Source organism: Rana temporaria, chromosome 1 (assembly GCF_905171775.1).
Source record: "Rana temporaria chromosome 1, aRanTem1.1, whole genome shotgun sequence".
Classification (NCBI taxonomy): domain Eukaryota; kingdom Metazoa; phylum Chordata; class Amphibia; order Anura; family Ranidae; genus Rana; species Rana temporaria.
In genome coordinates this window covers 395,455,983-396,588,482 of record NC_053489.1, presented here as the reverse complement: position 1 = coordinate 396,588,482, position 1,132,500 = coordinate 395,455,983, and the positions used below count along the sequence as shown (strand labels likewise).

The following is a 1,132,500-nucleotide window of genomic DNA, read 5'->3' as shown; positions in this document are numbered from 1 at the left end:
TGCGGCCCCCCCTCTCTCCTGAACCGCACCAGGCCACATGCCCTCAACATGGGGAGGATGTCCCCATGTTGATGGGGACAAGGGTCTCATCCCCACAACCCTTGCCCGGTGGTTGTGGGGGTCTGCGGGCGGGAGGTTTATCAGAATCTGGAAGACCCCTTTAACAAAGGGGACCCCCAGATCCTGACCCCCCCCCCTGTGTGAAATGGTAATGGGGTACACTGTACCTCTACCATTTCACGAAGGAAGTAAAAAGTATTGTAAAAAAAACACACTGACACAAAAGAATAAAGTCCTTTTATTAAAAAAAAAAAAAAAAAAACTCCAGCGCTGAAAAATCCACTCGTTCCCGGCTTCCTGCGTTGTCCTGATCCAGCGACGGGTGCGGGTGATCTCCCGCGATGAGAAGATCCAGCGTCGGGTGATCTCCGCTCCGGCGATGAGAAGATCCATCCATTCGGCGCAGCAGCATCCCGGACCTCCTCTCACTGCTGGGCACAGCCCAGCGAATGAGCGGCTGAAGCTGTGACATTTCTTGTGACGGGTGGCTCTGCCTCCTCTATATGTGACCCCGCCCCCTCTGACGTACCTCTGCTACGTCACTGGGTAAGCCCGAGAAGAGGAAAGGTCTTTCCTCTTCTTGGTCTTCCCCAGTGACGTAGCAGAGGGTACGTCAGAGGGGGCGGGGTCACGTGACGGGTGGCTCTGCCTCCTCTATATAAGAAATGTCACAGCTTCAGCCGCTCATTCGCTGGGCTGTGCCCAGCGGTGAGAGGAGGTCCGGGATGCTGCTGCGCCGAATGGATGGATCTTCTCATCGCCGGAGCGGAGATCACCCGACGCTGGATCTTCTCATCGCGGGAGATCACCCGCACCCGTCGCTGGATCAGGACAACGCAGGAAGCCGGGAACGAGTGGATTTTTCAGCGCTGGAGTTTGGTTTTTTTTTTTAATAAAGGACTTTATTCTTTTGTGTCAGTGTGTTTTTTTTACAATACTTTTTACTTCCTTCGTGAAATGGTAGAGGTACAGTGTACCCCATTACCATTTCACACAGGGGGGGGGGGGTCAGGATCTGGGGGTCCCCTTTGTTAAAGGGGTCTTCCAGATTCTGATAAACCTCCCGCCCGCAGACCCCCACAACCACCGGGCAAGGGTTGTGGGGATGAGACCCTTGTCCCCATCAACATGGGGACATCCTCCCCATGTTGAGGGCATGTGGCCTGGTGCGGTTCAGGAGAGAGGGGGGGCCGCACTCTGTCCCCCCCTCTTTTCTGCGGCCGGCCAGGTCAACGTGCTCGGATAATGGGTCTGGGTATGGATATTTAGGGGGAACCGCACGTCACTTTTGTTTTAAATTGACGGCGGGGTTCCCCTGAATATCCATACCAGACCTGAAGGGTCTGGTTATGGATATTTACCGGGAACCGCACGTCATTTTTGTTTTAAATTGACTGCGGGGTTCCCCTGAATATCCATACGACTTCTGGAGCTGGACTTCAAGAAAGGGTGAAATGGTTTTTATTAACGGACGTTAGAAAGGAATGATATAACGGATGTATACGGATAAACATTATCCGTTTTCAATAAAGGAAGAATGGTAAAATATGTATCCGTATGTATCCGTATGTATCCGTTATTAAATCCGTTAATAAACGTCCGTTAATAGGTGTAATACGGATATTATAAAACGGACATACAATCCATAGTGTGAAAGAAGCCTAAATCTCTGTAATATATCAAATCTAAATCTGCATGGTCAGTGTTCACAGGGAGGGGTGCTCGCAGGGCTGGAAGAGTTGTAGGAAGTTCCGGCATTCCTGTAAACCAGCTTGGAGCGCACATGTGGGCTTAGGGTGGAAGTGTTCGCTTTGGGGCAGACCGCCTATACATCTCCTCCAGCCCCGTGGGCACCGCAAGCGGCTGTGGTTTTTCCATAAAACTCCACATACTATGATGTACTGTGTCAAAGGCACAAAGGGGGTGGGGTCATTGGGCCATGGGGGAGGGGTCTGAATATAATTTTTTTTGGATGCTGGGTCTGACCTAGAAAAATCTGTCACTTTAAAAATATTAACTTTGCCTACCTTTTTTAAAAGTTGGCTTCAGTGAGAAACTCTGCATTCGTTTTTCCAGCTCAGTGGTCACTTGACTCCTGGCTGAGGTCGGAGGGAGAGCTTGGCTCCTTCTGCTCTAACCCTGGATCGAAGTAGCAGAGCAGCCGGGAGTCACGTGACGGGCCTGAAGATACTTTGCAAAAAGGTATTTAGAAGCTTTTTTTCCAATAAGCAATGACGCAGTGCAGGATAGAAGCTTAAAAGAGAAGTGTTGGCAGAAAATCATAATGTAGGGTTACACGGGACGTTTTTACAACCACTCCTGAACGATTTAAATTGACAAGCAGTAACCCACGTGTTATTTCATTTTTGGGCATTTAAAAACCTCTATAAACTAAACGCGGGTAGCGCGTTTTTAGCAGCATTTGGCGTCTGAAACGTCGGAAACTTCAGCGTCTGAACTAATTACAGATAACGAACCTGTGTATATGTACACGCAAGATAACGTTGAATGAGTTCAGAGGCAGTTGGACACTTTTTTCAACTGCCCCTGAACGCCTCTGAGCCGATTTTAAAGTAAAGCCTATTTTTTATTTTTTTCCCCCTACAAAAAAACCCAGCAAGAGAAAGGCAAAATGAGCTAGTATGCATAGCATACGACTTTCCTGAGATCGAGGCCCCCAAAGTGCTTCTCGTTTCCCTCCTCCGTCGCCGCCATGTCCCCTCCGCGCTTTTTTAGGGTATCGCCGTTCCGGCGCTGTGATTGGCTAGAGCGGCGATGACTTCACTCCTGCGCATTCGAAAGAACCTGCGCATGTGTGTGGGACCGGCATAATCCCAATCATAATGCCAGGACTCTCAGTGCGCCTGCCCGTAGACATCGGTGCAGTGTTTTCTGCAAATATCTCCTTAACTGTGTAGGTTAATGGAACACTAAAGGCAGATTTTCTTTTTTTTAAATAACACATGTTATACTTGCCTCCACTGTGCAGCTCGTTTTGCACAGAGTGTCCCCGAATCCGGTCTTCTGGGGTCCCTCGGCGGCTGTCTCTGCTCCTCCTCGCTAAAGCTTTCCACCTTCTTGCGAAAGCGGGGTCGCATGGTGGAAAGCTTTTGCGAGCGCGCTCCCATGATACAGCGGCGGTATCACTCGGCCCCGCCCCCCCCCCCGGTGCGCCAATCCGCTGTGATTGACAGCAGCGCCAGCCAATGGCTGCGCTGCTATCAATCCGTCCAGCCTAGCCAATCAACAGCCAGGCTGGGAACCGAAGAGGATCACGTGGACGCGCGCGGGACTTTCGAGGGGTCAGGTAAGTAAAACGGGGGTTCGGGGGGGGGGGGTGCTACTGTCAAATGTTGTTTCACCTTAATGCATAGGATGGTGAAAAAACATTTACCTTTACAACCCCTTTAAGGAGATATTTCTTGCACCTACAGGTAAGCCTTAATCTAGGCTTACCTGTAGGTGCAAGTTGTCAGAGTGGGTTTACAACCACTTTAATGTACACAGGACATTTTACAACTGCCCCTGAATGATTTAACTTGACAGATGGTAAACGACGTTTACAAATATAATGTATAATACTGGGGTATTAAAACTTTTGCTCAGGGTCATTTGGGTAGTTTCTGTTTACCATTTTTAAAATCATAATAATGTCAAACATAGTTGATCATAAGTGTCTTCAACCAAACACTAACCATGAGTGAAAGAAAAGTTTTTATGTTCTCATTCATATTCTCTGAAAAATGGCCAAGAAATCATAAATTCTGCTAGGGTATGTAAACTTATGAGCACAAATATATAATTATAATATAATAGATTTTTTTTTTTTTAAATGTATCTCCATTAAAAATGCCTGTAAACTAAACGCGAGTTACCGCGTTTACAAGCTGTTACAGGCATTTTCAAATGCTCTGATCATCCATCCTAAACGCATTTATTTTTATTTTTTTGCTTTCCAAAAAATGCTTCTAAACTTAACTGCCTAGAAACTACTATAAATTACCCTGTGTACATGGACTGATAAGATAACCTAGAGAAGAGTTCAGGGACAGCTGAAAAAAAAATGCCCAACTGCTCCTAAACATCGGTTTACCAGCAGCAAAGTACATATAGACTTAAAGTATTTTTTCACACTTTACCTAGGTGCAAGGTTTATAAACGTTGTCAAAAATAATGAAGAGCTGTGTCCTTCAATAAATGTAGGAGAAAACAACTGGATTTTTTTGTTACTCCTCATAATATCCTTTTCCTCTGAGTTCATTGAAGGGCACAGCACCCACCTCCTCTGTTATGTTCCTTTTTGTATTGCTTTAGGACTAACTGAGCTGCCTGTTGCAGATGGGGGGCTTTGACTTCCCATAGGTGGTGCTTTGTTCAGCCTAGTGTCCTACTTCCTAAGGCGGCGCTATAACTCTACCGTTTAAGAATAATGAAAAGCTGTGTTTTTCAATGAACTTGTGGAAAACTATTTTATGTTGAGTGACAATCAGAGAAATGATTGTTGGTTGTCTGAATTTTTTCTGTAATTGGTGGCATACAGTATTTATGGTGGAGGCTTTTTTTTTTTTTTCATAATGTCTTTATTGCCAAGATCACTTTAGTATATATTTGGATAATACTTTAGCCATGGATTCCCTGAGATTTTGAATAGCTGTTTATTTTTCTTTGGATTACTGTTTGCTGACTGGACTATAATTGTTGTTGCAATATCAAATCATTTTAATTGTTACTTTTAATAGAATGTTTGTTTTTCGTTTTTTTTTTTTAAACTGTTACATGTGCGTGTCTAGAACACCATTGCAAGTAATTTATATGAAGCACCGGCTTTAGATTTGACTTAATGAAATTATTCCTACAGGTAACGGTGCCCTGAGAAAGAAAGTTCTGATCAAGGGTCAGGGAGCAGAGAGCAGACCGAATAAAGGGCAAGATGTCACAGTGAAGCTGAAGACTAGTCTGGAGAATGGCAGCGTTGCTGAAGAACATGTCAACCTCATGTTTACTTTGGGAGATGGTGATGTCATGCAGGTGAGCCTGTAGATCATTTTGGGATGTAAGTGTGGGAACGTATTTTTGGGTAAAACGCTAATGAGGAATTGTCAGCTAATGCTATTTCCTACGTTGTTGGAGAATAAAGGAGGTGTGTAGGGTACATAGAAAATAAACGCACATACTTGCCTCTCTACTGCAGCATCGGTTTCCTTCTTCCCAAAGGAATTAGCCCCAGAATAAGAGGCCTTTTCACGGCTTCCAAAACGAGGTTAGTTTTAAACCAACAGGCAAAGAAGTGGTCTATTAACAAAGACAAGCAAAAAGGGGGGACTCTTTTATTTATTTTTTTGCTCCTTTAGCCCCTTCCAAGAATCCCCAGTAAAGCCAGAATAGGGGCAGGGGAAAGGTTGTCCCATTTCTTCAAAGAATGGGCAGAGATTTCCAGCAATGCCTTTATTCTTCAAAGTTTTTCTTTTCTTTTTTTTTTTTTTTTTTTTTTTACCCATCTGCCGAGAGACGGCAAGCCATGATGAATCTAATTTCTGTGTGGGAAACATAGGGAATATGGGAAGTCAAAGCCCCCATCTGCAACAGGCAGCTCAGCGAGTTAACTTCTCCTTTTCCGGAGATTCAAAAATTCTGTGGATTTTATTCCCACGTCTTTCTGGTCAAGAAAGCTTCCGGCCGCTTTCGTATGGTCATCATTTTAAGTGTCCTGAACAAATTGATGGTCTACAGACGTCAATGGAAAATATTTATTCTATAAGAAATCTGTTGTTGCCAGGGGTCTTCATGACAACCCTGGATCTCCAGGACGCTCATCTTCATGTATCTGCCAGAGTCACCGAAAGTTCCTTAGATCTGCGATTCTCATGGAGAACAGGCTGAGTCATTGGCAGTTCAATGCCCTTCCTTTTGGTCTTTCGGCAGCACCCAGATTTTTTACAAAAATCATGGCCGAAGTCGTGGCCCTTTTCCGGATACAGAGTGTATCGATCATCCCATATCTAGATGATTTTTTGATCTTTGCTCCAGTGATCAAATTTAAGTGCTCCTACCTTTCTGATCTATATGCTTGTACCTGGTCAGAAAGTGTTGAAAACAGAACCATCCAGACAGCATTTTCAGAATCAGGTCATGAATGACTGTTACCATATTTCACTCAGAACCAGTTTCTCTCCAAAATGTATAGTCAGTAGGGCTGTCCTGATACCACTTTTTGAGACCGAGTACAAGTACCGATACTTTTTTTTTTTCAAGTACTCGCCGATACCGAATACCGATCCCTTTTTTTTTTTTTTTTTTTTTTTTTTTTTTTGTCATGTGACTTTTTTTTTTTTAAAGGGGGGCGGGGGTAGTGGATTGTGTGTGTGTGTGTGTGTGTGTGTGTGTGTGTTTTTTTTATTTTATTTATTTTTTTGATTATTTACATTTTATTTTTTCAATTATTTATTACAATGTTTGTTCATTTTTTTTTTTAAATCGGCCCTGTTGGGGGGGCTTTGGTGAGATATCACTGGTCTTAACAGACCTCTGACATCTCCCCTTTAAGACAGAAAGGGACTAGGGACACAGATTCCCCAGTCCCTTTCCATTTATAAACTGAAGCATCGTAAACACAGGTTATGATGCTCAGTAATGTGAATGGACAGAGTCATTGATCACTGACTGTCCTTTTGGAAAAGGTAGGAGCCAGGTTTAGCGGCATGGAGGGGGACAAGACGGCATATGGATGGGGGGGGGAACAAGACGGCAGATGGGGGGGGGGGAACAAGACGGCATATGGGGGGGGGGGGACAAGACGGTATATGGGGGGGGGGGGGACAAGACGGCATATGGGGGGGAACAAGACGGCATATGGGGGGGGGGGGAACAAGACGGTATATGGGGGGGGGGGAACAAGACGGTATATGGGGGGGGGGTATCGGTATCGGGACATCCTTTTTCAATATTTACAAAAGCATTGAAGTTTGTTTAACATATAACTTTTATCAAGTGAGATGGGAAGGGGGTCTTGGACCGCTGCAGGAAGGCCACAGCTTCCAAGCACAGAGCAAGTTTTCTTACAGGCAGGAGACATGATGTTTTTATGCTGGCTATGGCTGCTTTTAGGTGCCTTTCACGTGGTTCCATTCTGTCTCAGTGGGGCTCCATAGACTAATCCCTGCCAAATCGTGTCAGACAATGTGACCTCTGTAATGGGATGGAGGAAAACCAGACCCGTATAATCCCTATGCGTTGCCAATTGTAAACGGATGGGTATTCCTTTCTGCAAATATTACAAGATAATCGCAAGATAAAAAATGGATTTGAATCGTCCAACATTGCAGTTCATGTTTGATCAATCTAATCACAGGTCAAAAACAGACTGCCATTCTTGTATGAAATGTAAAGGCTCAAGGTTTTTTACCTTCATGAATCCTACACCAATACTTGCGCCCCGGGCTCTGTCTCCTAATTGGCTGAGAAAGCAGTGGGAGCCATTGGCACCTGCTACTGTCAATCACAACCAGTGAGCCAATGAGTAGAGTACAGGGTAGGGCTGTGCCACGCTCTGTGTCTGAACAGGTCACATTAAGGCCGGGTTCACACCTATGCGAATTGGTTGCGACTTAAACTGCATCCAAATTCGCATAACATTATAAAATACATCGTTTTCAATGAGGCTGGTTCACATATGTGCAATGCATTCGCACTGCGTATTGCCGAAAAAAGTGTGCATTTTCTAGGCATTGCAGTGCGGCTCGGGTGCGAATTCAGGCCCATTATCTTCTATGGGCACGCATCTGATTCGCAGATGTGTTCATTTCTCTTCAGGATTTCTCTCATTCACCTCAATACACTCCCCCCCCCAGCCCCCCCCCCCCCCCCAGAGATGAGAGCTTAAATTCGCACCACACAAGTGTGAATCCAGCCTAAAGGTGGGAAAAGTTGTGAAATTGTATTTCTTTGTCCATTTATTTTTTTTACATAGCAGAAACTTGACATTTTAAACGGGGGTGTAGACTTTTTTTTTTATATATCAACTGTATATTATAGACTGTGTCTCTAATATAAATTTTGTGTTTATATATTGTGTTATATATATATATATATATATATATATATATATATATATATATATATATATATATATATATATATATATATGTATATGTGTGTATATATATTAGTGCTGTCAGTTAAACGCGCTATTAACGGCGTTAACACAAACCCATTTTAACGCCGTCAATTTTTTTTATCGCGCGATTAAGGAGGTTCACCATTTAAAACATTTTTTTTTTGTCAGCACGTACCTCTTAACCCTTTCACGCCGACGGGACGCATATATGCGTTCGGGGGTTATACCGGGATGATGCATGCAGCCGCAGGCATCATCCTGGTACCGTTGTTTAGAGCGGGCGATCGGCTATCCAAACATAACAACCGATGCGGCTAAAAGCCGCTCGGTTGTTATGCCGGAGGAGCGGGAGGGGACATCCCCCCTCCCGCCGCCTTTCGCCGCTCTGACTGGGCCTCCCGTCCCACCAGGAGACCCGATCCTCCATCCGCCGCGTTCTGTGTTCAGGCGGAGACTGACACTAAGCCGTAAACGGCTTTGATTCAGTCTCCGCATTGAAACCACGGAAGCGGCGTCATGACGTCACTTCCGGGTTTCTCGGCTGCCAATGGCGCCGGATTTTAAAAAGTACACAGTATTCAGAATCGCAGTTTTCGGCGATCTGAATACTTTGAAGTGCAAAGGAGGGCTCGGAGGTCTTTTAGACCCCGATCCCTCCATAAAGAGTACCTGTCGCCACCTATTGCTGTCACAAGGGATGTTTACATTCCTTGTGACAGCAATAAAAGTAATCAAAATGTAAAAAAAAAAAAAAACACAATTTATATATATAATCTTTTATTAATGCATTGGGTAAGGTTGGAATGTGACTAACAGGTTGCAGAGCTGTCTACAAGGGGCTGATCACAGTGCTGAGGGGACCCTGTTGGAGTGAGAAACAAGTATTTGCATCTTGCTCATGCACTCCTAGACATAATGAGCATTTAGCAGGATTTTTATTTTTAAACTTTTAAATTCTTGAAAACTTTAGGGCCAGGTCACACCAGACGCAGTTCCGTGCACTTTTTTTCTGCACAAAATGCATGCACAGTGTTTTCCATGTATTCCAATGGCTCTAGTTCACACCATGCAGTCAGTTTCTGCGCCGGAAACTGACTGCATGGTGTGAACTAGAGCCATTGGAATACATGGAAAAATCTGTGCAAGCATTTTTCGTGCAGAAAAAATGCACAAGAAACTTGTACGGAACTGCATCTGGTGTGAACTGGCCCTTAAATCATAAACAGCATGCTAATAGACTATTCCTTACAACAGGTTTTTTTTGCTTATTTATAGAGATATGCAGTGTAATGTGTTAGGCAAATAAACATGCTGACCATTTTTCTAACATTATTTTTTTTTTTCCAGGCTTGTTTCTGATCTTATTGCCCACCACTTTAATAATAATTAATAAAAAAAAAGCCCATGCATTTGTCTAATATTTTTTTTATTTTTTAGTGCATGGATCTGTGTGTGCAGCTCATGGAGCTTGGAGAGACTGCGTTAATTGAGGCACATGCTAAGTATTGCTATGGAAAGCAAGGAAGGTAAGTTTCCCATTAGCCCTTACACTTTTATACATTTCCTACTTGTGCCTTTACGGGCCGCTCACACAAACATTGATTAGCTAGTTATTTATTCACTTTGTGTGGAAAATGGCATTATTGGATAAATGGTTATTGCTTAAGAATTGTAGTGGACATATAAACACGCAAGGCGCTGGCTGACTATATTCATAAATGTCACAAAATTCCATGAGTCCCAAAAACCTTCTAAGATATGTGTCCTTATACTTTTATTTTACCACTTTTATTAGAGGAAGTGACAGAATAGCCATGCAGCAAATATAAGCTGGAAAATAATCTATTTTCCTGATCATACAGGACAGAGGCTTCTTTAAATCCCTACGTCTTGGTTATATACAGCTACCTTCAGGTCATAAGACACTTTTTTTAGGGGGGGAGGAAACAAAGTCCTGTTCCTTTTAAAGCATTTTATACAGCACGGTGCTTGTGCTGTGTGATTTAGCCCCCTGTAACAACCAAAATACCTGGCTGATCCTGCCAGTTTCTGTCCTCCCCTTTGTAAACTGACTACGGCGTATGTTGGCTGCTGAGCCCTGACACCATGGTTAGTTTACGTGCAATCGTCAGCCGCTGCTCTCCTGACGTCCTATGTGTTTGTGTCCTCCTCCCTGCCTGCCTGCCCATGTGTCAGTGCCAGCCACTTAAGTTCCTGCTGCTCTCATAACTTTTTGAAATGCATATAATCCTGCTGGTTCCTTAATGTCAGGTGCTCCTTTCTGTGTTTGAATTAAAAAATAATGCCTCATTTACTGTATTTCAGAGTGGCCCCCTATGGCTACGGTCACGTGACAGGCCGGTGCACTCTCTTCTTCTCCTTGGGTTCCGGCTGACGGGGAGGGAATCTTGGCCCTGCCTGCTGCATCTGTCAGCCGGGCGGGGAGGAGACATGACCGGTGACGTGATCGTGGCTGAACCGCTGTGAAATCGGGTAAATGAGGCATTTTATTTTTTTTTATTTTTGAAGCAGCAGGATTATGTACATTTTGTAGGGGTGGGTTAACAAACCTTTTTAAGTGACTAACCTCTTCTCTCCACAAATAAAATTCTACCTTCTTTTATGCACATTGTTTTCCTCACTGGATTTTTTTTTTTCCCAAGAAAAAAAAAATCATCATTCAGTTGCACCATAACCACTGCAGCTTTTTATGTAGAGCCTAGTGGGACCACACCTTGACCCTGCCTGGTAAAAGATGCAGGGCCAGCACGCTTTGCAGTGGATCATGCTGTGGGCGATTCCCATGGCACACAGTGCAGAGTATAAAGTTAGCCGAAAGGTGCTTGACAGGTCCAGAGGTAAAGTGTGCCTAGTGCAGTGCCCAGTCTCTAATTATCCCATGGAGGGCAAAGCCAGGTTGGGTACAAGTCTACCTTTTTTTTTTTTTCTCTCCCTCTACTGATGTGAGTAAACCTTCACAATGGGGGGTCATTTAATCTTTTTTTGGGTTTGAAATGACTGTTCATCTTTCAGTTGGCACAATCAGAAAGAAATTTTCTGTCACATGGTCTTATGGAGTTCATGGGCAGAATTTTTTGCCATTCTGAGGCTTAAGATCACAACCTGCCCCTCCTATACCCATCTCCTCTGGAATTTATTATTGACTTGTCCCTGAGTCAGACATGTTACCAGAGGAGGGAGGCATCAGTGAGGAGAACTCCTCACTGACAGATGTTTACTTTTTTTTTTTATTTATTTTTTAAAAATAAGGATTGCTTTAATAAAAGAATAGATGTGTTTAGGATGAAATGCTGCTGCAAGAATGTGTGTTTCCAAAGCTCAAGGAGACTATTGCAGTACTAACTAAAGCTGTACACTTTAGCATCGGAGCAACCAAAGTCTGCCACCCCAAGGCTTCTAGTACAGGGTTTCTAAAGTTACCTACACCATCTAAGACATTTTTCGGTTCATGTGCTGGTTTAGCCTATCCTATAAAGACTGGCCTCACCAGGAGAAGATTTTTTATTTTCCCCCAAAACGTCTCACCTAACAATATGCCTATGATGACAAATTTTCTTAGGAATGGGCTAATCATGTAGTAGATCCGGGCATTTTTCTTACATTATTAGGATAAGAAGGATAATGGCCCCGTGGAGAATTATCCTAGGTTTAAAGAGACGGTAGATGAAAGTGGCCTTTTTTACCACCTGGTCCCAGAATATTTCAGATGTCAGGGTTAAGTGTTTTCAAAAGCCACAAATTGGGATTTGTGTGTGTGTGTGTTTTTATCAGTACACAAACCTTACGTTTTGTACCAAAAATAAATTTCAAATACAAGTAATGAAGTATGCATCGACATACAACACAGAAGTATAAAGCAAAATGGGGACATTGAGCGTCACATAGAAAACACTGCTATACTATATAACATGGCAGGAGATCATGAACAAAAAAGACAAGTCTGAGTACACAGCCAAACGGCTCAGCTGAGAGGTAAATATATACCAGTACATGAGAAAATTTATCCGAACCAACCTAGTTGTATTGTGGCATATGTGTTCACTAACAAGGGACTAGCGACCCAGACAATAGGTTTGCCGCCCAAAAGGCAGAGATAATGGTAGCAAGGTTATCGCTATGAGATACAAGTCTGCGAAGATTGCAGCCATCTGTCTCATAGTTTATTATATTTACTCTGACATCACCTATTTGTATAAATAACCTTTTTGTACGATAAAGTAATGTTTATCTCGTTAATCCAAAATCCAAAAAATTGCTGTGGCCTGTATCCATACACGTTTCACCAGTTTCCTGGCAATTAATATGGTTTCATGCACACAATTAGTATGTGTATCCATATCTGAGTCTGGAAAAAATCCCAATAGACATTGACTCACCGGTGACAATGGATCTAGGCAATCTGGTCACGAAGGAATCATACTTTATAAAGTTAGGCCCAAAACCAAAGCAACTCAAACATTGCCATAGATATTCAACTGAGTCAAAAGCCTTGGCTTCATCAATAGTAACTACCACTCTGGAGCCAATTTGATTGTGAGAGGCCTGAAGATTCATAAATAAACATATTGAGCCCAGGTTCACACTGGGTACGATTTTGAGATTTGATTTCACATGTCAAATCGCATCTCAAATCGGCGGCATTTGCCGACAATTGTCGGCAATGGCACTGTCCTAATTGGTGCGACGCCGCATCTGCGGCGCTGCACCGAATTCAAAAAGTAGTTCCTGTACTACTTTTTGCGATTTCGGGCCGCGATTTACATTGAACCCTGCACAGATGTCTCTTAAATCGCGGCCGAAATCGCGGCAAAATCGCAGCCGCGAAATCGCGGTAAAAACGCGATTTTGAATTCGCAGCAGTGTGAACCTAGCCTAAAGGCTATATTCTTGGCTTGCATGAAAACCGTCTGATCCGGATAGTTAAGAGATAGGATAACCTTATTAAAATACAAGCCAAAATTTAAGCTCTCAGGTTGAATATCTGTTTCTTGTATTAAAGGGTCACTAAAGGAAACACATTTTTTAGCTGAAATGACGGTTTACAGGGTATAGAGACATAATAGTTAACTGATTCCCTTTAAAAATGATTAAAAATAGATAAAAAACAATCGTGTAATGTACCTACAGTTTAGTTTAGTTTTTGCTGTTGTTTCCTGGTTCTCTGATGTACAGAGACAGAGCCAATAGAGGGCAGTGATGCTTTGTAAAACGAAACTGGATTGGTGCTGACACACAGTAATCGCACCTCCTTGATTAGTCACCACAGTGAGAAATCTCCCAGTACTGTGGTGATCAGGAAACAGACAACCAGGAAGTGTCCAGAACAGAGAGGAATTACAGCAACATCAAAGCAAAAACGAACAATGAGGACATGAAACCAGGACTGCAGTAAGGTAAAGGAAGCTATTTGGCTAAAAAAAAAAATTCCTTTTAGTGACCCTTTAAGGAAATTGGCCTATATGACACTGGTCCTTTCCAGGCTTGAGTATTAGTACTTTGAGTGCTTAATGCATAGAATCAGGGAGTGTATTGGCATCAAACGCTGCTTGATATAGGGTTAACTGTTTAGGTACCAAGGCATCAGAAAATGTATAAAACTCAATAGGTAGACCATCTGAGCCCGGAGCTTTCCCTGTGGCAAAGTGTGCCATTGCAGATAGAACATCATCTGCCGTAATAGGAGCCTCCATGATTCTGTTTCCTTAAGGGAAGGTAAGAGGTATACATAAAGTCACATAAAGTTTGTGGTGGATAGTCAACTCCTAGATGTATAGACTTCCTAATAAAAAGTTGCAAACTCCTACAGCTACGGTTTTTATAGCTGCTGAATTAAAATTTTCATAAAAACTGGAGGTCCTCTAAGTTGTTACAGGTTCAAGCTTCCTCTGATGCCAATTTTGGGCTGTCAAAGACTTATTGACCTATTTCTGATATGGGTCTGTTGGCGGTTTTGCTGTATTACTCCCCCAAGTCAAACCGCTTCTGGACATTCCAGTTATTATGATTTAAAGAAGCCCATGTTTTGCACTGTTGGATCAGGAAAATAAGATTTTTGACTTGCCAGTAAACTGTTTCCTAGAACACAGTACAGGACACAGAAAGCTGCCCTCTGTCCTTATGATCTCCCTATTGCCTGCTACAAATTCGAGGCTAGCCGACGTGGGAGAGGTTATATAGGGGATTGTCCCTGCAGCTTTTCCTTCCTGTAAATGCATATAACCCAGTCATAATGATTTAAAGAAACTCTTCTCTTCTGTCTCGTACTCTGGGGAAACAAAATTTAAAGCATCAGCATGCTAAGCAGCTAGTGCATGCAAAAGTGATCACCGGTGGCAATCCTTTTTTTTTTTTTTTGTTTTTTTTTTTTTGTTTTTTTCCATGTCCGGTTTTGGAAGCTTTGGCATATGTTAGTAAATATCATATTTTTCTTAGTGTATCCAGGTGACTTGTACCTTGTCCTTTTAAAATAAAAAATAAAAAAATTGGATGGCCTTAATTTGGTGGTAAACAATGGCTATCTCAGGATTTTTTTTCCTTTTTTCTAAAGGAATCCTGTCACAAAATGCTAAAAAAAAATATTAAAAAAAATTAACTGTTTAATTCTTGCCATTACCAGAACCAAAGAACGTTTGTACCCGTAGTGGGGCCTAGAAAAAGTAGTGCATATTTCTTTATCGTTACATCACGGGACACAGAGCGGCATTCATTACTATATGGGTTATATGGAGTACCTTCAGGTGATGGACACTGGCAATCTCAAACAGGAAATGCCCCTCCCTATATAACCCCCTCCCATAGGAGGAGTACCTCAGTTTTTACGCCAGTGTCTTAGGTGTTGGTCATGTTTTAGCTTGCCTCCGCATCCTTGGGATTAGGTGAGCTAACCGGTTCTGTCCAAAGGCCTCAGTGCTAAAGTGGTCAGTAACCGGACCCCAAACCCTTGGGGTATAGCCCATAATGCTTTTCTTTTTAGAGAGCTGGACCCTGGGCCCAGAACTTAGAAACCTTTGGGGGCCTAATGTTTCTGTTGCCAGAGTGCTATATGGGCCCAGGACAGTGGATCCTTCATAGGAACCCAGGGCCTGAAGGTCTAGACAGCCCCACGGAGATGGGGGAAGATTGGGCCTCTTGCTTGGCAAAGTCCTGCGGCATGGAGCAGGTAAGTGAGGGGAAAACTTGCGGAACTTGGTTCTTAGCAGGTTTTTTCTGGGGGGTCACAGGGGACATGCCTAAAGTTATGCGCTGCATCTGGCAAACTAGTCACATATCTTAACGATAGGATGGCTCTATGTGTATTATTCCCCATAAGAAGTGACCTCCCTGGTAGTGTTGGAAAAGCATTGAGTGGAGCCTGTGTGTATTGTGTGTGTGTGTGTGTGTTCAGAGAGCTGTGCTTACCTGCAAGCCTCCAGGCGATGCTGCATCGGTCTTCCTCCTCAGAGCCTGAGGAGGAAGACCAGAGCGGCAGCACGGGGCGCCGAGGACACACAGTGGCCAGAAAAGATATTACAGTCTTCAGAAGACTGTTTTCAAGCCTAGAAATAGGCTGTTCTTTTCCATCTCAATAGTTTTTTCTTGGCAATACTACTAAGGGGGACAGAATGCTTTTTCTTTCTTGGATTTGAAAAAAAAAAAAAAAAAGAAAAAAATTAAAAATCCATCAAGGGGAGAGGAGGCATTTTTTATCCCCCAAACAGGTGTTTGGGCAATTAACTATTTATAGTTCCAAATACCGATAAGTTAGCAGGCGTACCTCGGTATTGTACCATGGCATCCGGGTCAGAGGGTACAAGAGGTGGGGATTCCCCCAGAGAGTCTGAGGTCTCGGACAAGGTTATGCCGCTGCTTTCCCCAAAGGGAGCCTTGGGGCCATCGGGATCTGGGGCTGGAGCTGGCGCGGGTCAGTCCAACCCTAAGATGGTCACGGACGAGGTATTACTCACCTCTTTAAAAGAGATGGAGAAAAGAATGGCAAAAATGATAGCCACAGCTATGCGGGGCAGTAAACGGATTAGATCTCCGTCGCCCGAGCGTGGACCCTCAGAAGAGGAGGTCCTTTCCTCAGGGGAATTGGACGACCTCTTGGACAAGGACCAAGTAGGTTCGGGGATCGAGGACCCGGATACAGAGGAGTCTGGAGCAGTCTCCCAAGGGGAGAGCTGGTGGATTCAAGCCTTAACGGACTTGGTCCATAGTGCATTCAACTTGCCAGTACCAGATCTCCAAGTATCGACGGTTTCAGCTTTGGGCTCACTAAGGGCGCCTCAAAGCAATGCAGTGTTTCCGATCCATCCTCTGCTAGAGGAAGTTTTGTTCCAAGATTGGAGCAAGCCAGATAAGATCTTTTTACCACCTAAAAGATTCTCTGCCCTATATCCTATGGAAGATAAATTTTCCAAGAGATGGGCTACTCCTGCGGTGGACGCAGCCATCTCATGTGTTAACAAATCGTTAACATGCCCTGTAGAAAACATACAGGTGTTCAAGGATCCGGTTGATAAACGCTTGGAAGCACTACTTAAGAACTCCTTCACTACTGCAGGGGCAGTAGTGCAGCCAGCTGTGGCTGCGATTGGGGTTGCTCAAGCATTATCGGATCAAACTAAGCAGATGCTTAAACTTATTCCTGCCCAGCAGGCAGAAGAGTTTTCGGATGTCCCTAGGGCCATATGCTTTACGGTAGACGCAATTAAGGATTCTCACGTTTATCGTTTATCGTTATCCCTTATCCATATGAGAAGACTCTTATGGTTAAAGAGCTGGGAGGCCGAGCCCCCATGCAAGAAGCTCCTGGTAGGGTTCCCCTTCCATGGAGGACGACTCTTCGGAGAAGACCTGGATAAATACATTCAGACCATTTCAAACGGCAAAAGCACTCTTTTGCCAACTAAAAGGAAGTTTCAGGGGCCTGCGTTTAAACGACAGTACTCCCCTGGGCAGGGGCCCTCTAATGCCAAACAGTATCGACGGCCTCCTGCGAAAGCAAACTTCAGCTTCAACAGCAAATCGCAGGGACAGGCTGCTAGAGGCAGAAAGCAGTGGTTTCGCAAACCAGCAAAACCAGCCCCCAAGCCGACCTTATGAAGGGGCGCCCCCACCCACGAAGGTGGGGGGAAGGCTGCGTCTCTTTTCAGAGGTTTGGGAAGCCAGCATTCCCGACAAGTGGGTACGGTCTTCCGTGGCCACGGGCTACAAATTAGATTTCCTAAGGTTTCCTCCTCCTCATTTCCAGGAGTCGAGGATTCCAAACGATCCGGAGAAGGGAGCCGCATTAATGTCGGCATTAAATCATCTACTCTCCCAGGAAGTAATAGTAGAGGTACCAGTCCTGGAACAGGGGCTGGGTTTCTACTCCAACCTATTCATCATCCCAAAGTCCAATGGAGATGTCAGGCCAATTTTGGACCTAAAGATGGTAAATGCATATCTAAAGATCCGCTCATTTCGGATGGAATCCGTGCGGTCAGCAGCTGCCACACTCCAAAAGGACGACTTCATGGCGTCCATAGACATAAAGGACGCCTACCTTCATGTTCCAATTTATCAGCCACATCAAAGATATCTACGCTTTATGGTGGCTTCGCGTCATTTCCAATTCGTGGTGCTTCCCTTCGGGTTGGCTACGGCCCCCCGGGTGTTCACGAAGGTCCTAGCTCCAATCCTAGCCAAACTAAGGATCCAAGGGGTCACGATCCTAGCATACCTGGACGACCTCCTAGTCATAGATCACTCGTCTCCCGGCTTGGAGCGAGCAGTGGCCCTCACGGTCCAATACCTCGAGAGGTTCGGCTGGATCCTAAATCGAGAAAAGTCAGCATTCCAGCCCACAAGACAGTTGGAATATCTCGGCATGAGGTTAGACACAGAACAGCAAAGAGTGTTTCTACCTCTGATGAAGGTCAAAGCCATCAAGGAATTAATCCTACGGGTTCTAAGCAAGAAAGAACCGACTATTCGCCTATGTATGAGGTTACTAGGCAAGATGGTGGCCACATTCGAGGCGGTACCGTACGCCCAGAGCCACACTCGCATCCTGCAGGCAGCCATCCTGTCGGCATGGAGCAGAAGGCCACAGGCCTTGGATATCCCGTTGCCGCTCTCATCAAGAGTCCGACAAAGTCTGTGTTGGTGGTTAGACCCTCAGAATCTACTGAAGGGGAAATCTTTCAGCCCAGTGGCCTGGAAGATAGTGACCACAGACGCCAGCCTGACGGGCTGGGGAGCAATTTTGGATGGTTGCACTCGCCAAGGTACTTGGGCAAAGCCAGAGAGGCAGTTGCCCATCAACATCTTGGAGCTCAGAGCTGTTCGACTAGCCCTCAGGGCTTGGACGTCAAAATTGCAGGGGTTCCCGGTGAGAATTCAATCAGACAATGCCACGGCCGTGGCATACATAAATCACCAAGGGGGAACCAGGAGTCAAGCCGCTCAGAGAGAGGTGAGCTTGATTCTCCTATGGGCAGAGGCTCATGTGCCCTGCATATCGGCAATATTTATTCCAGGAGTGGACAACTTTCAGGCGGACTTCTTAAGCCGCCAGACTCTGTTACCGGGGGAATGGTCTCTGCATCCACAAATCTTTCAAGCACTCTGCCAAAGATGGGGAGTGCCGGACGTGGATGTCATGGCATCGAGACTCAACAAGAAGCTAGACAGGTTCATATCCCGCTCAAGGGATCCGATGGCCTGCGCAACCGATGCTCTGGTTTGCCCTTGGCATCAGTTCAAGCTTCTTTATGCTTTTTCCCCTGCTCCAGTTACTACCCCGCCTGCTGCGCAGGATCAGGGTGGAGCACATAACAGTCATCCTGGTAGCTCCAGCATGGCCCAGAAGGGCATGGTACTCACTCATCCTAAAGATGGTAGTGGGAGACCCTTGGACTCTTCCTCTACGGCCAGACCTGCTATCACAAGGTCCGATCCTCCACCCTGCCTTACGGCATCTAAATTTGACGGCCTGGAAGCTGAATCCCTGATTCTCAGGGGTAAAGGTCTGTCTCAGAAAGTAATCTCTACCCTAATCAGAGCCAGGAAACCGGTCTCTAGGGTGATTTATTACAGGGTCTGGAAGGCCTATGTAGGCTGGTGTGAGTCCAAGCTATGGCTTTCTCGCAAGTTTACCATCGATAGAGTTTTAAGTTTTCTCCAGCTAGGAGTGGATAAAGGATTGGCATTAAGCACAATCAAAGGGCAGATTTCAGCTCCGTCAGTGTGGTTTCAGCGGCCGCTGGCCACCCACTCGCTGGTTAAGACCTTCCTTCAAGGGGTCTTACGTATTAAACCTCCAGTTAAATCCCCGCTTTGTCCGTGGGATTTAAATCTTGTTCTGTCAAGTTTACAGAAACAACCTTTCGAGCCGTTGGCTGAAATTCCTTTGGTTTTACTGACAAGGAAGTTAGTATTTTTGGTCGCCATAGTTTCCGCAAGAAGAGTATCGGAACTGGCGGCCTTATCCTGTAAGGAACCATATCTTATTTTTCATAAGGACAAGGTCGTTCTCCGCCCTCATCCTTCCTTCCTACCGAAGGTTATATCCAGTTTTCATCTAAACCAGGATTTGGTATTACCATCCTTCTTTCCTAAACCTACTTCCAAAAAGGAAGGGTTGCTGCATACCTTGGATATTGTCAGGGCCATGAAGGCCTATCTTAAAGCTACAGAGAAGATCCGGAAAACAGATGTGTTGTTCATTTTACCGGATGGGCCCAAGAAGGGGCAGGCAGCTGCAAAGTCCACCATCTCAAGGTGGATTAAGCAGTTAATCACTCAGGCCTACGGCTTGAAAGGGTTGCCTCCTCCCTTATCATTAAAGGCTCATTCTACTAGGGCCATGGGCGCCTCCTGGGCAGCACACACCAGATCTCTATGGCTCAAGTTTGCAAGGCGGCAACCTGGTCTTCTGTCCACACGTTTACAAAGTTCTACCAGTTGGACGTAAGAAGGAATACTGATACAGCCTTTGGGCAGGCAGTGCTGCAGGCTGCAGTTTGAGACCCTCGGATTCCGGGGGCTCCCCTTTTTTGAGTTAAATTTAAAATTTAAGATTATTTTTCTCAACTAAGTTGGATTTATTATGATTTGAGTATATCTCTAAATTAAATCCTTTTGTCTTGGAGATGTTCTCCCTCCCCTCATTGTAAGCATTGCTTTGGGACATCCCATATAGTAATGAATGCCGCTCTGTGTCCCGTGATGTAACGATAAAGAAAAAGAGATTTTTAATACAGCTTACCTGTAAAATCTTTTTCTTGGAGTACATCACGGGACACAGAGCTCCCACCCCTCTTTTGGGGACCATTTTGGGAGGCATACTGCTTGCTACAAAACTGAGGTACTCCTCCTATGGGAGGGGGTTATATAGGGAGGGGCATTTCCTGTTTGAGATTGCCAGTGTCCATCACCTGAAGGTACTCCATATAACCCATATAGTAATGAATGCCGCTCTGTGTCCCGTGATGTACTCCAAGAAAAAGATTTTACAGGTAAGCTGTATTAAAAATCTCTTTTTTTCCTACCTCGAATACTCAATCTAACTGATATTCAGTTGTTTGTTTTTTTAATCTTGCCTATAATACACTAACCTTGACCTTTGACCCTTACTCTAACATTGACTTGGGCCAAACCCAGATCAAGCTATTTGAGCTTTTTTTTTTTTCATACTTTTCTTTGCATCTTTTTTTGTATTTACTGGACTGTCTAGTAACTGATCACTGTGATAGCCAATCGGAGACTATCACAGGGATTAAGTGATTGCGAACTGAACCTCCTGGTTCCCGATCATTCGTATCAGGGCTCGATCTCTGTGCTGGGAGCATGCTGTGCAGCTTGCTCTTAGTACAAACGCAGAGGTGCATGTAGACAGCCCCACTTCCGTTAGCTCACATTTATGTGTATGCTTGATGGGAAGTGGTTAAAGCATCTTTGAAACATGTATCTGAAATATTGGGTTGTTAATGGAACTCTGTTATGAGGAATTAAAGGAGTCTGCCATTACGATTACTTTCTGATGCTTTTCCTAATCTCAGATCTAGAACAAATTTAAAGCCGATGTTCCGACACTTTTCTGGCACTCCTTTTTAGCATGCGCGGTTTAGGACTGTAACAGAAACATACTGAAGTCAGCCAGCCAGGCATGTAGCATTTTTTTTTTTTAAATCAAGAAAAAGGTTTATTGAAGCAAAAATAGTCAAACCATACTTTAGGATACATGCAAAAATAGTATAAGTACAATCAGGAGAATTAAGAGCCATTTTAAGAAAAAATGCTTAGTGTTATATATTGATGATTGACAGAGCCATATCAAACATGGGAGGAACGTACACCCCCATGGTTACATCCAGGATGAGCCGAAGTCTATCACAGCTATAGATATAATATTGTCAACTTTACATACAATCCGGCTATCCAGGAATAACCTAGGCTCTTCTCATATTAACTTTGCAACCTGCATAACAATAGCACATGATAGTACACTTTTATTTGCAACTGGCATATAAACACATGAACCACATCCTGTATTAGTCCCTACCACACCTCGTCCAGGCATGTAGCATTTTTAATGGATGCCCCAATGCATGTCTTTTCTGTAATAAAAAGCCTGCCTGTTAACAATTTTTTTAACATATTTTTTGCTCGCATGTTCTCTTTTTAATAAGCGTAAAGCTTGCCATACACTGTTTGATTTTTAATTGTTCCTTTAAAAATCTTTTGGTGAAGCATTTGATGAGCCCATCGTTTCGGGGTTCACCTTTTTCAATCCTTTTCAATAGTATACAAATACAATACAAAATATTTCTCCAATTACCACATTAACAATTTTAGTTTTGATTGTTCAGGTAAGAAACCACAAATGTTTTCCATCCTGAGCCTTTGAATTTTCTTGCTACATATCGTTACAAATAAATGTTGATTTGTTCCTATTAACCATTAGAAACTCAAACGTTTATTCTTTTGCTCCTAAGAATTGCTGTAGCATTATGTAAAGAGACCGCACAGCAGCATTTCAGGCAGACTTTTTTATTATAATCCTTTGCTAAGGTAGGATTCACTATTCAGTCATCTATATCGCATTTGTTTGAGCTATGTAAAAAGACATTTACTAGACAGCCCAAACCAATATACCAAATATTAATATGCAATATCTTATATTTACATTAAGCTGAAAAAATCATTTGAATTTTACTTTTCGATATACACCTACCGGCCATAACAATATGACCAATGACAGGTAAAGTGAATAACACTGATTATCTTGTTACAATGGCATCTGGAAATGGGTGGTAGGATATATTGGGCAGCAAGAGAACATGTCCTTGAAGTTGATGTGTTTTGAAAGCAGAAATAGGCGAGCAATAAGGGTTCGAGTGACTTTGACCACAGAAAAATTGTAATGGTTAGTCAACTGGGTCAGAGCAACTGTAAAACTACAGCTCTTGTGGGATGTTCTTGGACTCCTTCAGTGGTCAGCACCTTCAAAAAGTGATCCATGGAAAATCAGTGAACTGGGGACGGGATAATGGGCGGACAAGGCTCGTGGATGCACATGGGAAATGAAGGCTGGCCAATGTACTCTGATCTAATAGAAGAGCTACTGTAGCTCAGGCTGCTGAAAAAGGTAATGCTGGTTCCCATAGAAAGGTGTCAGAACACACAGTGCATCGTAGCTTGTGTATGGGGCTGCGTAGCCACAGACTAGTTAAGGGTACCCATGCTGGCGCCTACATGAGCACCAGAACTAGACCATGGAGCAAGGTGGCTTGGTCTGATGAATCACTGCCTTTTACATTATGTGGATGACAGAGTGCCTGTGCATCGCTTACCGGGGAAAGGATGCACTATATGGGAAGAAGACAAGCTGACTGAGGCTTAAAGGATCTCCTACTGAAGGCTTGGTGCCAGATATCGCAGCATACCTTCAGAGGTCTAGTAGAGTCCATGTCTCGCAGCATCAGTGCTGTTTTGTTGGCAGAATGGATGACCTACTCCATTTTAGGTGGGTGGTCATAATGTTATAGCTAATCAGTGTATATTTTTATACATCTGCTTCACGGAATCTTCAGTCCTAATTACTAGCTGTGGATGCTATCCAGGGTTGTTAAAAGCAGTGTATACAAGGAAGAAAACACCTGCTATATCAGTTTTGGGCTTAAAACTCATTGGTTTTATGTTAAAAAATGGCCTTTAAAATAAAACAAATATTATTTTAAACTGCAAATGGGAACTTGGCTGATAAGGAATTTAGTACCTGTAATAAAATATTTTTTATATATGCCGCCAGTAAGAATTATTTTATGTTCATTAACATTCACTGGGAAAATAAAGGTGATCGCCACGTTTTAATGAACCCAAGCTGGCCTAAATGAACTATTTACTGCACTAACAGGTGTGTCTGCTGGGTGTGTTGTATTGGGTGCATGTAGCCTCAACTACGTGCAGTATAGAGCGCTGTGTTCTGGCAGTGAAATGGTGACTTGCCGTCTCACTCCCGAAACAAATCAGTGTCAGGCTGAGCGCCACTCTGTCATTTACAGGAAGTCTTGTATGTATTCTATGATTGAATACGTCATCCGCATCCTACCGCCGGAACGCAGAGCTGAATACTGTATGTGGTTGAGGTCACATGGCATACCCAGAAAGTGCATCGGTTAGTGCCCGTAAATAGAAAATGTAATTAAAATAGAAAACCTTTTATAAAGGGACATTAAACATGAATATCATCTTTAAATAAGGGATTGTAAAGCTATGAGAAGCTATACTTTTCTTTGCCATGGCCTTGGTCTTTCCCATTACATTAAACCAAGCTCATGAAACTCTTCAGCACTGCATTTAATGAATGCTACTTTTACTGTATGCATAATCATTATTCCATTTGAATTCTGTTCAAGGAATCCCAATATTCCACCCAATGCCGGTCTTGTTCTTGAGGTATCCCTTCTTGAAGTGAAAGATGGGCCAGACCTTGAACTTCTTACTGGACAACAGAAGCTGGATTTGGCCAACAAGAAGCGGGAACGTGGAAACTTCTACTATCAGCAAGCAGATTTTGTATTTGCAATAAATTCCTATGACCTAGCCCTGAAGATCGTAAATTCCAGCTCTAAAGGTGTGTATGGGTGAATTTCATGTAACTGCTTGCTCATACCAGTTAAGTGTCCTTTAGGTTTACCGTTCATTATCCACTTGACCTCCAGGCAGATTCTGATATTTCTGACATGCATGTAAAAAGACTTTGGAGAATTAAAGGGTGGGTTTTGCATTTGTTACACAATTTTCGCACATCAGTTTATTAAACACAAATTTGCAGGGGGGAAAAACCTTTAATGAATGTAGGTGAGCACAAACGCAATATACAACCAAATTTTTGGGGTAAAATATAAAGGAACATGTTACGCTGAGTAATACCAAATATGTTGTGCTTAAAATTCCACGCACCCGTGGAATAGCAACATACTACAGTACGTTAATTCATAGGTGACACTTTCCAGTTTATTTATTTTTTAACAGGTTACCAGTTTAGCGTTGCACTGGTCTGGTGCTAGAATTGCTTTAACTCTGACACTCACGGTTATACATCACATGTGGTGCAATCAGCGCTTACATATGTGTGTGGGACCACCATGCTCATTCACATTTATGCATGAACACGGGTGGAAGGGGGCACTTTAACAAAACCATTTTTTTTTTTTTTTTTTTTTTTTTTTTTTTTTTTTTACATTAAACAATGATCCCAGGGTAACCACCTCAATATGAATGTGTGTATATAATATATAGTGTATGATGTTACAGTTGGGCTCATAAGTTTACATACCCTGGCAGAATTTATGATTTCTTGGCCATTTTTCAGAGAAAATTAATGATAAAACAAAATAATTTTATTTCACTCATGGTTAGTGTTTGGCTGAAGCCATTTATTATCAATTGTGTAAACTCTTTTTAAATCATAATGACAAACTACCCAAATGACCCTAATCAAAAGTTTACATACCCTACTGATTTTGGTCGCATAACATGCACACAAGTTGACACAAAGGAGTTTGAATGGCTATTAAAGGTACCCACCCTCACCTGTGATCTGCTTGCTTGTAATTAGTGTTTGTGTGTTTGTGTGTGTGTGTGTGTGTGTATGTGTATATGTATATGTATATGTGTGTATATATAATAAAAGGTCAATGAGTTTATGGACTCCTGACAGACCCTTGCATCTTTCATCCAGTGCTGCAATTGCATTTTTGGATTCTGAGTGGGGAAAGCAAAATAATTGTCAAATGATCTGCAGGATAAGTTAGTTCAGCTGTAAAAACCGGAAACGGATATAAAAAGATATCCAAGGAATTAAGCATGCCAATCGGCAGTGTTCAAACTCTAATCAAGAAGTGTAAAATGAGGGGTTCTGTTGAAACCAAACCATGGTCAGATAGACCAACTAAAATTTCACCCACAACTGCCAGGAAAATTGTTAGGGATGCAAAGAAAAACCCACAAATAACTTTGAAATGTTAGTGGGTGAACAGGTGAAATACAGGACTCTCTGAAAACATGTGGTGTGGCTGTTTCAAGATGGACAATAAGGAGGCACTTGAAGAAAGATGGGCTGAATGGTCGAGTCGCCAGAAAAAAGCCATTACTACGCAAATGCCACAAAGTATCCGATTACAATACACCAAACGGTACAGACGTGCCTGAAACCACCTGGCACAAAGTCATTTGGCGTGATGAGACCAAAATGTAGCTTTTTGGCCACAACAATAAATGCTACATTTGGACCGGAATCAACACGGCTTATGATGAAAGGTACACCATTCCTACTGTGATACACTGAGGTGGATCGCTGATGTTTTGGGGATGTGTGAGCTACAAAGGCACAGGAAATTTTGTTCAAAATTGATGGCAAGATGAATGCAGTATGTTATCAAAAATTATTGGAGGAACATTTGCATTCATCAGCCAGGAAGCTGCGCATTGGACATACTTTGACATTCCAACATGACAATGATCGAAAACACAAGGCCAAGGCGACCTGTCTTTGGCTACAGCAGAATAAAGTGAAGGTTCTTGAGTGGCCATCTCTGTCTCTGGAACTCAATATAATTGAGCCACTCTGGGGAGATCTCAAATGTGCAGTAATGCAAGACAACCCAAGAATTTACAGGAGCTGGAGGCCTTTTGCCAAGAGGAATGGGCAGCTTTACCATCTGAGAAGATAAAGGGCCTCATCCACAAATACTACAAAAGACTTCAAGCTGTCATTGATGTTAAAGGGGGGCAATACACGGTATTAAGATCTGGGGTGTGTAAACTTTTGATCAGGGTCTTTTTTTTGTAGTTTCTGTTCTGTTTACGAATTAAAAAGCGTAAACATAGTTGATTTGATAATAAATGGCTTCAGCCAAACACATTTATTTATTTATTTATTTATATATATATATATATGTGTGTGTGTGTGTGTGTGTGTGTGTGTGTGTGTGTGTGTGTATGTGTGTTAAAACCTTGGTCTGCGAGTGTTTCACAAGAGCTTTTTTTTTTTTTTTTATATTAAATTTTGAATTGAGTAGCTTGGGACCCGACTTGTGAGGCTCCAAGTAGCTTGACATGTGAAATCCCATTTTGGTCAATGAGAGCTGTCCTTGCACTACTGATGGTATGTGAAAAAAAAATGCTTATACTCAAAGCAGCTCAATAAAAATGTGCACAAAAAATCACAAGCTTATTCAAGCTGAAATACAAGCTCAAATGACTGTAAAAGCAGTGTGTGTGTGTGTGTGTTTGTTTTTTTTTTTTTTTTTTAGGGGCAGTGTGCATGAGTTGTAAGTCGGATCCTCCTCTCCCATGCATTCCCTGATTATGGACTATAGACTGAAGGGCTTGTGCATAAATGGTTGTGGAACGAATCATCTCAGTTTCCATTATTTCTTATGGGGAAATTCACTTTGATGTACGAGTGCTTTGGATTACAAGCACGTTTCTGGAACTAATTATGCTCGCAATCCAAAGTTTTACTTTATCTGTATATTTATACACGTACGGCGGTATCTGTATATTTATACACGTATGACAGTATCAAGATGGTTAGACAGTAGGGGCAAGGAATGGAAAATTCTTCTTGCAGTAATTTTAGTGCGTCTGAATTCTGACCTCACATGGTGGTATGTGGGAGATAGAAATAAGTGTGTGTGTGTGTGTGTATATATTATAAAATGTATTCACAAATCATTTTTTTATGCTATGTAAAATTATAAGGTGAAAAAATACTCTCCATTTACCATACATTTGGGAATGTGGAAGGGCTTTCAGCAAAGTAGGGGGGGGGGGGGTGGTGTGTGTGTGTGTGTGTGTGTGTGTGTGTGTGTGTGTGTGTTTTTTGCCATCTGTGTCCCATTGCAAATATTTCCCTTCACTTCCTGTTCCATAGCCAAACTGGAAGTAAGAGGAAATCTCTACAAATTAAAGCATTACTAAACCCAGGACCCTGCATTCCCTAAATCTGGTCTCCTACGGTAGACAGAACATGGAGATGCAATCATTTTTGGTAAATATGAACTACTAAATACCTTTTCTCAAAAGCAGTATATAGCACTCGTTAGAATTCAATCAATTCCTGATAAAAGCTTGTAGGAGTTGGGATAGCTCAGTGCAGTATGATATCAGGATCCAGGATCCCTGACCCTCTGTCTGGACAATACTGATTGGCCCTGTGCTGATCACATGCATCCTGCCCAAAGGAAAAAAAATAGCAATTTACACCGAACTGAGCATGTGCAGCCTGACTCCAGTAACTCTGTCTTATCCGGGCCTGTTCTAGAGTCAGTGGAAGAAGGGGATGATCTGTGCATACAACAGCAAACAGCCTTTTTACACAATGCAGAGGATTGAGCCCTTAGGTTCCACAGTGAGTATAACGAGCATGCTTTACTGCATATACAGATTTTACTGTTTTGAGTTTAGTAACACTTTAAAGGAATTCCTTGGGAAACTCCCAGGTCACCACAACTAGTGTCTCCATTGGAAGATTTCCCCTCTATTACTTTTTTGGGGATAACCCAATATTTGGGGATTTTCTTTTGCTTTCACTTTCAATGATCATGTAAACGGGACAAATTGAGAGGGTGAATCTCCTTAACGGGGCACAGACGGCAATTAAAACTGACAGGGATGCTAATCCATGTTGTTGGGCAGCTTTTTCCAGCATTTTTTCAGTGGAGACCAAGTTCCCTGAAACTGTAGCTACCTCCAAACCAGCCCCCCCAACCAGGGAGACTAGCATCCGTGGTTACCATCTTTCATATCACAAGAAGAAAGATTTCTCCTTCTCCAGATACAGAACAATCCGCTACCAATTCAAACTTTGCAATAGAGGGCCTTCCGTCAATCCCATTCTTGGACTTTCATGTTCCAGACAGAGAATGTTTCTCGTGAGATTTATCAAAGGATACCCTTTTGCCTGAATATTGCTTTAAATCTGGAACCGACTGTTCCCTGAGCAAAGATCATTGAGGTATTCTGAGATTGACACCCCCTACATCCTCCAAGTTCAGCATCAGGCTTGGTGCCTTGTGAAACCTCTGGGGGGGCTGTAGCCAGCCAGAAGGGCAGTGTCGCGAAATGGAAATGGCAACTTTCTACTGCAAATCGCAGAAACCTTAGATTAGCATGGAAAAACTGGCACATGAAGATATGCGTAATTGATGACTATGGACACCCAAAATCTACCTCTTGCAGAGAGGCCATCACTGATCAGACTGATTCCATCTGAAACAGAAGGACGGTTAAAAAAAAAAAAAAAAAATCGAATCCCTTGACATCTAAGATGGATTTCACGTCCCCATTTGGTTTTGGGGTCGCTACCGGTTGAGTGCTTACAATAAAAAACCCATAACTTCTCAAAGAGCAAATGCAAGGCAAAAGGCTGAGAACTCGGTCCCAAAGAGGCGTACTTGCTGATACTAAAGCTTTGTTTGTTCTTTTTTTTTTTTTTTTAAGGTTTATTTGAATTTTTTTTTATAAAAATCATCCCTCCATTGTGCAGCTCGTTTTTGCACAGAGTGGCTCTGAACATCCTCTTCTGGGGTCCCTTGGTGGTTCCTCCCTGCCTGCAAATGTATGACTGGGCCCCCCCCCCGACTCCCGTGTCATTGGGTTTGATTGACACAGTGGGAGCCAGTGGCTGCGCTGCTATGAGTCTCTTCAATCAAAGCCAGGACTCCATGGAGAGAAGGAGGGCGCGTTCTCGCCGAGGAGATGAAGGGGCTCAGGTAAGTAAAATTGGGGGGCCGGTGACTGCCAGGTGTTTTTTTACCTTAATGCACAGGATGCATTAAGGTGAAAAAACACAAGCCTTTACAACCCCTTTAACATACCAGATTTCTGTCGGAGTCAACCTAAAGGCTGAACAAACTACCTCAGACTGTCCTAACATCCTCTGGCTAGAGATGCTCGTATTGGGGAGAGCTTCCTGTTTGATTGGCCAGTGTCATTCACCTATAGGGGGCGCATAACCCACATAGGTAGGAGTGTAACCTGCTCTGTGTACACTTCAAGAAATGTATTTTACAGGTAAGTATTTCGAAAAAAATCGATTTTTTTCACCAAAAACTTTGCACAGAGCAAGCAAAATTAAAAGGTGTATCTAAAGCCTGGTACACACTACTAGGGTGTTTTTTTTTTTTTTTTTTTCGTCCAACCCAGTAGAGCTGAATGGAAAAAACTGATGTTGGTACAGCGACTGCCCCCCTGCTAGAACTTTCCGGCCAGCATGATCAGCCATTGCCTGAGAGCGCTAATTGGGAGCCCAGCGGCCAACCTTTTTTGGCCATGCCCATTCTGTTGGACTGGCTGCAGTACATATGGGTCCAAATGTTGGCTCTTGTGTACTAGGCTTTAATCGTACATCGTAGAGCACGTGCTGAATATTCGTAAACCTAGGATATAAGCTGATACCCTCAGGTAATGAGACACTGGCAAAGCTGTGCTGGACACACCCCTGATAGTACCTCTATAACCTTGCCCCACGCTGTGAGACCTTAGTTTTTTTTCATGGTGTCCTTGGGTGAAGGACCTCCTCTTATGGAGAAATCATTCTGCGCTTAACTATTTTTTTTACTTCTGATTGTTCAGTCAGCTCTTTAACTACAAGAAGAGGTTTAGTTCATTAAAGGAAGCATACCAGATCATTTCATTGACAAATTCACTGTCCAGTGTTCTGTTTTACATCCCAGGAGTGGAGAACTGGAAAGGGGATTACCTCCGCTGCCTGGATCATTAGAAATAGGGATGCGCTGAACAAACACAGCCCCCCCCCCCCGTTCGGTACGCACCAGATCCTTTGAACGGACCGAACGTTCGCGCAAACATTTAGAACCCCATTGACTTCTATTGGACTCGAACGTTCGAATTTTAAAGTGCTCATTTTAAAGCCTAGTATGCAAGTTATTGTCGTAAAACGGGTTTGAGAACCCGGGTCTTGCCCCAGGGAACATGTATCAATGGAAAAAAAACGTTTTAAAAACGGTAGTTTCTTCTGGATTTTAATGATGCTTAAAGTGAAAAAAAAAAAAATGAAAAATTCCTTTAAATATCATACCTGCTGGGTGTCTATATGCCTGTGAAGTTGCACATGTTTAGAACTGTCCCTGCACAAAATGAGATTACTATAAGAAAAAAGTAATTTAAAACTGCTTGCGGCTTTAATGTAATGTCTGGTCCCTGCAATATGGATGAAAATCATTGAGAAAAATAGCATGGGTTTCCCCCAACTCCCCCCAGGTCATTACAAGCCCCTTTGGCCCTATATACTTTGAACAGCAGTATATAGGCGGTACAAACAAGACAGGGACTGTAGGTTTGTTGTTGAGTAGAATCTGTAATTGTGAACTGGTACTTTTTTGTGTAGCTCCAGCCATAAAATCTATTTTTAAGCTTTTCTAAAAACATAGAGAAGGGTTATCACCCCTTTAACATTTTGTGTGGCTGGCTGTGTGCATCTGTTCAGAAGATTGCAATTCACTTTCTGTCCCAATGAAAAATGATTTATTTGAAAATTTGGGTTTTTTAGTGAAACAAGGATTGGTGAAAAAGCATCAGTGGACAGGAGACACCTCTTATAGAAGAGAATTTCCCTTCCTAGGGGTAGATTTCCTCTCGCTTCCTGTTGTCTCCTTCCGTTTGCAAGTAAGAGTCGTTTGTAAGTTGGATGTTTGAAAGTAGGGGCCTGCCGTATATACTCTGCATAAATTTGGGCCCTAGATGTTGGTGTTGCCACAACACTGTAAGCCCTCAGTTAGTCTTGGTGGGTGCTGGAACCCCTTGCTGTGTGAACTATTATATCAAGAACTCTAATTACATGCCATTGTTGAACAGTGGTAGAAAAATTGGGCCTTTGGTGCTGGTGCCACAACACTGTGAGTCCTCAGTTACTCTTGGGCGCAGGAATGGGCCCTGCTGTGAAATATTAGATCAAGAATTGTAATTGCATACCCCCGTTGAACAGGGGCAGAAAAATTGGGCCTTTGTTGGTGGTGCTGGTGCCACAACACTGCAACCCCTCACAGATACTCTAGTTGGAGCGCAGGAATGAGCCCGCTGCAAAGTATTGCATCAAAAATTGCAATTACACACCCCTGTTAAACAGGGGCAGAAAAATTGGGCCTTAGCCACTGGTGGCGGTGTCAGAACCAAAAATGTTGTTACAAGCTATCAGCATGATCATTGAGGAGGAAAAGGATAATCTCAGCATCAGCATAGGCAGTCTTGAAGGGATCTGACATTTCAAAAAAAAATATTCAGTTACATCGGCATCAGCTACTGGTGGTGATCCAAGCCTGATTCATTTTTATGAAGGTCAGTCGATCGACCGAGTCGGTGGAGAGGCGCACCATGTGATCGGTTACAAAGCCTCCAGCAGCACTGAATGTGCGTTCTGAAAGAACGCTGGATGCAGGACAAGCCAGTAGCTCAATTGCGTACTGTGCAAGCTCTGGCCAGTGATCCATCCTCCAGACCCAGTAAGCCAGAGGATTTTCGGTGGGAAAGGTGTTCAAGTCTGATCTTGCCCCTAGGTATTCCCGCACCATGTAAAACAGACGCTGGCGATGGTTGCTGGAACCGGTCAGACAGCCACCTTCTCCACCGCTTCCTTCTGTGACTGACCAAAGCCTCAGCAACACGTTGTCCAGGACCAGGATTTTGTAACCTCCCAGTATCTGGGAATGCGTTGCACAGACCTTTCTGCAAGGCCTCCCGAAGATGTTTCATCTTCTGCTCCCTCTGTGCCGGCAAGATATGGTCTGCAACCTTACTCTTGTAACGTGGATCAAGGAGGGTTGCCAGCCAGTAATGATCCCTCTCCTTGATGGCACGAATACGAGGATCCTTCTGCAGGCTTTGCAGGATCAGGGAGGCCATACAACGTAGGTTTGCTGAGGCATTCGGTGCGGAGTCCTCTGGGTCACTGAGGACGACATGATCCGCAGCCACCTCGTCCCAGCCACGTACAAGTCCATGGGTTCCTTGGGACTATAATTGATCCCTTGAAGACTGCTGCTGAGTGCTAGGCTCCACCTCCATGCTGACACAATCCTCCTCGTCCTCGTCCTTGTCCTCTGTGATAGGCTGGCCAGCAGGAACACTGTCTGGATAAAGGGGGCCTTGAGAGGTAAGGAAGTCCTCCTCTTCCTCCCTCTGTTCTGCCTCAAGGGCCCTGTCCATTATTCCACGCAGCGTGTGCTCCAACATGTGAATAAGAGGGACAGTCTCACTGATGCATGACCTGTCACTGCTCACCATCCTCGTGGCCTCCTCAAATGGTGACAGGACAGTGCATGCATCCCTGACCATGGCCCACTGGTGTGGGGGAAAAAAAATCAAGCTTCCCTGTCCTGCTGCCATATTGGCACAGATACTCATTGATGGCCCTCTGCTGCATGTGCAGCCGCTGCAGCATGGCCGACGTAGAGTTCCACCTGGTGGGCATGTCACAGATTAGGCGGTTCTTGGACAGGTTGTATTCTTTTGGAGGTCTGCCAGCCGAGCACTGCCATTATATGACCGTCGGAAATGCACACACTTTCCTGGCCTGCTTCAGGACATCCTATAAGCCTGGGTACCTGCCCAAGAACCGCTGCACCACCAAGTTAAGCACATGAGCAAAACGGGGCACATGGGTCAGTTATCCCTGTCGCAGGGCGGAGAGGAGGTTGGTGCCATTGTCGCAAACCACCATTCCTGGCTTAAGCTGGCGTGGCATCAACCACCTCTGAGCCTGCCCCTGCAGAGCTGACAGAACCTCTGGCCCAGTGTGGCTCCTGTCCCCCAAGCACACCAGCTCGAGCACCGCATGGCATCTCTTTGCCTGCGTACCTGCGTAGCCCCTTGAACGCCTACGGAGCACCGCTGGTTCCGAGCACACATCGTCACAGGAAGAGGCCACAGAGGAAGATGCGGAGGGGGTGGAGGAGAGAGGTGTGTCACAACCAGTAGTAGCATTTTGGAGGCGTGATGGCGGAACAACCTCCAACACTACTTTACCTTGTCTTGCGTCCTTCCCAGCTGCCAGCAGAGTCACCCAATGCGCCGTGAAAGATAGGTAACGTCCCTGTCCATGCCTGCTGGACCATGAGTCAGCGGTAATATGCACCTTACCACTGACCTCCCTGTCCAGCGAGGCATGGACATTGCCTTCCACATGGCGATAGAGAGCCGGAATCGCCTTCCGTGAGAAAAAGTGGCGTTTGGGAACTTGCCACTGAGGTACCGCACATTCCACAAACTCACGGAAGGGGGCAGAATCTACCAACTGAAAAGGCAGCAGTTGAAGTGCTAGCAATTTAGCTAAGCTAGCATTCAACCGCTGGGCATATGGATGGCTGAGAGAGAACTTCTTTTGGCGATGCAGCAGCTGGGGCAGGGAAATTTGCCTGGTATAATCTGCCATTGGTGTACCGATAGTCGATTGCCCGCTTGTACTTGGCTGTGACACACCTAATTCTACACCTTCAGTCCTATGAGTGCAGGCTTCAGAGAGGACTGAGGGTATAGTGGGGTTGGAGATCCCAGCTGATGAGGAGCAAGGGGAGGTCTGCTTTGTTCTTTGGTGTGGGTCTTTGAGGTATGCTTGCCAACAAACTGCATGGCAGGTCGACATATGTCTGGTACAAATAGCAGCGGTGCGATCTGATGCACTCGTCTCAAAGGCCCACACCAAAGAACTTTTGGAATAATGCTAAAAGACTGCAGCGCCCTGCACATGCGTAGCTCTGCGTTGTGATGCAGTCGGTGTGCTGCCCTTAAGCTGGCCCCTGGAAGGCATCCTGCCTTGTTGATGTGCCTCCTCCTCCTCCTCCTCCTCCTCCTCCTCCTCCTCCTCCCCCTTCTTCTTCTTCCTCCTCCTCCCCCTTCCTCCTCCTCCCCCTTCCTCCCCCTTCTTCCTCCTCCTTCTCTGTATAAAATCTGACAGTATGCTGCAGCTGGGGGAACATGACTGCCAGATTGCTGTCCTTGGGCACTCCCTCTCTCTGGGCTCACTGCCTTCCTCTAGCTGTGTTCCATCATCGGGGCCTTCAAAATGCTGCATATCCTCATGCAGCATGTACTCAACTGTGGTCAAACTGTACTGGGGACTCCTCAGGAGAACATGGTGGGGCTAGGGAAGGAGTGACTGATGCCATTGAGCAGAGGGAGGGAGGGAGGAGGCCAGGAGCAGAGGGAGGAGGCCACCACATAGCTTTAGGTGCACACTGCAGAGGACACGGGCAGTACAGCAGTGAGAATACTGCAGCTAGCACAATCGCCTGCCAGTAAATTAGGAAGAGCGGATCTAGCTAAACTATACAGTGTATAAATATATATAAAACACCTGGGATGCATATATATCCTCTACACACTTCAACTGACTAGCCTGCCCTCTCTCTCTCTCTCTCTCTCTCTCTCTCTCTCTCACACTCACACTCACACTCACACTCTCTCACACACACACACACACGGCCAACCTGCAGGCTCCCTTTTATAGTGTGGGGAGAATATGCAGTTCAGTTTTGGGCACCAGTTCTCAAAAAGGATATAGGAGAACTGGAGAAAGTGCAGAGAAGAGCAACCAAACTGATAAGAGGCATGGAGGAGCTCAGCTATGAGGAAAGATTAGAAGAACTAAATCTATTCACTCTTGAGAAGAGGAGAATTAGGGGGGATATGATCAACATGTACAAATATATAAGAGGTCCATACAGTGAACTTGGTGTTGAGTTATTCACTTTACGGTCATCACTGAGGACAAGGGGGCACTCTTTACGTCTAGAGGAAAAGAGATTTCACCTCCAAATACGGAAAGGTTTTTTCACAGTAAGAGCTGTGAAAATGTGGAACAGACTCCCTCCAGAGGTGGTTCTGGCCAGATCAGTAGATTGCTTTAAGAAAGGTCTGGATTCTTTCCTAAATGTACAGAATATAACTGAGTACTAAGATTTGTAGGTAAAGTTGATCCAGGGTAAATCCGATTGCCTCTCGGGGGATCAGGAAGGAATTTTTTCCCCTGCTGTAGCAAATTGGATCATGCTCCGCTGGGGTTTTTTGCCTTCCTCTGGATCAACTGTGGGTATGAAGTTGGGTGTATAGGATTTTACTGTGTTTTTTTATTTTGTTTTTTGTGGTTGAACTGGATGGACTTGTGTCTTTTTTCAACCTGACTAACTATGTAACTATGTAACTATGTAAACCCCCTGAGCCATAATTGGCCAAAGCCACCCTGGCTTTGGCCAATTATGACTCTCCGTTTTTTGAAAGCTGTGATTGGCCAAGCATGCGGGTCATAGTGCATGCTTGGCCAATCATCAGCCAGCAATGCACTGTGATGCCGCAGTAAATTATGGGCCGTGACACGCCACTCATTTTGGCGCAAACGGCCTGTAACGTTCGTATTTCGACGAACGGTCGAACATACGATATTCGACTGTAACTCTAATGAAGCTTATCCCTAATTAGGAATAGGCTCTTCAATCTGACATGCCAAATACAGGGGATTCTTTATGTCGACATCCTAGCCTCCAGATTCAACAACAAACTACTTCTGTTGCCAGAATTAGGGATCCTCTAGCCTCTGATGCTTTTAAAAAATCTCTTGGTCTCAGTTCAGGCTAACAGACACCAGATTCTGCCTCCTTTGGCCAAGAAAATGGAGCAAGAGGAGAACTAATTACACCAAACTGACCCAGAGGAACGTGGTACTCAGACTTTGATCAGACAACCTCTGACTTCTTCCCAACAGGCCAGATCTGCCATCTCAAGGCTCTCTATTCAATACTGCTTCTCAGACTCTGGCTTTAACTGCGTGGCTGTTGAGACCCAGGTCCTGGGGAAAGTTGGGTTTCTTAGTCTGTGATTCTGTGCTAAATGCAGAACAGGAAAACTTATTGTGCTTGGAAATCTTTTCCAGCGATTGCTCCTGTGTCTCACATTCTGGCCTTTTTTACAAACCCTTTCTCGACCAAAACGTGGCCTTAAACAATCTCAAAGGACACATTTTGGCCTTATCCATTATTTTTCAAAGGCCTCCGTTTTGTGCGCTCCTTGTTATTAAGCCCCTTTTATGCACACTCTGCTACCTTGGAATCTCAACTTGGTTCTCTTTGCTCTGCAAAAACTACTTTTTTGAACCTTACAGGGATATACCCCTAGAAGATCACTCCTTCAAATTAGCATTTTTGGTCGCAATCGCCTCTATGGGCCTTTTTCTGTAGGGAAGCATTCCTTAAATTTTACGACGACAAGGTTGCCTTACACTCAAGGTCATCCTTTCCCTTAAAGCAGTGGTTCTCAACTCCTGTCCTCAGGACCCACTAACAGGCCAGGTGCAAAATAATTGAAATGCATCACAGGTGATATAATTTGCTGCTCAGTGATTGCAGTATTCTAGGCTTCATCTCCTCGAGGTAATACTTAAAATCTGGCCTGTTGGTGGGTCCTGAGGACAGGAGTTGAGAACCTGTAACAACTCTGGTGAACAGAGTGAAGCACAACTGTGTTTAGCAAGGATTTCAATGCACTTTATGTGAGAACTTGTATTGGACCCCAGGCGTCGCTCCACACAAACATGAGTTTGGGGGTCCTCTACATCATCTCTCTCACATAAAGAAAGGCGTTGAGCTACTTAGGTTGGAAGCATTACAAAATGCGACCAGAGCTTGGCGTTTAAAATTATAGCATACTCTTAAAGATTCCAATCTACCTCCTATATGCAAGTGATTATCAGTACGCAACCCCAGGCGTCGCTCCAGCCAAACAGGAGTTTGGGGTTCTCTACATCATATCACTTTAACATATAGTAATGCATTAGGCCACTAAGGGAATTGGTATGAAAATACCATCAACCCTTAGCATAGAAAAGTTAGAGCGAACATGTTCAGCAAGTTAGGGCAAGGCCAATTGGCAAATGACACTTATGTCATGCACGTAGTAAATAGGAGTTGTAAAGACAACTAATGGTTGCATATGAGGCAAATATAGCTCAGGTAATTTGAGAGTAGATGTCCCTTTTAAGATATTCCTTAGCAAACAGTCATAGGCACAACAGTCTATCCCAAGTAGTATGTTAATAGCCACAAGCCATAACAGCAATTGTTTTAGGTTGAAAGTATGCAGCAGATCTTTCTATAGAACTACAAGTAACACAATTGCTACTTATCCGTTTGCAGGGCTTGAGTGTAGTGACAAGGGATTCCGTAGTGTAGGGTGTCGGCAAGGAAGGTCTTGAAGGTTGTCCCCAGCAATGGCAAAGTGAAGTAGCCAAGGTAACAGCAGAAATGCTGGTATTGCAGCTTGGTGAAGTTTTTCAGCATGGGGAGCGATGGCACCATTGATTGTAGCGTGGCCAAGCTACGGCTGACAATAATAGAACAAGGCCTGTATGGACTCTGAATGCCTTTTATAGTGAGCTAACAGGTGCAGTGCATAAGCACTGATATGAGGCAAGGCAGCGGTGATGTGCGGCACACTTCCGCTCTCCAGGCTGGAACGCACATGGCGCCGAGCGATGACGTCATCGCGCGGGCATCATACGCGTTCCTGCGTGGAACGCATTACGGCGCCGAGGGGCCTGTTACAGAACCACTGTTCTAAAGGGTAGCTTCAATATTCCACCACATTTAGAGCATTGTCCTACCATCTTTATGCCCTGCAAATAAGCATCCAATGGAAGTCTCTATACCTTACCTGGGAAGTAGTTGGAGCCTTTCGAATATATGCTCCAGCAAGAGCTGACGGATTACCTGTCTGTCCTGTCCTCAGGACCTTGCAAGGGGCATCCTGCTTCAAAATTGATTATTGCATCATGGTTAAGGAATCTTATCGCAAGCGTTTACATTCTCAAAGAAAAATCTTCTCCTGCACTTTTAGGCAACCATTCCACTGGATGAGTGGGAGTTTCCTTGGCATTTTGGCACCAGACCTCTATAGCCCAGCTGTGTAAGGCCATCACCTGTCTTCTGCTCATTTTTCAAAGTTGTACCATGTGAACAGCCAATCCTGTGGATGCAACTTTTGGCTGCAAAGATCTCAGGGGCACTCCTGAAGTGGGTATTCTCTTATTGTTTGGGCCTGTTGGCAGAGTTAGGTTTGCTTAATTGTTGCCCACCCTTCTTATTCATTGGGGATGCCCCATATTGTATGAATATTCAAACGATGTCCTTTGGTTAAAATAACAGGAATTTTGATTTGCTGGTAAAATCTTTACCTTGGAGTATAGTAGAATACGCAGGCCACCCTCCCTTCTATTCATTGGTTTACTGTGCATTGCTTACTACAAAACGGTGGGGTAGGGTTATAGGGGATGTGCCCAGAGTTCTTGTCCTCTAAAGCTTTGCCAGGGTCCAGTAACGTGAAGGTATATGTGTATTCTGCCCTGTGCTGTACGTTAAGATATTGAATTTACAGGCAAGCCAAAATTCCTCTATGCATATACTTAAACTTTATAGGGAAGATGTTTCTTATACTTACAATTTTCTCTAATGTGAACATGTTATTTATATCCCTGTTGTGGTGGCTCCTCTAGGCATTGCCACTTTAAGTCTGTTGGTTAACATACTGTAGCTTTATGTTCTCAGAACACACTTTCTGTAGTTTAATTGCCATGTTTTCAGCCAAATGTTATATTTGATCACATCATGAACCATTTTATACAAATGAAATTTGCTACAATTCCTTAATCATATCTGACAATTTCCTCTTTCTGATTACTAGTTGACTTTACACCAGAAGAAGAAGCTGAATTACTAGATGTCAAGATGAAGTGTCTGAACAACCTGGCTGCTTCCCAGCTTAAACTTGATCACTTTGAGGCTGCATTAAAGTCTTGTAATATGGTCTTGGAGCAACAACCTGAAAATATCAAGGCTTTGTTTAGAAAGGGAAAGGTAACAAAAGTGTGATTAATCTGCAACTGTCTGCATTAGTCTATAACTTGTTTTGGTTAGACAGTGCCTAATTTCTAATGTATTCATGTAAGGCTTTTAGTTAACATATTAGAATGCAGATTGTTTGCGTCTGGATCCATGCATCAGACCCACAGGGACATGTACTCGGGAATGCGCATTGAGGCTCATGCAGGTCCAGGCAGCCAGCCACCCATCACTAATTCCATCAGGCTGTCTGAACGCCCCTGCATTGAACAACTGTACATCCTGGACGCCTGAATACAGCCATTTGCAGAGGCATATGGATCGTGACACCCATGTGAATAAGGCCTAAAAGGAGGTCTTGGGCTAAATGTTCCCTAAACACCTCAACAGCCCCTATTGAAACCTGATGAAGCTATATAACCATGGTGTAATACTTCACTGAAGTCATAATTATGTTTTTAATATGCCCATGACTGGTTTGGTTCTCTTCCCAAGTACTAAACATGCATAGTTAAAATACGCAGTTAACTCCTGCAGTTTAGTTGCTATGAATACTGCATGATGTGATTCTTCTGGCTCATTAGGTAGCAGTACAAAACTGATTGGTTTGCCAGAATATAGAAATATGTAATACAGCATCATTGTTCAGAGCACAAAAGCACTGTCTCTACCCGAGTTGGATCCCAAAATGCCTGCTCTGGAAAAAGTAGACAGAGGGTAATGAAGAGGAAACATGAGAGGAGTTGAAGATAACTCACCGCCAGCCTCCTATACATATCAATCACGTAAAATGCTTCCTAATGTTAATATGCTCTCTTCTGCTGTGCGCAAAAGCCTCTACATTGTTTCACTTTATTCTCCTCCTGTCTCATACTCTTTAGCATAATTTAAGAGTCCTGCTAAATCTAAAAAGACATTCCCCATTCTTGGCGAAATAAAATGGTCAATCTTTGGGTCAATCCAGAAAAGATTTCTTAACATCTGAGAATCACTGGCCAACTCTCAAGTAGAAAAATAAGTGGTCAGTTTCAGTAATAAACCCTGCCATCTCAATTGTAAACAAACATCTTGCTGTACAGGGTTTGCAAAAACTATATACGTGTGTTTGAGTGCTGTTGGTGTATCTAGAATGGACACTATGAGAAGACCCATTTGGTTTCTCGCATTTGCAGAGCGTTGGCAAAAAAAACAGACAAACCCAAGACACAATGTCCCGTATAGATCTGTTGGTGGTACTGAGGGGATCATCATAAATCCCTTTTAAGTGGCTACAAGAAACATCCTTACTCCTGCTGACACTAAAAACTGTTTTCCTCGTGGTTATCACTACAGTACGTAGGATAGGGGAAATCCAAGCTCTGTCTGTCAGACGTTACAAAAAATTCACGATGATCTGGGATTTACACCAAATGTGACGTCGTCTTTTCATAAATCCTAGGATATAACACTACCTGCATTTTGTAATTCACCAACAGCAAATGGCAGGAACTAAGCCTTCTAGATGTTAAAAGATGTCTCCTTCAGTATCTGGAAGTCCCCAATGAGTTCAGAGCATCAGACGCTTTATATGTCCTGTACGCTTGCAAACAGGTAAACAATCGTCAAAGAAAATGCTAGCCAGTTGGATCAAGGCAGCTATACTGAAATGCTATGGAGATAACATCGCCAAAAGATCTAAGGGCTCGTGGGCAGAGAAGGCGGGAGCCACTCCAGAGCAAATTTTGCAGGGCAGCAACATGGTCAAAATTCTTGACCTTTGTTCAGCATTACAGGCTGTATCTGATATACAACCAGGACCAGGCTTATGGTAAGAAAGTCCTCCAGTTGTACCACCCTAGTCTGGTGAGTACTTATCCTCTCAAGGGCTGACCTGAGACGACTGGGGGAAAAGCAGAGTTAGTTCTTACCGATAACTGTTTCTAGTAGTCCTCCAGGGCAACACGATCCCACCTTAATGTCATCCAAGAGAGCCTTCGGTTCTCTTGGATGATTGACCAGGGACCCAAGGTACCACCTTTTTAAAGAAATGACTGACAATGTGTTTATTGTGTGTGAGGAGGTGCTCCATGTCTTAAGGGCTGCCCTGGAAGACTACTGGAAACAGTTACCGGTAAGAACTAACTGCTTTGTTGTCCTTAATATGACATTTTGCGTTTTGGTTCAGTTAAATATAGTAGAACAAAGGTTAAACCTGGGTGGCTGAACCAAAATGTAAAATGTCATATTAAGAACAAAAAAAGTACTTTTAAAAAGTACAAATCGGAGGGGTTATTTTCTGCATTCCAACACTAGAAGGAATGCAATAAGAAGTGTAAGAATACAATCAGGGTGGCTAAAAAAAAGACAGATCCATACTGGAAGAGAGTATTAAAAAATCCCAAGATTTTTTTAAAATATATTTACAGTAAAAAAGGCGAGGTCGGATCGGAACTCGTAGGCCCCCATAAAGGACAAGGAAGGGAAGTTGGTTACAGATGACAAGGAGAAGGCAGCTGTACTAAATGGTTTCTTCTCCTCAGCCTTCACACAGGAAAAGGAAACTTTTATTTTTTTTTAAGTTGTTTTTATTAAGGTATTTCTCATATTCCAAAAGAAAAACAGAACAAACAAGATACATACATACATACATACATACATACATACATACATACATACATACATACATACATACATACCTCAAGCGCGTACAGTACATACACCAAGACATCAGATACAATATACTACTGCAACGTGTATACATTGACAGAAGATGAGTTGGGGTGAGGGTGCATCAGATCTCCTTTCAGTTACATCCTCAGAGTGCTCATAAGGCATCTCAACAGAAACCGCTCACAGGGACTAACTCACAGATAAGTGACTCCAAGCATACATTTTCAGCCAGCAGTCTCACTCTGCCAGCCAAGCACGCCAAACCTTGTCGTACTTCAGCGGACAGCCACGATTGGTATACGTGTCTCTGTACAGGGGAAGGCTGGTGTTTACCAGGCGCCTCCACTGCACCAGAGAGGGAGGTGTGGGTTTCTTCCAATGCATGGCAATATTTTTGCGTGCGTAAAAAAGCAACAGGCTAACCAGAGTGCATTTTGTGGAGGTCGGGACAATGTTCTCAACTATTCCCAAGAGACACACCTCCATCACCATTGGCAGCTGGGTCACTGCAACCTTATTGATCATGTCCAGCACCATCTCCCAGTACTGTTGCACCTCAGGGCACCGCCAGAAGATGTGGGAGAAGTCGCCAGGGGAGGCGCCACACCTCCAGCATTCCGGGGAATGTGTCCCGGGTTCATCTTAGGAAGCCTGTGCGGGGTTAAGTATGCTCTATGAACTATCTTATATTGCACCAACCTGTCTCGAATAGAGACAAGTGAGCGAAAAGGGAGATCCCAGACCTCATCCCAGTCGTCCATGTCTAATGTGGGGATATCACTCTGCCATCTGGACCGCAGCCCATCCAGAGGAGGGAGAGACACAAAGATCCAGTACGAGTACAGATGAGAGGTGGGTTTTACGTCAGTTAAACTTAAGTGTTCTCTCCAACTCTGGGCCACGATGCAGAACGACAGTGGAAACTGAGCCGTGAAAGCATGCGACAGTTGGTGATATATAAGATAATTCTGGGGTAAGTTAAACATGGAAGAGCGGTTAGAAAAGGGTATTAATGCGTTCTGTGAAACAATGTGTGAGACAAGTTTAATGCCATACTTCGGCCAAGCAAGGGGGTCTAAAAGCTTATAGAAGTTGGATAGGCTAGGGTTAATCCAGATTGGGGCATTCGGGGAAATTTCGGTGGGTTTGCACTTTTCAATAGCAAGACCAGTTCGCCACGCCCGCAGGGTGGTACGCATGGAGGGGGTCAAAGGGTACGGAGCACGGGGGGCCCCCGGTAAAGCAGGAGCTGGAGGGCCTCCAGCGAGCCAACCACCAAAGCCTCCAACACAGTGGGAGCGTTCGTTCCGGCCGCAGCCACCAGGCCGCAGTCACCAACTGCGTGGCTAGGTAGTATTTATAGCAATTCGGAAATGACATGCCGCCCTGCGTCTGCGGCTCATCAGTGTTGTTAGCCGGTACCTGGGCGGGGAGGGGCCCCAAATGAAAGGAGAAAATTTTGGTTCAGCTTTCGAAAAAAGGACTTGGGCACCCACTGCGGGGAATGGCGGAAAAGTTAAATAAGCTTAGGAACAATCTTCATCTTGATAAGATTCACCCTTCCCCAAACAGAGAGAGGGAGATTACTCCATGACTTAAGCCTGGATTGGGCCTCCAGCAACAGCACCGGGGACAAATTTAGCGAAATGTAGTCAGCAGCCGAGGCAGAGATATGCACTCCCAAATATTTAAGTGTTGACCCAGCTCAAGGGACTATCAGGCGGGGAGATTGACCAGGCGGCCAGGTCCATCGGGAAAAAGTAGGGACTTGGACCAATTCACCTTTAGTCCAGTGACCGAGGCAAACGTGTCCAGGACAGTCAGTGCACCCCGCAGCGAGGAACCCGCGTTGTTAAAGAAGAGTAGCATGTCATCCGCATACAGGGCCACCCTCTCCTCTAGCAGACCCACCCGAAGACCCTTGATATGTGGTGAGGTGCGAAGGGCCTCTGCCACCAGTTCAATGGCAAGGGCAAACGGGGCCGGAGAAAGAGGGCAACCCTGTCGAGTTCCCCTGAAAAGATTGAAGGGGACGGACAGTCCACCACCCAGGCGTATCGAGGAAGTGGGGGGCCCTGTATATCACCTGGAGCCATTTAATAAAAAGTAGAGGGAAACCCATCCTGCGCAAAGTTTCCCACAGGAAGGGCCACTCCACTGTGTCAAAGGCCTTTTCAACGTCTAATGAGGCCACTGCCCGCGTTCCCACGTTAATGTGTCGAGTATGGATGTTGGTGAAAAGTCTCCCGAGGTTGACATCCGTAGACCTCCGGGGCATGAAACCCGTCTGGTCCGGATCTATCACTAAGGGCAGCATGGGGTATAACCGAAGGGCGAGAAGTTTAGTCTGTATTAAGAAGTGCTATGGGTCGGTATGAAGCGAGGAAAAGGAAACTTTACAAGAGGACCTGAATACATTTAATGGAGTGAGCTACTAGATGGCAAATTAAGTTTAACATTGTTAAATGTAAGGTAATGCACTTGGGGGGGGGGGGTAAATAAACGCATGTTACTCATTAGGGGCAGAACCCCTAGGGGATTCCAGGATGGAGAGTGGAGAGGGATCTAGGGATCACGGTAGAGGACAGACTAAGCAATCTCCTGCATTGTCAAGATGCAGCTACCAAAGCCAGCAGAATATTAGCATGCATATGGGGACTGGAGGACCTCAATTATGAGGAACGACTACAAGCGCTAAATGTATTCTCACAGGAAAATGCACGCTTGAGAGGACATATGATGGCCGTATACAAATATCTCAACTATGATCCAAGCCCAAGTATGACAATTTTCAGTCTCAGGGAGTGTAAGAGGACACAGGGCCACACAATGAAACTGGAAGAAAAGTGGTTTAACCTTTTAAGCTGTGTAGGGGATTTTTCACTGTCGGGGCGGTAAGGATGTGAAATTCTTCCACAATCGATGGTGTTGGCAGGAAGTATGGATGGTTTTAAGACTCTTGGACATGCATCTTTGGCGAAAACAATATACAGGGATATGGGAAATTTATTTTACATGCACACGTTGAACTGGATGGCCTATTGTCTTTATTCAACCTTACCAACTGTGCACAAAGTGCAGCGTGCTTTGCCCATGCGCAGTAGGGAATTGGTTGTCAAGCCGCAAGGCTTCACTGCCGGTTTCCCTCATTCAAGATGGTGGTGGCAGCATACAAGAGCCGGTGAGACGGTGCTGGATTGGTGGACAGGTACGTATCCAAATATTGAAAGTCAGCAGCTACAAAGTGGTTAAGGTATGACCTCACTCCTAAGATTGGTGGGGACATCTGTTTGTTTGCCTTTCCCTGGGTCGCAGACATCCCAGACCTGTGGGATAGATGGTTTCAAAGGAGGTACAAATTAGAGTCCCAAACTCTACACCCTCATAGCTTTCTTCACTCAAAGCAGCCAAAAGGACAGTTAGATTTGCTGAATTCCCTAAGCCAGGGCTCAAAGTCCTGAGCTAGTAGCCAGGCCTTAAGAGTTGCTTGCCATCAGTTGCCCACCCCTACCCTGCCCCGCCACTAATTCTGTCCCTTAACATGCCCTTGTCAATTATCTCATGAAATTACACTGATGTTTTATGCAGAATTAAGTTACAAAATGTAAATAACTTCTTTAACAATATTAACAAAGAATATCAGTGGCCATGGGTGCCGCCTCATCAGTGCCCATAAGTGCAGCATATCATTGGCGCCTCATCAGTGCAGCCTCATCAGCACCCTTTAGACAATAAATGAACTCGGCGCTCGTTTGGGGAGAGACCCTGGAGGTGTACACAGATCACATAAATGTGATTTTAAAAAGTCTCTCAATAAGGAGGAACAAAGTCCATAGCAACAGTCTCTAAGATGAAAAGGGAGAGGAGTCTATGTACCAGTACTAAGGGCAGCCAGTGTAGAGAGCTTGAAGCAGTCTCTGCAATGCAACAAAGGCAGTTTATTTTCCTTCATTAGCACCCATCGGTGCAACCTCATCAGCGTCCGCCTCATTAGTGGCCAAAAGTGCAGCAGGGATCGCAGAAAGGAATCGTGAGTATTGCTGGTCAGATCACACAGAGTGGGCTTCCCCCACTGTAACGTATCTTGGAGATGAAACAACGTCCGCTGTCAAACGAAGTCCTCTTGGACCGCCATTGGACCAGTGTGAGGTCTATCATAGGAGCTGTTCCAGGAGGCAGGGCTTTGTTTGACAGCAGCCGGCATTTCATATCCAAGCTGTGCAACAGTGGGAGATTCCAGCTCTATGTGATCCGGCTGACTCTCCTGACAGTTTCCTGGCTGATCACTTGTGACATAAGTGGTGCAGCCTTTTCTACAGGGCATCAGAGTGGCCCAGGGGTCAGGGAGGCAATTGCCCCCGGGCCACCCTTAAAGGACACACCACTTATGCCAGAAGTGATCAGCCAGGAAACTGTCAGCCCAGTCTGCTCCACACTCACCCTCAGCTAATTTCCTTTTCTTTTTTTTTTATTCTTTATTTTTTTTTTTTTATTCTTTATTTTTATTTTAAGTAAGAAAGAAAAAAACAAAAGCAAAACAGACAGCTTATATGGATCTTATAATTTCCACTCACAAAATGTGAGCAGGCGAGTGGAAATTTTGAGGGCTGCCCTAAACAATCTTTTATCAGGGTGTGGTCATTCCCCTACTGCTGGAGGACAGATTCAAATGATTATTTTCAAACTTTTCACAGTACCAAATCTCAACTGGGGCAGTCATCTTATCCTGGACCTGAAATTTATAACAAAAACCTTCAAGTTCCAAAGTTTTATATGAAACCCTCAAGGTGAGTTATTACCTTTCTTCAATTCTTTCACAGTTCAAGGAACGTGGTCATCCAAGCGAGCCAAGCTCCCTATCAACATGTTGGGGCTCAGAGCAATAAAAATGGTTTTGCACCACTAGATCCTCTTTCAGAGATAGAATGTCAGGTTGCAATTGGACAACGCCATGGCTGTGGCCTACATCAATTACAGTGGGGGTTTGTACTAGGAGTCTTGCTGCCTTGAGGGAAACATCTCATGGATGTAAAAACAATGTCCAGCAATCTCTGCTGTTTATATCCTGGGTGCAGACAATTGGAAGGCAGATTGCGACCTAGACCTATGGGAATAGGCCCTTCACCCTGACATCTTTAATTCAGTATGTCAGAGATTGAACTCCGGACATGGACACCTTGGTCTTCAGGTTCAGCAACAAGTTCGCTCTGTTTATGACCAGGACTAAGGATCCTCTAGCTTGGCATTGAATGCTCTGATGAGTCGCTGGACTCGGGGTAATGTATGCATTTCCTCCAGTTCAAAGTCTGCATGGACCACTATGCAAGAAGGCGCAAGAGAAGAAACAGTGCTTTTCATTGCACCAAACTGGGCCAGAAGAACCAGGTAAACGGACATACTGCGACTTCTAGGAGATTACCCCTGGCTGCTTCCCCCTGGCTGTTTTCTATGGCATCAGACCTGCTCTCTCAAGGCCCCCTGTTCCATCCTTCACAGTCACTGGCTTTAACAACTTAAATATTGAACCCCAGGTCTTTAATTACAGAGTTCTTGGAGTCAGGACCTGGATCTGAGCCCACAATCTCTATGTCCAATAGTTGCTCTTCTTGCTGAGCCGCCTGAGATGCTGGGCAGCTCAGTCTGTTACTTTGGACTTTTTGCCTTGTCTTTTGTTTCTTTGAACACTTTGATACTCTGATGAGCTTCTTAATTTAAGTCGTGTCTCTGCACTTCCTGCTTTTATTATGCTCTCTCCAGCCAATTCCATGTTCATTTGTGTACCTACAGCTGTCCTTTCCACCCCCACTCATTAGCAGCTTTTACATAGTTTCTTGACTACGCTTGATCCCAACCTGCAAACACTTGTTACTGACCTTTGGCTTATTTACTGACTATGCTTCTGCTTGATCCCTGCCTGCTATATCTGCTACTAGACCCTGATGGGGGTGATCCTGAGGACTGTGATCTGGTACTTGCGCACAGCAAAACCCATCTCCACCATTGGGTGCTCTGGAGAATACCAGTTAGTGCTTAGACCCTGCACATCAGGTAAGCATGTGTCATTTGCCAGGGTGACTTGCCGCTTTTACTTCTGCCGATTGGTGGAAGCCTCACTACTGCGATCGCTACTGATCTCTGAGCCTGAACGCTTACCCTGTGACATCCACATTGCAAGAAAAGCCACGTCCAGAAAGATTGTTTCCTACCTGGAAATCCTTCTTTGCCTAGTGTGAACACACACTTCAATCTCTGCCTGGTGTGGGACATTGACAATTCAATTCTGGCGTCCTTTCATTATCCCTTTTTGAATTTGACCAGTACTTGGCTTTAAGTACTCTTAAGGGACCGGTTTCCGCCATGTCCACACCGTGCTTCTTTAAAACCTCAGTTGCTTCTCTCTGCCTTGCAGAAAAAATTTCTGAACCCATCAGGGTGTAATCTCTTCGAAGGATCTCTCCTGTAACATGGCCTTCTTAGTGGTTATGTCTGTCATACATTACGGAGTTAGCAGCCCTTTCTTGTAAGAGACCATTCCTCATTCTTCACAAGGAAAAAGGTGTCTTGAGCCCAAGACTTTTCTTTTCTTCCTAAGGTGGTGTCAGTCTTCAACCTCACTGAAGACCTAGTCGGTCCTACCTTTTTGCCCTGCTGCAAGGCACCCAAAGGAGATTGCGCTTTGCTGTCTGGATATGGTCACAGTCATCAGTCTACCATAGAGCTACAGCTGCTATCAGGTAGATGGACTGCATATTTGTCCTATTTTTTGTATCCTCAGGTGGCACAATTCTGTTGCCCATCTTCTTATTCATTGCTTGAGGATGTCACGCCCGGGTACCCGGAAGTAAACAAAGCCGCAATAGCGGCTGTGGCCATGAGATCAGTGAATATTGTTTTTCACGATCTCATGCTTGTAAGCCTGGAGGAGAGATGTGGGGTCCTATTGACCCCACATCTCTCCATAAAGAGGACCTGTCACAATGATTCCTATTACAAGGGATGTTTAAATTCCTTGTAATAGGAATAAAAGTGATCCAAAAAAAAAATGTAAAAATGAAGTAAAATAAAATTCCCCCCAATTTTTTTTTTTTAAAACACCACTGTCCCCAGTAGCTCGCGCTCAGAAGCGAACACGCATGCAAGTCCCACCCACATATGTAAACGCTGTTCAAACCCCACATGTGAGGTATTGCCGCGTGTGTTAGAGCGTGTGCAACTATTCTAGCACTAGACCTCCTCTGTAACTCGTAGTAATCTGTAAAAAAAATTAAAGCGTTGCCTATGGAGATTTTTAAGTACCGAAGTTTGGCGCCGTTCCATGAGTGTGCGCAATTTTTAAGTGCGACATGTTTGGGTATCTTTTTACTCGACGTAACATCTTTCACATTATACAAAAAAATTGGGCTAACTTTACTGTGGTTTTTTTTTGCTTTTTTAATTAATTTTTCCCCAAAAAAGGCATTTGAAAAATTATTGCGCAAATACCGTGCGAGGGGAAAAAAAGTTGCAATGACCGCCATTTTATTCCCGAGGGTGTCTGCTAAAAATATAATGTTTGGGGGTTCTGATTAATTTTCTAGCTAAGAAATTGTGATTTTTACATGGAGAAGTGCCAAAATAGGCCCGGTGGACAAGTGGTTAAAAACCAAATTGCATGTACGGTAACTGCAATCCTACTTTTAATAGTTTCCTGTATAGACATTTTCTTTAATGCATGTGGACCTTACCAGTTTGTAGGTTCTCAATCTCCTTGGGAACGATCCTTTCTTTAGTGCTCGCTTTGTGGTGCTTCGTTAAATAAGTTCCTACACATTTGTAGGTCAGTGGACTGTCATGTACATGAATAACCTGGATTGCTGTCTGGAACATCACCAATTTGTAGTGCCGATTTGCAAAAAATTCAATAAACCACTTTATACCTCCAAAATGGTTCTCATGTGCAAGATGTCTCAAAGTGAAGTGTCTGATCTAAAGTTTGTAGGTCTGCAGATAAAACAAATTGAGATTCTGCAGTGGTGTAAATGGACCTTTTTTTCCTTTTTAAACAGACTTTTTTTTTTCATTTTGTGGAGCCGTACGTTTAATCTACCACCAGATGTCTCTCTAGTACAGTACTTATATATTTAGGATTTGTCGATCTTGAGATGTTTCTACAAACTGTCTCACACTGTATTATAGATTGTAAGCTCTAACGAGCAGGGCCCTCTGATTCCTTCTGTACAAGCAAGGCAGACCGCTGTTCTGCCAAAGAGGAAAATGGAGATCTTGTGTTTTTGATTGCCCCTGATGTTAACCCCTTCCATGCCAGTGTCATTTGTACAGTGACAGTGCATTTTTTTTAGTACTGATCCCTGTATTGGTGTCACTGGTCCCCAAAAAGTGTCACTTTGTGTCAGATTTGTCTGTGGCAATGTTGCAGTTTCACTAAAAATCACGTCCATTTTTAATTTTTTTCCACAATGGAGCTTTCTTTTGGTGGGATTTGATCACCTCCTGCGGTTTTTAATTTTTGTGCTATAAACAGAAGAGCGACAGTTTTGAAAAAAAAAACTCTTACTTTTTACAGATAGGTAGAGACCAAATCCGAGCTCCTTGTAGTAAGGCTGCACATGTGTCTAAGGGCTAGCACTGGAAAAATATGCCCTTGCGTTTTATGGAACCTGTTTTAGGTGACTAGAATTTTTGGCAATTTTTTTGTGTGATTAATCTCACTCTTTGCTAATATTCTACTACAGGCACTGTATTTGTATATTTTTTTATTTTTTTTCAGATCATGACTGCAGAATGGGACTGATGAGCATTTTTTTTTTATGGTGAATATGGTAAGGTATTTACATCTGATTGACTATCAATTTTCTTGTTTCTCTGCAGGTATTGGCCCAGCAAGGAGAGTATAGTGACGCTATAGCCATCTTAAGGAAAGCACTGAAACTGGAACCTACAAACAAGGTGTAAATCTTTTGAAGTATTCCTTTTTTGTTATGTTACTGTGTCTATCATGAAAAATTTCCAAAATAGTGATGAGAACAAGACAAACCCAACAATGTATATTAAACTTTTTAAATAAACCCAGGTATGGAAAAAACTGTTCTTTGCAATCATATTAAAATAACTTTAATAATTGCAAAGCATATATTGAATAAAAGCTTATCATATGAACTATTTATTGAACACTCTATTTGTTCTTGGGAGGGGTAATATACTGAATATGAATCAATTGTATAGTTTAAGACCCTCACATATATGTAAATATTGTACCATCAACTCTAGCAACAACAAAAAAGACTATCTTACTTTAGACTGTCCATGCTACAGCCATAATTTAAAAATAGTGTTGGCCAGCAATAAAAAAAATACCATATTTCACTAATAAGACTTTAAAGTGGATGTAAACTCACAAATACACTGTGAAGTGAACAGCCTCAGATGAAACAAATCTCCCTACATAAGTTTTACATGTATATCTGCTGTCTTCAGCTTGCTATATTCTTTAGAAGGTGCATGTTGTGTTGGAGATATATTTTTATTTTTTATTCCCTGTTCAGTACTGGGTGTGGATTCTTGGCATATATTGACAACTGATTGGAGGAAAGGCACCCCCCACCCCCACTCCGGGTAGGAAGAGAAAGTAAGCAATGTGAAGAGCTGTGCTGTGATTAGACCAGCTCTCTGCTAATCTATTTATAGCACCCACCCGACACAAATTTCATGCTGGTTTTATCTTGGTTGTCTGAGAATTTGTCAAAAGTTATGCTGATGACAGAAGAACTGAGCAGCAGAAAGACATGGGACTCAAGGCTTTGGCGAGAGAAAACACTACAGATATATGTGCTTAGGTCATATTTCATGAATCTGGTTTACATCCACTTTACCCTAATTATATAGCTAATTATTTCAGTTAAATTTGCTGAGCACTGCCATTACTAGTAAAACATAAATAAAAATATCATAAATTCCATAAATCCCCTATTTTGTAGGCACTATAACTTTTGCGCAAACCAATATACGCTTATTGCGATTTATTTTATTCATTTTTTTTTTTACCAAAAATATGTAGAAGAATACATATTGGCCTAAACTGAGGAAGAGATGTTTTTTATTTTTTGGGGGGGATATTTATTATAGCAAAAGAAAAACTACAGATGTGATCAAATGCTAGCAAAAGAAAGCTCTATTTGTGGGGGTAAGGACATTTTGTGTGGGTACAACATTGCACCGCCGCGCAATTGCTGGTTAAAGCGATGAGCATGCCGTATCGCATAAAATGGCCTGGTCATTGGCCACTTAAGGACCGCCTCCTGCACATTTACTTCGGCAGAATGGCACGGCTGGGCACATGCATGTATAGGTACGTCCTGTGCTAGTACCCAGCCGTGGGTCGCGGGCGCGTGCCCCAACCCGGTCAGAAGCTGTGGGACCCGTGGACTTGATTGCCGCTGGAGTCCCGCGATCGGTTCCCGGAGCTGAAGAACAGGGAGAGCTGCGTTTTTCACTGTGGCGACGTCATCGATCGTGTGATCCCTTTTTATAGGGATACACAATCGATGACGTCACACCCTACAGCCACACCCCCCTACAGTTGTAAACACACATGAGGTCACACATAACCCCATCAGCGCCCCCTTGTGGCTATCTCTCAAACTGCAATTGTCATTTTCACAGTAAACAATGCATTTTTTGCTGTGAAAATGGTCCCAAAAATGTGTCAAAATTGTCCGAAGTGTCTGCCATAATGTCGCAGTCAAGAAAAAAATCGCTGATCGCCGCCATTAGTAGTAAAAAAAAAAAATGCAATAAAACTATCCCCTATTTTGTAAACGCTATACATTTTGCGCAAACCAACCGATAAACGATTATTTTTTTTATTTATTTTTACCAAAAATAGGTAGAAAAATAGGTAGAATACGTATCGGCCTAAACTGAGGAAAACGTTTTTTTATACATTTTTGGGGGATATTTATTATAGCAAAAAAAAAATTGAATTTTTTTCAAAATTGCCGCTCTATTTTTGTTTATAGCGCAAAAAATAAAAACTGCAGAGGTGATCATACCACCAAAAGAATACTCTATTTGTGGGGAAAAAAAGGACGCCAATTTTGTTTGGGAGCCACGTCGCACGACCGCGCAATTGTCTGTTAAAGCGACGCAGTGCCGAATCGCAAAACTTGGCTGGGTCCTTTAGCTGCCTAAAAGTCCGGGTCTTAAGTGGTTAAGGGGGTTAATCCTTCCAGTCCTTAAGTGATTAAGAGAAGATCTAATGTTCAAATATGTTTAAGGTATATATTCAATAACGAACGTATTTACTACATAAGAGTTTTTTTAATAGAATGCATTGCTTATGTAATTATTAATTAATTTATGCTTTTATATTTGCTGCCAGCTGTGATTAGCTAGAGGATCCAAAACATTCCTTTGCAGCCATGGCAACACTGGAAGATGTTTTGTACAATCTTTGTGTACAAGGTCTGTACACTAAGTACAAAACACTTTCAACTGTTGCATTACCTCCATATGGTACTTGCTCACTACTATTTTAGCAATGTTTCTCTCCCTATATTATGTGAACTGATCATGCAAACTTTCCAACTTGGCAATACCACTTAAAGTACAAATAAAGGCTCCTGTATGACTGTGTAAATAAACATTTACCCTATCCAGGTAAACAAAAAAATAAAAACTTCCTTTACCTTGCCTGACTGAGACATAATTCTCCAATTGTGTCTCAAATGTCCCCTCCCAGACACTGCAGCTCCCAGTGGGAGGGTTTCAGCAACAGAGGGCAGTGATGTCACTCTAGGACAGGGGTGGGCAATTATTTTTTCGAGGGGGCCACATGAGAAACTAAAAATATTTTGGAGGGCCGGGCCAAAAGGCTAAACTCAATACTGCATAAAATCAATTGTATTTCTTTATAAAAAGCAGTAAATATCATTGTTGGACAACTGGTACGAGTACTTGTTATAGACATGGCACAGGAGGGGGACAGAGGCTGGGGACATGGCACAGGAGGGGGACAGAGGCTGGGGACATGGCACAGGAGGGGGACAGAGGCTGGGGACATGACACAGGAGGGGGACAGAGGCTGGGGACATGGCACAGGAGGGTGCCAGAGGCTGGGGACATGGCACAGGAGGGGGACAGAGGCTGGGGACATGGCACAGGAGGGGGACAGAGGCTGGGGACATGACACAGGAGGGGGACAGAGGCTGGGGACATGACACAGGAGGGGGACAGAGGCTGGGGACATGGCACAGGAGGGGGACAGAGGCTGGGGACAGGCAGCCACTGTTTAATCAATAACAATTGATTAAACAGTGGCTGCATGTGATGGCACAGTGGCTGCGTGTGATGGGCACAGTGGCAACAATTGATGGCACAGTGACTGCGTGTGTTGGCACAGTGACTGCGTGTGTTGGCACAGTGGCTGCGTTTGATGGGCACAGTGGCTGCGTTTGATGGGCACAGTGGCTGCATTTGATGGGCACAGTGGCTGGGTGTGATTGGCACAGTGGCTGCGTGTGATGGGCACATTGGCGACAATTTATGGTGGCACAGACTCATGGGCGTCCGCTGAAACTTTTTCAGGGGGGGGGCGCTTCAGCAGCGGCGATACACAGTCGCATTTTACCCTTTCATCGACTGCTAGCGGGGGTTAAAAGCTACCCCCCCACGTTAAAATTTAAAAACACCCCACTGTGCCCCCTGCATCATATCTTTGTCCTACTGTGTACCCCCTCTCCACAACTGCACCTCTGGACCCCTTTACATTACACAGCATCCTGCATCACTGGACCTATTTCTATTATTACATAGTTATACAAAATTAAATAGTTCAACTCACCATAATGCAGAAACAGTTGGAGACCCGAGTGTGTCACTTGCCACCATCGCCTGCCACGCGTTGCGGATTGTCACTTGCCACGTCGCCTGCCACATGCTTATCACTTGCCACGTTGCCTGTCACATGTTGTGGATTGTCACTTGCCACGTTGCCTGCTGTCACATGTTGTGGATTGTCACTTGCCACGTCGCCTGTCACATGTTGTGGATTGTCACTTGCCACGTTGCCTGCTGTCACATGTTGTGGATTGTCACTTGCCACGTCGCCTGTCACATGTTGTGGATTGTCACTTGCCACGTTGCCTGCTGTCACATGTTGTGGATTTTCACTTGCCACGTTGCCTGCTGTCACATGTTGTGGATTGTCACCTGCCACGTCGCCTGTCACATGTTGTGGATTGTCACTTGCCACGTCGCCTGCTGTCACATGTTGTGGATTGTCACCTGCCACGTCGCCTGTCACATGTTGTGGATTGTCACTTGCCACGTTGCCTGCTGTCACATGTTGTGGATTGTCACCTGCCACGTCGCCTGTCACATGTTGTGGATTGTCACTTGCCACGTTGCCGCCTGTCACATGTTGTGGATTGTCACTTGCCACGTTGCCTGCTGTCACATGTTGTGGATTGTCACTTGCCACAGCGCCTGTCGCACATTGTGGAATGTCACTCGCCACATCGCCTGTCACATGTTTATCACTTGCCACGTTGCCTGTCACATGTTGTGGATTGTCACTTGCCACATCGCCTGTCACATGTTTATTACTTGCCACAATGCCTGTCACATGTTGTGGAATGTCACTCGCCACATCGCCTGTCACATGTTTATCACTTGCCACGTTGCCTGTCACATGTTGTGGATTGTCACTTGCCACATCGCCTGTCACACATTGCGGATTGTCACTTGCCACGTCGCCTGTCACATGTTGTGGATTGTCACTTGCCACGTTGCCTGTCACACATTGTGGATTGTCACTTGCCACGTTGCCTGTCACACATTGTGGATTGTCACATCGCCTGTCACATGTTGCGGTCCGGACTGTCACTTGCCTGCTCCAATTGTCCCTTGCTGTGTCCCAGAGTCAGGACCAGGGTTGTCAGCAATGTCAGGCAGCAGAGAAATTATTTAAACTCTCTAAATTCCCGCGGTGCCTACACAGAGAGGAAGGGGGCTGCTGGGCGGGCAGTGAGAGATGATGTAATCTCTCTGCTCCCTCCCGCTTAACAGCTCGCTGATTGGCCAGCACTCGCTCAGGCATAGACACTCACCAAGCCAATCCGCCCAGCCCACAAGTTCTATCACCTGACACCCGTCAGCGGAGCTGCCCGCACTTTTAGCTGTCACTCGCCCGCACACTATGTCACTCGCTCCCTCACCAGCCCACCCAGCTGCCCATGGCCTGGCCTGCTAGCTCTCACCCATCCACGGCACTCACCGGCCATCCGCTGTTAGATTTCAGGGGGTGCCGTCCCGCTGACAGGGAGGGGGGGGGGCGATCGGGGGAGATATACAGTGCAGACACCTCACGGCTCTCCTCTCACTGTCACAGCGCCACGGCTCTATTTACCAGAGAACTCTGCAGCGGCGCTGTGACAGGGAGAGGAGAGCCGTGAGCTGTCTGCACTGTAATTCTCCCCCGATCGCCCCCGTCTGTCAGTGGAGCTAGCTCTAATTTCATTCGCTGTGATGCCGCCTTGTTTCCTGCCGAGAATCATGACATTGGCACTGGTTTCTAGGGGGGGGGCGAGAGCCCTCCCTTGCCCTGTAGACACTCCCCCTTGGACGGATCTGTCCAATCGCGAGCAAGGGGGAGTGTCTATGCGACTCCCCCTTGCTCGCGATTGGACAGATCCGTCCAAGGGGGAGTGTCTATGCGCGGCGGGGAAAACAGCTGTTCAAACGAACGCTGTCTATAATGTTCCCCGCCGCGGTGATTAACGTGGCGGCGGCGATTTCGGCGGCGGCGGGGTGGCCGGATTAAAAGGTCCGCCGGGCCGTAGTTTGCCCAGGTCTGCTCTAGGAAATAGGCAGGGCATGGAATGGCCAAATTCTGCTCAGCAAAACTACAGGCTTGTGAATCAGCAGTTACAGTACTGATAGCCATGCCCCTTGCAATTTTTTTTACCTGAGTGTTGTGTAAGCAGCCACAGCCTACATGAGTGGCAACTCTGAATTTAGATGCATTGCAGCATTGTTTCCACACCATCACAGGAAATTGCATTAGGTGAACCTCATTGGCGGATTTATCAAATATTTAAGAGATTTGGAAAAGGAGTAAGAAGCGGTGGGCAAATGCACGTAAAATTAGGTGCTGCAGCCAGGGCCGCTGATAGAAATCATGGGGCCCCGTACAGCCTACCTGACGGGGCCCCCTTCAGCTCCACCCCTGGTCCCGCCTTTAGCGCCACCCCTGGCCCCGCCTTAAAACTGTCTCTGCAGCACGTTGCGGGATTGGCGGCATTGGTAGGCACCTGGAGCAGAGAACCGGGTGGGGGGGTTGCCGTCTGAAATTGAAATTGAGAAGCGGGAGGGGGGGCTGCCGCGAATTGAGAAGCGGAGGGGGGCCCTTTACTAATTAATAAAAATGAAAAAATAAAAATAAAAAAATAAATAAATAAACATTTATAAAAAAAAGGGGGGGGTTGTCATTCAGGGCCCTGGGGACCTCTGGGCCCTTTAATTAAAAAAAAAACAAAACATTTAAAAAAAAAAAAAAAGGGGGGTTTGCCACATGGAGACCTCATGAGCCCTTTATTTTATATATATATATATATATATATATATATATATATATATATATATATATATAATGTATTTATTTTTTTATAAAAAAAAGGGGTGTTTTCATCCCGGGCCCTGGGGATCTCCAGGCCCCTGGGGACCCCCGTACCCCTAAGAAAAAAAAATTGTCCCTTTAATAAAAAATATATATATTAGAAAAAATATATTTTTTTTTATAAAAAATAAATTAAAAAAAGGGGGGTTGCCATCCGGGGCCCTGGGGACCCCCAGACCTCTTTAAAAAAAAAAAAAATGGCCCTTTAATAAAAAAATTTAATAAAAATATATTAAAAAAAATATATATTTTTTTATAAAAAAAAAAAAAAGGGGGAGTTGTCATCTGGGACCCTGTGGGCCTCCGGGGCCCCTGGGGACCTCCGGACCCCTAAAAAAAAAAAAAAAATTTTTTTTTTTTTTAAAGGGGGTTGCCATCCGGGGCCCCCTACAACAGGGCCAGTTGTACTGGCTTATCAGCGGCCCTGGCTGCAGCATATGTTTTTTCTTTTAAAAGTGCGACTGTAGTTCTACGTTAATTCAGTTTGAGGAAGTTGGTGAAATTGCCTGTCTTGGTATCCTCAAAGCTAGAAGCAGGTAAAATTCTGCAGTAAAAGTTCCTTAAAATTCTTGTAATGTCCAATTTGACATGGACAGCATTGTTTTCCCCTTCTCAGCTGAATTAAGAAGTTAAGGCTGATGTGTGTTTTTTTTTTTTTTTAGACAATCCATGCTGAGCTCTCCAAGCTTGTCAAGAAGCATGCTGACCAGAAGAATGTAGAAACTGCCATGTACAAGAAGATGCTGGGAAATGTAGCTAGCACCACCAAGTCATCCTCCAAGACTTCTTGGGTAATTAGCTTCACTACGGTCTTCAGATTTGTAATATTACTACTTGTGTACAGTGGATATAAAAAGTCTACACACCACTGTTAAAATGTCAGGTTTCTGTAATGTAAAAAAATGAGACAGATAAATAATTTCAGAACTTTTCCCACCTTTCAATTGTTGCCTATTGGTGGCCATCAGGTTTTTTTTTTTTTTTTAGTTTCGCAAAAAATAAAAACCCCAGTGGTGATAAAATACCACTAAAGAAAGCTCTATTTGTGGGAAGAAAATGATAAAAATGTAGTTTGGGTACAGTGTTGCATGAAACTACTTTTGTTGAAGCACCTTTTGATTTTATTACAGCACTCAGTCTTTTTGGGTATGAGTCTATCAGCATGGCACATCTTGACATGGCAATATTTGCCCACTCTTCTTTGCAAAAACACTCCAAATATGTCAGATTGCGAGGACATCTCCTGTGCACAGCCATCTTCAGATCACCCCACAGATTTTCAATCAGATTCAGGTCTGGGCTCTGGTTGGGCCATTCCAAAACGTTAATCTTCTAGTGAAGTCTTTCCTTGATTTGTATGTATGCTTTGGGTCGTTGTCGTGCTAAGTCCCTCTTCATGTTCAGCTTTTTAGCAGAAGCCTGAAGGTTTTGTGCCAATATTGATTGGTATTTGGAACTGTTCATAATGCCCTCTACCTTCGCTTGAGTTGTGTTTTTGCATGGATGTTTTTCTTTGTAAAAAAAAAAAAAAAAAAAAAAAAAGCTTCCATTTTGACACTTTACCCAATAGCCCAGACATATGAAGAATACGGGAGATTGTTGTCACATGTACCACACAGCCAGTACTTGCCGGATATTACTGCCGCTCCTTTTAATGTTGCTGTAGGCCTCTTGGCAGCCTCCCTGGCCAGTTTTTATATACTGTAAATCATATGTATGCTTTTTCTTTGAAAAACGGTTTGTATTGGCTGGCTTCTTTTTAATGTCTTGTATGGCATGATCTTTGAGGGAATTACGTACAGTGTGTATAGAAAAGAATCACCCCCCCATTAAAATCACAAGTTGATGCTTTGCAGCCCGAAATGAAGACCGTTTTTGTTTTATCTAGCTGTATTTATATTTAGAAATTATAACATCCAAGTGAAAGATATAACATCAAGATGTCAATTTTTTTTTAAGGGCAGAATCACAGGTGGAAAAAATTGCCAACTTCAATCAGGTGTAAGCTAATCACCACCTCAATGGCACACAAAGCCATTTAACTTTCAGCGGTTATCAGATTTTTAGCAGTCGTTTTTGATTATCCAAGTATGAGAAGCGCTTTCCTGGACCATTTTCAGTCTCTGGTAGTGCAGCTGAAGCAAACGGTAAACTACGGGTGGCAAGGGACTGTTTAAAAGAGCTCTGAAATAAAGTTGTAGACGGGCACAAGTCAAGAGATGGATACAAAAAAAATTCAAAGACTTTATCAATGCCTCGAAGCACAGTGAAATCTATTATGAAGTAATGAAAAGTATTTGGTACAATACACTCCCCCTTGATCAGGACGTTGTTTCAAACTGGATGAAAAAGCCAGGAGGAAACTGGTTAGAGAGGCTACTATGAGAGGCCTACAGCAACCCTGAAGCAGTTGCAGGAATTTGACAGAGTGATCACTGTACGCATATGACAACAATATGAGAAAGTCTTCACAAATGTGACTTGTATGGGAGGGTTGCAAGAAAAAAAGCCACTCCTCAGGAAAGGCAACATGCAGTCAGAACTGAGCTTTGCCAAAATGCACCTTGAAGATTCTAAAGGCCGCGTGGAATAAGGTGTTATGGTCAGATGAGACAAAATTTGGCCTCAACAAGAAAGATATGTTTGGTGGAAATCCAATATAGCTCACCATCCAAATAACACCATTCCTACAGTAAAGTATGGAAGTGGCAATATTCAGTTATGGTGGGATGTTTCTCTGCAGAAGGGACTGGAGCAGATGTCGGGATAGAAGGAAAAATGGATGGGGCAAAATTCTGTCAAATTCTTGAGGAAAATCTGCTTCTCTCTGCCAGAAGGTCGTCCGTAGGAAGGTGGTTTACCTTCCAACACAACAACGACTCAAAGCACACAGCAAAAATTATCACAGTGGTTGAAGGAGAAAAATGTGAATGTCCTTGCATGGCCTAGTAAGAGCCCAGAATTAAACTTCATTGAAAAATCTGTGGAATGACTTAAGGGCTGCAGTCCACAAACTCATCACATTTAAAGAGTTTGTAAAGGTTAAATGTTTCCCTAAATAGCTTCCTTTACCTTAGTGCAGTCCTCCTTCACTTACCTCATCCTTCCATTTTGCTTTTAAATGTCCTTATTTCTTCTGAGAATCCTCACTTCCTGTTCTTCTGTCTAACTCCACACAGTAATGCAAGGCTTTCTCCCTGGTGTGGAGGGTCATGCTCGTCCCCTCCCTTGAGGGGGGAGGGGGCAAGCAGGAGAGTCAGGACGCCCACTAAAACACAGCTTTTTTATCTGCAACGTAGAGAGCATCCTGACTCTCCTGCTCGCCCCCTCAAGGGAGGGGGTGAGCACGACACTCCACACCAGGGAGAAAGCCTTGCATTACTGTGTGGAGTTACAGACAGAAGAACAGGAAGTGAGAATTTCTCAGAAGAAATAAAGACATTTAAAAGCAAAATGGAAGGATGAGGTAAGTGAAGGACGACTGCACTAAGGTAAAGGAAGCTTTTTAGGGAAAAATAAAATTGAACCTTTACAACCCCTTTTAACTGAACTTGAGCAGTTCTGCAATGAAGAGTGGGCAAATATTAAGTCTAGATGTGCAAAAGTTAGAGATGTATCCCAACAGATGAAAGACGAGGGGGTGGTCCTTTTTCCAACTCAGTGATTTCAGTGTTTTTTTTATGACATGTTGGTGTTATATCTTTTTCATTTGGATGTTATAAGTTGCACTGAGTAAATACAGCTGGATAAAACCTAAACTGTCCGTTTTTCCTTTCAGGCTGCAAAGCAACAAAATGTGATCATTTTAACCACTTCTCGACCTCCGCATGTAAATGTACGTCCACAATATGGCACGTACAGGCACATGGGCGTCATTGTACGTCCTTGCCTATTAGCGGGTGGGGGGTCCGATCGGGACCCCCCCGCTACATGCGGAGGTCGGGTCCGCTCGGGGAGCGATCCGGGACCACGGCACAGCTATTTGTTTATAGCCGCTCCGTCGCGATCGCTTCCCGGAGCTGAAGAACGGGGAGAGCCGTATGTAAACACGGCTTCCCCGTGCTTCACTATGGCGGGGCATCGATCGTGTCATCCCCTTTATAGGGGAGACACAATCGATGACGTCATTCCTACAGCCACACCCCCCTACACTAGTAAACACACACTAGGTGCACCCTAACTCCTACAGCGCCACCTGTGGTTAACTCCCAAACTGCAACTGTCATTTTCACAATAAAGAATGCAATTTAAATGCATTTTTTGCTGTGAAAATGACAATGGTCCCAAAAATGTGTCAAAATTGTCCGAAGTGTCCGCCATAATGTCGCAGTCACGAAAAAAATTGCTGATCGCCGCCATTAGTAGTAAAAAAAAAAAAAATTAATAAAAATGCAATAAAACTATCCCCTATTTTGTAAACGCTATAAATTTTGCGCAAACCAATCGATAAACGCTTATTGCGATTTTTTTTTTACTAAAAATAGGTAGAAGAATACGTATCGGCCTAAACTGAGGAAAAACAATGTTTTTATATGTTTTTGGGGGATATTTATTATAACAAAAAGTAAAAAATATTGCATTTTTTTCAAAATTGTCGCTCTATTTTTGTTTATAGCGCAAAAACTAAAAACCGCAGATGTGATCAAATACCACCAAAAGAAAGCTCTATTTGTGGGGAAAAAGGACGCCAATTTTGTTTGGGAGCCACGTCGCACGACCGCGCAATTGTCTGTTAAAGCGACGCAGTCCCGAACTGTAAAAACACCTTGGGTCTTTAGGCTGCATATTGGTCCGGGGCTTAAGTGGTTAAAGGCGTGATTTGTTTCTATGTGTACATAAGTGTTAATATTATGTTTGACTGGTTAACCACTTAAGGACCGCCTAACGCCAATATACGTTGGCAGAAGGGCACAGGCACATACAGGTATGTCGCCTTAAGAGCCCAGCCGTGGGTCGCGCGCGCCAGCGACCCGGTCCGAAGCTCCGTGACCACGCCTGCAGAACCGATCGCCGCCGGTGTCCCGCGATCGTGTCACAGGAGCTGAACGAGGAGAGGTGAGAGTAAACGCACCTTCCCCGTTCTGAGTGGCAGTGTTACTGATCGTCTGTTCCCTGATATAGGGAACGACGATCAGTGACGTCACACCTACAGCCACGCCCCCCTACAGTAAGAATCGCTCCCTTAGGGCACACTTAACCCCTTAGTGTCCCCTAGTGGTTAACCCCTTCACTGCCATTGTCATTGTCACAGTAATCGGTGCATTTTTATAGCACTTTTCGCTGTGAAAATGACAATGGTCTCAAAAAGGTGTCAAAAATGTCTGTGTCCTCTATGTCAGTCATGAAAAAAAAAACACTGATCGCTGCCATTACTAGTGTCAAAAACATGTAGAAGAATACATATCGGCCTAAACTGAGGGGAAAAAAAAAATGTTTAATATTTTTTTCTTTGGGGATATTTATTATAGCTTTTTGTTTATAGCGCAAAAAATAAAAACCGCAGGGGTGATCAAATACCATCTAAAGAAAGCTCTATTTGTGGGGGGAAAAAAGGTTGCCAATTTTGTTTGGGAGCCACATCGCACGACCGCGCAATTGTCGGTTAAAGCGACGCAGTGCCGAATTGCAAAAACTGGCCAGGTCCTTTACCTGCATAATGGTCCGGGTCTTAAGTGGTTAATGTTGTTTGGTGACACACAGGCTGCCAACTAGCCAGCATTTTTGTTGTAGACAGACAAGGGATGAGTCCTTCATATGACACATTTATACATGTTTGTAAATTTCAGCTTGCAAACAGGCGAACAATGGATAAAAGGGTGACCGCATAATAAGGAATCTGGTAGCTCCATCTTCTGGCTGGAAAGAGCACTACAGAATCCCATTTAAAAAAAATTCTTACCGTACTTAAAAAAAATTAAATATATAAAATGTCCATGATAAAAATAGAAAAATAAATTATGCACAGATCCACTGTTCATACTCTTGGCCTCCTAATGATGAAAGTAACAATAAACCTTAATGTTTGAATCCAGTTTGCAACTTAGGCATGTGCTAGTAAAACTGTATGTCTTTGGGAACTGCTCAGTTTTTGCAGGTGAATGGTTTTGTTTATGAGAAATTGGACCTTCATTCGGTGGTACATCTTAAATGATAGCTTATGATTTTTTGTATTGTGAAAGGAAACCTGGCCCAAAATAGTAACAATTTATAATTTTTTTAATCTTTAGTTGCATATTTCTTTCCATTGCCATGACCAAACAAAATCTCCTGTAGTTTAGGGCCATACTGCATTATTTGTTTGTACCTATAGTAGGGCCCAGAAACAATGGTGCGTATTTTGTTTTGAAACGAACATGGCGCTGACATTTATTATAAAACCTTTATCTTAATTGTACGGGACACAGGATTCTTATTCAGAACATGGGTTAAATGCAGGCTACCTTCAGGTAACTGTAAACTGGATTTTTTTATTTTTTCTAGGACTGCCTCTGGTGCAAACGTGTATCACCTGCCTACTCTGTGAAACTCCCAGGTTTATCTTTGACCTGTTCTCTGGAGAAGTATTTTTCTTCTTAACCACTTCCCGACCGCCGCATGTAGATATACGTCGGCAGAATGGCACGGACAGGCACATCAACGTACCTGTACATGCCTGCCTAGACGTGGGTCGGGGGTCTGATCGGGACCCCCCGCGCTACATGCGGCGGTCGGATCCCCTCGGGGAGCGATCCGGGACGACGGTGCGGCTATTCGTTTATAGCCGCTCCGTCGCGATCGCTCCCCGGATCTGAAGAACGGGGAGAGCCGTATGTAAACACAGCTTCCCCCTGCTTCACTGTGGCGGCGCATCGATCGTGTCATCCCCTTTATAGGGGAGACACAATCGATGACGTCAGTCCTACAGCCACACCCCCTACTGTTGTAAACACACACTAGGTGAAGCCTAACACGTTCAGCGCCCCCCTGTGGTTGACTCACAAACTGCAACTGTCATTTTCACAATAAAGAATGCAATTTAAATGCATTTTTTGCTGTGAAAATTACAGTGGTCCCAAAAATGTGTCAAAATTGTCAAGTGTCCGCCATAATGTCGCAGTCACGAAAAAAATCGCTGATCGCCGCCATTAGTAGTAAAAAAAAAAATAATTTATAAAAATGCAATAAAACTATCCCCTATTTTGTACACGCTATAAATTTTGCGCAAACCAATCGATAAACGCTTATTGCGATTTTTTTTTTTTTTTTTTTTTTACCAAAAATAGGTAGACGTATCGGCCTAAACTGAGGAAACAAATATTTTTTAGATATGTTTTTGGGGGATATTTATTATGCAAAAAGTAAAAAATATTGAATTTTTTTCAAAATTGTCGCTCTATTTTTGTTTATAGCGCAAAAAATAAAAACCGCAGAGGTGATCAAATACCACCAAAAGAAAGCTCTATTTGTGGGGAAAAAAGGACGCCAATTTTGTTAGGGAGCCACGTCGCACGACCGCGCAATTGTCTGTTAAAACGACGCAGTCCGAACTGTAAAAACACCTTGGGTCTTTAAGCAGCATATGGTCCGGTCCTTAAGTGGTTAAACCAATACATTTGTTTTTTTCTTCTGATGCTTCGATCAAGTTATGAATGGTTATTTTCTAGCCGTTTCTGGATTGGTAACCCTCTGTGTTTACCTTGGGGATGGTAAATAAGCCATCTGCTTGTGCCCATTTTCCTCAGCCGACACCCGGCTGTAGAGTGATGAGGTGTTCCTCAAACTCCCCTCCACTGAACAAAGTCGGCAGTGACAATGATTTCAGTTAGAGGTCGACCAATATGGGTTTTTCTATGGCCGATATTTTGGGCCGATTTTTATTTAATTCCCCCCCCCCCCCCCCCATTTTGTAAAATGTAACAGTTTTGTTAAATAATAAAGAAGGGATACAGAAAATTGCTTAAATTAACCATTTATTAAACAGAAGTACACAACACGCTTTCAGTCAGGCACATGAATGTAATTTAGATAAGCAACTTTGTATCTTAAAAATACACAAAAACAGCTGAGGTAATCAAAACTTTTGAATTAAATCAACAGCAATAGATAATGGCTATTAACCACTAGCAGGTGAAATTTCTGCTTCCGGCACTGCGTCGCTTTAACTGACAATTGCGCGGTCGTGCGACGTGACTCCCAAACAAAATTGGCGTCTTTTTTTCCCACAAATAGAGCTTTCTTTTGGTGGTATTTGATCACCTTTTTTTTTTTTTTTTTTTTTTTTGCGCTATAAACAAAAAGCGACAATTTTGAAAAAAAAAAAAAATGTTTTACTTGTTGCTATAATAGCCCGACTTTAAAAAAAAAAAATTTCTCAGTCTAGGCCAGACCTGGGCAAACTACGGCCCGCGGGCCGTATACGGCCCGGCGGACCTTTTAATCCGGCCCCCCCGCCGCCGCCGAAATCGCCGCCGCCACGTTAATCACCGCGGCGGGGAACATTATAGACAGCGTTCGTTTGAACAGCTGTTTTCCCCGCCGCGCATAGACACTCCCCCTTGGACGGATCTGTCCAATCGCGAGCAAGGGGGAGTCGCATAGACACTCCCCCTTGCTCGCGATTGGACAGATCCGTCCAAGGGGGAGTGTCTACAGGGCAAGGGAGGGCTCTCGCCCCCCCCCTAGAAACCAGTGCCAATGTCATGATTCTCGGCAGGAAACAAGGCGGCATCACAGCGAATGAAATTAGAGCTAGCTCCACTGACAGACGGGGGCGATCGGGGGAGAATTACAGTGCAGACAGCTCACGGCTCTCCTCTCCCTGTCACAGCGCCGCTGCAGAGTTCTCTGGTAAATAGAGCCGTGGCGCTGTGACAGTGAGAGGAGAGCCGTGAGGTGTCTGCACTGTATATCTCCCCCGATCGCCCCCCCCCTCCCTGTCAGCGGGACGGCACCCCCTGAAATCTAACAGCGGATGGCCGGTGAGTGCCGTGGATGGGTGAGAGCTAGCAGGCCAGGCCGTGGGCAGCTGGGTGGGCTGGTGAGGGAGCGAGTGACATAGTGTGCGGGCGAGTGACAGCTAAAAGTGCGGGCGGCTCCGCTGACGGGTGTCAGGTGATAGAACTTGTGGGCTGGGCGGATTGGCTTGGTGAGTGTCTATGCCTGAGCGAGTGCTGGCCAATCAGCGAGCTGTTAAGCGGGAGGGAGCAGAGAGATTACATCATCTCTCACTGCCCGCCCAGCAGCCCCCTTCCTCTCTGTGTAGGCACCGCGGGAATTTAGAGAGTTTAAATAATTTCTCTGCTGCCTGACATTGCTGACAACCCTGGTCCTGACTCTGGGACACAGCAAGGGACAATTGGAGCAGGCAAGTGACAGTCCGGACCGCAACATGTGACAGGCGATGTGACAATCCACAATGTGTGACAGGCAACGTGGCAAGTGACAATCCACAATGTGTGACAGGCAACGTGGCAAGTGACAATCCACAACATGTGACAGGCGACGTGGCAAGTGACAATCCGCAACGTGGCAAGTGATAAACATGTGACAGGCGATGTGGCAAGTGACAATCCACAACATGTGACAGGCAACGTGGCAAGTGATAAACATGTGACAGGCGATGTGGCAAGTGACAATCCACAACATGTGACAGGCATTGTGGCAAGTGATAAACATGTGACAGGCGATGTGGCAAGTGACAATCCACAACATGTGACAGGCAACGTGGCAAGTGATAAACATGTGACAGGCGATGTGGCGAGTGACATTCCACAATGTGCGACAGGCGCTGTGGCAAGTGACAATCCACAACATGTGACAGCAGGCAACGTGGCAAGTGACAATCCACAACATGTGACAGCAGGCAACGTGGCAAGTGACAATCCACAACATGTGACAGGCGACGTGGCAGGTGACAATCCACAACATGTGACAGCAGGCAACGTGGCAAGTGACAATCCACAACATGTGACAGGCGACGTGGCAGGTGACAATCCACAACATGTGACAGCAGGCAACGTGGCAAGTGACAATCCACAACATGTGACAGGCGACGTGGCAGGTGACAATCCACAACATGTGACAGCAGGCAACGTGGCAAGTGAAAATCCACAACATGTGACAGCAGGCAACGTGGCAAGTGACAATCCACAACATGTGACAGGCGACGTGGCAAGTGACAATCCACAACATGTGACAGCAGGCAACGTGGCAAGTGACAATCCACAACATGTGACAGGCGACGTGGCAAGTGACAATCCACAACATGTGACAGCAGGCAACGTGGCAAGTGACAATCCACAACATGTGACAGGCAACGTGGCAAGTGATAAGCATGTGTCAGGCGACGTGGCAAGTGACAATCCGCAACGCGTGGCAGGCGATGGTGGCAAGTGACACACTCGGGTCTCCAACTGTTTCTGCATTATGGTGAGTTGAACCATTTAATTTTGTATAACTATGTAATAATAGAAATAGGTCCAGTGATGCAGGATGCTGTGTAATGTAAAGGGGTCCAGAGGTGCAGTTGTGGAGAGGGGGTACACAGTAGGACAAAGAGATATTGAAAGATGCAGGGGGCACAGTGGGGTGTTTTTAAATTTTAACGTGGGGGGGTAGCTTTTAACCCCCGCTAGCAGTCAATGAAAGGGTAAAATGCGACTGTGTATCGCCGCTGCTGAAGCGCCCCCCCCCCTGAAAAAGTTTCAGCGGACGCCCATGAGTCTGTGCCACCATAAATTGTCGCCACTGTGCCCATCACACGCAGCCACTGTGCCAATCACACCCAGCCACTGTGCCCATCAAACGCGGCCACTGTGCCCATCAAACGCAGCCACTGTGCCAACACACGCAGTCACTGTGCCATCAATTGTTGCCACTGTGCCCATCACACGCAGCCACTGTGCCATCACATGCAGCCACTGTTTAATCAATTGTTATTGATTAAACAGTGGCTGCCTGTCCCCAGCCTTTGTCCCCCTCACCCCTCCTGTGCCATGTCCCCAGCCTCTGTCCCCCTCCTGTGTCATGTCCCCAGCCTCTGTCCCCCTCCTGTGTCATGTCCCCAGCCTCTGTCCCCCTCCTGTGCCATGTCCCCAGCCTCTGTCCCCCTCCTGTGCCATGTCCCCAGCCTCTGTCCCCCTCCTGTGCCATGTCCCCAGCCTCTGTCCCCCTCCTGTGCCATGTCCCCAGCCTCTGTCCCCCTCCTGTGCCATGTCCCCAGCCTCTGTCCCCCTCCTGTGCCATGTCCCCAGCCTCTGTCCCCCTCCTGTGCCATGTCTATAACAAGTACTCGTACCAGTTGTCCAACAATGATATTTACTGCTTTTTATAAAGAAATACAATTGATTTTATGCAGTATTGAGTTTAGCCTTTTGGCCCGGCCCTCCAAAATATTTTTAGTTTCTCATGTGGCCCCCTCGAAAAAATAATTGCCCACCCCTGGTCTAGGCCGATACGTATTCTACATATTTTTGGTAAAAAAACAAAAAAAAAATCGCAATAAGCGACTGGTTTGCGCAAAAGTTATAGCGCCTACAAAATAGGGGACAGAATTATTTTGTATTTTATTTTTTACTAGTAATGGCGGCGATCTGCGATTTTTATTGAGACTGCGACATTATGGCAGACACATCGGACACTTTTTTTGACACATTTTTGGGACCATTCACATTTATACTGCGATCAGTGCTATAAATATACACTAATTAGTGTATAAATGTGACTGGCATTGAAGGGGTTAACACTAGGGGGTGAGGGAGGGGTTAAATGTGTCCCCTTTATAGTGTTACTAACTGTGGGGGAAGGGGACTGACTGGGGGAGGTGGCCGATCTGTGTCCCTATGTACAAGGGACACAGATCGGTCTCCTCTCTCCCTGACAGGACGTGGATCTGTGTTTACACACACAGATCCACGTCCTTGTCTCTGTAACTGCCGATCCCGGGCGCCTGGCGGACATCGCGGCCGCCAGGCACGCGCATCGGCATCTCTGTGATGAGGCGGGCACGCGCGCCCCCCAGTGGCCAGGAAGAGTGGAGGCCGTAATAAGACGGTGTTTTAGAGATTTAGAGCCACCCTGCGGCCGTACAAAGTCGTACAGCCGTTGGGAAGTGGTTAATGAGGCAAGTTTGTAAACAATACAAAAGTTCACATTTTTCTCCAGTGAGCCTGCTCCTCTTCTTATAGATCATCCCAATCTCCCTGAACACTCTTTTACTGGGAACAGAAGAGGCAGGTGGACAGAGAAATTTTCTTGCCAGTGGTGCAAGGTGGCACAGGCAGGATGCATTCTGTTTCCACCATTCTAGTGGCAGACCAGTCTGTCGGTCTATCAGTGGCTCTCGGAGGTACTTCTCCAACTGCTCGGAAATTAAGTGCTCGTCACTCTTCAGCAGGAGTTCCATGAGCCCCCAAAATGTTTTCGTACATTTTCTCCAGAAGACCAGAGGGACTGGGTTCCTCCTTCTCCTCTTCTACCCTTGTCCTGGTCCGTTCATCTCCACTGCTTGGACACAATGGCGTACTCTTCTCGCAGCCAAGTTTTTGCTTTGCTCACTGTGTCCCCTGCAAATACATGGCTCTTGTACCGAGGATCAAGCAGTGTTGCCAGCATCAAACATTTGGTATCCTCTATCTTTGAAAATTGTCTCTCCAAGCTTTGCCACATGGTTTCCCTAAGTGTTTCTATCCCCCTTGTGGTGTGACCCTCTGCCTGAAGCACCATCTTCAGCACAGCTATGCATGGGATAATGCAGGAGATGGGAGGCCTCTGCCTTGCTGATATCCAAAGTCGCTTCCTCAATAGGGCCCAGTGTATCTATCACATTTTGAGATGATATCCCATTGTTCTGCTGGAGGTGTGGTAAACTTGCCATGTTCTGCTACATATAAATTCAGGGCATGCTTCTGCTCCAGCATCCTCTGCAACATATGTAATGTGGAGTTCCAGCGGGTGGGAACATCCTGAATGATGCTGTGCTGGGGGAGGCCAAGATCTTTTTGGATTGCTCCAAGATGCTGCTTTGCAAGCAGAGTGGCTAAAGTGTGTAGCATAAGTTTTTAATTTGGCAATGATATCACCCACTACTCGCTGACTGCTGATGCCCTCTTTCACCACAAGCTGTAATGTGTGTGTGCACTGCAGCTTAAAGCGGGGGTTCACCCTTAGAGGGCACTTTCTCCCCTTAGATTCCTGCTCGTTTTCTCTAGGGGAATCGGCTATTTGTTTTAAAATATGTGCAGTACTTACCCGTTTACGAGATGCATCCTCTCCGTCGCTTCTGGGTATGGGCTTCGGGAATGGGCGTTCCTTCTTGATTGACAGTCTTCCGAGAGGCTTCCGACGGTCGCATCCATCGCGTCACGATTTTCCGAAAGAAGCCGAACGTCGGTGCGCAGGCGCAGTATAGAGCCGCACCGACGTTCGGCTTCTTTCGGCTACGAGTGACGCGATGGATGCGACCGTCGGAAGCCTCTCGGAAGCCTGTCAATCAAGAAGGAACGCCCGCTCCCCAAGACCCATACCCGGAAGCGACGGAAGAAGATGCAGCTCGAAAACGGGTAAGTACTGCTCATATTTTAATACAAATAGCCGATTCACCTAGAACGAACGAGCAGGAATCTAGGGGAAGAAAAAAAAAATGTATTAAATGGGTGAACTCCCGCTTTAAGTTTGGTATATTTGCCAGTCTGAGGCCTTTAATCATGTTGGCACCACTGTCTCGCAGCACAAGCACCACTCTCTTGGTTGATGTCCCAATCATTGAGCATGCTAAGAAACATCTTCCTGATATAGTCCCCAGTATGGGAGCCAGACATGGCCTTGACATTTAGAATTACTTTCCTTTCCCAGTTACGGTCTATAAAATGACATGATGGCTCATAAGCTATTCTGTTTCTCCAGACCAACAGTCTGTTGTGAAGGACAAATAGGGGCCAGCATTCTCTGTTGCAATTAGTGTCTTAATTCGCTGTGTAACCTTTTTTTACACACTGTCCAGCATGTCTGTGCGGTAGTTTTTTTCACTTTTGATTGAATATCTTGGTTATATTGTTGCCAGCAAGCGTTGGAAGCCAATATCTGCAACAACTGCAAAGGGCTGGTTGTCTGTGGCAATCATTTCTGTGATTAGGGTATCAATTTTCTTGGACCGGGGATCAGTATTTTGCCATTTTCTTTTAGCATCAAACAACTGTACTACAGTGGGCTGAAAGTTGGATGAAGAAGCAGCTGCATCTTCTTTCTCCCTCTGTGCATCTTTATAAGGTTGGAGGTGGTGGACTTTCAGATGATTCCTGATATTTGTGGTATTTTTAGCCTTCGCTTTTTCTGCTCCCATGCTCTGCAATTTCTGGCAGATATTGCACTTGGCCTTCCCTGATGTTGGCTCACTGAAATACTGCCATACTGGGTTTGATTTCTTTTCAGCCATCAGACTGTAATTTTTAAGATAATTATTCCTTTTAAAGGAGGGGCGGCTGGTGCTTAATTTTTTGGGGGGTGCAAACTGAAAAGAAAAACCCCACCAAACGCAGCCACTGACTGTGCCCCATCAATTGCCACCAGTGTGCATTCCCCGCCCGGCACTTGCCTTGTCTCGGTGGGGCAGCGGGTCACGGCGGCAGTGTCCTCCACAATGTCTTCTCCCGTCCTCTGTATAGGCGTCCAATCACAGCGCCTGTCGTTTCAGCCAATCAGGTGACGGGTAACAGACCTGAGCACCTGATTGGCTGAGAGGCAGTTTAGTGTTAGGAAAGCAATTCATTTGCTTTTTTAACACAACTCTGAGTGAACAGCGAGTGCCCAGCTTGGGGCACGCTGTTCACCTTTTTGGATGCCTATTAGAGCCTATGGCTCTAATCGGGTGCTTCCAAAAAATACCACGCCGCTATAATTCAGGTGCCTAGCCGCCTGACAAGGGGCCGGTAGTGGCAACCATAGATTCATGCATTGCATGAGAAGTGACGAGAGATGGCGGCGCTCGTGTGCCCCATATGGATGCAGCGCCACTGGGGTACAAAGAGGTGGCTGTGGAGGAGGGGGGTACAGAGAGGTGGCTGTGGAGCCACCTCTCTGTACCCCCTGCTCCACAGCCACCTCTGTACCCCCCCTCTTCCACAACCACATCTCTGTATCGGGTGGGGATGCATTGTGGAGAAGGATGGATGGTGCACTGCTGGGTGTGGGTGGGGATGCGTTGTGAAAAGGGATGGATGGTGCTGCGTTGTGGAGGGGGATGTGTGGTTCTAGGCGTGGGTGGCACTGCGTTGTAAAGAGGGATGGGTGGTGCTGCGTTGTGGTAACGAAGATAATTGATTTGCAGTGCAAAAAAAAAAGTGCAATATATTTGTGTGCACTAAAATACACTTTGTTAGATTTTTTTTTTTTTTTTTTTTTCCTGAAAATATGCATTTGATAAACAGTTGTACACATGTTGTATGAGGCTGCTGTGTTAATATCGCCTGGCGACTCCAAAGCTATCTCAGGGTGCCACACCCCTCTAATCCATTTCACCCTCCCTCAAGCCTAATTGTAGAGGTCGCCTACCTCCTATAATTTAAAGTGGTTGTAAAGGATTTCGTTTTTTTTTTTTTTTTTTTTTAAACACAACTAACATGTTACCTTACCTGCTCAGTGTAATGGTTTTGCACAGAGCAGCCCTGATCCCCCTCTTCTTGGGTCTCGTGCTCCTTTCCTGTGCTCTGTGTCCATTGACACACCTAGCAGGGCTCGACCCTCATCCCCCGCTCTCTCCTTACTGGCTCAGTGGCTGTTATTGACAGCAGCAGGAGCCAGTGGTTCTACCTGCTGTTTCTAAACCTATAAGGAGACAGAGACCCGGGAGAGCCACCACTCCAAATGCACAGCGCTGGATCAAAATGGGGCTCGGGTAGTATAAGGGGGGGTCTGGAGGGGGCTTCATACAAAAGGTGTTTTAGCTTAATGCATAGAATGCATTAAGGTTAAAAAAATTAACTTTGAGGTTTTAGAACCACTTTAACCTTGTGGGAGGTCGAAACACATTAGAGGAGCATGGCATGGGAGGAGACAAGCTGAAGCCAGTTTCCTTAAAAGTTTACCTGGCTGATGGTGTCCGTTTTTTTTATCTGTTGGATAGCTCCTCTTAAGGACCTTCTCACGGGGAGAAATGACAGCTCTTGGGCACAAGGGAGTTGGGACAAAAGAACTGAATAACATGCATTTTGCATATGGCCTACAGGAAGCTAGAAATGCTGTTTAGGGGGATAGCTGTTTCCTTGTCCAAAAGTAATGTCTTATGACACTGGTCCCCTCTTCTGACTCCTAACGCCCTCGCTGGCATGCACCATGCCACCTGTCTGACAAAAGCAGATTTCTCTGCCACTTTGAATTTTTGGGAAAACTTTTGACACTTGGGACCTTCAATTTCTAGAAGCCAGAAACTCTACATGTCATCAGTTTACCCTAACTGTTCAAGAATCAGAGGTAGAACCTCCTTTACTTGAGGATATTATGGAGGAATGTAACGAGGACCCTGATTTTGTAGTGGAGCCAGCAGAGGATTATTCACAACAGTGCTCATCAGTGCCACATTAGTGCCATCAGTGAAACTGGGAACTGATGAGGGTGCACTGATGGGAACTGATGAGGGTGCGGTGATGAGCCACTGATGAGCACTTACTTATGGGAACTCTAGTGGCACTGATGAGGGCTGTAGTGGTACTGATGGCACTAATGTGGGGTGTTTGCTTTCCAAAATGGGGTCACTTTGTGGGGGTTTCCATTGTCCTGGTGCTCCAGGGCCTTCAAAAGTGTAATAGGTGGTTGAGAGATTAGATGTGTAATTTATGCTCCTAGAACGCCTGAAGTTGCTACTTCAATGTTGGGCCTCTGTATGTGGCCATGCTGTGTAAGTCTCACACATGTGGTATCCCCATACTCAGGAGGAGGAGCAGAATATATATATAGTTTGGGGTGTTTGGGGTGTCATTTGTGGAATGTGCATGCCACGTGAGAGAAATAACCTGTTATAATGACAATTTGGTGTGAAAAAAAAAAATCTTAATTTTGCAAAGAATTGTGGGGAAAAAATTACAACTTCAAAAAAATGAACTATGCCTCTTACTAACTACCTTGGAATGTCTACTTTCCAAAAAGGGGTAATTTGGGAGGTATTTGGCTTGTTAGGGTCTCAAGAAATGAGATAGACCGTCAGCACATCAGGTGTGATCAAATTTATACTTTTTCAGTGATTGGCACCATAGCTTGTAGACCCTATAACTTTCACCCAGACTAAATAATAATCACTAATTTGGGTTATTTTTACCAAAGATGTGTAGCAGTATATATTTTTGCCCAAATTTATGAAGAAAACTTATTTTTTTTACAAAATGTTCTGTCTTTTTTTCATTTATAGCATAATAAACCAGAGGTGATCAAATACCACCAAAAGAAAGCTCTGTTTGTGGGGAAAAAATTACGAAAATTTCATATGGGTACAGTGTTGCATGACTGAGTAATTGTCATTCAAAATGTGAGTGCACTGAAAGCTGAAAATTGGTCTGGTTAGGAAGGGGGTTTAAGTGCCCAGTGGTAAAGTGGTCAAAGCTGTCTTTGTGGGATTAGTAACCTGACTCAATCAACCACCCCTCAACATGGGCCCTTTGTTTGGGGGGGGGGGGGTTCCAAGTAAACCTAGTGACAGGATGGAGTTTGTTATATATGGTATATGCTATTGAGATCAGAAATCTGATCCACAAATATTACCTACTCTTAACAATTGCCTTGTTAAGGTGTGTGCATGCATGGTCTGAGTGTGATGCAACTGCTCTTAAACAGACACTGTTTATTTTTAACATGATCTTGGTGTTGGTGGTGGGTACTTGGTCTTGGCCCCTTTGTTGTATTGACATATTTTTCTAATAAAATGTATCCCTTATTAAGCAGCATGGTCTGCCTGTGTCTCTTCATAGTGGGAAGTGTACCAATTAGAGCAGTGGTTCTCAACCTGTCTAGTGCCGTGACCCCTTGATAAAATTTCCCAAGTTGTGGGGACCCCTAACAGTAAAATTATCTTCTTATTGTGGGTTGTTGGCACCCAAGTTAATACAAGCAATTTGAGCCCCTAACCCACAGATATTTAGTGCTCACTGAGTCCCTTCCACTTCGCACAATATTAAAACCCCTTATAGTGCATTTTAGGATGTACCACTCTCTCTTTGTTCTCCTTTCTTTCCCTTTTATCTCTCTCTCCTAATTTCTTGTTTGTTATCCCCATCCCTCTCTAGACATCTTTCTTGTTCTTTCTCTTATTCTTTCTCTCCCTTTTTCTTTGTTCCTCCCCCTCTTTTCCTCTCCCTTCCATGTATTCTCTATTTTTATTCCTTTTACTCCCTGGTGGGGGAGTATGGGATTAGTGGCAGTGCTGGCGGGGAGTTGGGATCAGTGGCAGTGCTGGTGGGGAGTTGGGATCAGCCAACTTAGGTGCTCTTGATCAAGGTCACCTGCTTATATGAGAACTGTAGTGGGGACTTTTAAAGGCCACTCTAATCACAGGTAGTGTTACTCACTGTGTCTGACTTTGTGATTTCTCGTAGCAGTGACACCTATGCTAAAATCAGCAGATGGGGTCTCCTCCAGCCCCTCCCACTTCACATTTCACAACTAAATGGGCGGCTGTGAAGATGCTTAGTGGGTGGCCGCAGGCTTTGGTGACCCCTGGAAAATCCTCATTGGACCCCCAAGTTGAGAACCACTGAATTTACTGAAACTTTTTTTTTTTTTTTGCACAGGGACAAAGTAGTCTTAAGACCTAATACTTAATTTTTTCCTAAGGTGGTATCTCCTTTCCACCTCAATATGGAGCAGTACGCAGTGAGGGAAACATGCGTTTTGCGTGTGTTTTCCGCACTGCGTTTAGAATACATTTGGTGTGTTATCTGCTTTGAGTGTCAATATATTCTCCCAACACCATCAAAAACACAGATGTCAAATGCAGTTAAATGTGGCATGTAAGGGGGCGAGGAGTGGTTTAAGCGAAAGTTCCACTTTTGGGTGGAACTCCGCTTTAAACAGCCCAATATTGGCTATAGAATTCACTCACTGCTTTTCTGTCATTCCCAAGGAAGGCAAACCTAATGGTGAACTCTGAGAGACTAGTTCTTCATAAAGTCTGCCTGCCTTGATTGACAGAAAAGCAGTGGGTATATTCCAAAGCCATTAGCTGTATGTTCAATGGCTATGTAATCCACCCACTTCTGTCTGCTGTCAATCGCAAGGAAGCCCATACAGTTTATGTGGTGCCCAGGAAGAATGCCCACTTCTTTGATGCCACATATAAATTATTTGTTATGCAGTTGTAAAGGGCTTAAAGCCATCCTCTTATGCTAATGAGAATCAAGCTATACTTGTATACTAAAAATATCATAAAACATCAGCAGTTTTAATGCTCTCAACCTTGAATTTGTGTCCCTAAGGTATATTTTACAATCTCAAAATATTTTATTTTCCTACAAAATTTGACAAGTCTTTTCACTTGTTACCATGAAAATGTGGTAATTGAAATTAGTCAGTTTGAGAAGAAAAATATGTTATGGATATAAACACAAATGGGGGGGGGGGGGGAAGCATATTAAGTTTAGAAACTGACGTTTCGATCATTGACTTTCAACTTTCAAGTTGTGCCCCATTTCAATAGTCTGAGTCCCAAACTTGTCACTTTTTTTTATTTTTTTTTATTTTTTTATTATTGCTTTTAATTTGATGGTGGTCATCAGAATTCTATCATGTAACTTTGTGTCAAGCTTCAGCTTATAAACAGGGTTTGAATTTCTAGCTGATAAACAGCATATGTGCTAAATGTATTTTGATACATACCCAGTATACCCAAGTGCCTCAACAGTATCTTCATGCTCTGCATTGTTTTACGTTCTGAGTACACCTTTAGCTTCCATAGTCCATTCTAGCATTGAAGCGCTTGCAAGGAAAATTGGTGACATGCACCAAGCAGGGATAATAGTTATCAGCAGTTCTGGTTGTTACTGTGGTAAAGTGGCAAAAATCTTTCTCCATTGGTACTGGCTGGGTGTGAGTAGTTCTCAAATCAAGTGCTACAAAATGTTATATCAGAAAATAAGGGGTAGAATGATACATATATGGTATTTGTATAAGCAATGTTACTGGAGGCCACATTCCAATCTCGACCCATGAGCTCAAAACATCATGCCACTAGATCGATGAGTACCATTTTATTTTTATTTACCATACATTTCGCTTGTAGATGGGTATTGTGCTTAATAATTTTTCCTGTTTTCTGGTGAAAGATTAAAATCTTTCAGCCTTTTCATGTTTTTGTCATCGGTTTTCTTGTTCAGATTGTCTCATTTTCTGTTCCAGTTACATTTCTCACAGGGACAGAAAGGGAGATGAATTTAAAATGTATTCTCAACTGAGTAGTAAGTGATGGGAAATTCCCAAATAGGGGACCTGTGTTCCAGTGACGGCAGTCAAATTGGGTTTCCCTCAGTTTGTGGAGATTTTTTGTCACTTGTTAAGTCCCTGGGACAAGAAAAAACTGACTGTAATGTTGTTAAAAAATAAATGGTGGAAGCCGTTTTATAAAGGGGATGTTGAAGGAATGCAGTCATAAGCTCCAGATATAACCTGTACAATTAACATTCTTCTGTTTTTTTTTTCCCACACAGTCTATCTCTTGGAAGTGGCTTTTTGGGGCAACAGCCATAGCAATAGGGGGTGTAGCCCTTTCAGTTGTGATAGCGGCCCGCAATTAAGTAACCATAATGTGCTCATGAGGATGGAAGCCATTTTGTGAGAGAAGATCTAAAGGCATCAACAAGTCTCACTCTACCCAGAAATTTCTTTCCAAGGTGCAGTGTACAATCTGAAATATATTGTATGTAATATTCATATATATATATTTTCTTAACAAATGGATACACATTTTCTCTTCAATTACTGTGAAAAGGAGTACTCTTTTATGGAGTAGGATAGAAGCGATAAGATTGCACGCAAAATTGGCTGCTGTTTAAACTTTTATTATGGATTCTGTTATGTGCACTGTAGTACTAAACTGGACAGAGACTATCTTCAGACAGGTATCCGAACCTTAAATTGTATTTATATTAACCTCATGTCCTTTCAAATGCATTTTCCAAAAATGTTTTCAAGTATGTCTGCAGCTAAACACTGCTTAGACCATTGTTCTCCTATTATCTACAGTGTTCGGCAAGCATTGTTAATGAGCTATTTTTTGTCATACATCACTTCTAAATGACCTGCAGCTTATAAGTTTAACCGGTTGACTTGTTTGACTACATTATGGAACATTAAACAAATGTGGGCATTTTTTGTTAACTGATTTCAATACTTGCTAATCCTGTAAACCAGAAGTTTGTTCAAGTTTGGGTAAATGTTAACTGGTTAGTAGGAAGTACAGCACAAGTTAAATAAATATGGGAGTCCGGTTTTGAGGATGTTCAGGTTTCCTGAGTAATGTGTTCTGCATGAACTGTAGATTAATGTCTGAGCATGTCAGTTTTTTATGTGAAGAACCTTTTCCTCCATGTAATGTACTTATTACATTGGAAGCTTTGCAACATGAGGACCAGAAGCACATTTAGTGGACCACAGAGGCTACCTACATTCTTCCTCCAATTTATGAAATGATCTCTTTTAGAATGAATCTCAACCGTTTTTGTTTATATATGCTACAGTGGGGACCATCCATAAACTCTGGCAGTCTCTTCAGGATCACCATTGTACTCTTCTTCGCTAATTGGTGAAAATGATTTTCAGTTTGTGTCCATTTTAAAATGTGATGCTATTTCTACTACATTTAATTCTCGGGCAGATATAGATGCATTGCCATGTGTGAGGCAATTCGGAAAAAAAATATTGTTTCTATTCGTTAGGCTTTTCAGGCTAAAGCCATTTATGTTAAATCAAGGACCTTGTACCAGAAGATGCCTGTTATATTATATTATATTATAAAAATTAGTAGAGGTATTTAACTAGAGATCATCTTGTATTTGGATCATTATTGTCAATATGTTGGGATTTTGCTGCCCCATACTGTGCAATGACGCAGCATTCAAAGTAGCAAGGTTGTGTAGCAGATATCAAAAAATGTGAAATAAATGAGTAGAAGAGCAACTAGGAAAAAGGCAATGCTTTGTCATGCATGGAGTGTTGGCCAGGTTTTGATGAAAAGCACTTCCACCTATGTTCCAACAACATGGTCTGTTTAAGAGCACTTAGTCACTGGAGCTGGTGATTATTGGTACATGCACTAATGACTCTTTTTAGAGCTTTTAAAGCATATGTCGATCTAAAGAAAATATATTGTTTTAATTTTACTGGTGAATAAAGATGATTACATTGTTTACTCATTTTTATTTTTTGTCTTGCCTTTACTTGTTGTGTAGAAATATCTTAATGGACAGCTGAAGATTCTTCTGATCTACACATCACACACCTGTTTTTATTATACACAGTGCTTGGTAAAGTGTAATTTTGTTTTTCAGGCTATATACAATGACAGCTTTGTGGACCTGTCATGTTTTCTAAAGTGTTGATACTAATGAGAAAGTTTAACGCTAGATTGTACTGCCTGCAAGCTTCTGACTTCACATAAATTCCTGCTTGAGCCCAAACATTTAAGATTAAATTTTATGTCCAACCAACTATTTTTTATCAGTTATACAACATACAATGCATTAACCTTAATGCTTAATCCTTTGGTCTCTGTGACTTTACTCTTAGCTGGTTCTCTACCTACTTATCCAACCGCACCTTCAGCGTTACTTACAACTCTACTTCCTCCTCTCCTCTACCATTCTCTGTTGGGGTCCCCCAAGGTTCTGTTCTTGGACCCCTCCTATTTTCAATCTACACCTCCTCCCTGGGTCAGCTGATAGCCTCCCACGGCTTCCAATACCACCTCTACGCTGATGACACTCAAATCTATTTCTCTGCCCCTCAACTCACTCCTTCATTTTCCTCACGTATCACTAATTTACTATCAGATATATCACTTTGGATGTCACGTCACTTCCTCAAACTCAACCTATCCAAAACCGAACTTATCATTTTTCCTCCCCCACGTGCCTCTTCCCCCTGATCTTTCTGTCAAAATTGATGGCACAACTATCAGCCCATCCCCACATGTCAAGGTCCTAGGAGTAGTCCTGGACTCTGAACTGTCCTTTAAGCCCCATGTTCAATCACTGTCCAAATCTTGCCGCCTCAACCTCCGCAACATCTCCAAAATACGCCCCTTTCTAACCAATGACGCCACAAAGCTCTTAATTCACTCCCTGGTCATCTCTCGCCTTGATTACTGCAATTCCCTTCTCATTGGCTTACCGCTGCATACTCTAACCCCCCTTCAATCCATCATGAATGCTGTGGCCAGACTTATCCACCTTACCAACCACTCTGTCTCTGCTACTCCTCTCTGTCAATCCCTCCACTGGCTTCCGCTCACCCAACGAATTAAATTCAAAATACTAACTACGACCTACAAAGCCATCCACAATTCTGCCCCCTGCTACATCACTGACCTAGTCTCCAAGTACCAACCTAATCGCTCTCTTCGTTCTTCTCAAGACCTCCTGCTCTCTAGCTCTCTCATCACCTCCTCCCATGCTCGTCTACAGGACTTTTCCAGAGCCTCTCCAAGCCTATGGAACTCCTTACCCAAAACTATCCGTCTATCTCCTTCTCTTTTAGCTTTTCGAGGATCCCTGAAAACCCTCCTCTTCAGAGAAGCCTATCCTACCCACATCTAACAACTGTATTTTAACTCTGCCCACCTGATCACCCCCCCACATCTACTACCCTCTGTTCCACTTCACCCTCCCTTCTAGATTGTAAGCTCCAACGAGCAGGGCCCTCTGATCATTCCTGTATTAAATTGTATTGTAACTATGTCTTCCCTGATGTTGTAAAGTGCTGCGTAAACTGTTGGCGCTATATAAATCCTGTATAATAATTAACAACACATTACATATCAAGGCGGCGCTACCTAAAAACATATAGTGTTTATTTATTAGAAAAAAAATGTATATATATCTGAAAGTGAAGGTCATTAGCAGGTAAGAAACAGTAGAGACAAGAGTCCGTGTTCAAAAAAAAAAAAGCAAAAGAGATCTCAACGGCTTGAAATGCTCATCCTCTTCCACCAGAATTCAGGGTCTAAATACACCCCTGTTGTAATTGCTCTTACCAAAAGGTACTGTTTAACCTCTTGACCACCGCCCCATGTCCAAAAGACGTCCTGTTTTTAAAGATGGATATCTCCCGCCGTTCTCCCGTGCCCTCCGCCTCTTACCGGAGCCGTCGGTAGCGGCGATCGGGTCCGTTCGGCAAGTGACTGGGGTTGCGAGTGAAGGAAAAATTTCCTTCACCCGTCCCCATAGCTCTGCTGGGCGGAAGTGACGTCAAAACGTCAGTCCCGCCCAGCGTCTTAAAGCAACATTTTTTTGTCATTTGAAAAAAATCGGTTTCATTTTTTTTTTTCTTTTTTTGCATTTAAGTCTAAATATGAGATCTGAGGTCTTTTTGATCCCAGATCTTATATTTAAGAGGACCTGTCATGCTTTTTTCTATTACAAGGGATGTTTACATTCCTTGTAATAGGAATAAAAGTGATTTTTTTTTTATTTCAGTGTAAAAAATTAACTAAATAAAAATAAATAAGAAAACAAAAAAATTTTTTTTAAAGCGCCCCGTCCCGACGAGCTCGCGCACAGAAGCGAACGCATACGCGAGTAGCGCCCACATATGAAAACTGTGTTCAAACCACACAAGTGAGGTATCGCCGCGATCGTTAGAGCGAGAGCAATAATTCTAGCCCTAGACCTCCTCTGTAACTCAAAAAATGCAACCTGTAGAATTTTTAAACGTAAAAGTTTGACGTCATGCCATGAGCGGGCGCAATTTTTAAGCGTGACATGTTGGTTATCATTTTACTCGGCGTAACATTATCTTGCACAATTTGTAAAAAAATTGGGCCACATTTATTGTTGTCTTATTTTTTTTTTATTAAAAAAAGTGATTTTTTTTTTTCAAAAAAAGTGCGCTTGTAAGACGGCTGCGCAAATACGGTGTGACAAAGTATTGCAATGACTGCCATTTTATTCTCTAGGGTGTTAGAAAAAAAATATATAATGTTTGGGGGTTTTAAGTAATTTTCTAGCAAATGTTTTAGTCTCATAAACACCGAATCTGAAAAACAAGCCCGGTGGGAAAGAGGATATACAGCGTTGAATGACCTCAAAAATGCCTCTCCACTTCTCCAGATTCAAAAGGGTACATAAACGCATCCAGCGACTGGTGCTCAAATATAGAGGTAAAAAAAGCCACAATAGTGTGATACCGTATAAACGTTTTATTTAAAACCTCTCCCCTTTAAAATTGCACTTACAATATATAAAATATTCAAAGGCAATACATCACATGTTGGTGCAGCGGGAGCATATCGGGGCGATGTTTCCACACCTCCGTAGTCCAGCCAAACCACCAAACAAACACACTTCCGTGTATCGCGATTTGCGTAATGACGTTACCTAAAAGCTACTACAACAAACCCAGACGTGTTTCGTCGGTCATCGACATCTGTGGGCGTGGTTTAGCAGCGTTCACTGTCCTATTTATGTGGGGCTTTACGCATAGCCAATCAACTAAGGGAGAGGTGGACATCGGCCCTGATATCTCCTATTGACTCATATATATGGCTAAACAGTTCTACCTTTACATACCCCATATTGGAGCAACTTAGAACTGCAGTCGGCACATTCTCATAATGTTAACTCGGCAAAATCTAAGCTCATAACTTTTTATCTAATTTGCATATTATGCATAAATGACTGAATGGGATATCAAATATTAACGAAATACCAACAACCAGAGATTATATGATAATCAATAATGAGTGGATAATAAAAATAAAGTAATAAAATGATGTAAAATACAGACTAATTAAAATAAAGTGAGATTAACACCATAGCTTATGCATCTCCCTCTTACCATACCATGTGCGTCTCTTAACAATTTAACATAGCAACCAATTTCATTATATTGTAGCAGCAAATATTAAGTTTTTAGTGATCTTAGTAATTTTTAGTAATCACTTATAAAACAGTTCACGTCTAATATGACGTTCATAGCCCTGGGCACTAATGTATCCATGTGAAATATCCAGCGTGTCTCTCGCTTGGATAATTCACGCACCAGATTTGAACCTCTCCAGTTGGGAAGTATACAGTCAACTCCCCAAAATTTTAAACAGGAGGGGTCCTGATTATGAAATTTCTTAAAGTGCAAGGACACATTGTGGTATCTAAAACCGATTTCTATATTATGTATGTGTTCAGCAATCCTAATTTTTTTAACTTTCTTTTAGTACGGCCCCCATACATAAGATTACAAGGACACTGTAACACATATACCACATGAGTGGAATTACATGTGATAAACTCAGAGATGGTACAAGGGTTATTATTGCCTGGGGATATGAATTCTGTTAACCCCTTAACAAGAGCTGCACTTTCTACATGAGTAAAAACCCTTCAATTGCCGACACATACGCCTTCGCTCAGGAGGATCCAATACCTTCTGTACCACTTTATCTCCGAAATTGGGCGCTTTCCGATAATTAATTGTCGACATTTCCACCATTTATCTATGTAAAACTTTATCTAAACACAATACGTGCCAATGCTTTTTAAAGATTTTTTTCAATATCCTTATTGCATATGAAAATTGGATATAAAATCCCATTCCTGTCTAGGGTTAGTAGGGCGTCTTCTATCTGCCAGACACATATCCCTTGGGGTGTCAACCAATTCACTTATAATCAGATCTAAATCTGGTTCTTTATAACCTTTCTGCATGAATCTCTCTTTAATTATTCTCGAATGTGTAATAAAATCATCATTGGTTGTGCAGTTCCGCTTTACTCTCATCAACTGGCCTTTAGGAATATTCTTAAGCCAATTGTGATGGTAACCACTGATAAGAGGTAAGTAACTGTTTCTGTCAGTAGGTTTAAAATAAATCGTAGTTACCAATGACATCCCCTGTAATATTACGTCTACATCTAGGAAGTGAATATGTTCACTACTGAACTCATATTCAAATTTGATGTTGTTCTTATTATCATTTAACTCCTTCAAGAATTCATGTAATAACTCATCTCCTTCCCAAATAAAAAACAGGTCATCTATAAATCTCCTATAAAACAGGAGACCATCCTTCTTATTAGCAAAAACTGGTTTATCCTCCCATTCCCCCATGAACAGATTGGCAATACTTGGCGCCCATCGCCACTCTTTTCTTTTGGGAGAAGAACTCATTATACCAAAAGTAGTTATGGGACAGGCAAAAATCCAGAGTCTGGCCCAAAAATACTTTCTGTTCATGGGGGATATCGTCACGCTGGCTCAATGCCCAATTCAGGGCAAGCAGAGCGTCGTCATGTTGTATAACAGTGTACAATGATGACACATCTGCTGTCACCAAATATACACTGTTCTTTCCAGTCAAATTAATCTCACTAATAAGTTGCAAAAAACTTTTAGTGTCTTAAGTAGGCTCTAGTATTTAATACACTAGCTTGAAGAAATGTATCCTAATTTTGGCCCAATCTGGCTGTAACTGAGCCTATACTGTTGACAATGGGACGAGCAGGAGGTTTTGCTGAATATTTTTGCACCTTTAGGGAGTGTATATATAGTAGGAACTCTACAAAAACTTGGTGAAGTACTTATGTTCTTTTTTTTATTTAAAACGTTCTTATCTCTACCCATATCAACCAATTTCTGTAAATCGGAGTGGTATGCATTAGTAGGATTAGTTTTTAGCTTAACATAAGTGGTCTCATCAGACAGCATATTGGACAGTTGGGTGTCATAATACAGCTTGTCCATTATGACCACCCCTCCACCCTTATCGGCTGGCCGTATAACTATTTTTCCTGTCCTGTAGTGATTCAATGCCATCCTGGATATGTGAAGGATTAATGTTCTTTTTCACAACCACTTTATTCAAATCTTTTAAGACTAGATTTTTAATTACTTCCACATGATTATTAGCGGAAATTGAACAGCGATCTGTTTTTGAGCGAGCTATCCACACCTACAATATTGGTCTTGGCTGTATTACTACTACCAGGTCCATTATTCAGAAAATACTTAATATTCAATTTCCGAATATATTTGTGGATATCTATATCTATATATATATATATATATTGAATTTATTGAGAGATTTCTTAGGGGCACACTTAAGGCCCAGATTAAAAATATTTAGTTCTTTATGTGTTGCACAGAGCTAAGGTTATAAATGCCAGTTATTCCATTATTTTTTTTAAAATGCAAACTGCAGAGGACACGGGCAGTACACACTACGTAGCTTTAGGTGCAATCTGCAGAAGACGCAGGCAGTACACACTAAGTAGCTTTAGGTGCAATCTGCAGAGGACCCAGGCAGTATACACTACGTAGCTTTAGGTGCAATCTGCAGAGGACACGGGCAGTACACACTACGTAGCTTTAGGTGCACACTGCAGAGGACACAGGCAGTACACACTACGTAGCTTTAGGTGCAAACTGTAGAGGACACGGGCAGTACACACCACGTAGCTTTAGGTGCACACTGCAGAGGACACAGGCAGTACACACTACGTAGCTTTAGGTGCAATCTGCAGAGGACACGAGCAGTACACACCAAGTAGCTTTTAGGTGTAAACTGCAGAGGACAAAGGCAGTACACACATCACGCAGCTTTAGGTACACACGACAGAGGACACAGGCAGTACACACTACGTAGCTTTAGGTGCAAACTGCAGAGGACATGGGCAGTACACACCACGTAGCTTTAGGTGCGGAAGCCCTGGACTGGTGTCAGCTTTAGGTGTCAGAACGCAGAAGCCCTGGACAAAATCAGAATATAAAGGTATGTACGGAGAAAAAAAAAAATGACCTGCCGACAGTAAATGTCCTTAGTATGCTGGCTCTAATGTTAAAAATTAGTTTTTAGGGTGAACCCCCGCTTTAATGGTGAAGTGTACGCGGTATTAAGAGGTAGTCAAGAAATGAATTGTGTAATTTAAGTCCCTAGAATGCCTGATGGTGCTTCCTGTATGTGGCCAGGCTGTGTAAAAGTCTCACATGTGGTATCGCCATACTCAGCCTGAGTAGTAGAATGTATTTTAGGGTGTATTTTGTGGGGAAAAATTGCAACTTCAAAAATCTCACCATGCCTCACACTAAATACATTGGAATTAGAGGGCCCTGCTCGCTAGAGCTTACAATTTAGGAGGGAGGGTCAATTGATACAAAAGATAATAGCTGTGGGGGATGAGCTGATGGAGAAAGGAAAACAGTGTATTAGTTAGAAGTAGCATAAGCTTCTTTAACCCCTTCCTTACCGGGCCATTATAAAATGACGGCGACAGGAACTCTCCCTCCAGGCGGACGGCATATGACATCCTTTCTTCCTGGCAATCTAGGCAATTTTTTTTTTACCAAAAATATGTAGAAGAATACACATCGGTCTAAACTGAGGAAAACATTTATTTTATTTTTTTCAATTGTGATATTTATTAAATCAAAAAAAAAAGTTAAAAATATTGTGTTATTTTAAAAACTGTCGCGCTTCTTTTGTTTATAGTGCAAAAAATAAAAAAAACAGAGATGATCAAATACCACCAAACGAAAGCTCTATTTGTGGGGGGGGGGGGGAAACAAAGATTTCATTGGAAAATTGGACTGGGCAGGAAGGGGGAGAAATTGTCCTGTATAGAAGGAACCGAAATTAAGAAAAATACCTTTTGTTTTACAAAGTTTTAAGTCTTTTTTCATTTATAGAACAAAAAATAAAAAACCCAGTGGTGATTAACCACTTCAGCCCCGGAAGGATTTGCTCCCTTAATGACCAGGCCATTTTTTTGCGATGCGGCACTGCGTCGCTTTAACTGACAATTGCACGGTCGTGCAACGTTGTACTCAAACAAAATTGACGTCCTTTTTTCCTCACAAATAGAGCTTTCTTTTGGTGATATTTGATCACCTCTGTGTTTTTTCTTTTTTGAGCTATAAACAAAAAAAGAAAGATAATTTTCATAAAAAAGCAACATTTTTTTCATCTTTGCTATAATAAATATCCAACAAAAAAATATAAAAAAACAAATTTCTTCCTCAGTTTAGACCAATATGTATTCTTCTACATTTTGGTAAAAAGAAAATCGCAATAAGCGTATATATGTTTTCGCAAAAGTTATAGCGTCTACAAAATGGGGGGGTATATTCATGTCATTTTTATTATTATTCTTTTTACTAGTAATGCCGGTGATCTCTGATTTTTAGCAGGACTGCGACTTTGCGGCAGGCAGATCATTGACCATTGACATTTATGCAGCGATCAGAGCTAAAAATAGCCACCGAATTTTAAAAGCTAACATGCAAGTTATTGTCCTAAAAAGGGTTTGGGGACCCGGGTCCTGCCCCAGGGGACATGATGTATCAATGTAAAAAAAAACAGTGATTTTAATGATGCTTAAAGTGAAAAAATAAAATTAAATATTCCTTTAAATATCATACCTGGGGGGGTGTCTATAGTATGCCTGTAAAGTGGCGCGTGTTTCCGTGTTTAGAACAGTCCCTGCACAAAATTACATTTCTAAAGGAATAAAAGTCATTTAAAACTGCTTGCGGCTTTAATGTAATGTTGGGTCCTGGCATTATAGATGGGTACCCTTCCTCCCCCCAGCCCATTACGTATGGATATTAAAGGGAATCCCGCACCCAAATTAAAAAAAAAGAAAAGGCCCCCATATACTCTTAACAGCAGTATACAGGCGGTCCCAAGAAAGACAGGGACTGTAGGTTTGTTCTTAAGTTGAATCTGTTTGTAATTTGGAACAGGTACATTTTGTAAGTGTAGCTCCAGCCAAAAAAATCTATTTTTAAGCTTTTTGGATATCCTAGGGAAGGGTTATCATCACCCCTGTAACATTTGTTTTGCTGTCTGTGTTCAGAAGATTTCACCTCACTTTCTGGCCCAATGACAATTGGATTATTAGGGAAACAAGGATTGGTGATAAAGCATCAGTGGAGACACCTTTTCCCCATATTAACTTTTTTTTTAATTCAAACAAAACTTTATTGAAAACTCAGCAATAGAGAAACAGCACAGACATCCATATCAAGACATAATATAAAGAGAACCTCCACCGAGATTTCAGTGTGCAGATAATGAAACACACCACACCCTGTGCAGTCAAACTGCTTACCAGAAGGACATCATTATAGGCATGTAGATTTAAATAACGCAGGGATCAATGGCAGTCGCAGCTCCACTGGGAAAGTTAATTATCCACAAACCACACCAAGGGTAAGGAAATATCCAAAACGTTGCTAGGGAAAAGGCATCTGGGAGGTGACTTCGTATAAGGGGTTTATCTCCTGCAGCTATTTAAAAACCAGTCAGTTCCCAGTTGGACCCTAACCAAGTGTTGGAGTTGAAAATAAAATTGCATGGAGGCGGGGAGTGAAAATTATATCTGAAGGGCATGAAAGGAGCGTAGCCTGCCATTCCTAAATATTTGATTCATATGAGTAATTCATAATGTTTCCATTTTGCTCCATATTGTAATTTCTCCACGTACCACCTGTTCCCCCCAAATGGGGCTAAACCTGGTGTATCCCTCGATGTCTTGAACTGCCCTAACCTTGTTCCACACTTTCTGCAGCAAATTATATGTGGGGTAAGTCTTATTAGATTTGGCAAACTGTAAAGCCTCCAGGCCCTCAGCAATCTATCCCCCAGTAGTAATCTGCAGAAGCTGCGCAGTGGAGTCCACCAAGTTCAATACAGGGTCTGTATCTGAGCCTATAACTCTTGTTATGTGTTGTAATTGCGGGGCCAGATAGTAAAGCCATGGGTTTGGAAGAGCCAATCCACCTGCCTCTTTGGGATGCTGCAACTGTTTCAGTTTCACCCTGGCTGTAGAGTTGTGCCAAATGAGAGACCGGAAGAGCGAGTTAATAATGCAAAACTGCTTCAATGGAACAACCATCGGAGAGTTGGGGAGAATGTAGAGGATCTGTGGCATCAAGATCATTTTGATCAAGTTTATCCTGCCTACTGGGGAAATTTTCAATCTGGACCACACCTTGACCCGGTCCCGACACCTGTTCAGCAACGGGGACAGGTTCAAGGTTAGATATTCCAGGGGATGTAGCGTAACCTGCACCCCTAAATATCTAAACTCAGAGGATATAGGAATGTCCATTAGGAAACCTGCAAGTTGGTCTGGTGTCTTATCCAACAGCATTAGAGATGACTTGGTCCAGTTGATCACTAGGCCAGAATAGTGGCCAAACCTCCGGATGACCCCCATGGCTTCTCTCAAGGAAGATGATGAGTCTTCCAGCAAGAGCATGGTGTCATCTGCGTACAACATCAGCTTTTCGTGCAATTCACCATACCTAAACCCCTGAATACCTGAGTTAGAGTGGATACAGGCCACTAAAGGCTCAATAGCTAGAGCAAAGAAACGTGGGGATAAAGGGCATCCCTGTCGCGTGCCATGAAATAGGCTAAAGTACGGAGATACTCTTCCTGACTCTCTGATTGCAGCCTTTTGGGAACTATACAGTAACTGAACCCAAGCAATATATTCCTCTGCTATACCAAATTTGTGGAGGATGGCACATAGATCAGAACCACTCTATGCTATCAAGTGATAGCAATGCACTATCCCCCATGTTATCTGACCTGGACTGCATATTGAGGATTAACCTGCGTAGAATTATGGCAGTAGATTTCTGAGGCATAAAACCTGCCTGGTCAGAATGTATGATAGTGGATATTACTTTGTTCAATCTGATGGCCAGCACCTTTGCAAGTATTTTCACATCTGTTTGGAGAAGTGATATTGGCCTGTAGGAACCTGGATCTAAGGGATCCTTCCCGGGTTTTAGGAGCAAGACAATAAAAGCTCTAGTCATAGAGGTCGGGAGGCACATATTTGCTTTTGCTTTGTTAACCACCTCTAGCAGTAGAGTCTCGTCATATTGCTTATACACCTCAGCATGTATACCATCCCCCCCGGTGCTTTGGAGTTGGGAAACATCCTGGTCGCCACCTGAAGCTCCTCCAATGTCAGAGGGGCATCCAATTGTTGTCTTGCATTATCCGACAAAGTCGGCAGTTCCACTTCCCCCCAGATACTGAGTCCTCTGTGTAAGTTTGACGGGTTTGATATAGATCAGAGTAAAAGGACACAAGCACTGACTTAATCCCATCAGGCAAATTTGTTGTCCTTCCGGAGGCAGTCCGCAGAGCACCGATGGATATGACTGCTGTGAGTGTGCTATTTTAGCCAAAAGGCGACCAGTATGCTCCCCCTCCTCGTAGAATGCTAGTTTGCTAAAAAATCGGTCCGGTTCCGCGGTAGCAGAACTGAGACGACAGAGAGCATCCTGAGCTGACAACCATGCCTCCCTACGGTTCTCCATGGGATCAGAGATAAACTCTGCCTCCAAGTCGAGGACTAAACGTTCCACCCTCTCCCTAGGTGCATGCGATGGCCTCTTGAACACACTAATCTCTCTAATAAACACTCCTCTGAGAAAGGCCTTAAAGGTTTCCCACACCACTCCCGTCTCCGGATGTCCCACATGATCCTGCCAGAAATCTACAATCTTCTTCCCTATCTGAGCTTGGGCTGGTATAAGATTAAGACAAATAGCATTCAGTTTCCATGGGGCGATAGACAGTGTCGAAGGGGGGCACACCTCCAGACCAAGAACCAGTGGAGAGTGATCTGAAATCCCCCTGAGTGTATACTTAATCTCTGACACTGATCGGACAGAATTGTCCGAACAGAGGCACAGATCAATGCGGGATAAAGATAAGTGGGTCTTAGAAAAGCATGAGAATTGTCTTTCCCCAGGGTGTTTACTCCTCCATTGATCATACCAGCCTACTTCATCGACCATTTTTTTCAAGGCTGTATGTCTCACTCCTCTCCCCTGCACCGCCGGAAGGTGTTTGTCTAGCAAGGGGTCTAGGTGTCAGAGCCTGTACTCACCGAGACCGAGATGCTGAGGGCGGCTCACCTTTGCGACCCTGTGCAGACCACTCCCTGGAGTTGGGACAGAGGAGGGACGGCACAAGGAGGCACCGGTGCCGGGAGCTGGCAGGCAGACTTGGTGCAGCCGACAGAAGCAGGGCAGGTGCAGAAGACTGGAGACAAGCGTTGGTCAGGCAGGAACTGGTAGGTAAGTCTGGTAGGGTCCACAGGAGATGAAGGCAAATCCTAGTCACAGGCCGAGGGTCAAGGGCAGGAGAGTTCAGAGGGAGTCCATGAGAGCAAGCCAAGGTCAAGGGGCAGGAGACAACAGCAATCCAGGTAACATTAGCCAAAGGGTCAGAGGTTCCAGGTGAGAGGAGAGTCGTCAGGAATTCCGGGTCAAAACAGGCAGGTACGGCAACAGGTAAACACATAGGAGCTGAAGACAAACCAGCAACCTGTTCAGGGAAGGCTGCTGGTTTAAATAGGAGTGTCCGGCCTCTGATTGGCCCCAGGGTTGCCGCATACCTGCACGTGCGCGCTTCCACGCACAAGGCGCGCTGCCGTACCGCGCATGCGCGGGAGCTCAATGGAGCCCTGACAGTGCCCCCTCCCAAGGGGCGGACTCCGGACGCCCAAACTGTCCATCACCTCAGGGTGCTCCGCATGAAAGGCCCGAATCAGACGAGGGGCATGGAGATTTCGGGAAGGCTCCCAGGAGTTGTCTTCAGGGGGATACCCCTTCCATTTGATGAGGTATTGTAATTGTCTTCCTCTCTTCCTACAATTCAAGATGGCCTCCACCTCAAATTCCTTTTCCCCCTCAATCTCCACTGGTGGTGGCGGCAGTTCTTCTCTACCGTTGAAGGGGTCAGACACAACGGGCTTAAGCAGGGAGGCGTGAAACACAGGGTGGATCTTGTAGGACCTGGGTAAAGCCAACTCAAAAGCTACTGGGTGAAGAAGCGACTTCGGTCCCTGTCTCTGGGAAAGAATAGCGCCTGTAGCATATTCCGAGGCGTCCACTTCTAGAACAAAAGGTAACGTAGAATCCGGATGACAAAGTACAGGTGCCGAGGTAAAGGCCGCTTTGAGTTTGATAAAGGCCTCCTGAGCCTCTTGTGGCCACTGGAAGCGGTGCCCCTGGCGGGTCAACTTGGTGATGGGAGAAACAATTGATGAAAAACCGATGATGAATCGTCTATAAAAATTGGCGAAGCCAATGAAGCGCTGAACGCCCTTCTTGTCTGTTGGAGGTGCCCACTCCTGGATAGCACTGATTTTCTGGGGATCCATGGCTACCCCATTCACAGAAATGATGAATCCTAAAAATTGCACTGATGTCTTTTCGAACTCGCATTTTTCTGATTTGAGAAAAAGCCGGTGTTGTCTCAAGATGGTGAGAACCTGCCTGACATGTTGCCGATGTAATTCTTTTGTGGCTGAAAAGATGAGAATATCGTCCAAGTAGACTACGAGGAAGTCATCTAAAAATTGTCGAAAAATGTCATTGACTAGATGCTGGAAAGTGGCGGGCGCATTACAAAGCCCAAAGGGCATGACCAGATACTCGAAGTGCCCGAATCTGGACCTGAACGCAGTCTTCCACTCATCTCCTGCCCTTATTCGGACCAAATTGTAGGCGCCCCGGCGGTCCAATTTAGAAAAAACCTGAGCTGATCGGAACCTTTGAAAGAGCTCGGGGATTAGAGGCAGCGGGTACCGATTCTTGATGGTAATTTTGTTTAACTCCCTATAATCAATGCAGGGTCTAAGCGATCCATCTTTTTTCTCGACAAAGAAGATCCCCGCCCCCGCTGGCGAGGAGGAGGGACGGATGAACTTCTTACTTAAATTTTCTTCAATATAGGCCTTGAGAGTCTTCAACTCAGTCTCTGACAAGGGGAATATGCGCCCAAAGGGAATTTCAGATCCGGGCAAGAGGTCAATGGGGCAGTCATATGACCGATGTGGTGGGAGACAATCGGCTTGTTTTTTGTCAAAGACATCCTTGAAGTCTAGGTAGGCTGGAGGAACATGCTGTAGGTCTTCAGGTGGAGTAGCTAACGTGGAGCAGGAGACTGGAACGGGTGCGAGACAGTGCTGGGAACAGTAGGTGGAAGGGAAGCTGACTTCTTTCTTGAGCCAATCAATGCAGGGCAGATGAACTTGTAGCCAAGGGAGACCCAGAATGATAGGGAACATGGGGGACGGGATCAAGTCCAAACAGAGGAACTCCCGGTGCCCAGAATCTGAGATGGCACAAAGAGGAAGGGTTTCCTGGGTAATCAATCCGGAACGGGGAAGAGAGCCGTCAGCCAGATGAACTTGCAGCTGAAAATCCTTGGTACGGCAGGGGATACGCAGCTTTTGGGCCAAGGATGAGTCTAAGAAGCAGCTGCAGGCCCCGGAATCAATTATCGCCGGCAGACGTGTTGCCCCTTCCGGGAGCTGTAGGGAAAGAAAGAGGATAACATAAGTCTGAGGCAAACTGGTAACAGGGAAATTGATAGCAGATGGAGGTTTCGACTTACAAGGCCTTACTGGGCAAGTGCGCAAAAAGTGTCCGGCGGCTCCGCAGTACAGACAGAGGTTAGATTGACGCCTCCCGAGTCTCTCTTCTGGAGTCAGAGGGGCCCGTACTATACCAAGCTGCATCGGCTCTGGGTCGGGTAATGAGGTGTTTGGTGGAGCTGGGTGAGGCGGAGGTACTGGAGCATATCTTGGTGGAACCCAGTTAGGCCGGTTGGACTGGAACCTCTCCGAACGACGTTCTCCAAGGCGCCTATCCAGCTGAGTGGCGGTTTGGATTAAATCCTCCAGAGAGGCAGGGGGTGCCGACCTTGCAAGCTCATCCTTTAGGTTCTCAGAGAGGCCCTGGCGGTATTGGTACCTGAGGGCCAGCTCATTCCAGCCTGTGTCAGCAGACCACTTTCTAAATTCGGCGGTGTAGTCTTCCACCGGCCGTCTCCCTTGATTTAAGCTGTGCAGAGTACCCTCCGCTGTGGCTGCACGTAGAGGATCGTCGTATAGTTTCCCCATGTGGGTGAAGAAGGTGTCCATAGAGTCAAGTATTGGACTGCGTTGTTCCATTAAGGAGTGTGCCCATGCTTGAGGCTCCTCAGAAAGGAGAGAGATTACGAATCCAACCTTAACAGCTTCGGTCGCAAAAGTTCTAGGTTGCAAGGCCAGGTAAAGGGAACAGGCATTCTTGAAAGCCCGGTATTTCCGGCGGTCGCCTGAGAATCGCTCGGGCATGGAGACCCGGGGTTCGGGATTACTCCCCATCATGGCAGGGCTTGCAGGAGCTTGGGCAGCAGAAGGTCCGGGTGAAGAGGTTAGGGCTGCAGCGGATGGACCTGGGGAACCGGCCAGTTGTTGGAGGCGGCCATCAATCTGGATGTAGCCTTCCTGAAGCTTCTGGACTGCCTCTGTTAAGGCGGAGACCTGTTGGCACAGCGTCTCAAAGGGTGAGCGCGCCCTGTTGGTCTCAGACATCTGGCTGGTTTGTACTGTCAGAGCCTGTACTCACCGAGACCGAGATGCTGAGGGCGGCTCACCTTTGCGACCCTGTGCAGACCACTCCCTGGAGTTGGGACAGAGGAGGGACGGCACAAGGAGGCACCGGTGCCGGGAGCTGGCAGGCAGACTTGGTGCAGCCGACAAGCAGGGCAGGTGCAGAAGACTGGAGACAAGCGTTGGTCAGGCAGGAACTGGTAGGTAAGTCTGGTAGGGTCCACAGGAGATAAAGGCAAATCCGAGTCACAGGCCGAGGGTCAAGGGCAGGAGAGTTCAGAGGGAGTCCATGAGAGCAAGCCAAGGTCAAGGGGCAGGAGACAACAGCAATCCAGGTAACATTAGCCAAAGGGTCAGAGGTTCCAGGTGAGAGGAGAGTCGTCAGGAATTCCGGGTCAAAACAGGCAGGTACGGCAACAGGTAAACACATAGGAGCTGAAGACAAACCAGCAACCTGTTCAGGGAAGGCTGCTGGTTTAAATAGGAGTGTCCGGCCTCTGATTGGCCCCAGGGTTGCCGCATACCTGCACGTGCGCGCTTCCACGCACACGGCGCGCTGCCGTACCGCGCATGCGCGGGAGCTCAATGGAGCCCTGACACTAGGTAACAATTGAAATCACCAAGGATATACATCGGCACATCCGGGTGACCCAGCTGGTACTCAAGTACCACCTTTAACACCTGATGGTTATATGGAGGTGGAATATACACAAATGTACACACTCAAAGGAAAATAAACGGCAGTATAAAATTACATATCTCCCTTCCCCATCCACCCGACAGTCAAGTTCCTGGTAGTCAAGTGACCCATGTATCAAAACACTCACCCCCCGTCAAAATGAGGCGCGAGTGGAGTGATAAATCTTACCCACCCACCGGTAGCGAAGGCAAGACAGGGAATCAGACGTGAGGTGCGTCTCCTGCAAAGCACATATACCAGGTAGATATTTGCGCAAAGAAGCAGATACCATGGCTGGCTTGAGGGGGTCACCCAGCCCCCTAACGTTCCAGGACACCACAGGTATTGTAGTCATCACCCCCCATAGAAAACATTGGTCGTATTGGTTGGATTCATACAATGCCCCCTAATTTCTGCAATCTGGTGAGTACAACACCATAAGGGGAACACGACAGAGTGTATGTGGCAGTACCTGAGGGGATTAAGGGGGTCAATTTATAGAAGTAATGGGGAGTGGGGGGCTGGGAGGGGGTTTTGCACTCAAATTAATGAGAGGAATAGGTCAAGAGTGGAACACTGAGAGAGTTGGTGTGATTGGCGATGGGAGAGAGGAGTGTGGGGAGGGGAGGGGGTGAATGTAAGTATGGTAGTAGAGGAACCGGTCACAAAACTAGCCCCTAGGGGATACCTAGGAAGGTGTAGGAAGGGGATGGGGGGAGGGGATCCACTCCAGGGTGATATTTCAGGGGAAAGAAAAAGGATTAAACACAGGGAGGGTAAGTGACATATATACACAACAAGCACAAATCATGGTAAAAAATAGGAAAACACAGAAAATATATCACAAAGGAATAAGCAATATGTCACAGAATGTAAAGGACAAAAAGGATAAAACACATGTATTATATGCTCACTAAATTGAAATTAGGTAATAGCCGTGCCTTTATATAAAAAAAAAAGAGAATAAGGAGGTACGAGGCTACTAGGTGGGGTGAATTGGGAATTGGTTATGAATTTTTTTCCTTTATCTTCTTTTTTTGCTGTAGTTTTTTGTGCCCTCTCCTTCTTGGGAGGTATGGGATTGTATATGAACTCTTAATTATAGAATGTATAAACGTAGGACTTAATGCAGGATAGAATATTAAAAATAGGATCTTGGAAAGTTCGAGGGATGGGTACTCCAGCTAAAAGAGCAGTAGTATATGATATATTAGATGCGCATAAAGTTGGATTAATCTGCTTACAGGAGACCCACTATACAAATGATATTAGAAAACAGATTCAGTATAGGAAATATCAATATCATTCTGTCACACAGGTGGAGTTCCTTTGGGGTCACGCACCTTAAACACGTCTTTCGGGGGGGGGGGCCTTGCTCCCTTTCAGTGAGTTAAGATCCAGATTTAGGCTGCCGCACACTATGCAGTTCTACTACCTACAGCTGCAGCACGCAGTGAGGGCTCAGGGGGCAGCTGTGGAGTGGGCCCAATCCCCCACGCCTATCTTCCGTACATTGTGTTCTGCACAGGACACCAAGGGTATGATCTCACAATGTTACAACATGCTCCTGTTATAATTTTTGGAAGGGCATCCCATGAGGGTAGCAGAGCAGTGGGAGGCAGATGTGGGACCCATTGAGGGTGAGCTGTGGGAGGAGGCGCTACAGGCCGTGAATACCTGCTCGCTAAATGTGTCACAGAGGGTCTCCCAACTTTACATATTGCTAAGGGTGCACTTCACCCCGGTTAGACTTTTCAGAATGGGCCGGGCTGCCGACCCGTTGTGCGGGCACTGCAGGGCGGCCCAGGGAGATCTGATTCACCTACTCTGGCATTGCCCCAAATTGCATAGATACTGGACGGAGGTCCTGGCTATGCTGAATTCAGTGTTCCGGACCAACGTTCCACAGGACCCACTTTGTTGCCTGTTGGGTGTTTTGGAGGGGGCGATAGTGGAGGAGGCGACCAGAGTGGCATTCGCCAGGGCGCTGTTCCAGGCGAGAAAGCTCATCCTCATACACTGGAAATCGAGGGAACCCCCTTCGACCAAGACCTGGGTACAACACGTGGGTAGAACGCTAATAATGGAAAAGTACATATACCAACACAGAGGGAACGCTAGGAAATTTCTTAAACTGTGGGATCCATGGCTCGCGACACCTGGACTGAGTCCCCTGGAGCTGGTACAGGCAAGGCTACTTGGAGGGATGTAGGGGCAGAGGTTAACTGACAGGGTCTCCTTCCTGGTCATTTGATCGGCTATGTGGAGGGTGGAGGGGTGGAAGGGCGGGCGGGGAAGGGAGTTCTATAAACTGTGTCAAGCTGGTCAAGATGGTATTTTGAATATGAAAAATGATTTTGTCTAGTACTTTTGTTGTTTGACCTGCAATTTCGCTGTCGTGACTGTTGGAATATAATGTGTACGATGTCATTCTTTCATTGTGTGTATGTTCTGTGAGCAATAAAAACCTTTTTGATTAAAAAAAAAATACCATTCTGTCCATACATCTTATTCAAGGGGGGGTGACGATCCTAGTAAAAAGGGGAGTGGTGTTTACTTGCAAGCGGGCCAGTATTGATGAAGAGGGGCGCTATGTTTTCCTCCACTGTGTAATAGAGAACAGGGAATATATTCTTGCCAATATATATATCCCTCCACCATTTAAACTTGAGGTTATGTATAAGTTAATGGATTGTATGCTGGATAGACCCGTGATTCCTGTCATAGCAATGGGGGATTTTAACGAGGTAGTAAACAAGAAAATGGACAGGTTCCCAAGGGTAAATGTACAGAATACCTCAGAGAGCCGGCTGTATCAGTTTTTACAAGAGGCTGGTTTGGTTGATGTATGGAGGATGAGAAATCCAGAAGTGGCGCAGTTTTCCTGTTGCTCTAGTACCTATTCCACACTGTCCAGGATAGACTTAGTCCTGGGCAATGCGAAAGCTGCTCAAATAATAGGGGAAATAGCATACCAGCCTCGAGGGGTATCAGACCACTCCTTGGTGAAAATGACGGAAAACCTGGAGGGGAATAGGTCTGCCATGGTATGGAAAATAAATCCTCTGTGGTTTGAATTAATGGGGGATCCGGAGGAGACAATGGTAAAAATGAAAGAGTTTATAGAGTTTAACGAGGGAACTGCAACGAGGGGGGTGATGTGGGACACCCTGAAAGCATTCCTTAGAGGTCTATGTATCCAACAAGTGGCACACGTAAAAAAGGTTTCAAAAGAATGGGAAAATAGGATTAGAAAGGAATTAGAGAACACAGAAAAGGAATATATTGAAAATCCAACAGAGGAGAGGCAAAGAATATGGCTGGATAAGCAACAGGAATATAAAATAGAATTGCTGAGAAAATCAGAAAATAAGAGAATGTTTCAAAAACAAGCGGCATATGGGGAGGGGAGGGGGGTAGGAAGAATGCTGGCCCATTTAGTAAGAACAAATTCTACACCAAAAGAAGTAATGGAGATATATCTACAAATGTGTCAGAGATCACAGAGACATTTAGAGAATATTATGATAAACTATATAGGTCCCAAAGAACAGCGGGTGGAGTGGAATTGGAACACTTCTTCAGGAACCTAGAATTACCAACTCTCACGGGAATAGAGAAAGAGCAAATGGAGGCCCCGATAACTCTAGAAGAGGCTCAGCTAGCAGTTAGAGATGGCTAGTCAGAAATCCCCGGGCCCGGATGGGCTTCTGGCAGAGACCTATAAGTACTACGGGAAAGTGCTGCTCCCAGAACTTATAAAAGTACTTAATGAGGCCATGGTAGAGGGGAAGCTGCCCATTTCAATGACGGAGGCCATGATAATAGTACTCCACAAGGAGGGAAAGAATCCATTGGAAACCACATCGTATAGGCCTATTTCTCTTCTATGTGCAGATGCTAAAATCCTGGCTAAAATAATGGCTAGCAGGTTAAATAAAATAATTACAAGACTCATACACCAGGATCAAACAGGATTTATTCCGGCCAGATCAACAAGTATGAATATTAGGAGGGTATTCCTTAACCTGCAAATACCCACAGAGAACAGTGGCAACAGGGCAGTAATGTCCTTGGATGTGGTTAAAGCCTTCGATAGTTTGGAATGGGGTTACATATGGCATGTACTGGAAACATTCGTGTTCGGCCCTACATTTATTAGATGGATTAAAATATTGTATAACGGCCCCAGTGCAAAAATTAGAGTTAACAACGAATATTCAGCAAGGGTAAAGAGGGAGAGGGGCACGAGGCAGGGGTGTCCTTTGTCCCCCCTGCTCTTTGCCCTGGCAATAGAACCGTTAGCCACTGCTATAAGAAGGGACAGGATAATGAAGGGATTCGTGAGACCGACCGAGGAGGAGAGAATTGCTCTGTACGCGGACAATGTGCTCCTCTTCCTTGGTGACACGGGTCACTCCATTAGGCAGGCAATGAGTATTTTTGGTGAATTCGGTAGCATATCCGGGCTGGTAATAAACTGGGAGAAATCGGCTTTAATGCCGGTAGACCCAATGAGGAACCAGATCCTGGCTGAGATTCCACAGCTGGAGACAGTGGGGAAAATGAAGTATCTTGGAATAGTCATTGCACAGGATCTTAACAAATACATAGAGAATAATTTGGCTCCACTGTTGCTTAAATTTAAAAACAAAATTGGTATCTGGCGGCACCGACCATTGTCGGTTGCAGGGAGGTGTAACCTGATTAAAATTATGTGGATGCCTCAATTATTATATGTATTACACAACGCGCCAATATGGATACACAAAAAATGGTTTAGGAATATAGATACCCTGTTTAGAGATTTAATTTGGAAAGGAGGTCAAGCTAGAATAGGGCTGTAGACCCTGCAACTACCAGTGAGGGAGGGGGGAATGGGCGTACCACACCCACGCTGTTATTTTTTGGCAGCACAGTTGCAGCATCTCGGAGTAAAAATAGATCCAGAAGGAGATATAAACGGAAGTTTAATGATTCAAGGGGCCCCCCATAAAACAATTATAGAGGTGCTGGAGGCTAATTCATTTATTAATTTAACCCCTACGGTTAAGATGGCAATTAAAGTATGGAAAGCCGTAATGGCAGCTGGAGGACAGGTGGGAGTGACAGAGAATGCACCACTGTGGAACAACAGGAACCTCCGGGAATTGGAGACAGTGGGGGAAATTAAAGAATGGGCAGTAAAGGGGATAGGTATACTGGCTCAGCTATATGAGGGAAGTACTTTAAAAACTTTTGCTACATTAACCACTTAAGCCCCGGACCATTTTGCAGCTAAATGCCCAGGCCAGGTTTTGCGATTCGGCACTGCATCGCTTTAACAGACAATTGCACGGTCGTGCGACGTGGCTCCCAAACAAAATTGGCGTCCTTTTTTCCCCACAAATAGAGCTTTCTTTTGGTGGTATTTGATCACCTCTGCGGTTTTTATTTTTTGCGCTATAAACAAAAATAGAGCGACAATTTTTGAAAAAAAATGCAATATTTTTTACTTTTTGCTATAATAAATATCCCGCAAAAACATATAAAAAAAAATGTTTCCTCAGTTTAGGCCGATTCGTATTCTTCTACCTATTTTTGGTAAAAAAATCGCAATAAGCGTTTATCGATTGGTTTGCGCAAAATTTATAGTTTACAAAATAGGGGATAGTTTTATTGCATTTTTATTAATTTTTTTTTTTTTTACTACTATTGGCGGCGATCAGCGATTTTTTTCGTGACTGCGACATTATGGCGGACACTTCGGACAATTTTGACACATTTTTGGGACCATTGTCATTTTCACAGCAAAAAATGCATTTAAATTGCATTGTTTATTGTGAAAATGACAGTTGCAGTTTGGGAGTTAACCACAGGGGGCGCTGTAGGAGTTAGGGTTTACCTAGTGTGTGTTTACAACTGTAGGGGGGTGTGGCTGTAGGACTGACGTCATCGATCGAGTCTCCCTTATAAAAAGGATCACTCAATCGATACGCCGCCACAGTGAAGCACGGGGAAGCCGTGTTTACATACGGCTCTCCCCGTTCTTCAGCTCCGGGGAGCGATCGCGGCGGAGCGGCTATAAACGAATAGCCGCGCCGTCGTCCCGGATCGCTCCCCGAGGGAATCCACCCGCCGCACGCATTGGAGGGGTTCCCGATCGGACCCCCCACCCGCTAGAAGGCAAGGACGTGTATATATACGCCCATCTGCCTGTCCGTGCCATTTTGCGGACGTAAATAGTCGTGCGGCGGGCGTTAAGGGGTTAAGAAAGGAATACGATATCCCTAATTACACGTTCTACAGGTATCTCCAAATTAGACACGCGTAAAATGCACAGTTCGACAGAGCGGGTCCAAATTGGATCAGGAATCAAGTCTCTCAAAAACTAGGTGAGGGGATAGAAAATAAAGGGTTTATCTCTGAAATCTGCCCATATATATGTGAGGGGAATATTGAGGGGCCAGAGCAGCTTAAATGTAGAAAGAAATGGGAGGAAGAACTTGGAACCATAACGGGAGACCAGTGGAGGAAGGTGTTGGAGAGAGGGCATATGGCCACAGTTTCGCCCGCTCAGAAGATATCATTTTTAAAGATGATACACAGGACATACTATACCCCAAAAATACTATTTGGATTCAGTTGGAGAGCAGATGCGGGATGCCCCAGATGTCAGGATATGGGGGATTTAATACATATGTTGTGGAGATGCCCAAAACTATTCAGGTATTGGCTAGGGATCATCAATATTATTAACAGGACATATCCAAGATGGACCCTAGAGCGTGTATATTGGGAATATGGGAGGAAAGAGGTGGGATGGTGAGCACTATAACAGCAGTGTTAAGGTGCCTCTTTCAGGCAAGAAAACTAATCGCTCAAAGATGGCAAGCAGTAAACCCCCCAACAACAAGTGGATGGACTAATGTAGTGACAGCAACAGTATGGCAAGAGAAAGCAGTTTATGTTAAGAGAAGAAATATCAAGGAATTTGATCAAATCTGGAAACCGTGGCTGCATAGAATAGGATACCCTGTGTAAAATTATGTTTATTAAACTGGAGAATAAGGATGGGAGAAGGGTGGAGGGTGGTAGGATAAATAAATCAATGGGGAAATACATAAGGTTATGATAAGCGGGGAATGAGATTTTTTTTGTAAAAGGAACATTATGAATGTAACCTGTTTTTATACATGATGAAAAAACGTAATAAAGAGAATTAAATAAAAAAAATGTGGTGTGCGACAACGGTGCCAATCTGCTGAGCACTCTGAAACAGGGCAAAATTACACACGTGCCATGCATGGCACACGTCCTGAACTTGGTCGTGCAGCTATTCTTTGCCAAATACCCTGGGGTCCAGGACATCTTGCGGCAGGCCAGGAAAATCTCGGCCCATTTCAGAAGATCTTACACGGCCATGGCTCGCCTTGCTGACATTCAGCGGCAACACAAACTGCCGCCAGACGTCTTATTTGTGACAGCCCGACGCGATGGAACTCAACCTTGTATATGCTTGATAGGCTGCTCCAGCGGAAACGTGCCGTTAACGACTACCTGTATGAACTCTGCGGCAAGACAGGCTCTGGGGAGCGTGTTTTTTTTCACCGCGCCAGTGGCTGCTCATGCGCGACTCATGCAGACTTCTGTGGCCATTTGATGAGATCACCAAACTGGTCAGTCGCAGCCAGGGCGCCATCAGTGACATACGCCTTACGCCTTCTTTCTGGAGCGTGCATTGCGTTGTGTCATTGATCAAGTCATCGAGGAGCAGGAAGATGAGGAAGTCGCAATGCTGGATGAATTTCCAGGGGGGGCTACTCCACCTGAGACAAGTCAACAACGGGAGTCTGAAGAGTAGTCAGAGGAGGATGGTGCCGGGGCGGAGGAGGAGGCACAAGAAGAGCATGCTTTAAACCTTTCTGGGATCCCTGGTGTTGTCCGTGGATGGGGGAAGGAGAACGAGGACGACATCCTGGATGATGAGCAGGAGCCAGGCCAATACTGCGCTTCCAGTTTAGTGCAAATGGGGGCCTTCATGCTCTAGTGTTTTAAGAGGGACCCCCGTATAAAAAGCATAAAGGGCAAGGACCAATACTGGGTGGCAACGTACTTAGACCCCCGGTACAAACAAAACATAGCGGAAATGTTACCACCATCACAGAGGGCTATCAGAATGCAGCACTTCCAGGCCTTGCTTCGAGAAATGCTGCATTCTGCTTTTGCGTGCGCTGGCAGAGGAATTTCCACTCACAGAGAAACAGTTTTGGATACCAATCCAACAGCGCCTGCAAGAAAAGGGCGGTTTGAAGATGTGTTGGTCACTAATCATATGAGATCATTCTTTTAGCTGACCCATCGACAGCTGTCCTCCGGATACAGCATCAGGGAACGCCTAGACCGACAGGTGTCCAACTACATCAGGTTAACGGCCGATGTGGACGCACTGAGAAGTGATGAACCCCTGGACTACTGGGTGGGCAGGCTTGACCTTTGGCCAGAGCTTGCACAATTTGCAATGGAACTGTTGGCTTGCCCCTTGTCCAGTGTCCTGTCCGAAAGGACGTTCAGCGTAGCAGGGGGGTCATGACCGATAAGTGCACTCGCCTAGCTCACAACAGTGTTGACTACCTCACATTTATAAAAATGAATGAGGCATGGATCTCGGAGGAAGTCAACACATGTGACCAGTAGACCATGTTTGATTCAAATTCTGGTGAACGCCTGTGGGCTAATTTTTGGGGCCTGAACTGGCCGGCACTTACTTCTGTATCCGGTGAATGCCTATTGTACCACCATCCACAGAATACAAAGTTGTTTGCTGTCAGGTTAACGCTTGTGGCCGCGGGCTAATTTTTGGGGCCTGTAATGGCCAACACTTACTTCTGTATCCGGTGAATGCCTATTGTACCACCAGCCACAGAATACAAAGTTGTTTGCTGTCCGGTGAATGCCTGTGGCCGTGGGCTAATTTTTGGGGCATGTAATCGGCGGCCCTTCCTTTGTATCTGGTAAATGCCTATTGTAACACCAGCCAGGGAATACAAAGTTGTTTTCTGTCAGGTGAACGCCTGTGGCCGTGGGCTAATTTTTGGGGCCTGTAATGGGCGACACTTATCTCTGTATCCGGTGAATGCCTAATGTACCACCAGCCACAGAATACAAAGTTGTTTGCTGTCAGGTGAACGCCTGTGGGCTAATTTTTGGGGCATGTAATGGGCGGCACTTCTGTATCCAGTGAATGTATTCTCTGGCTGGTGGTACAATAGGCATTCACTGGATACAGAAGTGCCGCCCATTACATGCCCCAAAAATTAGCCCACAGGCGTTCACCTGACAGCAAACAACTTTGTATTCTGTGGCTGGTGGTACAATAGGCATTCACCGGATACAGAAGTAAGTGCCGCCCATTACATGCCCCAAAAATTAGCCCACAGTTACAGGCGTTCACCTGACAGCAAACAACTTTGTATTCTCTGGCTGGTGGTACAATAGGCAAAGTTGTTTGCTGTCAGGTGAACGCCTGTAACTGTGGGCTAATTTTTGGGGCATGTAATGGGCGGCACTTACTTCTGTATCCGGTGAATGCCTATTGTACCACCAGCCACGGAATACAAAGTTGTTTGCTGTCAGGTGATTGCCTGTGGGCTAATTTTTGGGGCCTGTAATTGCCGACACTTACTTCTGTATCTGGTGAATAGCTTAATGTACCTCCAGCCACAGAATACAAAGTTGTTTGCTGTCAGGTGAACGCCTGTCGGCTAATTTTTGGGGCCTGTAATGGCCGGCACTTACTTATGTATCCGATTTTTCACGTAATACTTCTGGTAGGTCAGTGTCCATGTTGTGGGACTATTTGTGCACAGCTAGTAAGTATTTTGTGGCTGCAAATAGGTTTTTAATGTTCGCCTGCCATTAAAGTCGATGGGGCACACCGCGAACTTGCGGTTCGCGGACATTTGCGAAAGTTTGCCGTTAGCGTTCGCGAACCGTCCCGTCAGATGTTCGTCCATCACTAGCGATCACCAGTGTGTCAGCCAGCTTTTGAGCGTATTACCTCATGTCCTTGGGGGGGTCCCCGCCAGTGTGTTTAGTGGTTTTGAGGAGTTTACTCACGGATCCCTTAGGAGTCTCTGTGCCACGTGGTTCACGCTGCTGAAGGCTCGCGGCGGCGCCATTTTGGATCTCCGGACACTGCATGTCATCTTTTCCCTTTCTCCGGGTAACCGTCGATCTTATCATACCAGGGGGAGCAGTGAAGTCCTGAGAAGTTCCAATGGTGCCTAGCAGCCGTGTACCAGTGATACAGAGCCGGGAACAGGGTAAAGTTCAGGGTAACTTGCGGGAGCTCTGTGAGATGCAGCCGCTCACATGCCGATCCTGGCCATGTCCCCCCCATATTAACTCTTACAGGAGAGAATTTCCCTTCCCTGGGGAAGATTTCTTCTCACTTCCTGTTGTCTTCCTCTCTTTGTAAGTAGAATTTATTTGTAAGTTGGATGTTTGAAAGTAGGGGACCGCCTGTATATATATACTATACGGTCTGCCCTATATACTCTGCAGAAAATTGGACCTTAGGTCCAGAACACTGTAAGCCCTCACAGTTACTTTTGGTGGGCGCTGGAACAGGCCCTGCTTTAAACTATTATATCAAGAATTGTAATTACATGCCCCTGTTGAACAGTGGCAGAAAAATTGGGCCTTTGGTGGTGGTGGTGGTGCTGGTGCTGGTGCCACAACACTGTAAGTCCTCACAGTTACTCTTGGTGGGCGCTGAAATGGGCCCTGCTGTGAAATATTGTATCAAGAATTGTAATTGCATGCCCCTGTTGAACAGGGGCAAAAAAATTGGGCCTTTGGTGGTGGTGGTGCCACAACACTGTAAGCCCTCACAGTTACTCTTGGTGGGCGCTGGAACGGGCCCTGCTGTGAAATATTGTATCAAGAATTGTAGTTACATGCCCCTGTTGAACAGGGGCAGAAAAATTGGGCCTTTGGTGGTGGTGCCACAACACTGTAAGCCCTCATAGTTACTGTCAGGTCACCTGTGGCCAGGTGACAAATGCACCCAGATGGAGACAGGGGTGCACCGCAAGGTAGTGAACCCAAACAGGAGTAGTCAGAGACGAGCCAAAATCGGTACACAGAAAGGTAAACGTAGCACACGGCAGACAGGAACACAAGCTAGCAAACAAAGTTGAACAGCAAAGCAGACCTGCAGTGCAACAGTTAATATAGACTTCCTGGGATGGCACCGGAGCCAGGTCCCAGGACATACACACTACTCCAACTACCAAAAAAGCTCAATTGAAGGTTATTCCCACTGACTGGTAACTAATATATTACCAGTCTTCTGCACTGGCCTCCCTACCAGGCCATTATTGTGAGCACTTCCTATCTTACAGGACGTCTATGTCCTGGGACCCATTATTACCCCTCTAACCTTTAAAGGCCCTATTGGGCACACAGGTCTGTTCTATTAGACCTGGTCATAATTCTTATGCACCTATCATTCAACTGGGACCCGCTCTCTGGGAACAAGAGACCTTGTGCCTCTAGACCGTCTCCTGACGAAGCGAAAGCGAAACTAGTCGAGACTCGAGACTTATGGTCTCATGATTTCAATTGCTTCACCGATACTTACCCCGTCTGCTAAATGGGGATTGCACAACCGGTGACCTGATTGTGGTCAAGTTTGTATTTTTTGTAATGTCTGTATATTTTATGTAATTTTATGCTTGTCTTGAATGTTTATTTGTTAATAAATACTTTCATAAACATGAACTATCCAGGTTTCTAAACCTAATTATTAAGTACCGGTATAGTCCTCCCCGCCCACATTGCTTCTTTGGAGTCTCGGGGTTTGTTGGGGAATCCTTGAGACCCCTCCATTTCTCTATTGAACTAGGACGATGGTACACCCTCTATCTATACTAATTATTGAAACAATAAAAAGGTTTTGATCATTTCCTGGGATGGCCTCGGGTGGAGCCATACAGGGAGGAGATGATAAAAGGCAGCCAGAAAGAGAGTCAGGCCTCTAATGGAGGAGAAGGTAAGCTGCCAGACATTATTGAATTTCCATGACAGTACCCTCCCTCTTACGAGGCCTCCCCTTTCCCCACCTGGGCCCGGGTTTAGAGGGAAACTTCAGATGAAACTTCTTCAACAGCAGTGGCGGCTGGTGCTCCAAATTTTTTTTTGGGGGGGGGGGGGGGGCAAACGAAAAAAAAAAACATTTGAAGCCTCACTGTGCCCATCAAATGCAGCCACTGTGCCCATCAAATGCAGCCACTGTGCCCATCAATTGTCACCACTGTGCCATGCCAAACGCAGCCACTGTGCCATGCCATCAAACGCAGCCACTGTGCCATCAATTGTCACCACTGTGCCATGCCAAACGCAGCCACTGTGCCATGCCATCAAACGCAGCCACTGTGCCATCAATTGTCACCACTGTGCCATGCCATCAAACGCAGTCACTGTGCCATGCCATCAAACGCAGCCACTGTGCCATCAATTGTCACCACTGTGCCATGCCATCAAACGCAGCCACTGTGCCATCAATTGTCACCACTGTGCCATGCCATCAAACGCAGTCACTGTGCCATGCCATCAAATGCAGCCACTGTGCCATCAATTGTCACCACTGTGCCATGCCATCAAACGCAGTCATTGTGCCATGCCATCAAACACAGCCACTGTGCCATCAATTGTCACCACTGTTCCATGCCATCAAATGCAGTCACTGTGCCATGCCATCTAACACAGCCACTCGTTCAGACCGACGGGGATGGTTCTTCCCGCTAATTCGTCTTTCACTCGGTCAGAGAGGCCATGCAAAAAGGTAGCGACCAGGGCCTCATTGTTCCAGCTCAATTCAGCTGAGAGGATACAGAACTGGAGAGCATAGTGTCCCGCTGAACGGGATTCTTGGCGGAGACGTAAAAGAGCACTAGCCGCTGAAGAAACACGAGCCTTCTCCTCGAAGATGTTACGAAAGAGCTTCAAGAAATCGGACAGGCTGGAAACTACCGGATCATTCTTCTCCCACAGGGGAGCAGCCCAGGCTAGAGCTTCACTGGAAAGGAGGGAAATAATATAGGCTACCTTTGCCCGATCAGACCGGAAGTTTTGAGGCTGAAGCTCAAAATGGATGGTGCATTGGCTAAGAACCCCCCTGCAGGCCTTGGAGTCTCCAGAAAAACGGATTGGAGGTGGTAGTTTCAGCAAATGTGACTCTGCGACTGGTGCGACAGGTGCAGCCACTGGTTGTGCTTGGGGTTGCGGATTTGGGGTTCCCAACGAGGTCTGAAGCTGTTCAAAGCGGGAAGCCAGATCCTGTAGGAATCGCATCACCTGAGTCTGATTAACTTCTTGAGTCTGCGAACTATGCCCTGCAATGGATCGTCTGCTGTCAGGTCACCTGTGGCCAGGTGACAAATGCACCCCGATGGAGACAGGGATGCAGTAAGATCTAGCTGCACACTGTGCACAGGATTCAGTACTGAATATACTGCAGCTAACTGAATCAACTGCCTACCTGTAGTATATTAAGAAGAGAAAAGGAACGGTCTGCAGTGAGATCTAGCTGCACACTGTGCACAGGATACAGTACAGAATATACTGCTGTTAACAGAAAGAAAGAAAGAAAGAAAGAAAGAAAGAAAGAAAGAAAGAAAGAAAGAAAGAAAGAAAGAAAGAAAGAAAGAAAGATAGATAGATAGATAGATAGGTGAAGAGAGAGAGAAGGGAAAGAAGGGCACCCCTACATCAGTGTACAATGTACTCACTTGGAGGCAGGAGGGATTGGATGGATGGATCAGACAGACTCTATCTTTCTTTTCTGTTTGCTGGACTTTAGTTTGCTAGACTTTTAGTTTAGTTTGGGGCAGACTCAGGAAGAGAGGACGGAGGAGTTAGGGTTGCCACCTGTCCAGGATTCACCAGGACAGTTCGGGTTTGGAATCATGTGTCCGGGTTTCAGACTGTCTGAGACCCGGACATATTATGTAGTCTGGACTATGGCTTCCCAACATGGTTACTGGCTGTAGTTGTCTAAGCTGAGAGTGCCTGTTACACTCTTTCACACTACCCAAAGCCAACACTAACAAACCCACCCCCCAAACACACAGAGGAGAGAGGGCTCGATCTGCACTTCTTCCCCCCACCCCTCTTTATCTGCCTACACTCCAATCCCCAGAAATTTAAAGTCTAGCAGTCTCAGATACATCTGGATGGGAGGTGCTGACTGCCAAGGGATGAGTCTCCTCCCTTCTCTCTCCTGCCTCTGAGTGGGTACACTAAGGTAAATCAGGGTTCTCAGAGCACCCCTTACATCAGAGTTCCCCTTTACACCAGAGGCCACAGTGTTCCCCCTTACATCAGAATCTTCTCCGTACATCAGAGTTCTTAGTGTTCCCCATTAGATCAGTGTTCCCAGAGCATCCCTTATGTTAGAGTCCCCAGAGTTCTCCCTTACATCAGAGTCTGCAGAGTCCTCCCTTACAGTGAAAGGGAACTCTGTGGACTCTGATGTAAAAGGGGACTCTTGTTATCAACTTCATTTGATTAGAAATGTTATTTAATAGCAAAATATATGTATAGTTTATGCTATAAAAAAAAAAAATTGTTGTGTGCCGCTAAAGTGTTCGGGTTTAACCTGAAGAAAAGGTGGCAACCCTAGGAGGAGTAGAAGCAGCTCCTCTCCTCTTATTGGCTGTGCGGGCAGCAGGGGGAGGGAGGAAGTGTCAGAGCTGGCTGTGATACGCCCAGCTCTTCCTTCTCTATCTGGACAGAGCTCTCAGCGAGCTCCGATCCCCCTGCTTGCTGCGGATAGTACCGTATGTCACGTTCGCGGCCGGTTTTCTCTCTGTCACTGGGCGCTGCGCTGGTGGCTGGGATGTCTGCTACTAGAAGAGGCGACTCTGTTAAAAGGTAAACTAGGCGACAGCGAGGCCTCTCTTATCGCGGGGCCTAAGGCGATCGCCTAATTTGCCTAATTAGAGAGCCGCCTCTCCAAAGCATGTGGGTCATAGTGCATGCTTGGCCAATCATCAGCCAGCGATGACGCAGTGCATTATGGGCTGTGACGAAACGCTCGAATTTGGTGCGACGGCCTATAATGTTCGAAATTCAGCAAACGTGCCAACAGCCGATGTTTGCTTCAAACTCATGTTCGACTCAAACTCAAAGCTCATCCCTACTACTGATGACAGAGGAACGTAAACTTACCACAGTGTCTGGTATCAGGAGCCATCAAACACTGTGGTCGGTTTACAGAGGGGTGGGGAGAAACTGGCAGGGTCAGGCAGGTTTTTTAGGGAGCCAAATGACACAGGACAAGCACTGTGTCATATAACATGATTTAAAGGAGAAGAGTCCATTTTTTAGAGGGGGGGGGGGGGGGGGTTAAAAAACGCTTTCAATTCATATAACAGTTTACTTTCTCAAAAAAAATGCATTTATGACATAATGTAGCACGTGTAAACAAACCCTAAAGTTGCCAAATATGACATAATGTAGCACGTGTAAACAAACCCTAAAGTTGCTATACCCCTGGAAGTGCACAAATAGGTGAAGTTGGAGGCCTTCTGGCAGCATAGTTGGTGCACACCCTGTGTACATTAGGCCTCCGTTTGCTGGGAGTTGTTTAGCACACAAGGCTGCACTTCTCATCTGCCTGGAGACAGGCCTTCTTCACTGCCCCCCTGCAATCACATCCCCAGCCAGGAAGTAGTTAAACAAAGCGGCGTGATGTTTCCCTGCGCACATTCCTGACACTACGAGCCAGCTGATCTCTCATCTGTCAGGCTTCACATGTTTTTATTTGCATAGCCCGCCCCCTTCATCGACGCGAACGTCTACGAGAAAGCCACTCCTCCCAACTCCGTTTCCACCAATGATGCTCGAAGTTCACGGAAAGGGCGGAACTAGCATATCAGTCGCCCGCCAATCATTTCTATAACGGGAGCTCCTCCAGACTGCAATAAACGGAACTGGAAGGCCACGCCCTCTTCCGCTCACTGACGCCAATCAGCGTTAGGCAGGCCTGTAACGTCCGAAGAGCGTGATCATTGGTCACCTAAGGTAAAGGACATTTGCTGCAGCCAATTGGAAGGGCTGCTTAAAAAATGTAATGAAGTAGGCGGGGCGCGTCGGGTGAGCAGCGGTGGTGGTAGGAATGGTGTTGTTAAGATGGCGGCGCTGAAGGAGGAGCGGAGTTACGGGCTGTCTTGTGGAAGGGTCGGAGGGAGGGTTTCTGTCTTCCACGTCAAGCTCACCGACAGCGCCCTACGGGCATTTGAGAGCTACCAGAACTGCCAGGTACATGGGGCAAGGAGCAGGAGTCGGATGACCTCTTCCTCTGGGGGGCTCGGCTTGTGTGTGTGTAATGTGGGGCTGGGGGATGGGGTCCTAGTCCCTATTGGGGGCTCTTCTCCTAATTGTCTGAGCCTCCTTATAAGGCTGTGTGCCAATGCTCACTAGACATTGACATGGCCTGGCTGCCACCACCACCAAAGTGCCTCCAACTTCCAACTCATCCCCAGCTTCCTGTGCTGCCAGACACAATCCTATTCAGCCAAGGGCTATGGAAAGTGGTGTATGTGCCCATAATACTGTATGGAGTGACCAGGCCGCCTTCTTTTCTTATGGAAATCCTTTGTACTACAGACCTGGTTATGTTGCATACACTTTTGGTTGGTGAAACTAGGTGGTTGAGTCAGTTTTACCGCCACCCTTAAAGTAGAAGTATGGCCAAAGCTGCTTTTGGCTTTATATCTCCTGTAGGTCACGGTAGTGCACTTCTTTCTCTCCTCCTTTGACCTGTTTTTCAGCCGAGAGAGCGCCGAAGTTAGCTGACATCACTCAGCAAGTCCAGGCGTGGAAAGATTCCGACTTTAAAGTGGTTGTATACCCAATTTTTATCTACAGGTAAGCCTATAATAAGGTTTAGGAGATATTCACCTTGCATGCTGAAGTCAGCGGCAAATACGCCTTAAAGGACCAGCGAATACTACCGCACCTTGCCAGAAAGACTCCCATGCATGCGTGGGAGTGACATCATCGTGGCTATGGCCACTCGCAGCGAACCCAGAAGACACGCAAAGGGGAAAAATGTCGACACCCTCGGCAGTGACGGGGTTTCAATACCTTGATCAAAGGCATTTCATAATGAGCTAGTATGCGGTGCATACAAGCTCGTTATGCCTTTTGCCTTAAAGGTTTTTTTTTTTCCTATGCAGGTATACAACCGCTTTAAAAGAGAAGTATGGGAATTTGTTTTCATTTTGGATTAATACTTACCTGGGTGGATGCAGCATCGGCCCTTTGCCAGCTCTAAGTCTGAGAACTGAGCGATCAAACACTGCCAATTGCTCAGTTCTCAGAGATTCCTAAGCATAGACTTGGTGACTGTCAGTAATTGCTGTCTGCTTTGCCCCTCCACAACTCACTGAAGCTCTAGAGGGCTCTCAGCAGCTTGCTGATCCCGGTGCCGGTCCAGGCAGATCCCGACCATATGGTTGCATTCTTTCCTGAGCCTGAAGCGGTTCTGTGACTTCACCCTACAGCGGGCTTTAGCCTGCTGTCTGCTGAAAACATGTCACAAGAGTGCAAAATAAATTGCACTCCTGTAATCCACAGGGGAAGTACAGCCAAACAAGCTTTGTCTGTACTCCTCCTTTTTAATGTCTGGATCCACCCAGGTGCCTGACTGCCAGCTGGCGCAGCCTGTCAGCGTGCCGCTGAGAGCCTGAGCCAGCCACCCCCCCTTTACAGCCTGTCACTCCGATGAGTGCTGAAGAAGCAGAGCCCAGAGCGGTAACTCATAGTTGCCACTGTTCTCAGAGTGGACCCAAGAACTGAGCGATCAGCCATCTTTGTTCACTAATTTCTCAGTGTAGAGGCAGCATGGAGATCGATGTTGCTTTCACCTAGGTGAGTATAAATATTTATTTTCTTAAGTTCCTGTAATTTAAAGTGGAAAAAAGGCATTGTACAACAGACTGTGAGCAGGCAGGCTATTAACCCAGAAGAGACATGCTGTGTCTCTTCTGCAATAAAATACACCTTCATACCCGCTCGCAGTTGTCTGTGGAATGTAAACGGAGCTGCACATGATCGGCTTACATCACCGGCATGATCCCTGTGTGCTCGGATGATTGCATCCCTTGCAGGCCAGTGGAGATGTCCAAAAAGATGGGGAAAAGATGGCGGAGAGGGATGAGGTAAGTATACTGACTTTATTCCTCTTTAAAGAGGAAGTAAACACTGATGGCTTTTACTTTTCTCTTTGTTCCCTTCAAAGGTAAAGCATAATGGGCTATTATGCATAGCAGCCCATTGTGTCACTCACCTGAAACCAAAGCCTGCGATGTTCCCGCTGGCTGGAAGCGTCCATCTTCAGCACTCTTCCTTCCCGGGCTGCGGACTCCGGCTCAGTGACTGGCTGGAGTCACGTGACGTCACTCCCTCGCATGATCCCCATCTTAAAACGGTGCAGTGTGCCCTTTCTAAAGTGTGCATGCGCCAAAGAAATTATTGTACAGGGAATTGTAAATATCTCCTAAACCGTGGAGGTTTGGGAGATATTTCCAGAACCTACAGTTTTTTCCTTTTTTTTTATGGACTATACTTTTTTTGTAGGTCACAAGCGTATACTTGTGCTTTCCTGTGACCCAGAATCAACTGAAGCCCACTGTCAGCTGATGTCACAGGGCTGCTCCAGGCTCTGGGAGGATCCCAACCATGTTGTCGGGATCCATCCAGCTGTGTGATTGACAGTTGGCTCCTACTCTTGGCACACTGCTGAGAGCTGAAACCAGCTGCGCCTGGTGCTCCAGTGAGCTCTGGAGGAACAGAGACAGGTGACTGACAGTCATTGCTCTCTGCAGACCAAGAATTGAGCAATCTGTTCTTGAGCTTGGAGCCAGCAGAGGACAGCTTTCTGCATTGAAGTGAGTTTTTTTTTCTTTACCCCCCAATCCTCACCTTTAATCTGCAAAAGTAGCTGTATGGGATTGTTCACATGCGGCAATGCTTTGTGGATGGCGCAAACATTATATCCACTATTGGGGGTAGTACCGCCACTTAATCCAACACGTTCAATTAATAGGGCTGAGCCGCAACCATGTGTAATGTACGCAGGACTTTACAGGTTTAAAACGGGTGGTATAGAGGCAACGTATCCCCTCCTTACTGCCTGTCAAATGCCTCTGAAAAGTGTAAACTTGGCCTTAATTAGTTAACTTTAAATTTTAGTGTATGTCTTCATCTTTGTTGCTGTTACTAAAATTTGTAAATAAGTGTCCCCCCCCAGCAAATTGCTGTTAAATTTAATAAAGCTAAATTATCCAAGTGGCACCCCTCGGTCCTCAAGTACTCCCAACAGGTCATGTTTTTTGGATTTCCTTCACTTTACACAGCTGGTTTAAATCCATGTCATTGACTTGGTATTTAAAGGGGTTGTAAAGATAGATATATATATATATATAATATAATTTTTTTTTTAAAATAAATTGTATGTAATAAACCTATTATACACACCTGCTCTGTGCACATAGCAACCCTGATCCTCTTCTGGGGTGCCTTGCCGGTGCTCCGGGCCCCCCCACAGAAAGCAGTTTTCCATGTGGGCACCCATGCTGGCTCGTTCCTGGGTCCCACTGATGCATACATTACCACAGACAGAGGGACTCATCCCTGTACTCTGCTCCTATGTCACTGGATTTGATTGGCAGGAGCCAATGGCTCCTAATGCTTTCCATCCGTCCAATGAACTGAGGAACATCAGCGTGAGCCTCTGGGCTTGTGCACATTGCTGGATCGGATGGAATCTGGTAAGAAAAAGGGGGGCAGGCAGCTACAGCAAAGAAGGCTTTTCACATTAATGCATTAAGGTGAAAATCCTTTGACTTTATTAACCGCGGGCTTAAAGTGATTATTAAGTGGCAACCTCCGCCTGGATTCCAACCAGGCCATGCCCCTAAGGAAAATTCCTAAAACATGGTCTTTTGGGGGTTCTTGAGGAATAAGGTTGGAAACGCTGCCTTAAATCCATGTGTCTTAAAGCACAAGGATCCTCGTCTACTTGTTAAAGAGGAGTGAGAGGGTCTTTTATTTTTCATCCTTGCTTTCCAGCTTCTCTTCGGTTTTTGTGGGCGTTGGGTTTTGCTCAGTTGTCACTGTCCCTTGCTTAGTGAGCATGCCTGGGAGAGTGGGTATGTGGGCTAGATGGCTCTTGCCTGTTTCCCCTATTCCACCTTTTGTCTTCCTGTCTTTTTACTGGTTGCTAGAATGCAACCTCTTCCCATTAGGCCTAATAATAATAAAAAAGTCTCCCTCTCTCCCATCATCTAGGGTTCTGGCAGTGCAGCATTTTTACTTGCTAGGATGCTGGCGGCAGCCAGACAATGACACTATGCTGGCCCAGCTGCCAGTGACACTACAGGCCCAATAGTATACATAACAAACCTTGTTGTGTTGCTAACTAATGCGTGAAAAAACTGTATAATGAACAAAATATATTATAAAAAATTAGTGCAGAATCTTCATTTTAAAGTGGTTGTAAACCTCAGTCATTGAATCTGAGCAAAGCACATATATCTGTAGTGTTTACGTATCTCTCTCCAAAGCTCTAAGTGTCGTTTCTCTCTGGTACTTTGTTCCTTTGTTATCAGCATGAGTCACTTCTGAGTGTTTTCCCCCTGTCGCCTCTCACACACTGCAGTCTCGCCACCCCCTCCTCTGTGCTGCTGACAGATGACAACAGATTGTAAAACTTTTCTGCCCTTTTGAAAAGGTGTAGAGGGGAAGAATGTAGGAGGATTTGTATCATCTGAGTCTATTCACTTCACTGGGTATATGTAATGGTTTACAACCACTGTAAGTGTTCAGACAAAAGTCACAATGATGGTCTGTATTTGCCCATGGATTACTTTTGAAACGCACCAGTGCTACCACCAACACGTAGATTGCCTGCTCACCCCAAGTCATGGACCTATACATAACATGCTCCTTCTTAGTAATTGATGTCTCGGTGCACCCCAATGCCTCGTTGCTGGTCCCTTTAAAAGAATGACGCCAATGCCACCAGACTGGGTATTATAAAATAATGAAATTGGATTTATCCTGGCCTTGCCCCCATCTTTTGCATTGAGGAGCATGATGTCACAGTCTGCTCTCTTAATTCCTGAGGAAATTTCCAGCAGTCCAAACCTTACAAGTAAACAGTCTATCGCAAGAGTGTATTTTCACAAGATTTTGACTGCTCTGTATTTCCAAGGACTCTAGCCAGGAGTAGGACATCTTTCTTGTCTAGGTGACGCACGTAAAACAAGGGGGTTATGCAAGTATAAACTTGTTTTACACCTGCTAATAGTAGGTGATTTGTGATGGGTAGGGGCTCAACAGTGTAAGCTGACTTTGCATTTTACTGCAAGATTTCCTTTCAAGAATGATCTCTGTAGTTGGCTACCAGTTGCCAGAGTCCTTCATATTTGCTGCTGTGCTGCAGAGTTTCTGACTACTTACTGTGCATATTGGTTGTCTGGATATCGTCAGTTTCACTGAAGTTATAAGCCTGTAAGTGTACAGCAAGAAAAGTCGGAACTCCTGATCTTCACATCTTCTGGGTCAGTGGCACTTGTACAGACTGTGCAAGTGCCACTGTGATTCAGTAGTTGGAAAAGCTATCAGATATATTGATCCTTGTTAGTTGATAGTGTGTATGGCAAGCTGCCTATTAGTTTACCTCATAAACTCCAGCTGAGTTTGAGGTAAAGTCCAGAATGTTGAAGTGTAAACTGTGATGCATGGTGCATCTTCTAATGTTTGTTTTGGATGCCAGTTAGCAAACTACTTGAAGAGCCAAAAACTCTTTCGGCCCTACGTCTCCTGTGTCACTGGAGTGCACTTTGTTCTGCTTTTCTGTGACCCAGATTCACCTGACAGCAGGCTAATGTCTGTTTGTCGGCTGATGTTACTCAGCCAGTCCTGACTGTGGAGGGATCCCGCTTTGTCAGTACCCCCCCCCCCCCCCAAATGTCTGAGTGGCAGCTGGCTGAGCCTCTCACTGAGAACCTGACCCAGCCGCTCCTGCCCCCTCCACAGCCTGGCCTCCAGTGGGGGCTGGAGGTATGGATCAGACTGACAGTCACCATTCTCTGCTCACTAAAGTCTTGAGATCAGTGGTCTTTGATCACTCAGTGTAGAGGTGTCAGGGGACAGATGCAGCTTCGGGTCGACTATGTGTTATGAAATCACATGCCTGCAAAAAAAAAAGGTCAGCCGCCCACAAATACTGCAGCTGCTGACTTTTAAAATAAGGACACTTGCCTGTCCAGAGAGCCCGTAATGTCCTCTCCCAAAGCCAACCCGTCTCTCGGCTTTGGGTGGAGGCGCCGGCATCTTAAGTAATGGAATTGGGACGTGAAGCCTTGTGGCTTCACAGCCTGTTTCTGGAGGTGGGACCGGTTATGGCGTAGATTAGATGGGTATCTTTTTCCCCATGAAAGGTGCCAAATGTGACACTGGGGGGGTGTGAGATCAGCGGAAGTTAAATTTCTGGGTTCCATTTTCGTTCATGCCATATATGCATTAAACCACCCAGATTTATCTTGCAGAGACATGAGTTCACATCAGTTTTTATGTGCATTTCAGGGACTTTTTATGACATCAGGCGTGTTTTTTTTTTTTTTTTTATGCACAGACCTGACCTTACATCCTGTGTCGTAAATCTGTCATCTGTGCCCACCATTCTGTCATCATCAAGGCCCCCGTCATTCTGTCGGCCTCATCTGAGCTGGAATTCTGTTCCCTACCATCAGTGTCCCCCCCCCCCCCCCCCCCAATATTGCCTTATCTGTGCCGCCATTCTGTCCTCTGCCATCAGTGGTAGCATTATCTGAGCTGGGATCCGATGTGAGGGAATGTAGGTGGGCCATATAAACAAAAGGGTACTTCTCTGCTTTTCCCTCCCACTTCCTGTCACGTGGGGTCATGCAAAGTGAGGCTGTTGGTTTTGTCTGTTCCAGTGCGGAACTGTGAAGAAAAATGTATTGCTGCGTATTCCTGCACCGCTCCGCACAAGATATCACGCATGCGTTTTGGTGTAAACAAGACACATAGGGGTTGATTTGCTAATTGCAAATTCTCTGTGCAGTCACTGGAGATCTGAAGGGAAGATCTGAAATGAGGAGAAGCTCTGCTGATTTATATCTAATCATGTACAAGCTGTTTACATTTACATATCTATCTATATAATCTGACAAAAAATGCTATAAAAAATGCATTGTTTACTGTGAAAATGACAATTGCAGTTTGGGAGTTAACCACTAGGGGTTGTGTGACTGTAGGGGGCGGGACTGGATGTGTCACGTCATTGATCGTGTTTCCCTATATTAGGGAACACACGATCAATGAAGCTGCCACTGTGAAGAACTGGGAAGCTGTGTTTTACACACTGCTCTCCCCGTTCTTCAGCCCTGGGGACCGATCGCGGGACTCCGGTGGCGAACAGGTCCGGCGGTCACGGAGCTTCGGACCCACGGCTGGGCACTTAAAGAGGACATGCAGGTACGTGCTTGTGCCCAGCCGTGCCATTCTGCCGACGTATATCTGCAGGAGGCGGTCCTTAAGTGGTTAAACATCACCTGGTGAAGATTTCTGGAATTTTTGTTTGTCACTTTTTCGGAATTTGTTTCACAAATTTTGTACTTTATTTATCACATATATATTTATATTTTACATTTATTTTTGCGCTGCACTATTTTCTTCTATATTTAGGCCTATAATGTATTCTTCATATTTTTGGTAAAAAAAAAACGCAATAAGCGTATATCGATTGGTTTGTGCATGTTCCTCTGTACAGTTTTTTCAGACAGAAAGCTGGAGCACATTGATCAGCACACTTCATAGCTCATTGAACTACAAATCTGTGTGCTGTGATGGGACTTGTAGTTTATTTGCAGATTTCTGTGAATGTCGGAGCCTTGCACAGCTGCAGCCATTTTAAATGTGATATTGGCTGCATCGGACAGGAAGCCTTGCCTGCTGTCAGGGGAGGCTCAGGAGGTGAGGAGGTTGCTGGAACATGTTACAACCTAAATACAGGTGTAACCCGTTTCAAATGCAAACTTTTATACCACATTCACAGTTCTGACTTGTCACAAGTTTTTGGACATCAGAGTTGCATGACAAGTCGTAGCACATCATTTCCGGTAATGACCATTCATATATGTGCAACTTAAAGTTGCACCAACTTGGGGACGTGGCCTGGCGAGCAATGGTGTAGGACGCCTGAAGTGTGAACTCTGCTTGCCCCATACTCTTGTCCAAGTCAACCTGCCTCAATACGGCTTGTTTTTTGCCATCCTCTACACTTGGGGACCCATCTTGCTTCCTTCCCGGTCCCCAGAGCCTCCCAGCTTGTTAACGCCGCCATCGCCTTCTCTGTCCTGCAGCTATCTCGGGACAGACTGTGGCTTCGGCCTAGTTTCTGGAGCGACGGCCATCTTCCCTCACTCAGCGACGGCCCCAGCAGGTTTTCCTGGCATCCCTGAGCCCAGTCCCCTCTGGATACCGCCTGTAGGTACAACCGCAGAGCCTCCTTATCCTGCAGCTGCTCTCAGAACAGTCCGTGGCTCTGGCCCAGCTCCTGGAGCAGCGACAATCTTGCTCCACCTGGTGACAGGCCCAGCGAGTTCTCCCGGCCTCCCTGACTGCCCTGAGCCCAGTCTTGGTACAGCCTCCGGATTGCCTGCAGTCACTGCGGCGGTGCCTCCTCACCCTGCAGCTGGCATATAGAGGATCCAGCCTAGTAAGCAGCAGCCATCTTGGTACACCCGAGGATCCTCCTGACCACCCCTGGAACATGTCTCCGTCAAAAAAGGCTTCCGAGGCCGCCGACAAGCTAGCCAAGTGCCCCGGCAGTTACAACAGATTAGCGCGAAACAGGACGACATGGAAAACCGCCTCCGGAAATGTAATTTCCGCTTTATGGCCCTTCCTGAGACTGCCAAGGACTGACCCGGCGAGCTTCCTTGAAAATCTCCTGACATCCACCTTTTGGCAGAGATGCATTCTCTGTAATGTTCGCAGTGGAGAGAGCCTATCTAATCCCTGCTCACTAGGGGTGCAACGGATCGTCACCGATCCGTGATCCGAACGGGCCACCCCGTTCGGATCGGCACACCCTGCGATCCGCGGAGCGCTCCGGAGCCTAGGCCTAGGAAAGTCCCCGGCTTCGGCCTAGCTCCGGAGCGATCTTGCTCCACCCAGTCTGCTTGCCAGAGCCCAGCGTGACACGCCTCCCCGGGGAGGCGTGTCACGCTGTGCACTGGGCTCTGGCAAGCCGACATGGAGAGGGAATATTAGCAGAGAAGCACTAGTGTGAGAGGGGGGGGGGGGGGAAAGAGCACATTTCAGGGGTGGATTAAAGAGGAAGCAGGTGAGGCTGTTTGGGACTTGTTAAAAGTACAATCTTGATGTTTTTACAGATATATATATATATATATATATATATATATATATATATATATATATATATATATATATATATATATATATATATATATTATATATAGCTGTAAAAACATCAAGATTGTACTTTTAACAAGTCCCAAACAGCCTCGCCTGCTTCCTCTTTAATCCACCCCTGAAGTGTGTGTGTGTGTGTGTGTGTGTGTGTGTGTGTGTGTGTGTGTGTGTGTGTGTGTGTGTGTGTGTGTGTAATATATATATATATATATATATATATATATATATATATATATATATATATATATATATATATATATATATATATATATTTATTTTTTGCGCTGATCCGTGACTCCTGATCCGAGGATCGATCCGATCCGTGAGTTTTTTGATCCGTTGCACCCCTACTGCTCACCCTTCTCCCCCAAGGAGCTCCACCACGCACCCCAATAGAGAAATTTCTCAACTTCAAGGACTGCGACAAGATCCTCCACCTGACCAGAGAGAAGGCAAATATCCCCCACACATGTGGCCGTCTTCCCGGACTTATCCAATGAGGTGCAGCGTTCCAGGATGTTAAGCGGCGCCTCCGTGTTCTACACCTAAACTACACTATGCTGTACCCTGCAAAGCTTTGCGTGGAATGCGATGGCCAAACCCACTTGGATTGACCAGAGGGAACGACGAGACTAAGCATTCCACGCTGCCTTCAAGCACTTTTCTTTTCTCTCCCCTGCTCCCCCCAGTACCCGCAATGCTGCGCGACTCCATACTGATGTTTTATCCCTCCAGTGGGTACATTGCTTGTGTGTGCCCTCTGCCGGGGCGGGGCGAAGACCTGGAAATCCTTTTCTGTGCACCACTGGACCTCACCGCATGCCTGCCACCTCCTGGGCAACCTCACTGGCTCACGATCCCCCGTTCTCCCCGGGTGATCATGAGCTTGTAGAGCACAGTATATCGAACTTTGCTGAGACTTCCTGCATCACTTTATCTACCACCCTGATGGCAGGCGGGGCTCCCCCTGCACAGTTGTGATGGTGCTGCACATTTGTGGCTCCTACACTCCATGCACTTCTCAGAAGAAGTTGCCCCCCTAGGATCTCTATGGTGTTTTTTTTTTGTTTTTTTTTTACCCCCAGTTTGAATGTTCATTCTTACCCCCTTTTTTTTTTTTCACGGGTATCTATGCTTCTTTGAACTTAAGTCCCTTGCCTCCAATGGGTTTTTCACGTTTGATGTCCCCTGTTGATACCTGATTCTGGGATGCTATGTCCATGACGAGTTGGGGTGGCACTGGACTGGGAGGGAAGGGAAATTGTGTGTGTTTTTCTTTTGGGGTTTTTTTTTCCACTAGGTTTACATGATGCATGCACTTTTATTTATGCTAAAAGTGCATGCATGACGAGGGAGGACGTAATGCGGAGGACGTGACGTGAGTGAGGTGGGAGGTGCCGGACGGCTCCATGGCGGCAGGAGATACACGCCGCTCCAAGTCTCCGTCAGCACCGCTCGTGGCCCCGCAGTCTACAGCGTGAGAGGCCGGGACCTGCGAGGAGCGAGCGGGTGCCCCATCCCTGCCCGAGCGCAGACATACTCAGGGGATCTTTACCTGAGAGGCGCCGGTGAACGGGCTCCAGCTGGACACGCTGCGCCGGAGGACTGAAGCCACCGTATGCTTAGCACTGGGGGTCAGCAGCCTGAGAGGAAATATGCAGTGCTGGGTCTGCAGAAGCTCATCAGAGAGACGCCACCGGGCAGCGTCCCAGGAGGAAAACCAAAGGGACTGGTGAGGCGCTCCGTAGAGCCGAGTCTGAGCGGGTCCCCCCCCCCCCGTGATCCCCCCCCTCCCGTTTTGCTATGACACTGCTCTTATGAAGTTCTGATATCTTTACACAATAAGGCACTCTTCTGTGTAAAGATGGTAAAGAACTATCTTTTTTACTGGCTATGAAGTCTCTGTTTGCGGCATATGAAGGGAATATGAATATAAAACGTTATTGAAAACATATCTTAATTCATAATTCGCACCGGGACAAGGTGAAGTTATTGAAGGAAAATTTGAGGGGAATGATAGCCGGTTTATTTGAGCCCCCCACCTGTTGAAATATCTCTACACTGCTTGATTAGCCTGGGATTTATCTATGAATTTGGCTCCTGTTGTTGCTGCCTTTACTGCCATTATTGCCTCTACTGAACTGCTCTGTCCGGCCCCGGCTGGTTTGTGGTGTTAATGAAGCGGTCAAAAATATATTAATTTATCAGGACTGTCATCGGTACAAAACGCATATGTGAATGCGTGAAGCTGGTAAAATCCCAGTTTTGATGATTGAGGAATAGGGGAAAGATCACTTAGACCCTTCCTGACATAAAGTGTTTACCTTGTTCGCTGGAACAATTAGGACGTTTTGGGCTGATGAAACACAAGAGATAATTCAGCAAAAATACTGAAAGTTCTCACCTTATAAGAAGGAAAGCTGGTAGCCCAAGTAACTCTGCTTACAGCAGCAAACGTCTTCTCTTGTGTCGATCAGCCCCTTACCTCTTTTCTTTAGTTCGGGGCTCGCGTCTGCCCGTGGCCCTCTCTTTAATAAAATATTCTTTCAGGGCATAAGAAGTAGTTAAGGGAGGATAGAAGTATCCATCGGTGAAGAAAAATTTGGAACCGATAAGGGCGCTAATTACATAAAAACAAAATAAAAAAAAAAAAAAAAAAAACATTTTCAAACTGGGGAAGAGAATTCGACCCCTCAATAAAATGAATAGATCAACGAGGGGTGGCACTACAAAACCAACTAAGAATAATTCGGGGAACAGCTCCATACAGCAATACATGACGCAGGAAGGGAGCCTTAAAAGCCCAGGACTCGTAAAAAAAACTGACAAGAAGAAAACTGAAAAAAAAAAAGGGGTAGGAACAGGCAGTGAGGAGAGCTCTAGAGGTGAAACGACATTAGAAGGTGAGCAAGAGCAAGAGCAAAATAATGCAGAGGAATTAACCCAAGATACACAGCCCCCCACAAAGGCAGAGATGAACGCAATGCTGTTGAGGATGGAAAATGTCATGGAAAATATCATAAGGACAGAAATTAACAAGGTAAGAATAGACCTTGGAGGGCTTCGTGAAAGAGTGGAAGAGACGGAAAAGAGAATAGAGGAGCAGGATCAGGAAATAAACTCCCTGAAAAAGCAAGTAAAGGCTCTGACTGAAAATCAGAGATTGGCGGCATATAGGATTGAGGACCAGGAGAATCGCAATAGGCGACAGAACCTTAGAATCAGAGGGTTGACAGAACAAAAGGATGAAGACCTTAGAAGCATCATGAACACAATTTTTAACCCTCTGCTAGAGAGATCGGTAGAATCTAAGCCCCTTAAGATTGAGAGAGTGCACCGAGTGGGGAACCCCCAACAGATGGAAAGATACGGCCCAAGGGATGTGGTCGTGAGGTTCAGGAATTACATCGATAAAGCAGAAATATGGAGCAGGCTTAGGGGAAAACCCCCCCTGAGATTTAGAGACACTGACTTACAAATATTTTCCGATCTGGCAAAAGAAACACTGGCAAGGAGGAGATGCTTGAAACCCCTCTTGGAGCTGATGCGGCCACAAAATATTAAGTACCAATGGGGATTCCCGGCGTGCCTCATAGGTATAAAGGGGGGCAAAACAGCACGACTTAGGTACCCGGAGGAACTGAACGTATTCTGCCTTAAAATGGAATTAACAATTCCTGAACTCCCTGATTGGGTGGAATAGATGGGCTCTACTAGCATGGAACTTTGAGAGGCGGGACGGTGAGGGGGGGGAGGGGGTGGGGAGGGAGTGGGGAGCCAAGGGAGAGCCCCGAACACCACCACGAAAGAGGAGCCAAGGATGAAGGCGAGGAGTCTTCTACCAGCGGCTCCCAGGCCAAGAGTGGGCCAGGGAGGGGGAGGGAGGGAGGGGGGGTTGGGGAGGGGGGGAAGGGGGGGAGGGAAATGGGAGGTGGGGGAAGGGGGGGTAACGGGAGGGGGACCATCTGCACGACTCCACAGGAATTCTTCCCAAACGCAAAAAAAAAAAAAAAAAAAAAAAAAAAAAAGAGAGATAAATGGCAGATATTAAGTTCTTATCATATAATGTAAAAGGATTAAACTCCCATATTAAGAGATATAAAATTCTTGCCGAACTTACGCAGTATAAAGTAGACATAGTCTACCTACAAGAGACCCATATTACCTTAGAGTCTAATATCAAGCTATATTCATCTGATTATCCCGTCTGGTATTATGGAGACACAGTCTCATCGAGATCTCGGGGGGTCGCCATAGGATTTGCAAGAGGAGTTAGATACACAGTGGTGGACAGATTGAACGATCCGGAAGGGAGGTTCTTGTTCTTGAAAATAAAACTAGGAGAGGAGGACTACACTCTGGCAAATGTATACGCACCCAATGTGAACTCGGCTAAATATATTAGTAAAATACTCAGAAAATTAAAAGATTTTGAAAAGGGACATGTGGTGTTAATGGGGGACTTTAACTTTTGCATGTGCCCGAGCCTCGACAGTACGTCCCATGCTCAGGGGAATAACGGTGAGCACCTTAAGCTACTGAAAAAACAAATGATACAAAACCAAATGGTGGATGTCTGGCGAATCCTCAACCCCAAGACAAGAGACTATACGTTTTTTTCCCCTGTGCATGGGACGTACTCGAGGATCGACTACATCCTCGTAGATCATAGACTTTTGGAGAGGGTGGTCGAAGCAAGTTGTGAGATCATAACGCTATCAGACCACGCCCCTATAACCATGAAAATAAGTACATCCATACAAAAATGCATACCTCCTGAATGGAGATTGGATGAAGGTCTGTTGAGGGACGAGGATGTGGTCGAGAGAGTACAGAAAGAACTGGAATGGTATTTCCAGGAGAATGACAAGGAGGGAATCACAGGAGCAACCCTGTGGGACGCCCATAAAGCGTATATAAGAGGGATTTTTATTGCTGAGGGGGCAAAGAAAAATAAAACAAGAATGAGTAAACTAAAAACATTAAAAGAGGAGATATATAGGCTGGAACAGGAACATAAATTACAGGGCCATAAGAGGGAAACACTCCGTAAGTTAACTATAACAAGGGATGAATACAAAGCCCTTGCCGGGCAAGAAACCAAGAATTTCATAGACAGGGTAGAGAGAGAAAGATACGTCTGGGGAAATAAACCTAGTAAAAATTTGGCCAGAATGGTAAGAAAAAAGAAAACCAGGAATTTTATCGAAAAAATTAGGAATGGGAATGGGGACTTAGTGTATGCGACAAACAAAATAGCAGAATCCTTTAGAAGCTATTATGAAAAACTATACGACGTCCAACAGAAGATCAGGGACCCAGCCGAAAAAAAGGATAAGATCAGGGAAGTATTACAGCAAACCAATCTACCGAAGATAGAAGAGCATGAGATAGAAAGAATGGAGGAAAGTATAACCGAGCAGGAAATAAGGGAGGTCTTAAGGAATGCTCCCAATGGGAAAAGTCCTGGACCAGACGGCTTCACGTCTGCCTACATACAAAGGTTTAGTACCATCTTAGTCCCTAGACTATGTCAATATTTCAATGGGTTGGGGCTAGACTATGAGATGAGTAGAGAGGCATTAACAGCTACGATCACTGTCATTAAAAAAGAGGGAAAGGACAATACGAATTGTTCAGGGTTCCGACCTATTTCACTCCTGAATGCAGATACCAAACTGTATGCAAAAATTCTGGCCGAACGAATGAAGGGGGTAATGACAGCCATTGTCCACCCGGACCAGGTTGGTTTCATACCTGGTAGGGAGGGAAAGGACAATGGAGTTAGGGCACTTCTTCTCATGGAGCAGATCAAAGAAAGAGGGACCCCCGGTCTACTCCTGTCAGTAGACGCCGAGAAAGCGTTTGACAGGGTAGACTGGGGGTTCATGATACAAACACTAGAATTTATAGGAATAGGCCCAAGGATGATCAAATGGATCAAAACGCTCTATTTCCACCCATGTGCTAGGATCAAGATCAACGGATCTTTATCCGCACCCTTTGAGATGCGAAATGGAACCAGACAGGGCTGTCCCCTGTCCCCCCTTCTTTTTGTCTTATCATTGGAGCCTCTGCTTGCAATGGTTCGACAAAATCCAGAAATATATGGAATAGAAGTTGGAGAAGATGAGCACAAATTATCCGCCTTCGCAGACGATATTCTATTCTATATAAGTAGCCCAAGAGTCACCCTCCCGAAGTTAATAGCTACCTTAAAACAATATGGTGAGGTATCAAACTTCAAAATGAATACAGAAAAGACGGAGATCCTGAATATTAACATTCTTAAAGAAGAAGAACAATATCTGCGGAAGAAATATAATTTCAAATGGCAAAAAGAAATAAAATACCTGGGAATAAAACTGGCAAATACCATCAAGAAAATATATAGAATAAATTTTATCCCCCTACTCAACGAAATAAAAAGTGAAATTAAAAACATATATAATAGACCAATTTCGTGGTTCGGGAGGATAAATGTGGTAAAAATGGTTCTCATCCCAAAAATTCTATACAAGTTTCAAATGGTCCCAATTTACCTACCACCGTCATTCATCAAAATAATTAACTCCCTCATAATGAACTATATTTGGAATAATAAAAAACACAGGGTGTCTGCTCAAACCCTAAAACGGGCCAAGAAAAAGGGAGGATTAGCTGTACCCGACATCAGATTGTATTATAACGCTTCGGTTCTCTCACGGGTTATAGAATGGGCTAAAGAGTCCCAGGACAAAAGATGGATAAACATTGAATGCACATTAGCGAGGGCACAGTTAGGGAGATTAATTTGGAATCCACCACAATATAGATCTTTACACACTTCAACACACACAATTACACATAATGCATGGAGGATCTGGGATAGACTTCACAAACAATTAAAAACAGAATTCAATTCACCCTTTATAGATTTAAAAGAAAACGAATATTTCACCCCAGGGACAAAAGAAGTAGGGGGAAATTGGATCACAAATAGAACACAGCTAAAAGATATAACACTAGATGGTAAAATTAGGACACTTCACGATATTAAATATAGGATTGGAATTAGGGCGCTCGACGAGTGGAGATATTTGCAGTTAGTGTCATTCGTCAAACGCCTATCACACCCTTTGAGGTCACAGGAGGAGTACACTATATTGGAACAATTGTGTAGCATCGAAAGCTCAAAAGGAAATATATCTAAAATCTATAATTACTTGCAGAAAACGGAAGAGTTGGACACGCTAAAATACATCCAAAATTGGGAAACAGACTTAGGGGTCCCAAGGGGGAAAACGACCATAGGAAGAATCTTGAATATGACTCACACCTCGGCAGTAGATGTAAGAACTGCCGAGATGAACTTCAAATGTTTGACGAGGTGGTACGCTACCCCAGATAAAATGGCCAAATTCAGAGGGGGTGAGTCAGAGAAATGCTGGAGAGGCTGTGAGTTAAGAGGAACGATGGCACACCTTTGGTGGGACTGCCTGAAAATTAAAGCCTATTGGAAAAAAATCTTGGCCCTGATAAAGGTAATAACAAAAAAAGAAGTGGAAGATAACCCATGGGTAGTTCTTTTTCATGGAGGGGAGGTTCCAGAGAAGGAGTATAAGGGTTCCCTGACCCCTCATTTGTTGAACGCAGCGAAAAGATTGATCCCCCTTAAATGGAGAGACGCGAAAAGCCCGCAAATGTGGGAGTGGATCGACTCCGTAGAGGACACCTATAGGAGAGAGAAATTAAAATACGGAAGTTTTAAACACGAGGTAGAGGAAAAGGACATATGGGTTCCCTGGTTGGAATTTAAAAAGACCTGGAGGTTCGCAGAAAACCTGAGAGAGGAATAGGAACACATTGTCAATTGATGGGAATGAATTCTTATAGGGGAGTCGTGGGATGGTCAAGGGTGGGGTGTGGGAAGGGCGGGAGGGTAGGAGGGGGGAATTAGTCGGGGAGGGGGGAGAAGGGGTGCTGGGTATCTCTTTGTCACGCGGATAAAACCTGTTAAAATTCCGTACTTAATACAAAAGAGAGTCTCCCAAACGGAGAAAAAATAAATAAATAAATAAATAAATATAAATAAATAAACAAATATATAATAAAAATAATAACAAGTATAAAAACTTGTATAAGAAATACACCACAAATGATGCTAAACCAGATGTAGAGACGGAATTATGAATAAAATCATGAGCAAGTCTCTCGCTGCGGTGAAGTCTGAAGTGGCAAAAAAAAAAAAAAAAAAAAAAAAAAAAAAAAAAAAAATATAAAAAAAAAAAAAAAAAAAAAAGTGCATGCATGACAATAATATCCTCGATGTTGGTTGCCATTATGTTTATGCCATCTGATGTCTGTCATCTCTGCTGGTCCTCGTCCAGTTGCGGTCTATCATATACGCCCTATACCCGCCATGAGTTCCCTGAAGTTTCTCACATGGAATGTTGGAGGCTTGCGCAATAACGTCAAACGCACAGCTGTCCTGACATTTCTCAAGTCTTAGCGTGCTGACATCATCACACTAGTCGCGACCAATGTTGCGGGCCACTTACACTCCTCTCTCAAAAAGCCTTAGATATAGGGTGGGCCTATCACGCCACACGCACCTCATATTCCAGAGGTTTCGGTCCTTGTTGCTAAATGGGTGCCATTTAATCTAGTGCTGCTCCAGACAGACCAGCAGGGCAGATATGCGTTTATGCTCATCACTATTAACGGATCCCCTATCCTGCTACTAGCTTGCTATGTCTCCCCCCCCCCCCCCCCCCCATACAACTCGGTTGTAGTTAAGGAGGGCCTTGCCTTTATGACTCAATATCCCTCTGTACCGGCTGTGTGGATGGGGGACTTTAACATGACCCTCATCCCTGCTCTGGACCGAATAGGCACACTGGACCCACCGGCCCGTACCAGACTACACCGCATACTGACCGGCTTCACCCTTGTTGACACCTGGCGCCACAACCTGCACACTCAAGACTTCTTGTGCTTTTCAGCCAGTCACAACACAATGTCACTAATGGATTTTATAATTTCATAGTCCCTGACACCTAAACTGGGAGATGTGGGTTTTGCTCTGAGAGTACTCTCGGATCACGCCTCCTACTGGATCACGATCCAGCTCCTGAAGGCCTCCCTCTTGGCGGCTAAACCCATTTTGGCTGACTGCTTTGCAGGACCAAGATGACATCCCTGCGGAATTGCAATACTATTTTGCAGCCATACAACATGGTGTGATGGATGTTTAAGCTTCATGCCCGTTCCCTGCTTTCCACGCGTATCAATAGACAGACCCCTTTCACACTGTGGCGGTATAGCGCCGCTAAAAATAGCGGCGCTATACCGTCGGATTTGCTGTGGGATTCGGCCTCTAGCGGTGCGGTATTAACCCCCGCTAGCGGCCGATAAAGGGTTAATACCACTCGCAATGCGCCTCTGCAATTTTCCCATTGTTTTAAATGGGAAGGAGAGGTATACACACCGCTCCTCTCACCGCTCCAAAGATGCTGCTGGCAGGAGATTTTTTTTTCTCTCCCGCCAGCGCATCGCCTCAGTGTGAAAGCCCTCGGGCTTTCACATTGAGTATGCAGTGCAGGAGTTTTTCAGGCGGTATAGTAGCGCTATTTTTAGCGCTGTACCGCCTGAAAAACTCCTCAGTGTGAAAGGGGTCTAAATTATCGAAACTCATTGTCCAGCAGGCTACTGACCACCTACAGGTGCTGGAGGAGGTGTTCCGTCGGGACCCCTCGCTCGGCACTGCTATCAATCTTAGAATTTAGACGTGACAGGTCTCCCAATTGCATATTGAGAAAGCTAAGCGTCTTTTTCTGTAGGCAAATAGGGGTTCCGAGTATGGGGAATGATCAGGCAAATTGTGTATCTCGCCCATCTAGATTTGCGTCCCCTGGTGGTGGTGTCGTCCGAATGGAGATCGCGATTAATCGTGCAGCTCTACCATCTACTCTGAAACTCTAACCCCTAAACTCTATGACCTGTACAAATCCATATTTGACTCAGGAATTCTACCCATATCCATGAGAGAGGCCCAAATTGTGGTAATGCCAAATACCTGGAATCGTATACACCTTCCTTGCTACAGGTGGACATCAAAATACTAGCTAAGATCCTAGCCTCCCGCCTTAACCAGATCATTCTGTCACTGATCCACCCTGACCAGACAGGCCTCATGCCAGGGAAGAACACTGCCATGAATATTTTCTGCCTATTCATGAACATTCAGGGGTCCCATGATGAAATCGGCTCAAAGTTCATGGTGGCTCTGGATGCTGCCAAGACCTTCGATTCCGTGGAGTGGAACTTCCTGTGGGAGTGCCTCTTGGGATTTGGCCCCAACTTTATTCGCTGGGTTCAGCTCCTATATCAGTCCCGAAAGGCAAAGGTGTTTGTGAGCGGTTGACTTTCCCAGCAATTACCACTAGAGAGGGGGACCCGATAAGGCTGCCCCCTTTCCCCCCTGCTGTATACCTTGGCTGTGGAGACGTTGGCCATCGTGATTCGAGCAGACACTTGTATATCTTGTATCCGAGGCCTTAAGATGGGGGACCTGGAAGAAAAGATTGGGATGTATGCCGATGACGCGCTTATGGGCTGCCACTCGGGTCTGAGTATTAATTGGTCTAAATCGCAGATCCTTCCAATTGACCACCCCCCCCCCCCCTTTGGCTCTCCCAAGTGTCTCCTTGATCAAGTACCTTGGTGTGAAAGTCACCAGATCCCTTACAGACTACACACTATTGAACCCCTATATACCATGACCAAGACACAGACTTGGGCCAGACTACCCCTGGGTGTTATGGGACGTATCAGTCAAAATGATACTCCTCCCAAAGATGCTCTACTTGGTGTGGCATGCCCCCCTGTATATACCACAAAAAAAAATCAAAATTGAATCCATTCGTAATTTATTTATATGGGGTCACAACAGATAATTTATCTTAGAGAATTCTGAAGAACCCAGTGGCATTGGGAGGAGCCGCTCTCCCAGATTTTCAGGACTATTACCTTGCCTCCCAACTGTCCCATGTCTATCATTTTGACAAAGACCCCACAGGTCCACTCCCACACACGCCTCTGGTTCAACAGGCTTACCTGAATTAATGATCATACCAGACCCTGCAGTGTGGCTACGCCATGGGATCTTGTACATACACCAGATCATGACTGTCACGATTCCGCCTGCAGCGACTAGCTAACCGCGACGTGCGTTCCGTGACTGGGGTATATGAGGAACTAAGGGGGAATTTCTACTGAGCATGTAAGACTGGCGGTGCTACTGTCACAGCCCGCACTGCCTTTGGCCACCACTAGAGGGAGACGCAACTCCAATTCAGCTAGCTGACCACACACAGGCAGATACAAATCTTACATGCAATCTGGTGCACTCTAAGGGTTGGGGTGCAGTCTACCAATTACTACACACTTCTAGGATTCCTCCAGCTATCCTGCAAGCTTGAACCCTGGTGTTATTCACTCTTCCCACTGTCCCCACACACCAGACACACAATAAACTATGGCCTGCCACCACCCAACAGTTTGTCCGCAGAGCGACCACGCACACAGATCTCCGCCTGGCAGATCTGTTGGCTTACAATCTGTATGCAATCTGCCAACACACAGGGCATTCGCATACCGATTGGTACGCAACATTGACTGAGCACTTGGGCACTAAAATACAACAAACTACAGAGATACTAGTCCTAGCTTGGTACACAGAAGTCACTTATTCATTTTTATCATTTTAATATCCTGAAAGTGAGCAGCGCATATAAAGAAAAAGGAGTTACCAAAAAAGATACAAAAAATAGAGACACACAATTGGCAATTTGCTATGAAAATAAAAAGGGATAAAAACAGAAATTAACTTTACCGAAGTCTATCCTTTTGTAGAAGCATACTGGAACATGTGGCACTCCCTAGTTTGGAACTGGCTTCATGGAAGAACAATGTCCATATCTCAGGCTACTCCATTTATTGAAATATGGATGTGGGCTAGGCTTTAGCCCTTGGCCAATCAACCCTGGAGGGTGTTCCTGCCTCAGCCCACAAGATTTGTGTTCTGATATTACCAGAGTCGAATTGGCCCAAAATAGCGCTGATTGCTGGGTCATGGATAGGATTCCCGATACCAGTGTATTAGTCCGATCGCAATACTACCAATCACTGCTTGCTTGCTGCAGTCAGGAGCCATATAACGGTTTTGTGTATTTTTCTAGGATTCTACACACGCTACAAATACAGATTGGCATGTACGTGTAGCCCAACATGTGTACGATCAAAAGGAATTATTTTTATCTCGCTGCCGCTAATATTTTGGCTTTTATGAGACATAAAATAGGTTCCTCAGATCTGATGATATAAATCAAAGTTTGCAGACCGGGCCTTGTGAATGCCCCCTGTGGGTCCTGGTAGCCACTCTGGCTAGGATTCCCTTTGAAGGTTTCAGTAAGGTGGCAATCTGTTTACTCATATGGGAACTTTTATTGGCATCTAGGTGTCAACTCTGGCCTAAAAAACGGTCCTGTCCTTTTTCAAAGGCTAATGAAAGAACATATGTGCATTACTGGTTGCATACTATATTTTTGATAACCCAGAATTAAACTACATCTACAATTACACTACTTCTACAGATCGCGTCACATCTCGTTGAGGCAAAACACTACGGTTACATTTATGTCACAATGACTTAAAACATTCCAAACACTAAAGGACGAATTTTCCTAACCCAATTGCCTTCTCTTTACAACTCCGTCACGCTATACAAACCCAGTTTACTGACTCCAACCCATCCCTGACAGTTCCTCTATAGTAGTCACAGGCACTGAACCACCCAAACTAATCTCCACCCTATACTCTGCCATCCATCTCCCTAGCACCACGGCCTTGGCCTATGCAGCCAAGACTAGATGGGAGGTGGACGTTGGCCTGATTGGGATGACATTTTGGGGGACGTGAAAAGTTCCCCCCAAACTGTCAGACTGCCTCCCGCAGTTGTGTATATATAGGACGAATCTGACCCCCCCAGAGGGTAGCGTGTTTCAAACCCATGTATAATCCAGGGTGCTGCCTATGCGATCATGCTCCTTCTACCATCTCATATGGTCCTGCCCAACCATCCAAGCATACTGGATGCAGGTGATGCGCTTTTTGCATGATCAGATGGGCTCTCCTGCGACTCTAGACCCAAAGATGTTCCTGCTCGGTCTGCTGCTGGAATTAGATGCTGACAGACCCCTGTGTACCTTTTTACATGAGATTTTATTCTTGGTGAGAAAAATGGTGGCCCGTAACTGGATGCAGGCCCTGCCCCCTACAATCCAGTGCTGGGGGGAAAAAGATTAACGATACTCTTCCATGTAAGAAACCGAACTATGTACATAGAGGGTGTCCAAGTATGAGAAGGTCTGGAGCAGATGGCTGACGGATGGTGAAACATGTACTTGACATGTTCATCCCTCATCTCCCACCCCCCTCCCCCTTTTCTTCTTCTTTCTTATGTGTCGGCTCAACTTCTGTTGGGAATTTAGCTTTTGTCACACGGGTACTTCAATGTGTTTATGTATGTACTACTATTTTGGCTTCTAGATGGCTTCTATCGATTTATGTACCATGCATATACTTTTCAATAAAGTTGTCTTTTCAATAAAAAATAAAAGTTGCATCGACTTCAAAGTAGTTCATGCACTACTTTGGCCTGGCTTTCATTCAACTTGAGGGTCATAGACTTCAATGTTGCCCTCAAAATTTGCATGAAAGTCATACCTGAATGTTTGTTTTACATGCAACAGTGGGTCTGAATTTGCAAAGGGGCAGCAAGTCACATCCAAGTTGCACCCATTCAAAGATGCACTCCAGGGTAGCATGACTTTGAAATCGTACAATTGTGAATGGAGCCCTAGTCCTTAGGTTGTACACAATACAACTTTTACCCACCACTAAGTTGTGTTTGACGTTTAAATAATTGGTGATCTGACAAGTGGGGTCCTTTGTATATACTGATGGATGCAAGTCCACTTGACCAAAAACTTATTACATTGGTAAGTGGTGTTATATCCATTTGAAAGCCTTAAGAGTGTTTTCAACAGCAAATGGACACGCTGTTGAAGATTAAGAGCCGGTTCACACTGGGGCGACTTGGGATCCGACTTGAAGTCGCCTCAAGTCGTCCTAAGTCGCGCTGTCGAGAAAAACAATGCAAGTGAATGGGAGCGGTGTTAATACACACGACTCGAGTCGCTCTGACTTCAAAAGAAGTTCCTGTACTACTTCAATCTGACTTGTAGGCGATTTGTACCCATTGATTTCAATGGAAGTCGCCTCCAAGTCTGATCCAAGTCTGATCACTGTCTTAACTGAAGCGACTTTCCAGGAAGATAACATACATTTCTCAGGCAAACCTCTCCCTCCCCCTCCCTCCCCTAGAGCTGATTGTTGTTTGGCCACTGGAAAGTCTCCTGTCCTGGAGACGACTTCAAGTCGTGTTGTAAATCGCCCCAGATCGCCCTGTGGTTCATGCACAAGTCGTGTCGGAGTAGCCTCTGAAAGTCGAGCTGGAAGTCGTGTCGCCCTAGTGTGAACCGACTCTTAGGGGTTAGCTGTTTTGGTTATGTTATTAAACTAGTATCTACCTGAAGATCATTTTCAGGGTTGTGGAAATAAAAAAACAAAACTTGTCCAGGGGACTAAATCGAGGTCCCAATCTTGTCCCTCCATGACATTCTACTTGTCCTGGGTGTTCAGCAGAAGCACATTGAGCGTAAATGAGGTACCAGCACAGATAAGAGGAGGATATAAAAAAAAAAAAAAAATTCTTCAGGTTACCCTTGCACACAGAAGCACTTGGGTGCTCAGTACAAGCTCATGCTGAGCAGACAAATCAAGCTCTGGTGTCCGCTTGAGCTCTTGAGGCTTTCGCACCTTTTATGACGAGGCCATTTTTTTTGCTGTTTGGCACTGCACTACTTTAAGCCTAGGTTCACACTAGAGGTCGGTAGGGTAGGGGGCGCTACGTGCAAATATTAAATAAGTTATACCCTAATAACAAATTAATATAAATATAAAAATACAAAAAAGTCCATGCGTAATAAAGTGCAAATAAGTCCCAGGATATTGCATTAAATAAATTCCAAATAAAAACACTGAATATGTGCAATGAACGTTGCTTGATGTGAGGAAAATCTGTGCTTGTGAAAAAACTTCACCATATAGTAAACATTGCACCCGACGTGATCAGATATAAGATGGCTCCTTACCAGCTCGAGTTGACTCTTTAATTAAAAAGAAGTCAAATGCGCTTGTGTAGGAAAACTCTATCCAATAAGCCAGGGTTCCAGTTTTGCAGTCAAATTTGGAGGTATATAAACCGGAATGAGACCATAATAGTGTGATACCATTTATTATAAAACTTTAAAAACATAAAAAGCTAGCCAAATGGCTCTTTACTACATCCGGTGCCTCGATCCCGGCACTGAGGCTGTTAGCGTGGGTGAGTAAAGGGAGAGGGTCCTCGTTGAGATGTGCTGCAGCGAAGTAGCGTGCGTGTCACCGCCGACAACCGGCAGACCCGGAAGTTACGTTGCTGAACGTGAATGGTATACGCCTCGACGTACGTTTCGTTTGGATTACGTCATCAGGAAGCGTCCTGATGACGTAATCTAAACGAAATGTACGTCGAGGCGTATACCATTCACGTACAGCAACGTAACTTCCGGGTTTGCTGGTTGTCGGCGGTGACACGGCATCATATATCAGCCATCGGCCGCCCCGATTTCTAAATATCGGCATCGGCCAGGGAAAAACCCATATCGGTCGACCTCTGTGGGTGTCAATACAATGTTAATGATGCCCCCAGGTGGCAGTGCGGACTGTGGATTCGGACAGGAATCGGATCTCATGGGTGAGAACACCCATATGTTCCAATTCCAGTGCGGTAAAAAAAGTCCCTGCACCTCCCCAATCCAATGCGAGTTCAGCCATACAACTGATGATTCACACCCGCTCTGCGGTGCCGATTATATGCAATGTCTGACATCGCTGAAGTGTGAATCTAAACTAACTTTTTTTTTTTGTGGTCATTCAACACTGTACCTACAATAAATTTGATTTTTTTTTTTTTTTTTACCTTTTGCTATAGAACATGTCTAACAAAATATGAAAACAAATTTCACACTTCATACATTTAGGCCAAAATGCATTCTGATACATGTCTTTAGTGAAAAAATAAAATCCTAATAAGCTCAGGTTAGTTTCCATTTAACCACTTAAGGACCGGACCAATATGCTGCTAAAAGACCCAAGGTGTTTTTACAATTTGGCACTGCGCTGCTTTAACTGGTAATTGCGCGGTCATGCAATGTTGTAACGAAACTTGTCTCCTTTTCTTCCCACAAATATAGCTTTCTTTTAATGGTATTTGATTGCCTCTGCGATTTTTATTTTTATTTTTTGCGATTATAAACGGAAAAAGACCGTAAATTTTGAAAAAAATTAATGATTTTTCTTATAACAAAAAGTAAAAAATATCGAATAAACTAAATTTTAGTCAAACATTTAGACCAAAATGTATTCAGCCACATGTCTTTAGTAAAAAAAAATCGCAAAGACCCCATTTTGAAAAGTAGACACCCCAAGGAAACTGCTGAGAGGCATGTTGAGTCCATTGAATATTTTTTTTTTTTTTTTGTTTTTCCCAAGTGATTGAATGACAAAAAAAAAATTACAAAAAGTTGTCACTAAATGATATATTGCTCACACATGCCATGGTTATATGTGGAATTGCACCCCAAAATACATTCTGCTTCTTCTGAGTACGGGGATACCACATGTTTGGGACTTTTTGGGAGCCTAGCCACGTACGGGACCCCGAAAACCAAGCACCGCCTTCAGCATTTCTAAGGGCGCAAATTTTTGATTTCACTCCTCACTACCTATCAGTTTTGAAGGCCATAAAATGCCAAGATGGCACACAACCCCCCCCAAATGACCCCATTTGGAAAGAAGACACCCCAAGCTATTTGCTGAGAGGCATGTTGAGTCCATGGAATATTAAATTTTTTTGCCCCAAGTGATTGAATAATGACCAAAAAAAATTGACAAAACGTTGTCACTAAATGATATATTTCTCACACATGCCATGGTTATATGTGGAATTACACCCCAAAATACATTCTGCTGCTTCTCCTGAGTACGGGGATACCACATGTGTGGGACTTTTTGGGAGCTTAGCCGCGTACGGGACCCCAAAAACCAATCACCACCTTCAAGATTTCTAAGGACATAAATTTTTGATTTCACTCACACAAATCTTGAAGGCGGTGATTGGTTTTTGGGGTCCCGTACACGGCTAGGCTCCCAAAAAGTCCCACACATGTGGTATCTCCCCGTACTCGGGAGAAGCAGCAGAATGTATTTTGGGGTGCAATTCCACATATAACCATGGCATGTGTGAGAAATATATCATTTAGTGACAACGTTTTTGTAATTTTTTATTTTATTTTTTTGGTCATTATTCAATCACTTGGGGCAAAAAAAATTAAATATTCCATGGACTCAACATGCCTCTCAGCAAATAGCTTGGGGTGTCTTCTTTCCAAAATGGCACACAACCCCCCCAAATGACCCCATCTTGGCATTTTATGGCCTTCAAAACTATGATTGGTAGTGAGGAGTGAAATCAAAAATTTATGCCCTTAGAAATCTTGAATTCTTGAACCTCAAAAAATAACTAGCTACACTAAGGCCCCGTACACACGAGGAGACATGTCCGATGAAAACGGTCCGCAGACCGTTTTCATCGGACATGTCTCCTGGGAGCTTTTGGTCTGATGTGTGTACAATCCCAGCGGACAGAGAACGCGAGACGGAGAAGACACCGACGTTCTCAAACACGGAAGTGCAATGCTTTCACGCATGCGTCAAATCAATTTGACACATGCGCGGGATTTCGGGACGCTGGTTACACATCATAACCAGCGGACATGTCCGATTAGGTGTACTAACCATCGACATGTCCGACGGACATGTTTGCAGTAGACAAGTTTCTTGGCTTGCTAAGAAACTTTTGTCTGCTGGAAACCTGTCCGCTAGGCCGTACACACGGTCGGTCATGTCCGGAAACTTTCTAACGCTAAACTTTTCTAACGCTATAAAAACATGGCGGCGAACCTCAAACTAGCTACCTAGTGGCACGAGCGACACTAATACAGCGATCAGAAAAACGATCGCTTAGTGACGCTGGCAAAAGGGGGGTGAAAGGGTTAACTAGGGGGTGATCAAGGGGTTAAAACCTTTATTTGGGGGGGGGATAGGGGGCTACCCTAGACCTAACACTAACTGCCTGTCACACTGACACTAAATGCAGTGATCAGTAAATAAATGATCACTGCTATTTAGTGACAGGGGAGCTGGGGGGGGGATTTGTGTGCCTATGTGTACAGGTGTCAGTGTAGTGCTTGTGTACTCACTGTTGTGATGTCTCCTCTCCTCCGCCGAAAATACCGGCGGGAGGAGCCGTGACATCACTTCCTCCTCTGCCTGTGTTTACAGTGCAGCCAGAGGAGGGTGGAAGGAGGACGCGCATTGGCTGAGAGCGATCCACCGCCCCCTCATCCCGGATCGCTCCCAGAGCCACGGGGACCGTACAGGTACGCCAATGTGCCTGTATGTGCCATTCTGCCGACGTATATGTACATGCGGCGGTCCGGAAGTGGTTAAAGTGTCTACAAATCTATGGCAGAGACATGCAATTAGTGGACCGCTAGCTGTTGCAAAACTACAAGTCCCATCATTCCTTTGCCTTTGGATGTCATGCTTGTGGCTGTCAAAGTCCTGCTATGCCTCATGGGAATTGTAGTTCTGCAACAGCTGGAGTTCTGCTAATTGCATAACCCTGATCTAATAGAGACGCAGCCAAGAGGCTCATGGTAACTGGAGGAGCTGCAGAGAGCCACAGCTCAGATGGGAGAAACTGTCCACAGGACAACTTAGTTGTGCACTCCACAAATCTGGCCTTTATAGAAGAGTGGCAAGAAGAAAGCCATTGTTGAAAGAAAGCCATAAGAAGTCCTGTTTGCAAGAAGCTCTGCGGGGAACACAGTAAAACATGTGGAAGAAGGTGCTCTGGTCAGATGAGACCAAAATTTTACATTTTGGTCTAAAAGCAAAATGTTATGTGTGGCTGAAAACTAACACTGCACATCACCCTGAACACACCATCCCCACCATGAAGCATGGTGGTGGCAGCATCATGTTGTGGGCATGCTTTTCTTGAGCAGGGACAGGGAAGCTGGTCAAAGTTGATGGGAAGAAGGATGGAGCCAAATACAGGACAATCTTAGAAGAAAGCCTGTTAGAGTCTGCAAAAGACTTGAAACTGGGGTGGAGGTTCAGCTTCCATCAGGACAACGACCCTAAACCTACAACCAGAGCTACAATGCAATGGTTTAGATCAAAGTATTTTCATGTGTTAGAATAGTCCAGACCTAAATCCAAAGAGAACCCGTGGCTATACTTGAAAACTTGCTGTTCAGACACATCCAATTTAACAGAGCTTGAGCTGTTTTGCAAAGAAGAATGGGCAAAAATGTCAGTCTAGTAGAGATGCACGATTCTGGCTATTTTTTTTTGCTTAGAATAAAGATCACGATTCTTGCGGTGTAACATCTTCTTCTTATTTCACATTGTACAAAACAAAATTGGGCTAACTTTGTGTGTTTTTTTTATTTTTTTTAAGTTTTATATAAAAAAAAAAAAAAAAAAAAAATGCGTTTGAAAAACCGCTGCGCAAATACGGTGTGACATAAAATATTGCATGCAACAACCACCATTTTATTCTCTAGGGTCTCTGCTAAAAAGATATCATGGTTTGGGTGTTCCAAGTAATTTTCTAGCTGAAAATGTTTTTTTTACTTGTAAGCAACGAATGTCGGAAAAGGTTTGGTCTTTAACCACTTAAGACCCGGACCAAAATGCAGGTAAAGGACCAGGCCCCTTTTTGCGATTCGTCGCTTTAACTGACAATTGCGCGGTTGTGCGACGTGGCTCCCAAACAAAATTGGCGTCCTTTTTTTTTTTCCCCCACAAATAGCTTTCTTTTGGTGGTATTTGATCACCTCTGCGGTTTTTATTTTTTGCGCTATAAACAAAAATATATATTTTATTTTTTTCAAAATTATCGCTTTTTTTTTTTTTTTTTTTTTTTTTTTTTTTTTTTACTTTTTGCTATAATAAATATCCCCCAAAAATATATAAAAAACATTTTTTTCCCTCGGTTTAGGCAGATATGTATTCTACCTATTTTTGGTAAAAAAAATCGCAATAAGTGATTATCGATTGGTTTGCGCAAAATTTATAGCGTTTACAAAATAGGGTATAGTTTTATCGCCTTTTTTTTTTTTTTTTTTTTTTTTTTTTTTTTTTAGTGGCTGCGACATTATGGCAGACACATCGGACAATTTTTACACATTTTTGGGACCATTGTCACAGCAAAAAATTCTATAAAAATGCATTGTTTACTGTGAAAATTACAACTGCAGTTTGGAAATTAACCACTAGGGATGCGGAAGGGATGGAGTGTGACCTAATATGTGTTTCTAACTGTAGGGGGGTGGGGCTGGACATGTGACGTCATTGATCGCCTTTCCCTATATCAGGGAACAGACGATCAATGACAGCGCCACAGTGAAGCTGTGTTTACACACAGCTCTCCCCGTTCTTCAGCTCCGGGGACCGGTGGCGATCGGGGTAACGGAGCTTCGGACCGGGTCGCGGGCGCTTGCCCGCGACCCACAGCTGGGCACTTAGAGAGGACATAAATGTATGTGCTTGTGCCCAGCCGTGCCATTCTGCCGACGTATATGTGCAGGAGGCGGTCCTTGAGTGGTTACCGTATTTATCGGGGTATTGCGCGCTCCGGCGTATAGCGCGCACCCCTAAAGTGGACCCGCATTCCTGTGGAAAAGATTTTTGTACTTAGTTTTGGTGTCTTGCGCGGCGTCCATCGGCGGCCTCGTCGGGTGCGGCGTCCTCCCCGCTTTTCCGCGCCGAGTTTTAATACTGCGCCGGCATATACCGAGCGCAGTACACTCGTGTATAGTCGGGCAGGCTTGGCTCCTCTTGCACTCACGTCCTGTACGTCCAGGACATGAGCGCAAGAGGAGCGGAGCCTGCCCGACTATACACGAGTGTACTGCGCTCGGTATATGCCGGCGCAGTATTCAAACTCGGCGTATATCGCGCACCCACGATTTTGCCCTGATTTTCAGGGCAAAAAAGTGTGCAGTATATGCCGATTAAAGGGGTGGTTCACCCTAAAAACTACTTTTTCTTATTCCACTGCCCCCCCACATTCCATCACGATTAAGGCTCTTATAATTTTTTTCATGCTGTACATACCTTAGTACAGCATATTCACCTGTGCATCCGGGTTGCGAGTCCCGCGGGAGTGGGCGTTCCTCACATGCTGGTGATTGACGTTTTGCCCAAAAACAAGCTCCCCCCCCCCCCCGTCGCGTAAGCCGCGTCACGGTTGGCGAAAGGAGCCGAACGGCGAGTCGGCACTATACTGCGCATCGCCGTTCGGCTCCTTTCGCCAATCGTGAAATGGTTCAACTTCCTTCATCTACACACCGGAGTTCTTTCCTTTAATAAAAGATTGAAAAGATACTTTTGTTTCACGTGTTGTATTAAAACTTGTCAGGCTGCCTGGATTTTTCTTCCAGCTGTGAGAACTCTGCGCATGTTAGAGATGGTGACGTGTTGTTTTGAAGGTCTGGAAGTGAAAAAGATTGCGATTTTGATTCTTCACGTTTTAATCGTGCAGCTCTGTCGATGTGCAAAGCTGATAGACGTCACAAAAAGACTTGCAGCTGTAATGGCAGCGAAAGGTGGTTTTACAACGTACAGGCGTTCTCCTAGTTACAAACGGAAGGAGACAACAGGAAGTGAGAGGAAATCTACTACTAGGAAGGGAAATTCACTCCTGTAAGCTATTATGGGGGAAAAAGGTACCTCCACTGATGCTTTATCACCAATCCTTGTTTCCACAACAACCCAACATATAAAAAATGTCAATTGGGACCAAGTGAGATGAAATCTTCTGAACAGGGGCATAGACAGCAAAACAAACATTACAGGGGTGTTCACCCTTCCTTATGTCATACAATAAAAGCTTAATTTTTTTTTTAGCTGGAGCTGCACTAAAAAAAATTACCTGGTCTGACGTGCCGATTCAACTAGAGAACAAACCTACAGACCCTATCTTGTTTGTAACCCGGGGGCCCACCTGTATTGACCCAGGAGGCTGAATACAAATTCACGCCACACTTTTCACATACATTTATTTGTAAAACATTTTGAAAACCATTTATTGCTGTAATAGAGTTGAACAAGCCCCCTTTTTGATATCTTTGGGCACTGACCAGTACTCTTTATGGAGACATCAGGGGTCTATGTGTCCCCCCCCCCCCCCCCCCCGCCCTTTAACCACTTGCCGACCACCCGCCGCAGATGTACTGCGGCAAGGTGGCTTGGCTGTGCAAATCGCCATGCCGGTACAGCAAATTGTGCACTAGCTTTCCTGAGCGGCGTGCGCACTCCGATTTGGCCGCCCGCAAGCGCACCGCCCCAGTGCGAAAGCACTTAAGCAGCATAGGAGACACTTTCAGGCACTTTACAGGTGTTGGCACTAGGAATAAAACGCCTGAAAACTGCCTCAGTGTAAAAAGGGTTTTGGGCGTAAAATGTTTTTAATTTTTCCAAGCAAACCTCGCAGCAGAGGCCTACCCACTTGTTTTCCAGACATAAAAACAGAACTGTTCAAATGCACTACGGGTTCAACAATTGCATAATCTTACCTTGTTATATAGCTGCACAATTAATCGTCAAGAATCGTTATCGCGATCTTTTTCCTGTTGCAATTCTTGACACAGGGTTTTCCCGATCTTCGACATGAAAATAATTTTCTCTTTGCACTTTGGTATGCAAAGAATTTCCTGTCTGCTCTCAGCCAAAAGTCAGTCTGTGCAATCTGCCAAGTCTGGGCAGCCTGCCAAGTTTTAAAAACATTCTTCATCAGTGGAAAGTTAAGTCTAAACATTTTATCACATCAAAGGAATAAACTTCTGTATGTAAATTAGGAAACGTTTAACCACTTAAACACCAAACCTTTTTCTGACATTTCTTTTCAAGTTAAAATCATTTTTTTTTTTTTTTGCTAGAAAATTACTTAGAACCCCCAAACATTATATATTTTTTTTAGTAGAGACCCTAGAGAATAAAATGGCGGTTGTTGCAATATTTTATGTTGCACTGTATTTGCGCAGCAGTCTTTTTAAATGCCATTTTTTTGGGAAAAAATTACTTTAATGAATTTAAAAAAAAACTAGCCAGTAAAGTTAGCCCATTTTTTTTTGGTATAAATGTAAAGGATTTTACGCCGTGAGAATTAGGGTTGTCCCGATACCGATACTAGTATCGGTATCGGGACTGATTCCGAGTTTTTTCGGCGGTACTCAGACGCCGATACCCTGCCCCGATACACAAATAGAATACTTAACCCCCCCGCCGCCGCCGTCGTCGCCGTCAACGCCGACCGGAGCCGCAAACCACCGCCGCGATCCGCCGCCGTTACGCCGCATCCCCGCTACCGCCGACTGTGTAATACGGGCGGGAACATTACAGCTTTGAATAGCTGTAATGATTGGCGCCGCGCATAGACACTCCCCCTTGCTCGGGTGAACTGTCCAATCCCGAGCGAGGGGGAGTGTCTATACACGCAGCGCGGCTCCAATCATTAAAGCTATTCAAAGCTGTAATGTTCCTGGTCGTAGTACTGTACACAGTCAGCGGTAGCAGGTAAGCGGGCCATGGCTGCATATGGGGGGGAGACACAAGGCTGGATGGGGGGGAGACACATGGGGGGGAGACAGATGGCTGGATGGGGGGGAGACAGGTGGCTGGATGGGGGGGAGACAGGTGGCTGGATGGGGGGGAGACAGGTGGCTGGATGGGGGGCAGACAGGTGGCTGGATGGGGGGGAGACAGGTGGCTGGATGGGGGGGAGACAGATGGCTGGATGGGGGGGAGACAGATGGCTGGATGGGGGGGAGACAGATGGCTGGATGGGGGGGAGACAGATGGCTGGATGGGGGGGAGACAGATGGCTGGATGGGGGGGAGACAGATGGCTGGATGGGGGGGAGACAGATGGCTGGATGGGGGGGGGACAGATGGCTGGATGGGGGGGAGACAGATGGCTGGATGGGGGGGAGACAGATGGCTGGATGGGGGGGAGACACATGGCTGGATGGGGGGGAGACACATGGCTGGATGGGGGGAGACACATGGCTGGGGGGAGACACATGGCTGAATGGGGGGGAGACAGATGGCTGGATGGGGGGGGAGACAGATGGCTGGATGGGGGGGGAGACAGATGGCTGGATGGGGGGTAGACAGATGGCTGGATGGGGGTAGACAGATGGCTGGATGGGGGGGTAGACAGATGGCTGGATATGGGGGGGTAGACAGATGGCTGGATATGGGGGGGGACATGGCTGGATATGGGGGGGACATGGCTGCATCTGTGGGGGGACATGGCTGCATTTGTGGGGAGACATGGCTGCATTTGGGGACACATTAAAAAAAAGTATCGGTATTCGGTATCGGCGACTACTTGAAAAAAAGTATCGGTACTTGTACTCAGTCCTAAAAAAGTGGTATCGGGACAACCCTAGTGAGAATCATGATCTTCATTCTAAGCAAAAAAATCGTGATTCTCATTTTGGCCAGAATCGTGCAGCTCTACCTTGTTATATAATATAAAACAACATATCTCTAGTCTTTGAACTTTTATAAAATGTATCTTTTTGGCCTAAAAGCAAAATGCTATGTATGGCGGAAAACTAACACTGCACATCACCCTGAACGCACTACCCTTACCGTGAAACGTGGTGGCGGCGGCATTATGTTTTATAGGGATGCTTTTCTTTAGCAGGGAAGCTGGTCAGAGTTGATGGGAAGATGAATTGAGGCAAATACAGGGCAATCTTGGAAGAAAAACTTATACCGTATACACACGATCGTTTTTCTGTTGGAAAAAGGCAGATGTGAGCTTTTGGACTGGAATTCTGACTGTGTGTATGCGCCATCTGACTTTTTCTGTCAAAATTTCTGCCAGCGAAAGTTTGAGAGCAGGTTCTCTATTTTCCAGACGGAAAAAAATCCTTGCAGAAAAACCGTTTGTATGGAACTCCGACGTGCAAAAAAAACGCATGCTCAATCAATTAGAGCCGAACTGCCTATTGAACTTCATTTGATCTCAGATCATTGTACGTCACCCCGTTCTTGACGGGCGGAATATGGTGTGACCGTGTGTATGCAAGACAAGCTTAAGTGGAATTCCATCGGAAAAACCAATCGTGTGTACGTGGCATAAGAGTGTGCAAAAGACTTGAGATTGGGCGGAGGTTCACCTTCTAGCAGGACAACGACCCTAAACATACAGCCAGAGCTACAATGGAATGGTTCATGGATCTCCAAACTATGGCCCTCCCGCTTTTGTCGAACTACACGGCCCATGAGGCATTGTAAAACTCTGACATTCACAGACATGGCTAGGCGTCATGCGAATTTTAGTTCCTAAACAACTGGAGGGCCATAGTTTGGAGACCCCTGGACTTTAGATCAAAGCATAATTATGTGTTTAGCCCATTAAAAGTCCAGAACTAAATCCAATTGAGAATCTGTGGCAAGACTTTAATATTGCTGTTCAGACACTCCCCATCCGGTCTGACGGAGCTTGAGCCACTTTTCAAAGAAGAATGGGCAAAAGTCTTTTAGATGTGCAAAGCTGGTAGAGACATCCCCCCCCAAAAAGACTTGCAGCTGTAATTGCAGTAAAAGGCGGTTCTACAAAGTATTGCCTCGTACACGCGATCAGACTTCCATCTGACTTTTCCGTGGCTTTTTGTCCAAAGGGGCATTGGCCGTGAACTTGGTATGCATACACATGGCAGAACATTTTCAGCCAACATCCACCAAACCACGTGGTTTTTCAGCTCTTTATCGCCACCCTTTGGGCAACTTCTGCTATTGTTGGCTGATGGTTGGCATTGGTTCGAAGCATGCGTATTTGTACTTTGGATTTTAGTCCAATGGATTTTTGTACACACGATCGGATGATCCGACGGAGCAAACGGAAATTTTGAGAGCATGCACAGCCAACATTTGCTGTTGGAAATTCCGACAACAATTGTCCAATGGAGCATACAGACGGACGGATTGTCCGATTTTTAAAACGCGTCCATCTGACCATTTGTCGGAAAATCCGAACTTTTTGGGGTGTGTATGGGCCTTTAGGGGTTTATTTACTAAAGGCAAATCTGCTTTGCACTACAAGTGCACTTGGAAGTGTAGTCATTTTTGCTTGCACCTGATTGGATCATAAAATCGGCAGAGCTTCCCCTGATTTCAGACCTACAGCGACTGCACTCCCAAGTGCACTTGTAGTGCAAAGTGGATTTGCCTTTAGTAAATCAAACCCATAGTTTGCTGGTAAGGTGTGTTGGGGTGCCCTCAAGAACAAATTGTACTCTAATGCACCAACAAAAGATTTTTGTGCATTCCAGCAGCGCAGCGGTGTAAATCCAGCCTTTATTACAATACAACTCCTGTGTTATGGGCTTGTTTTTGTAATTACATTTGGCCAACTGAAAAATTCACATTAATAGAAGTATAAGGACCATTGCTGCAACAAAAAAAAAATCTCCTAATCTGACATAGTCCAGTCCATGAAACCTTAAAGCTACCATATTCACTGCAGTTCTGAACTAGCATAGCTACACGCAGATACTGAACTAGCACATATGACACACTTATCCAGTTTCTGTCACTGAACGATACATGGAATAATCAAACACTTTCAAAAATAAAACTAGCCTCAACATTACATCATGTCTTTCAAGAAAACCAACACTTGATAGTTTTCATTGGTCTACCAGTGCTATCCAGCTAAAATTGCTGCTGTGCTAAAGTTATATAGTTCACTCAATTTACACTAATCTGAGCCCTGTGTAATATCAGATGGAACAAAAACATGTATCAAGTTTGTAGAAGGGTGCTTCCTGGAGTTTGTGCTGTGTAACTTCCTTGTTGCTTCCTGCATCATCAAACTTCCAAGGCAAGTTCATTGTGTGGCTGAGAGTTTATATTACTCCTTTTTATTTTTTATTTTATGTGACAAGCAGTGTAACCAGGTTGTTAACCACGGGGATTGCAGTACAGCAATGTGTGGATAGAGGCATTATGGTCATATACCCCTTTATGCTAATTTAGGGTACTTTAAAAAAAAATAAAAAATCTGATAAAATCTGAATAAAAGTATGGGGCCTGCCATTGGCAACTTATTTTTGCAGAGGCATGCTTGGGACTTATTTATAAAGTGCTAAATGTGACGTACATGCACACATTCACTGTATCAAGCACACAATTTTATTTATACCCAGATGAGTTCAGAAACGGCATTAGTTTATCAATTTTTGTAAAAAATAAATATATCAAGCCTTAAAGGTGATTTAAAATATGTATCTATATAAAATATATATAGATATATAAAGCTTTCTTTTGATGGTATTTGATCACCTCTGCGATTTTGTATATTTTGCGCTATAAACAAAGAGCGACAATTTTGAATAAAACAATATATATTTTGTACTTTTTGCTATAAATTTTTTTTTTTTCTCCTCTCCCTCTTGTGACTGCGACATTATGGCGAACACATCAGACTTTTTTTTTTTTTTACACTATGTTGGGACCATTCACAATTATACAGTGATCAGTGCTATACAAATGTACAGATTACTGTATAAATGTCACTGGCAGAGAAGGGGTTAACTACTAGGGGTTAAGTGTGTTCTAGGGGGTTTGTTTGCTGTGACACTTCACTGATCGCTGCTTCCAATGAGAGCAAGCAGACGATCAGTGACATGTCACCAGGAAGAACAGGGAGATGCCTTGTTTACAAAGACATCCCCCCCCCCCGTTCTGTTCCGTGACCCAAGCGCGGGACACCGGCGGACATAGAGTCCGCGGGCATGGTCACGGTGGCCACCCGCTAGGGGGCAGGTTTAAGTGAGGCAGTCGGCAAGCGGTTAAACAACTTCCAATGTACATACATTGTCAGATCATAGTTATCGTTGCACCAGCAAAATTTCTAGGCATATTACTTAAGGTCACAGTTCTTCAAATTATATTCATTTAGTGCATTCGATACTGAGTAATGCAAGCATTGCAGAATCACTCTGTGTAGTGCATTGCAGTCTAGACATTACCAACTCCAGGTGTATCCAGCCATAGTGACCAAATTCTTTAAAACTTACCCGGGCTCCCCCTATGTTGATAAATCTATCGTTCCATACCAGGAGTATTCCCCATGTGCATTATCCACAAGGCGACTGAGTTTTCTAGCCTGAAATGGCGCCTGAGAGAATGCAATCCTGACCATCTCCTCGGTGATCACCTCTTCCAAAACTCCCAGTATAAAGCAAATTGGGTCTAAAGGCACATCAGTTTGAAACACCCGATTGAGCATTCCAAGTACCCCATTCCAGTAGCGATCGAGCTTTGGGCATTGCCAGAGATGGACAAGGTCCCCAGTGTGCTGCCTGCACCTACCACACAAGTCTGCCATTCTGCCCATTTTATTAAGCTTTTTCGGGGTGTAATGTACAATATATAATTGTGATACTTTTTGTGCAAAATTTAAAGAGCATCCTCCCAATAATCTCCGTGTGTGGCCCCAGGTCCCTTTCCCATATGGACACTGCCTTAATGGGGTGTGCCTGTAAGTGTTGCGTTGGTAACATTTTATGGCATTGTGATATCCCTTTAGTTTCAGTGCTAGACTGTAATGCGTGAAAAATAGGCATAGAAGACAGAACCCAGTCACCTGAATCCCCCTGCGCGCCCAGGGCATGCCTGAGCTGAAGATGGGAGTAAAACATAGTGTGGGGTAATTTTAAATCGGTTTTGTAGTTCGGGGAATGACATCTGCTTGCCATTGCAAAATATATGGGACAGAAGAGTCACACCAAAGGTAGCTTAGCCAGTTCTACATAGGAGAGGTTTCCCCCAAATCGGACTGTATTCAGAAATATATATAACTCCCAGGGGAGGCAACTGATTATTTATTTCAGATCTGTGCAATAAGCCAGTGTGAAACTTTGCTTCCATGTAGCAGCTTCCTCTTTTAAAGTGTAATTTTAAAGTCTCTTGTTTTTTGGATTAAAAAAAATAAATACAAATAAAATAACAAACATGTTCTACTTGCCTGCTCTGTGAAATGGTTTTGCACAGTCCAGATCCTCCTCTTCTCTGCTCCCTCTTCGGTGCTCCTGGCCCCTCCCTCCTGTTGTGTGCCCCCATAGCAAACGGCTTGCTATGGGGGCAGCCAACTGCAGTTCCCTGTGTCCATCTAGAGATGGAGCCGCAGTTCAGCCCTGCCCCCTCTCCCTCCTGATTGGCTAACTGACTTTGGCAGCAGTGGGAGCCAATGGCGCTACTGCTGTATTTCAGCCAATTGGAAGGGAGCGTCCTGGATGGCCAAGGCACTCGTGCACATCGCTGGATAGAGAGGGAGCTCAGGTAGGTAATAGGGCAGCTGCTACACACACGTTTTTATTTTTTATATTGCACAGAATGCATTAAGATAAAAAAACTGGTGCCTTTACAACCACTTTAAAGACGAGTCACTGCTGCTTAATCTATGTTTTAGGGTATCCGCCCCATTCTGAAGTTTTCAGCTGGCAGCCTTTAATAGGTGGACCAGCTGGTCCCTCCCACTCTCTGCACCGGCTGTTAACAGCACAGTGATGTCGCAGATATTTTTAACTGGGCTTGCAAACACATTTAGACCAAACATTGGGTTTATATCCGTTTGTGGCTATTGTGAAAAAGATTAAAGCTGAATTAACCACTTAACCCCCAGACCATATTGCTGGTCAAAAACCAGAGCACTTTTTGCGATTCGTCACTGCGTCGCTTTAACTGACAATTGCGTGGTCGTGCGACGTGACTCCCAAACAAAATTGGCGTCCTTTTTTTCCCCACAAATAGAGCTTTGGTGGTATTTGATCACCCCTCCGGTTTTTAGTTTTTGTGCTATAAACAAAAATAGAGCGACAATTTTGAAAAAAATTTATATTTTTATTTTTGCTATAATAAATCTCCCCCAAAAATATATAAAAAAAACATTTATTTTTTTCCCTCAGTTTAGGCCGATACGTATTCTTCTACATATTTTTCGTAAAAAAAAAAATCGCAATAAACGTTTGGTTTGCGCAAAAGTTATAGCGTTTACAAAATAGGGGGTAGTTTTATGGCATTTTTATTAATCTCTTTTTTAAATTTTATTTTTTTATTTTTTTTGGTACTGCGACATTATGGCAGACACTTTTGACACATTTTTTGGACCATTGGCATTTTTATAGCGCTCAGTGCTATAAAAATGCATTATACAAAAAAGTGTAGCGCTAAATACATGTGCGTTTGGAATGCTGGATGCAAACCCAATAAAGGGTACCAAAGGTACTAATAGATTATAAATTCGTGAGTCCACAAACGAAATAAGAAAAAGTTTGTAGGTGAGGTTTCATATGCAATAGTCAAAACACTCCCAACACTTAGTGAAACAATCTGCAGTGAAGTGACTTGTCTTCATAGGCATGGAGTGACAATCAAAAGTGTATCCACCACCGAAAGTAATTGGAGGCTTACCGGATTCAGTGGACCCAAAATAGGCTTATACCTAATGGGTCATAAAGGCTTATAATTGATGGTATCCCACTTCTGGAGGTGTCCTAGATGGCAGGCAGGAGGGAGAGGTTCGATGCAATTCAGTAAACTTACCAGGAAGAGGATAATCCCAATAACAGCCTTAGATGTTTAATAATTTGGACCCACGTAAGTGGTTCAAAATCGCAGCTCATAGAGAAGGAATGTAAGAGAAAGCAAAGATGCACATAGTGTGATTCTGTATGTAAAAGTTTACTTAACAGTAAAGACAAAGGTTACACTCACATTTCAGCAATAAAATCAGGCATAAAATCTGTCGGCAGTAGGGTCAGCGGGTTTCCGACACGTTTCGATCTAATAGATCATCATCTGGGGTGCTGGATTACTATAAAAATTTCACTGGCAGGGAAGGGGTTAAGTATGTTCCTAGGTGTGTTCTAACTGTAGGGGGGGTGGCCTCACTAGGGGAAATGACTGATCGCTGTTCATACATTGTATGAACAGACGGTCAGGCATTTCTCACCTGACAGGACCGGGAGCTGTGTGTTTACACGCACAGCTGTGTGTTTACACGCACAGCTCCCGGTCCTCGCTCTGTAACGAGCGATCACGCCCGCCGGGGCACGCAAATCGGGGAAGAGCAGGGGCGCACGCGTCCCTAGTGGCCGCTTAAAAAGCCGACGTTATAGTACGGGCTCTCGCGCAGGGGAGCCGACCTGCCGCCGTAGAACTGCGGCGGCTGGTCGGCAAGTAGTTGAATACATTTTTTTTTTTCTGACTTGTTCTTTGTAAAGTACGTTGCCTCATGATTAGCCTAGGTCTGGGTTACTGGTCTGTAAGGTAAAAATTCCAGTTCCATTCAAGCTGGAGAGTACAGCCATCACTGTACTTCAAGTGTTGCTGGGTGTAAAAAAAAAAGCTCTGTTCCAGTCGCTGACAGTTCCTAAATAACAAAGGGGTGGGGTCACCCAGCGATGTCACTGCCAGTTGCATGCTGGGCCGCTCGCTCATCCTAAGGCTCTGGTATGAATTGGGGGGGGGGGGGGTGACACACGACATGTCTCTCCCTCCTTAGGAATCACAGCACCTACAAGTCGAGTATCAGGTCTGTGGCATCTTTTGTGAGTACAGATCACTGTAAGGTGGGGACCCCACCCTGGAGCTGTACAAAAGGGTTGTCAAGTTAAGCAGAGGACCTCAAGCATTTGTCAGAGGAGGAATAGCACTCCTCACCCTCTTGCATGCCACATTTGGCATGTCATTTTTTGGAGGGGGGGGGGGGCAGGTATCTAGTTTTGGCAGGTAACCAGTTCCCACTCCCTGCTCTCGCCGCCTAGACGGCGACTCCTCTCCCCCTCCCTCTGCAATCTTCTGGGACACTCCACCGGTACCAGAAGATTGCCTAGCCACTAAGAGCGCAGCGTGACTCACGCAGTGCGCACCCGGCTGTGAAACTGAATACAGGACTCGGGAGCGCACCTGCAAGGTAACTCCCTTGGGAGAATGCTTCTCCTAAGGGGTTATCTGATGCAGGGAGGAGCCGACGGGGGACCCCAGAAAATGCTGTTCGGGGCCATGCAGTGCAAAACTAACTGCACAGTGGAGGTAAGTATGACCTGTTTGTTTAAAAAAAAAAAAAATAATCAAACCTTTACAACCACTTTAAGTCAGCAGCTACACTTTTTATAGCTGCTGACTTTTAATAAACTTGCACATGAGTGGAACTCTGCTTTTTCTTTAAACATGGGAAACGTAATGGTACATTCATTGTCTGTCTGCTCCATCATCCATTGCAAACACATTACCTTTCTACAAACATGCAGACTAAACACTGCTGTTACTCGGCTACTGGCATTTTGGCAAAAAGTCAAATTTTCATCTATACTCGCCCAAGTATCATAACTTTAGATACAAATGATTGGTAGGAGAAGAATTTTTTTTTTGTCTGACCAGTTTGTCATGATGAGTAAGCCTGTGCAAACCTTGTTCCTGCAAATTTTGCATTTTCTCTTCATAAATGTTCTAATTATGTAAAGGTGAATGGGTACGAGTATTGGACAGCTAGTTTCCAAGCATGCTGTAAATGTAATCCTTATTTGTGTATATATTCAAGTTTCACAAAGCATCAGCATGAGAAAGGGAAAATACAAATGCTGTAGCTGCTGGTTTTTAATAAAGAGACCCTTACTAGCCCAGGGATCCAGCAGTGTCTTCACCCGGGCCCGTTCTTTGCTAGTTTTCAGTTCCCATCTTGTCATGCTGATGCTTTGGGTTTTAATGCTTTGAGAATCTTTAACATGGAGCTGGTACCTGTTAGAAATACAAATAAATACACAGAAGAGGGGAGGAAGTGCGTGAGTGGAACTTCACATTTTAGGTCAAGTCCTGCTTTAAACTTTGAAATGAGAAATCAGCAGTGGCGGCTCTTGTATATTTCTTGTGGCAGTCACTTTTAAGGCCTCATGCTCATGAACTTTTTTCCCAGCTTAAAAACACCTCTCCATGTTATTCTATGGCCTCATGCCCACACAGGTGTTAAGGAGCTGTAAGTGGCATAGGCATTTTTAAGCTCCAAAAAAAAAAACTCCAGGGGCTTCAGCGCTAGAGCTGTAAAAATGCCAGGCATCGGGAAAATGTGTTAAACACGGTTTAACGCTGTATGCTGAGTGTTAAGCCTCATCAGATGAAAATCAATGATTCCCTATGGGAGCCCATTGATTTGAATAGAAGTCAAGTCAGGATGATCCGACCTGCAGTGCGACTTGTGTGAGGATCTTAAGTATACGTTGCACCCCTACCCATTCATTAAAAACAAATTCAAAAATAAACCCAGTACACAGGTTTTTAAAGTTTTTAAAGTATTTTGTCAAAGGGGTTCGATTTCCCTTCTAAATGTTTCTTTTGGCTGAATTTCTCACTTCCTGTTCCTCATCAGTAAGCTGTTCTGGCTGACTAACCCCCAGCCAGAACAGTTCGGATGATAGGCCGCTTACTGAGGAGAAACAGGAAGTGAGCAATTCAGACTAGGGGGGGGGGGGGGGGACATTTAGAAGGGAAATCAAAGAAAAAGGTAAGTGAACCAATCATGCACTAGCTTAAAGGAACCTATTTAGAAAATAAAAAACAAACCTTTACAACCTTTAAGGCTGATCCGGCGTCTCTTTTGATTTCTTCTCCCTCCGCCGGGTCTTCTCCCTATGTTCTCCCGATGTTGACTCAAGGCGATCTCCCGGTGTAATGCTGGGTATGCCGTGTGGCATGACTTATATTGGCATGGGGCAGGGCCACCTGCTGACATTCAGGGGCTCTGCCCCTTTTGTGACTGCCCCATCATGTCCCGGGCGGTGATGTCACAAGGGGGCAGGGTTTCCGGATGACATCAGCAGGTTGTCCAGCCCCATGCCAATATAAGTCATGGCACACGGACCCAGCATTACCCCGGGAGATTGTGTTGAGTCAATATCAGAAGAACAAAGGGAGAAGACTTGGCAAAAGAGCGAGAAGACATCCCCCGGAGAGGGGAGAAGCAACCAGAAGAGACGCTGGAGCTGACTTAATAAAATACTTTTAAAAACCTGTGTACTGTGTTTATTTTTTACACTTTTTTTCGGGTGTAGGGGTACAATGTATCTGGTGGACCCCTTGTTAAACAGGCTTTCAGATTCCAATAAGCCCCTGCCGGCAGACCCCAAAAACCAACAGCCAGGGTTGTCGGGGAAGAGGCCCCAAAGCACCCACCCCCATGTTGAGGGCATTTTGCTTGGTATGGTCCAGGAGGGATGGGCGGGGTTTGGGGTACTCGATTGTTAATCATCATGATCAGACTTCTATTCAAATCAATGGGCTCCCATAGGGAACCATTGATTCTGAATAGAGGCAGAGAAGCGCTGCTAAAAGCTAGCGTGGCCAAACGCGCATTGACACCAGCTTGTTTTTTATAAGCCTGTGGGCTTGGGGCCTAAGATTTGGATGTGTGGCAGACGCCAATGAATACAATTTATTTACATAATGGTGCTGCACATATGATTAAAGTTCCAGTAGTAAATTATTGAACACTCATTTGCAGTTTTATAAATATTCTTCAACAGGGTTATGTTGTGATGTGCTGCAACGCATGTGCGCCAGGATAGCTTTGCCTTGGTGCATTGGGGTGCCATTGAAAATGACTGGCAATGTGCAGTCCAGGCTTTTCTTCTTTTTTTTTTCACCCCTTAGTCAATCAGTGATCTGGGACATACCTATAGATGACCTATTAAATGTGCATGTTTGTTCCAGGTCAGTGGCTCACCAAGTAGTACAGAAAGACAACAGGTGACATTCCTGAAACATGATCCCATGTTTTTCAGGAAAGTTTAGTTGTGGCCTCTGGTACTGGCATATAAATTCTGTAAATATCATTTCTACAATCCAAGTCACCTACGAGATGAACATTCGAGCGAGGTTGAATAAGATTCTCTGCTGCAAATCTGGGTCATTGGACTTTTTTTTTTTTTTCTAAATTTAAAGTAGAACTGTGAGTGCATATGGAGATGTGCTAATGTGTTGCCATATGGTAATATAAACATTTGCGTTCTACAGAAAATGTGTAACTGTCACAAGAACAAATACAATATGTATGTAGATACAGCAGGCTGTCATTCTTGGCTTGATTGGCCTATTTTTGCCTTGAAGACGAAACTGGAAGTTAAAGCGGTTGTAAACCACTGCACTTTTTTTTTTGCCTTGCCTGCAAGGAAAAGGCATAATGTGCTAGTATGCATCTCAATACTAACAACTTCAAAACTAAGCCTTCCAGCAATGCAATGTCACCGCTGGAGACGGCGTCCATCTATACCCGGTTTTCCTTCCGAGTTTGCGGCTCCAGCTCTGTGACTGGCCAGAGCCGTGATTACGTCACTTCTGTGCGTGCGCTCGGGAGCCTCCGGTCACAGCACACTGCTCTTAAGAGGGCTGCCAATTCAGAGTGCATGCGCTGGTGAAGTAACTGGCTGCTAGGACAGTAAATCTCTCCTAAACGGTGCATGTTTAGGAGATAAATACACTACCTATAGGTGTACCTATATGTAAAACTTTAAATAGGGAAGAAATATCCTCAAAGTGAGTGAAAATCCCCCTTTCTAGACCGTTGTCAATATAACCGCTATCCCCATTGTATCTTTGTTCTGGTGACTACAATGATTTGTGGCATTGGTTATTGGGACAGTTAGAAAGGGTAAACCTATCCAAAAAGATAGCCGCCACCCTAACGTATAACTAGCCTTTGCAGACGGGAGCACATGGAAGGGGTTGTGAAGGTTTGTTTTTTATTTTCTAAATGGGTTACTTTAAGCTAGTGCATTGTTGGTTCACTTACCTTTTCCTTCCATTTGCCTTCTAAATGTTTTTTTTTTCTTTGTCTGAATTTCTCGCTTCCTGTTCCTCCTCAGTAAGCTGTTCTAAATGACTTTTTTCACCGCTCGGATGATGGTGGAAAGCTTACTGAGGAGGAACAGGAAGTGAGAAATTCAAACAAAGAAAAAATACATTTATCAGGGAAATCAAAGGAAAAGGTAAGTGAACCAACAATGCACTAGCTTAAAGGAACCAATTTAGAAAATAAAAGACGAACCTTTACAACCCCTTTAAAAACAAAGTGTTTAGTCAGACACGTTTGCAAATATGTGTAAGCTGCAGTGGCCACATTAAGGTAAGCCAGTGTACTGCAGTTCTAAAGCCCCATACACACTATCGGTTTTCCTGCAGGTTTTTCTCTTCAGGTTTACCAAAACCATGTAGTGCAAGGGCCTGCCTGATTGCATACGAACTGAAACTCTTAAAGGGTCACTAAAGGAAAAATTTGTTTTTGCTGAAATGACTGTTTACAGGGTATAGAGACATAAAAGTTAACCGATTCCTTTTAAAAATGATTACAAATAGATAAAAATCAATCATATAATGTGCCTGCAGTTTCACTTTTAAACTGGTTTCATGTTCCTGTGAGCTAGAGAGACACACAAAACAAAAACACCCAGGGCAGTGTTTTGTTTTTAAAATTAATCTTATTGGTTCTGTTAAGTTTTAGACACAGTAATGACAGCTTAGACCATCGTGAAAAGCTCCCAGTATGATGGTTATAAGGAGAGGCAACCAGGAAGTGTGGAGATCACAGCAGTTTTACAGCAACATCAAAGCAAAAACAAACAATGAGGGCATGAAACCAGTACTGCAGTAAGGTAAAGGAAGCTATTTAGCTAAAAAATGTTTTTCCTTTAGTGATCCTTTAAGGTTTGACCTCATATTAGATGGTTTTGGTAAACCTGAAGAGAAAAACCTGCAGGAAAACGGATAGTGTGTATGGGGCTTCACTGTTTGATTCTCCCAAAATGGAGCACATGGTAAGGTTACATATATAGTTCAACCATAAAAATAAAAAATATCCTACAATCCTATACCCACAGTTGATCCAGAGGAAGGCCAAAAACGCCAGCAAAGCATGATCCAATTTGCTACAGCAGGGGAAAAAAGTCCTTCCTGATCCCCCATGAGGAAATCGGATTGGATCAACTTATAAATGTTAGTACCCAATTATATTATGTACATTTAGGAAAGTATCCAGGCCTTTCTTAAAGCAATCTACTGAGCTTGCCAGAACCACCTCTGGAGGTAGTCTATTCCACATTTTCACAGCTCTTAATGTGCATTTAGAGGTGAAATCTCTTTTCTTCTAGGCGTAAAGAGTGCTCTCTTGTCTGTGTTGACCGTAAAGTGAATAACTTGGCACCAATTTCACTGTATGGACCCCTTTATATATTTGTACATGTTGATCATATCCACCCTTAATCTCCACTTCTCAAGAGAGAATACATTCAGTTCCTCTTAATCTTTCCTCATAGCTGAGCTCCTACATGCCTCTTATCAGTTTGGTTGCCCTTCTCTGCACTTTCTCCAGTTACCTGATATCCTTTTTGTGAACTGGTGCCCAAAACTGAACTGCATATTCCAGATGAGGTCTTGCTAATGATGTGTGCAGGGGCATAATGATATCTCTCTGGAGTCCATACCTCTCAATACAAAGGATTTTGGTTGCTTTGGAAACCACAGCTTGGCATTGCATGCTATTATTGAGCTTATCTACCAAGGCATTCCTGCAGGGTGCTGTACAGGTCCAAGGGAGTGGACCCTAAAACATGAAGAGGGTACCCAGTCCTTGAAGGTCCTCAAGTGACAGGAATCCACCGTGAAGGGTGAAGATTGGGCTCTTGGTTTCTAAGCAGCCCTGCGCCTGGACGGGTAAGTGGAACCCTTAATAATAAAAATAATAATATGTGGGGTGTCCCTGTGATTGTAACAATCAGTCAAGCTAGCTAAAGGCTGGACACCTGTGTGCGGTGACCATACGGGCAAGTTTTGGGCTAGCTGTGGGTGTTTGCAAAGTGGTACTTTTTTTTTTTTTTTTTTTCTTGTGTTTGGCTGTTTTTACCTGTATGATGGTGCATGACGGTGCGCCATTTCGCCTTGGTTCTCCATGGCGCATGTGCGTTCACAAGAGTGCCCCCGTGCTCAGCGGTTTGGCAGACACGGCGCACATTCCTTTGCAAAAGCGATGCTGGGCTCAGCAGTTTGTTTGACGGTCATAGCGCATGTGCATTTGCAAAAAAACAAACGCCGCTGGACTTGGCAGTTTGGCACCATGGCGCATGCGGCTTCGCTGCACAGGTGCAGTAACCTTTATCTGGGCACAAGGTTTGCGTCGTACGCAAATACAGCCACGCCCGTTTGCCGGGACCGCGTGCGTATGCGCACATCCAGCTTATTTAAACTGTATGCCAAACATGCAGTGCTTCCAGAAGGCTAGCTGTGGGACACAGAGCAGGCACTTGCAGCGGTTCATTTCTCCTTAGCCAGGTCACGTGAGCCACCAAGTGTTGCTTGGCAGACTAAAGGTGCTTAGCAGGATTGTTGCATATGGGCTTGGTGAGCCCTTTTAAGGGGGTCTCCCTTCTGAGGTGTTTTAATACTACACCAAAGTCCCCCCCCTTTTTTTGTGGCTAGTAAACGTATTAAAAAAGAGTGGGACTAACCCCACATGGAAGGGCACACCTATGTCGGTAGTACCTGATGAACCTAGTCTTATCCCTAGTGTTGTATCCCCTGAAAGACCAGAGGCTTCCGGGCAATCTGAGCCGCTGCGCCTATCTGGTATGGTGCCTACAGTCAACGCTGCTGCTTCACTCTTTATCACCAAGGATGAACTATCCTCAGCCCTAGCTGGGTTGGAGCACAACCTAGTTTTTGGACAGGAATGGGGAAGAGCTTAAAGCTTGGAATTCAGTGGAGTGCCCGACAGATGAGTCTGGTTCCGCGCAATCTGGACAAGAAGATATCCAGTTGATGTCTGCCTCTCAGTCGCAGAGGCTTTTGATCTTGACTCTGACCGAAATGGTTAGTTCTGCCTTTAACCACTTAAGACCCGGACCATTACGCAGGTAAAGGACCTGGCCAGTTTTTGCGATTCGGCACTGCGTCGCTTTAACTGACAATTGCGTGGTCGTGCGATGTGGCTCCCAAACAAAATTGGCGTCCCCAAAAAAAAAATAGAGCTTTTTTTTGGTGGTATTTGATCACCTCTGCATTTATTTATTTTTTTCGCTATAAACAAAGTGACAATTTTGAAGAAAAAAATATTTTTTACTTTTTGCTATAATAAATATCCCCAAAAAAGATATAAAAATTATTTTTTTCTCAGTTTAGGCCGATACGTATTCTTGTAAAAAAAAATCGCTATAAGCCTTTAATATTTGGTTTGCAGAAAATTTATAGCGTTTACAAAATAGGGCATAGTTTTATGGCATTTTTATTTTAACTACTAATGGCGGCGATCAGCATTTTTTTTTTTTGGTAACTGCGGCATTATGGCTGACACATCGGACAATTTTGATAAATTTTTGGGACCATTGTCATTTTCACAGCAAAAATTGCTATAAAAATGCATTGTTTACTGTGAAAATTGCAGTTTAGGAGTTAACCACTAGGGGGCGCTGTAAGGTTTAAGTGTGACCTCATATGTGTTTCTAACTGTAGGGGGGCGGGGCTGGACGTGTGACATCACTGATCGCCTTTCCCTATAACAGGGAACAGACGATCAGTGACATTGCCACTGTGAAGAACGGGGAAGGTGTGTTTACACACACCTCTCCCCGTTCTTCAGCTCCTGTGACCGATTGCGGGAAACCGGCGGCGATCAGGTCCTGCGGAGCTTCGGACCTGCGACCCACGGCTGGGCACTTAAAGGGGACGTACAGGTAGTTGCCTGTGCCATTCTGCCGACGTAAATGTGCAGGAGGCGGTCCTTAAGTGGTTAAGTGGCCTCTTGCAGAGGTGACTGAGCCCCCCCTGGTCCTCTTTGGGATCCCTGAGGCCTCTTTAGAAACTGGTGGTCGGAAGATCAGAACCTGCAAAAGAGAAAATCCTTTCTCCCCGTAACTTGGAAACTACTGACTACCAATGCCAGTCTCTCAGGCTGGGGAGCGACCCTAGACAGAGCAGATCCTGCCCATCAACGTCCTGGCATTACGGGCACTATGTCTGGCCCTACAGTCCTTGACTGTCCTATCAGAGTTCAGTCTGACAATGCCACTGCAGTAGCATACTGAGGTTCCAGTCATTCTGGTGGCACCAGCCTGGCCCAGAAATCCCTGGTTCCCGGAGATTGTGAGACAATAGATGGGCAATGGACGCTTCCACGTCTCCCCGATCTACTGTCTCAAGTATTCCATCCCAATTTACAGTCTCTAAATTTGTAGGCATGGCTATTAAAGCCAGCGTGCTGAAGGACTGTGGCATCTCGGGACCAGTAGTGTCTACCCTAGTGAATGCTAGAAAAGCTGTCACTAGGAAGATTTATCATAAGGTCTGGAAGACGTGTGAAGCCAGAATGTGGACTTCTGTCACATTCCCAGAACACAATAGCTCGGTGGGGCTTGGCCCCGCCTCCACTCTCACCATGGCTGTGATTGACAGCAATAGGAGCCAGTGAGGAGCGAGAGAATGGGGAGATCAGCTGCTCTTGTGCATATCATGTATAGAATGTATGACGGTAAAAAGCCATTAGAATAATTTTTTAATCGTACAGGGCACAGGCTTGGTATTCATAGACCCGGGTTAGGGGCTTGTACCATCACTGGCAAAGTTACCCCACACTGTTGGGATGGCCTGTAATATTGTTTTGGGTAATGGGTCCTGAAAAACTCTCGCCTTCATTTACTGCAATGCGTATAGTCAGCAGCAGGTTGCTGTACTGGTCCAGGGCTCTGGTTAATCTCTGTGGAACCCAGACCCTGAATGGAGGATAAAGGGGGTGGTCACTATATAGCGTCCAGTGTCGTTGACCAATAAGACAGGGGTTGTCCTCTATTAATGACTGTTACTGTAAGAACTGGGCTATGTTTGGAATGTATTCACTTTTACAGTGTAAGCTATGCAATTTGGTTCTAAAAAAACTATTGAATATCAAGAATAACAATTCAATATCGCACCACTGGTCTTGCACCACTGGTCACACACTTTGACGCTTCTGTCTACAGTCCTCCTGTCCTTTTTTTCCCTCAAGGATTTTGTTACAGGATGGTTTACACCAGGGTTACTGCATGCTAATTCTGAACATGCTTACCATATTTCGCACCCTACTCGGTAGGTACTCCTGAGTAATAACTCACCTGTAGTTGTGGCAAAAAACAGGCGGAAGGGAGCCTCAGCAAAACTGCAGGTGAACATTTGCGCTACAAAAGGTCCAAGCAATATTCAACCTCTAGTGACATTACTCTCCTTCCCTCAGAGCATGAAGTAGTCTTAATACTGGTATCTGAATCCAATTCTAGTTCTATTTCAGGCATGCAACAAGAGGAAAAGCAAGATTCCTCAGACAACCAACAGCTTTAATGCAGTCATTGCTGTCCAGGGCTACGAAACGCCATGCCCCATTTTCCAGCTCCTGTCTCTACCCCAGTCTTATTCCAAAATGCTTGCCTTAGCTGAGGCAGACACAAAGGGGTCTGAGGAGGATAAAGGTAGAGGAGGCTGCAGAAGAATTTTATCCATGCTTCCACGCCAGAAGCAGGACCCCCCCGCCCATCTTGGGACCAATCATTACCCCTAGCACCAAAGTCAAAAGCCTCGGAGTCACTTTGACTCCGACATGACAATGGATGCACAAATCGGGTCAGTAGTCAGTGGATCTCGCCATCTTCTGCGGCTACTATGGAGACTCGTCCCCTTCATCCCAAAAGAAGAAACCGCAGTAGTGGTGGGAACAATAATCAACTCCAGGCTGGACTATGCAAACTCCCTTTACCTGGGACTCCCAAAATACCAGATTGCACGTCTACAAGTCATCCAGAATACAGCGGCACGGCTGGTAACAGGGAAAAAACTCTGGGAATCAATTACTCCCTCCCTGAGGTCCCTCCACTGGCTGGCCATAAAGGACCCGATCACATTTAAGGCCCTCTGCTTGACGCACAAATGTATACAAGGAATCGCCCCCCAATATTTATGTGAGAAAATAAAAAACCACAACCCCAATTGCATTCTTCGATCAACTAACCAAAATCTACTACACTTCCCCAAGGCCCGCTACAAGACCAAAGGAGAACGGAGATTTGCAGTCCAAGGACCTTGACTATGGAACGCATTACCAACTAATATCCGAACAGAAGTGGATCACCAGGCCTTAAGGAAAAAAATCAAGACCCACCTATTCTGAAAGCGAAATAGAAGGAAATGGATACCAAGCGCCTTGAGGTGATTGTTCGCATTTGTAGTGCTATACAAGTTATTCACTCACTTCACATGGCATGCTTGCTAATATGGATAAGCTCATTACTGAAGTGTGCAGAAGCATTCCTTCTTTCGACCTGTCCTTGCTCATATCCATTCAGTCAGGGAATTCCCTAACTTGGTTAGTCTCCAAACCAACCTTAATAGGGTAGTTTTTCTTTCCCCATCACTGGAAATTAACAGATTCCAATCTCAAAGGCTAGACAAATGTTCCAGTCTCTCACGGTTCAGGGAATATGGTAGACGGTGGAAGCCAACAAACATCGACATCCAGGATTATTTCTTCCACAATTTTATTTTACCAAGATTTATTGTACCTGGAAATCCCTTTTAAGCCTGGTGTGAACATAGGCAGTTTATCGCCTTAAGTAACCCACCGGAGTGATGTAGAGACTTGTATATCCTTTATTATAAACCATTTTTTTGACATGTAAAGTCTAGTGTTCATATGAACAAAATCTTGCAGCGAAAGGTCTCGGCAGATAAAGCTTCCTGTAAAAGAAGCCTCACGCATGTGCCCTTTTAAAGGAGGATGTTTCTTTGATGCACTTGACAACTTCATAAAGATGTCACAAGAGGAATGGTCCCCCGGAACACTCTACCCAGGCTTCAACTTCTAAGACCAGATTTTGCTCTTCCTTTTGGCGCAAGACCCAAAACAAAATCTAACAAGTCTACCCCAAAGCCCTCTTCCCAATGAGAGAGTATCCTCACTTCTAAGACCAGAGAGACATCTGTTTGCTTTCTCTGGTTTTCAATGTATACAAAATAGCCTAAAGTTCTACACCCTCACCGTTCTCTCAATCCAGCCAAAATCTGTACACTCACGTTTTGCAGAATCCAGGTCCTTCACTCACTCCTGTCACATTTCCTGGATATCCAAACCAGCCAAGTCTGACAATGAAAACTCTGCCACTTTTGCGAGTATAGGAGGGGGTGTCTTTTTTTTTTTTTTTTTTTTTTTTAAACTACCTGAACTCAGGGAATTTTGAATTTTTGAGATATGGTACTCAGGTTAGGCCAACTCAGGAATATGCCCAATTTTAGATCTGAAGGTTCTCTGCACCATTTTACAAGTCCAGAAGTTTCCAATGGAACCCGGTCTGTTATTGTGAAGGAATGCGAGAGAATTTTTAACCTAAATGCGTATTAAGGATGTGCATTTGCATATTCCTATAATCCCACATTTTATTTTAATTTTTTTCCCCTGCATCAGCTGTTCTTAGTTTGCAGTAGGTAAACAGCACTTCGTTTTGTCAATGACCCCCACAGTCTTCCCCAGGGTTCGTGCCCCCCAATCTTTGTGCTGCTGCACTCTCTTGAAGGAGCACTCTACCCAAGACCTGGTAGTTAATGTGTGGCTGATGATGGAGGCCCTTCAGAGCTTTGGATCAGAATGGTTCCCATTGGTCAGTGCCTGCATATGAACACTCTGAGCTGTCCCACTTGACTAACAAGCAATAACAAGCATTCAATAGGGATGGAATATTTGTTATATACTACTTTTGCTACCCAGAGCTTTTTCCCATTACATTGACATGCTTAACTACTGTCCATAATTGTGAAGCTGCAGCGCACCTACCACAGGCTCTAGCACTTCACTACCGTCATCCTTCCCTGGAATCTACACCCTGCAAAGCTGTGATCCCACCTCACCCTCTCTGGGTTTTGCTATGGTGCACTTTGTCAGCTATAAGAGGACTTGCTGCGACCTGCAGTTTCACCTAATCCTCCCTGGGATCTTATGTGCTGCATCCGCCAAGCCAGACGTGGACTTGTGTGACCTTTAGTCCCACCTCAGCCCAGAGATGCACCCAGATTCAACTTTACTTCTTTCCATGTGAGTGGATATTTTTAAAATAAATTGTTTGATATATACTCGGAGGTGTCCCTTTCCGTGTGTTTGTTTGTGTGTTTTTTTTTTTTTTTTTTGTGTCTGTACCCCAACTCGTATATGTAGTTGGGTTCCAGGATCTAAACGGCCACGAAAACAAGCTGCAGGGTAATTGGGAGCATGTTTCGCTATCCTAACAAAATAAATACCGAGAGAGCACCCTATAATTTGTTTCCACAGCCACAACATTGGAGGAAACAGATTTGGTAGCTAACCATCAACTGGACCATTTAGTATCATTGAATGAGCGGTCTAGATCTTGTTCCCATTTAGAAACCTAGGGAGAGGGGCTAGTATCAAAACTAGCTAGTATTTGTTTAATAAAATGGTGTATATTTCAACCATGATTTTTGCTTGGAGTTTCCCCTTGCATGTGGGCCATGCATTACATCGGTGGTGAAGGGTGGGGGTGCATCGTTTTTACCTCGCAAAGTTTTTGTCATTTTAGTCGGACCTCAAGAAAATACCCTCTGCGACATATTTCCTTAAATTATGTTTTGGTCATATGCTTGATTCAAGGGAATGTAAGTTAAGGAATGTAACAGTAACTTCTCTGAACACATCTGTGTATATGACTAATGGAATTTGCCAGGAATTGTGAATCATTGTATTGAAATGAAAAACCTTCCGTCGTGCTTTCTAAATGTAAATACTGTGGAGTTTTGCAATGGCTAGAGTTACGGTATATGCAGGGAATATTGAAATGCATTTCAATATACTTAAAGAATTTTCAATATACACATCTGAAAAGTTAGCCTGTTTTAAGTTTTTAGGTTAGGGAAATCTTTTCATGCTAAAATCTTTTCCTTTTGTTGAAGTGCCCAGCAAAGCCCCCCTTTTTTTTTTTTTTTTTTTTTTTTGAACATCTGTGTTTTTGTGTTATAGCACCTTTGGCTGAATTTATGTGTTTTTGCCCAATCCGCTCAGTTCGTTTCCTAACCTATTTCCTCAAGTAAAGCAGGGGCTTTTCCCTTTTTGAGCTTTTTCTAGACCTTTTAGAGCCGGTTCACACTGGGGCGATCCGACTTCCAGCACGACTTCCAGAGGCGATTCCAACACGACTTGAATGTGAACCACAGGGCGATCTGGGGAGATTTACAACACGACTTGAAGTCGTCTCCAGGACAGGAGACATTCCAGTGGCCAATAAAACAACAATCAGCTCTGGGAGAGGGAGGGGGAGGAAGGGGTTTGCCTGAGAAATGTATGTTATCTTCCTAGAAAGTAGCTTCAGATAAGACAGTGATCCGACTTCTGAGGCGACTTCCATTGAAATCAATGGGTACAAATCGCCTACAAGTCGGATTGAAGTAGTACAGGAACCTTTTCTGAAGTCGGATCGCCTTGAGTAGTGTGTATTAACACCGCTCCCATTCACTTCCATTGTCTTTCTCTACAGCGCGACTTGGGACGACTTGAGGCGACATGAAGTCGGATGGCAAGTCGCCCCAGTGTGAACCGGCTCTTAGTCAACTGCTGAATGTGTAATTGCCTCGGTAGCTACTTGAAGTCTCCCTTGCTTAACTATCAAGCTCATGCAGATCCCTGCTTGTATGTGAGTTTGGCATGGCAACCCTATGTGGTATCCTAAGGTAGCTCTTGGGGAGATGAGTGATGGCTTGACATGATTTCAGTCCCTGAGTAGCCAGAGCTTTAGCTGCCCTATGGTATGTCTGAATCAACCGCGGAGGGGGGCTGGTCGTTCCACTGTTGTAGCGCTCGTGGGGTTTAATGTATGCAAAGCTGTGTACTGCCTGGGGGGCACGGTCTTTTCCCACTCCTCTGGTGATATGCAGTCTTCCCCTTAACTTTTGAAGACCCCCTAGGCCAGTGATGGAAAACCTTGGCACCCCAGAGGTTTTGGAACTACATTCCCCATGATGCTCATGCACTCTGCAGCGTAGTTGAACATCATGGAAAATGTAGTTCCAAAACATCTGGGGTGCCAAGATTCCTCGCTGCCCTAGACCATCAGTTCTTAATGAACTTTAAAGTGAAATTTGTTTCTGTAGTGCACCAACCTGTGTCCAGGGGGAATTTAATGCAATCGACTCAAATGCTATACTTTCCAGTCCTCCCAAGAAAGCCATTATAAACTTTCTGCTCTAAAGGGTTTGCTTGTTTGGTGCAACACTGGACAACATATTGCACTTCATAGGAGATAACCTCTCCTTTCTGCTTCAGCATAAAAAGTAAGGTACCCTACTGCAAATAGGGCCATTCTTTTGCTTACTTTTAAATGGCTTTTTTTTTAACCCCAGGATGCCTTGGGCTAAAGCTTGAACCACTTTAGCCCCAGAAGGATTTACCCCTTTAATGACCAGGCCATTTGTTTGTGATATGGCACTGCATCGCTTTAACTGACCATTGCTTTGTCCTAAAATAAAACTAACTAATAACCAATAGAGCTTTCTTTTGGTGGTATTTGATCATCTGGCAATTTTGGAAAAAATAACATTTCTGCTACAATACATATCCAAAATTTTTTTTATATAAAAAAAGTATTCATCAGTTTAGGCCAATATGTATTCTGCTACATATTTTTAGAAAAAAATCTCTTAGCGTATTTTGATTGGTTTGCGCAAAAGCCTACAAAATAAGGGAAAGATTTTGTTTTTACTAGTTATGGCGGAGATCAGTGATTTTGTGCGACTGAGACATTGCGGTTGACAAATCTGACCCTAAGTGACACCAATACAGTGATCGGTGCTAGAAAAATGCACTGTTCGCTGTATAAATTTCTGGCAGGGAAGGGGTTAACACTAGGGGGCGATCAAAGGATTAAGTGTTTTGCACGTCTCTTGGAGAGGAGCCTATGGGAAATGCCACCCCTAGACGAAAGCATTTAAATCTTGAAGTGCAGAAGAGAGCCCACTGCAAGGGTAGATTTACATTTTTTATTTTCTTCATTCCTGGGCTTCAGTTTTTAAGTGTGAACTACAGTGCTAACTTTGTAAGACAATAAATATGCACATGAAGTGGCTTGCAATTATCCAACGTGCCAACATGTTAATATTTCATCCAAGAAAAGGATAATGCACAGATGAGAGCTTTTCGTCGGGAATCCCGACCGTGTTTATGCTCCATCTGACTTTTTCCCACAGAAAAACTGCAGCAAAAAAAGGAAAAATCCTAGCGGAAAAAAACGTTTGTCTGTATGCAATTCCGATGGAAGAAAAAACATGCATGCTCGGAAACATTAAACTTATTTTTCTCACCTAGTCATAGTGTGGTACATCACCGCGTTCTTAACACTTGAAAGAACTTGTGTGACCGTGTTTATGCAAGGCAGGCTTGAGAGGAATTCCGTCGGGGAAAACTTTTTTTTCTTTCAACTGGAAAACCGCTCGTGTGTATGGGGCATTAATGATTAGTGTTCGGTAAATATTGTATATTATAGTTGTCTGTATTGCCCCTAACATGTTCATCAAACATACTGCACTGTACTACAGGACAATTCCATGTTGATCGTTTCACTCGGACATGTATGTTTGTTTTTATTTCCATGGTAGCTGATTCCAGAGTGAAGAAACAATGGGTATTTCTGCATTGCAGCCACATAGGAGCGTGTTGTTAATCATACAAATTGTATCAATGTGAATCAGTGCAGTAATTTTTTTTTTTTTTTTTTTCAACCAGCCTAACTGTGGAACTATGAATGATTCATGCCTGTTCCCAATCAATCCTCCTGACTTTAACTGTTAAAGTAAATAGAGTAAATATGGCTTATTTTAGGTAGTTAACTAAGAGTCCATTACTTCCCTTTATTTCCAATTACACCACTATTGTCATATTTAATAAAATGTCATGATTAATGGTCCCTGATGCAGCCAGGTTTTAAATTAAACATAAAAATTGTGTTTTATACACAGTGCCCCCCAGCTACTAGTATGGCTGGCTTGCTTAGATCGTTTTTATTGATCAGACCCCTTTTTTATTTTAGTAAAGTTTTAGTGTTTATTTTATTTTTTTGTTTTTCTCGGAACTGTTTTTAATCTTCAACAAGAGAGCAGAATGTTCAAATGTGAAACTTTTTTCTCTAATGTATTTTTTTTCTGTTTTTTGTAGGACTCCATAAGCGTAAAGCCAGCTATTCGATTTGAAGGCAGCCAAGGGGTAGGTTAAGTTTGAATGAATAACTTATTTAATTGAACTGAGGTTCCATTCATGATTGTTGTGGTATGATTTTGTGTTTCAAGGCATACAATCCCTGACTTTCTGGCACCTTTGAATCTGCATGTTCTGTGCACAGGCATCAATGCAAGTGAATAGGCTCAGATCCATCGGCTTTTACCTGAGCATGGCCATGTGCAGCTTTACAGCTTTGTCCTTGGCACACAGAAGCTGCTAAGCATTAGAGCTGCATAATTAATCGTTAAAAAATTGTGATCTTGATTCAACCCCCCTGACATCTCCAATGCAGAGTTTCCCGATCTTTCATATAATGGAGAGACTTTATCTGCTCACTCCAGGCAGTCTGCCAAGTTCTTAACAGTAAACATTGTAACTATGCTTCCTCCTTAGATCAAAGGGATAAACTCTGTGTGTGAAGAAAAAAAATCAATCTGCCAAGTTTGTAACAACATGAAACATTGTAACTATCTTTCTTCTTCAAGCAAACTTCTGTGTGTAAATGCAGGAAGTTTAACCAATTAAAGTCCAAATCTTTTTCTGACACTTGTTTCTTAAGTTAAAATCAATTATTTTCTTTATCGTACATCACGGGACACAGTGTAGTAATTACTAAGTGGGTTATATTCCACCTTCAGGTGCTGGACACTGGTGTAATCAATTAGACAGGAATCTTTCTCCCTATATAACCCCTCCCATACTGGGAGCACCTCAGTTTTTTTTTTCACCGGTGTCTAAGGTGTTGGTCACAGTGAAGATGTGCTCTGAGGAACTCCACTGGAGGGATCCTTGCTGGATTTAAATAGCCTCCATAAAGACCAGATCCATCCAAAGTGCCTTGGGCCAAAGTGGATGGTACCTGGGGCCTCGTATCCGAAGCACAAGGTTTTTGCCTGTAATGCCTCTCTTCGGAGGGCTGGATCCTGGGTTCCAGTACTTTGGTTATAACCACATACCAAAGATTTTCTGGCAGGATGCAGTACAGGTCCAGGGGAGTGGAAACCCTGTGTAGGATCCCAGTCCCTGAAGGTCTGTTGACTTAACCCACTGTGATGGGTGAAGATTGGGTCTGTCTGTGCTCAGCAATATCCTGTGGCGGGGATAAGGTAAGTGAAGACAATTATAGGTAAATACCTTAAGGATTGTCTTCCCTGAGTAGCTGCATGTCTTATCTGTTTTCTGCCACTAGAGGCAGTAAAGAGACATGCATACACAGAAATAGGCGCTCAACCCCAAATATTAATAGTGCAAACACAAAGGGTGCAAAAATAAATGGTACACCATAAATGAAATCCATGTATACCCTGTGCCAATAGAAAAAAAAAATACTAAAAATTGTATGTGAACCCAGTCAGTGATGAGGGTTGGCAATGGATAATGGGGAACGATGAAAGTTCCAAGGATCAATATGAACTGAAAAATCCTGACAGCCAGGCGCTTTCAAAAACAGGAGTTCATAAGTTGCTGCAAAATTCAAACCGACATCCTGAAGCCATTTGAATCTTAAATCCAATCTAAGTAATAAAAATACTGACTCTTATTGACTTGTTGGACCCCGGTATTAAGGAGGTCAGAAGAGCATGTGCATCAGCCTGCCGGCCCCGGTGTTGAATCACTTATCCTGGGGAGGGGTGCTTCTATCTTGGAAGTAGAAGGAAGAGACTTCAGCTGTCTTTCCTGGCCGTATAGCACAAAGGGCGGTAGTCAGTCTCAGCTTGAAAGATGTGGAACACTGATTTCTGGATGCATAGACTCATTCGGAAAGGAAGGAAAAGAAAGATCCTCATAGTGTAGTAAATCCAAAGAATTTATTTAAAAATTTCTTAAACAGCAGGTATCATCCAAATAAAAGTCCACTTAAAAAAAATCACAGCAAAACACTTTACTCAAAAATTATATCAGAGTAAAGGGAGGAACAAAAAAACACAGCACAAAAAAATGGATAATAAAATCAAACAGCCATGGATTGAACCAGTAGGGCTGGAGCATATGAGTATGAGGTGGAGCCATTCCTACGCCATCATACTCATATTCTCCAGCCCTACTGGTTCAATCCATGGCTGTTTGATTTTATTATCCATTTTTTTTGTGTTGTGTTTTTTGTTCCTCCCTTTACTCTGAGATATAATTTTTGAGTGAAGTGTTTTGCTGTGATTTTTTTTATGTGGACTTTTATTTGGATGATACCTGCTGTTTTTTAAGAAATTTTTAAATAAATTCTTTGGATTTACTACACTGAGGATCTTTTTTTCCTTCCTTTCCGAATGAGTCTATGCATCCAGAAATCAGTGTTCCACATCTTTCAAGTTGAGACTGACTATACCGCCCTTTGTGCTATACGGCCAGGAAAGACAGCTGAAGTCTTTCTATTACTTCCAAGATAGAAGCACCCCTCCCCAGGATAAGTGATTCAACACCGGGGCCGGCAGGCTGATGCACATGCTCTTCTGACCTTCTTAATACCGGGGTCCAACAAGTCGATAAAAGTCAGCATTTTTATTACTTCACTTCCTCCGCTTCAGGCTCTGCCACAGTTGTGTGGGGGGAGTCCCTTGTAGTCCGGGTCCAAGGCGCTCCTTGGGGATCTCTCTCTCCCCCCGCCTCCACCATTTCCCTATGCGCGCGCTTTTGTAGGTGGGGGAATGATGTGGTTGCCGCTGGCGCGCGTGCTCGCCGGCTCATGGCGCAGGGTGGGCCCTTCAAAAAAGCCCAGACGTCGGAGCTCTGTAAAGCCAGAGGCACACAGCAGCTTGGGGCATGTAAGCACTTTGTGTGTGTGTTTGGATACAGACTAACCTAAGATGCCTACTCTGCATCTAGCTGTGCAGATTAGCAGGCATTATTTTTTTGCTAGACCAAGTTCAGCTGTTGATGCACCTGTGTTAAGTTCCTCTGCTTTTAGCTCAGGACTTTGTCTCCCTGTAGAAAATGTTCAGGGGCAGGAATCTAAAAGGGCACCAGGGTATCGCCACTTGAATCTGGTGGCCCTTATCATGCCTGCATGATACCATACTCCCCTGTAGGGACTTGAGGCCGCCCACAGGTTGAGCCATCGGCCCTGTCAGGCATTGCAGCCACTATGCATATGTCTGTTTTGGAAGTTTTTTTTTTGCATTGCATTTGTTGGTCTATAAGAGGTTAACTGCTATATTCACAGCATCCTCACAAGAAGCAGAAACCGGGATGTGCCCCTTTCCCTGCTCTAAATCCTCAAACAAAAGGATTAAAAGACCTGAGGATTAAAGTTCACCGTCAGAGGACAGGGAACAGGTGCAGTCTAACAAGGCAGAGGTATCAGAAGCCTTACAAGTTCTGGAGTTGCAGCTGCAGTCTTTTTCAGAGATTCTTATTGCATATAACCTACCCTCAGCCTAGACGGCCAAAGCCTCTGTCTCCTCCTTGGGGGTTTAAAAAAAAAAAAAAAAATTTCCTATAGGTTGCTAGAAAAACCTCCACAGGGTCCTCATCCTGGTGCTGGCTTCAGGCTAGCCAAACGCACAACTGTGGGATGCACAGTTGCTGGTGCACATTGCTAGCGCACAACAGCTATATCGCATGATTGTGGAAACGCACGTCTGCAGAGGATAACTTCCTCTTTACCAGTCCACATGTTTGCATAAAATACATGAGTTTGGAATGTTCAAAATGCATGTGGGGTAAAAACAAGTAATAGAACATGTTTATTTTTAATTGCATAAAGATACATGTAGGGCTGCAACGAACAATTATTTTCATAATCGAATAGTTGGCCGTTTTTTTATTGTTTCGATTAATCGGATAGTAGCCTTAAAAAAAAAAAAAAATCGCATTTTTTTATGTTTTTGGGCTAATTTGTTTGGGCAGATTACAAAACACAAATCTGCCACAAAAACACATTGCATGCTTTTCTGCAGCTTCTTCATTGAAGTATATTGAACCAAAAAAATAAAATAGCACCGTTTTGCGTTAAGTCCTTGCCCTTTCCAAATACGCAGCAGCTGAAAAAAAATCATGGATATGAATGTGTCCCATAGGAAAACATGTAAATGAACTGTAGTGTGTTTCTGCAAAAATCACCAACAAAATAGGTGTGAACCCAGGCCTGAGATGATTAGTAACATAATGGGGTTAAAAAAAAACAAAAGTATGTACAAAAAGAGCAAATCGCTACTGTAAGGGGTTCATTTTTTTTACTGTGGGACAGTGAAAGTAATATTTACAGTAGCGATGTTTGCTTTTTTGTACTATAAAGGGCTAATTTTTTTTTTAACCCCATTATGTTACTGGCCAATCGATTTCTGAAAATCGTAATCGATTATTTTCATAATCGATTAGTTTCGGCCCTAGATAAATTTTTCTGTTTGTATGGGTTTACATGTTTTTTACATAGTCACATGAGAATGCTTGGTCACATTCAAGTGCTTAAGTCGCACGGAGAGGCTTATTTGCACAGAAATGCCTAAAATCGCATAAAAAAAGCTTGATTGCATAAAGATGCCGGATCACACAAGTCCTTGATTACCCAAGGATACTTGGTCACACAGAGAGGCTTGTTTTCACAGAAATGCCTAAAGTCGCATAAAAATGCTTGATTGCATAAAGATGCAATCAAGGTTGCATAAAGATTCTTTCGTTTGGTAAGAAACTTGGAATGTTTGGGACACAGCCCAAAAGAGTTTTTTTGCCTCAGACAAAATCAGCGCTATAAGAAAGCTGGTCTATGTGTTCAAGGCAAGAACAGTTCCTTACATTCGCCTTTTGCTTAAGTTGCTAGGGAAGATGGTGGCTTCATTCAAAGTGGTTCCCTATGCTCAGTTTCATTCAAGGCTGATATAATCATTATTCTGTCGGCCAGGGATACGCTGGAGTTGGTGGTTCTTAACCAAAAGATTGGCAGAAAGGAAGATCCTTCATGCCCATTACCTGGGAGGTGGCGGCTACAAAGGCCGGCCTCTAGGGATGGAGGTAAGGCCTGGAAGAGACAACTGCCCAGGGGAAGTGGTCAAGCTCCAAGTGAGCCTTATCCATCAGCATTCTAGAGCTACGGATAGAGCATCTGGCTTATGGGCCTGGACGTTTAGGTTGCAGAATTGTTCTGTCAGAGTACAATCCGACAGTGCAACATCAGTGATTTACTTTGTTTACCAAGAGGCACTAGAAGTCACACAGCACAAGGGAAGTAGGCCATGTTCTGGCTTGGGCAGAGGAGCTTGTGCCTTGCCTATTGACAATCTTAATTTTATGGAATGCAGAATTGGCGGGCGATTCTCTGGAGCCGTCAACAATTGTTCCCGGGAGAATGACCTCTACACCCCAATTTTTTTTTTTCTGACCAAAGGGTACCCTGTACATAAAATTTGACGTCCAGGTTCAACAAGAAGTTGGGACAGCTGTGTGTCAAGGACAAAGGATCCACTCGCATGCGGGACAGATGCGTTGGTGACCCTGTGGGACCAGTTGTCACTGGTTTATGCTTTCTCTCTCCCAGTGCCGTGGCTTCTTTGCAACATCAGAGGTCTGGAACTCCTGGGTTAGGATCCCAGCCCCGAAGCCGTCCTAATTGCTCCAGCATTACCCAGACGACCTTACTGTGCAGGAATCGTAAGGGTGGTTGGTAGAGGACCCAGGGTCCCTTACATCTTGTCCAGGCCTACTTCGCAAGGAGGTATTCCATCCCGTCTTGCAAACATGGGAATTGATGGTCTGGCTGTTATAGCCCGCATTCTTGAGGATCGGGGCTTTCAGAATCGGCAGCAAATTACCTTGATTCGTACAGGAGAGCTGGCCTCCAGGACCTTGTATCATAGGATCTGGAAGGCCCATGTTCCCGGTGTGAAACCAAGAGGTGGCATCCTTGGAAGTATGTCATAGGTAAAATTCTTGCCTTCCTACATTAGGAAAGGAGGGGGAGCTAGCCTTTAGTTCCATCAAGGTTACAATATCGGCCTTGTCAGTATTTTCAAAGGTCGCTTGCTTCGCACTCTTTGATCCGGGCCCTTATACAAAGGGTAATGCGTATAAGTCCACCATCCTTGTGCTCAGGGGATTGAGTCTAGTTTTGTCGGCTTACAAGGTCAGCACCTTGGGCCGATGCACCATATTTCCCTTCATCCTTCTAACAAGGGAATTGGTGTTCTTGGTTGCGGTAGCCTCCGCAAGAGTTTCAGTATTGGCAACTTTCTTTGTATAGAGCCATAATTAAGGATAGGGTGATGTTAAATCCTCACCCAGCCTTATTTCCTAGAAGGATCTAGCACCTTTTTCTGCGAAAGGAAAAGTTATTGCTTTTCTCTCAATATAGATGAGAGCAGTTAAAGATCTATCTGAAGGTTTCAAATATAGGAAACTGACATTTTTGTTGTGCTGCCAGAAGACCCTAGAAATGGGCAGGCAGTGTTCAGATCCGCTATTAAAATGGTTACACTCTCTCGTTAGTGTGAGAAAAGTCAAGGCCTATCTGAAGCGGCTGCTTGGATACGGAAAACTGATGTTGCGCTACCAGGAGGCCCCAGGAAAGGGCAGGCAGCGTCTAAATCGACTGTTTTTTTAATGTTGATTCATCAGGTTATTATTCAGGCTTGTGGCTTTAAAGAGAAGGTTTCCCCCTGTTTTAGCGTGCACCCTACCTGGATAGTAAGCGCTTCATGTGCGGTGCATTGCCAAGCCATTATAAAAGATTTGCAAGGCCGTACCTTGGTCGTCGGTGCTTGCATTCACCTGATAGAAATAAGTGAAGGTAAGATGGCAAGAGGATGCCGCTTTTTGGCGCAGTATGCTGCAGGCAGCAGTTTAGGTCCTCAAACGTCTGATGGTGGTCTGCGTTTTGTGTCTCCCTCACCTCAGTAGGCATTGCTTTGGGACATCCCACTTAGTAATTAATAGACTGTCCCGTGATGTACGATAAAGAAAATAGGATTTTTATAACCGCTTAACTGTAAAAATCCTTTTCTTGGAGTACATCACGGGACACAGAGCTCATGCCCCTCTTGTTTGGGGATATTGGGACACTTATTGCTTTGCTACAAAAACTGAGGTGCTCCCAGTATGGGAGGGGTTATATAGGGAGGAAACTTCCTGTCTGATTACACCAGTGTCCAGCACCTGGAGGTGGAATATAACATACTTGGTAATTACTAGTCTGTGTCCTGTGATGTACTCCCAAGAAAAGGATTTTACAGGTAAGCGGTTATAAAAATCCTATTTCTCTTATCGTCCATGGACGGACACAGCTCCTTAAGTCTTGACAAGTGGGTTATGTTTCCTGTTTACAGGAGAGGACTAGGCAGAAACATGTTAAATGGTTAACCACTTGCTTACTGGGCACATATACCCCCCTCCTGCCCAGGTGAAATTTCAGCTTTCGGCACTGCGTCGATTTAACTAACAATTGCACGGTCGTGCGACGTGGCTCCCAAACAAAATTGACCTTTTTTACCCACAAGTAGAGCTTTCTTTTGGTGGTATTTGATCGCCTGTGCGGTTTTTATTTTTTGCGCTATAAACAAAAAAGTGCGACAATTTTGAAAAAAATACACTATTTTTTACTTGTTGCTATAATAAATATCCCAATTTAAAAAAAAAAAAAAATTTTTTCTCAGTTTAGGCCGATACGTATTCTTCTACATATTTTTGGTAAAACAAAAAAAAAAATCGCAATAAGCGACTGGTTTGCGCAAAAGTTATAGCGCCTACAAAATAGGGGACAGAATTATTATTATTATTATTATTATTATTATTATATATTTTTTTTTTTTTTTAACTAGAAATGGCGGTGATCTGCGATTTTTATTGGGACTGCGACGTTATGGCGGACACATCGGACACTTTTGACAAATTTTGGGCGCCATTCACATTTATACTGCGATCAGTGCTATAAATATGCACTAATTACAGTATAAATGTGACTGGCATTGAAGGGGTTAACACTAGGGGGTGAGGAAGGGGTTAAATATTCCCTGCATTGTGTTCTAACTGTAGGTGGAGGGTGGGTGACTGGGGGGGGGGGGTGACCGATCTATGTCCCTATGTACAAGGGACACAGATCGGTCTCCTCTCCAGAGACCGGACGCTGTCTCTGTGTAAAACAGCAATAAGAGATGATTTTACATATGAGATCATCTCTCATTGGCCACACAGATCGCATCGCAAACGGCCACTCTGATTGGCCGTTCGCAGCGATCTGTAATTGGCTGTGTCCAAGGGACACAGCCAACACAGAGAGTTTTCCCTTTGCGCGCTCTGGAGCGCGCAAAGGGGCGGACGTCAATTGACGTCTAGTTGGATTTTCAGGTCCGCGCTGTAGCCGTCATTCGGCTATAGCGCGGGTCTGGAGTGGTTAAATACATGTTACATTAACAGAGTTGAACAGCCCCGCCCAGGGGGCGGTCCCTCCAGACATAAGCCTCCTCACTGCAGCATGCAGCCTCAGTTTCGTTCTGCCTAGCAAAGGAGGTATGGCTCCCTTTGGGCCCAGCGCTCTGAGGAGAAATTATTTTTTTGAAGAATCTTCTTTCAACTGTCGGCTGAGTGACAGGCTGGATATTATAGATCCTTGTAGTCTACTCAGTCCGACCAGCAAGCGTGGACACACCTATGCAAAGAGGCTTGGTCTGCCACGCCATACCTCATGACTCCTGAGGTGGCCGTGAGCTTTGCTCCGAGATCCACATATGACTGGGCTGTGATGTTGCCTCACTCACAGTGGATCGGGCCGACAGCTACCTCCATTGCGGTTGTAGGTCTGTCAGGAATGCGTCAGCGAGTCCTCGCTCAGGCGGCTAAGTACAGTCCCTTCCGCTTTGGTGGGTTGGTACGGCTGGGCATTCCTGGGGTTCGGGGGTGCTCTTCTCCTCCCTTCCCTGCTCCTTTCCCTTGCTGCATTGCTAAGGCACGCTGTTCCGGGGGGGGGGGGCTTTCCTGAGAGGGCTGTGTTATCTGGCACTTTTTGTTTGATACTGGGTTTTTCCTGTGGGGGTTTTCACTGTAAAAGCCCTAGGAGGCTTTCCCTGTTTAAAATGCAGCGTTTTGCCGTAGTTTGGCCGACACTGGCGACATTTTTTGGGAGGTTTTCAGTTACATTGAAAACTCCCATTGATGGCCATTTTGTCGTAGCCGCGCCATGTGCAGCAGGCGGCCATCTTTGTGCAGTGCTGACCCCTAGTGCTGTATCTACGGCGCACACAGGTCCCTGCAGACACCGCAGTTCCTTCATGGTTTCTTTCCTCTCCACACGCTGTGTGCAGAGAGCGGTCGGCAGCGCTGGGCAGTCTCCTCCTGAGGTGAGTCCCCTGGCTATGAGAGTAACAGACTTATATTGGTATAAGTTTTAAATACCCCGGGTCAGCGCAGCAAGTGGGTAAGATGCCCTGTATAGGGCCCTGGGAGCGTCAGTTTTTATGTAAAGACAGGTCCATTACATACACACTATGTAAATGTCTTTTTATATTTGGCGTCAGTATCTGGTCCTTCCCCAACATGCTCAGCAGCAGGTGTTAGCACCTGGGATCTCCACAGAGACTTGTTTGTTAGCCCTGGACCCTTTTGTGCCAGGCTGGGGCCGGAATGCGGACGGGCGGGGGGTTAAGCGTGCCCCCTCCCTCCGTTATCCCCTGGGAAATGCTCCGTATAATTGTGTATATAAGAGGCGATTCAGTTCGCATGTGCCGCGCTATATAAGTTTTTCATTCATTCATATATGACCAGATGCGTTTTTTTTTTTTTTTTTTTTTTTTTCTATGGTCTATATGACACTTTTTTTGTGTGTCACCTTTAAAGTCCCACCCTCAGGGGGGTACTTTTTGTTTTTTTTCTGCTATGGAGCCACGGACCAGGTGCCTGGGTCAGTGCAGGATAAGGCATTTATGGGTGCGCTTCTCTCTGCTGTAAGGGACTCTCTTAAGATGTATAGTGCAGATGTGTTTCCGCCGAGGGCTCGGTCTTTTTTGGATCACACTAATCAGACCGCTCTGTGTAGGTTCTCTCCTTCTGTGCCCTTCTTTGATAATTTCTAAGATGCGGAATGAGAAAAGCCGCTGAGGTAGTCCCTCACCGCCTGGCGGTTCAGTGCCCTTTTGAGGAGAGCCCTTTCAGGGGATCCTCCGGGTGTCATGTATAGCCGACTACTCTCCCTATTACGGGAGTCCACCGCTTGTATGGATCTGGCTGTTAGAAGATCCGAAGTACTGGCCCTTGCCATGTTTTCCATGCTGGGGTCCGTCTTGCGGCCTATTGTGGCTACTACTCTGGGGTCTCAGTCGCTTTCTGAGTGAGCATTTTGCACCAGACAGTGGAGCAGCACCCTCTCTACCAAAGATATTAGGTTAGCGGACCTGTTGGTCCAGGGCCTCATATAGGTCTGTGATGCTTCTTTGAATGCTGCGCCCTTGTTATCCAGGGCTTCTGTTTCAGAGATGGTACGTGGTGGTGTAGTGGTTAATTCCATTACTTGTCAGCAAGAGTCATTGGTCCAAATTCCGGACACTGACACCAATCTAGCTGAAGCTTACATTGTCGCTCTCTGTGTCTGCGTAGGTTTCCTCCGGTTTCCTCCCACCCTCCAAAGACATGTGTGCATACACTTCCATAATATACATACACTTCCATAATGTACATACACACTTTGTGTATGTATTATTACGGGGGCCGACAAGGGCTCAGCTGGGGGACTAATTTGTCCCTGGGTGCGTAAACGCCGGCACCCAAATCCCGCCTATGCAGGTCGTCTTCCCTCCCTGCTTTAGGTGGGGGGGCGGCTTACAGGTTCACAATTCAGTGAATCTCTCTGCTCTCTGACTGGTGGGTCTGCGAGGTGGTCTTTTCAGAGTCCTAGATAGGGTTTACGCCTATCCACAGAACAGAGTTCTTTTCTCGTTTATTCCTCGCCCGACTTGTCGGTTTGCCTGAGCAGTGTGGGACTTGCAAGTCCCGCAGGGACGCATACATGCATGTCCTGTTTTGCATATGTCACAGAATTTTCTGTGCTCCGTGATGGGGGAGGGCTTCTGTCAGTCTGTGGCCCTCCCTTTTGATCTGGCGTCGGCACTGAGGGTTTTCACCTAGGAGCTCGCAATTATCCTAACTTTGTTGGGACCGTGAGGTTTTGCCTTGTGGGCTTCTTGAACGACCTTCTTCTGAGCTTCTGTCTCAGACCTAGTGGATGTGTTTCTAGCCATTCAGACCCTCCGAAGTTTTGGGTGGGTGCTAAACATTTGGAGCTGGTCCTGTTTCCGACTCAAAGGGAGCGAGGGTCCTACTACCCCTGGAGAAATTGCAGACTCTTCAGTCTACAGTGAAGGGTATTGGCATCACGCTATCTGTCTTCTTTCCGGGTACATTCTGGTCCAGGGCCTGTGGGTAGCCTCCTTCGAGGCGGTACTGTATGCCCGGTTCCACAATTGGGCTTTCCACGGGGAAATACTGTCCAGGTGGTAAGAAATTTCTTGTCTCTGTAATCGCCAGATTCAGGTGCGCCACCTAGTCTGAGTCTTCTGAGTTGGTGACGGAGATCCCTGGCTCTTCGGCCCGGGAAGTTTCTTCCTTCCAGTGGTCGGTGTTTACGACGGACGCAGGCCTCACGAGTTGTGGGGACCCCTGGGGGGGGGGGGTCCAGTCGGCCCAGAGTCGCTGGACTTGCATGGACCTACGGCCACAACTCCCTGAATGTGCCCGCTCTCTTCTGATCTCGGTAGCTACCCAGGGTCGGGCCTGGCTAGTACCTAGGTGGGAGGCCGCCTGGGTGCTGTGGACCCTGTCTACCGTTCATTGTCCCACTATTTGGGTGATCAGGCTTTGATACTATTCGTGTTCGAGGAGGTTGCAAGGTTCTAGCCGACAACGCCACGACTGTGGCTTCTGTCTACCATGGGTATGCCAGCAGGCGGACTACTGGAGTCATTGGATGCTGGACCAGTGTGACTGTTTTTCTGTGCCTGGGGGTGTTTCGGCTCCCTTGCAGGAAGTGAGTCTCACAGGGCAGGCGAGATTATAGCTCAGCGGTAGACTGCCTGCCCTGCATGCAGTTGCCTCTGGGTTCAAGCCCAGGAAGATCTGTGTCGTTGCGTGGCCATGGCTCGCCTTGGTTTTTTCCACTCGACAACCGCAAGGGTGTCAAAGTTAGTGACCAGGTCTAATGCTCTGTTACTGACGCGCAAGTGACCCTGTGGGGGTCTGTATCGGCGGCCTTATACCGTTCCTCCATTTGTGTTGCTTCCTCGGCTGCTCCATAGTGGAGGCTGAGGGGATCCCGATGTTCCTAATCACTCCAGATTGACATTGGCGTCCTTGGTACGCCGATTTCGGGCGCCTCATAGCGGAGGTACCCTGGCCGTCGCCAGGGCGAGAGGTCCTTCTGTCTCAAGGTCCCATACTTCCTTCTGTTGTACAGTCACTGACTTGCTCAACATGGCTATCGGTAGCCAGACTTTAAGAGACCGGGGTCTGTCTCTGTCATCTCAACCATGCTGAGGGCACGGTAGTCTTCTTCCAGGAGAATCTACAGTCACACCTGGCAGGCCTACATCTCTTGGTGCGAAGAGATGAAGTGACGTCCACAGACGTATTCAATGGCCAGGGTCCTGGTGTGTGTGTGTGTGTGTGTGTGTGTGTGTGTGTGTGTGTGTGTGTGTGTGTGTGTGTTTTTTTTGTTTTGTTTTTTTTGTTTTTTGTTTTTGTTTTGTTTTGTTTTGTTTTTTGTTTTTTTTTTTTTTTTTTTTTTTTTTTTTTGTTTTTTTTTTTCAGCTTGGAGTGGGTCTCAAATTACTTTTAAGCACCGTTTGGGGGCAGAGTTCAGCCTTGGCTGTGTTCTTTCAGTGGCCCTTTGGGGCTCGTTCCCTGGTAGGGTACCTCTTTGCGCAGGGGGTTTGTCATATTCTTTCACCTCTTGGCCCATCTCTTCCCCAATACGTTTTGACTCTGGTGCTCTCGGTTCCTCAGGAGCCTTCCTTTTGGAAACATCTGAGAGATTTTCTTTTAAAACTATCTCAGAAGGTGGCCCTTTTCTTCCGTTAGAGGGGTCTCTGAGCTGGCGGGCTTGTCTTGCAAGCCGCCATGCTTGATCCTCCATAAGGCGCGACCTTCCCTTCTTCTGAAGGTGGTCTCGGACTTTCGCCTGAATAGGGGCATTGTTTCGTCCATCCTTTTTGCCCTCGGCCAGCGCATCTTACGGAGGTTGCCTTTCATACTTCAGGAGTGGTACGCGCTTTGCGGGTGTACCTACCTGCTACGGCTCGGTTTTGGAGATCTGACCCTCTTTTGTGTCGGTGTCTGGTCCACAAAGGGCCTGGCGGTCTCGTCGACCTCCCCGTCAGTCCTATGCTCTTAGGGGACGGGCCCCCCTTTTCCGGTCGCGGCACTTTTCGACCAGGGCACCTGGTGCTTCCTGGGTTTTTCCGACTTCATACGTCGGTGTCACAGGTGTGCAGGGCGGCGACTTGGTCGTCCGTTCACGTTTTTTTGTTTTTCAAAATTTCCTGGTTGCTGTGAGTGCATCTTCTGATGCTTCTTTCGCCCACTAGCGTTTGCAGGCGGCCGTTTGAAGTTGCACCTCCTCCGTTTGAGGAGCTCTGCTTGTTTTGGGGTGAAGTTAAAATTGGTTTTACTGATATATTTCCCACCCCTCGTTTTGACACTGCTTGGGGACGTCCCACTTGTCATGACATAAGGAGCTGTGTCCGTCCATGGACGATAAGAGAAAATAGGAATTTTTTTGTACTCACCGTAAAATCCTTTTCTCTGACGTCCATGGACGGACACAGCTCCCACCCCTCCTTTTTAGGTTTTGTACTGCTTGTTACGAACTGAGGCTGCATGCTGCAGTGAGGAGGGTTATGTCTGGGCGGGGCTGTTCAACTCTGTTAATGTAACATGTATTTAACCATTTAACATGTTTCTGCCTAGTCCTCTCCTGTAAACAGGGAACATAACCCACTTGTCAAGACTTAAGGAGCTGTGTCCGTCCATGGACGTCAGAGAAAAGGATTTTACGGTGAGTACAAAAAATCCTATTTTTTTTTTTTTTTTGCTAGAAAGACCCTAGGAAATGAAATGGCAATTGCAACAATATTTTATGTCACACTGTCTTTGCCCAGCGGTCCTTCAAATGCAATTTTTGGGGAAAAAAATACACTTCAATGAATAAAAAAACAAAACAAAAAAACAGTAAAACTAGCCCAATTTTTTTGTTTTAATGTGAAAGATGATGTTGCGCTGCGAGAATCGTGATCTATCTTCTAAGCAAAAAAATTGTGATTCTCAGAATCGTGCAGCTCTACTAAGCATCCATGTGCATGAGGCTTTAGTTATGCAGATTAACATACACTAGAACACCTATATCAAAGACGAGGCCCACAGGCCAAATCCGGCTCGCTTGGCTTTATCACGTGATTCTTGCACTTGGTTTTTCAGCCAGAACTCCATTCCTTCACCTTTTGGATCTCACTCTCTGCTCCCGCTCCCCTCTGTCACTTGTAAACACAGAAGCTTAATTTGTTTACAAGAGACAGCTATGCTCTGTGGCTCCCAGATGTAACCGATCCCTGCATGTACTCATGGTGGGGCATGGCAGAGACAGATCTTTGGAGAAAGAACTATCTCCTTGCGAGGCAGAGCTGCCTACACAGGAAGGTACTAGAGACGGGCCAAATGTAGAAATGCTATGAAACTTTGGGGTTGCATACTGTGTATAAAGCACCCCTAAATCCTGCATTCTTTACGTAACACACCCCTGCACTCTGTGCGTAGGGCACCCCTGAAACATTTAACGGCATATACTGCCGATGCGGCCTGTGATGAGATGGAGTTTGACATCCCTGCACTAGAAGATGCTTTGACCATTAAATAGCAGGTGTAAATAAAATATTTAGTTATTCAATCAGAGCTGTACAGAATATTCATTAAATGTGCTGAAGAATATATTTAATGAAAACCATGATGATAAACATTGCATATATTATGTTTGCGATTTAGCTATCAAATAGAAACTGAAAGCTTTTAAATAAATGTGAATTGAATGATGAAGGGTAGCACACAGTGACATTAGTAAGATTAGTAGCGCATGATGGCACATGAAAGAATGGGGGGGGAAAAAGGTACATATGGCTAGTGATAGATATTTATAGATTACAGAAGCGTGTGTGCATATTTAATATGTGATTTTTAAAAATGAAATGTGTGTTGTTTTTTTTTTTTTTTTTTTTACCTGGCCATTATATCAATATGTGCTGGTGAATGTTTCCTCAGTCTAGTGTTGTCTTTAGTTCAATGTTGTGGTGTTTTTGTTGACCTTCTCCCCCCCCCCCCGCCTTTTTTTTTTCACCTTATCACAGCATATAACAATTCCTCGGCCTGAGTGTCCAACAGAAGTGCGGACTTTCACGTTCTATCTGTCAAATGTAGGCAGGGATAGCCCTCAGGGGAGCTTTGACTGCATTCAGCAATACACTCAAAGGTGAGCTATAGCCAATCTACATTGACTTTTTTTTTTTTTTTTTTTTTTCGAAATGTTGATGTGCATATTGTGATTTTCGTAAACCTTGGGTGTCTGCACATACATGCCAATCTTTAATTGTCCAGTACAATAAAATTTGATCTACAAAAGCCAACCTTTTATTCTTTAAACGCTGGCACACCCCTCATGTCTAGTTAGACAGACAGGTTAGTACTAGAGTTAGAAACCCCTTAAGCTAGCCATAGAGGATTCATTTTTCTTCAGCCATTGGGCTAAACAAAAAAAACTGGTTCCCCCGTCTGCACAAATGAGGTGGATGGAGGAATTTTGTCTCATTTGAGTTCAGAGTAACCACTCATCCTACCTCCTATGCTTTTTGTCTGAGGGGCAAGGAGGGGTGATCTAGGGGAGGTCTGCTGTGGTATTTTTTGTTTTAGTCATTTGGCCCATCCAAAAGCTGAACTAGAAATGTCATTCAGCGCTTGTAATATTTAAGGCGGTAGTAAACCGCCAGAAAAATTAAATGCAATGGGCCCCCCCCTGAAGTTTTAAGGCATAATGTCATAATGCACTGCATACTAGCATATTGAGACAGACTTGCCTGTACACAGAGCCCTCCAGCGAAGCGCAGTCACAGCTCCCCGACACTGCCATCTTCACCCGGTCTTCCTTCCGGGTTTGTGGGCTCCAGCTGTATGAGTGGTCGGAGCCGAGATGTCACTCCAATGCATGTGCGCAAGTCCTCAGCTCATGCACAGAGCTACAAAACTACAAATCCCATCATGCCTCTGCCTCCGGGTGTCATGCTTGTGGCTGTCCAAGAGTATTGCTATGCCTCATGGGACTTGTAGTTCTGGAACAGCTGGAGGTCCGCTAATTGCATATGCCTGTCCTAAACCGTACAAGTTTCGCCGATATTTACTGTACCAACAGATAAGCCTTATTATAGGTCCAAAAGTGGAGTTTACCTCCACTTTTACTGACGGGCTCCTGGGCTAAACTTCTAAGCAAAGGCTGCATAGAGAAATGTGCATGTAATGCATGCTTATTAACAAACTGCGGGAGTCCAAATTCTGATTATACTAGTTATGCCCTCCAGGCTAATATGTTTGCCTTCTCTGTTTTTGGTGTCAACCTTCAGCCTTTACAAGCACTTGAAAGCTGCTATTGACCTTCATGCATTCTATGCATAAAGGGAAAAAAAAACTGTGTGCCAGTCCCACTAATACTTACATGTGCCCTATCTTGATCCAGCGATGTGCATGAGAGCCTTGGCTGTCCCGGGACTCTCTTTCCATTAGCTGAGACAGAGCAGGAGCCAATGAGACAGCCAGTGAGAGAGTGGGGGGGGGGGGGGGGGGCAAACCAAATCTGTGTCTTTTAGACTTGAAGAGCAGGGCTCAGAAACGGGCACACACCCCAGTGCCCCATAGCAAGCAGCTTGCTAGTGGGGGCACTGGTGAAGAGGGAGGAGCCAGGGGCACTGACAGGGGACCCAAGAAGATGATCAGTGCTGCTCTGTGCAAAACCACAGAGCAGGTGCAGTAGGGAAAATTATTTGACCCCCCCCCCCCCCTTCCTGCAGATTTTGTAAGTTTGTCCACTTGCAAATAAATGAAGGGTCTAATTTTTTTTTTTTTCATCAGTGTTTTTTAAATGATCGAGACGACATGACGAACACATGATACAAATATTATAAATTGAGTTGCAGTTCAGTGAATAATCGCTCCAACAGTTGTCTCCTTCTCACTAAGCCTCTTTGCTGATGGCCTTTAATGAGGATAAGCTCAGGCATGTTCGCAAGCGCACGCGCCCCTATTGGCTGATTCGCCAGATGACGTAATATTACTTGATCTCGCACAGCCGAGCCGACCTGGGAGAGTCTAGTCTTTATCACATAAAGCGCAGGTATGCAAAGGTTTGAGAAACCTGATGCAGAAGCTTAATAGAAGGATCAAGCTGCCATTGTCTGGTTAACTATTTTTAATTTCCACTGGGAAGATATGTGTTTTGTATAAGGCTGGCTTCACACTGAAGCGTTAGCCGCGGTGACTGTATAGCCGCGCTATTTGTAGCGCGGCTATACCATCGTTTTTACCGTGATATTCGGCCGCTAGCGGTGAGGTTTTAACCCCCGCTAGCGGCCGAAAAAGGGTTAATACCGCCCGCGTTGCGGCGGTATTACCGCGCTATTACAGCGGTATTACCGCGCTTTCCCATTGATTTCAATGGGAAGGCGCGGTATAGGAGCGGTGAACACACCGCTCCTATACCGCGGTAAAGAAGCGGCTAGCAGGACTTTTGGAGCGTTCCTGCTAGCGCGCCGCTTCAGTGTAAAAGCCTTCGGGCTTTCACATTGAAGAGTACAGGGCATGATTTTTCATGCGGTATAGCAGCACTATTTTTAGCGCTGTACCGCATGAAAAACGTCCCAATGTGAAAGGGGCCTTAGATAATTCATCTTCACTTTGTATTGGAAGTTACTCAGGTGTATTATGCTCATATAAATAGCCTAGAGAATGTACATCTTTTTATATTGCAATACATGTGGGTGGCCATATTTTGATCTTGATGAAAACGGCTATACTGTATAAGCATTGGAGCCGGTGTACTGTATAAACCAATGGAGAATCAAGCTCATAACCTGGAAACCTGGCTGGTAATGGGTTAAGGGAATCCCTGTGCTGGGAGCAAACCGTGGCTGACCTTATGCAAAGCTTAAACGGAGCTCCACCCTGTAGTGGAACTTCCGCTCATCGGAACCCTCCCCTCCCTCGGGTGTCACATTTGACACCTTTCAGGGGGGAGGGGGGTGCAGATACCTGTATTTGCACCTACTTCCTGGAGACCACTCTGCAGGGACCTGCAGGTAGTGTGTCACTCCCGACCCATTCCCCCCCCCCCCCCTGTTGTGTTCTGGGAAACAAGGCTCCCAAAACGCAGCGGGGACCAGTGAGCGCAGCGCGACTCGCGCATTCGCCGTAGGGAACCGGGCAGTTAAGCCGCAATGCTTCACTTCCTGGTTCCCTCACCGAGGATGTCTGTGGGGGCAGCAGAGTGATAAGCAATTGCTCGTCTTCTGCTGCCGACTTCGCTGGACTCCAGGACAGGTAAGTGTCCTAATATTAAAAGTCAGCAGCTGCAGTATTTGAAGCTGCTGGCTTTTAATATTTGTTTTTTTTACGACAGAGCTCCGCTTTAAGTGAGCTGAGGTATCAAGTGGATAGATAAAAGTAGCAGAGTTGGGAAATGTAGTCACTCCATTTAGAGTCTGTGTAAACACTAGATGTGTATAAGAATTCATATCCAGCTCACCAGACCCGCTCCTTGTTCTTCTATTGCCGGTCCACGGACACTTCCTATTTCCTCTACATGTGTACATTCTGCTTCTCCCGAACACCTTCACTTACTCACCTGATGCTGCCCAGTTTCAAAAAGACTGCAGTTTGTTTCTATCATCCAGAGGCAGGAGACGTGGTAACAGCTGATCCTCGAAGGCTGGCCACACCCCCTTCCCTTATTTCTGCCCAATCTCTGCCTTTCTCCTCACAAAAGGCTCTGTTACATAGCAGTGAGTGTCCAATAGTTAAGCTGCCCCAGAGATCGTGGAGGGAGGGATCTGGGCTGTGCCCACATGGATGTTTTTTATACAGGCAACGATCCTACCCGGCCAAGCAGCCGAATTCAGAGGGGGACACACGGTGGTGCAATGGATATTCTGGGCATTTTCACTCTTGTGAGCGGTACTGGCTGGATCTACATCTTCTCGATTCTCTCTACACAGTAGGGAAGGGACTGGAGGCGGAGCCGAGCGAGTCTGAGTCCAATGTCAGAACAGCAGAAGTCGGCAGACTCGGAAAAGTCTGCGGCGGACCGCTCGGCTCAGACACCCACTTGTCTTTAACAGCCAATAATTGATCTGTCGTCCCCCCCAAATGCACCTTGTCCCCATGTTGATGGGGACAAGGGCCTCTTCCCCACAACCCTGGCATGGGGGGTTCCGGGATCTGGCCCTCCAGATTACGGCCTCCAGTTTTTGACAATTACTTTATTACAAAAATTAAAAACCATGTCCACCATTATAGATCCTGCATCAATTGCGATGCCTGCCGTTGTGACCCGAAAAAAAAGGTCTGTTCCAATCGCTGGCTCCTGCTGTCTTTCAGCTCCACCATCTGGCAGTTCCTAAATAACTAAGGGACGGGGTCACACAGCGATGTCACTGCCAGTTGCATGCTGGGCCGGCCGCTGATCCTAAGGGCTCTTTCACACTGGTGCGTGTTTGCCGCGTATTCGCGGTTAAAATAGCGCTATTAAAACGCTCCCCATGCCCCTCTCCATTGAAATTAATTAAAAACGCTTAAAAAAGAAAGAAAAATTGCGCCAACCAATATTAAATTAATATAGACAGTGAAGTCCTTTGTGCCTTCTAACAGTGAGGCACAAAAAGAGTGTGCACTAAAAAAGTGCATAAATAATAAACAAATGGTGAACAAAGAGTCCAATAATAAAGTCCATAAACTGAATTCCGATCCAAACAGCACCCAGTGTGAAGATGAAACAGTTGTGACCCGCCACCGTATGGACTGAGGCTTACCACAAAGTAATTTGATAACAGCGTTAATCAAATCATTGCAGGATATTTCCAGAACATCGGATAATGGCTAAACATACGCCGGGTCACGCTCCCTTTAAGAAATCCACGATGGGGTGCAGCAGCATACAATAGCGAATAGCGTCCTCACACCATGTCACAGCCCAGTCAGTGTCAGCATAAAAGGAAGGAGACCGCACATAGGGTAGTATGCACTTAACAGGTTTTAATTAAAAGAAGATTAAAACTACTTACAAACAGATGTAAATAGACAGCGAATAAACAATTGCCGGCCGGCATCTAACAGGAGCCCTTCCTGTACGCGGTGACGTCACTGCACTCCGTCCCACCGCGTACAGGAAGGGCTCCTGTTAGATGCCGGCCGGCAATTGTTTATTCGCTGTCTATTTACATCTGTTTGTAAGTAGTTTTAATCTTCTTTTAATTAAAACCTGTTAAGTGCATACTACCCTATGTGCGGTCTCCTTCCTTTTATGCTGACACTGACTGGGCTGTGACATGGTGTGAGGACGCTATTCGCTATTGTATGCTGCTGCACCCCATCGTGGATTTCTTAAAGGGAGCGTGACCCGGCGTATGTTTAGCCATTATCCGATGTTCTGGAAATATCCTGCAATGATTTGATTAACGCTGTTATCAAATTACTTTGTGGTAAGCCTCAGTCCATACGGTGGCGGGTCACAACTGTTTCATCTTCACACTGGGTGCTGTTTGGATCGGAATTCAGTTTATGGACTTTATTATTGGACTCTTTGTTCACCATTTGTTTATTATTTATGCACTTTTTTAGTGCACACTCTTTTTGTGCCTCACTGTTAGAAGGCACAAAGGACTTCACTGTCTATATTAATTTAATATTGGTTGGCGCAATTTTTCTTTCTTTTTTATTTGTTTTGTGTTAGTTCACGCTATTGCAGCCTCCTCATTAATTCACTTAATTTACAACTGATTAGCGCAATTTTCCTTTTTCTGATCGAATTAAAAACGCTGTAAAATCGATGTGTTTTGCCACGATTTTAACGCTCCGTTTTTACCGCGTTTTTTAATTCATTTCAATGGAGGGGGCATGGGGGGCGTTTTATGAGCGTTTTAATAGCGCTATTTTTACCGCAAAACGCACCAGTGTGAAAGGGTCCTAAGGGTCTGGTATGAAGGGAGGGTGTGTGTGTGTGTGTGTGTGTGTGTGTGTGTGTTTTTTTTTTTTCCCCTCCTCCCCAATTATTGTTCAATACTGATGTCTGGGCAATTCAGATGCGTTCCCATAGAAGGTAATGAGCATGGAATTCACATTTGCACCACAGGAATCTTTAAATTTGCTGTGAATTTGCACTGCCGCTGCATCGCAGATATGTGAACTGGCTCCATAGAAAGCAGGTTGTGAACAGAGCACACACACCCCAGCTGAAACGGATTCATCAATTGGACTCAAAGCACATTTGGTGTGTGCGTTTTTAATCTTTGCAAATCCACAATTAAAGTGCAGTACCAGAGTGAGAATTTTAGTTGTGTGTGTGTGGTTTTTTTTAGACAAGAAATAAAAATATAGTGAAGGTTTAATGGGAAAAAGGTTTGCATGTATAAAGATGCCCAAGAAAATAATAATTTTGTTTATTGGACCGAATATTTTGAGTGTGTTTAATTATGCATTTGGTTTTATTAAAATAGTTCAAGTTATGTTATTAGTGATGGCAAACGGATAATTTTCTTTAGGCTTTTTAACAGTTCTGTAAAACAATATAAATTTGTAAAGTGTAGTACCCATAGGAGCCAGTAGATTGCATGCTGTACTTGTCTGACTTCAGCACAGTGAGGCATTCATCGAATACATGTTATAGAATCAATCTTGGGTAAAGTGGTCAAAAAATTAGCCAAAATTATTTGTATTGTCAGGAAATGCAGTATCTTTTACATATTGAATGTAAATATCTTTCCTCTTTTATCTACTTTAGTAATGGAAATGTCACCCTTGACTGTTTGGGCTACATCCAGGATAAAATCACTGTATGTGCCACAGATGACTCCTATCAGAAGGCGCGGCAAAGCATGGCACAGGCTGAAGAGGAGAACAAGAGCAGAGGTGCCATTGTAATCAAAATGGGTAGCAGATATGGAGGCAAGTATTTTAGGATTTCCATGTTTGAACTCTCATGTAGACAGTTTGTTATTGGTGGATTTTGTAATCTGGAGCACTTAATAATTTGTTACCATGATCATCTCAACTAAATGGTTTGCATTTCCCCTGGTGCCAGGGTTCTGCATGTAGTGAGCCAGGTGAAAAAATTACTGGGAGGGGCTGGGCATGACTCGGCTGTGTTAATTTTATGTTGGGACCAGTGACAATACATGGAATGATCCTGCAAGATTCTTAGGAATCCATTTGAAGAACTAGACTATTGAAGTGAGGGACCTCCAAGGTTCTATTCTTTGGAATATTGGTTGTGCAACAAAGGGGTAGGGGGAGTGAGTGATTGGGGAGAGTGAGTCACTGAGTGTAAGAGAACTTTGTTGGTTGGGCATGTGGTGGTGCTGAGGCATAATGGATGGAGCTGCATATGGGTGTGCACACTGCAAGTGTTATAGAGGAGCTAAAACCCTGATGGGTTTTACTTTTTTGTTCCCTGCAAAGTAAAAGCATAATGGCTAGTATGCATCGCATACTAGCCTATTATGTGGCATTTACCTGCAAACGAAGCACACCATGTCCCTGCTGGAGGCCGCATCCATCTTCGCCCCTTTTCCTTCTGGGGCCGCGAACTCAGCTCTGTGACTGGCCGGAGTCGCGTGACTTCACTTGCGCGGGAGCCGCCAGTGATGGCCCTCGCTAGTGAAAGAATGGCACAGAGACATTTCTTCACAACACATGCGCAGATGACCTCATTGGTGCAGTACAGAGTAAATATCTCCTAAACGCGCACGTTTAGGAGATGTTTACTGTACCTATAGGTAAGCCTTATTATAGAAATGGAGGTTTACAACAATGGAGGTAGTTAAAAAGGACTGCAAGGGAACGGACAGTGATGAGTGATTTTAACTATCCTGAAATTGGAGTAATGACACTACTGGAATAGCAATATAGTGGAAACTTGTCAATCCATTAACAATTTTTTTTGGTGCAGTTTTTAGAAGCGTCAATTAGAAATAATGCTCTGCTGGACCTGTTGATCTCAAACAATGCAGAGCTTATTACCAATGTTCTTCTAAAAGAACAACTTTGGTGGTAGGAATTCTACTCCAATACTCAATCAGCGCAATCCCCAAAAAATCTTTATGTGCAAAACGTATATAAAACTATAACAAATAACCCAGTCGCTGCTAGCACTCAACAAGCATGTTAACTCCACGTGTAACAATATAAATAAAAAAACAGTGCTGTGTTACTAGTGAATATCTAAATCATTCTAATAGTGATAATCATAGAAAAAAAGGGTGTAATTGTATATAGTGACTGACTTTCTCGTGATACAGTGATCATAAATGGTCTATAAAAAAAGTCAATATCAAGAAAAAAAAGCCAAACCTTAAAACGTGGTGTTCCACCATGATGTGCCCAAAAACATCAGTACATATGAAAGTGCTCGCCTCCACCAGTGTACTGTGGCCGCTCGGCTCATTTTTTGATTTGTTTTTACCTGTGGGTCAAAAATAGCAGGTCCCCACTGAGGATGATCAGATGATCTATCTGACGTAGGGGTCTACTGAAGAAGTCACGCCTGTTGACGCAATGCGTATAGGGGCGGAGCCTTCTCTGCAGATGTCATCTCATGGCCATCTCGCTGTTCGTAGGAATTATCCAATGTTTGCATAGCCCGAACTGCTCAAGTGCTATGCTTTGAGAGAGATCTGAGGGCTGACAGGGAGGAGTGAGACACAAAGGAGCAGTATACCATCGGCACTCTAGATAGATCCTCTGATTATCCCCGGTGTGGACCTGCTATTTTTGATCCGCTGGTAAAACAAGGGTCAAAACATTAGGTGAAGGCGAGCACTTGCATATGTACTGATGTTTTTGGGCACATCGTGGTGGCACATCTTGATATTTGGGACAATTTAACTTTTTTTTTTTACTCATCCCTGTATGATGAGAAATATCAGTCACTATATACAATTGTACCCCTTTTTTTTTCTGTTATGGGGAGGATTAAAATCAGCCCTTGTCAACCTTTTCAACACAGAGGAACCCTTGAAACAATTTTCCGGTTTCAGGGAATCCCTGCTAAAAATTACTATATCTGCAACTCATGGTCAGAGGGAAGAATGCTCCTAGCACCAGTGGTCATTGGGAAGAAGTACCCCCTTACAGATGGCTAAAATGTTCAATGATGTGAGTGGGAACTTGAACAGAAATTGCTCAAACATGTAGCAACCTCTAGAGCAGGGATTCTCAAACTACGGCCCTCCAGCTGTTGTAGAACTACACATCCCATGAGGCATTGTAACACACTGACATTCACAGACATGACTAGACATGATGGGAATTGTAGTTCCTGAACAACTGGAGGGCCATAGTTTGAAGATCCATGCTCTAGAGCAGTGGTTCTCAACCTGGGGGTCGGGACCCCCTTGGGGGTCAAATGAGGATTTGCCAGGGGTCCCCAAAACCTGGGCTGTTCCTGAAGCCTGCGGTAAAGAATGTGAAGTGGGAGGGGCTGGAGGAGACCCTATCTGCTGATTTCAGCATAGGTGTCACTGCTACGAGAAACCACAAAGTCGGAGATACAGTGAGTAACACTCCCTGTGATTAGAGTTGCCTTTAAAAGTCCCCACTACAGTTCTCAGATCAGCAGATGATCTTGATCAAGAGCACCTAAGTTGGCTGATCCCAACTCCTCATCAGCACTGCCACTGATCCCAACTCCCTGCCAGCACTGCCACTGATCCCAACTCCCCGCCAGCACTGCCACTGATCCCAACTCCCCGCCAGCACTGCCACTGATCCCAACTCCCCGCCAGGGAGTAAGGCCCCTTTCACATTGAGGAGTTTTTCAGGCGGTAAAGCGCTAAAAATAGCGCTGCTATCCGGCCTGAAAAACTCCTGCCCAGCTACCTCAATGTGAAAGCCGAAGGGCTTTCACACTGAGGCGATGCGCTGGCGGGAGACAAAAAAATCTCCTGTCAGCAGCATCTTTGGAGCGGTGAGAGGAGTGGCATGTATACCGCTCCTTCACCGCTCCTTCCCATTGAAAACAATGGGAACCGCGGCAATACCGCCCGCAATGCGCCTCTATATAGGCGCATTGCGGGCGGTATTAACCCTTTATCGGCCGCTAGCGGGGGTTAATACCGCACCGCTAGCGGCTGATTTCCACGGCAATCCCGGCGGTATAGCGCCGCTATTTTTAGCGGCGTTATACCGCCACCGCAGCTCCCGCCCCAGTCTGAAAGGGGCCTTAGAGAAGGAATAAAAATAGAGAATACATGGAAGGGAGAGGACAAGAGGGGGAGGAAGAAAAAGGAGAGAAAGAATAAGAGAAAGAACAAGAAAGACGTCTAGAGAGGGATGGGGATAACAAACAAGAAATTAAGAGAGAGATAAAAGGGAAATGAAGGAGAACAAAGAGAAAGGGTGGTACATCCTAAAATGTACTATAAGGGGTTTTAATATTCTACGAGTGGAAGGGACTCGGGGAGAGCTAAATGTCCGTGGGTTAGGGGCGCAAATTACTTGTCTTACCTTGGGTGCCAACAACCCACGATAGGAAAATAATATTACCGTTACGGGTCCCCACAACTTGGGAAATTTTATCAAGGGGTCACGGCACTAGACAGGTTGAGAACCACTGCTCTAGAGGAACCCTGATTTAGATATTCGCTAGTAGCGCAGCACTGGTTTTAGATTTTATATAATTTTTGTGGCAGTGACCATGATAATGTAAAACATTTATTTTAAGCTGTAAACCAGCACATACTAGAATGATAGTCACGCCAGTCAGACAGAAATGGAAATGTTTCAGATCACACTGCAAAACACATTCATGTGGGCAATAAGTTTAAGGTGCTAAAAGTAAACAAATTGTGGCCTAAAATGTTCAGCTTTACTAATATTTTATTTATTTTATTTACTTCCCAATTTTTTATTCAACCTTATTGTCTTCAAATGCTTATTCAGAAGCCATACATCCAGATTGGTGCAACCTTAGGCTACACCCGGACCCCACATGATCACACTGTGGAACCCAGTCCCTTCCCCTCCTTCGGGGGTGGGTCTACTGTGATGGGTGGAGCTTGGACTTTAAAGTCCTTCCCAGGAGCTCCTAGCCCCTCTAAACACAGAGCACCATCACGCTCTACCCAAGCTTCAATTTCAAAATCCAAGTTCAGCCCCTTTAGCACAAGACTTGGCCAACAAGGGCCACCATGCACTTCAAAGTCCTCTCTACAATGAAGAGGCATTCTCATGCCTAAGAATGAGGAGGCATATGTTAGTTTTAAATGTATAAAAATCACCGCGCTAGGTGATGACAAATTAACCTGAAAAAACGTAGAAGTCCTTTACAGTCCCTACATGTTCAGTGATCATAGGTGCTCGTTCTCAAAATAAACAATCGGTGCTCCAAAGACTTGTGCTCAGACCAGGTGCCCCACGTGGATGTGCACTCACCCTTGGGTGTTCAACTATCTCTATTATGGTCGCTTAGGCAGGTGGAGAGACCCCTGGATAAACCATTTGCTGGCAGCTCATGCACTGGATAAGTCCTTTACATGGATAGATGGAAATGACATCTGGCGGATGTATGTTGTGGAGGCTTGATCGTGTCATCGCGACACACGTCAGCCAAAAACGCATGCCAGGTTATTAGGCACCATTACATGCCAGTGTAATTCCTACTTGTTTTTTAACCAATAAATTGTAAACGGTTTTACGCAATGAGGTTTTCTTTGTAATCTCTATCTTTCCAATAAAGTGTTTGTAAAGGTTTATTTTTTATAAATAACACGCGTCATACTTGCCTCCACTGTGCAGTTCATTTTGCACAAAGTGGCCTCAATCCTCCTGTTCTGGGGTCCCTGTGTGGTTGTCTCGGCTCCTCCCCCGCAATAGCTAAACCCCTCTGGGAAGCTCTCTTCCGTAGGGGTTAGCTTGCAGGCGTGCGCTCCCTGTCACATTCTGTGTGACAGGGAGTGCACATAACTGCGCGCTGGGTCGTCCACGACATGCCCGTCGCTCTACGGGTGGCCGGTGAGCTATATGCTCCAGGGCTTGCATCGGACCGGTCTACAGGACCGAGTAGCAGTAGCCTGGCCGACAGCCACCTCCGTTACCATGCAGTAGATGTGCTTCGATCAACTGCCGACTGGGTGACAGGCTGGATCCTTGTATTCTTCCCAGTTTCTGCCATCGATCGTGTGCCGACCATAGCTGCGCGCTGGGTCGTCCACGACATGCCCGTCGCTCTACGGGTGGCTGGTGAGCTTTACGCTCCAGGGCTTGCATCGGACTGGTCTACAGGACCGAGTCGCAGTAGCCTGGCCGACAGCCACCTTCGTTACCATGTGGTAGATGTGCTATCCAGGATGCTTCCAGCATAAACCCACAGGAAGGGTAAGTAGCTACTACCTTGCTTTAGCAAGAAGACAGAGCTGGGCATCCTTGGAGAGGTGAGTAAAGGGCCTTATCCCCCTCCCCCCCTCTTCCTCCTTAGGCTCTCTGAGCTAGCTGCTGGGCAGGGGTTCCTCTGGGGAGCTTCACTTGGGGAACCATAAGTCACAAAATCAGTGTATAAAGCTGCATAAGAGATTCTGTTTACCTGTGTGTCCTGCTCCATGCTGTCGGCGGCCATGTTTGGTGTATCCATGCTGTATTTCTTTACTTGCACAATGTATAAAGCCGCATAAGAGATTCTGCTTTCCTGTGTGTCTTGCTCCATGCTGTCGACGCTCAGGTTGGTGTCCATGCTGTATTTCTTTTCTCACTGGCGGCCATCTTCTTGTAGCCGCATTTTTCTGGCGATTTCTGCTGAGGTGTACTGACTGCTGCACCGTGGTTTTCTGCCCTGTTGGCATCTAGTGTCAGATCAGTGGCCATTGTACCATGGATCAGACCATTTTAAAAACGGCAGATGAACAGATACACGCTGCGACTGAGCAGTCTGAAATACTGACAAAAATCGCAGCCCCACAAACAGCCTTCAATCCCAGCTTTGGAGAGCACAGATCGACAGACATACTCTGCAGGCGGCAACTAAACCATCTATTACAGTTCCTGGGTGGTAAGTGCTCTGGGGGGGAACCCCTCGTCTCTGCTGCAGAGACGAGGGGTGGGTTACTTGTTTGGCAGTCCCTGTGTCAGTCGTGTGGACAGCATGGCGTCAGAAGCAGATGCTTTTTCCCCACGAGACACCGGAGCTGGCAGCTGATGCCACTATTCCTCTGCTGGCCAGAGCTTCAGGTCAGGCGGTGGCGTTACGCCGGCTACTTTGGTTAAGATTTGGTCCACCAACCAATCTTTCATGAAAGCCCTAATGGACTTGCCCTATAAGGGCGACAGACTTTTGGAACTCCCCTGGATGACATAATTAAAGATGCTACAGGAGGTAGAGCACACTGCTCCCACAGTCCAAAGAGGAGAAGGAACCACGCCGTAGGCAAGGGCCCTTTCTTTACCGCACACAAGCAGTTTTTTTCGTCCGCCCAGTACGGCGGGTAAAAGACCACAGGCCGATAAAGCGTCTGCTCAGGGACTGAAACGTCCCTGGTTTTGCTAACTCAACAAACCTGCAGACAAAGCTACGTCCGCATGAAGGTTTGCCCCCACCCATCTCTCAGGTGGGGTGGCGTCTTCGCAAATTTGCGACCCGGTGGACATCCTAGGTCCCCGACCGGTGGGTTTGCAAAGTAGTGTCTTCAGGGTACAAGATAGAACTTCTATCTTGCCCACCAAACAGATTTTTTTCCCTCCAACCGCCAGCTACAACCGACTCGTCGGGAAGCCCTATTTGGGGCAGTTAAAGACCTGCTGAAACACGGGGTGGTTATTCCTGTCCCAGTACAGGATCAGTTTCAGGGGTTTTACTTTAATTGCTTCACGAAGGTACAAGATTCCGGATGGAATTGGTTCGCTCTGTCGTCGCTGCCCTCCAGCCGGGGGGACTTTCCGGCATCCTTGGACATCAGGGATGCCTATTTACATGTCTCCATTTGCACAAAGCAGCAGAGACTTCAGTCTGCGGTGCGGTAGTTGACATCCCAGAAGGGTCGTCGCTCCGCTTTTGCATGCGAGTCCCGGGCCTCATGGTGGCCTCCTTCGAGGCGGTACCATAGGCGCAATCTCACACGTGAGTGCTGCAGAAGGAAATTATGTCCAGATGGGACAAACGCCCAGCATCCCTGGATTTATCTAATCAGGGTGAGCCACTTGGTCAGGGCCTCCCTTGTTGGTGGCTGACCTCACCAGCACTTCTGTCTGGGAAGTCATTCCTTCCTTTCACTGGATAGTCATCACGACGGATGCCAGCCTTACCGGTGGGGGAGTCTGGGGGGTTCAGTCGACCCAGGGTCGCTGGTCTCCAGAGGATTCCCATTTGCCGATCAATGTCCTGGAACTTCAGGCGATCAGACTGTGCCTCTCCACATGGTCTCAAAGGCTACGAGGGCGTCCAGTCAGGATCCAGTTGGACAACGCCACAGCGGTGGCATATGTCAACCATCAAGGAGGAACAAGAAGCTTGGCTGCAGCGTCAGAAGCCGCTCACATCCCAAGGTGGGCAGAAAGGAGCATACCGGCACTGTCGGCCATATACATTCCGGGTGTGGAAAACTGTCAGGCGGACTATTCACGCCAGACATTGGACCAAGGAGAATGGTCTCTGCACCCGGAGGTGTTTCAGATCCTTTGCCAAAGATGGGGCACTCCAGATGTAGATCTTCTGGCGTCTTGACTCAATCAAAAGGTTTTGAGGTTTGTGACCAGGTCAAGAGACCCATGGGCGGACGCGACAGATGCGTTAGTGGCGCTGTGGAGTCAGTACTGGCTAATCTACGCTTTCCCTCCTCTAAAGCTTCTGCCTCTTCTGCTTCGCAGAGTGGAGGCAGAGGGGATCCCGATGATCCGAATTGCTCCGGATTGGCCTCGGCGTCCTTGGTACGCCGATCTAGTGCGGCTAGTAGCAGACGTCCCTTGGCGTCTACCGCTGAGAGAGGACCTGCTGTCACAAGGTCCCATACTGCATCCTGCTTTACAGTCACTGGCTTAATGGCATGGCTATTGAAAGCCAGGTACTAAGACAGGGGCCTGTCGGATTCTGTGATTCCTACCATGAGGAAGGCTAGGAAGTTCTCTAGGAGGATTTATTATCGCACTTGGAGAGCTTACTTTGCCCTTTGCGAGGAAATTAAGTGGAATCCTCGGACTTGTGTAGTGTCCAGAGTCCTGCTGTTCTTACAGCGCAGGGTGGACCAAAAAGCTTGCTTAATCACGATTAAGGGGCAGATATCTGCCCTGGCTGTTTTCTTTCAGCAACCCCTGGCGACTCTCGTGAGAATATTTGTACAGGGGGTTCGGTAGGTGGCCCCTCCGGTCCGTCCTCCACTACCTCCGTGGGGATTTGAATAGCAGACGCACCTTGGCGTCTACCGCTACGTGCTGCTTGCTACAAACTGAACTGCTTGGTGGAGACTGAGAGGATATAGTCAGTGGGACTGCACCCTGGGCAGGGCGGTTCTTCTTTTGAAATTAACACTTTCTGCTTAGTCAGTCCTAGAGATGGGCTATCCCACTATGTCAAGATTAAGGCCATCCATGAACTGAGATTTTACGATGAGCATAAAATCCAATTTTTTTCACCTTAATGCATAAGATGCATTAGGGTGAAAAAAAAAAAAACCTTTATAACCCCATTAATAGCAATCTCTGCAATTGCTGCTGTGGACTCAATTGCCAATATGGGGCACGAAGTGGGTGAGGGTATCCAGAATTTCTAGTGTTAACAAGTTGTCACACTCATTTAGCACCTGATCGATTTTATATACATGTACAAGCTATTTGGATTTGAGCACAAGCAGAGATTTTTTCTCAGAAAATAGGTGCAGGAACTCAACCACGACCTCGTTCAGATTTCACAAACAGTAGAAGGGTCTTAAAGGGGTATTAAATACCAGGATTGCATTACATACAGAGTGTAGAGTTCAGGGGGTTACACACAGAGTGCAGAGCTGTCACTTGTAAACACAGAAACCAGACTTCTGTGTTTACAAGTGATTGTGGTGAGCAGGCACCAAAGGGTCTGAGCCAGAGGTGGTGGAACTCGGTTCCACCAAGTTCCCCTTGGAAAAAAAGCCCTGAGCACAAGTATTTCTTGTTCTTGTCTGGTCTCTTGGCACAGTTCAGTTTGCCTAGTTGTTTTTTAACTTGCCTGTAAATTCCATATATTGTATAGAAATAAAGAAAAAACTGCGCTAGTTCAAAAAAAACGTGCCAAGCTGCTACATACAAACAAACAAACAAACAAACAAAGCCAGCAAAATAGTAAACAAAAAATGTAGCGCTAACAAACTCAAAAATATATGGTACCAAGTGAGGTAACAACCTTCATAATATCAGTACATATATATGGACTACTGACACTGAAAAAAATAACTCAAACCGTGCTCAATATAAAAGGAAAATAGTTTCTATTTTGAAGATGGGTAAACGTCAATTAAGTGATTGGTGCAAAGAAACAGGTGAGCTGCTATCCAAAGATTGAGATGCAACAGGTATACAAGTTGTCTGTAGAACTCTATGAAGATCACAATCACATCAAGGTATGGAGTGGATATAAACCCGCTTACCAGATGAGTTGGACTCTAATACTGTACAGCAAAGAGTCTGCCAGGCATTGTGGTCTTTGAAAACCGGGACCACTTAAACCGGAATAGGACCATAAGTGGAACTGGAACTCCAATGGAATGGACATTAGGAACCAGCTGTGCTTGAATGGTGTATTGCGTCAATACCATAAACTCTGAATACAATCCTTGGACCATCAGTCAGGAGGTGTAGGCAGAAGACGTAGCTAAAGCTCCAAAGAAGTCATGGGGTGGATGATATAAAATGGAAAAAGGAACTCCAATAGTGCAGGTCAATTAAAACCAAGTAGGTTTATTTGTAAAAGTCATAAACAAAAATATGACATAGATAAAAGTGATCACGTACAAAAATAGCAATGTGGGGTGCTCAGTAGCAATACCCGACGCGTTTCGGCTGAATAAGTCTTCAACAGGGGCATTGAAGGCTTATTCAGCCGAAACGCGTCGGGTATTGCTACTGAGCACCCCACATTGCTATTTTTGTACGTGATCACTTTTATCTGTCATATTTTTGTTTATGACTTTTACAAATAAACCTACTTGGTTTAAATTGACCTTCACTATTGGAGTTCCTTTTTCCATTTTATATCATCCACCCCATGGCTTCTTTGGAGCTTTAGCTACGTCTTCTGCCTACACCTCCTTACTGATGGTCCAAGGATTGTATTCAGAGTTTATGGTATTGACGCAATACACCATTCAAGCACAGCTGGTTCCTGTTGTCCATTCCATTGGAGTTCCAGTTGCACTTATGGTCCTATTCCGGTTTCAGTGGTCCCGGTTTCCAAAGACCACAATGCCTGGCTGACTCTTTGCTGTACAGTATTAGAGTCCAACTCATCTGGTAAGCGTGTTTTATATCCACTCCATACCTTGATGTGATTGTGATCTTCCTAGAGTTCTACAGACAACTTGTATACCTGTTGCATCTCAATCTTTGGATAGCAGCTCACCTGTTTCTTTGCACCAATCACTTAATTGATGTTTACCCATCTTCAAAATGGAGACTATTTTCCTTTTATATTGAGCACTGTTTGAGTTACTTTTTTCAGTGTCAGTAGTCCATATATATGTACTGATATTATGAAGGTTGTTACCTCACTTGGTACCATATATTTTTGAGTTTGTTAGCGCTACATTTTTTGTTTATTAATATCTTGTATAGTACAGGACACAAACCACCCTTGTTTCTAATCTTGTGTTACTCTGTATTGCTAGCACTCGCAGAGTGGACTGGGATTATATGGAGGCACCCAGGGGGTGTGTCCTTCAAAGATTTGCCTTTTAATCACCTGAAGGTACCAGCCTAAAAGACAGGGTTTATGAATATCAAGACTGTGTCCTGTACTGTACTCCAGCATATAGAATTTTCATATGAAATTTTTTTTATTTGAAGTTCATTTCAGGTTTTTGTAAAGGGTCTTATGGAAAAACGATAAAACTCCTATAATATGTTTAGGTGACAAGTGCATTTCTATTGGTGGTTCTACTAATCCTATTTTGTTAGGGGTAGAATGCATATCGAATATATACATACCAACTTTTTACTTTTCTTCCAGCAGTCAAAAAGGTCCAAGTCCGGAAACCTGCTCCAGGAATCCCTGAAGCTGTTCCATTAAGGAAGCGACCGACACCAGTAAATATAGCAAATACGATAAAAAAAAACGCCACCACCCACTCCATCACCGTTTCTCAACGACCTTTCAAAGACAGGGTGATACATTTACTAGCCCTTAAACCATACAAGAAGCCTGAGCTTATTCTGCGACTACAGAAAGATGGGCTTTCATTACAAGACAAAGACTGTCTAGATGGCCTCCTGCAACAGGTAAATAGTATGTTTAGCCATACATTATCTATAAATAAGAAATATGTTTGCATATTGTATACATGCCATTTCTGAAGGGTCATAACATTAGATTTGTATTCCGTATTTTTTTTTCATTCTTGGTGTCATTTAACCCAAATTAAAAACGAACAATAAATTATGTATTGCATTCTGTCACTATAGAATTACCGTATTTATCGGTGTATAACACGCACCCTAACTTAAAGAGGGAATTTTCAGGAAAAAACTTTCCACAACCCCCTGCGTATTACACGCAGGCACAGTTAACTCTCTATTTTCAGGGTAAAAAAGTGAGTGTTATACGCAGGGCTGTGGAGTCGGAGTCGGGGGAAATTTTGGGTACCTGGAGTCGGCAAACAATGCACCGACTCCTACTAAATTTAGATTGGAATTAAAAAAAAAAAAAAAAGCAAGTTTAAATGTCCCAATTCACAAAAAGTTATAATTAATGACTTCTCTACTGTAAGAATAAAGACCAATGCATGCAGTGCCTCACGTAACCGCAAAACGAACACGTTAAGTGACCGTGAAGTAGCATGCTTTTCTTGTGCTTCACTATATGGCACGCAACGCACAATTAGGAGCTGCAATACTTATACTTTCCATAGTGTTGTGTTCTGCTTTTACAGGGAACGCAGCGTCCATGTGTAACCTAGCCTCTCACTGATAAGGGATTAAATAAATATGTTTTTTGCAGGACTAGAGAGTGAGACACTTGTATAAGTGAAGGGAATGGAGGGCCAATAGTTCAAGACTGAAGCTGTAAACCATTGGAAAAACTGCTGTCATTTAGCTAAGGCTATAAAAACTTGTAAACTCCGATTGTTAGCTTAAACTTTAAACATGACTATGGGATTCTCCTAGGAAAATCATGTTTTAGAATAAATGCCCCTTCCTGGATCCTCCCACTGCCCTATCTTCAGCAGCAGATAAGCACACAAAGGAGAAAGCAGCAGCCCAACTACCTCTCTAAGATTATTTTCAGCCCTAAAAATAATAAAGTCTGACTTAAGAGCCTCTATGAAAGAGGATCTGGCAGAGGCAATTCTCTTCCTTAGAACTCTACATTGAATTGATTTGCATTTGCTAAGCCTATAACTACATTTCAAGATTAATATAAACCATTTCTAGGTTTTACAGATTTTGTTTTTGGTTCATTATAGATAAGCTTTGTTTTTGTTCTAAAACAACCAAATAATGTGGTTTGTATTTTTAAACTGGTAAAGATCCTGTTCCTGATGTTTATGCCTGCTGCTACTATCCAGCCACTTGATTGATTACATTTTTTTTTTATAAAACTTTGTTTTCATTGTCTTTGTCTTTTGCTTAAACTATGCAATACAGTAGACTGTTGGCTTCCCAGCCAGTAGTCCTGTGGTAGGTTGCGTTTCTTTCCCTCAAGGAATGTATAAAATACATTCGCATATTAATACAGAGGAGTCGGAAGTACATAAAACTGAGGAGTCGGAACATTTATCTACCGACTCCACATCCCTGGTTATACGCCAATAAATAGTCAATTTCTGTATTCTGCAAAAAAAGAATGGTCGATCCTGCTATCGCATCTGAGCAGCCCATGTGACTATAGAGCAGGGGTAGGCAACCTTTTGAGCACGGTGTGCTGAATTTTTTTTTTCAAAGAAATTGAGCGTGCTAATTTCATAAAAAAAAAAAGTTTACTTCACACTTGAAAGGGATTTTTTATAAAGGTTTTTCTGTAAACTACTTGAGTAATAGTAACTAATTAACATCCTGGACTCTCATGCCTTGGGTCAGCTTCAATTCCTGTACCTCCAGTCCTCAGATCAACCCCAATTCTTGCTTGCACCTTCACACCTCAGATCACTGTACCACACTGCTCATCTGTCCCACCACTGTAACCCCCCTTTCTCATTTGTCCCACCACTGTAACCCCCTGCAGACTTTCAGCTTTAATTTGAGGGTATTTACATCCAAATCAGGTGAACCGTGTAGGAATTGCAACAGTTTGTATATGTGCCTCCCACTTTTTAAGCGACCAAAAGTAATGGGACAGATTAACAATCATAAATCATGAACACAGACTGTGTCAGCCCTGAACAGGGCTCATCGCTACAGTACTGAATCCGGCCGTGCTGGCCACCCGAGTGAATGTATTGTAACACACTGACAGACTGCAGACATGAATGATCATGGCAGTGACACTCTTACGATCCCGGGGGGGGGGGGTCAAACGCCCCCTTTTGCCCTATAGAGCGGACGCCCATGCTGATATGCACTGGGTGATGTGTTGGGAACAAAATGTTGCCACATTGTTTGTTTGGAAATGAAAATGATCAACCTGCAGAGGGCTGAATTCAAAGATATCCCGAAAATCAAAGTGAAAAAAATCATGTAACAGGCTAGTCCATTTTGCTGAATTTTTGTTGCAGCCACTCAAAATGGTCCTCCCACATGCTTGTCTGACAATGTCAGGGCATGCTCTTAATGAGATGAAGGATCGTGTCCTGGGGTAATTCCTCACAGATCTGGACCAGGGCATCACTGAGCTCCTCAACAGACTGAGGTGCAACCTGGCGGTGTCGGATAGACCAACACATAATGTCCCAAAGGTGTTTTACTTAATTTAGGTTAGGTATCAATTCCTTCATCCTCCAGGAACTGGCTGCCTACTCTCACCACATGAGGCTGGGCATTGTCGTGCACCAGGAGGAACCAAGGACCCACTGCACCAGCATATGGTCAGACAATGGGTCCAAGGATTTCATCCCGATACCTAATGGCAGTCAGGCTGCCGTTGTCTAGTCTGTAGAGGTTTCGGTGTCCCTCCATGGATATGCCTCCCTAGACCATCACTGACCCACCACCCAACGGTTCGCGCTGAATGTTACAGGCAGCATAAAGTTCTCTGCAGCTTCTCAAGACCATGTGCTCAGGGTTGAACCTGCTCTCATCTGTAAAAAACACAGGGCGCCAGTGGCTGACCTGTTCTGGTATTTAATGGCAAATGGATCGAGCTCCACAGCGCCGGGCAGTGGGCACAGGGCATAGTGGAAAGCGGGCCCTCAGGCCACCCTCAAAGTCTGTTTGTGATTGTTCAGACATTCACACCAGTGCTCTGCTGGAGGTAATTTTGTAGGGCTCTGGCACTGCTAAACCTGTTCCTCCTTTCACAAAGAAGCAGATACCGGTCCCTCTGATGGGTTAAGGACCTTCTACAGCCCTGCCCAGCTCTCCTAGAGTAACTGCCTGTCTCCTGGAATCTCCTCCATGCTCTTGAGAGACGCACCAAACCTGACAATGGCACATATTGATGTGCCATCCTGGAGGAGTTGGACTACCTGTTCAGGGTTCAGGTATCACCTCATGCTACCAGAAGTGACACTGACCCTAGCCAAATGCAAAACTAGTGAAAACAGTCAGAAAAGATGAGTAGGGAAAACAAATTTAAGTCTCCTCCACCTGTAAAACCATTTGTCTCATTGTTGTGCACCTGTTAATTACATTGACACCAAAGCAGCTGAAATGAATTAACCAACCCTCTCTGCTACTTAACTGACTGGATCAATATCCCAGGAGTTTAATTGACTTAATGCTGTACTCTGACTAAGCCTCTGTTCACATTGGAGCGATTTGACATGCCAAATCGCAGCCTATTGCCGGCAACGACACTGTCCCAATCGGTGCAATGCTGACTATGCAGCGCGGCACTGATTTCCAAAAGTAGTTCCTGCACTACTTTTGGTGACGATTTCAATAGACATCGGTGCATGAACTCGCACAGATGTCTCAAATCTCCCCTGAATTCATATTGTGTGAGTTCAGCTGAACTCGCATCATTTCAAAACCTGTGTTCAGTGTGAACAAGGGCTAAAAAGTGTTCCTTTGGAGAAATGTATTTCATTTGTGTGTTTAGCTTTAAAGTGAAATTTTACTTAGGTACATATATCTGTAGTATTTGCTTATCTCTCCAAAGCACTAAGTCCAGTGTCTTTCTGCTGTTTAGTCAGAAGTTATGCTAATAAAAGGAACAAGTTCTCAGACGGGAAATAAAAGCAGCCGAGAATGTGTGTCATGGGAGGTTGGTATAAAGTAGCAGACAGCGTGTCTTGGCACAGCTCTGAAATGAGGAAGTGAAAATTCTAACCCGATCTAAGAATTCTAAAGAGTATAGAAAGGGAAAGACAGCAGATATGCATTTAAAACGTATGTAGGGAGATTTGTTTCGCCTCTGTGTATCATCTGAGGTTGTTCACTTCACTGGGTATATGTGAGGGTTTACATCCACTTTAAGCAACTCAAAATATGCTTTTACTCTGTCTTGGACTCCTCCTTTATAGCATTGGCTAGATTGACTGCAAAATTTACATATGCTTTTCTTTTTAAATTTCAGGTGGCAAATATAAGCGCCAAAGACTGCACTTGCACATTAAAAGACTCTATTTACAAAGAGGTGCAGAAAGACTGGCCTGGTTATTCGGAAGGTGACCAACAGCTACTAAAACTAATACTTGTCCGGTATGTTCTCAGTTTGATTCTTTCATTATTTGAATTTCTGCAGTTACAAATGCAAGCTGTTTTTTTTCCCTGTAAGTTCAAAATTTTTCCTTTTCTTTGCAATTGTTACCTAAATCAGGTTTTCATTAGCAAGACCAAGTTTAACACGCACTGCTGCCAGGATTCTTTTGCATGGTCTACTGGTCAATTTATTGGTTTTAATTTTGCACTAGCCTCTTGTTTTCTTCCTAGGCTTATGAAACCTTATTCCATTCATTTAAAAACCAGGTCTTCCTGCGAGTAAAAACCGTGATCTGAACCCTGCACAGTGAGAAGACTAAAAGGAGTGTCGTAGTGCACAGAGTACTACTATAACTAAGCATAGGGACTACCACAATTGGGTGTGTAGACCATGTCTCTAAAGAAATAAAGGGACACTGGTGATACACCACTGATACAGCTACCAAATAACCACAAAGGGAGTGATCATCCGTGTAATCACTGCTGGATCCAATGATCCACCACAGTGTTATAGCTAGAGTTATCGCTCATTAGTTGCACCTAACTTTTGTAATTTTGGCTAGCGAAGGGGAGAATTATAACCCTTCTAAGAGTTACTTTTTCCATCTTTGTCCCATTCGGGAGATTTACCGTTATCCTGTCCCATAGCCAAAACGGTAAGGGAGAGGAAGTCTTGCAAATTAGGGCAATCTCTTGGGGTCCTCGGGTCACCAAAACTAGTATCCTCATTGGAATGTTTCCCTGCTCTTACTTTTCTGGGAACAGCCCAAAATCTGGGATTTTCTTTTAATTTTCACTTTCAATGATAATGGTAAACGCGACAAATGGAAAGGGTAAATCTCTGTAATAGGGACACGAACAAGCAAAACAATCTGAGGTTTTCAAATTCCTCTCCTCTTTTTCCAAAACAAAACAGAATTTTTTTTTTTTGCCTTTAGTTATACATTACCTGGTGAAGCAGCCAGGAAGTCGGTTTTTATTTACAGAACAAACTATCCTGCAAACGTAGTAGAGGGTTGAATCAAACCATTTAACACTGACCAGAGTGCTGAATGATCAGCTTTTATTTATAGAAAACTTTTATCCCAAAAGGAACAAAACGGTTTAATGTTATCTGCTAAAAAAAAAAAAAAAAAACTAGTTTGGCTTCAATATGTTTGTGTATTTAAATTTGCTAGTACATCTAACACTCCAGACTGACAATGTCAATGTCCAAAGTTGTTTTTCCTTCATCCAGGGTGGGGACACCCTAATGCAGGATGTGTTACTGGCCAGATCACCATGTGAAAACGGAGGGAGGGAAAGACCTAATATAAAACCAATACAGCCACCATATCTAATGATTGGAAAGCTGCAATATATTAAATTTTTTGGGGTTTTCTGCCTAACTGAGAAAAACAAAAACTTTGAGCCTGGGTTCACACCAATGCGATGCGGGAACCAGTGCGATTACAGCGCTGGTTACCGCATTGCTGCTCTCCTGCAGGCAGTTCCCACTGCCTTGTGCTTGGGTGAACTCGCATTTTGCACAGAGATCGCATGTGATCGGCACCTGCAGTGGGGGTCCGAATCACATGCGATCTCTTAGATCGCAACAGTGTGAACCCAGGCTAAATGGAATATGGTGCTGTATATTTTCCTACTTTCTTTTACAGTCCAGGTTAAAAAAAAAATGCACAGCTGTTGATTGATTTGACTTTAAATGGGTTATAAAGCAGATACTCCATTGTACTGCAGTCCTAAGTGGTTCCAGAGCTGCTTTTTATAGTAATCATGCTGGAGGCTGTGTAGAGAGGGTAAAGTTTGTCCCATAATGCAAACCAACCTTAAGTATAGTGTAAAACGGAACCTTTCTACTGTGCTTTTGGGATGCTTTGCAAGTGAGATGGAATAATTATCATTCCTGGGCAGCTACATACAAATTTTATTTTTAATAAATATGCGATCTATTAAAGCTCAACTTCAGCCAAAATGTTTTTTTATTTTTTTATAGCTGTCTGTGTCTTTAAAGTTGTTGTAAACCCTCACATATACTCAGTGAATTGACTGGCCTCAGGTGATACTAGAGATTAAACACAACCTCCTCCTACATAGGTTTTACTTTCTTTCTTTTTTTTTCTGCAGTCTTCTCTTTACACCCCTTCAAATGTGCAGAATTGTGATACAATCCTTCTGCTTCTTTCAGTATCACAGAGGGGCAGAGAGCAACAGTTGGTGTGTGAGAACCGATTTGAGGAAAGGGACACACCCTGTGTGTGAAGGAGGAACGAAGGAAGGATACAGAACTGTGTCCCGAATAGACAAGCTGCCCACTTGCAAAGAAATAAAGGGTTTATAATTTTGATACATAGGTTCATTTGAAATGATATAGACAGAATATCAACCAAAAATCCAGAAAAAACACAATACAAATATTATAAATTTGAGTTGCAGTTCAGTGAGTAAAATGAGTATTTGCTCTCCAAGCAAAATAGGGAAGACGATTCTTGTAGTTGGTTCCCAGGTTTTGCACACATCTCAGGAGGGATTTTGGTCCACTCTTTACATATCTTTAAATCCTTAAGATTTCTAGGCTGTCGCTTGGCAACTCAGTTTCTGCTCCCTCTATAAATTTTCTATAGGATTAAGGTCTGGAGACTGACTAGGCCACTCCATGACCTTCATGTGCTGCTTCTTCTTGAGCAACTCCTTTGTTGCCTTGGTGGTATGTTTTGGGTCATTGTAGTGCTGGAAGACCCATTGACGACATATCATCTTTGTTCTGGACAAGGAAAGAAGGTTCTCATCAAAGATTTTACAATACATGGGCCCCATCTATTGGCCCTCTGTGCTTGACTAGTGTTCTTGGAGTCATAGACAGCATTTTTCTTCAAATCTGGCGAGTCTATTCATACCAAAGAGCTTAATTTTGGTTTCATCTGACTACAGCCCTTTCTCCCAATTCATCTCTGAATCATTTAGGGTGTTCATTGGCAAACTTCAGATGGACCTGTACATGTGCCTTCTTGAGGAGTGGGACCTTTTGGGCAGTGCAAGATTTCAATCCATGGCTACGTTGTTACCTATGGTCTGTTTGGTGACACAGGTCCTTAGTGCTTTGAGATCATTTACAAGCTCCTCCCCTGTAGTTCTGGTATGATTCCCCACTTCTCATCAACCTTACCCCATGACACCAAATCTTGCATGGAGCTCCAGACCAATGGCGATTGGTTATTATTCCATTTGCGAATAATCTCTCCAACAGTTGTTGTCTCCTTCCCACCAAGCTTCTTGCTGATGGTCTTGAAGGCCATTCCAGCCTTGTGCAGATCTACAATCTTGTCCCCGACATCTTTGACAGCTATTTGATCTTGCCCATGATGGTGAGTTTTAAATGGAAGAAAGATTCTGTGTGTTTTATACATACGAGTTATCGTTGGGAGCACCTTAAATTGACAGGACTAATCTGTGTACCACATGAGCACATACAATAGCCAGTCTGTCAGAGCCAGAATTATTGTGTGTTTGTAGGAGATCAAATACTTTTTTTACTCACTGAACTACATCTCGGGTAAAACATTTGTATCATGATATTCTGCTTCTATCATTTAAAATACGCCTATGATAAAAATTATAGACCCTTAATTTCTTTGTAAGTGGGCAAACATACAAAATCTGCAGGGGTTCAAATAATTTCCTCACTGTATACATGCTTTGCTCAGTATTCACAGCTGAGGTTTTCAACCATTTTAATGTGTATTACAGCTTACTGGTCCTTGGATATGTGGTGGCTGCATACGTTTTCCTTTTCATAATTAATTTCCATTTTATTTTAACATGATGATCCTGCCAATAACTGTCCTGGAGGGACAACCGTATAGAGCAGCTATGTCACCCTGGGTCAGGGAGAATGTTAAGAATACAGAACCGCTGTTTTGTAGTCCTCAGAAATAGTTCATATTGCTAACTGATAACTTCCTGTACTCTCTGCCACTCAACTGTTATCCGCTCACAAGATTTCTGACTGGATCAACAGATTTATTTATTTTTATTCTACTTGTTGAACAGATTTAATAAGCTTTCAATTGTAAATTTAATAGACCAAAAGGGAACAGGTAATAGTTTTGTAGTATTCACTAATGGAGCGGTTTCCCCTCATAGGGGAAAAAAACAACGGATGGCAGTTCTTATCTATCCCAAACTCCTAGTGTGTGTGATTTTAGTTTTGTTTTTGTTTTTCTTTTAAGCGATTCCTTACTAGGGAGATTTGCCCTCTCCTCCATCACTAGGGCAGGAAATTAGGGTAAAGACATAATCTGTGTCAGCCTTTAATTACTGACGTTTTATAAAAAAAATGTATTCCATCCTCCCTGCTGAGCCTTTGTGTTTTGGCAGCGGGGAGAGTTCCCTGATTTCAGAATACACTGATCAGCTCTGCCAGGTATCCAACCAGCCTGTTGGAAAATCCAAAAGGCTGGTTGGACAGAAGTCTATTTGTAGGTTGAATTCAGGCAAACCAGCCTGCCCATACATAGTTTGAAATTCGGTCAGTCCCTGCTTAATTTTTTTTTAAAGTCAAAGTAATAGTATTTTTTTTTTAAACATTTGAAATGGAGAGGTATAAAGATTTAGATTTAAAGGATACACCTCGTACACTCTGGATACTTAAAAACCGTGCACCTATCCTGCTGATCTACTTGCCTTAATGCATGCAAGATTGTGAAGGAGCCCTAAAATAATTCTGTTTTTAAAATTAGCTTATAGTTTACGGTTATAAATGATGGTGTTTGGCACCCTCAGGCTCTGGAAATCTAAATCTTTGCAGCTTTCTGACTGTGCTACAAAACATATATATTTTTTTTTTTTTTTTTTTTTTAGGAAGGTAAGCCAGCCACAAAATCCATGTGGACAGACAAAGAATGCACCTCTGAGCCCTCCCAAAGACAATGTGAATTCCACTTCCCCATTACCCCAGGTATGTTATAAATTTCACATCACTAGTCTGCGATAGCATATACCTTAATGCAAGCGATTTGACAGCATCCAGACCTTTGCAGGACAATGGAAAAGGTTACCTCTGGCAAACCTGATTTAATTACCATAACATTTCTGGGGAGAACATTGTAGTCTGAGCTACTTTGGGTATGTGTACACAGAACTGTGCATAAAGCTGTTTTCCATTAAATACAAAGTGTGTAAGGCAGATCTAATGCAGAAAGTATCTTTATGCCAAATATGTGCAGTCACTTGTTAAGTGAAACTGAAGGCTTTTTTTTTCTGGTGGGAGCATTTGCTACAGTGTTCAAATGACAAGTTTATAAGGGGGATAGTCATGGTACAAACCAATGCATGTTGGTACTCGGTACCCCATTCCGCTGGATATAGACATATGGTCCCAACTCAAAACAATTATAAAAATGGGTAAATCTTTAGTGAAAACCTTTTTGAAAGGAAAAGTTCACCTTTTTTAGAAGATGTAACATGTTCCAGTTACTGCAAAAATCCATAAGCCCCTCGTTCACACCAGTGCAATAGTTTAAAATCGCATGACAAGATGCTGCCTATTTGTGCATATGGAACCATTCAAATCGGTGCGACTTCAGCTTGCACTGATTTGAAAGGTTCCTGCACCATTTTTGGCAATTTCATGTGCGACATGGATAGACATCTGTGCATGAAGTTGCGCAGATAGCAAGCCACACATGAAATCACACTGGTGACTCTGAAATCGTGCTGCAGTAGCACAATTTCAAAGCTGCATTCAGTAATCAAAAATAAAGTCTAGTAAAATTTTTTCATTCACAAAGTCCAATGACCAAACACTCTGCAAGATTGAAAAAAGGAAGCTAAAGCTTGTGCAGCAAAATTATCTTCAGTACAACACCACTGTGCACCAACCATCAAATCAATACACCATAAGTGCTAACCAGATGGCTGGACCTCAAAAGCTCAGAGGTCTAACAGTGCTTAAAGGGGAGTTCCACCCACAATTTCACTTTTTAAATATAAATACCCCTGTAATACACAAGCTTAATGTAGTCTAGTAAATTTAGTCTGTAAACTAAGGTCCGTTTTGTTAGGTTGTTAGAGCATTTAGTTAGTTTATAATCTAGAAATAGACCGTGGCCATCTTAAGTGTGGGCATCATGAAGCCAGACTGTATGACTTCCTGGATTTCAGCCTTGCAGATCTCGCACAAGCGATGCAATAGGTTTCCATAGCAACGGGAGTGTCAGAGGAAGTTGCCGCCCCTTCTCTATGCAAATAGGCTATTTGCAAGGACTACTGGGATACATGATGCCTATCCCAGAAACCCTTGCGAATAGCCTTGTGACTTAATAGCCTAGGCTAATAAGGAGGAGGAAGTAATGAAGGACTACAAAATAAAGGTATTTACAAGCAACAAAATAAATAAAAATTGTCCATTCTGAACACTATGAGATTAGGGCATGCAGCACAGACAAACATAAAAAAAATGGGTGGAACTCCACTTTAAGAGAAATCGCATACCCGAATGAATGGTAGATGCTCACAGATCAGCCCTTGCTCAACGTATTCGGCTCCAAATGGACGAGGAAGATGTTACTGGCCAGATCACCAGATGAAAACCAGGGGGGAAAAAAACGAATGCAACCACTAAAGCTAATGATTGGTAAGCTGCAATATAATACATTTTTGGTTAATTCTGCTTTAAGCTGATTGGCTTTTATTTCTGATCTCTATCCTTAAAGCGTTTTTGAGCTCTTGTACTATTGTGTGTTCTCTTCCTTTCAAAGGATACACCAGTAAGGAGTGAAGACTACTTTCCATTGTGTTTTTTGTTCTCTTTTATATAGAGGAATAAAAAAAAAAGTACAAACTGATCTTAAATATCCATGTACATAATCTTAAAACAAATCTGCTTTTTGAAAAGAATAAAGTAACCTGGGTTACGTTCCATCGGGCACAAACATGCTTTTGAACGTTGTTCTGCATTCCATGAAGAAATTGAGTGGGGCTTGTATGTAATGTAAAGGATATTTATCACTCGTCACTAAAATAGAATGGAATGCATTTTAACTACATCTGCTGTGTGCGAGACTGAAAGAGCACATGTTGAGAGCAACCAATGATATTTTCTGAATTAAATGTTCAAGTGCAAGCCAGAGAATGAACATCCTTTAGGGACACCCTAAAATGCATTTACATTCAAGATGGTGTTGCTATAAGACCAAACAAACAGTACAAAACAGCACACACATGCAAGAATGACATTTATCCTGCAAGGCCATTTAAAAATACCTGAACATATTTTCATAGTTTTTTCCTTGGCAGACAGCACCCCTATTCTGGGGGAGAGGTCTTGCATGGTTGGTAAATAGACGGTGCACCGTCCTTGCCCCTCTCCTCCCCTGGGCCACTGGAGTGATATGTAGGTACCTCATGCCTTCCCTATACTCCCCTGGGGGTGAGAGTGTCTGTGTCCTCCATCAGGTGGGGACTAGTGTTTCCCTGGAGGCTCAGGGCAGCCTGCTGTGGTGTCCTCAGGCAGCTTCCAGCCTCAGTCCCTAAGCCTGCAGGGGAACCGTGTTTAAGTCGTCGTGTTGACTTCCTTATTCCCCGTCACTGCACCGCCTTTAGTCCCTTTACTTTCTTTCCTTTCGACTGAGCGCTTCTTCTCATCTGTTTACTGGGCGGTGCAGGATCTGCTTCTTTGGGACCTGATGGGCCAGTTCTGGACCCAGGGAGGTTCATGGCTGCTTTTCTGTCCTGTTTACTGTTCAGAGGAAGTTGGGCGTTCTCCCAATGTGGGACCTCGGACCCTGTATTGCTTTGTGTGCATGCAGCAGTTTGACTCCATCCGTGTGGTGGCCTCTTTTTTTTTTTTTTTTTTTTCCTCTTGGCGATTTCCTGGCCCCTACAGTGTTCATGAACACGTACTTACACATTCCCGTTTGTGCCAGGAACCAGCGCTTCCTACGTTCTTGTGGTCGGTGCCCCGCATTATCAATTGGTGCCGTTTTGTTCTTGCCTTTGCTCCTCGGGTGTGTACACAGGTGGCTCTCACTCTAGCACTATGTGGATATCCACCTGTGAGCATAGTCTCTCTCTGTGCTGAGGGACAACATTGTGATCTTTATGCTCACCCTGTAGAAGTTCTCTGATCCCAACCAGGCATCTGGAATATCTAGGATCGATTCTCACAAGCTTCGGAATTTCCAGACATTTTTGGCATGGTTGCTCCTGTTCGGCAGGTGGTCTTTTTATGATTTTTTGCATGTAGGCTCTGGCCCTCATAGTGCCTATTTGTGATGTGGTCCCATATGCACTGTTCAGACAGGGGTCCTGCAGTAGGAATTCTTCAAGTGGGACAAATTTCCTGTTTCCTTGGACTACCAGAGCTACGTGAGATCTTTTTGGTCTGGGCCTTCCTTTCCTTGTGGCTTTGGTCTACAACTCTCTTGGGGTTAAGAAGTATTCTTTCTCTCTCCATTGGATGGTGACTATGATGGACAGATGTCCTGTCTGGCTGGGGGTTCTGGATCAGAGTTCTGTCCAGGCCGGTAAGCTGCCTGTGGAGTCTCGGATACCTACAGTGCTCGGCATAAATCAGTACACCCAAACAGATTTGTCAGAAAACCTTTCCTTTCAGAATCAACATTTTCTATGGGATACTATACTACAAAATACTCCCACAAATACTGGCCATTGATTGCAACCAAGATTTCTCCCAGGGGTTACTTCTGGGTATCGTGGCTCCGGTGCTGTGATTCACTGGAGCCACGATGATGACACAGACAGAGGCATCTGCAAATATGTGCCATTGCTTCAGTTTGCCCCAGTGCGCATGTGCCGATGACAAAATGCAGGTTCAAGGGATCCGGGTCTTTCTGGTTGCTCCAGAAGAGCCTCCTCGACCATGGGAAGCCGACATGGTGTGGCTGGTCACGGACATTCCCTGGCGGCTGTTTCTACAGGACAATTTGCTGTCTCTAGAACCAGTCTATCACCCTGTCTGTCACTGGCTTGTCGGAATTATAACCAAGGTTGGGGGTTTTCAGGCTCTGTGATTCCAATCATGTTAAATCTGCTTATTTCCACTCCTTGAAAGATCTCCCATCGTACTTGAAAGGCTTACATTTTGTAGTGTGAGACTAGGAATTTGCGCCTGCGTTCCTCTTTAGTATCTCAAATTGGCTCTCTCAAGCAGGACAAGGATCAGCAATTGGCCTTAAGTACCATTTTAAGGGCCGGGTCTCGACCTTTGCGATTTCCTTTCATCGACTTTTGACCGTGCATTTCTTGCTTTGTACCTTCCGAGGTTTGGTGTGTAGGCCCCCCCCCCCCCCCTCTGCAATCTCCATTGCCACTGTGGGACCTGAAACTGGTTCTTTCGGTTCTTCAGACGCCTCACTTTGGGAATCTGCAGGGGGGTTACCGGATTTGCTCTTTTTGGCATTCCTCTTTTTGGCTGTGGCTCTTCTGCGTGCCTCCTGGATGTTTTTTGGCAGCCTTGTCCTGTATATAATTTTTATTGGGTTTGCGCTTTCAAGTGGTTGTCCATCCAGATACCTCCTTTCTTCTGAACGTGGTGTTTGACTTCACCTGTGTCCTTCCCTTATTCTGCGTTGTTTATATCCTAAGGAGGTTGCGCTTCACTCCATGGCTGTGGTTCATATATACCTTTCTGACACACACACACACACACACCGATCATCTGTGTTTGTGACTTTTTATCACATTAAAAGTGCCTACCTTATCAGTTGCCAAGATACCTTTTAGACCAGGAGTCGCCCAAAACTCCAAGAATTTTTTATGTGATTAAAAAGTCACAAACACAGATGGATCATCGGTGTCAACAGCAGTCAAGTTGCATTGTGTGTGTGTGTGTGTGTGTGTGTATCTTTGTGAAGGAGGTAGAGTCTGATAGCTCAGGTAACTGGCAACCATCTTGTATTTAATGAGACAGTCATGATATTGTTACACTGCACACGTTCCAATAGTAGCTTTGTACATAAATCTAATATCTGACTTAAATGGCTTTTGTTTGAGCCCATTCGCACTATGCTGTATCCTCATGGATAAACGTAGGTAACTGCAATGACAGAATTTTTTTTTTTGTGTCCAGTGTACACCAGAGCAGTGTGTTTCTCTGTTCCAGAGCTATGCAATTTGCTTGCATAAAATCGCAGCTGTCTGGATAGCCCAACCATGCTGCTGTACAGTGACATGACTGAAGTTTAAGGAAAAGAAGAGCCCTGTGATGCAATAAAATGTGCATCAAAAAATGTGCATCAAAACTGCAGTCCAAACAACTGCTGCTTGCACACTAAACCGCTGCAGTGTGAGTAGGCCATTATCGATCGCATAATATTGAGGACAAGTGAAGGAACTTCATGTCACACATGCATAGTTGTGTATTGACCTCTTGCAAATGTGGGGAAATTTTGCTCTTGCAAGTGAGGATAAATGTGCTCAGACAGAACAAATGTACAGTTGTGCGCATAAGTTTACATACCCTGGCAGAATTTGATTTCTTGGCCATTTTTCTGAGAATATGAATGAAAACTTAAACAAACTTTATTCACTCATGGTTGGTGTTTGGCTGAAGCCATTTATTATCAATCAACTGTTTTTACTATTTTTAAATCGTGACAGCAGAAACTACCCAAGTGACCCTGATCAAAAGTTTACATACCCTGGTGATTTTGGCCTGATAATATGCACGCAAGTTGACACAAAGGGGTTTGAATGGTATTAAAGGTAACCATCCCCACCTGTAATCTGTCTGCTTGTAATTAGTGTGTGTGTGTGTGTGTGTGTGAGTGAGAGGTCAATGAGTTTCTGGACTCCTGACAGACCCTTGCATCTTTCATCCAGTGCTGCACTGACGTTTCTAGATTCTGAGTCATGGGGAATGCAAAAGAATTGTCAAAGGATCTGGTAGTTTAACTGTATAAAACAGAAAAGGGATATAAACCTATCTAAGGAATTGCGCATGGCAATCAGCCGTGTTCAGTCTCTAATCAAGACGTGGAAAATTAGGGGTTCTGTTGAAACCAAACCACAGTCAGGTAGACCAATTAAAATTTCACCCACAACTGCCAGGAAAATTGTTCGAGATGCAAAGAAAAACCCACAAATAACATGTGGTGTGGCTGTTTCAAGAGGCACTTGAAGAAAGATTGGCTGCATGGTCGGGTCGCCAGAAGAAAGCCATTACTACGCAAATGCCACAAAGTATCCCACTTACAATACGTCACACGGCACAAAGACAAGCCTCAAACCTTCTGGCACAAAGTCATTTGGAGTGATGAGACTAAAAATTAAGCTTTTTGGTCGCAACCATGTATGCTACATTTGGAGAGGAACAACCAGGCCTATGATGAAAGGTACACCATTCCTACTGTGAAACAGAGGTGGATCGCTGATGTTTTGGGGATGTGTGAGCTACAAAAGCACAGGAAATTTTGTCAAATTGATGTCAAGATGAATGCAGTATTTTATCAGCCAGAAAGCTGCGCATGGTACATACTTGGACATTCCAACATGACAATTATCCAAAACACAAGGCCAAGTCTTTCTGTCTCTATCATTGGCTACAGCAGAATAAAATGAGGGTTCTGGAGTGGCCATCTTGGTCTCCTGACCTCTATCATTGAGCCACTCTGGGGAGATCTCAAATGTGCAGTTCATGCAAGACAGCCCAAGAATTTACAGGAACTGAAGGCTTTTTGCCAAGAGGAATGAGCAGCTTTACCCACTAAGAAAATAAAGAGCCTCATCCACAAATACCACAAGACTTTAAGCTGTCATTAATGTGGGGGAAATGCACAGTATTAAAAACTGGGGTATGTAAACTTTTTTGACCAGGGTCATTTGGGTTGTTGCCATTGTGATTTAAGTGGTAAACACAGTTGACAGTTTTTGTGATATCGTTCATATTCTCTGAAAAATGGCAAAAAAATAATACGTTCTGCCAACTTATGAGCACAACTGTATACAGTATTTGAAAATTGTGTAAACCATTATGAATTTCATTCCCAGTGACATTGATCACCCTGGCAAACATACAGTGAGCCACTCTGGGGGGGGGGGGGGGTAGACAGATAAATAACTGGACAAGTGTTGTCCCTTTCACAAACCTGCTAACTTAAAAAAAAAAAAAAAAAAGTTGTAGCTTTTGATACTTTAAAGTGACCCTGTCAGCACTTCTATGCAATAACACACCTTCTGAAAGGGCCAATATACCTACCTTTTCCATGGACTGTGGCTTAGGTGCTGCTGTGTTGGCATTCCATACACACAGAAGGAATACTTGCAGTGGCCAGGGAGCAATGAAACAGCAATTTTTTCAACACTTTATTTATTTTCTGCAGATAGTTATCATAGAGGCACATAAACGGTTGCAACTTGTGCATAGAGTAGTGCAGATTTAAGAGCATCACAACAGAGTTATACGTTATCCTGAGAGCAATATATACCCGAATCCTGTCATTGCATAATAAACAGTAGAAGTATCCAACTGTTACCATCGCACTCATACTGACCTCGCACGCATTCACCCAAGCATTCTCGCCCTGAATCTGGTGCTCTCGGTACTTCCAAAACCCCAGTTCGAAAACATTAGGGAGATCCCCCTATTGTCACTCTCTCAGAAAGTAGCCTTTCTGGTGGCTATTACATCTGCCAGGAGGGTTTATGAGTTGGCGGCCTCCTCTTGCAAGTCCCCCTACCTGATCCTCCACAAGGATAAGGCGGTGCTACGCCCGCAGCCTTAGTTTCTTCCTAAGGTTGTTTCGCCTTTCATATAAATGTGCTTCCATCCTTTGTGTCTTCGGCCGTCGCAATACGAAAGCTGTTTCTGTGCATTCCTTGGACGTGGTCCGGGCTCTGCAGGTGTATCTGTCAGCTACGGCTCAGTTTCGGAGGTCGGGTTCACTGTTTGTGTCGGTAACTGGTCCAAAGGGCCTGGCGGTCTCATCGGCCACCATTTCTCGGTGGATTAGACAGATTGTGATCCAGGCTTATGCCTTAAAGGGGCGGGCGCCTCCCTTTTCTTTAACGGCACATTTGACCAGGGCAATTGGTGCCTCCTGGGCTTTCCAACCTCAAGCATCCGTTTCTCAGGTGTGTAAGGCAGCGACCTGGTCGTCCGTTCACACTTACAAAGTTGATGTGGGTGCATTTGTGTATGCTTCCTTCGGCCGCAAGGTTTTGGAGGCTGCGGTTTAAGGTTGCAACTCCTCCGTTGAGGAGCTCTGGTTGTTTGGGTGGAGTTTTTTTTTTTGCTTGTTCCCACCCCTTGTTTTTTTGACAATGCTTGGGGACGTCCCTAAGGTCAAGATTTAAAGTGCTGTGTCCGTCAATGAACGAAAGAAAAAATAGAATTTTTTTACTCAACGTAAAATCCCTTTCTCTGAAGTTCATTGACGGACACAGCACCCACCCCTCCTCCTTTTCTGTTTGTACTGCTTTTTAACGAGCTGAGCTACTTGATACAGTGTGAGGGGTCATAGCCAGTAGGACCGCCCCATGGGCAGCACTGTGCAGTTTTGCTGTTTTTACATGTTCTGCCTAGTCCTCTCCTGAAGGTGGCGATATAACCCTAAGGTCAAGATTTAAAGTGCTGTGTCAGAGTAAAGGATTTACGGTGAATACAAAAATCCTATTTCTCCTGATGATAGCAGCATTACCACATATGTGTGTTTTGTACCGGTTGTAGAGCTCAAACAATTGTGCTTTTCTTTATCTTAAAACATACTGATGCTTAAAAATACCATCTAAAATATTCTGATCTTGTACAGTGACTGATCACTATGATCGCTAATTGTAGGTTATCGCAGCAATAAGTTGGCCAGTAACTCACAATTGTTAAAGTCCCGGGGTTCTCGGGGAGAGCCTGGTCTCTGCTGGGAGCACGCTGTGCAGCACTCTCCCACACAAACGCAGGTATGCATATATGCAGCCCCACGGATAAATACCCACTTCTGTGGGGCCACATACCGTATGTGTACAGTCGGCAGGAAGGGACTAAATTAAGACTTGTGCTGAAAGTAGAGATGGATTATACAAGCCTATGCTTGGCTGTGACATTTGAAGTGGGTAAGCTTAAAGTATTTATAAAGTGGTATGAAATATGTAGTGTTACTTTATGCAGTACCAGCTTAAAAATAATTACAGGATATGAATCATCTTTAGATTACAGGTCAAAGATTACTTGATTTCCACTATGAATCGGCTTCCGGTAAAAGTAGGCTAACATTCTTTTTAAGATTAAGCACTTGCAAAACAATGTTTGCCGTGTCTGGTTGTAGTATACGAAAACAATTTAGAAATGGTATAATCAGTTCTTTGTCAGTGGTGGCTTTCTATAGGCGGAACGGTCTCTGGTTTGCAAAGCAAGAATATAAACTTCAGTACTGAACTGATTCTGCATTGGTAAAGCTGTCTTGTATAAATTGTTTTAGCAGCACATGTGGCCTTCCTGGGATAGTATCATGTTTACTAATGAAATACATTTGGACAATCTAGCTCTCCAGTGTGTAGGATATATGATGAAAACAGAATAGATGATGTCTGCTCGTGTAGCCTTATTCATAATCGTAGCCATACATACAGCCAGCCGTGTCTACTGTGGATTTAATGTATAGGAAATGAAATGAGTGAGACACTTAATTTTACACACTGGTCTTACTAGGCCACATGGTCACTCTTCTCATCCCTGCAGCATGGTATAGGTTGAAGGTAGAGCTAAAACACAGTAAATCGCATATAATGTAATATCCCCTTTAGCAGTTAAATCTACTTCCCTTCCTGCCCATTCAGAGCAAAGTGTGGTGTTGGATGCTCCGCCCCCAGGCAGATCAGACTTAAATGACAGCACCCACCGTTCTGAACAGTATGGATGGAAGGGGGTGTGATAGCTAAAGCCATGTGACAGGACATGCGACGCGCTGTTGCTTGGCCCACTCCCTGGATGTGCTGCGGCATCTCTAGGAAATGTAATCATGTGACCAAAGTGGAAAACTGGGGGAGGGGAGGTAATGGCAACTGAATTTTTAAATTGTAATGTAATCACATTAGTGGCCGTTGGTATGCTCTAACTATATATAGGGGTAGAAGGCACCAAATAAAATTGCAAAACCTAATTTTATGATGTATGTGTGTATAGCAAATCTGCGGCCTAGCAAGAGTGTATTTGTTTATATTGAAGACAAAAAAGCACATGTATTCTACAAAAGTTAAATGTATAGTTTGAACTCAAATCACACTTTATTTTTTTGGACCCTGCAGTTTTATGAAGAACCCTTTTTAATATTTTGCTTTTATTATTATAATAATATAATAGTGTAAAAGCAGCCCTGCATGTGTAGTTTGGAAACTAAATGTACATTATCTTTTCAGTTATTTTTCTTCATCTTCACAGAAACGACCCTCTCAAAACCCAGAACCTATTGACCCCTCAATTCCCAAGAAAGTCCGTATATCGCACTTTACACACCGTTCACAGCCTACTTTCAATGGAAAGTTAAATTCCTCCAATGGAAGGGATTCACCAGCTCCTCCTACGCAGCCTCCCATATTGGAGTCTGTGATCTCCAGTTCTCAGATACAACAGTCCCATGACCCTCTTTTAGACTCCAACACTGACACACAACAAAAAGACTGTGAAAGCCTAGAAGCCTCTGAGAGGCTTGGTCATGCACCACAGACGGACTCTTCTCCTGTGGCCAAACAAAACTGTAATCCCACACATGGAAAGCCTAAAAAGAAGTCCAAAAAGCACAAAGAACGAGTCAGAACCAAGGAAAAGAACCCAGAAGGAAAAAAAAAATGTACCTCTGGGAAAATCAGTGGCACTCTTCAGGATGTCCTGGGTAAGTACTGCTATCTATATTGGATATTGGTTGGTTTAAAAAATATATAAAATTGCTCTGGGATTATGTTTTTCATTAGAACATGTTAAAAGCAAATCTTGCTAACCTCATATCCCTGTGAACACCTGATAGGGATAACATCTGGAATCCAAAAAATGAATGCAGGGGATTCTGTGTTTGCAGCTTAAGTTTTAACAAGTCTCTCTTCTTCAAGCAGTATATTTAGGGCACTTTTACACTGGGGGGTCGCATTAGTGGTAAAGTGCTGCTAGTTTTAGTGGCGCTTTACCGTAATGTTTTGCTAGTGGCTGAAGAAAGGGTTAAAACCACCAAGTTGCCCATGCTTTCCAATAGGCAAGGGCTGTTTAGGAGAGCTGTATACAGCGCTCCCAAAGATGATGCGTGTAGGACTTTTTGTAAGGTCCCGCAAGCGCACTGCCCCAGTGAAAGCATTATACGATCCCAGAAAGTTGCCTTCCCTGTGTGCACGGTCTTTGCACCCTAAGAAGGCTATTCTGGCTGCTAAGATAATGAGATCAGGTTTGTGGTGTGTCTTGGTGCTGCTTCAGTGGATTGTCACACCCTGGCAAGCCCTTCTGTGTTTTTTTTTTTTTAAAGATTAGTCCGTGACCTTTTGAACATGTGTGGTACACCGATCCTTCTTGCCTGCATTCCCTGAAACCATTCAGAGAAGCACCCAAGACCTAGGAAGCTATTCACGTGGGGTACCATGTACCACCTTAAAAGGACTGTGATTTGCTTCAGTATATGGCTTGGTATTGTTAAGGACCAATTTTACATTCGCTAGGTTTCTTGCCCATATCTCGCTCCCATCTAACCATTTATGGTAAATTTATCGGATTTCAAATTGAGCAAAGCATATATTGCGGAGATGTGACTAGTTATCCTGTCAGTATTCTTACAAAGATACTCAATTGCCTTTGTAGTGGTCAAATCCGAATGATGAGCTTTTAAGAAAAGTGTTTTGGGTGTAGCAATCGGTTTTCAAAGTGGGTTGTTTTTTTTTTTTTTTTGTTTTTTTTAAGCATGCTTTCTCTCGATAAGATACCCTGATGGTTTAAAAAATCAGCTATATGCAAAGGGCCTTTTGTTTGTCTACCAAGTAAAAGGGATGAGTTAGGACCCAGGGTGAAAGCTGGATTGGAGAGGATGTGGGCTAATGGACTGTGGGAGGATTTCAATTTATGGGCTGTGCTCAGATGGTCCCACAGGTTCAATGTGAACAACATAAATTGGCATAAGGTTATGGGCTAGTTGGGGGGTAAAAAGACCACTCTATTTTGTTGAACCACGTTTTGCTCTAATTACAGCCTTTAGTCTGTTGGGCTATGTCTCTACTAACTTTGCACATCTAGACTTCGCAATATTTGCCCACTCTCTTCTTTGCAGAACTGCTCAAGTTCAGTTAAATTTGATGGTGACTTTTTTGTGCACTGCAGTCTTCAAGTCCTTCCACAGATTTTTCAATGGGCTTTAAAGCGGATGTCCCCTGAAATGTTGTTTTTAAACGCCAGCAGCTACAAATACTGCAGCTGCTCACTGGGGGGTATTTGCACTTTTTTGTCTTTTTAATATTTAAAGCGATTCTGTTACTTTAGGAACATAAAATATGACTATGGACAATTTGACTTGGCATAAAATTATCACAACTAGCATATTAAAAATATAGTGTAGCCAAGCAATTATCGCAAACAGAATTTACTTTTTTATAATATTTATTTGTAACAAAGGGAGCAACAATCTCCCGAACTGCTTATTAGTTTTTTAGGAGGGGGGGGGGTGATACTTTTTTATTTTTTTTGTTCTCTCACATGTTGGTGTTCTCTTTCACTTGGATGTTTCTAAGTTGCACTGGGTAAATACAGCTGGATAAAACCGTGTCTGTCTTTCATTCTGCAAAGCAGCAACATGTGATTATTTTCTATACCCACTGTATAATGAGGTTTGAAATTGGGGCATTGTGTGTGTGTGTGTGTGTGTGTGTGTGTGTGTGTGTGCGTGCGCGCGCGCCTAAATAAGGAAGGGCTTCTGACTGCCATTTTTAAAGTGAAAATTGCTCTTCAAGTTTTGGAGAGCTTGCATATCAAGTAATGTATTTGAGACTTGAGATTTAGCTTGGTTAACTTTAAGTCAGAGTTGACCAAGAATTGTTGTACAACTTTTAGCAAATTGGGTGTATGCTCTCCTCCCTAATGTAATACCCTTAATACCCAAGTTTTCTCAACTTTTATTGCCAATGGTTCCTATGCAAAGATAAATATAAATGGAGACAATGGGCATCCTTTACATCCGCAGAGGTTCTTGTGATTTGTAGTCCTTAATTGACAGATGCTATAGGTTCTGTATATAGAATCCAGAAAATGGATATACATTTGGGCCCAATTCCCAACCCTAATTTTTGCAGAGTATAAAACGCTCCCAAGAAGAAGAATCCAAAGCTTTTTGGAGATCTAAAAAAGAAGCCATACCATTCCTCTTTCCTCCTTCATTCCAGTTATCATGAATAGCTGATATACAGGCAGTCCCTGGGTTACAAACAGTGTGGGGTCTGTAGGGTTAACACCCCTGTAACATTTTGTTTTGCTGTCTGTGCCCCTTTTTAGAAGAATTTGTCTAATTTTCTGTCCCTATGACAGTTGGATTTTAACCACTTAAAGACCTTGGGTGTTTTTCAGATTTGGTGTTTGCAAGACTAAAACAGTTTTTTCTGCTAGAAAATTACTTAAAACCCCCAAACATTATATATATTTTTTTTCTAACACCCTAGAGAATAAAATGGCGGTCATCGCAATACTTTTTGTCACACCGTATTTGCGCAGCGGTCTTACAAGCGCACTTTTTTTGGAAAAAATTCACTTTTTTTAATTAAAAAATAAGACAACAATAAATTTGGCCCAATTTTTTTATATATTGTGAAAGATAATGTTACGCCGAGTAAAATGATACCCACCATGTCACGCTTTAAAATTGCGCCCGCTCGTGGCATGGCGTCAAACTTTTACCCTTAATCTCGATAGGCGACGTTTAAAAAATTCTATAGGTTGCATTTTTTGAGCTACAGAGTAGCTCTAGGGCTATAATTATTGCTCTCGCTCTAACGATCGTGGAGATACCTCACTTGTGTGATTTGAACACCGTTTTCATATGCGGGCGCTACTCGCGTATGCGTTCGCTTCTGCGCGCGAGCTCGTCGGGACGGGGCGCTTTAAAAAATTTTTTTTTTTGGTTTTCTTATTTATTTTTATTGATTTTATTATTTTTTACACTGAAATAAAAAAATAAAAAAAATGATCACTTTTATTTCTATTACAAGGAATGTAAACATCCCTTGTAATAGAAAAAAGCATGACCGGTCCTCTTAAATATGAGATCTGGGGTCAAAAATACCTCAGATCTCATATTTAGACTTAAATGCAAGAAAAAAAAAAGGAAAATTTGTCATTTAAAAAAATGACAACAAAAAAATTGTCTCTTAAGAGGCTGGGCGGGACTGACGTTTTGACGTCACTTCCGCCCAGCAGAGCTATGAGGACGGGTGGGGGCCATCTTGCCCTCACTCAAGTCCTCGCTCTCCAGGCGGCAGCATCCGATCTCCTCCGCCGCTACCGACGGCTACGGTAAGCGGCGGAGGGCGCGGAAAAGCGGCGGGAGGGGGGGCCCTCTCCCGCCACCGATAACGGCGATCTCGCGGCGAATCCGCCGCGGAGACCGCCGTTATCGTTTACACGGCTGCCCACAGAAAATATGGATACCTCAGTTGTGGCAGCGGCTGCTGCAGTTACTGAGATATCCATATTTAAAAAGAGGACGTACATTTACAATACGCGGGTCTTTAAGTGGTTAAAGGTTTGGTTGTTGTAGAAACAAGGATTGATGATACAGCTTCAGTGGAGACACTTTTTTGTTTCCATGATAACTCTTACAGAAGTAAATTTCCCTTCCTAGGGGGAGATTTCCTCTCCCTTCCTGTTGTCTCCCTCCATTTTGTAAGTCGGGTGTTTGTAACCCGGGACCGCCTGTAATATCAATCACCCTTTTTGTCTGATGCTTAGCCTGTTTAAAGGGGACAAATGTAATTAGCCAGGAAAGAGTTTATCCTCATGGCTAATATTTTGTAATTATTTTTAATTCATCAAGCAGATGGAGTAGTAATTACTGCAATCTCAAGTTTTGGGGTAACCTATATGCAGGTTACATTCTCATAAGGGGGTAGATATCTAATGGCACTGAATAAACTGCACAGGTAAGGGGGCACACATTCTACATATTTCTTTTATAGCATTGGCCCAAAAACTCTTCTGGACCTGGTGCTTTTTACAGAATAAATTGGTTAGTAGCTAACTCTACTTCCCCCTCTGAGAATTATAAGTTACCAGTTATCCCTCTTAAAGAGAATGTAAACTCCAATAAAAACAAAAAAAACCTGTAAGACAAAGGCATAATGAGCTGCTTACCATACTGAGCTACTCGCCAAAAAAGCCCCCCATCAGCGCCTGCACACCGCTAAGATAAACAAAATACAAAAAATGTAGCGCTAAGAAATAAATGAATAAGACACTAATTGTCTATATCAAACACCAATATATCAGTGTGAACAAATATAAGTCCATATGTTACTCATAAACCAAATAGATGAATAACTGGTAGATGATGATACGAAGACACTGATTGTCTATGTCTAATAACAATTAGACTGTGTACGAGGGTATAAGTCCATATGGATGAACGTAAACTGGATAGATGAAAAAGCCAATTCCAACTACGATGATCAGAAACCCACGGTGATTCTTAATGAACTAAAAATGTAGTGATAACACCCACCACCAGAAGGGGATGCTTACCAGATGTGGTGAACCCAAGTGAGCGTATGCTCAAAGGGTCAACAAGGCTGTAAAAATGTAGATGAGAAGATGTACCGGCAAACACCAAAATATGCGATCAACAGGAAACAATGAAGTCTTCACTTGATAACAGATGGAGGAGGCATCATCAGCTGGGAGATGACTCATGGGAAATGGACAACACGCCCAGGGTACATGGAGGAAAATAAAAGGCACATAGTGTAATTCCGTACAAACGGGAAAAGTTTAATACCGGTTAAAAACACTTACAGTTGGTAGATTAAAAAAGGACATCAATGTTGAAATGTGCATGGCAGCAGTAGAGTCCGACGCGTTTCGCAACAACTTGCAAGTTGTGTGCCTTTTATTTTCCTCCATGTACCCTGGGCGTGTTGTCCATTTCCCATGAGTCATCTCCCAGCTGATGATGCCTCCTCCATCTGTTATCAAGTGAAGACTTCATTGTTTCCTGTTGATCGCATATTTTGGTGTTTGCCGGTACATCTTCTCATCTACATTTTTACAGCCTTGTTGACCCTTTGAGCATACGCTCACTTGGGTTCACCACATCTGGTAAGCCTCCCCTTCTGGTGGTGGGTGTTATCACTACATTTTTAGTTCATTAAGAATCACCGTGGGTTTCTGATCATCGTAGTTGGAATTGGCTTTTTCATCTATCCAGTTTACGTTCATCCATATGGACTTATACCCTCGTACACAGTCTAATTGTTATTAGACATAGACAATCAGTGTCTTCGTATCATCATCTACTAGTTGTTCATCTATTTGGTTTATGAGTAACATATGGACTTCTATTTGTTCACACTGATATATTGGTGTTTGATATAGACAATTAGTGTCTTCTTATTCATTTATTTCTTAGCGCTACATTTTTTGTATTTTGTTTTTCTTGCTTTCCTTCACCGGATTGTATGTAGCTGCTTGTCGCCACGATAGCGCAGATTTATTTTTGTTTTCTTGCACACCGCTAAAATGGCTGACATCTTCCCGGGTTTGCAGGCTCCAGCGCTGTGCGTGTCCAGAGCCGCGATGATGTCACTACCGCGCATCCGTCGCCGGTCACGGCACAGGGCTTTGAAGAAACTGCATGGGCGGCCATTCCTTCGGAGTGCATGTGCCGATGATGGCGGCGTATAAAGTAAGTATCTCCTAAACGGTGTGCGTTTAGGAGACATTTGCAGTACCTATAGGTAAGCCTATATTAATGCTTACCTATAGGTACAAACAAACCAGGGAAGTTTGTTCTTTTTTTTCTTTTTTTTTTTTAATATGGGGGAGAAAGGTTACAAAAAAAGTTGTCCAGTCTCTAGAGTGGTTCTGGGCAAGTGTAAAGTTTAGGCTAAAAATGTAAGAATTCACATGAGATTAGTTGAGTGTTTTGTACGAGTCTGTACGTAATCTTAATTTGGGCAGGGCTAAGACATAGGATTTGTCTGACAATTTATTTTTTTCGCCAAGATAGAGCTCAGCTTGTCTTCTAGTATCTAAAATTGCATTTTGCCCATCCAAGAATCCAATCTGCCTTGGTAGTGAGACATACGTTTTTAGGGTCATGCATGCTGCTTCTATCTGTGTTCTCAAGTCTTTACAGGGTTCTCTTTCATAACCTACAGTATTGACTTCTGACCACAAGTGACGAGATTAGCTACACCGCGAACAGCAGTTGGATAAAATATTGATTTCAATGACTGTGGTTTACTATAACCATATAAAGTGAGGTAGTTCTGCTTAAGATTTCTCGATTTTGCTTTGGAAGGTAGTAGTTGTATGTTTAGGAATAGACTTGATTACCTTTTTGACAATGAAAGGTATAAAATTGGTATTGTGTCAATTCATTCTGTTTCAACTTTTTACAGCAGTTTATCTTGAGTGAACCATTTATGACCCCCTCTAAACCTAAAAAGCACAGGTGTATGCAGCTCTGCATGCTCAATAAACATGTGTTTTCAGTCTCATGGTAAAAAAAAATTGTGTAAATAAATTTCCCTTTTTACTTCTGGCTTCTGTCAAGGCACTGGTACTTGATCCAGGGAATATCCAATTGCCTCCTAAAGGATCCAGTAGGATTTTTACCCCACCACTGAAGTAAATGAGATTTTTATTTCCCCTGGTCCTCTTGTCCAGCTTTCGGATTGTGTATATGGAGGTTTTCTATTAACTTTTACCTTCTTTCTTCTTTTTTTTTTTTTTTTTTTTTTTTTAACCTAGCTATGTTAACATGCCAGATTACCACTTCAATACAGGGCTTTCATACCCACCTCCATACCGGGCCTATTCTGGCACTTCTCTCCTACATGTACAAATCATCATTCTTTTGCTAGAAAATTACTCGGAACCCCCAAACTTTGTTTTTTTAGCAGACCCACTAGCGAATAAAATGGCGGTCATTGCAACTTTTTATCTTGCACGGTATTTGCGCAATCATTTTTCAAACGCCTTTTTTTTTGGAAAAAAAAATGGGTTCATGAATTAAAAAATAAGAAAACGGTAAAGTTGGCACAATTTTTTTGTAAAATATGAAAGATGTTACGCCGAGTAAATAGATACCCAACATGTCATGCTTTAAAATTGCGCACACTCATGGAATGACGCCAAACTTTGTTACTTAAAAAATCTCCATAGGCGACGCTTTGAAACATTTTACAGGTAACCAGTTTAGAGTTACAGAGGAGGTCTAGTACTAGAATTGATGCTAACGCATGCGGCGATACCTCACATGTGTGGTTTACATACGTGGGCGGGACTTGCGTGTGCGTTCGCTTCTGAGCGCGAGCTACCGGGGACAGGGGCGTTTTATTTTTTTTTATTTTACTTAGTTATTTACACTATATATATATATATATATATATATATATATATATATATATATATATATATATATATATATATATATATATTTATATATTAAAATTTGTTTTGTTTTTTGATCGCTTTTTATGTAAACATCCCTTGTAATAGGAATAGTGTGCGACAGGTCCTCTTTAAGGAGAGATGCAGGGTCAATAAGACCCCACATGTCTCCTCCAGGATTGAAAGCATAAGATCGTGAAAAAAATTTCACAGATCTAATGCTTACTAGTCGCAATTGCGGCTTTGTTTACTTGCGGGTACCCGGGCGTGACGTCATCACATCGTGCCCGGGCCTCCGACGGTCATAGAGATGACTGGTGACCATCTGGTCACCAGTCATCTCTATGCTTCCTGTCCGACACAGGGCGATCCTTTCTCCGGGCCCCCGATGGCACAGGGGAGCCCGAAGAAGCACCGGATGGCGGCGGGATGTTCTTATGGTGCGCAGGATCGCCGCCGGAACACAATATCTGATGCCTCTAGCTGCAGGCATCATTCAGATATCACCGCACAAAGTCCAGGACGTCATATGACGTCCACCCAGGATAGGAGATCCCCTTTGTGGACGTCATATGACGGTGTGCGGTATTGAAGTGGTTAAGCACAATTGTGTTTTGTGAAGTTTATGGTTCGGCTTTTATAAAATATTTATTTTTCTAGATTTAAATGGAGCTTGCAGTAATTCCAGTAATCCAACATCAACCTCAGAGCTGCCAGATTACACCTTGTAAGTATTTGAACTCCTATTTTGTGCTTGAAGTATTGTTTTTAGATGTATTGCTAGACTATTTAATTTCTTGTAATATCTTAGGAAATATACAGCAATCTCATCTCAGGAGCAGCGTCAGACTTACAAAACTGACTTCAACGAAGAATACAATGAATACAGAGATTTACATGCAAGGATAGAGAGGATAACGAGCAAATTTACACAACTGGATGGTCAGCTGAAACAGCTATGCTCTAGTTCAGAGGAATATAAGGTATAAAGCGCAGACATCACCATTACATTGCTTCTTCTAACTGAACTTTCCAGCGGGCTTGCAACGCCAGAATTAATGGTAGCTGTTTTTTTTTTTTGCATCCATTTAAAGACATAGGAAGTCGTATTTAACCTTTGGGTTATACTTCTACCGACCAGGGGAATAGACTGTGGCAAACAAACTGTTGGCCAGCCCTGGATAACCTCTTCTATTACCAGCATGGCTCCATTTTTATTTTTTTTCCTGGCGTCATACTAGTCCTTTTTTCTTAAGCTTTTCTCTGTTGAAAAATACATAATTTTTTGCGAACCCCTTTTTTCCTTTTCTATTTTATTTTCTTTCTCTTAGTTACGGTTTTTCTGTTGCTGCTGAAGCTTTCTCTTTGATTGCAGCTGTCTGGGTCAGTCCAATTTTGTACCATGTCTGGACCCTGCTGGACCTGACATTGCAGGGATAGCCTTGAAATTACTTTTTGGCATTGGGCTCTAAATGGCAGCCTTTGTGCTAGTAAAAGTTAGCTGTGGAGTGCTTTCCAGGCCAAGTGACCGATCACTTTAGAGCAGGGTTTCCCAACCAGGGTTCCTTGAGCAATTGGCAATTTCTGCGCCTCAGATCATTTCCCACTGCCAGCATTGATGATTTTAGCCATTTCTAAGCAGGTCATTCTTTCCAATGAGTTGTAGATATAGTAATTTTTAGCAGGGGATCTCGGAGACCAGAAAGTTGTGTCAATGGCTCCTCTGTGTTGAAAAGGTTGAGAGGGTGCTTTACATATGTAGCGAGTTGGTCAGTTCAGCCAAGCACTGGTAGTGACTTAATGGGCTTAGGGTGCTGGACCCCTTTATTTCCCATTTCTGCTGTGTTTTTTATTTATTTTTCTTTGCCACTATGGTGGTCCAACTTATCTGTGTTTTGTGATCATGATCGTTGTCTTATTTTGCTACAAAATTCAGGCATCCTGGTAGTAGGAGGAGATAACCTGGGGGTTGGCTTAGTTTGTTTGTGTGCCAGTGTTCAGTCCTCCCAGTTGGTGATGGTATAACCTGATCAGAGACTTCCTGTGTCCCTCAAATTCCATGAAAAGTGTTTTACTGGAAGTAGAAATTCCTATATTGAGAACTGTATAGGTTTAATACATAATATGTGGTATATAATTTTCCTATTAATGGACAACGCATTTCATGTATTGCATGCATATGATGTCAAAATAGAATATTTTTTGCCGTAGTGGTCCTAGGACAACTGTGGCAAGCCACTATGACTAGTAGACGTATATTCCGTGACAGAAAGAAAATGCCCCTTAAGCCCCAAAGCTATGTATATCACAGAGCAAAGCCTGCATTGCATCTCAAAAGGAATTTAATAGCCAGTGGCCAAATTTTTTTCTGTATTACATAAATGATAACACATGTAGGCTTGAGTCTCTGCCTTTGAGCCACAGCCCACAAGAGCAGTGATAAAATGGTAAGTTATTTCTATTGGGCTGGCCATACTAATGTCCTTGGAAAGACCAAGTGCCTTTACTGTGGTTGATTTACGAGGGGGTCAACCCTGAACACTGCTTCAGCTCAGTAAAAATATTTATTAGTTTTAGTAAAGTAATCCCATAATGTATCACACAATGTGTAGTACATTTTCAAACGTATCAAAACTAGTTAGTCTTTACGTGGGAAACTGTTAAAGCTTTTTTTTATTGTATAATCCCTTAAAGTTATTGTAAAGCTTCGATTTTTATTTTTATATTAACAAACATGTCATACTTGCCTCCACTGTGCAGTTTGTTTTGCACAGTGTGGCCCCGATCCTTGACTTCTGGGGTCCTTCTGTGGCTCATCCCCCGCATCGTATAACCCCCTAGGAGAAGCGCTCCCCAGGGGGGTTACCTTGCTGGCACGCTCCCGAGTTCAGCATTTGTGTCCATAGACGCTGAATGCCGGACTCGGCCCCGCGTCATTGAATTTGATTGACAGCAGCGGGAGCCAATGGCTGCGCTGCTATCAATCCAATCAAGAGCCGAGGACCCTGGGCAGAAGGAGCGCACGTCTCCGCCGTGGTAAATTCCAGGGCTCAGGTAAGTAAAACAGGGGGGCTGGGGTGCCAGGTGTTTTTTCCCCCTAATGCATAGGATGCATTAAGGTGAAAAAACACAAGGGTTTACAACCCCTTTAATAAACCTAAAGTAAATGCAGGGCTGGTAATGCATAGTTTTTGTGTTTTTCTCCTTATGTTTATTTTGGGTTTGGATATGCTTATAGAGCACACATACACAAAATAAAAGCTAAGTCAGCTTAATCTGTAGGTTTTTATTCACTGTCCGAGCATGTTTCTAAATTGTAAATCTTGAGGATTAGTGTGCCAACTACTTTTTGATTTAAAAGTTGTATAGCCTGAGTGGAATGTAACACGGGTTGTTAATTGATTAGAACTATTTTATCATTCTGCCTTATGAGGCAGAGCTGGCCATAGTGGTTGATTAGCTTAAAGCCCACATCCAGGTTTTCTTTAATTTTTTAGTAAATAAGCTGGCTCATATAAATTAAATAAATTACCAAGTTATTCAGCAGCTGCGAGCGCTTTATTATACTGTAGTAGCACCAGCAATGTACATTATACAGCGCTGCATTTTGCAACAGTACAAGTGACTTCCCATCTACTGCCAGAACAAGATCAAGTTAAGCTGAGTGCTTGTCAGCCATTCAGAGGAAACCTTTGTACTTTTATCAATGATTACAAGACTTACTCTGTTTGGCCAGGGTGGAAAGGCAAGAAGATGTCCCATTCTCCACCTTGGCCAATCGGAGGAAGCCTTGCATTCGTTGATAAAAATACAAGGCTTCCTCTGGCTGAGAAGTACTTAGCCTAACTTGATTTTATAGTTGTGGCAGAGTGTAAGTCACATGTAATGTTGTGGAACAGGGGTCTCCAAACCCTAACCTGCCGGCCACATACAACCCGCTTGTGTGTTTTGTCTGGCCCGCAGCTCACCCAGACTCTGCCAACATAGCATTGCCGATCTGCTGCCTTTTAAAAGCTGCTGCTGTACAGGGGGCAGCTCTGATGGGACACACTGATGCTGGGGGGACGGCTCTGATGGGGGCCACTGATGCTGGGGGCTGGCTCTGATGGGGGACACAATGTGCAAGGAGGCTCTGATGGGGGACACAGATGTGCAAAAATGATTCATGTAAAATATATATTCATTTATTAATATGTTATTCATTCATTTATACATAACTGATTGTTTTCAGCCCCGAATACTTGTAAAATCTACAATGTGGCCCTTGTGTTGAAAAGCTTGGAGACCCTGCTGTGGAATCAAGTTCTGCATACTGTAGGTTGCTGAAGCTACTACAATATGATTCAGCATTCACAGCCATCAAATTACTTACTAATGGAAATAGTTTGCTTTAGCCAGCTTGGCCCTAGCAGTTTAACTTTAATTTATGGTAAGCAACAGTGCAGCGCTATAAGAATCTCACATTAGTGCTAAATACAAATAAAAATGTACATAATACAAATAAGAAAATGGAAATATGTGAAACCAGAAGTGCAAAAATATTAAGCAAAACAGTCCCAATGAAGAACAAGGTCGGTGAAGCATGTGACCAGAGGAGAGCAGATGGTAAATCCCAACGGCCTCTAAGCTTCACAACAATAGGACCGCATACCACCAGTGTGTCTAAAAGGTGGGGGCTTACCGAAAACAAATGACCCCCAATAAAGAGTGGTCAAAAAGTGCTTAGTTTGTACTCCTTGGAGGCCTCTAAAGCACGTTGCCAAAATTGCTATATTCCCACGATCACTACGCAACCGAGCTCAATAAGAAATGATACTTGGCTGTTTTGTGTTTTGGAACTACATTTCTCATGAGACATTGCATGGCTGGCAGTTACAATTGCTCTGAGGCATGATGGGACTTGTAGTTCTGCAGCAGCTGAGGGTCTCAGGTTGCCTACCCTGCTCCATAGTGTAAACCAGTAGAGTATATGCCATTTAATGGAGAAAATGCACCTACAATAGATGGATGGTGTTGGTGTGTATGTACAGGTGAAACTCCAATTTTTCGAGTATCGTGCAAAAGTTAATTTATTTCACTAATGCAATTTAAAAGGTGCAACTAATATATGAGAGAGACTCATTACATGCAAAGCAAGACCGTTTAACCTGTGATTTGTCATAATTGTGATGATTATGGCTTACAGCTCATGAAGCCCCCAAATCCACAATCTCAGAAAATTGGAATATTACATGCAATCAATAAAATAAGGATTGTACATGGAACAATATCGGACCTCCTGAAAAGTAGAAGCATGCATATGTACTCAGTACTTGGCTTGGGCCCCTTTTTCAGCAATTACTCTCTCAATGCGGCGTGGCATGGAAACCATCAGCCTGTGGCACTGCTGAGGTGTCATGGAAGACCAGGATGCTTCAATAGCGGGCTTCAGCTTTTCTGCATTGTTCGGTCTCATGTCTCTCCTCTTTCTCTTGGCAACGCCCCATAGATTCTCTATGGGGCTCAGGTCAGGTGAGTTTGCTGGCCAATCAAGCACAGTAATCCCACGGTCATAGAACCAGGTTTTGGTGTATTTAGCAGTGTGGGCAGGTGCCAAGTCCTGCTGGAAAATGAAGTCGGCATCCCCATAGAGCTCGTCTGCGGAAGGAAGCATGAAGTGCTCCAAAATCTCCTGGTAGACAGCTGCGTTGACCCCGGCAGATGACTTGGCTCCCCAAATCAACACAGACTGTGGAAACTTCATACTGGACTTCAAGCATCTTGCAGTGTGTGCCTCTCCATTCTTCCTACATACTCTGGTTTCCAAATGAGATACAAAATTTGCTCTCATCAGAAAAGATGACTTTGGACCAGTGAGCAACAGACCAGGTCTGTTTTTCTGCACAACTGTCAGGTCAGCAGTCTTTCCCATGATCGTGATTCATACTGAACCAGACTGTGACACTCGAACGGCTCAGGAACCCTTTGGAGGTGTTATGGCTTAATTGGCTGATTAGTGTGGGACACTTTGAGCCTAGAATATTGCACCTTTTCACAATATTCTAATTTTCTGAGAATGTGGATTTGGGGTTTTCATGAGCTGTAAGCCATAATCATCACAATTATGACAAACCACGGCTTGAACCAACTTGCTTTGTATGTAATGAGTCTATCTCATATATTAGGTTCACCTTTTAAATTGCATTCGTGAAATAAATGAACTTTTGCATGATATTCAAATTTTTCAAGGTGTGTGTGTGTGTGTGTGTGTGTGTGTATGTGTGTGTATATATATATATATATATATATATATATATATATATATATATATATATATATATATATATATATATATATATATATATATATAATGTGATTGTTTTAGTGCTGCACCTAGCGTGGTTTCTCTTAAATACAGCCAGCCTGTACCCCGATGGGTGTCACCCGGGGCAGAATGCCCGATCCCCGCCCCCCCTGGTAAATAAAAAATAAATAAAAATATCGGGGTATAACGCATAGGCAGAGTTTACCCTCTTTTCCGGGGGGAAAAAGTGCATGTTATATGCCGATAAATATGGCAAATGGAATCCTGGGCTTCGGCTTTAAGATTACATGTAACGGCTTATAAACTTTGGTGTCACTATAGGTGAACTTTACAATTTGATGTATTGATTAAAGATCGCTTCCCAAATTGACACAAGGTAACTGTTATTCCAGCACTGCTTTTTGTCAATTTATAGCATGATATACAGTGGTGGCCTAGAAATTGATTTAAGTGTATGCTGATGGTGAATAAACAGTGCTGTATAATTAGAGGTCAGGACACTCTATCTGCATCATCTCCTTCTTGTGTGTGTTTTTAAATGTTTGGTATAGTAACATGAATCTTTTTCTGTTTTCATTTTAGACTATCCATGATCAAATCTTACAAGAGTATCGTAAAATTAAAAAAGTAAGTAATCTGAACTAAAGTCATTGACGTGATATCTGGGCTAACTGATGCATCATGCAATTTGCAAAGCAGAATTGAAGTGCTGGTGACATTGAAGCATTTACATTTCTTCCTTTTGGTGAAAGTTATGTGTAAAAGGTCTACTATAAGACATGGCGGTTAAATGAAAATATGATTTTTTTTTTTTTTTTTTTTGGCACTATCTGATTCTCCAACACTTCTATATATCCAGCAGGGTGGAATGTAGCAGTACATTAACAAATGTTCTGTAGCCTTAAATGAAACTGTAGACCTAAATTAACTTCAGTTTCTTTAAGACCTGGAAGCATACAGTCCACAGAAGTACAGAGTGTGGCTTGCATAAGTCCATGGATGTTCTGCATTCCTTTTTTGGTTCAAGATGTTTGTTTACATCGAAAGGTCTATACGTTTTTAAAATTTCCACTTTTATCATTTGGAAAATTTGTGTTTTGGTAATGCAAGTCGATGGGGAAAAGAAACATTGAAAATATTTCCTGTAAAAGTTGACCTGTGAGAGAGGTAGGATAGGGTCAGTGACTTCTAATTAATTTTGACCACCTTTTTTTTTTCTCCCCTACAGTCAAATCCGAATTACAGTGAAGAGAAGAACCGCTGTGAATATCTCCACAATAAACTGGCTCACATAAAAAAAATGATTGCACAGTATGACCAACAGGTTCTGTCCTGGCATTAGTGCCCATGTTCGGGTAGCAGTATCGTTGCTCCTATACATAAAGCTGTGTTCTTGGCCCCTTACTTTTTTCGCTGTGCAAGGTTTTTTTTTTTTTTGTTTTGTTCTGCAGTTCCGCTTGCTATCAGTGGAAGAGAAACAACTTGCTAAACAAATGGCATACCTTGTGAAATGATCTGGTTCTCAATAAACCAAGTAGTGGAAGCTGCACTTGGTTTAAGCTCACTACCTGCAAAATCGGTTACATTTTTTTTCCCTTTTTTCAATTTTTTTTTTTTTTTTGTCTCCGTTTTAATATTGGATGGACAAGTATAATCAAAACGATGCCAAAATGGGGTTATGTATTTTTTTTTCTTTTCTTTTATCATTACTGGAATCCAATAATAAAACGAACAATGCAGCCAAATATTTTCAGAATCTTGTGGTTTAGAGTTTGGGACAGGAAGTCACAGAGGGCTTGTTCAAAAAAAAAATGCACACCTTAATGTGTGCTGCATTAATTTGTATTGGGATGTGTTTTATACCTGTTGCATTTTTCAATTGACTCCATTTGAATTGAATGGCTAAATGATGGTGTGAACAAGCTTTGAGTATTGTGAAAGGAATTCTAGAACCATAGTTTGGAACAGTGTTAAGCTGAGCGTCATTGGAAATCACAAAAAAAAACGCTTCAGGCCTGAAAGTTTGGAAAAACCGAAACAGACAATTGTACTTCAAGAATCATGTCACCTACAAAGTCTTCTACACAAGTGCTTTGTTATGGAATTTTTTCATAATTGAGCCCTCTCAATGCCTGGCCGCTTATATTTTGAGCTGTTGACGTTCACTGTTAACCCAAAGTGTTATTAGTGTGTAAGGCGATTGAAATAAAGTAAAACCATACCTAATTTTACAGCGCCAGTGTGGAGATTCAGTTTTGTGAAGTTTTGTATATGCTGCATGTTGTCTCTCTAGCTGGAAGTTTTCCAAGATGAAGACTAGCAGATTGCCTAGAGTATATACAACTTACAGTGAACTTCATGGAACTGGATCTTTATTTTGTAATGATAAAGTACATTTCTTTTCGATTCATTAAGGGACACAGGATTTAGTTATTTTTAGGCGGGTTATACTGCTGACCACAGGAGGAATAGGACACTGACAAACCATTGGCCAGCAAGGTGTAACCCCTTGCACTCCCAGCATGCTTGGTTTTTTGCTTGTGTCCTAGGGAATAAATGGCGCTTTATTTTATTTATTTTTTGCTATTTTCTTTTGGAGATTTTTTTTTATTCTTCATTGAAGACTTAATTTACATGCTTCTGAGTGGGACTCTTTATGCAGCTATCTAGATTAATTGATTTACTCAATAGGTTTGGTGGTGTTACCCAGACCCCTTTTAATGTGCCTTTTTTGGGCTTTCCAGGTCTAGAGCCTTGGAGTAGTGTCGGATATGATTCAGTCTTTGAAGATTTCTAATGAGTACACACCATGTGGGCTGAGAATTGGGAGCTACTATGTTAGAACAATTAAGCATCAGTATTTTTCTTCTTTTTTTTTCATCCGTTTCCATGGAAAGGATTAACATGCTAGGGAGTTAAAGAAGAATGCAGCTCTCTGTTAAAAAAAAAAAAGAAAATAATGCAAGACATGGTATATTTTTACATAGTTACAGTGGTCCAACTTGCACCAATGTAAAAAAACATATATTTAAATATCTATCCTACCTGGCCGATGCCCTGGATGCCACCTGAAGTAGACCTGGCTACTTCAGTGATCTCGACTTGCTTCTGGATCTCGTGCTGCATGGCGAGTTTTATTCATTGTGAACACCAGAGGTCAGCAGCTTAACATTCGGTGTCATTCAGAGAATGCTTCCGATTAGGGATGAGCCGAACACCCCCCTATTCGGTTCGCACCAGAACCTGCGAACACACCAAACGTTCGTGTGAAATTTAGAACCCTGTTAAAGTCTATGGGACTCGAACGTTTGAAATCTAAAGTGCTCATTTTAAAGGCTAATATGCAAGTTATTGTCCTAAAAAGTGTTTGGGGACCTGGATCCTGCCCCAGGGGACAAAAAAAAAGTTTGAAAAACTGCATTTTTTTCGGGAGCAGTTAATTTAATAATGCTTAAGGTGAAACAATAAAAGTGAAATATTCCTTTAAATTTCGTACCTAGGGGGGTGTAAAGTATGCATGTGAAATAGCACATGTTTCCCGTACTTAGAACTGTGTCTGCACAAAGTGTAATTTCTGAAAGAAAGTCATTTAAAACTGAATCGCGGCTATAATAAATTGTCGGCTCCCGGCAATTCAGAGAATTCATTCATAAAAAAAAAAGCGTGAGGTCCCCCCAAACTCAATTACCAGGCCTTTCAGGTCTGGTATGGATATTAAGGGGAACCCCGCAATCAATTAAAAAAGACGGACTCCCCCCCCCCCCCCCCCCCAAATATCCACACCAGACCCCTTACCTGAGCACGTAACCTGGCCGGCCGCAGAAAAGAGGGGGGGACAGAGCGCCCCCCCTCCTGAACCATACCAGGCCACATGCCCTCAACATGGGGAGGATAGGGACAAGAGCATCATCCCCACAACCCTTGCCCGGTGGTTGTGGGGGCTTATCAGAATCTGGAAGACCCCTTTAACAAAGGGGACCCCCAGATCCTTGCTTCCCCCCCTATGTGAATTGGTAATGGGGTACATTGTAAAAAAAAACACACACACACACCGTGGAAAAAAGTCCTTTATTAAAAAAATAAAATAAAAAAAATCCAGCCGTGGTAATCCACTCTCGGTCCCGGCTCCCCGCTCCAACGTTGTCGGTATCCAGCGACGGGTGATCTCCTCTCCGGTCCAGCCATGAGAAGATCGTCCGGGATCCAGAGCGCAGCATCGCCGGCCGCCTGTCTCCACCGGAGACAGCCCGGCGAATGACGCTGCTGGAGCTAGTGACATTTCTTATATAGGTGAGGCAGGCCACCCTTTACGTGACCCCGCCCCCTCTGACGCAAGGGGGAGGCCTGGGCTTCCCCAGTGACATAGCAGAGGGGGACAGGGTCACGTGACGGGGGGCCCCGCCTCACCTATATAAGAAAGGTCAGTAGCTCCAGCAGCGTCATTCGCCGGGCTGCGCTCTGGATCCCGGACGATCTTCTCATCACTGGACCGGAGAGGAGATCACCCGTCATTGGATACTGACAACGTTGGAGCAGGGACAGAGTGGATTACCACCGCTGGATTTTTTTTTTTTTTTTTTTTTTTTTATATAAAGGACATTTTTTCACGGTCTGTGTGTGTGTTTGTTATTTTTACAACTATTTACACTTCCTTCGTGAAATGGTAGGGGTACAATGTACCCCATTCACATGGGGGGGGGGCAGGATCTGGGGGTCCCTTTTGTTAAATGGGTCTTCCAGATTCTGATAAGCCCCCCGCCCACAACCACCGGGCAAGGGTTGTGAGGATGAGGCCCTTGTCCCCATCAACATGGGCACATCCTCCCCATGTTGAGGGCATGTGGCCTGGTACGGTTCAGGAGGGGAGGGGGCGGCTCTCTGGTCCCCCCTCTTTTCTGCGGCCGGCCAGGTTACGTGCTCGGATAAGGGGTGTCTGGTGTGGATTTTTGGGGGAACTCCCCGCCATTTATTTTTTAAATTGACAGCGGGGTTCCCCTTAAAATCCACACCAGACCTGAAGAGCCTGGTAATTGAATTGAAATGACTTTTTTTTCCCCTTCATAAATGACACTTTGTGCAGAGACAGTTCTACCTACGGGAAATATGCGTTATTTCACATGCTTACTTTACACCCCCCCAGGTATGAAATTTAAAAAAATATTTCACTTTTGTTGTTTCACTTTAAGCATTATTAAATTCACTGCTCCCGAAAAAACGTCTGTTTAAAAAAAAAAATTTGTATTGATACATGACCCCTGGGGCAGAACCCAGGTCCCCAAACACCTTTTAGGACAATAACTTGCATATTAGCCTTTAAAATGAGCACTTTCGATTTCTCCCATAGACTTTAACAGGGTGTTCCGCGGCTTTTCCAATTTGCCGCGAACACCCCAAATTGTTCGTTGTTCGCCAAACAGGCAATGTTCGAGTCGAACATGAGTTTGACTCGAACTCGAAGCTCATCCCCACTTCTGAGTGAATGCAAAGTGTTCTGTGATTGAACGAGGCGGAGAGTGTGATGTCACCGTTCCTTTTGTGCCAATTCAGAAAATGTAAAGCATTCCTGTGTTCACAGTACATCTGACTGGCTGCTCCGCACAGGACCCAGAAGCAAGTGGTCGTCTTCAGCTATTTCCATTTTCCAGTGGCATTGGCCAGGTATGGTACATACAAATTTACCTTGGTCTAATCTGGACCTATGTAATTATGTACCTGAAATTCATCTTTAAGTGCTGCTTCAACCTGCCTGTTTGTCTGCACCTGCTGATCTTCTGAGCCATTAAGTTTTTACAATCAGCAGAGAGACTTCAAGATTTTATGTCAACCTTTTCTGGGTGGTGCCAGGAGCTCAGGCGGGGGGACCCTAGAAGAGGAAAATCAGGGCTGCTCTGTGTAAAACCATTGCACAGCGCAGGTACGTATAACATGTTTAAAAAAAGTTTACAATCTCTTTTAACACTGCTTTGCATGAGGATTGTCCAAATACTGACAAAATTCTTAAGTCTTCAAAACTCTTTGCGGCGTTGTATTCTATGGAAAAGGAAATTATGAAAAAATGGTCCGTCTTAATCAAACACTGAAGGGGGCTGGCTTGGTATTTGCAGATTCTGGGTTATAGAATCGTGCCTCCTAGATTATTGGACACTGGCAAAGCTGTTGAGAACATGCCCCCAGAGCATCACACTATAACCGTACCCCAGAGTGATCCCTCTTAGTCTACAGTATAACTAAACCTTTTTTCTTTTAGTTTTGGAAATGGATTAGAACACCAGGTTTTTATTGATACTTCTGCCCGCATTAGGGAGATTGACCCCAATGGGTACACAACATGGGTCGGTGGGTGGTCTCTGCCCCCACCCCAAAGCACCCTTTCCCATGTTAATAGGGATGAATAGTTATTGTTATGGTCAATATTGAACCCCATACCACAATCCTCCCTTCCCAAAATGATTTGGACCAGTGCACAAAGCAAGGTCCATATGGACATGGATAAGCGAGTTTCGGGAAGAGGAACTTGACTGCACAGAGTCTTGACCTAAACCCGATAGAACACCTTTGGGATGAGTTGGAACAGCGACTGCATGCCAGGCCTTCTCGGCCAACATCAGTGTCTGACCTCACAAGAGCTCATCTGGAAGAATGGTCAAACATTCCCATAGGCACACACCTAAATCTTGTGGACAGCCTTCCCACAACAGTGGGTCAACTCAATATTGAAGACTGGGGTGGCAATTAAAGTTCATGAGTGTGTAAAGGCAGGCGTGCCAATACTTTTGGTAAAAGTATGTGTGTAATAAAAATAAATATTTATACATCTATAGATATATAATATCCACAACATACAGGAATATTGATATAAACACACACAGGTTGGACTTGTGTCTTTTTTCAACCTTACCGACTATGATATATATAATCTGTTTAACTCACTTGTCCTGATATATAAGAAGAAAGTCCTCTTTCGCTAATCGCTCCAGTTTTTCCACCTCTGAACTGGAGAATCTGGGACAGAGATATTTCAGAGTAACGGGCAGTGAGATCTTCAGATATCGCTTTCATAAACTTTGACAGAACATTTGTGTGATGAGGAGCAAAGAACATGTTTTCTGCTCTTCATCTTAGCCACATAAACTGTGCAGATGAGCGATCACAGCTTTTATCTCTTCCATAAATGGACACCAAAATTGAATAAGCTAGGGCTGATATTTAATGCCAATTTAACTTTTTGATCCACATGTACAAAATTTTGTCAGAACATCTTTTTTCCACTTGAGAAACATTGCTCGGCTGCGTCCTATGTTATCATACACTGTAGCTCAAAAGCTGATCCATACATTTGTGTGCTCCGGACTCGACTACTGTAATGCTCTACTCGCTGGTGTACCTAAAACCACTATTAATCGACTACAAAATTCTGAAGCCAGGATCCCAACAAGATCTGGTACAAGTGATAATTTTACCCTGTTCCTGGAGACCTTGCACTGGCTACCACCTTCAAGTTTTGCTCAGACCTTAAGATCCTCTTGCTCATCTTATAAGGCTCTTCATGGCTTGGCACCCATTATCTCTCTGAACTTTTATCAACTTACTCCCCACTCATAACCTCTGCTCCTCAAATTCTCACCTACACTCAATGGGAGGCACAGTCTTCTTCTGTTATGCTCCAGAGAATAATATTCTTTAAACTCATTAAAATTAAATATTTAGGCAAGCTTTCACATCATTTTTATTTATTTTTTTACTTTGTTATCCTGTGTATTTCTTGTGTGTGTTTTTTTTTTTTCTTGTAAAGCACTTTGAGGACCTGCCTTTTTAAAGGTGCTATATAAAATAGTTTAAATAATAAAATGGTTTATTATCTCTTGTCCCAGGAAGAAGTTTCAGTACTGCTAGAGGACGGATTTGAAAGATTCTAATCAAAATTTGCCATTGAATCTGCAAGGTTAGCAATTGCCTTTTCTGAGGCAAGGGAAATACTTGGCGCTGGTAGACATCCAAACATGCCTTCCTCCCATTCAGAAAATTCTATGCCTTTTAGTAGCACACAATCACTTCCAGTTTGTCACATGGCCATTTGACATTATCCTTCATTGCAGAAACGACCCTTTGAACCCAATTGGAAATCCCACGGGATGATCTTTCCTCTAAGTAGTCTTCTTGGCAGCTCTTGCTCCTCCAGGCATGCCTCAGTCTCTGCAATGCTCTTTCATAGAGAACCTTTCCTCCTAAAAGAGGTGGTCTTGCACCACAGACTGTCGAAGCTTCCTACCCTCAGGACCTCGTTGGAGACATCCTGCCTATATATTCCCCTTGGCTAGAGGGACATGTTGACTGCTATTATGAGCACACTCTGAACGAAACTCTTCCTCCATGCGTACGTGCTCACTCTACTGAATCAATGGATGTTTTCTTGGGCAATTGGGCATTATGCCTTTGTTGCCTAATGTTGCAAGTCCACCACCTGGTCTACTGCTGCTACCAGGCAACCCTCTGTGGATGTGGCTCGTAGCCACAAGGTTCTTTCAGCGGCACAAGTTGGGTTCTATTTTCCTTTTGTTGCCCATCCTCCCTCCTGATTGCTTGGGGATGTCCTGGTCTATGAATACCAAGCCTGCGTCCTGTACTGTATTATTAAAATAAGTGCAGTTTTAACTTTTGCTGTAAATTCCAGATCTTGGAGTAGAGTTCAGGACACAGGCCGCTCTTCCTTCTGTTCCTTGGTTATTCTGCTACAAAACTGAGGACTAATTGCGTGGAATAGGGTTCTAGGGGAGAGGTGCCTTGGAGTTGTCTTCAAATGCCAGTTTTCAATCCCTAAATGCACAAGCCTATACCCCATGGTCTACGAATACCAAGCTTTTATCCTGAACCGTACTCCAAGATATAGAATTTACAGGCAAGTCAAAATTCCTTTTTCTGTTAGTGGATCCTGACACAGTTCTTAACCAGCATCTCACTGTTCTGTTTAAGAGGTTTCTACTTTTAGGGATTTTATTTGACAGACACCTATTAAACCTTACTAAAGGCATCCTTTGCTCTTGCCGGTCCTGCCTTACAACTGTCCATTTTTCAGGCTTTAGTGGACTGGACAAATTAATAGAGAGTATGTTCTGCCTTTTGAGGGCCCTGTTCTTCTTTAACAATTTTTCAGCTTGTGCTTTTGGCACTGCTATTTTGTATTAATGCCCTGGAGAATGCAGTTTGCCAGGTTGCTAGGATGACGCTGCTCTCTGTGCACATTTGCAGAATATTGCAGTGTAAGGATTGGTCTACTGAGCTTGCTTTTATACATGCCTTTCAATGGTGAATTCCTTAGGCCCCCTTCCACATGGGGATGGATCCGTTGCAGCGGTCCGCCAGCTCACCGGGAGATCTATCCGTTGATCTCCGCTGAGCCGGCGGATGACAGGTCCCTCTCTGCTCACTGAGCGGGGAGGGGCTTGTTGAGTGCTGCTGCTTTTTTATGGAGAGATCAGACGAAAATGGCCAACATGTCTGTTTTCATCAGATCTCATCCGATCCACCAGGACGGATGGCGACATATCGCCATACGTCTGATTTTTAGCAGATCGGATGTCAGCGGACATGGTCACCGCTGACATCCGACGCTTCATAAAAGTTCAAAGTCTGTCACAGTCCAAAAACCAAACCCTTAACCGATATCTGCATGTCTCCAAACTTTCACATGGAGTCTGCTGGATCTGGCATAGCTTCTCTCAGATCTGTGGAATTTCTGCCATCAGTGGACATCCAAGATTCCTATTTTCACATTTCCATCTGTCCCATACACCAATGCTTTCTACATTTTGCTGTGCTAGACCAACACATTGACTCTGCTTCTGACCCTATTAAGATCTCAAGGCATCCATGTCACAAGATACCCAGTTGACCATCTACTAAAATACTCTTGAGCCACGGTCTTGTCTTACAATGCTCAAAAGAAGATTCATCTCCTTCAAACTTTCAGATCAACTTCAAAAAGTCTGCTCTCATGTCTTCCCATCACCTAGAGCAGTGGTCGTCAACCCTGTCTTCAGGGCCTGCTAACCGGCCAGGTTTTATGTATTTCCTTGGTAAAATGCAGACTAGAATACTGCTATCACGGAGATGCGAATGATATCGCCTGTGATGTATTTCAGTTATCTTGCAAACCTGGCCTGTTAGTGGGCCCTGAGGACTACTGTCCTAGAGTACCTGGGACTGATTCTAGACACAGCGGATTTTCCTTCACAAGGAACAAATTGCTTCTCTGAGGTCCAACTGTAAGACTCAGATTAAACGGGCATCTCTCAACTCCTTTGGAGCTCAACGTTCTCAACATGTGGGAAAGAGGTCCCTTCTCTGGATTGCCCACAACATCTCTCCAGCTAGGAAAAAAAAATTCCCTGGCATTGTGGATTACCAACTTGGTCCTAGATTTCAGGAAATGGTGTCTCCCCTCCCTGAAAGGTAGTGTGAAGAAGGCTTGTCAGGCTGGGGTGGGATCTACGATTTCTTAACAAATCCATGGTACCTGGTCCCCACAACAGTTGACACTACGCATCAAAATCTGAGAACCATAAGACTGACCTCTCAGCTGGGCAATGCCACAGCTGTGGCCTATGTAAAATACTGAGAAGGAACCAGTGAGGCAATCCATTCCTATACTCGGCCATCTCTCAGAAGTGGGGAACACCAGATGTGGGCATCATGGCCTCCAGATTTACCAAGAAATTTAATACATTTGTGACCAGATCCAAGGATCTTTGGGGTGGCTGCCCTGGTGATTCTTTGGACCCTGTGAAGTCTGGTGTATGCATTCCCAGTGAAGCTTCCCCCACAACTGCTCTGCACGATGAAAGGGAAACTGATTATTTTTTATTTTGTGGGCCGAGCAGAACTTGGTACATGAACATACTCTGACTCCTGAGCCTTCACATTCTCCAAACAGGCCAGATCTCCTGTCATAAGGCTCTCTATTCCACCCTGTGATTCAGTCAGTGGACTTTTTTTGGTTAGTTGAACCCAAGTCCTAAAAGATGGGGGCATTATGGATTTTGTCATTACCGTGTTTCCCCGAAAATAAGTCCGGGTCTTATTTATTTTGGCAACAAAAACACACTAGGACTTATTTTCAGGGGCTTATTTATTGACAGTATGTACAATGATTTTAACGTGGTTGTCACTCTTAAAAAAATAAAAAATAAATCCTGTTTCTTTAAAGCGTGATAGATGGTGCAGTGCTTGTGCTGTGTCATTTATCCATCTCCTGTTTCTCCTGTCTTTTCCCCCTCTCACTGTCAGGTCAAGAGTCAGTATTTTGACATAAAAAAAAATCTTAAAATCCTTGTAGAATCATGTAATCCGTTTTGTAGGAATTGTGACAGTATGGGGGAGCACCGTGTCTTCCTTTGTAATTGTTTTATGGGAAATACCTTTTTGTTACAGCTCCCCTGGGCATCACATGATCTGCCCGAGCTCTTCTTCGCTCCTGAGATCCCCACTGACGTCAGCCCGCTTTGTGCACTGAAGAGGCATGGGCCACAGACATCAGCCAGGAGGAGAGAAGACCACCTGCGAGTCTGTAAATAAAGTATTTTGCATGGTGCAGTTACAAATTGAGACACACTCACCTTATAGTGCCCTACAAGATGATTACCTTTTTTTTTTTTTTAACAAACTTTACTAGGGCTTGTTTTTGGGATGGGGCTTATATATTGCAGCCCTCCCCAAAAATCATGCTAGGTCATAGATCTTATTTTCCTGGAAGCACACAGTACCACTTTGTTTAAAAGATAGTTTCGCCTTTAAAAAAACATTTTCCTAAAGTTGAACTTAAGTGAGAAAATCTACTACTTAAGAGCTACCTTTTACACTTGGAAGTCCTATTTTGGCTGTAACAAAAGCAGGCACCTCAGCACTAGAATGTTCTGTACCTCACATACTGACCTTCCTCCAGTCTGGTCTCTAGACCAGATTGGAGGTACTCTAAAGGGACAGGTTTCTGCCCTGTCTATTCTGTTCCAAAGACAATATTTTTGTGTATTGTGACAGTATGGCTGTGTATTATTAAGTGCAGTGACCACTGATTGCATAGGAAAACAATGCCCTTTAGGAGGTGGGTGGGAGTGATCTTCTGTAAGGGTAAGGCATCTGAGGGGTGTGTGCCAATCCAGTCAGCCTGTGAATTCCTTCCTGTCTGAGCGATATTTTTGCTTGTAGCTCTAAAAGCTCAACAAGCCAAATCCCATTAATTTCAATGGGCCCTGTTCACATCTAAGTGTTCTGTCATCTAAAGCAAAATGCCTAAAGCTCAAAAAAATAAATGAGCTATTTTTTTTAGCAATTACAATAATTTTTGGCCCTAAAGACTTGAATATAAATACCTGACTTGAGCGTTTTATGCTCAAATCGCAGCTCTCCATCCCTAATTTCTCCTCCCCCTAGTGCTTTCTAGTTGGCTAAACAAGAATGCCTGAAGCTGTAAAACACTGTAATGTGCTTCCAAAACGCTTATAAGCTTGCAAAATGGCAATAAATCGATATACTCAGGTGTAAATGGAGCGTTAACAGTTTTTATGTCCATGAAGTTATGGAGATGTGTGTTTTTTATTTATTTATAAACAAGGACTGACGCTGAGGTAAGGGCTGTGTAGGATAAATGAAAAGCATTTTATTTTTTGGCAAACGTGGTATAATGGTACATAGGGGAGCTGAAAGTTTTGAGTTTTGTACTTACCTGGGAAACCTTTTTTTGTACCACGCCTTTGCTTTGTGATCTACTCCTAATAATGCTTTTCTACAGAACTGAAGCATGCTGTGAGGGATTATACAGTACCTAGCTGTCCAGCCACGTTTTTGTTTTCCAGTATCCAATTCTTCATGTGTGCGGTAGTGTAACAGTTGTTTTAAAATTACAAACCTGTGTCCCTTTATTAAACTACAGGAAGCAGGTTTTATGGCAAGTACAATAATCCTGCATTTTTATTTACATTTTTTTTTCCTGCTAAATGAAATTTTCGGTTCACATTGTACATTGGTTGTGTGCCTATATGTTCAAATTGTAGCCTCTGGAAAATGTGCACTGCTTCTAGACAATTATGCTTGGCCATATCCTGTTGACTTTTTAAGCAGAGGAATAAAACTGCAGTGAATATCGGATACGTAATTTTAAAACTGGAATAACGGCGCAATTAGCGACTGGGCAGCAGTATTACAGCGCTTAGCCTTAGACGTGCTCAAGCAGTCCATGCATTTATTTATTTTTAATACATGGCTATGATCAATTATACAAGTTCAGTACATGGTCTCCTATATTTTTTATTTTATTTTTGCACAGTAATATAGTACAAACAGTGTAATGTCTTTTTCTTATATTGATGCCAAGCCAGTGTTTGAAGACCAGAATATTGATGTGCTGAGTTCTCACACCGAATGCTTTTTAACCCCAGGATATGCCCATCATATGTAAAATTATACATTTTTCCTGTGTGTGTGTGTGTGTGTGTGTGTTGCTTTCACTCGGGCATGAAAGAAAACTATCTTCCTAAACAATGCATAGTCTTTTTTTTTTTTTTATATAAATGGTGATTGACTTTTTCCCATTCTTTCTCATTCATTGGGGAGAGACACAGTGATTCTTTGATTGTTGGGTTATACTGCTATCTATGGGAACAATGGACATTGGCAACAAAAATAAAAGCTGCTAGATAACCCCACCTTCATGCTTCAGTGTTTTGTTAGGGTCTTCAGGAGAGTAAGCATGTTTTTATTTTTTATTTATTTTTTCTGCTGTTTTTGTTTTGTATAGAAGATGTTTCTGCTATCAACAGCAGCTAGTAGATTCATGCTGGATATAATCCTGGAAATTTCTCCAGTCAGCCAGATAATTTAGATTCTGGTAGATTCTCCAATCAGTAAACCATCTCAAGCTTTCCCAGTTTTATACAAGTCCTCTTTCTGCAACAGTCCTAATTTTTTTTTTTTTTTTTTATTTCACCAGTTATCTATAGCAATTCAGGACAGGTATGGAAGCCCTGGACCGCTCTTTAGTTAGCCAAGCAGTGTAGGTTCCCATTGTACCGTGTTCCCGTTCGCACAGGAATCCACTATTAATGTCAGACAGTATGTCTAGTGATTCTCTATGGATTTATTGCTCCAGAGCTGAGGTAGTTTTCACCTGACTCCATCTTTGGAGACATCTTTTGTGGGTGGGTGTAACAAGCTAAAGCTGTGTTGGGGAACCTTCCCTTTGTCTCTGAAACCGTCATTGGCAGGGCACTGTGTGCAAATTAATTTTTTTATTTTTTGTATTTTGTGAACTAGTAATGTACTAACTTTCTAGAAACCTGTGACCTTTGTAATTCTCATTAATATCACTTTTGTTTCTGGTTCTTCCAGTTACAAAGGGAATTGCGATGATTTATTCTCCTGGCTCCATCTCCCTTGCGTTTAGTGAGACAATTCTTATTCAGAAATGAGCGAGTGTATTTTTATATACAGTGGCTGGGCGTTGGTGACATGCTTTCACTAGGGGCCTGCATGCTGAAGCATGTTCACTCACTGTCTTCCCACCTTCCTTTTTAAAGATTTTTAGGTAGATTCAGTAACAGTTAGGCCGGCTTATCAGTAGATAAGCCGGCCTAACTCAGAATCTACGCCGACCTATGTTTAAGCGTATGCTCAAACAGAGATACGCTTAAACATATCTAAGATAGGACGGCTTGCGCCGTCCTATCTTAGGTTGCAATATTTTGGATGGCCGCTAGGTGGCGCTTCCATTGCGGCTGGCGTAGAATATGTAAATGAGTTTATACGCCGATTCACGAACGTATGCCCGGCCGCCACAGTTGATTTACGCCGTTTCCGTAAGGCATTAGCAGGCCTAAATTTATTCCTACAAAAATGGGTGTCATCCCACAGAGAAACCAAGAGGTGGTATCCCATGGGGCAACAGAGAGGCTACTAAGGCAATGATGGACAATGTTATGGGTAAAAAAGTTTAATTAAATATTAGAGTATACAAAATATATAAATATAATTAAGCTGAGATATCAAAAAACATCAGAACCAACCGAGCTGAGAAGCTCTATTTACGAACCTACAGACAAGAGCCGGCCAGTGCTGCACCAATGAACGGAGTTCATCCAGGTGCAACAAAGAAACCACATATAAACACTAACAATGGACAAACATGAAAGACAACAATTATGGCGATCTGGACGCCAAATGGATCACTTCTGCTGAAGATTCTGGCCACAATGGACCATTATGTTACTGAAAATATTTGGATCTATGGAATGTACAGCAGAAGTGGCCCTGCAGGGGAATACTAAATGAACCAGGATAGTGCTGCACAGTACAATGAAAGTGCTTGCAAGTGAAAATAATGAAAATGCATTAAGTCCTGTCATGCAGGAAGAGACCAAAAAATAGGCAGTGGATCCACTGTGATGACCGTTCTAAATCAATTTTGTCAACCTGGAAGGGAAAAAGGAACAAATGCAATTCCTATGATGTTTCCTGTAGTTCCAAACGAAAAAAAAGGGGAAAAGAAGGGAGGAGCTAATATGAATGCAACAGATATCGTTCATGTAGTAGCCTGCTTGATAACAGTAAAGATGGTTTTTCAAGAAAAAACAAGGCCAATGTAGTCCCCCGATTTCCTGGTAAGAATACACAATAGGAGAAATGGAACGATCTTACCCGTCACTGAATTAGTGGATTCGGGAAACGGCAGTGTTGGTGTGTTCTCCCGCCGTCTGCATGGCAGATCTGCTGCTGACAGCGTCTGTACGCCTTCAGATGCGACTGTGTAGGCAGCGTGTGCGGGAGAAAAAGCAGCCGTGTATTCAATCTTATCTTCCACTTACATTCTTCTCCTTGAAATGCCAGGTCCTGATTGTTGGAGGGGGGTTTGGATGCCTTGCTTGTAAGCAAATGGATGTTGCAGTTGAAAATAGTAGCCTTTCGCTACAGTTCGCTCACTGTGCCTTCTTGTATTTTAAAGTTCAGAAAACTTTTAAGTTCCCGCTGCGGTGAGGGCGTTGTTTGGGTGGCGTCCGGCGCCCAGTGACGTCAACGCGTTTCGCAACGTGAGTGCGTAGCTTCGTCTGGACAGAGAGAGAGAGGCGTGCACCGCTCCTTTATGTGCTATCGGCGCACGTCTGTCTCCAATCAGTGATGAGAGAGAAAAACAAATCGGAGTATTTGAAAATCGGCTCTTAGTGTTTAACATGTGTTACTTGGCCCGATTTCTTAACACTACAAACCACCGCACACAACACAACAGACAGGCATGTATCTAAGCTGTAACATAATGGACAACACTGGAAAAATTCCCAAAATTGTGTGGTGATGCGTAGCTACATACGCCCAATTAGGTGGAATAACAATGTTAACGTATGGCCGCCGTTCCGCCGCGAGATTCAAATTTTTTGCGTAAGTCGTCCGCGAATCGGGATTTATGTCGTTTACGTCCACGTCTAAATCAATAGGCCCGTGCGGCGTATGTAGCCGCAATGCACACTGCATGCGCAGTTTAAAAAAAACGTAAAAAACGTGAGGTCAAGCCTCATTACCATCAAACACGCCCCCCTCCAACACATTTGAATTCGGCGCCTTTAGGCCCGCCCGCTTTAGGCTACACCGCCGTAGATTAGCAGGCAAGTATATTGAGAATCATTACTAGCCTAGCTAATTTACGGCGGCGTAGCCTAAACACGCTAAGCTACGCCCCCGTAACTTTTCTCCTCTCTACCTGAATCTACCTATGAGACTTTATTCAATGCCAGCAAACCTGCTTCTACCTTGCAAGATACCCCATAATTTATGGGTTGCATCCATTCCTATTAATCCTCTTGTGGAAATGCTGCTCTGAATAGCCATCTGTTGCTGCCAACTGTTTTGTAGCTATGTAACACCCTTTTTTTTGTTTTTAATACACCTATAGTGATCCCTCCTGTCGCCACACAGTTATTTTGCAACTTCTGTGTGGTTTCTTGTGTGCAGTTGCATACAATCTGGCTGGAGCCCCTGGTATAGTTCATCTTGCATTTGGTACTATAAAACATCTGGACAGTTGGATTAGTTTGGGTCTTGACCTTTTACCTTGTTTTGACTTTCCATTTTGGCTGCTGTGTAAAGTAGGATCCTTAAAGCGGGGGTTCACCCAAAAAAATTTTTTCTAACATTACATTGAGCTGAGTTGTGATGACATTATGCTGACCTTTTTAATTTTATTGCCGTACATACCGTTTTATCTATATTTTCACTGCAGCTTCCGGGTATGTAATCTGCGGGACTGGGCGTTCCTATTCACATGCTAATTGATTGACATGCTTCCGACCGGAGCATACAACATGTCACGAGACGCCCAGTCCCGCAGATTACATACCCGGAAGCCGCAGTGAAAATATAGATAAAACGGTATGTACGGCAATAAGATTAAAAAGGTCAGCATAATGTCATTATCACAACTCGGCTCAATGTAATGTTAGAATTTTTTTTTTGGGTGAACACCCGCTTTAAGGTCTGGTTCAGGTACCTGCTGGAAACAATTTTTAATCTATGGGACAGTATCTTGCCTAAACCTCCCCCCCCCCCCCCCCCCAACCTCATCTTCCTGTTAATCTAACAGACACACTGGATTCCTCTAGTTTTAGGTCAAAATCCCTTAGCAGGTCTGTTTTTGATGTGAAGTTTGTCTTTTTGAAGGAAGAATTATTTGAAATCGTTTTCGGTCTGTGGCTTGTCACCCAGAATTTTCTAGTTCTGGCGGTCAGATTTACCCTTCAAATTACTGATATTCATGGCTCCTGCTTTAGTAGACCTTGTTGAACTATGGAATACATGTTGCCCTCCCAACTGTTAAACATTCTTTTTATTTCTCCACTTCTTTGAGATCCTCCAATTAAATTTACCATTTCGCCTGCGATGACTGCAAGTCCTCAGATGTGCATTCCTCTGCATACACTTTCCTGAGTGAAGGGACGCTTGTATAAATTGCATCCAAGTGCAGTTGGTGACATCTCAGGGCTACAAACTGCCATTTTACTCCCTGTCCCTACTCGTTTCTCACATCAGACTGTCCTGCATTACCCCAAAGTGGCAAATCTGCATCAAGTCCTCTTGGGCCTTCTGGATCAAGGTGTGGTTATCCCAGTTCTTGTGGTGAAACAATTTCAGTTTTTTTTTCCTCCCAACGTGTTTACTGTTCCTATACACAACAGCACTCAATATTGGATCTCAAGTTCTTGATTTATTTGAATTCAGAAATTCTGCATGGAATTCATATCTGTTATTGCGTTCCTCAAGGATATACTTTAACTTCTGTGGCCTACATGTACTACAGTAGTTCAGAGTTTTTATCATTTCACCATAACTATCATAAAATGAAAGACAGTTGTAGCTCCCTCACATTAAAAATAAATCCCACACCTAACACTTAAATGAAAACTATGCACATACCACAATAAATGCATAACTCCAATCAGACTATTCACAAACACCTTGAGCAGTGTATGACTGGAGAAACTAAAATCGATAAAAAGCATTCGGATATAACTATTCATATTTTTCCAAATGAGGCAACACATAATGCAAAGCCAATACAATGGCATACTTGCATGTTTTCATCTTTCCAACATACCTGTTTCCCACATTTTGCCGTTTGGCCCCTGCTAGTACTATACTGGGTTTGTGGCCCTAAATTATGGCCTCTCGTCTGCACCTCCCGGTGTTCACCAAACTGTTAGCTCTACTATTGGGCCCCTTGCACGCGGATGACTGTTCTGCCGCAGTTAAAAGCATGTTTTGTTTTGAAATTCAGAGAATCCTGGCACAGCGTTCACTTGCAGTTGTACATTGCTATTAGCTGTGTTTACGTGCGGCTGCATTTAGCCGCGTTGGAACATTCTTGCCATTTCTGTTCCACTGCTTTCTGTGTTTCTTTCCTTGTTGCCGCTGCTATCTGCAGGTGACATAGTACACTGCAGATAGCTGCATTAAATTGTTCCTGGACACAGTCAAATTTTTTTTTTCTATCCGCACCAAACTCCATATGATGAAACCGTTGCTAAACGCTGTGTGTGAATGTAGACATAGGAAAGCATTGTCTGAGTTTAGCTGCAGTAGATAACTTGATCCATCCGCAGCTAAAAGCCAAATTCTATCCGCCAGTGTGAAAGGGGCCTTAATCTTGCCGTGCATATGTTATTTCTAATCTGGGATACTAAAGACAAGCTCACTTTGAGGGTGTCATCAACACTGGCTTCTGTTGGACAATGTGGCTTTCACTGTTGCAGTGGTTCGGATGGATTTGGAATGTTTAGAAATTGGAAAGGACTCATTGTTTGGACTATCAGTATAAGTCACCCCAGAGAGTTTCTTCCATGGGACTGCTAAGTGGGTATACCTAGCTTTTAGGTCTTTTTTTTTTTTTTTTTTTTTTTTTTTACTTTTATGTAATACAATTTGTTACACAGCTACATAAGATTTTTCTTTTATTGTTTGTTTTCTTTTTTTTTTTTTATAAATATAAATTTCCATTGAAGCTCTATGCAAGTAGAGTTTTACAAAAATTTTAATTCTTCGAGATGAGTGTCTAAACTGGCAGCCCTAAGCTGCAAGGAATCCTTTCTGGTTTTACACAGGGACCAGTTGGTGTGTGAGGCCCAGGACTTCTTGTCTATGGCAGTTTTATGTCTGTCATTTTTACCAGGATGTTGTTTTTTTTTTTTTTTTTTTTCCCCTCCTAAAAGGGAATTGTCCCTCAGTTGTCTGGATGTGGTTCAGGCTGCACAAGTCTGACACTGGTTCTTCAGAAAGGTTGGTTCCTTTTGTGTTCTTGATTGCCTTTGTTACTATTTTGCTTACCCCTATGTTGGACTACTTTTTAGATGTCCCAACAAACTTAAGAATTCTAGGAAATTTTGTACTTGCTGTAAGATCTGTTTAACCACTTCCCGACCGCCGCATGTACATATACGTCGGCAGAATGGCACGTACAGGCACATTGGTGTACCTGTACGTCCCTGCCTTTTCCGATCGGGACCTCCCCCCGCGACATGCGGCGGTCGGGTTCCCGCGGGGAGCGATACGGGACGACGGCGCGGCTATTCGTTTATAGCCGCTCCGTCGCGATCGCTCCCCGGAGCTGAAGAACGGGGAGAGCCGTGTGTAAACACGGCTTCCCCGTGCTTCACTGTGGCGGCGCATCGATCGAGTGATCCCTTTTATTAGGGAGACTCGATCGATGATGTCAGTCCTACAGCCACACCCCCCTACAGTTGTAAACACACACTAGGTGAACCCTAAATCTTACAGCGCCCCCTGTGTTTAACTCCCAAACTGCAACTGTAATTTTCACAATAAACAATGCAATTTAAATGCATTTTTTGCTGTGAAAATGACAATGGTCCCAAAAATGTGTCAAAATTGTCCGAAGTGTCCGCCATAATGTCGCAGTCACGAAAAAAATCGCTGATCGCCGTCATTAGTAGTAAAAAAAATAAAAATGCAATAAAACTATCCCCTATTTTGTAAACGCTATAAATTTTGTGCAAACCAACTGATAAACGATTATTGTGATTTTTTTTTTTTTTTTTTTTTTTTACCAAAAATAGGTAGAAGGATATGTATCGGCCTAAACTGAGAATTTTTTTTTTTATATATGTTTTTGGGGGATATTTATTATAGCAAAAAAAATATAGCATTTTTTTCAAAATTGTCGCTCTATTTTTGTTTATAGCGCAAAAACTAAAAACCGCAGAGGTGATCAAATACCACCAAAAGAAAGCTCTATTTGTGGGGGAAAAAAGGACGCCAATTTTGTTTGGGAGCCACGTCGCACGACCACGCAATTGTCTGTTAAAGCGATGCAGTCCCGAACTGTAAAAACACCTTGGGTCTTTAGGCAGCATATTGGTCTGGTCCTTAAGTGGTTAAGGGAGACAGGTTTTTTCCCTCTTTTTTTTTTTTTTTTTTTTTTTTATTTATTTTTTGCACTTGGTATAACTATGCTTCAAAACTGAGACATGATGGTTGTAAGTGGGTTTATTCTGTACTGGCCAACAGGTTTTTTGTTGCTAGTGCCCATTTCTCCTGTGGGTGCTGGTTTAATCGGACAGTCTGTGAATTTCTGTCCCCTTTAATGGACTCAAAGAAAGGTATGTTAGATGTACGAAAATCTTTTTCTAATGACTATTTTATGATGTTAAGCTGGGGGCAGGCATTTGTTTAATTTATGTAGACTCTGCCTCCTGCATTACATTTATACTTGGTGATTATGCTTAGGCAGTCCTTACAATGCAAGTCTAAGCTGGCTGATTAAGTGAACTGTGCACTTTCTTGGGTTAAATTGCCAGTTTTGTCAGGCTTTGGGATGGTAAATGGAATAAGTTTTAAGTCTCTTCTAAGATCATTCCGAATATATTGACATGCATTTGACCTGCTTCAAGCCCTGCCACACCAATGATTGTGTATTTAACCTAAATACAAAATTGCCTTATTTTTAATCATGCACTTTTGCAAAGTAAATGACCTCTGTTCCTGCCCGTCCGCACAGGGGTCCAATGCATTGCCATGGGTAAACGGTACTCATTGCAGCCTCCAGTAGTCATGCAGAGTGTGGCTTAACCAAAGGAATACGTAGAAAATGTAGCAGGGACACTTGTAGGAAAGTCTGTGAGCTGCCAGGCATAGCCCACAGTGAAATTTGCTGGTTTCGAGAGGTATTTGTCCAGGGGAAAAATAAATTTGCAACGGGGGGATGATTGGGGTGTTGTTATAGTGGTTGAAAGGTACAATTGTACTTTTTACATCGTTAAAAAAAAAAACACACAGAAGGGCCAAGCTTACAAAAAAATCATAACAAACTGCTTCAATGGAAACACTGCAATACCTCAAAGTTAGTGTTCACTAAAAATAACTTTTTTATGCACTTTTTTTTTTTTAAGCTAGAATATGAACATTTGCATTGTATTTCTACACCTGTTTATACGGATTTTGCTAATATAAACAATTTATACAATACATGTGCTAAATTGCTACTTCTCATAGTATGTCAATTTTAAAATAAATTAAATATCTTACATTGTTGAATAGAGTCCCAATACAGATGTGGACAAATTTGTTGGTATTCTTAAAGCTCATTGAAACAATACTCAATTCCTCCTGAAAAGCGATGCGATGAATCTAAAGCTCTATATATATATATATATATATATATATATATATATATATATATATATATATATATATATATATATATATATATATATATATATATATATATATATATATAGTAACTGTTTGCCTTTGGTAATTCTATCAATGCATTTTCTTTCTAATACAAAGCTGCTTTTAAATTGCTTGGCCAGATTTGTTGGTATCCGTAGAAAAATGTATAAATTGGATCATAGTGATCTTCGAAACTGTTCTGTAATCGTATTTGAAATGTCTTATTCTATTTAAAGTTAAAAAAAGATTCTGCTGTTTGTACCACATTGACTATGGACCAGCTAAGACAAAGAGTTGTCTGAGGCATTTTGAGAACAAAAATAGACCAGTATTTGAGGTGAAGGCTATAAGACCATATCCATGCAGCCTGATTTTCCTATGACTACAGTTGCAAACATTAAAGATTAGGGCCCATGGGAGTGTAGCCAACTGCCTTGGATGTGAATGCAGGAGGAAAACTGACCCCAGATTAAAGAGAAGGACGGTGTGAATAGTAGACACATATTGAAGAAAAACATCTAAAGAGATACAAGGTAAACTCCAAGGGTCAAGGTGCATTAGCATCTTAATCATACTATCTGCTAATTTTTGAGTGACAGTGGTCTCAAAGGTTCAGGAGGACTGCAGTTAGTGTAAACATGCTAGACTGGATTTGACTAAAATGCACATTGACAAGCCACAGGGCGTGCAATTGCCAGAAGGTTTGCTGTTTCCCCCAGCTCAGTCTCCAGTGCATGGAGGAAATTCCAGAAAACAGGAAGTTACTCCAGGCCGTAGAATGTCCATCAGCAGGCCAGTACCTGCTTGTTTGTGCAAGGAGGAACAGGATGAGCACTGCCAGAGCCCTACAAAATGACCCCCAGCAGGCCACTGATTTGAATGTCTCTGACCAAACAATCATAAACGGACTTCATGAGGGTGGTCTGAGGGCCCGACGTCCTCTAGTGGGCCCGGCACTGTGGAGCTCAACTGGCATTTTCCCTTCAACACCAGAATTGGCAGGTCCGCCACTGGCACCCTGTGCTTTTTACAGATGAGAGCAGGTTCACCCTGAGCTCATGTGACAAATGTGAAAGGATCTGGAGAAGCCATGGAGAACATTAAGCTGCCTGTTAAATCGTTAAGCATGACCAGTTTTGTGGGTTAGTGATGGTCTGGGGAGGCTTATCCATGGAGGGATGCACAGACCTCTACAGGCCAGACCGGGCTTTTTTTTAAGCTTCAGGAGTGCCTTGGCAAAATGGCTGAAAACATGCCCAAAAATTGTATGCAAGCTTGTGGGTGGATGAAGCCTGCCATTTAGTTATACAAAGCCACAGATCTTCACCATTACCACCTTCTAGCTGACAACATCCTAATGACCAGTGACATTAGTTAATAAGGAGGATGTCAGTCACCTGCATTGCATCCTTGTTTGACCCTCCTTTTCCTCTCTATCAGCTTTGGGGTCACATTAGCTAAGTTAGCCAAGTGATGGAGAAAAGCTGAGCGAGAACAGAAACCTTGGAATACTAGTCAGTCTGTTTAAAAGTGTATTTGCTTTCTAAGAATAATGTTGAGTGTCCTGTGTGTGTGAATTTTGCTGCATTTAGAATAGTTTTTACATTTTAGAATGGGGTGCCCCTCAAGACTGTCCATTATTGTAAAGTGTTTCCTGACTGAAAAAGGTTGAGAAACACTGGGTTAGATAATGGCACCCTGACTGTCATTTAGATATCGGGGTGGAACCCATTGTCGGACCCTACACTGGTGCACAACAATGCCCGGCCTTGTGTGGCAAGAGTATGCAGCCAGTTCCTGGAGGATAAAGTAATTGATATCATTGAATGGCCCCCATGCTCACGTGACCTAAATCCAATAGAACACCTCTGGGACATTGTTTCGGTCCATCCAACGCTGCCAGGTTGCACCTCAGTCTGTTCAGGAGCTCTGTGATGCCCTGGTCAAAATCTAGGAGGAAACACCCTAGGACACCATTCGTCGCATTAGGAGCATGCCACGACATGGTCAGTGATGCATACAAGCACGTGGTTGCCATACAAACTGCTGAGTACCATTTTGAGTTGCTGCAATGAAATTTCAGCATAATGAACTAGCGTGCTGCATCATTTTTTCACTTTGATTTTCGGGTTGTCTTTTGAATTCAGCCCTCTGTAGGTTGATGATTTTCATTTATATTAAATGATGTGGCATCCTTTCGTTCCTAACACATTACCCAGTCAATGTCAGTATAAATGTCCAGCATGATATTTTTCCCCATTTGAGATCTGCTGTGTTTTCAAAGTGTTCCTTTAATATTTTTGAGTGTATATATACTGTGTGCACAGTTATTAAGCATATTGGGTGATGTTTTTGTGTAATGAGGGAGGGTGTGGCTTAAGGAGATAAACACCCTATATCAATGTGTGCATAATTAGACCGCTTCTTTTACTCAGGCAAAAAATGTAAGTGACTATGAAAAGTCAAAAATGTTAAAGTCTTTCAGAGGGATTCAGCAGTTTTGAAACTGCTATAAGATATTGGGGAATAATCACAGAACCATCAAACATTTTATTGCCATTGGTCAAAAAGGTTGCAAGATGTAAATTAACTGCCAAAGATTTGAGAAGAATCAAACTTGAAGCTACCAGGAGCCCATTATCCTCCAGTGCCATTATATTCCAAAACTGCAACCTTACCCTGAGTGCCCAGAAGTGTAAGGTGTTCAGTGCTCAGAGACATGGCCAAGGTAAGGGAGGCTGAAACCCGACCACCACTGAACAAGACAAGTTAAAACTAGACTGATGAGTGACTTTTGATAGACAAGATGGATGAGCCTGTGGCTGGATCAGTAACTAGCACAGAGCCCCACTTCGACTCAGACACCAGCAAGGTGGAGATGGGGTACTGGTATCGGCTGCTATTAAATATGAGCTAGCATAACCTTTTTTGGGTTGAAGATGGACTCAAAATACACTCCAAAACCTACTGCCAGTTTGTGGGCCCTTCTTAAACTGGAGTTTTACAGTGAAGGAAAAACGATACATCTTTCTGGACAGTGTCTGGGAGACTGTAGTTGCTGCACCAAAAGTTGATTGGCTACAAATCAAGAAAATGACAGACTCCTTGAATGGGAGGCTTATGACTGTTGAGAAAAGGGTGACTGACCCAATAATTGTGCACACATATCTATTCTCCTAAAAGCCAAAACCTCACTTTTTTTAACCACGTCCCTCCGAGCCTCCGTCATGACGTCTTTTGCTTCCTGAGCCGCTAGGGGGGCGTGTGCGCCCCCACGGCGTCACTTGGGAGCTGATGCCCGGTGGCCGCAATGTCCGCCAGGCACCCGCAATTGCCTGTCACACACAGATCCCCATCCTGTCAGGTGAAAGGAGACTGATCTGTGTGTTCCCAGTACAGAGGAACACTGATCAGTCTCCTCCCTTTGGGAGTCCCCGCTCCCTACAGTTAGAATCACTCCATAGGATACACATTTAACCCCTTGATAGCCCCCCCCTAGTATTTGTAGGCACTAACTTTTGTGCAAACCAATCAATATACGTTTATTGTTTTTTTTTTTTTTTTTTACCAAATATATGTAGAAGAATACATATCGGCCTAAACTGAGGGGAAAAAAAAATGTCCAACTTTTTGGGGGATATTTATTATAGCTAAACGTAAAAAATATATATATAAAATTGACGCTCCATTTTTGTTTATAGCATCAAAAATATAAACTGCAGAGGTGATCAAATGCCCCCCCCCCCCCCATTGCTGACTACAGCCTGAAAAGTATGTACTGAAATTGGCTGACTTTCGGTACATACCACTGACTGTTCAACAGAAGCTGATCTAATGGACTTGTTTTCTGATGGTCCCCCCTGTCAGAATACATTCGAAAAGTAGGCTTCATGCACCGACGGCGATGAGTGGGGGTGAATTTGTAATTTTTTGTTTTTTTTCTGAATTTTTTTTTTTCTAAATGTTGTCCCCCCCCCCCACTGGCATCCCCTTCAGTGTCACTCCCTAGCGGCCCCTCCATGCAGCTCTGCATGCTGACATTCTCGGCGGCTGCTGCCCGGGAAATAAGGAGTACAGTGTGTCAGCGTGGGGAGCGGTGGGGGGGTTAGTAAACATGTTTACCAGCCCCTTTCCTTTGCTAGCTGAACATGGTGAGCATTCGGTACCGATCGCTCATATGTTCAGCTGCCACACTGGCATAGTAAACAATGTCTACTTTGCCACCATTTATGAATCAATGAGAGCTGCTAGTCGGGCTTCCATCCATTAATAAATATTTCATCTGAGCCTGCAGAGAACGGGACTGAACTCTTCAGTCCCTTTCTCTGTCTAAAAAATAGACAGAGGTTTGTTGAGACCTCTGACGTCTCTCCAAAGACCCCCATCATAAATAGAAAAAAATCCTAGCAAGAGCAAGCCCCCTTTCACACAGGCATCGCCTGTATACACCGATCCCAAACTGCCCCAAAGATGCTGCTTGCAGGACTTTTTTCCCCATCCAGCACTCGGGCTGTCACACTGGGTTGGCACGAGAGGCGGTTTTCAGGTGCTTTGCATGTGCTATTTTTAGCGCTAAACCGCCTGAAAACTGCCTCAGTGTGAAAGTAGCCTTATGCAATCACATTATTTTAGTTTTGCATTTTTACCCCACCCCCCCAGTTTTTCAATTGAGTTCTACAGTGTATAGGTCACATTAAAGGTTATTTCTCTGTCTCATTTAGTTACATCACAGAAACCTGACATTTTAACAGGGGTGTGTAGACTTTGTATATTTTATATACAGTGAATATAAAAATTTTTTGGAGGGAAGCTTCAGAATGGCAAAGGTGTTTTTATTACAAATTATGTGAGCAGACTGCAGTTCCTCTTTAAGTCAAAAGGTACATTTTTCAGGGTTCTGTTTGGACCGGAGCTTAAAAGATTTCCCTATCTTATAGGGAGCACCTAAAAATGTAAATTGTGCCCAATTTAAGATGGCAAAACTGATAAAAATAGCAAGCTTGTAAATAAAAACCCTGCAAACATGACAAAAAACAGTTCACCTTAATACTTTTAACCCTTTTACTGCCACAGCTGTAAGTTATACATTAACCACTTACGGACTAGAAGATTTTCCCCCTTATGTCAGGCCATTTTAATGCAATACGGTGCTTTAACTGAAAATTGCGCGCTCGTGCGATGCTGTACCCATACACAATTGACATCCTTTTTTTTTTCTCCCACAAATAGAGCTTTCTTTTGGTGGCGTTTGATCACCTCTGCAGTTTTAATTTTTTGACAGATGGTGATAAAATGTCCAGAAAAGACACGGGCAGTGTTTGCTAGTGTTGATTGAGAAGTGTGCACCTTTCACCAGAATACTCACAACCATGCGTCACACACTCCTCAGGAGGTCGGACTCTGCAGAAATAAAAATGACACCTTCCAACAATCTACATTGGACCAGCTTTGATGTAGATTGTTGGAAGGTGTCTTTTTTTTTTTTTTTTTTATATATTTTTTTTTTTTTACGATTCGAGGCTTGCAATAAAGGGTAACATTGAACTGTACTATGTGGAGTTCTTCTTCTAATGACTGAATACTTCTGGAGATTGTATGCTGCAGCTCTGATCCAGCCCATAATGTGGATGGCAGCCGTTTTAAAGTGATTTGAGGCTTGAAAACTACTTATTTCTGGTGAGTTTGACCCCCTGAGGGGAGTGTGATACACGGTTGTGAGGATTCTAGTGAAAGGTGCACACTTTTCAATCAACACTAGCCTGTGTCTTTTCTGCACTTTTTATAACCATCTGTCATTCCAATGCGTGTGCTTTTTTTCTCATATGAAATTTAACATGAAAGCCAGTCATTTTGTGCAGTTTAATTGGAGTGTGCAAAATCTGCGCCATCATTTTCTAATTCTACAGGTCCTCTGCTTTCAGAAAATTACGGGACTTTTGACTTGAGATATAGATATTATCTTTATTTTTTTATATATATATATATATATATATATATATATATATATATATATTCATTCTATAAGTTCATTAACCACTTACAGCCCAGAAGATTTTTTCCACACAAATAGAGCTTTCTTTTGGTGGTATTTGATCACCTCTGCGGCTTTTATTTTTTGCACTATAAACAAAAAAAGCGCAACAATTTCGAAAAAAATATAATATTTACTTTTTGCTATATTATCCCCCCAAAATGTTTTAAAAAATAATTTCTTCATCAGTTTAGGCTGATTATATATTCTTCTACATATTTTTTGTCAAAAAATCGCAATAAGCGTATATTGATGGGTTTTCGCAAAAGTTATAGCGTCTACAAACAGATTTTTTTTTATACTAATAATGGCGGTGATCTGCGATTTTTAGCGGTATTGCGGCGGACAGACTGGAAGCTTGACACATTTTTGGGAACATTGAGTTTTATAAAGCGATCAGAGCTATAAAAATGCACTGATTACTGTGTAAATGTCACTGATAGGGAAGGGGTTAACAATCAAGGGGCTAAATGAGTTCCATAGTTAGTGTTTTTATCTATATGGGGATAGGACTGACTGGGCTAAGGGGGACATATCGTTCTTCCTATTTACTAGGAATAAACGATATGTCTCCTCTCCCCTGACAGAACGGGGATTTGTGTGTTTACACACACGTTTCCCCATTCTAGCTCTCATTCACGCGATCGCGCCTGCTGTCCACACCCATCGGGTCACCTTCTGTGCCTCCGGCAGCTCTTAAAGTGGAAGCTGTACCCGTACGGCGATTCACGGTAACGCGCCTCTTTGCCGACAGGTCGGCATTTAGTTAACCACTTCAGTACTAGGTGCTTTCACCCCTTCCTGCCCAGGACAATTTTCACTTTGAATGACAATTGCGTGGTCATGCAACACTGTGCCCAAACACATTTTACAATTTTCTTTCCACAAATCAAGCTTTCTTTCGGTGGTAGTTCATCGCTTCTGTAGTTTTTTATTTTTTGCTAAACAAACTAAAAATACCAACATTTTGGGGAGAAAAATGTTTTCATTCGTTTCTGGCAAAATTTGTTTTCTCCTTCACTGACTGGCACTGATATGCAGCACTGATGGGCACCGATAGTTGGCACTGATATGTAGAATTGATGGGCATATGTAGCACTGATAGGAGGCACTGATGAGGTACTGACAGGTGTTACTGCTGGGTACTGTGGTGGGACTTTATTGATGGGGCATTACTGGCATCTGATTGGCACATATGGGGGCTGTGGTGATCAATATGCTAATTATTAGCACAGACACCCTCCCCCCGACAGGGAGAGCCACCGATCGGCTCTTGGCCAGTACGAACCTGCTGGATGTCATGAAGCCCAGTCAGGATAAAGTAACCACCGCCCAGTCGTCAATCTGCTATAGGCTGGGCAGGGAGTGGTTAAATTTTTTTTTTTTTTTTTTTTTTTTTTAAGAATCATACCAAGGTATTGGTCCTCCGGCACCTTGAACACTGAGAACCGAACGATCGTAAACCGCCGATCGCTCGATTCTCACAGCTCCTTGAGGAAAGAGCTTCTGAGAGGCCGAGCCGGGTGTGGATCCAGGCATGTGGGTGGATCCTGACTCAATTGTCGCAATCTTGCCTAAGCCTGGACAGGCTCTGTGATGTCAGCCAACAGCGGCCTTTCAGTCTACTGAAAACTGGTCACATGAGTGCAGAACGAACTGCACTCCCGTGATCCACAGGAGAAGTACAACCAAACAAGCTTTGGCTGTACTTCTCAGAAGTCAGAAGGAATTATGAGATATTATTATGAGATATGTGGGCTATACTGTCACCTACAGAAAATTCAGACACTTGCAACAGAAAAACAGAGCGAGTATAACCCCCATCACTGTCATTCCTCAGTTTCATGAAAAAGAAGTAGATAGTGACCATAAGACAAAGGGATGGAATGTGTTCCTGAAAGTGGTTGTAAATCCTTGCATAAACCCAGTGAAGTGACTGGCCTTAGGTGATACACAGTTGAAACAAATCCTCCTACATTAGTTGTACCTGTTTATCTGATCTTCTATTCTCTACATCCATTCAAAGTGCAGAATCTAGAAAGCTTGTATGAGGGTTGAAAACAATGGGGACAGAGATCTGAAATTACTTTTGCAGGGATGCGACGGCTGATTTGGAACACACCAACATCACCACACAGCACAAAGGGACAGAGTTGAGAATGTCAATCAGCTGGAGCTCCCCACCCTTGTTGCCTTTTTTTCCTCTTGGTATCAGGAAAACTTGTCAGATGTTATTCATGCTGATCGCAGAGGAACTGGGCAGGAGACAGAAATTACATTTGGTGCTCTTGAGTGCACACGATAGTCGTATGATTTGTTCATATTTCATGTCTGAGGTTTAAAATCACTTTTTTTTTTAATAACTCAACGAAAAGGATATGGTAAGTGAAAAAAAAATAAAAAAACGTGCTTTCTTAATCGTTCTTAAAGGACACTGGTTTAGAAGAAATTCTGATATGTATGGAACATCCAAAAGCTTTCCAAATGAGTGGTGGGCAACACAGCAAACAAACCGTTAACAAACCTACAACGGCAAAACTGGGGGCAACTTGTATCTTCGAAGAGCTGCCTGAAAGACCTTACATTCAAAGCTGGCATTGGCAGAGGCCTGAATATCCCCCCAGTAAAACTGAGAACATGCAGTATTGGTAAAAAAAAACAGGTAGTCGTTCTGAGAGAAAGATGGCTGATACTGAAAACCCCAAGAAGCTATTTCTGATCTAGTGGAGTGTGCCTTGACAGAGAATGGTGGAACCTTGTTCTTGTACCTCTAGGCTTAAATGATAAGCTGCCTAAGCCACCTAGAAATAGTGGAATGAGAGACAGTCCCTTTACAGGGAACCTAATGCCCCGTACACATGATCGGTTTTTCCGTTGGAAAAAGTCCGATGAGAGCTTATGGTCGGGAATCCCGACCGTGTGTATGCTCCATCAGACTTTTTCCAATGGAAAAAGTTAGAGAGCAGGTTCTCCCCCCCCTGACCCCCCCCCCCCCGTCAGGAAAAAAATCAGATCGGAATTTCCTATCGTCTGTACAAATTCCGATACTCGGAAACAATTCGACGCATGCCCAGAAGCTTAGAAATTAATTTTCTCGGCTCGTTGTAGTCTTTTACGTCACCGTGTTCTTGGCAGTCAGTTCACCGAACTTTTGTGTGACCATGTGTAAAAGGCAGGCTTGAGCGGAATGCCGTCAGAAAAACATCCAACTTTTTTCCAATGGGAATTCTGCTTGTGTGTACAGGGCATTAGGAATGACAAAAACCGTTGCTCTGAAAGAAGCTGTAGCTGTGATATAAAATTGCTCATACCACACTTAAACAATGGAAGAAAATCTCCTTGGGATGAGCTGGAGCAGAACAATGCGATGGAAGTACAATGTCATGGTTAAGGAGAAAGGGGGCCTTGGGCCTCAAGACAACCTTGTCTCTGTTTAACACAAGAAAAGGTTCTTTGCAAGACAAGGTCACTAACTCAAACTCCCATCTCCAAGATGAAGGTAATGAAGAAGGCTACCTTGTGATTGAGAGTAGACGACAAAAACAGATCACTGGTTCAAAGGAAGAGTTTCTATTGGCTCAACGTTTTTTGTGGCGACTGCCACTCTTCAGGAGCTGGTATGAAATAGGCGTCTAAAAATTTGAAACAACATCATTTTGTAGAAAAATAAATTGGTAGGTCTTTCTGAAAGGAAAGGATGGGGAAATGTCCCAGAATTACTTAGAGATGCCAATGGAACTGGGCACAGTTGTGAAGGGCTGGAACCGACCAGAGAGCATTTCAGCCCCGGGAGCTGAGGTGGACTAACCCCCGAAGTATTGATGGAATTCCAGTGTGAGACTGTAGTCCCCAAGGACGGTGCTCTATGGGTATATAAATAAGTATAATCCACATAATTGTAGCATCTATAAAAAAAAAAGTATGTAGTGAATTGTAAAATATGACGGTGAAAATATGGACAATAAAAAGGAATAGACTAGTGCAAGACTGACCTTAAAGGAACACTAAAGGTTCGTTTTTTATTAGATCAATTGATTGCTGTAAGCTAGAGCATTTAAATATCACTTACCTCGTTTTTCCTTTTGACCTCCAAAATACAGTAATCCAGGTTTGAAAATGCCATTTCCTGTCTCTCCTCTTCTTGCTTTCCACCAGCATCTGAGCCGTTTTGCATGGTGGAAAGCAGAATGTGCTCACCCCCTCCATTTGACTACAGCCCTGCGTGAAGATGCTCTCTTATCCCTCACAGGCATGGAGGCTAAGCCTAATGGGAAATGTAGTTCCCATTAGGCCGTGATGTAGCAAGAATGAATGCGCACCGCAAACCAGAAAGTCAGTGAGAATAAAGATTCAACGGATAAAACGGTTCGATTTCAACAGGTATCAAACTAGTTATAATGCAAAACATTACTTTTTACTTTATCAGCTACTGTCAGACTTTAATTTAAGAGGAAAATATTTTTGTCTTTACAACCCCTTTAATTGGGAAGAGACACAAAGGTGTGAAGTGGGTGCAGAGTATTTTGGGTAGCAAGTTATGGCAAAAAATGGTAAGTAGTAAATGGGGGTAGCAATTTCCCCCAATTCTGAAAGATACCAAAGCCAAAAGGGAAATGTGGACCTATTGTGATGAGGTTAAAATATGAGGAAATGGGAAGCGTGTGGGCGGGGTCTAGCTGCACGGACATGCCGAGCTAGAGCTCCGCTCTGTGAGGGGAATTTACCGCGGATATTAATAAATAACCGGAGCCGCAAAAGAACAGGACAGAGAGGACACCACCCCGGGAGGTGAGGGGAACATTTTAATACCAAAATGGTGTTGGGGGGGGTGCAAGAAATAAGACAAAAACGAGCCCCAACAGCGCTGCCCAGCACACAAAGGGCTCAGCTAAAAAAACACCAAACACCTCAGCCACCTCAGAAGTCCGCACCGCAGGGAAAGGCAAAAGAATTACAACAAAGCTAATGAAGCCAGCCATCTTCCTGAGTCCTTTAAGCTCAGATAGTGAACATGAGGAGCTTTCTGACACCTCACAGGCTGCTGCATCAAGCACAGCTGTCCCCTCAGAACTTATACAGCAATTTGAGAGGATGCTGAAGAAAGCATTAAAGCGCACCTCAGATCAAATTACCTCAAGCCTCACTAAAGAAATAAGGGACCTGGGTAGTCGCACTGAGACCTTGGAGACTAAGATGGAAGAATTAGAAATTTATACACAGGACTACCAATCTGAACTAGAAACACTCAAAGAGGAGAACATGGCACTTCAAACCAAATTAGAAGATTTTGAAAACCGCGCCAGGAGGTCAAACTTAAGGTTTAGGGGCATCCCTGAGACAGTCCTTGATCTTCCAGGTACTATATTAGCTATATGCCAGGAATTGATACCGGGAATGACAGTAGAGAGACTGGAATTTGACAGGGCACTAGCCCCAAGGAAAGCGGAGGGACCTCCCAGGGACATCATCGTAAAATTCCACTATTATAGGACAAAAGAACAGGTCCTTGAAGCAGCCAGGGAAAAGAACAGTCTAACCTTCCAGGGGCACAACTACCAGTTATTCGCTGACATTTCTCAGCTGACAATCACCAAAAGGCGTGCAATGAAGCCCCTCTTGATGGAACTTCAACAACACCAAATCAAATATCAATGGGGATTTCCATTTTCCCTACGGTTCACTTATCAGGGTTCTAAAATAGTATGCAGATCACCTGATCAGTTGCACCAAGCCTTAATGGATCTAAAGCTTATTAACCGAACCACTGCCAATAACTCCTCACGCAGAAGATCAGCATCGGCATCTTCCCACAATGAATCCACCCAACCTGAGAAAAGCAACGGATTACAGCATGCCAATAAACGGGGCAGGTTTGTGCCCCAACCTCATGACCAAGAGGACACCATGGACTGACCACCTACTAGAAGAACTTCCAAATTCACTTCTGGCCCTACCTACAATGGAGTCCCATAGGAAGAGATAAACAGTTTGATTGGACTAAGAGTCTGGCGATTTTTGATTGTGGATTCTTATTTTTTTTTTTTCCTCTCCTTCTTAAACCCTTTTTTTTTTTTTTTTTTTTTTTTTATTGGTCTCTCTCCCTCCCCCCCCCCTCCTTGCCTTCGGGCGGGGGGAGGGGGGGAGCCAATGCCGACCTTTTGTTCATTAAGATCTTCCTAATCCATGATAATCATATCAATCTGTTTCTCCCCCTATACCAGTGATGGCAAACCTTGGCACCCCAGATGTTTTGGAACTACATTTCCCATGATGCTCATGTACTCTGCAGTGTAGTGTAGCATCATGGGAAATGTAGTTCAAAAACATCTGGAGTGTCGAGGTTCGCCAACACTGCCCTATACTCTCTTAGCACACACTACATCCAATTTCTTCATATCATTCATCCTTAACACCTATATTCTCACTGTCACACCCCACCACTTCTTCGATCCTTTACTCAATAAATGCCTAGAACTTTAGTATGCTCCTACATGCAAAACCAACACCACTTCTCGCTATACTGTATATTTACTCGGACTGATCTAAGATAAGCACCCTCCTTTTATTTCCTACCTCAGGATGGCTGGAATCAACCTAGAACTGGGTATTGGGCACTATTCAACACTTTGTTACAACTAGCACAACCATACCCCCACCCAGCTTATAGATTCTAGTAGCATAAAATCAGTACTCCAGCGAACCCGATACCAGCAATCCCAGAGGAATAATCCCCCAACACCCCAACATAATTTCATATCCTAACGTACCACCACCGTCAGAATGATATAGAATCTATCTTTGTGCAGCAATCTAGTTAAGAGCTTTACTGCAAAATCCCCCCCCCCTTGCTTGTATAAAATAATACAGGACATGTGGATTACCCTGTTCGAAATTCGTTTATAAATTAAACAAAGTACATAACACCTCACACAGGGTTTCACTGATTACTTAAAAAGCGGTCCCCCACCGCACGGAAACAACATGCGCCCCACCATGATCGCCTTGGGTCACCGCAGTATTAAGCGGGGAATCGACGAGATCCCCTTTCCCCTTGGCTGGAAAGGTTTTTCCCAGCCACGGGTAAACGTATTGTACTTCATTTGTGTACTGTTGATTGTTCAACTACTAATTTGTTTTGTGTTTTTCCCCCTCTCCAAGGTTGATTACTCCGGACTCCCCCTTCCGTTCCCCAAGTCTGCAGGGAATGGGCTGGCCAACTGCCACACGAATCATCATGGTAAGACGGGCAGAGAGGTAAAGCTACCATGGCACCATTGAATTTATTGTCTCTAAATGTGCAGGGCCTAAATGTACCACAGAAACGTACCAAAGCTTTTAGAACTTTCCAAGCCAAAAGGGCCCACATTGTTTGCCTACAGGAAACCCACTTCACCACTAACTCAACACCTAAATTTTTCAACCTCTCATATCCACAAGTCTATACAGCATCCGCCTCGGTCAAAAAAAGAGGAACCCTAATCGCATTCCATCGCACCACACCCTTTACACTAAAATCTCAAATCAAAGACCCGGAAGGTAGATACCTTATTAACAGGCCAAATAATGGATTCTGAAATCACTGTAGTATCATATTATGCCCCTAACCTCAATCCAATACCCTTTTTATCACATCTCTTCCAAATAATTAATTTGCACAAAACAGGAACCCTCTTCGTCTGCGGAGACTCCAACCAAGTCCTTCTCCCGTTCCTAGATAAAACCCCCTACACCCCACCTACGCATCAAGCCAAATGGACTCTCCCCAATCTACTATCCAAACACAATCTAGTAGATACATGGAGAGAAGCCAACCCCACGAAGCAAAATTATACATATTTTTCTAACCCACACCAATCATTCAGTCTAATAGATCATATTTTTGTAACAATCGGTATGGCTCCGGAAATATTACATTCAAACATTATACCCATCCCATGGTCAGATCACAACGCTGTATATACCACAATAGCTTCTGTCATTCCGAAAAGCCATGACCCCACCTGGTACCTCCCTGAGATTTTGCTCAAACACCCGAACCACTGCCAGAGCATTGAGCAGGCTCTAAAAGAATACATAGACCACAACGCTAGTCCTGAAATATCCGCACTCACCTTATGGGAAGCACATAAGCCAGTTCTCAGAGGAACATTTCAGCGGCAACTGGGAATTCTTAAAAGGGAACGGGTTCAAATAGCGAAGAAACTAGAAACAGAATATAACATGGCTTTCCTGGCCCTACAAGACAACCAAAATCCTAGAAATAAAATTTGCCTTGAAAAAGCACGCCTGGAATATGATTTGTTTTTAACTGATTCAGCAAATAGAACACCTAACAGAACTAGACACAAATTTTATAAACACGCGAACAAACCGGGGGCATATCTAGCCAGAGCGCTAAATTCGCTTAACAAGACTTTTAAGCCTATAAAACTAAAAATAGCTAACAATGTAGTTTCTAGCAATCCAATCAAAATAGTCCAAAAATTTAGCTCGCACCTAAAAACACTTTACGCGGAATCTAACGCATTCAAAGAGACGGAAGCAGATTCCTTCTTCTCAGAAATTAATCTCCCACAATTAAGCCAAACACAAAAAATACAATTAGAAGAGCCAATCACGCAAGAAGATGTAACTATTGCCATTCAGGATCTCAAAATAAACAAGAGGCCAGGACCTGACGGGTTCTCAGCACAATACTTCAAAAGTTTTAGTGAAATACTCTCTCCTAGACTGGCAGAAGCCTTCAATGACTTATTAAACCAAAAATCTTTCAGACCAGAATCATTATTAGCGACGATATGTATGATTCCCAAGCCGCATTCAGACGACACACACTGCACCAATTATCGTCCCATTTCCATGCTAAACACGGACATAAAATTGTTAGGTATAATTTTAGCCACCCGCCTCAACAAATTCATTGGCAACTTGATCCATCGAGATCAAGTAGGATTCATGCCCTCCAGACAAGCAGGTGATAATGTACGTAGGGCGTGCCTACTAGCACACATAGCGAAAAAAAAGGGCATCCCGGCGTGTTTCCTTTCTCTGGACATCAAACAAGCCTTTGACTCCATCTCCTGGTCGTATTTAAGTTATACTCTTCAGAAATGGGGCTTTGGCCTGAACTTTATTAAATGGATTATGGAACTCTACAATAGACATGTGCACAGAATTTTTTTTCGTTTTTTTTTTTGTTCTGTTTCGTATCGTTCCGTAGGTTCGTTCCCATTCGTTTTTCGTAAGACGCCCGTTTTCCTGTTCGTTCCCGTTCGTTTTTCGTACAACGCGATTTTTTCGTATTCCGATCGTTTCGTATTTTGATTACCGTTTTATTTTCGTACATGCGGGATGGTTCGTTATTCTGTTTAATTCATGTTCGTTACTTGTTAGACAATAATTTTCGTGAATTTTCATCATTTTGTACTTTCGTAAATATATCGCGGGATTCGCGGCACTTTCAACACGCGGCTCATCCATATTAACTATTGTTAAGCCCCATACACTTGGTCAGACTTTTTTAACAACAAACATAAAAACGATAGTTTTACCGAACGTTCGTTCGTTTTTAAACTCCATCAGAAAACCATTTTTGGGTTCCAGGTTCAAAAGTCTGGCCAACTGATCTCTCCCTTCAGACGAAAATCCACAGAAAAGTTTATTTGGCTTTACTGTACTACTGTACTCAGCACAAAAGAGAAGCTGCTTCACTAACTAACTACACTCACTGCCCATTCAAAAAAACGAAAATTACATCTTATAACAAAATATTTGCATTCTGTATTTTGAAACCAAATTACGAACAGAAAGAAGGAATTCAGAATACAGAATACAAATCTTTTGTTATAAGATGTCATATGAACATACAAACAGAAAAAGGATTCAAACAAAATACAGAATGAAAATCTTTTGTTAGATGTCATATGAACATACGACTGAAAATCAAAATACGAACAGAACAAAGATTCAAACAAAATAAAGAATGCAAGTCTTTTGTTATAGATGTCATATTCGTTCTTTTGCCGTTTTCGTTTTGTCGTATTTTCGTCGGATCGTTCGATCGTATTTGCGGTTGTTAGTTATGCGACTCATTCGTAATCCCGTCGTTTTCGTATTTTGGTGCTTAAATTTTTTCGTATGTACACATTATTCTGCGGGTACGAAAATGAACATTTTCGTACGAAAATAACATTCGTACGAACGGGAATGCACATATCTACTCTACAATAAACCTAAGGCTTATGTTAAATACGCAGGTTATAGGTCGGACACCTTTGATGTCAGGAGAGGGACACGACAGGGATGTCTGTTATCTCCATTACTATTCGCCCTACTCATAGAACCGCTTGCCCAAAAAATTAGATCAGATCCCACTATTTTAGGCATTGAAATAGGTGGCTTTAAGCATAAATTTTGTTTATTTGCGGATGACGTCCTTTTATTTCTTTCTTCCCCACAAGTAACAGGCCCAAATCTCATCCCATTACTCAATAGATTTGCGACGTTTTCAGGTCTAGTTATAAATCCCAAAAAATGCTCAGCGTTAAATGTATCCCTCTCAAAAATAGAACTCAATGCGGCGAAAATAGGCCTTCCTTTCGAATGGACTGATAAAAGCATCCCATACCTAGGAACCCATCTAACCGCTGACACTTCTTACCTATTCTCGCACAACTACCCTCCTCTCCTTAAACACATAACAAATTTATTAAACTCCTGGTCTCAGCTCCCGCTGTCATGGCTGGGAAGAATCAATGCAGTCAAAATGACGATTCTCCCAAAATTGTTATATCTTTTCAGAGTGCTCCCTGTCCCACTGCCGGCATACTTTTTGAGAATAGCACAGAAAAGAATGGCGACCTTTATCTGGGGCTCCTCCAAGCCTAGAATAAAAGCGCAAATACTGCACCTCCCCAAAACACACAGAGGATTAGGGTACCCGAACTTGGTGAACTACTACAGAGCAGCACAAATATCAACCCTTGCCAAATACCATGCAAAAAAGGAAGCACCCCTCTGGGTAGCGATAGAGGCGGCTGAATGTGACCCCGTCCCACCAGCTAACTTACTATGGATCTCCCCCAAGTCACGCAGAAACATTTGCAACCCCATTATCAAACACTCGCTGTCATTGTGGGACAAATTCAAAACTAAATACCTATTACAGTCCCCCCTTAATCCATTGCTCTAATTTTACAAAAATCCTGCATTCTACCCAGCTTGGATCTTCCCTAACACATTCAAGGAATGGGTGAAAAGAGATTGTATATATGTTTATAAATTCCTAGGCCCATCAGGCATCATGCCCTTCCCAACATTGTGAAAAAAATATGGTATCCCCCAATCAGAACTGTTTAGATACCTCCAAATAAAAAATGTTGTAGAGTCACTCATGATCCCTGTGACACCGAAAAACCTGATGTCCCCATTTGAAAGAGTTTGCAAGGAAAATCCACACGCAAGAGGTACAATATCGACCCTATATCTCCAGGCAACGACTCAAACTAGTATGGCAAAACTCCCATATGTACAGAAATGGGAAGATGACCTAAATCTTGTACTCAATACCTCTGACTGGAACCAGATATGGCAAAACACTAAATCTGCCTCCTCCAACATATTGGCATTGGAAACGAATTATAAGGTGTTAACCAGATGGTACCTGGTGCCTGATAGAATAGCCAAATATGTACCAAGTTACTCTGGACAATGCTTTAGGGGTTGTACAAACGCTGGTACATATTTTCATACATGGTGGACGTGTCCTAAAGCACAGAAGTTCTGGAAAAAGATTTTCCAGATGGCAAATATCCTGACCAAATTGAAAATTCCTCCAGACCCTAAATTAGCCCTTTTGAATTTAAAGCCCAGTAACTTATTACGCGCACAATTTAAACTACTAACACAACTCTTTACTGCGGCCAAGCAGACCATTGCTAAAGCCTGGAAAACCCCAAATCTTTCAGTGACGGAAACAAAAAATAGAATGAATACTGCGATGTCACATGCCAAAATGGAGGCATTGGACACGGACACGATCGCCAGGTTTGAAAATATATGGTACCCGTGGACGCAATACACAGCACCAGGAAACTTTAACGAAGGAGTAATGATGCCATGGTAGCTTGCTCAATAAACACATTTGTTATATAAGATATATTGACAACAGAGCCAAGCCCATCCCTGCAGACCCTATTATTTTATCCCCTTTTTCCCTTCCCCCGGTTAGTTATTGTATGTGACTATATCCTCTTATTTTTTACAATCGGCGCAGAGATGGTAGCGTACTTTTGTAACTTATAATTAATATGTTTAAGGTTGTGTTAAACAGAAACTTGTAGCCTTTAATGTACGGCTAATCTGGAAACAAGGCAATTTGGACAGACTGTATGCATTCCACATCTAAATACTCAAGCTTCTCCAGTTGCCGCCAGAAGTATTTGGTTATACTCTTCTTTGTTTTATTTTGCATTTAATTCTAAAGATGATATAATTTGTTGAGAATATGGAATGCCAACCTTTTGTTCACTATACCAAAAGTTTGCTACATGTACAATGTAACTTTACAATCACCAAATAAAGATAATTTTGACAAGGAAAATATGAGGAAATGAGAAAGGGAAGGGGGTATGGGTGGCCCAATTACAGTACCTAGAATGAGATGTAAACAATTATGTGGATTATACTTATTTGTAGTCAGCGTCTTCCCTCGTAATATGAGATAACCCTAATGACCAAGACCTGCGGTGTGCCTTGGCCTAGCTGGTCGGTACGCCTAAAAGAGGGCATACCCTTAGATAAGAGAATGATAATGACTGATGTCTGAAATGAAATGAAAATATGAAATGAAAAAGGGGGACGGGAGGGTGGGCACCAGAAGCCAAGCCGACGAGGGACCTGCAGGAGGAGGAGAGATTTATACCTCCCAGACTCCTCCTACAAATCCAGGCTAGCCTGCGGCCAGCCTTCTGACTTGTAGTCAGCATCTTCCCTCGTAATATGAGATAACCCTAATGACCAAGACCTGCGGTGTGCCTTGGCCTAGCTGGTCGGTACGCCTAAAAGAGGGCAAAAAGACACAAATGTAGGTAAGTAAATGAACTTTATTGAATGGATACCACTTAATGTAACAATGAGACAAACGCCCTGCTAACCTTCGTACAGGGTTCAGGAATGTATCTACTGTAGCAGGAGGACCTCCAGCGCCCCATGTGCTTAATGATATAAGACGGGACCCCCTGCTTGGAGGCTGCGGATGCTGCCCCAATCCTAAATGAATGTCCAGAAAAGCGCTTTGGATCTAACCCTAACTTGGCGAGTAAAATCCTAATATGCGAAATGAATTGTTTTGAAGTGATTGGACGTGTAAAAAAGGGGAGCAGCGGGCTGCTTAAAGGAGCGCCTACAAACAAATTGCAAAGGGAGTCGAGCACTTCCACCGGGCACCATGTGCTATTGGTTCGGTAGTACTTGATGACAAACCCCTGCCCCGTTTGCCTATTCTTATTGTTGGGAAGTTGTAATTCAAAATGTTCAGGAAATCTGGTGAGACTCTCTCTGAGCAGAACAGGCGCCTGACCACTGGCCTGGGATACTTCTCCGGGGCGGGGAAACCCGAAGAAGCTAAGATAGATAGCTGCTTTGAGAACCAAGCTAGGACCTGCGCCAAAAGGGGAAAGAGACAGTATGTCTGACATGTCACGGAAAATCTGACCCGTAATCGGTTGCTGAGACCCCCCCTGGGACCTCTGGATCCCCCTCAGCATGGCTTTCAGCGGGTGAGCAGCAAAAATAGATGGACTGTCAGGAGAATGCAGGGACCTAAAATGCTGAATGCCACAAAAGACATAATGTAACTAATGTCCCTGGGGCAACTACAAGGATATGACGCCATGAACTTAAGAAACGTCTTCCAGCCCGTAGAATACGCTTTCATGGTATTCCTGGACAAGGACCTGTTGGCCAGCTCAATAGCCTGCGTCCAGAAAGCATTCAATCCATGACCAGCAGCGAGTAAGGGGGAACTGGCTGCCCCGTCCGTTCTGCCACCGGATGCTGCAAGAAAAATTGAGGCATGTTTAGCCGGGATAAGGCATCAGCTGAACCGTTGAGCTCCCCACTAATAAACTCCCCATGAAAATGAAATTTGTACGTCAGGCCCAGCCACGTCAATCTATGCATGAACGACATGATCAGCAGAGACCCTGACCTTCCCTTATTGACAATATTAGCTGTAGCCAAATTGTCAGTAATGAAAATGACAGTGTTGCCTGACCACCCCGAACCCCAAGTGACTGCCGCTGCCAGAATCGGATAGATCTCGAACAAGGCAGACGTTGGAGAGAACTTCGGCTGGCCAACCACTCCTGACCACAAATGGCCCCAAAACCGACTGACGCGGCGGCGTCTGAGAGCACTCTGGGCGAACAATCAGATGGCTGCGGAATGAACATTGAGATGCCATTCCAGTCGCTCAGAAACAGATCCCACATGATGAGATCAGCTTGGGCATCAGCTAGAAGCCTAACAGCTGAGTCGGGATCCTAATATTGCGGGAAAAGGGCCAGCAACCTGGACACAAAAGCCCTACCCTGAGGAATGATCCTCATGGCATGGTTCAGCATCCCTAGTAGCGACTGCAGCTCTTTTTTTGAACAGACAGGGGATCGGACAAACATCCGAACTGTCTGGCATATCCTATCCAGCTTCTCCAGGGGTAGACTAGCCACCATAAGATGGGAATCAAGCGTGATTCCCAAAAAAGTGATGACTTTAGTCGGCCCTTCCACCTTATGGGCGGCTAAGGGGACATTCAACTCTGAAAAAAGTTCAGACAGCACCTGCAGATCCCTGGGCGGGACCTCAGGGCATTCCAATAGTAAGAAATCGTCCAGATAATGAATTACCTTCTGACACCCTCTGCAATTACCCAAGATCCAGTGAAGAGCCTGGGCAAAGATATCAAACAGGTAAGGACTGCTCTTTGACCCAAAAGTTAACCTGGTGGAAAAATAGTATTGACCGCGCCATTTGATGCCGTGCCATTGCCAGAGAGCAGGACGGATCGGAAGCAGCTTGAACGCATCCGTGATGTCAGCTTTGGACAGCCAAGTGCCCCGGCCTAACTGAATAATCTGCTGGATTGCCAAATCTACCGAAGAGTACTTCAGGGAAAACTCCTCAGAGGGTATGAGAGCATTGAGGCTAGGGATATGTGAAGAATGAGGCGCGGACAAATCATAAATTAAACGATATTTATTAGAAAATTTACCACAGACTACCCCAATGGGGCTGACCCTCCACATACAGAATGGTGATGCAGAAAAGGCCCAATTAGGAACCCCTTGGTCACTTCGGTCTGCAACAATTCGTCCACAATCGCAGGGTGACTCTCTGCTGACCTCAAATTCTTACATTCGAAAGTCTCGGTGGGAAGAGCTATGAGGCCAGTGTGAAAACCTACAGAAAACCCGTCAAGCAGAAACTGCCTGACCGCTGGGGATGGGTGATTCTTCAGATACTCCCCCAACAAGGAAAAATTTACTTGGCATAGTCACGATGCATTGAGCGGCTTGCCCAGACAAGCGGTTTTAGGATGGGCTCTAAAGCAATTGGCACATTGATTGTAATTGCAACTTGTGTAGTTGTAATTGTTGCATAATTGCGCTTTACCAAGATACCGGACAGGCCTGCCCAATTTCTCTACCTGACCTGTACTACCAGGAAAACCACCGGCTGCCTGCTTGGAGGTTCCCATATGACTAGCAGGTTCAGGATTTGGACACCAAGCTGTGGTATGCGAAGATGGCTGGCAGCTGGCACATACGGGCGATTTTTGGTTGGCAAAATGCCTGCAAAAGAGTTCCATGTCAATGTTGGCCCAACATATGACAGCCTGGAACTGGGCCCAAGTAGCTGCCACTTTAGCAGAGAAGGAACGATGATAATCGTAAAAAGTAAAACCCCCATACTTGTGTGCCAAATCCACCACTTTGTGTAGGTGTAGGTCAAACTCCTCCCTCCTACCCGGGCTGACTGAGCAGACAATGTCTCTAAAGATGCCGAAAGCCAAGATGAACTCCGGCACACTGAGCTTGCGATTAAGCCTGGGATCCTTGGTTTTGAGCACCACCGACACTTCCCCACAAGCAAACGATTTGTTCTCGGTGACATCCTGGGTAGCTATTAGTAGGGAGGCCAAATTTACATCCTTCCCTTCCAAAATATCTTTCTTGATATTCGCCGGGATGAAATGGGCCGGGGACACAGAAGGTAACGCTGCCAAAGGCGATGGTGCCGCGGAAGGCAACAATGAGACATTACCTGGCGGAGCAGGGGTTGGTGGAGCAAGCGCTGGCGGAACAGGAGCTGGCGGAGCAGGGGCTGGTACTACAGCACCAACTGCGCGAGCTTCCATCACCTCCATCCTGCCCTGTAACTGCACCATGGATGTGGAAAGTGTATTCAACACTGCATTTATCTGGATTAAAGAGTTATGTACAGAAGCGTGTTCTGCGCTGGTGGATGGCAGGGACGTAGACGGAAACAATAACCTGAACAGCTCCGCTTTCCTAGCCGAAGCTGAGAAGGAAATGCCCTTGCGCCGAAGCTCCGCCACAAGCCTCGGGATAGTCCAACTCCTTAATGATGGTGTGCTGCCATGCTCCGACCCCCTACGAGAGGTAGGTGGGATGAAAGAAAACTTGTCGCTCTCAAACGTGAGACATGGCGATATCTATGGGAATAGAAAAAGATACTGACAATAAAAACACGCAACCGTACCCCCCAGCAGACCCCTACGTGCCAAAGTACAAACGTGTGTGATAGACCAAATAGCGCATGCACTGAGTTTAGTGACCAATGTGCCTTAATGTAAGAAATGACTGAGCCCGAGAAACCTGTCACGCCAAGACAGGCAATTAAAAACGAACACTCAGGGCTACACTACCCACAGACCGTGGTGGGTAGGTGTGTAAGAACTGAATGATCGTGCAGTATGACGTATGATGTACAGGCGAGAAGATTGTGGTCTACCAATCACTTAACAAACGCAAACCTCAGCCTGTACGGGTCTGAAGACGTGACAGACCCTGTAATGTACTAAACCAAGCACCCGTGGAAGGGAAAAAACGGCACACATACGAACCTTGCTGAATAGCGCTTACAGCTGAAATCCACCTGAAACATCACAAGTACATGCAGTGAAGCAACTGTACAACGATCGTGAACAGAAATGAAATGTGGGTGGAACTGACACCCCGAACAGAAACTGCGACCATGAGAGCCCGTAACACCCGCAGCCGTTGGTGAGAAATGACATATAACAATAAAAAAGGCCATGAGACATATAAAGGCAGATGGACAGAAACGACATACCTGACTGATCGTAAGCCAGACTTATGACAGATGACCGTGACTGACAGCCATGCGAGCGCATGACCGCTTGCCCTGTCAAAGCCTGACCGACAAAACGCATGACAGATTTCCATGACTGATCCCATGAAAAAGCCATGACAAATTGCATGCCAAACCAAAAATGACCGGCTCTCATGCCAACGCATGAAGCCAAGACAATTGCCCGTTGGACTACCATGACAGCTTGCGTGACAGCCTACTAGATAGTGAAAACCGCATGACGGATTGACAGTGACAAATCGCCTGACGGATCTATCATGACAAAACGCCTGACGGTTTAAACAAACGCATGACCGACCTACCATAATGAACGTATGACAGACTTACAATGACAAAATGAGTGACAGACTTACAATGACAAAATGAGTGACAGACTTACAATGACAAAACCGCAAGACAGACTTACACAGATAAAAACGCATGACAGGCTGACACGACATTGCATGACAGGCTGAAAACGAGAAATCGCATTGTAGGCTGAAACGATAATTGCATGACAGACTGCCAAAGATAAATTGCCTGACGGTTCTATGGAAAACCGCATGCTGGATAATCGAAGATAATCGTATGACAGATTGAACCGACAATTACATGACAGATTACAATGACAGACTGCATGACGGATTACAGTGGCAAACGCATGACGGATCTACCCATGATACATCGCATGCTGGATCTACCAATGACAAATCGCATGACAGATTTACAAAGGCAAACGCATAACGGCTGTTACCAATGACAAATCGCATGACAAATTGAAATGACAACTAGCATGACAGATTACAAATGCAAAACGCATGACGGATTACGCTGGTAAAACGCATGACAGATTACAATGGTAATATACACATCCATGGGTATCCTGGAGAATGCTGTTGACACACAAAGGCTGTTCTCCCCAGAATACCCTTCACCTGAAATGCTTCCAGTACAAGAATCTGATATGTGCACATGCAACTTGCTGCCTAGCCCATACTTTATCCATTGAAACACAGGCTGGTACTTTAATCTGACAGGATCTTATTTAAATGTATATGACACTGCAGACTGGGGGGGGGGGGGGAGTACCGCTCCTGATCTATGCGAGCCCCCCCCCGCATACCTATCATCCTGCCACACTCCCCCCCCCCCCCCCCCTTTCCCCCGGCCATGAATGGCGATCCTGCTGACGTCCCCGGCCATGAATGGCGACTCATGCTAACCTCCCCTGGCCTAGTGCTGGCGGTGCCAAGTGAAGCCCCCCCCCACCGCACGGGGCCCACGAGGGCTGCCATGACGCCCGAACGCGCGCCGCCGTACGATACCTGGAGCCTGCGAGACGCTGCTGCTGCTGCACAATTCTTTCTGTTTGAAAATGAAACGCCGGCCGGAAATGACGTCGGGGGCGCACCGGAAGATCACCAGAAGCCAAGCCGACGAGGGACCTGCAGGAGGAGGAGAGATTTATACCTCCCAGACTCCTACAAATCCAGGCTAGCCTGCGGCCAGCCTTCTCACTTGTATACCCATAGAGGCCCGTCCTTGCGCACTACAGTATCCCACTGGAATTGCATCAATACTTCGGGGTTAGTCAACCTTAGCTCCTGGGGCTGAAATTCTATCTGGTCGGTTCCAGCTCTTCATGGCTGTACCCAGTTTAATTGGCGTCTCTGTAAGTAATTCTGGGACATTGTCCTTTCCCCCCCTCCTTCTTTTCAGAAAGACTTACCAGTTTATTTTTCTACAAATTAATTATGTTTCAAATTTATAGATACCCATTTCATACCTGCTCCTAAATAGTGGCAGGTGCCACGAAACACGTTGAGTCAATAGATGCCCTGTGTATATATTCTATACTATTATCAATTACCTTATATACCAATCGGATTGCACCAACTAACTAGGGATACAGCTATTTACTTTGGAGATACGCTTTTATGAATTTGGTCCTTTATAATGTATAGTATGAATTTGTTGTTTTATATTCCAATAAATTACTGGCTGCCAATTGTTACACATTGCATTGTAATGCGCACAGCTTCATTATATTAGGCTATGAGCATATTTCATTTTAAACGTGCCATCTCCTTGGATGCATGCCTCATATAAAGTCCACCCTTCTCTTCTTTGTCAAAGTATTGGGGATGGAGGCGTTTGGCTGTTTATGCCTTGCGCTCTCATATAAAGTCCCAACCTTTGTTTTTAATTAATTTATTCAAAGGAAGGGTTGTGAAGAGAGCCAGGTTGAGATCCTATGTAGTCATAAGTGGGTGTACATGTAAAACTATGTGAGCAACACCCTGTATAAAAAAGCTTTCACCAAGGAATGGAAGGAAAGCAGTCTTTGTAAAAGAATCCCCAGTGCCAAGATCTGAACTTTGGTCTGGTTCAACATTGGTCTTGAATCCTATCAGATTGCAGAAAGGTCAGAACGCATCCCACAGAGTACTTCGTGGGATGGAAATTCCATGCCTTACACCATGTGATGTATGCTTTGAAAATGCAGTGATGAACCTTGCAAGAGCAATAAGCAGATAGGCCTCTTTCTCCTGACCTGGCCCCCAACAATCATGCTATTAAAGCAACTGTAAAGTAGGCTGGTAGACTAGCCCTCGGGACAAATTATCTTGGAAAGCTCAGTGGGTTTCTGCCAGGAATCTGATTAAGTCAGAGTACCCTATGGGCCAGGGAGCATTCTGGCGATACGAATTTCACCAATCGCAATTCTGCAAAGCAGGGGAGGAAGGAACTTCACTGGAGAAGCATGGATGTGGGTGAACTGATCCCACATAGTCCCCAGAACATTCAGAATATCAGAGAACCCAGGCCAAAAATTGGTTGATGTATTTTAATCCTATAGGTGGAATGCACACATGTGTAAATATGGTATGTTAGTAAAACCAATGTGTTTGCAATTTCTTGATGGGGCAAAGTATAAAATTAAGCAATTTTATTGCTCAACAAAGAGTAATATACACGCTATGTTGTCCCTGTAACAATATCTATGTGGGGGAAAAAAAGACCAGAATAGTCGAGCACATTCCGAGTATAAAGAGCAAGAATGATGAGCATCCTCTGGCAGTGCCCTTTGCCCAGTTCCATCAGGGTGACCCCAAAGGTCTAATGGTGAAAGGTATTTATGTACTTAATCTACCAGTGAGAAGGGGTGATTTTGACACCATTCTTCAGAAGGAGACCATGAGGATATATAATTTGGGATTTTTTAGTTCCACCAGGTTTGAACAATAAATGTAACTTATAGCCCTTTTTGGAGGCATACTTTCTATATATTTTTCCTCCCTTTTTTTGATTTTCTTTTTTTTCAGTCTTTATTTTTCTATGTTAAGCCATTAAATACCTCTATAATCCCCTTAGCGGTTCTTCTTTCCATTTATGGCTGTAAGCTTAGTAGGTTTCCCAAAGGATTGCGACAAATGTGTACTCGTGGTATTTTTAGCAGTTATACCAGCATTCCAGCCTTGATTGGGACCTATTCCCCTGCCTTGCACCAAGAGGCCAATTGATCAGTTAAAAGCTTTAACATGCACCTCATTTACACAAGCATTTGCCCTTGTCTTACCATAATGAAGACATTACCAGTGATGGACTGAAATACTACTACTGCACATTCACTAATCAGCTGCAAATACAGATTTTTTAGACCACATTGTCTTTTTTAATAGCAGTTGGTGAAAGTTAATTCACTGGTGTTTTTGTATAGTGCAAATTTTTTCTACAATGAAGCAATTTTTTTTTAAATAACGGTAGTGTTCCACTTATGTAACTTGCTTGGAAGGTTCTTTTTTTTTACTCCTTTTTCATCAGTTTGCTCTTGAACCTGGAAGCCAGGTGGTCTTTGTCTTGAAATACCTCTGTGTGAAGAAACTATTATTTTGTTGCCTGCTAAGGGATTTCACCTGGCAATTTTCCATGTCTGGAACGTGCATAGCAAACATGTTTGGAACTTGAAGTTTAAACCCAAGCCTGAATCTGGTTGGCTTCTTTTTAAAGTCCAAAACTACGGGTTCCTCTGTGGTTGATTGTACAGTGCTTTGAAAAAAGTATTCATACCCCTTTGAAATTTTTCACATTTTGTCACGTTACAACCAAAAACGTAAATGTATTTTATTGGGATTTTATGTATTAGACCAACAAATGTCACACAATTGTGAAGCGGAAGGAAAATGGTTTTCAATTTTTTGTATAAATATCTGAAAAGTATGTTGTCTATTTGTAGTCAACCGCCCTGTGTCAATACTTTGTAGAACCACCCTTCACTGCAACTACAACTGGAAGTCTTTTTGGGTATGCTTTGCACATTTAAAGTGAAATATTTGCCCATTCTTCTTTGCAAAATAGCTTAAGCTCTGTCAGATTGGATGGGAGAGCACCTGTGAACAGCAATTTTGAAGTCTTGCCACAAATTCTTATATTGTTTTAGGTCTGGACTTTTGACTAGGCCATTCTAACGCATGAATATGCTTTGATTTAAACCATTACTTTTGTAGCTCTGGCTGTATGTTTAGGGTGGTTGTCCTGCTGGAAGGTGGCCCAGTCAAGTCTTTTACAGACTCCAATAGGTTTTCTTCCAAGATTGCCCTGTATTTGACTTCATCCATCTTCCCATTAACTCTGACCAGCATCCCTGTCCCTGCTGAAAAAAAGCATGCCCACAGCATGATGCTGCCACCACCACGTTTCATGTTTAGGGTGATGTGCAGTGTTAGTTTTCCGCCACACTTAGCGTTTTGCTTCTAGGCCAAGTTCAATTTTGGTCTCATCTGACCAGAGCACCTTCTGCCACACATTTGCTGTGTTCCCCACATGGCTTCTCGTAAACGGGAATTTTTATGGCTTTCTTTCAACAATGGCTTTCTTCTTGCCACTCTTCCATAAAGGCCAGATTTGTGGAGTGCACAACTAATACTTGTCCTGTGTACAGATTCTCCCACCTGAGCTGTGGATCTCTGCAGCTCCTCCTGAGTTACCATGGTCCTCCTGGCAGCTTCTCTGATTAATGCTCGCTCTCTCTGCCTGGCCTGTTGACTTAGGTGGACGGCCATGTCTTGGTAGGTTTGCAGTTGTGCCATACTTTTTTTCAGTTTTTGGATGATGACTACATGAAATGGTCGAAGCTTGGGATTTTTTTTTTTATAACCTAACCCTGCTTTAAACTTCTCCATAACTTTATTCCTGACCTGTCTGGTGTGTCTGCTGGCCTGCATGATGCTGTTTGTTCACTAAGGTCCTCTAGCGAACCTCTGAGGGCTTTACAGAACAGCTGTATTTATACTGAGATTAGATTACACACAGGTTGACTCTGCTAATTAGATGACTTCTGAAGGTAATTAGTTCCACTAGATTTTAGTTAGGGGTACCAGAGTAAAGGGGGCTGAATACAGATGCAAGCCACACTTTTAAGATATTTATTTATAAAAAAAATTGAGAACTATTTATCATTTTCCTTTCACGTCACAATTATATGCCACTTTGTTGGTCTAATTACATACAATCCCAATAAGACATTTACATTTTTAGTTGTAACATGACAAAATAGGGAAAATTTCAAGGATTATGAATACTTTTTCAAGGCACTCTATATGTACCACTGCTGTAGTATTATCCAACTCGATCTGGGTCAGAGGACATTGCAGTCGAGAGTTTATGGGATAACAATCGCTCTGAGTTCCAGTATGTTGCTGGGAAATTTTGCTTCCTCAGGCAGCCAAATCCCCTGAACTGATGAGGTGCCCAAGATGCCTCTCCAGCCTGTCAGGCTAGCAACTGTTGTATAAATCAGGGGTCCTCAAACTATGCCCCGAAGGCTGGATACGGCCAACCTAGGCAATTTACCCAGCCCAAAGGGGGTGTGTCCGAATGAGCCATGGCAGATGCTTTGAAAAGGAACATTCTGACTTCATCCTGCACCATTTATGCCTCTGATTGCCCAGTGAGCCTCCCTCCTTGCTCAGCCTGCCTTCCTTCAGCCCCTCCTTTGAACCCAGTCACTATTTCCCCTCTACAGTCCGCTCATCTGCAGTGTTAATCCAGCCACATACTCGCGGCACACTTGGATATCTCAGCCATTGCCTGGGCTGCATCCATCCCCCAGGTCACACTTGCCATCTTGGCTCCACTGCTGCATTGCTGTGCACTGGTGAGGCTGCGCTGATGGACACTGATCAGGCTGCATTGATGGGCACTCTGTCTCTATGGGCAAGCAAAGTTAATGGTTGCACGCAATACCTAAGATGATCAAACACAGCCATTCACATCCAATGGCCATATATTGCCTCTCCACCAACAGGCACCGTGTTGTAAATCCACTGAAGTGGGACTCTGTCATGAAAATTGTGGTGTATTGTGTTAATTTCATTAGAGCTCATGCACTAAACCAGACAGTTTCAGGAATTTGTCTGAACTAAATGTTGCCTATGAAGATATTCTGTACCACAGTCGTGGGAGAGTTTTGAAATGTTTATAAAACTTCCACAGATTTCTGCTTTCAAAAAAGACGTACCAGAGCTCAAAGCTGCAGAATGAAGATGGTACCTTGCCTTTCTGAAAGATGTAACAGAGCTACCCATCCGTTTCAATGTGCAACTTCAAGGAAAGGGGAAGCTCAATTGTGATATGCAATCACATGTGCAAGCCGTTGAAGTAAAATTACACCCCCCTAATTAAACAAATGAAGGAGAAAAACTTCTGCCGTCTCCCCACAACTCAAAACCTGTTGGCGGAGAAACCAGCCGTTGCATTACCAAACGTTGCAAAAGGAGTTTCAATTTAGATTTCAAGAGCGTCATTTCCATGAACAGGACATGCAGCTTTTCCAAAACCAATTTTCTGTTGACATTGAAATTGTTGATCCAATTTATCAAATGGAACTGGACTAACTACATAATTGTGACTCTGAAATACACATGTCAAGCAACCTTACTTCTTTCTATGCATTTTCCCCTCTGGGACATTTTGTTTAATCTCAGGAACCATGCACTCAAAATGTCAACTATCTTTGGCAGCACCTATGTCTGTGAACAGACTTTTTCCCCGAATGAAACATTTGAAATCTCCAACCAGATCCAGACTAACTGATGCACACTTGCATCACTTGTTACGACTAAGTGACAAATATGGAACCGGACATTAACCATCTTATTAGCCAAAAACAGGCCCATACTTCCCATTGAAATACTATTAAGTTTGTTGATTTAAAGTTCTTCAATTAAACTTTTAATTGTATTTTTTTTGCACTGCAATTAGGAAAAGCGCAGTGTGCATAGGAATTTGTACATACATATATATTGTAGTGGTGGGACCCTGTGCGACCTTAAAGATTGCTGGTTTACTCCATATTTTGGAGAGAAAGACGCACTGATTGCACAGCTGTGTGGCTATTTAGTTCTGACCTGACTATGGCTCAAGGCCCCACCAACCAGACAGGAAGTCTGTACTGGGAGTCAGGTGGACTCCCATCCCTCTCAGAGGAGTCAGAGGCTGCAAGTGTGCAGCCAGAGTATGCAGGTCTGCAGGAGGCAGATGTCATTGGTGATTGAGCAGCAAGGTGCTGATCAGGAGAAGGCTAGGTGTGAGCTTAACTCTAGAAAACTCTGTTCTGAGGAGCAGACTTAAGGCCTAGGCTAAAGGCCTGAAGCAGCCGTATGGCAAGAATGAAAGCCAGGAGGCTAAAGTGTTGAGTATGCAAGATATAGTAATGGTGGAACCCCCCTGTGAGGGCTACTGATGTATTTGTGAACTTTTTGTGCTTTTAAATAAAAGTGGGCTACCAGGTACTCAGTTCTGGACTGGCATACTCACTAAAAACACACCTACCACTGGAGTCTGATCACCCCAATCTTAAATAAATATATATATATATATATATATATATATATTTTTTTTTACATATAGTCTGCCCCCTCCCTCCCAACAGTCAGTGGAGTAGTCAACTGGCCCCCTGATTTTCCCCAAATCCAGTGCTGGATTTATGAGCCTTCAGGCCATAGAGAACTTGATATTGAATTGGCCAGAGAGTGTGCTTTCTTGTTCTCGGTAGTCACAATGTTGCAATGGTCTGGAGTGGAATTGGGTAAAGGGAATTGCATCAAAGAAGGCCACCATCAAGTCCAGAATTCTCTTGCAAAAGCAGAGTTGGACATCCTCACTGCAAAGTTTGCACATTAGTCAGGATTTTGTCTTTTGGGACAAAACTTTGACAGAGCAGTATCCAGAAGAAGACACAAACTCCAAGCAATGGGTCGGTTTCAGAGCTGACTTCTAGAGGTTCAGGATCCAACTGAACTTCGGGAGAGTTTGCACAATTTGTTGGATATTGAATGATCAGGCACATGTTGACTGTTCCCACAGTAGGTTGTCATCCAGGTATTTCATTATGGGGATGTTCTGTGAGCATAGCAAGGCTAGCACAAACGTGAGTACACCCCTAAGTGAAAATGTCAAAATTGGGCCCAATTAGCCATTTTCCCTCCCCGGTATCATGTGACTCGTTAGTGTCTCAGGTGCATTAAATTTGGTGTCATCTCTCTCATACTGGTCACTGGAAGTTGAACATGGCACCTCATGGCAAAGAACTCTCTAAGGATCTGAAAAAAATGGTTGCTCTACATAGATGACCTAGGCTATATGAAGATTGCCAAGACCCTGAAACTGAGCTGCAGCACGGTGGCCAAGACCGTACAGTGGTTTAACAGGACAGGTTTCACTCAAAACAGGCCTTGATATGGTCGAACAAAAGTTCCAGAGGCTGTCTTTGGGAAATTGATGTATGAGTGCCAGCATTGCTGCAGAGGTTGAAGCGGTGATGGGGTCTGCTCCATAAGTTACACACTGCATCAAATTGGTCTTCATGGCTGTCGTCCCAGAAGAAGGCCTCTTCTAAAGATAATGCACAAGAAAGCCCACAAACAGTTTGCTGAAGACAAGCAGACTAAGGACATGGATTACTAGAACCATGTCCTGTGGTCTGATGAGACCAAGATAAACGTATTTGGTTCAGATGGTGTAAAGTGTGTGTGTGGCGGCAACCAGGTGAGGAGTACAAAGACAAAGTGACTTCCTTGATGAATTTATCAAGGGATTCCCCAAATAGGCGTTTACCATCAAAAAGCATGCATATAGCCACCTTTTTCAATCAGGTGAAGCAGACCATAACCTTTTAACTACAAATTCCTGCGCATACACTGAGTATCAGTGTCATCAAAAACAGGATCATGTTCTTTGTCTTTTTAAACAGAAAAAACCTAACCTAAATGGGTGTAAGAAAATTGCAGCGCTAATTAATATAATAATAAAGAACATATAAACTCAATAACACCACGTGACAAGTGATATAAAGTCCATAAAAAACGTATGAACCAATTCAATGAGAAAATTCCTTATTCTGTGGACCTTTTTTACCTCACCACCGTGCTGTGATAACTCCCCTCTGAAAAACGCACTCACCAGACGGATTTGCCTTTCACTCTCGTGTTAGGCTAAATCACTTATGTATGATCCCACAAATGGATAAACGAATCTCAGCTGGACCACCGTGATAATCCCTCAATGTACATAAAAACAAAAGAAGTGCTCCAATAGTGTAAAATTGTACCACCAGTTTAATTCAAAATCACAGCAACACTTCATTCATTAAACTCGCATGTAAAAAAATTAAGTCGGCTTCAAACAAATCACAGCAAACATCAGTGTTTAGTAGGCTCTGCAGTGCTAGGCGGTCACGGCGGACCTGAGGTGTGTGCTCAGTTGGTATAGGCTCACCACACCCCCAGATTCCCGTCTCCCAGTAGCGGCAAGTTGTCTAAACAGCAGCAGCATCTCTAGTCAGTGAAGCTAGTAAAACTGTAGCCACGTTCCCGACATGTTTTGCAGTAAATGCTTATTAACTACTTGCCGACCGCCCACCGCCGTTATACGTCATCACTTTAGAGATGAATATCTCGGTAACGGTAGCAGCTGCTGCCACAATCGAGATATTCATCTCTTCTGTGGGCGGCCGTGTTAACGATAATGGCGGTCTCCGCGGCGAATCCGCCGCGAGATCGCCGTTATCGGTGGCGGGAGAGGGGCCCCCCCCCTCCCGCCGCTGTTCCGCGCCCTCCGCCGCTTACCGGAGCCGTCGGTAGCGGCGGAGGAGATCGCGACCATCCGGCAGCTGAGCGGGGACGAGACTGAAGGAAAAATCTCCTTCGCCCGTCCCCATAGCTCCGCTGGGCGGAAGTGACGTCAAAACGTCAGTCCCGCCCAGCGTCTTAAAGAAACATTTTTTTTTTTTGTCATTTGAAAAAATGACATTTCCAAATGTATTTATTTTTTTTGCATTTAAGCCTAAATATGAGATCTGAGGTCTTTTTGACCCCAGATCCCATATTTAAGAGGACCTGTCATGCTTTTTTCTATTACAAGGGATGTTTACATTCCTTGTAATAGGAATAAAAGTGATAATTTTTTTTTTTTTTTTTCAGTGTTAAAAATTGTAAAATAAATAAAAATAAATGCGAAAAGCAAAAAAAAAATTTTTTAAAGCGCCCCGTCCCGACGAGCTCGCGCGTAGAAGCGAACGTATACGCGAGTAGCGCCGACATATGAAAACGGTATTGAAACCACACAAGTGAGGTATCGCCACGATCGTTAGAGCGAGAGCATTAATTTTAGCCCTAGGCCTACTCTGTAACTCAAAAAATGCAACCTGTAGAATTTTTTAAACGTCGCCTATCAAGATTTTTAAGGGTAAAAGTTTGACGCCATGCCACGAGCGGGCGAAATTTTTAAGCGTGACATGTTGGGTATCATTTTACTCGGCGTAACATTATCTTTCACAATATATAAAAAAATTGGGCCAAATTTATTGTTGTCTTATTTTTTCATTTAAAAAAGTGAATTTTTTCCAAAAAAAGTGCGCTTGTAAGACCGCTGCGCAAATACGGTGTGACAAAAAGTATTGCAATGACTTCCATTTTATTCTCTAGGGTGTTAGAAAAAAAATATATAATGTTTGGGGGTTTTAAGTAATTTTCTAGCAAAAAAAAATGGTTTTGTCTCGTAAACACCGACTCTGAAAAACAGGCCCGGGGCTAAAGTGGTTAATGGGATTGGCTATTGAGCTCCCACCCACTTTATTTATAGATTCCCACTGCCTAACACGTAATTGGTCATCCCGCGCATGGGCGAACTTCGTGTCCCCATGATCGCAAAGCACAACAACCTGCAGACCTTAGGAGAGGAAAGCTGCTTGAAGTGCACACATCGGCCTTACATCTATCAAGGTGCCAACTTAATCTGCATATAAATAACATGGCAAAAGCAGTGGGTAACTAAAATTGATCAATTAAAATTATTTTGAGCGAGAACCCTAAATTAAAATATTACTAGTTACAGACGGCATGATTCCTATTAATCCCAAAAATATATGGTCACTAAATTGAGCACATATAAACAATACTAAAATAAGCAAGCATTATATAAAGGCATGTTATCCAATACCAGGAGTAAAATTAGAATAAACAAATGAGACCATAGCACACCACCATTATCCTCTGACTCAGGCTGTCACAATCCAAGGGGTGATGCGATCTATGATCAGTGCACTAATATAAACCAATTGTTAAATACAATGATTTGTATAAAACTAAGAAAAAATGAGTGAAAACAATGAAGTTAAATTGACTCTCAATAAGTGCCAGTGTGCATCATAAAATGCCGATCAAATTACACTGATTACGCACTCCTAATAATCTTTTTGCTCCTATATATAATAACCCACAAGGGCACCACATGAGATAAACATGGGAGGAGTTACAGGTGTCAAACTCCTTGATGTCAAATGATTCCCCATCCCTGTTGCAGACTAGTTTTGCCCCTATTGCTAGTTTTAACTGTTCTACTGTTTATAGATATCCTCTGTCTTTGTACTGACAATGTAAATTGGATATAAATCCCATTTAATGTTGATTATTAGGGCCCTGGACTTCAGATTTCTTCTTAAGGCATAATTCTCTTGGGATTTCTGCTTCCTCCTGAATATTATTCAGAGATTCCTCAGTGTACCCCTTCTGCACAAATGTGTCCCTTAGCAGCTCTGCTTGTTGATCATCCCAAATTTTAGTGCAGTTTCTTCGGACTCGTAACATCTGTCCCCTTGGTATATTTTTAATCCAAGATGGGTGATGGCCACTTCTGATAGACAAGTAGCTATTTCGGTCCGACGGTTTGAAATACACTTTGGTGGTCAACCTATTCATCTCTTTTTCTATCGTCACATCCAGGAAATTGATGGTATTGTCACTAATTGGATAATCAAATTTGATGTTGTTATTCTGATTTAAGTCACTAAGAAAACCCTTGGCAGATTCTAGTGTGCCCTCCCAAATGAACAGGAGGTCATCTATGAATCTTCGATAGAATTTTAACTGCGGGCATTGTTTACTAAAAACAAACCTGTCTTCTCGTTCTGCCATGAACAGGTTGGCTCGGCTGGGAGCATATTATGCTCCCATAGCCACCCCAACCTGTTGAGAGAAGAATTGTCCATTCCACCAGAAATAATTATGTGACATGCAATATTCTAACGCATGTCCCAAAAATCTTTTTTGTGCATGTGGAATGTCATCTCTCCTAAAAGTGCCCAGTTAAGTGCTAAAGCTGCATCTTCATGCTGGATAATCGTGTACAGTGAGCTCACATCAGCTGTGATGAGCTGTCTCATTGGTAGTATTTAAATCGATCTCTTCCAGCATCAGTAATCTGATGTATCTTTCAAATATGCTTTGGTCTCCTTCACACTGGGCTGTAGGCATTTGTCCAGGTATTCATCCAATCTTGCTGTAACTGAACCTATGCCATTGACAATAGGGCACCCAGGGGGGGGGGTTGAGAGTTCTTTTGTACTTTTTAGTAGAGTGTATATAATGGGTATTCTACTAGCAGTAGGAACCAGGTAACCTTTTTCCTTCGCATTAAGGGCTCTGATTTGATAGCCCCACTCTATAAGAAGTTCCAGCTGGGATCTATAAGAATCCGTAGGATCTGACTCCAGCTTCTTATACGTGACCTGATCTGATGGCTCATTTAATTGGTGTACATAAAAAGATTTATCAAGCACCACTACCTCCCCCCCTTTATCTGCTGGGCGTACAATGATATTTTTTTTATTTTCAAGCGATCTAATCCCTTCCTTGATGTATTCAGGGTTAGGTCTTTTCTTTAAGGTCAAATCTTCGATATCTTTCAATACTAAATTCTTGAAAACCTCTATGAAGTGATTGCTAGGATTCTGTGGGTTAAAAGTGGACTTATTCTTTAATCCACTATCAATCATCTCCGTATTGTAAGTTTTTTTTAGAAAATTATTCACCTGGCTGACTCAGAAAATATTTTTTCGTGTTCAACGTTCTAAAGAACTTGTGTGTCCATATATACTTCAAATTTATTTAGGGCTTGAGTGAGTGCGTTTTTCAGAGGGGAGTTATCACAGCACAGTAGTGAGGTGGAAGGTTCACAGAATAAGGAATTTTCTCACCTAATTTGTTCATCAATTTTTTATGGTCTTTATATCACTTGTCACGTGGTGTTATTTAGTTTATATGTTATTGTTTATTATATTAATTAGTGCTGCAATTTTCTTGCACCTATTTAGGTTAAGTTTGTTTCTGTTTTAAATATTCACTAAGCAGCAGCTGTAGTTTAGTTCCCATTTTTTCATTAGCGCAGTGGTGATAAAGGTTACCCAGGGCATTTGTATCCTATATCAATCATATATTCTTTATTTGTCTTGCCTGGCTAGCAATAGTCTGAAAAACAGACATGACAGCAATAGCTGGCTTCTGGGCTCGACCTGCAAGGGCACAGGCATCCTTTTAAGAGGGCTTCAAAATGCCTATTAACATAATCAATTAAAGATCTAACATCCTCAGTAGAACCTGTAGGTGTTTACTGAGGACTGAAAAAACCCCCCTTCTCTTAGGATATGTTACAGCAAAAGGATTAGGAGTGACTATTGTTTGATTATGCCAATTCTCATGTAGTGGACATTCAATTTTTGAGTGGATGGGAAAATTGCTCTGAGACAAGGGAAACAACTATCACCCTGAGTAATGTTCTGAGTTTCGTATTCACCATCAGAACAAGTCATTTGGCCCTTTTTCCCCAGCACCCTTGCTCCTGTAATCTGCCATTGCTAAAGTGAAGGGATCCCTGTTGGATTACGCACAGAATAGGATGCAGAGGTAAGTGAATTTTTCTTGCGTGTCTAGAATGCAGAAGCAGCGATAAGCCAGCACTGACTGTGTTTTTGTGGTTTTGTCAGTAACGGAAGGCAGCAAGAAAATACTGATTTAGCAGCAGAATTGCATCCACCTAGAGGCATATCACGACCTCATCATGCACTGAATTAATAGTTAAGAAGAAAGTTTGAGAGTTACAACAGTGAATAACACAACAAGGTGAGTAACACATAGAAAATAGCTCTTGATTTCTCTGTTTGGACCACAGCCCTGGATATGTATTTAAACTACACACAGTGCACTTCATGCCAAGTTGGGTGCCTAATGTAGGATCCAGCATCTGAACCAAAAATTACAGGCCAGCCCCACAGAGGGTTACTGATCTAGAAACTGCTAGATGGCTCAAGACAAAAATAAATCTTAATAGAAGTTGCAGAAGAATAAAAGTAATTGTAAAAAAGAAAATAAATATTTATTATACATCATGGGACACAGAGCTATCCTATTCCTTACTCGTAGGGTTTAAAAATAGGGGGTTATTCGCCATCTACAGGTGATTGGACACTGGCAAAAAACAGACCTGGCGTTCTCCCATATATATATATATATATATATATATATATATATATATATATATATATATATAACAAACTCCTCCTATACATGAAGTCCGGTTCCTAGGGTAGTGATCCCTTGTAGAAGGTCAACTCTGGCTTCCCAGGACGTGGAGTCTAAGCCCCAGCCTGTTTCTTCACCAGGACCCCTGATTGTGGGGATGGACTAGCAGCAGACTGGAACCAGGTCGTGGCCCCCAGGTACACTCAACTGAAGATGCAGAGTCCACTCGCATGTGCAGAGTACAGACAGCAGGAGACAAGAGGATTCAGGAAAAAAGCCAACGTCAGGGCATGCTGCAGGCAAACACCGGTAAACAAAGCCAGGGTCGTTACACGGGATATAAGACATGGAATACAAGTAATGTGTGATAGCAGGAGTCAGGAGAATCTAGAAAATTGCTCAGGCAATGCAAGGTGCACTGAACATGTCATATATATGTGTGTGTGTGTATATATATATATATATATATATATATATATATGTATATGTGTGTGTGTATGTATGTATGTGTATATATATATATATATATATATATATATATATATATATATATATATATATATATATATATATATATATATATATATATATATATATATATATATATATATATATATATATAATGACGAGGAGCAGACCAGGAAGTAATAGCAGGGAAATGGATATAAATACATTGTAGAGCAGTCGACCCCATAGGTTAACACAGAAGACAGCAGAACCACAGGTCCAGCAGAACCACTGTAGCAAGGAGGTAAGAATTCCACATGCAGGAAACTGCAGGCTAAGCCACAACACGAAGAAGTTGCCAGTGTCTGAAGATGTTGGTCACTGCACAAGAAATACCACTGCACACGAAATACCAGATGCTCAGATGGTTCCAGTTGGGATCAAGAGATTGCTGTTATCCAGATCGGTTCCTATAGCTAGTATGCTTAGATGGATGCTGCCCAGACTCCACTACGATGGAAGAGGCCTGGACGTGGGGACTGCCTTTGGTGTGATCGCTTGGGTCTGGACCCTGCGTATACCAAACTCTATGCAGTAATACCTGACCAAGGTGTTTCCAGTAGGATGCTGTACAGGTCCAGAGCAGTGGACCCCAGAAAGGGAAAGTCTTTAAATACATTGCTCTCCATCATAAGTGGAGTTTGGATCTTATTCTTTCCAAGACAGATCCTGCGGCGAGATTGTTAGTCTTTGTAGTCGTTTTGTTTCCTTGCTGCCTTTTTATTTACATATAAGTGCCTCTTCCCTAGTTATGCTGCTGCTGATTATGTAGAGTAAAGCTCCCCCAATCTGCTGTTATTTTTTTGGGGATGAAACGGTTGTCCGGCCTTAAAGGTATTCTTTTCAGTTTTCCTGCTTCATACTCCTTCATAAGATGGCACGGCTGATGTTATTGGATAAAATGTTCAGCTTGGCATGCACGTGTGAATGTTGTTCAGGCAGCAGATATCCAGCATGGAAAAGGCCATCCTGCTTGGCACAACAGCTACAGTTGGAAAACTTTTGGCCACTGAGCGCTGTGTGAAGGCGCAAAGCAGGCTTGAAGCATGATGGGGGGGTAACATAAGTACCCTCATTAGGGGAAGGGCACTGTCAGAAAATCTTTTTAAAGGGTAACCAGTATGCTTGTTCCGTTTGGGCATCTCCTCCAGGGGGCTGCCTTTTGGCTACAGTAGAAAACAAGGTTAGAGGTTTCTAAACTAGGGTCTTCTAGGTTCAGAGCATTTTTGAGGCCAAGGACCTTTGCTGAACTCAGTGTTAGAGTTGGTCCGGTTTAAAATTTCCACTTCCTGGGTCTGATTCATTCCTAGGTTCTTGGCCCTGGGCAGAGATCCCAGTGTGTTTTGCCTCATTTTGGAGGAGTGAGTTTGTGAAATGGGCTCACTATAACAAGGTGCCCCTCTAAAAGTGTCACTCTTCTGTATCCTATGGAGGAAAGGTTTGTTAAGAAATGGAGTACACAATCAATGCAGCCGTTTCTTATCTTAACAAAAATTTGACATGTTCTGTGGCTGACAATTTTCATTTTTAATGATGCAGCAGTCAATGTTGCTGAGGGCTTATTTCTGTTTGGTTGGGGCTGCCATGCAGTAGCAGTTAAGATTTTAAGGGCCACGTAAAGTGTCTAACTACCTGGATTCTGCAGAGTTCCAAAAGTTTCCCCCTCAGCATTTTATGCTTTTAAATGTTCTATGAATACAGAGGAACGGTGTACCTATTTCAGGCTCTTGATCATCTGCCTTCACAGGGAGTAATCATACCAGTTCCAGACTAGGAAAAAAAAATCTTGATTTTACATGAATTTATTTATGGTTCCAAAGTCAAACTGAGGCTTTGGACAATTTTGGACCTGAAGAGTCAACAAATTTCTTGAGCGGATTTCCCGACATCAGTAGACATAAAAGGATATTTACTTACTTGTCCCAATTTTGATTTGCAATAGAAAAACAACATTTTTAATTTATGGTGCTGCCTTTTAGTCTGTACATGGTGAGTTGGTGTTTTGCTTGCGTCTATCTAGCAAGGTTACTTTGTTTTGTGATCTCCAGTGACGAGGACTCTATTGGTAGTTATTGGAGAATCAAGCCAAAGCATCTTTTTCCTTCAATGGCTGGTTACAGATGAGTGTTTTTGGTGTTAAAGCATGATAGGTCCTGCTAGCTTATGCTTGAAATCCACTTTTATCTGTCAGCCTGTTTACCATAGTTACCAAACAGAAAAAATACCTGTTTACTGTAGCTGTAGAGACAATGGACTGCTGAAACTGTCAATAGTTCCCATTGTTTAGGACAAACTATGTATTAATTAGCAAAACATTAGTTTGAGAAACTCAAACAAAACCTGATTCAGAAAAATGTATTTAATATAAAAAAAATGTATATAATATATGATTTCATTTAAAGTGGTTGTAAACTCTCCAAACCAACTTTTACCTACAGGTAAGCCTAGATTAAGGCTAACCTGTAGGTGTTTGCAATATGTCCTAAACCTACACGGTATAGGAGATATTTGCCAACAAGAATGCACCGATGTCTACGGCGCATGCGCGCCATAGACAACGGTGCAGGCGCACTGAGCATGCCGGATTTCTGAATGGGGATCATGCCTGTCCCCGCGCACATGCGTGGGAGTGACGTCATCGCCGCCCTGGTCAGTCACAGCGCCGATACCCAGAAGGCACTTGAAGGAGAGATGGCGGAGGGGAAACGAGGAGCTTCGATCTCGGGTAAGTCATTCATAATGATATGCATACTAGCTAATTATGCCTTTCTCTTGCAGGTTTTTTTTTTAAATCTGGTTTACTTCAATAACGCAACACATTCTGCCCTTGATTCTCTGAAATCTCTTCATTACTAACAACTCGTTCTACACATTAATTTTCCTTGAATACAATACCTCCCATACTTCTGTCACTGAGGTGTTTTAGTCTTTGGATAAAAGTTCATTAGAAAGTCCATTCTAAAGTTCTTTAGAAACAAGTCCAGGCTTGTAATACATCAAAGGCCTTGCTCTCACCATACAATCACTTTCTAGAATTAAAACACCAGGATTGGATGGATTCCCTATCGAGTGGTATATGCAATTCATACCTCACCTACTTGGGGTATATAACTTTGCTATGAAAACAGGACAATTGCCGCCCTCTATGTCAGAGGCACTGATTGTCCTCATTTCCAAACCTCATAGGGATCACCTACTCTGTGAATCGTACAGATCGATCTCGCTCATTAATTTGGATTTCAAGATTCTGGCCACAGTGCTCGCCCGGTGACTGAACACAGTCATTACTACTGTTATTGGTGCGGACCAGACTGGGGTTCATACCTGGGCGATCGACCTCCATCATCAATTTGCGTAAACTTTTTACTAATATGCAAGCCACTCATGATATGGGCACTCGGGCCGTTTTGGCTTTTAGATGCACATAAGGTATTCGACTCGGTCGAATGGCCATACGTACTAGAAGTTTTGGCCAAGTTTGGCTACACCTTTATCAGATGGGTGCAACTGCTTTATCTGAAGCCCACCGCTAGATTGAGAGTGAACGCATCCGTGTCTGATCCCTTTCTGATAGAGAGGCATCAGGCAGGGATTACCCCTGTCGCCGCTGCTGTTTGCGTTGACGATAGAACCTTTGGTGCTGATGAGATCCAGTGAGGAGGTGGTGGGACTGACGATTGGAGGTCTGGAGGAGAAGGTGTCTCTACGCTGATGACATGTTAATATACTTGTCGGATCCCAATCGTCTCTCCCAGCCCTGCTGGAGATTATTCTGAGGTCTGGTCACTTTTCTGGGTTCCAGGTTAACTGGGACAAGTCTCTTATTCGATAGACCAGGCAACAAAGATAGTGCCATCTACCTCTTGCCCACTGCAAGTGGTCAGCTCCTTCCGATATTTGGGAGTTATGATACAGCATCCGCTCCCCTTCTTTATCAAATTTAACCTGGACCTACATATTGGAAGAATGAGGACATAGTTACTTAGTCAGGTTGAAAAAAGATACAAGTCCATCCAGTTCAATCATAAAATAATTAATTAGGGTTGGGGAAATTAAAGCTTAATTCCTCGATTTAATCTTTAATTTTTTTTGATCGATCAAAATTCTTGACATCACTGGACAGCCTGGACAGTGAGACTTACCCTGCTGGATGCAAGCAAATTGCACCTATTGGATTGAGGTACCTCTGCATCTGTGGAGCAGGAGGATGCATCAGGGGAAGGGGGCAAAAATAACCATTTGTTTTCCTGTTCTAAGCAGTTTTGTGCAGACAATTCTTTGTGTATCGGCAACATCTGTTCCGTGTGAAAGACTGTTCAGTTCTTCAGGGTATATTGTCAATAAAATGCGATCTTGTCTGCTTCCAGAAAATATAAACACTCTGGTATGTCTGCGTGACTGGCTAAAGTGATGCCTACTCACCTACTATAAAGTGACTGACAGTCAATATACTAAATACGTTTTATAATTAAAGTTAAACTAACTTTCTACCTTTTTCTTAAAATTTAATAAGAAAAAATTACTTACGTCAGTTCTACAATTTGTATTTAAAACGTATTTGTGTGAACTGTGAAGTTAAGTCATGGATTGTGGAAACTAACTAGTGTCGGGTGATTGTATATATAGTGTATACCACATTTACCACTGACTAATGTAGAGTTGCAATGCAAGGAGATCAGTTAAAAGTAGTTGGATCTGTATGTGCATTATAATTGAAATTAGTCGATTAATTGATTAAAAAAAAAAAACGATTAATCAAACATTTTAATCAGTAACAGCCCTAAAATTAATATCATACAATTCCATATACCCAATTCTATACCCACAGTTGATCCAGAGGAAGGCGAAAAACCCCAGCAGAGCATGATCCAATTTGCTACAGCAGGGGAAAAAGTTCCTTCCTGATCCCCCCCCGAGAGGCAATCGGATATTCCCCGGATCAACTTTACCTATAAATGTCAGTACCCAGTTATATTATGTACATTTAGAAAAGTAGCCAGGCCTTTCTTAAAGCAATCTTCTGAGGTAGCCATAACCACCTCTGCAGGGAGTCTATTCCACATTTTCATAGCTCTTACTGTGAAGAAACCTTTCCGTATTTGGAGGTGAAATTTTGCCCCCTTGTCCTTTTGTGTTGACCGTAAAGTGAATAACACCAGTTCCTCTAACCTTTCCTCATAGCTGAGATCCTCCCATGTCTCATCAGTTTGGTTGCCCTTCTCTGCACTTTCTCCAGTTCCCCAATATCCTTTTTGAAAACTGGGGCCCAAAACTGAACTGCATATTCCAGATGAGATCATACTAATGATTTGTACAGGGGCAAAATTCTCTCTCTCTCTTTCTCTCTCTCTTTCTCTCTCTCTCTCTTTTTCTCTCTCTCTCTCTCTCGTCCATACCTCTCAATACAAGAAAGACTTTGCTAGTTTTGGAAACTGCAGTTTAGCATTGCATGCCATTTTTGAGCCTATGATCTACTAAAACCCCCAGCTGTACTCCCCCTAATATGTATGATGCATGCATATTCTTGGTCCCCAAGTGCATAACTTTACCTTTGTCTGCCACATAGTCGCCCAATAGACAGAGCATTGAGGTCGGCTTGTAAATTGGAGACATCCTGTAAGGACGTTATTCCACTGCATATCTTGGTGTCCTCTGCAAAAACAGACATGTTACTTTTGATCCCAGACCCAATATAATTTATAAAGATATTAAAAAGTAAGGGTCCTAACACTGAACCTTGGGGTACACCACTGATAACCTTAGACCATTCAGAGTAAGAATCATTAACCACTACTCTCTGAATTCTGTCTTTTAGCCAGTTTTCTATCCATTTACAAACTGATATTTCCAATCCTGTAGACTTTACCTTACAGTTTCGCACACACGGCTAATGTGCATCGAATGCTTTTGCAAAATCCAAGTATACCACATCCATCGCTACCCCTCTGTCCAAGGTTTTACTTACCTCTTCATAAAAAGGGTTTGTCTGAAAACTTCTGTCTTTCATGAATCCATGCTGTCTGTTGCTTAAAATATTTTTTTCCAGCAAGAACTCATCTATGTGGTCTTTTTTATTAATCTCTCCGGTATCTTCCCAACTATAGACGTTAAATTAACAGGTCTATAGTTACTTGGTAAAGACTTGGTTCCCTTTTTAAATATAGGCACCACATTGGCCCTGCACCAATCCAGTGGTACTATTCCTGTCATTAAACAGTCCCTAAAAATTAGATACAATGGCTTTGAAATTACAGAGCTCAATTCTTTTAGGATCCGTGGGTGTATGCCATCTGGTCCAGGTGCTTTATCCACCTTTATTCTGTCTAAATATTTCTGGACCATATCACTTGTGAGCCATTGTGGATCATTTGGGGCTGTGTCACTACCACCCCCATTTTGGACATGAGCTCCCCCGTGCTCTTTGTATACACAAAAGGGCTAAAGAAAGTATTTAGCCTTCTCTTTTGTCCCCCGTCACCCACTCCTAGATTGTTTTGTAAAGGGCCTACATGCTCAGACTTGACATTTTTACTATTAATATATTTGAAGAATTTTTTGGTGTTTGTCCTATCTTTTGCAATCTGTCGTATGTTTTTAGTTTTTGCATCCTTGATTTCCTTTTTACGTATCCTGTTATATTCTTTGTAACATTTAAATGACACTAGTGTACCTTTATTTTTATATTTTTTAAAAGCTCTTTTCTTATAGTTTATAGCTTTATATTTTTGGCCGTGAGCCATATAGGTTTTATTTTTAGCCTTTTAAACCTCTTGCCCATGGTAATATACTTTGCAGTGAGTTCACAAACAGTATTTTTGAAGAATTCCCATTTCTGCTCTGTGCCCATTGATGCCAATATTCTCTTCCAGTCTAAGTCCTGGAGAGTAGCCCTCATCTTTGGAAAATTTGCTCTCTTGAAATTAAGTGTTTTTTTATCTTTCCCATATGTGATTTTTGCTTACAGCCAACATCAAATGAAATCATGTTATGGTCACTGCTACCCAGGTGTTCCTTTATCTGAACATTGGTAATACGCTCTGCATGGTTTGAGATTACCAGGTCCAACAGAGCATCATTCCTAGTTGGGGCCTCAATAAACGGGACCATAAAATTGTCCAGTAAAAGGTTTATACATTTTTGCCCTTTAACTGTTCCATCAATCCACATTTAAAATAGTGGACTACCCTCCCGCTGACCTTGCTAGGTAGGATAAACATTTTTAAAATGATCTTACCAGATTTTTGTATATCCTAGGTAATTCACCAGTATATGTCACGAAAGTCATATTTAAGGAAATGGATTCAATCCTTGCCTCTTTTCTCTGGAGGGGGGGCAGTTAGGATTGCCAAAAATACCCTACAATTGCTGGTATTGGAGGGTGGGCTGGCCTTGCCCTGCCGTCAAGCTTATTGTACTGCCTTACAGTTTTATCCTGAAAGGAGTTGTAAAGAAAAATGTTTTTTCACCTTAATGCAATCTATTCCTTACCAGTTCGTGGGTCTTTTGTGGTTGGGAAGTAGCGCTCAAACTCTTTTAAAAGCAAAGACAGGTGATCGTGCACCAACTGGCAGAATGAATGTTCAAGCTCAGTCTCGCCTAAAATCCCCGCTAATGTCTGAAACATGTCCAAAATGCCTCTGTTCATGCGCCGTCCCCACAACTCCAGTTTGGCTTTAAATGCAGCTATTTTGTCTGACAACTTGAAAACCGTTGTCATTTTTCCCTGAAGGCCCAGATTGAGTTCATTGAGCAGGCTGAATATGTCACACAGGTAAGCCAATTTTGCAACCCATACCTTGTCACTGAAATGTGCTGCCAGCGGTTCTTTTCTGAGAGAAATCTTTGCAATGGCTCTCATAATTCAAATACTCTGGTTAGCGATTTTCCTCTGGATAACCATCTTATTTCTGTGTATAAGAGAAGGCATCTGTACTCTGCGTCCATCTCCTCACAAAGCTGCTCAAACAGGCGCGAGTCAAGTGCGTGTGCTTTGATGTGGTTAATAACTTTAACGACATCCATCAATACGCTGTTAAAATTACGGTGACATTTTTCGGCTTGCCAGCATTTCCCTGTGAATGAGACAATGTGTAGATTCACTCTCAGGTGCAACCTCCTTAATCCGAGCAGTTAAACCAGACAGTCGTCCGGTCATGGCAGTAGCTCCGTCTGTGCATATGCTGACACAAAAGGACCATTTCAGTTTTCCTGATATATAACCATCCAGTGACTTGAACAGTTCTGCTCCTGTGGTGTTGGTTGGCAAAGATAAACATAAACAAGTAGTAGTGCCTTGTTGTCGATATCTGTAGATTCGTCAACCTGGAGTGCATACCACGGTGATGTATTAATCCTCTCCAACAATTGTGCCTCAATGTCTTTGGCTATTTCCTCAATGCGCCTAGTCACAGTGCTAGCTGACAAAGGCACATGTGCTACCTTTTCCACAGCAGCCTCTCCTAGAAGTTCACGGCAAATGTCTTTAGTGGAGGGCAAGATCAATTCTTCACCGATAGCAAATGGCTTTTTAGCCTTAGCAATGAGATTAGCCTCCAAATATGATGCTCTGTGCATTCTCCTTTATTGATGTGGTGGCCCTCATAAATGCCTTATGTGCTTTGTGCTCCCGTTTTTTCTTTCAAAATACTCCAGGGGCTTGTCTTTTATGCCAGGGTGCTTGGCGGTCAAGTGCCAAAGCAGTTTTGAAGGTTTCATTGCCTCATTAGAGAGCTTCTCGCCGCAAACTATGCAAAGCGGTTTTGGTACGTGGGAATCACCTGTCCCGATAAATCCATATTTCAAATAGGACTCATGGTATTGTCTGTTAAAAGTTTCCTGTTTCTTTGATGTTGAAGGCTCTTCTTCTGTCTGTTCACTGGGCCTTTTTTTCTTCCCAAGGAAACGTTCTAATGATGTCTGTTTCATACTCATTTTTACTAATTTGTGGGTTAAAGCAGACACAATAACATGTCAGTACACACATGAGTACCGGTGAACAGATAGAGTGATACCTTCTCTTTCTCTTCACTCCACTGCTGCTTGCAGCCGCTCAGCTCCAGACGTCACCTAAATCCGAATGTTTTTTTCAAAAACTATCAGCGCAAAAATGTGATCAGTGTTATAAATATATGACCAGTGTATCAAAAAAACATATAAATATTAATACAAAGTGAAAAAATCAGATAAAGTGCACAAATCCGGCAGCATACACTTAACTGTGCTTACACCTCACAATCGGAAACAATAAAAACATAAAATAGTGTTGCGCCAGATAAAATAACTGTGAAATATATATAAATCACAAAAGATGACTGTGCCCCCTTTCAATACAGAGATCATCGTGCCCCTTTCAATACAGAGATGCCAGCGTTCCCCCTTTCAATACAGAGATGCCAGCGTGGACTCTAGAGACACCTTTAAAGTAACTCCTTACTTCATGTGGGCATTACATTTTGTGGACTCCCCCCACACACTCACCCACAAAATGGCTGCATCCCACTTCTTCAGCTGTTGGCTTCAATCACTGTGATTCCCTTCACCACTGTCACCCACTTCCTCTGTGCACTTACCTCACGGCAGCTTCTCTTCAGTCCCCGCGTCTCCGACCTCGAGTCCTCAGTCCTCCCGCGGCGCCTCCTCCTCGGCCAATGGCGTGGGGTTTGCCTTTCGGCCAATCGGGAAGCGCGAGGACCCACAGTGAATTTTTTTAAAGTTCCTTGAGCGGCGGCCCGGTACCGTTTGATCCACGGACCAGTACCGGTCCACGACCCGGGGGTTGGGGAACACTGGTCTATGCTACTGCGCATGAGTCAAATTGTTATCGAGCATGCATGCTTTATTTTCCCTTCAGGTAAGCATACAGACGACGGTTTTCTCGGAAAGAAACTCTGCCAGGAATCCCGATGGGAAATGGCAGGTTCTCTGTTTTTTTTTCCGGCAGCTTTCCTGTTGGGAAAACTGCTAGGGAGCATACACTCGACTGGAATTCCCAGCCAAAAGCTCTCCTGGCAGTTTCCCTGCCGGGGAAAACGGTCGTGTGTACGAGGCTTAAATGTTTCCACCTCTTGAGCATTTCTGCATTAGAAATCCCATCTTTAGGTACTCCTGCCTTTAATAGGTCCACCCACATCCTAGAGATAACTAGCCTGGTTTTCTCTTCACCTTCTGTCTTCTCTCCCACATTCCCTTCTCTGTAAAAGTTGTTTTCTGCTTGTATTCTTCCTGTCGGGCCTTGATCTTATCTACTGCCCTGACGGGTTTTGTTTTAGTCTCCTCTAGCTCCCCCAACTGGCTTAAAAGTGTAGTGGCTTCATGAATCTTGCTGTTTAATCCCAGGCCTCCCAGAAAGGACAATAAAGGAGCCCTGAGATTAAATGGGACAGACTTCATCAGCTTAGAGTGCAGAGCAGTCTTAAAGGGTTCCATATCTAGACCCATCCATTTTGGAAGCATTTTCAATCCGGGTTATACAACCCATCTCCGGGGGTAGGTATTTTCCAGGTCAGTAGGACTAGCGTATACTTGGACTATCCCATCTCTCACGAGGTCTAACAGTGAAGAATTCACATGAAGCTCTTGGGCTTTTCGAATTGCCTGACGCAAGTGTGGATCATGGGTTAACACTCCCATAGCCACTGCTACCTCTTCATCCCACAAGCGTAGGAGCCAACTCAATAGGGGCTCCCCAGACATTTGTATTGTTTTGCCAGCTCATGGCGTTCAGTTTGTGTAAACTCCTGTACTTCTTCAAATTCAACATCTCTGGTGTTGCGATAATGCACCTCCCCATCTGCCATATCCTCTCTATCATGTTGTGGCCCTTCCTTTTCCTTAAGTCATTACATGATTTGGTCATGAGGGCTGCACACGCTCTTGCAAATCATCAGCCTGACTAGCGATTGTAGCAACCGCCAGCTAGTCTTTTAATACCTTAACTTCTTCCTCTGCCTTCTATGTGTTTTAGTATAAATAGCATGAAGGAAGTACCAACTCACTGTAAACATTGTCCTCTTCTATTTTTTACTTTAAAACCCCTTAAGGCTAAAATCTAGAGACTTAATCACCCAAAGTCAGCTTTAAGGGAGAAGCATACTTTACAAATTCTTTAGCAAGGGGCTCCCACTCATGGTCTCTGGCCCAGATAGGTATGCTGAACCCTCTTCAGCCTTGCTTTTCCTAAACCGCTTACGCAGCATTTTTATCTAGCACAAGCTACCCAACAAACCACAGAAAAAAACAGGTCTGCTTCAGTAGAAATATAGCACAATATATATTGTGGCACAAGCCCCCAAATTGTCTTGCTTGTATCTATGTAGTAAGGTAACTTTGTTCGTGATCTCCAGTGACCACAAGGACTTAGTTGGTAGTTATTGGAGAATCAGGCAAAAGCATCTTTTTCCTTTAATGGCTGGTTACTGATGAGTCTTTTGGTGTTAAAGCATGATAAGTCCTGCTAGCTTATGCCTGGAACCCTCTTTTATGTGTCAGGCTGTTCACCATAGTTGCCAAACAGAAAACATGCCTGTGTACTGTAGCTGTAGAGACAATGGACTGCTGAAACTGTCAACAGTTCCCATTGTTTAGGACAGCCTATGTATTCATTACCAAAACATTAGTTTGAGAAAAAACAAACTCGAACAAAACCTGATTCCTATTTCTGTGAAAACTGTTATATACATTTTATATATTCAATTATTTTTCTCTATCTATCAAACGCTACACAGTTGATTACAAATCTCTTCGCCCTAATTTTGGGCCTTTTGATGGTTCAAGGGGTGCCCATTTTGGGATACCTGGATAATTTGTTGCTCAGAAAATCTATCCCTTCATTGAGGGCAGCATGATATATGTCCCTTGTTTTCACCTGCAGAGGTTTGGTTTGTTCCATAAAGCAAAGTTTCGGCTAAAATATGACTTTTAAGATAAAAAAAATACCCCTAGAATACTCATGCCTCGTGCAATGTAACAAAGGTGTGCTGTAAACTATGCCCAGTTTTCTATTTGTGCAGCATAATTTTCTTACTTTGTGAAGTTCCTGCAAAGCGCGGCCATCTCTAGTGTGGGGATATGAAGCTACAGTGTCGTCCTTCCCTGATTCCATACATGCTAGCTACCCAGCATGCACCTGCCGATCTCGCGCATGTGCAGTGCAATCTTGGTCAGCTTTCCATGCCAAGTTGACTAAGATTTTCCATAGATGCCAATGTTAAATATTACGGGATCAGTGCCATGCCAAGCTGACCAAGATCTCCCAGGAGCCAATGCAAAACCAGAAATGTCCACGGCTGCTAAAAGAGGAAATTAAATTGGATATAGGGTGAACAGAAAAAAAAAAAAAAATTGCCATCTCATTTTAAGCATGCACATTAGTGCTGCATGGTAAGGAGTGAAAAATGTGGACGTAACTCTGCTTTAAGTAAGCCTGACTGCATCACAGACAAACGACACAGAGCTCTGTACAGAGGGAGCCATCTGAAAAGCAGAGATGAGAAACCAAGATCATTCATAAAAAGCAGCACACTTTACACACATTAAACCCCTTGATTGCCCTAGATGTTATCCCCTTGCCAGCCAGTGTTAGTAGAGTGACCGTGTATAGTAGTTACATAGTAGGTGAAGTTGAAAAAAGACACAAGTTCAACCTATGTGTGTAATTTATATGTCAGTAATACATTGTATATCCCTGTATGTTGTGGTCGTTCAGGTGCTTATCTAATGTTTTTTTTAAACTACCGATGCTTCCCGCTGATACCACCGCCTGTGGAAGGGAATTCCACATCCTTGCTGCTCTTACAGTAAAGAATCCTCGTAGTTTAAGGTTAAACCTCTTCTTCAAATTTTGTGTGGCCATGTTTCTTGTTAAACTCCCTTCCGCAAAAAAGTTTTATACCCATTGTGGGGTCACCCCGTTTGTAAATTGAAATCATATCCCCTCTCGGAGAATAAGTTCAGTGCTCGTAACCTTTCTTTATGACTAATATCCTCTAGACCAGAGGTCTCAAACTGGTGGCCCTCCAGCTGTTGCAAAACTACAATTCCCATGAGGCACTGCAAGGCTGACGGTTACAAGTATGACTCCCATAGGCAGAGGCATGATGGGACTTGTAGTTCCGCAACAGCTGGAGGGCCGCCAGTTTGAGACCCCTGCTCTAGACCATTTTATTAGCTTTGTTGCCCTTCTTTGTTCTTGCTCCATTTCCAGTACATCTTTCCTGAGGACTGGTACCCAGAACTGTACAGCATACTCTAGGTGCATGTGACAGTGTATATATAATATATTCAAACCATGAGATTTAAATTCAAATCATATATAAACAGCGCTAATGTGTGTGTGACCCACACAAGTGAAAAATAGGTTTAGATAAATAAATAAATAGAACGGTTGAAAGAACCCATGGGTAAATAAAGTGTTCAAAACAAAAACAGTTCAAGTGTTGAAAAAAGCGAGGAAATTTTTTTTTTTTCTCTTTCTCAAATCTGAAATCTTCAAAGAAATCTTCCACCACACCCGATGTGCAAAGTGAATCCTCCACCAATTAAATCTGCCACTCACCAGAACGAGTTGCCTGACACTCTCGTGTTTTGGCACAAAAGCATGTAAACGTTTTTCAAACCATTAAGTAGAATTTCAAATCCAACAATGTGATAGATGAGATCCTCATAAATAATGAAAAAAGGATATGATAGTGTGATAACGTAAAGAAAGGTTAAATAACACACCACATAAAATCTGCAAAAGTTACACTCACAAAAGTAACTGAAATCAAGCTCGTGAATCAAAGCAAAGCAGAACTTCTTCAATATTCATATGGCTGATGAACTACGGTCACAGCGGACCTATGTAAACAACCGGATGTTTCTCGCCACTCCATCTGCACTGTGCTTGTAACCCACGTTGGTACAAAACTCTCGACCGCTGGTCACTAGCGTTGTCTAACATGCGGAGGCCTCTCACGTTAGTTCAAGTGATCAAAAGTCCAAACCGTAGCCACGCCTCATATACTCTAGGTGCAGCCGACCAGAGTCTTGTAGAGCAGAACTATTGTTTTATCTCTGGAGTTGATCCCCTTTTTAATGCATGCCAATATTCTGTTTGCTTTGTTAGCAGGAGCTTGGCATTGCATGCCATTGCTGAGCCTATCATCTACTAGGACCCCTAGGTTTTTCCATCCTAGACTCCCCCAGTGTATAAATCATATTTTTGTCACCAACATACATTATTTTACATTTTTCTACATTAAACCTCATTTGCCATGTAGTTGCCCACCCCATTAATTCAGATCTTTTTGCAAGGTTTCCACATCCTGCGGAGAAGTTATTGACCTGTTTGGCTTAGTATCGTCCGCAAATACAGAGATTGAATGGTTTACCCCATCCTCCTGGTCATTTATGAACAAACTAAATAGGATTGGTCCCAGCACAGAACCCTCTGAACTCGCCCTTGTAGCCAGTTTTCAATCCGTGTACTCACCCTATGGTCCATGCCAACAGGCTTTATTTTGTACAGTAAACGTTTACGGGGAACTGTGTCAAATGCTTTTGCAAAATCCAGATACACCTCGTCTATGGGCCTTCTTTTATCTAAATGGCAACTCGCCTCCTCATAGAAGGTTAATAGATTGGTTTGGCAAGAACGATTCTTTTGTTAATCCATGCTGATTGCTACTAACGATACCTTTCTCATTACTAAAATCATGTATATAGTCCCTTATCCCCTCCAATAGCTTGCATACTATTGATGTTAAGCTCACTGATCTGTAATTCCCAGGGGTGTATTTTAGGCCCTTTTTAAATATTGGTGCTTCATTGGCTTTTTTCCAATCAGTTGGTACCATTCCAGGCAGTAGACTTTCAGTAACAATTAGGAACGATTGGCAATTACTTGACTGAGTTCCCCAAGTACCCTCGGATGCAAGCCATCTGATCCCTGTGATTTATTAATGTTAAGTTTCCCAAGTGTAATTTTAATTCTGTCCTCTGTTAACCACAGAAATGCTTCCTGTGATGTGTCATGAGGCTAAACACTGCAGTTTTGGTTACTGAAGCCCCCTAATTCCCTCGTGAAGACTGCGGAGAAGAATAAATTCAATATCTACGCCATCTCCCCATCCTTTATAACCAGGTGAACTTCCTCATTCTTTATGGGACCAATATGGTCTGTCCTCCCTTTTTTACTGTTTACATACTTAAAGAATTTCTTGGGATTTTTGTTTGCTTTCCTCCGCAATGTGTCTTTCATGTTCTTTCTTAGCCGCCCTAATTGCACCCTTACATTTCTTGGTGCATTCCTTCTAAAGTCTGAATGCTGATGATGATCCCTCAGCCTTGTATTTTTTGAAGGCCTTCTCCCTTGCTTTTATATGCATTTTTGCATTGGAGTTAAGCCATCCAGGACTTTTGTTTGCTCTTTTAAAATGTATTACCTAATGGGATGCATTGGATAAACCCTTATTTAATATGCTCCTAAAGCACACCCATCTCTCCTTCGTGTTCTTAGTTACTAAGATGTTATCCCAGTTTATGCCTTCTAACAAGGTTCGTCGTTTAGGGAAGTTGGCTCTTTTGAAATTCAGTTTCTTTGTATTCCCCCTGTGTTTCCTATTTGTGTGATGTGTACTGAAGCCAATTGACCTGTGATCGCTGCTTCCTAAATTGCCCCATATTTCCACATCTGTGATGAGGTCTGTGTTGGTAATCGGTAGATCCAGTAACGCTTTATTTCTAGTTGGTGCGTCTACCATCTGAACCATGAAATTGTCCTGAAAGACATTTTTACAGTAGTAATACTGATCGCTGTATTTTCATTAGTGCCAGTCAGTTCCCCCAGCATCCCTTTTGGGTTCCGCACTGTCATTCCCCACCTGTTGTGGCGAGAAATCTGCTATTGGAGCTTGTTTCAGTGGAAGGCAGGGTAGATGTAGAGTCTAAAAGAATAATATAAGTAATGAATAAAAAATAAATATTTTAAAGCCCCCTTTTTCAACACCCTCAAGTACACACGCATATTTACATGAACTTTGTTTGGTGTTCCTGTGTACAAAAATGATCATTGTGCCGCATGTTGGATATCTCCTCACATAATTTATTTATACTTTAAGCTGCAGACCTGTGAAGGCTTTTAAAGGGTCACCTTTAGACAATTTTATGGAACTGGAGTTTGTCACCGTTTCATGGGTTTTGTATTGTGTTTGTGCACAAAAATTTACTTTTAGTGTATTCTTTTTATTTATTTGGGTCTAATAAACATGTAGGCTAATGTCATGTGACCTAAATACTGTATTTATCGGCATAAAACACGCACAGGCGTATAACACGCACCTTCATTTTAAGAGGGAAGTTTCCGGGGAATTTTTTTTTTTTTTTTTTAAATAAAGAACTTTGAAGCAAAATAAGGCTCAGTGCCCATCAATGCAGCCTGATCAATGCCCATCTGCAGCCTCACCATTGCCATGAATGCAGCCTGATCAATGCCCATCTCAGGAAGGGGGGCGGGGTGAGCGCTGTCAGATTACATACAGCGAGAATCTCCTGTTTACTCAGTGTCCTCTTTAATACAAAGTCCCACCTCCTGGACCGGCTTCTATGATAGACAGAACACTGGTCCAATGCCGGCCCAGGAGACGGGACTTCCTATTACAGAGGCCTCTGAGTAAACAGGAGATTCTCACTGTATGTAATCTGACGGCGCTCGGCCCGCCCCATTCTCTCTGAGGCATCTCAGTATTGACATATAACACGCACACACTATTTGCAACCGATTTGCAGGGTGAAAAAGTGAGTGTTATACGCCAATAAATACAGTAAATCATTTGAAACTAGCACCAAAGACTCTGCACACTAAAGTATTTTTTATATTCTGAGCAAACAGAAAACACACTTTAAAATAAGCCCTCAGTAATTTCTGTAGCTATAGGGATTATGGAGAAATTAACCTTCAGATTTCATAACAGAATAACTGAAAAATTCATATGACAAGCTTTCTGCCGATTTTCTGATCATTGGTGCAGTGCTTTCGACAGCTGATTTTTGCTTTTTCGTCAGACAAAAGCTGGATGAGCAGACTATAATTTTTTTGGCGGATGTGAACTTAACTTCCAATTTTCGTTTCATTAGTACAGTTTTCGTAAGAGCAAGACTACACATACTCAAACTAAAGAATACATACAAAACTATTCAACACATTACGTCACTTCTGACGTTGTATTCGGTCGTACGAAAATTGTAATATTGTGAGTAACCTCTTCACTTTTGACATTAGACTAGCATGCCACAAAAAAATGGACGTTCGGTCGTCTAAAAATCTAAGCGTGTGTACGAGGCTTTAGTCAGGGTTTCTCAACCAGGCTTCTGTGAGAAGTCCCAGGAGTTTCTGCCACTGAAAGCTGTTGCAGTGGTTTTATATGCTTTCATTGGTGGCTTTAGTGTTTCCCTTGTGTTTTTTACATAGGACCTCATGGTTGATTGATTTCAGCCCATTGGTGCTTTTTGAGTTTCGACTCCTGATGTGCCTACACTGAGCAGCGCTAGATCAGAAGAGCCATTTTTACTGATCTACCATTGTGGGACAAAAGGACAGTCTAGTAGCCAAGTACCATTACACCAGTGTATCCCTGTAAAGGCATTTTTGATTACCTTGTATGGCTTGGTGCATCTGTTTCTTATTCAGTGTTTAGCCAATCCGCTAATTACCTGCTAGCGTTTAATTTCACCTGTCTCCGTTGCCCTGGGGGTAATCTGCTTGCCTTAATGTATAGTTTACACATTTCAAACGTGTGTATGGTGGGACGTTCAAGTGCCCAAAGATCTGGGTGTGCGCATGGAACAGTTTGTCTACCAGTACAACGAGGCAGGGCAGTGTGTGTTTACTAATGCATGTGCTTGTCTGGCATTGGCTTTTTGCATCCAGTGGCCTATTTGAAGTGGAACCTCATGCACAAGGATAAGTTCCACTTTTCCATCTCTCCCATAATTACAATGTGGTAATGGGGGGGGGGGGGAGCAAGAACCTGATTTTGACAGGTACCTCCTCCCACATCCAGTTCGACCCCCTCCTCCTTCCTCCCACAGTCTCTGGGGACACCTCAAAAGTCTCGGTAGAGTGCGGGACCATTCACAAGGTGCATCGCAGGTCACACAAGGAGTCGGACGGCTGCCCACAGTTATGATGCCAGCACCTGGACCAGAAGATTGGCAAAGTGCTGGGTCGGGTGAGGAGAACGCTGAATCTTGGGACAGTTAAGTATGGGGTTTATTTACTAAAGACAAATATACTGTGCATGTAAAAGTGCAGTTGCCTAAAACTGAGTTGGTAAGGGAAGCCCTCTCATTAGCTTGACCTCTACCAGGCACATGGCAGTGTACTTAACAAACCATAAACTAATGCAAGCAAATTGCCCCCAAGGCAAATGAGATGAAGTTTAGAAGACAACAATTACTGTACATAACCGATTGACTAAAAACTGAATGAGAAACACAGATTTTTTTCAATGTAAATGTTGGCATGAAATGCCAATGCAAAGCATCAAACAACACTAAGAGGTTAGGAAAAGGCTGTTCAAAGCTGAAACTGACTAAAAATCCATCTTTAGAGTCTATTTTAATGACCTTTTACTTTACAGCACAAGCAGTTTTTAAAGGTCAGGGGTAGCTTGTTCACTAGAACTTTGAAAAGCATTGGTGGAAAGTTCTGGTGCTCCGTGCTAAAGTAGGTCAAGCTATTTTGTCTCCATGTATACACCTTTTCAGTGAATAACTGATGCAGTCCAAGCCATCTGCAGCTCCTCTTACCCAATCAGTAGGGATCTTACTATTTGACCCCCCCCCCCCCCCACACCACCACCTAGATCAGGCATATGCAATTAGCGGACCTCCAGCTGTTGCAAAACTACAAGTCCCATCATGCCTCTGCCTCTGGGTGTCATGCTTGTGGCTGTCAGTCTTGCTATGCCTCATGGGATTTGTAGTTCTGCAACAGCTGGAGGTCCGCTAATTGCATATCCCTGACCTAGATAATACAATAGAATCTAGCTGAAGCAGCCACTTGCAATGTTAGAGGGACATAGGGCTAAAAAGCAAAACTGAAAAAACACTCAATGTCTTGCAGATGCAGTCTGATGCTCTCACAAAACTACTCACACTTAGTAGGCTCTGCATTATATTTCTGGAAGCTGTTTTTATTCTTTTATTTATTTGTATTTTTTATATAGTAAAAGTTATGCTGGACTATACAGTGGGTAACAGGCTGTGCAGAGTGTAAAAATGCAGCAAGTGTCTATATATTGCCTGAACCTTCAATAGTTGGAGTGTTTTACTGACAGTTTACAGAAGGTGCCTACAAAGGTCCAGATTCAGGACAATTCCGGCACAGCAAGCAATAAGTAAATAAAACAGACATCAAGGAAAAAATACTTTACAAGCACAGGTTATAAAAGTCAACTTTTTTTTTCCAGAAAAACATATCACATGGAGAATATATGGAAGGGTGTCATTATTCAATGGAAACTGCAGTACTGGATTTTCTCCATGAGGAGGTGTCTGTGCACTGTTTTTATTTGTTTACCTGATTGCTTGTCTCCAAATGCCTAGTTAGTCTTAGTGAGCTACCAGCGAGTCTTAGATTTGTAGGCTTCAAATACAAATTTTGCAAGTACAATTTTCTGTAACTTCTATTCCTCCTAATGGGAAGTTTTTTTGTCACTTGAGCATATATAGTAATATACATATCTTCCATAGATGCTTTTACAATGTGAGAAGAGATATGTCTATCCTGGTTAAATATGGAGCCTGTAAAGATAAAAGTTGTAATCAGGAAAGATTTAATATAAATTCTAATTTACAAAAAGCACCCTGGCAACTCTGACCGTTTATTATGAATACAAAAATCCTTAACTACTTCAAAACCGCACACCGTCATGACGTCCAAAAAGGGGATCTCTTATCCCGGGTGGACGTCGTATGACGTCCTGTACTTTGTGCGGTGATATCTGAATGATGCCTGCACCTAGAGGCATTATATAGATGTCGTTTTGTTCCGGCGGCAATCCTGCGCACCATAAGAATGATCATAGCAGCGGTTCCGCTGCTTGATTGTTCTTATAGGCGGCGGGAGGGGACATTCTCCCGCCGCCATCCGGTGCTTCTCTATGACCGTCTGAGGCCCGGGCACGATGTGATGATGTCACGCCCGGGTACCCATAAGTAAACAAACCGCAATTGCGGCTAGTAAGAATGAGATCTGTGAATTTTTTTTCACAATCTCATTCTTTCCAGCCTGGAGGAGAGATGTGGGGTCTTATTGACCCCGCATCTCTCTTTAAAGAGGACCTGTCGCACACTATTTCTATTACAAGGGAGGTTTACATTCCTTGTAATATGAATAAAAGCGATCAAAATTATATATATTTTTTTAAAAGTGTAAAAAATAAATAAGTAAAAAAAAAAAAAATAATAATAAAAAAACGCCCCTGTCCCCGGTAGCTCGCGCCCAGAAGCGAACGCACACGTAAGTCCCGCCCATGTATGTAAACATTGTTCAAACCACACATGAGGTGTTGCCAAATGCATTGGAGTGTGTGCAACAATTCGAGCAATAGACCTCCTCTGTAACTCAACTGGTAACCTGTAAAAATTTTAAAGCGTCGCCTATGGAGATTTTTAAGTAACGAAGTTTGGCGCCAATCCATGAGTGTGCACAATTTTAAAGCATGACATGTTGGGTATCTATTTACTCGGCGTTACATCATCTTTCATATTTTACAAAACAATTAAGCTAACTTTACTGTTTTTTTGTTATTCTTTAATTCATGAAACCATTTTATTTACAAAAAAAAGGCGTTTGAAAAATGATTGCGCAAATACCGTGCAAGATAAAAAGTTGCAATGACCGCCATTTTATTCCCTAGGGTGTCTGCTAAAAAATATATATAATGTTTCAGGGTTCTGAGTAATTTTCTAGCAAAAGAATGATGATTTGTACATGTAGGAGAGAATTGCCAGAATAGGCCCGGTATGGAGGTGGGTATTAAAGCCCTGTATTGAAGTGATTAAAGTGGAACTTTACACATCTCCATTCCAGCGCTGCAGTGTCAAAGAGCTCCTGCATCAGGTGCTTACATCTTTAGCTGGTCCTTTTTCTGGGTTCTGATCTTCATCCATTTGATTGCCCAGGTTGAGATGTCATTCCTGCGAATGCACGGGAGTTAATTTATCTTGGCAGAGGAAGAAATTGTGTGCGGAGTGTGCAGTGTGATCAGGCAGGTAAGAAATGTTGTTGCCAAAGGGAGAGAATGTTTCTTCAGCATTAAAAAAATCAGCTTGTTCGTAAACAGTTCCACTTTAAAGCTGTGCTTCAGATATACTGTAATTGGTCACAAAGGCAGCTCTGTAATCATAACATCTAATGTATCAAATGTGCGAAAAAGTGTACTGGGGGCGCTATGGAGTAATATTTAATTACACAACTTATCCTATAATATGCAACAACAAGTAAATTAATAAAAATGTGTCCTGTTGTACGTGATAAATCAATAGTAAATAATAAAGTCCCATTGGTGCAAACAAAGATACAACATCAATGCTCGAATATCCTCTAGATATATTTCTTGTTGTAATACAAAAAAACGTCTCCGGTCGTGCAAACTTAATTGATCTTCCACCACCTGGATAATTGGTACGACACCCAATGTGCACAAGTAGTAAATTGTGCTTACCAGACCTGGTTGACCTCTTTAATGAAAAAGACGGTCAGATGCGCTTGAGCAGGATAATGCCTGCAGACATATAAATTGACTGGAGCATGTACGATACCTCACCCTCGGAATGTTGAGATTTTAGAACATGGAATACAAACAGAGAGCTTCCATAGTGCAACGCTATTTTATTAAAATGGAATAAAAACACCAGCCAATTGGCTACTCACATAAAAAGTGCCCTTCTCCCGACACTGGGGCTGCAAGCTTTGATAAAAAAACACTGGCTCTCCCACCTCCGTGGCGGCGTGCTTTCCACCAGCTGCTGACACTATCCAGACGATCGGGAAGTGACGTAGGACATAGTACACGTGACCAGGTTCCGCCGCCGACGTATGTTTCGTATAGTTACGTTTTTAAGGGGCTTGATATGTATAAATAAATAAAAAACTTTAGTCATGACTAGCGATAGACTAGTCAAATATTATAAAATCTGGACAGCATGGTTTACCTTCATATACTCTGATGCATACAAAACTTTGTTGGGCACTTAAACAAAACCAGTATTTTCTCATCCGATTGTAGAGTTAATCTTTTTAACCACTTCCCGACGGCCGTACGACTTTGTACGGCCGCAGGGTGGCTCTACTTCTCTGGGAGGCCGTGTTTTTACGGCCGCCCCTTTTCGCGTTCCCCGCGCGCGCTCCCGAGCGCGCAGCGGGGAACTGCTGTGCTGGCCGTGTCCCTTGAACACAGCCAGTCACAGATCGCCGTGAACGGCCAATCGGAGCGGCCGTTTCCTAGGCGATCTGTGCGGCCAATGAGAGACGATCTCATATGTTTACATATGAGATCATCTCTCATTCCCGGCTCTCGCAGACAGCGGTGCTGTCAGGGGAGAGAGGAGATGGATCTGTGTCTCTTGTACATAGAGACACAGATCGGTCACCCCCCCCCCAGTCACCCCCCTTCCCCCACAGTTAGAACACACCCAGGATACACATTTAACCCCTTCCTCACCCCCTAGTGTTAACCCCTTCCCTGCCAGTCACATTTATACAGTAATTAGTGCATATTTATAGCACTGATTGCAGTATAAATGTGAATGGCGCCAAAAATGTGTCAAAAGTGTCCGATGTGTCCGCCATAACGTCGCAGTCCCAATAAAAATCGCAGATCGCCGCCATTTCTAGTAAAAAAAAAAATTTATACAGTAATTAGTGCATATTTATAGCACTGATTGCAGTATAAATGTGAATGGCGCCAAAAATGTGTCAAAAGTGTCCGATGTGTCCGCCATAACGTTGCAGTCCCAATAAAAATCGCAGATCGCCGCCATTTCTAGTAAAAAAAAAAAAATAATAATAATAATTCTGTCCCTTATTTTGTAGGCGCTATAACTTTTGCGCAAACCAGTCGCTTATTGCGATTTTTTTTTTTTTTTTTACTAAAAATATGTAGAATACGTATCTGCCTAGACTGAGGATAAAAAAAAAATGTAAAAAAAAAAAATTGAGCTATTTATTATAGCAACAAGTAAAAATATTTTTTTTTTTTTCAAAATTGTCGCTCTATTTTTGTTTATAGCGCAAAAAATAAAAACCGCAGAGGTGATCAAATACCACCAAAAGAAAGCTCTATTTGTGGGGAAAAAAGGACGTTAATTTTGTTTGGAAGCCACATCGCACGACCGCGCAATTGTCAGTTAAAGCGACGCAGTGCCGAATCGCAAAAAGTCCTCTGGTCAGGAAGGGGTTTAAGTGCCCAGTAAGGAAGTGGTTAACCAATAATTTTTCCTTTCTGTAGTCTTATTGAATTTTAATGTAAACATTTTGGCTGACCCAATTCATGACCACTTCTAAGGTTTGAATTGTACCACCCCTCCTATTATATGCTTTTTCTCTTTTTATTCTTTTTGTTTCGTTTTTTTCAATATGATCTTTTTTGCGTTCATTATCGTAGACGTAATTACGTATGAATAACCATAGTGTTACATTGTATATTCTAATAATAGAAACATTTCCTATTGCAACTTAATTTTGTACACATGATTTAAATTTATTATAATGTCTACAGTACAAAAGTGAGATTAAAATTTTCGTGCATTGTCTTTTTTTCATTGCATTATCCTACTGATATAAATCCTACTTTAAAGTGATTGATTTTTGTGTTGCTTGTTAAATTCTATTGCTATGACTCTCAGCTTACAAAGATCTCTATTCCTACCTTTTCATTATAATTTCAATGTGAATTCTAGATGTAAAAATGTTACTCTTTTTTGTATTATTATTTTGTGATGTTCAATAAAAATGTTATTGTTAAAAAAAATAAACGTAATGGCAACTGTGTAAGTATGTGAATTTTAACCTGGTATTAGAATGCTGATAGGAAGGACGAGACATGGTGTTGCTTCTCCTTTTTGCTGTCCAGTCACAGGCTAGGGCAGGTCCAGGCCAAGCCGTGCCCATAGGAAGAGTGACCTGACTGATGCTGACCATAAGACTGAGGACGTCCAGTGGCAGAAAAGGAAACTGCAGTGGAAATCTCTGCTTTGAAGGTGGATTTTGCAGCAAAAACTGGTTTTGCAATTTTATCTTTTAATAGCTATTCATTTTTTGTTCTTTTTGACTACGTTAATCTTTAGAAAACAGTGGGTGGGACTATCTATTTTAATGAGACCTGTCCTGCAAATGCAAAGTGCCTGGCTGCTTCTGGCTTCCATACTTCCACACTAACCATGAACAAATATGAAACAAGTCGGCTTATGATCTGCCTCCTTTTTCCGGGTTGGAGACGGCAGTTGATTTGGAATGACAGACATGTGGGAAATATGTCATAGGAGAATCAAGGTAGGTACCACTGCTGGAATCTTCAGAAAATTCTAGTTGCCTCTTAGAGGGTCTAAAGCATGGGTCTTCAAACTACGGCCCTCCAGTTGTTCAGGAACTACAATTCCCATCATGCCTAGTCATGTCTGTGAATGTCAGTGTGTTACAATGCCTCATGGGATGTGTAGTTCCGCAACAGCTGGAGGGCCGTAGTTTGAGGATCCCTGGTCTAAAGTCTTGGACACTGACATCTTGCCCTGGCCACCATTATATTTGCCTTACCTGCAATTCTCAGAGCTACTTGCATCTCTTTTATGGAAATGTCGTTACTAAGAAGTCTAAAGCCTTGTACACACTACTATTTTATTTTTTTATTCAACCCAAAAAAACGAACTGCTCAGAGTCGCTGTACTAACAATTTGATGTTGGTATGTCAATCTCCCTTGCTGTGCTATTTTGTTCTGAGAGGGGGACAGGGGAATCCCCCCCCCCAGAACACTCACTTCAGCGCTCTCAGCCATTGGCCAGATTCTGTTGGACCGGCTGTCATATACATGGGCTGAAAGTCGCCTAACATTTGGCCTGTGTGTACTAAGCTTTATTTTTAACCTACGTTTGGTTTGGTTTGTGTGACGTTAAATTGTGCTTTGCCCATGCAAGATAAAGCAACAAGTTTACTTGACTGCTGCTGTCCATATTCCACAGCTACATATACTTTCTTTCACTCTTTTTAACCCACTGGAGGAGCAAAGAGAAAAGGTGTGCAAGCTTCTGGGGGGGGGGGGGAGACTACTTAAAGGTATACAGTAAAAAAAGTACAAAGAATACAAACATGAGTATGTGTCGTGTGTCTTATATGCACAACTAGTTAAAAAAAAAAAAAAAAAAGAAAGCTGCATGCAGTTTGGAAAAAAAAATGGTTCTAAATACTATATATGCGTGATTCACCAGTGGTATTTTCTGTGCATCTGGCTATAGGGGCATAAATTAATGACTTGGATGGTTCCACCCACTGTCCTAAAATGAGGAATAATTATTTTATGTTCTCCCCTTAGTTCACACCTAGTACCCCTGCCAGAAAAATCCACTGGCTTCAATTTGGCAAAGGTTATCTAAAAGGTTTTTGTGTGCAAGTATTAAGCCATACTTGGCAACAGATTGCAAACATCCATGTCATTGCACTTGCACCAGTTGTGGTATAATTTCCTTTTGCGATCAATCCCTCCTACAAGCAAGAGACAAGTTTTTTGAGCAATACTAGAAAGTAGTTGAAGAATCTAATATAGGATTGAAATAAACAAAATGTATTTGTTTAACGATTGGGGAGTGTCAACAATGCTATTTACAATGTGGATTCTGGTTTTAACGTAGTATAATTCTGCAGTAAGGGGGTTTAGGGTGCATTTTATATCGGTATTGTGCAAGGTTGGAGGAAGTTTATGAATCGAGCTTCAATCTTGTAGAAAATCTGTCATATAATATTTCACAGATGCCATTTTACACTGACTTGCTTTCGAGTAGAATTGATAACTTTAGGAATAAATTGCTAAATGACATTTTAACAGTAATGCACAAGTGTAACTGATCAACTACTCATAATCTTTAGTGATGATGCATCCCTAATCCAGGATGTGCAGTGTGAGATTTAATACGTAATCTTGCTAATCTCTCTAAATTTACATGGAATGAGTGTCACCAATGCATTACAAAGAATTTACCATCATGTCAGGAAAAAAAACAATGTCATGGTCTTAAATAATATAAAATTACAATTAAATAACGTTCTTGATGTGTTTGCATAGCAAAGCAGTTTGATGTTTTCTTATTCACATTCTGTCATAACGGAACAAAGTTTGTTAAGTTAGAAGTGTTGCCTTTAGTTTCAATACGACTTATGATGGGCTCATTGGACAATATTACATCAACTAGGTATTTAGACCTGGATGATGGAAGAGAGGGCTTTAGCCTTTAGGTTGTGTCTGTTTACAGCAGGTAAAAAAAGCATTGCATAGGTCACCTTTTTCTATGTAAATGTGTTTTCTAAGAGCCGGTTCACACAGGGGCGACTTGGGATCCGACTTGAAGTCGCGCTATTGAGAAAAGCAATGGAAGTGAATGGAGCTGTCTTAATGTACACTACTGAAGTCGCTCCGACTTCAGAAAAGGTTCCTGTACTACTTCAATCTGACTTCTAGGCGACTTGTATCCATTGATTTCAATGGAAGTCTCCTCCAAAGTCGGATCGTGTCTTAGCTGAAGCAACAATACAGGAAGAGAAAATTGTTTTCTCAGGCAAACACCTCCCTCCCACAGAGCTGATTGGCAACCGGAAAGCCTCCTGTCCTGGAGGCAACTCGCGATGTGGTGCGCGCTCAGGTCATCTCGCAAAGTCGCGGCCAGAGTCGCGCCGCTCCTGTGTGAACCGGCTTTCAAGGTGCTATTGACATGAAATTTTCACCACCTGTTGGTAACAACCCATGTGATCATACAAAAAGAAACCAAAACAAATAAGTAATAAATTGGAACGACGGAGGGAAAAAGTATTGAACACGCCAACTGAAATGTATTTAATACTTTGTAAAAAATCCTTTGTTGGTAATGACAGCTTCAAGATGCCTTCTGTATGGAGAAACTAGTCGCATGCATTGCTCAGGTGTGATTTTTGGCCCATTCTTCCACGCAGTTTTCAAACCTTGAAGGTTCCGTGGGCCTCTTCTATCAACTTTGATTTTTAGTTCTTCTCATAGGTTTTCTATTGGATTCAAGTCAGGTGATTGGCTGGGCCATTCTAGCAGCTTTATTTTATTTCTTTGAAACCGATTGAGCGTTTCCTTGGCTTTGAGTTTGTGATTATTATTTTGCTGAAGAGTTCATCCTTGTTTCATCTTCATCATCCTGGTAGATGGCAGCAGTTTTTACAAGAATGACTTGGTAAATGTTTCCATTTATCCTTCCTTCACTGTTGGTATGCTTCCTGTGATGGTGTGCTGCACTGCTCCCAAATTCGGAGCAGCTTTGCCAATCTCATGTAGGTTGTGTCTGCTTGCACTACAGTGGGATAAAACAGGATACAAGCCTGTAGCACCTGACCGCACCTAATCTTGTCCACTGCATTCTGGATTGACAGTACTGCTTCTGTTGCTGAACCCCCCCCCCCCCTCTGTAGTGTCAAGGGGGTTGGACATGAGTATTAAACTCAAAAGAAAACATTTATTATAATGCAGCTTACCATTTCTTCACTGTGATTGCTGCTGGAAGTCTGTTGTTTTTTAACAGAACAATGTGACAGAGTGCTAAGACAAACCATTTACACTCACAGGGGTGCTTTTCAATGATCAGCTTTTATTTATTCATGTAAAACTTATCCCAAAAGAAAAAACTAATGCTGTAACTGCAGTGTGAGCTAGAGTTTGGTTTCAATTTGTGTGTGTGTGTGTAAATCTGTTAGTATATCTAACACTCCTCACCCCCAGACTTGCAATGTGCTCCTTTATCCAGAGTGGGTTCACACTAATACAGGAGGTGTTTTACTGGCCAAATCGCCAGGGGAAAAGGCTTAGGAAAAAATAAACATTATGCAGCTACCACATCTAATGTCTGCAAAGCTGTAATATATACAATTTTTCATTTCTTTTTTTGGGGTGGAGGGGGTTAATAAGACTTGATGGATTGGGCTCCGTGTGAGAGAATGTATTAAGGAGGGCTTGGGGAGAACTGAACAGAGAGAGCTTGCATTAAGGTACAAAACGTTAGCCTCTACAACCACTTTAAAATCCAATAAAATCAAATTTTGTCAGAAATTTAGGCCAGAATGTATTCTGCTACATGTCTTTGGTAAAAAAAAAAAACCCCTGATAAATGTATGATAATAGGATTGTGTGAAACAATTTAGGATAGGGGGATCGGGTAACAAACCCGGGGACTTTAAACGGTGTCAATTAAAGAATATATCAGAGAATAACGATGTAGATAAAAATATGATTTATTCGATGATACAAAATTTTACAGAATTAAGACATGACATTGTTGATCCTTGTGATCATGTGGCGGCTCGAATGAACCAAGCAACGCCCAGACCTGTTACAGATTGCTCGACATGTTTCGCTACAAGCTTCATCAGGAGCATATATACAGGGAAGGCTACAAGGAATAAGCAGAGAACAACATCATCAATGTTTGTATGGATGATTGGCATGTACTAGCAAACAGTACGCAAATTTAAACAATAAATAATCATTAGCAATAGAAAAGGAACAAAATTGAATAAATGATGTCAAGTATTCATGAATATTACAAAGATCACAGAAACCATAATAAAACAGGGTGATCATGAGCAGACTTACCACGCAGAGATCAAAGATCATCAAAGGTCATGTGATGAAAACTAAGCATAAACAGCCATAGTTTAAAAACCAAAATTAAACCTGTAGGTACAGAGCCCCACTGGAACCATTCCATACACACGCCGTCACAGAAATGCTGCAGTATAAAAGAGAGGGAATAGATGAAATTAAATGTATATAGGGTAAATTGTATAAATCCCTAAAATTCCAGACAAATACATGCCTGCACAGATTAAATAAAAATCTATGCAAAGAAAAACTAAACTTGCCAGATGTGGCAAGAGGTAGAAAGAAAAAATATCCTAAAAAATATATATATATATATACCTAATGGGGTTGGTAGGGTCCAGTGAATAAAGCTGGCATCAGCGTATAGATAGATCCAGCACCTGAATGGTTAAGCAACCATTGCTCAAAGGGTGGGACAAAATCCCCAATGTTGAAGACTGGTGAAAAACAAAAAGTTTTTTTTAATATAGATATAATAATAGGTAATGTGATATTAAATTGAAATGAAAAGGAACAGCTGAAAAAATTATTAATAGTTGGTGTGGTGAACAGTTCAAGATAGTAGCACACCACTTACCTCTTCACTGCTGACAGGTTATCTAAAGAGCACGGATAGATCTAAAGACCAAGCAGTCTAGTGACCCTGACAAGGTCACTAGACTGCTTGGTCTTTAGATCTATCCGTGCTCTTTAGATAACCTGTCAGCAGTGAAGAGGTAAGTGGTGTGCTACTATCTTGAACTGTTCACCACACCAACTATTAATAATTTTTTCAGCTGTTCCTTTTCATTTCAATTTAATATCACATTACCTATTATTATATCTATATTAAAAAAAACTTTTTGTTTTTCACCAGTCTTCAACATTGGGGATTTTGTCCCACCCTTTGAGCAATGGTTGCTTAACCATTCAGGTGCTGGATCTATCTATACGCTGATGCCAGCTTTATTCACTGGACCCTACCAACCCCATTAGGTATATATATATATATATTTTTTAGGATATTTTTTCTTTCTACCTCTTGCCACATCTGGCAAGTTTAGTTTTTCTTTGCATAGATTTTTATTTAATCTGTGCAGGCATGTATTTGTCTGGAATTTTAGGGATTTATACAATTTACCCTATATACATTTAATTTCATCTATTCCCTCTCTTTTATACTGCAGCATTTCTGTGACGGCGTGTGTATGGAATGGTTCCAGTGGGGCTCTGTACCTACAGGTTTAATTTTGGTTTTTAAACTATGGCTGTTTATGCTTAGTTTTCATCACATGACCTTTGATGATCTTTGATCTCTGCGTGGTAAGTCTGCTCATGATCACCCTGTTTTATTATGGTTTCTGTGATCTTTGTAATATTCATGAATACTTGACATCATTTATTCAATTTTGTTCCTTTTCTATTGCTAATGATTATTTATTGTTTAAATTTGCGTACTGTTTGCTAGTGCATGCCAATCATCCATACAAACATTGATGATGTTGTTCTCTGCTTATTCCTTGTAGCCTTCCCTGTATATATGCTCCTGATGAAGCTTGTAGCGAAACATGTCGAGCAATCTGTAACAGGTCTGGGCGTTGCTTGGTTCATTCGAGCCGCCACATGATCACAAGGATCAACAATGTCATGTCTTAATTCTGTAAAATTTTGTATCATCGAATAAATCATATTTTTATCTACATCGTTATTCTCTGATATATTCTTTAATTGACACCGTTTAAAGTCCCCGGGTTTGTTACCCGATCCCCCTATCCTAAATTGTTTCATTTTCTATGGGATGTGGTGTCTTCTGATTTGTTTCCCTATGCCTCATTTATTCAAAGGATTGTGTGAAAGTTATAGTGTCTACAAGCTAGGCTACGTATCATTGAAAGGCCGTCAGTACATAAAGACTGATCAGTTATCTAATTTCTTGAGGCTCTAAAATGTCAAGACAGTACAAATACCCCACAAATTACCTCTTTTTGTGAAGATGAAAGCCCAAGGTATTTAGTAAGAGGCATAGTGAGTTTTTTTTTTAAGTTACAATTTTTTTGCCCACATTAGTTTGGGAAAAAAAAAAAAAAAATTCCACAAAATTGTCATAGTAACAAGTTATTTCTCACATATAGCATAAACTTGCAATTACACCCAAAAATATATGCTGTGCTACTCCTGAGTATGGCGATACCACGTGTGTGATGCTTTTCCACAGCCCTGCCACATCCAGAGGCCCAACATGCAGGGAGCACCATGAGGTGTTCTAGGAGCATAAATTACCCATTTTCCTGAGTACCTATCGCATTTTTTGAAGGCCTTGGAACACCAGGACAAAAACGCCCCAAAAATTACCCATTTTAGAAAGACTACACCCCAATGTATATTCTACGAGGCATAATGAGTCTTTTAAACATGTAATTTTTTTCCAAAATTTTTGGGAAAATGTGGAAAGAAAATTAAAATTGTAGAAGATATTTCTAACACATAACATGTACATGTGCTGCTCCTCCTGAGTATGACGATACCACATGTGTGAGACTTTTACACAGCCTGGCCATATACAGAGGCCCAACATCCAAATAGTACCGTCAGGTGTTCTAAAGGATAAACTACACATTTCATTTCCTGAGTACCTATTGCATTTTTAAGGGGACTGGAGCACCAAGACAATGGAATTAGATGTGCGCGGATTATCACGGACAGATGTTCAGTGGGACAGATGTGTGCCAGATGTTCAGTGGGACAGATGTGTGCCAGATGTTCAGTGGGACAGATGTTTTTCACTGTTTGGGACACTAGCTGGGTGATCAGTGTGTAAAAAGCTGTAAAAACAGCAACTCGTACACACTGATCCCCAGCTTGCAGCACAGATCTGCTCTCCTTGTCACATTTTTTTTCTTGTTTATTTTACTTTATTTTTTTAAATTTCGACACAAAAAAATAAAGTTTGGGTCACTTTTATTCCTCGTACAAGGAATGTAGACATTCCTTGTTATAGAAAAAAGCAAGGCAGGTCCTCTTAAATATGAGATCTGGGGTCAAAAAGATCTCATATTTACACTAAAATGCAATAAAAAAAATGGCCCTTTAAGAGCAGTGGGCGAAAGTGACGTTTTGACGTCGCTTCTGCCCTGCAGTGGTATGGAAACGGTTGGGGGCCATCTACCCCACCCTTGTCTTTAGGCCACTGATGGAAGAGGATCCCATGGCCTCCGCCGACGGCTCCGGTAAGCAGCCGGATGGGGGCCCCTTTCCCGCCAACGATAAAAGTGATCTTGGAGCGTATCTGCTGCAGAGACTACTTTTATCTGAAATAAGACCGCCCGCTCTTAAAGAGGGTCCCAGCTTTATGGTAGCTAGCTGCTACCATAACAGCGGTATTCCTCTTCAAAGTAGCGATGTATAACGACGGCGGGCAGTCTGTAAGTAGTTAATGTGGGTGTCGCATCAGAAATGTTTTCTTCAGATTTTTTTTTTCTTGGGACTTTATATTCATTTATTCACCTTTTTACTGACTTTTTTTTGTTTGTTTTTATGTGTTTTGATTTACATGTTCACCATTTGCCACTGTATGGTTAGCGACACACTTTGTCATTTTCATGTTGTTTGCTTAGTATTGAGGTTGTAGTGCTGGGCTGCTATTTATTGTTATACAAATTATTCCAAGCACAGATAACCTTCCATTTATAATATTGTAGCTCGCTATCTGGTTCCACACATAGGTGTGCGCAGTCTATTGTATTAGGGTGTGCACCCCAAAGCTCAAACACGCATGAAAGCCACCTGCTGCCACATGGAGGAGGCTCTGATGGTGGGATACAGTTGATTGGATGCATATTATGCTACACTCTAAATACAAGTGTAGTGTGTTCCTATGGTTGAACCTAGCCTTTAATATAATGGGGGCATTTACACTGGCACCCCAAACCACCCACCTGGTGCCACTCCTGGATAACGTTAATGTACATGAGGTGATTAGGGTGTGCCCAGGCACACCCAGCACACCCTGTGCGCACACCTATGGTTCCACACAGCGAATAATCTACACTTTGCGCTGTACACAGGCGACTTTGGCTGTCGCCACTCCCAAACTCAGCAATCCGGATTCCGCTCAGGGTTGCCAACATGCAGCAGTGATGGTGCACACTGGACAGTGATGTGCACGCTCCAGTCTTCTTCACAGAAATAAAGGAATCTGTGTCTTGTGAGAAAATGCAGCTCTTTCCCCTCCTCCTGTCAATCTCTCTCTCTCTCTGGGAAATGCAGTTCATAAAGCTCAATAACAGTAGAGCAGGGGTGTCAAACTCAATTTCATTGTGGGCTGCATCAGCATTATGATTGCCCTCAACAGGGCCGGTTGTATCTGTAAGATTTGATGTCCAGTGCATCCCCTCCCCTTACATTAGATGTTGAGCCACCCCACCATCAGAAGTTGAGTCCCCCACTCTCCCGTACATCACAGTGCACCCCCCCATTCCTTATGCTGCTGCTGGGAAGACACTGGATGCATTGCTTTTAAGCAGAAAGTAAGGGTCTGGAGGAGGACCAGAGGAGGGCTATAGCTCTCTGGCAGCTGCAGGAGAGGTGCGAGGGCCACATGGAATGGCCTGGAGGGCCGAATTCGGCCCACGGGCCTTGTGTTTGACACCTGTGCAGTAGAGTCTCTCTCCTCCTGGACTACAATTCCAGTGCAGTGCTACCTGACTCAACAACTCCCTCCACTTTAAGGATTAGTCAAACACCACTTGCGAACAGACAAAAAATAAATTCGAACATGCAAACACCGTTAAAGTCTATGGGACTACACTATAAAAAAAGTCAGAGAGAATATCAGTTCTCCGGCTGTGAAACTGTATTTTTCTAATTGTAAAAACGTAATAAACTAGTAACAATGGAAAGAAATGTTGGGGAGGTTAGAGATAGTGTTTCATCCTTCTACAGTTATGGATGGTTTGTTGGGGTGGGATGAGGTTATACTTATTTTGTATACATAAAGAAACTGGGAGAAGGCTAAAATATCGGGGATGGGGGAGCAAAGAGCATCACTAAGAGGTCAAAAGATGACCATTCAATAATGCACTAAATAGGAGACTGTTGGGTATTGGATGAATCTTCATGTCTTTCATTCTATTGCAGCCAATTGGGGGGGGGGCATGAATTTTCTCACTAAAAGGGAGGGAATACAGGCTGAATTGAGGAGACGTTTTAGGATTCATATCCAAAAAATTTTGATGGGGATAGTGTTAAAAGTGGGTAAAAGAAAGAATGATGTGTCTACGGGGATAGTATATATAAGATCAGCTGAGCGGCTTTTCCATGGCCCGCTCCGAGCACTGCAGGTGGAGGGGGGCCAAGATGCCCCGCTCACAGCCAGTAGAAGAGAATGGAAGAGCAACCAAAGATCAGCTGAGCGGTGCTTCCATGGCCTTCTCCAAGCACTGCAGAGGGAGGGGGCCAAGATCAGCTGAGCCTAACTTCCATGGCCCGCTCTGAGCACTGCAGATGGACAGGAGAAGAGAAGGAAAGAGCAGGTGGCCGGCTGACATCGCGGCCACGATAGATATATATATATATATATATATATATATATATATATATATATATATATATATATATATATATATATATATATATATATATATATATATATATATATATATATATATATATATATATATACACATACACATACACATACACATACACATACACACACACACACATATATATATATATATATATATATATATATATATATATATATATATATATATATATATATATACACATACATGTGTGTGAGGGGGCTGACACACACACATAGAGAGATAGATATATATATATATCTATATCTATCACAGGTTTATAATTCTTGAATGATCAATAACGCTTAAAATTGTTTTGGCACCATCATCATCCCTTTATATGCAAAATTAATAAGAGTCCTAATAAGGATAGTAATGAGACTATGTGGATGCTAATGATATATCAAAGTACAAGTATTCTATAAAAATATATTTACTTATACGTACAAAAAACTCATAAGAAATTACAAAAGGTACACAAACGCATAGAAATATACGTGATTGATATTCTCCATATCAATGTTCAGCATTTAGCGTTCTACATGTTTTGCCAAACGGCTTCATCAGGAACAGACGTGAACATTGGTTTCTATAATATAAATATAAACAAAGATTGCATTATTGCACATACACATATATCACCTGAATACTTAATCAGAATAAACAAAGAAAAACAAAGAGAAAAGGAGTAATTTCCAATTGATGAAGAATGAAGCGATACCTGAGATAATGGGGGAGACTGTTAGATCAGTTTCTCTGAGATAACATGTAGTTGACTCAGAGTTTGGTTAGGGGGGGGGGGGGGCGCTAGACAGCTGTCCAACTATGATAATCCACAGGTGTAGTTATAAAGATTCAGTAAATGCAGTCAAGAGATTTTTCTGAGTCTGAGACACATGGAGTGGAGGCAGATTCTGTCAGGTGCATGAAATTCAGCATTTTCAGAATATTGTCCCTATGTTCCTGTGTCAAAGTGAAGCCTACTTGAAATGAGTGATTATATTCGGTATATGAAGGAGGAAATCGGTTGGCCATAATTCTTGTTAACAATTTGAGATCCATATTCAAGAGGGATATGATAACTACAGCACAGGGTCAGGTTTTTACAGTGATGTGGACTTGTAGGGAATCTTGGGAAATGCGTCCCTGCTGTCAAAGTATTATAGGCTGCTAAGAAGTAGCACAAAGCCATCAGAGCTAGGAGAATTTCTTGTATTGGTGGACTTGATTGCTTCTGTTAATGCTTACATTAAAATTGGGTCTTCTAATATCTCAGTGATGTGAGAATTTAATGTCCTCCAGCATGTGTTAATAGGTGTGTTCAGAATTGTTTGTGTGTTATCAGCTTAAAGCAGTGTTTCGCCCAACAAAAATAATTAAAAGCCAGTAGCTACAAATACAGTACTGCAGCTGCTGGTTTTTAAAAATGACACTTACCTGTCCTGGAGTCCCTTGATGTCAGCACAGCAGCTGTTTGGTGCTGCCGCTGCCATTGCGAGTAAGCAGTGTAGCCTTTTGGCTTCACAGCGGGAACCCTACTGCATATGCGCGAGGCCCCTCTCCTCTCTCCTATTGGCCCGGTGGCCAGGGGAGGAGGGAGTCCCGCGGTGATGTCACGGCCGTGGCCCAGACTCCCAGAAGTAGAAAAGGATACCTGTCAAAGATAGGTATCCTGTGCCCCTCCCCCCTGAAAGGTGCCAATTGTGGCACCAGAGGGGGGGGGGGGTCAAATGAGCAGAAGTTCCACTTTAGGGTGGAACTCCCCTTTAAGCACACCAAGTTTGTCTATTGCAGTGATGGCGAACGCGTGGCACGCGTGCCGCTCCCGGCACGGCAAGCTGTTTTGGTGGGCACGCGGTGACAATGCAGAAATGTCAAAGAAAAAAAAATTAAATCGTCAACCGCAACTAGAAACTACATTTCCCACACTACCCTGTGCTAGCGGTGACGTGTCCGAGTGGGCATAACTTAGAATGAGCGCCCGGAGGTCACGTGTTAGCTTGCTACCCAATGAAAGCTCTCAGATCATCCACTGCCTGACGTGCTGCTGGGCGTGACTGGGAGCATGAGGAGAAGACGCACGGCGGGAAAGAGCTGCAAGACTCGTGAAGCCATCTTCTTCATTGCGCAGTTTGATTCAGCTGCAGACAAAGGTAAGAATACTTATTACTATTTAGACATGGGATACCTGGGTCGTTTTATGACGTCTATTATGGGTTGCCCTGCTAACATCACCCAATCTAAAATGTAAAATTTTGCTGAACAATTACTTTAGCTAATCTCGCTGGTGGGTGTTCTGACAGTTGCTGACTGACTTGGGAAACTTTGTTCTGCAAACATATTACCCCCCTCATTGCTGTTATTGGGTCTAGTTGTCCTTTGCAAACATATTACCCCCCTCATTGCAAATGACACCTATGCCCAATAACAGCAATGAGGGAGGTAATATGTTTGCAAATGACACCTAGGCCCAAAAACAGCAATGAGGGAGGTAATATGTTTGCTGTTATTGGGCATAGGTGTCATTTGCAAACATATTACCTCCCTCATTGCTGTTATTGGGCATAGGTGTCATTTGCAATGAGGGGGGTAATATGTTTGCAAATGACACCCAGGCCCAATAACAGCAATGAGGGGGGTAATATGTTTGCAAAGGACACCTAGGCCCAATAAAAGCAATGAGGGGGGTAATATGTTTGCAAATGACACCCAGGCCCAATAACAGCAATGAGGGGGGTAATATGTTTGCAAAGGACACCTAGGCCCAATAAAAGCAATGAGGGGGGTAATATGTTTGCAAATGACACCCAGGCCCAATAACAGCAATGAGGGGGGTAATATGTTTGCAAAGGACACCTAGGCCCAATAAAAGCAATGAGGGGGGTAATATGTTTGCAAATGACACCCAGGCCCAATAACAGCAATGAGGGGGGTAATATGTTTGCTGTTATTGGGCCTAGGTGTCATTTGCAAACATATTACCCCCCTCATTGCTGTTATTGGGTCTAGGTGTCCTTTGCAAACATATTACCCCCCTCATTGCAAATGAGGGGGGTAATATGTTTGCAAATGACACCTAGGCCCAATAACAGCAATGAGGGGGGTAATATGTTTGCAAATGACACCTAGGCCCAAAAACAGCAATGAGGGAGGTAATATGTTTGCTGTTATTGGGCATAGGTGTCATTTGCAAACATATAACCCCCATCATTGCTGTTATTGGGCCTGTGTCCTGGCCTATGGACAACAATGACACACTTTTTTTTTTTTCATTTTAGCCCTTTGGATTCTTCTTTGCAATTCTTGTAGAATCTACAGCAGCTTCCAGACCCAGCAGAGCGGTGTCAGCAGCGGCACAGCGCGACTTCTTGTTTCACAGGACATTGGACGATTTGCGCTTATATCTGTCTACATTAAAAAAAGTAAGTTGCTAAGGGTCACATCTGGCCCCCGGGCTACGGTAGTTTCCTGTGTCCCTATGGACAACAATGAAAACATATTTTTTTTTTCATTACAGCCCTCTCTCCGGGATTCTACTTTGCAAATCTTGTAGAATGTACAGCAGCTTTCAGACCCAGCAGAGCGGTGTCAGCAGCGGCACAGCACGCCTTGTTGTTTCACAGGACATTGGACGATTTGAGCTTATATCTGTCTACATTACAGAAACGTAAGTTGCTAAGGGTCACATCTGGCCCCCGGGCTATGGTAGTTTCCTGTGTCCCTATGGACAACAATGAAAACATATTTTTTTTTTCATTACAGCCCTCTCTTTGGGATTCTTCTTTGCAATTCAGAATCTACAGCAGCTTCCAGACCCAGCATAGCGGTGTCAGCAGCGGCACAGCGCGACTTCTTGTTTCACAGGATATTGGACGATGTATATCTGTCTACAAAACCGTGAGTTGTTCTACCTTTTTTGTGAAATGTTGCAATAATATTTTTGGTATAGGTAGGTAGGGATAGATTTGTATTGGGTGCTTCATCCATCCTTATTTTATACATTTTGTGTTTTTTGTAGACATGAACAACCAAAAATGAGTACATCAAAAAAAGCAAAATTAAAAACAGATAGTGGAAGATCATTCCAAGAGACCTGGACACAGTCATTTGGAGTGATTGAACGCAATGGGAAAGCGTTATGTGTTCTGTGTAGTGAAAGTGTGGTATCTCGCACATCTAGTGTCAAACGTCATTTTGATACCAACCACAAAAGTGTTGCCGAACTTGGTGTAGCTGAAAGAAAAGAGTTTCTTGATGGGAAATTGAAGAGATATCACTGCCAGTATCGTAGTTTTTGCAACTATCTTTCTAAAACAAATTATCTGGCAAATGCCAGCTTTGAAATTTCACTGTGCATAGCAAAACATGGAAAGCCCCTCTCTGATGGCGATTTTATCAAAACGGCCATGTTGGCTGTGAGTAATTCCCTTTTTCATGAATTTCCAAACAAGGACAAAATTAAGCAACGAATCTCTGAAATGCCACTTAGCAGAAATACTGTTAAAGATAGAGTCCTGCGTATGGCAAGTGATGTTAGTCAGCAGCTCACCACTGACTTACAAAAGGCAGCCTGTTACTCCATGTGCTTGGATGAAAGCACAGACATAAATAATCATGCAAGGCTAGCAGTAATTTTGCGTTATGCTGTTGGTGACACCATGAGAGAGGAGCTCATGAAACTGTTGTCTTTGCCTGGAAGAACACAAGGGATAGATATCTACAATGCTGTGATGGAGGCTTTTGTCTCACAAGACATAAGGCCAGAAAAAGTGGTTTCAGTTACTAGTGACGGGGCACCTTCCATGGTGGGGGTAACATCTGGTTTCATACAGTTTTTTGTCAAAGAAGCAAAGCACCCAGTCATTCAATTTCATTGTATTATACATCAAGAAGCTCTTTGTGCCAAGGAAAGCAGCAAAATATTAGACGATATCCTCAAGGATGTCACAAAAATGGTGAATTACATCATGGCTCGTGCTCTTAATTTTCGACAGTTTCAAGCACTTCTTGATGAGGTACAGGCACAGTATAATACTTTACTTATGTACAATAATGTACGATGGCTAAGCAGAGGACGGGTCTTGGAGAGATTTGTAGCCTGTTTGGATGAAATTAGGCTGTTTATGAATGACAAGGGGCAGGAATATCCACAGCTCACTGATATGACCTGGCTCACCAATCTCATGTTTTTTACTGATTTTACAATACACTTTAATGTCCTGAACAAAAAACTGCAAGGTTTAGGGAAAACAGCAGAAAGAATGTTTTGTGATATCAGAACATTTGAGAGAAAACTGCAGGTTTTTGAAAGAGACCTTGAAAGTGGGCAGCTGAAATATTTTCCCAATCTAAAAATGCATTTGGAAAATTCTACAACATTTACAGACAATCCAAACCATCATGAAATCTACAAAGAATTTTCTAGCATTATAGCAGTTGCAAAGGAGAATTTTGGCAACAGATTTGTACAGTTCCGTAAGATGGAAACAACCCTGAGTTTTCTTACTTCTCCAGATAAAGCCAAATTTGAAGAACTTGATCTTTCCTGCTTACACTGGTTAGATTTAGAAAATTTGGAAATGGAGCTACTGGAATTTCAAGAAAGCTCTATCTGGAAAAATAAATTCTCTGACCTGCGTGCCACTCTTGAAAAGATGGAGTGTGAAGGGATGACCAAAGACAGCACAGTTGCTAGTTCAGAAAATGAAATACTTAAAGTGTGGAATTCTCTGCCAAATAATTTTAAGGCAATGAAAACACTTGGGATTGCTTTCCTTACTTTGTTTGGGTCATCCTATGCTTGTGAGCAGCTGTTTTCAGCATTGAATTATATCAAATGTGATGCCAGAAATAGACTAACAGATGATTTGAGTGCTGTATGTGTTGCTCTCAAACTAACGGAGTATGAGCCAAGGTTTGACAAGTTATCAGCATGCATACAACAGCAAAAATCACATTAATTGTGCAAAAGCATCCCAAATCTTTATCAACGCCCAGCCAAGGCATCTTTAAAAATGCCCAGCAATGGCATCTTTAATAATGCCCAGGCAAGGCATCTTTACCAATGCCCAGCCAAGGCATCTTTAAAAATGCCCAGCCAAGGTATCTTTAAAAATGCCCAGCAATGGCATCTTTACCAATGCCCAGCCAAGGCATCTTTACCAATGCCCAGCCAAGGCATCTTTACCAATGCCCAGCCAAGGCATCTTTACCAATGCCCAGCCAAGGCATCTTTAAAAATGCCCAGCAATGGCATCTTTAATAATGCCCAGGCAAGGCATCTTTACCAATGCCCAGCCAAGGCATCTTTAAAAATGCCCAGCCAAGGTATCTTTAAAAATGCCCACTGCTCTGCTGGGTCTGGAAGCTGCTGTAGATTCTAATCTACAAGAATTGCAAAGAAGAATCCAAAGGGCTAAAATGAAAAAAACAAAAATGTGTCATTGCATCTTTACCAATGCCCAGCCAAGGCATCTTTACCAATGCCCAGCCAAGGCATCTTTAAAAATGCCCAGCAATGGCATCTTTAATAATGCCCAGGCAAGGCATCTTTACCAATGCCCAGCCAAGGCATCTTTAAAAATGCCCAGCAATGGCATCTTTAATAATGCCCAGGCAAGGCATCTTTACCAATGCCCAGCCAAGGCATCTTTAAAAATGCCCAGCCAAGGTATCTTTAAAAATGCCCAGCAATGGCATCTTTACCAATGCCCAGCCAAGGCATCTTTACCAATGCCCAGCCAAGGCATCTTTACCAATGCCCAGCCAAGGCATCTTTAAAAATGCCCAGCAATGGCATCTTTAATAATGCCCAGGCAAGGCATCTTTACCAATGCCCAGCCAAGGCATCTTTAAAAATGCCCAGCCAAGGTATCTTTAAAAATGCCCAGCAATGGCATCTTTACCAATGCCCAGCCAAGGCATCTTTACCAATGCCCAGCCAAGGCATCTTTAAAAATGCCCAGCAATGGCATCTTTAATAATGCCCAGGCAAGGCATCTTTACCAATGCCCAGCCAAGGCATCTTTAAAAATGCCCAGCCAAGGTATCTTTAAAAATGCCCAGCAATGGCATCTTTACCAATGCCCAGCCAAGGCATCTTTACCAATGCCCAGCCAAGGCATCTTTACCAATGCCCAGTCAAGGCATCTTTAAAAATGCCCAGCAATGGCATCTTTAATAATGCCCAGGCAAGGCATCTTTACCAATGCCCAGCCAAGGCATCTTTAAAAATGCCCAGCCAAGGTATCTTTAAAAATGCCCAGCCAAGGCATCTTTACCAATGCCCAGCCAAGGCATCTTTACCAATGCCCAGCCAAGGCATCTTTACCAATGCCCAGCCAAGGCATCTTTAAAAATGCCCAGCAATGGCATCTTTAATAATGCCCAGCCAAGGCATCTTTACCAATGCCCAGCCAAGGCATCTTTAAAAATGCCCAGCCAAGGTATCTTTAAAAATGCCCAGCAATGGCATCTTTACCAATGCCCAGCCAAGGCATCTTTACCAATGCCCAGCCAAGGCATCTTTACCAATGCCCAGCCAAGGCATCTTTAAAAATGCCCAGCAATGGCATCTTTAATAATGCCCAGGCAAGGCATCTTTACCAATGCCCAGCCAAGGCATCTTTAAAAATGCCCAGCCAAGGTATCTTTAAAAATGCCCACTGCTCTGCTGGGTCTGGAAGCTGCTGTAGATTCTAATCTACAAGAATTGCAAAGAAGAATCCAAAGGGCTAAAATGAAAAAAACAAAAATGTGTCATTGCATCTTTACCAATGCCCAGCCAAGGCATCTTTACCAATGCCCAGACAAGGCATCTTTACCAATGCCCAGCCAAGGCATCTTTAAAAATGCCCAGCAATGGCATCTTTAATAATGCCCAGGCAAGGCATCTTTACCAATGCCCAGCCAAGGCATCTTTAAAAATGCCCAGCAATGGCATCTTTAATAATGCCCAGGCAAGGCATCTTTACCAATGCCCAGCCAAGGCATCTTTAAAAATGCCCAGCAATGGCATCTTTAATAATGCCCAGGCAAGGCATCTTTACCAATGCCCAGCCAAGGCATCTTTAAAAATGCCCAGCAATGGCATCTTTAATAATGCCCAGGCAAGGCATCTTTACCAATGCCCAGCCAAGGCATCTTTAAAAATGCCCAGCAATGGCATCTTTAATAATGCCCAGGCAAGGCATCTTTACCAATGCCCAGCCAAGGCATCTTTAAAAATGCCCAGCAATGGCATCTTTAATAATGCCCAGGCAAGGCATCTTTACCAATGCCCAGGCAAGGCATCTTTACCAATGCCCAGCCAAGGCATCTTTAAAAATGCCCAGCAATGGCATCTTTAATAATGCCCAGGCAAGGCATCTTTACCAATGCCCAGCCAAGGCATCTTTAAAAATGCCCAGCAATGGCATCTTTAATAATGCCCAGGCAAGGCATCTTTACCAATGCCCAGCCAAGGCATCTTTAAAAATGCCCAGCAATGGCATCTTTAATAATGCCCAGGCAAGGCATCTTTACCAATGCCCAGCCAAGGCATCTTTAAAAATGCCCAGTCATGGCATCTTTAATAATGCCCAGCCATGGCATCTTTACCAATGCCCAGCTAAGGCATCTTTACCAATGCCCAGCCAAGGCATCTTTAATAATGCCCAGCAATAGATCATTAGACTCATCCTCTGCTTATGTTCAATAATGTCTTTTAGCTATGCAAAGTATACTGTGCCTGTACCCATCACAGCATTGTAGATCTCTATCCCTTGTGTAAGCAAATGCATCTTTACCAATGCCCAGCCAAGGCATCTAATGCCCAGCCAAGGCATCTTTACCAATCTTTACCAATGCCCAGACAAGGCATCTTTAAAAATGCCCAGCAATGGCATCTTTAAAGATGCCTTACCAAGGCATCTTTAATAATGCCCAGCAAAGCCATCTTTGGAAATGCCCAGCAAAGCCATCTTTGGAAATGCCCAGCAAAGCCATCTTTGGAAATGCCCAGCAAAGCCATCTTTGGAAATGCCCAGCAAAGCCATCTTTGGAAATGCCCAGCAAAGCCATCTTTGGAAATGCCCAGCAAAGCCATCTTTGGAAATGCCCAGCAAAGCCATCTTTGGAAATGCCCAGCAAAGTCATCTTTGGAAATGCCCAGCAAAGTCATCTTTGAAAATGGCCAGCAAAGTCATCTTTGAAAATGCCCAGCAAAGCCATCTTTGGAAATGCCCAGCAAAGCCATCTTTGAAAATGCCTAGCAAAGGCATCCTTACCAGCGATCAGCAAAGGCATCTTTACCAGCGATCTGCAAATGTATCCTTATCCAAAAATACATGCACAAGTACAGTTGTTGAGAATCTTTTTCAATAAAAAAAAAATGTTTAATAGAAAGCTCTGTTATTGTGTTTTTCTTTTAAAACAAAAGCTGTTAATTAGTTTGGACAAGTGTACGAGTTGATTTTTCTAAACGAAAACCTTGGTATTCATGTTTAATTGCAGTGTTGGCACTTCAAAAAAAAATTAGGTTTTGTGTTGCAGTTTGGGCACTCGGGCTCAAAAAGGTTCGCCATCACTGGTCTATTGTGACTTACATGAGGATCAGATCACATTTTATGACTAATTACTGCAGAAAATCTGTTAATTTCAAGGGGTTCACATACTTTTCCTGGCCACTGTATTGGCTATACTTAAATGGCTATTGTTTTTAGTAGGTATATGATAGGCCCTTGATAGGTTAATATTTTAGTGGATTAAGTGGTTATCCATTTACTGGTTATTTAAGTAAACATTTGAAACTGATGTAACTAATATTCCTAAAAAGCAAGCCTAGACCCGTGTAAATACAATATCTAAATGAATGCAAAGAATTCTCCTTAGCAAATATGTGTATATAAATGTTCAGAGCTTAACAGACTGTAGTCATGGATAAGGAATTAGAGAGATATATGGGATACTATGTCTGCTTCCTCTGTTCTGCAACCAGTGCTTTGTCCTATTAATACAAAGCAGAGGATGCTTGGCAGGCTACGGTGCTGGAAATTTCCACTGTTACCAGTCCTGGAAATTTCCACCAGCATCTTCCATCCAGCTTCTCATTAGTAATTCTGACAGCTTCCATAACAACAGTATCACAGCTGTTTAGAATCTAACTCGATCCTCCCTGAGAGATAGAAATGGTACTTTTAAATCTAAATGCATTCATTTGTTAAGCATCATGCTGGAGTCTAAAGACAAGATTATCTCCTTTCTTACATTTCTCTTTGTAGGCAACATAAACGTTACTCCTATAAATAGGCATGGATTACTAACCTGTTAAACAAACATTTATTTTTATTTTTATGCAATTGTTCGAAATACATAAAAGATGCATTAAAATATTATTGTATTATGCAGAAAGCTCTAAGGAATTAAAACGTTATGCCTTGGGGAATAACATAATCAACTAGATCTTTCATAGCAGGGAGAGTTTTCTGGGAGCTAAAGATAGTGCCCCACCGTGTCACCCTGAAGGGTGTTTTTTTTTCTTAAAGGACAGTGTCATTTGTGGCACAGCTTTTTGCATATACTGTATCTATATAGATGATTAGGTGATGGTATAAAGTGTTTGTGCTTGATTGACGTCTCTTGAAAATTGCTGTTCACAGACACTCTTCATTCAATGACAGAGCTTGGGCTATTTTGCAAAGAAGAATGGGCAAAAATGTCACTCTAGATGGGCAAAGCTGGTAGAGACATACCTAAAAAGACTTGCTGTTGTAATTGCAGCAAAAGAAGGCTCTACAAGTATTGACTCGGGGGCTGAATACAAATGCACGCCACACTTTTCACATATTTATTTGTAAAAAAAAAATTGAAAACCGTTTATCATTTTCTATCCACTTCACAATTATGTGCCACTTTGTGTTGGTCTATCACATAAAATCCCAATAAAGTACATTTACGGTTTTGGTTGTAACATGACAAAATGTGGAAAATGTCAAGGGGTATGAATACTTTTTCAATGCACTGTAGTAACAAAAGGGCTGAAAGCGCTTAAGGTCATAAGAACAATAATGACCATATATGACAAAATAGCAACTGGAAACAAATCTAACAGTACAATGCTGTCTTTGTTGTAGTATCAGTTAAAGTAGAACAATGAGAAAGCGGGGATCAAAGCCAACCACTACTATTATGTGTACATATGAACAATCATATAGTTGAAAACTAGTGACGAAGAGTTAGTCATTAATATGTGGTATATATACTAAACATAGGGAGAAACCCCTAACGACGGGTTTTGGAAAAGTTGTAGTTTAAGAAAGGAATGGTAGAGAGTCAGCAGGGGGAATAAAGAATTGGGGTAAGAGAAAGGAGGAGGTTCGGCACTTAAAGCCCAGCCACAAGCAAAATCAGTGCCGACACAGCAATGTGCGTCAAGGCTCAAGAAAGGAGAAGTCGAAATCAGATGGTAAGAAATGGTCTACCCAGGGCTGCCAGACTTTACAATGTTTAGGGATTGTATCTAAGATAGTGGCTTAATTTTACTGTGAATCATGAATGAATGAATGAAGAACTTGTATATCGCTACAAATGCGAACTGAATCGCCTCAAGGCGCTTGGTATCCATTTCCTTCTAATTTGGCCTTCAGAATAGGTGGGTTTTAAGTTTTTTCCTGAAGGCCTGGTGATTCATTTTCGTTTCGATATTGGTTGGTAATGCGTTCCACAGTCGAGGTCCTTGGACTGCAAAACTTTGTTCTCCTTTTGTCTTGTAGCGGGCCTTGGGAATGTGAAGTAGATTTTGGTTAGTTGATCTTAGAACGCGATTGGGGTTGTGGTATTTTATTTTCTCACACAAATATTGGGGAGCGATTCCTTGTACACATTTTTGCGTAAGGCAGAGGGCCTTAAATGTGATCCGGTCCTTCACAGGCAGCCAGTGAAGGGACCTGAGGGAAGGATAGATTGATTTCCAGGTTTTTTTTTTTCCTGTTACAAGTCGTGCCGCCGTATTCTGGACGAATTGTAGACGGGCAATCTGGTATTTTGGGAGACCAAGGTAAAGGGCATTTGTATATTCGAGCCTGGAGTTGATTATTGTTCCCACCACTACTGCTGTGTCTTCTTTTGGGATGAAGGGAACGAGTCTACATAGCAGGCGCAGCAGATGGTGAGATCCGCTTACTACTGAACCTATTTGTGCATCCATTGTCATGTCGGAGTCAAAGGTGACTCCTAGGCTTTTGACTTTAGTGCTAGGGGTAATGGTTTGTCCCGGGAATGGGCGGGGGGGTCCATGTCATCGTAGCTAGTCTCTTTCGGTTTCCGTGGAGCAGAAGAAGTTCTGTTTTTGATCCATTAAGTTTAAGGTAACTCTCCGTCATCCAGTTCTCTATCAAAGTGAGGCATTTTTCTAGCCCGAGAGAGTGATCCTTTTTGCTGCTGATACGAAAATAAAGTTGGGTGTCGTCGGCGTAGGAATGGTATAATAACTCCTGGTTACTGATAATTTTGAGGAGCGGGTGGAGATAAATAATGAATAGTACGGGCAACAAGGGTGACCCTTGGGGGAATCTGCATGACACAGTTTGTTGTTCTGAAGTGAAAGGACCTAGTTTCACTGTCTGGGATCAATTTTCCAGGAAGGAGGAGAACCAGGGAAGATCCGAATCTGTAACTCTAGCTACTTCTGCTAGGCAAGTCAGCAACATTTTGTGGTCTACTGTATCGGAGGCAGCACTCAGGTCCAGCAGTATCAGAAGACATGATTCTCCTTCGTCTGCTGCTTCGAAAGCATTATCCCAAATCTTGAGAAGTGCTGTTTCCGTCCCGTGACTAGGACGGAAACCAGATTGTAGTGGGTCCAGTAGTTTGTGGGTGTCTAAATGGAGTTGTAGCTGTTGCACTACTGCTTTCTCCATTACCTTGAAGAAGACGTTTAGGCCTGTTTTTGGTCTCAAGGGTACACAGAGTCAAGGGCTTCCAAGCCCTCACTATAGTCTATGGGCCAGATTCAGAAAGGAGATACGACGGTATATCTCCGGATACGGAGTGTGCGGCGTCGTATCTATGCGACTGATTCATAGAATCAGTTACGCATAGATTTCCCTAAGATCCGACCGGCGTAAGTGTCTTACACCGTCGTATCTTAGGCTGCATATTTACGCTGGCCGCTAGGTGGCGCTTCCGTATAGTTACACAATGAATATGCTAATTGGGTAGATACGCCGATTCAGAAACGTCCGTCCGGCTCATTTTTTTACGTTAGGCTTTTTCCGGCGTAAAGTTACCCCTGCTATATGAGGCGTAGCCAATGTTAAGTATGGATGTCGTTCCCGCGTCGAGTTTTGAACATTTTACGTTGTTTGCGTAAGTCGTTCGCGAATAGGGCTGTACGTAAATTACGTTCACGTCTAAAGCAATGACGATTTGCAGCGATTATTTTTCGAGCATGCGCACCGGGATTTTTTCACGAACGGCGCATGCACCGTTCGGAAAATACGCCACATGCGCGGGGTCACCATTCATTTAAAAAAAAAAACACGCCCACATCATCCCCATTTGAATTAGGCGGGCTTACGCCGGACAACATACGTTACGCCGTAACTAAGTGCGCAAGTTCTTTCTGAATACGGAACTTGCACCATAATTTACATCGGCGTAACGTATCGGAGATACGTTACGCCCCACCTAAAGATGCTCGAAAGTATCTGAATCCGGCCCTATAAGCGTAGAGACATCAGTTTCTGTAGTAAGTTTGCTTGAGCTCTAGTAAGATCAAGTGTATAGTGGTTTAGTTGGGTAATTCTGGGACAATTTCCAGGTTTTGGCGTAGTAGAGACAATGGTAGAAAAAATATTGCGCTCATTCAGTGGGTATCAAGCAAGCAACTATAAGTGTTATACTACACAAAAAACATAAGGAAATAGAAAAAGCTGCGCTGGTAATATTAAATGTATATAGAAGTGGACACATAAATAAAAAAACTTCTAATCTGACACTCTCAATATATGAACAGAGAGTGATTATGCCGACCATATATAAATGTGTGTAGTTAACCAATATCAAATAGATTCATTTAAAGTCCAAATATAGAAAATGTAATTAGTGAATGGATTCACATAAAGTCCAAAAAAGTGTTCGAACTTCAGTCTCCAAGTGAAAAGCAATCCACAGCATCCAGAAACGTGAGGATAGAAAAGCACCTCCACCTCCACCTTAATAACACACTGCCTCTTACCAGCTAAAAACGATCACTTATTACAGGAGATCACAATCGCATATAGGCTGGTTAGCTTCCACATGAGTCTCCACCAGGAACAGAATCAGTGTATTGTAGCCTCATTCAATGCATTTTGCCAGATGCGCCATATAAAGAAAAAGAGCTCGCATTGTGTAAAATCCAAGGTACATTTATTTAAAAACGAAAAATGCGCACTTACAATTTAATCCAGTGCTGTATGCATAAAATTATCGAGCTGGCCGCCTCCTCGATCTGCCTGCCCGTGTCTTCCGGGTTCAGCTAATGACACGGTGACGTCAGAACGTTGCTTGCCCAATGTTTCGTCTCAAAGGTGGATGTGTCCCTGGTGTGGAGTGTCGTGCTCGCCCCTCCCTTGGACTACAGTTAGAATCACTCCCTAGGACACACTTAACCCCTTTCTCGCCCCCTAGTGGTGGTTAACCCCTTCACTGTCAGTTTCATTTACACAGTAATCGGTGCATTTTTATAGCACTGATATACTGCCATAATGTCGGAGTCATGATAAAAAATCGCTGATTGCCGCCATTACTAGTAAAAAAGAATGATTACTAAAAATGCCATAAAACTATCCCCTATTTTGTAGACGCTATAACTTTTGCGCAAAACCAATCAATTACCAAAAATATGTAGAAGAATGCGTATTGGCCTAAACTGAGGGAAAAAAATTATATATTTTTTGGGGATATTTATTATAGCAAAAGGTACAAAATATTACTTTTTTTTTTCAAAATTTTCGCTCTATTTTTGTTTATAGCAAAAAAAACGCAGAGGTGATCAAATACCACCAAAAGAAAGCTCTATTTGTGGGAAAAAAAGGACTTCAATTTTGTTTTGGAGCCACGTTGCACGACCGCTCAATTGTCAGTTAAAGAGACGCAGTGCCGAATCGCAAAAGTGCTCTGGTCATTTGGCAGCCTAATTCTCCGGGGCTATAGTGTTTAAGAGACACCTAACTTCTGGGCTGAGCAACTTAGTTACATAAAGGTCTGTCCAAGACTGAGATCTTGACAATGGCTGGCCCACATTTTACACCATTGGTTCCTGCTATATGTAAATCTTACTTGACTTGCAACTCTTGAAACAAAGCTGTGGTGATGCGAATGGGCGTTTTTTTGGCCCCTCTTATTACACAGCACGTGTTTGAGAAGAGGCAGAGAACAGCAACAAGCCAGCGATGATGTGCTCGTCTTCAAAACAAAATGTTTTGTTTGAAAAAAAAAATTATTTATACAACAAGGGAACGGGTCCACATGGAGCCCCACCACAACACAGTCAGTAACAAAGATACATATACAGGTAAGGACAGTGCATAGTACAAATGAGTCTATTAATCTTGAGGCAATACCGCCGCGAGGAGCACTCCCCCACGGGCCTGCGCACTCACCGGCCTGCGAGCAAGGCCCACCCACAGCAGGGCCAAGCCATACCAGTCAAAAACATCATCTTAGCATATGCCCACTGCAGAGCCCCTTTTCCGCCAGTCATCCCCTACACACCATCCAGGCTGCGGCCCCATGGGACCCACCCCCTTCTTTTCTAAGTAGCATAAGAGAGTAAAGAGAGAAAAAGAAAGGAGTGAAGATTGAAATGGGGGCCAAGCCGCGAGCGATACAGCGAATATAGTCCAGAGGGGCAGAGGAGAACGATATTGAATGGGATAGGAGGAGAGGAGGGGGGTAGTCAACAGAAAGGAAAAAAAGGGGGGGTTCACGAACATGGATCACCACATCCAGGGGTTTTCACCACACTTAAAGATTCGTCCAACACTCCAACGGTTTAATCTGAGGTGTTTCCACCCCGCAGGGTTTGACACTCCTCTGAATATATAAATATATTCCAGGATCGCTAGGTTGTAGTAAACAACTCTTGCCTATTCTAGCTCGTAAGGATAAGGTCTTCCATTTTTTTAATTTCATCCACCTTTCGCAGCCACATGGCTATGGTCGGTGGATCCGGTGATTTCCAGCGAAGGGGGATACATGCTTTTGCTGCGTCTAGCAGGTGGCGAACCACTGATTTCTTGTACACACGCACAGGAATGTCATGCGCATGCAGAAGAAAATGTGCAGGATTGTCTAGCACAGCGCGGTCCGTAAATTTCTGTATTATCTGCCCGACTTCCGACCAGTACTGTTGAATGCGGGGGCAGGACCAATAGATATGGAGCGACGTGCCCCTTTCCGTCTGGCACCGCCAACACCGGTCTGAGGTTGTTGGAAAGAGCTTCCCAAGGACAGCTGGGGTCCTGTACCACCCCGTGAGGATCTTGTAGTTGGTCTCCTGTATCCTTGTGCATATAGATGACTTATGCGTGAACCTGATTATGTTCTGTGCCTTTGTGGCAGAAAATGTGCAGTTCAAATCCTGCTCCCATCGTACAAGGCTTGGGATCTGAAATCTCTCACCCGGCGTGGATAGTGGTCCATGCGTAAGAGATATAGCGTGCGGTAACATGCCCGTATCAAAAGCACAGCTCCTCCAGAGGTGTGAGGGTTTGGTTTGCAGCAGTGGGGGGCGTCATGGTTTCAAGGAAATGGCATAACTGCCCAGCCCTCAGGAAGTCCAGGCGGTACTCGCCGCCTGGATCCATCAGCTCCGCCAAAGTCTTTCATCGCCCTGCGCCGCTAAAGTGGGAGGCCTGGTACAGGCCTGAGTCATCCAGTTCGCAGAGTTTTTTTGTCGTAAACCCCCGGCTCGAATTGTGGGTTACCCAACACCGGGCGTAGCGGTGAGCTGTGTGAGCATAGATTCGCCTGCGTCAGCAGACGTGCACATACCTTAATGGTATTCCCTATTAGCGGATGTCTCTTGACCTCCTGTGTCATGGCTGTATGACACCAAGGTGCTCGCCGCAATGGGATGTCGCTCTGCGCTTGTTCTATTTGCGTCCAAAGTTTAGTCCCCATGGCGGCACCAGTCCACCAGTTTGCTCAAGTGTGTCGCATGGTAATAAGCCCGTACGTCAGGTAAAGTGCAATGCCCCCATACTGTTTAGGTAGTGAAAGTATTATTTTACGTATCCTGGGGTGTTTCCCCGCCCAAAGAAAGGTCTTAAACATGGAGTAAATTTGTCTAAAATAGCTTGTTGGAATATGTATTGGAAGTGCTTGTAAAAGGTACAAGAACTTGGGCAGGATCGTCTTTTTGATAATACTACAACGGTAAAACCACGAGTGGAGGCCGCAGGTCCACTGGGTCAGCAAATTCTGGACTGATTTAAGCAAGGGAGAAAAGCTGCTTCTAAGAGTTTGGGAAAATTTCAGGGTTATACTCGTGCCTAGGTATGACAGGGCTGTTGCAGTCCACTTCAGATGGAACCCAGCTTGCAACTGGGAGAGACGCTGCGGTGCCAGGCCCAATCCCATTGCCACCGACTTACTAAAATAAATTTTTAAATTGGACAGTTCCCCATATCTCTTGAATTCCCCCATTAAAGTGGAGAGGGATGTCTCGGGCTGTGTTAGTGAAAACATAACGCGGAGACTTTATGCTGTGTCCCCTTGAACTCTATTCCCGTAATGGCCGGATTCAGTCGCACATGGCTCAGAAAAGGTTCTAGGGTCAGGGTGAAAAGCAGGGGCGACAAAGGGCAGCCCTGTCTAGTCCCATTGACAATCGTCAGCGAGTCTGACAATACTCCATTCGCCCTGACCCTAGCCGTCAGGCTTGAATACACCACTGAGATCCAATGCATCATCTTCTCGCCTAGGCCCACATGCCTCAAGGTAGAGAACATGAACCGCCAGCTCACCCGGTCAAGCGCCTTTTCGGCGTCTGTACTAATGAAGACGCATGGCATATTAGCAGTGTTGGCGATATGCAGCAAGTTAAGGACTTTGGTCGTGTTGTCCCTGGCCTCCCTCGTCGGCACAAACCCAACCTGGTCTAAATGTATAAGGTCAGGGAGGTATCGTTTCATACAGGAAAATCCAGGAGCGCCACAGCGCGGCAGCCGCCATGCAGCATCAGCCGCCGCCGTCCGTAACTGCCTCAAGGGCGAAAATTTAAGAATATCAGGGGGCCACTGCGGTGTAGGGATCAACAGGTTAACCAAGGGGGGAGCATCTGGCCTATGGCCTACTCACGGGGACCCTCTCCGGACGGCGCCCTGGGTCTTCTCCTGCCACGCTGCTGCCGAGGTTGTGCCGGTACACGGTACGTGGAGGGGACCGATCTGCCCGTCATCTGCGGAAGTATCTGCAGCCAATTGGGGACCAATATCTGCTCTGCCTCAAAGAATAGGAACAATGCTGGGAGGTCCGCTCGTGACTGCAGGGTGAAGGCTCTTCCGTCGCGCCGGGACGTCACCGACAGTGGGTAGCCCCAACGGTAGGTAAATCCTTTCTGTCTCGCCAGGTCCAGCACAGGTCTCAGTAATCCTCTTCGCCTTAGTGTCGCCCCAGATAGGTCAGGCAGAATTTTAATCCGCGCGTCTCCCAAATGCACTTCTCCCTGCTCCCACGCTCTGCGGAGTATGTTGTCTTTCTGCGAATAGCGCAGGAGTCTGCAGACCACGTCTCGAGGCCTTTCAGGATCCGCCGACCGGGGGTCCAATGTCCTATGCGCCCTGTCCACTTCCACCTCCCCCGCCGGCTCCTCCAGCACTGCGTGGAACAGATCCTGAATTGTCTGCCCCAGGGTCTCCATTTCCACAGATTCCGGGATGCCCCAGATTATTGCGGTGGCTCCGGTCCTCAACCTCTTCTAGGTGTAGCTGCAGGGCCAGAGCAGTATCCCGGTGATGGTCCCGTGCTCTCTCCAGCTCTCTGACTTGCAGCTCCAGGACAGCAAAGGAGGTCTCACCCGAGGTCACCCTGTCAGACAGGGTGGATACGTCGGCTTTCACCTCCTGAAAGTCCCTCATGTGTGTCTCTTCTAGGCGGAGGATCAATGCCTCAATGTCGGGAGGGCCTGAAGCAGCGCCCGAATGTCTGCGTCCACCAGGCCCCCCTCGGGATGATGTTCGGCAGCCGCCATACCTGCTGGTGGGTGTCCGGTGTAATCCATTAAGTCTGTCGGGGCAATCGGGGAGGTCGGGACGTTTTCCCAGTCACCGCAGCCCTGGTTCTCCTCAGGGTCTCCACGTGGGGAGCCTCGTGGCGCCGCAACTCTAGCGCCGGGGGAAGACTGCTGTGCTTGTTGAAAGTAACGGTAGATGTCCCCGTTTGCGGTGCTGGAGCGGGTTACCCGGGTTCCTGCTCTTTTTCTCCTCTTCTTGGTTGATTGCATGCCGTATAATATTCAGCTATAGCCGGCTAGGAAGGATCGGGCCCGGGAGCTCAAAAAAAACAAAGCTATACTCCTCCATGTCCAGGCCACGCCCCCGTTGTAACAGGATGACCCGTGACCCCAGAGACTTTGTGAGGATGGGGGATACTCCTGTGCCAGCGGCCCTAAGAACTCTTGGGTCTAAGTTCACCCTGTGCCCCTTTTGGGCATAGGGTGGCTAATAATAATTCATGTATTACATGAGATGGGACATTAATAATAAATCATGTTTGCAGGATGTCTTGAGATATCACAAGTTGTTGGCTATTCAATGTGGTGACTCATTCTATGATTAGCCCTGACTAGTGACATGCTAATTGAGTCAGGGCCTGGAAGACATTTCATTGTCCTTGTGTAAAGGTGTTAATCCAGGTCTGCTCCCAGACCTCTAATTATGTATGCTAAATACTGTTTATGTGTGGAATGTACTTGGAGACAGAACGTCTGCCTAGGGAACTCAGTGTGTGATGGTGTTTTGTTTGTTATGCTGTTAATGAAGGAATGTGCAGTGATGAGATGATGATAATTATAGGCCGGCGCCGACACGTCTAGAATGTTTAGTAATTAGCCTTAGTGTGTGATTAGGGGGGGTGGAGATCTCATTGTCCCTTTGAATACTGTCACATGGTTGTACTGTATATAAGACTGAGAAGAAACCATTAAAATTGTCATTACATTTGGAACAAGTACAGAGCTGTGTCTCGTCTTGATTCTGGGAAAATGGGATGCCTGCTGATTTGTCTGTGTGTCAGATGAGCTGTCGTGGATGGGATGGAAGGTCGTAAAAGGCGGTGACCGTTACACCCGTCTTTAAATTTTTAACAAGGGGAGTCGTTTTAAATGAAAACAAATTATATCATAGTGATCAGCAAGGTAAGGGGGAATGTGTTTTTTTTTTATATATATTTCAATGTTTTTATTGAAGTTTTGTAAGTATAAAGGTACAAAAAATTGTATCTTTTATAGTTCATATTTAAATTATCAAAGAACAATTGAGTAGTAATAGGATTAATGTTAAAGTGAGGGAAAAAATAAACAAATGAATAAACACAATAAAAGGTGGGGAGGGGGTGTACTCCAATCTAGAAGAAGAGCTTCTGGAACGAAATTAAAAAATATCAATTTGGTGTCAGATATTTAATCCAAGGTTCCCAGACTGCGTTAAACCAATCAATTTTATCATCTTTGAGAGCTGACAAACGTTCATTAACCATTATCCAAGATAGTTTGGTCTTCAATAGGTAAAATGGAATAATAGGGGATTTCCAGGATTTAGCTATAGTGATTCTAGCAGCAATGAATATAAATGTAATAAATATCTTCACTGGTTTAGGCTGGGTTCACACTACTACACTACTTTCATCCTGCTTTACTCTGTGTTAAATGTTTCCGTATGAGAGCGTCTTGTAGCGTCCTACACAAGTCGGTCCGACTTTGAAAATGCTCCCTGTACTACTTTTGGTCCTACATTGATCCTACTTCAGGCCCATTGAATATCATTGAAGTCGGACCAAAGTAGTATCCTGTTCATGAAAGTAGGATGGATGTAGGACCAATGTAGGATAAATGTAGGACCAATGTAGCAGAGCAAAGTAGGATGAAAGTAGTGTAGTAGTGTGAACCCAGCCTGAGGCGTGTCTTTTACTTGGCGACCTAAGAGTGCATCTATTGGCGATTTGACGAGATTCACTGAGGTTAGAGAATATATAAAATTATAGGTTCGTATCCAGAACTTCCTCACTTTCTTGCAAGTCCACCAAATATGGTACATTGTTCCATCTGTATCACATCCCCTAAAGCATTTAGGGGATGCATTTTGAACAAATTAAGCTACACGTGTCGGGACCAAGTACCACCTTAATGGAACTTTATAATTTGCTTCTATCAAGGATGTGTTTATAATTGATTTTGAAGCATTTCAAGCTAATTTATTCCATTCTTTAATTTCCATTGAAGTACCTATATCTCATTCCCATTTATGCATATATAACAGTTTGCAGGAGTTACAGGATAGGACAGGAATGGGCAAACTACGGGCTGTATATGGCCCGGCGGACCTTTTAATCCGGCCCGCGGAGCGCTAGCTAATTTATTCATTTATTCACCTCACATTCTAGAGGACGCAGCGTAATCTCGCGATGGCCGGCTAGATGACGTCAACTGCCTTTCCGCGCGCCTGCTAGTGAGGAGCGATCCATGCCGCGCCCGGCAGTCATTTTGTAATGCAGCTAGAAGAGAAGAAAGCGCTAGCCAACATAACAAGCAGCCCTGGGGGATCCTGGCAGTTGTAGTCTCGCCCACTACAAGAAATCACCGTGAGGCACCCCCCACCACCACTCTCCCAAAATGGGTAGGGCAAAGAAAAGAAACGTGGACAGTGAATGCAGAGTGTTTAATAAGGAATGGATAGCAAAATATTTTTTTACGGAAGTCCGATCAATGGTTGTATGTCTCATATGCCAGGAAACTGTTGCGGTTTTCAAAGAATATAATATCAGCCGTCATTTTGCCATGAAGCATGCCAACTATGCTAGCAAGCAGTCGCCCCAAGAACGGGGGTCTACAGCTCGGAGGTTGATGGCTTAATTACAGGCTCAGCAAAATGTATTTCACAAACTGCGATTCAAGAGTCAAGTATCAAAGCAAGTTTTATGCTCTCATTCAAATTAGCAAAAGCTAGTAAACCCCTCTCTGAAGGAGAGTTTTTGAAAGAATGCATGATAGAGACCACTTTTGTGTCCAGAGAGGTCTTTTGTGTCCAGAGAGCAAAGACAAGTTTGAAAAACTCAGTTTATCACGCAGGACAATAACTCCTCATGTGGAACTGATTGATGAAGACATAACAAACATGTTTAATAATATTGCAGAGTCCTTTAAATTATATTCGCTAGCACTGGACGAAAGCACAGACATAAAAAACACAGCTCAGCTCTTAATTTTTATCCGAGGGATTAGCGACAGTTTTGAAATCACAGAGGAGTTTTTGGCCATGGAGCCACTTAAAGGGGGAAAAAAAAAAGGGGAGAAGATTTGTATGACCGGGTGTCTGCTGTCATCGAGAGTATGAAGCTACCTTGGAGTAAACTTGCTAATGACACTACGGATGGATCTCCAAATTTAACTGGAAAAAATGTGGGATTGCTGAAAAGAATTCAGGATAAAGTGAAAGAGGAAAACCCTGAGCAAGAAGTTATTTTTCTCCACTGCATCATACACCAAGAATCTTTGTGTAAATCTGTATTACAGCTTAGTCATGTTGTGAATCCAGTTATAAAGCTTGTTAACTGCATACGAGCAAAGGGACTTCAGCACCGTCAGTTCATTGCATTTCTGGAGGAAACCGACGCAGACCACCAAGACTTGCTTTACCACTCTCGTGTCCGCTGGTTGAGTTTGGCCAAAGTGTTTAAACGAGTGTGGGATTTTAAACAAGCGATTGATACATTTTTGGTGTTAACGGGGAAGTCTCATGATTTTCCAGAGCTGAGCGACAAGAATTGGTTGTGTGACTTTGCGTTTGCTGTTGAAATTTTTTTCTCCCATGAATGAGCTTAACGTCAAGCTACAGGGAAAAGACCTGTATGTGCACGACATGTATAGTAATGTAAATGCCTTCAAAGCCAATTTGACTTTTTTTTTCTAGGCAAATTTCAAAGAAAAACTTATCTCATTTTCCCACACTAGCCACATAGGAAAAGGCCATCCAAAATGTGAATAAATATAGCAAATCACTGAATGACCTGCATGAAGAATTCTGCCGTTTGGTTTTCAGATTTTGAAAAAATTGAAAAGTCATTTATAGAAATGTGGTTTGACCATTACATCTCTCGGTAGGCCATCAAATCTAGGAGCTGTTAAGGCTCAGTGTACTCTGTCCAATTCCAAATGATGGGGGGAAATATCCGGTATTAATAGCGTCAGTAAGGCATGTATGGATTCTTCCAGATTTAATACTGATTCTGAGAGGCCTCTCACGCGGAAATTTTATCTTCTAGACCTATTTTCCAGGTCTTCTATTTTAGCGTTTGCTTGTTCGAGTCGGTCCTGTAGGGACAAAATCATTTTTGAATTTTGGTTAACTCTCCTCACTGTACCGTCCATTTTTTTTAAACAGATTACACTTCATCTTAAGCATTATATGTACAGTTGCACTCATAACTTTACATACCCTGGCAGAATTTATGATTTCTTGGCCATTTCTCAGATAATATGAATGGTAACACAAAAACATTTTTCACACATTAACCATGTGTTTGGCTGAAGCCATTTATTATCAATCAACTGTGTTACTCTTTAAATCATAATCACAACAGAAACTACCCAAATGACCCTGATCAAAAGTTTACATACCCTGGTGATTTTGGCCTGTAATATGTACACGAGTTGACAGAAAGGGGTTTGAATGGCTATTAAAGGTAACCATCCTTACCTGTGATCTGTTTACTTGTAATTAGTGTGTGTGTGTGTGTATAAAAGGTCAATGAGTTTCTGGACTCCTGACAGACCCTTGCATCTTTCATCCAGTGCTGCACTGACGTTTCTGGATTCTGAGTCATGGGCAAAGCAAAAGAATTGTCAAAGGATCTGTGGGAAAAGGTAGTTGAATTGTATAAAACAGGAAAGGGATATACAAAGATATCCAAGGAATTGAGAATGCAAATCAGCAATGTTCAAACTTGAATCAAGAAGTGGAAAATGAGGGGCTCTGTTGAAACCAAACCACGGTCAGGTAGACCAACTAAGAATTCAGCCACAACTGCCAGGAAAATTGTTCGGGATGCAAAGAAAAACCCACAAATTTCAAGATGCACAATAAGGAGGCACTTGAAGAAAGATGGGCTGCATGGTCAAGGCGCCATAAGAAAACCACTACTACGCAAATGCCACAAAGTACCACTTACAATATGCCAAACAGCACAAAGACAAACCTCAAACCTTCTGGCAAAGTCATTTGGAGTGATGAGACCAAAATTGAGCTTTTTGGCCACAACCATAAACACTACATTTGGAGAGGAGTCAACAAGGCCTATGATGAAAGTGTAACGGTCAGGGGTTAACACCATTTACGATATTCCATTCCACCAACCCAAGACAGCTTATCCGACACTCCGACAATCCAGCAGACAGGACCCATTCCATTCCTCAGAATAACGAGGCACACAGCTATGTTTCTGGTTCCAAAACGAATGAATATTTTAATGGTAACTTAGCTTTCTTATATACAGTTACAAAGCATGCTGCAGTAAGAAAAGGGACAATAACACACTCAACCCCCAACATCACACAATGGGTGCTTCAATACACATTCCGTTAGACAATGACATTCAGATGAGCTAATTACTAATCATTACCCAGACGTTCTGGCTCTGCGACAAGTTATCCTCACCTGTTACACAAAACATATTCCTTTACTAAACATAATTGACATGCTAATCCACTACACCTGAAAGGTCAGACTTCCTAGCACCGAATCCGAGTTAATTACTATAGCTGACATGGACTTTTGGAGTGTGTTAACTCACAACACATATTAGCATCAATAGAACTTTCACACAATACAGGGCTAGTTAGCATAGCACAATGAAATATCTTAGGAGCCAGACTCAATTAACACCTCAACAGTCTATGTGTCCCCACAGGAATGAGTCACTCTGCTATTGGCCTGTTGTGGACAGAATTAACCACCTGTAATATTTCAAGATCTCCTGCAATACATGAATTATCATTAATGTCCCATCTCATGTAATCCGAGATATCAGTTCTCAGTCATCCTATGCCACCAAGAGTCATTAGTGAAGCTGGCACAGGAGTACCCTGCATCCTTCAAAAGTCTCTGGGTATCACGGGCCATTCCGTTACAGAAAGGTACACCATTCCTACTGTGAAACTTGGAGGTGGATCGCTGAGGTTTTGAGAGATGTGTGATTTACAAAGGCACAGGAAATTCGGTCAAATTGATGGCAAAATGAATGCAGTATGTTATCAAAAAATACTGGAGGAACATTTGCATTCATCAGCCAGAAAGCTGCGCATGGGACATACTTGGACATTCCAACATGACAATGATCCAAAACACAAGGCCAAGTCAACCTGTTATTGGCTACAGCAGAATAAAGTAAACGTTCTGGAGTGGCCACCTCAGCCTCCTAACCTCAATATTATTGAGCCACTCTGGGGAAATCTCAAATACGGATTTAATGCAAGACAGGAACTGGAGGCTGTTTGCCAAGAGGAATGGGCAGCTTTACCATCTGAGAAGATAAAGAGCCTCAAACACAAATACCACAAAATACTTCAAGCTGTCAATGATGTTAAAGGGTGCAATACACGATATTAAGAACTGGGGTATGTAAACTTTTGATCAGGGTCATTTGAGTAGTTTCTGTTGTCATTTTGATTTAAAAAGAGTAAACATAGTTGATTGATAATAAATGGCTGTAGCCAAACACTAACCATAAGTGTAAGAAAAGTTTTTGTGTTATCATTCACATTCTCTGAAAATGGCTAAGAAATCATAAATTCCGCCTGGGTATGTTAACCTATGAGCACAACTGTAAATCTACACCATTTACAGGTGAAACTCGAAACATTTGAATATTGTGCAAAAGTTAATTTATTTCACTAATGCAACTTAAAAGGTGAAACTAATATATGAGATAGACTCATTACATGCAAAGCAAGATAGTTCAAGCCGTGATTTGTCATATCAGACCTCTGAAAAGTATGCATATGTAATCAGAACTTGGTTTGGACCCCTTTTGCAGCAAATACTGCCTCAATGCGGCGTGGCATGGAAGCTATCAGCCTGTGGCAATGCTGAGGTGTTATGGAAGACCAGGATGCTTCAATAGCAGCCTTCAGCTCTTCTGCATTGTTCGGTCTCATGTCTCTCATCTTTCTCTTGGCAATGCCCCATAGATTCTCTATGGGGTTCAGGTCAGACGAGTTTGCTGGCCAATCAAGCACAGTAATCCCACGGTCATTGAACCAGGTATTGGTGCTTTTGGCAGTGTGGGCTGGTGCAAAGTCCTACTGAAAAATGAAGTCAGCATCCCCATAGAGCTTGTCTGCGGAAGGAAGCATGAAGTGCTCCAAAATCTCCTGGTAGATGGCTGCGTTGACCCCGGACTTAATGAAGCACAGTAGACCAATGCCTCTCCATTCTTCCTCCATACTCTGGGTCCTTGGTTTCCAAATGAGATGTAAACTTTGCTCTCAACAGAAGAGGATTTTAGACCACTGAGCAACAGACCAGGTATGTTTTTCTTCAGCCCAGGTAAGACGCTTCTGACGTTGTTTGTTGTTGAGGAGTGGCTTGACAAGAGAAATACGACATTTAAAGCCCATGTCCAGGATCTGTCTGTGTGTGGTGGCTCTTGATGCCAGCCTCAGTCCACTTCTTGTGAAAGTCCCCAACACTTTTGCATTGCCGTTTCCTGACCATCCTTTTCAGGCTGTGGTCTTTCCTGCTGCTTGTACCCCTTTTTCTTCCACACTTTTCCCTTCCACCTAACTTTCTATTAATGTGCTTTGATACAGCACTTTGGGAACATCCAACTTCTTTTGCAATTACCTTTTGAGGCTTTCCCTCCTTATGGAGGGTGTCAATGATGGTTTTCTGTACAACTGTCAGGTCAGCAGTCTTTCCCATGATTGTGATTCGTACTGAACCAGACTGAGAGACCATTTAAAGCCTCGGAACCCTTTGAAGGTGTTATGGCTTAATTAGCTGATTAGAGTGGGACACTTTGAGCCTAGAATATTGCACCTTTTTACAATATTCAAATTTTTCTAAAATTGTGGATTTGGGGTTTTCATGAGCTGTAAGCCATAATCATCAAAATTTTGATAAATCACGGCTTGAACTATATTCCTTTGCATGTAATGATTCTATCTCATATATTAGTTTCACCTTTTAAGTTGCTTTAGTGAAATAAATTAATTTTGCACGATACTCGACTTTTTGGAGTTTCACCTGTTTAGACAATAAGGCCTGGATTCAGAAAGGACATACGACGACGTATCTCCAGATACGCCCTCGTATGTCCGAATGAGCGCCATCAAATCTATGCAACTGATTATTAGAATCAGTTGCGCTTGAATTTGGCCAAGATACGACTGGCGTAAGTCTCCTACGCTGGCCGCTAGGGGCGCTTCCATATATTTCCTTGTTGAATATGCAAATGAGGTAGATACGCCGATTCAGAAACGTACTTGCGCCCGTCGGATTTAGCTACGCCGTTTACGTAAGGCGTCGGTCTGGCGTAACTTTACCCCTCATAAAGCAGGGGTAAGTCATGTTAAGGTATGGACGTCGGAAACGTCGGAACAGCGATGATTTTACATTGTTTGCGCAAGTCGTACATGAATGGGGATGGGCGTAGGTTACGTTCACGTCGACTAAGCATTGAGCCAGCGTAACTTAGGGAGAAAATTTGACGTGATACTGAGCATGCGCGCGCATGCGCCGTTGGTTAGGCGCGTCATTTACCTGGGGTCACGATTCATTTCCATACAACACGCCCCCTACCAGCCTACTTTGAATTACGCGGGCTTACACCGGCCCATTTACGCTACGCCGCCGTAACTTAGGGCACAAGTTCTTTGTGAATACAGTACTCGCCTCTCTAAGTTACGGCGGCGTAGCGTATATGAGATGCGCTACGCCCACCTAAACTTAAGCCATTCTTTCTGAATCTGGCCCTAAGTGTATTATTAAGGGCCAGTGGCTATATGGATCAATCAGTATCTACATGTTTGGTGTGAAACAATTTCAACCTTGCTTTTAACTAATGCAAGGTAAAGATAAACACTAGGTACCGTATTTATCGGGGTATAGCGCGCTCCCGCGTATAGCGCGCACCCCTAATGTTGCCCCGAATTCCTGTGGAAAAAAGTTTTTTTGTACTTACAGTTTTGGTGTCTTGCGCGGCGTCCATGTCGGGTCCGGCGTCCGTCTGCGGCCTCGGGTGTCCTCTTCGTCGGGTCCGGCGTCATTCTGCGGTGTCCTCCCCGCTCGTTTCCCGCGCCGAGTTTGAATACTGCGCCGACATATACAGAGCGCAGTACACTCGTATCGTCGGGCAGGCTCGGCAACTCTCGCGCTGACGTCCTGTACGTCCAGGACGTCAGCACGAGAGGACCCGAGACTGCCCGACAATAGACGAGTGTACTGCGCTCGGTATATATGTCGGCGCAGTATTCAAACTCGGCGCGGGTATCGGCGTATACGGCGCACCCACGATTTTTATTTTCAGGGCAAAAAAGTGCGCGGTATACGCCGATAAATACGGTACATGGTGCAGAATTAGAACAATTGGAAGTTTAATATCCAGCCCTTTAAGGTGTTGAGCAGGTGCAATGCATTTTGTGAATATTTAGACAATGGTTCTAGGGAGGGAGATAAAATATATTTTAGACTGTGAGGACTGCTAGGGTAAGGAAATAATTTGTTATACAAAGGATATATTGTGAGATAGCTGTAAAGCCGTAAAACCAACACATTGCAGTTTTTTTTTTTAATACTGCTGATGTTTACAGGAGATATGTTACCCAGAGTTCTCCCATGCCATGTCATGACAGGTTAGTAAAAATAACCTACTGGCCTACTCCAAGTATGGCCCCTTCAGCAGCACATTCTGGAACCAAAGAACTTAATAACAAAGGACATGTTAATGGTAAAATATGTACAATATCTTCATCATGGACTTGAAGCACATACCAGTAAGTCTGGGTTCCAAATCTCCCTACAGGCCATAAATATACTTCAGCATTGGTCACATTTCCTTCCCATAGTCCAGCAAGCAGAAAGGTGACGCTGGAGCCCTGGTTTGTGAAGCAGCCAGCCAATGCCTCTGCATTACAGGCCCCAAAAATTAACCCACAGCCATTCACCTGACATGCTTTTTATCTACAGTCACATTTTAAAGATCACGTGGATGACTTTTTTATGGACTTTGCTATTAGCGCTGCACTATCTTTTGTACATTCACCTGACAGGAAACAACTTTGTATTCTGTGGCTGGAGGTACATTAGGCATTCACATGATAAATAAGTGCAGGCCCCAAAAATTAGGCATTCAACAGGCATAAAAGGCCTTTTATGCTGCTGTATTTACCTAAGACGGGACCATGAGTTGTTATGGGTGGTGGTGGATATTTGTGGCCTGTCATGAGGAATTTGAATGAAAACATGGTCTACTGGTCACATGTGTTGAATTCCTCCGAGATCCATGCCTCATTCATTTTTGGAAATGTGAGGTAGTCAACACTGTCGTGAGCTAGGCGAATGCGCTTATTGGTCACGACCCCCCCTGCTGCGCTGAACGTCCTTTCGGACAGGACACTGGACGAGGGGCAAGCCAACAGTTCCATTGCAAATTGTGCAAGCTCTGGCCAGAGGTCAAGCCTGCCCACCCAGTAGTCCAGGGGTTCATCACTTCTCAGTGCGTCCACATCAGCCGTTAACCCGATGTAGTCGGACACCTGTCGGTCTAGGCATTCCCTGATGCTGGATCCGGAGGACAGCTGTCGATGGGTTGGCTGAAAGAATGATCTCATATCATTCGTGACCAACACATCTTCAAACCGCCCTCTTCTTGCAGGCGCTGTTGGATTGGTACCCGCAACTGTTTCTCTGTGAGTGGAAATTCCTCTGCCAGCGCACGCAAAAGCAGAATGCAGCATTTCTCGAAGCAAGGCCTGGAAGTGCTGCATTCTGATAGCTCTCTGTGATGGTGGTAACATTTCCGCCATGTTTTGTTTGTACCTAGGGTCTAAGTATGTTGCCACCCAGTACTGGTCCTTGCCCTTTATTCTTTTTATACGGGGGTCCCTCTTAAAAAACTGGAGCATGAAGGCCCCCATTTGCACTAAACTGGAAGTGGTGTAGTGGCCTGGCTCCTGCTCATCATCCAGGATAATGTTGTCCTCGTTCTCCTCCCCCCCATCCACGGACAACACCAGGGATCCCAGAAAGGTTTAAAGCATGCTCTTCTTGCTCCTCCTCATCTGCCCCGGCACCATCCTCCTCTGACTACTCTTCAGACTCCCGTTGTTGACTTGTCTCAGGTGGAGTAGCCCCCACTGGGAATTCATCCAGCATTGCGACTTCCTCATCTTCCTGCTCCTCGACGGCTTGATCAATGACACAACGCAATGCACGCTCCAGAAAGAAGGCGTAAGGTACGATGTCACTGATGGCGCCCTGGCTGCGACTGACCAGTTTGGTGATCTCATCAAATGGCCACAGAAGTCTGCATGAGTCGCTCATGAGCAGCCACTGGCACAGTGAAAAAAAAACAAGCTCCCCAGAACCTGTCCTGCCGCAGAGGTAGTCGTTTACTGCAGGGGTCGACAAAATCCGGGCGCCAGGTAGCAATTGCGACAATAAATTGTGCCAAGGTGCCCGCGGCCTCAATTGTCGGCCGCCGCGGGCCCGCCGTGATCGCGAGGCGGGGGAGGTGGAGGCACACAGAGGCACAGGATCCTGTGTCTCCGTGCGCCCCCACCGGGCGGTAATTGAGGCCGCGGCTTTGCGAAGTCCCAAGCTCTTCCTTCTGTGAGCTGGCGCCATCTGACGGTGGCTGTTGGCATTACAAGTTAAACAGCTGTTCTAATGTGTAAATCTTTCACTATTTTCACTGCCATCTCCTACCCTCTAATTAGAACCCCCAAACATTATATATATTTTTTATTCTAACACCCTAGAGAATAAAATGGCGATCGTTGCAATACATTCTGTCAAGCCGTATTTGCGCAGCGATCTTACAAACACACTTTTTTGGGGGAAAAAATACACTTTTTTTAATAAAAAAATAAGACAACAGTAAAGTTATCCCAATTTTTTTTATTATGTGAAAGATAATGTTACGCCGAGTAAATTGATACCCAACATGTCACGCTTCAAAATTGCGTCCGCTCATGGAATGCTGACAAACTTTTACCCTTTAAAATCTCCATAGGCAACGTTTAAAAAAATCTACAGGTTTTATGTTTTGAGTTACAGAGGAGTTCTGGAGCTAGAATTATTGCTCTCGCTCTAACGATCACGGCGATACCTCACGTGTAGTTTAAATACCGTTTACATATGCGTGCGCTACTCACGTATGTGTTCTCTTCTGCGCGCGAGCTCGTCGGGACGAGGCGTGTTTTCTGGCTCCTAACTTTTTTAGCTGGCTCCTAGATTCCAAGAAAATTTGTCAAACCCTGGTTTACTGCGCCTTTCTGCTGGAGCAGCCTATCAAGCATATACAAGTTTGAGTTCCATTATGTCTGGGTAGTCACAAATAAGACGTCTGACGGGCAGGTTGTGTCGCCGCTGAATGTCAGCAAGGCGAGCCATGGCCGTGTTAGATCTTCTGAAATGGCCCGAGATTTTCCTGGCCTGCCGCAAGACGTCCTGGACCCCAGGGTATTTGGCAACGAATCGCTGCACAACCAAGTTTAAGACGTGTGTCATGTATGGCACGTGTGTAATTTTGCCCTGTTTCAGCACGCTCAGCAGATTGGCACTGTTGTCGCACACCACTTTACCAACTGTCAAATTGAGCGGTGTTAGCCACTGATCTGCCTGTGAACGCAAAGCTGAAAGGAGTGCAGGACCAGTATGGCTCTTGTCTTCCAGGTACAACAGACGCAGCACAGCATGGCAACGTCTCACCTGGCATGTCGAATAGGTTCTGGGGATCTTGGGCGGTGCAGCGGAAGAGACGGTAGCATCAGAAAAGGAGGAGTCAGCCGAGGAGGAGAGGGAGGATATAGTAGAAGGAGGAGGAGGAGAAGAAGAGGCAGGCCTGCATGCAATCCATGGGGGTAAAACCAAATCTACACGGGTGCCACGGGTTACATGCTTGACGGCCGTCAGAAGGTTCACCCAGTGGGCAGTAAAAGTTTTATATACCTTCCCTGCCTGTGTTTGCTAGACCACGTGTCTGTGGTCAGATGTATCTTGACACGACACTGTGTGCCAGAGATACATTCACTTGCCGCTGAACATGGCCATATAGCTCTGGGATGCCCTTCTGTGAGAAATATTTCCTTCCTGGGACCTTCCATTGTGGTGTTCCAGTGGCCACAAATTTTCGAAAGGCCTCCGAGTCCACCAGTTTATATGGCAGTAGTTGGCGGGCTATCAGTTCCAACAAGCCAGTGGTCAACCGTTGGGCAAGAGAGTTATCCGGTGTCATCGTTTTTTTACGATCGAACATTTGGGCCACGGAAGCCTGCCCTTTTGCAGAAAAACGTGAGGACGGCATGATGGAAGGTGGAGTGGATGACAATTGTGAGTATAGAGAAGGAGAAGAGGCTGGATGGTGAGAGCCTGGAGTGTGGCTTTATGGGTTCTGATGGTGTTGCTCCCTGCCTGGGCTCTGTAATGGGAGGCCAGGTGCCTTCTTAAGGCGGTCGTCCCTAGGTGAGTGTTGGGCTTACCGCGAGTTATGCAAAGGCTGCAGATGGCAACACTATTGTCAGAAGCGGACACGTTAAAAAAAGCCCACACTGCGGAGCCGTGGGTCAGCGTCCTGGGAGCGCCAGATGTGACCGTACATAGTTGATGGCTCGCTCCTGATACATTAGCAGTCTGGTTTGTCCCTCCTGTGCAATGTAAGTTCGGCCTGCTTCTCCTCCCTATCTGCTGGTCCATCTCTCCCTCTGAACACCCCTCTTCCTCTCTTGTGGGCACCCACGTGATGTCTGTAGACACGTCATCATCGACGTCACCTTGCCCACCACTAACATTAGAGATCTCTGAGTAGGCAGCAACAGTGGGGACCAACCTCCTTGGGCTGATCTGGGTACTGTCGTCAGACTGCTGAGTTGCAGCTGTTGCTACCTCCTCTTCCTGATCCAATGGCAAGAATGGCTGCGCATCGGAAAAGTCTTCTGATGGATCGGAAAATAATTCCTGTGACTCAAGCGGAGGGTATATGGTGTTGGTGGTGAGCCACTAAACCAAGTCTGGTGTGTCCTTTGAAGTAATCGAATGCACCTTGTGCCACTTCCCACTTCGGCTCCGGCCTGGTGCTCCTGCCCTACCCCTACAGAATGGCCTGCCTCTTCCTCTGCCTGTCATTTTTTAAATGACCCTGTGACAAAAGTCTCTAGAGAAGCGCAGTATATGTGGAAGAAGGTATATAACACCCCGCTTCAATCTGTCATTTTGGGGGGCCACTGGTTTATCGAACCAGTTATAAAACTTTTTTTTCAGTAACTTTTGTCTCTGTGTGTAGCTGAGGTAAAGCAGCGAAAGAGGCAAAAATTCTGCAGTACCCAAATACACATGAAAAGTATATTTTTATATAACCCCCCACTTCAATCTGTCATTTTGGGAGGCCACTGTTTTATCGCACCAGTTATAAAACTTTTTCTTCAGTAAATTTGAGTGCATTTTCTCATATCTCTACCCGTTTGAGGTATCCTCACAGTGTCACGCTATATGCATTGCATATATCTTCTCTTTTCCATGACACACATTGGCCGCTGAAAGCTGTCTTAGGAGTCAGGAGGAAGTGTTCACCAGCCTATTCATCCAGCTGCGATCAGTATCTCTGTTAGCTGTTTGGACAAACAGCCGTGAGGTGAGCTGCTAGCACACTCAGAGGTGTCATCACTGAAGATTTCATTTTTGCACGTTGCATCTTGGGTGGAGGTGTTTCATCTAGACAATGTTCCGTGAAGGAATTACTGGATTTCTAGATCTGACCTTTATTTATGGACAGGACTTTATCACATGTGTGATTTTTGACAGTTTTGCACTTTTTTCCACTTATTTTATACTCGTTTCGGTGTTTGTATATGTTTGTATATGTAGTAGCAATTTTACTATGTATTTTCACTGTTAAACCTTTACAGGATTATAGTTGTTTGTTCACTTTCATCTTATTGTTCATTTTAGTATCATCAGATACCCTTTTTCTTTCACTATTTAGTTCACCCACAATCTCTTTACTTCCCATTCCCTTTCACTTCCCCTTCCCATTCCCTCCCCCACAGCGCAGCTACCATACTTTACATTATTATCACTTTTTCTGTTAGGATCAGATCCACAGGTGCTGCTGCAGTTCTCTCCCCCCAGTCCATCAGACAGCGCCGGAGTTCTCTATTTTTATATTATTCAATTGTTTGTGGCCAGGTCAAGAGACCCATGGGCAGATAAGACAGATGCATTTGTGGCACTGTGGAGTCAGTACCAGCTAACCTATGCCTTCCCTCCTCTAAAGCTCCTTCCTCATCGGCTTTGCAGAGTGGAGACAGAGGGGATTCCAATGATCCTAATTGCTCTGGATTGGCCTCAGCGTCCTTGGTATGCCGACCTAGTGCGTCTAGTAGCAGACGTCCCCTGGCGTCTACTGCTAGGAAAAGACCTGCTGTCTCAAGGTCCCATACGCCATCCTGTTTTACAGTCGCTGGCTTTAATGGCAGGGCTATTGAGATCCAGGTGCTAAGAGACCGGGGCCTGTCAGACTCGGTGATCTCTACCATGAGGAGTCCTCGGAAATCGTCCTCCAGGAAGATATACCATCGCACTTGGAAGACCTACATATCCATTTGTGAGGAAATAAGGTGACATCCGCGTGCTTATTTGGTTCCCAAAGTCCTGCTGTTCTTACAGCTTGGGGCGGACCAAAAATTTGCTTTAAGTACAATTAGGGGGCAGATATCTGCCCTGGCTGTCTTTTTTTTCAGCAACCCCTGGCGGCTCTCTCTAGTGAGAACGTTTGTACAGGGGGTTCGGCATGCGGCCCCTTCAGTCCGTCCACCACTACCTCTGTGGGGATTTGAATAGCAGACGTCCCTTGGTGTGTACCGCTACAAGAGTACCTGATGTCACAAGGTCCCATAGGTCATCCTGCTTTACAGTCAATGGCTTTAACGGAATCGCCTCTAGGTGCCTCAGAAACCACTGTTTGAGAACATTTAAGGAAGTTCTTTTTTTGACACTTTCTCAGAAAGTGGTCCTTTTGGTGGATGTTAAGACGGGTTCTGAGCTGGCAGCCTTTTCATGAAAGGCTCCCTATCTGATATTCCACAAGGATAAGGTGGTGCTGCGGCCACAGCCTTCTTTTCTTCCTAAGGTCATTACGATCTCAAGGAAGACATTGTACTGTCATCCTTGTGTCCTCATCCGTCGAATCCAAAGGAGACGATGTAGCATTCCTTGGACGTTGTCCGAGAGTATACTTGTCTGTTACTGCTCCGTTCTGGAGTTCAGACTCACTGTTTGTCTCGGTGGCTGGTCCCAAGAAGAGCCCAGCGGTCTCATCGGGCCACCATTTTGAGGTGGATCCGACAGAGCGTGATCAGGCTTACACCATAAAGGGTCGGGCGCCTCCATGTCGTGATGCATTCGACCAGGGCAATTGGTGCCTCTTGGGCTTTCTGACATTAAGCGTCTGTTTCTCAGGTGTGTAAGGCGGCGACCTGGTCGCTCGGTCACACTTTCACTAAACTTTACAAGTTGATGAGAGTGGATCTTCAGATGCTTCTTCGGCCGCAAAGTTTTGCAGGCGGCTGTTTAGAGTTACAACTCCTCGGTTGAGGAGCTTTGTTTTGTTTTGGGGTGAAGTTCAATTTTATGCTGTTCCCACCCCTCGTTTTGACACTGCTTTGGGACGTTCCACTTTGTCAAGATTAAGGCTGTGTCCGTCTATGAACGAAAGAGAAAATAGGATTTTATACTCACCGTAAAATCTTTTTCTCTAAGTTCATGGACAGACACAGCACCCACCCCTCCTTTTTAAGTTTGTACTGCTTTTGACGAACTGAGCTGCTTAGTGCAGGCTGAGGGGATATAGCCAGTAGGACCGCCCTTGGGCGGGGCTGTTCAGCTCTGAAGTTGTAAACACTTTCTGCATGGTCACTCCTAAAGGAAGGCTAATACCCACTTTGTCAAGATTAAGGCTGTGTCCATCCATGAACTCGGAGAAAAATATTTTATGGTGAGTATAAAATCCTATTTTTGTACAGTAAATTTTAATGGGGAACTGTGTCAAATGCTTTTGCAAAATCCAGATACACCATGTCTACAGGCCTTTCTTTATCTAGATGGCAACTCACCTCATCATAGAAGGTTAATAGATTGGTTTGGCAAGAACGATTCTTCATGAATCCATGCTGAGTACTGCTACTGATACCGTTCTCATTACTAAAATCTTTTATATAGTCCCTTATCATCCCCTCCAAGAGCTTGCAATACTATTGGTGTTTGGCTAACTGGTCTGTAATTTCCAGGGATGTATTTTGGGCCCTTTTTAAATATTGGTGCTACATTGGCTTTTCTCCAATCAGCTGGTACCATTCCAGTCGGTAGACTGTCAGTAAAAATTAGGAAGAATGGTCTGGCAATTACTTGACTGAGTTCCCTAAGTAACGTCGCAAGCCATCTGGTCCCGGTGATTTATTAATGTTAAGTTTCCCAAGTCTAATTTTAATTCTGTCATCTGTTAACCATGGAGGTGCTTCCTCTTATGTGTCAAGAGGTCATTCTTTATGGGGCCAATATAGTCTGTACTCTCTTTTTATACTGTTTACATGCTTAAAGAATTTCTTGGGATTTTTGTTTGCTCTCCTCGGCTATGGGTTTTTTGTGTTCTATCTTAGCCACCCTAATTGCACCCTTACATTTCTTGTTGCATTCTTTATAAAGTCTGAATGCTGAAGATGATCCCTCAACCTTGCATTTTTTTGAAGGCCTTCTCTTTTGCTTTTATATGCATTTTTACATTGGAGTTAAGCCATCCAGGACTTTTGTTCGCTCTTTTAAATTTATTACACAATGGGATGCATTGGCTAATGCCCTTATTTAAAAATGCTCCCTAAAGCAAACCCATCCCTCCTCCGTGTTCTTTGTTCTTAAGATTTATCCCAATTTATGCTTTCTAGCAAGGTTCATAGTTTAGGGAAGTTGGCTCTTTTGAAATTCAGTGTCTTTGTATTCCCCTTGCCCCATATTTCCACATCCTTGATCAGGTCTGTATTGTTGGTAATGAATAGATCCAGTTACACTTTATTTCTAGTTGTGGCATTTCCAACTGACCCATGAAATTGTCCTGCAAGACATTAGGAACTGGCGAGCATTAGACAATGCGTGGGTCCCTTCGCCCAGTCTATGTCTGGATAATTAAAATCCCCCATTAAGATAACACTTCCCATCCTTGTTGCTAATCCAAATTGTGATAGAAGATCCGTCTCCCCCTCCTTCCTCAGGTTAGGGGGCCTATAGCATACTCCCAGAATTATTTTCCCCTTAGCTTCATCCCTTTCGAGCTCTACACATAAGGATTCCACCTCCTCTCTAGCTCCCTTAGTGATGTCATCTCTCACATTCACATTATTCTTGATATATAGGCATACCCCTGCCCCTTTTTTACCCTCTCTATCCCTGCGATAAGGGGTATACTCTTGAATGGTTGCCAGACAATCATGAGAGCTGTTGAACCAGGTCTCTGAAATTCCCACAAACCAGGACTCTAAAATTCCTAGTGACATCACCGCCTGGGGAATGATGGGGCTGTGACGTCATATGGGGGCCTGGCCTCCATTTGGCATCACCGAATGGCCCCGTCCCATGTCTTTTATTAGTCAAAGCACACGACGGACCTGGCATTACGCCGGGAGAGCGTGTTGAGGCAACATCAGAAGAAGAACCAAGGGAGAAGACAGCACAGAGAGGAGACCCAGCAGAGGCAGAAGACAGTGGACAGAGGGAGAAGAACCGGAGAGGGCTAGAAGACATTAGCAGAGAAGAACCGGCAGAGGCAGAAGACATCAACAACTAGATTTTAGTTAGAGGTATCAGAGTAAAGGGAGCTGAAAAACAAATGCACGCCACACTTTTCAGATATTTATCTGTAAAAAGAAAAACTATTTATCACTTTCCTTCCACTTCACAATTAAGTGCCACTTTGTGTTGGTCTATCACATAAAATCCCAATAAAATACATTTACTTTTTTGGTTGTAACATGAAAAAATTTGGAAAATTTCAAGGGGTATAAATACTTTTTCAAGACAATGTATGTGGTTTAGACAGCAAAGTTCCAAAAACTTTTTTTTTTCCCCGATTGGGAACCATAAAGAAAAAGATGCATGGAGTAGTCATCCCAGACATGTTATTGAGGGTATCCCGCTTGGACAGTACTATAGAATTCGTAGGAACTGTACAGAACCTGCCACTTTTGAACGAGAAGCACAATACTACAATACTTATGCCAAAGGTTCTTAAATAGGGGCTATAGACAAAAATGTGTTAAACGTGCATACAAAAGTGCAAAGGATAGTCCACTCAATCTTCTCTTGTTTCAGGGGGAGAAAAGTGTGCCCCCCAAATAGGACCAGATAGATTACAAAATTCAATGCTCCAGCTCAACAAGTTTGAAGAATCCTTTACAAGCATTGGCACTGAAGTAAATTGTACAATAAATACAAATTTCGAAGGTGGTTATGGATTCCCTCTATTTATTGCATATATGTATTAATTTGTCTATACCTATAATTAGCTAGTCTATTAAGACTCTAATGCCGCGTACACACGGGCAAACATGTACGATGAAACCGGTCCGCCGGACCGTTTTCACCGTACATCTCTGCCCGGGGATTTCTGTACGATAGCTGTACTAACCATCGTACAGAAATCCACGCGTAAACAATACGTGGGGCGTGTCCGCGCCGTCGCCGCAACGATGACGCGGCGACGTGGGCGGGCCTGCCAGTTAAATGCTTCCACGCATGCGTCAAAGTCATTCGACGCATGCGAGGGATGGCGGGCGCTCAGACATGTACGGTAGGTCTGTACAGACGACTGAACATGTCCGAGCGGGCAGGATTCCAGCGGACTGTTTTAAAACAAGTCCAGAAATATTTGCCCGCTGGGAAAAGGCCCGGCGGGCAAATGTTTGCTGGAATCCTGCACGCTCGGGCCTACACACGACCGAACATGTCTGCTGAAACTGGTCCGCGGACCAGTTTCAGCAGACATGTTCGGTCGTCTGTACGGCCCATTATAAGCACAATGATATAAGGTTAGCTATGAAAATAAACATACTGCTTAGTAAAACAAAACTTATTTATTTTCCAAGAAAATAGGGAATATGCTAGCATGGAAATACTATAGAGACAGATAGGTAGATTCAGTAAGAGTTAGGCTGACTTATCTCCAGATACGCGGCGTAAGTGTAAATATGCGCCGGCGCGCTTTTGTTCCGTAGCCACAGAACAAGATACGCCTGAAAATAGGCTTTCTCCGACCAACGCAGCTTTTCTAAGCCGGCCTAACTTGGGCGCATATTTAGGCGCGACACTCTCTTCCGCTTGCTTTGATTTCCTATTTAAATATGCAAATTACGGAGATACGGCGATTCGCGAAACAAAGTGCGCCGGACATAGGCTAAGCCCGGTGCGCGCGAGTGTTACGTCAGGCCTAAAGTTATTCCACCAAAAAGGTGGAATAACTTTGCACCAGACGGACACAGGTCAGCTGGAGAGCAGCTACAGCAGCAGCGTTACGGACGAGCTGAGCAAGCAGAGCAACCACACTTGCAGGACAACACATCTGTGTGCCAACATGCCAGGGGCAGGCGTGGTCCTAGCACTACTAATGGGTCCACGGACTCGTAGGAGGGCACGGGAGAGGATCTACCGAACGCGCATGAACGTCTTTGCCATGGGGGAATCAGAGGTGTATCGCATCTACAGATTCAACACTGATGCCATCCAGGATTTAGCCACAATCCTGCATGATGACATCACCAGCAACACACATCGTGCACATGCAGTGCAGCCACTGGTCAAGGTACTGGCAACACTGCATTTCCTTGCCAGTGGATCTTTTCAGCGCACAAGTGGAGCTGTGGCTGGGATGTCACAAACCACCATGAGCAGATGTGTGCACCATGTTGTCCCCGCAATCCTCAGATGCATGTCCCACCACTTCATCAGACCCACCCAGCAGCATCTGCAGCAGAAGGCAATGGAGGATTTCTATAGAATTGACAGATTCCCACGCACTGAAATGTGATAACTTTCCAAAAATATAATAAATAAGTCCCAATAAAGTGAATCATACACAAATATAGTATGTGCACAAAAAGCCGTGCTAAATATATAAATTATGTAAAAAAAAATATATATAAAAATATAGAAAATGGATTAAAGTGCTTCAATAAAAATTACTTCAAAAGTGCACAGTGCTCCAAAAAACAAAGTCCAATAATAAAAAAGTGCTTGATTGAATATTCCCCCAAGGTGCAAATAGGCTTGAAGAAACGATGCTGCATTCACCGCACGATCACTCAGTGTAGTTGTGCAGACAGAGCTCCAAAGAAAGTAATCCTAGCCTCTCACCTTAAACAAGGCTTAGATAAGCCTGTAATGATACCAAAACCCAGCAGATTCCACTGCAGATCTGTAACTCCAAGTCAGCTCTGTTGTTCCACACGTTAGGCTGCAAGTCTCCCAGATTCTGACCAGATCAAGGTAGAATCCCCATAGTGTAGTAGATCAACACAATTTAATAGTAAAAAATATAGCACTTACATTTAAAATCACTTCAAACAGCATGCGAGTAGGAAAGGCAATACAAGCACAGATCAAAGATGTCTCCGCTCTCGGCCGCGAGCGGAGATGACGTCACCGACGGATCTCCTCCTTCTTGACGCGTTGCGTGGCTGATTCGACGCCACTTAGTCATAGGATCTTGTCCGGTGCTTGTTTTTTTTTTGTTTTTTTTATGTTTATTTATACTTGGCAAGAAACTGGTCCACATGAACCATAACATGAACATTACAGTGATTGCACCTTCAAGAAAATTAATACATAGGAGGACAACATGTCGGGGACGTTATCTGTCACCAAAAAAGGAGTAGGCATACCAGGGTGAATCCCTTCAACGCCTCATCTCCTCGTCCTCAGTAACACGACCCTCGTACAACTGTTGTCGAGAGTCCAGAGCTGATGAGGAGCAATATGTCAATAAGGAACAGTGGGCACAGTTCCTCCCGTTTTCCGTTTTCTAAGTGCCAGTTAGTAGAGAGAGAAGAATAAAGTAGAGTGTAGGTGCCGCATAGAGAGCGGCTAGAGGAGGGCAGGAAAGAGTTGTGTAGCAGAGAAGTGGTGAAAGAGGGGGGGTAGGGGGGGAGAGTCACGCGTATGGAATTCACGAGCCCGGGCAGAAACCGGGCTTTGGTGGTCCACTCCAGGAGGTCTTTCTGGTAGTCTGTCTCTCGACTCCAGCGGTGACAGTTTCCGGCCACCACCGTCTAGGGGTTATCTCTGAGGGCCTGGCCCTCCGCCGAGTACTTAAAAAAGTTCCATAACTTCCACGTCTGAGAGTACAGTTCGGTCCTGTCTTGTTTTGTCAGAATCAGGTCTTCCATTGTGTTAATGTCGTCCACCTTCTGTAGCCACATGGCTACCGTCGGTGGGTTTGGGGACCGCCAGCAGAGCGGTATTCATGCCTTTGCTGCGTCTAGAAGGTGGCGAACAACCGATTTCTTGTATATTCGCGCTGGGGTGTCGTTTGCGTGTAGGAGAAAATATGCTGGGTTATTCAGGACTGTACGATCCGAGAACATTTGCGTTATGCGCCTGATTTCCCCCCAGTATGTCTGTAGGCGTGGGCACGACCAGAATATATGGAGCAGGGTGCCCCTGTCTGCCTGACACCAACAGAGGTCCGACAGCGACGGGAATAGTCGGTGTAGTAGGTCCGGGGTCCTGTACCATCTCGTCAGTAACTTAAAGTTAGTCTCCTGTATTTTTGCACAGATCGACGACCTGTGTGTGAATCGGAGTATGTGTCGTGTCTGAGCGGGCGTGAAATGACATTCCAGATCCCTTTCCCATTTACCTAGGCTCGGAATCTGGTAGTCTTCCAGCGGTGTGATCAAAATTGTGTGCATCATCGACAGGGCATGTGGCAACGGCTCCGACTCCATACACACCTCCTCCAGAGACGTAAGGGTACGTCCGGCTCCAGAGGGCGGTGCAAGTGTTCGCAAGAAATGGCTCAGCTGACTGGTTCTCAGAAAATCTAGCCCATACTGGCCCGACAGGTCCATCAGCTCGTCCGCCGTTCTCCACCGACCAGCGTCGCCAAAATGTGAAGCCTGGAACAGACCCGAGTCCCGTAGTGCACAGAATTTGGCATCTGTAAGGCCCGGTGTAAAAGACGGGTTGCCCATAATCGGGCGCAAGGGAGAGGCAGTTGACGACAGGCGAAACCGCGAAAGCTGCCTTTTGCAGACCGAAATGGTGTTACTAATCAGGGAGTGATTATTCACATCTTTTGGTCTCATGGTTTGGCACCAAGGGGCGGTCCGCAACAGTACGTCGCATTGCGCCTGCTTCATTTGTGGCCACAGCTTAGTCTGTCCATGGCGGCACCAGTCCACCAATCGATTCAGCTGCGCCGCATAGTAGTACATCCTCACATTGGGTGCCGCAAGGCCTCCGCAGTTTTTAGGCAAGGAGAGTATCGATCTACTGAGTCAAGGGTGTTTGCCCGCCCACAGGAATGTCCCGAACATAGATTGGACTCGCCCGAAATAAACAGCCGGGATACGTATGGGGAGGGTCTGTAGAAGGTATGTGAATTTGGGTAACACGATCATCTTAAGGATACTGCATCTCCCGAACTACGAGTGCAGACCCGTGGTCCACTGATCCAGCAGTTTCTGAACCGTTTGAAGCAATGGAGGGAAGTTGAGCTTGAAGACATCAGAAATTTTTGGCGGTATACGGGTCCCGAGATACGTCAGGGCTGTACTCGTCCACTTCAGATAAAAATTTTGTTTAAGGGCCTGCAATCGTGTCTGGGGGACCCCCACTCCCATCGCTTCGGATTTGGTCATATTAATTTTCAGGTTAGAGATCTCACCGTATGAGTCAAATTCCCTCATAAGATTCGGCAATGAGGTCGATGGGTTTGTCAGGGTGAACATCATGTCGTCCGCGTAGGCCGAGACTTTGTGTTGACAGTTACCTATAGTCACCCCCGTGATGTCGGGATTCAGTCTGACATGTCGCAGGAAAGGCTCAAGAGTCAAGGCGAAGAGCAAGGGCGACAGCGGGCATCCCTGCCTGGTCCCGTTGGAGATCGGGAATGGGGCCGACGTCGTACCATTCGCCCTCACCCTGGCCGACGGGCCCGTGTAAGCTGCCGTTATCCAGCCCATCATCTGCCGTCCAAGTCCTATGTGTCTGAGAGTTTCAAACATAAATCGCCAGTCCACTCGGTCGAACGCCTTCTTGGCGTCCGTCCCGACAAAGACTGCGGGCGTCTTGGTAGCGCTGGTGACATGTAGGAGATTCAGGACTCTGGTCGTGTTATCTCTAGCCTCCCTGGTCGGCACGAAGCCCACCTGGTCAGGGTGTATCAGGTCCGGGAGGTGTCTTTGGATTCGCGTGGCAATAATTTTGGTGAAAAGCTTAATATCTGAATTTAGTAGCGATATGGGGCGGTAGCTACCGCATTGACCCGGGTCCTTCCCCTCTTTGTGTATCACTGCTATCTGAGCCTGTAAGGTGGAGGAGTAAAAATTCCCTCCTGTGCCTAGAGTATTAAACAGGTGTAACAGTCGGTCTCCCAAAGATGGGAATAGGGTCCTGTAATAAGGGGTAGTGAGACCGTCCGGGCCCGGGGCCTTACCAGGTTTGGTGGATTTCAGGACTGCCTGGAGTTCTATCATAGTGATTGGTTCGTCTAGCAACTCCACCACCTCAGGTTTAAGCGTCGGCATCTGGGAGTCGGAAATGTAGGTCGAGGATCGATCTATGGCCAGGGTTGGGGGGGTGGGAGGGAGATTATACAAGTCCTGGTAGAAGTCTTTAAATTCGTTGGAGATTTGTTGAGGGACGGATACTTTACCTCCTACTCGTGTGGTAATGTGCGGGATGTACGACGCAGATTTCTGTGAGTGTAGCGATCGGGCTAGCATCTTCCCGCACTTGTTGCCCGACTCATAGACTGTTCACCTACAGATTTGCATCGCCGCCTTGGCCTTGTGTCGCAATAGGTCTGTAATTTGCCTGCGGGTGGTATTCAGATCGGAGGTTATCTGCGCTGTTTGAGTCTGTTTGTGCTGGGCCTCAAGGGACTGCAGCTTCAGAAGCAGCGAGTTAAGCTGCTCAGTCCTCTGCTTTTTCAGCCGCAAACCGTGCTTAATAAGGATTCCCCTTACTACTGCCTTGTGGGCTTCCCATACCACCCCTGGATCACTGTCCGCGGTGGAGTTTGTGTTAAAGTAGTGTCCCAGCTCTCTCACTACCTCTGTTATAGTGTCCTTGTCCTGCAGCAGGCCCTCGTTAAGTCTCCACGGTTGTCTCCGGTCAGTCAGGGCGTCTGTCAGGCCATAGATTAACAGTATCGGTGCGTGGTCTGACCATGTAACCGAGCCGATCGAGGTTTTTTTTAACCGCCGCCAGATGTCGATGAGGGATCAAGAACAGGTCTATCCTTGAATAGGATTGATGGGGTGTCGAGAAGGTGTAATCCTTCTCGCCCGGGTGTAGTAGTCGCCAAGCATCTACCAGTTGGTGAGTGTGGAGCGTCGCGTGTACTCGTTTACGAAGGTCTGCCGAGATGGTGGATCGTCCAGTGGAGGTGTCCTCCAGGGGGATCAGGGGGATATTAAAATCTCCCCCAACTACCAGTTGGCCTTCCATGAAGCGCGTCAGTTGGGCCAGCTGTCTCGTGAGAAATCTGTCTTGTCGGTCGTTAGGGGCATAGAGATTCGCAATGGTCACTTGTGTCTGTCCTATGTGGCCCTTCAGAAACAGTGAGCGGCCCTCCGGGTCCGTTCTCACCCCACCAAGGACCCACGGGACCCTGGCCGAGATGAGGACGGACACCCCCCTAGACTTTGCCTCCCTGTATTGAGAGTGGTAGACTGTAGGATAGAACCTTTTCCTTAGTACGGGAAGGTTGTTGTCCCTAAAATGCGTCTCCTGGAGTAGGACCACGTCCGCCCTCATCCGGCGCATGTCATGAAGGAGCATTCTCCTTTTTTCTGGGATATTCAATCCCTTGGCATTCAGTGACACCACTGTTAGCGTATCCATACTTGCGACTCGGGGTATGGGAGGTCAGGGGAGGGGGGGGGGGTAGGGGTGAGGTTAGGGGTTTTACAGGTATGATAAGTCGGAAGGTAAAGAGAGTAGGCAGAAAAGGATCTGCAGTAAAAAGACAGTTTAGGATAGGCGTTTAAATTAGGAGGCCAGCACCAGGGTGTGCGGCAAGGATAAGAAGATCTAAATGAGCTCAAACGGCTATAGCACTCGCCAGTCTCAGACTGGGATTCGAGTGTAGGCCTAAGTGGGTAGGTGGATAGACAGGCCCAGCAAGGCGAGCTCCCGGACCCTATCCCCCCGGCCAGCTACAATGATGGTAACAATGCAAGGCAATACAATCTATTCAACATGTCATTCAGTAAGTACATTACAAGAAGGACCTAGCTAGGCATAACAACATTTAACCTGGAACTACATTAACATGAGAGTAAGCGGGAAACAGTAACACTATCCCCCAATAACTGGAGGAAACAGCCCCCACACATAACTAGGTTAACGTCCAGGACAGCAGCAATCATGGGCCAGTCCAGCAACCCATCCCCCCCTAGTATTGTGCTATGCACATTGGATCCCCCCCTCTGATGGAACCCAACATTTAATGGCCAAATAATCCACCAATTGCATTAACTCCAGGCCCCCATGTCCCATTGTTTTCCCCCGGGATGTTATCGACCGGGTTATTTGGACACAGTCGAAATCCTCCGACATCAGGGGTCCGCTGGTAACTCAGGTGACGACTTAGGGTTCCGGAGGTCTCCAAAGCAGTGTGGGGTGTTCGGCATCGGCAGGCCTCCTTGCCTATGGTACAGTGTCATGCACCGCCGGTTGGTTAGGGACAGTTTAGGTAACCATCCCCCTCCCCCCACCCCCAGCGGGGGGCCCCACAGAACATCACCTTATCGCAGCAGGGTGTCTACTCCAACGTGGCCAGGCGGCGATCGGGGTACTGGGCTATATCAGGCCCTCTGAGGGTACCTTCCAGGGCGCCAAGCGGGAAGTAGTGCCTTAACGGCGTCACCGCTCCCCATACTGACGGGTAACGTCTCCATGCCCTAGGCTGAAGGCTCCGCGTTGCTGAGAGGGGTAGAACAGAGCTGCCAGGTCAAATTGCCATCCCCCTCCTCCCACCCCCGGGGATGAATAGTTGGTACCAGGCCCTAATAGGGATGAGGCCCTGCCCATGGGAACTACACTGCCCCTACCCCTAGTGCGCGTGGTGTACTCGTGGGGGGGAGAGCTCACCAGGGTCATAAGTGGGTCTCCCGGTCTTAATGTGAGGAATCATCTCAGAAATATGGGACAGGGCTGCGTGGCAGGTCATAAAGTCAGGGGGGGTAGAACAGAGGACGGGTAGTGGACTGCGGCCCAAGGCCTACTCACTGTTCAGTCGTGCTGTCCTCCTCCTAAAGGGGCTCTCTGTCTCCCCCTTCCCTGTCGTTGCTGGCGCGGTGGATATGGGGCTCCAGCGTTAGAGGGGCCCGATCTCCCGACCGGTCGAGGCAGGATCTGAAGCCAGTCCGGCACTGGTATCTGGTCCGTCTCCAGGAATTGGAAGAGGCCGGGGAGGTCCGCCGGTGTCTGCAGGGTGTAGGCCCGGCTTTCCTTGCGGAAGGTAGCTGACAGAGGGTATCCCCATCTGTACGTGTAGCCATGCTCCTTAGCTAGTTCTAGTACGGGCTTCAGCATCGCTCTGCGGCGCAGCGTCGCCCTAGATAGGTCAGGCAGTATTTTGACCTGGGCTCCCTCCACTTCAATTGCACCGTGTTCCCAGGCCATGCGGAGGATACGTTCCTTCTGTGCGTACCGCAGCAGTCTGCATACCACATCGCGGGGTCTGTCTTGGTCCGGGTTTCTAGGGCCTAAGGCCCTGTGGGCGCGGTCCACCTCTACCTCCTCCGCCGGCTCCCCCAAGATCTCCCGAAACAGGCCCTGCAACTTCCCGTCCAGGGCCTCCGCTCCCACCGTCTCCGGCACGCCGCGGATCCGCAAGTTATTGCGGCGACTCCTGTCCTCCACATCCTCCAGGTGGAGCTGCAGGGCGATCGCCGTGTCCCGGTGCTGGTCCCTCGCCCGTTCTAGGCCCGAGACCCTCCGCTCCAGCTCCGCTAGCGATGTCTCGCCAGATGACACTGTCGGTGAGAGTGGACACCTCCGCGCGGACCTCTTGGAAGTCACGTCGGTGCGTCTCCTCCAGCCGCAGTATGAGGGCCTCTATGTCCGATCGCGTGGGTAGGGCCTGCAGGAGGGCGCGGATGTCCTGTTCTGCCGTCGGACCACCCATGTATGGAAGTGGAGGAGGATAGCCACAGTGGGAAGGAGAGGAACATGTATGGGTGTGGAGGAGGATGGCTACAGTGGGAAGGAGAGGAACATGTATGGAAGTGGAGGAGGATAGCCACAGTGGGAAGGAGAGGAACATGTATGGGTGTGGAGGAGGATGGCCACAGTGGGAAGGAGAGGAACATGTATGGAAGTGGAGGAGAATGGCCACAGTGGGAAGGAGAGGAACATGTATGGAAGTGGAGGAGAATGGCCACAGTGGGAAGTTGTAACAGCACTGGTGAACGGAGTGAACCACAACTGCGGTTAGCAAAGATTTCAATGCGCTTCCTTATGTGACAACTCAGTATTGGGCCCCAGGTGTCACTCCTCACAACAGGAGTTTGGAGGATCTATACATCATCTCTCTGTCACATAAAGAAAGGCGTTGAGCTACTAAAGATGGAGGCATTACAACATGCGACCAGAGCTTAGCGTTTAAAAATATAGTTCAAGGTCAATATTCCAATACACCTCTGTAACGGCTACCCAAGTTGTGTGAGGGTCTCAGCCGTTGGAGACGTCCTTTTCCCTGGCAAGCTGCGATATGCAGGTACCGCCGGTATATCCCATCGAACGCCCTTCCAAGAAACGAGACGGACTACGTTTGCAGAGTCAAGCAGGACTGACTTTTAATGCCACATTTTTCTTCCTTATATCTGGTTACAAACTGTACAGAAACAAATGACACCCCCCCCCCACCCAGGGGGCCTTCAATACACACACTTTGAAAGAATGACCTTCCCTTGAGCCAATCAGCCGCTAGCCGTTTCGGCTCCTCAACTTAGCTTGATCAGACAATAGAATTCAATTAACCTTTAAAACAATTATCACTCACACATAATCCCCATCAGCATACACCTCACAGGGGGCTGTTACCTCCACAAAAGAGTTCATTAGCTATGCGAAGGGAACATTAGCATTCAGCAGTGAAAGAGACTTGTCCAATTAACCCTTTGAGCTCAGAATACAATGTGGTACATCCAATTGTGACAAGCCATGCAGTTCCTTGTAGTCCTTCCTGCATGAAGATTATCGATGTCCCGGCAGCATGCATATGTCCGTTACAACCTCTATATGTAAGTGATTTTCAGTAAAGGACCCCAGGCGTCACTCCTCATGAACAGGAGTTTGGGGGTTCTCTACATCATATCACTTTGAGCATGTAGGGATGTATTTGGCCACTAAGGGAGATGCTATGAAATAGCATCAACCCCTAGCATAGAAAAGTTAGAGCGAACATGTTCAAACAATTAGGACAAGGCACGAGTTATCGTAACAAGTAGAAGTTGTGTATGAGAGCAATATAGCTAAGGTAATTGTAGTTACATGCATGAGGTAAATATTGCAGACGTAATAGTAGTTGCATGAAGCTCAGGTAGTTATAGTTGCATATATGAGATAAATATTGCTCTAGTAATTTGAGGGTAGCTGACCCTTTGAGGTACTCCTCAGCAAACAGTCCTTAGCACAGCAGTATCTCCCAAATAGTATGTTGATATCCACACGGCACATTTAATAACACAATTATATTAGATGGAAAACTAGCAGTAGATCTTCTTATAGGACTACAAGTGATACAATGGCTACTTATCCGTTTGTAGGCTTCTATGCAGGATATAGAGTATCCATGGTGTAAGGTGTTCAGCAAAGGCCTCAAGGTTGTCCCCAGCAATGCTCTGTCATAGTAGGTGCCTTAGCACCAAAGTAGTAGTTGTTTCCTGGAGCGGTGTTGCAGTATAGGAAGAAAAGGCAGCGGTATGTTTAGCGTGGCCGAGCTACGGCTGACAATAATAGAACAGGGATTTAGTGTAAGGTCAATGCCTTTATAGGCATGTAACCAGCTGTAGTGCATTGCACTGAATTTTGAAAGAAGACGCCGTTCGCTGCGGCGCACTTCCGCGTTCCACAGTGGAACGCACAGGGTGCTGCGCGTCGCCGTAATGCGTTCCAGTGCGGAACGCATTACAAGGAAGTAACAGCTGCTCAGAGCCCCTGTTACATAAGTAAAGAAACATGTACGGATGTTGAGAAGGATGGCCACAGTTGGAAGGAGAGGAACATGTATGGGTGTGGAGGAGGATGGCCACAGTGGAGAGGAGAGTAACATGTGTGGAAGTGAAGGAGGGTGGCCCCCGGTGGGGAGGAGAGGAACATGTATGGAAGTGAAGGAGGATGGCCACAGTCGGGAGGAGAGGAACATGCATGGAAGCGGAGGAGGATGGCCATGGTCGGGAGGAAAGGAACGTGTATTGAAGCAGAGGGGGATGGCCACGGTCGGGAGGAGAGGAACATGTATTGAAGCAGAGGGGGATGGCCACGGTCGGGAGGAGAGGAACATTTATGGAAGCGGAGGAGGATGGCCACAGTGGGGAGTAAAGTAACATGCGTGGAAGCGGAGGAGGATGGCCACAATGGGGAGGAGAGGAACGTGTATGGAAGTGGAGGAGGATGGCCACAGTGGGAAAGAGAGGAACATGTATGGAAGTGGAGGAGGATGGCCACAGTGGGAAAGAGAGGAACAAGTATGGAAGTGGAGGAGGATGTGAAAATAGAAAATAGAGGGCGCTACGCCCATACAAATATTTGTATAGTGCCGTGAACCAATCCAATAGGATTGGCAATTAATTAACAATCCCTGGTAAATAATTCAATAAAAAATAAATAATAAAATAGAGTCCCATATATTGCAGACAGCGCTGCACATTCAGAAACAAACAGCGTGAAAGTTCCAATGTGATCAATGTGAATATATAAATCCCAAAAAATAGGGGAAATTATTGCAGTCCACTATGTTCGTTGTGATTTTCTTTAAAAGGAGAGAAAGTGCCACCACCGCTCTATATAACTTCAATTCCACCCAAGGTGCTTGATATTAAATTGCTCTTACCAGAGCTAGTTGACCAGTTTAATGAAAAAGTGGTCAAACTAGCTTTTGCAGGATTGTGCCTGCGCACATAGGGATATGGACAACCAATAGACAGATCCAGGAGCTCCACATGGGATACGTTATGCAAGAGAAGAAAGCCAGGAAAGCCAATAGCGTAATAACGTTTATTAAAAGTATTAAAAAACACATAAAAACAGCCAAATGGCCTCTTACTTCCAAGGGTGCCCACCCGGCACTGAGGCTGCGGACTTGTCACCGCCAATCTGCGGTTTCAATTGTGGGATTCGGAAAGGGGGAGGAAGCCGCCGCTGTCTCACCGCCAATGGATCCTTACCGACACTCCACAGCGCAGGGGGGACGTCACGTGACCAGGTCTGCCTCCGACGTACGTTTCGTTATCCTAACGTCATCAGGGGGGCGTACCTGGTCACTAAAGCATCATGGTATATGTAGTCTAATGCGAGCCGGTCATTGGTCGAAAACAAATTCAATTTTAAATTCAGCCTCGGTGCCACGATCGCATTCACAGGTATACAGTACACATATAGACAGGTTCTACGTTTGGGATTCTATAAATGAAGGTATATTTTACGTATAAGCTTATAAAAAGAACTCCTGTAGCCCCGCAATTTGAACCCAAAAAACAGCACGGAAAGAGCAAGGTTTTAACTGAACCGCTCCTCTCGCATCCCTCTGGACGTGCACAGTCATTGGTATATTTTAGATGGAATAAAATATCTCTCAATAGATTAATCAAAAAATTTGAATATATCATAGCCTAAGTAAGGCAAGAGATAATATATAAGTTCTACTCGACCATAGATATGGACATTAACAACAAGAAAAATCAGTACACGAAAATATAGAAAAAAGGGAAGACCCAAGCAAAGAGACTTCCCTTGACTCCCTCTGGGAGTACATCTTATATCCAGCATCCCACTATAAATCCAGATTTAACCATAAAAATAAAAATAAAAATAATTCCAAACTGGGAAATGTGATATAAAATGATCACATATTCTTGATAAATATGTGAATATATAAAAATGTGTATAAAAAATGAAAAAATATCAAAAATTAGGAAACATTTAATTTAAACATTGTAAAAATATATATTGGATATAAAGTGATAAAACAGAGAATTTGGTTCTAAAAAATTCTCGGAGTACACTTGACAAGAAAATATAGGGTTAGTCATCAGTCAAAAAACAGTTGAGATCAAGTTCAACGTTTAATCCTGATGGTTGCATGGTACGTAGTTTGTGTACCCATTTCATTTCGTTTTGAGAAACACTCCTCAGCATGTGTGTGCCTCGCCAATTTCTATCAATTTTGTCTATACCATAAAAGGTGCAGAGACTAGGATTACTAGCATGATGGCTGGCGAAATGTTTAGACACACTGTGGTTAGGAAAACTGTTTTTAATATTCTTTAGATGTTCATTAATACGGATCTTTAATTGGCGTGTAGTTCTTTCCACGTACTGCAAATTGCATGGGCATTCGATCACGTATGTGACGTGATCAGATCCACATGTGATCAGGGGTTTGATTTTAAACGATTCCCCCGTCACATTCGATCTGAACTCCGTTTTTTTCTTTTTATCACCAGGATTGCGTGTAGTTCTGCAGGCCTTGCATCTTGTGCAGTGATGGAAACCCGATCCATCCAAGAAAGTGACCAACTTCCTTGGTGGATCGGGAACATTGGGAGCAATTTTGTTCCTCAGGCCTGGAGCCCTTTTGTAAATGAATTTTGGCACTTTTGGGATGGATGTGATGAGATCTCTATCCTTTCTCAAAATGTGCCAATGACGTTTGAAAACTGATTCAACTTGGCGATATTGCCTATGAAACCCAGAAATGAAAGGTACTTCGTTTTTATACTCTTTCTTTGGTTTAGGAACCAGCAGTGATTGTCTGTCCAGAACTGCCACTTGGTCATATGCTTGTTTTAATGTTGCTTCAGAGTACCCTTTCTCTAAAAATCTAGTGGTTAGAAGCTTGGCCTGTGTCTCAAAATCTTCTTCAATGTCACAGTTTCGTTTTAGCCTCATAAATTGTCCTTTAGGGACTGCCCCTATCCAAGATGGATGGTGGCAACTGTGGGTGGGTACAAACCCATTCCTATCTGTAGGCTTGAAATAAGTAAGCGTTATAAATTTGAAGCCATTCTTTTTAATAGTGAGATCCAAATAATTTACAGAGGACATACTGGTTTCAGCTACAAACGTGAGGCCATACTTGTTTTGGTTCATTTGTGTTATAAAGATCTTTAAATCTTCTTCAGGGCCCTCCCAAAAGAGGACAATGTCATCGATATATCGCTTATAGAATTTCAATGACTTAGGTCGATTTGCAAAAATTGTTTCGTGTTCCCACTTATTTAAAACAACATTCGCGACGCTAGGTGCATAGCGTGCACCCATGGCTACACCACCAACCTGATTATAAAACTGATTATTTGCCCAAAAATAATTATATTTCATCGCTAATTCAAGTCCTCTTATTAAATAATTGGTTTGTACCTTTTTTAGCTTAGAAAACTTGTTTAGAGCCCATCGAAGAGCAACCAAAGCATCAGTATGTCTAATATTAGTGTAGAGTGATTCGATATCCACCGTTACCATAATCGTATGCTCGGTTGCTGGTAAGGTTTGAAGTACCAATATCAAATCTCTACTATCTTTTAAGTATGATGGACTCTGTGACACCAGTGGCTTGAAGAAACCATCGAGGTACTCTCCTAGCCGAGAGAACAGGGAACCTATCCCGCTGATTATAGGTCTACCAGGGGGATTCACCTTATTCTTATGGATCTTAGGTAGGGTGTATAGGACTGGAATCCTAGGCGCATGCAAAACAATATAATCAGCTTCTTTTGGGTTTAGGATACCTCTTTCGAGTCCCTCATTAACCCAAACAATCAGCAAATTGCTGAGCCTAAATGTGGGATCGCACCCAAGAAGCTGATAAGTTTTACTATCATCTAATTGATTTTGCATTTCTTGATAATAATATTCTTTTTTGAGAATCACAAGGCCACCGCCCTTATCGGCCGGTCTAACCACGATATTTTTATTACTTTCTATTGTTTTTATGGCTTCTCTGAAGTGTTTTGAGGAGTTAGAAGGCACAACTTTTAGATCACGTATATCGTCTTGGACTAAAGTCCGAAAGACTTCGATATAGTGATTTGAACCTCGATGCGGATTAAAGACAGACTGATTCCTCAGACTGCTATGGATACATTTTTCTGGGCTTTTAGGTCTAGATTCCTGGAGATTATTTGCAAAGTGTTTTTTAATATTAAGTTTCCTAATGTGTTTCTCTATATCGATATAGACTTCAAATTTGTCGATATCTTTATTTGGTGCAAACTTCAATCCCTGTTGGAGAACTTCCAATTCTGAGTTGGAAAATTCTACTTCTGCCAAATTAAAAATCCCCTCACTCATTCTAGCCTTTTTCTTTTTCTCTCTCCCTCTTCCTCGTCGTCCTCTCTTTCTGAATATTCTTTTTGGGGAAGGGGGGATCTGGGGGGGATACGATACGTATCCTTCCACCCCCTCCCATCCCCCCCCCCCCTGGTGCTGATTATAATAGGGTGCAGGTCGACCTCGAAAATTACCCCTATGACCCCCCCGAGGAGGTCTGGGTGGATACTGCGGACGATACGATTCATAGTAATAATGATCCGGACCCCTGTCGTCTAGGGGGCCGAATCTATTATAAGTATCTATTGGCTGAGGATAAGGATGACCATAGGCATTAGAAGGAGGATAAGTAGAGGGTTTGTAATAAGGGGTCGATGGTTTGGAATTATTTTTGATAGCTGATTTTTTTGGGGTACTGGATATTTGTACTTTTTTTTTTTCTGCATTTTTAATAGGCTGGGAGGGAAGTTCTCCATCTAGACTGATCTCGTGAGAGTCACTTACTCTGAGAGTGTCTTGCCACTTATAGACCTTGTTCTCTTCAAAATCTTTTACATCCCTCTGGTATTTCTTTAGTTTTTTAGTTTTAATTTCACTGTCATATTTAGATAAGTGTACTTGTAGAAGTTTTGATTTTTCCAAATATTCACTATTGGCAACAAATGGCTCCATTTTTTTCTTAAGGTCTGCGATTTTGGAATCCAGAAGTACGTTTTTAGCGTTACATCTCCGGACCATAAGCTGCATGAGCTTCTGTTCGCAGGCATTAAAAAATTGGTACCATTCTTCTAGTGATTGTAAGCTGTCATTCCCATCATTGGGACCGACATCCCATCTAAGGCGCCTGGGGGTGAGATTTTTGCTTATGTATAATTCAAAAGAAGCAATGTCCCACCAAACTCTGATCTGTTTCTCCATGTCAAATTGTAACTCTTTAAAACCCTTTTCTAGATCAATATTGGGACTTGGGGTTTCTTGAAAAATGTCTTCTAAATTAATATGGCGTTCTCTCATAAAATTGAAAACATCCATGGCTGCGTGAAGATAGGGTACAAAAATTTAGAAATTTGAAACCTAGCAATGTGTAAAGTGAAAAATTCCGCGCCTAAATAATAAATTAATAAACAATATAAGCTGCTCCTCACAAACAATGAAAATTGTACATATGTGAAAATAGAAAATAGAGGGCGCTACGCCCATACAAATATTTGTATAGTGCCGTGAACCAATCCAATAGGATTGGCAATTAATTAACAATCCCTGGTAAATAATTCAATAAAAAATAAAAAATAAATAATAAAATAGAGTCCCATATATTGCAGACAGCGCTGCACATTCAGAAACAAACAGCGTGAAAGTTCCAATGTGATCAATGTGAATATATAAATCCCAAAAAATAGGGGAAATTATTGCAGTCCACTATGTTCGTTGTGATTTTCTTTAAAAGGAGAGAAAGTGCCACCACCGCTCTATATAACTTCAATTCCACCCAAGGTGCTTGATATTAAATTGCTCTTACCAGAGCTAGTTGACCAGTTTAATGAAAAAGTGGTCAAACTAGCTTTTGCAGGATTGTGCCTGCGCACATAGGGATATGGACAACCAATAGACAGATCCAGGAGCTCCACATGGGATACGTTATGCAAGAGAAGAAAGCCAGGAAAGCCAATAGCGTAATAACGTTTATTAAAAGTATTAAAAAACACATAAAAACAGCCAAATGGCCTCTTACTTCCAAGGGTGCCCACCCGGCACTGAGGCTGCGGACTTGTCACCGCCAATCTGCGGTTTCAATTGTGGGATTCGGAAAGGGGGAGGAAGCCGCCGCTGTCTCACCGCCAATGGATCCTTACCGACACTCCACAGCGCAGGGGGGACGTCACGTGACCAGGTCTGCCTCCGACGTACGTTTCGTTATCCTAACGTCATCAGGGGGGCGTACCTGGTCACTAAAGCATCATGGTATATGTAGTCTAATGCGAGCCGGTCATTGGTCGAAAACAAATTCAATTTTAAATTCAGCCTCGGTGCCGCGATCGCATTCACAGGTATACAGTACACATATAGACAGGTTCTACATTTGGGATTCTATAAATGAAGGTATATTTTACGTATAAGCTTATAAAAAGAACTCCTGTAGCCCCGCAATTTGAACCCAAAAAACAGCACGGAAAGAGCAAGGTTTTAACTGAACCGCTCCTCTCGCATCCCTCCGGACGTGCACAGTCATTGGAATATTTCAGATGGAATAAAATATCTCTCAATAGATTAATCAAAAAATTTGAATATATCATAGCCTAAGTAAGGCAAGAGATAATATATAAGTTCTACTCGACCATAGATATGGACATTAACAACAAGAAAAATAAGTACACGAAAATATAGAAAAAAGGGAAGACCCAAGCAAAGAGACTTCCCTTGACTCCCTCTGGGAGTACATCTTATATCCAGCATCCCACTATAAATCCAGATTTAACCATAAAAATAAAAATAATTCCAAACTGGGAAATGTGATATAAAATGATCACATATTCTTGATAAATATGTGAATATATAAAAATGTGTATAAAAAATGAAAAAATATCAAAAATTAGGAAACATTTAATTTAAACATTGTAAAAATATATATTGGATATAAAGTGATAAAACAGAGAATTTGGTTCTAAAAAATTCTCGGAGTACACTTGACAAGAAAATATAGGGTTAGTCATCAGTCAAAAAACAGTTGAGATCAAGTTCAACGTTTAATCCTGATGGTTGCATGGTACGTAGTTTGTGTACCCATTTCATTTCGTTTTGAGAAACACTCCTCAGCATGTGTGTGCCTCGCCAATTTCTATCAATTTTGTCTATACCATAAAAGGTGCAGAGACTAGGATTACTAGCATGATGGCTGGCGAAATGTTTAGACACACTGTGGTTAGGAAAACTGTTTTTAATATTCTTTAGATGTTCATTAATACGGATCTTTAATTGGCGTGTAGTTCTTCCCACGTACTGCAAATTGCATGGGCATTCGATCACGTATGTGACGTGATCAGATCCACATGTGATCAGGGGTTTGATTTTAAACGATTCCCCCGTCACATTCGATCTGAACTCCGTTTTTTTCTTTTTATCACTTTTAATAAACGTTATTACGCTATTGGCTTTCCTGGCTTTCTTCTCTTGCATAACGTATCCCATGTGGAGCTCCTGGATCTGTCTATTGGTTGTCCATATCCCTATGTGCGCAGGCACAATCCTGCAAAAGCTAGTTTGACCACTTTTTCATTAAACTGGTCAACTAGCTCTGGTAAGAGCAATTTAATATCAAGCACCTTGGGTGGAATTGAAGTTATATAGAGCGGTGGTGGCACTTTCTCTCCTTTTAAAGAAAATCACAACGAACATAGTGGACTGCAATAATTTCCCCTATTTTTTGGGATTTATATATTCACATTGATCACATTGGAACTTTCACGCTGTTTGTTTCTGAATGTGCAGCGCTGTCTGCAATATATGGGACTCTATTTTATTATTTATTTTTTATTTTTTATTGAATTATTTACCAGGGATTGTTAATTAATTGCCAATCCTATTGGATTGGTTCACGGCACTATACAAATATTTGTATGGGCGTAGCGCCCTCTATTTTCTATTTTCACATATGTACAATTTTCATTGTTTGTGAGGAGCAGCTTATATTGTTTATTAATTTATTATTTAGGCGCGGAATTTTTCACTTTACACATTGCTAGGTTTCAAATTTCTAAATTTTTGTACCCTATCTTCACGCAGCCATGGATGTTTTCAATTTTATGAGAGAACGCCATATTAATTTAGAAGAAATTTTTCAAGAAACCCCAAGTCCCAATATTGATCTAGAAAAGGGTTTTAAAGAGTTACAATTTGACATGGAGAAACAGATCAGAGTTTGGTGGGACATTGCTTCTTTTGAATTATACATAAGCAAAAATCTCACCCCCAGGCGCCTTAGATGGGATGTCGGTCCCAATGATGGGAATGACAGCTTACAATCACTAGAAGAATGGTACCAATTTTTTAATGCCTGCGAACAGAAGCTCATGCAGCTTATGGTCCGGAGACGTAAAGCTAAAAACGTACTTCTGGATTCCAAAATCGCAGACCTTAAGAAAAAAATGGAGCCATTTGTTGCCAATAGTGAATATTTGGAAAAATCAAAACTTCTACAAGTACACTTATCTAAATATGACAGTGAAATTAAAACTAAAAAACTAAAGAAATACCAGAGGGATGTAAAAGATTTTGAAGAGAACAAGGTCTATAAGTGGCAAGACACTCTCAGAGTAAGTGACTCTCACGAGATCAGTCTAGATGGAGAACTTCCCTCCCAGCCTATTAAAAATGCAGAAAAGAAAAAAGTACAAATATCCAGTACCCCAAAAAAATCAGCTATCAAAAATAATTCCAAACCATCGACCCCTTATTACAAACTCTCTACTTATCCTCCTTCTAATGCCTATGGTCATCCTTATCCTCAGCCAATAGATACTTATAATAGATTCGGCCCCCTAGACGACAGGGGTCCGGATCATTATTACTATGAATCGTATCGTCCGCAGTATCCACCCAGACCTCCTCGGGGGGGGTCATAGGGGTAATTTTCGAGGTCGACCTGCACCCTATTATAATCAGCACCAGGGGGGGGGGGATGGGAGGGGGTGGAAGGATACGTATCGTATCCCCCCCAGATCCCCCCTTCCCCAAAAAGAATATTCAGAAAGAGAGGACGACGAGGAAGAGGGAGAGAGAAAAAGAAAAAGGCTAGAATGAGTGAGGGGATTTTTAATTTGGCAGAAGTAGAATTTTCCAACTCAGAATTGGAAGTTCTCCAACAGGGATTGAAGTTTGCACCAAATAAAGATATCGACAAATTTGAAGTCTATATCGATATAGAGAAACACATTAGGAAACTTAATATTAAAAAACACTTTGCAAATAATCTCCAGGAATCTAGACCTAAAAGCCCAGAAAAATTTATCCATAGCAGTCTGAGGAATCAGTCTGTCTTTAATCCGCATCGAGGTTCAAATCACTATATCGAAGTCTTTCGGACTTTAGTCCAAGACGATATACGTGATCTAAAAGTTGTGCCTTCTAACTCCTCAAAACACTTCAGAGAAGCCATAAAAACAATAGAAAGTAATAAAAATATCGTGGTTAGACCGGCCGATAAGGGCGGTGGCCTTGTGATTCTCAAAAAAGAATATTATTATCAAGAAATGCAAAATCAATTAGATGATAGTAAAACTTATCAGCTTCTTGGGTGCGATCCCACATTTAGGCTCAGCAATTTGCTGATTGTTTGGGTTAATGAGGGACTCGAAAGAGGTATCCTAAACCCAAAAGAAGCTGATTATATTGTTTTGCATGCGCCTAGGATTCCAGTCCTATACACCCTACCTAAGATCCATAAGAATAAGGTGAATCCCCCTGGTAGACCTATAATCAGCGGGATAGGTTCCCTGTTCTCTCGGCTAGGAGAGTACCTCGATGGTTTCTTCAAGCCACTGGTGTCACAGAGTCCATCATACTTAAAAGATAGTAGAGATTTGATATTGGTACTTCAAACCTTACCAGCAACCGAGCATACGATTATGGTAACGGTGGATATCGAATCACTCTACACTAATATTAGACATACTGATGCTTTGGTTGCTCTTCGATGGGCTCTAAACAAGTTTTCTAAGCTAAAAAAGGTACAAACCAATTATTTAATAAGAGGACTTGAATTAGCGATGAAAAATAATTATTTTTGGGCAAATAATCAGTTTTATAATCAGGTTGGTGGTGTAGCCATGGGTGCACGCTATGCACCTAGCGTCGCGAATGTTGTTTTAAATAAGTGGGAACACGAAACAATTTTTGCAAATCGACCTAAGTCATTGAAATTCTATAAGCGATATATCGATGACATTGTCCTCTTTTGGGAGGGCCCTGAAGAAGATTTAAAGATCTTTATAACACAAATGAACCAAAACAAGTATGGCCTCACGTTTGTAGCTGAAACCAGTATGTCCTCTGTAAATTATTTGGATCTCACTATTAAAAAGAATGGCTTCAAATTTATAACGCTTACTTATTTCAAGCCTACAGATAGGAATGGGTTTGTACCCACCCACAGTTGCCACCATCCATCTTGGATAGGGGCAGTCCCTAAAGGACAATTTATGAGGCTAAAACGAAACTGTGACATTGAAGAAGATTTTGAGACACAGGCCAAGCTTCTAACCACTAGATTTTTAGAGAAAGGGTACTCTGAAGCAACATTAAAACAAGCATATGACCAAGTGGCAGTTCTGGACAGACAATCACTGCTGGTTCCTAAACCAAAGAAAGAGTATAAAAACGAAGTACCTTTCATTTCTGGGTTTCATAGGCAATATCGCCAAGTTGAATCAGTTTTCAAACGTCATTGGCACATTTTGAGAAAGGATAGAGATCTCATCACATCCATCCCAAAAGTGCCAAAATTCATTTACAAAAGGGCTCCAGGCCTGAGGAACAAAATTGCTCCCAATGTTCCCGATCCACCAAGGAAGTTGGTCACTTTCTTGGATGGATCGGGTTTCCATCACTGCACAAGATGCAAGGCCTGCAGAACTACACGCAATCCTGGTGATAAAAAGAAAAAAACGGAGTTCAGATCGAATGTGACGGGGGAATCGTTTAAAATCAAACCCCTGATCACATGTGGATCTGATCACGTCACATACGTGATCGAATGCCCATGCAATTTGCAGTACGTGGGAAGAACTACACGCCAATTAAAGATCCGTATTAATGAACATCTAAAGAATATTAAAAACAGTTTTCCTAACCACAGTGTGTCTAAACATTTCGCCAGCCATCATGCTAGTAATCCTAGTCTCTGCACCTTTTATGGTATAGACAAAATTGATAGAAATTGGCGAGGCACACACATGCTGAGGAGTGTTTCTCAAAACGAAATGAAATGGGTACACAAACTACGTACCATGCAACCATCAGGATTAAACGTTGAACTTGATCTCAACTGTTTTTTGACTGATGACTAACCCTATATTTTCTTGTCAAGTGTACTCCGAGAATTTTTTAGAACCAAATTCTCTGTTTTATCACTTTATATCCAATATATATTTTTACAATGTTTAAATTAAATGTTTCCTAATTTTTGATATTTTTTCATTTTTTATACACATTTTTATATATTCACATATTTATCAAGAATATGTGATCATTTTATATCACATTTCCCAGTTTGGAATTATTTTTATTTTTATGGTTAAATCTGGATTTATAGTGGGATGCTGGATATAAGATGTACTCCCAGAGGGAGTCAAGGGAAGTCTCTTTGCTTGGGTCTTCCCTTTTTTCTATATTTTCGTGTACTGATTTTTCTTGTTGTTAATGTCCATATCTATGGTCGAGTAGAACTTATATATTATCTCTTGCCTTACTTAGGCTATGATATATTCAAATTTTTTGATTAATCTATTGAGAGATATTTTATTCCATCTGAAATATTCCAATGACTGTGCACGTCCGGAGGGATGCGAGAGGAGCGGTTCAGTTAAAACCTTGCTCTTTCCGTGCTGTTTTTTGGGTTCAAATTGCGGGGCTACAGGAGTTCTTTTTATAAGCTTATACGTAAAATATACCTTCATTTATAGAATCCCAAATGTAGAACCTGTCTATATGTGTACTGTATACCTGTGAATGCGATCGCGGCACCGAGGCTGAATTTAAAATTGAATTTGTTTTCGACCAATGACCGGCTCGCATTAGACTACATATACCATGATGCTTTAGTGACCAGGTACGCCCCCCTGATGACGTTAGGATAACGAAACGTACGTCGGAGGCAGACCTGGTCACGTGACGTCCCCCCTGCGCTGTGGAGTGTCGGTAAGGATCCATTGGCGGTGAGACAGCGGCGGCTTCCTCCCCCTTTCCGAATCCCACAATTGAAACCGCAGATTGGCGGTGACAAGTCCGCAGCCTCAGTGCCGGGTGGGCACCCTTGGAAGTAAGAGGCCATTTGGCTGTTTTTATGTGTTTTTTAATACTTTTAATAAACGTTATTACGCTATTGGCTTTCCTGGCTTTCTTCTCTTGCATAACGTATCCCATGTGGAGCTCCTGGATCTGTCTATTGGTTGTCCATATCCCTATGTGCGCAGGCACAATCCTGCAAAAGCTAGTTTGACCACTTTTTCATTAAACTGGTCAACTAGCTCTGGTAAGAGCAATTTAATATCAAGCACCTTGGGTGGAATTGAAGTTATATAGAGCGGTGGTGGCACTTTCTCTCCTTTTAAAGAAAATCACAACGAACATAGTGAACTGCAATAATTTCCCCTATTTTTTGGGATTTATATATTCACATTGATCACATTGGAACTTTCACGCTGTTTGTTTCTGAATGTGCAGCGCTGTCTGCAATATATGGGACTCTATTTTATTATTTATTTTTTATTTTTTATTGAATTATTTACCAGGGATTGTTAATTAATTGCCAATCCTATTGGATTGGTTCACGGCACTATACAAATATTTGTATGGGCGTAGCGCCCTCTATTTTCTATTTTCACATATGTACAATTTTCATTGTTTGTGAGGAGCAGCTTATATTGTTTATTAATTTATTATTTAGGCGCGGAATTTTTCACTTTACACAAGTGGAGGAGGATGGCCACAGTGGGAAAGAGAGGAACATGTATGGAAGTGGAGGAGGATGGCCACAGTGGGAAAGAGAGGAACATGTATGGAAGTGGAGGAGGATGGCCACAGTGGGAAAGAGAGGAACAAGTATGGAAGTGGAGGAGGATGGCCACAGTGGGAAAGAGAGGAACATGTATGGAAGTGGAGGAGGATGGCCACAGTGGGAAAGAGAGGAACATGTATGGAAGTGGAGGAGGATGGCCACAGTGGGAAAGAGAGGAACAAGTATGGAAGTGGAGGATGGCCACAGTGGGAAAGAGAGGAACATGTATGGAAGTGGAGGAGGATGGCCACAGTGGAAAAGAGAGGAACAAGTATGGAAGTGGAGGAGGATGGCCACAGTGGGAAAGAGAGGAACATGTATGGAAGTGGAGGAGGATGGCCACAGTGGGAAAGAGAGGAACATGTATGGAAGTGGAGGAGGATGGCCACAATGGGAAAGAGAGGAACAAGTATGGAAGTGGAGGATGGCCACAGTGGGAAAGAGAGGAACAAGTATGAAAGTGGAGGAGGATGGCCACAGTGGGAAAGAGAGGAACATGTATGGAAGTGGAGGAGGATGGCCACAGTGGGAAAGAGAGGAACAAGTATGGAAGTGGAGGAGAATGGCACAGTGGGAAAGAGAGGAACAAGTATGGAAGTGGAGGAGGATGGCCACAGTGGGAAAGAGAGGAACATGTATGGAAGTGGAGGAGGATGGCCACAGTGGGAAAGAGAGGAACAAGTATGGAAGTGGAGGAGGATGGCCACAGTGGGAAAGAGAGGAACATGTATGGAAGTGGAGAAGGATGGCCCCAGTGGGAAAGAGAGGAACAAGTATGAAAGTGGAGGAGGATGGCCACAGTGGGAAAGAGAGGAACATGTATGGAACTGGAGGAGGATGGACACAGTGGGAAAGAGAGGAACATGTATGGAAGTGGAGGAGGATGGCCACAGTGGGAAAGAGAGGAACAAGTATGGAAGTGGAGGAGGATGGCCACAGTGGGAAAGAGAGGAACATGTATGGAAGTGGAGGAGGATGGCCACAGTGGGAAAGAGAGGAACAAGTATGGAAGTGGAGGAGGATGGCCACAGTGGGAAAGAGAGGAACATGTATGGAAGTGGAGAAGGATGGCCCCAGTGGGAAAGAGAGGAACAAGTATGAAAGTGGAGGAGGATGGCCACAGTGGGAAAGAGAGGAACATGTATGGAACTGGAGGAGGATGGACACAGTGGGAAAGAGAGGAACATGTATGGAAGTGGAGGAGAATGGCACAGTGGGAAAGAGAGGAACAAGTATGGAAGTGGAGATCAGGGGCGGACTGACAACTCATGGGGCCCCCGGGCAATAGGAGATTATGGGGCCCCTGGGCAGCAGATTATGGGGCCACACAGTATACACAGACACACAATATACATACACACACACACTGAATAGGTACTGGAGAGGCAGAGCAGCTATAATTTTAGGATTTAAAAAGAAAAAAAAAACACAGATTTTTACTGTCTATGGTTTTACCAAGGCTGTCAACCCTAATGGGGCCCTCTAGTGTCATGGGGCACCCGGGCAGTGCCCGAATGGTCAGTCCGCCACTGGTGGAGATGTACTTTATAATACCACTGAGCGAAAGACAGCAGACATGGACAGGCGTCAGAATGCTTATGGTGGTGTCCATAAAACTGGTTATACAAGTACAACCAATGAGACATTACATGACTGCAGGGTACAGGACAAGGTCCACAGAGGGCTATGTAACACTTTAACAACAAACAGCACGTGCCCCCCATGAAGCTGTTATGTAGGCTCCTGTGAGGAGTTGAGTGAGTCTGTCAGGAAGTACCTTTGGCCCACTTCTATTCCGTAGACATCATCAGACGACACGTTTGCCTGTCAGCGGAGTGCACGTGTACTTCCCGCCCATCTCGCGGCTTTGTATTACAGAGGGCGTGTAAGGGGCGTGGTCAGACAGTGGAGAGATGTATTGGGCGGGGAATAGGAAGCCGATATGAAGCTGTAAAGCCGGAGATCGCATTACCACACAAGATCAGGCTGTACCGGCATCTTCCTGTACGGACATTTCCTGTAAGGACGGGTGAGTGAGGAAGGGCTCTGTGTACAGGGAATGTATAGCAGCTGGCTGCCTTCTCATTGTAGAAGTGTATAGAGAAATGTATTCTTCTGGCTGTGGGGTGCTCCGTCATTCTCTCTCAGTATGACGTAAGAGCGGGCGTAGGAAGAGGACCTTGTAGAAGCAGAGTGCAGTCCATGCTACTTTATTAATAGTTCTATTCTGAGGACAAGCTGTCAGGGGTTCCCATATCAGGACTATCAATGAATGAGCACATAGGGACGCTTTGGTGTGTTCTGGTCACTGACCATTGATTTCTATGTGATGTAACAGAGTCCTCCCCCCTAGGATTGGCCACCTCCCTTCTGTCAATATGGATCTCTGTGTACTCCCATACATATGTCAGCAGGTATCTACTATGGACAAGCTTTATTGTTCTGCCTTGATCGCAAGTGGATTTTGGAGTATAGTCGGAGGATACAATCCTAAATTATTGACTGCATCAATTTCCACCATCCGATCTTATCATTTGCTGCCGATTAATGCAAATCAATCAATGATTTTCCGTCCTGGACAATCCACTCGGATCCGACTGAAATCAAGTCTCCAGCAATCACAGGGATAGTTACGACTGTTTTTGTTTTGAGCTGTACATCAATCAGATAAGCATGTATGGCCACCATGATCATTTACTGGAGCAATTTGTCATGCGATTTCACATGTCAAATCGCATGCCAAATCGAAAGCAATTGGCAGCAATGGCAAAATCCGAATCGGCTGCGGGAGCCGCACCGATTCCCAAAAGTAGTTTCTGTACTACTTTTGGTGACTTTGGGGTGCGATTTCAATATACATCTGTGCAGAAGCCTTCACAGATGTCTCTGAAATCGCCCTCCGAAGTCGAGACTGACATGCGGGAATGAAATCATGCGAGTCCAGCTAAACTGTACACAGTTAGGCCTCTTTCACACCAGTGGACCGATCAGTTCCATCTGGACCTGATCGGACCAACCATTGCTCTCTATGAAGCGGCGGATGTCAGCAGACATCCGCTGGCATCTGGTCTACTAAAAACAGACAGGCACTGCCCTGTCATCCGCCTTCTCATCAGTAATCAGTGGAGAGATCCGTTGCTGAGCAGGTGGATTCTGCTTCGTCTGAAAGGGGCCTTGGGCTACTTTCATACTGCTCGGTTGCAAAAATGTGGTAAAAACACATATACCTGTATATGTTTTTGCAGTTTTCGGTGCCCGGTTCACACTGGGGCGACTCGTCAGACGACGCAGCCGCCTGACAAGTCGCGTCCCATTCTAGTGAATAGAACCGTTCTAATAGGAGCGATGCAAGTCGCTCCGACTTAGAAAACTGTTCTTGTACTACTTGGGGGGCGACTCGGGGCGACCTGCATTGACTTCTATACAGAAATCATTTTGCAAGTCGCCTTAGATGTCGTATTCATGTCGCCTGGCCGAGTCGCCCCCGAAGTCGTGCCGCCCCTGTGTGAACCGGCTCTAATTGCGGGTGTGTTTCTGATGTGTTTTTGCATCAAAACATGTTATACTTACCTCCCCTGTGCAGTTAGTTTTGCACAGAGTGGCCCCAATCGTCCTCTTCTGGGGTCCCATGGCGGTTCTCTCGGGGCTCCTCCCCGCAAGAGCTAACCCCCTCTGGGAAGCTCTCTCCCGAGGGGGTTAGCTTTCAGGCGTGCTCCCATGCCATACAATCGGCGTCCATAGCCGCTGATTGTATGACTTGGCCTTGCCCGCCCTCCGGCGGCCGCATCATTGGATTTGATTGACAGCAGCGAGAGCCAATGGCTGCGCTGCTATCAATCTATCCAATGAAGAGCTGATCAGGCATGGGGAGAAAGACGCAGGATCGCGCCCTTGGAGATTTGGGGCTCAGGTAAGTAAAACAGGGGGCTCGGGGGGGGAGCTCGTTGACTGCAAGGTGTTTTTTCACCCTAATGCAAGGTGAAAAAATACAAAGGTTTACAACCCCTTTAATGCATTCTTGAGTTTATAAGCAGCCTCCCCAGTACCCACTCATTACTTATCTGAGCCCAGTCTCTCTCCACCGATGTCCACGAGTGTCTCCTCCTGATTGGCTGAGAGACAGCAATGGCACCATTCGCTCCCGCAGCTGTCCATCTACGTCAGTTAGCCAATCAGGAGAGAGGGGGTAGGGCCGGGTCGGGGCTCAGTGTCTGAATGGACACAGGGAGCTGTGACTCGGCTCGGGTGCCCCCATAGCAAGATGCTTGCTGTGGGGGCACTCAATAGGAGAGAGGGGCCAGGAGCAGCGAAGAGGGACTCAAGAAGAGGAGGATCCAGGCTGCTCTGTGCAAAACTAACTGCACAGAAGAGGTAAGTATGACATGTTTGTTATTAAAAAAATGACGAATTAAGTCCTTTCAATAAAGATAAAGAAAAAGTCACTGGCCTAGATTCAGGTAGCAATTACGCCTGCGTATCCATAGATACGCAGCATAATTGCTAAGTATCGCCTGCGTATCGACTTTCTGTATTCAGAAAGCTCGATACGCCGACTGCAGCCTAAGATATGACTGGCATAAGGCTCTTATGCCGTCGTATCGTAGGCTGCATTCTTACGCTGGCCGCTAGGTGGCGTTCCCGTAGTGGTCAGCGTAGAGTATGCAAATTGCATACTCATGCCGATTCACAACCGTACGCGCGCCCGGCGTTCGCATTTTACGTCGTTTGCGTTCGTCGGTTTCTGCGTAAGGCTGCTCATGCTATTAGCAGGAGCAGCCAATGCTAAATATACCCGTCGTTCCCGCGTCGCGAATTTTGAAAATTACGTCGTTTGCGTAAGTGAATCGTGAATGGCACTGGACGCCATTTACGTTCACGTTGAAGCAAATGACGTCCTTGCGACGTCATTTACCGCAATGCACGTCTGGAAAGTTTTCCGACGGAGCATGCGCACTACGTTCGGCGCGGGAACGCGCCTAATTTAAATGATCCACGCCCCCTACGGGATCATTTAAATTACGCGCGCTTACGCCGGCCAGTTTTACGGAGCGCACACGCAAATTACGGAGCTACTGCTTCGTGAATGAAGCGTAGCGCAAGTAATTTACAGAGGCGTAGCGTTAAAACGTTAGTGTTAAAAGTGCGCAGCCCTACCTGAATCTACCCCACTATGTCTAATTTATGGCTTTTTCTTTAACCCAGGGGCTTTCAAACTATGGCCTGTAGGCCACATTCTGCCTGCTACAAGGTTTTTTCCTGGCTTTCAGCTAGGGTTCGTTGTGGATCCAGTGCAGTGATTGAGGATTCAGGTCAGCAGAGACTGCCTATGGTGTTTCTCCTGCCAGCATCCTAGCGACCAATGACTCGCTTGCCCCAGTTTTCACAGGACAGAACTTTCATTGTCCAAAACTTGTTCCACCTCCTAGCTGCTAAAGCCATGCTGTAAACCTTACAGTGATATGGCGGACTCTGACGGAGACACTAATGTGGGGGGCTCTAATGGGAATTCTGATGTAAGAGCAACTCTTATTAGGACCCTGATGCATGTGGAACTCTGATCGAGACCCAAATGTAATGCCCTGTACACTTGATCGGAATTCCGATGGGATAAAATCCGATGGAATTTTCCGTCGGAATTCCGTTCAAGCTGTCTTGCATACACACCGTCAGACCAAACGACCGTCTAAAACACGGTGACGTAAAAGACTACGACAAGCTGAGAAAAATTAAGTTCAATGCTTCCGAGCATGCGTCGACTTGATTCTGAGCATGCGTAGTTTTTTCTCCGTCGAAGTTCCACACAGTTTATTCTAAACTCCAACGAATAAAGTCAGATGGGGCCCACACACGGTCGGAATATCCGATGAAAAAAGTCCGTCTGACTTTTTTCATTGAAAATTCTGATCATGTGTACAAGGCATTAGGGGAACTCTGATGGGGACCGTGATGTATCGGAGACTCTGAAGGGGACCCTGATCAGCTGAAATCCACTGGGGTGGAAAGTGGGTGGTCCTGTCAGCCCAACATCCTTTAACTGAAAAATTAAAGGAGCAAGGTGGAAAATTGTCCACTGAACAGTGGCTGCTCAGTGCTTAAATTCTATTTGCTTTGGTTTCTTACATAGTTAGTCTGGTTGAAAAAGACACAAGGTCAACCTATAAGTTGAACATTGTCAGAGATTTTGCAGTATACACTCTCCATGCATCCTAAAGCCTAGAACACAGGCCGAATGTCGGCCCTTTTCTTTTGCACTATGTTGCCCGATATTCGCCCGTATGTATGGCCCTTTAGGCTGCAGAAACTTTTAGGAACTTGGAACAGTCAGGCCCCGTACACACGACCAAACATGTATGCTGAAACTGGTCCGCGGGCCAGTTTCAGCATACATGTTCGGTCGTGTGTGGGCGCGAGCGGGCCGAATTCCAGCAAACATTTGCCCGCCGGGCCTTTTCCCAGCAGACAAATATTCCTGGACGTGTTTTAAAACCGTCCGCTGGAATCCTGCCCGCTCGGACATGTACGGTCGTCAGTACAGACCTACCGTACATGTCCAGGCGCCCGCCGTCCCTCGCATGCGTCGAATTACTTCGACGTATGCGTGGAAGCCTTTAAATGGCAGGCCCGCCCACGTCTCCGCGTCATAGTCGCGGCGACGACGCGGACACGCCCTGCGTATTGTTTACGCGCGGACTTCTGTACGATGGTGTGTACAACCATCGTACAGAAGCCCTCTGGCAGACATGTACGGTGAAAACGGTCCGACGGACCGCTTTCACCGTACATGTTTGTTCGTGTGTACCCGGCCTAATAAGTGGATTATTACTTGTTGCTTTGATTGCAGTGTTTTTTTAAATGTGATTTACTTTTCAAACTTTTTTTTTTTTTTAATAGTTTAATCATGGCTGAGAAATTTAAGGTTGAGAGTCCCAATGTACGCTATTTAAAGGATGTTATAGAAGCCGATTACAACTACAGCACTACCCAAGTGTATGAAGAAAATGGGGTTACCAAGGTAATGTAATGCAAAAGCAATTTTTTTATTGTTTTATTTTGTTATATTACACCAAATAATATACTTTATTTTCACATTCATCTTGTGGTGTGACTTTTTGAAAAACGCTTATCCAACGATTTAATGTTTCGATAAGGTCACAGAACTTTAAATATAGCCCCGACTGTAAATGATAAATTTGTAAGCTTTGGTACCCATTTAGGGAAACCATTTGCTGATAAGTCCTGCCGTCTATTCCTTGCACTAGGTAACTTATTTAGACCGAATGTGTAGGGTATTCGCCATTGCAGAGTGTTTACACTGTGCGTGTGTGTGCACCAATCACAGTGGGATGACATGTAGTGATCTATTTGGGTTTCCTAAAGAATCTCCCTTCAGGGTGGATTGTTTATGCAGTGGTTGTTCAGGCTGTTGATTTGCCAGGTTAGAAGTATGATGCCGCGTACACACCATCACTTTATGTGATGAAAAAAAACGACACTTTCTGTGAAGTAAAAAATGACGTTTTTGAAACTTCAATTTTCAAAGACGAAGTTGCCTACACACCATCGTTTTCTCACAATGATCTTGCAAAGTGAGGTTACGTTCCACCACGTTTTACCATTGAAGCTTGCTTCATAAGTAGCTTCTGGGCATGCGTGGATGAAAAAACGTCTTAGAAAACGACGTTTTTTGCTACACACGGTCAATTTCTGTGAAGTAAAAAGTGCACTTTTGAAAAACGACACATAAAATTGAAGCATGCTTCAATTTTTTTTGGTCGTTTTTTACAAGACATAAAACGACGTTTTCCCCCACACACAGTCAATTAAAGTGACGTTTTTAAAAACGTAATTTTTTTTCATCACATAAAGTGATGGTGTGTACGCGGCATGAGAGTTGCAGGGGTATGCTAGTAAGGTAGTGGCATTGGCCTTGGGTAGGAATAACAGTGTGTAGCAGGGAGACAGAGGTATCCGTCACACCCAAAAGTGTTAAATTCTGAAGATTCTACGTGCACCTTTTTTTTCTCCTTTTTAGCTTTCTAGTTTTAGTGTTTTGGTGACAAAAAAAAAGGCCTGCTGAAACAGTCGACTTTTAGTATGTGTACACCCAGTAGAGTTGGGCGAACGGTTCGAGCCGAGCACAAGTTCGGCGAACACCCGAATTTGCTGGGCACTCAGTGGGACGGTTGCCCGCTGAGCGCCACATAATGCATTGTGCGCTGCATAATGCATTCTAAGCTCTGATTGGGCAAAAGCTTTGCAGGCCTTCACAACTGATGAGTTATCAGCTGTCAACAGGCTTCCCCACATACCACTGCTTTGGGCCTGGTATGGATTTTAAGGGGAAGCCCCCCATCAAGATTTAAAAACAAAAAAATGCAGTGGGGTCCCCCAAAATCTATACCAGACCCTTGTCTAAGCATGCAGCCTGGCAGGCTAGAAAGGGGGAGGGGGGACGAGTGAGCTCTGCCCCCCCCTACAACAAAGTACCTTGTCCCCATGTTGTGGTGGTGGGGGTCTGCAAGTCTACCCCTATCCATTCACCAAAATAAAAAAAATAAAAAACACAGACACAATTTTTGACAATTCCTATATTAAAAATAAAAACAAAATATCCCCGACATAGATCCATTGTCAATCACGACGCCCGTGCCACTGCCGCACCTGAAATAAGGAGACAAAAAAGCTCCACCTACGACAAAGGCTGACCACCAACTGCAGGCTCCGCAGTTTGACAGTTCTTATATAGGTGGGCAGGGCCACCTAGCAACGTCACTTGGTGGCACCACCCGCTTTTGACACCAGGAGCCACCAGGTGGCCCCGCCCCTTACCTATATAAGAACTGTTAAACAGCAGAGCCTGCAGTCGGCAGTTTAGCCTTCATTGCAGATGGAGCTTTTTTTTTAAAACTCCTAAACTGCTAAACTCCTAAACTATATGACGGCATGTGGCCTGGTATACTTTAGGAGAAGTAGCTCGCCCCTCCCCTTTCGTGGCCTGCCAGCCTGCATGCTCAAATAGGCCTGGTATAGATTTGGGGGGGGGAGACACCCACGCTTTTTCTTTTTTTTTTTATTCTATTGCCAGCAATATTATTATATTGCTGGAAATTTAAATGTCATTTTTTTTTTGCTGCAGCAGGTTCTATACATGGTACAGATGCGCCACTTTACAGGCAGACTAATGTTTTATTTTTTTACTTAAAGCATTGTTAAAATTACTGCTCCTGTAAAAACAATCTTTTTATTTTTTTGGCATTGAAACATGTCCCCCAGGGCAGTACTTGGGCCATACCCGGGCCCCCATATCCTTTTTATGGCCAATAACTTGTATGTAAGCCTTCAAAATGGGCACTTTTAATTTTTCAAGTTTAGGACCCATAGACTTTAATAGGGTTCGGAGTTTGGGTCTGAACTTTTGCGAGGTTTGAGAGTTCTGGCGCAAACCGGGGTGGAAGGGGGTGTTCAACCCAACTCTAATACCCAGCTTTATTCATAGAAAACAAATCTGTGTATAGGTTGGCAGTTGTATAAAGCTTATTTCTCAAATCGCATTTTAGGACAGCCTTGGAGAGAGCGTAGTTCCACCCATTTACCAGGAAACACATGTAGCTTTATAAACCCTCCTCTTCCACCATGGCCTCAGTTATCATGTTGCCTCCGACTTGCTGGAAAATAAAGCACAGAAAACCACCAACAGCCATAACAGATACTTAAAACACTTCTAAGACAACAGGTAGGGTAGTAACGACTGTCCTGAAAGGCTCTTAGAAATACCATCACCGGTAAGTCTATGTTTTTTCTCAAATCGCCTTTCAGGACAGCTTCGGAGAGGATAACTGAGAAACTTACCCTAGGGTAGGACCACTGCCTGCAGCACCTTTCTGCCGAAGGGTTGATCTGCGGAGGAAAGCAGGTCCAACCTATAAAAACCTATAGTGCCAGAGGAATGTAGAGAAGTTGGACTAGGTAGCAGCAGCCTTCCATATTTCTTCAGGAGTGGAACAGGTCCTTTCATCCCAGGAAACTGCCGTTGAATTTGTAGAGTAAGCAGTGATACCTGAAGGAGGTACTTCTCCCTTAGCTTTGTAGGATTCTATGATTGCCTATTTAAGCCACCTACCTTAAAGTGGAAGTTCACCCTAAATTTTTTTTTCTAAAAATACCTTGAGCCGACCGGTTAGACTGCGGGGAGACTGGTGTTTTTTTTTTTCGTACATACCGTGTTAGCGGTGTTTCATCCCTCGGCTTCCGGGTACAATTCTAGCGGGGCTGGGCGTTCCTAGTTAAATAACGTTCCTCCGACCGGCGCATATTGCGCGTCACGACTTTCCGAAAGAAGCCGAACGTCATTGCGCAGGCGCCATATAGAGTAGGCTCTATACGCCGCCTGCGCAGCGACGTTCGGCTTCTTTCGGAAAGTCGTGACGCGCAGTATGCGCCGGTCGGAGGAACGTCAATCAACTAGGAACGCCCAGCCCCGCTAGAATCGTACCCGGAAGCCGAGGGATGAAACACCGCTAACACGGTATGTATGAAAAAAAAAAAAAAACTCAGCCTTCCCACAGTCTAACTGGTCGGCTCAAGGTAATTTTTGAATTTTTTTTTAGGGTGAACTTCTGCTTTAAGTTCTCTTGTAAGATTTTTCTCCCTTTCTGAAGTCAGAGAAAATTATGAAGAGAGCGTTTGATTTCCTAAATGTTTTGGTGACTGTTAGGTAATGTAGCAAGCATCTCCTCATATCCAAAGTATGAAAAGCTTCCTTCCTGGATTGGCTGGAGCCGAGAAGAATTATTCGATCTGAAAAAAACGTCAAGGAGGGTTCCGTGACCGCCAAGTCCTGAAGCTCACTGATCTTTCTGGCTGACGTAATGGGCACAATTTTTTTTTTTAAGAACTAAGAGCTAGATTCAGCATTGCTTTACGTCGGCGTATCTATAGATACGCCGCGTAAGTATAAAGATGCGCCTTCGTATCCATGCGTGCCATTCTGGGAGCTAGATACGCCTGAATTACAGCTTCCTTCGACCGTCGTAAGTGTTGGTACGCCGTCGTATCTAGGGTGCATATTTACGCTGGTCGCTAGGGGCGCTTCCTTAGATTTACACGTAGAATATGTAAACGACCTAGATATGCCGATTCACGAATGTACTTGCGCCCGCTACGCCGTTTATGTAAGGCTTACGTCCGGCGTAACGTTACCCCTGCTATATGAGGCGCAGCCAATGTTAAGGTATGGACGTCGGAACAGCCGTCAAATTTTACGTCGTTTACGTAAGTGGTACGTGAATGGGGCTGTGCGTAGGTTACGTTCACGCCGAAAGCATTGAGCCGACGTATCTTAGGGAGTATATGCGACGTGACTCTGAGCATGCGCGCGCATGCGCCGTTCGTTTGTGAAAACATTTACATGGGGTCACGGCTAATTTGTATACAACACGCACACTACCATCCACATTTAAATTAGGCGGGCTTACGCCTGCCTATTTACATTACGCCGGCGCAACGTACGGCGCCAGATCTTGCAGAATACCGTTCTAGGCTCCCTGATTTACGCCGGCGTAGCGCATATGAGATGCGCTACACCGGCCAAAAGGTACGCCGCTGTACCTGAACTACCTCTAAATCTTTTAGGGATGCTTCCTGCAAGGGTTCAAAAGGAGCCTCCATGAGACCTTGCAATACAATGGATAGATCCCAAACTGGAAAAAACTTTAAGGGCTACCGGCCTATTCTGTGCAAGAGCCCTAATTCTAAAAAATTTACAATTCTTTGGATAGAGTCTTTAAAAAAAAAAAAAACAGAAAGAGCCACCTTGGTTTTTAGTGGCTGCCAACCCCTTCCCCATTCCACCATGGAGAAATTCTAGGACTGAAACTATACTTTTGACTTGGAAGCTTTTAGAAGAGCACCAGGAGTTAAACTTTTTCCATACTTTTAAGTAAATAGCCTGTGTCACTTTTTTCCTACTGGAGAGCAGGGTATTAACAAGCTTCTTTGACAGACCCTTGGCTCCTAGATCTTCTTCAGAAACCAGGCTGTCAGTTGTAGCCCATCTGCTTCTGGATGGTTCAGGGTGCCCAGGCAGGGTCCCCAGGCATCCAGCTCCCTCTTCCTCCTGGGGGCTCCATGGCACCGGAAGGAAGTTCACCTCTATCCCCTCCCTGCAATCTTCTAGGACACATCGCAGGTCCCAGAAGATTGCCCGGCCATTCGCAGTGTGGCTCGCACATGCGCAATACGTACCCAGCTGTGTAGCCACAGCCGGGCGCCCACAGTTACAATGCCGGTGCCGCAGAGAGGGAGAGGAGCGGGGCTTCATTCTCCCCGCATCGCTGGACCGTGGGAACAGGTGAGTGTCCGATTATCAAAAGTCAGCAGCTACACTTTTTGTAGCTGCTAACTTTTAAATAGGTGGAACTCTGCTTTTTTGTGATCATGTATGATGAGAAATGGATACTAATAATAGATGAGAAGATTTTTTTGATTTAGGAGTATGTTTCAATGCTTGGGGCTTTCTATGAGATTGGTTTTTAATGTGTGTAATTGATTATGTAAATGTTTAAAAAAAAAAAAAAAGTTTGTATAACCAAGTAAGTAACACCACTATTTCCATAGTGCAATAAACATAACATCAAAAAATACATGAACAATCCAGTGAGTTCTACCACCACTACTGACATAGATCAAATATCACTCTCACCACCACCACATACAACCTCTTACCAATTTAGTAGACCCCACGTTACAGTTCTAAAATGGTGTGTTTGAATCAGGGATCATTCTCCCACGGATCAGAGACTGTCAGAGAGGATCGCAGCAGCAGAATACTCCAAAAGGCATTTGAGAACCACAGGACACATCAGTAGGGATTCACTACCAGCACTCCACCTCCATCATGCATGTGATTTCATGAAATAAATAAACAGGCATCCCATGTATTGTGTCTCTAATCACATATAGATATAAAGCAATTGCATGTAATAAAACCAGCACTGCTGCCACCTCCCCTGGGCGTGATAGCTACAACACATGCTTCACCCTGATGTGTTTCCTCCAAAAGGACATCTTCAAGGGGCTGGCTGGATGTGCTGATTCTTCCCTTCTATACAACATAAGCCTGTAAGTGTCGCCTCTCAAATCGCATCACCCATTAATGCCTAAATGCATAAAATGTATTCAAACTCATTAAAAACACAATTGCATTAAAAACTTAAAATAAATGCTTTGCTGGGGTTTTTTGCCTTCCTCTGGATCAACTGTGGGTGAAGGATTGTGAATATGAGATTGTATGTATGTATTTTTTTTTTTTTCTGGTTGAACTATTTCATAATAAAATAAAAGAAAAATGTATCTATAGTAAGTAAATGCAGAGTAGATAACACAAACTCCATCTAGTGGTCAGATTTCATAATAATTTCTTAATTTATATGAAGTCTGCACCCTTTGCCAAAAAAATAAAATTAAACAAATCTTAATTAAAATCAACCCAAAAAATATTAACAAAACTGTTTAAATCCCATTTAAGCCATAAGGGACATTCATTTTTGTTAAATTGCTTCCTCTCCAGTGCAGTGCATATTTATCAATCCCCAACATTTTCAAATGGAGGGATCTTTTTTTTTCATGATTTATAACTTGGTAATCTAATGTTTATAACTTAATGTTTATAGCTTAATGTTTAGAGTCTGATTGAAACTGAATGCAGCCATCACATCTAAGAATTGGCAAAGTAATACATGTTTTCTTTTGAGTTTAATACTGGTTTAACATGCATTATAGCTAAAGTTCTGCTCCCTGATGTTAGCTACACAATGTAAGGGCCATTTCACACAGGAACGCCATGTTTCTGTGCCTTCCAGTTTTGCAGCCCATTTGTTTTTTCAGAACACACTGCACCATGCGATTTGGTGCCCACAGAAATCGCTGCTTGTGAGATGTGTTTGTGGTGCCATTAACAAATTAATTTGTACTTGCAAGGGCAGCATGTTCCCCTGCGATGTGGGAAACGGTCACAGAACAAGCCTTTGTGAACTCTGTTTTGGTGTGAACCAATCAGAAGAGAGAGAGATTGGGGGGGGGGGGGGGGGGTTGTGCACTAAAATCTGTTGCAGCTGCACATACGGTAATATCCAATGCGCTTCTAACTTTCTAACTTCAGCTTGTTCAATTAGGCTTTGACAATAAAACCTAGAAGGTGATTGGTTACTATGCAGAGCTGCACCAGTTTCAGTAATTCTCCCCCATTGTGCAGACTAGTGAGGAATAGAAGGGGTCTGTCATCTTTCATCTGCTACCGATATGTCTAAGATCAGGAACAAACAAAACTCATGTTTTTACCCAACATTTTTTTTTCTACAGGTTAAACCATGTTCCACCAAGTTTACTTTCAGGACTGAAAAGAAGGTACCAAAACTAGGAGTAATGCTGGTTGGCTGGGGTGGAAATAATGGAACAACCGTTACAGCAGCAGTGTTGGCCAATCAAATGGGTCTTTCATGGATGACCAAATCGGGAAAGAAGGTAAATAATGTTAGCCATACAACCAATAAATATTGTTAACCATATTTTGTCTTTATTTTAAGTAGAGTCTCACTTAATGATTGTGTAACTTACCTTTGTAATGTGACATTGTTTCAGATCTTCAGCATATCAGGTAGTTTAACTTTCCAGCATCTATGAAAAACTGAAATGTTAGTTTTGATAAATTTTTAGTAGATTTTAAAGTAACATGCGTAGCTCTGCTCTACTACTCCATGCTGGCCTTCTAAGAGTGGTAAATGAGCACGGAGGGCACACTACAGTGCTGTATCCTTTCCCTATAAGCAGGCACTGCCGTTGCCACATACAGGGTGCCTGGACTTATGAAAATAACAACCTCCAGAGAGTCACTCTAACCATCAGGAGGGCTTCTGGCAGCAAAGTATGCACTGATAGTATATCTCCTGCACATGTTGCCTTAATATTTCTTACAGTCTGCTTGTAAAAAAAGGTTCACTGGGAAGTTGTCTTGGGGTGCACATGGGCCCTTTTAGACCTGTGCAGTGTGGAACCCACTTAATGCGTGGCAATGCTCATTACATGCACTGTGGTGGCATTCATTTTGAATGGCACCCCAGCATTTTATGGCAATGCACATGTGTTGCAATGCACCGCAACACATCATAGTGCCATGTGGTGCATTGTTTTATACATTTTGTGTTATTTCCAATTCTGGACATTTTGGTGCTTTGGCAGCCTATTTATTTTAATTGATGTTGTAACGTTAATGCACCACAAGAATGTAAATGGGTCATTATTCTTTAAACTATAAACTGGCCAAACCTGCACATGTTGAAACTTCTAAACCGGGTGGATTTGATTTAAATCAAGTCTATTTAAATCATGATTTAAATAACCAGTAAAAAGGCTTGATTTAAATCAACTTAATTTAAATCATAATATTTAAAGAGCAACCGTCATCTCTGTCCTCCAGCCGCTCCTCATCTGACCCGCTGTTGACTCACCGACAGTCCCATTCACTTTAATGGGACGACTGGTGATGCGGCAGTGACACAACAAGGTGAGGGATGTTGCAGCAGCAGGTGAGTGGATACCCGCTTACAGGCGCTGCCATAATGGATCTGAAATGACAGGTGCTCTTTAAATGTAAGGACTCATTCTTGATGACTAGGATTCTTACATAAGCCCATTTGTGACAGGTTGACTTTGTTGTGTAATCTAGGGCTAACCATGGCTGTCCTTTCTGACCTCCTTTACATTTTACTCCTGATAAGTTTTAGCAGAGAGATAAGATTATATTGGTTTACACAGGGTTATTGAGTGCGTAGCAGTCTAATAAACCTTCTTGTAGATAATGTAAACTTATTTTATTGTTCCAGGTTGCAAACTATTATGGGTCCTTGTTTCAGTCATCAACCGTTTGTCTGGGCCGTGGACCTGATGGCGAAATCTTTATACCTTTTCGTGATCTCCTTCCCATGGTCCATCCTAATGATATTGTCTTTGATGGTGAGCTTTAATTATGAATGCATGTGTGGTTAAAGTGAAAATAAGAAGTAGCAAAACACATTATTAACTAATGGCTACTGTGAGTTGCGACTTCACATTTACTGTAAGCAGATAACACCATACCCTATTTCTTATTCTCCTCTGCTGGCCTGCAGGGCTGACTAAAACCTTGTTTTAAATATTGAAAGTCTTAAAATAGATATATATATATCTCTATAATATATATATATATATATATATATATTTTTTTTTTTTTACACCAGCTTGTCATAAAAGAAAACCCAAGTCAAGTCCTGGAATGCTACATTTTGGGGGGGACAAGGTGTATGTCACAGGCTTTTACCACCACCAGATATGTTTGGAGTTTAACCACTAATGCCGTGACCCATGGCTGGGCACTTAAAGAGGACGTACAGGTACGTGCTTGTGCCCAGCCGTGCCATTCTGCTGACGTATATCTGCAGGAGTGGTCCTTAAGTGGTTAATGACCAGGCCATTTTTTTGCTGCGTCGCTTTAACTGACAACTGCGCGGTCGTGCAACGCTCTACCCAAACAAAATTGACGTCCTTTTTTTCCCACAAATAGAGCTTTCTTTTGGTCGTATTCGATCACCTCTGCAGTTTTTATTTTTTGCGCTATAAACAAAAAAACAATATCTTTTGCTATAATAAATATCCCCAAAATGTTTTTAAACAAATTTCTTTCTCAGTTTAGGCCAGTATATATTCGACATATTTTTGGTAAAAAAATATGCAATATGCGTATATTAAAATCAATGGGACACCGCAGCTATACCGCCGGCAAAGCGCCTCAGCAGAGGCACTTTGCGGTGGTTTTTAACCCTTTCTCGGCCTCTAGCGGGTGTAAAAGCACCGCGCTAGCGGCCGAATAGCGATGTGAAATTGGCTTGAAAGCGGCGCTAAAAATAGCAGCGCTTTACCACCGTCCCCGTCCCAGTGTGAAAGGGGCCTTACTGATGAGTTAATTATTACAGAGCTACATTAATCTGTGCCTTTTTATCAATGTGATGCTTTGTAAGGCTTTGCTTCCTTCTGATTATCCTATCTCACGCAATGTGTTTGACATGACAGACTGACAGTGTGCAATTAAAAACACATGCAGTTAGCCATAGGCTCTGTATGTGTGTGTGTTTTTTTTTTTTTTGCATTAAAATGTTCTGCTAGGCACTATTTTGCATCGAAAATTGGAAAAACTTTTTTGAACTTAAATAAACTGAGTTTATTGCACAAATCAATAGTTTTCCTCCTCGTTTCATCGCTCAGTCATGATGATGATGATCCAGCAGTGGGTGCAAACACATACACAGCAGAACTTCCACTGACTAATGATCCTAAGACAGGAAGCGCAGAAAAAGCAAAGCAGAGTCTTTGGTTATGAAAATCCTTCCAACTATAAAAACTAAAGCTTAATTTTCAATACATTTTGTTTTAACATCTCTACCATTAGACTATTCAAAATATGAATACATTAAAACCTTGGTTTGAGAGTAACTTGGTTTGAGAGCGTTTTGCAAGACAAGCTAATTTTTTTTTTAATACATTTTGACTTCATATCGAAGTAGTGTCATGTCACAACTGAGTATAAAGTGGAAGCCTCCACAAGGGGATTAGAAGCAAAATCCAGTAGGAGCTACAGAGTATAAAAGAGAAGAGAGGCGCCTCTAAGTGTAGCAATATGGTTACATTTAATGAAGGTACAACATTTACCAACATATTGCTACACTTATGCCGCGTACACACGATCATTTTTTGGGTTGTAAAAAACAAAGTTTTAAAAAAATTTAATTTAAAACGATCGTGTGTGGGCTTTAGAGCATTTTTCGGGTTCTGAAAAACGACAAAAAAAAAATTCGAACATGCTCTATTTTTTCACAACGTTTTAAACAATGCCGTTTTTCGAATTGTAAAAAATGATCGTGTGTGGGCTTTAATGACGTTAAAAAAACGTGCATGCTCAGAAGCAATTTATGAGACGGGAGCACTCGTTCTGGTAAAACTACCGTTCGTAATGGAGTAAGCACATTCATCATGCTGTAACAGACAGAAAAGCGCGAATCGTCTTTTACTAACACAAAATCAGCTAAAGCAGCCCAAAGAGTGGCGCCATCCGAATGGAACTTCCCCTTTTTAGTGCCGTCGTACGTGTTGTACGTCACCGCTCTTTGCAAGAGCATTTTTTTTTCACTATCGTGTGTAGGCAATGTCGTTTTAATGATGTCGTTGAAAAAAACTTTGTTTTATCTAGAGGCTGAAAAACTTTGTTTTTTACAACCCGAAAAATGACCGTTTGTACGCGGCATTAGAGGCACCTCTCTTCTCTTTTATACTCTGTAGCTCCTGATGTATTTTGCTTCTGATCCCCTTGTGGAGGCTTCCATTTGTGGATGGACATTTTATGGTTGCACAACCTATCACATTGCTATAATCTTTTTATATGCACTATAAACTGAAGGACCTATGAATAAATGGTTGTGGAAAGAATCATTTGAGTTTCCATTATTTCTTATGGGAAAATTCGCTTTGATATACAAATGCCTTGGATTACAAGCATGCTTCTGGAATGAATTATTCTTGCAATCCAAGGTTTTACTGTATACCTCAGAGGTCTTTATTAGTTGACAAAGCATATGATGTAGGGGTGAGAGGTGTGCCTTGGTCCATAGAACTTTGATCATTTTTGAACATGATTTCTTTAGTATGTATGGCAAAGCAGCAGACCAACTTACCGGTTGTCCACCTTAGCTTGCACATGCCTTCTCTTTACTTCACCACTGCTCCATTCAGCCACTGGAAACTTAGAGAAACACTAGGTACTTTGGCTAATGGGACAATACACCTGGCTCCACTTTTTCTTCTATGTGACCTTACTGGTCATTAGATGGTTGCTTAGGCACTCGGCACTGTCACAGAGTTGTGTGTAAGTGTGGTAAGTTGTACCTTAGATCTTACAAAGGAGACATCTCCTTATTCCTCAATTGCACACAGTGGTTCCTCTTTTCGTTCCTAAAGGCCAAATGTAGATTGAACTGGGAAAGGAGGTAGTAAAGCGAACCTGTTGCTGAATGTGCAAAGCAACAGGTTTACTTCATAAGAATCCATTCCAAACATACTGTGAAATTCTGTAATTTTTTGCCTTGATAGTAAACCCAGTGCTGAAGGTGTTGTCCAGATAATGTGTGATAGCAGATGCTACAAAGTGCTGGTATCTCAAGTCCCCCTGTGCGCAATTACAGGAGTCTTAAGTCTTGGAGTATGTAGTATGCATATTATCATTCTAGCTATAAAGCATATCTAAATCCCAGAACAGCATTGTAGTATATTGCAGCTTATCAGCCTCAGATGTAATGTCTCCTTATGCTTTTATCTGGCCATTTCCCTTATTTTCACCTCACACTAGTACCATACTCTGTGGTAGGGTGACACTGTTCCCTTCCTATCTGTGGAGGAGCAGAGTTGTCCTTCCCAGGACAGGTCTACAGAACACCCCCCTTTTCTCCATAACATTGGGAGAGAGGTGTTCTGTAGTCCAGAGAGAACTGAAAAATGCTAACAGCCAACAGAGGCAAAGAACACAACGTTTTCAGCTCACCAAATTTTTGGCAGGTTTAACAAGTATTTGTTTGCAGTGCACTTATCATGCTCATCGTCATATTTAACAGGAGTTTCAAATAAGAGAAGTTAAAGGGGTTGTAAAGGTACAATTTTTTTTCCCTAAATAGTTCCCTTTACCTTAGTGCAGTCGTCCTTCACTTACCTCATCTTTCGATTTTGCTTTTAAATGTCCTTATTTCTTCTGAGAAATCCTCACTTCCTGTTCTTCTGTCTGTAACTCCACACAGTAATGCAAGGCTTTCTCCCTGGTGTGGAGTGTCGTGCTCGCCCCCTTCCTTGGACTACAGGAGAGTCAGGATGCCCACTAACACACAGCTCATTTCTCTATCTGCAATGTAGAGAGCATCCTGACTCTCCTGTAGTCCAAGGGAGGGGGCGAGCACGACACTCCACACCAGGGAGAAAGCCTTGCATTACTGTGTGGAGTTACAGACAGAAGAACAGGAAATGAGGATTTCTCAGAAGAAATAAGGACATTTAAAAGCAAAATTGAAGGATGAGGTAAGTGCTGCACTAAGGTAAAGGAAGCTATTTAGGGGGAAAAAATTGGACCTTTATAACCCCTTTAATTGTTTGGTTTACACGATTCTGTGTGTGTATGTAGGATATAGATCTCTCTCCTATCTATTCTAAATACTTTTTTGTTTTTCTCTGTTCTCAGCTACATAATTATAAGTTGGCGTAGCATATTCTTTAAAGCGGTAGTTCACCCTCCTTCACGTCATTAGACCATTACATTCGGCATCGTAGCGCGAGCTACGGTATGCCGGTCTTAAATTTTTAAACCCCGTACTCACTGTGCTATAGATGATTGAAGAATCCGACTCCCGCGGGGAATGGGCGTGCCTATGGAGAGGGAGGATGATTGACGGCCGGCTCTGGCACGTCACGCTCCCCGAAGACAGCCGGAGTAGGTCTCGGCTATTCACGGCGCCTGCGCACAGGCTATGCGCAGGCGCCGTGAATAGCCAAGCCTATTTCGGCTATTTCCGGAGAAGCGTGACGTGCCAGGGCCGGCCGTCAATCACCTTCTCTCACCATAGGAACGCCCATTCCCCGGATTCTTCAATCATCGATAGCACAGTGAGTACGGGGTTTAAAAATTTAAGACCGGCATACCGTAGCTCGCGCTACGATGCCGAATGTAATGGTCTAATAAAAAAAAACATTTTTTTTTTTTTTTTAACAGGGTGAACCCCCGCTTTAAGTCAGAACTCTACCCCTACCACACTTCATTCAGCACCTCGTTGATTTATATGTGGGATGCAAATAATGACTTGGAGGGTCGTACTGTGATTTTGAGTTGAGTAAAATTAATGTAATTTTTCTTAGGTTGGGACATATCATCGCTGAATCTGGCTGATGCCATGAAGCGAGCAGAAGTTCTAGATTGGCAGCTGCAAGAGCAACTTAGGCCCTTCATGGAAAAGTTTAAGCCCAGGCCTTCAATCTACATACCCGAATTCATTGCAGCCAATCAAGAGGACAGGGCTGACCATATACTCCATGGCACTAAAGCAGAACAGGTAGTTCATGCACACATGATCCTTGTACTAAGGAAAACGTGATCCTATAACTTGCTGTGTATGTAAAACTTTGAATCTTCCTCTGTTTAATGCCTCTTGTACACGATATACCTGTTTTCTATTTTTTCTCATGTTTTTTTTGTATGTTTTTGCACGTATTTATGCACATTTTGGCACATATGCGTTTACACATATGTTCGAAAACTTGTTCTCACATTCTTCTGCACAATAAGTTAGAAACTATATGTAGAAACCACCCACACTCTTCAGAAGGTCCAGAAGCCTACCATTATTTTGCAGAAAAACTCATTCACCTTCCCCATCTGATGCACAGGGTTACATATCCAAAAAACTCATGCAGCAAAAAGGATAACCTTGAGTAAGGTCGGTGTTGGTCATTTACAGTTAGAAGTGAAGCCATCCCCTATTCATATATGTGGCTTTATAAAAGGGTAAGGCTTTGTTCACCGAAACCTTCCAGGACTCTACAGATGGAGGAGTATAACTCTTCCAGGACAGGACTATGCGTTTCCTAGCATGAAAGAATAATAAAGTGAGTAAGGTTTGTATAGCTGTTGTAAGGGCCAACTCCTCCACCAACCCAAGCATGCAATGTCTTATAGAGGGACTTAAAAATAGTAGTCACCGCCTGTATACACATTAGAATATCCTTCCAATATTTCTGTATACTAGGGCAATCCCAGAAGATATGCATAAAGTCTGCTCCCCCTTGCAGAACAACGCCAGCAAGAACAGGTGACTGAGCCAAAAATTCTAGCTATCTTTGTCTGAGTCATATACTGTATATACGGAAATTTGTAGTGAATCAGTGGGTCATGGTCTGGAATTAGTCTGGTAAAGGGTGCAACCTACATATCTTTCCAATCTTCTGTGTCTAAATCAGGGACTGCCGACAGCCCGACACCCACTTAGACCTAAACACACTCATTAGCCGATCAGTCTCAGGGAAAAGGAACTTATAAATGGTAGATAGAGGCTTTTGAAGATCATCCTCTCAACATGGATTCTAGGACAGACACAGAGAATGCTATAACATGTTTAAATTTCATTTGATACACATTTCTTAATTGTATATACCCAAAGAAATGTGTATTTGGTAACTGATATAAAGACTTCAGTGTGTCAAAAGATTTTAGCTGCCCATCCGTGGTGACTTTACCAATCTTCCTAACCCCAAATTTTGCCCAGATTACTGGATCTTCAAAAGCAAAAAAAATAGGCAGAATAGGATTTCTTCACAAAAGAGCATGTGGTGATAGTGGGAAGGGACCCCCAAATTCCTCACCATGAGCGTACTGACCTCATAGAAGTGGTTAAGACATAGGGCGACCTGGACCCTCTAAATACCAAATGGGCCAAAGCTTCATAGGAACCCACTAGCGCCGCCTCAAGGGGAACCGCAGTGTCATCATATGGACCAGTAAGCCACCTATTTATCATCACCAACTGTCCTGCCAGGAAGTATTTGTAAAAATTTGGCAGCCAGGCCCCCTTCTTTCCAAAGTTGTTGTAACACCACAAGTTTGAGTCTAGCCACCACACCGTGCCATATAAATTCTGATACTAAACCATGTATTGATTTAAAGATAGCTTTATGAATCCATACACGTGAATTTCACAATGTGTACAGCAATAATGGTAAAAGCTTCATTTTTAGTAGGTTCACCCTTTCTATTAACGAGAGAGGGAGATTTTTTTGCTTAAAAATGTATATAATGGGTGTTACATTCAACCCGATAAAGTCTGCGATTTGTTATAGTAATCCCCAAATATTTAACCTAATACACCCTCTGTAGAGGTGTGGAAACAATTGCTGAGTGACAGATAGAGGTCGACCGATATATCGGCCGGCCGATATATCGGGCCGATATTCAGTCATTTTGGAGAAATCGGCATCGGCCGATTATTATCCAAATGTGGCCGATATTTAGCAGATCTGCATCAGCAGTGTGTGTGCAGTGCCGTGTGTGTGAAACACTAAGGAGATAGAGAATGGAGCTGTCGGACTGATGTCGGGGTGGGCGGGACTCGGCTGTCCAACACCAGCCAATGGGATGAGATCATTGGCTGGATAGCTGCCCACCCTGGGTCCCGCCCACCTCCAACATCACGATGAATCTGAGCTCCTCTGTCTCTCTGCTCTCACAGTTTCACAGCACATAATGTAGCTGATAATGTGTGAAACTCTCTCCATACAGTTTCACATGGTGCTGCAGAGAGAGAGGAGCTCGGATTCATCGTGATGTTGAAGGTGGGCGGGACAGCTATCCAGACAATGATCTCATCCCATTGGCTGTTGGACAGCTGAGTCCCGCCCAACCCGGGCCCACCTTCAACATCACAATGAATCTGAGCTCCTCTCTCTGCAGCACCATGTGAAACTGTATAGAGAGAGTTTCACACATTATCAGCTACATTATGTGCTGTGAAACCTGCCAGTGCCATCTGCTAATGCCAACCAGCCAGTGCCACCTGCCAATGCCATGCCAACTAGTGCCACCTGCCAATGCCAACTAGTGCCATCTGTTAATGCCATCCAGTGCCACCTGCCAATGCCATCCAGTGCCACCTGTCAATGTCATCCAGTGCCACCTGCCAGTGGCAACGCCATCCAGTGCCACCTGCCAATACCATCCAGTGCCACCTGCCAGTGCCATCCAGTGCCACCTGGCAGTGCCAATGCCATCCAGTGCCACCTGCCAATGCTATCCAGTGACAACTAGTGCCATCTGCCAGTGCCAACTAGTGCCATCCAGTGCCACCTGCCAGTGCCAACTAGTGCCACCTGCCAAGGCCATCCAGTGCCACCTGCCAGTGCTAACTATTGCCATCCAGTGCCACCTGCCAATTAGTGCCACCTGCCAGTGCCAACTGCCAGTGCTAACTATTGCCAATTAGTGCCACCTGCCAGTACCAACCAGTTTCACCTGCCAATGCCATCCAGTGCCACGTGCCAATTAGTGCCACCTGCCAGTGCCAATTAGTGCCACCTGCCAGTGCCAATTAGTGCCACCTGCCAGTGTCACCTTAGTGCCACCTGCCAACCAGTGCCAACTGCCAGTGCCATTCAGTGCCACCTGCCAGTGCCACCTGCCAATCAGTGTCATCTGCTATTGCCAATTGGTTCCATCCAGTGCAACCTGCCAGTGCCAATTAGCGCCACCTGCCAAAAAATAAAAATCGGCCTAAAATATCGGCCGCAAAAATCGGCATCATATATCGGCCATCGGCCGCCCCAAATTCTAAATATCGGTATCGGCCAGAGAAAAACCCATATCGGTCGACCTCTAGTGACAGACATCTTTACCCAGAGGAAGAATTGTTGATTTGTGCCAATTGACACGCAGCCCAGAAAAGGTGGCAATGGGATCCATAATGGACAAGGCTTGAGGCAGAGACATGACAGGGTCATATAAAAATAATACCATATCATCTGCGTATATAGTCGTCTTTTCTACTAAGTTGCCCACTTTTATACCCTTTACTAAGGAGGCGGCACATAAGGCTACAGCAGTCGGCTCCATCATAAAGGCAAATAGCCCAGGTGATAATGGGCAGCCCTGCCTAGTCCCACGGCCAACAGGGAAGGACTCTGATAACCTACTGTTTTAATTTAATGGAGGCCGTCAAATGATCGTACAATAACATGACACATTGCAAAAATACCTCACCAAAACCCATGTATTTTAACCACTAGGGGTCCGCGCTATAGACGAATGAAAGCCACAGCGCAGACCCTAAATTGCCGGGAGGACATCAATAGACGTTCTTCCCTTCGCACGCTCCTCGCGCACCCCTGCAGGGTGTGCGCTGTGATCACAGTCACTGAGACCTGGATGATCACAGTCCCGGCCCCTTACCACGTGATCAGCTGTCAGCCAATGACAGCTGATCACGTGATGTAAACAAAGCTCGATCACCGGCTTAGGTGCAAGGGACATCGGTCCCGAAGAGAAAGGAGGCACATCTGCCTCATGTGTGCCAATCTAAACCCCCTGCCAGTGTCCACAGTGCCCACAAATGCCACCTATCAATGCCCACGAGTGTCACCTATCAATGCCCACAAGTGCCACCTATCAATGCCCACCACCATTGGTGCCAATCAGTGCCACCTATCAGTGCCCATCACTGCCACCCATCAGTGCTCATCACTGACAGCTATCAGTGCCACCTATCAATGCCACTTCTCAGTGCCCACCAGTGCCACTTCTCAGTGCTGCCTATTAGTGCCCACCAGTGTTGCCTTATCAGTGCAGCCCATCGGTGCCTATCAGTGCAGCCCATCAGTGCAGCCTCATCAGCGTATATCAATGAAGGAGGAAAATTGCCTGTTTGCAAAATTTTACAATAAAATATAAAAAAATATATATATTTAAATTTTTCTTTAACAAAAATTAAAAACCGCAGAGGTGATCAAATACCACCAAAAGAAAGCTCTATTTGTGGGAAAAAATTATAAAAATGTAATTTGGGTACAGTGTTGTATGACCGCACAATTGTCATTCAAAGTGCATCAGCGCTGAAAGCTGAAAATTGGTCTGGGCAGGAGGGCAGTTTAAGTGCCCAGTAAGCAAGTGGTTAAAGCTGCTTGCATATACTGACAATCAACTGAATCAAACGCTCTTTCCAGATCTAGGAAAAATGGCACTCGATCATCTGGTGCCCTCCTGGACGTAATTCAACATGAGTAAATACTCTTCGAAGGTTAACATCAGTGGCCCTTTGAGGCATGAAACCAGTTTGATCAGGGGAGACTAAATAGTGGAGTACTTTAGTAAATCTGAAGGCTAACATTTTAGTAAGAATTTTTTAAGTCCATATTCTATAAAGCAATGGGTCTATATGAAGCACAGAGTAGAGGACCCTTGTCTGGTTTAGCCAGCAGCACTACTTTAGCTTCATACAAGGATGGGGAAAAGGAACCTGTACTGAGACATTCATTCTATAAATTAAGCAAATGTGGCAAGAGTTTCTCTGCATAATACTGATACCACTCCACATGGAGCAGGTCTGGGCCAGGGAACTTGCCATTCGGCAAGGAGCCAATAGAAAGGGAAACCTCCTCCCCAGTGAATGGTGCATCTAATAATAACCTAGCCTCCTCAGGCAAGGTGTGCAGATTCAGCCCCCCCCCCCAAAAAAAAACAATCAATGCATTATCATATGGCGGTATGGGTGAGTAAAGTGATCTATAGAAATAAGCAAATGTCTGAAGTACTTCCTCTCCCGAGGAGAGGAGACCCATCCACTCCCTGTACACAGGGCACCACAGTTGGCATGTAGGTGTCAGCAGTAAGCATACCAAGCAATTTGCCATTTTTATCGCCAGCATCAAATAGGTTTACAGCCTGTTTACGAGCTGTACATTGGGTTTGGTTACAATAATGGAGATATAAATCCCGTCTTGCCTGTTTAAGTGACTGCAATGTTTTAGGGGTAGGAGCAGCTGCATGTTTCGCGGCACAGGCAATCTCCACATCCTGCAGCCTGTGAGTGTCACTATTGTGAGACATTCTGGCCGCCTTGAATGAGTTCCACACCATCTGGGGGGTTGAGAGTCAACACTTGCCGGCCAGAAGGTGGCAAATTGCGCCGTTACCACTTGTTCCACGGTGGGCTTCACCACCCAGCCAAGTTGCAAGCTCCAAGAACGTGCGCCCCCCCCAGTGGAATGCAGGTTCAAGGTAACCTGTAAAGGAGTGTGGTCTAAAATACCCCCAGCTAGATATGTGGCTTCAGATATCGAAGGCAGAAGGTCTGAGTTGGCAAATACCATATCTAGTATAGAAGAGATATGAAATACATGTGACAAATAAGAATATTGCCTTATACCCGGATGTTTCCACTGCCATAATTCACTAAGCCCAGCTGTCTCTGCCCAGACTGCAAGATTGGGATGTTGTACCCTGGAAGGGTTGGGCGTATCTAGCGAATAGTCCAGTAAAATTTCCCATAATAAGAGTTTTTAGAGGCAAAAGGGAAGTAAGCCTGTCATTTATGGAGTAGAGCATTGAGGCCTGAAAGTGAGGTGGTACATACACATTAATTAATGCCAATTTAAAGGAGGCTGTTTCTAGAACCACCGTGACATATCATCCAGCAGGATCAGAGAATACTTGGCAAACAATACAATGCAGACTTTTATGCAAGAGAATAGAGACCCCCCCCCCTAGCATAGGTGGAATGGAAGGTACGTTGAACCCAATTTCGTAGTAGACATAAAATTCTGTTACCTATAAGGTGGGTCTCCTGCAACAATACCAGGTGTGGGTTATGAGTTTTTATATACTGTATTGCAAAACAGTAGATCTTTTAAACTTTAATTTTAAACCCCTAACATTCCAGAAGATAATACATATGTTATTTACCATTTTCTAATACAGAGGTAATTCAGAGTGTAAAGGCAGTGAGGTACAGCAAGAGTCTTGTGTCCCAGTAGAAGCAGCACAGGCAAGGAATCGTGGACTTGAGCCCCACCAAGAGGCCTAGGAAAAAATTGCACTTAAAACAAAGAATAAAACATTTTTAGTAACATTCCCCTGAAGAAAAAACATCCCTGCTTCCTGACCAGAACAGTCCATAACCAGTTAACAGTATCAGTGAAGCTTTATTTCCCCAAACTGTGAAAAACTCTAAGCACTGCTCAAAAACTGGGTACGTGGCAACCAACCAGGGAAAGTTCAGCGGGATGAAAGCTCACCAAATCCAAGTAGACTGCTTTGGCATATGGTTCCTAAGATCCCAGCATGCCCAGAATCAAGGAATGGACTCCAATCCATGGCCACTACAGGCGTTTTAAAATATTGAGTGGACCCATTATGGACTTTCACCTTGCTGTGATAACATACTATATTGAAGGCCCTTTTCCCAAAGCTTCTTTCGCACCTCCACAAAGGATCTCCTGCATTTCTGTAACTCCGGTGACAAATTTGGGAAGAAGTGCAGAGCTGAGCTGTCGTAGCATATGGTTTGCTGCTTCCGCGCCTCAGACAAGATGAGATCCCTGTCTCCAAAGTTGAAATGACCAAGAAAAGCGTGAGAAGTGGCGCCAGGAATTCTACCACCAGTAGGAACCCTATGTGCCCTTTCCACTTGGTAGGCAGGTGAAACCCTCTGCAGGCTCAGCGCTTGCTTGAAAAAGGATTCCGAAAATGTGGCAGGATTATCCCCCGCCACTCCTGGCAGCCCCACTACCTGCACATTATTGCTGCGCAGTCTATTCTCTGCATCATCAGACCGCGCCATCCGGAGATTCACTTGATGCTGCAAGTCTGTAAGGGATCTATAATGGGTTGAGGTGGTGTCCACATCAGTTATGTGGTCCCAGCACTGCCCAGGGGACCATTGATCTTATGCAGGTCCTGCCTCATGAAACTGCATTCCAGGGTCCTCTGAAACAGCTGCAGGAGGAGATGAACCCGAGTTGTCTCCAGGCTTTGTTGCCATGATCTGCCCAGTCCACTCCACTCCAGGTGACTGGCGGGAGCTCCGATGCCTGCCGGACTTCCTCCCTCGCATAGGCAATACAGGGGGGAGATGAGAGGTTTCTGCCTCTGTGAGACATGTTTTCCTGGCTTCACATCCTAGCCACGCCCCTATTCCCATGATTTAACTTGTTTTCCCCCACCTGTTTTTTGTATTGCGATGATTTGGCCTTGAAAAGCAACTTTAAACTACCTACTGGTTTAAAGTAGAGAAAACAAACCGGAGCCTATGTAGAGTCAAATATAACCTGCTTACATGTCCAAAACTCCAGGGGGGTATGGAACTACCCGATTTTATAAACGTTTTGTTACAAAGCTGTCATGATTAAACAGGACTTTGCCCCAGTTGATCTGGGCGCACTTCTCTGGGGTTATAATGGTGATTTGTTCCTCTTAACCTCTTCCTCACCGCTGACACTCACTGCTCTTAGGCTATTGTATAATAGAGGACTATGTTCGGTCTTATCCTTAGATCCCTCCCCTTTTGACTCCTTTATTCAACAACCCCCCAGGGTATAGGAGTCCCTACATTGGGATCATTCATATGCTCTGAGTGGCCTCATGCACACTTGTTTGTTCGACCTCAAGTGGGAACTTCAGTTGTCCCTGTGGGTACGCTTACTACCCTTCATCTATCTTCATTCACAAAACATCTGCTCCTTTCTCCGCAAATACACCGCCCTTACACTGAAATTGAAAGACCTGTGTTCCCTCCAGGATACGTCTAGACATCTACTTTCATCCCTATACTGTTTAATTCAAGCCCTTACACATGATGACCTACCACCCTACACCAGAATGTGGTCTGCAGATCTAGGAAAGGAATTCTCGAGGGAGTGGCAGACCTCATTTATTTTACTCACAAATTTACCATCTCCTGCTACTCACAAGAAAATAACTATAAGATCCTATCACGGTAGTACAAGGACCCTTCAGCGTTACACAGAATTCTCCAGTCTACACCTGCCTCATGCTGGCTCTGTGGCACAGCTCCTCTGGATGCAGGTATTTCAAGTATATAATGCTATGTATCATGAATCTCTGACACAAACTTTGGCGTTTGCCCTCCTCTCTATGCTTCCCAGATCTATTGCATCACAGAAAAGGTGCCTTCTATGTTTCTTCCTATCCACAGCGTGGCAGCTCATTCCTTTATATTGGAAGACTGCCTTTATACCACCTCTGTCACAGTGGGTTTCTACTGTGAATGACATTATGATAATGGAGAAGATGCTGGCATTCGATAATGGCACCTTCGATAAATATAAGGTATTGTGGTTTGTTTGACTCCACTTCTCCCCCTCTGATACACTCGCAACTATGCTCTCAGCTCCAACAGGGCCATCCTCAGGGCACCTAGCAATAGTATTCTTCTGTTTTTCTTATTGTCTTTTTACTCTAATGATTTCCCAGCAGATTTCTCATCTCCAACTCCCCCTTGTCCCTTTTTATTCTTCTTATTTCTCTCCCTATCATATGAACAACAGAACTAAGTCTCCTTGTTATATTGTTTTATAATGACTCTTACCAATGGACCTTTATGTTTATATGGTATTGTTTACTGAAACAAGTCTAGCTGTGGGCGATAGCCATTGAGCAGGACTCGCTACTTCACTTAACTATTTGATGTCATTCTTCTATATTTTTAATGTTGTTCCTAATAAAAATATTTTCAACCATAAAAGTAGAGAAACCATCTAAAAATGTATATAGAATTAGCTTTATTGCACGATGAGAAAATAGATGAATGTAAAAAATGAAGGTTGGACCAAAACCATGCCATTTCATTAGTTGCCTTTCTGTGCCCAGTGATCTGCTTGTACAGCATAAGAAGTGATATATATATATATATATATATATATATATATATATATATATATATATATATTTATTTATTTTGTTTGCCTCCTTTTATGTAGGTTCAGAAAATTCGTGAGGATATTCAAGATTTTAAAAGAATAAGCGGAGTAGACAAGGTTATTGTACTATGGACTGCAAACACTGAACGCTTCTGTGATGTGATCCCAGGGATTAACGACACTGCTGATCATTTATTACAAGCTATTGAGGTATGTGCAGCTATATGGGCCTAGCCTTAAAATTTCTACTTCACCAAAAGGTGTCTGCACTTCGGTACTGTTTAGGTCAGGCCAAGATAGGATTCACCTTAACATGTTGCTTTTTGAGTCATGTGTAGCCTTTTGTGCTATCTGTATTTACATTTAGGCCTCCTTTACATGGGCTTTAGGTAATTAAAACAATGGTAGATTACACATGCCTGTTGGTGTCACTTTCCTTTGCATCAAAAATTTAACCACTTCATCTCTCACACCTGTTCACCTCGTATGGACCAGAGCAATTTTTAAATTTCTGATATGGACCTGTTTATTCAGCGATAACTTTGTCAATATTTAAGAGATCAATCATAATGGGCCAGATTCACATAGATCCGCGTAACCTATGTGATTTAAGATCCGCCACCGGATCTTAGGCATATCTATGCGTAACTGATTCTATGAATCAGGCGCATAGATACGACCGATGCAACTCTGAGATACGACGGTGTATCAGGAGATACACCGTCGTATCTCTATGTGAATCTGGCCCAATACATTCATTGTTCTTGCAGCATGAAATTTGGTCTTGTGCCAATAATTTTTTTCGTAATACTTAGACTTTAAAGCGTAACTAAATTAAACAAAACGTGCTTTTTCTTTTTTTTTAGCAATGTTAGTTTAAAAATAAATTGTGTTACCGCATATAAAAAGTGTATGTATCTATTCCTTAATTTTTTTTCTGTTCAAAATTACACTAAAATTATGATTCTAGTTCTAAACATTCCAAAGATCTTTACAAATGAAGTAAACTGAGTTTTTTTTTCAATTTTGCACTTTTTTCTTTTCAATGTGATGCATGTAAATATATGTTAAAGATGTCATATCGGATAAGGAGTTATTAGGGCTGATTAGAGTAAACTAATGCCGCGTACAGACGGTCGTTTTTTGTGATGAAAAAACGTCATTTAAAATGACAGTGTGTGGGGAAAACGTTGTTTTATGTCTTCTGAAAAACGTAAAAAAAAAAAATTAGAGCATGCTTCAATTTTTTATGTCGTTTTTCAAAACGCCGTTTTTTGTGTCATAAAAAATCACTGTGTGTAGCTTAAACAACGTTTAAAACGACGTTTTTAAACCTGCGCATGCTCAGAAGCAAGTTATGAAGCGAGCTTCAATGGAAAAGAGTGCTGAACTTAACCGCGCTTTGCTAGAGCATTTTGAAAAAACGATGGTGTGTAGGCAACGTCGTTTTTTAAAATGAAGTTTCAAAAACGTCTTTTTTTTAATCCCAAAAATTAACATTTTATTTCATCACAAAAAGGCTCCAAGCGCACTGGGCTTTAAAAAAGTCTGTTCTCTTGGCAGTAAAAAAAACGCTTATGTAGAGCATTTTTTTGTACAAAGTTTTTAGAGGAGTTTTAATCATTTTTTTTGCCTGTAAGCTCCAATCAGAAACGCGGATCAGAAGTTTTTTTTTTCCTGCCTCTAAACTCTGAGCTTAAAATATGCCAGTAATCTTCCTAATGTGCATGGACACATAGGATAACAGCTTCCACAGGCAGAACACAAAACTCCGGCAGAAACAACGTTATTTAAGCCAGTGTGCATGGAACCTGATGCCGCGTACACACGACCATTTTTCATGACGTGAAAAATTTAATTTTTTTTTAAATGTCATTAAAAACCATTGTGTGTAGGCTCCAGAGCATTTTTCTTGACGTGAAAAATGGGCATTAAAAATTTAGAACATGCTCTAAATTTTTGCGTAATTTTTCATGTTATCGTTTTTCACGTCGTGAAAAATGATCGTGTGTAGGCTTTATTGATGGGGAAAAAAACACGCATGCTCAGAAGCAAGGTATGAGACGGAAGCACTCATTCTGGTGAAACTAGCGTTTGTAATGGAGATGGCACATTCGTCACGCTGTAACAGACTGAAAAGTACGAAGACTGACAAAGCGCGAATCGTCTCTCACCAAACTTTTCCTAACACGAAATCAGCAAAAGCAGCCCAAAAGGTGGCGCCATCTGAATGGAACTTCCCCTTTATAGTGCCGTTGTACGTCACCGCGCTTTGCTCCAGCATTTTTTTTTTATGATCGTGTGTATGCGAGGCAGGCTTGACAAGAATCACGTCGAGAAAAACTTTGTTTTTTCTAGGACATGAAAAACGGTCGTGTGCAGTAGGGTAATAAGGGTTTAAACAGAGAAACATTTAATATTTTTTTTTTTTACTTGTCAAGTTGCTTTAACTAACTTTGATTGCAGATCGAATTTCATTCCTGTAATCTGTAGATAAATGAACATAAAGATACAAAATAAAACCATGTTTTTGTATTTTTCTGTATTCACGGTTTCAATTGCCGGGACCTTCTCTGTACTCGGCAATGCAGCTTTGATTAATCAGAGCTGAATTGCCTTGTACTGGGACGGGGAGGGAGGGGGTTTTGGGAGAAGGACTGGATGTTCTACACAGGCCCTGTGTACTATGATGACTTTTTTGGGGTGTGTGTGTAGAACGCCCAAAGTCTGCAGCTGGTTAAAGCGGATTCCATGTTTCAAGTCACTTTAAATAGTTAGTTTGTTTGGACCAAGCTGGTCCAAACAAACTATTTGCTCTACTAAATGCTGCAGTGCTTCTAACTACTGTATGTACTGCATGTACAGTGAGGGGGGGTGGGGGGATATTTGATCCCCTGCTGATTTTGTACATTTGCCCACAGAAAAAGAAATGATCAGACTATAATTTTAATGGTAGGTTTATTTTAACAGTGTGAGACAGAATAACAACAACAACAAAAAAAAAAAGATAAACGTATTACAAAAAAGTTATACATTGATTTGCATTATAATGAGTGAAATAAGTATTTGACACCTTTGCAAAACATGACTTAGTACTTGGTGGCAAAACCCTTGTTGGCAATCACAGAGGTCAGAAGTTTTTCTGTTATTCTGTCCCAGACTGTTAAAATAAACCTATCATCAAAATTATAGACTGATCATTTCTTTGTCAGTGGACAAACGTACAAAATCAGCAAGGGGGTCAAATACTTTTTTCTTACTGTAGCTTCAGCTATATACAGTAGACAGTGCTGGATCTCTGCTGTGAGAGACTTTTCGGTCTCTGAGAGCACAACATCAGCCCGCCCCTCCCACTCAGCCAATCAAAAGAAGCTTTGATTAATTTACAGAATACAAAACTGCTTTTGAATGGATAAGCACCACTCAGCCAGACTGTTTTGTTCTGGGTGTGAGACGGCAATTCTGTCTCACTACAGGAACCCAACACTGTGTACTGTATGTAGCTGCAGTTACATGCAGTAAATACAGTGCTCCGAGACACTGCAGCACTTAGTAAAGCAAATAGTTTGTTTGGACCAGCTTGGCCCAAACAAACAATTTAAAGTGGCATAAAACATGGACATCAGCTTTAAGGGCATGTCTCATTCACTAGGGTTTGTCACAACCTGCTGCCTACATTAAATTTAGTTTGCAGTGCTTCAAAAACACACATGCTGAATGCGTAAAAAGCACAGGTTGTGTTTTTGATGCGCTTAACCACTTAAAGCGGTAGTTCACCCTCAGTGTCAACATTGTACCATAAAATCAGGCATTGTAGCGCGAGCTACAGTATGCCTGTCTCAAATTTTTTATCCCCGTACTCACAGTGTACTGGTACATTATAGATTCCGACTCCCGCGGGGAATGGGCGTGCCTATGGAGAGGGAGGATGATTGACGGCCGGCTCTGGCACGTCACGCTCCTCGAAGACAGCCGGAGTAGGTCTCGGCTCTTCACGGCGCCTGCGCACAGGCTATGCGCAGGCGCCGTGAAGAGCCAAGCCTATTTCGGCTATTTCCGGAGAAGCGTGACGCGCCAGAGCCGGCCGTCAATCACCTTCCGTCTGGATTGGAACGCCCATTCCCCGTGGGCAGTCGGAATCGTCTATGTACGATTACACAGTGAGTACGGGGATAAAAAATTCGAGACAGGCATACTGTAGCTCGCGCTACAATGCCTGATTTTATGCTAGAAGAAAAAACATTTTTTTTTCTTGTTTATAGGGTGAACCCCCGCTTTAAGGACCACCTCCTGCACATATACATCGGCAGAATGGCACGGCTGGGCACAAGCACGTACCTGTACGTCCTCTTTAAGTGCCCAGCCGTGGGTCGCGGGCGTGCGCCCGCGACCCGGTCCGAAGCTCCGTGACCGCCACCGCGGTACCCGCGGACCTGACCGCCGCCGGAGTCCAGCGATCGGTCCCCGGAGCTGAAGGAATGGAAAGAGCTGTGTGTAAACACAACTTCCCCGTTCTTCACAGTGGCAGCTTCATTGATCGTGTGTTCCCTAATATAGGGAAACACGATCAATGACGTCACATGTCCAGCCCTGCCCCCCTACAGTTAGAAAGACATATGAGGTCACACATAACCCCTACAGTCCCCCTAGTGGTTAATTTCCAAACTGCAATTGTCATTTTCACAGTAAACAATGCATTTGTGGTCCCAAAAATTTGTCAAAATTGTCCGATGTGTCCGCCATAATTTTGCAGTCACAAAAAAAATCACTGATCGCCGCCATTAGTAGTAAAAAAATTTTTTTTTTATAAAAATGCAATAAAACTATCTCCTATTTTGTAAACGCTATAAATTTTGCGCAAACCAATCGATAAACGCTTATTGCGTTTTTTTTTTTAACCAAAAATAGGTAGAAGAATACGTATCGGCCTAAACTGAGAAAATTTTTTTTTTTTTATATATCTTTTTTGGGGGATATTTATTACAGCAAAAAGTAAAAAATATTGAATTTTTTCAAAATTGTCGCTCTATTTTTGTTTATAGCACAACAAATAAAACCCACAGAGGTGATTAAATACCACCAAAAGAAAGCTCTATTTGTGAGAAGAAAAAGGACGCCAATTTTGTTTGGGAGCCACGTTGCGCGACCGCGCAATTGTCAGTTAAAGCGACGCAGTGCCGAATCGCAAAAACTGGCCAGGTCCTTTACCTGCATAAAGGTCCGGGTCTTAAGTGGTTAACATGCATTTTACACTCCCATATGTGTTAAGGAAAAATGAAAAAAAAAAACTAGAGGTGGTATTTGGGCAGTACTTATTAACATGACGTTATGCATGTGAAACATGTCTAGGACCCAGGGGAACGCTGTAGTTAACCAATGTTTGCCTCATCTCTATACCCATACCAATATGAAGGGATATAAATCTGACCACAAACAGATGTTTGTTCTTAAATCTCTCAGACAAGCTCATCTTTGAAGGTGCACATCATTAAATTCTGACTTTTTTAAACTACACGGTCAAAAGGAAGAAAGCTGTGCAGCAGACAATTGATGCATAATGGGAAAAGTGTAATCAAAGCTGCAGACTACTGGCTTATGGTAGATGTATGCACTGTTACCATAGCAATGCTTTACCTTTGAATACTTTTCAGATGCACATTTTTGTTTTCTAGGTATTCCAATATCAGTCTTTTGGCTCCTAAAAATCAGATATCATGTATCATACTGGAAGATTTCTTTGATATGCCCCAAAAAGTAACAAAACAGACTATGTTTACTGTCCTCAATTTGAGTGAAAAAAATACTTTTTAAGTCTGTCACGAGCTAAACTTTTTTTGTAATTTTTTTTTTTTTTTTTGGTATATTGCCTGCAGAACATGTCATAAATGCCCTCTTCCTCTTTTGTGTTCAATTATTTGTTAAAAATTACTCAATTTCCACCTCCAAGTTCTCCCAAGCATAACATTTGAAAGGGGGAGTAGGTAGATGATGCAAAGTGGAGGTGGAGTAAAGATAGACCAGGAACCTTATCAGCCTCCAGTGCAGTGTGCCTGTTTGTTTGCTTGGTGTGGACATATGACCGGTTCAAGCCTAGGTAAATAGGTTGTTGTAGACTTTGACACTCAACATTTTTTCACAGCAGATATAATTGACAAGAGAACAAGATATCTGAATGCACAGTATTTTCTATCCTACATAAATCTATAAACTTAAACAATGGCATATCCTCCATGTCAGCAGGGCACGCGGTGGCTTGCTATGGCACTCAGAAGGTGTGGAGGGAGGGAGCCTGGAGCGCAGGCGGTAAATTGGGGCTACCTTGTGCAAAACCAGTGCTCAACAAACCCCCAGGTGCCAGGTTGCCATGACCTCAAGTTTCGTCCTGGCACCTGTGCTGCCGCCCGACTTCTCCCCACACCCCGCACGCCTTCCCCCGCTATGTTTTCCAGTCTCCGGTTACCCATGGGTAAACCAATTTACATATGGGAATGGGAGAGGGACCTGCAGCATATAATTATGGAGACTCAGCTGAGTCATCTCTATCATCTCACTCACAAGAGCTCAGTGGATACCAAGATGCAAGAAAATAGCTTTAAGCTGCTGACCCACTGGTACAGGGTTCCAACGACTCTAGCTAGAATATATCCGATGGCTTCTGCTGCCTGTTGGAGGGGCTGTGGACTTCGAGGCACTTTCCTACATATCGGGTGGGAGTGCCCGAGGCTTCGGCCCTTTCGTGACAGGATATCAGGGCCCAGATAAAAATTATTTTAGATGTGGATTTACAGGATTCCCCTTTTAGAGTTCTTGCTGCACGTGCCATCCACCCCTCTCAGCCTTTATCGTAAATCGGTTCTTCCACATCTCCTAAATTCTGCTTGGCGTCTAATTCCCATACACTGGAAGTAGGCCCATGTTCCGGGGCGATCCGACTGGATACGCTTGCTCAATTCTATTATGGCAGCGGAAGAGTGGATGGCAAAGTGCAGGGACAGGTATGATACATTTTATGCTATTTGTGCCACCTAGATACATTATGCGTCTAGCATGACGCAGACGGCGTCCAATGTTACCCCTGGGCATACTGATTAGAGGTGGATGGTACATAAGTCCCCAGAGAGGGAGACCTGCATGCTACTGATCCCTAGGCCCTTTATTAAGGTCACAAATCTACACTCACTACTGTTGTGCTGCTTGATAGTCATGTTTATTGTTTTTAGGTATGCCTGTCTACCCCACTTTTATTTCCCCACTGTTTCACTTTGGGTTATAATAGGTACAACGCTCGTGATGTTGTGGGTGTGAGAATGCAACTCTGTTTTGTTAGGGCGGTTAAAACACACACAAGCCCCTCTACTGTGGGGGTATAATTTGATGAGGTCATATGAAGCTAGATACCGGTATTAAAAATTCCTTTTTTTTTTGTAACCCTATGCATCTCTTTGTTTCCCTCGGTGCCCCCTGGGCACCTATTGCCTTTGTCTTGTTTTTTTATATATAAATATATATATATATATATATATATATATATATATATATATATGTGTTTGTTACTTTGCAAATTTAAAAATAAAGATTATACAAAAAACAACAAGAGCAGAAGATTTAATAGATGAAAAAAATGACTGAAGTTCCGCTTTAACCCCTTCCCGACCAGTTGCCGCAGTTGTACTTTACTGCGGTAGGTTGGCTTCCCTGGGCGAACCAACGTAACTGAATGTCGATTCGCCTTTTACCACTAGGGGGCACGCACCGCCGGAGCCGATGCAAGTGCCCGGCGGGCGCGATGACCACCGGGCACCCACGATAGCTTGTGACAGTGCGAGAACCAGGATCTGTGTGTGTAAACACATAGATCCAGGTTCTATCAGGGCGGAGGAGAGAGATCGTGTGTTCATACTACGTATGAATAAAGGAAGTAACTAAGGGCTAGTTTATGGACTTTTTAGGCACATTTTGGTTGGTCAGAATATATTCACACAAGGAGAGATTATCTCTAAAAAGTTATTGGTTTATTTAGATATAAAATAGCATAGTATATATAGAGCAGGGAGAAATTTATTGCCGTTTCCAGCAAAAAACTATCTGAGGCCAACTATGCAAGCCTATCCATAAATGTTGACAGGAATCATACAAATGGTAACAATGTGTCCACAATAAAGTTAAACATTTCAAAAAAGAAAAAAAATAGGGTATATAAACATAATTAGTGATCCTGTCAGGTTATGGAAATGCAGGCAAAAGTATGTCTGCAATGGTGTGGCTTGCTGCGTTGATAGACTCGACCGGTTTCGCGCTTTTGCAGCGCTTCCTCATGGAGTCGGCAGTGTGGTTTGGAAGATAGTATTTGTTAGAATAGGAATTAATCCATGAACGATACGTATTGAGCATAAGAATTTCTTTAGCAATAATAGAGGAGGACAGATAAACTGTGTCCGGGCTGCTGGACGTATTGTAAAGGGTATAGAAACGACCCAAAGTAAAATATAATAATCTTTAATGAAGGAGGACAAAGCCTGAGGAAAGACAAGAAAGGATAGGGTGAACAGTTCCCTCTGTCAATCCTCAATAAGTGCTAACTTCCTGGTAGCAGAAGTAGACAGGCAGGCCTGGACGCCGGCTGAAAGCCAAGTGTTTAAGGCAGAAATGAGCCTGGTTATAGTGGTGCAGCGGCGACCTCCTCCACAAGTCTCCCGAGAGACTGCAGCTACGTATGAACACTGATCTCTCTCCCCTCCTAGTCAGTCCCACAATTCCTACAATTAGAACACACCTAGGGAGCACAGTTAACCGCTTGGTCGCCCCTAGTGTTAACCCCTTCCCTGCCAGTGACATTTATACAGTAAGCAGTGCATATTTATAGCACTGTTCGCTGTATAATTGTCTCTGGTCCCAAAAATGTGTCAAAAGTGTCCGATCTGTCCTCCGCAATATCGCAGTCCCGATAAAAATCGTTGATCACGCCATTACTAGTAAACAATAATAATAATAAAAATGCCATAAATCGATCCCCTAGTTTGTAGACGCTATAACTTTTGCGCAAACCAATCAATATACGTTTATAGCGATTTTTTTTACCAAAAATATGTAGAAGAATACATATTGGCCTAAACTGACGAAATAAATAGTAAAAAAATAAAAAAAAATTGGGATATTTATTATAGCAAACAGTAAAAGATATAAGCTCTATTTGTGGGGGAAAAAAGACATACATTTTGTTTGGGTACAGCGTCACGCGACCGCGCAATTGTCAGTTAAAGCGTCGCAGTGCTGTATCGCAAAAAATGGACTGGTCATTGAGAATCCAAATCTTCCGGGGCTGAAGTGGTTAAACTATTAACCCCTTTGGGTTGCTACAAGTGGTATACAACATTTGCCTAGTATAGACTGGTTGTGTAATATTCAAAGCTAAAAAGCAGTTTGTCATCTGTATTAGGTAACACACATCCTGAGTTTTCAGACTAGATATGTGAGTGATGTAAAAAGGAACATATATGAGCAGTTTCGCCCATCCCACTCTCCTTTGTGGTTTTCAGTCGCTGGGTTGGCTCACAGAGATGGCACCATACAGTCACTTATCTGTTTGTTCTTTCTCTTACAGTGATTAGGCTTTATCAGCCGTCTATCACAGGACTCTGAACTTCTCAGTTCACCAACACATCATTTTTAGCTTCATTACACAAGGATAATGAGTTAAAGTGGTTGTAAACACTTTACAACCACTTTATGCTACAGGTAAGGCTTACCTGTAGCTACCCAGGATATCTCCTAAACCTGAACTGTTTAGGAGATATCCCCTGCATGTGCCGATATCATTGGCCCATGCGCACTAGAGCAAACTGAAGCAATGGCACGTATGTTCAGTTACCGGCGGCTCCCGCGCGCATGTGCGGGATTGATGTCATTGCGGCTCCGGCCAATCACAGCGCCAGAGCTGCAATACCTGGAAGTAACCCCCGGGAGAGATGTCGCCGGCCGGAGGGGGTTTATGAGGACCGCTGCGTGGGCTTTCATGTGAGGTAAGTAATTCATAATGAGCTAGTATGCTATGCCTCGCAGGTTTTTTTTTGTTTAATAGGGTTTACAACCACTTTAAAGATGGCAGGGAATTTAAATAATAAAACGGAAAAGTATGATCTGCTGACATGTTCTATTTATACATAATAAAAGTTTAAGCAGGTATGAAAAAATGCTCTAAATTTAAGAATGCCTTTAGACGTAGAAGTGTTTAATATATTTTTATCAACAAACTGGAAAGTATATTAACAGAAGAGAAATCCAAATGCAATCAGTATTTGGTGTGACCACCCTTTGCTTTCAAAACGGCTTCAATTATTCTAGGTACACTTTCACATAGTTTGTTGAAGAAACTCGACAGGTAGGCTGTTCCAAACATCTTGGAGAACTAACCACAGATCTTCTGTGAATGTAGGCTGCCCCAAATCCTTGTGTTTTTTCATGAAATCCCAGACATACTTGAAGTTGGGATCAGGGCTCTGTGGGGGCCAAACTATCACTTTCTGGACTCCTTGCTCTTCTTTACACCAAAGATAGTTCTTAATGACATTGGCTCTGTGTTTGGGGTTATTGTCCTGCTCCAGAATTTTTTTTGGGCCAATTACATACCTCCCTGATGGTATGGCATGATGGATAAGTATCTGCCTGTATTTCACAGCATTGAGGACACCATTGATCCTGACCAAATCTCCAACTCCATTTGCAAAAAGGCAGCTACTTGCAAGCAACCTCCACCATGCTTCACCGTTGCCTGTAGACACTCATTGTACCACTCTCCAGCTCTTTAGGGGAAAAAACTGCCTACAACTAAATATTTGACATTTTGATTAATCAGTCTAGAGCACCTGCTGCAATTTTTCTGCACCCCACTTCCTTTGTTTTTGTGCATAGTTGAGTTGCTTAGCCTTGTTTCCATGTCGGAGATATGGCCTTTTGGCCATGATTCTTCCATGTAGACCACTTCTAGCCAGACTACTCTGGACAGTAAATGGGTGTACCTGGGTCCTACTGGTTTCTGCCAGTTCTGTGCTGATGGCACTGCTGTAATCTTCCCATGTCAAAGGGAAGTAAGCAGTGTGCTTTTCATCTGCTGCATTAAAGGGGTTGTAAAGGTTCGTTTTTTTATTTTCTAAATAGGTTACTTTAAGCTAAGTGCATTGTTGGTTCACTTACCTTTTCCTTTGATTTCTTTTCTAAATGTTTTTATTCTTATTTTTTTTGTCTGAATTTCTCACTTCCTGTTCCTCCTCAGTAAGCTGTTCAGTAAGCTGTTCTGGCTGACTAACCACCGCTCGGATGATGGTGGCAAGTTTACTGAGGAGAAACAGGAAGTGAGAAATTCAGACAAAGAAAATAAAAACATTTAGAAGGGAAATGGAAGGAAAAGGTAAGTGAACCAACAATGCACTAGCTTAAAGGAACCTATTTAGAAAATAAAAAACGAACCTTTACAACCCCTTTAACTTTCCTTGGCCGACTGCTGCATCTATGGTTGCCCTCAATGTTGCCCATTACCTTGTGCTTCAAAAGAGCTTGAACCGCACATCTAGAAACCCCAGTCTGTTTTGAAATCTTTGTCTGGGAAAGACCTTTCTGATGCACTATAACTGCCTTGTGTTGCTTGTTGCTGTGCTCTGTTTTGCCATGGTGTATGACCTGTGACCTGAAACGGTCTTCCACAACCTCACCTTAGTAGTAGAGTTGGCTGTTCCTCACTCAGTTTTAAGTCTCCTACACAGCTGGTTTTAACCCTTTTCGGCCACTAGCGGGGGTTAAAAGCGCCCCGCTAGCGGCTGAAAAGCGCAGCAAAAACGTCAGTAAAGCGCCACTAAAAATATTGGCGTTTTGCCGCTGACATCCGGGGGCTTTCAGTGTGAAAGCACTCTAATAGTTTTACATAATGCAGCAACATTCATACACGTAGGACACCCAACATTGGTGGGGATTTATTCTTCCATAGCAAATATACCTTTGCACACTGGTACGGCCTAGTATTGCAATGTTTATGCTCTCCCTCAGTTTCTCTTCCTCACTCAGCTAACATGACACCAATGCTGACAGGAAGGGGCAGGGGGGTGGGGAAGGAACAAGGATACTCTGCAGGCGCTAGACTTCATCCTTTTCAACCGATGACATCATTGGTTGTTAGGATGCCAGTGGCTGGAAGGTTGTAATGGTGCACCATGAAAACCTGTGTCTTTGTGTAACTAAAAGTCAGGCAGATCAACCCACTGGCTTGTAAGCAATTTTGGAGTCATTTTTAGACTTTACCACATCACCCCTGAAGAAACCTGAAGGCACCCCTGGGTGCCTGGACACCCTGGTTTGAAAAAGGCTGTGCTAGATTTCCAAAGACCGGGAGGCTTTTCTATAGGACCTGGAGGCTATCTGACAAGCAGAATGGGTATCTTTGCCACATGAGGAAATAAAGGGCCTCATTTCACAAGACTTCAAGCCTTCATTGATGTTAAAGGGGCAATATGATATTATGAGCTAAGGATATACAAATGAACTAATATGACCATTTTTCTATTTTCATTTATTTCTATGGTTTGTTTAAGGCTAGGTTCACATCACGATTTTTACATCCGATAATCGGACCGTTAAATCGGATGGAATCGTATATGACAAAATCGTCATATAGTCAGTCATCCGATTACATACGATTTAGATTGACCACAATATAAAAAAAATCGGACACGATTTTAATACGAAAATCGGACACGATTTTAATACGATTTCAAATCAGGACCAAAAATCGTGGTCAAACACGATTTTTGATGCGATTTTAAATCATATCAAAATGGATGCGGATCAAATCGGATGCACTTGGGGACCTACATTAATGAATGGAAGTGAATGGATACATTTTGCCATACAGATTTGTACGATTTCAAACCTAAAATCGTGAGAACAAGTAGGATGATAAAATCGTGGTGTGAATGCACCCTAATTTGAATCATATTAAAAATAAAAAATGTGTATGGATTGATTAGGTTTTCTTAAATGTTCTGCATCTTACAAATTCTGCCAGCAGTATGCAAATTTATAAGCACAACTGTATATTTATGTGCATGTGTACAACCGTGGCCAAAAGTGACACAAATATAAATGTTCACAAAGTCTGCTGTTTCAGTGTTTTTAGATCTTTTTGCCAGATGTTACTATGGCATACTGAAGTATAACTACAAACATTTCATAAGTGTCAAAGGCTTATATTGACAATTGCAATAAGTTATTGCAACGAGTCAATATTTGCAGTGTTGACCCTTCTTTTTTAAGACCTCTGCAATTCGACCAGTCATGCTGTCAATCAACTTCTGGGCCACATTCTGACTGATGGCAGCAATATCTTGCATAATCAATGTTTGGAGTTTGTCAGAATATGTGGGGTTTGTGTTTTTTTTTCACTGGCCTCTTGAGGATTGACTACAAGTTCTCAATGGGATTAGGGTCTGGGGAGTTTCCTGACCATGGACCCAAAATTTTGAGGTTTGGTTTCCCAAGCCAATCACTTTTGCTTTATGGCAAGGTGCTCCATCATGCTGGAAAAGGCATGGGTCCTCACCAAACTGTTGTTGGATGGTTGGGATAAGTTGCTCTCGGAGGATGTTTTTGTACCGTTCTTAGGCAAAATTGTGAGTGAGCCCACTTCCTTGGCTGAGAAGCAACCCCACACATTAATTAGTCTCGGGTTGCTTTACTGTCAGCATGACACAGGACTGATGGTAGTGCTCACCTTTTCTTCTCCGGGCACAATTTTTTTCTGGATGCCCCAAACCATCGGAAAAGGTATTCATCAGAGAAAATAACTTTACCTCAGTCCTCAGCAGTCCAATCCCTGTACCTTTTGCAGATGATCAGTCTGTCCCTGATGTTTTTCTTGGAGAGAAGTGGCTTCTTTGCTGCCCTTCTTGACAACAGGAAATCCTCCAAAAGTCTTCTCCTCACTGTGCATGCAGATGCGCTCACACCTGCCTTCGGCCATTCCTGAGCAAGCTCTGCACTGGTGATGCCCCGATTCCACAGCTGAATCAACTGTAGGAGATGGTCCTGGCGCTTGACTTCCTGGGGCGCACTGAAGCCGTCTTTGCAAATGCAGTGGAAATGTTTTTTATGGGATTAAGTTCATTTTCATGGCAAAGAGGGACTTTGCTATTCATCTGATCACTCTTCATAACATTCTGGAGTATATACATATACATATTTATATGTACATGGAGTGCTATCATAAAAACTGAGGCAGCAGAGTTTGTAAAAAATAAATATTTGTGTCAATCCAAAAACTTTAGGGCACGCCTGTACATAATTGTGTATATTAATTTATTTTGTTTTTCCACGATTATGTGTAAAGATATTTTTTTTTATTTTTTTTGTGCATTTATCTACCCAGATGGGCCTTGAAGTGTCTCCATCCACAATGTTTGCAGTGGCCAGCATCCTGGAGGGCTGTGCTTACATCAATGGGTCCCCCCAGAATACCTTTGTTCCTGGAGCTATAGAGCTGGCAACAAGACATTCTGTGTTCATTGGCGGGGATGATTTTAAATCTGGACAGACCAAGATTAAGTCAGTTTTAGTGGATTTTCTAGTCGGTGCTGGCTTAAAGGTACCCCCTGAATTACCATTTTTTTTATCTTTCTATTGACTTGTTCTGTGTAGATGTAATAATTCAGGACTTTTTGTTCATTTGATCATTTGCATGAATTATGTTTATAAAACATTTTTATAAAAGCGAAATATAAAAATGCGTTTCACACTTTTAAAATATGTATATATGTAATTGGGTTATATGTAAAATAGTTGCCAAAATAATGCTTATTAAGATATAACCATTGTTTCTCAGTAATTGAATTTCCCCTTTTCATTCATTTTTTCCCAGACTGTTTCTATAGTGAGCTATAATCACCTAGGTAATAATGATGGGAAGAACCTCTCTGCTCCTCAGCAATTTCGCTCCAAGGAGATTTCCAAGAGCAATGTGGTGGATGACATGGTTCAGTCTAACCCTATTCTTTATGGGCCGAATGAGAAACCTGACCACTGTGTGAGTATAGTTGTAGACCTAATGGGAGTCTATTTCATAATCTTGAAATCGTATTTAAGCAGACCATACACAGTCCCAGATAGATTGCAGGACAAAGATAAGCTGATAGTAATAAAAATGACCAGGGAAGCTTTTATAGCCAATAAATGGTTGTGCTCCCGCACTAATGTTATTTTAAATATGGTAGTTGGCTGCCTTTTATAAATGTCCTTCTCTGCATACTTGTTCTGTCTTAGTGACTTATGATGCAAGAGGATCAGCAGGTCAGTAAAGCAACATCAGTAATTGCTGACTCTGTTTCTTAAAGTAGAGGTTTACTTTAAGGTCCGGTTCACACCACAAAAATGCACTGCGTTTCCGGATGCATTGCAGGTGCTTTTTTCCTTTTTTTTTTTTTCACCGTATTGGGGTCCGGTGCATTTTTGATGCGTTCCAGTGCATTCTGATGTTTTTTCGATGCAGTTTACAGCGTTTCAGTACAGGGAAAATGCTGCATGTTCTACTTTTTTTGCTGGAATTGACCGCACTGGTGTGAACTATGCCATTAGAAGCCATATAACCTTCTTTCCATGTGTTTTTAATGCAGAAAAAAATGCACTGGACTGCATGTGGTGTGAACTGGCCCTTAAAGTTTATAATTGATACATTTTATAATAAGTCTGCATGCACATGTTTTACACTCCCCTTTCTAAACAGGACAGTTTGCCAAGTCATATAAGGTTTGAGTTTTGCTCAAACAACTCCATGCTGCTTATAAAATCATCCCTCCAGTCAGATAACACTAAATATCTTGGAAAACCTTGTTGAGGCTTCTTCTGCTTACATTTTGCAGTATGTTCCTTTCTTGTAAATTGAGGGACACAGGAATTCAGAGACTGATGGGTTATAAGGACTTGGACACTGACAAACAACAATATTGTGGGCAGGTATAACCTCCTCATATAGCATTTTTGTGCCAATGTCCTGGGAGGATGGACACCTTTTTTTCTCTCTGGAAAATAACTTTTTGCATCTTTTTTTTTTTTGTCAAGATTCCTCTACAAGCTGCTGGATCAGGCATTTATATGTAGCTAATCCAGATCAATGTTTCTCTAGCAATTGCTTTGAAGGCTGTACCCAAACCTCGCTGAACTTGACAAATGCTGGGCTAGTCTGGAATTTGAGCTGCAGCTCTTCATTGTGATACTTTCAAGCCCTGAGTGTACTGTTAGACACTAAATGCTTTTTGGATTTAGAGCTGTGGCACAAACTAAAGTTTGCGAGTAGGCCGTGTAGGCTGAGCATCGGGAGCTACCTATGGCTCTGTTGTCCTCGGTACCTGCCTCCGCAGCCCAGAAAATCGGAGAAGTAGAGATCTGCCATCTATTTACCTGTATGAGTCTCTGGTCAGTGAATATGAGAAGGATATTTCGGCTTCTTTCACCCTTCTTCTAAAAATTATAAAAAGGCACCTTCAAAATGTTTAGTAATGGCAATCTACAAACTTGCTGGCTGTATTTATTTTTTTCCAATCAACTGTACAGCGCTTAAAACTAAACACACTAAAGTGTCTATACCACGAATATTACTTCATATGTGAAACCAATACTAATCATGCCGTGCATAAACACTTACATTTTGTAAAGCAATAAAAAAATGAATTCGTATGAAATATGATACTAATACTCCCCTCCTGCAAGAATATTGTCACCTGGATCAGTGTGACCACTACAGCTAAAGTAGGGTCAAAAACAGCTTTCCAGCCTTACCATGGACTATAACAAGAAAACCCCTCTCCACTTCTTGATCCCAGGTAGCCAGTGATGACCAATGATAAATAGTAGAGTAAGGAAACTGATAGTGCTTATATTGTTTAAAAAGCATTTATTTGCATAAAAAGCAATGACAAGGTAATCGCATGTTTCTGGTAGTACAAGCGTACCAGTCTGTAAACAGCAAAGATAAAATCTGTGTTTGAGAATCACCTCTCCAATTCACATAAGCCTCATCTAATGCCAGCTTAGTGTGTAAGGTCCTTCAGGCGACTTTTAGCTGTAGGCAGTCCTCAGTTCTATTATTTTCTTGCGGGCATGTTGATGTTTTGTTGCTGTCCCCCTGCTCAACTGGACTGGGTTTGCATGTCCTAATGGTCTCTTAAATCATGTGTTACATAGTGACATAGTCTGCTTGAAAAAAGTCCACCCATTTCAACCAATAGAAAGATTTTTTTTTATATACAATTCTATACCCACAATCGATCCAGAGGAAGGCAAAAAAACAAAGCATAATCCAATTTGCTCCAGCAGGGGAAAAAAATCTTCCTGATCCCCCCAAGAGGCATTCGGATATTCCCTGGATCAACTGTGTCTCAATAAACTTCAAGAAATGGATTTTGTGGATTTTTATTGTAACTACATTATTAATTTGTGCCATAACTATTTGTACGTTTTCAGGTGGTTATTAAATATGTCCCATATGTGGGAGACAGCAAGAGAGCGATGGACGAATACTCATCAGAAATAATGATGGGGGGAACCAACACCATTGTTATCCACAATACTTGTGAGGTAAGGCTGCAGGCATGTCATTGTGTTTTATTTGATTTGCTTCATGATGAAAACACCTGAAAAGAAAAGGGCATTCACATTTATGTTTCTTTAATGGGAGCTGTTTTACTTGCAAAGGGATTCTGGCCTAGTCTAGGTTTTGCGCAGTGTGTGTATATATATATATATATATATATATATATATATATATATATATATATATATATATATATGGTGTTAGCTAAATCATAAGCCATTATTGTCTTTATCAGAGGAACATGTCAAGGTCTGAAAAAAATGTATGCTATTTCATATAGGTAGATATCAATTTAAAAAGATGTCATTGATAAAAGTTTCTCCATCCCTATCCTTAGTCCTTCTCACCGAGTTTTGACAAGGGTGAAAATAATTTAGCAAAGTGGATATATTGCATAAGTGTGTTTTTTTTTTTTTTTTTTCCAGAACTCCAGTGAGCAATGCACTGCTAAGCCCATCCTCAATACACATTAGGTCACTGTTAGCCAATTTAAATTGTTTCATACTTAAAATACATATTTTAGTGGCTGTAAAGTTGCAAACATGCAAATGCTTCAATCCTCTTCTCTGGTATTTGTAGCTGGGCAGTAAGCAGCTGTAAAAATGGGAGAGAACACTGCGCTAAACAAAAAATGTGCAAATGCTGCCAGTACCAAAAAAATGTAGATACAATTTCAAAGGATATGTTAAAAGATGAGGTACGGCGCAAAAACAATTGCGTGAAGGTTTGGTAATGATACCAAAAATACAAAACTATTGAGTATATTGAAAAAAATAAAAACAGATTTGAAAAACCACAAACTAGGCGTGATTAAAACAAATAATAAATGGTTAATAATGACAAAATATGTGACTGACACTCAGTGAAAAATCCAGAGAATGTGACATGAGCTCAAAAAAAAAAATTGAAAAAGTCCATGAAACAATCCCATGTGAAGTAAGAATAAGAAATTAATCCAGATTCTTCTTATATTAGGTGATGAAATAGCAGGAGTTAAACCTTCTTCCACCAAATAAACACCAAAGTGAGAGAGATGTAGTCTCCTTACCAGAAACTAAGACCACAAACTGGCGGTCAGACCAAGCATGGGGTTAGTTTAAAGTCTCCCAATATGACTATATGGCTGGAGCTGGTTCAATCAGGCACTGGTGAAGATCTCAGATAAAGAACAAAAGAAAAACCATAGTGTAGACCAGTGTTTTTCAACTCCAGTCCTCAAGGCGCACCAACAGGTCATGTTTTCAGGCTTGCCATTATTTTGTACAGGTGATTTGATCAGTTTCACTGCCTTAGTAATCACCACAGCCGTTTAATCTAAAGGAAATCCTGAAAACATGACCTGTTGGTGCGCCTTGAGGACTGGAGTTGAGAAACACTGGTGTAGACTGCAACAGCGGTTTAATAAGAATAATGGTAATGCACTTACAGAGAAGTTGTGGTAATATACGCCCGATCAGTGTATAACACATGCGGTGTGCACAGCGGGTCTCGGTGTCCCCTCTTGTTCCTTCTCCTGTGAGCAGCTGTGCTTGGCTTTTTTTGGTCATCAAAACTGGCACTTGCCATGGGACCACAAGTTGCTGCTAGAATAGAGTTTTTAGTCATAATTGGTGGTTGTTACTGGGCAGGGTCAAAAAAACATCACTCTAGTAACCGCTGCTAGCAGTCATTGTATAGTCATATGCCCCGTACACACGATCACTTTTTGTGATAAAAAAAATGACATTTTTAAAAACGTCATTTAAAATGATCGTGTGTGGGCTTCACATCGTTTTTTGTCTTCTGAAAAACTACCAAAACAATTCGAACATGCTTCAATTTTTTGTCATTTTTTAAAATGTAATTTTTTGTGTCGTAAAAAAAATGATCGTGTGTGGGCAAAAACGACGTTTTAAACCCGCACATGCCCAGAAGCAAGTAATGAGACGGGAGGTAAAACTACCATTCATAATGGAGTAAGCACATTCATCACGCTGTAACAGACAAAAAAACACAATTCATCTTTTACTAACAAGTAACCAGCTAAAAGCAGCCTCAAGGTGAATAGAACTTCCCCTTTAGAGTGCCGTCGCTTTGTTCATCATTTTTCAAAAACGATGGTGTGTGGGCAACATAATTTTTTATGATGAAGTTGGAAAATTTTAGTTTTTTTTTCATGATGAAAAATGACATTTTTTTTCCAAGACAAAAAGTGATCGTGTGTACGGGGCATCAGATTTGCCTCTGTATTGCCATGTTTCCCCTGACAATATGTAACTGTGTAATGCTAGCTGTTGTGCTTGAATTTATATGACAAGCATAACTATTGAAAAGATTTTTTCATAGGTTAAATATATATTCCCCTGCCCCCCCAGTTTTTAATTTGTTTTTTTTAGCACAGTAGATTTCCATGTCAAACATACAGTGGGGATGGGGGAAGGCTATCATTTAATAGTCAATATGTTAAAGTACATTGAAACAAAAACAAGAATGTTGCTGAACTTTGTGAAATATTGACAGAATATACTTCTTTAAGTTGAGCAAGGATCAGTTCATCCAGCTACTATAGCATAGTAAGATAACTTAAAGTGGGAGTAAACTCCTGTGCATAATTTGTACCTATAGCTAAGCCTATAACGAGGCTTACCTATAGATAGTGTAAATATCTCCTAGACTTGCATTGTTTAGGAGATTTACTGTACATGCAGCTGGTTACATCACTGGCGCGTGTGCTCTGAAGAAACGGCCACCTGGCCTGTTCCTTCAGTGTCCTGTCTTGTAAAAAGCAGCTCCCGTGGGAGTGACGTCTTTGCAGCTTCGGTTACTCACACAGACGGAGTCCACAAACCTGGAAGGAAGACCGGGTGAAGATGGAAGCCTTGTCAGGGGTGATAGCTCGCCACTAGAAGGCTTCGTTCTAAGGTAAGTTTCACATAATGTGCTAGTATGCAATGCATACTAGCACTTAATGGCTTTACCTTGCAGGTTCCACCACAGCCGTTTAATCTAAAGGAAATCCTGAAAACATGACCTGTTGGTGCGCCTTGAGGACTGGAGTTGAGAAACACTGGTGTAGACTGCAACAGCGGTTTAATAAGAATAATGGTAATGCACTTACAGAGAAGTTGTGGTAATATACGCCCGATTCTTAACCACTTCAGCCCCGGATGACGGGGCCACTTTTTGCGATTCGGCACTGCGTCGCTTTAACTGACAATTGCGCGGTCCTGCGACGTGGTTCCCAAACAAAATTGGCCTTCTTTTTTTTCCCCACAAATAGAGCTGTATTTTGGTGGTATTTGATCACCTCTGCGGTTTAATTTTTTGTTTACACACACAGCTCCTGGTTCTCTCTCTGTAACGAGCGATCGCAGGTGCCCGGCGGTGATCGCGACCAGGGGCAAGCGGGGGGGCGTGCGCCCCTATTGGCTGCATAGCGAGATGACTTATTGACGTATAGCTACGTGATCTCGCGCAGCAGAGCCGAACTGCCGCCGTATAACGTTATACGGCGGCTGGTCGTCAAGTAGTTTAAAGGATTTGACAGCAACCATGTTAAACGGGATATAATAAAAAGAAAGTAGCTCCACATAGCATAATACAGTGACAGCTCATGGAAGTAATTTGTTGTACAATAATACTCACAAAACAAAAGGATAAACCTTGTTTTGCAACCAGAAGCGGCCAAAGCGCAGAGTGACTTAAGATCACAAGCTACATTCAGCGCGTTTCATCAGAATTACGTTATTGCGCAAATCCCTGCTAAATAGTTTGATGGCTGTATTACTATACATTATCATTATGATAAACAGTAATGCTGTGGTATGTTGCTGATTAGATTTCAAATGTTTTGTGCTTCTTAATGAAATATTTTTTCTTTCTCAGGACTCTCTGCTTGCTAGTCCACTTATCCTAGATTTGGTGATGCTCACTGAGCTCTGTCAGAGAATAACTTTCTGCACTGAGCAAGACCAAGACTTCCAGACGTTCCACAGTGTCCTGTCAATTCTCAGCTACCTCTGTAAAGCTCCACTTGTGCCACAGGGAACACCAGTAGTAAATGCCCTCTTCAGGCAGAGAAACTGCATTGAGAACATTCTCAGGTAACAAGATGGGTGTGAATTGTCTTTTTTTTTTTTTTGCTTTTTTTTTAATCCAGTACCTTTTTTTTATTGTTTTCCATCCGTGTACATGACAGGAAATATAAATTCGTATTTTACACACAGTGCATTTTATGTGCATACAAAAAAAATCTATAACAAACACTAAAAATCTCCATCCATCCCAACCCTCCCTTCCCTCCCCCTCCCTATCTTACCCTTAAAGTGCATACACGTTTTAAATCATGCTCTTGTCCTTAAATTAAATAGTACTTTACTAGTCTATACTTAGAGTGAGCGGCCTATTTTCACTAACCAGTGCTCCCATATTACATTAAATTTTTTAAGGTTGCCACGTCTAATCCATGTTCCCCTCTCTTTCCCTATTGTGCTGTTCATTACATTGAGCCATTCTGCTACTGTAGGTGGATTTTGTGCTTGCCATTTTAGTGCTATTAGTTTCCTCGCCTGGAACAGACTTCTTATGGCTGCTACTAATACATCCCTCTGCCCCATTCTCTCCTCAATGCATCCTAATAGGCAAACCCTGGCTTCAAGTTCCAGAGTAATTCCAAAAGTTGCATTTATAATGTCCAGAATCTTAACCCAATATCTATGCAATTTTGGGCATTTCCACATCATGTGGATAAGGTCCCCTGTGTTTTGACATCTGGGACATTTATCATCTGGCTTCCATCCGAATCGAAATAGTTTCTTGGGAGTATAATAAACCCTGTGGAGAAGGAATAGATGGGAGACCCGTTGTGACGGGGCTAGTGAAACCACTGTCCCCAATTCCAGTATCCTGTCCCATTGGTCATTCGTTATTGGGCCAATATCCTCCTCCCACCTCTGTTTGTTCCTGCAGAGCCTCTCATTTCCTACCAACTGATCCCTGATTCGTTCGTACAGATCTGAGATAAGACCTTTCAAGACCCCTGTCTTGATTAGTCTTTGAAAATGCGTTAGCTTTTGCCATCTTACCGGCTGTAACTTGAATTGGGCTTGTAGTGCATGTCTAACCTGCAAATAGGTAAAGAACATGGAATTTGGAATACCATATTCCCTACTTAGCTCTGAGAAGGGTTTTAATGTGCAACCTGTGTATAATTGTGCCACTCTGGTTATCCCACGTTTATCCCATTCTTTTAGTTTCCCCATGGCCAAAATGTCTTTTAAATTCTTATTTTCCCATAATGGAGAGTATTCTGTTAATCCTTGATAGCCCAGAGCTACTTTTCCTGCTTGCCACACTCTTACCATCATTTTTACTGTTGGGCTTTTTACCAAGAACGAGTTGGCCTCTAAGGCCTCTATTACAGAACTATGTGGGGACCCCCTTAGCATCATTTTCCCGCTTGCATTTCCTCCCCCCTCTGTACCACAGCCCCCCAGGTGCTGCAGCTGTGCCGCCAAGAAGTAACTGTGGGGGTGCGGAACCGCCAGCCCTCCCCTATTTGTTGGTAGTTGCAGCGTTCGGAGACTGATCCTTGCTTTTCCCTTTTTCCAAATTAAAGTCCTAAAGAGGGTCTCTATCTTCTTAAACCATTGATTGTCAATCCATACTGGGGAGTTGTGAAGTATATACAGCAACTGTGGCAACCAGATCATTTTAATGAGATTGCTACGGCCAGCAACCGACAATGGCAAATGTCCCCATATTTCCGCTTTGCGTTTAAATTTAACCAAAAGTGGTACTAGATTGTTATTTATAAATTGTTCTGGGTTACGTGTTACCACAATTCCCAAGTACTCCATCTTCTCCCCGATTTTTAATTGAGGGATTCCTATCCCATCAATGTTGCTTACCAGGTCCACAGGTAAGAGTGTTGATTTTTCCCAATTTATTACCAGGCCCGAGAATCGTCCGAACGCTTCTACTGTTTGAACTGCAGTTTTGAGGGAGGTTGTAGAGTTGCCCAAGAAAAGGAGGATATCGTCCGCATAAAGCGCGACTTTCTCCTCCTCTGCTCCTCTCTGGAACCCCTGTATTTCCTGCCTAGCTCTAATTGTAGTCGCCAAGGGCTCAATTGCCAGGGCGAAAAGGAGGGGGGACAGTGGACATCCCTGTCTCGTTCCCCTTTCCAATTCAAACGACTGTGAAACTTCATTGTTTATTTTTATTTTGGCCCTTGGGGAATTATACAATAGCTTTATCCATTTAATAAAAGATGGGCCAAACCCAAACTTCTCCAGAGCGTACCAGAGATAGTCCCACTCCAGACTATCAAAGGCCTTAGTGGCGTCCAATGCTAAGATACATCTATCTCCCGTGTTCTCTGCCGGGGTCTGTAGGTTTAAATACAGCCTTCTTATATTTATGCTCGTGGACCGATTTGGAATAAATCCAGATTGATCTGGGTGTATTAATTTCTGAATATATTTATTTATTCTCGTTGCCAATACCTTGGCTAAGATTTTTACATCTGAGCAAAGCAAAGATATCGGTCTATAAGATGATGTGTCAAGTTGATCCTTCCCTTCCTTTTGGAGTACTATAATAATTGCTTCTAGCATTGAGGGAGGTAACCTACCTCCTTCTATCGCCCAGTTTAATGTTTTTAGTAGTTCCGGGAGCAGCACCTCGCCATATTGCTTATAGATCTCCGCTGGCAGGCCATCTGGCCCTGGGGACTTTTGATTGGAAAGTGCTTTAACTGCTTGCTGTAGTTCCACTAATGTAATTGGAGATTCCATAGCATTCCTGTCCTCCTCTGATAGAACTGGGATTCCTATTTCTCTAAAGAATTCTTCCGTTTGTACTTTGACTTCCCCCTTTTTTGATCTATATAGATCTTTATAATATACTGCAAATGTGTCCACTATTTCAGATGTTACGGATGATATCCCACCTCCTACCGTCCTAACTGCAGGAACATTAGAGGGCGCCATATTCGTTTTCGCTAGAAGGGCCAAAGTATGACCCACACTTTCCCCCTCCGAAAAAGCACTCTGCTCCTGGAATAGGCGCTTATTTTCAACTTTCTTGTTAATCACCAACTTATATTCTTGTTGCTTCTCCAACCATAGCCGTTGTTTAGTCGGCGTTGGATTTTCCACATATTGCTTTTCTGCCTCTAGAACCTCTCCCCTGATTTTCTCCTCCCATTCCCTAGAGTTCCTCTTGATCTTAGCTACCTGCTGGATCAATATACCCCTAAGGTACGCCTTTAGGGCATCCCACACCACTCCCTCTGGTGCCGTCCCTGTGTTGAAATCCAGAAATTCCCTTAGTTTGATACTAATTTCTTCTGGCTTCCCTATCACTTCTAGCTAGAAGGGACTAATTTTCCAATTGCTTGGAGGACATTTTTTCCCTGTACTCAGTGATAGCACCAGGGGGGAGTGATCAGATACCCCTCTTGGATAATAGGATATTTTACTAACTGCTTGTAAACTTGCACAGTTCCCCAGGGCCATATCTATTCTTGAAAGTGTAGAGTATGTGCTTGAAAAACAGGAATACTGCCGCAGGTCTGGATATTTCACCCTCCAAATGTCCCACCACCCAACCTCTTCCAAAAATTGACTTAGTTGCCCTTCTCCTGGCCCTGGGCTCCGAGTCCCCGGTGGGAACCTATCCATCGTTCTATTTAGTACGTTGTTTAAATCTCCAACCACTAATATAGGAATATTTATCTTATTTACCACAAATTCTGTTAACTTATATAAAACCTCCATCTTGAAAGGGGGAGGTATATAGATATTGGCCAAAACATAAGGTGCATTCTCTATCAAACAGTGCAGAAAGACATAGCGGCCTAGTTCATCTATTCTTGACTCTATACATGTAAATGGTACGCCTGTTTTTACCATTGTGCTCACTCCTCTAGAATAAGAGGAGTGAACAGAATGGTACTGGCTTTGATATTTTTTTTTATTAACCAATTTTACCTTTGTTTCTTTAGTCAAATGGGTCTCTTGAATGCATATCACCTCCACCCCATACCCCTCCAAGGTGGTAAAAATTGCGGCTTTTTTGAATTGTCTAGTAGATCTGCATCAGCTGTGAAATAATTAGAATTCATGGAACATATTTTCAGTTTTCATTTTCTATGGTTTTAGAACAAGTGATAATTAGAGCTAGGTAAACCCCCTTTCTATTAGACTTTATCAGACTTATTTGTTTAATGTGTATTTTAAATAGCTTGTACTAATGCACGTGTTATGTATTTTGCAGGGCTTGCTTGGGTCTGTATCCACAAAATCATATGATGCTGGAGCACAAGATGCAGCGAAGTTTTGTGAGTCTCAAAAGACCAAGCAAAGTTTTGAACCCTTGTCCAATTTCCAATAAGAAGGGAACGGTCCAGGTCAAAGGCTTTCATCAAGACATTACTAATGGGCACTGTAATGGACTGAAACAAACTGTCACCAGCAGTGACACTGAGATAGAAAATTAATAGGTGGTCCTCAACTATAACTTATGCATTTTTTTTAAATAAAGTCAACCTAGAAGTTTGAAGTTCACACTACAACTCTTGCACTGATATACTGTATATTACTTGACCCAATTATTTGAGTGTTATGTAGGTTCATTAACCTAGAACTGTAGTTCTTTTACTGCTGCCTTGTTATACATTTGTTGTAGTTTGAAGTTATTAAATAGAACTTCGGGTGACTTGATCCCTGCTAACTGTTCTTATAGAATTCCCCCTTGCAAAATACATTACATTACTTGAAGGTTAGTTTTCATGTTTAACCATGTGTCCAAATAACTTCATAGAATGCTGTTTTTGAATAAGGGCTATAACCAGTAAAATCCAGCCAGCAGCTGTGTCTTTTGGAAAAGCTGTGAACTTTGTGTAGAAATAAGTACATAATGTATGTACTGGAATATTTGTGTGTGTGTGTGTCTCCTACTACTGCCAGCTCGCATACACTAGGGCTGCATATTTATAATACCCCCCCACTCACATAAACTGAGGGCTGCATATTACCAATATTCCCCTCCTAATCTTCATATAAATGGAGTTACTAAAATAGCTCAGTTCTTACATGGTTATGTCTCTGAAAGCAACATGATGGCAAGGGCACAGTAAGCGCTGTTATAAACCATCACTAGTTTCTCTTCTGATCTGTTCTTGTAACCAGTTAGATATTTGAAGGATTACCATGTTCCTCCTGTACCTTTTTCTAAACCCAATTGTGCTCTCATGATTTGTGCTGTGGAGATCTTTTGTTCTCTGTTCACAACTTTCACACTGAGGTGTATTTCAGGCGTATTAGCGCTAAAAATAGCGCATAAATAACGCCTGATATACTCCTGCCCCACATTCTCAATATGAAAGCCCCAGGGCTTTCACACTGAGGCGATGCGCTGACGGGAGAAAAAAAAATCTCCTGCAAGCAGCATCTTTGGAGCGGTGAGAGGAAACAATGGGACACCGCGGTAATACCGCCGGCAATCCGCCTCTGCAGAGGCGCATTGCCGGCGGTATTAACCCCTTTCGGCCGCTATTGGGGGTTAATACCGCACCGCTAGTGGCCGAATACCACAGCAATTCCGACGGTATATCGCCGCTAAAAATAGCGGCGCTATACCGCCACCGCACATACTGTCCCAGTGTGAAAGGGGCCTTAGGGATTGACTTACATGGTGGTATGATAGGTAAATGTCTTACATAAAACCGTTTGGTTTGTCTTCAAACTAGATGCAGATTTTTTTATGAATTGGTTGATGCTTTGTGTCAGTACATTTGCAAAACTGTCTTCCTTTTCTCCATTGAAACTAAGATGTTAGCAATCGTGGTCCTGCACAGTGGAAAAATAAAAAACAATTCTTTGGGAGTGATTTTTTTATTTTATTTTATGGTTGGCAGTACTTATTATCATTGCTACATTTAGCTGTGTATGGTAATCCAAACATGCTTCCCTACATAGCACTTATTGTTATTTTTCAAAGGAATCATTTCAATTATAAAAGATGCCTCAGTATGCATATATCTGTCCTGGTTTTCTCCAATTGCTGATACTCCAATTCTTCTGCCCACTAGGGATTTCCTATATAACTTTTCCAGTGCTCCGGTGGAAATGAGGGTAGGGTACCTTTTTAGACCCTCTAATCATTCATGCTGTAAAATTTTGCCATGCCCATAACATGCAAAGATATAGAAAATTTACCATATCCCCGTATATTGTTTTCACTATGATGCACATCCAAATAAAAACTATCCATACTTCCTGCCGACACCACCGATTTGTGGAAGAGAGTTGCATGTCCTTACCACCCTGACAGTGAAAAACCCCTTACACAGCCTAAAGTTAAACAGCTTCTCTTCCAGTCTCATTGGGTGGCCCCGTGTCCTCTTACACTCCCTGGGACTGAAAAGTTTCATACTTGCGCTGAGATCACAGTTGAGATATTTGTATATTACTATCATATCTCCACTTAAGCGTCTCTTCTCCAGTGAGAATGAATTAAGTGCTTGTAGTCGTTTCTCATAATTGAGGTCCTCCATATCAATTTAGTTTCCCTTCTCTGAACTCGCTCCAGCACCTCCTTTCTGAGGATTGGTTACCAGAACTGGATGGAATACTCCAGACCAGCATTTTATAAAGTGGCAGGATTATAGTTTTATCCCTGGAGTAAATTCCCTTTTTAATGCATGCAATATTCTGCCAGCTTTAGTAGCATGACACTGCATGCTATTGCTCAGTCTGCCATCTACTAGGATGCCTAGATCCTTTTCCATCCTGGAATCCCCTAGAGGTTCTCCCAATAACTTGTAACTTGTGTTTATATTTTTACCCCCAAGTGCATTACCTTACATTTACCAATGTTAAACTTAATTTACCATCTAGTAGCCCACTCCATTAATTAATTAATTCAGGTCCTCTTGTAAAGTTTCTATATCCTTCTGGGATGTTATTGCCCTGCAAATTTTTTGTGTCGTCAGCAAACACTGAGATTGAGCTATCTATCCCATCCTCTATATCATTTATGCTGATTACTGCTAATTCTACTGTTTTCATCAACAAATTCTTGGATATGGTTCCTTCTCAAATAGTTTACAGTGGGGATCGAAAGTTTGGACACCCCAGGTAAAAATTTGTATTAATGTGCATAACGAAGCCAAGGAAAGATGGAAAGATCTCCAAAAGGCATCAAATTGCAGATTAGACATTCTTATAATATGTCAAAAAAAGTTAGATTTTATTTCCATCATTTACACTTTCAAAATTACAGAAAAGAAAAAAAGTTTGGGCACCCTGCAGAATTTATAGCATGCACTGCCCCCTTTGCAAAGCTGAGACCTGCCAGTGTCATGGATTGTTCTCAATCATCGTCTGGGAAGACCAGGTGATGTCAATCTCAACGGTTTTAAATGCCCAGACTCATCTGACCTTGCCCCAACAATCGGCACCATGGGTTCTTCTAAGCAGTTGTCTAGAAAACTGAAAATAGTTGATGCTCACAAAGCTGGAGAAGGCTATAAGAAGATAGCAAAGCATTTTCAGATGTCAATATCCTCTGTTCGGAATGTAATTAAGAAATGGCAGTCATCAGGAACAGTGGTAGTTAAAGCAAGATCTGTGAAGAGCAAGAAAAATATCAGACAGAACAGCTCGCAGGATTGTGAGAAAAGCAATTCAAAACCCACGTTTGACTGCACGATCCCTCCAGAAAGATCTGGCAGACACTGGAGTTGTGGTACCTTATTCCACTATAAAGAGATACTTGTACAAATATGGTCTTCATGGAAGAGTCATCAGAAGAAAACCTCTTCTACGTCCTCACCACAAAAATCAGCGTTTGAACTTTGCAAATGAACATATAGACAAGCCTGATGCATTTTAGAAACAAGTTCTGTGGACCGATGAGGTTAAAATAGAACTTTTGGGCTGGAATGAGCAAAGGTACGTTTGGAGAAGAAAGGGCACAGAATTTAATGAAAAGAACCTTTGTCCAACTGTTAAGCATGGGGGTGGATCAATCATGCTTTGGGGTTGTATTGCAGCCAGTGGCACAGGGAACATTTCACGAGTAGAAGGAAAAATGGATTCAATAAAATTTCAGCAAATTTTGGATGGTAACTTGATACCATCTGTGAAAAAGCTGAAGTTAAAGAGAGGATGGCTTCTACAAATGGATAATGATCCTAAACACAACTCAAAATCCACAGGGGGATTACATCAAGAGGTGTAAACTGAAGGTTTTGCCATGGCCTTCACAATCTCCTGACCTTAACATAATTGAAAATCTATGGATAGACCTTAAAAGAGCAGTGCGTGACAGACAGCCCAGAAATCTCAAAGAACTGGAAGACTTTTGTAAGGAAGAATGGGCAAAGATACCTCAAACAAGAATTGAAAGACTCTTGGCTGGCTACAAAACGCGTTTACAAGCTGTGATACTTGCCAAAGGGGGCAGTACAAGATATTAACTCTGCAGGGTGCCCAAACTTTTGCAGACGCCATTTTTTTGTTTTCTGTCATTTTGAAAGTGTAAATGATGGAAATAAAATCTTTTTTGACATATTATAAGAATGTCTAATCTGTAATTTGATGCCTTTTGGAGATTTTTCCATCTTTCCTTGGCTTCGTTATGCACATTAATACACATTTTTACCTGGGGTGCCCAAACTTTCGATCCCCACTGTACATACTACCGATGTTAGACTGACAGGCTTATAGTTTACAGGAATATATATCTGCTCCTATAAAAAACAGAAATGCGCTTCTGCCTCCGCTTACACCCTGCATGTTATGTAACAAACCCTGAAGAAGTCATGTGTCCATGACAGCTGACCAAATTTGGACAGAAATGTCATTGCCATCATAGCCCCTTTACCACATGGTTGGGTTTCCCGGCCATGTAAGCAGTGTGCCAAAAACAGTGGCAGTTGCTAGGGTCACAGGTGGTTCCTAGGAAGCATTACTCTTGGCACATTGAACTTTTTTTTTTGCCACTTTTAGTAACAGGCCTACTATTTTGAGCATCGTTTTATAAGTATCTGTGGAACTTTGTTAGCTCAAATCTTTCTGTGCAGACTTTTTTGTTGCTAGAAACTTGACTACCCTGACTTTAAGACTCACCAACGGCCTTTCTCCTGTTCAGTACTTTTATTGGCCTATGAGGCATTTTCATTGGCCAAGGGAATGGAAGATAGTGGGGCTAATACTTGGGGTCAGGAGACTTATAGTCCCTTGAAACAAAGTGGAGTAAGCTACAGAGAGGCACACACAAGATAATCAGGCTAAGAGTAATAGCTCTCACCTTATAATCAGTGGTGTATTTAGGTTTTGTGCTGCCCTAGGGCTGACTTCTTCCTGTCAAAGCCACACCCCTTCATGTTTTTTTTTTCAAAATTTTTATTCAAAGTTTTTCAATTTTACAACACTTCAAACATACAACAAACTTAACATTAATATATCAAAATGTATAATTATACATGCCTTTACATACAATCCCCAAAAATATATATAAAAAAGAAAATACTTACAGACTAACATATTAAAGCATAATAATAAAAAAAAAGGAAAAAGAAAGAAAAGGGAAAACCCCCTCTCTCGCCTCCTCTCACCCTAAAGACCTCCCTCCCTCACTCCTCTGAACTTTCATCTCCCATCCTATATTTTAACCCCCTTCATTCTATACATCATTCTATATTATTCTATCTGGAGTCAAAGTAAATACAGCCAATTCTGGGGTTATAAACCACGGGCCCCACAGCTTAATTGATATATCCGGTGTACCCCTATTATAATAGGCCTGTCGTTCCATTAATATTGTCTCATTTATTTGGAAACGCCACTCCTCGAATATTGGTACACTGGGGGACATCCATTTTCTAGCTATTAGCTTACAGGCTATGAATTGCAATCTACCGATTGCGGTTATAACTTCCATTGAATATAGCCCTTCTTTCAGATACCCTAGTTAACAGGTTTTCGGATCTAATTCTATCTGAGTATTATAAGCCCCATTAATTGTGGACAGCACCTCTCACCAATATCTACTCAGTTTGGGGCATTTCCACAGCATATGGATCAAGTTTGCCTGAGATTGCCCACACCGAGGACACTGACATTTCCCTCCGTCTCCACTTATGTAGTTTTACCGGTGCCCTATATGTTCTATATATGATAAACAATTGTGATAGGCATTGTGTAGATGATAGCGATACCAACGGGGAACTCTACAATACAGTTATAATACAATACAATACAAGAGTATTAAGAGGGCCCTGCTCAGAAGAGCTTACAATCTAATAGGGTGGGGCAGGTGGTACAAAAGGTTGTAACTGTGGGGAATGAGCTGATGGAAGTGGTAAAAGATTAGTTGGAGACGTGATAGGCTTCCCTGAAGAGATGAGTTTTCAGGGATCGCCTAAAGGTTGCAAGAGTAGGGGATAGCCAGACAGGTTGAGGTAGCGAGTTCCAGAGAATGGGAGAGGCTCCGGAGAAATCCTGGAGACGAGCATGGGAGAAGGAGACGAGAGAGCTTGACAGTAGGAGGTTTTAAGAAGAGCGGAGAGGACGGGTTGGGATATGTTTGGAGACAAGATTGGTGATGTAGCTCAGGGCAGAGTTGTGGATGGCTTTGTAAGTTGTGGTTAGTATTTTGAATTTAATTTTCTGGGTGATCGGGAGCCAGTGTAGGGTTTGGAGGAGAGGATTGGCAGACACTGAGCGGTTGGTAAGGTGGATAAGTATGGCAGCAGCATTCATGATAGACTGAAGAGGGGATAGCCTATGGAGAGGCAGGCCCATGAGAAGGGAGTTGCAATAGTCAAGGCGAGAGATAACAAGGAAGTGAATGAGGAGCTTGGTGGTTTCAATTGTTTAAAAGGGTCAAATTTTAGAGATGTTACGGAGGTGAATTCTACAAACTTTTGACAACGATTGGACTTGAGGCTGAAATGACAATTCAGAGTCGAGGATTACACCTAGTACCCTGGCGTGAGGGGAGGGACTGATGGTTGCATTGTTGATTTTGATGGAAAAGTCATGGAGGGGGGCACGGACAGGGGGGAATATTAGTAACTCAGTTTTAGAAAGATTTAGTTTAAGGTATATTAGTGGCTTAATGTCTAAAAATTTTACTGAATTGCGGTCCCCAGACTTCGGCTAGTCTTCTTCTTGGTTTACTATGGGATCTTCTCATCTGGTAAAAATACAGTTTTACCAGGCAATTATCTTGAACCACAGGGCATACTCTCAACTGCTGCCTAAATGTTCAATAAAGAAGTCTAGAAAAGGTGGTTATCCAAGGATTCAAACACACAACCTTTTGCTTGTGACAATACCAGCATACGCTCAATGCCACGGCCTTAGACAGTAGATGAGCTTCTTGTGACCAAACTAGACTAGTCTCTAACTACAAAAATATCTTTGCATCTGGTAAAACTCTCATTTGAAAAGTAATTTCCCTTGAACCATAGGACATCATCTTAACCAATGTCATTATCTTTAAGATCTTTCACTACACATGATCTCCATCTCTACTCTATCAACAGTCTGCGACACTGACATGGTTTACTAAGGGATTTTCTCAACTGGTAAAAATGTCGTTTTAACAGTTCATTCTCTTGAACCATAGGGCACAGTCTTAACTGCTGCCTAAAACTTCAATAAAACAATCCTGGTTATCTGAGTATTCAAACTCACAACCCTTTGCGTGTTATGATACCAGCATACGCTCAATGCCACAGCCCCAAACAGCAGGTGAGTGTTTTGTGACCAAACTTGACTAGTCTTTCAAATAACCTACTAAAGATATTTGTATCTGGTAAAATGCTAATTGTAAGGGTCAATTCCCTCAGGCCTTGTACATATGGGCAAGAATCTCGTCAGGAAAAAAACATTGTTTTTCCAGACGAGTTTCTTGGCAAGAATCTCTTGCCACCCAAGTGTACACACAGACTTTTCAAAAGAAGCACAGTTCTTTTGAAAGGCAAGAACGTGGTGACGTCATCGCCTACGATGAGCATGCGCTCGTCACATTCGATGCTGTCGCCGCCATCTTGCTTCGCCCTACCTATGCCATGGAAGCTACTGTGCATGCGTCAAAGTCATTTCGAGCATGTGCGGGTTTCCATGGCAACAGGTAAGTATTCACACTCTCGGGTTTCTCATCGGGAAACAGGCCGACAAGAATCCCAACGAGTAAATAGAGACCAGGATCTCTATTTTTCTCATCGAGATTCTGGCCAGATTTCCTGACAAGACACCTGAAAGACTCGTACACAAGCTCGGTTTACTCGGCAAGAAAGCTCTGCCATCAGTTTTCTTGCTGGTTCTTGCCGAGTAAACCGAACGTGTGTACGAGGCTTCAGACCATAAGACATTGTCCAAAAAGATGTCATTATATTCAAGACCTTTCACTCATTTTCAAACTCACAACCCCCTTGTGCATAATAACACCAGGATATGCTCAATTGCCTCAGATGGTAAGTCTGCTCGCTGTGACCAAACTAGACTGGTCACTTACTTAACTTACTAAAAGATCTTTGCATCTGGTAAAATTCTCCTTTCCAAAATCAATTACCTTGAACATCATCTCAACTGATGCCATTATCTTCAAGATAGTTACTACACATGATCTCCATCTCTACTCCATCAACAGTCTCTGACACTGACCTGGCTAGAGACAAGAGAAATATGTGACTGCCACAGCTTTTAGAGTTAAAAAGATACAATGGGTGAAATAACGACTGGAACAACATAAATATTGTTAGAATGTATTGAAGTCAAACAGAGTCTAACCTAACCAATTTTTTTATTTAGAAGCCGATTGGTGTCTACTAAAATTTTCGCTTTTTGCCATGTTCATGAGTTGGGACTGAACTGACCAATGCGGCCCAACACACGTGGTGTAAACGACTCCTCTATGTGCTTTTTTTCTATTTTGTGTATTCGATCATTGTTTTTGCAACAATCCTTTACAGTTATTTTTAGTTTTTTTGTTGTTTCTTTTCCCATTTATCTAAATACATGTAGCCAAAAATGGCAAAATGTTACTGACATTTGCAGAAATTTTTACTAAAACCTCCAATTTAAATGTTTGGTTGTTTAAACTCACACTACCTCAGTCTTACTCTGCAGCATATTAAATACATCAACTAAGGCCATCTACCACAGACAAGGAAGCAAGCCAAAGGAGCAAAATTCAACCACTTGAACCGCTTCCAGACTGCCCATCGTACATATACTGCAGCTGGGGGGAAAATAACGGGAGCCAATCAGCTAGGGTTGCCACATCATCCCTTTAATCCAGGACACATTCATTTCTGTGGCTGATTAAGGTGGTAATTAAACTCATTTGGTGCCTTATCTGTATTAAATCAGCCTCAGAACCTGTGTATTTTATATGTGTCCTGGATTAAAGGGATGATGTGGCAACCCTACAATCATCGGGTCCGCGACCCGCCGATTGTTCTGTGGATAGTCGGATCAGCGGTGTGCCTATGTAAACAAGGCAAACTGCTGATCTGTGGGGAATATGAGAGTTCTTCATGTTTCACCCAAGTCTGTCCATCCCCCACACAGTTAGAAAGCACCTCCCAGGCACTCACTTAACCCCTTGATTGTCCCTGGTGTTAACCCCTTCCCTGCCAGTGTCGTTTATACAGTGATCAGTGCATTTTTTTAGCACTGCTGACAGTATTGGTGTCACTGGTCCCCAAAAAGTATCACTTAGTGTCCAATTTTTCCGCCGCAATGTCGCAGTCCTGCTAAAAATCGCTGATTAGTAACAATAAAAAAAGTCCCTACATCTATCCCATAGTTTTTGGATGTTATAACTTTTGCGCAAATTCTGTGCTGCAGAATACATATTGGCCTAAATTGATGAAGAAATTTGATTTAGTATTTTTTTTTTATTGGGAATGTTTTATAGCAGAAAATAAAAAATATTGTTTTTTATTCAAAATTGTCAGCATTTTTTTGTTTATAGTGCAAAAAAACAAAAACACAGTGGATCAAATACCACCAAAAGAAAGCTCTAGTTGTGTGAAAAAAAGGACATCAATTTTATTTGGGTACAGCGTCGCACGACCACGCAATTGTGAGTTAAAGCAACACAGTGCCGTATCATAAAAAAAGGTCTGTTTAGGAAGTGGGTAAAACCTTCTGGAGCTGAAGTGGTTAAAGCATATACAGTTGCAATAAAAAGTATATGAACCCTTTTGGAATGATATGGATTTCTGCACAAATTGGTCATAAAATGTGATCTGATCTTCATCTAAGTCACAACAATAGACAATCACAGTCTGCTTAAACTAATAACACACAAATAATTATATGTTACCATGTTTTTATTGAACACACCATGTAAACATTCACAGTGCAGGTGGAAAAGGTATGTGAATCCCTAGACTAATGACATTTCCACGAGTTAATTGGAGTGGGGTGTCAGCCAACTGGAGTCCAATCAATGAGATGAGATTGGAGGTGTTGGTTACAGCTGTCCTGCCCTATAATGCTTTTCACAATAAGCATTGCCTGATGTGAATGATGCCTCGCACAAAGGAGCTCTCAGAAGACCTACGATTAAGAATGGTTGACTTGGATAAAGCTGGCAAGGGTTATAAAAAGTATCTCCAAAAGCCTTGCTGTTCATCAGTCCACGGTAAGACAAATTGTCTATAAATGGAGAAAGTTCAGCACTGCTGCTACTCTCCCTAGGAGTGGCCGTCCTGTAAAGATGACTGCAAGAGCACAGCGCAGACTGTTCAATGAGGTGAAGAAGAATCCTAGAGTGTCAGCTAAAGACTTACAAAAGTCTCTGGCATATGCTAACATACCTGTTAGCGAATCTACGATATGTAAAACACTAAACAAGAATGGATTTCATGGGAGGATACCACAGAGGAAGCCACTGCTTTCCAAAAAAAACATTACTGCACATTTGCACAAGAGCACCTGGATGTTCCACAGCAGTACTGGCAAAATATTCTGTGGACAGATGAAACCAAAGTTCAGTTGTTTGGAAGAGCACAGCACACCAACATCAAAACTTCATCCCAACTGTGAATAATGGTGGTGGGGCATCATGGTTTGGGGCTGCTTTGCTGCGTCAGGGCCTGGACAGATTGCTATCATCGAAGGAAAAATTAATTCCCAAGTTTATCAAGACATTTTGCAGGAGAACTTAAGGCCATCTGTCCACCAGCTGAACTTCAACAAAAGATGGGTGTTGCAACAGGACAATGACCAAAAGCATAGAAGTAAATCAACAACAGAATGGCTTAAACAGAAGAAAATACGCCTTCTAGAGTGGCCCAGTCAGAATCCTGACCTCAGCCCGATTGAGATGCTGTGGCATGACCTCAAGAAAGCGATTCACACCAGACATCCCGAAAATATTGCTGAACTGAAACAGTTCTGTAAAGAGGAATGGTCAAGAATTACTCCTGACCGTTGTGCACGTCTGAACTGCAACTACAGGAAACGTTTGGTTGAAGTTATTGCTGCCAAAGGAGGTTCAACCAGTTATTAAATCCAAGGCTTCACATACTTTTTCCACCTGCACTGTGAATGTTTACATGGAGTGTTCAATAAATTCTTTGTGTGTTATTAGTTTAAGCAGACTGTGATTGTCTATTGTTGTGACTTAGATGAAGATCAGATCACATTTTATGACCAATTTGTGCAGAAATCCATATCATTCCAAAAGGGTTCACATACTTTTTATTGCAACTGTATGAAGCTTAATATATTGAAGCTTACTATATGTAGATGTGGTGTCTGCATTAGTTTTCTTTTCCTAATGTTTTTTCCCTTTTATTTTTACCTGGTGATCCTGTCCTTAAAAGAGAAGTTCAGGATTAAAAAAAAAAAAAACATTTATACTCACCTAGGTGGATGCAGCAGCGATCCGATGCTGTATTTGTCCCGTCTTCATGGAGAACTGAGCAATCAGACACCACCGATTGCTCAGTTCTTGGTCTTTGCTGAGTAGAGTGTCGTTCACTGACAGTTGTTCTCTGCTCATTGGAGCGCCAGGCTGTACAGGGTGTAGGAACGGCTGGCTTAGGCTGTCAGCGGCTTGCTGAGAGGCTGGAGCTAGCTGCCTGTCCAGGCATCTGGGTGAATCCCGACATTAGAGTCAGGATCCCTCCAGAGTCTAGACCAGCAGAGTGATGGCAGCTGACAGTGGGATTTAGCCCACTGTTGACTAAATACGAGTCACAGGAGTGCAGAACAAATTCTTCTGCACTCCTGTGACCCACAGGAGAAGTAGAACCAAAAGAGCTTTGGCCATACTTCTCCTTTAGCACACTTCATGTTCTAGGGCAGTGGTCTCCAAACTGTGGCCTGGAGGCCAGATGCAGCTCTTTGCTTGATTTTATACAGCCCTTGGGGCACTATTACATCCTCTGATACCAACAATTCCCCCACCACTGACACCAATAAAGGGGGCACAATTTCTTCAAATGACACCAAAATGTGGCATAATTCCTTCCAATGACACCAACAATGAGGCCCAATGACATCAATGATGAGGCACAATACCTCCCATTTACACCAACAATGGGGTGCAATTACTTTCAGTGAAACAAACAATGTGGGATTATTTTTCCCATGGGTGTTGGGACGTTTTCTACTCCCACTGGCCACAGTCCGGCCCCGATAAAGTCTGGAGGACAGTAAACTGGCCTTTTTTTTAGACAGTTTGGAGACCCCTGCTATATAATCTAGTCAGCTACTGTATAAACATTAACACCTACCTCTTATAAAGATTACCAGTAGCTGATATCTATGGTAAGTCACTATAATATAATATATATCAACTGCTCTGCCATCGGCAAATAAATAAATAATAAATAATATTATTGCTAGCTCGAAAGCCCTTAGGGTTTCTACTATATACAGTATATATATTCGATTTAGGTCAGCTAAAGACCATCTCAGTCTACCTTGCATCTATACCTTCTCTACTACAAACAACAAAGAAAGGTTCTACTACCCCAAATTAATGTAACGCCTCCTGAGCTGTTGGGTGCAGGATGTGCAGTTGCTCAGCTGCCAAAGTGATGAATGGATAAAGGTCAATTTGCAACTCCATACATGTTTTGCCCGATTTTAATACCTACTACCTAACAGCCCAACTCTTCTATCGTTATCACTTCGACAAATCATATTTAACATGATTCCAAATCCTGGTTTGCAAACAGCCCACTAATCCCGGTTTTATGCCCTTACAGTCTATTATGTGCGGTTTGGGTATGCTTTAGGGCAGAATAAGTTTGCTATACCACCACCAATGCATCTGGGCATTGTCTTCTGCCAAGTTGAACACCCCTACACTTCACTCTCAAACCCCTCTTTTTGTACATTAGCTGTCTACCAGAACTTCTCTCCATGCCAAATCCAATTATAGGCCTCTTTTAGATGTTATCTCCTAGGGTCTTGGATCGTTTAGCACAGCGGTATATCCTACATGGAGCTTACCCGACCCATGTTCATCTAGATACTGCCCCACTCGTAGTCCACTATGCCCACTCTGTTCTAACACATTAGGCACCTTTTACAATTTACTACTTGGTTTGAGAGAGTTTTGGTTTGCGAGCAACTTTTTTTTATTTTATTCTGACTCGGTTTGCGAGTGTTGACTTAGAAGACGAGCAGAATTCAAGCTAAAAAGGCCTGTAGTACCTCATTTGGCCTGAGGTACGGGGCGCAGGACCCTAGCAGAGCCAAAAATAGGCCTGCAGTACCTCATTTGGCCTGAGGTATTAGGCGCAAGAGCCGAACATTGGCCTGCAGTACCTCATTTGGCCTGAGGCACGGGGGCGCAGTAGACGAGCCAAAGTGTCCTTGGGTCTTTTTGGCCGTTTCATCGCTCTCTGGCGCCCCCATACTTCTGGCCGCATTCAGTATTGCATCCCATTGAAGTCAATGCGGAACAACTTTTTTTTTTTCTATTGACTTCAATGGGAAAATTTGCTTTGATATGGGGGTACTTTGGATTACGAGCATGGTCCTGGAATGGATTATGCTCGTAATCCGAGGTTCAACTGTATATGCAACTTTTTTCAATAAAGACCTTATTTTCATTATTATCATGGTAAAGAAAATGGGCCAAAGCTATTAGGGTATATTGGTCACCAAAAATGTTTAGGTAGATCGTACATGTCAAAGTAACATCCACATGAATGGCAGGACCAAGGTTCTCAAGCAGAACATTGTCTAAAGCACCACCCTACTTGCCTTCTTTCCACACTGCATCCATTTTTTCCACATGGAAGCGACACCCGGCCATCCTCATGATGTAAAAAAAAAAAAAACATGAAAACCAGGCCACCTTCTTCCATTGCTCTGTTGTCCATTTCTAATATTCATGTGCTCATTGTAGGCTCTTATGACTGTTTACACGGTTCAGCACAGTGGGATTGTCAAGTGTCAAGGGCAGCCAGAGCTCTCCAGAAGGACCCTTGCAGCTACACCCCCACTCCAGGAGCTGGTGGGAGTAAAGGACAGCATATTCCTGCTGAGCTATGGCCCATTAGTTTCCCAGTGGTTGAGAGCTACTGCTGCAATAGAAAATAGCAGATATACTGTTTTTCATGTAACAGTGGTGGGACCATGTTCAGTCCTTGGCTGATATTTGTAATCCTGAAAGAATCCAGATTTTGCCCCCTAAAATACGACCTCCAAACCATGGGCCAGATTCACAGTGAGAGTACGCCGGCGTATCTACTGATACGCCGGCGTACTTTCAAATTTGCCGCGTCGTATCTTTATTTTGAATTCTCAAACAAAGATACAACGGCATTTGGCTAAGATCCGACAAGCGTACGGCTTCGTACGCCTTCGGATCTTAGGATGCAATACTTTGGCGCCCGCTGGGTGGAGTTTGCGTAGTTTTCCGCGTCGGGTACGCTAATTAGCTGTTTACGGCAATCCACGAAGGTATGCGCGGTCGTCGCATTCTCTTACGTCGTCGCTAGTCGGCTTTTCCCGTCGTAAAGTTGCGAGTGCTATTTCAATGGCTTATATTTATTTATACTAGCCACGTTAAAGTATGGCCGTCATTCCCGCGTCGAATTTGAATTTTTTTTTTGCGTAAGTGGTCCGGGAATAGGAAAGGACGTAACGCACGTCGCCGTTCAAAAAATTACGTCGGAGCGACGTCATTTCGCGCAAAGCGCGGCGTGAAATTTTACAACGGAGCATGCACAGTACGTTTGGCCCCATTTGAATTAGGCGGGCTTGCGTCGGACGGCTTTACGCTACGCTGTCGCAAGTTTACAGGCATGTGCTTTGTGAATCAAGCACTTGCGCTGAAAACTTGCGGCAGTGTAACGTAAATGGGATACGTTACGCCGTCGGATTTGTACATGAATCTGGCCCTATGTGTCTTACATTCTATTTGACTTTTTTTCTATGTCTGTTGTATTGGTTTCAGTGAACATGGATATACTGAGCGTATTCATTAGAAAATCAAAAAGTGAAAAGGTAGCTTAAAGTGTGTGTACTTTAACCTACTGGGTACAGACAATTTGGGTTCATGTAATGCATAATTCTCAGTAGACTCATGATGCAGCTAATATTTTCAGGTGTATCCTCCTAATCTCACACCCGCCTGGACCATTTTTTATCAGAGTTATGCTTTAAAATAAAAACCAATTAAATAAATGTCCCTGCATAATAGAAGAGTCCAAGCAAATGTATGAAAAAAATCAAATTACATTTATTGAAGCAGTTTTTTTTTTTGTTTTAATAAGCAACTTTTGCTCTAAAGAATTTTTTACAATATAAAGAACATACAAATGACATTAATATATATATATATATATATATATATATATATATATATATATATATATATACATATTTCCTACACAGAACAACTAAAATCTAGGACTGAATTCTAACCCTACAAGCATAATACAAAGCAGGCTCTGTAAGAGAATGCTTTATATTGCAAATACTGTCATATCATATAAAGAACAAATAGCAGTACATTTTTACTTTTTTGTCTTTTAAATCCTGTCCTAATGTTACAGTATTTTACATCACACTAGAATTACGCAGACATTGCAGGAGAAAAAATAAAAATAAAAGTATAAAAAATTAATAATAGGAAGGATGTGGGTTTGTTATTAGCATGATCCTGTACAAAGTTGCTTTGGGATACAATAGAAAAAAAATAATCAAATAAAACAACAAAACAAGCACAAACATCTTTTGCAATGAGGTCCTTTATGTGTAGAAAAAAAGGAAAAAATCCTTTGTAAGACAGTTAAATGTGTCCCTGTTTGTGATCCCGTACAACATCCCATGTCCTTGCAGGCTCTGAAGGATGAGAATATATATATATATATATATATATATATATATATATATATATATATATATATATATATATATATTATATATATACTGTATACATATACACACACATGTTCCTTCATCAGCTTGTAGGTGTCCGTGGTTTCAGCCTTAAAAGAGTTAACATGCCCAGTTTAAACATTTCACAGTGGTATTGTAGAAATAAAACATTGTAGACTTGTGATAACCTTAAAATAAAAAGACAATAGGCTTCAGCTCTGTTTTAGGGGTTTATTCTCCTGCTTAAAATAGAAATTGAACTATTCTTTTAAAGCACTACTTCTGCCCTTGCTGGAGAATGTACCTACTGTACCGCCATGACATAGACAGCTGTGGGACAGTAACCAATAATTATTGATATTGCCACTAGCTGTCTGACCAAACAAACAGTTGCAACCTCCAGTGAGTGGAGGGAAGAATGGGAGGGCAGCTGTACTGCTATGGCTATTGTTACCTCCCCTCCTTGTGCATGGATAAAAATCTGTAATTGATGGAAAAGCCTGAAAGTGTAATGTAAAAGTTATAAAAAATACTAACTGGAGTAACTGCTATGCTAGTTTGGCATATTTTTCATGGTGCTGCATGTAACAACTATTACACCTCTAGAATCACAGCAGATCTCAGGACTGTACCATGGTCTGTATGCTTTAGTGTTTTGTTTCATCCAGATCTCTTTAACATTTTTAGTATTTTTCTAAGAACGCCTGATAATTGGCATAATGTTTAGCTTGTTCAGTAAAAAGATCCCAGCATCAAGGTAATGTAGTATTTTAGAAACAGTACAATACGTATAAAAACAATTTCTGCGCTATTTGTCTTGTGTGCACTTAACTTCGTTCTGCAAGAATGAAGGTAAAATGTTATTAGGCTATTTCTTATTGAAGTCAAATGTTAGTTCTGGAAAATACTGCATTATGACCATTACATAGAGCTGACATAAAATATTTCCTATGATCATCAGCTCCATTTATTGGTCATAATGCAGTACTTTCCTCATTCACTCCATTCTGTATGAACAAAAACATTTAACCTGCAGAGAATATAGAATAATAACATTAATTTTTGCCCCCATTCACAAAGAACAAGTATACATGAAGTTTGACAAGTCACAAAGTTCTGTGAATTCTTTTTATAAATACACCACTTAGGCCGCGTACACGCGGTCGGTCCATCCGATGAGAGCGGCTCTCATCGGTTAACTGATAAAGCTGACTGATGGTCTGATGTGCCTACACACCATAGGTTAAATAACCGATCGGGTTAGAACGCGATGACGTAAAACACAACGACATGCTGAAAAAAACGAAGTCCAATGCTTCCAAGCATGCATCGACTTGATTCTAAGCATGCGCAGGTTTTTAACCAATGCTTTTGCATACTAACCGTAGGTTTTGACCTATCGGTTAGGCGTCCATCGGTTCAATTTTAGAGCAAGTTCTTCATTTTTTGACCGAAGCATAACTGTCCGATGGGGCCCACACACGATTGGTTAGGTCCGATGAAAAGGTCCTTCAGTCCGTTTTCATCGATTTTGACCGACCGTGTGTATGCGGCCTTAGGGTTTAATTCACAAAAATGTGTTGTTTTTGTTGATGTGTGTTGTTTATCATAAAAAATGTTTTTGAGTTTAATTTACTATGCCAGGTTTTTGATTTTTGCAGTATTTTGTATGTAATGTCAATTCACAAAAATTAATAAAATACTGCGAATGCTAGCTGGCGATAATTATGAGGTATTTATCGTCTAGAGTAGTAAATGGAGCTATTTTTGTTGGAGATAAAATATTAATCCATGAAAAGAGAATATGAGTAATATAAGATTGCAGTGGTTAAATAACTATTTGAAGGCAAACAAATAATTGCACACCTATGCAGTATTCTGGTAAGTGAACTGAGCAATTTGATGACAAAATTATTGTTCGTTTAATTGATGAACACCATTTAATATAACTCATTAGATTCTGTGAATCAACCCTGAAAGTGTCATGAGAAAAGTTTGGGAGCCTCCATTGCTGACCTCTCCTTTGAGAATTTTAGCTTCCTGTGTGTCAGGCCTCGTACACACGACCGAGTTTCTCGGCAAAAACCAGCAAGAAACTTGCTGGGAGATATTTTTTTGCCGAGGAAACCGGTCGTGTGTACATTTTCGTCGAGGAAACTGTCGAGAAACTCGACGAGCCAAAAAGAGAGCAAGTTCTCTATTTCCTCGACGGGAATGGAGAAACTTGCCTTGTCGAGTTCCTCGACAGCCTAACAAGGAACTCGACGAGGAAAACGATGTGTTTCGCCCGTCGAGTTCCTCGGTCGTGTGTACGAGGCTTCACGCTTGTGTGATAGCTTCAGTGCTGTCTGAGGCTTTGACTTAGACATGTTTAGAGATAAGTATGCTTGTTTCGGGTCCGTGACTCAAAAGTTCTATAGTAAGACATGGCCAGACAACTTGCATTTTCCAAAGAATGCCAGCAACTGCAGCTCACATACATTTCTAATGACAAAGTATGTATTATAACATGCTGAAGCCTTTAAAACCTGTATAATTGCTGCAAGAGCAATATCAGATTGTGGAATTTGTATTTAAGAAGTAAGCCAGTAGTGTTAAAGGGGTTGTAAAGGTTTGTTTTTTTATTTTCTAAATAGGTTGCTTTAAGCTAGTGCATTGTTCACTTACCTTTTCCTTCCATTTCCCTTCTAAATGTTTTTTTTCTTTGTCTGAATTTCTCACTTCCTGTTTCTCCTCAGTAAGCTTGCCCTCATCATCCGAGCTGTTCTGACTGGGGGTTAGTCAGCCAGAACAGCTTACTGAGGAGAAACAGGAAGTGAGACATTCAGAAAAAGGAAAAAAAAACATTTAGGAGAGAAATTGAAGGAAAAAGGTAAGTGAACCAACAATGCAGTAGCTTAAAGCAACCTATTTAGAAAATACAAAATGAACCTTTACAACCCCTTTAAGTAGTAGGAGTTGGTTGGCCTGTCTTAAAGGGCATTTTTATACATTTCATGACCACATATAAACAGAATATTATAAACACACCGGTGGCCTCTGTCTTTGCGTGTCTCTCTCACTGATGATTTGTCGAACGTGAAAGATTCAATCTACTGCAGAGCTCAAATCCTAAATTAGGACAGACTGTAAAAGATGCCTGTACCTAGAGTAATTACCATTAGAATATGGGTCTCTAAACTATGGCCTGAAGGACACATCCAGCCAACTTTAAGATCTTATCTGGCTTTCGGTTGCTGTCCAATGACTGAGGGTTTAGGACAGCAAAGACTGCCTATGGTCTTTGCTTCTCCCATCAACATTCTAGCTACTAATGATATGCTTGCCCCAGCAAGGGGGACTCTGATGTAAGAGGACCTCTGCTAGGAACCTTGATATAAGGGGGAATGTGATGGGGACCCCAATGTAAGGGTAGAATCTGATGGGGACTCTGATATAAGAGAGGACCCTGATGAAAGAGGGACTCTGGTGGGGGTGGACTCAGCCATTTATAAAACTTTTTTTGGCCCATGAATATTTGTAAAATATAAGATGTGGTCCTTATAAGGAAACGTTTGTAGATGGCTGTACTAGAACCCTGGAAATAAGTGGAAGCTCCATCTATATCCTATGTAATTAGAAAAATATCTTTCATTTATAAAATTGAGAAATGTGTTCAGAGTTTCCCAATAATCCTGCTCAATTTAAATACATGTGCAGACAAATCTATGTTATTTTCTCTGTGGTTAATTACATACCTAAGTTCTATGGTTCATCATCATTATCTAGATTATTAGTTAGACTATTCTAATTTTTGGGTTTATGTTAAAAAGCTGCGACTTGGGGAAGAGGGCAGGTTCAATCAAATTGATTAGATTTATTTGCTAATCTTTGTCCTATTTTATTTGTCTAGAGGTGGTTCTTAGTACTAACACACATTAGGAACCACTTGATTCCACCAAGTCACAACACAAGTAGATGTGACTGCCTGGAAGACACAAGCATGGGTATTACAGAGACAGGAACATTTTTCAACATCAGTACTTAAGTGTGATAAAAATAAATGTGAAAAAAAAGTAATACTATATATTTACAGTGTTACCACAAAATCCTCTGTATTTTATTATTTTGACTTCCTAGAAGAAAAATGTTCCTGAAGGAGACATGGAGACTTCTTTTGAAAATGCTAGTTGGGTGGCTGCCATTGTGACTCTTTTGGTCGAAAATGTAAACACTGATCTAGAACAAGTGTGCAGTCAAAGACTTCTCCCTATACTCTGATTTTCTTCATTTGCTTACATGTTTCAGGACACTGACTCGGAAACTGATCAATAGCAGACCCATATTTCTCTAAGGAAAGATTTATTTTAGCAGCAGATGCCAGATTATTATTATTATAAAAGCCACATTACACTTTATGTCAATAAAGTACCTGTCTATCTAGCTCAGGCTTTTTCAACTTTTCCAACACAGAGGAACCTAAGAAATAACTTTCTGGTCCCAGTGGAACCCCTGCTAAAAATTGCTCAAGCTACAACTCATAATGCATTTGTGTGATGGTCAGTGGGAAGAATACCCCTAACAATTATGGTTATTGGGAAGAATTACACCCTTATGCCCTGTACACACGATCGGAATTTCCGTCGGGATAAACTCAGATGGATTTTTCTGACGGAATTCCGTTCAAGCTGTCTTGCATACACACTGTCACACCAAATTCCGACCGTCCAAAACGCGGTGATGTACAAAACTACGACAAGCCGAGAAAAATGTAGTTCAATGCTTCTGAGCATGTGTCAACTTTATTCTGAGCATGCATGTTTTTTTCTCTGTCGGAGTTCCATACAGACGAATGGAATTTCCAATAGAGGTTTTTTTCATTGAAAAAAAAAGAGAACATGTTCTCTTTCTAAGTCCGTCAGAATTTCCGATGGAAAAACTCAAATGGGGCACACACACAGTCAGAATATCTGATGAAAAAATTCCATCTGGCCTTTTCCATCGGAAATTCCGATCGTGTGTACAAGGCATTACAATTAGCAAAAAAGATCAATGTTGCCAGTGGAATCTTTTCCGAGAGGCAGAAATTGCTCAGAGGAACCCTGGTTGAGTAACCTTGATCTGGCTACAAATTCAATGCAAGTATCTTCAACTACACCAGATAGCATTGCAGAAACCACCCGATACATATAATCACATTTTGGCTGGACGCAGGTAATTTGATTCACTAACTACCTTCTTATAGCAGACATTTATTATAGTTGTAATTCTTCCCCCTGTGGGTATTGTGTCTTTGTCCCTCCAAACAAGGCTAAAAGAAGGTACTACTTTCTCATAGCAGATCCCTACTTATTCTGTGTTCTAATTATGGTAAATTTACCGGACAATGTGTCACCATTTTTTAGCTTTGTAAAGTCCATCTCACTGGACAAAAGATATGATGTAATCCATACTGTATTTCAAATAGATCGTTTTGAGTGGAGCTGACCTTTAATTCCTTTTCGGTATTTTGTAGAGAACCAGAAATATCATCAGATATGAGTCACCAGTGAAAGACTGACAATTTAGCAGAGCTATGATCCAAGCGGTCACTGCCACAAAACTGCTCCTATGACATGGCTCTTTCTATTTCTTTTAAATCTTTACCAATTAAAATCCAATGTCCCCTTTCACACGGCAGCCCCCCATCTTTAACTTTTAGGCTGATCTGAACAGAGGCTCAATGTTAGTCTATGGGCAGACAGATTTAATTGTGTGCACATCCATTTGGATTTGATTACCTCTGAATCCATCTGGATCCAAAAAAGGTCTTTTTCTATTTTTTTTTCTTTTTGAACCTAAATGTGAGGTAAAAGGATAAAAATGGATTTAGATGGAAGAAAAAACTGAATGGACAAAAGTGACGCCCATTCTGTTGTGCTCCATGGGGATCTGTGAAAAGATTGGAATGGACCTGGTCCATGTGAAAGGAGCCTAAAAAAAAAAATTAATCAACTCCATGCTCCATTCCCAATATGGATAGGGGACCCTGTAAAGTAAATTTACAAAATGCCAAAAACTGCATTTTTACAATTTTGCTTTTACTATTGCATACTGGCTTAAACTATTGCTTTAGATTTGCAAAATTAATACTTGGACATCTCTCTTTTTCTCTGATATGTATCCTCTGCAAACCTATCAACATTATTATTATTAGTTTTTTTTATATCTAGAAGCTCTACTACTGTAAAGAGAGATTAAGTTTCTTCATTTTGTTTGATGAGGTCTGCATTCCAAAACTGTTGTCCCATTGAAACATATACAGTATGTACATTGTAACAACTCCTGATACTTTGAAACTGTGAATGGTCCAAAAAGACACAAAGTGTAATTTGTGAAATCTGATGCTTATGGAAAAAATAGATTCCTTTTGTTTCCTTTTACACTGTACGGTAAAAAAGACATAAACTGACAAAAATCCCCCTGGTAAATGCATTACACAAGATCTTATTCTGTACACAGCAATTTACAACTATTTTTAAAATCTTAATTTTTTTTTTCCTTTTATATAGAAATGTCTATTTATCTTGTTCGCAGAATATACTGGCCAAGTGAAAGAGGTGGCATAAAATACAGAGTTCCATTTTGTTCTAGGGGTTTCACATGGCTGGTTTTTGGGGCCTGCAGGGACGTCACAGGGCAATCGTGTACAAAGGTTTTCTTCTTATGGACACTTTAACGCTTTAAAGTACTTTTCACACTAAAATGGAGGTAAGACAATAAGAGTTTGAGTATCCTTACGATCCAGTATTTATTCTTAATAAATAAAATTCAAAACTTGCATGTTTTGTGGCTTTAACCTCTTCAATGTTAGAAGGACATATCTCTTACGATGCAAAAGAATTTCCCACTATAATGTTGAAATCCTCCAAATGCTCCTTCTTGGAAGCAAAGCTGTCTTTCTTGGTCAATTTGGATGTGCAGCTAAATGGTCATTTGAAAAGTAGGCTTCACACATTGTGTTAGTAAAGGCCCTCTTGTCACTGCAGTCTGGGATTTGGCAGAAAAGTAACAAAGAATATCACAGAAGTGTGGATGAAATGTCCTCTGTGCACACTGCTGTTCAACAGGTAAAGTCACTGTAGAAGTCCAGTCCAGCCATTTGCTCTGTACAGTATGCAGAGGAGCCTCTGAGTAAGTACTTTCCTGCTTTTAAATATACAACTAATTTGTAATCCTTACTGCTTGGACAGTGATAGTCCTGCGCTGGAGAGGCTTAATCCATTGGTGTTTATCACACGCTCATTGTCATGCTGGGTGAGTACTGTGGAAAGAGAAAAATAAGTCAAATACAAAATTTGCATCTGGAAATGGCAAATACGGAGAAAAACACTCTTGTTGGCTGAGCACAAATTCATTTCATTGTTTCACAGGGTGATATTGAGGAATTCTAATCAAAAGGAGAGGAGAATTTATCAACATCAATTAAACAGATTCATTAATCAAAATAATTTACTTTTTAAAATACATTTTTGTTCTAAATTAATAAAGTGAACTGCACATTTTGATGTGTTAGGCTGGTTTTAAAGTGATAGGGGTAGATTCAGATAGGTTAGCGGATCTTTAGATCTGCGTAACCTATCTGATTTACGTTACGCCACCGCAAGTTTTTGAGGCAAGTGCTTTATTCAGAAAGCACTTGCCTGTAAATTTGCGGCGGCGTAGCGTAAATCCCCCGTCCGAATTCAAATTTGGCGGGTAGGGGGCGTGTAATATTTAAATCAGGTGCGTCCCTGCGCCGAACGAAATGCGCATGCGCAGTCCGCAAAACTTCCCAGCGTGCATTGCTCCAAATGACATCGCAAGGACGTCATTGGTTTCGACGTTAACGTAAATTACGTCCGGCCGTAATCGCGAACGACTTACGCAAACAACGTAAAAATTTCAAAACTCGGCACGGGAACGACGGCCATACTTAACATAGGATACGCTGCACATACCCCTCATATAGCAGGGGTAACTTTCCGCCGGAAAAAGCCGAACGCAAACGACGTAAAAAAAATGCGCCGGCCGGTCGTTTGTTTCTGAATCGGCGTAACTCTTCATTTGCATATTCGACGCGTAAAAGATACAGAAGCGCCACCTAGCGGCCGGCCTGGAATTGCAGCCTAAGATCCGACGGTGTAACACAGTTACACCTGTCGGATCTTAGGGATATCTATGCGTAACTGATTCTCTGAATCAGTCGCATAGATACGACCGGCCGGCCTTAGAGATACGACGGCGTATCAGGAGATACGCCGTCGTATCTCCTATCTGAATCTGGCCCATTGTAAACGATCACCTTATAAAACAACCCATTCAGTTTAAAATAGAAAAACATTTAGATATAAAAAAAAGATTATAAATACTTTTTATATCCCTTTTTTTATTAGTGATCACATTCCCTCTGTTCTCAGCTGCAGCTGGGGGGTGGAGAAGCAACAGCACACTGAGCTTGAATGGCTGTGCAGCAGGGGGAGTGTCAGGACAAGTCTTATCACTGGAGGAGAGCACACTAAGTTCCCAGCAGGGGTGGATCCAGGGGGGGTAACGTGGCAATTGTTCCTTGAGAAATTTGCTACGGGTCAGAGAGTGGGCGGCTCTGCATGGCAGCTCTGTGGCGGGCGGCTCTGCATGGCAGCTCCGTGGCGGGCTGTTGAGAGAGCGGGCATGCCGGCAGCTGAGTGGGTGCGTGAGCACTGAGCACGCAGGCGGCTCGGCAGGTGGATGAGAGAAGGGGAGGAGCAGCTGTGTGGCTCGGTAGGTGAGCGGGTGGCTATCCAATCAGGCGAAGGAGCAGAGAGATGACATCATCTCTCACCGCCCGACACCCGCCCTGCATCCCTACAGTTTCACCCTCACAGACAGCAGCAGGCTCATCTCTCTGCTGCCTGACTCTGGGACACAGGATCACAATCCCCACCTTAGCAGGCAAGTGACAATGCAACGTGTGGCAGGTGACAATGCAACGTGTGGCAGGTGACAATGCAATGCGTGGCAAGTGACAATGCAACGTGTGGCAAGGGACAATGCAACGTGTGCCAGGTGACGTGGCAAGTGACAATACAACGTGTGGCAGGTGACAATACAACGTGTGGCAAGTGTCAATATAACGTGTGGCAGGTGACGTGGCAAGTGACAATGCAACGTGTGGCAAGTGAATATTTGCAACGTGTGGCAAGTGACAATGCAACGTGTGGCAGGTTAGCGTGGCAAGTGACAATGCAACGTGTGGCAAGTGACAATGCAACGTGTGGCAAGTGACAATGCAACATGGGGCAGGTGATGTGGCAAGTGACAATGCAACGCATGGCAAGTGACAATCCGCAACATGTGACAATGCAATGTGTGCCAGGTGCCATGGCAAGTGACAATGCAACGTGTGGCAAGAGAATATCCGCAACGCGTGGCAAGTGACAATGCAATGTGTGGCAAGTGACAATGCAACGTGTGGCAAGTGACGGGGCAAGTGACAATACGCAACGTGTAGCAAGTGACAATCTGCAACGTGTGGCAGGTGACATGGCAAGTAACAATCTGCAACGTGTGGCAAGTGACAATGCAATGTGTGGCAAGTGACAATGCAACGTGTGGCAAGTGACAATCCGCAACGTGTGGCAGGTGATGTGGCAAGTAACAATCCGCAACTTTTGGCAGGTGACGTGGCAAGTAACAATCCGCAATGTGTGGCAGGTGACATGGCAAGTGACAATGCAATGCGTGGCAGGTGAAGTTGCAAGTGACAATCCGCAACGTGTGGCAGGTGACGTGGCAAGTGAGAATGCAATGCGTGGCAGGTGAAGTTTCAAGTGACAATCCGCAACGTGTGGCAGGTGACGTGACAAGTGACACGCTCAGGGCTCTCACTGATTCGGCATTATTTAATTTTATATTACAATGTAATAATAGAAATAATACGCTTCAATCATCCTGACACCATAACAACCTTGGTGCCGGGATGATTGAAGCGCCAACACCAGCCATTTCACCAATAAATTGCCCGCAAAAAAACATATTTTCTGGCAGTGCCCCTCTCGAGACTAGACTCTGGATCCGCCCCTGGTTCCCAGCATAGCTAGAGAGCTGACCACAGTGTGCTCTCCTGCTTAATCTGGTCAGTTTTAATAGGAAAGCAGGGGGACTGGCAGGAACACCCGGGATTTCACATAAAGGAAGCAATACAAAGATAACAGGATACTTTCTCATACAAGTACATAGTACAGCAGGCATATATCAGGAATATTAGGTGTTGGGGTAACAAATGCTTTACGTTTTTATATCTGTAAAATAGTGTACCTATTTAGAACACTGTGGCCCAGTGACTTCGCACATCATCAATGAGGTATATAAAAGTGGCTCTGCAATGTAAGGTACTGTCTATTATTGCTTGTCTGCCATTTCTATACATCTTTCTAGATCAGGATTACTATATAGTAACTGGGAGGTTTCTACAGAAATATTAACAAAATTAAATTGAGTTGCTGGAATTTGCAAAGGGCTAAGGGACATTTGGGTATGCTACAAAAAAAAAGAAAAGCAAAAAACTAACAAAACAAAACAAAAAAAACACTTGTTTGTAATAAAGTCAACGCTATGCTACATAGTTACATGGAAATCAAATTACATTTGTACTTGTGCCTTGCATTATTTTTTTTAAGGTTAAATAAAAAAACATAGATAAAAATAAGTATTATATATACAGTATCATCTTGATAGCGTTAACATTTTATTGGAAATACAATGCATCATACACTTAATGGTGATATTGAGTTATCTACTTTCCTATGATCAGTCTTTTTGCTCCGACCAATCAGAATTATTTTGATTAAATCTATCTTTTTCACTTTAAATCAATCAATGACACTGTTTGTGTTCAGTGGTCATCAACCCTGTCCTCAGGGCCCACTAACAGGCCAGGTTTTATGTATTACCTTGGGGAGAGATGCAGACTAGAATACTGCAATCACTGAGCAGCAAATGATATCACCTGTGATGTATTTCAGTTATCTTGCAAACCTGGCCTGTTAGTGGGCCCTGAGGACAGGGTTGATGACCACTATGTTAGATAATTCTTATGCCCTGTACACACGATCGGATATCTGATGGAATCTAATCCGATGGATTTTTTCGTCGGATATCCGATGAAGCTGACTTTCATCATTCATCAGTCAAAAACCCGGACTGTGTCAAAACACGGCGACGTGCTGAGAAAAATGAAGTTCAATGCTTCCGAGCATGCGTCGACTTGATTCTGAGCATGCATGGATTTTTGACCGATGGACTTCCCCACAGACGATCGTTTTTTTCTATCGGTTTTTTATCCATAGGAAAATTTTAAAACATGTTCTATTTTTTTTCACCAATGGGAAAAAAAACCTATGGGGCCCACACACGATCGGTTTGTCCGATGAAAACGGTCCATCGGTCCGTTTTCATCAGACAAACCGATCGTGTGTACAGGGCGCTAGATTCAATCATATTATCTGATTCAAGAAAAAAGTTATTGCAATTGTTATCCTACATGAGAACACAACTACTGATCCATGGCCACATACCCATGTAGTCCTTCTACCTTTAATAGCCTCTTACTGTGAACTAGCTTATTAATTCTCAGATTTATTTATGGAAAATATTCAAAGTCACCCATTTCTACCTCGTTGATGACTAGAAATATGTAATCCTTACGCTTTCGCTTTGGAAGGGGTTTAAGAAGTTCCCGGCCATCTCTCCATCATCACGAGGCGTTCCCGGAGGGTTGTTCATCCCTGCCATGTTATTTGGAGAGTTCTACAAGTGATGCAGAATGTGAATTAGGAATGATATAGGAATAAAAACATCTGGGCACACTTGAATAAATGCTGTTTCTATATTATCGGCTGCACAACAAATAAAAACCAACAAGTTGAAGCAGACAATATACACTCACCAGCCATTTTATTAGGTACTCTTTGCTAGTACCGGGTTGGACCCCCTTTTGCCTTCAGAACTGCCTTAAAGGGGTTGTAAAGGTTTGTTTTTTATTTTCTAAATAGGTTCCTTTAAGCTAGTGCATTGTTGGTTCACTTACCTTTTCCTTTGATTTCCCTTCTGTTTGTTTTTTTTGTCTGAATTTCTCACTTCCTGTTTCTCCTCAGAGCCGGTTCACACTTCCGCGGCACGACTTCAGAGGCGACCTGCAAAACGACTTCTGTATAGAAGTCAATGCAGGTCACCCCGAGCCGCCCCCGAAGACGTGCAAGAAACATTTTCTAAGTTGGAGCGACTTGCGTCGCTCCTATTAGAACGGTTTCATTGCATTGAATGTGACGCAACTCGTCAGGCGGCTGAGCCGCCTGACGAGTCGCCCCCAGTGTGAACCGGCTCTAAGTAAGCTGTTCTGGCTGACTAAACACCACTCGGATGATGGTGTGAAGCTTACTGGAGAGAAACAGGAAGTGAGAAATTCAGACGAAGAAAAAAAACATTTAGAAGGGAAATGGAAGGAAAAGGTAAGTGAACCAACAATGCACTAGCTTAAAGGAACCTATTTAGAGAATAAAAAACGAACCTTTACAACCCCTTTAATTCTTTATGGCATATATACAACAAGGTGTTGGAAACATTCCTTAGATTTTGGTCCATATTGACATGACAGCATCAAACAGTTGCTGCAGATTTGTCAGCTACACATCAATGATGGGAATTTCGCATTCCACCACATCCCAAAGGATTGATATCTGGTGATTGTGGAGGCCATTGAAGTACAATGACCTCATTGTCATGTTCAAGAAACCAGTTAAAGATGATTTGTGCTAAGCGCGCCTAATTCAAATGAGGAACAGGGGGGCGTGTTTTATGTAAATGATTCGTGACCTGACGTGATAAACGTTTTTAACGAACAGCGCATGTGCCGTCCGTGGACATATCCCAGTGTGCATTGCTCCAAAGTACGCCGCAAGGACGTATTGGTTTTGACGTGAACGTAAATTACGTCCAGCTCCATTCACGACGACTTACGTAAACAACGTAACATTTTCAAAATTCGTCGCGGGAACGACGTCCATACTTATCATTGGCTAGGCCAACTATTTGTTCGACGAACTTTACGCCTGAAAACGCCTTGCGTAAACGGCGTATCTTTACTGCGACAGGCAAGCGTACGTTCGTGAATCGGCGTATCTCCCTGATTTACGCATTCTAGGCGTAAATCAGCGTTCACGCCCCTATCGGCCGGCGGAACTAGACAGCTAAGATACGACGGCACAGGCAGTCGTATCTTAGCTACATTTAAGTGTAACTCAATTTGAGAATACACTTAAATGTACGACGGCTTAGATTCAGAGTTACGACGGCGTATCTACTGATACGCCGGCTTAACTCTTTGTGAATCTAGCTAAGAGAGTATTGTGGCTTATTAATGCTATCCACTATAGATGTGTGATAAAGATTTGTTTTTAAAGGAAACTCTATGGAGAGCAATATGTATGTCATCGTTGCTGACTTCCTTCTGGAAATGTTTGTTGTTTGGCTGTCCCTGGCTTTAATATATTGAATTAATAATCTAGGACAAGCAATGGAGTCATATTGAAATCAGGCCTTTCTGCTCTATAGCTATGAATTTGTTCTGATTCAGAAAGTATTAAAGCCATTGGGTTATCATGACAGCCAGGCAACAAGAGTTTTCAAAAAGAGAGTCCCTTTTTACATGTTACTGTACATTTGCGATATTATTTAACACAATTTAATTGAAAGCTTAACATTTTTTTAAAAAGACAAACATGGTGACATTTCCATTACCTTTGGCAACACATCCATGTCTCCAGAGCCTGAAACAGAATGATAAATATTTTAGTATTTTTTCTATTTAAATAAATAGTATGCTGTGTTTAAATTGTGTATTATAGCAGAATATAATTGAGCTGATAAGTAAATGTAATTACATCAGAATATGCCGATAAAACCTAGTAAGCGATGCTATTTAGACTTCTTGCCACTAGATGTCACAGTTGCACTGCTTCTTATATGCGTTGTATCATTTCTCTTTACTGAGTTTGGTATAGTTTCTATTTTTTTTTCCTTTATTTTCATAGATCACATGGTTATCTACACTGCATCTTACCATATGGTTGAGTTCCCTTATTATTACATCAAGTGTTCATTTCACAATTTATAGTTTATTGGATTTTCATTTGGCCCTGTAGCTTAATTTTTGTCTCACATTTTATTTACTGGATAATATTAATTCATGTGGCGCTTTACTTTTATCTGGCTGACTATATTGTGGGATTTCTTTAACAAGCGATAAGATGTGTCTTAATATTCCAGTACGGCGTGTGCTTGATCTATTTGAGAATATAGATTAAGCCCTGAGGTGAGCTGCCACCCTCACAATAAGATTACAACACGTGATGGATAATGTTTGTGTTGGGTCCAGTGGATGACACATTAACTAAAAGTGAAAAGGAAACCTGCATGCATTAAGGACTTTATTTGGGACTACATAATCATTATCTAATTTTCACAGCGGATTAATTAGTTGAACATCTTTTATTAATACTGTACAGTGCCTTGAAAAAGTATTCATACCCCTTGAAATGTTCCACATTTTGTAATTTTACAAACAAAAGTGTAAATGTATTTTATTGAGATTTTATGTGATAGACCAACACAAAGTGGCACTTAATTGTGAAGTGAAAGGAAAATGATAAATGGTTTTCAAAATATTTGACAAATAAATATCTGAAAAAGTGTGGAGTGCATTTGTATTCAATATACAATACTTTGTAGAACCGCCTTTCGCTGCAATTACAGCTCTTTTTGGGGATGTCTCTACCAGCTTTGCACATCTAGAGAGTGAAATTTTTGCCCGTTCTTCTTTGCAAAAAAGCTCAAGCTCTGTCAGATTGGATGGAGAGTGTCTGTGAACAGCAATAATAAAGTCTTGCCACAGATTCTCATTGGCATTTAGGTCTGGACTTTGACTGGACCATTCAAACACATGAATATGTTTTGATCTAAACCATTCCATTGTAGCTCTGACTGTATGTTTAGGGTTGTTGTCCTTCTGAAAGGTGAACCTCTTCCCCAGTCTCAAGTCTTTTGTAGACTCTAAGGGCCAGATTCACAAATGAGATACGACGGCTTTTCTCCTGATACGCCGTCGTATCTCTGTTTCTATCTATGCAACTGATTCACAGAATCAGTTACGCATAGATATCCCTAAGATCCGACAGGTGTAATTGTTTTACACTGTCGGATCTTAGGATGCAGTACCGCGGCCGCCGCTGGGGGGAGTTTGCGTCGTAAACCAGCGTCGGGTATGCAAATTAGGAGTTACGGAGGATCCACGACAGTTTTTCGCGTTCGCTACGTCGCCACTAGTCTAGTCTCCCATCGCAAAGTTAGTCGTTTTTTTTTGTGCCCTAACTTTATGTCTAAAGCATGGCCGTCGTTCCTGCGTCGAAATTCAAAATTTATTGTTGTTTGCGTAAGCCGTCCGGGAATAAGGAAGTACGCTACGCGCGTCGCCATTCAAAAAAATTACGTCACGGCGGGAGTTAAGAAACGAAGCATGCGCAGTAGGTCCAGCGCGGGAGCGCGCCTAATTTAAATGGCACATACCCATTTAAATTGGCCCGCCTTGCGCCAGAGGCCGCCGGCGTAGTTTTCATCGCAAGTGCTTGGTGAATCAGGCACTTGCGATGAAAAATTGCGGCGGTGTAACGTATCTAGGATACGTTGCGCCGCCGCGATTCTACGTGAATCTGGCCCTAAGGCCCTGTACACACGATCGGACCAAACCGATGAAAACGGACTGAAGTTCAGTTTCATCGGTCAGTTATCCTTCGGTCCAAAAATGTAGAACTTGCTTTAAAATTCAACCGATGGACGCCTAACCGATAGGTCAAAACCGAGGGTTAGTACGCAAAAGCATGGTTGTGTTTTACGTCACCGCGTTGGACTTGATCGATTTTTTAACTGATGGTGTGTAGGCACATCAGACCATCAGTCTGCTTCATCGGTTAACCGATAAACGGTCCTTCGGACCGTTCTCATCGGATGGATCGACCGTGTGTACGCGGCCTAACAGGTTTTCTTCTAAGATTACCCTGTATTTGGCCCCATTTATCTTCACATCAACTCTGACCAGCTTCCATGTCCCTGCTGAAGAAAAGCATCCCCACAACATGAAGCTGCCACCACCATGTTTAACGGTGGGGATGGTGTGTTGAGGGTGATGTGATTCTCCCACCTAAACTGTGGCTCTCTGCAGCTCCTCCAGAGTTACCATGGGCCTCTTGGGTGCTTCTCTGATTAATGCTCTCTTTGCCTGGCCTGTCAGTTTAGGTGGACGGCCATGACTTGGTAGGTTTGCAAGGTGTATGTATACTTTTTTCAAGGCACTGTATTCACAAAAGTTGTCTGATAGATGCACGGAGTGTTTGGCACTATAACATTTTAAACACTATTTACTGTATATTTGGATATCTGTATACATATTAATGTATGTGTATGAATTTTGAGGCACTGTAGATGAAGATCTATATGAACTTATAATACATACATACATTTTTTTTTTTTTTTTTTTGTGGTTGGACTGGATGGACTTGTGTGTTTTTTCAACCTGACTAACTATGTAACTATAGCACGGAGAGCACTTAATAATATTGGAAGTACTTCACAGAATTCGAGCTGAATAGTACACATTCTGATTTTTGTTTTTACGATAGATTTACACATTTAATTATCTTACTAGACATTTTATTTACTGTTTAATCTCATAACCTTTTTTTTTTCTTGACTACTTTTGGCCCTCTCTAAAAAGCCCCCCATAAACTACAATATCAGATCATATCATATACAATGCCCGGATATAGCTATAGCTAAGCAAATACACATAGCACAAGCCCAGTATCAATTTAAGACTACATGCATACATCCACAGACTTTACTGGTCATATAGGAAAGGAGTTTCTAGGAAAAAGGATCATGCGTAAATGATCAGTAAATGCTTGCCTTTAGATAAATCTTTTAAATGTATACTGTATCCTCCTGTTTTTTTTTTTAACTACTAGAGTGCACTTTTTGCATGTATGCATATGTGTATACATGCATTTACACACTTTTACACTCGCAAGCTCATAACATGCATGTCCTTGGATGCAAATTTTGGGATTTTTGGTTACAGACCTGAATGTATGTTTTTACACCTGCCCCCATTGAAAACAATACACTTGCATTCAGATTTGTAATCCAAAAACACTTTGAAATGCATTTGTATGCCCCTGGGAATGATGCCTAAATTGTAGAAGCAAATTCTGGTGTCAGAAATAATTGTATAATGCTTTCCCCTTTCTCCCTAGAATCGTTGTTGTATTCGGTGTCCAGAAAAATAAATAAAGCTGTATTAAACCCAAAACTAACAGCTTAACAATCCTTGGATGTGATGGCTGTATTCATTTTCTTTTTTAGGCTTTTGCCCCTCTCTATTTACCTGGTGATCTGGCCAGTAACACACCTCCTATGTTAGAGTTCCTACACTCAGGAGCATTGTCAGTCTGGGGGGAGGTGAGTGTTGGATGAGCTAGCAGATTTAAATGCACTAACAAATTAAAGCTAACCTCCAGCTATCACTTTATAATCAGTTACAGGTTTTTTTTATGGCATAAAGGTTTTACATAAATAAAAGCTGATCATTGTAAGCATCTCTCCCAGGGTTAAAAGGTCATTCCCATCCCTGTAAACCAATATATCTGACAGAGAATTAGTTCCTTTAAAAAACAACAACTTACTGACTGGATCACCATATGAAATAGAAGAAAGGAAGCCTAAAAAGAGAATTAATGGAGCCATCACATCTAAAAATTGGTACGACGCAATATAATAAAGATTTGCTTTTGGGTTTAATACTGCTCTAAGGCAGGTAAAACATTCTGTTACATAAACTTCAACATCCTACAGACATTTAAAAGCTAGGTGCTTACCTAGTGATCCATTCATATGATGAGGTTCCATTGCACCCATTGCTCCCATTGGGCCATCAGGACCTGGACCCATTGGAAACTACAAGAAAAGTAAGTTCAGAGTCTTTTACATGTCATAACTTCTTATTATTTAAAGTTATAAATATTTGCATAGTATATTATTATAGCACTACTACTACTGCAGGGGCCGCTGATTTTATTGGTTCTTTCCCAAACAGTACAAAGGCCTTTCAGTTACCCATGCAACAGTCCATTCACTCTGGCTCCAATTAACAGTCTAGGGGATGTCCTTTTAAAGGAGTTGTAAAGGCAGAAGTTTTTTTTATTTTATCTTAATGCATTTTATACATTAAGATAAAAAGCATTCTGTGTGCAGCAGCCTCCCCTAATACTTACCTAAGCCCCATCTCTCTCCAGCAATGTCCACTAGTCCCTTGGCTCTCCGTGACTCCTAATTGGCTGAGACACAGAAGTGGCTCCATTGGCTCCCATGGCTGTCAATCAAAATCAGTTAACAAATCAGGAGAGAGAGGGGACAGGGCTGAACATCAGCTCTGTGTCTGAATGGACACATGGAGCTGCAGCTCAGCTAGGGTGCCCCCATAGCAATCTGATTGCTGTGGGGGGCACTCAATAGGAGGGAGGGGCCAGGAGCAGTGAAGAGGGACCTGAGAAGAGGACGATCCAGGGTGCTCTGTGCCAAACCAAATGCAAAGAGCAGGTAAGTATAACATGATTATTTATTTTTTAAAACACTTTAAAAGACTTTACAATCACTTTAAAGTTTATTGCTTCCAGAACTTCAATGAGAAGGGGAAGGAATTTAGCCTGGGATACTTTATAACGTTTGGAAGCAGCAGTGTTTAAAGGACAGTCTTTCCCAACAGTAGTGATATTGATTAAAACAGTCCAAAACCTGCAACTGAAGACCAGGGGGCAAAATTTGGGTCTCTGTTTACCCTGCGCTATTGGGAAACTATGGGTACCCAGTGCCGCATCCAGCACACAGTCACGGTCTCGGGGATTAATTCAAAGTCACTACTCACACATCTCTAGGAAAGCTGTCTTCTCCTAGCTTACTCCAGACCCAAACTTGTGAGTGAGATGGTGCCTCTACGGACCAGATTCCTTGTGGTGTGGTTCTGCAGTTCGTTCTGAGCAAGCCAGATCAACTTGAGCCTTAAACCGTAGCACCTCAGTAGCCTCTTTGAACAGTTCAGTTCATGAGCTGCTGGGCAGCAACAACCTCTGCACCTCTGAAGTCATATATTTAAAGGGGCTGTAAAGGTAAAAAAATGTTTTCCCTGAATAGCTTCCTTTACCTTAGTGCAGTCCTCCTTCACTTACCTCATCCTTCGATTTTGCTTTTAAATGTCCTTATTTCTTCTGAGAAATCCTCACTTCATGCTCTTCTGTCTGTAACTACACACAGTAATGCGAGGCTTTCTCCCTGGTGTGAAAAAAGCCTCTTGAGGGGGGAGGGGATGAGCAGGCGGGTCAGGACGCTATCTACTTTGCAGATAGAGAAAGGAGCTGTGTGTTAGTGGGCATCCTGACACTCCTGCTCGCCCCCTCCCCCCTCAAGAGGCTTTCTCCACACCAGGGAGAAAGCCTTGCATTACTGTGTTTAGTTATAGACAGAAGAACAGGAAGTGAGCATTTCTCAGAAGAAATAAGGACATTTAAAAGCAAAATCGAAGGATGAGGTAAGTGAAGGAGGACTGCACTAAGGTAAAGGAAGCTATTTAGGGAAAAAAAATTGTACCTTTAAAACCCCTTTAAGCTGATATAAACAAGAGCAGAAGCAGCCCATCAAATTTTGTTTGGTACAAAAAAACTATTAAAAAATATATGCTTTTTTGTCTTTAACAAGTAAATATAATAATATTTCATATTTATCACTTGAAGGGGGAGTAATACATTCTCTACGCGATGTTAGCTTTTGAGCTAAAATTGACCTGAACAGCAACAACTTTCCTGTCTCCTAGCAGAGATAACACCATCCTGAATATTCAGTTCACTCAAGCAGCCAAAAAGAATGTAGGCAGTATTGCCTGTTCTATTACAGAGCCCAACATACTCTGCAAACCGAGTATCATTGAAGCACCCAGTAATCAGTGATTTTTAGTAAAATAAAGATTGTATACGCATAGATAAACATGATATGAATCAAACATTACACTATAGTTTCCATTTAACAATTTCTAAGTCCAAAATTTGTATTCCTTTAGTTTTTTAAATACCGTTACTCACTTTGCATAAGTGGAATTGTGCAAAAAACACAGACATTTTCTACAAAATGACTGCATTCTTGGTTCAAATTACATAAAGTCAGGACAATCAAAATATGACAGCTGGCTTCTACGTCAGTGGCTATGAATGAAACAAGGCCAATTAATGACCTGGGTCACATTCGTATAAGAAAGTACTAAGGTTATGCAATGCTTTGGTTTTCCATCTTCTTCTTGGACTCCAAAAACTTTTACTTACATTTGGTCTGCTTCCACCGGGTCCTATTGGGTTCATCATTGTGTACATGTTCTCACTTGAGTTTGTTGAATCTACATAAAAGTAAATGAAAAATACAGTTATACCACATCTCTTAGCAGGTAACATACAGTATTTTATTTTATACTATAGCTCACTAATAATGTGTAACCCAGAGTAGCTAGAGTTTATGCAAATGCCTTATATGAAAAAGCAGTATCAGTATGCATTTAGCTGTAACTATGTTGTGTATGCTTATATACAATGCATATCTAACTATCGATTCAGCTATGTAATCTGAGAGAGTGCAAGTAGCAGTAGAATTAATAATAAAGGCTAGAACACGCTAAAATTAGTTACTCAAATTTCCCTAGCAGAGGGTGAGATCACCATCCCCTAGATAAGATTCCAGGGAATGACAAGTAGCCCAAACCTTGAGGATCATCTTCTCCCAACGGCATTTTGCAGGATCTCCATGAATGAATGTCACCCTTGCATAGGCACCACAGCAGAAGCATAAAACCTACCCCCCCCCCCCCAAACACACACATACAGATTTGTACTTCTAATGAAGTGTTGTAGCAAGTATACTGTCCATTTAAAAGTCAGGGTTATGGTTTAAGGCTAAGGCCGAGTACTCACGAGCAAACATGTCCGTTCGAAATGTCCGACGGGCTGTTTCCGGCGTACAAGGCTGTTTTTTCATTTGGCCCGCTGGCTTGTACACACCAGCGGACGATATTTCCCTGCGGACCTGAACGCGTGCACGTAATCCACGTTTGACGTCACTATAAAGGGAAAGGCCAAAGTCAATGGCGACGCCCTCTGTTCCGCTTTTGCTAGTTACGGCTTTGCTCGTGTTAGTGAAGGTTTGGTTAGAGCTGATTCGCGCTTCTCGGTCTCCAGGCTTTAGCAGGTAGTATTTTCTCGTTCAGTGCGTGTGCTTGTGGGTACGTAGTTGGCATTCGGGTACAGGCGTGCAGTTCGTTCTGCTTAGCAGATTCGTACTGTGCGTTCGTATCTGTGTGTCGTGCGTTCTTTGCAGGTACCACTGGATTTGATTGTGCTTTCTGTTGGAGTGTGTTCTTGACTGACCAGCCGGCCGGTTTGAAGCCATGATGGAGCAGCAGCGTCAATTTTCGCGAGTTGGTGCTGTTTATGGGATGGCTGCTGGATATGTTCATTATTCCAGTACTTTGGCCAGAAACAGGGGGCGGAGGCGTTTCTGGACCAAGAATTGGTTGCGCCAGCGTGACCAGTTCTCACATATGCCTCTGCTTAGGGAAATCCAGGAGAATAATCCTAATGATTATAGGAATTTTCTCCGCATGACGGACCCCGTATTCAACAGTCTGCTGGATCTTCTGTCCCCCTATATCACGAGGCAGGACACTGTGATGCGCCAAGCCATCACGGCCGAGCAGAGGCTTATTGCCACGTTGCGGTACCTGGCGACTGGGAGGAGCCTGCAGGACCTCAAGTTCTCAACAGGCATCTCTCCGCAGGCGCTTGGGGTCATCATACCGGACACGTGTGCTGCCATCATTAAAGTTATGCACGAGGAGTATATGAAGGTAAGTTTCCTCATTTTAACCTCACAATGTGTCTTTAATAATGTGGCAAACTAACTTTTTATTTTATTTCCCAGATATGCTGTGTGTTTAACTAACGTTCCCTTTTCTCACTATGCATGTTGATATCAGCTTTTACATGTTCTTTTTATTTTGGCCTACCTGCATATTTTGATCTTACCCAATATTAACCTGTCCAGCATGCTATCTTCGGGCCAACCCCCACCATGCCACTATTTTTTTATTTTTTTGGTTTTCTAAAAACAGTTTAAACACCCCCCACCCCCCCTTCAAAGTGTTTTTGTCCCCATCAGAGGGCTGTGGAGTCTCTTATTAATTAATTGGCCCTATATATTTGTGCCCCGAAATTCTCCCTTCATAATTTGCAAATGCTATTTAAAAAATGTAAAGTTGCACAAGGATGCTTGTATGATTATGTTTGCAATGTTTATGTGCCAAAGTACTAAATCTCTTTTTTTGTTTGTCCCCACAGCTACCCTCCACACCACAGGAATGGCAGTCTGTGGCTTCCCAATTTGCCGAGCGGTGGGATTTTCCTAACTGCGGTGGAGCAATAGATGGGAAACACGTCCGCATTGTGCCCCCACCCCACTCGGGGTCCTACTATTATAATTACAAGGGTTATCATAGTATCGTGTTGATGGCGGTGGTGTCGGCACAGTATGAGTTTCTATATGTGGACGTGGGGAAGAACGGCCGGATGTCAGATGGGGGAGTGTTCGCACGGACTGATTTCTATGATCGTCTCCAAACTGGTGGTCTGGCATTGCCACCAGATGAAGATAATGTGGAAGGACTTCCGTTTGTGTTCCTAGCGGACGAGGCTTTTGGCCTTGGACCTCACCTAATGCGGCCTTTTCCCCAGAGGACCCTCACCTCAGAGAGGAGTGTGTTCAATTTTCGGTTGTCCAGGGCTCGGAGGGTAGTCGAGAATGCCTTTGGGATCCTCAGCAACCGGTTCCGCCTGTTCCTGACATCGATACATTTTGCGGAATATAAATTGAACACCGTTATATTTGCCTGCTGCATTTTGCACAATTTTCTACGCAGGCACTCCCAGACGTACCTAGCCTCCATGGGCTCTGAGGCAGGACTACCCTCAGAGAACATTCCTGGCCTGGACACTGGTCGCGCTGGCTTGGCCCCCCAATCTGCTCGTGAGGTACGCGACAAATATGTTGAGTACTTCATGGGTCGGGGGGCCATTGCTATGCCAGATCATATTTCTTTCTAATTCGGCCCCCAAAGAAAGGAATATTCTCACAACTAATAAATAATTAGACCATTGGACTTTATACAGTTGTTTGTCATTACTGCTTTTTCTCTATTTTTCTGTCTTCCAGGTTATCTCCAAAAATAGTGCACTTCTAGTGCCAGATTTACTTACTCAGATGTATTAACTAACCACATTTGCACATTATTCACTCATCTACTAACTGGGTATTCAGTCTAGAAATAAGAAGCCACTCTTTTTTCTGCTTTTGATGTCTCATTTTTTTTTTTTATTTTAGTCATTTTTTAACAAGAAATGTGTATTTTTAGGCAGAAAACATTTCCTGCAAATTCTTGAGACAAAATATTGGCTTTTAATTATTTATTTTTTTGTCTTTATTGACAGTGATTATCAATAATAATGATCGAAACACAATGTAAGAATAATTTCACTGAAACTATACGCAAGAATTTTTGGGCTTGTCATTTGTTTGTGTCTAATTTTTTTTACAAGATTTTAACACAACACAAAACATTTTTTTTTTTTTAAAAAAATTAGTTAACTTCTTTCTTTAGGTGAGATTTATTGTTCGTTTTGTGATCTGAAAATGGAAACATTTACAAACCAAAAAAGATCAACACCAAACAAAAATTTAAAAAATGAACAGCAGTCAGTCATATGGATGGTGTGCTTTCACACTGGAACACGCCAAAATTTCTAAATGCACACATTCAGTGAAAACTCGCCAAATGTCATTGGTTAAACAGACAAATGGCCACATGTGCTATCTGACATCATGGGTGATCAATGTCTGTGTTTTGTGGGAGCAAACCCTTCCTCTCAACTACTTGAGGATCGAGGAGGGGTTTGTACCCACAAAGCACAGACAATAGATAGTCTGTGATGGCAGCTAGCACATATTGGCACACTGTGTGTGCATTTAGAAATTTTGGCGTATTATAAAGTACAAAAATTAAAAAGGGTTTTGTGGGCGGGGGATGGGCGGGGGATGGGATTCTGTGGTTCAGTCTTTGACACGGCCCATCATGTCCATGATATTTTTGTAATTTTGGTTGATGACTAGCATCCTTTGTCGCATGTTCTCCATTTCCGTGCTACACTCTGAAATGACATTTCGCACATTCTGCTCCATGACTAGCATCCTTTCCTGCATAATGTCCATTTCCGTGCTGCACTCCATTAGTTGCTGTATAATGATAGAAGCACTTGCACGTGAAAAATGTGCTACTCCATCTTGATCCCCTAAAAAGAAACAAATTGGCATTCAAAATATGTAAATAATTTCCAGCCTATCTGCATATGTTTGGCCCTATTAATATAGGGGTGACACTGACCTGATGGCCTGATAATTTCCACATCCCCAATTTCTTCATCTTCTATCACTCCTCCTTCTTCCACCACCTCCCCATCATCTTCTATCACTCCTCCTTCTTCCACCACCTCCCCATCATCTTCGACTCCTCCTTCATCCATCAATCCACCTTCTTGCAATTTGCCAAATTGTTCTTCCGCCACTTGCCCTTCATCTGATATAAATTCTAAGTCCAAAATAACTTCTTCCTCCTCTCTTCCTTCCTCCTTTCTTCCTTCCTCTTCTCCTTCCACATCCTCTTCTCCTTCTACATCCTCTTCTCCTTCCACATCCTCTTCTCCTTCCACATCCTCTTCTCCTTCCACATCCTCTTCTCCTTCCACATCCTCCTCTCTTCCTTCCCCAGCCTCCTCCTGCTCAACATGTGGAGGTGTTTGATTTTCCGGGTGTCTGGCCCTCTCTGCCTCCTCCAATTGCTGGCGTCTTCTTTCCCCTATAAGAAATAATAAAAAACAAAAGGTATACTCATCAGCACACTGATATTGGATATCATAAATCGCACACATTGCATAGACGATACATTTATGATGATTTTTGGTTGTTTATTCTTTCAGCAATCCTCCATTTTTGGCGTAGTTCTAGGCCAAGCTCTGATCCTGCCCCTTTTTTGCAAAGAAGTGACACAAATGGATGTCCCCCCAAAACATTAATTCTCGTCGACCCTCCAAATAAATATACTTTGATTTTTGAGACACAGGTGCTTTGCATTTCAAGATGTTAAAACATCAGCTTTATTTGCATTTTGGAGAATGAATCTTGTTTGCCTGTCACATTCACTCAATTTAATTTCTGTGATTTTGCTATTCAACAATGTTGGAAAACCAAGTTTGGGGCCAGTCAGCCATGTCCAGGTGTGTTGTTCCTGGAGTAACGTCACATTTTTGCTAAACAATGTCATATTACGCGTGTTTACTATTTCACCAAATTTGTTTAAGGTTGTTATTTGACATAAACACAATACAGTATCTACACGTGTTCAAAAGTAAAAGCAGGCCAAGGAGGCAGATGTGAAAAAATACATGTCAACACATTATTGCAGACATTCCCCCCCCCCTTAAATAATATGGACTTACTTTTACGCAGAATTTTGAGGATCTTCTTCATGTGATGTGGCTCCCTCAATTTTAAATCGGACCAACGCTTCCGTAGTTGCTCCTTTGACCTGGTGACACCAAACATTCTCCTCATTCTCCTTGCCACCTTGTCCATTATGTGTGACTTCCTACGGTTCGGTGTTTTGTAGGGCCCACATTCACCATCATAATCCTTCCTCCTCATGATGTAAACCAACTCCACCATTTCTTCGAACGCCATATTAGTGGCTTTATATCTTTTAGGCCTGGATCGGGACGGTCCAGCCTCTGTCCCTTCACTTGCGCCATGAGAGCTCCGTGCCCGCTCGTGTGACATCGCCATCTTTCCTTCCCACAGAGATTAGGGGCGTGGAAACGAGGAAATGTCCCGTCAGGGGCGGAGATGAGGGCGGGGATTATTGCATATGCGGAGTGTCGCGAATGCCAACAACGTATTGACGTAGGTTACGCGGAGAATATTCGCGCGATTCCAGAACCTACACAGTTAACGCCATATTTACTTTTTCAATTGATTAGGGGCATGGCAAAGGTGACGAGGGCGGCGTTTCATACATACGCGGAGTGGATAAAAGGCGCTTGACGTGATTACGTAGGTTACGTGTTAATTCAGCGAGCGGAAGAAACGAGGATTGTGAGAGAGGCAGGTAAGAAATTTAAACATGGGATCAGCAGCGGGCTCTAAAATGTAGAGCAATGGGATGGGGGTTTGGTCTGTTGGTTGCACAGTTTTATTAAGCTATTATGTCTCTTGGATACCAGAATGTGATTTTCATACCCAAATGCTTTTGTAGACATCACAAAATAGAGAGATCAAAAATGCTGTGACTCATTAGTAATTATGTAGGGTGTATTCAGATCAGGCCAAGTATTGTTCTGTGTTGGTTGGACAGAGGTCATTAGGAAGTTTCTTTCATGTAATCAATGCTGAGGGGCAGGATATCTACACATGCAATAGTGCCTTGATGAATGCTGTCATTTGTAAGAATTGTGTATGGTTGTAGATTTATATTATTTCCTGCAATGTAACCAAAGGGGCGGCATGTTAAAAAAAAATGTTAGCTAAAACCAACCAATGGGGCAGAGCTGGCCAGCATTTTCAAAACAAGAGACACTGTGTTTGTATTTCTATATAGGTACTACTTTTTTAACAACATATTCTATCAATGTAAATGCTGAGGCTTTTTTTAATTGTGTTTTTGGTTTCTTTTCATTTTTTCTATCTAGAATAAAAAAAATAAAAAAATAAATTCACAATGGATCTCCTGCAGAGCCAAGACATTATCCAGCATTTGCTGGATAAATTTCGGGAAATGCCCATCCTGTGGGATTCAAAGCAGGACCATTACCACAATAAGGACGTACGAGCGGCAGCACTTGAACAGCTAGCAGCATACATGAGGACATGGGTGCCAGAATGCAGTGCCAACATGGTGAAGGATAAACTTGCCAACCTCAGGGGCACATATAGGAGAGCGTACAAAGCTCACCAAAAGCAGCTAAGATCTGGAGCAGCAGCAAGACCACCAAAGGAACCCAAGCTGTGGTATTACAACCAGATGTCATTTTTGCGGGATCAACTGGAAGGCAGGCCATCAATGTCGAGTCTGAATCCCAACCTTTCCTCCACGCTACCTCCCAGCGGGACTTCCCCAGATCACCACAGCCCTGCAGAGTCGGATGAAGAGGGCCTGGCTGACAGAGAGGCAGATCTGCGCCTCTACGATGATGAGGTATAGTAGTTTCATAACTATTTATGTAATAATATTAATTATTGTTTGATTCTTGACTTGATATTGGTTAATAAAATACAAGCTGGGAAGTAAAAATCTAAAATCGTGGGCAAACAAATAGGTGTCAGGGATGACAACTGCAGGGGTCAGAGGGTGAGTCTGTTTTCAAGTTTAAATTCAAGGCAAAAAATAAGATTCAAGCATGAAAATGTGAGTGAGTATATTCCTAAATATATTACAACATGTCCCTTTTTTTTACACAGGAAGAAGAGACCAGCCAGGAGGTGGCAGATCCTCTCCTCACTGACAGCCAGGCCGAAGGGGTCAGTGGCAGCCAGGAGGAGGCCGGGCCCAGTGGCGTTCAGCAGCTCCCCAGGACAACCACCACCAGCCAGGCTCCTCCACTTTATATTAGGCCACCAGGCCGTAAGAAGAAATTGGGGGCAGTGGAGGAAGCCAGCCTGAAAATGATTCAGGAGGCGAGTGCCATCATGAGGGCCCCCCTCAACCCCACTGAGGCCTACAGTGCCTCCGTGGCACATGACCTGAATCAAGGCACGGAGGAGCAGAGGCAACTGGCAAAGGGCGTGATCAACCAGGCCCTTTGGTGGATGCAGAGGGAGCTGCTGACCCCAGACACTGGGCTATGTGACCCGGCCCGGCTTGCTGAACACCATTCTCCTGCTGCCACATCATCCCCACCTGCAAGGGCCCAGGGAAGACCCGCTGGAAGGCAGCCTGGAAGGAAGGTTGCAAGGAAGAGGAGACGTTGATGCCCTGCCTTCCATTTGATCCCCCACAAATGGCATCTTGTTTGGACTACCACAGCTTGGGTTGCTTTGGTTATGTGCTGCTGCTTCAGATTTTATTTTGTGTGCTTCCTGAGGTTGGCTAGTTTATCCTTCACCATGTTTGAAATGCAAGTTTGCATGTATGTTGCTAGCTGTTCAAGTGCTGCCATTCTGTTTTTGATCCTTTTTATAATTTGCTCAAATAAAAGCCTTTTTGTTGATTTGAAAAACGTGCCTATTGTTTGTAATACTGTGGGTATTATTTTAGGCATCAAACATTACAAATAAATAAAATGATTAATCTAAAATATTCACTAACTCATGTGGGGGGGGGGGGGGTCATTTGGTGTGCCAACATGGTAGACAATTTAAACAACCTTCAACAAAATCATGTTAAATATACAAACAAAAGCTAAATCAAAACTATTTCCTATTAAAATATTCTAAATGGTGACATAACTATAAACACCTAAAGAAAGTGGGAAAGATAACCATTAAACATTAAAAGCTAAAAAATTGAAATGTGGAGGACCACTAAAAATATGATACGTCGGGCCAATAAAAGTTTGCAAAAATCTTACTACATCACAGCTAACAAATGTCACTTTTGAGTATGGAACAACTCAGTTGAAATAACATGAGCTAAATAACTGATTAGTTATAGCAAGAGAAGAATGAAGAAAACGACGGCATCAAGCATTGGTTATTGTGTGTTTTGCTTCAGTGTTCTATTGCTAGAATTAATCTTTCTATTGACGAATGTGCCATATCCCAAAGAAACGTGAGTTTTACCTGAACGAGCGCTCCCGTGGCCTCATTTAGTCTGAGCATGCGCGGGGTTTTTGTACGTTGGTTTTGTGTACTCACCACCAAACATGTACGTTCGGACAGGATTTGAGCGGACGGTTTTAAAACAAGTTTGGAAATAAATGTCTGCTGAAAAACGGCCCGGCGGGCAAATGTACGGTGAAATTCTGTACGCTCGTAACTACACACGACCAAACATGTATGCTGAAACTGGTCCGCGGGCCAGTTTCAGCAAACATGTTTGGTCGTGAGTATGGGGCCTCAGAGTTACATTTTATCTTCCATTTAAAGGTTAGGTTTACAGCAACCCCTCACCCCTTAAATTGAATTTCCCCCACTGTAACATACCCCACCATTATTTAAAAAATCGATTTGTTTTGTGTTTATTAAGTACTTTTTTTAAACTCTGGTCCACCCGCCTACCTCCATTCTTACCTAAACAATAATGACATGTTGCTGCTCCTGCAGCCTCCTGGGATATCCCCATCTTATCTTTCAGGAGGCTGCAGGAGCAGAAACACACAGCAGCTGAAAGGTGAACCTGGTGGTATCATCATGGAAATCTGCAAGAACCTGGAAGAGACAGCTGACTCTCAATCGGGGGCAGACTGACCATTCAGGCACTGCCCGAGGGCCCCATGCCACTAGGGGGCCCCATCAGGGTTGCCAGCCTCAGTAAAACCAGGGACAGTATGTAAAAATCTCTGTTTTTTTTTACATCTGTCCCTGAAATGTCCCTTACTGACATCCTTTTGGTCTAAAAACCTTAAGATTATAGCTGCCCTGTCTCTCCAGTACCTTCTCAGTGTGTGTATGTATACTGTGTGTGTGTGTGTAAACTGCGTTTGTGTATATTGTGTGTCTGTGTGTATATACTGTGTATGTATATTGTATATGTGTGTGTGTCTGTGTATACAGTACTGTGTGGCTCCATAATCTCCTATTGCCTGTGGGCCCCATAATCTCCTATTGCCCGGGGGCCCCATAATCTCCTATTGCCTGGGGGCCCCATAATCTCCTATTGCCTGGGGGCCCCATAATCTCCTATTGCCTGGGGGCCCCATAATCTCTTATTGCCCTGGGGCCCCATCATCTCCTATTGCCTGGGGGCCCCATAATCTCCTATTACCCGAGGACCCCATGAGTTGTCAGTCCACCCCTGCTCTCAATTATGTAGGAAAGGAAAGGAAAGGGTGGCGAGTGCCTCGGAATGTGACAACTGTTTCCTTTGTGTTCATTGCTCTGAACAGCCTGCATATACAGTTGTCATTCCAAGCGTAAATGTAGTGGAGACTCCTAGAGGTTCTGGACATTGGGCACACACATAACAGAAATGTAACAGTGCAGCTGGGGGTCAGTTTCAGAAGAAGACGAGGAAATGCATTAAAAAAAATCAAATGCATGTAAGTAAAATTATTAGTATCTGGTTTAGGAAAAATGACTTTAATACCCCTAATGCCCCGTACACATGAACAGTTTCCTTTTCTGAAAAAAAACGATGGTTTTCCCGACGGGATTCTGCTCAAGCTTGTCTTGTGTACACGTGGTCACACCTAATTCCGACCGTCAAAAACGCGGTGATGTACAACACTATGATGAGCCAAGAAAAATAAAGTTCAATGCTTCTGAGCATGCGTCGACTTGATTCTGAGCATGTGCGTTTTTTGCGCGTTGAAATTGCATACAGACGTACGGTTTTCCCGCCAGGATTTTTTCCTCACGGGAAAAAAGAGATCCTGCTCTCTTTTTTTTCCCAGCAGTTTTCCTGTGGGAAAAAGTCAGATGGAGCATACACATGGTTGGGATTCCCGGCCAAAAGCTCTCATCGGACTTTTTCAGACGGGAAAACCGGTCGTGTGTATGGGGCATTAGGCTGACTATGCATGGGCAGATGTTCAGATATTTCAGCAAAATCTTAGTATAATTCATTAGTTGACAATTGTTGAAGCTGAATAATTTGACTGCCTCTTACAAAGTCAAGTGTTTTTTTTTTTTATATCAATGTGAGCAGAAATTGGCAGCTGCCTTGCTCTTGGGTTTTGTTTTTGCCTGTCTAAATCAACAGCATTAGAACAGGTAGAAGTCGAAACCATTGACTTCCATCAATAAAAACTGCAACTTTTTCCCAGCTCATGAAAATTTCAGCATTGTACACTGAGGTGCAGGAAAGGTGGATCTTATGACCTAAAATTCATCAGCAAATAATAAAGTGAAAAAGCAGTGCAGAGTTCCTGAGGCGGAGCCAGATAGCAATAAGCAATAAAAATTTACAGCGATTTCAACCGTCCCATACTAGAAATAAAGTTTTGACTACAGTCCTATGTTAACGCAACTGTGTATTATTACCTCCTGGACTGGGCATTATGGGTGTTCCCGGAGGCCCTCCACCACCTGGAGGTCCCTAAATAAAATAATTATTATAGGTTATTCATTGATAATGCAGTAAAACAAAATGTTAACCAAATAATCTGGTGTTTGACTTTATTAAAATTTGAATGACTTAAAATGGACTACAACAGAAAAACTCTTACCACATAGTTTCCTGGTGACGACGATGAATATGCTATCTGAATATAAAAAAGAGAGGAATACAGTGAATTATAGAGGAAACGTGGAGCATTTAATAGCATTTAATATATTGTTTCCTTTTTCTTATGTTCAGGTCATAGAATTTTTTTTTATATATATTTTGTCCTTTTTCATGGTATGAAATAATGCATATGAATATTTAAAATGACCATTCCAGCCAGCAGGTGGAACTCTAGTCTGCTTTTAAATGTTTTCTAGGTTAACCTTAGATTCATTGCTGTAAAAAGTCTGTTTAAAAAACTCAATACCAACTCAATATCAAATTCAAACTGATTGAGTCACTTTCTCCTCCACCCTTCTCCCTTGCCTATTTGGTCAGATGAGTCTATACAGGCTTTTAATGAGAGAGAGAGATACTCTGAAAGCAACCAGCACCAGCTGTGCCGTGTATTTAAAAAAAATAGTTCTATGTGACATGCGTGTACCATGTATTGAATGTATTACATTTGAGATAGTAATTATTATTAGTAATAACTCATTATATCCCACTCAGCATTCTGAGAAAGGAAATATATATTTTTAATGTGTGGTCTATATCAAGCATGGATAAAGTAGTGGCAAACCATGTAATACTGGAAACCTGCTTTTGTTTTAATCAAGAGGATGGTAATATATAATTTACACATAGTGCTAAATTGTTAATGAGGTCTGTTTCACCAAAGCTCAGCAAAACTGTTAGTTACGGAATGAGCTTAAAAATAGTATAAGACAGCCACACTAGTTATTTACTATTCTTTCTGGCACATATTATTTTGATGTACAGTATATACATTGCAATGGAAATGATACAGGTAGCTAATATCAGCTGGCTATTTAAAACTGAAAATCTTTTTGTAATTTAATTTGCTTACCGAATTGGCATTGGGGTTTGGCCAAGGACCTCTACCTCCAGGTCCCCTGTGGAAGAAAAAAAAAGGTTGTAATTTAATGGGCAATACTCTATGATTTAAAAAAGGAATCCTAATATATTTAGTAAAAAGCTATAATTAATATATATATATATATATATATATATATATATATATATATATATATATATATATATATATATATATATATATATATATATATATATACATACAGTGCTGTGAAAAAGTATTTGCCCCCCTCCTGATTTTTTTTTTTTTTGCATATTTCTCACACTTAAGTAATTCAGACCATCAAACAAATTTTAATATAGCCCAAGTAAATCCAAGATGCAATTTTTACATTTTTTATCTAATTTATTAAGGGAAAAAAGTTGTTCAAACCTGCCTGGCCCTATGTGAAAATGCCCCCTCCCATGCTGAATCATAAATGAACTGTTATTAACCACAATCTTTTGGAAAGCTGAGTTAAATGTCACTTGCCAAACCCAGGCCTGATTACTGCCAGACCTGCTGAATCAAGAAATCACATAAATAGAAGCTGTCTGACAAAGTGAAGCATGCTAACAGATCACAAAAAGCCACACATCACGCCATAATCTAAAAAAAATCAAGAACAGATTAGAAACAAAATAATGAATATGTATGGGTCTAGGAAGGGTTTCACAGCCATTTCTAATGCTTTGGAACTCCAGTGAACCACAGGGAGAGCCATTTTCCACAAATGGAGATAACTTTGAACAGTGGTGAACCTTCCCAGAAGTGGCCCGCCTACAAAAATTACTGCAAGAACATGACGACGACTCATCCAGGAGGCCATAAAAGAACCCAGAACAACATCTAAAGAACTGCAGGCCTCACTTGCCTCAGGTGAGATCAGTGTTCATGATTCAACAATGAGAAAAAGACTGGGCAAAAATGGCATCCATGGGAGAGTTCCAAGGCCAAAGCCACTGCTGACCAAAAAGAAAACAAAGGCTCCTCTCACTACCAAAAAACATCTTGATTATCCCCAAGACTTTTAGGCAAATATTCTGTGGTCTAAAAGACAAAAAAAAATCTTTTTGGAAGGTGTGCTTCCCATTACATTTGGCATAAAACGAATACAGCATTTCATAACAAGAACATCATACCAACAGTCAGACATGGTGGTGGTAGCGTGATGGTCTGGGGCTGCTTTGCAGCTTTAGGACCTGGACGACTTACCATAATTGATGGAACTATAATTTCTGAGCTACCAAAAAATCAGAACGGAGAATGTCCGGCCATCAGTTAGCGACCTCAAGTTCAAGTGCACTTGGGTTATGCAGCAGGACAATAATCCAAAACACAACAGCAAGTCCACCTCCAAATGGTTCAAAGAAATCAAAATTTAGGTTTTGAAGTTGCCTAGTCAAAGCCCAGACTTAAATCCAATTGAGATGCTGTATCATGACCTTACACAGGCCATTCATGCTGGAAAACCCTCCAATGTGGCTGAATTAAAACAATTATGCAAAGAAGAGTGGGCCAAAATTGCTCCACGGCAATGTGAAAAACGCATTGCCATTTTGATTGCCGTTGTTGCCGCCAAGGGTGACACATCCAGTTATTAGGTTTAGGGGGCAATTACTTTTTCACATAAAGCCAGGCAGGTTTTGACAGCTTTTTTGCCTTAATAAATGAAACCATCATTTAAAAACTGCCTTTTTTGTTTACTCTGGTTATTTTTGTGTAATAATAAAAAGTAATTTAAGTGTGACAAATATGCAAAAAAATAAATAAAATCAGAAAGGGGAAAACACTTTTTTCACAGCATTGTATATAGGTTCTTTGAAAAGTTTCTCCACTTTTCTCCACTTTTTTTATTAGGAATTTCAAAAACAACTTTTCTACACAGTCAATTTCCTTTGTGTTACATTTTTTACCAGCGTAGTACCACCTTTGTTATGCCATCAGCAAAACTCCTCCCGTCCTCACCGTTTCCAACAAAAATATAAAAGTGCGGAAACTTTTTTAAGAATATATACTGTATGTGGATAATTAGTGTTCCATGTTCCATGACTAATGGCATGACTCATGACTCAATATAAACTCTACCCCTACCCAGGCATTATGTCTGTGGCAGCCAATCAGCAGGGTTGAAGTTGCAGATCCATCTAGAAACATCTAGGCACAGGCTGACATTTTATGTCCAACCTCACTGTACTAACAGCTGCATTATTTGTTTTGACAGGATATGATGCTATTTAGCAGTCTCAAACATATCAGTATACTGGAAAGTGGAAACTATGCATATTTGGAAAGAAATTGAAGTAAGTACATTGCTTTAGTTCCAGGAGCTAACAATTTATTTCCAGATTCAGTGTATTAATTTCTACTTATGTAGTTATTCCTATGAGGTTATAACCTCATAAATAGAAGTTGATTCTGTTAATATAAAGTGTTGTTTTATACCCAGGAGTTGAAAATGTACTTCCACATTTAGGCAGATAATACATGGGCGACTCTGCCACCAGCAACCAATCATTATCAGCAAGATCGCTAAAAAGGCTGCCTGTGTGTTTCTGTGGGATCACAGCCTCTGTAGCCATATGTATTGAGATGTCACTCTGTCACTGATTTGAATGCTGCTGAATCTCGATCGCTAGCAAAGAGCGACATCTCGCTGCTTCAGTTACAAAAAAAGAGCAATTCTGTAGGAACAAACAGGCAGCCTTTTAGTAATCCTGCAAATTTTGACAAATTGTCAGTGGCAGGATCGCTAGTGACAGAGTTGCCTGTGTGTCATGAGCCTTGTACACACGATCGGAATTTCCGATGAAAAAAGTCAGACGGAATTTTTTCATCGGATATTCCGACCGTGTGTGAGCCCCATCTGACTTTTTTACGTCGGAGTTTAGAAATTGAACATGTTTTATTTTTTTTACGATGGAAGTTCCGATCGTCTGTGTGGAACTTCGACGGAGAAAAAAACATGCATGCTCAGAATCAAGTCGACGCATACTCGGAAGCATTGAAGTTAATTTTTCTCGGCTCGTCGTAGTATTTTACGTCACCGCGTTTTGTACGGTAGGAATTTGGTCTGACAGTGTGTAAGCAAGACAACTTGAAACTCAATCGGATTTTATCCCATCGGAAATTCCGATCGTGTGTACAGGGCATAAGTCTTCCAAAAGCTGCATATTTTTTTTAAAGAACAAAAAAAGAAAAACATAGCTGTTTAGGTCTGAAAGTCAGTGTATAAAAATGTTGCACTCTTTAAGTTGAGGTGCTGACAAAAGCCCTTTGCAGATGTGGTGATTTGAAGGAAAGTGTTTAGCAGAGAAGGATGTATATACTGTGCTGGTTGTGGAAAGTACATGTATATACTCTGGGAGTTGTGGAAGGGTTTTTTTTATTATATTTTTCCGGTAGGACAGTATGTAATGTGCTAGTGGTGGAGTAAATAAACAATGCTAACGAGGGGGCCCACTTAGTTGATGTATATTGCACAGCCCCCATTTTAAATGGTAGAAGCAGGTTTATGTGAGCATTTAATTCAGCCTGGGCCCTTTCACACGGGGCGGATCAGTAATGATCCGCCTCCGTGTGTCCGCAAGCTCAGCAGGGATCGCTCCGTAGATCCCCGCTGAGCCGTCGGATGACAGGGCGGTCCGCCCTGTATTTTGTCCGCTCTCCCCGATGGGGGGATCGGATGAACACGGACCATGTTTTCGTGTTTATCCGATCCGATCCGCATACGGAAGAAAAAATAGGACATTCTTCCGTCTGCAAAATCGGATCTTTGCGGAGGCGGGTGATTACGGGTGTCGGCGGATGTTTATCCGCTGACACCCGCAATCACATAGGGACCAATGTATGTCCCTTTTTCATCCACAAACGTATGGATGAAAAAGCAGACATATGGTCTGCACGTCTGAAAGGGCCCTAAGGAAAACTGTAACAATGAAAGTTAGACACCTCAAAGCCAACATAAGGAGCATAAGACAATTTTCTGCAAGGCAGGCATAATCATTAAACTGCATACACTTAGGATATCATGTATTGTCATTATTTCAAGCACATCATGAAATGTGACTGCTGAACTTGTTTTTAAGGTAAGCATTTTAATAAATTGTTTATATAAAGGCTCTTACTTAATGGTGCTGATTTGTTCACTATTGCAAGTGTCTTTTATAAACAATGTAGTGATGGTGTGCCTGTTTTTTTCCTAAAATAATGAAGGCCTGACTGAGGTTGCGGCATGTGTGTGTACATTGCTTGCAAATTGTGTGCTTTTTTCTTTCCCAGCAGTGGCTGGTCCATATGGGGTGCAGAGGTGCCACCCCCTAATCTATATGCGCCGGCCCCTAATCTCTATGCGGGGCACCAGATGCATGGATTTCTATGGGCGTTTTTTTTTTAAGCACCTGATTAAAGCCTGGGGTCTAACTGGCTTCAAAAAGGTTGGGCTCAGGCTGCAGAGCACTGCGCCCTAAGCCCACCAACCTGTGACATTAGCGAATCAACATTCGCTATTGTCTTCCTGCTTCTCCTGCCAGCCAATCAGGACAGGAAGAGGGTCCTAAGACCGGATTGGCAGGGAGGAGAAGTGACTGGATTGGCCGGGAGGAGAAGCCAGGGGAAGGTGGGGAAGCTGCCCGGGACCTGGATGGGGTAAGAATGAGTGGCCGAGCATGCGGGTGGATGAGCAAGCGAGCGGGCGGGCGGACAGGGGGGTTGTTTGCTACCCCTCCAAAAAATGGAGCACCAGCTGCCGCTGATCCTTATTCTCTAAAATAATTCATACACATCTGCTACTTAATGTCCTGTAATCAATTTCCATTAAATAATTTCTTACTTTTACATAGTTACATAGTAGATGAGTTTGAATAAAGATACAAGCCCATCAAGTCCAACCTATGTGTGTGATTAAATGTCAGTATTATATTGTATATCCTTTTATGTTGCAGTCATTCAGTTATTTATATAATAGTTTTTTGAAACTATCAATGCTCCCTGCTGAAACCACCGCCTGTGGAAGGGAATTCCACATCCTTGCCGCTCTTACAGTAAAGAACCCTCTACACAGTTTAAGGTTAAACCTCTTTTATTCTAATTTTAATGAGTGGCCACGTGTATTTACAAATACCATACTGGTGACCCCACAATAGGGATAAAACTTTTCCACGGAAGGGCGTTTAATATAAACTCCCTTCCACGGAAAAGTTTTATCCCTATTGTGGGATTACCAGTATGGTATTTGTAAATTGAAATCATATCCCCTCTCAAGCGTCTCTTTTCCAGAGAGAATAAGTTCAGTGCTCGCAACCTTTCTTCATAACTAATATCCTCCAGTCCCTTTATTATCTTTGTTCTTTCTGTACTCTCTCCATTTCCAGTATATCCTTCCTGAGGACTGGTGCCCAGAACTGGACAGCATACTCCAGGTGTGGCCAGACCAGAGTCTTGTAAAGTGGGAGAATTATCGCTTTATCTCTTGAGTTAATGCCATTTTTAATGCATGGCAATATTCTGTTTGCTTTGTTAGCAGCAGCTTGGCATTGCATGCCATTGGCGAGCCTATAATCTACTAGGACCCCCAGGTCCTTTTCCATCCACTGTGTTTTTCTGTCCCTTTGTAACGCCCTCCATGAGCTCCCCAATTTCTCCTTTTTCCCTCACTTTTGTGTGTTTGAAAGGAGCAACACACAATAGTTGTCCTCAAACAAATCCTATAGTCCAGAGTTCATCTCAGGAAAGAGCATAAGAGGGTGGCCACCCTCTAACACAAAATCGGATCAAAGCAGCAAAAAAAGAGACATTTAAAGATTTGGAGGAGGTTGAGTGCAATAAAAGGTATTTTTTTTACATCATTGCTTGCATCCTTTCCCCAATATTTTCAGTATAATGACCTTTTGAAAGTTCAGTGTATTTCATTTGCACTTATAGAGTAGCTATACAGCCTTGCAGGGCCTTACTAGAAGATCTGTGTAGACAACTGACATTCTATATCTTAACCAGGGCTACATCCTTACATGCTGCTTGGTGCCATGCTCATGTGCTCCAATGCTGTGCTTGGGGCATTATAGGCAGCACCCAAGGAATCATAGAACTTGAAGTCCTGATGTAATTCAATGACACATGTATTCTCTGATGTATGCACGTTCCCCAAGCAAGCGCAACAGGGAGAGACACAGGGAAGTAATCATCCAAAAGGGAAAGTGTTTGCTGCAAGATGCAGGAACAAAAAAATTATTGTTTTACAGCTAGTTAAGTAGACCTAGAGGGAAATCAGGATATATAATATCTGAGTGTATAATATTACTTCAAATCTTACTAAAATCATTGCTATCTAGTTACAACAGGGAGTCTACTATATGGTAGCTAAAGATTGCTACTGCACATACAAGCTAATATACTTTTCACTTACATATTCATTCCCGGCATTCCAGGACCACCTAATGAATTTGGAGGTCTCATTCCACTTCCATAGTTCTGGAACATAAGAAGAACAAGTCAAATTGCAAGAAAATGATTCATATTCTAACCCATGCTGTCCTAAGCTCATTTAAATTCAGTACACAGCAATTATGTTCTAGAATATTCTCAGCTGTCCTTCAGAGCAGATGTTGTGAACTGTATGTGTACCCCGAGGGGTAATTCTGACAGCTTCAGAAAGTAATCCTGGCGATTAAAGTATATTTAGAATAACAATAGAAGCGATTTCTTCGCTGAAAGAGTAGGAGATATAAGGAGCAGTACTTTAAATGTACCGCATAGGAATGTATAGATTAAAAACTTGCCTTTATTAGAAGTTTAAAATAAATCATTAAAACCATAAAGTGAAAAAACGTCCAGATTGATATAATCATTGCTTTGATGTTAGGATCAACACGTTTCGTGATATGCTCACTTCCTCAGGACCTGTACTGGACTATTATAACAGAGATCAATCCAAAAGTTTACTTGTACCCAAATAATGGATGATCCAATATATAGGATGACACTGGGGCTCTCAAGTATTTATATAAATCCCATCCAATAAAAAAAGAGGCTACCCTAATTAAACAATACAGGGATAATAAACAACAAGAATTGTATAGTCCAATGTCAGTAAGGAACCATTCCAAGAGCAAAACTTAGTGAAAATATACCCAAACAATCAAACAATACTACTATATCAAACAGAACCCATGAGTGCTGCATGTGAGAAATAAGCACTGGCTACCCCTAAGTCAAAAAGTTGTGATGAGTGTCAATAAAAGTCTTTTCTGTTTATAGTTTTAATGAGTTCAAATTTGTAACAAAAGATGTTTTAGTCTATATGTGTGGTATATTTATATTCCCGCTCCTTATATTTATCTCTATCTCTTTTTTAAAAGGTCATGCTACTTTGCCTGTGACTTTTCCCTGCGACTTCCTTGTAACTTGATCAGGCCTGGATGCTATTTAGGAGTATGTACAAGTGCTAAAATCGAACACAAGTTGGACCAAAGTCCAAACCTTTTCTTAAGTCAGAGCAAATTGTGTAATATCAGTTAAGATGGCTCTCATAAGGAAACATTGAATTTGACATGTCATGCAAGGGTCTAAGAAGTCCAATCCCATGTCGGAGCAGAGTGAACCAAGCCTTACGGATAATACTCATAGAAACTATGTATTTTGGAAGTGATTTAAACCCACTTCTACTTTAAGTTTGAATAACAATGCAAATACAAATGCAATAGCCTGAAATAGCCTAAAAATCCAAAAATGTTATATTCATGGTAACCAGAGGGGGACCTCAATATCAAAACAAGTATGATACATTAAACCACTATGCATCCAACTATGACCATAAAACCTAACTGTTAATCTGAAAATTTTAAACATTTAAATTAATCAATCAAAGCAGCTAAAATCAAAGTAGTTAAATCCAAGAGGGGAAATCTGTTCATGTTTATAGGACTCTCTCCTCATAATAAATTCAAAAGTCAATAACACAGCTAAATCTCTCTCAGAAATATTCAGAAAATGTCCAGAACAAAGAGCACCCCCAATAAATTTGCATAAGTGATCTACAATTTCCCACGGGGACTCTAAAACCCAACATGTTTCGCTTTAAAAAAAAGCTTCATCGGGGTTGAAGTGCAACCCCACCATATTTGTGGATATTTCTGAGAGATTTAGTTAAAAAACGGTTGGCTTTATTATTAGGAGAGAGTCTTTTGTTCAGGAAATGAAACCACTTTACATTTGATTTATTTAAGATTTTCAGAAAAAAAGTTTAGTCTTGTGGTCATAGTGGATTAGATGCGTGGAGATTTAGTGCATCACTCTTGTTTTGGCATTTAGAATAACAGTTTTATAAAAAATAATTTACAGAGTACTACTGAACACATCACTTTAATGTACTGTTTGGATTAAAAACCAAAACAAAAAAACAGGAGGTTCTTGCCGATATGCTAAAATGTTGTTTTAGGGTCACCTTTTCATATCTAAATAGAAGTATGTTGGGTTGTTACCTGAGGCCCCATAGCTGCCATGCTTCGTGGTGGGTTCATTCTCTGCATGGGTCCTGCCATGTTTGGATGCCCTGGGAAATAACATAATGTAGTATTTGCATTAGTTAATAGTAAAAAGTAATAATAAATAGTTATAGATAGTTGTTTTTTTAACACCGTTACTTGCCCAATATAAAAAGGCATCAATCAAATCCAATACCTATTTTTATGCTTCTACACTTTAATTCTTATTTTTTCTTTTGCTTGTTATATGAATTTCATGTGAAAAATTCTGAATGAACAAAATAGTAGCGCTATGTGCAAAAATTATTTTGAACAATCCTAAATAAATGTGAAAATAAATCTGTGACATAATATACACATATGAAACTATAATAAGTATATGTGAGAAGTGAAAAAATATATATTAATGAAAAAAACAATATAAATAATAAAGTGTTCCAAGAAAAAAACATTCATCCAGTAATAAAAAGGATTAAAGTGATTAAACTTAAAGGGCCAGATTCACATACAATTGCGTTACGCTGCGGCGGCGTAACGTATCCCATTTACGTTACACCGCCGCAAGTTTACAGCGTAAGTGCTTGCTTCACAAAGCACTTACCTGTAAACTTGCGGCGGCGTAGCGTAAATCCGCCCGGCGCAAGCCCGCCTAATTCAAATGGGGCGGGGACCATTTAAATTAGGCGCGTTCCCGCGCCGAACGTACTGCGCATGCTCCGTCCCTAAAATTTCCCTACGTGCACTGCGCTAAATGACGTCGCAAGGACGTCATTGGTTTCGACGTTAACGTAAATGGCGCCAATTAACGGACGACTTACGCAAACGACGTGAAATTACAAAATTTGACGCGGGAACGACGGCCATACTTAACATTGGTTAGACCACCTAGAGGGCATGCTTAGTTTTACGCGACGCATCTCTACGGAAACAACGTAAATTTAGATCGACGGGCAAAGCGGACGTTCGTGAATCGGCGTAACTAGTCATTTGCATATTCTACGCCAACCGCAATGGAATCGCCACCTAGCGGCCGGCCTAGAATTGCAGCCTAAGATCCGACGGTGTAACACAGTTACACCTGTCGGATCTTAGGGCTATCTATGCGTAACCTGATTCTATGAATCAGGCGCATAGATACGACAATCGTATCTCAGAGATACGACGGCATATCAGGAGATACGCCGTCGTATCTCTTTTGTGAATCTGGCCCAAAGTGTCCAAAAAATCTTCTTAAACAATCTTGCTTGAAACCTTTCACCACACCATAGTGCTCAGTGACTCCACACCCAAAAGAATTGCGCTTACCAATAAAATATGCCTTGCATTTGCATGCTTGGCAATAGAGCTGAATAAATCTCCAAACAAAATAATCAACTCCACCAGTGTTCCCATAAATCAGAAGTTACTCCACATGAAAAAGTAAAAGTGGCTCCAATAGTGAAGTATATCAAAACTAATTTATTAAAAACAGTAAAAAAAACTTCACACGTTGCACTCACATTTAGCAAAACAAATAGAGGCACTTCAACAATGAACTCGGCAGTGGGCTCCAAACCACAGACAATTTCACAATAAGCTTGTTGTATTATGGTCTCGGCGGACCTAAGGTAAACCGTCAGTCTCACCCCCTGCTCCGTTCGTTCCCCTCTTCACTTCAAAGCACTACACACACGGTGGTCGGTATTCCGAACGTTTTCCTGGTATGCCATGTAACCACTCCTAGACCAGTTTCGTCGCTCAGGACTTTTTCAAATAGGGTTCTATAGTTTAATCACTTGGAATTTAATCACTTATGGACTTGTTAAAATTATCCTTTTTATTACTGGATGAACGTTTTTTTTCTTGGAACACTTTACAGTATTATTTATATTGTTTATTTTCATTAATATATATTTTTTCACTTCTCACATACTTATTATAGTTTAAAATGTGTATATTTTGTCACAGATTTATTTTCACATTTATTTAGGATTGTTCAAAATAATTTTTGCACATGGCGCTACTATTTTGTTCAATCAGAATTTTTCACATATCATTCCCATTTTTTAAGTAGCTGCTTTTTTGGGGTTTGTATATTGATTGGCGCAGTGGGGTGGAAGAAGGTTGAAGGGTGCATATAATTTCCTTTTTTCACTATTTGTTTATTACATGAATTTAATATAAATTAATTGCTATCAATATGTGTGTATGTATGTATTACTTACTCTATAAATATCCGTCCAAAGTTGTTTTGTCCCACCAAATATGTATGAGGATTCCTTTTGCTTGGCAGCCCAAGGGATTTGCCAGCTTTCAAAGGTTTATATCTGTCTAGGCTTTGGGGAACCATATACCAACGTATTAGTAGCTTATAATTAGATTCAATTGCAGCAATATTAATGGAGCAATCTGCAGTGGTGTGTCATATACAGGTGAAACTCGAAAAATTAGAATATCGTGCAAAAGTTAATTTATTTCACTAATGCAACTTAAAAGGTGAAACTAATATATGAGGTAGACTCATTACATGCAAAGCAAGATAGTTCAAGCCGTGATTTGTCATAATTGTGATGATTATGGCTTACAGCTCATGGAAACCCCAAATCCACAATCTCAGAAAATTTGAATATTGTGAAAAGGTGCAATATTCTAGCCTCAAAGTGTCCCACTCTAATTAGCTTATTAAGCCATAACACCTGCAAATGGTTCCTGAGCCTTTCAATGGTCTCTTAGTCTGGTTCAGTATTAATCACAATCATGGGAGAGACTGCTGACCTGACAGTTGTGCAGAAAAACATAATTGAAACCCTCCATAAGGAGGGAAAGCATCAGAAAGGTAATTGCAAAAGAAGTTGGATGTTCCCAAAGTGCTGTATCAAAGCACATTAATAGGAAGTTATGTGGAAGGGAAAAGTGTGGAAGAAAAACGAGTACAAGCAGCAGGGATAACCGCAGCCTGGAAAGGATTGTCAGGAAAATTCCATTCAAAAGTGTTGGGGACTTTCACAAGGAGTGGACTGAGGCTGGAGTCAGTGCATCAAGAGGTACCACACACAGACGGATCCTGGACTGGTTTCAAATGTCGTATTCCTCTTGTCAAGCCACTACTGAACAACAAACAACGTCAGAAGTGTCTTACCTGGGCTAAAGAAAAACAGACCTGGTCTGTTGCTCAGTGGTCCAAAGTCCTATTTTCTAAAGAGAGCAAATTTTGCATCTCATTTGGAAACCAAGGACTCAGAGTATGGAGGAAGAATGGAGGCACACACTGCAAGATGCTTGAAGTCCAGTGTGAAGTTACCACAGTCTGTGTTGATTTGGGGAGCCATGTCATCTGCTGGTGTTGGTCCACTGTGCTTCATTAAGTCCAGGGTCAACGCAGCCATCTACGAGATTTTGGAGCACTTCCTGCTTCCTTCGGCAGATAAGATCTATGGGCATGCTGACTTCATTTTCCAGCAGGACTTGGCACCTGCCCCCACTGCCTAAAGCACCAAAACCTGGTTTAATGACCATGGGATTACTGTGCTTGATTGGCCAGCAAACTCGCCTGACGTGAACCCCATAGAGAATCTATGGGGCATTGACAAGAGAAAGATGAGAGACATGAGACAATGCAGAAGAGCTGAAGGCCACTATTGAAGCATCCTGGTCCTCCATAACACCTCAGCAGTGCCACAAGCTGATAACTTCCATGCCACGCCGCATTGAGGCAGTATATGCTTGCAAAAGGGGCCCAAACCAAGTACTGAGTACATATGTATAATTATACTTTTCAGAGGTCCGATATCGTTTTATGTACAACCCTTCTTTTATTGATTGCATGTAATATTCTAATTTTCTGAGATTGTGGATTTGAGGTTTTCATGAGCTATAAGCCATAATCATCACAAGTATGACAAATCACGGCTTGAACTATCTTGCTTTGCATGTAATGAGTCTATTTCATATATTAGTTTCACCTTTTAAGTTGCATTAGTAAAATAAATGAACTTTTGCGCGATATTCTAATTTTTCGAGTTTCACCTGTATGATGCAAGTCTGTATCTTCAATCATCCTGCCATTTTACAGATTTTTGGGGAATCCATTAAACTGTTTTATTGGAAATAGGATCCAATTCCAGTGCTTCAATGAAAAAGAGGTGGATCAATATAATTGTTGTATGTTGATAGTCAAGCTATTTGTGCTGAAAAATAATTTATACTTATCCTAGATAAAGGAGAATATTTGATTTTGTATTGAACTCAATACATGAAAAGATGTCTTCATAGGAAAAGTTTAAAATAAATAAAGTAGTTTGGGAAGGAGGACCATCTTTATTGACATTATGCGCCCTAACCAAGAGATTTGATATTTTTCCAAGATTCAAGAAGAGTGATGTAAATGGAATGAAATCCATTCTTGATTGATATTGTCCAAACATTTACCCCAAATAGGAAAATATATTGGTTGGACTAAATGTTAGCCTACAATTATTGTCAGTTGATTGGAATCTGAAATAACTAATTTTTATTACAGGTTAAAGAAATTGTAAACAGTTTATTTGCCACAAGAAATATTTGGAAGAATATATAGAAAATCATTATAATCCCTTTGGTTTAAGAATACACATTTTCTCAAGAATAAAAATGTCAGTGGTAAATTTAAAATGAGAAGGGAATTTAATTTAAATATCTGCTTGCAAAATATGATGACTATGCTTATCTAAGAGTACAGAAAGAAATACAAACTATGGATGATGCAATGCAACTATTATATATCCATTACAGAAAACAGAGAAACAGGGAATGCTCTTCTCTTGCAATTCTGAGCAAGCTCATGAACTATGCACATACTATAGCATCATATTATTAAAGCGGGGGTTCACCCGAATTTTTTTTTTTAACATTAGATTGAGGCTAATTACGGGAAGCAGAATCGGGTGTGTTTTTTTTTAAAACAATGCAGTACTTACCGTTTTAGAGATAGATGTTCTCCCCTGCTTCCGGGTATGGTCTTCGGGACTGGGCGTTCATATTTGGTTGACAGCCTTCCGACGGTCGCATACAGCGCGTCACGAGTTGCCGAACGTCGGTGCGGCTCTATACGGAGCCTGCGCACCGACGTTCGGCTACTTTCGGAAACTCGTGACGCGCTGTATGCGACGGTCGGAAGGCTGTCAATCAAATAGGAACGCCCAGTCCCGCAGCCCATACCCGGAAGCCACGGAGAACATCTATCTCTAAAACGGTTAGTACTGCATTGATTAAAAAAAAAATCACCCGATTCTGCTTCCCGTAATTAGCCTCAATCTAATGTTAAAAATAGATTTTTTGGGTGAACCTCCACTTTAAGATACATTTCAACGTAAATGGAATAAAATTGCAAAACACAAATGTTTTGGGTGATACTGTCCTGCTAAACAAACCGTTGTGCTTCTGCGAAACAGTCAGATTCAGTGGGGTTCATTTACTAAAGACATAAAGGCTGGTCACTTTGCAAGGGAAGTTGCACTTTGAAAGGCAACTTTCCCCAGTGAATAAGGGTAAGCTTTGCTGACATCCATTATACAAACATGTGCAAGCATAAAGAAACTACAGATGCACTGAATTAACAGAACAGTTACTTGGAAAGATGCTGAGTATGTCTTTTAGTGTCTGTTCCCTACTGCAGTAGTTAGTATTAATTTGGAGCCACTGATCAATAGTTGCCTATCAATAAAAGTTCCAAGAGACAAGCAAAAGATTTGTTTAAAATAAAAAAGGATTAGAAAATACAGAATTATGTATTTAATCTTCTGCTCCAATGACAAGGAGGGGTTGATTTGCTAAAATATGGTACAGCTGTGCATGGTAGCCAATCACCTTCTAACTTCAGCTTATTCAATTAAAGCTAAACTCCAGCTCTTGATATACAGTACTTGACATAGTTTGCTTGGGCCACCATGGCCCAAACAAACTCTGTCCCTCACTAACATGTGAGGCCACTGGATGTGCAATATAAAGTGTATCAAAAGCTGGAGTTCAGCTTTAAGCTTTGACCAAAAAACTTGGATTTTCGATGCAGAGCTGCACCAGATTTTGCACTCCACAGTTTTAATAAATCAACCCTGTAGAATAAGACAAAGAACAAACACCTTTTAGCAGCTGGACCCTGACAGTCTGGAGAATGAATACATTTCAGACACTACCAATATGCTGTTGACATTAAAGTTATGTATGTCACAAAGAAGCCTTCTCCAATCAGATGTGAGGGGATGTTGGTGGCTTTATATGCTAATTTCCACAGGCAAATTTGACCTAACTAAAAGCTTTATATCCAGATAGGTGTAGAGGGTTATCTGATACAGGTGTGTAATTATGGTTTGACATTGTAGCATACATATTATCTTATCTACATTTAGAGACCAAAAACTGGTAATGGAACAATTATAGTCCCAGAGGTACTCATTTTATTAAAAACTCCCCTAGATCTCCAGCTTTCAGGGTATGTTTACATTAACCTCCCTGGCGGTATGATTCTGTCTGGAATTTTGTACCAAAAGCGGTACAATTTTTTGCATGGAAATTTGGTGATATGTATTATAGGCCTGCAATTCTTAGTAATTACTTACTTAAACCTGACCAAACAAGACTCTAGTAGACATTCCAGATGTGATAAATTTGAAACACAAACTCATGAATTATATTCTAATCAATAATATAATTTTATTCAATAATGCAATGAAAAATAATGAAATTTGTCAAACAAAGAAATTCAATAAACATCCTGGGGTAGATTCACGTACCTTTTACGGCGGCGTATCTCCAGATACGCCGCTGTAATTTGAAATCCGCGCCCGCGTATCGTTACGCCGATTCTCAAAGGCAGATACGCTTAAAAAATAGGCTTCCTCCACCGACGTAACTTGATTGCGGCGGCGTAGAATTGTGTGCAATATAACGTTGGCCGCTAGGGACGCTTCCGTTGTTGTCGGCGTAGAATATGCTAATTACCTAGATACGCCGATTCACAAACGTACGTACGCCCGGCGCAATTTATTTACGTTGTTTATTTTAGGCTTTTTCGGCGTAAGGTTGTTGCTGCTATTAGGAGGCGCAGCCAATGTTAAGTATGGACGTCGTTCCCGCTTCGTAATTTGAATTTTTTATGTCGTTTGCGTAAGTCGTTCGCGAATAGGGCTGGACGTAATTTACGTTCACGTCGAAACCAATACGTCGTTGCGCCGTACTTGGGAGCAATGCACACTGGGATATGTACACGGACGGTGCATGCGCTGTCCGTACAAAACGTCAATCACGTCAGGTCATCATATATTTACATAAAACACGCCCCCCCTTCCACATTTGAATTACACGGGCTTACGCCGGCCCCATTTACGCTACGCCGCTGCAACTTACGGAGAAAGTGCTTTGTGAATACAGCACTTGCTCCTGTAAGTTATGGCGGCGTAGCGTAAATACGATACGCTGCACCGCCGTATCATTGCGCGCCCCTACCTGATTCTACCCCATTGAGTGTGAAACATTTTGAAGCATGGAACTAGACAAAGTCCGACGTCGCAATCAGGACAATAGTACCTTGTTTCTTTTCGGACTTTTTTTCCATTGCCATCTCTCTTGGAACAGCAAACGACGCACATCCTGGTAGGCGCTAACTTGCTTGCGGTTGGCGGTACGTAGTCTATAAAATGACCACCTGTCAGGCGTTCTGGGTTGACAACGTCAACAGCGTGTCGTCCGAGTCTGTTAACAGATACTGATGGCGTCGGGTGGTTGACAAAAATCTGCTTAGCCACCTTCCAGATAAAGTCCGAATGAACAAGAGGTATTTCAGTGTTTGCTTTATAAAGGATATAGGCATTCCAAAGGCATTGTTCCAGAAGATGCCTGAAAATCTTTTTGTAGTATTTCTTCTGCTGTTTCCGCATCGCCGGGTAAAATGTCATTGCCTGATTGGCTCTGTTGACACCTCCCATCGTGTGATTATAGTCGATCACGACTTGCAAGTTCAGCACACATCTTTGCCATGTTTTGTGTTTTGTGTTTTGTCTCGCCATCGCATTGCCATCATTTTACCCTTTTGAAAGGCAACCATCTCTCCAGTTTTTAGTTTTTTCTTGTCAAACATTGATGGCATGTCACGTCGGTTTGGCCTCACGGTACCATACCTATCCGTTTTGTTTAGGAGGAAAACCTCATATAGTTCCGGAGATGTGTAAAAATTGTCCGTTGTCACACAATACCCCTGGTTCAGCAATGGGTCCAGCAGTGTAAGGACAGATGATGTAGCCATCCTATAGCAGCTGTACCTGGCGTTGAACTTGGTACCTTTACCGGTGTAAATCTTTTGAATGCAATAAACTGTATCCAGCTCAGGCGTCCCTTGTAGGCCATCAGACTTTCGTCCACACTGACGTCCCTTTCTGGCACGTAGGTCTGCTGGAAGTTGGTGACAATCATTTGGCACACCTCCCAGATTTTTTTTAGTTTGGGCGCAGGATGCGTGGCCTCATCAAACTCTTCGTTGTTGGTAAAGTGTAAATTCTTCATAATGAGCGAAAAGCGGTATTCGGACATCACGGTGCCAAAAAATGGAGTGGCCAGTAACTTATTGGTGGTCCAATACCATTTCTGGAAAGGTTTCCCCACCACCCACTGAAGGATGATGAGTCCCAGAAACTGCCAGATGTCCTCTTTAGTCACTGGTTCCCACTTTCTGGTTCTGGAAAGCCTGGCACGCAGCGTAGCGGATTGCTGATCATGGTAGCGGTTGGTTTCTGTGACGATTTTTAAAATTACCTCCTCAGTAAGAAATAATTTCAGGTACGCCAGAGGGTTGTCACTCTCCACATCTACCTTCATCCCAGGTGATCCAGTGAATCGGAATCTCGGGGGCGCTGCCTGGTCCGTACCGCTGTCTATAGGGCACCAAGTGCGCACATCGCTTAGGTCAGGTGCGGGATCATCGCTGTTGTCACTTTCTGGATCAGTGTCAGTGTCAGATTCAGATGACAAATCTCCCCACGACTCACTTTCGCTCTGTTCTCCGTGTCGCAGCCGCTGTCGCTCAACTCATCCAAAAGCGCCTTTGTAGGAAAGCGCTTTTTTGATGCCATTTTCAAAAGTTTTTTATGGGCACAAATGACAATGGCAAGGGGCACTGAAAGGGCACTGTGTCAGATTCCAAGGTGATACAGTGTAATCCTCTCAGATTACATTGTATCACCTCCTTTTTATGTGTTTGTGCACATTTGAATTTCCCTCCCAGTTCCGCTCCCATGCACCATTGCTGCTGCAGGGAACGGAACCAGGAAGTCAGATGACTGATGGACGGCGCGACGGGGATCTTGGCGGCGATCACAGCAATGGGAGATCATCGCTGGATTGCCAGGAGAAGGTAAGCCACGCCGCTGCAGGCTCTGCACAGCTACCCCGAACGAGTCACGCTCGGGAACACCGCTAAGGGGGTTAAAGTTATTGTAAAGTCAATTTTTTTCCCCTATAAAAATAACAAACATGTTATACTTACCTGCTCTGTTGCAGTGGATTTGCACAGAGCAGCCCAGATTCTCGTCTTCTCTGGTGCCTCTTCTGTGATCCTGACCCCTCTCTCCTATTGAGTGCCCCCCACAGAAAGCAGCATGATATGGGGGCACCTGAGCTGAGTCACAGCTTCCTGTGTCCATTCAGACACAGAGCCCAAAATCGGGCCCGTCCCCTTTCACCTGACTAGCTGACTTTGATTGACAGCAGTGACAGCCAATGGCATCGCTGCTGTGTCTCAGCCAGTTAGGAGGGAGAATCTTGGACAGCTGAGACACTCGTGGACATCGCTGGACAGAGAGGGACCTCAGGTAAGTGTTAGGGGGGAGGGGGGCTGCTGCTGCACACAGAAGGCTTTTTATCTTAATGCATTAAGATAAAAAACCTTCTGACTTTACAATCCCTCTAAGTTTTTGGACCTTCAGGGCAGGATTCGGTACTATTAAATGAAAACGGCAATTTTAAAGAGATTAAAATTACATTTAAAATTATATTAACATGTTACAATTAATATGAGAGTTTTGTGACTGGATTTATATATATATATATATATATATATATATATATATATATATATATATTTATGGTCGTTACCCTCTGACCGAGAGAGATGTGGATCACATAAACACGCGACAAGACTTACAACATAAATAGACCTGAAGTGTACCTTGGTGGTCTGGTCAGTATGCCAAGAAAAGGGGGCATACCCAAGGTAAGTAATGGGTAGTTAATTGAAGAAGGACATGCTGAGAAGTGCCCTGAAAAAGGGAAGGGCGGGAGGGTGTCGTGTGCGATTGAATGCGCAGACTCACGGACATGAGGTGAGCTGGGAAGAGTCGGCCCAGTGACGTGTAGTACTGCACACTGAACCGACAAAGAGCATGTGTGAGTGGGCTGCTTAAATACCCTCCGGGCTCCTCCCATAAACTCAGGCCACCATACTGGCCTTCTTATTTATGGTCGTTACCCTCTGACCGAGAGAGATGTGGATCACATAAACACGCGACAAGACTTACAACATAAATAGACCTGAAGTGTGCCTTGGTGGTCTGGTCAGTATGCCAAGAAAAGGGGGCAAAAGACTCAGATAGGGAAATAGTTTATATTGATTTCTTGTATTTATTGAGCCAGCTTGGTAAAGGCTTGTGCCATTCCTTCATGAGGATTTGGGATGTATGTGGCAAAACAAGGAGACTTCCATCAGCCTGGTATCTTGATTACGTAGTCTGGTACTCCCTGTTGGGAGGCAACTGAGACTGCTCCAATTCGGAAAGAATGTCCAGAGAACTGACTGGGGTTTGAAGCCCAAGTTACTTAGGAGGATTCTGACATGCTTGACACACTGGCTGACACTCAGGGAGCTGGTTTAGAAAGGGTAGCAACGAGCTACCACCAGGTTGGCTGGGTAGATGGAGCAGTAGTGGGTCGAGCACCGTCACTGGGTGTCAGGCGTTGTCAGTCTGAAACAGGTTGATGTCAACCCCAGGGGCCTGTTTGTTGCGTTTGCAGACTGTGAGAGTGTAGTGGTTCGAAAGCGAGTCGGGTGGCGTCGGAGCAGTGTGTGACTGCCGGAGCCGCTGACTAAATTCACTAGGTTGTAGGGAACCGTAGAAGGCCTGGTAGATGGCTGTTGGGTGACTAGACTGGGCAAAGCCCTAAACAGGGAACGAGTAAGGATTTTAGACATGTGCCTAAAGAGGGGACTCTTGAAAGGTAGGCGCTTGCCACTGACTACAGGTTGGTGCTTCTGTATGCCCTGTAGGAGGGACTTGACTGCATGGGCTCGAGAATACTGACGGTTTACTGGGGTCCTGCAGGGACAGGAAATGCTGGATGCCATCTAGATATGGCGTGATAGTATTGAGAAATGGTCAGCTGCATGTGGCAATACGATATGAAGGCTAGGATGTGTCCAACGTTGCCTATTGCTGCTCCGGGGCAAGGGGCCAAAAATTTGCGATTAGTGTTCCAAGCAGTGCGATAGGCCTTCAGTGTGTTGCGTGCCAAGGAGTGGTTAATAAGTTGGATTGCGTTGGCGAGATGCGACTTCAGTCCATCGTCAGCAATGTCCATGGTGGGACAGGGATAGTTGTTGGGTCGGCTCCAGGCTCTTGCTGGAAAAAACATCCATTCCAAGGTTGGAATAGGAAAGCACATCAGCTGCTTTTTGCATTTGCCTGGAAAAGGTCTACATAAGATATTAACTGGTGACGGAGTGACAGCTGCGCGAGCCTGCGCAGGAAGTGATGGGGAGTGACTTAGATCTATCTTAATTGATGATGTCGGCTGTGGCCTGATTGTCTGTGAAGAACAGTGTCTGTCCTGTTCAAGTGTGGTCCCAGACCTGGGCAGCTGCCACGATGGGGTGCAGCACGAGGCGTGATGAAGACTGAGTGAAGCAAAAATTAAAGAGAATTTCTGGGGGCCAAGTTTTGGAGAACCAGTGGCGGCCTAAAAATGGCTGCAAAAGCCTTTGGTGGCTCGGCTGACACTGCCAGGATGAAGATTGAAATGATGTTCTATCAGGTGGGGAAGTTGTCCCACATAGCTAAGTCTGCTACTGATGCTTGGTCTAGTTTGAGAACTTGCACTGAAGATGAATGGCCAACTGGGTGCCACTGTGTGTTTGTGTGGCTGATTGTTTGTCACTGAGGTGTGTTTGCAAGTTTAGTTTGTATTCGGGTTTGCACGTAGGTGCGTGCCGCTAAGTGTTTTATACTACTGCAGACAATATTGTGCGCTTGCAAGGGTGTCAGTGAGTGTCAGGTTGCTGGGACGATATTGTGTGGTGGCAGGGGCCTTGAGTATGAAGGTTTGATGGTATTGGTGGTTGCAAGGGTCTCAGGCTGGTTTGCTGAGACGATATTGCGTGGTTGCAAAGGTGTCGATGATTATGAGGTTTGTTTTGAGATGGCATGGTGTGGTTGCATAGGTCTCAACAAGTGAGGGGTTGCTGAGACGATGTTGCGTTTTGCAATGGTCTCAAATGAGCGTCGGCCGCTGAGACAACTTTGTATGGCTGCAAAGGTCTAAATGGGTGTCAGGTTGCTGAGATGAGATTGTGTGGTTGCAAAGGTCTAAAAGGGTGTGAGGTAGCTGAGATGATATTACATTTAGCAAGGGTCTCAAATGAGTGTCAAGTTGCTGAGACAATATTCCCCTTTATTTTTTAATATTTTTATGAAAACGACTGTGAATGAAACGCTGGTAAACATGAGTTACCGCATCTGGCAGTGTTTACAAGCTGTTACAGGCATTGGCGTTTCGAATGCGTTTCGAATGCCTCTGAACATCCGTCTGAACCCATTTTTTTTTATTTTTTTTTACCAACAGCAGTGTACATGAGGCCAAAGATGATTTGTCTGGCTGCAAGGGTCTCAATGAATGCCAGGTTGCTGGGGCGAGACTGTATGGTCACAAAGGTCTTTGACGAGTGGGAGGTTGCGCAAGACAGTATTGCGTGGTTGCAAGGGTCTCAATGAGTATGGCGCTGCTGAGACGGTATTGTGTTTGCAAGGGACTCAACAATGGTGTGAGGCTGCTGAGACGGTATTGCGTGGTTGCAAGAGTATTGATGAGTGTGGGGCTGCTGAGACGGTATTGTGTTTGCAAGGGTCTGAACTATGGTGTGAGGCTGCTGAGACGGTATTCCGTGGTTGCAAGGGCCTTGATGAGTGTGGGGCTGCTGAGACGGTATTGTGTTTGCAAGGGTCTGAACTATGGTGTGAGGCTGCTGAGACGGTATTCTGTAGTTGCAAGGGCCTTGATGAGTGTTGGGCTGCTGAGACGGTATTGCGTTTGCAAGGGTCTGAACTATGGTGTGAGGCTGCTGAGACGGTATTCCGTGGTTGCAAGGGCCTTGATGAGTGTGGGGCTGCTGAGACGGTATTGCGTTTGCAAGGGTCTGAACTATGGTGTAAGGCTGCTGAGACGGTATTGCGTGGTTGCAAGAGTCTTGATGAGTGTAGGGCTGCTGAGACGGTATTGCGTTTGCAAGGGTCTGAACTATGGTGTGAGGCTGCTGAGACGGTATTCCGTGGTTGCAAGGGCCTTGATGAGTGTGGGGCTGCTGAGACGGCATTGCGTTTGCAAGGGTCTGAACTATGGTGTAAGGCTGCTGAGACGGTATTGCGTGGTTGCAAGAGTCTTGATGAGTGTAGGGTTGCTGAGATGGTATTGCGTTTGCAAGGGTCTGAACTATGGTGTGAGGCTGCTGAGACGGTATTCCGTGGTTGCAAGGGCCTTGATGAGTGTGGGGCTGCTGAGACGGCATTGCGTTTGCAAGGATCTCAACAATGGTGTGAGGCTGCTGAGATGATTTTGCATGGTTGCAATGGTCTCAACAGGTGTCAGGTTGCTGGGCCGAGATTGTGTGGTGACAATTTATTTTTTTCTGCTTTTTTTTTTTTTTTTTTATTTTTTTTTTGCATATTTTTATTTTTATTTTTTTGCGTTTTGTAAGGGTCATGTGTTGCAAGGGTCTTAACAAGGATATCAGGCTGCTGAGACAATTTTGTGTGCTTGCAAGAGTCTCCATGAGTGTGGGGCTGCTGACACGGTATTGCGTTTGCAAGGGTCTCAACAAGGGTGTCAGGCTGCGAAGACGAATTTTGCGTGCTTGCAAGAGTCTCCATGAGTGTGGGGCTGCTGAGACGGTATTGCGTTTGCAAGGGTGTCAGGCTGCTGAGACAATTTTCTGTGCTTGCAAGAGTCTCCATGAGTGTGGGGCTGCTGAGACGGTATTGCGTTTGCAAGGGTCTCAACAAGGGTGTCAGGCTGCGAAGACGAATTTTGCGTTGTTGCAACGGTCTCAACGGGGCTGAGATTGTGTGGTGGCAATTTTTTTTTTTTTTCCTGCACTTTTATATTTCTTTTTGCGTTTTTTTTTTTTTTTTTTTTTTGCGTTTTTTTTTTTTTTATTTTATTTTTTGCGTTTTTTATTTTTATTTTTTCGTTTTGTAAGGGTCATGTGTTGCAAGGGTCTTAACAAGGGTGTCAGGCTGCTGAGACGATTTAGTGTGGTTGCAAGAGTCTCGATGAGTGTGGGGCTGCTAAGACGATATTGCGTTTGCAAGGGTCTTAACAAGGGTGTCAGGCTGTGGAGACGAATTTTGCATCGTTGCAACGGTCTCAACAGGTGTCAGGTTGCTGGGCTGAGATTACGTGGTTTATTTTTTTTGCATTTTGTAAGGGTCATGTGTTGCAAGGGTCTCAGCAAGGGTATCAGACTGCTGAGATGATTTGCATGGTTGCAAGGTCTCAATCAATAAGAATTGGGTTACTGAGAAAGGATAGAAACACCTGGTTTGTTTGTACCTTAAGCAAGCAGTATAAGGTAGAAGGACAACGCCTGTTTGAATCGTAGGTTCCGCAGGGGCCACTAATGAACGATATGGGAGACAACGAATGGTAGCAAATTGATAGAACATAAAGAATGTAATAACAAATCTTACTTGCGACAGTGGGCCATGCGAGTGAGTTTGCGGCGGACTGTGGCTGGAGTGAAACATGTCGGGAACGTGTAGCGTGATGCCGTGCATGGGGCCAAACAATGAGGTTTGGTGTAGAAAATAGAACACGAGAAGTGCGTATCAATGCTTTGTAAGCTCCACTGCGGGAACCAAACATATGGTACAGGTGACACCATGAGTGGCCACAAATTTGACATGACAAACAAGCTAACGAATCCTACCTAGGACAGTGAACATGCGACTGGGTTTGCTTTGGACTGGAGTGGATGTGCAACGCATCCCAAGAGTGTGGTGTGACACCATGCATGACGCACAGGCAATAACTTTGGTAAATAAATGAGAGAGAAGAGCCGTGTACAAGCAATTCGTAAGTTCCGCTGCGGGTACTAAAACACATGACATGGGGGAAACAATGAATGACAACGGTAGAAAGTATGCAATGTATCTGATACAAAACGGTTGTAAAATGCATGAAATGAATCCGATATGAATTGATAGTAAGGAGTATTGAACGAATCTGATACGAATTGGTTGTAGAGTGTATGCTACCCCTAGCTTTGAAACCGAACACCTACCAACCACCCATCCCCCCAGGCTAATCAAGTGCAGAGAAGGCACCATGTGAGTCCAATTACCACCTCAATCTGCCAAAGAACCCATACAAACACATGTCAATCTCCAAATGGATTTACAAATGAATCGTATGTTTGGCAGAAGGAAGTTGCAAATGTACTATGCCTGAGCCAAATGATGTTGGAACATAAGCAAAAGTAACTCAGATGCAGATTTTTTCCCAAAAGGGATGCAGGATAGGAAGCATAACGAATTGCAAGATTGCACAAGATACGAAAAGGTTTGAATCCTACCTGCGATAGTAAGCGGGAACCGCCGGCGAAGACCATGAAGGGAGAAGCCGCAAAGCGCTTAGGATGTCGTATGCGATTGAATGCGCAGACTCACGGACATGAGGTGAGCTGGGAAGAGTCGGCCCAGTGACGTGTAGTACTGCACACTGAACCGACAAAGAGCATGTGTGAGTGGGCTGCTTAAATACCCTCCGGGCTCCTCCCATAAACTCAGGCCACCATACTGGCCTTCTTATATATTAATAATTACCCAAAATACACTAAGTTAGGATGCGGGAGCATAAAAATTATAATGGTTGTAACTCATAGAATAAGTTAGAGTGATCAAATAGTATAGTGTAATAGGCTGAAAGGTACTGTGTATATGAAAGATACGTTAATGTATTACCTATATTACAGTAGCTAGCAGTGTGTATATTTACATAAGATATATAAAATGTAAATCTTTGCTGTTGCCAGCTCCCCACCTCTTCTCCAAATGTTTAAGTCACCATATGGTGATAAAGTGGTGTTTAATTATTCTAATTCAGGTACTCAGGATGCACGGCATAAGTGTTCCTTAATGGCAGAAAAACTCTGTCTGGGGAGTGCAGCTGTAAAAAGCAAACCTGATCATGGTGACACAAATTATGAAATTTTATTTTAGGATAGAACTATTTCTCTTACTGACCAAATTTGTTGCTCAAATCATTAAACCAGTAATGTGAAAAAAGAGATGCAATCCCAAACTCTTAGCAGTTGTATAGTATAAGACATATTAAAGCTGAATTCCAGGATCAGCAAATATTGTCTAAATATAATATATATATATATATATATATATATATATATATATATATATATATATATATATATATATATATATACACACTGGGCCAGATTCAGGTAGATCCGCGCAATATTTGCGTGGGCAAAGGGCAACGATTTTTGCTCTGCGCCCACGCAAATATTTTGATATGCCCGCGATTCACGGAGCAGTAGCTCCGTAAATTGCGCGGGCGCTATGCTAAATAGCCCGGCGTAAGGGCGCCTAATGTAAATGATCCCGCCGGGGGCGGGAATCATTTAAATTAGGCGCGCTCCCGCACCGAGCGAACATCGCATGCTCCGTCGGGAAACTTTCCCGACGTGCATTGCGCCATTCACGAATCACTTACGTAAACGACGTGAAATTAAAATTTCACGAGCGGGAAGGGCGGCTATACTTTAGCATTGGCTGCCCCTGCTATAGCAGGAGCAACCTTGCGCTAAAGTCGCCGTACGGAAACTCCGTACCTTGCGTGCGCAGGGCCCGCGCAACTTTTGTGAATCGGTGGTAGTATGCAATTTGCATACTATACACCGATCACAATGGCCGCGCCCCCTAGCGGACAACGCAAGAATGCAGCCTGAGATATGAAGGCATAAGGAGGCTTATGCCTGTCATATCCTAGGCTGCAGTCCGCGTAGCGATGTTCCTGAATCAGGGGCATTCGCTACGCGGGAGCAAAACAGCTATTGCGCCGCGCAACCTATGGTTGCGCGGGCGCAATAGCTTCTTAAATCTGGGCCACTGTATTCTTACTTCAATTTTGGTGTGTTTTTTGTATCTCTTTCAGATCTATGCAGTACCCTAGTTTGAAATGTTGTATCTGTGCAAGAGGCTTCCTGTAATACAGATCAGTCACTGCTGCTCTCTCTCATTGGGCAGAGTGACTGGTAACTAGACAATAACATTATTAACAGCAAGTAAAGAAATTCAGGCAGTGAAAAATATAGGGCCAGATTCAGGTATAATAGCGGCGGCGTAACGTATCGCATTTACGTTACACCGCCGCAAGTTTTACGGGCAAGTGTTTGATTCACAAAGCACTTGCCTGTAAAGTTGTGGCGGCGTAGCGTAAATCCCTCCGGTGCAAGCCCCGCCTAATTCAAATGGGGCGTGGATCATTTAAATTAGGCGCGTTCCCGCGCCGAACCGACTGCGCATGCTCCGTTTTAAAATTTCGCCCTGTGCTTTGCGTGAAATGACGTCGCACCAACGTGATTTTTTGAACGTCGACGTGAGTTACGTCCTTTCCTATTCACGGGCGACTTACGCAAAAAAAAAAAAAATTTGACGCGGGAACGACGGCCATACTTTAACATGGCAAGTCTAAAGATAGACCAAGAAATAGCAGCTTTAACTATACGCCGGGAAAAGCCAACTAGCGACAACGTAAGAGAATGCGACGGCCGCGCGTACCTTCGTGAATCGCCGTAAACAGCTAATTAGCATACTCAACGCGGAAGACGACGCAAACTCCACCCATCGGGCGCCAAAGTATTACACCTACGATCCGAAGGCGTACGAAGCCGTACGCCTGTCGGATCGAAGCCAAAAGCCGTCGTATCTTGGTTTGAGGATTCAAACTAAAGATACGACGTGGCAAATTTGAAAGTACGCCGGAGTATCAGTAGATACTCCGGCGTACTTCTTCTGTGAATCTGGCCCATAGTGTTTACTTTGGTGGTCAGTGAAGAAGGGCCCTTTAGATTGGTCGCCAATGGGGAAATGACCCCTTACATTGGTGGTAAGTGGGAGAAGAGCCCGGCTGGTCAGTGGAAAGACTGACCCCTTACAGTATTGCTTAAAGTGAAGAATAACCCCTTGAAGATATTTAAAAATACATTTGGTGTCAGTGGTTGCAGAAATTGCTCATTACTCAAGCAACCCCTAGCAACCTTTTGGAAACCCTAGGGTTCCACAAGACTCTGGCTGAAAAAGGGTTGTTTCTTTGCCTTGCTTGTGAATAAGCTTGTGAAATAGCTCAAAATATAAATGCAAATGTATTTTTCAGGTATTACTTAAGCTGAACAAACATTTAACCAACTTCCAAAAAACATTTTGTAAATTTTTAATGAACAGGAGAAAATCTGTATTTTAGTTTTAGTTTACTGCAGCTGTGCATTTTCATACATTTGTTTATGCGTGTTAACACACTTACACATTCAGTTTTTTTCTATATAATCATACCTTGTGGTCGTGTTGGGTCAATGGAGTTTGGCAGCAAAGGCTGAGAACCTGGAACCCCAACAGGGGGCTATATATAAAAAAAAATGACGTTATTTGTTTGAAGGATGAATACTTAAGAACAATAACTAAAGCAAGACTACTAAAGAATAGTAATTAAATCAAATATATTATGTCCAAAAGTTGGGTATTTCAAAATAAGCATGTAATGAAAAAATGCATATAAAGAAAATACTTTCAGTAAAAAGCACCTATAGATATAGCAGATCTAGAGATATACACTATAGGACATTTAAGCAAATCTGAGGCCCCATACACACGACCGAGTTTCTCGGCAGAATTCAGCCAGAAACTCGATCGGAGCTGAATTCTGCCGAGAAACCCGGCCGTGTGTACACTTTCGGCCGAGAAAGCCGACGAGTTCCTCGTCGAGCCAAATAGAGAACATGTTCTCTATTTCCTCGTTGTTCAATGAGGAAAGTTGGCTCGCCGAGATTCTCGGCGGCTTCACACAGAACTCGACGAGCAAAACGATGATTTTTGCCCGTCGAGTTCCTCGGACGTGTGCACGGGGCCTCAGTGTTAAAATCTGAGCCTCTCACCTCCTGAGCCTCCATTTGATTCAGTGAGGTTATCTGTCACATTAGTACCTTTTCAGGAAAAATTTAGATTTGCATATGAATTCAACTATATCTGTGGGTCTACAAAATATTTATTTATTTATTTATTTTTTACTGAAAGTAATTTCCTCTTATGCATTGTTCTACTGATGTTTTTATGAACTTGTATTGTGTCATTACTGTGACAATTTTAGCTAAAATAAATATTTCACATCCATATTTTTCTATCATATTTTCTACCATGAAAACATTCCTACAATGAACTATGGGTGATCATAAAAAAAAGAAGAACAAAAAAAAGAACGCTAATACTTTCAGTTTTTTTGAGCGAGTGTGAGTGTAAAAAAAAATTTTTTTTTAAATTTAAAGTTTAATTTTAATGCAAACAGACCTGATTTGGCATTCTGAGGGCAGGTCGAGGGCCACCAGGATACCGAGGGGACATGAATGGCTGAGAACACAAAAAAATAAAAGAATAATAAGGTAATTGCTATAAATTATCCAGCAGAACATGATTGATTATCCACATTATGATATAATATAGTTTTATGAGGAGAGACTGTCTGAGGAGATCATTAGACTGGCTAATAAACACTCATGGGATGCACTTTTGTTATTTAGGGTAGATCCATAGAGAGTAGTTAAAGGAATGTGTAGCAGTTACTTTTTTATGTACAAAAGAAACACTCTGACAAATTATGTGAGACGGTAAATGCAATCTTGTAGCCCTTGGCTGCATTGGAGTCTCCTTTTTATTGCCTTATAATGCAATGACAGTGAAACTCTGCATTCTATGGGCAAAAAAACCTTCTACCTTTACAAGTGTAAAGGTATCATACCATATGACTGGGCAGATGCAAAAATGCAAATGTAAAAACATCTCATACTGTTGCTTGGTGACCATAGGGACTTCACTTTCACTATTATAGAACAGCTTTATTTGCACGAGTCCTGGACTGGTTCCATAATGACAGCAGGTCACAAATGAATTCCTAACCTCTCTCTGCCACCCAAAGCTCTTCTTTGGTCCGATGAATTGAATTGACATAAATCTAAATGAGTCTCCATCTTGACAGCAGCCACAGTTCACTGCTGGTTCAGATAGCTTGAGAGTTTTGGCCCTTCCTTTATTCCAAGCCCCTGACTCGCTTTTAAATAACCCTCAATTTCTCCATGACCTCAATGCCCCTAGATCTGGAACAAGGGACAGAGCTTTCTGGCCGAAACATATTCTCACCAAAAAAACAAAAACAGTACTGTATCAATTCTTTCTGACCTACAATGTAAACTCCTCTACTTCTTACCAGCTTCACTGAGAAAGATGCCTTTCTCTGCAGAGGATTGGCATACATTACTCTCACCCACACCCTCTCCATTTCATCTACAGTGCAAAAATTCAGTAACAAAATCCCCACCCGGTGGTATTATTGCCCCACAAAGGTCAATAAGATTCTCCCATTCACTTTGGACACTTGTTGGTGCTGCTTTAGGGAACAGGACACCCATATTCGCACATGGTGGGGATGCCCCTCAAACAGGTCATTTAAAAAAAAAATTCTCACAATTTTTATTAAAAATGCCATCTCACCAACATACTTAATACCCTGCAGCTAGCATTACTTTCTGTTATTCCAGGCTCAAGATTGTGAAATCAGCCTTGAAATTCTTTTTAACAGCAGTTGGACAGGTTATTCCAAAACATTGGAAGCCCCAATATGTCTTTACAATGGCAGAATATGATAAAGCCCTTAACAGCATTGGGAAAATAGAGCAAGTGGCACAAGACAACAAGGGAACATAGAGCCTCCAAGCCTTATGGGCCATTTGGATTATCTATAAAGATTCCTCTAGATTTAAAACTCACTTGTAAATTTAATTTACATACTGTACATAAGGTAAATTCAAATGACGTCCCTACTGCCCTTTACCCCCTATCTTTTTTTACACTGCCCCCATTTTTGTTTTCGCTTTCACCCCCCTCATCTCTACCTGCATTTCCTTCATTTAACCACTCTAGTATAGTACTCTTTACTGCTCCACAGCCAATATATTGGGATGATGTTCTGTTTGTAGAACTAACATCTTTCCAGATAAAATCTGACTTAAAAAAAAAAGTATTCGAGCTACACTTTTCTAAGGCAATTGCTCTTGACCACTTTTAGCTATCCTGCTAAAATGTAAGCACCTTAATTTGATTTCTGCAATGGACAGAAAGCAAGCCACTAGCACCTATGAGAACTCTTATATTTCAATTTCCCCAGACTCCTCTAGGGAATTGCAGAAACAAAGAGCTACATTTATTGAAGCCAAATGCAAATTACATGAAAAAGCCTTTATTTACTCCATGTTCTATCCAGCATGACTGTGAGTGCACTTTTCCACCACCCCAGTTATGGACTGCCTCCACAATGAGCAGCACCTCCAGGGGAGTTTCTTCACTGGTTCATAAATCTGTTCAAATAAAATGTATTTAAACAAAAATATATTTCATACCCTTTTTTATTGGACTATACAACCTGCCTGCAGCTTTACTGAATATCATTTGTGCTGCTATATGCTTTTGGCAATATCCCTAAGCTTGTCTACTTTGTATGGGGGATTTAATATGTTATTGAACCCAGTCCTTTAACCACTTAAGACCCGGACCAAAATGCAGCTAAAGGACCTTGCCCCTTTTTGCGATTCGGCACTGCGTCGCTTTAACTGACAATTGCGCGGTCGTGCGACGTGGTTCCCAAACATAATTGGCGTCCTTTTTTCCCCACAAATAGAGCTTTATTTTGGTGGTATTTGATCACCTCTGCGGTTTTTATTTTTTTGCGCTATAAACAAAAATAGAGCGACAATTTAAAAAAAAATGCAATATTTTTTACTTTTTGCTATAATAAATATCCCCCAAAAATATATAAAAAAATGCTTTTTCCTCAGTTTAGGCCGATACGTATTCTTCTACCTATTTTTGGTAAAAAAAATCGCAATGAGCGTTTATCGGTTGGTTTGCGCAAAATTTATAGTGTTTACAAAATAGGGGATAGATTTATTGCATTTTTATAAATTGTTTTTGTTTTACTACTAATGGCGGCGATCAGCGATTTTTTTCGTGACTGCGACATTATGGTGGACACTTCGGACAATTTTGACATATTTTTGGGACCATTGTCATTTTCACAGCAAAAAATGCATTTAAAATGCATTGCTTATTGTGAAAATTACAATTTCAGTTTGGGAGTTAACCACAGGGGGCGCTGATGGGGTTATGTGTGACCTGAAGTGTGTTTACAACTGTAGGGGGGTGTGGCTGTAGGTGTGACATCATCGATTGTGTCTCCCTATAAAAGGGATGACACGATCGATGCTGCCGCCACAGTGAAAAATGGGGAAGCCGTGTTTACACACGGCTCACCCCGTTCTTCAGCTCCGGGGACCGATCGCGGGACTCCAGCGGCGATCAGGTCCGCGAGTCCTGCGGTCCCGGGCATGGAGCTTTGGACCGGGTCGCGGGAGCGTGCCGCGTGCGCGCGCCTGTGACCCCCGGCTGGGTACCAGTACAGGACGTACCTGTACGTACATGTGCCCAGCCGTGCCATTCTGCCGACGTATATGTGCAGGAGGCGGTCCTTAAGTGGTTAAAGACAAAGTAGTTTCAACTCTCATTCTTTGATTTGTCCTGCCAACCTCCAGCAAGCAGTTTCTGAACTTGGATTGGGTAGACCTTTGGAGATACTCATGCATACATACAAAGGGATTTTCTTGTTTTACCACCGGCAAAGAGGCATTTTCCTGCATTGACCTCATGCTCGGTAATGCATTTAAAGCTAGAACATATGGTACAAATTATTTAAAAAAAAGTGGCTAAGATGATTCTTTAACTGAATTGCACATACATACAATAATCAAAATGAAAAAAGAATGTGCTTAAAGTAAAAATGTGTCACAAATAGCATAAAGAATATAATGAACAGTTCAATTCAAGTAAACCATAAAAGGGCTGTGCTACTAAGTATTGATGATGACAAACAGTAATCTTATAACTAGTGCAATAAATATAAGTGAAATGCAGTGATCATCCATCACCTTTGAGAAATCCAAGCCGTGACACCACCACTCGATAGTGGAAAGAATGCAAGCTTACCAGCTTAACAAGACCTTCTAATTAAAGAAAGGTCAACGGAGCATGTGGCCATATAGGCCCAGACAGGGTCTTCACAGAACTTTTCAAAAGGGTCTCCTTGGAGGCAGATGTTTAGACAGCGATGGTCATTTCATCATCATCCTCATAAACTCATTCCCAAGGACATAGAAGAAAATGCTGTACAGTAAAACGACTTTAGCAAATGTATTTTGTTTTGGATGTCACCACATGAATTATGGTTAAATTAACATGCCAAAAGGTACTATTTTAATGGGGTCACTAGGCCTTACGTTTTCTAAAGGGCCCTCTAGTGGACAAATTCAATATGAAAAACATAGCCAAATACTGTTTACATTTACATTTGAAAAAACACAGGAACGGACTCCAAAAAAAAAAGAGAGAGAAGGAAAGACAGGGAGTTGTCTATAAAAGGATTTATGCCAACATCCACATTAGGGCATATGGGGTAAAAGACCTAACCTTATGTATCCATTCATTTCCAACTTGGAGATTTCCCTAACTAATGAGCTCCCTCTCCAATGTGGAGTGCATTTATCTCTTCCCAAAAAATAGTGTGTGAAGAATCTCTATTATGCGTATAATGTCTGGATACTGAATGGTTTTTAAAACCCTTCCTTATGTTACTAATATGCTTATTGAGCCTAACTTGCGAGCCTTTCTTGGTCCTCTCCACATACTGGAGGCCACATGGGCACTGAAGCATAGAAACCACAACTGGAACAGGTAATGAATGGTCTAATACTCAAAGTACTAGTTGCGATAAAAGTATTTGTCCTCCTAGTTTTTACACCCATTGATGGCACATACTTGACATTTTGTACATTGGTAATAACTAGTGAGGTTCTGAAAGAAAGAGAGTTTTTGCTGGTGGATTAAAAACACTTGGGGCAATTCTATCGCTCAAGGAGGGAACTCCCCTATAGACCACCTAAGGTTTAACAGCTAGGATGGGTCCTAGGACCTTATTATTATGTAATATATGCCAGCGCTTGTGAATTAAATGCTTAATAGATTGATGATGTATGGAGTATGAAGTATAAATAAATAAATAAATGGCAATGATGGTCCATTCTTAGTGGCATCTATTGTATCTTCAAACCAAAACAAATTTTGTGTTGCCGCCAATTTCAAAAGGTCTATTATGAACGCTTTTTGGCACTTGGGGAGATTTGATTCTTGATCCAAGTATTATACCATTGATAAAAAACCTAAATCATGTGGTATGGCTGTATATAGTGATGTCGCATCCGCTGTAACTAACCAAGCGCCTTCTCTAGATTCATAATTGAACAATATATTGATGACATGTCTAGTGTCCTTAATGTATGAAGGCATTTTTTGAACCAGAGGTTGAATGTAAAAATGAATATACTTGCCCACCCGGGACATGACGGAATCGATCTTGCTAACTATAGGATGATCCAGAGGCAAGTTACACTCTTATGAATTTTGGGTAGATAATATATTACCGAAGTGCATGGAGCAGTTGGTACTAAAAAATACTTTCCTTTTTAAAATGTCCTGTTTATGACCCCTATTAAAAATCTTTTTCAACACTCTCTTGTATGTCCAAATTGGAATACCACTAAGTGGGGTATAAAATTCCATCCATCTCTAATAAGTAGTCACATCTAACTTAAATGACAACCCCCCCCCCTTTGTCAGCTGGCCTGATCACTATTTCTTTCTCTCTGCACAATCAGGCTTTTCCTTTTTAGCGTGTAATCTCCTCCCCCCTCTAGTCCCTCTCTTTGTTCTACCAGTCTTTTTATTCCCTGATTGGGCTGGGGGAAATCCCAATTACGGGGTCATCCCTGGTTATTTCCCAATGTCTGCGCATGATTTTTAACCTGATCAGCAGGTTGTATTCCTCTATATGAATCATGGGTGTCATGGTGATAATCCTCCCAAGATCCATATTGGATAGGATCATCTTGCCAATTGTCATGGTACCCAGTGTCATCCCAAAGGGCTCCCCAATCCAGTAAGGGGTAGAAACTATTTTAAGTGGCCACATTATAACTACAGTATAATCTGGTCCATTACCCTTCCTCAGAGGCTTGGATTGTTGATACCCTTGGTTCATATATGGAGGACCATTATAATAACTGCTTCCCTCCTTCCTTTTTTCCCAAAGGAAGTACTAAACAGCGAGTCTCTTCTAGTACTTCTTGACTGTTGTTGTCGGTAAGGTTCCACTGTCCTCGATGCTAAATGTATAAATATTATGACTAATTAGGTTGTAATATATATTCATTTATTATATTTTTAATTCTTAATGGCTCATACTTATTAATGTGGTTGACCCTCACTCTGAATTGCATTACAGTTGTTTAGCCCCATTTTATTTTCAAATGTAAAGTCCCTTAGCACTATTTTTATTTTATTTTTATCATTCATATTGAATTTGTCCACTAGAGGGTCCTTTAATAAATGTAACACCTGGTGACCCCATTAGGTAATTTAAATAGTACTTCTGGAAAGTTTGGAGAATTTTTAGATTTTGGCATGTTAATTTAACCATAATTTATGTGGTGACATCTACATGACCTATGGATTTGTGAACCCTTTATTTATGTAGCCGAGATAGCCTAAGTTAGTGAGCTAGGAGAGATGCAGGTGCTGTTCGTTCCCATTTAACCTTGGTTAATTATACATACTAATGTCACCCAGCCTTGAGCAGTTAAGAATGCAATCAAAGCTTGGTTACAGTGCCATTTGGTAGGTTCACAACTCAGAGGCTTGGCCACATAGTATTATATATATACAGCGATGGTGCAGCATGGCACCTGTGCCCTTGACGGTGTCACGTGTGACAAAACATGTACAGTGAAGCAACTTGCTGAAGCCATAGCATGTTCTCCTTCCAGGAAGTGTGGATGTTTGCTGTTTTGCTGGCCGGTGAGGAGTTTTTACAAAGCACTATTGTTATTTTACTAATGTAAGTGCAATCTTATATTTTAATACATTTGCAAAAGTGGCTTTACACACAGTGGAGCATTTTCTTATATGTCTTTGAGAATGAGTTTTTGAGTATGATGCTGAGATGACCATCACTGTCTAAAAATCTGCCTCCAAAAAGACCCTTTTGGAACATTCTGTGAAGACCCTGGCTGGTTATCTGGCCACATTCTCTATTGGCCTTTCTTTAATTAGAGGGTCCTAGTAAGCTTGCATTTTTTCCACAATCGGGTGGTGGTGTCACGGCTTGGTTTACATACATACAAATAGTTACATACATGACTGAGTGCCGTAATCCTTCTTTAAAAAACATATTTCTTTGTTCTCCTCTATGTGGGGAACTACTAGATGTGTATTAAAACTGGCCATGCTATAAAGACCCATAAAGAGAAAGCCAGGATGGCCCTGCCACATATATTTTACACTACTTATCAGGACAGTTGGTACAATTAATCATGCAGGAAACAAAACAATTGTTAATTTTTCGTTTTTTTGGACTGAAGTCAAATGTCTCTTTTTAGGATCTTCTAGAAATCCTATGCTTATGGGATTATCATATACTAAAACAGCTTTGTACAATGACACTACCTTATGGTGATCCCATGGCACTATAACCCTCTCAGATATTTATCAGGACTGAACAAAGTACCCTTTTACACAATTAAGAGAAATATATGTTGACCATGAAAAGCCCACCTCTAACTACCCACTAAGAGGAGGTTAATTTTCTCTCTAGTCTTTACTATTTGTTACAGACTAGCTCTTTAACTTCAGTCAGATCCCTAACTTTACAATTAATGTGTATGTAGAGACCCTGCCCTATGCTGTTGTGTTCCTAAGTAAATTTAGAGAGTGTTGTTCCTAGGCTGTAATTAGCCTGTGTGGTTATTTATCTTTTTCTATGTTCTGCAGCTCTTTCCTAAGCCCAGTGGGTTGAATTATCTGTTATCGGTGAAGGAGTATCTAGTGATTAAAATAGCAAAGACAAGCATTGCGTTATGCATATGTATTTCAACCAACCAACCAACCAATTCCTGAGGTTCTGGTTCACAAGTATGGTTTGGGAGATGATAAATATTTGCACAGGGTTCTCTCTACTCCTGGGCTATACCTGGCCAGTATGTGTATTTAGAGTGTATCTATTCTTGAGGCTTGCCGAAGCCTGGGGCTGTGCCACAGGTCTATGGACTTCAACCATCTGTTGGAGAGAATATCTGGAGAAAGTTGAGCTAGTAGACAAACTTTTTGCTGGAATATTTCACAGAGAAGCTAGTAGAAGCTGTCTGGACATTGTAAGAAGACTTCATTGCCCACAGCTCACTGTATCTTTGCAATTAGACGATCAAGGGACAAATTGAATAGTGTGAAAAAAAACTGCAAGGAAAGGCTCTGACTGTTTTTACATGGTCATAGTTTTGCCTGGCTGCTCTTGCAGGGCAGTAACTACCAAGAGGCTTTTCTGAAATGTGTAATATGTATAAGTAGCGCCCCCTTGCTTTCAGCATGGGCGCTACGCTAAAGTTAGTGGGAATGGGAGAGTTACTTTACTCCCATTCAAGATTTGTTCAAATTCCGGACGACTGTCATTCCAGAATTGTCCACTGGGTCAGTCTGTGGTCCAGGGATGCAGTGCCATCCCTGGCCAGCAGTTGGCGCTAGAGGGGTTCTGGCAGAGCAAGCTTTCCCAGCAGCCAATTAGAGGAGTTTTCCCTCACAAGGCATGCTGGGGGAGAGTATATCTGTGACAGGGGTCATGTGTTCTAAAAACTTTCGCGGGGTCCTCGTTCCAGGTGCGGTACCCACCTTCAGGGTACGCACATCCAAGGACCCCACCAGCGCGGCCCACCTGGCCAAGGCTCAATACTGCCTTAAACCTCATTGGGAGGAAAATGTGGACTTTAGTGTTTTGCTGGATTCCAGGACCTATTGAAAGAATCCCAGTCTGGGATTGGGTGTTCGGATCACTGACAGGTATGATTGCTGTCATCCGGGGACCTGTTTAGGAAGAATCTACTGGGAGGAGTTGCTCTTTATTAACCTAAGTCCTTTATTGAAACTGGCCTGTGACCAAGGCCCTAGAGCCGGGTCTGTGAGACAGACCCGTTCCTCCCAGATGGTTCAGAGTGACACTTTGGCTGCCAGGCCTATCATAGGGGTCTGTCCGGGGGCACTTTACCCACTCCGAGTAGAGTGGCGACGAGTTGCAGAAGTTGGTACTATACAGAGTAGTGCTGACTGCTCCATTGTTATCCAGGCCTGATACCGCAAGGTTTTTTCCTCCTATCCTTTCATCAACCTTGTCCTTCCAAACTGATGTTGATGTTGGCCGTGTTGGCCTGGAAATAAAGCATTGAAAACCCTTAATTACTGTCTGGACCTTTGCTCACTATTTGTTCTACCACTGTACCCCTGGAGCCATGTCAGGGTAACCTAATTTGCCGATCCCAAATCAATCAGCGGCTCATTTGGGGGTGAGCGCTACATATATATAGCTAAAACTTATTTTTGGAACATGGAGTGGAAGTGGGAGATGCTTTCCATCACTTGCTTCCTAGATAGCCTGGAAAAATCCTCACAATGAGCAAACAGAGTAACCCTGATCAAGCATGCAATGGCAGATGCCAAAACGTGTTTTGTTTTAGTTTTGGATAGAGTAAGATTTTTGAGATTTTCCACTCTATATTTGCCTTGGAGACCATTTTCCATTGTGACAGAAAATGACTGGAAATCCAAAATGTTACAGTTGTCACTAGAACAGGTAGGTAGGGGAGAAATCTTCCACTGACTCCAGTTCTTGTTACAGCTGTCTAAAATTCCACTTTGTTGTCTCTATGGGACATGATATGAAAGAAACATTTTTCAACAGAAGAAGAAATAAACTGGCAGAGGTTTTATCCACTACTTACTTTATCCAAAATTTTAAAACATAGTTTGATTACACATACAATGGGTATATAAAATAATATGTTGCTTTGCAGCCTGAAATAAAGACAGGCAGAGTTTTTGTTTTATCCAGCTGTATTATAACATCCAAGTGAAAGATTTAACACCAACAAGAAATAAATCAAAAACAGAATTACTGAGTTGGAAAAAGGATCACATCCTTCTGTCAGTACTAACTTTGCAAATCTATACTTGGATACTTAATATTTGCCCACTCTTCTTTGCAGAACTGCTCAATTTCAGTTCAATTTGATGGTTCAATGGGTTTTAAGTCTGTGCTCTGACTAGGACATGCAAGGAACTCCAGCTCTTTCTCCTCCAACCATTGTGTGGTAATTTTTGCTGTGTGCTTTTGGTCACTGTCATTGTTTTTTTTTTTTTTTAATTAAACGTTTTTATTTCCCACAAACATGTACACATTTTCCAATGCACACACATTTTGCCAAAGGTAAACCTTCTTCCCACTAACAACTTTCTGGCAGAGGACAGCAGATTTTCCTCATGAATTTGACAGTATTTTGCCCCATCCATTTTACCTTCTATTCTGACCAGTGCTTGAGTCGCTGCTGCAGAGAAACACCCTCATAACAAGGATATTACCTCCTCCATGCTTTACTGTAGGAATGTTATTTGGATTGTAAGCTGTATATTCTCCAGACATTTCATTTGGTGTTGAAGCCAAATAATTAAATTTTAGTCTCATCTGACCATAGCACCTTTCATGAGGCTTTAGAATCTTCAAGGTGTGTTTTGGCAAAGCATGTGGCCTTTCTTGAGGAGTGGCTTTTTTTCTTGCAATCCTTCCATACAAGCCACATTTGTGGAGAATTTGTGATACTGTTGTCACATGCACACAATGATCACTCTTTGTCATAAATTCCTGCAATTGCTTCAGAGTTGCTGTAAGCCTCTTGGTAGCCTCTTTGACCAGTTTCCTCCTGGCTCTTCATCCAGTTTGGAGCAGTGTCCTGATCTAGGGAGGGTCTTTGTTGTACCAAATACCCTCCACTTCTTAAAAATAGACTTCACTGTGCTTCTAGGCATTGATAAAGCCTTTGTTAAAAAAAATTGTATCCATTTCCTGACTTGTGCCTGTTCACAACTTTATACTGGAGATCTTTTGGCAGTGCCTTGCCATCCATAGTTGATTGTTTGCGTCAGTTGCACTACCAGGGACTGAAATGCTCTAGGAAAGCTCTTTTCATGCTGAGCTAATCAAAATGACCACAGGTGATCACAGTTGAAAGTCAAATGGCTGTGTGTGCCATTAAGAAGGTGATTAGCTACACCTCATTGAGTTTACACATCATTTTTAGGAAGGGGAGTGATCCTTTTTCCAAGTCAGTGATTCTGCTTTTGTTTTTCTGACATGTTTGTGCTTTATCTTTCAGTTGGATGTTATAAGTTGCACTGAGTAAATATGGCTGGATAAAACAAAAAATGTGTCTGCCCTAATTCAGGCTACAAAGCAACAAAATGTGATTATTCTAAAGAGGGGGGTATTCTTATATATACCCAGTGGAGTGTATGCCTAATACCTTTTCCTAACCACTATACCTCAACCTACATCCTAAGGCCAGCCAGATCCCTACTACTAATGATAATTACTAGCCAAATTATGCAAATAACAGTGCTCAAAAATGAATGTGCCTAAACAAATAAATGCAATACTATCTCAGTAATAAAATAAAAGCACTGACATACAATGGAACAAATAATCTGTGCCAAAAAATGGTGCCAAATTGTCTGTGTTAAGTGCAATAATCAATTATGTGGCTGAAACATTGTTTTTTTCAACCTTGGGGTTGAACGTGATAATAATGATGCACAGAAGGACTAAACCAATGAAAGTGCTTTGTTATGCAACATGAAAATAAAATCACTTGCCTTCATGGCAATTCAATTAAAAATGCTTCTATTCAACATACCTGATATAATGAAACCAGATACTTCCATATGTTTATATATGCAATAGTTTTCATTGCCTGAGTTTCTCATAACATGAAAAAATAAAACCGACAAGACTGCCCCTGTCAGTAGTTAAAGCGGAGCACTTCCTACCTTATGGTCTAGGTCAGACCTTCCTGCCTCCTGTGATCTCACACTTATCATAGGGGGTAGAATGTTACCGGGTGGAGGGGCAGTGCACATGCTCTGCATCACTGGCCTTCGTATGACTGCACACATGCAAAAGGATTACTATGCATGTGCATCTAGCATATGGACTAGCGTCTACATGAAATCCCCCCTTCTTGTGCACATTATACATATGCAAAGGGAGTGGCAGACATCTGCTTTGTATGTGTGCACACATGGGGGAATTTCTGCGTAATGTTCGATTTTTGAAGATGGCAGTGCAGAAGAAGAGTGGGGGACTAATACAACAAGGTACGGTTTTGATTTAAGCTGTAATTTTGATTATGTCAAATGAGATATATTTGGTATTAAATATAAATGAACAGCTTTTTTGAAGAGTAATATTGAAGGCTTTGATCACTTTATGGCAACAGCTGTATAAAGTCACTATACTTTAGGTATGTACTCTGTACTTAAAGCGTTAACTTATCTTCATAACAAAATAGCGTAAGCAGTCCTCAATCCCCAGTAGGTAACAACAAATGTAGCAGATTTTAAAATTTTTCACTACTGCAGCTGTCATGCCTGAAGTTCATTTGTGCCCCCTTTAAAGTCCACAAGATATACTCTTATTATTCATAGACCTCTACCCAGTCCTCTTCTTTGGACAAGCTTTTGGATGCTCCCACCAGCATGACAGGAGCAAGCAACATCCTAATTCAGAGCCCAAGCATGTGCGGTGTGTTCTCTTCCCTGTTGCATCTGCTTAGCTTATGCATGGTGATTTGAACTAGAACCCCACTCACTCCTGTGATGCTGGGGGTGAAAATCGAATGGCTAACCATTCCATAGGAAAAGAATAGGACATAGCTCTAATGCCGCGTACACACGATTGGAAATTCCGACAAGAAAACCGTGTTTTTTTTTTCTGACGGAATGTTGGCTCAAACTTGTGTTGCATACACACGGTCACACAAATCTTGTTGGAAATTCCAAATGCGGTGACGTACAAGACGTACGACGAGCCGAGATCAATGAAGTTCAATAGGCAGTTCGCCTCTTCTGCTTGACTCTGAGCATGCATGTTTTTTTGCACATCGCAATTGCATACAGACGAGCGGATTTTCCGATAGGAACTTTTTCCGGCGGAAAAATAGAGAACATGCTCTCAATCTTTTGTTGGCAGAAATTCCGACAGCAAAAGTCTGATGGAGCATACATATGGTCGGAATTTCCGACCAAAGGCTCACATCGGACTTTTCGTGTCGGAATTTCCAATCGTGTGTACGCGGCATTAGGATAATGGATGTTTTTTCTGTCAGGCCTCAGTGGGGGCACAAATGACTTACAGTTACAACAGTTACAGTAGTGAAGATTTTTAAACATCATGGGGCAGATCCTCGTACAGCGGCGCATTTATGCGCCGGGCGTAGCGTATCTAAGATACACTACGCCGCCGTAACTTAATTTTTTTTTCAAATCCTGAAAGAATCCGCCCCGTAAGTTACGGTGGCGTAGTGTATCTTTGCCGGCGTAATGGCGCCTAATTCAAATTGATGTAATGGGGGCGTGTTTTATGTAAATACGTCGTGACCCGACGTAAACAAAATTTTTTTTTAACTGCGCATGCGCCGTCCGTGGGGGTATCCCAGTGCGCATGCTCAAAATTAAACCGAAACCAGCCAATGCTTACGACGGTGACGTCATTCTACGCAAATTCCTATTCGCGAACGACTTACGCAAACGACGTAAAAAATTCAAAATTGTACGCGGGAACGACGGCCATACTTAACATTGAGCAAGCCTCATAACAGCAGCTTTAACTATACGCCGTAAAAAAACTAACGAAAACGACGTAAAAAAATGCACCGGCCGGACGTACATTCGTGGATCGCCGTAAATAGCTAATTTGCATACTCAACGCGGATTTCGATGGAAACGCCACCTGGTGGGCGCCGAAAAATTGCATCTAAGATCCGACGGCGTACTAAGACGTACACCTGTCGGATCGATCCCAGATGCCGTCGTATCTTGTTTTGTGGATACAAAACAAAGATACGGCGCGGGAAATTTAAAATTACGCCGGCGTATCTGGAGATACGCCGGCGTAATGCTTTTGTGGATCTGCCCCTATGTTTATTGTTAACTACTTGGGCTTTGTAGACTGCATATACTTTTTTGCCACTATTTACAAAGGTGAAACCCTTAACTGAAAATGTCTTATGTCCATAACAGATTAAACTGTTCCTCAAATCAAAAAGTAATCTACTGCAAATAATGTCAATGTTTACACTGCTTACCTGACTGTGTGGACCCATCATGGGATTGTTGGGGTTGTGTGGAGGTGGTTGTGCATGAGGTGATGGCTGTGAACCAGGAGGCCCCTAAAAAAATAAAAATAACTGTCAGAATTTACATGCAGCACACTTAATAGCGATACTTTTTACATTTTTGGTGGATGCTGTGTTGAAACATCTAACGATTTTTTATATTTTTTGGAGGATTTCAGCGATGAGATGTTTGTGCTTGAGGTGCCTGGTCTTCAGATTTTCCACAGCCTTTACATAGGCGGTCCTATTCTACTTATTGGATTCAATTTCTAAATATTAAGAATGCAACAATAGGAATTAGGACATCCTTATTATAGTAAATGGAGAGACTCCAAGAAGGATGGGGAAAAAATGAGGAACTATGGTAGGGGGTTGTGCCGTTGGACTACCCAAAAGATATAACAAGTCAGTGGGTGTTTCAACCCATGAGCTTCCCCTATACCTGGAATTTCACTTTTGGGTACAATGATCATTTTTTTCCAAGACAACATTTAAAACAAATTCTACAAATGTTTTAACCAAGTATAGTATATAATAGCTCAAAATAATCCAATAATAATTTTTCAACTTTCAATAGTCAGGAACCTATTGCAAACATTATATTACCAATAAAAATACAAAACAGTATTATTGATAATGAGTTCAAAAAGTAACGTTTATTGGCTAACATAAGTTATTAAAGATGTAAGCTATCTAGATACCCCTTCTGTGGGCTACATGTAATTCTGAAAATGGTTTCAAGGAGGGGCAAAGAAATATAAATATTTAAATAATAGAACTATATTTTCTTGACATGTTTGAGTGGTACAGGCCTTTTTCAAAGGGTTAGGCTTTAGAGATAAAGATCAGTTTAGAAATGTTATTGGGGTAATTGGCTGAGAGATAAAAAGTCCAAGCACAATTCTCATCTCAAATGAGAATGCTCCTGAAATGTCCACATACCAGAGAAGCAATGAAGTACAACCATTAATGGTGATATACACTAACTTTCTTGACACATTTAAAAAAAAATGAATTGTTATTAAATAAAGTCCAAGCAAACTTGTAATCTCAGTGAAAGTGAGAATCCTTTTAAAATGTCCAGATATCCTATTTACAATAACCATTGCTTTTCAAATGTGTCAAGAAATGTTGTATTTTTTTGGCCGAAAACTTCACAGGTTAGCCGCCAGAAAAAAGGAACACCTACAATGCTACTAGGGACATAACCTTTGTCTCTAGTCAGATGAGTTAGAAAAGTCAATAATTTGAAGTAATGAATAAAACAGTCACCTTTTTTTTAAAGTGTCAATTTTCAAAGTGTCAGTTGTTGTTGAAGAGAGCTGACAGCTCTGTGTAGGCAGAGATACTGTTTTTGTTTTGCTTAATTTTGGCCCCCATGACTGTGTCCAGCGCTTATTTGGCCCCCATGATTATGTCCCCCATGACTGTGTCCAGCGCTTATGCACTTTGTCTGACAATAGTGTCATTATTAGCCTTACAAATAGTAAGAATTAAATAACAAGATTCTCCCTCTCCTAGACTTCAATTGTATTTGCTGCAAAGTTAGGGATATACAAGCAAGATTGGTGAAAACCAAATATAAACATCTTCACTTAGTCGACAACAATCCCTAAGAACCCCCAGATGTTGAGGAATTATAATCCCATCATGGAAGCTAGTCAAACACTGGGATGCTACCAACAGTTAAATCCTGACATACCTAACTATGAAATAATAACACACTTTGGATGAAAGATATGATAACACATTTCACTAAATTTATGTACTCATTTTTGTGTAGATAAAAAGTCATTTCTGGATTCTGTAGAGCAGTATTTTTATGATTACCCTAAAAATCCTTGTAAAATGGCACAAACAGCGAAATACATCACTGTGAACTATAATACTTGCCAATGGATTTTTAAAGGATAAGTTCACCCGTTCAAAAAATAATAAATGCACATGATTTTGAGGGTAAATTTATTTTTTTACACTGTAGCCTCTAAAGCATTGCACCCAACATCAGTGGATTGCAGGTGCAATGCCAGGCTCTTGCTGTCTGCATGTACCTCCCATATGGGCAGACACTTACTGAATTGCAGGATGAGTCAATGAACTCATCAGCGCTCTCAGGCCCCGTACACACGTCCAAGGAACTCGACTGGCAAAACACATCGTTTTGCTCGTTGAGTTCCTTGTGAAGCCGCCGAGGATCTCGGCGAGCCGAAATTTCCCATTGAACAACGAGGAAATAGAGAACATGTTCTCTATTTCCTCGCCGAGATCCTCGTCGGCTTCCTCGGCCGAAAGTGTAAACACGGCCGGGTTTCTCGGCAGAATACAGTTCCGACCGAGTTTCTGGCTGAATTCTGCCGAGAAACTGGGTCGTGTGTACGGGGCCTCACAGTTCATCGAGAACTACAAGCTGTTAGCCATGGTCGCAGATAAGAGTGAGTGAATGAATGATAGATCTGTGTGAATGAATGATGCTGCTGTGTGTGTGGAGCCATACACAACTGCTCTGTTTTTAAATTGTGGTAGCAGGTGAGAGGAGATGATCCCCCACCCACTGTCACAATGGGGGATAGCGGGGGTGTGGGGACTGGAGCACAGTAACACATTACATTTTACACCTATATATGGGTATAACATGTAACATGTTACAAAAGGTGAACCTAACCTTTATTTATTTTCAGTAATTTCAGGGCTCATATTTGCAGTTTCCAGAGTCATCTCCTGATGAAATGTGCAACATTTTTCATATATAAATGGACTTATGGAACCGTGACTTTTCTGGAAAGCTGTCTAATATAGCAAAAAGGTTATTTTGGTTATCATTGGGCCATATGTTATCAGTACTGACTATTAGTTTGAGACCAGTGGAGCAGGCTTATCCAGCAGTTTATGGTAGTGGGCCATAAATGAAAGATTGAATCTTTAATACTCCATTGAAGTATTAAAGCAGATACATTAATACATGCTAATACAATGTTATTGAAATCTGTATATATGCATTATACTTGTAATATTTCCTCCTCCCGTCCAACCTCCCCATGACTTTACCATTAAGACCAATGGCACAACCATTGGTCCCTCTACACATGCCAGGGTACTGGGTGTAATCCTTGACTCCAACCTCTCTTTCAGCCTCCACATCCAATCACTGGCAACATCTTGCTACCCTAACCTCCATAACATTTCCAGAATTCGCCACTTTCTGACTAATGACATCACAAAACAACTTAATCACTCCTTGGTTATTTCCTGCCTCAACTACTGCAACTCTCTCCTCACCTGCCTGCACTTACACAGGCTATCCCCACTGTATAAAATTCAAAATACTAACCACAACATATAAGGCCATCCACAACATCGCCCACCAGCTACATCACCAACCTCATCTGCAGATATCGCCTAAGGCCTCGTACACACGACCCAGTTTCTCGGCAAAAACGAGCAAGAAACCGGTCGTGTGTACATTTTCGTCTAGGAAACTGCCCAAAGGAAAATGGAACTTCCCCTTTAAAGTGCCGTCATACGTGTTGTACGTCACCGCGCTTTGCTAGAGCATTTTTTTAAAACGATGGTGTGTAGGCAACATCGTTTTAATGATGAATTTGGAAAAACGTAGTTTTTTAGACTACGTTTTCTTTCATGCTGAAAAATGATCGTGTGTATGCGGCATAAGTCATCTTCCCTTCATCTATCCATCAGAATACATGTGCTTTCACTGTGGAGACTCTTTAAATTTAGAGTTAGGGTCTGCAGGATACAGGGTGCCTTGGCGGGGCCTGCAGCTTACGCATGTATTTGCAAATGTGTGCAACTAAACCCCTGTTTTTAACTCATAGAGGTTGATTTACTAAAGGCAAACCCACTCTGCACTACAAGTGCACTGCAAGTGCAAGTGCAGTCGCTGTAGATCTGAGGGGAAGCTCTGAACTGAGGAGAAGCTCTGATGATTTTAACATCCAATCATGTGCAAGCTAAAATGTTATTTTTTATTTTCCTTCCATGTCCCCCTCAGATCTACAGCGACTGCACTTCCAATTGCACATGCAGTGCACTTCCAAGTGCATTTGAAGTGCACTTGTAGTGCAAAGTGGATTTGCCTTTAGTAAATAACCCCCATACTGTTATACAGGTTCATTTGGTTGGTCGCTGGCTGGTTGTTAAGTTGAGCTTAGAAATTATTTTTATTGGACATGTGTCTGCCCTTCCAGTGCTCTTTGCTGTAAAGACCAGTTATAGGTAGAGGCAATGACCCTTTTTGTTTTTTTCAGTTTTTGTCAGGTGATTTGAATAGCCTTGTAGGATTTAAATGCCATTTTTGTATGTGTGCGCTGTAATCTTCTGTTCTGTTTTTATGGTCTTATAGCTGCACCATCTTTAATGTAATGCATTTTTAGGGTGTGCCCCCCCAAGTCTTTTGTATGGGTCCTGACCAGATCCCTTGGGCTGGAGCATCCCATGCCTCACCAGTATCCCTAATTAGTGTCCACCTGAGTTATAGAAGGAGTCCTCTTAGGGCCAGATCCACAAAAGGGATATGCAGGCGTATCTGCTGATACGCCGTCGTTTTCCTGTTTCTATCTATGCGGCTGATTCATAGAATCAGTTACGCATAGATATCCCTAAGATCCGACATGTGTAATTGTTTTACACTGTCGGATCTTAGGATGCAGTACCGCGGCTGCCGCTGGGGGGAGTTTGCGTCGTAAACCAGCGTTGGGTATGCAAATTAGGAGTTACGGCGATCCACGACGGTTTTTCGCGTTCGCTACGTCGCCGCTAGTCTAGTTTCCCGTCGCAAATTTACACTTTTTTTTTGCTGCCCTAACTTTAGTCAGCAAGTGTATTGCTGTCTAAAGTATGTCCGTCGTTCCCGCGTCGAAATTTGAAAATCAACGTCGTTTGCGTAAGCCGTCCGGGAATACGGAAGTACGCTACGCGCGTCGCCGTTCGGAAAAATGACGTCACGGCGCGCAAAGCACGGCGGGAGTTCGGAAACGGAGCATGCGCAGTACGTCCGGCGCGGGAGTGCGCCTAATTTAAATGGGACTCGCCCCATTTGAATTGGCCCGCCCTGCGCCGGCCGGATTTAGGATACACCGCCGCAAATTTCCAGGTAAGTGCTTTGTCGATCGGGCACTAACTTGGAAAAATTGCGGCGGTGTAACTTAAATCCGAAAAGTTAAGTTGCGCCCGGGATTCGTGGCCCTTAGTTCTCCCATATAGAGGAGTGTATTTCTCCCATGGTTAAGAAGCAGGATCATTCTATGAATAGAGTAGGACCCACTGATAATGGGGTACTTTGGGAGACCAGATCCCCATATTTTTGCTTATTTGCTGAATATATTTAGGTGTTTTAAATAGCCTTGAAGAATTAAAATTTCATTTTTGTATGCGTGCATTGTAATCTTCTGTTCTATCACCCACTGATAGGGAAGTGAGGGACATATGTGATTGCAGATTAAAACCTGAAAAATGTATAAGATCTTTTTTTGTTAAAATAAAGGTTGTTTTAACTATAGACATGTATTTTCAGTAGTTAAAGCCAGCCATACATGGATCAAAATTTGGCTGGTTCAGCAGGGATCGGCCGAGTTTCGATCCATGTGTGGGCAGGCTGGTTGTACACAAGTCAAACTATTGACCCGTTGAGTTTTTCCCAAATGATCAGTGCCTCAAGCATTGCATCCTGATAGCATGGAAGGCTTCCTGCTGTCAGAATACAATACCACAGCAGGTAGGATTCCCCCATCCACATCAAATATGTAGATGGGGGAATAAAGGCATTTTCTTTCATTCAATCTGCTGTTTGAATAAAAAAATACATAATATATTGGCTGCCTTGATGTAGATTTTTTGTGTGTGTCCTCTCAAATACTTTATACTATGCAATGTACACGTGATCAGGGTAACCTGAAACATCCTGATATTGCATAGAAGCACTGTTTTATCAAACATTCAGCAAGCACTAACAACATGTATTAAACTGTGATTTTCTCAATTCGGATCCGTTTATCAAATCTCCCTGCAGTTGGTGTTTTAAAGCAGATCTCAACCCAATCGCTCAAATCTTCTATAGGCTTTTACATTATAGCTTAAGTTGTTTTCATTTTTAACTCTGCAGAGCTTTTCATTAAAATAATACTTGGTGATCCTGCCATGAAGGTCCTTATTTAGGTTTTATGAGGTGACTACTGTCTCCAATTGTGCTATTGTATTGTCACCCTGTCACACATGACAAGAAGCTGTGCCAACATGCATTGCTGAGGCGTGGTCCTCCATAGTTACTTTCAGGAAACTGGTCCTGAGGTTTGATGTGTAGTTGATGCTGGAACAAGTGCATGTAGACAGGAAGTTGCTCAAAGAAGCTGGAGGAGATAAGCAGCACTGAGATACAAAAAAAGGATGAAAAAAAAGAAAAAAATAGTACTTTAAGAATAAACAAACATGGAACATGTTTGATGCACAGTGCTTAAAGCGGTTGTAAACCGCATAAACTTTTTTTTTTTAAACCTGCAAGGCAAAAGGCATAATCGGCTAGTATGCACCGCATACTAGCCGATTATGAAATACTTACCTCAGAACGAGGTGAACACCACTTACCTGGTCCACGCCGAGCAGGATGTGATCTTGCTCCGGCGTGTCTTCCGGGTATCACCGCTCCAGCGCTGTGATTGGCTGGAGCGGCGATGACTTCACTCCCGCGCGTGGGAGATTTCAAATCGGCACGGTCCGGCGAATGCCGGTCCTTTCCCGGTGGATTCCCCCCTGTGCATGCGCCGCCCGCATTGCGAGGGGAATTTCTCCTAAACCGTGCAGGTTTAGGAGATATTCTCCTTACCTACAGGTAAGCCTTGTTATAGGCTTACCTGTAGGTAAAAGTAAAAAAAGTGGGTTTACAACCACTTTAAGTAAAACTGGCCATACAAGGATGGAAAATATTGTCAGGTTCAACAGGGACCGGGCAGACTGGGTATACAGGAATCAATCTACCAATTGACATCTGTAAAACCAGCCGGTTGGATTTACCCTGCTTGATTAGCACTGTTGGATATACGCTTCCGGCAGCACTGATCAGTGTATTCTGACAGTAGGAATGTCTCCCTGCCATCAGAATACAATACCTTGGTGGGAGGATGGGGAAATCAAGTGTTTTTTTTTATTTTTTTATTCAACTTACTGGTTGAACTAAAAAAAATACTAATCTATGGGCTGCTTTAGGGTTTAGACCACTTCAGTCAAATACTTACAAGTTACCTTGAATTCACCTATGTACATACTATATATTTAAACAGAAGAGTTAATTTAGGAACGGTAGCAATCTTAATCCAGTGCAAACATTTAGTTGATTTCATTAGCGGTAGCTCGTCCTAAAACAAGTCTGGAGGCTGCCATTGCTGACCTCCTGTAAGTGTAATTTGCTTGGCTGAAAAACCTTGCAAGTCTTTGAACTAGAACAAATACACAAATCAGGAATTCTGACATCATTTGCTGCATATTTGTTCTGGGTCTTTGACTCACGACTACTGGGTCAGCATGACAAACAGGCAGCTAATATTTTCAGCAACAGCCAACAGCAACATCTGTACTTTCAAGCTTCCTTTAAGATGCTGGACAGTGTTTTTACCCTGGGGAGGATCTGAAATCTAGGATCTGTGGTGGATCGCTTTTTCAGGGGTGCTTTAGAACTTGTGTACACGCATTCAGAAGGTGATACTGCCTTCTCCCGAATACCATGCTGCAACTGCCATAGCTATGTTTGACACACAGTTGTGGTGTGGTCCCAATTACCTAATTTGGTGAGTTTGACAGGCAGCGCCACCTGTCAAACATGACATGCTGAGTTAAAATGACAATATCAGCAGTGTAAGCAGACCCAAGTGGCCGCCATGTCTGCTTGTAGGTACACGTTTGGGAGGTGGGAAAAACACAGATCAACCACAAACCTGTAAGCTTAGCCTTTGGATGGCCCTACATCAGGGGTGCCCAACCAGTGGCCCAGGGGCCACATGTGGCCCGCGGAGCCCTCTGATGTGTCCCGTGACCTCCTTCTCTGGGATGGAATACAATAGAATACTGTTATTAAAGGCATATCTGTTCTGCAGTGGTTACTGGGCTGCTTTTAAACTGATCCACAGGTGCAGAGCAGACTGCTATTACCTGCGGGTTTGGTGTGCTTTCCGAAAGTGCACCACACCTACAGGATATAATAGAAGTCTATGGCAAAGTGCAGCTAACCTGCGGGAAAGCCACAGGTGAACCGTGCTGCACTCGCAGTGCAGGTAAACAACAGTGCATCAGTGTGAAAGTAGCCATAGGCCCCTTTCACACAGTCAGTTTGACCCAATCGGACCCTCTATTCACCTCTAAGGAGTGGCAGATGTAAATGGACTTGTGTCCATTTACAAATGCCTACCTCCAATCCAATCCGCTAGAAAAAAAAGTAGAGTGGGCTCTATAGAGTAGAGTGGGCTGCCACCCTCCTCTCCGCTCATTGTGGCCCACGACCGGTTACCAAGTCGCTTAAGTGGCCCTCACTCTTCAAAAGGTCGGGCACCCCTGCCCTACATGGATCGAAATTTGGCAGGTTCAGCACGGGCTGGCCAAAACTTGATTTATGTGTGGTTGAACAGAAACCAACCTACTGTTTGCCTTCTGTTCAACCACCCTGTTGGATAAAACCCGCTCAATCAGCATCACAGGCAATAGGCTGCAGTGCTGATCTTTGCATTCTGACAGCAGGGGAGCCTCCATGTTGTCAGAATACAATAGCGCAGAGGCAAGGAATCCCCCATCCACCTCAAATGTGTGGATAAGGGAATGGGGTCATATGTTTTTGACCAACGTGCTGGTTGAACAAAATAAAAAATAACCCATGTAAGATCAGCATTAGGCTAAAGGTGACAAATCTCGTCAAACAATTGGATGGAGGGTTTGGCCATTTTCAAGTTTTTCACATTTTTTCTATAGAATTAAGAAATCAATAAGCCTGGCATTTTAGCAATCAAACAGTAAAATTAATGTGTATGGTTACACTATGTTTTACTTTATATAAATGCCAAATATACTAAAATATATAAGCTATAATTACTTATGAATAATAATGCAACACATGTAATACCAGCCTACTAGATTCTGCTACTACTTTTCAGAGAAGAGATCTCCTAGCATGACCCACAGCCCACACTTACCCTGTTCAAAAAAACAACAACAAAAAAGAAATGTAATACCCTTCTTCATCAGCCACACAAATAGAATAGTTGTCATGTAGCTGAATGTTTTCATTTAACTTCTGGTGTGTTATAAACCTCTTCACTGCCTGAGGTACTCCAGTTTACTTCAACCACATGTGGTGCAGAAGGGGTTACAGCCAGAGCATTTACTTTGATATTTAATAATGCTTCTTCCTGCTGCCTTGCAATTAACGTCCAGGGCTAATAAGAGACATATGGCAGTCACTGGTTTGAGTCTGTGAGCCCAGTCCCACTAGTTACCAGCCTAGCCAATCGCATCTAGGCAAAAGGAAAGGGGATAAATGAAGCAATTAATAAAATCATTTTCTCTCCAGCTAAGGAGATAAATGGTTGGCATGGTCACAATGGTCTTCACAAAGCAGTTTTCTGAAATTCAGCAATAGATGGCACTGCAGCCTTTCTCAAAACCAAAACACTCGCTAGAAAAATGTTACCTAAAGACTGCAACAAGTTTGTAGAAATTTTCTACAGATTCTTTTACTCATTCAAGCCACAAAACACCATAAAATAAAGCATGCAAAAGGTTTATCCAACGGCCCAACATGTAGAAGCACTCTAACCCACCAGATCTTAGCTTGGCGGGTGGACTAGATTTATAGCAAATGCCTTGACTCCTTCAATTTTAACAATCCCTACATAAAAATACATAGTAGATCGGATTAGACTATGCAGAAGAACCGTAGATTTTCAAAGGAAAATGTCATTTATTTAATGTTTCTAGACATTTTAGTCAACAAGCAGCTTTTGTTTGAAGATGCTATTGTCCTACATTGTGTACTGATCTCTAACATGGACTTTGTATACTACTGTTGTGTATTTTATTTTTATTTCAGCCTTTAGAGAATCGTTTCAATCAATTCTTTTGGTATTGAGGTTTTGGTAACACTGCTAGTTTATTTACTACACATGGGAACAGAAAGAGCAGATGAAAGTCATTGGAAGCTGCAGGCGATACGCAAGGTGCTATTGATTGCATTTTATTGATGATTCGTAGGCCAGTCCTATTCAGAGAGGCTTCTAGCACACCTAGATATCATCATGTGTGTTATGACAATCAAAAAAGCATTTTACTTGCTTTGAATAGGCAAAGCAACACAGAACACTCTTTTGAAAGTCTTTGGTTACATATATACTACAGTAAAACCTTGGTTTGCGAGCACAATTCGTTCCAGAAACATGCTTGTAATCCAAAGCACTTGTATATCAAAGCATTTTTTGACAGGGTATAAAAAAACTCTACGACGAGCCGAAAAAAATGAAGTTCAATGCTTACGAGCATGCGCCGACTTGAATCTGAGCATGCATGGATTTTTCTCCGATGGAGTTCCACACAGACTAACAGATTTTTTTGTTTTTTTATCCATAAGAAAAATTTAAAACATGTTCTATTTTTTTTTACCGATGGAAAAAAGACTTGATGGAGCCCACACACGGTCGGTTTTTCAGATGAAAACAGTCCATCGGTCTGTTTTCATCGGACAAACCAATTGTGTGTACACGGCTTAAGCTGAAAAAAAGCATCACGTTCAAGAGAAGAATATTCTGGCTGTGAAAACAAGTGTTATCGTGTATAAGTGCTAAGTGCATTTATTGCTTGTGTGTTTATCAATTTCAATGGCCAAAATAAATGAATATTCTGGCCAATGAAAAGAATAAACACCCAAGCTCTTGATGCACCTAAACACGCCTACACGCTTTTAAAAAAACACAGCTTCTTCTGCCAGTAGAAAAGCATTAAAAGAGCCTCAGTGTACATTAGGGTCTAAAAAAGCGTGACTAGATTCCTTGAGTTAGGGCACACACGTGTGAGTATTTATACGTCTATTTTAAGGTTTTCCCACACAAGTAATCTTTAACCACTGCAATACAGGGCAATTTCCCCCCTTCCTGCCCAGGCCAATTTTCAGCTTTCAGCACTGTTGCATTTTAAATGACAATTGCACAGTCATGCAACACTGTACCCAAACTAAATTTATATCATTTAGTTCCCACAAATAGAGCTTTCTTTTGGTGGTATTTGATCACCACTGGGGTGATCCAAAAATATTTATTTTTCTTTGTTTCTGTTATAAAATGTTGTAAATAAGTAAGTTTTCTCCTTCATTGATGGGCACTTATAAGGCTGCACTGACGGGCACTGATAAGGCAGGCAATGATGGGCACTAATAAGGCAGGCACTCATGAGCACTGGTGAGGTGGCACTAATGAGGTGGCACTGATGGGCACTGATAATGGTCACCAATATGCAGCACTGATGGGCAATGATATGCGGCACTGATGGGCATTGATAGGTGGCACCGATGGGCATTGATAGGCAACACTGATTTGCACTGAAAGGCCCCACTGATGGGCACTTGTAGGTGGCATTGAACTCAAAATTCTGTATCTCAAAAAATTAGAATATTACATAAGACCAATAAAAAAAAAGGATTTTTAATACAGAATTTTTGGCCTACTGAAAAGTATGTCCATGTACAGTATAGTATGCACTCAATACTTGGTCGGAAAGCCTTTTTCATGAATTACTGTATCGATGCGTAGTGGCATGTAGGCGATCAGCCTGTGGCACTGCTGAGGTGGAAGCCCAGGTTTATTTGATAGTGGCTTTTAGCTCATCTGCATGGTTGGGTCTGGTGTCTCTCACATTTCTGTTCACAATACCCCATAGATTCTCTATGGCAGGCGAGTTTGCTGGCCAATCAAGCACAGTGATACCATGATCCTTAAACCAGGTATTGGTACTTTTGGCAGTGTGGGCAGATGCCAAGTCCTGCTGGAAAATGAAATCAGCATCTCCAAAACGCTGGTCAGCAGAGGGAAGCATGAAGTGCTCTAGAATTTTCTGGTAGAGGGCTGCACTGACTTTGGACTTGAAGAAAAGGAGAGCAGGATCTCTTTTTTCCCATCAGGAAAAAATCCTAGTGGGAAAACCGTTCATCTGTATGCTTTTCCGAAGGGAAAAAAACATGTATGTTCGGAAACAATTTAGAGCATGCTCGTCGTAGTATTTTACGTCACCGTGTTCTTGGCAGTCAAAAGTTCACCGGACTTTTGTGTGACCGTGTGTATGCAAGGCAGGCTTGAGAGGAATTCCGTCTGGAAAACCATTGTTTTTTTTATCCGACGGGATGTGTGTGTGTACGAGGCATATAGGCATATAGGTGGAATATTCCAATGGGAACACTTGTTCTGGTGACCCTGGTGACAACCAGGTTCTCTCTCACTTTGGAGGGCTTTCCTTTCACTTCCTGTTTTGGGTATGGCACAGGAAGTGAGGGGAAAACTCCCTAATCAGACACAGATAGCAAAAAAAATAAAAAATAGAAAGTTTCGCCTTTTACTTCATATATTAGAAAATGAAGTTTGATTGACCGATTGAGTAATTCAGTAATGTGCTAATGAACATTCTTGAATTTTCATTGTGCATTTCAATATAAAGGTTTGCAATTTAGTATGATTTATTGTATAATCCTGTAAACTATAAAATGTATAATATTAGAGTTTTCTTGATGGTTAATTGTGAACATAATTTCCACATAAACAGACTTGCAAATAATGGTTCCCATTAAGGGACTCCTAATAAATTTAATAATTCATAAATTTCCAACAAAATATTCCACCCAATCACAAATATTGAAATGGATAGATTTTGTAAAGTAGCCCACTTAGGCTGTTAAATATTTTACAAAAGGACATTTCTGGACGGAAGTATAGTGCTATAATAGCTGTTAAATGGCTTCTAATAGCAGCTGGAATATCTCACGAGACGTAAATAAAAGAAAAGCAAGGGGAGGAGAGATGAGCTGGTCTTAGAGAGGGAAATGTTGATGAAAGCCATCTAGGTGATTAAAATAAATAAGCAAAGTAATTACAACTCCACAGTTCACCTGCAGGTTTTGACATTACGTGATTCATAATTCGGCTTTTGGGTCTTCGACATTACCTGTGGGCTTTATGTGGTCTCTAAACCCAAGGCTATTGTATTTAATAGAATATTTGATCAAAACATTTCTAAAAAAAGAATCCAGGGACAGAAAGTAAATGGGAAATGTCCATGAGGATACAGACAGAATCATTAGTGTTCATTTTTATCACATTTCCTGTCCCAGAGAACATCTGTCACCTAAACAGGAAGTGGAACTGGGACACCGACAACAAGAAAAGCATGGCCAAGGTATAACCCTTCCCTATACTATCCAAAGGGAAATAAAATGTTTTTGGTAAATTAGTTTAATATAAGGAAGCTGTAACGAAATTATTCTCTCATGCAATTTTTTTCTTCGCTGTTTTTTCTCTATATATATATAAAACCATTATAAAAAAGGGCATCCCCCTTTTTTTTATAAAAAAAATTACATTTTTTTTAATATATATATATTTTTTATATATATATTTTTTAATTAAAGGGCTCAGAGGTCCCCAGGGCCCCGGACCCCCCCTATATATATATATATATATATATATATATATATATTATTAAAGGGCCCAGAGGTCCCCCAGGCAACCCCCTTTTTTTTAATACAAACATTTAACTTTTTTTCAAATTAGTTTAATATTAAGGAAGCTGTAACGAAATGATTCTCTCATGCAATTTTTTTCTTCGCTGTTTTTTCTCTCTATATATAAAACCATTATAAAAAAGGGCAACCCCCCTTTTTTTTATAAAAAAAATTAAATTTTTTTAATATATATATATTTTTATTAAAGGGCTCAGAGGTCCCCAGGGCCCCATGTGGCAACCCCCCCTTTTTTTATTTTTTTTATAAATGTTTATTTTTTTATTTTTGTTTATATTTTTTTATTTTTTATTAAAAGGCCCAGAGGTCCCCAGGGCCCCGGATGGCAACCTCCCTTTTTTTATGTATTTTCTATAAATGTTTATTTTTTTTAATATATTTTTATTAATTTATTTTTTATTAAAGGGCTCAGAGGTCCCCAGGGCCCCAGGTGGCTACCCCCCTTTTTTTATATTTTTTCTCAATTTCAGGCGGCAGCACCCCCCCCCCCCCACAAAGCGGACATGACAAGTTTTTAGTACAAGTAGATGGAAGAACAGACAAGTATCAGGAATATGAAATGCTGGGGTAACATATTCTTTGAAAGGAAACACTACTAACTACTAATGAGTTGCTTGCTTTGTCTTGCAGGGATGCTGTATTTGGAACCACTGTCAACATCACTAGCTACAGTTATTGTAGATAGAGTTAAAACGATCACAAAAACAACTTTAGTTTAACTGTAGTTGGTAGCTGAATCCCCCATTTGATTTAGTACCATTTCCTTTAAAATCACTTTCAGGGTCAAATGTGCAGAGGTGCACAGAAGAAAAGACAGCTCAACCTATATTTAACCACTTCCCGCCCGGTCAAAAGACAATTGACGTCCGGGAAGTGGTTGTGAAAACCTGACTGGATGTCTATTGACGTCCTGCAGGATTTCATGCCGGCGCACGTCCGTGGGGGCACGCAGCGCGGCGATCGGTGATGCGGGGTGTTAGTCTGACACCCTGCATCTCCGATCTCGGTAAAGAGCCTCCTGGGGAGGCTCTTTACCACGTGATTAGCCGTGTCCAATCATGGCTGATCACGATGTAAACAGGAAGAGCCGTTGATGGCTCTTCCTCACTCGCATCTGATAGACGTGAGTAGAGGAGACCTGATCAGTGGCTCTCCTGACAGGGGGGTTCGCACTGATTGTTTATCAGTGCAGCCCCCCTCGGATGCCCACACTGGACCACCAGGGAAGCCCACACTGGACCACCAGGGAAGGGGGCAGTAAAAAAAAAAAAATGAGAAAGATGCCAATCAGTGCCCACAAATGGGCACTGACTGGCAACATGGGCACTGGGATAAACAAGTGATGCCCAGCAATGCCCTCAGTGCCACCCCTCAGTGTCCATCAGTGCCACCCCTCAGTGTCCATCAGTGCCACCTCTCAGTGCCCATCCATGCCCAGAGCCCACCCATGCCCAGTGCCCACATACCAGTGCCACCCATGAGTGCCCATCAGTGTCGCCTATGAGTGCCCAGTGCCAAATTGCGCAAAAAATAAAAATCGCAGGTGATCGAGGTGATCAAATACCACCAAAAGAAATCTCTATCTGCCTGGTATGGAAGTGGATATATATATATATATATATATATTATAGTTCCATTGCATATTTGTTGCTTTTTATGTGGTTATAATTCCTCCCAAACTAAAATCCTTTGTAGTTTCTGTACTTCATTAAGAAAATACTGAATCCTGTGGTCAATTATGAGGCAGCACAAGCTGAAAGGACGAAGTATTTATATTATGATCAGCTTCTGTTTGTCATGTCTCCTGTGGAGCTGTAACTATGTTGTAGATCTGTTTATCTGAACTTTGTTAGGCACTAATAGTAATAATAATAATATATTACTGTACAAACATAAGTGTGCACATAATTATGAGTATTAATATGCTCATTTCAAATACAGAATACTTGTAGCAGGGGCTTTGGACTACAGTAATATGGAGATTGAGATATTGCTTTATTATATCCTTTTTTTCCTGTGATACCAGAGACATGCTGCACCATCCTTCCTCCGGTCAGTAGGGGGAGAACTAAAGCCAGGAGAACCCATAAGCTTTCATGCAGGACTCTGGGAACCTTGGGCCAGATTCACGTAGAAGTGCGGCGGCGTAACGTACGTTACACCGCCGCAAGTTTTCATCGCAAGTGCCTGATTCACAAAGCACTTGCAATGATAACCTACGCTGGCAGCCTCCAGCGTAAGCCCGCGTAATTCAAATGGGCGTGTGCCATTTAAATTAGGCGCGCTCTTAAATTTCGACGCGGGAACGACAGCCATACTTTAAACAGCACATACGTGTGCTGTCTAAAGTTAGGGCAGGTCAAACGACGCCTAAAATTGCAACGAGAAACTATACTAGCGACGACGTACGAACGCGAAAATCCGTCGTGGATCGCCGTAACTGCTAATTTGCATACCCGACGCTGGAATACGACGCAAACTCCCCCCAGCGGCGGCCGCGGTACTGCATCCTAAGATCCGACAGTGTAAAACAATTACACCTGTCGGATCTTAGGGCTATCTATGCGTAACTGATTCTATGAATCAGTCGCATAGATTCTCTGAGAGATACGACGGAGTATCTGAGATACTCCATCGTATCTCCGCTGTGAATCTGGCCCCTTGTGAGGTGTAGTCCAAGGCTATGTAATGGAGTGGCTGGGCTTCTGATCTATATATCGCTGTATGCTTTGGGGTGGAGGAGGAGCCAAAGGGGAGCCTAAAGGATAAGTTCACTTTTTGTAACTTGTTACACCCATATTCAGGGTGTAACATGTAACATGTTACAAATCTATTGGCCCCCAAGACTCCTCAGCTCCCTTATGTGACAGGCGGCAGGTGATCTTCCCCTGCTCTGTGTCATTCTCTGCCCGCCCGGGCATGCCACTCATTCACAGAATTCTGTGAATAGAAAACTACAAGGTCTGGCAGCCTTTGTGACTGTCGGCTTGTAGTTCTCAATGAACTACCATGGCACTGTTGAGCCAACTGCCATTTTCTATAGCTTGCTTGCTGGAATTGGCATAGGGACACATGGGACATCTTCAGCTGCCATTGTAAACTTGCTGAGACTCTAACGTGTCCCTGTGCCTTTAAGGTGGAGAGGGCGCTCTCCAGGCAAACCTGTCTCTGTTTCTAGATACTGTAATGCCATGTACAGACGATCGGACATTCCGACAAAACCGCAGATTTTTTCTGGCGGATGTTGGCTCAAACTTGTCTTGCATACACACGGTCACACAAATGTTGTCGGAAATTCCAAACGTCAAGAGCGCGGTGACGTACAAGATGTACGATAAGCCGACAAAAATGAAGTTCAATAGGCAGTGCGGCGCTTCTGCTTGATTCTGAGCATCCGTGAAATTTTGTGAGTTGGAATTGTGTACACACAATCGGAATTTCCGTCAATAAAACTTGTTGTCGGAAAATTTGAGAACCAGCTCTCATATTTTTGTTGTCGGAAATTCCAACAGCAAATGTCCAATGGAGCCTACACACGGTCGGAATTTCCGACAACAAGCTCCCATCGAAAATTTCTTGTCGGAAATTCCGATCGTGTGTACGCGGCATAAGTGTTAGGCAGTGTATTTTTTTTCCTGCAAGCTAGCTGGTAAGTGTGAAAACTTTTGTTTTTCTCTGAACTGTCATCCAATGTTTTACATCTGGTACATGCTGTTACATAGCATGCAAAATGTTCATGCTTATGCCTACGGCTTGCCAAAATGCTCACAAGTCTGACCACACAAACTCCTTCTTTATGGTAGAAGATATTACTTATGGTACGTATGGCAGACATAGGGAAATTCCTATACGTACCAAATGAAAGGCATTGCATTGCCCAGCAATCCAATGCTTCTCACCCATGTTGATTCCCTCTTTCCCTCACGAGCATACAAAAACATTAAAAACACATAATGCACAGTGGGTAGTGGCTTTATTACAAATACTTATGTGCATATAGCAAAAAGCTATCTGAGACACAAAAATCCAACACTCAAACGGGATAAACTGCATATTCTACTTCAGGAATAAAATCTATAATAGGATAATGTGCTCTTTAAATGCAAACCATGTGAATTGAGTGCATGGAGTTCCTGCCTTTGTCATTTCCAGCTCCAGAGAAAAGATCGCTTTAAAAGTTGAGCTGCAAATACCTTCTTTTCTGAATTCTCCAATACCACAGTTTGTTCCCTTAGGACAGTAAGCAACAGTGTTCCAAGCTTCTAGCCATTTCCAAAATCACTCTTCTTGCAGAGTGCTGGCTCCTGACCCATCGCTTAAGCTGATACAGCTGTGGCTGCTCCGGTCCTGTTCAACTTGAGTACTTCCAAACACCAAAATCTGAATGCTGGAAAGCAAGGTGTCCCTTAAGATAAAGAACGAACCCCTGTTTTTAGGATATTTTAAACGTTTTTTACTGCAAGATAATATTGATTTGATTGATTTTATACGATTCTGCAGCCCAAATTAAAAGTAAATACATTACAGCTTAAAGTAGTATTACATCTTCAGTTTTTTTTTGTTTTTTTTAGCTTAATACAATGAGCACAATAAAATAAACATTCCCTAGTAGATAGAGTTGGGCGAACGGTTTAGGCCTGAGCAAAAGTTCAGCCCGAACATCGCCTGTTTGCGCGTTCAGCGAACACCTGAATTCGCAGGGGATTTGGCAGGTGTTCGCCCTGCAATACAATGCAATACAATACTATTGCTGGAAATAGAAAAATGTTTCAAAAAAGGCCTTAGGGTGTGGTATGGATTTTGAGGGGAACCCCACGCCAGCGGGGCATCGTGAGTGACAATGGATTTACAGAGGACAATGATTTTTCATTTTTTAATAAAGGAATTGTCAAAAACCGTCAATGTGTTTTTATGACTTTTTAACACCTTTTTGGTAAATGGATAGGCCATACTCATTCACATAGGGGGGCAGATCTGGAGACCCCTTCTTAACCTCCCTTGCGGTATGATTCTGTCTGGAATTACGTACCAAAAGCGGTACAATTATTTGCAAGGAAATTTGGCGTTTTATACTGTAGGCCTGCAATTCTTAGGAATAACTCATTTAAATCTGACCAAGCAAGAGTCTAGTAAGCATCCCGGGTATGAAATTTTTTTAAAAACAAAATTATAAATGATAATATAATAAATAATTATAAATAATTATAACAAATAATAATATAATTATAACAAAAATTATTCAATAATGTAATCAACTCAAAATCACTGAAATTTGCTCAGTTGCAGAATTGTCGCTGTCATTACTTTTATTTTTTTATGACGAATGTCCCCACAAATCGCTATCGCTCAATTCTGCAAGTGATTATAATTTATTATCGCTGTTTTCTAGCTGCTCTAAAACCATTTTTGACATAAAGGGACACTTTTGGTTGCTATGGACAATCTACAGTTTTCAGGCAGAAAGAACAGTTTTTATTATATAAAAGAACATGTAGGGCACTGGGCAGACCACTAGGGACAAGGGGGGTGTGTATTTTTTACATACAGTACTGTAATCTATAAGATTACAGTATACTGTAAGTAAGGTGTTTGTTTACTTTTTTGAATTTGGCGCCGTTCTCCGCCCCCGTGCGTCGTAACGTCGCAGGGAACGGAGATTGGCGGCACACAGGGACAATGTGAATCGAGCGAGGACCCGCTCGCTCACACAGCAGGGATACATCGCTGGATCCAGGGACAAGGTAAGTAAACCAAGCCTGTGGATTCAGCGAGAAGGTAAGCCGCGCCGCTGCACGCTCTGCACATCTACCCCGAGCGTGACTCGGGGATACCGATCCTGGCATGGAAAAACCACCCCGAATCACGCTTGGGGATACCGCCAAGGAGGTTAAAGAGGGCTTCTAGATTTTGATAAGCCCCCTGCTTGTGGATCCCCACAGCCACAGCCCAGGGTTGTACGGATGAGTCCCTTGTACCCATTAACATGTGGAAAAAGGTGCTTTGGGGTGGGGGGCACCCACCCTGGGTATGGTTAAGGAGGGGGGAGGTACTCGCTCGTCCCCCTCTCTTTTCTGGCCTGCCAGGCTGCGTGCTCGGATAAGGTTCTGGTATGGATTTGGGTGGGGACGCCTTTTTTAAAAAAAAAAATGGCTTTTTTTATATTCTGCTATTGCCAATGGTATTGTGTTTCCGAAAATTTCATTTCGCCTTTTTTTTTCTTTTAGAAATGAAATTTTTTGCTGCACCATGTTCTTTACATGCTACAGATGTGCCACTTTACAGGCAGACTAAGAGAACCCCCCCCAGGCATTACATTTAAAGGCTCTTTTCATTTTTATTGTTGTACCTTAAGCATCATTAAAATCACTGCTCCTGTAATCTTTAAAAAGAAAAATGTTTACATTGATAGAGGACCCGAGCCCACATACACTTGTAATATAAGCCTTCAAAATAGGGACTTTTGATTTTTCAAGTTCGGCTCATATAGACATCAATGGGGTTTGCCATTCAGGAACTTTTTCTCTATTTGGGCGTTCTGGTGCGAACTGAACAGGGGGTGTTCAGCCCATCTCTACCAGTAAACTATTAAAATGCCGACACCAGCACTTGCAATTTACAACTTTCAATTCTCCTTGCTTCTGCTCTCAGTGCTACTCCCCTAAACTGGTCTTCACAGGAAAGAGTTAACAGTAGACAGTGCAGTCTCCAGTCAGTCAGTTAGCTTGGAAAATTAGGGAGGAGCAGGGAGGTGCCTTGCCATCCTAAGCTATGCAGCTTTGTGTTTCTAATGATGCACACACACTGTGTAGGGAGTCCCCTGCAGGCAACGGTTGCTCCATAAGATGCTGCAAGAGAAAGGACCCACTCTGAAACAGGAAACCTGGGGCATTGATCATGGAACTAGCTTAAACAAAATCATAGATGAGGATTTAAAGATAAAGATACTATAAACTCAGTGATTAAATCAGCTGCTGAAAGTTTTGTATATCAAAAAGTGCAGCTTACACTTTACAAATCCTTGCCAGCTGCATCTATCCCAGTGGAAAATGTATAATTATATTTATCTTATATAGACAAACAATCTCCAAATGATGAATAATGTGCCCAAAGAAAATCCGATATATAGTGTTCATATACTGTAAGTACATATATATAGTCCATCACTCCAATGTTTATATTAAAAGTAAATAAATCCTCCAACAATGTCTGTGCGGTTCTTGATAATATCCACCACAGTGTACTTCATCACCAGTCACACCATCCGCTTAGATATTGACCTATTATCCTAATAGGTCACTGTGTGCCTTGCCCTTTAATTGGGCATTTTCCAGGTTTCACCAAATGTATCAACCACCTCCCCTTGTTCCTCCTTCAATATCAGGTCCAACATATAAGGTGAAGCATCTCCTCTCAACTTGTAGCTCAAAAATAATAAAAACTATCATCGTACAGTATATTATTTTCATATATTATTTTCATATATTATTTATTAAGTAAATGGAAAATCACATACAAACATTGTGCACTCAATGAAATCCAGTGCACCAGAATTATTTTACTTTAAATACTATAATGTCCCTCTAAGATAAGGATTTGCCATCACTTCTGCTTATGATCGTATGCACGATGACGTCGCATAGCTCTGCTCATGAGTCCGGAAGCGGAAGTGAGCTGTTTTTCGTGAATGCAATGTGAAACTATTTTTTAAATTAATCATTCTTTAGAACCCCTGTTTAAAGCGTATGTGAACCCATAAGCAAACATGTTATATATTACAGCTTACCAGTCCCTAAAGTGGTATTCAAATTAAATCAAAGGCTGGCTTCATTGTTCCTCTATAGATTGGAGCCGTCCTAATATGTGAAAATAGGAAGGAAAAAAATCCTTAAAAAGAAAACGAATGCAGCACCACATTTAAGCTGCAATATATTACATTTTGTATTAGGGTTTAGAAATATTTTCATTTACCTATTTTCTCTCATTACTTAGGTTCCTTACATAAGATATAAATGTTTCAAGCAAGGTAAATCTCAGTGCATTTTTATTGTTTTTCCACACTTCATGAAGGATCCTCACCATTAGCTCCCTTTAGCTATATACAGTCTGCTGTCCTAAATTAAATCAACATCCATTAAATATTAATCCTTAGGAAAAAGTTAAATAATGCTACTACATACTGGCAGCAGTGAGCAATATTTAAATACATCCTATTGAAAAAGGATTAACAATCTTCTAAATCTGTGATCGCTCTATTTTTTTTATCATTTGCCAGGCATAACCAATTGGTGAAACACAGGTTATGGCACCCATATAATATTCCTTCCTTCAGTGTGAGCCCTACATCCTATGAAAACATTGTCATTACGTAGCATTTTTGGTTTGTGCAAAATGTAGGTATGAGTAAGTAACACATTTCATACCTAGGGCCATGAAAGAGCTACAGACATTGTGGTGTATCCCTACTACAGCTTTGGAATTTGCTTCTCCTGAATTGGTCAGATCATTCTCTACATGACTCCAGCAATAAGGAAAATGAAGTACGTATGCAGATTGTGAGGTCACCATTGTGTGATGGCAACTATTGTTAGGAACCTACCTGTAGTAACTTTACCTGTCGGGCCCTCTAAAGCTTGCTTTTACATTGGCTGTGTTCTACTCTGGTTCCTACTATGGTTACTGTCTTTGTGTTTCTCTGATCACTCCCTTTGCTGCAGTTCTTATATGAATTTCAAGTGAGCAATGAGCATGCATGAGTGTAGCTATGTGCATGTCACCCAATTGATCCATAGTGATTTAAAGGGGCACCCAAGTCTATACTCTAGTTGCCTACTGTAGTGTTCAGATTGCTGTCACTAGGGTGTACTTCTGTGCTATCCTGTTCTTGTTTGCTGTTCTTGTATCCTGTCCCCAGAGTGTTGCTCTGTTATTGCCAAGTTCCTGTAATCTTGCATACTTGGTTCTGTCACCTAGCTTGTTTGACTCTTGGCTCCTGTCTATCAGTTTACCTAGACCATGTGACCTTCCTATTTCTTTTATTACTGATCCTGCTACAATCGACCTATTTGAGTCATTGGATCTGATTGCTTGGTTGACCTGATCTTGCTGGTAGTTTATCTGTCTTAACCTTGGCTGTGTACCAACTACACTGGTTTGATGCTTGGCCCTGCTTAACTCTGCCAATGACCTGACTACTAACATTGACTAGTATACTTTCCTCCTCATTAAGACCATTAAGACTCATTAAGACCTGGTCTGGACAGCAAAAAATCAGGAAAAGGGCTAACGCGTTTCACACTCTCATACAGTGCTTATTCATAGCTGAATATGAATAGCTATGAATATGAATATTAATAGCTATGAATAAGCACTGTATGAGAGTGTGAAACGCGTTAGCCCTTTTTCCTGATTTTTTGCTGTGACATCCATATTGTGACCAGTTTTTATTAAAAGGAACAATTTTTTATTTTTGGAGTGCGGCCGTCCCGGTTCTTTCTTATACATAGTTACATAGTAGATGAGGTGGAAAAAAGACACAAGTCCATCAAGTCCAACCTATGTGTGTGCTTTATGTCAGTATTTTATTATATAACCCTGTATGTTGTGGTCATTCAGGTGCTTATTTAATAGTTTTTTGAAATTATCAATGCTCCCCGCTGAAACCACTGCCTGATTTGTAGTTCTGCAACAGCTGGAGGGCCACAGGTTGAGCACCCATGGACTAGGGCATAGTATGCATCTGTGACATGCTTGAGAATGAAACACAAACTCTGAAACAGATCAGATTAATTTGGGCCCACTCAGATAGTCAGGGTACAGATGGTATAAGAAAGCTCCTGCTTGGGTACTATTCTATGTACCATGTCCTAGCTTGCATGAAGAGAGGAGTTTGGACATGATTCTGTTCTGTGTGATTGCTGACCTGGGTCCGATCATCGAATTCTCAGGCCCCGTAAACACGACCGAGTTTCTCGGCATAATTCAGCCAGAAACTCGATCGGAGCCGTATTCTGCCGAGAAACCCGGTCGTGTGTACACTTTTGGCCGAGGAAACCGACGAGGAACTCGTCGAGCCAAATAGAGAACATGTTCTCTATTTCCTCGTTAGTCAATGAGGAAACTTGGCTCGCCGAGATCCTCAGCGACTTCACAAGGAACTCGACGAGCAAAACGATGTGTTTTGCCCGTCGAGTTTCTCGGACGTGTGTACGGGGCCTCACAGACTACTGAGCACTCACAGAGCACAGAAACAGTGATCACTTTGGTGCTTGGGCCCGCAATGTGAAAGCAGGCCAATTCGTAAATTCAGAATTCGTAAAAATTCATAGTTCGAAAGTTCGTAAATTCGAAAATTCAGAATTCAAAAATGTGGAAATTCGAAAATTCAAAATTCGAAACTTAAAAAATTATAAAATTCAATAATAACAAAAGGAAAACCCGAAAATTCAAAAGAACGAAAATCTGAAAATCCAAAAATTCGAAGTAATAACTAGCTAATAATAACTAACTATTAAATTATAGGTATTGGAATTTGCTTTCAAACTGTTAGTGAATGTAACGAATACAAATTTATCTGAAGTTACGAATTATCCGAAACAACGAATGCTGCATCTAAACAAGTGGAACGGAACAAAATAATAAAGAATAATATGTTTTTATTATTATTATTGTTATTTATTAGTATTAATTTGTTATGTTCCATTCGTTTAGATATGGCATTTGTTATTACGGATAATTAATAACTTTGGATAAAAACATATATTCGTTGCGTTCACCAACAGTCAAATTTGAAAGGAAATTCCAATATCTATAATTTATTAGTTAGTATTAGTTAAGTTATTTTTAGTTAGTTATTATTTCAGATCTTCGATTTTTTTTTTTAAATCTTCAGATTTTCATTTATTTTTTTGTATTTTCATTGTTTTAAATTTTAGAATTTCATTCTTATTTTTGGATTTCCAAATTTTCTCATTTTGACTTGCCGAGTTTCTGAAATTTAAAATTTTTAATATTTGGAAAAATTCGTAAATTCTGATATTTCCAAATTGACGAATTTGTCTAAATTTGTTAAAAAATGAATTTGGAACTAAACAAATTGCACGTCTTGTTGGGGGTAGTGAGGGGGGACAATTGTGTTTGGGTACAGTACATGCTACACCCTTAATCGGAAAGGGGTGAAAGTGCCAGAAACGTATATAGAGATGACTTCAATAAATAGTAGTTAAACTCAATGCTCAGTATTTAGCTCAGGAAGTATGTTAAATCATCTAAAATCAGGATGAGAGAAAGGAATGACCTGAAGCAGCATAATTCAAAATATATGGTCACTTCAGACAGCTACTTACAGTTACTGCTGTGAATGTGAGTGCTACACATTGTCTTGTTAATGAAAAAAAAACACCTGCAGCTGGCATTTGTTTAGAAAAGTTTTGCAACAAAATTTCAAGAAAGTAATGGAGGACAAACAGTGTTTGTTTTCAAATGTTCCGCTAAGTAATTATATTACCAAGCAATGGAAAACTTCTGCTGTTATAAAGTTCTGCAAGCATTCCCTTACCATATTAAGTGAAGGGATCAAAAGAAATGTAACCACAGCGTCCCAATAAAACCTGCATATGTTCTCTGTCTGCAGTAGTATGCCAACACCCAAGCCATATTATCAATGTTGTGTGGTGGTCTAGTCATGTTCTGGGCTGTCTGTCCTCCACATGCCCAGCCATGTGTTGGGGCAGTTCCCAGTCTTTAACTCAATTTTTATCCTTCGTAGATTGGTCCTCCTAGAGGTGCCCAGTTTGGCCTGACCACCAGCATCAGTCTATTCCATACTTTCCTCAGGCCTTATAACAATGGACTCCAATAGCAGCTTTACCAAGCACCTGTTCATTTACAAAGGACGTACGCATCTAGAGTTTAGAAAGAGGAAGAGTCTGAAACACAGAAAGCCTTTTAACAGCATACTGAACCAGTTTACATCCTTTCAGTCATCCCAATGCTGGTGGCACATTTCTTAAAGCGGAGCTCCACCCTAGTTTCGATATTAGCCTAATCATACTGCAGAGTGTAAATAATGTTAAAACGTATGTTTTAAATTTTTATACATGTACAGTACCTTTAATTTCATGGCGTTTCCTGTCTGCACAACTGCAGGTATTCTTTGGGTATTGCGTCACTTACCGTACCACGCAGTGTGCTCTGGGAGCTTCTCTCATAGCTCCGAGTATTCATTTACATGTAGCTGTAGCTGACGCCGCTGCTCCCCGTTACAAGCGCGCATGCGCGGGATCGAGCGGTGGATGCTGGGACATCAGCATCACCGCAAAAATGAAGTGCCTGCTTGTGGGCTTCTAATGCCCACAGTTAAAATGGGAACGGTGCAACGAGCGGAATATAAATTAATATTGCACATAGAATGGCACAGCAGAGGACGTGGGACACCAAACTAGTGAGTTTATTTAATGAATGCCATTAACCATTACACTATCCCCCCCCCCCAAAAAAAAAACCTTTTAAGCCCCATACACACTATCAGTTTTCCTGATGGTTTTCTTTTCAGGTTTACCAAAACCATCTAATATGAGGTCAAACCTTAAGCGTTTCAATTTGAATGCAATCAGGCAGGTCCTTGTACTACATGGTTTTGGTAAACCTGAAGAGAAAACCAGCAGGAAAACTGATAGTGTGTATGGGGCTTTAGAGTTTTTTTGCCAGAGGGCTGTATCCCATGTAAAGGGGATGTGAATAGTCCTAGAAGTCCTGCACCTCACCATACTTTTCTTCTCTTTATGGGGAAGCTCCCAGAAGCTAGAGTGTCAAAGATTATACCTTTGCTATGCCTTGCTCTTTGCACCAATTGTCCAGGTGGACTCCCACCATATTATATATAAAAAGCCTTCTTACCCATGATTCCTCACACTGGCAGGGGCCACACTGGTATTACTTCACTATTTATTGGAACACACTGCCCTGGGCATCTCCTGGTGCTACCTAGGCAACTATACTGCCTACTCTCACTACAAGGGATCTTGACCCCAACTATAGTGGCACCTAGTAGCTCATTTTGGGAACCACAAACAGCTCTTCTGTGCCTCATGTAGAGTATAGGAGGATGCCCTATATTGTCTAGTCCACTGGGAAAAAGAAATGTCTTTTTAGCAAAGTGTATTCCCCTACTTAGAAGCACCAATTATTGAACAAAGTCTAAGGAAACAGATGTTTCACTGTCAGTCCCCACAATGTACATATTGCCATCACTTTATTGTATTTTCTTTCCTGCTTTTGTCCACCTCTGGACATCTGTGGCTAAAATCAGCAGGAGAAATGAACACAGAAGGTTTTTTACTTTATTCCAGACAATGCAATGCAATAAAATTAAGGTAAAAAAAAAAACATCTGCCTTTAGTACCACTTTACCAAAAGGAAAAGCTTGAGGGGGCCCTTATGCCCCGTACACATGGTCGGAATTTCTGATAGAAAAAGTCCGACTGACTTTTTCCATCGGAAATTCCGACCGGATTATTTCCATCGGAAATTCAGTGGAATTCCGTCGGAGTTTAGATAGAGAACATGTTCTCTTTTACTCAGATGAAATTCCGTCGCAATTTCCGATGTGATTTTGGTCGGACAAAGGTCCGACTGTGTGTACAGGGATTTAGATAAATTGACAGGTTTCTCTGCCTTAATATAGTTACAGTGTTTCCTTGATGGCATTAACTATTCAATGATTGACTTTACCTAATGCCTAAAACTGTTTTTAAACGAATATTTGTATTTTTTTATGTTAAGAAGAAAATAATGCACTTGCATATACACAAATTAAAAATGTCATGCATTTTTTTAGAACTACTGTATATACCACTACATTAATGAGGTATGATGTAATTGTTTCCTGTCATCAAGTTCTCCCTGTTAGACTGACAACAATGTGTAGTGTAGTGCATTCTGATCTATCACAGTCCTGCTGTATAGGAGGTTACAGGAGACTAATATAAGTAAATTAAATAGATGTTTACACTAGCTGTATATTAAAAAACAATTATAATCAACATACTTTATCATTGGATTATATGATTAATTTTTATTTCAGTTTGTAACACAACAGAACTGAAATAATTTGGTCCAAGGAATTAGAGTCATGCATAGATCAAATTAATTATAAATAAACTCCATAGAGAACAGTGGTATAGTTGCCAATGTTTAAAAAAACAAAACAAAAAAAACATTCCAGGGACACCTTTTTTGTTGTGTATCCAGCAAGCAATTGTAAGCAATGTACTTTATTTAGGGACAACATTTAAGAGTAATCTGCTTATTTCTAGGGGTACCTCACCCATATATTTTACATCTAGAAAAAACATCCACTACTACTTTCGAATGGTGCCAGAGTCACGCAAAATTCTTAAATATATAACGTTTATTACAATTTATTACAAAAATATCTGAAACCATGAGAAACAATTCTTATATGGGATGCAAACCATATCAAAATATACTGTACAAATTGTCTTTGCTGTTTGATCCAAGAGATGGACATGTTTCACAATTATCAGCTACCTCTGGACATCCTTAACTTGGCAGCAAAGAGAAATGGCCTACTTAAAAGAAGAATACAGATAATCAGCACATCATATAACATATAGAGTCTATATATTTTCTCATGCTTGCTATGTCAAACTTACGCATCGCTTTAAGAATAGGGCTTAGGATGGTGAATACCCCTTTTATATACCATCCTTTGTGATACAAAAAGGCTAATTGGTTGCTATTCCTTTGTTACCAATAGGCACATACGACATAAGATCCATAAATTTACCATCTTCTCCCTGCGGCATTTTAAACCAAGTGTTGTATCCATATTGCACACTCTGTCACCATCCTAAGCCATATTCTTAAAGCAATGCGGAAGTTTGACAAAATTTGAGAAAATATATAGACTCTATATGTTATATGATAAGCTGAATATCTGTATCCTTCTTTTGAGCAGGCCATTTCTCTTTGCTGAAAAGTTAACCACTTGCTGACTGCCTGACGTCGGCAGAATGGCACGGGCAGGCAAAGCAACGTTCAGGTACGTTGCTTTGAATATGCCGCCTAGCTTCTGCCGCGAGCTCCGTGACCATGCCCGCAGGACCCGCGGACTCGATGTCCGCCGGTGTCCCGGTATTGTGTCACGAGTCACTATGTAAACAAGGCATTTCCCTGTTCTGCCTAGTGACAGGACAGTGATCTACTGCTCCCTGTCACCGGGAGCAGTAATCACTGTCCTGTCACTGGTAGCCCAGCCCCCTCACAGTTAGAATCACTCCCTAGGACACACTTAACCCCTTCCTTGCCCCCTAGTGGTTAACCCCTTCACTGACAGTAATCAGTGCATTTTTATAGCACTGGTCGCTGTTTAAGTGTCCGATGTGTCCGCCACAATATTGCAGTCACGATAAAAATCGCAGTTTGCCGCCATTACTAGTAAAAATAATAATAATAATAAAAATGCCATAAAACTATGCCCTATTTTGTAGATGCTATAATTTTTATGCAAACCAATCAATACACACTTATTGCGATTTTTTTTTTTTACCAGAAATATGTAGAATACATATTGGCCTAAACTGAGGGAAATTCGTTTTTTTTATATATTTTTTAGGGGTATTTAGTATAGCAAAAAATATTGCTTTTTTTAAAAAATTTACACTTTTTTTGTTTATAGCGCAAACAATTTAAACCGCAGAGGTGATCAAATACCACCAAAATAAATTTTTAGGAAAAAAATGACCTCAAGTTTGTTTAGGTGCCTCGCACAACCGCGCAATTGTCAGTTAAAGCAACGCAGTGCCAAATCGCAAAAAAATGGCCGGTCATTGGGCAGCCAATTCTTCCGAGGCTGATGTGGTTAAAGAGATCCTAAGGAAGCTGATAACTGTGAAACGCGTCAACCTTTTGGCTCATACAGCAAAGACAATTTGTACAGTATATTTTATTATGCCTTGCATTGCATACAAGAATACTTTCTCATGATTTTAAATATTTTTTATGGAAATTTGTATAAACTTTATATTTTTTATAAGTTCTGTGTGGCCGTCTCTCTCTCGTACCAGTAAAGTCCAAAGTGGGAGGGGATTTTTGTTGCACTTTAATTAGGGACAGGATATTCATTTCAAATGAGTGTGATTCTACAAGAGGTATATTGTTAACCTATTGTAATGTGTATACAAAGAAAAATGGGGAGCTCAAGTTCATAATGGGGATGGTATTTACATAGCCCTAATCACAATCGTTCAACACTGATATGATCCAAAAACATTTAGACAAAATATCAAGGTCAATAAAGCAGATGGCTTAAAGGGGTTGTAAAGACAACAATATTTTCCTCTTAAATTAAAGTCTGACAGTAGCTGATAAAGTAAAAAGTAATGTTTTGCATTATAACTAGTTTGATACCTGTTGAAATTGAGCTGTTTTATCCACCTCCGTCACTCCTGAATCATTATTCTCACCGACTTCCTGGTTTGCGGTGCGCATTCATTCTTGCTACATCATGGCCTAATGGGAACTACAGTTCCCATTAGGCTTAGCCTCCCTGCCTGTGAGGGATAAGAGAGCATCTTCACACAGGGCTGTAGTCATAGGGAGGGGGTGAGCACATTCTGCTTTCCACCATGCAAAACGGCTCAGATGCTGGTGGAAAGCAAGAAGAGGAGAGACAGGAAATGGCATTTTCAAACCTGGATTACTGTATTTTGGAGGTCAAAAGGAAAAACAAGGTAAGTGATATTTAAATGCTCTAGCTTACAGCAATCAATTGATCTAATAAAAAACGAACCTTTAGTGTTCCTTTAAGCCGGGTACACACTACAGTTTTTATGTTGTGCAACCTGCAGCTCCAGTCAGCTCCGATCGGAGCCACTGTATTAATAAAGGAAGGCCAGTCCAGCGATCTCCCCTGTTGAGCTGTTGTGTTCTGACAGGGGGACGGCCCCCCGCCAGAACACTCTGATCACTGCTTCCTGATATTGGCTGAGAGTGCTGATTGGGAGTCGGTTGGATGCTGGTTTTCCAGCATGCACATCCGACAGAAAGCAGCCATCCAGCCGACTCCTTTTGGATAGACTGACATACGGGCATTTTTTTTTTGAACTGGCAAATGTCTCCCCACATTTTGCCTGTGTGAACAGGGCTTTACAATCATATGTCCTAAATGAGTTGAGCTCTGTTATTTCAAAGACATTAATTCTAATGTTTAGAGATTTTTTTAATGACGGGCGTGGTACTACTGGATTGGCGCAAGGCCAACATTGTGCCTATATTTAAAAGTCCACATCAGGTAACTACAGACCAGTTCATTGAACTTCTATAGTTGGGAATATACTTGAAAGTTTAATAAAAGACCACATAGAAGGGTTTTTGCTAGAAACCAATATTTTAAGCAATAGACAGCATGGACAGCACAAAAAAAATTTATCAAAGTTGTCAAACAAATCTGATATTTTTTTTGAGAAAGTCAGCAAAAACTTAGAAAAGGGTGTGGCTGATATATTATATACTTTGCAGACGTTTTTGACACGGTTCTCCACAAGTTAACATCTACAGGTATGTAAATTGATAGGAAACTGGCAAAAAAAGAGAAGTGATAAATGATTCATACTCTGAATGGTCTAAGGTTATTAATGGTGTAATGAGCAAAAATAATTCTGGTTGACCCCACATACAGTAAAATCACCTTTATTTCAGCAAGTCCATAAAAACATTTCCAAAAACACAAATAGATGGGAACAGCATCACCAGCTAATGTGTTTCACGCTCCCTTAGTGCTAAGTCATAGCTCACTAAGCACTAAGGGAGCGTAAAACGCATTAGCTGGTGATGCTGTTCCTCTCTATTTGTGTTTTTGGAAAAAAAAATATGGACTTGCTGAAATAAAGGTGATTTTACTGGACATGCAGCCAACCAAAATTATTTTTGCTCATTGGAATCCGTGATGGTCGGGGCCAGCACCTGGTCTGTGTGTTAGTGGAGGTGGAGATGGGAGAATGACCTAGAGTGGTGGTTACAAACATTTATTATTAGTGTACCCCAAGGTCCAGAGCTGGGACCCTTATTTTTTAACATATTTATAAATAATATAGAGTTTGGGATTAAAAGTTACATTTCAGTCTTTGCAGATGAAACAGTTATGTAGTGCAATACTGTCCTTGCAGGATGTCTCCAACTTACAAGCCAACCTCAATGTACTATTTAATTGGGCAACTACAGTAAGTGGCAGATGAGGTTTAACATTAATACATGTAAAGTAATACATTTGGGGGCTAAAACATGCGTGCATTATACATTCCAGGAGGAAAACAACTTGGGGAGTGAATGGAACATGGGTGTTCTGGTAGATCATAGACTTAAAGCTGAATTCCAGGAAGTCAGTAACTTTGTAAAATGTGAAGCATACTAGGAGTTATGTTCAATCAGGTGTATGCCACCTCCTTGACTTATCTTTATTATTTATATCTAACAAGTTTACAGTATTTTGATCCCTGAGGAGACACAGAGGCTGTGAAAGGAGAAAAGCACAGACAGTAGCTGTGCCTGCTCCTCCCCTCTCCTGCTGATTCACAGAAGCTATTGTATTTTGTTAATTACCATATTTATTGATGTATAACACGCACTTTTCCCCCTTAAAATCAGGGGAAAATCATGTGTGTGTTATATGACGATCCCTGCTGTCTGAGGGAAGAGGAGCGAGCGCCGCTGAATTACATAGAGCCGTGATCTCCTTCCCATGTATCCGGTGCTCTTTCATGCACAGCCACGCCTCCTGGCCCCGCATTGGACCACTGTACTGTCTATCATATGAGCAGGGGCAGGAGGCGTGGCTGTGAGTGACGGAGCGCTGAGTACACAGGAAGGAGATTGCGGCTCTATGTAATTCAGTAGCGCTCGCTCCCCCTCTTCCCTCGGAGACAGCAGGGATGATCTGACACTGAAAGGTGATACTGCAGATGGGCACTGAACAGGCAGGGCATTTTGGTAAATGTATAGGCTGCAGAGGGGCACTAATCAGGCTGCAGTGAGGAGCAATGCTGCAAATGGGCACAGATCAGGCTGCACTAAAGCTGCAGATGGACACAGATCTGGCTGCATTGAGGCTGCAGATGGGCACAGATCAGGCTGCATTGAGACTGCAGATGGGCACAGATCAGGCTGCACTAAAGCTGCAGATGGACACAGATCTGGCTGCATTGAGGCTGCAGATGGGCACAGATCAGGCTGCATTGAGACTGCAGATGGGCACAGATTAGGCTGCATTGATGCTCAGATACCATTATTTTGCTTCACAGTGGTTTATAAAAAAAAAAAAAAATCCTCAAACGTCCCCCTTAAATTGAGGTGCATGTTATACGCCAGCGCGTGTTATACTCCGATAAATACGGTAGTTCACATTATACAAAGGCTTCAGTGATTGGGCAGGAGGAGGCGAGGTTTGGCATAGCAGCTGCATCAACTCTGCACTTGAAGGAGCTGAGACCAGAGTGTCCAGCATCAGAGCTCTCAAAGCTACCTTCCTGGAGCAAAATAAACCTGTTAGAAGTAAAGAAAGTAAAGAGATAAGTCCACGAGGTGGCATGCACTTCATTGGACTTAACTCATTGTATGTCTTCACTTTTTACAAAGCAGCTGTATTCTTGAAGTTCAGTTTTAATAATAGAATGCAATGCCAAGCTGTAGTTTTAAAGCTATCAGAAAATGTTCTTGTATTAAAAGAAGTATAGACTCCAGAGCCCCTATATAAAAACATTAGTAAGACCTCATCTGGAAAATGCAGTTCAGTTTTGGGCACCAGTTCACAAAAAGGATATCAGAGAACTGGAAAAAGTGCAGAGAAAGGCAATCAAATCGATAAGAGTCATGGAGAAGCTCAGCTATGAGATAAGATTTGCTCAATAGAATTTATTCTCGCTTGAGAAGAGGTGATTGCAGGGGATATGATCATGTATAAATACATAAGTGATCCATATAGTGAACTTGGTATTGAGTTATTCATTTTCAGGTCATAACAGAGGACACTCTTTACATCTGAAGGATAAGATATTTAACCTCCATACATGGAAAGGTTTATTCACGGTCAGAGCTGTGAAAATTTGACATAGACTCCCTCAAGAACTAGTTTTGGCCAGCTCAGTAGATTGCTTTAAAAACAGAGATGGACGCATACCTAAATGCACAAAATATAAATGGATACTAACAGTTTTAGGTAATAGCACCAGAGATTGTTGATCCAGGGAATATTCGATAGCCTTCTGAGGGATCAGAAAAGAATGTTTCCCCCTGCTGGAGCAAATGCTACCATGCTGCACAGTTTTTTTTGCCTTCCTCTGTACAGCGGGGGATTTAGGGTTTGTGCTGCCCTAGGCCTGACTAAACTCATGCACCTCCTAATTTAAATATGACCCACCCCTTCCTGTCAAGGCCACAATCTTTCTGTTTAATGGGGAAACGCTAGTTCTAAGGGCCTGCGGGGTATGGCAACGGATTCCCCTAATTTTCATAGATTTCCTTTCACTTCTTGTTTGGCTGTGGGGCAGGAAGTGAAGGTAAATCTTTGCAATGGGACAGGGATGGTAAAAAATAAACTGTCAGGGGCCATAACCCTCCCTCACTCTATCCAAAATGGGAAAAAAGTGTTGCCTATAGTTCTACTTTAAGCACAAATTTCTGATATTTTTATGGAGGACTAAGAAGATATAACCATGCCAATGGAGCAGCAGAAAACATAGAGCACAGTGAGGAACGTTTGTGGTCCAGGATGATAGGACAGTCAAAATTAGAAGCAGCGCCCCCCCCTCACAGTTGTGAAATGTCGGCCCCCGCATACCAGAAGCAGTGTGGCTGCTTTATGGGGGGCGCTAGACTAATTTGCCTTTCAGCCCAGTCCGCCCCATAAGACTGGCGCTACACTAACAGTATAGCGCAAGCCAGCGGGGACTGTGCTGCCCCTCTTCCAAGTGCTGCCCTAGGCCTGGGCCTTGTTGGCCTAGGCCAGGATACAGCGTTGCCTCTGTATCACCTGTTGGTACGTGATTGTGAATATGATGGTTTACTATTTACTTATTTTTTCTATTGGTTCAACTAGATGGACTTGTCTTTTTTCAACCTAAGAAACAATATAACTACCGTATGTATACTAGCACAAAACCTCACACTGTGAGCCTGGGACACAACTGTCCTTGGACAACTGGACAACTGGACAATGTAAAAATCAGGCCTATTGCTAAGTGTGCAGTTGTGGCACCAAGAGGATGCTTGGGTGTGCTATATCACCCAAAAGAAATCTGCTGGCACCCCCATCAGCAGCCACCATAATTTCTTGATTTCACATTTTGTAAAGCAATGGACTAGCATAAACATTTTAAAGGTTTTGCTTTGCTGGCACAAACGCAGACAGCTTTCTGTACTGTGACATGCCATGTAGCTCAGAGCAGAGATTGAGCATGACTGAGATGGAATCTTGAGGAGATAAGTGTTGCTGTTGCTGACTGTTCAGAAGTTGCTGTATACATTTATCCCTCTAGCAAACAGTGTATTATTGCGCATGCACATCTGCGTCTTACGAGATACAAGTTATTTCAGCTAGTCAAATAGGGGTGTGAAGAGCCAAGGATGTATAGCTGGCTCCAGAGATACTAACATAAGCTTTCACTGAACTGCAGATACATTGAATTGATTTTAGCCCCAGCTTACCCACCCCAATGTAACAGGGATTTTAACACTGACCACTGCCACTTACACTGAACTCGATTATATTAGGGGCATTGGTGGTCACTATAAAACTTCTTATTACATTGGTATAATTGTCAGTTATATTGGTGGACAATGTAAATACCCTTGTTACTTTGCTGGTCTTTGTAAAGGTCTCAGTTACTGTACATTGGTGGTCAGTGTAAACACACCTGGTATATAAGTGGTTCATGCTAAGTCTTCCCGTTACCTTGATGGTCAGTGCAAATTACCTTGGCACATTGGTGGCCAGTGTAGAATCCCTTCATTACATTAGTGGTCAATGTAAATGTTTCTGTTACATTGGTGCACAGTGTAAATACCCCTGGTACATTGCTGGTCAGTGTAAATATTCCGGAATCATTGGTGGCCACTCTAAAATTACCATGTTGCATTGGTGAGCAGTGTAAGCACCCTTGCTACATGTTAAGCTCCATTACATTGGGGTTGAGTGTAGAATCCCCCTTACATCTGTGATCAGTGGAGATGCGCCCTTACCATGGTGGTCAGTGTAGAATCACCCTTACATTTGTGGTTTGTGTAGAATTGCCTTTACATTGGTCTCCAGTGTAAATCCCCTAATACTTTAGACTCATTCTAGAGGTGGTTCTGGCCAGCTCAGTTGATTCTTTCTTAAATGTACATAATAAAACTGGTTACTGACATATATAGGTAAAATTGATCCAGGCAATATCCAATTTCCCCTGCGGGGATCAGGAATTAATTCCCCCCCCCCCCCTGCTGTAGCATATTGGATCATGCTTTGCTGGGGGTTTTCGCCTTCTTCTGGATCAATTGTGTGTATAGGATTGGAATTGTATGTTTTCTTTTTTTTTTTTTTTTTTTTACTGGTTGAACTAGATGGTCTTTTTTCAACCTAACTATGTAACTATGTAACTATGTAACATTGATGATTAGTGTAAAAATTCCCCCTTACTTTGGTGGTCAGTGTAAATTCGATATGGTGATGGTCTGTGTAGCATCCCCCATTATGTTGGTAGTCAACGTAAATGCCCCATTACATCGGTAGTCAGTGTAAATGCCTGACATTGGCAATGTTGAATCTCCTCATACTGATCATCAATGTAACTAGGGGTATTTGCAGATTTTACAGTTCTCAAAAATAACCTATTTTCTAATGTTTGACAGGACAATCTTCTACCTACTGGCCACCAATGTGAAAACATTCTAAATTATTCATTATATACTGAAGCTAGGTATTAATGCTCCCACTGATTAACCGTCAAGGGTTGTTTCTGCTGAAGCCTTCTCCCCTCCCCCACCACCACTGAAACAGGGCATTTTTTATGCTCCAGGAAGCACTGATGTCATGGCACTTTTTCCTCGCTGATTCCAGGGCAACATTTTCTTACACTGATCATTACTGCCGAAGGGTTCTTCTTTTTGCTGATGCTAGGGTATTTTTTTTCTTACATTGATCAGAAATGTAAATGAATACTCCTGACCACTGCACTTCATACACAATGATTTGCATTGCAAAGTCCTGACTGTTGCGCTCTACATATTGTTTAGAATGTTACACAAGTCTGTTTTCTATATGCTATGGTATGTGTTACATATTTCGGAGTAAAGTGTTTTTGCTCAGTTGCCCATTGCTGTGAAGTTTGCAATAGAAGTTCTTTAAGGCAGGTTCATAAATTGTTTAGCGGTTAGACCCTGGCTATGTTTTGTTTTATTTTTAATTGATCATATAGATAGATGTGTTTCTGTGAGACTCTCGATCTTAGCACAGTAATTAACCACTTCCTTACTGGGCACTTAAACCCCCTTCCTGCCCAAAGGACTTTTTGCGATTCGGCACTGCGTCGGTGGTATTTGATCACCTCTGCGTTTTTTTTTTTTTGCGCTATAAACAAAAATAGAGCGACAATTTTGAAAAAAAAAATATGTTTTACTTGTTGCTATAATAAATAGCTAAATTTTTTTTTATTTTTTTTCTAGGCCGATACGTATTCTACATATTTTTAGTAAATAAGCGACTGGTTTACGCAAAAGTTATAGCGCCTACAAAATAAGGGACAGAATTATTATTTTTTATTATTATTTTTTTACTATTAATGGCGGCGATCTGCGATTTTTATTGCGACTGCGACATTATGGCGGACACATCGGACACTTTTGACACATTTTTGGCACCATTCACATTTATACTGCGATCAGTGCTATAAATATGCACTAATTACTGTATAAATGTGACTGGCAGGGAAGGGGTTAACACTAGGGGGTGAGGAAGGGGTTAAATGTATTCCCTATATAGTGTTCTAACTGTGGGGGAAGGGGGGTGACCGATCTGTGTCTCTATGTACAAGAGACACAGATCGGTCTCCCCTCTCCCTGACAGCACCGCTGTCTGTGAGAGCCGGCAATGAGAAATTATCTCATATGTAAACATATGAGATCATCTCTCATTGGCCGCACAGATCACCTAGCAAACGGCCACTCTGATTGGCCGTTCACGGCGATCTGTGATTGGCTGTGTCCAAGGGACATGGCCAGCACAGCACAGAAGTTCCCCGCTGCGCGCACGGGGAACGCGGAAAGGGGCGGACCAGAGAAGTAGAACCACCCTCCGTATATAGTCGTACGGCCATCGGGAAGTGGTTAAAGAGTATTTTGTGGGTACAAAGACTGTGGGCTGTGTACATTTTATGCTATATTTAGGCTCAGAATATGCTTTATTTACATCCAATATTTAGCACAATATGACCACAATTGTTCTTCACCAGTGCACTGTGCGCTGTGATGGCCACATGTATGTTTTTCTTCTAGTGTTGGTGCAGCTTTGAGTTCAACACACCAAATTAACGAGTTAGTCATTCTCACTTTTTTCCACACTCACTATTTTATGTTTTCACTGTAAAGCAAAGGGTATTGTTAACATTTACAGTGCCTTCAAAAAGTATTCATACCCCTTGAAATTTTCCACATTTTTTCATGTTACAACAAAAAAAAATGTAAATGTATTTTATTGGGATGATAGACCAACACAAAGTGGCACATAATTGTGAAGTGAAAGGAAAATGATAAATGGTTTTCCAATTTTTTTTTACAAATAAATATGTGAAAAGTGTGGCGTGCATTTGTATTCAGACCCCCCTGAGTCAATACTTTGTAGAACCAGCTTTCACTGCAATTACAGCTGCATGTCTATTTGGGGATGTCTCTACCAGCTTTGCATGTCTATGGAGTGACATTTTTGCCCATTCATCTTTGCAAAATAGCCCAAGCTCTGTCAGATTGGATGGAGAGCGTCTGTGAACAGCAAATTTTCAAGCCTTGCCACAGATTCAGGTCTGGACTTTGACTGGGCCATTCTAACACATGAATTTGCTTTGATCTAAACCATTCCTTTTGTATCTCTGGCTGTATGTTTAGGGTTGTTGGGCTGCTAGAAGGTGAACCTCTGCCCCAATCTCAGGTCTTTTGCAGACTCTAAAGTCTCGTACACACGATAGGTTAAACTGATGAAAACGGTCTGAAGGACTTAACCTAGGACAACTGTCCTTCAGACCGTTTTCGTCGGATGAACTGATCATGTGTACGAGGCTTAACAGGTTTTCTTTTAAGATTGCCCTGTATTTGGCTCCATCCATGTTACCATTAACTTTGACCAGCTTCCCTGTCCCTGCTGAAGAAAATAATCCCCACAACATGATGCTGCCACCACCATGTTTCATAGTGGGGATGGTGTGTTCAGGGTGATGTGCAGTGTTAGTTTTCTGCCACACATTTTTTAAAAGTTTAAAAAGTTAAAAAGTTTTAAAAGTTTTAAAAGTTTTGCTTTTAGGCCAAAAAGTTCAATTTTGGTCTCATCTGACCAGAACACCTTCTTCCACATGTTTTCTGTGTCCCCCACATGGCTTCTTACACACTGCAAGTTGAACTTTTGTCTTTCTTTCAGCAATTACTTACTTATTGCCACTCTTCCATAAAGGCCAGATTTGTGGAATGCATAACTAATAGTTGTCCTGTGGACAGATTCTCCCACCTAAGCTGTGGATCTCTGCAGCTCCTCCACAGGTACCATGGGGCTCTTGGCTGCTACCCTGATTAATGCTCTCCTTCAAGTTCAACTTACAATAACGTATCAAAAAGATACCCCTAGAGTGTTCATTGAGTCAAAAGTGTGCTTGGCTGCTACTACACTAGTGTGGGAAAAGAACCTGGGACAAAATCAATGGTCCTTTTTGGCGGTGAGCCCTACATATGTATTATTCATTTTCTGGCTAAACATTTATTTTCATGGTGTTTTGTTTTTATTATAAATTGTGTTTCAGGATTTATAATAACTTCCCGACTTATACCCCTATCAACAGTACATTACCTGCAAAGTAAACTGACTGGAGCCCTGATAGAGAATAATTATACAATTATATATAATGGCAATATTATCTATCTATCCTAATAATATATCTATAAGCATTTAATTATTTGAGGGAATGCAAACTTCTTTTTAAGGATTTATTTAAATTAAGGGAATGTATTTTTGCTTCCCCCCATTATACACCTTAATGGTCCCTAATAAACCTCCTAAGTTACACAAAATGATCCTCATTCTTAAAATGGCATCATGGGAGGTGACAGCTAGATAGCAGAGAGACGCAAAACACTGAATATGGCATTACAGAAAGGAGCACCAGGGAGCCCATTACTGGGGAGGATTTTAAGGCATTACTAGAGTGAGATTTCAATTTTTACTCTACCTGCTCCCCTCGTGTCTCCCCATGTGTAATAGTATCTGAATTGCAGCTATTTCTCTCAACTATTTATGGCATTTGGAGTCATTCAAGGGAAGGCTTTCAAAGAAAAATAGTCTGTTCTCTGCTCTTCACACTGTCCCTCTAACCCTACAGGAACGTAGGAACGTGACAGGTTTAACAAGAAAGAACTTCTAGCCTCTGATCTGCTTTGAAGACAAGGCTGGTTAGAAAGGGGCATCACAGCTTAACTGGGAAGGAAGATACAGAGCTAGCTGAGGATCTACGTGCAATGAACAGAAAAATCCTCCCGTCTTGCCCTACATGATATGGTGAAGCATGGAAACTGTCACATCCATTTCATTGAAAGGCATCTATTTAAGCATTCATAAAAATATGCTATAAGCACATGGGCTTATTCTAATTTCAAGGTTAAGTGCTTGTTCTTTTTTTGTCCTGCTTATGAATACTTTATTTTATTTAGTAAATTCATATCACATGACATTTCAAGTGAATGTAATATGGTTGTATAAATATGTATATATATATATATATTGTGACAGTAGGAGATGCTGTCACAGTAAAATGTGTATTTTGAGGGACACAGGGTATGCACATTTGCTTGGTGCAAGACTGCAGAGCATAGATGTGGACTGGAGAAATCTGCTTTCGCAGCTTTTCCGGGTTTTGGTATTCCGGCATGGTGCTCTGTAGTTTGGAGATTCCAAGGTGTCTTGGGTGGGACGGGATCTCCAACCCTGTGTCCAGACTTTGTAGATTACCAGCAGGGTGTGTGCTCAGGTGAGCACAGCCCTTATAATGAGAGTATGGGAATACCCCATGGCTCCCAGTTGGATACTGCTCTACCCCAAGAGAGACAGGAGGTCTCCAGGAGTCAGAGGGCCTACAGGAGGCAGCCAAAACATGTGTGACTGCAAGAAGCAGTAAACAGCCTGAGGACTAAGGCCAGATTGGAGCTGTGGGTGCTTACGTAAAGCCATCCACATTGAAGAACTCTGTGGACTGCGAGACCAGGATAAAGAGCAGAGGTGCTGCTAAAGAGAGCTAGGTGGGCTAATATTTTCTGTTGTGTGTATTTGCTGGAGAAGAACCCCTTATGTTACAGACTTTTATTTGCCTTTTTATTAAAAATGGGCTACTATGCCCTAAAAATATAGTTCCTGACTGGCTTGAATCACCGACAAATGCATTTACCATGAGAGCTAATTGTCCCCCATGTAACAATGTATATATATATTGTTACATGGGTGATCATTAGCTTAGTGGCAGATGCATTTTTCAAGTGATTCATGGTAGTTAGGAACTATATTTTAAGGGCCTGTTAGCCCACTTTTATTAAAATGCAAATAAAAAAGTCCATTAACATTATGCTTCCCACACATGGGTTCTTCTCCAATAAAAAAAAAATGTATGGAAAATATTAGTCCACCTAGCTCCTAAGCTTTCACTCAACTTTATCTTCAGTATCTCTTCACTTTACACTGGTCACCCATACCACAGGTTCTACAGTGATGACAGGTACACTCTAACGCACACAGCTCATTAGGCCTTAGTCCTCGGAACGTTTACTGTCTCTTGCAGACACACACATGCTATGGCTGCCACATGCAGCCTTTCTGACTCGTGGAGATGATTGGAGTCCTCCTGACTTGCATGCACAGACCTTCTGTCTGTTGGGTGGAGCAGTCTCTAACTGGGAGCCCTGAGGTATTCCTATTTCTTCATTATAAGGCCTATGTGTAGCTAAGTACACTCCCTGCTGGTCATTCACACAACCTGGACACCGGCTTGGAAATTTCGTCCCACCCAAGACACTGGAATCTCCAAACTACAGAGCCCCATCCAGGTATACCAAAATCTGGAGAAAGCTGCAAAAGCAGTTCGTTCCACCCCACAGCTACACTCTGAAGTCCTGCACGGAGTCAATGTGCACACCCTGTGTCCTTTAACTCAGTGGTTCTCAATCTCAGTCCTCAAGTACCCCCAACAAGCCATGTTTGCTGGTTTTCCTTTATCTTGCACAGGTGCTTTAAATCAGAGTCAATGGCATGGTATTTTGGACAGCTATTTTATCTAAGAGAAATGCCCAAAACATGGCCTGTTGGGGGTACTTGAGGACTGAGGTTGAGAACCACTGCTTTAACTGACCACCTTTGCAGTGACAGAGTCTCGTCCTGTCAAATATCCCCCACCTTGTTTCGACCAAGTAGGGGGAGGAACACAGCAGCCCAAATTCTTGATTAAGGCACCACTGTGGCAGTTGTAAGCTGCCTTCTCCCTTTATCCTTGGGGTTCCAGAGGTCACATTTCTTTTCTGGGAGCCCTCTGCCTTCCTTCTACTTCCTTCCAACTCACTTTCTGAGTTCTGTAGGGAACCTGCGTCTGACAATATGCCTGATGAGGAACCACCCTTTCCCTTACTGGTACCGTTTTAACCATCACAGTAGGTCTTTTAGGTTTACCAACTCTTTTGCAGTTACCCTTGACAATCAAATCCCCAGGGCTCAGCCACTGTTTAGCATGCTCATTTACCAATAAATCATTCCTCTACATATACTCAAGGCCATCATTTACAGTAACATTCATTGGTCCAATCTTAGATTTTCCAATGACTCTCTCATGATCGTGGCCCTGGCTTGCTGCTTGGCCTCGATCCTTCTTGATCTCCTGTTCTTGACTAAGAATCTAAAATAATAAAAATGCCATAAATCTATCCCCTATTTTGTACACGCTATAACTTTTGCGCAAACCAATCAATATACACTTATTGGGAATTTTTTTTAACAAAAATATGTAGCAGGATACAAATTGGTTTAAATTGATTAATACGTTTGTTTTTTTTATTTTATTTTTGGAAATGTTTTATAGCAGAAAGTAAAAAAATGTATTACTTTTTTTCAAATTTGTCGCATTTTTTTTTTTTTTTAGCGTAAAAAAATAAAAACTGCAGAGATGATCAAATACCACCAAAAGAAAGCTCTATTTGTGGGGAAAAAAGGACATCAATTCTGTTTGGGCACAGTGTCACCCGACCGCGCAATTGTCAGTTAAAGCGACGCAGTGCCGTATCGCAAATAATGGCCTGGTCATTAAGGTGGTAAATCCTTCCTGGGGGTAAAGTGGTTAAACACCTAGAAATATTGCAGTTGGACATTACTTTTCCTATAATTTGAAAAATGTACCGTAAGCTTGGTGAAGTCTTTGAAAAAAAATACGTTGGCCAGCAATCGTAGACACTATTACGACTTTGTCAGTCATGCACACTCTTGTCCCAATCAACAATCTCATTTGTATTAGAGATTGTGACACTGCCGTATTCTGCTCTATGTAGGATGGGTGAGACTGAGGAAGAGTCGAGTACAGGAGCAGAGAAAACTACTGTGCACGTAAAGCCTGTCATGTGGAGAAATTATGATAGAAATAAACACCTTGGTGCCCTTTTCTAAGATGCTTCATGATGCCTGTTTATGGTAAGATGTGTGTGCAGCACTACAATCTGATATTGAGAACAACTGTTCTATGTCATCCTACCTACTCTCCTTGTCTCTCCATTTTCACTCCCATTTTTTTTTTTTAAACATGACAGAGGAGGGACAAAGCAGCATATAGCCATAAGCAGATTTTCTTATGCACGTGACGGCTTCCAGTGTGCCGGTCTTATATGAGTCATGTACTGTGTGCCATCTAGATACTGAAATATATTCATATTTTGAGCTTCGCTGAGCTGGGTCCTTACTGCTTGTGTTTCCTGACCCTTTTCTTATTACAACAGTGTTGTTAAAGCTTCACATTTTCATTTTAAGTGCTGTTGAAAAGGCTAGCACTATAAAAGTGATTAATAAATAGTAAATCTACTTTCTCCTATTGGTTGCCATTTTTATGGTGTACGCTGCCAAACATATTAATGGTAGTGCATTAGCACAATTAAAAAAAAAACACTTTGCTCTGCCAGTTGAAAATTACTCAGACATGAGATGACAGCTGGATTGGGCAATGATCTCTCTTTATGGGGGACACCCAACCTAGGGTTGCCTACTCTTCCCTTTAAACCCTAACACAGGCTCTGAGTCAAATTTAATGCAGATAAGGCACCAAGTGAGTTTAATTGCCACCTTACTCAGCCGCAGAACCTGTGTAATTCGTATGTGTTCGGGTTTTAAAGGCATGAGGTGGCAACCTTAACCCAACCCCATTTCCTGGCTGCAGTCTGGGGACACAACAGATCATGTCCGTTGACATCAACATCAATGTGTGACTGAGTCAAATGATGATAGTGAAGGAGCTGCTCCTGTGCCATGGTGGTGAAAACTCAGCTTATGCATGCCCGATTGTCCTCTGAAGTTTGTGGGCACCTTAAGACCCTGACAACCTGAAGCTAAACTCAGTATATTTATGAGAACACAGTGTGCATGTCCAAGCAACGACAGATGAAGTACAGTTCTTTGAGCTTGCTTTTCTCCCTGGCTGCTTCAGAAGCTGTTAACAATTAAAGAGAATGGTTTCTGTATACAGAAGGAGAGAGAGCAAAATCTGAGGGAATACTAGCAGCAATTCCCCCCACCCCCCAGTCTTCACGGCTGAGATTTATGGCCAGCTGCACTGCTGAATAGAGCTGGAAAAAATAAATTAGATGGAAGAAGAGGCCCAGGTACTTGTATAGGGGAAACATATCAGCTGTCACATAGACACAGACAAAATAAAACGGGATATACTAAATACTGAATCACGATGCATTTTCATACCTGATTAAAAATACTTTTTTGTAAACCAATTTGAGCAATATATGTTATTATATTGCTCTTTTCCAAAAGTTTAAAGTAGAACCATGACCTACCATTACAAATAAATATGTGCTGCAGAACTTAATTATAAGTGCACTTACAGTTTTCTCTGCAAAGTTCCACAAATACTTGTTGAGCATGCCAGTGGAGTCCATCCCATACAGCTTCATCTGATGGGACGGCAACTATGCTGTACCACTCCAGAATTCAGGGCAGAGTTGCCACTTTCATGTAGGCGAAGGATATGCAATTAGCGGACCTCCAGATGTTGCAAAACTACAAGTCCCATCATGCCTCTGCCTCTGGGTGTCATGCTTGTGGCTGTCAGAATCTTGCTATGCCTCATGGGACTTGTAGTTCTGCAACAGCTGGAGGTCTGCCAATTGCATATCCCTGATGTAGGCTATGCCTGCTTGCACTACAGTGGTATGAGAAGATGTTGCAGGGTCATGGTTATCAGTATTGTCACTGCTGATTCACAAGCCTGTAGCTTGTATATCAAGACCTGGCTACACCCAGTCCTGCCCACTGCTTTCTGGATGGGCAGCACTGGCTCTGTTGCTGAAATCCTCCCAATGTGAGCTGCAGTGTCTGGGAAGGGGACAGTGTGAAACACAATTATAGGAGAATTTAGCTCAGTCAGGGGAGGTAAAGGAAAGTTTTGGGCCTCGTACACACGACCGGATCTCCGCTGGAAACGTTCCGCTGGACCGTTTCCAGCGGAGATTCCTCCTCCGGATTTGAATTCCTCCGCGGTGATGTGTCGCGCCGCGACGATGACGCGGCAACGTGCGCGACGCTGGAAGGTAAGTACTTCCACGCATGCGTCGAATCATTATGACGCATGCGAGGGAGGGGAGCGGACGGATTGATCCGGTGAGTCTGTACAGACCACCGGATCAATCCGCTGGTCCCGATTCAAGCGGATAGATTTCTTAGCATGCTAAGAAATTTCTATCCGCTTGAAATGGACCGGCCGGACGAATCTCCGCGGATAAATATCCGCTAGGCCGTACAGACGACCGGATTTGTCCGCTGGAACTGATCCGCGGATCAATCCCAGCGGATAGATCCGGTCGTGTGTACGGGGCCTTGGTTTACTTTAGGAGGCTTGTGCATCACATAAAAATACAATTTGAGACTTGTTCATACAGGAGCCTCTAGTTGTTCTGTAAAGCAGAGTTCCACACGTTTTTTGTGTTTATTAAAAGTCAGCAGCTCCAAAAAGTGTAGCTGGTGACTTTTAGGAAACACACACTCAGCTGTCCCATGCTGTCCCATGGTCCAGCGATGCGGCCGCCTAAAGCCTTGCTCCTTTTCCTCTCTTCTCCGCGTACTACTGTGGGGACCCGGCTGTGACAGCTTGTGGCTTCACAGCTGGGTACGCACTGTGCATGCGCGAGACTCCCTGCGTGTCCTGAGTAGCCTGACAATCTTCTGGGACCTGTGACATGTCCCAGAAGACTGCTTGGAGGGAGGGGCTGCCTAGGGGGAGAGGAGGAGTGGTCTAGGCGACCCGGAGCCGAAGTGGGAGCAGGTACCTGTGAAAACTAGGTACCCGCTCCCCCCCCCCAAAAAAAAATGACAAGCCAAAAGTGGCATGTCAGGGGGTCAGGATGCCATAAAGCAGAAATTCCACTTTTGGGTGGAGCTCCGCTTTAAACTATGACTATCATATTTGTATTGTATTTTCCTAATATGGCTATGCATGATTCCTTGCACCTCTTCCCCAGGTAACAGAGTTTAGGCGTAGTGAAATATTGCTCAGACAGTGAGTGTTGCAATGTGGAATGGGGTATACGTTATTTGCCACGGGAAGGGGACTGCAGAAATCAGATAGCCTTGCAGGAAATCTAAATGTATGATTTGGTACCAGATGATGCCTACTTTGCAGCTATATAGGCTTACTTTTTTCATATCAAAGGGGTCCTTAAGCAGGGTTCCTTGTTGACTCTGTCAACAAATTAAAATTTGTTAATTAATAAAAGTATGAAAAGAGGAACCTTATTTGAACTAGTAGAAAATATTTGCTTTTGGTAATTAACCAATTACAGCATGAGAAACCTGTGATGCCTACGTGGTACTAGGGTGACCACGTGTCCCGGATTGCCCGGGACAGTCCCACATTTTGCAGGTCTGTCCCGGGCACATTCATTCCAGGACAATACAGTTTCCCGGAATGAAACTGACACAGACACCCCCCTGGCCAATCTGATGCCCCCAAAAAAGGCCGCCACACCGCCGCTATATGCACTGACAGTACTTGTCCTGGCCGGGAATGCCTGGAGGAGCACAATCCCGCCCCCTGCGTGTGATTAGAGAAATCATAAATCCTGCCTCTTGTGTCCAATCACTGTGCTGTGATTCGTTACAGCACAAGCTGATTTTTGGGAAGGGAGGATGTCCCTAAATGGTAGTTTGGAATTGTGGTCACCCTACATGGTACAGGTCAGAATCAAAATGCTATTGACCACAGCAGGTTACTTTTATGACTGTAGCCATGGTTGTGTTGACTGTTGTGTTTAGAAATAATACATGCTCTTCATTAGTTTTATAGTACCACACTGTCTGTCCACTGTTATTATACTTATGCAAGCATTTAAAATGCATAGTATTATACTTTAAATTCTAAAAAAACTGAATCAATCAACAGGCATGTCCCCCTTTCAAGGGCATCTATTGTTCAAAACAAATCATTTTTACACAGAGCAGGTAAGTATGATAATGTTTGTAATGTAAACCTTTACATTCTTTTTACTGAATTAGGTTAAGATATTTAGTATAAGGTTGGTTTTTAGTAGTTGACTGAACACACATGCCTGCAATAGCAGTGTCACATTACAGACGGTAAAGAACTGTTCTGCTCTTTTAAATGCTGGTGCTGTAATTTACTTGGACACATGTTAAAGAATTTTGTTATAGTGTATGTATGTGGGGATATTACAAGTTATTTTTAATAATGAGTATGATGTATTGCCTACATTCACCTAAAGTATATCTGTGGTGAAATTTTTTAATCCTATATAAATTTCCACATTGCTTTTCAAATATGACTGATCTTGACATCTGTAAATTTACCTGTTAAAGAACAGGCCCGGAGTAGAAGGGAACCTAGGTGCAGGCCAACATGACTAGGGGTTGCTGGGTAGTCTGTAAGGGTGGGTAGGTACAACTACTTTACTAAGGGTTCTACCCATTGGTGCAATGGAGGGGTAGGGGTGCGGCCTGGAGGCTGGGTTGGTCTCTGGGATGGGGGTAATAGCTCTCAGTATGGGGTCAGCAGAAGAGAGGAGACCATCATAGGAGGTTTTTCTTTCCCTCCCTCCCTCCCTTTTGTTTAGACTTTATGGATGGTTTAATGTGTTTCGTCTATGTGTATGGCAGCATGGGCAAATTTGGGTTTGTAAGGGGTGCGAAGGGGTGGTAATCAAGTTTCTGGTTGTCGTAGCAGTTGGCAGGATCTCGGGTTCTTGAAGGTCGGAATGTTGGAAGGAATACAGTATGTGGTGTGGAATGAGTTGGTCCTATCTCAGTAAGGGTACCTTCCCTATCATGCAAATAATGGGCTCATTAATCGGTCATCAGGCTGCATCGGGCAAGACAATGGTTAAAGTTTGTCCCTGAGCTGGTGGAATTGCAGCTAAGGGCCAGGATGCCGAAGTGGTGGTGGTACAGCTGATGCGATAAAAAACCTTCCTTCATTAACCTGAGACATAGTCAGTCAGTTTAAGTTGGGTAAAAAAGTTGGGTTATAAAAGGGAATGTATTTCTAAGGTATTGCTGGGCCAGCATGAGGGGTTGTAGTAGTAGGTTTTGGCAGACGATACATCAGCTATACATTAGTCATGATTCCTACACATTGACTTCCTTGAATTCTGTGACAAATATTAAAAATTCCCTGTGAGTAGACATTACTGTGTCACACATTTCAAAGAGTCTGCCTTCTGAACTGAGAGAAGGAGTTTCAGGAGGCAGAGTCAGTATAGGAATCACTGCTTGCAGGCAGCAAGGTACCATATGGGATCCATATATATTTATATATATATATATTTATTTATTTATATATATACAAACTGTGCTACACTTCACATAATAAAACAATTACCATATGTAGAAAAGGTCTCAAAAGTGTCCGATGTGTCCGCCGCAATATTGCAGTCATGATAAAAAATCACAGATCGCATTACTAGTAAAAAAAATGACTAATAAAAATGTCATAAATCTATCCCCTATTTTGTAGACGCTATAACTTTTGCGCAATCCAATCAATATACGCTTATTGCGATTTTTTTTTACCAATATTATGTAGAAGAATACAAACTGAGGAAAAAAACTTTTTTATATATTTTTGGGGGATATTTATTATAGCAAAAAGTCAAAAATATTTTTTTCAAAATTTTCGCTCTCTTTTTGTTTATAGCGCAACAAATAAAAACTGCAGAGGTGATCAAATAACACCAAGAGAATGCTCTATTTTTTGGCAAAAAAATACGTAAATTTTGTTTGAGTGCAACGTCGCACGACCGCGCAATTGTCAGTTAAAGCAACGCAGTCCTGTATCGCAAAAAGTGCTCTGGTCAGGAAGAGGGTAAATACTTCTGGGGCTGAAGTGGTTAAAATAAGCACAATATAAATGAGTCAATGTCTATTATTATTTCAATGAGTCACACTGTATCCACCAATTTCCAACAGTGAAAATCTGCAATTCATAATGAAATAGCGATGTGAAGATTCACAGCTGGATAATTTTCCGCCACCATAAAAGAAACAACAGGAGGCTTACCAAAAAAGCATGACCCTCGTATTATACAGAAGTCACATAAAGCTCAATGTGGGGATAACAATGACCATCCAATTAATGAATGCGTGCATGTCAGAGAAAAAAGGAGACCATATGCTTCACATAACATAAAACCTGGCTGGCTGATTCATTAAAACAATTTGTATGTACTCAGTATAAACCAAGACATAATTTATGACGCAATGGGTTGGACGGAGCTACGCGCCATGACATCATCATGCTCAGGAAGTATTCCTGGAAGTGTGGTGAGCTGCTCTGGGTTGTTGGTATATACAATGCTGTTTTGTTTTAAACATCTGGTAAAAGTTTTAGGGCCAGATTCACAAACAATTACGGCGGCGTAACGTATCCCCTTTACGTTACTCTGCCGCAAGTTTTCATCGTAAGTGCTTGATTCACAAAGCACTTGCGTGTAAACTTGCGGCGGCGTAGCGTAAAGCCGTCCGGCGCAAGCCCGCCTAATTCAAATGGGGCGTGTACCATTTAAATTAGGCGCGTTCCCGCGCCGAACGTTCTGCGCATGCTCCGTTAGGAAATTTCCCCCCGTGCTTTGCGCGAAATTACGGTGCCCCAACGTGTTTTTTGAACGGCGACGTGCGTTACGTCCTTTCGTGTTCCCGGACGTCTTACGCAAAAAAGAAAAATTTAAATTCGACGCGGGAACGACCGCCATACTTTAAGAATGCGATGAACGCGCGTACCTTCGTGGATCGCCGTAAACAGCTCATTTGCATACCCGACGCGGAAAACGACGTGAACTCCACCCAGCGGTCGCCAAAGTATTGCATCCTAAGATCCGAAGGCGTACGAAGCCGCACGCCTGTCGGATCTTAGCCAAAAGCCGTCGTATCTTTGTTTGTGAATTACAAATAAAGATACGACGCGGCAAATTTGAAAGTACGCCGGAGTATCAGCAGGTACTTTTTCTGTGAATCTGGCCCAAACTTTGTAAAGCGCATCACAGTTGTTTTATTTAATATATATATATATATATATATATATATATATATATATATATATATATGTATATATATATATATACACACAGTGTATTCATAACCCTTGAAATTTTCCAAATTTTGCCATATTACAACCAAAATCGCAAATGGATTTTGTTAATTATGAAGTGGAAGGAAAATATCTGAAAAGTGTGGCGTGCATTTTCATTCAGCCCCTTTACTCTGATACCCATAACTAAAATCTAGTGGAACCAATTGCCTTCAGAAGTCACTTAAAAAGTAAATAGAGTCCACCTGTGTGTAATTTATCTCAGTATAAATACAGCTGTTTGTGAAGCCCTCAGAGGTTTGTTAGAGAACTTTTTTTTTAAGTATTTATTTATTCATTTTCAGTAATAAAGTTATAACAGGCACTTTCTTTAAAAAGGAACATTGCATACATATTGAGTATATAAAACACATGGTTAAACATTGCCAACATATTAGTAAAACAGTAACTTAACCCCCAAACCCCCTAATGGAGGAGTATGCCATAATATAACATAACAAAATTACATTAGATGGACCACATTGGGCCCAAAGTATTTACATTATAATCGTAACAAGAGGAGTGAAACATCCATCTGGCCACACACATACAAATGCACAAACACATACAAACACCACTCAAACCTCACCACCCCCTCCCTCACCATTAGACAGAAAAATCAGGAAGCCTATGACATAGCATGCATTGAACCACAGACACGGTGATATGAACGCTTGATAACTACCCATTATTGTTGGGAGAGTGAAGTGTCTCTTGAAAAGGAGTCTGCAATATCAAGCCAGGACTGCCAAACCTTGAAAAACCTTTTGGGCAGGCCCTACCGTTATAAATGAGTTTGAAGATGGGTAAAACTTTATTCACCATGCGGTAGAAGGTTTGTATATCTGGAGCAGAGGCATCGTAGCAGAATTAATTTTTGAGCGTAGAATAATAATATATGACATAGTAAGTCATTTAATACAGTGGTCATCAACCCTGTCCTGCAGGGCCCACTAACAGGCCAGGTTTTATGTATTACCTTGGGGAGATGCAGATTAGAATACTGCAATCACTGAGCAGCAAATGATATCACCTGTGATGTATTTCAGTTATCTTGCAAACCTGGCCTGTTAGTGAGCCCTGCAGGACAGGGTTGATGACCACTGATTTAATACACCAAGCAGTCCAACCTCAGGAGTATGAGGTACAGGTAAGTGTAAAGTGTTGTAAAAAAAAAAATAAGTCCTTCCAATGTGGTGACAAAGCAGGACAAGACCAAAACATGTGTAAATAATCTGTGTCTGTAGACCCTCAACAGGAACAGGAAGTGGTAAGGCAAAACCCATACAGGGTAACCTAGAAGGAGTATAATGCAGCTGCTGTATCAACTTAAATTGTGTATATTGATCATTGGAGCCAATAAGGTCATGAAAACAGATCTCTGAGGCCTCCTCCTTGTTAGAGAACCTTAGTGAAGAAACAGCATCATGAAGACCAATGAACACACCAGGCAGGTCAGGGATAAAGTTGTGGAGTAGTTTAAAGCAGGGTTAAGGCGGCCATACACGGTTCGAATTTCGAAAATTGTATCAAATAATTTTCGTACGACTTTCGCACCGTTAGTGGGCTGCAGCAACAGCCGATTTTCGTGCGGCAAACAAATTTGAGAAATCCGACATGTTGGAAATTTTTGGAAAAACAAACGATTTTCTGATCAATGATGGGAGAATCGTGCGAGAAATGTAATAGAAAAAATGTGCAAGAAAAGAATATTCCCGGAGAGAAAAGAATATTCCCGGCAACATGAATATTTTGTCGGCCGAATTTTGAAAATCAATGGTGGCATCATCGGATCACAAAAAAAAAACTGATTTTGAAAATAAAATTTGTGCTTTAGGCTATAAAAAAATATCCCAAGCTTTGAGCACTGTTCAATTCATCATCCAAAAATGTAAAGAGTATGGCACAACTGCAAACCTTACCAATACATGGCCGTCCACCTAAATTGACAGGCCGGGCAAGGAGAGCATTAATCATAGAAACAGCCAAGAAGCCCATGGTAACTGTGGAGGAGCTGCAGAGATCCACAGCTCAGGTGAGAGAATCTGTCCACAGGACAACTATTAGTCATGCACTCCACAAATCTGGCCTTTATGGAAGAGTGGCGAGAAGAAAGTCATTGTTGATAGAAAGCCATAAGAAGTCCCATTTGCAGTTTGTGAGAAGCCATGTGGGGGACACAGCAAACATGTGGAAGAAGGTGCTCTGGTCAGATGAGACCAAAATGTTACTTTTTTGGCCTAAAAGCAAAAAGCTGCGTGTGGTGTAAAACGAACATAGCAAATCACCCTGAACACACCATCCCCACTATAAAACATGGTGGTGGCAGCATCATGGTTTGGGCCTGCTTTTCTTCAGCAGGGACAGGGAAGCTGGTCAAAGTTAATGGGAAGATGGATGGAGCCAAATACAGGGCAATCTTAGAAAAAAACTGTTATGCCTTGTACACACGATCGGATTTCCGATTAAATAAAATCCAATGGAATTTTCTGTTGGAATTCCGACGAAGCTGACCTTCATCACACTATCAGATTAAATTCCGACCGTCCAAAACGCGGTGACGTAAAACACTACTACGAGCCGAGAAAAATTAAATTCAACGCTTTCAAGCATACGTTGACTTGATTCTGAGCATGTGTGGATTTTTCTCCGATGGAATTCCACACAGAAGATCGTAATTTTCTATTGTTTTTGTTCGGAAAAATTTAAAACATATTCTATTTTTTTACACCGATGGAAAAAAGTCTGATGGGGCCCACACACGATTGTTTTTTTAGATGAAAAAATTATCGTGTGTACACGGCATTAGAGTCTGCAAAAGACTTGAGACTGGGGCAGAGGTTCACCTTCCAGCAGGACAACGACCCTAAACATACAGCTAGAGCTACAATGGAATGGTTTAGGTCAAAGCATATTAATGTGTTATGGCGCGTACAAACGATAATTTTTCGACATGAAAAAAAATACGTTTTTAAAAAATGTCATTTAACCACTAGCCGACCGCGCACCGTCATTATACGGCGGCAGGTCGGCTCTCCTGGGCGAGAGCCCGTAGCTATACGTCCTATCGTATAGCCGCCACTAGGGGGCGCGTGCGCGCGCTCCCCGCTCGCCCCGACTCCCGTGCGTGTGCCCGGCGGGCGCGATCGCCGCCGGGCACACGCGATCGCTCGGTACAGAGCGGGGACCGGGAGCTGTGTGTGTAAACACACAGCTCTCGTTCCTGTCAGCAGGGGAAATGCTGATTTTCTGTTCATACAATGTATGAACAGAAAATCAGTGTTTCCCCTAGTGAGGCCACCCCCCCCCCCCCCACAGTAAGAACACACCCAGGCATACTTAACCCCTTCCCCGCCCCCTAGTGTTAACCCCTTCACTGCCAGTGGCATTTTTATAGTAATCTAATGCATTTTTATAGCACTGATCGCTATAAAAATGCCAATGGTCCCAAAAATGTGTCAAAAAAGTCCGAAGTGTCCGCCATAATGTCGCAATACCGAAAAAAAAATCGCTGATCGCCGCCATTACTAGTAAAAAAAATATTAATAAAAATGCCATAAAAATACCCCCTATTTTGTAAACGCTATAACTTTTGCGCAAACCAATCAATAAACGCATATTGCGATTTTTTTTACGAAAAATATGTAGAAGAATACGTATCGGCCTAAACTGAGGAAAAAAAATGTTTTTTTATATATTTTTGGGGGATATTTATTACAGCAAAAAGTAAAAAATATTCATTTTTTTCAAAATTGTCGCTCTATTTTTGTTTATAGCGCAAAAAATAAAAAACGCAGAGGTGATCAAATACCACCAAAAGAAAGCTCTATTTGTGGGAAAAAAAGGACGCCAATTTTGTTTGGGAGCCACGTCGCACGACCGCGCAATTGTCTGTTAAAGCGACGCAGTCCCGAATCGCAAAAAGTACTCTGGTCTTTGGGCAGCAATATGGTCCGGGGGGTAAGTGGTTAAAATGATGGTGTGTGGGCTTCACATAATTTTTCGGGTTCTGAAAAACGACAATTATTTTTTTCGAACATGCTGCATTTTTTAACGACGTTTTAAATTATGTCGTTTTTCAGGTTGTAAAAAATGATCGTGTGTGGGCTAAAACGACGTTAAAAACCCGCGTATGCTCAGAAGCATGTTATGAGATGGGAGCGCTCGTTCTGGTAAAACTAGCGTTCGTAATAGAGTAAGCACATTCATCACGCTGTAACAGACAGAAAAGCGCGAATCGTCTTTTACTAACACAAAATCAGCTAAAGCAGCCCCAAGGGTGGCGTCATCCGCATGGAACTTCCCCTTTATAGTGCCGTTGTATGTGTTGTACGTCATCGCGCTTTGCTAGAGCATTTTTTTTAAACGATGGTGTGTGGGCAACGTCGTTTTAATGATGAGGTTGGAAAAAACAAAGTTTTTTCTACATGCCGAAAAACGTTGTTTTTTTCATGCCGAAAAATGATCGTGTGTATGCGGCATTAGAATGGCCCAGTCAAATTCTAGACCAAAATCTATTTGAGAATCTGTGGCAAGACCTGAAAATTGCTGTTCACAGCCTGAGCTATTTTGCAGAGAAGAATGGGCAAAAATTTCACTCTCTAGATGTGCAAAGCTGGAAGAGACATACCCAAAAAGACTTGCAGCTGTGGTTCTACAAAGTGTTGATTTAGGGGGGCTGAATACAAATACACGCCACACTTTTCATGTATTTATTTGTAAAAAGATTGAAAACCATTTTGTCATTTTCCTTCTACTTCACAATTATGTGCCACTTTGTGTTGGTCTATTACAAAAAAACACATTTACGTTTTTGGTTGTAAAATTTCAAGGGGTTTGAATACTTTTTCGAGACACTGTTTGTTATAATTTCCCACAGCATGCTATCTGCAATTTATATTGTATTTCATTTTTTTTATTGAATATTTCAGCAAGCACAGTTTCCTTTTTTTCATATGTATACAGGGAATACAGGAAGTTGTAGAAAGAGATGGCCAGTAGACAGGCAGAACTCACAACGCAAAAGGAGATTTTTCAAGTAAACTTATATTTGTTGTCAATTATAACTATTGTTTGTATGTTAATATTATAAAATGAAAATATATGTTGGGACAATAGAATTCCATCATTCTTAAGGCTGGGTTCAAACTCTTAGCATCCAATTTGCAATAGCAGGATATTTTGACCGACTCTCTATGGAGTCAGTTCACATATCTCTGCTGCGGCTCCAGTGAAATCGGATCTGAAACAGTGAACGGGAATGCCACGGACCCCTGCTGTGAGCAGCATGTGAAGATAGTGTAGCGCCTTGCTCCCATTGAGGGGGCGCTATGTGTTTAATTTTAGTTGTCTGAGCAATAGTTTGGCTCAGAAAGATTATGCTAAATTGACGGTTCTGTTTCAGTTCAGCTGGGTTGCATGATTTTCCCCTTGACGGTGGGTGTCGCTGTCACCGCAGGTCAAGGTTGGAAAGGCAACAGGCTTCATGCATTGGGTACCTCTTTCCAGAAAAGTGACTCAGAGGGTGTGGTCAACCCGCTGTGCATTCTGGGGGAGGGTACTTAAGGGACGGACACTGCGGGGTCTTCCGATTCTAACCTGATGGCCCTTCTGGCCTCAGGTGACTTGTGAGCTGTGTGGGCTGGCCCGAGGCTTCGTAACTGAGAGTAGGCCCGGAGGTTGCCAGGGCCTGCTAGACCAGGGATGGTCCTTCACTGTCTCGCCTACGTCAAGGGAGCTGAACCACTGGGATTCAATTGAAGGACTTATTCTGTCAGTTTTACCTCACTGTGCTGCGGGGTTGGCTGAAAGATTCTTGGCACCGTGAGTTGTGTACTCTATTGAAATTTCTACAAAGTGCGTGAGCAGTCGCACGATCTTGTGACAGACGATGATGGGATGGCCCGACGAACTTATCGAGTCTGTGGCAGAGACTTTAGCGAGCTTCGCACCAGCTGCTAGGCCAGTGAGAGTAGGCCTATCTGGTGGTTGCTGGAATCCAGCGTGGAACCTAGTTAATCCTCTGGATCTAAGTTTGTACCCGTGATCCGCAATAAAACCCTTGAAAGAGACTTTGTGTTGGTGCAGACATTTCTTATGGATAACTCTTCAAGGAGAACCCCTGAGACGAGTGTATGGAACAGTAAGGTAACGGCAGGCCCAAATCCAAACCAGCAGCTCCTTCGGGGGTAGTGCTACAATAGTGTGAACCCAGTTTTTTTTTTTTCAGCAGCTACACATACTTCAGCTGCTGACTTTTAAAAAAAGGACACTAACCTGTCCAGGGTGTCAGCGATGTTGCCGCCCGAAGCCAAGCTATCGCTCAGGTCTCGGGTGCTGCCGCCGCAATCTTCGGTAGGGGGAATCTGGAAGTGAAGCCTTGCGTGATCCTACTGGTCCCAGCTGTCTTCTGGGACCTGTGTATCTCCTAGAAGACAGCCAGGGGACAAAGGAAGTGACGTAGATAGCCGGGTATCTATGTCCGGAAGTGGGAGCAAAATACCTGTATTACACAGGTATATCTGCTCCCCCCTCCCCCCCTGAAAGGTGCCAAATGTGACACCAGAGGGGGGGAGGGTTCCAAAAAAGCGGAAGTTCGATTTTTGGGTGGAACTCAGCTTTAAGAGCAATCTGTCTTGTTCTATATCTTTTTTGGGCTAAGTTTCTCTTCAGTAGAAGGTTTTAAAGCAAATCTTTATTTTCCTTAACCACTTCCCGACCGCCTCATGTAGATATACGTCAGCAGAATGGCACGGACAGGCACATCAACGTACCTCTACGTGCCTGCCTAGACGTGGGTCGGGGGTCCGATCGGGACCTCCCCGCTACATGCGGCAGTCGGATCCCCTCGGGGAGCGATCCGGGACGGCGGCGCGGCTATTCGTTTATAGCCGATTCGTCGCGATCGCTCCCCGGAGCTGAAGAACGGGGAGAGCCGTATGTAAACACGGCTTCCCCGTGCTTCACTGTGGCGGCGTATCGATCGAGTGATCCCTTATATAAGGGAAACTCGATCGATGACGTCAGTCCTACAGCCACACCCCCCTACAGTTGTAAACACACACAAAGTGAACACTAACTCCTACAGCGCCCCCTGTGGTTAACTCCCAAACTGCAACTGTCATTTTTTACAATAAACAATGCAATTTAAATGCATTTTTTGCTGTGAAAATGACAGTGGTCCCAAAAACGTGTCAAAATTGTCCGAAGTGTCCGCCATAATGTCGCAGTCACGAAAAAAATTGCTGATCGCCGCCATTAGTAGTAAAAAAAAAAAAAAAATTTATAAAAATGCAATAAAACTATCCCCTATTTTGTAAACGCTATAAATTTTGCGCAAACCAATCGATAAACGCTTATTGCGATTTTTTTTACCAAAAATAGGTAAACGAATACGTATCGGCCTAAACTGAGGAAAACAAATTTTTTAGATATGTTTTTGGGGGATATTTATTATAGCAAAAAGTAAAAAATATTGAATTTTTTTTCAAAATTGTCGCACTATTTTTGTTTATAGCGCAAAAAATAAAAACCGCAGAGGTGATAAAATACCACCAAAAGAAAGCTCTATTTGTGGGGAAAAAAGGACGCCAATTTTGTTTGGGAGCCACGTCGCACGACCGCGCAATTGTCTGTTAAAGCGACGCAGTGCCGAATTGTAAAAACCCCTTGGGTCATTTAGCTGCATATTGGTCCGGTCCTTAAGTGGTTAAAAAAAAAGAAGGAATGACCAAATATAAGGAGAGAATCATTTCTGTTACTGGAGTGCAGAATTCTGGACCAATGAACTGCCCCTATAGGGAATACACTATAGGGAATGTACACCATAGCTCTTCCACAAATCATCCCGATTTGCTGCAGACCTCGAAATTGAGAAATCAATTCTCTCATTCTATCAATTAGTTTACTAATCAATAGGTTATCATGTATGATAATTGATTGTATTATTAACTAATAAGGCAGAGCAGTTTATTTGTTTATTAGTTAATAAGCATCTTAATTTAATCAGTCTGTTTACTTTTTATTGTAAAGTCTGTTTAAATTAGTTACTTGATTAGGTAGGCCCATTAATGTTTTTTTTTAGCTAATTAGATACATAGATTAATCAGTTGCTTGCTCCCTTTTTTGTGATAAAAACAAAAAATACAAGATTTCCTCAGAGTGAGAGGCATATGTCGTTTTATGTTCTGACAGTGATGAAAATTCATTGTCAGATGGTAATGAAACTTTTGAGGATTTTGTCACACAGAAAACAGTGTGCAGACTAGTCCATCTGCTAAAAATTCAATCACTAGTAACAGACAAGCAGCAGGCATTAGTAAAAAGAAGTAATAAAACCAGGATGCTGCCGAGATATCTGAAATGCCCAATACAGAAGTACAAAGTGATGCACATGATTTACTAACTCTTATGCCGCGTATACACGATCAGAATTTCCGACAACAAATATTCGATGGCAGCATGTTGTCGGAAATTCCGACCGTGTGTAGGCTCCATCGGACATTTGCTGTCAAGTTTTGTTGTCAGAAATTCTGATCATGTGTCCACAATTCCGACGCACAAAATTTCACACATGCTCGGAATCAAGCAGAAGAGCCGCACTGCCTATTGAACTTATTTTTTCTCGGCTCGTCGTACGTCTTGTACGTCACTGCGTTATTGACGTTCGGAATTTCCGACAACATTTGTGTGACCGTGTGTATGCAAGACAAGTTTGAGCCAACATCCGTCGGAATAAAATCCACAGTTTTGTTGTCGGAATGTCCGATCTTATGCACACGGGATAAGTGTTTTGTCGCTAGAACAAACATCTCTCAGGTTGGAACCGCCAAATGCTGACACCTAATTTTTACCTGAGTTTATTGCTGTCCCTAGTTTAAATGGTGTGCCCTCTATATTTAGGAACTAATGACAAAATTATTAGGAGAACAATTTTTTCCATTCTTGCAAATGGTACAAACTTTATAGAAATAACTTATATAGCAGCATAAGAGTTGTGACAGTGTACACTGGCTGCAGTTTTTTTTTTGGTGTGTACATTTTTTTTTCTTTTACAGTTAGCTTTACCCACGTGGAGCAAGCAGAGCCCCAATCTGAGTCAATTCAGTTTTAAAAAGGATTTTTTTTGTAAAGTAGCTTTAGCAGCAACAGGTGCTGTCCAGTAGATAAAATTGGGCTGTCCCTGTTCTCACTGGACACTGGTCAGTTTCTGTCAAGCTGTCATTAAGAAATAAGAGACTGCAGATGGTACAGCACTGTAAAATTGTCCAGCAGCAGGACATTTTATTGAAAGATTATTATTGGCCGTAATTTAAAAAAAAAGTAAGACACGTGTAATGTATCATTGGCCAGCAGAATAAAAAATTTTCATGAGCAAGGCTAGGCTCAAATTTACTAGAGACAAAGAGATGAGCTCTGGCTAGGCTTTTAATGCAAGAATTAAAACACTTTTGAGGATACATCAGTGTAAAATTGGTCAACGGTAAGACAGCTTTAATCAGGGATAATTGGCTTAGATTGTGTATGTCTAACTTTTATTTTATCCATGGGGATAGGGGGTGAGATGAATGTGAGTGATATAATGTGAGGTGTTATAGTGTTACCCTATTCTTGCCCATTTTTATTTTGAACAGTGGTATATGGCAAACAAAAGTCTGCCTTGCAGCCAAAAAAATTTAAAAGTTTGCTATGGGTGAGATGGTAGCTAAAATTGACCACTGATGTCAAATGAACCACAAAATAAAATAATAGACAAAAAGTAGGGTTGCATCGATACCACTTTTTTCAGACCGAGTACAAGTGGCGATACTTTTTTTTAAGTACTCACCGATACTGATTACCGATACTTTTTTTAATGTCATGTGACAGTGGCACTAATATGCAGCACTGATGGGCGCTGATGAGGCGGCATTGATAGGGAGACACTAATATGTAACACTGATGGGCACTGATAGGTGGCACTGATGAGTGGACTGTGTCAGTCGTTATTTTCTTTTTTTTTACAATTTTATTTTTTATATATGTCATTTACAGGCTCCTTCCTTTTCTGAATGCACAGAATCAGTGATCAGTTACTCTGTCCTTTCATAACTGAGCATTGTAAACTGTGTTTACGATGCTTCCGTTTATGAATGAACAGGAGCCTCTGTATCCTGTCCATTCATCTCCAGTGCAGCTAAAGTGTTGCAGAGAAAGGCTTGTAACTGCCCCACACCGCCGCACCAATCATCTGTGAGGCTGCCCGGCCTCCCCTGTTACAGGGTTGTAATAATGGCCTTGCAGAACCTCTTTGATCTTGGCATGGCAATACCACACATGTCAACAGAAAAGAGTGCATCAGACCCTAGTTATCTCAAGCTTAAAGTGGTTGTAAAGGCAGCATTTTATGCATTAGGATAAAAAACTTTCTATGTGCAACAGCCCCCCTTAGCCACTTAAAGCGGAGTTCCGGCCACAATTTCACTTTTTATATATAAATACCCCTGTAATACACAAGCTTAATGTATTCTATTAAAGTTAGTCTGTAAACAAAGGTCCATTTTGTTAGGTTAACATTTTTGTTAGCATTTAGACACTTTATAAAATAGAAATTGACTGGGGCCATCTTAAGTGTGGGCATCATGAAGCCAGACTGTATGACTTCCTGGATTTCAGCCTTGCAGATCTCGCACATGCTCAGTGCTGCACAAGCAGTGTAATAGGTTTCAGATCAGGTTTCAGCACCTGTACTGTCCAAGTCACATTATTCTTCGAGACTGGGGAGTGCACAGACTCCTGGAAAGTTACACCCACTACATTCCCAGGAGTCTGTGCGGTGTAGGTTAGGAAGCTTAAGTACCTAGGTGCAGGAAGTGGGAAGATTAACTATTCTGCCTAGCAACAACACTTTGAAGGCATCTAAAAAAAAATTGTCCATGAGTGTCTCAGCCATCTGAGACTCTCCCTCATTGACTGAGACACAGCAGTGGCGCCATTGGCACCCGTTGGTGTCAAAATCAGTCAGCCAATCAGGAGAGAGAGGGGGTGGAACTGTGTCTAAATGGAGTGAGTGAGTGAGTAAATTGTATAGCGCTACAAATGCGAACTAAATCACCTCAAGGCACTGTATCCAATGTTGTCGTCCAGCCACGCTTCAGAATAGATGTGTCTTAAGTTTTTTTCTGAAGGCCCGATGGTTCACTTCCATTCGAATGTCTGTAGGTAGAGCGTTCTATAGCCGCGGTCCTTGGACTGTGAATCTTTGTTCTCCTTTAGATTTGTAGCAGGACTTGGGGATGTGGAGGAGGTTCTGATTAGTTGATCGTAGGGCCGTAGGGGTGTAGTGTTTTATTTTCTCGCATAAGTATTGCGGCACATTTCCTTGCGTGCATTTGTGGGTGAGGCAGAGGGTCTTGAATGTCACCTGATCCTTACGGCTAGCCAGTGGAGGGACCGCAAGACCGGGGAGATTGGTTCCCACGTTTTTTTACCTGTTACCAGTCTTGCTGCAGTGTTCTGGATGACTTGTAGACGAGACTTCTGGTATTTGGGTAGTCCTAGGTAGAGGGAATTTGCGTAGTTGAGTCTGGAATTGATGAGTGTTCCCACTACTACTGCTGTGTCTTCTTCCGGGATAACAGGGATGAGTCTATGCAGCAAGCGGAGAAGATAGTGAGATCCGCTGATCACTGATCCTTTTTGTGCGTCCATAGACATATCTGAATCAAAGATAACTCCGAGGCTTTTTACTTTCGTGCTTGGGGTGATGGTTTGTCCAAAGATGGTGGGAGGAGTCAATGTCGTTCTAGATTTTGTCTTCCGGTTTGCGTGGAGAAAAAGAAGTTCTGTTTTTAAACCATTGAGTTTGAGGGCGTTCTCCGTCATCCAATTATCTATCAATGTCAGGCATTTTTCTAATCCATGATATTGGTCTTTTTAGTTTGTGATTCGCACATAAAGTTGAGTGTCGTCCACGTAGGAGTGGTAGAACAGGTTTTGTTTTCTAATGATTGTGAGGAGTGGGCGGAGGTAGATGTTGAAGAGTATGGGCGACAGGGGTGATCCTTGAGGGACTCCGCATGTGACGATGCAGGCTTCTGATGTGAAGACTTCTAGTTTCACTGTCTGTGATCGATTTTCTAGGAACGATGCGAACCATGGTAGATTTGAGTCTGCGACTCCACCTACTTCTGTAAGCCGCGTTTGTAGAGTTTTGTGGTCTATTGTGTCGAAAGCTGCACTTTGGTCCAGCAGCACCAGGAGACAAGATTCTCCTTCTTCTGCTGCTTAGAGAGTATCATCCCATATTTTGAGAAGTGCCGTTTCTGTCCCATGGCCTGGGCGGAAACCTGATTATAGTGGGTCCAGGAGGTTGTTGGAGTCCAGATGGCGTTGTAGCTGTTGTACTACTGCTTTCTCCATGATTTTGGAGATGGTGCTAAGGCTTGTTATCGGTCTTCGGCAATTTGGGTCTTTGGGGTCAAGGTTTGGTTTCTTTAGGAGGGGTTTGATTATGCCTTGCTTGAGAGAAATTGGAACAATACCTTCTTTGAATGATTGGTTTATGAGATGTGTTATGGTGGGTGCCACGATTTTGGTACATTCTTTCAAGAGTTTTGTAGAAATTATGTAGTTTGGTGCTGTAGTGTCTCGGAGATTTTTGATGATGCTTTCGGAGGTGTCGATGGTGATTTGTAGCAGCGTAAATAGCGGCGATTGAGAAATATTTATATTGATGTCTTTTGTTTTCCTTTGGCTGGATGAGGTTGGTTGTTTTTTTCTGCAAAATGGACACACGGAGCTGTTATTTGGCTTGGCTGCCCCCATAGCAAACTGCATGCTGTGGGGGCACTCGACAAGAGGGAGGGGCCAGGAACACAGAAGAGTGACATGAGAAGAGGAGGATCCAGGCTGCTCTGTTTGTTATTTTTATAGAAAAAAAACAAGACTTTACAATCACTTTAAGCATGCTGGCCATAGTTTACAAGCCAAGCAAAGTATTATAGTTTAAAAAAATATCTCTGCACATAACAGCTCTGGGACCCTGCAGGATTCATCTCAATCCTGTGGTATCTGCATACACAAACATCATTATTACCACTAACTCTGAATGCTGGGAAGGGGTTTATTATATTGCTTTACATTGCCACTGACCACCAAATTTTTGGGGAAGGATTACTATAAACTTTAAGCTTGCTGTTCAGCACCAGTGCTGGAGGGTTTATTGTTGCAGCCAGCTACTGACCACCAATGCTGGGGGGTTATTAATAAAGCATGAGCCTGCTGATGACCACCAATGCTAGTCTGCAACTGACTACCATTACTACCACTGACCACCAATAAAGGAGGAATTACTGCAGCCACTTACACCAGTGCGGGGGGTTATTATTGCTGAAAATATCACCAGTACTAGAGGTTACTATTACTGCCATTGACACTAATGATGGGGCTTATTTTACACCCACACTACAAGCCATACACTGTGCAGCAATGCTTGCTTTATTGCCTACATCTCCAGATAAGTATGTTTTTTTCTTGATCCCTTCAATGCATCTCTCCTAACTATACACAAATGTTAGCAACTATGCAGAAATTAGCGTCTCTAATCTCATGCTAGATTCAGTCTCTCTGCATAAAATTGCAGTTGTACTTACAGCTGCTGCTGTCCACTCTCCACTAGCCAAGTCTGCTTCCACCGCATGTGTGCATGACATTTAATTTAATGATTATTGCTAAAAATAATTTTGATGTGGGGGATGGTCTTAAAAATAATCTGTCCTAGGTGCCAGATATGTTAGGCATGCCAATAAGTACACTCCAACATGTATCTCCACTATAAATCCATGAAATTAGAATTAGGTGCTCCAGGTTAGGTGACAATGATTAAAAATGTATACGGAGCATGCAGGTGTAACCACGTGTCAATTGGGTAATTTTTTGAATTTTTACACGTTTTAAAATCTGCAATTTTTGCTAGAAAATGACTTTAATGCCCAAAAAAATTACGGTATATATTTTCGAAAATCAGAGACCCTCAAGAATAATATAGTGGCAGTTGAATTTTTTTTTTTTTTATATTGCGGGATATTTGTGCAACTGTTCAAATGCATACAATATTTTCAAAAAAAAATACACTAAAATTAGTTTCAGTGCAAACAAACAAAATACAATACCCAACATATTGGTAAATTATAAAAGATGGCATTGCATTGAGTAAATAGATATCCATGTCAAGCATTGTACACAACCGTGAAAAATGACAGAAAACAATGGTACTGCCATAGTTTTACTGCCTCAATAGCGGACACTTTAAAATCATAGGTTATTAATTTAGAGTTACCCATGAATTATTGCTCTATAATTAGTACTCTCACTTCACTACCTCAAATGTGGCGTAATTGCCATTTACATACAGTGGGGGAAAAAATTATTTGATCATAATCATAGTCATGCTGAAAGACCCATACATGACCCATCTTCAGTGTTCTGGCTGAGGGAAGAAGGTTCTAAGCCAAGATTTTACAATACATGACCTCGTCCATTGGCCCCTCAATGTGACAAAGTCCATCTGTACCTTTAGCAGAGAAACTGCCCCAAAGCATAATGTTTCCACCTCTGTGCTGGACTGTAGGGATAGTGTTCTTAGGATCATAGTCACCATTTTTCTTCCTCCAAACACAGCAAATCCCCCTCCTCAAGAAGGCACATGTACAGTCATGTCAATGAACATCTAAATGATTCAGAGAAGGATTGGGAGAAAATGCTGTGGTCAGATGAAACCAAAATTGAGCTCTTTGGCATTTATTTGACTCGCCGTGTTTGGTGGAAGAAAAATACAAAAAATTGATAAAAATGATAGACCCTTAATTTCTTTGTAAGTGGGCAAACTAAGAATATTACTTTTCCCCACTTTACATGTGTGTACCCTACATGTGCATTTGCATGTTGGTGTGTGCACAGGGGGTGATTTATATTTTTTTTTGACCTTTTGTATTTTTTTTATATTGCTGTCATAAAAGGGCTACCTAACAAAAGCCCTATGTGATAGAATTGGGCACATGACAGGTTCTATCTTTTTGGAAACATTAGGGGTCTATTATGCCTTCAGTGTCTGTCCTGCCCGCCACTGCAGCTAATGAAGCACAAACTGTGGTAGCTGAGAATGATAACTCTGAACCTGAAAAACATAAACTCCTGGTTACTTTTGGGTTCATTCATCGCAGAGGAGAATGGGTAATGGTTTGGCATACTGTAAAGGTGAGTGCTTTTACATAACAACTGACAGTTGGCTGAAAAAATGGATACTAAGTTCACAGCTGTAAGCTTGCTTTAACCTCCTGACTACTAGGACGTTTATAAACATACCTTGGTAGACAAGGTCTTAAAGTGATACTAAAGTGTTGTTTGTTTGTTCTTTCTTTAAAAATAACAAACATGTTATACTTACCTGCTCTGTGAAATGGTTTTGCACAGAGCAGCCTGAATCCTTACTTCCTGCGCTGCTGGCCCCTCCCTCCTGTCAAGTGCCCCCACAACAAGCAGCTTTCTATGGGGGCACCCGAGCCAAGCCACAGCTCTGTGTATCCATTCAGACACAGAGCCTTGGTTTGTCCCCACCCCTCTCTCTCCTGATTGGCTAACTAACTTTGATTCACAGCAGCAGGAGCCAATGGCCCCACTGCTGTGTCTCAGCCAATACGGAGGAAGAGTCTTAGACAGCCGAGGCAGTAATGCACATCACTGAATAGAGATGGGGCTCAGGAAAGTATTAGGGGGGTCAGGGAGGCTGTTGCACACTGAAGGTTTTTTAGCTTAATGCATAAAATGCATTAGGATAAAAAAAACTCCTGGCTTTACAACCACTTTAAACCTTGGATATCTAGGGGTTGATGCACTCTTTGCTGTTGACATGTGTGGTATTACCATGCCAAGATCAAATAGGTTCTGCAAGGCCATCAGGTATAAGATTGTTTATGGCAAGGGATTTAAAAAGTTAGTTAATTACTCTACAGTTGATGTAGATTCCAAATGACTGGTAATTTATCCAGGATTTGCTGACTTCTAAGAACCCCAAAATGTCATCATGCAATCTGCAAGTAACTCTTGCAACAGTTGGTGTCAAAGTGCAAGCATTTACAAGCATAAAGAGACTGCACCAATTTCACCTGCCCCAAGATGTGCCAGAAATAAAAAACCTTTGCTGTCAAGACAGAATAATTGGGGAAAAAATACAGTTTGCCATTAAACATATAGTCAAAGACCAAACTTTCAGGAACAATGAGCTCTGTACTGATAAATCAAAGACAGAGCTGTTTTGGCTACAGTAAAAATAGACAAAAGATAGTGTTTCAGGAAAATAAACTTATATTAACTGCATTCCCTTTTTTTAGTGGAAATTGTAAGATTTGGAGTTGCTTTGCTGCTTTAAGGCCTGGGCAGCCTGCAGTCATTGCAAATCAAATATGAATAGATCACAACATATCAAAGTGTGCTTGAGGAGAAAGTTAAACTGGAATTTGATCTTTTAACATAATAATGATCCAAAGCACATTAGCAAATCCACAAGGAACGGCTCAAAAAGAAGAAATGGAGGGTTATGGATTGGCCTAGTCAAAACACTGATTTGAATCCCATTGAAATGTTGTAACAGTTTTTCTAACAGGCAGTGCATGCAAGGAAGCTCATAAACATCTGTCAACTAAAGACATATTGAATGGAGGAGTGGCAAAAAATGTCTTGAAGTTGATGTCACGCCTGGGCAGTTAGGCAAAATGCCTACAAGAGGTCATTTCTACTAATGAGGGCAATGTCAGGTGGGTGTACTTTCTTTACCGATAGTACACGATTACATCTTTTGATAATTTATTCCCATAAATGATTGAAGAGAAACATTTCCTTTTATTCAAGTATATCACCTTTATCTGTAAGCACTGTATGAAAGAATATTAATGTTTTTCCAAATCAAATCTGTTAAAACGTCTATGGGGTGTACTTATTTTTTCACATGGCTGTATGTGTTTTTTTTTTTAATTCAAAAATAAGTTTATTGTAGCAATACAATCACATAAATATACACAGACAGATCAATAGGAAATGCAGCAGAATAAGAGAGGAGTCAAGGTGTACTCCAACAGTGGCATACATCCAATTCTTAAGCAATGCAGACACATGCATTAAATAAACGGATCATTATCTACACTGGTGCTGTATGTGGTTAAAGGGGATGTGACCCCTCACATTTACCCAGTGAAGTGAACAGCCTCAGATGATACACAGAGATTAAACAAATCTCCCTGCATAAGTTTTACATCTATATCTGCTGTCTCCAGCTTTATATACACTTTAGAAAGTGCACATCCTGTTAGAAATCTTGTTTCCTCTACCAGCAGTGGGTGTGGAGTCTAGGCATACACTGTGTGACAGCTTATTGGAGGAAAGGCACACCCCCTCCTCCACAGAGGAACAAAGGAACATGCTTAGCACCCTCCCTGACACCCCCCTTCCACATAGGCAGAGGAACAAATGAACATGCAGAGCTGTACTGTAAATAGACAAGCTCTCTGATTAGCACTCTCCCCGACATACATTTTCAGCTACTTGTATATCCTGAAGTTATCATGCAGATATCAGAAGAACGGAGCAGAAGAAAGACATGGGACTCAGAGCTTTGGAGAGAGATAAGTAAAGACTACATATATATGTGCTCAGGTCAGATTTCATGAATGGGGTTTACAACCACTTTAAGGTGGCAACAAAAAGTCTGCACATAGTTGTGATCAAGGTGTGCATGGGGTAGACTGTCTCCACTCGTTGCCCCTAACCAACATAGCAACATGCACCAACCCAGGGAAAAATTACCCTTGCCTACACCTTAGCAAATATAACTTTTTCTAAAGATTCAAACAGCTTGAATATAGGGGAACATTGTAAGCATCCGAGCAGTCTTGGCAGTGTTATTTTTGTTTTCTCAATCCTGTCACTTTTGCTGGTCAGCTTGGTTAAGTAGATGTGGAGAAAAACGTAAACAAGGGAATGCAAATGTACAAAACATGTTGAAGTGGTATTAAACCAGAAACCAAAAATAGAATATACTGTTTATTAAATGATGTGTCCCATCCCTGTAACTGCTTCATCTGCAGGATAGTTTGTTAAGTATAAAAAACAACCGACTCACTGGTTAGATCACCAGCCGAAAATAAAGGAAATAAAGCCCAAAAAAACAAAAACAAATGCAGCCATCATATCTAAGAATTGGTAAGCTGCAATATAATAAATGTTTAATACTGGTTCAATTTAATTGCAAAAACATTCTGTAATAGAGATCCTTTAAAGTGATTGTCAAGTGATTTTTCTAAATAACAAACATGTTATACTTACATGCTCTGTGTAATAGTTTTGAACAGGGCAGCCCGGATCCTCCTCTTCTTGGTTCCCTGGCTGGAGCTCCTGCCCCCCTCCTGTTGAGTGCCCCAACAGTAAAAAGCTTGCTATGGGGGCACCCGAGCTGAGCTGCAGCTCCATGTATACTTTCAGACACGGAGCTGCGGTTCGGCCCCGCCCCACCCCTCTCTCTCCTGATTGGCTAACTGAGTTTTATTGACAGCAGCGGGAGCCAATGGCACAGCTGTTGTGTCTCAGCCAATCAGGAGGGAGAGTCCAGGAAGGACAAAGCCCTTGTGGATATTGCCGGATAGAGAGAGGGCACGGGTAAGTATTGGGGGGGGGGGGCTGAGGGGGGCTGCTGCACAGAAGGCTTTATATCGTAATGCATAGAATGTATTAAGATAAAAAAAATTCTGTCTTTACAATTCCTTTAAGAAAACAACTTTTTAAAGAGATAAGAACTCTTTCATCACTGCATTACAACAGATTTATCATGACCCAATACCGTATTCTATACAGCATAAATAAGCTAGATTTTCTTGCTGCAACACTCATAAGGGGATACCTTTTAGCAATGGCTTCACTTATAACTTGATTGTTGCTATTAAAATGCAGCACTTTTTAAAAATTTCATAAGATGAAGAACTTGAACAATGACCTGAAATATTAACGCAGTAGTCCAACATACTAGAATTAGTATTTAACTTTTATCTGCACTCATTAAGCCTCCTTGTATGTTATAGCAACAGAATGAATTGGCAATAAGCAGAGAGCATGCAGTAAAATTGCTCCTATCTAAAAGCCTTCTGTCCCTGCGTTTGTGAAGCTCAGACAAGTGCTGTCCGATAATCCTGTTTGGAGAGGTCTCCTGCTCACTGATATATACCCTTTGGGATACAAGAGGGCTTAGCACTGCTTGATTTAGACTACATGGCCAGTGTTTGAATGCTTCGCTTGCTGTAAAAAAAAAAAAAAACACGGCTTAATACAGCTGTCTTGGAGCCTGTCAAACAGCATTTGAGCAATGTGAGCCTGTCCACAAGAACACAGTAAGAACCTAGAAGATAAAAAAAAGGCTACCTAAAACCACCATACAGTACTTCATTAGAATTTGCAAGTGGGATCTTGTCAAAACTACGACTAATATTTACAGATATATTAAACTAAGTAGATCTAAACCCTAAAGCCTTGTACACACGATTGGATATCTGATGGAATCTAACCCGATGGATTTTTTCGTCGGATATCCGATGAAGCTGACTTTCATCAGTCTTGCCTACACACCATCAGTCAAAAATCCGACCGTGCCAAAACGCGGTGACGTAAAACACTACGACATGCTGAGAAAAATGAAGTTCAATGCTTCTGAGCATGCGTCGACTTGATTCTGAGGATGCATGGATTTTTGACCGATGGACTTCCACACAGACAATCGTTTTTTTATATCGTTTTTTTAGCCATAGGAAGAATTTAAAACATGTTCTATTTTTTTTTCACTGATGGAAAACAAACGGATGGGGCCCACACACGATCGGCTTGTCCGATGAAAACAGTCCATCGGTCTGTTTTCATTGGACAAACCGATCGTGTGTACAGGGCTTAACAGGATGACATTTAGGTTGCTAAAGCACCGTTTATCTGAAACAATTGCCATGGCTTTTGCTTTCATAAAAGACAATTTTCACTTCTTTTTCATATGAGATTGCCTCTCAGTGCTGCTGATACCCTTCAGACTCTTCCTGTCTACATGCACTTACTCCTGCGTCGTCTGCATATCATTGTGTTGGAATGGTTTCATGGACTATGCCTGCACAATGTGTGTCAGCACAGCCACAGACAAGTGTTGCCTCTATCAGGGCACATGTGACATGATGGCAACATACAAGCGCAAGTGAGAGTCACTTGTTACCCCATAACAAGAAATGCCATGAACAAGGACCTCCATGGCAGGATCACTAGTTATCATTTTTGTGACAACTTTTTATTTAAGAAAAAACGAAAACAACTAAAACTTGCTTTGCTAGTACAGGTGCAATAAGGTAAGTACAGTAGAGGCCAATCTACCCTTGTGTTCAGATACTTAGCAGAGAGAACTTTACCCACCCACAGCAAGCTCTGAAAGCTTCAACACTGTTTTTCAACAAAGCTGCTTGCTGTCATTAAAGCAGAGCTCCACCCAAAAGAAGAAGCTCTGCTTGTCTATCTCTCCCCCCTCTGCTGCCAAATTTGGCACCTTTTGGGGGGGGGGGGAGTGGGTACCAGGTTTTGACAGGTACCTGCTCCCACTTCTGGCTCAGTTCAGCCCCCTCCTTCTTCCTCCGCAGCTAGCCCATTCACAAAGCACAGCATGCTTCGTACATGCACAGTAGAAAACCGGCTCTGAAGCTGCTTCACTGCTGGTTTCCCTTAGTCAAGATGGCGGTTACAGCACCCGATAGCCAATTAAAATATCGGCTTGGGTGAGGACACTGCTGGATTCCTGAAAAGGTAAGTGCCCTAATATTAAAAGTCAGCAGCTACAGTATTTGTTTGACTTTTCTTCTTTTTTTTTTTTTTTAAGGAGTCTGAAGTTCCTCTAATATAAGGCAAAGGGCTTGTCCGTCCATGGTATAAAGGGGATAGGGTTTATATGCCTACCTAAATCCCGGACAGCAGAGAAGTGGGCCCAGTGGGCATCAAACCTTGCCTCCTTCTACTGAATACAGAAGGAAAATATTTTGTATGCAGATGCTTTTTAATATATGATAAAGCATTTGTGCTAGTTTTGTACATTGTGGCTTTTCTGAGATAGCTGGGGGTTAATGTTATGGACTTCTATGTCTCTAACACTTAAACATAATCTGTACCTTAATACATTAAGTGAACTTGTGCTTCTTCATGCAGGACAAAGCATCAAGTTCACTTAAATTCTTCTCTCCTAAACAAGTTACTAATACTTACCTTCATGGCCTTACTGTTCTGTTTGCCCACAGAAGCTAAGAGAAGACGTCTTGTGTAAAAGTTGCATGTTGCTCTGGTCAGAGATTACACATGGCTAAAGACTCTCTATCTGCCGCTGTATGACATCGCTGGTGATTGGCTACTCAGACACCCAATCCTACATTGTTGGAGGAAGTAAAACGAGTGACATACTCAGTTGTGCCAGATATTTCTCTTCCTCTCAGGTGGCTGAACAAAAATGGCAGTGGAACAAAGACAAGGTGACCCTAGTACATGGGCAAAGCACAGGTTCACTTATGCTCATCACTTTTTTCCCAACGTAAACCCCTTCAGTTGACCTACTTTTTTAATCAATTTTCTCAAAAAGAAGAAACACGCTGGTTTTGAAGTTGTTAACCACTTGAGTCCCAGTCACTGTTTTATTAGCAGCACTGGGATAGCTGCTATTTGTCCCATCACTGTTTTAACATGGCACCAGGAATTAGCGGCTCTGGCAAGTCCATGTTCAGACTGAAAATACCATCTTTCTGTGATCCAGCACTAAGCTGCTTGTTTCAGCTCCTAGGCTTCCTATACTTCTACATAACATATAAGAACGCTGTACAAGTGAATGTAAAATCTTCACTTCCACATCATTAGGAGTGTAGTGACGCCACCAAGTGACATCATTGAACTTCCTGTCAGTTGTCAGTATGGAAGTTCAGGTAAAGCTGTTGCAGCTCTGTCTAGCCTCTCCCTACAGTAGTAGGTCACTGCTGCCAGAAATATATTATTATTATTATTATTATTATTATTATTATATAGGGTTTATATAGCGCCAACAGTTTGCGCAGTGCTTTACAACATGAGGGCAGACAGTACAGTTACAATACAATTCAATACAGGAGGGCCCTGATTTTTAGAGCTTACAGTCTAGATCACTAATAGACGTGATTATTAAAGCTCTTTTGGTGAGGACACCCCAGGATATATATGACCTGAATGTTCCTTTGTGTTCACTGAGCACGCATCAACTGCTCATTTAAATAAATGCATCATAATTCGAATTTTTAACAATTGTGCTTATTTCTGCCCTTATCTACCTAGCTTTATCTCATTTTATTGTTACTCTAAGATTTTACACAAATTGTTTTCCCATGCATGAGTTGCAATGTAGCATCAAAAGGGCAATACAGCTTACCTACTTTTCCACTATGTTATAAAAGGTGCATTAATGTAATACAATTTTAATCAGTAGACTTTGATGATTATATTTTGTGGTAAGTATATGCTGATACGCAAATTATGTAATTGTTGCATTGGGAAAAAATAACAGGAAAATTCCATTTTGTTTACCTTTTATAACCAATTAATACCAAGGAAATAAAAATGTATGTATCCAAATTTGCTACAAAATTAAAGCCTAACTTTCCCTCACCCCCCCCCCCCCAAAAAAAACGATATGATAATGCTAAAATAGAGCACAAAACCTACCATATTTATTGGCGTGGAACCAAGATATCACTGAAACTAAAAAAAGGATCTGGGACTCATAATTATTTAGGGGGAAAACAAACACAGAGGGTCGATGGAGATGGGGGTTCAATGTGTAAGATAAGGGCAGTGAAGAAGGTTTTAATATTAAAGCACCTCAGAGACGGGATGGGGATGTACAAAAAAAAGAGGGGTTTATTGTTTCAAACACAGTACTTATTAGAGGATGTCCAAAACGTGTTTTTATTTATATCAAACAGTTATGTGAAATGAAAAATATCAACATTTTTGCAGTGATACATACGATGTTAACATTTTTCTTTAATAAATATATAAATAATGTAAAAAAATGAAATAATTTACACTGCTTAAACATTACCGATTGGAGTACAATACGTACAAAAACATTGCCAATTGATATGCATTTTACTATAAGTAAAAGCAAGCTTTGCTGCAGCCGTTCCCTTCGAATATTAGCCAATTCCATATCATGCAGAGATTGCTTCCCCTTATTGATTGCTGGCACAAAGTCTAATGCAGCAGCCATAGAGACTCTGTGAAGATAAGCTTGTGGGATGCACTGAGAAGGTTTTACTTTCAATAAACTAGGCGATAAACAAGCAAGTGGTTAGTGGCACCTGTCAATCTGTTTATAGATTGAGCAGGTTAAGGAAAAGGAATCCCCTTGGCGATTTTATGCATTACAACATAAAGGAAGCAATCCTTCTTGATTATATAGTATATACATGTAACTCTTATGTTCATCAGCACTATTTTATGAATTAGATCATATTTACCGTATATATATTTTCCATGGTTTTAGAAAAGCCTTGCCCCACCATTTGGTATGGGTTCCTATCCTGCATATCTGTGGCTCTGTAAAATTACCTCCTGCATGTTTAATTTATTACAGTGGTTGTGCACTTGAAACGTAAACCAAAAGCGGATCCTATAAATTGCATAAATTGTACTTCTTCCTCTAAAAACACTCCCGATTCTTAACCTCCCTGGCGGTATGATTCTTTCTGAAAAAAGGTGCTGAAAGCGGTACCATTATTTTGCATGGAAATTTGGCGTTTTAGATTGCAGGCCTGCAATTCTTAGGAATAACTCACCTAAATCTGTCCAAACCAGAGTCTCTAATAGACTATGACAAAGTTTGAAACACAAAATCATAAATTATAATATAATAAATAATAACAAATAATAATTTAATAATAACAATAGTTTTTATTCAATAAATTTTAACAAATAATATATTCAGATACTCTGATTTTTTGGGGGGTCAAACAGGGGTGCAAAATGATAATTCAATAAATGTCTCGGGTGTGGAAATCCTTAAAGCACGGTATGGCGCAAAGTCCAACATCACAGTCGAGACAACAGTAGCGCGTTTCTTTGCGAATTTTCCTTCCGCTGGCGTCGCGCTTGGAGCAGCAAACCACACACATCCGTGTGGGTGCTGCTTTTTTTGGAGTGGGTGGTACATATTCCAAAAAATGTCGACCAGTTAGTCGCTCTGGATTTACAACCCCAGAAGCCCGTCGTCCAGAACGGTTTACCACCGTTGGTGTTTGGTTTTTGAGGAAAATTTGTTCAGCCACCTTCCACATAAAGTCCGCATGGACGATAGACCTGACATTTTTTTTTTTGAGCAGGATGAAAGAGTTCCAAAGACATTGCTCCAAAAGATGTCGGAAAATCTTTTTATAATATTTTTTTTGCTGCTTTCTCATTGCAGGGTAAAAAGTCATGGCCTGGTCAGCCCTGTCCACACCTCCCATCGTGTGGTTGTAGTCCAACACCACCTGTGGCTTTAGAACGTCTTTCCCACCTTTGGTATGGACCATGGCGGTCGAGGTGTTGTGGACCGTGCTCAAAAGGGAAACGTCCTTTTTGTCCCGCCACTTCAGAGCCAACATTTTCCCCTTTTGCCATGCAGCTACTTGTCCTTTCCCGAGCTTTTTGTTTGGAAATCCTGACGGCATGTCACGCCGGTTAGGCCTCACAGTCCCATAAGCGTCTGTCCTATTCAGAAGTAGGAACTCGTATAGTTCTGGGGACGTATAGAAATTGTCCGTAGTGATACAGTAGCCCTGGTTGAGCAAGGGCTCTATCAATGAAAGCACTGACGCGGTTGCCATCCCAAAATCACTGAATCTCGGGGAGAATTTGGTCCCTTTGCCAGTATAAAGTACTGAGTTCCAAATATATCCCGAGCTGGACTCACATAACATAAAGGATTTTATCCCAAAGCGAGCGCGCTTAGACGCAATGAATTGAATCCAGCTTAGGCGACCTTTGTAGGCCATGAGACTTTCGTCTATTGAAATGTCCCTCTCCGGTATGTAGGTCCGCTGGAAATTCTGCAGGACCATTTGGTAAATATCCCAATTTTTTTTAAGCTTTGGAGCTGGATGAGACCGTTCGTCAAATTCCTCATTATTTGCAAAGTGCAAATATTTCATTATAAGTGAAAACCGATATTCGGACATTACTGTTCCAAAAAAAGGTGTGGCCAATAATTTATTTGTGGTCCAGTACCAATTTTGGAGTGGTTTTTCCCACCACTCCCTGCAAAATTAGGAGGCCAAGGAATTTCCATATATCCTCGCTGGTCACAGGCTCCCATTTTCTGCGTCTTGAAAATAACTGCTGGGTAGCAGATTGCTGTTCTTCATACCGATTGGTCTCCAAAACAATTTTGTCGATCACCTCATCGGTCAAAAATAGTCGGAGGTATTCTAAGGGATTGTCATCCTCTATGTCCACTTTTATTCCAGGTGATCCTGTGAACGGAAACCTAGGGGGCGCTACGTGCTCCGTAGCGCAATCAATTGCGCACCAGGTCCGCACGTCGCTGGGCACAGGTGCAGGATCGTCAACCACATCACTTTCTGCATCCGACGATGAACTTTCCCACGCGTCGCTGTCGCTCAGCTCCTCCGCAATGGATTCGGCATCGCTGTCGCTGTTTGGCAGCAAGTCGCATAATAAGTTTGATGCAGAGGCGCGCTTTGCCATTATTGCTGTGCAATATACAGACACTGATACAGTAATTCTGCAGACAGGGCACTGGAAAGCACTGGGGGGGGCAATCAAAGGTCACTGTATTTTTTTAAAATTTAATCCAATGATATCAGTGTGTTTTTACTGTGTTTTACTTTGTTTTACTTTTTATACGTTTGAATTTCCCGCCGCCCCCCCCCTCCTTCCGCCCCCTGCGTCGCGACGCTCGCAGGGAAGGGAATCAGGGGAACACACAGCATCGAGCGGACATCCGCCCGCCGTGCACTGCGAGGATTCAACGCTGGATCGCGGAGAAAAGGTAAGAAAACCTTTTTTCTGCATCGAGCGAGGCAAGCCCGTGTGTGACTCGGGGTAACCATTCGCAGCCTGAAAATCTCACCCCGAGTCACACTCGGGAAGACCGCCAGGCAGGTTAAACAGCAAAGCTTCCACTTCATCAGACTTCAGTCCATCCATTTTGACATACAGATACTCAATGGTTAACAACAGCAGTAATAGATAAACAACAGCAACTGAAGATCATAGCAGAATAGGGGGTCCCCAGCTCCTCGGTAGCTATAAACAAATCAAACTTGTGCCATTACATCAAATACATCACATACACAAAAAAAGAAAAAGATTATTTGTCACTGCAGGAAAATTGGCAGAACCATGAAAACCATTCCTTTTATGCCTAACTAAAGGAGCATCCAGTGTCTTGGTTTTAGGATATGTGACGGAATGAAACATGCCTAGACACACTCCTAAGGGGGCGTATTCAGCGCAGTATAAATCCTATATCATCATCATGCAGGTACTCTATGCACTGATTCTGTTGGAAGGCTGGGCTCCAAACCCTAATCCATGGTTTCCATACACTGCAGCATGGATAAATGCTAAAAACATAAAACTACTGTATGCAGTTTGGAATAAATGGGTCTATAATATTTGGCTATACATGCAATACACACCATCCAGTTCTGGGTGGTCTTTTGATGTATTGGGTCTCAAGGAATGATTTGCATGTCTCTATCCACTGTCTGAAAATGAGGAATAATCTGCCTTTTTTTCGGAGATGTGATAGAATAAGACATGTGAATACATTTTCTCTGAAGAAGGCTTACACAGTGATTTAGTTGGAGGGCTTTTTGATTCCTTTAATCAAAAATATATACATAATACAAATTAATATTTACTGTTACTTTACACAAGTGCTGTTTATGACACATTAATGTAAAATGTGCTGCTATTGTTAACTGTTTATGCATTTTTTTTTTTTATTAAGATTTGTCAATACAAGAAATACAAAGAAAAAAAAACAAACAACAACCAGTAAGCCCCAGCCTAGTGTCACCTACAAACAGTCAAGGATACACAAACCGATATAGACAATAAGGTAAAGCTGGTGCAACTGGTATCAGCCAATAGTACACAGGATTAATTTAGCAAAATAGTGTTGTAAATACATTCATGGCTCTACAGAGTCAGTAGAAAGGGCTATCTAGCCAACAATGCCAGGCGTTTGCCATATTTAGAAAGGTGTATATCACCAAAAATCCCTAACAAACAGTTCTTAGGGTGTAAAATATTTGGTAGATTAAAAGCAGTAGAAAAGCAAGTTCACTTACGACCAGAAGACAGAGACGCTGGGCCAGATCCACATACAATTAGAAAGGCGCAGCGTATGTGAGATACGCTACGCCGCTGTAACTTACTTTTTAATTCTTTGAATCCACAAAGAATTCGCGCCATAAGTTACGGCGGCGTAGTGTATCTCTCGGCGCGTAATTCAAATCGGCGAATAGGGGGCATGTTTCATTTAAATGAAGCGCGTCCCCGCACCGAATGAACTGCGCATGCGCCGTCCCTAAATTTCCCGCCATGCATTGCGCTAAATGACGTCGCAACAATGTAATTTTTTTAACTTAGACGTGAATTACGTCCATCCCTATTCACGGACGACTTACGCAAAATGTTTTTTTCAAATTTCGACGCGGGAACGACGGCCATACTTAACATGGCAAGTCTAACTATACGCCGCAAAATACCAGCTTTAACTATACGCCGTAAAAAGCCGACTAGAAACGACGTAAGAAAATGCGACGGCCGCGCGTACGTTCGTGGATCGTCGGAAATAGCTAATTTGCATATCCGACACGGAAAACGACACAAACTCCACCCAGCGGGCGCCGAAGTATTGCATCTACGATCCGAAGGCGTACGAAGCCGTACGCCTGTCGGATCGAACCCAGATGCCGTCGTATCTTGGTTTGAGGATTCAAACTAAAGATACGACGCGGGAAACTTGAAAGTACGCCGGCGTATCAGTAGATACGCCGGCGTACTCTCTCTGTGGATCTGGCCCTAAGACTGGAGTGAAATAGCTATGATGAAATAGCTTTAAATTAATAATTTTATCCCTAGAGGATAGAACTGTTACTGTAGGTGTGCTCAAATTCTCACCAATCAGACTCAGCAAAGGGGAGATCTGGTAAGATCCATTTCAGCTGGGCCTGAGAATATGTAGGATGGGACTCGGCACAGAGCGATAAAGATAGTAGTCGGATATCAATTTGGGACTGAAGTGTGTAAAAGCTTCTCAAGGGGAGATACAGATGTAGAATTGGGTAGGGAACCAAATTGCTTTCTAACAGCGTGGTGCAGTTGGTAATAATAAAACTGGTGAGTGTCTGGAAAATGAAAATCATCTTTAAACATCTTTAAACTGTCCCAAATATAATTGATGTAGGTACAGTATTTAACTCCCAGAAAAAAAAGTCATTTACAACTACTCGTGGCTATAATGAATTTTCGGGTCCCACCAATACAGATAAAAGTCATTGAAAAAAACAGCAGGGGTTTAAAATAAAAATAAAAATGCGTGGAGTCCCCCCAAATTTCATATCAGGCCCTTTTTTTTAAATGGTGTGGGGGTCCCCTTAAAATCCATACCAGACCCTTTAGGTCTGGTATGTTTGGGGACCCGGGTCCCCAAACACTTTTTATGACAATAACTTGCATATAAGCCTTTAAAATTAGCACTTTTGATTTTTCATGTTGTGTTCCATAGACTTTAACGGTGTTCGCGTGTTCAAACTCATTTTTTGCCTGTTTGCATGTTCTGCTGCGAACTGAACCAGGGGGTGTTCGGCTCATCCCTAATCAGCACATCTAATCTTCCAGAACGTCTATGTAGAAACTACCTGTCTACATAAAAAAACTCAAGAAAAGTAATTTCTCTGGGCCGGTTTCCTGATGATGATGGAAAATGCTTGTAGGCAACCATGTGACAAAGTGACAATGCCAAAAAGCAGCTGACATACTGACATACTGAGACAGCGAGTTTTCATCCTATAACATGTGCCCATACAGGACCCTTCATTGTAGGATCGCAAAGTATTTTATTATTTCACAATCTATTACATACATTACCATGTCAAGGCTTTATATTATATTATATCTATTAAATAGATTTTAGTTATTAGATTTACATATATTCTAAATCAGTGTTAGGTCATCCAGCGCCCAGGGCAAAGATGCCAAACTTCCCCCATTCATGATGTGCAAACATAGAGGATCTTACACCCAGCAGTTACTCAGTTAAAATTCGGTCACTACTCCTGTCAGCCTTGGAACAGAAGGAAGGTGCCCCCATCCTTACAGTAAATCATTGTGCCCAGGGCAACCGACCCTCTCGCCCACCCCTTGTCCTGACCCTGCTCTAAATGAACAAACCATAAGACATCTATAAAGATAGAGGGCCAGATTCACATAGAATTCCGGCGGCGTAACGTATGTCATTTACGTTACACCGCCGCAACTTTTCAGCGCAAGTGCTTGATTCACAAAGCACTTGCCTGCAAACTTGCGGCGGCGTAGCGTAAATGCGTCCGGGGGTGTTTATCATTTAAATTAGGCGCGTTCCCGCGCCGAAAGGAACTGCGCATGCTCCGTTTTGTAATTTCCCGCCGTGCTTTGCGCGAAATGACGTTGCACCGACATAATTTTTTGAACGCCGATGTGCACTACGTCCTTTCCTATTCCCGGACGTCTTACGCAAAAAAAAAAAAAAATTAATTCGACGCGGGAGCGACGGCCATACTTTAACATGGCCTGTCTATTTTTACACCACCAAAATAGCAGCCGTAACTATACGCCGGGAAAAGCCGACTAGCGACAATGTAAGAGAATGCGACGAACACGCGAACCTTCGTGGATTGCCGTAAACAGCTAATTTGCATACCTGATGCGGAAAATGATGCGAACTCCACCCAGCGGGCGCCGAAGAATTTCACCTACGATCCGAAGGCGTACGAAGTTGAACGTCTGTCGGATCGATGCCAAAAGCCGTCGTATCTTAGTTTGAGAATTCAAACTAAAAATACGACGCGGCAAATTTGAAAGTACTTTTTCTGTGAATCTGGCCCAGAATCTCAAAAAAAAAGGAAAAAGATACTTAAGTATTTTCTTTTGTAGATGATAAATTAAGCCAATTAATAAATCCAACAAAAAGTAAATTAAAGCAAAATTGATGTCATAGATATAGCCATAAATCCAATCCAATATATTTAATCTGATTGGTCAGTATCAGCAGCAACTCAGCTTCTGTTCTTCTCAGTCCTGATATTACTTTGAAAAGTCTTGAAATTGCTTTGTTGCTTTGCTGTTTTGTTTTTTTATTGTTTTTTTAAAAAAAATTAAATCAAATTTTATTTAGAATTTTTTTCTTTACAGAATAACATAGAGACACGCTGTCACACAGAATAAAAACAAAAAACTGAAAAATCTAAACAAAAAAGACAAAAATACAGAACTAAGCCAACAAGTTACTATTAAATAAATATATAAAATTAGCATCTGCACCCTTCTACCGTACTTGGAAAATGAATAAATATCACGCAAGTAACAATAAGAACAACTTTCTTAACAACGAGTAATAGCCCATTGCGTCCATCCAACTAGACTACAGGGAGTGCAGAATTATTAGCCAAATGAGTAATTGGACCACATCATGCTCTTTATGCATGTTGTCTTACTCCAAGCTGTATAGGCTCGAAAGCCTACTACCGATTAAGCATATTAGGTGATGTGCATCTCTGTAATGAGAAGGTGTGTGGTCTAATGACATCAACACCCTATATCAGGTGTGCATAATTATTAGTCAACTTCCTTTCCTTTGGCAAAATGGGTCAAAAGAAGGACTTGACAGGCTCAGAAAAGTCAAAAATAGTGGGATATCTTGCAGAGGGATGCAGCACTCTTAAAATTGCAAAGCTTCTGAAGCGTGATCATTGAACAATCAAGCCTTTCATTCAAAATAGTCAACAGGGTCTCAAGAAGCGTGTGGAAAAACCAAGGCGCAAAATAACTGCCCATGAACTGAGAAAATTCAAGCGTGCAGCTGCCAAGATGCCACTTGCCACCAGTTTGGCCATATTTCAGAGCTGCAACATCACTGGAGTGCCCAAAAGCACAAGGTGTGCAATACTCAGAGACATGGCCAAGGTAAGAAAGGCTGAAAGACGACGACCACTGAACAAGACACACAAGCTGAAACGTCAAGACTGGGCCAAGAAATATCTCAAGACTGATTTTTCTAAGGTTTTATGGACTGATGAAATGAGAGTGAGTCTTGATGGGCCAGATGGATGGGCCCGTGGCTGGATTGGTAAAGGGCAGAGAGCTCCAGTCCGACTCAGACGCCAGCAAGGTGGTGGTGGAGTACTGGTTTGGGCTGGTATCATCAAAGATGAGCTTGTGGGGCCTTTTTGGGTTGAGGATGGAGTCAAGCTCAACTCCCAGTCCTACTGCCAGTTTCTGGAAGACGCCTTCTTCAAGCAGTGGTACAGGAAGAAGTCTGCATCCTTCAAGAAAAACATGATTTTCATGCAGGACAATGCTCCATCACACGCGTCCAAGTACTCCACAGCGTGGCTGGCAAGAAAGGGTATAAAAGAAGAAAAACTAATGACATGGCCTCCTTGTTCACCTGATCTGAACCCCATTGAGAACCTGTGGTCCATCATCAAATGTGAGATTTACAAGGAGGGAAAACAGTACACCTCTCTGAACAGTGTCTGGGAGGCTGTGGTTGCTGCTGCACGCAATGTTGATGGTGAACAGATCAAAACACTGACAGAATCCATGGATGTCAGGCTTTTGAGTGTCCTTGCAAAGAAAGGTGGCTATATTGGTCACTGATTTGTTTTTGTTTTGTTTTTGAATGTCAGAAATGTATATTTGTGAATGTTGAGATGTTATATTGGTTTCACTGGTAAAAATAAATAATTGAAATGGGTATATATATATTTTTTGTTAAGTTGCCTAATAATTATGCACAGTAATAGTCACCTGCACACACAGATATCCCCCTAAAATAGCTAAAACTAAAAACAAACTAAAAACTACTTCCAAAAATATTCAGCTTTGATATTAATGAGTTTTTTGGGTTCATTGAGAACATGGTTGTTATTCAATAATAAAATGAATCCTCAAAAATACAACTTTCCTAATAATTCTGCACTCCCTGTATATTGCAGCAAACTTATGTAGAGCATTGCGAGAGAGGTACATATGTTTCTCAAACAAAATATATTTATTCACTTCAGATTTCCACTCATCTACGGTGGAGTAGAGGGATACCCATCGTGAAGCAATCAGTTTTTGTGCAATAAAAAGAGATTTTAAAACGGCAACAATATATCCATTCCATATATTGTAATCAACATATCCCAGGATACATACAATGCTTGCAACAGCATGCAAAAGCAATGTTGCTTAGCTGTTAGTTAAGTTTCACAGGTAAAGTTTTAGAGAATAGGAAAGGTTAAAGTACTACCTGAAAGAACCCTGGAGGCATGGGTCCACCTGGCATTCCATCATTTGGCGGCATGTTACCCATAACTGGACTGGGAGCAGCTGCTGCACTCTGCAATAATAAATAAACAGTATATATTAACATTACTGCAATATAAAAGGAACACGCACACAAAATTGTGTCTAAAAGTGCTTGTGTTGATGGGCTTTTGTTAGTGTCAGATGGATTTTTTCATTCCCATACAAGTCTATGGGAATGCAATACCCACTTGAAGCAGGTCAACTGCATGTTAGAAGGAGGTCAACTGCAAGCCAAATGCACCTGTCGATGAATTCTAAATGATTTCATTGTAAGCATGTCAACCTGATGTCAAGCCACCAACAAAAGCCCACATTGCATCTAATGATTTGATTTGAAGAACAACTTTTCTTTTTCTGGCATTATAGCGAATTATTGTGGGCAACAGTTCAATTTTGTCCTATTATCAAGCCCTAAAGCACATAATAGTATACTGTATATAAATTAAATTACTGGGGCTTGACTATTATATTCAGTAATAAACATTTTGTCATTTCTAAAGCTTTATTGAACAAACATGTACAGCAGATTAAATATCACCTTCTCAGCATTTATAATGACTGTAATACTATGAGGAATGTGTAATCTGGGCTACTATTTGTGACTTTAAAATGTTCAGAATGCTTCTTCTTAATTTATGGAAGCAAATATCAATACATAAAAAAAAAATATATATATATATATACATATTCTTATGTAGCTATATACTATATCAACAGGATATTTGCCTAGAAGGCTAAAATAAACAAAATACATATTCACACTGCATGGGCCAGAAAACCTGTGTGAGTGACCCCTTAATTTTTTTTATATATTTTTTTTTAAAATATTTTACAATGATTTTTTACAATTTCTTAAAATATTTTTTTGTTTTTTAATCATTTTTATTAAGGTTTTGCTTTCCAAGATATAAGAAAAAATACAAAACATAGCAACAATAGTAGTTTGCTAATGTTACGTACACAGCAACATTGGTACAAGATGGACTGCCCGTTATTTATATTACGAGTCCAGGTAGTTAGTGTAGGTCGGCTCACACCAGTTCTATGATGTGGAGGAACAACGTGAAAAAAATACCACGCTGCCCCTTTAAACAATAAACAGCAGCCAGCACAGCAAAAAGACAGTTGCAGACAGAAAAGACAGATATAAGTGCAGTGCTAATAAACAATCTCATGATAAACTAAGATTGGGTAGTGGTCATCTGACAAACAAAGAGAGTTGATCATATAAATCAACCTGTGAAGGGACATAATCAAATAAGTCCACAATACTAATAAGTTGTGTATATAAAGTGAGCGTGAAGTCCACAGAAAAAATAAATTAATGAGTCCAGACACATAAAATTAATTATCATGGCATCCTTATGGCATCAAAATAGCCTACAGATGTAAGCCCATGCTGGTTTGAGTTTATGCACCCCACTCCTTGATTGACTACCCTGCAGGTCACCGTCCTGGAGAGCTATCAGAAGGACCATAGGAATACCTGATTTCCAGCCAGAGGTCGCCTACACGGATAACCTCATTTCTTGGTGTACTTCACCACAAGCTTTGTTGACTCATCAGGCATACATCCTTTTGAGTCCAAGCCTTCCGGTAAGCCTTCATCCAATTGGTGGTGGATATTCTACTTGCAAACTTTATTCAAACTGTCAGAAAGGAGGGGTTTGCATGCTGTTTGGGGGTAGCTGATAGAAGGGGGGTAGCTGACAGAGGAAGGGGGTAGGCGACAGAGGGGAGGGGCGGGTTGACAGAGAGGGGTGGGTTGACAGAGAGGGGGGGCTGACAGGGGGGTTGCTGACAAAGAGGCAGAGAGGGGGCTGACAGAGGGGGGTTGCTGACAGAGGGGAGTGGCTCCCAGAGAAGGGTGGACTGACAGAGAGGGGCGGGCTGACAGGGGTGGGTTGCTGACAGAGAAGGGGGCTGATGGAGGGGGGTTGCTGACAGAGAGGGGGCTGACAGGGGGGTTGCTGACAGAGAGGGGGTTGACGGGGGTTGATGACAGAGAGGGGGCTGACGGGGGTTGCTGACAGAGAGGGGGCTGATGGGGGTTGCTGACAGAGAGGGGGCTGACAGATGGGGTTGCTGACAGAGAGGGAGGCTGATAGAGAGGGGGTTGCTGACAGAGGGGGTGGCTTACAGAGAAGGTGGGCTGACAGGGGGGTGGCAGGCTGACAGAGTGGAATGGCTTACAGAGAGGGGCAGGCTGACAGAAGGGAGGCACTGACAAGGGGGGTTGATGACAGGGAGGGGGCTGACAGGGGGGGTTGCTGACAGAGGGGGCTGACAGGGGGGTTTGCTGACAGGGAGGGGGGCTAACAGGGGGGTTGCTGACAAAGAGGCAGAGAGGGGGGCTGACAGAGAGGGGGTTGCTGACAAAGGGGAGTGGCTTACAGAGAAGGGCGGGCTTACAGAGGGGTAGCTTATAGAGAAGGGTGGGCTGACAGAGAGGGGCGGGCTGACAGGGGTGGGTTGCTGACAGAGAAAAGGGCTGATGACAGAGAGGGGGCTGACAGGGGGGTTGCTGACAGAGAGGGGGGTTGACGGGGGTTGCTGACAGAGAGGGGGCTGACAGACGGGGTTGCTGACAGAGGGGGGTGGCTTACAGAGAAGGGTGGGCTGACAGGGGGGTGGCTTATAGAGAGGGGTGGGCTGACAGAGTGGAATGGCTTACAGAGAGGGGCAGGCAGACAGAAGGGGGGCACTGACAAGGGGGGTTGATGACAGGGAGGGGGCTGACAGAGAGGGGGGTTGACAGGAAGGGGGGCTGACGGGGGGTTGCTGACAGAGAGGGGGGCTTGCTGACAGAGGGGGGGCTTGCTGAAATAGAGGGGGCTGATAGGGGGGGTTGCTGACAGGGGGGTGTTGCTGACAGCCAGGGGGAGGCTTACAGAGAGGTGCGGGTGGAAGAGCGGATGACACAGACCTCATCCCAGGCAGTCAGAAGGAACAGCACGCCAGGCAGTGGGGCGGGACTCCGGGTGGCCGCGAATCGCGATCACCCACAGTCACTCATGCATATGTCACGTGTTTAATCCGGACATGCCGTACGGGCGGCCCGCCCGCTCCTGTGTCCTGTCATGTCACTACTACAGCAGCGGCGCCGGGCTCCTGAGAGGCAGCGGCGACTGCCTGCCCTTCTCACTCGCTGACTGCTTCCGCTGCGAGTGTCCTCACGGCAGCCCGGCGCCATGCTCCTCACAGGCAGCGGAGCGGGTGGAACGGGCTGGTAGGGGCGGCAGAATGCCGCTCCCCTAAATGTGCCGCCTGGTACCCATGGTACCACCCGGTCCCATCATAGGGCCGGCCCTGTTTCCAGCCATCACAAAGCGACTAGGCTCCTTCGGGTTTTTCAGTCCTAGGTCTGACAATAGTACTATTTGCACCAAACTGGGTTTGATTTACTAGAGTCTTAGAGGCTTTTTACTTTGCAAAGTGTATACTTACTATGCTTTGAAAATAAACCTGTGTTCACTAAAAATACCCAATTACATCCAATTAAAAATAAAAAACAGGATGTTTGCTTGCACATGAATGGATAATTGAAGTGAACACAGCTTACAACCCCATTCACTAAGCTATATGACCATGCATTTAGCAAACAAAACATTGTTATACTTTTAGTAACTCAACCCCAGTTTTCAGCAGAGCTGGGCTATGAAAACTATAGCTGGTGCATTGTACATGCATTATATATATAAAAAAAGCATTTACAGTAGGTGGGTGTTTAAAATCATAGCCAAACTTTGAATTTACTGAACATCGTGGGCTTGCTTTAAATAGTGATTATCAAGGAACCTTATCCTTCTACATAAAAAAACTGTCAGAAATTGCTCAAAATTAAATGTAATTAAAATGATTACTCTGTTCCAAGAAACATAAAGAAATATAACATGCATTGTTAGAACTTCCCCTTGTTCATTCTCAAACTGTATTGGAAAATTATAGCCTTTAAAATTACATATTGCCATCTATGATTAGCAATACTATTCACACATGTTGATCCTCACTCTTCTCTCTAGAACTTTATTTTCTGATAGACTCCAGCCTTAGGTTCACATTACAAGTTTAATTTGTTCAACGTCTTTTTGGGTGTGATCTGTGTCCTGCAACAATATCAGTTTATCTCTCGTGCACCCCAAGCTCCCTGTGGTACTGCTCTGTCAATTACTGTGAATAGAACCTTTTGGAGACAGATTGATCGCTAGTCACTTTGTTGTTATACATCCAGTATCAATCCACATGTCACTGTGGGGCTCTCTCCTCTTCCCCCTGCCGCCGGGCCAATAGGAGAGAGGAACGGGGCCTAGCACATGAGCAGTAGGGTACCTGGCGTCAAGCCAAAAGGCTTCACTGCTGAGTTCCTGTACCCACAATGGCGGCTCGGGTGGCGACATCGCTGGACTCCAGGACAGGTAAGTGTCCATTTATTAAAAGCCGGCAGCTGCAGTATGTGTAGCTGCTGGCTTTTATTTATTTTTTCATGTCCGGAACACCGCTTTAACGTGTTTATTTATTAATAAATAAAAACATCCTGTCTCCAGTACTTGATCCAGTGATTGCTGCATGGCATTTCTCAGGGTGGGTTTCCTAACAGTGAAAACAGTGGGCTATGCCTGTGCATTGTATGTTGAAATGGCTATATATAGTCTTCAACAAAAACATGTATGACAGGTGACAGTATATATGGTCTATTCCTCATGCACGCCATACTAGTAAAGACCATGTGAAAAAAAGTGTGCTGCAAAGGCTCCCAACTGGCCATGATGTACAACATGGGTGGAATATCTCACCAGCACACCAACAAGCTTGCTTCAAAGTGCAAAACTATTTATTCTTGTATGATTGTAGGATGACAATGCAGGGGCACATTTGGGATAATAGAAACTGTCGTGGTTAAAAACCAAACATGTAATACTTACCTGCTCTGTGCATGGGTTTTGGACAGAGTGGTCCTGAATCTCCTTTTCTGGGGTCCCCGACGGCACTCCTGGCTCCTCCTCTTCAGCAAGTGCCCCCCAAGAAGAGCCGCATTCCATGGGGTCACTTATGCGGGCGCGCTCCCGAGTCCTGCTGCTGCATCCATTGACATGCTCCCGTGTCATTGGATTTGATTGACAGTAGCGAGAGCCCATCTCTCCTGCTGCTATCAGACTATCCAATTAGAAATTGAAACAGTGTCTGGAGCTGCTAGGCTCATTCTCGTCGCTGGATTGATCAGGTTCAGGGGGGCTCTAGGAGGCTGCTGTACTACAGAAGGTTTTTCACCTTAATGTTGGGATTGCGATATTGCGGCGGAAAAATTTGACCCCAAGTGACACTTTTTGGGGACCAGTGACACCAATACAGTGATCAGTGCTAAAAAAATGCACTGAATAATGTATAAATGACACTGGCAGGGAAGGGGTTAACACTAGGGAGCGATCAAGGGGTTAACTGTGTTCCCTGGGTGTGATCTAACTATGTGGGGGATGTCCTCACTGGGCCCACACAGAGATGGCTGTTCTTGATCACTAGGAACAGCAGATCTCCATGTTGTTCCCGTCAGAATGGGTATCTGCCTTGTTTACATCTCTGTTTACATCTCTGTTACATCTCTCGGGCCCACAGTATCTATTGCATGAAACGAAGCACAGGTACCTCGTTTCACGCAATAGAGTCGCCCTGCCGCAGTATATGTGTGGTGGGCGGTCTTAAAGTGGTTGACCTGTTGCTGACCAGCCGCCGTATATATGGCTGTTATACAGCGGCAAGGCTGCGCAAACTGCCGTAGGTGTACGTCGACCTCTTTAAAAGCTGTGGGAGACATGAGCCCACGGTGTTAAGCTGGAGCCGATGCATGTGTGTTTTTTTTTTACCAAAAATATGTAGAAGAATACATATTGGCCTAAACTGATGAAGAAAATATTATAATTTTTTTAAACAATTTGGGGATATTTATTAGAGCAACAATTAAAAAATATAGTTTTTGTTTTCAAAGTTGTTAGTCCTTTTTTGTTTATAGCGCAAAAAATAAAAACCGCAGAGGTGATCAAATACCACCAAAAGAAGGCTCTATTTGTGGGAAAAAAGCTTGTCAATTTTGTTTGTGTACAACGTCGCATGACCGCACAATAGTCAGTTAAAGCATCGCAGTGCCGTATCGCGAAAAAAATGGCCTGGTCAGGAAGTGGGTAAATCCTTTCGGGGGTTAAAGTGGTGGCGCAGTGCCGTATAACAAAAAATGGCCAGGTCATGAAAGAGGGTAAACCTTCCGGAGCTGAAGTGGTTAATGTGAAAAATCTAGATCTCTAGCAATCAAATTTATAAATGGAAATGTTACAGACATCTCCTGTGATCATTTTAGAAGTCAACTGAACAATGTTATCATTATTTTCAATGAATTCCTATTTCCACTAATTCCAATTAAGAACCTATGGCCTACTTTTTAAAAAATAACCCCACCCCTGCTTTGTCCAACAATAAATCAACACATGACCTATTTTTTGCAATGAAGGATGACAGCTTTTCCAATTGTTATAATGGTTACCACCCACATGAATCCTCCAGAACTTGTTCAATGACTTGTGCAGCTTCTAATTCTAAAGGAAAAACATAGCTGACTTCGGGTTCATAATAAGCACACGGTATTGCTCGTTTGTTGGCCCCTACACTTACCTACATTACACATGTTTATAAGGTTAATTTTAACAAAAAGTGTAAAAAAAAAGTCAGACAAACTGATTGTGTTTTTGAATCTGCTCTTAGTAGGATCTCTGTGGCTCTAAAGTGCAGGGTCTGCACGCTAACAACATGCAATGCAAGCACTGCAGTAAAACTAAAGATCGTTACATTTAATAGGGGAATTCCGGGAACTTAAAGGTTACAGTACAGAAAGACAGGATATTTAATTTAAGCATATCTTTCAGCTGAAGACATCCTCTCCAGGGGAAAATGTTTGGCACTATCCTAAATACCGAAGGGCGGAAGTGTTTAACCAAAGTTGTGTCCTGTTCCTATGACAACGACCGACTTCCAACCATTTATCAAATCTGGCACAGAAATCACATTCCCTGAGCAGCAAGTACTATCATTTAATACTCTGCACTTCCCTTAGTGTGAGACGTTCTTGCTTCATAAGTGGGCAGGCAGAAAATTATACTTTGTTTATCATTTTTGTTTCTTGCCATAATGTGGCCTCAGCGCAGACAGAGAAGGGATTTTGATGTCTATGTTGTTATATTAGCATTACTGGGACTGGGACAGAAATTTGGCCCTGGACTTCATCCAGACTGGTCCACTTTGACAGGTCTCTCCCATGGCAGCCGGGCAACACCCGCACCAGACCCCCCCCCCCCCAGCCACCCAAGCCTCCTCTCCCCCTTCACTAGCCGTTCTACTTTTATTAGAGTAGAACGTCTGGTACTGGTCCTCTTATAGGCAGTACCAGTGGGCAAGCTAGACATTATTTAACCCAGGGCAAAGAATCAGTTCTGTGCCCCCCTTATGGGACAAGATTAGGCAGAAGTGAGAAACTCCCAGGCCATAGCTGTTGAGTCAGCTGTCTGTCCCCTCCCCCATGCTCCATTGTCCTCCCCTCTGCTCCTCCAGAGGGGACGGAGGGGCAGAGGGGGGCGGCAGTCCGCTGTCACTGAAGCCCACCCACTGAGCCATCGGCCCACGGGGAAACTCCCTATAGTCCCAATGGCCAGTCCATCCCTGCCTGCAATTGATTAAAGTTGAATTCTAGGCAAACATAAACTGTGTTTTTTTGTTTTTTTTTATATCGGCAGTAAAAATACTGGAATTTGACTTGGTATCAGCTACTTGTTGTCTACTGTTTGATATGTAAAGCCTCGTACACACGATCAGATTTTCAGATTGTTGCATGCTAGTCTCATGTCTAAAAGGAAGAGGTTACACACCATACGAAAATGTTTGTACGACAGAATACAACGTCAGGAGAGATGTAGTGTGTTGAATGGTTTTGTATGCATTCTTTCGTTTCTGAGCACGCGTAGTCTTACTTAACCTTTTTGTTTTCATGCAAAAATCGTACTATTTACATGAAAATCGGATGCTGAATCCACAACAAAAATTTGTAGTCTGCACATCCAGCTTTTGTTGGACAGAAACCCGGAATCGGCTATCGAATGCACCGTACTAACGATCCAAATAGGTAAAAGTGTGTCAGAAAAGATCAGGTCCTCTCCCTTACTAGACAGGGCTCTCATATATGTATTTAGGAGGTGTTCTGTACTTCTAAGACACTTTGGGGGTTATTTACTAAAGGAAAATGCACTTTGCACTGCAAGTGCACTTGGAAGTGCAGTCACTGTAGATCTGAGGGGGACATGCAAGGAAAATAATGCACATGATTGGATGATAAAATCAGCAAAGCTGCCCCTCATTTTAGATCTACCCCTCAGATTTACAGTGACTGTACTTCCAAGTGTACTTTCAGTGCACTTTCAAGTGCACTTGCAGTGCAAAGTGGATTTGCCTTTCATAAATAACGCCCTTTTTGTCATTCGGTGACAATGCTGCTTCCCCATAAATACAGTACATTGAGTGAGTGTTGTTACCCTAGCTGTGTTACTGGCAGGATCACCAGATGAAAAACAACGGGGGGGGGGGGAAGGAAATTAATATAGTTATCACATCTACAGACTAATGTCTCGTACACACGTACAGGATTTCCGACGGGAAAAGTTCCCGTTGGAAATCCCGAGGGGAAAGCCGAGAACCTGCTTGATTCAGTCTTTCCCCTACACACAGACGGTTTTTCTGACAGGAAAACTGTGATTGAAGTTTGGCCTGGAATCCTAGCCTTGCAGTTTTTCCCATAGGAAAACTGGCAAAAACCACCCGTTTTTGGGCAGTTTTCCCGTCTGAAAAACTGTGAGGAGCATACACCCGGCTGGGATTTCCGGCCAAAAGCTCTCCTCACAGTTTTCCCGTCGGGAAACGAGGCTTTATACGTATGGCTCACAAATTTATGTAGTGTGCCACATGTTACATGCCACAGTTACATGCCAAAAAAAGACATAAGAGAACACCACTTAACCATTGTTTTATAGAAGACACTTTATAGAACTGGAAACGACATTAGAAGCTAACTGCCACAAAGTACAACTTTCGGATTTACCAACAATTGCTGCCTTTTTTTACTGAGCTAAAAGTGTCTTGTAATTCCTTTCAGTCCCTGTTTCCCTTCTGATCTGCTGCTGGATTTACTCATAGGTGTCAAGAGATATTCAGCAAAGGTTCTTCACAACTGCACCTCTTGAGAATAAAAAAAAATGGAAATATTTTTCACAGCAAAAAAATGCTGTGCTCTTGTTAAATGCGGTTTGAAGCTTAATTCAACAGTGGAACAGTTCCTTTAACCCTGGCCAGATTTTCTATGGGTCTCCCCACCAATGTAACACTGGCTAATTCAATCAATACCAACATTATAATTCTCAATAGATAAGGTAGTACTGCAGTAGAGGTTCTTTAGCTACCTGTGACAGACTCACCCAGGACAGAGGCTTTTGAAGGGGACTGAATGCTAGCCTCTTGCCTTGCGATCATGGGCCCTGGCATTTGGGGGAACGGTGCTCTTTGTGAGCTGTATGCCTGGGGACCCTGTATATGCCATATTAGAGTGACTGATTCATACTGTTGGGACATACATTGTAAGGAGATGCTAACACCTTCACCTCCAGCCATCTGTCTGTTCTCTGTGCTAATTGACCCTGCTATTGTGTGAAGATGTCCTGTGTTTACACTTATGATAATGTGTATTGTATAGCAGTTGAGCGAGGAGACGTGACGTCTACCCTGAAAGGTCATATCTATGAGTCACCTAGTCTGGGTAAATGATTAGTTAATTAGCTCATGTTAATTTATGTTCTGGTTCCTCTTTAACTGTATGAGGTTTTATTCTTGGTTCTATTAAACACTCCATGTTCAGCAGACAAACAAGTCTCGTCTCGTTGTGTGCTTGAGAGCAGCTGGAATATCTGATATCTATAGACTGATAGGAAGCAGTATATGACGGAAGCACTCAAGCGGAGTGTGGGACGTTCCGTTACAATACCGTCCCACATGCCTTCCAATTCTGAAACAAGAAGTGTTGTTGTAAGTGAACTCCTTTGAGCTGCTACATGGGGTCATAAGCACAGGTTGACCTTTGGATTTAGGTAGGGCACCACTTGTGTGTTGCACATGGTAAGGTTTGGGGATGCTGTATGTGCTTTTGGGTATCCTGCCATTCATTTTGAGTGACAGCGTCTCTGTGTGTTGTGTTGCTCTACCTTGTATTTTCATGTGTTAGGCTGGGTTCACACTTATGCAAATTGGATGTGGTTTTTCCCTGAATCCAATTCGCATTTCACAGGAGAGTGTGACTGGCTTTCAATAGAGCTGGTTTCACACACCTCTGGGGTGGTCGCGGTCCGAATTGCAGAAGGGTCCTGTGCGTCTTCTGGTCCATTTCAGGTGCGAATTCAGCAAAAAATTCTGACCTGATTCACACCTGAAACAGTGAACAGACTTGCATTGGACGCCCTGCTGTGAGCCGCGGCCGCAGCCGCAGCCAGTGTGAACCCGGCCTTAAGTGCATATTTCAAATTGGCCCCGGTCAATGAATAAAAGTGCGTAAAGGTGCAAAAGGGCACCGAAAACATAGCATAGCAGTCATTCAAAAGACAAAAAGGTGTATGTAAAAAAGTCAAGGTTAAAGGAGTTGTAAAGGAATTTTTTTTTTTGTTGCTGAAATTACTGTTTACAGGGTATAGAGACATAATAGTTAACTGATTCCTTTTAAAAATGATTAAAAATAGATAAAAATCAATCATATAATGTGCCTGCAGTTTCGGTTTCGCTTTTCATCTAGTTTCATTCTTCTGTGAAGGACAGAGACACAGAGCCAATAGAGGGCAGTGTTTGTTTTTAAAATGTAACTGATGGGTTTGAGGGGTTTTAGACACACAGTAATCACACCTTCTTGATTAGAGACCACAGAGAGAAGCTCCCAGTACTTTTTTCATAAGGAAACAGACAACCAGGAAGTGTGCAGAACAGAGAAGGATTAGAGCAAAAATGAACAATTAGGACATGAAACCAGGACTGCATTAGGGTAAAGGAAGCTATTTAGCTAAAAAACAAAATGTCTTTAGTGACCCTTTAAACACTTTCAAACCACATCTTATGCCCCGTACACACGCTCAGGATTTCTGACAGGAAAAAGTCAGTTGGGCATCTCAACGGGAAAAAAGAGTACCTGGTTCTTTTTTTTTTTTTTTTTGCCAACAGGTTTGGCAGTTTTCCCGTCAGAAAAACTGCGAGGGAGCATACACACGGCCGGGATTCCCTGGTCAAAAGCTCTCCTCTGTCGGAAAACACGGTCGTGTGTACGGGGCATTAAAGATCGCAGGTTCTTTCTTGGTTTGAATCAGTATGGTTGTTGTGATTTAAGGCATCATGCACACAGGCCTATTTTTTAAGAAGTCAGCATCAATGTGCAACATATTTACAAGTGTTTAGGTACGTTTACAGGCGTCAAGCACTTAGGCGTAAATTCATTTATTCAGGCCATTGAAATTAATTAATGCTCAAGCCCTAAATGTGCCTAGCTTTAACATGCAGTTACAAGCATCAAATGTTTTTTCTGCCACAACTCTGCTGCTCCTGGATGCACTGGCAGAGGGTTTTAATTTTCCTGCCTCTAAACTCTCCTGCCACTAAACGCTGCTAAAAGTCTGACGCCTCGTACACACGACCGTTTTCCTCGGTCATGTGTATATTTTTCGTCGAGAAAACTGTTGTGGATCTCGACGAGAAAAAAAGAGAACCAGGTTTTGTTTTTTCTTGTCGGGAGTCTCAATTTCCTCGTCGTGTTCCTCATCGGGCTGGTTTACGACGAGAAACACGTTCGTGTGTATGCTTAGAAACCTGCGCATGCTCAGAATAAAGTATGAGACGGGAGCGCACCTTGGTTAAAAGTAGCGTTTGTAATGGAGATAGCAAATTCGTCACGCTGTAACAGACTGAAAAGCGCGAATCGTCTCTCACCAAACTTTTACTTAACACGCAGTAACATGAGATTAGTAAAAGCAGCCCCAAGGGTGGCGCCAGTGGAATCGAACTTCACCCTTTATAGTGCCGTCGTACGTGTTGTACGTCACAGCGTTTTAAAACAACAAGATTTTGTCTTGACAGTGTGTACGCAAGGAAAGCTTGACAAGATTCTCGACAAGCCAGTCAAGAAACTCGTTGAGGAAAACAACGTTTCTTTTACGACGAGATTCTCGGTCGTGTGTACAAGGCCTAAGGGGCTGATTTACTAAAGGCGAGAAGACTGCGCACTTTGCAAGTGCGGTTGCTTCAGTGCTTCGTAAATGAGCAGAAGCTTTGCTAATGTCCATTATCCAATCATGTGCAAGCAAAAATTATCAAGGCCAAAGTTGCAACACGGGCATTGGGATATTCACTGTTGCAGTGCAAAAATGTTCAAGGCAACTAATCTGTTCTGGAAAACACAAGGTTAAGCTGCTTAAAATTCAGATATTGCTTCACTTCCGTCACTGCTCCTCTATCACCTCCTTCTCTCTGCATCCACATCGCATCGGCCAAGGGAGAAAAGTACCTTGCTCAGCAAAGCCTCCTGCATATCAATGAGCTTAGCTTTAGCAGAAAGAGAGAGAGAGAGAGAAAGAGCGCACAGGGTAAGACAAGGAGGGAGGAGGAGGAGAAGGAGAAAGAGAGAGGAGAGAAACAGAAACCAGAGAGTGAGAGAGAGGGATGTAGGAAGAAGAGGTAAGGAATAGGCAAGGTACACTATAGGCTATTCAGAAAATCTGTATTGCAGGGGCAATTATGTACAGTATACTGTACCGGATCAAAATGAAACAATATTGTGCATTAAAATAAGTCAAAGTAAAATATATGCCTGTCCTGCTGCGCAAATTGTTGGTGCTATATAAATCCTGTATAATAATAATAATAGTAATATTATGTTCAGAAATCATGTATTTTTTGTTTAAACCACTTGCCTTCTGGGCACTTTTACCCCCTTCCTGCCCAGGCCAGTTTTCAGCTTTCAGCGCTGTCACACTTTGAATGACCATTCCGTGGTCATGCTACACTGTACCCATATGACATTTTATTATGTGTTTCACACAAATAGACCTTACTTTTGCTGGTATTTAATCAAAACAGTTTTTTTTTTTTGTTTTGTTCTTTGCGAAATAAATTTAAAGAGACCAAAAATGTTAAAAGATAACTAAAACCTTTTTCATAGTTTGTTATAAAATTTAGCAAACAGGTAATTTTTCTCCTTCACTGATGTGAGCATGATGAATCTGCACTGAGGGGCACTTATAGGCTGCACAGATAGGCACTGATAAGGTGTCACTGGTGGGCATTGATAGGCGGCACTGATGGGCACTGATAGTAGGGTTGCCCCCTGTCCGAGATTCACTTGGACAGTCTGTGTTTGGAATTATGTGGCTGGGTTTCAGTCTGCCTGAAAACCTGGACACATTATTTTGACTGGGCTGTGACTCCCTAAGTAACTGAGATAGTCACACAAAAATCTGTTGCCATCTGGGAGCTGCAGGCTGCGGTCTGAAGGCAGGTTCAGTATCACTGGGGCACAGGGGGGGCAGACGCGATGATGTCAGCAAGAGCAGTTTGGCCACATCCACTGTTTTCTGCAGCACGCTGCATTACCACTCTCCTTGGAGCACCCAAAGATGTCCCAGGTCTTTTATAATCCTATAGTGTATACTACGAAAGAGAATGTGCTCTGTGCCGTTAAAGTGTTTGGGTTTGGTTTGAAGAAAATGTGGCAACCCTAACTGATAGGTGGCACTGATTGGAAGAACTGGTGGGCACTGATAGATGGCACTGAATGGTACAGATAGGTGGAACTGATGGGCACTGATAGGAAACATTGTTAGGTGACACTGATAAGGATGCACTGATTGGCAGCACTGATGGGCACTGATTGGCAGCACAGATGAGCACTGCTTGGCAGCACTGGTGGGCCCGATTGGCAGCACTGGTGGGCATTGTTGGGACTGCACTGATAATGAGGACAATGATAGTGAGTGCCCTGTTTATCAGTGTAGATGTCCCTTTTACATAAGCTGTCAGTGTGAGGAAAGGAATGACAATAACCGGCTTGTGTTTACATCATGATCAGCTGTGATTGGACACAGCTTATCATATGGTAAAGGGCTGCTGTGATTGACCCTAATCTGTGATCAGCTGTGTCCTAATCGGTGGGCATGATCAATGGAGGACATCATATGACGCCCTCCCAGAAATGGATGACCATGCTGTAGCCGTCATTAGGCTATAGCAATGTTTCTCAACTCCAGTCCTCAAGGCGCCCCAACAATTCATGTTTTCAGGCTTTCCATTATTCTGCACAGATAATTTGATCAGTTTCCCTGCCTTAAGCCTCGTACACACGACCGAGGAACTCGATGGGTGAAACACATCGTTTTCCTCCTCGAGTTCCTTGTTAGGCTGTCGAGGAACTCGACAAGGCAAGTTTCTCCATTCCCGTCGAGGAAATAGAGAACTTGCTCTTTTTTTGGCTCGTCGAGTTTCTCGAAAGTTTCCTCTACGAAAATGTACACACGACCGGTTTCCTCGGCAAAAAAATATCTCCCAGCAAGTTTCTTGCTGGTTTTTGCAGAGAAACTCGGTCGTGTGTACGAGGCCTTAGTAATTACCACAGCCGTTTCACGTGAGGGAAATCCTGAAAACATGACCTGTTGGGAAGCCTTGAGGACTGAAGTTGAGCAACACTGGGCTATAGCGTGGTCGGGAAGTGGTTAAGCTAAACTTCAAGCAAACAGCTGAAAACGCAGATGAAATACATGCAGTAGATGTATATTATTTGCCAAAGGATTTGCGTTTCTGCACATCCCTTTCTGAGATATCGACAGCCCTGCCACACAGTACCACCCTGTCTCATAGGTTGGGAGGCCTGATTTTTGTCTCCTGTGGTTCAGTAACACACACAGGTCTTGTCCTTTCCCCAGGCTGTGACTGAACAGTAAAAGGAGAAGTAGCAGGCTGATAAGTTCACTTTCCTCAAAACAAGGTACTAACACTAAATGCATTTCATCATTTTTAACTACCTGGAATTCAGTATTTGAGAGTATATAGTATATTTTTTAATTCCCATGCATGACAGAATGTTTGTGAGCACATGATCACCTTACTTTTCCTCAGTTTAGTACATTGTAAATCACTCCCATATGTTTTAAATAAAAGTGGAATATTTAAATGCAATACATGTAAACCATGTACACGCATAACGTAATTCATAGCGGCAAGCAGTTTCTTGAGAAACTGCAACATTATAAAAAATACATATGTAGCGCCCACTACCTTTTGGTATGTGCTGAAATAGTGTTTATTTGTTTTAAACTGTCATGGCAGGCAAAATCTAGTCAGGCCTATGCCTTATGTTAGGCCTGGTTGTTTTGATCTGGGACTGGGATTGTCAGAGTAGCAGTGGGTGTGGCCACCTGTGCTCAGGCTCCGAAACTCCTCCGCTGCCTTCAGGAGAATTTTCTGGAAGGGGGGCAGAGCTGGAGGCTCTGAATGACAGGCAGCTTGTGTGGCAGCTATGCCAATCCCCAACTAGGGTTGGCAGGGGGCGGCCTGCTATATAAGCTGAGGTAACATGCCGCTGGGGGGAGTCGTGAGAGAGAAGAAGATGGGGCAGTAGTCTCTGTGTGAGGGGCCCCAGGCCTGCGGGCCTACCAGGTGCTGAGTAGAAAGTCCTGATGGAGGACCACCTTTCTTCAACACCGCATAGAAGGAATTTAATACTAAGAGAAAGGAACCTGGAACTGTTATTGCTGGGCTGTGCGGTTGAACCATGTGTCTTCCATTGACCGGGGACCATGGAACAGGTCAGTGGGTACATGACAGCAAGTGATGGGACCAGAGGAGTCTATTGAGGAGGCTTGGGAATATCTGCTGCTGCCCCTAGTAACTGAAAGCCACAAGGGGGTGTCTTAGACGGGATGTTGCACGGTCAGTTCTCCACAGCAGGATATTACAATAAGGGACTCTAACCTTATCTCATCTCAATATGGAAGGCTGTGGCCGGGGAACTCAGCCTTTCCATCACTGGACTATTTGGGTCTAGTAGTCCGGCAGTTACCATTTTCAGTATAGAGACTGTGGGGTCAGAGGGGGGTGTATGGAGGATACCTTCTGGACACTGGCTGGCATTTGGATAACTGTTCATCACCATACCAGTCATTCAGAGTGACTTATCCTAAACAGGGCAGCATGAAGGGAGCAATAGTCTGCAGTGACGCAGTTCACTAAAAATACAATCGTTGATGTGCCTTATCATCAGAATCTAATCTACTAAATGCAAATGTCTATAGGCATACCATGTCATCACACCCTTACCCAACTCTTCCCAAGAAATCCCTTTTTTATCATAAAAATACGGCAAAGTAAAGCAAGTGACTCTTCATTGTGTCTAAAGAAATGGAAGTGTGACAGATGGATGAATGGAGGGTCAGACAACAAGGTGATGTGTGGATCTTTTGAACCTGTGCCCAGAGTGCACCGCTACACATCTATCTCTGTGATTTACAACTACTTGTGCAGGCACAATCCGACCATGGGAAAGTTCTGTTTGGCTAGATATGAACATTAACGTGAATGTTTAGATTACTCAAGGGTTTATGCTAATGCTGGTGGAGGTGAGAGCTGGGAGAAGACGCCACCAGATATACCTTCTCTCCAAGATATAATAGACATTGGACAAAGTCTTCAAATATTCCCCAAGATAAATCAGTCAGTGGCATCTGCCTGTACCAAATGCATGGAGGAACATGCAATGCTCATTTTGTGCTTATGGCCAGTTTACCACAGTATGAAACAAAGCACCAATAATTTAAAGGCACTATATTAAATGAGTACAACAGGTACATATGTCTTCAACATTCCTCCCAACTTTTTGAGATGGGAACGAGGGACACCTATTAGCAAAAGTATGAAGGCACAGGACACACTCCCTGTCACGCCCCGTAAAGGCGAATTTCACAAAAAAAATATTAGTTAAAGAGGACCTTGAGTATTTTTTTCATCTTTCCATCTGTTAAATCTTCTGCCTTGTTTTAACTTTGGATAGTAAAACATTTTTAAATACCTTATACAAACCACTTCCTCTTTCTTGTCTGGTAAAAAGCCTAGGCTTATGACATTATACACAGCTCACTCTCGTGAGAGTTTGCCAGGAAGAAGGGGGGGGGAGTCATAAGAGGGCCAATAAGAGCTGCAGAGCTGGAGGTGTGTCTTTGTGAATCCAGGAAGTGAACAGGCAACAGCTTCAGCTGCCCACAGTGAAAATGGAGGCAGCCAGACTTACTGCTTAATGGAGGGAGATTTCTGCAGCATATTTGGCAAGTACAGAATCACAGTATATATAAAATAATATGAAAAGTGGTTGGAGGGAAGCTAAAGAATGGCAAAGATGTTTTTATTACAACTTATGTGAGCAGACTCCAGTTCCTCTTTAAACCCACAAGCGTAAAAAAATGTTTTGTAAATAAAATAAATAAGAAAAAAAATAAAGTAAACTGCCCCTGTCCCACGTGCTTGCGCAGCAAAGAAAACACATACGTAAGTCGCGCCTGCAAAAGTAAACAGTGTTCAAATGACACATGTGTGAGGTATCACCACGATCATCCGAGTGAGAGCAATAATTTTAGCAAAAGACTCCCTCTAACTCTAACCGGTAACTTTTTTTAAAGTGTCGCCTATGAAGATTTTTAGGTACGGTAGTTTGTCGCCATTCCACGAATGTGCGCAATTTCAAAGCGTGAAATGTTAGGTATCTATTTACTCCGCGTAACATCATCTTTCACATTATGCAAAAAATTGGGCTAACTTTACGTTTTTATTTTTTGTATTCTAGAAAGTGTCCTAAATCAGGGACAGTCCCTCGAAATTTGGTAACAGTCGGGAGCTATCCTTCAATATATGTATATACGGAATATCAAGAAAGGTGGGCTGTCCCCCATCAAAACGTTGACCATTATAAAAACTTTATTGGACCTTCATCCTTTTGCAGTCCCATGCACCTACTTTCTACTCGGATATATATATATATATATATATATATATATATATATATATATATATACATTTAAAAAAAAAATATTCTCAGTGAATAGACTTTACATGCCTACAGTATCTATATAAAACAACTGGCAATAGTAAATAACTCTTAATAGTTATCCTGCAATCAGTTAAAACTTGGTAATATTTTAAATAAATAATAATTAGGGCACTCTCATACTGGGGCGGGCGGGTATTGGCGGTAAAGCGCCGCTATTTTTAGCGGCACTTTACTGTCGTTTTTGCGGCACTTTTCGACTGATAGCAGGGCGCTTTTAACCCTCGCTAACGGCCGAAAAACGGTTAAAAGCGCCCACAAAGAGAACCCATCATCAAGAAAATGTACCAATATGGGCACCGCAGGGTCCTTATGCATATCATCTTTTTAATTCCCTCCACAACCTACATTTTACCAAGATCTGCCCACAGTTTGTGCCATGGTTTAGAGGTCCACATAACACAGGGAAGAAGTTTTGGAAACAAAGAAAGCTATGTTCAGGTACCATGAGGTGGCACCCTACATATAATTCAAATGAGTACTTTTTTCTGTTGGCAAGTTTACTTTGATTTTTCTATAGTGAGAAGGAAAACCTGGCACTCACATGTTGAAAACAGAATAATATCCTGATCTCACAGTTCCTTAAACATCAAACACAGATCTGAACGATGCAGGCCCTCTGCAAATACAGAGGAGAGATTATTTGCGGAGTGTTTTGTGTCTGAAGCTAAAAGTAAGGCGTTGCACATGCAGTCACTGTACAGGGTATCGGTAGGGTTAAGAGACATCTTTCTTTTTATTCCATTGTTATGCTGTCCCTTGAACTTTTATGGTCTTTCTGCAGACAAAACTTAGCTTGGCTCTAAAATAGAGATTTATTTAGAAGTGATGGCTGGCAGAAACACACTGCCAAAGTCTGTTTTCAATATGGCTAATGAAAGCGAGGCATGTAAGGAGTTACAACAGATGCTGCTTCAGCCGGGTGTGTCTGCGCCAAGACATACTGCAAATGATGTGTGGGGAGCAATGTATCCTCAGGGAGATGAGAGAAAGCATTCCCCCTTTTCAAACACAATGGGGCTGATTTACTAAAAGAGCCGTATTCACCTTCACCTCTGTTCTCATAAATTATCTAAAAAAGGTGGAAAGTGGACATTTTTCTTGAACTTGATTGAGTATTTGAAGTCATAGGACATTGAAAGTGAATTCTGTAGTCATTTAAAACAATGTTGTAGAACTATCAAGGCACCCTTTAAAATTCTTCACAATCTTGAGGCACCCCATTCTAAGGGCTCTTTCACACGGGCGGACCGTATGTCCGCTTTTTCATCCATCCATCCATCCGGATGAAAAAGGGACATACATTGGTCCCTATGAGATTCCGGGTGTCAGCAGATGAACATTCGCTGACACCCGATCTCACCCGGTTCAGCAATCCTCCGATTCTGCAGATGGAGGAAAACCCTATATTTCCATCCGTCTGCGGATAGAATGAACACTGACAGATGGTCTGTGTTCATCCGATCCCCCCATAGGGGAGAGCGGAGATCTGACAGGGCGGTCCCTGCACAGTCTGAGAGGACCGCCCTGTCATCTGCCGGCTCAGCGGGGATCAACGGAGCGATCCCCGTTGAGCAAGCGGATGTTCACGGGGCGGATCATCACGGATCCGTCCTGTGTGAAAGAGGCCTAAAATTAAAAAAAATAGTAGTTTTACACATGTAGGATACCGAACATTAGTGATGGTTTATGCTTCCAAAGCAAACACAGCATAGCACATTGGTACTGACTAGTATTCCAATGTTTCTCTTCTCCCTCAGTTCCTGTGACTCCAGTGCAAACAACGACACAATATTCTTTTTATCAACCTATGACAACGTTGGTTGTTAGTAATGGCTGAGGCCGCGTACACACGGCCGAGAAACTCGACGGGCAAAACACATCGTTTTGCTCGTCGAGTTCCTTGTGAAGCCGCAGAGGATCTCGGCGAGCCAAATTTTCCCATTGCCGTCAAGGAAATAGAGAACATGTTCTCTTTTTGGCCCAACGAGATCCTTGTCGGTTTCCTTGTCGAAAAGTGTACACACGACCGGTTTCCTCGGCAAAAAAAAAAACCCAGCAAGCTTCTTGCTGGTTTTTGCCGAGAAACTCGGCCGTGTGTATGAGGCCTCAGAGTGCGGACCAGTGTGTTCTGAGCCGTCTCCCTGTCAGAACACAATAGCTCAGTGGGTATATCACTGTACTAACATCAGATTGCCAGTACAGGATCTCCTCCCCAGTTCTTCAGGTTTTTTTTCAGCCTTGTGTGTATTGGCTTTAGTCTTCGCATTCCACTTGCCATTGATTGTCTCTGGAAAGTGCAAGCTGCAGCTATAAATCAACCATCTCCTTCAAAGCTGTTAGGAGGAGAGAATTGGGGCAGGGCCAATGCAAGCATTTTTGTCTACACGGGCAAAGGTGCATTTTGGTGCCCCCTCCACAATGCAATCCCCACCACTGTGTACAGCCTCGCTGGTACCTCTGTCCTAATGTAATGGGGCGCAGCATGAAGGAAGTCACACAGCATTGAAAATTTAAACTGAACTGGCACGACCCATATCCTTCATCCCAGCACACCCCCATTCCAGTGCAGGTTCTCCCCAACCCAATTCCTCCTCTCCAAATCTCTTCAGCACCAATCTCCCCCCCTCCCCCTGCACAACAAATCCCCCAAATTTCTTCTCCCCCAAAGAAAAATTCTCTCTCCCCTCCCCCTTTCTAGCATAATCACCCCCCCCCCCCACACACCAAATCCCTTTTCTAGCACAAATCTTCCTCCCAGTTCTGGCACAAATACATATTCCCCATCCCAGCCCAAAACCTTTTTCCCCTTATCAAATCCCCCCAAATCCACTATTCCAGCTAAAATCCTCTCCCCACTTCTAGCACAGATCCTCTCCCCCAAGTCCTCCATTCAAGAAAAACCCCTCCCCGTCCTGATTAAATCCCTTCCCCCCATCCTTCCCAGCACAAATCCTCTTTTCCCCAAATCCCCCATGCCAGCAAAGGTCCACTGCCCCATTCTGTCATAAATCTTCCCAATGAAAACCCCCTTCCCAGTACAAAACCTCCCTCCCCAATACAAATCATCTTGCGTCTTATACTAATAATATTAATCAACAATACTTTCCAACTGTGGGACTTTATTGAGAGCAGAACAAAATCATGCAAATTCGGACTAAAGGCCAGTTCACACCAGCGTGAATGCAGAAAATCTGTGTTCTGTGTGCGTTTCTTGCACTGCATTCAAAATGCACTGCAGTTGCGATCTGCAGGGGGTGTCAATGTTAACTTAATAGAAAAAAGATTAGACATGTGCACAACAAAAATTTTCATATTTTTTTGTTCCGTTTCGTCTCGTTCTGTAGATTTGTTATGATTCGTAATTTCGTAAGACTCAAGTTTTCCTATTTGGACCCGTTCGTATTTCGTAAGACGCAAGTTTTCCTATTCGGACCCGTTCGTATTTTCGTAACAGTTTTATTTTCGTTTATACTGAATGATTCGTAATTCTGTCTAATTTATTTTCGAATTCGAAATTCGTAATTCGTAATTCTGTCTAATTTCTTTTCGAATTCGAAATTCGTAATTCGTAATTTTGTTAGATAATAATTTTCGTTTAATGGATTTGTAATTTTGTACTTTCGTAAATACATAGCAACACGCGGCTAATCCATATTAAGATATACTTTCTCTTAAGCCCGTACACACGGTCGGACTTTTTGCCAACAAACGTCAAAATGAGCGTTTTCCAAAAAATCCTACCGTGTGTACGCTCCATCGGACAAACTTTTTCGGTTTCAAAAGTCTGGCCAACTCCCTTCAGACAAAAATCCACGGAAAAGTTTGTTTGAAGTCTGATCGTAGGTACGAGGCTTTACACCGTACAATGTGACTCAACACAAAAGACATAAGCTGATTGGCTAAGATATTAAGTAAGATACATCACTCACTAACTACACTGCCCAGTGCCCATTTGAAAGAATGATACAAGTACACAAATTTACGAACAGACAAAGAAACGGATTTACAAAACACACAAATGAAAATACGAACATAAGAATGAAAATACGAACAGACAAAGGATTTAAAATACGTAATGCAAATCGTTCGTTATTTTTGTTCGTAATTTTTGTTCTTTTGCTTTTTCGGTGTTTCGTATTTTAGTAAGATTGTCCAATCATACGTTCGTATTTTCGCTTTTTCGTTATTTTGCTTATTCCGTAATTTTTGTATTTTGACTCTTTCAGCTTTTCAGATGTTCGAATTGATCCAAATGTACGAATACTAACAAATTCGTACGAAAATCCATTCGTTGGGAACGCACATGTCTAGAAAAGATATACCTGTGGTCAAATCCCAATAGCTTGTACATGTATTTTAACTATCAGGTGTTAAAGGGGTGTGACAACATATTACCACCACAAATTCTGGATGAACCCTCTGCACACTGCTACACCCTTTCCAGCAAACTATGCAATGGAAAACAGGGATATTTAATTCACATATCTTGCAATACATGTTTAATGGAACACTAAAGTAAAAAATAACAAACATGTTATACTTACCTCCACTGTGCAGCTCGTTTTGCACAGAGTGTCCTCAAACCCTGTCTTCTGGGGTCCCTCTGTGGCTGTCTCGGCTCCTCCTCGCAAGAGCTTTCCACCTTCATGCGAGCGAGCGTGCATGGTGGAAAGATTTTGCGGGCGCGCTCCAGTGATACAGCGGCGGGCATAGCCAATGGCTGCGCTGCTATCAATCCATCCAGCCTAGCCTTAAACGGCCAGGCTGGGAACCAAGGAGGATCACGGGGACGCGTGGGGGACTTTGGAGGGATGAGGTAAGTAAAACGGGGGTTCGGGGGGGGGGGGGGGGCGGTACCGTCGGATGTTTTTTCACCTTAATGCATAAGATGCACCCAATGCACCCAATTTGGGGTGTACTCGCTTTTGTTGGCAGCGGTTAAGACGAAGACTGTGTGAGTTATTTTGAGGGGACAGAAAATGTACATTGTTATACAAGCTGTACACTCACTACTTTACATTGTAGCAAAGTGTCATTTCTTCAGTGTTGTCACATAATAATATATAATAAATTATTTACAAAAATGTGAGGGGTGTACTCACTTTTGTGAATTACTGTATACTTGTAAAAAAATCATACAACATTTGATGTTGACATCAGGCCTTCCTGGGGAGGACCAGGGGAAAGTTTTGTATGCTTCTGCAAATTATGGTACCATATCATTAGGGGTTCTATACCTCACAATAAACATGTGCATTTGTTTTCGTCCGAATGCATTTTTGTCTGAATTTCAGGGATTTTCGCGTTCATTTAAAAAAAAAAACGATAACGAACGTGCAGAATCCAAAATCTTTATTTTGTTTTCTTTGCGACAACAGTTCGATATAGATAGAAGATTTGACATGAAGGTATCAATAGCGATCTGTGTCTGTCGAACCTGCGGTCAAATGTGTCTAACCTAATTCTATTAGTCCAAGATTATTCGACATAGAGAGAAAAGATTTGACATTGAGACATTAGACATAGACATTATAGAGACATGAAGATTCGACGAAGCAGCTAAAAACATACGATCGCCGCGAGCGGCCATTTATGGTCAAATGCTCGGCCCATAGGCTATAGAAGAATTCTAATGTTGGTGTGACTAGTAATAATAATAAATACAATTATTACTAGTCATACAACATTAGAATTCTACTATAGCTTGTGGGCGGAGCATTCAACCGGAAATGTACGATTGCGGCGTCGTACAGTTTAGCTGCTTCGTCGAATCTTCTTAGAACATTCGACAGACACCATTAGCCTTCAATGACAGATTCGACCTTAATCAATTATAATTTTCAGACAAATGCATTTTTTAACGGAACAAAATAAATAAAAACGAATTTCGGGAGTAACTAAATAAATTTATTTTTCAGACGAAAACAAAATTCCAAAACAAAATATTTCAGTGTGCACATGTCTACCTCACAGCAAGGGATGCATGAAAGCTACTGTAGATTTTTACTTTACATGTAGACATTCTTATGTAGACAGAGCCACAAAAACACATTTAATGTATACAGCCTTTAAAAAAAATGTGGGAGGCATGGAAATAAAATGATGTAAATGGAAGTTATGCTTTGCTTTGGTTTATGCCTGCTTATGTTGCAGTAAGTTTTCATCCTCCTCCACCAACACCTACTTGTTTCATGTCCAATAACCAGCTGCCAATGCAAAGATAACAGGTGTACAGCAAGTTTATATTAATGCATTTTTGTAAATATGCTATTATATCTTTTCTATGTGACAACACTGAAGAAATAACACTTTGCTACAAAGTAAAATAGTGAGTGTACAGCTTGTATAACAGTGTAAATTTGCTGTCTCCTCAAAATAACTCACACAGTCTAAGTCTAAACTGCTGCCAACAAAAGTAAGTACACCCCTAAGTGAAAATGACCAAATTGGGTCCAAAGTGTCAATAATTTGTGTGTCCACCATTATTTTCCAGCACAAGCTTAACATGTTGCCACTGGAGTCCTCTTCCACTCCTCCACATTGGAGAAAAAGTAAAGTAGAAAAAGGTTCAGAAGATTTTTTTAAAAGTTTACAATTTCTTTATTACTACAAAACTATACAAAAAAATGACAATAAATATTAAAGATGGGTTGGATAGTCTGTCTGGATCAGGCATGACCAAAGTCCGGCCCGACGATCTCCCAACGCCGGGGCCACAAACGATATACCGTATTTATTGGCGTATAACATGCACTTTTGTGCGTGTTATACGCCGATCCCTGCTGCCTAGTGCCTATGAGGGGAAGAGAAGCGAGCGCCACCGAAATAGCCCGAGACGAGTGTACTGTGTACTCGGCTAGGCTCGGCTCCGCTTGCAGTCACGCCCAGTCCCACCATTGGATGTGTGTTATGTCCATCATAGGAGCCGGGCCAAGGGGTGGGACTGCGAGAGGAGCCAAGTTCAGCCGAATACACAGGACATTCGGCTCTATCTCAGTGACAAAATGTAAAACTAGTAAATTTGTGAGCACGGCTGGCTGCAGATGGACACTTGGGCTTTGCTGCAGATGGACACTGATCATTCCTGGCAATGGTGAGTGCATTCCTGGCAATGATAGGTGCTGAATTCCTGGCAATGGTAAGTGCATTCCTGGCAATGATAGGTGCTGCATTCCTGGTGAGTGCATTCATGGCAATGATAGGTGCTGCATTCCTAGCAATGGTGAGTGCATTCTCGGCAATGATAGGTGCTGCATTCCTGGCAATGGTGAGTGCATTCTCAATTTTCAATTGCTTTCTATGTCCCTGTTCTCTCTGCCTCCCTATGATTTTGCATATAAATGCAAAGACCGAAAGAAGGAAAATAGTCTAACAGCAATATTCTGATGGATACTTTGAAAGCCTCCGAAACGAGGAGACACCGAAAAAAAAAAAAAAAAAAACTGACAGTGGATCTAGCCCTTTCCCACTTTAAAGGAGAAGTATGATCAAAACTCTTTTGGACATACTTCTTTAGGTTTCATGGACCTGGTTCAACAGCTCTCATGATTGGCTGGCCACCATTCAATGGTATAGCCTTTATTGCAAGGATAATGTGAAGTGAAAAGAATGTGAGAAATGACATCACTTAGGAGGCTAGGGGAGGTGGAATCCTTATGGGTAGAGCTCCAAGGGGATGAAGCTAAGGGGGAAATAATACTGGGAGTATGCTATAGGGCCCCTAACCTGAGGGAGGAGGGGGAGACAGATCTCCTATCACAATGTGGATTAGCAGCAAGGATGGGAAGTGTTATAATAATGGGGGATTTTAATTATACAGTCATAGATTGGGCAGAGGAAACACTTTTATGGGTCAGATGGTACACGCACCAACTAGAAATGAAGCGTTACTGGATCTACTGATTACCAACAATAAAGACCTGATCACTGATGTGGAAATACAGGGCAATTTAGGTAACAACGATCACAGGTCAATTGGCTTTAGTATAAATCACACAAATAGGAAACATAAGGGGAATACAAAGACTCTGATTTTTAAAGAGCCAACTTCCCTAAACTATGAACCTTGCTAGAAGGCATAAATTGGTATAAAATCTTAGGAACAAAGACCACGAAGGACAGATGGGTTTGCTTTAAGAGCATATTAAATAAGGGCATTAGCCAATACATCCCATTGGGTAATAAATTGAAAAGAGCGAACCAAAGTCCTGGATGGCATAACTCCAAAGTAAAAATGCATATAAAACCAAAGGAGAAGGCCTTCAAAAAATACAAGGTTGAGGGATCATCATCAGCATTCAGGCTTTATAAAAAATGCAACAAGAAATGTAAGGGTGCAATTAGATAGAACATGAAATACACATAGCGGAGGAGAGCAAAACAAATCCAAGGAAATTCTTTAAGTAATTAAACAGTAAAAAAGGGAGGACAGACCATTATGGCCCCATAAAGAATAAGGAAGGACATCTGGTTACAAAGGATGGGGAGATGGCGAAGGTATTGAATTTAGTCTTCTCCTCAGTTTTCACAAAGGAATCGGGGGGCCTCAGTAACCAAAACTTTCTATCTTCATGATATAACAGGAAGCACCTCCATGGTTAACAGAGGACAGAATTAAAATTAGACTTGGGAAACTTAACATTAATAAATCACTTGGACCAGATGGCTTGCACCCGAGGGTACTTAGGGAACTCAGTCACGTAATTGTCAGACCATTGTTCCTATTTTTACTGACAGTCTACTGACTGGAATGGTACCAGCTGATTGGAGAAAAGCCAATGTAGCACCAATATTTAAAAATGACCTAAAATACATCCCTGGAAATTACAGACCAGTTAGCCTAACATCAATAGTATGTAAGCTCTTGGAGGCCATGATAAGAGACTATATACAATATTTTAGTAATGAGATCGGTATCATTAGCAGTAATCAGCATGGATTCATGAAGAATCGTTCTTGCCAAACCAATCTAACCTTCTATGAGGAGGTGAGTTGCCATCTAGATAAAGGAAGGCCCATAGACGTGGTGTATCTGGATTTTGCAAAAGCATTTGACACAGTTCCCCATAAACGTTTACTGTACAAAATAAGGTCCGTTGGCATGGACCATAGGGTGAGTACATGGATTGAAAACTGGCTACACGGGCGGGTTCAGAGGGTGGTGATAAACGGGGAGTACTCAAAATGGTCAGGGGTGGGTAGTGGGGTCCCCCAGGGTTCTGAGCTGGGACCAATCCTGTTTAATTTGTTCAAAAATGACCTGGAGGATGGGATAAACAGTGCAATCTCTGTATTTGCGGACACTACTAAGCTAATCAGGGCAATAACCTATCCACAGAATGTGGAAACCTTGCAACAGGATCTGAACAAATTAATGGGGTGGGCAAATGAGGTTCAATGTAGAAAAATGTAAAATAATGCATTGGGGTGGCAAAAATACAAATGCAATCTATACACTGGGGGGAACCTCTGTGGTGAATCTAGGATGGAAAAATACCTGGGTGTCCTAGTAGATGATAGGCTCTGCAATGGCATGCAATGCCAAGCTGTTGCTAACAAAGCAAGCATTGACATGCATTACAAAGGGGATTAATTCAAGAGATAAAACGATAATTCTCCTGCTCTACAAGACTCTTGTGCGGCTGCACCTAGAGTATGCTGTCCAGGATGTACTGGAAATGGAGCGAGTACAAAGAAGGGCAACAAAGTTAATAAAGGGTCTGGAGGATATTAGTTATGAGGAAAGGTTGCGTGCACTGAACTTATTCTCTCTGGAGAAGAGATGCTTGAGAGGGGATATGATTTAAATTTACAAATACCATACTGGTGACCCCGCAATAGGGATAAAACGTTTCCTACGTAGAGGGTTCTTTACTGTAAGAGCGACAAGGATGTGGAATTCCCTTCCACAGGCGGTGGTCTCAGCAGCGGGCATTGATGGTTTCAAGAAACTATTAGATAAGCACCTGAACGACCACAACATATACAAAGTAATACTGACATATAATCACATACATAGGTTGGACTTGATGGACTTTTTTCAACCGCACCTACTAAGTAACTATGTAACTATATAGGTCACAGGAGTGCACTTAGTTCTGCACAGAGTGAGACGACAGCTGGCTAAAGTCTGCTGTTGGTTAACGTCACAGACCCAATCCAGGCTCTGCAAGGACCCCAACAATAATGTCGGGATCTGCCCAGATGCCTGACCAGCAGCTGGCTCGGCCTCTCAACATGCCTCTGAGAGCCTGACCCAGCCTCTCCCTCCTTCTTTACAGTGCAGCACTTCAGTGTGTGAATACCACACTTCTCTTTTAAATTTAAAACTAACAAGAATATTTTGGATTTGACAGTTATAGGTATCTACTGTATAATTGTCAGGGCCTGAATAACCTGTTGGTGGAACTTTCCAGAGCACCAGGTTGTTGTTCCAGATGCCGTAAGTAGGTCTCTGAGAGAGTATTTAGTTCATCTTCTACATTTCCCTCTCTCACTCCCATGTTTTGATTGCTGCCAGATACTGCTAGATAATTATCCTATTCCTGCTCTTGATTGTGCTCTTTGCCTTGTACCTATACCTTGAACCATGCTGCCTTGTTCCCACTCCCCCTTTTTCCTGATCCTAGTTTTGGTTTCCCCTTTCTATATGTTCCCTGAACCTTCAGTTTTACCCTGCTATTTGTATATATTGTATATATTTAGTTTGCTGATTATGCTTTCTGTTACTCTTTGGTTCACTTATATCTTTAGGTTTGTTGGTGTTTGGATGGAGACCCCAGATTTATAAAGTCTTGTCTCAGCCTCCTACTGTAGCTACACAGTTTTAGCCATCCCTGTGGCGGATTCCTCACAATAATATTACTATATTTTACTAAAGCTCCACTGCATCCCCAAGACCCGCTACAAATCTAAAGGAGAACGAAGATTTGCAGTCCACGGGCCACGGCTACCAACGAACATCTGCATGGAAGAAAACCACTGCGCCTTCAGGAAAAAAGACCCACCTCTTCTCAAGGATCAGGACGACACTGGATGCAAAGCACCTTGAGGCGATTTAGTTCACATTTGTAGTGTTATACAAGTTACTCACTCACTCAAAGCTCTGAAAGACTTTGGCTATGGTATATCACAAACATAATATTGTATTTATTGCCAATTTTTTTTAAAAATAGCATCACCCTGAAAGCACCCAATCTCGTCTGATCTTGGAGGCTAAGCAGAGTCGGGCCTGGTTAGTACCTGGATGGGAGACTACCTGGGAGTACCAGGTGCTATAGGCTTAAAAAATAAATAAAAATAGGAACGTCACTTCCAGATTTAGAAATGTGTGTTTGCAGGCTGACAAAACAAATTCACAGTCTCGCAATTCACCACAGCGTTGTTAGCCTGCTGCGAGTGTCCTTCAGGTGGCTATTGTATAGTCCTCATTGGCAACCCAAAGACCAACTAAAGCAGTTTGCATGGCAGGCTAACATTGCTACTTCTAACTGCATACAACTAAATTAGCATCCTCAGCCTACAACAGAAAATGCTGTTCTTGAAACAGACTTACAAAAAAACTGTTTTGTTTATGAAAAGTGTGTGAGACATAATGCCAAACATACTGAAAAATAGATTTTGTACTGTGGCACTTTGCACTGTAATGTTATTTTTATTGAAATTCGACAAAATGTTATCCCTGAAAAATACAATTATAGTAGGCTGAAGGAAGGGTAAAGGGTGGCCGCTAAGAAATGAGGGCCCCGACCTAGACTCCTTTCTGTTTATACAATGCTTGACTTGCAGTGTACAAGTTGATCCACACATGAATCTACAATGTATTGTCTTTTTACAAACACGGCCCTTTGTGTCCTGCTCCCACGCACTCTACAGGCAGCCTCCTCCACTCTCTTCTCTAGAGTTCTGGATGCAAATCAAGCAATATTTATGTTTACGCTCTTCAGGAAATGCAAAATCCCGTTGAAATCTGCAACCCATCCAAAATAAATCACAACCTGTAGATACCAATTACTGAGTTAAAGAAACATGTATCCAAAGAGTGAAGAAAGTATTCACGGGGAAGAAAATGTAGAACTGACAGATAACTGACTTGAATAACAAACATCAGCATATAATGGTCACTGAAAAACATAAAACTTCATAGAATGCAAATTGTGTACAAAGCAACTATTTACAGCCAATGCGATTGTTGGCATTCCCTTATTAAGAAAGGCAAGACTCTCCTAACATAGATTTGGTATAGAGGTCTAGGGAATTCTCACCACTGACCACCAAAGTTAGAGGCATTCTTTCCATTGACAACCGATGTTAGGGGCTTTTACCACTGACCACCAATGTTAAGGGCATTCTTAATGCTTACCACCAATGTAAGATGCATTCTTCACATTGACCAATGAAGAGAGCATTCTGGCCACCAATGTTGTAGGCATTTTTCTAACTGACCACCAATGTAAGTAGTGTTCTTACCACTGAGTACCAGTGTTATGGGGTCCTTCTCCACTGAGTACCAATCATAATGGGCCATTCTCCACTGACCACCAATGTAATAGAGCACTTCAGTGACCACCAGTGTAAGGGAGCTCTACAGTTGTAAGGAGGCCTGTCTGCATTTTCTTTCTGACAATTATTATTACTGTATAATTTTATTAACCACTTGTTGACAGCAATACGTATATATACGGTGCGGCTTGCTATCAGCCATAATTCTGGTATTTTTTTTTCTGCTGGTGACTTTCTTTCTAATGAAAGCAGTCTGAGCGTCTAATTAGCTGCTCGCTTTCAGAAGCAGCAGGAGGGCTTGTCCCCCCTCCTGACACTCGACTGTGTTTCTCGGGCTTACCATTTTTACCGGCGTGGCCAAAAAGGATCCGGTGGCATATTTTTTTTTTTAACGCAAAAGATTATTTTTTTCATCTTTTTCTTTTCAAGGTAGAGGAGAGATTTTGGGTCTTATTAACCCCCAGAACGCTCCATAAAGAGGACCTGTCATCTCATATTTATTTTACAAGGGATTGTACATGTAATAGGAATAAAAGTGATAAAAAAAAATAATTCAAGGGACAGTGTAAAAAGTAAAATAAAGGGGGCGTGGCCGCGGCATGGACGTGTGAGGACGTGTCTGTAGGGAGCTCCGTCCGCCCGCCGTTCTAACAGCATCCACAGCAGACATCCGCCGGGTCCTTTTGCTCCACAACTATGCCGGCTAAGCAGCGGAAGACCTCGCCGCAACCACAGCGATCCTCCCGGCACCGATCCGGTTCTCTGGACGTTTATTTCATGGAGCGGGGACGCGCTCCTGAGACTCCCAAGATGGCGCCGGCGAGCAGGTACAAGGCCTCACACGCGGCCTCTCCTATCCCTTCGCTGCAGCAGCCTTCCCCTCCTCACTCGCCACAGCTTCCCACCTCCCCTGCTAGCACGGCCAGCTCCTTGCCTGCAGCGGAGCCCTTGAATGAGATGATGGGGGATGCAGATCTTAGAGCACACATCTTGGCTCTCCCCACAAAAGCTGATCTGGAGCTGTTTGCTGGCAGGGTCGAGAAGGCCCTAAGGCAGGACATTGAAGCCTTACAGGCGGACACTGCACACATTGGGGGTAGAGTGGAGGACCTAGAGGCACAGTGGGATGTGGTTGCTCCGGCTCTACAGTCTCTCCATGAACACTGCAAGAGACAGGACCGCAGGATTGAAGCCCTAATCGATCAAATGGATGACTTCGAAAACAGAAGCCGCAGGGTTAATATTCGTATCAGAGGCTTGCCCGAAGCCACTGGCCCCAGGGACATTGTGCCCTCCTTACAGGGCCTCTTTAAGCAGGTTCTTGGCCGAGATGCACCTGACCGCATCGAAATTGACCGGGCACATAGGGCGCTGCGCCCACCGTCAGATGACCCTGACAAGCCACGAGACATTATTTGCAAATTGCATAAATACTCCCTGAAAGAAAGCATAATGGCCCATGTCAGGGGGGTACGTCATGTGGACTTTGATGGGGCACAGTTGTCTTTTTTTCCGGATCTGTCTAGACGTACCCTGATGCAACGCCGTGCTTTGAAACCGTTACTTGCAGCACTGCAGGATGCCCAGCTAACCTATAGATGGGGCTTTCCTTTCCAGCTCTCCGTGACTAAGGATGGCCGCTAGGTTTGTTTTACGCACCGTGGATGATTTGCCACACTTTCTGCAGAAACTGGGCCTCCCTACCATCGATGTTCCAGACTGGAAGTCCGCTCCTGAGATTCCCTTGCCCATGCAATCGCACCCTTGGCGTACGGCCCGGCGTAAGGGCCGCAACAGGCGCCGCTCCCGGATGGATGCTCCCCAAGAAGATCTGGCTTCTCAGCCCTCATCTCCCCCCCAGAGGGGGTCCTAAATGATCTACTGAGCCGTGGTTGACGGTGGACTGTCTGCCAGGTTTTTCTTATACTGCACACGAGTTGAGGGCACTGTTATTGATGCTTTATTATGTTTGACTGTTTTTCGCATTTTTGATGCTGCTGTGGTATTTTTTCTGTGGGCGACATCCTCTGTGGGTGTCTTGCCATTCTAATGATATGCGGCGGGCTTACTCCCTGTGGGCGGGCTCGCACCTCATGCTGCGCTTCTTCCCCCACGTAGGCCGACTCCATGGAGTCCTGTCCCATGGTTGGGATCCCGGGTTGCTCGCTGACCTTCTCCCTATGCCGGCTTGCCGACTGGGTGGAGGTCCCCGACCAATCGGATTTGGATACCTCAGGGGGTTTTTTGAATCACCTCCCTTTTGGAGGCTAATATGTGTTATGTTTTGTTTTTGTTCTCACGTTTTTCTTTTTTTTCCGTTCTCAATGTTTTTTTCAGTACTCATTACACCGTGGTTTGGATGTCTGCAGATCTCTCTCCCCTCCTGGCTAGGGGGGGCTCCCCGAATATCTACCCTATGGCTTCCTTAAAGGTGACGTCCTATAACGTCCGAGGGCTGGGATCCCCCAACAAACGCAGTAAGTTGTGGCTCGAGACTAAACGCCTAGGGGCACATGTTCTTTTTCTGCAGGAGACACACTTTCGCACCGACTCGGTCCCCCGCCTGCCTACGCACCTTTATTCTCAATGGTTCCTCAGTAATTCGCCCCGCTCTAAGTCTAGTGGAGTCGCTATAGCTATACACAAGGCCTGCCCTTTCGTCCTGTCAGAACAGCTGGCTGACCCGAATGGCAGATTTGTTTTCATTAAGGGGCACATCATGGGTCGTATGTTTACATTTGCAACCGTGTACGCACCGAACTCTGGTCAGCTGGCCTTCCTGGACTCCCTCTTGGATTCCCTCTCCCATTTTCGGGAGGGTCAGCTGATTCTAGGGGGGGATTTTAATGTTAGCCCTGACCCTGCCATGGATACATCTTCCGGACGCTCTGCCCACTCTTTTGCTTTCCTGAAACGTTTCCGTAAGACTTTACAAACACACCATCTTGTGGATTGCTGGAGAACGCTCCACCCGAGGGTGAAGGACTATAGTTATTATTCGGCGACACACGCTGTGTACACCCGGATAGACCTACTGCTGATGGACCAGTTCACCCTGGACTCTTTGTCCGGTGCGTCGATTGGTTCCATCACCATGTCGGATCACGCCCCGGTGTCCCTATCTATACACCCGCTGGTTTCTGGTGCTAAGTCTTGGACTTGGCGCCTGAACGAGAATATTCTTGATGATGTTGTAGCCCGCAAGAGCGTTTCCGACACTATCACTCATTATTTCTCTGAAAACGCCTCAGCGGAGGTAGGGGCGGCATCGGTCTGGGAGGGACACAAGGCAGTGCTAAGGGGGGAGCTTATATCACAGGGAGCGCGTCTGAAAAAAGCGCGGGAGGGAGACCTTCAATCCCTGTTGCGGAAAATACAAATCGCGGAAACTGAACATAAGAGACGCTTGACGCCGGAGCTGTCGGCTAACTTAGAGTCCCTTCGCGTGGAGCTAGCTACTTTGCTCGACACCCGTATACGTGAGCGTCTGCGTCGTGTGTCCTTTAAATTTTACGAGTATGGTAACAAATGTGGACGTCTCCTTGCCAGGGCTTTGAGGAAACAGCGTGATTCAGGTCATGTGCATAAGCTTCAAGTAGGGTCGGGTCCCCCGGTGGTTCATCCCTCTAAGATAGCGGCCGTTTTCAGAGATTACTATGCTCAATTGTACCACCTGCCTGCCATACTCCCGGGTCTTACGGAGGCGCAGAAGCAAGAACGTATCCGTGACTATTTAGCTGAAGCCCGAACCCCTCAACTCCCCCTCAAGACTAGTAAGGTCCTAGAATCTCCGATTACTTCTGAGGAGTTAGAAGTTGTTGTGAAGGGCCTGCCAACGGGGAAGAGCCCTGGCCCCGATGGCTACACGAATGCCTACTACCGTGCCTTCCTTCCCCTGCTCTCGGGCCCTATGTGCACCTACTTTAACGCGCTGGCCTCGGGTACCCCTATGCCTAAGGAGGGCCTGCTAGCCCATATATCGGTGCTGCCCAAGGAGGGGAAGGATTGTATGGTGCCGGGTAATTATAGACCGATTTCGCTCTTAAATACTGATATTAAAATCTTGGCGAAAATACTCGCAAATAGGTTGCAGCCCCTTCTTCCCTCTCTTGTTCATCCTGATCAAACGGGGTTTATTACCGGTCGGGAGGCGAGGGACAATTCGAATCGGGCCATTCAGCTGATTCAATGGGCACAGGCGCAGGCGGACCATCCACCCTGTCTCCTCCTGTCCACTGACGCCGAAAAGGCATTTGACAGGGTGGATTGGATGTATCTGCAGGCTGTATTGTCTAGATTGGGACTTGGACCGAAAATGCTTTCCTGGGTCTCCTCCCTGTATAGTGGCCCAGAGGCCCAGGTCAAGGTAAATGGCACTCTCTCTGACTCTTTCCCTGTTAGGAATGGGACAAGACAGGGCTGCCCGCTGTCCCCCCTTATTTTTGCCCTCACCCTAGAGCCTCTACTTAATAAGATACGTTCTAATCCTGATATCAAGGGCTTTTGTGTTGGCTCTCATGAACACAAGCTCTCTGCTTATGCGGACGATGTTCTCTTTTATGTAGCGAATCCCTTGCTTTCCCTCCCTAACATTATGATGGAATTGCGGGCTTTCGGAGCCCTTTCTAATTTCAAAATTAATTTTGCAAAGTCCGAAATCCTGTCGTTGAGTGTCCCACCGGACCTGCGTACACGGTTGCAATCCTCCTTCCCCTTTACATGGTGTGCTTCTCATATGAAATATTTGGGGGTTTACCTCACCCCCCTTTACTCCCAATTATACTCCAGTAACTACGCCCAATTGCTCTCCACCATCAAGGCGGACCTACGCCGATGGGACAGGGAGGTGTTCTCATGGATGGGCCGAGTCGGTGTGTTAAAGATGAATGTGCTCCCACGCATTTTGTTTTTCCTTCAAATGGTGCCTATTTCTTTACCTAGGTCTTTTTTCTCGAGCCTGAACAGTGCGTTTCTCCGCTACATTTGGCAGGGCCGAAGTCCCCGTCTGGCCCTCCGTATTCTGCAAAGGCCGAAGCGACTGGGGGGTTTAGGTGTCCCAGATGTTCGCAGGTATTATGAGGCTATTGCCCTTCAGAGAATCTTGGACTGGCACCATGGAGTGTCCTCTAAATTATGGGTCCCCTTAGAGAAGTCCCTGGCAGGCCGTAACTTATCCCATGCCCCTTGGCTTCCTCAGACACAGAGAGGTTTATCGTCCCAGGTCTCCCTAACGTCAACTCACACCCTGAAATTGTGGGATGCTATGAATAAGACGGGGGGCCTTGCCCCCCCTTTCTCCCCTCTAGCACCCCTTGGGGGTTTCCCCTGGTTTCGACCGGGGGAACACCCATCTTTTTTGCGCTCCTGGACAGCGGATGGCGAGCTGCGTTGCGGCAGGTTTTTTCAGGACCAGGGTTTGCTCTCCCTAGGGGAGCTTCGGGCTCAATATGGGGGATTCCCAATGGATAGCTGGAGACATGGACAGCTTAAGCATTTCGCACAGGGCCTGCCTCACGCCATACGCTCCCCTACATCCGCTACCCCTTTTGAGAGACTATGCATGTCCTCTTCCCCTGTCCCCCATGCAATATCCGTGCTTTATGGCTTGCTGCAGGACCGGGGTTCCCCTGGGAGGCCCGCTTATGTCCGGGAGTGGGAGAGAGACCTGCAACATACGTTTACTGACACCCAGCTCAACCAGTTGTACCGCCTCACCCATTCCAGTTCAGTGGATACTAAAATGCAGGAAAATGGGTACAAGGTTTTGACCAGATGGTACAGGGTTCCCACTAGGCTCAGGCAGATGTACCCTGTGGCCTCGGACGCCTGTTGGAGGGAATGCGGTCATAGGGGCACCTTTTTACATATTTGGTGGGAATGCCCTAAACTACGTCCTTTCTGGCAGGATGTTAGATCTCAAATCAATTCCATTCTTGACGTAGACCTGCCAGATTCTCCTATGAGTTTCCTCCTGCATGTTCCTGCCATTCCCCTTGGCCTGTACCGGAAATCTGTGCTACCGCACCTCCTGAATGCGGCTAGGCGGTTAATCCCTATTTTCGGAAAACCAGCCGAGTCCCGTCCCGTTTGGACTGGATTCGGCTGGTAAACAATGTTAGGTCTGCGGAGGAATGGATGGCAAGGTATAAAGATGAATATGATAAGTGGTACGGGGTTTGGGCTGTCTGGATACACTATGTGGGCGAGGGCGAGGGAAATGCTGCTACACCTTCCTCGGGAATTACTGAACACGTGACTGTATCTGCAGATTGATTGTTCTGATGATCACACTTGAGTACGCTTTATTTTTATTTTTATATTTTTTTTTTTTTTTATTGTTATGCTGTTTTTTTTTCTTACTTTATTGTCCCTGTGTTTTTTTTTTTTTTTTTTTTGTTTGCCCATCTGACCCGGGGTGATTAGCCTACTTCTGGTCCTCTGCACCTTGCAGACTGGCTAGGGACAATTTCACTCTGTTTTGGTTTATATGTATACTGGACCTTGCAACTGTAACCTCCGTCCCTTTTATTCAGCCTGTGGGGCTTCCATTTGGGCCCTTTGTTTTATCTCTTTGGTAATTCATACATGTAAGGTTGGACGGCATTGTATGTTTCTTTTTTGTCTCTTTATTTTTCTACTGTTGTACAATGGAAAAATGTTTCTCTTTTTTCTATTTGAATAAATAAAGATTATATAAAAAAAAAAAGTAAAATAAAGAAATAAAACATATATATATCAATGGTGTTTGCACCACACATATGAGGTATTGCCGCTAACGTTAGAGCGGGAGCAATAATTATAGCGCTAGACGTCTTCTGTAATGTTTTTTTAAAGCGTCACATATAGAGATTTTTAACTATTATAGTTTGCCACCATTCCACGCAATGCACAATTTTAAAGCATGACATGTTAAGTAGGCTATGTAATGTTATTTTTGCATTCAAATTCATTAAAGTGTATTTTTTCCCAAAAAATTGTGTTTGAAAAACCACTACGCAAATACTGTGTGACATAAAATATTGCAATGATCACCATTTTATTCTCTAAAATAATATATATACAGGTGATACTCTAAAAATTTGAATATCGTGCAAAAGTTCATTTATTTCACTAATGCAACTTAAAAGGTAAACTAATATATGAGATAGACTCATTACATGCAAAGCAAGATAGATAGTTCAAGCCGTGATTTGTCATAATTGTGATGATTATGGCTTACAGCTCATGAAAACCCCAAATCCACAATCTCAGAAAATTAGAATATTACATGCAATCAGTAAAACAAGGATTGTACAAAGAACATGCATATGTACTCAGTACTTGGTTTGGGCCCCTTTTGCAGCAATTAATGCGGCGTGGCATGGAAACCATCAGCATGTGGCACTGCTGAGGTGTTATGGAAGACCAGGATGTTTCAATAGCGGCCTTCAGGTCTTCTGCATTGTTCAGTCTCATGTTTCTCATCTTTCTCTTGGCAATGCCCCATATGTTCTCTATGGGGTTCAGGTCAGGCGAGTTTGCTCTCATCAGAAAAGAGAACTTTTGGAGCACTGAGCACCAGACCAGGTGTGTTTTTCTTTAGCCCAGGTAAGACGCTTCTGACGTTTGTTGTTCAGGAGTCGCTTGACAAGAGGAATACGACATTTGAAGCCCATGTCCAGGATCCGTCTGTGTGTGGTGGCTCTTGATACACTGACTCCAGCCTCAGTCCACTCCTTGTGAAAGTCCCCAACACTTTTGAATGGCCTTTTCCTTGACAATCCTCTCCAGGCTGCGGTCATCCCTGCTGCTTGTGCACCTTTTTCTTCCTCACTTTTCCCTTCCACATAACTTTCTATTAATGTGCTTTGATACAGCACTTTGGGAACATCTACCTTCTTTGGCAATTACCTTTTGAGGCTTTCCCTCCTTATGGAGGGTGTCAATGATGGTTTTCTGTACAACTCTGAGGTCAGCAGTCTTTCCTATGATTGTGATTCCTACTGAACCAGACTGAGAGACCATTTAAAGGCTCAGGAACCCTTTGCAAGTGTTATGGCTTAATTAGCTAATTAGAGTGGGACACTTTAAGCCTAGAATATTGCACCTTTTTACAATATTCTAATTTTCTGAGATTGTGGATTTGGGGTTTTCATGAGCTGTAAGCCATAATCATCACAATTTTGACAAATCACGGCTTGAACTATCTTGCTTTGCATGTAATGGGTCTCTCTTATATATTAGTTTCAACTTTTAAGTTGCATTAGGGAAATAAATTAACTTTTGCACGATATTCAAATTTTTCGAGTATCACCTGTATATAACGTTTGGGGGTTCTAAGTAATTTTCTAGCAAAAAACATTAATCATTGTAAACAAAAAGTGGCAGAAAAGGCTTGGTCGGCAAGTGGTTGAAAATATTTGTGTTGAATGGAGCTTATTCTTTTTTTTTCTTATAGTACAAGTGCTAATGTGAGGTGTAGATGTAATAATTATTGGCAGGGGACTAAAAAATATTTCAAGGGTTCCTCCAGAGAAAGACTTATGTAACATTTTTGTAGCAGTAAGTAATCAGCATCCATCCACAGTTTCAGCTCTTTAAAAACAGACTATCCCTTTGATTGTATTACAACAAAGACCAGAAAACAGTTACCTTTTTCAGTCTATGCATAAGGCTCCATCACAGCGATATGCAAATGATTCAGATATGTAAATTTAACATTAACTCATATCCGAACACAAACATCACATTTCTGAATAAAAAAAAAAAACAACCATAGTTACATTAGAACCAAGAATTAAGCATGGGAACAAATTAGGGTAAATAATTGTTAATAGGCCTCTTGCACACTGCTTATGCATTTTTTCAGGCATACATGCATTTTGTTTACTGATCTAAATGCAGCCCATTGTTTTCAATGTGCCTTAGTGCACAGGAGTGTAAACATGTGCTGCATATTGATCAGTAAAAAAAAAAAAAAAAAACATAGTTGTCAGTCAGTATTTTTGCATTTATACTGGCATATACACACAAATACATGCAAAAACACGCAAATGCCACGCTTCCTGCTTGTGTGTGTATACTCGCACATATGTGCTATAGTTATATATAGCCCATCCGCATGTTTTTTTCTGCTAGGAATGTCTGATGCTCATACATCAGTACTGTGTGTGAGAGGCCACATTTACTATATTATACTGTATGTACTATACATTAAAAGGGTTGTAAACCCTCAAGGTTTTTCACCTTATTGCATTAAGGTGAAAAACCTCCTGTGATGCAGCTACCCCCCCCCCAGAGCCCCTCTTTTACTTACCTGAACCCGCTCTTTCCAGCGATGGGAGCGAGCACACCAGCTCCAGCCGGTGTCTCGGGTCCTGGTTGGATAGATTGATAGCAGCGCAATCATTGGCTCCCGTTGCTGTCAAATCCAATAACGCGGGGTTCGAGACGCAGCAGCAGGACACAGAAGCGTGACTACACAAGTGCTCGAAGGAGAGTGGCTCTCCAACGGGAAACTCGAGAAGATGAGGAACCAGGAGCGCCACTAAGGGATCCCAGAAGAGGAGGATTGGGGCCACTCTGTGCAAAACCAACTGCACAGAGAAGGTAAGTATAACATTTTTTTTTTATTTTAACCAAACCTTTAGATATCCTTTTGTGTGTTCAGAACATACTTTGTATAATTGTTATGATGTGTTGCCAAGAAAACTATTCCATCAGTCATAGAGCAGTGGTCTCTAAACTGTGGCCAGCAGGCTAGATGCGGCCTTTTGCTTGTCTTTATCTGGCCCTTGGGGCACTGTTCCTCTCACTGACAATAATAATGAGGCACCACCAACAGTGGGGTGTAATTCCTCATACTGACAGGAATGATATAGCACTATTCATCCCACTGATGCCAGCAACGGGGCACTATTCTTCCCATTGACACAAACGATAGGGCACTATTCCTTCCACTAATACCAATGACTAATGACCACAGGCGCTACGCAATTTTTTTACTCTCATTGACCTCCAAGCCTGAGGTACTGTGCACTCTCAGTGACTCTGGGGCACCACTGGCCAAGGCTGGCCCACCTAAAGTTTAAAGGACAGTAAACTGGCCCTTTGGAAAGTTTGGAGACCCCTGGTCATAGAGGGTTCTTCAGATACTATTTAATCTTTACTGCCATTATATGCATGTCACCAACTGTATGTTCAATACCTACAATCACAATGGATCCTATTTTTCCTTATTGTCTCTTTTCAGTAAAAGAACAAAAAAATAAATAAAATAAAAATAAAGCACCATTAAAAAAGTATAACAATTTTCAGGCTTCTCTATCTTACCTAAGTTCAGAAATCTGCAGCATATCAAGCACCACTATCACAATACAAAACTGAAGCAAGCTTGCGATTATGAATATTTGGATATAATGTAAGTGTTTCAGGAGAATGATAACACTATTCTCCAAGGATAGCAAAGAATAAGTGCTGGAGGGGTTAATCTGTGTCTAGAGACTCGTTTGCAGAACTGTTCGCCCGCTTCACACCACCGGTTGCCATGGAGACCATGGCCCTGGCTGGCTTTTTGGAGCGCACCCGTTCAAGCTGGCCGCCCATCAATCAAACAGTACATAGTTTGTAGGAATTAATAAAACAATGTAAAGGTGATTAAAGACAGGAGAAAATGTTTTAATATGGACTGTTACGTGTAAAATGCAATCTGCTCGGGTGCTCGTTTCATAAATATTTGTTATGTCAATCTAGTAAATATTCATCATACATTATAATAAAATAAACACCGGAAAAAAAAACATTCACCTTGTGCTTTTCCCCATGAGCCAGTTTAAAACAGTTACAAAGAAATAAACAAAATAAACAGTTTTGATCGTCATTTTAATCGGTGCAATGAATAAATCAATTGCAGTTAAGTGCATAGGCATACAGATTAGTTTTATAGATGGTTTTCAGTACTAGATGACATCATATAACACAAATGGCTACCAGGCTTAACAAAGGACATGGCTTCCAATTGATTTTTAGTGGATTCTGGATATTATCAAAAAACTGTACTGACAGAAAAATAAAACTGCCATTGCTGACCTCCTTCTGAAAATGCTAATAATATGTCTGGCATGCTGACCTACTAATTTCAATGCTTTTTGACTCTTTCAGCCATGGAAACACAGAGCAAGCATGCAGCAAGTGAAGCTAGAGTGATGAACAAACTCTTGATCTGCAAATGTATTCTAGGCCAGTGACACTAAAAATACAGAAGCTATAGGATTAGCAAGACAACCAGGCATCCAAGGTCAATGATGTCACAAGCATCTCGTCTCTATGTAATCGTCAGCTGCGAGGTGGGGAATCCCCTGCCTGGAGTTCATTGGGGCAGGGATGACAGCTAACCTCTGAGGTAACACCTGAACCGCATTTGTATGAGCACAAGCTCATCCCTATTGGAGTCAACCTTTTTTATTTGCCTAGGTTGTAGGCAGGCCAGGACTTAGGGTGGTGGGGGCCCCTGGGCTTGAGTCACTTTCGGGCCCTACCTTCTATACATTACTTTAAATAGAACAAAATGATACATACACAAGCTATGTATTAGAGCTGCACAATTCTAAACTGAGAATAAAAATAGACATCACGATTCTGGTCAGGGACTGTACGGACATACAGGGGTGGTCAGGGACTGTGCGGACATACAGGGGTGGTCAGGGACTGTGCGGACATACAGGGGTGGTCAGGGACTGTGCAGACATACGGGGGTGGTCAGGGACTATGCGGACATACAGGGGTGGTCAGGGACTGTACGGACATACAGGGGTGGTCAGGGAATGTGCGGACATACAGGGGTGGTCAGAGACTGTGCGGACATAGAGGGGGTGGTCATGGTAATGACAAGCAAACTCTCTGTCTCACCTGACTATCAATGTAATAACATCACATTGCAGCAGCAGCCCCCACCAAACACTAGAGTCACAGCCACAGATGATCCTGGTGCAGATGCCAGGGCAGGACAGTTGATCACTTTTCCGAGTCTTCCATCCCCTACTACATGCAGGACTTAGGAGAAGCCGATTGAGTACTTTAAACGCCCGCCCTGCAGTGCATTCTGGGAGGTGTAGTCTCTGCAGCGTGCAGGCACTGCCCGGCCTATTCTAGTGTGTGCTGTAGAGAACTACATTTCCCATCATGCAATGTGGTGCCAACTAGGACAGCGCTGGAGACTGCTATTGTCTGCTGCCGCTGATGATGGTGTAACAGGGGGGGGGGACTTTTAATGCCGGCCCGCTTGTGTCTCATCCCACCAGCCTTTGCCTAATTAAAGAGTCACCCTCTGCAGGCAGGGGCCCCCTATTGGGTGGGGCCTATGGGCTTGAGCCCAGTCAAGCCCAATGGTAAGTCCGGCCCTGGCTGTAAGTCGATTAGGCAAGTTCAGGGACAGCATTTTAATACCTAAAGGAGTTCTATGGTCACAGCATAAACTTTCATTTTATAACATTAGCACTGTAATAACAATACAATCAATAGTTTGATTACAATCCAGTATAAACTTAAAGCAGAGTTCCACCCAAAAGTAGAATTTCCACTTATCTGATCCCACTCTCCCCCCCTCCGGGGCCACATTTGGCACCTTTCGGGGGGAGTGGGTACCTGTAAAAAACAGCTACCGCACGCGCGGTACTGCAAAGCCTGCTGGGACATGAGAGGTAGTAATATATGATGTTAGGCAGGTTATTTTAAAGAAATCATCACATTTTTTTTTTTTTGTGTAGCTAAGACAGTAAGTAATTCCCTGCCTGTGTACACTGCGAGCGATCCCGAGTCTGGCTCGGGGTTACCGATTTTGGTCCTGAAATTCCACCCGAGCCAGGTTCGGGAATATCGCTCAGTGGGTTAATGTGAATAACTCTACACCAAATTCACTATATGGACCACTTATATAGTTATACAAATTGATCATATCCCCCCCTTATTCTACTCTTCTCAAGAGAATAAATTCAGTTCCTCTAATCTTTCCTTATAGCTGAGCTCCTCCGTGCCTCTTATCAGTTTGGTTGCCCTTCTCTGCACTTTCTCCAGTTCTCCGATATCCTTTTTGAGAACTGGTGCCCAAAACTGAACGCATATTCCAGACATGTAAATATTAATGAGTTTGATGATCATCAGGCATGGTACATTTTTAGCTATGTATGCAGGGAAAAAGTATATCAGCTGAACTGGATTTTTATGATTTACAACTAAATTCCAACTTCAAACAAAACATTTCTATTAGTTTTGGATATACTTTAGAATGGCAATAACTTTCTGTCAAGTTTCCATGTCTGGCTGTGACTTTTTCAGAGAGCTTTTTCTTCCTGTTCTTGTGGCGGCAGGACATAAAATAAGGGGAACTGATCTCCCTGGAACAGGGATATACTGTACATACAGCTATTATAATAAAAACATTCTCACTGGAGAGATTTCCAACTGCTTTCCGTCCTGACAGGAAATGAGGAGAAATCTCCCTATATGAGACACAGATAAATCTCAAATAAAACCTAAAATAGGTTATACCCCCTTCCCCACGATTTAAAAAAAAAAAAAAAAGTTGGAGTTGGGCTTTACCTAAGATGACTGGATTTTTTAAATGAAATATGTGGACACCCTACTGATCATGCCCACTTTTATTGGGGGTGGGAATAATAGCGGCTTGAGAAGCATACTACACCAAATGTTGGGTATGGCCAAATTGTACTAATAGTGGGAGGAGCTTAAAGGGGTATGGGTTAATAACACCTCTCTCTACTTTTCCCTGGGTCAAGAGTACATAACAAGCAGAATACCCCTGATGATGTAATTTATGACGAAACGGTCATCGGGATAGTCACGTACACATGCTGCTGCACCTGCGCAATCGCTGCTTGAAACTTACAAGGAATTTATCTGTTTAATCGGTGGATTGTGATATGATCATAGCTTGGACTTTTATGTAAGTGTACTGTTTAATAATGTGTTGAGACAGTATCACACTATGTGGAGTATTTTTGTCTCCTAAACATTTTTCTATCGAGGCTTCATAATACTGCATCCTGTATCCTGAGTTGCTGTGAGCCTCCTGGTGTATACCATCCACGGCCTTAGGAGAGGAACGTCCAGATCTCCTTCTCAGCGGATCAGAGATCCAACCAAGCGCTGTGTGACCTCTCTGAGTAAGAGGGGTCGCTAGCATTCCGGTAAGCCTCCATTTTTGATTATGATGAAAGGCAGGGCAGGACTTAGGGTGGTGGGGGCCCCTGAGCTTGAGTCACTTTCGGGCCCTACCTTCTATACATTACTTTAAATTGAACAAAATGATACATACACAAGCTATGTATTAGAGCTACACAATTCTGGATAAACTGAAAATAAAAATAGAGATCATGATTCTGAACAAACAACGAAACAAAATTAGTTTTCTTTTAAGTGCGCCACTCTGATACCGTTTGTCCGCCATTACATCACTGTCTAATGCAGGCAGGTTTTCTCAACGACAGTAAACGAGGCACTACGTAACTGCCAATAACCAATCGACAAACCTCAAGATGACTGACATTTAATTTAGCTAATTAAATTAAATTTTTCATTGCAGGGCAGGGCCAGGTAAAAATGCTATGAAAAAAGGCAAAAACACCCACCAGTATATTAAATCTGCAAAAAAGAGGAGAGGAACAGAAGAAAGGTCAGCGTATCCAAAATTCCAGGATCATATTCAATTATACTGGTATAAGCAACCCATAATAAAAAGTGGAGGGTACAGTTCTCCCACTTCAAAGGGGTATGCCTAGGGAAGCAAAACAGCATTAAATTAATGTGTGTATGGGGATAAATAACCCAATATCACCACAAAGAGCCTTGCAAGGATGCCCGCACATGCGCAGAAGAATGACCGGGCGTAAAGACCGCGTCGCATAATGATGACGTGTAGTCATCAATAGTAAACATAGAGCTGTCTCGAAGGACATGATGTATACTGCGCATGGGCACAAAAAAGCACTGATACAAGTCAGAGTGCAATGTATTCAAAGGGCAAATCCAGCAATTGGAGCCAAATTAACATGCCACATCCAGCAAAAGGACAGACACCGGGCATAATATTGCAAAAATATCTTCACAAGGGTAATATCAAAAGAAAGACAGTTTGTCTACTTGGACGGAGGACAAAAATGATCAAGTATGAGCAGACATACTTTCCCTTCCCTCCTCCTGCTCCAGACCAATTACAGAAATGCTACTTAGACACATTACCTTACAGCCATTCAGGTTGGGGGACACCATTATTAAAACTGAAAATAAATCAGGGAAACATTCTTATAACCAGGAACAAAATCAGGGACATTTTCCCCCCAGGGCCAGCCACTATAAAACAAGGTTCTATGAAAAAGGTTGACCTGGAGGTGTCTGTAAATGGCATAGCAATAAACTTTCATACAATCACCCATCTCATCACCCATTTCCCAGCTAAATGAGTATGGGTAAAGTAAGTAAATAAAAACAACAACATTCTACAAAAGTCCTTAACTGAAATACAAACAAAAAAGCCTGTCCCTGATGAAGATCCAACATTAGGCACAATGACCCACATCAATCAGGATAACCCTGGCCCTAACTCTGATAAATTACCAGCATTACAAGTTTTCGCCCCATAATGTTCACCCAACACCACTCCTGTTGCAAGTGACAGATCCCCAGCAGGCTTTTGTATGTAAACAAGCAGGCAGGGGATTTTGGGTGATGTCACCAACCAAATATGGCTGCTCTGAAACCTCTCGTGCAGGTTTTGGGCATAAAGTGTGTTATTTAAAGCATTATTATATTTTTAGTGTTGTTCTTTAACTGCATTAAAGATTTCTCTCCCCAATGAATGTTTTTTTTAAAAGTTTTTTTGCATTGCTCTATGCCCCCCGTGGCAGTGTCCAGCTACCTTCTCCCTTATTTTTCACAAAAGCTTGCAAATTAGCCATCAAAAACACCAGAATGAAAAAAAATTGCCTCCTATAGACTTCAATGGGGTTTGGCACTATGTTCGTTGTTTGTGTACTTTCCCTGGGTTCATCAAACATCCAGCAAACCAAACTTTGCCCAGTTCGCTCATCACTATTTATAATCCATGTCAGAAGCAGTTAAAAGAGACATTTGATTGCAGCAGTGGAGTAGAGTAAACCCCTGCAGATCATCTTGGGAGACTTCTGTTTGGAGGATAGTGTTAATGTTAGTGTAGATGGGGCACTAATATCCATTTAGCAAAGCTATCCATTTACATGCATTAAACTCTGTCCACTTGCATCAACCTGCTTTCCACAGCACCTGTGTACACATTAGTTGCACATATATATATATATATATATATATATATACAGTATATCACAAAGTTTTTTGAAAATTGTTGTAAATATTTTATCACACAGCTATATTTAACACACAGCTTGTATAACAGAGTAAATTTGCCATTAATGTCTAAACCGCTGGCAACAAAAGTAAGTACACCCCTAAATGGAAACGTTCAAATTGGGCCCAATCAGCCATTTTGTCTCCCCTGTGTCACTTACTCTCTCCTTACTCTCTTATACTGGTCACTGGAAGTTGAACATGGCACCTCATGGCAAAAAACTCTTTGAGGATCTTTGAGGATCTGAAAAAATGAATCGTTGCTTTACATAAAGTTGGCCTAGGCTATAAAAAGTTTGCCAAGACCCTGAAACTGAGCTGCAGCACGGTGGCCAAGACCATACAGCAGTTTAACAGAACAGGTTCCACTCAGAACAGGCCTCACCATGGTCGACCAAAGAATGGTGCACATGTTCAGCGTCATATCCAGAGGTTGTCTTTGGGAAAGAGACATATGAGTACTCCCAACATTGCTGCAGAGTTTGAAGGGGTGGGGGGTCAGCCTGTCCGTGCTCAGACCATACGCTACACACTGCATCAAATTACTCTGCATGGCTGTTGTCCCAGAAGGAAGCCTCTCCTAATGATGATGATGCACAAGAAAGCCCACAAAGTTTGCTGAAGACAAGCAGACTAAGGACATGGATTACTGGAACCATGTCCTGTGGTCTGATGAGACCAAGATAAATGTATTTGGTTCAGATGGTGTCAAGCGTGTGTGGCGGCAACCAGGTGAGGAGTACAAAGACAAGTGTCTTGTCTACAGTCAAGCATGGTGGTGGGAGTGTTATGGTCTGGGGCTGCATGAGTGCTTCTGGCAATGGGGAGCTACAATTCATTGAGGGGACCATGAATGCCAACATGTACTGCGACATACTGAAGCAGAGCATGATTCTATTCCTCCAGAGGCGGGGCCGCAGGGCAGTATTCCAATATGATAAATACCCCAAACCCATCTCCAAGACGGCCACTGCCTTGCTAAAGAAGATGAGGGTAAAGGTGATGGACTGGCCAAGCATGTCTCCAGATCTAAACCCTATTGAACAGCTGTGGGGCATCCTCAAACAAAAGGTGCAGGAATGCAAGGTCTCTAACATCCACCAGCTCCGTGATGTTGTCATGGAGGAGCTAGAAAATAATGGTGGCCATACAAAATGTTAACACTTTGGGCCCAATTTGGAAATTTTCACTTAGTGGTGTACTCACTTTTGTTGCCAGCGGTTTAGACATTAATGACCGTGTGTTAATTTATTTTGAGGGGACAGCAAATTTACACTGTTATATAAGCTGTACACTCACTACTTTACATTGTAGCAAATTGTAACTTTTTCAGAGTTGTCACATGAAAAGATATAATAAAATATTTCCAAAAATATGAGGAGTATACTCACTTTTCTTTAAGTTGTACTAATCTAATTTTATTTATGGACCCTGGACACACTCCAGTCACCTGTCTTCGCTACTTTATTTCAGGTTTGACATTTTCAGCTAACAGACTATTACTCTCTCATATCCAAGCAGGTATTAAATCAGAGACAGTAGTCATATCCTGAAACCTGGACATGTAGGTTTGTAGGATGAAGGTGGGCAAATCATTATCAATGTCCATTAATATCTCTGGCTCCATTTAACTATCTTTTAACACAAAACAAATGGCTACTTCTACCACATAATAATGACCTACTTTAGTAAATTATCAACTGAAGTCATTCTATAAATCCAGGTAATAATGGCGTAAAGTGTAAACTAAACCCTACCAATAAACTTATATTTGCTCCCTTTAGGTCTGTTAAATGCACAAATAAATTTAAAATATTTTGTTATATCGGTTCGATATGTTTAAAAATACCTGTTGATTCTGTTAGAAATTCAAAGCTGTCCTGTATTATCTTAAGGGGTCTAATTAGCTCTTCCAGTTCTTATCTTAGACCACAGAACAATTAGTTGTTATGTTGTGGAAAGTAGGAGAGCGTGAGGTTTTGAGTAGTTTAGCATAAGGCAACTGGGCAGGACTGACATCACTCTGTCCACAAAATGTCAGTCATTGTTGTGTTACACTATGTGATTTATTATTGCTTTGTGTCTTTAAGCTCTGCTCACTTCTGTCTAGCTGAACTCTCTCTCTCACCATAGTTCCTTATATTCCCCTCTACTTCCTGTCTCTCTCTCATTAGCCCTGTATACCTACCATGCTGAAACATCTTTCCATGTGGCTTACAACTGCAATGTTTTTCTGAATATTCATCATTAAACTGAACATCCGAAAGGATTCATTGTCTGTCTGTCAGAATTAATGCAAGGGATAGATAGAACACCAGGTCAAGTAAGGCCTACATGAAGCTGGAGATAAAGTTTATGGCCTTGTAGTTGAGTCAGAACAGTCATCAACAGTCTTGTTGCATTTCTGACAGATCAATAGGTATTTGTCTGTACTTGCATGGTGTCACGTCTACCCCCAGCGCAGGTGGTCAGACACTAAAGCTGGCTACTGCGTTCTTCACCTATAGCAGCCCCCTTTCCAATAAGGCAAGCAGGCCTACCGGTACTCGGTTGCCCCCAGGTCTTATACACAATGCTATAGTGCCTGGCCACCACGCCAGGGCAGGCGCGAACTGAACAAAGCAAATAGGTACTTGCGATTGGCAGACAGGTAGCATGGTTCTATGACAGTCCAGGTAAAATGCTGGCTGAAAGGTAAATCCCAACTAGTAGAGCAGGGCAGACAGACAGAGGGCTTGATCAGGAATAACACACGTATCACTCTCTATCACAAGCATGCAAGTGAGGGTTTGGCTGGCTTATAACAGGCTTAATTTCCACCCAGAGACTGATCACATCAATCATCCTACAGGTGGACAGACAGGCAAGGAGAACAGACAGACAAGGGAACATTTCCCCATAAATATTGGAAATGTGTATGTATTGCAAAGCTGTACTGCATATTTTCTTCTTTATATGTTGCCCTGAAATACACTTGAAGAAACTAGTAGAATTTGACCACACCCTGTGGCATCACAAGGTTAAATTGCTTTAATAAACCTTAGTGTTTTGGTGCCTTACTCATCAGTATAGAAGCATGATTGTGTCACACACCAGCATTCCCAAAGCATTCCCCATCCAGCCTGCTGTGTCCGCTCTGGTAGCTAACGAGCGATTAATTGAATGGAATTAATGGGAGTAATTAGCAATTCACAACAGGAACAAGAACAAGCAAGACACTTATCTATAGGTAGTAAACACTCACAGAAAAACCCACCAGTAGGGAACATCATTTAAGTCAATGTTTTTACTTGGTCTGGAACAAAAAAACTGTTCAAACTGTTGGAATCATGTTCCCTGCCATTGTCTGTTAGCCAGAATGAAGGTATCAATAGACCCATAGAGGGAAGTAACTGTTATGGCTGTTTTTGGCTGCAGTGGACAACAATCTTGTGTCAATCGGTGACATGAAACAGACAAGAGGCAGACATTATGAAGGGGAAACCTTGCTTGATAGTGGCAGCCTGCCCAATTAAGCATTTAGGGCCTAATCCTCAAATAAGATACGCCGGCGTAAGCCGTCGTATCCCTGGTTCTAACTTTGGAACTGATCCACAGAATCAGTTTTCCAAAGTTAGGCAGAAGATCCGACATCTGTAAGGGACTTACACTGCCGGATCTTAGGATGCAGTACCGCATCCGCCGCTGGGGGCATTTCAAGTCGAAATGCCGCTTCTGGTATGCAAATTAGCACTTAGGGCGATCCACAAAGCTTTTCAGCTTCGTTTTTTCGCCGTAAGTTTTAGTTTGCCAAGTGTAAAACTAGGGCTGCTTTTACATGGTGTAAAGTTAGTAACACCATGTAAAAGCACATTCAAGCGACGGCATTTGGTATGCATTCCCGAGGGAGAACTCCACGGCAATTTGTAAAATCAAAACCGGCATGGGTTCCCCCCCAGGAGCATACCAGGCCCTTAGGTCTGGTATGGGTTGTAAGGAGACCCCCCCTACGCCGAAAAATCGACGTAGGGGGTCCCCCTACAATCCATACCAGACCCGTATCCAAAGCACGCTACCCGGCCGGCCAGGAATGGGAGTGGGGACGAGCGAGGGCCCCCCCCTCCTGAGCCGTGCCAGGCCGCATGCCCTCAACATGGGGGGGTTGGGTGCTCCGGGGCAGGAGGGCGCACTGCGGGCCCCCCCACCCCAGAGCACCCTGTCCCCATGTTGATGAGGACAGGACCTCTTCCCGACAACCCTTGCCATTGGTTGTCGGGGTCTGCGGACGGGGGCTTATCGGAATCTGGGAGTCCCCTTTAATAAGGGTGCCCCCAGATACCGGCCCCCCACCCTAAGTGAATGGATATGGGGTACATCGTACCCCTATCCATTCACCTGGAGGCAAAAAGTTAAAGTTATTAAACACACAACACAAGGGTTTTTAAAATAATTTATTAGTCTGCTCCGGAGGCCCCCCTGTCTTCTTTATTAGCTCTAATACCAGGGGGGGTTTCTTCTTCCGCCCTCCGGGGGGGGGTCTTCTCCGCTCTCCGGGGGTCTTCTTCTATCTTCGCCGCTCTCCGCTGTTGACTCGGCGCACCCCGGTTCTTCTGCAGCTGTCCGGTGCCTTCTTCTTCAGCGCTGGCTGCCTGCTATCTTCGTGTGTTAGCTCAATTACTAACAGGCAGCCTACCCATGTGCACCCACCACGTGGGTACCTACCGGAGCATGATGGGACGGTGACGCCTATATAAATGGGATGCAAGGCGCGCTTCCATCATTGCAGTGAGAAGAGGCGACGTGTCAACATCGGAAGAGGGGAGAAGAAGATGACGTCACAGAAGACCGCGCTGGCTGCCTGTTAGTAATTGAGCTAACACACGAAGATAGCAGGCAGCCAGCGCTGAAGAAGAAGGCACCGGACAGCTGCAGAAGAACCGGGGTGCGCCGAGTCAACAGCGGAGAGCGGCGAAGATAGAAGAAGACCCCCGGAGAGCGGAGAAGACCCCCCCCCCGGAGAGCGGAAGAAGAAACCCCCCCTGGTATTAGAGCTAATAAAGAAGACAGGGGGGGCCTCCGGAGCAGACTAATAAATTATTTTAAAAACCCTTGTGTTGTGTGTTTAATAACTTTAACTTTTTGCCTCCAGGTGAATGGATAGGGGTACGATGTACCCCATATCCATTCACTTAGGGTGGGGGGCCGGTATCTGGGGGCACCCTTATTAAAGGGGACTCCCAGATTCCGATAAGCCCCCGCCCGCAGACCCCGACAACCAACGGCAAGGGTTGTCGGGAAGAGGTCCTGTCCTCATCAACATGGGGACAGGGTGCTCTGGGGTGGGGGGGCCCGCAGTGCGCCCCCCTGCCCCAGAGCACCCAACCCCCCCATGTTGAGGGCATGCGGCCTGGCACGGCTCAGGAGGGGGGGGGCGCTCGCTCGTCCCCACTCCCATTCCTGGCCGGCCGGGTAGCGTGCTTTGGATACGGGTCTGGTATGGATTGTAGGGGGACCCCCTACGTCGATTTTTCGGCGTAGGGGGGGGTCTCCTTACAACCCATACCAGACCTAAGGGCCTGGTATGCTCCTGGGGGGGGAACCCATGCCGGTTTTTTCTTTGAAAATTGGCATGGAGTTCTCCCTCTCAGGAATGCATGCCGAGCGACGCTGACAATTTTTCTTTTTTGTTTTTGTTTTCCCGGCGCTTTTTTTTTTTTTCATCCGTCGCAACTTTAGTGTCCCGTCGCAATCCACAAAGCCCGGCGTAAATTACGTTCGCGCGCTGCACGTCGGGAAAATTACGTCACACGCATGCGCAGTACGGCCGGCGCGGGAGCGCACCTCATTTAAATTTTAAACGCCCCCCGGAGAGGAGGACCGCCTTGCGACGGAGGCACTTAAGTTACACCGCTCAAAATTTCTAGGTAAGTGCTTTGTGGATCGGGCACTTAGGTAGAGATTTTGCGGCGGTGTAACTTAAATGTCAAAAGTTAAGTTACGCAGGGTTTTTGTGGATTTGGCCCTTAATGCTGAATTCCAGGACATTTTTTTTTTGCACATTTGCTATGTGAAAATAAATTGCCTGCAATGATGGGTGTCCCATTAATGGATTCTGTTGCATTTTTTTTGCATACAATTCTTAGTTTTATTCATCCTGTAAAAAACAGACTTAAAGATGTCAAACTTAGAGGTTCTGCTCTAGTACGGTGAAGGTAGTGGGTCATTTGCATTTCACATTGTTCCTTCACAAAATAGAGAGGCAGAGAAGGCGCTTCTAAGTGCAGTATTAATACAATTCATTTGGCCGACATAATAAAATACACTTACAAAATGTAGATGTACAGCGGGCCACCATGGCCCCCAGATGACAGGTCCTCCTCCCAATCAGTTCATCACATCCCTCCTACCACTTCTGGTCGGCAAGGGGACTCGGAGACACAGGGGAAGGAACCTGCTCTCAGATTGTGATAATCAGATGAGCCCGTTGTACATCTACATTTTGTAAGTGTATTTTATAGTGTCGGCCAAATAAACTGTCTAAATACTGGACTTTCTCTACCTCTCTACCTTCGCCAGCCAGAGTTGCTTCTACTCTTTAGAAGAACTGCTCAGGTGCCAATTTTTGGATTCCCCTTGGACTCTGAGGCCTCGTACACACGACCGAGTTTCTCGGCAAAAACCAGCAAGAAACTTGCTGTTTTTTTTTTTTGCAGAGGAAACCGGTCGTGTGTACATTTTTCGACAAGGAAACTGTCGAGGATCTCGTCGAGCTAAAAAGAAAGCATGTCTTCTTTTTCCTCGACAGGAATGGGGAAATTTGGCTCGCCGAGATCCTCGACAGCCTAACAAGGAACTCGACTAGAGCAAAACGATGTGTTTCGCCCGTCGAGTTTCTCGGTCGTGTGTACGAGGCTTAAGGTTCTATTCACTGAGACAGGATCCACTGGACATAGGCGCCCTATGTTTCATGTACTTCATTCACAAAATGTCTTGTATTATTTTTACAGAATCAACGAGGGGGGGGATTGTGATATTTATCTGTCCCTTCTCCCCCTTCCCTTCACATGTACCTTGTATTCTGTGTATTCTTGTATTCTGTAATGCAAGCCAATTTGTAATTGGACAAAGTGGAGAGTGAGCAATCCACTATCCTCATTTTAAGTTTGATCCAGAACTGTAAATTTCAGTGTCAGAAATGTGATGACCACAGTAATGTACTGGAAGAACAAAATGAAAGAGGTATACCTAAAGCAGGAACATCCATACTTGGGACACCCATTATTAGATGTAATTTATTTTTATATGGCAAATGTCCAAAAATTGTTTTTCTTTTGGAGTTCAGCTTTAATACCTGATGGCTTGCTTGAGGGCAGCTGTGTCGTGCTTGCAAATGTTATCGTCCTTTAAAGTTACAAGGAAGCTTGTACAGAAGGACAAACAAATGCTGCCACTGCAGATCTCTTATTCCATGCTGAGCCACTGTCTTTGATACATTCACATGAATGTGGATCAGGAGCTCTGACTTTGTTAGCTGAATGTCTGTCCTAGATCAGGGACTGAAGCCAGATATTGTCAGATTATTTAGTTTTGGATGGAGAATGGAATGGTCTACAAATTAGGGAATATTTACTAAAACTGGTGCACACAACATATGGTGCAGCTGTCGGTAGTAACCAATCAGCTTTTAGTTGAACAATCTGAAGTTGGTTACTATGAACAACCAAAAAAAAAAAAAATGACTAATGAGTTTCATTTTCAGGCTATCCATTTATATGAGCTTATTGCATCTGGTGTTTACTGTTTCACTGACCGTTGGACCAACAGGAGGGCGAGTTTTTTTTTTTTTTGCATGAGGGAGATGAAAATGATGAAGGACTGCAGCATCAAAGTAAGGGATCCAGTCAATGGTCTTTTACTGAGACACATTTGCAAGTTCATAGTAGTAACAGAGGTCTGGCTTTGGCGGCCTTAGGGTACATGTTGACATTAAATGACTTGTTTTTAGCTGGACTATACAACAATTTCATGACTGTGAGATGGTCCTACTACTTTGGTGAACCCATACCTAACTATTATTGTAAATTGACCTATATAGTTGGGTGGACCAAGCCACATAATTGACCACTTTGCAGGGCTAGGAGATAGTGGGGTTTAATTACTAAAGGCAAAAGGCAAAAAGGCTTATTCTCTCCAATGGTACTGTATGTCATATATCATTTTATATTTTTATATTCACTTTTACAAAAATGTCAATAACATTTTTTTTAAAAGAAAATAATGCATTTGCAACATGTATGCATACAAGTATATATTAGAATGTTTTTGGAAATGTTGATAGGCTATTTACTTTGCAAGGAAAGTTGCATTTTGTAGACCAACCCAAGAGCTTAGTGAATGTAGTGACATTCACTTTGCTAATAAAACCTAATCACATGCAAGGAAAATAAGACAAAATAGATGATGGAAGTCAACAAGGGAGAAAACTCCCTTGCAAAGAGAAATCAATCCCAGGGTGCCTTGAAGGTTGTTAGTTTGTAACTGCATAACAATTCTGTAAAGTCTATGAAGAAATGTACCTGAAAATAGAAGCCCCTAAAATGCTGTTGGACAACTTTTTCAGCAGCCATTAATTTGGCAACCTGCTGACTGATTCATATTATAGATAACTCTATTTATAAATCTAATTCTAATTCTAATTCAGATTAATTAAATGATAATTAATTGTTAGTAGAAATTACAAAATAGAAATAATGCTATCCATAAGATATCTATATAAAAGACACCATGTGCCAATATGAACAATATATAGAAGCAGATAACATATACTAGGGCTTCGAAATAATGAACTTTATAGGCATACATAAAAATTAAAACAACCTTCTCCCCAGTCCACCATTCATCCAAAAACCTGGGCTTCAATGGGGGGCCTAGGGAGATTCTGAGTAAAGCAAATAACCCAAAGGTAATAGCATAAATGGTTACCTAGACAGGTCAATTCCTATAGGTAGTCAAAAATGGGTCACATAAACCGATTCATATGGTGTCATAACTGCTTTTCAAGATATACATAGCTTTCTGGACTAGTTTTGCTCCAATAAATGTGCTTTTTCTGGAGCAGGATATACCCCCTTGATGTTCCAGGCCGCCACTGTATCCTTGAAGCCCAGGTTTCTGGATGGATGGCGGACCGCGGCAGGGGTGGGCTGACAACTCATGGGGCCCCTGGGCAATAAGAGATTATGGGGCCCCCGGGCAATAGGAGATCATGGGGCCCCTGGGCAATAGGAGATTATGGGGCCACCAGCTAATAGATTATGGGGCCACACAGTATACACACATACAGTATGCATACACAGTATACATACACACAGAATACACACACACACACACACACAGTCAAAAGATATTGGAGAAGGCGGGGCAGCTATAATCTTGGGATTTTTAGACCAAAAGGATGTCGGTAAGGGACATTTCAGGGACAGATGTAAAAAAAAAACACAGATTTTTACATACTGTCCCTGGTTTTACTGAGGCTGGCAACCCTGATGGGCCCCCCTAGTGGCAAGGGGCCCTCGGGTAGTGCCCGAGTGCCCGAATGGTCAGTCCGCCCCTGGAATGGGGAGAAGGTGTTAATCGATTTTGTACTTTTACATGTATTTTATCTCATGTGTGTCTAATATCTTGTTGGTATAATTCTAATAAAATATTTTGTTATACATTTTTAAGTATGTCTATAAAGTCCATTCTTTCAAAGCCCCAGTATAAGGTGCTAATATCAGTTTTAAGCCTTCAAGATTCTAAGGGCAGAAGCTTTAGCTTTGAATGGTCTACAAATTAGGGAATATTTACTAAAACTGGTGCACACAACATATGGTGCAGCTGTCGGTAGTAACCAATCAGCTTTTAGTTGAACAATCTGAAGTTGGTTACTATGAACAACCAAAAAAAAAAAAAATGACTAATGAGTTTCATTTTCAGGCTATCCATTTATATGAGCTTATTGCATCTGGTGTTTACTGTTTCACTGACCGTTGGACCAACAGGAGGGCGAGTTTTTTTTTTTTTGCATGAGGGAGATGAAAATGATGAAGGACTGCAGCATCAAAGTAAGGGATCCAGTCAATGGTCTTTTACTGAGACACATTTGCAAGTTCATAGTAGTAACAGAGGTCTGGCTTTGGCGGCCTTAGGGTACATGTTGACATTAAATGACTTGTTTTTAGCTGGACTATACAACAATTTCATGACTGTGAGATGGTCCTACTACTTTGGTGAACCCATACCTAACTATTATTGTAAATTGACCTATATAGTTGGGTGGACCAAGCCACATAATTGACCACTTTGCAGGGCTAGGAGATAGTGGGGTTTAATTACTAAAGGCAAAAGGCAAAAAGGCTTATTCTCTCCAATGGTACTGTATGTCATATATCATTTTATATTTTTATATTCACTTTTACAAAAATGTCAATAACATTTTTTTTAAAAGAAAATAATGCATTTGCAACATGTATGCATACAAGTATATATTAGAATGTTTTTGGAAATGTTGATAGGCTATTTACTTTGCAAGGAAAGTTGCATTTTGTAGACCAACCCAAGAGCTTAGTGAATGTAGTGACATTCACTTTGCTAATAAAACCTAATCACATGCAAGGAAAATAAGACAAAATAGATGATGGAAGTCAACAAGGGAGAAAACTCCCTTGCAAAGAGAAATCAATCCCAGGGTGCCTTGAAGGTTGTTAGTTTGTAACTGCATAACAATTCTGTAAAGTCTATGAAGAAATGTACCTGAAAATAGAAGCCCCTAAAATGCTGTTGGACAACTTTTTCAGCAGCCATTAATTTGGCAACCTGCTGACTGATTCATATTATAGATAACTCTATTTATAAATCTAATTCTAATTCTAATTCAGATTAATTAAATGATAATTAATTGTTAGTAGAAATTACAAAATAGAAATAATGCTATCCATAAGATATCTATATAAAAGACACCATGTGCCAATATGAACAATATATAGAAGCAGATAACATATACTAGGGCTTCGAAATAATGAACTTTATAGGCATACATAAAAATTAAAACAACCTTCTCCCCAGTCCACCATTCATCCAAAAACCTGGGCTTCAATGGGGGGCCTAGGGAGATTCTGAGTAAAGCAAATAACCCAAAGGTAATAGCATAAATGGTTACCTAGACAGGTCAATTCCTATAGGTAGTCAAAAATGGGTCACATAAACCGATTCATATGGTGTCATAACTGCTTTTCAAGATATACATAGCTTTCTGGACTAGTTTTGCTCCAATAAATGTGCTTTTTCTGGAGCAGGATATACCCCCTTGATGTTCCAGGCCGCCACTGTATCCTTGAAGCCCAGGTTTCTGGATGGATGGCGGACCGCGGCAGGGGTGGGCTGACAACTCATGGGGCCCCTGGGCAATAAGAGATTATGGGGCCCCCGGGCAATAGGAGATCATGGGGCCCCTGGGCAATAGGAGATTATGGGGCCACCAGCTAATAGATTATGGGGCCACACAGTATACACACATACAGTATGCATACACAGTATACATACACACAGAATACACACACACACACACACACAGTCAAAAGATATTGGAGAAGGCGGGGCAGCTATAATCTTGGGATTTTTAGACCAAAAGGATGTCGGTAAGGGACATTTCAGGGACAGATGTAAAAAAAAAACACAGATTTTTACATACTGTCCCTGGTTTTACTGAGGCTGGCAACCCTGATGGGCCCCCCTAGTGGCAAGGGGCCCTCGGGTAGTGCCCGAGTGCCCGAATGGTCAGTCCGCCCCTGGAATGGGGAGAAGGTGTTAATCGATTTTGTACTTTTACATGTATTTTATCTCATGTGTGTCTAATATCTTGTTGGTATAATTCTAATAAAATATTTTGTTATACATTTTTAAGTATGTCTATAAAGTCCATTCTTTCAAAGCCCCAGTATAAGGTGCTAATATCAGTTTTAAGCCTTCAAGATTCTAAGGGCAGAAGCTTTAGCTTTGAATGGTCTACAAATTAGGGAATATTTACTAAAACTGGTGCACACAACATATGGTGCAGCTGTCGGTAGTAACCAATCAGCTTTTAGTTGAACAATCTGAAGTTGGTTACTATGAACAACCAAAAAAAAAAAAAATGACTAATGAGTTTCATTTTCAGGCTATCCATTTATATGAGCTTATTGCATCTGGTGTTTACTGTTTCACTGACCGTTGGACCAACAGGAGGGCGAGTTTTTTTTTTTTTGCATGAGGGAGATGAAAATGATGAAGGACTGCAGCATCAAAGTAAGGGATCCAGTCAATGGTCTTTTACTGAGACACATTTGCAAGTTCATAGTAGTAACAGAGGTCTGGCTTTGGCGGCCTTAGGGTACATGTTGACATTAAATGACTTGTTTTTAGCTGGACTATACAACAATTTCATGACTGTGAGATGGTCCTACTACTTTGGTGAACCCATACCTAACTATTATTGTAAATTGACCTATATAGTTGGGTGGACCAAGCCACATAATTGACCACTTTGCAGGGCTAGGAGATAGTGGGGTTTAATTACTAAAGGCAAAAGGCAAAAAGGCTTATTCTCTCCAATGGTACTGTATGTCATATATCATTTTATATTTTTATATTCACTTTTACAAAAATGTCAATAACATTTTTTTTTAAAAGAAAATAATGCATTTGCAACATGTATGCATACAAGTATATATTAGAACGTTTTTGGAAATGTTGATAGGCTATTTACTTTGCAAGGGAAGTTGCATTTTGTAGACCAACCCAAGAGCTTAGTGAATGTACTAAGGCCCCGTACACACGACCGAGTTTCTCGGCAGAATTCACCCAGAAACTCGGTTCAGAGCTGAATTCTGCCGAGAAACCCGGCCGTGTGTACACTTTCGGCCGAGGAAGCCGACAAGGACCTCGGCGAGGAAATAGAGAACATGTTCTCTATTTCCTCGTTGTCCAATGGCAAAAGTCGGCCCGCCGAGTTCCTCGGCGGCTTCCACACTGAACTCGACGAGGAACTCGATGTGTTTGGCACGTCGAGTTCCTCGGTCGTGTGTACGGGGCCTGACATTCACTTTGCTAATAATACCTAATCACATGCAAGGAAAATAAGACAAAATAGATGATGGAAGTCAACAAGGGAGAAAACTCCCTTGCAAAGAGAAATCAATCCCAGGGTGCCTTGAAGGTTGTTAGTTTGTAACTGCATAACAATTCTGTAAAGTCTATGAAGAAATGTACCTGAAAATAGAAGCCCCTAAAATGCTGTTGGACAACTTTTTCAGCAGCCATCAATTTGGCAACCTGCTGACTGATTCATATTATAGATAACTCTATTTATAAATCTAATTCTAATTCAGATTAATTAAATGATAATTAATTGTTAGTAGAAATTACAAAATAGAAATAATGCTATCCATAAGATATCTATATAAAAGACACCATGTGCCAATATGAACAATGTATATAGAAGCAGATAACATATACTAGGGCTTCGAAAGAATGAACTTTATAGGCATACATACAAATTAAAACAACCTTCTCCCCAGTCCACCATTCATCCAAAAACCTGGGCTTCAATGGGGGGCCTAGGGAGATTCTGAGTAAAGCAAATAACCCAAAGGTAATAGCATAAATGGTTACCTAGACAGGTCAATTCCTATAGGTAGTCAAAAATGGGTCACATAAACCGATTCATATGGTGTCATAACTGCTTTTCAAGATATACATAGCTTTCTGGACTAGTTTTGCGCCAATAAATGTGCTTTTTCTGGAGCAGGATATACCCCCTTGATGTTCCAGGCCGCCACTGTATCCTTGAAGCCCAGGTTTCTGGATGGATGGCGGACCGCGGCAGGGGTGGGCTGACAACTCATGGGGCCCCTGGGCAATAAGAGATTATGGGGCCCCCGGGCAATAGGAGATCATGGGGCCCCTGGGCAATAGGAGATTATGGGGCCACCAGCTAATAGATTATGGGGCCACACAGTATACACACACATACAGTATGCATACACAGTATACATACACACAGAATACACACACACACACACACACACAGTCAAAAGATATTGGAGAAGGCGGGGCAGCTATAATCTTGGGATTTTTAGACCAAAAGGATGTCGGTAAGGGACATTTCAGGGACAGATGTAAAAAAAAAAACACAGATTTTTACATACTGTCCCTGGTTTTACTGAGGCTGGCAACCCTGATGGGGCCCCCTAGTGGCATGGGGCCCTCGGGTAGTGCCCGAGTGCCCGAATGGTCAGTCCGCCCCTGGAATGGGGAGAAGGTTTTAATCGATTTTGTACTTTTACATGTATTTTATCTCATGTGTGTCTAATATCTTGTTGGTATAATTCTAATAAAATATTTTGTTATACATTTTTAAGTATGTCTATAAAGTCCATTCTTTCAAAGCCCCAGTATAAGGTGCTAATATCAGTTTTAAGCCTTCAAGATTCTAAGGGCAGAAGCTTTAGCTTTGAATGCTTTTTAAAATATTTATGTTTAAGCGTGTACAATTTTACAGATTAATAGATATAATTTGATGCACACTTAAAAACTGCAAGATTTTCTGATATATTTTAAGACTTAGGTATATGGTAGCACATTGGTAGCACAACGTTTTCTGATAATATATCAGCTAACTTGCTGTAGTAAGATACCAATAGGGGGCAGGGGTTAACTGCACATGATACACCCACTGTGACCCATATTTAGTGGATCTTTGAAAAATGATTTGTCTATTTGGCTTCTGGCACCCATTTTGTAGGTCATGAAAGAGTCCTTGTGGCTTCAAGTAAACAAAAACAGATTAGTCTATTTGCTGGCTTAAATCTTCTCCTCATTTCTCCAAAGCCAAGGAAGGAGTAATAAATGACCTTCCAGCACGGAGACAAGCTAAACAAGTTACATGATATGTCTCATCTTAAATACAACTGAAATTTTAAGAGCTAATATCTGATATCTGTCAGTTGGATATTTTCAGTGAAAATATTAAATTTCAATATCAAAAATATGTGCACAAGGACAAGGATACAGATGTGTATTTGTTGGGCTACAAAGGTCTACCAAAGCTTTTGAACGCAAAGTAGCAGAAGCCATACTCCAGAATAAAATCCTAAAATTGTGTTCACAAAGGCTTCTCCCAGTGAATAGTTTCACTTGAAAAAGCTTGATCCTAGTTTTTTTACTTCCAAAAAAAGTTTGTGTATGCTAAGGCTTTAAACATATACACTGGGGTTGATTAACTAAAGGAGTAGAGAATGTTTACATTGCAGATAGAATTTTCACTTAGCTTAGGGCATGAGATAAATAGTGACAATTCACTTTGCAATTAAATTATATTTGCCAGGACTCTAGTACACCCGCAGGGACAATGGTTATCCAAAACTGGTGCAGCCAAACAGTACCAATAGAGTCTCGTTGGTAAAAAAAATGCCATGTCCGATGTGTAGCACACCCAGGTATGGATTGGGCCAAATATTGAATGATCTCTGTAAAGCCAATGAAGATTTCCAATATGCAATACAAGAAACCAAAAACAATCACGGTTGCCCCTTCTTTTTAAAGTGGTGTTCCAGCCACAAAATGCATGCACAGTGTTTTCCATGTATTCCAATGGCTCTAGTTGGCTCTAGTTCACACCATACAGTCAGTTTCTGGTCAGTTTCTGCACCGGAAACTGACTGCATGGTGTGAACTAGAGCCAACAAGAGCCATTGGAATACATGGAAAACACTGTGCATGCATTTTTAGTGCAGAAAAAATACACACGACACTGTACGGAACTGCGTCTGGTGTGAACTGGCCCTAAAAGTCAGCAGCTGCAAACACTGTAGCTGCTGACTTTTAATAAGGACACTAACCTGTTCTAGGTGCCCACAATGTCGGCCCCCAAGGCCGATCCCTTGATCGTGGCAGGTCCTGGCACCACCATCCTCACTAAGGGAAACAGGCAGTGGAGCCTTGCGGCTTCACTGCCTGTTTCCTACTGCGCATGCACAAGTCGCACATCGTTTTATGAATGGGTGGCTGTTCTCTGGAATACACACAGTTCCCAGAAGACACCGCGCTCCATTCCCCAGCAGACAGATCTGCCTAGCAACCACAATTTCTTGTAAGTAAAAAAAAAATGTGGTGGACCTACGCTTTAAAGCAGCCACGGAACCAGGGAGTGTAAAGCCAGCATCACACTACAGTGCCACTGTACAGTATTGGTGGATTATTGGCTAATGACATTATTAGTCTTTGTTCATATGTTTTATATCTATTTGTTTTTTAATTAAAGTAGACTTTTTTGCCATTAATGAATCTTGATTTGCATATTTGACATCTTCATTGGCTTTACAGGGATCATAATGTTTTTGGCACATTCCATACCTGGGTGTGATACACATTCTGACATTCACTTTGCAATAAGCAAACCAATTATGTGCATAAAGCATAGTAAATGAGGTAGAAGAATGAAGAGAGGAAGCCCTGTATAAGTTGTATCTCACAACTTGCAGCTTACACTGGGATGAGGACTCTCTCCCCAGCCTTATGTAACAATTCCGGGCCTATCACCAGTGTTGTCACAGAGAACAAAGAGGAGGAAGTGAATCACATACTCCCCTACACAGTAAAAAAAAAGTACATGGTATTGATATACAGTGCTCTATCACTTAAATGTGGCAGGATTCTTATGGGCTTTAGTTTTATTAAAAAAAAAAAAAGAGCTCAAACATTGATTTTTTTTCCCCATGATATTACAGTTTATAACTCCATTGGAGAGTTGTAGTTACTTTGGCTATACCTTGATAACCTTATCAGTTGGCAGCTGTGAAGGAGTTTATCTCAATAGCACAGTTTGACCTCTTGTTTACTCTAAGGTTAAAGAATCTGGGGAGTTACCCTAAGTGCCGGTTCACACTACTGCGACTTGGGATCCGACTTGTGTCGCCCCAAAACGCGCGACATGAGAAATTCCATTGAAGTGAATGAGAGCTGTCTTAATGTACACTACTGAAGTCGCTCCGACTCCAGAAAAGGTTCCTGTACTACTTCAAGGCGACTTCTAGGCAACTTGTACCCATAGATTTCAATGGAAGTTGACTCCAAAGTCGGATCACATCTTAACTGAAGCAACTTTACAGGAAAAGAAAATAGTTTACTCAGGCAAACTCCTCCCTCCCACAGAGCTGATTTTTCTGTGATTGGCCACAACCAAAGTCGCCTGTCCTGGAGACAGCTTCAAGTCGCGTTGTAAGTCGCTCCAAGTCCCGCTGAAGTCGCGCTGAAGTCGCCTTGCAAAGTCACGCTGTAAGTCGGGTTGCCCCTGTGTGAACCGGCACTAATGGCATCACAGTGGAAGTCTCTTTGTTTCTCGCTGTTGAATCTCACAAAAATACTGCATACTATTTGATTTTTCCCACACCATTTTCACCATGCTAATAACATACTGTACATGGAGTGGGGAACCAGGTGTCAAAATGCAATAAACTATTTTGAGCTACTCCTACACCAGTAATATTTACGACTTTGGTTTTCCATAACACCACATTTCTGGACAAGTGTATATTTTATAGAGGTGTGATTAGACATTTTGGACAATTGTGAACAGCCTCAGATGATAAACAGGGATGAATTAAATCTCACTATATAAGTTTTACATGTATATCTTCTGTCTTCTCATTTATATACTGTTTAGAAAGTTCAGATCCTGTTGGGAAATTTTCTCTTCCTGTTTAACACAGAGTGTGATGTCTGGGCATACAGCCAGGATAGCTAAAATTGCTGATTGGAGGAAAGGCACACACCCCCTCACATCATAGGCAGAGACTCTCAGGCCGCGTACACACAGTTGTTCCAAACCGATGAGAATGGACCGAAGTTCAGTTTCATCGGTCCAAACCGACCGTGTGTATGGCCCATCGGTCTGTTGTTCTTCGGTCCAAAATGTTAAAACATGCTTTAAAATCGAAAAGAAAGAAAGTTTACCGCTCAGAGGTCCCAGAGAACTGCAAAGTGGAGTCCAAACTCTTGGGTGCAGGCACTGCAATAGTATGCAAAAATGTATGAGAAAGAACCGGGACGGCCGCACTCCAAAAATAAAAATTTGTTCCTTTTAATAAAAACTGGTCACAACATGGATGTCACAGCAAAAAATCAGGGAAAAGGGCTAACGCGTTTCACACTCTCATACAGTGCTTTAAAATCGAACCGATGGACCGCTGACCAATCGGTCCAAACCGATGGTTAGTACAGAAAAGCATCGGTTCAAAACCCGCGCATGCTCAGAATCAAGTCGACGCATGCTTGGAATCATTGAACTTCGTTTTTTTCAGCACGTCGTGTGTTTTACATCACCGCATTCTGACCCGATCGGTTTTTGGAACGATGGTGTGTACGCACATCAGACCGTCGGGCCACTTCAGCGGTGAACCGATGGAAACGGCCCATCGGACCATTCTCATCGGTTTGGATCGACCTTGTGTACAGGGCCTCAGAGGTGTTTTGTAACAGAGCCAGCTCTCTGCTAATCTATTTATAGCAACCTCCCTTGACAGAATTGTCAGGCAGCTTTTATCTGATGTGTCCGAGAATTTGTCAGAAGTTCTCATGCTGATAACAGAGGAATGGGTCAGGAGAGAGCTACAGGGCTATTTGAAGAGAGATAACAAAATACTGCAGATATATGTGCCCAGCTCAAACTTCATGAATCGGGTTTACATCCACTTTAATATTTATGTTCGGCATGTGTTATACTGCAGCCCATGATGCTAACATCTAGTGCAATGCTCCTATTTTTCTGTGTTTTAATAATTTTTGCAATCTAACATACGGTATTTATACAACCCACTGATAGCAAGCAATAATGCAAAAAAATATGTAATATATAGTATCTTGCATATTTGATATGTTATTTACCTAAATATGAACCAAATCTTCCAGTTGCAAGTATTTTTCCTATTGAAACATAATCTAGTATTTCTCATTACCAGGATCAGCCACTTTAAGAATATAACTTTAGGCAGCCAAAGCCATAAATAGCTTCTGTCACAGCAATGCTGATCGGCTGGGCTGTGATGAGCACAGAATGCTCCCTTCTTATGCCTGTTAGTGATACACTCCACTCCAGTAGGGAGGGGTTTGTTTTAGGTATCCACAAGACAAGTGCTTTAACCATTAAAGCACAGAAAGAGAGGAATTGTATTCTTCATTCTTCTTCAGTACCACACAATCTGCATTACAGTCATTTTCAATAGAAGCACGTATGAGCATATATTTTCTATCCCTAAATAAATTAAGTCACATCAGTTTTCAGGAACTATAGGTTATGTCATGTACCCCTGATCCATCTTGTTTGCTATGCTTATGCTTTTGTGCATATATAATGTAAGCTTGTAAGTATGCTTAGAGTAAGCTTGTGCCTCCCATTCACACATTTAACTATACATTAATATATCTGTTTCTGCTGGAGTATTCAGTAAAAAAAATAAAAAATAAAAATAAAAACAGGAGATATTAAACAACCAAGGGAGAAAATAATAGGTGTCTGGAAAAAGAAGAACACAGTTTGACCTAACAGACCTAAACTAAACTCAACTGCCCACTGTAGGAAAAAAATAATCCATTGCCTATTTGTGTTGTCAGTAATTATATTTGAAATTAATATTTTATTATTTGAGATTATAATGTTGTAAAGCAAACTGTCACTACTATATAAATCCTGTATAATAATAATAATAATAATAATAATAATAATAATAATAATAATAATATCTCAATATTTTTCACCGTTTAACATATCATTTTCAAATATTAGAATTGCGGCCATTCCTTCTCTTAGGAACTTTGGATGCATATGTCTGGCACGTAGAAGTGGTGCAGGTCTATCTTGTATAACTGTTTATTAATATTCGCAAACGTGCACTTAGTGGCCACTTTATTAATTATCTCACCTTGCTAAGACAAATACATAACAGCAAATAATGTGACTGCAACCCAATACATAAAACATACAGTGAGTTTACGGGGAATTGTGCAAAACAAAAATCCCCCCCCCCCCAAGCAGCATTTGTGTGGGCAAAAAACCCTTGTTAATTAGAGAGGACAGAGAAGAATTACAAAATTCCTTGAAGTACAGGGGTTCTAAAAGTGTCCAACTATAAACAACGGTGCTAAAAAAAATACATCTAAGGCTGGCCATACATTATTCAATTCTCTTGTATAATTTTCTTTTAGATTTACTAAAACCATATAATATGAGTTTAAATCTAAACATTTTCAATTTGTATGCAATCAGGAAGGCCCTTGCATTACATTGTTTAAGATAAATCGAAAGAAAATTGAACAAGAACATTGTATAATGTATGGCCAGCTTAAAGTAGAGGACGTGGGTGTAGCATAAGGGGTTGCAATCGCAACCCTGATCCTAGCTCCAGTGGGCCCCTGCAGCCTCCCTGTCATATTATCATCTCCTCCACAATGTCCAGCTCCGATCTGCCCTAGGGACCCACTGCCATGCTCCAGTACTGGGCTTCCACTTTGCCTTTCACAGTCCACACCCCTCTGTTCTCATTGGCTGGGAAGAAGCTGTGAGACATTTCCTGAAAGGAGAGGAGCACAGGGGGAGAACAGCCCAGGATGGGGAAGTGTCTGTGCTGTGTGCTGGCAACATGGAATGGTAAACGAGTTTAGTGCGGCAAGAGGAGGAGAGTGCTGTCCTGTAGCCACAATGGGGCCGATGTCACTGGTGAGGTAAGACGCTGCTCTGTGTCTCCTAGTCACCAGCTGCGATTCTATGTACCCTCCCACCCGGGGATGTCCACTTATCCCACTTCCCTGAGAACTGGGAGAAGACACACACCTCTGGGAAGTGACATTCCCCCAAAAAGAAGCTAATTTGGGCAAGAGATCGCAAAGCCAAGACACGTGCATATTGTAAAATTGGCTGGTCAGGCAAATGCCCATTTCTGCTATCATATGCAAATATCGGGGTCAGGGTATAGCTTACAAAGCATGGTTAAATCCTGTCTCGTGTCAAGGGTTCAGGTTGGAGGGGGTAGTCTCTGGAATGTTTTGTTAGCACACATTGTGGACCTTAGATATGAACTCTAGGCTAAGCAATTATTGGGGTTGATTTACTAAAATTGAGTGCAAAATCTGGCGCAGCTGTGCATGGTAGCCAATCATATTCTAACTTCAGCTTGTTCAATTAAGCTTTGTAAAAAAAAATTGATGGCTCAAATCGCTCCGCATCTGCAGGAAAAAGATACTGTTTTTTTTTGTTCGCACTAAAACAGGATCTCATTGTCCTCATACCAATGCAATCTGGTTCAGGCAAATGCACTAGGTTTTGCAAGCTGCTTTTGGGGTGCCGTTAACTTTTAATTGACACCTGCAGCAGATCGCATGAAGTGCGATTGCTGTGTGGTGCTGGAAATGCACAGGAATCGCTGCAGGGGCTAATCCAGCATAGAACAATGCCTCTGTGCAGGAGCTTCCTGTAATAAGACCAGTTACTGCTGCTCTCTCCTTGTGCTGGGTGGCCGGTCTTGTATCCTCCTGCAGTCGTTTTTTTAGGCAGCCTGAAGTTAGAGCACCCTGTGGGTAACGCTCACAATTCTTCTATCTGTTTGGGCTATGTGCAGCACAGTGATAATGTTCCTGTTCTTGTTTTACAAGATAATACCCAGTTTTGGAAAGGCATTAGGTGCACACAAAGTGGATTTATATCCTTTGTGGCTATTGAGGATTATATTTTACAGAAAGTTTTTGAGCTCAAAGTTCAGATTTAATATCAATATCCATACGAACCTTTTAAAAATTATACATGCACAACTGCTGATGATACCAAATAAAAAACTGGCTTGTAACAGATCTGCAGATTTGGCAATCCACAATACTGGACCTAGAGCAGCCAATTCCTTTTTAATTAAAATAAAACATTTGGTTGCAACTGATTCATGCCTATCTTTACTCTTTGCATTATTTTACTGTATAAGCTCAATTTAAGTTTTAATGTTCCGATAGTCTAAAGGCCTCACTCACATGGGCGCTGCCATGACGGCTGTATGAGTGCAGGTGAGTGGCCCTAAATTCACACTGTTTGTGTTTGGGGCTACCCATGCCATGCTTGGATGAAACTAAAAACAAACATCCAGTTCAATTTACCAGCTGGCAGATGGAACATTGGAGGTAGCAGAAGTTGCTATAGAGGTTTTTATAGACTCTGCACATAGTTGCCGTGTTGATCACTTCTACCCAGCTCCAAGTGTTGCTAAAAAAACAACTTTTATACATGTAATTGTACATGTTGGTCCACCACCATCATGTGTAATGCTGCAATGTTTCACTTGACCACATGGTCAGGGGTAGGTTCCACATGATCAAAGACACATGAATCCAGGAAGCATGGGCACAGTGGGAACATTTATTGGCCTTTGGGAAGGATGCAGGATGGGGCAAAACATTGGAGCTGGTAGTGTCACCCAGTGTCTTGCACCTTGGGGGTGGTGACAATGTAGTCACCTGTTCCCTTTTCTCTTCCTTTAGGCAGCGACTCAAAACCACCAGCCCTCATATGAAGTACACCAGGGCCTATGAAATGCCCTCAAAATAATGTAATGCCTGCATACACAGTATTAAAGTACTTGTACTAAGCCCATTTTAAACAACACCCACACCAGCCATTTTAAGGGTGAACTCACATTGGACACAGTTGAACTGAACAGTACATTCCTCCACTGGTCTGCACTCACACTGAGCTATATACACATGTTCCCTGTCACACTTATATTATCACCTCTGCTAACCAAACCACAGGAATCCCTGCTTCTATCTTTAGTGATTTACGAGTTATGTGCGCTGGCAGGGTCTAAACTCACTGCCAAGTGGTCCTGCGCATAATACACTCAACTGATCCCAGGCACTGCACAAATGACCTAGATCGAGGAGGTGAAACGTGCCCAGGCTCTGTTAGAACTGCCAATGTGAGTGCACCCTGAGTGAAAAAATGCACTGAAAAAAATATTATGGTGCCTATGTGTGCAGTATTTAATCACTTTTTGGAACAGGACCCCAAACAGACATTTTAAAATGAAGAAATCTACATTAGAGTATAATTATTTTACTAAAAAAAGCTCAAAATATTTTAGTGCCTATGTGCATAGTATTTATTCAATTGTAACAGGCCCAATTTGAACAGTACCTACACCAGCAAGATTTAAAGTTAGGAATTAACATTAAAGGGTAGTGCCTAGGTGCACAGTATGCAATCACTTTAAAATCAAGAAATACACATTGGAGTGTAATTTATGTGCAAATAAAAACAAAACATGGTGGCACCTACGGGTACAGTACTGACCCACACCTGTCATTTAAAAGATCACCATTCGTGTTTAAATGTTTTTCACAGTAGTAGTCAAGGCTGTCTTTGGGCCCTGTCACTGTTGGGGGCCCAAAGCAGAGCCGCCCGTTAAGCCCCTGTGCTGCCCACAAATCAGCGCTGAAAATCATCAGCGGCATGCAGCCAGTGTCCCTTCCCAGTGTTTTAAAATGTACTGCACCCCTGGCTTCCCTTTAGACGTGCACTTCTCCCTTCCTGCCACTGGGTGCTACTTGTATATAAAAGTGAATTAGAATGTGATTTTAGAGCATCCCCAGTTTGATCTACAAAAGGCTGACTTCTTCTTCACGTCCTGCTCCTCAAGGTATGTCACTGTTTGCTAATGTATTATGCAAATAGAAATTTTCTGTAGAGTGTGCCCAAAGTCTTTATAATATTTGATGTTTCACTGCAGGTCTGGTCAGTGTTTTAAATAGTTCCTCTATTTTACACATGGCATGGCATGGCATGGGGTCACAGCACCGTCTCTGTCCATTCTGCTTTAGCACCATGGGACCCCATGCTATGCCATGTGTAAAACAGAGGAACTCTTTAAATCACAGACCAGACCTGCAGTCCAGGCTGAGTAAGGCCTCAGAGCACATGGCATTACTGTCTGTATTTAACTGCTTGATGGGCTTATTTTGGGCCTGGCTGGTTCACATGTATGTGTTTTGGCGGCCCACATTTGCGCAGGCACAGCAGCCCATTCATTTGAATGGGCCCCCATTCCTGCGTTTCCTGCAAAGAAAAGCGCATGCCTCATGTAATAGGCTGCGCACACGGCACACCTATGCCCATCAAGCAATAAAATACAGCACTGTCTATCTATTCTGCTGTCTGCTGTGACTTATCTGCAGTTCCCGCACTGTCAAACTTGCTGCATTTTTAGACGTTTAGGTCACGCTTTTAAAAAACATGTGCGTTTGTGTGTGCAAGAACTGCAGGTAAGTAGCATGGTGCAAAAGCAGAATGGATTTCAAGGCAACAGTATTTTTAAAATGCTGAATACACCTTTTTTCTGCAGGAAACAAAGGCATGGCAGCCCATTCAAATCAATAGGCTGCTGTGCCTGCACAAATGAGGGCCGCCAAAACACATACATGTGAACCAGCCAGGCCAAAAATAAGCTGGAGGGGGGCCCAAATTTTTTTTTTGCCCAGGGCCCAAACCATATTAAAGACGGCCCTGGTAGTAGTGTCTACTTGCCCAGCATTTAATAACTTGTACTGGTTCCAATGTTGAATAGGACACGCAGTATTTAATCCCTTGTGCTAGGGTCAGATTTTAGTCAAGAAATCAACATTTGAATTCAAATATGTCAATGAAAAAAGTCTTCAAAATATCATGTTGCCTAAGTGCACAGTATAACTTTACTCATACTAAGCCTCATTTTGCACAGGACCTCCAACAGTCAATTTAAATGCAAGAAATCTGCATTATAGTGTAAAGTGCCCACTGAATAAAACCCACAAAATATTGTAGTGCCAACATTCACAGTATTGAAACACTTTTACTAGGCCACATTCTAAGACCCCCGCCAGCCATTTTAAAATTAAGGGGTAAACATTAAGTTTACTTAATCTATGAAAAAGTCTCAAACATATTGTATTACCTACTTGCACTTAATTTATTCACCTGTACTAGATTTGAGTTTGAACAGGACCTCAATCAACCAGTTTAAATTAAATTAATTTAAAATTGGAGTTACATTTTTTCAAAAATGCCCCCCAAAATATTGTAGTGTCTCCACGCACAATATTTAATCACTTGTACTAGGTTCGATATTGAACAGGGCATACACAAGACGTTTATTTTAATCAAGACTTAAGAGTGTATTTTATTGTATTTATTTTATTACTTGAAAAAATGTATTACTTGACAAGTTCCCTGTCAGCGTGACTGGAACACACTAAAAAGAGTGATACGATTCCTCAAAGGAACAATTCAGATAAAGTTACGATTACCAGCAACATCCAATCCAAAACTGGTCGGATATGTTGATGCTGATTGGGCCGGGGACTGCTCAGACTGCAAAACTGGATTCATCTTCCAGTATAGGGAAGGAACCATCAGTTATTCTAGTCAAAAGCAAGCAACTGTTGCTCTATCTTCAACTGAAGCAGAGTACATTGCAGCCGCACACGCATGTCAAGAAGCGATATGGATTCGTCAACTTTTTGTGGACATTGGAATAAACATGTCAAAACCAATTCCTATTTTTGAAGACAACCAGGGATGTATATAGCTTACACAATCCAGAAAAGGGTAGGACCAAACACATAGACGTCAAGTATGATCTTCTGAGGGACAATCAAGAGCAAGGTGCTTTTGATATTCAATACTGCCCTTCAGAGGAGATGACTGCTGATGCTCTCACCAAGCTTTTGTTGAAGGAACGTAATTTCCAGAAGAAGTTGAATGCAATTTGACAAAGCATGTGCTGTTCAGAAAGGGTGTTGGAAGGACAACAGCATGTAATGTAAAGTACTGTGAACTATATACTGTATGCATTATACCTATCTATCCAGCAGGTGGCACTGTAGTGTTTATCTATGGTAATGTAATCAGAGGAAGTGTATGTATCTCAGTGTAAGCAATTGTATCCTCCTTGTTCCTGTTCCCTGATAAAGACATACTGTAAGATATGTTCTGCTATTTCTTCATGAAAGTAAAGTATTTTCTGCATCCAAGAAGCTTCCAGTGCATAATTTCAATACTCTGCATAACATCTGTACCTCAATGATAATATGGATATTTTCAGCGATGCCCAGCTGCAGAGAGTGTTTGGTTAGCATATCTGTGAATGTAAATATATAATGACATTTTCATCAATCAGGACCGGCATTAGTACCAAGCCCTAAACATTTTCAATGTCTGCACCAAAATGCACTGAACAAAGGCTGCTGGAAACCCAGACTTTTATATGGAGGGGGATGGCTTATAGGAAATATTATGATTAGCCCTTCTAAGTCACCTTATCACAGTTGAGAGGCTAGGAAGTATGTTATTGGTAACTGGCTGCTATGGACTGCTAATGCACTCATTAATTTACCATTTTCTTGAACCATAAATGACTTAAGTTTGACTCAAACTCAAAGCTTATCTCTAATTAAAATATTATTCACTTACTCTATTGCTTTAAAATGTTGTCAGAAAAAGGTAAAATGTCCTTCAGCCTACAAGCCTTTTTGGAACTTGGAACATACAATTTTTCAAACATAAATTATCAATATATTCAACATAATTGATACATAAACGTGACGTAAATATTACCTACAGTGCTTTGCTTGATAAACACCAGTAAGTGATAAATAAGCTATTACAAACCAACCTATAGCCACGCTGCCTTGAAGTTAGGCCTCGTACAGACGAGCGGACCTGTCCGATGAAAACGGTCTGTGGACCGTTTTCATCGGACATGTCCGCTGGGATCATTTGGTCTGATGGCTGTACATACCATCAGACCAAATTTCCCGCGGACAGACGATGCGGTGACGACGATGACGCGGCGACGTGCGCGAACCTGGAAGTTCAATGCTTCCACGCATTCGTCGAATCACTTCGACGTAATGCGCGGGTTCTCGGGCCAGCGGACATGTCCGATGAGTCATACTGACCATCGGACATGTCCGGCGGACATGGTTCCAGCGGACATGTTTCTTAGCATGCTAAGAAACATTTGTCCGCTGGAAACCTGTCCGGTCGACCGGAAAATTGTCCGGTCGGCCCTACACGCGACCGAACATGTCCGCGGAAAATGGTCCGCCGGACCAGTTTCAGCGGACATGTTCGGTCGTGTGTACGAGGCCTTAGTATAGTAACTCTGGCACAATATGATGGTGATTGCTCCATCATATTTTTGTGGTGCCCTTTAAAGGAGTTCTCCAAGCTAAAACTTTTAACCCCCGCTGTGCCCGGGCTGTAAAACTATACAAAATAAACTTTCACTTACCTGCCTACGATCCCCCGTTGTTCCGATATCGCCGTCCCGTTCTCCGGTCCCGGTCTGTTCCACTTCCTGCGGGTCGGTGACTCACAGTGCGCTCAGCCTATCAGCGGCCGCGACGGGACATTGCTGCGGCCACTGATAGGCTGAGCGCACTGTGAGTCACCGACCCGCAGGAAGTGGAAGAGACCGGGACCGGAGAACGGGACGGCGATATCGGAACAACGGGGGATCGTAGGCAGGTAAGTGAAAGTTTATTTTGTATAGTTTTACAGCCCGGGCACAGCGGGGGTTAAGTTTTAGCTTGGAGAACTCCTTTAAATTACCAGATTTCAAAGCTATTTATTGACAGAGACAGGAACAAACAGCCAGTTTATGGTGGACAGGTAAAAATAATTGAAACTCCTCTAAATTAAAAGACTCTGAAATGCAGAACCGCCCTTTAAAGACAGAAGGTATGATTCACACAGCCTTGGCCATTGTCCTTAAAAAAATAATAAACCCCTTGATTTGGGAATTTTGATGTAATTGATGACATGCAAACCCTCTGGCCGGGATTCAGAAAGGACTTACGACGACCTTTTTCCAGATACGCCGTCGTAAGTCCAAATGTGCGCCGTCGTATCTATATGCTTATTCAGGAAAGCAGATACGCCTGAATTTTGGCAAGATACGACTGACGTAAGTCTCCTACTCCGTCGTATCTTGGGTGCATATTTACGCTGGCCGCTAGGGGCGCTTCCGTTGATTTACGCGTTGAATATGTAAATGAGCTGGATATGCCGATTCACGAACGTACTTGCGCCCGTCGCAGTAAGCTACGCCGTTTACGTAAGGCGTACGTCCGGCGTAAGTTTACCCCTCATAAAGCAGGGGTAAGTCATGTTAAGGTATTAACGTCGGAAAGGTCGGAACAGCTGACGTATTTTACGTCGTTTACGTAAGTCGTACGTGAATGGGGCTGGGCGTAGGTTACGTTCACGTCGCATGAATGGAACGGCGTATCTTAGGGAGTAAATTTGAGATGATTCTGAGCATGCGCGCGCATGCGCCGTTCATTCGGCCATGCATTTACATGGGGTCACGCTTCATTATAATACAACACGCCCACTGCCTTGCTACTTTGAATTACGCGGGCTTACGCCGGCCCATTTACGTTACGCCGGCGTAAATATGGGAGCAAGTGCTTTGTGAATACTCAGCTTGCCTCTCAATGTTACGTCGGCGTAGCGCATATGAGATGCGCTACGCCTATCTAAAGATGTGCCAATCTCTCTGAATCCCTGCCTCTGTGTTTAAAGGCGGTAACATTGTACTTCACATTCAATCCCAAGGTGATTGTCCTGTAGGTGGCAGCGTTTGATACTATATCCGATGATTATAACAAAGCAGGGGACAATGACATTTCATAAAGACCTTTCCAATTAATTTTGATTATTTTGCGCTACACATTTACAAAGTTTTTACTAATTTATTTATAATCAAATCATAAGATAAAGCTTATTTGCATCAAGCTATTGAAACGTAATCTCACAGACAACTTACAGTGTTATGCAAACTGGACTATCTCCCATTGCTATATGCAAGGTTTACATTTTTCATAAACCCAGACTGTGCTATTGCCTAAGGCAATGCTGTCCAGTAGGGCAGTATAAAAAACTGTTTATGGCAGTTGTAATAACTTTTTCTTTTTCTCTTTGTTCATGATTATACTCCAATATTTCCTTTAAATAGAAAAGAGAATAAAGCAGCATCAATTTTGGTGGTGTGTTTTTTTTTTTGGCAATGCCTAATGCCGCGTACACACCATCGTTTTCTGCGATGGAAAAAAACGTCATTTTCAAAAACGTCAATTTAATTGACCGTGTGTGGGCAAAAACGTCGTTTTATGTCTTCTAAAAAACGACAGAAAAAAATTGAAGCATGCTTCAATTTTATGTGTCGTTTTTGGCCGACGTCGTTTTCTGTGTTCTAAACATTGACCGTGTGTACGTAAAAACGTCGATTTAAGCCCGCGCATGCTCAGAAGCAAGTTAGGAGACGGCAGCGCTCATTCATGTAAAACGACTGTTCAGAATGGAATCAGCACATTCGTTAAGGTGTTTTTCAGCTTATAGACAAGAAAACGAAATTTAAAGCACAGTCACTGAAAATCACGAATCGTATCTCACCAAACTTTTACTAACACGCAGCAACACGATATCAGCAAAAGAGGCCGTCTTCCGCTTGGAAACGACCCTTTATAGTGACGTCGTGCGTGATTGACGGAACTGCGCTGTGCTAGAGCGTTGTGAAAAAGCGATGGTGTGTATGCTACGTCGTTGTTCAAATTGAAGTTTGAAAAATGACGTTTTTTTAAAGCACATAAAGCGTCGCATTTTTCCATCGCAGAAAACGATGGTGTGTACGCGGCATTAGGCAAGAACAACCCAAAGAACAGCCCTGCTTACTTTATTGCTTTTAGCAGTGAACTATCGCTGATAAAGGTCTTGGCAAACTTCTTCCGATATTGTACTCATCTCTCAGAGTTTCTGCATTATACATGTAGAACATTTTTTCAAACAGAGATCTGTACATTTTAAACTGTTGAACAGTTTCAGGCAGCACAATCGCCTTTTCAGTTGATCCCACAGACTTGCTGAAATGTCCATTGGCAGCAGGATTTACCCAGCCATCGGGAAACTCTGTAGCAGATAAGTTCTTTCTTTTGGTATTCCAACAAAGGCTCCAGCTTCACTCCTTGATGTACCCTCCAGCAAGGCAGTGTAAACCCCTCAGGCCACAGAATCAGGGACACTCTGGGCTTTTCCGTTTTCAGGCAGCAAGCACTACTTGAAAATTAAAAAAACCTCATTAAAAAAAAAGGAACACTTCTGCTTATGATGGAGTCCCTAGATGTGATGAATCCTCTACAAAATAGAAGGAGAATATTAACAAAGCAAAATGCCTAGTCATAAAAAAAAAAGAGAGCTGCTCACAAGGCCCAAATTTGGTTTGCTCAATAGACTCCTAGGCTGGAAGGAGCTTAGCCCAGTGGCGTATCTAGGGTATGACAGCCATGGCAAGTGCCATGGGCGCCATGGGGAGGGGGGCGGCAAAAAGTCACCCCCCTGCATGAAAAAAACCCCACCCGTCCTCCCACGGCCGCCTCCCACACTAATGTAGCTCCCGTAGATAGTAGAGGCCCAGTGGACCAAGCATACTTGGAAGCCGCCGCATAGCCAATCAGCTTGCGCTTCAGCTCCAAGGCACCACTGACAGTCTAACATCCAGCTGCTTCCCGGCAACACTATACCCATGACTGGGCACTTGTCTGCTAATCTCTACACATCCCAGGAGAGCCTCAATGATGACATGCACACTACATACTCACTAATTTTGAGCACAATATTTATATTTTTTGTATTCATCCCACTTGTTTTCACAGTCTGCATTTAAATGGAGACGCCCCCTCTTGTTTGTTCGTTGATGTCTCATTTAGGTGTTCAGGAACTAAAGAATCTAGGGGAGCTGCCAGTCATCAAATCCACATTCTACAACTATTAACCCTTATTGCAAACATCTATCCCTGATTTTACCCCCCCCCCCCCCCCCCTTGTTCCTGTCAATTTGGGTTTTCAGAAGCGCAGTAGTCCTCTGTTTAATTTGCACAAAATACTTATTCCAACATAGATACAAGAGTATAATGCACCAAACACAGTACAACAAAGACCATGTCCTGAAAAATACTCCAAATATGATGCCCTCAGGTTTAATCAGAGACATGTTTATGATTAAACCCATCTGTGGGGGGAAATGCATAAGAGAGGAGCTCCCCAGGTGTGTCCCTTGTTGTACATTAAACTCTTATCTACAGCATGTCAAATTCCTCCTCTTGAGTTGTGAAGACAATTCCTGTAGGACAAGCCTCAGAAGGAAACTGCCATTATAAACTTTTGGACTACACACTAGTTCTAGTGCAGTAACATCACTCAGGCCTCGTACACACGACCGAGGAAAAGACACATAATTTTTCCTCGACGAGTTCCTTGTTAGGCTTGTCAAGCTTGCTTTGCGTACACACGGTCAAAACAAAATCTCCTCGATCTCAAACGCGGTGACGTACAACACATACAATGGCAGGGGAAGTTCGATTCCACTGGCACAACTCTTGGGGCTGCTTTTGCTAATCTCATGTTACTGCATGTTAAGTAAAATTTTAGTCGGAGACGATTTGCACTTTACAGTCTGTTACAGCAAGAAAAATGTATTATCTCCATTACAAACGCTACTTTTACTCCCGTCTCATACTTTATTCTGAGCATGCACGGGTTTCTTAGCATACACACGCTCGAGTTTCTCGTCGAAAACCAGCCTGACGAGGAACACGACGAGAAAATTGAGACTCCCGTCGAGGAAAAAGAGAACTTGTTCTCTTTTTTCCTCGTCGAGTTCCTCTACAGTTTCCTCGATGAAAAACGAACACACAACCGTTTTCCTCTGCAAAAAAGCTCTCCCACCAAGTTTCTTGATGGATTCTGTCGAGTTTCTCTGTCGTGTGTACGAGGCCTCACAGAGAGGTTCAGTTTCCATGGTGTGTTAATAGAACATCTTTGGATAGAGAATGGCAGCATCTACTTAAGGTTTCTTTCACAGGTATTTTCTTCATAAAGATTAAAGAATATTGGAACAGTTTGAGAAAACTCAAGTTCCAAAGTGTATGACAGTGTGACATGAGAAAATGATTGGATCAAAACATTCCGATACTGAATGTTATTAGGCTATGATTTATTTAATGACCAATGCACTTTTTACAGATAGAATTGTGATGGACTGTGTGTCAGGAATGCTGGTAGATCAGACTGTGTGACCGCACAGAGGAACCAAACAAGGTGAGTAGTGAAATAAAAGGTGTTTATTTACAAATGTGTGAACCACCAGTGCACAATAAAACGACAAACAGTATGTACAAATAAAGGGGAATACCGTATTCATAAACGAGCCAAGCCGAGGTCATACACATGGGAGGTCAGTAGATGGGTGAGGATGGGAACACAGCGGATCAGGGAGCGGATGGATGGACAGGCTGCGGGGCAGGAATCCAAGAGGGAACAGGAATCAATGTAAACAGGCAAAGGGAAGAACGGGTCCAGGATAAGCTCAGGATGGGGAACAGAAACAGAGTCCAGATAGCAGGGTCAGATAACAGGCTCAGGTCCAGGAGGTATGACGATACCAGGGCGAGGAGTGATTACACACGCCGGGTATTTATAGAGGCGTGCTGATTGCATTCAGGTCACACCTGGACGCAGGAAGGGCTGTATGCTCCATACTGCCAAGAACGCCCCGCTGGTGGACGCCAGTACTGCAGCCCAAGGATAACATAGCACCACCAGGGAAGAACTCCCCCGACAGTCCAAGACTGTCGGGAGACACCTGGTGGTGGGCCACAGTACTGTACGCCAAATACCAGGCAGTAACACCAGCAGGGGGAACCTTCCCTGACACTGTGTTAGATATGAAATAAAATGAATATTTTATTGTGTTATGATTAGAACCACTGAAATGAAGTGTATATTTTCCTTGAGATGATTCTTCAGATTTTGTCCTAAAGTTATGAATCCAGCATTATACAAGAACAGATCCTGCTATCCTCCATTACATGTGTGTCTCTATTCACTCCCCTGCATTCCTGGACTTTTCAAAGGAAATACCCTTCCCCCCCCCCATGTTCCTGTCTTTACAGACCCCAAAAGAAATTCTATGTAAACTGGTCTGCTTTACTGAGAGAACGTTTATGTCACATGGATTTTCAAGAGGAAGTTGGCCATTTCCTGTCTTCCCCTCCTCCACACTCAGAGACGTTGAAGGAAATCCTTGCTTTGGGATTATTGAAGGAACTTTGAATAGTGTAAAAAGAGACTGAATGGGAGTAATCAGTGGGTGGTATTGAGGATTGGTGGGTGTTTCTGTTTAATTGTGAACCAATGAAAATGCATTTTGTGCTTGTATGCTAAAAATAAAGGCAGCTGCTCATACGGCAGCCATGCTCTTGGCCGTTGAACGTTGGAAGGTGAGGATGTGGAATTTATTCTGTTCATAGATTACATTTCCTCACTTATAGTCATTTGAAATCAGCCGGCAGAAATGCGTACCCCTGAGTTTGTCAGGATATCAATTAAGTAATGATTCTTCATCAGAATGGATAAAACTATGTAGTGGATTGTTGCTACTAGTTGCTAACATGCTGCCAGACCTCCATATATCACTCATTTTGCTTTGTTTTGTTTTTGTTTATTTGGGGCATATAACTTGGTTGGGGAAAGGGGTTATGGGATGCCCATAGGACAGATCACTTTGCCATCATAATTTAAAGAATCTGGCATGCCTCCTCCAGATATCCACTGTGACTTACTCACTGACCTTCTCCTGCCCTGGTAAAGAGTCCATGGTGAAGAACTTAACCAGACATGTGTACCCACTGCTTCTCTGGCTCCTCTGTTCCAGACACCTCCTCCATGACGTGTAAGGAAGAGGCTCCCTCCCAGCTCTCGAGCTCCTCCGCCGAGGCGCTCACCCCCCCCAGAGGAAGGTGGGCCTCCTGCTTGCAGCCTAACACTCCATTCTTCATGTCTCCCAGCCGACAACTCCCCTCCAGTGGGCTGGACCTGAGCAAATGAATTCCAATTCCAATTAGGGTTTTAGTCAGGGCTCCTCACATGAGCTCCCTGTCACTCCAATTCCCAGCCCTGCTCCTCTTCCAGAACATTCTCACTGGAAGTTGGGGAGGTGCCCAAGAACTGAAGCACAGGTGGTCACACCCGCTGCTACACTAACCACTCCCTGCCCCCTGTTCAAAAACAAGGAGCCCCAGCTTGCAGCCTAAATGTACCTGCCTGGCAGCTATCATACCACAAATCCTCACCTTTAGCACCTTCCTATGGTAGAAGGTACTACAAGTGTATAGGAACAAAAGGAATGTGGGCTGTAATTAATCTGAAGCTGTGCTCATTTTAAATGCCCAATCATATGCATTTTTTTTTTAACAACAGGATTTTGCCTTTTGTATGATATTTGGTTTGATTGAAATTGGAATGGTTGATTTATTTACTCAGCTCAATGAACATTCACTTTGCAATTATTTTACATTCACTGCAGGTAAATATTCTTTGCGCATGCGTTTTATTTAGTGATTCTCTTTATTTAGTGATTCACTACCAGTGAATGCTTGCTAAAAGTTACATTCACTGCTTTATAAATATAGTATGCATCTTAAAGTGGTCGTAAAGTCATAAGATTTATTATCTTAACACATTCTATACATTAAGATAAAAAGCCTTCTGTGTGCAGCAGTCCCCCTAATAATTACCTGAGCCCCACCTCTGTCCAGCAATGTCCACAAGTATCTCAGTCGCCTGGGACTCTTCCTCCTGATTGGCTGAGACACAGCAATGGCGCCATTGGCTCCTGCATGCTGTCAATCAAAGTCAGTTAGCCAATCTTGAGAGAGATGGGGCGGGGCCAAACCACAGCTCTGTGTCTGAATGGACACACGAAGCTGCAGCTGTTTGCTGTGGGGGTACTCAACAGGAGGGAGGGCCAGAGGCACCCTAGAAGAGGAGGATCTGGGCTGCTCTGTGCAAATCCACTGCAACAGAGCAGGTAAGTATAACATGTTTGTAATTTTTAGAGAAAACCATTACTTTAAGTGTCCTAACGCAGACCTTCAGTAATTTTTTCAACTTTACATCTATTAAATCTTCTGCTCTTGTTGTTTTAATTTTGGATAGTATTTTTTTTTATTTCCTGCCAGTAAATACCTTTTACAGCCCACTTCCTGTTTCTTGTCTGGTAAAAAGCCTAGGCTAATGACATCATTCACAGCTCACTCCCAGGAAGAAAGGGGGTTGAGTCATAGGAGGGCCAATAAGAGCTTTAGAGCTGGAGGTGTGTGTCTGTATAAATCCAGGAAGTGAACAGGCAGCAGCTTCAGCTGAACACCGTTAAAATGGCTGCAGCCAGATTTAGTGGAGAGAGATTTCTGCAGCATATTTGGCAAGTACAGAATCACAGTATATATAAAATAATATGCAAAGTGGTTGTAGGGAAGCTTCAGAATGGCAAACCTGTTTTTATTATTATTATGTGAGCAGACTGCAGTGTCTTCCTTTATTCAATCAATCAAGCATTAACCCATAGTCAAACCAAAAATATTGCAAAACCCCTTAAAGCATAATACAATTTTTACTATGTATTACAGTTATAAATAGAAGTGACCAGAGCCTGTGATTTTAGACATATTCAACCCTTTTGGAGCAAACTACTGAATTTACTACAACCTATTCCCATGAATGACTATTTCACATTTTCACAGCCCTTCACAGTGAGGAACCCTTTTTGTGTATAGAGGGTAAACTCCTATGCCGCGTACACACGATTGGAAATTCCGATCGTGTGTGGGCCCCATCGGACTTTTTTCTGTCGGTGTTTAGAAATAGAACATGTTTTTTTTTTTTTGGATGAAAAAAAAAAAACGATAGGAAATTCCTATCGTCTCTGTGCCACTCTGACGGAGAAAAAACCCACGCATGCTCAGAATCAAGTCGACGCACGCTCGGAAGCATTGAACTTAATTTTTCTCGGCTCATCGTAATGTTTTACGTCACCGCGTTTTGGACGGTCGGAATTTGGTCTGACAGTGTGTATGCAAGACAGCTTGAACGGAATTCCGACGAAAAATTCCATCAGATTTTAGGCCATCGCAAATTCCGATTGTGTCTAAAACAATACCAGTCGCAAGCAATGCCCTCGTGTTCTTTTTGTTGTAGTTTAACCACTTAAGCCCCAGACCATATTGCTGGTCAATGTCCGGGCCACTTTTTGCGATTCGGCACTGCGTCGCTTTAACTGACAATTGCGCGGTCGTGCGATGTGGCTCCTAAACAAAATTGGCGTCCTTTTTTTCCTACAAATAGAGCTTTCTTTTGGTGGTATTTGATCACCTCTGCGGTTTTTATTTTTTGCGCTATAAACAAAAATAGAGCGACAATTTTGAAAACAAATTAATATTTTTTACTTTTTGCTGTAATAAATATCCCCCAAAATATATATAAAAAACAATTTTTTTCCTCAGTTTAGGCCGATATGTATTCTTCTACATATTTTTCGTAAAAAAAAACGCAATAAGCATTTATTTATTGCTTTGCGCAAAAGTTATAGCGTCTACAAAATAGGGCATAGTTTTATGGCATTTTTATAATTTTTTTTTTTTTACTAGTAATGGCGGTGATCAGCGATTTTTATCGGTACTGCGACCTTATGGTGGACACTTCGGCCACTTTTGACACATTTTTGGGACTATTGGCATTTTTATAGCGATCAGTGCTATAAAAATGCATTGATTACTATAAAAATGCCACTGGCAGGGAAGGTGTTAACACTAGGAGGCGAGGAAGGGGTTAATTATGTTCCCTGGGTGTGTTCTAACTGAAGGGGGGGTGGGATTGACTTGGGGAAATTACTGATCGCTGTTCATACATTGTATGAACAGACGATCAGGCATTTCTCCCCCTGACAGGACCCGGAGCTGTGTGTTTACGAGCGATCACGTGTGCCCGGTGGTGATCACGCGCGCCTGGCCCGCGCGCCGGGACCAGTGGCGAGCGGGGGGCGCGCGTGCCCCTATTGGCTGATTCGTGAGATGATGTAATATTACGTGATCTCGCGCAGCCGAGCCGACCTGCGGCCATATTTCTATAAGGTATAATACCCACCTTAATCACTTTTATGTGAATACATGAAATTCAGTTAATCTTTTTTTTTATATTTGAGACTCTTCCTGCCCCTTATTTATTTAGTTGCCCTTCTCTGTACTTTTCTAGTTCCATGACATCCTCTTTGTTAATTGGTGCCCAGAACTGAATTGCAAAATGATGTCTGTTACTGGAAACGATGTCTGCTTTTAATACGAGAAAATATCTTGCTACCTTTTAGAGTCTGCAGAATTTTAAAATGAAAAGTGAAAAAAATAAAAAATAAATCACCGCTAGCTGTTTTTTTGTTTGCCCAAAGGCGCAGGCTCTTGGAATGAATACTGTCTGAGTATGTGATGCCTTGAAATGCTGGGAAACGGAAAACCTTTAATCTCCTTTTAAACACCCGCAGAACATTTTCTTCCCTATCTGCATGTGCTTTGTCCCTCAATCTGTTGACTGGCATGTCAATAGTCATACTGGCAAATTGGCAATGGCGATTTTAGACTATGTAAAAGCAGCAGCACACTCATATTCATGCATCGGTAATGTTATACATGTCTGGAATTCTTACCTGGAATCTACTAGGGTTATAGGAAAACCTAATTTAAAGGGGTTGTAGAGGTTCGGCTTTTATTTTCTAAATAGGTTCCATTAAGCTAGTGCATGGGTGCTCAATCTGTGGCTCTCCAGCTGTTGTGGAACTACAATTCCCATGAGGCATTGCAAGCCGCTGACAGGTACAAGCATGTCTCCCAAAGGCTGAGGCATTATGGGAATTGTAGTTTTGCAACAGCTGGAGAGCCACAGGTTGAGTGCATTGTTGGTTCACTTACCTTTTCCTTCGATTTCCCTTCTAAATGTTTGTTTTCTTTGTTTGAATTTCTCACTTCCTGTTTCTCCTCAGTAAGCTTCACACCATCATCCGAGTGGTGGAAAGGCAGTCAGAACAGCTTATTGAGAAGGAACAGGAAGTGAGAAATTCAAACAAATAAAACAAAGAAAAAAAAAATTAGAAGGGAAATTGAAGGAAAAGGTAAGTGAACCAACAATGCACTAGCTTAAAGGAACCTATTTAGAAAATAAAAAGCAAACCTTTACAACCCCTTTAACACTACATGGCTGCATTCATTCCCACTGCTCTGATTGACTTCTGCAGTAGTTTACTGGATTAGAAAAAAAAATGGCAAAGGCAGCTATCTCCCCTAGTTCAGAGACTTTTTATGGATGCCGGGACATATGTTTCTTATTAAACAACCTGGCATTACATGGCACTTCAGCAGAAACTTAGAGCTAGTTAGAGTTACAACCAAGGCACAGTATTGGCTTGACAGGCAAGAGGGTAATAACGGCAGAAAGCATTGAGGCAAAGTTGCAACACAGGTAGGGGTTTGAGGCAAAGGACAGACAGGCACAGTCATATCACAGGAAAAAGATCAAGGCAGGAGGCAAGCAATGGAAGTTGTTTTATAGGTAGAATTTTAAGACTTGTATTACAGACTGAAAATCAAGAGAGGTGAAAGACAGACAAACCTCAAAAAAAAAGACTGTGATCAAAGTAAGAAAGGGGATTGACAGAGAACACACAGTGATAGGGGCTAACATGTAGATAAACTATACAATGCATTTATAGTACCTAAGGGGTGAGGACTCCTTATACTCTCCCAAGCACTGCTACAGGTGGGAAAAATAAGAAACAGATGAAGCGAGTAATAGGAAAGGCATGGAAACCATACAAATATTTAGGCTGATTTACTGAAGGATTTGAGAATGTTCACCCAAAAAAAATGTGTAAAGATTCACTTCAATTATCCAATCATGTGAAAAGAAAATCCCTGTTTACCTTTCCCATTTGCATGGTTGGATAATTGAAGTGAATAATCAAACATTTCATTTGTCTTAAAGGGGTTGTAAAGGTTAGTTTTTTATTTTCTAAACAGGTTCCTTTAAGCTAGTGCATTGTTGGCTCACTAAACCTTTTCCTTCGATTTCCCTTCTAAATGTTTTTTTTCTTTGTCAGAATTTCTCACTTCCTATTCCTCAGTAAGCTTGCCCCCATCATTCGAGCCGTTGTGGCTGGGGGTTAGTCAGTGTGCTCGCCCCCTCCCTTGGGACTACATCACACGGGGAGACGCTGACTAACCCCCAGCCAGAACGGCTCCGATGATGGGGTCAAGCTCACTGAGGAGGAACAGGAAGTGAGAAATTCAGACAAGGAAAAAAAAACAACAATGCACTAGCTTAAAGGAACCTTATTTAGAAAATAAAAAATTAACCTTTACAACCCCTTTAAAGCGGAGCTCCACCCTAAAGTGTAACGTCCACTCATCGGAACCCTCCCCCCCCCCGGTGTCACATTTGACACCTTTCAGGGGGGAGGGGGGTGCAGATACCTGTCTAAAGACAGGTATTTGCACCCACTTCCGGCCACACAGTCTGCGGGTAGACTGCGGGCAGTGGAAAAAAGAAAATGTTCCTGTACTGCCGCACTCTGATAGGCGATTTATTGAAACAAAATAAACAAAGGATAAAATACAAAGCTGTATAACATCCAAAAAAATCATGCAACACTGCAATCAATGGTAAAAAGTGGACATAGGGGACAAAAAAGCTAACATGTTTCACATCATCGATAGATGCTTAGTCATAGCTGCGGGCAGGATGTCAGATCCCCCCGTTGTGTCCTGGGAAACACACAGCTCCCAGAACACAGCGGGGACCAGTGAGGTGAGCACTGCGCACACAACTCGCGCATGCGCCGTAGGGAACCGGGCAGTGAAGCCGGATGCTTTACTTCCTGGTTCCCTCACCGAGGATGGCGGTGGGGGCAGCAGAGGGACGAGTGATCGCTCATCCTCTGCTGCGGACGGCGCTGGACTCCAGGACAGGTAAGTGTGCTGATATTAAAAGTCAGCAGCTGCAGTATTTGTAGCTGCTGGCTTTTAATATTTTTTTTCCGGCAGACATCCGCTTTAACATTCTCAAATCCTTTAGTAAATCAACCTCAATATTTGAGTTCACAGCACAGTGGATCAAATTCATGGATACTCTCTATCCAATAAAATCTATGAAGATGTCCAAGAAAAAACAAATGTTCTATATAAAAAGTAAAATCATGGATAGAGGCTTTTATTCATATAAGAAAACTATAATTAATGAAAAATTATTAAAATCAGATAACACTAAGCAACAGACCAACATGTACAATATGGGGGGGGGGGGGATTTACTAAAACTGGAGCAGCTGCATATGGCAGCCAACCAGCTTCTAACTTCAGCTTGTTCAATTAAGTTTTGACGATAAGGCCTGGTTCACACTGGCGCGCTTCGACATGCGATTTGGCATGTCAAAACGGCGGTATTTGCCACAAATTGCCGGCAATGGCCCTGTCCTAATCGGTGCGACGCCGCATCTGCGGTGCTGCAATGATTTCAAAAAGTAGTTCCTGTACTACTTTTTGCGATTTCGGCCCGCACTTTACATTGACATCTGTGCAGAAACCTGCACAGATGTCTCTATAATCGCGGCCGAAATCGGGACTGCCAGCGGGAATGAAACCGTGCGAGTTCAGCTGAACTCGCACGGCTTCACTCCCGCAGCCCAGTGTGAACCTGGGCTAAAACCTGGAAGCTGATTTTGCACTCTCCAGTTTTAGTAAATCTTCCACCACGTGTCTATTTGGTTCCTAATAGTAACAACGGTTATCTATTAATTAATGTAATTGCTGTGATTTATAGATTACTGCCCTAAGTGTTTCGAAATAGTAAGTGATTGTGGAAAGGCAAGAGTGGTGGGTCAACTCTTTACTTTGGGAAGCAAAGACAGTGTTTGCATAATGTGGTACCCCAGAATTTGGGGATCCTTGGGAGTTTGACAAGACAATGGCTGGTATAAGTATACACCTTAGGCCGCGTACACACGGTCGATCCATCCGATGAGAATGGTCCGACGGACCGTTTTCATCGGTTCACCGCTGAAGCAGACCGATGGTCTGATGTGCCTACACACCATCAGTTCAAAACCCAATCGGGTCAGAACGCGGTGACGTAAAACACAACGACGTGCTGAAAAAAACGAAGTTCAATGCTTCCAAGCATGCGTCGACTTGATTCTGAGCATGCGCGGGTTTTGAACCGATGCTTTTGTGTACTAACCATCGGTTTTGACCGATGGTCAGCTGTCCATCGGTTCGATTTTAAAGCAAGTTCTATAATTTTTGTCCGAAGGACAACAGACCGATGGGCCGTACACACGGACGGTTTGGACCAATGAAACAGGTCTTCAGGCCTTAGGCCCCGTACACACGACCGAGAAACTCGACGGGCAAAACACATCGTTTTGCTTGTCGAGTTCCTTGTTTGGCTGTCAAAAAACTCGTCGAGCCAAATTTTCCCATTGCCCAACGAGGAAATAGAGAACATGCTCTCTATTTGGCTCGACGAGTTTCCCGGCGGGTTTCTTGGCGAAAAGTGTACACACGACCGGTTTTCTCGGCAGAATACGTCTCCCATCGAGTTTCTTGCTGGATTCTGCCGAGAAAACCGGTCGTGTGTACGGGGCCTCAGAGTACACGCTTAACACAATTTTACATTACTTTTGTTGCCTTACTACTTTTTCAGTTTCAATAGCTCAATTTAATACTTTAATCATTTTAATACTTCAAGCATTTTGTGGAATGTATTTTAAAAACGGCATTTTAAATTTTAGCATAAGGTTATGGTTTTATGTTGACATGAACAGCAGCCAAATATTCTATCAATAATTACATAGTGTAATGCCTCACTGCGTGTCAGGTAAACACTCTAGGTCTTTGTTGTGCATTTTCTTGAAACCGGTAGACATCCTCCGTTCCCCCACCCTTCAAATCAGTAGTATACATGTAGCACAGGCTCTGCCAGATCCATCACAGCAGACAAGGGAGAAAAGTAGGGAGGCTGGAGGCGCAAACAATGAGCACCAGAGCCCTCCTTCCCCCTCCTCTCCTCGTCAGACCCTGCAGTTCATTTCAGGAGTCAGTGACTTATTTAAATGAAATATGACTAATCCTCTCTCTGACAGATGTCACCAATTTAGCAAGCGGTAGCGGCAGGGGAAGCAGCTTCATTTGCAAACAGCCCCTCCATAATGATTAGATAGGCGGGGATGTGTCAGGACTGGGAGGCAGACTAAACTTCCCCACTCTCTGGTCCAGATTGTTTAACCTTATCAAGCCTGTGAATCTTTTGCAAGTGCTAATGGATTTCATTCAGCTGAATTCTGATGTTCTACATAAAACTTCATTTACACCAGTTTTTTTTTTTTTTAAAGCACTGACTTATTGGGAGTTATTTACTAAAGGCAAATCCACTTTGCACTACAAGTGCATAGCAAGTGCACTTGGAAGTGTAGTCACTGTAGATCTGAGGGGGACATGCAAGGAAAAAAACCCAAAAAACAGCATTTTTGGCTTGTACATATTTGGATGATAAATCAACAGAGCTTCCCCTCGTTTCAGATCTTCCCCTCAGGCCGGGTACACACGAACAAACATGTATGGTGAAAGCGGTCCGTCGGACCGGTTTCACCATACATGTCTGCCAGAGGGCTTCTGTACGATGGTTGTACACACCATCGTACAGAAGTCCGCGCGTAAACAATACGCGGGGCGTGTCCGCGGTGTCGCCGCGTCGATGACGCGGTGTCGCCGCGACAATGACGCAGCGACGTGGGCGGCCCGCCTTTAAAATGCTTCCACGCATGCGTCGAAGTCATTCGACGCATGCGAGGGACGGCGGGCGCCTGGACATGTACGGTAGGTCTGTACTGACGACCGTACATGTCCGAGCGGGCAGGATTCCAGCGGACTGTTTTAAAACAAGTCCAGGAATATTTGTCCGCTGGGAAAAGGCCCGGCGGGCAAATGTTTGCTGGAATTCGGCCCGCTCGCGCCCACACACGACCAAACATGTCTGCTGAAACTGGCCTGCGGACCAGTTTCAGCAGACATGTTTGGTCGTGAGTACGGGGCCTTAGATTTACAGCAACTAGAGTAGATTTGCCTTTAGTACCTGTAGATGGGCACAGTGAGGCTGCAAATGGGCACAAAGATGCAGCAGATGGGCATAGTGAGGCTGCAGATGGGCATTGGGTACCCTAGGCTTATACTCGAGTTAATATGTTTTTCCATTTTTTCTGGTGGTAAAATTAGGTGCCTCTGCTTTTATGCGGGTCGGCTTAAACTCGAGTATATACGTAAATCAACCCCTAAATATTGCACTTTATATGGAATCTATCAGTCCCTTGCCTCAAAGGAGCTTACAGTCCATTTATACAAGAACACACATTCTAGAACCTGTTTGGTAGACACTTTTACTATTTAATATCATTACTTTGGCCTCTTGCACATGGGCGCATGAGACCATACAGTGTATTCAGCGGGCGTATTACACGACTGAAACGTACAACTATCCATAGCAATGAATGGCTGTACACTAGCTATATGGGGGTATATGCAATGCTTGCATAAACATTCAAATGTGAACAAGCCATGTTCATGTCTATGCAAGCACTGATTATATCTGCGTACAGCTAGAGTTCAACCATGCATTACTATGGGTGCCGCATGCAGAAATATGGCCACAATATACATTATATGGTCTCATGCACCAATGTGCTGGTGAAAGGTCTGCTAGTTTATAGGCACCCAAAAAAAAAACGACCTTTCAGTATAGTATATACTTACATATTAGAAAGTGCAGGGTGATCATTAAACAGATTATTGGCTATTTAAATCTATAGTCATATCTAACAAATCTATAGAAATGAATGAATTGGCATGTACAAAATTCGAATTTTCAAGATCAGGAGCAAGCCCCACTTTACAAATATTTAAAGCGGTGGTTCACCCTGCTGAACAACATTTCAGCATACAATTCGGCATCGTAGCGCGAGCTACAGTATGCCGGTCTTACATTTTTTATCCCCGTACTCACTGTTTAATCGTACATAGACGATTCCGTCTGCCGCGGGGAATGGGCGTTCCTAGCAAGAGGGAGGGTGATTGACGGCCGGCTCTGGCACGTCACGCTCCCCGAAGACAGCCGGAGTAGGTCTCGGCTCTTCACGGCGCTTGCGCACAGGCTATGCGCAGGCGTCGTGAAGAGCCAAGCCTATTTCGGCTATTTCCGGAGAAGCGTGGCGCGCCAGAGCCGGCCGTCAATCACTTTCCGTCTGGATTGGAACGCCCATTCCCCGTGGGCAGTCGGAATCGTCTAGGTAGGATTAAACAGTGAGTACGGGGATAAAAAATGTAAGACCGGCATACTGTAGCTCGCGCTACGATGCCGAATTTTATGCTAGAATAAAAATGTTTTTTTTTTTTTTTTTTTAATAGGGTGAACCCCCGCTTTAATAAATAATGATACATTCTCAAAAGCAGGTTAAATTACAAACCACTATGTCTGCCATGCTGCCAAGTGTATGGCCAAGGAGTTTGGTACTGGGGTGGGCGGGGCTGATGGGAAACTTAAGACAAGAGAAGGCAAATCCATAGAGGTTGTTCAGTCCAAAAGTATGCACTGTCAATCAAAAGTAAGGCAGACCTGAGTTCTCCATCAGGCTCTGTCTATCAGGCTCTGTCCACCCAGTGGAAAATGTTTTTCCAAATATGGGCATTACCCTATGACATCACCACTATCCCCTGCCTCTTTGTTTACATTTAGCTTTCAGCCAGGGAATCTCCTGGCCGACAGCAGAATGAGGCCAGGGATAAAACAATGTACAGGAAGCAGTTACATACATGACACAGGATGGGTTATCACTGGAAACAGTGGAAGGGACCAACATTCCCAGCAGCTGCTGTAGGGGCCATTGCTACAAGTACAAAAATACCTGTTGATCCTGCCAAAAAAAGTGTCATCTGATAACTTCCTGTATTCTTTGTTGGTGCTGCACTATTTAACAGTTACATTGTTCCCAGCTCTCTCTCTCTGCGGACTACATAACACCTCCCTCCTATGTTATGGAGAATATAAAAGAGATAGGTGCAGTGCAGTGTTGTCATCCTATGGTAGGAAGTGTGTTAGATGTTGAGATTTTGGTGAAATTTGAGATATTCTTAAGTTTAGATATAATTTAACATCCAGGACAATTCTTCTGTAGTGCTTGACCTTATGTGCAAAGCCAGTCCTGAGTGATACTAAGCCCCTCATGCACACTGGACGTTATAAAAACGCCAGTAGCTTTAGCTGTAGACGGCTGCCTTAGAAATGCAAGTTTTGCCGCATTTTGAAGCTTTTTTGCATTAGCGCTTTTTAGCAAAACTATACTCCCACAAAAGCTTATGGCTCAAAACCTGCTCATAAGCGAAGAATAGCCACAATTTTCAGAGTTAGAGCGTTTTTACAGATAAAAAACTTCTCTTCAAACCCACTAGTTCTGTTTTTTTTTCCCAGCCAGAAAACGCCCCAGCCAAAAATGCTGATAAAAGTCTATGGGGGTTATTTACGAAAGGCAAATCCACTTTGCACTACAAGTGCAAACTACAAGTGCAAACTACTAGTGCAAAATGCACTTTAATTTGCACTGAAAGTTCACTTGGAAGTGCAGTCGCTGTAAACCTGAGGGGTAGATCTGAAATGAGGGGAAGCTGATTTTATTATCCAATCATGTGCAAGCTAAAATTTGTTTTTTATTCTCCTTGCATGTCCCCCTCGGATCTACAGCGACTGCACTTCCAAGTGCACTTTCGGTGTAATTTCAAGTGCACTAGACATACTTTACTAATGGGTAATACTGTGCTGCAGTTCTGGATGGTAATCTCTGTGGCTGGTTGCACATTATCATAGAAAGTGCCAAAGTATCTCACTGTGGCAGAACCAAGGAGCACAGCACCTGCTTCTAACCTCTATTGAAAACTAGATTGATCTAATCCCCTGTATTAGCATGAATAAACAGATTAATAAGTATTGTGTGTAGATTCTGAGCCCTCTGTTCAACTAGTCCCTTGTTTCTTATGTCACATTTGTCTGGGATATAGAGCACACTGAAATGTAGCCAGGCTAAAGAGCTGTCTGCTTTTTGCAAATCATGATTGCCATATTCTTGGCAGCTAAGCCTATTTTTGAAAGAGTACTGCCATAACCACATACTATTGATGTACAAAAACTTTCCTCCTTGGTCTGACAATATATGAATAGTGCATTATTTGACTCAATACCTTGAATATAAGGCTTATCACTGTTCGCTACAAGGGTAGGTTAGCTCAGTGTTTCTCAACTCCAGTCCTCAGGGCACCCCAACACGTCATGTTTTCCGGATTTCCCTCAGATAAAACAGCTGTGGTAATTTACGAAGGCAGTGAAACACCTGTGCAAAATAATGGAAAGACTGAAAACATGACCCATTGGGGTGCCTTGAGGACTGGAGTTGAACAGCTGAGGGGTAGGCAACCTCAGCCCTCCAGCTGCGGTGAAACTTCAAGTCTCATGAGACATTGCAAGACCCTGACAATCACGGCATGACTCCTAGAGGCAGAGGCATGATGTGATTTGTTTCACCACAGCTGGAGTGCAGAGGGTGCCTACCCTTGAATTACCTCAAGTTAGCAAATGTATACACTTCAAGCAAGTATGCTTGATATGGACACCCTATTTTTTTCAAGAAGTATACATACAGTAGCTATACAAAAAGAGATTCGCAAGAGTCTGTTTCTGCCAATCTGCACTTCACTCTCTGCCCACTTCTGAAATCATGCATCTACATGTGTGTATATATATATATATATATATATATATATATATATATATATATATATATATACAGTCATGGCCAAATTAATGGCACCCCAGATTTTTTTCCAGAAAATTTAGTATTTCTCACAGAAGTATTGCAGTAACACATGTTTTGCTATACACATGTTTATTCCCTTTGTGTGTATTGGAACAAAACAAAAAAAAAAGAGAAAAAAAAGCAAATTGGACATAATGTCACACAAAACTCCAAAAACGGGCTGGTCAAAATTCTTGGCACCCATAACTTAATATTTGGTTGCACACCCTTTGGAAAAAATAACTGAAATCATTCACTTCCTTTAACTATCAATAAGCTTCTTACACCTCTCACCCGGAATTTTGGACCACTCTTACTTTGCAAACTGCTCCAGGTCTCTCTTATTGGAAGGCGCCTTTTCCCAACAGTAATTTTAAGATCTCTCCTCAGGTGTTCAATGGGATTTTGATCTGGACTCATTGCTGGCCACTTTAGAACTCTCCAGCGCTTTGTTGCCATCCATTTCTGAGTGTTTTTTTACGTATGTTTGGGTTCATTGTCCTGATGGAAGACCCAAGATCTCGGACGTAAACCCAGCTTTCTGACACTGGGCTCTACAGTGCGACCCAAAACCCTTTGGTAATCCTCAGATTTCATGATGCCTTGCACACAATCAAGAGATGGACCTGTAACCTTAAGATTGTTGATATCTTTCTACAATTTTGGTTCTCTAGTCCTCAGACAGTTCTCTTATCCTCTTACTGTTGTCCATGCTTAGTGTGGCACACACAGACACACAATGCAAAGACTAAGTAAACTTCTCTCATTTTTATCTGCTTTCAGGTGTGATTTTTATATTGCCCACACCTGTTACTTGCCCCAGGTGAGTTTAACCTCCCTGGCGGTATGATTCTGTCTGGAATTACGTACCAAAAGCGGTACAATTATTTGGCGTTTTATACTGTAGGCCTGTGATTTTTAGGAATAACTCACTTAAATCTGACCAAACAAGAATCTAATAGGCATCCCGGGTATGACATTTTTTTAAAAACAAAATTTTAAATTATAATATAATAAATAATTATAAATAATTATAGCAAGTAATAATATAATTAAAATAAAAAATATTCAATAATGTAATCAACTCAAAATCACTGAAATTTGCTCAGTTGCAGAATTATTGCTGTCATTATTTATTTTTTTTATGACGAATTTCCCCGCAAATCGCTATCGCACAATTCTGCAAGTGATTATAATTTATTATCGCTGTTTTCTAGCTGATCTAAAACCATTTTTGACATAAAAAGACACTTTTGGTTGCTATGGACAATCTACAGTTTTCAGGCAGAAAAAAAGGTTTTTATTATATAAAATGACATGCATGACACTGGGCAGACCACTAGGGACAAGGGGGTGTGTTTTTTTTACATACAGTACTGTAATCTATAAGATTACAGTATACTGTATGCAATGTGTTTGTTTACTTTTTTGAATTTGGCGCCGATCTCCGCTCCCGTGCGTCGTAACGTCGCAGGGAACGGAGATCGGCGGCACAGGAGGACGCTGTGTGAATCGAGCGAGGTCCCGCTCGCTCACACAGCGTGGTGACATCGCTGGATCCAGGAGAAGGTAAGCCAGCACACGCTGCAGGCTCTGCATGTCTACCCCGAGCGTGACTCGGGGTTACCGATCGTAACATGAAAAACCAACCCCGAGTCACGCTCGGGGATACCGCCAGGGGGGGTTAAAGAAGCATCTCATGCTTGAAACAATCTTATTTATCCACAATTTTGAAAGGGTGGCAAGAATTTTGACCAGACCATTTTTGGAGTTTGTGTGACATTATGTCCAATTTGCTTTTTTTCCTTTTCCTCCCTTTTTTTGTTTTGTTCCAATACACACAAAGGGATTAAACATGTGTATAGCAAAACATGTGTTACTGCAATATTTTTCTGTGAGAAATACTTGATTTTCTGGTAAAATTTTTGGGGTACCAACAATTTCGGCCATGACTGTATATACACACCAGTATATAAATTCATAATTTACTTTTTAAACAAATAATGTATAAAAACAAAGCAAAATTAAAAGTGCAAAATTAACTTTTACAACCTCAGTTAAAGTGGTATTAATTTGGTTGTAAAGTCAGAACGTTTTTTTATCTTAATGCTTTCTTTGCTGCAGCAGCTCTCACATCCCCCCTAATACTTACCTGAGCCTCTGTCCAGAGATGTCCAGGAGTGTTTTGGCCGACCGAGACTCTCCCTCCTGATTGGCTGAGACACAGCAGCAGCGCCACTGGCTCCTGCAGCTGTTAATCAAAGTCAGTCAGCCAATCAGGAGAGAGAGGGTGAGCAGCCCAATGTCTGATTGGACACAGGGAGCTGTAACTCGGCTTGGGTGCCCCCATAGAAAGCTGCTTGCTGTGGGGGCTTTTGACAGGAGGGTGGGGCCAGAAGCACCAAAGAGGGACCTGATAAGAGGAGGATCCAGTCTGCTCTGTGCAGCAGGTAAGTATAACATGTTTGTCATTTTTATAGAAAAAAAAATACTTTACAATCACTTTATACCCAAAACAATTTTTTTATATATATTCCAGCTTATCAATCATTTGATGTGGTGGCTGCATTAGATTTTATTTCTTAGGCTATTTTTCATTCTGTTTTCACCTGGTGATCTGACCAGTAACAGTCCTTCCTGTACTCTGAACTCTGGATGAATAGCACAGGGGGTACCTTTTGACAGCGGCACTGTCATACTGCTGGGAGGGGAGTGTTAGATGTACTTGCAAATTTATATACACTAACCAATCGAAGCCAAACTCCAATTCATACTTTATAAGCAGCATCAGTTTTTTCTTTTGGGATAAAGATTTTACGTAGATAAATAAAAGCTGATCATTGTAATCACCCCGTCAGTGTAAATGTTTTTTCTCATCTATGTAACTAATACATTCTGCTGGATAGTTTTTTGTATTTTGAAAAACAACAGACTTACTTTTTAGATCACCAGATGAAAATAAAGGAAACTAAAAAAGAAAACAAATGCAGCCATCACATCTAAGAATTGGTAAGCTGCAATATAGTACATGTTTTATTGATTTATTATAGGCACTTTTATAGCACCGTCAATTTAGGCAGCGCTTATATTGTATATTCAGTCCCTGCCCTCAAGGAGCTTACAATTCTAAGCCAATTTAGACAGGATCCAATTAACCTACCTTTGGAATGTGGGAGAAAACCTACACAGGCACAGTGAGAACATGAAAACTCCAGGCAGGTAGTGTCATGGATGGGATTCAAACCGACGACCCTAGTGCTGCTAGGCAAAAGTGCTAATCACTTAGCCACTGTGCAGCCCTTTTCTTAATATTGCTTTAAGTGAATTATATTAGTAGATATTAGTAGATATGGGTTGCTTGCAATTTGCCCTGTAGAATATTTATGAAAAAAGGTTGACTGAGTGAACTGTCTAATTTGTATTTATTTCTGCATGCAAAATGGTTCAGCACCACTGAAGGTTCAGGAAAATTCAGCCAGTATATATGTTCTTTACCGGCTAATTCCTTTTCTAAATGCACTCAGTGACTCTGTCCATTTATAACTGAGCATCATAAACTGAGCCTCTGTCTCCTGTCCATTCATCTTCAGTGCAGCTAAGGTTGCAGCGAAAGGGACTGGGGAATCTGTGCCCTCATTCCCTTTCCCTGTCTCAAAGAGGAGAGGTCAGGGGTCTGTTAAAAAAATGACATTGTCCACTCCCCCCCCCCCCCCCCCCCAAAAAAAAGCATTGTAAAAAAGACCAATATAAATTGTAAAAAGTAATAAAAAAATTAATTGTAAAAAATAAAATTGTGAAAAAAAATACATATATAACGCCTCATCAGTGCCCATCAGTGCTGCATATTAGTACCATTAGTACCACATGACATAAAAAAAAATTGTATTTTAAAATTGGGTCAGATGACCCTAGTGTCCTGGTTTCTATTACAAAAGATACAGCCTAGAAGGTAGGACTGCTGCAGAAGCTCTAGTTAGTAGCATATCATATAGACAGACACATGACACTGAGAGAAGATTTACAAAACACCCAATAAATATAACATGAGAAGATAGTATGCTGCCAATCACTTTCTATCAAAGGAGGTGGAAAGGCACAAGTGTCAAAGGGCCACTCCAGTGCATACTCTGAGCCATGACAGCACTAGAAATGGCAGAAGTGTTGCCATGTTAGTAGTGTTTTTAAATATCTGTTTATGTTACTTTTAGAGATTTTCCCTCACTTCCTTCCTGATGAAACCCTTGGCACCAGGATAGCAATTGAATCTCAGATGGATATACACTTTCAGTAGTGTTGCAAATAAAACAAATTGTAGTGAATTCTACCTTAAAAAGCCCATGCTTAGTTTGTTTTTGCAGTTATTCTACTTTCCCTTGTAGCAATAGTAAGTTACCAGGTCTCTGTCTTCTCAAGTACTTAGTGGGTTAATCAGACATAATCCTTTATTTATATTACAAGAAGAGCTTTGGTGTGTGGAAGTGTTTGATTCCTCTCTACCATCCATGACCACCTCCTGCAGGATATCCTCTGGACGTCCTGTCTACTTTAGGTTTCAGTTACGGGGATGACCCTGAAAGTCGGCCAAGTGAGCCATAACACAGTAAAATAGAGTGTTTAAGGGTGCAAAGCCCTTTTACCACAGCAGTTCCACTTAAGTATTTTGCCTTCGTGATACACTCAGCTGCTGGAGAGGCCAGTGGCATCTGCTGAAACATTTGCAGCAAAAAGTAAAACAGTTATGCATCAAGTATAATAGAAATAATGTAGGGAAACTAAATACAAATACTTTTAAAACTGAACATTTACATTTGCAATGTTTAGCCGAGGGATTTACATAACAGAGTATTCTGCTTGAAGGCCTTTCCACAGAAATACATAAAAATCCTTAAGACTTAAGTCAGTAACACAGCCATATTTTATCAAATGTTGTTGTTCATATAAATTTTATATTTGGAGAATGTAACTGGGGTCAGAGAGAACACAAATCAAATGATGAAAACAGTAAAACTGATTCAAACTACTCACTCAAATTATAAGTAATGTATAAGTAAACTATAAGTAAGCAAAATGGGTAATTGTCTCTAATGATACAGTTTGGAACTAAGTTTTGGATGCGCTTTAGATCATCTATTTTATGATACTCAAGGCTGTGCCACATGACAGAATTTGGTCCATTGTGTAATGCATAGCTGAACACTTGCAAACGTTTGGTCGGAGTTGCCAGCCAATCGATATGATTTTTTGGAACTACAGCTCCCAAACTTAAATGTCCAACAGCCTGTTGACTGATCGGAGTGAAGGTGGCATCACTTCTGTCAAGGAATACCTGCTGGAGGTATTCCTCCCCACTTTCCCATGGCAACCTCAAAAGCAACAAGTGGGGATAGTGCCAGAGGTGGCTTCATCAGCACAGCACTAACCCCTGGCCATCTGCTCGACATAGCACTATAAACCGACTTTAGAATGTTTATCCAGATACACTGGAGATCAAAATTAGAGAACAACCTACAATTTCCTAAATTTCAAGGTCACTGCTCATTCCTATTTGAAATGATCTAAACGGGAGTAAAAGCAGTTTTGTTAAGCATATTTTATGAGTTACATATATTTTGAAGCTCAGAATAAAAAACTTTAATGAGATTCGAAATAGAACATGGATCAAAATTAGAGAACACTTTCAGATACCTCCCAATTATTGGTGTTAATCTAGCACCTTGTGCTCATTTCTTTAATTATCTGACAAACCCTATTAAACTGGCAGCCTAACTTTCCATTTTTCACTGACTTTGCAAGATGGTGAGCCGTTCTAAAGTGACTAAAACCTTTCGGCAACATGTTGTCCAGATGAAGGCCAAAGGGATGACCATTTCAGCTATAGCAAGAGAAGTTTGTCATTCCAAATCTGTTATTTCTCGAATATTGCATCCTTACAAAGTCCCCCAAGAAGGCTGGTCATCCACAAAAGACAAATGCAAGAGAGGACAGGATAATGCAGAGAATCTCAATGGGCAATCGGTTCAACACTGAAGCTGTGAATGCTCGCCAGTTCAATGCTGAACAGAGTAAGGATCTGTCTCATCATACAGTGTCTCCTTGTTTAGGAGAATTTGGACTGAAAGCATACTCTGCAGTGACCAATTTAAAAGGCTTGACTATCCTTGCTGAGGAGAATGTTGTGTGGACAGAGGAGAACTGGTCCAAAGTTCTCTTTAGTGATGAAAGCAAGTTTATTTATTTGGGTCCGATGGAAAACTTTATGTTGTCATCAAAATGGGGAAAGACTGAACCCAAAGTGTGTAAAGAAGTTAGTGAAAGGTGGTGGGGAAAGTGTCATGGTTTGGGGAATGTTTTCTGCAGCAGAAGTTGGACCTCTTAAACAGCTACAGCTGTGGTAGAGTGAATGCAAATGTTTATCAGAACCTTCTTTGACAACATGCAGTTCCCCGCGGTCATCACCCCATCAGCCAGCAATTTTCATGCTCGACAATGCCCCCTGTCACACAGAAAAATGGGAAAAGCAGTTCCTTAAAGCTGAAAATATTGAAATAATGAGTCCTGATCTAAACCCAGAAAACCCTGGAAAATCCTTGGCAAAGTTATGGCCAAGAAACTCACTAGAGTCTCCGAACTGTGGAAGAGACTTGAAGTAGTGTGGAACAAAATCACACCAGAGCAGTGTGAGAGACTAGTGATGTCCTGTGAGATGTGCTGAAGCCATTCAAAGCAAGCGCCTGTACACTTACTCTACAAATTGTTTACTGTTGTAACCTTCAGAAATTTTTGTTGTAATCTTTCTCCGTGCTACAGTCATTACTGTTCTCTAATTTTGATCATTGTCTGCCACCCCTCTTTGCCAATCCCTCCATTGGCTGCCACTCAAACAACAAATACAATTCAAGATACCAACCATAACTTAAAAAGCCTTCCACAACTTGGCTCCCAGCTACATCACTAACCTGGTCTCAAAATACCAACCAAATCGTTCTCCTTGTTCCTTCCAAGACCTTCTGCTCTCCAGTTCCCTTGTCACGTCATCCCATGGTCACCTCCAGGACTTCTCCCGAGCCTCTCCCATCCTCTCGAATGCTCTACCCCAATCTCTCTGACTATCTCCTGCTTTGTCCACTTTCAGACGATCCCTAAAAACTCATCTCTTCAGAAACCTATCTGGCCCCCACCTCACAACTGTACATTTATTTTCTCCATCAGCACATCAGCCACAGTTATTTTATCTCTTGGCTCTCACTCTTAGATTGTAAGCTCAAATGAGCAAGGCTCTCTGATTCCTACCGTTTTAAAGTGCATTGTAGTTGTACTGTCTACCCCCTACCCCCAAGTTATAAAGCACTGTGTAAACTGTCACGCTATATAAATCTGGCAGCCAATGGGAGTGCTTTTTTCAGAGACAGAAACACTATTTGAATCTGGCCAGCCAATGGGTAGCCTCAACCTATCAGAAAACCCTACTGACTGTAAAAGGGAAGCCTGGTGGGATGTGTTGCGACCTGCATAGCCCTAACCTTTGCCTCAATCTCAGGCGTATTGACTTCAAAACGTTCTGAGACATGGTTATGTTACATCTAACAGCACTTTTAATGAGAGACTACACAAGAATTTCATCTTAAATTCCAGGTAAAAGCTGTTCGATTTTCATCCCTAACTTACACTTTTAGTGTATCTAAAGTTTTGTTTTCATCAAGATAGATAGCATAAAGAAGAATTAATATCTCAGACAGATTTGTATTTCTGCCTGTGGTACCGCTGAGAAGATTCCCCCTCTATTTTTATCCTAATGACCACTATCCCTGGGACGGAAAGTAAGGAAAAATATTTTGTTGTCATTGGAGCAGGAGAAGATGAGAAATTATTGTTTTTTGAGAGATCTCTTATGCTACACACACGATTGGAAATTCTGACAAGAAAACCGTGGATTTTTTCTGACGGATTGTTGGCTCAAACTTGTCTTGCATACACACGGTCACACAAATCTTGTCAGAAATTCCGACCGTCAAGAACGCTGTGACGTACGAGATGTACAACGAGCCGAGATCAATGAAGTTCAATAGGCAGTTCGGCTCTTCTGCTTCACGAGCGGATTTTCCGATAGGAATTTTTTTCGTCGGAAAAATAGAGAACCTGCTCTCAATCTTTTGTTGGCGGAAATTCCGACAGCAAAAGTCTGATGGAGCATACACATGGTTGGAATTTCCGACCAAAAGCTTACATCAGACTTTTCTTGTCGGAATTTCTGATCGTGTGTACGCGGCATTATACACAGATATGCAGCATAAGGTCCATGCAGTGTATTAGGTCTGCTGGTTGTTGTAAATGAAAACAAACCACGCCAAACCCAGTACGGAGTACATGAAATATTGGGCAAGATGTCATTGGTGGGCTGGCACAGAATAAGAAAGAAGGAACAAGCTGCCAATGATGTTTTCTTTAAAGAATGGCAGCATGGGTTTCACATCAGTAGGGGGAGGAAACACGGAAATAATCAAGTAACTATTGCTAATTGTACTGTAAGATTTCATTGCTGTTGTCAGTTTTATTAAGGGGAGGAAGGCCCAATTTAAACTTCTTAACTGGAATGGAACATTATTTTTAAAGATAACTTAAAATCCCTCTTAGACCGAGACTTCTAGACAACATGAGTCAAGTTCCGGAAGCAAGACTGTGTCCCTATAGTTAGATACAGATGTTAAAATCTTTGGAGCTGTATTTCTGTTTAAACACATTTCTGTAGCTGCATTATAGCCTTTGAAAGAAGAAATCATGAGGCAGTCTTTTATGAGTGAGGTTTGTCCACTGTCGGCACAGATGTGTCCAAAGACATGGAGTGCTACTTTTTCCATATTGCTTTGTGCAAAGCATTCCAAGGTGCCGGGCACATTTTTTCTATTTTTAACAAAGTAAAAATTAAGCAACCACAGTTATGCCCTACGGAAGCAAGAACCTACAGGATTGCATTCATTTCAGGGTGACATTTTTATAAGCCATCTGTTTTATGTATTAAAGCATATCTAAAGCCAACACGTTTTTTTATTAATTTTAGAGTAAGGTTCAAACCCTTGTCAGTCTTTTTTGCTGTTTGTGAACAATAGGAGATTTTTCTTAACTTCCTGTCCTGTAGAGACAGGACGTGAATGAAAATCTCTCAAAATTGACATTTTAGACATTGGAATTGGAAGTGTCTCCACTGGAGGATTTGTCCTCATTTTCAGTTTCTTTGACAACAGTCCCGGAACGAATAGAGAGCGTCAAATATCCCATAACAGGGACAAGGACAGACATTTGCTTTGACATTTGAAGGGTTAATTCACATTTCTGCACTTTTTTCAAAAAATCCACCTTGCTTTTTATCACTTGCATGCACTTTTGAAAAATGTGTAGAATGGTGAACTAAGCCTTGAATGCACTTTGGAAAAATATTTTCGATGTAAAAGTACAATGTACTGTTTGCATTCCATAAACGTAAAGTATTTTTCTACCAAAACAGTGTCCTAATTAAAGTAATTGTAAAGGTTCAATTGCTATGCACAGAGCAGTCCGGATACTCCTTTTCACTGGCCCAAAACAGAAAAGATCATCCAATAATAAAATTAGATAAGAAGTCCAGCAAAGTGCTTTTCCAGAAAATGCGCCGATATGCAAGTTCACCAAAAAATGCTTCCTCCAGTATGATTACTCACTGGTTCCTTTTACCACTTATAACGTGACTATGGTCTTAATATTGTATGGTCATAGTCCAGTTACAGGGTGGAGTTTAAAAAAAAAGACCTGTCAGGCCCCGTACACACGACCGAGTTTCTTGGCAGAATTCAGCCAGAAACTCGATCGGAGCTGGATTCTGCCGAGAAACTCGGTCGTGTGTACATTTTTCACAGAGGAAGCCGACGAGGAACTCGTCGGGCCAAATAGAGAACATGTTCTCTATTTCCTCGTTGTTCAATGAGGAAAGTTGGCTCGCCGAGATCCTCGGCGGCTTCAACACAGAACTCGACGAGGAACTCGATGTGTTTGGCACGTCGAGTTCCTCGGACGTGTGTACGGGGCCTAAGTGAAACACCAGCAGAGAAAGGACTGTATGGACAGAAATACAGAGAAATACAGATACATACAGATAATTTGGTAGGTAAAAGAGCTCCCTATAAGTATTTAATCTGTTTATTTCTCTGTTTTCCTGGAGTCCAACTTTATTTATTTAAAACATTTATTTGCTCATAAAATACTTTTCATACTTGAAACAGAAAAGCCTGCAAGCCTTAACATTTTTCATCATGTGGATATTTTACACGTAGATAGAGAATTAACACACTGAGCATTATCTATTCCAATTACAGTGTTCTGGCAGTGAGCACTCTCCCTTTAATTTATCCTCTGCAGTGTTGAAGGAGGTGTTATATAAAAGAGATCTAAAAGATCAGCAGGGAAATATTCCAAAGAAAAAACTTGAAACAATCTGCTTTTTTGGCACCAAGAGTTCCCACTTCGTCTTGTGGCTCTGTTCAGGAAGCAGAACACAATGTTTAATTGACAGCAACCTGATTAGCTAACTACAGGAAATAAACAGAAAATGTCTTCAGTCAACCTGCTTCCAATCTGAACATTTGATCCATGGGCTCTCTCAGGGGCCACCTCCACTTCCTCTTATACATTTATGAGGCCTGTCACTGTGGCATTAGTTTGTATCAGTGGGCACTGAATAAGGTTGCTAGCTGCTCTAATGTTCTCCACACAATGGCTCACTAACTCCGATCTTGATAGCATTGATTATCTTTGCTGTTTAAATACTTCTAATTGCAAAACTAAGTGTTCTCAGTCACTTCCACTTAACTAGCTTTATTATCCAAAATACTAGATTGCCTAAAAAGCAAAGCTAGGAGGGTTATCATCAGGGACCTTTCAATGGCTTCATAAATGTTCTTAGGTAGCATTGACAGGAGCATTGCTTATATTCCTAAGTCATTAGATCTCTATCAGATTAAAACATAAAGGATCTGACTGGTGAAAAGTGGAACAAAGACAAAACAATTCTGCTGCAGCAAGTGATAGCTTAAAGTGATTGTAAGGTCTTGTTTTTTTTTCTCAAAAAATAACAAACATGTTATACTTACCTGCAGTGGTTTTGGACAGAGCAGCCTGGATCCTCCTCTCCTCAGGTCCCTCTTCGCTGCTCCTGGCCCCTCCCTCCTGTTGAGTGCCCCCACAGCAAGCAGCTTGCTAGGGGGGCACCCGAGCCAAGTCACAGCTCCCTGTGTCCATTCAGACACGGTGCCCCGGTTCGGCCCCATGTCAATGTGTTGTATTACTGTAATCATTAGAATAGTTGTGTAGTAAATCCAAAACCATTCTGAAGCCAATTTTGCATTGAAGTACATGTTAACAGTTCCCCCACTTCAAGGAAAGATGGTAAAGTGTTGGTTTAGCTTAGCAATTTAAATGTTATCCTAAATAGTTCCATCAAATTACATATTTTTTTTTATTCCCACTAATGCTGTTGGATGTTAAATTTATTTAAACATGTTGCTCTTGGTCAGTATAAGAATAAATCATTATCTTCTGTTGCAGTAAAAACTATTGCATTTCATTTGTGCTGGATCCTATGTATTTCTATTTAGAATGAGTGCAGGTGAGGCCCCGTACACACGTTCGAGGAACTCGGCGGGGAAAACTCATCGTTTTGCTCGTCGAGTTCTGTGTGAAGTCGCCGAGGATCTCGGCAGGCCAAGTTTACTCATTGAACAACAAAGAAATAAAGAACATGTTCTCTATTTGGCTCGACGAGGAACTCGTCGGCTTCCTCGGCCGAAAGTGTACACACGGCCGGGTTTCTCGGCAGAATTCAGCTCCGATCAAGTTTCTGGCTGAATTCTGGAATTCTGCCGAGAAACTCGGTCAAGTGTACGGGGCCTGAGTGTTAATTACATTGGTGTGCACTACAGATGCATTAAAATATCTTTAAACTGACCTACAAAAAATACATTCAGACATAAAAACAGAGGCAGATGCTATGTAAGACATACTTTTGGATGGACCGACCCTATAATGTGTTAATTACAGGTCTTCTTTATTAGAGATAGTAAAATAGAGCGTAATGGCAGCATGCAAAATGTATTAAAAAAAATGTGTTTATCCAACCAACACATCATACGGTCATAAGATGACCATGCTTTATTTCTCAAATGTAAATCATATTGAAAACAGAGCAGCCAAACTTACAAATGACATATACGTTACTAGTGCACAAGTTATTTACATGGTCATGTAGCTTGCACACTTCTTTGCAAATGTAAGCAACTAAGTTACATTGTTTGAAGCTAAAAAGAGATTAAATAAGTCTTTTGCTTCTATTGGTGGGATGTATGCTGGGGAATATTTTTTAGCTTTTGCACTAGCATATCTTCTACTGTGCATTGCCCTTGCAGTTTTGCAGAGATCAGAGAGAAGATCTCCTGTTGCTGTAAGTCATTGAAGTATGTGCAAGAAACCCTAGTACACCTGAAAATGAACCTGAGGTATAGGTATAGTCCAGGGTTGCTCAAGTTTTGGAGAGCGCAGGCAACGTAAGTGATTTGGTAACCGATTATGGGCCACAGTGATATGAAATAGTTCAGAATTTAAGTTTTTTTTTTACTTTGAATAGCATACTGAAGATTTTAACCACTTAAGCCTCGGATCATTATGCAGGAAAAGGACCAGGCCTCTTTTTGCCATTCGGCACTGTGTCGCTTTAACTGACAATTGCGCAGTCGTGTGACGTGGCTCCCAAACAAAATTGACGTCCTTTTTTTCCCACAAATAGAGCTTTCTTTTGGTGGTATTTGATCACCCCTTGCGGTTTTTGTTTTTTGCGCTATAAACAAAAATAGAGTGACAATTTGAAAAATAATTCAATATTTTTGACTTTTTGCTATAATAAATATCCCCCAAAAATATATATATAAAAAAAAACTTTTTTTCCCCCTCAGTTTAGGCCGATACGTATTCTTCTACATATTTTTGGTAAAAAAAAAACGCACTAAGCGTTTATTGATTGGTTTGCGCAAAAGTTATAGCGTTTACAAAATAGGGGATAGTTTTGTGGCATTTTTATTAATATTTTTTTATCTACTACTAATGGCGGCGATCAGTGATTTTTTTCGTGACTGCGATATTATGGCGGACACATCGGACACTTTTGACACATTTTGGGGACCATTGTCATTTCCACTGGGAAAAGTGCTATAAAAGTGCACTGATTACTGTGAAAATGACACTGGCAGTGAATGGGTTAACCAGGAGGGGGCGCTGTAGGGGTAAAGTGTGCCCTAAGGGAGTGCTCTTACTGTGGGGGGCGTGGCTGTGCGTGTGACGCCACTGATCGGCATTCCCTAACAGGGAACAGACGATCAGTGACAGCCACACTAGGAAGCACAGGGAGAGGTTTGTTTACACTTACCTCTCCCCGTTTTTTCTCTCTTTGACACGATTGCGGGCGCGGTCACGGATGACAGGACCGGGTCGCAAGCGCGCTGCCGGGTGGAGCGCTCGTGACCCACGGCTGTGCCTCTTAAAGGGGACGTACCTGTACGTCCATATGCCCAGCCATGCCATTCTGCTGACGTAAATAGTTGTGCGGCGGTCCTTAAGGGGTTAGATAACAATCAGGATCATCATTTTCCATGGTACCCATCCCTATTGGATGTTTAATCATAATCGCAAAAATCACATTTGTATTAATCAGATCACCATTATTTCAACTCTCACGCTCAGGTGTGACCACCCTAAAAAGCTCTGAACCAGTGTTATAGCCTTCACTATATATGGGTCTTTTCAGCCATCCCTTGAATTGCTGAAACAAGGACTGCGGACAATCTAAACAAAAACCAACAGACCAATGAAGCGCATGTCCTTGTAGTGCAATAAACTTCTCTATTAAGCAAAGATAAAATGACACATAATGCACTCATATGCTCTCAGAAAGACACCAAGCTCATGTGGGGAGCCAACCACAATAGCGGCTTGTGTATGAAAGCTGCTGGGATTATGGGGGACTGGCAATCATTCAGGCAGCTGTGCAGGTTGCCATAGGTTTGAGGTCGCAGACCACATCAGACGGTTTCATGGGTCACATTTGGCCCACGGGCCACAGATTGAGCGTGCCTGGTAAATATATTTAATTATTTATATATGTTTTAAAAGCTGTGAAGAAGCTTTCCAACAAACCCTTTTCCCTCTGAATAGTGACTTGGTAGTCTTCCTGCATTAAATTCCCTAATATAAACACTGAACAGGGGCTCTGGGAGTGAGGAGCGGAATGAGCTGAACTGCCAGGAGAAGAACTTGAACAACGTCTGTTGCATAGCTCCCAACTGTCCCTGATTTCAAGGGATTGTTCCTCATTTGGAACAAAGGCCCTCTGTCCCTCTTTCCTCCTAATTTTTCCCTAATTTTGGTCTGATCTATCTAGTTGTATGTAAAATTTACTATTTATCTATCAAAACAGGGCTTAACTTTTCATCCAGTTTAGAAATTGCTAGATGTGTAAATTCCCGAAAGCCAATAAAGGAAAAGTATTGTTAAGAAAGCACTTGTGGATTTAACCAATAATTTTTTGTGTGCAATTCTTCTTTAAGGGTTGTGGCAGGGTGTGTGTTCTATGCCTACATACGTCTGCTAATAGGTGTCCCTCATTCCCATCTCAGAAAGTTATGCTGTTGTTATGATGTCAATTTTAAATATGAATTTAACCACAGTGGTCTCAGCTACAGAGGTTGTTAAGAACTTATTTTAAAGCTCATCTGCTGTTTGTTAAATTTTTTTATAAATACCCATAGCCTGGCCACAATTTTCCTTGAAGGTCATTGTAAAAAACACAAGTTATGTGATATTTTTAATATGAAGCATAATTTGCATTATTAACCTCCCTGGCGGTATGATTCTTTCTGAAAAAACATGCTGAAAGCGGTACAATTATTTGCAAGGAAATTTGGTGTTTTATACTGTAGGCCTGTAATTCTTAGGAATAACTCACTTAAATCTGACCAAACAAGAATCTAATAGGCATCCCGGGTATGACATTTTTTTAAAAATAAAATTTTAAATTATAATATAATAAATAATTATAATTAATTATAACAAATAATAATATAATTAAAATAAAAATTATTCAATATTGTAATCAACTCAAAATCACTGAAATTTGCTCAGTTGCAGAATTGTCGCTGTCATTATTTTTTTTTTTATGACGAATTTCCCCACAAATCGCTATCGCACAATTCTGCAAGTGATTATAATTTATTATCGCTGTTTTCTAGCTGATCTAAACCCATTTTTGACATAAAAAGACACTTTTGGTTGCTATGGACAATCTACAGTTTGCAGGCAGAAAGAACAGTTTTTATTATATAAAATGACATGTAGGGCACTGGGCAGACCACTAGGGACAAGGGGGGTGTGTTTTTTTTACATACAGTACTGTAATCTATAAGATTACAGTATACTGTATGTATAGTGTTTGTTTACTTTTTTGAATTTGGCGCCGATCTCCGCTCCCGTGCGTCGTAACGTTGCAGGGAACGGAGATCGGCGGCACAGGAGGACGCTGTGTGAATCGAGCGAGGTCCCGCTCGCTCACACAGCGTGGTGACATCGCTGGATCCAGGACAAGGTAAGCCAGCGCACGCTGCAGGCTCTGCATATCTACCCCGAGCGTGACTCGGGGTTACCGATTTTGGTAGAAAAAATCAACCCCGAGTCACGCTCGGGGATACCGCCAGGAGGGTTAAAAATGTGTTTTTTAATTGACACATAGATTGGCACACAAGTTATTTTACAGATTTTGGCCCAGATTCTCAAAGGACTTACGACGGCGCAGCGCCATGTATGCCGTCGTAAGACCTAATCTGACCCGTCGTATCTATGCGACTGATTCTTATAATCAGTTACGCATAGATATCCATTAGATCCGACAGGCCCACACACGATCGGTTTTGACCGATGATAACGGTCCATCAGACGAGGCCTTACTTTAGAGAAAAAAATTAAATCCTGTTCCCACTATTGATAAAAAAGTTTAACCAAACATTCTTAAAACAAACATTTTTGAATGAAATTATACAGGTGTATGGCCAGCTTAAGAGTTTTTATGCAATTAGAATCTGCCTTTGAAATTATCAGCCCACTATCAAATTCTTAATTACTCAGCCACAGATGAGGTTGCAATTTGGATGTAAATGATGTTTCTGGTCATAGACGCAACTGTACATTTTTAATAGCACTTTTAAAATAAGATATGATACTTATTCTTACATAAAACAATTCTAGTTACATAATACCATCCTGTTGCTTTCAACAGAAGTATCTCACTATTTTTCGTAAGACTGTCTCCTTGCAATGCCTTCTAAAATTTTATATCATACATACCTTATATAAGTATATTTAAGTTTATAAAGAAAATAAATATTGTTCAGTAGAGATGTGAACCTGTAATTTCAGACTCCTAATATGCTACAAGCAATGAAAGCAGAAGGCCCATATAGTTTTATTCTCTTTAGTGTCTGTCTGTCCTTTCTCTCACCCCTACTACTCTCCTTCCCCCTCCCTTTGTCTATTGTTTATCCAGATCTAACTAACCCTGGGCGGGCTGAGGGCGCCTGATGCCTCACACAGTCCCAGAGCGGGCTCTGATTTTCCATATTCAAGACAACGGCTGCCATGGCAACCAGGCCTAAACCTGCCAGCTGACCTGCGAGGCAGGCTGGCTTCTGAAGCAGTATGTCTCCGTTCAGGAGAATCTCATTAATTCTAAAAGAGAAATCATTTATGCATACAGCATTCTTACCCCTTCCTTCTCTAAAGGAGCTGAGATTTTTTGATACATATATATATATATATATATATATATATATATATATATATATATATATATATATATATATATATATATATTTATTATTTAATTCCCACACAAAAAAATGATATTATATGCTGAACTACCTCTAACCTGACCTGCTAACCTACATCTAACTTGAAAAAAAAAATACATTGGTTAACCTCCCTGGCGGTATGATTCTGTCTGGAATTACGTACCAAAAGCGGTACATTTATTTTGCAAGGAAATTGGCGTTTTATACTGTAGGCCTGTAATTTTTAGAAATAACTCACTTAAATCTGACCAAGCAAGAGTCTTGTAGGCATCCCGGGTATGATTTTTTTTTTTAAAACAAAATTATAAATTATAATATAATAAATAATTATAAATAATTATAACAAATAATAATATAATTATAATAAAAATTATTCAATAATGTAATCAACTCAAAATCACTGAAATTTGCAGTTGCAGAATTGTCGCTGTCATTATTTTATTTTTTTTATGACGAATTTCCCCGCAAATCGCTATCGCACAATTCTGCAAGTGATTATAATTTATTATCGCTGTTTTCTAGCTGATCTAAAACCATTTTTGACATAAAGGGACACTTTTGGACAATCTACAGTTTTTAGGCAGAAATGACATTTTTTATTATATAAAAGTACATGCAGGGCACTGGGCAGACCACTAGGGACAAGGGGGGTGTGTATTTTTTACATACAGTACTGTAATCTATAAGATTACAGTATACTGTATGTAATGTGTTTGTTTACTTTTTTTGAATTTGGCGCCGTTCTCCGTCCCCGTGCGTCGTAACGTCGCAGGGAACGGAGATCGGCGTCACACGGGGACTGTGAATCGAGCGAGGAGGTCCCGCTCGCTCACACAGCGGGTGGCATCGCTGGATCCAGGGACAAGGTGAGTAAACCAAGCCTGTGGATCCAGCGAAAGGTAAGCCCGTCCAGCCCGAGCGCGACTCGGGTTTGCCGATCCTAACATGTAAAACCAACCCCGAGTCGCGCTCGGGTTTACCGTCAGGGGGGTTAATATATGATCTGTATTTATGAACAGGTCAATAGTCTGTATAATTAAACAAAATATATAATAAACGAATAGTTTATAATAAATAAAATAATTTAATAAACTATAAATAAAACTCCAGACAAATATAAAACACACTTAACTTAGTTATGTATCACTAATTAAGTACACTTTGAATACAGCTGTCAGGGCTCGTGTCAGGACTTGGATCACCTGCTGGTGGCACTGTTGTTCCCAGAGCCAAAGACGGCAGTTCTTGTGGCCACCAGCAGGTGTCTCCCAGCAGCCAGCTTAATTTAGTAATTAGGCTCCAACTGATACTGGCTGCTGGAAGGTAGATATATCCCTCCCTTAATTGATATCTGTGTCTTGGTGTTTTACCTGTGAGTTGTGTCGCTGCCTGAACCTTTATCTTGTGCTTTGTGTCCTGTTACCTGCTTCCTGTATCCTGCATCCAGTACCCTGTATCTTGCTCTGCTCCCCTTGATTCGTTTGTTAGTTAGGTTCTAGATCTGGTTTGCTGCACTGTCAAGGTTGTTTCTCACTTTTACATTGTTTATGGCTTGTTGGTGTTGGACGGGTGTTATTTATATATTACTTTACTGTATTACTTAACTGTTATTTATATTACTTTATTTAATAATTTTTGGTCTGGGTCCTGATTCCTTTAAGTGTAGCCCACTGATCTGGTCATCCCTGCTGGAAACCTGCATTTGGTATTTTTTACAACTAACATGAGTTACTGAAATTTGCCTTTTTAATTGTCTTCAGGTACATTGAGTAGATCCTTAAAGTGGAACTAAACTGATCGATGTACCTGTTTCTCAAAACAGTTACATTCAAGGCATGGCATTAATGATAACCCTCACAGCTGCTTGTTCTCGCAACCAACTCTCAGGCCCCATACACACGACAGAGTTTCTCGGCAGAATTCAGCCGGAAACTCGATCGGAGCTGAATTCTGCCGAGAAACCCGGCGTGTGTACACTTTCGGCCGAGGAAGCCAACGAGTTCCTCGTCGAGCCAAATAGAGAACATGTTCTCTATTTCCTCGTTGTTCAATGAGGAAAGTTGGCTCGCCGAGATCCTCGGCGGCTTCACACAGAACTCGACGAGCAAAACGATGAGTTTTGCCCGTCGAGTTCCTCGGACGTGTGTACGGGGGCCTCAAGCTAATAAATGGCTGGTGTTATAACTGATCACATGTGAAGTACCATGGCAACGGCAGATCAAACAGAAGCTAAGATGACATCTTCCTTGTCTGTAAATGATAAGAGGGTCTAGTTCCACATTAACCAAGCTGTTCTGCTTAAAGCTGGGTACAAACTATACAAATTTTGGCCAGTTTCTGAGCAACCAACCAAACTTTGCTATGTGGGTGGTCCTGTCACCCACCTACTGCCAGACATCACTTGATTAAAAAATTAAAGAGGTGAGCTGAAATTTGTCAGACTAACAGTGGCCACTCCAATGCAGCCGCTGTTCAGGTATTCTGACAAGTATCGGCTGTGTGTATAGCATAGGTGGGGGATCATTTTCATTGAGCCAGCAAGTCAGTAATAGGTACCGTAAACATAAAACAAATCAGCTTAATGGGGTACACTATTAAAACAGAATTGAAGGTACTAGAATAAAGACATATGCAAAAAAGTGCAGCGCTATAAATGTTTATAACCTAATTAGTGCAAATTCATAAAAAATATATAAATATATACAAAATAAAGGGAAAATAATATGCACAAGTGAAGAATCCATATGTGATCTGTTAATGTTCATATAGTAATCCCATAGTCTAGATAGAATCAACTTAAAGTGTGTATTCATATAATATAGATTCCTTTGTGACTTGTTCATCGAAACATGCAATTTACATGATCCAATGCTTGTGTGGGAAACAATGTGTTGGACGCACAATGCGTATATTGCATGTGCGTCTTAATGAACATGTAGGGAATATCAAACAGGGCTTTAGTGGCCACAATTGATCTAAACATTATGCTAAATATCATAATAGGAACCCAGAGGGCACTTTGTTTTCAGCCATAGAAAAATATGTACCGCTTTGGAGAGGTAGTCACATTAGGAGAGCTATATCCAGGTTGGAAACACGCTGGATTTATAATTTGAAAACCTATTTCCCATTTGATTTGAACATGGATTGGGACGTTAATTGTTTTATAAATAACAGTTAGGTTTCCTTATGTTCTCTCTTTAATAACATTTTAACCACTCGGGAATGTTTACCCCCTTTCATGACCAGGCCATTTTTTGCAATACGGCACTGCCTTATTTTAACTGACAGTTGCACGGTCGTGCAATGATGTACCCAAATAAAATTTATGTCCTTTATTCCCACAAATAGAGCTTTCTTTTGGTGGTATTTGATCACCTCTGCGGTTTTTATCTTTTGCACTATAAACAAAAAAAATTAAAAATGATTTCTTCATCAATTTAGGCCAATGTGTATTCTGCTACATGTTTTTATTAAAAAAAATCCCAATAAGTGTATGTTGATTGGTTTTCGCAAAAGTTATAGCGTCCAAACTATAGAATAGATTTCCGAAATATTTTTTTTATTTTTTACTAGTAATGGCGGCGATCAGCGACTTATAGTTGGACTGCGACAATGCAGCGTGAGGCACTGCACTAAGTGAGGCCCCGTACACACGACCGAGTTTCTCTGCAGAATTCAGCCAGAAACTCGATCGTAGCCGCATTCTGCCGAGAAACCCGGTCATGTGTACGCTTTCGGCCGAGGAAACCGACGAGGATCTCGTCGGGCCAAATAGAGAACATGTTCTCTATTTCCTCGTTAGTCAATGGGGAAACTTGGCTCGCCGAGATCCTCGGCGGCTTCACAAGGAACTCGACGAGCAAAACGATGTGTTTTGCTCGTCGAGTTTCTCGGCCGTGTGTACGGGGCCTGACACTTTTCGGGGACTGGTGACACAAATACAGTGATCAGTGGTAAAAATATGCACTTTCACTGTACTAATGACACTGGCAGGGAAGGGGTTAACATCAGGGCCGATCAGAGGTTTAAATGTGTGCCTAGGGAGTGCTTGCTTACTGTGTGGGGGATGTGCTTGTACTATGGGAAGGCAGAGATCTGTGTTCTTGCTTTCTAGGATCAACCCTCCCTTCTCACAGAACGGAGATCTGCCTTGTTTACATAAGCAGACTGCCACTCTGCCTGTGTCCCGAATCGGCGGGTCCCAGTGGACATCGTGTCTGCCAGACCCACTGATTGGCTCCCGCTGTGTCCAATCACAGCTGGAGCGGGTCGCCGATGCTGCACGTGTGGAAGTGCAGAATCATGTACAGGTACGTGATTCTGCACAGGAGAGCCATCTTGCCACTGTATATATACAGTATACGATTGGCAAGAGGTTAAAGGAGTACATCAGATTGCTCTGCAACTTAACATACAGGTTTAAGGCAGCCCCAATGTATATTATTTAAGGATTTTATGTGCTTTTAATATTGCCGTTTAGGCCACAATAAAAGATTAGGGCCAGGTTCACACTGATATGCTTTTTTTGGATGCAGCAGGGGTGTATGTGTGGTGTGCATGCATTTTACATGCGTTTTTAGCAGTGGTCTTGACTTTTATTAGGTTTGCATGTTTTTTCTGCATTTTCTAAAAGTGCACCAGAATTGGCATGCTTGCAAATTGGTCTTGAAAGAGGCCAAAAAAATAATACGATTTTTCTCCTTTAGAATTTACTGGGATTCAGTGCTATGTTTGTGTTTAGCTGATTCTGGGTTTGACCAACCTCCTGTAAATTTTGTTTAGTTTACACATCCTTGCACAAAGAGTAAGAGAGAGTCACAGTAAAGTGGCAGAGAAAGGATACAAACCAGCCACGTTCTGTAGACAGGATGTATATTAACATAAACTACTTTTTTTGCAGTAGTTGCTACTTGACATTCTTATTCTTTAATACATAATCAGGTAAGTTAAGCCCCGTACACACGATCGGGCTTTTGTCTGACCAAAATCAGTAAAGAGAACATATATATTGGAAGATACTGCGCAGGTCTAAAGGGTGAAATAGTAATGATACTATAAAAATAATGTGAAAAATAATACTAAAAATGAAAATAATAAAAATAAAAAAGGCTGCTGCAGCTTATATGTCAGATACACACAAGAATACAATTATAAAGAAAAGCTGCGCTGCAAATTGAACCAACATAAACATTCAATTAATGCACTGGGGTTTTGTGTGCACGTAGCATAATTGAATGTTTATGTTGGTTCAATTTGCTTTTCTTTATAATAGTAAAGAGAACATGTTCTCTATCTAAACTCCGATGGAATTCATCGAAATTTCCGATGGAATTCCTCAGATGGGGCATACACACGCTCAGAATTTCCGAAATTCAGTCAGACTTTTTCCATCGGAAATTCTGATCGTGTGTACGGGGCTTTAGTATAAGAAGTTAGGCACAACCAGGAGACAACATCTACCTCCAGGGTCTTCACTAACATACAGTGAAAAGCCAAACTGCAGTTGATTATCTAATTTCTATGAACTATTTCATTTGATAGCACATTGCCTATGTGATTGTTGTTATCAGTCTCTCAATTGCCTATTTGCCCTGACAAGTTTTATTTGGTTATAATCCACACGTTACAGTCACACCAGTACTATTGTCTATATTAATAAGAATAGCCAGTCTATATATGGTCCACATAAATGTTTTCCCTGTCCCAGACATTTAGGAAATGTGATCCATGGTCTCTCTGTTCCACGCTAATGGAACAAAATGTCCCTGGATATTATTCACCACTAACATTTTTTTATTTTGCAATAGCCAACTGTCTGTGCCGTGGCTTTCCTTTCGGCTCCATGGATAAAATGTTATCATCGAGGATGCTTTGGCACTAAAAACTTGCAGAAAAAAAATCTGCTTTTATAAAAAAATTAATGATCAATTATTTTCTTAGCTACAGAGCTACTGCACATATGCCCTTAGAAAAAAAAATACACTAATTTAATCCGAAGGCCTTTCTAGATACAATCTCAATAAAGGGGTGAATTGTATCGGATCTATATATACATATTTACCATGCAACAAATAATGGGAAATCTTTTAAATCATAAACTGTTTCTTGTGAAAGACCTGTGAAAATAAATCAATTGAATTATAGACAGAGCAGACTTTAAAAAAAAAGATTGCCCATTTCTAAATAGCAGTATACATTTAGATGATAATCAATTTGTTTATTAGCTAGTTTTTAGGTTCCAATTGGCCACCGTTTTCTATTGTATAGTTGTCATTTGCCAACCTAAAAATATTACGACATAACAAGTTACACCTTGATTTTCTTACAGATTTTTTGGTTGGGTTGGAAATTTTTAGGATGAATCGTCCCTGCCAGCTATTATTATTTAAATGGATGCAGCCACTGTTTAGTCAAACATTTTCTACTTGGCTCATTTGAATTTTAGATCAAAAGATACTGGGTGGATGGATACTACAGGGCCACCCATCAAGAATTGTCATCATCAAGAATGAAGAAATTGGCTTTTTGTACGGTCAGCTTAAAATATTACTAAACCCAGTAGTATGAAAATAGTTCACATACACACAGTGCCCACAGCTTATAAATCTTCTTTCTACATTAAAATACTGCTACTATACTGTATACCTTTTTTGGATGAACTGTATACCACGGTTACATGATAAACACAGTTTCTCCAGTGCTGAAGGAAGGAGGAGATTTCCACTACAGTCTGTATACACGCCCACATGTGTGATGTCAATATCATGTGACCTTGCTAGCTTTGATCAGTTAAATGTTATCTCCAGCATAAAAGACGCAACTGAGCATGTGCAGGTCGGCTACCCTGCCTCTATTAGCTGGCTTTCCCCAGATAGACAGTGAAGGAGGGGGAGGATCGATGCATACAGAATAAAAACACAATGCAGAGGATTAACAGTGAGTATAAAAAGCATATTATGCTGCATATACAGACAGATTTTACTTTTGTGGGTTTAGTAGCACTTTAAAAGAGAGGTTCACCCTAAAAACAACTTTTTCTTATTACACTGGCCCCCCACATTACAATACGATTATGCCTGTTAGTTTTTTTTTTGATGCTGTACATACCTTGATACAGCATATTCACCCGTGGCTTCGGGGTTGCGAGTCCCGCGGGAGTGGGCGTTCCTATCATGCTGGTGATTGACGTTTTGACAAAAAAGAGCTCCCCCCATCGCGTAAGCCGCATCACGATTGCCGAAAGGAGCCGAACGGCGATGCGCAGGCGCAGTATAGCGCCGACTCACCGTTTGGCTCCTTTCGCCAATCGTGACGCGGCTTACGCGACGGGGGGAGTTCGTTTTTTGTCAAAACGTCAATCACCAGCATGATAGGAACGCCCACTCCCGCGGGACTCGCAACCCCGAAGCCACGGGTGAATATGCTGTATCAAGGTATGTACAGCATAAAAAAAAAACTAACAGGCATAATTGTATTGTAATGTGGGGGGCCAGTGTAATAAGAAAAAGTTGTTTTTAGGGTGAACCTCCCCTTTAAGGTGAGAATTTTGTCTGGTCTTACCTAAAATAGTAAGATTATCATGTTGCTGCATGCAGAAAGACTACCTGGTGTGGTTTTAACATTTACTGCTGTACTTAAACCAGCTAAATAGCATCTAATAACAACCTAATTATACAAGAACGACACAAGCACACTTATCGAATTTAAGGTGAAAGTCCTTTTTAAAACGATACTGGAAAATCAGCCTGTTTATCATAATGTGATTAACACCAATTAAAACAAACATCAATAAAATGTGTCAATGTTGCTATGAGGCTGAATATGTTTACTTCTTTTTTTATATAGCCAATCAGCAAGAAACATGTTGTCTGAAATACAAGTTTCAAATGCATACTTGTTAGCTTAATGGTGTTATTAGAAGGTCATTTAGAAAAAAAAGTATCCTTATTTGGGAACAAGGGTTTGCTTTGATTAGTAAAACTGTCAGAGTCCCCTTCACAATTAAACTTAAGCCGTGTACACACGTTCGGTTTGTCCGATGGACTGTTTTCAACGGACAAACCGATCGTGTGTGGGCCCCATCAGTCTTTTTTCCATCGGTGAAAAAAAAATAGAACGTTTTAAATTTTTCATATGGATAAAAAACTGATAGAAAAATCCGATCGTCTGTGTGAAACTCCATCAGAGAAAAATCCATGCATGCTCAGAATCAAGTTGACGCATGCTCGGAAGCATTGAACTTCATTTTTTCCGGACGTCGTAGTGTTGACTGATGGTGTGTAGGCAAGACTGATGAAAGTCAGCTTCATCGGATATCCGACAAAAAAAATCCATCGGATTAGATTCCATCAGATATCCGATCGTGTGTACAGGGCTTTAGAGGAAAGTGTATGCCCTATTACACTGGCCAATACAAGCTTAATAAACTATAGTTCCTATCTTTTATTGTGCCAAATATCCAGAAAAAAGTGTCCTGCAAGATGAAACAGATGAGCCTAATATAATAAATATTATCTAAAATATAATGTAGCACTACCCCCGAAGGAGCTGCTGGTTTGTTTTGCGTGGCATGTTACCTCGTGGCTCTTCCGCTGTCCTAGGGGTGTATGGTGCATATATCAGTAACGGAATGTCTTTTTCTGTGCTCTTTATTACCCAGCCGGGTAAAAACATTAAAACTTGTGGTGAAGAGTAGAGATGAAGTAAAAGAGAAGTAGCAGACTCAGGTGCAACAATAGGGAAACAGTCCTGTTCCCAACAATGCTTTGTATTCTCCGCCACTCTAGCCAGAGTGGGTATAGCGTACCTGGACAGGCCCACTCTCACTGACCTGGCAGCTAGGGTATCACTCGAACTTGAAGGAAAAGTCTCTGCCACAGACCCTCCTGAAATGGACTCAGGGAAAGCCTCTGCCAGAGGCCCTCTCTGTGATTGTGATTACGGAGATGATCCTCCTGGATCTCCTTCAGATAGTTTTTTAGGTACTGACTGACAGGTGATCAGCCTCTCAGTGTCCGGCTACCTTGATCCCTGATGGTTTGTCGAGACCCTATTGGATTGCCAGCCTCTCATTGGCTCTCCTCAGATGGACTCCCCACCGAATAGCTATCTCGCTTGGGATCTTCAGGATTGGGAACCCAGTCGACTACTGGGCTCCCTGTCACAGCTCAAACGTTCCGGACCAACATGGTTCCGGAACCAGGAACTCCACCATGGCACGCGCACCCCGGCCTGGAAGGCCATTACACGGGGTGCCGTGATGCGCAGTCACCCTAAAGGTGGGTGCCGCACTCCGAAGAAAACCCAGACTAATGGCGTCTGCCCCATAAATACTCTCCCCCAGCATGCACAGCAAGGTTGAACCCTCCTGATAGGCTGCTGGGGAAGAGCTAATATTAATTATAAGGGGACAGGGAAAAGGGGATAAGCAAAAAAACACTAGTATATAGGTGATGAGTATCACCACTTATAATGGATCATATGCCCTGTTGGGTACTGTTGCTGTAACCAAAACAGTAATTATCAAAAAGAAGGGAAGGGGTGATCTGGAAAGCGGCCGACAGAGGGACCTAAAGGGGTTACTATAGGCAACAGTTAATGATCAGAGGCTACCATGGTACAAAAAAATTGTATTTATTAATAGTATCAAAAGGTAGAATATATAAAAAAAATGTACAGCTGTGGGTGAACTATTTTAGAACTAGGGTAATCTTTAATTAAACAGTTGATTACCATCTACTGGGGAAGAGCACCCAAACCTTGACTCCACTGCTGCCACCCATCGCCCTGGGGTAGGAACTACACCCCAGTAACAATAGACAGCACAGAGCACAGCCAAGCTGAGACAGAGACCAGTTCTGATCATAATAATTGGATCAGAGTCAGTTAACACTCTGATCCCTCTCTAAATGTAACTAGCACCAGTACTTTTTAAGTAACCAGGCGCTACAATAAAATATCTGAATACCCCCCAGTAAACATTAATGTTGTATTATGTTTCTTAGCAAAGGCAACTGAATATACAATACATACTACACAAAAGCCTGTTACCAAACAAATTTGCTTTAATCCATTACAAACTAGTATTGATCATTACTGGAGAGTTATTTGCAACAGTCTATTAAATGCGTTTAGGGGATTATACTGATAAATCCATGTTAATGCTTATTTAGATTACTTATATACCATGTGCAACAAATGTACAACCAGACTGCCCTTGCCACCCAGAGCAAGGAAGCCTCTTGTATTCAGTTCTCTGTCCATGGTACTGAAAGTATGTGGCAAAGCAGATGGTTCATTAAAAATGGAGAATAAAAAATGACCATACAATGAATTTTAATTAACCAGGTTTCCCCTTTGATTGTATGAAAAGATTACATTTTGATTGCCTGCCAGTGCAACAACTCCCCTATTTGTCATTAAGTGGGATCCGACTAGCCGCTTTTAGTCATAAATAAAGACTTGCTATAGGGAATGCACTCCACATTTAGCAAGTATGACCCCTGATTATGTTAGTAAGTGAAAAACAATATATATTTTTTTCTATTAATAGAATTAGAAGATGCCCAGCATGCATTAAATACAGTAAAAGGTTCAGTGTGTGCATTAAAGATTTCTGAGTTACAGCAATTATCCAATAAATGACATGTTGATTCTGTTTCAAATCACCAACAATATTCAACGTCAATATACAGATTTCTCCCACATACGTTTTCTGCTTCTAGATATAGTTAGTCATACAGATAAGTATCTGAACAACCTCAACATACAGGGATATACAATGTAATACTGACATATAATCACACACATAGGTTGGACTTGATGGTCTTGTGTCCTACTATGTAACTATATAACCCATTCCGCTGAGTTCAGAACATTCCTGGATCTGCCCCAGCCTGTTACTGAACAGTAAAAGGAGAAGAAGCACAGCGATGAGCTCCTCTCCTTTTATCGGGGAGATGCTACCTGAAATTCTGAGGCTAGACAACCAGAAGCTCACAATATACTCGTCTGCTTAACCACTTCCTTACTGGGCACTTAAACCCTCCTCCTGCCCAGACCAATATTCAGCTTTCCTTGCTGACGCACTTTGAATGACAATTGCCCGGTCATGCTACACTGTACCCAAACTCCATTTTTATTATTTTTTAACACAAATAGAGCTTTCTTTTGGTGGTATTTAATCACTACTGGGGTTTTTATTTCTTGCTAAACCAAAAAAAAAAAGATGGAAAATTTTGAAAAAAATAAATCATAGTTTCATAGTTTGTTATAAAATCATAAATCATAAATCATAGTTTCATAGTTTGTTATAAAATTTTGCAAACAGCTAATTTTTCTCCTTCATTGATATGCGCTGATGAGGCAGCACTGGTGGGCACTGATAGGCTGCACTGGTTGGCACTGATGGGCACTGATATGCACAGACAAGGTGGTACTGATGGGCAAAGGTAAGGCAGCTCTGATGGGCATAGATAAGGCGGCACTGATGGGCACTAATGGGTGGCACTGATGAGTGGCACTGATGGGTGGCACTGATAGGTGTTACTGATAGGTACCACTGATAGATGGCACTGATGGGCACTAATAGGTGGCACTGACAGGTGACACTGGTAGGTGACACTGACAGGCACTGGTAGTTGACACTGATGGACGGCACTGGTAGGTGACACTGATTGGTGACGCTGACAGGTGGCACTGTGGGCACTGATGGGTGGCACTGTGGGCACTAATGGGTGGCACTGGCAGGTGGCACAGATGAGCCCAGATGAGTCCCGATCAAGGCTGCTCTCCTTGATTGGGACCGGTGTCCCTCTGACAGCCTCCAGCAATGTTTTTTTTTCTCTTCACGCTATTAGCGTAAGGAGAAAAAATAGCCAATTGCCAGCTCTGTTTACATCACATGATTAGCTGTTATTGGCTGACAGCTGATCACGAGCTAAGGGGTCAGAATCTGTGATCAGCCGAGTCTCAGAGACTCGCTGATCACAGAGTGCACCCTCCCGGGGCACGCAGGCCGCTCGAGCACGGGAGGACATCCATGGATGCCCTCCCGGCAAATTAGTTCCTCGCTGTAGCTGTCTTTCGGCTGTAGCGCAAATCTGAAGTAGTTAAATATCCACTGGCAAAATGTACCAGCATGGATTTTGTTAAAAAAAAAAAAGTTTTCTTCTAGAAATAGACATAATTGTCTTAATGTGTAGTTTTATTTCTCCATTAACATAGAAACAGATTACAAAAACAAATAAGAGAATGGAGAATGGAGGAAAAAGCTTGGAGCAAGGCTTGGTTCCTGGGAGCAATGATTTTTACCTAAATCTATGATAGTACATTTGCATTTGCAATAGCGGCAGCTTCTCCCGGAAGCTTATCCTCGGGAAGCATGGGAGGTGCGTTCCTTGGATAAGACTGACGGCCGTCTCAGCCGATCAGGTTCACCGATTCTGGTTATCGGTAACCTGATTGGCTGAAGCATCACCAAGTTGGGAGAAGACATCGAGGGACTTGGAAGGAGAAAGGTAAGTGCATTTTACAGGGCACAGCGGCGACAATGGGCACAGAGGCGACAAAGGGCACAGTGGCATTAATGGACACAGTGGCGACAAAGGGCACAGTGGGACAAAGGGCACAGTGGCAACAATTAAAGGGCACAGTGACATGCACAGTGGCAACAATGGGCATAGTGGCGACAATTAAAGGGCACAGTGGTGACAATTGGCACAGTGGCGACAATTGAGGGGCACAGTGGCTGTGTTTTATGGCATGGCACAGTGACTGCGTTTGATGGCATGGCACAGTGGCTGCGTTTGATGGCATGGCACAGTGGTGCGAATTGATGGCATAGTGACTGCATTTGATGGCATGGCACAGTGGTGATAATTGATGGCACAGTGGCTGCGTTTGATGGCATGGCACAGTGGTGACAATTGATGGAACAGTGGCTGCGTTTGATGGCATGGCACAGTGACTGCGTTTGATGGCATGGCACAGTGGTGACAATTGATGGCACAGTGGCTGCATTTGATGGGCACAGTGAGGCTGCAATTTTTTTTTTTTGCGCCCCCCCCCAAGAATTTTGAGCACCAGCCGCTACTGTTTGTGGGTGTCATTAACTTTGTATTAACACTCCCAGCAGTTTGTATATGGCAGTGTGAACCACTGACGATTCAGGTGAGATGGGGGAACCTGTCTGGGATTCGAGCGGTTTCCCACATCGCACCAGTGTGAACTGAGCCTTAAGTGAGAGGTGGCTTGTTCCAGCCTCCTGCAATTCTGTGTAGTATCTGTCTTTGAATACTAGAGCAGCTGTGTTGTTGAGTTGATATAATGTAAAATGTTGGTGTAGTACCTACCAGGGGAACCTTGGCATGGTTGGTAAGCAGGTGATGTGCTTACAAAGGTATACCTTGATTTACAGGGGAACTTTTCTCTCGTAATCAACATGACCTATTTTAATCCTTATGCTATTAGCCTTAGTAAATAGGTAGGAAGGTATATTATATTTACTTGTTTTAAAATTCCTATTTTACATTTCTTTTAGTTGCTTCCTGATTTCTGGCCTAGATCAAAATAATATTGTAAATCCCAGGAGTCTTCATGGGCATTTTTTTCCCTTTCATTTGGAGGAGGGCAGGATGGGCTTTCTCCACTAAGCACAACCTCCTGTCTACATGCCTGAGCTAAAGGATGATGAATTTCAGTAAGTAAATGCTATATGAATCACCTGCCCCTATTAAGGATGGCAACAGCTAGAAACACTAGGGAAGGGGCACAAAGTTATTTCTCAACAAAATAAAGCATTGAGACATACTGTAGATAGATGGATATGTTTTCTTTGAATACTAAAAGAAAATTAAATAGCGCTTTTTGTTTGTGGTGCTCAGATGCAGTTAAGGTTCTGCTTTCAGTCTTTTGGGTAGCATATTAAATTATGCATTTAAGACTTTTACTCACCCACCTGCTTAATAAATAGTACCGATGACAATGAGGGGCTGTGTTTAAGCATTGTGCAAACGCAATGGGATTCCCTGTTTTTTGTACTTTTTGTTTATTGTGGTTAGCAATTAAAAGGTTATCTGGGTGTGCTTTGGGAGGAAGCCACGGTCAAGCCCTGTACACACGGGCCAGAATCTCGTCAGGAAAAAACGTTGTTTTTCCTGACAAGATTCTTGGCAAAATCTCGTGCCGCCCGAGTGTACAGACACTCCTTCCATAAGAACCGCGGTTCTTTTGGAAGGCAAGAACGTGGTGACGTCATCGCGTACGACGAGCATGCGCTCGTCACATTCGATGCCGTCGCCCCCATCTTGCTGCACCCTACCTAGGCATGCGTCAAAGTCATTTCGAGCATGCACGGGTTTCCACGGCGACAGGTAAGTATACACACTCTCTGGTTTCTCGGCAGGAAAACACTGCCGAGAATCACAATGAGAAAATAGAGAGCAGGTTCTCTATTTTGCTCGTCGATATTTTAGGCAGTTTTCGAGAAACCTGAAAGCCTCGTACACACGCACGGTTTACGTGGCAGTTTTCTTGCTGGTTCTTGCCGAGTAAATCGAGCGTGTGTACGAGGCTTAACCCATAAAAAGTGTCAGTTTTGATATAGTCTATTGATGAAATCCCAAGTCAGCCAACTTCTGTAGTTTTGCCCTGTTATATATTATTATTCCTTTGATGTTGGTCTAACAAAGATGGATTGCTCCACCAGTAATAGTTAAACTACCTCATGACAAATAATGGATTTTATTTTCTATTTTCAATAAAACCAGATACAACCATACCACTAAGAACCAACAACAATCTTCTGGCACCAATTTTTTTTTTTTGAGTTATGTGTGAATACGATTTCAAGCAGCGTATTTACTTATGGTATTAGGGAAGACATTGTATTTCTAACATGGCCTCAGTTTCTACATATATAACAAAACCCTAATCTGCAAAGTTCCTGTCAAAAGAAAAAAGCAAAAAAAAAAAACAATGCGGTTTGTTGGGCCACCCAAAAAGCAATTACTGCTCAGTAAAGGTGTAACACAAAAAAAAATCAATATTTCAAATAAAAAATCTATTAATGCAAAATAAATTAAACATTTTCTTGACTTTTAGTATACAAAAAGGTAAAAAAAATATTTTTAAAAGAAGATATTATAGCCCCCACTTTCAGAGTAGCGAATCTCCTCTATCTCCTGCCACCCAATTTTTTTTTTTTTATGAGCTGTCAATACTAAATGGGTTTCTAGAGAAACTTAGCAGAAAGCAGTGGCTTCCTGCTGAGGGTAGAGTTGAGCTAGCACAGTAATGCAGCAAAAGATAGGCTCATAGGCAACACTGCGGTAAGCATAGTGCAGCAGCATGGTACAGATAAAACTTGTGAAGTCATAAAATGAAAGGCTTCTAATGGCACCAGCATTCTGATGCTATCAGCCTGATTGGATGCTTTACTTTTTAGGGTAGCATGTATTAATAGGAAAACACAGATCACAAGGCCTAGGAAGGACACATAAGCATGTATACTGTATAGTTACAACAGGAAATGGGCTTTACTATGCAAATTCAATCAATCATATTTACTGCATGTACAAATAGGTCTGACATGCCAACTCCATTGAGGCAAACATATATTAGAAAATAAACAAAATCATATGTTTTTACTTATTTTTCAAAGTCAAGCGAATACACTGATTGTATGAAATGACGTATGATGGACATTATAACCCCAAGACTGTAAAACATACAACTTGGTACAACTATTTCAATGACAGACCCTTAACAGGCAGCAAGGCTTAACTAGAAAGCAGAAATAAATTATTTCCCTTGATGAATGATCATACATCAGTATTGGATAATAGCTTACATTTTCCATTATTGACATACAATATACATTAGACTGAAATTCAATAGTACCAGCCATAAAGCCAGAAAAACTAGCGGTAAATTCAGTAATTTGTTTCAAATAATTCAGGCCTATGTCATTGCTTTTCTGTGTAACTTCCACTATTTAGAACACACTAGGCAAGCACCTTACTGTAAGTGACTGACAGCAGGTGTTAACTTACTTGTGCATAGGAACTATAGACATAGGCGTGCGCAAGGGGTGTGCCAGGTATGCCTGGGCACACCCTAATCCTGGGGTTGGTAACCTGTCAATGATGAGCAGGTGACAGGTAAACCGCAATCCTTCCTTGCTGACCCTCAGAACCTGGGCAGTAGAGGTGGCGGAGGTGGATTTCAGTGGAACTGACTTGTATTTTCCTCCTGCAGCAGATGAAAGTAGGCTTCTCCTCCTCTCCCTTTTGTCAGCATTCAGCTTCCACAGGAAGAAAATATAGGGGATTGGTACTAATATATGCCACCCCCACCCCTCCTTTCCCTGTTCCTCTTCCTTTTTGTTGCCCGGGTCCCCTATGTGCTCCCTTGCTCCCCCTTCCTCCCATTGTTTCCGGACGAAGAGCGGGGAAGAGACCGGCAAATATATCAAACACATATGTGCTGGAGCTTTGTGGTGCACACCTATGACTATAGAGCAATAAGGAAACATTCACATTTTTACATCCAAGTCTTCTAAATATCTATATTGCCATTACTTATAACCCATACACATTATGAATGCACTTCATTTTTTTTGTTTGAACGTTTGTTTTTAAGAAGCTGTCTATGGGATTCTTCTATGGGATTACTAAACCGCTAATTATTTCTAGTCTAGCTACATTAATTTCTACTATTTTCAATACTATATTCTGAAAAATGTGCAAGCTTTGCCATTTCATCTTGTGTTCTATATAGTTTTTTTCTAATTTACTGGGTTAAAAGCCTAAATAAAATGTATTGACAGATGACAAAGTCAAGCATTAAATGAGATACATAGAGTGGGGCTACAATCCCTCACACACAAATGTAACAAGAAAAATTATGAGAGAACTAGAATCTATATAGTTGTTGAAAACTGGTCAGTCACATCTGTGTGTATGCATATATTCCTGTTTTTTTTTTCCCCGACATGTTTTTTTTTTTTGCTTGTTTGTCCCACTGGTATATTTGTCCATGGTGAATACCATTTATGGTTTGTTTGCTCAGCAGAGCTAACATGATAACAGCTTCTACAGGGGAAAAAAAAACGTCATTCATCCTGTGTGCCCATACTGGGTCTAAGCACGCTATTCTATGTCTGTGCAGAATGAACAATCTATGACAAGATATAGTGGCACTCATGGTTATCATTCACAGAAAAACAGGGACCATCTGCTGATGAATATAGTACACAACATGAGACTGGATGGTAACAGAAAAACCTATTGTTGCTATGCAGAAATTTGTATAAAAATTAAATTAAAAATACAAATTTCACACTGGGGCGGTTTGCAGGCGCTATTGCGCTAAAAATAGCTCCTGCAAACCGACCTAAAACAGCGGCTGCTGTTTCTCCATCGTGAAAACCCAGAGGGCTTTCACACTGGAGCGGTGCGCCAGCAGGACCGCTCCAAAAGTCCTGCTAGCCACATCTTTGGAGCGGTGAAGGAGCGGTGTGTTTACCGCTCCTTCACCGCTCCTTCCTATAAAAAGCAATAGGAAACCGCGGCAACCCTTTTTCGGCCGCTAGCGGGGGTAAAACCGCACCGCTAGCGGCCAACTACCACCGCAATTCCCATGGTAAAGCGCCACTAAAAATAGTGACGCTTTACCGCCACCGCACTTCCTGCCCCAGTGTGAAAGTGGCCTAAGTCGAATGACTTTTGGCCCCCATTAAATAATTCAGTGGAACCATGCACCTCAAAATTGGGGAAAGACAACTAGGGAGAAAATAAAGGGTCACAGGAAATACAAAGCTTTGAGTTAGAGACACTATTAAATGGAGACACAGACAGGCAAGGAAATTACGACAAAAGAGGGGACTGACATGTCTATAAAAACAAACACCTATGAATATTTCTCATTTATAAATAGGCACATTACAGTGACCCAATCACCTGGCACAAAGAGGAAGACTGTTGTCCTACTGTGCCTCATTAGGCTTCTTTGTTTGGTTGGGGGTGGTGGTAAACATACTGGCTCTTTGTAGTCTACCACCAAACTCATAAAATAAAGGTTCACTTCCCCTATCCCTACTAACTATGTTCCAGGCTTCTAACACATTTCCTTCTAGGAACACCCTATTTTGCTTATCCTCATGATTACAACTAGGGATGAGCCGAACAGCCCCCGTTCGGGTTCGCACCAGAACCTTCGAACGGACCGAACGTTCGCGCAAACTTTTAGAACTCCATTGAAGTCTATGGGAACTCGAACGTTCGAATTCAAAAGTGCTAATTTTAAAGGCTAATAGTAATTGTCGTAAAACGGGTTTGAGGACCCGGGTCTTGCCCCAGGGAACATGTATCAATGGAAAAAAAAGTTTTAAAAACTGTAGTTTTTTTCGGGAGCAGTGATTTTAATGATGCTTAAAGTGAATTTTTTTAAAAACTTCCTTTAAATATCATACCTGCTGGGTGTCTATAGTATGCCTGTGAAGTGGTATGTGTTTCCCGTGTTTAGAACTGTCCCTGCACAAAATGACATTACTATAAGAAAAAAGTCATTTAAAACTGCTTGCGGCTTTAATGTAATGTCTGGTCCCTGCAATATGGATGAAAATCATTGAGAAAAATAGCTTGGGTCCCCCCCTCCCCCCAGGTCATTACCAGCCCCTTTGGCCATATATACTTTGAACAGCAGTAAACAGGCGGTGCAAACAAGACAGGGACTGTAGGTTTGTTGTTAAGTAGAATCTGTTTGTAATTTTGAACTGGTACTTTTTTAAAGTGTAGCTCCAGCCAAAAAATCTATTTTTAAGCTTTTTGGAAAACATAGAGAAGGGTTATCACCCCTGTAACATTTGTTTTGCTGTCTGTGCGCATCTGTTCAGAAGATTGCTGTTGGTGGTGGTGCTGGTGCCACAACACTGTAAGCCCTCACAGTTACTCTTGGCGGGTGCAGGAATGGGCGCAGTGAAAACACTTGCTGATCAGCCAATGCCTGTGGTATTAATATGACAACAACAGCAATTGAATTCACGTGGCTTTAGATGCACACTGTGCAGAGGACACAGACAGTACACCATGTGAAAATACTTGCAGAGTGATCCCCTGCCTGTGGTATTAATATGAGAAGATGCCTGCCTGTAGGAATTAATATCAGAACACCAGCAAATCTATTCACGTAGCTTTAGGTGCACACTGTGCAGAGGACACAGCACACCACATGAAAATACTTGCAGAATGATCCCCTGCCTGTGGTATTAATATGAGAAGATCCCTGCCTGTAGGAATTAATATCAGAAATCCAGCAAATCTATTGACGTAGCTTTAGGTGCACACTGTGCAGAGGACACAGACAGTACACCACGTGAAAATGATTGCAGAATGATCCCATGCCTGTGGTATTATTATGAGAAGATCCCTGCCTGTAGGAATTAATATCAGAACACCAGCAAATCTATTGACGTAGCTTTAGGTGCACACTGTGCAGAGGACACAGCACACCACGTGAAAATACTTGCAGAATGATCCCCTGCCTGTGGTATTAATATGAGAAGATCCCTGCCTGTAGGAATTAATATCAGAACACCAGCAAATCTATTGACGTAGCTTTAGGTGCACACTGTGCAGAGGACACAGCACACCACGTGAAAATACTTGCAGAATGATCCCCTGCCTGTGGTATTAATATGAGAAGATCCCGGCCTGTAGGAATTAATATCAGAACACCAGAAAATCTATTCACGTAGCTTTAGGTGCACACTGTGCAGAGGACACAGCACACCACGTGAAAATACTTGCAGAATGATCCCCTGCCTGTGGTATTATTATGAGAAGATCCCTGCCTGTAGGAATTAATATCAGAACACCAGCAAATCTATTGACGTAGATTTAGGTGCACACTGTGCAGAGGACACAGCACACCACGTGAAAATACTTGCAGAATGATCCCATGCCTGTGGTATTAATATGAGAAGATCCCTGCCTGTAGGAATTAATATCAGAACACCAGCAAATCTATTGACGTAGCTTTAGGTGCACACTGTGCAGAGGACACAGCACACCACGTGAAAATACTTGCAGAATGATCCCCTGCCTGTGGTATTAATATGAGAAGATCTCACATATGAGATATGAGCCAACATATGTGACATTGCGACGCTTGTCTGTTTATCCTGCATGTGATTTGGATCTCCTATATACAATGACTCTGATTTATACACAGCACTGTTTTTTTTATCATACTACGGTACATGTATGAGTATTTTGAACTTTATTGCATCAATAAATATCTTTCACGGTTTTACATTATGTGGATTCTCCCCTGCTTTATTTATACAGTGACATCTTGTTCCATCATGCCTGTCTGAGATGTACCTGAAACACCTGTACTCCTCTGAGGTTTTGATCCATATGGATCTGATGGTTAATTGAGGCGTATGTGACTTTGTGTCTGTTTGTTTTGGTAAAGTCCTTCTTATCTCTGGTGGTGGATGTTTTTAGTTACATAGTTAGTCAGGTTTTAAAAAGACACAAGTTTATGCAGTTCCACCAAAAAAATATACAATCCCATATACACAATCCTTCACCCAAAATTGATCCGGAGAAAGGTGAAAACCCCCCGCAAAGTATGCTCCAATTTGCTACAGCAGGGGAAAAAAATCCTTCCCGATCCCCGAGAGGCAATTTAGATTTCCCCTGGATGAATTTTACCTATAACTGGTGCCCAAAACTGAACTGCGTATTGCAGATGAGGTCTTACTAATGATTTGTACAGGTACAATATTATGTCTCTCTCTCTGGAGTCCATACCCCTCTTAATACAAGAAAGGACTTTGCTCGCTTTGGAAACCGCAGCTTGGCATTGCATGCTATTATTGAGCTTATGATCTACCAGAACCCCCAGATCCTTCCCCACCATTGATTCCCCCAGTTGTACTCCCCCTAGTATGTATGATGCATGCATATTGTTAGCCCCCAAGTGCATGACTTTAGATTTATCAACATTAAACCTCATTTGCCACTTAGTTGCCCAATTAGACCATGCATTGAGGTTGGCCCGAACTTGTTTATGTGGTCTTTTATTAAACTCTCCAAAATCTTCCCGACTATAGAAGTTAAACTAACAGGTCTATAGTAACTTGGTACAGATTTTGATCCCTTTTTAAATATGGGCACTACATTGGCCCTGCGCCAATCCAGGGGTACCATTCCAGGCAATAAAAAGTCCCTAAATATTGGAAACAATGGTGTTGAAATGACAGAGCTCAATTCTTTTAGGATCCGTGGGTGGATTCCATCTGGTTCAATTGCTTTATCCACCTTTATTCTGTCTAAATATTTCTGGACCATATCACTTTCGAGCCATTATGGATCATTTGGGGCTGTGTCACTACCACACCCATTATGGACATGAGCTCCCCCATGCGCCTTTGTTTGCACAGAGCTGAAGAATGTATTTGATAAATTTGCCTTTTTGTCTCCAGTCACCCACTCTAGATTATTTTGTAAAGGGCCTACATGCTCAGACCTGACCTTTTTTTACTATTAATGTATTTGAAAAAAAATGGGGTTTGTCCTAATATCTTTTGCAATCCTTGATTTGCCTTTTACATATTCTGTTATATTCTTTGTAGCACTTAAATGATGATAGCGTTCCTTCAATTTTATATTTTTGAAAAGCTTTTTTTATTATTTATAGCCATTTTAACTATGGCCGTGACCCACATAGGTTTTATTTTTAGCCTTTTAAACTTAATGCCTATGGAAATATAATTTGCAGTGAGTGTACATACAGTCACTTTGAGGAATTTCCTGTTCTGTGTCCATTGATGTAAATTTTCCCTCCCAGTCTAAATCCTGGAGAGCAGCCCTCATCCTTGGAAAATTTGCTCTCTTAAAGATAAGTGTTTTTATCTTACCCGTATGTGTTTGTTGCTTACAGCTAGCATTAAATTAAATCATGTTATGGTCACTGCTACCCAGATGTTGTTTTACATGAATATTGGTAATAAGCTCATGGTTTGAAACTACCAGGTCCATCAGAGCTTCATTCCTAGTTGGGACCTCAATAAACTGGACCATAAAATTGTCTTGTAATAGGTTTATACATTTTTGCCCTTTAACTGTCCCAGCAGGGCCATTACTCCAGTCAATTTCCAGGTAGTTAAAATTCCTCATTATTAGAAACACATTAGAAAATGTTGTTGTTAATATCTACTGCTTTGAGATGTATTTTTATAGGGATGTTATTAGTTTGTTTACCATCAGAAAGACATCAAAATATTCAACAGTGTTAGGGATGGGTGTGATACACAGTCCAAATCTCAAACCCAATCATTACAGTTTAGGTACTTGATAAAGGGGTTTACTCATTGAGCCATCACTTGCCAAATGACACACACATGACACACATCTCATCAAAGTTATTTTTGTAAAGGCTAGATTTGTAATCAATAGGTTGTCTGAACCTAGGTAGTCATTACTAAGAGCTCTCATGTAGAGACTGGACAAAGACTGGTGCAAATAAGGAGTTAAGGAGTTGTTTAATAGAACTTTGACATAACTTTGCATCAGGATTAGGAATGAGCTGCTAGTTCTAGGAATGAGCTAATAGTTCAGATCAAATTTGGCTTGTTTGGAGGTTCCTGAAATGGCCAAATTAAATTGGTGTCCAGGAGAGTCAAACCTTTGGTATCACAGCGTCGACTTTCTAACAACCAAGAATCATCCCCATAGTCCATTCACCTGTCTGCTGAGGAATATAAACAAATGGGGTGGGGATTGTATTAAAAATAATATTAATACCAGACCATACAGGTATGCATCGTTTGTTTACAAGCAGAAGTAACATGGCGCTGACATTTGCTCGCAAAAAAATATATTTATTTTAAGTAATTTTTGCTATAGTATGTTGTATACGTTATACAAATGTGCCACTTCACAGGCAGATTCAAGGCATCCCATATGCATATTTTTCACTTAAAGCATTATTAAAATCGCTGCTCTCCGCTAGATTGAATTAAAAAATGTATTGGTTAGACAATCCATTGCCTATTATCCTAGAAAATAGCCATTACTATATTTAACATTCGACTCCTATGAATTTATTGGGGTTCAGTTTGGCGGCCAAAAGTTAGTAATTTTAGTAGCCTGCCTTGAACTGAACCTATGTGTGTCATCCCATCCTCAGCCAGGAAGAAGTGTATTAAGGAGGAAAATAACTTGACGCTATGGTGCAAGTCAAAATAGTGCAAGCTTTTTGGACACCTGAAACAGCTTGCCTGCTACTGTGGAAGCAGGTCTTGTACCCCACTAGTGCTGTTGCAATTTATATGATGAGCTGAATAATGCTAGGCTGTGATACTGTGTATTACTGCTTATGAACACAGTGTAGCAGTGATGATGGACAGTTTTTTACTATGCTTACTACAAAATGATGCATATCATCAGCAATGAAATGATAAATACTATAATTTTTCCTGTAAATACAATACAAATTATGATTTTAGAAATCTCTAGCTGGTGTAGCTAGGGAAATCATTCTTTCTTTGTAAATGTATAAATCTTATCTTTGACATCTGATATCTAAAGATGTATTAGCAACCTAAATGTACCTGCCAATTTAATTTCTTTATCTTGTACTTCTTTACGCGATTTAGATAGAAAATAAGCAGTACAGTGTGTGTGTTTTTCTCCCTTTTATTGGTCAAACTAGATGGACTTGTGTCTTGTTTCAACCTGACTAACTATGTAACTATGTAATAAAGTGATTGTAAACCCTTATATATAGCCATTGAAGTGACTAGCTTTAGGCGATACATAAAACAAATCATCCTACATAAGCTGTACCTGTTTATCTACAGACATCTTTTTCCCTATATTAGTTTAAAGTCCAGAATTTACACAGCTTACCTTCCAGGGGCAGGGGTGGGTTTACACTCAGAGAAGAGAGCTGAGTGTAATCTGAGTGGAGAGAGTTGGATACAGCCTCTACACCAGTGGTTCTCAACTCCTGTTTTCAGGAACCTCTAACAGGCCAGGTTTGCAAGATAACTTAAATACATCACAGGTGATATCATTTGCTGCTCAGTAATTGCAGTATTCTAGTCTACATCTCCCCAAGGTAATACTTAAAATCTGACCCACTGCTCTATACAATCTCATAGGGAAATGTGCACATCTGAGACTGTCAATCACAGGCTGTGCGCTAGAGCTCCCTTATCCCATTCATCTGAACCCCTTGGAGTCAGCATAACCTGTTAGATATGACTTATGCAGATAGCAGAGCATCCGAGATTGCAGACAGAAAGCGCACTCAGTGCTTTGGATTGAAGCAAGTATACACTATAGAAGGTTTTACTCATTGTCATTGTCAGAGGTTTACAACCACTATAAGTGCATTTTGCAGCTTTATAATCTGGGGTAAATTTTTGACAAGGGTATTCTTTCTTTACCTCTAAACTGCAGCTCTCCAGTTTGGTTTCACAATCCAAAAACATATTGGTAGGTTTAATTAGCATCCAACCAAACAGGTATTAAAGTGTGTCTATATTACTGTAGTACAAGCAATAAAACATGATATAATATAAGCTAAATCAGGGGCATAGATTAATATGAGCAGTCTATGTACCTTGTAAAGTGCAGCAGAGTTGGCCCCCACTATAAAAAAATTAGGGCTGTTACTGATTAAAATGTTCGTGTTCGATTAATCGTTTTTTTTTAATCGATTAATCGACAAATTTTTCGATTAATTATAATGCACATACAGATCCAACTACTTTTAGCTGATCTCCTTGCATTGCAACTCTGCATTAGTCAGTGGTAAATGTGGTATACACTATATACAATCACCCAACACTAGTTAGTTTCCACAATCCATGACTAAACTTCACACAAATAAGTTTTAACTTCAAACTGTAGCACTGATGCAAGTAATTTTTTCTTATTAAACTCTAAGAAAAACTTAGAAAGTTAGTTTAACTTTAATTATAAAACGTATCTAGTATATTGACTGTCACTTTATAGTAGGCAAGTAGGCATCACTTTAGCCAGTCACGTAGACATACCAGATTGTTTAAATGTTCTGGAAGCAGACATGATCGCATTTTATTGACAATATACCCTGAAGAACTGAACAGTCTTTCGCACGGAACAGATGTTGCCGATACACAAAGAATTGTCTGCACAAAACTGCTTAGAACAGGAAAACAATGGTTATTTTTGCCCCCTTCCCCTGATGGAGCCTGATGCATCCTCCTGCTCCACAGATGCAAAGGTACCTCAATCCAATGGGTGCAATTTGCTCGCATCCAGCAGGGTAAGTCTCACTGTCCAGGCTGTCCGGTGACGTCAAGAATTTTGATAGATCAAAAGAATTTCGATCGATCAAAAAAATTAAAGATTAATCGAGGAATTCATCTTTAATTTCCCCAGCCCTAAAAAAAAATATCAGAAATTAACAGCACCAATGTGTACAGATGCATGTCAAATCAGCATGTATGTTTTTCTTAATGAACCTTCTTTAAAATCTTTGTTACAGTGGATAATGACAAGTGCTGCAAGCCAGGTAATAACATGCCAAAATAAGCAGATAGTAATGGTTGTAATGTTTAAATGTTGCTTTACTGACAGGTTTATCTGTTCAAAAGGACCTATTTCTATACTAAGACTTTTGGGATGCAGAAAAAAGAAAAGGGCCCCAGTATGACCTACGTAAATGGGTTTGCATGATTTACTTTTTATATTCCTGTTGAGAAAGCACTGTTTCACCTTGCTAGGCTCTCGGCTACAACATATGCTCTATCACAGGGAGCAACAGTCTAGCAAACACATCCCACTGTAGCATCTACAGACCTGCAACTAGAGAGCAGATGCCAAAATAATGGAACAGCCAGTCAAAATGATGAAGTACTCTGGAGCTACTTGTAATACTACACTCTCCTCACCCACATTAAACATTGATAACTGCATTACTGCAAAACCTATCCTCTTCACTCAAGCGTATTTAAAAAGAAATTTTAGTTTTGACATATAAGAGACTTTTAGCAATCAGCCAATTTTATTAGGAAACTATAAAATTACAATCCACTTTGTTCTATAGAGCAAATATCTTTTGCTTAAACTGACTGCCCACAGCAGCTAGCTGGGCATTAAATATCAACTGGGCTCGTTTTTTTTTAATATATATTATCTTGAGTTTTTCACAATAAAAATAAAAATAAAGAAATAGTACAAAGAGAAACACAATACAATGCTTAAAATGACTGTCCACAGCAGCTAGATGGGCTTTAAATATCAACTGGGCTTGTTTTTTTGTTTTTTATATATATTATAATGAGTTTTTCACAAGAAAAATAAAGAAATAGTACAAAGAGAAACACAATACAGTGTTTATGTTCCCAATAGAGGATATCATTTAGAATTAAAAGAGGTAGTAACATAGTTATTGTTTTGTTTTGTTCCCTTATCTATTACATACAGCTACAAGATGAGTATACGGGTGACTACAAACCTACAGGGATGGAGAATCCCTTGAGTTATGACTCGAAAATAGTACAGGAAACTGAGGCTTGTAAATACAACTGAAACTCTTGAATAGTATTGGAGGAAAAAGAAAAAGAGAAAGAAATAAAGAAGTTCAGAACAGCCAACAACTAAAGAAGCCTGATGACCAGGTCTTGCCAAAAACTACAAAAAAGAAAAAGAGCCAAAAGACAGGAACTGCCACAAGAAGTCCAAGGCTTGGTAGTGTTCTCCACGGACAGGGTATGGTAACCCTAGGTTAAAGTGAAGAGAGCCCCATTTGTATTAACTGGCCTTTTAAATGGTGGTTTGCATTCGCATACCATAAGAAAGTGCAGGATGACATCAGGGAGGATTTTTCAGAAACCGTGAGGTTGATGTCTACTATGAAGGGTTGCAATCTAAGGGCGAATCGTTTAGGAAGACCTGATCATGTAAATATAAGTCTTGTGCAAGAATTTTAACAGATTTTTTATTAGCAAAGTTAGATGTCTTCCTCGGGTTGAGATGTCATACCAGTGTTGTCATCATGAAGTTGAATTTCAAATTTCATTTATTTAGGCATAAATGGTAATTTGTTTAATTTCGGGTCTAGTTGAAGGGATTTTCTGAAAGCTAGGCTAATAATTACATCTTCTTCCAGGTATTAGGAATATTATATGGACATGAGTATAATTCCTTATTCTCTGGGGAAAGTAGATGAGAGTTGAAAAACTGTATGGAGCAGAGGGGTCAGATTCCAGGGATTCCCAAAACAGAGTTGGGTGGCTTGGTAGGAAGACCAGATCTTGCAGGAGGCACGGTAGGCATCTGATTATAGGTAACAGAGGCATAAATGCAGCTTTTCCTTGTATTATTACAATTAGTTTTACATCATTAGGCATATTAATATTATAAAGTTAATTTACACATTATTATAATATTCTAAGCTGGGTTAGGACCAGGACAACAAGTAAATATGTTGTATAAAACAGGTGATTCTAGTAGTTGTGTACCTGCAGTATTAAAGTCCTACACCACTAGCTAGTATGTGTTAGGATGTGATATGGAGATGTCTCAAAGTCTGTTAAGACATTGACTAGGTTGGTTAAAACCTAGTTGGTGCCTTGGCTGGTATCTTACCACACAAAGAGAATTCAGCATACCTCTCTACCAGTCCCAAATAGAGATGATTACTGTATCCCTCCAAGATCTCCAGCCTGTCAGTATATTCATAGTTCCAGCAACAAGAGGAAACATTGAGTTAGAGTGGTGTGTAACACAGACCTCTTCAAAAGAAGAGTCCACTAAGCACCATTACTAGGTGGAGACTATTGTTACTGCCACTAAACACCAATGCTGGGGAGGAAGTGAATTATTTTTATTGCCTTTTATTTTATGCTGAAAAGGAATAAGCACTATTGTTATTGCCACTATTCACCAATGCTGGAAAGAGGGTAAGCTATTGTTATTGCCACTGACAGCCAATGCTGAAAAGGAAAGGGCACTATTGTTATTGCCACTATTCACCAATGCTGGAAAGGGTGTAAGCTATTGATATTGCCACTGACAACCAATGCTGAAAAGGAAAGGACAATATTGTTATTGCCACTGACAACCAATGCTGGAAAATAGTGAGAATATTCTATTGCCACTGACCATCAATGCACTTTAATTAAGAAGCTGCACACTTCACATGCTGTCTATTTTAGTATGTCCCTCTTTTTTAAGTTTTAATGTTGGGCAGTATGAATCTGGTCTACCTGCTGCACATGGGTTGAAAAAACTTAGTAAGAGCCCTTTTAAACTGGGGCGTGGGCTGCATTAGCGGTAAAGAGGCGTTACTGGCGCTGTGCAGGCAGGAGCGGGGCGCTTTTAACCCCAAAGAAGGTTAACAAGGGGTTAAAAGCCCTTGCAAAGCGCCGCTGCCCATTGATTTTAATGGCAGGAATTTTTTTGGTCCTGCAAGCGTACTGCCCCAGTATGGAAGCACTCGGGCGTTCACACTGGGGAGGCTTGAGACACAATCCCCTGCTATGCAAATTGGATGTGGGGAAACCGGCATCCAACTCGCACTGGTGTGAACCCAGCCTCATGCATTGGATTTCAGATGATTCAGCCATGGAAGCTCAACCACCCTTCAAGGCATTTTGATATTTGCTTAACTGTCCACTGTTTTTAGCTCAGCTGATGTCCATAGAGAAGTGTACTTAGGCAGGGTGCTGAAATGATTTTGGAAAGCTATTTACAGCACCTTACCATCAGGGGTGTAGATGAAGTAGAGAACAGAGGAACCAGGGAGGGCAAAATGTAAGCAGATTGAGCTTTACTTTGTAGTCAATGCTAGCTACTTTAATGCCTTCAAGTCAATGGCCCAGATTCTCGTAGATTGGCGTAAAACTCGGCGGGCGTAACGTATCTGATTTACGCAAGCCAGCCTAATTCAAATTAGCCGGGTACGGGGCGTGGAGCATTTAAATTAAGCGCATTCCCGCGCCGAACGTACTGCGCATGCGCCGTCCGGAAAATATCCCAGGGTGCATTGCTCCAAATGACGTCGCAAGGACGTCATTGGTTTCAACGTGAACGTAAATAGCGTCCAGCCCCATTCACGGACGACTTACGCAAACAACGTAATTTTTTAAATTTCGACGCGGGAACGACGGCCATACTTAACATTGGTTGCCCCTCATATAGCAGGGGCAACTTTACGCCGCGCAAACCTAATGTAAACGTCGTAACTTCACTGCGCCGACCGCGCGTACGTTCGGGAATTCGCGTATCTAGCTAATTTGCATACTCGACGGGGAAAACGACAGAGGCGACACCTAGCGGCAAAAAAAAAAAGCATTTAAGATTCGACAGCGTAAGAGCCTTACGCCTGTCGGATCTAATGGATATCTATGCGTAACTGATTCTAAGAATCAGTCGCATAGATACGACGGCCCAGATTAGGACTTACGATGGCGTACATGGCGTTGCGCCGTCGTAAGCCCTTTGAGAATCTGGGCCAATGTTTTTTGTGAACATGGAGTGTTAATCTTCCATTAAAAGCATGAATGATTCCTAGTTAAGGTTGTAAACTAGGACATTTTAAATATGCTAGTGGTTGGAGTTAAGGAATTGTACGGCAAGGATGAAATGTCTGATATTGCACATTTGGTTCAGGTTAATAACACAAAGCTAAGAGAGACTGCCCTAATAATTTCTATATCAAAGCAAGAATGGTAGCAGTTTATAGAGTTGATAGAATAGTGGATCAGGTTTATTGCTGTCCTGATAGTATTACATGTCTGCCTTTGAGGGATAAAGCCTATATGGTCTTTACGTATTAAAATATCAAGGAACTTGTTTAAATGATTCGCAAGCATAGCAATGAACAGCTTGAAGTCTATATTTAGTAAAGAAATTAGGTGTTAGTTCTTGGGAGTCAGAGGGTCTATACTGCTACAGAGGATTGCAATAACTCAGTTGGGGGTGGGCTTACCTTGAAAAATATGGTTCTCTAATGTTGTCAAATGGAATAGTAAATGTAGGATTTTTTTTTGTAGTGAAGCACTGAATAGCCGTCAGCGCTTTTCTGTTTTTAAGATGTTTTATCTAGAGTTAGATTTCTTTTTAACCTAGGTTACGGAAAATCCAGTGACTCATGATTCAGCAAACTTCTCACCTTTATTCAGATAACAGGTAATAATAATAGAATCCAGCTTCAAATTGAATGCAGGGATAACTTGCTGACAAAGCTGGGTAGTCAGTGTGACAGCTTGAAGAACAAATGCTAAAACTATAAAAAAAAATGTAGAAGTGCACCACTTTATTTTTTGGTTTTATGAAGATGTTGCAGTGGATTTACAAAAGACAAATATAAGGTGCACTTTTCAAGTACAGCTACTCCAGAGCATAGTAAATGAGGGGAAGCTCTGCAGGCTTCCATCATCCGATAATCATGTGTGAGCAACAACTCTGTTTTTTCTTATTATTATTTACCTTGAATGTGATTGGGTCTTTTTTGTAAAAAGTGAAGCCTCGCCTCAACAGAAATTGACTTTCAACAGCTGTATGAACAACAAAAGCTTATGTGTGTTTGCTTGTTGAATGTTAATGTACACGTAGAACCTTAAATGTTAAAGTCCTGCAAGCAGCATCTTTGGGGCAGTTTGGGAGCACTGTAAATAGTGCTCCTTAAAACGCCCCGCCCATTGCAATGAATGGGCAGCGCTTCCAAAACTTCTGAAAAGTGCTTTGAAATGTGCCACACAACGGGACTTTTAACCATTTTTCAGCTAGCGACTGAAAAGCGCTGCTAAAATAGCGCTAAAGCGCCACTTAAACGACCGATGCTTTGGCGATAACAGCCAGGCGCTGCCAGTGTGAAAGGGGTCTTACTGTCAGGAACACCTAATATAAGAAAGAAAGCCTAAGGCCCTGTACACATGATCAGTCCATTCGATGAGAACGGTCTGAAGGACCGTTTTCATCGGTTCACCGATGAAGCAGACTGATGGTCTTATGTGCCTACACACCATCAGTTAAAAAAACAATCGAGTCCAACGTGGTGACGTAAAACACAATGACGTGCTGAGAAAAAAGAAGTTCAATGCTTCCAAGCATGCGTCGACTTGATTCTGAGCATGCGGGGGTTTTTAACCGATGCTTTTACATACTAACGATCGGTTTTGACCTATTGGTTAGGCGTCCATCGGTTCAATTTTAAAGCAAGTTCTCTTTTTTTGGACCGAAGGACAACTGACCGATGGGGCCCACACACGATCGGTTTGGACCGATAAAACTGAACTTTAGTCCGTTTTCATCGGTTTTGTCCGACCATGTGTACAAGGCCTTAGGCTAGGTTTACACATTCAACCAATAATATTAAAAATTTCGATTTTTTGTTTGATTACTGTTTTCAAACTTACTAATTTGTTGTTCCATCCGTTGTCCATTTTTTGTGACTGTAATAGCTCCTGAAGAAGCTCATTGTGAGCAAAACATGTACAGCGATTCCATTGCAGGTTTTCCACACTTACGGTTGAGCGTTTTGTATCTATTATGGATGGTTTTTATATATGCTTGTTTTTCCATTTGTAAAATAAAAATTTAACTTTTTACTATTTGTTACTGTATTTTCAGTTAGTTATTTTCACTGTTTAAAGTCCCCGGGTTTTGATACCCTAGTCCTATTATACTTTCAATACTGTTTAAATGGAATATGGTGTCTGGATTTGAGGATCTGTGTCCCACGAATTATATCTAGGTTCACACATGTCGGGCTGGCAGTCCAGAGTCCGGTACAGTTTTGTTCACCGGTTCAGGTGCGATTCAGGTGCAAAGTTTCACTTGAATTCGCACACATAAACTGGATCCAAAATCGCACAGGATTGTTTTCAAAAACGGACTGCGGCCGCCCCAGATATATGTGAACCTGCTCCATTGAAAGCCGGTTGACAATGAAATTTGGTTCCCATGTTATGCAAATCGGATGTGCTTCAAAATGCATCCGATTCGCATATATGTGAACCAAGCCTAAAAAAGAAAATGAATGCAGTCACCACATCTAAGTATTTGTGAGCTGCAGTATAATTAAAAGTTTGCTTTTGGATTTAATACCACTTTGAACCCTCAGAAATGAGATACAAATAAAAGCCCCTGAGGTGTGTGCGATCTTCTCCAAACTGATAATGCATATTCTCTGAGCATTTTACATAATCTACAAATGACCATGGTATTATAAAGCAAAATAAATAAAATAGCCACACGCAGTATAATATAAATGATATTGCCCTGCCAGAAATAATAGAGTTTGTTAAACAAATAGTGACTATCCCTCTTTAGAATGCAGACAGCTCATACGGTTCTCAGAGAACGAAATCAATGGAGCTCCATCTTTAGTCAACTGGGAGATCTAGCATGGTGACAGCTCTCACAGCATGGAAACACACTGTGTACAAATGTTTAGTACAGTACACTAATCAAATACACAAGACTTGCGTCACACAGGCTTTCCTGTTGACTTTGTGTTCATTGATTAACTAAGCGGTAGCCCAACTGTGTAGATAACCAAGTCAGATTCATCACACCAGCAGGCCAATGTGGAGCTAATACATTAAGTGCCATTGTGTAGTGTCCAGGAGATTAAAGGTCATGCGGGAAAGACACAGTCTCAGTGTGATGAATGAATGCATTACACAGAGGCAAGATGCTAGCTGTACAGGCAAACACATACAAAAAGCCCTAAACCTTCTGTCTTTGAGAGCAGTCATTAAGCTTTAAAGGTTGGGGCAGTTTTGTTTTCTCTAGCCCAATCATTTTGTATATCATCTTTTATATCATCTTGTATTATCTTGAGTCTTATATACAGCATTTTTCAGGTATCTTCTGGCCCGTACACAAGATCCGAAAATCTGATGAAATTACCACTTTCTACGCGATCGTACAATAATCAGATCATTAGTACAGAGCTTTTGAGAGCCGATCACGACAGTTCATCCGATATTATTTTATAGGACATGCACGAAAATTTTCCTCGTATGATAAGGATCGTACGATTTTAGTTAATCAGTACAGTTGTCGTCCATAACACAATACAAATCATGACATCACATCCGATATTTTTATATTGTTGTACAAGAATTTTCGTAACTTCAATAAACTCTTCAGGTTCGATATAAAATTAGAATCTATCACCCAATTTTTGGATCGTGTGTGCGGAGAATAAGGTTCAGCACCTTATGTTTCACTGTTCTCTGCTATGTTTCAACAAAGTTCTAAATATTTCCTTAAAGCTTATATCAGGTCAAAATAAAATAAAAAAATATCTGCAGTACATCTCCGTGAACAGTCAATATATGTTTTATCTGGTTAAAGATGTTAAAAGTATAGAAAAACTTCTGCTGATCTGTTGGTAAATGCACTTAGCTTCCAATTTCTTGTTGTGGCCTGATAACCCAGTGCCTTTCTTTCACTTAAATTGCAGGGAATCTTTTCAGCCCCACCCAGTTCGCTTTTGTGAACTAAACACCACCTACCCTCCTCTCATCTCTATAACATAGAGATAGGTAGGTGTTCCATAGCTCACTCAGAGAATTGGGAGGGCTGATTAGACTCCTGGAGATAACATAGTTATTGGCTTCTTTAAAGTGGGAATAAACTCCCTTGTGTGATTTTTACCTATAAGTAAGCCTATGATAAGGCTTACCTAAAGATATAGTAAATACCTCCTAAATGTGCAACGTTTAGGTTATATTTACTTTAGCTGCAACTGGTGATGTCACTGGCGCATGTGCTCAAAAGGAATGGTATACCATAGCTCCCAACTTTCCCTGATTTCCCCCGATTTCAAGGGACTGTCCCTCATTTGGAACAACGTCCCTTTGTCCCTCTTTCCTGATCTATATAGTTGTATATAAAATGCACTACTTATCTATCAATAAGTGTTTTGCAGTGCTAAACGTTTCATCCAATCTCTAAATTGTTGCATCTGTAAATTCCAAAAGAGAATATAAAGGAATAGTAGGGGTAAAAAAAAAACACTTGTGGGTTTAACTAATCATTTTTAATGTACAATTCTCCTTTTAGGGGGCATGGCAGGGGGTGTGTCCTCTGCTTACATACTTTTTCTAATAGGTGTCCCTTTTTCCCATCTCAGGAAGTTGGGAGGTATGCTATACCCGTGTCATTCCTGAAGTTCCATGCCGTAGGATTGCACAGGATTGACGTCATCGCTGTCTGGGCCATTCATATCGCCAAAACTCGACAACCCAGGAGGAAGACCGGGTGAAGATGGAAGCGCCTTCAGTGGTGACAGCGTGCTGCTGGAGGGCTTTGTTCTAAGGGAAGTCGGTCATAATGTGCTAGTATGCCACGCAGGTGGGCAAAAAGGATGTGCATAGTTAGACTCTCTACATGAGAGCTTCGGACAGCCCCTTAGTTAGTTGTATTAACCCCTGCTGCACTAGATGATTACTGCGGTGGGGTAAGGTAGTGGTAGGACGGGGGGAGCATTTAAACTAAAAGAAGCATCAGCACAGGGGACACATCCTACTCACTGTAAGTTGGTCTGTACTTAGGCTTTAACACTCTGCAGCATGATCTGAAAGGACTTTCATATTTACTGTATATGTATAGTACATATAATTCCAAAAAATGTTACGAAAAAATTACATACAGTATATATACGACATAATCACACAGTATGGCATATTTATTTTGATCATAAAAAAGTCAGGGATCATTTAAAATAACGTTAACATGATCACTGAAGAGTCAGTTTACAGCCAAACCTAACATCTGCCTAACAAAGCAGAACAGCACGGAATTCCTTCCAGTAAAAGCAAATAAAAATATGTCTTTTGAATGTGTAAGCTCTCCGAGCAGTTTACAGAAACCATTACAAAAAAGCTTTGCGTGCTTGGATTTTAACAAAGCCCGGTTCCACTTTAAGGTCTAGCTTACAACAGTGAGGTTATGCTGGCACAGATCCACGCTAAGAAATGGTCAACATGCATGGAACAAGAGGAGAGCCAGCATGGGATGATCAGGAGCACAGTTTCTGGCTTCTGCATAACCACCTCCTGCCCGTCCCTCCAGTCTGTCGACTGTGGTAATGGTGTCCAGATGCGGCTGGCCCTCTGCGATACATGCTGGCAGCCGGAAGGCTAGGGGAGTCTGGGCCAAGAACCACATTTCTCTGTAACGAGTAAATGTTCTGAGTGTGCAGGATTTTCCAAAACCTGTGAGAAAAGTTTTATATACATTCCTAAACATTTGATTTTATCCTTACACCTTAAAACATGTTTACTAGTTCGTCTGTATGGGTTTCCTATATTTTTTCATATCATTAATTGTAATGAAAGGAGAACAAAGAAAAATTTGAATGATTATCTTAGTTCCAAATGCATTTTCTATTCTACAGTATAATACATATTGCAGATCATTATACCTCCTGTGGGGCTAGTGTACATTGTGAAGCTTACCTTGTTCTGTCTGTTAATCTGATTATTATTATTATTATTATCACCCTGCACAAGTGTTTTGGGATTTGCTTCAGTACATATGCAACCCAATTTGCATTGATGTTATTTAGCCAAAGTCCACCTTTGTCAGAAACTCTCGTTGAAATATGAGCAACTACCTTCTTCACCTCTGTTCTTTACCATATTTCACTATTACCTACTACAATAGCTCCAACTACATCTTTCTTAACATCATAGTGTAATCAAGCCTTGTGCAATACATATGAAAATCAGAACTTTCTACAGAAATTCCCAAGTAATGATCTGGAAAATAACATACACTACTCTTTTCTTACTACCAGGATCTTCATGTGGTGTCTTCTGTGACCCTACCTCCATAAACCCTTTTGCTCTTTTGTGTGCCAATGCAGCAGCATAGTTCCTCAAGCAACTACTCTAGCTATCTATGTTGGTAAAATATGGTTACATTACTATTAAAGGCAACAAGCAAAACTGACAGTAACCTGCCAATGTGATCCATGGCAACTGTATCAACTAAGCCACTGCCAAATGCAGTAAGATTAGTATCCTCACATATCCAGCATGTAGATCTGACCCAACAAGTGCATATTGTTGTCGATTTTGTTAAAAATCCTGCCTAAGAGTGATCACAATGGTTAGAAAATTCAAGCAATCATTCCATCCTTGCAAAGCACGGTTTCTAGAGTTCTGCTGATTACACAAAAAATCACCAAGACCAGATGGCTTACACCCAAGTGTCTTCAAAGAACTCAGTTAGGTTATAACTAGACCACTATTCCTAATCTTTATGGACAGCATACTGACAGGAACGGTACCAGCTGATTGGCGAAGGGCCAACGCAGTACCAATATTAAAAAAGGAATGAAATATATACCTGGGAACTACAGGCCAGTCAGTTTAACATCGATAGTATGTCAATTATTGTAGGGGATGATAAGGGATTATATCCAAAAATTTGCTGATAAAAACAGTATGGGTTTATGAAAGGTTGTTCTTACCAACCCAATCTGTTAACATTCTACGATGAAGTGAGCTGCTATCTAGATAAAGATAGACCTGTGGAGGTGGAGTGTCTGGATTTTGCAAAAGAATTAAATACAGTCCCCCATAGACACTTAATATACAAGTTGTGGTCTGTAGGCATGGACCATAGGGTTTGTATATGGATAGAAAACTGGTTACAGTGGCACATCCAAAGGGTGGTGATAAATAATTAATGCTCAGGTCTGGAGTGGTAAGTAGGTAAGGCTCTGTCCTGGGGCCAATTCTATTTTTTTTCATAAATGATATAGAGGTTGGTATTAACAGCTCAATCTCTGTGTTTGCTGATGAAGCAACAATAAGCAGGACAATAACTTCACAGGATATAGAAACTTTACAAGAAGACCTCATTAAATTAATGGGGTGGGCAACTACATGGCTAATGAGGTTTAATGTTGAAAATGTTGAAAAATGTAATGCAATGCACTTGGGGGCTAAAAATATAAATGCTAGTTACTCACTAGGGGGGGAACCTCTGGGGGAATCCAGGATAGAAAAAGATCTTGGGGTCCCAGTAGATGACGAACTGCAGCAGAATATTAGCATGCATAAAAGGGGAATTTACCCCAGAGATAAAACCATAATCCTGTGACTTTATAAAACACTGGTTCGGCCACATCTAGCGTATTCCATGCAGTTCTGGTGACCAATCCTCAGAAGGGAGGTGAGAGAACTGGAGAGAGACCAGAAAAGGACAGCAAAGTTATAAAGAGGGCTGGGGGACCTCATTTATGAGGATCGAATACAAGCACTAAACTCTTTGGAGAAGAGACACTTGAGAGGACATATGATAGCAATATACCTCAATGGTGATTCTGGCATACAGGGTAGTAAGGATATGAAATTCACTTCCACAATCGTGGTGTTAGCAGGAAGTATTGATAGTTTAAGAAAACTCTTGGACGTGTATCTTAGAGAGCACAGTATACAGGGACACAGGAAATTTTTATTTAACATGCACATCTACACAGGTTGAACTGAATTGACTGGTGTCTTTATTCAACCTTACCAACTATGTAACTATGTAATAAAGAATGAAGAAAAAATGCCAACACAGGGAATACATTAAAATGTCATAATATTTGGGATTCCACCGATATGATATGAGGATAGGGAGGATTAAAATAAAATTCTGTCTGTGATGTCAACCTGTTTTTTTCTCAAATAATTCCGTGAAAGTACTGGTTTGATAAAAAAAAAAGAGGTAAAATTACAAAAATGGCATGGTTGAATACTGTAGTAAAGTATACACTAAGGCCCTGTACACACGGTCGGTCCATCCGATGAGAACGGTTCTCATCGGTTAACCGATGAAGCTGCCTGATAGTCTGATGTGCCTACACACCATCAAAAACCGATCGAGTCCAACGCGGTGAAATAAAACACAACGACGTGCTGAGAAAAATGAAGTTCAATGCTTCCAAGCATGCGTCGACTTGATTCTGAGCATGCACGGGTTTTGAACCGATGCTTTTGCGTACTAACCGTCGGTTTTGACCGATTGGTTAGGCGTCCATCGGTTCAATTTTAAAGCAAGTTCTAAATTTTTTGACCGAAGGATAACTGACTGATGGGGCCCACACACAGTCGGTTTGGACCGATGAAACTGAACTTCAGTCCGTTTTCATTGGTTTTGTCCGACAGTGTGTACAGGGCCTAAGAAGGACAAAGAAAAGTGAATTTACCAAGCAAGGACACAGGCAGCAATAAAAACTTGACAGGGGTTTTGACACTTTCTCACTCAAACTTTTGGCTTTGCATATACATTAACCTTAGGAGACAACACTCTTAAGGTTGGTAAATTCACCTGCCACTGTCCTGATGAATACTATGTCCAGTACAGAAATTAATGGAAATGAAAACTTCTAGAGGTGTCATAGAAATAAAAGATGAGGGGAAACCTTTCAATTTGAACACCAGTGACAACAATCCATTACTTTTGAGTGATTCACTCATACTTTCTGTTTTGTGGGACAGGGAAATCTCTGCAATGAAACACAAATAGCAAAATAGGATAATTATCCTTTTTAGGCCCTGTTACCCTCCCAGTACACCCCTTCATTTTTTTTTATATTTTGCTTTTAAGGGTAGAGGAGAGATTTGGGGTCTTTAAGACCCCCAGATCTCTCCATAAAGAGGACCTGTCATGCTGTATTGTTGACGTAAGGGACGTTTACATTCTTTGCTATAGTAATAAAAGTAATCAAAAATTATTTCTTAAAGGGACAGTGTAAAAATGAAATAAAGGAAATAAAAAAATAAAAACATCTTAAAGTGCTCCTGCTTGCGCGCAGTTGTGATCGCAAACGTAGATCACGTCCACATATGTCCGCACCACACATGTGCAGTATAGCTGCGAACGCCAGAGCGAGAGCAAAAGTTTTAGCACTAGACCTCCTCTGTAACTCTAAACTGGTAACCTGTAGAAAATTTTAAAGCGTCGCCTATGGAGATTTTGGACCCATTCAACTCACCTTAACATCATCTTTCATATTATACAAATTGGGGTATATATTATGTTTGTTTTTTTAAATTTATTAAAGTGTATGTTTTCCAAAAAAATTGTGCAAGAAACGTGTGACATAAAAATTTGCCACGACTGCCATTTTGTTATGTAGGGTTTCTGATAACATATTGTGAGGGGTTAGCTCGGTAGCGGGGTGTGTCACTCTTTGGATGGGTTCACCACACACTGAATTTATAAAGACTGGCAGTCGAAGACGGTTGAAAACAAAGTTTTTGGTTTATTTTTCCATCTTGCTGGAAAACAATTGCAAGCATCCAAACAGCATAAACAAAATCAAACATAAAATAACTTCTAGCCACTTTGGGCGTCTGCCTTCCACACAGGAACCTATCTATGAAGTCTAACACTACCTACTGCTGGGTAGACAGTGCTGGTCATACAGCACAAAACAATAGTCTTTTGATTTTGTTTCACACAGAAAAAATTAATCCTCTCCTCACCTCCACAGAAGACCTTCTGGCACTGCTCTCCTACTCACACAGCCTTAGGAGTGATGCAGCCAATTCAGTGGTAATCCTTTGGGCTACTTATAGAGGCCTAAATTGCCTCATTCTGAACAGCTGGAGTCTTTCAACGCCCTTAGACCTTGTCTGGCTATTTCTCACAGCCAACGCCTAATAATGATTAGTGTATTGTCTAAGCAAGGCAGAAATGTATGTCCCATTTGTGACAACACCCACAGATTTACCTGACTTCCTGCCACAATATATATATATATATATATATGTTTAGGAGTTCTAAGTAATTTTATAGCACAAAATGCAGATTTTTACTTGTAAACAATAAGTGTCAGAAAAAGGCCTGATCAGCAATTGGTTAAGGTCCATTGCAAGAGAGGGAGTAAGGTTAGGCCCAAAAGGCTGATGTATATAATTAAAAAAATGCATTATTTAATGATTGCCAGTAAAGCTTTAGTCTTCATCTACTGTCATCCTTTCTTACTATCCCTTCCTATGGTTAGTTAAATATTTTTTTATTGTAACAATAGAAATGAAAAGTTGTAAGAGGTTAGCGCACATATAGACTCACTGAGAGCTTCAATCCAAAAAGGTGTGAGCTGCAAACTTTTCCAAGTGTGCTATGTTCTCAGCAGGATATTCCTGTAGCTCTGTTTAAAAAATCGACTTACTGGTGCAGATTTGGATCAATGGTTTCAATGCCTGGATATCATTACTGTTTCATTTTTGCACAATACCTTGGTACCTTTCACCACTAACAGCTGTGGTATCGATCTGTATGTTGCTGAACGGGTAAAGGTAGTGTTAGGGCTTGGATTAACGTTTGGATAGTATTATCCTAAAAGTTTTATCTTGACTTTACAGATCATACAATTGATACAATAATAATTTCGGTGAAGAAAAAAAAAATCTTTTTTTTTCAGAGTGCAATAAATGGGCAGTTTGAAAAAATAAATGAACATTTTCAATGAAAGGAAAAGACTAATCCTCGAAGGAAGGGTCAATCAAAAACAAAGAAATAAGGGAACAAAAACGATTTTTTTATGCAAAATGCATGCGATATTATGTGCTTTGCCACCATTACAGTTAAAGGATAACTGTACTTTCAAAACACATTGGTCTCAATTCAGAAAGCTTTAACACATGGATAAGAATCCTTATTTTAGCTATGTGGCTATGATTTTCAAATTGTATTGAACTCAAATAAAAAAAGATATTTTTTTTTTAACCACTTCCATACAGGGCACGTATACACCTTCCTGCCCACACCAATTTCCAGCTTTCAGCACTGTTGCACTTTGAATGACAATTGCACGGTCATGCTACACTGTACCCAAACTAAATTTTTATAATTTTGTTCCCACAAATAGAGCTTTCTTTTGGTGGTATTTGATCACCTCTGGGATTTTTATTTTCTACAAAAAAAAAATAAAGAATGACCGAAATTTGGAAAAAATATATGTTTTTTTTTGTTTCAGTTACAAAACATTGTAAATAAGTACATTTTCTACTTCATTGATGGTCACTGATGGTACTGCACTGATGGGCACTGATGGGCACTGATGAGGTGGCATTGATGGGCAGTGATGATGGGCACTAATATGCGGCACTGATGGGCACTGATAGGTGGCACCCATATGTAGCACGGATGGGCACCGATAGGCGCCACGGATGGGCACTGATAGGCAGCATGGGTGGGCACTGATAGGCGGCATTGATGGGCACTGATAGGCGGCATGGATGGGCACTGATAGGCGGCATGAATTGGCACTGATAGGTGGTATGGGTGGGCACTGATAGGTGGCACGGATGGGCACTGATAGGTGGCACGGATGGGCATGAATGGGCACTGATAGACTGTAATGTGTTTTACTAATGGCTGGCAATCAGTACTGCCCATTATGGGCACTGATTGGCATCCATTGTGGGCACTGATTGGCATCCATTATTTAGTTCTGATTTGCATCCCTGGTGGTCTAGGGTGGCATACCTGTGGTGGGCATCCCTGGTGGTCTGGTGGCATCCCTGGTGGTCCAGTGTGGGCATCCTCAGGGGGGGCTGCGCTGATAATCGATCAGCATAAACCCCCCTGTCAGAGGAGCAGCCGATCGGCTCTCCTCTACTCGCGTCTGACAGACGCGAGTGAGGAAAAGCCGATTACCGGCTTTTCCTGTTTACATCGTGATCAGCCGTGATTGGACACGGCTAATCACGTGGTGAAGAGTCTACGACTGACACCCTGCAACAACGATTGCCGCAATGCGCGCCCCCGGGGGCGCGCAGCAGCTCAATATCCTGAAGACATAATATGACGCCCAGTCAGGATATTGAAACCACTTTGCTGACGTCATTTTGCTATATGGTGGGTGGCAAGTGGTTAAATAAGCACCCTTGTGTGTTAGCTTTGTGAATTGAACCTATACGATCTTAATATATTTAGGGACTTTAAGCAACTTGCTCTGTTTACATTCAGCCTGTGTGCAGTCTGCTCTGTAACTATAGACAAGGAGTGAGAATAAGTAAGGCATCTATTTCAAACACCTGTTTTATGGAATAACTTGAATGCCAGGAGCTATAACTGATGACTTATATGCTGTAGTTAAAGCACTTGAAAGTCTTGGGCCCCGTACTCACGACCAAACATGTCTGCTGAAACTGGTCCGCAGGCCAGTTTCAGCAGACATGTTTGGTCGTGTGTGGGCGCGAGCGGGCCGAATTCCAGCAAACATTTGCCCGCCGGGCCTTTTCCCAGCAGACAAATATTCCTGGACTTGTTTTAAAACAGTCCGCTGGAATTCTGCCCGCTCGGACATGTACGGTCGTCAGTACAGACCTACCGTACATGTCCAGGCGCCCGCCGTCCCTCGCATGCGTCGAATGACTTCGACGCATGCGTGGAAGCATTTTAAAGGCGGTCCGCCCACGTCGCCGCGTCATTGTCGCGGCGACACCGCGTCATCGACGCGGCGACACCGCGGACACGCCCCGCGTATTGTTTACGCGCGGACTTCTGTACGATGGTGTGTACAACCATCGTACAGAAGCCCTCTGGCAGACATGTATGGTGAAAATGGTCCGACGGACCGCTTTCACCATACATGTTTGGTCGTGAGTACCCGGCCTTGCACTCACAAGTCTAGGAGAGAGACAGGCATGTAACTAGGTGGAGAAAGTTATTTCACACCAACCAGCTACAGAGGCCAATGGGTGATCGCCCACCGCCACTGTATGGGGAGACACTGATGCTCTTGGCTGGAATGGATACCTCATGGGTTACTGTTCGGGTTTCTTCCTGCTTGTGTCTGGATGTAAGGGATCATGGGTGATGCAATTCCGAGAGCAAATCCTGTCCTTTGTGACATGTCTCCTATGATCCTTTAAGTCGCCAAGCGTCAATTTAGTGCGGAGGTGTCCATTTCAGCCAGCAACATTAGCATCTTTCCATACAACAACAGTGGCATATCACACAACGCTGTCTGTTTGCTGGTTCGCTAGATCCACTGGTGAAGTGACTTTCTCCACCTTACATTCCTGTCTCTCTCCCCTAGATTTGTGAGTGCAAGATTTTGTGTTTTTATTTCTGCTCACTGAATAAATTAATACTATGCTATATGGCTGTTTGGTGCTCCTTTCTCCCTTTGTTTTTTGCAGATCCCGGTTTCCCTAGCCTAGCACAAGGGGAAATCATAGCCATTAGCTAGAGATAGCATTTAATGTTTAGCAATTAGCTACACCTCCAGGACTTTATTTGTATTATTTTATAAAAATTTTGTATATGACATCATTTTACTTTTAGTGGCACAATACACTGGTTTCATTTATTTGCAACATTGTTAATCTTTTCTTTCACTATGGTCTTCATGGAGTAATTTCATACACCCTGGGTTATAGCCAATTGGTCTGATAGTGTGTGGTGCCTCAGGCATTTTTTCTTCAGGGGATATGAGCTTAGCTGAGACCTATTGCCCACCTTAAGGGCCAGGTCACACCACATGTAGTCCAGCACATATTTTTTCTGCATCAGAAACACCTGGATAGTAGGTTATATAGTTTCCAATAGCATAGCTCACTCCAGTGAGGTCAGTTCCAGTGCGTTCCAGTTCCAGAAAAAAAGTAGAGCATGCTGCATTATTCTGCACTGAATTGCACTGGAACGCAGTAAAATGCATAACAAATGTGGGCTGTGTGTGCACATGGACTGTGAGTACACGAGTGCTGTGAGTGCACGTGAACTGGGAGTGCACATGTGGTGTGAGGACACGTTTGCTGTGAGGGCATGTGGACTGTTAGGGCACGTGGATTGTGAGTGCACGTGGGTTGTGAGTGCACATGGGCTGTGATGAGTGCACGTGTGTTGTGAGTAGTGTACCTGTGTATAGTCTTGTTGAGAACCTTTGTATTGTTGAGTATTAGTGTCAGGAAGCTAGTTGTTAGTTAATTTGGACAGAGTATAACCCCCAATCTCCATTAAATTAGTGGGTACGATGCCCGGCAGGTGTGGAGATGAGACTTGTGTAAATCTTGTGGCATGTATGCGTTCCTTGACCATCTGATCGAGGGCGAATACTGCTGTGCAAAATGTAAGCACATTGTTTCCCTGGAAGCCCAGGTTCTGAATCTAGGGAAGCAACTGTCAAAACTGAGGAGGCCCTCCATACTAAAGGAGAGTTGGGATTGTACCAGGCAGGTGACGACAGGGGCCAGCACAGAGGCAGGTGTAGATAAAGAGGGGCAGGCACCAAAGCAGAGTAGAGTGACAGTCAGGAACGATAGAGGGGAAAGAGTCAGAGAGGCTGGTCCTGGGCTGGAACATCCCAATAAGTACACTGAGTGACAATGGTGGAATACCTAATGCTTGTTTTTAGTCCCATGCTCAAGGCATGTGCTCTCTGCACTGCAGCAAATCCATGCAGAAGCTGCGTGTATGAGCTTGTGTTCCCAGTGATTACATGTGTGCATTTTTTCTGCACAAAACCATCCTGGAACACGGGAAAACGCATTACACAAATACACCGGAACGCACCTACATGCATCAAAAATGCACCGGACCCAGTATAGTAATAAAAGTAACGCATCCTGAAACGCATTTCAAAATGCTGCATGCAGAAACGCATCCAGAACTGACCTATAAGACATTTTTGTGGTGTAAACTAAGGTTACATTTTTTTTTAAATTAGACAGCCAGTTGTGGAAATCAGAAAAGCACATCTAGTGTAATACCTAATGCTTTTCTTGCTTTTAGTCCCACGCTCAAGGCATGTGCTCTCTGCACTGCAGCAAATCCATGTAGAAGCTGCTTGTATGAGCTTGTGATTTCCAGTGACTTACATAAGTGCATTGCACCACAAATATCAATATGTATGGCTTCTAACAGCCTTAGTATTGCCTGATATGTAATCCCTTTTCTGATCGGTGGAAATCTTACGTTGAATGATATCTATTCAGATATCGAAATAGTGGAATAAATAAGTGTTTTCCAAATGAGATGACTGCCAAGAAGTAAAATTGCTCAGCAGCAAGAGATTGAAGCCGCTTATGTAATTTGGCACCTAAACAGCTTCTGCTTCCCACCAACATTTTTATTTTTGGTAATATACTAAAAGCATAGATAACTACTGTCAACTTGTGAACGTAACATTCAAAAAATACTTTGGTATCCATGGAAAATGGTCAAGATGGACGGCATCTCTAGAGTTATTTATATCGGGACCCAGTAGGGCTGTCGGGCCGTGTTCTAGGGATTCAGCGATAATCCTGACATTTGCTACTGAATACAACCTCAACTACTAGCTCATTATGTCTCTCCTATTCTTCTATGACCATTTTTTTTATGTTTGTCTAGTTAGGTTCACGTGTTTTCTTTTTCTTTTCTGATAGGTGGTAACGTGCCACACCTCTATAGGGCACCAATGTCTACCTAAGATGTACGGAAACTGTGTATGCTAAAATAGTGCCAATATGTCTTCTTCTTATGCCTATTTGTGTGGGTTGCAGCTCGACACGTACCACCACTACAATGTTTATTTTGTACTGCTTTTTCTTCAATAAATAAAATGTTTGTATTAAAAAAAAAACACTTTGGTAATATTGGAAATATTACTTTAATAGGTTAATAGTTCAAAACAACTGCAGCAATAGTGTAGGTTCAACTACTCCTGGATCAATTAGGTAAGCATCCTCAATCTGGACTGTTAAGCCCTGTACACACGATCGGATATCTGATGGAATCTAATCCGATGGATTTTTTCGTCGAATATCCAATGAAGCTGACTTTCATCAGTCGTGCCTACACACCATCAGTCAAAAATCCTACTGTGTCAAAACGCGGTGATGTAAAACACTACGACGTGCTGAAAAAAATGAAGTTCAATGCTTCCGAGCATGCGTCGACTTGATTCTGAGCATGCATGGATTTTTGACCGATGGACTTCCACACAGACGATTCCTTAATGAGAATCAAAACAGCCCATGTTAAGACTTTTTACCAGGGACGGCACTGTTAGTATTATTATTATTATTATTATTATTATTATTATTATTATTATTATTATTAATATTATTATTATTATTATCATGCCTATAATTAAGTTACACTTAAAGCAGAAATAAACTCATGTTTGAAAATAATGCATATGAACAGGAGTGACTTCATTGTGGCCCAACCATTTAAGCTGCTGAACAGATGGAACATGGAATAAAGACTAGGAGAAGATGGCAATGGAGGGCATAATTTGACAGGTAAGTCTGTCAACACCTCCTAGGGGCCCATTAAAACAAGAAAAGCAGAGTTTAATTCCTCTTTAAAGACTTACTGATTTGAATTCATGAGAAACATCTTTAAAACCAAGTATTTAGACTAACATTTTCTTAACACTTGTATGCTGTACCAGGTACCTAAGAGCCGTATGTGATGCCCAAGAAACTGGATGGTGCCATTGCCTTTCTTCCTCACCAATAATACACAAGTAATGGGTGTTTTTCTTAACACCATTACTTGTGCACTTGTGGATCAGAGGAAAAGTCACATATGCTCTATTCTTTAGGAGAAAACACAATATATCTGGAAGACAAAAGAACAATCAATACAATCTTTTTTATAAGGGTGGACATTGCAACCCATTGAAAGTTAAAGAGTATGTAAAATCTAAATTTTTTATTCCTGATATGTGCCTTCTGTGCCATGAAAACATTTCCTGTTCTCTTTGTATTGCTTCCTTTGTGTGTAATCCCTGCCAGTCCCTCTGCTTTTCTATTAAAAACTGACCTCAATAAGCATGAGAACACACAATGGTCAGTTCTCTAACTATACTACGCATTCACTGGGAAGCGCAGTGTACTACTGTTTCTCCCCCTCAGCTCTTATGTAGCTGAGAACAGAGAGAATGTAGTCACTTATAAAAAAAGGGGGAAAAAAGTATTTATATATTTTTTATATCTATACACAAATGTTTTGCCTTTCATTTTTAATTTAAACTGAATTGGTTGCTTTATAAGTGATCGTTTACAAGTACAAAATACAGTGGACAGTGCAAATGTATAGTCATGGAGTAAATAGTAAGACGAAATAACGGAAAATTGTATCATACTTACCAGTAATTTTCCTTTCCTGGTGCCTATCCATGGCAGCATACTTGTGATAGAGCTCCGCCTCGACTCCTCCTTCAGGGCTAGTGAATAGAATAAATTAAAGGCATAGCCCCTCCCCCAACATTCTCCGTAATATAGAATACCGAGGGTGGGAGCGTATGCTGCCATGGATAGGCACCAGGAAAGGAAAATTACTGGTAAGTATGATACAATTTTCCGTTTTCCTGGTGCCTCCATGGCAGCATACTTGTGATAAATAACTAGCTGATATGGGTGGGATAATGCTTAACAATAAACGTTTAATTAGAAGAAGACATAGCAGCCTGAACTGCCCTTCTTCCAAACTCAACAGTCGTGAGAGCTCCTAGACCAATATGGTAGTGTCTGAGGAACGTATGGTGAGAAGACCAGGTGGCGGCCCTGCACACCGTCTTCAACAAAACATTAGCCCTTGCTGCCCAGGAAGCCGAGACTGCCCTTGTAGAATGAGCATTTACTCAGGATGGAGAATATTCTTTACCCTGTAGGCCTTCTGGATTAACTTTACAACCCAAGATGCCAGAGTTCTGATGGAAGCATCTTTGCCCCTGTATTTACTGAACAGTACAATAAAAAGTCTCTCAGAGTTTTTGAAGGGGTCGTGGCTGCTAGGTAGGCCCTGAGCACTCTGGATACATCCAGCTCACGACAAGACTCTGAACCTGTGTCTGTAAACACTGCTAGTGCCCAGGTTCCAACAGGTGGCTTGGAGTAGCGACCTTAGGTGTGAACCCTCGAAGGGGCGAAGTTCCACCCTGTTCGGGAAGAAGGAGATGTGGTCGTCACCCATCCCTAAGGTGTGAAGTTCCGAGATCCTTCTGCCAGATGTAATGGCTAGCAGGAAAGCCGTCTTTAGTGTCAGGTTCCATCTTGCTACTTGTTGCACTGGAGCAAAGGGATGGTCAGATAGAATTTCAAGGACCAGGGACAATCCCACTTAGGAAATGATCGTCTGACAGGTGTCGCCGAATCTTCAATACTCCTCTGAGGAAAGTGACTACCAAGAGATCCTCCACCCATCTCTTACTTGTTGCGGCAGAGACTGCTTCTACCTGCACTTTGAGGGAGCTCAGACCAAGCCCCAGATCAAGTCCTGTCTGAATGGAACCTAAAATATTGGACGTAGAGGGAAGGATTGGATCAAATCCATTTCCGGTAGCAGATGACAAGAACTTGTCCCAGATTTTTGATTATATGGCATTAGTTGCCGGTTTTTCTGGCTTTTAGAAGGGTTGTTATGACTCCTGGGGAACACCCTAGGGACTCGAACCCTCGCCTCTCAACCTCCAGATTCGAAGATTCAACTTCTGGAGGGTTTGGATGAACTAGACTGCCCTGTGACAGAAGTTGAGGGAAAGGAGGGATCCTGATTGGAGAGCTCACACTGAGGCGCAGGGCTAGAGGGAACCAGGGTCTCTTCAGCCAATACGGAAGTACTGCCACCACCTGGACTGACTCCCTGAGGAGCCTCAGGAGGAAAGGCATATGCTGTGGTGAACCTTCAGGGGCATGACAGGGCATCCACTGCCTCGGCTTGTGGATGCTGCATTCGAGAGAAGAATCTGTCCAGCTTGGTATTCTTTGGGGAGACGAACAGGTCTACCTGAGGGGGATCCCACATGCTGGCAATCTGATGGAAGACGAGGGGGTGGAAAGCCCATTCGTTGTTGTCCAGGAAGTTTCTGGGCAACGTGTCTGCTTCCGTGTTCAACCTGCCCGGCAGATACATTGCTCTGGGGTCCAGGAGGTTCTTCTCTGCCCAGAGTGTGATCAGCATCACCACCTTGAGGAATGACCTGCTGCGAGTGCCTCCTTGCTTCTGCAGATAAGCGACAGCTGCCATGTTGTCTAGATGTAGAAGTATTCTCTGGCCTCTGATTTGGGACGCCAAAGTTAGTGCTAAGAAGGCTGTCCTCATCTCCAAGATGTTGGATACCACTCCCTGGGTAGAACATGACCATCTACCCTGTATTCTGGTTTCCCCGGAATGGGCTCCCCAGCCCTGTCCGCTTGCATCGGACATAATTGTGATCCAAGGATGGGGGACCAGGTGACTAGGTTTGGAGAGGTTTTCTGGAACTGTCCACCAGTGAAGATCCCTGTGCATTACTCCCATCAGCAGTATCGTCTAGGATAGTCGTCGTTTCTTCCACTGCGCCAAGAAACCTGTCTGGAACTACCTTAAGTGCCAATGGGCCCAAGGAACCATGGGTATACAAGGAGACACTGTGCAAATGAGGCTCAGACATTGTGAAGCTGTCAGATACGGGCTCCGGATGACCTTGATCATTCTCTGGGTGACAATCCTTGCCTTTGGCGGTGGTAATGACACTGTCCCCTCCTGAGTGTTGAACATTGCACCCAGGTAGATTATCTGCTGTGTGGGTGCTAGTTGACTCCTTTCGGAATTTATTAGCCACCCTAGCTCTTTTAGGGACTGTAGAAGAATTTCCCGGTGACATACCAACTGATCCGGATTGCTTGCTAGGAGGAGGATGTCATCCAAGTAGTGGAATATCCTCAAGCCCCTTTCCCGCAGGGGAACCAAAGCGGATATTAGTATCTTGGTGAACACCCTGGGAGAGGTGCACAGACCGAAAGGCAGGGCTTGAAACTGTAGGTGGGTCCATCCCACTGCAAATCTCAGACATTTTTGAAATGCAGACAGAATTAGAACGTGTAGGTACGCATCCTGCAGAAATCATCCAATCTTATGGCTGGACTGCCTGAATAATCCTCTGCAGGGACTCCATTTTGAAGCTTTTGGGGCAGATATACCGGCTGAGCCTCTGAAGGCCTGTCACAGGCCTTCACCCACCTGTCCTCTTGGGATCAGAAATAGGGTGGAGTAGACGTCTGCGAAACGCTCTGCCAAGGGAACCAGAACAGCCGCCCCCTGAGGCTGAAGTGACGTTAGGAAGTTTTACAGAGCTTGAGCCCTTGGCGGAGAGGATGGAATCTCTGTTCCTTTGAAAGAATCCCGAGGTGGGGGATGAGAGAAATTCCAAAGGTGCCCCAATTGAATTGTAGACAGAACCCAGGGGTCCTGACAGCATGTGGTCCAGACTGGGACAAGAACTTTAGCCTGGCTCCCACCGGGAGTGCCTGGGCTACTCTGGCGTCAAAAAGACTGCTTCTGCTCCTGTGGAGCCGGAAAGGTCATTCATCTTCCTGTTCAAAAAGAATGTCTGAGTACCTTTCCAAGGTCTTTTGTTGTCTCTGGGCTGTCTTGACTGCCTAAAATCTATTGGATTTGTCTGGCGGAATCTAGAGGACCTGCCTCTGAATCTTCGCATCCTTCTGACCTGGGGAAGCACACCGGACTTCCCTCCTGACAGCCTGGAGATAGCTTTAACCGTTTTGTCTCTGAATAGTGCTTTTCCACTGAATGGGATTTTGCACCAATTTTGTTGGAGAATAAGTCAGCCAGCCAATCTTCCAGCCAGAAGACCCTCTTCACCATTACTGAATGCAACATGGATCTTGCAGAGCATCTGATCGTGTCAATGGCCGCCACCCTGACAAAGTCTGCTGACAACCGAAGTTCTTCCAAGGCTTTAATTATATCCTCCTTGGGGACATCCTGACGCAAAGCCGTCTCAATATTATATGTCCAAGATCTTCTGACATTTGATACCGATGTGAGGGCGATAGCTGGCTTACATGCTGCTCCCGCGGCTAAATAGCTCCTCTTCGGGTCCAGGTTGGTTCGCATGCCTAGCGGTTCTTTTGAAGGAAGCGGAATCCTCCATTGGTAAAGCGCGTTCCTTTTTTTTTTTTTTTTTTTTCGAGTCGCACCACCAATGCGTCTACCACTGGCATGGATTCTGTTAATGGGTATAGTTTATTGAACCAGCCCCATGAAAGTTTTCTATCAGTCTTTGCCCATTCATTCTGAATGACCTGGCTAATGTCGCCTCAACAAGAAGACTCTTGGGGAGGCTCTTCTGCGTCTTCTCAGGTGACTGCAGTTTTGACTGCCTGGAAGAACAGCTTTACCAAGGAGAGACTGAAGCCAGAAGGTTGACTCCTCTGAAGAGTCTACAGGTGGTGAATCTCTAGCTGGTCAGCCTGACAGTGGCAGAGGTGTACTGACTGCTGCAGGACCAGGGAGATTAGGTTCTGTATCCTGAACTTGGGACAACTGCTGAAGTGGTTGAGCGGGGACCCAAGTCGCAAGCTTGGAGAAGGAGTCCTTCATTGTTCACTTGAGCAGGTCTACAGCGTGCTGATTTTCTAGCTCGCAGCCGGACTCATAGTCCATAAAACAGTCCTTACAGACCACTCTGTCTGGTAGTGGTGTGGCCCCACCTGTCCAGCATTTCTTCTTTGTATAGGTCCTAGGAGAGGGGGAAGGATCTTGTCCTCTGGATCTTGATCTCTCTGATCTATGACGTGAAGAATGAGACCTGCGGTCTGATCTGTCGTCATCACGGTGTCTTGAAGATTTTCTGGACCTCCTGGAGTGGGCAGGGCCACGGTGTAAGGAACTCACATTAGACAGTGAGCGCACTTTTTTTTTTTTTTTTTTCAATACTCACATATAGTTGGTCACATACCTAATAGGGGTGCGAGGATCTTTGTTTGCAAGATAAATGACTAATTGCAGAGTTAGGCAAAAGGATCAGCTGCGGAAATTTAGAAAGAAAGGGAAAAAAGAAGGAACTATGGAGTTTTTTTTTTTTTTTTTTAAATAACACACATTTATTTTAATTATTTTATCTAGCACCATTTTTTTTTTTTTTTTGAGAATAAACACAAAAAGGTAGCTACCACAGAGCAGCATCAGTGAAACCTAGCAGGGCACAGCTGAGGAGACTCTGACGGCTAACCCTGAATCTGAACTTAACTAGGCTCAGGTGGATGGGCTAATAATCCCATAAACCACCATTGCAAAGTAACTCTGGAAGAAAAAGGGCAAATCTGGCCCCTCTTCCAGAATCCAAGATGGCCGCAGTGATGTCGAGTGATATACAAAACAAAACAAAAACTGTAGCCCACCGCTGATTTCGGGGGAAACAATCAACAACTGCAAGCCTGTCAGGATAAAAGGCACCTGCCCCATCAAACTGACCGGACTTTAAAGGGAGCATCACAAAAAATAAAACAACAAGCACACCTTTTTTTTTTTTTTTTTAAAGGAGACCTAACAGGCAAGTTAAAGGAAGGAAGGGATGGGAGAGGGGAGAGACAAAAAACAATATATGCCTAAAAATAAAATGGAAACCACCAGCCTGGAAAGATGTGAGCTGATCCTTTTGCGACTCCACTGCATTCATCATGGATGCGATAGCAGACTTCGTTCCTAAACGGAAACTCTGCGAAATGACCCCAACAGATCCACAGAGGGGTCTCCCAGCTTATTAGCGCTAATAGCGGCCCAAGAACAGGGACTGCGCCCGGGAAAGGCTAAACCCGGCGGACGCTGCCGATTGCAGAGGTATGGACATACATCTACTCTTCACCAGCACAAGAAGGTATGAGGGAAAAAATGAGAATGTTGGGGGAGGGGCTATGCCTTTAATTTATTCTATTCACTAGCCCTGAAGGAGGAGTCGAGGCGGAGCTCTATCACAAGTATGCTGCCATGGATAGGCACCAGGAAAAATATATGGACAAAGAGGCCAAAAAAAGACACCAGTTTTTAGGGCAGGATTTGCTGAAGCATGACTTTAACAACATTTTATAACACGATTGTCACTACCTAGCTAATTCTAGCTCTTTTAAATCTGGCCCTGAGAGATTTTTCAGGGATATCTTTATTGCAAAGTGAAAGGTTGGCATATAGCAGATAATAAGCTTTGGCATGAACAATACTTTGGCAATCCTTTTGATTTTCTACCATATATACAGTACAAAGGGTCATGCTGCTGCTATACTCTGCTCTATTATTCACATATCTGAAATAGGTTTTACTGGATTTTTGCCAAAGAAATCAAAGAAAAGTGACTTTATATTAACCAAAGAGGCCAGCATAATTGGGTATGTAATGCAAGCTCTTTCTGCCATTCAAACTTTTCCACAAGTCTATTAATAAAGCATATACATATGTGAAAAGGTAAACGCCAAAATGGGATTTCCTACTGGTGTTATGATTATGATGTTTTCAAGATGTCTGTAATAAAGTCAACATATATGCCATAGGGGTTATTTACGAAAGGCAAATCCACTGCAGCCGCTGGTCAGTATATTCTGAGCGTCACTGCTGTCAGAATGCAATGTCTCAGTGGGGAGGATTTCTCTAGCCACCTCCCTTGTGTGGATAGAGGAACCCATTTGTTTTCTTTGTTCAGCACGCTGCCCATGCACACTATTTTAGTCTAGAGGTATTTTTTAAGCTTCAGCATTTAGGAGCAGAATTTTTTTTTGGCGTTTTTGGGAGCGATATTTTTGGCAGAAAAAACAGCTGCTAAGCGTCGGTGCCCAACGTTTTTTCTCCCAGCGGGCAGCTGCCAGCATCCTTAACAACCAGTGAATAGCTGGTTGTTAAGGAGCAGTCCGCCCTTCATGTTCTTAACAACAGATGACTGGGGACTGGGGACAGTTGAATGTAAAAAAAAGAATGATGGTAATTAAAACTTGAGAAAAAAACAGCGTGGGCCCCATCCCAATCCATACCAGGCCTTTGGGTCTGGTATGGATTTTAAGGGGAACCCCACGCAAAAATAAAAAACAAACAGCGTGTGGGTCCCCCCCAATCCATACCAGACCCTTTAGACCTGTAAAGGATTTTGAGAGATCCCCATGCCAAAACAAAAAAAAATGCAATTAGGCTCTCCCCAAAATCCATACCAGACTCTTTACTGAACATGCAGCCTGGCAGGAAATGGGGAGGTTGAGCGAGTGCCCCCCTTAACCATACCAGACCCCATGCCCTCAATATGAGGGGTGCTTTGGGGCAGGGGGGCTCCCCCAAAACACCATGTTGATGGGGACAAGGGCCTCTGCCCCACAACTCTGGCTGGTGTTTGTGGGGGTCTGTGGGCCAGTGCTGACTCTCTCTACATTTTTTAAAACATTTTGACTTGATAAACAAGTGATGTCTTGATATACAAGTACCCTCATGTCAAAACTGAGTATAAAAGAGAAGAAGAGAGGCACCTCTAAAGCCCTGTACACACGATCGGATATCTGATGGAATCTATTTTGATGGATTTTTTCATCGGATATCCGATGAAGCTGACTTTCATCAGTCTTGCCTACACACCATTGGTTAAAAATCCGATCGTGTCCAACGTGGTGATGTAAAACACTACGACGTGCTGAGAAAAATGAAGTTCAATGCTTCTGAGCATGCGTCAACTTGATTCTGAGCATGCATGGATTTTTGACCGATGGATTTCCCCACAGACGATCATTTTTTTCTATTGGTTTTTTAACCATAAGAAAAATTTAAAACAGGTTCTATTTTTTTTCACCGATAGATAAAAACCCAACCCACACACGATCGGTTTGTCCGATGAAAACTGTCCACCGGTCCGTTTTCATCAGACGAACTGATCGTGTGTACAGGGCTTAAGTGTAGCTATACGGTTACATTTAACCACTTAAGACCCGGACCTTTAGGCAGCTAAAGGACCCGGCCAGGTTTTGCGATTGAGCACTGCGTTGCTTTAACAAACAATTGCGCAGTTGTGCGACGTTGCTCCCAAACAAAATTGGTGTCCTTTTTTTCCCACAAATAGAGCTTTCTTTTGGTGGTATTTGATTACCTCAGCGGTTTTTATTTTTTGCACTATAAACAAAAATAGAGCGACAATTTTGAAAAAAATTCAATATTTTTTACTTTTTGCTATAATAAATATCCCCCAAAAATATATTTAAAAAACACGTTTTTTTTCCTCAGTTTAGGTCGATACGTATTCTTCTACCTATTTTTGGTAAAAAAAAATGGCAATAAGCGTTTATCGGTTGGTTTGCGCAAAATTTATAGCGTTTACAAAATAGGGGATAGTTTTATTGCATTTTTATTAATTATTTTTTTTTTACTACTAATGGCGGCGATCAACAATTTCATGACTGCGACATTATGGCGAAAACTTCGGACAATTTTGACAAATTTTTGGGACCATTGTCATTTTCACAGCAAAAAATACATTTAAAATGCATTGTTTACTGTGAAAATTACAATTGCAGTTTGGGAGTTAACCACAAGGGGGCGCTGATAGGGTTATGTGTGACCTCATGTGTGTTTACAACTGTAGGGGGGTGTGGCTGTAGGTGTGACGTCATCGATTGTGTATCCCTATAAAAGGGAACACACGATCGATGCAGCTCCACAGTGAAGAACGTTTACACACAGCTCTCCCCGTTCTTCAGCTCCGGGGACCGATCGCGGGACTCCAGCGGCCCACGACCCACGGCTGGGTACTAGCACAGGATGTACCTATACGTGCATGTGCCCAGTCGTGCCATTCTGCCGACGTAAATTTGCAGAAGGAGGTCCTTAAGTGGTTAATGAAGGTACAACATTTAGCAACTCATATGGTTGATGTTTAAAACACATTAAAGCACATCTAAGTATGCAGGCATCCAGGGTAAAGCTTTCCACATAGAACATCCCCCGCACCACCATCAAAGTCATCACTTCCACGCTCCGCTCCACGAACGCTTCAAGCCTCGCTTTCAGATCGCTCTACTGCAGGGTATTCCTCCTGGTCACAATTACGGACTGACAGCAGTGAGATCCATATTCCTACACTAATGCCTTGTACACACGATCTGGATTTTGCCCGGCCAAATCACATCGGAATATCCGATGAAAAAACTCAGATGGGGCTACACACGATCGGAATATCCGATGGAAAAAGTCAGTTTGACTTTTTCCATCGGAAATTCCATTTGTGTGTACAGGGCATTACAGGCGCCTCTCTTCTCTTTTATACTCTGTAGTTCCACTTCTAATCCCCTAGTGGAGGCTACCATTTGTGGATGGACATTTTATGGTTACACAGCTTATCACATTGCTATAATATTTTTATATGGAATATTAACTGAAGGAATGGTTGTGGAACGAATCATCTGCGTTATTTCTTATGAGGAAATTTGCTTTGATATAAAAGTGCTTTGGATTACAAGCATGTTTCCTGAACAAATTATGCTTGCAATCCAAGGTTTTACTGTATAATAAATGAAAAAGGCAGGCCAGGACAGTGAGGAAGAACAAGATGATGCTGGACATCCTCTGTCCAAGAAAAAAGGCAGTCTTTGTGCAACTTGCTGCAGCTTCTAAGGCACACTGTCAGAAGCTCAAAGTGTACAGTGGAATCAGAGTAAGCTATTTCAGTACAGGAGAGGTGCCTGTACAACTATGGAGTTTATGCTGGAGACCAAATATATTACGTAATAATAGATTTAATGCATAACATATATAAACATATACAGGTAGGGCTTACTCTTTTAAAAACAGTATATCTTTAATTTTGCTCCTTTTTAATAAATAATCACATAGAAACACACAATTCTGTGAATTCATAAATGCACTCTAAGTGACAGAGAGCTATCCCTTTTACAATCTAAGCTGACTCTTAGAAAAAAAAAGAAAAAAGAAAGAGAAATCGCCACTGTTATCTGACAGATTTGGAGGCTGTGAAAACACAAAGAGAACACACAGGTCTTTTGGTTATTTCATGCATTTGTTGTCATGTTGCCAATATAAAAGGCCCTTTGTCTCCATGCAGATAGCAGGTCTCAGTCTCAGAAGCGTGCGTTTCTATTCCCACCGGGCTTGAGCTGGATCTTGCACTGCGTTCTTATAAAATTATTCATGTGCTTAGTGGGTCTCCAGCAGGAAAACACTGCACAGCGTGGGCCATGAAATATTAATGTCTTCTGTAGCCTAGGAATGGAGCATGCTCATAAGCCTGGGGGCAGGTGAGAGGGAGGCAGAGAGAGGGCTTAAGGTGAAGGTAAGGAAAAGATCGAACGCAAAAGGGATACTGGGAAAGGTACGGAGAAGACCTTTGAATAAGGGCTAGAGTGACAAATATAACTATTGATCTCACAGCAGAAGTCATCAAATATACAGTATGCAAAATGCATCTACATTATGCTCTGCAAATCAGAAGAAAATATATTTTTCTGTGGGCAGCATCTGCTCACGACCCCCACAAAAATGCTGATTGGTGACTACTGAGGCGAACGTAGAATATAACAGTAAATCTACAACCCATATAAGCAGGTTGAATATTCTACTGCATTGGCCAGCAGAATATGTACAGGTCTGTCTCAGTCATACACATGATCCTCCTTGTATACCAACAGGTACATTCCCAGCATAGGTATTCCATTCCTATTCAGCTCATTGAGGGTGTCAGGCTTAATGACCATACCTTGTGGGCAATACCTAGGAAATAGCAGCTGCCTCACTATATGGTAACAATACAATTAGTAAAAACCCCAAGGGGGCAGGAAATGAAACCCCATTGTCATGGATTATTACACACCATTGATTTTTATTCTGAAAATAATCTCCCAGTTGCAGCATGTGTTAGACCATAGTTAGGGTCATAGATCAATGTTAAGACTGCAACATATATGCGCCTGACAAATCTTTCTATTGTTTTGTTTGTTGTATCAAATACCAGCACATGCTCTTTAAGGCTGGGTTCACACTATTGCAAATTGTATGCGCATTTTGCTGCATCCAATTCACATGCCAGGAGCCTATGACCAGCTCTCAATGGAGCCAGTTCACACAGCTCCAGGATGGCTGCAGAGTGAATTGCACAGGAATCTTTTGCGTCTTCTGGTCCATTTAGGTACAAATTCAGCCCAAAATTCTGACTGAAATCGGACCTGAAATGAAGAACAGGGACGCACCAGACCCCTGCTGTGAGCCGCTCTGCACAGCAGAGTAAACCCAGCCTTAAAAAAATAAAGTTGTCCACAGGGTTAGGGTTAGGGGTTAGGGTTAGGGGTTAGGGTTAGGGTTTCCCATTGAAGAATATGGCTAGGACTCAGGACTTGGAACAGGGACCTCCCCCAAAGGTCAAAGGTCAGAAGGCGGGTTCCCAGAGGTCAAAGGTCACACAGTGTGGCTGACCCACCCCCACCAAAGTGTACCGCCTACACCAACTAAGTCTGGGAATGAACAAGTCGGGGAATGAACAAGTCGGGGAAAGCGTCTTGAAAGATGAACCAAAGATGAACCAAAAGATATCTAACAGATTCCTCCATTCCCAATACACAGAATAAATACTAAGGCTATTGTATTCTGAGAGCCAGTGTTAATGGCTGTCAAAATACAATGGGTACTTCCAAACAGTGTATGTTCACTGGCTGATTGGATGCTGTCCCTGTTCAAGCAAGATTTTTTTGTCCACTCCTTTGATTTCCAGATAGAAGGATGTACCATTATTTTGTCGGTTCGCGTGTGCAATGTCAGGCTCCTGCACACATTGCTTAGAGCTCTCTGCTCGTACCTCTGTACAGGCAGACAGTTCCTGAGCTGTAGGCAGACTAAATAATCAGCACGCACGCAGTCCATTGAGTCTATATGTCTGTCTCCTGGGGTGGATGTCCCAGTGGGAGATTGGGGGGTGAGTAGGTGGGGGTTATGCCTAGTGACATGTTACATGCTAAATACAGGTGTAACATGTTACTAAAAGTGATCTTAACCTTTAAAAGCATCAAATACAGGCAACACATCTGGGGGAGAGGGGAAAGCCTCCCCCTTTTTCAGTGCAATGTACAGCATAAAAATATTGTATTGATCTCCTGTAAACGTTATAGTAACATAGTGTTGTAATATATGTACTGTAAATAAAATCTATATAGTGTTAAAGTACCCTAAAAGGTCCATGTCAATAATTTAAGGACCACCCTATAGAGGATTTACTGCTACAGGGTGGCTGTTCTGTGCAGAATCACATATATATATATACATTCGTGATTTTGCACTTCTGGTTAGGAGGCACGCGAGTGCGCCACTGGTGCGCCGCTTCTGCTGTGATTAGTTACAGCAGAAGCCGATCAGTGGGTGCCTGCCAATAAATGTCCGCTGGCACTGCCACTTACTGATCGTCGAGGAGAGAGGCTGGATGAAGCTCTGCCCATGTAAACAAGGAAAAGCTTCATCCTGACAGTGTGGATGCTAAGCAAGGAAAGAAAATCCATCACATCCTTTAGTAAAAGCACCACACAAAGTACACAAAAACACTGGCTAGGTACACATTTATCCCTTTGATCGCCTTAGATGTTTAACCACATGCCATCCGTAGGCCATCATATGACATCCTGGACTTTGAGTGGAGATATCTGAATGATGCTTGCTGCAGCTACAGGCATCATCCAGATATCTTTTTCTTCAGTCGGCGATTCCCTCACATGTAGCCATCATGTTTAGCCACTTGATTGATTTTACAGTTGGAGGGAAGGGATATCCCCCCCCCCCCCTATCACCACCACCTTCAGTGCCTCTCTGGTCCCTATTCCTATTACAAGGAATGTCCAAATGCATTGCTATTGACTTAAAATATACTCTTTGAGGAATTTTGGAGAGGTGCAGGAGATACTGTGCTGGCGTGAACTCCAGGGGTAGCGAAGAGATAGCAGTCGTCACCTCATGTACCTTGCGCCAGTATGGCTGAACAGCCGGGTATGTCCACCAGATGTGGAGAAAGGTGCCCACTTCTCGTTCACAACGCCAACAGTGCTCTGGCACCGTTGGAAAGATCCTGTGGAGCAACTGTGTATACCATCTAGTTTTGAGTTTGTACCCATTCTCTTGTGTGTTTACATTTAGAGAACCTTTGTGTATGAGTAAATGGATATGATCCAAACTGGCATCCCCTATCTGCCTGTCCAAGGCTGATTTCCAGAACACATGATCCGCACTCAGAGAAGAATATGGCTCCCTGAACATGGAAGCATATAGAGCCGAAATCACGTGAGACTGGGGGAATGAGCTCGAACATAGAGATTCGAACACCGTGGGGTTTCTCGTATAGTCGACTACTTTCGCTGGGAGATCCAGAAAGTGAAAAAATTTCAATTTTTTAGGGTACAGCTCTGTACCACACAATTTTCAGTTAAAGTAATGCAGTGTCGTATCACAAAAAAATGGCCTGGTCATGAAGGGGGGTAAAGCTTTCAGAGGTCATATGGATAAAATTAATATTCCTATAAAAAAGGTAATATAATGCATAATAAATAAAGGACTGTATATCAAAGAAGTGAGAACGGTGCTCCTCAATATCTACCACAGGAAAGGAAGGAGGTTGGTAGGATGAAAACATTCTGCTTGCAAAATAAAACTACCTGAAGGGAAATGTCACTGTCACATCTTATGATTTATTTGAAATCTTTAACAGTTGTGAGGAACAAACCGAAGAGCATGCATTCACATGGTTGGGTATATAGGTTACCTCAAAGTTACACTATGAAAAATAAGTACACATTTAACAGAACTAACCTTAAAATAGACATGTATTTTGCCAATTCAGGTCAGAGTACCTGGTTCACTTAATAGCACCTTTCTCCACTCCCTCTCCAGCAGTGGATATTTACAACCATATAAAATGACTAATACTGTATGTAACAAGATATCTACTTAACCCGGTAGACCACTACTTTCTAGGAGCTAGAGCAGTCAACGTGTATTGGTAAAATTTCGAAAAGTGATTGAAGGCTTATACACTTATGCCACGTACACACGATCGGGCATTCCGACAACAAATGTTCGATGTGAGTTTGTTGTCGGAAAATCCCAACCTGTGTATAGTTCATTGGACATTTGTTGTCCGACAACAAATGTTTTAGAGCTGGTTCTCAAATTTTCCGACAACAAAAGTTCTGGTCGGAAATTCTGATCGTGTGGGGTCAATTCAACGCACACAAATCCTATGCATGCTCGTAATCAATTAGACGCATGCTCTGAGTCATTTAACTTCATTTTTCTTGGCTTGTTGTAGTGTTGTACGTCACTGCGTTCTTGGCGATCGGAATTTCCGACAACATTTGGGTGACCGTGAGTATGCAAGACAAGTTTGAGCGAACATCCGTCGGGAAAAAATCCACAGTTTTGATGTCGGAATGTCTGATTGTGTGTATGCGGCATTAGGACATAGATCGTGTGCTGTCAGTTGCACTACACATGATGATCCATAAGCAGACCAGAATGCATTAGGGTGAATACATCAAAATTATTAATATGAGGCAGGACATTAGGGCATTTCTTTTCAGATTCCTTCAATTCCTGTTTAGGACCCCCGTGTCTATGGGTGCTGGGTTTTTGAGAAATATTCTGCTGTGCACTGATCCACATATAGAATGTGACATACTGAGCAATTAATGCATGTAAAGCACTCCAGGTTTAGAAGCTCTAAGTGTTAATCAATGGTTTCTCCTCACTGTTTCTTTTTCATCTTAGTTAGAAATCCTGTCTATGTAAAATATTCATGGGGAAATTCATCAGCATGGCTCCAGTAATGCTGAAACAGAGACAACAATTCAGTTCGTAGTAGTTGTAACTTCACAGTAACTGTGGTAGTGAGAGGCTGGGAATGAAATTATGCAAGAGTCTGAATAATTAGTCTTAGATATGTGTAACTATTTATGATTAGATGAACACTTTATAGTTCTCCACCTCTTACAGGATCAGAGGTCAATTACTGTCTTTTCTTAAACATCTTCCCCCACTTGAAAATGCATGTCAGGGGCCAATTAACAGTATACTGTAGTTAAGATAATAAAGCTTCTATATTGTTTTGGTTTTTGACCCTGTTATGCACACCCTGAAGCAGGAAAACCCTGTGTGATGTGTGAGACAATTACTCAGATCCCACTGCTGAAGACCAGAATGTGCCATGTTACATACCCCCTCGTGTAGATATTTTCCTTCTCCGGGAAAGCAATATAAGCACCAGCAGACTGAAGGTGATCATCATTGAGGCAGTTTAAAGAGGAAATAAACCCAGGAAAAAAAAACACACCGCCTGCAAGACAAAGGCATAATGAGCATACTAGCTCATTAAGTAATACTCACCTCCGATCAAAGCCCCCACAGCCATCCTCTTCCAACGCCCTGGCAGACATCTTGTCCCGGGGTTACTTCCGCGTATCGTGGCTCCAGCGCTATGATTGGCCAGAGCCGCAATGATGTCACTCCTGTAGACAGCGGCGCCCGTGATTATAGTAAATATCTCCTAAACCGTGGAGGTTTAGGAGATATTTCAAGCACCTTAATCTAGGCTTTATTAATTTTGTGAAAATAGTGCAGCGCTGCGTATCTATAAATCTTATATAAACAAATAATTATACATTCCATAAAACAATTTATGAAAAAAAATATAAAAAAAACAGTTCATATGTAGGTTTCCAAAGCTGTCAGCGCTGTGTAAAATCCTATTTAAATGGATCCAATATTTAGGGCACACCGCCACCTGTTAAAATGCCTGCTCACCTCAAGGATGAGTATAAAACTCATAGACAGATCACTCCTTGTGTCCACCACGATCAATCTACTTTACCAATGGTAGTAATTCCTACAGTCCCCAGACTGCACCTCTGTGTGGGTAATCAACGTTTGAATTGTCTCCAAACACCACCTTCCTCCATTCGCTTTTTAATAATCAATTCCACTTATATTTCCCCGAACATCTCTGTTGCTGTGGACCGGCAGGACATTGCATCTGTGTAGATCCAGGGTGTGCATGCGTCAGGTTTGTGTGCTCCCCTGAACCGCTCTGTGGCGAGCAAGCACTCGCCACACGGCACTCTGATGTTGCGGTCCAGGGGCGGAGTTGGGCTTTTTCTTTGGTGTCCACGTCACACCACAGCGTAATCATGCTGAGCATGGCTGAAGGGGTATTTCAGGAGCCACCCCTGCCAGCAATCTGGCAGGTATGTTTTTTTGCTAACTGAATCTAACTATTATACACCAGTGTGCCTGTATCACCTCACAGTTGGATAAACACCCAAGATTAAATTAATCTCATGTTAATGAACTTGTATTGAGTTCACCACCATTAATTATACTCCCTCTTTGTCGGGTTAATGTGAGGATGGGTTTGTTTCCTAATTTCATGTAACTATAAGGTATATCATTTGTAGTGGCCAAGGATCTGATTATCCCCTCCTGCGGCCAGCACATGAGTGCCTCATCCCACAGCTATTTAATGTGTTTATTTTTTTATGCTTGCTGAATGCTTATACATGGATCTCTGGACGTTACCCCTTTTTGTTGATTACACGCATCAATATATTACAGTGGAAAGAAATATATATATATATATATATATATATATATATATATATATATATATATATATATATATATATAGATGAAAATGTATAAATTGTACTAATTATGTATACGTTTTTTGGAATGTTTACATGTCTCACTTTGTATAGTTGATATAATGCGAAATGAATATATACTTTTGTTTACAATGATTATACTTCAATCTATTCATTAACTTAGGTGAGATAATAAATATCCCCTGGGGAAACCAAATTTATTGGCGAAACATGTCAGGATTATCACCCCCTAGTTACTATCAACCATCAAACACATTTGTTAACATTCAAAACAACTTAATCCAGTAATTTTAAATGTGTTTTAGTTTATATATATATATATATATATATATATATATATATATATATATATATATATGTATTTTTTGCTATGTTTATATTTTTTAAATCAATATAATAAAAGATTTATGAATTTTAATAACTGTCTATGAAATTTCGGGGTATTGGCAACTTAAAATGCCCAGTTCCTGATGTGAGCATTTTTCCATGTGTTCTATTTCTAATTGACAAATCTTTCACCGCTCCAGGTGAGCCTCACTTATCATTAAGGGCCGTTGAACCACCAGGGTGCTGGCGATGCTGATTGTAGCAAATAGACGAAAAAAACTCTGGACTGCCGCACTCCAAAATGACTAAAACAAATTAGGTCTTTATTTTCAAATGCACATGCATTCACCGCAAGCAAAAAGGTACAGTATAGGCCGACGCGTTTCACGCTGTGCTTCAGCGCTTAGTCATGACTAAGCGCTGAAGCACAGCGTGAAACGCGTCGGCCTATACTGTACCTTTTTGCTTGTGGTGAATGCATGTGCATTTGAAAATAAAGACCTAATTTGTTTTAGTCATTTTGGAGTGCGGCAGTCCAGAGTTTTTTTCGTCTATTTGCTTCTATTTCTAATTGATGGGATGCAGTGCTTTTTGAACTTCCCTCTGATAACTCCTTCCTGTGTTACAATATTTAGTTTATTTTTTGTAAAATAAATGCACACTAAAGTTGATTTTTAGATTAAAATCTAACTGCTGTCACTCCTGTTCTAAATGCAGCCTACTAAAAGGGCTTAAATATTGTACATTAAGTCAACACAATATCTTGATGGCTTTTAAAAAAAAATAAAAATACAGTGTAATGTTGATATTTTTCTTAGCCCTATCTGGTGTCTCAATATGAAAAAGCAGCTTAGTAACAATGCTTGAAGTATATGTGAACCCTCACCTTGTAAAACAACCTTTTCAGTTTAAAATAGAAATGAAAGCCAAAACATTTGTGTATACATATAACAAAAAGTTATAAGTACTTTTTTTCTCTTTTGATAAGTGATCACATACCCTTTGTTTTCAGCTGCATAAGAAGCTGGGGGAGGAGAATGTGGATTTTTGGGATTAAAACCTGTCTTGCCTTTCCCTCCAATTGAAGCCTAGCAAAACTGGCTACATAATTTGCAGCAAGTCTGTACAATATGTCTTACTATTGTCTCTGAATAATACACTCTAATATTTATTAGATGATTAAAATTGCCTTGTATCTCCTTCTTACTTTGTTACTTTGCAGCCAACTCTAGCTGCTTACATTATCTCTAGTCACTCTTTATGTGTGGCTATTCTCTCTGAAACATGGCACTTACATTTTTATTTCAGGTTAAAAACTGCATAATTTCTTGAATATGGGGTTGCGGTTTTGAAATGTTTTTTGTAAACTCTGTTTTGATTTTTGCTAAAATAATGCAGTGTGGTGCTATGAAAAAAGAACATTTACAAGCTATCTATCAAAATTAACGAGTTTTTTTTCTTGTAAAAGTAAACTTACCTATAAGATCTTTAAAAGTTTCAAGATCTTTTGAAACTATACTTTCACTGCTTATTCCAAGCCTATTACTGTTGGATGAAAAAAAAAATCAGGTCTCACAGCCAAAACGACCTAAAAAAAGGCACTTTTCAAGGTGAAATGCAAGGTGCTCCTGCTGTATTTAAGTCAAACATAAATATAACGTAAAATTAAAAAAGTAAATTACACGTCCAAAATATGTGAATCTAGAATACAGTCTCACGGATTCTGTGAGAATCGCACTTTTCTGTAAGGCTACATACAGCTTAAAGGCATCTCCCAAACATGTATTAGAAGGAAAGGGTGTTTTCCCATGTACCTTTGCACATTGGCATGTTCTGCAGTGTCTGCTTCTTGTGTAATTTGTTTGACATTCAGTTTCGCCAGTAGCCTTGAAAATGGCCACATTTTCAATATTCGCCATTTGCATTAAAGTTCAAAGAGTTCCATAATTTAACATTAAAAAACAAATACATTTGACCAATGGCCCTCAAAACAAACCCAGGCTCATCTCTAGGGACAATATATAATGTATCTGCCAGTATTGGTTTCACACAAATACCTATGTTTTATACTGTCCACTGTTCATTAAAAAGCTGAATCTAATGAGTAGTAAACTACTGCCCTTTGAGAGTACAGTATATACATTATTCTGACACATTTTATACAGTCCTTGATGAGCATATTTAAATGAGATGTCCGTTGTTTTAGTTCAAATCTAGTCACTACATGTAGACATATCATGTTGTATAATAATAATGTAATGTAGCTGTCCCAACTGTAGCTTGAGTTCATTGAACTATACAAAAAGGATCATCATTTTAATTAGGTTTCTTAATCAAGCATTGCAGAATTAAGTAATCTCAAAGTTTCACTGTGAGAAAAGAGCCATGAAAAAAATGAAGGAATATGTATTCTCCTTGGAATTGTGTTAGCTGTGAATATAGAATGTATTTGTAGAACATGTACAAAAATAATAATGTCTATCCCCATTTCTAACAAAATACCTTATAAAGCTGATATAGGGGGAAGGAAGCAGTGCTAGGTACTTTATTCCTCTATTTTATTGTTGCTGAGCCACAGTGTATACCTTTACAGTAACAGCAAGCGCGGATGTTGGGGATGGGGGATTATCAGACTAGGCCTTCAGCCCTTGGCAATGCAAGGTTTCCTTTCTCTCAAAACAGTGCTAACTGCACTCACAATCAGTAACACAGCGATTAATTTGGGGAAAATGGTACGCTTTATCGCATGCGGTAAGGGTATCATGTTATTCATTTGCATAAATTATTACATGCAGTAAATAAAGTCCAATTCATTAAAAAAAATTAAATAAAGATTTTGCGGTAAACATTGAAAAAAGAAATTGTCGGTAGCTGTTGCAAAAATCGTGCTGTAATCTGTTAAATCCAATTCACAAACGAAACAACTAAAAAAAGGTGCGATATTTAACACCATCGTTTTGGTGGCGGTAACCAGTGTGGTACCAAAAAGGGGGGCCTATTCAAACTCTCAGAAAGAGGCATTCCACCCATGAGAGCCTAATTCAACCCACAGAAGACCAACAGAAAGTGGTCTAATTCCACCCACTGAACATCCGCACGAAGGGGTACTATTCCACCCACAGAAAGGGGTGCAATACTACCCTCAGAGAGGGGTCTAATTCCACCCACAGAGGACCCACAGAAAGTTGACATTATTCCACCAGCATTGGACACACAAAAATGTGGCATTATATATCATGAGTACACAAGTATTATTTTTTTTATTAAATCAAAAAGGCATGATGTGCAATGCAAATTTAATGCTAAAATCAGCTGAAATTTAAAGGTGTTATAAAGGCTCGCAGATTTTTTTTAAAAAAAACAAAAAACGTGTCATACTTACCTCCACTGTGCAGTTCGTTTTGTACAGTGTGGCCCCAATCGTTCTCTTCTGGGGTCCCACGGCGGCTCTGGCGGCTCCTCCCCGCAAGAGCTAACCCCCTCTGGGAAGCATTCTCCCAAGGGGGTTAGCTTGCGGGTGCGCTCCCGTGCCATACAATCTGCGTCCATAGCCGACAATTGTATGACTTGGCCCATGCCCCGCGGCGGCTGCATCATTGGATGTGATTGACAGCAGCGGGAGCCAATGGCTAAACCTCTATCAATCATCCAATGAAGAGCCGAAAAGACCTGGGGGAAAGCAACGTGTTATTGGGCTCAGGTAAGTAAAACGGCGGCTCGGGGGGGGGGTAATGTGACTGCAAGGTGTTTTTTTACCTTAATGCATAGGATGCATTAAGGTAAAAAAACACAAAGGTTTAACATCAAGAACTTTAGAAAGTAATTGTTGACAAAAGTGTAACAATTGAGTATATCAACCATGACAATTTCTCCAGCTATAAGTGACCTCTTGAAGTGGCCACTGTAATACTTTTGGTTATATACACTATTAGAAAAAAGTAAAACTTGGATAAGAACACAAGAAATACTTAGTTTCCACAATATAAACATAGGTAGCAGCATAGAATTGTTCCAAAAACATTTATGGCATGATGGATTTAGTAAAGGAGCTTGGATTACCAAACATCAGGAGAGATTTGAGAAGGCAGTTCTGCCTTCAAATACAGATTACTGTAAAAAAAATTGATTTAAAAATATTTTTTTTGCAAAACAAAAATAACAAACATGTTAAAAAGTAAAATATTATAAGGAAATTATCCTAAACAACTCTTAACCACTGACACGTGTGATAAATTACTGCATGAGAAAATACAGCTATACGAACAATCGAAAAAATGCCGCTATCGTTAGTTAAATCTAAATTCATTGTGAATTGAACTTTCACAACTAATTTATCGCATGTGTTATTTTACCGCATTTTATTTGCTGCTATTTAACGCTTAGTAAATTGACCCCATAGTTACATAGTTAGTCTGATTGAAAAAAGATGCAAGTACATCTAGTTCAAACAATTTTAGAACATTTGGTAATACTGTATCTTGGTGACGTGCAAAATTAGCATGGCTCTCTTGGTGAAGATTTAAAATTTTAAGAAATGTATTCAGGCATATATTATAAACTAAATTACCTTTCTGATTATATTTCACCGTGAGTTTACCATTATATGCAGGATGAGGTTGGGGGTAAAAAGTGCCAGAAGTTTTTCTGTGCTTATAGATTTGAAAGACGTAAGTACAGTCTGGACCAATGTCATTATATATCTAATTGGCTATTTTGCAAACACTTTCTAGAGAAACTTACAATAGCAAATACTATGCAAAGCCAAAGAGACAAGGTATATAGAACCTGAAAATGGCTCTAACAAGTATTCAACAAGAGGCAATGAAAGCAGAACTAAACCCTCTCATTTTCAGCCAAAGAAGCTGCCACCTTAGCCTCTGTTTGATCTGCAACTAACTTGATGCCGTACATGTGATCAGTTATGATTTCAGCAATTGGATGGTTTGACAGTTTAGTTGAGAGCATAAGCAAATGTGACAGTTACATTCCCAGCATTTGCCGGGAATGCAACAGTTTTTTAAAACTGTTAAAATGATGGGGTTAGTTCCTCCTTAAGAACCTGATAGATGGCTTGAATTTCATTGAGCAACTTTCAGGTAAAATTCAGGCTGTGGGTGGCCCTGCAAGCACTTAAAAATTGACTATGCCCAGTGAAAACTTATTGGCCCAACAGCAACTGTATCATATCAGATTCACTGTTTGGCAGCACCATTGCAGGTGCCGTGGCTACCTGAACACAATAGCTGGCAGCGAACACTCCTCCATCTAAAAGTGATTGACTGAGCCTGCAGGATGAATGAGAGAAAATCAAGCCATGTATGGAGGTCTTTAAGATAAACTGTATGTACATCTGCAAATAAATAAAATATATATACCTTTTAGTATGGTATACTATTCATACTTAGATTAGTGAAACCATACGAAAATATATCCATACAAATTGTTAGCTATCAATCTTATAAAATACATAAGGGTTGTTAGTTTAGTTTGTTGATACCTGTGTATGTTCTGACTACTAAGGATGAGTTGCCATATCGGACCAAATTTTTCCTGTTTGGAGGTTCAGCAAGCAACTGAACTAAACAAGTGTTCAGCCAAGTTGAACCTCTGGTGGCCTAAGGAAGTAAAACATTTGGCAGTGTATTACTACCTCTACTAAATGTGAAAGCTTCCCCTAAGGCTGGTTATAAAGACGCCAGAAGCTGCCAGTGTCCTAGCAACCATAACTCATCCCTGCCCAGCCCAACCCAGTCAGCTGTCTTCTGAGGAATCCCAGGCTGATAGCAGAATGTAAATAAAGAATTCTCCATATCTGGTATTTTAAACTGAACCTCATGCAAGAAAAAAGTCTGTTGTAAGCTAAGTAAAAAATAAAAATAAAAGATAAAATGGCTAGATTGGGGCATTATCTACATCAGGGTCAAAAGTCAAGGTCAATGTTTTTTCATATATAGGATTAAAAAATAAATAAAAAAATGTAATTTAATCTCAGTGTGTTGGATAAAAAAGCTAAATGTGCACTATTGTATCTTGGCCTTACTTCGGGTATGCACAACAAATATATACACATATTTGGTATGGCAGCAAATAGAAAGTGTAGTATGATATATTCTGGGGGGGGGGGGGGGTAGTGGTGGTGAGTCAGGTTGATGGCAAGAACGATGCACCAAATTTAACTAATGTTTTGGGCTAATTTTACCATTAAATGAAGAAACATTTTATACTAAAGATAACATGCCAAAATTACAAAACAATATTCAGGAATTAAGATTTGTTTTACCTTCCAGCAAGGAGTTAATAAAACAATTAAAAATAAATGTCCCATGATGTAAATTCAGTCCAAAATAGAGTTGTTCTTAGGATATTGAAAGAAAAAAAGGTGGTAAAACAAAGTCCAATCAATCACAAAGTGCAATATCCATCATCCAAATGGTGTGTGATCACAAGGGGAAAAGCCTCCACCTCATAGATTGGCCGTATACCAGCTAGTATTGACCTCCTGGTACGGAAGGTCTCTCGGGTTTGTGGCTTTAAACCCAGCCAAGGCCTCTGTCCATTCAAGGGGGTTAGACTGAAGGAAGTGGTGGCCGCCACTCGCGAGAAAACATGGTCACATGTAACCCAAAAAGAGATAAAACTTCTATAGTATAAAATCCTTAAACAATGGGTGTGGTATGTGGATTGCGCTACCCTGGTGGTTGATCTATATTCACTTACTTCTGGGCCTGAATATATATCAACCACCAGGGTAGCGCAATCCACATACCACACCCATTTTTATTTCTGGACGAGACACCATAGAGTGTCTTGCACCTTTTTTTTGATTGCAGCACACCCACCATTATTGAATAATTTTGGTTTTCCATTTTCGCCAGCAACACTCGTATTGCATATAAAATCTTTTAACTATTTATTAGTAAAATATAGGTTGCACTTACAAAATGCAGCTTAAAACACGTATGGATAAAAGCCGGCAGGCTCTGTGTAACAGCCCGTCCTTCCGGGACTTGCGCAAACGTGGTGACGTCAGCAATGTTGCTCCACATTAATCATGAAGAATGATGCCCAATGCCCACCAAAAGAATAAGATTTTTTTTTTAATGGGTGGCCCTTCCACAGGCGGTGGTCTCAGCGGTGGTTAAAAATAAACTATTAGATAAGCACCTGAATGACCACAACATACAGGGTTATACAATGTAATACTGACATATAATCACACACATAGGTTGGACTTGATGAACCTGTGTCTTTTTTCAACCTCACCAACTATGTAACTATGCAATGGCAGGGCCCCAGGAGTTGTTTTTTTGGCACAAGTAGCAAGCAGGCTAACCATGATTCACATGGATCTGCATCACTAGACTACATGACTGACAACAGATTTACATCTTGGGACTTTTGGTTAAACTAACAGGCTTTTTAAAAAGTGCCAGTGTGTGTATTTCTTGTTTGATTTTTTTTGTTTGTGGATGAATAGGGTTACATAGTATCCCTTACGCATTCAAAAGAGAACATTTCCAAATTGGGTCCAAAGAGCTGAGGGGTGTACACACTTTTGTGAGATACTGTAGTTTTATTTCTGATACAACAAGCCTTATACATGTAAACTATCCTGGAGAATGTTCTAAATGGATTCTGTGGGCATCAAAAATACTGTCTTGTGGAATATTTTTATACATCCATGAAACAAGAGCTAAAAAATAAAGAACATAACATTTTTTTTTTTACAATGTTTCATTAAATATAAATGTTAATTCCTGGCATGTAGCATTCAACGTTTCAGTAACTTAATAGGGTCAAGTGTTTGCACCTTTAAATTCTTGGTTTGGAAGATTCAGCCACCTTTTGCATCACCCTCCGTCTCTCTCTTCCTAACCTCTTTTCCTCCTCTTGGCAGGTAGCCATGCTAGTTTTCACCCTACAAAACTGTCTCCCTATTCTTCCTGCCAAGATGGACAGCAGGGAGGTGAGATGCAGTGGGCAGTAGAAGGAGGTGTATGGGGGAAGACCTGTGTAAAGGCAGAGACACTTAGCTCCTGGCTGTAATTCAAATATTAAGCCTAACAACACAGCATAAATGAGTTTCTGAACTAAAATTAAGCAGTTACTGTACATTCCAAATAAATGAAGACTGACCATTAGTACTGCATCAATGACTAAGCCAGGTCAATTTATTACTGTGAATTTTAAAATAATTTCCTGTAGTCACAGTGGGAGTACAAGTGCAGCGGCATGAAATGTAAGGGTTACATTATTTAAGGAATGTATTAAAGTAAGCTGTATGAAAATTCAGAAGAAAAGTTAGCTACACATATTTATGGTTCTGCTTTTCCAGAGCACATCTTTTGAGTGCCTTTGGTGAACACACCTTTAGGCCCCTTTCACACATGCCGATCCATTTTCACAGACTCTGCTTGCTCAGCAGGGATCGCTCCGCTGATCCCCACTGAGCCGGCAGATGACAGGTTCGTCTCCGCTCACTGGACAGACAGACCTGTCAGATCTCCGCTCTCCTCTATATACATTATTATTGTTACAAGAAATTAGAATTGAATTGGATTGGTAGCAACGGAACAACAGATATTATTTAGAACTGCCTGTAAATGTAATTGACAGCCAATGGAGTTAACAAAAGAAAGGAGCAGCCCTTTTGGAATACATGAAGAAGGAGTGCCAAGGTAGAGAAGCAGAGTTCAGATGAGACTGGAGTAAAGCCAGAAGCTTTTTATAGAAGTCAAACAGAGAAATGGTAAAGGTGTGCAGCAGAATTGTAGCTAAATTGTGAATGAAAGAGATGGCTGTGAGAAATGCTTATAGTAGTGAGTTAGTAACTATAGTAGCAATCAATTAGTGCCAATGAGTACTAATGAGTTGCCATGAGTGCTAATGAGGGTGTTATCAGTAGCAATTACATTAAACATGTATTGTTTTATAGGAATAACTGCATTTACTCAAATATGTGGCCAGTTTGGCTCTCCTATTCTCCCTCGCATGACCTAGAAGATGCGTTAAATAAATCAGATCCAACTCCCTGCTCCTGACTCAGCATTACAAATGTCTACCATTGAAGGAAAACTAACTATACTATCTCACACACTAAATACATGTTATGGAATGGGAAACAAATAAGTATTATGTTATAAAATGGCTATATAAGATTCTTTGAATTTCATGGAAAGAGATTTTTACTCAGCATGACATATATAATTTCATGTTACTTATTATCAGTTGAGTTTGTTATAAGATATCTGTAAAAGTTGTTTGTTTGTGTGTAGTCAGTAGTTTGCTGTGCCCAATTATTGTTCTACAGTGTAAAAGTAGCACAGTATAAAAATATTTGTGCTGTTTGTGTTTCTTAATAAAGCGGTTGCAAACCCGCATATACATTTTTTTTAACCCTGCAAGGCAAAAGCCATACTGAGCTAGTATGCACCGCATATTAGCTCATTATGAAATACTTACCTCGGAACGAGGTAGGGAATTTACCTGGTCCACGCCGAGCCGAGCGTGTCTTCCGGGTATCGCCACTCCAGCGCTGTGATTGACTGGAGCGGCGATGACCTCACTCCCGCGCATGCGCGTGGGAGATTTCAATCCGGCATGGGTCGGCGGGGCCGGCCCTTCAGCCGAGGATCCCCCCTGCGCATGCGCCGCTGCAATCAACGGCGCATTGCGAGGAGAATATCTCCTAAACCGTACAGGTTTAGGAGATATTCTTTATACCTACAGGTAAGCCTTAGTATAGGCTTACCTGTAGGCAAAAGTCAAAAAAGTGGGTTTACAACCACTTTAAATAGTACTACTATCTAATTACGTAATGTATTTCATTCATCACCCAACTGGAAACATTTTCCAGTCCATTACAATTCTAGCAATGGCTCCCTCTGCCACTCCTACATGCTACTATTTCTACTTTAATAGTTAAATAGTTGGAACAGGTGCATTTTAAATCTGATTCTCTGATGGAGATATAATTCCACAAAAATCCTTGTTAATCTGATGGGTGACTCCATATTTTTTTCATAGTATGTATACCGTATTTATCGGCGTATAACACGCACAGGCGTATAACACGCACCCTAACTTTAAGATGGACGTTTCAGGAAAAAACTTTCCACAGCCCCCTGCGTATAACACGCAGGCACAGTTTACCCTCTATTTTCAGGGTAAAAAAGTGAGTGTTATACGCCAATAAATACAGTAATTGTTATACAAGCACATTTGTAATGTATTGTTATTAAAAATCACCTTTCCACCTAAGCCAGCTGTGATCTTCTTTAACTACCAAAAAGCTAAATGTTACTTCCTTTTAACCATTGAAGCTGGTGGAGTTACAGTACATGCACCAAAGGAAAGATTTTCAGACGGAAAAAATTCCTATCGGAAAATCCGTTCGTCTGTATGGAATTCCGACGGGAAAAAAAACACGCATGCTTGGAAACAATTCGACGCATGCTTGAAAGCATTGAACTTCATTTTTCTCGGCTCATCGTAGTGTTGTACGTCACGCGTTCTTGATGGTCGGAATTTGGTGTGACCGTGGGTATGCAAGCCAAGCAGAATTCCATCAGAAAAAACATGCGATTTTTTTCCAATGGAAAATCCGTTCATGTGTACGCGACATTCCAGTTACACACAAAAAGAAGGAACAGAGTGTAAGGCAGGTTTAGTTTCTACCACCTCCCATTGTGTTTTTGGACAATCAACATCACATTTGTGTACACGCTAGGGTACCTGAGACTCATTAGAACTGAAGAAGTGTCTCAGAGATGACATGACTTCAATGTTACAGAATAACTTCAGTAGAGTAGGACTTTTTACTACTAGCTATATAATGACATTTGCTAAACTTCTTGCAATGTATAAAACTGGCATTAAGTGAATTATTTTGTTTTTTTCAGGATTTTTTTTTATATTTTGCTCCCAAATATCTGACCTTTCAGACCTGGATTTTTCTGGAATGTTGCACTTTACATATTGCAAATGGAAAACTGAAACTTCACTGCAGCAACAACAGCAGTAAAAAAAGGTGGCTAGGGAAGAGAGTCAGGAACACCACAAGAAAGAGCCCCAGAAAGTGTAGGACACTAGTGTTCAAGTTGGCCAACCACAAATCTATAACCAGCAGTATTTACAATAAAAATATCACTATTGGACATGCTCATACTTTAAAAATATCAAGTTTTTGAACTGAAATGCTGACTGGTGATTTTTTTTTTATTTGTGAAAAAAAAAGCCCTCGGGAGCAATATTTCACACACAGTCAACATGTCACAGCATTGTGACAGGTACACTTCATTCCCACAAAAACTATTCTTTGCCAGCTGGATGAATCCTAGCTCTATATTCTTTAATTGGTAGAAAAGTTGGGTTACAGTCCCTCTCTGTTTTAAAATAATGATGTCTGGGAGGGGAGAACGCCTCTTCCTGGTCCCTATGACACCATAACAGAGGCTGCCAAGGTCTTCTGTCTCCGGAGCTGAGAGGCAGGATCCCAGAGCGCGTTCTGTCCGCACTTCCTCCAGGCAAATAATAATAATGCAATAATGCATTATAATTTTTATTATTTTTAATTTCTAAAATAATGGAACATTTGGAGTGGTATTAAAGTGATAGTAGTAGAGTTTTTTTCACCTTTAGAGCCGGTTCACACTGGGGCGACTCGTCAGGCGGCTCAGCCGCCTGACGAGTCGCGTCCCATTCTATGCAATAGAACTGTTCTAATAGGAGCGAGGCAAGTCGCTCCGACTTAGAAAAAGGTTCTTGTACGACTTCGGAGGCGGCTCGGGGCGATTTGCATTGACTTCTATACAGAAGTCATTTTGCTAATCGTCTCTGTAGTCGTCTTCAGGACGACTTGCAGAGTCGCCCCCGAAGTCGTGCCACCGCAGTGTGAATCGGCTCCTGTTCATTTAACGTTTAAAAGAAAAAAAATTGCATACCTGCCATAATTAATACCCGTGTCATACTCTCTGTATATTTTATATACTCACCTCGTAAGAGTTTCTTATTTGCTTTGATTAACAGTGCATGATAATCAGATGTGCTATAATGTTGTTTGTTTTTTATACCACTTATGCTAAATATAGTAAATTAGGATAAATTCTAGCATGTTGCTGCATCTGTTAGGTAAGAATAGAATACAGAGTAGCCAGTTAGAGTATTAATTGCCACCCATGGAACTTGGCTCATTGCACTGTATATGAGAGCACTTAGCCTTAATTTTCAGCAAACAGGGCATAAAGTGCAATGTTGCTTTGGGGGAAATTCCTTGTGTAAATTAGAAGCTGTCCGTTTTTGGGTGAACACATTCACGCTAACTTTAATTTATGCAGTATCTCTGTATAAGGTTAATACCTGAACATGTAAGCTTAATTCACTTTCAACTTTTGAGATTCTAGCCTTATAAAATTATTTTTTATAACTCATGATTATAATAGATAACATGGCAAACCACTGATAACATGATAACATGGTAAACCACTGCTCTTGCCACTTTTGCTGGAGTGCTGGAATTCATGGTACTTACTGCACCTACTGTCATAAGGAGAAATATTTAAAACCTTATACAGTAAGGACTTGACAACTGTCCAGTGCAAATGAGGAATTGTGTGGTGCTGTAATAGTGATATGCCACTGTACATCACTGAAATCAATAAAGATGCTACTGTATATACTGTATGTATGAAAAGTAATGTATAACAGTGTACGTTTGCTGTCCCCTCAAAATAACTCAACACACAGCCATTAATGTCTAAACCGCTGGCAACAAAAGTAAGTACACCCCTAAGTAAAAGTGTTGCCAGCGGTTTAGACATTAATGGCTGTGTGTTGAGTTATTTTGAGGGGACAGCAAATTTACACTGTTATACAAGCTGTACACTCACTACTTTACATTGTAGCAACGTGTCATTTCTTTAGTGTTGTCGCATGAAAAGATATAATAAAATATTTACAAAAATGTGAGGGTGTACTCACTTTTGTGAGATAGTGTATATGTGAATGGTAATGTATTTTATAGCCCAACTCCAGGTTTTAAGCCCCCCTCAGCCATGTCCTCCTCCTCTCCTCTGTAAAGTTCCTCCCCATACACAGTTTTTATAAAATCTTTTTACACATATATTATTTCCCACGCTCCTCTGGCAGGTCTGGTGTCATCTTGGGTACTTCTTGCTCTCATCTGGTGGTGGTTATCCTGGATGGTGGGAACAGGACTTATCTGCACTGTGGGACAGTATATAATTTTTTGAAAATATATATTTTTTCCAAGCATACTGTGTTATATATTCTCAAATTGCACTTTGGGCTCACTTTGTATTGAATTATGAGTATTGGGGTAGATTCAGAGAGCAATTGCGTCTGCGTAACCATAGTTACGCAGCGCAATTGCTTACTTGCGCCGGCGTATCGAATGCTCCTGATTTAGGAACCTCGATACGCCGACTGCAGCCTAAGATATGCCTGGTATAAGGCTCTTATGCCGTCATATCTTAGGCTGCATTCTTACGCAGGCTGCTAGGTGGCGTTCCCGTAGTGGTCAGCGTAGAGTATGCAAATTGCATACTAATGCCGATTCACAACCGTACGCGCGCCCTGCGTACGCAGTTTACGTCGTTTGCGTACGTCGTTTTTTGGGTAAGGCTGCCCATGCTATTAGCAGAGGCAGCCAATGCTACGTATACCCGTCGTTCCCGCGTCGCGTTTTTGAAAAATTACGTTGTTTGCGTAAGTGAATCGTGAATGGCGCTGGACGCCATTCACGTTCACTTTGAAGCAAATGACGTCCTTGCAAAATCATTTAGCGCAATGCACGTCGGGAAAGTTTCCCGACGGAGCATGCGCAATACGTTCGGCGCGGGAACGCGCCTAATTTAAATGATCCACTTGGATCCATTTTTCAGGAGCGCCCACGCAATTTACGGAGCTACTGCTCCGTGAATCAAGCGTAGCGCAGAAAATTTACGGAGGCGCAGCGGCAAAACGGTGCGCTGCGCCTCCGTAAGAAATGGGCAAATGTACCTGAATCTACCCCAGTGTGTTTAGTTGGATCTATAGCACAAGAGCACATTTTTTAGTGGTGTTGTGTTATAGGAGATATCGTTTTCAAACAGCAAATATGCAGCGCTTCTACCTCACCAAATATCCACCACGGCTGAATTACCAGTGTTTGGGTGGGGATTGCTGAAAGCCACCAATACACTGTAGATTTGGAGAAAGTTGGCACCACAGTAGATCATAGTATAGCATTATTATTTTTTTTGAACGGCTGTGCATACAGAACAGAAATTCAATGAGTTTCAGCAAACAGGCTTATTCATGACTGAATGTAATTGTAATAGTTTTTATTTCCATTTTATTTATGGTCTATGCGATTCAGTTTTTTTTATATTAAGGGAGCGCTGCACCTATTTATTGTTTTTTACAGCACCCCCCAATGTAGAAGGCACATGTTCCTTGGCTGCCAGGTCACATGCTTGGATAACAGTTCGCTGTGGATTGTGCGGGGGACCTCATGCTTTTTTTCCTCTTGTTTTTTTTTGCATAGTTTCCCATTAATATTCAGTTTGGTTCTTAAATGGACATTAGGGAGGAACCCACACACCTTCTTAATTTTTTTTGTATGGGGTCCCTTCTGATTCCTACCACACCCTTATTAAGGGTTCCCTCTTGAGAAGGAATTTATTTTTTATTTTTTGTGGAAGTTGTCCTAATAAGATCTATACCAGAATAAGTTTTTGGTATTGATGAATGGAATCTCCAGATGCTTTGTTTCAAGCAAAATGAAGCAGCCAGGAGCTAACATTTACCAGCATCTTACTGCCTTTTTTTTCTTTGTAAATGTCAGTTTTACTTTACAGGCAGGATCTGGGCAGTCCCCAGGCACGTTAGTTAAAGTGGAATTCCAGGCAAAAATTACGATTTTACTAAGTTTTCATGACATTAACTTGTATTGTCTACTTTTTGGTTTTAGAAATTACTTATTAGAAAAATGTTTTTCCGTAATTCAGGAGCCCTCCTCTCTCAGACTAACTGATGTTTATTGCTGAATGTGGCTGCTCACTGATACTGTACTTCCGTGTGTTGCTGTCGATCACTGCTCTCCCCAGTCAGACAGCTCCCCACTTAGTCCTGCCTCCCACTTCCCCTTGTGATACAGACATGCTGGAGCTAGAAGAGAATGTATGCGCTCACTGGTATTGTCAGTTCCTATTCACCTGAGCCATGCAGCTCTGCTCTGCCCCTCTGAGTCCCGCCTCCCACTTTTCTTTCTTGCGACAGAGGCATGCCAAATCTAGAAGAAATGTACACGTCCACCAACAGGTCTGTGTTTGCTAAAGCAAGGGGATTGTGGGTCATGTAGCAGGTAGAACTACTACAAAAGGTAAAATGTTTTGTTTTTTTTTAGCTTTTGGGGCATACAAAGATGTTTAGCGAATGCATATGGTTTCCGTGGCCCATTCAAGGCATTGAGGCCCAGATTCTCAAAGGAGTTACGACGGCGTATCTCTAGATACGCCGTCGTAACTCTGAGTGTGAGGCGTCACATCTCCGCGCCTGATTCATAGAATTAGATATGTCTCACAGTTGCCTAGATACGAGCGGCGTAAGTCTCTTACGCCATCGTATCTTAGGGTGCATATTTACGCTGGCCGCTAGGGGCGCTTCCTTATATTTCTGCGTAGAATATGCAAATTAGCTAGATACGCCGATTCACGAACGTACGTGCGCCCGGCGTATCAAGATACGTCATTTACGCAATGCGTCGGACCGGCGTAAAGTTACCCCTCATAAAGCAGGGGTAAGTCATGTTAGGTATGGACGTCGGAAACGTCCGAACAGTGTCGTATTTTACGTCGTTTGCTTAAGTCGTCCGTGAATGGGGCTGGGCGTAGGTTACGTTCACGTCGCCTAAGCATTGAGCGGGCGTAATTTACTTTAAAAATTCGATGTGATACTGAGCATGCACGCGCATGCACCGTTCGAGAAAAGCGTCATTTACGTGGGGTCACGAAACATTTACATAGAACACACCCCCTACCAGCCTAGTTTGAATTAGGCGGGCTTACGCCGTGTCAGATACACTACGCCGTAACTTAGAGCGCAAGTTGTTTCTGAATACGGGACCTGCCGCTCTAAGTTACGGCAGCGTAGTGTATCTGAGATATGCTACGCCCGCCTAAAGATAGGCGCTTTTTTGAGAATCTGGGCCTAAGGGTTTACAACCACTTAAAATGATTGTTGCATTTCATTTTTCACTTTAAAGCTGAATTATAACTTTCTTTTCACTAGAACTGAATAGAATGATAAATCCCAGCATAGATCATACCTTTGTACCATTTTGCACTGTTGTCTGCAGATCCCCTAATTTTCTGGGTGTAGTTGTGGCTTTGTATCATGTGATACTCTGCATATCCTGCTGATAGACTCTGTTCCTTCCACGGCCACTTTCTGCAGCAGCTAGAGTCTGCAACACTCCCCTTTGTGGTTTTTCAGACTCTGCAAATGTTGTAGATTCCATGACAGCTTTGATGGTGGGGGATTGAATACATCCTAATTAGCACTCAATCCCACCCAGTCACACCTACAGAAAGAGTCCAAACCTGCCAAGTCCCACTTTACAGATCACAGCATTATTCAAGAAGGAAACACCTTCATAAGCATCCTGTTCTTAAATCTGGCTGTTCTGATGCTGGGCAGGATTGAATGGATCACAATTAGAATTAAATCAAGCTCAGTTAAATGTGCCGAACAGTGTGAACAGGGAGAGTCCTACCCCTCAGAACCTGCCTCCCAGAGCCTTGCTCTCTGTGAAGTGATGCATTTACACATGAAGGAAACACCTACACAATAACCTCCCATAGCCCTTCCTCTGTAGTTTTGCATTAAGCCATTATTTGTTGGCATGCTTTTATGCTGCAAGACAGGAATGACACAGGAAGAGATATGACACATTCACCACAAACATGAAGGCCCACAGTAACTCTAGAACCCACCCACATCAACTCAAAGAACTGATACAAGGGACTCCCATAGCCTGCACTGAAGCTACAGAGGCTCAAAGGGTCATGTGAGATGTAGTATCAAGACTGGAAAAGGAAGGAAACAGGAAGCCAGAGAACTTAGAAATTCAGCATGGAGGAGGGGGTGACATCACAGACACAGAAACCTAAAGTAGGTTAGATACACACAAACTGACAGCTTGGTTGTGATTCATTTACATACACATTACATCTGGGGTTTTTTTAGGGAGAAAAAACTGTAGTTCTTCTTGAAGCATTATTAGAATTGCTGCTTCCCACCAGACAGAATTTTAGAAAAATAAAAATTATGCTTTAGTACATGCTCCTGAGGGCAGTGCCCATCCCCATCACCAACACCCTATCCTCCCATTCCATTTTTTTGACAAACTTTTTCCTATTAGCCTAAGCAAATGACCATTACTGATTTGTTTACATTCGACTTCCATTGTTGGGTTTCAGATTTGGCACCTGCACTTCAGTACAACTCATCATACCTGTGCAGGCATACTTCTGAAAGATTATTGTTCCTGCCTTCCCCCTTTCCTTAGCATTCTACTTAGCTTTCCATATTTGTCTGAACCTGACACTGGAGAGCTAGTCGGCAAGAGAATCCTGGAAGTCTGACAGTTACTGACTCTTCAATTGCCTGTACCAACGCACTTAAAAGAAGTAACAGCTCAGCCAGTTTTCTGGCTCACAACTGTCAGACCGCAGTTGATTTCTGACCTTTGGTTACCCTCAACAATGGCAATTTCCATATTTCTATGTTGGCTAGTAGCTACGTATAATAAGTTGTCTTATTTGCCAAAGTATTGTATTTATAGGACAACCTGAGATTGCGTAAAACATAGATATTTTTATGTTTTATCTGTATATGTGACATCTATACTGGATATAGAATAATTATAGGAATCACAAAAATTAAAAAAAACTAGTACACTAAGTTACAGTGTATTTCTTTGGATCTTGTCCTGAAGATAAAATAAAAAAGAATGCACATTTGAATGCAACTTAATCAATCAAAACTAGGCCCACATTAATGAATTTGTGACTAAAAAGGTATATCCTTCATTAAAATAATTCCAGAAAATTGGAGTTAAAAAGAAAGAGAAAGGTAAAAAAAAAAAAAATACCAGAAAGAAAATTGTAGTGACAGATATGTTAATTGGTAGAAAATATTGTAACTACTTTTCAAGATGAACTTGTTCTTACATTTGTAAGGATTTGCTTAGACCACAAATGGTCAGCAACCTATACCAGTGCATGTGGAGAATATTTATGTCACATGCAGACCTTTGTATTAGATGGCTCTAGGTGGTATGGTTCCCCAGGCCATAATAGATATCAGAGTGGAATGGTTTTGCTGATATCATAAATATATGTTGAAGAAATACTAGTGGGCTGTATCTACAGAATCAATCTTTTTTTCCAAGAAGAAATTTTATTAAATTTGTAAGGATGTGCTTTCACATATCATGTAAAGTATCATGTGAATTAAAGTTCTGTTTCAAATAAGTTCACAAAGAACCCTACTTGGAGCACCCCAGTTTATACCCAAAAAAGGTTTATAGGGTTTCACTACAACAGATTTTTTAAACAAAATGTATGCTTTTAAGTCGATGCCACTTGTTGGCACACAAGATAGGTTAGAGTAAGTGTTTTACAAATGAATACAAAAGATGCCAGCCAAATTTTAAAGGAGCCACATTTGCTTGGTGTTTGCAAGTGACATGGCAGCAAACACACCATGCAAGTGCTTTGTCATTGTACTGGCATCTTCAGTTTTGTTTACAGGGTGCAAGCCAACTTATCTAGATTGAATAATCATTGGCAGATGGTGGTGAGGCATTAAAATGCATGATTCTGCAATGCATTTCCACAAATCATTCAGAATACAATAAATAATCATATAAAGAAATTTAACAGAGTAATGCCCTGTACACACGATCGGTTCATCCGATGAAAACTGTCTGATGGATTTTTTCATCAGATATCCGATGAAGCTGACTTTCATGAGTCTTGCCTACACACCATCAGTTAAAAAAACGATCGTGTCAGAACGCGGTGACGTAAAACACAATGACGTGCTGAGAAAAATTAAGTTCAATGCTTCCAAGCATGCGTCGACTTGATTCTGAGCATGCGTGGATTTTTAACCAATGGACGTGCCCACAGACGATCGTTTTTTTCTATCGTTTTTTTACCATCAGATAATTTTAAAACAAGTTCCTAGTTTTTTCAACGATGGATAAAAAACCGATGAGGCCCACACGATCGGTTCGTCTGATGAAAACGGTCCATCAGACCGTTTTCATCAGACGAACCAATCGTGTGTACGCGGCATAATAGATATAGTATAGCTTGCACATACTACATCTTTCAGTGCTGAAATGCTTCTCTATACACTTTATGCATTCATATTATGCACCTAAACTGTACCCGCATTTTGCAAATTTTGAGGTTTGAGTAGCCAGTAGATATATTCACGTGTTTCCTTTTTAAAAATTTCATGGAGATTTCCCCTTTGGATCACAGTTTTGGATTTTTGTTCTTGAGCAAGGGTGGAGTAAAGGTGTGGGAGGGATAGTCAATTTGAATTTGCAACAGTTTTAGCTTAGTAATTCTATCCTTGCAGGTAATACTGAATCTCTTCTGGCAGCTTACAGATATGGACACAAGCAATGCTACTTGCATGTGGATAGTTCTAGTATTAAAAAAAAAAGTGCTCAGCAAAGTCATTTTGGAAAAAAAACAGCCACTTACAGGTGGTTTACAGTCTTCTAAATTCCTTTAACTTACATGGCCTCCAGTGGGTGACTATCCCTCCCACACCTTAACTCCACCCTTGCTCAAGAACAAAAATCCAAAGCTGGGATCCAAAGGGTAAATCTCCATGAAAATTTTAAAAAGGAAACAAGTGAATATATCTACTGGCTACTCAAGCCTCAACACGCCTCATTGTAAAGTAAAAAATGTCAATAAGGTTAAGAACAAGCTAAATGTTTAATTAATACCACCTTTCTCAAAACATTTTAAAGGTTCTTTTAAGATTCACATACATTCATCCTTCTGTTACAAATAAGTCACCATTGTAGGTACATTATCATTATGCCTTGTAAAGCTCTCCTAAAGTGACTAATAAGTGTCAGATACTACATAAATGCTACTGGAAATAAAGACTAATAAATAGATCCATTAAATAAAAATGCCCTCAATATTTTTTATTAACTAATTTGGGTTACATTATGTGGTAGATAAAACTATATGTAATCTATAAAATATTTGTGCCATGTAAAGTTCTCCTGAAGTGAATAGTATGTGTGTCAGATACTACATAAAAGCTACTGGAAATAATGTCCAATAAAGAGGCCAATAAAATAAACATGTCACTATCATTCATTTACTAATTTAGGTACATATGTGGTAGACAAAAATATATGTAATCTCTAAAACATTGCATGTAGAAGATTGCTGACTATCTCCATGTCAGATAATCAATTACAAAGATTTCTGTACTGCCACAAGGTGATGTAAGATTAAGAAGCCCACCAAACACAGCAACCAGAGCATTACTGTTTTTTGTTTCCTCCAAGCAGTTCTCCAGATTTACAGAAAGCACTAGTACAAGAGGATGAACTTGGGAGAAAGATTTATTTAATACCTTTTTTATATGTGTGTAAACAAGGAAAATTACAAAAGCGCAAGTCCATAATGGAGATAGTATTGACATAACCTTTAAACACCTACAATGACACAAATATGATATGGTCCAAAACATTTGAACAGAATATAGTTGAATAAAGCATCTGAACCAGATGACTTACTGTGCATCTGTGTGTCCTCAAAGCTATGAGCTCTGTTATTTCAAAGCCATTGTTTCAAAATTGTAAAGACTTTTTAATGACTGGTGTGGTACCTCTGGATTGGCGCAAGGCCAATATAGTGCTTATATTTAAAAAGGGAGTTTTTGCTAGAAAACAATATTATAAGCAATAGTCATGAAAGGCTGAAGTTGTCAAACAAATCTGTCTTCTTTTTATGAGGATTTAAGCAAAAACTAACAAAGGAGTAATTGTGGCTATAGTAAACTTGGACTTTGCAAAAGCATTTAACACAATTCATCACATATGGCTAATTTGTATGTTAACATCTATTTGTTTTGAAAATTCAATTTGTAAATGGAGAGAAAACTGTTTTCAGAGAATAGAGATTAATGATTCATACTCCTGAATGGTCTAAGATCATCAGTGGTGTACTCCAAGGTTCAGTGTTGAAAACCCTTACTTTTTAAGCTATTTCTAAATAATATACGCTATGTAGTGGAATTACATCCTTACAGGATGTCTCGAAACTTACGTGCCAACCTGTACTATTTGATAGACAAGTGCATTAGTTTTCGTCCGAATGCATTTTCGTCCGAATTTCAGGTATTTTCGTTATCGTTTTAACAAACGATAATGAAAGCACAGAAAACGAAATCCGAAAGATCCAACATAAACAAATGCTTTATTTTCGTTTTCGTTGCGGTCGAATGTGCCTAACCTTAACTCTATTAGTCCAATATTATTCTACATAGAGAGAAAAGATTCGACATAAAGAGAAAAGATTCAGGAAGAATTTTTTTTTTTCTCACTGGACTTTTTCATGTAACTATATGTAACTATAGCCTGCAGCAGATCTATGCCTATGGGAAAGAACAGGGAGGTCATCTTATGTCTCTTTTCACTGACATTGAAGCACAAGAGAACAAAAAGAACTGAGAGACAGACAGACAGGAACTTGATTGATGCTTACTGGCTGATACGTGTTAGTAAAAACTGCCATTAACTACCATTTTACTCCTGTCATTGACTGACTGCTGATAGTTACTGACGTAAGTTGGCAAAACATTAATGTCAGCTGGTTCAGCATGGACCAGCTGAATTTCAATCCACATATGGGCACCTATCGATCGAGTTTTGAACAACTACCTTGACTATAGTCGGCAGCACTGACCATTGTGTCCTGATGACAGGGAAGGCTCTCCCCCTTCAAAACACAATAGCACAACTGGAATAATTCCCCCATCCACCCCAAATGTATGGTTGGGGAATCGCCACATTGTTTTTCGTTCAATCCTCCGGTTCAATGAAAAAAAAATATATAATGCCTTTGTGTTTTGGAAAACTTTGAATGTGACTGCTTAATGACAACAGGCTAATGCTAAAATAGTTTATGGCCTTAAAGGGTCGGTAAGTATAATATTATTTGATTCATATGCTTGACAAACTTATTTTGCCCCCAATGACCTCACTTAGCAGCACCCACACCTGCTGACTGCTTTGCTATTTCTTGGCTTGATAGAGGCTATTACAGTTTTTAGTGCAGTAAATGGAACCCTGTAATGTGTGGCTATATCCCTGTAATTTGTGATTATGCCTACTAGCAATTGCTAGTATATTGTAAACTAGAATACAGCTTACTAATTAAATATTTGACTTAGTAAAACAATATAGTTATAGAAAATCCAGAATTATTGTTTAGATACTTTCTGGCATCCATATCTATATATCAAACTCCAGTATTATGAGCATAATATAGCTGAAGTTTAATACATTTTACATTCTAATAGCTTTGAGACAAAATTGCTACATGTGTTATTGCACCCATGGTGGCTGTGAAGCATCCTCTCAGTCATGTATGCTAAAGCATTTACAAATAAAAACCTTTTTCAGAAGACTTTATGGTAGTGACCATTTACTGCCTCCTGGGTTATAGACTAGTGCTGAGACAATTAGTCCTCACTGCAAGTGCTATCACTGCAACGGAACTAATATGAGGTTCAGGAGTCGGGGCATGACTGCTTTTGTAGATGGACTTTGAGACAAGTGCACAGTTTTCTGTACCAAAGTACATTTAAATTAGAATTTTAGGTATGGTAACATTTTTGCATAATTACATCAGTCCAGCTTGGACCAATGTAAGTATGCCTATCAGCTACGGCCCGTCCATTAGGGGCACAGGGGTGCCTCCCCCTAATCCATGAACCCTGACTCTAATCTACATGCAGGGCACCAGACGCATGGATTCCAATGGGTTTTTTCTTTTTTTTTAGAAGCACATGACTAAAGCCAGAAGCTCTCATTGGCTTTAAAAAAGGGTGGGCTCGGGAGCCCACCCAGTTGTGTTACAAAAGTGAATTGAAGGGGTTGTAAAGGTTCTTGTTTTTTCACCTTAACCACTTAAGACCCGGACCAAAATGCAGGTAAAGGACCAGGCCCCTTTTTGCGATTCGGCACTGCGTCGCTTTAACTGACAATTTCGCGGTTGTGCGATGTGGCTCCCAAACAAAATTGTCCCAATCCATCCCATATCTGGGAATTAAAATAGCAACTCCTACATTCTCCACCTTTGAAACAATTTTTCCAGCTCTGTTGGAAACTATAAAAGGGGATCTGAACCATATTTCCACTTACAAACTTTCCTGGCTAGGAAGAATAGCGGCCTTAAAAATGCTTCTTTTGCCCAAAATAATTTACTTTTTTAGGACTATTCCAATCAGTATACCTAAGGCCTTCTTTAACACAACAAATAAACTCTTCAGAGAATTTATTTTTAAAGGTAAAATGGCTAGACTATCATTCTCAATTATCCAGAGATAATAGCTATTACATGGCAGCATTATTAGACAAAATGAAAGCTTGGTTTGAACCAGAGTCGGAAAATCTCCGGGTGCAAATTGAGAAAGCCACGTTGAACAATAGTGACCTACCTTCCCTACTAGTAGCCAAACTGACGAATAATCAAATAATATGCCCAAACTTTCCTTCTATAGCAGCTATCAGCTTGGGGAAAAACGTAATATGCTGATTGACCCTTGCTCTAAATCTGGCCAAGAGGAACTACCTCTGCAGGTGTATGAATATTTGATTCCTAATCTTAGAATCCACCCTTGGTTACAAGATAACATAATGACATATAAAGAACTACTATCGAAGCAACCAAAACCCACCTCATACGCCCTGATCCAACTAAAGCATTTCAATGCCACCCACTCAGATTTACACTACAAAATGCACAATGACTTATTGCAGTACCTGAGGACCCAATACAATAAACCTAAAAGCTCATCCTGGTTCTACTCCCTACTTCAAAATAATAATAATTTTGTAAAGACATCTAATATGTCTATATGGGAAAAAGAACTTGGATTAGTACTGTGACAGACTTTGGAAAAAATAAGCTGCGCTGCATGAACTATGAATCAGATAAGATGATCACAATGGTAACATAAGAAATGAAACATGCATAACTTATTGTATATGACATCAATATGAATAAAACTGTTCAAAAGTCAATGTGAAAGAAAAAAATTATTAAATAAAAATAGTGACATGTGCATGCATTACGTCCTATGCAAAACGCATGTAATGGATCCAAATGAGTTCATAGGGAATTCAATCTCAGTGCCTATTCACATCAACAGAAAATAGTGCTGACAGTATCCCAGATCACTGTGTCAGTTTTGCAGACTGTGACAGACTTACCCGGGACAGAGGCTTTTGGAGGGGACTGAATGCTAGCCTCTTGCCTTGCGATCATAGGCCCTGGCATTTGGGGGAACGGTGCTCTTTGTGAGCTGTATACATGGGAACCCCTGAGGCGGTGTTACTTTGGATTCAGGTCAATGTCCCCCCAAGACACACAGACTCTGGGAACCCTGTATATGCCATATTAGAAAGAGTGACTGATCTCTGTCACCCATTGTTGTCTGTGCTAATTGACCCTGCAATTGTATGAAGGAGTTCTGTGTTGATATGTATGATAATGTGTATTGTAGTTATGGAGTCACAGCGGCTGCTGTAAGGGATTAGTTAATTTATGTTTATGTGTATTGTTAAAGTAACATGAGCAGGAGGTATGATCCTCATCCTCTTTAAATGTATATACGACTTGTATTCTGGTTCTAATAAACAGTCCATGTACAGCAGACAAACACGTATCGTCTCGTGTGCTTGTGAGCAGTTGGAATATCTGATATCTATATCCAGACTGTGAGGAAGTGGGACGCTTCATTACAAGTACACTCCCCAAAACAGTGGCAAACTGCCATCCAATCTAGCTTCCGCCATTCCCACTCTACCAATCACTGGGATTAATATATATTCATAGATCATATGTCACCCCAGCAAGATTATCTTTAATCTTTCCCTCCGAAACAAACACATGTTGGAGGCATTGTGAGTCAAAAGGTAGTATTATTCACATACTATGGGATTGCAAAAATATACGTAGCTTTTAGTATGCAATCTTCAAACTAATAACCTCAGTAACTTGATTCATTATTAAACCTACCCCTCATTTAGTTCTACTCATACTATCTATAGACACAATCCTATTCCAATTTAGAAGTATTATAACACATATACTTATCGTGGCCCGATTAACTATCACAGCCAAATGGAAAACCACTCTATCCCCTAACACAGAGGAAGTGGTAGGCAGGTTTAAAAATCAACACTCCTTTGAAAAATACTTTGCCACCCAAACTAACAATCTAAAATACTTCAACAACCAATGGGCACATTGGATGTCAAAATGTCCTGATAACGATTGACCTGATCAGTAAAAATTTCACAAAAAGGTATTAAAAGAACCATTCTCATTTTCCGGTACAGTTTTTTTTGTTTTAGTTGCTACCTTTCTACTTGTGTTTTCTTTAAACTTTTATAATTATCGCAGATAATGCAATGGTAGACTGCACAATTCAGGTGACAACATGTATGTGCTGAAATCTTATTGCTAACCTGGGACTAGTGTGTTCATGGGGGAGTGATATCCACATTGTGTAGTAGGATGTGCGCACCCTCTGAATAAAAGATAAGTACTCAGGTGATATCAATGTAACCTTGCTACTATTATCTATGATCATATGCAATGCTACAGTTTTACTTTATTTTACAATAGTATACCATAATAAAAATAATTGAAAAGAAAGCAACATAATGCAACTGAGCTCTGAATGTTAGAGGAATATACTGTAGCTATTTCTGTACTGTATGTTATGATTAATGTGAGTGAGTGAGTGAGTAACTTGTATAGCGCTGACAAATGCGAACCAAATCGCCTCAAGGCGCTTGTATCCAGAGTCGTGCTGATCCTTCAGAAGAGATGGGTCTTCAGTTTTTTCCTAAAAGCCCGATGGTTTTCTTCCATTGGAATGGTAGTGGGTAGAGCATTCCAAAGCCGAGGTCCTTGGACTGAAAATCTGCGTTCTCCCTTATATTTGTAGCGGGCTGTGGGGATTTCGAGAAGGTTTTGGTTAGTTGATCGTGGCACCCGATTAGTGATGTAGGGTTTAATTTTCTCGTTTAAGTATTGCGGAGCGCTTCCTTGTGCGCATTTGTGGGTGAGGCAGAGTGTCTTGAATGTGATCCGATCCTTTACGGCTAGCCAGTGGAGGCACCTCAAGACCGGGGTGATAGATTCCCACGATTTTTTTACCTGTTACCAGTCTGGCTGCCGTGTTCTGGATGACTTGTAGACGCGAAATCTGGTATTTGGGTAGTCCTAAGTAGAGGGAGTTTGCGTAGTTGAGTCGGGAATTGATGATTGTACCAACCACTACTGCTTTATCCTCTTCTGGGATGAAGGGGATGAGTCTACGTAGCATGCGGAGAAAGTAGTGAGAACTGCTGACTACTGCTCCTATTTGTGCGTCCATAGTCATGTCTGAGTCAAAGATGACTCTGAGGCTTTTGACTTTGTTGGTTGGGTTGATGGTTTGTCCCAGAATGGTGGGTGGTGTCCATGTGGTCCTAGAATTCGATTTCCGATTTGCGTGAAGGATAAGGAGTTCTGTTTTTTCGATCCATTGAGTTTGAGTGAGCTTTCAGTCATCCAATTATCGATCAGTGTGAGGCATTTTCCTAGTTCCTGATATTGGTGTTTTTTTTTGGTGATTTGAAAGTAAAGTTGCATGTCGTCAGCATAAGAGTGTTAGCGCAGGTCCTGTTTGCTGATGATTTGAAGGAGTGGGCGGATGTAAATGTTGAAGAGTACGGGGGAAAGGGGTGATTCTTGCGGGACTCCGCATGTAACGGACCGTGTTCCTGACGTGAATCCTCCTAATTTCACGGTCTGTGTTCGATCTTCTAGGAAAGATGCGAACCACGGTAGGGCCGAGTCTGAGTTTTCGGCTACTTCTTTGAGACGAGTGAGCAGGGTGTTGTGGTCTACCGTGTCAAAAGCTGCACTGAGGTTCAGCAGCACTAGGAGACAGGATTCTCCGTCATCTGCTGCTTCAATGTCAGGTGTACTCCATAAGCTTCTTCTTCTACTCCCCTACACCAAACATACTTTAAATTTAAATACGAATTACAACCTAAGATACAACCCTGACATCAATTTGATAAGTGCTTTGAGCCTCAGTGCCTTAGGAATATTATTATTATTAATAATAATAACAACATTAATAATAGCAGATTTACAAAAAAGGCTTTTGTCATTGGATTTTTTAGTAAGGTGTATCAAATATTATTTACTTGAACTAATCAATGATCATTTTTGTTAAAATGGTAATCAAGTAATCACTTTTCTTGATTTTTTTTTCAATAAAAACTAGATCCAATAAAGATCAAAACACAAAATATGGTAACCAAAATTATAGAAAACACAAATTTGATCAAATTAATACATTATACTGTGTGTGTGTGTATATATATATATATATATATATATATATATATATATATATATATATATATATATATATATTATATATATATATATATATATACTACTACCTATGGTAACCAAACATTATCTACCTCTATTTCCCCCAAATATTGATGTGTGTGCTCCTAGGATAGACATTTGCATTTTTACTTCTTGGCAATAAGAAGTCATCACAGCCTGGTTCATTGCAACTTATGACCTGAAAATCTTGACTTGGTAAAGAAGCTGAGCTTGTGTGTGCTTACACTGAGAGGTAATTGATTTCACACTGCAATACACAATATCATATTGCTGTAGAACAAACACATTCCAAAGATAATTTTACATGCAAAAATGTAAAAGGTGCATGTGCATTTCTTTATTTGCAAAGAACACCAAATAGCCATAAAGTGTAAACATTTAAAAAATGCAAACATAGGCACGATGCATGCACTCTGCAGCAGTTCATTGCATGCTGAACTACATAAATATAGATAACATTTGCTAAAGGCATGTTAGGTTTTTGTTGATATGCTCGCTAATCAGTTGGTAAAAAAAATGTTGTTACAACTATTTCATTAACTACACACATGCACAGGTTAAAGTAAGGAAGATCATTAGCACATTACAGGCAGTCCCTGGGTTAGAAACAAGACAGGGACTGTAGGTTTGTTCTTAAGTGGAATCTGTTTGTAATACAGGCGTATTGTAGTACAGGCGTTCTTCACGATCTGGGGACACTATTCGGCGGTGCACTTGCAACAGGCTCCCAAGGACCTCCTTATTTTTGAATCCATTCAGGGTTACCCCCTTGTTTACTGCTGCTTGGCTTAACATTATAGCCATTGCTTCTGACCAGCCCTGTGCCCCCTGATGATCGATTCATTTTGCCTAACAGCATATGATCGTCCTGTCATTTGTTACCATAATTTCGTCTATACGATAATACCCCCCTAACTGGCTAATGGTTTTTAAACCACGGCTAATGCTAGGGTAAAAAGACCGACTGTTGTCTACCTTCAATGCGGTTAACTATATCGACATGTCTATGCTCCTGAGGAAGCGTTATTTTTAACGTGTAACATGTAGAACGAGCCCTCCTTTCCTCTGTACCAACCGCCTGGTTACACATCGCACAGTTAACCTCTAATAATACTCTGTTTCGAGTTTTCTATAATAGAATTGTATTATGATTGTGATAACCTGTGTGGACCAATTATTGATCTAATTTCTCTGATTTTATATTTGTAACAGTTTTTTACACCTTTTCCATAAAATAAATGTATCTAGTTTCTTATCATACCTATTGTGTGCCTTTAACCACTTCCCAACCTCCTCATGTACATATACGTCAGCAGAATGGCACGGACAGGCACATGTATGTACCTGTACGTCCTCTGCTAGACGTGGGTGGGGGGTCCGATCGGGACCCCCCCCCGGTAAATGCGGAGGTCGGGTCCGCTCGGGGAGCGATCCGGGACGACGGCGTGGCTATTTGTTTTTAGCCGCTCCGTCGCGATCGCTCCCCGGAGCTGAAGAACGGGGAGAGCCGTGTGTAAACACGGCTTCCCCGTGCTTCACTGTGGCGGCGCATCGATCGGGTGATCCCCTTTATAGGGGAGATCAGATCGATGATGTCATTCCTACAGCCACACCCCCCTACACTAGTAAACACACACACAGTGATCCCTAAATGTTTCAGCGCCCCCTGTGTTTAACTCCCAACCTGCAACTGTCATTTTCACAATAAAGAATGCAATTTAAATGCATTTTTTGCTGTGAAAATGACAATGGTCCCAAAAATGTGTCAAAATTGTCCGAAGTGTCCGCCATAATGTCGCAGTCACGAAAAAAATCGCTGATCGCCGCCATTAGTAGTAAAAAAAAATAAAAAAAAATAAAAATGCAAAAAAACTATCCCCTATTTTGTAAACGCTATAAATTTTGCGCAAACCAACCGATAAACGATTGTTGCGATTTTTTTTACCAAAAATAGGTAGAAGAATACGTATCGGCCTAAACTGAGGAAAAAAAAAATTATATATGTTTTTGGGGGATATTTATTACAGCAAAAAGTAAAAAATATTGCATTTTTTTCAAAATTGTCGCTCTATTTTTGTTTATAGCGCAAAAAATAAAAACCGCAGAGGTGATCAAATACCACCAAAAGAAAGCTCTATTTGTGGGGAAAAAAGGACGCCAATTTTGTTTGGGAGCCACGTCGCACGACCGCGCAATTGTCTGTTAAAGCGACGCAGTCCCGAACTGTAAAAACCCCTTGGGTCTTTAGGCAGCAATATGGTCCGGGGCTTAAGTGGTTAAAGTCTAAAATTACTAGTCTCTAGCCAGAATCTGTTTGTAAGTCAGAACATGTACATTTTTTAAGTGTAGCTCCAGTCAAAAAAAAACAATTTTTAAGCTTTTTGGATAGCATGGGGAAGGTTTATTACCCCTGTAACATTTGTTTTGCTGTCTGTGCGTATTTGTTCAGAAGATTTCGCCTCACTTTCTTTCTCAATGACAATTGGATTTAAAAAACTTGGGGTTGTTAGGAAAACAAGGATTGGTTATAAAAGCATCAGTGGAGACACCTTTTTCCCATAATAACTCTTACAGGAGTGAATTTCCCTTCCTAGGGGTAGATGTCTTCTCACTTCCTGTTGTCTCCCTCCGTTTGTAAGTAGGAGTAATTTGAAAGTCAGATGTTTGTAAGTAGGGGACCGCCTATATAGTGCTAAGCACATAGGCAAAGGGTCACACATCCCATCACACTCCCAGTTACAGAGAGTTACAGGTCATGAAAAAAAACTATATGTTGAAAATAATAAATTATTGTTTTTTTTTTCACCACTAATCTTCCTTTATACAGTTTAAAAAAACAACAAAAAACAGATGCAATAATTAAAAGGTTGTATTTAGCAATATAACAGATTTGGCAGCTAAATTATCCTATTATCTTTGAGGTCTGTACACAAGGCCAAGAACAGGGACAAATGAGAGACTTGGTTTCAAAAGATTTCCTAGAAATCTATGGCTAACTGATCATGTATTTAACCGCTTAACGACCGCCGCATGTATATGTACGTCCACAGAATGGCACGTACAGGCAGATGGGCGTACATGTACGTCCCTGCCTTTCCGCGGGTTGGAGGTCCGATCGGGACCCCCCCGGTACATGCGGCGGTCGGAAATCGTCGGGGAGCGATCCGGGATGAGGGCGCTGCTCGCCGCCCCCTCGCGATCGCTCCACAGAGCTGAAGAATGGGGAGAGCCGTATGTAAAAACGGCTTCCCCGTGCATCACTGTGGCGGCTGCATCGATCGAGTCATCCCTTTTATAGGGAGACACGATCGATGACGTCAGACCTACAGCCACACCCCCCTACAGTTGTAAACACACACTAGGTGAAACGAAACTCCTTCTCCCCCTGTGGTTAACTCCCAAACTGCAACTGTCATTTTCACAATAAACAATGCAATTTAAATGCATTTTTTGCTGTGAAAATGACAATGGTCCCAAAAATGTGTCAAAATTGTCCGAAGTGTCCACCATAATGTCGCAGTCACGAAAAAAATCGATGATCGCCGACATTAGTAGTAAAAAAATAAAAATAATAAAAATGCAATAAAACTATCCCCTATTTTGTAAACGCTATAAATTTTGCGCAAACCAATCGATAAACGCTTATTGCGATTTTGTTTACCAAAAATAGGTAGAAGAATACGTATCGGCCTAAACTGAGGGAAAAAAAAATTATATATGTTTTTGGGGGATATTTATTACAGCAAAAAGTAAAAAATATTGAATTTTTTTCAAAAATGACGCTCTATTTTTGTTTATAGCGCAAAACATAAAAACCGCAGAGGTGATCAAATACCACCAAAAGAAATCTCTATTTGTGGGGGAAAAAAGACGCCAATTTTGTTTGGGAGCCACGTCGCAGGACCGCGCAATTGTCTGTTAAAGTGACGCAGTGCCGAATTGCAAAACCTGGCCTGGGCATTTAGCTGCCTAAAGGTCCGGGGCTTAAGTGGTTAACATCTATTTATAAAGATGTAAAGTGATCCAGGAAGTCATTGGCTTATACAGTAACCATTCTCTCCCAATTTTGAACTTCAAATATAAAAAAAAGCCTGTAATCCAGTTAGATTTATCAATAAATTAATGTTTAAATGCTGCTAACCTAACTGGCTACAATTTATTAGCTTTAACATTCATATCAATTTAACACCAGAAATAGCGCATAGATGTATATAAAACAATCATGGCATATATAAAATCCTTGTTTTACATACATACACCTTTGTGCGCTGTCCCGTTGTTTCCCACCACCAATACTCATCAGGTAGTGTCAGCTGCAGTAAAATTGAGTTCTGGCTCCTACGGCAGTGTGGACAGCTCCTTGGCATATAGACCGATTGTTGGTTTATACCAGAAATGAGGCTGAGAACAGAAGAGCCATCACTTGTCTAGGGTCGCACTTGTGGCCTTCTGTAACGTTCAGGTTGACCACCACTGCCCTATGGCCGCATTTGTCAACATGTATTTAAGAATTGTAATAATTTTATTATTAAAGCCCAATCTATTTTGATGCTAGAGCATGAACATGGATGCATTAGGAGAGATTCTCAGCTTCTAGGTTTTATTGCCAAAGCTTAATTAAACAAACTGAAGTTAGAAGCTGATTGGTTACTGGGCACATGGGTACACCAGATTCTGTCTGCACCAGTTTCAGTAAATCTCATCTATTGCTTATACTGCACCAGTACTGTGTGATATTTAATTTGTTAGTTGGTCTCTTTACCTATCTTTTAATTATTAAAACATAGGAAAAACAATGCATAAATATTTTTGAAATTGGATAATGTTTCACTAAGTGGACAGTTATGTATTTATTTAACAAAGTAACTTGACTTTTAAATAACTTGAGCATATTTCAAGAGAAAGTGGTTCCCTAAGAAGAAACTGGCTTTCACAGTATAGGAAAATGTAGAGCAGAAATAAAGTAAAACTTGCTTCCCTATTAAACACATTCTTAAATGTTGTTTTCACAAAGGTAAATAGCCTGCACTTTGCATAAGAATTTTTCCTCAGAGCTTAGTAAATGAGTTCAAGCTCTGCTGACTTCCATCATCCAATCATGTGCAAGCATACATGGTATTTTTTTCCTTGAATGTGGACTGCAGCCAATCAGCACAGCGGGGAGGCATTTAATTGTGTGTCACTAATATAGCTCAGGGACTGTTACCCGAATCAGGACCAAGATTGTGTTTTCACGGGTACAATGATTAGGGGTGGGGACTGCTGCAAAATCTATAAAAATTATATAAATTAATATATTAAATAAATTTAACTTAGTAAAATGTTTAACCTCTTTCAACTTCTAATGTATACAGTAAATACGGGCAGTTAAAAAAAAAAAAAAAGCTTCTGTTGGATGTGCATGCTGGAAAATCAGCACCCGACTCTGATCAGCACTCTCAGCCAATGGCGTATAGCGCTGATTGGAGTGTTCTGGTGGGGGGGGGGACTGTCAGAACACAACAGCTTAGCAAGGGAGATCGCTGAACTAACTTTGCATGGTTAGCACAGCGGCTTCGACAGATTTTTTGGGTTGGCCAAAAATAAACCTACACATGATCAGAATTTCCGATTAAAAAAGTCAGATGGAATTTTTTCATCGGATATTCCGACCGCGTGTGGGCCCCATCGGACTTTTTTTCCATCGGAGTTTAGAAATAGAACATGTTTTATTTTTTTCCGATGGAAAAATCCTATCGTCTGTGTGGAACTCCGACGGAGAAAAAAAACACGCATGCTCAGAATCAAGTCGAATCATGCTCGGAAGCATTGAACTTAATTTTTCTCAGCTCGTCATAGTGTTTTACGTCACCGCGTTTTGGATGGTCGGAATTTGGTCTGACAGTGTGTATGCAAGACAGCTTGAATGGAATTCCGACGGAAAATTCCATCGGATTTTATACCACCGGAAATTCCGATCGTGTGTACAGGGCATAATAGTGTGTACCCAGCTTTAATTGGCAACATGTATGCAAATTAGCACTTACGGCGATCCACAAAGCTTTTACGCTTCGTTTTTTCTCCGTAAGTTTTAGTTTGCAAACGCAAAATTAGGGCTGCTTTTACAAAGTGTAAAATGTTTACACCTTGTAAAAACAGACCCTTCTGTCCAGCGACGCAATTTTTTTTTTGTTTTGAATTTTTTTTTTTCGCCGTATCTTTTTTTTTTCCCGACGCAACTTTATTGACCCGTCGCGATCCACAAAGCTTGGCGTAACGTAATTTTGCGCTATGCACGTCGGGAAAATGACGTCACGAGCATGCGCAGTACGGCCGGCGTGGGAGCGCGCCTAATTTAAATGGGAATCGCCCCCATGAAAAGAGGAACGCCGTGCGCCGGCGGAATTTAAGTTACACAGCCAAAAATTTCTAGGTAAGTGCTTTGTGGATCGGGCACTTAGGTAGAAATTTTAAGGCAGTGTAACTTAAATGGGAAAATTTACCTTACGCCGGATCTTTGTGGATTACCCCCATTGTCCTTTGATAAGAACATCAGTGTAATCCAGGTATCAGAAGCAGAAGTGGTGAAATGGCCCATGATGATGTCAAAGTTCTGACCAATCAGAACAGAATATGTTTATTGCAATCTGTTCTAGTACTTCTCTCTTTGCCTAGTTTTAGATTTTGAGGGTTGCTTTAGGAATTGGCAACTTTTCAAAAATTTAATATTGAAAAATGATATTCATGTGATTTTATGTGCTAAAAAAACATATATTCATATGTAATTTATAACTGTACATGAACATCCACATTTCCTGCACAATTGTTGTGCCTTGCTGATCTTTGGCTACAACAGGGTTGCCTGTCACCCTTCCATTGTTTCAGTAATGTGCTGATTTGTTACTCTGTTTACATATGCTCTACACTTAATTGACACAGTGGTTCTCATTTGCTTTGATCTAAATGAATTGGTTAATGGTCTCCGTTTCCTCAATTAGCTGAATTAGCCTGGATACTGGCTTTTGTTCTTGCTTATTCCTACAGGTTCCCTAAATTAGAGATTGGACACTGTGAGAATGGCTGACCACTCAGGTAGGGAATTTCAGTTAAAGAGAAAAGAGGCTGAAATGTATGTCAAGGAAATATACTGTAAAGTCTTAACTACTGTACGGTAAGGTCTTGGAGATTACTCTATGTATGGGTGCATTCTTTCTTTCTCTTAACATTTTTTTATCAAGGGATATATTTACATGAGAAAAAAAAACATGTCCACTACGTTTACCCCTTATGAAAAAATAAAATCCTTAGATCTACAAAAACATCCCAGTACCAATATCCACTATGCAGAAATGACCAAAGGGGCAGATGCAAGCAATGATAAATAGCTGAGAACCAGTCTTAGTGGAACTCAGCTAGTTCTTTGTTACCGAAGCTATCACTGGTACTTTGGCCATAACAACAAGAAGAGATTGCATGCATGATTTGTGAATATGCACACAACTGGACATGAATATATCTAGAAGTAGAGTGCCAGCATACATGTCTGACTACTACACCTATGTGCTACTTCATTGTCAAAGATACATCTTGCAAAACAAATTCAAACAAAATAATTAATGCATGATCTTACTTATAAAATATTAAGAAAAACATCTTCCTGGTGATTAGGACAGCAGCTAATATTTTAACTTGTCCAAAATACATTGTCAACCTAAACTATATACATCTATATGATTTGTATAAATAATCAGTAGTGCGTGCTGTTCAATATACAACCCCACTTTCACCCATCCTCCTGCAAACCTTGGTAAGCTATAAAGATTCTCTTTTTTATTTTATCAAACTACATCATTGTTGATATTAACATTTTATACTGCATATTTAATTTATACTTTGTTATTGGCATAATGAAAATACGCAGATGGCACTATCATTTCACTCTGTATAGTATGCAATGTGCAGACTTTTAGCAGTACCTGGACAAAGCAACCTAATAACTAAAAAAACATAGCAATGAAGTTACAGCGACAACTAATAAAACAGTTCCTGGACAAAGTTTTAGCTGTAAAATGTTTAATTTCTTCCTTGAAATAAGATATAAAATAAGAAAACAATTTCATAAATGTGAAATCAGGAATAAGTGACAACAAACGAAATGCAGAACAATGCATCGATTTATTTTGTGCTGCAAGAGGAAAGGCTACGGGAGGGAGGTGTAGCAGGAGAGAGAACAGCCATACCAGGGAAGGAGGGGTCCTTGGGGGATTAGCCCTCCAGTACCATCATGAGTATAAAAATAGGTCACATCTATTCTACATGTCACTGCCTGGTGAGGATAGTGCTGGCAGGGAATTCATTTAACCTTGGAGTTGCCGGTCTGCCGCAGCAGATGGAATCCTATTTTTCATCTTTCAGTGCAATGCCCCAGTGACAGAAGAAATTGTATTTATTTTGCAACATTTATTTATTGACTTTGTTTTTAACAAAAAAAAATGGTTATACATTTCCTAAGGGTGAATATATATTTATGAGGAAATATCACAATTTTTAGGTAATTAATAAGACAAATAATGCACTAAACAATAGCAAGGCGAACCATACTCGCTTTATCAGTTTAGTACGGCCACCTGCTGCTGTGGCAATGCCAAAGTCCCTTGTGGCTCTAAGTGCAAACAATGAGCCATGGAGGTCACAAAATGGTACAAGGGTTTTCCACGTTCACTAAGCAGAAGCATAGATAAAGAAAGGCAATTTGTTTCAGAATTAGCAACCAGCAGAAATGACTTGTTTCTGTGTGTTTAATAAATCTGATTGGTCCAAGAACTGTGAATTTATAGGAAAAAGAACTGTACAAAAACTTACAAAATAAACAAGCTGTACCCTGAGTTTGTCTCAATGGACCTAAGAAAGTATTGTGCTTAGTGAAGACAGGACAATTTGTGAATATTCTGTGTTGTAATTACTGTATTTATTGGCGTATAACACTCACTTTTTTACCCTGAAAATAGAAGGTAAACTGTGCCTGCGTGTTATACACAGGGGGCTGTGGAAAGTATTTTTCCTGAAACTTCGCTCTTAGGCCTCGTACACACGACCGAACATGTCTGCTGAAACTGGTCCGCGGACCAGTTTCCGCGGACATGTTCGGTCGTGTGTAGGGCCGACGGGACAATTTTCCGGCCTAGCGGACAGGTTTCCAGCGGACAAAAGTTTCTTAGCATGCTAAGAAACTTGTCCGCTGGAAGCCTGTCCGTCGGACATGTCCGATGGTCAGTACGACTCATCGGACGTGTGTCCGCTGGCCCGAGAACTTCGACGCATGCGTGGAAGCATTGAACTTCCGGGTTTGCGGACGTGGCGGCGTCAACGTCACCGCGTGGTCTGTCTGTCTGCGGGGATTTTGGTTTGATGGTGTGTACAACCATCAGACCAAAATCTCCGAGCGGACATGTCCGATGAAAACAGTCCGCGGACCGTTTTCATCGGACATGTTCGCTCGTCTGTACAAGGCCTAAAAGTTAGGGTGCATGTTATACGCCTGTGCGTGTTATACGCCGATAAATACGGTACTTTGTGTTCCTCTTACTATTATGTAAACCACAGTGTTTCAGTTGTAAAGAAAGCTAATGAATAACTTCATTATACTGTACAGTATTCTGTGTTGCAGCAGGCATTTCTATAGACATTTCAGTGCCCCATTTCATAATGTAAAATATACTCTGCTCCTGAACTCCACCCCCAGAATAGTTTCCTTAGATAAGTGAATATACTTCAGACACTGCCTATGTGAAATGGAAAATTATGGTCTCATGGCAATTTTAAAACACAAGCAGGCCCATGCAATGCTTCACTTAGCAGTTGTCTTACTGATTCATCTGGATCAATACAAAGCTTCTGCAATAAGGGCCGAGGAGCTCTAGGAAGTGCATTTATTTGGCGTATAAAGCCTAATGTCTAGTACCCATGATCGTTTTTTCCGTCGGGAAAACTGACGTGTATTTCTTTTGGCTGGGAAAACCGGCCGTGTGTATGCTCCTTAGCAGTTTTCCCGACAGGAAAACTGCAGTTAAAAAAATGAGAACATGTTCTCTTTTTTCTCGCCGTGAATGGCAGCGTTTTTTTTCCCCACAGTTTTCCTATGGGAAACACTGCGAGGGAGCATACACACGATCGGTTTTCCTGACCAAAGTTCTCCTGGCAGTTTTCCTGTCAGGAAAACCGGTCCTGTGTACAGGGGAAAAGGGACTGAGCCGGTTCTCGGTTTTCCCCTCGATTTTCCCAGTGGTCTTTTGACCGTCGGGAAAACCTATCGTGTGTACTAGGCATTACGCTAAATGTCATAACATTGTTTTACTTTATTATGTTGGAGAATGCTTTTTTTGTAAGTTTATTTATTTTAGCAGCAGACCAACATAGGGAAAGTTCTTGTTAATAGAATTAATATTGCTTTCAATGCACAAATCAGTAATTATATACACAACTGAATATATAATACCAATATCATATTTCATTCTTAAGCATCTAATTAAAAATGTGGGATATTAAAAAAAAAACATACACAACCACCTATGTGGCTACAGCATTGGTCCGATACTGCAGTTGTTCCCCGCCAGCTCTAAGACTGAGAACTGTGCCACATGACTGTTGATTAGTCAGTTCTTGGTCTTCAGTGTGCAGAGAACAGTGACTTGCAGTCGCTATCTCTCTGTTCTACCCTTTCAGCACTCACTGGAGCACCAGGCTGTTTGTGTGTGTGGGGGGAGGCAGCTGTCTCAGGCTCTCAGTGTCACGCTGGGAGGCTAAGCCAGCTACCGGTCAGGCATCAGTGTGGATACCGACATTATTGTCAGGATCCCTTCAGAGCCTGGGAAGGCTGACCGGCTGCCACCATCCCAGAGGGAGCCCAAATGAGGAGGTGCTATATAAGATCCTTTGTGCCACATTTCCTACTGGTGATACTGGTTGGCCTCTGATGAAGAACCTTTATCCAATCCTCTGATTCCTGAAAGGAGAAGCAGAAGTGGTGACAGCTACCCCAGTGCCACTTTTCAGAGTTTCTCTAAATTATAGGGGCTAGAGATGGCTGCAGGGAGCAACTGAACCAATCCTGCCTACATCTTTCCAGGGCTGATGCAGATATTCTCAGACACTTTCAGACAGCACAGAATCATAGGAGCAACATGGAACCATTTGTTAGCTGTACGTGTGTGAAGAATGCCCATGTTGACCTTTTCCCATGGCAAGCACTGTTTTTATGTATTTTTGGTTAAACATTATTTATAGATTTACTTTTTTTATATTTTTCATTTTTATTCTATTTAAATTTTTCTTCAGAAGATGGTTCCTCCCCTGTCCAGCACACACAGGCAGTGGGCAAAGCTATACATAAAAAAATGGGCTACTGAGTGTCAAGGGTTAACAACTGGCTGGAGGTGACCCAATATGTGCTTGGGGTACCAGCCTGCCTGCTGAACATGTTATGTCAGAGAGGGCCTTCATCGCACTGCTGATGTTACTGATACAATCAATACACTGATATATGTTTACCTAAGGAAAGTCTGCACACTTTTCTCTGTTATTCTTTCTGTTGCTGTTTCCGATATTTCTGCCTCATGGCACTACTCCTCCTCCTCCTCCTCCTTTTCTTTCTTCCCTTTGCCAGAAAATCAATTGACCCCCTCAAATCCAAAAAGAGCTAGAACCAAGGGGGGACTCTCTGTGCCTTCTGTCTCATTTGGCTCCTTTCTCACTGCTTGTGCTTGTTGTCTGGAAAAAGTAGTGTCAGCAGCTAATTTGTCCAAGACACCAAGTGCAAAATCCAAGGTTCGACCTTGTATTCATCAGTACATCCCGCAAGGAGTGATAGATATTACTATACTGTTTGTTCTATGCTTCATTGCTATAGTAAACTACTACCTTGCTGCTGGTCATTTTTTGTGGCTGTGTTAAAGTATGGTTTTATTGTTAAGCCCTGTACACAGGATCGGATATCTGATGGAATCTGATCCGATGGATTTTTTCATCGGATATCCAATGAAGCTGACCTTCATCAGTCTTGCCTACACACCATCAGTCAAAAATCCGACCATGCCAAAATGCGGTGTCGTACAACACTACGATGAGCTGAAAAAAATGATGTTCAATGCTTCCGAGCATGCGTCGACTTGATTCTGAGCATTGTACGATGGAGTTCCACACAGACGATCGTATTTTTTTGATTGATTTCTTATCCATAGGAAAAATTTAAAACATGTTCTATTTTTTTTCACCGATGGGAAAAAAACAATGGGGCCCACACACGATCGGTTTGTCCGATGAAAACAGTCCATCGGTCTGTTTTTATTGGACAAACTGCTCGTGTGTACACGGCTTAAGAGTAACAAAGCAATTACCTTTGGTTTAATGTTTTTCCCTCTTAAGCCTGCTTACAAAACTACCCAGTTGATGGTAATTTTTTTCTTCAGTGTTTCTGATATGATACATGAATTTCTGTGTCTTAACATTTAAGCCTATTCTACCTGGTCACATTCATGGACTGCCCTGTTGCTAATCCATTTTTACTAAGTCATGCCTAAGGGCTATAGCTCTGATGCTCTAAAAAAGGGTATGGTATGATATAGCACAGGGTTTGCAGTGTTTTGGGTGCACAGTGGTTTTACTTGTTTTCGCAAAGAATGCAACGAGGTGCTGCCAAAAAAGGGAGCTCCTGAACACACCCTGTCAGCAACAATTTCCAAGCTTAAAGTTATATTAGAAAAAAATGAAAATATCTAATTGAAGAGCTAGGTATCAGTCAGTTGTTGTGAACAGATATTGTTCCTTAACCACTTGCCGACCAGTTTTACTGCAGCAGCATGGCTCGGCTGGGTGAAACGTTATGTTACGTCGCTATGCCCTGTGGCCACTAGGTCTGTGCGTGCCGCTGGAGACACACGCACACGCGCTGCTCGTCCCTGGAGCCGATGCGAGTGCCCGGTGGGCGTGATGACACACATCCCAGTTCTCTGTCATGTCATTTCCCCTAGTCAGTCTCATCCACCCTTCAGTTATAACACAGAGAGGGAACACAGTTAACCCCTTGATCGACCCCTAGTGTTAACCCCTTCCCTGCCAGTAAATTTTTTACAGTAATCTTTGAAATTTTTATAGTACTGATCGCTGTAAAATTGTCAATGGTCCCAAAACTAGGGTTGTCCCGATACCACTTTTTTAGGACTGAGTACAAGTACCGATACTTTTTTTCAAGTAGTCGCCGATACCGAATACCGATACTTTTTTTAAAATGCAGCCACGTGTCCCCAAATGCAGCCTTATGTCCCCAAATGCAGCCTTGTCCCTAAATTCAGCCATGTCCCTAAAATCAGCCATGTCCCTAAAATCAGCCATGTCCCTAAATTCAGCCATGTCCCTAAATTCAGCCATGTCCCTAAATTCAGCCATGTCCCCATCAGCAGTGTCCACAGCACAGCAATGTCCCTGTCAGCAGTGTCCCTATCAGCACAGCAATGTCCCCATCAGCAGTGTCCCCAGCAGCATGTGTCCCCATCACCGCTGATGGGGACACCTCTGATGGGGACATTGCTGGGCTGATGGGGACATCGATTATGGGGTCACCGCTGATGGGGACATTGCTATCCTGATGGGGACACCATTGATGTGGACACCCATGTCCCCATCAGCAGTGTGCCAAACAGCGGTGTCCCCAGCAATGTCCCCATCAGAACAGAAATGTCCCCATCAGCAGTGTCTCCATCATCGCTGATGGGGACACCTCTGATGGGGACATTGCTGTGCTGATGGGGACACCATTGATGGGGACACCCGTGTCCTCATCAGCGGTGTCCCCATCAGAACAGCAATGTCCCCATCAGCAGTGTCCCCAGCAGCACAGCAATGTCCCCATAAGCTTGTGTCCCCATCAGAATGTGTCCTCAGCAGCTTGTGTCCCCATCAGAATGTGTCCTCAGCAGCTTGTGTCCCCATCAGAATGTGTCCTCAGCAGCTTGTGTCCCCAGCAGCGCAGCACAGCAATGTCCCCATCAGCGTTGTGCAACACTCACTTGCCTCCGCTGTAGCCGGCTTCTGCTCCTCTTCTTTTTTTCTCCTTAGATTCCAGAGTCCCGACTCCCGCCCGCTGCTACACACGTGGAAGATTTGCAATTTCAAACAGCGGGCGGGAAGAGGGGAGGTGCCGCGCCTGTGACGTCACTGGTTGTCGGGACATCGGCGGTCCCAGCAGCCAATCAAAAAGCACAGCGTGACAGCATGGGCGGTTGTGCGGCTTTGGTTCCTGCAACCTGTCAGCTGCGGGCGGGCGCCGGGCGGGCCGGATCGAACACACAAGCGGGCCGGGGTTTGGAGACGCCTGCGCTGGGGGAACACAACAGCTGTCATTTGCATTTGAATAGCTGGGTGTTCCCCGCCGCGCCGTCATGTATAGCCCCTCCCCCTTGCCCAGAAACTTTGATAGACATGTCACCCGTCATATCAAAGTGCCCGGGCAAGGGGGAGGGGCTATACATGACGGCGCGGCGGGGAACACCCAGCTATTCAAATGCAAATGACAGCTGTTGTGTTCCCCCAGCGCATAGTAACTAGATGTCGGCAGCGGCGGGGGAAGGGGAGGGGGGTTGACTTTGCTTTGTCTAAGGCGGCAGCAGCTCTCCTCTTCCCCATACGAGGACTGCTCTGCTCCGCTCTCTGCCCCCTCTCCACCCGCACTCGGAAGAAAAAAAAAAAAGTATTCTATTCAGGCATCGGGAGTATTTGCGCGAGTACAAGTACTCCCGCAAATACTCTGTATCGGTCCCGATACCGATACTAGTATCGGTATCGGGACAACCCTACCCAAAACTTGTCAAAAGTGTCCAATGTGTCCGCCATAATGTGCGATAATGTACCAGTCCTGGTAAAAATCGCAGATCGCCACCATTAATATAAAAATTAAAGAATAATAAACTGAGGAACTTTGAAAATAAAAAATTGGGATATTTATTATAGCAAAAAGTAAAAGATATTGTGTTTTTTTCAAAATTGTCGCTGTTCTTTTGTTTATAGCGCAAAAAACGCAGAGATGATCAAATACCACCAAAAGAAAGCTCTATTTGTGGGAAAAAAAGGAGGTAAATTTTGTTTGGGTGCAGCGTCGCACGACAACGCAATTGTCAGTTAAAGCGAACCAATGACAAATCGCAAAAAAATGGCCTAGTCATACAGCAGCCGAATCTTCCGGGGCTGAAGTGGTTAAAGGATAAGTTCACTTTAGTACTAAAAATATTAAATGAAAAAAAAATGTGCATTTATAATTTTTTGTATTAGGACCCTCTTAAAGCATTGCACCATCAATCAGGTGATCACTGATGCCACGCAGGTCTCCTCCACACTGTCAGTGTATCTGGTTACCCATACATGTTGTATGGGTAAGCTGATACTCGCTGACAGGAAGATGCAATGAAATACCACAAAGCTCCACAGCGCCATGGTAGTTCATTGAGAACTACAAACCGACAGCTGCTAAGGATTTCGGGACTTGTAGTTCATTCATACCCAGAGCTGTGTCTATGAATGATGTGACCGTTTGGGTGGAGCCTCACACAGCCATGCTGCTTTCAAAAACCCACAGCTTTTACGGGAACTTCTCCTCGTACTGCTGCCACATGTAACATGTTTCCAAAGGTGAACTTACCCTGATCTTTGGGTGTATATATCTTTGCACATAGGCAGGATAGCAGATAGCAGAAATATGCCCAGCACTGTAATTTAGAGAACTCAAGCATAATTTGTTAAAAAAAAAAAAAAATTGCATGACAAAGTCTAGTGCTAAGGCTTACAGGAGATAAAATCTCCTATAAGCTTAAGCATAATAATATCACCTGAAAAGACTATTTTAATTTTAATCACTAGCTTTAATGAAAATAACAGCTGGTGATACTGATATAAAGGCCCTTATTTGGGCACTTTGTGTTATTGGGTGACAACGGTTAGCCCCGTATTTTAAAGTAAGCTATAAAGTAAGCTATAAGACTTTTCTGCTGATGCACATTGGCCAGGCATATTCCAATGTTGTCACCATTTAAAAAAAGGTTTAAGAACAAATTGAAGCCAGCAACAATTAGAAAGTATGGTTTGTTAAAAAACACATGCAGCCTGTTACCACTGTAGTACATGTAGTGAACAGGGACAGGTGGTAAAAAGGCTGCAGGACATCAACACCATTATGTTGTAACGAAGGATGAACATTTTTTTTTAAATCCTTCATTGCCCCTACTCCTTAAACCCCTAGGATACATAGCATTTTGCTACCTATATGACATTCACTGACATTTACAACTACTTTAAGAGACCTGCCAGTCCCTACAAGCCCTACATTAATCTCTCCCTATATAGTTTGTCAGCAGCACTTACTATAATTTCCCTAGCACAGCTAAAGCACTTTGTCAATATGGCCACCGTGACCTTTTATATTGAAGGGCTTGGCTTATACAAAAACCATCATTTTGGCGCTCCGAAACCAGCTGACCTAAGTTCAAAGGGCAGGCAGTATATTATGGTTACAAAGAGTTTTGTCTGGCAAATTCTTCACGTTTCGCTAAAATTTTCTGGGAAAGCAAACCTCAGACATGCAGGGTTTGCTTGAACCCATGGTAGCAGTGAACCCCAACTTCATTCCTGTTTAGAAAATTAATGTTATTTCAAAAATCATTTTTAAATCTTCAACTATCGTTAAAAACACAGGATTATCTTGACATTAAGGTCCTTGGGCATTACAAGTGGTCATTTCAACCCACATTGCTCAGGCATGGTCCACTGTGGTCACCATAAAGAAACCCTCTTGAGAAATACCATGTAGCTATAGCTGTAGTCCATGCATGTAGATAATAAGTTGCTGAAAAAGGGTGTAAGGCCCCGTACACACGACTGAGTTTCTTGGCAGAATTCAGCCAGAAACGCGATCGGAGCCGTATTCTGCTGAGAAACCCGGTCGTGTGTACACTTTTGGCCGAGGAAACCGACGAGGATCTCGTCGGGCTAAATAGAGAACATGTTCTCTATTTCCTCGTTAGTCAATGAGGAAACTTGGCTTGCCGAGATCCTCGGCGGCTTCACAAGGAACTCGACGAGCAAAACAATGTGTTTTGCCCGTCGAGTTTCTCGGACGTGTGTATGGGGCCTAAGAGATCAGCAGCAATGAGATGCAACAAAAGATAAAAGTGTTTAAAACAATTGTGTAAAAAAAAGGTAGTTGTTTGTGATGCAAAATGCTTTCACAAATTAAATGTCTTGTAGTTAGGGTTTACATTTACTTTAATTCAAAGTCACCTTAGTAAAGTACATTTCGTTTTGTTTTTAAAATGTGAATCAACTAAACTATAGTCCATCTTATCCAGTTTAACGTTCAAGCTGTGACCACACAGTGTAGCTGAAAAGCTGAACTGTTTCTTTGCAGATACAATATCCCCAGATTGTGTGTTCTCTCTGCAGTCTGAAGAGTAAGATTTGTGTGCAGCACACAGTGGGTCGCTTTCCTTTCTTATCTTCCCCCGCCTTCTCCTGTGTGTCCCCAGTTTATTCAATCCCTGCTGCTACCACTGATCTGCCAGCTGCCACTGTGAGTCTTCTCCCCCTACTCCGACACAACCATTACCTCTCAGTTTGATCAGTATCACAGCAACAACACCAAATGCTTCCCCTGTTGGCAGAGAGCTTCATACGTGCCTACTCTGCCCATATTTACACAATGCAGTGTCATGACACTGGGAGGTCTGTCTGAATTTTATGTTTTGTACCAAATGGTGCCCTGCTTTGATACTCAGAGCAGGAGGCAGGGGGTGGCTCCAGGCGACTTTGTCTTAGCAGTTCTCTGATGTTCCTCTAGAAATCAAATGCCTGTGTGTTCATCTATAAATCACGGCAGCTTTATGCCCCAAACCAGTAATGAAATAAAAACTGACATTTAATCACAGTTGTGAAAATTGATACATTTCAAATATTAATACACTTGCAGAAGTTTAACAGCTTTTTATGTAATTTATTTCACAATACGCAACACTCTGTGTTACTATGGTCTGTACGTAAAGTCAATTTGGTGCATATCTTGGCAATCCAAAAGAAATATTTCAGGAAACGCTGCTGAAGTAGCGGTTACCTCAAACAAATTATGTGTCAAAATAATCAGTAAATTACTACTGTGGGAAGCAGCAGGTGAGTTCTGACATTAACAGGAGGTGTTGAAGCTTTGCCTGTTAAAGCGGAGGTTCTGTGGCAAATCAATTTTTTTTTCTTTTTTTCTGCTTTCATTATTACAAATTAATACTCACAATGTTGGTGACTGCAAACAACCCATGTCCGTTTTCGTTCAAAAGAGTAAATTATTAAAAAAGATATCAGCAATTTCCATTTTGCTTGTGGGCACTGTGAAGCTCATAAGCACTGACAGTAAATGCTCATCTCCCGGCATCTCCCGGCATTCACCGATCTATCTTACACATGAGCAGTGTTGATGGCGAGCAGCGCCGTCAACACTTCCTGGTTGTCATCACAACGGGGGGCGTCATTGAAAGTACACGCCCCGTTGTGATGGCATTCAACAATAATTGAAAAAACTCTCACAGCTCAGAACGGTGAAGATATTCACCCGCATGCCCTTTTCTGAAATGGCGATATCAGCTAAGCCCCGGCGCAGTCACGCGTCGCTTCTTAGTAGAAAATCGTACGGGATTACGAAGGACGGCGTTTGCGTTGTATGTTGGGAAGCACGACACTGTGCTCCCAGTACACACTGCGGCGAGATCCCATACATCATTGCGGCGCCAGGGAGACGCCTACTCCCGTGGGAGGGAAATCCAGGAAATCTTAATTATTAAGGTATTTACATGTCAAAATAAAAAATCTTTGGCCAATTGTCTATCCTAGTTGTGCAATGATTCGGAGAAGATAGTCTTGTGATTTGGGTGAACCTCCGCTTTAAGAATGGCCCAACAAAGAAAAGAGCAATGCACAGCTGAAGATTTGAGCAGGTTCAACAGAATCGGTAATAGGCCATGTAGCCAGCCAGACAGAAGAAACTGTAACTTGCAGTTTACTAAACAGGTGCAAAGTTAGAAATAATAATGCAAAACAAATTCAGTAATGCAAAACACTGCTGATTAATGAAAGCTGCACAAACAGGAACACTTCATAGTAACGTCTCTTTTTTTCTCAATCAGTGTAAGGTGGCTGTAAAACTATGTGTCACTATGGCTCTATACTAACAGAGATTCTTGATGAGAAACACTTCTTCAGTAAAACAGCTCAAAACACAGACAGAAAATTGCTATTATCCCTATAAACGACACTCCTCACTGTAAAGATCATGGTAGCTTTGGTAACACAGGTAAACAGCTAGAGGGATCCAAGGCCCAAAGAAAAAGATCACTCCATTGGAAATGAAGTACTCTGGTAGAAATCATGGAGGGGATCCCCACAGTAGCTGGGTATTCTGGTGAAGCTAAATACCATTAGGCGTTGGCCCGGCTGTCTACACGCTGGGAGGGCCTCTCACCTGGCTGCAGATCACTTGCCTAGCTAACTCTGTCTCATCAGATGTGGCCTTTCTTAGCTGCTGAGGGAGGAAAGCTGAAGAATCCAAGAATCCAGGGAGTTGTGCAAAAAGGGTTACGGGGGATAAAGGGGTCTGCACCAGCATTTAAGCATGGTGAGTAAATGGGCAGTCCATTATACATCTACATGCATGTACTTTATAACGTCTTGCAGCTTTGTTATAGAGACAGAGTCTGTTTAAGTTAGCTCAGAAATTGAAAAGAGACACAGCCAAGGTTACAAATGTTTTGACATGCAGTTCTCACCTATGGTAACCACAACTTAATTTGTTTCTGATACATTCTGTTTGAACTGCCCACATTTTTGGAAGGTTTCAGTTAGAGAGGAAATATGTAGGATATACATTGTTCCTTAAAAAAGTAAAGGTGAGAAATTCCAGTCATCCATCAATACTTTGAAAACGTGTCTCAAATTTAAAATTTCCCTATAAAGTCTTGGGTATTTTTTTGGATGATTCCATGTTGAATTGGAAATCTTCAGTCTGGCCGTAAAAAGGAAGCAGAGTTTACAGGAGAATGTACTTGTTGGGATTGGTCAGATGTTAGCATTGTGGCACTGGGAACACAAAGGTAAAAGAAATATCTAACTTTATCCACAAACATGTTCTCTGAGTTCCCTTTCAAAGATGCAGTATCGTGTATTTTCGATGTGCATATAGGTTTCGTTATATTTGTAGTGTTTACCCTAAAGCAATGATTGACTTTTATGAATGTTAGTGTTACAATATTCTTGTACTAAACAAAGATTTGTAGAATAATTGCAAGAGGTAGATTAGTACTACAATACCATACTTATTAACAGCAGTTGAGAGAAGATATAAGTCATACAGTGAGTGCATTGTTTTTAATTAGTTGGCCGAAGCACCAAAGCAGGAAGCGGAGCCTCGATATGTAATGAGCAAATTATAAAAAGCTTTTTATAGAAACAAAATAAAAACACTCATTGAACTTTCCAAATAAATATCTGTTATGTGTGTACCTGAAAAAAGTAGCAGCCTGCTTGCATGAGTATAGAATATAAAGCTAAGTAAAAGTGCCATTGAAAGCAGTAGCAGCACGTTTTAGGGTGGGCAAGCTGGGACTCTATAGCAACAAGACACAGAAGTTGGTTTATGTGTTCATTTGTATCAGGACAGGTAGCTAGAAATTGTAATCTAATCAGAAGTGACTCATTTGGTGGAAATTATTAAGGATTTAGGGTGTGCTGCTGTACATCTTTCTCTAAGTTAAGTGGGGGGACACTATCACCTTATATAATTATACATTGCCTTGAAAACTGATTCATCCCCCTTGAAATGTTCCACATTTTGTCATGTTACAACCTAAAATGTAATTGTATTTTATTGGGATTTTAAGTGATAGACAGTGGCACATTATTGTGAAGTGGAAGGCAAATTATAAATACTTTGTAGGACCACCTTTCGCTGCAATTACAGTTGCAAGTCTTTTTGAGGATGTCTCTACCAACTTTGCACATCTAGAGAGTGAAATTGTTTCACAAACTTCTTTCCAAAATAGCTCAAGCTCTGTCAGATTAGATGGAGAGCATCTGTGAACAGCAATTTTAAAGTCTTGCCACAGATTCTCGATTGGATTTAGGTCTGGACTTTGACTAGGCCATTCTTCATGAATATGAAGCACATGAATATACTTTTATCTAAAGCATTCCATTGTAGCTCTGCCTGTATGTTTAGGGTTGTTGTCCTGCTGTAAGGTGACCCTCTGCTCTAGTCTCAAGTTATTTGCAAACTCTAACAGGTTTTCTTCTAAGATTGCCCTGTATTTGGCTCCATCCATCTTCCCATCAACTTTGACCAGCTTCCCTGCTGAAGAAAAGCATCCCCACAACATGATGCTGCCACCACCATATTTCACGGTGGGGATGTTGTGTTCAGGGTGATGTGCAGTGTTCGTTTTCCACCACACATAGCGTTTTGCTTTTAGGCCAAAATGTACAGTTTTGGTCTCATCTGACCTTCTTCCACATGTTTGCTGTGTCAGTATTTTACTCCGTGTTGTGTGTTGTGACTTGTATTGCATTTTCCTTTCTTAAATAAAGACAACCATCAAGATTTTTTGGAGTGTGGCTGTCCATATTTTCTTTTTCCATTTGTTGGATGTCCTATGACGTCTGTCCAGTCATGCACCTCCAGCGAGTTCTAGCTAGTGCTACAGCTTGATCACCCAACACAGAGGATGAAAGATCATTGTACCAGGCCGGCCCTGGTATGTGATCGCTGTGACCAATCACAGCGATCACATGTCAGTTGTACTCAATGAATGGCTTTCATTCATAGCCATTCATTGTGTGCTATTGTTATGATCTCTGCGATTAGTCAAAGTTATCACATGGTACAGACAGGGTCAATCACAGTGAATCTGTAACATGTGATAGCTGTGGCCAAAGTATGACAGTGCTGAAAGCTGAAAATTGGCCAGGGCAGAAAGGGGGTAAAAGTGCCTGGTATTGAACTATGTTTTCTTCTAACAACTTTACTATGATGCTGAAAACAATTTAAATGAAGACATCTGAAGGTAGAGAATTGGACCTATTGATGGTAAACTTGGCCAGTTCAGGACGGTGGTCCAGTTTGTAGGCTGAGCAGTGCATGGGGTCGCAGCCAAGGTAATATGGGGTTTGGGGTAGTCCAGGAATGATGTGAAAACATATTTAAAATACTGCTTATAATGTGTGTGAGTTGTAAAATACATGCTTCTTCATTACTATGTTTACTAGAAAGCAACATGAACCTGTATAATCCATTTGTATTTTGCAACAACATATGTGTTAGATGCTATTGATAGGGTAAATGGAATAGCCATTTCATTTATCAAACATTTATTTATGATTATCAAAACATATATTTCTGATTAAGCAGATATATTTGAACACTTACATTTGCAAATATACGTGAAAGCAGCGTGTCCCTCTCTTCCACACCTACTCTAAGACAGTGAGACAAATATAGCAAGAACAAAACTGGGATCACATTTTTTTCATGATCCTGTAGTTATCTGTTTGCTAAAACCAATGATATGAGACAGCTTTTGCATCATTTCCCACCCCCACTGGAATCTGATCATCATTGTGATCTGCACCCTACTATACAAATCCCTGAGAGTAACATAGTCCCAAACAGAAGGGTGTTATATTTTTCAACACAGTTGATATTTTCTTACAGTAGAAGTCCAGTCAAATACTAACTCTACTTCAAACCTGCTCCCATCCCCATTCTAAGCATATTCTGTAAAGGAAAGATGTGTATATTTGACTATTCTGAGTGTGCTCCAGTCTGTTCTTATGATTGGCTCCCAGCGCCTATAACAGATGGCCCATAGTAAGCTTATGGGTTATGTCATCTCCCAGGCTCTGCAGCTGTTGGTCTCTCCTCTTCCCTGATAGACTTCACCCCTTAGGCAGTTCTCCAAAGAATAGTGGGCAAAAGTTTGCTGGAGTAGGAACTGGGTGTGCAAGGGGGAAAGTACCAAATACAGAATGTGTAAAGCCTCACTTAAGTTTTATTTAGACTCCTATATGATAAAAAGCCAACCATTTTGGGGGTTCAAAAGGCCCCCCTTCCTTAGGGCTTGGCACTGTTAAACCAAGCATATAAACTCATGACTAATGTCTGCTTCTTTTAAGGTTCTCATTGGGCAACACACATCTTTGCTCACCTTCCACTGGCTGAGCCCAAAGAGTAATGCCTCGTACACACAACCAGTTTTCCCAACGGGAAAACTGCGATTAGACCCTTTGGCCGGGAATCCTGGCCGTGTGTATGCTCCATCACCATTTTTCCCATAGGAAAACTGCCAAAAACCGCCGGACAAAAAAAGAGAACCAGTTCTCTTTTTTCCCGCAGGGAAAACCGGCCGACTTTTGCCTGGCGTTTTTTGGCAGTTTTCCTATGGGAAAAACTGCGATGGAGCAGTTTTGTAGTGACAATGATCTTGTCATTACCAATCACCATATTGCCCATTTGGAATATTTAGGAGGAACACCAGCAGACTAGGATACATGACACCAACTCACCAGCTTTTTGCCACAGACTCAAACCCATTTTTGTAGTTCACTTTACATGTATGATAAATTATAGAGACAGAGAAAAGAAACAACTGGCTGTGCTGTCATCGAGGACAGCAATACTGTCTTATTTTGCAGTGAATAGTGAAATCTTAAGCATGACCACCAATTAAAAAATATTTTTGTCTCGGTATACTGCTAAAACATTTACCTATTTGAGTGACTGTCAGGATTTGTAAAGACAAATGATAGGAAAGCCTCCCAACAAAAAAAAACTTCAGAGATAATGTGAGTGATATTTTGGTATTCAGATGTAGAATTGCATCTTTTGTCTTTTGCCATTAGACCTGTGGTGTGCTAGTATACAGTATACTGAATATAGTATATTAGGCTGCTTATGTATGAAATTTGTAGAACAAAAAACGCGACATGATCTATATTTGTCAGTCAACAACACTAATCTGTAGATAATTGACAATCTTTAATTTATAATTGAAAGCACAATGTCTGGTTGGAAAACAGAGTGTCAAATGTACCACAGCAACAATGTTAATGATACAAATATTTTAATGAAAAATTATACTACACAATAAAAGTAAAGTGTTTATTACAAAATGAATTTATCTGGGGAGACGATTCACTGATAGTTGGAATCTTGTGGAGTATTTGACTGGCTATCTACTAAGAATACTATGTTAGTTTTAAAGCTTCCGTTCAACAATTCTGTTCCCTTGAAAGACCACCATGCTAATGTTTTGGTGCCTACTTGGTGACACTTCTGTGCACTCATCTACCACCAAGTTCATCAATTGGTCAAAGCCTTCCAGAATTCCTTGCAAATGTCTGCCTCCATTTAACTTGTAGGATACCTTCTTGCCCATTAACTTCTTCAGTGTGGGCAGGTACGCTTTGCTCATGTTTCCTCCGCATACAGCACCGCTCAGCTCACACAGCGTTCATAGCCCTAACAAGATATTTTTCACAGCCACCTAAAAGTCAAAAGATATATGTGTGGATTAGCCTGCTTTGGTTTTAAATCTCTGGAAAAAACAGACAGAATATGTTCTAAAAAAAAAAGAAGCATGTAACACAGTTGCCCTTTGTTGGCTAACAATAACTGCACACTATTGGGACATATACAGGAGAGGGAGGCTTGCACAGATCTTAACAAAGGAAAGACCATGCAAGGGAGTTTTCTGTCACTAGTGTTGTAAAACCTACCTATATGTTTTTTTTTTTCTTTCTCCGATGTACAGTTTTGCGCAAACGTTTTAGGCAGGTATAAAAAAAATGATATAAATTAAGAATGCTTTCAGAAATAAATGTGGTAATAGTTTATTATCAATTAACAAAATGAAAAGTAAATGAACAGAAGACAAATACAAATCAAATCAATATTTGGTGTGACCACCCTTTGCCGTCAACACAGCATCAATTCTTCTAGGTACACTTGCACAGTTTCTGAAGGAATTCCTCAAGATGTTCGGCAAGATGTTCCAAACATGTTGGAGAACTAACCACAGATCATCTGTGGATGTAAGCTGCCTCAAATCCTTCTGTCTTTTCATGTAATTCCAGACAGATTCAATGATGTTGAGATCAGGGCTCTGTGGGGGCCAAATCATCGCTCCAACTGGGACTCCTTGTTCTTCTTTACGCTGAAGATCATTTTTAATGACATTGGCTGTATGTTTGGGGTTTTTCTCCTGCTGCAAAATAAATTTGGGACCAATCACATGTCTCCCTGATGGTATGGCTTGATGGATAAGTATTTGCCTGTATTTCTCAGCATTGAGGACATTTTTGATCCTAGACCAATCTTTGACTCTGTTTGCCGAAATGCAGCACCAGATTTGGAAAGAACCTCCACCATGCTTCTCTGTTGCCTGCAGACATTCATTATACCACTCTCCAGCTCTTCGGCAAAAAAACTGTCTCCTGCTACAGCCAAATATTAAACATTTTGACTCATCAACCTGGAGCACCTGCTGACATTTTTCTGCACCACAGTTGATATGTTTTTGCGCATTAATCAGTCACTTGTTTCCACATTAAGAGATATGACTGTTTGGCCACAATTATTTTTGGATCTGGCTTTGGGAGCGATGAGGACAGCCCACGGAATGAATTGGACTGATTTTTAACAAGTCTCTGGTTGCAAGACTGTTCTCCATCTACTGGTGGTAAATATATTGTATGTAGTTTGGCCCTTCCATGGGTCCCGGTGGGACCATGGGACCAAGGCAGCACTTGAGAGGTGTGGCAGAGGCGGCTCTTTATTGAGCTTTGAAACACTGCCTCCATCCATTCCTTAGGGCGCTAAGATGGTTGGATGATACATGTAGAGTGTGGTCGCCTGACGCCTAGATGGAGTCAGATCGGACTGGAGGCAGTGGCAAGCACAGCCCCCGGTGGATAGCTGGATGATGCATTCAGAGTGCCTGCCCTGCCGCCTTGATGGAGCAGCCGAGTGGGAGTCAGACAGGAGACAGTGGGGGGGGGAGCTGGCATAGGATGTGAGCAGAGAACACAGGGTTCATCCTTTCAAGCGGTATGATGTGGCTCAGCTTTCTCACTTAGAGCCCTTTCACACTGCCAGTGCCCGAAAAACGCTGGAAAAGCGCCGCTAAATGTAGCAGCGCTTTACCTGTGTTTTTCAGGCGCTAGCGGGGTGCTTTTAATCCCTGCTAGTGGCCAAATAAAGGGTTAAAAGCGCCCACAAAGTGCCAAGGTGCTTTGCAGGTGCTTCCCATTGATTTCAATGGTAAGGGGCACTTTAGGAGCAGTGTATGCACCGCTCCTAAAGCGCTGAAAGGAAGCTGCTTGCAGGACTTTTTTTGAAGCCCTGCCAGCGCAGCGCCTCAGTGTGAAAGCACTCGGGCTTTCACACTGGGATTGCAGATGAGGCTTCTTTCAGGTGATTTACAGGCCCTATTTTTAGCGCTAAAGCACCTGAAATACGCCCCAGTGTAAAAGGGGTCTGACAGAAAATAGGCAGGAGGAGCTCTGCAGTTGTAAGTGATAGACACCTGCCTGAAACCCTCCGCCTCCTGACCATTGCACCCCTGGCCTATGAGCCCCTCTTCACCCCCCCACGCTCACCTCCCTAAGTGGGACTGCACAGGCCCGACGACCCGATGACCTGATGCTGGAGAGGTTCGCCACAGTCCTGTCCCTCTGACCTCCACCTGTTCCTCTGCCCCCTCCTGTGACGCATGCCCCCTCCTGTCCCTCTGCCCCCCTTCTGTGATGTATGGTACCTAGTGTCCATCTGCCCCCTCCTGTGACGCATTCCCACTCTTGTCCCTCTTCCCCCCTCCTGTGGCGCTGCTCCCCACCTGTCCATCTGCCCTCATGACCAACCAGATTTTTTGTAGAATACAGAAAAACGAATCCCATAGTGAATAAAAGAGTATAAACAGAATGTAATACAGCATTTATTGATAGATTTTTATGATGTGGGTTTAATGACACTTTAAGTTTCCTTGGCCAACCACTGCATTTATGGTTTTCAACAATGTTAATTTCTTTGTGCATCTTTATATCCCAGTCTACTTTGAAATCCTTGGCTGGGAGAGACTTTGCTGATGCAGTATAACTACCTTGTGTCTGGTTGCTGTGCTCAGTCTTGCCATGGTGTATGACCTGTGACATGAAACTGTCTTCTACAACCTCACCTTAGTAGAGTTTTACTATTCCTTTAAGCATACAAACTCGAATCCAATAAAATCTCTGACTTTTTGAAAGTGTACACAGCGTGCAAGTGTAAAGCCTCGTACACACGGCCGAGGAACTCGACGTGCCAAACACATCGAGTTCCTCGGCCAGTTCTGCACTGAAGCCGCCGAGGAGCTCGGCGGGACGAGTTCTCCCATAGAACAACGAGGAAATAGAGAACATGTTCTCTATTTCCTCGCCGAGCTCCTCGTCGGCTTCCTCGGCCGAAAGTGTACACACGACCAGTTTCCTCGGCAGAATTCAGCCAGAAACTCGGTCGGAAGCTGAATTCTGCCGAGGAAACTGGTCGTGTGTACGAGGCCTAAGAATTGAGGATAGTTTAAAGCCAAGGGTCCATCACACAAAATACTGACTTTGATTTAGATTTCTCTTCCATTCGCTCACTTTGCATTTTGTAGATTGATAAAAATAAACAATTAAAATATATATTTTTGAAAGCATTCTCACTTTACACCGTACTGTATAAATATCACAAAAGTGAGTACACCCCTCACATTTTTGTAAATAGTTTATTATATCTTTTCATGTTATAACACTGAAGAAATTATACTTTGCTACAATGTAAGTAGTGAGTGTACAGCTTGTGTAACTCCACACAGCCATTAATGTCTAAACCGCTGGCAACAAAAGTGAGTATACCCCTAAGTGAAAATGTTCAAATTGGGCCTAAAGTGTCAATATTTTGTGTGGCCCCCCTTATTTTCCAGCACTGCCTTAACCCTCTTGGGTATGGAGCTCACCAGAGCTTCACAGGTTGCCACTGGAGTCCTCTTCCACTCCGCCATGACGATATAATAAAGCTAGTGGACGTTAGAGACCTTGTGCTCCTCCACCTTCCATTTGAGGATGCCCCACAGATGCTCAATAGGGTTTAGGTCTGGAGGCATGCTTGGCCAGTCCATCATCTTTACCCTCAACTTCATTAGACTGCGGCCCAGTCTCTGAAGGGAGGGGATCAAGCTCTGCTTCAGTATGTCATAGTACATGTTGGCATTCATGGTTCCCTCAATATACTGTAGCTCCCCAGTGCAGCCCCAGACCATGACACTCCCACCACCATGCTTTACTTTAGGCAATACACACTTGTCTTTGTACTCCTCACCTGGTTGCCGCCACACACGCTTGACACCATCTGAACCAAATTAATTTATAGTGCCTTGAAAAAGTATTTACACCCCTTGACATATTCCACATTTTGTCATGTTACAACCAAAAAAGTAAATGTACAGTAAAAACTTGGATTGCGACCAGAATTTTTTTTCCGGAAGCATGCTTGTAATCCAAAGCACTTGTATATCAAAGCAAATGTTCCCATAAGAAATAATGGAAACTCTTTTTATGATTTATTCATAAATCCTTCAGCCTATAGTCCATATAAAAAGATTGTAGCAATTGTTGTGCAACCATAAAATGTCCATCCACAAATGGAAGCCTCCACGAGGGGATTAGAAGCAAAATCCAGCAGGAGCTACAGAGTATAAAAGAGAAGAGAGGCGCCTCTAAGTATGGTAAATATGGTTACATTTAATGAAGGTACAACATTTAGCAACTCACATGGTTGATGATTAAAACAGACACATCTAAGTATGCAGGGATCTGGGGTAAAGGAATACACATAGACCGTCCTCCTCACCGCTGGTTCTCACCGCTGTCAGTCTGCAATCGTGACTAGGAAGACTACCCTGAAGTAGAGTGATCTGAAAGCGAGGCTTGAACCGCTCGTGGAAGGGACGACATCAATGCTGGTGCGGAGGACGGTCTATGTGGACAACTTTACCCTGCATGCCTGCATACTTAGATGTGCCTGTTTTAATCATCAACCATGAGAGTTTCTAAAGGTTGTACCTTCATTAAATGCAACCATATTGCTACACTTAGAGGTGCCTCTCTTCTATTTTATACTCTATTATTTTATAATTTTTTAGTTGTGACATGACGCTACTTATATCAAGTAATTTGCTTGTATATCAAGTAAAAATGTATTAAAAATGTTTTGCTTGTCTTGCAAAACGCTCTCAAACCAAAATTTTACTGTATATAATTGGGATTTTATGTGATAGATCAACACAAAGTGGCACATAATTGTGAAGTGGAAGGAAAATGATAAATGGATTTCAATTATTTTCACAAATATATATATGAAAAGTGTGGCGTGCATTTGTATTCAGCCCCCTTTAATCTGATACCTCTAACTAAAATCTAGTGGAACCAATTGCCTTCACAAGTCACCTAATTAGTAAATAATGTCCACCTGTGTGTAATTTAATCTCAGTATAAATAGAGCTGTTCTGTGAAGCCCTCAGAGAGTTGTTAGAGAACCTTAGTGAACAAACAGCCTCATAAAGGCCAAGGAACACACCTGACAGGTCAGGGATAAAGTTGTGGAGAAGTTTAAAGCAGGGTTAGGTTATAAAAAAATATCCCAAGCTTTGAACATCTCACAGAGCATTGTTCAATCCATCATCCAAAAATGGAAAGAGTATGGCACAATCCATCATCCAAAAATGGAAAGAGTATGACACAACTGCAAACTTACTAAGACATGGCCATCCACCTAAACTGATAGGCAAGGAGAGCATTAGGCTGGGTTCACACTATTGCGAATTGGATGTGGCAGGGCCGCATCCAAGTCGCAATAGCAAGAGATTGTGACTGTCTCTCTATGGAGCCGGTTCACACATCTCCGATGTGGCACCGATGCAAATTTGCACAGGAGCCCTGTGCGTCTTTTGGTCCATTTCAGGTCCAAATTCAGCCAATAATTGTTGGCTGAAATCGGACCTGAAACGATAAATCAGGACGCACAGGACCCCTGCTACAGAGATCCACAGCTTAGGTGGGAGAATCTGTCCACAGTACAACTATTAGTCGTGCACTCCACAAACCTGGCCTTTATGAAAGAATGGCAAGAAGAAAGCCATTGTTGAAAGAAAACCATAGGAAGTCCCGTTTACAGTTTGCAATAAGCTATGTGGGGGACACAACAAACTCTGGCCAGATGAGACCAAAATTGAAATTTTTGGCCTAAAAGCCAAAAGCTATTAGACATGTGCACACCAAAATAATTTGTTTTGAAATTTAGATTTCATCCAAAAAAAAAATGTATTTAGTTACTCCCGAAATTTGTTTTTATTTATTTTGTTTAGTTAAAAAATACATTCATACAAATATCCAAATTAATTAAGATATAATCTGTCAATTGAAGGCTTTTGGTGTCTGTAGGATGTTCTAGGAAAATTCAACAAAGCAGCTAAACTTTAGGACGCCACGAGCGGACATTTACGGTTGAATGCTCCGCCCACAAGCTATCATAGAGTTCTAATGTTGTTTGACTAGTAATAATTATAATTATAATTTATTATTACTAGTCAAACAACATTAGAATTCTTATATAGCCTGTGGGCGGAGCATTTGACCGTAAATGTCTGCTCGTGGCGTCGTACAGTTTAGCTGCTTGGTCAAATATTCTTAGAACATCTGACAGACACCATAAACCTTCAATTGGCAGATCCGACCTTAATTTATTTTGATTTTTGATTTTTGTAAGAATGAATTTATTTAACGAAAAAATAAATGCTGTGTTAATGCTGTATTTCTGCAGCACTGTCATGTGGTCACATGATCTCTCCCTGTTCTTTGGCATCTGCAGGGAAAGATCTTTGGGAGGGGCTTGTATTACTCTGCTGATGTATGCTCTCTACAGTGTGAGTCTGTGTCTGGCCAGCCCTTATTGGTGCTCTGCCAGTCACATGACAAAAAAAAAGAACAGTTTAAGGCTGCATTCACACCTCGGCGTACAAAATCGCGGCGTTTTGTCCCGCGAATTGCGGCGACAAATAGCAGCGTTTTGTACCGCGATGTGCGGCGACAAAACGCCGCGATTGTGAATGCAGCCTTCACCCCCTCTATGGAGATGGTTCACATCTCCTATGCCGAACGCCGAAAGCCGCCTGAAAAAAAGGTCCGGGACTTTTTTTCAGGCGGCAGGCGTACGGCGTTCGGCGTGGAGATGTGAACCATCTCCATAGAGGTGCATGTTAAATCATCCCTCTGGCGTCTCGGGGGTGCAGCGGCGTCGCACTACAGGCGTATATACGCCTAGGTGTAAACGAGGGCTTAGAAGAGCAATTCAAATTAGATTATACATGTGAAATAACAGTTTTACAGCTTCCAATAAATATGTATTGAACATCAAATGCGTATTTTTTGTGCATTAATATGGTGTAGGCAGAGTGAAAGATGATAGACACTAACTTTCATTTTGTTCAGAAGGCATCGGCAGCTAGGCTCCTTTTTTACTTTACAGGTATTGGCAATTAAATTTGATAGATTTAACCACTTCCTTACCAGGCCATTTCTGGCACTCCTCTCCTGCATGTAAAAATCATAATTTTTTTGCCACAAACATTATGTATGGGTTTTTTTTAGCAGACACCTGGTATATAATTTTTCAAACGCCTTTTTTTTGGAAGAAAAACTATTTCATGAATTAAAAAATAACAAAACAGTAAAGTTAGCCAATTTTTTTATAATGTGAAAGATGATGTTACCCAACATGTCACGCTTTAAAATTGCGCACACTCATGGAATGGCGCCAAACTTCAGTACTTAAAAATCTCCATAGGTGACGCTTTACATTTTTTTACAGGGTAACAGTTTAGAGTTGCAGAGGAAGTCTAGTGCTAGAATTGTTGCTCGTGCTCTAATGCATGCGGCGATACCTAACATGTGTGGTTTGAACAGCGTTTACATATGTGGGCGGGACGTGTGTGTTCGCTTCTGAGGGAGTGCTATCGGGACAGGGGCTTTTTAAATGTTTTTATTTTTTTTACTTTATTTTATTTATTTATTTACACTTCCTTTTACATTTAATTTTTTTATCACTTTTATTCATATTACAAGGAATGTAAACATCCCTTGTAATAGGAATCTATCGTCTCAGGTCCTCTTTATGGAGAGATGCAGGGTCAATAAGACCCCACATCTCTCCTTCAGGCTGGAAAGCATGACATCGTAAAAAAAAAAACACTGATCTCAGGTAAATAATGTAAATAAATACACCCCACGGTTGATTTTTGGATTAAAATCTGGAGTGTCTCTTCTGCGAAAAATACATGCTAGTAAAAGTGCTTAAACACTGTCCATGGAGTCATTACTATATGTAGACCTTTTTTCTGTGAAATAGTACACTATAAATTTGATTTATTGCTTACAACCTGTTAGATCCCTCTCTTTCAAACTGTGACATATTAAATCTGCTTTAATTTCCTGAATTGTGTCTTTACATTTCTGTCTTTTTGTAATACATTCCAATTTAGATTTATTAAAGGACACCATCTGACCTGTTCCTCTTAAATTGTGGCCTAGTAAAGCTGCTTAAATATACATTGAGTTTGTACAATATTATTGTCTTTTTTTTTTCTGTAAAATAATACTCTTTTTTTGAAGTCTTGCTTAAAGCCTGCCTGCTTACAAACTATGCATAGAGCTATAAAATATTTCTGTATTTTTTCTGTGAAAAAAAATGGTAAACTGTATTTATTAAATATAAATAAAAAAAAACACAAAAACTGTGCGCCCAAAATGCCACACACTTTCACCTTAGGTAATTAAATCGTGGATTCTCAGTCATGAATTTTCCCTGCTGCAGTGAAAGTACACATAGGACAGGGAAATACCAAAAGTGTGTGTAGAACCAACTCCAGCCAACGATCCAGCATTGATACTCCAAAATAATAAAAGTAATTATTAAAACAGTGTTCAAATAAAAATCCTGCAACTTCACCTCAGGTTAAAAAAATTCAGTTTCTCAGTCACAAATTTAGCCCCACTCAGTATGTGCTCTAGCAGTAATTGTGTCACAAACCGCCACCTCAATATTCTCCTCTCAGCCTGCCTGTCCCTAAAAAGACTGCAGAGTCTATGGACCAGTGTGGCTCCTGTTCTCCTGGCATATCAGCTGCAAAAGAGTGTGACAGTGTTTTGCCTGAGATATTGCATAGGTTTTGGGGCACTTGGGAGAGGTCTGGTGGTTCCGAGGAGTGAAAGCTTGAGGCCATTAAGGAGAAGGTGGACAGATGACCACACTCTCATCAAGATTTGGGACATGGAGTCACCACCAGCTCCAGCATTGTGCCCCATCCTGTATCCTTCCCAGTCACCATCCCTTCCCAGTCGCCATCCTTTCCAATGTTCCATGGAGGTGACATACTGTGCCTCCCCATGCTTGCTGGACGACGGGTCTATGGTCATGTGGACCCTGACCCTGGCAGCTTGGCAGCTTGGTCCAGTAAAACAGAGATGTTACCACTGTACATGCTGGTGGAGGGTTGGCATCCCATTTTGGATAAAAAAAATGGCATCTAGGTACCTTCCTCTGTGATGCAGCACAAACCATAAAGTGTTAGTACAGGGTGCAAAAGACCTATGCTGCTGAGATAGTTCACAGTTCAAAGAGGGGGTTGAATTTTTGTCCTTTCACTCTGGGTGCTCATTGACCTTGGCCTGATACCCTTTTGTGTTGACTTTTCTAATTAAGGATCTGCTCCCACACTTTTTATTGCTGCAAAAACATGTGTTTCATTATGCATGCAGTACCCATATGACTGATACTTTTATTACTGCTGACACACTACGGGCAGAATCCGTAGAACACAACAGTACTGTTAGCGGCAGATATGTTAAAACATGAAAAAGTCACACACTGCAGAGCTCTTTCAATTTGCTGCCTACTCAAGCCTACTCATGTATTGTCCTGATGCTAGTCAATTTATACCAAACACAAACCTGGACTTTATATTTTGAAAATGTTGGGATTAAAGGGATGGGACAGTTGGCTTGCGGAATGTTGGGTTGTGGTTTTGAAGTCTTTTGATGCACTCTGTTGTGAATAAACATTTTAAGAAATAGCAGTGCTGTACGGAAATAAAAAAAGAGAATATACCATCAAACTGCTGTGCCACTGGCCATTTTGTACAAAGTTGAGGGCTTATTCTTTTTTCAAACGTACAGTTTCCTATAGCTTTTAGATCTGTTGTGGCTGGATGCTACTCCCAATGGTCATTTCCTGCCTGTTACAGCTGGTTGGTCCCAAGTTCGGATAAAGAATAATATCAGATTCTGCTTCTGCTAAATTCAATCCAAGCAATAATATAATAATAAAAAATGCATTACACATGCACATTATGGGGGTTATTTACGAAAGGCAAATCCACTTTGCACTACAAGTGCACTTGGAAGTGCAGTCGCTGTAAATCTGAGGGGTAGATGTGAAATGAGGGGAAGCTCTGCTGATTTTATCCTCCAATCGTGTGCAAGCTAAAATGCTGTTTTTTATTTTCCTTGCATGTCCCCCTTGGATCTACAGCGACTGCAATTCCAAGTGCACTTGCAGTGCAAAGTGGATTTGCCTTTTCGTAAATAACCCCCTATGTATGTAATGCCAGCATGTGGTGTTGCTGATGATGTCCAAGAGAATTGTACTGTTACATCAAATCTCATACAATGTAAAGTCTCTTTCAAGCCAATATTTGAAAAAAATAATGTGTTTCTCCAATGTTGCCCTCAAAGCCACATAAAAGAGGATACTCCTCACTAATCCATACTTTTTACAATTTTTTGCAATTGCCCCCACACACTTTTTTTGACAATCTCTTGCCTATGAAGCCTCGTACAACTTTGTTTTTTTCCGACAAGATTCCTGACAAGCTTTTCTTGCAAAGCGGAGTGTACACACGGCACATTCAAAAGAACCGCCGTCACATTCGATGCCGTTGCCGCCATCTTGCTTCACCCTACACTACCCTTGTAAGCTACTGCGCATGCGTTGAAATCTCATCGAGCATGCGTGGGCTTACCGGAGGACAGGTAGGCTTGTAGCCGCATATACACACACAGTTTTCTCGTAGGGAAACAGTCAGACAGAAATCCCGACAAGAAAATAGAGAGCAGGTTCTCTATTTTTCTCGTCGAGAGTCCCGGTAGTTTACTCAACGAGAAAACATACACATGACCCTTTTTCTCTGCAAAAAGCTCTGCCAGCATTTTTCTTGCCGAGAAAACCGGCCGTGTGTACGAGGCTTGAGTCTTAAAAATGGCCAAAACTGATTTTAAAGATTTGCCCCATTAACATCAAGAAGGTTTGAAGTAAAGTTTGCAATTTACAGAATTCATGATGAATTTGACAAATTCCCTGCAAAACAAACACCCAAGCACCCAAGCACATTTGCTATTAGGGAACGTTAATGCTTAATCATGTTAATCATATTTGCTCATTACATACCCAGATTTTAGTTCTTGCCGAACCTCTTACTGATAAGGTTAGTCAGATCGAAAACAATACAGCCTCTGCATTCTCTATAAGTTTCAAAGTCTTGCAATGTATATTTTATCTAATGACAATCTTTGACTTGGCTGTATGTGATATAATGATGCATTTTTTATTCAGAGCATGAAAGAGGCACTTTTTAACCTACAAAAATGTAATTTGATAATAATGACATCTTATTTATTTATTTATTTATTACAGGTACTTAATGTAGCGCTGACAAGTTATGCAGCTCTTTACATATATATATTGTACATTTACATCAGTCCCTGCTCTCAAGGAGCATACAATCTAAGATCCCTAACTCACATTCACTAGGACCCATTTAGACAGGAACTATTAAACACAGCAGCATGTCTTCAGAGTGTGCGAGAAACCCCACACATGCACAGAGAGAACATGCAAACTCCAGGTAGGTAGTGCTGTGGTTGGGTTTAAACGGATGACCCCAGAGCTGTCAAGCAGAAATGCTAACCTCTGTACTGCCCATAGATTATCAAAAAGTGTGATTGTTTTATGATATGTAAACTTTAGCTGTTAACAGTTGTGCACAGTTGTGTGTAAAAGCAAAAGCTGTGGCTTTAGGTTTCTATCATTTTAAATACTAAGGGCCAGATCCACGTAGCGCGGCGCATTCTTCCGTCCGGCGTAGCGTATCTCTGATACACTACGCCGCCGTAACTTACAGCGTATCTTTGGTATCCTGAAAGAATTTGCGCTGTAAGTTACGGCGGCGTAGTGTAACTTTGGCGGCGTAAGGGCGCGCAATTCAAATGGATGTGATGGGAGCGTGTTTTATGTTAATACGTCTTGACCCGACGTAAATGACGTTTCTTTTGAACGGCGCATGCGCCATCTGTGGGGGGTATCCCAGTGCGCATGCTCGAAATTAACCCGCAACAAGCCAATGCTTACGACGTAAACGTCATTCTACGCAAAGCCATATTCGCGAACGACTTACGCAAACAACGTAAAAAATTCAAAACTCGACGCAGGAAAGACAGCCATACTTAACATTGAGTACGTCTCATATAGTAGGGGTAACTATACGCCGAAAAAAGCCTTACGGAAACAATGTAAAAAAATGCGCCGGCCGGACGTACGTTCGTGGATCGCCGTATCTAGCTAATTTGCATACTTGACGCGGAAATCGACGGAAACGCCACCTACCGGCCAGCGTAAATATGCACCTTAGATCCAACGGCGTACTAAGACGTACGCCAATCGGATCTAGCACAGCTTCAGGCGTATCTTGTTTTGTGGATACAAAACAAAGATACGCCGGAGCAAATTAGCAGTTACGTGGCGTATATATAGATATGCCAGCGTAACTCGTTTGTGGATCTGGCCCATGACAAAATTGCTTAAAATTATAATCAGTTTCCCAGTAATGAAGCATCTGTAATGCGAGATGTACTTGTTTTTCAATAAAAAACATTTAAACAAAGGTTCATTTGTCTAAACAGAATGCTAATGATAAGTTAAAGGAAGTCACACTCTTGCAGAGTGGCCTGAAGAGCATTTCAAGGTCAAGAACACTTATGCTCGCCAGATGCACTTTGTTACCTGTACGCAAAGTACTAGCAGTTTTGCAATCTCGTCTTGGACAAATACAGCACTCTGTATCTTTCCATCATCTGAAATCATTCCATCTGGGACAGCGGCCAGATCTTAAGCAAGGAAAATCTTAGAAAAGCCTGTACACAAATGACAGTGTTAACCCGGCTATAGCCAGTTCTAATAGAACCCTGGGCTGCCAGTGCTTAAAAAACACCGAAGGAAATATTTCATGGGGGCTTGTAGTTTACGTTTCAGTGCTAATTTATATATTCTAAATAAAAATGGACATTTTATAGGATTTTGGCAGGTCATGTTTTTTTTTTTATATTTTGTTTTTAATCCAGAACAAATTACCATGGCAAAAATTGTAAATTACAGTTAGTCCAACCAATTCATTTGAGTTACTGGTCGTGTAAAAAACAAGGAAACCTTGTATTGTAAGTTCTCATATTTTAACTATATGTGAGTTAGGGACCTGGCATTCTTGATGGAAAGAACACCTAACCTTCAGACTACTTGTCTGTACATAGGTTGACAATATTTACAGCTTTATATCGAATATATTAAATCAGCACTCATTACAGGATGTAAAACATGGTCATTTCATGGTCACAACACTATTTATTGTGATATTAAAATGGTTGTGCACACCAGAAGACAAATTGTTTAAACATCTGACATACCATCTTTCAGATTAGCTGACTTCTGCTGTAGTGTGTCAGCTTTAGACAAGTAGTTGAAATTGGTGTTAAATGAACAATGTTAGAGTAGAGATTGAAATTAGTCAACTTAATTGTAGGCATTCTGAACATTCCTAGTTACTTTTATAAAAGGGGATCTGTCAGAAGTGGAATATAAAATATAATATTGCTGACTAACATCAGGGACTCACTACATAATTAAACAAAAATTAAGCTAATGGTCCTAGAGCCTGCATCTTCAAAAACAAGTCAGAAATGTTAGCTCCTATATTTCTCTTCTGTCACTTTACTTTGAAGGAAAAATGTATTGCATTTAAGTGTTAAAACATCATATATTCAGTGAATGCAAGTTCTTACAGATCATCCTTTAACCGATCTTTACATATTTTCCTTCTGTCAGTAGACTTAGTGAGGTGGCAACTTATACAATGTAGAACATATGGTTGAACCGTTTTAAGGTGCAGTAAACACCAAACACCATTAGCTAGATTCAGGTAGAGTTAGGTCGGCGTATCAGTAGATACGCCGACCTAACTCGGAATCTGCGCCGACCTAGGTTTAAGTGTATTCTCAAACAGAGATACACTTAAACCTATCTAAGGTACGACGGCTTGCGCCGTCCTATCTTAGGGTGCAATAAGTAGGCTGGCCGCTAGGTCGCGCTTCCATTGCGGTCGGCGTAGAATAAGTAAATCACTAGTTACGCCTATTCACGAACGTACGCCCGGGCCGACGCAGTACAGATACGCCGTTTTCGTAACGCATTATCAGGCCTAAAGTTATTCCATCAAATAGTTGGAATAGTAATGTTAAAGTATGGCCGCCGTTCCCGCTTCGAAATTCGAAAATTTGACGTCGTTTGCGTAAGTCGTCCGTGAATAGGGATTTACGTCGTTTACGTCCACATCGAAATCAATAGGCCGTGCGGCGGACTTAGCAATGGGAAATGTAGGCGCACGGCGCATGCGCAGCTACAAAAAAACGTCAATTACGTCGGGTCAAGCCAAATTATCATAAAACACGCCCCTCAGCCGAATTTTAATTAGGCGCCCTTACGCCCGCCCGCTTTAGGCTACGCCGCCGTAACTTAGCAGGCAAGTACATTGTGAATCATGTACTTGCCTCGCTAACTTACGGCGGCGTAGCCTAAACACGTTAAGCTACGCCGCCGCAAAGTTAGGACACCCTACGTGAATCTAGCTATCTGTGTGAATCTAGCTACATATAACTACTTTAGTAACAAATGTGTTTTTTGTAAGAATCACACACTCCCACATCTTAAAATACATCAGCTAAATGGCAGTGTATCTATGATTAAAATACAATTTTTCTAAATGCTATTAAGTACAGTTTTGGTATCATGATGTGCCTACAGATATCACTAAGGGTGATTGTAAAAAAAACACTGAAAATAAAGAATCCTTAGTGCATTATTTGAGGAGGTATCATGTGCAAACATGCATACTTATGCTACATGTGACGAACGTTGTATTAATAAATGCCCATACTCACAAAACTGTTTTTGTAGCTCCACCACACTATGAAACTTGCCACATTTTTGGGCAGAATCTTAACACACTCCTAAAAAATGATGTGTTGTATCTCTATACGAGGTACAAAAACAGCCTTTTTTAGATGATCAATGCACACCACAAGGTCTTTAACTATGCTTTGAACAGTAATTGAAAGGGGGGTGGGACACAATAATGTGAATCCCACTAAAACTTAGCTTATTTTTAATTATGTTTGGCTATTGCTACACTAAAAAAGTAAATAATAAAAAAATCTAAAGTTGCAAGCATCTCTTTGATACTTTGATCACCTCTCATTCGGGAAATAGGTGGTCAAAGTGGGATTCCTGTGCTTTTAACCTGACTGGGGCTCAGTTTAATCTCAATTTGGCACTGATTTCCAAACAGAACTCAGGTCTGGATATGGAAGCCTCTAAAGATATTCAACAAGGAAATATACACTACATTTTAAAGAATGGCTATACAGTAATGTTGGTCAAGCTCAGATAGAACTTCTAAGCCACGCCATGTTTTATTTTGTTTCCACCAACAAACATCCATTATTGTCTGTACTTACCAGAGTTGTAAGGCCACTCATATGTTGATCTCAATGCGCTTTTTACTGACTGATTTTCAGCATTAAACTAGTTTGCACAAAGTACATTGAGACCAGTATACAAATCATTGCAACTCTGATAAGCATAGACAATAGTGGGTGGGCAGCCAAGGTGGCAAGATGTAGAAAAACTTGAATGACATGGATAGTATCTATAATATGTAACATATTTTTTTTTCTCAAATGAGAAAGAGGCAATTTTATATTCCAATAACAACAACTATCCATTAAGCTAGTAGAGCTCCGTAGGTCATGTTACTCCTCAACAAAAACACTCATTAATATTTTGTCCCTACAAACATAGATTAAGATTCAGGATTTGTCTGCATTGGTGGCAACACTTTTCAGTTTTAGTAATACAGGAACATATAAACACAAGTGATTCCATGTAAATTTTGATTGATAGGTGAAAGCTAGTTTACTTCTTCTCCTTATTGCACCAGCAACTTGAAGAGCACTGATTTTCTTTCATGACTCCTCCAGCTAATACATAAGGCACATGGCCTCCTATGTAGAGCTCAGATTAAACTTTTGTTTTCTATAACAAAGGCACAAATCAACATGTAATTTATAGCTTATTGGTCAGATTTTAGACCATAGAGTAGTTTATTGTTCTCACTGACATTGGTAAGTACTAACAGCATACATGTTAATGGGGAAATTTAAATATGGTTAGTGAAAATTATAGATGGATAGTGATGGCTACTGGGCATACTCCCAAAGCTGATATTTAGACTGTAAATATTGTCTTCAAATGCAACTAAAGGAAATTACCTTATCAGATTAACTCTGACTCATGCATTTTAAAGTGTGGAGAAAGAAAAATCAATCCTTTCTGTATCTGTTATAAATATTTCAAGGATTTTAGAAACCTTGTTGCACAGTCCATCTTCTTCCTAGCATTTGTCTGAAACTTGTATGTGTATTCAACTCACTTCTTGCTTGCATTCTGAGTGTGTGTTTGTTTGTGTGTGTGTGTGTGTGTGTGTGTGTGTGTGTGTGTGTTGGTGGAGTTCTCTGTCTCCTATAGTCAAATAATAAGTCACAGTGTTAAACAAAATTGCTGAAAATAGCAGTGAACCAATTGCATAAGTACCAAATGACATACACTTTACAGAATGCTCGCAGCTGCCAAGTTACAGCAATATTTGATTTTTCTTTTCATTTAAAGAACACTGTAGCTGGCTGCAGGTTGGAATGGAAAGATCATGTGCACTAAAAATTAATAATTACAAAATGCATGTGTAGCAGTTATATCAGTCCTAATTAACTCCTTCCAACCCTTTTCCCTTGAGCTATTATTTTTCTGCTATTTTTGTATTCCTTTTTTTAAAAACCATTAATATTTTAACATGTTTTTGTTTTGTACTTTTTTTTGTGTCAATTTTACTTCCGCTTAAAAAAGTTGCCAGGATTGGTGACAAAACACAGCGTGGGGGCAGCTAGACATGTACATGATGGAAAAATGAGATTCATTAATCCAGTAATTTTGTTTAGTTAAATTCGGTTGATTTGTTCAATTCATATTTGGGATTCGTATTCGGAATTCGTATTTGTGATTTTTCGAATTTTCTTTGACTTTACTGATTTTTTTCGATTTAAAATGTTTAAATCGATAAATTCCGAATCGATCAAAAAATATAACCTTTTCATTTTGTGGTTCAAATGCGGCAAAGTAAACAAACAAAAGAAAAATCTTCATCAAATGATTCCAATGACTCTTTAAATCACCTTTGGCTTAACAAAAACAGCATTATTTCGAAATGGTATACCTATCGGTACCTATTGGTATACCATTTAGAAATAATGCTGTTTTTGTTAAGCCAAAGGTGATTTAAAGAGTCATTGGAATCATTTGATGAAGATTTTTCTTTTGTTTGTTTACTTTGCCGCATTTGAACCACAAAAAAATATAACCTTTTTATTTCGATCGATTCGGAATTATCTGCACACAGTCTGGAATTTGATGTAAACTTCGATTTTTATTTCAATTTGAATTTCGTAAATTCGGACAAATTTAATTTAGTTATTCTGAGCATTTGGTAAACTTTGTTTATAATGTAATTCGGGCGTTTGGATATATTTGAATCTCTGAATAACTAAAAAGAAACATTAATTCGGAACAAAACAAACTGCACATGTCTAGGGACAGCCTTTAGCTACCTGGTATTCTCTTCCCTTGTGCTGTTAAGGACTTTTGGCTTTGACCATTTTAGTAATAAGTGAAGTACTAATACATCTGCACTTATAGTATATTTAAAAACATTGGCCCGGATCCACAAAGATACACTACGCCGCCGTAACTTACAGTGTATTTTCCGCATCCACAAAAAAATTGCGCCGTAAGTTACGGCGGTGTAGTGTAACTGTGTGGACGTAAGGGCTCGCAATTCAAATGGATAAGATGTGGGCGTGTTTTATGGTAATTCATCTTGACCCCATGTAAATGACGTTTATTTTGAACGGGGCATGCGCCGTCCGTGGGGGTATCCCATGCTCGAAATCACGTCGCAAATAGTCAATGCTTTCGACGTGAACGTAATTTACGCAAAGCCCTATTCGCAAACGTTTTACACAAACGACGTAAATGACGGAAATTCGGCGCTGGCCCGACGTCCATACTTAACATTGCGTACGACCCATAGAGCAGGGGTAACGTTACGCCGAAAAAAGCCTTACGTAAACGACGTAAAAAAATGCGCCGGGGGGACGTACGTTTGTGGATCGCCGTATCTAGCTCATTTGCATACTCTACGTGGAAAATCAACGGAAGCGCCACCTAGCGGCCAGCGTAAATATGCACCTAAGATCCGACGGCGTACTAAGACGTACGCCAGTCGGATCGAGCCCACATTCAGTCGTATCTTGTTTTATGGATACAAAACAAAGATACGACGGGGCATCGTAGAAATTACGCGGCGTATCAATAGATGCGCCGGCGTAATTTCTTTGTGAATCTGGGCCATTGCCTTTTCATAGCCCAATAGTGCAAGACTATCTCCTCCTAGATTTACAAGTGTATTCAAGTTGGCACCTTCATCTTTGAAAATTCCTCTGCTTGATATTACAAGTACAATTGTGGTGCTCTTACAATATATTCAAGTGTAAAGTATCTGTAGCTATGGTGGCTTATTAATTATTACTACATCTAGCCTCATGGGAGACTTAATTTATTAATGGAATGGATAATTTATTAAATTACATGGATAAATACATAGATGGTCCTTAGGTTTCTTTTAGCCACGGAGGGGTACCACATTCATGACATTTTATTACATGGCTAATATACAGTATGATAAAATTTAACAAATAATTCTGTTGGGATTTATGTTCAATGCTTTTTTCAGCTACTGTACATCTATATTGCTCTTCATGCTGTGAATTATATGCTTTACTAACATGATGGCTATCATTATGAAAGCAATACTCACATTTATGAATTGTGAATTGTCACACAATGATCAAAACATATTATTTGTTCATTTACAAGTGGGTACTAACTGCTATTTTGCTTTTGCTTACATCTCTATGTGCTTGATTCTACAACTATACCATGCATACTTTATGAGCTAATATGTAGTCTCAGGAATGTGTTTTTGATTTAATAGTTGTGTACAATAAAGTTTTTTGCATTAGGGTGTTTGTGTCGGTAATAATCTAAACTATTTTCAATAAAAATCCACTTTATATCATTTAAAAAAAAATGCACAAAACTGAAATAATGACTTTATTTTGATTTGTGAATATATCTGTAGATGCTGTTTTTTAGTTTATTTATATCTATTTTCTATATTTCAGAGCGAACCTGTGACAAAGGATTTCCAGAGCTCTATGGATCTTCTAGGTGAGCAAAGCTGTTTCTTCTTTCTTTCAAACTGTCTATGACCAAAGCTTTGTACAGAGACATTCAGAAGGAGGGGGACGGCAGGGGTGAGTAACTGACCAGACTTATTCACTTGTGTTTGCAAATTTCAACTTGAGCCTAATAGGCTTAGCTCTGTAAAAATATTTTTCAATATCAGGGAAGAAGAAACTAGAAAGCACATGAAAAAAAAAAAAAAAAACACACACTACACCTGCTGGCATATGTTTTAAATTTAGTCCTGATAACATCAAGGCAGTATTAACCCCAAAGGCAAAAATATATTATGTTGCAGCTGATCAATTCTTATGCCGCGTACACACGATCATTTTTCGGCATGAAAGAAAACATCGTTTTTCAGCATGTCCAAAAAACAAAGTTTTTCCAACTTCATCATTAAAAATGCCATTGCCCACACACCATCGTTTAAAAAAAATTATGAACAAAGCGCGGTGACGTACAACACGTACAACGGCACTCTAAAGGGGAAGTTTTATTCGCCTTTGGGCTGCTTTAGCTGATTCCTTGTTAGTAAAAGACGATTCACACTTTTTTGTCTGTTACAGCGTGATGAATGTGCTTACTCCATTATGAACGGTAGTTTTACCAGAACGAGCGCTCCCATCTCATAACTTGCTTCTGAGCATGCGCGGGTTTAAAACGTTGTTTAAGCCCACACACGATCATTTTTTACAACCCGAAAAAAAAATTAAAACGACGTTAAAAAATGCAGCATCTTCGAATTTTTTTTTGTCGTTTTTCAGAAACTGAAAAACGATGTGTAGCCCACACACAATCATTTTAAATGACGTTTTTAAAAACAACAGCCGAAAAATTATCGTGTGTACGCGGCATAAGATGTATGGCTATTTTAGTTTATTAGTTTAGGCTTTCTTTTTTCTATTTTCATCTGGTAGAATTCCCTTCCACAGGCGGTGGTCTCAGCGGGCGGGGGGCATTGATAGTTTCAAAAAAACATTAGATAAGCACCTGAATGACTGCAACATACAGGGATATACAATGTAATACTGACATATAATCACACACATAAGTTGGACTTGATGGACTTGTGTCTTTTTTTAATCTCACCTACTATGTATATTTACTTAAAAGATACTCACACAGATGTGTACAGGTCACTGCTGCATGACTTACTGTACACTGGTGAAACTCAAAAGTAATCTTAAGAAGCATGGCCAACCGACAAATCTACTTCCAGATTCTATGCACAAGGCCAGATTTATACTTGATGATCCTAGGCTTAGAACTTTAACCAGCTTAATTAAAGCCTGTACTAACAAAATAGTTCCCCAAATGTCATACCGATCCAATGCTTTTGGAAATATGCAGATTAGAAGTTTGCACTTGACTCTAACTTCTGTGATATGCATGCTTTTTCGGGGTAAGCAATAAAAAGTACTGAATCAGCCAGGCAGATAGCATTTTCAGTAAGCGTACAGCATTGGCAGCGTCTGTATTTCTCCCATTACAATTTTTGCAAGTTACCACATCCTAAGTCACTATCCTCAGGCCCCATACACACCATAGAATCCATCCGCAGATAAATCCCAGCAAATGGGTTTCAGCGGATAGATCCTATGGTGTGTACACGCCAGCGGATCTTTATCCGCGGATAAATCTCCCCTGGGATGGATTTCCAGCAGATGAATATTTGCTGACATGCTCAACAAATCCATCTGCTGAAGTCCATCCCAACGGATGGATCCGCTCGTCTGTACAGACTCACCGGATCCATCCGTCCAAAGGGATTCCCCGCACGCGTCGTAATGATTTGACGCATGCGTGGAATTCCTTATATGACAGCGTCGCGCCCGTCGCCGCGTCATAATCGCGGCGACGGAGCGACACGTCATCGCCAGAGGATTTCCGCGCGGATTTCAATGCGATGGTGAGTACACTCCATCGCATAGAAATCTGCGGAAATCTTTGAGAGGATTTATCCGTGGAAACGGTCCGCTGGACCGTATCCGCGGATAAATTCTCTCGTGTGTATGGGGCCTCACACTTGAGACAGAAAATTACCAGTACCCATTTTGCCAAATAGTTTGGTTGAAAGATGGGAAGATTGCTAGGAGTAGAAGATAATTATGCATTTGGGGTGTGGGAGAATGGATTACTTTAGGTCTGAGGGTAGGCTGTAAGGATAATTGTGATTTCAGTAAAGGTTTGCTTACTCCTTTATCATCTGCATGCTTTGTTTTTGGAAAGACTGCCCAGCGCAACAATTAAATATAATTTCTCAGTCCCTTAATAGGTAAATTTAGTGTATCCTTATTTTTTTGCATAGACAGCAATTGATTATATAAGGTTTATGCATGCTTTTTGCTAGCGATGTAACTGTTTTGATAATTTTTAGCACTAATTAGCTTATATAGAGGCCTGTGAAAAAAGCAATGACGAACAATCATAAGTGATTAAAGTCTTAATTTTTGTTAAAAAGTACCAGACATGCTTGAAAGTTTTTAGAAACATTTGTTGACTAAATCCAATCCTGCAATCCATAACAAAAAAAAAAACCTCTTTTAAATTTGATGAGTGCTAGTTTAAAAAAAAATGATATATATATATATATATATATATATATATATATATATATATATATATATATATATATATATATATATATATATATATATATATATATATATATATATATATATATATAGTGGATAAAAAGCATACATTCTATTCCTTTTTTCTTCCAGTTCAAAACATTTGCTAAATGATGATTCTGGTATACAGCACTGAAAAGTTATTTATAATGAACCAAACCTTTTTTTTTTCTTTTTTTTAATGCAACCATAATTAAATTAGATTAAAGAACAAAATAAATTAAAAGTAAGTTTATTTAAGAAAAATAGAAAAAAATATAGGGAAAATACTTGTTAGGTAGAGACAAGTAAAGAGTTAATTAGGGCTAATTAGGTTAAATTGAAGATACTAAGGACAAGTTTTCAGGGCCAATCCTCGGGTCACAGTTGCCTGGGTGAAGAAATATTTCTGGCGCTAAAACATGGACGTGGCCATTTTACTAATACTAGTACCGCTGGATACGGACAAGGAGAGGAGGAGGGAGGAGAGCACTCTGGCGCTTCAGTGCCCCCACCTCTGTGGCGCCTGGGTGCACTGCACCCCATGCAACTGCCTAGGATCAGCCCTGCAAGTTTTATTACATACAAATCATTTTTTACTAGTCGGTTTGTTGTAACTGACATCATATGAAGTTCAAAGCTCAATCCTTTGACCTTCAAAAGAATAAAACAGAATATATCCAATGTTACTTTTGATCTCTTTAACTTGCATCTTTATAAACAATGTAACAAACTGTCCTTTGTCTTATATTTACTGTATTTACCCTAGTAAGTGCAAGTGGTCAAGTGGCAATGGGGCAGATAAAGGGTGTACTTGCACATGTAGCAAAATAAAATGCAATAAAATACAAAAAATAAAAATAAACAGCCAGGTTAACAACTGCAACAGGTTTAGGGAAACTTGTGTTTGGGGTTTATAATGAACATGCACAAAATCTCTGTATTGTTGGGTCCTGTATCGAATAAAAAGGCTATGTATACTATGTATACTGTATAAAGTAGTCAGAAAACTGTTGAAAACACAATATTAGAACAGTCAGACTAAAGCAAACATCTGCATTCATTTAGAATACTCTATTTAACAGTATATTAACTTGACAAATGATTTAAATATTCAAAAACAATATCTGTACCAGCTTATGAAAAATAACACCAGAAACATTTACTTTATTTAAAAAATGTCAGAAATTGTAATAACCCGCGGACAGTTCATTCCATAGGATATCAGGCTTTTTTTTTTACATTTTATGAATTTTTATTACTTTTTTGAAAATCTCAATTTTAAGTCACAATACAAAGAACAAAATAGTTGAAAACTGTATCTATAGCCATTTTTTTGGTCAGACTGTTCCAAAAACAACAATCAAAGCAAGCATTTCCCTCACTTTAGAGAGACTTCCTCTCACTTCCTGTTTCTCCAGAATAGGAAGTGTAGGAAAATCTCCCCCAATAGGACACAGACAAAAACTAATAGGGGTTTTACAATCTCCTACACTATCCAAAATTAAATCAAACAAATAAAATCTTTAGGGTATAGACACACTTCAAACAGGTGGTAAAAAGAGCAATATGAGAAACAATAACCACACAAAGCTTAGGCAGGTAGACTAAAGCCCTGTACACACGATCGGATATCTGATGGAATCAAATCCGATGGATTTTTTCGTCGGATATCCGATGAAGCTGACTTTCAACAGTCTTGCCTACACACCATCGGTCAAAAATCCGACCGTGTCCAAACGCTGTGACGTAAAACACTACGACGTGCTGAGAAAAATGAAGTTCAATGCTTCTGAGCATGTGTCGACTTGATTCTGAGTATGCGTGGATTTTTGACCGATGGACTTCCACACAGACAATCGCTTTTTTTCTCCATAGGAATATTTTAAAACAGGTTCTATTTTTTTTCACCGATAGAAACCAAATGGATTCATCAGACAAACCGATCGTGTGTACAGGGCTTAACAATGTGCCATCGATAATATGGTATAGCACTGACTGATACAATTGTATAATTACCGTATTTTTCGGCGTATAACACACATAGGTGTATAACACGCACCCTATCTTTAAGAGGGAGGGTTCAGGAAAAAAACTTTCCACAGCCCCCTATGTATAACACGCAGGCACAGTTTACCCTCTATTTTCAGGATAAAAAAGTGAGTGTTATATGCCAATAAATACAGTATATCTTGTAACATGTTAATAAGATGTTCTCATAAAAATCTGGGGTTTTCAATTTCAATACACATATGAACACATTTTGAAGGAGGATACCGCATTCAAAAAAATAATATCTTCCATCAACTTCAAAAACTGCGACAACAGATGCAGAAACACTTACAACAATACAGTAAATATTCATTGCAGATGAATAAATGTTTACAATGCAAGCTGATCCTTGAAGCTGTATAAATTAGGGCAAAGTCATTCTGATGGCATGTGTGACCATGCTTTTTAAATACATCACTATTAGCATAAACATACAAATGTGCGTTCCTAATATGCATAACAGTAGAACTCAGCTGAATGTATGATTAATCTCTGAGTTGAAACACAGGGTGGCCAGGTACTGGTTCATAATGCATAATGTCACAAATAACACCATGTACCAGTATGGATGGCCTTGAAAGCAATGTGCAAACAGTCAATATGCCCAAGACAGCAAATTGTATAAGTGCAGTCCTGAATGTCAATCTTGTGTTTCTACAGAAAAGCACAGTAAAGTATTTGTGCAGTATTATGAAAAAAAAATCTGAAATCTGCATAGATAACACTGGACCGAGAAACACAAAGAAAAGCCACAAATAGTAGAACCTTAACATCTTATAAATTATTCACTTTCTTTATGTAGAGTGCAGCCTTTCACACTGATGTCTACATCTAGCAGAGGAGAAGTTGACAAAATGCATGGAGATTGTCTTTATACTTTTTAAACAAGCTTCCATCAGGAACATATTTTCTGACCACTAAGGCCCCAATTAAACTGAAAGCCCACAGTCTGCCCACTAGAGTATCTGTACAGCCTGAATCATACATAAATGTACCACAGCCAAGTACAATAGCTGCACGCAACAGGCTTTCCTAGGCTCATGGTGTGGTTTCTTTTCTTTTTTTTTTCTTTCTTTTTTTTAAGCCATTCCAGCTGTTTCTCTATGTTCAACCAGAGTCTCATAAAAGATCAGTAAAATATGGTTAAGGTGGCGGAAATAAATACCAAATGGAAATATGCTACAATAAACAAGGAAAAAATATTCGTAATTTTTTTGTAATCGCTTTTAGCGTGAAAATAAAGTGTCTATACATATCCAAAATATATACGAGTACACCTCACTTAGTTCTGATACTTTATGTATACAGAAACACTTATGCAAATATTAGACACTAATAACTCTATTGCATTCAACAAACTGATCTTCTTCTAAGTGAGTAATTACTTTTTCAGTAAACAGGTTGCCTACTGTTATCCTTGTGTTTATACATTCAGTTCAATTTAAAGCAAGATAGATCACTCAAGCAGCACAGCTTGTAAAACTCAACAAGAACAGTGTAAGTAGTAAAGACTTGACTTACGTAGTCATGGAAAGCCTTGGCTTCACTAGAGTGTTCACAGGTCTCTCGCCTATCAGGTGCTGCACAGTACAAATCCCAAAATACACTGTAAAGGAAAAAAAACACGATTAAATAAGGAAAGAAACAGGAAATGTAGATAAAAGTAAGCTACTGACAAAAGGCATAATCAATTGCTATAGCAAAGGCAGCATCAAAAAATGCTAATTTCAATACCTTCCAACTATATCAAATCCTTTGAGTTACTGCATGCTAAATAAAAACAAGCACACTTGGACTACTTCCTGTGTTTACATACGTAGTAACTTTCTCTCTGACCCTGCCCTTCCTTCAATCATGAAAATTGTCACCCCTATATACAAATTTCTTAATGACATCATGAATCATCTCTATATTTTATAACATATTAAATGGGAGTAAGGATACCTTTAAAACCAACACCATGCATAAATTGGAAACAGAATTGGGCAAAACCTTCAATGAATCTGCATGGACATCAGCTTTTTCATCTACACACAAGGCACCCCACTATTGTCAGGATCAGCGGCTAAGGTGACCAGATACGTAGCTACACAGAGGAAATGAGACCAAACAAAGTATTTATCATTAAAGTGATATTTATTTACAGTGAACACACACCAATAAACATACACAGCAATCGGTGAGAACATAAACCACTCCAACAAACAAGAACAAAAATAACTAATGAACCTAACTGCTAACTATATACAATATCTACAACATAAGACACAAAGGCAACAGGGATGCAAGGAAGGGGACATGACTGGGGACACGACTGGGAACAAGAGCATGGAACAAGGCAGAAGGGTGCAGGATGGATCAGGACAAGGGAAGGTTATCAGGCACAATCTGGCAGCAAGGAGGCAATCAGACAGGATAGTGACGCCCTGGGGGAAGGGAGGAGCAGCCTTAACCACTTCCCGACGGCCGTACGACTATATACGGCCGCAGGGTGGTTCTACATCTCTGGGGCGCCGTCATTTGACGTCCGCCCCTTTCCGCGTTCCCCGCGCGCGCTCCCGAGCGCGCAGCGGGGAACTTCTGTACTGGCCGTGTCCCTTGGACACAGCCAATCACAGATCGCCGTGAACGGCCAATCAGAGCGGCCGTTTCCTAGGCGATCTGTGCGGCCAATGAGAGATGATCTCATATGTTTACATATGAGATCATTTTTCATTGCCGGCTCTCACAGACAGCGGTGCTGTCAGGGGAGAGAGGAGACGGATCTGTGTCTCTTGTACATAGAGACACAGATCGGTCACCCCCCCAGTCACCCCCCTTCCCACACAGTTAGAACACTATGCAGGGTACACATTTAACCCCTTCCTCACCCCCTAGTGTTAACCCCTTCAATGCCAGTCACATTTATACAGTAATTAGTGCATATTTATAGCACTGATTGCAGTATAAATGTGAATGGTGCCAAAAATGTGTAAAACGTGTCCGATGTGTTCGCCATAATGTCGCAGTCGCAATAAAAATCGCAGATCGCTGCTATTTCTAGTAAAAAAAAAAATAATAAAAAATAATAATTCTGTCCCTTATTTTGTAGGCGCTATAACTTTTGCGCAAACCAGTCGCTTATTGGGATTTTTTTTTTTTTTTTTACTAAAAATATGTAGAATACGTATCGGCCTAGACTGAGGATAAAAAATGTTTTTTTAAAAAAAATTTAGCTATTTATTACAGCAACAAGTAAAAATGTATTTTATTTTTTTTTAAATTGTCGCTCTATTTTTGTTTATAGCGCAAAAAATAAAAACCGCAGAGGTGATCAAATACCACCAAAAGAAAGCTCTATTTGTGGGAAAAAAAGGATGTCAATTTTGTTTGGGAGCCACGTCGCACGACGGCGCAATTGTCAGTAAAAGCGACGCAGTGCCGAATCGCAAAAAGTCCTCTGGGCAGGAAGGGGGTTTAAGTGCCCAGTAAGGAAGTGGTTAAATATCCACCTGCCAGCTGGAGCCAGGTGTGGCTGATCAGAACCTGCTGGCTTCTGGGAGACACCTGCTGGCTTCTGGGAGACACCTGCAGGTAGACACTGGAACTGCAGCCATTTGCAAAGTGAACCGCAGTGCCTCCAGCAGGTGAACTCAACCCTGACAACTATGGGGCCAGATTCATGTACCTGCGCTGCGGCGTAACGTAACTCATTTACGTTACACCGCCGCAACTTTTCAGCGCAAGTGCCTGATTCACCAAGCAGTTGCGTGTAAACTTACGGCGGTGTAGCGTAAAGCCATCCGGCGCAAGCCCGCCTAATTCAAATGGGGCGTGTACCATTTAAATTAGGCGCGCTCCTGCGCCCGAACGTTCTGCGCATGCTCCGTGTGAAAATTTCCCACCGTGCTTTGCGCAAAATTACATCGCCCCAACGTGTTTTTTGAACGGCGACGTGCGTAACGTACTTTCGTATTCCCGGACATCTTACACAAAAAAAAAAATTAAATTCGACGCGGGAACGACGGCCATACTTTAACATGGCTGGTCTTAATCTAAGCCATGAAATAGCAGGGTTAAGATTGCGACGGGAAAAACCGACTAGCGACGACGTAAGAGAATGCGACGAACGCGCGTACCTTCGTGGATCGCCGTAAACAGCTAATTTGCATACCCGACAATAACTTGCATATTAACTTGCATATTAACCTTTAAAATTAGCATTTTTGATTTCTCCTATAGACTTTTAAAAGGTGTTCCATGGCTTTTCGAATTTGCTGCAAACACCCCAAATTGTTCTCTGTTCGCCGAACGGGCAAACAGGCAATGTTTGAGTCAAACTTATGTTCAACTCGAACATAAAGCTCATCCCTACTCCTCATCAGCGCCCATCAATGCAGCTTATTAGTGCTCATCAGTGCAGCCTCATCAGTACCCATCAGTGCAGCATCATCAGTGTCCATCAGTGCACATTAGTGAAGAAGAAAAATTACCTTTTTTTCCAAAATTGACAGTCTTTTTTTGTTTGTTTAGCAAAAAATAAAAACCCACTGGTGATTAAATACCACCAAAAGAAAGAAATATTTGTCTCAAAAAATAATAAAATTTTTATTTGGGTACAGTGTTGTATGACCATCCAATTGTCATTCAAAATGGGACAGCACCGAAATCTGAAAATTGGCCTGGACATTAAGGGGGTGAACGTGTCTGGTATTGAAGTCGTTAATGTCAACTGTATAATTTGGATCACTTGTTTGTTCATTCCCCCCACCCCCTTTATTTACTTTTCTACCCTCCCTCTTCCTACACTGTAAAGTCACTATACATTCTTATTTTGTGTCAACATGCCATACGCTCATTGTCATATTTGCTAGGTCTATGACTAATTGTTCTCTGCAACAAGCAATATTTATGCAAGCACATTGTTTAAGGCTTTGCCAACTTGTAACATTGTAATATCCCTAAATTACAATAAAGAAATACTAAATTAAAAAAATGTTGCTTTCAAACATTTTATTTATGTTGACAGCTTGTAAAGTGTTAATTGATGGCAATGTCTAGTGTAAATTGAATTCCAAGCACCACAAACTGCAGTTAGTGTCTGTGTCTTTGGGAGGGAGGGAAGATGTTGTTTTAGGGCTCAAAAATCTACCCTGTGCAAAATCTAAAAAAGGCATTGGAAGTGTTTAACAAAAATCTATGGTCATTTTATAACATCAACATTGCAATGATAATACAATCAGTTATATTTGATAATCCAAATATTCTTTCATGTTGTAAAAGCTGCCTGTCTGCTGGTCATCTATTTCCACAACCTACTGAATTTCCTGTATTCTTTGCAGTGTCTCCTCTGTTGTTTACTTTAAACTTCTAAGGACTACATATCCCACAGTACCTTGCTGCCTGCATGTAGAGATTTATCTACTGAGTCCACCTCCTAAAACTCCTATTCTCAGCACCCCTGTAGTTCATAGGGGAGACTCAGTGAAGTGTGTGGCACAGCATTACCTACTTACAGGGCATATTGAAAATGTGTCACATAATTCAAGAAAGTAAATGTGTGATGATCTCCACAAAGTACGTTTAATAGCTTCAAAAGCATTCAGATTAAATACAATGCATAAATTATTATATAATTTAAAAAAATAACCATATACAGTATATACCCTCTAACTTCTTATGCATTAAATGGCCAGATGGGAAGAGCGCTGATGCAGATGGACATATCTGTACATCACTCTGCATCCATCGGACACAATGGAATACTGATCGCTGTGGATATATGTGATTGGTCACAGAGATCACTTGTACCTTGTGATAGATGTGACCACAGTATTTCTCAATGGCTGCAGGAATGCTACCAGGGAGAGTGGGAAATTATTGCTTTTATAGCCCTAAGAGCTGTAAAAGCAGTCACAGCATAGAAAATCATGGCCACCCCCACAGAGTAGTACAGTGTCACTATGGTGATACTGTACTGCTAGGGTGACAGTATGTAATTAAAATAAATAAAAAATGTATATATTATAGTATATATTATAGTGTATCTATCGGCGGGCGTAACGTATCTCAGATACGTTACGCCGCCGTAAATTAGGGCGCAAGATCCGTATTCAGAAAGAACTTGCGCCCTAAGTTAAGGCGGCGTAACGTATGTGGTCCGGCGTAAGTGATACGCCGTCGTAAGTGCTATCTGAATCCGGGCCTCAATGTATAACCTTGTAAGTGCAGGGATGCACCGTCGTATCTATGCGCCTGATTCTGCTATTAAGATACACCTGAATTTTGGCTTCATACGACCAACGTAAGTTTCCTACGCCGTCGTATCTTAGGTGCATATTTACGCTGGCCGCAAGGGGCGCTTCCATTGATTTACAAGTTGAATATGCAAATGACCGAGATACGCCGATTCACGAACGTACTTGCGTCCGTCGCAGTAGTATACGCCGTTTACGTACGTACGTCCGGCGTAAAGTTATTCCACCTATAGGAGGCGCATCCCATGCAATGGTATGGACGACGGAACAGCCGTCGGATTTTACGTTGTTTACGTAAGTTGTACGTGAATGGGGCTGGGCGTAGGTTACGTTCACGTCAGCAGCCAATTGGAGGAGTTTTTCCCTCGCGGGGCATGCTGGGGGAGAGTATATCTGTGACAGGGGTCATGTGTTAAGAAATCTTTGTGGGGTCCCCGTTCCAGGTGCGATATCCACCTTCAGGGTACGCACATCCATGGACCCCGCCGGCGCGGCCCACCTGGCCAAAGCTGCAAACTGCTTCGAACCTCATCCGGAGGTAAAAGGGGACCCCAGTGCTTCACTGGGTTCCTGGACCTGTTGAGAAAATCCCAATCTGCGATCGGCTGTCCAGTAGGCCGAAGAATAGCGTTTAACAGACTTTGACCTACCACCAGACGACCCTGCTATTGATGACCGTAACAGTCCCCCAGAGTCGCTAGGCTCCAAGCAACCCAGCACCTCCGACGATGTTCTGAGGGAGAACCGCTCCGATCCGAGCGCACCGAATGGGTCACAACAGCCGCCCGTGGAGGCCCCGCGCTTGACCTGGAGAGTTGGTGAGTCAAGTCTCGTGTCTGTCGCTATGCTCACCACCTCAGTACCCCTAGCTAGCCCTACTTTGAGGAGAGCACCTGGCGCTTTGGTGTTACCGGGACGTGGGGATCCATGCACTCTGCCTAGACTGGCCCACTTACAGTGTGTGGTGGATCAAAAAGTTGCTGCTGAATACGGGTATGAATACCCATATGTGCCGCCCCCTCTCCTTTACCAAATTGACCAGGAGAGGAAAGCCTGGTGCCGAGAGGCTATCTAGGCGCATTTAAAGGTACCCCACGTCCTAGAGGGTGCCGATTCATGGGTGCCCTATTTGAATACAAGATTCGGCTATTGCTACCGAGATTGGAGCTGGGGCCGCCACGTCTACCGGGATCGGGTCGTGGTAAATTCCCCCGGAAAAGAGGACCAGGTCTTTGCTGTGCAATCTACTACTTAAAGAGGAGACACTGTTTGGCTGCCTGACCCTTGCTATTATAAGTAAGATCATGCAGACCTTGCATGGCCGGTTTACCTTACAGAAGTTACGGACAAGTATGCCCCCCACTCCATTTAAATCTTCTTCCCAGTTTCCCCTTCCCCCCTACTTCTCCAGAACCACAAACTGTTGTGCAGAACTCTTGGGAGGGGTTTGGGATCAGTCAGTTAGAGTGGGGACTTTGCCAACTTTCTTTGAGCAGCTTTGGAACATTCCACCAAGAGAAAGAACTATTTTTGTATTCACTTCCCTTTGCTGCTATTTCTGCACCTTTGCATTTGTGACTGTTGCAGTACCAGCGCACTGACCGATAGGGGCAGTGTTCTGCACCGTTCTTTGTAGGGTTATACTGTTGAAGTTGAAGTTTGATAATTCTTGCATAGAGTATCTTCCACAGCACTTACAGTTTAGAGCTCTTTGGGGGAGGAGACTTTGCGTTCAGGCTTGAGCGTGCAGTCTCGATCCCGGCCTCAGAGGTTGTAAATATTAGAGAGTATATTGTACATCCTGTATGCTTTCTTGTGTTTTTTTTTCTCCTATATACAGGATTTCTTCTGGACCCACCTGCTATAAAACACTGCAGAGAATGGGCAGATAGATAGCAGGGTTGTGTATGTTGTATGTTTTAGGCCATTTTAAGAATTGTATTACCATGTGTGAATTCTGTCCTTCCTTCTTTTCCTCCTTTTTTCCTTTTTTTTAGCAGGTATCAGGTCAGCATCCAGGCTCGAATGCTTTTGGACACTGGGGACAGTGTCATTTCAAGTGGGGGGAGTATGTAGCGCCCCTCTGCTTTCAGCATGGGCGCTACACTAAAGTTAATGGGGAATGGGAGAGTTACCTTGCTCCCATTCATGGTTTGTTTAAATTTTGGGACTTCTGTCATTCCAGAAATGTCCACTGGGTCAGTCTGTGGTCCAGGGGTGCAACACCACCCCTGGCCGGCAGTTGGCACCAGAGGGGTTCTGGCAGAGCGAGTTTTCCCCAGCAGCCAATTGGAGGAGTTTTTCCCCTCGCGGGGCATGCTGGGGGAGAGTATATCTGTGACAGGGGTCATGTGTTAAGAAATCTTCGCAGGGGTCACCATTCCAGGTGCGGTATCCACCTTCAGGGTACGCGCATCCATGGACCCCGCCGGCGCGGCCCACCTGGCCAAAGCTGCAAACTGCTTCGAACCTCATCCGGAGGTAAAAGGGGACCCCAGTGCTTCACTGGGTTCCTGGACCTGTTGAGAAAATCCCAATCTGGGATCGGCTGTCCTGTCGGCCGAAGAATGGCGTTTAACAGACTTTGACCTACCACCAGACGACCCTGCTATTGATGACCGTAACAGTCCCCCAGAGTCGCAAGGCTCCAAGGAACCCAGCACCTCCGACGATGTTCTGAGGGAGAACCGCTCCGATCCGAGCGCACCGAATGGGTCACAACAGCCGCCCGTGGAGGCCCCGCGCTTGACCTGGAGAGGCGGTGAGTCAAGTCTCGTGTCTGTCGCTATGCTCACCACCTCAGTGCCCCTAGCTATCCCTACTTTGAGGAGAGCACCTGGCGCTTTGGTGTTACCGGGACGTGGGGATCCATGCACTCTGCCTAGACTGGCCCACTTACAGTGTGTGGTGGATCAAAAAGTTGCTGCTGAATACGGGTATGAATACCCATATGTGTCGCCCCCTCTCCTTTACCAAATTGACCAGAAGAGGGAAGCCTGGTGCCGAGAGGCTATTTGGGCGCATTTAAAGGTACCCCACGTCCTAGAGGGTGCCGATTCATGGGTGCCCTATTTGAATACAAGATTCGGCTATTGCTACCGAGATTGGAGCTGGGGCCGCCACGTCTACCGGGATCGGGTCGTGGTGAATTCCCCCGGAAAAGAGGACCAGGTTTTTGCTGTGCAATCTACTACTTCAAGAGGAGACACTGTTTGGCTGCCTGACCCTTGCTATTATAAGTAAGATCATGCAGACCTTGCATGGCCGGTTTACCTTACAGAAGTTACGGACAAGTATGCCCCCCACTCCTTTTAAATCTTCTTCCCAGTTTCCCCTTCCCCCCTACTTCTCCAGAACCAAAAACTGTTGTGCAGAACTCTTGGGAGGGGTTTGGGATCAGTCAGTTAGAGTGGGGACTTTGCCAACTTTCTTTGAGCAGCTTTGGAACATTCCACCAAGAGAAAGAACTATTTTTGTATTCACTTCCCTTTGCTGCTATTTCTGCACCTTTGCATTTGTGACTGTTGCAGTACCAGCGCACTCACCGCTAGGGGCAGTGTTCTGCACCGTTCTTTGTAGGGTCATACTGTTGAAGTTTAAGTTTGATAATTCTTGCATAGAGTATCTTCCACAGCACTTACAGTTTTGAGCTCTTTGGGGGAGGAGACTTTGCGTTCAGGCTTGAGCGTGCAGTCTCGATCCCGGCCTCAGAGGTTGTAAATATTAGAGAGTATATTGTACATCCTGTATGCTTTCTTGTATTTTTTTTCTCCTATATACAGGATTTCTTCTGGACCCACCTGCTATAAAACACTGCGGAGAATGGGCAGATAGATAGCAGGGTTGTGTATGTTGTATGTTTTAGGCCATTTTAAGAATTGTATTACCATGTGTGAATTCTGTCCTTCCTTCTTTTCCTCCTTTTTTCTTTTTTTTAGCAGGTATCAGGTCAGCATTCAGGCTCGAATGCTTTTGGACACTGGGGACAGTGTCATTTCAAGTGGGGGGAGTATGTAGCGCCCCTCTGCTTTCAGCATGGGCGCTACACTAAAGTTAATGGGGAATGGGAGAGTTACCTTGCTCCCATTCATGGTTTGTTTAAATTTTGGGACTTCTGTCATTACAGAAATGTCCACTGGGTCAGTCTGTGGTCCAGGGGTGCAACACCACCCCTGGCCGGCAGTTGGCGCCAGAGGGGTTCTGGCAGAGCGAGTTTTCCCCAGCAGCCAATTGGAGGAGTTTTTCCCTCGCGGGGCATGCTGGGGGAGAGTATATCTGTGACAGGGGTCATGTGTTAAGAAATCTTCGAGGGGTCCCCTTTCCAGGTGCGGTATCCACCTTCAGGGTACGCGCATCCATGGACCCCGCCGGCGCGGCCCACCTGACCAAAGCTGCAAACTGCCTCGAACCTCATCCGGAGGTAAAAGGGGACCCCAGTGCTTCACTGGGTTCCTGGACCTGTTGAGAAAATCCCAATCTGGGATCGGCTGTCCGGACCACTGACAGGTATGATTGCTGTCACCTGGGGGCCTATATAGGAAACGTGTACTGGGAGTCCTTTATTGAAATTGGCCTGTGGCAGAGGCCCTAGAGCCAGGTCTGTGAGAGAGACATGTTCCTCCCAGCTAGTTCAGAGTGACGCTTCAGCTGCCAGGCCTATCATAGGGGTCTGTCCGGGGGCACTTTACTCACTCCAAGCAGAGTGGCGACGAGTTACAAAATTGGTACTATACAGAGCAGTACTGACTGCTCCATTTGATATCCAGGCCTGATACCGCAAGGTTCTCTTTTTTTCCTTCATCAACCTTGACCTTTCCAATTTATATTAATGTTGGCCGTGTTTGGCCTGGACAATAAAGCATTGAAAAACCCTTTATTGGCTGTCTGGACCTTCGCTCACTACCGCTACATTCACAACTACACCCCTAGACAACGTCAGGGTAACTTATTAGGCTGATCCCAAAATCAACCAGCGGCTCCTTCGGGGGTAGCGCTACACTTAATTTAGGCAGGAATGTACAATCCTGACCCTTGCACTCTATGCCCTGGGTTGCACATTACACATTCCTGGCCACTGCTCTTTGTATCCTTGTCTGTACGTTATGTACTCCTTGCCACTGCAATCTTCACAATAATATCACCACTGCATCCTCTTTAGTCTTTTGTCACCTGCCATGGTAATTGAGTTATTGTACAATCAGGTTATTTCTCTTTATGGGGCTATGCTGACAATAGCTTGAAATTTAAACATTGTAAGTACCCTGGCCTATGGTTAGAGAAAACAAAGTGGAGAATAGTAGGAGTCCAGTAAAAATTTGTTAACATTAGAATATAATTTAAAGTTGTACTAGATGAGATGTGTGAAGTAAAGTTTAATTATTTTATGGATAATTGTACACGGTGGAGAAATGGCTTTTGTGAAAGGGGCATATGAATTGATAAAATGTAGCCCTTGAACTAATAAGGAGCCACTTAGGCTAATGAATCTTCCTCTAGGGTCAAGCTCGGAATATGTGACCTGAATTGTGATACAAAAGGATGATAGTATCTTCATGCCCTTTTATTGCTGTTGAAAAGAAAAAAAAACTTAAGATGAAATGGAAGAATTTGGTCATAAATCAATGGGTTCTCCAGAAGTACATGTTTACTGTATAAGGCCGCATACACACGGTTGGTCCAAACAGATGAAAACGGCCTGAAGTCCAGTTTCATCGGTCCAAACCAACCGTGTGTACGGCCCATCGGTCTGTTGTCCTTCAGACAAAAATTAGAGAACTTGCTTTAAAATCGAATCGATGGACGGCTGACCATCGGTCAAAACCGATGGATAGTACACAAAAGCATCGGTTCAAAACCCGCGCATGCTCAGAATCAAGTCGACGCATGCTTGGAAGCATTGAACTTCGTTTTTTTTCAGCACGTCGTGTGTTTTACGTCACCGCGTTTTGACCCGATCAGTTTTTGAACTGATGGTGTGTACGCACATCAGATCATCGGTCTGCTTCAGCGGTGAACCGATGAAAACGGTCCGTCGGACCGTTCTCATCGGATGGACCGGTCGTGTGTACGTGGCCTAATGCTTTCCATAACAAACGAGCAGGACATACATTATGCAACCACAGGTTGAAGGAAAGAAAATTGCTGGATTTCACAGTCAGTGTTGATGAGGGAATTCTCCCATGGAGCTATTGTATCCTGACAGTGGAAGGTTTCCCAGTTGAAAGAATACAATGGTCACTGCTGGCACCCATAGCCACCGACACATATCGAATACAAAAAATGACAGGCTGGTTGTACTGAAGGCGATTGATAGATCACCTTCAGTACAACCAGCCTGCCCATACATGGAACACAATTCGGCCAGGTCCTGCTCATCTGGCCCAATTTTGATCCGTCTGTGGCTAGCTTAATCTTGTTAGGTTTAAGAACTGGATCAATGTTCTAAAAATGGTCTAGGAAGATCTGATGCCATACCAGATAACATCAGATAGATATCAGATCTCATAATTTTAAATAAATATACAATGACAATTAACTGAGTAATAATACATTAGGTTGACAAAAAACTGATGAGCACATGAAGCTGGTCCACATCCATACACATGTATCTTATACTGCAGCATAAAATAAGGATCACACGCTAAGTTTTGATTTACTAAGTTGAATAGGAATGATGGTTCTAAGGCCCCGTACACACGACCAAACATGTCTGCTGAAACTGGTCCACGGGCCAGTTTCAGCAGACATGTTCGGTTGTGTGTAGGACCGAGCGGACAGAATTCCAGCAAACATTTTTCCCAGCTGCCTTTTCCCAGCGGACAAATATTCCTGGACTTGTTTTAAAACAGTCCGCTGGAATCCTGCCCGCTCGGACATGTTCGGTCGTCTGTACAAACCTACCGTACATGTCCGAGCGCCCGCCATCCCTCGCATGCGTCGAATGACTTCGACGCATGCGTGGAAGCATTTAACTGGCAGGCCCGCCCACGTCGACGCGTCACCGTCGCGGCGATGCCGCGGACACGCCCCACGTATTGTTTACGCGCGGATTTCTGTACGATGGTTAGTACAGCCATCGTACAGAAATCCCCGGCCAGACATGTACGGTGAAAACGGTCCTGCGGACCGCTTTCATCGTACATGTTTGGTCGTCTGTACACGGCCTAAGTGTAACCGAGCTGGGAAGTTTTTACTCTGGTCACCATAAATGCCCCCAAACTCCCTACAAATAATGATATGGCCAAGCAACAAAGCAATCTGGAGAGTATATTCTGTGTACAAGTGCAAACGTACTGTACATGGCAGCAAAGGTGTCATTTTCTGAAGTTAGGAGATAAGATAAAAACCAAATAAAAGTCACTTTTTTGGAGAGTCTAGTAAAATGGTCTACGTATATATGTCATGATATCAGTCTAGCCTCAGTTTTCAATTGGAAAGCAAACTGAGATAATATATGGAAGTTGGAGTATTGACCATGATGGAAATGTGTAGAAGTAGTTACTTGATACTTATTCCATTTTGGTGAGTTGGGTGCCCTGGTGTCCCGTAGGTCCAACATGAAAATTAGCATACATTCCAAAGTCTATAAGGGCAAGGTGATGCTTATGGTTTTGATGGTATTAGTTGCTTACAAATGCCTTCAGCTTTCAATACGTTTATATCTTCTTTCTTCTGAGGTTGGTAATAAGAATGAACAGTTATTCACTTGGTAGTTTAAGGTAAATGGAAAGTCAAACAGCACCTATCCTGGACGCCACCAACCTGAACAACTTAAGGCCCATCTCATTGCTCCCATTCACCTCTAAATTCTAGAATGCCTAGGCCCGGATTCACGTAGAGCCGCGTAAAATTGTGCGGGCGTAACGTATCTGATTTACGTTACGCCTCCGCAACTTACACGGGCAAGTGCTGTATTCTCAAAGCACTTGCTCCGTAAGTTGCGGTGGTGTAGCGTAAATCGGCCGGCGTAAGCCTGCCTAATTCAAATTTGGATCAGGGGGGCGTGTTTTATGTAAAACTACTGTGACCCGACGTGATTGACATTTTTGCGGAAAGGCGCATGCGCCGTCCGTGGAATTTCCCAGTGTGCATTGCTCCAAAGTACACCGCAAGGACGTCATTGGTTTCGACGTGAACGTAAATGACGTCCAGCCCCATTCACGGACGACTTACGCAAACGACGTAATTTTTTCAAATTTCGACACGGGAACGACGGCCATACTTAACATTGATTGATATAAGGGGGTGTAATGGCGCTTGCAATAAATAAGAACTAAATAATCATAATGACAATTCCTGTTGATGAAAAATAATGCGATCCAAGTATATAAATCCACCACTTTCTGTGTTTCTAAAAATGTTCCACTCCAAATGTAGTTAAAACAACCATCCAACATCAATGAAATAATGTGGACGGTGATGGGAGTGAGAATATATTAATATGAATATCCTAATTCAGATAATACAAACGTGCCTATATACGCACATGTAAGAGAAAATGAACATAAAGGGCCAGATCCTCAAAAGAGATACGCAGGCGGATCTGCTGTTCCGCCTGCGTATCCCTGTTTCTATCTTTGGAACTGATCCACAGAATCAGTTTCCAAGAGATAGACAGAAGATCCGGCAGGTGTAATAGTTTTACACTGCCGGATCTTTAGATGCAGTACCGCGACCGCCGCTGGGGGCATTCATCGTCGAAATTACGCGTCGGGTATGCTAATGAGGAGTTACGTCGATCCTCAAAGCTTTTTCGCGTTCGCTACTTTGCCGCTACGTTAGTTTCCCGTCGCTTAGTTACACTTTTGTAAAGCAGCCCTACTTTTACACAGCAGGCGTACTGCTGTGTAAAGTATGGCCGTCCTTCCCGCGTCGAATTTTTAAATTTTACGTCGATTGCGTAAGCCGTACGGGAATACGGAAATACGCTACGCGCCGATCAAAAAATTACGTCACGTCGCGCAAAGCACGTCGGGAAATTTGCGTCACAAGCATGTGCAGTACGTCCGGTGCAGGAGCGCGCCTAATTTAAATGGGACTCCCCCCATTAGATTAGGAACGCCTTGCGCCGGACGGATTTGAGTTACACCGCCGCAAATTTCCAGGTAAGTGTGTTGTGGATCGATACCTAACTTAGGAAATTTGCGGCAGTGTAACATAAATCTGTTAAGTTACGTTGCGCTGCGGGGCTGTGGATCTGGCCCAATGAATCCTCAAAGACCTGGGATATAGAACTCACCAAAGCATCAGTAAATAATTGTGGGGGATAATAAGAGTGAGGTAAAATCAAATTTCCTATTGGTGAGCAAGCGTGCCAACAAAAGTATAATGAATAAATATACTATAAGATTATAAATGAATTAATGGCAATAAAATTCAAATATCATAAATAAATAAATAATAAGTGAAAAAATCCAAAAAAAGTGCTCCATTCATTAAAAGTGCATATGTGTAGTAATAACTGTAGTCCAATATAAATCCTAAGAACAGGGGTCCTTATCAGTGAAAAAAATTTATGACATGCATGGGTGAACAAGACCCAATCCATAAATAAGTCAAAGTGAAATGTCCCATAAAATGTCCCATAAAAACTTACGACGGCGTACATGGCGCTGCACCGTCGTAAGTCCTTTCAGAATCTGGGCCCTAGTCTACAACTGTCTTGGCTCCTACCTCAGTGAAAATAACCTTCTTGACCCCTTACAGTCTGGCTTTCGCTCGCAGCACTCCATGGAACTACTAAAAATCACTAACGATTTACTAACTGCTAAATGCAACAGCCAATACTCCTCCTACTTGACCTCTCTGCAGCCTTTGATACCGTTGACCACCCGCTCCTTCTCAATAAACTCCATTTTCTTGGCCCCCAAGATTCTGCTCTATCCTGGTTCTCTGCCTATCTATTACAGCGCTCCTTCAGTGTTACCTACAACTCTGTCTCCTCCTCTCTATTGCCCCTTTCTGTGGGGGTCCCCCAAGGCTCTGCTCTTGGACCACTTCTCTTCTCTATCTACACTTCCTCCCTTGGTCACTTGATAACCACCCACGACTTTCAATACCACCTATACGCCAATGACACCCAAATCTATCTGTCTACTCCTCACCTCACTCCTTCAGTCTCCTCTCGCATTACTAACTTACTAACTGACATCTCAGCATGGATGTCACACCACTTCCTTAAACTAAATCTCTCTAAAACTGAGTTACTAATATTCCCCCCTTGTCCGTTCCCCCCTCCAGGGTACTCGGTGTAATCCTAGACTCTGACTTGTCATTTCAGCCTCAAGTCCAATTGTTGTCAAAAGTTTGTAGAATTCACCTCCGTAACATCTCTAAAATTCGCCCCTTTTTAACAAATGAAACCACCAAACTCCTCATTCACTCCCTTGTTATCTCTTGCCTTGACTATTGCAACTCCCTTCTTATTGGCCTGCCTCTCTATAGGCTATCCCCTCTTCAGTCTCTATCATGAATGCTGCTGCCAGACTTATCCACCTTACCAACCACTCAGTGTCTGCCAAAACTCCCCTCCAATCCCTACACTGGCTCCCTATCACCCAGTGAATTAAATTCAAAATACTAACCACAACCTACAAAGCCATCCACAACTTTCCCCCATGCTACATCACCAATCTTGTCTCTAAACATATCCCAAACCGTCTTCTCCGCTCTTCTCAAGACCTCCTACTGTCAAGCTCTCTCGTCTCCTCCTTCCATGCTCATCTCCAGGATTTCTCCAGAGCCTCTCCCATCCTCTGGAACTCACTACCTCAACCTGTCCGGCTATCCCCTACTCTTACTACCTTCAGGGAAGCCTATCACGTCTCCAACTAATCTTTTACCACTTCCATCAGCTCATTCCCCAGTTACAACCTTTTGTACCACCTGCCCCACCCTATTAGATTGTAAGCTCTTCTGAGCAGGGCCCTCTTAATCCTCTTTAATTTTATTGTATTGTAACTGTATTGTCTCTCTTTTATATTGTAAAGCGCTGCGTAAACTGTTGGCGCTATATAAATGCTGTATAATAATAATAATATCCTGAACTCTATGAAAAACTTTTGTGTCTGGTCACGTTTCTCCTCTTAGGGGGTGTGTGGAACGGCCTTATACAGTGCAATACTCTCCCCATGAAGGTCACTAGTCCACAGATTGGCACATTTTACCTGGCTTTCAAGCTCTTTGATCTTATACTTTAGTTAGTTCACTCCTGTGGTGTGAACTAGGTGACCCTCCCTCTCGGCAATCTTCTGGGACACGTCACCGGTCCCAGAAAATTGCCTGTCCAATCGGAGAGCGCAGCACGACTCACGCATGCGCAGTGCGCACCCGGCCGTGAAGCCACTAGCTGTCATGGCCGGGTGTCCACAGTTTCAATGGAGTTGTTGCAGAGAGGGGGAGAGGAGCGAAGCTCCGTGCGGCCGCATCGCTAGACCGTGGGACAGGTGAGTGGCTGTTTATTAAAAGTCAGCAGCTAAACTTTTTGTAGCTGCTAACTTTTAATAAACAAAAAAAACCTGGAACTCCACTTTAAGTTTGTAGCTTTTTTCACAAGTGCATGCAACTTTAAGTTTTGACATGCTGGGTATTGGTTAACTCAGTGCAACCTCATATTTTATATTCTACCCCATGTATTGGGTAATGTATTGCATGTTCAGTATCTCACAAAGTACACCCCTCCCATTTTTGTAAATATTTTATTCTATATTTTCATATGACACTTTGCTACACTGTAAAGTAGTGAGTGTACAGCTTGTATAACGGTGTAAATTTGCTGTCCACTCAAAATAACTCAACATACATAATGTCTAAACCACTGGCAACAAAAGTGAGTACACCCCTAAGTGAAAATTACCAAATTGGGCCCAATTACCCATTTGCCATCCCCTGTGTCATGTCACTCGTTAGTGTTACAAGGTCTCAGGTGTGAATTGGGAGCAGGTATGTTAAATTTGGTGTTATCGCTCTCACTCTCTCATACTGGTCACTGGAAGTTCAACATGGCACCTCATGGCAAAGAACTTTCTGAGGATCTGAAAAAAAAGAATTGTTGCTCTACATAAAGATGGTCTAGGCTATAAGAAGACTGACAAGACCCTGAAACTGAGATGCAGCACGGTGGCCAAGACCGTATAGTGGTTTACCAGGACAGGTTCCACTCAGAACAGGCCTTGCCATAATCGACCAAAGAAGTTGAGTGCACGTGCTCAGCGTCATATCCAGAGGTTATCTTTGGGAAATAGACGTATGAGTGCTGCCAGCATTGCTGCAGAGGTTGGAGGGCTGGGGGGTCAGCCTGTCAGTGCTCAGACCATTCGCATACTGTGGGCCATCTTCCTCTCAGTCGGCAGCCCGGCATCCATGGGAAAGGACACGATCATCTTTAGCGCTACTGTTGGGTCTGGTATGCGGTAGAGAGGACCGGAAAATGGCGGGAGGGGGGGTGGGCACCTCTCCTGCCACGATAAAAGTGATCTTGTGGCGAATCTGCCACAGAGACCACTTTTATCTTAAAGAGAAACGCACGGATAGCTGCTGCCATAACCCCAGTATTTAGTGTCAATGTACCGACGTACAGGTACGTCGTTTTGCATGAAGTGGTTAATGGCTGTGTGTTGAGTTATTTTGAGGGGAAAGCAAAGTTACACTGTTATACAAGCTGTACGCTCACTACTTTACATTGTAGCAAAGTGTAATTTCTTCAGTGTTATCACATGAAAAGATGTAATAAATTATTTACAAAAATGTGAGGGGTATACTCACTTTTGTGAGATACTGTATGTGTCCTAAAATTAACCTTACATATTTTTCCTAAATTTTGTGTTTGCTAAACTGTCACGCTAATATCATGCAACATAAAAAAATGGAACTACAATTATTTTTATTCTTATAAGGTTTCTGCTTTCAGAAAATGTATAATGTGTGGGGGTTTTATGTAATTTTCAGCCCTTCAATGATTTTTTAAATATGTGTGCAAAAAATTTAAAAAATGGTTCTGATAGCAAAAGGGTTCAATTGGAATGAACACCTTTCACATCAGATTCCACTAAGGATCTGTAGAAGAGTAACAGATACCATGTTTTTCTGTGCCAAATAACCGTGCACATTGTGCAAATTAGGCCCTAATTAGAAGAATGATCCACAGCAGCAAGACAGCTGCCCTACCCTTTGGCTCTTGCTAATAATCAGAAATTTGTATACATTAAAAAGATACTCACAGACTCAAGTCTTAGTCCGACTCCATTCAAGTCTATTACACACAAAATGCAATCTGCTGCAGGAAAAAAAGTCCCAGACCCTTTCCAAAAACGCACCGGCTGAAACACGCATAGATATGAAAATGTACCATAGAAAACCATGTGACTCTGTTAGAGAAGAAAAATGTGTAAATTTACTTATTCAATCTACTATGCAGAATGTTGCAGCCTTGGCTAGTGGCTAGTGAGTATAGTGACCACTCATGTAATGCACATGACCCATGGAGATCTCTGCAAGGGAAATTGCCACCCACCTCAGATTTTTTGCACAACTAAAACATTCCAAATAAATAAAGTGACAATTTTGAAAAAAGCTACATTTTTTACTTTTTGCTATAATAAATATCCCCCAAAAATATTTTTAAAAAAATATTTTTTTCCTCAGTTTAGGTCGATACATATTTTTTTACATATTTTTGGTAAAGAAAATCGCAATAAGCATTTATTGATTGGTTTGCGCAAAAGTTATAGTATTTACAAAATAGGGGATAGTTTTATTTTATTTTTTGAGCTGGTTTGGGATAAACTGGAAAGATGGGTGAAAGCAAAGAAACTTATAAGTGCAACAGGTTTGTAGGAACTTCTGAAACAGTGTTGGGAAAACTTTCTAAATATTATTTGCTTAGCATTGTATGAATGCCACAAGTGTGTTTGGCTGTTATATTAACCCCCCTGGCGGTGTTCCCAAAACTGACTCGGGGTTAAATTTTTTTGCTGCGATCGGTAACCCCGAGTCAGACTCGGGCTCACCTCGCTGAATCCACAGGCAGTGTTTACTTACCCTGTTCCTGGATCCAGCGATGCCACCGCGCTGTGTGAGCGAGCGGGTGCTCGCTCGATTCACACAGTGCCTCTGTGTGCCGCCGATCTCCGTTCCCAGCGACGTTGCGACGCACGGGGGCGGAGAAAGGCGCCAAATTCAAAAACGTAAACAAACACATTGCATACAGTATACTGTAATCTTATAGATTACAGTACTGTATGTAAAAAATACTCACCCCTTGTCCCTAGTGGTCTGCCCAGTGCCCTACATGTTCTTTTATATAATCAAAACTTTTCTTTCTGCCTGCTAACTGTCCATAGCAACCAAAAGTGTCCCTTTATGTCAAAAATGGTTTTAGAGCAGCTAGAAAACAGCGATAATAAATTATAATCACTTGCAGAATTGTGCGATAGCCATTTGTGGGGAAATTCGTCATAAAAAAATAAAAGTAATGACAGCAACAATTCTGCAACTGAGCAAATTTCAGTGATTTTGAGTTGATTACATTATTGAATAATTTGTATTATAATTACATTATTATTTGTTATAATTATTTATAATTATTTATTATATTATAATTTATAATTTTGTTTTTTAAAAAATGCCATACCCGGGATGCCTACTAAACTCCTGTTTGGTCAGATTTAAGTGAGTTATTCCTAAAAATTACAGGCCTACAGTATAAAACGCCAAATTTCCTTGCAAATAATGGTACCGCCTTCAGCACCTAAAATCTGAAATAATCATACCGCCAGGGAGGTTAACAAAAGATGGCTACTTTAAAGAATCAAAAATGTTGATTATATTTTGTTAAAGAAAATGATTGTTCTATGCTTTTTTTTCCAGAGTGCATTGAGACATTAAACTGTGTAAATTTCAATACAAATCTTGCCGCCTTAAGCTCTGAAACGTTTCCCAAATTACCCCCTTCTTAACTTACAACTCCAAAAAACAAGTCATTCTTCCCCCTTGTTATCTCTGTCCCTGACTAATGTCCTTTACAAAGGATTCCCCCCCTTCAGTCTATCATGAATGCTACTGCTACACTTATATACCTTTCTAGCGAACCGTGACTGCTGCTCCTCTCTGCCAATCCCTTTACTGGCCTCCACTAGCCCAATGTATAAAATTCTAAATATAAACCACAACATACAAAGCCATCCACAAACTTTCCCTCAGCTACATCACCAACCTCATCCAGAGATATAACCCAAATCGTCCATTCCGCTCCTCCCAAAACATCTTGCTCTCTAGCTCCTATGTTCCCTCTTCCCATGCTCATCCATCCTCTGGAACTCCCTACCCTAGTATGTCCGGTTAGCTCTTACCCTGTCCGTCTTTCTTTAAAAACTCATTTATACAGGGAAGCCTACCCCACCTCCACCCAAAAACTGTACTTCAGCCACTTCCATGACATCATCCTCCACAGCTATTACCTTTTGTAACAGCTCCCCCTTGCTTTAGATTGCAAGCTCCATGTGCAAGGCCCTCCTTTTCCTTCTGTATTGAACTGTATTGTACAACAGGATTTTTTTTAATCCTAAAATACAGCTAGAGATAAAAGATATGCTGTATCCCAGCAGTGTGTCAATAAATCATTTCAAAACACATTTCTGTCCCATAATTGATGGGTCCCCTGTGTTGAGAGGGAACTGTCATTTTAAGAGTTTCTCCACTGCAGTCACAATATAGATATGTGGCTACTTCTATGTAAGTCAATATGTGTAGCTGCAGGCTCACTCTCAGAGGTAAAATAAATGTACAGCAAAACAGCAGAATACAGATAACAGATAACATAACACTTTGAATAGAGACAGCACACAACCTCATTTTTAGAAGAAACAAATGACACAAAGACCCCAAAGGTCCCCCACAATACATACCAGACTCCTAAGGGTCCTGCTATGTATTGTGGGGGACCTTTGGAGGGGTCTGTATGCTTAAAAAAAAAAAAATTAGGCATTTACGTTTTCTTTTCTTGGAAATGTCACTTTTGTTAAAGCACATCCTACAGCAATCCCCCCAATATACATACCAGACCCTTTGAATATTGTATAAATTGTAAGGGGGTACCTCAATAAAAAAAATGCATGAGGTCTATCTAAAAATCCATACCAGCCCCTTTATGCTGGAAGTGCAACCTGACTAGTAAGGAAAGCGTACAACCTCACCCTCCTCCTCCTGAAACATACTGGACCACAGGATCTCAACATCCATGGCCCCCCTGGCAAATCACCTTGTTTCCATGTTAATGAGGACAAGGGCCTACTAATTCACAAAAAATGTCACCTAGAAAAAAAGACACCCAAACATTTGGCAGGTCTTTTATTAAAATCAAAAAAATCCCCTCAAAGAAAGTGAGAGAGCCGAAAGGCTGAGTTTACAAACACAAGAATACGAATTTCTGTTTTACCATGGCATCATCATTTTTAAATATCATTGGTCGCAGGGTCTCCATACATGTTGCAATCTAACTGTACAAACTTTGTACAATCTACTTTAGACTTACCAAAACTATATAACATGTTACATAGTCCCGCTACCAATACCGAGCATTTGCGCAAGTACTTGTATTTGCACAAATGCTCCCGATGCCTTACCCAATACCTGGTCTGCGGACAGAGTCAGTGGCTGGAGAGGGTGGGAGGAGTCAATGGTCGCAAAGGCTGGGCGGAGTCAATGGCCGGAGAAGACCGGTGGAGTCAGTGGCTGGAGAGGGCGGGTGGAGTTAGTGGGCGAAGTCGGCGGGCGGAGAGCGGGTCTGTAACGGAACGTCCCACACTCCGCTTGAGTGCTTCCGTCATATACCGCTTCCTATCAGTCTGGATATAGATATCAGATATTCCAGCTTCTCTCAAGCACACAACGAGACGATACTTGTTTGTCTGCTGAACATGGAGTGTTTAATAGAACCAAGAATACAACCTTAGATACAGTTAGAGGAGGTAACCAGAACATAAATTAACATGAGCTAATTAACTAATCATTTACCCAGACTAGGCGACCCATAGATATGACCTTTCAAGGTAGACGTCACATCTCCTGCTATACAATACACATTATCATAAGTGTAAACACAGGACATCTACACACAATAGCAGGGTCAATTAGCACAGAGAACAGACAGATGGCTGGAGGTGATGGCATTAGCATCTAACAGCAGCCCGACGTCCAGATCTGTTTACAGCCCTTGGCGTCTGGTGCTTCAGAAATATGAGTTCAGCAACCTTCCACACAAAGTCTGCATGAACCATAGGCCCGTCACTCTTTTTTCAGCAGAATGAATGCATTCCACAGGCACTGTTCAAGAAGAAGCCTGAAGATTTTTTTATAATATTTTTTTGTTGCTTCCTCATGGCTGGATAAAAGGTCATGGCTTGGTCAGCTCTGTCCACACCTCCCATGGTATTGTTGTGATCCAACACGACTTGGGGATTTGTAACGTCTTTTCCACCTTTGGTGTGTACCATGACATTAGAGGTGTTGTGAATGGTACTCATAAGGCACACGTCTTTTTTGTCAAGCCATCTCAGTGCCATAATTTTTCATTTCTGCCAGGCAACTATTTCTCCTGCCTTGAGCTTTTTATTGGCAAAGGTTGGTGGCATGTCACACCGGTTAGCCCTAACGGTCCCATATGCATCCTTCTTGTTCAGAAGAAATAACTCATAGAGTACTGGGGACGTGTAAAAATTGGCTGTGGTTACACAGTAGCCCAGGTTCAGCAATGGCTCAATCAATCGCTGAATTTGGTCCCTTTACCGATGTATAGGACCGAATTCCAGATGTACCCAGTGCTGGATTCATACAGCATAAATGACTTTATGCCAAATCGAGCTCGCTTTGATGCGATAAACTGTATTCAGCTAAGTCTTCCTTTGTAGGCTATTAGACTTTTGTCAATACTGATGTCTCTGTCTGGCACATAGGCCTGCTGGAAATTCTTCAGAATTAGTTGATAAATCTCCCAGGTTTTTTTCAGTTTTGGAACTGGATGAGAACTCTCATCAAAGTCTTCATTATTTGCAAAATGCAAATATTTCATTATGAGCGAAAATTTGTATTGCGACATGACTGTGCCAAAAAAAGGAGTGGCCAGTAATTTGTTGGTTGTCCAGTACCATTTCTGCAGGGGTTTCCCTACCACTCCCTGAAGAATTATAAGGCCCAGAAACTTCCAGATGTCCTCTCTGGTTACCGGTTCCCACTTTCTGCTCCTTGAAAACCGCTGATGGGTATCAGCTTGTTGCTCCTGGTAGCGATTTGTCTCCATAACAATTTTTGCAATAACCTCATCAGTCAAAAAGAGTTTTAGGTATGCCAAGGGGTTGTCATCCTCAACATCCACTTTGATCCCAGGTGCTCCCGTAAACGTAAATCTTGGGGGCGCTACGTGCTCCGTACCGCAATCAATTGAGCACCAAGTCCGCACATCGCTGGGCACAGTTTTAGGATCATCGCTGAAATGGCTTTCTGCATCTGATGACAAACTTTCCCACGAGTCGCTATCACTCCTCTGCAAGCGATTCTGCTGTTTTCCAGCAGGTCATATAGCGCTTTTGAGGTGGAAGCACGCTTTTTTGATGCCATGGTCGCTGTGCAGTTTACAGACACAAAGTACAGTAAAACTGCAGACAAGTGCGATGCTCGCAGGGAAGGGAATCCAGGGCACACAGTGTATCGGGCGGAAGATCTGGCCGCCGTACACTGAGGAAATACATAGTGGGATCCCATGGACAAGGTAAGTAACCTCTTCCAGGATCCAGCGATGCAATCCTGAGTGTGGCTCGGGGTTACCGATAATGGCACTGAAGTTCCACCCTGAGCCACACTCGGGAATACCGCAAGGCAGGTTAAAAGGTGACTACACTAAATATTGATTTCATTAACATTGTGTATGTTTACTGCACTCTTTAGGAAGTTTGTTGATTATAAAAACATTGGGGTTGATTTACTAAAGTCAAATAGACTGTGCACTTTACAAGTCCAGTTGCATTCTGCAAGTGCAGTTGCTCCAGAGCTTATTAAATGAGGTAAAGCGTCCCATTACAAAAAATACCCAATCACATGCAAGGAAAATAAATTGCATTTTTGCTTGCACATGACTGGATGATCAGCAGAACTCTCCCATATTTACTAAGCTCTGGAGCAACTGCATTTGCAAAAATGCACAGTCTATTTGCCTTTAGTAAATCAACCCCATTGCTGGCATTTCACCATTACCCTCTAAAACTGCAGCCATGGGTAACTTTGGGAAAAATTATAATCAACATTATATTTCTCTGAAATCTCTCTGAAGTGCTGTTACTTGCCCAGTGCTTACAGCGACAGGTGTTTAGTACATTGGAGAACGAAATGCATAAAGCGGACTCACAGGCAGGTTGTTCAGCAGATTGAAAATCTTACTTTGTGATAAAGTCTACTGAAGGTAGTTACCACCCATGGAGTTAGAACCTTTCCAATAATTGCAAGTGATGCTTAAAGTGTACAATAAAGAAAACAGAATATTTATTTTTTGCCCAATTTAAAAACATAGCTTCCTTTAAATGTATTAACAATATATATATACGATATAATATACATATATTTATTAACCACTTCCCAACGGCCGTACAACTTTATACGGCCGCAGGGTGGTTCTAATTCTCTAACTAGCCGTGTTTTTATGGCCTCCGCTCCTCCTGACCACTGGGGGGCGCGCGCGTGCCCGCCGAATCACTGGGATGCTGATGCGCGTGCCTGGCGGTCACGATGTCCGCCAGGCTCCCGCGATTGGCGGTTACAGAGACAAGGACGTGGATCTGTGTGTGTAAACACACAGATCCACGTCCTGTCAGGGAGAGAGGAGACCGATCTGTGTCTCTTGTACATAGGGACACAGATCGGTCACCTCCCCCAGTCAGTCCCCTTCCCCCACAGTTAGTAACACTAGGCATGGTACACATTTAACCCCTCCCTCACCCCCTAGTGTTAACCCCTTCAATGCCACTCACATTTATACAGTAATTAGTGCATATTTATAGCACTGATCGCAGTATAAATGTGAATGGTGCCAAAAATGTGTCAAAAGTGTCCGATGTGTCCGCCATAATGTCGCAGTACCGATAAAAATCGCAGATCGCCGCCATTATTAGTAAAAAAAAAAAAAAAATAATAAGTCTGTCCCCTATTTTGTAGGAGCTATAACTTTTGCGCAAACCAGTCGCTTATTGCGATTTTTTTTTTTTTTACCAAAAATATGTAGAATATGTATCGGCCTAGACTGAGAAAAAAAATGTAGCTATTTATTATAGCAACAAGTAAAATATATTATTTTTTTTTTCAAAATTGTCGCTATATTTTTGTTTATAGCGCAAAAAATAATAACCGCAGAGGTGATCAAATACCACCAAAAGAAAGCTCTATTTGTGGGAAAAAAAGGACGTCAATTTTGTTTGGGAGCCACGTCGCACGACCGCGCATTTGTCAGTTAAAGCGACTCAGTGCCGAATCGCAAAAAGTCCTCTGGTCAGGAAGGGGGTATATGTGCCCAGTAAGCAAGTGGTTAAATAAATATATCCCTGAAACGTAATTAATTTAGGATGTCATCGTCCATGCACATAAAAAATGTTAGTAATTGAGATGGCTTTGTAGATTATATTGCCTGTTAGAGCTACTCCATAAAAAAAACATTCTGCAGGGCTATGCCCTCTTAATCATAACCCATCTGAAATGTTGTACAGTTTCACCTCAACAGACCTGCTGTGTACGAGCTGTAAAAAGGAACGTGTTAGGGTATTTAACTGAGGTAGCCAGGCTGTACTCCAGCACAGCAGGAGAATACAAATTTTCAGAAACACCTTAGCGTGTTTAGCAGTCAGCTATTCTGCTAAACATACTACTGCATAGGCAACCTAAATCTGAGAAATAATCTTCTTCTGCGCCTCTCTATATTTACCCAAGGTGAATATTCACCCTTTATGCCACTAAAGCAAAACCCAGGAGCAGCTTTTTATCTATTAATTGATGCCATTATTTGCTAGTGAATGATAAATATGCAGAAATCAGGCACATTTTATAAGCTTTGGAAGAAAATTGCTATTTTATGATGTCAGAGAGGCATGTCCGTTCGCATAAAATAGGTCCTAAATTATGTAAATCATGGAAACTTTTTTTTTTTTTCAGTAGTAAACCAAAACAACCATTTTTCTCAGTCTGATGATTTAAATTTTTCTGGCTTTTTTTACCCTGCTTAACATACAAAGCATTTCAAGACGGAGTCTCCATTTTTAAGTTGAAAAGCACTTTAACCACTTCCATACCAGGCACTTACGCAGCTTCACGCCCAAGCCAATTTTCAGCTTTCAGTACTGTCGCACTTTGAATGGCAATTGCGTGGTCATGCTACACTGTACCCAAACAAAATTGGCGTCCTTTTTCCCCCACAAATAGAGCTTTCTTTTGGTGGTATTTGATCACCCCTGCGATTTTGCGCAACAACTAAAAAAAGGCTGAAAATTTGGAAAAAAAAATACGTTTTTATTTTTTTCTGTTAATTTTTTTGTAAATACGTTTTCTCTTTCAATTACGGGCACTGATATGGCGGGACTAATGGGCACCGATGAGATGGCACTGATGGACATCGATGAGGTAGTACTGACGGGCACAGATGAGGTGGCACTGATTGGCGGCGCTGGTATGCGACACTGATGGGCACTCATAGGCGGCACTGATGGGCACACATAGGCGGCACTGATGGGCACACATAGGAGGCACTGATGGGCACACATAGGCGGCACTGATGGGCACACATAGGCGGCACTGATGGGCACTCATGGGCGGCACTGGGCACTCATAGGCGGCACAGATGGGCACTCATGGGCGGCACTTATGGGTGGCACTGATGGATACTTATGGGTGGCACAGATGGGCACTGATAGGTGGGCACTGGGCATGGATGGGCACTGTGGGGTGGCACTGATGGACACTGGGGTGGCACTGATGGACACTGGGGTGGCGCTGATGGACACTGGGGTGGCAGCACTGATTTTTGACAGGTTGCCAGTCAGTGCCCATTTGTGGGCACTGACTTGCATCTTTTTTCTTTTTTTTTAATGCTTTTTTTTTTTAGACTTCTTTTTTTTTTTGCTGGCTTTTTTTTTTTTTTTGCCCACCCTGGTGCTCCAGGGTGGGCATCCCTGGTGGTGCAGTGTGGCGATCTGAGGGGGGGCTGCGCTGATAAACAATCAGCGCGAACCCCCCCTGTCAGGAGAGCCGCCGATCGGCTCTCCTCTACTCGCGTCTGTCAGACGCGAGTGAGGAAGAGCCATCAACGGCTCTTCCTGTTTACATCGTGATCAGCCGTGATTGGACACGGCTGATCACGTGGTAAAGAGTCTCCGCCGGAGGCTCTTTACCGAGATCGGAGATGCAGGGTGTCAGACTGACACCCCGCATCACCGATCGCCGCGATGCGCGCCCCCACGGGCGCGCGCGGCATGAAATCCTGCAGGACGTTCTAGAACGTCCTGTCAGGATTTCATAACCACTTCCCGGACGTAAATCGGCTATAGGCCGGGCGGGAAGTGGTTAAAGGAAACCTATCAAGATAGGGGTAATAGCTACTATTGCTTACTTTTTACTTTTCCATCGACCAAGAATCTCTACACACTTAAACAGTACATACTGGTCTAGGGAAATAAATAAAGTGCACCTATACAGTTTTACATAGTTAGTCAGATTGAAAAAAGACACAAGTTCATCTAGTTCAACCCCAAAAAATCGCTTCCACAAAAGAGACATTAAAAGAAAACTATTGTCACTGAATTACATTTTCTAGCCGTCTTTGTTCTGTTTGTAGGAATGAAGTCCCCCTCCAAATCTATACCAGAGCCTATTCACCGAATAAGATGGCGACACCATTTTTTGTTTTTTTGCAACACAAAATCTATACAGACATTTATCCAAGCATGTAGCCTGGGTGGTTAAGAAAGGGGAGGACAGCGAGTGTGTGCCCAGTTGTCCACCTCCAGAAGCATACAATGCACATTTCCTGCAAAAGAAAAAAACAAACAAAAAAAGGCAGGTCCCCCTCAAAATCTATACCAGGCCCTTACTATAATAGTAAAAAAGGAACAGTATGTATGCACCCCTCCTCCTGAACAATACCAAGCCACATGCCCTCAACATTGGGAGGGTACCTTGCCAGGTGGGGGCAGAATTTCCTTCTCCCCCTGTTAAGACAGCACCTGTCCCCATATTGATGGTGACAATGGCTTTAACTCCTCATCCCATGCCCAGTGATGTGGGGTTCTATGGGGGAAGGGAGAAACATTGGAGTCTGTAAGCCCCTTGTATGCATTATGATGGGGTAGATTGTAGCACTGCTACTGATTTACAGAAGAAAAATCCAACAGTAAAAAAACATTCTATATATTAACCACCTGCCGACCGCCTGCCGCATATTTACTGCAGAAGCTTGGCTTTATTGCACGAAATTATGTACCTGTATGTAATTTCAAGCAATAGCCACTTGTCGATGGAGGCGCAATGGCGCGCTGATTGGACACAAGGGATGCCAATCAGCAGGTCATGTCGGCTGGCAACCTGCGATCGTTCCCCAGAGAAGCAGAACAGCGATCTGCCTATGTTATCAAGGCAGATCGCCATTCTGACAGGGAAGGAGATGGAGATCTTGTGTTTCTGCTAAGCAGGAACACCAATCTCTGTCTTCATCCAGTTAGAGCAACCCCCACACAGTAAGAAAGCACCCCCTAGGGACACTCTTAACCCTTTGATTGCCCCTTATGTTAACCCCGTCCCTGCCAGTGTCATTAATATAGCAGTGCATATTTTTAGCACTGATCACTATATTAATGTCACGGGTCCCCAAAAAGTGTCCAAAGTGGCAGTTAGGTGTCCAATTTGTCCACTGCAATGTCGCAGTCCTGCTAATCACCACCAATACTAGTAAAAAAAAAAAAAATATTCCATCGATTGTAGGCACTATGGGCCAAATCCACAAAGCAGATGCGCCGACTTAACTCGAGATTTCTAATTTTACTCCGCGCGTATCTTTGCGCCCGATCCTCAAAACGAAAAATCCGGTTTTTCAGTCCTACCTAAAATAATTACTCCGGAGCAGGGGAGGGAGTATCTTCATGGGGGGGGAGCAGGGGAGGGAGTATCTTCATGGGGGGGGGAGCAGGGGAGGGAGTATCTTCATGGGGGGGGGGAGCAGGGGAGGGAGTATCTTCATGGGGGGGGGGAGCAGGGGAGGGAGGAGCCTCCCCTGGTGTTTGACCTCCGGCTGGCCTGCCCTCCAAGGCCACTGCTATCCTGTTCAGGCAGACAGTGATGGCAGCCGTATTGGCCTGGCCAGCCCGGGTGTTGTCCTGCACAGCCCGGGTGTTGTCCTGCACAGCCCGGGTGAGGGCAGTCACCTTCTGGGCCACGCCTGTTGTGGCGGTATGCAGGGACCACAAACAGGTGATGACACCCAATGAATTGGTGGCCACATCACTGAGTGACTCCCTCATTACATCCAGGCTGTGCTCCATCTTGGCCATAGTTTTTTTGATGTCACCCAGACTGCGGGTCTGCTGGGCATTGTCCCTCAGCAGACTGGCCGGCATATGCTCAGACCCCCCCCTGGTCTCCTGGGTCGCCATCCTGCCTGCCCCTGAGGCTTGTGGCCAGGGAGGAGGGGATAGAGTGACCATTGTGGGTTGCGGCATGTTGTGGGAGGAGTGGGAGGGGCTACCCCTGATGGTGGCCTGACTGGTGCCAGCCTCTGGGGTAGCCTCTGGGGTAGCCTCTGGGGGAGCCTCAAGGGGAGCCTCAAGGGGAGCCTCAAGGCTAGCCTCAAGGGGAGCCTCAAGGCTAGCCTCAAGGGTATCGTCAAATGTCATGAGATCAGTGGCAATAATGATTTCCCAGCCAATCTGGAGATCTTCTTCCTCCTCCCCCTCATCCTCCTCCCCCTCATCCTCCTCCCCCTCAGCCTCCTCATGAGGGGAGGTTTGGCCACTCCCCTCCCCTGGGGACTCCTCAGCAGCCTCCTGTCTTTGGGGTGGTGCAGCAGCCTGGCCTGATGGCCCAGCAATCTCCTGGTCATCTGTGGAAGACACCAAACAATCACAGGTTTGAGGATCCACACACTTGGCACATGTTCCCTTCCCCCACCCACACATGCTAATCACCAAATAGAAAAAAAACAACCTTACCTGGCCTCACAGGAACATCAGACTGATAACCAGGCAGGCCCACCACCTGCTCTGGCTCGAAACACCGGGCCACTGCCCATTCCTCCTCAGTCAGCCGGATGGGGCATGGTCCCCCTCCTCCAGTGCCCCTCCTATGCGCAGTGAGCTTGGCCACCTTATTGCGGACCACGCTCCTCAGATCATTGATCTTTTTCTTAATGCCAGCGGGGGTCCTCGTCTCCCCTCCCCCCGCCGCATTTATGTGATCTGTAATTTTGGCATAGATCCTCTTCCTTTGGGACGGGGAGGTGTTCCGGCTATCAGGCCCATGTAAATATCAAATATCTTCCATATTGGATGATATACCTGGCAAGGATTTGCTTTTCAACATGGGAAAAATTCAGCTTCCTGCGTTTGGGAGCCATCACAAACACCACACAGCAACAAGAAAACAAACAGGACAAACACACAAAAATACACACAAAACAAACACACAAAAATACACACACAAGCAGACAGCTACTACAAAGTCAAATACAAACACACAAAAACCAAACACAAAATCCAAGCAGAAAAAAATAAAAAGTAACTGAGCAGAAACAATCAAACAAAAAATACACTTATCACAAACAAACAACAACTACTATCTACTACTCCTCCAACACTTCTCTATCACACACAACTTACCAACAAACACTGACAAACTAAGAGCAGAAGCAAATTGCTCATGGAAGGGAACACAGGGAAATACTTTTGCAAATGAAGTGTGTTTGACTGGGGCTAGTTAAGCACAGGGCGATCCTCAAACTAAGTACACTTGGCCTTTTACCTATCTCACTGATTACGCCAAGCAAAGTTCTGCACATGCGCAGTGAGCAGCAGACCTTCATTTGCATGGGGTCACGGCTCATTACAATGAAGCACGCCCACTTCCTTCCCACTTGCCATAACCCCGCCTTACGCCTCCGAATTTAGGTTACGGCTGGCGCAATTTTGTGCGCAAATGCGCTGTGGATACGGCACTTACGACACCAACTTAGGGCGCCGTAACTTAAATGACATAAGTTTTAAAAAACTTATTTTGCGCCGCTGGCTGTGGATTTGGCCCTATAACTGTTGCGCAAACCAATCAATATATGCTTATTAGGATTTTTTTACCAAAAATATGTAGCTGAATATTGGCCTAAATTGATGAAGAAATTCGATTTTTTATATATATATATATATATTTATAGCAGAACGTAATTATTATTTTTTTCAAAATTGTCGCTCTTATTTTGTTTCTAGCGCAAAAAAGAAAAACCTCAGAGGTGATCAAGTAAAATCAAAAGAAAGCTCTATTTGTGAGGGAAAAAAGGGCATCAATTGTATTTGGGTACAGTGTTGCACGACTGCGCAATTGTCAGTTAAACTAGTCATTAACTAGTTGTCATTAACTAGTTGCCGACCAGCCGCTGTCATTCTACGGCGGCAGGTCGGCTCTCCTGGGCGAGAGCCCGTAGCTCTACGTCGGCTCTTTTAGTGGCCACTAGGGGCGCGATCGCCGCCAGGCACCCGTGATTGCTCGTTACAGAGCGGGGAACGGGAGCTGTGTGTGTAAACACACAGCTCCCGGTCCTGTCAGGGGGGGAAACGCTGATCCTCTGTTCATACAATGTATGAACAGAAGATCAGTGTTTCCCCTAGTGAGGCCACCCCCCCCCCACAGTAAGAACACACCCAGGGAACATACTTAACCCCTTCCCCGCCCCCTAGTGTTAACCCCTTCACTGCCAGTGGCATTTTTATAGTAATCCAATGCATTTTTATAGCACTGATCGCTATAAAAATGCTAATGGTCCCAAAAATGTGTCAAAAGTGTCCGAAGTGTCCGCCATAATGTCGCAGTACCGAAAAAAAATCGTTGATCACCGCCATTACTAGTAAAAAAAATATATTAATAAAAATGACATAAAAATACCCCCTATTTTGTAAACGCTATAACTTTTGCGCAAACCAATCAATAAATGCTTATTGCGATTTTTTTTTATGGAAAATATATAGAAGAATACGTATTGTCCTAAACTGAGGAAAAAAAATTTTTTTTATATATTTTTGGGGGATATTTATTACAGCAAAAAGTAAAAAATATTCATTTTTTTCAAAATTGTCGCTCTGTTTTTGTTTATAGCGCAAAAAATAAAAACCGCAGAGGTGATCAAATACCACCAAAAGAAAGCTCTATTTGTGGGAAAAAAAGGACGCCAATTTTGTTTGGGAGCCACGTCGCACGACCGCGCAATTGTCAGTTAAAGCGACGCAGTCCCGAATCGCAAAAAGTGCTCTGGTCTTTGGGCAGCAATATGGTCCGGGGGTTAAGTGGTTAAGGGGGTAAATCCTTCCAGGGCTGAAGTAAATACAAGTCCGCTATTGATGTCAATTACAATGAACGGTGCCCTGATGCTCTGCCGACATGACAATATTTTTTCACTGAATGTCAACAAACTGGTCAGGGATGCTTGCTGATATAATCTACCCTATACTCACTGGCATGTAATAATATAAAACAAATGGCAGGTGAAAAGCTGTCATATACCGCTACTAAAGGAATGACTTTTGGTTGCAGCAGCCACAGGTTCAGGCAAGCAGGTAAGCTGGCTAAATCTGGCCATTTCGTTTACCTGATTGCCGAACTGTGAATAAATTGGGCTTGGGTTTAACTCATGATCAAACCGAAACCAAAACTTATCCCTAGTGATTAGTCCTTTATCCATTGCTTGCCTTTCTTGGGCTCAGCTTCTATAGTTATGGACCTCCTTAATGTTCCATTTCAATTTGCCACAAACTGTTTTTTTATTTAACTGCTAAAAAAAATGAATATTTTTTTCCTGTAACTTTTTTTTTGCTGAAATGACTGTTTACAGGGTATGGAGACATAATAGTTAACTGATTCCTTTTAAAATTGATTAAAAATAGATAAAAATCAATCATATAATGTACCTCTAGTCTCATTTTTGCACCTAGTTTTGTTTTTGCATCTAGTTTCCTTTTTGCATGTTATCCTGCCTCTGTGCTAGACAGAGCCATAGAGCAGTGATGGTTTGGAAAATGAAACTAGAATCTCCCAGTACTGTGGTCATCAGGAAACAGACAACCAGGAAGTGTCCAGAACAGAGAAGGATTACAGCAACATCAGAGCAAAAACGAACAATGAGGACATGAAACCAGGACTGCAGTAAGGTAAAGGAAGCTATTTAGCTTAAAATATTCCTTTAGTGACCCTTTAAGTTAAACTTTATACAATTTGGAAAAAATACTAGCAGCATGGAAAAATGTCAGTTTTGATATTTAACTGCTTAAAATAGCAGAATCTGCATTTTTCATATGCAAAAAGTAACCTGGAAGGGCACTCAACCTCTGGAAGCACCATTTTAAGTGTGGGCAGCTGATGCCATCGCCCTTTGATTTCCTTGTCTTTTTTCTGCATCTCCGCCTTCTATAATGGCAAATGTCACACACGTGCAGTGTAGCAGCTAGTAACACGCATGCGCATGGCACGGCGGTAGTACTGCGGATGCGCAAAATTTGCTATTATAGAAGGTGAAGTGGTTCTTCCATGTGGTTATACACCTGCCCATGCATAGTACGGGTACTGCATGTGCATTGAGGACACGCCTCTCTAACCTCCTCTGGTACTCTCCACCCTCCAGCCCACCTCCAGTCCTCATCCTGCTCCCCCTCAATGGTACTGCAGGATTTTATGTCAATTGCCTAGGCGAATGACTTATGCCGCGTACACACCATCACTTTATGTGAAAAAAAAACGACGTGTGTGGGGAAAACGTCGTTTTATGTCTTGTGAAAAACGACAAAAAAAAAATTGAAGCATGCTTAAATTTTTTGTGTCGTTTTTCAAAACGTTGTTTTTTGTGTCATAAAAAATGACCGTGTGTAGGCTAAAATGACGTTTAAAACGACCTGACCTTTTTAGACACCAGCACTGCAGTAATTTATGGTGAATACTGTGCAGTGCAGTTTAAGCTGGTGAGGTGGCTAACCCTAGTAGCGTAATCAAACCGCAGCTACCAAGGATTTGAGTACAGTCCCGTAATGCCCATAGTAACCTTCCAGAGGTGCTTGCAAACTCTAATTGGCTTCCCCAGATTCAGCAGCACCTGGTATTCTCTCATTCATAGCCCAGCCCGAGGTCCAGGTGGAAACAGCGAACATAACAACACCCCTTGACTTTTGTTTAGCTGTTTTTCACCAAAAACCTCTATAATCCGATTGTAAACCAAAGAAATGTTTATGCCCAACAATACATTGCCACAAACCCATATTCATTCCTTGCCAGGCAATTAGAGTGGAAACTTATCTTGGTTTCTGAGTTTAAAACATCGCCATTACATTAAAGAATGAATTGCAGTCATATTGGTCCACAGATCCGATTCCCGCAATATCCAGGCAGAGATATGAGACAATAATACATTTTATTTAGTGACAATACTCTTCGTCCTCCTTTGGGTGACCCTGACTGTGATCGGCTTCACAAATTCGGCCCCTCAAAAATGATCTGTCCCAGAAACAATCAAATGATGAAGCCATATTTAGCCGCCTGTAGAGCTAGACACTAGTCCAAAAAAGTGCCTATATATTTATTTCAATGATTTTGTTATTTACAAAGATACTGGAAGAACTGGATCCTTTCTAAATTTTCAGGAAGGGATAGTCTCAGCCATTTTGTATCCAGAAGGAGCTGTGAGCCAAAGTCCACATCCAGATGCAGTTAGCCGGCTGCATAAGATGTTCTGTCTTTGGTAAATGCAGAATAAGGCATGACACCAGTTTTCTTTGTTGCCCTGGCCAACCTGGCCTCTGAATCAAGGACTGCTTCTTTCGCTACCACACCATAGTGGAATATTAGTCTAAGGCAGGGATCTCCAAGCTACCCCTCCAGCTGTTGCGGAACTATGCGTCCCATGAGGCATTTTAAAACTCTGACATTCACAGACATGACTAGGCATGATGGGAATCATAGTTCCTGAACAACTGGAGGGCCATAGTTTGGAGACTCCTGGTCTAGGGTACAGCATGGCACACAATTTTGCACAAGAAGGGTCTCTAAACATGTTAGGTAGTCAGGAAACTGTCTATCACATTTTGAGAGAGCCTAAAATCAAAGGCTGGAAAGGTTATTGTTCTAAAAAGTTAAGTTACAAAAAGGTAAAAAAAAAGAAAGAAAAGAAAGAAGTAAAGAAAAAAAATAAGTGTTTTGTTGAGTTAATGTTATATTGTTACTGTGTGCTATTGTTACCAGTTGTTGTTTGCTTTGTAGGAATGCCAAACTGCAGAACTGATCTGTGTATTCTGACAGCAGCAGTTGTACGCTTTGAAAGCCTGAAGGTGCTTATAAGATTTTGGGCCACTGTACATGGCTAGGCTCCCAAAAATAGTCCACAGTCCATATTCCCATTGCACATGTTCCTGGAATAAGCTCTTAGAGTACTGGAAGCTGTAGCACCGCCAGCTGGATACTGGAACCTATATGATATGTAGATATTTGCCAGCACACTGAGGATCATCAATTTCGTCCAAACTTTTTTTTATTCAAGAATGATCACATCACAATATGGTGTAATACAACGTTTCGTAGCCACACAAGACCCCTTCGTCAGGCATGAAGGGATCCTGTGTGGTTTCCGAAACGTTGCATTACACCGTTTTGTGGTGTGATCATTTTTGAATAAGAAAAAAGTGCTGGCAAATATCTGCATATTGTATAGGCTCCCAAAAAGTCACACACACATGGTATCCCCATACCTAGGATAAGTAAAGAAATGTGTTTTGTGGTATAATACCATGTATCCTCATGATGTGTGAGAAATGTCTAATTAAAGTGACAACTTTGTGTAATAAGAGAAAAAAAAAAATTATTTTCCAAAAAAATTCAATCTTCCATAAACCCAACATGTCTCTCAGCAAATACCTAGGGGTGTCTACTTTCCAAAAAAAAAGGGTAATTCAGGGGGTGTTTAAACTGTCCTGTCATTTTAGGGCATCCAAAAATGTGAGAGGTAGTCAGGAAATCCAATGCGTAATTAATGCCCCTTGAAAGCCTGAGGCCCCGTACACACGTCCGAGGAACTCGACGGGCAAAACTCATCGTTTTTCTCGTCGAGTTCTGTGTGAAGCCGCCGAGAATCTCGGTGAGCCAACTTTCCTCATTGAACAACGAGGAAATAGAGAACATGTTCTCTATTTGGCTCGACGAGGTACTCGTCGGCTTCCTCGGCCGAAAGTGTACACACGGCCGGGTTTCTCGGCAGAATTCAGCTCCGATCGAATTTCTGGCTGAATTCTGCCGAGAAACTCGGTCGTGTGTACAGGGCCTGAAGGTGGTCTTTGGATTTTAGGCCCCTGTATGTGGCTAGGCTGCCAAAAAGTCTCTCACATGTGGTGGTATCCCCATACGAGTAGAAGAATGTGTTTTGGGGTATAATTCCACATATATCCATGGCATGTGTGAGAAATATCTCATTAAAATGACAACTTTGTGGGGGAAAAAATTCTGAAACTTGTGGCAAAAAAAAAAATCTTCAATGGACTCAACATGCGAAAACCTTGGGGTGTCTACTTTCCAAAAAATGGGTCTTTTTTTTTTTTTTTTTACTGTCCTGGCATTTTAGCGCCTCAAGAAATATTAAAGGGAGTCAAAAGGTCAGAGCTGTTTAAAAGGTGCGTAAATTCCAGCATATTGTTTATATCATAGTTTGTAGATGCTACAATTTTCACACAAACCACTTAACCACTTAAGCCCCAGACCAAAATGCAGGTAAAGGACCAGGCCCCTTTTTGCGATTCGGGACTGCGTCGCTTTACCTGACAATTGCGCGGTCGTGCGACGTGGCTCCCAAACAAAATTAGCGTACTTTTTTCCCCACAAATAGAGCTTTCTTTTGGTGGTATTTGATCACCTCTGCGGCTTTTATTTTTTGTGCTATAAACAAAAATAGAGTGACAATTTTGAAAAAAAATCAATATTTTTTACTTTTTGCTATAATAAATATCCCCCAAAAATATATAAAAAAATATATTTTTTCCTCAGTTTAGGCCAATACGTATTCTTCTACATATTTTTGTTAAAAAAAATTGCAATAAGCGTTTATCGGTTGGTTTGCACAAAATTTATAGCGTTTACAAAATAGGGGATAGTTTTATTGCATTTTTATTAATGATTTTTTTTTACTACTAATGGCGGCGATCAGCGATTTTTTTCGTGACTGCGACATTATGGGGGACACTTCGCACAATTTTGGCACATTTTTGGAACCATTGTCATTTTCACATCAAAAAATGCATTTAAAATGCATTCTTTATTGTGGAAATGACTGTTGCAGTTTGGGAGTTAACCACAGGGGGCGCTGAAGGGGTTATGTTTCACCTAGTGTGTGTTTACAACTGTAGGGGGGTGTGGCTGTAGGAGTGATGTCATCGATTGTGTCTCTCTATAAAGGGGATGACACAATCGATGCAGCCGCCACAGTGAAGCACAGCGGCTCTCCCCGTTCTTCAGTTCCGGGGACCGATCGCGGGACCCCAGCGGTGATCGGGTCCGCGGGTCCCACGGTCCCGGTCCCAGAGCGCCCGCGACCCACGGCTGGGTAGATGTACAGGACGTGCCGGTACGTCCATCTGCCCAGCCGTGCCATTCTGTGGACGTATATCTACAGGCGGCGGTCGTTAAGTGGTTAATATGCACTTATTGGATTTTTTTTTTTTCTACCAAAGAAATGTAGCAGAATACTAAATTTATGAAGAAATTTCGGCTTTATTAGATATGTTTTATAACAAAAAATAGACAATATTGTGTTTTTTCAAAATGTTTTGTCTTTTTTGATTTATATAATAAAAAACAAAAAAACTCAGTGGTGATCGAATACTACCAAAAGAAACCTCTATTTGTGTGAAAAAAAATGATATAATTATTTTTTTTAAGTAATTTGCGTACAGTGTTACATGACCAAGCAATTGCATCTGTTAAAAAAGGAACTATAAAACATGCATATAAATGTTTATAGGTAACATGATCATAAAAAATACCAATAATAACAACACCTTCCAGTAGTACTTTTACTAGTAGTAACATTAACAACACAAAATATGCAAACACATACAAGTTTCACTACATTTATATAGGTTAAACAGATTATTTATCAACTAGAATGTAAAAAAGTAATCTTACCACCACCACGAGTGTAAAAACCCAGGGGGCTCGCCTAATGTGATATTTTTCTCCCATCGTATCTGTATTAAAAGGAATAAAATAACTTTAATTTAACCATATAAAGGAAGTCCTTTACTCACATTTTATTTCAGGCAAGTAAGTTAATACACACTTAAAATACATTTTGTGTTTCAAGCACTTTAGTCATCTTGGGAAGTTTTGCCCTCACTTCCCTGTAAAAATACAATAGGAAGCAAGAGTAAATCACTATAAAGTGAAACAAAATTGAACCTTTGACAGCTGTCACCATGAGTCCTACTGGGGAATTTCTTTTCAATTCCTGTACCAGAGACAGCCATTATTGGTGGACTTTCATCTTGGGAGAGGACTGGTGCTCTTGGGCAGGGTTCACACTGAGGAAAGAAGCGGCTCAAAGCAGGGGGTCTGGTGCATCTTCATTCACCGGTTCAGGTCCAATTTCAGCCCAAATATTTGGCTGAATTCGGACCTGAAACAGACCAGAAAATGCACAGGACTCCTGTGCAATCCACACTGGAGCCGCTCCGGGATGTGTTAACTGGCTCTATAGAGAGTAAGTCACAAACTCCTGCCATGTGAATTGGATGCGGAGAAAAGCACATCCAATTGGCAATAGTGTGAGCCCATTCTTAAAGTCAAAGTCTTTGGGTAAAGCAGCTCAATGGGTCAGCAATAAAAACCCAAACCTTCGTCACTATGCAAAAAACTAAGCCAACCGTTTGGCTTTCCAGACCTCCTCCAGAACTGCACACATGACCAAAAACCTAGACATTTGCCACATTTGCCCCTCTGAAAAGAAAAGTCAACAGAAATGATAATTAGAAAAAAAACAAGGGGGCTAATTAAATAAAACTTAATAAGCAGAATGTTAGATACAAATTGCAGAAGCCATGTCAACCAAATTGAATCCCATTTGTACTGATGTGACTTCAGACTTCAGAAAGGGGAAATAATATGGGTTATTAAGCAACCTTCCCCTTGCACTGTTCATTGAATAAGACCAAAGCAGTCATGATATATTTTCATCAGTGTTAATTTCTTCAATGAAAATATTTTCGGCAATAAAATGAAGACTATTTTACTGGACTAAAATATGTCTAAAACTAAAATGGCATTTTAGTCAAAAGACTATGACTAAAACTAAAAATAAGTAGGGGAAATCTACTAAGCTGCTGAAGGAAAAAAAAAAATAAGAAAATTGATTTTTCATTCTTAATATTTATTGTTGGTAATATATTGGTAATGTTGCATTACAACCAATAGAGTATTTTTTTTTATATTTTAAAGTTGCACTTCTGTTTGTCAAAAAAATAGGATTTTATACTCACCGTAAAATCCTTTTCTCTTCCAGCACAACCCTTCCTGAAGGTTGTGCTGGAAGCATCCTAGACAGATCATCTCCCACATGGTAACGGAGGTGACTGTCGGCCCGGCTGCTGCGACTCGGCCCTATGGACCGGTCATATGTGTGCCCTGGAGCGTCTAGCTCACTGGCCGCCTGTAGAGCGACGGGCATGTCGTGGACGACCCAGTGTGTAACTATGGTTGGCACACGCTCAATGGGCAAAACTAGGGGGACTACAAGGATCTAGGATTCAGCCTGTCGCCCAGTCGGCAGTTGATCGAAGATCACAGGGAAAAAAACAAACAAAAAAATAAATCCAAAACTGAATTTGCAATAAAGCCTCCAGGCCTATGGGCCTGAAGAGAGCCATGTCTTCTCCTTAACTAGGCAGAAAAAAACTGAGCTGCTTGGTGTAGGCTGAGGGGATATAGCCAGTAGGACCGCCCACTGGGTGGGGCTGTTCAGCTTTGAAGTTGTTAACACTTTTTGCCTAGTCACTCCTAAAGGAAGGCTAATACCCACTTTGTCAAGATTAAGGCTGTGTCCGTTCATGAATGAAAGAGAAAACTAAATTCATGACATTATATATCACAAAGGGAAAAATCTGTGCCTGTAGTGCATGTTCAAACCTTAATACCATAAACAACAGCATGTGGGCATAGCTGAACTGAGCCGTGCCTAAGTTTGATTGCCCCCACAGGTCTGCACCTTAAACAAGTAATTCCTGGGCACATTTACATCATCGTGAAAAAAAAGGGGAAAAAACTGTGCTAAACCAAAAAAAATTAAGTGAAAAAGCCACCAGCACACAAACAAAGTACATAAAAATGGTGAAACAAAAGTGCAGCGCTGATGAATTGTGATCAAGATTAAATGAACACAAACAATAAAGGTACAAAAATGTATACAAATAAAGTCCACGTGAGAGACGAAGTCTCAAAAATGGTGAAGGTGGGTAGGATCACTCCAGTGAGTAAATGCATTCACAGTTCAATGAAGAAGTGATGAGTGGATATAGCCACATGGGGTGTATAGTTGTCTGAAGAGGTCACCAAAGACATCAACTTGAAAGTCTTTTAGACTTGCTGTTAGTAGTAACAGTTGAGTCCACACCTTCTGGTAAGAGTACCCATTTCGTTTACTTTTTCAAGTTGATGTCTTTGGTGACCTCTTCAGACAACTATACACCCCATGTGGCTATATCCACTTATCACTTCTTCATTGAACTGTGAATGCATTTACTCACTGGAGTGATCCTACCCACCTTCACCATTTTTGAGACTTCGTCTCTCACGTGGACTTTATTTGTATACATTTTTGTACCTTTATTGTTTGTGTTCATTTAATCTTGATCACAATTCATCAGCGCTGCACTTTCAACATTTACATCATCACCTCTGCCAACCAGGCCAAAATGATCCCTACTTCTGTATCCAATGATTTATAAATAGTTTAATGCCCAGGCCATGGTTTTCACTCATACTGCAGAGAATTGTACTGGACCACAAGTGAACCGTGCCTGGGACCGACCACGTCTTCCAAGTGGTTCTGAGATAGGTAATACTCAACTGTTCATGGGCACTGTTCAGAGCACTCAAACTACACACAAGAACTTGACCAAGGAGGGAACTGGTAAAAGTAGTAGTGTGAGTACACCCTTAAATTGAAAAATAGATTCTATATGTGTTTTTCCGTGACTTTTACAGTAATTTGAATTCCATTATAAAACAGTCACAGAATTGTCTTCAACCCAACTGACATTATTCGTTTCGGCAGGTTTTCAGGATCCTCCCTTTGCTGAATTACAGTTTTTAAAATATAAAGAAACTGCAATTTTTTGCAAGGAATAGACAACCACATCTACAACATTTGTCAGGCAGATTTTTTTATCATCAAATTTGTTTAGTTCTTCATCCCCTTATGCTAGCAAATTATTACAGTGTGCAAGTGAACATGCAGACACAACCAGCTCTATGCACTACAGAATGCTGAGCTAGTGCCATATGTGTAACTGGTGTTACCCAAATGTGTCACCACTGCTTATGTGTTGACAGCTCAGAATTCACTACACAAAGTGGTTGGCACATGTAGATTGAGAGTAAAAATGAAACAAGAATGCTGAAAATGCAAAGTGAGACAAGATTGCTGGAAGCAAAAGCAAGTAAAAATGGCCAAGAAATGAAAAAGGCTAAAGAACGCTACTAATGGAGTCTGCATAAGTCAAAGTATATGCATGTTAGCGAAAGTTTATATTTACAAAACAACATCAGAATTTTGGCCAACAGCAAAAGTGAAATTTCATTTGCCAAACTGTACTTGCTCCAGACTACTTTCCAATTACAGTAAATATGATGGTCAGGTGTCCAAAAACTTTTGCCCATAAAGTGTATATGCATAGAAAAAACTGATCAACTGTTTCAATTGACATTTCTGGAAATCAAATATATTGAGAAAGGGAGGATGTGGTCCCTCATGTGTAAAGATAATCAAACTACCAACAAGATAAAAGATATCTGTCATGAGAAATGTTCAAGGGCTGCAATTGTTGGCCTTCTGACTGATTGGTATACCTTAGTGCATCTTTTTATTTGACTGTTTAGGAATTCTACAGCAAGAGGGGCAGGCTGATTTACTAAAGGAGTTGAGAATCTTTACTCCACAAATTGAGTAAAGATTAGCTTTAATTGTCCAATTATGTGAAACACTAACTCGTGTTTATTTATTTCATCAGCAGATAGGTATTCAGAGTGAAAACGTTTCTACAATTTATTAAGGTAAGATTATCCAATCCTTTAGTAAATTAGCCTAGTGGAGTAACTGATACACGCACATACTTCTCCACATATGTTATATTTTAAATCCTATTTCCTATTATTAATTTCCTAGAAACATATGAAAAACTATAATTTATTAACAAGCTTCCTTCTTGATTCAGATCCAATTATGGGAGTAGAAGACCCCCATGCTCTAGCAAGTACCTGGCTGTGGTGAATAATAAAATCAATAAACAAAACAAGGCAATTTATAATTAAGCTCCTTTGGGATACCTTTCACCAGGGGTGTATAAACCAGCTGTTATACAACAATCCAATAACTAAGTTTGGGACATTTCCACCAAATATGTAGATGGATACCAGGGGTCAGGCATCACTTGAAGCAATGGTCAGCAGCAGTACTATATACCAGAGTGTCAGCAATTTAATGACATTCAAATGCCAATGCATTCATTGAGCAATTCATGTTTTTTCCTAATTTGTTTTCCAATTTTCCTTCTCTAGGCTGCCTCCAAAGTCTTATACCAATGTTTCACATATCTGACAGGTTAGGGAGCCTGTTCTTCTAATGCAGTTTGGAACTCCTTCCATACCACAGATATTATTCCTGTAGCTGAGGGATCATGGTGACACATCTTTTTAAATGTTATTATGGTTTGTAAAGAGGTAAACTGCTTTACAGTATGGCCAACAAAGTTCTTAATCTGAAGGTGTAGGAACATTTCTGCTGATGGGTCATGATGCCTTTACCTTTAAAAGCATGGCATTCCTAAAGATTGTTGATAACACATTTTTTAGATCAATAAGAGTTCCTCCAAAATGTTGCCTGGCTTTCTTCACTGTTTAGCCTGTTAATGTTTATGCCTGGCAAAAACTTTTTTTGTAGTAGAGAAAAATTAGAACCCCATGTTTACTATGGTCTGTATCCCCGTTTCTTTTCACCTTCACTATTTTTCCTGGTGGCCATGGTTAGCGTGACAAAAAGTGATGAAAAATCCCAAATTGTTGTTAGTTGTTTTTAGAACAATAGGGGGGACAAATCTTTCAATCTGGATATCTGTTTCAGTAACAACTGTCCAAGTGCGTAATTACCTCCATAAGAAATTTTCCTTATGGCTTACAGACATTAAGAAATAAACTGAAAGGCCCTACTCGATCCAAGACTAAAAACAGAGGGGGTTATCCACAAAAGGGATACGCCGGCGTATCTACTGATACGCCGTCGTATCCCTGTTTCTATCTATGGAACTGATCCACAGAATCAATTTACCATAGATAGGCAGAAGATCCGACATGTGTAATTGAATTACACTGTCGGATCTTAAGGATGCAATTCTAGGCCGGCCGCTAGGTGGCGAGGCCATTGCGGCCGGCCTAGAATATGCAAATGAACACTTACGGCGATCCACGAACGTTCCGCCGGGCCCGTCGCACTAAATCTACGTCGTTTACGTCGAGTTACGCCGTGTAAAAATAGGGCTAAGTCCTATTTGACTAAGCCCTATTAAGTATGGCCGTCGTTCCAGCGTTGAAATTTTAAACTCTACGTCGTTTGCGTAAGATGTCCGTGAATGGCGCTGGACGCCATTGACGTTAACGTCTAAGCAAATGACGTCGGAGCGACGTCTGTTAGCGCAATGCACGTCGGGTAAGTTACCCGACGGAGCATGCGCAGTACGTCCGGCGCGGGAGCGCGCCTAATTTAAATGGGACTCGCCCCATTAGATTCGGCACGCCTTGCGCCGGACACATTTAAGTTACACCGCCGCAAATTTCAAGGTAAGTGCTTTGTGGATCGGGCACTTAGGTAGAAATTTGCGGCGGTGTAACTTAAATCGGAAGATTTAAGTTACGCAGGATATTTGTGGATCTGGCCCAAAGTTTCAGTCATATGACAGTTACTGTATCTAGTTTTTTTTTCTACTATTAAAACACCATACACAACTGTTTGTCATACGAAATTCTGACTAACTAGTATGTCTTATATAACATGTTGCTATTATTAACTTATTGTTATAATTATATTTGATTTCTTATAATTGTTATTGCATACAATCATAAGTTATATATCAGACAGGAGGCTCATATCTTATGCATTATCTTTCCTTTAATAATGCCCACAGCAGAAATACAACTTTAGTGGATTTAGTAATAATAAAAGAACTTTTAAAACAAACTACAAGTCCCAGCAGCCCCTTGGGCCTATCAGCCAATCACGTGGTCTCTGCTAGTATATAAGGGGCTGCCCCTTTAATCACTTCCTCTTTCTTTCTGCTCACAGCAAGAAATCAGATAAGTACTATTCAAAGGAGTACTATTTATAGATTTATATATTATTTATTTATAGATTGTATTTTATTTTCACTGGGATTCGTGGATGGGACTTGTTCCCTCCACGCTTCCCATCCATTTAGATATTGTCATTATTATGTACTCTTTTTCCCATTTTATGGTAATTTATATTTTGTCTATTATCATATGTCTGGGGAAGGTAGTGATCCTCTATTGTCTTAACAGCGCTCAAACGATCCGTTGGCGGCGTTATCAGTAAACTTCCTACTGCTGTTTTTCCCCTAGACTTTTATCTCTCCAGGCAGCGCCATTTTTCACTGTCTTGGCGCCTTCCCTGCCTCCTCACACGCTCCGCGCGCTTCCCCTCAGTCACTCGAGTCTCTGGGGGGGGCGTGTCGAGCAAACCACACTAGACTCCTATCAGCGCTCAGTACGCTGCGGGGGGCGTGCCCGGCGGAGCTCCGCTCCAACCTACCAGCATGCAGGAGACGTAATCTCGCGAGATTACGCTCTCCTGAGCGGGGGATCTTCCTATCTTACGCCGCTGCTCCAGTGTGGAGTGAGTCGGCTGTACGGTAGGACGTCCCATAGTATCCCCTGCGGCCTGCAAAATATATATATTTAAAAATCGATTAACCCCTTCCGCGGCTTGCCTTTCTGACAGATACTCACAGTATCTGTTACTACCGCTGAGCGCATATATATATATATATACCTCATCTACCCTAATACTGCACTTCTCAGCTACATTAGAGACCCATCATGGCTGATGAAGATTGCAATGAGTTCACTACCATGCCAGCTGAGGGAAATATTACCCCCCAGAACCCTATTTTCCTTACTGCTGCCCAGATACAGGAATTAATAAATCACTCAAGTGCAAATAGCCATGGCTTCCGCCCCTGTATCACACCTGGCTGCACCTGTCATGCCTGGACCCCCAGGCCGTGGTGAACCGCCCACAAAGGGCAAAGCGACACACAAGCGCAAGCATGTTCCCACAACATACGACTCCCCGGCAGGGGAAGTAAATAATGTGCCCCAGGCAGCACCCAACCCGGTCTGCCGACCCACTACCCTCCCAGACTCTCACCGACCCCTGAGCCTCGGGGAGCAGCAAAAGCAGAGGCAGAAGTCCGCCAAACGGACCAAACCAGATTCCTTTGTGGACACATCAGATTCGTCCACAGGATCTGAGGCGTCAGACGCCTACGAGTCTGATGAAGATACTGATTATGAGGGTAGTGGGCATATGGCGCCACCTGACAACGCCACCCCTGTAACCCAGGGCGAAATTATCTTAGACGCCAGGGGAGAACCCTTCTTCGACCCAGAAGGGATTTCTCACCCCCGCTCTGGCGAATGGGCCCCCCTCCCGGAGGTGGCCCAATATATTCAGTACTGGGCCCGTAGGTCCGTAGATAAAAATAACCGCAGTAAGCTGAGGGCGGAGTGCCCCCGACCCTGTATTCCGAAGAAGACGGTAGTCACCCCAGAGGTAGACCCGGTACTTCTCAGGTACCTTACCAAACAAGGTAAATACTCCAAAAAGGGGATTGAAAGATCCTTCCGGTCCATTCAGGACCGAATCCTCGACCTGTTTGGCCCAGTCACCAAAATACTGAACATTGCCGAACAGGCCTCCTCCACGGAGACCCCTGTCGACCTGGACCAACTTATAGGTTGGGCCCAGAGAACAGTGTGTCTATTAGGCTGCGCCAATACCATTTGCTCCACGGAGCGTCGCCGCTCCATCCTGATGAGGTTGGACCCTCAACTGGCCCACCTCGCAGACTCAGAACCGGGCCCTTCAGCCGAAGGTATGCTCTTTGGCGATTCCCTTATTAAGGACATTAATAAGATGGTAGGATTATACACCAGTCTGGACAAGGCCCAATCATCCCTAAAAAAGGCAGGGTCAGCCAAAATTTTTCCTAGGGCCGGCAGAAACAGGGGCCGTTCTGCCGGTCGCTATTCCGCAGGCAGGCAGTACTATAGAGCTCCCGCTCAGTATAGCCAGGCTCCACAATCCTATCCAATCCCAGTGGCACAGCCAGCCCCCTTCTTCCCACCTCGCGGACGACCCTGGAGAGGACGCGGAGGGAGAGGCTACCCCCGCTCAAGACCTACTACCGGTGAGTGTCACACACCCGAATTCTTTTCACATTCTCTTGGGGGGAAGGTTGAGACATTTTATCCACGCCTGGTCTGCGATTACGGCAGACGCCTGGATACTCAACACGGTGGCGGGATATCAGATAGAACTGTACTCCTTGCCAGAAATGAATGTAATGCCTCAACCCATCAAATTCTCAAACGAAAATTCAACACTCATAGACCTAGAGCTTCAGGCCCTTCTTACCAAACAGGCCGTGCTAGAGGTGGACCCTGTCTCCCCAGGGTTTCTCAGCAACCTTTTTCTAGTAAGGAAAAAGGATGGCGGATTTCGCCCCGTCATAAATCTAAGGACCCTCAATCAACATGTCGTCTACCGACATTTCAAGATGGAGGGGATCCACTATTTGAGAGACCTGTTACGCCCCGAGGACTGGCTAGTAAAGGTGGACTTGAAGGACGCCTACCTCACAGTCCCCATTCATCCTGCTTCCCAACACCTTCTGCGGTTCCTTTGGAGAGACAGGCTGTGGCAATTCACTTGCCTCCCCTTCGGACTCTCCTCCGCCCCGTGGTGCTTCACCAAATTGCTGAAACCGGTGGTGGCGGCCTTACGGAGCAGAGGCGTTCGGTTAATCATATACCTAGACGACCTCCTCATAATGGCCCGATCTCACCATCAAGCGATGATCCATGCCACCTGGACCGTCAACTTGCTCCAGGGGCTAGGTTTCGTCATAAACCACGAGAAATCCATCTTGACCCCTTCACAGGAGATGGAGTTTTTGGGGTTCTTAGTGGACACCAAACACTCTATACTTCGCTTACCCAAAGCCAAACTAACTACTATCCGCAAGGAGATTCGTTCCGTATTGTACAAACGGCGAGTATCCTTACGCGGTTTGGCGCGATTAGTAGGACTTTTATCGGCCTCTATTCAGGCCATCTTCCCGGCTCCCCTCCATTACCGAGCCCTTCAGAGACTCAAAGCGCTCCACCTGCGACAGGGTCTTCGCTATGCAGACGAAGTACCTCTGGATGCAGAAGCAGTAGTAGAATTGCGTTGGTGGCTGAGTCACGCCATCGATTGGAACGGGAAGACCATCTTCAGCTCCAATCCGGATTACATTATAGAATCGGATGCGAGTCGACACGGCTGGGGGGCTCGCTGCGGAACATCCACCACAGGAGGGACCTGGTCCGCAGGGGAGTCTCTGCTTCATATCAATGCGTTGGAACTCATGGCGGCCTTCTTCGCCCTCAAGAGTCTCCTTCCAAACGCCTCCAATTGTTGCGTATTGCTGCGGATGGACAATGTAACCGCAGTCCAATACGTCAACCGCCTAGGAGGTTCCAGATCCAAAGCTCTGGCGAATCTAGCAAAGGAGTTTTGGCACTTCTGTCTGGAACGCAACGTCGTTCCCCTGGCGGAATACATTCCGGGTACCTCGAACTTGATCGCGGACTGGAATTCCAGATACCTCACAGATTCCAGCGATTGGCGGCTGGATCGGACGGTATTCCTTTCTCTGGTCCGGTTGTGGGGGCCCTTTTCCGTGGACCTGTTCGCATCCCGCCTCAATTGTCAACTCCCTCGCTTTTACAGCTGGAGGCCGGACCCCGAAGCCCTGGCAATAGATGCTCTTCGCCAGACCTGGCCACGAGGGACACACTATGCGTTCCCTCCCTTCTCCATGATCCTCAGATTTCTATTGCAGGTGGCAAACCTACAGGCTTCAGTTGTGCTGGTCACTCCCTGGTGGCCAACACAACCGTGGTTTCCCCTTCTCCTGGGAATGACTGTCGATCTTCCCAGGCTGCTTCCCCGTGTCCCCCATCTCCTTTCCAACCCTGCAGGAGAACCCCACCCTCTGGCCGTGGATCACAACCTTCACCTTCTCGCTTGGCTGATTTCGGGGTGTCAGGCGCAGATAGCGACCTTTCACGAACAGCTAGGGACCTTCTCGCCCTGGCCTGGGCCCCCGGGACTAGATCGGCATACCGATCGGCCTGGGGAACCTGGGTAAGTTGGTGTGATCAACGGGAAATTGATCCCGTTCACGCACCTGTAGCAATGGTTGCTAACTATCTGGCGGATTCCTTTGCATCCGGGAGATCTTATAGCTCCATTAACGTGTATCGCTCTGCGATTTCGGCCTACCACTCCCCGGTAGATTCCCTTCCAGTGGGTAAACACCCCGTGGTGTGTCGTCTCTTGCGAGGCGTTAGGTTCCAACGTCCTCCTCGCCCCAGATATCAAAACACCTGGGACGTATCCAGGGTATTGAACATGTTTTCTACATGGGACGACAACGACGCTCTTCCGCTAAAACTGTTGTCTTTTAAGCTTACGATCCTTTTATGCCTTGTCTCCATCAAGCGCATATCCGATGTCAGAGCCCTGGACATATCCAGACGCCAATTCTCACCTCAAGGCGTGCAGTTTTCGGTAGTTCGTAGGACAAAAACAGGGATACAATCCGTATTCTATCCTTTTTTCCCATCGCATCCACGTTTATGCGTGGTTCGCTGTTTACAAGCGTATGAATTGCAGACGGCCCCGCTTCGGTCTCCGTCTCTACCCCAACTCCTTATTTCTTACGTCGGCCCACACCTGCCGGTTTCCTCGGCCACTCTGGCCCGGTGGGTTAGATCCACCATGGACTTGGCTGGGATTGACGTTACACGATTTGGCGCACACTCTTCCAGGGGTGCAATGGCTACGAAGGTAATCACCTCGGGAGGTTCGCTTTCGGATCTTCTGAGAGCGGCGGACTGGTCTTCTGAAACCACCTTCCGCCAATTCTACTTTAGACCGGAGGAACACGTATCTATGTCGGTTCTGTGACTCGGTTATTAGTTAGACTTATACTTTGTTGTTACTGTATTTATATCCATGTATGACTTTGAACTTTCATAAGATATGAGCCTCCTGTCTGATATATAAATTGAGATTTTCCTAGCTTGTGACGGAAAATATTAGTTATATGAAGACAGGAGGCGAGTATCTTCCCTCCCGACCCAACCCTATCATGGTCTTTATTCTCATATTGTTCCAGGTTATTGATGACCGCAACACGCGAGCCACAGGCTGAGCAGTTTTCCGGAGGGATCTCCTTTGTTGTCCCCGTTGGGACCTCTACCTACTCGACTCACCGAATCCAAATCGTTGATGGTCAGAAGACTAGTTGGAATTGAAGTCGCGGTTTCAAGTCTTTGGCAGTTCGCTCCAAGAAAGAGGAAGTGATTAAAGGGGCAGCCCCTTATATACTAGCAGAGACCACGTGATTGGCTGATAGGCCCAAGGGGCTGCTGGGACTTGTAGTTTGTTTTAAAAGTTCTTTTATTATTACTAAATCCACTAAAGTTGTATTTCTGCTGTGGGCATTATTAAAGGAAAGATAATGCATAAGATACTCACCTCCTGTCTTCATATAACTAATATTTTCCGTCACAAGCTAGGAAAATCTCAATTTATATAATAACAATTTCAAAAATATATGCAAGTACTTATGTGGTAGTATTGCTTTATAGATATATAAATCATATTCTCAGCAATGCTAGTTTTGTGTTAAATGTTAAAATAACTTAGCAAGCCAGCAGCAAAAAAGGTATTTAACACAAAAAGCACGACAAGCAAAAAAATATATAATTTCTGTCCAACATATAGGCCTCAAGAAAAGTATAAAATTGGATAACGGGCTTGGGCTAATATATTTCTTGCATCCATGCACAGAGGAATTGTTATGTGTCTGTTTCTTATTTCAGGCTTTTCTTTTTTACTTGTATTACAAGGATAATGGAGACTTTACGTTAGCTAAAAGCAGGTAATAAGGAAAGTAATGCAGTTGTCCTATGGCTGCTGCTCTGTGCAGATTCCTGCTGTGAGTACAAGTGTTATGAGCAGGTAATGTTAGCTTGGAATGGCAGCACTGCTGGGTTTCACACCTATTACTTTCCTCATACAAAGTGGGAATAAGACCCTTCTGCCACATGCTGAACTTAAATATTACAGGTAGATCTGAACACTTGGCATCACATCATACAATGTGTGTCACAGCGTTAAAATAATATATTCTATTTATATGCCAGCGCTGACTGAAAAACACTTTTTTACTGCACCACAGAGCAGCTATCTCTGTAGTAGATCCTAGTAATGTACTACAGTTATACACATCTTGGCAGCACAGCTCAAATATATATGGGGTAAACTCAGTAGCTGTAGCTGCATCCAAAAAAAAGCTCCACCCTCTCTTTGCAGCAGCTCTCTTTTAACAAGTAGTATTTGCCACTTATAAGAAATAGATGGTTTCATTTAAAAGTATAGTTTAAGTTTGTCTGAGCGTAAGTTTATTCTATATATGTGAGAGTTTTAAATGTGTTCTAAAGAATGTTTGAATAAATTAATATTGATGTAGTAATCATTCAATTTTCATAACCTGAACCAATAATAAAGGGTCACATTGATTTGAACTCCAAATTTTTCTTTTTTTTTTCATAAACGTTTTATTGTAAATATTTTTTTAGTACATAGGTACAAATTAACCCAGTACAGTTACATAGGTAGGTAATAACAAAACAGAAATATAACTTGTCTAAACATCTTTAAGTATCAAGCATATTCTTCATTGGGGCAATATCCTAGGAGAGGGAGAGAAGAACTAGATTAAAAAAAAAAATGGTAGTAATGATAGTAATCCTGGCCTATAGAGTAACATATTTCTCCATGAATCTCATCAGAACTTATTGAGCTAAAAGTGGAAATGCAGGGGTGGTATGCCATGGAGCTTATGCTAATAAACTGTGCTTAGCAAGGGGCTCCAATTCCTCTAATCTCCTCTGTCCATGTCCGTCAGTGGCAGGTAAAAATTAAGTGGGTCCCCTTACTCAACGGGGATAGGGAAAAAAAACACAATCAAAAGGGGATTGATTGAAAAGGAGGGAGGGCATGTTGGGGAAAGAGGAAAGGGAGTATAATAATGTGTTGAGAAGAGGGGGTGAGGGCTTTACCAACTACCCAATCCAGCTTCCAGTGGTCAGAACATTAAAGTGCGTCACGCCTGTAGCGTGACCCAGAGTCTGCCCTTAAGGTCGGGGGGTAGAACTGCCCCAGTTAAAATCAGTTTGCATCATGTATAAGGTCTTTGTACAGTTGGGAGCTTTTAAAGGTTGGCCAGGCTTCCCATACATCAGAGAATTTAGAAATATTATCCAAAGTAGTATAGATCAGCTCCCCCATCTCAGCAACGCAATTAATTTGAATAAACCATTTGGTTATTGACGGCGAGAATGTAGATAGCCAATGGACTGGTATACACATCCTAGCAGCATTAGTCATATGCATAGCAACCGACTCATAGTACCTCTTTTTAGGTATTTTAGATAGATGTAGGAGATAACTGTTGGGGAAAACTCCAGGGGAGAGAGGACACAGTTGTTGTCAAGTTGTGCACTTTATGCCAGAAAAGTGTCGGCAGTTACACCAAATATAGAGAAATGCCACATCACCAGCATTGATCAGAGACAGAGGGGGAGAATTTATGAATCAGGTCTGGGGTTTTATACCAATGCGTTTTCAGTTTATATACATTTTCAAAGACTCTTTATGAATATACAAATGTATACGGTCCCAGCTCTCCTCATCTATCTCCGTTCCCAGGGCAGATTCTCAATAAGTATGATCTGAGCATAAGAGTGTGGAGGATTCTCCAAACAATGAAGCATAGAGAATAGGTATAACATGACTTTGAGGGGGGGGGGGGGGGAAGCTGAGAAGAAATGATGCTTACAGTCCCATTTGCTTTTCCCATGATTAGCTAATTGAGGTGAATAATCACACCGTTTATTGTGTGAAAATTCTGAACTTTAGCAAATCGGCAATAGTGTGCATTGGTGATCACATAGCTGATGGACTTAAAAGGACCCTTCTACCTAATTATCACTGTTTATGTCTATTAATGACTGGATGAATCACATTGCTTGCTTGGTCTTTAACCACTTCACGCCTGGCCTATAGCATATTGACGGCCTGAAAGTGGTTCTGTTATCCTGACTGGGCGTCAGATGATGTCCAGCATGATAACATGCCGGCGCACGCCCGCGGGGTTGTGCAGCGTGGCAATAGCGAGTGCGGCGTGTCAGTCTGACATGCTGCATCTCAGATCATGATAAGGAGCTTCTGTCAGAGGCTTCTTACCACATGATCAGCTGTGGCCAATCACAGCTGATCATCGTGTGATCCAGGAAGTCAAGGTAAACGGCATACCTCGTTTCGCACTGACAGGGAGAGCCAATCTGCGGCTCTCCCTGTCAGGGGGGGGGAGGTCTGTGCTAATAAGCAGCACATTGATTAGCAGCACAGCCCCCTCAAATGTGCCAATCGCCTACCAATCAGTGCCCAACAGTGCCACAATATTAAAGTTAGCAAGTGCCCACCCAGTGCCAATCAGTGCCCACCACAGTGCCAATCGAAGCCCACCAGTGCCAATCAGTGCCCATTACAGTGCCAATCATTGCCCAGCAGTAACACCTGTCAGTAACACATTAGTACCTCATCATCAGTGCTGCCCATCAGTGCCACCTGTCAATGCCAATCAGTACCACCTATCAGTGCCGCCTGTCAGTGCCCATCACACCCGCCTGTCAGTGCCCATTACATCCGCCTGTCAGTGCCCATCAATTCTACATATCAGTGCCTTCTCATCAGTGCCCATCAGTGTCACCTCATTAGTGCCCGTCAGCTGAAAGCTGAAAATTGTCCTGGGCAGGAAGGGGCGAAAGTGCCTAATATTGAAGTGGTTAAATTAAAAGTGTTGTTTAATAAAATGTGTGAGATACTCCAAAACGTCAGGTATTATTGGCAGAAGACACTTCTCTGGCAGTATCAATAGCACTATTGTAGGCAGACTGGAACAGTCAAAGTTTTACAGCTGGGGACCATAAAGTAGTATGAGCACAAGTAATGGCAGACTGAAACAGTCCACGGTTCATGGCTGAGGACCACGAAAGAGCAGTAGGAGCACAGGTAAAGGCTTTACTCACTGTACCCTGGTACACAGACAGTCCATAGGTGCAGCCTCTTTCAAAGTGGTCCAGAATCTAGTCCGACTCCAGAGGCTGACCACTTCTCTCCTCTCAGCTCACAGATTCATCCCCATAGGGGGAAAAAGACAGCAACCTAGCTTTATCTGGCCATACCTCCCCAGGGATTGGCTAGGCCCTGCTGAATATTCAGACTGGACATTTTAATTCTCCCGCCTCAAGCTCTAGAAACCCTTTCTGGAAGCATAGTACCATAGTTAGTCTGGTTATAAAAAGTCAGGTTCATCCAGCTCAACCAATAAAAAGAAAAAAAAACATACAATCCTATATACACAATTCTATGCCCACAGTTGTTCTAGAGGAAGGCACAAAAGTCCAGCAAAGCATGATCCAATTTGCTCCAGAAGGGGAAAAATTCCTTTCTGATCCCCCAAGAGGCAATTAAATATTCCCTGGATCAACTTTACCTATACATGTTGGTATTCAATTATGTACATTTAGGGAAGAACCCAGACAGCTCTTACTGTGAAGAAACCTTTCTGTTTTTGGAACAGGGGGGAGTATTCAAACTCTCAGCCTGTGAAACTCTGCAATTAGAATCCATGCACTGCTTTTGCTGTATGTTGGTTTACGTACTAATTTTTAGCATACAGCTTGTTCTGTAACTAATCTATTTTTTATTTTCCTTCTTTTCTCTTGAGTACTTTTCAGTTGTTTTCTAGAATAACTTAACTCGTTTCTCATGCTCAACTCTTTTAAGACCCCATATTCTTATTCTCCTAGTTGAATCCATCAGTGAAGATTTTTATTTTTTACCTGTCCTGTTTGTGAGATCTTTGTATACCCACCCCTCCAGTCTGTTGCTGTCATGTTTCTTCGCCCTTTGCTTCCATCAACCCTATCTTTCTCTGCCTATTCCATCTGTCAGTCTTGCCTTTCTCCACCCATCCCATCTGTCAGTCTTGTCTCTCCTTACCCATCTTGTCTATGAGTGTTGTTTTACTCCACCCATTCCATTTGCTTATCTCTTTTTTTGTCTGTCACTTTAACCCACTTTTACTCATCCTGATTGCTCTCATTTGACAGTCATGTTTTTCCCTCCCATACCATTTATCAATCCCATGTATATCTGCCCATCACACCTGTTAGTCCTGTTATTCTCCACCTGTCCTATCTGAGAGCCTCATTTTCTCAGAGTAACTGTCTATCTGTCTGACTTTCTCTGCCTGTTCTGGCTGTCAGACTCATCTTTCCCCAGCCATTGCATTTGTTATTCTAATATTGTTCTTGCTCACTATATATTTGTCGGTTTTGCTTTCCATAGTCCGATTTATCCCTCAACCCACCATTTTGCCCTTTTCACTTACTATGCATTTTTTGTCATCCTCCTCATTACCTATACATTTTCTTTTGTCCATCTTCTACCCATGAGTTGCCCTCCCGCTATCTCGATCCAAGTATAGTTTCTGTTATTCATTACACTAGCATTTTTTTACCCTATTTTTCATCTACTAAATTGAATAAATATTGTCTTTAAAAGACTTTTCTAGTAAAGATAAAGGGATTCACAGCCAGCGGGCTCAACGTAACTTTTCTGATTTAAGTTACACCGCCGCAAATTACACAAGTTAGTGCCCGATCCACAAAGCACTTACCTGGAAATTTGCGGCGGTGTATCCTAAATCAGTCCGGCGCAAGGCGGGCCAATTCAAATGGGGCGAGTCCCATTTAAATTAGGCGCGCTCCCGCGCCGGACGTACTGCGCATGCTCCCGACGCTATTTTCCTGATGTGCTTTGCGCGAAGTTACGTTGCGCCGAGTTTTGTGAATCGCGACGGGTAAAAAAGAGTTGCGGCTGGAAAAATAAAAGATTTGAAAAAAATTCAAAACCGACGCGGGAACGACGGGTATACTTTTGCATGGTAGAGTACCTTTACACTTTTGTAAAGGTACCCTATCTTTGCGACGGCAAACTAACACTTACGGCGACTTAACGAAGGGAAAAAGCTTTGTGGATCTCCGTAAGTGCTAATTTGCATACCCGACGCTGGATTACGACGAGAAATGCCCCCAGCGGCGGCCGCGGTACTGCATCCTAAGATCCGACATTGTAAGTTCATTACACCTGTCGGATCTTAGGACTAGCTATGCGTAACTGATTCTATGAATCAGCCGCATAGTTAGAAACAGAGATACGACGGCGTATCTCTTTTGTGAATCTGGCCCAAAGTGCTTTAAGATACTTAATTTAACTTTGCAACATGTAAGCAGATAAAATGTGTTGTCACAAATTTAACTTTCCATGCCTATGAGTTTCGGCTATCTTTGTTTTGTGTTTTTGTGTCTCAGTTTGTGCTTGTCCTAGTCTGTTCTGTGATAGTGTGTCCTTGCTCAGTCCATGTATGTGTCCACTATGTGTGTCCTTGCTCAGTCCATGTATATACCCTCCTCTCTCACCTACCTGGTCTAATTAACCACTAAGGCCGCGTACACACGATCGGTTAAACCTATGAGAACGGTCTGATGGACCGTTTTCATCGGTCCAAACCGATCATGTGTGGGCCCCATCGGTTATTTATCCATAGGTTAAAAAAAAGCAATCTTGTTTTAAATTTAACCGATGGATACCTAACCGATAGAAAAAAAACGATCGTTTGTAGGAACGTCCATCGGTTAAAAATCCACGCATGCTCAGAATCAAGTCGACGCATGCTTGGAAGCATTGAACTTCGTTTTTTTCAGCACGTCGTTGTGTTTTACGTCACCGTTTTTTTAACCAATGGTGTGTAGGCACGACTGACCATCAGTCAGCTAACCGATGAAAACGGTCCATCAGACCGTTTTCATCGGATGGACCGATCGTGTGTACAGGGCTTAAGAATGTGCAGAGAAGATTATTTCCTGCACCGCTTTATGAAACATCGGGTCTCATTCTGTTTATTTATTTTTTTGTAGATCCTGTTTCTGTTTTCTTCATCCTAGTACCTATTGGATCCAGTTCTTATGCAGCCCTGTATGTTTAGATCTGTTATCTGATATGGCTTTTCAGAACTTTCCATTTTGCTGCATGGAAATATATGTCAAGTAGAAATCCCATGCTCTTATAATGTGGCTTCTTTACATCTATGCTCTGCAATTTAGTGTGAAAGACAAAGGGAAACTCCATGGACCCATTTATACCTACACGTGTATGAACCAAGTGCTCTGCATGCACATGGAACAGTTTAAACCCAGCCTTAAATTCCCCAAATGTAAAACAAAACCCTTTGTACCACAATCTGAACTGGCATGGTACAGAAAGGAAAATGTATCCATCCAATTTAAGTAAGAATATACAACAAGTGAAAGTTGCATCTGCCCAAGTTAAATTCTCCAAGGGTACAGGGAACTTTGTTCAAAATTTAAGGAACCTGGAAATACCAGGTATATACCAATAAAATATATGAAGGAAAAATCTTGTAGTCAAATTTTGACAATTTTTAGGGCTTGTTCACATCATGTGAGTTGAGCTGCATTTTTATGTACATCAATGCACTTGTATGGCATGAACAATGCACATTTAAAACAGTTTTGGTATACACACAGCAGCAGCATCCCAACTTGATTTACTTTAGTTGGGAAAAAAATAAAAAATTCCAGGTAGCTTTTACAACAACACATGCAAATTGTTAATAGACCCTTTGGAAAGAATGCTACCAGTAGTTCACCATGTCTGTCCCTGTTCTCACTGCTACAAAACTATTCTGCCACTGCTCAAATTCTATCAAGCTCTCATTAGGAATTAAGAGACTGTAGATCAGGTATGTCCAAAGTCCACCCCGCGGGCCAATCGCGGCCTGCGTTCCGGTTTTGAATGGCCTGCCTGGTTGTCTGGACATATATATCTTTTGTGGCCCCCAACGATCTCCCAGCACTGAGGCCACAAAAGATATATAACTTGTATCACTAAATGGTGCATCGCGGGCTGAATCCTGCCCACCGCTAACATAATTTATTACATGGGAGGCGCGGCAGGTCTCTCCTACTTCATCGTATCACTACCCCTTCCTCCCCCTCCCCATACACCTTATTCACACAAGCCTGGAAACTCTGAAGGTACGGACAAAGGGCGGGATCTTTCAAGTTACAAAGCAGGTGATTGGTTGCTAGACAGCAACCAATCACCCGCCTTTAACTTGAAAAGTCCCGCCCCCTTTGTCTGGACCTGCCATGCGTGCTTCCTGGCCTGTGTGATTAAAGTAGGGCAGTGTGGGGAGGGGGAATGCTGCGTGGATAAAAGGGACAGTCTGACTCCAATATCCAGGAAGGACTGTAAAGGGAAGGGAGTCTGTAATGGGGAGGGAGTCTGTAATGGGGAGGGAGTCTGTAATGGGGAGGGAGTCTGTAATAGGGAGGGAGTCTGAGATGTAGTGGGGTCTATGAACTGGGCTCTGTAATGGGGGGGGGAATCTGTGATGGACTGGGGATCTGGGATGGATTGGAATTCTGTAATGAACTAGGGATGGACTAGGGATCTGTAATGGACTGGGGATGGACTGGGAAAGTCTGTGATGGACTGGGGAATTCTGTGATGGACTAGGGATCTGTGATGGAGTGAGAATGGACTGGGGATCTGTGATGGACTGGGGAATTCTGTGATGGACTGGGGGATTCTGTGATGGACTGGGGAATTCTGTGATGGACTGGGGAATTCTGTGATGGACTGGGGATCTGTCATAGACTGGGGATGGACTGGGGATCTGTCATAGACTGGGAATGGACTGGGGAATTCTGTGATGGACTGGGGAATTCTGTGATGGACTGGGGAATTCTGTGATGGGCTGGGGATCTGTAATGGACTTGGGGATCTGTAATGGACTGGGGATCTGTCATGGACTGGGGAGTTCCCCATGACAGATTCCCAGTCCATGACAGATCCCGCAGTCCATGACAGATCCCCCAGTCCATGACAGATCCCCCAGTCCATGACAGATCCCCCAGTCCATGACAGATCCCCCAGTCCATCACAGATCCCCAGTCCATCACAGATCCCCAGTCCATCACAGATCTGTGATGGACTGGGGATCTGTCATGGACTGGGGATCTGTTATGGACTGGGGATCTGTGATAGACTGGGGATTTGTAATGGAGTGGGGTCTGTAATGGGGGGGGATGGACTGGGGATGGACTGGGGATCTGTCATAGACTGGGAATGGACTGGGGAATTCTGTGATGGACTGGGGAATTCTGTGATGGACTGGGGAATTCTGTGATGGGCTGGGGAATTCTGTGATGGACTGGGCATCTGTCATAGACTGGGGATGGACTGGGGATCTGTCATAGACTGGGGATGGACTGGGGATCTGTCGTAGACTGGGGATGGACTGAGATGTAGTGGGGTCTATGAAGTGGGCTCTGTCATGGACTGGGGATCTGTTATGGACTGGGGATCTGTGATGGACTGGGGATTTGTAATGGAGTGGGGTCTGTAATGGGGGGGGGTGGACTGGGGATGGACTGGGGATCTGTCATAGACTGGGAATGGACTGGGGAATTCTGTGATGGACTGGGGAATTCTGTGATGGGCTGGGGAATTCTGTGATGGACTGGGCATCTGTCATAGACTGGGGATGGACTGGGGATCTGTCATAGACTGGGGATGGACTGGGGATCTGTCGTAGACTGGGGATGGACTGAGATGTAGTGGGGTCTATGAAGTGGGCTCTGTAATGGGGGGGGGAATCTGTGATGGACTGGGGATCTGGGATGGATTGGAATTCTGTAATGAACTAGGGATGGACTAGGGATCTGTAATGGACTGAGGATGGACTGGGAAAGTCTGTGATGGACTGGGGAATTCTGTGATGGACTAGGGATCTGTGATGGCGTGAGAATGGACTGGGGATCTGTGATGAACTGGGGAATTCTGTGATGGACTGGGGGATTCTGTGATGGACTGGGGAATTCTGTGATGGACTGGGGAATTCTGTGATGGACTGGGGAATTATGTGATGGACTGGGGATCTGTCATAGACTGGGGATGGACTGGGGATCTGTCATAGACTGGGAATGGACTGGGGAATTCTGTGATGGACTGGGGAATTCTGTGATGGACTGGGGAATTCTGTGATGGGCTGGGGAATTCTGTGATGGACTGGGCATCTGTCATAGACTGGGGATGGACTGGGGATCTGTCATAGACTGGGGATGGACTGGGGATCTGTCGTAGACTGGGGATGGACTGGGGACGGACTGGGGATCTGTCATAGACTGGGGATGGACTGGGGATCTGTCATAGACTGGGGATGGACTGGGGATCTGTCATAGACTGGGGATGGACTGGGGTTCTGTGATGGATGGGGTTCTGTGATGAACTGGGGATCTGTGATGGACTGGGGATCTGTGATGGACTGGGGATCTGTGATGGACTGGGGATTTGTGATGGACTGGGGATCTGTGATGGACTGGGGATCTGTGATGGACTGGGGATCTGTAATGGACTTGGGGATCTGTAATGGACTGGGGATCTGTCATGGACTGGGGAGTTCCCCATGACAGATTCCCAGTCCATGACAGATCCCGCAGTCCATGACAGATCCCCCAAGCCATGACAGATCCCCCAGTCCATGACAGATCCCCCAGTCCATGACAGATCCCCCAGTCCAGGACATATCCCCAGTCCATGACAGATCCCCCAGTCCATCACAGATCCCCAGTCCATCACAGATCCCCAGTCCATCACAGATCTGTGATGGACTGGGGATCTGTCATGGACTGGGGATCTGTTATGGACTGGGGATCTGTGATGGACTGGGGATTTGTAATGGAGTGGGGTCTGTAATGGGGGGAGGGGGTGGACTGGGGATGGACTGGGGATCTGTCATAGACTGGGAATGGACTGGAGAATTCTGTGATGGACTGGGGAATTCTGTGATGGACTGGGGAATTCTGTGATGGGCTGGGGAATTCTGTGATGGACTGGGCATCTGTCATAGACTGGGGATGGACTGGGGATCTGTCATAGACTGGGGATGGACTGGGGATCTGTCGTAGACTGGGGATGGACTGGGGACGGACTGGGGATCTGTCATAGACTGGGGATGGACTGGGGATCTGTCATAGACTGGGGATGGACTGGGGATCTGTCATAGACTGGGGATAGACTGGGGATCTGTCATAGACTGGGGATGGACTGGGTTTCTGTGATGGACTGGGGTTCTGTGATGAACTGGGGATCTGTGATGGACTGGGGATCTGTGATGGACTGGGGATTTGTGATGGACTGGGGATCTGTGATGGACTGGGGATCTGTGATGGACTTGGGGATCTGTGATGGACTGGGGATCTGTCATGGACTGGGGAGTTCCCCATGACAGATTCCCAGTCCATGACAGATCCCGCAGTCCATGACAGATCCCCCAGTCCATGACAGATCCCCCAGTCCAGGACATATCCCCAGTCCATGACAGATCCCCCAGTCCATGACAGATCCCCCAGTCCATCACAGATCTGTGATGGACTGGGGATCTGTCATGGACTGGGGATCTGTTATGGACTGGGGATCTGTGATGGACTGGGGATTTGTAATGGAGTGGGGTCTGTAATGGGGGGGGGGATCTGCGATGGACTGGGGATCTGCTTTACAGATCTTTATTTAAAATGTAAGTTTTTTCCTGCAACTTCCCTCTTGTGAAGGCGTGTGTTATACACCAATAAATACGGTATATCCAACTAACACGCATGAGCTCATCTCTTTACTCACACTCAGCCACAAAGGTGAAGAGAATTCTTGTTGGGCAGTGTATTAGTTGCTCGAACGAACACACTTAGACTGAATTTTAATGGTTCAAAAAATGATATGTTCACTGACATGTTCACATGTTCACTTCATCAAATCTGGCCCTCTTTGAAAAAAGTTTAGACACCCCTGCTGTAGATAATACAGCAGTATAAAATTGACCGGCAGCAGGGCATTTTTAATGAGCAAGGCCGACATTTACAAGAATTAAAAGACTGCATATGATACAGTAGTGTGAAATTGAACTTCAGCAGGGCAACTTTAACACACAAGGCTAGGCCCAAGTTTGCTAGATAAAAACAGCACTGGCTTGGGTTTTACTACAAGAATTACGATACTGCACACAATACAGCAGTGTAAAACTGATCAACAACAGGACAGTTTTAATTAGGGATAGTAGGTCTAACTGCTGTATGCCTAACATTTAAACTCTTATATGGGCATAGAGGGGTGCAGTGAATGTGAGTGAAATAATGTGATGTGGTTTATGTGCACACTGTTCTTGCACTGATTTTTTTTCTCATTTACCGATGCTGTGGTGTGCTGAAAACATAAGCATTTGTATGAAAAGAAGGCCAATAACAGGTGAGTGCACCCCAAACTTAAAAAAGGACCTATCACAATCAAATGAACAGAGAAAGAAATAAAAAACACAAAATACCACCCCCTTAAAAAACGTTACCTTAAAAAAAAAAAAAAGATTCACCTAAAATGAAGGCAAATACAATAAAAACCAATGCACTACCAAATAACCCAAGGACAAAACAAAAAACATTTGTTTAAAGTAAAGTCTTGCAACAAAACAGTTTGCTATAAATGGGACAACAGCTAAAAGTGACCGCTGACCTTAAATTAACCACAAATTAAAATGAATAACAAAAAAGCCCTAAATAATAATTACAAAAAAAAGGGCAGCAAAGGAGTTAATTGTTCAAAGTGCTATATATCAAAATTAAAGTTCCGTTTCCTAAATAACCCTAACCTCAGTTTATCAGACTTTCCTATGCTTTGCCTGTAACAGCTTTTAATTCACTTATGCCCTGTACACACGATCGGTTCGTCTGATGAAATCGGTCCGAGGGACCGTTTCCATCGGTCGAACCGATCGTGTGTGGACCCCATGTTATTTTTCCCATCGGTGAAAAAAAAACAGTTTTAAAATTTTCTGATGGTTAAAAAAACAATAGAAAAAAACGATCGTCTGTGGGGAAATCCATTGGTCAAAAATCCACGCATGCTCAGAATCACGTTGACGCATGCTCGAAAGCATTGAACTTAATTTTTCTCTGCACGTCGTTGTGTTTTACGTCACCGCGTTGGACATGATCGGATTTTTAACTGATGGTGTGTAGGCAAGACTGATGCAAGTCAGCTTCATCGGATATCTGATGAAAAAATCCATCGGTCTGTTTTCATCGGATGAACCGATCGTGTGTACGTGGCATGACACTATGACTGTTCTGTGTACACTGTAAGTCTGCAGAAATATTTTCCAGGACTATGAATTACAAACTCACAGGATTTGTATCAATGCATGGCAGCAGCGAACCTGAACCTCATCCCCCAGATATATGCACTATGTGTATATCTAGATATCACATATATGTTTAACTAATAAGGTAAGTGTAACGGTCACCACCGTTTACGATATTCCCAATCCATCATCCACGACAGCTTATCTGACACTCCACAACCTAGCAGACACGATCCATTCCATTTCCCCAGAAAGACAAGACAAGCTCTGTTCTCTGAGTAAAAATGTATGAGCGAACTTTATTGGTATCTCTCAGCTTTTTATGCAGTTACAGGCATGTTACAGGGACAATGAAACTCTCCACCCACACATCACACAATGGGGGGGCTTCAATACACCTTCTCTTAGACAATGAAATTCAGTTGAGTTAATAATTCCCCAGACGTCCGGACTCCAATACTAAGTGATTCACCTGCATAATACACATTTCTATGTCAGGCGTTTTGGCACCGATTTAACATGACCTAATTACTACAGCTGAGAAGTCAGACTCTCACCTGCTATTCCTATCACATAGTATGATCAATAGAGTTTTCACACAAACACATTCCTTTACTAAACATAATTGACATGCTAATTCCCTACCCCTGAAAGGAGACATCTGACCTTACAGACTTAATTAGTACAATGGACACTGAATGTAATTACAGCAAGATACTTTAACATCCCATAATAGCAGACTTAGCATCTCAACAGCCTAGGTTAAGCATTGAAGTAGACACTCTTATTGACCGGTTGTGGGTCAGCATGAAATCAAACTGTAATATGTCCAGAACTGCTGCAATACATGAATTAACAGTAATGTCCCATCTCATGTAATGTATTATTAATATTTCTCAGTCACCCTATGCCCAAAAGGGGCACAGGGTGACCCTAGACCCAAGAGTCATTAGTGACGCTGGCACAGGAGTACACCCCATCCTTCCAAAGTCTCTGGTTGTCACGGGTCATTCCGTTACAGTAAGGAACAGTGAAGTTGCCCAGAAGTGAATGGACTGGTTAAGTGAGAAAGTAAACATATATCAAGTTTACAGTATATGACCTAAATAACCCTGTGAGGTCAAATTTATGCTACTGGAGGTTTGCATGAGCATTGACAAAGACAAATAAGTTGGGATATTACAACATATCCCAACGTACCTGTCTGAAGCAATAATACAACACTTGAAAATGAAAGGCAACACCTTGAAACTGCAGTATAAGTTGGTTTACTTATTTGTTTTTTTTTTGGAATTGAAGCCTCTATTAAAGAACTGAAGGTGTTGAAAAAACCTTTGCTGGTACCTCCAAATAATTCTTTAGTATGGGACATGCTGGAACACTCAGCAAGTGTGTACTTGCAAAAGCTTTTGCTCCACAGCAGTATTAACTGCACTGCCCTTTTCTGATCAGGGTCACTAATTTGTGTGCTTCTTTATAATAGTCTTTCTAAATACAAATGTGAAGAGCAGAATCACCTACAATAAAGTATGTTATGTATCCCAGGGTGGTCATATTTATACTTGCTATAAATTCCCTGATGTCTGTGTAATTCTTGGCTTCACTTCTCCTCCTTTTAGATAATATTAGAAACCTATTCTTACTGCCACACAAGTGCTGAGTACTGTATATATTGTAGGCCATTCTAGAACTGTCAACACTAACTGCTGCTAACAATATACTAATTTTACAGAATGGAAAGATCAAAACAACAAAAGAGACTAAATATGTACTGTATATGTTAAAATACTGTACAAAGACCTTGAATCTACAATTCCCTCCCATGGTTCAAAGCGCTGTCTATGCAGTGTCATAATGAGGTACCAGTTTTCAGTTCTGTGCAAAATTCTTCAGCCCTTTAGATAGCTTACTAAAATATGATAATTGTATATAGTCTGCATTAGTGTCTCAATAGTAAAGAGCCTACGGTAGAGTTCCAAACATTCTATTTGCAGAATGCAAATGAACTAAAAACCTTTCTCAACCAGAGTTGGTAGAATCCTATAGTTCCTCCAGGGATTCCTTAACCACTTCAATACTGGGCATTTTCACCCTCTTCCTGCCCAGGCCAATTTTCAGCTTTCAGCACTGTCACGCTTTGAATGACAATTGTGCGATGTGGCTCCCAAACAAAATAACGTCCTTTTTTCCTCACAAATAGAGCTTTGGTATTTGATCATCTCTGCGTTTTTTTTTGTTTTTTTTGCGCTATAAGCTCACACAATATTTTTTACTTTTTGCTATAATAAATATCCCATTTAAAAAAAAAAAATATTCTCAGTTTAGACGATATGTATTCTTCTACATATGTTTGGTAAAAAAATAAACGCAATAAACGTATAGTGATGGCGGTTATCTGCGATTTTTGTCAGGACTGCGATATTGCGGCGGACAGATCAGACACTTTTGACACTATTTTGGGACCATTCACATTTATACAGCGAACAGTGCTATAAATTTGCACTGATTATTGTCCAAATGTGACTGGCAGGGAAGGGTTTAACACTAGGGGCGATCAAGGGGTTAAATGTGTTCCCTAGGGAGTGATTCTAACTGTGGGGGTAGGGGACTGACTGGGGGAGGTGACCGATCGGTGTCCATATGTACAAGGGACACACCATCGGTCTCCTCTCCCTGACAGGACGTGGATCTGTGTGTTTACACACACAGATCCAAGTCCCTGGCTCTGTAACAGCCGATCGCGGCTGCCAGGAATGCGCTTCGGCACCCGAGTGTCACGCGGTGGGAGCGCACCCCCTAACGGCCGGGAGGCCCAAAGACATAATATGACGGCCACCCAGGATGGCAGACCGTCATATTACAATAGCCGGGATGTGAAGTGGTTAAGCAGTAAGCAATGACAGATTAATTTGCTACTTAAAGCGGATCTCCGCCAAACAAAAAATATTAAAAGCCAGCAGCTGCTGACTTTTAATATTAGGACACTTACCTGTCCTGGAGTCCAGCGCCATCAGCAGCAGAGGACGAGCGATCGCTCGTCACTCTGCTGCCCCCACCGTCATATTTAACAGGAAGTAAAGCGCTCCGGGCTTCAATGCCCGATTCCCTACAGCGCATGTTCGAGTCACGCAGCGCCGTCCTCACTGGTCCCCCTTGTGTTCTGGGAGCCAAGTGTTTCCCAGAACACAACGTGCGGGGGTGGGAAGTGACGAACTACCCGCAGACTCCCTGCAGTGAGGACTCCCGGAAGTGCGTGCAAATACCTGTCTTTGGGTTCCGATTAGCGCAAGTTCCACTTTAGGGTGGAGCTCTGTTTTAATGATGCCTGCTTAGATCCACACCAATGTCACTTGGCAGAGCCAGAGTTTGGTTTCGGCGCAGCCTCTATTCCCATCTATCAATTAAGTAATGACTGACATCAATGATTTATTTAGTTGTCTGTAATGCCGCATGCACACGATCGGAAATTCCGACAAGAAAAGTTTGATGTGAGCTTTTGGTCGGAAATTCTCACCGTGTGTAGGCTCCATCTGACTTTTTCTGTCGGAACTTCCAAAAGCAAAAATTTGAGAGCTGGTTCCTAATTTTTCCGACAAGAAAAGTTCTTGTCTGAAATTCCGATGGCCTGTATGCAATTCCGACACGCAAAAAAACATGCATGCTCGGAATCAATTCGACGCATTCTCGGAATCATTAAACTAAATTTTTTGTACGTCACTGCTTTCTTGACGGTCAAAGTTTTGTGTGACCGCGTGTATGCAACACAAGTGAGTGAGTGAGTGAGTGAGTGAGTGAAAAACTTATATAGCGCAACACATGCGAACTGAATCGCCTCGATGAGTTTGAGATCCAACTCATCGATCGTGTGTATGTGGCATAAGAGTGCCACACTTCCCACAACTCACCAATGTAAAACATTTTTTTCTCTGACCACCAATGTAAGAATCCTGCTACCATTGACAAGCATTCTAAGAGACTCCTCCCTCGATGATTAGCAATGTAAAGCGTGCATGGACAATTTTCAACGAATTACAAATGTAACACTTTTCAGCAGCAAAGCAAAGTTTTGGAACCTGCAAGTGGTCGCTTTATAGTTACATAGTTAGCCAGGTTGAAAAAAGACACAAGTCCATCCAGTTCAACCACAAAAAAATAAACAAACAAAATGAAAAACAAAGTACAATCCCATACACCCAACTCCATACCCACAGTTGATCCAGAGGAAGGCAAAAAAAAACAGCAAAGCATGATCCAATTTGCTACAACAGGGGAAATAATATCTTCCTGATCCCCCGAGAGGCAATCGGATTTACTCTGGGTCAACTTTACCTACAAATCTTAGTACTCAGTTATATTCTGTACATTTAGGAAAGAATCCAGGCCTTTCCTAAAGCACTTTACTGAGCTGGCCATAACCACCTCTGGAGGTAGTCTGTTCCACATTTTCACAGCTCTTACTGTGAAGAAACCTTTCCGTATTTGGAGGTGAAATCTCTTTTCCTCTAGACGTAAAGAGTGCCCCCTTGTCCTCAGTGTTGACCGTAAAGTGAATAACTCAACACCAAGTTCACTGTATGGACCCCTTATATATTTGTACACGTGGATCATATCCCCCCTTATTCTCCTCTTCTCCAGAGTTAATAAATTCAGTTATTTTAATCTTTCCTCATAGCTGAGCTCCTCCATGCAAAGCAAGGCAGTTTTATTTCAAGGGAAGACTGTGCGTGGCAATATATTTCTTCTGCTTATTTTGGGCCATACCAGTCCAGTTTGGTGCGTGATGGAGATTTATAGGCTCTGAAATTCAGACTAGTTACACTAGTCATGTTAAGGGAAGATTATTCTTCATCTTTCCTTAAAGTGGAGGTTCACCCAAAAACCTTTTTTTTTAACATTAGATTGAGGCTCGTTTTGTCAAGGGGAATTGGGTGTTTTTTTTACAATCGAAGCCGTACTTACCGTTTTAGAGATGCATCTTCTCCACCGCTTCCGGGTATGGGCTGCGGGACTGGGCGTTCCTATTTGATTGACAGTCTTCCGACAGGCTTCCGACGGTCGCATACATCGCGTCACGATTTTCCAAAAGTAGCCGAACGTCGGTGCGCAGGCGCCGTATAGAGCCGCACCGACGTTCGGCTTCTTTCGGCTACTCGTGACGCGATGTATGCGACCGTCGGAAGCGTGTCGGAAGACTGTCAATCAAATAGGAACGTCCAGTCCCGAAGACCATACCCGTAAGCGGCGGAGAAGATCTATCTCTAAAACGGTAAGTACTGCTTCGGTTTAAAAAAAAAACACCCGATTCCCCTTGACAAAACGAGCCTCAATCTAATGTTAAAAAATTTCGGGTGAACTCCTGCTTTAACCTTATGGTATTTAGGGGAATGGTTAAGTGTAAATGAGCTGTAAATAGTTGGAAATCAACTTGGTTTCGCCAGTTTGAGAAAAATATTTTATTTTCTAGATAAGCGGGGGAAATTTTAACATTAGTGACTCCTAATTGTTCCTTGGCTATGTACTGTGGATGTGGACAACTAAAATATGAGGTAGATGAGATGTAGTATTCTTTTTTGAATTTCTAAGGTCTTATAGTTTGGGTCAAAATTCAGGTAAGAGACATATTTGATACCCACCGAGGGCCTAAATGCAGCATTGGAGATAAAGGCAAATTAAAGAAAAGGCAGGGTTGAGCCAAATGGGGATATGAGGTGAGTAATACCAGAGGTTCTTGCAGAAACATTTTAGCTACATAGGAAAGGAACTTCAGGGTACAAAATGTATTAACATGTACCCATACTTAGCTGTCATTGACCGTCTCTACATAAACGTATTTAGGGTTTGGTTGGTAGGAGGAAGCAGGCTGCTTCCACAGTTGTGTAAGTGTTGTCCTTTTTAGGGGGTAGAAAGTAGTACAGGTAAACCAGTGTGACTAGCTGGACCTGTAGGGATAATCTAAGGGAATCAAGGGTGTTATCTAAGTATTAGGATAATGGAAGTTGTATTATGACCACTAAATATTTTAATGTATTGACTACCTGAAGTTTAGATGTGGGATGAATATAGTTTATGGCTTTGTCTATGAGAAACAGCACCGACTTGTCCCAATCTACCTTAAAACTGGAGAAGGATCTAGACTCACTAGATAGTTGGTTAAAGATGGTAGAGTGACTGATCAAGGTCAGCCAAATAAATCAGGTTATCATCAGCATACAGCGAGATATTTTTTTAAAAAGTTAACATAAAAACCTCTGATTAAGGGTGGATTTAAGAAAAGGGTAACTGGGGCTCCATAGCAAGGGCAATGGGAAGAGGAGACAGGGGACAACCCTGCCTCCTTCCCCATTGAATTTTGTATTTTAAAAGGGAATTAATATTAAGTCATTGGGTTGATTTACTAAAGAGAAACAAGGTGTTCAATTTGCAAGGTAATTTTCACTTTTGCACTTTAGCAAAGGAACCCCATTAACTCTAATTTTAGCCATGGACGTGGAAAAAAGAATACCAATCCAACAGATAAATCTATTGCCAAAGCTCTGGAAGTAGGTATATATTCCATGCTGTCAAGAGATTTATGAGTGTCAAGGGAGACAACTGGTCAACCCTTGCATTACTGTACAGAAATTGTAGGTTAACAAAAAGTCTGCACATGTTAATTCTAGCAGATCAGCACATACTTAAACCCATCTGATTATTGCCTACCAGGATTCCAATGTAGCTATTCAATCGTGTCACCTAATGATAGACAGTAGGTCAATATGAATTACAGTATACCTTAAGGGGGTCTATGCTTGCAGAATTAAAACTGTAAATACCTCCTACATTGAGGGTGTAAGTTCACTTGGCTCATATGCATCTTTGAAGGTGTCCTGCAGGTATGTATTCTGTTTCATTCATCCGCAGATCAAAGAGACAAACTTTGACTTTCAGATGCTGTCAGCAAACTGACAAGTAAAAAAAAAAAATGTTTTTAGAAAAACGTGTCTATTTAACCCCTTAATAACCCATGTGCTACCCTAATTAGCCCTAATAAACTTCTTTATTTAACTATTATTTTAAAAACATTTTCAAAAATGTTTTTTATTTGTAAATAGCTTTGTAACCAGCTTTGTACCAGAATCATAATTTTAACCACGTCCCACTCACGCTATAACCGAAAGACGACTACAGCGCAGGCTGATTTTACTGTGATCACGGGAGGACGTGCTCTGTGATCGCTGAGTCCTGATTATCAGTGCAGTCCCAACAGTTCCCACTAGTGCTACCTATCAATGCCCACAGTGCTGCTAATCAGTGCCCACTAGTGCTGCCAATCAGTGCCCATCAGTGCCTCCGAGTCCTCATCAGTGTCACCTATCAGTGCCCATCAGTCCCACCTACCAGTACCTATCAGTGCCGCCTATCAGCGCTCATCAGTGCTACCTATTAGTGCAACCTATTGGTGCTGCCCATCAGTGCCACCTATTAGTGCCCATCAGTGCCACCTGTCAGGACCGCCCTATCAGTGCCCATCAGTGCAGCCAATCAGTGCCTCATCAGCACACAGCAATGAAGGAGAAAAATTATCTGTTTGACAAATTTTGTAACAAACTATAAAAAATCTTTTTTCAAACTTTTTGGACCTTTTTTGTTTGTTTAGAAAGAAATAAAAACCCAGTGGTGATTAAATACCACCATAGGAAAGCTCTATTTGTGTTAAAAAAAATGTTAAAAATGCCATATGTTTTTATACAGTGAGTTTTCCCTCCTGTTTTTGCTTTTGCAATCACAGCATCATGAACTGCATCCCGAGGAAGCCCATTGGTGAAACGTGTTGGTGCATTCAGGTTCTCATCATATAATATGTAGTCATATGTATGATTTTTAACAAACTGTACTGTCCTTTTATTTCATGTATGTGTCTTTTTCTATTAAAAATAATTTTTATGTATCTCTATTGTTTATTGTGCCATTAAAGTCAGAAGAGGGGTCACTTTTGGGTCCCCCTTTTTTTCCCACTGCTGCATAATAGTGCCACTGTCACATGACATTAAAAAAAAGTATCGGTAATCGGTTTTCGCGAGTACTTGAAAAAAGTATCGGTACTTGTACTTGGTCTTTAAAAAGTGGTATCGGTGCAACCCTATTTACAACCACTTTAAATCTCAGATAAAGGGAAAAGTGAGCATAGCAAGAAAACACAATGTGATCATCTTGCATCAGAAATGTCTCATCTAAACAGAAGTGGACTTTATTTAGGAGTTGCAACCAAGAGATTCCTCTGAGATGAAAACAAAGCCATATGACTCATGTGCAGAAGAATGGCAGTAGATGTTTTGGACAGAAACTTTATTGATTTGAAGCAGGAACTTTAGTCATAAAATTAAGTCCTGCTAGATCACTTCAGGCTGGCCCCTTTTTTAGGTATAGCTATGTAAAACATTAAAAGTAAGTATCGATATTGTTTACATGTTTTTGGCACTGTGTCAAATTTGTAGAGGCCAGTCTGCTGACAGTCTAAAGGTTGGGCTTCAACAAAATGGCAACCTTCAGTAAGAAGAAACAGGAGCAATGCTGGAGGCAATATACAGTAAACACTAATTTTGGTAGCATAATTATTAACGTGGATTGTATGTTCCTTCCTAAGGAACATTATTTTTCTCAATTTGGTGTGGGTAAAATTCCACTTTAATAGAAAGAAATGTGTCCACCAAAGGGCTGAAGAGAAATACATGCATGAACATTTTTAGGTTACAGTGAAGTAAAGTGGTGATTCACTGCAGGTTTGGGACTGCATTTCTACAAAAAGAGGTGGTCATCTAGTCAAAATTTATGTCACCCATAGGGCCTTTTTAAATGGGCATTCAATCTGTCTGTTTTTCATCATCCATTGGCAGATGAAAAATAGGCAGCAATGCAATTCTAGGGTCTAACAAATGTAAACAGATGCTAGACTGCCAGGATACAAGCTTGGATAAGGGTCTGGTATGGATTTGGTGAGGGACCTCATGCCTTTTTTTTTTGTTTTGTATTTTGGTGTGAGGTTCCCTCCCCAAATTCTATACCAGACCCAGAGGGGCAAATATGGATTTTTGAGGTGACCTGATGTAATTTTTTGTTGTTTATTGGAGCGAAGTTCTCCCCTAAAATTGAGGGGGGGTGGAGACCTGCACACTTATGTTGTTTTTTTTCTTGTTATCTTTAACATTTTGAAGCTATCGGCCCGGATTCACATACATCGGCGCATATTTATGCGGGGCGTAGCGTATCTAATATACGCTACGCCGACGCAGCGCACAGAGGCAAGCACTGGATTCACAAAGCACTCGCTCCCACTCGCTCTTAAAGATACGCTGGGTTTCCTCGGCGTAAGCCAGCATAGGTGGAAGTGGGTGTGAGCCATGCTAATGAGGCGTGACCCCATGAAAATGATGGGCCAAGCGCCATAGAAGTACTTAAAACGAACGGCGCATGCGCAGAATCCCAGTGCGCATGCGCAGAATCATGACGGAACTACTCCCTAAGATAGGACGGATCACTGCCTACGACGTGAACGTAACCTACGCCCAGCCCTATTCACGTACTACGTAATCGATGTGAAATACGACGGCTCTGTTCCCTGGTCCATACCTTTGCATGAGTTGCGCCTCATATATTTGGAATAACTTTCCCCCGGACTACGACTTACGCAAACCGCGTATATTATGTGCCGGGCGCAACTACGTTTGTGAATCGGCGTATCTCCCTCATTTGCATATGTGCATAGAAAATCAATGGGAGCGGCAAATGCGCCCAGCGTAAATATGCGCCCACGATACGACGGCGTAGGCAAGTTACGTCGGTCGTAGGAAGCCTATTTTTAGATCTCAGATTGTGGGCACGGCGCACAGATACGACGGCGCATACTTAGACTTACGCGGCGTATCTCGAGATATGTCGGCGTAAGTGCTTTGTGAATCCGGGCCATTTTGTTTACATTCTACTGTTAGCGGGAACTCTCCCACTGACAGTAGGGATGAATCATGGTTGTTATGGACGTAGACGGGCAGATGTAAAAATGGATGTAACCTGAACTGAGCTGAAAACAGATGTAAACACTGATGTCAACTAAATCCATTTTTAATATGCAGAAACGAGACTGAACAAATGACACCCAAGTGAAAGGGGCCTTATTGCTCAAAAGTTCAGGCAGATTATTATCAATTACTGAATAGCATCAGGCAAACATCTGATAAAAACAAATAAATTAAAACAAAACACCCCAAATTATCCAATATACTTAATTGTATTATCTTTCCAAGAGCCTTGTGTTTTCTTTAAGTTTTTTTAAAGACCTTATGCTGCATGATAATTAATTACATGCAAATTTGGTGAACAAGTATACAGTACATATGCATAATTTGTTATTAATAGCACCTGTTATTGATGAATTATTTACATTAAATTACTTCATATTTACAATATACCACCATAAAAACGGTATCCTCATATTTATTGTACATTTATTCTGCCTTTGTATTGCTTGGTTTGCATTCCATTAAAATGAATCCATGCACTCATATGAGATCCTGCAAATCCCAAATTAGTTGAAGTGCAATTTAAATGATTCATTTCTCAATTATAATGAGTGAACGGCCACTTAGTATCAATAATGTCTGCCTGGAAGCAGCAGGAAGGGATTAAGACCAAATGGAAAAACATGCATCTGGATTAGCAGTTTCATTGACCTGCTGCCTAAAACTTGTCCAGCTCTTTTAGCAAATGATCACCTTGCCAAATGCACTGTAGTGTGGTAATGGACTATAATGATCTGTGAAGCATAGGATAGTAATCATTAGTAGGACTTCTAACTGATCTTTCATTAGTAACATTTACTTCTTTGCCTTAATGAATCCACCCAAGAAATCATTATTTTAGGGGAGCAGACACAATATATCTTAACAAAACTAAATGTTAAAATAGGATAAAATTGATGTCTGTAGACTGAAAGACATATTTTGGACAAGCTGTGAGACTGAGACCTCTCAAACAGGATTACTGTGTAACGATTTCAACATAAAAGGTACTATAAGAAATCCTAATGCACATCAGGGTTTAAGAAAGTCACAACATTTACAACTGTAGAAAGAATATTTCAGAGGTATTTTCAGTAATGGCATGCAGCATCTATGCAGCTTCTCCTTCCCAGGTTTAGGAAAGTTCAATCTTTCACAACAGTCGGAGAAAAAAAAGTTTGTTAACATTGAGGATTTATCAATATTCCCCCCATGGCTTAGTGCTAAAATGTGATATGATCTAAGCTATTGTAAATAAAAATAGTACGTCTAACAAATATAACATGCAACATTTTATGGGCAGGGGGGCAGGATTTCTGACTGCATCACTTCCACTCTTTGAAAGGCACGCTGGATCCCACGAGGACCGAAGCGGCTGGATCTTACAAACATTTTGTTAGACCGTACCTGGTGCCGGGCAAGGCATTATATTTGTGTGTGGCAACTTTACATTTATTGTGGGAATTCTAAATAAAACATTTTACAAAATGTATGCTATTCTCTGTCTTCCTTTCGGTTGATGTATGGAGAAACCAGTCAAATAATGTGGATAGGATTCCTGTACAGAGAGTCTATGATAAAAAGCTGAAATTACCTTCCTAGGCATACGCTTAGGGGTCAACAACTTTCAGATGAGTTCAGTCCCCGGAGGGGACACTGGTGGTGACACAGAGAGGAGTCGGGGGGGAATTAAAGCACAAGTCACTTTTATTTGCAAGAATTATAACACAAGCAGATTGCATTTTTTTTGCACTATTGCACTTTTATTTATACTGCAGATTGCACATGGACACTTGCACTTTAATTAATTAAATGTACTAATACGTTTTGCATAGTGGCTATCCATTAAGAGTTTATTATATACTATCACCATAGGGTAAGCACAGCTCTCCCCATTTTTAGTACCAATATTTCACAAAAGTCTGAGAAAAAAAAGTTTACTTCACAAGCCATTCAAGTATATTGTATACAACCAGTCTCCCCTTAATAACCTCTACTCAGGGGAGAATACATTTATTTTAGGTAACCTTTCCATATACCTGAGATCCTTTATTCCCTATAAAATTCAATTGCAATTCTATGCACTCTCAGTTCCTCAACTTATGTTTTGTGAAGTGGTGTTTAAACTCAACTGCATCTTTAAGATAATGTCTTACTGATGCTTTGTATGGGGGCAAGCTTATGTCTTCGTCAATCCTAAGCCTTCTAATTTAAGAAAGTGTTTACTGTAGAAGCTGCAGATTTATATTATTAATCTGCAAGAACACCCAGATCCTTCTCAATGATCGATTTACGCCGTGGTCTTAACCTCAATCTCACTGAAATGCTGTTGCATGAGCTAAAGCAGGTAAATCAAGTAAGATTTCTCAAAAATATGCTTGAGCTGAGACAAGAATGTAAAAAATACTTTTGATCAGCAACTACAGAAAACAATGATGAAATTATAGCTAATAAAAACAACATTCCAAATATGTTTTCCGTTCAACAGCCCTGAATGTTTGAACACTTTTTGAACACTTTTTGTTTAAGTTATGGTGATGAAATACATACATTATTTTTAAATAAGACTTATTCTCAATGGGACTGTAGTCATAACCTTTTTTTTTTAAAACTAATATAATATTTCTATGGATAAATAAATAAATAATACTACAAAATTATACCTGTGGTATGAAATGGCCGTGGCCTTTATTTATAGGTATAAATGAATTGTTTTTTAATCAAACAATTCTTAAATCAAAATTAAATAATCAATTTAAATATATTAACTCATTTTATTAGCATATAACCATATATATATATATATATATTCTATAATAATAAAATTAGCTTAGCCTTTTAAGCTCAAGCTAAATAAAATGAAATATATCATCCCCTTACAAGAGGGGATTAAAACCTCATAAAAAGGCCACGACAGGGAGGGAGGGTGGGATGTGCTTCTCCAAATCTTCTCCGTTCTTCTGCCCCCAGATGACGCATCCTCATTCTTTTTATAGGGCTAGAGGACCGTTGTTAAGGGCAACTGTCAACAAAAGCTCCACCAACCATAGGTAAGTAAAACATTTTTTTTTTTTTTAAACTTTAATTTAATTTTCTTGTTATGACACAATCCCATAGGTGGTGGTGGTGGGGACATTTCATGCCCCGCCCTTCACCTTCATTCTGTATTTTGGGTAAATAAAGTACCTGTTTTACCCATATTATTCATTTTCTGTTTTATGGTCTCCTTATAAGAAAACATTTTGATAAAATACAAAATGTTCTGTATAAGGCCCGGTTTACACTGCTGCGTCTTCAACGGCACTCATGGAAAACTCTGTTAGTAAAATGACTTGCGAATTTGAGTAATCGCAACAGATCAAATTCGCAATAGAATTCGCAGCAGTGTCAACTGGCCCTTAGCTCCAAAAGCAACTGTTCTAAACCCTTTAATTTAGCTACATAATAGTTACCAACATTTTAAAACTATCTTCAGGGATACTTTGATTCTGATATTTTCAACCATTAATGCTCAATACTAACACAGTGAGGTTGATTTACTAAAACTGGAGAACGCAAAATCTGGTGCAGTTCTGCATAAAAACCAATCAGCTTCCATTTAATTTTTTTCGTCAACGCTTAATTGAACAAGCTGAAGTTAAAAGCTGATTGGCTACCATCCACAGCTGCACCCGATTTTGAACTCTCCAGTTTAAGTAAATCAACCCCCGGAGGGTCACAAACCACTTATTTCCATTATATTATGTCTCATAATATGCTTTTTTTGTATTTCACACATTGGCTTTCTAAAAATATTAATTCACATACATACACAAAAATCCCCCCACTTTCTTTCTTGGTAACACTAGTTACCAGAACAAATAGCTGTGAAGAGGCCTTACGCCAATCCAGTGGTGCTATTCCAGTCATTAAAGTGGTTGTAAACCCTTACAGACCATTTGACCTACAGGTAAGCCTAGAATCTAAGGCCTACCTGTAGGTCCAATAAATATCTCCTTAACCTACACGGTTAAGGAGATATTTCCAAGAAAGGCAGCACCGATGTCTATGGTGCATGCTCCATAGACAAGGGCGCGCAGGCGCACTGAGCGTGCCACTACTAACAGCATCATGCCATTAGTGCCGGCCCCTGCGCGCAATGCGTGGGAGTGACGTCATCGCTGTTCCGGCCAGTCACAGCACCGGAGCAGCGATACCCAGAAGTCACTCTGGGTATCATGGCGGCGATAGAGGACGTGTCCGAGGACCGCTGCGGGGGCTTCATTCTCAGGTAAGTAATTCATAATGAGCTAGCATGCTATGCATACTAGCTCATTATGCCTTTGTCTTGCAGTTTTTTTTTTAAGAGGGTTTACTTTCTCTTTAACGAGTTTCTAATAATTAGAAACAAAGGCTTTGAAATGACAGAGCTCAATTCTTTTAGGATCTGTGGGTTTTGCTTGGAAACAACAAATCCCATTTATTTGCAATCAAGCTGGTGGTGAGATCGAAGCAAGAAGGCCGTATCAACTATGTGACACAGCCTTGTGCAGTGTAAAGGGATAGGATAGTAGGTGACAATAGCAATATGAACTTTGTACTGCTGTTGTATTCACATAACAGGGAGTACCTAAATGTATCCATGTTGTAAAGCTACTGTAGGTACATACTAATTGTGTATTTCTGAAAAGAGCATAAATCATCTGCCGGCCAACTGATTGATACTATTTTATAGTATACTAATTTTAGTATTAATAGTATTAATATGCTGTTAACCGCTGTTTTAGTAACCAAATTCAAATATAAAATGCATTGTATGTCATTTGGAATTTCTGTCTACCACTGAAAATTTGTTGCAAAGATCTGTAATGTAGTGGTAATTGTTAAAGATAGTCTCTATCAAGTAAGAAAAGGAGAATATAATAGATGAAAAGTATAAACATCATAGACTCATATAAGCTCATTCTTGCATGCCTTGCTTAACATAAACATGAAGCATAAGCAGAAAGAAGGGTTATAAGTACAAAAACAGTTTATATGACCCTGTCTAAGAAACTGGAAAATTTATGTTCGCAGAAAAAAGGTCACCACGGTAGAGCTGATTGCACTTAAAATGTTTTGTCTATAAAATATAACAGAACTGAAACTGGGATAATCACTAGAGAGTTCTTTAAATACCAATCTCAAAAGGCTCACTCGCAATGTACAAGCACATGTGCTACAAAAAACAAATGAATACCTAGATGATAGAATACATACAGTGCATCCGTAAAGTATTAACAGCGCTTCACTTTTCCACATTTTGTTATATTACAGCCTTATTCCAAAATGCATTAAATTTATATTTTTCCTCAAAATTCTACAAACAATAACCCATAATGACAACGTGGAAGAAGTTTGTTTGAAATCTTTGCAAATTTATTAAAAATAATTAAAAATAAAAGACAAAACAAATCACATGTACATAAGTATTCACAGCTTTTGCCTTGACACTCAAAATTGAGCTCAGGTGCATCCAGTTTCCACTGATAACCATTGAGATGTTTCTACAACTTGATTAGAGTCCACTTGTGGTAAATTCAGTTGATTGGACATTATTTGGAAAGGCAAACACCTGACTTTATAAGGTCCCACAGTTAACAGTGCATGTCAGAGCACAAACCAAGCCATGAAGTCCAATGAATAGTCTGTCGACCTCGGAGACAGGATTGTATCAAGGCACAGATCTGGGGAAGTGTGCAGAAACATTACTGCAGCATTGAAAGTCCCAAAAAGGACAGTGTCCTCCATCATCCGTAAATGGAAGAAGTTTGGAACCACCAGGACTCTTCCTAAGGCGGGCCACCCGGCTAAACTGAGTGATCAGGGGAGAAGGGCCTAAGTTAGGGAGGTAACCAAGAACCAGATGGTAACTCTGACAGAGCTCTAGCATTTCTCTGTGGAGAGAAACGAGAACCTTCCATAAGAACAACCATCTCTGCAGCACTCGACCAATCAGGCCTGTATGGAAGAGTGGTCAGACAGAAGCCATGCCTCAGTAAAAGGCACTTGAATGCCCACCTGGAGTTTGCCAAAGGGCACCTGAAGGACCTGAAGGACCTGAAGGACCATGAGAAACAAAATTTTCTTGTCCGATGAAACAAAGATTTAACACTTTGGCCTGAATGGCAAGCGTCATGTCTGAAGGAAACCAGGCACCGCTCATCACCTGGCCAATACCATCCGTACAGTGAAGCATGGTGGTGGTAGCATCATGCTGTGGGGATGTTTTTAGCGGCAGGAACTGGGAGACTAGTCAGGATTAAGGGAAAGATGATTGCAACAATGTACTGAGATATCCTTGATGAAAACCCGCTCCAGAGTGCTCTGGACCTTAGACTGGGGCGAAGGTTCATCTTCCAACAGTACAATGACCCTAAGCACACAGCCAAGATAACAAAGAAGTGGCTACGGGACAACTCTGTGAATGTCCTTGAGTGGCCCAGCCAGAGCCCAGACTAGAACCCGATTGAACGTTTCTGGAGAGATCTGAAAATGGCTGTGCACTGATGCTCTCCATCCAACCTGATGGGGCTTGAGAGGTCCTGCAAAGAAGAATGGGAGAAACTGCCCAAAAATAGGTGTGCCAAGCTTGTAGCGTCATACTCAAAAATACTTGAGGATGTAATTGGTGCCAAAGGTGCTTCAACAAAGTTTGAGCAAAGGTTGTAAATACTTATGTACATGTGATTCTTTATTTTTTTTTTTAATTTGCAAATATTTCAAACAAACTTCTTTCACGTTGTCATTATCTGTTGAATTTTTAAGGAAAATAATGAACTTAATACATTTTGGAATAAGGCTGTAACATAAAATGTGGAAAAAGTGAAGCATTGTGAATACTTTCTGGATGCACTGTACTGTATATAGACAAAGACACACCAGTGCATAGAACATCAGTTGCTTGTGCATATTGTAGTAATATAATGCTTGTACAGTTTTTGTTTTGGGGTTAATTCACTAAGCAAATTTGTTCACTTTGCAACAGAAGTTGCACTTTTTAAGGGCTCGTTTTCACAAGGAGCAGTGACTGTCATTTTCCTGCAACAAATCAATGGCAGTCAACACAAAGGAACATTGAAAACAATTGTTTTCTAAGTGCACACTGCAATGAAGCCTCTGTGCGTAAAAAATGCATACATTTTTTCACAAAGGACCAGAACTCACCGGAAGGCTCTATGTACTATTCATTTCTATGTACCAGGGCATAGACATGAATGAAGTGTCATTTTGTTAGTGAATGAGGTGAAGCTCACTTCCATCAACCCATTATGTGCAAACAAAAATGCTGTTTTTTATTTTCTTTGAATGAGATTGGGTTATCTTTGCAAAGTGAAATTTTACCACAGTCACTAAGGTCTGCGGAAAATTCACTTGCACAGTATAACTTCTCTTGCAAATTGAACAGCCTGTTTATTAAATCAATCCCTTAATGACTTCTTAGAGTTGGACTCAAAAAACATATCTGTTAATGATTGTTTTTGGGGAATTTAAAGATGTACATGTTTTCTTTATGGATGTCTGCCCTAAGTTCTCTGGCACACAATTACAAAATGTTAATAGTAAAATAATTTTACAGGATTGATATAGCACCACCAGTTTGCACAGCAATTAACAAAATGGAGGCAGACAGAACAGTTAGAATACGATTCAATACAAGATGATTCAGAAGGCCATGCTGGTTTACAATCTAAAAGGAAGGGTCAAGTGATCCAAAAGATAGAAGATAAGCTAAAATGCAGTTGTTAGGTAGAGGTAGGATAGGCTTCTCTGAAGAGATGGGTTTTCAGGTGGATAGAATAGGAGATATTTGGACAGATTAGGATGAGGAGTTCCAGAGGATAAGAGAGGCTCTGGAGAAGTCCTGGAGGTGAACATGGGAGGATGCAACGAGTGAGATAAAGAGCCTGAGATATATCTGTACAAATGTCTTTTTTATTCTAACCTTTTAACTATATCCATATCTTATAGCCTAAATTGAAATATTTTGTTTAATATTACATAGCATTCTAATGTACAGGCTAAAGAGGGTCAGACATTTGAACATTTAAAGTTGAACTCCAGGCAGCTATAAATACCATATTGGCCCCATAAAGAATGAGGAAGGACATCTGGTTACAAAGGATGGGAAGATGGTGAAGGTATTGAATCTATTCTTCTCCTCAATCTTCACAAGGGAATTGGAGGGGGCTTCATTAACCAAAACTGCTGTGTCGAGCCTCATGACACATCACAAGAAGCCCCTCCATTGTTAACAGAGGACAGAATTAAAATTAGACTTGGGAAACTTAACATTAATAAATCACGAGACCAGATGGCTTGCATCCAAGGGTACTTAGGGAACTCATTCAAGTAATTGCCAGACCATTGTTCCTAATTTTTACTGACAGTCTACTGACTGGAATGGAAACAGCTGATCAGAGAAAAGCCAATGTAGCACTAATATTTAAAAGGGGCCCAAATACATCCCTGGGAATTACAGACCAGTTAGCCTAACATCAATAGTATGCCAGCTCTTGGAGGGGATGATAAGGAACTATATACAGTACAAGATTTTAGTAATGAGAACGGTATCATTAGTAGTAATCAGCATGGATTTATGAAGAATCATTCTTCCCAAACCAATCTATTAACCTTCTATGAGGAGGTGAGTTTCCATCTAGATAAAGGAAGATCCGTAGACGTGGTGTATCTGGATTTTGCAAAAGCATTTGACACAGTTCCCCATAAACGTTTACTGTACAAAATAGGTCCGGTGGCATGGACCATAGGGTGAGTACATGGATTGAAAAACTAGTTACAAGGTCGAGTTCACAGGGTGGTGATAAATGAGGAGTGCTCAGAATGGTTAGGGTGGGTAGTGGGGTCCCCCAGGGTTCTGTGCTGGGACCAATCCTATTTCATTTGTTTGTATAGGACCTGGAGGATGTGGTAAACAGTTCAATCTCTGTATTTGCAGACAATACTAAGCTAAGCAGGGCAATAACTTCTCCACAGGATGTGGAAACCTTGTAAAAGGATCTGAACGAATGAATGAGGTGGGCAACTACATGGCAAATGAGATTTAATGTAGGAAAACTTTAAATAATGCATTTGGGTGGCAAAAAATATGAATGCAATCTATACACTGGGGGGGGGGGGAGAACCTCTGGGGGAATCTAGAATGGAAAAGGACCTGGGGGTCCTAGTAGATAGGCTCAGCAATGGCATGCAATGCCAAGCCACTGCTAACAAAGCAAACAGAATATTGGCATGCATTAAAAAGGGGATCAACTCCAGAGATGAAACGATAATTCTACTGCTCTACAAGACTCTAGTCCGGCCGCACCTAGAGTACGCTGTCCAGTTTTGGGCACCAGTCCTCAGGAAGAATGTACCAGAAATGGAGCGAGTACAAAGAAGGGCAACAAAGCTAATACAGGGTCTGGAGGATATTAGTTATGAGGAAAGATTGCAAGCTCTGAACTTATTCTCTCTGGAGAAGAGATGCTTGAGCCGACAGCGGGCTAATGTTCACTGTCGGCTGATTTCATTCAGTCGGTCCAGGCTCTGGATCGATCCCAACTTTAATGTCAGGATCCACCCAGATGTCTGACCGACAGCTGGCTCAGCCTCTCGGTATGCTGCTGAGAGCCAGCCACTCCAGCTCCCTCCAAAGTCTGGCAGTCCAGTGAGTGCTGGAGGGGCAGAGTAGAGAGCCAGCTAGCTATCTGCTCACTGAAGATCGAGAACTGAGCAATCCCTCAGTTCTTTCAGTATAGGCAGTAAGGAGCAGATGCAGCTTGGTTAGGTGCCTCAGTCATCTAGGTGAGTATAATTATTTGTTATTTTTGATCCCCAAACTTCTCTTTTAACTCATTCACAGGCTCACAGAAAGCAGTGAGCCACTGAGCAGGCACTGTTCAACACCCTGTCCACAGATGGGTTAGGTCTGTTTTTATATGACTTTTTTTAGCAACAATTAAAACTATCTTGAAGGCTTTCATTCAGTGCCAGTTTTGGTCTGGCACTCCTTTCTGTATTGCTATGGTTTGAGCTACTGCTGGGTGTCCATCAAGGGAAGCCTTGCAGTGGGGAAAATGTCTCACTGTTGAGCTTCTTTTCCTTTATCTAATGACACATGCATGTCTCAAAGTTCATAGCACCCCTAAAGGCCCGTACACACCATCGGATAATTTAACGGGAATTGTGTGATGACAGCCTGTTTTCGGATAATCCGACCATTTGTATGTCAGTTGTTGTCAGATTTTCCGCCAACAAATTTGGGATAGCATGCTTTAAAATTGTCCGCTAATAATTGTGTGTTGTCGGATTACCCGATCGTGTGTACACAAGTCCGTCACACAAAGGTCCAAAGTACAAGCACGTGTGCTTGGAAGCAATGCTCACCATAACACAACACTAGCAGAAGTTGCCCAAAGGGTGGCGCTAAAGAGCTGAAAAAACACGTAGCTTCTGGTTTGTTGGCTGACAATTCTTTGCCGTTTGTATGCAATACAAGTTTACGGCCAATGCCCTTCGGACAAAAGTCTGAGGCTTTGTCCGCAGAAAGTCTGATCGCGTGTACGAGGCGTTAGAGCAAAATGTTTTGAGGAATGTGCTGTGTAAATCTCAGAACTGAACAGAAATACAAATCTTTTGGAAGGTAAATCTGCTGCCTTTTATGTATTTTATCTGAATAAATATGTATAGAAAACCCAGCAAGTCACAAAACATTCATGACTGACCATAACCTGGCAATGTAAACGTAAATTAAAAATAATCTTCAATTTCACAGCCTGCTGGTATATGGCAACACAATGTTAGAAATATGCATGTTAGTTCAAAAGCAGCACTGTACTCCCACAAAGAGATTTTCAATTTTATGTAACATTTCCACTGTAAATAAACTACCAGTGCACTAGACAGGATTTAGGACAAAAACAGAGCTTAATACTTTTATCTTAAACATCTGGATAGGGATGTGACCTGAATGTTTCCTTTTAATCTCTTGCATGTGCCAGGGCTAACATTGGTAAACAACAACTCCAAGTAAAAATCACACAGCTATGTTCTGAGTATTATTCCCATATGTACTGTCATAAATGTGATATATTCAGAGAAAGAAAACATTATGGGTCTACCACCACACCAGCCGCTGCATTACAACATGCAGTGAAATGCACTGGGGTCACTGCAGTGCTGAGGCACCGATCGTGGTGCATTACACAGTTCACATTTGCTTTTAACTGAAATGTATTGAAATGTTACAGGTTTTATTAAAGCGGGGGTTCACCCTAAAAAAAAATTCTAACATTACATTGAGCTCACTTCCGACATTGACAGTATGCTGATCTTTTTTTTTTTTTTTTTTTCCGTACATACCGTTGTATCGTTATTTTCCCCCCCGGCTTCCGGGTAGTGAATCCCGCGGGAGTGGGCGTTCCTATGCACAGGCTAAGTGATTGACGTATGACAAAAGCTTCCCCCCGGCGCATACGGCCGTGTCACGAGTTGCCGAAAGAAGCCGGACTGCGAGTCGGCTCTATACGGCACTATACGGTGCCTGCGCACCGAAGTTCGGCTTCTTTTGGCAACTCGTGACGCGGCCGTATGCGCCGGGGGGAAGCTTTTGTCATACGTCAATCACTTAGCCTGTGCATAGGAACGCTCCCTCCCCCGCGGGATTCACTACCCGGAAGCCGTCTGGGAAAATAACGATACAACGGTATGTACGGCAAAAAAAAAAAAAGATCAGCATACTGTCAATGTCGGAAGTGAGCTCAATGTGATGTTAGAATTTTTTTTAGGGTGAACCCCTGCTTTAAGTTGCATCAGCTCAACGGAAGGTGGTGGATTGCCTTGCATTGCGCTGCACTGCACTGGAAAAAAGTATGGCCTGCTGTCCTTTCTTCAGCACATACCAACTCAGTGCTTTGCTAATGAACTACAAAAAAATGTTTAGCCTGGTTCTGGACAACAGAAACATGGAGAAGGAGACATTTCCCTCATTCAATCAGTTTACTTTCACTTTTTGTTGTTTTGAACTATCCCCTCAAGTCAATAAAGGGAGAACTACAGCCAGAAAAGCCTATTAAGTTCAATGCAGAATGTTGAGGATCATGGGAATTGTAGTCTGAAACATCAATCACAGAATGGGTCTTATGGACCCTTACGATACAAATCCCAACGGACACTGAGGAGGAAGGGGAAAGGTGGAACAGTTGCACTCTGTGGAACAGTTTTCACCAAACTGCACTGGAAGCTTCTTCCACTTTGCAGCGCAGGAGCCGAGGTGTGCATATCGTTCCTGGTGCACACGGATCATCCATAGGACGAGTGACCGGAGACTGAGACCTGAGGTTGCGTAGCACAGATCCCAGCGAACACATCTGCACCATTGCTGCAGGGAGACTAGAGCATCCTCTCACCCTCTGCTTCTCATTGCTGAATATCTGGAGGCAGTCAGTGGAAAGACTGAGTGGGCCCCCCTTTCTTCACCTATTGCTGATACTGCTAGCAGGGACTGGGCCATTAAGAGCAGGACACCAAGTGTACCCATCTATACCGCACCCATACTGCACTCTATATCACACTTATTCCAAACCTAGACTGCGCCTATACCAACCCTTTACCAGAATATGCTGAGACTATATCTTAACTATACTGTACCTATACCACATGCATGTTAACTGGGGCTGTTGTTAAGTGCACTAACACTCTTAAAAGGTCCCAACAATAGTCGGCTTAAAGAACATCTCAAAAGACAACCCTTCCTGTAATAGTTATTCTGCATCACACCTTTGTTTCTCTTCTCCCCACCCCTCTACTATCCTCCTTTTCTTTTGGACCCAGACAGCCTAGGACTAGCATAGCTCTCTGCACTCTGGCAGTATTGTTCCAGCACTCAGCAGATTAAACTCCCCCATCTGGGTTTTGTTGGGGAGATTTTCCTGTTTTTTCCTTTTCTGAAGACTCAACCATACGTGAGAAGTAATCTTATCAAAGTGAGTTGAAAACCCATGACTTCACATTTTAAAGCTGAACTTCAGGATCATAGGTGTGCACAGTCTATTGCATTAGGGGGGGGGGGGGTGAACCTCAAAGCTTCAACACATATGCATTTGACATATTTACCGGCCTCTTCCCCGCTCTCCGTCCTGAAACAATGGGAGGTAGGGGGAGCAAGGGAGAACACATGGGACCAGGGCAACAGAAGGAAGAGGAACAGAAAAATGAGGGGTGGCGGGGGTGGCATATATTAGTACCAATCCCCTATATTTTCCTCCTGTGGCAGCTGAATGTTGACAAAAGGGAGAGGAGGAGAAGCCTACTTTCAGCTGTTGCAGGAGAAAAATACATTTACAATCATTCCTCGATACCCCCGTAATTCAAACTCAGTTTTTCTTCTTTACAGCTTTAAATTAACTAAAAATGCAATAAGTATTTATATATTGTGAGAGAAAGTCATGCAATTCCTCTAGCTGACACCAACCTATATGCCAGTTAGCACTGAGCAGGTACTTTCTTATCCAATGGATAGTGAACTTGCAAAGGTATCATTTGGGCCCCTTACATTTTCAGCATACTATCATACACCTGTTTTTAGGTAAGCCTATAAAAATAATAAAAATACTACTACCTAATACTACTCTTTCACTAGTTAAGAAAACATAATACAAAATAACTCTATCATATACCAGACTTCCTCTTTTTGAAGAAAATCCCATCAAGGGTTATCCTTGTTGTTTACAGTATAGCTGCTACTCTGCTTTTCAATTAATTTTTATTGAGAATCATTATAGCAGTCATAGACTGCAGAATCATATTTTCCCACATTCTAATTACTTAATGACTTAATTAATTCATTTAGAACTATTTTACTTACAAAGCTGCTCTTTCAGTATTCATTGGCTAGGCAACAAATTATAAAAAAATAAATACGTTTTCTTACCTCTGACAGAAAAGTTTGTGCAGATTTCTGGGCTCCTACATGCAGTAAATATTCATACACATATAAAGCTAATCTGAAAAGAGAAAAAAATATAAATATTTCCAACAATACCAAACTGTGTAACAATCACTATGATTTATCAGGTTTAAATTGAACTTTTGACTTTAGAACGACTTTAAGCCACAGCCTGTAAATAGTCCCCTTCATTATTTGGCTGATGAACAGGTGTTTCAGTGAGTACTAAAGAACTAAAGTAACTTTTTTTTTTGCCCTCTGTGTCCCATTTGGGAGATTTTTCCTTCACTTCTTGTCCCATGGCAAAAACAGGAAGTGAGGGGAGATCCCTCCAAAGTGAAGAAATCCCTGGTTGTCACCAGGGTCACCAAAACTAGTGCTGCCATTAAACGATTTCTCCTCTATTCCTGTTCTGGTGACAACCCAAAATTAGGGATTTTTTTTCTTTTCTTTCACTCTTGGTGATAGCAGTAAACAGGACAAATAAAAAGGGTGAAGTGCCCTAACTGTGGAACAGACAGTGATAAAAACCTGATGTGTTTAAATACCTCTCCATTTTATCCCCCAAACAAATTGTACTTTAAGTATCCATACATGTAACTAACTCTCCAACTGATTTAAAGTGATTGTAACAGGGGTCAAGTCCTGGGGAAAAAAGTGTGGGAACTCCCACCCAAGATCCACTCCCCCACCAAAAAAAAAAAAAAAAATGATACGCTCATATGCATAATTACTAAACCGCATGTTCTTTCTAAATCCTGTGATAACTTGCGCAATGTCTCCTGGGAACAATGACAAAAGCTCCCAGGAGACATTGCGGCATCGAGGAAGTGACGAAATACCTGCACACTACCTGATGAATACATATGCAGGAAGCGGCCAGTAACATAAAGGATTACTAAGGTTCGCCTGCCCCTGACAGTGATTTGAGCTGGGCATCGCCGATTAGAGAAGGATTGGCTCGGATGGCTTGGCTGCTCTCGGCTGCTCTAGTCCTGCAAAGGGAACTGAGTTCCTGCTGTGAAAAAAGTGAAGGAACTCCGTTCCCACGCGTTCCCGCAGGACTTGAGCCCTGGATTGTAAACCATTTTTTAAATAACTAGCATGTTAAACTTACCTGCTCTGTACAACAGTTTTGCCCAGATCCTCCTCTTATGCCCGATAAGAGGAGGATCTGGGCTCCTCCCCTCCACTGAGTGTCCACCATAGCAAGCCGCTTGCTATGGGGGCACTTGTGTGGGCTTGCTCCCAAGACACTGGCTCCTGCTAATGTCTCTGAGCCTATAAGGAGGGAGAGAGCTGAAAGTCACTGCTTTTTGACACATTGCTGGATCAAGATCGGGCTCAAATAAGTATAAGGGGGCAAAGGGGGTGGAGCTGCACTGAGAAGCTTTTTTTATCCTAAGTTCACCTTTTTAAAAAAATGGGCATTTTTTATTATTTTTACTAGGAGCCTGGAAAGCATTGCACCCACAATCAGCAGATCGTGGATCATGGGTGCCATGCAGGACTCCTGCAAACGTCTCAGTCACACTGACAGGAAGAGACAATGAACTTCCTAGAGCACTCAACTGCACCCTGATTAGTTCACTGAGAACTGCAAGCTGACAGCTAAAAAGTTTGTCGGTAGTTGTAGTTTCCATTCACAGAACTCTGTGAATGAATGATGTGGTCGAGTGGGTGGAGTCAAATTTTTTTTAAAGTAGTGACAGCGAGTGGGGGGCTAAGATCCCCCGCTTGCTGTCAATAGATGCAGCGGATAGGGGAGTCGCTACAGGCTTGGGAACATGTTACGTGTTCCACCCTAAAAATGGGTAAACATCCTTTAATGAAAGGAATGTATTAAAGGTAAAAAACCTTCAGCCTTTAGAACGACTTTAAGTTCATCACTCAGAAATTGTATAATATGTCTTTTTACTCTTTTCTCAACCCGTATTACAATTAAAATGGTAATCAATTTCCTATTAATTTAATTTGATCAACTTATTTTAAGTGCTTTAAAAGATTAATTTAAAAATAAGTTAGGTTATACCACATAAGTTGAGTCCCGATATAAATCCACTACAAATATTTAAGGCTGACTGCTTCCTTTTTTGTTTCCACCTGAAATATTAGCTTTTAAAAAATGAGTACACTCGATCAGAATGTCAATGTGACTGGGCTATCAAACAGATTGAAATATATTAGATTAAGAGTGAATCAAATAGTCTTTCTTGAAACAAGCCTCAAGAAAGAAACAAAGTTATAAGCCACCATTTGCAGTGAGTTGGAGTATTGACACATACCCCTCACACCCAATTAAACTTGAACTGGGCTAAAATGTATGCTCCAGACCATTTTTCTCGACGAGAAAAATGCCCGATTTTTTTTAGAACCTGCTCTATTTTTTCTCGTTGTTTTTCATGTCGTGAAAAATGGTCGTGTGTAAGCTTTTACGAGGGGGAAAAAAACATGCATGCTCAGAGCGGTTGTTCTGGTAAAACTTGCGTTTGTAATGGAGATAGCACATTCGTCACGCTGTAACAGACTGAAAAGCACGAAGACTGAAAAGCGCGCAAATTGTCTCTCACCAAACTTTTACTAACATGCGGTAACACAAAATTAGCAAAAGCAGCCCAAAGGGTGGCGCCATTCAAATGGAACTTTATAGTGCCGTCGTACGTGTTGTCATGCGTGTTGTCACTGCTCTTTGCTCAAGCATTTTTTTTCACAAACGTCTGTATGCAAGGCAGGCTTGAGAGAAATCATGACAAATCACGTTGAGAAAAACTTTGTTTTTTTTGCATGACATGAATAACGGTCGTGTGTCCGCGGCATAATACCATGATGGTCTGTCAACCCATTTTAAAAATAAAGTTATTGATGAAGTTCTATAGATGAGAAACTCAACTCAGCAGGTAAGTAGTTCCTGTGTGCATCTCAAGGTTTCATTTTACATTTTGATTTAAATGTACTTTTAATGAAACCGTCATCATCTTCCAATAAATCCGTGATGAAATAAACAGTAATGCAAGATTGTCACACATATTTTATCAAAATTCTCTTGCAATAATTTGCAAGGCCATCTCACAGATTTTCTATGGATAGAATAAAACAGACAGCCACATGTTTCATTAATATGCATTGTAGGACTACAAGTCACCGTATAGCTTGCTTATTATCCATACAATCCAGCAATAAGTCAAGACACTTACAGGTTTCAGTGAATTTAGTCATTGTTAGAAGAAGCACATGTTGTAACTACCACAGTAGATCATAAAGGGCAAAATGCTATAACATTGTACTGGCTTCAGGTTCTTTTATGTGCAGACTGACAAGCTTGATATCAGATGGCATGCAGTGTCTCCTTGATTTGTATCAGTAGGAGGGCAACTGTGTTCAGAAAATTACTTAAGCCCTGTACACACGATCCGTTTGTCCGATGAAAAAAGAATGATGGACTGTTTTCATCGGACAAACCAATCATGTGTGGGCCCCATCTGTCTTATTTCTATCGGTGTAAAAAAATAGAACATGTTTTAAATTTTTCCTATGGATAAAAAACCGATAGGAAATTCCGATCGTCTGTGTGGAACTCCATCGGAGAAAAATCCACGCATGCTCAGAATCAAGTCGACACATGCTCAGAGGCATTGAACTTCATTTTGTTTGGCTCGTCGTACTGTTTTACGTCACCGTGTTTTGGCACGGTCGGAATTTAGTCTGATAGTGTGTAGACAAGACTGATGATTGTCAGCTTCATCGGATATCCGACGAAAAAATCCATCGGATTAGATTCCATCAGAAATCTGATTGTGTGTACAGGGCTTTACAGTAGAGATGGCTAATAGATATCAGGTGGCTAGGTCAGAAAGTGCAGCATGTAGGGGGGTACAAGGGCTGCACTTGTCCAGACACCCACATTGCAGTCCCTGATGTTTTTTCTGAAAAATAGTGTCTTTCTGTAGAAGAGACTATACTCCAGTCCCTGACACCCCATAGTCCAGCATACAAGGTTACATTTACAAGGTGTTTCATCAACTGTGCTCTTTGTAATACACTGAACTCCCCTGTAAAGGGATAGTATATGGCAGGGATATGCAATTAGCAGACCTCCAGCTGTTGCAGAACTACAAGTCCCATGAGGCATACCAAGACTCTGACAGCCACAGGCATGTCACCTAGAGGCAGAGGCATGATGGGACTTGTAGTTTTGCAACAGCTGGGGGGTCGCTCATTACATATCCCTGATATATGGGATAATGTGTGCTCAGCAATGCCAGCTTTTGGCTCACAGCTGGACAAGCCATATGTTCTCATGTTATGTAAAGTACTGAAGTACAATATCCTACTGACCTGTGTGACCTAACTAAGCTATTTATTAAGTCCCTGCTTTCAGATTACAAGGTCCCAGGAGAGGGATTCCTGCATCTACGTTGCTTGTGTGGATGCAGGTACCTGCTCCTTTTTTTTCGTTCAGCCTTCTGGCTGAACGGAAAAAAAAGATCTGTGCGCACCCAAGTTTGGTGGGTAAGGTATGTCTGTTTGCTGATGTTGCAAAGGTGTGCAATAGGGTTGATATTCCTGGAGGAGTTTGTAGCATGCAACATGGTTGTGCATTTCTGGAAGATTGATCTAAACAGTGGAAAATGCAGTTCAATTTCTGAATGCAAAGATTTAGGTTTGTTTATCTCAGATGGTTGAAAAAGCAAGGATGTAAATACGGTTCAGAAGGGCAACAACTGTTGTATGAAGCTAAGCTCAAGAACTTTGGAACGTGATCTCAAACTAGCAGAGGGAAAGTTCATAACTAGAAAAATAAATAATGTTTTACCAATAGAGTAGTTTATGCTTGGAACATACTTTCTTTAGAGGTAGTGGGGTTGATTTACTAAAAATAGACTGTTCATTTTGCTAGGGAAGATGCACTTTGCAAGGGAGTCTTCTCCAGAGCTTAGTGGATGAGGTGAAGCTATACAGAGAACTGCACAGGCACCAGGATTTACATTATTATGTCAACTATAAGACAGCATCCTAGTCAAAGAAGTAGGCGCTGATAGTACCTTACCAAAGGCTGTGTTGTAATTCGAATTAAGGCATTGCCTGCAGGAGTACTGTGATCTCTTTGAGAGGTAAGAAATATCTATACTTACACCTACAAACGACTTAGTATGCATGCGGTTCACATGAAACATATATCTGATATGAGTCTGAGACCCACTTTACAGAGGTGGAATCTTCATTAAAACAAATCCTTTTTTCACTGTAGTTCTTGTTACAAGAAGCCTGTCATCTCTAGTGCCATCTGCCGGTGTTCTATCAGATTACTGCTACCAGATTGTGCAACAGAAGTGTCAGGGTTGAGTTCACCTGCTGGTGGCACTGGGGTTCACTTTGCAGATGGCTGCAGTTCCAGTGTCCACCAGCAGGTGTCTCCCAGAAGCCAGCAGGTTCTGATCAGCCACACCTGGCTCCAGCTGCCAGGTGGATATTTACGGCTGCTCCTCCCTTCCCCCAGGGCGTCACTATCCTGTCTGCTTGCCTCCTTGCTACCAGCTTGTGCCTGATAACCTTCCTGAACCTTCTAGTGTCCTGATCTGTCCTGCACCCCTCTGCCTTGTTTCATGCCCTTGTACCCAGTCGTGTCCCCTTCCTTGCATCCCTGTTGCCTTTGTCCCTTATGTTGTAGATATTGTATATAGATAGCAGTTAGGTTCATTAGTTATTCTTGTTCTTGTTTGCTGTTTATTGGTGTGTGTTCACTGTAAATAAATATCACTTTAATGATAAATACTTTGGTGTTCGTTTAATAAACCGTTATAAGCCGAGATCATGATGATCACGGCTTATCACAGAGCATTGCCGGTTTAATAAACGGAGATAAGGAGCAGAGAACATGTTCTTCACTTCTCATCACAGCACATGGCTGTTTTGTCACAAACGGCCAGTTTAATAAACCGAGATCTGAAGATTTCACAGCCCTTCCACTGAAATATCTCCCTTCCAGATTCACCAGCTCAGAGGTGGAGAATCTGGGAGAGAAGCTGGTGTGATAAGAGGAAGAAGGCTTATTTCTTCCTAATATCAGCACCAGTGGGTTAAAAATGAATATTAACAACATAAAATACTTATATAAATAAATAAATATATATATATATATATATATATATATATATATATATATATATATATATATATATATATACATATATATACACACATACATGTGTATATAGATACTGTATATATGTTTGTATATATATATATATATATATATATATATACATATATATATGTGTGTGTGTGTATATATATATATATATATATATATATATATATATATATATATATATACACATACACACATATATACAGTATCTATATGCACATGTATGTGTATATATATGTATACACACACATATATACAGTATGTATATATATGTATACACACATATACGGTATACAGTATTTATATATATGTATACACACACATATGTACAGTATATATATATATATATATATATATATATATATATATATATATATATATATATATATAAATATATATATATATATATATGTATATGTGTGTATACACACATATATACAGTATTTATATATATATATATGTATATAAACACAAAAAAATATATATATTCATGTATTTGTGTATACATATATATATATACAAATACTGTATATATGTGTATATGTGTGTATATATATATACACACACACCCATGTGTATATATATATATACAGGATATATATATAGTTATCACATGTCTGAAAACATGTAATTACATGTTCTTTTAAACTTTAGTTTCACTTTTTGAACTCAGCTACACTGTAATCTCACAATATCTTACGAGATTACAGGTAGCCCACCCACTTTTACACAGATGTCAGCCGTTTTCAGAGGAAAAACTTCTCCTCTGTTCTCCCTCTGAGAACTTCAGTTCTCAGTTTATTAAACCGGCTGCAGAGGAGATAATTTTCCTCTGAGAACTGCTGAGAACTGAACTGAGAAAAATCTTCACAGACACCATTGTTTGGTCTCAGTTCCCTTTTGTAGCTACGTGTCCGGTGGTCTTAGCTGCTGACCCTGACAGGAAGTGATGTTCCAACTAAAAAATGCTTACTGCGCATGTGCGATGCATTCCACGGCAAGCTATGCGATCCACACACTTTATGATCAGACAGGTAGCAGTATTCTTATAGAACAACGCCCCTCCTGCATTGAAGACACATTCTCCTCTCACAGGGGATTAGAAGACACCATGCAGACATCTTACTATGCCCAGCTATGTCTTGAATTTCAAAGTAATTTTAGCAATAAAGTGAGCGTATATAAATAAATATAGTATATTGATATCTGTGATATTGACTTATATACGCTCACTTTATTGCTAAAATTACTCTGCAATTCAAGACATAGCTGGGTGCACTAAGATGTCCGCATGGGTGATCAGAATACAGCTACCAGACAGATCATAAAGTGTGTGAAATGCATAGCGCCGTGGAACAAATGACGGAACGCATCGCTCATGCGCAGTAAGTATTTTATGGTCACTTCTGTTTGCACAATCTGATGGGTAGTGGTAATCTGATAGAACATCGTAACAGTGTAGCTCTGCAACACTTTACAAAGGTACAGTTTGGGAAATGTATTAGTTTTGCTATACAGCCAGACAATCCAAAACAGGAAAAATGACAGCTTGTGAAACAGAAATACTGTGGGATTGCAGCTCATAAATTTCTTCATCTGCTTTTAAAATCACTGCACCAATATAAAACATGTCATAACGTGTCAGTAACAAAAAGTTAGCCTCACTGTGTATGTAGCGCTACGCCTGGAGGAGTTGCTGATTGACTAGGTCTTTCTGCTTTAGGAGATAATGTCCCAGTCTGGTAGTACCTGAACTCACCAACACACCTGGGGTTGAAAAAGGCTTTTAGTAAAGAGTAAGCAAAACAAATGGGTAAAATGAGCAGCAGCAAACAATAGCAATGATCATCAATAAAGTGAATAACCAGTACAGTAACCATATATACATACATATATGTTTGTGTGTGTATATATATATAGATAGATATATATATATAGATAGATAGATAGATAGATAGATAGATAGATAGATAGATAGATAGATATACACAAAAAGTGTTTATCGCTAGTAAATACAGTAACTGCCTGAGTAACTACTGACACCACTCGCTAGTGGGTAACCACTAACCAGTCTGCTGGTGTTGGGGCTCCTAGATTACTAATAGTAGCCCTCACAAGCCTGAGATATTTCTAATCCAAGGGGGGAGGACTACAACCTTCCCCAATGACAGAATCCTACCGTAGGCAGTAATATCACAAAATATAGGCAAATTTCCACACTGGGGTGGCCAATGGACCTCTTTTACTCCAGAGTTCAGGAAAGATTCAAAGAGAGGCCCAGTCAGCTCTCCTGGGTGAGGTCCGGTAAATAGTTGCCTTTTGTGTTTTGTGCCTTTCTCTCAAGCCTTTCCCTCTTTAGGAATTCTCTTTTTGTGGCTTTGTTCTGTGACGCTATGGCACTGAATGTCAGCAGTCAGTCTTGCACACATTCAAAGCTCAGTCAGACACCCCCCACCCCTCTTGGAGTTTCATGCATATCACCTGGAACTGATCAATTTCTGACCAGTGCAGTTTTACAGCTCCACTCACAGCAATACAGTCTCTGGTGGGCACTGCTTAGCAGTTTGAACAACAGAGTCTTAGGGAGGGTCAGTACAGCATTTTGCTGCACAGCAACACTTCAGCATGCAAGCCCCCGCAGTGACTCACGGGAAACTTGGAAAGGCTGTTTCTCCAGGCATGGTAAAAAGTTCAGAAAGCTTCTCTATCTGAAGCCTACTTGCAGCAAATGTTCCCAGTAGACAGTCCAGTCTTTCACTCACATGACCTCAATGGCTGCCTTTCCTACAGGATTTTCACACAGTTTCCTCCCTTTGGGGTGTGGCCAAGTTCAAAGCAGTGGCTGCACAGTAGAAATCCTGCTCTCCCCATTGCCAAGAGCTACAATCCCACTGCTGAAACAGCCAAGTCCTCTTTCAGCCTTGGTCTCCCCCAAAAATGGCCACTACACCTTCTGTGCTGAAAACACTATCCAGTTCACCAAGGTAAGTTGAAGTTGGCAACAAAGTGAGTATTAATAAAATCAATCTTTATGCAATTCATATGGACTCTATTTTGGAACGCATGTACTCCTTTGGATTGAATAAAGCTTGATTTTATTAATACTCACCTTGTTTCCAACTTAACCTTACCTTGGAGAACTTGTGTGTGTGGATTGGAGACCACTTGTTGGGCACAGTGAGAGAAGGGTGCTCTAGCCCATTTAATATATGCATTTGGATTGTAGTGCCAGCACTTTACTTTATTACTGTCCAGTTCAGCACTATCTGTCCTACAGGCAAACCTATGCCCTGTACACACGATCGGTTCGTCTGATGAAAACGGACCGTTTTCATAGGACGAACCGATCGTGTGTGGGCACCATCAGTTTTTTTCCCATCGGTGGGAACATTTTCCTATGGTTAAAAAAACGATAGAAAAAAACGATCGTCTGTGGGGAAATCCATCGGTCAAAATCCACGCATGCTCAGAATCAAGTCGACGCATGCTCGGAAGCATTGAACTTCATTTTTCTCAGCACGTCGTTGTGTTTTACGTCACTGCGTTGGACACGTTCGGATTTTTAACCGATGGTGTGTAGGCAAGACTGATGAAAGTCAGCTTCATCGGATATCTGATGAAAAAATCCATTGGTTCGTTTTCATCAGACGAACCGATCGTGTGTACAGGGCATAAAAGTGCTAAAGACCAGGCTACATGTACACTCAGCCCTCTATGAAAATGCTACAGGTATCCAAAATTTTGGCCCAGTTTGGTTACTTGCTCATCATTTTGAAAGCTGATCTGTTCCTCACTGTTTGTCATGCCTCCTTATTGGTCTTTCAGTATGAGAGGCATCCTTACTGACCAATTGGGAGGAACAGTGAGTGGGAAGGAGCAGGTCAGCCTTTGACACTATTATTTAATTAGGATGCCCAAGGTTATGAGTGACCCAATGATGATACCTCTAGATGCCCATAATGTATGGCCCCGTACACACGAGGAGACATGTTCGATGAAAACGGTCCGCGGAGCTTTTGGTCTGATGTGTGTACACACCATCAGACCAAAATCCCCGTGGACAGAGAACGCGGTGACGTAGAAGACACCGACCTTCTCAAACACGGAAGTGCAATGCTTCCACGAATGCGTCAAATCAATTCGACGCATGCGCGGGATTTCGGGACGCTGGTTACACGTCATAACCAGCGGACATGTCCGATTAGGTGTACTAACCATCGGACATGTCCGACGGACATGTTTCCAGCGGACAAGTTTCTTAGCATGCTAAGAAACTTTTGTCCACTGGAAACCTGTCCGCTAGGCCGTACACACGGTCGCGTACCAGTTTCAGCGGACACGTTCATTGTGCATGCATTTTGAAACTCTTGAACCTAGGCATAACTGTTGCAGATTTGAAAAACAGGAGCATGGTTGCAGCAACACACGCAATCTGAAATGTAATATGTGCTTTTGTTTGTGCTTAAGACAATAGGTGTGAACAATGTTAATAGGCAATACACTGTAGGCTTAACAAGTTAATCTCTGTTATTTGATGCATCTTAAGTTGGTAATTGATAGATGGAAATGCAGCCAGTTCAGTAGGGATTGGCTGAGATTCGACCCATGTATTGGCAGGCTTGGGTACAACCAACCTGTCGCATTTTGTACATTCAATAACTAGCAGTAATCATTGTATTCTGCTGGCTGATAAGGCTCCCTGTGCCCCCTGCCGGCAGAACACAATAATGCTGTGGGAGGCATTAGAGTGATTTACGTTCCTTCTGCCCAAGGTGAAGAAAGAAAATTGAGCCAGCTATAGGCTGTTTTAAGGATAATGTATAGAAAAAAAGTTTTTTTTAAAGTTTATTTATTAATTTTTGTAATATTTTTTCAATTATTTAATTGTTATTGCCTTTGTGTCCTCACTTTCAATATGTTCCCTTTCTTTTGTCCTGGTGACTGTTGTCACTGAAATAGAAAGTGATGGGAATCCCCCCTCCAAAAAAACACAGACCACACTGTACAGTATATGCATATAGACACATACACGTACTGTACATACATATATTTATACACACACACATACACAGAAACACACATAGCTACAAAGCATCCTACGTTTTCCTATAGTCAATTATGCATATTATCAAAGCATACATCTACCAAATTTCCCCTAGAGTAGAAGGGGTTGACAGAAAGAAAGCAATACATTAGAAAAGTGTTTTCATCTCATTTAACCCAGTTTTGCAAGCATTAAAGTATAAAGCAAAAAGGAAGAACAGTTCATTTCCGTAATGGTCCCACTGGGAAACTGTCCATTAGATGCAACTTGAAATTGCATTGCAGAGTTTACAATTTTACAGTTTGCATCTATGTAAGGACTTAAGCAGTTGTTGCTGAAAAATGTTGTATATAGATACAGATACTTTAACCATGACTAACAGCTAATGTACTGGCACATATGAGGAAGACTGTGATACGGTTACCTGTCAAAAGACAAACTTTTATTTTCTTTGTTACAGCTTTAATTTTGCTATCCAATAGTATGTCTAATTTTCTGACACAGGAGAAATCAGTGCATGCAACAAGACCAAATATACCTCTGACTGGTCTCATCAACTCAACTCATTTAGGAAAGGGAGAACTTGTTTGCTGCCCAGTTTAAAATAAAGTAGGTAACAATATATGAAGAACTTCGGGCGTCCCCCAATAACTAAAAACACAAAGCCAAAAATCTCTAATGTGCAAAAATGACACTGAATGCAAAAAATAAAAAGTTCCTCTATGGGCAGATAGATATATAATATAAGATAGCAATAAAGCAATGTAATGATTCTGAGCCAGTTGTTTCCTAACAACTTCTGTATACTTGGATGGCATACTCTGTGTTTGTCCACTGCATCATGAGGCCTCTTTGATATATGATTTGCATATTATTTGATTACTGAGTTAGCAGGACACTTCCTTCCTCTAATACTGCTAAACAAGCTGACTATAGCCTCAATATACAGTTCCAACCCTTTAAGGAGGTCTGTGCTAACTAAATGCTTTTATGACCCAACATGTACTCATAGCATATGGATATGGATATGGATATATATATATATATATATATATATATATATATATATATATATATATATATATACCTCATCCATAAATCCAAAAGTGAAGTGTGCCAGTTGAGGGAGCTTGTTTGAATGATTTCGTGTGGATTTATAGCTAGTTTCCACCCAAAAATGTAATTACATGTAATATTTATTTGTGTTGGGTGTTCAGCATTCACTAGGCCATTGGTTTCCTTAAGATTGGATCATCATAATGCTTTTTTGTTCTACTCAATTATGGGAATAAAAACTATAATTTTGGTACAATTTTGGTTTTCTGTTATTTTGAGACACTTGAAGCTCTTCATATATGCCTAATTCCATTATTGTGTGGAAGGTTTTTTTTTTGGGGGGGGGGGGGGGGTTTTTTTTTCTTGGTTTGGACTGGTTACCGTTTGGTGCTGTTTGTCTTGCGAGTTACAGTTTAAAACCAGCTTAGTTGCACAGTGCTACATTGGGCTACCAGAAACCTAGTGGCTTTGTCAGTCAGTATTCTTACCCTTATTTGTCTTTAAAGCGGTTTTAACAATAGAGGTGCTAACATGTACTGTATAAAGTGCAGTCACCTAAAGGTGCTGCACATACTTGAGGCAGTGGGCAAAGCTTTGATCCTGGTATTGGCAATAATTCCATCCAGCACCCGAGAGACTGCCTGATCATATGAATAATAAAAACAAAGGCTGATCAGCCTAGCTTGCTCAGCAATACAGAGTTTGGTAACAACTAAATGGTTGGATGTTACTCATAAATGGAGTCTACAGCTAACCTTAGATCTTCGGCTGTATATTACTCCTTTGCATGCAATAATAGGTACATAGTTACATAGTTACATAGTTAGTCAGGTTGAAAAAAGACACAAGTCCATCCAGTTCAACCACAAAAAAAAATTAACAAACAAAATAAAAAAACAAACACAGTACAATCCCATACACCCAACTCCATACCCACAGTTGATCTAGAGGAAGGCAAAACAAACCAGCAGAGCATGATCCAATTTGCTACAGCAGGGGAAAAAAATTCCTTCCTGATCCCCAGAGAGGCAATAGGATTTACCCTGGATCAACTTTACCTACAAATCTTAGTACTCAGTTATATTCTGTACATTTAGGAAAGTATCCAGGCCTTTCTTAAAGCAATCTACTGAGCTGGCCAGAACCACATCTGGAGGGAGTCTGTTCCACATTTTCACAGCTCTTACTGTGAAGAAACCTTTCTGTATTTGAAGATGAAATCTCTTTTCCTCTAGACGTAAAGAGTGCCCCCTTGTCCTCAGTGTTCACCGTAAAGTGAATAACTCAACACCAAGTTCACTGTATGGACCCCTTATATATTTGTACATGTTGATCATATCCCCCCTTATTCTTCTCTTCTCAAGAGTGAATCAATTCAGTTCTTCTAATCTTTCCTCATAGCTGAGCTCATCCATGCCTCTTATCAGTTTGGTTGCCCTTCTCTGCACTTTCTCCAGTTCTCCGATATCCTTTTTGAGAACTGGTGCCCAAAACTGAACTGCATATTCCAGATGAGGTCTTACTAATGATTTGTACAGGGGGGGAAATGATATCTCTGTCTCTGGAGTCCATACCTCTCCTAATACAAGAAAGGACTTTGCTCGCTTTGGAAACCGCAGCTTGGCATTGCATGCCATTATTGAGCTTATGATCAACTAAAACCCCCAGATCCTTCTCCACTACAGATCCCCCCAGTTGTACTCTCCCTAGCATGTATGATGCATGCATATTCTTAGTCCCTAAGGTAGAAAAGTTTCTAGCTGGGTAATTGCTTTATGGATGATCAAGGATGATAAAGAGTCCATATAGTTTGCTTACAAGGCCTTTAAAGGGCTTAGTGACACAAGAGGGATTGCAGCAGACTCTACTTAAATCCTTTCAGCCTCCTGTGCAATGCCTAGTTGGATCTATCTAGAGATGATTTGTAAGGCAGCTAACTGGTCCTCGATACATACCTTAATGTCTCATTAATGAACCCTGCTTCTCTTACTACTGTAAATTTTGGGCATACAGTGATTTCCTCTGCTACAACTCGAACGTTAAATATTTAGCACTGCCACTTTTTTACCTATTAGTATGAGGACGTGGAGCTGTCAGAAAAATTGAAAAATTGGCTTCAATATTTACCATAGTTTTACTTTCCTGACAAGCTCCATGACAGGATAATATCTCCCCCAGTCCTAGTAGGCTAGCTATGTGTGAAATAGGAGAAAAGAAAAGGAATGCACTGGCTGAATAGGGTTCCAAATGTATTAATTCACAATTCTATGGGGGTAAAGGGGACATTAGAATGTAGTCATAGAGCTTGTCATGAAATGAAATTTAATGTAAGTATTGAAGCCAATTTTAATAATCATATATTAGATAGCTTGGTGAAGCAAATATATATTGTCTGTAATTTATGTTTCTTTGAAGTAAAAAAATGCTATTTTAGCAATATACATATTAAAAAAATTGGGTCTTTTTTTTTTGGTGTTTTGATTTTACATTGGTGCAATGTACACATGAGCCCTAGGTGCCAGGAGAAGGTCCTCTGGTACTCTAGTTTGAGATACCAAAGTGGCGCCAGCTAAAACCCAGCAACACTGATCCCTGTGTTGTGATGGCGGCAGGGGCGAACTGAAAACTCATGGGGCCCCTGGGCAATAGAAGATGGCCACCAAGCCAGGAGGCATTACATAGGCGGGGCAGCTAAAATCTCAGGATTTTCACATCAAAAGCATGTCGGTTTTGGACATATCAGGGACAGATGTAAAAAAAACACAGATTTTTACATACTGTCCCTGGTTTTAATGAGCCTGGCAACCCTGATGGGGCCCCCTAGTGGCATGGGGCCCTCGGGCAGTGCCCAAGTGCCTCAATGGTCAGTCCGCCCCTGGATGGCGGGGAAGGCTTCCCACTGTCAGAATGCAAAGGCTCAGTGGGAATGATTCCCCCATCCACATCAAATGTGTGTGTAGCGGCCTTCTACTTTCTAGCCGGCGCTGTTTTAAATTTAGAGGGTAGTCTGAGAGTTAGTTGACTCAGACTGTGTTATTTTTCAATAAATTTGGGCCTCTGTTCCAGCCATGGCTGTACTGTGAGTGACCACTATTGTTGTCTGGGGTGCTGTCACCGCCCCAGGCCGAGGGTGGAAGCAGTCAGGTCAAGGTGTTTTGGGTGTTCCCCTTCGGCAGCCAATCAGAGGGAGTTGATTGTACCGCTGGGCATGCTGGGGAGGATTACCTAAGGGACAGACGTCATTAGTCCGGGGTCGTCGATCCTGGGTCTGTCGTCCCACCACCCCCGTGTGTGGCCCGGGTTTCTGGCTCCGAGACCACATTGGTCCGGGGTTGTGATCTACTAAGTAGGCCCGGTAGTCAGACTGGGTCTACGCTTGCAGAGTGGTCCTGAGCTGTCTGTCCTGAGGGAGGAAGCCACTCGATGAAGAACCTGTCTTGGAGAGCACTGAGCACGAGGCTGGTATCTCAGGAGAGGCCTTGAACTTCATCAAAGGACGCACCATTACTGAAGGGCTGAATGATGGTTGCCTGTCAGTTCTAAGTTCACAAAACGTTATTCAGGAGAGATCCGGTGCTTAATCCTGTGCTGAGAGGATTCTGGACCGAATATACCTCCATCTTTGGGAAGGTCTGTGGCAGAGACTTTGCCAAGTTTCCGTGTGACATCCTAGCTGCTAGGTTAGTGAGAGAGGCAATACCCGCTCTGGCTAGAGTGGTGACAAAAGCTGCTTTGCTGGAAGCAGGAGTGTTTCCAAACAGGAGTTATACACCTGAACCTATTGCCTATTACCCTCCCACCTCTTCAACTACTTATTTTATTCTTTTACCAAGTTCGGCAAATAAAGCAAAGAAAAAGAAGTCTAAAGTGTGGACATTGAACTTTTTCTCAACTCTCATCTGACACCATAGACGGCGAGGAGAATAGAGGTAACATGCCGCCCAAAACAAACCAGCAGCTCCTTCGGGGGTAGTACTACACGTGGATGGGTAAATTGGCTCTTTTTTTTTTTTTTTTTTGCTCAATGCAAAGTAAAGAAAAAAAAAACAAATTTTCTGAAAACTCCATGTCAGCATACCAATTGGGGAGTTTCCAATCTCTCTACCCTCTCAGTCAGAGTGGTTTCCTTTTTTTCTTTTTTTTTTAGTGCTCAATAGGTTCTGTTTCACCTACCTAAACGGGGTAAACTCCTGAGAGTCTGCCTGGTAATGCAGAAGATGTGCCAAAGTCAGGTAAGTATGTCCCGCTGCTGGTCTGTTAGGTCATTATCTTTCAACCAATTGCTAATTTTCTGTAAAACTGAGATGCTTATGAGTCCGTTGGCATGCAAATTGACTGAGAAATTTTTCGGCGGATGGGGCACATTCCACCATACTGTGCAGGTGCACTTCTGGAATAAACTAGCACTTCTGTTAGGTAGAGAACATGTTTGCCTTTCAGACTGGACTTTTGCTAGCTAGTGCATGCACAGTCCCAGCCTATGCCCATGGTCTAAAGGGTGGGTGCCATGTATAGCCAAGAGTTTTAAACACCACTTGGCGTGGGTCATTGATTTTATATTACATGGACTTATAAGGAGCACTTTTGTGAGTAAAATTCATTTAAAAAAATATATCAGAGTATACATGATGTTGGTGCACTCTCTGTTTTGTAGTATTGTTTGAAGATTTCAAAGTCTGGAGGGTGCTGCAAGGCCATGCACTTTGTATGAAATCTAGAGTTCTATAAGAGACATTTTGAATTATCTCTGAACATTAATGACCTATACAGTTGGTATCCTTTTTTACACTTGAGCTCTGACGGTTATATTTCAATTTAATTTGGACAAAAAAGGGGACCAATGAATTCCGGAAAACAATTTAATTTCGGCAAAGATTCCAGCATGTGAAGTAAAAAAAAAACTTCTCTATACCAATGTAAAGACCTTGCTCAAACAAGAGGCCAAGACTGCAACAGCACGACGAATCATTTTTTCAGGAGTATATTTACCGCTCTTTCTAGTTCATAAAAACACAGGAAATCCTTAACAAGTCCACCCAGAGAGCATTTAAAACCAAATACCTACAAGTTATAAGTCATACAAGCAGTGTATTGGCTTCTTTCAATCACTTTACAAGATGCTTAATTTCACATTCTGATCCATCGAGATTTTAAAAAGTATCTTTGTTTCTCAATTGCCTAGCTTCATCTTCAGTTCCCTTTGGACTAACCACGTATTTAAGAGTTTTTGTAGAAGTCCTCCAAGTGGTGGTGGCCTGCTTGTGGGGAAATGGCATCCTTATATATCAATACCTCAACAATATTCTGCTTTTGAACTAAGTTCAGAGCCTGTGGCATACTGATTTAGAGCTAATCCTATCAACACAAGAAGAGTTTGACTGGCAGGTGAATGTGGGGAAGAGTTACCTTTCTCCCATTCCAGCCTCTAATATTCATCAGAGCTTGAAGAAATACCTTTCAGAATTTCCTATGGAATAAAAATTCAAATCATTTTAGAAAGAATCGCACAGTGACAATTCCCTCACTACTTCTCAGTGTCTACGATATAATGTAGTGGTGCTCGTAGTTCACCCAGGTGTGTTAGAACAGCAAATGAATATTCGCTTTCCTAACACCGCCTCTCCACCATTCAGGTGCTCAGGTCTTTTACCCATCACCTGATTGGATGAAACAACAGGCACTGTGATTGGACGCCTATAGCCTATAGGAGAGGACGGGAGGAGAGAGGGGGTCACAGTGGCAGCATTCAATGGCACAGGGGGTAGCATTCGATGGGCACAGTTGGAGCATTTTATGGTACAGTGTCAGCATTTGATGGGCACATTGGCAGCATTTAATGGGCACAGTGGCTTCATTTGATGGGCACAGTGGCAGCATTTGATGGACACAGTAGCAGTGTTTGATGGGGACAGTGGCTGCATTTGATGGGCACAGTGGCTGCATTTGATGGGCACAGTGGCTGCATTTGATGGTACTTTAGCTACCGTATTTATCGGGGTATTGCGCGCTCTGGCGTATAGCGTGCACCCCTAATGTGGACCCGCAATTCCTGTAAACATTTTTTTTAGTACTTAAAGTTTTGGTGTCCTCCCGTCTCCCCGTTGAATCGCCGCTTCCCGCGCTCAGTTTGAATGCCTGCGCCGACATATACCGAGTGCAGTACACTCGGCTACATTCGGCCAGGCTCGGCTTCGCTCGTGCTCACGCTTTTTGACGTTTATGTGTGAGCACAAGCGAAGCCGAGCCTGGCCGAATGTAGCCGAGTGTACTGCACTCGGTATATGTCGGCGCAGGCATTCAAACTGAGCGCGGGAAGCGGGTATCGACGTATATCACGCACCCACGATTTTCCCCTTATTTTAAGGGGAGAAAAGTGCGCGGTATACGCAGATAAATACGGTATATACATCTTTCAAAAATTTGTTATTTTTTGGATATTTCAGAGGCGCCAGGGGAAAGTCCTCTGGCACCCTAGTTTGAGATACCAAAGTGCACCCCTATCCCAGTGGTGGCTGGTGCTCAAAATTTTTGGGGGGGCACAAACAAACGAAAAATTCAGAAAAAAAACCCTACAATTGCAGCCTCACTGTGCCCATCAAACGCAGCCACTGTGCCCATCAATTGCAGCCACTGTGCCATCAAACACAGCCACTATGCCCATCAAATGCAGCCACTGTGCCCATCAAATGCTGCCACTGTGCCCATCAAATGCTGCCACTGTGCCATCAAATGCAGCCACTGTGCCCATCAAATGCTACCACTGTGCCCATCAAATGCTGCCACTGCGCCATCAAATGCAGCCACTGTGCCCATCAAATGCTGCCACTGTGCCCATCAAATGCTGCCACAGTGCCATCAAATACAGCCACTGTGCCCATCAAATGCAGCCACTGTGCCCATCAAAAGCAGCCACTGTGCCCATCAAAAGCAGCCACTGTGCCCATCAGACGCAGCCGCTGTGCCAAAAAAAACAGCCACTGTGTCCATCAAACGCAGCCATTGTGCTGCCACTGTGCCATCGAATGCTGCCACTGTGCCATCAAACGCTGCCAATGTGCCCATCAAACGCTGACACTGTGCCCATCAAACGCAGCCACTGTGCCATCAAACGCTGCCACTGTGTCCATCAAATTCTGCCACTGTGCCAATCAAATGATGCCACTGTGCCATCAAATGCTGCCACTTTGCTTCAAAAACACCCCCATCGCTATAATTCAGGCGCCAGGTGCCCGGTGCTCGATAATGGGTCGGACGCCTGAATAGGGGGCGGAAGCGGCGGCCATGGATAGATTCATGCTATGCATGAATCTATCCACTGGTCATAGAGGAGGTGGTTGAAGCAAGGGGGCAGCGCCCGTGTGCCCTTATGGAAGCACCGCCACTGCCCCATCCCATCCTGAATTGAGTTGAGACAGAGGGAGCATGTACATCTGCATACACAACAGTTGGGCTGGCACAAGATCTGAAATGACTGTTGCTGTTCACAGACCCTTGCGTATCGACCTTTTGGTTCATCGAGAGCAGGTATTGCTACTTGTTAACGATCATGCCCATGGGCGTTTTTACAGCTCCATTTAGGAGCTTTTTTTACAGCTTAAAAACGCCTCTCTATGTTATTCTATGGCCTCATACCCACACAAGCCTTTTTGAGCTGTAAGTGGCATAGGCGTTTTTATGTTCCAAAAAAAAAACAAGACCAGCACATTCTGAGGCTCCAGCGCTAGAGCTGTAAAAATGCCAGACGCCGGTAAAAGCTGTTAAACTCTGCTTAATGCTGTATACAGAGTGTTAAGCCTTTATTAGGAGTTTTTCTGCCTCTATTCAAAATCAATGGTTCCCTATGGAATCCCATTGATTTGAATAGAAGTCGGATCATGATGATCCGACTTGTGGTGCAACTTGTGTGCTGAGGAGGGGAACCCCCGCCAAAGTGAAAAAAAAATTGGTGTGGGGTTCCCCCCCTTTGGTCTGGTATGGATTTTAAGGGGAACCCCCACGCCTAAAAAAAATGGTGTGAGGGTTCTCCCCAAAATCTATAGAAGACCCTTATCCGAGCGTGCAGCTTGGCAGGTCAGGAAGGAGGAGGGACAAGCAAGCGCCCCCTCCTGTACCCCCTCCTGTAAACACGCTGACGCTATCCAGAGGCCCCACCCCTTGTGGCGTCATCATACACCTGGCGATGACATCACAAAGGGTGATGCCTCCAAATTATCTCAGCGTGTGGCCCCACCCCATGCCAATATTAGTCATTGCACACGACAGACACAGCATTACACCAGGCGAACATGTTGAGTCAACATCGGAAGAAAAACAGAAGGAGAAGACAGCGGAGAAGACCCAGCAAAAGAGTGAGAAGACAGCGAAAAGAGAAGACAGTGCAGAGAGGAGAAGAACCAAAGAGGGAGAAGTACCGGCAGTGGGAGAATACTTCATCAGAAGAGGGAGAAGTGCTGGATAGGGGAGAAGAAATTGGAAGGGAAGCCAAAGCTGCCTTAATAAAATACTTTAGAAACCTGTGTACAGTGTTTATTTTTGACACTTTTTTAAGGTGAATGGGTAGGGGGTACAATGTACCCCCTACTCATTCACATAGGGTGGGGGGAAGGGATCTTAGGGCTTCCAGATTCCGATAAGCCCCCACCCGCAGACCCTGACAACCAACAGCCAGGGTTGTCAGGAAGAGGTCCTTGTCCTCATCAACATGGGGACAAGGTGCTTTGGGGTGGGGGCGCAGGCCCCCACCGCCACAAAGCACTCACCTCCCCATGTTGAGGGCATGTGGCCTGATATGGTACAGGAAGGGAGGCACACGCTTTTCCCCCCTTTCCTGACCTGTCGGGCTGCGTGCTTGGATAATGGTCTGGTATAGATTTTGGGGGAACCCCACACCAATTTTTTTTATTTTGGCAAAGGCTCCACTTTAAGATCCTCAGCACACAAGTTGCACCACAAGTCGGATCATCATGATCCAACTTCTGGTGCGACTTCTATTCAAATCAATGGGATCCCATGGGGAACCGAAACATTGATTTTGAATAGAGGCAGAAAAACGTGGCTGAAAGCTAGCTTGGCTAAACGCTCATTGACGCCAATGCAAATTGCTGATAAAATAGCATTTTTAATGCTGCTTTTTTGCTGGCTTCGGTAGTAGCTTTACAGCTTGTTTTTTATAATGCCCGTGGGCATGAGGCCTAATGGTTCAGTCATAATCATCCTGTTAAACCAAGTTAGAATTACATTAATATTATCAAAACCAAAATGTATTCTTTTGCCATGAAACTAAAGTAGCTTATAGATCAAATAAAGTACACATTCTATTCTGCAGTTTGTTCTTTTTATAAAGGCATAAGAATTGTGTTTTGGACACAAAGCATTCTGTTAATGCGGCGCTTTAAAATGGAAAGAACGCACGTACAAATGGTATAAAATACAGTAATGGATGAATTAAATAAAATAACTCTCTTTTAGATATATAATAGCTGATACAAATTAGCAGTGAGTTAACACCCTGTAAGAAAAACATTTTAATAGCGTAAGCAGTTTTATTTAAAAAAACAAACAAACAATACATTTCCTACATTGCAGGAAACACAAGGGTAAGAAAGATGTAGAAGAAGTATATACATTATTGTCCAGATGTACACAATGTGGTCCTGTGCGCTATTTCGTACACTGTTACTTATAAATATCCATACCTATACTGCCTTTTTTGCTCTGACGGGGTACAGGAATTTTTGGCCTAATGTTTTACATTGAGTACTGAATCAATTAATGAGCTTGTCATTTTTTTTTCTTTTGTAATTTTAAAACATTTTCAAAAACATTTTTTTTTAAAATAAGTAACTTTTTTTTCCCACTGATGTGAGGCTGCATTGATAGGCACTGATCAGACAGCACTGAAGGACACTGATGAGGTGGCAATGATGAGGAGGCACTAATATACAGCACCTATGGGCACTAATAGCGGGCACTGATATGCAGCACTTATGAACACTGATAGGCAGCACTGTTGGGCACTGATAGGTGTCACTGATGGGCACTGATGAGGTGGCAATGATGAGGAGGCACTAATATACAGCACTGATGGGCACTGATAGGGGGCACTGATATGCAGCACTTATGAGCACTGATAGGCAGCACTGTTGGGCACTGATAGGTGTCACTGATAGGCACTGATAAGTGGCACGGATAGGTGGCACTGATAGGTAGCACTGATGAGCAGGCACTAATAGAAACTGAAAGGCAGCACTGATTGGCATCACTGATTGGCATCACTGACGGGCACTGATTGGGATCACTAATAGGCACTGATTGGCAACACTGCTGGGCACTAACTGGCATCACTGATAGGCTCTGTTAGGGCTGTAATGATAATCAGTGCCCTGATCATCTGTGCAGGTCTCCCCTGTGAGGAAATTCCACTGATCGGCTCTCCTCACCCCACATGCTGTCAGTGTGAGGAGAGGAAACTGTAATGTCCTTGTTTATATGTGATCAGCTGTGACAGAACACAGCTGATCACATGGGTAAAGAGCTTTGTCATCATCTCTTTACCAAGATCGGGGATGCGGCGTGTCCTGGAGACACAGCACGCCACCGATCACCAAGCTGCACTCCCCCGTGGGTGTGCAAACGCAGCGAGAGTGGGACAACATCATCCCAGAACCTCCCAGCAGCCATCATTTTCCTATAAGGCGGGCAGGAGGTGGTTAAAGTGAAATTGCACCAAAGAAAGAACCCCTTTCTCTGTCATACTATGGGGCAACCTCAGTGGTTTGACAAAGGAGCCACACCCCAAAATGTGTAACCATGCCCCTTTATGTCACATGGCCTACAACACTTTCTTGCTGTCCGCAGTGGTTCTCATCCATGTGATATACACAGTCTGCTGCTTCTGTTGGCTCTTCCTGGTGTTTCCTTGGTTAACTTCCTGGTTCCAAGCACCTTACATCACATCCAACTGGAGGGGCTTGCCCACCACTGACCACCTGGAAGGTTGCCATCTGCTCGAGACTTATCAATACATGTTTTAATATCTTGTAAATGTGAGTGCATTGTTTTTTGTTTTTCATTTAATACATATGTTTTAATAAATGTACACTTTTCTCTCCTTTTTGTTTTTACATACATTTAGATCCAAATGTATTCTGCTACATTTCTTTGATAACCCAAATAAAAGTAGATTATTTAGTCTGTGTGCAAGTTTTAGGCCCCGTACACACGACCGAACATTGTCCAGCCGACCGTTTTCCAGCGGACAAATGTTTCTTAGCATGCTAAGAAACATGTCCGCTGGAAGCCTGTCTGTCGGACATGTTCGGTCGTCTGTACAGACTCACCGTACATGTCCGCTCGGCCTCCATCCCTCGCATGCGTCAAAGTGATTCGATGCATGCGTGGAAGCATTGACCTTCCAGGGCCGAGCACGTCACCGCGTATCGTGTACGCGCGGATTTCTGTCTGATGGTGTGTACAACCATCAGACAGAAATCTCCGGGCGGACATGTCCGCTGAAAACGGTCCGGCGGACCGATTTCAGCGGACAGTCCGTCCGTGTGTACAAGGCCTTAGAGTTGACAAACTATGATATACTGTATATACAGTATTTGAAATTTGATCCATCCTATCTAACTTCTTGAGACCCTAGAATGCCAGGACAGTACAAATAAACCACAAACAGACCCTTTTTTTTTGCAAAGTAGAAGTCCAAGGTATTTAGTAAAAGGCATATTAAGCTTTTTGAAGTTATATTTTGTGTCTGAATATTTGACAAAGTTGTCATCTTAACAAGTTATTTCTTGTATGATCTTGCATATCACACAAATTAACCAATTACCGTATGTCAAACCCAATGTACTGTAATAGTTCCCTCTGTATCAGAATAAAGCTTAGTGTAGTATCACCTATACCAGTTCCTATATGCCAAGGAAGCTTAGCCTGCTGGTATGTGGCTGCCCACAGGAATGCCATGTCCATTGGTCAGGATGTACAAGAGGCTAAAGAAAGGAAGAACAAAGGAGTTCATGTGGTTCCAGGAGTGTGGTTGTCCACAGGGGATGGCTGGGACTGGTGTCTCACAGAAACATAGTCAGTCAGACCTGGGCACCCACTCCATAGGGCAAGGGGGGGAATCCAGTGCTGTGTCTTTTGGCCTGGGCCGGGGGGCGGCAAAGAAGCGGCAAATTAAATTAGAGCCGTGCTCTCTCTCTCTTTCGGCTGACAGAAAGGGGAAGGGGCGATCGGGGGAGATATACAGTGCAGACAACCTGTGGCTCTCCTCTCCCTGTCACGGTGCCGCTGCTGAGTTCTCTAGTGAATGGAATAGCGGCGATGTGATAGGGAGAGGAGAGCTGCGGGCTATCTGTACTGTATATCTCCCCCAATCGCCCCCAATCCCTTTCTGTCAGCTGAAGCTAGAAGAGAGAGAGAGCGGCTTTAATTGGATTCACTGCACCGCCGCCCCGCTTCCTGCCCGCTGTTTCCCTTGCCATGATTGGCCACAGTAGAGGGGCAATCAGAAGACTCTGGGGCATCATGGGAAATGTAGTCCCGAAATGTGGGTTCCCCAGTGTGTCCACAGATACTATGCTGGGGGGGTGTTACAAGAGGAGAAAAGAGAATACTGTGCTGGGGGGAAGCCAGAGAGGGAGCCACGCTGTAACCCACACCACCAGAGAGCCACGCTGTACCCGCACCACCAGAAAGAGAGCCATGCTGTAACCGCACCACCAGAGGGAGAGCCACGCTGTAACTGCACCACCAGAGAGGGAGCCACGCTGTAACTGCACCACCAGAGAGAGAGCCACGATGTAACCGCACCACCAGAGAGGGAGCCCCGCTGTACCCACACCACCAGAAAGGGAGCCACGCTGTACCCGCACCACCAGAGAGGGAGAAAGACGGAGCCATTGCCAGGGTACAGGCATGCTACACTACTGACTAGAGTCACCCTGGGCAACCCAGAGTAAGTGAACGTCCAGCCAAAGGGATTACTGTTGCGGTTTCACCAGGTCTGGTAAGAGGGCCTGTTGGCCATTATCCATTACTGTTCCTAGGGACTGAGCCATTAGGAAGTGTCTAATCTGATATCCTCCCATATGCTGGGAGCAATCATTGCAGAAAATGACACCAAATGCTGGGAGTTTTTAGTGTGGAAACTGACACCAGTGCTGAGGGTCATTATTATGTACACTGGTACAGATGCTGAAGCTTATTCTAGAAATCTGCACCGATGTGGGGGGGGGTTATTATTGTTGCTACTGGCCAATGCTGGCAAAAAAAAATATTGCGGAAACTGACAGCAAAGTTGGGGATTGTTATTGCAGAAACTGGCACTGATCCTGGGGGTTGTTATTTCCTTGGGGAAACTCCATTTTTTTAATGATATTGTTATTCAAAGTTGCTAGTTGCTTGATAGTTGCATCAGGTTTCTCAAATCTTTGCATGCCTGCGCTTTATGTGATAATGACTAAGCCCCTCCCCTTTATGACATTGTCAAAAAGGGACAGAGCATGGATGACATTAAAATGATGCCCCCCCTAAAAAAAGTTCAGCGGACGCCCATGCAGTCAGATGTGCAGATGGGTCAGTCCAGGTGGCAGGCAGAGACATGGTCAACAAACAGGCAAATTATCATTCCAGACAGCAGGCAAAAAAAGGGTCAATAAACAGGCCAGGGTTAGTACAGGCAGCAGGCAGAGGCAACAATACACTGCTGTGGCAAGATCGAGAACACTGTCTGCACCGGGGTTTGATGACAGACAGTGGCACTGCCTCCAGACAGAACTGACTTTTCCTCAAAGACAGAAAAAAAAAAAAAACGTTTAGTTCTGTTTATTGGGCATATTAAAAGCTACACCTAGATCTCCAAGGAAAAACACAAGTGCTCTTATAAGGCAAGAAATGGCTTTTGCAGTGATTCATACACCTCACTTTGCTTCAATCCTCCGAATAGATTTTCGAGCAGCTCTGTCCACCTCTTTTACCTATATACAGCTAGTTGCTGTGTTTGTGATGTCATTGACCTCTCCTTTGTTTTTAAAACAGCACACAGGTTCTGCCATGTATTTTGGGGGACATTTGTAGGAGCTGGACAAGGTAGAGAGGTTGGGCATTGACGTCACACTATCTACATCACCCAATCAGAGAATGCTTTGCATTAATTCAGAAAATGCAAAGCATTCTCTGAATAGTGCCCATGTTTAGAGGCCAACCTCCGGTGTTCAGAATGCATTAGACCGGCTGTTCAGCATGGGACCTGGAAGCAAGTCGAGATAACTAAGTAGAGATGTCTACTTAGTTATCTACTCCAGTATTTTCCACCCTCCTCCACACAGGCTGCCCTAATTGATATTCAGTTTATTCATTCAGGCTTTGGGTGGTTGGCACTTCTCACATGCTTTAGCCTCTGCCAGTAGCCCTTCACACACTTCTTTCCTCTGTAGATCTGGCATTAAAAGGATCTCTCCTTCTCTTTAAGCAACTTCTTGTTTCAAAATCTACAGAAGTATGTTCCTAGTCAAACTATTATTCCAGCCAGGGCTTGCGCCATTATAAGGCAGCCAAGGTGGCCGCCTGAGGGCACCAGGAGAGGGGGGGCCGGCGGCTGGTCCTTCTCCAAGCCCAGCTCATCCTCACACTGACAGGAGGTGAAGCAGCATAGCCCCGGCCAGGCACTGTTAACTTCTTTTGCTCCGCTCGCATTTCCTTACTACATTGCCAGCCCGGCCTACCACTGCACTCACTGAGCTGCAGCGCAGAGCAAGACTATAACACTGACACTCAAAGAACTGCTCCCCTAGCCCATGAGGCGAGGGAGGATCGCTGGATCATAAAGAAAACAAATTCCTCCCACCTGGTTGGACAATAGCAACGCCTCCATTTCAGCGGCACACACAGAGCATTGGAGAAGAGAGGGATTCTGGGGAGGAAGACCAGGGGGATGGGCCAAGACCAGCAGAACGAAAAGGAAGAGCGTGATTGGAAGTGGTGGTACAGCACAGATGAAGATTTCTCTCTCTCTCACCTCTGTGGAAGGTGCAGCAATAATATATTATTGTACCAGCCCTGCCCTTGTGCCATGTATGCAATGCATGCAATCTTTTGCCATCCCGTGTGCAATGCGTGCAATCTATGGCCGTCCTGTGTGCAATGCATGCAATGTGTGACCGTCCCCTGTGCAATGTGTGCGATCTGGCCGCCGGCTTTCAATGCATGCAATAATATATTATTGTACCAGCCCTGCGCTTGTGCCATGTATGCAATCTATGACCGTACCGTGTGCAATGCATCCAATCTTTTGCCGTCCCGTATGCAATGCGTGCGATCTATGGCCGTCCTGTGTGCAATGCATGCGATCTGTGACCGACCCGTGTGCAATGAGTGCGATCTATGACTGTCCCATGTGCAATGCGTGCGATCTATGGCAGCCCCGTGTGCAATGCGTGCAATCTATGACTGTCCGTGTACAATGCGTGTGATCTATGGCCATCCCGTATGCAATGCGCGGAATCTATGGCCGTCCCATTGTGCCATGTATGCAATCTTTGACTGTCCCATGTGCCATGATATATGCAATCTCTGACTGTCCCGTGTGCCATGTATGCAATCTCTGACTGTCCTGTGTGCCATGATGTATGCAATCTCTGACTGTCCCATGTGCCATGTATACAATCTCTGACTGTCCCATGTGCCATGATATATGCAAACTCTGACCGTCCCATGTGCCATCTATGCAATCTCTGATTGTCCCATGCGCCATGTATGCAATCTCTAACTGTTCCGTGTGCCATGTATGCAATCTCTGACCATCCCGTGTACCATGTATGCAATCTCTGACTGCCCTGTGTGCCATGTATGCAATCTTTGACCGTCCAATGTACCATTTTCTGTAAGTTAAACACACATTCTAGAACCACTAAAGCTTAATGGAGCATAAATAAAGTGTATGCCATATGGGGGGTGGGGTGTTGTGGGATGAAGGATGGGTTACCAACATGCACCTTCGCCTGTGTAGTCAAAAATCCTTGCACCGGCCCTGATTCCAGCCACAATATTTCCTTACTGAGGTAGGAATACTCTATTACTAGACAACAATTAGCAATGGATAGTGCACACTGCACACTAATAAAGTATTCTGGCACAGTATCTAGCACATAAAGACTTCTTTTAGAAGGAGGCTACAAACAGTATTCCTAGCACAAATAATTTAATGAGGTGAGCAGGGTAGGAAATTGTGAGGATTTTATGGACCTAAATAAAGACACTTTCTTGGTCAAAGTCTCAGTTAGAAATCATTTATCTTTTTAAGAGATTAGGCAGGTTTTTGACACCTGGCCAATTAACTCCTCCTTCAGGATTAAGCAGAGGTTAATGAAGTATGTGCAAAGCTCACATCAAACTAATTAACTTTTTAATGCAAATTTCACAACTTTTCTGGTCCTGTGATAACATATGGAAAAGAATGAGCTTAAAGCCTAGGTTCACATCAGAGCGATTTGTCATGCGATTGGAGAAATCAAATAGTATGACAAGTCCCAGCATATTGGAGGCAATAGCACTGTTCCAATCAGTGTGACACCGATCTAGCGGCGCCACACCGATTTGCAAAAGTAGTTTCTGCACTACTTTTGCCGATTTCAGGTGCGACTTCAATAGACATCTGTGCATGAAGCCACACAAATGCCTATCAAGTAGCATGAGATACGAAGAGAGGAAGTGGAAAGCTAGCCATGATTAAGCACTAGCTCAGTGCGAAACGCGTCGGCTGTTCCCCTGTTCCTTTGCTGTGACCTTGTGAAGTGATGTATTTGCTGTTCGTTTGAATAAAAAGACAACCTTTTTGGTTATTGGAGTGCGGCTATCCATTTCCTCTCTTCGTATCTCATGCATGGTCAGTGCATTGCCAGCACCCACAGTATCCTAAATCAGTCTACTCTACATAGCGACCCACCTGGAGCGGTGATCCTCTTTTTTGCCTATCAAGTAGCACCTGAAATAGTGCTCACCTTACTACTTAGAAATCATCCTACTTCAAGTGAAGTAGCGCGATTTCAAAGTAGAATCAATGTGAACCAGGGCTTAAGCACATTGGGGTAAAATACAGTTTGTATTATTTAGTACATTGTTTATTTCAGCAAATGAGCTTGAAATGTACTTGGGTGTCCAAGTAATATGAAGATGAAATGTATATTTGCAAGTATCTCTCTGAAGTAAACATTGTGGAAGTGGTGACTCAATAGGCTGCTCATTGCCGGAGGTAAAGGAGAAGCAGTTGCCACAAAGGGATGACCACTCCTGTTACTGGAGACAAGTTTGGAAGGGATGAAGTTCTGAAGGAGTACCAGAGCAGACGCTTCACTAGCGGGGGACAGTGAAGTAAGTGGGAAAGCTTCAGTAGAGACTCAACCGGGAATGCAGCAGTAGCTGTGAGTAAAGCTTGAAGCAGTACAGCGGTTAGCTGTGGGAGAAGCTCAGGGAATCCAGTGGGTGGCTGAGAGTCCAAGAAGTGAGAGAAACGGCAAGCTGAGCTTAAGGATCTACAGTGGGATACTGTGAATTAAGATGGAAGCTCTACAGGGGGATACAGAAAGATCTACAGTAGTATATTGTGAGAAAAGTTGTTGCTATAGGAGACAGCAGTTGCTAAACGATACAGATTGTTGCATTCAGCTTAAAGGCCCTCTTACTGTATCGCTATCTGCCTAGTTCTATTTTTGTCTGCAAAGTTTGCCTTAATTGCTATTGCATTTCCCTAAGGGTGTCCTGTGCCCTAAACCCTCTCTCCCCATCATTCCTGTTAAGAGAAATAAAATCCTCTTTGTTCATTTTTACCAAAAGTGACTGGTGCCCAATCTTTCCACCTTGCACTACACCCACTATGCCTAGTAACTGCACCATTAGGAGGAATTTCAGTTCTCCCTGACTCTGGGGGTCACCATCAGGCCCTTGGAAGTCGGAGAGACCGATACAATAACATAGGTTGAAAAAAGACACACGTACATTGAGTTCAACTAAAAGACAAAAACATTCAGATGTAGATAAATAAAATGAAAACATCTCACAACTTCAGTCCTAAACACTCCACTCAACAAATATAATTAAAAAAATAATAAGGCATGGTCCAAATTTCTTTAACAGGGAAAAAAATCCTTCCTGATCCCCAAAGACAATCAGATAATCCCTGGTGTTCAAAAGCCTTAGTTTTCCCAAAATACAGATTTTTGGTTGTCACTGCATATCAAAGCCATTGGTACTTTGCTGCAGTAAACTGCAGCACTGGTTGGTACTGCAGTAGTCCCTTTTGATTTAATCATAATTTTGCTGTGCCAAATTTTTTATTGTTTGTTCAAAAAGAACTTGGTTGAATGGATTATAATACCATGTCTATTTTGGGATACACCAGCATGCCCCCACTTTTCCAAACCTTTCTCTTCCAATGATACAGTTTTCTCCAAATGTTAACAGACATCCTCTAGATCAGCGATCCCCAACCTTTTTGGCTCCAGGTACCGGTTTTATGGCAGCCAACTTTCCTAGAGGCCGAGGGGGTGGGGGATGGGGAGTTGGGGGGGGGGGGTTTGTGGTGGATAGGTCTGGGTCATCCAGCTAGTAAGTGATGTGAAAAGTATGTGAAAATAAAATAAAGAAATCCTTGAAAGAAAGCGAATGAAGTCATTACATGTAAAAATTTGGAAGCTGCAATATTGACATGAATGGATGGTAGAGTTTGTTTGAATATTAAAAATTAATTAACCAGCGTTTTTGGTTTGTGGTACTGCAGTTAAGATCTGCTTTAAGCAGTTACAGCAACCTTTTTTATCCCTCTTGGATAAAGGTTATATCCAAATGACTTAAAGCTGACCATTGTAATTGGCCATGTCAGTTTAAAATGGTTTGTCTTAACCCTCTGACTGCCACTTTTGCTTGAAGTTGAAGGAAAGGAAGTTAGAAAAGAAAATTACTTACTGTCCAAGTCAACAGGTGAAAATAAAGAGAAAGCCCAAAAGGAAACTAATGCAGCTACCAAATCTAAGAATTGGTAAGCTACAATATATTAGGCATACCAACTATGGTGCCTTTCCTGTCCCCCTTCTCCATTCATAGAATCTTCTTCCAGCAATAAAAAAGCACTGTTTGAAAGCAGGAGACAGACCTTTGATTCATCCACCTGCTCTTCATTCATAAAGCACGTTCAATTGCTGGAAGGTTAAGTACAGCTTTTATGAATGTAGGACGGGGGGGAAAGGGTGGGCATAGTCAGGTGTGACAGGTCCAGTGTTTCATAGTAAACCCCTACAGCACAGGTGGATTACCGCTGCATGAGTATATGGGGGCAAAGGACTGAAGATTTTACCTAAGAGAGCAGTCACCGGCACAAGAGACACTTACATTTAGGCTTTAACCTACATCATATGCAGATTGAAGCTTATACCTTTTATCTGCTAATGAATTAAAACTTTTTTTTTTTGGGCATGTATGTCCACAACTGGCTAATGTAATCTTGTTTCATTTGTATGTCTTTATTTATATATATATATATATATATATATATATATATATATATATATATATATATATATATATATATATATTATACAGGATTTATATAGCGCCAACAGTTTGCACAGTGCTTTACATCAGGGAAGACAGTACAGTCACAATACAAATCAATACAGGAGGGATCAAAGGGCCCTGCTCGTTAGAGCTTACAATCTAGAAGGGATATATATAATGAATCCAGTAATCGTGAAAACTCTCAAAAGTGAATGAAATACCCAAAATTCCAAGGCAGGCTGGAACAGGGCCAACAACTTTGAGGAAAATCCCAAGAAACCATAGAGTCATGAGGTGCTGTGGCCCACCACAATACACCTACAATACAAAATGTTACATCTTAGTGGGCTGACCTCTTTGATAAAACTACATGTATGAAGGTGTTTTTCTACTGTATATCTTTAAAATTTTAACCTGGTTTATGATTTCAGCAATATAAAAAAAAAAAAAAAAAAAGGTAGTTCAGTGTAGGCATGGTATACTTGATGTCAGAACTGAAACCAACACTTCTTGGATTATCGATATCCTATGCCCCCTGCAGCTCTCGCTGGTACCTTTCTCTGACTTCTGCTCATTATCCTGATATACTGTATTTGCTAGCGTATAAGACTACCTTTTACACTTAAAAAAACTGGCCAAAAAGCAGGGGTCGTCTTATACGCCAGTTCAGCTGCTCGGATGCCTGCTGGATGTGCGGTAATACTGTATGTAGCTTCGGCTACATACCGTATATACCGCTTAGTCAATCCCGGTGAGCGATGTATTCAAATGAATACAGAGACTTCTCGGATTGGAGTAACAACCTCTGGAGTATCAATCTGAGCAGGTTACATACAGTAGCCTGCTTGGATTGGCTTTGAGAGTCAGAGAGACGTGGGCTAATAATGTTACAGCCTTTGCCAAACCAAGCAGGCTTTGTATTCATTAATAGAATACATCGCTCGCTGTGATTGGCTCCAGCAAGATGGAAGAAGAATATGGCTCCAGAAGGAAGAAATATGAAGCGTCGGAAGCCTCGGAAGGGGGGCGTCTTAAACGGTGAGTACAGGCAAAAAATCTTTAAAAAAATGTAAAATTAGGGGGTCGTCTTATACGCCTGGTTGCCTTATACACCGGCAAATACGGTAGTAGTGGTTTGAAAGCAAGCAGGAGAAGCCAGTCCATTAAACTTAAATATAAAAAAAATGCTATTATTGTACTTCACAGTGGATTGCTTCCAATGTAATTTTTAGCTTGGTGCATTTAATTCTTTGTGAACAGCACTTGCTCTGATGATTAATGGATCTATAAGCCAATGAGCCGGTGTTCTTCCATGTGACCTATGGTCAATACTTAATCTCTTTGCACACTCACCTCGTTGAATTTGACAAGAAAGCCAGGAGCTTTGAAACGCGTCTTTATCAATGTAAGAGAGCGCCTCTGGCCTACTCCCTCCTATAACACGGCCACTGGCAAGGTGACATCATCTCATTGGCCCATAGTGGTTTCCTCCAGGGGCCATCCCCTTGGCGGTTTCTGTCTGTCCACACACCGAAGCAAAGATCGGTATCCCCACAGGACACGGGCAGCTGGTCCCGGTCAGGGTCCTTTGCTATTCCTGGCTGACATCATCATCACAGGTGCTGGGCTCCATCTTGCTGTACAGAGGCTGTGAGATGACCTCCCTTACATATGATTGTACTTTTGCCATTATGACTGTGGTTTTTAGGTCGTGGATTATCTTTCCTACAACTATATTATTAAACAGTTTTTTAAATGAAATTTGAAAGTTTTGTGAATTTTTTATGTTAAAGTTTGATGGACATATGGCCACCCTGAGTCATCAGTGCGCAACATACTGTATAGTTTTGCCTTTGTTTGATTATTACCATATCTCCAGTGGATTGTTTGCAGCATGGTGTGGGGTGAACAGGACTTATATCAATATACCCATAGTAGCCTACTACATTGTTTAGTGCCTTTTGCCTTTTGTGTAATTTTTTTCTTAGTATTAATGTGCAGTTCTGCTTCATGGGCAACAGGAAAGCTAAGCAAGTCCTGTCTTCTATTTTTAGGTATGCCCTAGTTTAAACAATTTTCTTTAATAATAGTATCACTTTAAGGTACTAAACCCACATCAACAGTTATTATTATTATGTTAACATAATGCTACTCTATATGGACAAATTATTATTATAGATATTTATGTAGCTCTGACACATTATGCTTACATTCGAAGGTCTGTATCACACATGCATACATATACCAGTGCCAATGGAAGCCAATTAACCGACCAGCATGTCTTTTAAGTGTAGGAGGAAACTGAATTTTACAAAGGAAACCCACAAAAACACATGGAACAAAAAACAGTAGTTGACTATGCTCAATGCTTGTCGCAATTGTGTTTTTTCCCTAAATATTACCACTTTCGACCCCTCCTATTCAAAATGACTTGCTTTTATGTATTAATAGTTTGCACTCATGCTTTTAAAACCATATTAAGTCCAAAATGAGTGTGAAGCCTTTAAGTCATATAGCCACAAGACAAATTTTCTGTTATTAATTAAAATTTTGATGATCTCTCAGTAACTCTAAGGCCCCGTACACACGACCAAACATGTATGCTGAAACTGGTCCGCGGACCAGTTTCAGCATACATGTTCGGTCGTGTGTAGGCGCGAGCGGGCCGAATTCCAGCAAACATTTGCCCGCCGGGCCTTTTCCCAGCAGACAAATATTCCTGGACGTGTTTTAAAACCGTCCGCTGGAATCCTGCCCGCTCGGACATGTACGGTTGTCAGTACAGACCTACCGTACATGTCCGAGCGCCCGCCGTCCCTCACATGCATCGAATGACTTCGACGCATGCGTGGAAGCCTTTAAATGGCAGGCCCGCCCACGTCGCCGCGTCATCGTCGCGGCGACGATGCGGACACGCCCCCGCGTATTGTTTACGCGCGGACTTCTGTACGATGGTTAGTACAGCCATCGTACAGAAGCCCTCTGGCAGACATGTACGGTGAAAACGGTCCGACAGATGTTTGCTCGTTAGTACCCGGCCTAATACTAGCTCAATATTAATTTCATTTCTAGGCAGTCAGACACTACATAAAGTAGTTATTATAGCTAAAGGAGATTACACAGCCAGATTGTAATGGTGTGCAAAATAGCGAACTCCCCAAAAAGTCCAAAGTAACAAATATGCCCTGGACTACTTTTATAAACATAAAAATTGGCATAACAATTTAGTAGGAAAAGAGCTGTCGTTTTCAGCGATGACAAGGGTAGATATTTATTCTTTTGGAAACATTCAGGTCACATAGTTACATCAGGCTAGTCAGGTTGAAAAATATAAACAACCTCATCTAGTTCAACCAATTTAAAAAAAAGACACACAAATTGAAAACCTTAGTGTATCCACAGCTGATCAAGAGGAAGGCAAAAAATAAAAATAAAGCATGATCCAATTTGCTCCAGGGGGGAGGGAAATCCCTTCCTAATCCCCCAGAAGGCCATCAGATATTTTCTGGATCGTATACTCATATACCAGGTAAGGTTTTCAAACACAGAAAACATAAATAATTTGGTAATCGTCCATGAAGTCCCCCAAATGTAAAGGGACTTCTCCAGTCTCCACCAGAAATTTACAAAAACGAAGACATCTGAGGCCTAAGAAAATTTGTATGCTATCACTCTTTTTGGGCACCAGTTCTCAAAAAGGATATCGGAGAACTGGAGAAAGTGCAGAGAAGGGCAACCAAACTGATAATGTGCAATGTATGTGAAAATTCAGCGCAGGTCTATAGATATAATAAATAATGACGTGATGTCAAAATCTATTAGTGTATAGCTGCTGCAGCAAAAAATGTTAGATGAACAAATGATACAAATTAAAAAGAATGATTGCTGCGCTGCTAATATGGTAGACGTGTGTACATCATTACTGACATGATATAGTGAACAATAATACACATCACAAGAAAAGTGCTTATGTGCTAATAAATACAAAAGTGAAATAGTGCACAGAAAAATATAAAGTCCATATAGCTATGGTTTGCTAGATGTTGATTAAACGTGACAAATCTTCATATAAGCACCGAGTTGTGTTGAAAAGAAAATCCACACTGAGTGAAAAGCAGCTGATTGAAGCACCTCCACCTTAGGTAAAATTTCCTGCTTACCGAACACCAATTAATAAATCGCATGTAGTACTGATAGGTAACCTCCGTTCCCCAGCTAGGTTCTTCCACACCAGATGAAAACAATTGGTAGTCCTTAGCCAGAACGCACTCATGCGTTACACCCAGAGGTAAAAACAAGAAGGGCAAACATAGAGTAGTACTGCTAACACAGCGATTTATTGAAAAAATAAAATTTATGCACTCACATATCCAAAATAGTAAGTTGGCGTGTGTTTAAAATGTAAAGCCGGCCGGCTTGTATAATCCGCTCGTTCCTTCCGGATAGTCGCGGGCAAACAATGATGACGTCAGCACGCCGTTCCTCCCTACGCCGTTTCGTCAGTAGAATGACATCTTCCAGGGGCCTGGAAGATGTCATTCTACTGACGAAACGGCGTAGGGAGGAACGGCGTGCTGACGTCATCATTGTTTGCCCGCGACTATCCGGAAGGAACGAGCGGATTATACAAGCCGGCCGGCTTTACATTTTAAACACACGCCAACTTACTATTTTGGATATGTGAGTGCATAAATTTTATTTTTTCAATAAATCGCTGTGTTAGCAGTACTACTCTATGTTTGCCCTTCTTGTTTTTACCTCTGGGTGTAACGCATGAGTGCGTTCTGGCTAAGGACTACCAATTGTTTTCATCTGGTGTGGAAGAACCTAGCTGGGGAACGGAGGTTACCTATCAGTACTACATGCGATTTATTAATTGGTGTTCGGTAAGCAGGAAATTTTACCTAAGGTGGAGGTGCTTCAATCAGCTGCTTTTCACTCAGTGTGGATTTTCTTTTCAACACAACTCGGTGCTTATATGAAGATTTGTCACGTTTAATCAACATCTAGCAAACCATAGCTATATGGACTTTATATTTTTCTGTGCACTATTTCACTTTTGTATTTATTAGCACATAAGCACTTTTCTTGTGATGTGTATTATTGTTCACTATATCATGTCAGTAATGATGTACACACGTCTACCATATTAGCAGCGCAGCAATCATTCTTTTTAACCAAACTGATAAGAGGCATGGAGGAGCTCAGCTATGAGGAAAGATTAGAGGAACTGAATTTATTCACTCTTGAGAAGAGGAGAATTAGGGGGGATATGATCAACATGTACAAATATATAAGAGGTCCATACAGTGGACTTGGTGTTGAGTTATTCACTTTACGGTCAACACTGAGGACAAGGGGGCACTCTTTACGTCTAGAGGAAAAGAGATTTCACCTCCAAATACGGAAAGGTTTCTTCACAGTAAGAGCTGTGAAAATGTGGAACAGACTCCCTCCAGAGGTGGTTCTGGCCAGCTCAGTAGATTGCTTTAAGAAAGGCCTGGATACTTTCCTAAATGTACATAAAATAATTGAGTACTAAGATTTGTAGGTAAAGTTGATCCAGGGTAAATCCGATTGCCTCTCGGGGGATCAGGAAGGAATTTTTTCCCCTGCTGTAGCAAATTGGATCATGCTCTGCTGGGGTTTTTTTGCCTTCCTTTGGATCAACTGTGGGTATGGAGTTGGGTGTATGGGATTGTACTGTGTTTTTTATTTTGTTTGTTTATTTTTTGTGGTTGAACTGGATGGACTTGTGTCTTTTTTCAACCTGACTAACTATGTAACTATGTAACTCTTAAAGTGAAATTTAACTCAAAAAAGTTTAGATTTGCTGTGTTACAGGAAACATTTACAAATGTTAACTATGCTGAAGCAGCTCCCTAAAAAAAATTACCTTTTGTCCTGAATATATTTTTGAAAAATAGCAGTGCACTTCCTATTATGTGGGGTTGCCTAGGCATTCCTGTGTCTACAGCCTCATATTGTAGCTGTATCAGCAATGTGGGCTTTAAGGCACCACTGCCTCTGACTGCTAGTCTCAGGAAATCTGGAAAGAGAGTTGGTGATGTCACTATTGTGCTTCTCACTGTTGTTGCTATGGCATAAGAAAGCACAATCCTGTCTATATAATTTGATTGTCTTCACACAGAAAAACAGTGCAAGACAAGGGATTATAAGTCAGTAATGGGGAAAAGATCAGCTACAGGGAGGCCACAGTCAATACTAGTGATTAGTCCTTTGCTAACTGCCTGCCTTTTTTGGGCTTCCTCTAAAAGCAGTTAGAGGACTTTTCTTTTTTATATGGCTGCAACATTTTCTTATGATTCCTTACATATTTCATTTATCAGTAAGAGCAGCATGGGGCATTGTTCTGGTTTTTCCGGGCCACACTGTAGACAACAGCTAGGCATAGACAGACAGACTTTTTCTATTCAGCCAACAGGCTGAAGGACAGAAAACAGATTTCTCTATCCACACAAGCAAGGTGGACGGAGGAATCCTCCCCACTGGGACATTGTATTCTGACAGTGGGACTCTCCTCGACAAACGTTTTCCAGTGTGTCCGTTTGACCAAATCTGATTTAATGATTGACTTCTGACTAACAGCGAGGGCTGACAAGTTTTCATCCATTGAACATGTGTTATGTGCAGGATATTGGGAGAGAACTGCACAAACGTGTTTATGATTCATCACTGAGTAGCAGCACTGGTTACTTTATTGAGCATTAAGGTATGGAAAAGTATTTATATTTACATGTATTATTGTGAGCTATATATATATATTTGATTATTTATATCGGAAGTAGAGGATTTTTATAATAGGAAAGCAAAAGAAGGAGAGGGAAGTGCCAGCATATCCATTAAACAGCTTAGGAATTTATTCAGTATAGAAGTATAAAACAACACAAAAAATGTGCATGAAAAATGTTAGAGCCCTTGCACAGTCACAGGAGCACAGAAGAGCCGCCGGAAAGTCTATATTGAGGGATCCACGAGTGCCGTGTGTTAGCCGCAACTGGAGCCTCGATAAGCCTCATGGAGACGTTGGCTATGTGTCTCTGGGTGGGAGTGGTCCAGGGCTGTCAAACTGGGGAGCAGCCCACACACTGTCTGGCCAATCAGAACGCATTTCAAAGGGACAGCCTTGCCTTCTTCATCAGCTCTTGTTTTATACTTATATACTGAATACATTCCTAAGGTGTTTAAAGGATTGGCGCTTCTCTCTCCTCCTTTTGCTTTTCTTTTGTTCACGGTGATCGGGTTCCCCAGCCCGTGCCTGAAGCAGCCTCGCTCCCTTTACAGCCTCCATTTAGAGACTTTTTTAGAGATGAATTTTTAGGGGTTCATCCCCCAGAACTTTTAATCCACTCACCATTCACATGGTTGCACCTTCATGTATCAGCATGCAGTTGTATGCCTTTTCATTTAAATTTTAAACTTTGAACTTTTTCATCAGATGGTTTAGCACTGAATATTATACCAATATACCAGCCCTTTCCATTTGGGCAAGGAGCTGAGCCTCCACCACCTCACTAACACTGAGAGGTCTATAACAAACATCAATGACAACCTTTGTAGTACGCACACCCATGTACAGTTCCACTCATAATGCTTCAGACTCATTACACTTTCCATCAACTAGGTCCTTTTTCACACTCGCTTTGAGATCACTTCTCACATAGAGACAGACACCACCACCCCTCCATTTTACCCTGTCTTTCCGAAAGAGAGCTTAGCCAGTAATATTAATAGCCCAGTCATGAGATGAATGAAGCCAAGATTCAGCAATACCAATTATTAGATCATAGTTCTCATAGGGTTGTTTAATAAAGCGTGGGCTGACAATAAAATTTGAAAAAATCCTGAGGCTCATTAAGTTTTTTCTCTCTTGGCCGACACTTAAAGAGGAAGTAAACTTCCCTTGTTTGTTTGTACCTATAGGTAAGCCTATAATATGGCTTACTTTTAACCATTGTCAGTGTGCGGCTGTCATGAATATTAGCAGTAGTAATGTTTGGCCATATGCCTGACTTGTGTTCAGACCAAATCTTAGGATCACTCCTAATTTCTACTAAGCATGACTCACTAATGCCCCGTTTCCACTGAGCGGATTGGTTCGGTACGGTTCGGTACGCTATTTTGGGTGTTTCCATTATGAAATTGTGCCATAAAACCGAACCGTACCGCACCATTCTGGGTCCTGCTTCAGATGTGGGTCCATAGAAAATGGAACCGTTCGGTTAGGGCGGAGCTACAATACAGTCCACTGATTGGTGGACATGCTAGGCATTTTTTCTTAACCCTGTATGGCCCTTGATGGTCCGACTTGCAGTGGGAACGCTCACCAGAATAGACCGGACCATTCTAACCGTTCCAAACTGTACCGAACCGTTCCGCTCAGTGGAAACGAGGCATAAGTAGATGGATGCACTTCTCTCATAACATTCTTCTGTTGGTAGGATTTGTCTATCTTGGAGGAACACAGAAGCAATACTGTGCTTCTCCAGAGGGGGAAACATCAACTTGATGTCACAGGGCCTGTCTAATCTAAGTTATCTAACTTACATGAGAAGATCTTACACTTACTTAGCAACTGCTTCTCTCAACTTTACATTCCACCCTCTGAATACTTGGTTTTCTCCTTGTTGGAGGATAGCTCTGACAATTAGCAAAAATACATACTGCTGTTATGCAGCACTGGAACAACACGTCTTTATATGCAGTAAAGCATGCTGGCTAAATTCACTGTGGAACCTAAGGGGTAAATCCTCTGCATTGTGTAAAAAGGCTGTTTTATCCTGTCTTTTCTGATCCCCCCCTTCTATTACTGTCCCAAGTCCATCTCCTGATAAGACAGAGCCTTTGAAGGCACTGTGCACATGCTCAGTTTGGTGTGTATTGCTAGAGAGGTTTTATTTTTTTGAGAGAGTGCATGTGATCAGCACAGGCCAGTCAGAACTGTCCAGACAGAAAGTCAGGGGTCATGCAGCTTCAAAGAACAGTCAGAGGTGAATGAAAACTCTTCCTGCAAGCTTTAACCAGTGGTCGACCGCATACTGATAGAAGTCATAAGACTGCTTTATACAGCTGATGAGAAAAGGTATTTAGCAGTTTATATTTACTACAATGATTGCATTTCCATGTTCTGTGTACTGTGGGAGACCAGATCTAGTGAATGCAGGGTCCTGGGTTTAGTAACACTTTACATTAGATGCCTCTTATTCAATACCCATGATTTTATCGGCTTTGCAATAAGTAATTAGAATATTTTTGAGACAGTTTAATATTGTCACAAACAGTTTTTTTGGACTTGATTGAGTATTATTGGACTTCCTAATGAAGTTAGTTGCAGAAAACCTATGGATATCTTTAAGTACACCTGTCATATTTGAAAGATACGGTAGATATTTGAAATACATCAGAAAGATACAGCTAGGATGCAGCTATAGTGTAACTATGAAATCTTCCTGGTAGTATTGGGGGCTTGATCACTCTCTCACACATGGCAATGGCAAGAGGGTGCAAGCCACTACTCAATGCTAGTAAAAAGGGTGCAACAATTTGCATGTGTAATCACCACAGTAATTGGAGATAATGAAGTACTCGAAATGGCTTTTGGCTGTATGTTCAGACATTGCTAACTGCCTCCCTTTTTTTTCGCTAACAAGCCTACAACAAGCAATGCCAATGAACTAGTACTACTACTACAAAATATGAGGCATTAAGAACCAATGTCTAATGTTATCAGTGCACAGAAGTTCCTTCACTTTTTGGTCCACTGACTGTGGTGACCTTGACAGAAATTGAAGGTCCTCAGTGCTTCCTCAGGAAGACAACAATAAAGACCCTTCTCCGTCCTATCCAAAACAAAAAAAAGCTGCACAGGAACTTTTACTCTTGAATGCGTAAATAGGTTAGGTAGATGTCCTATTTTTTTATTTGGGGGTACCAAAAATAGGTGTTTAAAGACAAATCACACCATCTGTGTAAGCCCTAATATATATTTTTTGGATTTCTTTTTGTTTTCATTAATAATTGAAAATGATCTGAAAAACGTTTTATAAATGCTGGCCCGGAAACCCTAGATTTAGACATGTTGCAGCCAAGTGATTTCGAAACTTGGCGACATCTTTGGCTTTCCCTGTATTAACCTGTTACATACTGTAGATGACCCATAAAATAGAGCAAATTTGTAAAATGCATAACAAGAGGCCAAACTTTTCTGCCAAGTATAATTTACTTGCAAGTCTCAATCATGTCTAAATCTAGGGTTTCCGGGCCAGCATTTATAAAACGTTTTTCAGATAATTTTCAATTATTAATGAAAACAAAAAGAAATCCAAAAAAAAAAATATGCTATTATTGCCAAAAAAGATACAGTTTATTGCAAACTTCAATACATACATAGTGAGGAAGGAAACATGCTGGCACAGAATACATTGTGTAAGCAACACTCCAGGAAATGAGCTGCAGAACTGGCCAGCACCTCTGAAACTGTGAATTCCCTGCTCCTGTTTTTGGCATCTTTGTAACTCACTTGTTATACATGGACAGCAACAAATAACATACATTGCAATGGGAAGTTGAGAATAATATGTATGCAGTTTCCCATTCTCATTTTATCATTCCTGTAGCTCATACTCTTGATGTATAGGCGCTTATGCTCCTGTACAGATTTGATGTGGCTGGGGTTATTCCAAAATCAGATGACATTCTTTTAATTATGATTCATTCATTTTGAAAGAGTACTAAACAAAAACATTTATTTTGTTTTTTTATATTTATTAAGGCCCCTTTCACATGGGGCGGATCAGTAATGATCCACCCTGTGAACCTCCGCTTGCTCAGCGGGGATCGCTCCGTTGATCCCCGCTGAGCTGGCGGATGACAGGGCGGTCCCCGCACACTGTGCAGAAACCGCCATGTCTTTTCTCCGCTCTCCCCTATGGGGGGATCGGATGAACACGGACCGTCTGTCCGTGTTCACCCGATCCGATCCACCAGACGGATGGAAAAGTAGGTTTTTCCTCCGTCACACTTTGGCAGATCGGAGCGGGCATGTCATCGCTGACATCCGCGGCTCCATAGAGGAGCACAGAGCGCCCGTTCAGGTCCGCAAAAAAAACTGTCAGGCGGACCTGGATGGGCCGCCCGTGTGAAAGAGCCCTAAGAGTTTTTACAAGAAAGTACAAAATTGTAGACAAATCATGACATCAAAGTGTGAGGCCCCGTACACACGACACACTCGATCGGAGCTGGATTCTGCCGAGAAACTCGGTCGTGTGTACACTTTTCAGCGAGGAAGCCGACGAGGAACTCGTCGGGCCAAATAGAGAACATGTTCTCTATTTCCTCGTTGTTCAATGAGGAAAGTCGGCCCGCCGAGATCCTCGGCGGCTTCAACACTGAACTCGACGAGGAACTCGATGTGTTTGGCACGTCGAGTTCCTCGGACATGTGTACGGGGCCTAAGGCTCACAAGGCAGGTGGAACATATAAAGACATCAATTACAAAAACAAAGTGATCCGACTATTATCCCACACAGTCATCTACAACACCAAGGAACGCTATAAAAAAAAAAAAAAAAAAACATTTATTTCTTTATGCAAAAAATGCTAATAGTTAGATATTAGCAAATCTTTAAAGTTAAACCCCAGTAAGACAGCTAAATCCCCTGTTTAAAGAGAGGCTGTCATTTTAGCAATTTACAACTGTTCTCTTGATAGGATACCCCTTCTATTAACTTATTTCCCTATGTTTTAATGCTTCTAGCCTCTAATGTAATCACAGAACAGATCCAAAGAAAGAGGAGAAAGAGCAGAATGCGGAGTCTGGACTTAAACAACTTCAGCTGCTCTAATGTGAACTTTGAAGATTAGAAATTCTACAGTTCCTGCAGCTTTGTCACTGAGTTTTTTTTTAAAGCGTAATTACTGAAGTTTCCTTCATCTAGTACTTAGCTTACTTTTTACAACTAATGCTGAAAAAAACATTAGTTTTAACTCAGTCTGTTTGACTTGGATTATTATTGACTAAAAGACTAAGCTGAAAACCTCTTCATCCAATCTTCCCTAAAATTATTCAACACAATGGAACCCTAATCCAAAACCCAACTTTAGTTGTAAAATAAAACAAAATGTTGGGGTGGGGTCCCCCCGCTCCATACCAGGCCCTTCGGGTTTGGTATTGATTCTAAGGGGAACCCCATGTCAAAAAAAACAGCGTGGGGTCCAGGAAATAATATTTCGCGAATGAGTAATGAGGAAGTGGCACTTGTCCCCATCAACATGGGGACAAGGTTTTTTTTTTGGGGGGGGGGCATCTAGCCTGGTATGGTTCAGGGGGGGTGCTCACTCAACCCCCCTCTCCTAGCTTGCCAGGCTGAATGCTCAGATAAGGGATACGATTTTGGTGTAGCATTTCCTTTACCATCCACACCAGATCTAAGGGTTTGTGAACTTTAATTTGAGAAAATAAATAGCATGGGTGTCCCCCAAAGCACCTGGTATGGATTTTAAGGGCGGTGGCTCGCTTGCTGGGCCAGTCCTTCACATCCGGCTATTGTTAAGGCCGCCCGCTCTTAAAAGTCACATCAAAACTGTATCTAAATCACAGCTGAACCGCTGACCAGCTGCTTTGGAAATTTGCCATGATAAATGACCTGAAATTCGCACTGTACATGTGTGAACCTGGCCTAAAGGAAATCCTTGTTCAGGTAAAGAAAACAAACATGCTCTACTTTCTAATGACATATTGATGTTTGTTTCCCCAGTTACAAAAATCTCAAATCTTCTACAGATTCTCATTGAATCTGGGCATATTTTGGGGTTTACAAGTAAATGCCCCAAAACCAGAAGCTGTTACCATCAAGGTACTCAAACACACTATCCTACTGTAGATCTGAAAAATGATTTTAATTTATTATTTGAGAAAAGATTTTCCACCACCATATTTAGATAACTTACTCTTTCTATAGCACAATTATATAAAGCTAACTACATACCTTTGTTTAAAATAAATGTTGGAAGAAATTTACTTAAGGGGCAACCTATTAAAAATCACTCTCTTACCTAAATTATTATATTACTTTAGAATCCTGCCCATTAATATTCCAGAAAAAGAATTCCAATCTGTACATAAAAAAATTCCAATCATGGATTATTAAATATACTTTGGGTTCTAATGGACATAGATTTATCTAAACAAATTGTTATTCACATCCAAAATAAAGTCCAGACTGATAGTTTCAGAAATTAAACCAATGGAACAGCCCAATTATCTTTTATTTGCCAACTAGTATACACCAGATTGGATCCTTATTGAGTCCTTAGCAGGTGGATTGCTCCCTTAAGACCTTCTAACATGGTTCACACCTAAACAAAGACCAGCAATAATATATCCAATATTATCTCATTCAATGAATATCAGGGACTCCACGTGTACATTATTTTCATTACAATCTCAACATACACCACTAGCCCTTCTCTTTAATTATCTATTAATCCCACCTTGAATTGATATGAGTGCTGTCACATTCTTGTCAACAATAAATAATTATGGTCTTCCAATACAACTGTCTGATGCTGATTTTATTTAGGTTAATTTGGGAGTTCATGGCCTAGCCTTGCAGTAGAGCTGCCAAAGTCCAGTTATTAAGCTCAACCAACATCTTCATTTTTGACAGGCAATAAGATCCAAGTCCAGTGCCTCAGATATTTTATTATGTTAGAAACATTAGAATGGGGAAATTCCAATTTTGTTAACTCTTCTTCATGTGATTGTGTCTATGAATTTACAAACAAAGGTTCACTAGGCTAAGTACATTTTGTACTGTTATCAAGCTGTAGAATTTTAGTGTGTAATACGTTTGAAATATATACTCTCCACAAGCTGTGAACTGTTAATTCAGATCAATCCAGGACATTGTTGTAAAACTTTGCCAACATTGACATTGTTGTCTTGTTTTCTACAATTAAGTCATGCATCTCGGGTCTCCATTGAAATATATGGTTGGAGTTAAGTGCGTCTGTTTCACTATTAATCCATTAGCAATCCAGTTAAGGCTGGGTGTTGATGCTAATATGTAATATTATGTGAAGTGCTCCATATCTTGCCAGGACTTGAAATATCTAAAACTGCATTAACATTTTCTGTGTAGCTGAGTTATTGCAAATTTAGCCTGGGAAGGCATCAAGACGCTTGTGACGGCACTTTCAGCAGGATTTCCAAACGAAAATGCTGTATTCAAAAAGAATATAGGGGGTAATCCACAAAGATCCGGCGTAACTTAATTTTTTCCATTTAAGTTAGACTGCCTTAAAATTTCTACCTAAGTGCCCGATCCACAAAGCACTTACCTAGAAATTTTGGGCTGTGTAACTTAAATTCCGCCGGCGCAAGGCGTTCCTATTTTCATGGGGGCGATTCCCATTTAAATTAGCCGCGCTCCCACGCCGGCCGTACTGCGCATGCTCGTGACGTCATTTTCCCGACGTGCATAGCGCGAAATTACGTTACACCGAGCTTTGTGGATTGCGACGGGTCAATAAAGTTGCGTCGGGAAAAAAAAAAGATACGGCGCGAATTTTTTTTTTTAAAATTAAAAAAAAATTGCGTCGCTGGACAGAAAGGTCTGTTTTTACAAGGTGTAAACAGTTTACACTTTGTAAAAGCAGCCCTAATTTTGCATATGCAAACTAAAACTTACGGAGAAAAAACGAAGCTGAAAAGCTCGACACGAAATGCCCCCAGCGGCGGATGCGGTACTGCATCCTAAAATCCGGCAGTGTAAGTCCCTTACACATGCCGGATCTTCTGCCTATCTATGGAAAACTGATTCTGTGGATCAGTTCCATAGTTAGGAACAGGGATACGACGGCGTAACAGCAATTACGCCGTCGTATCCCTTTTGTGGATTTGGCCCATACTTCCGACAATCACATCTTAGTCTGAAAAATCATCTATTTATGATGGATGGGGCTATATAAATAAAGATAATACAAAATTAGTTATCCAATAGGTACAGCTAGTACAATGCATATCACCCTCGCTTTTAATAAATTATACTTTCTCTCCCATTCTACTGACAATTATGTGTCCAGAGAGCGTCATGGGTGGAATCGCAAAGAGAAAGTAAAAGGGAACCTTAGTGCTTTCTATATTATTACATAATTAGATAGTTAATCTGCTTGAAAAAAGACACAAGTCCACCTAGTTCAACCAACACAGAATTATTAGAACAAAAACAAATTGCAAGGTAAGTGTTTAAAACAAAGGTAAATGTTAAAAGCAGAAAAAAATAAAAAAGGTAGCTCAACAAGTTCAAATACATAAACTCATGTAATCATGCGATTCTTAATAAAACATCCTGCTGAACTGGAGATTGCACCCATGCACTTCTATAGTGATCACTAGATGACTATAATGCTGCGTACACACGACCGTTTTTCACGATGTGAAAATTTTATTTTTTTGTAATGTCATTAAAAACGATTGTGTGTGGGCTCCAGAGCATTTTTCGCGACATTAAAAATGGACATTAAAAATTTAGAACATGCTCTAAATTTTCACGTCGTTTTTCACGTTGCCGTTTTTCACGTCGTAAAAAATGGTCGTGTGTAGGCTTTAACGACGTGAAAAAAAAGCGCATGCTCCGAAGCAAGTTATGAGACGGGAGCGCTCGTTCTGGTAAAACTAGCGTTCGTAATGGAGATAGCACATTCATCACACTGTAACAGACTGAAAAGCATGAATCGTCTCTCACCAAACTTTTACTAACACAAAATCAGCAAAAGCAGCCCCAAGGGTGGCGCCATCTGAATGGTACTTCCCCTTTATAGTGCCGTCGTATGTGTTGTACGCCACCGCGCTTTTCTCAAGCATTTTTTTTCCACGATCTTGTGTAGGCAAGGCAGGCTTAACAAGCCATCACAGGCAGCTCACAGGAAGGTACCAATAGGATCGCTAACCACGCCACCACGTCACCCACGCTTTTAAGAGCTTGAGCACGTTATCATCCTTGGGCATTATTCTGGACAGACTGTCTTGGCCTATTTGATGTAATAACTCCATTTCTATATATACCCTGGTGGTTTGAGTTTACTATATCCGGAAAACCCTTCTTTGCTTACCAGCAGACTGTGTTTTACCCTGCTGTCTACGATGATTCTTACAATCAGTGCTTTGGTATCTAGGTCTGTGTTACACTACTCAATATGACCTGTCTACTACTATGCTCCTGAAGAAGCGTTACGATACACGAAACATGTAGAGCAGAGCAAGAAAATTCTTCTGTATTTGGACCCATCTTAAGGCTATTCACTTCACACTTGTACTGTTCAACCATTATTGTTTGTTGGATGTGTAGTGCTACTCATCTGAGTTTATCTAAATAACTATAGCTGTTGGAAGTGTTAATAGAATATTATTTTGGGCCATGCATTGATAACTACTATTTAAACAGTTTTGTATGTATTACTGTATTTTTATATATTTCTACAATAAAACCCTTAGGCCTAGTACACACGAGAGGATTATCCGCTGGAAACGGTCATCCGGACCGTTCCCGCAGATAAATCCTCTGGCGGATTTTGATTTGATGGTTGTACTAACCATCAGATCGAAATCCGCGCGGAATCCATCCGCGGTGACGTGTCGCGCCGTCGCCGCAATGATGACGCGGCGACGTGCGCGACGCTGGAAGGTAAAGACTTCCCACGCATGCGTCAAATCATCGCCGGAGGGGATCGGACGGATTGATCCGGTGAGTCTGTACAGACCACCGGATCAATCCGCTGGACAGGATTCCAGCGGATAGATTTCTTAGCATGCTAAGAAATTTTTATCCGCTGGAAATCCATCGGCCCGAAAAATATCCGCGGAAAAATATCCGCTGGGCCATACACACCACAGGATATATCCGCTGGAACTGATCCACGGATAAATACCAGCGGATAGATCCTCTCGTGTGTACGGGGCCTTAGATTTTTTCCACAAAGTACCCATGTGCCGTTTAAAGTCCAATTTCTTAGCGCAATTCGTTTCCATTTACAATTATCCGGACGTTGGCACATCTCTACCTGTGCATCCACAGTGTCACCCTGTGAGGATGCACATTTAAGCAATCTTCTTTAGAACTTTTAAGAACCACCTTTCACTGCAATTACAGCTGCAAGTCTTTTTGGGTATGCATCTTCCAGCTTAATCTAGACAGTGAAGTGTTTGCCCATTCTTATTTGAAAAATAGCTCAAGTGCTGTCAGATTGGATGGAGAACATCTGTGAACAGCAAATTTCAAGTCTTGCCACAAGTTCTCAATTTGATTTAGGTCTGGACTTTGACTGGGGCATTCTAACACATGACTATGCTTTGATCTAAACCTTGCCATTGTAGTTCTGTCTGTATGTTTATGGTCGTTGTCCTGCTGGAATGTGAATCCCTGCCCCAGTCTCAAGTCTTTTGCAGACTCTAACAGGTTTTCTTCTAAAATTGTCCTGTATTTGGTTTACATCCATCTTCCCATCAACTCTGATTAGCTTCCCTGTCCCTGCTGAAGAAAAGCATCCCCACAACATGACACTGCCACCACCATGTTTCAAGGTGAGCATGGTGTGTTCAGGGTGATGTGCAGTGTTCATTTTCCGCCACACATCTGACCAGAGTACCCTCTACCGCATATTTGCTGTGTCCCCCACATGGCTTCTCGCAAACTGCAAACAGGACTTCTCATGGCTTTCTTTTAACAATGGCTTTCTTCTTACCATTCTTCCATAAAGGTCAGATTTATGGAGTGTATATCTAATAGTTGTCCTGTGGATGGATTCTCCTACCTGAGCTGTGGATTTCTGTAGCTCCTCCAGAGTTACCATGGGCCTCTTGGCTGCTTCTCTGATTAATGCTCTCCTTGTCCAGCCTGTCAGTTTAGGTGGACGGCCATGTCTTGGTAGGTTTGCAGTTGTGCCATACTTTTTCCATTTTTAAATGATGGATTGAACAGTGCTCCATGAGATGTTGAAAGCTTGGGATATTTTTTTATAACCTAATCCTGCTTAAATCTTATCCACAACTTTATCCCTGACCTGTCTGGTGTGTTCCTTGGCCTTCATGATTCTGTTTGTTCACTCAGGTTCTCTAATAAATGTCTGACGGCCTCACAGAACAGCTGTATTTATACTGAGATTACATTACACACTGGTGGGCTATTTACTAATCAGGTGACTTCTCAAGGCAATTGCTTCCACTAGATTTAAGTTAGGGGTATCAAAGTAAAGGGGACTGAATACAAATGCACGCCACACTTTTCAGATATTTATTTGTAAACACTTTTGATAACCATTTATCATTTCACTTCCACTTCACAATTATGTGCCACTTTGTGTTGGTCTTTCACATAAAATCCCAATAAAATACATTTACGTTTTTGGTTGTAACATGACAAAAAGTGGAACATTTCAAGGGGTATGAATACTTTTTCAAGGCACCATTTAAAATTGAAAAGTTGTCTTCTGTGGGATTTTATAGGTTGTATTTATAGAGCAGTGAATTTGACGTTCACCAAAACATTTAATCCAGGTGTAATCTTCCTGCTGCAGTGATTGATTAACCTGCAGTGAATGGCTGGTGAATGACAATGAAACCTGGAAGCTGATTGGTTTCTATGCAGAGCTGCACCTGATTTTGCACTCTCCAGTTTTGGTAAATCTCCCACCACGTGTGTTTGGAGGTTTAGGTTTCTTGGTGGCTAGGCATGGAGATATTTTTTAATACATCTTTATCTGACCTAAACACATATAACAAGGGATATGCAGACAATAGTATTATGATGGACAAAGGGGCGAAATGCAAAATTTATTTTGTTTAGTGTGATTTTTGTATTGCAAATACCATGTATTGTAAGACCAAGAGGAATGCTAGTGATTAAAATATATACATTTGTAATTTAATTGTGTACCTTTTTTGAGGGCTGCAGTGTAATGATAGCACACGCAGCAGCTAGCGAGTAAAGGGCAATGCCTTACAATTTTAATTGGACAAAGACAAGTAGCCTACAACACTAAAACTGTACAATAGGAAAAGAAAATAATAAATCTTTCAAAATGTTCTTTGTAACAACTTTGTCAGAAGAACACTTCTTCCCACATGAAATATACGATATCATAAATTTTCACTGGAGGTCATAAAGAGACCAGGCAGGACACTTTCCTTGAATCTTCTGCTTCTGCCTCTACGAAGATTTTTTGTTTCTCATTTACCATGCTTTAAAGATGTCCCTGTCTGTCAGCTGATGTACACTATATGTTCCAATGATATGAATGGCAGCTGTATATAGTATCATGACGATAACTGTGAAGATCAACAGACCCCCCCCCCCCCCCCCCCCATTTCACAAAATGTTGTGATGCTGCACAAAGAGACACATTGTGGATGAACAGCACTGTGATTTGTAAAGAAACCAGAGCATACAGGATATGATAACTGCTTAAACCAGCAGATAAGGAGTATTATGTAACCCTTGCTCATTCTCATAGGGAGTGGATATCTAGGGAGCCTCTTATGTAAAGGGGCTTCCGGAAGCTGATAAGTCTCCCCTAAAGACCCTTGCATCCGCTGGGCCATGGATATGGAAAAGAGTCCCTTGTCCCCATCAACCTGGAGACAAATGCTTAGCCAGGGCCCCCCTGGCAAGGTACTCTCCCTATGGTGAGGGCATGTGGTCTGGTATGGTTTAGGATGGGGGAACTGCACACTAGTATGAATTTTGAAAGAGGACCCCACACATTTTTTTGTTGTCTTTTTGCATAGGGTCCCCCCTTAAAATCCATATCCCAAGGTACTTGAGATTTTTTTTTTTGGTGGGGTCAATCCAAAATTTATACTAGACCCCTATGCTAGCATGTAGCCTTAATGGCCAGAAAAATCATGGGCCAATAAGCATGGGGGTTCCCCTCCTGTAACATTCCATGTCAAATGGCCTCACCATGGGGAGGGTACCTTGCCAGTGCGAATGTAATGTATACATATTACCCCTTTTTAATAATTTGCCAAAGAATGTTCATTTTCAAAAACTGTAGCCATATTGTAATATTGTCCTCTATTTTAAAAAAAAGATCTCACAGTGTAAATCCATGATCAATCACAGTCCCTGGTGATATACAATAAATACATTGATAATCACATGAGAGATCCTGGCGGATTCCTGATGCAACTGAGAGCTTCCAGGCTGGCTGCTGAATATAAACAAGCCAGCCAATGATGTAGTCACTAACATCATCCAAGATCATCCCAGCTAGTATGTTCACTATGTTAAATAAGCCAACAGGGGGGCTAGGAAGACATATATTAGTAGTGATAGTAATATCGACACTAAATTAATTGCTTCCAGTAGCAGCAGCAGCCAAAGGTCAGACTGATGAACAGGTCAAATCTGGTCATTTTTTTTCGGCCATGCCTTGAAACTCAACAGTCATGCCCTGTACACACGATCGGTTCATCCAATGAAAACGGTCTGATGGATTTTTTCATCGGATATCCGATGAAGCTGACTTTCATCAGTCTTGCCTACACACTATCAGTTAAAAAACCGATCGTGTCAGAACGCGGTGACGTAAAACACAATTATGTGCTGAGAAAAATGAAGTTCAATGCTCCCGAGTATGCGCCAACTTGATTCTGAACATGCGTTGATTTTTAACCGATGGATTTCCCCACAGACGGTCGTATTTTTAACCATCAGATAATTTTAAAACAGGTTCTACGTTTTTTCACCGATGGGAAAAAAAATGATGGGGCCCACACACAATCGGTTCGTCTGATGAAAACGGTCCATCAGACCGTTTTCATCAGACGAACCGATCTTGTGTATGCGGCATCAGAGTTCTGGATAAGCTCTCCACTGAACTGGTGATCAAGCTCATCCCTACTGACTATATCAACACCTGTAAATTGACAGTCAATGGGACTTTAACCAGTGAAAACATAGGATAAGGTTAAGAGGGTCTCACTGAATATTCAATGAAGTAGTATATTATTGTATATCTTCTCTAAAAGGAGTGGAAGGGTAAAGGACTGGTTAAAGTAACCTTACATCTTAAAAATAAGCATAGATATATGATGATTTTCCAGTGGCCTGTGTATTGAAAAGCCGTAACTTCTTTGCTCCCCTGATGTGGCAAGTATTCTACACTTCTTGGTGTTTAAAATATTTGCTCCTCCACCATTACAGGAAGCACAAATCAGTGGAAGAAATCACAGTGGTTGGAGCAGTATTTGACTCATCCAGCGATTGAACATTTGCAGCTGCTGGGAAAAAAAGATGAATAATTTTTTCAATACATGGGCCACCAGAGGGGTTTGTATAACTACATTTTTTACAGTTTTTTTATTGCGTAACATTGACCCTGTGGTGATAGGGTTATTTAACATGGTTGCAAAAAGCCTGGAGTTTTCCTCTAGTCTTTTCTTATAACAGAGAATTTCCACCCTTCCGCCTTACTGGTTTGTTGGCTATCTAGTTCAACCAATAGTTCTTTGGGTTGTTGAACAGCTGATTCTATGCAGCATTAGAATACTGAATAAATGGATGGAAAATACAATTTTCCTTCTAGAGCAAATGGCCATGATGTGGGCCAAATCCACTTTGGGTTAATTCATTCATTTATTCCCTTTATTTAATTGAGAATAATCATGGCAGTGTGTGACTGTGGACAATAATCACAACCAGTTGCAATTTTCTTGCAGTTGTTTAAGAACTGAATTTGTATGGTATTTGGAAATTTTCTGTTAAATTGTAAAGTAGGAGCATTTTGGATAGTTAAAGCGGGAGTTCACCCAATGATGTTTTTTTTTATCTTTTCCCCTTAGATGGATGCTCGTTTTGTCTAGGGGAATCGGCTAGTTGTTTTAAAATATGAGCCGTACTTACCGTTTTCGAGATGCATCTTCTCCGTCGCTTCCGGGTATGGGTCTTCGGGAGCGGGCGTTCCTTCTTGATTGACAGTCTTCCGAGAGGCTTCCGACGGTCGCATCCATCGCGTCACTAGTAGCCGAAAGAAGCCGAACGTCGGTGCGGCTCTATACTGCGCCTGCGCACCGACGTTCGGCTTCTTTCGGAAAATAGTGACGCGATGGATGCGACTGTCGGAAGCCTCTCGGAAGACTGTCAATCAAAATAGGAACGCCCAGTCCCGCAGCCCATACCCAGAAGCGGCGGAGAAGATGCATCTCGTAAACGGTAAGTACGGCTCATATTTTAAAACAACTAGCCGATTCCCCTAGACAAAACAAGCAGGAATCTAAGGGGAAAAAGTGTTATGTGCGGGTGAACCCCCGCTTTAACTTGTATGACTGCATACTTAGCATATATAATTGTATGGAATCCCCTGAAATAAGCCATAATTCACACAATATATTCATTGACTACATACATATGCATGCTGCACATATGGTTTACAAGAAAATGATAGCTTTCTAACAGAAGTTAACATAGCACCCTAAGCTCTCCACCTACTGAATACATAACCAATTGGTGCCTGCCACAAGCCTAACTACATGCATCATCCATGTTTAGTGTCCTACAAGAAGATCAAACTGTTGCTGCAAGGAATGATAAGTGGAATGTTCTACTCAGCAATAAAATGGTTAATAAAATTGCTGCTCGCTGTAAGATATTTGTTGTTGACTGTGCTCCTTAAGAATCAGTTTTAGGTATCTTTTTCAAAAGTCACAGGTGAAATTGTACAACCCTATGTAGTATAGCTAAAAGGCAAATAATTGTAAATTACTAAATAATAATAATTGCTCTGCTCACAAAATCTTCATGTTGAAGCTTATGAAACATAGTATATAAAAGCCTAAATGTATTTTTTTCCATTCCAAATTGCTTCTTTACTTTAAATCAGGGGTGTCCAGGATGGCTATGAATGATGCCCAACACAAAATCTTAAATTTACTAATGATGATTTTTTTTAATTTTTTTTACAGCACCTATATTTGTGAGCAACTATTTTCGAAGATGAAGCACACAAATGGGCAAAATTCGAACTAAAATGTCTGATGAGCACCTTGAGAATTCATTGAGAATTGCTACTACGTCCATTGAACCAGATATTGGTGCATTAATTCGTTTTTATGAAAAATGTTGTCAAATATCGCACTCGTTTTATGTTACCCTTTTATGATAAAAAATATTACAAAGAAAATTACATAAAATTACTCAAATAGGTACAGTATCTATATCAGTGATTGTAAAGTTGTGACCTGCCTGACTTTTTCTGCGCATCAGCTATTTTTATTGTTAGTGTATTTTATGTGTGGTCCAAGACAATTCCTCTTCTTCCAATGTGATCCAGGAAGGTCAAAAAGTTGGACAACTTTGCTTTAAATCATCCACTCTTTCTCTATATTGTTCTGTCTATTGTAGTAAAAATACCTGGTGATTTTGCCAGCCTTCTTTATCTGACCTTTTTCCTCTACTGTATGTAAACAGACCTGCTCAGGCATGTACTGTAGTATAATTAAAAGACATGCCATTAAATGATCTTATATACACTTAATGTGATTAATTTACACTTGCGGTCAGGCAGATGCGTGGTTAAAATAGGTGAATGAGCCATGGAGATGGGTGGTTAAAAGGCATTGTGGAAGCTACAATATTGCATCCTGAATGCGTGTCAGCCATTCCTGTGCCTCAGGTGTAAACGAGTCCTAAGTTTGCTGAGATATTAAAGTAGCACTTTACTCTGGAAACGGACTTTAAGATCCTGCTTTAGCTACACCTTCTGCTATCTAAAATAGTTATTTTGAGGTTTGTTATATATTTTTTCTGTGGCAATGCAACCCCCCCCCCTTCCCTCACATAGGCAACAATGTTGTGTCCTAGTTTGTAGCCTCCGGCGATTTCTCCTTCCCATATAGGAGGCTTTAAAAGCACATTCACAGAGCAGCGGGTGGGCGAAGTTGATGTGTCAATGTGGGCCTGGCTGTCTTAACCCAGAATAGTACACCACGATGGTGGCTCAGGACACATGCTGTGACACATGATCAGTGGAACACAGCAAGATAACGCTGGAACTACTGAGCTGGAGAGTGTGCTTTCTGATGACATCCCACAGGTAAGAGGGATGGGCTGGGAGGAAGAGGGAGCAGAAGAGGGTGAAGTTTCTCTTTAATGATTAACGCTGAAAAGATCAGGTGAAAAATTTGAGAGTGAATAATTATACAAAAAAAATGTCCAGTGAATCTGTTAATTTTAGGAAATTTAACTTACATGTCATGTTTTGGATTAGCTAATGTATTCTGGAATAATATGCAAAGCATCTATGTACAAACATAGATGCTTTATGTAGTTTGCCACCTTTTCCCACAGACAGCCTGACAACACTTGCAGGTGGCGACTCGGCTCCTTGCATAGATAAAGGGCTGTAAGGGGTGGGACGGTGATAATATTGCAGGATTTTAACTACTCAGAAATTGACTGGAGTAATGGGACTGCAGAAACAAGGGCAGACATTTATAAACCTACTACAAGACAATATTCATAGAGGTCCCAACTAGGAATGATGCTCTGCTGTACCTGTTAATCTCAAACCATGCAGAGCTTATTACTAATGTTCATATAAAAGAACATCTGGGTAGCAGTGACCATAACATGATTTAATTTAATGTAAGCTGTAAGCAACAAACACACTGGAAATACAAAAACACTTAAATTCAATAGAGCACATTTCCCAGGATGAGGACTGCTCTCCAAGTCTTAGACTAGGAGGGAATATTGGCATCAACAAACACAGAACAGAAAGTGACTGTAGGTGAACACACTGCAAAGTATATTTCCATGGGCAGAAAATGAAAAAGACTAAAAATAAAACCTATGTTGCTAAATATAAAAAATGAAGGAACACTATCATTGTTTAAATGTTACAAAGAATATAACAGAGTATTTAAAAAGGAAATCAAAGCCACACAAATTCTAAATGAACGACAGATTGCAAAGATAGTAGGACAAACCCCCAAAAAATCTTCAAATATATTACATCATTACATATAGTTAGTCGGGTTGAAAAAGACACAAGTCCACCTAGTTAAAAAAAAAGGGCATGTAGGCCCTTTACAAAATAATCTAGAGTGGGTGACTGGGGACAAGGAGAAGGCACATTTATGAAAGACATTCTTCAGCTCTGTAAATATAAAGGAGCATGGGGGAGTTCATGTTCATAATAGGGATGTATTGACAAAGCCCCAAATGATCCTCAATGGCTCAAAATGTATATGGTTCAGAAATATTTAGACAGAATAAAGGTGAATAAAACACCTAGACCAGATGGCATACACCCATGGATTCTAAAAGAATTGAGCTCTGTAATTTTAAAGACATTTTTTAAAATTATCAGGGACTCAATAATGACAGGAATAGTATCACTGGATTGGCATAAGCCCAATGTGGTTCCTATATTTAACCTCCCTGGCGGTATGATTAATTCAGATTTTAGGTGCTGAAAGCGGTACCATTATTTTGCATGGAAATATGGTGTTTTATATTGTAGGCTTGTAATTCTTAGGAATAACTCACTTAAATCTGTCCAAACAAGAGTCTAGTAGACATCCCGAGTATAATAAAATTTGAAACACAAAATCATAAATTATAATATAATAAATAAATATAAATAATTATAACAAATAATATAATAATAATAAAAATTATTACTTTTTTATTTTTTGATGACAAATTTCCCCAAAAATCGATATCGCTCAATTCTGCAAGTGATTCTAATTTATTATAGCTGTTTTTAGCTAGTCTAAAACCACTTTTAACATAAAGGGACACTTTTTGGTTGCTATGGACAATCTCCAGTTTCCAGGCAGAAAAAAAAGTTTTTACTATATAAATGTGCATGTAGGACACTGGGCAGACCACTAGGGACAAAGGGGATGTGTATTTTTTTCATACAGTACTGTAATCTATAAGATCTCCGCCCCCGTGCGTCGTAACATTGCAGGGAACGGAGCTCGGCACTGTGAATAGAGCGAGGAGGACACCGCTCAATCACACAGAGGAGAGGCATCGCAGGATTCAGGGACAATGTAGTAACTTGGCCTGTGGACGCTGCAAGGTGGTCCCGAGTCTAGCTCGGGGTTACCGCTTTTGGTCCTGAAATTCCACCCCGAGCCAGACTCGGGAATACCGCCAGGGGGGTTAAAAGAGGATCAAAGGGCCTGATTCTCAAAAGAGATACGCAGACTTAACTGCTGTTCAGCCTGCTTATCTCTGTGCCTAACTTTGGAAACGATTCTCAAAAGGCTTTTTCCAAAGTTAGGCAGAAAATCTGACATGTGTAAGACACTTACACGGTCAGATTTTAGGATGCAGTACCGCATCCGCCACTGGGGGCATTTCTCATTGAAATGCAGCTTTGCGTATGCAAATGAGGACTTAAGCAGATTTTCAAAGCATTTCATCACTGTGATTTCTGCGTAAGTTCCGAATTTGCCTGCGCAAAACTAGGGCTGGTTTTATAATGTGGAAAGTTAGTCACACATTGTAAAGGCCCATTCCAGCGACGGCATTTGGTATGCATTCCCGAGGGAGAACTCCACGGCAATTTTAAAATTCAAAACCGGCATGGGTTCCCCCCCAGGAGCATACCAGGCCCTTAGGTCTGGTATGGGTTGTAAGGAGACCCCCCCACGCCGAAAAATTGACGTAGGGGGTCCCCCTACAATCCATACCAGACCCGTATCCAAAGCACGCTACCCGGCCGGTCAGGAAGGGAGTGGGGACGAGCGAGCGCCCCCCCCCCCCCTCCTGAGCCGTGCCAGGCCGCATGCCCTCAGCATGGGGGGGTTGGGTGCTCTGGGGCAGGGGGGCGCACTGCGGGCCCCCCCACCCCAGAGCACCCTGTCCCCATGTTGATGAGGACAGGACCTCTTCCCGACAACCCTTGCCGTTGGTTGTCGGGGTCTGCGGGCGGGGGCTTATCGGAATCTGGGAGTCCCCTTTAATAAGGGGGCCCCCAGATACCGCCCCCCCACCCTAAGTGAATGGATATGGGGTACATCGTACCCCTATCCATTCACCTGGAGGCAAAAAGTAAAAGTTAGTAAACACACAACACAAGGCTTTTTAAAATAATTTATTATTCTGCTCCGGATGCCCCCCCTGGCTTCTTTATTAGCTCTATTTCCAGGGGGGGCTTCTTCTTCCGCTCTCCGGGGGTCTTCCACTCTCCGGGGGTCTTCTTCCACTCTCCAGGGGGGGTTTCTTCTTCCGCTCTCCGGGGGGGGGCTTCTCCGCTCTCCGGGGGGCTTCTTCCATCTTCTCCCCTCTTCCGCTGTTGACTCGGCGAACCCCGGTTCTTCTCCAGCTGTCCGGTGCCTTCTTCTTCAGCGCTGGCTGCCTGCTATGTTTGTGTGTTAGCTCAATTAGTAACAGGCAGCCGGCGCGGTCTTCTGTGACGTCAGGTTCTTCTTCTCCCCTCTTCCGATGTTGACTCGTCGCCTGTTGTCGCTGTAATGATGGAAGCGCGCCTTGCATCCCATTTATATAGGCATCACCGTCCCATCATGCTCCGGCAGGTACCCACGTGGTGGGTGCACGTGGGTAGGCACCCACCACGTAGGTACCTACCGGAGCATGATGGGACGGTGATGCCTATATAAATGGGATGCAAGGCGCGCTTCCATCATTACAGCGACAAGATGCGACGAGTCAACATCGGAAGAGGGGAGAAGAAGAACCTGACGTCACAGAAGACCGCGCCGGCTGCCTGTTACTAATTGAGCTAACACACAAACATAGCAGGCAGCCAGCACTGAAGAAGAAGGCACCGAACAGCTGGAGAAGAACCGGGGTTCGCCGAGTCAACAGCGGAAGAGGGGAGAAGATGGAAGAAGCCCCCCGGAGAGCGGAGAAGCCCCCCCCCGGAGAGCGGAAGAAGAAACCCCCCCCGGAGAGTGGAAGAAGACCCCCGGAGAGTGGAAGACCCCCGGAGAGCGGAAGAAGAAGCCCCCCCTGGAAATAGAGCTAATAAAGAAGACAGGGGGGGCATCCGGAGCAGAATAATAAATTATTTTAAAAAGCCTTGTGTTGTGTGTTTACTAACTTTTACTTTTTGCCTCCAGGTGAATGGATAGGGGTACGATGTACCCCATATCCATTCACTTAGGGTGGGGGGCCGGTATCTGGGGGCCCCCTTATTAAAGGGGACTCCCAGATACCGATAAGCCCCAGCCCGCAGACCCCGACAACCAACGGCAAGGGTTGTCGGGAAGAGGTGCTGTCCTCATCAACATGGGGACAGGGTGCTCTGGGGTGGGGGGGCCCGCAGTGCGCCCCCCTGCCCCAGAGCACCCAACCCCCCCATGTTGAGGGCATGCGGCCTGGCACGGCTCAGGAGGGGGCGCTCGCTCGTCCCCACTCCCTTCCTGACCGGCCGGGTAGCGTGCTTTGGATACGGGTCTGGTATGGATTGAAGGGGGACCCCCTACGTCAATTTTTCGGCGTGGGGGGGGTCTCCTTACAACCCATACCAGACCTAAGGGCCTGGTATGCTCCTGGGGGGGGAACCCATGCCGTTTTTTTCTTTGAAAATTGGCATGGAGTTCTCCCTCTCAGGAATGCATGCTGAGCGACGCTGTCATTTTTTTTTATAATTATTTGTTTTCCCGGCGCGTCTTTTTTTTTTCACCCGTCGCAACTTTAGTGTCCCGTCGAAATTCTCAAAGCCGCCCGGCGTTAATTACGTTCGCGCGCTGCACGTCGGGAAAATGACGTCACGCGCATGTGCAGTACGGCCGGCGCGGGAGCGCGCCTCATTTAAATTTTAAACGCCCCCAGGAGAGGAGGACCGCCTTACGACGGCGGCACTTAAGTTACACGGCCTGAAATTTCTAGGTAAGTGCTTTGACGATCGGGCACTTAGGTAGAAATTTTAAGTCAGTGTAACTTAACTGCTGAAATTTAAGTTAGGCAGGTTTTTTGAGAATTTGGCCCAAAGTCTTTAGCAAGTAACTATACACCTGTTAGTTTAACTTCTATAGTTGGGAAGATTGCTGAAGCCTTTAATAAAAGAACCACATAGATGAGTTCTATGTTCTAAATAGTTTAAGCAACTGACAGCATGCATTCATGAAAGACAGAAGTTTTCAAACAAATCTGATTTCTTTTTATGAAGAGGTAAGTAAAACCTTGGACAGAGGAATGGCTGTGGGCGTGCTATACTTGGATTTTGCAAAAGGGGTTGACACAGTTCTTCACACACAGCTAATTTGTACGGCTTGGAAAAATCAGTTTGTAAATAGATATAAAACTGGCTAAAAGACAGAATTCAGAGAGTAATGGTTAATGATTCTTATTCGGAATGGTCTAAGGTTATCAGTGGTGTACCCCAAGGTTCAGTGTTGGGACCCTTAGGCCTCGTACACACGACCGGACATGTCCGCTGAAACTGGTCCGCGGACCAGTTTCAGAGGACAGATCCGATCGTGTGTACAGGCTAGCGGACAGATTTTCAGCGGACTAAAGTTTCTTAGCATGCTAAGAAACCTGTCCGCTGGAAAGCTGTCCGTCGGACATGTCCGCTGGTTAGTACGTCTAACCAGCGGACCGAAATCCCGCGAATGCGTCGAATTGATTCGACGCATGCGTGGAAGCATTGAACTCGCGCGATAGAGAACGTCGGTGTCGTCTACATCACCGCGTTCTCTGTCCGCAGGGATTTTGGTTTGATGGTGTGTACAGCCATCAGACCGAAATCTCCGAGCGGACATGTCCGATGAAAACGGACCGTTTTCATCGGACATGTCCCCTCGTCTGTACGGGGCCTTACTTTTTAATATCTTTATAAATGATATTGGGTCTGAGATCAAAAGTAACATTTCGGTCTTTGCAGATGACACCAAGCTATGCAGTGGAATAAAGTCTTTACAGGATGTCGCCAATTTACAAGCCGACCTCAATGCTCTGTCTAATTGGGCGACTAAGTGGCAGATGAGGTTTAATGTTGATAAATGTAAAGTTATGCACTTGGGGGCTAAGAATATGCATGCATCATACATACTAGGGGGAGTACAACTGTGGGGATCTGTAGTGAAGAAGGATCTGGGGGTTTTGGTAGATCATAAGCTCAATAACATCATGCAATGCCAAGCTGCGGTTTCCAAAGCGAGCAAAGTCCTTTCTTGTATTAAGAGAGGTATGGACTCCAGAGAGAGAGATATAATTTTGCCCCTGTATAAATCATTAGTAAGACCTCATCTGGAATATGCAGTCCAATTTTGGGCACCAGTTCTCAAAAAGGATATTGGGGAACTGGAGAAAGTGCAGAGAAGGGCAACCAAACTGATAAGAGGCATGGAGGAGCTCAGCTATGAGGAAAGACTAGAGGAACTGAATTTATTCTCTCTTGAGAAGAGGAAATTAAGGGAGGATATGATCAACATGTACAAATACATAAGTGGTCCATATTATTAACTTGGTGTTGAGTTATTTACTTTAAGGTCATCACAGAGGACAAGGGAACACTCTTTACGTCTAGAGGAAAAGAGATTTCACCTCCAAATACGGAAAGGTTTCTTTACAGTAAGAGCTGTGAAAATGTGGAATAGACTCCCTGCAGGGGTGGTTCTGGCCAGCTCAGTAGATTGTTTTAAAAAAAGGCCTGGATGTTTTTCCCTAAGGCCCCTTTCACTCTGGGGCGGTGGGTGCGTCGGCGGTAAAGCGGTGCTATTTTTAGAAGTGCTAAACCGTCAATTTTTCTTCGCTATTCGGCCGCTAGCGCGGCGCTTTTACCCCCACTAGCGGCCGAGAAAGGGTTAAAACCACTGCAAAGCGCCTCTATAGAGGCGCTTTAGCCGTGGTGCCCTTTGATTTCAATGGGCAGGAGCGGGGGGAGGAGTGGTAAACATACCGCTCCAAAGATGCTGCTAGCAGGACTTTTTTTACCGTGCTGCTAGTGCACCGCTCCAGTGTGAAAGCCCCGAGGGCTTTCACACTGGAGAGACAGCAGCAGCTGTTTCAGAGCGCTTTGCAGGCGTTATTTTTAAGCGTTATAGTGCCTGCAAAGCGCCCCAGTGTGAAAGGGGTCTAAATGTACATAATATAACTGGATACTAACATTTATAGGTTACGGTGATCAAAGAAATATCCGATCGCCTCTCGGGGAATCAGGAAGGAATTTTTTCCCCTGCTGGAGCAAATTGGTTCATGCTTTGCTGGGGTTATTTGCCTTCCTCTGGATCAACTGTGGGTATAGAATTTTTATATATATATATATATATATATATATATATGTATGTATATATATATATATATATATATATATATATATATATATATATATATATATATATATATATATATATATATATATGTCATGGACCTTGAGATATTAAAGTGTTTCTACTTGACATATGTTACACAGGAGAGGGACATTCAATGCAAGGCTTTTGAAATGCTAAGTGGAACCAGCTTGCGAAATACCTTTTATTGTGTTCTGCAGGTTAAGAGCGGGTGTCGGAGTCAGGCCGTCTAGCTGGAACCAGGTTATTGTGTACATTGATTACCCCCTGGGGCTTCTGTCTCAATACACAAGTCTTTCTATCCAAGCTATTGGACCAATCCCTGTTGACAATTTCAAGTCCTCATTTGCATGGTCAAGGGGGACCTGAGTGAAGACTGGATATACTTTACAATTGACCAATAGGAAAGCGGTTGTTGGGAGTGGGATGTTCCAAAATTCTGTATAAAAGTGTGCTGTGTACTTGAAATAAAGAGTCCTGTTGGAACTTACATACAGCCTGCCTGGTGTTTGTTCCTAATGGGTCTGAACGGCACATAGCTGTAGTTCGGACCCCGGAACCTTGGATGACTGGACCATCAGACGTTGCAATCTGCAAGCTGACTCACTGGTAGCAGAGGAGTGTCGGGAGAGCAGGACCTGGGCGAGGAAGGATCTCGTCACATTGGTTGGCAGCGGTGGGATTTGCTCTCCAGTTACTGGGACAACTCCAAACCACCACCATGAATGACCAGCTATGCAGCCTGGAGGAGAACCATGCTAAAAGACTTGCTTGAGAGCCGTGGAGGGACCGGTGGGAAGAACAAGGCCACCCTGATCATTGCGCTAGCCGAGATGGATCAGAGGGATGGTGATGCAGGACCCCGGTCAGTTGAAGACTTGTTCCAGCAGCGAGTTCAACAGCGGTTGGCATTATATGGTGCGAACCCATCAGAGACCGCCATACAGAATACCATTAGAGACCTCCAGCGGCAGGATGAGAGAGAACGAGAGCGACAACAGAGAGAACGAGAGCGGCAACAGGAGCTGAGAATTGCAGAAATACGGCGATCGGTGACAACGCCTAAAGAAGCAGCACCAAATGAAAGAAGAGGAGAGGTACAGATATCGGTAACCATGGAAGAGGAATTCAGAAGGAGGTTGCGAGAGAAGCAGATACAGCGCAGAGGACCAGTATCAGAGGAGGTCCTGCTTGGATGGTCTGATTCGATCCGCTGCGAACTCTGGAAAGAAGCGCTAGCCCGCGAGCAGCGACACCAGGGAAAAGCTCTCCCCTCCATCAATGTAAGGTACTGGTCACAGTATGAAGTACGGATGCTGTTATTGGGGGAACAACCAAAGCAGGAGTGGACAGCAGAGTTAAGCAGGCTGATCCGGGAAGAGATGCGGTTGGACGAGAGCTACAGAGCCCTCCGGTGGTATGTAGTCCAAGAGTGCCTGTGGTCAGCGGATGACAGCCCCACGGAAGGCTTTGACTATGATGGCCTGGGATTGTTGTATTGGAGGATGTCCAGGGATCCCAACTTTGGGAGCGATCGGGAGTGGCGTTGGGAGGAAATAATGGAGCACAGAGAGCGAAGACTGAATGTCCCGGAAGTGCACTGGTTACAGGAAGATTTGGAATTCCTGGCCGCTCAGGAATGGGAACTGGAAATCGCCTACAAACAGCTGCTAGACTCCGCTCAGCAGCAGGGTGAGGTTCCCTTTACCTGGAACTATGAGGAAATATCAGCTGACAGTGATGAAATCCTGGCTGATGAATCAGCAGTGGAAAATCGGGAGCTTGCCATTCCCAAAGCTGAAGTGCTGACCGCAGGGCCGAGCTCTGCTAACCTCTGCTCAGTACCCATAGCATCTTCTGGGTTCCATGGACAGGAGATGGTGAACCTCTATCCCCAGACACCAGTTGTAGAGACAGGGGATTTGATAGACTTTTCTGCTGAGGAAGAACAACCTGGGGAGCCTCCAACAGAAGAGCTGGTATCAGGGCCAAACTTCACTGTGCTCTGCCCAGCACCAAGGACAGTATTTGTGGAGTTACAAGGAACTTCCCCAGCTGAAGCGCTGGTCACCGGACAGAGGGATCAAGACCTCTGCCCCACCCCTGTGGCAGTTCCGGAGGCTCAGGGTGAGAAGATGGCGATCACTCCCCAGCCACAGATTACAGAGTGTATGGACTGTTCAGAGGATGTTATGGATTATGCACCCCCAGCAGAAGTGCTGGCAACAGGGCAGAATGCTAGCCATCTCTGCCCAGCACTGGGACCAACTGTGGAGTTCCAGGGAGCCGGGGCGGTTGGCCCCCCTCCCCAGCAACAAGCTGAGGTAGTGAAGCTGTTACTCCCATCTGAATCACTGGCAGCAGGGCAGGATGCTACTGGCTGCTGCACACCACTACAGCTTGAGCGGATATCGGTGGATGGGACTGTGGTCTCCACTCACAGCAGCCCAGCGGAAGAGCTGGCAACAGAGCAGAGTGCCCCGGGCCTCTGCTCTCAACTAACAGAAGAGGGGGTTCCTGTGGTAGTGGATGGGACACCGATCTCCACTGACACAACCCCAGAAAATGGTGCGGCACTGAGACAGGAGGATGTCGGCTTTGCTTTGCAAGCACCGGGGGATTTTCACCTAGCATCAGTGGATGGGACTTCAGTCTCCACTGGTATACCCCAGGAATGGTGGCCAGTTGGCCCAGGTCCCCAACAGCATGATGAACTGAGCCCAGCCCCCCTGTCTTCTCTCCAGCGGCTGAAAGGACTCCAGGGAGAAGGGCCAGTCCAGGCCTCTCCCCAGCGGCAGGCGTGTTCTCTGAGAGAGGCAGAGATTGGCTGGGTGAGTAATGCTCTGTTTGGGACAAGTTATCTGGGGTACTGGGTGGGTACCGGAATTGGGGTCTCTCCCAGTGTTAGTCTCCTGCCAAAGGGGGAGATGTGTGACAGACCTAGCCGGGACAGGGGCTTTTGGAGAGGACTGAATGTGAGCCTCTTGCCATTCGATTATGGGCCAGGACCTCAAAACAGGAAGGCAGATGGGTCATCCCAGCGGACAGTCCTGGAACCTTAAGACTACTTTTCCAACATCCTCGAGTTGACCCGTTTGGGTCCCACTGCGGCTGTTGGACTGTTTCCCAGGGGAAGTAATGTCATGGATCTTAAGATATTAAAGTGTTTCTACTTGACATCTGTTACACAGGAGAGGGACATTCAATGCAAGGACACCGGCTATTGAAATGCTAAGTGGAACCAGCTAGAGAAATACCTTTTATTGTGCTCTGCAGGCTAAGAGCGGGTGTCGGAGACACTCCGTCTGGCTAAAAAACTATGGATTGAAGGTTAATTGAATCTAGAATGTATGTGTGAAGATGTATGTGTTTATTGTTCTAAAGGTCAGAAGCCTCCTGTCAGCTGTATTGAATTAGCATTCTATTGTCTAAAGCAATGTAACCTCTCAGAGGTAGTAATTAAGTAGACCGGGTTATTGTGTACATTGATTACCCCCTGGGGCTTCTGTCTCAATACACAAGTCTTTCTATCCAAGCTATTGGACCAATCCCTGTTGACAATTTCAAGTCCTCATTTGCATGGTCAAGGGGGACCTGAGTGAAGACTGGATATACTTTACAATTGACCAATAGGAAAGCGGTTGTTGGGAGTGGGATGTTCCAAAATTCTGTATAAAAGTGTGCTGTGTACTTGAAATAAAGAGTCCTGTTGGAACTTACATACAGCCTGCCTGGTGTTTGTTCTTAATGGGTCCGAATGGCACATAGCTGTAATTCGGATCCCGGAACCTTGGATGACTGGACCATCAGACGTTGCAATCTGCAAGCTGACTCACTGGTAGCAGAGGAGTGTCGGGAGAGCAGGACCTGGGCGAGGAAGGATCTCGTCACAATATATATATTCCTTTTTCTTTTACCTTTTATTGATTGAACTATAGTCGGTTGAACTAGATGGAATGCCTCGTGCACGCGACCGGTTTTCCCGGCAGGAAAACTGCCATGAGAGCTTTTGGCCGGGAATCCTGGCCGTGTGTATGCTCCATCGCAGTTTTCCCGACAGGAAAACTGCGGGGAAAAAAAAAGAGAACGTGTTTTCTTTTTTCCCGCTGGGATTCCCGGCTGACTGTTTCCTGTTGGGAAAACCGGTCTTGAGGGGAAAAAAACATGCATGCTCAAAATCAAGTATGAGACGGGAGCGCTTGTTCTGGTAAAACTAGCGCTCGGAATGGAGATAGCACATTCGTCACGCTGTAACGGACTGAAAAGCACGAAGACTGAAAAGTGCGAATCATCTCTCCCCAAACTTTTACTAACGCAAGGATCAGCAAAAGCAGCCCAAAGGGTGGCGCCGTTTGAATGGAATTTCCCCTTTAGACCCCTTTCACACTAAGGGTGTTTTGCAGGCGCTATAGCGTTAAAAATAGCGCCTACAATCCTTCCTCAAACAGCTGCTCTATTGTCTCCAGTGTAAAAGCCCGAGGGCTTTCACACTGGATCGGTGCGCTGGCAGGGTGTAAGAAAAAGTCCTGCCAGCACCTTCTTTGGAGCACATTAGGAGCGGCGAACTCACCGCTCCTAATACGCTTCTGCCCATTGAAATCAATGGGGCAGTGCCATGTACCGCCGGCAAAATGCCGCTGTAGCGGCACTTTGCGGGCAGTTTTAACCCTTTCTCGGCCGCTAGCGGGGGTTAAAAGCGCCCCGCTAGCGGCCGAATAGCGCCGCAAATCCGACAGTAAAGGGCCGCTAAAAATACAGCATTTTACTGCCAACGCTATGGGTGGCTCAGTGTGAAAGGGGTCTTATAGCCCCGTCGTACGTGGTGTACGTCACCGCGCTTTGGATGGGCGGTATTTGGCCTAAACGTGTGTATGCAAATTGAGTTTATACAAACAAGGTCAGGTCAGGTTCTTTTATTTACAGCTGCAACAAGTAGGTTTGTTCTTTAGTTACTCAACAAGGAAAAATAAGACTATAGTGACAAAGAGACAAAACATTTAACTGCTCTTGAAACTGGGATTAACCCCCTGAATTATAAATAGGCCCCAGTGTTACAGAGGAAGTTTCTTTGTTAGCATTAAAATGAGTGCTAATAGTAAGAGTAAATGTTGGCAATGGCCCTTATATAATATATATTTTCCTGCAGAGCTGGAACAAGAGAGTAATTAGTAAGTCTATATGCCAAGTAGATAGCATGTAGTTTTACGATTCTCCTTGTATCTCTGAAAAAATCATAGAAAATATAGGCCTTGTGCAGAAAAACCTGACATAGAACCCATTTTCAGCATTTGCACAATACCGGAAGGAGCCCTTGCATGCTAAGGAAAGTGTCCCTTGACTGGCTGGAAGCATGACATCTTCTAGTGCAGGGTCTGCCTTTAGGATCTAAGGTGGGTGGGCTAGGTGGGGGGCTATACATTTACCTGTGGGCTGGAGCAGATCCTCTTTAGACTTCTTCCTCCCGCAAGAGAGGCTCCTACCCTCCCATATTAAAAAATACATAAATAAAATGAATTAACAATTTGACGATCAATGTAGACTTGCAAAACTATTTTTTTTTTTTTTAAATCTAAATATTCTTTTGTTCTTCAGAACCAATTAGTGTTAAAGTACAAAGGCACTAAAAAGTGCAGGCAATCCTAAGCAGGACATAGATTATGCAATTGTATTTCCTGCAACCATGAGTTGATGGGGAATCCCTCCTGCAGAGCTATTGTTCTCTCCCGACAGGGGGTGCTGCCTGCTGGCAATAATTGCATGCTAAAAATCTGACATGCTGGTTGTACCCAAGTCGATTGATGGGTATGGCTGATCAGCCTGCTCATAGACTGACTGAATCTTGGCTGGTCCCTACTGAAGTGGCCAAGATTCCATCCATCTATGGATGGCTTTAGGCACTCTCCAGCACAAGTACCATAAATTAAACAGAACTACAGTATATATTAAATACTTTTTGAGTAAATGGCCGATGTTTAACCACTTCAACCCCGGACCATTTGGCTGCCAAATGACAGGCCATTTTTTTGCAATTCGGCATTACGTCGCTTTAACTGACAATTGCGTGGTCAGTTTTTCCCACAAATAGAGCTTTCTTTTGGTGGTATTTGATCATCTTTGCATTTTTTTTTTTGCGCTATAAACAAAAGAAGAGCAACAATTTTGAAAAAAAACAAAACACAATGGGGCAGATCCACAAAGATATTAGGCGTAATTTGAAATTTCCCGTGTCGTATCTTTGTTTTGAATCCTCAAAACAAGATACGACGGCATCTGGATAGATCCGACAGGCGTACGTCTTAGTACGCTGTCGGATCTAAGCTGCAAATTTTCGGCGGCCGCTAGGTGGCGTTTCCTGTCAAATTCCGCGTTGAGTATGCAAATTAGCTATTTACGGCGATCCACGAACGTCCGTCCGGCCGGCGCATTTTTTTCCGTCGTTTGCGTTCGGCTTTTTCCGGAGTTTAGTTAAAGCTGCTATTCTGTGGCGTACTCAATGTTAAGTATGGCCGTCGTTCCCGCGTATAATTTTAAAATTTTTGCGTTGTTTGCGAATAGGAATTTGCGTAGAATGACGTCACCGTCGTAAACATTGGCTGGTTCCGGTTTAACTTCGAGCATGCGCACTGGCATACCCCCACGGACGGCGCATGCGCAGTTAGAAAAAAAACGTAGTTTACGTCGGGTCACGACGTATTTACATAAAACACGCCCCCATTACTTCCATTTGAATTCCGCGCCCTTACGTCGCCAGATATACACTACGCCGCCGTAACTTACGGCACAAATTCTTTGAGGATTAAAAAAAAAAAGATAAGTTACGGCGGCGTAGCGTATCTTAGATACGCTGTGCCCGGCGCAAAGCTACGAGGATCTGCCCCAATATCTTTTACTTTTTGCTATAATAAATATCCAATTTTTTCCTCATTTTAGGTGATACATATTCTTTTACATATTTTTGGTAAAGAAAATCACAATAAGCGTTTATTGATTGGTTTACGCAAAAGTTATAGCGTCTACAAAATAGGGGGTCGTTTTATGTCATTTTTTTTACTAGTAATGGCAGAGATCTGCGATTTTTATCATGACTGCGACTTTATGGCGAACACATCGGACACTCTGACATGAAATATCAACAAAGCATACCCCTTTATAGTGTGTACTTGTCTCAACCCTGTGCACTAAGTGCCATTTCTGTCTGCTGCATCATTCCTCTGCTATCAGCATGAGTCACTTCTGACAAGTTTTCCTGACACCAAGAGGTAAAAAGGTAACAGGGGAGGGATTTTAAGCAGATGTGATGTGTAATGGAGGGTGTGTCCCTTCCCTCCAATCAGTTTTCACCCAGCTCTACAGAGTGTAACTTCAGCTATTTGTCCCCTGCTTTCTGAAATCCCAATAAATAAATCCCAATAAATGTTGCACTTTGAAAGGCTGTAGAGAAGAGGGGAAAGATTGCAAATAAATGGGTAAAAACAGACACAGATACAGCTCTCTGTATCACCTGAGGCCAGTCACTTCACTGGTATATGTAAGGTTTTACAACCTCTTAAAGGTAGCCTTTAAAAATAACAAAATAGTCATATAGTAAAAAAACAGATAAATAGTGGACATGTTTGTTTTAGCTAATGACTAAGGGAGGTTAGCAAAGTAAAATATCCCACCTCTTTTATTATGGCTTATTTCATGATTGAAAATAGTTTATTACTTGTATATGTTTGGCATTACTTTTAAGATTTTCTTTATGAAGTTTGCGTTCTATTTTCTTGTTCCTAGTTAGATGAATACATGAAAATGACCAGATTTCAATGAATCACTTGTTTATGTCAATATATTTGTTACATTGTCTTCTCAAAGTGGAGGTTCACCCAAAAACTAAATTTTTAACATTAGATTGAGGCTCATTTTGTCAAGGGGAATCGGGTGTTTTTTTTTAAATCGAAGCAGTACTTACCGTTTTAGAGATAGATGTTCTCCGCCGCTTCCGGGTATGGGCTGCGGGACTGGGCGTTCCTATTTGATTGACAGGCTTCCGACGGTCGCATACATCGTGTCACGATTTTCCTGAAAGTAGCCGAACGTCGGTGCGCAGGCGCCGTATAGAGCGGCACCGACGTTCGGCTTCTTTCGACTACTCGTGACGCGATGTATGCGACCGTCTGAAGCCTGTCAATCAAATAGGAACGCCCAGTCCCAAAGATCATACCCGGAAGCGGCAGAGAAGATCTATCTCTAAAACGGTAAGTACTGCTCCGATTTAAAAAAAAACACCCGATTCCCCTTGACATATGAGCCTCAATCTAATGTTAAAAATAGTTTTTCGGGTGAACTCCCGCTTTAACAATGTCAGCTGAGCTCATTTTGAGCTGATCCCATTCTCCTGCCCCAAACTTTGCATCATCATTCTTTTTAGCTGTGCATGAAGTCTCATGAACTTAGTATAGACATCAGAGAAGTTTTCAACACAAAAACGCTTAACAAAGATGTTACAATATAGGGTGCGTGTGCCACTAGATCAGGGATATGCAATTAGCGGACCTCCGGCTGTTGCAGAACTACAAGTCCCATGAGGCATAGCAAGACACTGACAGCCACAAGCATGACACCCTGAGGCAGAGGCATGATGGGACTTGTAGTTTGGCAACAGCTGGAGGGCCACAGTTTGACATCTCGGCACTAGATAAAGGCCATGATGCACTTTTTGGTGAAGTTATCTCACCCAGCAGAACAAGTTATGCATACACAAATGGCAACAAGAAGAGTTTGTACAATGTACACCTAATAGAGTTACATGCAATAGGGATAAGCTTCAGGTTCAGGTCAATGATGAGTTTGAACTTTTTGAGGATCATGGAATTTGCAATCTTAATGGCCTGATTTAGTCAGTTTACCTGCAACTACCACTACTCTATGACAGCTTCTCATCAGTTGGCTTGCTTCACATAAATTATCTCACTCAGCATACCTAGCCAGTTTGCTGACACACAGCAGCTGGATAGGGAGCTGTCATTCGTGGTGGGAATGCGGCGTGTCGTATAATATGGTGCGGGTCGTCGTTTCCCTTCAACGTGGGAATAAGGTACCTTGGAAGCAGAGACTTGTAGCCTGGTATGGTTAAGGAGGGGGGAGCACATTCACTGCCTCTTCCTTTCCTAACCAGCCAAGCTGCATGCCTGCATGAGGGTATGGTATCAATTTTAAGGGGGGGACCCATGCTTTTTTTTGCGTAGGGTCCCCTTAAATATCCACGCATGTTCACTGGCCCCCTTTTCTGGCCACCCAGGCTGCTTGATCAGATTCCACAATTTTTTTTTTCTTACAGGGGCAGTGCACGTTGTTTACTAAAATAATGTGTATTGTCCCTAAAAGAAAAAAACAAGACAATCACTAAGTACCACTCAATGATATTAACTAACTACCATGACAGTGCTGTTCTGCTGCTACTCCTGTTGCAAATAACAGTTCCCTGATGCTGCTGGAACAAAATCTCAGCAGTGCCGCTGGATTCCTGGACAGGTAAGTGCCCTAATATTAAAAGTCAGCAGCTACAGTATTTGTCAACTTTGATTTTAGTGGAAGGAGAAGTATATGTGTATTAAAAAGTTTTTGATTTACATGTTAATGGTCATGGAATTTTTAGATATTTATGTAGCATTATGTTTTTGTTTTCATCTCTTTTTTGCTAATCTCCCCCTCCCCCTCACCACCATTTCCATTCGCTATTCCTCAACCTCCTTTATTCGCCCCCTTCCATTTCTGCTTAATCACCTCCTCCCTCCTCCCCTCCCTGTCCAAACAACCCTCATTATCACTAAAACGCATTATTTTACTGTCTGCCTGCCCCCCTCCCCTCCATAACCGTTAGGTTCTTCTCTCATCAACCTCCGCTCCCTTTGTAACTATTGTCTATAGCAATAATAACAATTAGGTTGCATGGTCTCTTTAAAGCTGACCATATACGGATTGGAATTTGGAGCAGAAACCAGCTGAATTCTGATCCATGTATGGACAGGATGTTTGTACTGAAGTCAATCTATCAATCAACTTCAGCACAACCAGCCTGTTGGGTTTTCCATTCGATCACTGCCAGTGATTATAGCTGCCAGCAGTGATCATTGTATTTTGATGGATGGGAAACCTCCCACTGTCAAAATGCAATAGCTCCACGGGGGGTATACACCCATCAACACTGAATGTGTTGATGGGAGAAATCAAGCATCATGCATCCTTCAAACTGTGGATGTATGGCCAGCCTAAAGTAGAAGAATGGACAAGGCTTTTTTGGTCATTCTTCTCATGTGGGTCACAGGAGTGCACTTAGTCCTGCACTTCTGTGACCCAGATTTAGTCAACAGTGGGCTAATGCTTACTGTCGGTAGATGTCACAGAGCCAATACAGACTCTGCAGAGATCCCGATAATAATGTTGGGATCAGCTCAAATTTCTGCCGCTTGCCGCTGAGAGCCTGAGCCAGCTGCTCCTGCCCCATCCACAGTCCAGTGAGTGCTGGAGGGGCACCATTCTGTGCTCAGATGCACCCGAGAACTGAGAAATCATTGTAAATAATCATTGTAAACTTGGGCATTTTCTTTTTTTCTTAAATGTGTTTTATATTATGCATTCCTATGCAAAGAGATCTAACTGATTTTTATATTGGAGAATTCCTGAGCATTACAAATATAACATATTGTAAATTTATATTTGTATGATACTGCTGTTTAAGTACTTAGTGAAATATACGCAATAAGCAATTACACTACACTGAAAATAGATTTTTATATCTAGATGGATTCAGGCAGAAAATTCTGCTTAAATGTTGTGGTGATTGTCATCTGTAAAAATATTTAACTATTAAAAATTATGTTGGTGCTGTTCACCTTAGCAAACAAAGCCAGCATTGTGGTAAGAATAAATGTTGAAAACACATCTTGTAGATGTAGCAACCTGATATTTAGGCAGAATTGCTCTTAAATTTATTTGCCAAGTGATAGTTGCCTAGGCCAATTGCTAGGGGGTCTTCTGACTTCATCCTAATTCTGGAATTGCTGCACTTCTCTCTTATATTGCTAGGTGTCTGGGTACCTGGTGGCATTAGATAAGACAAGGGCATTTCAAGAACAGAATAGGAGTATATTGGGTAGCTCAGCCAATGGCCAGGGATTTTCTTGAGTCCCTTGTCCTGCTGGGAGAGCCTATTTATTTGGTTGGGTGATCAGGGTTTTGTGCCACCTGGATGGCTCTCTGGGTGGACATGTGTTGTACTGCCCCGGACTGCTAGACCAGAGACCCGAGGCCTATCCCAGGGGCATCTGGCTACCAGGTTGTCTGAGCAGTGTTGTGTGCCAAGCCAGGGACCGAGCAGGCCAGCGGGGTGACACTTGAAGAAATACTGTGTGAGATAATTGGAGGCGCTCAGGTGATCCAGTGGCAGTGGATCATCAAGTCAATTGAGAGAGACTGGGAGCTCAGTTGAGTGAAGAGGAGATTGTAGAGGATGTAAATGAGTTTGTTACAACTTGTGTTAGAAACTGTTACCAAACTGTTGCCATAGGAGACACCGACCCTACTTGTGCAGATGTGGTGTCTTGCTGGATGCCTTTCCCTGCATGGCTGTCAACCTGTAGGGATCTCTAGCTGCCAATTAACATTGCAACTGCTAATGGGTGTCCTGGCTCTAACCCCCTCTCCCACAGTTCTGTTTAAGAGACAAGAAATCTCTTTGCATTCAAGAAGTGTCTGGAGCCCATTAATCTAGCTTGCATTGCACCCACCATGCCTCGTAACCCACTCTACATAGAATGATGTCAGATGTCCCTAACTCTGGAGAGGCCTGGGACTTGCCCACATAAACTACATTTAACTAGCACAGTCTGATAAAAGGGGGTAATAGCAGAAGAGCACTAGCCCTAAAGATTGTACACAGAATGAAATGTAATAGCCACTTATGAACTAGACAACTAAAGTAATATCTGTCCAAGAGAGTAAGGACAGGCAGGAAATAATTCTTACATTGCAGTATGCTCATAGACTGCAAAAACAAGAAACAAAAGGCGCACCAAACTAGCACATTCCTTTGTGATAGCTTTATTAGTATTAAAAGAACAGATGTATACTCACTAAAAACATCAGCAATAAGGTACATCAAAGTCCACAGTGTACTTGAAATGGCCTTGTCATCTAGACAAGTCCCAAGTGTGAGAAGACCTTCCAAAGGGTTGACGTGTTTTGAGGGAAGATTCCATCGTCCTCAGAGCTCCAGAGGATGTTTGATTGAGTTTTTCCAGTGCACTTCTCTGGAGCGCAGGAGATTGATGGATGCTCATAGACTGCCTGGGCCTTTCACCTAGTTCTAGTTAGCACCATCCCACTTCTTTCTCGCACACTGGGCAGCCACTTTCCCTGGCTTGGTCAGCAGAAATAGAAATAGTACCTTTTGTAATGGACTAAAGAAAATGTCTGTCTATTGCATTTTTTAACATTCCTAGTATCCTGTTTAAATAATGTGTTAGGACTGGACTGGACATACAATATCATAAAGTTAGATAGTGACAAACATATGTGTGCACAGCCTATTGCATTAGGTGTGCACCCCAAAGCTCAAACACATATGCGTTTGTGTGTATATAGCAATGGACAGTGCCAGTAGAGCAGTGGACGATGTCAGTAGGAGCTGCTGGTTTAGATTTGGGCCTGCCGTCACCTTACTGTTCCTTGCGTTCGTCTCAGGGGTTCTCCTTGAAGAGTTATCCGGAAGAAATGTATGCACCAACACAAAGGGGGTTATTTACAAAAGGCAAGTCCACTTTGCACTACAAGTGCACTTGGAAGTGCAGTCGCTGTAAATCTGAGGGGTAGATCTAAAATGAGGGAAAGCTCTGCTGATTTTATCATCCAATCATGTGCAAGCTAAAATGCTGTTTTTATTTTCCTTGCATGTCACCCTCAGATCTACAGCGACTGCACTTCCAAGTGCACTTGTAGTGCAAAGTGGTTTTGCCTTTTGGTAAATAACCCCCAAAGTCTCTTTCAAGGGTTTTATTGAACAAACTTTCCAACAGAGGGATAGAAGGATGGGAAGGACTCAGGTATCTTACTTGCAGATCACGATCACTCTCCTAGGTCCAGAGGAACAACTGTCTCCACGCTGGACTCAGCAACCACCGGACAGGCCCACTCTCACTGTCCAAGCAGCTGGTGCGAAGCTTGATCAAAAGCTAGTCTCTGCCACAGACTAGGTAGTAGAATTTGTTCATTAGTCTCTGCCACAGACTTGGTGAACTTAGGATTTGCTCAATAGTCTCTGCCACAGACTTGTGCAACCCCTCACTGGGTTAACTTATGAAGGAAAATAACTCATCTCTCAGTGCCAAGATCTCTCAGCCGTTCCGGCAGCACTGCAAGGTAAATTTTGATCCGGCTACATCCTCCAATTGAGTCCTCAATTGCTCGGTCCCTTTCAACAGGCAAGGCGACACAGGATCATCCCTGGATCAGTAGGCCCCAGCGACTCCTGGGCCTACATCTCAGTTGCGAGGCCTTGGAGTCCCCCACATGACCCCGAGGCGGAACCTGCCAACACATCCCTGAGGCCAGGAGGGCCCTCAGGTGAGGATTGGAAGACAAACCCCACAAAATGGTGTCTGCCCCTTAAGTACCCCCACCACAATGCACAGCGGGTTCACCACGCCCCCTGGGCTGTTTCTGGGCTAGAGGCACCCAATGAATCCAGCCTGCTGTCTTTCCAACCCTGACCAGCGGTGGCAGCGACACCCATCGTCAGGAGGAAAATCATGCAACCCGCTGAACTGGGACAGAGCCACAATTTAGACACAATCCTTCTAAGCCAAACTACTGCTCAGATAACTACAATTTTAACTCATAGCGCCCACTCATTGGGAGCAGGGCGCTACAATTAGGCATGTGCATTTCGTTTCGTTCCGAATCGAAATTCGGACGAATTTTTCATTATTCGGACATTCGGATGCATACGAATTCCCGAATTGCAATATTAATGAATTTACCGCATCCGAACGAACGTTTTCGATTCCGAATCGAAAACCCGCGGACGAAATTCGATCGGAATTCGAATATTTTTTTTTTTTTTTTTTTTTTCGAATTCCGATCGAATTTTCGATTTGGAATTCGAAAAAAAAATTTTTTTATTTTTTTTGAATTCCGATCGAATTTCGTCCGCGGGTTTTCGATTTGTAATTCGAATTTTTTTTTTTTTTTTTTTAATTTGAATTCCGATCGAATTTCGTCCGCGGGTTTTCGATTTGGAATTCGAAAAAAAAAAAAAAATATTTTTTGAATTCCAATCGAATTTGGAAATTATATTCGAAGAGAGAATTTTCGAATTCGTCCGGATTTTTCGAAATTCGGTCGAAAACTAACGAGTTCCGAAAACGAATTTAACACATGTAACGAACCTAACTTAACGAAATTAATTAAATAACGAATTAAAACGAAACGAAACGAAATTTTCCCTTTTGCACATGCCTAGCTACAATTGGATAATGCTACATGTTCAAAGTTGTTTGTATTAATGATTTAGTAATGATATGTGGCATCAACACACACTACTTTTCCAAGGTAGTAAAAGAAACACCAAAATGTACTCTATCTTGCCTGTGCATATGCTACTGGGTGCAGTTTTCCATGTACTGTAGTATAAAAGAACCAGACAGTGTCAACGAGTTTGGTAAATAATTATGCTCTCTTGCTGTTGGATATTAATTCAAATAGGAATTTTGCAATGTAACCTTAATACAAAATCCTATTAAAAACAGTAGGTTCCGTATCATTTTGCCTATCTATCCTAGCTATACTTTTATCCTACTATATATAAAAGAGGAAACTCTTGCAGATAAAAATAAAAAGCCACCTTTCCCTATATATTTGTGAGCATTGGAAAATCAAGATCTGTATTTACACCCTATGTATTCAATTCGTGGAAGGCAAATTGCCATCTAAAGCCGTCTCCTGTGGCTTGGAGCTATATTTAATGTTGCTTGTGTTGGTGGAAATATTCTGTTCAGCTGCAGAGATTGCAAAAGAACAGCAGCCAGGAATATTTGATTGCAAATTTAACCAGTTTGCTCCTGGAATGTGGGCATGTGTTCATTCTTACAGGCAGAGCTATCTGCTATATTTGTGAGATGGAAGCAGCAGCAAACCACAACATTGCATCTGTCTTCAGTCTACTGCCATTCAAACAATCTTTTACATTGACAGGCTAATTCAAAGAACAGTTCATCTGTGATGTCTTTGTGGCTAGTAGAGAGTGAAAGGTTATGTTGGCCCAAATCCTAACTACTACTATGATAAAGATCATCCTTGTACTCTAGGTCATGTAGTCTGTCTTGCTGCCACCCACATCAACCTTGTACCTTTAGGTAGATCGTTCCTGGCCCCCACCTAACACAGTCTCTGGCAAGTCAATCTATTGTGTACGGATGCAGGGGCATTCCTAGAGCATTTGGCACCCTCTATCTGGCACCCCTCCATCTGGCACCCCCCTCACTGATTATGCTTGTAAGCACTCAGCCCCATAACACCTCTATGCACTCAGCCCCCCTCACATGTCTACGCACTCAGCCCCCCTCACACGTCTACGCACTCAGCCCCCCTCACACCTCTACGCACTCGGCCCCCCAACACACCCATAGACACTCAGCTGTCCCCCCCATACACACACACCTGTACACCCTCAGCTCCCCCACACACACACAACTGTACACATTCAGCTGCCCCCCCCCCACACCTGTACACACTCAGCTGCCCTCCCACACACACACACCTGTACACACTCAGTTGCCGCCCCCACACCTGAACACACTCAGCTGCCCCCCACACACACACACCTGTACACACTCAGCTGCCCCCCCCCCCATCCACTGTACACAAACAGCCTCCTCCCTTCACTTGTACTCACAGACCCAACTTGTAAGGTGGTCTTCCTAGTCCCAGGTCCTGTTTCTACATGTCCCTGTGAGACATGAGAGGAGCTGCAATCCAAAATATAGTACACACGAGGGGTGGTGCACATGTAGGAAGCGGCCAGAGGTGGCAGTAAAGAGCCCGACTGTGAGCTTAATAACACAGAGCAGCACGCACGAATATAGAGAGCCAGCCGCAGTTACAGAGCGCTCACCCTACCTTGTTCCATCCCCGATAGCCAGCCTGCCCCCCCCTTTCCCACAATGTGTGGCACCCGGAGCAAGATTTTACACTTCCTCCTCTGCTGCTCCACTTCCAGCAATGCCCAACAATGAAGTAGAGAGGAGACCTTGCTGCAAGTGGCAGCAGGGGAGGAGGTGTAAATTCTTGGAAGTAAAATTGTGGGAGGAGCCGGGTGACACACGAGCCGCGGAGTGCTGGATTGCAGCTGTAGTTTTAAAGGCATATTTACCCTGCTTTTATGTAAGTGCATTTCTTCTAAAAAAATGGGATTTTATAACATACTACAGTATGGGCACCCACCTGTAGCAGAAGAATAGAGACTGTGTGGTTGATTTACTAAAAGCAAATACATTGTGCACTCTGCAAGTGCAGTTGCTCCAGAGTTTAGTAAATGAGCAGAAACTCTGATGACTTACATCATCCAATAATGTTCAAGCAAAACTGCTGTTTTTTTATTTATTTTCCTTGCAGGTGATTGGGTATTCTCAACAAAGTGAATCTTTACCTCATTTACCAAGCTCTGGAGCAACTGCCTTTGCAGAGTACAACTGCACTTTGGAAAGTGCAAAGTCTATTGGCCTTTAGTAAATCAACCCCTGTGGGTCTCTTAAAGAGGTCCCAGCTAAACATTACCATTGGGGAAGGTGCAACAATTTGAGGAAACTTGGGAAAAGAGACACAACAGCATTTCCATACCCCAGTGCGGATTAAGCACATTTGACATAACAACTTATGTTCTTAGGTCCATGATCTGAGGTGAACGCATTAGAATGTAGGTGATGGTTACACACTTGCATGGCGGTGGTGATATTGTAATGTTTGTGCATGCAATGAAGGAGGAGTTTAAGCGGATTTTTCACTTTGGGTTTCCAAAATATGAAATACTCAACACATAGGGCATTTACTGTATGTACTGTAAGTGGTTGATCATGTAAATAGGAAGCACCACATAATAACTTATCACAAGCTTGAAGAAGTGCTGAAGCCTGTGGGCAGCTCGTTTAAAGTGACAATCAACGAACCCATTAGAATCTGTGTTCATAATTTACAAACTGGAGCTGAATGGTACATTAAAAGCTTCAACAAAGCTTGTGAAAGGTCTGCACATATTTTATTAACGCTTGCTGTTCAGACTGCTCTTATACAAGCTGATGCCTGCCCGTGTGAAACAGGCCTAAGAGAGATGTCACCTGGATTTACAGATTTCACTTGCCTCTATTAAATTGCTCCTTTACTGCCCTGCTACATTGCTAAATCTCCCTCATTAGTGCAGGTAGCAAGTAAGTGACTACATTAAAACAGTTAAGTTGCAAGTTAGCAATTCTGTTGGTAAGTTGTTACCAGTGACAGAATTGCTCATGTGACATGGCCCTTAGGCCTGTTTCATATGGGCTTCAGCTTGCATAAGAGCAGTGTGAACAGCAAAGCTTAACAAAGCATTTGCAAAGCTTTTAGCAAGCTTTGTTGAATCTTTTAAAGGATAAGTTCCACCCATGTTTAGGGTGAAAAATGTAACATGCTCCAGCATCTGCCTCCCCTGCTCCTGCTCCTCCCCCCATGACAACGGTCAGGGGATCATCTCCCTTCACCCAGTGACAGAATCTAACAATGGCATGTCCGTGTCATTCAATTTACAGAGTTCTATGAATGAATGTATTACATTTACTAATGAACTTCAAGGGTGCTGTTGAGCTGCCAATCAGTTACTGCCTACCCGTTTCAGAGGTAAGGGCACACGAGTACACTGAGTGTCTGAAAGATCCAGGCATTGCACCTGTAATTTGCTGATAATGGGTGCAATGCCTTACAGGCTGCAGAGTAAAAAAAATAATAAATGCACATTTTTTACCTACAAAAAGATGTGTACTTATTACTTTTTTTTTTTTTTTTTTATCAAAGGTGAACTTAGTCTTTAAAGCACTCTTCATCTCAAATTTGAAAATGTTGAACACAGATCCTAATGGGAGTGCTGGTTGCCGCTTTAAACAACCTGCTAGCAGGCTTTAGTACCTCTTGGAGCTTGTTGAAAGCCTGCAGAAGCCTGTTGGTAGTTAAAGTGGCAATTATCGCTCACATTAGGATCTGTGTTCAACATTTACAAACTGGAGCTGAATGGTACTTTAAAAGCCTCAGCAAAGCTTTCTGAAAGCTCTGCTAATGCTATGTCAAAGTTTGCTGTTCACACTGCTCTTATACAAGCTGACATCTATGTGAAACAAGCCTTATCGTGTTAACAGATGTAAGATGATAGTCTCTGTTTGGGCTGTTTCAGATGGGCTTCAACTTGTATAAGGGCAGTGTAAACAGCAAGCTTTTATGAAACTTTCAGCAAAGTTTTGCAAAGCTTTCAGCAACCTTTGTGCAGCCTCGAAAGCACCTTTCAGCTCTTGTTTGGAAATATCATACAGACAGGGATGGACTGGCCATTGGGACTACAGGGAGTTTCCCGGTGGGCCGATGGCTCAGTGGGCCGGCTTCAGTGACAGTGAACTGCTACCCCCCTCCGCTCCTCTGTCTCTCCCTTCCCGCAGCACTCACCTGCTCTCCCTCCCCGCAGCGCTCACCTGGGGGGAACAAAGAAGCAGGGGGAGGACCAGAGGAGCAGGGACGACAACAGAGGAGCATGGGGGAGGGGACAGACGGCTGACTCAACAGCTATGGCCTGGGAGTTTCTCACTTCTGCCCAATCTTGTCCTATAAGGGGGGGCACAAACTGATTCTTTGCCCCGGGTGAAATAATGTCTAACTTTCCCACTGGTACTGCCTATAAGGCCTTGTACACACGAGCAGACATGTCCGTTGAAAACGGTCCGCGGACCGTTTTCATCGGACATGTCTGCTGGGAGCTTTTGGTCTGATGTGTGTACACACCATCAGACCAAAATCCCCGCGGACAGAGAACGCGGTGACGTAGAAGACACCGACGTTCTCTGACAACGAAGTTCAATGCTTCCACGCATGCGTCGAATCAATTTGACGCATGCGCGGGATTTCGGGCCGCTGGTTATGCGTCATAACCAGCGGACATGTCCGATGAGTCGTACTAACCATCGGACATGTCCGACGGACATGGTTCCAGTGGACAAGTTTCTGCTAAGAAACTTTTGTCCGCTGCAAACCTGTCCGCTAGGCCGTACACACGGTTGGACATGTCCGTGGAAACTGGTCCGCGGACCAGTTTCAGCGGACACGTTCGGTCGTGTGTACGAGGCCTAAGAGTACCAGTACCAGCCGTTCTACTCTAATAAAGTAGAACGGCTAGTGAAGGGGGAGAGGGGGCTTGGGTGGCTGGGCGGGGGGGGGTGCGGGAGCCATGGGTGAGTCCTGTCAAAGTGGGCCAGTCTGGATGAAGTCCAGGGCCAAATTGTTGTCCCAGTCAAGCCCTGAATACAGATGTTAATGGCAGTGCAGATTGTCATTTTAAACAAGCTGCTAGCAGGTTTCAGAAGGTTTTCAACAAGCTTCAAGTAGTGCTGACTCCTGCTAGCAACTTGTTTAAAGTGACAATCAGCACACCCACTAAGATCGGTGTTCAACATTTCCAAACTGGAGTCAAAGGGTGCTTTAAAAGCTTCAACAAACCTTGCTGTTCACACTGCTCTTTTACACGCTGAAATCCATATGAAACAGGCCCTCAGTAACAGATAAGGAAAACGCCTAGCCATAACTTGTTCAGAAGTTCTTAGGTTAGTTATGCTCAGGGGGGGTAGGATCAGTTCAAACATGCATTTTCCTTTTGATGAGGTTATAACTGTGGATGTCTGCAAACAGCATAAGCAGCAGGTATGCTCAGCTGTCTCACCATTCGACATGGCTTTGTTTACCAACAACAAATTCACCGGATCACCATATTAGTGTTGACATGGTGATCTCATATTTTTTTATCAATAAAAAGATGTCACAAGGCAATGGGATTTAACATGGCTTTGCTGATAAACAAAGACATGTCACATACTGGGGTCTGATATGGCTTGTTTATTAACAAAGCCATGTCATACAGCATTTAGTTGTCACAGCTAGGATCATTAAATGCCCCTATGTTTATTTTAATCCAATATTGAACCTAATTTCATCTAACAGTGCTGAATGGTAAAATTAGAGGCTACTTTTGTCAATATTTTTTCAAAATTTTTATTTTTGGTGTCAAATCAAGTTCAGGAGGAGAAATCAGTACTCATCCCTAATGAAAAGGTACATTTTTGCAAATGTCATTAATTTCTAATTCCTTTTCTTGCACTAACCTGTGAGAAAATCAAGCACGTTTCCTTCTAAGTCGTATCATTTACCATAAACAAACTGCTAACAATCTAATCCCCTTTTATAAACCACACTTGGGACAAGTTCATAACGTCTTTACAACAGAGATACTCATATAACAGGAATTACCAAGGGACCTGGTGGCATTAAATGATAGAGCTGTAGCATAATAACTAGTAGTTTCTGAAAACTCTCTGCCCTGCATAGCAATTTAAGGATTGTATTCACTTTTGCCGCTGGAGTAATGGAGACATGCAATAGAATACATGTTCCGATATTTAAAAAGCTCTCAGTTTTATTTGTGAAAGCAGAGTGTATGTTCAATATAAGAGGGAAATGTAAAAGAAACCGGACATTTTTTTTTTTTAACAAAAAGTACAAACCATAAAAAAACAAATTTTAACCACTTGAGTTAATAACAAGAGCATTTTTTGTAGTTTGGCATTGTGCTACTTTAACCACTTGCCGACCGACTCATGCTGATATACATTGTCAGAATGGCATGGCTGGGCGAAACCCCGTATGTATACATTGTTCCCTTTAAAAAACGGCAGGCGGCGCGGCGGGGAACCCAATGCACATGGCCGACGGGCACAATCGCCGCCGGCCACCCGCGATCATGGGCACGAGAGCCAGAACGGAGATTTGCGTGTGTTAACACACAAATCACTGTTCTGTCAGGGGAGGAGACATATAGTTTGTTCCTACTAAGTAGGAGCAGCGATATGTCTCCTCCCCCAGTCAGTCCTATCCCCAAACAGTTAGAAACACTAACTAGGGAACACATTTAACCCCTTGATTGCCCCTTTCCCTACCAGTGACATTTACACATGCATTTTTAAAGCACTGTTCGCAGTCCGATCTGTCTGCCGCAATATCTCAGTACCGCAAAAAATTGCAGATCACTGCCATTACTAGTAAAAAAAAATAATAATAATAAAAATGCCATAAAAATGCCATAAAACAGCCACATCACTGTTCTCGGTACAGAGCCCTGTGTTAGTAAATCCTGTAATTTGCTAGGTCATTCAGCAGGTCCCAGCCATAAATCAATGGCTGGGACAAGCTAGTCGACTTGTGCTCTACAAAATCAAAACACAGATGCTTGTACGCCCCCTATCCAAAAATTCCAGATAACGTACATGTACATGATTCAGCGCAGAGCAGTTGCCCCCTGTCACCATACAGTGGGGGAAAGAATAATTTGAACCCCTGCAGATTTTGAAAGTTTGCCGTCTTACAAAGAAATGTAGATTCTATCATTTTTATCATAGGTGTATTTTAAATGATAGAGACAGAATATCAACCTAAAAATCCAGAAAAAAACGCAAAATACAAAGGTTATAAATTGATTTGCAGCTCAGTGAGTAAAAGAAGTATTTGATTCCCAAACAAAACATGACTTGGTACTTTGTAAAGAAACCCTTGTTGGCAAGCACAGAGGTAAGACGTTTCTTTTAGTTGGTGACCAGGTTTGCACACATCTCAGGAGGGATTTTGGTCCACTCTTTTTTACAGATCTTTTCTAAATCCTTAAGGTTTCTTGGCTGTCCTTTGACAACTCAAAGTTTCAGCTCCCTCTCTGAATTTTCTATAGCATTAAGGTCTGGAAATCGACTACTTCATGACCTAAATGTGCTTCTTTTTGAGGCATTCCTTTTTTGCCTTGGCGGTATGTTTTGGGTCATTGTCATGCTAAAAGACCCATCTATGACCCATCCTCAGTATTCTAGCTGAGGAAAGAAGGTTCTCATCCAAGATTTTACAATACATGGCCCCATCCATTGGTCCTTAAATGCAACAAAGTTGATCTCTACCTTTAGCAGAGAAACTGCCCCAAAGAATATTGTTTCCACCTCTGTGCTTGACTGTAGGGATGGTGTTCTTAGGGTCATAGTTAGCATTTTTCTCTTTCAAATTATTTTATTGAGAATAATACAGTACAAGTAATCATACAAGATTTCATAAGTAAAAGAGAAATACAAGTATGAAACACAAAGCTTCTAAATGGCTATACAGAAAATATATATTTTTGTTATGATATATCACTGAGTAAGATAAATATATAAAACAAAGCTAGAAAGAAATTAAATACCTAAACCATGTAATGTGAATTCAAAACTCAGGTTAAGAAGAGACGAGAGATCTTTGTGAATTGGAAGGATGGTTATCTGTGAAATGTTAAGGGGTGTATGTTTTAGTCCAGGGCCAAGATCCAACCACGTGGCTTGGTTTACCTGGGAAGAGGGCTAAGGAAATCGAACCATCCAACGTGTCTCCATCATTGGTGTATGTTTGAGTTAGGTTTGAATAGCCTGTTGTCTTATGTATAATATATAAGAAAACCAATAGGCCATAAAAAACATAGAGGGGGAAATGGGGTGGGGAAAAGAGGGTTGGTATAAGGATCAGAGGAGGGAGGGTTTCTTCAGAGAGGTCTAAAGTGCAATAAATCTGATATAGTATATGAGTAGTAGTATGTGGGGTGGAATGTATCCTCAAGACAATAATAGAGAGCAATCAAGACCAGGTGGCAGGTGGTGTTTGATCCATGGGAGCCATAACGATTCAAACTTGGGTATTTTGTCTAGTAATATAGCCTCTGTTTTGGTGTGAATCATTCATTGACTGTGTTACTTGATGTTTAACTAATACGGTACATAATGTAGTTAATTTCCAGGCTTTTGCAATAGTTTGTTTTGCTGCTGTGGTCACTAAGAGTAAAAGTTTTTTAGAACATTATGGAGAGGATGTTGAATATTTCCCACCAAAACACTTGGGCTATGGGACAATCCCGACAAATATGTAGGTGTGTACCCAGGTCAGTACAGCCTTGGAAGCAATTAGAGGGGTATTGGGGGAGAAATGTTGATATCCTGGCAGGGACCAGGTACCATCTGTTAAGTACCTTGTAGTTGGTTTCTAAGGCCACTATGTTTGGTGTGGCCGATTTAGTAGCGTGCCATATTTGAGTCCAATTTAGTGCATCTGGTTGGAGTTTTAAATCAGTTTCCCATTTGGTAGTGTAAGATGGGGGGGGTGAGGTTGTGAGTGATAGTAGTTGGGCATACAGATCCGAGATGAGGCCACGCATGTGAAGGTCGGTTTTGCTTGCTCTAAGGTTGTGGAACTTGGGGTAGGTAAATCTGGGGGAGCATTTTGGGATTGAAACTGTTTTATTTGTAGGTATCGAAAAGTTTCTCTATGTGGTAGGTCATGCATTTCGCAAAGTGTAGGGAAAGGTATGATAGTAGCGGTTTTATAAAAATGATGTGCACATATTAGTGATGTCCAAGCTGAGTAGAAGGAAGGATTGTTAAGGAAGGAAAGGGGGGGATTATGTTGGGATTAAAGTCCGAAACTATTGAGAGACTATGTTTTGTGATGTCTTATTGTTTGACGGCCTTATTGTTTGACGTAGTGCAGGCGATAGCCATAGAAGATTTGCTATGGAGAGGGGGGTCACAGTCTACCGATTCAATCACCCAAAGGGGAATTTCTTTAGTGACGTGGTATTTGGGTAGTTGCGCTAGTTGGGCAGCATAATAATATTTGGAGAAGTTAGGAACACTTAGCCCACCTCGGATGCGAGGTGAATGTAAAGTAAGTTGTGGAAGACAGGGTTTAAGCTTTCCCCAAATTAATTGGGAAGCTCTTCACTCCTAAAATGTGTGCAAACCTGTTCATCAACTACAAGAAATGTCTTACCTCTGTGCTTGCCAACAAGGGTTTCACCACCAAGTACTAAGTCATGTTTTGCTTGGGGATAAAATACTTTTTTTACTCACTGAGCTGCAACTTAATTTATAGCATTTTTTTTTAGTTTTTTTTTCAGGATTTTTGGTTGATATTCTGTCTCTATCATTTAAAATACACCTATGATAAAAATGATAAACCCTACATTTCTTTGTAAGTTGGCAAACTTACAACATCTGCAGGGGATCAAATAATTATTTTCCCCACTGTATATGTGCAAGTTAAGTTAGAAAATACCAGTGGGTGGTACAGTATATGGGAAATATTGATCAGGAAAGCTTTTTAGTGGTAGATATTACTAGGTTTTCTCAGAAGCATCTTCTAGTACAAATATGTGTGTATTACAAGACACAATTTCTGTTGCGAAAATCCAAAACATTCTTAAACAATTAACTAATATGGCATTGAAGAGTATGAAATATGACAGTACAGCATACAGCAGTTGATAGCATGGTGTGTTTCTGTGTTTTGGAAATTACTGCCTGCATAAACCTAATATTGTGAATCTTAGCCAGTCTTTCTTTCTGCTGCTTGTTCAGATACATTTCCTTTGGTCTTCTAAATAACTAAGGGTTGAACTGAAGGCAAGATAGTGTGAGTTATTGCCTACTGGAACCAGATTTCCTGTTTGACGTTTTCTAGTGCTTACTAAAGAATGAAGAATAACTGACTGCGATGGGCAACAGTGCTGTCTTTCCTTTTCTCCATTATGGATTAGTGTCCTAGGGTCTTCAGTACAAGGAACTGTTATTTTCACAAAGAGTATCTAAACACTACTAGGAATAAGCTGAAACTTCCAATGGGCCATATCAGCTTCTCTGCTGGGAGCATTCTAATGTCCCGTGCACATGATCAGATATTTCGATAGCAAAAGGCCAATGTGAACTTTTGAACAGAAATTCCGACCGTGTGTATGCTCCATCAGACTTTTGCTGTCGGAATTTCCGCCAACAAAAGATTGAGAGCTGGAGGGGAACATCACATCACTATTCCGTCTGTAGCAATTCCGACGTGCAAAATTCGACGCATGCTCGGAAGCATTCATGGACGAAAGTTCAGAGAACTTTTGTGTGACCGTGTGTATGCAAGCCAAGCTTGAGCGGAATTCCATCGGAAAAACCATCCAAGGTTTTTCCAACGGAAAATCCCATCGTGTGTATGCGGCATAAGACTAGCCAGAGATAATTTAAATCAGCCAGCCACATTTGAGGTAGATGGGGGAATCCACTTCTGCACGTTTGTATTCTGACAGTGGAACTCCTCTGCTACCAAAATACACTGATCAGTACTGCAGCCGAAACCTTCCAGCAGTCCCTTTCGAGAGGAGTTCATAGGTTGACCCCTCTTAAAAAGGAATAAATGGATTTAAATTAGGCCAGTGCCTGCTGAACCAACTGCATTTCAATGTATCTATGGTCAGTAAGTATTCTGAGATTTTCTGATATCTATCATTCCTAAATTCATAAATTGGTCAATAGATAAAATCTATATATATTGGAGCAGTGTGCTGTTATTGCAATAAGTATTTAACGACTTAGTGTGAGGCCTGTTATTTGGATGGTGGACTATAGTTGAGCAAGAGTGAATTCCAGGGTCTTGGCACCAGGGAAATTGAGGATGTGTTTGGGTCATTATGTTGGAATACTGCCCTGTGGCCCAGTCTCCAAAGGGGGGAGATCATGCTCTGCTTCAGTATGTCACAGTACATGTTGGCATTCGTGGTTCCCTCAATGAACTGTAGCTCCCAGTGGTGGCAGCACTCATGCAGCCCCAGACCACGGCAGTCCCACCACTGTAGGCAAGACACACTTGTCTTTGTACTCCTCACCTGGTTGCCGTCACACACGCTTGACACCATCTGAACCAAATAGGTTTATCTTGGTCTCATCAGACCACAGGACATGGTTCCAGTAATCAATGTCTTTAGTCTGCTTGTCTTTAGCAAACTGTTTGCGGGCTTTCTTGTGCATCATCTTTAGAAGAGGCTTCTTTCCTACTGGCTGCATCATCGGTCCAGTTCTAAAAGCTTTACTCACTGGCTCTAAGCCTGAGAACTGAGTGTCCAATTGACCGCTGATCACTCAGTTCTCAGGTCTGCTTTGAGCAGAGAGCAGTAACTGCATTGTTATGGTCCCCTCCAGCGCCATCTGTGTAGATTTAGAGCACATAGGGCCAGGAAATGGAATCAAGTACTTTTCTGATATCTAATAAAATAATAAAGGCAAGGATTGTTATATGTTTTAGTGAATGGAAAAGGGAAGAAATGTTGATCACCCTTGCTTGCTAGGAAGGATTAGGAATAATGCCAAATTGGTCTTTGTTTATTAGGGATCTGATAATGGGATTGAGCCCAGTTGCAAGGATTTTAGCTATTAGCTATTATGTCTAGAATAAGAAGTATAATTGGCCTATACAGTAGGTGCTGCTGATTGTGTGTCAATCTCGCCTCTGCTAGCGGCGAGATTGACCACCCGCGGTCTCCATCGTGGGAGCCAGTGCCGAGCTATGTCGCTCCTTCCGCTCGCCGCCCCCAATAGATTCCTATAGATGTGCGGCATCTCGTGGGGGCAGCGAGCGCGAGAAACACAGCCTCCAGCGGCGATATCCAGCGTGATCCCATCGCGCTGAATGTACAAAATCGGAGGCACCTACATGTAGTTGGACCAGGAGGTTTACTGGATTATAGCAATTACAGAAGTTAGTGTTTTTTGTCTAAAGGACTTCTTCTGTGCTTTAGTAGTAAAAGCAAAGTTACATTTCTGTGAATTTTTGTATTGTAAGTTTCAATAAGGCCGTCGGGGCCAAGTCTTTTGTTAGATTTTAGTAATTTGTTCACTTGTGTGACTTCCAGTGAGTGTGAATGGTTTTTCAAAAGGTTGGCAATTCAAGGGAAGAAAGCAGGTCATCCATAGAGATGTATAGAACGGTTCGCCGGCGAATAGTTCGCTGCGATTTTCGCTTGTTCGCGTTCGCCGTCGCCGGCGAACATATGCGATGTTCGACCCGCCTCCTTTTAATTAACATTGAGCAAACTTTGATCCTCTACCTCACAGTCAGCAGACACATTCCAGCCAATCAGCAGCATACCCTCCCTCCCTGACCCTCTCACCTCTAGGGCAGCATCCATTTTAGATTCATTCTGAACTTGCATTCTTAGCTGCTGATTTTATATGGAAAGCGATAGCTATGCCAGTGTACTCCAGTCCTGAAAGACTCATCTGATCTCTGCTGTTAGAACAGCACCCCAAACAGCCCTTGCCAGGGCTAATCAATCAGTCTTCTTTTTTTCTCTGTAATCTGTGCTGAGTGGTTTACAGAGAGAGACAGAGAGAGAGAGAGTGTAATTTTTTGGAGTTAGGCAGGCTAGTCAGTTAATGTTACAGTGTATAGAGGATATATATACATCCCAGGAGTTGTACATATATTTATACACTGTATAGTTTAGTTAGATTAGAGGTGCAGGGTGCTGTGTAATATAAAGGGGTCCAGTGGTGCAGGGTGCTATGTAAAGGGGCCCAGAGCTGTGGGGTGCTGTGTAATGCAAGGGGCCCAGTGGTGCAAGCTGCTGTGTAATATAAAGGGGTCCAGTGGTGCTGGGTGCTATGTAGAGGGGCCCAGAGCTGTGGGGTGCTGTGTAATGTAAGGGGCCCAGTGGTGCAAGCTGCTGTGTAATATAAAGGGGTCCAGTGGTGCTGGGTGCTATGTAGAGGGGCCCAGAGCTGTGGGGTGCTGTGTAATGTAAGGGGCCCAGGCTCACAGTGTAAACTGTGCCCATCTGCCAGTGCCACATCTCATCTATATTGTGTTGGCACAGTTGATAAGATATAAAAACAAAATTCACTGCAATACATAATAGTAGTCATTTGTCTGCCAGGGTGTCTTTGCCTCACAGGGTAAACTGTGCCCACCTGCCAGTGCCACATCTTATCTATATTGTGTTGGCACAGTTGATAAGATATAAAAACAAAATTCACTGCAATACTAAATAGTAGTCTTTTGTCTGCCAGGGTGTCTTTGCCTCACAGGGTAAACTGTGCCCACCTGCCTGCCAGTGTCACATCTCATCTATATTGTGTTGGCACAGTTGATAAGATATAAAAACAAAATTCACTGCAATACTAAATAGTAGTCTTTTGTCTGCCAGGGTGTCTTTGCCTCACAGGGTAAACTGTGCCCACCTGCCAGTGCCACATCTCATCTATATTGTGTTGGCACAGTTGATAAGATATAAAAACAAAATTCACTGCAATACTAAATAGTAGTCTTTTGTCTGCCAGGGTGTCTTTGCCTCACAGGGTAAACTGTGCCCACCTGCCAGTGCCACATCTCATCTATATTGTGTTGGCACAGTTGATAAGATATAAAAACAAAATTCACTGCAATACTAAATAGTAGTATTTTGTCTGCCAGGGTGTCTTTGCCTCACAGGGTAAACTGTGCCCACCTGCCTGCCAGTGCCACATCTCATCTATATTGTGTTGGCACAGTTGATAAGATATAAAAACAAAATTCACTGCAATACTAAATAGTAGTGTTTTGTCTGCCAGGGTGTCTTTGCCTCACAGGGTAAACTGTGCCCACCTGCCAGTGCCACATCTCATCTGATACGGTCGTTGTTTCATTGTGAACAGACCAAAAGCGATCGGCTGGATAATTTTGCATAGAAAAAACATTAATTTTCTTTGTGATCATCTAAGGAGATCATTAAAGCCTACACGGCCAACAATGGGCCCACACTGCAGAATCATTGTTTTCTGGGTCACTTAACTGTCACTGAACTACCTCAGCACGACCATAGGATTTGATAACCCCCATCGCCTGCAATCTCCCAAGCGTGCGCACGAGCACAGTCATCACTACACCAAGATTGACGCATAGAGGAATACAATTTATGTCATGAGTGTGTAAGTTACAGACAGGGTTAGGGTTACAGATTGGGTTAGGGTTACAGCTAGGGTTAGGGTTACAGACAGGGTTAGGGTTACAGATAGGGTTAGGGTTACAGACTGTAACCCTAACCCTAACCCTATCTGTAACCCTAACCCTATCTGTAACCCTAACCCTAACTGTAACCCTAACCACGTGCTGAATGTTCACAGCAATGACTGTTGCGGGCTGGGAACCACAATGGCTGGGATTATCACTGATGGACATACGATCATCTTTTAAACGTTCACACCATTCAAGTGTCTTACTGTGGCTAACAATGGCCCCTTTAAGAAAAAAAAATGTAAAAAAAAATTGCAGACGTGGAGCTTCATTTGCGGGCTTCTAACCCGCCTTGTGGCGCAATGCAAAGCGCCGATTAGCTTCCACCCATAGAATCACTATGGGCGCCGGGCGGGAGCATTGTTGTTTGAACTGAGAGGTTACCTCCGGGTTTCGTGGAATACACTAAAACCAGAAGTGACGTCAGCAGCTCCGTTCTGTGCATGGCGAAAGTGGAGCTGAAAGCAAGGTAAGAGAGAGAGACAATGCTGTCCTTCCTTGCAAAATGCTAATGTTAGTATATACCTGGCCCCTCAGTTACTTTTTATGCAGTCCTCCACACACTTCCCTGCTTGCCTCTCTCTTTCAGCACACTGCAGACTGGGCAACATGAAGCACATGAAAAAAGGATTCACCTGGGGGCTGAGGACAGGACGCTGTAAGATTTGGTGATTCCACTCACATGGCACACACACACAGGACACTGTGAGGATGATGGTCAGCAGTAGAAGCTGCACAGTGCACAGCTCACATTATCACTGTCCTGCACATATATGGATCTCTTTTTTTTTGTTGTTTTTTTACTTGGCCAGGCACTGTGAATACATGGGCTTACCTTATTTATTTATTTAGTCTTTGCTGACTGTTGCCGCCCATGACCAGAGGTCTGCCTTTCACATTGCTGATGTATTGGTGGGGGAGGGAGGGAGGATAGATAGGAGGCACTGCTCTCCACATGTTTCCCATTGTAGTGTAATGTGAACTCTCTCATGGTTGAGGGAAAGTCAGGTGTTACATGGGGCAGTAATAAAAATAAAGGAATGTGTGCTTTGGCGGTGCTTTGCAGAGGCTGAAGTGTGAGGAGAAGGGTGGAGGATTGTGAAGTGTTCATCAGGTGAACACTGAGGCATGTGTTTTTATATGTATAGCCCTGACTATAGATCACCCATGACTCCTTCACTAGTGTCATTTCCTGTCTCCAAATTAGATTGAATGCTTTATTGGACAGGGAAGGCACTTATCCCACCATTACTAACCTGCCATCTGTACATGAGACCCATTTATAACAGGATCTCCTGGTGTTCACTGCCTATCCTTAGCCTAGGTTCACACTGATGCAATGCGGGAACCAGTGCGATTCCAGCGCCAGTTCCCGCATCGCTCCTCTCCCGCAGGCAGTTCACACTGCCTTGTGCGAACCGCTGCGAGTGTCGTTAACAAAGTTAATATCACCCCCAGTTTTGTTCACAGATCACAGTGGGCACTGTGAACTCGCACAGGAATCAGATCACATAGATGAGAACACCCATGCGATCCGATTCTAGTGAGGGGAAAGACAAGTCCCTGCACTTGTTCTGTGCGAATCTAATGCAAATTCAGCCATACAACTGTATGGCTGAACTCGCATTGCTCAGAAATTGCATGTGCAGTGTGAGTCCGCATCACATGTGATCTCTGAGATTGCATCAATGTGAACCCACGCTTACACTATGGAAATAGAAACAATTATTTTTGTCTGTCTATGGCAGTGTTTCTCAATTCCAGTCCTCAGGCCCCCCCAACAGGTCAGGTTTTCAGGATTTCCCTCAGATGAAAAGGCTGTGGTGATTACTAAGGCAGTGAAACTGATCAAATCACCTGTGCAAAATAATGGAAATCCTGAAAACCTGACCTGTTGGGGGGGCCTGAGGACTGGAATTGAGAAACACTGGTCTATGGAGACAAGGGGCAGGATTTGAACAATGGTCCCAAAGGTGACCAGCATCAGGGCCCCTAGATGATATATGGAACCCAGTGTAGCCCCATTTTCATAGACAGTCTATGTATGACACCAAGTGTGGCCCCCTGTTATGTACTGTATCCAGCTTCCATGGAAAATGTACCTTTGCCTGTGTAGACAGAAAACCTTGCACCAGCCCTGCTTCCTGTATAGAGAGACTCTATACAGGAAGGAAAAAGATGTGTGTATATAGCTGTATACACTACAGATATACACAAATTGTGAATCTGTGAGGCTGAGCTGTTATACTTGATCTGTGAGGCTGAGCTATATACCCTGATTTGTAATGCTGAGCTATATACCCTGATCTGTGAGGCTGAGCTGTATACCCTGATCTGTAAGGCTGAGCTGTATACCCTGATCTGTAAGGCTGAGCTGTATACCCTGATCTGTGAGGCTGAGCTGTATACCCTGATCTGTGAGGCTGAGCTGTATACCCTAATCTGTGAGGCTGAGCTGTATACCCTGATCTGTGAGGCTGAGCTGTTATACTTGATCTGTGAGGCTGAGCTATATACCCTGATTTGTAATGCTGAGCTATATACCCTGATCTGTGAGGCTGAGCTGTATACCCTGATCTGTGAGGCTGAGCTGTATACCCTGATCTGTGAGGCTGAGCTGTATACCCTAATCTGTGAGGCTGAGCTGTATACCCTGATCTGTGAGGCTGAGCTGTATACCCCTGACTAAGGATGAGCTCCAGCGTGTTCGCATAGTACACGTGCAGAGACCGCCAGGAAGTCTGCACGGCGCCGCGCTAATCACAGCCAGGGAGACATTTCCCGATCTCTGCAGCCAAGCATCGGGAAATGTCTTCCTGGCGGGCTCTGCACGTGTACTATGCGAACACGCTGGAGCTCATCCTTACTCCTGACACTATGGGTGGAAGCAAGTGGAATACAGGGGACGGAGTGGGTGGATTCTATAAGGGGTTTGGCTAATGAGAAGTGGGAGGAACCAAAAAGGAAGGGCAGGGTGTGGCGCCCCGTATCCTAAAACTTCACCAGACACCACTGGTGGCTAAACATCTCATCTTATGTAGATAGCCGCGTTTTTTACCGTCTTCCCTCACAAGAAACATTATTATCATACACTGTTCCATGCACCCTCTAACACCGTTGTCTGCCATCTTGATTAATAGTCTCTGGACTGGCGACTTGTGTGCTGCCTATCAGTAATAGGACACACTTGCCACTTACTACTGCGTGTAGTACCGCCACACTATCATCCCTTTGTATACATATAACATTAAGGCCTCATACACACGATAGGTTAAACAGAGGACAACGGTCTGATGGACCATTTTCATTGGTCAAAACCGATCGTGTGTGGGCCCCATAGGTTATTTAACCATCGGTTAAAAAAAGCCAACTTGCTTTAAATTTAACCGATGGATTCCTAACCGATGGGAAAAAAATTATCGTTAGTACCATCGGTTAAAAATCCATGCATGTTCAGAATCAAGTCGACGCATGCTTGGAAGCATTGAACTTCATTTTTTTCAGCACGTCGTTGTGTTTTACGTCACCGCGTTCTGTTTTTTAACCGATGGTGTGTAGGCGCGACGGACCATCAGTCAGAAAACGGTCCATCGGCCTGTTCTCATCGGATGGACTGATCGTGTGTACGCGGCTTTAACCACTTCCATACCAGGTACTTACGCAGCTTCCCGCCCAAGCCAATTTTCAGCTTTCAGCACTGTCGCACTTTGAATGGCAATTGCGCGGTCATGCTACACTGTACCCAAACAAAATTGGCGTCCTTTTTTCCCCACAAATAGAGCTTTCTTTTGGTGGTATTTGATCACCTCTGCGATTTTTTTTTTTGCGCAACAACTAAAAAAAGTTTTTATTTTTTTCTGTTAATTTTTTTGTAAATAAGTTTTCTCTTTCAATTACGGGCACTGATATGGCGGCACTAATGGGCACCGATGAGATGGCACTGATGGACATCGATGAGGTAGTACTGACGGGCACAGATGAGGTGGCACTGATTGGCGGCGCTGGTATGCGACACTGATGGGCACACATAGGCGGCACTGATGGGCACACATAGGCGGCACTGATGGGCACACATAGGCGGCACTGATGGGCACACATAGGCGGCACTGATGGGCACACATAGGCGGCACTGATGGGCACTCATGGGCGGCACTGGGCACTCATAGGCGGCACAGATGGGCACTCATGGGCGGCACTGATGGATACTTATGGGTGGCACAGATGGGCACTGCTAGGTGGGCACTGGGCATGGATGGGCACTGTGGGGTGGCACTGATGGACACTGGGGTGGCGCTGATGGACACTGGGGTGGCGCTGATGGACACTGGGGTGGCGCTGATGGACACTGGGGTGGCGCTGATGGACACTGGGGTGGCAGCACTGATTGTTGCCAGTCAGTGCCCATTTGTGGGCACTGACTGGCATCTTTTTTCTTTATGTTTTTTTTTTTATTTATTTTTTAGACTTTTTATTTTTTCTGGCTTTTTTTTTTTTTTGCCCACCCTGGTGCTCCAGGGTGGGCATCCCTGGTGGTCCAGTGTGGCGATCCGAGGGGGGGCTGCGCTGATAAACAATCAGCGCGAACCCCCCCTGTCAGGAGAGCCGCCGATCGGCTATCCTCTACTCGCGTCTGTCAGACGCGAGTGAGGAAGAGCCATCGGCGGCTCTTCCTGTTTACATCGTGATCAGCCGTGGTTGGACACGGCTGATCACGTGGTAAAGAGTCTCCGCCGGAGGCTCTTTACCGAGATCGGAGATGCAGGGTGTCAGACTGACACCCCGCATCACCGATCGCCGCGATGCGCGCCCCCACGGGCGCGCGCGGCATGAAATCCTGCAGGACGTTCTAGAACGTCCTGTCAGGATTTCATAACCACTTCCCGGACGTAAATCGGCCATAGGCCGGGCGGGAAGTGGTTAAAGTCTCTATTTGACTTTATCGTTTCTCGTATAAACATCTTTGTTTTAGCTTAAAGTGGATGTAAACCCGATTCATGAAATTTGTGCTTGGCACATATATCTGCATTTTTTTTTATCTCTCTTTAAAGCACTATTTCCTGTGGCTGTCTCCTTTTCCGTTCTTCCGTTATCAGCACAATAACTTCTGACAAGTTCTCTGTCAACTATAATACAACCAGGCTGAAATTTGTGTCAGGGCGGGTGCTATAAATAGATTAGCAGACAGCTGGTCAATTCCCAGCACAGCTCTGCAAGTCTCTCCTATAAGGAGAGGGGGTGTGTACCTTTCCTTCAATCAGCTGTCTTACAGTGTATGGCAAGACTCCCCTGCTGGAACAGGAAGAGAAAAATCGAACAGGATGTGAACAGCATATAAAGCTGAAGACAGCAGATATACATGTAAAACTTATGTAGGAAGATTTGTTTCATCTGTGTATCATCTGAGGCTGTTCACATCATTGGGTATATGTGAGGGTTTACATTCTCTTTAAGGCCAATTGGTTATGTTAATAGTTAAGTTTATTGAGTCTGAGTGCTAAGTGTGAGTCCTGCTTGTTACTCTTGACATACAGTTTGCACATGGTTCTTTTTTTATGCATTCTTTCTTTTAGAAATAGAATCAGGAAGTAGTATAATGAAAACAAGGTCACTTTGAAAAAAAGTAAATTAACGCGTCGCACACTAAACAAACAAAACAGTAGCCACATTATCCAAATGTATGATTGGAAGCAAATTATGACATTCGATCATTTATGCTAGTACATATATCAACTCAGGTAATATTCTTTTGGTCTTATTTTTTAAAAGTGTCTGAAGTGTCCGCCATAATGTCGCAGTACCGATAAAAATCGCTGATCGCCGCCATTACTAGTAAAAAAAAATATTAAGAAAAATGCCATAAAACATTCCCCTTTTATGTAAACGCTATAACTTTTGCGCAAACCAATCAATAAACTCTTATTGTGATTTTTTTTTTTTACGAAAAATATGTAGACGAATACGTATCGGCCTAAACTGAGGAAAAAAATGTTTTTTATATATTTTTGGGGGATATTTATTATAGCAAAAAGTAAAAAAAAATTTTTTTTTTCAAAATTTACGTATTTTTTTTGTTTATAGCGCAAAACAACGTTTTTTTCATGCCGAAAAATGATCGTGTGTATGCGGCATAAGAAGTAGTAGGCTGCATTATTTTACATTTTTGTTCTTGGGTTTAATTAAAAGTCATTGGCATTTACTGTATAAATGCAGTTTTATAATGTGCATCAGTCAAAAACACATTCTAAAACCTCATATAGGCTCTATACACACACGGGAATACTTACAGATGAACAACATCATTTTAAAATAAATGAAAAAAGATGGTACTGCAATGTAGCAATGAGTCCGATTTCACCTTTCGTCATATTGCAGTTAAATGATTAATTCTATTGGTAAATTTAGTTTGTATTATTAACATGGGTGCAATATTTGCATACTTTTGCTGCATGTATTAAGTTATTTCTAATTGCAGACCACAAAAGAGTTAAACAAAACACACCCGCAAGGGTTATTCTCACCATGGTTCTTTTCTGACTCATAAAAAGCAAAGAAAAGAATTCACATAAATACGTCTGTTGACTTCTGAATCACTGGTTACTGCCCACCACTCTCCTAGAACTTGTTTAATACAACGTCAGTACATTTGTGTATTGTTCTTTCCCAGAAGAACTTTGAACATGTGATTTAGCATACACATGCTACTGAATGTTCACTAAAATTAGGTACAGATTGGTTGGTGCCTAAATATATATGAATAACATCCAATAGTAGACATCACACATTTTCTTTCTGATCCCAATAGTGAATGTATCGTAAAAAAAAAAAAGATTTTTCTGTAAAAAAAGTAGGAAGGGGTTAAAACCCTATCGGATAACTTTTTTTTCTCTCTCTATGTTTTGGAGATGCAAAAGGAAGTAAGATAGGGTGACCAGATGTCCCCAGTTTCCAGGGATAGTCCCCAGACTGAGGACAATGTCCCCGGACTAAGTCTGTCCCCAGGTTTGTCCCAGGATTCAGGGCTGGAATAATGTAGACCAGGGCCGTCTTTACCGCAGGGCAAATGGGGCAGGTGCCCTGGGCCCTGTCACTGTTGGGGGCCCAAAGCAACCCCCCAGGGGCCCGGAGGCCCCAGGGCCCCAGATGGCAACCCCCCTTTTTTTTTATTTATAAAAAAAAAAAATAATATATTTTTATTTTTTATTAAAGGGACACATTTTTTTAGGGGTCCCCAGGGGCCCGGGGGCCCCCAGGGGCCCAGAGGGTAAAACCGCTAATTTTTTATTTATTTTTAAATAAAAAAAATATTTGTTTTTAATATATTTTTTATTTTATTTTTTATTAAAGGGCCAATTTTTTTTTAGAGGTCTGGGGGTCCCCAGGGGCCCGTAGTTCCCCAGGACCCCGGATGACAACCCCCCTTTTTTAATATTTATTTATTTATTATTTTTTTTTCTTTATTTTTTTTGATATATATATATTTTTTTATTATTAAAATAACAGGGCCCCATGTGGCAAACACTCTTTATTTTTCTTAATAAATGTTTATTTTTTTATTTGTGTTTATATATATTTTTTTATTTATTTTTTTTATTAAAGGGCCCAGAGGTCCCCAGGGCCCTGGATGGCAACCCCCCCCCCCTTTTTTTTTATAAATGTTTCTTTTTTATATATATATTTTTATTTTTTATTAAAGGGCCCAGAGGTCCCGGATGGCAACCCCCTTTTTTTTTTTAATTTATTTTTATTAAAAAAAAAATTATTAAAGGGCCCAGAGGTCCCCAGATGGCAACCCCCTTTTTAAAATATATGTTTTATATATATTTTTTATTTCTTTTTTTCTTTTTATTAAAGGGCCCAGAGGTCCCCAGGGCCCCGGATGGCTACACCCCTTTTTTTATATATATTTTTCTTTATTTCTTTCTTTGTTTCTTTTTTTGTAAAGGGCCCACCGCTTCTAAATTTGCGGCAGCCCCCCCCCTGCTTCTCAATTTCAGGCGGCAGCACCCCCCCCCATCCTGGTTCTCTGCTACAGGGGGCCCATGCCTGAAGCTGTGTAAGTGGCCCCATAATTTATGATGGCGGCCCTGCCGCCCGTTAAGCCCCTGTGCTGCCCACAAATCAGGCTGAAAATCATCAGCGGCACGCAGCCAGTGACAGTACTGCTTCCCTTCCCAGTGTTTTACAATGTACAGCACCCCTGGCTTCCCTTTAGACATGCACTTCTCCCTTCCTGCCACTGGGTGCTGCTTGTATATAAAAGTGAATTAGAATGTGATTTTATAACATCCCCAGTTTGCTCTTCCTGAGGCTGACTTCTTCATGTCCTGCTCCTCAAGGTATGTCACTGTTTGCTAATCTATATTGTAAATAGAAGTTTTCTGTAGAGTGTGCCCAAAGTCGTTATAATATTTGATGATTCACTGCAGGTCTGGTCAGTGTTTTAAAAAGTTCCTCTATTTTACACATGGCATGGCATGGGGTCACAGCACCGTCTGTCCATTCTGCTTTAGCACCATGGGACGCCATGCCATGTGTAAAATAGAGGAACTATTTAAATCACAGACCAGACCTGCAGTCCAGGCTGAGTAAGGTCTCAGAGCAGATGGCATTACTGTCTGTATTTAACTGCTTGATGGGCTTATTTTGGGCCTGGCTGGTTCACATGTATGTGTTTTGGCGGCCCACATTTGCGCAAGCACAGCAGCCCATTAATTTGAATGGGCCGCCATGCCTGCGTTTCCTGCAAAGAAAAGCGCATGCCTCATGTAATAGGCTGCGCACACGGCACGCCTATGCCCATCAAGCACTGAAATACAGCACTGTCTGTCCATTCTGCTGTCTGCTGTGACTTATCTGCAGTTCCCGCACTGTCAAACTTGCTGCATTTTTAGACGTTTAGGTCACGCTTTTAAAAACACAGTGTGTTTGTGTGTGCAAGAACTGCAGGTAAGTAGCATGGTGCAAAAGCAGAATGGATTTCAAGGCAACTGTATTTTTAAAATGCTGAATGCACCTGTTTTCTGCAGGAAACAAAGGCATGGCAGCCTATTCAAATCAATGGGCTGCTGTACCTGCACAAATGAGGACCGCCAAAACACATACACGTGAACCAGCCAGGCCCAAAATAAGCTGGAGGGGGGCCCCAAAAAAATGTTTGCCCAGGGCCCAAACCATATTAAAGACGGCCCTGATGTAGACAGGGCATCCCATGCTGGCTGAGGAACAACCCGGTGTCTCAGATGCCGACGCCCCCTGCTGGATGATCTCACTGCTGCTTCTGCTGCCATTGCTGTTCAGTGGAGGAGAGGCATAATCAAAAATGTACTGTGTGGAGGGCTGAGACTGGTGGGTGAGCAGATGGGGGGGGGGGGGTTCTGTTTGTACACAGGTGAGGGCAGTGGAGTAGAAAGGGTCAGAGTTGATGCAGCTGCATAGAGAGTTGGAGAGTTTACCTGTTGTGGGGGAAGGGCTAAGGTGGCTGCAGAGATAATCTGTGAGGTGAGCTATGGATGTGGGGGCAGAAGTGTCCTCTGTGCATAGCAAACCTCTGAACCTTGTACTCTATCCCTAACACCCTCCTGTGTATTATGCGGTCCTGTACCCAGCGCTCTGTGTATTATGCAGTCCTCTGTCGAGTGCTCTGTGTATTATACAGTCTTGTGCACAGCGCTCTGTCTGTTATGTAGTTCTGTGCCCAATGCTCTGTGTATTATGCAGTCCTGTGCAAAGTGCTCTGTGTTATATGCAGTCTTGTGTACAGCGCTCTGTGTGTTATGTAGGTCTGTGCTCAGCGCTCTGTGTATTATGCAGTTCTGTGCCCAGTGCTCTGTGTATTATTCAGTCTTGAGCCCAGTGCTCTGTGTATTATGCAGCCCTGTACCCAGCACTCTGTGTATTATGCAGTCCTGAGCAGAGCGCTGTGTGTATTATGCAGCCCTGCACCCAGAGCTCTGTGTATTATGCAGTCCTGTGCCCAGCGCTCTGTGTATTATGCAGTCCTGTGCCCAGCGCTCTGTGTTTTATGCAGTCCTGTGCCCAGCGCTCTATGTATTATGCAGTCCTGTGCCCAGCGCTCTATGTATTATGCAGTCTTGTGTACAGCGCTCTGTGTGTTATGCAGTCCTGAGCCCAGCGCTCTGTGTATTATGCAGCCCTGCACCCAGTGCTCTGTGTAATATGCAGTCCTGAGCCCAGTGCTCTGTGTATTATGCAGTCCTGTACCCAGCACTCTGTGTATTATGCAGTCCTGAGCAGAGCGCTGTGTGTATTATGCAGCCCTGCACCCAGTGCTCTGTGTATTATGCAGTCCTGAGCCCAGTGCTCTGTGTATTATGCAGTCCTGTACCCAGCACTCTGTGTATTATGCAGTCCTGAGCCCAGCGCTCTGTGTATTATGCAGCCCTGCACCCAGAGCTCTGTATATTATGCAGTCCTGTGTTTCCTATTTTGGAAACGCTATAACTTTTGCGCAAACCAATCAATAAACGCTTATAACGATTTTTTTTTAACTAAAAATATGTAGAAGAATACGTATCGACCTAAACTGAGGAAAACAAATGTTTTTGTATATATATTTTTGGGGGATATTTATTATGGTAAAAAGTAAAAAATATAATTTTTTTTCAAAATTGTCGCTCTATTTTTGTTTATAGCGCAAAAACTAAAAACCGCAGAGGTGATCAAATACCACCAAAAGAAAGCTCTATTTGTGGGGGGAAAAAGCACAACCACGCAATTGTCAGTTAAAGCGACGCAGTGCCGAATCGCAAAAAGTGCTCTGGTCTTTGACCAGCAATATGGTCCGGGGCCTAAGTGGGTAATCTTACCACCAAGACACTTGTCTGCATCAATAGAGCACTTCATCTTATGACAGTTCTTATATTTAGGATCAAACATATGCTATTAACACATTTGTTTTATTATTACGTATGTATTTCGTTATTTGATTAAATTGTGTATGTATTTGTAAATTAATTATTGTGATTCATTTTAGTGAACATTCAGTAGCTTCTGTATACAAAATCACATGTTCCAAGCTCTACTGGGAAAAAACAAAACATAAATGTACTATACTAGTATTATGTATGTAATCTATCTATCTATCTATCTATCTATCTATCTATCTATCTATCTATCTATCTATCTATCTATCTATCTATCTATCTATCTATCCTACATATATATATATATATATATATATATATATATATATATATATATATATTTATATATATATATATATATATATATATATATATATATATATATATATATATATATATATATCCTGTGTATATACAGACACACACACACACAGTGTATATAAAAATAAACTGTAAAATGACTAGCTCCGAATGGTACATGGCACCCCCTGCAGTTCAGACTGTAGGCCCATTGCCAGCCTGCTGTTTTATACCATGTGTATGTAATATGTTTTGTTTTGTGCACAGGGGGGAAAAAATCTCTTCAGGTGTAGAAAATATCCCTTGTTAGAAATGATTTGTCTCCCATAGTGTAGAAAATATAAGGAGGGCTTAAGGCGTATTGGAATAGAAATTCTAGCCTTTAACACAATCCTACTGTGTTTTTTTTTATTGTTTAGGTGAACGGGCTATCTGTCAGTTTGCAACCAAAACATACAGAAGTCACGTTTGCCTAATTCTAAATAAAATAAACAAAAATCTATTGTAGTCCAGATTATGTGTCTATTTTATATATACAGAGCATCTAGCATGGGTGTGGGTCCCTTTTAAAAATCCACAGCAGACCTTTCCATCAGCCTGTCTGGCCAGGAAAGGGGGTAACAAGTGTGCGCCCCCAGTTCTGAACCATGCCACTTGCCCTCTACAGGGGGGGTAAAGCACCTTGTTCCATTGTTAAGGGCCTTTTTCCCACAAAGCTGACCCTGTGGTTGTGGAGGTCTGCAGGTAGGGCACTTATTGGAATCTAGAAACCCCTTTTAAAATAAGGCCATATACTGGCATCATTATTTTTTGTTTTTGCATGTGTGGGGTCCTTCTTAAAATTCATACCAGATTTAGGGGTGGCGAATTCCAAAATGTTTTTTTTTTTCTCTAGATTCACACATTAACCTCTTTTTCCAGACCTGTGTCTAGGAATCCCCAGCCACTTTGAAAACATAAGTAATTGGCTGAAGCTGTCAATTGCTGGTAATTTAACCACTTAACCCCCGGAAGATTTGGCTGCTCAATGACCAGGCCATTTTCTGCCATACGGCACTGCATCACTTTAACTCACAATTGCGCTGTCATGCAACGCTGTACCCAAACAAAATTGACGTCCTTTTTTCCCCACAAATAGAGCTTTCTTTTGGTGGTATTTAATCAGCTCTGTTTTGTTTTATTTATTTTTGCGCTATAAATAAAGAGCGACAATAAAAAAAATAAAAAAAAAGTATGTATGTATACCGTATTTATCGGCTTATACCGCGCACTTTTTTCCCCTTTAAAATAAGGGGGGAATCGTGGGTGCGCGATATACGCCGATACCTGCTTCCCGCGCTGTGTTTGAACCTTGCCGCCGACATATACCGAGCGCAGTACACTCAGGTACACTCGGCCACGCTCGGCTCCCCTCGCAGTCACGCGGTCATGCCCTGTGCCGCCTCCTATGCGAGAGAAGACGAGCGTGGCCGAGCGTGCCCAAGTGTACTGCGCTCAGGATATGTCGGCGGGAAGCGGGGATCGGTTCAGAAACAGTGCGGGAGAAGCAGGGAGGACACCACCGAGGCCGCAGACGGACGACAAGGCCGTCGATGGACGCCGGTTAAGACACCGACGAGGGGCATTCAAACTGTAAGTATTTTCTTTTTCCTCAAATTTCCTCAAATTTCCCTTCTAGGTTGGGGGTGCGCGCTATACGGCGGTGCGCGCTCCCCCCCCCCCCCCCGATAAATACAGTATATATTTTTTTTTTACAATAATACACATCCAAATAAAAAAAAAAACATAAAAAAATGTATTCATCAGTTTAAGCTGATCTATATTCTACATATTTTTGATAAAAAAAAATCACAATAAACGTATATTGATTGGTTTGCACAAAAGTTATAGCGTCTACAAAATAGAGATACATTTATGGTGTTTTTATTATTTTTACTAGTAATATCGCCGATTTGCGATTTTTAGCAGGACTTCGACATTGCGGACAGATCGGATACTTTTGACACTTCTTTGGGACTAAAGCGATCAGAGCTATAAATAGCCACTGGTTACTGTATAAATGTCTTTGGCAGGGAGAGGGGGCAATCAAGGGGTTAAATGTGTTTCCTAGGGGGGATGGGCTGCCAGGGACATGACAGAGATCACTTTTCCCGATCACTGGGAACAGTAGATCTCTCTCATGTCTCCTGTCAGAATGGGGATCCGCCTTGTTTACAAAGGCAGATCCCAATTCTGCCTCTGTACACCACGATCGCGGATCACTGGCAGACATAGAGTTCGCCCGACCCTTGGGCACGCTCCCGCAGCTTGCAGTGCGCTCGCCCGTTATCATGCCTACATGAGTCGTCAAACAGCTACGCTGATTTGCGTGGGAGAGCCGACCTGCCGCTGTAGAACGGTGGCTGGTCGGCAAGCAGTTAAAGACATTTAGCATTTTCCCATGCCTAGGCAAATAATATCATACATCCCAGGAGTCTTCAATAGAGGAGGAGGGGCTTTCTCAGATAAGCACACCTTCTCCTGCTTGCATGCCTTTGCTAAGGGCAGATGGATTCCAGGATGTAAGTGCTACAGGAATCATCTGCCCTTACTCAAGATGGCCATGGCCAGAAATGCTAGGCGGTGTATTTCAAAGTAATTTCTCAACAAAACAAAGCATGAAGACATGGACGAATTAAATAGCATTTTTGGTTTGTGGTGCTCAGATGAAGTGTAGTTCCACTTTAATGTTCAACTTTAATGTGGTAATAAACCCAAAACTCAAAATATAATATATAGCAGCTTAACAATCATTAGATGTGGTGTTTACATTTGTTTTTAATTTTTTTTCTCTCTGTTTTCACCTGGAAATCTAGTCTGTAAAACACCTCCTGTATTAGAGTGTCCCACTCTGGATGGAGGGGCACAGGAGGCACAGCAGACTGCATCTGTCCCCCCAGCTGCCTCTACACTGAGTGATCAAGCACTGCTTTTAGCTCAGTTCTCCCCTCTACTCTGACTCTGACTCTGACTGCCAGTCACCGGCTCTTTGCTCTGCCCCTCTAGCTCTCACTAGAACACTGGGCTGTGGAGGGGGCGGAGCGGCTGCCTCAATCTCCCAGTGGCTCGCTGAGAGGCTGAGCTAGCTGGCGATCCAGGCTCCTGGATAGATTCTGACTGTAGAGCCAGGATTGATCCAGCTCCTGGACTGGTTGAGTGACAACAGCCAACATCTGACTTTAGCCCGCTGTCAGCTGAAAACTGGTCCCAGGAGGGCAGAATGAACTGCACTCCTGTGATTCATAGGAGAAGTAAGGCCAAAAAAGCATTGGCCCTAATTTTACTTTAAGCATCATTAAAATTGCTGCTCTCCGACAAGCAGAATAAAAAAAATCTTTGGTACATGCTCCCCAGGACAGTGCCCAGCCCCCCAAGACATTTGTTTGACAATACTTTGTACAGGGGTTGGCCAAAATTATGGAAACACTAGGTAAAAGAACAAAACTGTTACCTAATATGGTGTTGGACCACTTTTAGCGTTCAAGACGGCCTGAATTCTCCTGGAAATGGACAAATTGACAAAGCCTTGGAAGGTGGATAATGGAATGTGATACCACGCTTTGTGCAAAAATTGTTGCAGTTCTCCCAGGGATGCTGGAGGTAAATAACGAGCCTGAACCTTGTTCTCCAAATTTGACCATAGTGGTTCTATGATATTGCGGTCCGGCGACTGCGGCGCCCAGGGAAGGTGCAAGACTTCATCTGCATGCTCATGGTTTGACAACCTAAAGGTTTGTCTGGCAAGGATGTCTTCACCCCAAATCTCTCGGATCCTCTACCGCTCAGGACGATGTTGATCACACCCAAACAAGAGGAAAGGAAAAAAGGGCGCACATAGCGTAATCCAATAATAGATTTAATAAAATATGAAAATTAAAAACACACTCACATTTGAGTAGATATAAAATCGCGTATAAAAAGTTCTGTAGCCGGCCGGCTAACACAGCCTGTTCACTCAGGGACTCAGTGTAACGCAGTGGCGTCAGCACGCCGCTTTACCCTACGCCGTTTCGTCTTCGTAGACTTCGTCCTTGATTAATTTTCATATTTTATTAAATCTATTATTGGATTACGGTATGTGCGCCCTTTTTTCCTTTCCTCTTGTTTGGGTGTGATCAACATCGTCCTGAGCGGTAGAGGATCCGAGAGATTTGGGGTGAAGACATCCTTGCCAGACAAACCTTTAGGCTGGGTTCATAGCCACAGGCTCACAGAAGATCTCTAATTGGGATCTTCTCATCTGGTAAGAAGCTGATAATCACTGTGGTGGAAGATCCTCTTTACTATCTGGTCACCTTTCGTGGTGTTTTTGACACCATTTGTTTCCTCTAGAGGAGCAGCACATCTTGAGAGAGACGATCACTCTTTGAATCACTTTTCATTTATTTTTGTCACAGAGACTCAATTTTATGTTTGAGGACTAATTTTTCATTGAATTTCACTAAGATTGGGTTCTACATTCTCTTTGGAGATCTTCTTCATCATTGATTGTCCACTCAGTGGTCGACACTCATGATATTTGCGCAGCTTGTTTTTTCTTATTTATGTTCATTTTGTGTGTATCTCACATTTTAAGTTGCAGCATTAGTATTTGTTTGGAATCATCTTGACAGCGCAGTATTTCCATTTCTTTCTAATGTGATAATGGGGCCTGCGCTACCACCATGCTTTACCGTTAGCACATGACAGTCCTGCTTTTAAGCTTGGCACAGTTTTCACCACGTGTAAACACGTCCGGTGGTTGGGAACAGTGTAAATCTCGATTAATTTGATCATATTACAGTCTTCCATTAATCAATAGTCCACAATTTATGGGTGTTCCACCACTCTGTCCTGTTCTGATCATTAATATCAGTCAGTAGAGGTTTGGAAATTGCAGCTCGTCCATGAGCGTTTTGCTTATGGCGTACCCTCTGCACAGTTTTTATGGACACAGGCTTTGGAACAATAAGGTTGAACTTTGCAGTGACTTTTGCAGCAGTTGTTTTTTTATTCCAGGTCACAATCCTGCACAATGTCCTTTTTTCTCTTTCGATCAGTTGACCGCGCTTATGCTTATCAGATGGCATTTTTTCCCAGAAACTGCATCATAACCTTTGATACTGCGCCTCTCGACACCGCAGATAAATTGGCAACTTCAGTCACAGAGGCATCAGCTAAGCGGGCACCAACAATTTGGCGTATTTTAAACTCAGTAAGCTCTGGCATGACTCTGTCTTTCTAGCTGTGGACGCAGTGAGTGAAGAAAGTGAGGCTTCCCACCTTTTAGCTAGGCGTCTCATCACACAGCGGAAGAAAAATAATGTTACATCACTTCTGTTTTCAACACTAAACATGTTTTAACTTTCATACCTGCAAAGCATGTAGTGTTTCCACATTTTTGTCCAACCCCTCTATATTAATCTAGAAAATGGTCTTTAATATTTTCCAACAAATGGCTCCCTCTTGACTTCTGTAGGGTTCAGATTTAACACTCGAACGTCAGTAATGTTCTTCAAACCTGCCTCAAAACTGAACGCAGGTATGTCAGGTTCATTCCTTTTCTTAGCTCCGTTCACAAATATCAGAAAGTACCTACTTCAGCCTAATACATTGTAACTTGCTGCAAAATTATAATGATGCAGTATGAGCAATTACTGAGGGAGAGGAAACTGAGGGAATGCTTCAGCCTTAAAGGGGTTGTAAAGGTTCAATTTTTTTCCCTAAATAGCTTCTTTTACCTTAGTGCAGTCCTCCTTCACTTACCTCATCCTTCCATTTTGCTTTTAAATGTCCTTATTTCTTCTGAGAAATGCTCACTTCCTGTTTTTCTGTCGATCAGTCCATCCAATGAAGCTGACTGATGGTCTGTCGTGCGTACACACCATCAGTTAAAAAAACAATCGTGTCAGAACGCGGTGATGTAAAACACAACGACGTGCTGAAAAAAACAAAGTTCAATGCTTCCGAGCATGCATCGACTTGATTCTGAGCATGCGCAGGTTTTTAACCGATGGTTTTCCATACTAACGATCGGTTTTGACCTATCGGTTACCAGTCTATCGGTTCAATTTTAAAGCAAGTTCTCATTTTTTTGACCGAAGGTTAACTGACCGATGGGGCCCACACACGATCAGTTTGGACCGATGAAAAGGTCCTTCATACCGTTTTCATCAGTTTTGACCGATCGTGTGTACGCGGCCTAACTCCACACAGTAATGCGAGGCTTTCTCCCTGGTGTGGAGTGTCGTGCTCGCCCCCTCCCTTGGACTACAGGAGTGTCAGGACTTCCACTAAAACATAGCTGTCTGCAACGTAGACAGCGTCCTGACTCTCCTGTAGTCCAAGAGAGGGGGCGAGCACGACACTCAACACCAGGGAGAAAGCCTTGCATTACTGTGTGGAGTTACAGACAGAAGAACAGGAAGTGAGGATTTCTCAGAAGAAATAAGGACATTTAAAAGCAAAATGGAAGGATGAGGTAAGGGAAGGAGGGAGGACTGCACTAAGGTAAAGGCAGCTATTTAGGAAAACAAATTGTACCTTTACAACCCTTTTAAGAAAAATTATATTGTCTCCACCAAGGAAAAAAAAACACTTGACTGGGGTTTAAGAACTGCTTTTTTAAAAAAAAGGTATTAATGCAGAGGTTATGACATAGGAATTTATTGATGTAAACTTGTAAAGTTGCTGAGAATTACACTTTAAAGCAACTCTATTATCACATTTAAAAATATAAAAAAGCTGCATTAAAAAATAAGTATTTTAATACCCGTCACTGCCCAAACTGCTGTACTGCCATTGTGGGAGCGAACACAGACAGCAGGGGACCAGGCATCCAAGACTTCCAGACTTGGTAGATGTGAAGGTTCTTACGGCAGTGGTATCTCTTGGATGTGGTGGAGAACAGTGGCACAGTCAAGCTAAGTATATAAAGACTTCTTTTGTACGTATCTTTTTTTTTTTCTTTTTCTTTTTTACTTTTATTACATAGTGACAGAGTCTCCTTTAGGAAAGAAACGCATGAGTAGAAATCATCTGAACACATGTTGTAGACTTCTGTGCATAATAATGCCTGTGTGTGAAGCTGACATAGCTCAGGTCAGGTCATATTCTGATGAAAGAAACTCAGCTCAAACAGAATCCTCATAAAAATTAACCAACATATTGGCCACAATATAGTTCTTCAAAAAGATGGCCATGGGGATTTACTTTATGTGGCTTAGCAGCATGTTTCAGGCTCAATCAGACACAGAAAACTTGCATCTACTAAAGTATTTTTTGAAACACTTGTTGAACCATTTAAATGAAGTTTTATGTGCACTCTAGCCCCTGAATCCAGTGATGAGCAGTACACAACCAAAGAGACTAGCAAATGGTTCCTGAAAGATTCTGACTGCCCTACAATAAAGATGAATTGCCACTCGTACTGTATATCCCAATGAGTGAAAAACCTTGATCAACACACAACACAACTGCCCTTGGCAGCTCTGTGGTCAGGGTACTATTTTGCAGGTTACACAAGTATGATAACAGTCATATGCAAATCGCTTGAATTTATATGCAAATAGGGCAAATGATTTGTACCAATCAGATATTATATAACTTAAAGAAGAAGTACAGCCAAAGATTTTTTATCCCTACTTCTCTTGTGGGTTACGGGAGTGTACATACTATACTATTGCCCACTATCTAGCATAAAGCCACACCAGGCTCTGGAATGATCCTGACAATATTGTCAGAATCCATCTGGCTACCTGATTGACAGCTGGCTCCACCTCTGAGTCTGGAGCAAGCAACACCTGCCCCCCTCTACTGCCTGCCACTATAGTGAGCACAGGAAGGACAGAGCAGAGAGCGTTGATTTGGCAGGCACTGCTCTTTGCTCTGAGCCAACTGAGAACTAAGTGCTCAGCGGTCATGTGATCTCTCAGTTCTCAGTCTTAGGCCTCGTACATACGGGCAAGAATCTCGTCAGGAAAAAAAACGTTATTTTTTCCCGACAATATTCTTGAAAATAATCTCTTGCTGCCCGAGTGTACACACTGAACTTTTCAAAAGAACCGCGGTTCTCTTGAAAGGCAAGAACGCGGTGACGTCATCGCGTACGACGAGCATGCGCTCGTCACATTCGATGCCGACTCCGCCATCTTGCTTCACCCTACCTATGCCGTGGAAGCTACCGCGCGTGCGTCAAAGTCATTTCGAGCATGCGCGGGTTTCCAAGGCGACAGGTAAGTATACACACTCTCGGGTTTCTCGTCGGGAAACAGGCCGACAAGAATCTCAACGAGAAAATAGAGCGCAGGTTCTTTTTTTTTCTCGTTGAGATTCTAGCCAGATTTCCCAACGAGAAACCTGAAAGCCTCGTACACACGAACGGTGTTCTCGGCAAGAAAGCTCTGCCAGCAGTTTTCTTGCTGTTTTTTGCCGAGAAAACACGGTCGTGTGTACGAGGCCTTAGAGCCAACGAGGGATAACCGTAGCATCACATAGAGGTGAATGTGAATGTTTATTTTTTTTAAAACTCTATACTTCACTCAAGACCAATTAGAATCTGTAATTTGTGACTTATTAATGCAAGAAAACAGTATATGATCAAAAAGAAGCCACAATCTAAAGCGGACAGTGGGAATGTTTTTATTAAAATAATTTCATTCAGTCATAATAGTGTTAAATAGGGAATGACCTGAGACTTTATCACATGAAGTAAAAAGTGAGTTTATTTGTATAGTGTTGTGTGGGTGGCACTCTTCTGTACAGTTTGTACCCAGTCATTTCTCCTGTATCTGATTTGCCATACAATAGTTTCCATTCCCTGTTGCCTAAGCAGGCATACTTTTGCTAGCATAAAATAATAGGTAGGTACAACGTATTATTTAGAGCTATTTACTGCCATCATTTATGAATTCATGAATTTAGTCAGTGACTAGAAATGTTGGTGCCATGGTTTTGCACTTTCTGTATTTTGGTTGAATGATAACGTCACAAAGTTTGTTAAATAATGTTTTTATAAAAGTTAAGGTAAATTCTCTTTTTGGGTAATCATAATTGGTTTCAAAGTTTAAAGAAAGGCTCTTATCGTCCCTTTTCGATGTTCGATGTGAGCTTTTTGTTGGAAATTCCGACCGTGTGTAGGCTCCATCGGACAAGAAAAAATTGACAGCTGGTTCTCAATTTTTTCCGACAGCAAACATTCTTTTCGGGAATTCTGATTGTCTGTATGCAATTACGACGCAGAAAAATCCTACGCATGCTCAGAATCATTGAACTTCATTTTTCTCGGCTCGTCGTAGTGTTGTACGTCACCGCGTTCTTGACATTCGTAATTTCCGACAACATTTGTCTTCCACAAGTAAAAGCACCTCCCTTACTACACTGAAACATTAGCTAGATACACAGTTTGATCACCCCTGATGTTAACCCCTTCCCTGCCAGTGTTAGTACAGTGACAGTGCATATTTTTAGCACTGATCACTGTAATGATGTCACTGGTCCCCAAAAAAGTGTCAAAAGTATCAGTTAGGTGTCCGATTTGTCCGCCGTAATATCACAGTCCTGCTATAAGTTGCTGATCGCTGCCATTCCTAAGAAAAAAAAATTAAAGATGCTATAACTTTTGTGCAAACTTATCAATATATGCTTATTGTTTTTTTTTGTTTACCAATAATACTGTATGTAGCAGTATATATATATTGGCTTAAATTGATGAAGAAATTTGATTTTTTACATTTTCTCATTGGATGTTTTTTAGAGCAGATAGTAAAAAATATATATTTTTTTAAATTTGTCAGTCATTTTTTTTGTTTATAGCACAAAAAATAAAAACCGCAGAGGTGATAAAAAACCACCAAAAGAAAGCTATAGTTGTGGGGAAAAAAAGGACATACATTTTTTTTTGGGCACAGTGTCGTAAGACTGCGCAATTGTAAGTTAAAATAACGCAGTGCCGTATGGCTAAAAATGCCCTGGTCAGTAAGGGGGGCTGACCAGGGGGGACCAGGTGATGGGTTTGGGATTAAATCCTGCAGATTAAACAGAGGTCCTGGTGACACATGGACAGGAAGTAAGATACAATCTTCCCAATAAGTGTATAGGTGTCTTTATAATATCTTCATCAAAGACCTGGCCAGAGGACAGGAATTACGGAAATATTACCTATTTTTTCTTTGTAGAGTGGAGTCTTAAAGCTTAGAGCTAACAGTTATCACCAGGATAAAACACCACACAAATTGCACACATAACGAAAAAAATAATCAGATACTACTCATTGTCTGGACATTTGTCAGCAGTCATTTTTTTAAATACATATTCTCAATTGTGTTAAGAATAAAGGATAAATACAAAGTCATCACTTAAAATAATACATAGAAGTTTCTACCTGCTAAGCACAGCTTGCTTTGTATAGATTTTTGTTTTTATAAACAGTGCCATCCAGTGGTCACTTTACTCAAAGTATATTTTTTATAATACAGGGTTTGTCATTGTCAAATAGTGTTCAGGGATATGACTATCATGGACTATTATTATTATTATTATTATTATTATTATTTATTTTTCTACTTAATTTAAATTGTGAGTGATGTGTTAATCTTAAACTGCTATCCACACTGCTCTGTAAAAACTACAGAGAATCTCCCAGCTCTAGATTATGTATCAATCCAGAAGTGTAACATTTTGTAACATTTTTTTTGTGCTAATTCTATAATGTGTTCAAATTAATAATACCATTTAATCCACAAAAATCACAGGTGTTGGCCTGGAATAGGGATGCAATTGAGAGTTCTGACCGCACTCTAACCATCTGATCCTGGTCAGTGATTTAAAAAGTAAAGAAGCAAGAGACAGACAAAGCAATTACCATTGTTAAGCTTTCGATACACTGATCGATTTGGGGACTAGCAGAACTTTGATCAGTGTGTTAGCTCCTCTTCTCGGCATAAATCGATTGTTTAAAGAATTCTGTTGAAAGGACATGTTGGAAAATTTTGGCTTCAGCCACTGTTAAGTGTATCTTGTGTTTTGAATTCTATTTATTCACTTTATAAATGATCAGTGTATCTTGTAAGCAGTGGGTATCCCGATGGTGTTGATTTCTCCATCCACCTTAGCCCTATACACACGATCGGTTTGTCCGATGAAAACGGACCGATAGACTGTTTTCATCGGACAAACCAATCGTGTGTGGGCAACATCGGTTTGTTTTCCATCGGTGAAAAAAAATAGAACTTTTCCTATGGATAGCAAAACGATAGAAAAAAACGATCGTCTGTGTGGAAGTCCATCGGTCAAAAATCCATGCATGCTCAGAATCAAGTCGACGCATGCTCGGAAGCATTGAACTTCATTTTTCTCAGCACGTCGTAGTGTTTTACGTCACCGCGTTTTGGCACGGTCGGATTTTTGACCGATGGTGTGTAGGCAAGACTCATAAAAGTCAGCTTCATCGGATATCCGACAAAAAAATCCATTGGACTAGATTCCATCAGATATCCGATCGTGTGTACGAGGCTTCTTTTAGAAAGATCAGCTATGTAATTCCCCATACTTCTCTTAGTATAGCTTTTATATAAGGAGTACTTGCCAAACTTGCTTATTTTCCACTGCTGGGTGCTTAGTTTTGTATGCTGCATGGTATATAGTGATATTTGGAGGACATATGTATACAGATCAACAAATCTTCCTAAGGTACACTATAATGATGTCCCCTGTGTAAGAAACACCTCCACTCCATCAACAGAAGTGCAGTAAAGGCTGTGGTTACAGGCTAATGTGCATTAGCTGTCCAGTCAGTGCATAGAGGTGGAGGATTACTGCACTTCTGGTGATGGAGTGGAGGTGGAGATTATTGTAGAGTACAGCTGGGTTCACACTAAGGCTGGGTTCACACTACTACACTACTTTCATCCTACTTTGCTCTGCTACATTGGTCCTACATTTATCCTACATTGGTCCTACATCCATCCTACTTTCATGAACAGAATACTACTTTGGTCCGACTTCAATGATATTCAATGGGCCTGAAGTAGGATCAATGTAGGACCAAAAGTAGTACAGGGAGCATTTTCAAAGTCGGACGGACTTGTGTAGGACGCTACAAGACGCTCTCATAGGGAAACATTGAACACAAAGCAAAGTAGGATGAAAGTAGTGTAGTAGTGTGAACCCAGCCTTATGCAATGCCAGACATTGCATGTGATTCGCACTGCATCGCTGTCCACATCACATGCCATGTGTGTGCGATGCAAATTCAGCCATACAAATTTGTATGGCTGAAATCGCATTTGCGCCAAAATGGTGCAGGACCCTTGTTTTGGTCCGCACTGGATTCTACGGTTTGAATTGCATTCTGCAAACTGATTTTGGAGTGTCATTAACTTTCTATTGGCACCTGCAGCAGTTTTCAGAGAGCAGTGTGACCTGCCTGCGAGTTAGATGCAACAAACCCGCAAAGGAATCGCACTGGTTTCTGAATCGCACCAGTGTGAACCTAGCCTACCTCAGGAAGATTTGTTGATGTGGATTTGGGGACTTTATGACTTGTTGGACATTTATTGAGCACCAGAACTTTAGGATTCCTATGTTTGCACACTAAATGGTTTTTGTATATATCAGTACACCTTTACTGATTGATGCACTTTAATGATTTAATAATTGATGTCACTTCATAGTTTCAGATTTATTAATTATATTTGTGTATTTATTTAATTCACTTGCATGTTTTGATATTTTTTGTGTAAGGTTGGTGTGTTACCTTTTTGTGCAAGTTGCTGTTTCCTCAGAACATTCACTTATATTTTTACATTTGATAACTGTATAAAGCCCAACTCTGGATTGTCACAACAAGTACATTAAAATTGTTCTAAACTGCATTGAATCTGCAGGACGAAACAGAAAATGTGTAAATACTCTAGTGGAAAAACTCAGCTGTCGATTCTGGGTCACATTATATTGGCCTGTAGATGTCACTATTTACCAGTATTACATGTAGAATACTTTCTATGCTCTGTACAAGTTAGTTCCTGTTCCTGTTTTGACATACTCAGAAGCCTGCAAGTTTATTATGGATGCCTGATTTTGTTAATAAAGTGCTCTACATCTATTCTGCCTTCCAGACTGCTAATAATAGTATTTTTCTGCAGTCTCCTCATCTGATCGGCATCACTGTAATCTTATTTCACAGGATCTCTGCTATTACATTTGTTAACCAGGAAAGACCCCACTGTGCCCCAATCGGATGTTACTAGGACATGATTTTTGCCGAATTTTCCTGTTTAATAAGAGTGATCGTGGATGCAGTATATTTAGAAGAATAATAGCAGTAAGCAGGACTTTTAGCCATAGGGGAAGTCAGGGAAGTCATAAAGTCAGGAAAAGTCATGCCCTAGTAATAAAGTATTAATGTGAATCTAAGTCATAGTGGGTCACAGAAAAGCATGTTTGCTAATAGGGGTAATATAGGGCATATTTTGGTGCCTGCTCTTAGGCAGGATTTTTAAAAGGTAAAATAGGATAGAGGTTTACTTTAACTCAGGGGTGACCAACCAGTGGCCCGCGGAGCCCTCTGATGTGGCCCGCGACCTCCTGCTCTGGAATGGTGGGTTGGCAAGCCCAGATCGCAGGTTGCCGACCCGCCATACCACAACATCAGTGTTGTGCATGAAGCTAGTGGTAGAGGAAGAAAGCGGCTGCAGAGCAGAGCCCCATGAGCCGATGCTTCCTCTACAGCGCCGGCTTTTGCCACAAGTGGAGTCTATGGCAAAGTTCAACTAACCCGCAGGATAGACACAGGTGCACTACGCTGCACCTGCAGTGTAGGTAACCCGCAGCACATCAGTGTGAAAGCAGTCTTGGACCCTTTTCACATTATCAGCCCGACCAAATGGGACCCTCAATTCACCTCTATAGAGCGACAGATGTCTGTTTACACCTGCCTACCTCCAAACCGAAAAACAGAAGGGAATTTGTCCCCATTTAATTGGGCGGATCGGAGGGCCTATAGAGTAGCCGTGACCTGTCATCTGCTTGCTCCACTCATTGTGGCCCACGACTGGTTACCAAGTTGCTTAAGTGGCCCTCGCTCTTCAAAAGGTTGGGCACCTTCCATTCTAACCATAGAATGGAAAGTATGTAACTGAAAGGGTTCAGTAAATGCAGTGGAAGCACTAAACTAAATATTAACAACTGCCCCAATAAATAAAACATAAATAAATTCTACCCTTGTTAGATAATGTCTGCAGAAAAAAATCATATCTATGATTATGCATCATGAATTGAATGGAATAGTCATGTAGTCATTAATTTAAAGTGTAACCCCAGCTTTGTTGAGAAAAACTAAAAACCCCTCTAGGTGAACCATATACATTGCAATGCCTTTTAGCAAGCTTTTCTACAGATTTCTGCCTTTCTCTGTTTTTAAGAAAGTGCAGATTTTTCTTTTCAAACTGATTTATACGGGACCAGCCTTCACCTTGGCAAAGTCAGTGTTCCATTGAGAAAAGCTGCAGTGTTTGCATCCCTTTTGAAGAGGAAAGGCCTTAGGGCCCCTTCACACTTATGTGATGCATTATTGCAATGCATGGAGATGTGCATTACATGTGTTAGTGTGTTGGGGCGCCATATATTTTTAATAGCACCCAACAGCACTAAGACTGCACTGCAGCGCCTAGTACTACATACTACTGTGTATTTTGTTGAGCTGCTTTGTAAAAAAAAAAAAAAAAAAAAAGCATAGGTGCATTGGTTAATGCAATACATAATATATGCATTACATAACATGAACTTCAGAACTGGTCAGCACATAGATGACCTAGTCCTATGTTTACATGTTACAGCTCTGTATTTTATCCCCTGCATCTGTCCCTACAATAGGGATGGTATATGAGGAGGTGTACTCTCTGTTGTGCTGCTCATTATTCAACGTTAGCCACCATGACTAATTCCCTGCCTCTCAGTGTGCCAAGTGGAGATGGGGGAAGTGACACTATATAAAGACATAGCATTCACTGCAAGCCACCATGACAAAGATTCTGCTCCCTCTATCCCAACTGGAGATTGGATAAGTGACATGATAGCATGCCTTAGCATGTACACACAGGATTCTTACAAAAAAATGATTTTAAATTATCAGTTTAATAAAAAAATGAACTACAAAATGAAGCCTTTTCAAGTAAACAAGCTCTAAATGGAAAGACAACTATACAGCAAACGTTGGATCACTGCATAGACATTTATAGAGTAGTGTAAGCAATGATGCAAGTGTACAGGATACAGTGTACAATCCCTTAACAGTTCGCTCACAGTTTAGTGATGAAGAGACGGAGCAGTTCAACTTTCTTAGTTTAAGTTACCTCTCATTGTTGTTACTTACATTCATTGAACCACCAAACTATATGCTACCAAATCACTAACCTGATCATTGGTTATGATAACTGGGTAGCATGGAGGTATGGAAAGAAGTGATAAAAAGTCCAAGACATAGCCTGCAGAGATTTTCAGGTATGTTAAAATAAATTCAGTTTTTTGTGTAAAGATCATTCCCCTTTTCCATAGAATAGGAAACTATCTTTTTCGGCTTACAAACAATAAAGATATCACCACTGAATCAATGATAAAGAAAAGATGATGCAAGTGTGCAGTGAGAAGTACAAACTCTGGGGGAGCACCGATCTATTCTTTGAATGAACCATGGTTCTACTTCTGTACGGTCAGTTTGTGTCTCAGCAATGATAATTATTTTACTGCATAAATAATTACTCTATTGATCAATACATACATTAAAATAATATCTGTCTTGTATTAGAATCCTAAAGCTGCTTGTACTTACAAGCAGTCGTTGGAGGAGTTCTGTAAATACAAACTATGCATTGCACTGAGAGTTGATAAAAACTGCACAAGCCTATCTGAATAACAGGCAAACCAACAGGGTAAGACAAATAGGTGTAGCTGTTTTTTTTCCTTCCTCTGGATCAACTGTGGGTATGGAGTTGGGTGTATGGGATTGTACTGTGTTTTTTATTTTGTTTGTTTATTTTTTTTGTGGTTGAACTGGATGGACTTGTGTCTTTTTTCAACCTGACTAACTATGTAACTATCATAGTGGTCATCCCCAAGCCAGGTGTATGGAAATAAACAGGATCCATCACTTGACTATAGAGGACCAGATAATATATGTGTAAATATTAATGACAAATACACTACCACACAATACAAATTTTTTGACAGAGTGGACAAGCAACAAAGTTCAACAAGAATGAAACATTGGATCAAACTTTTTACTATATATAAATCATCACCCACTTTAATGGCCAAGCTGTAGGTGGTTAAAGCATATAACTAAACAGAACTTACAAAGTTATCAGTCTAGGTTAAGCGAAGACTTACAATTAAAACGAATATGCAGTACCAAAATCCACTAAGAGTTAAAAACTTGAAACTGTATTTAAAAAGAACACGATGCTCATCACAGATACAATGAAATAATAATTTCATTTAATTCTCTCTTGAGATAACCCCACGGCTGCAATAGTGTAGTAAATCCAAGTATACAGCCAAGCTTACACTAGGAGATTAAGTAAACATATTAAACACTGATGGATCAATGTCTTTTAAAGAGTTCTGGGTTCTATACATGGAAATAAAGCAGCTAAAGGACTGAACAGTACAATAGTTTAGCAGGTCATTGTTACAGCTGGCTCTGAGAGCATCCCTCACTGTGCTATAAGTGCTAGAAAGTAGTTTGGGGGTGGGAGAAGCATCCTGTTGCAAAGTGGAAGACATCAACTTTAACAGACAAGAAGAGTTGGGCAGTTTAAAGCTTTTTGATTTTAAAAACCTTAAGGCAGCCTACCCTAATACAATATCTCCAATAGGTAGGTGAACTTGGCATAGTATCATCCAATGAAAAGAAACAAAAATCAGGAGGGAAATTTGAAATAATGAAATCAGCAATTCGACTTCATTATCATTCAAATAGATGCATTCTCTCTAACAAAGAAATGGACACGTTCACGTTCATTTGCATACAAGCAATGGATTTTATAAGATGAATAATATAAACACTAAAAGGTAGCCCTGTAAATTGCCAGCTTGCTTAAATAAACTTTACATTCTATTTAAAACTTTTTTTTGCATTACAGATGCTATACGACAATGTGATTAGATAGCTGCTAATCATAATAGTAATAATAATAATGATGATGAATACCTTGGCACTAAGATGAGGAAGAGACATGTACAAAACAAAGTAAAGTAACGTAAAGTACGTGGTCATTGGATTATTAGAAAACTGCAATAAAATGTATTATCTAGCACAGCTGTTTTACTTAGAACTAAATATGCTGGAAGATGGGAATGTTGTCTTTAGGTGAAGAAAGTTGCCTGCACTGAAGTGTACAACAAAGCACCGCACTCCCAGGAAACACATCTATAGAGAGTTCACATCACATACACAATGATAACGGAGCCCAGATACATCTCATGCACTGAAAAAGATCACTTGGAGCAATCATGTTCCATCAACAAAGCACCAGTCCTCCTCCTGTACTGAGGATCCCGTGATAATAACAATAAGGCAAGGCACACATCTCCCAGGGTGACAAACACATTCACATGCTACTTTGTTTCCTCTCTACAGGGACATGTGGGACAGTAGCAGTAAGTTGTAACCTTCTCCCAGCATGGGATAAAAAAAAAAAAAAAAGTTACAGCACTGACATCTAGATCCCTGTGTCCAGGGTAGGACAAGCATTACCAGAGCATGAGGAGCATACATGGCTTATCTAGAGCCCCCTCACCTCCATCCCCCTGCACTTTATTTGTAAGCTCCCATTCATCTTTCTTGCAAGGAGCATAGAAATAAAGCAGAGAGGTATATGCAGTGAACATTACAATGGATTTGCACTTACTTTTCCCTTGCCTGGCTATCAGAGGGGACAGTGGATCCTTTCCCTTTGGCATACATGCTTGTTTCAGACTTTTCCTACTCAACACCTGTCAAAGGAAGCAGCCAGCAATGCTCTCTCTATCTCCATAGCTACCCCTTCAGTTTTTTACATCCCTGAAGCATTGGCCACAAATCACGCACATTTTCTAATGGGGGATCTTGAAACAGCCAGAGCTTTTTTTTTTTTTTTTTTTTTTTTTTTTTCAGCTGTTCCAGGAATGGTTCATCCCTCCCACCCTGATGACATTGTGTGTGTGTGTGTGTGTGTGTGTGTGTGTGTGTGCGTGCGCGCGTGTGTATTTTTTTTTTTTTACTCTTAAAAGAGCAATGCCAATGCAGAATGCATAAGGCAAGAAGGTTTATATTTATATTTATTTAAGTAAATGAGTAAACATTTTATTTCTAAAACAGTAAAACAAATATATATGCATAAGTAATATTAAAACATATATTTTTTAAATTAGTATTCATAATTTTAAAAAAAATTACGTTTTTTTTCTTATATAAAATGTTTACTTTGATTCGTTTTGGATTTGTGTTTTTTTTTTTTTTTTAATAATTATTTACACCAAATTAATTCAGATATCATTATAAAAATAACCAAATAAAAAATATTAAGTTGTCATTAGATTGTATGCAACAGGGCTAGTTTTAAAACTATGTTATTGCTTTTTTTTTTTTTTTTTTTATAACAGAACATACAGTTTAACACATTACAGGCTCTCCTCAGTTAACAACCAGGTTCCATTTCAATGACCAGGTCGTTAAATGAATTGGTCGTTAAACAAGGAGCCACAAGTACCATATTTATCGGCGTATACCGCGCACTTTTTTGCCCTGAAAATCAGGGCAAAATCGTGGGTGCGCGGTATACGCCGATACCCGCTTTCCCGCGCCGAGTTTTGAATACTGCGCCGACATATACCGAGCGCAGTACACTCGGGTATAGTCGGGCAGTCTCGGCTCCTTCCGCGCTCGCGTCCTGGACGTACAGGACGTCAGCGCGAGAGTTGCCGAGCATTGCCGACAATACACGAGTGTACTGCGATCTGTATATGTCGGCGCAGTATTCAAACTCGGCGCGGGAAACGAGCGGGGAGGACGCGAGGACGCCGCAGAAGGACGCCGGACCCAACGAGGAGGACACCCGAAGCCGCAGATGGACGCCGGACCCGACAAAGAGGACACCCGAAGCCGCAGAAGGACGCCGGACCCGACGAAGAGGACACCCGAAGCCGCAGAAGGACGCCGGATCCGACGAGGCCGCCGATGGACGCTGCGCAAGACACCAAAACTGTAAGTACAAAAAAAACTTTTTTCCACAGGATTCGGGGCAACTTTAAGGGTGCGCGGTATACGCGGGAGCACGTTATACCGCGATAAATACGGTAATCAATATTTTAAGCATTCTTAACTACTGCACTGTACTGTGAAAAAAGGTCTAAACACAAAACTCCAGCTCAATAATGTTGTTTTAATTTGCATAAGTACATAACACAAACAAAAATTCTGTACTGTACTGTATAATACAATGATGTATATCGGTTCATTAGGGTGGGAAGAGCGGGTCGTAAGTCTGAGTGGTCCTTAAAGAGGTAAGTCGTTAAACAAGGAGTATCTTTAGTTAAAGTATAAGTAAAACCCCCCTATCGTTTGCAGCCATCTTTGCCTCTGTTTAATCTACAACTGCCATGATGCTGCGCATGTGATCAGTTATTAAACCAATAGATGGTTTGACAGTTTGGTTGAAAGCACAAACAATTGGAGTGTTACATTTCTGGGACGTGACAGAAATTAAACTGTTTTATGGATGGGTTTACTTCCGCTTTAAATATGGAATACTTTAAATGTTCTTTATTGAATTTTTTTGATTTACCGTATTTATCAGCGTATAACATGCACTTGTTATATGCCAATATCTGTTTTTTTTTACCAACAGGGAGGCGGGGATTGGATGGTCCCCATCGGGTTCCACCCACTGAGAGGGTGTCAGGCCGACCAACCTTTCCTGGCCCTGGGACAGCGATGCCATACTTTAATAACTGTAGAAAACATTACTATCAGCCCTTTCTCATAAAACGCTCCTCCTGTGTCCCTCTCAATATTAATAGAAGCCTCTAATCCAGGGGTGTCAAACTCAATTTCATTGTGGCCGCACCAGCATTATGATTGTCTTCAAAAGGGCCAGTTGTATCTGTAAGATTAGATGTCCAGTGCATCTCCTCCCCTTACATTAGATGTCAAGAGCCACCCCACCATCAGAAGTTCAGTCCCTCACTCTCCCTTACATCACAGTGCACCCCCCTTTATATATGCTGCTGCTGGGAAGAAGATGGATGCATTGCTTGAAAGCAGAAAGTAAGGGTCTGGAGGAGGACCAGAGGAGGGTTGGAGCTCTCCTGCAGCTGCAGGGGAGGTGCGAGGGGCACATGAAATGGCCTGGAGGGCCTTTGTGTTTTACACCTGTGCTCTAATACCTCAAGTAAGGACGCTCGTTCTCATTCTCCTCCTCCCACTCCACCTCCTCCTTGAGTGTAGCTTTTGATTGGAGGAGGAGACCATCAATGAAAAAGCAGAGGAGAGGCACATGACCGTGTCCATGAGTAATAGCGCTAATTGAGGTATATGGAAGCTTTGATTTGCAATGAGAGTGACACAGGAGGTGTGTAGAAGGGGCTGACAGTGATATTTTCTATACTTTAGAGTATGCTGGCAATGCTGTTCCAGGAGACTGGTGGTCTCCTGGGTGTCCAGAGGATGCGGAAGGGGGCTTTATAATGAAAGGGTGCTGTGTACTGTGCAGGAAAAGGGGGCTGTGTACTGTGCAGAGAAAGGGGTGTGCAGGGTTCCTGTGTGCTGTGCAGGGGGTCCGTGTGCTGTGCAGGGGATCTTGGAAGTTTTTTTACTGAAACTTCCATCTTATAATTAGGATGCGTGTTATACGCCTGTGCGTGTTATATACTGATAAATACTGTTTTTTTTTATTTAGGACATACTGGGGCTAGAGAAAAATTCCAACAATTCAGCTTACTTTGTTTTTCTGGCAAATCAAAGATGACACCTGATGTGCTAGTATGGATGACACCTCTAATTTAGCTGCGCAGGTCACATGACCTGCCTGGTCCTGAATCTTCTATATTCTTTCCTGCACAGGAGGAGAGTGCTTTGGGGGTCCACATTGCTGCTTGGGTGGCCAACAGGTATAGGAACATATCCAAAAGGGATACTGTTGAAGGACAGACTGTAAACTTAAATTAGCAAAATAATGCAAAATATATATATATATATATATATATATATATATATATATATATATATATATATATATATATATATATATATATATATTAAAAAAAAAATATGTGAAAGAGTGGGAGGGAACATTTGGATGGGGGTTAAGCTTGGCCAGAGATGGGCTTTTGATTTATTCAAGAGTCATAGGGCTAGATTCACATAGATTAGCGGATCTATGTGATTTACGATCCGCCGGCGCACTTTTGCGAGGCTAGTGCAGTATTCACAAAGCACTTACCTCCAAACTTGCGCCGGCGGATCGTAACTCCCCCGGCGGAATTCAAATTCCGCGGCTAGGGGGAGTGTACAATTCAAATCAGGCGCGTTCCCGCGCCGATTTAACTGCGCATGCGCCGCCGGCGATATTTCCCAGTGCGCATGCTCCAAATGACGTCGCTAGGACGTCATTGTTTTCGGCGACAACGTAAATTCCGGCCATCCGTATTCCCGACCGACTTACGCAAATGACGTAAAAATTTGAAACTCGGCGCGGGAACGACGGCCATACCCCTTTATAGCAGACATTAGCTACCCCTCATATAGCAGGGGTAACTATCCGCCGGAAAAAGCCGAACGCAAACGACATAAAAAAAAAAGCGACGGGCGGGCGTTCGTTTCTGAATCGGCGTATCTCCTCATTTGCATATTCATCGCGAGTAAAACACGAAACGCCATAACATTCAATCCTAAAGCCTTGTATGCACAGGTTGAATGTCAGGAAACATCGGGCGTTTCAATGAAAAACGGCCGACGTTTGGCCCGTGTGAATGATCGCCAACTTCTGTTTGACGTGTATGGTAGAAAACTAGTGGACGACTGGCTCTTGATTAGCCCCCTTAGTCAATGGCTGAGACCACTGACCGTGGTGTTCTGGCGGGGGAGGGCTGAAGATTCCTGACTGATAAATGAATGTGATCAAACAGCGGGGATAGTGTTAAAAATAAAAAATAAACAGCATTAGGTTCCCCCCTAAAATTCAAACCAGGCACTTCAGGTCTGGTATAGATTTTAAGGGGAACCCAATAAAAAACAGCATGGAGTCCCCTCAAATACCCCACCAGACACTTCAAGTTCAGTATTGATTTGTGAGGAACCTTAGGCAAAAAAAACATAAAAATCAAAAACACACCTAAAAATCTATACCAGAACCTTACCTGACTATGCAGCCAAGATGGCCAGGAAAGTGAGAGGATAAGCTTTTGCCCCCCCCTCTCCCCAAACCATACCAGTCCACATGGGTATGGTAACTTGCCAAGGGAGATTCCCTGGCAAAGCACATTGTCCCCATGATGATAAGGACAATGGCCTCTTCCCTACAACCCTTGCAAAGTGGGGTTATGGGGCTCTGCAGGCAGGGGGCTTTTGGACATCTGGAAGCCCCTGTTAAAAATAAGGAGGCCCCCAGATACCACCCCCCCTTCTCCCATGTGAATGAGTAATGGGTACATAGTTCCCCATACTCATTCACAAAAAAAGTTCTTTATTTAAAAAAAAGGCCCACTATGTACATTCATCATCAATTGTGTCGCCCAGTGATGCAAGTCCACGTCAAAAATGCCCAGACATGCTTGATTCTGTTGCTGTCATTCAGATGATCCCTGCCACTAAACTAAACAAGGGATAGGGATCATCTGAATGACATCTCCAGGTCCCCGCCGCTAAAGTAAACAAAGGGTTTGGGTCATCCAGTGATATTGTTGACAAAATATGGTCATGTCCGTATTTGGACAGTGATGTCACATGGTGACCCTGCTTCTTTGTTTACTTTAGCAGCTGGGATTTGGAAATGTCATTCAGGTAACCTCCTGCACTTTGTTTAGTTACGGTTACGTGACAAAACAAAACATATTTTATTATTCTTGCTGTATGCAAATCATCTGGTGCACTAAATGTCACTAGTGCACCACATTTGTGAGAATTGTAACCCTTTTTAATAAATTATGAAAACCTAGATACTGCACCATGATGGTCTCCCCATTTTTTTCCATGGATTTGGGGTAATGGGAGTTACCATATATCACACTAGAGAGTCTGAAGATACTTGTGGATTTATACCCAGTATTGGGACAAGCGTCATTGGACCTTACCATTGTGTATGTCTAATCATGAGGTAAGAGGCCAGAGTGTGAGGTGGTGGTACACTGTGGTGCTAGATATTGTTCGGAGCACTCTCTTCATGCACGATTTAATTGAAAGGTCTTGGAGCACTGTATTTATGCAAGATTGATTCTGCATATTTCACTTTGAGAATATATGCACAAAGGACACTACTGTGATATTGTATTCACCTTTTTTCTCATTTAATTACTTCACATATTTTTATGGAGTATTTGTGTTGTAATTTGCATTAGTGTGTACTGTATGTTTACATTTTTCATATCTTATTTGTAGAATGTTTTTATTTTTCACCTTTTAGTTGATTTATTTATGTAATTCGATATGGTTGTGGTTGCGCTGCTTTTTTTTTTAGTTTTTTTCATTTTCATTGGTGATTGAACACACCTCAATTCCAGGCTGCACCACATGTAATTGCAATCATTTGGGTAAGTGTGGGGGTATTTATTGGTTTTCTAACACATACTATAATTTCTGACTATTTTGGTTTCTTTTCTTTGGTTTATAGATTTTATGTATGTGCATGTACTCTATGTAAGAACAACTGTTATCCTTATTTTTAACCAATTGTATACATCTCAAAATATACCTGAATGTGTCATTGCAAATGGTAGTGTTTTTCAATGTGAAACAATAGTTTGAAATATTCAGAATATTCAATATAATGTCCTTTAATGTAGAAAACATGTTAAAAAAAATAAAAAATACATTTGTACAAATACGTGTATAGCTTTTCACTGTTTTGCAAGCTAAGGGAGTGATAAAAACCATACATTTTGACTGAACAGTAGAAATGTCTGTGTTTGGTAAAATTATTTTAATGAATGACTCCAAATGGTGACCATGCAATATTCCTATGTTATACTCAACTGTTATATTTAAACATTACAGCATACCTGTGTGAAAATTGGCTTCTCCTTGAGTTGTTCCTAAAGCGTGCAAAGTATCATTATTATTAGAGGGGCATGAGGTTAATCTAAGGGCAGGAACTGATGTGAATGGCTCTGTGTACTGTGCAAACCCTGCAGAAGATGTCAACTCTTTTTATCAATTAATAAAATATGTAATTATCTCTTGTAGTCTAACAAAATAGAATGTAACTGTGATGTCTAGTTTCCTCCTTCATGCTAAATATCTTAAAATTCTATTAACTTAATTTAATTAAAATATTAGAATGTACATTTTCACCCTTTCATTTAAAACAGGATTATTGGGGATCAGTACACCAGCCAGCATTATTTGAGTTGTGTGTGTGTGTGTGTGTGTTTTCTAGTACTGCTTCCATTCAGATATTTTTTGCTGCTTTTTTGGAAAATGAATGTGCATAATGAAATTCAAATGAGAATTAAAGTGTTACTAAACCCACAACAGTAAAATCAATATGCAGTAAAATATGCTTGTAATAGTCACCGTGGAACCTAAGGGGTTAATCCTTTGCATTGTGTAAAAGGCTGTTTGATCCTGTCTTCTATTTTACTCCCCTTCTTCCACAGACCCCAATCCATCTCTTGGTAGAACAGAGCCTTGGGGGCACTCTGCACATGCTCAGTTCAGTGTGTATTGCTAGAGAGGTTTTTTTTTGTTTAGTTCTTTTTCTTGAAAGGGTGAATGTGATTAGCACAGGGACAATCAGCACTGTCCAGACAGAGGGTCAGGGGTCCTGCAGCCTCAAAGGACAATCAGGGGAGAATGAAAACTCCTCCTACAAGCTTTAACCAGTGCTCGGCTAAACACTGATAGAAGTCACAAGACTGCTATATATGACTGACAAGAAAAGGTATTTGGCATTTTATATTTACTTAAATAATTGCATTTCTGTGTACTGTGGGAGACCAGATATAGTGAATGCAAGGTCCTGGGTTTAGTAACATTTTAATTGCAGAGGGAACATCCAAACCTTTTTTTGGATTTGGGTTTGGGTAAGGTAGAAAAGTAGAAAAACATAATTTTTTGGGGAATTTTCTCCACTGTCCCAAGATGCAGCATAAAATGAGGGTCAGAGGTATTTACTTTTTAGACAGTTGTCATCCACTGTAGAACAAGCATCTTCATTGGAAGATTCCCCCCTCTCCTGATCTGTTAAGAGCTCTTAAATTTTTGGGTTTTCCACCACTTTTCATGTTATGAACCTCTACAGCGGGGACACCTCTATGGCAGGCAGCAACAACAACTTGACAGGGATAATACAAAACAGTAAAATACATAAAAACACAATTCACATTAAATAATATGCATGTACAAGCTACAGGGTTCTGAGCACAGGTTTGTAAAGGTATTTAGTGCACACAAAGTGGATTTATATCTTCTGTGGCTAGTGAGATATATATATATATATATATATATATATATATATTTGCCTGGAGATCAGCTTTGTCTTAGTCAGCCTTGTCTTAAAAATTTAATAAAATGTCAAAGTGCACAATACAGCTTCACACCCATAACCCCATCTTCCCCAAACCCCTTCCCACCCTGTATTCCCTAATAATTCCCAAAATATTGTATTTCAAATATACTGTAGACCTAAAGTATGTGTTTGGTTAGCTAGCATCAGGACAGTACATGAGCACTTGAATAGACAGCAAATAGAGACATTCAAGGCACTTTTTTAAATGAAAAACAACATTAGCGTGTTGTACTATCAATAGCCACAAAGTTTGTATAGTGGCAAGACATCCTGTATGTAGCTTGTTAGGCTGCAGTATAGGAGGGAATTTTTTTCTGTATTATTAGGCACTGGGTTTTGATTGTTTTACTACAGTACTGAAGCCAGTGCTATATATGCTACTTATATTGTGCAGTGAATTGCAGTTTATAAGGCTAGGGAGAGTGGAGTGTAAGCCAACCTGCATTTGCTGTAATTTTCTAAGACCCAACATTCCCTTTTTAGGCAGCTGGATCTATTGCCGTGTTGCTGATGTCGCCTTTTTTTTTGGTTATTTGGGGTTGGGGGCATTTATTAGGCTAAAGAAAAAGTTATTGCGCATACCCCAATACCTAACCAAACTAGCTGCGTCATACAACATCAAACAAATATGGAACAAAAGGGAGTCGCGCTTCTAAGATTGTGAAATTAAGTGTCTATAAAAATAAATGACACCCTTTAAATAAATTAAAGTGATAACATAAATGTTCATGGCACTATTAATATGACATAATTAACACCAGTGCAGAAAAAATGTAAAGAAAAATAAAATATGAAAAAATATGATAAACAACATTCTTTACCCCGTGAACACGTCTTTGTTGAGACGAAACGTCGGGAGGAGTCGCTCTGACATCACCACGTTTGCACGTGTGAGGACCCGGAAGTTCGGGACGCACGCTTTTCCACAGTCCGGCCGGCTGTGTTTTTATGCTCGATACACGTACATTTTAAAGAGATTGATGTAAGTACACAATCTGTTGTCTTTATAATAAATACCTACATACAGTATTACGCTATTGTGCTCCCCTTTGGTTTTCTTTATATGCTTTGGAACTCCATATTGGGCCATTACTGAGTGGGGATATACATCATTGATACTTCATTGGGAGAGGAAAGGATTGAATCTAGCCCTGCAGTGGAAATTGGATATCTATGTTATGCTGATTTTAATCTGACCTGCGGTAAGAGTCAGTGTTACCCGTGGGTGGAGGTCTCCTGTCTTTACTGATCACTACGCCTGTGGATTTCTTTTTGCACCTTGGGATCTACTGCTGTTTTCATCAATATTTTTTGGGACTATCTAAATCTTTTTGCTTTTTATCATATTTTTTCATATTTTATTTTTCTTTACATTTTTTCTGCACTGGTGTTAATTATGTCATATTAATAGTGCCATGAACATTTATGTTATCACTTTAATTTATTTAAAGGGTGTCATTTATTTTTATAGACACTTAATGTATGTCTTTTCACAATCTTAGAAGCGCGACTCCCTTTTGTTCCATATTTATTAGGCTAGCTTAACAGTATTATGGTCTCCCACAACCTCATTTGTGTGGGCACAGCAGCCCATTCATTTGAATGGGTTGTTGTACCTGCTGGAAATCTAGGGGAAAGGTCACTGCACCTATTTTAAATCGCAGCTGCAGGAAAATTGCATAGTGCTATGCATTTTCACAGCAGGGGAAAATGTGCTACAGCTTTCAGTGCATGTGATTCCAAGCACCACTTCCCTTCCATACAACTTTTCTAATAGCTGTACATTGCCTTGAAAAAATATTCATACCCCTTTAAATTTTCCACATTTTGTCACGTTAAAACCAAAAACATAAATGTATTTTATTGGGATTTTATGTGATAGACGAACACAAAGTGGCACATAATTGTGAAGTGGAAGAAACATTATAAATGGTTTTCAAAATTTTAATATCTGAAAAGTGTCATATGCATTTGTATTCAGACCCCTTTTCTTTGACAACCCTAACTAAAATCTAGTGTAACCAATTTAAAGCAGGGTTAGGTTATAAAAAAATACCCCAAGCTTTGAACAAATCACAGAGCTCTGTTCAATCCATCAACCAAAAATGGAAAGAGTATGGCACAACTGCAAACCTACCAAGTCATGGCTGTCTACATAAACTGACAGGTCGGGCAAGGAGAGCATTAATCAGAGAAGCAGACAAGAGGCCCATGGTAGCTCTGGAGGAGCTGCAGAGATCCACAGCTCAGGTGGGAGAATCTGTCCACAGGACAATTATTAGTCGTGCACTCCACAAATCTGGCCTTTATGGAATAGTGGCAAGAAGAAAGCCATTGTTGAAAGAAAGCCATAAGAAGTCCCATTTGCAGATAGAGAGAAGCCATGTGGGGGACACAGCAAACATGCGGAAGAAGGAAGAAGGTGCTCTGGTCAGATGAGACCAAAATGGAACTTTTTGGCCTAAAAGCAAAACGCTATGGGGCTGATTTACTATTGTCATTGCACTGCGCTGGTTCATGCCTTAATTAGTGCGCCGGGTGAAGCCTTAATTAGGCGCATGAACCAGCATAGCAGCCGGCGCGTTGCAAGTAATATGTAAAGCCGCGCCAAACTCCCTGTAGAAGTCTATGGGAGAAATCAAAAGTGTTCATTTTAAAGGCTAATCTGCAAGTTTTGTCCTAAAAAGTGTTTGGGGACCTCAGTCCTGCCCCAGGGGACATGTATCAATGCTTTTTTTATTTTTTAAAACGGACGTTTTTTCGGGAGCAGTGAATTTAATAATGCTTAAAGTGAAACAATAAAAGTGAAATATTCCTTTAAATTTCGTACCTAGGGGGGGTGTAATGTCAGCATGTGAAATAGCACATTTTTCCCACACTTAGAACTGTCCGTGCACAAAATGACATTCTGAAGGAAAAAAGTCATTTAAAATTCACACGCGGCTATAATGAATTGTCGGCTCTGACAATTCAGAGATGATTCATTCATAAAACAAAAACAAAAAATGTGTAGGGGTTCCCCCAAATTAAATTACCAGGCCCTTCAGGTCTGGAATGGATATTAAGGGGAACCCCGCCGTAAAAAAAAAAAAAATGGCGTGGGTTCCCCGCAAATATCCATACCAGGCCCTTCAGGTCTGGTGTGGATTTTAAGGGGAACTCCACCCCAAATTTATAAAAAAAATGGCGTGGAGTCCCCCTAAAAATCCACACCAGACCCTTATCCGAGCATGTTAACCTGGCAGGCCGCAGAAAAGAGGGGGGACCGAGTGCGGCCCCCCCTCTCTCCTGAACCGCACCAGGCCACATGCCCTCAACATGGCCTCAACATGGGGAGGATGTCCCAAGGGCCTCATCCCCACAACCCTTGCCCGGTGGTTGTGGGGGTCTGCGGGCGGGGGGCTTATCAGAATCTGGAAGAAAGGGGACCCCCAGATCCTGGCCCCCCCCTATTTGAAATGGTAATGGGGTACATAGTACCTCTACCATTTCACCCCCAAAAAAATGTCAAAGTGTTAAAAATGACAGTAGCCAGTTTTTGACAAATCTTTTAATAAAATCTTCTTTTCTTCTTTCATTCGGGTTTCTTCCTCTGCTTCTTTCTTGGGTCTTCTCGTCCACATCTTGCCCGACGTTTTCTTCTATCTTCTCCGTCCGTCCTTCAACCTTCTCGTCCACATCTTGCTTGGTGTCTTCTCCTGTCTTCTCCGTCCGTCCTTCAGCCTTCTCGTCCACATCTTGCCCGGTGTCTTCTCCTGTCTTCTCCGTCCTTCAGCCTTCTCGTCCGCATCTTGCCCGGTGTCTTCTCCTGTCTTCTTCTCGGTCCGCCAGCCTTCTCGTCCACCTCTTTTTCTCCCCCGGACGCAGCGCTTGAAATTGAATTAGCCGCTCCTGGGACCGCTCCTGGGACCCGCCCCCCTCTGACGCCACAAGTAAACTATGCGGACGAGATTCCAATTGAAGTTCCCGCCGTGTGACGCTCTGTGACCCCGCCCCCCTCTGATGCACATATGCCACACGCGGACTTTCATATGAGTTAACCTGTGGCGTCAGAGGGGGGCGGGTCCCAGGAGCGTGAACACGGCGGGCTCTTCAATTTCAAGCTCAGCACCCAGAATATCAAGAAGATGTGGACGAGAAGGTCGACGGACAGAGAAGAACATGGGAGAAGACGTCGGGCAAGATGAGATGAGAAGACCCAAAAAAGAAGCAGAGGAAGAAACCCGAATGAAAGAAGAAGAAAAACCGCGGAAAGAAGATTTTATTAAAAGATTTGTCAAAAACCGGCTACTGTCATTTTTAACACTTTTGTCACTTTTTTTGGGGGTGAAATGGTAGAGGTACAATGTACCCCATTACCATTTCACATAGGGGGGGCCAGGATCTGGGGGTCCCCTTTGTTAAAGGGGTCTTCCAGATTCTGATAAGCCCCCCGCCCGCAGACCCCCACAACCACCGGGCAAGGGTTGTGGGGATGAGGCCCTTGTCCCCATCAACATGGGGACATCCTCCCCATGTTGAGGGCACGTGGCCTGGTGCGGTTCAGAAGAGGGGGGGCCGCACTCTGTCCCCCCCTCTTTTCTGCGGCCGGCCAGGTTAACGTGCTAATAAGGGTCTAGTGTGGATTTTTAGGGGGACTCCACGCCATTTTTTTTAAAATTTGGGGTGGAGTTCCCCTTAAAATCCACACCAGACCTGAAGGAACTGGTATGGGTATTTGGGGGGACCCCACGCCATTTTTTTTTGTTTTTACGGCGGGGTTCCCCTTAATATCCATTCCAGACCTGAAGGGCCTGGTAATTTAATTTGGGGGGACCCCAATACATTTTTTTTTGTTTTTAGTTTTAATGAGCAATGACTGTATTCTTTATAGCCATGAGTACTTTAAAATTACTTTTTTTTTCACTTCAGAAATGACATCTTGTACAGGGACAGTTCTAAGGACGGGAAACATGCGTGTAAACCCCCTCCCCCCTGTATGAAATTTAAAGGAATATTTCACATTTATTATTTCACTTTAACCACTTCCATACCGCACCTATTCTGGCACTTCTCTCCTTCATGTAAAAATTATATTTTGTTCCTGGGAAATTACTCAGGACCCCCAAACATTATCTATAATTTTTTAGCAGACACCCTAGGGAATAAAGTGGCGGTCATTTTTTATTTGATTTCCAACGGTATTTGCGCAATAATTTTTCTAACGCCTTTTTTTTGGCCCAAAAAAAAAACACGGTTCATGAATTAAAAAATAACAATACAGTAAAGTTAGCCCAATTTTTATGGATAATGTGAAAGATGATGTTACACCGAGTAAATAGATACCTAACTTGTCACGCTTTAATATTGTACACACTCAGGGAATGGCGCCAAACTTCGGGACATAAAAATATCCATAGGCGATGCTTGATTTTTTTTTACAGGTGACCAGTTCAGAGTTACAGAGGAGGTCTAGGGCTAGAATTATTGCTCCTGCTCTAACGCACGCGTCAATACCTCACATGTGTGGTTTGAATGGTGTTTACATATGTGGGCGGGACTTACATGCATATTCGCTTCTGAGTGCGAGCTTCTAGGGACAGGGGCGTTTTATTTATTTTTTTATTATTTTTTACCTCATATTTTTCTTCTTGCACTTTTTTGTCACTTTTTTTTATTTTGGATCACTTTTCTTCCTATTCCAGGGAATGTAAACATCCCTTGTAATAGGACTAGTGTGTGACAGGTCCTCTTTATGGAGAGAGGCGGGGTCAATAAGGCTGGAAAGCATGGTATTGAAAAAAAAAAAAAGATCTCATGCTTTCAGCTGCAATCATGTTCGTTCAGCACAGTGGTGTAGTGTATAGCACTTTGACCTAGCAGCAAAAGGGTCGCTGGTTCGAATCCAGCCCGTGACACCATCTGCATGGAGTTTGCATGTTCTCCCTGTGCCTGCGTGGGTTTCCTCCCACACTATAAAAACATGCTGTAAATCGGATCCTGTCTAAATAAGCCCTAATATGCAGTAGTATATTTAGGATTTGTGCTGCCCCTAGGCCTGACTACATTTCTGCACCTCCTAATAGAAAAATGACCCACCCCTTCCTGTCAAGGCCACACCCTGTTTTTGTATGACCCGCCCAGGAATTTTCAGGGGACCCACATACTAGTTCTGGGGGGGGAGGGGGGTTGCTGGATTCCCTTAATTTGCATAGTGTTTCTCTCACTTCCTGTTTGGCTATGGGGCAGGAAGTGAAGGCAAATCTCCCCAATTGGACACAGATAATACAAAATAAACTGACAGGGCCTATAACCCTCCCTCACTCTATCCAAAATTAAAGAAAATAAAAAGTGTTGATTATAGTTCTAGTTTAAGCACAAATTTCAGAGAGTTTTATTGAGAGGCCTAAGAAAATATAACCATGCCAATAGGCCAGGATACAGCGTTGCTAATATGTATGAATGTGTGTGTTAGGGCCCCCCACAAACACCACCCAATGTTAATACTTATTTGCAAATTAATATTTTTGTATTTATCTGCTCATTTTTTGGGGATGTCTAAAACCCTGGACAGAGGCGTGGCTGTGGACGTGATATATTTGGATTTTGCAAAAGCGTTCGATACAGTTCCGCACACACGGCTCATGTGTAAGGTAAGGTCTACAGGATGGGATATATCAGTTTGTAAATGGATAGAAAATTGGCTGAAAGCCAGAATTCAGAGAGTCGTGGTTAATGATTCTTACTCTGAATGGTCCAAGGTTATCAGTGGTGTACCTCAAGGTTCAGTGCTGGGACCCTTACTGTTCAATATATTTATAAATGATATTGGGTCTGGGATCAAAAGTAACATTTCTGTCTTTGCAGATGACACCAAGCTATGCAGTGGAATAACGTCCTTGCAGGATGTCTCCAATTTACAAGCTGACCTAAATGCTCTGTCCAATTGGGCGACTGAGTGGCAGATGAGGTTTAATGTTGATAAATGTAAAGTTATGCACTTGGGGGCTAAGAATATGCATGCATCATACATACTAGGGGGAGTACAACTGGGGGGATCTGTAGTGGAGAAGGATCTGGGGGTTTTAGTTGATCATAAGCTCAATAATGGCATGCAATGCCAAGCTGCGGTTTCCAAAGCGAGCAAAGTCCTTTCTTGTATTAAGAGAGGTATGGACTCCAGAGACAGAGATATAATTTTGCCCCTGTACAAATCATTAGTAAGACCTCATCTGGAATATGCAGTTCAGTTTTGGGCACCAGTTCTCAAAAAGGATATCGGAGAACTGGAGAAAGTGCAGAGAAGAGCAACCAAACTGATAAGAGGCATGGAGGAGCTCAGCTATGAGGAAAGATTAGAAGAACTAAATCTATTCACTCTTGAGAAGAGGAGAATTAGGGGGGATATGATCAACATGTACAAATATATAAGAGGTCCATACAGTGTACTTGGTGTTGAGTTATTCACTTTACGGTCATCACTGAGGACAAGGGGGCACTCTTTACGTCTAGAGGAAAAGAGATTTCACCTCCAAATACGGAAAGGTTTTTTCACAGTAAGAGCTGTGAAAATGTGGAACAGACTCCCTCCAGAGGTGGTTCTGGCCAGCTCAGTAGATTGCTTTAAGAAAGGCCTGGATTCTTTCCTAAATGTACATAAAATAACTGAGTACTAAGATTTGTAGGTAAAGTTGATCCAGGGTAAATCCGATTGCCTCTCGGGGGATCAGGAAGGAATTTTTTCCCCTGCTGTAGCAAATTGGATCATGCTCTGCTGGGGTTTTTTGCCTTCCTCTGGATCAACTGTGGGTATGGAGTTGGGTGTATGGGATTGTATTGTGTTTTTTATTTTGTTTGTTTATTTTTTTGAGGTTGAACTGGATGGACTTGTGTCTTTTTTCAACCTGACTAACTATGTAACTATGTAACCCCTGTTAGTGACAACATTTGTGAGGTGTCTTCACCCTTTCTAATTCATTCACTTCCTGTCACATAGCCAAACAGGAAGTGAGGGTAAATCCTCACTAATATATTTTCTTGGGGACACAGAGATCAATCTAAATAGTTTCCCATTATGTAAATTGCACTCTAGTATTTTGCTGTGTACACCCCAAATTATTAGGGATCTTGGACTTTGGGGTCCATTTACTAAAGGCAAATCCACTTTGCACTACAAGTGGACAAGCAAGGAAGAAAACAAAACAACTTTGCTTCTACAGGATTGGATGTTAAAACCATCAGTGCTTCCTCTCTGATATTCAACCACTACGCTTGTACTGCAGAGTGGCTTTGCCTTTACTAAACCCCAAACTAAATAATCATTTTGGGCAGGGATCCTCAAACTACGGCCCTCCAGCTGTTGTAGAACTACACATCCCATGAGGCCTTGTAATGCACTGACATTCACAGACATGACTAGGCATGATGGGAATTGTAGTTACTGAACAACTGGAGGGCCGTAGTTTGAAGACCCATAATTTGGGGTGTACACAGCAGTGCTGGAGTGTAATTTGCTTAATGGGGACACTAGTTAGATTGACCTGTGTCCCCAAGAAAAGACACTGGTAGGGTTTTAACCTCACTTCCTGTTCAGCTGTGTGACAGGAAGTGAAGCCAATTTTAAGAAAAGGGACACAAAGCTCAACCCAAAAAAAACACAAGCAGGGGTTCTAACACTCACTTGGCTTCCCTCAAACACCCACAATTAGAATAGGATTGCCTTGCGCTAGATTTAAGCACAGTGCTGTAAATCAGCACTTCAAGCCTGTCCACCAATAGCCCCCCCCCCCCCACAGGCCATGTTTGCAGGTTTTCCTTCATCTTGCACATGTGCTTTAAAAGACAGTCTGGACAGCAATTCTTGATAAGAGAAATCCACAAAACATGTCCTGTCGGGGGTACTTGCGTAAGTCCCGCCCACATATGTAAACACCGTTCAAACCACACATGTGAGGTATTGACGCGTGCGTTAGAGCGAGAGTAATACTTTTAGCACTAGACTTTCTCTGTAGCTATAAACTGGTAATCTAAAAAATAAAAAAAAAGGTCGCCTATGGGGATTTTAAAGTACTGAATTTTGGCCCCATTCCATGAGTGTTTGCAATAGTAAAGCGTGACATGTAAGGTATCTATTTACTCGATGTAACATCATCTTTCACATTATCACCAAAAATTGGGCTAACTTTAGTGTTTTGTTAATTTTTAACCACTTGAGCCCCAGACCATATTACTGGTCAATGACCGGGCCAGTTTTTGTGATTCAGCACTGCGTCGTTTTAACTGACAATTGCGCGGTGGTGCGACGTGGTTCCCAATCAAAATTGTCGTCCTTTTTTTCCCACAAATAGATTATTTATTTTGGTGGTATTTGATCACCTCTGCCTTTTTTTTTTTTTTTTTTGCTATAAACCAAAATAGAGCGACATTTTTTTTTAACCAAAAAAAATCATTTTTAATGTTTGCTATAATAAATATCCCCAAAATTATCTAAAAATAATCTTTTTTTCCCCTCAGTTTAGGCCGATACATATTCTTCGACATATTTTTGGTTCCAAAAAATCACAATAAGCGTTTGATTGGTTTGCACAAAAGTTATAGCGTCTACAAAATAGTGTTTAGTTTTATGGCTTTTTTATTATATTTTTTTTTACTAGTAATGGCGGCGATCAGCGATTTTTAGCGGTACTGTGACATTATGGCGGACACATTTTTGGGACCATTGGCATTTTTCTAGCGACCAATGTTCTAAAAATGCATTTCTTACTATGAAAATGTCACTGGCAAGGAAAGGGGTTAACACTAGGGGCGAGGGAGGGGTTAATTATGTTCCCTGGGTGTGTTCTAACTGTAAGGGGGGTGGGACTGACTAGGGGAAATGACAGATCGCTGTTCATACATTGTATAAACAGACGATCAGGCATTTCCCCCCCTGACAGGACCGGGATAAAGGGGAACTCCGCGCCAAATTTCAAACAAGAAACCGGCGTGGGTCCCCCTCCAGGGGTACATTAGGCTCTTCGGCTTGGTCCGGAACGTGAGGGGTTAAACCCACACCGAAAACCAGCGTGGGGTCCACCCCCAGATCCAGACCAAGCCCTCATTCCAGGCAAGCAGTCTGGCCCGGACAGTAATGGGGGTGGGGACGAGCGAGCGCCGCCCCCCTTCTGAGCCGTACCAGACCGCATGCCCTCAACATGGGGGAGTGTGTGCTGTGGGGGAGGGGGGCACTGCCCCCCCACCCCACAGCACTCTTGTCCCCATGTCGATAGGGACAAGAGCCTCTTCTCGACAACCCTGGCCGTTGGTTGTCGGGGTATGAGGGCTGGGGGCTTATCAGAATCTCAGAGGCCCCTTTAATAAGGGGGACCCCAGATTCCGGTCCCCCACCCTATGTGAATGAGTATGGGGTACATTGTACCCCTACCCATTCACCTGGGGAAAAAATGTAACAAAATAATACACCACACACATTTAAAAATTAATTTATTAGTCAGCTGGGGGTTTTCTGCCGGGGCCCCCCACCATCACCCCATTAGGCCCCGGGCTTCGCCGTCTTCCGCCGGGACCCCCTTCACCATGAAGCTCCTTGCTTATGGGGGAGGGTCCCGGGCTTCGTAGTTTTCTGCCGGGGGGGTGCTGCTGTAGCCCCCCCCGGGCTGTTTTCTGCCGGAGCCCTCTTCGCCATGAGGCTTCTTGCCTATGTGGGAGGGCTCCGGGCTTCGTCGTTTTCTGCCGGGGGGGTGCTGCTGTAGCCCCCCTGGGCTGTTTTCTGCCAGAGCCCCCTTTGCCATGAGGCTCCTTGCCTATGTGGGAGGGCTCCGGGCTTCGTCATTTTCTGCCGGGGGGGTGCTGCTGTAGCCCCCCCCCGGGCTGTTTTCTGCCGGAGCCCCCTTCGCCATGAGGCTCCTTGCCTATGTGGGAGGGCTCCGGGCTTCGTCGTTTTCTGCCGGTGGGGGGGTGCTGCTGTAGCCCCCCCCCCCCCCGGGCTGTTTTCTGCCGGAGCCCCCTTCGCCATGAGGCTCCTTGCCTATGTGGGAGGGCTCCGGGCTTCGTCGTTTTCTGCCGGTGGGGGGGTGCTGCTGTAGCCCCCCCCCCCCGGGCTGTTTTCTGCCGGAGCCCCCTTCGCCATGAGGCTCCTTGCCTATGTAGGAGGGCTCCGGGCTTTGTCGTTTTCCGCCGATGGGCGCCACTCTCCGGGCTTCTGCGGTGCCTTCCGCTTCTGCCTGGCTCCTCCGGAAGCTCAGGGCTTGTCTCCGCTGTCTTCTCCCTTCTCTTCCATTCGATGTTGACACAACGAGTTTCCGCACTGGAATGCCGTGTGAGCGGTGGGCATTGACTTATATAGGGCAATGCCACCATGTGACCTCAACCCATGTGACATCACATTCCCATCATGCCCAGGGAATGTGATGTCACATGGGTTGAGGTCACATGGTGGCATTGCCCTATATAAGTCTATCCCCGCCGCTCACACGGCATGTCAGCGCGGAACCTTGTCGTGTCAACATCGAATGGAAGAGAAGGAAGGAGACAGCGGAAAGAAAGCCCTGAGCTCCGGGAGGAGACAGGCAGAAGAGGGAACAGAGAAGAAAGCCCTGGGCTCCGCGGGGGAGACAGGCAGAAGAGGGAACAGAGAAGAAGCGGAAAGAAAGCCCTGGCTCCGCGGGGGAGCCAGGCAGAAGAGGGAACAGAGAAGAAAGCAGAGAAAAGACCGGGGAGTTGGCGCACCCCCGGCAGAAGACGAGGAAGACCGGAGCCCTGGTGGAAGGCACCGGAAAGACCGGGGGATAGGCGCCATCCCCCGGCAGAAGTCGCCGAAGTCTGGATGCCCCCCCTAATGAAAAAGAGCTTAAATGGGGTGGGGCCCCCCGGCGGAAGGCTCCGGAGAGGACCGAGGGATGGCGCCCTCGCCGAAGCCCAGGGCCCCCGGCGGAAGATCGGGAGAGAAGAAACCCCCCTTCTAAAAGAGCTAAAGAAGAAAGGGGGGGGCCCGGAGCTGACTAATAAATTATTTTATTCTGTTTGGTGTGTTTTTTTACTTTACACTTTTCCCCCAGGTGAATGGGTAGAGGTACGATGTACCCCATACTCATTCACATAGGGTGAGGGGGGCCGGCATCTGGGGGCCCCCATATTAAAGGGGACTCGCAGATTCCGATTAGCCCCCGCCCGCATACCCCGACAACCAATGGCAAGGGTTGTCGGGAAGAGGCTCTTGTCCCTATCGACATGGGGACAAGAGTGCTGTGGGGTGGGGGGGCAGTGCCGTCGCTCGTCCCCACCCCCATTCCTGTCCGGGCCAGACTGTGTGCTTGGGATGAGGGCTTGGTTTGGATCTGGGGGGGGGACCCTGTGCCGATTTTTGGCGCAGGTTTAACCCCTCACGTTCCAGACCAAGCCTAAGAGCCTAATGTACCCCTGGAGGGGGACCCGCGCCGATTTCAAGTTTGAAATTTGGCGCGGAGTTCCCCTTCATGGTCAGCGCAGGCTGAAAACCGTTCGGAGATTCCTGTGCGCCGCGTCACGCAGCACAATCACGGGTACGCCGCTTGGTATTTACCAAGATTTTCTCGACATACTGACAAGGCGCACGGGAATCCCTGAAATTTCCCTGTACGCATGCCCAGTATGAAAATGAACCTCCCGAGGTTCAGGCGCACTGTGCAAGCGTACGGGGATCGGTTTCCAAAAAACACTTTCACTTTCAATTCGGCCCGCCAAACACATTCAAACACATGTCACTTCACTTCCCCTGCATCACCCCACCTCCCCCCCTAATAATCTTCCGCCCGAATCCCCGCAATTTACATTTCAATGTGCCGTGCGCCCTCTCCTGGGCGCACTGAGCACTTTAGTAACTACTGAAATACACTGCACTAGCAGCGTATTTCAATAGTAAATGTCAAAACGGCTGCTACTCCTGCTTTTACTCCATGAGTCATGGAGTAAAGGCTTGGTAAATCAGCCCCTATGTGTTGCAGAAAACTAATACTGCACATCACGCTGAACACAACGTCCCAACTGTGAAACATGGTGGTGGCAGCATCATGTTGTGGGGAAAGTTTCCTTCAACAGGGACAGGGAAGCTGGTTAGAGTTGATGGGAAGTTGATGGGAAGATGGATGGAGCCAAATACAGGGCAATCTTAGAAGAAAACCTGTTAGAGTCAGAAAAAGCCCTGAGACTGGGGCAAAGGTTCAACTTCCAGCAGGACAACGACCCTAAACATACAGCCAGAGCTACATGAATGTTTTGGATCAAAGCATATTCATGTGTTAACAAAAGGGACTGCAAATAAAAGTAGAGAAGAAGCCCACATTATTATCATCATGTCTGGCAGGCCTGGCAGGCCAAGCAGCATACCTCCCAACTTTTAAACTTCAGAATGAGGGGCACTTGGGAGAGGAAGTTATTTGCAGCATGCGGCAAAATGTGGGTGTGGCAAAACTCTTAACAGTGGCAGGGGCTTAAGGAGTGTGGTTAATAAAAAAACAAGACTTCCTTGTACCTATAAAATATGCTTTTATTGCTTTGTCTGAGCATAGCAAGCAGGAACTGTTGAAATAATGAACATTTTGGGGAGAAGTAAAGAAAGAAAAGAAAATTCCCAGCTCAACTCACCAGCCAGTCTGTTTGGCCAGGATCGATCCCCTCCTCTGCAAGAATTTTCATGTTGAATTATAGCACACTGGGGGTTGTTTACGAAAGGCAAATCCACTTTGCTCTACAAGTGCAAACTACAAGTGCAAAGTGCACTTTGGAGGTGCAGTCGCTTTAGAATCGAGGGGGACATGCAAGGGAGATAAAAAACAGAATTTTAGCTTGCACATAATTAGATGATAAAATCAGCAGAGCTTCCCCTCATTTCAGATCTACCCCTCAGATTTAAAGCGATTGCAGTTCCAAGTGCACTTTCAGTGCAATTTCAAGTGCACTTTTCACTTGTAGTTTGCAGTATAAAGTGGATTTGCCTTTTGTAAATAACCCCCATTGTCGCTACACAAAATATGCAAAGCCTAATTTTAAAAAAAAATTCTCTTTCAGCCTCTTTCAGAGGTAGAGAGTATTCCATTGTAGGGGTAAATCATGCGTTGGCCATTAATTTGTGGGTTAAATTGTAGTACATCATCAGTAGAATTGCACAATACATTATAATTTCTTATTCTGCTTCTCAGGTGTGAAATTTGAAATACACACTTTTTAAAGTAGTGTGGCCTAACAGTAATACCTTACATAAAACGTCCAGACGCACTCTTTACTGCCTGAAATTTTGGTCTATAAAATGTGCTTTGAAGTATGTGCAGATAATTCCTGTAAACATTTATCTCCTTTTAATAAGAAATTATTCTCTGTCTGAAATCTGTACAATGTTTATTTCATACTTCTGCAAATATACAGTCAAAGTTAATTATTTAAAGTTAATTCTGCATGCTCTGTGTGAGATAGTGGCCTCTCCAAAAAAGGTATAAAAGCTGTGCTGGCAGATACTTAAATTTTTGCATTTGATGCGTACAAAAAAAAATAAAAAATGAATTGTAAGTTACCTGAAAAGGTTTAAAAAGATATGCAAAAATTGGTCCTTGCTCACTTCATGAAAAAAATAAGCCCGTTTTTTTTGGTGGGGGGGGGGGGGCAGGGGGTATCCCTTATCTGGGTATTCTCTCCCTCATAAATTGCAAACTTGACACTGAAGGCTTCAATGATATGTTGCAAAACATACGCAGTTTCCAAAATAAAGGCGCTGATACACAATTTCCTGGTCTATCCCTCCAAACTCTACAGACCGGTTTATTAGTTGTGTTGCTAAGCTATATATTTTTTCCATCCTAAGTATGAAAAAAACATACTAATTGTTTATTTCCTGATGCTAAATGCCTGCTCAATCTCTCGGAAATTGCAGTCTGCTTAAATAGGCTATATAACGGGTGCAAATCATCAGTGTCCAAAAAAAAAACTATTTTTTTTTTAAATTTGATATGCCCGGTCAAGCTCCCAGAAATTTTAAGCTGTCCAAATAGGCTTTTTTTTAGCTGTGGTGCAAACCTGGATGCTATTTCCTATGCCAGTGTCCAAAAAAGACACCAATACGTTTTACATTTTTTTTAAGATGTAAAATGCCTCCTTAAGCTCTCAGAAATGTCAGCATGTGCAAACAGGCTTTTTAGCTGTGGTGCAAATCTGTATGCGATTACCAACCTCAGTGTTAAAAAAAGGTGTGTGTCTTTCTTTCAACAGATGCTATAATATCCTACTTAATCGCTCATAAATTGCAACATGTTTATGCAAGTTTGATAAATGTGCTGCAAGGGTGTCTAATATATATTTCCATACAAAGGCCCAGATTCACAAAGCACTTACGCCAACGTATAACAAGTTACGCTGACGTAAGTGCAAATGTGCGCCGTCATATCTGTGCGCCAGACCCACAAACTAAGATGCGCCTAAAAACAGGCTTCACCCCGCCAACGTAACTTGCCTACGCTGGCGTAGGATGGGCGCACATTTAGGCTGGACGCATGGTGGCGCTCCCATTGATTAGCCATTCAAATATGCAAATGAGGGAAATACAGTGATTCACGAACGTACATGCGCCCGACGCAGGCTACGCGAGGTGCGCGTAAGTTGTACGTCCGGCGTAAAGTTATGCCCCATAAAGGAGGTGCAACCCAGCAGCAGACATGCAAAGGTCTGCACCAGGGAACACAAGCCGGCGTATTTTACACTGGATGTGTGTCTGGCTGGGCGTAGGTTACCTTCACGCCGTACGCAGTGATCCGGCGTAGTTTAGGCAGTTGTTCCGACGTGGTTGTGAGCAGGGGGATGCGTCCACGTCACGGCGCATGCGCAGTTCGTGATACGTATCTGTCTGGCGCTCGGCCCATCATTTGCATGGGGTCACACCTCATTGCATAGGTCAAGCCCACTTCCACCTACGCCGGTGACTTGTCCTCAATGTTCCCCTAACGGGGAAGTTCCTTCACTGACTGCGCAGGCGCAAACTTCCCGACGGAAATCTCCAAACCTCGCCCGGCATCCAGGCTCATTCTTTAACATCCCCGTGGATTGGAGGATGTTAAAAAAAGAGCCAGGAGGCCGAGCGAGCGGAGCGAGCCGTCCGAGCGCAGCGAGGACGTGAGGCCGACTGGTCACTTACCTCGAAATCCACGTCGCCCTGGATGCCGGCCGCGGTTCGGGGATTTTCGTCAGCAAGTTTGCGCCTGCGCAGTCCTTGAAGGAACTTTCCCGATAGCTGGAACCGTCTCAGCACATCAGTTTGCGCATGTGCTGGAACTTCCACGATAGCTGGAACCAGCACGGCAGATCACCGGCCTACGCCTTTGAAACCCATGCCACTCTGGTGCAGCGTTTGGGAGCACTGGCTTGCTGAATTCCATGCTTGCCTCTCTGCGCTGCTTTGGCGTAGCGTACATTGGTTACTCTACGGCGGCGTAATGTGCGCCCTGCTCTCTGTGAATCTGGGCCAAAGTCGCCATCAAATGTGTACAATGGGTTAAGCATACAGTCGGAGAAAAAAGACATTATGATTTGTTTATTCTTAGATCAGGTGTGCCAGATCTCCCTCTGACACAGAATGATAGAAAATAAGCAGTACATACAGTTAAATTACTAATTTGGTTAAATTTTTCTGGCTCGTTCTGAAAACACACGCTAATTTATATTTTAGGGGATCAAACATGCCTAGTCTCTCTGTCTTGCATTACTAGGATAAAAACACTTATATGGCATGCTGCGTGTCCATACAATAATTCTGGTTCTTGACTGTGACAAAGTAAACTCAATTACCGTATTTTCCGGCGTATAAGACGACTTTCTGGATGCAAAAAAATGCATCCAAAGTCGGGGGTCGTCTTATACGCCGGGTACGGTCTCTGCCATCACTCACTTTTTTGTGAATAGGCGGTGCGGTGACAGTCTCCGGCTGCTGCGAGCGTCAGTGATTTAAAAGACGCTCCTTCTTCTCAGCGTGTTCTGTGATAGGTGGAACACAAATCTTCCCAGCAGCGCCTCTGTTCTGTGTTCCTCCTATCACAGATGCCTTCTCATCCTCGGACGAGATGAGAAGGTGACCGTGATAGGCGGAACACAGAACAGAGGCGCTGCTGGGAAATTTTGTGTTCTGCCTAGCACAGGACAGTCTGAGGAGAAGGCGCGTCTTTTAAATCCTTGACGCGCGCAGCACGGAGACTGTCACCGCACCGCACCGCCTGAAAAAAAAGTGAGTGATGGCACTTGGGGGCAAGTTCAGGCACAGTGGGGGGCAAGCTCAGGCACAGTGGGGGCAAGCTCAGGCACAGTGGGGGCAAGCTCAGGCACAGAGAGGGGGCAAGCTCAGGCACAGAGAGGGGGCAAGTGATGGCACAGAGAGGGGGCAAGTGATGGCACAGAGAGGGGCATGTAATGTAATGGCACAGTGAGGAATGTAATGGCACAGTGAGATTTGAAAAAGCCTGTTTCTGTCAGCGGTTCTGGCTACCCCTCAGCTTCCAGAAAGACTAGTAGGAAGGGGGTAGTCTTATACAGTGAGTATATCCCAAAACCAAAATTTTTCCTGGAAAATTAGGGGGTCGTCTTATACGCCGAGTCGTCTTATACGCCGGAAAATACGTTATTTGTATTATAAATAAAATATGCTTCATCACTTCCTCTGACACAAAGGCCAAAGAAATATACTTGATTAATGGGCAGTTAGTCTTTACAATATTTAGGGCTGCAGTATTTGTAATATCATACCCTCATGCCCCGTACACGACCGGTTTTCCCGTTGGAAAAACTGCAATGAGAGCTTTTCGTCAGGAATCCTGACCATGTTTATGCTCCACCAGTTTTTATCCAACTGGAAAACTGCTGGAAAAAACAGAGAGCAGGGTCTCTTTTTTCCCCATCAGGAAAAAATCCTAGCGGGAAAACCGTTCGTCTGTATACTTGTCCGACGGGAAAAAAACATGCATGCTCGGAAACAATTCGACGCATGCTCGGAAGCATAGAACTTCATTTTGTCGGCTCGTCATAGTCTTTTACGTCACCGCGTTCTTGGCAGTCAAAAGTTCACCGGACTTTTGTGTGACCGTGTGTATGCAAGGCAGGCTTGAGAGGAATTCTATTGGGAAAAAACATTGTTTTTTTTTGCGACGGGAAAACCGGTCGTGTGTACGGGGCATAACAGTTTTTTTCTTGAAAAAAATTGACTTATCTGTTTCTACATTGCTGCCTTGGGCCTTATTAAAATTTTCTGGATTCTCTCCAGCTACAGTGTGAATTTATTTTGCTTTTGTCTTTCAAAACTTAGATTTTTTTTTGTCTGGCCTAACAACTGTGGGTTTATGCATTGTGGTTGGCACACAATACAGTGTTACTGAATAGAAGATCACATCAAGCTATGCTCTGTGACTTGTTTTGCTCTGTTTGGCAATTTACAGTATATGATGTTGATAGCCTTAGTTTTCGAATGTATTGCCACTTCTACACAAAAAATCTTCTGGCAAAAGCTACCAAGTGCAAAAGTAAAGTAAATGAACAGACATGCAATTTATGTTATGGCAGAATTTGGTATTGCTGACATTGTCCCTGAGAGTCCTAACATTCTGTAATTACACATACAGCTTTAAGGCACCCCAAACATGTTATTTAAAGGGATTGTATACTTTGTTTGTTGTCTTTTTCATAGCTCCAAAATGGCCCCCACCCAAAACTTTTTTTTCCATTTTTACATGTTTCCCAGATTAGTGCCCTAACCTACCCCCCAATGACCTGTACTGACCAGAACCGGTACCGCTGAACTCCTGACCTGAACCGCCGCAATCCTACTGACACCGAGCGCATGGCGAAACGGAACAAAGTCTCCAGAGGCCTCATGGAAGAAGCCAGTCAAGATGGCGCCTGGGCACATCGCTTCTCAAAGGAAAAGTATAAGGAGGCTGCACAAAGGCTTCTCTTCGGTAGTAAGCCTGCCAAAGATCCTTAATCATCTCCATCTACCCAAGGGGAAGCTACTGGAGGCCAATCTGAATCGGATGACACGGCTCCACTGGAGGATGTGAATGGATTGTCTCTTAAGTGTAACACAGTGAGTTCTCCCAGGGATCTATTCACGGGGCCATTGTCTGCATCCCCAGGTACAGATGATGCTGAACCCACTCTTGGGGACCTATTCTCTGCAGTGACATCCTACAATCTGTCTATAACTGCACTTGCTGATGAACTTAAAGGGGTCAAGGCTGAAATCTCATTTGTGCGACATGACATGCAGAAACTGCGAGAACGCACATCTGCACTAGAAGGCAGAGTAAGTACAGTGGAGGATGATATGGCTCCCATGCAACGAGACCTGCAATATAATTGCCATCTTACTGCACAACATGCCACACGCTTAGATGACTTGGAAAATCACTTGAGGCGTAATAACGTACGCACCCTGGGCATCCCTGAACGTGCTGAAGGCAAAAACCCTGTCACCTTCATTGAGTAATGGTTACTGTCTACCTTTGGCAAAGAAACCTTTTCACCACTGTTCGCAATGGAAAGGGCGCACAGAGTCCCAACATGCCTCCTGCCACCGGGCAACCATCCGCGCCCGTTTTTTTTCAAATTATTGAATTATAAGGACAGAGATGCTATCTTATCCAGAGCTCACACACACAATGGGCAAACTTGGAATTACACCCCAGTATGGGATACCAAATGTGTGAAACTATTTCCCAACCTAGTCACATAGAGGGACCCAAAGTCCAAGGATCACCTTTGGGATTTTTAAGTGTGTAAAACTGCATTTGATTTCCTAACTATCCTACCCTTCACCTACTGTGCAGGAAATCTGAACATTATCTCCATTATTGATGTCTCCTAGCCAGGGCTGGTTTTAGACAAAATTAGGCCCTAGCCAAAAATATAGTGGGACCTTGTACACTGAAATATTGCACTCATGGTGTCATGCAATTGTAGAAGCAAATGAAACAGTTATTTGTCCACAGGTTTTATTATATCTAGACCATTTGTTTTAAATGTATTTAAATAAAAAAGCTGTTAAGATAAACAAAAAGATAAATAAAAAAATCTACCACCCCTTGTTTCTGACATTTCTGGGAAGTGCGGTGCCATCACCATGTCTCAATGCTGCCTCTTGGAAAACAAAATAAAGTTCTGCTGCTCACAGGTGAGCCAGCAGGTAATGTAATCTGTACGGAGGGGTGCACATTCTTTCACTGCTATAGGGATCAATCTGAATGAAGAAATCGGATGGCTGCACTCCCACAAACAATGCAATTTCGCTTTATTCAAATGATCAATAAAAGCATTACAGGGTGAGCATACAGGCAGATGAGGAACAGGTTGACGCGATAAACGTGCTTTGTCAAACCACTACACATGTTAATATATAAAATCACATGATAATACAGGTGTGTTCAATTCAGTGATTGAAATCATCATTCCAAAATCTATTCACATTTAAAGAAAAAAACAGACCATAAACCAAATAATTAAACACAGTGAAATGTGAATACAAATTGATAATCACAAGAAAGAAAAAGAGATGTAGCTAATGATAAAAAACAAAACAAAAACATATGAAAATGGAAACACTAAAAAATTACAAATCTTCAATATTGGAGGATACACACATGATGATGGCAACAATGAGAGTCTCAATAGGTTATAATATAATGCAAATTAACAACAATAAACATCTGACATATAAATGAAACACATAAAACAAGACTCAAACATAATAATTAGTCAGGTTCCACTCGAAATTGAAACCTATTGGAATACAAAAAAAAAAAAAATTCCCATTTACAAAGAATCCTAAAACTGTCACCACCTCTCCTGGGGGTAGTCACTTTTTCAATGCCCTGTATTTGTAACAAAGTGACATCACCCCCCTATGGGTTTCATTAAAATGTCTAGCGGCATTAGTACCATTTTCTTTTTCAAAGTTGTAGATGTGATCATGTAACCGATCCCAAAGCCCCCTAGTCGTGTGACCCACATATTGGATTGCACATGCTTTATATGTGATTAAATACATCACATTTTTGGCATTGCAATTTATAAAGGTTTTAATCTTAAATTCTCTGTAATTGGCCGTAGAATGAAATTGGTCACCTTTTATGATGAGATGACAGCATGGGCAATTGCTGGCCCCCACACCTAGAATCCCCCACAAAATTCAACCATGTTCTATCACGAGTATGGGATCTAAAATCACTGGGAGATAAAGAATTGCTTAAAGAGGGTGCCTGACGTGACACAGTTTTGAAACCTCTAGATGAGAGCCACATAATGTTTATAGCCCTACGAAGAGTGTCAGTGTTGTAGCCTCCCAAACAAAATCTGTCACACATCACCCTCTTCAATTTGTGTAAATCTTCCTCCTCACTGCAAACCCTACGTAATCTTAAAAATTGCCCTACTGGTATACCACATGTCACATGACTCGGATGTCCAGAGTCAGCATGAAGAAGAATGTTACCAGAGAGAGGTTTCCTATGAAGGCTTGAAACAATCCGAGCTTCCTTGCCTGAAGGAATGACATCCAAAAAAGGAACAGATCTGCTGTCCATGTGTCCAGTAAACTGTAGATATAAATATTGTCATTCTAATAATGTAATACGGTTTCCAAAGTGCCTGTGGTTTTTGTTCAAATGAACAACAGATTGTCTATACAATTTGATGGGAAACCTCTCTCTGGTAACACTCTTCTTCCTGCTGACTCTGGACACCCGAATCATGCGACTCATGGTATACCAGTAGGGTAATTTTTAAGATTATGTAGGCTTTGCAGTGAGGAGGAAGGTTTTCATAAATTGAAGAGGTTGAGGTGTGACAAATTGTGTTTGCGAAGCAACAATACAGGCAATCTTCGTAGGGCTATAAACATTGCTGACACCACACCAAGGGAGACATTATCACTACCTCTATAAATTAGGTAGCATGAAATTGAACAATGTAATTCATTTTGAACCAGGTAGAAAACAGGGACATTTCTGATTTTCCAGCGTTCTTTTGCCAACAGGAAAAAAAAAGGTTCCCCCGCCCCACCCCGAAATAGTAAAGTTTAATTGTTCTCCTTTCTATTTTATAGTAAATAGCCAATATTTTTTGTATGTCACATACAGTACTTTATACCTCTGTATATATTTCTATGCACTTTCCACCTATGGATGTAAATTACAAAAACGATTGAGTTGGCCTTCTGTGTACTAAGAAAATAATTTGCAACACCTAGAGAGACAGCTGTATTGTATCACCAAGTGTCCGTCTATTCGTTTGTAAATTTTCCACTAATTTGTATGAGATTGCACCATATGTATGTACCAGTGATCCCTGTAATTTCAGTGGTTGGCTTACAGAAAATGAGCCAGTTTGGTTATATGCAGGTTAATCTCAGTGCATGAAAATAATTGTATATGCCATAGGCAGGGATAGATCTCATTGGCAGCAACAGTAAATTGGGTGTGGGTGTGTATGGTTGCCTTGCAGACCAGTCAGATGAAAACCAATGGTTGTTGGCAGTCTACCCTGTGAATTATATGTCTGGACTGTGGGTGTGGTAAAATTTGAGGACACTTTTATTACAATTTCAATATGCATCAAAATGGCAAAATGGAGCTAATCAAAATCATTAGCTCATGCCTACCAGGTAACAGTGCTATGGGTAGATGTTGCCAGGGAGAAGGGGGTGGGGAATTACATTTTAATCTTAATTTTCCAGCTAACTATGTTGCCTTTCTTGGATCAACTGATCTTTTTAAGACTATAAAATCTCGGGACCTTGGTTCAATCTCTATCCCCTCCCACCTTCTTACCCCAGCACAGAAATCAAGAAGCAAGCAATAACGATAATAATAATATCCATAAAAGATATTTTATATTACAACATAATTATTGGTGCGTCTGTGCACAATTACTCTATAATGGTGGATAGATTACATTTCTGCTTTTAATTCAACTCTATTGCCAGTTTAATGGGATTATGCATGAAGACCCATGTGCCAAAGCTTGTATCTTGCATTTGACATAATGGTATACATTATCACATTGATGGTTCCAAAGGGAAACAACATGTATTTTTGCATGACTATTTAATATTTATGAGCCTCACAAAGCTGATGTGCAAAACTGTTTTTGCATCCTCTTGGCCCCCAGGAGTCTGTACACCCAGGAGCCTGCCCTTTTAATACACCAAAACTCTCACTCAATCCCAGGCCCCACAGTAGGGTCAAGGGTTATATGGTTGGTAGTTGGACTCATTTAAATGAGGCCTGTGATGAATAAACTTTAGCCAAGCTTCCTGTATTGCAAATTTTTTTTCCCATTATTTCCTGACAATAAGATACAAACCATATGAAAACAGAAATAAAGAATAATTCAATACTATGATGTGCCAGCATACCTGTAGATACATAGAAAATGCAAAACGTGGATTATGGAGGGGATTTTCAAGGTACAAAGAAGAATGAAGAACTTTCCATACACATCATCAATGATTTGACAATGTCATCTAAAATCAATAAAGTTTATTAAACATATTTGAATAAAACATACTTCCATAAAAAGAATACTGTGCTACATTAAAACTCCAAGAAACAATAAGTTTCATTCATAAAGGTCAAGATTAGGCTGTGGGAGAAGAGTTTAACCTTTATAATGGCTTATCCAGCAAGACTATGGTTCAAGTCTAATGGGAAGGTATACACTTCTTCACAACATGAGAAGAAGGACTTGAATACTTCCTGTCCTCATATTGTCACCCTTGGATAGGAAGTTTGTTACTGGCAGGATCACAAGGGAAATATAAAGGCAAAATGCCTAAAACAAAATTTAGCCACATCAACACATCTAAGGACTGATAAGCTGCAGTATACTGTTTTGTCATTGTGTGGACACTTGGTCATAGCCAATTTGTTATGCTGCACTTTGAGACTCCTCGTTATTGAAAGAATAATTTGCAGTATAATATTTCCCCAATATAATGTCAAAATTTTAACGACATTCTCAATACAGAAAATTGGTTGATCCCCCTATTAACACAGTCACTGTCAATGGAGGAATCCCTCCCACAGCTGTATTGTGTTCTGCCAGCAGAGAGTGCAGGGAGGTTTCCCCACCAGCAGAATACAATGATCACTGCTGGCTGCTATAGACACCAGCAATGATCGGGCATAAAAAACCTGACAGGCTGGTTGTACTAAAATAAAAATAATAAAAATAATCCCTGCACTTAGCTCAACTACGCAAAAAAGCTGCTGCACCAAACAGATCCTAAATAATGAACACAACTAAAAATGTAAAAGTGAAGGGCGCATGCCCTTCTATATCATGAATCATGTAAATAAATGTCTAGATTCAAGTAATAAAACAATAATCATATCATATGCATTATCATCAGTGAAAGGAATTAGAGTCCATACAAAGTCCAACTTCAAATAATTTCCAAGTGCCTTGCAGTGCACAGTGACGAATAAAGACAAAAGTGCTTCAATGTGCCAAAGTGTTTCCCCACATCCAAGTTTCTTACAGAATGGACATAATCTCACAATAAAGAGATCAAACTTGCTTTTTCAATAAAAGGAAACCGATGTCCCCACTATTAAAGCTCCAGATGGGTGTGTGCCCCCATCAGTATATTGCAGCAAAGGTGACCCCCCCCAGGAATCCCTGAAGCAGCCCTCAGACTCCAACCGTCAAACAATTCAGACCAAAGAACATTTAAAACCAGAGATAAAGGAAAAGCTTAATACATTTTTTATTAAATGGCTATTCCACTTACAGTGTATGAGAAGTCAGGTGTGGTATACACATTCATAAAGCATGGCCGTGGAACTCGCCAGCATGCTAATGCTTGATGATGCCACAGATCTAGCTCCCACCAACGCGTTTCATCATAATGGGGCATCTCCTGGGAAAGGGGGCTAATCTGGGACGTCGGTTACAACATATATATATAGTGAACACCAATCAGGAAAAGCAACACAGAGAATGTATGTAAGCTAAGGGGATCTAGAAAATGACAAAACAACTTAATATTAATACAATACACAGTCACCACCAAAAAAGAACCACAAATTAAAAAACGATATGAAAAAAAAAAACACAAAAGATCAACTAAAACTAAATCAATAATCAAATGAAATTGCGCCATCTAGTGTGAAGGACAAACCTCCATACCAAACAAATTATTGTTACCACCAGCGCCATCTGGTGGCTACATTCATTTATGATATCAAAGCATCAAAATGTGCATTATCTCAAAATCGAATCTAAAATCTAATTTAACCACTTGCTTACTGGGCACTTAAACCCCCGTCCTGCCCAGACCAATTCTCAGCTTTCAGTGCTCTCACACTTTGAATGACAATTACTCAGTCATGCAACACTGTACCCAAATGATTTTTTTTGTCCTTTTTTTCATAAAAATAGAGCTTTCTTTTGGTGGTATTTGATCACCTATTTTGAAAAAAATAATAATTTTTCTATGTTTCTGTGATAAAATTTTGCAAATGAGTAATTGTTGTTCATAAAATGTGGCCACAATTTATACTGCTACATATCTTTGGTAAAAATAACCCACATTAGTGGATATTATGTGGTCTGTGTGAAAGTTATAGTGTCTACAAGCTATGGTGCAAATCATAACAAATTGATCACATCTTGATACCCTAACAAGCCAGGAAAGTACAAATGCCCCCAAATGACACCTTTTTGGAAAGTAGACATTCCAAGGTATTTAGTAAGTATTTGAAGTTGTCATTTTTTCCCACAATTCTTTGCAAAATTAAGATTTTCGTTTTCACAAAATTGTCATTGTAATAGCTTATTTCTCTGACATGGCATTTGCATACCACAAATGACACCCCAAAATCCTGAGTATAACGATACCACATGTGTAAGACTTTTTCCCTGCCTGGCCACATGCAGAGGCCCAACATGCAGGGAGCACCATCAGATGTTCTAGGAGCATAAATTACACATCTTACTTGTTGACTACCTATTACACTTTTGAAGGCCCTGGAGCACCAGGACAATGGAAACTCCCACAAAATGACCCAATTTTTTAAAGCAAACACCCCAACGTATAATCTATGGAGGCATGCTGAGTCTTTTGAATGGTTAATTTTTTTCCCGAAGTTTTTGGAAAATGTGGAAAAAAAAATGAAAACGCATTTTTTTACACAAAGTTGTCCGTTTATAAGATATTTATAAGATATTTACATAGCATGTACATAGCAAAAATGCCACCCCAAAATACATCCTGCTATTCCTCCTGAGTATAACGATACCACATGTGTAAGACTTTTACACAGCCTGACCACATACAGAGCCCCAATATGCAGGGAGCACCATCAGGTGTTCTAGGAGCATAAATTACAAATCTCATTTCTCAACCACCTATTACAAAAAATAATGCCTGTCTCAAGCTAGTGCATGAATAATGTAAATAACCTGGATTAACTCTTTGTGGCAAGACTGGGCACAGATGATAGGAAATCTTATACTCTACATTGTGACAGCAAAAACACATTTTTTTTTTTGGCAGCAAGATTTTCCTATAAAATCAAAGGCATTATTCTGAGGGTTTTCATTTATTGCAGGGTATATTGTTTTTGTTGTATGATGATAATGTTTTCTTTTGAGGTTAAAGTGCTATATTTATGTATTTGTTTATTTACTGAAAGGCTTTCTTTAAAAAAGTGATCTTTTCTTTCATGATGTTACTTATTTATGTTTTCATCCTTTGGAGTTTGCCTTGTTTTTATTCTATGTTGATAAGGCACTGGGGTGCTCAAATTCCAGTATTCAGTAATAAACATCTGTTCTCGGAGGTGCCTTTAGTTTGCAGTACGCCACTGCATCGTTTTAATGAAAAAAATAAAATAAAAAATTGCAAGATCAGTGGGCACCTAATACACAATTGCAATGCTTCTAGCAAACTTTATACAGTTGTGCTATCTGTAGTTTCCTAATTCTTGTAGTAAAGCACCTGCCTATACTCTTTCTCTAGAAAAGTTGTCTAATTCTTTAAAATGTCCTGCTGCTGGCCAGTTTTACACTGCTGTATCATCTGTAGCCTCATAATTCCTAATAAAAGCTTGGTAGAAATTGGCTAGTGGCAGAATTGTATTACATTAGTGACAGCCTCAGTGAACTACTAGCCAATTTCTATCTTGCGGTCAAATTGGACCTATTACCATTTCATAATAAAGCATGTGTCAGTTTAAAAAAAAAAAAAAGTAAAATCACATTAGGGTGCTGCTGCTGTATGCAAGCAAAGCTAATCATTAAAGAAAAAATAAATCCAAAGCCAAAAATGTACTGCCAGTGTACACTGTTTCCAAGAATGCCCATGAAAATCACAGCATTATATTAAAGGGATTTGTGTAATTTTTAATGTTCCCCCCAAAACTTCATGAAAATAAATTTTCTCTTTTTTTTGCATTGGCCAAATGTCCCCTTTGTCAATGCTCAGCTTCTAATGCCACGTACACACGATCAGTTCATCCGATGAAAACGGACCGATGGATTTTTTCATCAGATATCCGATGAAGCTGACTTTCATCAGTCTTGTCTACACATCATCAGTTAATAATCCGATCGTGTCCAACGCGGTGACGTAAAACACAACGACGTGCAGAGAAAAATGAAGTTCAATGCTTCCGAGCATGCGTCGACTTGATTCTGAGCATGCGTGGATTTTTGACTGATGGATTTCCCCACAGACGATTGTTTTTTTCTATCGTTTTTTTAACCATCAGAAAATTTTAAAACAGGTTCTATTTTTTTTCACCGATGGGAAAAAAAACGATGGGGCCCACACACAATCGGTTCGTCCGATGAAAACGGACCGCTTTCATCAGAGGAACCGATCGTGTGTACAGGGCATAATACCTTTTTGACAGTAGTTTGCCTTTTTACTCTAAAAGTATAATTCAAATTTAACCGCTTAATGACCGCCGCATGTAAATGTACGTCCACAGAATGGCACGTACAGGCATATGGGCGTACATGTACGTCCCCGCCTTTCCGCGGGTTGGGGGTCCGATCAGGACCCCCCCGCTACATGCGGCGGTCGTTAATCGTGTGGGAGCGATCCGGGATGAGGGCGTGGCTATTCGTTTCTAGCCGGCCCCTCGCGATCGCTCCCTGGAGCTGAAGAACGGGGAGAGCCACGTGTAAACACGGCTTCCCCGTGCTTCACTGTGGCGGCTGCATCGATCGTGTGATCCCTTTTATAGGGAGACTCGATCGATGACGTCAGACCTACAGCCACACCCCCCTACAGTTGTAAACACACACTAGGTGAACCCTAACTCCTACAGCGCCCCCCTGTGGTTAACTCCCAAACGGCAACTGTCATTTTCACAATAAACAATGCAATTTAAATGCATTTTTTGCTGTGAACATGACAATGGTCCCAAAAATTTGTCAAAATTGTCCGAAGTGTCCGCCATAATGTCGCAGTCACGAAAAAAAACGCTGATCGCCGCCATTAGTAGTAAAAAAAAAAAAATGATAAAACTATCCAATATTTTGTAAACGCTATAAATTTTGCGCAAACCAATCGATAAACGCTTATTGCGATTTTTTTTACCAAAAATAGGTAGAAGAATACGTATCGGCCTAAACTGAGGAAAAAAAATGTTTATATATGTTTTTGGGGGATATTTATTATAGCAAAAAGTAAAAAATATTGCATTTTTTTCATAATTGTCGCTCTATTTTTGTTTATAGCGCAAAAAATAAAAACCGCAGAGGAGATCAAATACCACCAAAAGAAAGCTCTATTTGTGGGAAAAAAAGGACGTCAATTTTGTTTGGGAGCCACGTCGCACGACCGCGCAATTGTCTGTTAAAGCGACGCAGTGCCGAATTGTAAAAACGCCTTTGGGCATTTAGCAGCATATTGGTCCGGGGCTTAAGTGGTTAATAATAGGAATCACCCCCTCTAGACTTCAATGGGATACACCAGCAAGTTCAGGTTCACAACATTTTCATCAAGATTTGCTGTACCCCTGGTGGATCGGTCCCAGGCAAATAATGCCTACAGGAAATAAACTCATGGGTGACAACCTTAGTATGGTTGTAAACCCTGCAAATAGTGGTTGTGCCATTCACATCATGGCCAGGTGCCCACAGTTGATATGACGGTGCCAAGGAGAGGAGAGGAGCAGGGCTCCATGCGGCCACATCGCTGGACCATGGGACAGGTGAGTGTCGCTTTATTAAAAGTCAGCAGCTATGCTTTTTGTAGCTGCTGATTTTTACTAAAACAAAAAAATGAGTGGATCTCCGCTTTGAATGGCCCTTTTAACGGTAATTTGGATCCAGCCCAAACTTTAGATCAATAAAAAATGTGGTTGGTTAGGTTTGGATTTAGGCCCCTTTCAGACTGAGGCAGGAGCTGCGGTTGCGGTATAACGCCGCTAAATATAGCGGCGCTATACCGCCGGGATTACCACGGGATTCGGCCGCTAGCGGTGCGGTATTAACCCCCGCTAGCGGCCGATAAAGAGTTAATACCGCCCGCAATGCGCCTCTATAGAGGCGCATTGCGGGCGGTATTGCCGCGGTTCCCATTGTTTTCATTGGGAAGGAGCGGTGAAGGAGCGGTATACATGCCCCTCCTCTCACCGCTCCAAAGATGCTGCTGACAGGAGATTTTTTTGTCTCCCGCCAGCGCATCGCCTCAGTGTGAAAGCCCTCGGGCTTTCACATTGAGTCTGCAGTGCAGGAGTTTTTCAGGCGGGATAGCAGCGCTATTTTTAGCGCTTTACCGCCTGAAAAACTCCTCAATGTGAAAGGGGCCTTAGGGTAGCTACCGCACACTACACATGAACCAATGGCCCAGGTGCACTCATGTAGTAATGTCAGAATACATAATCCAGATTTATTGGAGGTGCTCACAGATCTTGAAAAAAGGAAATACAAATCAGCAATATTTTTTGTATTGACATTTCAGCATTGGTCGTCTTTGTCAAGGCACATTCCGTGATCAAACATAAAAAGGAGCAAACCCCTCCCATCCACAAACCCCCCAAGTAATAACTTCACAGGTGCAAAAATATAACACCCATATAATGCCCAAGGTCAAGGGTTTAAAACAATTATAGCTAACAAGACACCAAAGTAATGGCATAACAAATAAAAAGAACAATAGTAACATCAGTACAAGATACTATAAAAGTACCTAATTAACAACTTTTCCCCCTTAATGACCAGGCCATTTTTTGCAATATGGCACTGCGTCACTTTACTGACAATTGCGTGGTCATACGACACTGTACCCAAACAATATTGACATCCTTTTTCCCCCACAAATAGACCTTTCTTTTGGTGGTATTTGATCACCGCTGCGGTTTTTATTATTTGCGCTATAAACAAATAAAGAGTGGCAATTCTGAAAAAATTCAATATTTTTACTTTTTTGCTATACTAAATATCCCCCAAAAAATATAAAAAAAAGATTTCCTCAGTTTAGGCAGATAGATAGTCTTCTACATATTTTTAGTAAAGAAAATCGCAATAAGCATATATTAATTGGTTAGTGCAAAAGTTATAGGGCCAGATCCAGAGAGAGAGTACGCTGGCGTATCTACTGATACGCCGGCGTACTTTCAAATTACCCGCGTCGTATCTTTAGTTTGAATCCTCAAACCAAGATACGACGGCATCTGGGTTCGATCCGACAGGCGTACGGCTTCGTACGCCTTCGGATCGTAGATGCAATACTTTGGCGGAGTTCGCGTTGTTTTCCGCGTCGGGTATGCATCGGGTATGCAAATTAGCTTTTTCTGACGATCCACGAACGTACGCGCGGCCGTCACATTCTCTTACGTCGTCTCTAGTCGGCTTTTTGCGGCGTATAGTTAGATTTGCCATGTTAAGTATGGCCGTCGTTCCCGCGTCGAAATTTGATTTTTATCTTTTTTTTTGTGTAAGTTGTCCGTGAATCGGGATGGACGTAAGTCACGTCTAAGTTTAAAAAATGACATCGTTGCGACGTCATTTCGCGCAATGCACGGCGGGAAATTTTGAAACGGAGCATGCGCAGTTCATTTGGCGCGGGGACGCGCTTCATTTAAATGAATCACGCCCCCTAATCGCCGATTTTAATTCCGCCGCCAGAAATACACTACGCCGCCGTAACTTACGGCGCAAAATCTTTGAGGATTTGAAAGAACGACAGGTAAGGTATGGTGGCGTAGCGTATCTCTGATACGCTGCGCCTATCCATTTCTATGTGGATCTGGCCCATAGCGTCTATAAAATAGAGAATAGATTTATGGCATTTTTATTATTATAATTTTTTTACTAGTAATGGCGGCGATCTGCGATTTTTAGCGGGACCACGACATTGTGGCAGACACAGACACTTTTGACATATTTTTGGGATCATTGACATTTATACAAAAATACACTGAATACTATGTAAATGTCACTGGCAGGGAAGGGGTTAACACTAGGATGCAATGAAGGGGTTAAATGTGTTCCCTTGTGAGTGTTTCTAACTGTATGGGCATGTGGTTAACTAGAGGAGGAGCCAGATCGCTGCTTCTAGCTAGTAGGAACAGACAATCTGTCTCTCCTCTCCTGACAGAATGGGGATGTGTGTGTCCGCAGTCGTGCGTGGCTGGCAAACATCACGCCCGCTTGCCACGTTCATTGGGTCCCCTGCTGTGCAGTGGGCGCATGTGCCCGCTATTGCTGTAAAAAGGGCCGATGTACAGCTACCGCGATATGCGCAGGAGAGCCGACCTGCCGCCATAGAATTGGCCCTGATTGGCTGAAGCAAAGAAAGAAAAAGGGCACAGAGCACTTTTACAGCCATGATTGGACACGGCCATGATGACTCTCTCTAATTATGACTCATTTCTCTTAGTCCTGCCCCACACTATAAAAGTATTCTTTTAATAGTGGCTGTTTTTAGTGTGATATTGATGTGGAGAGAAACAGAACAGGGCTTTGTTCAGTGATACTAGACAGTGTGCTACAGTGTGCTATTGTGATTCTATTGTCAGTGTAGAATATCAGTTTAGTGTGAATCTAGAGAAAGTTCAGTCAGTGTAAGTGTAGTGACCATTTAACGTTGTATATTTACTAAAAGCTTAACGTTGTATATTTCAGTGCATTATGTGTCCTTTAACACAGTTTATTTCAGTGCGTTACTGCAAGTTTAGTGCTGTATATTTCAGTGCATTACGTGCCATTTAATGTAGTATATGTGCGTTACTACAAGCTTAATATCGTATATATTTCAGTGCGTTACCTTCCATTTAACGCAGTATAGTTCAGTGCGTTACTGCAAGTTTAACGCCGTATATTTCAGTACGTTATGTGGTATTTAATGCAGCACATTTATGTGCATTAGTGCATGCTTAACACAGTATATTTTAGTGAGCTACTGCAAGTTTAACGGCGTATATTTCAGTGCGTTACGTGCCGTTAAATGCAGTACATTTCTGTGCGTTAGTGCACGCTTAAAGCAGTATATTTCAGTGCCCTACTGCATGTTTAACGCTGTATATTTCAAAGCGTTATGTGCCATTTAACGCTGTACATTTCAGTGCATTTAATGCAGTATAGTTCAGTGCATTACCGTACGTTTGATGCAGCATATTGCAGCGCATCAGTGCAGTTTTACTGCAGTATATTACAATGTATCAGTGGAATGTGTCTGTGTAGTGAGTACTCAAGTTAAAGTGCACCAAACACCACTTTCCATTGATTAAAATGCATCCACGTACACATCTCCACATCTTTATTACATTTTGTTAACAAGCACCCCCCAATCATGTCTGGGTGTACAAGAAGAGGCAGACGTTTCTATGGCACTGTGAGCGGGCTAGCAGTGTATGTGTCCACAGCAAAAGTGGACATGGACCCTGCCTCAGAGCATCATTTCCTTTGTTTAGTTATGTTGCCCGTGCTATCCAGCCACAGCATGCAGAGGAGGTGATGGACTGACTTACTAATCCATCCTCATCCTTTGTCACCCAAGCAGAGTCTAGTGCACTGTCCCCTGCAGCTGCCAGAGTGGCTAAACCCGCCTCCTTGTCCACAGCTGTTCCTGCCATAGCCGCAGAATCAGGCATGAAGTAGTCAGCTGAATTATTTGAACACCTCATTAGCCACTTGTTCCTTGATGATGCATAGCCATTACTTGATTCAGATGTTGATTCTGATGTTGAGGAAGGCAGGAACATGAGCCTACAGAGAGGGGAGAGCACTGGTACACAAATTGGCAGTCATGTTACCCAAATTGGCAGTAATGTAACGTATAGGGTTTTCAGTGTGAAGGCGCCACCAACACCCAAAGACCAATTTTTCTACACCTGTTTGACAGGTGCAAATCATTGTAATTTTTGACAGCAAGGCCAATTCTTGCTTTCATCAAGAGTACCTCTATAGGGTTATGGTGTAAAGGCGCCACCGACACCCAAAGATAAAAAAAAATTGCACCTGTTACTTCAATCCAAAGTCTGTGGAAGAGACACCAGAATTTATCCAAAAAATCTCTACTCTTATTCCCAGTGCACTACATTGTGGCCTCATCATACAGACTGGCTCTCCAAACTTACAAAATAAAGAAAATTTTATTTTGTTTGGCTTTATAAATGAAATTATTGCTGCAGCAGCTTCTATACACAGCACAGATGTGCCACTTTAAAGGGAAGTCTAATGGGGGTCCCCCAGGCACTACATTGAAATAAATTTTTCATTTTTATGCTTTCCCCTATAACCATTGCATGCCTTATTACTTGCATATAAGCCTTCAAAATGGGCGCTTTTGATTTTTCTAGTTTGGCTCACATAGACTTTAATGGGGTTCATTATTTGGTTTCGAACTTTTGCAATGTTCGAAAGTTCTGGTGAGAACCAAACAGGGAGTCGTTTGGCCATCCATATTAATTTGTTAAGTGTTAATTAATTAATTAAGTGTCCTGGATGTTTTCTATTAAGTGTAAGTTAACTGCTAATTAAGAAAGAAAACAGCTTACAAAGTAAGTAAGAAAATTGCATTTCAGGCCCCGTACACACGACCGGATCTATCCGCTGATATTTGTCCGAGGGACAGTTTCAGCGGATCTGTTCGATCGTGTGTACAGCCTATCGGACCGTTTTCCTGTGGATATTTGTCCAGCCGACCATTTTCCAGCGGTCCAAAATTGCTTAGCATGCTAAGAAATCTGTCCGCTGGAAACCTGTCCGTCGGACATGTTCGCTGGTTAGTACACAAAACCCGCGGACAAAAAACCCGCGTGTGCTCAGACAAAATGAGGGGATGGGAGCGTTCGTTCAGGTAAAACTCGCGTTTGTTTGTGACATGGCACATTCGTCATTTGAAATATCTAGTGTGTCGTTTATTGCCTTGTATTTTTTCTGCGTTCTCTTGCTAGAATAAACCCATTCTCTTGCTGATGCTATCTAGCCAGATGTTGTAACTTTCTTTTTGTCCTCCACATGTATATATTTATGTTATGTTCTTTTTAGTTAATGTTGATCTTATATATTTTTAGTTTTTAGTTTTTTGGCAAGTTATGTCAACAATTTTATTTTTTGGACTTGTTTTATTTATTTTTTGTTTTATTTTGTTGGCAAGTTATGTCAACTGTTTTTTTTTTTGGACTTTTTTTTTTTTTTTTTTTTGGCAAGTTATGTCAACATTTTTTTGGTGTGGGTGTTTTTCCTTTTTTTTATTATGGTTTACCAAGTTGGCACACCAAATGTCCCCCCCCCCCCAAGGAGTTTGTGTCCTTTGTAAATGACACATAGTATTTTTTAAAATCTTTGATGCCTAATCACCACAGTATTACAGCTCAATAGACAATGTTTTTACTTAAAGAAAAAAGCCATTTATTTAGGCAAATCCAAAAATTATAATGAACTAGAACGGCAGCACTTGATCAGATAGTAACATACATGCAGACTTGTGTTCCAGACTGCACAGGCAACAAGGTCAAGGAGAAAATGGGAAACCTTCAGGAGCACATACCGAACATTATATAATGAACCCAAAAAACAAAAAACAGGAGCAGCAGCAAGTGAGCCAATGGAGCCCAAGCTGTGATAGTCCAAAACAAGTCCATTTTCTGGGTGAATCAACTGGAAGGCAGGGAATCACCTTCTCGTCTTCCTTGCAACCTTCCTTCCAGGCTGCCTTGCAGCGGAACTTGCACGGACCCGTCCACGGACTCTTGCAGGTGGGGATGATGTGGCAGCAGGAGGAGGTCGCAGGTGTTGAGCAGGCCATTCTGGGTCACTAAGCTGAGTCTGGCTGGTCAGCTGGCCCCGGTGCATCTACGAAATGACCTGATTTGGCTGATTTAGTGCGCGATTGAGGTGCTGTAGACCTCAGTGGGGTTGAGGGGGGCCCTCATTAAGGCACTAGCCTCCCTTATCATCTCCAGGCTCTCGTCCTCCACCTGCCTCATGCGCCTCCTTCCGCCTGGTCGCCTCATCTGGAGGGGAGGAACTTGGCTGGTGGTGCTCAGCCTGGGCCTGGGGACCTGCTGACCTCCACTGGGCCCAGCCTCCTCCTGGCTGCCACTGACCCCTTCCGCCTGGCTGACATGTTCCTCATCAGGAGCTGCCACCTCCTGGCTGGTCTCTTCTTCCTGTGTCAAAAAAAGGGACATGTAATATTTAGCACAATCAAATCACACACATTTCCATGCTCTAGACTGGTTTGTTTTTTATTCATTTAACTTGAACAGACTCTCCTTCTGACCCCTGCACTTGGCATCCCTGACACCTATTTTTAGGCCCACGACTTGTGTTTTATTTTCCAAGCTTGTTTTTTTCTTTACAATATCAACTCAATAAACAAACAATAATTAGCAGCCAAGAAATATGTTGTAAACTACTATACCTCATCATTGAAGATTCGCAGATCTGGGTCCATGTCAGCCAGCCCCTCGGCGGACTCTGCAGGGGTGTGGGGATCCGTGGAAGTTCCGCTGCAAGGAAGTGTGGAAGGAAGGCTGGAAGGAAGACTTGAAAGTGATTCCCGGCCCTCCATTTGATCACCCAAAAAATGGAGCTCTTTGAAGTACCACAGCCTGGGCTCCATTG

At 42.5% G+C, this 1,132,500-nt stretch overlaps 4 protein-coding genes and 2 pseudogenes across 8 annotated transcripts in view; 5 read left to right on the top strand and 1 right to left on the bottom strand.

The window, feature by feature from the left end:
- FKBP8 (FKBP prolyl isomerase 8) overlaps positions 1-80,256 on the top strand; it is a 130,883-nt gene extending 50,627 nt beyond the window's left edge. Inside the window, exons 3-9 of the mRNA XM_040322838.1 lie at positions 4,919-5,088; positions 9,611-9,699; positions 24,079-24,296; positions 39,413-39,585; positions 51,088-51,165; positions 58,555-58,683; positions 78,553-80,256. Coding sequence (XP_040178772.1) covers positions 4,919-5,088; positions 9,611-9,699; positions 24,079-24,296; positions 39,413-39,585; positions 51,088-51,165; positions 58,555-58,683; positions 78,553-78,639 — 944 coding nt within the window. The 3' untranslated portion in view covers positions 78,640-80,256. The remainder of the gene's footprint in view (positions 1-4,918; positions 5,089-9,610; positions 9,700-24,078; positions 24,297-39,412; positions 39,586-51,087; positions 51,166-58,554; positions 58,684-78,552) is intronic.
- A 32,014-nt stretch (positions 80,257-112,270) lies between these two features.
- Positions 112,271-240,906, top strand: ELL (elongation factor for RNA polymerase II). Of its 2 annotated transcripts, none has more exons than XM_040322816.1 (12): positions 112,271-112,452; positions 170,230-170,277; positions 185,592-185,713; positions 192,278-192,441; positions 203,675-203,940; positions 208,334-208,458; positions 213,316-213,412; positions 223,847-224,297; positions 232,691-232,757; positions 232,842-233,013; positions 238,917-238,961; positions 239,563-240,906. In XM_040322816.1, the coding sequence occupies exons 1-12, from the start codon at positions 112,324-112,326 to the stop codon at positions 239,674-239,676; spliced, it is 1,800 nt and encodes a 599-aa protein (XP_040178750.1). In that variant the 5' UTR covers positions 112,271-112,323; the 3' UTR covers positions 239,677-240,906. The 2 variants fall into 2 exon arrangements, with proteins under 2 accessions (XP_040178750.1, XP_040178759.1); XM_040322825.1 differs by having other exon boundaries at positions 203,672-203,940.
- A 115,433-nt stretch (positions 240,907-356,339) lies between these two features.
- On the top strand, positions 356,340-356,970 carry LOC120930513 (annotated as a pseudogene).
- A 41,693-nt stretch (positions 356,971-398,663) lies between these two features.
- On the top strand, positions 398,664-454,332 carry ISYNA1 (inositol-3-phosphate synthase 1). 2 transcript variants are annotated; one of them, XM_040322795.1, is made up of 11 exons: positions 398,664-398,786; positions 403,649-403,769; positions 411,116-411,277; positions 412,636-412,765; positions 417,731-417,924; positions 427,349-427,498; positions 441,699-441,914; positions 442,188-442,352; positions 444,785-444,898; positions 448,779-448,996; positions 453,174-454,332. In XM_040322795.1, the coding sequence occupies exons 2-11, from the start codon at positions 403,656-403,658 to the stop codon at positions 453,394-453,396; spliced, it is 1,686 nt and encodes a 561-aa protein (XP_040178729.1). In that variant the 5' UTR covers positions 398,664-398,786; positions 403,649-403,655; the 3' UTR covers positions 453,397-454,332. The 2 variants fall into 2 exon arrangements, with proteins under 2 accessions (XP_040178729.1, XP_040178738.1); XM_040322804.1 differs by having other exon boundaries at positions 398,665-398,776.
- A 21,464-nt stretch (positions 454,333-475,796) lies between these two features.
- Positions 475,797-1,088,796, bottom strand: SSBP4 (single stranded DNA binding protein 4). Of its 3 annotated transcripts, none has more exons than XM_040322775.1 (19): positions 1,088,584-1,088,796; positions 975,013-975,114; positions 967,185-967,257; positions 918,364-918,425; positions 880,226-880,310; positions 627,695-627,784; positions 544,159-544,242; positions 530,117-530,176; positions 529,109-529,175; positions 510,270-510,340; positions 508,196-508,260; positions 501,787-501,832; positions 500,878-500,913; positions 500,693-500,747; positions 489,730-489,800; positions 487,240-487,318; positions 483,053-483,081; positions 480,930-481,063; positions 475,797-476,558 (listed from the first exon to the last, which is right to left on the bottom strand). In XM_040322775.1, exons 1-18 carry the CDS (start codon positions 1,088,637-1,088,639, stop codon positions 480,941-480,943), a joined length of 1,254 nt encoding a protein of 417 aa, XP_040178709.1. In that variant the 5' UTR covers positions 1,088,640-1,088,796; the 3' UTR covers positions 475,797-476,558; positions 480,930-480,940. The 3 variants fall into 3 exon arrangements, with proteins under 3 accessions (XP_040178709.1, XP_040178701.1, XP_040178717.1); XM_040322767.1 differs by having other exon boundaries at positions 480,962-481,063; positions 1,088,584-1,088,795; XM_040322783.1 differs by lacking the exon at positions 975,013-975,114 and having other exon boundaries at positions 480,962-481,063; positions 1,088,584-1,088,793.
- On the top strand, positions 657,119-657,228 carry LOC120925448 (annotated as a pseudogene).
- Positions 1,088,797-1,132,500: the final 43,704 nt, after the last annotated feature.

Bases quoted from the DNA above. Each gene is read 5' to 3' on its own strand.
- ELL (XM_040322825.1), top strand. From the start codon at position 112,324: ATGGCGGCGCTGAAGGAGGAGCGGAGTTACGGGCTGTCTTGTGGAAGG. The intron at 192,442-203,671 runs GCAAGTATTTTA...CTTTTCTTCCAG, and splicing joins AATGGGTAGCAGATATGGAG to CAGTCAAAAAGGTCCAAGTC. The intron at 224,298-232,690 runs GTAAGTACTGCT...TTATTTTTCTAG, and splicing joins CACTCTTCAGGATGTCCTGG to ATTTAAATGGAGCTTGCAGT.
- ISYNA1 (XM_040322795.1), top strand. From the start codon at position 403,656: ATGGCTGAGAAATTTAAGGTTGAGAGTCCCAATGTACGCTATTTAAAG. The intron at 403,770-411,115 runs GTAATGTAATGC...TTTTTTCTACAG, and splicing joins AAGAAAATGGGGTTACCAAG to GTTAAACCATGTTCCACCAA. The intron at 444,899-448,778 runs GTAAGGCTGCAG...TTTCTTTCTCAG, and splicing joins TTATCCACAATACTTGTGAG to GACTCTCTGCTTGCTAGTCC.
- SSBP4 (XM_040322767.1), bottom strand. From the start codon at position 1,088,639: ATGTATGCCAAAGGGAAAGGATCCACTGTCCCCTCTGATAGCCAGGCA. The intron at 530,177-544,158 runs GTAAGCAGTGTA...TTGTGTTCTCAG, and splicing joins TGATGGGTCCACACAGTCAG to CCATTCATGTCCCCTCGGTA. The intron at 487,319-489,729 runs GTAAGTAAAAGT...CTTTTCTTGTAG, and splicing joins CCGGTGGAAGCAGACCAAAT to TTTCCAATGGGTCCAGGTCC.